The 1,153,433-nt window shown below is 39.8% G+C and overlaps 5 protein-coding genes and 3 pseudogenes across 11 annotated transcripts; 4 read left to right on the forward strand and 4 right to left on the reverse strand.

The window, feature by feature from the left end:
* Positions 1-83,501: 83,501 nt before the first annotated feature.
* On the reverse strand, positions 83,502-84,163 carry LOC117033053 (60S ribosomal protein L14-like; annotated as a pseudogene).
* A 23,917-nt stretch (positions 84,164-108,080) lies between these two features.
* Positions 108,081-110,254, reverse strand: LOC117029928 (polyadenylate-binding protein 1-like). Its single transcript, XM_033119255.1, has one exon. It carries the CDS (start codon positions 110,237-110,239, stop codon positions 108,332-108,334), a length of 1,908 nt encoding a protein of 635 aa, XP_032975146.1. The 5' UTR covers positions 110,240-110,254; the 3' UTR covers positions 108,081-108,331.
* An 87,578-nt stretch (positions 110,255-197,832) lies between these two features.
* On the forward strand, positions 197,833-712,755 carry FGF13 (fibroblast growth factor 13). Of its 7 annotated transcripts, none has more exons than XM_033117997.1 (7): positions 197,833-198,023; positions 219,018-219,230; positions 516,924-517,091; positions 643,956-644,066; positions 649,459-649,562; positions 709,860-710,058; positions 711,349-711,714. In XM_033117997.1, the coding sequence occupies exons 2-7, from the start codon at positions 219,182-219,184 to the stop codon at positions 711,483-711,485; spliced, it is 768 nt and encodes a 255-aa protein (XP_032973888.1). In that variant the 5' UTR covers positions 197,833-198,023; positions 219,018-219,181; the 3' UTR covers positions 711,486-711,714. The 7 variants fall into 7 exon arrangements, with proteins under 7 accessions (XP_032973888.1, XP_032973872.1, XP_032973909.1 ...); XM_033117981.1 differs by lacking the exon at positions 197,833-198,023 and adding an exon at positions 217,758-217,901; XM_033117989.1 differs by lacking the exon at positions 197,833-198,023 and adding an exon at positions 218,021-218,365.
* LOC117029052 (rRNA-processing protein FCF1 homolog) lies at positions 373,567-374,142 on the reverse strand (annotated as a pseudogene).
* Positions 712,756-849,637: 136,882 nt separating the features above from the next.
* On the reverse strand, positions 849,638-850,669 carry LOC117026669 (putative MAGE domain-containing protein MAGEA13P). Its single transcript, XM_033113609.1, has one exon. The coding sequence runs from the start codon at positions 850,667-850,669 to the stop codon at positions 849,638-849,640; it is 1,032 nt and encodes a 343-aa protein (XP_032969500.1).
* A 133,948-nt stretch (positions 850,670-984,617) lies between these two features.
* On the forward strand, positions 984,618-985,115 carry LOC117025728 (protein S100-A10-like). The gene has a single exon (XM_033111845.1). The coding sequence runs from the start codon at positions 984,697-984,699 to the stop codon at positions 984,988-984,990; it is 294 nt and encodes a 97-aa protein (XP_032967736.1). The 5' UTR covers positions 984,618-984,696; the 3' UTR covers positions 984,991-985,115.
* A 1,481-nt stretch (positions 985,116-986,596) lies between these two features.
* On the forward strand, positions 986,597-990,930 carry LOC117028190 (vigilin-like). Its single transcript, XM_033116467.1, has one exon. It carries the CDS (start codon positions 986,771-986,773, stop codon positions 990,566-990,568), a length of 3,798 nt encoding a protein of 1,265 aa, XP_032972358.1. The 5' UTR covers positions 986,597-986,770; the 3' UTR covers positions 990,569-990,930.
* A 52,075-nt stretch (positions 990,931-1,043,005) lies between these two features.
* LOC117027645 (60S ribosomal protein L21-like) lies at positions 1,043,006-1,043,494 on the forward strand (annotated as a pseudogene).
* Positions 1,043,495-1,153,433: the final 109,939 nt, after the last annotated feature.

Below are 1,153,433 nucleotides of genomic sequence, written 5' to 3' on the forward strand. Positions count from 1 at the left end.
TCACTGGACTTAGCAGGCTGTATGCTTTCAGCTGTGTGTTTCCTCTCCTGTTAAGAGTTTGAGATCATTGATAGTGAACATAGTAAATAGTAGATGAATGAAGAAATGACTGAATGGGACAAATGTCCAAGAGCATTCTTGGCTGATCCAAGGGCTACGTGTTAGTAGTATTGTACCAAAGCTCAGTGGAAAGCAGTGAACTGTGTGAATCTACAAGATGGCAGGAGCTGCTATGAAGGAGTTGTTTGGACTGAAATGTGTTTTTTCTGAAGTCTCAACAACTCTTTCTGCCAGGACTAGATAAAGAAATTTATTTTTGGTAAATCACCATTGGAGTCAACCTGAGTGAGTGATGTAGATGCACTTTCAACATATTTTTTGAAATTGTATATATAGTGTTATGTCTCGCTGTCACTTCTGAATTGTCCACTTGTGATAGTCCTATGCAGAGAGAACATCAAGACTGACCTTATTTTTTTTAATAAAAAAAACAATTTTTTTTTTTTTTTTTTTTAGCAGTTTCTCACTTTAAGAATGCAGAATGCCAAACCAGCAAGAGCATTCACTTTATGGGCCAAAATTCAACAGCAGTAATCCTAGAAATCAGAAATATAAGTAGATCAGAACTTGCTAGTTCTCATGTCATTTCAGAAAGTAAGCTGGCTCTTCATAAGAATGGGCCTCCTCAGCAAATACTGATCTTCTTTAATGAACTAATTTTCTTTATCGTCCTTATTATATGATACTCTGAGTTGGGTTTGCATTGACTTTGTTGTAATTCAAACACAAAGTTCCCTTCTTTCACATCAGACTGAGGGCTACCTTTTCTGGTTATTCAGAAATCTGAATAGCTTTTTCAAACAACTCTGTATTTACTCAATTGACTCATGTCCCCTCTCTTCCCTGGCATTGATTCTAGTCTAGATACGTATATTTCTCAGCACAGGTATAGAAAAAAAGAATCATGGTAGATTTTTCTAGTGCTATTCATTCCAGGCTTTATCATGGTGCTTAAAATAAAAAGCTGTATTTATACTTCACTGAATCAGAAGGTTTGCTTGGCTAGAAAAGACCTTATTTGGAAAAAGCCTTTGCAGATGTAATTAAGTTAAGGCTCTCGAGTTGAGATGATTCTGGATTATTCGGTGGGTCCAAAATGAAAAGATGGTAAGCATTCATAAAATAGTAGTAAGATTTAAAAAGAGGCAATGGTTGTGTTACCCCTGCCCTTGAAAATAAAAAAATTTAAGGCAGGGCATGACAGGAGATGAAGCTGAATAATGAGGCATTTTTCTGAGAAAGAGAAAGAATGGTAAAATGATTCTGAGCTCCAGGCCAAATCCTTGACCTAACTCTGGCCTGATTCAGTCCAATGCAGTGTATTAATACACTTCACTGTGAAACTCAGTGAATGTAGGGTATACATGGTTAATGTCTGTTTGTATCATACAACCCAATTCTTCTTTTAAATACACTCGCGTGCATGTTCTCATCTCAGTGTTACCTACAACACTGAAAAATTGGGAACAGCCCAAATGTTAAACAGTATAGAACTGGTTAATTAATACAGCCATCTGATGTCATATCATGCAGCTGGTAAAAATTTTGTTGTAGAAAGAGATTTAATGGCATGGATGATGCTCATAATATAGCAATAATTAGAGAAAAGCATATTATACAATACTAAGTACAGTAGGAGCCTAATAAAATATATACACGTATTCATAGAATTTTGGAATATAATTTCTCAAATCGTTAACAATGGTTATCTCTGGGTAGTGGAATTAAAGATGGGTTTTATTTTTCTTTGTGCTTTTAAAATGGTCTCTATGCTTTGATAATGAACATGTATTAACTTTACAATCAGAAAAAGAAAAGGAGAGGATGCCTCGTCCCCTTGTAAACACTGTTGTGGTGGGTGGAGTGGTCGCCCCCCCAAATATATGTTCACGTCCCAATCTCTGGAATTGCTGAATGTGACCTTATTTGGAAAAAGTCTTTGCAGATGTAATTAAGTTAAGGCTCTCGAGTTGAGATGATTCTGGATTATTCGGTGGGTCCAAAATCCAACCACAAGTGTATTTATAAAAGGCAGAAAAGGAGAAGGCACAGATACAGAGGAGAAAGCCAGGTGAAGATGGGGGCAGAGTTTGGAATGATGTGGTCATAGGCTAAGAAATACTGACAGTCACCAGAAGCCAGAAGAGGCAAGGAGGGATTCACCGCTAGAGCCTCCTGAGGGATCTTAGCCCTGCTGACTGACACCTTGATTTTGAACTTCTGACCTCTAGGACTGTGAGAAAATAAATTTCTTTTTTTTCTTTTTTTTAAGTGGGAACGTTTTTTTTTTTTTTTCTTTTCTTTCTTTTTTTTTTTATTTTTAAAGATTTTATTGGGGAAGGGGAACAGGACTTTATTGGGGAATAGTGTGTACTTCCAGGACTTTTTTCCAATTCAAGTTGTTGTCCTTTCAATCTTAGTTGCAGGGGGCGCAGCCCACCATCCCTTGCGGGAGTCGAGGAGTTGAACTTGCAACCTTGTGGTTGAGAGCCCACTGGCCCATGTGGGAATCGAACCGGTGGCCTTCGGAGTTAGGAGTACGGAGCTCTAACCGCCTGAGCCACCAGGCCGGCCCCGAGAAAATAAATTTCTGTTCATTTAAGTTTGTAGTCGTTTGTTACAGCAGCCACAGGAAACTAATATATGCTACAACACGCCATGCAGCCCATTGGTTATTCCTTCTACATGGATATCTGCCTGGGACCTTCTTTCTGGCTCTCCTCAGCCCTGCATCACTGTGTTCACCGTCTTCAGAAAGCCATGCTGAGCCCTGTTGCCAGTTCACTGGCATGCCTCTTCCTTCTTGTCATTCTTTTCTTTGCTTTCATTTGTGAGACCTTCTTTTGATTGTTACGAATAACACCTGTCATTTGGTCCATGCTGAGAACTTGTCCTCTACAGTAGTACCTCGGTTTTCCAACATCTCCATAAATCCGGAAGTAAATGCTTCGGTTTTTGAACACGCCTCGGACATCGAACATGTCACACGTCTTCCGCTGAGTGCAAGATCCTGAGGCCTAGCTGTCGGCTGTTTTCAAACGTTTCAGAGCTCGAACGGTCTTCCAGAACGGATTATGTTCGAAAACCAAGGTACCACTGTACTTCTCTTTGGCAATTGGATATTTGTTACTACACATTCACAAAAAGGCCTCAATGGCTGCCTAGGGCCTCAGCATTTTCAAAGGAGACCCAGTGGCTTTCAACACCCTTTAAAATATGATAAGTTCTCATTGAACCTTATTGATAGGTTCTGCAACTTTATGCGAAATGACGTATAATGAAATCAATTTTATCATAGGCTAATTGATAAAAGCAAGAGTTAAGTTCCTAGGCATCTCGTCAACCTTATAACGAAAGGACGTTATTCGAGGACCTGCTGTATCTGCAATGACTTAAAGAGGTTCCCAAATGACATGAGCACCCAGGCTACTTGAAATATATTATTATACAGTTAGAGGAGAAAGAGAAATTCTTTATAGCTACCTGGGGAGAAATCATTCCCAAAGTCACTTGAAGAGGTTTCCCAAGTAATTGCGGTTTTTGCAATTATTTTTAACCATTTAAACCACAGTTACTTTTGCACCAATCTGATAGATTATTTGTAGATATTTTCTTGTTCCTATTTGCTAAAGAAGCAAATGAAGCTAGCTCATTGGTGACTTGACTCAGTCTACTTTGCCAGCTTCATCTCCCATCTCTTGCTGATGGTCCAGTAATTTTTTGGTGCTGTGTTCCTCCCCCCATGCTGTTGCTCAGACTGTCTGCTTTGCCTGGAATGAGACCCTCCTCCACCATGGTCCTCTTAGCGTGACTCACTCCCTCCCCTCTTGCTCCCCCAATTCTTCAGATTTGGCTCAAGCATCACTTCTGAGAAGTCCTTTCTGACCTCCAGTTCCCAGCCTGGGACAGGTGCCAGGCCTGTCCTCTTGTGTTTCTTTGGTAGCATGGCCTCACCTCTACCTCTGCTCTACTCACAATAAGTGGAAGTGATCTCTTTGTGGAGGTGGGGCATTTTCAAGTTCATGTTACTTGTTGGGAAGGTTTCCACAAGACCAAGGAAAGAGAAAATGAAGCAAATTCTCTCGTGGATAGAATATTGTAGATGGCGGAATAATCTCTGTGAAGAAAAGGCTTTTAATAAACTACTGCCATGAAAATCTTTTCTCTTTTGCCCACTGGATCCATATTCTAATTTCCTTAGGCAAAACTCTCATTTTCTGTTGCACGGAAAAAAAAGGCAGACATTGATGAGAAAAGGTTGAACAGGAGCCTCCCAAATTGAGAAATGCGTGCTTTGAATGATCATTTAAAAAAAGGAAATGATCTGTTTGGCTCTTCCCTACTGTACTGTGAGCTACTTGAGGGGGGCAATCTTGGGATTCTCTGCACTTAACAGCATCGAGTTGGTGCTCCTTAGATATTTGTGGAATTAATGAGTAAAGATTTTCCTCATGGCCCTGTGCTTTTTGTTCAGGAACTGTGAAGAGAGAAGCAGAATCAATATGTTGATACCAGATCTGCCATTTTTCTGGATTAGTGTCCTGAAGCCCTTCAGACAAGACCTTGCTATCACCCATTGCAGAAGCATAAAAGCATGACAGGATTTTCAGCAGGTGAGAACAGGCAAAGCAGATAATGCTTTCTCTTTTCAGTCTAGGGAAAGTACCAACAAGGAACTTTATGCTGGGAGGTGATAAGGACACTGCCACACACAATGGGGGAAATCAGTGCACAGTCCCTCTGGGGTCAATAAACATGGTGGTTTCAGAGGAGAGTTTGCTATTCAACTTTGGTCCTTATATCCCTCCACAACAGGGCCAGGATTTCAGGGCCCAGTAATTGATGGAAGGTGGGGCACCCAGGCATTTGCAAACTGTTCTGCTCATGCTAAAACAAGACAGGAGATGGTGTTCAATTACCTGTGCACAAAAATCAAAAACAGCTCTGTAGCTGTATGATCCCTTCTGGAATGGGAAAGAACTATGCTCTTCCTAGTCATAAGGTCCTGGAGCCAAGCCAAATGGTATCTTACAAGTGTCTCAGAAAACTCTGAGTCTGGAAGAAGAAAATGATTTATACTTACTACCTTCCCTTGCAGTTATTTGTGGAATGAGTTTCTGTGAGCTCTGTATGGAAAAGAACTTTGCTTGTTCAATGTGTAACTGAGAAATCATGGTTTAAAATACTATTTTTTTAAATCAGTGATTGGGAAAGAGGTCAAGGCCAAGACTGTTCAATGTGTAACTGAGAAATCATGGTTTAAAATACTATTTTTTTAAATCAGTGATTGGGAAAGAGGTCAAGGCCAAGACCTTACCTATAAAAAGCACAGTTTTTATACAGATTTTGGCCAATCCCTTCTCCATTGATAAGAGTTTCTAGAGATGTGGTCATCCTCCTCTTCCTGATACAGAGAGGGAGACACCCTTACAAATGGAGATTTCCCTTACGAATGTAGATGTCTCTTACAAAAGGGTAACTTCTACTTGGTTTTCAGAGCTTCTCCCCTATCGGGTGTTTCTTAAAAATAACCAGCTCAAGGTAACCCTTCTGCCAAAGAGGCATATTTTGAGGTGACATATTCTGCTTCCCTTCACATGGAAGGAATACAATATGAAGAGATGGGAAAACACAGCCACCTACAAGCCATGGAGAGAGGCCTGGAACACATCTTCCCCTCACTGCCTGCTAACACCTTCATCTCAGACTTTTTGTCTCCAGAAGTGTCAGACAAATTTTTGTTGTTTAAGCCACCTAGTTTGTGGTAATTTTTTATGGCAGCTGTAGCACACTAATAGAGGAAGAGAGTATATAATGGAGAAAAGAGCAGAGGACTAAAGTTAAAAGCACAGCATCCCTTCTACCGAGGATGAAAGAAAACAGGAAATAATAAAAAGCAAAATGTATTGGCATAGAGGTAGAAGGAGAATAACAGTAGTGTCCTGACATGAAACCTAAGGGAGGAGAGAATTTCGAGAAAGGGAGTGGCAGGTAACAGTGCCAAATGCTACAGGAAAGTTGAGTAGGACAGACTGAGTGGTTTTGTAATTAGAAGGTCCTGGAAGTCTGTGTGGCCTACGGTAAGGGGTAGGGGATGGAGAAGCCAGGTTAGGGAATGTTGATGAGGAAATGGGAGGTGAGGAAGTAGAGACTATGGGGGTCCATTCGTATTTGAACATGTCTGAGGAATGGTATCGGTTGGCTACCTCAGAGTCAACTGGAAAGACTATAAAAAAGGTGGATTTCCAGGTCTCAGCCACAGAATTGTATTCAGATTCAGCAGGTCTGTGTTGGGGCCTAGAAATCTGGTTTCTTACAAAGCACTCTAGGTGTTTCTTATGCACAGGAAGATTTGAGAACCACCTACTAGACTATTTCTTGAATAAAATTGGTAGTAAAGTGGAAGAGAGAGAAAGAAGACTATTGATCTGGATGGGATAGGAAATGTTACACTAAAAACCCCCACATCTCTGTTTTTGACCAATTCTCAGTGAGAAATGCTGATTTTTTCACTCTTACTGTATGATATTATAAGCCGGGGGAGAGAGCCTGTTTAACCCAGGATGAAAAGGCTTCAATCATCTTGCTGCTGTACTTTCTGGAACATGAGGTCTCCTTAGTTGCTGCTCAAAGGAAAAAGTGCTTGGACATTTCACACCTGCTCGTCTAAGCTTCTGTCTCAAAATGACATGTTACTTCCCTTCACAATTCGTTGGCTACAACTAGTCACATTAGTCTAACTGCAAGGGAGTGGAAAATACAGACTTGATACACCCGGGAGGAGAGGAGAACTGGATATTAGGGAGGACACGGGTGAGAAAACGCAAGAATTAACAGGAAAGTCCCAGAAGAGGGATGGGCACAAATCACGTATTGGTGTCAGTGGCAGTGGTTTTGTGCCTTGCAAAAGAGGGATGCATTTCTTCATTAAGGGTCAGATGTGAACAAAAGAGGGAGAATGAAGCCTCTGAGATTTTGTAGGGTGCAAAAATTCTCATCACTGTTAGCAATATTATTCTGAGACTTGACCTGTCCTTCCTTTCTCTTTTTCACATTTCTACTTACAATTCTTTCCTATGAGAGTTCAGATAGTTCCAACACTTCCAAAATTACCCCAAGATGATTAGTCAACAAGACAGAATTAGCAGGGTATTCAAGAGTCAATTGCATTGCTCCCATTTTTCTTCTTCTTCTTTTTTTTTTTTTAAGGAGGGCGCAGTTCACAGTGGCCCATGCGAGGATCGAACTGGCAACCTTGGTGCTACCAGCACTACACTCTAACCAACTGAACTAACGGGCCACCCCACATCACTCCCATCTTAATGGTGAAGTTCAGAATTGAATCAAAGCAGATACATCAGGGTCCCCTGTCGATTGGCAGTTCGCTGTTTTCCTTTTGGGGCTCCATTTTTCTTGTGCATGTTCCCAAATTGTCAGCTCTCCTGGCCATGGTCATAGCATTACAGTTTGAAGAGTGAACTACCCTCCCAGGTTAGGGAAATGGTAATGCTATTGCTTCCCCCGTACTTACAATTCAACGTCATGAGAAACAGGATTCTAGATCTTCAAGGGACTTTGAGGTAGGACCATACTACACTGACGAAAGTAAATGAAAAATGATGTTTTCCTATTGTTAAAAGCCCACATCAGAGGCTGATTACCCAGTCGCTCTGTTCTTCCTTATGGCTAGCCTAGTTCCCTCATCTTACATTTGAGATGTCTATCTCTTGTTTTGCTTTCTATGGAAATGGAGAACAACTGTACAAGCTCTTGTATACATGAAGACTGTTGACTGTAACCAAATGTCAGCCAGATATTTCTCCAGCAAAAATGGGTTTATTTGATAACAACAAGGACTTGCAATCTGGTACCTGCAACCATGACAAGCCAAGTGCAAGGCCACGAAAACAAAGGAGAGGAATTTCTTTTATAGAGGGGAAGAGTTATTTGGGACGGCTGCCTCTGATTGTGCTTCACCATAGATGTAGGGCATGAACGCCGCCCCTCTGGCCTCCCAGTTCACTTTAAAAGAGGTTTCTGTTTATTATTTTTTTAGAAGACCATTATTACATTGTACCACAGTCTTAATTTCATACGCAAAATATCTTTTATCTTTTCCACAAATGTATCAGGTGGCTAATAGGTGCCAGTCACTGGGGTTATAAAAATTAGTAAGTTAATAAATCACTCCTTGCTTTCAAAGAACTTGTAAGGGAGGAAAACTAATTTTCCATCTAACCGTCTAGATTCTTGACTGAGAACCGTTTCCCCCGGTAATAAGACAGATTGACAGGAGAAAAACAGAAGTTTGATAATCTGTATACTCCCTGTATACAGATTATCTGAGGAAAACTGAGTAAGTCCCTGAAATGGCCCAGACTATCACCTTAAATACCATCTCCAGCTAGAGACAAAAGATGTTGGAGGTAGGGAAAGCCAGTTTTGGGAGGTTTTTGGGCAAAGCACGGTAATTAATGGTTTGGTTGATATGCAAATTTAGGCCATTGCCTTCTAGAGATTGAATCAAATCCTCCTCCTCTTCCTGGTCACCAGGAGGGAGACTCCCTTACAAATGGAGATTTCCCTTATAAATGTAAATGTCTCTTACGAAAGGGTAACTTTTGCAGGTTTTCAGAGCTTCTCCCCGGTCTGCTGTTTCTTAAAAATAACCAGCAATTGGGGTGGCCGGTTAGCTCAGTTGGTTAGAGCGTGGAGCTCTTAACAACACGTTGCTGGTTCGATCCCCTCACGGGCATCTGTGATCTGCGCCCTCTACAATTAGATTGAAACAACTACTTGACTTGGAGCTGATGGGTCCTGCATAAACACACTTAAAATAAATAAAAGTTAAAAAAAAATAACCAGCAATCCTTCTGTCTTGCAAATCAGTGTAGCCACTGTGGAAAACAGTATGGTGTTTCCTCAAAATATTAAAAATAGAACTACCATATTATCCAACAATCCCACTTCTCAAGAAGTAGGAAGAAATCCAAAACACTAATTCAAAAATATATGCACCCCTATGTTCAGTGCAACATTATTTACAATAGCCAAGATACAGAAGCAACCTAAGTGCCCATCAACAGATGATTGGATTAGGAAATGGTACAAGTATACAACGGAATAATACTCGCCCATAAGAAAACATGAAATCTTGCCATTTGCAACAAAATACATGGACCTAGAGGGTATTGTGCTAAGTGAATAAGTCAGACAGAGAAAGATAAATACCATGATTTTGTTGCTGGGTTAAGTTCCCACTGCTTGCAGCCTCGTGAGTCAAAATTGAGAGACAAGGTTGGTGGAAAAAAAAGCAGGTTTATTCAAAATGTCGGCATTCTGGGAAGATGCAGACTCCTGTCCAAAGGCCACCCCCCCCACCCAAGAGATTTTACAAGACTAGTAAAAAGAGGCAGAATAAAGGAAAGGGGAAGTGATCCAGCAGTTCCTGGGGGATTTGAAAAAGAAAAGCCCTTCCTAGAGGTTTCAGGAATAAGGCTGGGTGTTATGCAGATACTGAAAAGACTTCTTCCAAAGTCAGTGTGTAAACAGTCATTGAAACTGGTATGCATAGTAGTAAATAGATTCATTAAGCTTTGGCACGAGGGGAGGGAAGCAAAGAAAAGAAAAAAAACTTTTTAAAAGTTCTAAGCTAAATCACATTGTTAAATCGAATTACACTAGAGGGTTAAATCTCAAAATAGAAGATACAGTGTCACCCTTACAATTTCACTTATATGTGGAATCTAAAGAACAAAATAAAGGAGCAAACAATAGAAACTAACTTACAGTGCAGAGAACAAACTGATGGTTGTCAGTGGGGTGGGGTGTTGGGGAGCTGGATGAAAAAAGGTGAAGGGATTAAGAAGTACAAATTGACAGTTACAAAATAGTCACGGGGATGTAAAGTACAGCATATGGAATATACTCAATCATATTGCAATAACTATGTATAGTGCCAGGTGGGTACTAGACTTGTCAGGGGATCACCTCGTAAGTTATATAAATGTGTAACCACTATGCTGTGTACCTGAAACTAATATAATATTGAATGTCAATTGCAATAAAAAAATTAAAAAATTAAGACTATATACAAGAGCAAAAAAAAATATACAAAATAACTAGAAAAAGAGCTAATTTGCCAGAAATGTATATTTTGGGTGACATATCTGCTCCCCTTTGTGGATGAAAACCCTGGGGTTCTGTGGAAAGTAAAATCACAGGGTGAGCTGATCGTATATTCCTAACTGGGCAGGTCGTGTTGGTGGGTAGTCATGCCCCAGGCATATAACTTTTTAGTAAAAGACTTATCTTTGCCTTAAGCAAGCTCTGTCTGTTGTTTCTATGCATCTAAGTTAATACGCCTTTGAAATTCAAAGCCATAACCATCCTCAAGAAAGCACACCACCTTGTTAACTATCCGGTAATCCAATCCCTGCTTTGCTTTTCCCCACCTTCCTGTAATCTTCCATTCCTCCCTCCTTAAATTCAAATGCAAAAAAGAAGCTGCAGAACTGTTATTCTCAGGAATACTTGAGATCTTGCTCCCTGGCTAGTGTGCTCAGTTTGGCTCAAATGAACTCAAAAAAATTCTCTACAGGTTTGGTCATTTCTTACATCGATAGTGTCAAACAAATCATCTTATTGGAGAGAGAGTTGCACGTTATATTGTTTGTTTCTTTCCCTCCGGCTACGCAAGTGGGTGCCAGGAATAATGGAGCAAAGAGAAGAACGAATGAATTCTGTGTGGAGCCACCAGGAAAAGCTTTGGAGAGCAGGTAACAGTGGACCGGTCATGAAGTCTTGAGTAGGAGTTCCTCTTCCAGATCTGTAAATCCTTATCAACTCTTTTACTTCCCTCTTTGGTTGTATAACCACATTCACATGTATGCCCACATTGTCCCATCATGCAATCTTACCATGGCCTTTATAATGAACTCGAATGCCGCCCAATAGAAAGTGGGCATCCTAGACTGCCTCCAGTATCTCTGGGGGGTCTTGGTGAGGGCTGACGACTGTTGTATTTAGGCACCTCTGCATTCTGTTCTCTGTGGCCACTTTGAGTTGAGTCTTATCTCCTGAAATAAACCTGCTTTCTTTTCCTGCATTTCTTCACTTAAATCCTGTACTGGGGGGAAGAGCTTCACTGCTCCCCGTACCCTGGACCTCTGGCTGTGTGCAGATGGCCGACTTTGCCAAAGGTTTGATGACAGGAAAGGGAGGTGGGATTGAGGAGAAAATCGGGGCACAAATTCAGCCTGTGAGCCACTCCCCAAGCCTTGTGCCCTAGCTGGGTCCTGGAGAAAGGGGCACCTTTTTCTAGCTGGGTCCTGGAGAAAGGGGTACCTTTTTCTAATCAATCCCAACTTGATATATGGATTAGTGGTAGCCCTGAAGGGGATTACAGTTAAAAAACCTCAGAGTAAAATTTTAAAAATATTTGTCATTTTCGCCCTGGCAGCATTGCCAAATTTAGCAAATAAAAATATAGGACACCCAGTTGAATTTGAATTTCAGATAAACAACGAAAAAATTTTAAGCATAAATGTCCCAAGAAATATTTGGGACGTACATATACTAAAAGTTATTCCTGTTCACCTGAAATTAAAATAGAAGGTGTCTAGTTAAACGATCTAGAACGCCAGCCCTGGGAGATATTCTCCAGATCTCCGTTATATTTAGGATTCAGCCTTCCTTCGGGCTGCGAGGCCTCTTGCTGCTACCTTCCACCTCTTCTCTGTCCCTCCGCAGCTCTTTTCTTGTAACCACCTCCATTTTTTTCTTTTTCTTTTTCATTTCTTCTGAAGAGCAGTTTAGCCTTTTAGCTGGTCTCAGTCCAGACTATTCATGCTCTGCTCAGGGGCTCATCTTCAAAACCAAACATGGGCTTTGTCTTCAATAAAAAACAGTTCTTTCCAGAGAGGAATCCTTCAGCCAGCTCAAAGTACCAAGTGTTCCTCTTCTTCAGTATAGTCACGTAGCCAGAATCTCAACTGTGTTCAGGGAGGGTCGACCCATTATAATTACAATATTTGGCCCATCTTTTTTATGATGAAGAAACACATAAATGATAACCTTAGTTTGGGAAGATAATGCCACCCACGTACCTTCCGTCTGGCAGTTGAGTCGTAGAGCCTAGGATGTTGGGACTGAGATTATTTTAGAGATTCGGTAGTCCATACTCCTTGTCAATTTTGCAGATAGGGGAACTGAAACAAAGAGCTGTGACTTGTTCCAGGTCGCACAAGTGTATGTTAAGAGCTTGGACTTCCCCTGAATTTGCTATGCCTGTCCTTGTGTCTCAGGAGATGTGAATGATTTGGTAGAATTTGCATTTTTCAATGTAGACACCCTCCCCTTTGGCTGTGATTTTGTCTGGTGGTTCTTCTGTATTGTGCTAAGGTGAACGTGAGCTTCATAGTTTGTTGCTTATTCAGCCTCTGGGAGAATCTTAAGTGGTGTGGTACTGTTCCTTCCCAGGCCCCCATGCCACTGGACCTCAGTGGCAGCTGCCATGGGGATTTGGCTACTCACTGCCCATCCTGGGTCGGCCAAAGAGTTGGATTTACCCATGAAGATTTCTACATAAAAACAACAAATGCCTTCCCGGCATCAGTTTCGTTGCAATGAAGAGCAAGCACTCGGCTCTCTCAGCTGCCCTGTGAGATGTCTTCTCACTGTAAACATATGCCAAGTGTGATTTCATGGCCAAAAAGGTTTCTTGTCAGTGTGCAGTGGTGTGCAGACATCGTTTCTCCCTCAGCTTTTCTCCTTGAAGCCGCTGTGCAAGGGCCAGTTCTGAGAGTGCTTCCTTTTTGCCACTTTTGTTTTTCTTAAGTTTGTTGCCTCAGTAAATGTTAAACACTCCTTCCCGACCTTTCTAAATTAGACCCTGCTGCTAAAGGGAGCCAATCAGTCACATTACAAAAAAGCTTAGACAGTTTTACGACTTCCTTGTTTTAACCTCCCCCTGCTGGTCAAAAATAATCCACATTCTGTTCAGAGGCTGAAAAATTTAAGGGGAGGGAATTTGAGTCTTGCAGTCACAAAATGCCTTCACTTATACAAAAATAATGAGTTTGCCTTTTAAATACGGAAAGATAAACGAATATTTCTGATATCAGCTATTGTAGTCTGGCTGCTGCTGAGAGGGAACCCCAAGTTCTCTTCACAGTGTATTGATACAGAGGGTGCCAACAAAATGTATACACATTTTAAGAAAGGAAAAAAACTGTATTAAAATTGTAATACTCAATCTATACCGATAACAAGAGATGAATACAAGTTATGTGTATACATTTTTTTGGCACCCCTGTATATAACACATTTCACAGAGGTTATGATGTACGGTAATCGATAGAGTGGCACTGCATTGTGTCCATTCTTTGGCATTTATGACATAATGCCTGTGGCTGTTGGAATTATAGTGAGCTTGAGAATGGGATGGAATAGCCTGATTCTGGCCAACTTTTCCTGCTTTCTGTTTGCTGCTATTCATTGGCTATGAGATATGAAAATTAGATGTCTATGCCTGTTAGAAATGTGCCCAAACTAAAAGTTAAGAGTCCCAGAGTGAGTTCCTTGCACAGAGAAGGCATGACTCAGTCACTGGAAAGAACAAACATTAAAGATTCAATGCAATATATTTCTTTAGTGCTTATATTTTATAAAATATATTTTGGCTAGTCAGAGGAATTTTCTGCTTCCTTTTTAATTTAAGGTGACTTGTTCATGGTTGAAGTTGATAGGTATGTAGCCTTCAGATAAGTTAGGTATTGCTATGCTATTTGTAATTCTGGAGATTGAATTAAGGGGGGAAACAATGAAAAATAATAGGTTACTATTATAGAAAACCACATTTTCTATTTTTTAAATATGTGATCCTTTACACAAGCTTAGCTCAGCAGTGTACATCGTAAATTTATGAAAAGTCCTTTGCTGAGAAATGACGTGGGGAATACTTTGAATCATAACATACTTTATAAATGTTAAATATCTGGCTCTTTTGTCCATTTAGGAAATAAGAGTGTAAATAATCCATCTGTCGTATTTGCCATCATTATCATACATTCCACTTATTTTTGTAATGGCTGTGCTAATGCTGAGGGATGTGCAGAGATGATTGAGACACAGTTCCAGCCCTCAAAATGCTGACAGCTTAGTAGGGAAAAGAAGCCATGGACATGTATGGATGGAGGCCTCTAGCCTGGGCTCTGCTTATGAAGGCGTGACACTGAACTTCATGTATATGAGTTTACTCACCTGGAAAATAAGGGCTTTAGATGACATGAAATTTAAAACTATCAGTCTATAATTTTCTGATACAAACCATAAAAATATATGATCCATTAGATCAGTGTCTTTTCTGTGTCATTTCCTGCTGTTTCTTTAGCACCTACTGTGGAAGCTAGCACACAGTAGGTGCTCAGTTGGTTACTGAATAACTGAATGGACAGAATTTGCTAAAGAAATCATTGTAAGGAGAGCTCAATTTTGGATTGGGTGATCAGTGAAGACTCTATGGAGGAGATAGTATGATAGTATTTGAAACAGACAAAAAAAAAAGGGCATTTTCACAGGTGAAAATTTGGAATGGGGTGCAGTTGAAGGCACTTGGTGCCCAAGGGAAGCCGTGTGGTGTTGTGGGAAGAACATGGGATTTGAGTCAGGAGATTTGAGTTCAATTCCAAGCTCTGTTAATTACTAGCATGTGTCCTTGGGTGAGTTGCTAAATTCTCAGCCTCAGTTTCCTCACGTATAAAATGGTACCAATGACATGACAGATTGGTTATGAGCAATAAATGAGATGGATGCAGTCCTCAAAACTGAATTTGAAAGAGTGACAAAAATCAAAGAAGCATGGAGGTAGAAAATGAAGCTTGTGTCGATGGACTGGTGGATATGTGTTGGCATAGGGTACAGCTGCAAAAGCAATTGGATTTATATTGCGTAGAAACATGCCTGGTGTGGTTAAGAGTGTGGAAGAGACTTTAAGTCTGTTCTATGTTAATTTTTCTTAAAGAGGAACAACCAAATAAAACTCAGTCCTTGAGCTCAGATCCAAGGTCTGTGACCCTCCCAACAGTCAAGGTTCACATTTTGGTTTTCTTAGATGAAGGAATCCGTACTATGGCATTTACACCCAAATCAATTAAAATATCTCCTGCTTCTGAAAGGAGTGTTTGTTGATCAAATAAGCAGCATATGTATGCACCAAGAAGAGCCAAGGGAGGATTTCATAGACTTAACAGTATTGAAAACAAATTAACATGCAATCTACAAATAGTGAACTCAACCAAAGATATTAGATATGGGGCCCGGAGAGAGGGAGTGGCAGAGATGACATGTAGATTTTGAGCCTGGAAGAAGGGTGGTGCCATGAAGACATACACGGTTGGCTTGAGGAGTTGTGGCTTCTGTAGAAGATACTGTATTTGTCTTAGACAGTCTGAGGTGCTGCCAACGTTCATCTATCAGCAGCCAGGGGAGGAGTTTGTCAGGGATAATGATTTTGGGGCTCATTTTGTATAAAGGTCATATGGGGGCTAAAAAAAATACTTTCCCTCCCGCCTTCTAAGTTCTAGTTGCGCTAATAATCAAATTAGCAGAGACAGATTAACAGGAGAAAATCAAATTTTTAATACATGTGCCTGGGGAATTCACACAGGCATGAAAATTCCAAAGACAGTGAGGCAACATTGGGTCTGTAAAACATTTTTGGACAAAGCAGGACGAGGTATTAGATTTCAGAAGTGAGAATGGGCTATTCACAGGTAGCTGAGGAAGAGCAGAACATACCTGGCAGGCACATTCTTTTTTTATTTATTTATTTTTTAATTGGGGAATATTGGGGAACAGTGTGTTTTTCCAGGACCCATCAGCTCCAAGTCAAGTCATTGTTTTTCAGTCCAGTTGTGAGGGCACAGCTCACTGGCCCATGTGGGAATCGAACTGGCAACTTGGGTGTTACCCTGTTTCCCCGAAAGTAAGACCTAGCTGGACAATCAACTGTTAAGGCGTCTTTTGGAGCAAAAATTAATATAAGACCCGGTCTTATTTTACTATATATAAGACCGGGTCTTATATAACATAATAATAATATAGTACCCGGTCTTATATATAGTAAAATAAGACCGGGTCTTATATTAATTTTTGCTCCAAAAGACGCATTAGAGCTGATTGTCTGGCTAGGTCTTATTTTCTGGGTAACACAGTCTGAGCACTGCGCTTTAACTGAGTCAACCGGCCACCCCCTAGCAGGCAAATTCTTGCTAGACAACTCAGAAACAGTGGGATATGGGGGATCTCTAGGTAACAGGAGCCACCCGGATGTCTTCTAATTTATCATGCGTACTTAGTTCAAATTAGGCGAAGGCAACATCCTAAGATTTCCTTCCTGATGCAGGTTTTTCTGTCTGAATCTCTTGGGCGGGAAAGGGAGAAAGGTTAAAGGTTCTGAGTCTTGTTTCTCAATATCCTAAAAGGGCAACTTCAGTTCCCTTCAGTCACAATTAAAGCTGAGTGAGTTGTTTACTGCCACCTTTCTGATCCAGTTATTGTGTCCCTTTATGGGCTTCCAGATAATAATAAACATTCTCTGAGTAATTACTATGGAGCAGGCATTGTTCTAAGGGCTTTCCATGAATTGCCATTTAATCTTCACAATAGGCCTGTGTAGTAGGCACTATTATTCCCATTTTACAGTTGAGAAAACTGAGGCAAACACACAGATTTATGTGACTTGCCCACTAGAGCTGTATTCACATCCAGTTCTGCCTGACTCCAGTGCTCATGTTCTTAAACACTGGTTAAGGTTGCCCCGTTACATATGAATTTCAGATAAGCAGCACATTTTTTTTTTTTTTTTAAGTACGTAGAAGTATGTCCCATTCCATATTTGGGTATACATGTGCTAAAAATCATTCATTGTTTATCTGAAATTCCAATTTAATGGGTGAGGGCTCTTACACGTTTCTTTGCTAAATCTAGCAACCTATTTCTGGGGGCATAGTGGCAAGAGTTAATTCCTGGGTGCCAACCCGTCTCTCCTCTCACTCACACAGAGTGAAGTCTCTTGGTCTCTTCCTTATTCCCTGACTCTCTTCTCCCAGATGACATCATGCTTGGGCCCTTGGGCCACACTGGATATTTCTGGAGCCAGGCAAGAGAATTTCACCGCATTCACCTCTGCCATTCCTCCATTTGCTCCTCCACTGTAGGAGCCAGACTGGACTGCAGACCCTTTTACACATCTCAACATACCCCATCACCAGCCTGGGAAAACCGTGTCACCGCTCGGCTCTACTTAACCTCCGTTCCCTTATTCCCAACACTGCATCTTCTTCGCCTTGATTTCCTTTTGATCACAAAAGGAGTGCATCACTAGAGGAGAGTGAGGAATGAAATTAGGAAAGAGTTAGTGAGCAATAGAGACACATCCATGGTGGGTGTGGAAATTGCAGGAAGGGTTTTCCAGGTAGGAAGAACAATACACAGAGAGATACTGAGAATGTCGACTTGAGGTCTTCTTTCCCACTGCTCTTAGGGTTTCTTCTCTTTGTTCTCCAGCTCCCATTTACCCCACTGAAAATTGACTGAGTAGCCTGTGCCTTGGATGAGTTTCTTTCTCATGAATCAATTCAGCCATTTTCAGCTGAAGTTTCTTTACTTATATGCATGCGTTGTTAGGGCTTTAAGAGAAAATTCCAGAAATGACTAACCTTTATTCCCCTCCCCTCCATCCATTTTTATCCAGAATTAGTCACAGGTGTTGAACATGCTTAATCCTTTTGGAAACAGGTAGAGTTAAAATATTCAATTATTTTAGTTCAGATTACTTGAAAAGATAAAATTGCCCAACAGGCATTTAATTATAGGGGTGCTGCTTGGTTCAGGTTAGCTCTTATAATCGGAGACTATATTTGGGAGCCAGGGGCTACAGGGATAATTCTCTAAGCAGGACATCTCTTTTCAGAGACCACTGCCAGCTGGGACCAGATGGCTTATCAGGACGGGTCTCCAGAAATGCCCATGTTCAAATCAACGATTGATTAATGGGGACTCAACAACCTCACAACTTAAGCTGCTTTTATTTATTTTTTATTTTTAAAAAACTTTTATTTATTTGTGTTTTTCCAGGACCCATCAGCTCCAAGTCAAGTAGTTGTTTCAATCTAGTTGTGGAGGGCACAGCTCACAGTGGCCCATGTGGGGATCGAACCTGCAACCCTGTTGTTAAGAGCACCGTGCTCTCACCAACTGAACTCTCCAGGCGCCCAACTTAAGCTGCTTTTAGATAGCCATGGTGCTACGATGAAGGAAGGCTGATACAGGCCTTTAAGGCAGCAAGCAAGGCCAGTGTATCATTGATGGTTATGTTTAGCCTTTCCTTTGCACTTTATCCAAAAAAAGGATTTAAGGTCACTTGCAATGAAATAGACAGTACAAGGTAAAATGTAAGTGAAGACTTGGAGGTGGACATGGAGAATGAACGGGCACGTGCCCTTCCTTGGCTGTGTCCCGTGAGCTTGGGTATGCATCCTGAACCCGGCCCCTGCATGGCTCTGCTGACTGATTTCAGTTGCATGAGCACCAGCTGTCGCTGTTCTGACTTACCCTGTGACTTGGCAATTCTGGCAATCTCTACTCTAATAACATTGACCTGACCTGGATCTTTCCCAGTTTATTGGATGCCTCCAGTGCCAGCTCTCTGGGTCTCTCTCCAGGAAGCTGGAAGCTGTGGCTAATTCATGCAAGTGGGAAGTACAAGGATATCCTTCATTCTCACTCAGCCCAGGAGCCTGAGTGTCTGTTAAATTGGAGACTTATCACCTCTTAGGTTATCCATCTTACACCATTGGAATTCACAGGAGGTGGTACTGGCCACCTGTGAATAACTCTGGGCCTCTCATTGAAAGGATTTTACTTCTGCCTATTAGAACATTTATTTTAGATAAGCCCTTCAATCTAATTTGTTAATAGTATTATTAGTCATGTCAGTAACATTGAATGCAATCATCATTATTTATCACTAATAACTCAGGGCTATACTGAAAGTAGTTATTATTTCCTAGCGAATGTACACGTGAGGGGTATAACTTAGCATAGAGGACTGCAGCATATCATCAGTCGTGCCATTAATAATTTGGTTTATGTTGCAATTGTCAAGAAGTGTTCCAAAGTAATGGTCTGGATTTGTTTAGTGGAGTTTTTGATTGCAGCCTAATACTTCTTTCTCTGGTTATCAGGCATCTCGACTTTTAATCACGTTTTATGTCATGTGACATAGAGAATGAGAGATTTCATTTCGTTGTTTCACAGGCTAGACTTCTAAATGGAATGTAGTAGAAAGGAAAGACTATTCTTTTACACCTATAGCTCTCACTGTGGCATGCACATTATGGGAACTGAAATGATTCAGTGTTTTGCTCTGGGGAGTTTTCTTTGTGTTATTGTCAGAAGTTGAATGGTTCATATACTGCTGAGTCTTAGAAGGTTCTGATACTATGCTTCTATTGGCTCTTCATTTGCCTTTCTGAGAACTGCCTGCCTAACCTGTGTCTTACCTGAATTTTCCTTGTCAAATCAATTCAGTCATTTTCAGCTAAAGTTTAATTGACTTTCTGTATGTGTACACAAGACTTAAGAGCAAATTCCGAAAGTGCCTAACTTTTTTACTCCCATTCATTTATTTTAATTAAACTTTTTATTTTGACAAAACTGTGGATTCATATGCAGTTGCAAGAAATAATGCAGACTGTACCTACTTTCCCCAAATGTGACATCTTGCAAAAACTAGAGTATCACATCACATCCAGGATACTGACATGGTACAGTCAGATAACATACAGAACAGATCCCTACAAAGACCCCCCATGTTACTGTGTTATAACCATGCCTACCTCCCTCCCCCATTCATCTGATCTCTAGTTAGTCCCAGGTATGTGTTACCTCAATTCCTTTTCTAAGTAGGTGGACTTCTTCTCTACCTTCGATACATTCAGGATCAAATGAGTTATTGGTAGAAAACAATGGGTTTCTACTTCTGTTAATTGCATGTAGCAAACTTCAGGTCTGATAAGTAGCGGAAATCACTTGAAAGTCCCTCCAGCTAGCTTTAGGCCATACCTTGGCATTAAGGGAGTGAAGGGACTCTATTGAGGGACTTAGTAGAGCTTCTGCAGTGAGCAGTGTTAGAGAGAGAAGCAGTGGAAATAGTGGGACAAGGTAGGAGACAAGGCAGTTCTTAGGTTGGTGCAAAAGTCATTGTGGTTGAAAAGGTTAAAAATGATTGCAAAAACCGCACTGACTTTTGCACCAACCTAATAGTTACGGGCTGTGGTCCTAAGGCGTGGCTCTCCAACAATGGAAAATGCAGTATCCAGTGTAGTGGAGCGAACTCTGCTTTGACCGAAGCGTATATGGCGATCTTCAAAATTCCAGTTTGTATGTGGGTACGTGGGGAGGAGGGTTATCTGGCAGGAGCCGGTGATGCTCTTAAATCAAGTGGAGAAGGGCTTTTGGTTATTTTGGAGAAGGTCCTCAAGCAATAGGTGGATCTACTAAGAACAGGATCCAAAATCCTGTAAGTGTCCTGAGCAGTGCTGGGGTTGCCATGGCTGGTTTACAAGGCTGATATTCATCCCTAATAAGAAACTGAGGCAGAAGCCCATGCAAACAGACTTTACCAATTCAGAAAGCATTGCAAGGAAGTCGTGACTCTGAGCATTCCAGAATTTACTTCTACTCATTGTACATTTGTCAAGTATTTACTGTGTGCCAGGTTCTGAGTGAGACATTGAGGATATAATGCTCATAGACTGTGAGGAACGGAGAGGTCAGTGAAAATAGTACGTACCAGGCCGACCTAGAATCATATGCGGGCAGGAAGACACAGCCTAGAGCACATCTTTTGGTGTAGCTGGGGCTCCCATAAGACACTCTGTCTGAGTCAGGATTGAGTTTAACAGTTAGTATATTTATATTCCCTGCCTACCTCATTATTAGGGCTTAAAATTAGCTACTCAGCTAGCTGAACATTTATGCAAGCTCTGACAATTAAGTTTGCGAACTAATCCTAGAAAAAGTGCTACATCCCTCATTGCTGAATATCACTACAGTCACCTTCCACGTACTCCCCTTGGGAAGCTATGCACCAACGCCAGCGCCTAGTCCACCCTTCAAAGCAATTTTGGAACTCTTTTTTTGGAATGGTCATCAGAGCTGTTGTCGTATTACCCTTGATGTCCTGCATGTCATCAAAATGGCTTCCTTTCAATAGTTCCTTTCTCTTCTGGTAAAGAAAGAAGTCATCGGGGGCCAGATCAGGTGAGTAGGGAGGGTGTTCCAATACAGTGATTTGCTTACTGGCTAAAAACTCCCTCACAGACAGTGCCATGGGAGCTGGTGCATTGTTATGATGCAAGAGCCATGAATTGTTGGTGAAAAGTTCAGGCTGTCTAACTTTTTCTGCAGCCTTTTCAGCACTTCCAAATAGTAAACTTGGTTCACTGTCCAGTTGGTACAAATTCATCATGAATAATCCCTCTGATATCAAAAAAGGTTAGCAACATCGTTGCAACAAGTTCGCGAACTTAATTGTCAGACATTTGTGGATAGATGATAGATACATAGGTAGGTAGGTAGATAGATATAGATACACACACAGATAGATACAAAGATGGTTGGAAATGAAGGTCAGCAATTCCAGCAGAGCGGGCCGGCAGAAGACTAGGGCTAACACTTTATTATAACAATTCAGCTCTCCTTTATCCTTGGAGAGTAATGCAAGGAACATTTAACACTCAGGATATCAGGAGGCAGACTGGTGCAACTTCATGTCCCTGAATGTTTTGAGAGCTCTGGAAAAACCTATAGCTGACTAAAATACCCTGAGTGATCTTGTTCAGGATCAAAAAGCTTTCATTAACATCTTTAATCTGTGTAATGAAATCTTGAACTATTTTTCTTCTCTTTATTGTTGCTTCAACCAGTAACCAAAAGCTCAAGAGAACTCAATAAATTAGAAGGTGACCTAAAATCAAGAGCGAAGAGTAATCAGTCAAAAAGGGAGATTATTTGGGGAACAGAAATGATTTGAATACCAAAGAAGCACAGCTTGTTGACACAAATTTTTTTTGTAACTACTGTTTCATTTGTCATGTAGGCCATGGAAGAAATCAAGGGCCCAGTCATATCAAAACGAAATTTGATTTTAGTCTTGCCTCCACTGCCTTGATTTTCTGGAACTGCACGTTGGGATTGCCTGTGACTATAATAAACCTTGGTTCTTTGTTCTCTGCTTGCCCTGTCTTTCTCCCCATTTGTGTTCTACATCTTCCTTCCCCCTCCACCCCCCCGCCGAGTTTTACTGAAAAATAAGGATCTCCAGCTTGAAGAAGTGGTCGACACTTATCTTTTCCCCTATGCTCTGTCTTTGCCAAATCAGGTAGTCAGAGATCAAAAGCCTTTTTAGTGAGTACCTGTTGAGACAGGCTGAGTCATTTAACAAACAACCTTCAAATGTCAATGGCTTAACATAATAAATATTTCTTTCTCAGTCACACAATATCCAGTGTTGAAGTTCCTGGGTAGTCATTTGTGGTGGGCAGTTCTCTAAATGGTGACTCAAGAATGCAGCCTCCGTCCATCTTGTGATGCTTCCATGTTCAGTATGAGCCTCCCTGCTTACTTCAGAAGGGAAAGAAAGTGCAAGGATGAAATACTTGACACTTGGTTCAGAAGTGGTACACATTCTACTTCTGCTTTCAATTCATTGGCCAGAACTAGTCACATGGTCCCACAAGATGCAAGAGGGACTGGCAAATGTAGCCCCTGGGTGGGCAGTCACTTGCCAATGACAGCAGTACACTTTGGTATACTGCTGGCTGTTTCTGCTTACCATCCTTGGAAAGCATTATTCCATGAGTATGCCTCAGCTCTCTTCTGCTTCCTAAGTGACCTGCTCTGTTCCCTATTCCAGCTGAACTACCGTGTTTTCCCCAAAATAAGACCTAGCCAGACCATCAGCTCTAATGCATCTTTTGGAGCAAAAAATAATATAAGACCCGGTCTTATTTTACTATAATATAAAATGGGGTCTTAATATAATAATAATAATATAATTGTAATATAATGTAATATAATATAATGTAATATAATACCAGGTCTTATATAACATAACATAATATAATATAATATAATATAATATAATATAATATAATATAATATAATATAATATAATACTGGGTCTATATAATATAATATAATATAATGTAATATAATATAATATAATATAGTATAATACCAGGTCTTATATTAATTTTTGCTCCAAAAGATGCGTTAGAACTGATTGTCCGGCTAGGTCTTATTTTCGGGAAAACAGGGCATGTGTAATCACACAGTCCTCTGCAAGTCAAAGTCACCAGTAAGAAATGTAATCCATTTTTTAAAAAGATTTTTAGTAAAATATAGCTAACATACAGTATTATTTGAGTTTCAGGTGTACACCATAGTTGTTCAACAGTACCAATCTGGCACTCTACAGTTCTTGTTGTATTGTTGATTATATTCCGTATGCTAAAGAATTGATCACCATGATAAATGCAGAAACCACCTGACACTGTACCACACTATCACTATGTTATTGACTATATTTCTATGCTGTATATTATATCCCCAAGACTTACTTGTTTTATACCTGGAACTTTGAACACCTTACTCCCCTTTATCTTATCCCCCTTTTTAAATTTTTCAATTACAGTTGCCATTCAGTATTATATTAATTTCTGGTGTACAGCATAGTGGTCAGACATTTATATAATTTATGAAGTGATCCCCTTGACTAGTACCCACCTGGCACTATACATAGTTATTATATTATTGATGATATTCTCTATGCTTTACCTTACATCCTCATGACTATTTTGTAACTACCAAATTTGTATTTCTAAATCCCTTCATCTTCACCTTTTTCACCCTACTCCCAACCCCCCTCTCATACGTAGTTATTACAATATTATTGACCATATTCCTTATGCTATACCTTACATCCCCATGACTGTTGTGCAGCAACCAATTTGTATATCTTAATCCCTTCCACTTTTTCACCCACCTCTAAGCCCTTACCCATATGGCAACCGTCAAAATGTTCTCTGTACCTATGAGTTTGGTTCTGTTTGTTTATTTTGTTCTTTAGATTCCACATCTAAGTGAAATCATATGGAGTTTGCCTTTCGCTGTCTGACTTAGTCCCCTCAGCACAATACCCTCTTGGTCCATCCACGTTGTCGCATATGGCAAGATTTTACTTTTTTATAGCTGAGTAATATTGCATTGCATATATGTACCACATCTTTGTCCCTTCTTCCATTCAGGGACACCCAGGTTGCCTCCATATCTTTGCCATTGTAAACAATGCTGCAATGAACATATGGATGCACATGTCCCCTCAAAGTAGATTTTTGGGTTTTTTTGGATAAGTACCCAGAAGTGGGATTACTGGGTCATTCTTTGTCTCTTGTTATAGCCATCGTTTTAAAGTCTATTTTGTCCGGTATAAGTATTGGTACCCCAGCTTTTTGTTCGTTTGTTTGTTCCTATTTTCATGAGATACCTTTTTCCATCCTTTTACTTTTTCAGTCTGTGTGTGTCTTTCGATCTGAAGTGAGTCTGTTGTAGGCATTATATGTAAGGATCTTGTTTTCTTATTCATTCAGCCCCCCTATCTTTTTTTTAAAAAAGATTTTATTGGGGAAGGGTAACAGGACTTTATTGGGGAACATATTTCGAGGACTTTTTATTGGGTAACAGTAGTGTGTTTTTCCCAGGACGCATCAGTTCTGTCCAAGTCAAGTTGTTGTCCTTTCAATCTTAGTTGTGGAGGGCACAGTTCAGCTCCAGGTCCAGTCACTGTTGTTAGTTGCAGAGGGCGCAGCCCACCATCCCTTTCGGGAGTCGAACTGGCAACCTTGAGGTTGAGAGCCCTCGCTCGAACCAACTGAGCCATCCAGGAGCTCAGCGGCAGCTCAGCTCAAGGTGCCGTGTTCAATCTTACTTGCGGCGGGCGCAGCTCACCGTCCCTTGCGGGAGTCGAGTAGTTGAACTGGCAACCTTGTGGTTGAGAGCCCGCTGGTCCATGTGGGAATCAAATGGCAGCCTTCGGCGTTAGGAGCACGGAGCTCCAACCACCTGAGCCACCGGGCCGGCCCCTAGGAGCTGAATTTGGATTGGCCCAGTTGAGTTCCCTGAGTGGTATTCTCTGGTACTGGGGTCTGACCCATACAAGAGTGACTGTCCATTGTGGTAGGCAGCCCCTGTCTTCAGTGTTTTGCTCTGGGGACACCTTTCAGCAGAACACATCAGCAAAAAAAGGCTAAACATATATGTATATGGATGGATCCTTCTGAAGGCTAAAAATACTGTATTTGATTGTCCTGCCTCCCTGGATTCTATTAACTTGCAGAGACCAAAGAATAACCTGGGGTTTTTAATCTTCTGTGGTTAATCCAGGTCCTGTTATTTATATAACCATTTATTTCCTGACCAAGGCCTGCTGTTCTCCAAAGATAGGGGAATGGTTAAATAAATGATGCTTCATCTATATGAGTATTAAGAAAACTTTAAATTTTGTTGCTCAGAATTTACAATGACCATGAGAAAATCCTCATAATATTTAGTTTTAAGTATATATTAGTTGTAATTTCAATTTATGTGTGTATATACAGAGGGTGCTCCCCCAAAATGCATACACATTTTAAGAAAGGAAAAACTATTAAAATTGTAATACTCAATACATACTGATAACAAAAGATGAATACAAGTCACGTGTGACTTCTGCAATGACAAGAGGTGCTCAAAGTGGTTACCATCAGCATCCAGACATTTCTGATTATGGTGAGCTATGGCTTGAGGAACATTGACCAAAGTGTCCACTTGTATACATATTTTTGGCACCCTCGGTACATATGCATAGCAAAAAGATTCAAAGAAAATATATCAAAATTATTTTTTTGTCAGTGAACTTAATAGCAAAATTTACTGTTCGTATACATTATTCAATGGTGCATTTACATACAATCTTCCATTTCTATCTTTTTAAGCTCAGGAATCAATTTTTTAAAATTAGTTTCAGGTATACAAAGCAATGTAGTGTTAGACATTTACATACCTCGTAAAGTGATCACCCCAATAAGTCTATTACCCATCTGATACTTTACATAGTTATTACAACATTATTGACTATATTCCCTATGCTGTACTATATATTGCCATGACTATTTTTTAAAAATTGTAGTTTATATTCAGTATTACTTTATATTAGTTTCATGTGTACAGCGTAGAGGTTAGACATTTATATATGATGTTATTCCCCCCAATAAGCCTTCCCATCTAACACTATACATAGTTTTCACAATATTATTGACTATATTCCCCATACTGTACTTTACATCCACGTGACTCTTGTAACTACCGATTTGTGCTTATTAATAACTTCACCTTTCTCACCCAGCCCGCCAAATCCCCTCCCACGTAGTAACCATCAGTTTGTTCTTTGTATGTGTTTCTGTTTTGTATGTTCATTTAGTTAGTTTTTTTATTTTTTGTTTTTATTATTTATTTATTTATTTATTTTTAATTTATTGGGGTGACAATTGTTAGTAAAATTACATAGATTTCAGGTGTACAATTCTGTATTACATCATCTATAAATCCCACTGTGTGTTCACCACCCGGAGTCAGTTCTCCTTCCATCACCATATATTTGATCCCCCTTACACTCATCTCCCACCCCCAACCCCCTTTACCCTCTGGTAACCAGTAAACTATTGTCTGTGTCTATGAGTTTTTGTTTCTCATTTGTTTGTCTTGTTCTTTTGTTGTTTTGGTTTATATACCACATATCAGTGAAATCATATGGTTCTCTGCTTTTTCTGTCTGACTTATTTCGCTTAGCATTATACTCTCAAGATCCATCCATGTTGTCGCAAATGTTCCTATATCATCTTTTCTTACTGCCAAATAGTATTCCATTGTGTATATATACCACAACTTCTTTATCCATTCATCTATCGAAGGACATTTTGGTTGTTTCCATGTCTTGGCCACCGTAAACAAAGCTGCAATGAACATTGGTAGTTTGTTTTTTTAGAGTACAGATATAAATGAGATCATGCAGTACTTTCTCAGTGTGACTTATTTTACTTAGCATAATATCCTCTAGGTCCATCCATGTTGTTGCAAATGGTAAGATTTCATTCCTTTTTATGGCAGAGTAATAAAAAGTAATACAGTATTCCATTGTATATATGTACCACTTCTTTATCTAATCATCCATTGATGGGCATTTCTGTTGTTTCCGTATCTTGGCTATTGTGAATAGCGCGGCAGTAAACATAGGGGTGCATATATGTTTTCGAGTTAGTGTTTTGGATTTATTTGGATAAATACCCAGAAGTGGAATTCCTGGATCATAAGGTAGTTCTATTTTTAATATTTTGAGGAAGTTCTGTACTGTCTTCTATAGTGTCTGCACCAACTTGCAATCACACCAACAGTGTAAAAGGGTTCACTTTTCTCCACATCCTCGGCAACACTTGTTTGTGGATTTATTGGTTATGGCTGTGCGCTGTTCTGACAGGTGTGAAGTGATATCTTACTGTGTTTTTCTTTTTTTTTTTTTTAAAGATTTTATTGGGGAAGGGGAACAGTGTGTACTTCCAGGACTTTTTTTTTTTAAGTCAAGTTGTTGTCCTTTCAATCTTAGTTGTGGAGGGTGCCGTTCAGCTTCAAGTTGTCCTTTCAGGCTTAGGAGGGCGCAGGAGGGCACAGCTCAGCTCCAGGTCCAGTTGCCGTTACTAGTTGCAGGGGGCACAGCCCACCATTCCGTGTGGGAGTCTAACCGGCAACCTTGTGGTTGAGAGGACGCGCTCCAACCAACTGAGCCATCCGGGAGCTCAGCGGCAGCTCAGCTCAAGGTGCCGTGTTCAATCTTAGTTGCAGGGGGCGCTGCCCACCATCCCTTGCGGGACTTGAGGAATTGAACTGGCAACCTTGTGGTTGAGAGCCCACTGGCCCATGTGGGAATCGAACCGGCAGCCTTCGGAGTTAGGAGCTGGAGCTCTAACCGGGCCGCCCTTATTGTGGTTTTAATTTGCATCTCTGATGATTAGTGATGTTGAGCATCTTTTCACGCCTATTGGCCATCTGTATGTCCTCTTTGGAGGAATGTCTGTTCAGGTCCTCTGCCCATAATTAGATTGTTTGTTTTTTTGTTGTTATATATGAGATTTTTATAAATTTTGGATAGTAACCCCTTATCAGATGTATCACTGGTGAATATCTTCTCCCATTCCAGTAGGATGTCATTTTGTTTTCTTGATGGTTTCTTTTGCTCTGCAAAACTTTTTAGTTTGATGTAGTCCTATTTGTTTATTTTTTCTTTTGTTTCCCTTGTTTGTATCAGTAAAAATATTAGTAAGGGTAATGTCTGAGAGTTTACTGCCTACGTTTTCTTCTAGGAGTTTTATGGTTTCAGGTCTTACATGTAAGTCTTTAATTCATTTTGAGTTTATTATTGTATATGGCATAAGATGATGGTCCAGGTTTTTGGCAGTATTTGTCCAGTTTTCTCAGCACCATTTATTGAGTAGACAGTCTTTACCCCACTGTATATTCTTGTCTTCTTACATATCGTAAATGACCTTGTAGGCTTGGGTTTATTTCTGGGCTCTCTTTTCTGTCCCATTGATCTGTGTGTCTGTTTTTATGCCAATACCACGCTGTTTTGATTGCTATGGCCTTGTAATATAGTTTGATATCAGGTAGTGTGATACATACAGCTCTGTTCTTCTTAAGATTGCTACTTGGGGCTTTTTATGTTTCCATATAAATTTTAGGATTATTTCTTCTAGTTCTGTGAAAAATGCCATTGGTATTTTGATAGGGATTGCATTAAATCTATAGATTTCTTTGGGTAGTATGAATATATATTTTTTAAAAGATTTTATTGGGGAAGGGGAACAGGACTTTATTGGGGAACACTGTGTACTTCCGGAACTTTTTTTCCAAGTCAAGTTGTTGTCCTTTCAATCTTAGTTGTGGAGGGTACCATTCAGCTTCAAGTTGTTGTCCTTTCAGTCTTAGTTGTGGAGGGCGCAGCTCAGCTCCAGGTCCAGTTGCCGTTGCTAGTTGCAGGGGGCGCAGCCCACCATCCCTTGCGGGAGTCAAGGAGTTGAACTGGCAACCTTGTGGTTGAGAGCCCACTGGCCCATGTGGGCATCGAACCGGCAGCCTTCGGAGTTAGGAGCATGGAGCTCCAACCGCCTGAGCCATCGGGCCGGCCGCTAGTATGAATATTTTAACTATATTCATTCTTCCTATTCATGAATATGGTATATGCTTCCATTTATTTATATCTTCTTTACTGTTTCTCTTCAATATCTTACAATTTTCTGAGTATAGGTCTTTTACTTCCTTCGTTACATTTATTCCTAGGTATTGTACATTTTTGATGCAATTTTAAATGGGATTATTTTCTTAATTTCTCTTTCTCATAGTTTGTTATTGGTGTATAAAAATGCAAGTGACTTCTGAATAGTAATTTTGTATCCTGCTACTTTACTGAATTCATTTATCAGTTCTAATAGTTTAAAATATATCAAAGTTTTAACTGCGTTTATCCCTAAGCAGGAGGATTACGGGTGACTTTCATCGTGTTTATATTTGTCTATGTATTCCAAGGTTTAAAAATGAGGATGAAGTACTTAGAGATGAATGTTAGTCGCTATACATGTCACTCAAGTGCAGCATCTAACTATCCTTGTGAAAATTACTAGAGACTAGCTGAAGGGGGAACTTTGGATGTCTTCAAGTGATTGAGTCCTTTATCTTTAAATGAAAAGATGTAGCGTGACCTAGTATCCAAAACAATGGTTATATCATTTTTTTCCCATTTCCACATTTTACTGGTGAAACTTACTAGTCCTTGCAGATACACTTTTCCATGTGAATTGCAGTGTTTTTCATTGCAGAAGCTTATTATCGAATTATAATTTGTATAAGCATGTGTCATAATTAAGTCATGAAATGTGAACTGTTGAGTGGATAGTTTTAGCCTTTGATTTCCCTTTTTCGTAGGTGGAGCCAGTATTGCGTAGAGACAGAGACATTACGCAGTGTTGGGATTCCTGGGCTCCAATTTTGGCTGTTATGTACTAGCTGTGTTACTCGGGCCAATTACTCGAAGTCTCTGAAATGTTCTGTCCATACCTACAGAGCATAGATAATACTTTGTCTGGTATGTTTATTTTGATGATCAATAATAAATGTAAGCCTAGCTCATTTGCTTAATTGCTTAAGCAGCTTAATTGCGGCTGGTGCTGCTTTGCTACTACAATTATTACTACTACTGCTGCCATGACCATGACCTTCCCCTCCATCAGTGGGAATGCTAACTGTACTCTAGCTGTGCTGAAGGTGGCCAGTTCAGTTTGACTGCTGTAGCCTAACATCTACTTCCAGTCCCAGTTTCAGCTGCTTTGCAAGAGCACGGCAGGCCTTCTCAACCTACACCCCAAGCCCAAATCTAGCAGCTAAGAAGTTAAGTTCTAGTCAGTAACTAGCTCAGGTCTGCTGTTTTTCTGATTGTTCAGTGCCTGTGGGGTAGTGATTGTTAAATATTTTGAATTTTGCATCTAGTTCTAATGAAATAAAGACTAAGGGTAGTCCTTTATTTCCTATGTTATAGAAGAATAAAAGACTGTAATGGCCAACTGTATTCAAAGTTGAAGCCTTGAAAAGCAGGAGAAGATTTCCTCCAAATGTAAGTGGATGAAATCTTTGTTATTCCTCTTTGCATTTTGTGAGTCCCTCCCTCGAATGGCTCTCTTCAGGAGAGTGTTGGTGAGTACAGTGCTGTGTTCCTTGGGAAGCATCTTTACAGAGAAGGAGGACGTCATTGACAGTAACAGGCGAGTTTTTCCTTTCCAATTTCATTTTCTAAGAGATGCAAAATGCATCTCACTAAAACCAAACAAATACAAACAACACAATCCCTAAAAATAAACAGACAAAAAATAACTTTCACCGCCTTCTTAGCTATCTGTTCTCTGGTTGGGATTTTAGGAGAGAAGCCAGAGACTGATGAACCTGCTGTGTGCTCACTTATGTACATCGTTTGGCCCCATTACGTTGCAAAACAAGATCAATGAATACAATCTAACCTAAGCATTCAGTTCTTGGACTGTCATCTATATTACACATTTTAATTTGAGAGCTTGGTTGCTTGTTGGTTAGTTATAATTGCAGCGAGAAGGGAGAGATATAAATCTTCCTTGAATTAGATGATCTGTGTGAGATACAATGTGGAATATTCTCCAAAAATAATTTTAGCCTAACCCAAGCCCTTAGAATTAAAATTTTCTTAACCATAAATTTGTCTGCTGCTCCCAATGCTAGAAAGACAGTAAAGGATGAGATTTCCTTACATGCAAAGACTTAATGAAGTAGAACTCTCTTAGGGACTGAATATTTGTATCTTCCCAAAATTCATATGCTGAAGCCCTCACCCCAATGTGATGGTGTTAGGAGGTGCGGGCCTTTGGAAGGTGATTAGAGTTAGATAAGGTCATGAGGGTGGAACCCCCATGATAGAATCCAGGTCCTTGTAAGAAGAGGAAGGGACATCAGAGCTTCTTCTCTCTGCCATGTGGGGACACAGTGAGATGGTGGCTGTCCACAAGCTAGGAAGGGAGCCCTCACCAAGAACCAAATCTACAAGCACCTTCATCTTGGACTTCCCAGCTTGCAGAACTGTGAGAAATAAGTGTCTGTTGTTTCAGCCACCCAGTCTGTGGTATTTGATTATTGCAGCCTGATCTGACTAAGACAAACTCCGTAACACCCAATCTCTCTGTAACATAGGTTCAGTTGCATTGCTGGCCAAAGCATGTACCCCAGATACAACAGCTCTATATTGAAACTGATATCAGTACTCTCCTTCAAGACTAGTATTATATCAGGATTTCAGGTGTCCATTTTGGAGGTGTAAGTTTCTTGTAGGAAATAATTTTGTATTTTAACTAGGCTAGTGATGCCAAAAATTGCTGGTCTGTGTCTTGAGATGTTCTTCTCTAAGATCAAGGCATTTGGACAGCGGATAGATTAAGTGGTCAAGGGAAAGCAGGTATTGGGGCTGGAAGAAGAGAGATCGATTTGAGCATCTGTGTTTATGTCTGGGGAGTTGACAGAATAATGTTAGACACTGTGGATGTGGAGTTAGTATGGTATTGCTCTTTAGATCCTCTTGTGCCAGGGGAGGCCCATGACAGTAGTTATTCATTTCTACAATTACTTGAGTGCTTCTGCTATTTTTAAAGGTGAACCACTTCAAGCCTCCTCCTCAGCCTACCTAGCCAGGCAATCTGCAATTAAGGAGATCAAATTGTCTCAACTTTAGCTTCCAACCCTTATGTGGTTTTCCCCTCCCCTTCTTCTGCTTCACCCTTCCTCCCCCAACTGTCGTTCAAGGCGTTGTTTCTCAGTCTAGTTGTGTAGGACACAGCTCCCTGGCCCATGCTGGTGTTATGAGCCTTGCGCTGCCTCCGGCTGAGGCAGTCAGTCGCTCAAGGCAGCTCATGGCAGCTCTCACTCACCTCCGGCTGCTCATGGCAGCCCAGCTCCAGGGAGAGCCATTGTTCACAATCCTTGCTGTAGAGAGCACAGCTCACTGGCCCATGTGGGAATTGAACCGGTGACCTTGGCGTTCGGAGCACGGTGTTCCAACCAACTGAGCCACCGGGCCGGCCCCCTTTTATGTGGTCTTTAAAACAAATTCTGTTATAAATTCTTAATCCACAAGAGTGTATCTTGTTTTATGAATATTCCCTTTCTTTATAGGATTGCGTTCTTCTACCGTGTCATTTTTATTTCTTTAGCCTCATTTTATGGTGTTTCGAAAGGACATGAACATAACATGTGTGGTTCAGTTCGCCATAACTGGAAGTCTCCTAACATACATTCATGTTAGCCCCACCTCAGGACTGATTAGGTCCATTCCCCATCTTCTTAATTACTCCTCCATCAGACTTAATGCCCCATATTAATTCTAGCCCACTTGACTATGTTTCCTGATATTCTAGCTCCTCCGTTTAAAGGAGAAGGTCTGTTCTACACAGACAAGAAACTGCTACGTTTTTTTTTTTTTTTTCTTTCTTGGGCAAGCCTTGGACCAATGGATTTTGGAATCAGAAAGAACTGAATTCAGATCCTGGTACTGTCATTTACTTACCACATGGCATAGGAAAAATGAAGTTCTGTGAGCCTGAGTCTTGTCATCTGTTAAATGGACATAATATCTATATCTTGCAGTTGTATGAAGACTTACATGAGTTGAAAGTTTAGCAACACTTAGCAGGTTACCAAAGCTATAATAGATCCAATAATGGAGAGTTTTTATTATATTCATATAAGCCGGGGGGTAGGGCTGAATAACTGATTATATCCAAAATCGGTTATCTCAGTAGGAAAGCAAACCAGGCAAATCAGCTATTTGGTACTAAATACAAAAAAAAGTATCTGATTTATTAGAAAGGCTGAATTGACCAATACAGTCAGCCTAATTGGGAGAGACACTTTTGTGGAAAATTTCCCTAAATGAAAACAAGTTCATAATTTATTGGGTTTACCAACACACCAGCATCTTTAGATTATTGGCTTACGAAAGTGAAAGCATTCTCTAGTTGAATTGTATTGAGTATTTTGGTGTTTGCAAATCTATTTCAGATTCAATTAACGAATATAGAGAACTTCTGTGGCTTTTTTCTAGGCCCTGAAATGAGAAGGTAGGAGGGGTGGGTGTAAAATAGAAATACATGGTTCCTGCTGTGAAGGAACCTAGAGGAGGGAAGATGAGAGCTATATTTAAGTCACTATAATAAGCGTAATACATTGAATAAATTCCAAGAGCTCATAGGAATCAGGGTTTTTTGTTTGTTTGTTTTTTTCTTGTTGTGGGAGAGAGGTGGCAGGGTGGTGTTCTGGAAGGAGTGGCTTCCTTCTGGGCTTTCAAAGGATGTATTATAGATTCCTTGTTTGTATTCTTTTGTGAGATGGTTCAGTCAGGTTTGACCACAAGAGGAGACAAGGGAGAAGCTCAGGGAAACAGTTTATTACACTCACAGGTACTAGAGACAGGAGGCCTGACAAGCCCTGTGGGGCCACTGAAAGCACCAGGGTCCTCAGGAGGCAGAAGAGAGGAGTGAATGGAAGGTTTAGACCATGGCCTTTATTGGGGTTTCTGTGGGAAAGCAAGCCAGGGTGAAGCATTCTGGATTGGCTAGTTTGAATAATTTCATGGGCTTTGGGCTATAGGGGTGGTACCTAGTTGTCTGCACCTGGCCCTGAGGTAAGGGGGCCAGACCCAGGAGATAGGGCTCTGGATTGGTTGGTTTGCATATCAAAGGCATGTGCCTGGCAGGGACCTTTGTTAGCTCTAAGAATTGGTTAGCCCCAGGAGGGGCCAACGGGAACCAGACAGAAAGGTGTTTTTTTTTAAGGATGTGAAAACATCATAATATATAGAAAATTAAAAATATTTAGACTGCATTTCTTTAGTTGTTCATTTGACTTGTCCATGTTTTGATTGCTGAATGTGTAGTAAGCTCCCAGCACTGTCCGCACAAAGACACAGGAGGCAAATTGGTAGCAGGAGTTCTCACAAGAGGAGCAAATGCTCTTGTTAGATGTGGTTGCAAATATTAAAGCTGATGATATACAGCCCTGTGGCCTCCTTTTGTCAGGGTCTGGAGGGCTGTGTCAGCCGATCTCCAACCGGCCCATGGCAGCTGCTCTCATACATCTTGGCTTGAACAATTGGATTAAGGTGATGTTTTGATATATTGCTAGTCATCTTTTATAGCCCCAAATCTCTGACATTCTTGGCTTTCTAGATGGTTGTATTCCTGCTGGCCGTGGCAGACCTGTGAGTACAGCATTTTGAGAGTCAAAGGAACATAAATACATTTTCTAGCCCCTATCCAGGAATGTTTTGCGACTCTGCTTAGAATAATCAGCTGTACAATGGACGTTTGCCTTCCATTGGCCATCTTACTGATGAAGTACCACAGGAAGGAATACTGATTGATAATTCACTTGCTTATTTTTCATTTATATCCTACAGATTGGAGTAGTATTTCTTATTATCAAATGATGGTAAAATATTAGCATTAAAGAAAATTTTGAATCAGATAGACCCTGATATCTCAGTGGCTTGAAATAGTAGATATTGTTCCTTGGTTACTAGAGCTCAGCTAGCAATGGTAAAGGTGAGGCTGTCCCACACTCAGGGACTCAGACTGACAGACATTCTGCAGACTTCACACATGATTTCTTGGTATTGACATCCAGCTGGTAGATGAGGAAAGAAACCACATGAGCGATGTGTATGGACCAGGCAGGGAGGATGCTCACATAAATTCTACATAGTTCTATTGTCTAGAATTCAGCCACATGACTCTACAAGGATGCAAGAGGAATTGCAATTGTATTAACTGACAGGGCAGTCTCTTCCCAGCATCAATCCACTTTGGTACAACTACACACAGCTACTGTTTTCAATTTGGCATCGTTGCAACCATCATTTTGTATCCTGCCTTTTCACTCTCTATTAAAACCTTTCCTATCTGCGTTGTTTGCATAATTCTTTTTTGTTGCCACATAATATTCTATTGTACCGATGAATCATAATTTATTAGGCCCTCCTTTATTGGACATTTAGATTATTTTTATGTCTTTGAGAATTATGCATTTTCTTTCTATGAACATCCTTCTGTTTCAATAATTTTCCCTCTGGTAAACTATTTTCTTAGAGTAACTTCTCATGAGTTGAATTAGTCAGAGGAGGTGGATGGCTCTTACATATTGCTATGCTACTTTCGAAATGATGTTTCTATTCACAAGGCCACCAACAAAGTGTGCAGATGCTCGTTCTACTTGAACCTTGTCAGGGAATGAGAATTAAAACATTGCTTTTCTAATCTGCAGAGAAGCCTAGAGGAAGCACTGTCTCCTTCCCTAGTTATTACTTGAAAATTATCCTTAATATTTGGGGCGTGTTTTTTGGTCAAAAAGGGATAGTCAATGGGGTGACCGGTTAGCTCAGTTGGTTAGAGCACGGTGCTCTTAACAACAAGGTTGCCGGTTCGATCCCCACATGGGCCACTGTGAGCTGCACCCTCCACAACTAGATTGAAACAACTACTACTTGACTTGGAGCTGATGGTCCTGGAAAAACACACTTTAAAACAAAAGGGAGGGAGGGCGTAGTAAAAAATTCCTCTCCCGAAGTGGTTGAATAAACTGTGGGACATCTACACAACAGAGTACCATGCAGCTGTAAAAAAATAAAAAAATAAAAAATAAATAAAAATGAGGGAGATTTCTAATGAACTGATTCGGAATAATTTCAAGGATATACTCTTAAGTGAAAAAACAAAGTGCAAAAGACTATCTCTACTCTGCTACCATGCATGTAAGGAAGAAAGGGATATAAGAAAATATACACATACCTGCACATTAGTACAAGAGATACCGAAAGGATAAACCAGAAACCGAAGAGACACCTCCGTGGTCTGGGTAAGAATGGGATGGAATGCAGAGGAGAATGGAAATTAGGTAGTTGGGGTGAGCAGGCAGTGACTCTTCTCACAGTTTATCTTTTTGTGTAGCTTTGATTCTTAGAACTGTGGTAACGTTCCACATACCCTGCCAAAAATGAATCGATAATTGAAATCAACCAAGATGTGGGGAGGGAAAACCCAAATGGAATACAAATAGTAACAAATGACCCTAAGTATATTTCAAACGAATAGCATAACCACACTGAAGGGGATGGTGAGAAAAGTACTCACCTAAGTAACTGTGGCCGGTAGCCTCTAATGGCCGCCAGTCATCCCTGCCTCCTGGCTTTCATGCCCTTGTGTAATTCCCTTCTTGAATTGGGCTGGATTTAGTGATTACTTCTAGTGAAGAGAATGTGGCAGAGGTGATGGGATGTCCTGAAACGAGAGTACAAAATGATGGAGCTTCTGTCTTGGGTACCCTTTCTTCCTTGTTCATTCTGACAGAACCTGGCTGACATATTGTGAGCTGCCCTATAGAGAGGTGCATGTAGCAAGGAATTACTGTTTTTGGTTGACAGTCATGGAGGAACTGAGGCCTGCCAGCAGCCCCAGGAGTCAGCCTGGGAACAGTTCCCCCTCCAGTTGAGCCTTGAGATGAATGCAGCCCTGGGTGACTCCTTGACTTGAAGCCATGTGAGAGAGCAGGATCCAAAGGCATCTTCCTAAGCTGTGCCCAGATTCCTTACCCACAGAAATTGTGAGAAAAATGTTTGTGGTTTTCAGTTGCTACATTTGGGGGGAAATTTGTTATGTAGCAGGAGAAAACTAATATAGTAATGTTGGAAAACAGCATTCTGACTGGATATTATTGTGAGGTTAAAGACAAACTGTACATAACTACTCTTTGGTAACTTGGTTATTATTAAAGGGATATTGTTTATCAATTCTGTATTAACTTTATGTGATCAAGGTTGAACAAATAAAATGAATCAATTATAGATCATGAGAGCCAGTTTTCTCAATAGCAGAGAAAGAAGTCACAAAATAGGAAACGGGGGAGGCTAGAATGGTTGAGGACTTGGATTGGACACAGAGGTATCAGTATAAACTCATAGCTTTTGGGATAGATACAGAGGGATAGATACAGAAATAGATATTATTGTTTCTATATAGGGGTTAGTATATACACCTATATTTCTAGCTTTGTCCCCGGGGGACCAAGGACGCTTGACAACCCACTGGCAATAAGCACACTTAGTGCCCAGACCTTGATTTCTAAACAATTTTCCAGTAAAAGGAACCAAGGATTCTCAGAGCAGTGACTGATTTCAGAGTTGGGATATAGAAAATATAAGATGAACCTGGAACATCTTATAGTACTAGAGAGTAAGAAAATGTTCCCACACAAAAAAAGCAAGTCAAATTTTGATAGGATCCAATCTGACGGGGCTCCCAAAGGCCAAATCTAGGAGAAATTGAACAACAAGATAAATAATGATAGTATTACATTATAACCTATAGAATGAAATAAATATCCATTTGTTCATACTGATAGAAATAAGGGATTGAATGAATAAATAAATGAAAGATATCTTAGTCTATTTGGGCTGTTATAACCAAGTACCATAAATAAACTTGGTGGCTAATAAAAAACAAATTTATTTCTCACAATTCTGGATACTGGAAGTCCAAGGTCAGGACTTGCCAGCATGGTCAAATTCTGGTGAAGACCCTCTTCCAAGTTAGACTGCTGACATCTTGTATCGTCTCATGGTGGAAAGAGAACCACAAACTTTCTCTTAATTCTTATAAGGGCTCTAATCATTCATGACCTCATCTAATTGATTACCTCCCAAAAATCCCAACTCCTAGTCAACCATCACATTGAAGGAGACGGTTTCGACATATGAATTTTACAGGGACACAAACACTCAGTCCATGACAGAAGAGAATGGGCAAGACTTCTTTATAGAAGGATTCCAATTAATGGGTGTAGAAGGAATGGGCAAAACACAAATTCATCACTAGGCAAACATCATAATGACAATTATTTGCAATAAGGCTCATTGATAGGTTAAAAAAAATCAGTGCGTGAAAGTTTGAGGAGAAACAAGACATTGGCATAGTCTCAAAATATCTCAAAGATGTTTACCAATTGCAAAGGGAGAAAAATATTAACTTTACAGTGGAGAAAACAATCACATACCACCTAAACCCAATAATCAGGAATAACATCAACAGTAATACAACACATGGCACGGTGTACTTCCTGATATGCCCTGAGAAGGGCACAACATGACTTCTGTGGCATTCATACCAACACTACATAACTTCAATCTAGTCCTGAGGAAGCATCAGACAGTCCCAAACTGAAGACCGTTCTGCAAAATAACTGCTGAGTACTCTTCGGAAGTATCTAGATCATGAAAGACAAATGAAGACTGAGGAATGTTGCAGGTTGGAGAGGACTAAAGATAAATAACAACTGAATGCAAGGTGGGATCCTGGAACAGAAAAAGGAGATTAGTGGAAATACTGGTGAAACTTGAATAAGGCATATAGTTAATAGTATTTCATTAATGTTAATTTCCTGGTTTTGATGCTTGTTCTATGGTATCATAGGATGTTAACATTAGGGGAGGCTGGATAAAAGGGTGAACATGAACTCTGTTATCTTTGTAACCTTTCTGCTGGGAGGGTTCCTTTCTGAAGATCTCTTGTTCCATCCCTGAGAGGAAGATTTGCCTGGTTTTCAAGGCGAGGAACTTGATTCCCAGTCTAATGGATATTTCCATAGGACACGCACCATTACTAGTTCTATCTTCAGTGGGCTAGTAATTAATCAATAGATTAATGAGTCTATAAATAAAAATGACCCTGTATCACTTGACCTAGAACCTCAGAATGATGTTGTTTCTGTATACTTCTAAATGGACATTGTCTCTCTCAGGCTCTGCTTTGGGCTGTGTATAATGGCACGTGAGATGGTCTTGCATGTTGAGTGGTAGAAGGCCGAGACAGTTACCATGTTCTCCAGCAGCGTGCAACAGAGTATTGCAGAGGTCTCGCCACCAGGGTCCTTTTGCTTTCAGTCTCTAAACAGCTCCTAAGCCACTGCTGCCACCAATAAAAGCCTTGGTTGCGCCTTTAACTCACAGGGTAATTTATGTCTTCTGTCGGTGTTCTGTTGGCCAGGGTTTGTTTCACTGCAAGCAAAAGGAAAAAGAATTACATGTTGAAACAGTCCTGGCAGCACATGCTCAGTAACTTAAATCAATTTGCAATTGTCCTAAGTGATGACCCTGTAAAATAGTTCTGACACAGGAGACTTATAGTTAAAGCCTCATTTTCAGATCAAAAATAAATATTTGGCCAATTCTCTTTCTTCCTTCCCTCTGTATCATAGACTGACCCTCTAATTCATTTTAATAGGAGTGACTATTTCTATAAAAATGAAACAGGCTAGGTTTAAAAAATTCAAGCAAGACAAAAGAGTACAAAGAATATTTTTAAAATTAAATCCCAAATTTCAATGCTCAGAAATGAGTGATATTATTATACTTTGTGGTCATTATTATAGGTAGTTCTCTCTATAAAGATAGAAGGATGAGTGAATGCGTAGGTGTGTAGACAGAAACAAATTTAAAATAATTGGATCATATAGAAGCATGTTATTATTTTAATAATAAAAGTATTGGAAGTTATTTTTCCTGAATTTTTTCAAATTAAAGTTTATTGGGGTGGCAATCATTAATAAAGTTAGATTCCCCCCCTGAATTTAACAAAAGAAAAATAAAATAACTAAATGCTAGATAAAACTTTCTTTGCCACCAGAGATGCCAGTTCCTAAAAGATCCCTTTAAAAATAAGAAAACAGATTCTAAAGATCATTAGGAGACTGAAGTAATTCTTTTTTTGTAGGACTGCATATTTCACCTTTTAACAGTATGACTGACCTTAAATTAAAAGACCAGCTGCTTATTTCTCCTACCTCTTCTCTTACTTCCTTCCCCTCCACCTCAGTTTTTGCTCTTTGTATGGGTTTTATGTCATCAGGGCTTGTAATATTCACATGCTGTTCTTCAATCACAATTCTCTCCGTTAAGTTCTACCTTTAATTGGGTTTAATGCTTACTGTCCCATTACCTTATCGTAACTTGTCCTGAGTTCTTTATTAGACTCCCCTCTTGGAGCTGAACTGCATTATCAAATAGTATTTCTTTTAAGAGGAGCTCATAGGCCTACATGTCCTGAGTGTTTAGTTTATTCATGTGTGAGAATATCTGCCTGTTGCTTTTCTACTTGAATAACTTGTCTGGTGGGTAAAGTATTTTGGAGTCACATGTACTTTCCTTTAGGATTTTGCCCTCTCTTCTAGTACTGAAAGTTTCCAGGGAAGAATCTGAGGCCAGCAAGAAATTCCCCCCTTATAGATAACTTGCTTTTTCTGCCTGCATACCCAAATAGTTGTTTTTTTCATACTTCAGTTTTAATAACTTGACCAGAATATGTTAATTTTTTTCTTTACTTTTCAATTACAGTTGACATATAATATGAGGTCCAACAATTAAGTTTGTGAACTTGTTGCAACAATGTTGCTAACCTCTTTTGATATCAGAGGGATTATTCATTATGAATTTGTATCAGCTAGACAAACAGTGAACCAAGTTTACTATTTGGAAGTGCTGAAAAGGCAGCATGAAAAAGGGAGATGAACTGAACTTTCCGCCAACATTTCATGACTCTTGCATCACAATGATGCACCAGCTCACACGGTACTGTCTGTGAGGGAGTTTTTAGCCAGTAAACAAATAACTGTATTGTAGCACCCTCCCTACTCACCTGATCTGGCCCCTAGTGACTTCTTTCTTTACCCTAAGATAAGGAAATATTGAAAGGAAGAGATTTCGATGACATTCCAGACATCAAGGGTAATATGAAGACAGCTCTGGTGGCCATTCCAGAAAAAGAGTTCCAAAATTGCTTTGAAGGGTGGACTGGGTGCTGGCATCGGTGCATAGCTTCCCAAGGGGAGTACTTTGAAGGTGACTGTAGTGATATTCAGCAATGAGGTATGTAGCCCTTTTTCTAGGATGAGTTCGCAAACTTAGTTGTCTGTCCTCATATCATATTAGTTTCAGGTATACAACATGGTGATTAGATATTTATATAACTTATGAAGTGATCACCTGATAAGTCTAGTACCCATCTGGCACCACTAACCAGAATATTTTTTTTTCGGTTTTTTTTTTTTTTTTTTTTTTTTAGATTTTACTGGGGAGGGGAACAGGACTTTATTGGGGAACAGTGTGTACTTCCAGGACTTTTTTCCAAGTCAAGTTGTTGTCCTTTCAATCTTAGTTGTGGACTGTGCCGTTCAGCTTCAAGTTGTTGTCCTTTCAGTCTTAGTTGTGGAGGGCGCAGCTCAGCTCCAGGTCCATTTTCCCTTGCTAGTTGCAGGGGGCGCAGCCCACCATCCCTTGTGGTTGAGAGGACGCGCTTCAACCAACTGAGCAATCCAGGAGCTCAGCGGCAGCTCAGCTCAAGGTGCCGTGTTCAATCTTTGTTGCAGGGGGCAGAGCCCACCATCCCTTGCGGGACTCGAGGGGTTGAACTGGCAACCTTGTGGTTGAAAGCCCACTGGCCCATGTGGGAATCCAACCGGCAGCCTTCGGAGTTAGGAGCATGGAGCTCTAACCGCCTGAGCCACCGGGCCGGCCCCAGAATATGTTTTGATAGTCTTTTTATTGTGTCAATGTTTCTTGGTATATAGTGTACTCTTCTGACTGGAAGATCCAGTTCTTCCTTCTTAAAAATGTTTTTTATTTCAGAGACCAAATTGGTGGGTCATCTATTGTGTTCTGAGGTACAAAATCATGCTCAGAGACTGAGATTGTCTTTGCTGATAGTTTATTTAACACAGGTTCACCAAGGGAATTATAATAATTTCACAAGCCAATAGCATATAGGATAATGTCTCTTAATAAGCCAGTAAAGAAATAACATACTCCAAACCAATGACAGATGAGTTACAGTAATGTTCCAAGCCAGAGGAGATGAAAAGAATCAAGTCCAAATTTAGTTGAGTTGCTACTCTGGAGAGATGACTTAGTCAACCAAGAGCTGATGTCCAGCTGCCAGTGCAAAAGTAAATAGTCCCTTGTTGCTAGGGCATGTTGCTAGGGAATGACAGCACTGGTGTTATCCGGCAAGATGTTCTCCTTCCTGGGGCTGCAGCAGGGATTTCCCCATACCTTGCCCTATGCATTTCTTTCATCTGGCTGTTCCTGAGTTATTGCCTTTTATAATAAACTGATAATCTAATAAGTAAAATGTTTCTCTGAGTTGGGCGAGCCGCTCTAGTAAATTAATCGAACACAAGGAGGGAGGTGTGGGAACCTTTGATTTATAGCCAGTTGGTCAGAAGCACAGGTGACAACCTGGGCTTGTGACTGGTGTCTGAAGGGGGGGAGGGGCAGTGTTGTAGGACTGAGCCCAGAGCTTGTGGAATCTGATGCTATGTCCAACTAGAAAGTGTCAGATTGAGTTGAATTGCAGGACACCCAGCTGGACTGGAGAATTGTTTGGTGATGGTAGGGAAACCAATCCCCTCCATGAATTGAACTGGTATCTGGACACTTATATCCATCTGTGTTATCTCCCGTCTTTCCTTTATTTAAGTGATTTTGTTTTCTTGCTATTTCCATTTTCTTATGCTATGTATTAAGAACATTTCAGTTTTTCATTTCACTTTCATGTCACTTTCTTAGCTCCTTTATATCTCTCCTGATTTCTTTTTTTATAGCTTTAATTTAATTTACTTTTTATATTTTTAAGGAGGTTGCAGCTCACAGTGGCCTATGTGGGGATCAAACTGGCAACCTTGGTGTTATCAGCACCTCGCTCTAATCAACTGAGCTAACCAGCCACCCTCTCTCTTCTGATTTTCTCTTATATTTTAACTCCTGTTTTCTTTTATTTTTCTTCTTTTTTTTTTAACGCTGAAGTTCTTCTAGGAAAAAAACAAAACAGCTGCTTCGGTGTCTTCTGTTTTGCTTTCTTCCAGACTTGCTGACTCTTCCTCCATTCCATTCCTCTTCTTCCTCCCCTACCCCCCGCCTCCTTTTCTGCAGGAGTATAGTTTGCATAATTGCTTTGTAATTTTACATCTCGCTCCTGCTTATTCTGGGCAGCTTTGTTTAAGCCTTCTTGTTGTTTTTAGTAGTACATGACAATCATCTCTGATGCCATTCCTGCTTAATCTGGGTTCATCTTTTAAACCCCAGTCTCAAGTCGAGGTACAGTGTTAGCTCTGGGTAGTATTGGTTTCTGCAGTTTCAGTGCTGGAGGAGATTCTCTTAGGTGAATCGGTGTTATTGATGGAGAGATTGGCCGATGCAGCATGGGTATTTACAGGAAGCCCCATGTTGAGGGCTTTCTCTTCTGAGATCTTGTTAAACATGTCAGGGCCCCGCTACCCCGACAGGGGTGTTTTCACTTGTGTGGGATTTGACTCATTTCCTCATGTCAACACATTGCTTTGGAAAAAGGGATGAATAATCTTGATGGATCTTGTTGCCATCGCTGAAGTCCCATGGGAACCCGTGTACTGCCTCATTTCATTTCTCTACATGTTGAAAGGGATGAATAAATCTCCCGTGATGTATCAGATTCATTTTCACTTTTTTCAGTTCTGCTTCTAACAGGAGTCAGAGTTGGGAGCCCCAGCATGGTATGCTCTACTATGGTTCCCTATTCCTTACCTATCTCATGTCTTCTCCTCCTTCCTTTCCCAGTTCATGTTACCTGCTGTCATTCTAATCTTTTGTGGATGCCCTCTAATCACTTGTCTTCATCTCTTTTGTGGCGAAACCATAATCCTGGCCAACTGCAACTCTGCCTTCTCTGTGCACTCACCTGTACAATGAACGTGACAGAAAAAACATGCAGCCTTGCTGCCGGGTTTCAAATTAGGCCTCAATGCCACCTACAATCCCATCACTTTTCCCTAGTCCATTGTGCGACCATTCTCCTGGATCATTGTTTCATACATTCTCCTCTCCTCAAGCACCCAACACCTCCTCCATCAACTTCTCTCTCAGGTAATATTCTTGTTTCCTAGTCCACTGAGAAAATTGAAGCAGTCGGAAGAAAACGTCTGCAGACCCCTACCCAAACATCTACCCACATACATTCACATTTACTCATATTCTCTTCTGATCTGATTACTAACGATGAACTCCCATTGCTTCTAAAGCTAACCCTTCCAACCCTGCATTAGAGCCCTCTTCCCTACTCAAGATCATCCATTCATCAATTCTACCCTCTCCCTTGTGTATTTTTTTCTTTTCTACTGGATCAATGTTATCAACATAAAGACATGCTATTTGTGTTCTCAGTTTAAAATAGTCTTCTGTTGAATCCATGTCCTATCCCATTTCTCACCTACATAAGAACTCATAGAGTTGTCTACAGTAGTTGTCCCCAGTTCATCTCTTCCCATTTTCTCTTGAGTCCACTGCAGACAGGAGACCGGCTTTCAGCCTCACTCCCCGTAAACTGCCCTTCTCAAGGGCCTTATGATCTCCTTGTTTCAAATTCTCAGTCCTCATTTTACTGGATCTATTAGTCGTATTTGCCACAGTTGATCACCACCTCCTCTTGGAAATACTTTTTTCACTTAGGTTCTAGAACAACACTAGTCTACTTTCTCAGTTTTTCTCCTACTTTACTGGCCACTCTCTCTGTCTCTTGTTTGTTTGTTCTGCATCGTCTTCCGACTTTGTGACATTGGCATGACTCAGGCTTAGTCCTTGGACCTTTTTCTTTATACTTAGTTCCTTGGTAATCTTATCCAGTCTCATGGATTTAAATACCTTATACAAGTTTGGACAATTAAGTTCGAGAACTCATCCTGGAAAAAGTGCTACGTACCTCATTGTTGAATATCAAGTACTATGGTCACCTTCAAAGTACTCCCCTTGGGAAGCTATGCACTGAGGCCAGCGCCTAGTCTACCCTTCAAAGCAATTGTGGAACTCTTTTTCTGGAATGTCCATCAGAGCTGTTGTCGTATGACCCTTGATGTCCTGAATGTCATCAAAATGTCTTCCTTTCCATATTTTCTTCATCTTCAGGTAAAGAAAGAAGTCATTGGGGGCCAGATCAGGTCAGTAGGGAGGGTGTTCCAACACAGTTATTTGTTTGCTGGCCTAACACTCCCTCACAGACAGTGCCGTGTGAGCTGGTGATACAAGAAGTGCGAATTGTTGGTGAAATTTCAGGTTGTTTTCATCTAACTGTTATTTTTTTTGGTATATATGTAATATTTATTTATTTATTTATTATTTATTTATTTAGTCTTCTTAATAGCCCACATCTTGAACTGCCTTTTGGTCATTATGTTCTTTTTTTTTTTTTTAAACTTTTTTTTAAATTAGTTTCAGGTGTACAAAACAATGTAATCGTTAGACATTTATCATTTATACCCCTCACACAGTGATAACCTCCCTCCCCCATCATCTAACTTTTTCACGCAGCCTTTTCAGCACTTTCAAATAGTAAACTCGGTTAACTGTTTGTCCAGTTGGTATAAATACATAATAAATAATCCCTGTGATGTCAAAAAAAAGGTTAGCAGCATTGGTGCAACAAGTTCACGAACTTAATTGTCAGACCGCGTATGTGCTTTCAACTACTCAATGCATATCTCTTGCCTGAAGCTCCCCATGAAACTGCATACTTGTATATCCAAGTTTGTATTTGACAGAACTACTTGGTTATCTCATAATCATCTCAAAAATAGTATGTTGAAAACCAAGCTTCTGATCTTTACCCATCTCCCATACCTGCTCCACTAACAGTCTCCCATATATAATTAAATTCTAACTCCATCCTTCCTTTTTATTAGATTAGGCCCGAAAATTTGGAGTTTACCGTGCCTCTTCTCAGCTTTGTATCTTTTGATACCTCACATCAAGTCCATCCAAAAATTCTGTTTACACTACCCTGATTCCTGCCTCCCTTCCTTCCTAACTTCCTTCCTCCTTTCCTCCCTCCCTCCCTCCCTCTTTTCTTCCCTCCGTCCCTTTTTTCTTTCATTTCTTTCATCTGACACCTTGTCCTTACGCCCATTACAACCATCCTAGGCCAAGCCAACACCGTCTTTTACCGATATTATTGCATTAGGTTCCTCACTGTTCTCTCTTCTTCCACCCTGCCCCCTACATGCAGCCTCTTCTCAGAGTGATCACTAGTCTTCCGTACTCAAAATTCTATGGTGGTACCTCTTTGTAATGACCTATAAGACCCTATACGATCTGTCCCTTGTTGTCTCTCTTACCTCATTGTTTACTTTCCGTCCCCTTGATCATTCCGTTCCTGCCTCCTTAACCTCTTTGCTGTTTCTCAAACATACCAGGCAAACTCTGACCCTTGACCTTTACACTTAGCAGTTGTTCTCTACTGGGGCTTTCCTCATATATGTTAACAATATCTGGTGCTGGTAGGCCCTCAACTGTGTTGAATGGAATTCAATAGGTTTTCTGAATCTAGAGGTTATAAGAGCACCCAATGGATCCAAATCATCTCTATTCTTCACTTTGGCTGCATTCTTCCCCTTGACTCATCTTTCATGTGTTATGCAAGGAAAGGCGGTAATACGACACTAGATCTTTGAGATTCAGGTCATAGCTCCTTTCCTCATATGTGAGAACTGATCCTCTCAGCCTGTTCTGTACAAACACCAAGAGTTTTTTGGTTTGTTGTTTTCAGTCTTTTAAAAATTTTTTAAGTGTGTTTTTCCAGGATCCATCAGCTCCAAGTCAAATAGTTGTTTCAATCTAGTTGTGGAGGGTGCAGCTCACAGTGGACCACGTGGGGATCTTATCGGCAACCTTGTTGTTGAGAACACCGTGCTCTAACCAACTGAGCTGACCAGCTGCCACACCAAGTGTTTTTTTCTCTTGCTCACAGGAGTGTTCTTGGGCATTCGGGAAATATGAGTATCTTCTGTCCACTTAGCAGAACAACAAACGACTGCTCAGAGGGCACATTCAGTTTTCTGTCTGAGTGTTCTGGAACTCATAATCAGCCATTTAGAATATTATTCACTCAACAACAACAAAAACATTGCTTGAGTTTGGAGAAACAGTATTCAGGTTGTATTTGCCTTCATCCTGCTGGGTGAAACCATTGCTTTTGGTCTGGCACACATGCATTTGCACTATGTTTCATTTCACAAATACTTGTAGTGGAATCATGACTTAATTCCTGGGGAGACATATTTTTGTAATTAATAATGTTACTTCTAACTACTTAAACTCATTCTTAGCAATTTCCTCAGTTGACTTGTTCTCATTTAACATGTATGTGCCTAGAGGGTTACTCTATTAGAATCCTCTTTAATTTTCTGATGCCAGATCTAACTTTCAATGACTACTAACATTTCTGACTCTTGGTTGCCTTTTAACACTACATTGGAATGCAGTGGATATTCAGCCTTAAGCCTCAAATAGCTTAAAAAGGAAATGGAGAAATTGTATTCATTAGTAGGGAAGATTTGGAACAGGATTTGGCATGATTCCAGCGTATCTCTACTCTAGAATATCTGCCAGGTATATATTGTGGATATAAGTGGAGAGACAAGTGATAAAGAATGAGGGGGGTAAAATAGTCAGGATTTCTTATCCTGACTATAGAAATGTATTTCCAAGCTTATAGAAATAGATTTTTTAGGACACTGTTCATAGTCATGAGGTCTAAGAAAGTTAACTTTCTCTTAGCTGTTGGTACTCCTTGGGAACTGAAGATTTTGGGGACATTACAACTTATATAAAATATTTATCCTTCAAGTACTTTTACTGGTGCAATCATCACATTTTTTTTTTTCCTTTTGATTTTTGATCTCATTAGACTAACTTTGTAAAAACTGTTCTGCTAGGGCAAATTCATTCATTCTGAAGAAAGAACATGTATTATTAAAGATTTTATTTGGCAACAGGCACTGGGACTTTTTAAAACTGAAGAACTGATTCAGAAAAATCTTTTTCTCCTTTTCTTCCTCCCCGCTCCCATCCCAGGTTAGCTTATGTTCTCTCTTGCTGTGTCTCAGAAGTGTTTTCTTAGTAGGCTGAAAAGGTCCTGGGACCCTATTTTTACATGGTTATGTTGTACTTCATTATAGTTGTAAACACTTTTAAAGGCTTCAAGCTGTTTCACAGATACAAAAATAACCCTTTTGGAGATTTCAAGGACGATGACAAGGTCATGTTAAGTAGGCATCAGGTCATCGAATTGTGGTGGACTTTTCTAAGCAAAGAATGGTGGGCAAACATATCTTAGTTACTGTTATGGGTTAAATTGTGTCCTCAGAAAAGAGATGTTCAATTCCTAAATTCCCCTAGCACCTGTGAATGTGACCTTATTTGGAAATAGGGTCTTTCAGATGTAGTCAAAGTAATTTGAAGTCATACTTGAGTGTGGTAGGGCCTTATCCAATATGGTTTCCTTACAAGTGGTTTCCTTAGAAGAAGAGAAAGGACACTGAAACACATCATGGTAAGATAGCCACAAGAAGACAGCATCAGAGGTTGGAGTTATGTTTCCACAAACCAAGGAATGCCTGGGACTACAAAAAGCTAGAAGAGTCAAGGAAGGGTTCTCTAATAAAAGATTCCGAGGAAGTAGGCCCCTGCCAATATCTTGATTTTGGACTTCTGCCATCCAGAACTGGCGGAGAATTTCTGTTATTTTAAGCCACCCAGTTTGTGGTACTTCATTATGACAGCCCTAGGAAATGGATACAAGGAGTGAGAAACAGTCAGGGTATAACTCTCAAAACAGCATTAAAACTGCCTACATGGAGCTATAATTTGATGAGCAACAAGGTGTCTTGCCTGATAGATCTCTAATTATGGAACTCTGCATATGTTCCAGAAATAGACAGCAACTTTTTTCTGTTTTGATGTTTCCCACCTTGCTTAGACCAGAGGCAAAAAAGTTTTGAGCTATGAAAGGGACCTCAGTGAATTCGATGTTCAACGAGAACACTTAGTTTCCCATAGCAGTTTCATCTGATGACATTGGGTATCTATCTTGCTCTTAGTCCTTCAGTCCTCCAATCAAATTGGTACCATTGCAATGATAACAGCGTCTGTGTCAATGACACAGTTCACTCTTTGAAATCACTGCACTGGAGCAAAGGCAACATAATTAAACTTGGAGATACAGAACTTCCAGGATTTTCTGTCATGAAAAATATAACCATTACTCACGGGCACCGGAAAATCAGACAATTTAGTCAGCCCTAGGTATCTCCGATACCGCAGGGTTGGCAGCTATGGGGGAATGGGAAGATAGGTTGTGCCAATCTTAGGAGGGCTCTTTACAGTATAGGTCGACATCAGGGGCCCCTGTCTAACTCCCTTTCTAAACAAGATTAAACCTGAAGAAATAAAGCCGAGTTCCTAGGTCCCTCTAAGCCTGTCTGTCACATATTCATCTACCCTGTCCCTTTACAGAACGTAGCTGATCTCTTTGGCTTTAATGTTCCCCTTTCTGTTCAGCGTCAGGTCTACTTTACAGGAGAAATTATGTACAAAGTTTTCCTTAACTGCAAAGAAGTGAAAAACCTACTGCTTTGTCTTCAAGGTTGGAAGGTGCAAGGAAGAAAGGATCCTAAACATCACCATCACGATCCTATATCATTCTCAGCATTTATGTAGGATCTACTGTATAAAGGGCAGTAGCTAATGTCTTGGGAATACAAAGAAGCACAAGGCATGATATCCTGGCTCTCAAAAGCTAACATTCTAATTGGATAGGTAGAGCATATAGAAATGAAGTAGCTAATACATTATGGTGTGGTATGTTAAGATTCAAATGAATAAAACTCTCAATAGGTGTTGTCCCAGGAGTTGCTGGGGGACAGAGGCGTGCAATGAATTATGGAGTTAGCAAAGACCTCACGAATGAGGTGGGACTTGAGCTGATCCATGGGAAAGAGATAGAGCTTATTTAAGGGGAGATGATGTGAGAGTACATCTCCTTCCAGTTGGGTGGAATGGACTGAACAAAACCCCTGCAAGGGAATGCATGAAGCATGTTTAGGAGACCACACTAGATCTATTTGATGGGATTGGAAAGTTCCTCAAGGGAAGCACATGGAGAGTAGATTGGAAGATAGTGAAATGTCTGTCTTAGGGCTTTTGACCTTACCTGTAGGAAACTGCTGAGCGCGAGAATGATATGTGCAAAGCAGTATTTTCACAGGTATGACTAAGGGGTACAAAGTGGAAATTGTGCATGTTACTTTGAAGATCTGGACTAAGATACTTGGAACAAAATGGAGGTGATTGATGTAAGTGCTATCATTTGGGCAGATTTTGGAGAGGTGACTTACTGGGTTTGAGACTGGGAAGACGGAACATGGGAAAGGAAGTAATGAAAGATTCCTCAGGTTTTACATTACCTCCAATACCTGCTTAAGAATGTTCTTATTCATTTTTAGCCAATGATTAATAATCTCCGGTAATGTGCTAGATACCCTGTTTTCCTGAAAATAAGACCTAGTCGGACAATCAGCTCTAATACATCTTTTGGAGCAAAAATTAATATAAGACCGGGTCTTATATTATAGTAAAGTAAGACCCGGTCTTATATTAATTTTTGCTTCAAAAGACGCATTAGAGCTGATTGCCCAGCTAGGTCTTACTTTCAGGGAAACATGGTAGCATGCTAGGTACGGAGGACATAACAGATGGATAAGGAATGGTTCTTCACACTGAGGACCACACATAAACTTTTTTTTTTTTTAAAGATTTTATTGGGGAAGGGGAACAGGACTTTATTGGGGAACAGTGTGTACTTCCAGGACTTTTTTCCAAGTCAAGTTGTTGTCCTTTCAATCTTAGTTGTGGAGGGCGCAGCTCAGCTCCAGGTCCAGTTGCCGTCGCTAGTTGCAGGGGGCGCAGCCCACCATCCCTTGCGGGAGTCCAACCGGCAACCTTGTGGTTGAGAGGATGCGCTCAAACCAACTGAGCCATCCGGGAGCTCAGCGGCAGCTCAGCTCAAAGTTCCGTGTTCAATTTTAGTTGCACAGGGCGCTGCCCACCATCCCTTGCGGGACTCAAGGAATTGAACTGGCAACCTTGTGGTTGAGAGCCCACTCGCCCATGTGGGAATCGAACCGGCAGCCTTCGGAGTTAGGAGCACGGAGCTCCACCCGCCTGAGCCACCCAGCCGGCCCCATAAACTTTTTTCAATAATTACAATCTAGCAGGTGCTCTATCTAGTAATCATTGGTTCATAAGGAGGAAATTCAGGGTTTGTAGAGTTTGATACTTCTGCGAGGGTTTGGAGATCTCAGGAAGGATTCTGGGGCTTCTAAGTGGTAAGGGAGAAATCGCTCAACAAGTAAACACATTTGCAGCAGTGCATTGCAACACAGAGCATGTGGAAAAAATATTTTGGCAATTGATACTGTAGAAAGTGCCAATTGGGAGATCTGTTTTTGCAACCAGTTGAAGAAGTGAGAAACCCAAATGACAAGATATCACTTTGTCTCTTGCCAAACAAATGGAGTGAGGAGCTGGCTTCTCTCTAGTAAAGATGGTTGAGACTTGTAGGATGTATTATAAACAAGAAACATAGGCCCTGCCTCCTGGGTGAGTTGCTTGGCCTCACAGCCAAAGTAATATAGCGTATTGCACAGAGGATGTGCTGGGGAAATGTTTGAGTAAAAAATGAGATCCAGAATCTCTTCGAACAGCTCATTCTTTAACGATTTAGCTGTAGGAATGCTGGCCTATGGTACTAAAGTTCAGACTGTGAATTAGAAAATCAATCTATTAATTTACAGTGGAAATATAACTGTCAAACGATGATTCATGTTCATATTAGTGCTTACCGCACCCAGAAGGGAAAACCGCATTTGGAACACGCTTCTCTAATGCACGGGGGCAGTAGGTCAGTTATTTCATTTAAATTTTTATTTTGACAAAATTTTAAACAATACAAAAACATTGCAAGAGCAGTGCAAGGAACTATGTACTGTGTATTCTTTCCCCAGATCAATCAACTGTTTACATTTTGCCCCATTTGTTCACATGCTTTCTCTCTCTATATATCTCTATATCTGTCCATCCATAAGACACATGCACGCACACAAAAAATATAATATTCCTTATTCTGAAGCCTACTTTGTCTCATATTAATATGGACACCCCATCTTTCTTTTGATTAAGTGTTTGCATGTGTAGCTTGTTCCATAATTTTACTTTTAACCTGGCTGTGTCTTTTTATTCAAAGTGGGTTTCTTTCTTTCTTTCTCTCTCTTTTTTTAAGATTTTATGGGGGAAGGGGAAACAGGACTTTATTGGGGAACAGTGTGTACTTCCAGGACTTTTCCAAGTCAACTTGCTGTCCTTTCAATCTTAGTTGTAGAGGGCTCAGCTCACTCAGCTCCAGGTCCAGTTGCCCTTGTTAGTTGCAGGGGGCACAGGCCACCATCCCTTGCGGGAGTCGAACCGGCAACCTTGTCGTTGAGAGGACGCGTTCCAACCAACTGAGCCATCTGGCAACCCTGGAGCTGAGCGACAGCTCATTGACTTCATTCCAGTTGCGGAGGGCACAGCTCGCTGGCCCATGTGGGATTTGAACCTGCATCCCCGTTTCCCAGAGCTCGCGCTCTAACCAACTGAGCCACCCGTCCGCCCCCAAAGTGGGTTTCTTATAGACACCATATAGTTGAGTGTTCCTTTTTTATGCAATCTGTCCACCTCTATTATTTCCTGGGTTTAGGTCATTTGCATTTAATGTGTTTATTGACATGGTTGGTTTAGTGTAATTATTTATGTATTTGGATTTAGGTCTATTGTTTTGAATTTTCATTTTCCACTTGTCTCATATTTTTCTCCTTTATGTATTTATACATTTCTCCATCTATTGCTCCTTTCCTTCTTTTGGGAGGTTAATTGAATATTTCTACTATTCCATTTTAATTTTTCCATTAACTTTTAAAGTCTACCTCTTCTCATTATTTTCCAATGATTGCTCTACAAATTACAACATGCATCCTTTTTTTTTTTTTTTTTTTTAAAGATTTTATTGGGGAAGGGAAACAGGATTTTACTGGGGAACAGTGTGTACTTCCAGGACTTTTCTAAGTCAAGTTGTTGTCCTTTCAATCTTAGTTGTGGAGGGCGCAGTCCAGCTCCAGGTCCAGTTGCCATTGTTAGTTTCAGGGGGCGCAGCCCACCATCCCTTGTGGGAGTTGAACCGGCAACCTTGTCGTTGAGAGGACACGCTCCAACCAACTGAGCCATCTTGCCACTCGGGAGCTGAGCGGCAGCTCATTGACTTCATTCTAGTTGTGGAGGGCGCAGCTCGCTGGCCCATGTGGGAATTGAGCCAGCAACCCTGTTGCCCAGAGCCTGTGCTCTAACCAACTGAGCCACCCATCCGCCCACAGCATGCATCCGTAAATTATGGTGGTCTACATAGAATTGATATTAAATTATTTCACATAAAATATAAGACTCTTAGAATTGCACAGTTCCACTTAGCCTAATGTCCTTTCCTGTGTCTTATATCTGTGTATATTATAACGCCCACAAAATAACTGAAGGTTCAAGAGAAGAAAAATACAGTCTTTGTTTACCCAGGTATTTACTTATTCAGGTACTCTTAATTACGCCCTGTGGATGTGTGTTATCATCTAGTGTCTGTTCCGTTTAGCCTGAAGAACTTCTGTGTGTCTAGTGGTGACATAGATTCTCTCAGCTTTTTAAACAAAATATGAAAATGTCTTTATTTTACCTTCACTGTTTTCAAAAATTTTAATTTTTTATTGAGGTATAATTGACATATAATATTGTGTTAGTTTTAGGTGTTCAGCATAATGATTTGCTATGGGTATATATTGGGAAATCACCCCAATAAGTTTAGTTAACATCCTTTACCACCCCTTGTTAGTTTTTTTTTTTAGTGTGATGAGAACTTTTAAGATCTAGTCTCTTAGCAACTTTCAAATACACAATACAGTGTTATTATTTATAGTCACTGTGCTGTACGTTATATCTCTGTGACTTATTTATCTTATGACTGGAAGTTTGTACCTTTTGAACATCTTCATCCATTCCCTCCCACCTCCCCTACTGATCTGTCAACCAGTAATCTATTCTCTGGATCTATGAGTTTGGTGAGGTTTTTATTTTAGATTCCACATGTAAGTGAGATACATCATTTGTTTTTCTCTGACTTATTTTATCTAGTACCCTTTCACCTTCACTTTTGAAGGATACTTTTCTGGATACAGAATTTTAAGTGAAATGTTTGATTTTTTTTTTTTTTTTCACTTAAACCATGTTATTGCTTTGTCTTCGGGCCTCCATTGCTTCTTTTGAGAATCCGGGTATCATTTGCATTATTGTTGTCCTATATATCGTGTCATTTTCTACTTCTTCCTTTCAAGATTTTCCACCTTTGGTTTTCATCAGTTTGATAAGATGTACACAAGTGTTGTTTGACTAGTTAATTTTTAAATGACAGTTGTGGCAATTAATAAAAATGTTTCCATACAAATTCTAACATTCTGATTTAAAACAAAAATGTTTATTAATCATCAATATTTAATATCAGGCTGGGTTTTTTTTCCCTTCCTCTAACATTTACAGTTTTTATTTCTTTAAACTAGGCAATGAATTTGATATTGATACTACAGTGCAGCTGAGTATAGAATCCTTCCAGGATTCTCGCCATTATTTTACATATGTCTCGTCCATATATAATTTTATAGTGACATGTCTTTGTAAAGTCTTTCTGAAGTATTCAGCTTACTTTTTTAAAATTAAGACTTCATCTTTTGAGCAGTTTTAGATTCACAGCAAAATTGAGAAGTAGGTACAGAGATATCCCATATCCTCCTTCCCCCCACACATGCATGGGTTCCCCCATTATCAGCTTCCTCACCTGAGTGGTACATTTGTTACAATTGATGAACATCCATAGTTTACTTTAGGGGTCACTCTTGGTGGTGTACATTCTATGGGTTTGGACAAATGTATAATGACATGTATCCATCATTATGGTATCATACAGAGTAGTTTCATGGCCCTAAAAATCCTGTGTTGTACCTGCTAATCTCTTTACTATCTCCATAGTTCGGCCTTTTCCAAAATGTCAGATAGTTGGAATCATACAGTAAGTAGCCTTTTCAGATTGGCTTTTTTCATTTAGTAATAGGCATTAAAGGTTCCTGCATGAATTTTTATGGCTTGATATTTCATTTTATTTTAGTGCTGAATAATATTCCATTGTGTGGATGTACCAGAGTTTGTTTTTACTCATTCACCTACTGAAGGACATCATGGTTGCTTCCAAGTTTTGGCAATTATAAATAAAGCTGTTATAAGGAATCCATATGCAGGTTTTTGTGTGGACATAAGTTTTCAGTTCATTTGGGTAAATACCAAGGAGCGTGATTACTGGATTGTATGATAAGAGTATGTTTAGTTTTGTAGGAAACTGCCAAGCTGTCTTCCAAAGTGGATGCACCAGTTTGCATTCCCAATGTCAGTGAATGAGAATTCCTGTTGCTTCATATCCTGGCCAGCATTTGGCTTTGTCAGTGTTTCTGATTTTGGTCATTCTATTAGGTGTGTAGTGATAGCTCATTGTGGTCTTAATTTGCATTTCCCTGAGAACATATGTTGCTGAGCATCTTTTCATACGCTTATTTGCCATCTTGTGTATCCTTGTGTGGTGTCTCTTATGGTCTTTGGTCCATTTTCTAATAGAGTCGTTTGTGTTCTTATTGTTGAGTTTTAAGAGATCCTTGTATTTTATTGTATTTTCCTTTGTAGTTTGGATAGCAGTCCTGTATCACATGTGTCCTTTGCAAATATTTTCTCCCAATCTGTGGCTTGTCTTTTTTTCTTGATGTTGTCTTTCACAGAGCTTTTCAACTTAACTTTTATATAGAGAACAGCTTACCTTTTTTGTGAACTCCTGTTTATTTGGTTTAATTAATATTGTAATTAAATCTAGCAATTATCATAACAAGTATAATTTGAAGAAAGAGATTTGGAAGTAAATGGAACTCATACTTAGCATGCACACAGCCTACTGGTAGAAGCAGAGTGGTTGGATACACTAGCACATAGCTTATTATCCCTGCGGAGTCAGCACGCCATGGTCATTGGACAGTATATTTTACAGATGGAATGAAGTATTTCACTAATTTTCAAGCAACTTAAATGGAGATTTTTTTATTATTTAATTTTTTTTTAATTGGGGAATATTAGGGAACAGTGTGTTTCTCCAGGACCCATCAGCTCCAAGTCAAGTCATTGTCCTTCAATCTACTTGTGGAGGGCGCCGCTCAGCTCCAAGTCCAGTGGCTGTTTTCAATCTAGTTGCGAGGGGCACAGCCCACCACCCCATGTGGGAATTGAACCAGCAACCTTGTTGTTAAGAGCTCTAACAACTGAGCCATCCAGCCATCCTAAATAGAGATTGTTTAAGAGAGATTCTATTTTACTTGGGAAAGTAAGAGCAGTAGGATGCATGATTAAAGCAGTCATGGCAGATGGAGTTGGATAATCCTAACGGGTATATTCAACCAGCTGTTTTGACCAGAAAAATTACTCTTTTACATTGTGGGGATATTTACACCTGCCAAGCCATATAGATACTTAAGTCACAAAGATGCTGGAGACATTCAGTCCCACTGATTAGATTAATGTGATTTGTGGCTGAAATTGTGGACAAGGGAGGAAAATGCCATGTCGAAGAAAAAAGACGAAATCAAATTGTGTCATGTGGAACTTTCTGAATTTGTGGAAATACCCGTAGGACTAACAGTTGGTGGAGAAGTAGTGGGAGGGGAAAGGTATAGGTGAGGGTATCCCCTCACCTGCTTAACCAGGCCAACTATGATTTTGTTCATTTGTTTTTTGGGGCATCTGCTTAGAAATTCATTGAAGAAGAGTTATGGCTTTAAAAAGTTGTAAAATCTTACTGTAGAAGAATAAAAATTGAAAATGGTACCCAGTAACTCACAAGACAAAGGCATGAAGACAATTTCTCATGTCTTTAGATGTTAATTTTTAATATATAGAGAATGGGTTATGATCAAAGTGACCTTAAAGATTTCAAATATGGAGTTATTATTATTATGTCCTAGGTTTTGCTGAGTGATGTAGAGTGGAATTCATGATTTGAATATTATAATAGATGTATGTACTTTATCTAAGAAACTTACCTCATAGGGGTTAAGAGTTGTAAAACGTGGTACTTCACAATCTCAGTCCATAGACCTAAAGAGAAACATGATGAAAAGCAAATGTGTGGTGATGTTTTTTGGAGAATACTGTGGACTTCTTGAACACATAGATGGCTGTTTTGGATGAAACTTTCATAATACCAATAAAAAATAGAAGAAACAAGATAAAGCAGTAATGACACATTTCAACTATATCTATGATGACTAGAGTTCTCCTTCCGTAGTATAGTATCCCAAAGGTTCTTGTCTAACTTTGCATGTAGTTACAACTTTCAAATAGAGGACTTTACGTGCTTTAGGATGAGAACGTCATGGTCGTAAGGCATCGAATTTGTATCTCTAAAATAGGCAAGTATTGGACAAAAGAGAGAGATGAATTTATTTCTACAACATACCTCATGATTTCCATTTCATCATTTTTTGCAGAGGTGGAGTTTTCTCTTTGTGATGGTGTGCCCACTTTGGATTCTCTTTTTCCTCGTGCTTTCCAATCAGCAATATCGGGGCTGCCAAAAAAAATGTATACAAGTGGACACTTTGGTCAACGTGGCTCAAGCAGTAGTTCGCTGTAATCAGAAATGTCTGGACGCTGATGTAACCACTTTGAGCACCTCTTGTCATTGCAGAAGTCAAACGTGACTTGTATTCATCTTTTGTTATCAGTATATATTGAGTATTACAATTTTAATACAGTTTTCCTTTTTTAAAATGTGTATTCATTTTTTTGGCAGCGTCTGTACATGCTCAGGCCATATTCTTTCTTAGAGAAGGGCCCCTTTAATAAAATTCCTTCCCTGGGCTCATGCTCAGCCTCTTCCCCACACACCAGTTACCTTAGAATGGTCTAGCGGGATCAGGATGGGGATACAGGAAGTGCTCTCATTTTCATGGTTGATCTTTCTCTAACTCTTCTGGAAGATTAAAGTGAGAGGGCTGGGATTTGGTGGGTGGTTAGGTGGGTTGTTCAAGGGAAAGGTATCAAGGCAGAGTCTTCATGGCCTTTTCCATATCGAAGAAGAAGGAATTCTTAAAGCCTAGCCCTGCTAATCCAATAAGAGAGCCCACACACAGATGTGGAACAAATGATTGGGCTAAGTATAACAGTGGACATTTACCTTTAATATTCTGTGCTTTAGTATGAGGTGTGACAATTAAATTCGAGAACTCATCCTAGAAACAGTGCTACATACCTCGTTGCTGAGTATCACTACGGTCACCTTCGAAGTACTCCCCTTGGGAAGCTATGCACCAATGCTAGCGCTTAGTCCACCCTTCAAAGCAATTCTGGAACTCTTTTTCTGGAATGGCCATCAGAGCTGTCGTCATTATTACCCTTGATATGCTGAATGTCATCCAAATATCTTCCTTTCAATATTTCCTTTATCTTCGGGTAAAGAAAGAAGTCACTGGGGACCAGATCAGATGAGTAGGGAGGGTGTTCCAATGCAGTCATTTGTTTACTTGCTGAAAACTCCCTCACAGACAGTGCCGTGTGAGCTGGTGCATCGTTGTGATGCGAGAGCCGTCCGTGAATTGTTGGTGAAAAGTTCAGGCCGTCTAACTTTTTCACTCCACCTTTTCAGCACTTCCAAATAATAAACTTGGTTAACTGTCCAGTTGGTACAAATTCATCATGAATAATCCCTTTGATATCAATAAAAGGTTAACAACATCGTTGCAACAAGTTAATGAACTTAATTGTCAGACCTCGTATAGTAACGACAGACAATGAGACTTACTCAGAATCAGAGATCATCAACTTGGATAAATTGTACTAACATTGAAAGAAGTAATGGTAACTGTGAAAGACGTGGTCTACCATAGTGTTTATGAAAGCAAATACGAGGAATCTATGCACAAAAGCCGATCATAGACTATGATTTCAAAAAGTTCAGTAAAAAATCAAGTATGACTCCATGGCCCAAGACTCTAGAAAGGAAGATAACTCTAGAAAGATGAGACACTCTAAAAATAAAACCGATCTTTCAGGAATAATTTCAATAAGTAAGTTAAAGGAAGAGCATTAAAAAAATATAGTTGTGTTCAATAAATATTGTTGGGAAAATGATATTCACATATAAAAGAATCAAGTTGGACCTTTACCTTGCACTGTATATAAAAATTAACTCAAAATGGATTAAAGACCTAAATATAAAACCTGAAAATATTAAACTCTTAGAAGAAAAGATAAGGGAGAAGCTTTATGACATTGGACTTGGGTAATGATTTCTTGGCTATGACAGAAAAAGCACAGAAAACAAAAGCAAATACAGATAAATTGGACTACATAAAATTAAAAAAACCCCCAAAACTCACAAAACTTCCATACCTCAAAGGACACAATCAACAGAGTGAAAGTCAACCTGAGGAATAAGAGAAAATATTTGCAAATCGTATATCTAATAATGTTAATTTCTAGAACATTAGAAACAAAACAAAAACACTTACAACTCTACAATAAACAAGTAACCTGATTTAAAAATTGCAAAGGAGTTAAATAGACATTTCTCTAAAGAAGATATACAAATGGCCTACAAACATATGAACAGATGTTTAATAGTACTAAGCATTAGAAAAAGGCAAATCATAACCGCAGTGAGGTATCACCTACACCCATTCCGGTAGCTATTATTAAAAGAAATACAACCAGAACATTAGAAGTGCTGGTGAGGATGTGGAGAAATTGGAATCCTTGTGCATTGTTGGTAGGAATGTAAAATGCTGCAGCCACTATTGAAAACAGTATGGCAGTTTTCAAAAAATTAACAATAGAATTATCATATGTTCCACCCATTCCACTTCTATGTTTATACTCAAAAGAAGTGAATGCAGGGTCTCAAAGAGATGTTTGTACACCCATGTTGATAGCAGAATTATTCACAATAACTAAAGCATGGATGTAATCCAAATGTCTATTGACAGATAAATGGAGAAACAAAATGTGGTATATGCATGGAATGGAATATTATTCAGCATTTAAAAAAAGGATGGAAATTTTGACACATTCTACAACCTGGATGAGCCTTGAAGGCATGATAAATGAAGTAAGCCAGTCATCAAAAGACAAATACCATATGTTTCCGCTTTTATGAAGTATCTAAAGCAGTCAAAGGGCCTGGGAGTATGGGACAAAGTAGAGTTGTTTAACAAGAATAGAGTTATAAGTTTTGCAACATGAAAAAGTCCTGGAGATTTATTGCACAGCCATGTGAATATACTTAACACTGCTCAACTCAATGTGTGAAAAATGTTAAGATGGTATATTTTATGTTATGTGTGTTTTGCCACAATTAAATATTTAAAAATATTTAACTGTGGCTATGAAACAAACCTCTGAAGAACTTGGATTTAAGAACATCTTCCTTGCATAAAAGACGAAGGTATCGAACCAAGTTGTATACCAAGTGTCAGTGACGAGTTTAGAAAAGACTATCCGGAAGATTAAAGCAGACATCGAGCTATGAGTGTCAAAAGACAACAGACCAAATGAAGTGCTTTTCTCAATGCTGAATAGGCGAATGCAAGAGATGAGCATATGGCAAATGATAAGGCAAGTGGCATATGACAAGAGATGATGCCGGGAAGGCTGATGTACTCAAATTTTATTTTACTCCTCTCCTTTTTTTCAAGAGAAATGGCTTTCCATAAATTCAACTCTGATGCACAATGGCCTCCTTGTTTATTCAGGTCATTAAAGACACGTGGACAGCCACACCATGGGTTGTCATTGTTTTCTGCTTTGTTGTCTTCATTCGTGGCCTGCCGCTAACACCACCATTCCACTGGCACTGCTTGGAAGGCAGTAGGAAGCCTGAACAGCACCATCCCTACGACCAACCCTGGTGACATTTGCTGCTAACCTGTTCACTATTTAGCTGATGGTGGTGCTAAATTGCCTCTGCTACATTGAAATTTAGTGGTTAAAACAGGGGCCTGGAGTCACAAAGACTGATCCCCGTTCTTCACCGCCTACTATTTAGATGAACTTGGACAGTTTCTAACCTTCTTTAAGCTTCAGTTTCCTAAACTCTTAACATATTCTGTTCTTCCCAAGGCTTCTGTGAAAATTGGGGAGAATATTTTAAAACCTCTAAAAATACTGTATTATGCCGTGTATAACGCACACTTTTTTGCCCAAATTTGTGAGGGAAAAATACCATTACACATGGCTAATACTAAGTCCGTATCTATATAAATGTTTATAATTCTTTTATTTATGCTTATGAGTTAAAAGTATAACTAGAAATCAGTAATGATATCCATATGCAAAATAATACCCTGGAATGCGATAATCGGTGTTGTTGAACTTACGACAAAGTTGCAGTGAAGAAGAGTTCTTGGCCTTCGTTGATGTGTAAATATAGTAAATTTGCTACTGGTACATAAAATTTTTTGTACCTTGTATCTGTTCTTGTGTTTTGTAATTATTTGTTCAATAAAATTTCTTGTACCGTAATATGTTAAAAAATAAACGCTAAAATTCCTTTATAATACAAAAAGCAAGTACCTTAATGTAAACAGATAAAAATTTGAATTCAAAATTACAACAAAAAATTTTTTTCCTTGAAAGTTTGGCCCAAAAACGTGGGTGCGCCTTATACACAGAAACACATTATACACTGCAAAATACAGTAGTGTCTGACTCAGGGTAGGATCTCTGGAAACATAGAGTCCTCAGTCCAAAGTATCTCTCGATACTGATTCCTTAAGAAATGATATGTTGTCCACAGAATTGCTGATGGCCTTCATTGCAGGCCCAGTGCCTACTAGGAAATGATGTCTCAGGAATCCTAGCCTGAATAGTCGAAGCTTAAAAGTTGCCTCTAAAGCAGATTTTTGATCATTCATTTTATTGCCACCTAATCTCAAGTGTGCCAGCTTAAACGACAGAGCAAAGACTGCCAAATGCACACCTACCTTTCTTTTGGAAATATATTTTTTGAAGACTCAATTTAATTTAAAAATTATTGATGACTCTCTTTATATTTGTCTGCATTCATTGGCATATCAGAGGGGCTGGCTAGCTGTATGCTCCACAGATGGGCTCCACTGTAAGAAAACCTAATAAAGCAAAATATCTGAACTTAGAACGTCATCAGTGTACTTTGCTTCAGGGGTTTTCAGCGGTGGTGGGGGGGGGGTGGGTTTGTGTAGTGGCTAGCTATAAGATTATCCTGTGGGGTTTTGTTAAACCGCTCACATTCCCACATTCCTCCTCTCCATTTTTACTATCTCTTTAAATATTCTAGCAGTAAGGCATATAGATCCTCAGGGAGAGGCGCGAGAAGTTTAGAAATTGAAAAAGAAAAAAAAAACCCAGGTGATTTTGAAACATGCCTAATATATTTATTTGCTTTACCAAAGTTTTCGTTTACAAAATGACCTGTGAACGATTACACTGGGAAAGTATGTATTATATATATCTCCACTCATTGGGAAAACACAGCTAAATTTGCAATGACCCAACTCACACTCTGGAAACACATGTACTGCCTAATGTAAAGAATGTGTGGATGTGATCGTCAATCCAAGTTCTCCAAAGCATTCTCTCTTCCGATCACCACCATTGCTTTACTTCTGTCAGAGAAGAGTTAGATGCTAGAGGACAAGGAAGGCATGAAGGAAGGAGATTTCTAGAAAAGGCCTTTGGGTGCATACATTGGTTCTCCCATTCTCCACCCATTTTCCATCCATAAAGCATCAAAGGACCAGAGATTTTTCTAAATTTGGTAACTCTGGATGTCTATGGTGGAAATAGAGACAAGGGATGAATGGAGCTCTTTCTTTATAAGGAAGGAAGGGAAAGGAGGGAAGGAAAGGATACAGGGCTACTTTTGAGTTCTCGCCACTATGTCATCTGGTGATATGTCACTGCAACATTCCCTTTGTTTCTCAAAAAGCAGCATTGTAAATACAGCCTGTTTGAATTTAATTTGATGCTCTCTGGCAAACACAAATATGCGCTTTAATCAACATATATTAACGTTCAATACACATCCAGCTAAATTTAACAGAGCAACAGGGAAGGGGTTCATTTCTACAAATGCTACTGAGATAACATGACATTACCTTGGGGAAAATTAACGAAGCTAAACCTCATGCAATATATATCACAACCTATAACATAACAATTAAAGTGTCAAGTATTTAGAAAAAATTAATTACAGGGAAATAAAGGGAGAAAATAGAGTACTTATTCAATTTATGGTGGGACATAATGTTTGATTAAAGGAGAAAAATAAATCACAAAGGAAAAAGTAGGTAGTGTGATTACACAAAACATACAACCTAAACACAGTTAAACCAAGATAACGGGTGACAAAATAGACAATTATATTTAATACTTATGATGGCATTTTCAAAATACATTGGGTTCTAAAAATTTTGCCTTAGGCTCACTGTGGATGGTCCTCAGAGAATATGAAGACTCAAGATGAAACACCATTAGTAAATTAACATAGGGAACAGTGTGCAGTCCTGCCAACAATAAAAGAAGTGCAAATTAAAACACCGATGAAATGTCACTTTGTATTTCTAAAAATAGCAACAGTAAAGGAACATTATTAAAACTAGTGATGAAAATATTAGAGAAATTGAAACATTTATACATTTCTAGTGGCATTGTAAATTACCTCAGTTAATTTGATGAACAATCTGGCATTTTTAAGCAAGAGTCGTAAAAATGTTCATGTCTTTTTACTAAATAATCTTACTCCAGTGTATTTGTTTTAAAGATATAATTCAGAAGGAAAGTATTATGTGTTATTTATGATCATGGAAAACTGGATATATCCCAAATAGCCATTAATAGAGAGATGGTTATAAAATTATGGTATTTTAATGGTATTGCTTGGCAGCCAATGAAAATAATAAATATGAAGATTATTGAGATAGATGGAAAAGTATACACAAAATATTAAATTAAAAAATTAAAATTAAAAAATTGTAAGAGCCCATAATAAGAAGGTCTGAAGGGGCTACAGCTGAGTTATTCATATGACTTATTAAAGTGGACTCACTATGGCCGGCCTGGTGGCTCAGGTGGTTAGAGCTCCATGCTCCTAACTCTGAAGGCTGCCGGTTCGATTCTCACATGGGCCAGTGGGCTCTCAACCACAAGGTTGCCAGTTCAACTCCTCGAATCCCTCAAGGGATGGTGGGCTCCGCCCCCTGCAACTAAGATTGAACATGGCACCTTGAGCTGAGCTGCCACTGAGCTCCCGGATGGCTCAGTTGGTTGGAGTGCATCCTCTCAACCACAAGGTTGCCAGTTTGATTCTTCGAGTCCTGCAAGGGATGGTGGGCAGTGCCCCCTGCAACTAGCAACAGCAACTGGACCTGGAGCTGAGCTGTGCCCTCCACAACCAAGACTGAAAGGACAACAACTTGACTTGGAAAATAAAAGTCCTGGAAATACACACTGTTCCCCAATAAAGTCCTGTTCCTGGCAGTTGAAGAAAATTTGAACATGTTAGGAACAGTAGGGAAGAGGGGAATAGAAGGTCCAAATAAAAGTTGGAGAGGGAAATGAATATAAGAAATCTGAGAAAGTGATTGACCATATTGTTTAATACTACACAAAAACAACAGAAGAGGGGAAGGGGCCAGGCCTTGTGAACTTAGAAAGTTTATCTGAATCATCCCTCTTTCTTAAAGTTGAGTCAAACTAAATTCATATTAAAATGAGAGAAATGTATCAAGATAAAATCTCATAAAAGTTACTATAAGAAAACAGAATAAGAAACAAAAAAATAACCTTCATACCATGAAAACACATCAGAAAGACATACTTTAAAAACATCAAGGGGGCCGGCCCCGTGGCTCAGGTGGTTGGAGCTCTGTGTTCCTAATGCCAAAGGCTGCTGGTTCAATTCCCAACATGGGCCAGTGGGCTCTCAACCACAAGGTTGCCAGTTCAATTCCTCGAGTCCTGCAAGGGATGGTGGGCTGTGCCGCCTGCAGCTAACAATGGCAACTGGACCTGGAGCTGGACTGTGCCCTCTACGACTAAGATTGAAAGGACAACAACTTGACTTGGAAAAAGTCCTGGAAGTACACACTGTTCCCCAATAAAGTCCTGTTCCCCTTCCCCAATAAAATCTTAAAAAAAAAAAATAAATCAAAATTTTTACATTATTTTTAAAAAACTAAAATGTATTAAGAATGTGGCACAAGATATGAAAGAATAATATAAATCAGAATTAGAGAAACTCAGGAACAAGGGTACCAAACTAAAAAAAGAATTAGAAATAACAGGAAAATTTATTTTAGAAATGAATAATAAACCAGAAGAAATACAAGAGTGAATAAAGAAAGTATGTAATACCTTAAGAGAAACAAGAGTAAAAGGAAAATTTTATTTTACCTCTAAAAGTTTTTTCTCATCCTCTTTATTATAATTTTTGTGATGAAAACACTTAACATGAATCTACCCTCTTAGCAAATTAACAAAAACAATAAATGAAGAAATGAAATAACTTGAGTGAAAATGAGAGACATGGAAGGCAAGCAAAGAAGATCCAACATACAGATAATAATGAATCCCTGAAGAAGGAAACCAAGCAAGGAAACAACAAACATGCACACACGCATAAATATATGTAATTAAACTACACATTGAGAAAACACACTCATTGTGTACCTGGGATTATTGACCTGGAATGACAAACGCCAGGAATATGTTCTAGTAAAATTACTGAGCTTTAAAGAAAAATTCTTTAGGCATCTTTTCAAAAGAGAACAAGGCATATAAGGAAAAATCAAATCAGATTATCATCCAACTTGTTAACAACAAAGCTTTATTGAGTAATATTTTTAAGACATTCAAGGAAAGAAAATGTGAGCCAAGAATTTTATATCCAAGAATACTGACTTTGCAGTTTAGAAGGCACAGATAAGTTGTTAATAACACGTAGGAACTGAAAGAATATTGACAAAGTCTGTCCTAAGGAAAATATTGGCAAATGAACTTTAGATAAATCAAAAGATCTCTAGAGATATATCAACATAAGGATGAGTTGTGAGCATTAAATATATAGTTACTCCAAGAATGAAGTCTAAATGAGAGTTAAAAGGGAGAGAATGTGGTATGGCTATTAAATGGAAGAGGCACTGAAGATACAGTACAACCGTAAAACAAATGGGAGAAGAAAGTGGGTAGAACATGCACATGTTTAAACTATTCAATAATGTTGGTTGAGGCAATAATACTATTGTTGTACAGATATTACTGTGTGTGTATGGAAAAAGCGTATGAGTAGTTGTGGAATATTCTGAGTCATGTATTCTCATTTGGGATAATATTGCCCCCAAGATGGCCAAAAAAAAAAAAAAAAAGATTCGTAGGGAGTGAAAAAAATCGAACACATAGCTCACCTACTGCAAAAAACCTTTTCCTGGAGGTGTTTGTTGAAAGTATTTGGGGACCATTGTTTAACCTGAATCTGCCTGAGGCAGTCAAATGGGGCAAACAATTGGCTAATCAAAAAAGCCAAAAAGGAAAAACTGGGGAATGAGATGTCAGTAGCTACTTCTGAAAAGCTCCAGCCTATTCCCTGGAATCGAGGACACTCTCATTTGTAGGGCTGTATGTGTCTGAGTGCACATACTCAGGCTAGACCCGAAAAGACCCTAACCTGTCACCTGCAGACTGGTATTCATTCTTTGCACAAGGAGGAAGTAAAGGATAAAACATAGTTGAAAACGGCCTGGCTGAGTCTTAAGCATTCCCCAAAGCGCCCACAGAGCCTGCACTTACCGACGGGGAGACTGACTGGTTCTAGGCATTTAAGGAAAGCTCTGTCTCTCATTGACTGATCACTGTTGTAACTAAGCAGACTTAAGTGACCGCACATGACAGAGAACGCAGACTGCAGAATTAGTTCCGAAGATCCACTAGACATAGGGCAATAACAACAACAAACTGGTGATGACTGCGAAACTTGGTGAATATCCTAAAAATCACTGAAATGTACACTTAAAAATGGTTAATTTTACGGTATGTGAATTACATAAAAAATCGTTCCAGCCAATAGTTGAAAATAAAATGATAGAATACGATCATTTTGAAATTGAGCACCCGTAGCTGCTAACAAGAAAAATATGAAAACAGGAGACCGATTAAGACCTGAATCAGTGAGAAGATGCAGAGGAACGTGTTGAAATGAACCATGAGTATGCAATCAGCAACATGCAGTCGATGGGAAACTCCGCAAGCAAAACAGCGTGAGTTCTTTGGCACATAAACTGTAGGGAAAATAAATGGATGGAGGGAGAGGAGACTAAAGTAGGCTTAAACGACAAAACAAGGTTTTCAAAAACTGGGCAAGATTATTCTATAATGTTTGGTGATTCTCCCTTGGGTGATGACGTCTCAGAATAAAAAAAAAGAAAAGAAAAAAGGATTGAAATTCAGGATAGAGGTTATATTTAGATGGAGAGAGGGAGCTGTATTTGGCATTGGGCAGTTGGAGGAGCTTCTGGGGTGGCTATTTTTCTAGCCTGCAGAGTGGTTTCAAGGGTATTATTTATATAATTCACTAAGCTCTACATTTGTTTTGTGTGGTTTTCTATGTCTACTTTAAAATAAGAAGGTAGAAAATGACCTACATAAAGCTAAAGGTTGGAAGAGGTTAGAAGTACGAAAATATGGGTTACAGACATATTTCTTCAAGTAAAATTAAAAACTGATAAAGAATAATTAGGAATTGAGTTACTATCCCATTCTAACATTGTAATGAAGGAATTGCAAAGGAGAATCATCACATACTATATCTAGAATGATTTGTTTTGAAAGTGGAACTGTGCGCTACCTATGCTATAAAGGGGACCTGTGTAAGTTGGCCACTCTACCCAAAGAACATCCATCTTATAGCCATGAGTTGTCCAGGATGAATTTTTAAATGAGTCAGCCTCTACAGTCATTTTTCAAAAACTGCAAACAATGAGACTTTTACTTAAGGATGTCAGGTTGATTCAGGATCCTTGATGCAGAATTTCAATCTTGTCAATACTCAAGGGAGTTCTTGACACCAGTTTTTCCAGACCTTTACTCCAAGCCTGCACCCACCCCCAGCCTTAATAAATAACCTCTTCTACTTGGTTGAGACTGAGTCCCTTCTATATCCTCTTATCCCACCTCCACTCATCCCTGCCTCTGTACGTACTATTTATCATTCTAATCTCCAGTCAAAAAAGGAAGAGCAAGCCCTTCCTCTTCTCTGAAAGTAACCATTCCACTTCTGCCTTAGTTTCCCAATGTCCGTTGAACAGTTCAGCCTGGACGTATTACCATGTACATCTTACTTTCATCAAAAAGACCACCAAAATATCCAATATTTTGAGACTGGAAGATTCTTTGCGCCACTGATGCCAAAGACAGAACAGAGATGGCAGAGGGGACTGGTTTTGGAAATGAAGAATTCCATTTGGGATATGATCCATTTGGAAGAATGGCAAACCAGCACAAACTGAAGGTCCATGGACTGTGGTATATATACTATTATCCTTTACTGTTATTATGCTTTATTTTAAAATTAGTTATTTCCCTAGTATGTACAAAGTAATGCCCTGGGTGCTTTGGCAGGAGGTGAACAATGAGATGAGTGAGACAGTGCTTGCTTTCAAGAAACAACAATACTAAACTTAATATAAGTAACTCAAGGCAATGGTGAAAAGTAAGACTGGGTGAGTGGGAACAAACAGAATGCTAAGCATGGCAAAATAAGCACTTGCCAGTTTTCTAATTGGAAAGTTTGGGCAGTATTGGTGTGTTCTATACTCATGAGTCCTTCGTGACAACTGGAAGAAAAAAATCAGCTCCTTTGTGCATTACTCAATCCCTCTCTCTTCAGTATTTTCACATTTCTTTTTCTCCAAAGACACTGGGAAGTAAATAGAAAGATATATAAAACATGGCACCTGACCTCAACGAGTTTACATTCTAGTTGAGGAGATAAGATTCTCCGTGGGACTAGAGACAAATCATGAATTAGGGGTGCTCCAGTAGGAAATATCATTGGGCTACGTTTCATGACTTAAACATGATTCCAGACACAAGATGAAAGGTACCAAGATGATTAAAACATTCTTGCACCTACTATATAGTTAAACCACGTTGCTCTTATTTTCATTCCTGGAATACACTAAGCAGGGAGAAACTGATAAGATTTAGAGAGCCATGATAAAAGATTTTAGTAAAAGCTTGTGTTTTAGCAAGATTAGCCAGAAGTATTTTGTAGTAAAGGCTGGAGAGAGACAGCAAATAAGGTCTGGTAAGGCACTACAGTTGGAGAAGTGAAAGTAAACAAGGGTCTTATCTCCCATAGTGCTTGACGGAGTATGTACTTTGGTGTCAGACGTACATGGCCTAAAGCAACAGCTCTGCTGTTAACAGACAGTGGGATCTTGGACAGGTGACTTGTCCTCTCTGAATCTCAGTCCCTGTATTAGGGTTCTCTAGAGAAACAGGACATATATATGCTGATTTATTATAGAAATTGGCTCAAGTGATTATGGTGACCAAGAAGTCCTACCATCTACTGCTTGGAGGCTGGAGAACCAGGAAAGCCAATGGTATAATTCAATCACAGTCTAAAGGCTTCAAAACCAGAGGCGCTGACGGTGTCAGTTCAGGGCCAAGTCCAAAGGTCTGAGAACCAAGAGTGCAGGAGTCCAAGGGCAGAAGACGGATGTCCCAGCTCACACAGAGAGAGCAAATTCATTCCTCCTCTGCTGTTTTGTTCTATTCAGACCCTCAGCAGACTGGATGATGCCCACTGATATTGGTGAGGGTGATCTTTACTTAGTCGTCTACTGTTTTAAATGCTTATCTCTCCCAGAAACATCCTCATAGACATACGCAGAAATAATGTTTTACTGGCTCTCTGGGCATCCCTTCGTCCAGTCAATTGACACAGAATTAGCCATCAGAGTCCCTTCAGATGTTGCGGAAGAGGGAACAGATGGGAGAGAGACTCTGAAGGTAGAATAGAGAAGACTTGACAATTAATTAGAGGTGGGGGAGCCTGGGGAAGGGAGAAATCAAAGATGCCAAGTCTTTGGGCATGGATGACAGGAAGGATGATGTCATTTGCAGAACCAAGGAATGCCACAAGAGAAACAGGTGAAGCTGGCAAGCAGAAAGCTGGATATTAGAACTAAAACTCAGCGGTTGGGGCTAGGAGTAAGTTTTGGGAGACATACACCGAGTGGAGGTTTTCTCTCAAGATGGCAGGAAGCTGTGGTCTACCTTTTCTCCATAGCTATCTGAGAACATTCAATAATGTAGGCAGAAATGAGAACATCTGTAATCAAGGGTATAGTGGCTACTTTCAGAAACAGCTCAGAGGACAGAACAGAATAGTGATTTATTTCCCCCGGACCTTGGTTACCCTAATTGCACTCATCCCATTGAAGACAAATTGTGCGCTAGATGACACACAACAGGAAGGCAGAGAGACAGAATGTCAGCCGTATCAAATTCCTAAGATTGGCTACTCTGAAAGTCCAGACTCTGTCTGTCTGGTTCATCATTCCATGTTCATCCCCTTGCACAAATTCGGTACATAGCAAGGGCTCAGGAAGTATCTGTGGGATGCATGACTGTAGAGTTAACGTAGACCCCTTAGTTCTGATGATTCTGTCTTGGAAATAGCTGTTTGTTTTCTTCCCACGTCCAATGCCAAAGTTCCAGAAATAATGAAAATTATTTCTCATCTGGTCTCTGTAGGCCTGGGGTTCTGGTCCCGGCTCAGTCACTGACTTGATATAACATATTTTTAGTTTATTTCCTTCCTCCTGAAACAACCATTAAGCATTTCTAAACGAATGAAAATGTGGCCTGAAAGGCACTGTGAATTTGGTAAAATCCATGATTGGCACCGATGCCCTTGAAAGGATGCTACTTCTATTTTAGTGTCTGCATAATACAATCGATAGCGAAGACAGAACACTTTTTGAAATTTCACAACAAAGAGGAATATAAATGGCTCCTAGTTCCTTGTAAATTCATTGTTGAGAGGATGTGGCAAATAAAAGGAAACCTGGAAGTCATTCAGTCACTGCAATGAGGTTCTTTGGACTCTTGACAGTAAGAGAAAACGGATGTTTTTGGTCCTAGTGCCAATGGACTGCAGATGGGGCTTTGGAGTTCTGGCAAGTGGTTTATAGTCAGTCCGGAGGCAGCCGTCCTAGAAGGCTCCCAGGAAGACAGATCTGCGTCGTTCACAGATGTGTCCCCAACACTTAGCACCATGGTAGGAAGTCAGTCGATATTGGTTGAGTGAATGAAACAGAAGTAGACGTGCTCCTCAATATTTTCCACTGAACTGAGAGTAGGATACTTGGCTTCTTGTCCCAGTCTGCCACTTTAACACTTCTGTGACCCTGCGGAAATCCATTCTGCTCTTGGGACATCAGTAACCCCATTAGGAAAATGATTGTCAATGTTTTTTGTGTCCTCAACTTCTGCGGTTAGAGCATTGCTAAGTGTGGTTCTTCACGATGATTCTATGGAAAGACTCCGATTCACTGAACTCAGATGTAACAAAACAAGGCAGAGTAGTAGATTCCCTCAGGCTGACGGTACACAGTGTGGTCCTGGCTTCATGTTTATGCCTCAGAAAGCCTTCTTCTCTGTGACCAGAAGAATGTTGGATGCTTGTGGTGCTCTATTAAATGACTATCCCTTGTCAGGATAAAGACAGGCCCTTCTGCAAATGCTTATTACTACACAAATTCTGCAGCAGCCAGGCAGTCATTTATTCATGAGGCCCTGGCACCAAGACATGCCACCGATGAAGGGTTCTGTCCTTGGCATAAAGCTTGTTCCAAGTGGTAATTAGAATGGAGGCTTAATATTAGCACCATTCAGTATCAGCCTCAGGGGGCTACTAACTCATGTTGGAAATTCTCTTGCTGCTTTTAATCAAGAACTAAGCTACCCAGACATTTTAGTTATGACTTCAGTAGGGAAAGAACAATGCAAACGTTGGCACTTTAATGTGACCTTTAGCTGCACAGAGCATCATGGGATCTCTTCCCCCAATGGCCCAGAGTGGGCATCACAAAACAATTTATTAGAATGGCTTGTGTATCTTGAAGCCTTATCTAATTGGTGTTCAAACTTGTAGCTGCCTCATCTCCTTTTTCCTTATCTCCAAAGTCGCCCAGCAGAGAGGCAGAGCATCCATTAATCATTCCTTCCCTTTCCCTACACACACATTTGCATGCACCAGCTCATATGAGCACACACACCTCTCCCATCCCATGCTACCCCAATCCCTACATACACTCAGGACTTTGGAATAGAATTGTATTCGATCCAGAAAGGACCGGAAACATAGATCAGGAAAGGATCGGAAACATCATGCGCCAACTCTCATTTTATAAATGGGGAAGCTGAGGCTCAGAGAGGTTCACTCAGCAGAGCTAGGACTCAAACCCACTTCTGGCACAGTGAGCACCATGTGTCTCTATTTTGCCATATGAGCCTAAGTTGTGAAAGAAGTGCGAAAGCGCCTCAGTTCAACTGAATACATACATGATTTGCTCTCTGTGTACAAAACATTATGCAAAGTCCCAGAGGTATTTTATAGGGGAGTGGAATATAATCCTGATCCAGTGGGGGTAGATGGAGATGTATGTTGAACACAAGCAGGTTGCTAAGCGTTCACATAGACATAGCAGGTAATTTAGAGATTAAAGTCAGAAGAGATTGATTCAGATTGAGTTATTGGGTTGAGGTGCCTTTTCTGGGTTTCTTGGAGAGGATTTTCATGATGCTTTAAGAAGCTAAAGAATTGAAACCTATGTAATTTTGCTAACAATTTGCACCCCAATAAATTAAAAAAAAAGGTAAAGATTATATTAAAGTGTTAGCATTGGTATTGTTCTTTCTGCACTTCTTTTCAGGAACTTCAAAAGTACTTCTAATTAAAATAAATACTGTGCTTTAGATTCTAAAAACATCAAAAAATAAAAAGAATAAACACATGTAGGTTTGGGGAAGGTCTAAGGAAATGGAAATGTGGATACTATACTGTTGGCAATTATAAAAAAGTTAACAGTATGTATTGGGAGCTTTAAAAATGTGCATATCTTCTAACTCAGTATATTTGACATCTAGAAATATATCTAAAGGAATGAATGTGTGTTTGAGTGTGTTTAATAACATGTATATTTTGTATGTGTGTGTGTAAAGGATGAATCCAAGAAATGTGTGTTATAGTGCTAAGTTAAAAAGTCAAGGGACATCCATGTTGTCACAAATGGCAAGATTTCACCTTTTTTTTGCTGAGTGATATTCCATTGTATATATGTACCATATTTTCTTTATCCAATTGTCTGTTGATGAGCGCTGAGTTGTTTCCATATCTTGGCTATGTAAAAATGCTACAATGAACATAAGGGTGCATATATCTTTTTGAATTAGTGTTTTAGATTTCTTCAGATAAATACACAGAAGTGGGATTCCTGGCTCACAGGATAGTTCTATATTTAATTTTTTGAGGAACCTCCATATTGTATTCCATTGTGGTGGCATTAATTTGCAATCCCACCGACAGTGCAAAAGGGTTCCCTTTTCTCCACATCTTCACCAACATCTGTTTGTTCATTTATGGATGACAGCCGTTCTAACCGGTGTGAGATGATATCTCACTGTGGTTTTAATTTGCCTTTCTCTGATTAGTGACCTTGAGGATCTTTTCATATGTCCATTGGCCATGTGTATGTCCTCTTTGGAGAAATGTCTATTCATGTCCTCTGCCCATTTTGTTAAAAAATAGGATTGTTTTTTGCACCTTATCTGATGTATCATTGGCAAAGATCTTCTCCCATTTAGTAGGTTGTCTTTTGGTTTTGTTGATAGCTTCCTTCGCCGTGGAAAAGCTCTCAACATGGATGGACCCTAGAGGGTGTTATGCTAAGTGAAATAAGTCAGATGGAGAAAGACAAATACCCTATGATTTCACTTATATGTGGAATCTAGAAACAAAATAAATAAGAGAAAGAAACTCATAAATACAGAGAACAAACTGTTAGTTGCCACATGGGAGGGGGGGTTGGGAGATAGTTGTAAAAGGGGAAGGGATTAAGAAGTACAAATTGCCAGGTATAAAAACAGTCACGGGGATGCAAAGTACAGCACAGTGAATATAGTCAGTAATATTCTAATAACTATGTATGGTGTCAGATGGGTACTAACTCAGTGGGGCAATCACTTCATAAGTTATATAAATGTCAAATTACTATGTTGTATACCTAAAACGAATATAATATTGTATGTCAACTGTAACTGAAAAATAAAATGTTTTTAAAGATTGGGACAGTATATTTTGTTACAATATCATTTTATGCATTTTATATACCATTGTGTTTTATACATAACTGAAATGTAGGTCTTGTTTCCAGCAGCTGTCCACCTTGAGGTCAGTGATGCACAAGGTGTTATCAAACAATACAGTGAATGTTTAAAATAAAAAAGAAAGTATTATAGTATAAAACACATTGCCATTAATCCCCCTCGAAATACTCCCCCTCACTTTGAACACACTTATCCCATCGTTGTTGCCATTTTTGAAGCAATCTGGAAATCCTCTTTCGTGAGTGTCTTCAGTTGCACTGTCGTGGCTACCTTGGTGTCCTGAATTGATTCAAAACGTTAACCTTTCATGGTCATTCTGACTTTGGGGAAGAGACAGAAGTCGCACAGTGCCAGATCCGGTGAATAAGGTGGATAAGAACACACAGAAATGTTTTTATTTGACAGAAACTGCCGTACCAGAAGTAATGTGTGACACGGAGCATTGTCATGATGGAGGAGGATTTATGGCACACTTTAAAACACCCCTTCTCTCAACCGTAGCTCACACCTGACTGCCTGCACTGAACAAGTTGAAATTTGTCACACAGTTACTAAGGTTTGACACACCGCTTCCTGTATTGAAGATCCCTGCCTTTCCCTTGGATGGTACTTGGCAGCAACATTCATCATATTGTTTGATCACACCTCGTATATCACATAAAATACTCATACCCAGAAATCCAAGTCTAAAAATAGACAAATGACATGGGTTTTATTGAGGATTTCATGAGAAGATAGAATAGGGATCGAGTTATTTCATATATCAATCTGGAAAACCTTCGAAATCACTTTCCCTTCAAACATTTTTCTCTTGCTAAAGTTTAATGTCCTTCTGCAGCTACTTTTTCCTTTTCCTTTTCTCTCAAACCCCTTCAGTAACTCCCCGTTTCTGTTGCCCACATGTTTTCCTCCTCTATTCTTCTGTGGTTACCTAGTTAAGCATTTTCCAATGGAATTTTCTACAATCATTCAAATGTTCTATAAACTTCTCTGTCCAATATGGCCGTCATTAGCACCCTGTGGCTATTGAGCACTTGAAGTATGACCAACACAATTGAGAAAAAATGTTTTTAATTTTGTTCAACTTTAATTGATTTAAGTTAAATTAACCCCACGTGGCTATTAAGCATTTGAAATGTGGCTAGTGCAACTGAGGAAATATATTTTTAATTTTATTTAATTGTACAGAATTTGAAATAAATTACGCATATGTGTGGCTGGTGGTCACCATATTGGACAACAAAGCTCTAGTCCCTTCTTAAGCAGACAGAACAAGCTAGGTCTCCTCTTGGCCTTCAACTTTGCTTTGTTGAATATAGGAGATGTGAGGGGTGACTCGACTTCCCTTGCTTAGAAAATACTGGAAAGTGTTGCAGGGGGAGATTGTAAATAACTCATAATTTTCTTTATTATTGTAAGTATGCACAGAAAAAAATCCAAAAAGACATAAATGAAAGTAATTATTACGGTTAATTTGTAGTAGTCAGATAATGGATAACTTCTTTTTACTTTACTTTTTTGTTCCCCAAGTGATGTAGAGTGGGCATTTATTACTTTCATGTTTAGGAAAATACATAACAAATATTAAAATACCTCTCATGTATGACTTTAAAAAAAGCAAATTAGGGAAGACATCTCTTCTGAGGGTCCTGGAACAAGCTCCCTGAGCAGTCTGTCACTTGGCAAATGGGGAGCAGCCCAATGGCAGACCCCTTTGGAGCAGGGCCCAGGAATGGCACATGTATATATTCTCCCAGCTGCTTCCTCACATCAAATAGCTAAGCAGAGCTCCAAAGCCAAGCCAGTTCCCGCTGTCATCATTGATGAAGCCTGTACACAGATGGAGAAGTAAATAAAAGGAGAGGTAGTGATTTTTCTATATTTGACCCAGTTACTATTTTTACCAAATAAGGGGAGAAAAACGTGGGATTTCAAGCATGAAGGACTAGATCCTGGTTTTGTGAGCAAATTCTTGCTGCTGTCTCTCTCTCTCTCTCTCTCTCTCTCTCTCTCTCTCTCTCTCTCTCTCTCTCTCTCTCTCTCTTTTTTTTCTTTTAAGGAGGGCGCAGCTTACAGTGGCCCATATAGGGATTGAACCGGCAACCTTGGTGTTATCAGCACCACGCTCTATCCAACTGACCTAACCGGCCACCCCCCTTGCTGCTCTCTTTTAAGCCCTTCTGGAATATACATTTCCTTCTTGGAATCGGCACAATTTGGTAGAATCCTTGTGGACTCAGAATTGTGACCTTACAACCCAGCCCAGAAGAGGGCGCTGTTGGAGACGGGCACAGAGGAACCATACAGAGGGTCTAAAAGAAGCCAACTGACCAGGGTAGGCATGGGGCTAGAATTTTGGGTTTAATGCTTAGAATTGGTGTTGCCCAGCATCTAAATTTGAACCGCAAGGCTGCTGAAGGAAAAGAAAAGGATCCCCTCTGGAAATGGCAAACAGGAGGACCAGTCCTGCTTCTGGCTCTGCCATACCCAAGCCAGCCCAATGGTCATAGTTTTGATAGTATCTGACCTCTCTTATCATCCCTTCTTCCTGGAACACAGTGACAGAAAATCTCTGGGAACCTCATTTACCCTCTCCCTAATACGTGATAACTGTAAGAGTTCATGCTTTGACGCCTTCCAGAGTTTGTCATGTGCATTTTATAGCGGGCTCTTGAAAGCTAAAAGAGCTTAATGGCATTCAGAAGAATGAAGCTAGAAAGAGGTAATGGTATAGTAATTGGGGGTTACTGAGGGGCAGGGGGCAAATGGACTCCTTCCAGGGCTTTCCAGCCGTCACACAAGCAGGTATTTCCCATCCTGCTTGCTTGCTGAGTGAGTTTCCAGGGACTAATGCCCACTCCAGCGCAGCAGAGGGGAGGGGAGCTGCGAATTCTGGGCCTCGCTGTGTAGCAACAGAAGGTAAACCACATCTTGACTCTCAATTTTGTGTTCATTTTCACTGGTTATTTTTAGTTAGTTCATGGCTAGGAATACGTAGAAATCACTCCTTCCTGAAATAGCTTTAGCTCCCCAAAATTGGAACAGTAAGATGCTCTCAAGTTATAAATCATTGCACTGATGGTAAGATATTCTTTCTATTAAACAGCCAGAGATTAAGTGAGCTGAAAACAGACCCTCTGGAGTCTTCAGGTGTTCAGGGCCTCTAGTTAGCTCAGCTTGATCAAGTTGCTTTTGAACAATGCCCATGGAGCAGTTTCTGAAATGTTTCCTTCTGGCAGGTTTCAAGTGGCTTTGAAAGGTGAATGCACAGACTCCTGTTTACTATACACAACCTGGCTACCTACGAGTCCTTGACTCCATCCATTTTACAAAGGGCTGTCTCAACACTAATATTGAAGTGCCTTGAGGATATTATTTGTAGCAAACCACAGTGGGCCAGTCAGATCTCAGTTGGCTAGAACCCAACACTGATGAGGTCAAGCTCATAGATTTAATCCCAAATGGGCCATTTAGCTTTAAACAACAGATGAAAGTTATTTTTGTGTGTGTGTTTCCAGATTGGAGCTCTCCCATTGACTTCCAGGTTGCAATGCAGCGTGCTCATAAATAAGACTGTAGCTTGGTATCTGAGGGTCTTGTAGAGCTTTTTGCAATAGGAAAACAGACGCAACAGTTCAGAACGCTAGGCCACAATGAAAGGGCCATATTTGGAAGATGGTGAGCAAGGGACCAGAGATGAACCCCAGAGCAGTGCAGTTGTTTGGAGGGGCAAACTCAGGACCTCCAGTAGGAGACGGCTCACCAGGCAGATTGAGGGTTGTATCTAGAGAAGAGCGGGTCAAGGAATGGTGAACTTACATGTGGGAACCAGCAAAGTTGAGTAAGGTAAGTCTGGCAAAACTTGTTTTGCCTTTTGAATATTTTTTAATCTCCCCCCAGCTTTATTCACATATAATTTACATATATCATTGTGTAATATGATGATTTGATATACATAAATATATTGTGAAATGATTACTGCAATAGGGTACATTGCTCTCGTAGTTACCATTTTTTCATGGGGGAGGGGGAGCGAACTTTCAAGATCTACTCTCTTAGCAACTTGGACGTGTATAATACAGTATTTTAAACTATAGTCACCATGCTGTACATTGGGTCCCGGTCTATTTATTATGGTGCTTCAAGACTGTTGGTGTCACCTCATTTTTGACACTTCCAGAGCACCATTCTCCTCACAGTGCACAGAGTTTGGGATGATTCAATTCAAGTTCCATGGGATCCTGTAATCACCTCTGTTGTATCACTAACTATATTATGTGTGTGTGTGTGTGTGTGTGTGTGTGTGTTACCATTTTAACCATTTATTTTTTATTTTTCCATATTCAGGTGAACCAGACTGTGTTTTAACTTTTCATTTGTATTTCAGCCTCTCACACTAGATAGCTTCTTCTTCTTTCTTTTTAAAAAGATTATATTGGGGAAGGGGAACAGGACTTTATTTATTGGGGAACAGTGTGTACTTCCAGGACCTTTTCCAAGTCAAGTTGTTGTTCTTTCAATCTTAGTTGTAAAGGGCGCCGTTCAGCTCCAGGTCCACTTGCCATTGTTAGTTGCAGGGGGCGGAGCCCACCATCCCTTGTGGGAGTCAAGGAGTCGAACACACAACCTTGTGGTTGAGAGCCCACTGGTCCACGTGGGAATCGAACTGGCAGCCTTCGGCGTTAGGAGCACGGAGCTCCAACCGCCTGAGCCACCGGGCCGGCTTGACAGCACCTTCTTTATCTTTAGATCTCTGGTAGTCAGCAACTAGAAGTGTGCTTGTTGGCTGACTGCATTAGTGATTGAATAAATAGAAGAATGGAAAACAGGAAAGAAAATGCCAAAGAAGAGATATGTGTGGGTTCTCACAGAATGAGTAAATGTTTGATAGGAAGAACATGCTGTGTTCTGGAGCCAGGGAGATGTGCACTGTGTCTGATGCCCTGAATGCCTGGAGGGAAAGGGAAGTTGGGAGCAGAGGGTGACCAGAGGGTGAAGGGCCTTGTGTCACCTCCAGAGGAATTGGCACCTTTTCTCTGTGAATGCTTTTCAAACTTGACGGTAATACTAGTTGCCTGGATGGCTTGACAAAGCACAGATTACTGGGCCCCATTTCCTGAATTTCTAGAAATGCGAATGCAAATTGCTGGCAAATTTGCATTTCTAGCAGGTTCCCAGGTGATGCTGGTATTCTTTTGGCTCATGACCAAAATCTCAGAGGGGTGATCACAAGTCCGTTCAGTCATTCGTGCATTCATTCACTCAATAGGAATAATATATAACATATATAATAATAAGCACCGTGTATGAACTTGGCATTGTTTTGGTGCTAGAGATGCAGTGGTAAACAAAGACTTGATAATATAGGGCTCAGGTTGAGTTTATGTGTAAATTTAATAAATAAATATCCCTGAGTCACTAAAGGGGCTGACCTTGGCCTTCTAAAATTCTGCTTCCTTCAGGTCAGGCTTAATCCCAGATTTTGAGCCTTCTGGATAGGATCACAAGGCATTCAGGTGTTGAGAGAGACAGCAAGGAGTCTTTATATACCACAGAAACACCACAGACTATTCTGGAACCCTCATGGAGGAAAGCAGTGATTGCACTACTTTTGTATGAATCCTATTTTCCCAAGGTTGTCCAGATGCAAATGTTATTTATTTATCTTAGGTGTGCCTTCCATGTTTCAGGGCCTTGGTAGTGATTTAGAGTAGTGGTTGACATCCCCTGGCTTGACATTAGACTAATTGGAGGAGCCTTTGAAAAAAATCCCGGGGTCCAAGCCCTTTCCTAGAATTTTTTGGGGTGGGGGTGGGGCTCTGTCTAGGTATATTGTAAAAAGTTCCCAAGGTGATTCTAATGTATAGCCAGGGTTGAGATCCTCTGTTGTAGAATAATTTGAATCCTCAAGAGAGCTGAGCATAAATACTTGTGAATAGCATAGATTCCCCAGAGGCTACCGTGCTGCAGGAAATGATCCCCAAGGGTCAGGGTGGCAGAAATTCCAGGTGACTTCCTAGAACCTGCTGAGCCACTTGAATGTGATACATCTTTTGATTCACAGTAAGTTGTGTATAGCCATTACAACTTGAAAATTTTCAGAAACATTGGTTTTTTTCACTAACAAATAATTATCATAATTATATTTGCTCATCTCTGTCCGCCTCTCCCCATTTCATCTCGGGTAGTATAATGTCATGGGTAAGAGTCTGTCCAGGGTTAGAGACACAGATGGTTTTGATTCCTGTATCTGTCACTATCACATGTCCTAAATTTATGACATTCTGTAAGCCTCAGTTTCCTCATCTGCAAAACAGGAATGGTAGTTACCTACCTCACAGGATCGTTGAGGGTGAGGATCAAATCAGAAAATATATGTAAAGTAGAGGACAGTGCCTGCGTCATAGTAGGTGATCAGATAGATTTCGGGAGGATCACATGTCAAATACCCTCAGTGGTCACTTCTGGGCTGTGAGATTGGGAGAGTGGAGGAAATGGAAGACAGACATTTTACTTTCTACCCTTCTGTATTGTTTTAAATTTATAGATGGCGTAATTTAGCTTTGTAATTTGTTTTAATGTTTTATTGCCACATTAAAGTTGGGATTTTCATTTTTTTAAAATTATTTATTTATTTTTAAAAATTTTATTGGGGAATATTGGGGAACAGTATGTTTCTCCAGGGCCCATCAGCTCCAAGTCGTTGTCCTTCAATCTAGTTGTTGAGGGCGCAGCTCAGCTCCAAGTCTAGTCGCCATTTTTCAATCATCAGTTGTAGGGGGCGCAGTCCAGCATCCCATGGAGGGAATTGAACCAGCAACCTTGTTGTTAAGAGCTCTCACTGTAATCAATTGAGCCATCCGGCCGCCCCAGCTTTTTAATTTTTGAACATGCCAAAAAACATTTTTTTTCAAAAGAAGCTGACCCCCATATCATGAGCTGAAAGAGTCTCCACATAGCCTTAGAGGCTCAGAGGTTGCTTAGCCTGTACCCCCAACAAGTGCAGGAAACTCTGCTACCGTCACTCTGTGAAATCTCATTCAGTTTCCACTGCACGTTTTCTAGGGCAGGATTTCATGTCCAGGACATTTCATTTTTCATACAGTTCGAAATGCTACAATGTTGTCTTTCTATATTGAGCCCAAATCTGTCTGCTTGTGATGTCCTCCTGTTAGGCATACCAAGTTTTGCCACATGCCACATGGGAGCCACGCAGAGCAAGCTTAGTAGATTCTACTGTATTTTTTTTTTTTTGTAAGGAAATCTCTGAGAACTGAATTTTTATTTTAATTTTATTGGGGAATATTGGGGGACAGTGTGTTTCTCCAGGGCTCATCAGCTCCAAGTTGTCCTTCAATCTAGTTGTAGAAGACGCAGCTCAAATCCAACTCCAGTCACCATTTTCAATCTTTAGTTGCAGGGGGCACAGCCCACCATCCCATGTGGGAATTGAACCGGCAACTTTGTTGTTGAGAGCTCGTGCTCTAACCAGCTGAGCCATCCGGCCACCCCTCTGGAAGTTCAGCGGCAGCTCGTTGTCTACAATCTAGTTGTACAGGGTGCAGCTCACTGGCCCACGTGGGAATCGAACCAGCAACCCTGTTGTTCAGAGCTCGCACTCTAACGAACTGAGCCATCCAGCCGCCCCTAGATTCTACTGTATTTGATACCTTATACCAAATCTTGATATATTTAAAAAGAGTTCTCCTGTCATTTTGAAATTAGCTCTTTTCAGAAGAAAATCCCCAATGTTTCAGCTGTTCCTGAGAGGACATAGCTTCTCCACCCTCACCGAAGGTGTTCTGTGGAAATAGACATCGAAACAGACTTTAGGATGCAAGATGTTTTGTACGGGTCAATGCTTACGAAAGGATTGGGGAAAAATCAGATTGCGGAGATGAGGAAGTTGAATTGCAGTTCAGGCTCAGCTAACCAGGCACGGAGCTCTGGAGAGAGTCTTACCTGTCAGACTTGCTCAGAGGCAGGCTGAAATGCCAGGCAGTATGTCCACCTCCCTCAGTGCTGCGAGGGAAGCATCTGTTCCAGGACTCTCCTTGGCTTGTAGAAGACTTCTATCTTCTTGTATCTTTTACCTTGTCTTCCTTCTATACCTAAGTCCAAATTTCCCTTTTTTTTTTTTTTTTTTTTTTTACTTTTATAATAGCCTCTTATGTTCTTATGCTTTCTTGCCAGATGCCTTTAGAACAGGTGCTTTCTGGGCTGGAGCTTTCAGACCCTTCTGAGGTTTTGGAGGTGCTGCCTGCTGCTCTCCAGCTTTCTGGGCAGGAACCTTCTGGGCTGGAGGCTTCTTGCCAGTAGCAGTCACTTTTTTTTTTCTGGAACCTTTGCAGCAGCTGCTGCAGCTGCACTGTTAGCAGCAAGTGTTTTTGGGGAGAAGCTTTCAGGAGAGCTGACTTTTGAAGCTTCCTAACTTCAAGCTTGATTATTCAGTTCCTCATTTGCTTTGCCTTCGTGACTTTGTAATGATCCAAATCTGTCATGCTGGCTTTCTTTTCTCTGGCGTCAATCTTCTTGGCCCATCTTGCGGCTGCACATTTTGTATTGAGATCTGCCTTCTGCCAGGTTTGTTGGACATACTTTTGGCGGGTACTGTGTGGGAACTTGAGGACGAAGTCAGTGAGCTGCATGCATTTGAAAGGCATAGCCTATCTCCTTAGTTGAGTGCAAGCTCATCAAAGCCCTATTCTGATCAATAACATTTAGATTAGCGACCAGCTTACCAGCATGAGGCCCAAAGGAGACGTAGGCCACCCAGCCAACCTCCACAAAGCGCTTGGATACCACGTTGGTGGCCTTGGACAAGAAGCCAAATTTCATCTTCTTATAAGGACACCAGTCATACTGGATTAAGGCCCACCTTAATGACCTCATTTTAACTTAATTACTTCTTTGAAGACACTCTCTACCAATGTAGTCTCATTCTGAGGTACTGGGTGTTAGGACTTCACATTAACATTTTTGTTGGGGGACACAAATCCAAACCATAACAGGTATGGTCACATTTGCCTCCCCTCCTTGATTCCCAGACCAATACAGTAGTACCTCGGTTTTCGAACGTCTCCGTTGACGACCATTTTGGTTTACGAACACCATAAACCCGGAAGTAAATGCTTCGGTTTTCAAACACACCTCAGAAGTTGAACATGTCACGCCACTTCCGCTGAGTGCAAGATCCTGAGGCCTAGCTGTCAGCTGTTTTCGATCGTTTCAGAACTCGAACGGTCTTCTGGAACGGATTGCGTTAGAAAACCGAGGTACCACTGTATTATTCTTTCCATTTTTCAAGTGACAATAAGAAGCTCAGATATTTTAAAAACTTGGCTCAAGGTCAAGTTTTTTTATTTTAAATCAGTTAATTCCCATCAATCCTAGAGTATAAACTTGGTTTCCAAACATGGTAACCTCATATAATTCCTGTGATCATAGGAGTGGGGCTAAAGACATGAGTGGAATAATGTCTGGCTCATCAAACCCCTACCTTAGCCCGTGCATAGCAGGGATTGGAGGGATTCCCCACACTACACAGGGCGGTGGGGCTGTGATCTGCCCGAGGACCCAAGTGGGAGCAAACGTTGTGCTCAAACTTCAGCATTAAGAGCTGTTTCCCTGATGGATCTGTTTTAACTTCTAATACGTATGTTTTCTGTTGGGGGTCACACCATCAAATGGAAGTGTCTGATTTAAGACAGAGATGGCGTCTTGAAGGACGGTTCCCTTGTCCTCATCAAATGTTGCCTGTGACCTAGTGCTTTGAGCTGTGCCTTCAGTAGGCCATTCTAATGCTCTGGCAGTTCAGCAGGTTCTGGGTGTTAATAAGACCATTGGATCTCTTGGTCATGGTCCCACTCACATGTTTTGCGCTGTACAGTGGGTATACTGGTCTGCTGCAATGAGGGGTGGGCTCCCAGGCTCATGAATCAAATACTCCGTAAGCCCTCAGAGAGTGGTGCTGGCTGTGGCCCTGTTGACAGGAATGGTGAATGCAGTCATATATTCCTGTGAGAATAAGCCACTGGTCTTCCCAAGTAGGGAGGACTCAGTATGGCCAACTTGTCACCAAGTAGCCAGTAGAACTGTTTGAGGGATAGTGCCATAGTGGGGGCTCAGTGTCGGTGTTGAATGGTTGGGTATTGAGAAACACTAACAGTGAGGTCAGTCTTTTTTTTTTTTAATTTATTGGGGTGACAATTGTTAGTAAAATTACATAGATTTCAGGTGTACAATTCTGTATTACATCGTCTATAAATCCCATTGTGTATTCACCACCCGGAGGTCAGTCTTAAGTGGGAGTTCCTGCTGTTGGGCCCACGTGTAGCCTTCATTTCTGCCATCATAGCCAATCTGTTTATGCACCCATTGTTCCAGTTTGGGGATGCCTGATCATGCACGTTGATTAAGGTCAACTGGCCAAGTCATTTCGTCAACTTGGTTTTTCAGTGCGTCTTCCATGGTAGATGCTCTCTGGTGGTTGTTAACGTGTGATACAAATGGTTGAATCATGTGATACACTTGATCCTCACTTCCACATGCCCATCCACATGACTCTACCATTGAGTTCCTTGCCCTCTATATTCCTGTCTTTTTCTTTCCAGGTCCCTCGCTAGCTGGCCAGACCACTCATAACTTCGTTTTCCACAGAAAGTCGATAACCAGGTACATTTCCAAGCTTTGCCCATTACGAGTATTTTTCCTTGCCACTGTCTTTCAAGGCCCTCGTTGACTCAGGCTGAACTGCAGGTGCTGTCCATTTTTGGCTAGCACCCACATACACCCACACACGGATGCCTTCGTATCCACAAAGAAAAAGCTCAGGCTTTTTCGTCCTATCAGCTGGTGGTATGCGATCCCCCATGTGGCCATAACTGTCAGCTAAGAGAGGGCTCTGGGGACACAGCGGTGAATGCTATGAGGATCTGGGCTACCTCCGTATGCATCTTGCTTGTGCTCTCTGGCCCTATTCATACTAATTCAAGATGGACTACTTCTGTCTTATGATGTATTACTGACAGGACCACCTAATCTTGTGATTTGGTGCATTTGACAGACCCCAGATCACAGGGCAAAATCTGCACTCCCAGAATCGTGGTGTCTAATGGTCAGCCATTCTGTCTCAACCAGGACCCAGTAGCGCACTGTGAGTTGTTTGTTACTTTTTGTAGGTTTGTCTGTTCTTTACTGCTATTGGCATGGTCTTGCTCTAGAACCCCAGCATCTTGTTTTGTGGCTCTTCCCCTGGAGCTTGCCCAAACCTGCACGTGACATTGTTTCTCATCGTTGATACCTCCAACGCCATATGGTTTGTTGGACCACATGGTCCAAGTGGCAGAATTGCTTGCACATTTTAAAGCCTGGACCTGATGCAAAGCCGTTTTGTATTCTAAGCTGTAGTCAGAGCAGGCAGCCTTCCATTTCACCTAGTATATGAGCTAAAGCTATATTCCTAGGTAATGCAATAAGGTGCCCCAGACCCTAATAGTGCCCATCAGATGTTTTGTTTCCATTTTCATGGTAGGCGATGCAAGATATGATAATTTGTCATATAGTTTGAAGGGGATGTCCTAGCACACCTTTGACCATTCGACCCCTAAGTATTTTTATAGATATGGCAGGCCCTCGATCTTCATGGAGTTTATCGCCTACCCCTTGTAGCATTTTAGTGTCATCAAGGCCTCCATTGTGCTTGGTACACCTTCCTCATTCACTTTGATTAACGTGTCATTTATACGGTGGATCAGTGTGACGTTCTACAGTGTGTCCACATGGTGCATTTTTCTTTGTACTATAGTATGTCAAAGGGCAGAAGCGTTAACTAGCCCTTTATCACAACTATAAATATACATTTTTGTCATTTCTATGTGCTAGCTCTTTCTGATCCTCTTGTGCCTGGGACAAAATGTATTTGTCAAGTCAATGACTAGAAACCTTGCTTCGAGGCCATATGAATCTGCTCTAGCAAAGGTCTACGTTTGGCAGATGGGTTAGTTACATCTAGGGGCTGCTATTTGGTCGAGCTTTCTGTAGTCTGCAGCCACCCTTCAGGAACAATTGTTGGGTTTCTGCAGGGCGAGCCTGCTGAATTCAATGGAATGGTGATGGCGACCACCATACCTACATCCTTTACGTTTTAAGAGTTGCAGTAATTTCTGTCATTTGCCTTCCCCTCCTGTGATGCAATACTGTTATTGATGTACTATTTTGGTCATGGAGCAGTTTATCACATGTTTCCGTTAGCCTTTACTCACCGTGATAGCTTTGGCTCCATCGTTCAAGGACCCAATGTGGCTGGCCGTTGCTTCAACTGCCAAATATGTCATTTCTTATTATACATTTAGACAAGGGGTGGGGACATGATTGTCAAATGTGTCCACAGATCCAGAGGATCCACTGTAAGCTTGTCCTTGGCCAGGGCTCTGTGTATCACCCAGCTCTTCTATGCCTTCACTGTAACAGTGAGGATGGTAACACTTCAGGTCTCTGGATGTCAGTGCCAATTTAGACCCGTGGTCCAGGAGTCCTTGAAACTTCTGGGTATTTCTTTCCCCAGTGTACCTTAATCTGGGTAAATGGCTGTGGCTCTCTTTGGGAAAGGACTGAGGGAATCATTACTTTGTATGTATGCCATGATTTTGTAGGAAACTTCCTTTTGTGAACCTAGCCTATCAAATCAATGGGTCCAGGTTAGAAAACTGGCTCAGGTTTAGAAATTGGGCCAAGAATCATGAATTTTTACTGGAGTGACTGCATTTGTGTCTCAGTGATCCAGTCTTAATTTTTTCTACTGGTACAAATTTGGTAGTATCCTTGTTCCTTGCCCGTCTGTTGTGCCCCTAAGGATCTTATATTCTGTTAACCATCTCCATAATACTTTTACTGATCAGACCCCCTTGACTGTCACTGTGACCTTGGCAGCCATCATGGCAGTTGTGACCTAGTGGCTTCTGGCGTTTAAGCTCCACTACTTGGTCTCTGTACTTTTGGCATCTTCTCATACACACTGGTATCAGCAAGCTAAGTTTTGTGACTACCTCTCTGACTATCAGGCCTCGTCTGCAGAGGGGCTCCATCACTGAACTTCTTAGTGGTACTGGTACCCCTCTCATCAGACCATTCTTTAGAGTGTGTCCCCAGGTTTATCCCATGGAACATAATCGTCTTAAGGGTTTCTATCAGCTTTACAAAGTAGATCCATTTCACATTGCCTATTTCGCTGAACCTTTTAATCCTTTTCCCACCGTCTACCTTGGCAATTCCAGCATTTCATCTACTCATTTTGGGCCATCACTTTTCCCATGCTTTTAGGGCATCATACTATTTCTTGGAGTCCTCACCAGGGAATGAAATCCTATATCTTTGGAGACCACTGGAAAATAGGTAGAGTCTTCCAGATCCAATTTGATGATCCACCTCCCCTTTATTAAGTGCCCTCAGAATCTAGTCCTGTATGTTACTCCCTGAACTCCTATGGTGCATGCCGGCTAGTTCTTGTAGCTTCTAGGGGGTATAGTCCCTTTTCTCCCTTATCAGGCACATACCTTCCCAGCTAAGTTATGCTGCAACTTACACCTAGTGGTAGGCCTACTTGGCAGGAGAGGTTGTGGGGAGGGAGATGTGGGGAGTCCCTGGTGCCTTTTGAGTAGAGAGTTCTCATTATCTTCTGTCAGTTGTATGGAGAACTAATTCTTACTAGATGGGCCACTTCTGTAGGCTCACAAGGTTCAGAAGTATCTACTATTTCCTCCATAAAAGCCTGGTACGTCTTGCCCACTGGTGACTGAGGTCCGGAAATGGAGCGGTCTCTAACTGCAGTTTTGGCTGGGGCTACTTCCTCCTTTTCCTGCTCATCTCTGCCTTTCTGTCTACTCTATCACATTGGTCCATACCCTCAAAATGGCATTTTCCGTAGCTTTCTTTTTTTTTTTATTAAATCATCTCACATTATCCAAATATACAAAGCTGCTGTAGAGAAGAGATGGTAAAGTAGCAGTGACTAAAGCAGTGTAGCACGGGAATAATGTGAATGTCGGGCCAGGATGAGATTGTTGGCAGTCCCTGCCTGCTACATACGTGCTCTGTGACCAGCACGTATTCGGTTGTCCATAAATATTGGTGAGAGAGGCTTGAAGTGATTTAAAGTGATTTAAGTTCTCTAAGCCTCTTTCGTTCTCTGGAAAATGAGAGTAATAAACACATACCACAGGCTTGTTCTGAGAATTAAAGCAAAGAAGATGATTATGAAAAGTCGTTCACTGCTACATTACCAGCACCAAGAACAGTATCTGGCCCTGAGGTAGCACTCAAATATTTGAATGAATGCATGCATGAATGAATCAATAAATTTGGTGCACAACAAATGCTAACTTTTATGACTGTTATGCACTAAACGTTTTACATGCATTTACTCATGCTGTCTTTTCAACAACCCTCTGAGGCAGGTATTAGTATCTTCACCATTTTACAGATGAGGAAACAGAGGCTCAGAACAGAGGTTGTAAGGTCATGTTGCCCGTAAGTTGGTGAGCCAGAATTGGAGACCAGATCTCTGTGCTTCAAAATCCAGTACTCATTCCACATGCAAGTTATAATTTTCAATCATTTGTATCATCACACCAAATTTAGGCCAGGTTGTACATTTTCTGACCAAAGAAAGGGATGGTTAACCTTTTCAGAGCAAGGCCCTCTCATTTTTAGAGGCTGAAGCTGCTGAAAATTTGATAGTTCTTTAGACTCTGTTAAGAACAGATGCCTTGCCCTCAAGGATCAATCCACTCTTCCATCTTTTCAAAGAGCAGTCTCCCGAAATAGACTTTTGACTATGACTGGAGCAAGAATCAGTAGAAGGCTGTCATGCAGGGTATCAGGCGGGAGACCCTGCTAGCTGCGCCGTTTGTCGTGCAGGGTGCAAGGCGGGGTCTCTAGTCCCACTCCCCACATAAGAACGCAGGATATGATGAGGCCAAAAAGGAACACCCACGGAGCCATAGATACAGGAGTCATATCACCAAATTCTCGCTGGCAGCTGGGTTGGAGACACAGGAAGCAGGATCCACACGATCTGCAACCCCCCATGCTAACTGCAATCCGCTCTTGCTAGCTCAGCCACCATCTTCTTGCTAGCCCCCATTTTTCTGCTAGCGTAGCCACAGCAGTTATATTAGTGGCCAATGGCTCACTGGTTACAGCTGATGGCCAACCAGCCACAGCTGATGGCCATACAATCACAGTTGATGGCCATTTACTACCTGAGCCAGCACCTTTCCACATGAGGCTGAGAGCCTGGAAACTGCTCTCCTGGCTCTGTCCCCACAAAGGCTAAGGAAGAAGTTTCATTCATTAATTACGGTTTAGTCTTAGCTGTGAGCCAACACTAAAATGAGTGTTATATAACATGCTTTACATACTTTAAAACACACATTTTTCTACTGCTGCAAGTTTTTCTTCCACTTTCTTAGCCTTCTACTGATGCTTTCTGGTAGTTTGGTGAATGCAACGTGTTGGTAGACGTGAGCATGACCTCTCTAAAGGAAATTGCCTCAGATAACTCCAGCACACTCCATTTACCAATCTGAAGTCCACTAAATATCTTTTGATAAAACATTGATTTCGAGGTACCGAAAGAACTAGTTCGAAGCCCTTTGTTTTTCTTCCTCTCCTATGTCCATAGAAACTTGTATCCAGCAAAGTATCTCTCCTTTTGGCCAGGTGAAACTAGGCCATCACTAGCCTTGCCCAGGGTTCTCAAATGCACTCCAGATTAAAGATTGTCATCTTTAATCTTGAGACCATGATCTCATGTGCTTTTGAAAGTGTAAAGCTTGTTCTATAATTCTCATTCTAGCGTTGGCTCATAGCTGAGATTAAACTGTAACTGATGAGTGAAACTTGTATATCTAAAGGCAACAACTAAGTATTAAAATCCTTGAAATGGCAGCAGTATGTTAGTGCACACGCTATCATACTATAAAAAGCTTTCAAAACAAATATTGTCTGCTAATTTTAGCTTTCCCACACTGGAAGAAGACTTGTCAGCTCTATGGCCCTATGGCTCCAAGAAATAATGAGACCAGTTCTGATCTGACTCCTGGTCACTGAAGGTTGGGCAGGGGTGGGGGTATTCTTCACAGGCTTCATCTTCATAAGTGGTAACTTTTTTCAGCCAGCCATTGTCAGACCATTACTTCATTATCTGCAAGCCATACCTGTTTTCATCGTCGTCGTCATCATGATAGCCATCATCATTTTAGAACAGGATCATACTCCTGGTATGAATATTCCCCCCAAACCTGTTTTCTTCACGACCCCTTGCCTAAACCACTTCAGAATTCTTCAGACAGTTAACTGCCATCATTCACTCCAAATTGAGTGATAGTATGTTTTTTTGATCTAATGTGTGCTTCTTTTGTTACCACTCTCACAAAAGAGGAAAATATATATAAGACATTCACCAGCGAATACAGTTGCCCCCATTCAAAAAATACCCGGAATGTGGGCCGGCCCGGTGGCTCAGGCGGTTGGAGTTCCATGCTCCTAACTCCGAAGGCTGCCGGTTCGATTCCCACATGGGCCAGTGAGCTCTCAACCACAGGGTTGCCAGTTTGATTCCTCGAGTTCCACAAGGGATGGTGGGCAGTGCCCCCTGCAACTAAGATTGAACACGGCACCTTGAGCTGAGGTGCCGCTGAGCTCCCGGATGGCTCAGTTGGTTGGAGCGCATCCTCTCAACCACAAGGTTGCCTGTTCGACTCCCGCAAGGGATGGTGGGCTGTGCCCTCTGCCACTGGCAACGGCAACTGGACCTGGGGTTGAGCTGCGCCCTCCACAACTAAGACTGAAAGGACAATAACTTGAAGCTGAACGGCACTCTCCACAACTAAGGTTGAAAGGACAACAACTTGACTTGGAAAAAAGTCCTGGAAGTACACACCGTTTCCCAATAAAGTCCTGTTCCCCTTCCCCAATAAATAATAAAAAAAAAATACCCGGAATGTGATTTATGTATTCAGTATTTTATATAGATAATCTCCCGGCTGGACCATAGTGATAGCCTCCTAACTGATCTCTCTGGTCACTCTAAGTGATCACTCTTGTCTTGCACAATCCATTCTTTCTCCAGTAGCAGCCTGCTTAATCTTCTGTTAATGTAAATGGCATTATGTCACTCTTGCTCAGAAGCTTCTAACCATTTTTGGTTACATTCAGAATGAAACCCACACTTCTTGAAGCCCTGCCTGGTCTGGGTTCTACTGATTTCTTAAGCTTCATCTTCTCTCACTCTCATCCTTTCTCACTCTGTTCCAGCTACACACTGGATGAAATGAGCTTAGGCAAAGGTTAGGATGCACGATGGGACTTTTTTGGTAGTCCTGGAAATTTGGCTGAAGGTTAAAACTGGGGGTAATGGGTATAAATCAATTAATAATAATGGGAGCTTACACTTATTCATCACTTACTAAATGCCAGGCATGTTTCTAAGTGCTTTCGCATGGATTGACTCATTTAAAAACAACCCCATGAAGCAGGTACTATGGTCACTTTCATTTTACAGAAAAGGGAAGCAAAGGACAGAGGCTATACGTAACTTGGTTGAAGTCACACAAGCGGTGAGTGCTGGAGCCCAAAGTTGAATCCAGGTGTTCTGATTCTGGATTCCTTGCCCTTCACAGCCACATTGCAGCTGCTCCTCAGTCTCACAGGATTAGCTAAGGAGCCACCAAACACATGTTTGCAATACTTCCTTTCTTTTTTTTTTTTAAAGATTTTTTTCTTGTATAGGGAAAGGGGAACAGGACTTTATTGGGGAACCGTGTGTACTTCCAGGACTTTTTCCAAGTCAAGTTGTTGTCCTTTCAGTCTTAGGTGTGGAGGGCGCCTCTCAGCTCCAGGTCCAGCTGCCATTGTTAGTTGCAGGGGGCGCAGCCCACCATCCTTTCCTGGAGTCGAGGAGTCGAACCAGCAACCTTGTGGTTGAGAGCCTGCTGGCCCGTGTAGGAATCGAACCTGCAGCCTTCAGTGTTAGGAGCACCGAGCTCCAACCTCCTGAGCCACTGGGCCGCCCCCCCTGCAATACTTTCTAGGAGTTAGCTGAACGGCCCTTTCAGACCCTCACCCCTCCCACGCCACCCAACCTAGATGAGCAGAAGAATGGAGCTTTTTGAGGGGTGGGATAATCTTGAGAGGGAATTTGTATTAGTGCGGAGTTTTCAAGCCAAGTGGGAGCATTTTCCTTCCCTTCTCATGGGGGGCAAAGGACTCCTCAAGTTGAAGCCAAACGAAACTGTACTAATATGTCCTATCGTGCCTATTACACCGAGCTGTTTAATGGCAGGAGCTATGTCATTTTGGGTCTCTGTATCTTCAGTTCCTAGTACAGTGTAGGCACAGGGCAGGGTTTTGGTACATGAGAGAGCAAAGCACAGCTAGCTGCACTGGAGCATTTGTACGCTGAGCACTTCCTTCCACCGGCTGGGGAACATCCAAGAAATGAGATGGATGCGTTGGGCCTTGAGCTGCTGATGATCTAGACAGGGAGATGGAAAGCAGAGAGCAACTGCAGGGGAAAATAGACAAGTATAAAAAGACAGAGAAAAGCAGTTGCCAAATATAAACACTAAAGATAAGTCCTATTGCCATGTACGAAACCAAAGGAAATCAGCAAGGAGGGTGTAATAAAGGTTGCAGTTACTATTATCTTCATGTAGTAGATGTCAAAACAAGATGCAGAAAGATGATACAGACTGTGGATTTATGCCTATAGTGCAATCAGACATGCCAGGAAGATTCAGTCACTTGATTTGCTGCGGTCCGTCTCCCAATTCGTGTGATTGACTGACTGGGGCTCAAAGACATGGGAACATTATTACAGGGAAAATCATGATAATGAAATTTGCTGGAGAATAATGACTACATCTTACAGCTAACATCTGATTCCACTACATCTGTGCCCATCAACTCAGCAGTGCCAGAGTCACTTGAGTAATTGTAGCCAGAGTTAGGGGGGTTGCCAGCTACAGCCCCTGCAGAGGCTACTGGAGCTGGGAAAATGGAGTAAGGAGGAGTGGGAGAGGGATATATTTTTTATTTTTTTAATTAAAGTTTATTGGGGTAACAATGATTAGTAAAGTTACAGAGGTTTTAAGTGTGGAATTCTGTAATACATCATCTATATATCACATTGTGTGATTGTCACCCAGAGTCAGTTCTTCTTCCATCACCATATATTTGGAGGGATATACTTTCTTTCTTTGTTTTTTATTTTTTTATTTCAGGTGCACAAAACAATGTAATAGTTAGACGTTTATCATTTATATCCGTCACATTGTGTGAACCCCCCTCCCCCCATCCACTAACCCTCTGACATCGCACAGAGCCATTACATTTCCACTGTCTCTATTCCTAATGCTGTACTCCATTTCTTGTGACTATATATGTACATAAAATTATAGTTGACATTCATTACTGTTCAGCTTCAGCTTCAGGTGTACAGTGCAGTGATCAGGCATCTACATCATCCCTGAGGTGGTCTCCCTAATGAGACAAGTGTCCATCGGATATGGAGGGATGTACTTTCAATAGAAACCATGGGCAAGGAGATTAAATAGGCCTTTTTACAAATAGGGGGAAGGGTAGTATGGACTACTGCTTATAAGCCTAGGGCATTGGAGCCACACTGTCTTGCTTCAAATTCTGGCTCTGCTCACTAAACCACAATTTACTTGTTAATTCCGGCATTGGCATGTGGCATGCTAATTACGTCCTGTATGGCTGTGTTCTGATCCATAAAATAGAACTAATAATAGTGCCTACCTCATGGGATTGTTATGAGTGTTAAATGAAATAGCATATGTAAATAGCTTGGCACTTAGCTCGTGCTTAAAAAGTATTTGCTTTTTTTTTTTTTTTAAAGATTTTATTGGGGAAGGGGGACAGGACTTTATTGGGGAACAGTGTGTACTTCCAGGCCTTTTTTTTCCAAGTCAAGTTGTTGTCCTTTCATTCTTAGTTGTGGAGGGTGCCGTTCAGCTTTAAGTTGTTCTTTCAGTCTTAGTTGTGGAGGGCGCAGCTCAGCTCCAGGTCCAGTTGCTGTTGCTAGTTGCAGGTGGCGCAGCCCACCATCCCTTGCGGGAGTCGAACCAGCAACCTTGTGGTTGAGAGGAGGCGCTCCAACCAACTGAGCCATCCGGGAGGCAGCTCAGTGCAAGGTGCCGTGTTCAATCTTAGTTGCAGGGGGCGGAGCCCATCATCCCTTGCAGGACTCGGGGAATCGAACTGGCAACCTTGTGGCTGAGAGCCCACTGGCCCATGTGGGAATCGAACTGGCAGCCTTTGGACTTAGGAGCATGGAGCTCCAACCGCCTGAGCCACCGGGCTGGCCAAGTATTTGTTAATTTTATGATTTATATTATTATCTCCTACCAGTATTTTTCACACTGTGGTTTCAACCAATTAATGGAGGAGAAAATCATTTAGGTAGTCATGACCTGAATATTTCATTAATAAAATAGGACTGGCTGAAAAATATGAGTGTGTTGAATGTTATAAATATTGTTACATGAAACTTGTTTCCGGTATTTATGTGTGTGCATGTATAACCTACATGCATATACATACACAAACACATATACACATGCATGGGTACACAGGAAAATACACACATACTTGTATGTGTATGTATGTATATGTACTTACACAAACAGAAACCTATAGAAACACATTCACATGCATACACACATGCACGTAAAGTCAGATAGTGAAACACATATACACAGGCAGACATGCACACACATGCACACGTACATATATAAAGATATGTATCCACACATAGCCAAATACACATATACCAATACAAAAATGCAATGCACTGATACATATAAACATACAACATATACACATATAAACCCATGTACACAGTACATATAGGCACTCAAGGACTACACATCCTAGTCTTCATTACATTTTGATGTGGTCGTGTGACTAGTGCTTACCAATAGCATATGAATAAAGAAATTTGTATCTCTTCCAGGCCAATCGTGCATTTTCTTAACTCCATTTTCCCTTTTCACTGGCCTGATAACTGAGGAGCATAATAATCTGGGAAAGCCATGTGTTGAAGGTAAAGGAGCCACAAGGTAGAAGGAACCTGGGTCTCTGAATTGCAGCTTAGAAGAGAGCTGTCCTCGTAACAGGAACACCCATTTAAGGCTTCAAATGAGTGAGAAGTAAAGTTCTATTATGTCTGAGATGATGTCACATTTGAGTCTACACAAGTACCTTATGTACATTGCATCTTTTTCTATTTGAGATTTAGATCAGAACATTCCTTGGGTTTGGTTGTACTCTTAGTCTGTTTGGGCTGCTATAAGAAGAATATCATACAGTGGGTGCCTTATGAAAAACAAATTTATTTCTCACAGTTCTATATCCAGAGAAGTTCAAGATGGAGGCGCTGGCAAATTTGGTGTCCTGTGAGAACCTCCTTCCTGGCTCATAGATGAGTCTTTTTGTTGTGCCCACACATGGCAGAGGGGAGAGAGAACTTTCTGGGGTCCCTTTTATAAGGGCAGTAAACCTATTTACGAGGGCTCTACCCTCATGACCTAATCACCTCCCAAATGCTTCACCTAATACCATAACATTGCGGTTAGGGTTTCAACATAATGAATTTCTAGGGAACACAAACATTCATTCTAAGGAAGTCATGAATTCCAAATAACGTGAGGCTTTCTAAAACCCTCTTTACTGATTTGGGCTATATTAGTACTTGTGCTCTGCAAGGAGGCTGAATATTTTTAGTAAAGGAGAAAAGCAGCAAAATTACTATTGACCTTCAGATACGTTAGCTGTTGCCAAACCCAAGGATTATTTATTTTGTTTAATAAACAATTGAAAAGCACTGTGCTAGGCGTCGTTATAACTGCTTTAGAAATATCAATTCATTGAATTTTCTCAACAATTCTAAGCTCTATTACTTCCTCCACTTTATATGTGAGGAAAGTGAGCTGCAGAGAAGTTAAATAACTTTCCCAAGGTCACACAGCCAATAAGTGGCAGAGTGGGCGAGGGAAACCCAGGCAGTTCGGCTCCAGAGCTCACGTTTTTATCTGCCTTACCGGATTGCCTCTCATTAATGAACTGTTTTATCTGCTCTACTCTTGGTGGGGAGCAGATCTGGTTCCTTCCCTCAACCTTAAAAGAAGTCGTAGCTTTTCAAAGAGTATCTGGGACCATAGTTTTGCTTTGAGGAAAGGACAGCCGCCAATCCCTGAACCCTTTCTGACTGAGAAAGTAGATGACTGCCACCTGTTGCCTCCAGGTTACCATCCCAAATGTTCCTTGGAGGTTGCATGTGTACACTGGAGGGAGGCAGCCAGCCTCCCAGAGCTACTTTGTGAGAATTAATAGAATCACAGCACACAGTGGTATGATTGCAAATAGAAATACTGCTTTGTTCAAACAAATCTGTTTCTTGCTTCATGCCAAGAACTACAGTGGGTAAACTTGCGTTCAAATTGGCCTTGGTGCACGGAGTTTTGTTTTTTCTGTGACAAATTTTTGGCTTTGGCCATATCTCACTAGTCAATGATCTTAGAGAGTATTCGATAGCGCAGAAGTGGCCCATGCCTCTAAATTGTCAGGGCTCTGACATGTCTTTGGTAGAGGAGTGGAAAGAGTTAAATGTCCCTCTACCAGGAATCATCTCTTGTCTTCACTAAAACTGAGTGAGGTTGGGTCGTTAATTCTCACTTCTCCCCTTTTTATTTACTTAGAAGTTCCAGTGGGAGTTTTATGACTCTTTTCTCTGTCACTTCTTATTCGTAGGTTTAAACGCTTCACTGCATCCATTAACCCCATTATTGAGATGCTCTTTCATCCCTGTCTTTGTCTCTGTCACTTCTTTAAATAGCCCAAGAACATGATGTTTCTACATATTTATATTTCTAGATATAAGATCGTAAGAACTTAGCATATCAGAGCCAGAATGTCCCTTGGAGTTGATCTACCCCAACCTCTTCATTTTATAAATGAGGAGACTGAAGCCTGTGGGAGGGTGGTCCACCCCAGGGGTGTGTTCCTGGAAGTGGAAGTGACTAAAACTGCTACTGAGGCTTGTCCCTACGTCAGGGTTGTGACACTGATGAGCCACAGCTGCCTGGACAAAATATGAGTGTACTTTGGGTTTGGCCTTTCGTGCAGAGCGCTTAAGAGAGTCTAGACTACAGTTCAAGGGATCACATGATTTAGTGAGAAAAGGTGCTAAAAAGTAGAAATGATAATAGATGCCAAATATCAGGTTCTCTATTCTAATCAGATGTTATGCTGGGTGCTTAGATGCTCAATTTTTTAATTATTTTATTATTATTAATTTTCTTAATGAGGGCACAGCTCAAAGTGGCCCATGCAGGGATCGAACCAGTAACCTTAGTGTTATCAGCACCACGCTCTAACCAACTGAGCTAACTGGCCACCCCTACGTGCTCAAGTTTTGAGACAATGAAGAGTTAATTATCACAGCTGTAATATATTATCTCATTTGCGTGTAACTGTAATCTTCCGAGGTTGACTTTACTATCTTAATTTACAGATCAGGAAACTGAGGCACAGATATATTAAATAACTTGCCAAGGGTCTCATAGCAATAGTTGCAGACCCAGGATTCACTCCTAGATCTGTCTGACTTCACAGTCCACATGTTAAACACTGTGGGGACCGCTTGGCCACAAAATGGGATTCTCAGATGCTCCCAGAGGCAGGGCAGGATTGGCACCTTCTGAGAGGTCATTGCCCATTTTCATTGGAATAATCAGTAGGAGTATCTAAGAACCATGTTGCCTTGCTGGCAAGCAGGCCTTAGCAGGAGTTCGGTTTCCACAGCGCATCGTCCCCTCGGAACTCATCATTTCCCCAGGTGACCAGCTGGCAACGTTGCCAGCTGAAATTGCTTTACCAAGAATCTGTGCGATAAACTCCTTCACGCTCATGGGCTGGAAAGGTTATGGATTTGGTTTCTGAGGAAGTGCTGCATTTCAGAAGAAAAAGTTTATTTGCGTTTTCATTTTATTCTGGAAGGAGCAGGCTACCTCATTAATAGTGAAACCTGTAGTATGCTTAGAGTATGGATGGGCAGGGGACTAAACAGGACAGAAGGGCGGAGTTCTCCTCACTGGAATAAAGCCTGACCTGTGTAAAGCCGCGATTCCTATCAATACCATCTAGGAACCACTCTTTACATTTCTTTCACTGTATAGTGAAGAAGAGAAATGAAAAATAAGTTTGTCTCCTGAGTATGTTTTTTTTTTTTTTAATTTGATTGGGGAACAGTGTGTTTCTCCAGGGCCCCTCAGCTCCAAGTTGTCCTTCAATCTAGTTGTGGAGGGCGCAGCTCAGCTCTAACTCCAGTTGCCGTTTTCAATCTTAGTTGCAGGGTACGTAGCCCACCATCCCATGGAGGGAATTGAACCGGCAACCTTATTGTTAAGAGCTCATGCTCTACCCAACTGAGCCATCCGGCCTCCCCTCTGGAAGCTCTGTGGCAGCTTGTTTTCAATCTAGTAGTTTTGGAGGGCGCAGCTCACTGGCCCATGTGGGAATTGAACCCGGCAACCCTGTTTTTCAGAGTTTGTGCTCTAACCAAATCAGCCATCCGGCTGCCCCGAGTATGGTTTTGAATGAAGACGTGTCCTGGCACTTGGAGAACTGGCCAAAATCCAGTGATCACACCTAAAATTTATGTAGCACTTAGTATATGTCATGTGCTGTTTTAAGTACTTTATGTATTCCTTTAAATTCACTTAATCCTAACAACCTTAAGAGGTAGGTGCATTTCAATTATCACCATTTTACAGATTTAAAAACTGAGGCACAGAGAAGTCATGTCACTTAGCTTCACACAGGTAGGTAGTGGTGAAGCCAGCTTTGCAAACCCAGGCAGTTTGGCTCTGAAGTGTGTGTACATGATCATCCCATCATCCTACCTAAGGAAGAGAAAAGGTGGCTACAGTGTGATCCTGAGTGTCTTGAGGACAGGCTGCCTGTGCTATGACTTGAACTTGGCCACAGTCCTTGACAGGCCATTGACAAAGCTTACCTTCATGGTGTATGTATGATAGTTTGCTTTTTTGCCATCTCTGTCCTGTGTGGCTCATGTCAGGGCTACGAAGAGCAGGAATGGTCAATACCTTGGAAACAAAAATTCTAGATTTAGCCCCTTTGTCCTGCAAAATTGAAAATTGAGCCCTCTTCCCTAGTCAACTGATTCCATTCTTGTTCATTCTTTTGTGAAGCAAGGCAGGCTTTTGTTCAAATGAGTGAAGATAAAACCACCACTCACCTTGTTATGTCTTCTCCCTGGAGAAAAGTGAGCAGGCATGTTTATTAATAGTGTAGTCAAACAATCTCTGAATTGGACTGGTTCCAAGATAACGTTCAGCTATAGAAGTATATGATTCTACAGGTGGAAATTGAAATTCTAGGCAGTTTTGCAATTTCTGACAATTCCAAAAGAACTTTTCAAGCCCAACCTCAAGAATTTCATCGTCCCAGGGCTGGCTTGGTGGCTCAGGCGGTTGGAGCTCCATGCTCCTGACTCCGAAAGCTGCCGGTTCAATTCCCACGTGGGTCAGTGGGCTCTCAGCCGCAAGGTTGCCGGTTCGACTCCCGCAAGGGATGGTGGGATGTGCCCCCTGCAACTAGCAGTGGCTGTTGGACCTGGAGCTGAGCTGCACCCTCCACAACTAAGATTGAAAGGACAACAACTTGACTTGAAAAAGGGTCCTGGAAATGCACACTGTTCCCCAGTGAAGTCCCATTCCCCTTCCCCAATAAAATCTTAAAAAAAAAAAAAGACTTTCATAGTCCCGAAGTCCACCTATTATTTCAGTATAAAAAAGAAGCAAGTGGCAAGGAAAATTTTATATTTGGTGCCCTACATTCACAAAAATACAAATGTTTCTTATTTTTTTGTTTTTTCCTTTTTTTTCTCTCTGGCTCCCCCCATCCCCCCAACTCGGGTTCAAGCTGTTGTGTCTCCGTCAAGTTGTATAGGACGCAGCTCACTGGCCCATGTTGGTATTATGAGCCTTGCGCTCTACCCAGCTGAGGCAGTCTGTCAGTCACTCACACCGGCCTCCAGCTGGCTGCTCAGCCCAGCTCCAGGTCGAGCCGTTGTTCACAATCTTAGCTGTAGAGGGCGCAGCTCACTGGCCCATGTGGGAATCAAACCGGAGGCCTTTGCATTAGGAGCACAATGTTCATACCACCTGAGCCACCTGGCTGCCCACAAGTGGTTTTAAATATTACAAGCATGTTAATTTTAGAAGGCCCCAAAGTCTTACTTAGTATGGAAGGCTGGTCAAAATAAAATAAATAAATAAACAAATAAATAAATAGCATTGGTTTCTGCTCAAATTAGGTCTGTCTCTGTTTCCACGGCATCCAATCTGTTAGCCTCCCATATTCTCACCAGGATCTGTGCTTAGCCTTTAGGATGGCAATGTTTCCTTTAAGGTTTATAGGACATCTCATAGCTCAATGGATTCCATTATTCTCAAGGAAAGAGACGGTTTGTGGAAGCCAGTAGGTGATGCTGTATTTGATTCCTGGTGTCAGCGTTTTAGCTTAGCCTTCACATGACTCTCTGGGTAACTGGAATTTGATGGAATTACATATGATAATATTTATGGTAAGAACTTGGTCTCTCATTGCATTATTCTACAGCAACCACTACAGGTAACATTCATAGTCCGACCCTAATATAGGGGTACCCCAGGGAAATCATTCCAACTAACAGAATGTGGAAACAACCAGGGTTTGAACAATGTGTAAATCTTCATTTTGGACTTCAAGAAGTTTAATTGCAAGGCTCAAAAGAAACTTTTTATGTATCAGTGGGCTCGCACTAAATTTATTTCCTCAAGCAAACAAACAGACAGGCAAACAAACAAACAGACCAACAGGCGACCATACAAACAGAACCTTTGTAGGCCTTCCTTAGAATGGGAAGAAAGTATAATTAAAGTGATATGTGCAGTTTCCAAAGAAACTAACAGGAAGGCAAGTGTGGACTTTTTTGTTAAAATATACATGACAGTGTGAATAAAGAATGTATAATAAATTTAGTAGGTGGAATGGCCTTCGTTCTTCTCTGGGCATATTACTTACAAATACTATTCTATTTAGAAAATACATATTCAAGTCCTACATTTTATAATCATTTCTGACTCTCAAAGTTTATTCATAGTGCTTTTTCATCACGTGATGCCTTTGTTAAACCTTATGTTTTCAATTTCTCTTTTAAGTTTTCTGTTGTTTAATCAAATTACAATTGGAGCAACATCTTTGGGCAGATAAATTTTGGTAAGTCCATACCCTTAGCTTCTTTGGTTTTAAGAAGAAAAGGCTGCATTAGAACCTAGATTCGTAATCTAGGCTCCATGGATAGGCTTCATGGGAGTGTCTAAGGGAAGCCTCCCGGGAAACTCCACGCAAAATTTTGCATGTGTATGTGAGTACATGTGTGCAGTGTTCTAAGGAAAGAGTCTGTGGCTTTCATCAGATTCTCAGATGTTCATGTAACCCCAGAAAATTAAGAATTTCTGAGTTAGGTGCTTTCTGTGTTCCTTGGTAATTCTAAAGTTCAGAGATCTGCTAAGCAGATAATTACTGCTCTTCCTTAGCTTTGAAGGGAAGGTGATACGAAATTCAACAAGTAGCCTAGTGGAAGCTGTATCCTATTTGCCATAGTGTAGCATAATTGAAAATCTAACTCAGAAATGAGATAAACTAATGCATGATTTTTAAATGGGAGACAGAGAAAGAATAAGCCTTCCGAGCCACCAATAATTTTAAGTCAGGTTAGTAATACTAAAAGATTTTTTCAAAACCACTTTATTTTCAGTTTTTTTTTTTTTTTTTTTTTTTTTTTTATCATGCTAACTGTCTACTTCTCATTCTTCTCACATATCCACGATATCCCATGGACTTTCCAAGTAAGCTACCCTAATACAGCATAAACATATGAGAGAGACAAGATGAGAATGAAGCTGACTATGATTGCAACTAGGTCAAATCTATTAATATGTGATATTTATGTCTCTGCATGGTTGAAGCTGCAGATCCTTTTGCATAACATTTCCTCTTTGATAGAAAATTTCTCACTCAAAATAGTTCAAAACCATCATTTTAATTTTTATCACCCCTGAAAATTTCATCTTTAAACGGAGCACCATGTTATCATGCTGAAATAGATGTCATTGGATTACATCACTTTGCATGGTGTGAAGCTTTCTCTCTAGAGTTAATTTCACTGCTGCATATTGGAAATGTACCTGTGAACTTGGAGAGGGGTGGTTAGAGGACAGAGCTAATGAGGACAAAGTCATGAATTGAGTCTCTATAAGAGTATTAACTTAGTAATGTTCCCTGGCCATAGACTATACCCCAACTCTGACCAAAAGATCTTGGGGTCAAGAGAATCCAGTGGAGAGAGGATGTGACTCAGTGTAAACCCATCCTCCATGACTGGAGACACACCTCCAAGAACACCCATTTCAGAATCTCCCAGTGTTAGTGCTGGAAAGATCCTCAGGGCTCTTTTTCCTTCTCATCTGATGTGCAACAATTTTATCAAGGTATTTTATCCAGTCTCCTCTTGAACACCTCCAGTGACAGAGAACCCATTGCCTTCCAGTGCCACCCATTCAGTCTTGAAACACTTCTGATCAGTAACTGTCAGCCATTCTGTAAACTGGTCCTACCTAATAAGCCTTCCCTGTGGGATCACCAGAATAAGACTCCAAGCCATTTCTTTACAAGTTGGAAAACAGCAATAGGGTTGAAGGTAGGGGCTTTGTCTCCATTGCCTTTCTTTCTGGCTTATGTCAGCAGAGAGAGCCCTTGCTTAGAGAAGCAAGCATTTAAGCTGAGCTTTCGAGTCCTTCATATCAAGCACTTAGGGTATAGCATTTGGGAAGGGAACTTAAATTCCCTTCCAGTTTTCAAGGCCCGGTTCACATATAACACACAGCTGGGTGATAGAAAACGGAGGACTAGGGAAGTATCTATCAACCCTCAGCTTGCAAAGAACATTGTAATGGGCACTGCCTCCAGGCTGGCATTTGAGATATTCATGGTGGTCCATACCAGTCTGTCAGTGCTTCCCCAGAGGGCCTAGTGGGGACACATTTGAATGACGAGATTGCCTATTGATCCCCCCCAGAAGACATGTACTCATTCATAAATCAATTCACAAAGTATTTATTGAGAGCTTTTATGCCCCAGGTGTTCGGGATACAATGGTGAGCAAAAGAGACAAGGCCAACTGGGGGATGGAGACATTAAACAAATAATCACACAAGAAATATAGAATTCGAAATCATAATTAGTGATAGAAAATTGCAGATTATTTTCAGAGCATATAACCAACAGGTCTGACTTGGTTGAGGGTTGCAAGAAAGGCTTGCTAGACCTCTGAAGTAACAGAATGGATGAATAGGAATTAACAATAAAGGGTGTAGAGATGGGGGAAGCATTCTAGCCAGAGGCAAGAGCATATGCAAAGGCCCTGTAGGAGAGAGGTATGGGAAGAAGAATAGAATAGTCAAGGAACTGAGAGAGGGCCACTGTAGGTGAAATTCAGAGATGAGGAGTGTTGTACAAGATGAAGCTGGAGAGCTCATAGGGGCAAGTGCATGAGGGATCCAGCAGCCCGTGGTAACATACATGCAACTTTCCCTTTTGTACTTCCCCTCACAAAGTCTCTGTTCTTTGCAGCAAATGCCATTATCACCCCACACCTTCAGTTCTTTACTTGTATTATTCTTGTTTCCAGGAACATTCTCCCTTTTCATCATCTATCTCCTACTCCAAGCCCTATTTATCTTCTTATTCCAGGAAGTGGAAGTGAACGGAAAGGGCTCTAATGCATATTAAGTACCTGTTATTAACCAAGCACAGTACTAAGTACTTTATGATTTTTTTACCCCTCATCGTAACACTGAGAAGTAGTGGCCTTTCCACCATCTTACAGAGGATGAAATTGGCACTCAGAATTCTTGAATAATTGGTCTAATGTCACACAGTTAAACTCATAAGCCCAGGTAGAAATTCAGGTTTAACTGACTCCAAAGATTCTGCTCTTTGTCTTACAGCAAGTTCCTTCTCTCTGCCTTTTTGTTGTTCATTAACCAAGCAGAAGTGTCCTGGCTGTACTAATTTTGACATTGAGGTAACCATTTGAAATGTATCAGTTGCTGGTATCAGTGGGATAGTATTCAGTGCGGGTCAGAGTTCTTGGGCATAAGAGTCCAATTCATGGCTCATCCTGCCCTTACCATCCCCAGGAATCAAAGGCAGTCATTGCAGGAGCCGTTTTTACACAGAAAATCTACTTTGCTACCTAACACCTCTTGAAAATGAACATTTAATGCAAATGTTTGTCACGGTTTTCTAGTAAACTTTATGTAACCTCTATGAAGCTAATCTACCTCAAAACCCAGTTTTAGCACAAGGTAACATTGAAAGAAACATTCTAAACATCAAGAAAAATGTGAAAACAGTTGTAATTAGCACGATAGATGTGGTCTCAAGTTGCACCAAAGGGGATTCAAATCTTAATGTGTGTCCGACCTTCATGAAGATTATTCTAAAACCTCTCTCTCTACGGCATTCTCTCAATAGTTTTCGCAGTACGGATGCCCCAAACCTCGCACATATTTCTCTCCCAGTCTCTTCAACATCTTTCTCAAACCTAACCTGTGCTGTTGGCTCTTGTCTTTCTTGCTCTTTTCTCTCATTTTCCGCATTTAGTCATCTCTTTCTTGCCAGTACCGTTCTGCTCTGTTCACTGTAAATGCTTTAAGTGGTTTTAGTGTCAGGATGGCAGAAAAAGGATCTTTATAAATGTGGAGGTTCAGGGGTTGCCTTGAATATCTAAACTTTCAGTTTATTATTCCTTTCACATTCACTTTTGTTGCGTGTTATGTGTTAAGATTCTTTCAACTTAAAGTAATAACGGTGTTCAAAAGTGATAAAATACTTTGCTTTCCATTTCCTAATCTTGGCGGTCTGCTGCTGCTCACAGATAGCCCTCTTTACTCTGCATTTTCCAGCATCCCTTTGTAGATGGATTGGTCATGAGACTGATTCTAGTCTGTGGGATTTGAGTGGAGGTGACCTGTGTCACTTCTGCACCTAGACAGGGCAATATCTCGTGTCCCTTTTCTAAACTCTTTCCCCCGTTTGCTGTCTGAATCATACCAGGTTGACGTAGAAGCCAATAGATAGAAGCACTCTGAGTCTTTGAGTCACTGCTTAGAAGATAGTTAATCCACATTCTTCTGTCCTATGAGTGAGAAATGAACTATAGTTGCATTGTTTGTTTCAGTAGCTCGTGCTAATTGAGATAATATATTATTTATATATTTTAATGAAAAGTCATTGCAAAGTTCATAATTGTTAGGAAGTCCACTTTATCAGTATTTTCACCTATGGTTAGTACTCTTTATGTCTTGTTTAAGAAATTTTTGTCTAACCCAAGGTCATGAAGGTATTTTCTGATGCTTTATTCCAGAAATTTAATTGTTTTGCCTTTTACATTTAAGTCTGTGATCTGTCCCTAGTTATTTTTGTGTACAATTTGAGGGTTTAATTTTCCATACTGATAGGCAATTGACCCAGTAACATATGTGGAAAAGACCATCCTTCTCCCACTGGATTTCAGCGGCCCCTTCATTGGATATCATGTATAGTGACAGTCTCTAAAATGGCTCCCAATGATCCCCACATCTTTATTAGTATTCACACCTTCATGTAATCTCCTCCACTTAAGTGTGGGCTGGGCCTAGTGCCTTACTTCTGTTGAACAGAATATGGCAAAAGTGAGACGAGGTCATTTGTGTGATTAGGTGAAAAAGACCATGGCTTCCATTTATTCTCACTCTTTCTCACTCTTTAGTAGAGAGCTTTCCATTCCCTCATTGTAATCTGGTATGTGCTCTGGTGAAGTTGGAGAGAAGGGGTGGGCGTAGGCCTGCCAGTGGAGTAGTTAGTATTGATATTACTCAGAATAAGATGGTACCGGAAGGGCACCTCTCTGACAATTCGATTATTAGGGGGAGCTTCCACTGGTTACGTGCAGGAAAAGGTATCACACAGGAGACCCCAGGTGCAAGAGACAACCAAAATGAATCCCCTGGTCTCACACTATGTTGGCAAGGATGCCTCTTATATAAAAAAGTAAAGACCCTCTACCACATCTGGGTTATAAGACAGTAAGCCATATTTCGATTTTCTTATCTAGATTTAACCTATCAACACTATTACTACATATAAAATAGATCTCTGTTTTCTCTATTTTTATAAGATTCTGAGTAGGAAAAATCTTGAGGTAAAAAACTTCATTTTCCAGCAGAATCAGTTTTCTGCAAGAGAGATGTAAATCAAATAACTATCCCTTTACCCATATCCCCCCATCCCTTCCCCTTTCTTCTAGACACAAAAGCCATATATTAGAACATGAGCTTTCAGATGCCAGAGAACATTCTTTTCTTTTTTTTTTTCACTGTTTAATTTTTATTAAAGCAAGAATTTTATAATCCAAATTACGTTTCCTTGCTCAGTTATCAATTCTGTTATTTGAAACAGAAGTGACATTCTGAGCTATTCCACGGTAAAGAATTACAAAATTAAAGAAAGGAATGCTTTAAATTTTTGTGCATGAAAATTCTTTTTCTCATGGTCTATAAAATATTAGTTTGTTTTTATATTTTACTATTTTTTGGTGTTTTTTGTTGTTTTTAAATCAATAAGTAATCTAGGACTAGCATTATGTTTGCTAGACCTGGCATTTGCTCAGTACATAAGCTTCAAAGTTTCCTTTCCTTTTTTTATTTATTTTATATTTTGCAATGTTTTTTTTCCATAATATTTCAATTTTTCGATGTTTAGATATTTTTCTTTGGTGAAGCACGAGTTTCTTTTCGTGGTCCCTGATCAATTTTAAACAGTTGGAACACCAGTGGCACTGTTAACTGCTTTCTGGGCAGCCTCTTTAGCTTGGTGGGCTTGTAGCACAGCTACAGCTTCAACTTTAGAACGGAGAGACTCTGGAGACTCAAGCATATGACGAAGTTCTGAATTATCGATCTCCAACAACATGCCAGTGATTTTACCAGCAAGAGTAGGGTGCATGGCTTGAATTAGAGGAAATAGCCGTTCACCCAACATTTGCTTTTGCTCTTGAGGAGGGGCAGATGCCAACATGGAAGCAGTCAAAGGTTCCTGACCTTGTACATGAAGGGCAGGCTGCTGCATGGTAACTTGTGGCTGTGCATTTAGATGTTGCTGAGGATTGCGAACTCCCGCAGCGTATTTATACTGTGGAACGGTGCGGACAGCAGGAGTAGCTGCAGCAGCAGCAGCTGCAGGACGTGGACCCATTGTCTGTGTTGATGTGTTAGCAACACGCTGTGTTGACATGACTCGTGGAACCTGTGAAGAAGCTGGTCTCATAGTACTAAATGGCGGTCTAGGAGCGGCGGGGCCAATAGCACCGGGCATATTTTGGAATGGATGAGGTCTGGCACCCTGAGCAGTCCAGCAAGGACTTGGTCTTAGTTGAGCAATTTGGCTAGGAGGATAGTATGCAGCACGGTTCTGAGTCTGTGGAATAGCTGCCATGAAGTAACCTGAAGGAGGTGCTGGCTGGTAGGGGTTGATTACAGGGTTGGGCACAGCTCTGACACTCGCCATTCTCTGCATATACTGGTTAGTGAGGTGAGCCTGGCGCTCTTCTTTGCGGTGAGCTAAAGCTACATACAATGGCTTGGTGGCCACGATTCTACCATTCATTTCTGTAACTGCTTTAGTGGCTTCTTCTGGGGAGGAGAAACATACAAAACCAAACCCTTTGCTGCGACCACCCTCCATCATAACCTTTGCACTAGTGATTGTACCAAATGGAGAAAACTCTTTCCGGAGACGTTCATCCTCAATACCATCATCAAGATTTTTCACATAAAGGTTAACACCCTGGTATCTGGTGATCCTATCTTGCTTCATCTGTTCAAATTTGCGCTTAAGTTCCGTCTGCCGTTCCACTTTTTCCTGAGCTCGACCAACGTAAATTTGTTTTCCATTGAGCTCCTTTCCATTCATCTCATCCACAGCTTTCTGTGCATCTTCATGCCTTTCGAAGCTTACAAATCCAAAACCTTTGGATTTTTCACTTTCATCAGTCATTACTTTCACACTTAAGGCAGGTCCAAACTTGCCAAAGAGATCCGTAAGGCGCTCATCATCCATGTCTTCTCCAAAATTCTTGATATAAACGTTGGTGAATTCTTTTGCCCTAGCTCCGAGTTCTGCTTCTCGTTCTTTACGAGACTTAAATCGTCCAACAAATACTTTGCGATCATTTAGAAGCATCCCATTCATTTTTTCAATAGCTCTTTCAGCTGCTTCCTGTGTCTCAAAATGTACAAATCCATAACCCTTGGAACCATTTTCATCACAAACCACCTTACATGAAAGGATGTTACCAAAAGCAGAAAACGTATCATACAGTGCTTTATTATCAATGGATTTGTCCAAATTTTTAATGAATATGTTGCCCACTCCACTTTTGCGAAGTGGTGGATCACGCTGAGACCACATGATGCGTACTGGCTTGCCCTTTATAACATCAAAATTCATGGTGTCCAAAGCACGCTCCGCGTCCGCCGGCTGCTGGAAGTTCACATACGCGTAGCCCAAGGAGCGGCGGGTGATCATGTCCCTGCAGACCCGGATGGACAGGATGGGCCCGGCCGGGCTGAACTTCTCATACAGCATCGCCTCGGTCACGTCAGGGTGTAGATCCCCCACGTAGAGCGAGGCCATGGGGTAGCTGGGGGCGCTGGGGTTCATCTCGGCACTGCTGCCCGCAGAGCCACAGGCCGCGACCTTTCCGTGAGGAGGGCTAGTGCTGGGGCCGGGGGCCGGAGCCGGGGGGGAGGGGAACCGGGGCAAGCACAGAGGGACAAAAATCAACCGGAATCGAAAACTACTCAACGGCCGCAGAACGGAGTCGATCCGCTGCCGCTGACTGCCGGCTGCTGGCTAGGGAGCGAGGGTGACGATGTCGGGTCCGGGCTGCGGGAAGGCCTCGGTCTCTTGGTTGCTTCTTGGAGCTGCTGCGGGGCCGCGGGCGGGCAGGTCGGTCTCGGCTGCTTCACCGGGTTATTTTATAAAAGAGGAAGAAAAAAAAATAAAAGTCTCCGGCGGGGGAGACGCGGATTTTTTGTAAATTTTTTGGGGGTTTTTTAAAAGATTTTTTTAGATTTTTTTTGGGTTTTTTAATAATAAATGTGTGTTCCGAGCCCGGAGCACACACTCCGCACTCTCAGCACTAACCGCCGGGGAGAAGGGGCGAGAACATTCTTTTCTTGCTGATAAGTGAGCTAGTCCACTGTTGCTTCAAAATGTTTCTGATTTTGTAAGAGCAAGATTCCAAACACCAGAGACAGAAGCTACAGTAGTGGCAGGAGTACGGCTGACTTTACACCTGGAAAATTTTAAATAAAACCAGTTCTGCTCTTTCTGTGCCACAATTTCCTTGGGCCCCAAGAATTCCTACATCCTCTAGTTCTGCAGAAGGTATTTCAGTCTCCATTTTGCAGCCTATTCAGCTGATGTGTTTGGGGCATTCTTAGTCTCATCTTCTTCACTTGGCACGTGCCACTGCTCAGAAATAGATTGTAGGGGTCCCAGATTCCAGCAGTGTCTGTGCAAAGGGAAGGTCAAATGAAAGAGAAGGGAGAGGCTCAGTTAGTCTATTTGAGCTGGCATGTGTTCCTACTGTGAAGGATTGCCAGGGAAGGGAACACACTAGGGAGTGCCTTCGCCACTTCAGGCAGAAGCAAAATAAAGCAATTTAACTTGCATTTCCTAGGAGCATGGCACAATCCTGAGCCCCTTACATTCTATTATTTAATAGTCACTCTCACCCCGTGAGGAGATGCTATTACTTCCAATAAGAAACTGGGTTAGACACAGAGAGATTAAGAACTGATATGAAATCACATGGGGAAGTAGTTGATCCAGGGTTTGAACCCAAGTGTGTCTGAGTCCAAAATGCATTCCCAGAACTCACATGTGATACTAAGTTCTTTATAGTAATAAGATGTTCAAGGGCCTGAATGATAGTACACTGTACAGTGGGAAAATATGTATCTATTACAAAAATGATTTTAAAATGGAAAGATATCCGATAAATATTTTTGTTTATATTTTTAAAAATGCCCAAGAGTCACGTACTTCATTCTAGCCGCAGCTGTAGGTGCTAGGAAACACAGTACCTTGCCCTCATGGAGCTTGTATTAGGATGGTTTGGAACAGATAATAAACAAAAATGTTGTCCTATCTGACTGCAGTAAGTGCTATGAACAAAATGAAATAGAGCTATGGGATTGAAGGGGTGTTTTACCTTGGCTGGACAGGGAAGGCCTCTCTAAGGAGATGAGATCTAAGTGCTAAAAAGAAGACAGTCGTTCTTCATTTCGGGCAGGGGGGAAGATTAAGTACAAGAGCACAGAGAAGGGAAGAACATGTATGTTTCAGGTACAGGAAGTAGAGTGTTGTGGCCGAAGCATGGTGGATTGACTGGGTAGCAGAAGCAAGGAGAGGGCAGGTAGGGGGTGCAGTGGGAGAGGCTAGCAAGATCCAGATGACTTAGGATGCCTTAGGGCACATTCGGGAGTTAGGGTTTTGTTGTCAGTGTTATGGAAAACCAACGGTATGTTTTATATAGGGAAGGGATATGATGTGGCTGCTACATGTAGATTGAAATGTAGCAGAGCAAGAAGGGGCAGCAAGGAAAACAGGTAGAGGCTATTATAGTTTATTACCAAAAGAGAAGATAGGGAAAAATTCTCACCGACAAACAATTATAGATGTGGACAAGATACCCATCTCTGGACTGTAGAAATCAACCAAGGGCATGGAATGAGTTGAGAATTGTTTATTTAATAAGAAACTCCTGAACATCAGGTCAGAGCAGTAGGAATTCAATGTTTGTTTAGTCTGGGGCTGCTCCAGTCTCCCTTACATCTATGAGTCCGGCAGTTCTGCTGGGGTGGGACAAGCCTGTGAAACCTCCAGTGTTGCTACCAGAGGTGGCTGAATTGATTTGGAGCGCGGCAGGGAAAACCCCATGCCCCTGGGAATTGTAGGAAACAGTGATGATCTTGGTGAAACATGAATGGCGGAAGAACAGCATCACAGGTAGCCTGATGTGATCCTGGTTGGCAAGCAGCAGCCTGACAGCGTAGCCTTAAACTTAACCAGAAAATCCCGGAAGTGACACACCATGGCGGACTTTGATAAGCTCCCACATGTGCCTGACACTAGAGTCAGCTGTGCCCATGTTCCAGACCGCATGAATGCTGAATGACCAGACAGAGTCCCTGCTACACGTTGGCCCTGGTCAAATGGGAAACCTTGCATGTTACAGAGGAGACTTCAGAGAGCCTGGTAGAAAGTAGAAGCTGGGACATACCTGTAAGGTGCCTAAACTTGAAATGCAACCTCCAACTCACACACAGATCCATCTGCAAAAGGTGGAAGGAAGACTTATTCACTCAAGGTTGTTCGAGCACAACCTCTCACCCATCATTGGCTGCCCAGAAAGGTAGGCTGACACAGGGGTCACTCATGAGAAGATAGGTTGAAAAATGAAAAACAAATAATTTTTTTAAATCTGAGCAAAGATATTACTGGCTACATGATTTATCGGAACAGACTTTACCCATCGAGTATAGAAAGTTCATAAGCTCGCTAGCTCACAAACTGACTAAACACAACTGCTGTAACCCTTTGGGGGAATCAGTGTAGAATTTCTGTCAGTTGTCGAAAATATCCAGTCTTCCACAACAACAAAAAAAATGATGAGACATTCAAAGAACCAGGAAAGTGTGACCTATACTCAGGAAAAAAGCAAAGAAGCTGTCTGTGAGTTGCCTAAGATGTTGGATTTAGCACAAAAGACTTCAAAGCCACTATTATAAATATGTTCAAAGAACAAAAGGAAATGATGTTTCAATGATAAAAATATGCTATGACCAAGATAACTCTTCAAACAGAGAAACAAGAGCCATCATACATTGGTGGTCACTATGTGAAAATGGTATACTTTGGAATCGGCCCACCAATCTTAACATATGACTCACCATTTCCACTCTTAGAAATCTACCAAAGACAAATGAAAAAATGTGCCCACACCAACACATGCATTCAAATGTCTATACCAACGTTATTCATAATGTCCCGAAAACTGACAGCAATCCAAACAACCATCGATACATATATAATACATCAACAAAATATGGCATAGATATACGATGTAATCTTACTTGCAATTAAAAGGAATGAACTACTGATACCTGAAACAACATAGCTGAACTTGAAAAACATTGTGATTGGTGGAAGAAGCCAGGCCCCAGACACCTATATCTTTATTAAAAGGCCATTAAAAAGCATACTTATAGCAACCTGAAGCGAATCTGTGGTGGCCCAGGGCTGGGGATGGGAGCATAGATTGTACAAGGTTTTGAGCAAACTTTGGGTGATGGAAATGTTCTAAAACTGGATTGTCATTCTGGTTACAAAACTCTATAACTTAACAAAAAGACGGGGTTTCTTTTTTGCAGTTTTGTAACTTTGTTTGACAGTCAGCCATTAATTTTCATCCACATTAACTGTTAGTAGATTTTTGAAAGTAGTGACAGGTACATCGGTAACCAACGTACAGACCTTATTTGGTGAATCTTCATCCTCATAGGCTCTCTGGACAATCACATCCAAATACAGTATGGGACATTCCTCATTCCAGACAGCTTTATTGAGTGTGATGTTTGCACATCTGGGGTTCCCATCTCCTTTATGACAAATTTCTAGATCTCTCTCTCTCTCTCTCTCTCTCTCTCTCTCTCTCTTTTAAAATTTTTTATTGGAGAATGTTGGGGAACAGTGTTTTTCCAGGGCCCATCACCTCCAAGTCAAATCGTTGTCCTTCAATCTAGATGTGGAGGGAGCAGCTCACTGGCCCATGTGGGAATTGAACCGGCCACCCTGTTGTTCAGAGCTTGCGCTCTAACCAACTGAACCATCTGGCTGCCACCTCCAGATCTCTTTGAGTGACCGATGGGCATGCTTCTTGAAACCCACTCCATGGATTTGCTTTGTGAATGTTGATGGTGTATTCTCTGGTCACTACCTTGTTGATGGCAGAACGGATTTTCTTCTTCTCGCCACCCATCTTTCCAGGAGTTAGCCTACCAGGCCCAACTTGGAAAGCAACAAAAAATCATTTTTTAATGCTTACAATAGATGAATTTGATATTATGTAAATTGTACCTCAATAATAGTGTTGAAAATAAACATTTTTATAAAGGTTGATAGAGGCCCACTGTGGGAAGCATCTCTGTCCCAATGAACCTGAGATTGTCCTCCCCTGCAGAGGGATACCAGGGCCAGCAGCAAGAACTGGCAAAAGGAACCCCGTCAACAGCAAATGGCCAGATCTTGGAGACCTGTTTATTTTCACAGGTAAAAAATCCTTCAGCCTCGACTCAGATACCAGAGCAGTTAGAGGCATCAATAAGGGGATCCCAATGTACCCTTTCTTTCCACAACTGAGAACTTTGCAGCCTGACCTTATGAGACCCCTTCTGCCCCCTTCCGCCAGTACTAGCAGGAAAAACGGAACCCGAGTAGCACCAGATAAATGAAGCAAACTGAAATAATACCACAGGGTCTCTAAAAACTGCCATTGGAACCACAGCCCACAAACTAAGCTGAAAACCTGCATGCTAAACTAAAGCAGGGTGATTGCCTGTTGAAATCAGAGAATTAGATAGTTCTCAAAGTGTCCTGACATAATGAACCAAATGTCCAAGTTAAACTCTAAAACCACCCATCATAACCAGAACCAGAAAATCACAAGTTGAACGAGGAAAAACAATCAATGGATGCCAACACTGAGATGAATCAGATGTTGGAATGATCTGACAAGGATTTCAAAGCAGCTATCATAAAAATGCTTCTGCAATCAATTACAAATTCCCTTGAAACAAGTGAAAAATAGAAAATCTCAGCAAAAAAAAATAAAAGATAGAAGTCATAAAATAGAACCAAGTGGAAATTATAGAATTTAAAAATTACAACTGAAATGAATAGCTTGCTGAATAGGCTTAAGAGTAGCGTGGAGATGACAGCGGAGATAAACTTGAGGACAGAATAATATAAGGCACCTATTTAAAACAATGCAGAGAAAATAGACTGAAAGAAAACAGAGCCCAAGAGATCTATGGGATTATAAAATATTCCAACGTTTGTATAATCACTGGCTTAGAAAGATAGGATATAGTGAGGCAGAGAGAGTATTTGAAGAAATAATAGCTCAATTTGGCAAAAGACACAAACCTACTGATCTGAGAAGTTGAATGAACCGTAAATAGGGAAACCAAGGAAAGATGCTAAGACACATCATAATTAAGATTTTGACAAAGACAAAGAAAATATTAAAAACAGCCTGAGAGAAATGACCTATTACCTATAGGAAGACACCTATTCCAAAGTGTATTTCTTTTCTGGATACATGGAGGCCCAAAGTGACACAACATTTTTCAAGTGTTGATAGAAAAGAACTGCCAACAATAAATTCTATTTCAGATGAAACTATCCTTCAGGAGTAAAGAGAAAATGAAAACATTTTCAGGGAAAAGAAAACTGAAATAAATTTTTACTAGCAGACTTACCATTAAATATTGGCTAAAGGATAATTCTTCACATAGAAAGGTAATGATGAAAGAATGACATTTGAAGCATCAGCAATAAAGAAGGAACGATGGAAAAAGCAGACACATGGGTCCATATATAATAGCCTATCCATTTCCACATGAGTTTTATAAATCATAAGCGATGATTAAAACAAATTATAACACCACACAATACTCAAAACAATGATATTTGAAAGTGGGGAAGGTGTGGAGACCTAAAAGGAATTGGGTTTCCACATTTGAAATGGTAAAAGATTGATACCAGTTAACAATTATAAGTCACATATTTATATTGGAATATGCCAAGCAAGCAATATGAAAACTACATGAAGAGATAGATTGAAAAACAATGTAAATGAATGAAGATGGAACAGTAAAAAATGTCAAGCAACCTGTAGGAAGGCAAGAAAAGAGAAACAGGAATGGGAACCGGGTGGATTGAAAAAGAAAATAAATAATATACTAAAATAACAAAGTCAAGTGCTAATATATCAGTAATTACATGAAATATAAATGATGTAAATACTACAATTGAAAGACAAAGATTAGACGAGTGAATAAAATAAAACATGACCCAATGATATACTCCTTACAAACATTTCAATGCTTTTTCTTGTTTCTTGAGGTAGGAACTTAGGTTATTGATTTGATACCTGTGCTTATTTATTTATTTATTTTTTAAAAAAACTTTTATTCATTTAAGTGTGTTTTTCCAGGAACCGTCAGCTCCAAGTCAAGTAGTTGTTTCAATCTAGTTGTAGATGGCACAGCTCAGAGGCCCATGTAGGGATCGAACCGGCGACCTTGTTAAGAGCACCGAGTTCTAAGCAACTGAGCTAACCAGCTGCTCCCATCTGCGCTTATTTCCAGTGTAAGCATTTAGTGCTTTAAATTTCTTTCTCAGCATTATTTTTCAATAACATAAGTAAATTCAATGACATAAATTAGTTGAAAGTAAAAGGATGGAAAAATATACACATTGCAAATGTTAATTTTAAAAAGCAGGCGTGGCTATGTTAATATCTGATAAAATTGACTGCTTTAAAAAAAAATCACTACAAAGAGTGACATTGTATAAGTATGAAAGGATCAATCACCCACAAAGATGTTGCTGTCCTAAAAGTGTGCGTATCCCAAAGCCAGAGTCTCAAAGTACATGAAGCAAAAACTGATGGGGTTGAAAATAGAAATAGGCAAATCCACAGTTATATTGTAGTTGGAGACTTTAAATCCTTCCCTCTTAGCAACTGATAGAACGACTACGTAGAGAATTAACAAAGACAGAGAATCAATGCTATCAACCAACAGTCTTGAATTGATATATATATTTAGAAGATTCCACCCAACAGCAACAGAAGGCACATTTTTTTTTTCAATCATATGGAAAGGCACAGACCGTAAGAACAGATAAAACGATATTGTCAAACAAGAATAAAGTGGGAGGAAATGCTGTCTGATAATAAGGCTTACTATATAGCTAGAGTAATCAAATGTATTATTGATGGAGGGATAGATTCGTTGGTCAATGGAATAGAGTAAACAATCTACATATAGACCCTCACAAATATGCTCAGTTGTTGTTACCAAATGTACAAGAGTAATTCAATGGAGGGATACTGTTCTTAACAAGTAATGCCAGAGCAATTGGACATCCATTGGCAAACAAACAAACTAATGAAACCAAAACAACCCCTCAACCCCCAAAAAGTTTCACCTAAGCCTCGTACTTTATACAAAAATTAAACAATTGGATCACAGAGTTAAATGTCAAACAAAACTATAAAACTTTTAGAAAAACACATAGGCAACATAATTGGGAACTAGGACTAGGCAAAGAGTTTTTTGACTTGACACCACAAACATCTATAAAAGGAAAATAGAAAAATTTAGCCTCACCAAATTTAAATCTTTTGTTCTGTGAAAGTGCGTGTGATGAGGATAAATATAAACTGTGGACTAGGAGAGAATATTTGCAAGTAACGTATCTGACAAAAGTCTAGTATCAAGAATATATAGAGATCTCAAGACTCAGCAATAAAGAAATAAAACATCTAATTATGAAATGATCAAGAGACATGATGATGAGACATTTCAACAAAGTGGATATACAGATGGCAAATAAAGATGAAAAGATGTTCAACAACATTCGCCATCCAGGAAATGCAAATTAAAACCAAAATGAAATAATACATCTATCAGAATGGCTAAAATAACGAGCAATGACAGCACCAAATGAAGGCGAGAATTCAGAGAAACTGGATTGTCGTGGTACAGACACTTTGGAAGCTAGTGTCACAGAGCATTACAAAACTAAACATGCAATTGTCATATGTCCCAGCAAAGGCACTCGTGGGCATTTATCCCAGAGAAATGGAAATTTATGTTCACACAAAGATCTGTACAAAAATTTTCGTAGCATCTTTGTTCTTACTAGGCAGAAACTGGAAACGGCACAGATATCCTTCAACAAGTGAATGGTTAAACAGACTGTGACACATCCATGCCATGGAATACTGGTGTCATCCATGAAAGGGAATAAATTTGTTGAAACATGCAACAACTTGGCCAAATCCCCAGGAAATTATGCTGAGTGAAAAAAGCCAATTTTGAAAAGATAGAAAAGCAGGATTCCATTTATACAACATTTTTGGAATGACAAAATTTTAGAAATGAAGGACAGATTACTGGCTGCCAGGAGTTAGGGGTAGGATAGAGAATGGCAGGAAGGAGGTGGGTGTGGTTACAAAATAAAAAGGCAACAGGAGGGTGTTTGTGTTGTGGGAACCATTCAGTATTTTGACTTCTGTGAATGGTACGTGAACCTACGCAGGAGAAAAAAGATGTATACAATGAAATACACAGTACACACACACATAAATACACAAATGAGTGCCAATAAAAGTGGGGAAATCTGAATAAGATTGGATTATATTGATATCAATATCCTGGTTGTGATATTATACCATAGTTTTGTAAAATATTGCCATTTGTGTGTAGTGGCCCAAACAAAGAAGCAATCTTTATTTTTTTGCAACTACCTGGGAACCTTCCATTATCTCAGTAAGAATTGCAATTAATTTTGCTACTGCAAAAGTCTAGAGAGCTCAGGAAATCGGATTTGTAGTATAAGGGAGATTTTGTCGGTGCCTTATTCAATGAAAAGAGACAAGGTATAGATAGTTTGTGTAGTACGTTCCCGTTTATGTTTAAAAGGATGCATGTATACATATTTGTGTATCAACATCGAAAATTGCTGGAAGGAGACATAGGAAAATGTTGAAAAACTCCCAGTGGCCTCTGGGAATTCTAGCATCACAGGAGACACTCAGTTTTCAAAATAAGCCCTTTCATGGTACTTGATTTTTCTTTTTTAGCCACATGCCTGTATTACTTGTTTACAATAAAAAATACACAGAAACTAGAATATCTTCGGTAAAATATAACCTTCAATGTTTTTAAACATGAATTGTTATATTCAATGCTAACGCTTCCATCGAGAAATGATTCCCATTGCTCTGTTACCCCTGAACCCTGAGACTCCAGGCCAGAGCAAGTTCCAGTGGAAGCTGTCAGAAGGGAGTGGGGTGAGTGGTGGTATCAGCTTCGTGGTAGTTCAAAGAAAAAAATTCCTGAAGGCAGTGTGATTTGATGTCGAACTGTGCATAAAAAACGAATTCTTTGTGCTAGTGTTTTGTCATTTATACTATCTCACTGATCACATTTTAAATGTGTTCATGAAAGCAGGCATATACAGTTTAAAAGTTTATGTCCTTCTAATGCTCGGTTGTAAATATCAACAATATTGGCAGTAGCTGGTGTCTGGTATTTCCAACAGCTTACCAGTAGGGAAGAGAGGAGTGATGCATGATTATATAACTCAGTTGGGCCTAATTCTGGATGCATCAGAACTCCTGAAAAGGCAGATCCTTTGGGACTCAAGGAGGAACAGCTAGGGGACAGGTCTGCAGTACAATTAATTGTTGTATAAATTATCTGAGACCTTTTGAGCTTAAGATTAGTGTCAGCTGCGTACAGAGGCAAGCCTGCACAATCGAAGGAGTCTGTGTAAACTGCAAAGATGGTGGGTCATCTTTAGATTAGCCGGGGCCAATGTGATTTTGAAAATGTTCTGTTTTTGACAGTGATGAAAGATCTCTGATAAATCACTACTCCATGGCAACGTTTTCATCGTAAAACCTGTTTATCCCCTTATTATTATTTTGGCACCCGGCTTTATATCTTAGGAAGGAGTTAACACACAGCTGTTTAGAACTGCTGAAAGAGCTTCTAAAACAAATAATCTGGGCCTTTGGTTCCTGCTTCCACAGACCTTAAGGGCTGGAAGGCATCATGGCAGCACCCCCCGACCCCCCGGTTTTGTTACGTGGTCATGCTCATGTTTAATCCTCAGTGTCTACCACACTGCCTAGTATCATTTCAGACATATTTCAGAGACCTTTGCAAATATAGATGAAAGCTCCCGGTGTTAGTTCCATTTGGCCATACAATGTTTGGCTTGAGAAGAACATGTCCAATGATGTGGATGCTAACTGAAGCTAGTCTCAGGGTCCCCAAGGGTGAAGGTAGGACTTCCCCGGACCCCAGTATGATATCAGGCTTGCTGAGGAACACCTAATCAGTCTGGGTGACTAATTGGTGAGTGATTTGTGACTCTAGATGTGTTTCGAGTGAGCAAGTCTTGGCACCCAAGTGTTAGATGTTGTTTTCACAACGGACTCTTTTACTCTGTATTCCCTTACTCTCCGGTGTGTTGGCTAACCTATCAGGACAGGTCCATTTGAAGATGTGGAAGCACCTCAGGCTTACCATATTTCCATATGAACTCGGGATTTTCTTTCCAAAAGTTGTTTCCTGCCTCACCTCCTTGCATTTCAACCCTGACTTCTTGTTCTCCCCACCCCTGTCCAGTCAGTAAACAGGTCCTGTTGAACAGTCCCTTCAAATGTCTTCAGCTCTGCCCGTCTCTGTTCCTGCTGCCAACACTTTATGTCAGGGCGTTAGCATTACCCCCTCAGGTGACTGTAAACAGATTTTTCTTTTCCCCACTCTTCGGTCTTCTAAGAGATAATGGTAATGATAGTTAACACATACAGAGTTCTTTGTCTCTACTACTCTATATTAGGTGCTTTCTACGAGCTTTAGATGCCTTACCTTGTTCAATTCGCAACACAACCCCCTAAGATAAGTGCTGTTCTCATAGCCATATTACAGATGAGGAAACCAAGGCAGAAAGTGAGAAAAAGTAGTCCAGATTTACACACCTCCAGTGGGTGCCTCAATTCATCCTGTATTGCGGTGATTCACATGCTTCAGTGAAAATAAACATCATGGGTGATAGAGAATCTGTTCAAATACAGATTCCCAAACTCCATTCTGTGATACTACAATGCAGTAGACCTCGAGTTTTGCAATCTGCATTTCTACCAGCATCAGTGATTCAGATGCATGTGGCCCACGGAGTATCCTTTGAGAGAAACCGGTTTGCAGCTTCAGAGTGAGCTTATTAAAACCCAAATCTCATAATTTCATTACCTGCTTGAAAACCTCTCGATGGCTCCCTGTTGTTTTTAGGATAAAGTTGAAATCCCTTGGTATGGCACAGAAAACCCTTCGTAGAGTAGCTTCTGACAATCTCTCTAGCTTGATCTTCAGCCTCTCTCCCCATACCAGACTTCTTGTAATTTTTAGCTATGCATTAACTTATTCATTAACCCTACCACCATTTACAGAGGTTTTATTCATGCTTAGCACTATACTTAGATTTGGAGATATAGCCAAAAAGATAGGGTAACTGCTCTCAAGAAATTTAGTATAGGGGACCTTCATTTTAAGGAGACAGGTCTACCTGGCAGTGAATGAAAGTATCAACAAGCAGGTAGCTTTTGAGCTGAGACTTAAAGTGTGAATAGAAGTTTACCAGTAGACAGATGGAGGAGTCTTTCAGGTAGAGAGGTGTAGCATGCATAGAAATAGGTATCCTAGATCAATGAAACAGAATAGGGATTCTAGAATTAAACCCCAAATTCTAAAGTCAATTCATTTTTGACAAATGTCCCAAAGTAGTTCAGTTTGGATAAATAGTCTTTTCAGCAAATGGTAGTACAACAACTGGATAACCATATGGAAAAAAAATGTGAATATTAACTCCTACCTCACACCATAAACAAAATGTAATTCAAAGTGAATCATAGGCATAAAAATAATGCATAAACTACAAAGCCTCTAGAAGGAAACTTAAATGAGTATCTTTTCAATCTGGGTGTAGGCAATGTTTTTTTTGCAGACACTACGCAGAAAGAAATACATAGAAAAGGAAACATATTTGTCAACTAGGCTTAAGGAGAATGAAGAACTTCTGTCTATCAAAAGATACCATTAAGAAAATGAATAGATAATCCAAATGCCTTGAGAAAATATTTATAAAACTTATAATAAAAAGGTTCGAAAGACTATGTTCCACCCCCAACTCCATTATTCTCTTTTATAGCTCCCCAGTTTTTCTGTTTTCCCATTTATCTTGACATCTAACTTTCCATTTACTTGTTTACTTGTTCATTGTCTCTCCCACAGAAATGTAATCTCCAAGAGAGCAGGGTCTTCTAGCTCAGTGTACACAGTAGGTGCTCAAGAAATGTTTGTTGAATCAATATGTAGTATTTATCCATTGATCTAGGAGGAGCTGGGACTGGACATTTACTCACTAGGTGAGGGTTGCCATCGTTTGAGGAGCCAAGTTGGCTGTGCATGGGAAACTCTAACTATACCTTCCACAGCTCAGGCTGTATCTGCCTGTTGTTGGCAACTTGAGGTGTCTTTATTCCAACCTCTGCCTCAGAAAATGAAATTTGCTGTTTGTTAGTCATTAGTCACTAGTAAAAGACTGAACCAATTAGGCTTGTATGGTTCCTCGCATGATTCCTATGCTTACCTAGCAACTCAATTGGAATGGTCCTAAATTTCATGGCAAATCCTTTGGATTGGAGTATGGCAAAGCCAAGCACTTTATCATGGATTCAAAGTTGTTTTCACACATCGATGAGGACATCAAAGTCTTTCAAGCTCCAGATGGAAGCACATAAATGAACTTTGCATCATCTTGGTACAGGAAGCATTGACTTTGGTGCTTATTACATATGGGACTTATCAACCTTATCTAATATCCTAAATTGCTTGCCAAGATCGTGAACACTGAGAACAATTTGGGTATTGATTGTTTACATACCAGCCACTGTTAAAATTTTGCTTTCAAATTTTCAAGATCAATTTCCATTTATTTGCACACAAGTAAAAAGGGCAGGGTTTTGAACTCAAATTGACACCTAAATAAATGCACCCAATAAAGGCTTGCATTTGGCCAACATTTGTAGCCACCATCTGGAAGGGGTGAAGTGGGTAATTTGCAAAGCTGTGTTTACTCTGAATAAATTGGAGAAATTCTATTTCAGCCCAATATATTTAATAATAAAACACTGGATTCGACAAACTGTAGATTACCGTTAGAGACGGCTGTTACAGATTAGTCAGCCTCAACCATGGTTTTAATTGACAGAGATAGAAAGGATAATAGCATGTTGTGGGATGTTAAGACAAAGACTGGCTGCCTTTGAGGAGAGGATTTATTTGGCCTGTTGTGTGACTGTTCAACATTCCAGTTACTTGTCACTGGAGAACACCCTAACTCACCTTTCATCACAAACATACATTTCTTGAAGACTTTCTATATGTCAGGCATTAGGCTACCTACTCCATTTTTACATTTACGAAACAGTTTCGTATGCATTTGCTCATGGAGTGCCCACAGCTGCCCATCAAAGTAAGCTTCACTAACCCCCATTTAACAGATGAGGAAACTGAGGCCAGAGGGAAACAAGTGGATGGAAGAGTAGGATTCTACTTCCTCTCTGTCACTCTAGAGGTTTGCTTAGTTTTTTTTCTTCCCCATCACAGATACAGTAACATCAACTGAAAAATGTTGCAGTAAGATGAAGACACTTAGTGACTAAGGTAGCAAGAGGGATGCAAGGGACATGCGGGCTGGCTCTTCTGAGGCCCGGGGCTCAGAGAAATGCATTTCTGGAACCATTATTGATGTACAGACTCTGAGAATTGCCTCAGAGAACCTACTGATTTCTCAGGGAGTCATACAGGATGGTACCTCAGTTCTCTCCACACTCACTCCAACCTGCAGAAATATTTCCAAGCGTTTGACTCCCGGCCTGGGAAGGGAAGCTTTCAGAGATGAAATGATGGTCCCCCCCGGTGTTTCTCTGCATGGGCTTTGCCTTTCTCTGCTTGACATCAGGGCGTCAGGGCTTTTTATGATGTGGGCTGTGTGGATGGTGGAAAGAAGCCCATTGAAGTCAGACTCAATCCTCAGGTGGCTCAGTTGAGTCCCGCAGAGTCAGGATGTAGGATACAAATCCTTTCTGCAGTGCATGCACAGGAACCGGGTGGTATGGGCCTGCAGATTTGATGGGGGGGCGGGGGGCTCTGGCCTTAGGCTCAGCCGATTCCTGACTAAGAGCCGAGGCTGGCTGCCTTTGAGAATCCTCACTAATTCCCCACCGCTGAAGGACTTGGCTGAATGTTGGGCCTCTCTAGCTTCAAGCTGGACATAGTCCTACACCAACATCCAAGCGACTAGCTGGATTTCCAGGTGTGGACCAGAGTTCTGACCCTGGGAAGGCCTCTGGAGCCCTCGAGGCACTGAGACCTGTCCCTAGAGTACCGATAAAGTCCCAGTGGTATAACTGTGGGAATCTGGAGCCCACAGGTGTGATGAGCAGAAGGCTTTGATGCAGAAGGAGGCAGTGCTCCACAGCAAAAAGGGCTCAGACTTGAGAGCTTGACAGGCAAAAGTTAGATAAAGTTCAGTTCTGCCACCATGTATCTGTCTGATCTTGGGAAAGCTACCTAACTACTCTGAGCTTCAGTCCCCTCATCTGTAAAATGAGGATGATAATTATATTTACTTCAAGAGACTATTGTGATGTTAAGGGTATGTAGAGCTGTTAACCTCTTGCTCCGTAAGTGGTGAGCATTCAGAAAATGATGGTCCATTGTATTATTGCGGTGACAGCTTAAACTGTTCTCTGTGGTCCTTCCTAGTTCTATAAATCTGTCAGTCTGGAATTTATTTATTCATTTTATTTTATTTTATTATTTTTTATTTTTTTTAAAATTTATTGGGGTGACAATTGTTAGTAAAATTACATAGATTTCAGGTGTACAATTCTGTATTACATCATCTATAAATCCCGTTGTGTGTTCACCACCCAGAGTCAGTTCTCCTTCCATCACCATATATTTGATCCCCCTTACCCTCATCTCCCACCCTCAGTCTGGAATTTAGATCTTGCTCTCTAGGTCTGGATGGAGTACCACTTTCTGGGTCTATTTCTATCAGAGGACTTATTGTGTTCTGCCCTCATCACCAGTTACCTTGCCTGTGTTCCCCATATTTGAGGACAGGGACGTAGTCTTACAGTGTATCTAGTGCCTAGCATATAGTAAGCACATGATACATATTTGAAATTTAAGTTAATTTATCAATCAATAGATTGCCGTGAACCCTCTTGGGGCTGCCTCACTCCCCAATTCCCAGCGGCGACTTGGTGACACCTGCTCCTTCCTCTCGCCCCTGTAAGGCCTAGTTAGGAATGTGTACGTCAGACAAGAGAATATATTTACTCCAGTTCACTCCGTCAAGAAATAGTCATTCAGCATTTTGGGGAAAAGGTCTCATTGTGTGCCTGGAGTCCTTTGACCCCTACTTGGCTGTATAAGAATGGGCCTTGGGCCTGGAAACTTCCTTAGCAACGGATGGAGTCTCCACAGCCTGTGCTCGGTTTATCACCTTGTGTGGACATCTTCCACTGTTTCAGACTTAATGTGTGCTCCTTTGTTCTGCTTCAGTGTGTGCATCACGTGGGACCTAGCCAACTCCGCTACTCTATTCCTGGTGAGGAAGGAACGAGGTCCGTTGTAGCAGGAGGGTGGTGGGTGCAGACCGTCTCCCCATTGACCAGGGCCCACCAGCCATGAGGGCCTGAAGGCCACTCTTGAAGCTTCATTTTGCTTTTTTTTTTTTTTTTTTTTGTCTCTTATGTATGTGAGGAAAGCGTAGTTCCATCCAGTGCAGGTGGGAGTCATATCTTACCTTTCATGGCGATCTGGAAACCATGGTTGATATCCGGGGACATTATGCTATCCTCCAGCCGGTGAGCCTTTCGGAAGTGGTAACAGGTGTCACGTGCTCGACAGTTGAACAAACACCTAATGTTTTCCAGGCGTCACATAAGTGAGGTTTTGGGGAGGTATGAAAGTAAATAAAACCTGGCCTCTCCACTCCAAGAGGCAGGCTCACGACTTATTACGGGATACAAATACACAAAAATAATAGTTATCATTTGCTAAATACCTACTGAATGAAGGGGCTCCGTCTTGACCAAAGCTTCTTTTCATTCCATTAAGCATAGAGTTACATACGTCTTGTCTTATTTTTGGTTGTTCCAGTGAAATGATTAATAGCACCCTTTTCGCCCTCAAAAGTGTCTTGATTTGAACAATAAATTATATGGCGAGCCTAAGTAAGCCACATGGGCTCTCAAATACAGTGTGACAGATGTATAACCACAGTAATTTTTGGAATCCAGAATAAGGAGCTGTTAGGTCCCCCTGGGGCTGGATGAGGGAAGAGGGTCGTGGAGGGTTTGGAATTTGAGGAAGACTAAATAGGATTTTTGAGTAGAATAGGAGATTATAGATCTGTTTTTCCTTTTCTTTGTTATCAGTGTGTTTGTATTTGGATGTCCAAAGCCAGGATCAAAGAGTTTTGATATAAAACACAGGAATCTACTTGTAAGTACAGAAAAATATCTGAGTAAAAAGTAGGACATAACATTTATTGATCACTTACTATGCACTAGGCACTGAGCTAAATAAGTCATGTACATCATCTCATCGAATCCTTCCAAGCCTATGAGATAAAGCCTACAAACTATCATCCTCTTTCTACAGGACAGGAAGCGAAGACCAGCTAAATGGGTTAAATGACTTGTTCAGAGGCACACAGCTAGGAAGTGGTGGAGTCAAGATTCCGACAGGTCATTCTGACTTCAGAGCCCACATTATTATTTTATTTTAATTTTTAAAAGATTTTTATTAAACTATAGCTAACATACAACATTACATGAGTTTCAGGGGTACACCATAGTTATTCACTATTCACATACCTGAAGAAGTGGTCACCATGATAAGCCCAGCAACCATCTGACACCGTACCACGCTATCACAATATTATAGACTGTTCCCTATACTGTATATTACATCTCCGTGATTTATTTGGTTTGTACCTGGAAATTTGGACTTCTTTTTCCCTTTCACCTTTTCCCCTCTTTAAATTTTTCAGTTGCAGTTGACCACATTATTTATTTTTGAGGTGTAATTGAGCTAACATTGTGTACCTTTAAGGTATACAGCGCATTGATTCGATATATTTACATGTTACATTATGATTAGCACTGTAGCATTAGTTAACACTCTTATCGTATCACACAATTATCATTTATTTATTGTGGTGAGATTTGAGACACAGTCTCTTTGCAGTGTTGAAGTACATAATGCTGGTGCCGGTCATCACAATGCTGTGTGTTAGATCTCCAGAACTTACTCATCTATTTGCAAGTTTGTACCCTTTGACTAATATCTCCCCACTTCCCCCACCTTCCAGCCCCTGGCAACCATTATTCTACTCTGTGTCCAGGAATTTGGCTTGTTTAGATTCTAAATATAAGAGATATCATACAGTACTCCCAAGATTATTGCAGAATTATTCACAATAGCCAAGATATGGAAACAGCCTAAGTGTCCATCAACAGGTGACTGCATAAAGAAGACGTGCGATCTATCTATCATCTGTCTGTCTATCTCTCCAGGAATATTACGCAGCCATGAGAACAAAAGAGATCCTGCCATTTGTGACAACATTGATAGACTTTGAGGGCATCATGCTAAGTGGAATATGTCAGACAGATCACATTCTTAAATCCTTTACTATCCAGCTTCCAGAAGTGTCCAGAAGTGTCCAGAATCTGGAATCAGAATTCCACTGTTGCCCATGCATCTTTCAATTTTAGTTGATCAGGATAACAGTGCTCGGGTCCACCATACATTCAGCTTCCATGATATGCCAGGCACTTTTCAAAATTTAGTTTGAGTCCTCAGAACACCCCTGATAGATAGGTACTTGTCATTTTATGAAGAAGGAATTTGGGCTTCACAGAGTTTAGGTATCAGCTCTTAAGTGTAAACTTCTCTTCCTTCCCGATGGGGAAGGATGGGAAGCATAAAGATGCTTCTGGGTAGCACAAAGGCTGTACACTAATAGGTTTCATGAGACACTACCTGAGCTGGTAAGAAATACAAAACCTCCTGTTCTTTTTAATCAGTGGACCTCTGGGAAATAACAGGAAGTAGGATGTCATCTGTTTGCTTTCACACAGTCACCAGCCGTGTCATCCTGGATAAATTCATTCCTCTCTAGGATTCTGTCTCTTCATCTGCGCAATAGAGGTAACTGCCAGGAACATTAAATGAGACAGTCTATGAGGACTAGCCCAGTATCTGCCTGTTCATTATCTTACCTTCCCCATCATTATGGAGCTTACCCTTTCTGTGGACTATTGTTGTTACTGTTTTGCTTTTGCAGTAGTCAAGGCTGAGCTGTTTTTTACAATTGGAATATGCGATTTTTCTACGTTAGAACTTAGATAAATTGGGGAAATTAAGCTCGAGTAATTTTGTACCTGATTTTTCCCCCCTCTGAAAAATGCAAGTATTCTGTTCTCTGGTTGTTTACATGGAGATAGTAACTTCCCAAAGAACGGACATCACAGAGGATTGCACAATTTCACCTTTTTTCCCTTACTTTATATTTTTAATATAATACATGCACATGGAGTAAAAGGCAAAAGCTATTGAAGGTTAAACACTGAAGAATAAATTGTTCCTTCCCACCATCCTTAGTCCTCAAGTGACCCTTCTTAGAAGGAACTGTTGTAATTGTTTTGTGTGTCTTTCAAGAGATAGTCTGTACATATACAAGCATATCTGCATATTTTTATCTCCCTGCTTATTTTCACAAACACGATAGCATACTCTACACACTGTTTTGAACCTCATTCTTTAAAAATGTGTCTTGGCAATCTTTTCATTTCAGTATGAATAGATTTCCCTCATTATTTTTAATGGCTGCATGGTATTCAAATAAATGGATATCCTATAATTTATGTAACCAGTTCCAAAGTTGTTTAGAGACTTTTGGTATTACGAATAATTTTGAAGGCATTGTCTTCATACACACATCATTGCTCCCATGCACAGACTCCTGGTATAAATAGCTATTGCTGGAATCTCTAGAAAAAAGTGTATGTACATTTAGAATGGTGGTAACTATTGCCAAATTGTCCTTCAAAGAGGGTGTCCCAGTTTAATTACCACCAACAACGAACGAGGGTGTTTCTTCACATCCTAGAAGACAGTACGTTTTTTTCCTTTTCTATCCTTATTGGAAGATAATTTGTTTTAGTTTAATTTTGTATCCCTTTTACTATCAGTGAATTGGTCCTTTTTTCAAACATTTAAAAATCATTTCCATTTCTTTTTCTACGTCAATGTTCCTTGCCCAATTTTCTTAGGAATTATTAAATTTATTTTACTTGTGTGTAAAACCTCTTTATAATAAAAATTCTTTATCATATATATTGATAGTATTTTGTCTTCCACTTATCTTTTGCCTTCATTCATGGCATTCATGATATTTTGATGCATGGAATATTTTAAATTTTAATGTGTCTGTTGTTTATTGGGTTTCAGTGATGTGTCATACTTAAAATATTTTTGGGTATAAAATAAATCTGGTTTTCTTGCTTTGTTATTTTAATGGTATAATTTTTAAAGTAAAGATTTAACATTTTTATACATTTGGTATTTATTTCAGCATAAAAAATAGAGTAGGTAGCCAACTTTATTTTATTCAAATGCCCAGCCAGTTGGCCGCGTAACATTCATTCAATAATTCATTTACCCCTGTTGTTTTTAAATGCCTCCTTAATAATAAACCAGATATAGATAGATAGATACAGAGATACATAGAGACATACAGATGTAGATGTCTAGATTCTCTGTTTTGTTCCACTGATTTGTTCACTTATGGGTATCAAACTGTGTTAATTACATGAATTTTATGATATTTTAATAAGTGTTATGGCTAGCACCCTTCTCACTACTCGTATTCAAAAATTTCCTTGGGTTTTTTACAAGTTATATTTCCATTTGAGCTTTAGAATAAGTGTGGCTAGTTCAAAATAGAATCCGACTTGTATTTTATTTTGTTTTTTGAAATTTATACATATTCTTGATAGAATTGTTTCAGTAAGAATCATTTCTGTTGCTACTTTAAATGGCTTATTTTCTTTGATTATATTTTCTAAGTGGTTCTTACACATAGGAAATTAATGTTATTTTTATTAAATAATTTCCTACACAGTTATAAAAATTGTGATGGGGAAGCATATGTATTGAGCGTATATGATGAGCCCTCTGGTTGCAGTTTTGAAATACAGGCGCATATAGAGGGTGCCAAAAAAATGTATACACATTTTAAAGAAAGGAAAACTGTATTAAAATGGTAATGCTCAATATATACTGATAGCAAAAGATGAATAAAAGTCACGTTTGACTTCTGCAATTACAAGAGGTGCTCAAAGTGGTTGCCATCAGCGTCCAGATACTTCTGATTACGGCAAACTCCTGCTTGAGCAACGCTGACCAAAGTGTCCACTTGTGTACATTTATTTGGCACCCCTGTATAAAGACTTCTAGAGAGTCTATATTTTCAGGGCACAAATCAAAGTGTCAACCTTGATTATCTCTGAATAGTGGATGATGCTTCTAAATGATATTGTTGTCTTCTTTGTATTGTTTCCCATATTCTTTCAGTGTTTCCCATATTTCTTTCAGTGAACATGTATTACTATTATATCAAGAAGAAAAAATATTTTAAAAAGAGTAAAGAGTTCACAGCATAGTTAAGAGATGTAACTTTGGACTGTAATTGTGGTGCTTGTATAGAAAGGAAGGGAACAACATCAGCAATTGCACAATCAGGATAGTCTAACTGCTATAACAAGTTATACCAAAGACTGGCTGGACACAAGAAAAGTGTCTCTCTCTCTCTCTTTAACAATCTAATGCAGGTCCACAGGGGCTGGGACAATAAGGTGAAGCTGTTGTCTATAGTAGGTTTTAGGGGGTCAGTCCAGAAGTGATCTGGTCTTTTCCACTCACATTCAATTGGCCAGCACTCAGTCATATGGCCATATTTAGCTGCAAGGGATACTGGGAAATATGTAGCTTTCTGCCCAGGAAGAAGAGAACATGGATACTGGTGAGCACTTAACACTCTCTAGTGATTCTAGTGAACACTTAGAGTTAGAGTAGTGTTTTTATATCATTTTCCAGATCAGTTATTTGGGTTTGGGATTATTTTTTCCCAAGGAGCTTTCTTGAATTTGTTGACAGTACCCAGATGGTCCCTGAATAATGAAACAAGCAGAGATATTCCCTGCCCCACCAAGGTTGACATGCAAATTTCTTGGTGTCTTGATCCCTCTGTCTAACTTTCTTGTCCATTGAGCCATTTCCAATCTGAAGTTGAACTGTAGGACTCTGATCCCCCACCTTATATCTTCTCGGGCTTCGTACGTCTTTTAATTCGGTATCTGATCTCCATCTATGTTGGATGTTGCTTGCTGTATGTACTGCTTTGGAGAATTGTCTGTATTTCCTTTCATGTCTGAACTCAGTCCACCTCCTGGGACATGACGTGACCCTGTGTTGTCAGGTTGGTATCTCTAAAGGACTGTGTGTCATCTTCCTAGGGCTGATTACTTCCTGGGTAAGAATGCAATGATTTTCCCTGCCCTGGTTTCTGGAGAGTGACTGAAGAACTTGGAGTTCAGTGCATGTGGTCACCTGCTCAGCGTCCTTTGGTAACCCAAGTTTGTGTAAGGAAGCAGCTCTATGTGGTATAGTCTGACGTGGCTTATCTGGAAAGAATCTCTGATGATCAACTAACAACACCATTCTCTCACAAAATATCAAAATACATGTTATGGTGAAAACATTTATTGTGTTCATAAAGGACAAACCCTCCATAACTATCCCAGGAAGCTGGGGTCCAATTTTGTTAGATCTCCGCACTAACATTGAAAGAAAGTATGTGTTTCTTTCCCATAGGGGCTTGGGAGTGTAACTCCTTTTTTCACCCACGACAAGTTTTCAGTGATGTGTTTTAAATGGAGCCTTCATTTTAGCATTTTTTTGTGCTCTGCTCATGTTTCGCTTTCCAACAAACTGCTAGGAAAACACAATGCCTGGGGCCTATGACCAAACGTCGGTATTGAAGTCCAGAGCTATTTTTAAAATAACATTTTCTTTCTGATTATAAAAGTAATGCATAGCAATGACTTAGGCTTTTGAGTCCATACTAAGATCTCAGTACTGGACTCAGATGCATTGGCTAATCTTCACAACCACTTTCTGAAGTAAATATTGTGATTTCCATTTAACATTTAACTGAGATCCAAAGAAATCCAGTAGCTTTTTTAGGTTCACACAATAGGAAGTGGTCCTGCTGGGATTAGAACCTGTGTCTCCGGACTCTTGCGCCTGCTCGCTTTCCTGCCCTCTAATCCTGCCTCCCTACGTGACCATCAAAGCAAATTTGGAGAATGTGAAATATAATGATGAAGAAAACACCCAGGATAAAAAATACTCATACTACCTTAATCTAGAAATGCCTATTTTACTGGGTACATTTTCTTCAAGTCTTTACCCCGGTTGTATAAGTATTTATTTATTTATTTATTTTTTATATATTTTTTTATATTTAAAAACAAAACCAACCTCACCCCCAAAGGATCCCCCCCCAAACTAACAAAAAATGAGATTAAATAAAATTTACAGTTACTATACCCAGCAAACTTCTGATTGATAGGTATTTTTAAAACAATGGACAGGTTTTATGCATGGTTTTGTACTCTGCTTTTAACCTTTAACCTCTTATGAACATATTTTCAAGGCATTAAATATCGTTGAAAGCATTTTCATGGTAACATGCCATTCAACTGTACCATAATTCATTTAACTAGTACATTATTACGGGACAGTTTTCTGACTTCAGTGTTTGCTATTACAAAACCAATTATAAATAATTCTACCATGAATCCATTTGACTCTTTTGTTGACTGATTATTTCCTTGTTATAAATTCCTGGTAGAATTATTGTTTTTAAATATGTATGCATGTTTAAGGCCCTTGACACATATTGTCAAATATAACAGACTTTTGATAGTATCTACATATCAATGAGCAATAGTTGACTTTAGTATACGTCATAATGATTCTACCCAATATTAGGGGCCATTTTTTTATATTGCCATTGAATACTAAATAGACTAGGATTATTTTGACTTGCCACATCTTCCTTATCTAAGATCTATGTTTTGGGAATAAAGGACCGATTGGGCCTCAACCACACCATCTCAGAAAGGGCTTGGTGACTGTAGACTTGAAGTGGGGCTGCATGGCATCCTATGTGGCTACCAGGCGGGAAGATCAGCAAGACAGAGGCTGAAGGAATTCTACTTACCAGATGGAATGTGGGTGATGCAGATTTTGCAGGTACATTCAATTCATGAGATTGGCATTCTTGTGGAAGGAAGAGAGGCAAAAATAGCTCTGAGCACTTCCAGTCGCTTTCAGCTTAGAGACTGATTTGAAAATGCTACTCATTTGAAGCTGTCATAACTTCCCCTATGTAATGCCCTTGCAACAACTCTATAAGGCACACAAATTAAGTATTATTATCCTCACTTTACAGAAGATAACATTAACAGTGGAAATTTATCAAGTACACGCTATAGGACAGGCATTGTACTAACAATTTTCATGTATTATTCACCTCAGTGCTCGAACAACCCTATGAAATTGGTACCACATTTCGTGGACAAGAACAATGTGAAAATGACTTATTTAAAGTCACAAAGTTAGCAATTGGGAGAACTGGGATTCAAACCTACTTTGTCTCCAGAGAAATCTCAGAGTGGTTAAGCGCCTTGTTTCAAGTCCCCCAGAGACTAAGCAGTTGAACTGGGACCCATGTCCTGGTCTCAGTGTTCAGTGATGTTTCCTCTCCCTCAGGGTCCCACTGTAGCCATTTGCATGCAGTTGGCTATGTCAGTCCTCATTGGAAGTGCCCAACACTGTTAAAAATCTCTCAGGCACAGACTGAGTTTGCTTACAAACACATGGACAAATCATTGGCTTTGTTCCCTGACAGCTATGCACACCACTGTGTATATTTGTATCTGTGGGGACCTGAAAATTCCCACAGGCACCTTTTTGCTAATGAGTAGTAGAGGAACTGAGACATAAAATAACTTGTCCAAGGTGAACTAAGCTAGTAATGAAAGCAAGAGATCATAATATCCATCTCCCAGAGCTGTTGCGAGCTCTCTATGCATTTTGGAAAGTGCCTGTCACAAAGTAAGCATTCACTAAATAACAGTAAATATTAATAATAATGTTGATGACAATTATACTGTTACTATAATAAGGCAATCAATTCTTCTGCCTCATTAATCCTTGTGGCCTTAAATGAGGACTATTGGAGTCATTCGTTGTCTTAATGGACCAAAGGCTGCCTGACAGAGTTGCAAATATTTTTCCACTGTGTATGAAGAATGCTTTTGAGGAAGTTGCTGGTAAGATAGGAGAAGTGGACTAACCGTGAGATCCTCAGATTTGTAGCAACACTACAGAAGCTTCTAAGCCGTGGCATTATTTTCAATGTGTCCACCTCACACATATCTTTGATAAGCAGGGGCAATTCTACTTTTACACACTATACTTGAACATGAGTCTGCTTCAGCATGATAGGAAACAACAAGCTGCCCAATCCTGGCTATTTTAAGTGTTAAATAGCTAAATCCTGTGGCAGTCTAGGAAACTTCTCTCTCCAGAATGTACTGACACAGTGGAATGGAACGAAATCGGACTTCATACCTAGTGTATTTCACCACCAGCATGTTTTATTTATCTTTGCTCGACTATATGAACGGACAATTTTCCTTCCAGATGAAGCGACACTCTTGTAACTGAACCATAATTTTTCAAGGATAATTAATGGGCCTGTGTTGTAAACGAAGAGCTCATTTTGGCTGGGAGAAATTAATAGTTTCCTGGTATGGTATTCTCTTTACTGCTAAAATATATCGTGTGGAGATTCTAGCTTGATTTTTTTTCCCTATAAACAGTGAATGCAAATAGTGAAACTCTCTAGCCCTCTGTTATCCAAGCTATATATTCTAGTGATACTAGAACCATACATGGCTCTGCATTGGAGTTCTGGGTATAATTGTACTGGGGATCACATCACTGCCTCATGCCTTAGTCTTCTCACTGAGAAATGGGAAAATAGATGAAGCCATGACTCTGTAAGTGGCATAGTGCAGAAAAGTCGGTTTGTGTCATTAGTCCTCCCCAAACAACTGTGTGCTGTGTACTGACATGGTCAGGCCAGCCATTACCCTTAGGACAGGCAAGAGAGTACAGTTGGTCAAATTTCCTGAGAAGGTAGGAGGGAGATAACGAGAGCTTCGTTTTAGGAAGATCTTCAGGTATTGGTTTGCAAGGATGCATTGAATGGCAGTAACTACAGTGAGAAAAGATGCTGTTTCTATACTCCAAGCCCAGGCCTGAGTCTGAGGCCTACCTCTGTCATGGATGAGCTGCGTGATCTTAAGCGGGCATTCTGTCTCTCTTGACCCTCTGTTGTCTCAGCTGTAGATGACAATGTTAGCACAAGGTACCTACCTCACAAGGGTCCTTTGAAGAGTAACCAAAGCAAAATATGAGAAATGTTCTGCTTAGTGCCTGATCTATAGTAATCATGAAGTAAATATGAGCCCCTGTTCTGTTTCATGAAAAACAGTGATACTGGTTTGGAGGCTGTTAATCTATGAACAAGATGATAAGGGCCACGCCTGAGATAGTGACTCGAGCGGATCAGAAGAGGAAATAATAGTAAGTGTAAGAGAGCGACTCCTTGCATGACTAAGTTGTTGAGAAAAACACAGTCTTTCTTTTGCCAGAATATTCTGTCCTCCTTTTGCCAGAATATTCTCCTGTCAAATGCAAAACAGATTTGAAAATGAAAATTATCGTGTACAGTGTAGTGTTAGTATGGCTTTTGTTAGAGTGCAAGACACTGACTCCTATTTTGTTGTATCTGTATCTCTCGTTCCTTAAGCATTCAGTGTGTTGATGGCATATCTCACAAAGCCTTTCCATTTTGGAACTATTGAAATGAAAGGTTTTGAGATAAAGCAAGGGATTTGAGAATAGATGAAAATGAGCTCTAAAATGGAAGATTGAGTTTCATATTTACAACCTTTTAGTCTATGAATCCAAAAGACTTGCCTTTTCGTCATTTCTTTCCATCATGTTTTCTGAACTGACATTAATGTTATAGGTACTAAATCTGATATTTAATTAAAGGAAGGTTGTCTGTTCATGTAATTGCTGTCCAGGGTAATTAGTCACTTGTCTTAGGTAGCCAGAACTGAATGTTTCCTCCACAAACACATGTCAGCTATTTGATACATAAATCAGGCCCTCCAGCAAATGAGCTTAGGAATTCAATGCGTGGAATGTGCCTTTGATTTCAATATTCTGCCCACAATAAAAAATTCTCGAATGCCAAACTCCAGTCCTTTCTGAAAATGAGTTTATCAGTTGATTATTAAACATTCAGTATATACCACAAAATTAATTTTACAGTGAAGTTAGCTACAGCCTGGATAAATGGACAATTAACCTCTCCTTTGAGAACAGATCCATTATCATAATTGCTAATAACTTGACAATTCACATGCATGCATAAGACAAAAATAACCCCTCCCATTTTCTTTAGCATTTGATACAGAAGCAAAAAGCTCACTCTGTAAGATCTAGTAGGACTAATTAACTTCATTTTTTTTCCTTAACCTTACAATGGTAATGAAGTTCTCATCAAGAGCTCTCCCGTTTGCATTTAAATCTCCAGCATCCTTAAAAAAAAAAAATCTCCAGCATCCTTTATTTGAAATCTAAAGCTCCTGTTTAACTCTGGAATATTTTATTAGGTAGATTTTGAATAGCTAGTTAAAATAAAGAGAGAGCATATAAATTTCATTAGCAGGCTTTAGAATCATAATTACCATAACAGATCAATCATTTATAATGCGTCTATACATTGATATGTAAAATATCTGAATGAAAAATAAGAGAAATGACATATACTTTGAGATTCTATGTACTTTAATATCTTTTCTGCTGCAGGCAATACTATTGATGGATAAAATATAGATAAAATAAATAAAAAGGCACAGCTGGTCTTGGATAGAAGATAAGCATCTCCATGGATCAGATACAAAAAAGAAAAACATAAATGTGAGAAGGGCTGTGTTGCTGGGCTCCTCTTCTAGGAATAGGCAATGATGGCCACAAAGTTAGGTCTTTTGGGGGAAGGCGCTGAACATGCTCCACATATGAAGGGGAATAAGGGTTAACTCAGTGCTTAAAATCAAGAACTGGGAGTGGGGAGTAGAACACTTCACCTTGTCTCGTAAAATAAAGCTGCAAACTGTGACCTGAGACCATATCGCCTGCAAAATATAAGCCTTAGGAAACAGGAGGACACAGATACAGCCTCATTGCCTAGGAATGAGCCAAGTTTTCTATTTGTTCTGTGAAAGGATCTACCAAGTCCCCAACATTTCCACTGGGCAAAAGCTCAAAACTGAATCTGTCCAACTTAGTTCTGGAATAGGTACCTGTGGGGCTGGGTGGAGACAACTATAAAACTGCTAGATGGGAAGGGGAGAAAATAGAAACAGAGGGGAAAGAACGGCCTATTACTTTTAAGAAGGCATTTGTACAGCACTGACATTACCTCCTTAAATTTTGTGCCCCAGCTGCCTAACCCTCCTTACTAGGCCCTGCTAAGAATCTGTGTCCAGGAGTGACCTGATGGCTCAGTTGGTTAGAGCACGAGCTCTGAACAACAGGGTTGCCGGTTCGATTCCCACATGGGCCAGTGAGCTGCGCCCTCCACAACTAGATTGAAGACAACGAGCTGCCAGTGAGCTGCCAGAGGGGCGGCTGGATGGCTCAGCTGGTTAGAGCTTGAGCTCTCAATATCAAGGTTGCTGGTTCAATTCCCGCATGGGATGGTGGGCTGCACCCCCTGCAAGTAAGATGGAAAACAGCAACTGGACTTGGAGCTGAGCTACGCCCTCCACAATTAGATTAAAGGACAATGATTTGGAGCTGATGGGCCCTGGGAAAAAACACTGTTCCCCAATATTCCCCAATAAAAATTTTAAAAAAAATGTTAAAAAAAAAGAATCTGTGTATCCATACAAATATAAATAAATGATCAATAAATGGAAGATTAATGACAGCACTTCTTTACGAAAAATGTTAGCAAATGTAGAAGGAATAATAAAAATCAGTATTTGGCAATAATCGTGAACATATGCTAAAACTAGTGGGTTACAGTTTAATGAGGAATTTTCAAGGGCTCACCACAACACACTAATAACAAAAGGGCAAATAGTAACTTTACAATGGAAAAACCTGGAAGATCCCACCACAACTAAATGATCAAAATCAGTATCACCAATAATGACACACAGATATTGTGTGTATCCTGATAAGATGCACCAAAAAGGAGACATCATTTCTCTGGTGTCTATCTGTAGGCAAATCATGGAACCTGAATATAATCATGAGGAAAAATCAAACACAAATTGATGAACATTCTACAAAACAAATGGCCTGTACTCTGAAAATTTTTAAGATTATGAAAGAGAAAGAGATGCTGAGGGACTGTTCCAGATTATAGGACACTAAAGAAACATGACAACTAAATGCAATACATGATGCTGAATTGGATCTTTTTGCTATCCAGGACATTAGTGAAACAATGGGTGAAATATACATGATCTGTAGATTATGAGGTGTGATCAAACAATCCAGTGAATGTTTAAATAACAAAATTGATTAAAGTAAAAGACACATTTCTCAACCCTATTTGAAATGGTTTTTGTTTCTTAAAACAATGAGGTCTGAGATCAATAATAGGCCAAAATGAAGACTTGATAATAGTGAATATGGGTAAATGGATATTTGTTAACTTCGTCTATTCACATGTCTGTGCTTGGAATACCAGTACCCCGCACCCAAACAGTGTGCTATAGTGGAAAAGCATTATTCTGGTTCATGGTTAAAGTGCAGGCTCTACCACTTCTTAGCTGTGGGACCTCTGCCAGATTTCTTTACTTCTTAAGCACCTCAGTTTCTTCATTTGTAAATTAGGGATAATTGTAGTACTTAAAGCATTGTTCTGAGAATTCAATGATTCACATAAAGTGTTTCTCACACTGATTAGTACATAATGAATATTGAACACAGTCTGGCCTTTGTTATCATTTTCAACAAATCTGCCAAATTTTGATTTTTTTTGCCAATCTGTTTTGTTTTATTGAGCGGTAATAGACATATAACATTATGTTAGTTTCAGGTGTAGAAAGTAAGGATTTGACATTTGTATATATTGCAAAATGATCACCACAATAAGTCTAGTTAGTATCTATAATACATAGTTAAAAACTTTTTTGTTGTTATGAAAAATTTTAACATCTACTTTTAACATCTTTCAAATATGTAATACAGTACTTTTAACTGTACTGACCAAGTTGTACATTACATCCCTGTGACTTTTTTTTTTAAAGAGTTTATTGGGGAAGGGGAATAGGACTTTATTGGGGAACAGTGTGTATTTCCGGGAATTTTCCAAGTCAAGCTGTTGTCCTTTCAATTTTAGTTGAAGGGGGCGCAGCCCGCATCCCCCGCAGGAGTGGAGGAGTTCAACTGGCAACTTTGTAGTTGAGAGCCTGTGCTCCAACCAACTGAGCCATCTGGCACTGGCCCGTGTGGGAATCGAACTGGCAGCCTTCGGTGTTATGAGCTCGGAGCTCCAACTGCCTGAGCCACCGGGACGGCCCCATTACCTTTTTTATAACTGAAAATTTGTACCTTTTGACTCCCTGCACCCATTTCACCCATGCCTACCACCCACCTCTGGTTTCTGGTTTGTTTTTTTTTTCTTTTTTTTTTTTTTTAGATTTTGGAAAGAAATTGGATCATACAGTATTTGTTTTTCTCTGTCCGACTTATTTCACTTACGGTAATGACCTCAAGGTGTATCCATGTTGCTACAAATGGTAGGATTTCATTCTTTGCTATGGCAGAATAGTATTCCTGTGCGTGCGCGTGTGCGCGCCCACTCCGCATTTTTTTTTTTTATAAATTCATGTCTCAGTGGACACTTAGTTTGTTTATATGTGTTGGTATTGTAAATAATACTGCAGTGAACATGGGGTGCATATATCTATTCGAATCAGTATTTTGGATTTGTTCGGATAAATACCCAGAAGTAAAATTGGTGGATCATGTGGTACTTCAATTTTTTTCCATGTGGGAATCGAACCGGCAGCCTTCGGAGTTAGGAGCATGGAGCTCTAACCGCCTGAGCCACCGGGCCGGCCCCCTCAATTTTTTTTAAGTTTTTGAGCAGCCTCCATTCAGTTTTCATGATAACTGTACCAATTTCCATTCCCATCAATAGTACACATGGGTTTTCGTTTCTCCACCTTCTTGGCAGCGCTTGTTATTTCTTGTCCTGTTGGTAATAGTCATCTGAACAGATATGGGATGGTATCCCATTGCAGTTTTGATTAGCATTTCCCTGATCTTTGGTGATGATCAGAATCTTTGCATGTACGTATTGGCAATCTGTATGTCTTCTTTGGTAAAATGTTATATGAGGTCCTCTGCTCCCTTTTTAATCAGATTCTTTTTTTTTGGTTTTTGCTAATGAGATTTATGAGTTCTTTATTCATTTTGAATATTATCCTCTTATAAGATACATGATTTGCAAATATTTTCTCCCATTCAGTAGGTTGCCTTTTCATTTTATTGTTTTCTTTGGTGTGCATAAGCTTTTTGCTTGATGTAGTCCCACTTGTTTATTTTTATTTTTGTTGGCTTTGCTTTTAGTGTGAAATAATCATCACCAAGAATGATGTCAAGGAGCTTACCACCTTTGTTTTCTTCTAGGAGTTTATGGTTTCAAGTCTTCAATCCATTTTGAGTTCATTTTTGTGTATGGTGTAAGCTAGTGGTCTAGTTTCATTCTTTTGTATTGGAATACCCAGTTTTCCCAATAACATTTATTGAAGAGATTATACTTTCCCCATTGTATATTCCTGGCTCCTTTGTTGTAACTTAATTAACCATATATGTGTGGGTTTATTCCTGGGCTCTATGAGTATTCTGCTGTATTCTGATTTCATGTGTCTGCTGTTATGTCAATACCATACTGGTTTGGTTACTATAGCCTTGTAATACAGTTTCAAATCAGGGATCATAGTATGATGTCTCCAGCTTTGTTCCTTCTCAACGTTGCTTTCACTATGTGGGTCTTTGTAGTTCCATATAAATTTTAGGATTTTAGAAATTTTTTGTTCCATTTCTGTGAAAAATGTCTTTGGAAGTTTGGTGGGGATTACATTAAATCTGTAGATTTATTTGGGTTTTATGGACATTTTTACTATATTAATTCTACCATCCATGAGCATGGTATATATGTTTACATTTATTTGTATCTTCATTTCCTTTCATCAATGTCTTTTACTTTTTGGTGTATAGGTCTTTCTTTCACCTCCTTGCTTAATTTCTTTTTCCTATGTATTTCATTCTTTTTTTTTTTTTAAATTTATTTTTAATTTATTGGGGTGACAATTGTTAGTAGAATTACATAGATTTCAGTTGTGCAATTCTGTATCACATCATCCATAAATCACACTGTGTGTTCACCACCCAGAGTCAGCTCCCCTTCCATCACCATACATTTGATCCCCCTCACCCTCATCCCCCACCCCCCAACCCCCTTACGCTCTGGTAACCACCAAATTACGTTCCCCAGATTAATTCATTCTTTTTGATGCCATTTTAAATGGAGTTGTTTTCTTATTTTCTCTTTCTGATAGCTCGTTATTAGTGTGTAGAAGGAACAATTTTTTGTATTCTGTTTTTTGTATCCTGCAACTTTATCAAATTTGTTTATTACTTGTAACAGTTATTTTGGTGGTGTTTTTAGGGTTTTCTATAAATATTATCATGTCATCTACAAATACTGACAGTTTTTGTTAATCTTTTATTTTTTGCTGATGTTTCATTTTGAAATCATTTCACATTTATAGAAATAATTCCAAAGAGCTCCCATTTACCCTTCCCCTAGATTTTACCACAGTCATTCTATTATTTGGGTCAACAAAACTACTTGATGAATAGGAAACCAAACCATCATATAGCTTATGCTATGGTAAAACTGGACTCTTTGTAAGGCAGTATACTGCCACGGTTAAGAACGTAAGCGTGGTAATTCGACATTCCTTGATGGGATCTCAGTTTTTCCACTAATCAACTTACCACTTTGGGTAAGTCACCCAACTCCTCTGAGTCTATGAGAGAAAACTTTAGTACCGTTTAGCAACTCTGGTGAGATATCCATCCCCTGAATCAATAAGCATCCCGAATATTTTTATGCTGGCATTGTTTCAGTAGAATTTGCTGAAATGCTTAGAGAGGCGTGCCCACTCTAAGGGGTACAGAGATCTGGAATATGGTAATTTTCTCTGTGAACCAGAGTCATGTGAATGAGACTCTGCTTCTGATGCCTGAGGCTAAACATCAAATTTCCTAGATTCTTCTTTTGGAATGTGTGTGGGTATGCATGCATACGCATGATGTGGGCACACATGTCCTTTCAATTTTTTTCCACTTCATCAAACTGAGCTTCCTTTGCCATTTTATCTCTTTTTCACAGCTGAGACTTTTAGACATAGATGTTTTTTTCCTACTGGGGAGGAAAAGGCGTGATGATCTTTCCCTTGATGAGGTTCTGACTGCAGTAGCAGAAAGCAGTTCTGGCAGAAGTGATCCGCCACGCAGCCTGACTTAGGGGAGAAGGAAGAATGTTTTGGTGCCATATAACCTTGAATCTCAAAAGTGGGTCTCAGCTCCTTTGCCAGTCTTTGATAATGTTTTCCATATCTGTTTCTTTCTTTTTTTTTTTTAAAAAAAAAAATTTATTGGGGTGACAATTGTTAGTAAAATTACATAGATTTCAGGTGTACAGTTCTGTATTACATCATCTATAAATCCCATTGTGTGTTCACCACCCAGAGCCAGTTCTCCTTCCATCACCATATATTTGATCCCCCTTACCCTCATCTCCCACCCCCCTCCCCCCTTACCATATCTGTTTCTAAATGAGAACAAATAAAGACAAGGTAATTCGTTTTTCAGAAAGTTGAAAGAGTCAACGACCTGTCCTCTATTTTGAGATTATGCCCTTCCAGCTTTTTTGATCATAAAATGTCTTGTCTTTGTTTTTGAGATTTTCGTGGTAGCTTTTGAAAATGTTTTAACTTAGCAATTGCACTTTGTACATCTTACGTGTGTCCCTCAAATGTTCGTGGAAAATGTTATTGGTCTATGAAATCCAACAATCTGGGAACCATTGATTCAGATTGCCTAAGCTCAAAGAATTCTTAAACATTAAGCTCCCTTTACCAATTTTACAGATAAATCAACCGAGGGACTTACACTGGCAAAGCAAGATGGCCGCAGGACCAGGCCTACAATCACTTGATACCTAGGCTATAGCCATCCTCTCTCCTGCTCTGTTGCTTCAAATGGAAAGAGTTACTGATGAAAACCTCCGTGGACCTGACTATGGAACACGTTTTTATTTCCTGTTTCCTTTTAAGTTCCAGAACTAAGAGAGCTGCCAAAATCCCAGTGGGAAATAATGACAGCTAAGTTCCCTACCTCACAATTGTTAACCCAGCTGGAGTGGCGGTGGGCAGTATCATGGTCACTGAAAGGTTTTGTTGACTTGCTCAATGTTGAGTCAGAAGAAGTGCCTACTGAGAGCACTAATTTCTGATTAGCTATTAAACCAGCCAGGTTAGAAAATTGCATGGAGAAAAATAAGCTCTCATAGATTTTTTTCAGATCGTCAACTAGTAATGGCTTGCAGAAGTGGATCAGTGCTGTTACAGAGGGGAAAAGTGTGGGTTTCTGAGCTCTACCTCAAGCAAGAGATGATCAGCTTTAGGCCTCGTGAAGCTGATGGGAGTGGAACCAGTTCCAAATTGGGGCATTTGGGTGGCTCAGACCTAGAATTCTAACTGCAGTGCCAAGAATAGAGGGACCCTAGTAAGAATCATGGGAAGGCACTACTTTGGGAAATCATATCTTTACATTGGGTTAAAGGAGGCCTGGCTTTGATTAGAAAGGCCTCTAGACATCATGTTTTATATTGGTGTATTCATTTCCTATGGTTGCTGTAACAAATCACCACTAACTCAGTTGTTGAAAAGAATGCAAATTTATCATTTTACTGTTCTGTTTGTCAAGAGTCCAAAATAAGTCTCATTGGGCTAAAATCCAAGTGTCAGCAAGGCTGTGTTTCTTCTGGAGTCTGTAGGGGAGAATCCATTTCTTGCATCTTGCATCTTCTGGAGGCTGCCCACATTTTTTTCCCCATGGTGACATCTCTTAGACGTCTGCTCCCACTGTCACATCACCTTATTGCTTTGACTTTGACCCTTCTGCTTCTCTCTTATAAGGACGCTTGTGATTACATTTGTCCTACAAGGATAATCCAGGATAATTTGCCCATCTGAATATCCTCAATTAAAACACACCTCCCATTCCCTTTTTCCATGCAAAGTAACACAAGTTACAGCGATTGAGATGTAGACGTCTCGGGGGCATCATTTAGCCTACCACAACTAGCAAAACTATTCTTTCAAGCGAAATCATGTGAGAACCCTAATATATAAATTGCGTCACAGCAGAGCAGCTATGATTAAAGTCTTACCCTTTCAACCTCTAACCGTGACAGTCACAGAAGTACTGTTCCAAGTGGAATCTTGTGGTTCTTAGACTAGTTTGAAGACAACTGATTTATAAGTACCTGAAGGGAGGACGTCATTTGGAAACACCTCAGCCACCCCAGCCTCAATGTTCATTATATTCTTCAGTGAATCCAGATGCCTCTTATTGCTTGTGAGTGAGCTCTTCGGGACAAGGGACCCTCCCGGCTCATTTCCCCCTGCAATACCAGAATCTGAGGTGCTCAGTGTGTGTTAAATGAATGAGTGGGTTATCAGTTAATGGTGAATGAAAAATCCTTAGGCACCATCCGTTTCCTGTTTCCCTGCTCGCATTTAGTTATTCATGAGTGAGGCCCATGCTAGAGAAAGATCAAAATGGAAGTGTGCTATCACGCTCTCCCTCACTATCTCTGGTCCCCAACCCTTTATAGTCTTATATGCACACTGAATTTCCTGCTTGTCATGAGTCTTAATAGAATGTACTGTTTCAAATCTTGATCATGTACATCTTATTTGCACATCATGGAAGTAAACAGTGGAAGTAAACATCTTTCTCTACCTGTTTCCCAGAACTCCATTCTTGAGGCCAAGACTAGAAATGGAGAAAAGAATGTTAGTGGTTAAGGTACTTTGGTGCCTTAACTGCTGTCTAGGGCAAGCAACTTTACAGATGAGGAAACTAAGACCTAAAGAAGAGAGGGGACTTTTCAATATCATAGAGCACATTTTATAAGATCTAAACTAGAACCCTGGTCGTCTTCTGCTCTTGAATACAGTGTTCCTTCTATTGTTCACAGTGGTAGAAAGCTCAATAGCTCTGTCAAGAGGAACTTTAGCTATAGAGACTATAAAAGGTGAGGTTTCAAGTTGGTACAATTATCCCTTATCTCTGTAAACCTATGTTTGGTAAACTGGTGGCTCCCAAGAGAAATTCTAGCCACACAGCTGCTTAATTTGTCCCATAGGTTTTTGTTTGTTTGTTTGTTTGTTTGTTTTTAATGGAATTGGTATATCCTGAAATACAGTTGGCACACTCCAGCTCAACAACGTCCGCAGCACTCACTATTGTCTTAAATTCAGCCGATTTCATTCACTTATGTTATATATTTGACTCTTGACTCTTTCAGTTTTTCACCCCTGACATAGCAATCAAAATGTACAAGAACTGTCAATGTTTGAGGTTATAAAGTATTTCTAAGTGTCTCTCAGTGGAAGTGGTATAAACATTTGTTTGACAGCCCATGTATCTTGAAGACTGTTGGTTCAGAAAATAATCACCGTAGTTAACTCATATTTCAGTCAAGTCATGAGAAGAGAGAGAAGATAATGCAGACTACATGTCCTCTTCCTCCAAACCAATCATTGCTAACTTCTTACCTAGATCTCTCCCCACCAAACTTTTTTGAATTCTTAGGTCTGACTCTAATTAAGATTAGTCTTAGGTCACGTGTGACTGTGACTTTGGCCCTTTAACATTATATCATATGAAGATGATGATTGTAAAGCTAGTTCTCATGTGAACTCTTCAGCATGAGACACAGGTTAATAGTGAGGGCAGAACAGAGCTCCAGTACCAGTGGTGGAATTGGAATGATAATTAGAAACTTGTTTGGCACATACAATGAGATTTCAGTTCCCAAAAGCCTCCTCTTTGACACACCAGAGAGCAGGATCTAGGTAGCAGGACTGAGACCAACCCTACCCCTGGTGGAGACTGGGCTTCTGGTAGTTTCCTTTGTATGTATTTTATAGGCATTTCATACTTAGAGCTGGGCAGAGCTGGGGCAAGCAGAGGTTGACAATTACAATACTTTGGGGCACATCGTTGGCACCCAGCCAAAGCACGTGAATTGAAAGTTCTTATTGGATATAATGCCAGTCCACGCGGTAGAAATATAATTAGTTCCAGATAGTGGTTCTGGACTTGCACACCTAAAATCATTGAAACAACTTCAGAACTTTAAGCCCGGTGTACCACGTAGAATATTTTTTGAAACTCTCTGGTTTTATTTGGAAAATTATATCTGATATTTGATCAAAGATTAAAGTTCCATCGGCTCTGAAGTAGTTCTGAATCCTAAATACTGTACCTCCAAAGCTTTGACTCTACCACAGGGCATTGATGGGATCCACAAACAAGAAGAGAACAAAATTCAAAAAGGAGAAAGCACTGCCATGTTTTGCCAGTAGGTATAACCGACAGGGTTCCTTCTCTATTTCTGCAACCGTCCTCTCCCTTGGGAACACAACTCCAAGCAACGATATCATAGGAAGAGGCATGAGCAAAATGTAGGGCAGAACATTTACCTGGTTCTGCCAGGGATGGCACACGGCTCCGGGACTGCCCTCAGTGCCTAGTCCATGGAGATCGTACGCTGCCCAAGTGAGGGCAAGAGAAATGCAGCTCATACCTGAAATGTCTCCTGGAAGACTTAGACATAGAAGCTTCATGAAGTCAAAAACTCTGTTTATGCCACTATTATATCCCTGCGACTTAGAACACCAGTATATGCCTGGCATACAGTTGGTGCTTACGATGCTTCCCAAAGGACGGATAAATAGCACGCATTTCATCAAATACACAAAACAGTAAATATGGACTTTCAAGTATCACTTAATTACTGATAAAATTGTGAACTGAAAAGTACTGACTAGGTGTTTTCGTCACCAAAAAGGGGTTTACTTGAGGAAAAGGCAGGGTTACCTCCCGTGCATGTAGATGTGGCAAGCCACGTGACCTTTCTGGCCTGCGTGCCAAGATGGAAGGGCATTTATAGAAGGGAAAATGATGTTAACGGTAGGGAAAGTTAGAACCATAGAGCTTTATTATAAACATAGATTTTTTTCCTGTAGGGTTCTTGGGATTTCTAGAGTGGAAGAACTTCCATAAGCTTTAGCTCTCATAGACCCTCCCAACCGATTATGTTTACTTAAAGTTCTAGTGCATCTTGATCAGAGTCCAGGTTAGACGACATAGTTTAATGAACAAGGGAAATGTGTCCAACGAATCTTCAATATTAGGCAGACTTGTCTACTGAAATATAAGCTGCACAGGAGAAACCGAGAAGAACACCCTTTCCCCCGAGTACAGTTGTTTCCAAGAGAAAGGTGGACTAACTTGAATTTAGCATGTCCAGTAATCTATCGAAATTTATCAATGAAATAAGTGTTCCTCAATCAAGGTGCTTAATAAGTAACTTTATGATGGCATACTTGAATGATACCTGTGGAAGGTGGAAAGTGAACGTGAATCACCACCTGTGGTCATTAGTGTAGCCCAAACACTGATCTCCATGTTGGCACTGGAAAAACCACAATGGGGGTCCTTGTGTAACGAGCACTTGGGGGCCCACATGAAGTTTCGGTAGCACCAGGCTTCCGATCCTCTCACAGGCAAACAAGACTGCCTTGACTGGAGAGGGAGTTAGAGGAAAACATGTTTCACTCTGGGATAAGCTGAGTTCAACCGGGGGTCAGAGCAAAGGGTTACTGATGCGGCTTGAATAAGAGGGATCAGCTAATATTTTGTCCAATACCAAACTGGAACAAGAAAAAAAAAATTCATTAAGCCACAGCAAGTTTGGTTTTGCTTTGTAGAACACCTGTGAATGTCACTATTTATAGCCATGTGTGTCATTGAACTAATCCAAGACAAGAAAAAGAAAAGGCAAGGGGCCTAATGCTATCAGAAGGAAACTCAGAAGGGGGCTACCTTGTTCCTGAAGGCCTCTATGATAGGGAGCCACAGGGTTGAAAGGGCAAATATTTGAATCTTCTTTATGTTCCTAACGTACTGAGTTTAGTATTTGAAAGTGATTAGAAAGGGTTGTCATCATGGTCACCATGCTTTTTTTTTTAAATTAAAATTTCCTTTAATTAAATTATTTTTAATTGGGGACTATTGGGGAACAGTGTGTTTCTCCAGGGCCCATCAGCTCCAAGTCGTTGTCCTTCAATCTAGTTGTGGAGGGTGCAGCTCAGCTCCAAGTCCAGTAGCCGTTTTCAATCTTTAGCTGCAGGGGGCGCAGCCTACTATCCCATGCGGGCATTGAACCAGCAACCTTGTTGTTGAGAGCTCGTGGTCTAACCAACTGAGGCATCCGGCTGCCCTGGTCACCATGCTTTTGATGTAATAAGACTAGCAGGTTTTGCACTGGCACTGTTTTTCTTTTCAGGAAAGTTGTATGCGAAGTTGTCAAATTTATCACCATGTATCCTGGTATGTGACCCATAGCACTGGGTTTAACTGTGGCAAAGCAGTTATTACATTCTTGCCATCCATTAATGATAATCACCCACATTTCATCTAACTCTGTTTCTGCTCACAGACTTTGATTAGACTATCCTTGTTAATTTAGTCTAAACGATATGTGAGAATTAATTCCTTCCTGGGTCTAGGATTTGTATCAACAGCTTAATGACCTCTCTAGTTTTCTTTGTGTCACAATCATAGGTATTCTCAACCCTGCTTGAGCTTTTGAAAGAATTAAAGGGACAGTCTTAGTTCAGCCTTAGTTCTGATATTTATAGGTGGTCATTAATTCAACATTTATTGAGTGTCTGCTCTGTGCCAGGCTCCGTGCTCTTTAAGGCCTTCACATACACTATCTCATTTAACACTTACATAACGCTGCAAGGTTGTTGGTGTTCTCCCAATTTCCCAGATGAGGAACCATCTCATTAACGAGATGAAATCACTTGCCCAATTTCCACAGAGAATAATTGGTCGAGCTGGGATTCACACCCAAGTCTGCTAAGCGGCCAAGCTCCATAGGCTCTTTCTAATAATATGCTCAACTGCTTCCAGCTGCCTTTCTAGCTCATCTCCAGATCAGGGAAGCCAGCCCTCCTTTATAAGATATTTACTTTGTTTCTTATCCCGGTTGAAACAGGAAGAGGAGCTGCCCCATCACATACTTGGATGGGCCCCTGAACGGTCAAGGTTGCTCACTGACTTACTCTTTGAGGAAAAACAGAATGGTCCTCTTTAGGTTCCCTGCTTGTTTCTTTGGAAACCACCAAGTGTAAAGAAATGTAAGATCATTAAAAACTTTTTAGAGCTTCTTTCAATAACTGCTGAAATTAGCGAATGGCCTTGTTGGGCAGAGCTTCTGATCACAAATTGAGTCTCGTACCACAACAAAACCTTTGTAGATGTTTTAGTCTATTCATTGACGAAGTTTGAAAAAGGAGTCTTCAAGCAGTTTCATCCAAGCCTCAAATCAGCAGTGGTACAGACTGCTGTCTCCACAGATACTCATTAAGGTCAAGTCCCATGCGTCTGGGAGTCCTGACCACCATACTTGCTCATTTCCATTTTGGAGGTCAGAAGGCAGGGGAATGGGAGAGTATAGAAGTATTCTGATTCCTCAGTCCACGACTTGAAATACCTCCAAAGATTGTTTTCTTAGTACAATCGTGCACACATATGCACTCAGAAAACACAGAAGGAAAGTGGGGCATCTGGGGAAGATGAGCTTAGAATTTTTTCAGTGGATTCCAGGATTCTTGTGGAGTCAGCTGGCACATTTCCAAGTGGGACGTTCCATCACAGCTGACCCAAGATAAATCATCTAATTGAGGGTGAATCTCATATTACAACATTGGAGAGTTCCTGTAACTCTGGTACAAATTGATGTTTTAATTTTTGTAGACAGAAGTCTTGTATGAATGCTCTCTCATTAAAGGAGCCTTTTGGTGAATCCTTTTATAAACCGAAGAGACTTTTTGTAATTGAAATAAGCTCCCTCTAATCTAAGTGTATTGTTTCTGAGTTTTGTGTGAAGGATTTTCTTAGAGGATACATTAGTAATGCCCCAAATCATAAATATATTGCTTTTTTACAAGCTACTCATTTTTTAACACAGCCCACCTAAAAATTCACATTCCATTATTTCTTTTTATTGTTAATGAGTCTTGAAAAATATTGACTTTGTTATAGAGCCTTTGCAATGTCAATCTTTGGAAAATTTGCAAATCTGCAAAACTAACAAGGACAAAAATCAAGAGGATCTTGAAATAAAAGAGAAGCCAGGTGTCAGGATCTTTGTTTTGGCTTCCATTTTTGTTTCTCCTTTGCAAAAGGAAGTAGGTGGCCCTGTGCATTCCAAACAGCCTTTTCTCTTTTTCCCCCCGTTCTTAACCCGGAATTAGGGCAGTGATGTCATCAAAAAAATACATCATTAAAAACCAAAAATTTTGCCTTAAAAACAAACAAAACTTCAAATCTCTGATGGGTGTTGGGGCCTCTTTGTTTCTTAGTTGTCTCATTTGCATGTTGTGCTCCTGAATTGCCATCTAGAGAGATGAGACATAAAATGAGAGCCTGGAGAAGGCTGCTGAGATTGAGTGTGTAGTCCTCTGAAACAGAAGGAACCAATTTTTAAGTGGAATTGCAAGGGGAGTAAGTTTGAGCCACCATTGGTCACTCCAATTGAATAGATGTCTGTTTCATTGATCACTAGCAACAGCAGAGTAGGGAGACCCTTATAACGAAAGAGGTAGGTCTTTTCCTGAGGAGATATTACAAGTGGGTTGGAGATACCAATGCACTTGGATCCTTTCTTAAAAGAGGGGCCTTCCCAGAAGATAACTAGGAGTAACAAGGACACCAACCAGCAAACTTCAGAGGAACCAAGGAGACCAGGCAGTGAGAAGCAAGATTTGTAGAAGGATATCTTTATCCAAATTCAGAGACTGGCAGGCACCCAGAAAAGGAATGGAGACCAAGTTAATTGCTGTGAGGACACTGTCTGAAATAGTAACTGGTTTTTAATTTTACTTCTGAATTAAGCTTAAGAGTTGTTGGTAGGAAGTGTCCCGCTGACAGAGAAGGTATATTTCCCAAGTTTCATGGTGGGGCCTGGTGCCCAGAACAATGGGAAAAATTTCCACAGTGAATAATACAGGATACTCACACATCATATTTGGTCTTATGTTCCTTACGTATAACTACATGATATTTTTGAGATGCCAAACTAAAACAACTAATATTCACACACATTGAATTGTGATCCTGCATTTGGTTTATTTAATGATGAATTTCTGTGTATTTATATAACTGCCCATTTCTCAATGACATCTGTATCCTGAAGTTTCTTACTTAAGATGGACCTGAACAGTTTTTTCTGCAACGCTAGTAATCCAACCTTGTACTTTAATGTGAATGTATCCACACGGGTGAGGAAGGTGGTAGGGAGGTGCCCGGAAAGGAAGGTACTTACAGTATTAAAGAATAAGATGGGCTCCCTGGAGCCTAAGAGCATTTTGCTTTGGATAATTTGCTCACTCACTTATTCATGTAATTATGTAGTTATAATAGTCTCAGCACCACATTTTATAATATGGGATGGAAAACTACTATTATTGCTGAGCCCTTCAAAAGTAATTGTAGGAATAAATTGTAGCTAACGCATAACTACCATATTAGCCCTTGATAAAAGACAAACAACATGAAGCCAGCACGAGGACCAAATTAGTGATAAGTGGTAGTTAGAAAAATGACACCTGTAGCACCAGTCAGTTGGCGCATACCCGGAGACCTGAAGGACCAGATGCACTGTACTGAGGAAGGTCTTGCTCGGTCTCGGGAGTTCTCCTCAACACATGTATGGGCCTGGGAAAGGGGCCAATGGTCATGGGAGGAACTTGGGGTTAGATTCTGCAACTTAATTATAGGGGCCTGATGACGACCTCTCAGTCTCAGGGGCGAATGGGACGAGCAGCCCTGAGCCTTATTCCTCCCCTGTTACCTCTAGGTCAGCAAATCTAATGGATATTTTTCAGTCCTAATCCTATTTATCCCAGCAGATACTCTTGATCACTCCCTCCTTGGCTATCATTCTGGATGGTTCTTTTCAGTCTCCTCCATTTATCCTTTCCATGGCATTTTACTGTTGCTTATCAGAGGTCTGTCTTCATTCCTCTTCTGTTCTCACTTTCCTCTCCTAGGTGCACTCCTTCACTCCCTGGCTTCAATCATCACCTCTGTGCTGAGCTGACAGTATTCAGTTTTCTATCTCCTTTGCTCTGAGCTCCAGACCTATACATGTGACTGCCCACTGCCATAACTCCAAGGCACCTCAGTTCAACACATCTCCACGTGAGCTCACTGTGGTTTCACCCCAGTCCAGCTCCGCTCTTCGTCCTGTGTTTCCCGTCTGAACAACACCATCCATCCACCCGGCATGGGACTCATCCCTACACCTCCCTCTCCACATCCTATTCATCGTCCAGTCTATTCAGGCATATCGCTGCCATCTCTCTCAAATCAACCCACCTTTCTCATTCATTCTTCCCACTCTACGACTCCAAGCTGTTCCATCATCTTTCACTGGACAATAGCACTCAAAGTGGTCTCTGCACCTCCCTCTTCCCGTCCCCCTCCATCTGCCTTCCCACACCAGTGGGAGATCTTTTGAATACATAAGTCAAATCATGTCACTCTCTCCCTTAAAATTCATCAGCAGCTCCCCAGTGTCCCTAAAAGAAAGTCTGAACTCCTTATCATGGACAAAAGGGCTTGTGTGATCTGGGCTAACTAATCTCATCATCTCATTTTGTACGATTCTTCCATTTGCCGATAACCCCTAGAATCCTTAGCAATCTCTCAACTCTTTAAATTTGTCAAGTGCTTTCCTTTCTTGGGACTTTCCCTAACGTTTCCTCTGTCTTTAATCATTTGTCCCACCCAGCACCCAGCCTCCTACTGACCTTGCCTAGATAGCTGCATCCTTCAGAGCTCAGACCAAACTTTACTTTCCCACGGAAAGCTCCGTGGTCCTCCAAGCTGGGTCCAGTCCCATATCTGCTCTATTAGAAACCTTTTCCTTTTCTTTTGATCACCCACATCTGAAGCATGTAATTATAATAAGAAGTATATAATTACAGTTATGCAGTCCTCTTCACTCGATTGTAAGTACAATATGGCCGGGGACAGTGTCTTTGGATAACCAACGTATTTCTCCTGTGAGCTAAGGACTTGGCTCGCACATATGTTTTACAAAATATGTGCTCAATTCGTAATGGTTAAATAGTAAAGTGAATAGCACTATGCACCTTTTATTGTTATCTCTTTCCCGAGGGCAGAGACTACATCCTTCTGGCGTATCACTGTAGCTCAGTGCCTAGCTCAGTGCCTGGCAAAGGAGTGAGTGTGGTTCAAGGGTAGGCACTGGCCTCACCTCTGGGACACTGAGAACGATAGCTCTAGGAGCCTGCTACTGGGTGCCAAGGCTGTGGGAGGCATATGCAGTATTTTCAGCAGGAGAAGCCATAGCATGTAAGGAAGTCTTGCCCAGAGGGAACTCCTACAGCCAATTTTTTCTGTGGCTCAGCTGTCCCAAATGGGCTTCCAGAGCGAGAACACTGAAATATGCCCTCCATTTTCTGGAGCCCCACAGTAATGGGCCCTATATCAGTGTTGAGCATTACGAGGTCAGACAATTAAATTTGCGAACTCATCCTAGAAAAGGTGCTGCATACCTCATTGCTGAATGTCACTACTGTCACCTTCAAACTACTCCCCTTGGGCAGCTATGCACCGATGCCAGCATCTAGTCCACCCTTCAAAGCAGTTTTGGAACTTTTTCTGGAATGACCATCAGAGCTGTCATTGTATTACCCTTGCTGTCCTGAATGTCATCAAAATGTCTTCCTTTAAGTGTTTCCTGTATCTTTGGGTAAAGAAAGAAGTCATTGGGGGCCACATCAGGTGAGTAGGGAGGGTGTTCCAATACAGTTATTTGTTTACTGGCTAAAAACTCCCTCACAGACAGTGCCATGTGAGCTGGTGCATTGTCGTAATGGAAGAGCCATGAATTGTTGGCAGAAAGTTCAGGTCGTCTAACTTTTTCACGCAGCCTTTTCAGCACTTCAAAATAGTAAACTTGGTTAACTGTTTGTCCAGTTGGTACAAATTTATAATGAATAATCCCTCTGATATCTAAAAAGGTTAGCAACATCATTGCAACAAGTTCGTGAACTTAATTGTCAGACCTCATAGTAATGAGGGCCCAGTTGTAACATGTATTGGTGTGAGCAGTATGCAACCAGGCAAGCTTTCAAAGATGGCTGAAGGACAGCAGGGGTGAGGGACCGCAGAGAAGATGAATGTGACAGGGGAGTAACCTTTCAGAGAATTTAGGAAAGGTAGGCAGAAGCTTCTATGTATTGAATGCATAGCAGATGCCACGCACGGTGCTGAGGGTTTTATATCTGTTCTCTCATTTAATCTTTAGAAAACTCTATGAAGTAGGTGCTTCTTGATAGATGAAGAAACTGAGGCATAAAGAGATTAGTTAATTTTGCCAGGGTCATACAGCTGGGAAGGTAGCAGTCATCTTGAATTCCAGTGTAGAGACTTGCTCTCTGGACATAAAATAAAACAGACTTACACTAATGGGGCTTTCTTTTTTTTTTTTTTTTTTTTAGCCTACCTTAACTATTTTTTTTTTAATTTATTGGGGTGACAATTGTTAGTAAAATTACATAGATTTCAGGTGTACAATTCTGTATCACATCATCTATAAATCCCATTGTGTGTTCACCACCCAGAGTCAGTTCTCCTTCCATCACCATATATTTGATCCCCCTTACCCTCATCTCCCACCCCCCAACCCCCCTTACCCTCTGGTAACCACTAAATTATGTTCCCCAGATTAATTTTCAAAACCCCCTGGCCATCTTGTGGTTACTGACTGTTTTCTAATCCCCTCACCTTCCCCTTTACCCCCACCCCCCCACCCATCTAGCAACCCTCAGTTTTTCCTGTTTGTCTCCAAAACTGTTTCTGATTAGTTCATTCACTTATTCTTTTCTTTAGATTCCGCATATAAGTGAGATCATATGGTACTTATCTTTCTCTGTCTGACTTATTTCACTTAACATAATGTTCTCTAGGTCCATCCATGTTGTTGCAAGTGGTAAGATTTCTTTCTTCTTTATGGCTGTGTAATGCTCCATTGTATAAATGTACCACAGTTTCTTAATCCAGTCGTCTACCAATGGGCATTTTGGTTGTTGCCATGTCTTAGCTATTGTGTACAGTGCTGCAATAAACATAGGAGTGCATAAAGATTTTTGAATTGGAGTTTTGAATTTCTCCGGATAGATACCTAGGAGTGGAATTACTGGATCATAGGGTAGTTCCATTTTCAGATTTTTGAGATACCTCCATACTGTTTTCCATAGTGGCTGCACCAATCTGCAATCCCACCAACAGTGCACAAGCGTTCCCTTTTCTCCACATCCGCGCCAGCACTTGTTGTTTGTTGATTTATTGATGATAGCCATTCTGACCGGGGTGAGGTGGTGTCTCATTGTGGTTTTTATTTGCATTTCTCTGATGGTTAGTGAGGTTGAGCATTTCTTCATATGTCTGTTTGCCATCTGTATGTCCTTTTCAGAAAAATGTCTCTTCAAGTCCTCTGCCCATTTTTTAATTGGGTCGTTTGTCTTTTTGGAGTTGAGTTGAGTGAGTTTTCCATAGATTTGTGATATTAATCCCTTATCAGATATATCATTGGCAAGTATCTTTTCCCATTCAGTAGGATCCCTTTTTGTTTTATTGATGGTTTCCTTTGCTGTGAAAAAACTTTTTAGTTTGATATAATCCCACATGTTTATTTTTTCTCTTACTTCCCTCGCGCGAGGGGCTATATCAGTAAAAATCTTACTCCGGGTAATGTTTGTGAAGTTTCTTCCTATATTTTCTTCTAGGTATTTTATGGTTTCAGATCTTACATTTAAGTCTTTAAGCCATTTTGAATTTATTTTTGTATATGGTGTAAGGAGGTGGTCCAACTTCATTTTTTTGCATGTGTCTGTCCAGGTCTCCCAGCACCATTTATTGAATAGACTGTCTTTACCCCACTGTACATTCTTGCTTCCAGTGTCGTAGATTAAATGGCCATATAGGCATGGATTTATTTCTGGACTCTCTATTCTGTTCCATTGATCTATGTGTATGTTTTTATGCCAGTACCATGCTGTTTTGATTACTGTAGCCTTGTAGTATAATTTGAAGGCAGGTATTGTTATACCTCCCACTTTGTTCTTATTTCTCAAGATTGCCTTGGCTATTCGGGGTCTTTTATGGTCCCATATAAATTTTAGGATTATATGTTCTATTTCTGTGAAAAACGTCGTTGGTAGTTTGATAGGAATTGCGTTGAATATGTATATTGCCTTAGGCAGTATGGACATTTTAGCTATATTAATTCTTCCTATCCATGAACATGATATGTGTTTCCATCTATTTATATCTTCTTTCATTCCTTTCTTCAGTGTCTTATAATTTTCTGAGTACAGATCTTTTACTTCTTTGGTTAAATTTATTCCCAGGTATTTTATAGTCTTTGGAGCGATTGTAAATGGGATTGTTTTTTTAATTTCTCCTTCTGATGTTTTATTATTGGTATATACAAATGCAACTGATTTCTGAATATTAATTTTTAATGGGGCCTTCTTATCCCCCCTGTAAATATTGAGGAGGTTGGACAAAATTGCCATCAAGAGCTTTTCTTAGTGTTTCTATGTGGCAGTGACAGCCTGATTTCCTGGGAGAAGTGGCTGATACCCCTTTCTGAGCCCAGCTGTCGCCTCCCTCGTCTCATTGTACTGTGCTGTCAGCTTGTACCTAGGATACCCCCTCAATGCCTTCCCTGACACCTCTGTTCCACTTGTAGTGTGAGGAGAAGAGCTGACTATTACAGGCTGTCACAGCCCCCTTGTGCTCAGGGCTCTGCTGCATCCCAGTACCAGCTAATTTAAATCCTATTTTCCGGCTGCTGTATGCAGGATCCAACATGGTCGCTGCAGCTGTCCTTGATGACCTCACAGACCTGCAGCTATGGCCAGCAAGGGCTTGCAGGAGTTGTATCAGCAAGTGGAAGGGAGAGCCACAGAATCAGGGCCCAAAGCCATGCACTCGGTGGACAAACCTACCCAGGAAACCATCTAGAAGACTGCTAACCAGGCCTCTGAGTCTTTTCAGGTTTTGGGAAGAAATTAGGCCTGAAATGACCGAAGGCAGCCATGAGCGACTCCCTTCCAGGCCAAGCTCTGGTCAGCGGCTGCCCAATTGGCGTGATGCCTCATTAAATGAGATGTTCCTATTGGAAAAAAAGAAAATCCCCTCTTCCCTGTGCAGGGCACCTTTCCTGCCAACTTCTCTGGTCTCCCAATCAGGGTTGCTGGGGAATGGGGGACGGTCATTGAGGCATGAGGTGCTGGCTGCCTGAAGGTTGGGGTCTCAGCTTCTCATTTCAGAGACTCATGATACGAATGGCTACCCTGCTTTGGGCATGTCCTCTGTGCCAGGCTCTGTGTTAAATGCTGTACTCCTGTCAAAGCAACTGATCCTCGTGGTACAGTAGACATAATCATGGCCATTTCATGTATGAGCAAGCCAAAGCTCGGGGAAATTATGTCGAAGAGCTCATATCTCGAAAGTGGCCATAATGGAATCCCAAGGCTATTCATTTTCCTCCTAAGCTGGTTTCTTGTCACTTACTCTCTATGTGGGTTTTGGCAAGTGACATATCCTGTCTGAGCCTCAGTTTCCTCATTTGTGAAATGAAGATGATAACAGTGCCCTTCTCCTGGGGTTGCTATAAGGCTCCAATCACCATCGTGTGTACACCTAGCACATCGTCAGTGCTCCATAGATTGTGGTCATAATAGTTGTGGTGTTAGTGGCTGTTTTCATTGTTATGACATCATTAGCACTCCAAGCTGCCTCCACTGAGCTCTTCCAAGCATCACTCTTCCCGCACATCCAGGGCTCCAGGGTATAAAAGCAAAGCCTCTTTCTTGCAGGGGAACATGGTGACATTTTGTCTCTCAATAGCCAACTTCCCCCTTTCCATCGTCACTTCTCTGCTAAGGCCAGCGTCTGAGTCATGGCTCCGTCCAGGTGACTAATAATGAGGTGATGTACGCAATAGGAAACTGAGCTGCTCATGCCTAATAAAAAAGTGATATTCCTGAGGTGCACCATCTAGTGAGTGCCTTTAAATAAAACTGAATCAAATGAACAAAGAGCTCTTCACAAGCATTGAAATCGTTGCGTCCTGTACCTGCGGAAGGGGAGCTGTCACACTCATATGCTCAAATCTAATATGCGGGCTCTCAGTCCCTTAGAAATGATGACTTTAATGAATTTTAAAGGTAGAGCTTTAATTAAAACATGTCTCTGTGGACAGAAAGCATGCGATTTTGTGAGCTCTGTAAATATTACCTTTTAAACTAATAAGTTCAGTTATCAGAAATACTCCTGCGTATAAATAGTCGGCTTTTTTCCTTCCTATGCTTTGGAAACAACTAGGTATTGAAGACAGCCTGGCTACATGTTAAAGCCTGGCATTTGGCTTTCAAAATAATAGCAACTTCAATTCGCAGGACATCTTTCTCCTTTGTTTCACAAAGAACTTTGCAGGCCTGATCTCATCCTGTGTTAGCCTTTCCCCTATGAGGTTGGACTGACGAAGACAATATTTATTATGGATGCATTGCCAGACCTTTGTGACTCGCCTTAAGGCGTCCATTGCATCCCCATCCCACCCTCTATGTTACTGAGAAGACTGAGGTCAGCCAAAGGCACACAACAATTTTTTTCCCTTCCCCTTCCCCAGCCACTAACACTTCCTCTTGTTCAAAATAACAGTAATAAATGATATGAGTACTACTTACAATAATGCTTATGTTTATGTGCAATGCACTGGGCTAAGCACTGATGTTTTATTTCATTTAACCCTCAAAACAAGCTTGTGAGGTAGGTACTAATATCCCCAAAGCTTCCTCCGCTTCACTCAGTGAGTAACAGCCAAAGCCTTTGCAGTGGTCTGCACGTCCCTTCTAAAAATCCGTTAGCCCTCTGATCTCATTGCCTCTTGTCTTCCCCTTTGCCTGGTTGGATATCTGAGAAACAGGACAGGCGAGAGCAGCAGGCCCACACTTAGAAATAAACTTGCAAATATTTAAAAAAAAACAGACCTTCCAATCGCCATCTTCCCTATGCCAAGTTTCGTGCCAATCATTTTTACATAACCTATTTATCCTTCCCGGTAGCTCTGTGAGAAAGGTATTATTATACCCATCTCACTCATGAGAAAACCAAGACTTAGAGAGGCAGAGTTCTTTTCCCAAGGCCACAACCCCAGTAAGTGGCAGGTCCGGGTTTTAAAACCAAAGTAACTGCTTCCAGAGCCTGCTTCATTCCCATTAAACCCACTGCATCCCGAAGTTTAGAAATAGGTCTGCAGACATACAGGGATTTCTGCCACTTCTCTCACTGCACATCTCCCGTTGGTCACGTTTGTCTTAACTTGCCCTAGTAGCAGCATGATTTGCAGCCTGAGAGGAAGTGTGCGTGGCTTCTATCACTTGTCATTCACCTCTAATTACGTGACTCAGCCATTGAGTACTTTATTGTCAGAAAGCAGATCCTTTATGCCAATAAAGGGTCTGTCTTCATTCAAGTAACTGCTAATTTGTGTGCTGAATATTCCCTTTGGGTTATTTAGAGGAGGTATTAGTCATGCTGTGGTCAGTTTCAGGGTCCCCACTTGTTTTCCTTTTGTCTTGTCTCCAGATTTATTGCAATGACTCAGTGGTTTGTATTCCTGATTGAAAATCAAAGAAAGGAGGACTTGACCTTGGAGGATGTAGCAGCGACCCCTAACACTCACCAGTATTCCTGTTCTCTTAGGTACATAGCTCAACTACTGTTCCAAAGTTCCCCTTCAGTAAGGTGTCGCCATGTGGCTATTCCATGTAAAATACAAGTGTAAATGATGTGAACTTTGTGCAGACTTAGCCTGTAACATCTCCGGGGGCTCCTCATTTCCTTTCCTGTTTATCAGATTCATGGTGCGAGCTGCAGATTAGAAGAGGCTAGGTCCAGGATGACAATGAGGGGGCCACTTAACGGGTATACTTCCAATGCATTGTGATATGAATGACAACCCTTTTTCTGTTGAGCCACTAAAGTTTGACTCACAGAGGCTAACGTTACTTACCGTAACTAATACAGAGTAAAACAATAATTTCTCCATATCCATAATATAGATGGAAACAAAGGAGGTAAAACAAGCCATGAAAAGTAAAATCACTGATTAGGAGGAATGTGATACATGGTGAGTGACTAACCTCCTTTCTCCATTTTCATATAGCCTTCATTTTATTTCTTCTCCCTCCCACAAAGGAATGAACAGAACACCATTTCCTCTCCATATATTGTTGATTAAAATCAGTAGACACTAGTGAATGAATGACGTCTGTGTATGTGCAAACCCATTAATCAACCCCATTGTCTCTCCGGTTGGTGGAACCTGGTGGGGTAGGGGTATCCTGGAGGCGTCTAATGTGTGGACGTCACCACTGACGAGAGGGGTCTTCCTTCCCCACCACCACGCCCCATGGGTCAATCTAGAGATCAGCCTGTCTTCCCCGCCTTTCAGCAGTGTCCCTGACCCATTAGCGTCCTCATAATAGAATCACCCCACTGGGGGAAGGGAGCTAGGAACCCTTCCAGAAACCCTATTATAGACAGGTCTTTGGGCATGAATGCAAAGAATCTTCTGTATGTTTGACAGGTGACACAGAGGCTTATTGTAACTTCTGTGTTCCTGTGGAGTCATTAATCGTAGATTCTGATGACGTTTCGTATAGATTGTAGAGATGGAGACATGGCGGCCCCAGGGTGGGGTGGACATGACCTGTTCAACACTGCATAGCTGGTCAGTACCAGACAAATTGATTAAGGCTCACTGTTTCAGATCCTGTAAAAGCAAATTTGGGTTTAATCGTTTCATCAAGATGAGAAGTAATATTAATGTAATAACTCTTTTATAAAAACTGTGCTAGGCTTAGAAGCATAGCATCCCCCAAACTCAGGGGAAGTTGTGGAACTATAGCTGAGTGAGTAATCTCTTTGTGTATATATTTCTTTGAAAATATCAGAATGTTGTAGATGAAGTGTTTCTTTCTGAAATACTAAGTTGGAGATTTGCCTGAAATTATGTCATTCTTGCTTTTTTGCTGTGTTATGTAAAAAATGGTTTTTTTTTTTTGTTTTTTTTTTTTTTTTTTTTTTTTTTAATTGGGGAACAGTAGTATGTTTTTCCCAGGGCTCATCAGCTCTATCCAAGTCAAGTTGTTGTCCTTTCAATCTTAGTTGTGGAGGGCCCAGTTCAGCTCCAGGTCCAGTCGCCATTGTTAGTTGTAGGGAGCACAGCCCACCATCCCTCGCGAGAGTCGAAGAACCACCAACCTTGTGGTTGAGAGCACGCGCTCCAACCATTGAGCCATCTGGCCACCTGGGAGCTCAGTGGCAGCTCATTGACTTCATTCTAGTTGCGAAGAGCTCAGCTCGCTGGCCCATGTGGGAATCTAACCGGCAGCCCTGTTGCCCAGAGCTTGCGCTCTAACCAACTGAGCCACCCATCCGCCCAAAAAGTGTTTCTTAATGAGCGACTAATGGCTTCATATGTGTTTATCATTATTTGTTCATTGAATGTTCGCAGGGCTCTTCTTGGGGGTATTGTGCTAGGTGTTGCTTGGAGGAGTATGTGATTGCGTGGGTCAAAGACAATACCTACCTCTGGGGCACAGGCACTTAACCTCTTGGGATCGTCCTATCCCTTGTATTTCAACTCAGGAGCCTTCTAGAAAGCAAAGCAGCATTACCACAAAGTTAAGTTCTGCCTTTCCCTGGTTAGCATGGCTTTATCCAAGATCCATCTTTTCAGCTCCTATAGTCTTTCCTGCTACTTAGATTCTTCTGCTTTATATCGCCTGTTTTGATTTTTATTAAGAATTAAATGTTTTGGAGCAGTCAGTTGGCTCAGTTGGTTGGAATGCAGTGCTCATGACACCAAGGTCGCCGGTTCGATTCCCACATGGGCCAGTTAGCTGTGCCCTCCACAACTAGATTGAAAACAATGACTTGACTTGGAGCTGATGGGTCTTGGAAAAACACACTATTCCCCAATATTCCCAATAGAAATTTTTTAAAAAACAAAGAATTAAATGTTTTAATTATTCAAAAAATATATATTCTTTGCAGAAGATATACAAAATATAGACAAACAAATGGAGAAAACAACATATTAACTCCACCAACCAAAGGAAGCTGTTGTTGATATTTAGGGAACATACTTCCAGTCTTTTTTCCTATGCATATAGAAATGCATATATTTTTAATTTATCCTCATGGCATTATATTTCACACTCTTTTTTAAAATTAAATTTATTGAAGTGGCAGTGGTTAGTAAAATTACATAGGTTTCAAGTGTACAATTCTTTAATGCATCATCTATATATCACATTGTGTTTTCACCACCCAGAGTCAGTTCTCCTTCCATCACCATGTATTTGATCCTTTTACCCTCTTCCATACCCGCATACCCCCTTACCCTCTGGTAACTACTAAACTGTTGCCTGTGTCTATGAGTCTTTGTTTCTTTGTCTTTTTCCTTTGTTACTTTCAGTTTATATCCCACATATGAATGAAATCATATGATTCGACTTTTCTGTCTGACTTATTTCGCTTAGCATATTAATCTGAAGATCTGTCCTTGTTGTCGCAGATGGCACCATTTCATCGTTTCTTATGGCAGAGTAGCATTCCATTTGCACATAATTTAATAGTCTGCCTTTTGATCAATTAAAAAATATTTTTTATAACTGCAAATACATACTTTTGTGTTTTATGACTGCATAACACTTCACTGTAAATGACCATCATGTACTTAATCACGTGTTTTGAATATTAATTTACTTCCAATTTTTCAGTATAATGAATAGTATTTCCGTATTCATCCTTACATATACATGTTTGTATGTGTAGTTGTTATTTCCAAAGAATAAATTCTTGGAAATTGAATTTCTACATCAAGGTGTACATTCTTTTTCTTGGTTCTTAAACCTATCTGTTTGGCACTTGATCCAGTTTCTCCTAATAATATTGCTTTCAGATTGCTCAATTTTTAGCTGCAGAAACCTCAGGCCAAGTATTGCTCCATGAACCAAAGACCTCAGGTCACACAGCCAACTAGCTATGTCAGGGCTGAGGCTAAAACCTGCATTTCCTGATGCAATTGACTTATAAACATTTAGGTTGCCACTATTACTTAAGAAAATCTCCTGCCATCCCACCCCATCTCAGTAACAGTTATCTGTCTTGGCTGGAGCCTGTAAGGAGGAGAACATGATACGAAATGCAGCTCTGGTTTATCGTGGTATTGTAACTCACGTCCAAATGGTAATTACATTACTTGAAATACAAACATGATTTAAGGATTTTTAAAATGTGTAGCTGTCTCATTCTAACTGCCTATTAAGGTGGGGAGAATGCCTTTAGGGTGACTTGGAAAGATATACAGATAAATGTGAAGCTGGGAGGGAAGGGATAAATAGAGGCGGCCTGGTAAACTAGAGTGGAACAGTAGACCATGGTTCTAACTCTGACTCTTCCACTAACTGTCTGCATGACGTTGAGAACTCCTTTTGCCAAGTTGAGACTCCGTGTCCCTTTGTGAGCAAAGAGTAGGTTGGACATTTATGTCTAGGATTTGTGCCAGTTTTGATGATCTAGGATTAAAAATGAACAGGTTGAGGTTTACCCTCTTTTCCAGGCTCTGAGGTTTATAGAGAAGGGGTTTTTTGAGATAGTCTAAGAATGGACCTTGTTTCGAGAGCTTGAAGAGAAGAAATGGGACATCATCTGGTCACTCTTGTCGAATAATTTGAATTAGTTTCCACTGAATTTGATGGCCTTAAAGCCTCCAGAGTAGGACTAACTTAACATACCTTCAAAATCTCAGATGTCACTTTTGTAAGATGCTTTCTTTTGTGCCGTTTAGAAGTTTTTTTTAATGATGGAAATTAAATCATGCTGTCTTATGCACCAATTATAACATACATTCCAATATCTCTGATGTTAAGATTGAAAGAATATGTACCTTCGATCAATGAAATAGAGTATTAATACATTTCACCATGAAAATTTAAAGTGCATTGACTAAGTAGGAAAAGTGATCTTGAGATTATTTAGCCTTCACACCACAGACACCTCTCTGTTGTACAGAGGAAGAGAGCACTGAGAAGTAATGTGAGTAACCCAAGGTCAAATAGACAGTATGGGAGTAGAAGCAAAAAGCAATAAAAAGTGAGAAGCATTTGAAGAACAGAAGAGTAAGTCTACAAGAGGGTCAATTTAATTAAAAATTGTTACAAGAACAAAGTATGAAACTATTTATTGTTAAAAGGGGCAGTCTATCAAGAAGACAAACCATTATAAATATACACATAGCTTAATAATAGACCCCCAAAAAATATAAAGGAAAAATTGAGAAAATTAGATACTTCTACATCACAGATGGAGATTCCAATAGTTCACTTCCAAAAATGAATAGAAACAGAGAGAAGATATTTCCTTTTTTTAAGAAGACACTTCAAGAAATAGTGAATCTGAACAATAACAACTAAACGTAACAGACACTATACCACCAACACAGAGTATGCATTTCTCTGAAGTGCACATAGAACATTGTCTGAGTGATAGGACCATGGATTAGGCAATAAAACAAGTCTCAATAAATTTAAAAATATGGAAATTGTATAAAATACTTATCTTAAAAGAAATGAAACTAGATATCAATAATATAGTAAATCTGACAAATTCACAAATGTGTAGAAATTAAACAGCATACTCATGAGCAACCAATGGATTCAAAAGAAATCACATGGGAAATTAGAAAATATGTTGAAAATATAAATGAAAATGTATCATACCAAAACTTAATAGCTGCAATGAAAGCAGTGCTCAGAGGGAAATTTATGGCTGTGAATGCCTACATTAAAAAAGAAGAAATATTTCAAATAAATAACCTATCTGTATATCTTAAAGAACTAGAGAAATAAGAGCAAACTAGACCCTACAGTTGCAGTAAGATGGAAATAATAAAATTTACAGCATAAATTTATGTGTATATATATAAACTATATATATACTAGATTTATATATATGAAAAGTAGATATGTATATATAAACTAGATTTTAGTATATATATGTGTGTTTGTGTATGTATATATATAAAGAATCAACAAAACAAAGTTGGTTCTTCAAAAAGATCAGCAAGATTAGCAAACTTCTAGCTAAACTGACCATGGAAAGAGAGAAAACTCAAAGTAGTGAATCAGAAATAAAGTTGAGGATATTATTACTGACTTACAGAAATGAAAAGTATTATGAGACCACACTATGAACAATTGCATGCCAACAAATTAGATATCCTACATGAAATGGATACATTTCTCGAAACACTCAAACCTGATTCAAGAAGAAATGGAAAATCTATGTAGACTCAACAAATGGAGATTGAATTGGCAATCAAAAAAATCGTAACATAGTAAAGTCCAGAACGCAGATACTGAAACCTATGTGTTGAACTGAACATTTAAAGAATTAACACCAATCCTTCTCAAACTCTTACAAAAAATATCATAGAAGGGGATACTTTCTAACTCATTCTTTGAACCCAGCTTTAGTGTATCAAAACCAAAAACATCATAGGCAAAGAAAACTACAGATCCATATGCATTATGAATGTAGAAGCAAAAATCCACAACAAAGGGCCTTGAACACAATGGGGAATATATGTGTGTAAAATAACACACTAAGTGTTGACTATGTACCAGGCACAATGCTAAAGCCTTATACTCATGATCCCTTTTTAATCCTTATTAGAATCCTGTGCGGAAGGCACTTGTCGTTTAGACTGGGTGGCTTATAAACAACAGAGATTTGTTTCTCACATTTCTCGTCTCGGAAGTCCAAGTTCAAGGTGCCAGGAGATTCTGTGTGTGGATTTGGACTTCCCAGACTAGAAATATGAGAAATCAATCTCTTGTTTTTCAGCCACTCTGGAACCTCTTTTGTAAGGGTACTGATCCCAATCCAAAAGGTTCCACGCTTTTGCCCTAATCACCTCTGTAAGTCCCCACCTCATACCATCACACTGGGGATTAGATTTCAACATATGAATTTTAGGGGGACACAAGCATTCAGTCTCTCATAGCACTCTTACAGCCAAGGGATTGAGTACAGAGTAAAATCACTCGTCTGTTTATACATCTAGAAAGTGGCTGAGCCAGGAATTGCTACCTAACAGTTGGACCTCAGAGCTCTTTAGCCAGAGCGCTACCCAAACCTTGGATATGAGTGTGTCCACTCACAACTCAGAACTCCCCACTGGCAAAATCCAAGTATCATTCATGGTTTATTCTTTGCCTCCAATATCTAAAATGATGTGCAAATGTCTTTTCAAAATGACAAAATGAAAGGAACGTTTTTGAGTGAATGCTTACTTTGTTATCGGCTTGCAGGAGCTATTACATAAACGCATCTCAGTTAAGGATGAAAACAATCTTTCACACAGGTGTTATAACCTCAACTTCCATGCAGGGAAACTAAGCCTTATTTAGATTAAGCAATTTGTTCAACATCACTAAACTAGCACGGGTAGGTAGAACTAGGAAATGAACTCTGGTCACCAGAGTCCCTAATTTGTACCTTTTCTCTCCTAACTCGCTGCTTTGCAATGATCTTCATAAAGCCTTGGTGCTTGTACTAGTCAATGGATACTTCTTGACTTTGGCCACGTATGCGATGTCGTTCATGCATTCTCTGAGGAATGACAATTAAGCTCGCGAACTTGTTGCAATGATGTTGCTAACCTGTTATTGATATCAGAGGGATTATTCATTATGAATTTGTACCAACTGGACAAACAGTTCACCAAGTTTACTATTTGGAAGTGCTGAAAATGCTGCGTGAAAAAGTTAGACGGCCTGAACTTTTCATCAGCAATTCATGGCTCTTGCATCACGACAATGCGCCAGCTCACATGCACTGTCTGTGAGGGAGTTTTTATTTTTTGTTTCTTTTTAAAGATTTTTATTGGGAAGGGGAACAGGACTTTATTGGGGAACAGTGTGTACTTCCAGGACTTTTTTTTTCCAAGTCAAGTTGTTGTCCTTTCAATCTTAGCTGTGGAGGGTGCAGCTCAGCTCCAAGTACAGTTGCCATTTCTAGCTGCAGGGGGCACAGCCCACCATCCCCTGCGGGAGTTGAACCGGCAACCTTGTGGTTGAGAGTCCACTGACCCATGTGGGAATCGAACCGGCAGGCCTTCGGAGTTAGGAGCACGGAGCTCTAACCAAACTGAGCCACCAGGCCGGCCCCTGTGAGGGAGTTTTTAACCAGTGAACAAATAAACTGGTATTGGAACACCCTCCCTACTCACCTGATCTGGCCCCCAATGACTTCTTTGCCCAAAGATAAAGGAAGTATTGAAAGGAAGACATTTTGATGACAGTCAGGACATCAAGGGTAATACGACTACAGCTCTGATGACCATTCCAGAGAAAGAGTTCCAAAATTGCTTTGAAGGGTGGACTAGGCCCTGGCGTCAGTGCATAGCTTCCCAAAGGGAGTACTTTGAAGGTGTCTGTAGTGATAGTCAATAATGAGATATGTAGCACTTTTTCTTGGATGAGTTCATGAACTTAATTGTCCGACCTCGTATTTATTGTTTATGCCATCTTCTTCAGGGTGGGGTCATTTGAGAGTCATAGTAAACCTTGTCCTAAACCCATTTGTCTCTCAGTCACATGTCCTGGTTGTCAAACTTTGGTTATAATCTGTTTTCAAGGATCCCTCTATCAGTGCATTTTCACAGTGTGTGTTTATCAGTATGCTGGGGGTTGATGGTATGGTAGTGGATGATGGGTTAAATATCTATGCCCGTCAGCCATAATCTGGGGCTTTCAAATCTGAAAGGCCTGCATATTGTCTACATGCTCTTCAGGGGATTTTAAATCGTTATTTAGAAAGTACATCTTGACTACACAGTGAAACCTGAGAAATAAAAGGAACTGAATGCCACAATGGAAAGAGATGTGTTAGACATATAGGTGGGGGATTTACTGAGACTTGAGCAAAATGTCCTCAGGTCCGTTTAATTATTGTCAGGGTGGAATGCATTATGTTAAATGAGGGATTTTTCAGTTCTCATAAAACTAGAGAGAGTACTAAAGGATAACACATCTATATCCCCATATCAGAATTAATAACTTTAACATTTAGCTTTAGGTTTTTCTGATTTTTTTATGTAATAAGTATGTTACAGAAAATTCCAGTTTTTTAAAATGATAGAATAATAAATAGTGATTTTTGAGTTTGGGGGAATATATCCCTGGGAGTACGGAGGCACTCTGTCTCCATTTCCATATCCTCTCTTTGTGTATTCTCTCCTGAAATTGATCTGCCTGAGAAAAGATGTCAGGAGGACTTAATAGACTTGCCCACTGATAGACTATTAAATATAATCTTTGATGAAATATAACTAAGTGATTTGGGCATATAATTTAGAAGTAGTTCAGGGAATTAATGACTTTGCTGACCAAATTCCCAGTATTTTTATATGAACCAAGTTTCTAGCCTTCACATATACAAAAATGTAAAAAAGGGATACTGAAACCAGAATCATTCCGTGAAAAAAGTAGTATTAATTAAAAAATGCTTAAACGAATTGAGAAGTTATCCAATATATTAAGAGATTAATAATAGAATTTTATTTTTGGTTTAGTACTTTTTATCAACTATTAAATATATTTATAATGTCAAAACTATTGTATAATTCTGATAATTATGAGTATAATTCACATCTGAAGGAAACAATAACGTAGGGCCTTGTCATCATCATAGAAAAATTTTTGAAAATTAATTTCAACTTATGTATATATTTTGATGTGACATAATTATAGATATTCAATTACAAAATACGTTAGGAATTTTGGGGAAGAATGGAATGAATTTATGAGATAAAGAAAAAGGGGAACTGTGTATAATTAAAATACGTAATGGTGAGTAGTAAAGAATGATTTAATAGTTTTTATTTTATTCACATGTCGGAAATTGTATTCCTTGTATCTACTCATACATACAACAACAAAAATCAACTTTAAAATGTATAAAGAGGCACATTGTTCTCAAAAAATCTTTTGAGGGAAGAGAATAAAAATACTTGACGACCACTGAAGTAAAGATTTCACTGCCTCGTACTCTCTCACATATCATCTCAAATCAACCAGTAGGAAACCTTTAAACTTATACAGTGGTGCGTGTGAATTACTTCTTCTCAATAAAACTGGAATGAAAGAATGAAGTAAATTGGCATTATACTTAGCCACCGCCTCACATTGTGTACCTGGGCTGTTTAATCAAATTCAGTCTTTTTGCTAACATGTCTATCCCATGACCTTTTTGATTTTCAAAGTTTTCACAAAGATCTTTTAATCACATTGTTGAAATATAACAAAACTCTAGTTGGTTTGGTACGAATTTACTGTTGAAGCTGAAATCCAAGGATTCAAATGACCTTGTTTGCCTGCAAAGGAAGCAAAAATGTTTTCACTTTCAAACTTAGAGGCAATATTTTACAAGGTTATTTGAGGTTGTCCAGAGAAGATCACTGGTTGGAGCTCAGCTAGAAGACTGAATGTTTGTGTCTCCCTCTGACATTCCTATGTTGAAACCTAATCTCCAATGTGATCGTATTTGGAGGTGAGTGGGGCGTGTAGACGGTGATTGAACCATGAGGGTGGAGCCCCATACATGTGATTTGTGCCCCAATAAGGGGCGGAAGAGACCAGAGTTCTCCTCTTCCAACATGTGATGACACATTGAAATGAGAGCCTTTTATGAATTAGGAAGTCACCTATCATCAGACACCAAATCTTCTGGTGCCTTGATCTTGGGCTTTCCCAGAGTCCAAAACTCTGAGAAATAAATGTTTGTTGTTAAAACCACTCAGTGTATGGTATTTTTGTTACAGCAGAACTAATAACTCAGAGAAGCTCCTTAGTCATCCACATGGAAATATGTCCTCATGGATATGGATTTTGATGCTTGCCGTTTTCTCTTTGGACACCACCTTTTCTATCCTTCCAAAGAGGAAAGCCAAGAACCAAAGTGATCTCATCTTTGGCTCGGAGAGAATCACATTGAATATACTGTGCTTTCTGGTGAGGTTGGCCAGAGTATCGGATCATGTATGCTGTACACTCTTATCACCACTAGAAAAATGCAACAAAGTAATTCTCAAATCTTGCAACTACCTGTGCTTTAGGTCACAGTGCCATCTCCACTGGTCCTTCCCTTTCAGGTTTGTATCTGTGCTGACATGCTATGTGATATCCAGGAAAGAATGCACTCTTGCTCTTTGTTCAACTTTTTTCTTAGACTGTCTAAGAGTTTCCAAGTAAAACCAGGGAGCGCAATACTTGTTTTAAAGATGAAGATCTTCACTGGAATCAAGAAAGGAGAATTGAATTGCCATCACAGGTGCACAGAGCCTCTCAAAGAACATGACATAGAGAATTTGGCAGCTAGCTTTGTGACCTGGGGCAAGATATTTGTGATCATCTGTTCTAGTCGCAATAATAACTGCTAAGCATTCTTGATCACTTATGTGCCAGGTACTGTGCTAAGAGTGAAGTATGGAGTAGCTCATTCAATCCTCACAATAACTACAATGTAGGCCTTTTACTAAAAGGATTCCCTACTTTAGAGATGGGGAAAGGGAAGCTTTGAAAGTTCGAGTGATCTGCCTCAGCTCACATAGCTAATAAGTTACTATTATTAAGATTATAACCCTGGAAACCTGATTCTCGGTGTGAACTCTACCACCATGTTAGGCTCTTGTGAATGTAGATGCTAATACTTATCCCATAGGATTACTGGGAGATTACATTAAACCAGATGATGCTATATAATGCCTATAATATCATCTTATAATATGTATGAGATAGCAGTTAGCACAGTTATATGGAATTCAGTACTCAGTAGGTAAATATTGGTTAGAATATTTCACCCGTCAGGTAGTTTCATTACGTTAATTACGGTCTCTTCAGTTCCATCTGTATCCTGCACCCACCACACCCCAAACCACTAGTTTATCATGTTATAATAGACAACATTTATTCAGTCACTACAACATGCCAGACACTATTGTAAGTGCTTTACATGGAGTGAGTTATTAATAATTACTCATCATATCATCTCTCTGAGGAAGGTGCTGGCATTACCACTATTTTACAAAGGATGGAAATGGATGCTGAGGGTGATTAAGTATCTTCCCCAAGATCTCTGGCCAGTAAGCCAGATGTGGAGCCCAGTGAGTCTCACTGTTGAGCCTGGGCTTCTAAAAGCCGTGTGATATGCTTCAGATGTGTCATGATTACCTGAGTTACCAGTGTTTTTTCATTCAATTCCATGATCATAGGCTAGAGTCCTACGTCAGTTTTCCTTTTCAAATGTAGTGACCAACCGGTATGTACTGATTGCCGTAATCCTTTAATAGGGGAGAATAAGTGACTGAGAAAAAATGTCAGGCCAAAGACTGCTGACAATTCAGGATCTGACTTCTGCTCAGGAACATTTTAAGATATTAATAATTTCAAGATGTATATTTGTGACTTTTCTCCCCCAATGCAGATAGTACAAGTAAAACAGAAATTATGTTCCTCAGTAGTATCTGAATTAAATATATGCCTGATGTGAATACTTAAAATATTTTTAAATGCAAATGTGATCATTAAACTATTGTTTGATTAAAACTAATCTTAGAATTAGTGATGTGTCATATTATCACACCAAATGCAAGAGAGGTAAAATAAAGGAAATTTGAGTAGGTAAAACTGTATATGAATGTCAAAATATCACTGTATCTCAAAGTATTTTGCGGAAATAGGAAATGTAATTGAGATTCTAGAATGTTGAAATAAGAAGGTCAAATTGAACCACCTAAATCTCAATATAATTACACAAGAAGGTGGGGCCCAATTTATCTAAGCCTCTTAGATGAAGGTGGGAAGGATGAAGAGAAATTAGAAGATACTACGTATCAGTCTGTCACATTCCTTGTCAACCATACAGGAAAGGTGATAGAAACCAAGTTTAATGTATGAAAGCATTTATTTTTTTGTAATAGCTATGCATATTCATTTATAAAATGAAGAAAGAAAAGAAGAAGAGAAAAGAGATAAATAGATGGAAAGTTTAAAACACTCAGTATGCTATCACTCAGAGGTAATTGTTATTTAAATCTTGACATTATCTATTTTAGCTCATTGTTATGCACACATGCATATAGATTTCAATAAAATCTTACTGCATATATTGGTTTTAAAACTTTTTTAAAACGTAAGATTAAAACACTTTGATAAATAATCTAAAATGTCTTTTTTAGTGACTGAATAGCATTCCTTTATTTGAAAGAACCATTAATAATTCAGCCATTCCTCTATTATTGGCATTTATTCAATTTGTGGTTTATGTCTATTACAAAGAATACTATAATAATGATATGTTTTTATGGTATAGGTCTTGCATGTATTTTGATAGGTTTATATGTAAGTATTTTATGTTTTTGGTTGTATTGTAAGAGAACAAATCCACTTCTATTTTTTCAGTAAGTTTAAATCATTGAGGGGTACAGAAATACAGGGATTTTGTGTGCTATGGCCTTAGCAGGAACCTTGCCCCGGAATTTGGCTCGAACCATGCCATTGTTTCCATGAGCATCAGTTACCTTTCCCCAGATTACTGTGGTTTTGTTCGGTTTGCCACCAGGAGTCGCTGTGCTGTTCTTGGCCTTGTCCACATAAGCAGATTTCTAGCCTAGATAGAATTCATTTCACCTGAAGTATAAGCAGGTGAAATTTTAGGAAGAGCTTTACTTTTTGTTTTGTTTTGTTTTTGTTTGTTCTGTTTTTTTTTTTAAAGATTTTATTGGGGAAGGGGAACAGGACTTTATTGGGGAACACTGTATACTTCTAGGACTTTTTTCCAAGTCAAGTGTCCTTTCAATCTTAGTTGTGGAGGGTGCCGTTTCAGCTTAAAGTTGTCGTTCTTTCAGTCTTGTGTGAGGGCGCAGCTCAGCTCCAGGTCCAGTTGCCCGTTGCTAGTTGCAGGGGCGCAGCCCACCATCCCTTGCAGAGTCGAACCGGCAACCTTGTGGTTGAGAGGATGCTCTCCACCAACTGAGCCATCCGGGAGCTCACGGCAGCTCAGCTCAAAGTTGCCGTGTTCAATCTTAGTTGCAGGGGGGCCACTGCCCACCATCCCTTGCGGGACTCAAGGAGTTGAACCGGCAACCTGTGGTTGAGAGCCCACTGGTCCATGTGGGAATTGAACTGGCAGCCTTCGGAGTTAGGAGCATGGAGCTCTAACTGGGAAGAGCTTTAATTTTAAGAAGAGCTCCGTACTTCCTCTCTGGTTCCGGAGACTTTGCTTATTGCCAGTTAAAATGGCCTTGGAACCCACAGCCTTCCAGACATATTTGTCGTTTTACTAGTCCTGTTCCCAGGAGGCCTCCACAGTCTCCAAGATGGTGGAAAAAGCTGTTTGAAAGTTTTCACTGAAACAGTCATGTGTTCTATGAATGAAGTTAGTTTTATGTCTTTCTTTTAAATCTCTTTTGATTTGAGAGTGAGATTAGTATCCTCTTATTTCTATTATATTTGTAGCTAGGACCTCCAGTACATTGTTGAGTAGAGAGATGAGAGTGGACGTCACTGTCTTATTTCCGATCACACGTGGAAAACATTAACCCTTTCATAATTCAGTGTGATAGAACATTTTTGTTTTAGAGAAGATCTACTGGCTGTAATTTTTCATTGATACTCTATCAATTTTAAGAATTTCTTTTCTCTTGTTTCCTGGGAGTTTTTAACACGAATGAATGTTAAATCTTGTGCAATGTTTTTGCTCCATGGAGTGAGATAATAGAAGAAATGTTTTTATTCATTTATTGTTATAGTGAATTGTATTATTGGCCTTTGAATTTTACATTCTTGGGTTAAACTCTACTTGGAGAAGAGATATCATTCTTTTATACATTGATAGATTAAATATTCCAGTATCTCCTAAAGGATTTTCACACCTATATTCAGGAGGAATATTGTCTGTAGATTTCTTGCAATGTCTTTGGTTTGATATCAGGGTAAAGCTGGCTTCGTAAACAGAGTTGTTCATTGTTCCTTCCTCTTTTGGGTCAATAGTTTTTCTTTGGGGAGGTTTTTAACCTGGGACTGGAGTCATGTTTGTTGTAGTGATTTGACTGCAATTCTGTTTCTTTAATAACCATAATGAGGTCATTCAGTTTGAAGTATTCCTTCTTCCATTATCTTAGTGGTTTGTGTTTTTCACAGGAATATCTCCATTCATCTAAGTTACCAAATTTATCCGAGCAAAAGGTATTCTTCTTATGGTCTTAATGTCTTTTAAAACATCTCCAGAAGCTGTGGTTACAATATTAGTCTCATTTCTGATGTGATAATTTGTATTCTCTTTTTCTGGAACAGACTTGATAGAGGTTTAATCAGTTTTTATTTTTCTGGACAGACTTGATAGAGATTTATCAGGTTATTTTCAAAAGAAACATTTAGTTTGTTGATTTTCTGTATTATTTGCTTTCTGTTTCATTTATGTCTTATCTTTTTTATTTCCTTTATTTTGCTTGTTTGGGATTTAATTTTCTCTACTCTTTGTAGTTTTTTGATGTGATAGCTTAGATTATTGTTTTGAAAATTTTCCGCTTTTTTTAATTTATGCATTTTCATGCTATCAATTTCCCACTCAGCACTGCTTTATCTGCATCCCACATATTTTGACTGATATGTTCTTATTTTTATTTAACTCAAAATTTCTTCTAATTCTCCTTTTGACTTCTCTGTTGTTTCTTAAGTTATTTATAAGTGTATTTCTTAATTTCCAACTATTTGGAGATATTCTAGATATTTTTGTTATTGATTTCTAGATTAGTTCTTTTGTAAGTAGAGAGCATACTGTCTATGATTTAAATTTTTAAAATATTTTTTGTAGGACTTCCACTTTTGATTAGATGGAGTATACATCATTCTACTTCTTCTGCTAAGTACAACTAAAAGCCCTAAAAGTTATAAGAAGATTCCAAAAGATGCAGAAGAATGCAAACTGTCTGTGGACCTTAGGATCTTAGGTACAACATGTTACTGAGTTCCCTGGGTTTTCTTTTTCCTTATATGTCCGAGACTTGGAGCTGAAGAAGTGAGCAACATACAAACAGCAATGGGCACACACACCCACATACACATACAAGGCCCCAATAAAAGCATTCTCTAGGTGTGACTTTCCGTCTTTCTATTTATTCACCATAGTCATTGTGTCATTTTTTATAATAGTGCCTTTAAACTGTTAATTTTTTTTAAAAAGATTTTATTGGGGAAGGGGAACAGGACTTTATTGGGGAAAAGTGTGTACTTCCAGGATTTCCCTCCCCCCCCCAAGTCAAATTGTTGTCCTTTCAATCCTGGTTGTGGAGGGTGCCATTCAGCTTCAAGTTGTCCTTTCAGTCTTAGTTGTGGAGGGCGCAGCTCAGCTCCAGGTCCAGTTGCCCGTTGCTAGTTGCAGGGGGCGCAGCCCACCATCCCTTGCAGGAGTTGAACCAGCAACCTTGTGGTTGAGAGGATGCTCTCCAACCAACTGAGCCATCCGGGAGCTCAGCGGCAGCTCAGCTCAAAGTGCCGTGTTCAATCTTAGTTGCAGGGGGCACTGCCCACCATCCCTTGCGGGACTCAAGGAGTTGAACCGGCAACCTTGTGGTTGAGAGCCCACTGGCCCATGTGGGAGTCGAACCGGCAGCCTTCGGAGTCTGGAGCATGGAGCTATAACTGCCTGAGCCACCGGGCCGGCCCAAAACTGTTAATTTTTAATAGTTGCTTTGTCAGATAATGTTAGCATCTGTGTCATCTCGGCACTGGTGTCTGGTGGTTATTATTTCCAATGCAAATTTATATTTTCCTGTTTCTTTCTATGTTTAGTAATTTTGGATTGTATCTTGAGTATTTTAAATATCTCATCATGAGACTCTTGGTCTTATTTAAATCCAATGAAGAACACTGATATTTTAGCTTTTGTAGGTAGTTAACCATGACTTTTTCAGAGCACAAGTTCCAATCAGCCTTCTGTGGGTTGTGGTTTCAATGTTTGTTCAATTTCTAAAGCTTCTACTTTGCTTTTGGTATCTCTATTACCCAGTGGATAGTCTGGGACCTGGGTGATGGGCTATCATTTCGTTCAGTTCTTAAAGTCTACATTATGTTGTGTAAGGTCAGATCCACACCTGCACATGATTTCATAAACAATTTTATGGGTTTGATATACTGATCTATTTTTTCTCTGTGATCTCATGGATACATTTGCCATCACATCTTGGTCCTTTGGCTCAATAGCTGAGTCTGTATTTACCCCCTGCTGCTGTGTACTTCCCATGACTATGCACATATTTGTCACAATTTGTGGGAGAGCAGAGGGCAACAAAGCAATGTCTATTCTGCTTACCCATTCGGGATCACAACTCCTCTGATTGGAGAGGATGGCTCCCCTCTTTCAGAGTTTTTGGCTCATAACAGCCTCTGTTGCTGCTTTTATCACTGCTACTTACTCTGAAACAAGATTCCTTAAAGGTCAGAGTGTGAGAGGATGGAGAAAAAAATTTTAATGTGGATTTCCCCCACTTTCTCTGAGCTCATGGAGCAATAACTAGAGGGTATTTCCTGAAGCATTCTCTTTCCAAGCTTGTTCCCACTTCCCTGTTTTGGGCTGCATTTATTCTGGGTTTTAACATAGCAGAGGGGTAGAAAATGGTAAACTCACTACAGATTTGGTGATATGCTAAATTATGATCCACTGCTTCAACCTACTGGTTACTATTTGCTTGTTGGTATCCTCAAATTGAAGTATAGTATAAAAATTTTACAAGGGCTTTCGGTGGGAAAGAGCATAGAATGGGCTTTCTCCAAGTTAGAATTGGAACTTATCAATTATCTTTTAAAGTGTGAAAATAGTGTATTTTATGTTTACCATAATTTTTACCACTTCTTAATTTGTTTGCATATACTGAAATTTCCATCTAGTGTTATATTGCTTCTGCCTTTAATATATTATTAATAATAATATTCATTTTCAAGTCCTAAATTGGTTCTCTCTGAGCTCGGTTCCACTGATTATGTCATCCATTGATAATGTTTTTGTTTTTTTTGTTTTTTTTTTTAACTTGCTTTTTTGTGTTTCTTGTAATTTTTTATTGCATCTTGGACATGATGGATTGAAGAACAATAGAAACAGTTAAATGGTATTTAGCCTGGTGGTGAGTACCCTTTTCTTATGTTAGGACATTAGTATTCGTATTGGGAGCTGAGTCAATCTGACTTTAGTTTGGTGAGGTTTGGGTTTTGTTGTTGCTATCTTTACCTCAGGTGTACCACAGGCTTCAAATTTCCAGATATTGGTTGCTGTTACATTGTTCTTAGAATGGGGCTGGGAGTGGCTGATGGCTTTTTCTCAGTGTTTGTATTCTCCCTCTTAGGGAAATTACTAGTTCTTCTACAGCTGCCCTACAGATGCGACTGTTGCTAAAGTGCTGTTGCTTGTTACTCAGTGCTAGGCTCTTGGTAGGGAATCTTTGACTGGTATCCCTTGTATGATCCTGAACCCAAGAAGGATTCCTGCCCCTCCCTGAGGGACAGCTTCTGCCTCTCTTTCTGAAGCAATACATTTCAGAATGGAGCCTGGGAGCAAAAGAATTTGTTATCATTCCCTTGGTGACTTGAAGCTTTTGCTTCATAAAATAGAAAGTTCAAGAAAGCAAGTGGGAGTTTGTATTGGTCCTTCAGCAGCAGCCAGTTACGTCCTGCATGTCTGTCAGCAAGGGGCGTTCTTTCCAGTCTTTTGCCTTCTCTTCAATCTATCTAGTGAACACCCATTGTCAGTCTGTGGAAGTGAGTGTGGGTTCGCCTTCGTCCATGACTCTTAGCTATTCCAAACTAATATGCTAACCCATACTTGGCCTTTAAAATGTTAGGTAATACTCCTTGTGTGGCAGATTCATTTTTCCCTCTGTTCTGCCAAAGGTGAAATAGATCATGTGTCTGATCTCTTCTCAAAGGATTTGGTCACCCTGGAGGTCATGTTACTTGCTTTCTCTGTGACTTCAGATTTCTTTCTGGTTCAAGAATTGTTAGTTAATGTTTTTATAAATTACCCAGGATTTTCTCTTAATTAGAATTGAGGGACATTCTCTTGCACCTTTCTACATCCTAAGTGGAGGTGCAGTCTCCGTGCATGTATCTTTAATTGTTTCTTACTGTAATTCCTAGAAGTGCAATTAAAGCAAAGGATATGCATGAACACATATTTAAAGACTTTGTCAACTATAGCTCAGTTGCTTTTGGGAGAATATCAATTATTGCTATTACCGGGGCGGCCAGATGGCTCCATTGGTTAGAATGCGAGCTCTGAACAACAGGGTTGCCGGTTCGATTCCCGCATGGTCCAGTGAGCTGTGTCCCCCACAACTAGATTGAAGGACAACGACTTAGAGCTGATGGGCCCTAGAGAAACACACTGTTCCCCAATATTACCCAATAAAATTTTTAAAAAAATGATTGCTATTACCTAGCATTATAATTTCCATACCAAAAAAAGCTACCCATTTACTAAGATATATATGAATTTGATGGAAAAACTTTGTTGAAATAAGAAAATGTTTTTTTCTTTTCAAACATGGAATATAATTCAAACTAATGGGAAGGACCACCGGCTAGGATTGTCATTAAAACATTTGATAATGAGATTCTTTGGGGGACTTCAATACACAAGCCCCTGAGAAAGAATGTGTAAAGATCACCTTACATCAATTTCCGCCTTATGGGAAAAAGTGTACCCTTGAAATGGTAACAGAACTGAGATGAGCTAATGCCAAAAAAAACGTTATTGGAAAGAGGGGAAAATAACAGAAATAACTATGTGATCGTGAAGGCAGGAGCAGTCTCAGCTGGTCCTTTATGTTACAAACAGTTTGGTCAGATCCCCAAATCTACTTTCAAGCCATATCCTCTTCTCTAGGTTCTGAAAGTTGAAATTATTTCCAAAAACATAGTTGCTGGGGCTGTGTCCCCAGATCCGTCTGTGCTCAGTCCTCCTGGTGAGCTGGTCTGGATGACCCAGACTCTTTTTGGCCAGACCAGAGAGGCGGACTAAGCAACCTGCTCCTTTTCTTCTTTTCCCTTGGAGCCCCTTTGAGTCTTTCCTTGCCATCTGTGAAAAGAGGCATCCTCTGATCCGGACACAGTCTTGGGCCAGTAGAGAAATACACCTCCACCCCACCACGCCTTGCCAACAGCAAGGGTGGTACGGAATGATTAGAAAAACACTGCCTGACATACCGTTCTTTCTCCTGTTGCTTTGTGATGGTGCGTGAAAGTTGGCCGGTGGACTTGAGGAGGCTACACAATCAGAAAGAAGAATACAGAACAATCTGCAGGGTGCAGGGTAATTAAGACTACAGGGAGGATGGGCACATCAGCAGTGGATAGAGCAACAGCCCCTCAGCCTGGGGAATCCAGGAGGATTCATCATCCTACTGTGCTCCCTCTTGCCCTTCTGTTTCCAAAGCTTACAATCTCTTCACCCCTCATGTTGTCCTTGTGATTCAGCTCAGTTGGAAGAAGTGGCATGTCCCTTCCAAAGGGCTGCATTCTTACACTCTAGTGCAGTGATCTTGGCCTTTCTCTGCTGCACATGACAGTGACCTTCAGAGGCATGGCATGCACTATAGACAACTACACTGTGATTTGAGGCCACATAACCAGGGCTGGGTGACTTTGGGGATCAGCTTTTGCAAGACAATAGAGCGCCACGATGTCTCTGAGCCCTGGACCCCCCTTCTCCATTCTCCCACACCTGGGTCAGAGCAGTGCTGGGAGGAAACGGGACGTGCTCTCGTTGAGCCATGGAGTCAGCTCGACCCCAGGCTGTTTTCCATGGGAGTGCCAGGCCTGGCTCACCCCAGGATCACACCCAGTCCATCCTCTTCTCCTCCAGTTCCCTCAACGCAGTTTTCCAGATACTGTCCAAAGCCTCCAGGGCCAGTAACCCCTGGAGAGCAGGGGTTCCCTAAGGGAAGATGCCTCCCCCAACGCTCCTCCAAGGGCAGAACCCCCCGCCCCATCGCCCTCGTGGTCACCCATGGGGAAGTATGCCTTTGTTTTGTCCTTTTCTGGGGCAGGGAGGGTACAGTGGGGTAGTCTGCGTCTCCCATAACTCCCTGTATCATCTGTATAAATAAATGTGATTTGAATGGGAAAAGAGAGAGAGACAGAGGGGATGGTCTCTGAGTCTATACATAATTCCTGGTAGATTCCCTGCCGTTGCAACTTTTCTCACACTACACCAGTAAGCAAGTAAAAGAGATTTTTTTCAATAGAGAAAACAATGCATCTTCCCTAATTTACTTCTAGAGAAAGTAATTCATTCTGAATTGCTTGTGGCCCCTCACAGTTGTCCTTGGCACACTTGTGTGCCACGTGACCTCAATGGAGAACTGCTTTTTCTAGCTCCTTTCCACCCAAGGTGTGGTAGTCTGTGGTGCCACATGGGCACATCCTGGGAACTTGCAATAAATGCAGAATGTTGGGCTAACCCCCAGACCTGCTGAATCAAAGCCTGACTTTTAGCAAGGACTGGGGGTGATTCATTCTCAGGTTGAAGTTTGAGAACACTCTGGAGGTGTGGTTTGCAAAGTGCAGTAACTGGACAAGCAGCATCAGCCTAACCTGAGAACTTGTGTAGAATGTCAATTCTCAGGCTTCACCTGAAACCTAATGTACCAGAACCTCTTGAGGTGGGGCCCAGGAATGTGTGTCTTAACAAACCCCCCAGTGAGTCTGGTGTAAGCTAAAGGTTAAGAACAGGGCTCTAGGGCGGCCGCATGGCTCATTTGGTTAGCGTGTGAGTTCTGAACAACAGGGTTGCGGTTCAATCCCCACATGGGTCAGTGAACTGTGCCCTCTACAACTAGATTGAAGACAATGAGCTGCCGCTGAGCTTTCAGAGGGGCGGCTGGATGGCTCAGTTGGTTAGAGCCTGAGCTCTTAACAACAACAAGGTTGCTGGTTCAATTCCCACATGGGATGGTGTGTTGTCACACAACAGCCTAGTTAATCCCCCCCCACACCCGTGTCGTTCCTTGAGGAAAGAAAAGACTGTGAGACTGTGCCTCTTTGGGACTTTTCTTATCTCAATGTTTTACACCTCATGTCTCTGTCTGGTCCCCAAAAGATGGTTTGCAGCCAAAGACGAGTAAGATTTCCACGTGGGAAACAACTCAAGCCAGGCGGAACTGAGCGGGGACCCCCAAAAAGAGCTGCCTTAAAAAGATCTGGGAAGGGGCCTTGCTCCCCCTTCCCCCTGCCTGGGAAAAGCCGCTGCTGGTTCTGGTTTTCCCCTCTCACTTAATTGTGAGAAGAGTCTTTAGAGCGATAAGATTAAGCTCTCTCTGCTCAGCTCTGTAAAACAATTTCAACATGTGATATTTGTCCCTCAAAAGAGTCACATATCTCACCTCAAGGACTTTCTGCTTCGGCTGTTTGAAGATCAACATAATTTGTTTGGGTTATTTCTAAAACGTGATAAGTAAGTCTCACAGACCGTGTTAAAAAACAATAACATTCCCTTGTATACTTTTCAATAAATACCACCAGTTGGCTTCATTCTGGGCTCCAGTATTTCAAGACTGGAGGCCCCCTGGCCTTCTGAGATTTAAACTGCATTAAGTCTCTGTTTCTTTCTTAAAACTTAACCCAAGCTGCCCCTTCTCGCACCCTCACCGCCCGTGTTGCGCTGGAGGCGACAATGGTGGGCTGCGCCCCCTGCAACTAACGATTGAAAGCAGTGACCAGACTTGGTCACAAGCTGCGCCCTCCATAACTAGATTGAAGGACAACAACTTGGAGCTCATGGGCCCTGGAGAAACATACTGTTCCCCATTATTCCCCAATAAAATAAAATAAAAAAAAGAACAGTGCTCTAGAGGATGGTTGGAAAGTCATGAGTCATGTGCTCCCATTCCACTATTCGTGGCTCCTGGCAGGTATTACTAATCAATCATGACATTGTCTCTGACTGAACCTGGACTTGGCCTTAGAGTCCTTCTCAAAACAGCATACTAGTCAGTCACTACCCATTGAATGGAGGTGACCCGCTTGTCATCCCAGCGTAAGTGGTACAGAACCCCCTCTACAGTAACCTGTGTGCGTATCTTAACACAGGAGAGAGGTGTTTTTCTGGACAGGGGCTACAGGAGCTCCTGTGTAATTTCTGAAAATGCTGCTAGCTGGGATGAGGATTAGATCCTTTTATTTCTTGGTCTCATAAAGCAATCCCATTACAAATTCATGTTTTCAGTGGCAGTATTCAAAATGCACTCCTGCCATGCTATTTCAGTATACGAAGTCCCTCTTCCAGCCCTTGGCCATCAGTCGTATCCCTTTGTCCCCTTCGCACGTATTGGGCTAAAGAGCTGTGGCTGTGGATTTGCTGATACACAAACTCTTTGTGCCTTGCCCTTCCCTTTTGTAACACTCAGTGACCCTCTAATTTATTTTTTATTAGTTTCAGGTGTACAAAGCAACACACTAGTTAGACATTTATACCCCTCACAAAGTAATAACCCCTCTCCCCCAATCTACTACCCCTTTGACATCGTATGTAGCTATTACAATACTATTGACTATATTATCCACAGTACTTTACATACCGTGAATATATATATATATATATATATATATATATATATATATATATATATATATATATATATAGTTAGAGTTGACATTCAATATTATTCTATTTCAGCTTCAGGTATACAGTGCAATGGTCAGGCATCTACAGAGTATGTGAAGTGATCCCTCTGATAAGTCTAGGACACTCTAGTTAAGTAATCTTCTAATTTTTAAAAATTACTATCTATCTTGCCCATTCCATGAGAACAGAAATCACATTTCTCTTGCTTCACCGTTTGTATTACTGTATTTTGCCGTGTATAGTGCAAATTTTTTTACCCAAATTTGTGACAGGGAAAAATAAGGATGTACGTTATACATGGGTAGTACTAATTCCATATCTATATAAATGTTTTTAATTATTTACGCTTATGAGTTAAAAGTGTGACTCTAGAAATCAATAACGATATCCGTATGCAGGATAAGATCATCGGTTTTGTTGAACTTAGACGAACTTGAAGCGACGAACAGTTCTTGGCCTTCTACGATGCGTAAATATCGTAAATTTGTTACCAGTACATAAAATTTCTTGTAACTTGTATCTGTTCCTGTGTTTTGTAATTATTTGTTACATAAAATTTCTTGTACCATAATATGTTAAAAAATAAATGCTAAAATTCCTTTATAATACAAAAAACAGGTACGTAATGTAAACAAATAGAAATTTGAATTAAAAAATTAAAACAAAAGAAAAAAGTTAAAATGAAAGATTTTTTTCCCCCTGAAAGTTTGGGCCAAAAGCATCGGTGCGCATTATACACGCCAAAATACGGTAATTTCCTAAGGCTGCCATAACAAATTACCACAGATTGCATGGTTTAAAATACTAACAGTGTAGTCTCTCACAGTTCTAGAGGCCAGAAGTCTGAAGTCAGTATCACTGGGGCCACAGTCAAGGTATTGCCAAGGCCACACTCCCTCTAGAGGAGTCGGAGAGAATCTGTTCATTGCCCCTTCCAGCTTCTGGTGGCTTGCAGAATTCTTGGGCTTGTGTCTACATCACTCCAATCTCTGCTTATGTCATCACATGTCTTTCTCCAACTCTGATCCCCATGTGTTCCTGTTTTAAGGACCGTGGAGATCACAATGTGCTTACCTGGGTAATTTAGGATAAACTCCTCCACTCAAGATCCTTAATTCAATCATAGCTTTTGCCATATAAGTTGATATTCAGGGGTCCCTTCTAGGAATTAGGCGTCGGATATGTCCTTGAGGCCATCATTCAGCGCGCTACACTGCTGAATCACCATCAGTGCCTGGCTCATGGTAGTCACTCAATTAAACTGTGATAGGAGTAGATGAAAGAATAAATAAATGAAGATGCAGGAGTAGATCGGATGACGTAGGAAGGGAGTCATTTTAGAGGGGAGAGCTCACCAAGGCAGCCTGGCGTAGTGCTTTAGAACACAGCCCCTGGAGTTAGACTGCCTGGGTTTGTACCACTACTTTGCCATTCACTAGCTTTGTGACCTTTGGCAGGTTACTTAACTTCTCTGTGCCTCTGTTTCTTCATCTGTATAATGAGGATGACAATACCTACTTTGGAGAATTATTGTAAGAATTATATGAGCTATTGTTCATATAATTATTAGAATAGTGCTTAGCATGTTATGTAATATAATTCACTTTATTGGTAAAGGGCCAGTCATGTAGGAGGTGCTGAATATTGTATGTTGATTGAAATCTGGAAAGAAGGCAGGCACCTTGTCTACCTGGCACTTTTGTCTTGGTAAAAACTTTGAGAAGAATCTCAGGATAGCTATACTATCCAGAAAAATGTAATAAGTGCCCTGGAAGGGGAGAATGAGTCGTCCATAAGGATTCTGAGAGGGGATCATGACATACAACTAGTGGCTTTGGGAATGCCGCATGAAAGTGACAGTTTCTGAGTGAAACCCGGTGGATTTCCACAGTGGGCACAGGGGCAGTTCTGATGGAGGATCTGCTTGAAAAAAGGGGTGGAAGTAGGAATGCCTGGTGCATGTCAGGTACAGCTATAACCTCGACCTTGGGTAGCAAGAGAAAGGTAGAGAAGCATCTGATCATTGATTAGGCCCAGGTTGTGACAGCCTTGCATTCCTGGGCTAAGACAAGTTGATAGAGTAGGCAATGGGAAGCCCTGAAAGATTTTTTTTTTTTAAACTTTTATTTATTTTAAATGTATTTTTCCAGGACCCATCAGCTCCAAGTCAAGTAGTTTCAATCTAGTTGTGGAGGGCGCAGCTCACCGTGGCCCATGTGGGGATCGAACCGGCAACCCTGTTGTTCAGAGCACCGCGCTCTAATCAACTGAGCTAACTGGCTGCTCCATGAAAGATTTTTTAACTGAGTAAATTACATAACTTGTAGGTATGATTTAGGAATACTGACTGGGGTTGGAGAGGAGTACGGGAATTAGTCAGGACGCCACTGCGCTCGCTACACTAGGGAAGGGGTGAAGAGCCCTAACCTGGGCAGATGGCAGGAGGGACCGATTGGAACAGAAACCTGTGACACATGTTGCAGGGATTAAGGTAACGATAGTTAGTAGGAACGGATAGGGGAAAGAACACAGATTTCTAGGCTTTCCGACTGACTAACGGTGGGACTTAGGATAGTACCCATGAGTTCTCTGTGGCTCAGCTTCTTCATCTGTGAAATGGGGCTCTTGGCCTCCGAGAGGTGTTCTGAGGCACCCAGTGACATGGACCACGTAGCATAATGCAGACTCTCATTGGCATGTGGAAGATGTAGGATCTATTTCATTGAAAGTGACAGAAACACGATTCAATTAACCTTAAACCAAAAAGGGGAGGAATATATTGGCTCCCATGATCAAGCCAGGGTGAGGACAATAATGGAGTTGGCCTTGGGGACAGCTGTAGAGCAGGAAGAAGAATGCTTTAGGCATTCTTTCTTCCTGTCATCTGTTTTCTTTATGTGTCAGCTTTATTCCTTCCTGTTGGAGGCTGGCGTCCTCCATTGGGTGAGAATCCCGAACACGCAACTTCAAGCTCACATCCTTCCGGGGCATTGATTGGAGAACAAAGGGGGTCCTCATCTGCCGCTGGCACTTGAAGACTCCCAGAATTGGATGTAGATTGGCCAGGCTTATATGTTTTAAGCACTATTTGGACTTCATCTCTGTGGCCACAGCAGGAATGGGAGGTGGTGTGCTTCCTAATGTCACATCGTCACAGTGCAACAGGAACAGTTTCTCAAAAGAGAGGTGGGGACCCCAGGCATAGCACCTGAGGTGACTTCTGGGACTTGGCAACTACCACAATGCCCGTCCCACAGGAGGTGAAGGTGAAGAAGGAGTCGAGGCGGGTTGAAGGTTCAGGCCTGATTGTATCATTCGAAATGAAACATGGGGAAAGCAGGAGATCGAGCTGCTGTGTTAGGGAGTGTGCTCTGTGTGTTTGCATCCCTGCTGCCCTTGAACTCCAGGGTGCAAGTAGACTGCATTAATGGCATCAAGTCAGCCTCCCTTCAGTCCCTGGCCTACCCCAGCTTTGTCAACAATGGGGTCTGCCCGGAAAAGCCCTTTGTCACCTGTGGCTCTGTTGAGATGCCATATTCTACTTTTCCAGTTTCTTGTGTGTGTGTGTGTGTGGGGGGGTGGTGAGTGATTCTGTCCCGACCCTCTTTTCAGCTGTTGTCATGAGACACACACTTGATGCTTAATTAAATACCGAAGCATGACTCCAATAGGCCCAAACTATGTGCTTCATGCCAACTCATCTATTTTCCTTCAGGTTATGTCATTTGTTTTTCTTAAAGTGTCAGGATTAGATGAGAGCTGTGCAAGCCAGTACTAGCCCCTGGGCATTGTTGACCATGGCCTTGAACTTTTCAGATTGGACAACTACAACAGTTGGTTGATGATGGTGAGAGTAGTGGAAATGATGATGATGAAGAGGAGAAGGAGTACTATAAGCGTACAGAAAATTCCGCAATTTCCTGTAAGACCCGTCTTCTTTTAAAAGTGAGTCCTAGTCACACCCATCATCTCCGTAGATCCTTGTGACGATTGTGGGAGGCAGTGAGGCCTAGTGGAAAAAACACAGCTGGCCAATCACAAGGACCTGGGTTTGTATCCCACTTCCATCGTGGGTAAGTCAGGGTACCCATTTTAGCCTCGGATTCCTTTTTGTAAAACATAATAATAATAGTAATAATATCTGTTTCACAAGTGTTCAGGGAAGACTCCATGTGAAAAAACACAAAGTGTCTCATGTAGTAGATGATCTAGAATCTTCATTCCTAATCTTACAGACCAAGGGCCTGAAGGGTCAGGTATTTTAGCTTTATTACCTTGGACGAGTTGCTAAATATCTCTGTGCCGCAGGTGTCTCATCCATAGGAAGGGGAGGGGCTGCAAATTTACTTAACATGTATGCTCCTTGTGAATGTTAGATGTGTTTTCATTTGTTCAGCGGATAGAAGAGTACCTTGCCCCGGGTCAGCACTCCATAAATTAATTCTCAGAATCAGGCAGTGATGAATTTGAATGCACCTTCACTATATACCAACGTTATAACCTGGGGCTAATTACTGATGTACTCTCAGCCTCATCAGTGGTCATGAGGATTAAGTGAGGTCGTATATATACAACACCCAGCACTGTGTCCGGCATCAACTTTTAGCTGAGATATTTCTCCCTTTGCGCAAACGTAGTCACATTGTGAAAAAGCCAAATCTTTTGGCTTGACAAAGCTGGACTTTGGTCAAAGAAATGAGACCTGCTGTGGATTGAATGGTGGACCCTCACGTGAATGTCCACGTTCTAATTCCCAGAACCTGGGAATGTAATCTTATTTGTATAAAGGGGTGCCTGTAGATGTAATTAAAGTAAGGATCTCCATGGGATCCTCCCAGATTATCTGCATGGGCTCTCAATGTGGTGATTAGGGTCCTCCTAAGAGAAAGGAGAGGGAGATTTGACAGAGAGTCACAGAGAAGGGGATGTATAGACAGCAGCAGGGACTGGGGTGATACACATCTGAGCCAATGAATGCCCCAGGTTGCCAGCCACCCCAGGTAGCTAGGAGAGAGGCAGTGAGTGGATTCTTCCTCAGAGCCTCCAGAAGCAACCGTCCCTCCTTCACTTTGATTTCAGACTTCTTGCCTCTAGAACGGTGAGACAATAGTTTTCTGTTTTACGCCACCCAGTTCGTGGTACTTTGTTATAGCAACCCGTATGAAACTAGTATAGACTGTAGATATTAATCTAAGAGATTACTTGGGGTTGTGGAGGTATTTTCCTGCATTCCTGCCCCAGCATCTGCAACCCATGTCATTAGCCTATTAGAATTGGGGATCCGTATGTGGCTGGAGACTTTAAGGAGCCATAGAAGAAGATATGTTGAAATCCTTTCAAGTAATAGATAAGATTCCCCAAAGGAATGAATGGTCTCCTGCTCTAAGCAGGGATCACATCTCTATGGGTACACTGAGGGCTTCAAATAATTTAAGGGGTTGGCCATAAAAAGCCACTTGGGATATGAGGCCAGGCAGACTAAGCTGTGTGATACAGGAGCAAAAAGAAAAAGAAAAAGAAGACTCCACAGGAAACAAGAAAAGGTCAATTTATCATCTTTGCTATGTTGTCATCTCATTGCTTTTGAAAACTAAATTCCACTTAGGGAACGGAAAGGGAACTATGACTTATTGATTGCCCAGTCTCTGCAGGTGCTTTAGACACAATTTTGCATTTGACTGTCACCACTACCCAGAGAGGAAGACAAGTACTATTATTATTCTCAGTTTACCAATTACGTAACTGAGACCCAAGTCTCATGGCTAGTGAGTGACAGAGGTGGATTTGAAACTCACCAGTGACAAGGTAAAATGTGTGTACAAGTATATTTATGCCATTATCTAGAGAGATACAATTTTCATTGGATTTTCCAAGGGTGTTAATGACCCCAGAAGCTGAAGAACTCTTACCGGTGTCTCCTACTATTATTTTCTTGGTCTCCTATGACTTGTTACTGCTTTGGGCAATTCCTTCTTGAGACTTGCCGCTAAAAATAATGAAGCAAACAGACTTGGCAAGGTACACCTCCTCTGTGTCTTCATGACACAGTTCCTTCCACAGTGGTTTTCATGTAAGCTCATACTTTTTTCTCCTCTATCACACTGTGAGGAACTCAAGCATGGTGTGTTTTGTTTTCATCTTTGCATCACTAGCACCAAACATAGGGCTTGGTAAATGTCAGGTGGATGGGTGGGGTCCTGAATATATGGATGGATGGAAGGTTGGGTGGATGGATGGAAGCGTGGGTCAATGGATGGATGAATAGATGTTGGTAGGGCCTTTCCAAGGTCAATACCCAGGTCTCTTTTATTGTGTGAAGCTTGTGAAAGAAAGAATGCGAAATTTGGGTTGCAACACTTGCGCTATTTTTAAAATATCGTGAATAAGTTAAGAATTTAACATGCATTTAATATATCAGCATAACTTTATTTGGATTAAATGAGTTATTTTCTACAAAGGGCTCAGAACGGGGCCTGGTACATACTATGTGCCATGTATTGGCTGCTGTTGTTATTATTTAAACATGATGTCAAAACATTAACTATGATGCCCTCTGTTAATGTGTGACTTAGGTCCAGCGTCTTCCTTCCTTCATAACCCCCACTTCACTTACGGAATCCTGGTTCCATGATTATTAGGGTAATTCTTTTCTTTGAGGAGCAGTCATTTAATCCCTTTGCCTCATCTCTGAAAGCCCTTATTGTATATGTATTTTGAAAGAAGTTGGTTTAGCTAATAAAGTACAGATGTTCTTCAACTTATGATGGGGTTATATCCCACTGAACCCATCATAAGTTGAATGCATTGTTCGTTGAAAATGCATTCAATATACCTAACCTACTGAACATCATAGGTCAGCCTCGCCTACCTGAAATATGCCCAGAATACTTGCGTTAGTCTGTAGTTGGGCAAAATTTTCATGCTGCTGCTGTCCAGCATCAAGAGAGTGTATCGTACCCCATATTGCTAGCCTGGGAAAAGGTCCAAATTCAAAATTCAAAGTAGGGTTTATATTAAATGAGTATCACTCATAAAGTCAAAAAATCAGAAGTTGAGCCATCGTAAGTCGGAGACCATCTGTATATTACACTTTGTTAAAATGAAAGAGGTTTATAAGCAGCTATGTAGCAATAGAAAGAGCACTGGTATTTCAGCTCTAATGTCTACTCCTGACTTTGTCCCTAAGATACTATGTGACCTTGAGCCAACTCCTTTCCCTTATGAGCCTCAGTCTCCTTATCTGTAAAATGGGGGAGAGAATTAGACCAGATGACATATAAGGCTCACTTGAGTTTTGGAAATATTCTGAGTCTCTCAGTCCACTGGTCATGTTGGATGATCAGAATTAGTAGACTAGTAACATCCCAAGATTCCTGGGTAAGGCAGGATATAATTTTCTGCTCCCTCATCAATTAAGAGGGAAAAGGCCATCAGGCAATTCCCAGCTATCCCAAAGGGTGAAGAAGGCTGCAGAGACAGGATAGTTTAGCTCTATTTCCAGGATTTCTGGCTATGGTTGAACTGATGAGTTAATAGGTGCTTTTAAGAAAATACTTTGACTTTCCTTGTCACTTTGGAGTATAGAAGGGTAGAACAGAAGAAGAAATGGTAATTTCAAGGGTCTACCACGAACCAGGTAGGATGCTACGTATTTCCAAATACATTGTTACCTGCATTTTATGGAATAAAAAACTAAAGCTCAAAGGGATGGAATGACTTCAACAGTCTGATATACAACTTTTCATTTTCTTGTTGCTACTCTCTCTCTCACTCCCCTAGTATTCAGAGGAACCAGACAATGGCTTTTTCTGGAGCCTTTTCTGGTATGACTGGGTCTAAGATCTCTGTTTTATAGCTTTCATCATGGTAGCCGTTATAATAGCTAGGTTTGTGAAGGAAGTTGAACCAGAGTGATTTGACAGCAGTAAGGAAACAACAGACAACAAAAAATAAAAAACACTTGCTTAACCCAAAGTACATGTGTTTTCCTGCTCCCCAACATGTGAGCTGGTTGAGGCCCTCCTTTTTTAACTAGCCCAACACAAGAGCATTGTACTTCAATCCTGTGAAGAATTCTGTTGCTATCCCAAGCCCAAGGCAAAAGTCTCTGAAAGCCATCCCAATTGTTTCAAAAAGTCCCTTTTCTCTCCACCAACAACCCTCCCCCATCCTCATCCAATGCGGTTTCCTCTTGTCCTGCCTGGGTTCATTTGCCGGGAGGGTTCTGGTTGGTATTATCATTACCCATCCAAAGTCTGGGATGTTTCCATAGACCAAAACTCAAAAGGTTAGAGTTTGGATTAAGAAAAGTTTTGTTTAATGAGAAGGTGCTAACCCTGAAGATAAGAGACCTAGTGGTGTCTCAAGTTGATCTTAAGAAAGTACAGAGTTCAGGCTTCTTTCAAGTCAAGGGAAGGAGAAATGGGAGGGGAAGAGGTGATTGACATCAGGGCTCCACCAGGGATCCCAGGAAGATTCTGTTAGTTGATGTGTGTCCATGTGGTTCTTGAAAATTGTCGATAAACAATACGTACTTCCCTTATCTCCTCAAGCCCAAAGAAGAATTCCTCTAATGATGAGCATGTCTATATGCAAGCATGTCTATATGCAAGACTAAGCAGAAGCTATGAGCCAGGAGGCCTTGGGAACAATGCAGGCTTGACCAAGATGGAGTGAGAGAGACCTAGCATGTTGCTCTGTTACATTATTTTCCAGTCTTGTCCTGCAGTGCACTGGACTTGTTTCTGCTTATCCAGCATTTATTTCCCTATCTTCTGGTGAAACTTATTTGTAATTGAGGAACCGGTTGGCTCCTATTCTCAGTCCAATTGTTTCAAGAGTAGGCATGTAACCTAGGCTTGGCCTAACTGATGAATTTCAAGTTTTTGGCCACACTGCCACTCCAGTTCCATGAAACTCAATTCTGGAATTTTCATTGGAATTATTGGAAGAGGTGTCTCTTTCTACGAGACTATACCTGTCCTGTACTTATTACCCAGCTTCAGCCATCATCTACTCAGAATCAGTCATGTTTCATCTATACCCCTACCCATTCCCTCCTATCAATTATATATTGTGGAAGCCAGTCACAGACATCATATAATTTCATCTATAAATGCTTCAATATATGTCTCCACATGGTAAGGTAATTTTATTACTGTAATTCTATCACATCTAAAAATGAACAATTCCTTAACTATCAAATGTCCAGTCCATATTAAAATTCCCCCTATTGGTTCACAAATGTGTTCTTAACATTTGGTATGTTTGATTCAGGGTCCAAACAAGGTCCATATATTGAATTTGGTTGTTCCTCAACTGTCTTTCAATCATTAAGTTCTCCCTTCTTTTTCATTTCCTTGAAATGTATTTGTTGAAGAAACGGAAGACCAAAAACTTGTTCCTTGCTTTTTTCCTGGTGTCTAGTGTGGTGCTAGAAAAGTATCAGAACTTAATCAATGTTGATGAATGAATGAATGAATGAATGAATGAATGAATGAATGAGGGAGTGAAGGACTACAGCCTCATCAGCCTGGTGCAGCACTTGGATGGATTTCCACTTCTAAGGGGCCTTTACTTGTTGTCCATTCTTGGAATAGCCTCTCTTCGGTGACCCCTGGGTCTCTTCGTGGGCAAAGTGGAGGTCCTAATACCTGTCTTCTGCTCCAGTTCCTGGGGAGATTGTGACAAAGGCTGAGCTTTTCAAAGTAAAGCCTAAAACAGTTTTGAGCAATTGATGCTATAAATACCAGTGGTGGAATTCTATTATTAAATGTCCTTTGTTCACAGAAGCTTCAGGCAGAGTGGTAAGGTTGAAAAGTAGAACCCCTTTTTTTTGTCCTTTGTGCTTCTGTGAGTGTGGTAATTAGAACAGGCAGGGCTAGGAGCGGGCCCTACGGTGGGGAGCCCAAGGGCTCCCTTCAGACATGCCAGCCCTGCTCTGGCTGGGGCAGGCCCGCAATATCCTATTCCATCCAGGCAAAAATAGAATAGCCTGGAGAACACAGGGACTGAGACAACTGTTCCTGTTTTGAAAAGTGTCGGAAGGATGTAGCTACAGGTGGGGGGTGAATGTCTGCCCCTAAGAGGGAAGCCCAGCCAGGAAGTTGCTGGGCCCCCTGGGGGGATAGCTGAGCATTGGGCTGTACTCATGACAGCACCTACGGGTCTGGTCTGCTCACTGGTGACAATGGAGAACTTCTTGCCTGGAAATTCTGCCTGTGTTTATGAGTCAATTATTTTTCATTTCAAACAAAGAGATCAGAGAAACTTTGATGAGTGGCCAAGAACTGCTACAGAAAAGTTAATAGGCAGTTAGATCAAGTTTCATCTTTCCTTGGTTTGGAGAGAATCCCATTCTGAAGCCAGCAGCCAAAGGATACTACTCTGGGCCACGCAAGCAGCCAGGAAACAAAAGAGGCCTTCCAGGCGGCTTTTTTGACTTGCACTGCAGTTGTGGGGGGTGCTTTACAGGAGGCTGTATGTGGTATCTGTCTTCCTACTCAGTCCCCATTCACCCACACTTTCCACAAGGTGGCACTTGTTGAAGCCAGTACCTTGTGTCTATAATCTCCTGGGCATGCATGCGCGGTATGTGCTATGGGAATTACAAAAATGACAACAGAGCATAGGAGTTTGCAAAATGAGCAAATCACTAAGAATTTAAAAACTAAGTTGAAAAGTAATGAGGACTTAAAAGTACCCATATGTGAAGTGGGAAGTTTTAAAGTTGCAGCCTTTTCTAAGCGTTCTGTATGCCTAAAAGTAGAGTTTATTTTGGAAGTGGAAAAAGTATGCCTTTTTTTCCCCCCTCAACTCAAAAGTGGTTGAACTGATTTAGCTCGAGGTATAAAAAGACAAACACCAAATGTGCCCTGGTACAGGATTTCTGTGTGCAATAGAGTGGAAGCAACCAGAGGGGTAAGACCATGAAAATCTAGTGCCTTGAAATCATATTCCTTCAGCTGATTTTTCAGATAACCATTGGAGTGTTTGGAGGGTAGGTTTGGGGTTCTGAGTCAAGTAGGCAACTAATTCAAAATTAAACCTTCTTTTTAATAAGAGATTGCTGGACATTTGTGGGAATCTGAAATTGTTTTTCTAAACATTCTCATCTAACTTTTTATAAAGCTACCAGCACAACGAGAATGGCCATATGTGTATAACTAATAAACTTACGTGTGTATTGACCAATTAAAGAGGGAAGTGATTCAGAGTTGTTAGCAACACAAACTGTGGAGACAAATAGGCCTAGATTCATACCCCAGCTCTTCCCTTACTGTCTGCTTGAACTTGATACTGAACTTTACTTCATCTGTAGAACTGAGATAATTTTATCCAAGAAGGTTGCGATAAGTATTAATCTAACACAGAATCGTACCTGACATATAATGAAACCCCCAAAATACTGGTTATAGTAGTAGATTTTTTTTTTTTTTAAAGATTTTATTGGGGAAGGGGAACAGGACTTTATTAGGGTACAGTGTGTACTTCCAGGACTTTTTTTCCAAGTCACGTTGTTGTCCTCTCAGTCTTAGTTGTGGAGGGCGCAGCTCAGCTCCAGGTCCAGTCGCCTGTTGCTAGATGCAGGGGGCACAGCCCACCATCCCCTTCAGGAGTCGAACCAGCAACCTTGTGGTTGAGAGGACAGGAGCTGAACTGGCAACCTTGTGGTTGAGAGCCCACTGGCCCACGTGGGAATCGAACCAGCAGCCCTTGGAGTCAGGAGCACGGAGCTCTAACCACCTGAGCCACCGGGCTGGCCCCCAAGTAGTAGAATTTTTGAAATTGGGGGTGGCACAAAGGCTTTTTTTAATGCTCTTTTCTACCAAATCATTTAGATGAGTGTTTTTTGGAAAAGTGAAATTTTATAGTGACCAGCAGCCAGAAATACATTTTATGTGGTGATTGAGTACGCATATATGTATAAGAAACAAAAGTTTCACTCTTTGCTGCATCCACTGCGAGAATGAAGCCCGTTCTGGGTAATCAGATGGTGGACATTCCAGAAAATGCGGACATCACTCTGCAGGGACGCACAGGTACTGCAAAGGGCCCCAGAGCCGCCCAGCAGAGGGACTGCAATCACATCCATGCAGAACTCAGTCTCCTTGGAAAGAAGAAGAGGCTTTGGGGTGACAAATGGCGGGGAGACAGAAAGGAACCGGCTACTGTTCGCACTCTCTGTGATCACGTACAGAACATGATCAAGGGCCTTACACTGGCTTTCGTTACAAGATGAGGTCTGTGTGTGCTCACTTCCCCGTCACCGTTGTTAGCAGGAGAATGGTTCTCCTGTTGAAATCCGAAATTTCTTGGGTGAAAAATACATCCGCAGGGTTCAGATGAGGTCAGGTGTTGCTTGTTCAGTATCTCAAGCCCAGAAAGATGAGTTAATTCTTGAAGGAAACGATATTGTACTTGTACCAAATTTAGCTGCTTTGATTCACCAAGCCACAACAGTTCAAAACAAGGGTATCAGCACATGTTGGGAGGGTGTCTGTGTTCTGAAAGAGGAAGAGTTCAGCAGGCTGATGAATAAGATCTAAGCTGTCCAGCTGCAGAAACAGCAAAGTGCCGAGTGATTCCTCAGACTTATTTGTGGTATTTTAAAGATGCAATAAAAGTCATGTATGGATTTGGAGGGAAAAAACAGAAACAAAAGTTTCACAGAACAATACTCACTTTTACTGGGTTTATTCTATTCTATTCTGTTCTTTTCTGTTCTGTACCGTTCCGTCCAGTCCCGTCCCGTCCCGTCCCGTCCCATGCCATCCCATCCCAATCAACTCAGTTCTTTTGTGCTCTAGTCAATTCCATCCTATTCCATTCTACTGGATTCATTTTATTTCCTTTCATTTTTAAGTGCTGATTACAGCGCACTAAATAGATTTCACGACTGTGTAATGTGTCTTGGCTCACAGTTTGTAAAAACACTTATGTAGATGAATCTGGGGAAGGCCATTACCACTCTCAGAATCCCAGAGAGCTGTCTTCTTCTGAATTTACACCTTTGGTCAAGGTTTGGAGCCAAGATAAATGTTCCCTGAATTTTCTTCCCCATTAAAACTACCTCTTAGAACAATGAATGACTAAGCTGCAAAGTGACTAGACATCAGTCCTCATCATATTTCACCCCTGGCCTGGCTCTTGGATGATGACATTCTTTCTTTTCTAGACGTTTCTAGGAAGTCAGGCCAGGATCTGGGTTTGGCTTGCAGAATCCGGTGCGTGTGTGTGTGTGTGTGTGTGTGTGAGAGAGAGAGAGAGAGAGAGAGAGAGAGAGAGAGAGGAATAGAAAGAACGAGAGCGAGTGAGAGATTGATTGTAGGGATTGGGGAAGAGAGGTAGAGGACTACCAACTTCTCAGTTTTTCCCTCTAATGTCCACAGCCTATCAAATTTGTGCCCAGTTGGAGGGAATGCCCATTCCCTCTGGAGATGTCTGACTCAGTGATTAAGAGCCAAAGCACCAAGAGTCGACAGCTCTTCACTCCACCTCCCTAGTTTGGTTCCTTCGCCTTGTCAGAGACTTGGTCCAGTAAGATGATCTGACCACAGCTGGTCTCCTGCACTTAGAACAAGTTGGAAGCAAGAGAACTTGGGGATGGAATTTGGTTTCACTATAAATAGCTGCAATATAGACCCTGTGACTTACCACTCCTCAGAACAGTCTGATATGAACCGCTCAGGGTTCACTGACCCCTGCAATCATTTTGGACTATTTGCTTTTCCTGCCTGAAGTCCTTGAAACCAGGAGGGGCTTTCGGAGTTGGGGGTGCTTTGGCTTAGATGCAGACTCTTGCAAATCTCAGAAACACATGGTGACGATATGACCAAGCTTCCTCTCCCACTGGGAGCGCGTGACTGCTGGCACTTATAACAACAGGTCCCTTTAAGATTTTGGTCCATGGTGAGATCTTGCTTGTTCATCACTACCAGGCCATTTTTGTCTCCACTTCTAAGGTAGGTGAAACCAAACTCATTGTGGGAAATGCTAGTGGAATTGTGACCTTCTAGGTATCCTGGGCACAGGTTTCCTCAGCCTGCGGCTTGGAGGCATATGTTAGGGCAGGTCATAGCTCAGAAAGAAAAGTGTAAATTTCTGTTCCCAACACATTGATCAAGCCACAGCGATGTTAGGAAATTATTTTCTTTCCTTGTACCCTCCTACCCAAAAGTCAAAGTATTAGCTAGCTAGAAACGCCTCAAATATTAAATTTCACCCTTTCTCAACCTCTCTACCTAGAGGTGCTTTATATGAGGTGCCTCATTTTTCCTGTCCTGCTAGTAAGTCTGAGAATTTGAATTTTGCTGAGGGCACTCCGTATCTGTGTTTGCCTTTTTCTTCTGTACAGCAACAGAGAGTAATACAGAGCTACCTAGAGCAGGGATTCCTGTAGTTTAGGCAGTCCCAGCGAAAGAGGGAATCCAGACCGGTGCACAAGAGACTTGTTAGGTTTCCATTTCCTTCCTGTCAGGACCCGCCTTTGTTTTCTAGTCTGTTTATAGCAATGGGCCTTGGGGAAGGAGTTGGAAATGAAAGGGAGCTAGAAAGTTCTGGGTGCGAGGTTCGGAGTCCTCTGAAAGAAAAAGAAGCTGCCTTGGTTGTTGGAAGGTTTAACACTAACCATTCTTGCTTAAAGTTGATTTCTGAACATTGGGGTGTTAAGCAAAGTACATTGCCTGCATTCCAGCTTGCCAAACTAAGGTCAAACTAAGGTGTTTTCATGTAAATGAAGAGACACTTTAGTATAATAACAGACATGCTTACTTTAAATGAAAATGACAATCTTAAAATATTACATGGGTGGAGGAAACAAATCTTCATTTTCAGAATCATCTGTGTCTGGGATTTTTTGTTTGCTTTTTTTTTTTTTTTAATTGAAGACTAGATTATTGACTGAAATTTGAACGTTATATCCCCTCTTCATTTTTTTTTCCCCTTTCACCCATCTTCAGAGTAGATGACTGTCCAAATAACATAAATTTAACATGTTAACCCGATAAGACCAAACCTCGGAAGTCACGTGGTCTAATCCGAAACTGGAGCATGAGTTGGGATGAGTGATCCTTTAGTCTGTACCTAAATTGTTGTGTCAACTTTCCCTGTGAATTCAAAATGGATACATGGTAGATCCATTGTGAAGCCATGGCTCATTGGGCATCACATGCTACTAGCACTTTCTCCTTTCAAATATCACTTTAAGGTTCATTCATGATGCTGCAAAGCTAGATGAAACTAGAACATTTTCAGTGATTTCCCCCATGTTGCATTTGTGCTACCATTTGGCATGAACACTACCGGGTGCTGGTCTTACCATTCAAATGTGTTGTCACATTTTATTGAAAGTTGTCAGGGGTTTGGCATTCAGATTGGATGTGTGTTTTACTGAAACCCTTTCGAGAAAGTGATTTGCTGGCTGTTGCCTGTAAATTCCACACTTGCCTATTCTTTGAAGCACGCCTGGCAATTCTGATGCATGGCCAGATTTGGGAAGAAATGTGAAAGGCAAGGTCCTCCTGTTTTTGTTTCGTTTGTTTCTGTCAAATCTCTTAATGAATTAAGTTCAAACTTCTTCCCTTGGCATTCCCCAGACCCTCTCTGATCTGGCCTTAATCAACGGTTCCAGTCTTGTTCCTCATTATTCCTTCTCACCACCCCTTCCCCAGTGAAGTTCAATTGGCCATGTTTTCCATTTTGTTTTCATGCCTGGGCACTTTGCTAATGTTATTGCATTTGACCGCTGCGTCCTTCCTCACTTTTCTGCATACTCACATCTCCATTTCTCACGGTGTGTACTTTTGTATGCATAAGGACTTGGTCGGTGTCATTAAAACACCCAATCCTGGGACTCACTCAATTCTGTGGATTCTGATTCAGCAGGTCTGGTGTTTTGCAGCGCCTCAAAGGATCTGATGCTGGCCAGCTTTCAGAAACACTGCATCTAGCTCAAATGTCACCACCTTCTAAATCCATTTCTCGAAGCGTTCGTGCTTCCCCACTCCAACTCCCATAGCAGTTGGTTTTAGCTCTGAAATTTAACACTTCACCGTCTACCTTTTATTTGAATTATTCCTATACATCATCGTTTCCTTCACTCAACATAACATTCGTTGAGTACCTCATATAAAAGGTTTACCTTTCCTTCAGGAACCCAAGCTCCTTGACAGAAGAGTCTCCATTCATTTCTCTTTGTAAACACCTCGGGCATGAGTTTGGAGTGTGTCAGTCAGTGGGCACGACAAAGTATAAACCACCCTGCAATAGATTAGGCTTTCTTTTCCCTAAGAGGTGTGCATGTCAGGAAATTCCTTTCTGTCCCCATCCCCTAAATCTGAGATTTATGCACGAGAGTGCGATCTGAGAAGCCTTCTGTGGTTGGGCAATCTTACAGCGCAGTGATGACTGGGTTCCAGGGAGTCTTGCGGATTAGGTAGGATGGGAAAGCACTTGGCATTTCTAAATACAGTAGTTCTGTCATTAGGGAGGGATTAGCACAGTGCCAACGGGGCAGGAGACTTGTGTGATGGGGATCTTCAGGGTCTCCACTCGGGACAGGCTTCCCTTCCTTGCCTCACCTGGTGCAGCAACTGCAATGACTCTGGAATTGTCTGTTACTGAACTGCTGTGGCTCTTTAGTTATTTTTAATTTACTTATATCCATATAATACATAATTATATAAAATATATAATAACCACTATTTCTAGCCTAGAATGTATCCTTCCATATTCTGTTCTAATTACATAAACCATGCATATGTGCACATATATACATACATCCATCTTTTTTATTATAGATTATTTTACAGAAATTACATGTTACTCACATTTTTCTGTCTTTTATGACAAAATTCTCGCCATTTACTAGCTGTGTGACCTTAGGATTTCAGTTTCCTCACCTACAAAATAAGAATGATAATAATACCTAGCTGATAGGATTGCTGTGAGGATTCAATGAGTTAAAATACATAAAACACTTAAAACAGTGCTACATATGTGTTTGCTGTTTTCATTGTTACTGTGATTCTCACTCAACAAAAGCTACAAGTCAACTGCAGTTGCTCTATTTCTGTGCAACTGCAGCTGCACAGAATTCCGGGGCATAGATGGAGAATGATTTATCTAACCATATGACTTTTAGCTGACATTCACTTTGCTTCCTTTTTTGTTTTTTGTTTTTTGGTCACTACAAAGCAACACTGCAATAAACACCTTTGTATATATACCCTTACATGCACTTTTTTTCCTTACTCTGGGACAGATTCCCGAGAATGGAATAAGTAGGTTAAAAGTGTGAGTGTGTGTGTGTGTGTGTGTGTGTGTGTGTGTGTGTGTGTGTAGTTTCAGTGTCATTAAATATTGCCACATTGTTTTCTAAAAGCATGTAGCAAATGCCCGATTCCACCAGCCATGTATGGATATATACCTCTTTCTGCAATCCTATTTTCTGTTGATCTGACTGCTCTTTTTAAATTTTAACAGTTCTATGGCTGAACGTGTGATCACATTGTTACTTGAACTTGAGTTTCTCTCGCTACTCAGGAGTCTTTGAAAAAATTGTTTGCCTTTTGGATTTGCTTTTCTGTTGTGTGGTGTTTTATATCCTTTGCTTATTCTTTGAATGGGATGTTTTTCCTTGCCAATTTTTAAGAGCTCCTTGTATATTATAGCTATATAAGCCCCTCATTTGTTTTCCGTGTGCAGCTGTGTTTTCAGTTTCTTGTCTTATTGATTTTAATTATTGTAACTTGTGCCAAAATTTTGAAAAATTGTATATAGTCAAATTTCTTTTATACCTTCTGGGTTTTGAGGATTGGTTAAGGGGGTCTCCCCAGGCCTAGTTTGTTCATGTAGTTTCTTAGATTTGTTTTGCAAGACTTTTATTCTTTTTATATTTAAATATGTCTTTATTTAGAAACTATATTGAGTTTTTGGTGTGAAATAGAGGTCTGATTATATATTCTTTGCAATTAATAGTCAGTTGCATCCATATTGTTCATTAAAAATCCATATTTTCCCCACTGAAATGAATTTGGTACGGTAAAGGAAGACCGTATAAAAGAAATAGTGTTTCTGTATTTAAGCGATCAACACCAAGAAATGAAAATGGGAAATTAAATGCTCATATATGAGATTTAATTCTGTATTCTGTTTTTTTTGCTCTGATCTAATTGCCTGTTATTCCTATGCCACAACCATGTTTTGACTTGGTTATAGTGACTTTAGGTTATATTCTGATGTCTGGTTAAGATATTTGTCATTATTCTTATTTTTCATGGTTATCTAAGGCTTTTATTCTTCCATATGAGAATTAAGATGATGTATATAAATAAATCCCCTCTTTTTCCCTTGAAAAATCATGTTGAGAATTTAAATTGGAATTTTAAAAAGCAAAACTGATTTAGGGGAGAATTGAAATTTTATGATAGAAAGTCCTATGTTTTTCATTCGTTTTTCTTTTTTTTTTTTAATTTTGTTTTAGTCCTTCAGTAAGCTGTTGGCAGTTTTCTTCATACGGCCCAATGCTTTGGTAGTTAAATGTAGTCCTGTGTATCATATAGGGTTTTTTTTCCCTATTGTGAATATAATTTTTCCCATTTTCATTTCTTGGTGTTGATCGCTTAAATAGAGAAACACTATTTGTTTTATACGGTCTTCCTTTACTGTACCAAATTCTCTAAATAAGTTTCACCGATTTTACTAGTGTTGTTTGTCTAGCTGTAAAAATATACCATTAGTAGACAAAGAAATGCATGTCTTTTCTGATATTTATGTTAGTTCTTTCTATCTTTTTCTTTTTTCTTTTGGTCTGGTTTCATGAGCTAGAATCTCCAGGCAATGTTGAATGATAATGGGAGTAAGAAACATTCTTGTCTACTTCTAAATTTTATTTGATCAGGTCAGTGTTTTGCCCATTGGGATAATATTTGGCATCGGTTTTTGGTAAACAGTCTGTATTATTTTATGGAATTTCCTTATAATCCTATTTAATTTAGAAATGCATTAGGAATACAGTTGAATATTATTAGTTGACTTTTAGGCTTTTCTTGATATCATTATTCATGTGGCTGTCCTCTTTAATTTATTGATGTAATGAATTCTGTTGATAGATTTGCTGATATCGAACCTCTGTTGCATTTCCAAATGTAATCCTATATGTCAGTTAGTAATTTCTGTGAAACAAATTAGCCAATATCTCAGTGGCTTCAGAAACAACAATCATTTGTTATTGCTTGTTTTCTTCAGGTTAGTTGGGGTCTGGTCGATCTCGTCTCCGCTCTGCTTAGTAGCTCTGCCTGTCACTGTAGGTTTGTTGGTCTATTGAAGCTGATTTTCTTCAGGTGGTAGCTAGAGTGGCTGTGCCCCAGGGAACTCTTGTTGTTCTGCTGGGACAAGTGGGTTTCTCAGGCTTGTCTCAAGGTGACTGGAGAAGGGTGGAAATATATAAGGCCTCTGGTAGGAAGTGGCAACCATCTCCCTCTTTTTATTCAGCCAAATGAGACATTTGGCAGATCCCAAAGTTAGGAGACAGTAAAATGCATGCCATATTTATAAGACGGACTCTAAATCACATAAAAAATTCCGGACACAAGGAGGGGCGAAAAATTGGGGCCAATACTTTAATCCAACACACTGTATGTAGCCATAATTTTACTTTTTTAAAAGATTATATTTAAATGGATTGTATTTGGTAATGATTTACTTAAAACTTCAGCATCTATATTTAAAACAGAAATGTTCACAGATTTCTCTTTTGTTGCCTCCTTTGTCGGTTTAGATGTTGAGTTTGGGTTAGTTCCCTAAAACAGAATTAAGGGTACTCCCATTGACCTGCTTCGCAGATGACTCCAGCAGCTTTTGCCACTAAAGAAATCAATAGCCAGCAATGCCATCGCAACCCCCCGTGTGGATTTCACTGGGTTTTTGGGCTATAGGTATTTGCATTCACGGACACCAGCCACCTGAGTCTCTCCCTCTTCCCTTCCCCCTGCTCTTACCCAAGTCCCGGACCTGGACCCACACCTGTACCAGCAACCGGCCCAGGACTCTTCAGCTGCAGAAGTCAAAGACTCAAATCTAGACCCCCACAGCTGAACCACACGGCTGTGTGCACTCCCAGGGCTAGACTCTCCAGCTGTTTACTTGCACTCCGCCAACCTGGCCCCCATACACACCCTTCAATGCCTTGTGCACACCTGTGGCAAGATCTTAATATTAGTAGCTCCGGAAGTGCATGCTGATGGCAAAGGCCCCATAGCTGTTTGTGAGCCTGGATCTGGCCATGTCTCCTGTTCGTGGCCTGCATCCGTGGGCTCACCTGCATCGAGTCCCTGCCACTGTGCACATGCATGTCCCCAGCCTGCCTGTCAACACTGGCTTACCCTGCTGTGTGCGTTCCCATGGGAAGACCATGCAGCCACAGGCAGGCAGAACATATCATCCATCTACAGCAGAATACACCCTCTTCTCAAATATAGAAGGAAAATTCTCCAGAATAGGTCACATGTTATGTCACATAGTATCTGCAAATTTAAAATGCTTAAAATCATACTGAGTATCTTTTCCCGAACAAAATGGTATGAAACTAGAAATCAGTGACAGGCAGAAAACTGAAAATTTCAGATATGTGGAAAAGGAACAACACATTCTTGAATTACCAGTAGGACCAAGGATGAAATGAAAAAAAAATAATATCTTGAATAAAACAAAAATGGAAAAACAGCATACCAAAACTTATGGGATAGAGTCACAGCAGTGCTAAGAGAGAAGTGTATAGCAATAAATACCTATATTTAGAAAACAGATGTGTTAACTTTACAGCTCAAGGATCCAGAAAAACAAGAATAAACTAAGACTGAAATGTGTAGAAAGAAGGAGATAATAAAGATCAAAGCACAAATAAATGTAATGGATAATAGAAAAAGAGTAGAAAAGATCAATGATACTAAGAGTTGGTTTTATAAAAAGGTAAACACATTGACAAACTTTTAGCTAGCCTTAATAAGGAAAAAGAATGAGGACTCAAAAAAATAAACTTATAAATGAAAGAGGAAATATCAAAACTTACACCACAGAAATACAAAGGATCATCTGAGAATACTATGAGTTATTATATGCCAATAAGTTGGACAACCTAGAAGAAATGGTTAAATTCCTAGAAATGTATACTCTACCATTTCTGAATCATGAAGAAATAGAAAATCTGACTAAACCAGTAAGAAGTAAAGAGAGTAAATCAGTAATTAAAAACCTCCCAACAAAGAAAAGCTCGGGACCACATGGCTTCACAGGTGAATTTTATCATACATTTAAAGAATATTTAATGCCAAATCTTCTCAAACTCTTCCAAAAAATAGAAGAGAAGGGAACACTCCCAAATTTATTTTATGAGGTCAACATTAACCTGATATACCAAAGCCAGATAAAGATACCACAAGAAACAATAAGTACTCCTGATAAATATAGATGTAAAAATTCTCAACAAAACACTGGCAAAGTAAATTCATAGTCCATGAAAAGAATCATATAAAATGATCTAGTGGGATTTATCCCTGGGATACACGGGTAGCTCAACATACACAAATCTATAAATGTGATTTACAGCGTTAATAGAATGAAAGAGAAAAGTCATAACGAACATCTCAATAGATGTAGGAAAAGTATTTGATAAAATTCATTATCCTTTCATGACAAAAACTCAATGAATTGTGTATATAAGGAATATACCCCAGCATAATGAAGGTCACATGACAAACCCACAGGTGAGACACTCAAAGGTGAAAGGTTGAAGGTAGTTCCTCTAAGATCAGGAACAAGACAAGTAAGTATGTCCACTCTCACCACTTCTATTCAACACTACTGGAAGTCCTACGTAGCCAGAACAATTAGGCAAGAAAATGAAATTAACAGCATCCAAATCAGAAGGAAGATGTAAGATTGTCTCCGTTTGTTGAAGACATGATCTTGTATACAGAAAATTCTAAAGACTCCACCAAAAAACTGTTAGAATTAAGAAGCAAATTCAGTAAATGTTCAGGATACAAAATGAACATATAAAAATCAGTTGCATTTCTATACATGAAAAATGAACTATCTGAAAAAGAAATAAAACAATCCCATTTAGAATAGCATCAAAACGAATGAAATGCTCACGAATAAATTTAACCAAAGAAGTGAAAGATCTGTTTACTGGAAAGCATAAGACATTGTTGAAAGAAAGTGAAAAAGTCACCAATAAGTAGAAAGATCATGTTCATGGATCAGAAGACTTAATATTATTAAAATGTCCATATTACCCAAAGCCATGTATAGATTCAATGAGATCCTTATTAAGAGTCCAATGGCATTTTTCACAGATATAGGAAAAACAATCCTAAGTTTGTATGGAACCACAGAAGTCCTTGAATAGGCAAAGTAATCTTGAGAAAGAAGAAAACTGACGCTTCACACTTCCTTATTTGAGACTACATTACAAAGCTAAAGGAATCAAAGCAGCATAGTACTAGCATAAAACCAGAAAAATAGACCAATGGAATGGAATTGAGAGGCCACAAAGGGGTGCACGAACACTCTGTCGACAAAGGATAGTTTCTTCAATAAACGGTGTTGGGAAAACTGGATATCCACATGCAGAAGAATGAAATTGGACCCGTATCTTACACTACTTACAAAAATTAACCCAAAATTGATTAAGGATTTAATTGTAAGTCCTGAAATTGTGAAACTCCTAGAGGAATATATAGCAAAAAAGCTCCTAGACATCGATCTTGGCAATGAGTTTCTGGATATGACATGAAAAGCATAGGTAAGAAAACCAAAGTCAACAAGTAGGACTATATTAGATTAAAAAGATTCAGCATAGCCAAAGAAACAATCAACAAAATGAAATGGCAACCTATGGAATGGATAAGAAATATTTGCAAACCGTGTATCTGATCAGGAGTTAATATTCAAAATAGATAAAGAACTCATACAACTCAATAGCCAAACAAATATACAATCTAATTAAAACATGGGCAAGGGATCTGAGTAGATATTTTTCTAAAGAAGATATACAAATGGCCAACAAGTGTGTTGACAGGTTCTCAAGATTCCCAATTATCAGGGAAATGCAAATCAAAATGACAATGAAATAATCACTTCACACCCACCAGGGTGGATATAATAAAAAAGACAAGAGATAAAAAGTGATGGTCAGGATGTGGAGAAACCATAACCCTCGTGCACTCTTTGGAATGTAAATTGACACAGCCATTTTAAAAACATTATGGAGGGTACTCAAAAAATTAAAATTGGAACTTCCATATGATCCAGCAATCCCACTTCTGGGTATATGTCCAAAAGAAATGAAATCAATATCTTGAAGCAATCTCTGCTCTCATATGTCCATTGTAGCATTATTCACAATAGACAAGGTATGGAAACAACTTAAGTGTCCATTGATGGATGAATGGATAAAGAAGAGAGGGTAGATAAACACACACACACACACACACACACGAACAATATTCAGTCATATACAGAAAGAAATCCTGCCGTTCGCTACAATGTGGATAGACATCGGTGGCATTATGCTAAGTGAAATAATTCAGACACAGAAAGGCAAATACTGTATGATGTCACTAGCATGCAGAATCTAAAAACATCGAACTCATAGAAACAGAGAAGAATGGTGGTTTTCAGGGCCCGAAGTGTGTTGGAAATGGGGAGATGTTGTTCCATGAGTACAACCTTTCAGTTGTAAGATGAATAAGTTCTGGGGATCTAGTGTAGAGCATGGTGACTGTATTTAATACTGCTGTTTTGTATACTTGATATTTGCTATGATTCTAGAGGTTTAATATGCTCACTTTTTGAACAACAATGAAATGGTAATCATGTGAGGTGAAAGATGTTTTAATTGACCTTATTTTGGTAAACATTTTCCAATATATACGTGTATCAAAATCATCACATTGAATACCTTAGAGTTACATGTGGTTATGTGTCAATTATATCCGAATATCGCTTGAGAAAAAGAAGAATTAAAGGGCTTTCTCAGCCCCCCGTTTCCCTTCCCCCACCTTCTCCTGGTCCCCTTCCTTGTCCTTTCCCCTACCCCTCCTCCACTGCTGCCCTTTCTCCTTTCCTTCCTCCTCCTCCTATTTTTTAATGGTCTGGGATAGTTTAAATGACATTGAAAATGTTTTTTCAAAAAAGTTGAATTAAAAATCATGAACCCACCTGTTATGATGAGTTTTTCAGCAGTAGCTATTTATTCACTTTTTCAATCTCTTTTTTGATAATTTTAACACTTCTTGTTGGGTTGATTTTGGTTTCTAAAAAAATCATTCTTTTTCTCTAGGTTTTCAAGTTTCCTGCTGTACATTGTAATGTAATAACATTTCATAATTGTTTAAATCTTTTGTGTTTATTTTTTCACTTCTTGTCTTGTCAACATTTATTCTTTCTTTTTCCTCAATCAGACTTGCTAGAGGGTTATCTCTTTTATTAGTTTTCTCAAAGAACGATTTTTGGCTATTTTCTTAATTCCATTGTTTTTGTTGTTAAAGCCTTTTCCTAGTTCTTTTTTGTGTAATTTGTGGTTCTTCACCAGATATCTATCTTAAGATGAATACTAAGTTTCTTTTATCTTTTCATCTTTGTTTTTTAATACTGAAGACATTTAAGCACTTTTCTGACTACAGTACTCACTGTGCAAGATAGGGTTTTGAATAAAGTGTTGTTTTCTTTTTAATTGCTTTCTACCTTGTTTGTAATTTTGCATTTGACCGAACGGTGTTCTAGTAGTGTATTTCTTAATTGCTAAACCGTTATGTTTTCATCTTTTATTTATTCAAATTGTATAGCTGTTCGCTCAGAAAAGCTCTTTTTTGGTGTATTTTTAGAAAAGGACTGCCTTTCCTCTGTCTCTTCCTTCTTTTGGGTATCAGCAGTGATCATCCTCTCCTTCGTTTCATCTTCTGAACTCTTCCTTTGGTGAATCACATTTTTTAGATCCAGAAATTCTCTTTTTATGCTGCACATGTGCTCCTATTTTGGGTTGCTATAACTGTTTTTGTTCATGTTGTCATGTGTCTCCGCCCCACCAGTTTTTTTCTTTAGGTGTGCATTCCTTCATCAACCTTCCTCTGGATACTGGTTGCCAGACCCACACAGATGGTTATAAACTATTTCGTTGTCAACACATCAGGGTCAGCTCATGGTGGAAGGGATTTCCGAGAGCTCTCCAAGCGTTGGTAGACTCTCAAATGGTGGGAAATGAAGTACCTGAAGGTACCTTCCTCTTCCCAGGTTTCCTCTCCTAGTCCCTCTCTACATTGACCTAATCTTCTGCTTTAGTTTAATCTTTCTTGGCTCCTAGGAGGCGTAAGAGACCGAGAACATGGTTCAATACTATTTTTACAACCTCATAGTCTTTTTGTTCTGGGCCTTTCTGGTGCTGGTTCCAGGCTTTGCTCAGCACTCAAGAGAAAGTTCTAGAACACTTCTTTCTGTGGAGACTTCCACAATGTCCAGGACCTCCCTAACATCCAGCTCTTCTCCATAGGCCTTAATAGCTATTTGGCTGAGGACAGGCAAGTTGCCTGCAGTTGGGAATGAGAAACAACTATGCTTAGGTTATCATCTTTCACGAATCTTCTGTGTCTTATGAAGGGAAAGAAAAGAGGCCTTTCTGTGAGTTGACCTTAGTTCCATGACTTCCCAGGCAGTCTCTTTATAACAATACAGGACTGGTGGTGAGGTTCAGGGCGGGTGGGACCTGTATCAGTCTAGGTATAGTTATCAAAATAGAGTTACTAAAATATTGCCAAAAAAGGGTTTTTCATATACAAACTCGGCTCATCCAAATTGGAAGGAGCTAGAAGAGTCAATGTCCAAAAGGTTCATACCAGAATATCAGAGAAATGTCTCTAATAACTTCAAGTGGAAGCTTTGGAAGACGTGTGGAACTCAGGAATTCTGGAAAGTTACCCGGTCTACCTGTAAAAGGTGACCAGGAAGTGGTAGCTCAGAGAGAGCTCTGTGAAGCCACACTGTCTGATGGTCAGAACCTCCTGAGAATAGTGACTTCTATTTCACTCCCACCTTCCAAGTATTCAGTGAGTTCCTCTAAGTGGCATACTCTAACCTGAAGCCACATAAGGAAGAGGGTAATGTAGTTCCTGGCCTTGGTCGGAAGTGGCAGCAGTAGCTGAGCTGAAAGCAGACAATCTAGCACTGTACCCCAGCAGGCCCTAACAAAGCCTAGAAGTGTAGAATTGTGAGTGTAGCTAAAGAGGCCTCTGGAGAGGACTCTTGGATCCTGGGTTCCAAAGCCATGGCTCTCTTGACTGGCATGCTTTGATGTGGCTCTCAGATATGTCTTCTTGAGTAACTCAAAAGCAAGAACATCACTTACACACTAGTCATGTGTTCTTCCAGAATCATCTGGCCCACGCCAACCAGTGCCAAGACTGGTACGTAAGCCTTCTTGACTGTTAGCATCTGGCGGTGCAAAGTGTGCAGGTTTTTGCAACAGAAGGACCTGGGTTCACATCTTGGTAGTGCTATTCACTAGCTGTGGAGACCTGAGCAGGTAAATGCTTTTTCTCAGCCCTTTTCATTATTTATAAATGAAGGGTGACAATATCTCACTTTTCGGACAGTTACAAGAATGAAATGACAGTTTATACAAAGCACTATATATTAATTGCCTGCCACATTTTTTTGTCATTTGTCTTGCTGCCTTGACAGTGCTTCTAGAGCATGCCTACAGAGGAGAAAAATTATGCTGTTGCTTCTTATCCTTCCATAGCAAGTGGGGAACCTTAAAGGGGCTCCTCTTTTGCTGGTCTAGCAGCATGGAGGCTAATGTCTTATCACTTATTTGAGATGCTCTCCCCAGAAGCAGACAACAGTAAATCCTGACGTTGCAGGCAGGGTGATGTAGAGAATAGGGGAGGCTTTATATCACAGAGTGGAATCAATATGAGGGTGTGGAAGTAATAGGGAACAGTCATGCTCGACCCCAGTAGCGGGTGAGGGGATGAGAACATGAAAAGGGAAACTGCACTGGAAGTTACACTGGCAGAAGTGGAACGAAGAAGAATAAAGAATTCCAGAAGTGGGAAAATGAGTCGGGGTGTTCCTTAGAGGAGACAAGTTAGCCGCATTCTGGCATGTATGGGCACACCAACAGTGCTATGGGTACAGTCACTCCCAACGATTCCAGGTGCTTATGCATTCTGCAACAGGTTAAATCACAGCCACTGGGGTACAAACAATTTCATGTCCAGAAAACTGCAGGATCCAGTGTCTCATCATTAGAAACTCACCTTGGTATTTTTAAACCATTTTCAAGTGATTCTTCTTTCCCTAAAATGGAAGTCATATCAATATCAGCTGGGTATTAGTGCTCTATGGCAGGTGTAAATATAGCCCACACACCCTGGCACTCCAAAGAAGGTTCCATGAAATTTCCCAAGAAGACAGGAAGTGTTAGGTCAATGGCACTAATAACACTTTGATGACTTAAACCACCAGAGGAAGAGGAAGATTCCCAGAATCTCTCAGTTCCCAAAAGTCTGGGCAAGAAGACATGTTGGAAAGAAAAGAGAGAGAGGAGTCCCAGGTGGGACCTCTGAAAGCAGATGGAGTTTGTGGTGGAGGCGTTCATGAGGGGTCCGCTACTGAGAAAGGATGCGGGAGGAGGCGGGATTGGGCCAAGGCAGAAGTTAAACTGGGAAGCTGGCCCGAGAAGGCCTTGGCCAACCAGGGAGCTGTGGAGTGAGGAGTGTCTGTCAGAAAGCCTGCATTGATCCAATTTGGCCAGGCCTCGCTCAGTCCCTGGATGTGGGCTGTTCCAGGGAGGTGACCTCGGGTGAGGTCAGGGTTCTCCAACTGAGACAGTCCGTGAAGGAGGTGACTGCTGGAAGCTGGCACTGACCTCAGTCGCCACAGCTGGGCAGTAAGCCCTTTCTGGACGGGGAATCTGGATAGCGCCCATCCATATCTACCACATGGTGGGGCGGGGTGCTGGGGGAGGTGGTCAGGTGTTGACAGAAAACGAAACGAATGAAAGCCCAATAAGCCCTGAGATGTCTGCTCTTGCTCTAATGCTTGGCTTTATCTTTGGAGAAATTTTAGCGGCACTAATTATACCATAACATTTACAAAATATGCAGTGTCATATAGTGGAAAGAGCAGGGACTTTGAAAGCAGGTCTGCCTGAGTCTCAGTCCTGGGTGTTCCTTTTTAGTGAGATCTTGGGTAAGTTATTTCAGCTCTCAAATTTTTTCATCTGGAAAACGGAGATACTCATAGCCACTTACTCAGAGTGTTACTTTGAGTATACAATGGCATAATCTGGATAAATATTGAATGCAGAGCAAGAAACCCAGTAAATTAAATAAATAGCGTTAGAATGATGAGGCAATTTACTGTGGCTTTGATACGCTGGGCGCTATGGAAGCCGTGGAGTGGGTGTGTGGGGTTTAGTCTTAGAAGACTTTAATCTATTGCTTGTCATCTAGTTTATAATCTCGTTGAGCATTCAAGATAAAGGCAAATGAGAGTGTGCTAGCAACTTACTACTGTAACCAAGAATTTTTCAAAAAATAAAAATTTTCTGCCTGAAGTGTTTTCTGTCAGCATTGTCAATATAACCACTAGACTGGAGGCAAGAGCAGGATGTGAAAATCCTGTGGAAACTGACCTAGGCCATAGTCTTTTGTGTGTTATTTACTGGGACAGACAATGGCAGTGTCCTCTGTTTCTGACGTAGAGAAAATCGGGAGCATGCTGTGAGGAAAAGGACGCGTTCTTTCGATTACCCATGCTTCTTGACACAAAAGCTTTTGAATGTTGTGAAGTGATAGGGATTCTGAGTAGAGTGTGAATGCTGTCCGCTCATGTTCCTTGTTTGGGAGGTAGGGTAGATCCTTGAACAAGCTTTAGCTCATTGTTTCCTCCTTCACGAGATGAAAGTGGCAAAACATTGAAAGTTATTTATTCCTGATACACAGCCCAACATCACGTTACAATGCTCCAAATGTTCAATTTCACCGGAGGCAGAAAATCACATATATGTTTGGTTTAGTTTGGGAAGATCTCAGTGTTAAGCTGTTTTTGAATAAATCATTAACATTTCTCTGCCATAAGTTCCCCCCACTCTTAAGACCCATTCTGATCTAAAGAAGACCAAGAAACAGACATGGCTGGTTCCAAAAGTTATCCTAGTATTCTCATTTCAGTTATCTATTGGTGTGTATAACAAATCACCCCCAAACCAAGTGGCTGAAAAAAATCATTTTGCTTACCATTCTGTGGGTCTAGAATTTGGACAGGGTACAAGAAGGCTGGCTCTTCTCTGCTCCATGAAGTGTAGAACCTCAAATATTGAATGGCTGGGAGCTGTCTGTGATGGCATTTCTGGGGTAATATGTCTGGAGCCTTGGTTCTTGCCGTCAGCTGGGTTCTTCAGTTTTTCTTCACCTGGTTTCCCATATAGCCTGCTTGGGCTTCCACACAACACATGTCTTAGGGTGTCTGCCTACTGATTTTATTTTATTTTATTTTATTATTTATTTATTTATTTTAAGCCTGGCACAGCTCACAGTGGCCCATGTGGGAATTGAACCGGCAACCTTGGTGCTACCAGCACGTCGCTCTAACCAACTGAGCTAACCGGTGTCTGCCTTCTTAAATGCTCACTTCCTTTCCCCAGAAGTGAAGTGGAGCTGCTAAGTCTTTTTAAGGCTAGGCTTGGAATTGACATAGCATCACTTCAGCCACATTCTGTTGTGTGTAAACACACCAGTGACGAGGCCAGCCTGGATCCAAAGGGACATTATCAAGAGGGTGGAGTGGCATATGCATACAGGACGAGGAGAAATTGATGGTCACTATTCCAGTTACTATTACTGCATAGCTTACTACCCTACAATATAGCAGCTAAAAACATCCATTTCATTTTATGGGTCAGGAATTTAAGAAAGGACCACTGACTAGTTCTCCACCGATGGAGTCTCTCACAAGGTTAGAGGGCCGCAGTCTTCTGCTGGTTTGATTGGGCTGGACATCTGAGATGGGTCTCTTGCTTGGCTGACAGTTAACGCTGGCTATTGTCCTTGAGCTCAGTGAGCACCGTCAGCTGGAGAGCCTAGATGTGAACTCTCCCGCATGGCTAGGAAGACCTGGTGCATGGCTGCTGCCTTTCCCCAAACAAATGCCTCCAGAGGGCCAGCAGAAGCTGCATGACCTTCTCTAACCTAGATTAAAACCAATTCAGTATTACTTCCACCATACTCTATAGATTGAAGCAGTTACAAGGCCATCCAGAGTCACCGGGAAAGGACCTAGTGCCAGCCTCTAAATGGCCGTGTTTTGAAACTGTCACAGTCATCATCTTTGGAGATTATCTTACCCAACTCTTATGTCACAGAAATCCACCAACTCACCTGAGATTCCGATAGAAAGTAATCTTAAATTGTGATGTAGATCAACACTGTAGGGTTTGAATCAGAAATGAATCATTGCGGAGCTCTAGTATTTGGATCTCACAGTTGAAATTGCTGAGACACGAGTTTAAAATTAAAGTGCCTTCCAACTCTCCAATCCTGGTCCAGTGAGTCTTTCTTGATCTCAAGTACCCTGGCTGGAAGTGTAAGTTATACCAGGCTGTCTCCTTTTCAACCAGCTTTCTGCTGTGAAGGTTTTTTCCACAATGAAAATCAGTTAGTCCAGTGAGAAGTGATCTTGTCACTAAAACATCTAATTTGGGCTTGCCTGATGACAATGTCTCTACACTCAGCCAGTCCAAACCTGCCAGGAAAAAGCCTGAAGTTTATTTGTCCTCTCTGCTACCACTCATCCCACCCTTAACCTCTAGCACAGACAATGAAACTTCGTGGCTTTTTGCCCAGAAATACTGCTCAGATCTGCTAGAGGATGAGCAAAGATGGAGTCCAGAGGCATTTTGGGGTCTGGCATGAAATAGACACCAGGTAGATGATAGGCCCACGAGGATGAGACTCTCGGGACCTTTTCCACTTTCCTACCAAAGATTCAAGCTTCTGCCCCTTACTTCAGAAAACAACCCAGCTCTCCTTAGAGGCGTGGCCATAGGGCATTTTTTTTGTAGACTATTGCTTTAATTCCAGGACTAAGTTACTAGACTACACAGGATAACTCCTGTGCCCCACATTTTAGTAGATGTTTGGAGTTCTGTCCCATAGAGGGGCGAGAGACAGGATGGATGGGACCATTTTACCCTGGTGACAAAGCAGAGAAAAGTCAAGTGATCTGGTAGTGCAAATTGCTAGACTGAAAAGTGAAGGTGCTTCAACCCTCCTGGGATGGGGCGGAAGGATCTGAGTGGGGAAGCGCAAGTGGCACAGAGATATTACGTTGGTGCAAAAGTAATTGCGGTTTAAAAGGTTAAAATATTGCAAAAACAGCAATTACTTTTGCACCAACCTTGGTTGGGCTTTAATGAGAGGCTTTAAGACTGAGTCCTTTGGTGGTGAGGAAAAGACCACCCTCAGAGGGATGTCAGATCTTCCAACTGGCCGTCCCAAATTACTAATTAGCTTGGGGGCTGGTCAGTGGAGCATGCCTTTTTCTGAGCCAGTACCAACATTCTGTTCATATTAAACATCTCACAGGCCTTTAAAGAGGGGAATACCCCATTGCCTTTCGCAAAAGAGGCTGCCCTCGCAGGGTCTTCAGAAGATTCGTTTAGATGAAATTGCTCATCCTGGCACTTGAATATTCACAATCCTTGGTCTCTGGTGTGAATGCTCTTACAAGGTCATTGATTTGCCCCCATATGGACATACATCACTATGTTGTTCTTGCACGTAGTGTCTATTTTCTTTGTCTTCTGATTATTTCTTCTGCGGGATGGTTTATGGTGAAGAACCACACTTTATTTGACCTGTTGGTGTTCATGCACAGGCAGACTCCTTTAATACTCCCATACTTGAAGATATCTCTTCAACTCACTTCAATCATATTAACTAACCTAGGTTTAGTCATATGCAAACTATTAGTATCCTTCAAGGAACAGGGTGATATCTGGCCTCCAGCTGGAGTGCCATTTGTGATAGCACGTGGGGTGGGGGTGGGGAACTTCTGACCTGTGCAGAGAACTTTCCTGGAAATTTTAATGTGGCTGGAAAGCTGAGACACTCAGGATAGACACAAGTATGGTGCTTAATATCTCCCAAGACAGAGACTGACCCTTTTCCCCAAAGGTCTTGTTGCTTACAGGGGAATGTGAACAAGGCAAATGTTATGTGTACACAAGAGAGGAGTGTGTGTGTGTGTGTGTGTGTGTGTGTGTGTGTGTGTGTGTTTGAATGTGCTGAGTTGGTAGTTTGAGAAGACCCAGGGTTTTAGGATTAGCAGATAGGTCCAGTGAAAATGTGCCTCCCCTCTCCTTTTAAGAGGCTGACAGGAGTGTTGAGAGGCCATGTGGTACATAATGGAAGAGCACTGTCTAAAAAGAGACTCAGCTGGTTTCTATCCTGGCTCTCCTAGTTTTTTTATCCAGGCTCCACCATTTATTGGCTGTGTGACCTCAGGGCACTTCTGTTAACCTCTCTGAGCCTCAATTTCCACATTAAAAAAGTGAAAACAACAGTCTCAAGACTTCCTAGGCCTGTTGTGAAGATGAAATAAGATAATGATGTAAAGTATTTAGCATGCTGCTTGGCACAGGGTAGGCGCTAAATCCTTGATAAGGACTGTTTATCCTCTTTCCCTCTACCTTTCCTCTAAAGCCACCCAAGTCTCCACCTCCTTTGAATTCTGATCATTTGAATAGAAATTCCTTCTTTCTCAGACTACTGATTTTAATTAATAGTCTAACTTTGGGTTATATAATCACATTGTGTCATCAATTTCCAGATTATTAGATATTATTTGCAAGAAAAACAGGCCTGGATTTCCTCCCAGACGCAGGACAGAGGCTGCAAATTGAATTGAGAGGGTTGCCGACCTGTAGACCCACGCTGGTGGCTGGGGCAGACCACTCTCCTGGCCTTGATAGCCACAGCAGCCTCTTGTAATTGCGTTACCGTCTGGGATTCAGTAGGACTAATCCATCTATATAATTTCTTCGCTTGGTTTAATTCCATTAACAAAACCGAATTAAGGAGCGGGTGGGGTTGGGTGGGACGAGAGGAAGCGGATTTTCTGCTTGGTTGTGGATGCCGCGTCTCCATTGCCAGTCTGGAGTCTTTGGTCTGATTAACGGATGGCTCAGAGCCCTGCTAGCGCCCCGCCCCTCGTCCCTCAGTAGAGTGTCCGGCTTTCGGTATCGGCGCGCCCAGAAAGGGCCATAGCGGAAAGGGTTTTCTGGGACGCCCCAGGGCTACCCAGTACACGCTGCCCTTTCCTCGGCTCTTTCTCCTCCGTCCGCCCCCTCTGTTACAGTTTCTGAACAGTTTTCTTCTAGTTCAAATATTCATGGACTTTCCTTGTGTTTTGTGACTCGCGTGCCCCAGGCGACACGTCGATCTCACTCATCTCTCTCTAGCACTCGCCCCCTGTTTCACCTCACTCGGCTTCCCTAGGGTTGGCGGTCCTGGGGGGTGGACACTCTACTCGGGTTTGCCAACCAGAGCAACCGGCCTTAGGAGGAGGGGCCTGCGTGTGGGGGTGGGAGGTGGCAACCGCTGCGGTCGGTTTCACTCTGTGCCCTAGTGACATCCAGATCCCAGCGCGCCCTTCTCACAGAGAGCCAGGCCATCTCAACTTGAGCTGCTGGCCAGAGGAGGCGAGGAGTCGCTGACTCCGCGACTGAGATTCCACCGCTCAGTGTAGACGGTGGACACCAGCGGAGTCCCTAAAGTGTAGGTGGCGAGCAGTGCGGGCCCGGACAGCACTGTGGGGATTACAAGCGATTGTAGCAGCGCGGGTAACGGGAGGAGTGGTGCAGCGGAGCGCTCCAATCTTGGCGGTCGACTGTGTGAGTCCGCTCGGGTGACACCCGCCGGCCCTGCGTGTCCCGTAGGGCCTGGTGGACGCCCACCTGACAAGCTTGCGGGCTCTCTGCTGGGCTTGCCGGGGTTTTGCCAACCGGAGGCTGACGTCGGCGCCCCCCTGCCGAGCTGTCCCTTTACTACAGCGGGCCGGCGGCAGTGTGCCGCCCCGCCCTCGCCAGCCGCCGCCCCCCCGCGTGCCAACACCTTGCCGTGGATATAGAAGGCGCCACCGTGTTGAGTCTCAGCTTCGGGACCCGAGAGTTCTTTGGAACGAGAGCGCGAGCGAGGGAGCGGGCGAGCTCGGAGGGGGTGTGGGTGTAGGGAGAGAGCAGGTAAGGGCTATCGGTTCCCGCTCCTACGTTGCGAGCAACTCGCCCCCCCTTTTGATAAAATAATGGGAAGCTGAAAATTGATTAAACAGAAAGAGGCGAGCCTCCCCTCTCGATTCTCCGCCGGCGAGGAGCTGCGCGGCTCTGCGGTGTAACAGGCTTACACGTTGCTCATCACATGTTCAAACACTTCCCTTTCGGGGAGGCTCGTTATTTTTAAGTGAATATTTTCGTCTTTGTTTTGATTTCTTAAAAACCTTCCTCGGGGTTCTATTTTGATTTGAGTTGGCGGCCCGCAGCGGGTTGTGAGAGGGGGGAAAGCAGCCCGCCAGCGCGCGGGGCAGCCCACCCAGGCAACTCCCGGCGCGGCCAGTGTCGGCCGGGAGAGCGGCCCGCACGGAGCCGGGGGAGGCCGGCGACGGAGCCGGCGAGTCCCTGTCGCCCCTCTCTGCCGACCCGGGGTTGCGAGCGCGGTTCTGCTTGGGCAGGCCCGCGAGCAAGCTGGAGTGGCGGGCGAGGGGCGCGGAGGGAGCGCCGCGCCGCTTTGTCTCCACTTCTTGAGACTGGCAATCGGCTCCTCCCGCGGCCCGCCGCTGGGGATCGCGGCGGCGGCAGCGGCTCCTCCTTCACCCCTTTCTTCCCCACTCTCTCGCAGCCAGCGGCGGCGGCGGCAGCGGTGGGGAAAAGCAGATTCCGCCCCGACCCACACCGAGGGAAGCTTGCGGTCACGTCTTGCCGCCCTAAGCACTCTCCCAAGTCCGGCCCGCTCGGCGAGGACTTCCGTCTCCTGGGCGAACCTTGTCAAGCAAGCTGGGATCTATGAGTGGAAAGGTGACCAAGCCCAAAGAGGAGAAAGATGCTTCTAAGGGTAAGCCCTCCCGCCGAGTCCGCCTGCTTCCCTTCCCTTGTTTTCCCTTGCTCCCCTCGCGTGCGCGCCGCCCTTCAGCGGGTCCCGATCTCCTCCCCGAGCCTAAACTGCCCATGACCTCTGCGACCCCCGGGCGAGAAAGGGGGGTACCGGGGCCTCTTTGGAGGGGGGGGATTCTGGGTTAGCACCACTTTCCGTCCTTCCTCGTGGAATTGTTGCCCCGCGAGTGCCTCCAGTCTCTTCCACTCCCCATCTGGGCGCACCGTGGTGGCGCTGCGGGCAGCTGAAGCTGCTGCAGCCGGGAGCGCTGGGAACAGTGCTGCCTGCTACCCGTCGGCCGCCTGTCTGTGCGAGTGCATGTGTGTGCGTGTGCCTTAGTGTGTATATGTGTGCTACGCGGGTGCAACATGGTTACATACTCAGGAAAATGCCCCACTCTCAGAACCCCAGCTCAATCTACCTTCAAACCTCTCTCCCCGCCCCCAATGCAAACAAAGAGCTTGGCCAAGACGCAAACCCCTCCCCCCACGCTCCTTTCCCCCCTCACAACCCTTACTCCATAACTCTCTACCCTCCACCCTATAAGGCAGGAGCTTGCAACCTTCGACACGCCGCGTGCAAAAGTGAGCAATCCCTGTGCCCCGGCGCCGCCCGCGCTGCGCCTTGGCAGCACAGCGTCGCCAAGCCCCTGGAGAACAAAGGCTGTTGTCCTCTTGCCATTAGTGCCCAGCGGGAGCGGGCCTCCGTGGAAGGGAGAGTGCCCCGCCTCAGCTCTCCCGGGTTCAGCCACCTGGCCCAGGGCCCCCAGCCGCCGGTCCCCTGGAGTGCGCGTCTCAGCCTGGGTTCTCCCACCACCGGAGGGTTGGGGAGCCGCAGCAGAGCAAGGCTCAGGCTTGGGAGAACTCAGAAGGCAGGCGCGTCCCCCTTGGTCCCTGCCGGTCCTAGCCGCTGACTTGCTGAGGACCTTGCGTAGTAGCTTTGGCAGTAAACTGGAGACAGCATCCTTGGAGACCCGGGTGCAGAGAGAGGCACAGAGAGGGGGTGTGGTAGAGCAGTGGCGAAAAGGCAGGTGCCTTAGGTGCAAGTGTCTGGAATGGCCACAGAGCAGACGCTGAAGTGGACTGGACCGGCCTTGAACCGCAGCGACACATGCCGAATCCACGTTGCAGAAGTGGGGCTGCAGTGTGTGTGTGTGGGAGCCCCACCTTTCGTTCACGGGGCCCCGATTCCACCATGAGCCTGGGGCCCCCTTCCCTCCCACTCCTTTCCCTGTTCCTTTTTCTCATCTCCTCCTTCTCGCCTCTCCCCATCTCTCAGAGCTTGCTTTCCCCAGAGATTCTAGGGCAGCGCCAGCCCTCCCCCGCGGAAAGTTGTCAAAGTCTTCAGCTCAGGGCCTTTATCCTTGTTTCTAAATGGAGCCAGTTCTTTTCCAACTAGGCAGAGCTTTGACGAAAGGCTCCGGAAGTTTGTTTGGGGGTGGAGGTTAGATCTGTGGTTACCACTTGTCTGGCTCAAGGCTACAGTCCAACATTTGGGACCCACTCATACATGCTGGCTGTTTGAGGCTTGAATCCTACTGATTAATCTGAACAGTCACTTGGAATGTAGATCTCCTGCTACACATTTCTAGAGCTGTCCTAATTGTAGGGCATCCTAAAAGGGGCATTTATATACTAAGAGAACATGACTTCCTGGTTGTTAAAAGGTTTTGTTTTCCACTGAGGGCCCAGGAAGGTAAATGCAATTAAAGTTTGTAGCACCAAATTGATCTAGGCAAGTGCTTCCCCTTCTGAATCTGGGAGTTTGTTTCAAGTTTGTTTCTGGAACTTCAGTTTTTGATTTCTGTCAGGTGGTAACCACCTAAGCTTTATTTCAGGCTACCTTTGGGAGAACCTTGAAGCCAGATTCATTCACAGAAAATGCGTTGCTGTTTTAGGAATATAATTTGCAATTGTCCAGAACCAATTAAGTCTGGAAACATTAAGGCAAGTTTCTGTAACTCAGTAATGAAAATTTTACTAGGCGTATGTCATAACATTTTCTTATGTTGACTCACTTACCACATTGGAAATCGAATACTTCTCTGTAGGAATTGTGTAATTAGCATTTGGAATTATGGTTGTAATTAGAATAAATTAAAGTAATTTTATAAGGCAACTTTTAAGAAGGAGGTTCACTTTCCTGAGGAGATGGGAATCTTTTGGCTGCTTAAGAGCGGGAGTCCCATTTCTCCCTTTCTGTTTGTTGGTGAATTTAGACCATTTTCAAAAATGTAAATGCCCAATAGTCCTTAGTATTTTTCTTTTCAAGTATGTTAAAAGTCTTATGTGACTAAATTTTAAACACTACTTTTTATGTTACAGATGAAAGATACCAGGCCTGTTGCTATTTTTAACCAGTAAAATTTATTGATCATATTCACGAAGAGGTTTAGTTATTCATACATTTCCTATATATGTCTTTTTTTATACATATATTTAAGCTAAAGGACTCATGAGCACTCTCTTTGTAACATAGCATGGTATAGGATTGAACATTTAATAGATACTTTGAGTATACACACATTTGATTTTGAACTGTGGTATGACAAATGATTGAATCAAGTCAAATAATTTAGTAACAGTTTGAATGAATTTCATAATCTGTTTTCAAGAGCCTATTGCTCATTTAAATTCAGCCTCCCACCCCATCATTTGGGGTTCAAGCCACAGCTGTCATAACTACATAGAAGATTATGATAGAGTACAGCCTTTCTGGAGTTTTTAAAGCACAGGTAGTAGGTAATCAGTAAATTATTTTGTGCTGCTTAATGAAATACGGCTTTCAGGGCATATAAATTTTTTTCTCAAATGACATTTTCTCAAACTCATGGAGGTTCAGGCCAGTGACGGACAATGATCTTTTGGATAACCTTTTCAATTATGTAGCCAGGCAAGATAGACTCTTCTCTTTGGCAGGGGATAGGGTATCTCGATTCTCCTTGAAACTATTGTATCATAATGGCCCCCTGTGCAGCAAATTGTCTTTTGTGTATTTATTCATGCTTTGCATAAACTTTGAGATTAACAGGTGTGTATCTAGTTTGGGGCACTCAGCTCCTGAATAGGAGAACTTATTCTATTTCCGGGAAAAACTAAGCAAAACATTTGTTTGTTGAAGCAGATAATCGCTTAGCTTTGACTCACTCTTCTTTATCTTGTCGCATAAGGTCTTTTCAGCAGTTCTGTTAGAAACGCACTCAGTCAAGGCTGTGTCTGGTTTACTGTAACTGTGCTCCTGTGGCATTTGGAAATCATGTAGCCTGCTACAAATAAAACCAAATCATGTCTGGTTTGAGTAAAATTGCTAGACAACTCTCGATTTCAAAACTGCCATTTGGTTTGTAGCTACCTGTTTGAAACGGGGTGTGTTCTTTTCTACAACCCTTTTTCTTGTGCTTGGCCACAGAGCCATCACACCCCAGGCAAGTTTCAAGGTTATGTGGACCGTGGGTTCTCTCGGTGGGATGGCTGGCACCAGCTTCAGGCTGGGCTTATGCTGGCTGCTGGGCAATACAGGAGAATTCCAGGCATAATCCAAGAAGGCAGCCACTTGCACAGCTGGTGCTGTAACGAGTTGTGCTGCCCATGTGCATTTATGGGCACAGCTCATTTTCTGCTCACTTCCTGGCCTTTTCCAATGGCCACTCGAATACCTAAGAAGGACAGGGTATTGTGGTCGGGCAGCCAACATATCAGGCCTTGAACCCTGAATTCCATTCCAAAAGATCATCTTGGCCTTGGTGGATTACTGTAATAGCGTCCAGCAAGTGTCTTTCTCAGCCTTGGGCCAAGCCAAGCAGGTGTTTAGAGGTATTTTACCCACAAGAAATGACGTTGGTGAACTCTTATGAAAAACTAACAATCATAGTCTCCCTCTTACTCATGTTGGGACTTGTTTTTATTTATTTATTTTTTTACTTCATGAATAACTCATCAGGGACCAGTGCTTTTATGGAATGTTATAAGCCGCATATTTTCTTCTGGGCTGAAGATGGTGATTGCAGCCTGGGTGAGAGGCTGTGGCCAGGGAGCTCTCAAATCAGATATGTTAATCTGTTCTTGGGGATAGGTAGAGAAGATGAGTGCACAGTAACCCCGATCCTCTTCACTATTTCTAGTGGTGTGCAGCTTCTTTATTGACAGAGGCTGAAGGTAGAAGGGGGAGCAAGTTGGGACATGGGTTCGGGGTACTGTATCTTCTCCCTTACTTAGTACTGCTTCCTCTAAGTCTCTTTCCAGGACAATTCAAATTGTTAAAAGGGGTTAGGATGCATCCTCGGGCTGTAGTGGAGATGTGGGTGAGGTTCGGGTGGTATTGGATGTTGGGTTGGGGCCTGGGTGAGAAGCAGAAAGTGAGCTGTGGGATCAGGGAAGGGGTTGAGGTCCAAGCCTAGAGCATGGAAATGTGCAGTGGCCTGGAGAACAGGATCAGAACTGGGGAGAGTATTGGAATCAGGCTTGGGGTGGTAAACTGGAGGGCTGATTTGTGAGGCAGTGAATGGGGAGATGAAACTGTTAGCTTTCCAGGTCTCTTTGCAGCTGTGCTGTTTTATGTTCACATCATCTCATTCTGGGAATTACAATCCACACAGAACAACCGGAATGTGTTGCAGCTCTTCAAGTATATCTAATAAAAAGGATTTCTAGTGTGGGCTTCATTATGGCTTATATTTTTGGATTTGAGAAATTTGAAAGGAATAGAAAATAATGGCCAAGATTAAACAGTTCAAGGAGAAAAACAACAGGAATTAAAGTACGGTGGGTGGAGGGGATCCTACAGGTCTGTTACATTGCTAAGCTCAACATGATTTTGAAATGTGAAGATTAGGTGCATCATATGGCTTCAGTAATTAGCGAAGACAAATGTCGGCATAAATCATTGTCTGCAGTCACTGATTTTCCTTTCCCTATCCAGAAGACTTGTCAGCACCAGGATTTCTTAGCACAGGCTGCGGACTGGATTTCAGGGTCATGGTCCTGGGTGATGTAGTTCATCTTTAGTCCGTCCTCACTAAGTGGAAAGGTAGCTTACCTGTTTGTGATACACCAGTTCTATGAACTCACTTTAATTAGATTCCTGACATTTTAAAATGTGGCATTTTATCACTTTGATGAATGCCATATCTTGATGGAAGCATTTCTTAGGGGCGTGGATTTCTGGGTAAATGCACTAATTTTCCAAAGAAAGTGAAGTAGTATCTAATTTGGAGTCCTTCTGACCACCACTGCAGCCTGCAGGTTTAATTCCTCCTTGAATTGGATGGCCATTTATTTTTCTCCTAAGCAGTGTTTTCCAGGATATTAACACTGAAAATGATGTTTTATATTAGAAAAGAGAGAAGGTCTTGATTCTTGGGGCAAGCTGGAAATGTGGAGAACTGTTATTAAGGATCTGGGTTTGTTAGAAACTTTAAGCCTGGATTCCAATTACTGTACGTGGAGATTACTGTAGAGCAGTGCTCAAGCCCTACCCATGTCTCTGCCCTTTGAAATGGCTTGAGCATTGATTTTCAAATGGAAATGGTAGCAGTGTCACTGGCTGATGACCTTCCCCACAGGTAAAGGACAGAGGGTGGTAGGTGTCCTTGCTGATTCTGTTTAACTCTGGCAGCACTCTTGGCTTCTGCTGGGATGTGGTTTGGATATGGTTTGGGTTGGTTGGGTTGACATTCTAGAGGGTGTTCCAGGGCTGGGCTGAGCTGGTCTCTTGCTTGTCCTGCATGCTGTAGGGATCCTGCAGAGACCTCAGATTTGATTTAGACAATGACTGTTTGTCCCAAAGGAATTCTCAGGTATATGTCTGTTCTTTCTGGACCCTGTCAGTGGGGCCTGGGAAGAAAAAAGAATATCTGCTGGTGAAAGGCAGGCCTGGTTAGAGGCCAAATTAGAAAGGAATTAATTACAAAAATAGTATATACCCGATTTCCCTTTTTAGAATTGAAGATTATACACAGGAACATACCCAAATCTTTAGTGTGCATCTGGCTTTTGACAAGTGTTTAGACCCATGGTATCATTACCAAAATCTAGATACTGAATTTTTTCATCACCCCAGAAAGTTCTCTTATGTCCCTTTCTTTTCATTGCCCCTTCAATGGCAACTACCATTTTGATTTCTGTCATACATTAGTTTTGCCTGTTACTGAATTGAACATAAATGGAATCATGCAGTATGTACTCTTTATTTCTGACACTTAGCCACCTCGCCTGTCAGCATACTTCCTTCCCTGGTTGACACACCTTCTCCTTGTCTTGTCCTCTGGTTTCTTATAAGAACCCCTCACCTGCCCCACACTAGGGCACTCACTCATCAGGGCCTTGAACTTGGCAGGACCAAAAGGAGTATTTGTTAACTGATCTAGTCAGGTAAGGAATTCCTGTTAGCAGGGATATGTTTTGTTCTTTTAATAACAATACCAGTAATTATAATTATTGTTATCATTATAGTAACTTCTAAATTACCAAGCACTTACTATTTACTAGGCATTACATTATTTTTACATATATCTCATTTAATCCCATGATAGCGAGATGAAGTAGGGATTAGTATTTACAGACTTCAGAGATGAGAAGATTGAAGCTTAGAGAGATTACGTAGTTTGTGTGAGGTCACACAGCTGGTAAGTTGCAGATTACTTGTACAGTGCTTGGCATTGCAGTAATCAATAAATGATTATGTAACGCATGCAGTAATCAATATATAATTGTGTAATGCATGTACCAAGCACATATCAAAACTCACTGGTCTCATCCTATGTTCATTTCCAGTTTGTTGTCCTATCAGAAAGCTGTATGATGGAGAAAGGCTCTGTCAGTGACTCACTGTGACTTAATCTGAGATGCCTGGGGGTTAAAATTTACATTTTAAATGAGGATTACCAGAGGCAGACCTTTAACCCAAAGGAATTAATGTTTGATCGGTGACTTTCTGACACCTACACAGGTTGGGGAAGTAATTCTGGTGGGGGTCCAACAAATACTAGTTTCTGAGCACTGAGTACATGCCAGATATTTGACAGGAAATATCTCATGAAATCTTCATAACACTGGAGGACAGATACACATACTATAATTATTCTCATTTGACAGATGAAAAAACTGCGTCTCAGAGATTGAGGCAGCCGTAGATCACCTGGGTAGCAAGATGGTGGAGCGAGGGCTTGAGCCAGGTTTTCCTGACTTCAAATCCACTTCTTACCTAGGCAATACAGTTGGTTTTTTGCTAATCTAGGTTTGCACAAAGACAAAATTACTTCCCATTTGCCCCGAGGACATGATTGGGAAGCATGTACCTGTACATGTATGATTGCTCCAGAGCTGTGGGCTTGGTGTAACGGGACAGAACTCTCAGCATTTCTTGGGTGACTTTTCCACACCAGGCACTGTGTTGGGTCTGGGCGCACAGAGATGAAAGAAACCCAGTCCTACCTTAGTGGTGCCCTTTCCTTCATCTTTGGCCTCGGACGTTGTCTTTCTGCTTTCCATGTACATTGTCTCTCACTTGGCCATGACTGTGACCTTCAAGATTCAAGCTTCTGTCAATTTGAAACTAATAGTACTTTTCCCCAGAACTCTGTCTGGGAGCTTGTTTCACTTGTAAAGATTACACTTCCTCTTAATTCACTGCTAGGTAAAACTCCCAATTGTTTATATCTTACTTACCATTACACGGTAATATGCTTTTAGTTTGTCTCTCATCAGAATCCTGTCTCATTTCCCTTCTCTGCCTTGCTCTCTCAACCCCACCTTGTTCTCCTTCCCTCCCTCCCTCTTTTTATCGCCCCTCCCTTTCTTGTCAACAGATGTCAGTGGTTTTTCATTAACCAAATGATGTTCCTTAGTGTATACTGGGGCTCATCGAAGGGTTCTCATTTCTGGATTTTCTCCCTTGATAGCTAACTTAAGCAAAAGAACCTCCCCCTTCCTTCCACGGAGAAGCTTTTCACTACTTATTATATAACTCATTTTAAATGGGTAAAAAGTACAAGCTTCACATTTTACACAATTTATGCTGTCTTCAGTTAGATAATATATCCAAAAATATATCTTGTTAACAGAGACACACGCTTTGAATGAGCACATTAATTATAGTTCTCAAAGTTAGGAATCATGTAGTGTTTGTGCTGTAGAACCTATTTTTAACAGCCGTAATTAACAGTAATAGGTCTGTTGCATGGTTGTAAGTATGTTTAATAAGAAACGTGAAACCCAGTTCTCAAAAATCCCTCCAAATGATGTAGGTAGCATGTCTACTGTTATTGAACTGGGGGTTAGTAAACAGATTGAGTTCTTAAAATATTTATCTTGCTGTTAAAAGTAGAAGTAAACAGCCTAAAGAAGGCAGGCTGAGTGCAGTTCTTGAATATGCCTGGAGATATTTTCAGAATCTTCTTTCAGCCATGACTTTGAAAGTATTGTGAATTCACCTGCTTGTTTTGCCTTTGATACTCTATGTATGCTTGCCTCTGCCCGTGGGGGGTTCACCTAACACGGAGACTTCCAAGAGCTCTTGGATTTGCGTGTGATGATATTCGGAGATATGGGAACAATGTGAGCCATTTCCCTGGAAACAGGGCCAGACGCTCCTCGCTGCTGTCATTCCAGGGAGCGTTTGTTTTTGACTAGCTGGGAACTGGACGGTAGCACTGGACAGTCTGGTTAACCAGTGTCCCTCTGTCGCTGTAGATCTGGCCAACGGGTTTATTACAAACCTCAGTGTGCTCGTTAGCCTCGTGATGTGCTGGCTGCCTAAAAAAGAAACACGGAAAAGTTGTGTCACCAAAGGTGAAACTTGACGAAGAGCCGCCGGGCGCCTAGCATGACAAAGCTCCTTGCAGGCGTTGGCTGCGGCGGCGGCGGCGGGCAGCGGGCACCCACTTTCCCGGCCGGGTGCCCACAACCGGGTCCGCTCGCGTGGGGCTCCTGCAAAGTGAGCGGCGACCGGAGCCTGCGGAGCGGGAGGTGCTTTCGGCTGCAGGAGGGGAAAGGGTCTGCGCTCAGGTCTAGACAGCGGGCTTTGGCAGGCAGCGCTAAGATGGTGGCTTCCGGAGGACCCGCCCCTGTCCCCGCCCCTGCCCGGCAATCGAAGAGTCCTTGCTTTGCATATACTTGACCCACCGGGCTCACAGGGCTGTCTCCTCAAAGGCCAACTTGGAAGGCAGGTTCCAATCAAAGCCTTCAAGTCAGGGCTTGGCCAACGCCAAAGCTTGGCTTCCTCTGTCTTCTGGTCAATGTTAATTCGGTGTTAGCAGTTCAAAAACATAGCATGCACGTTGAGCAGAATGATCAGGGCCGTTTTGAATATATTTGTGTGCTTTTATATTGTTTATGTTTCGTTGCACTGATTTTTTTTCAGATTACCAAATAATTCTTGTTTACTGGGGACAAGTGGAAAAGTCATAAAAGCATAGAGAAGAAAATAGCACCCCAGGGTCCCACTCCTAGCTTAACTTTTTGAAATTTTCCTTCCAGTCTTTTTTCTCTAAGTTTTATAATACATATACAAGGATAATCATCTTTAGATATGTGTGTGGGATCATGCAGTATATACTATAACCTTTTCTCTTAACAGCATGTTAGAATGTTTTGCTGTGTTATTAAATAATCTTCTGCACCACCATTTTTAGTGTGTACACTGGGTTTGCACCTGGGGGTGACAAAGGAGAGATGGAGATATTGTGCCTGTGGGTATGAAAGGTTTTTCTGTGTGGCCTTGAGAGCCTTCCCACTGAGCTACCCAAACATCATTTGTATTTTATAAATGTACATATACAAATACGTGCATATATAAAGATACAATATGCATGCATAAATCTGTAAGTAGATAAATCACTGCATGTAGATAATAAGTGTATGTCTAAATACACACACAAATATACTTAGAATAAATCCTGGAAGAATAGATGCTAAAAGGAATCTAGGGGTGGTTGGCTTATAGAAGATATACAGTTTTCATTTGTATCCTCTATTTTCTGTACAGTGGACATATATAATGATATTCATGATATAATAAAAAAGTAGCATAAGCAAAATATTGCTCATGGATTTTCTTCAAACTGACTTTTCTACTCCAGCTTCTACCCTTGATCTGGAATGTTCTACCTATTCCTTTAGCATTTTATGATCCTCATGTCCAAGCTTAAAGCACACCTTCCATGAAACCTCTCTCCCTGCTTATGTTTTTATCTCCCCAACTAGACTGTAACTTCCTCATGGGTCCTTTTCACAAAAGAGGCCCTCGATAAATGTGTTACTTAACCGCCCTGCTAAGCATCCTTTCTAGGTTTCTTTAAATGCTCCCGTACCTTTGAACTCCAAACCATACCAAAAGCCTTTAGAAGACAGCAAAATTCCTGGATTTAATGTGCTCATTTAATTCGGAATTGAATTTCTACTTTACAATGGGTCATCTTTCATGTAAAAGTGACTATATGGTGAAAAGCATGGATTTTAGAGACTTGGGTTCACATCTAAGTTTCTTATTTGATGTGTGATTTTTGGGCAAATATCTTTCAAAGCCTCTCCACAATAGAGATAGTTGTGTTTATGTCACAGGCTTATTTTAAAGATAGAATGAGTTAATATATGGAAAACATACTTAGAATTTGGCCAATGGTGATATTGATAATATTTCTAAAATAGTAGTGATTTTCACATTGATTATTCAAGTTAGACTGTTCTCTTTAGGGGGCTTGTTGGCCATAGAAACAAGTCTACACATTCAAACATGTGTCTGAAAGTCATACTCCAATTTAATGGATTTAATCTTGTGATATGGTGGCTGAATTGATAAAATTCATGTATTTATTCATCTATTAATTTACTCAATAAATATTTATTGACCCTCCCTTGTGTCAGCTACTGCTCCAGACACTGAGGATTATAACAGTGAGCGTAATAGATAACCACCCCTGCTTTCATTGAGCTGATATTTTGCAAGTTTACTCAGAGGAATGAGACTTTCAGGGAAGGAATTTGCATTCTGCTCCATGTCCGTCATTATTTCAAGCAGTGAGTGACCTGGTACCCACCATGGCCACTGGGGACCTGCCCAGGCCAAACTACCAAGGACACAGCCTGGATGGAGTTGGACACGGGCTATTGTTTAATTTCGATCCAGGGACCCCTAGAGCTGAGGTTCTGGAAGCAGCTTGGGCATCAGCATCACCTCCCACCACATATGTCTCCCTCCATGAGGACTTGATTCAGTAGATCTAGGTGTGAGGCATACGAACCCATATGTTTAAATAAATCTTCTCAAGCAATTCTAATGCTCAGCGAGTTTAGGGACTTACTGCTCCTGAGCAGTATTTCTCAAATTTGCCTGAAGTTAAGAAGCACCTCTAGGGTTTTTTGTTTTGTTTTGTTTTTGGTTTTTTTTTTAGGTTACTCCATCCTGACTTGCAGAATTAGAAATTTAGGAAAACAGTTGGCTAATCTGAATTGTAAACAAGTGTCTGTGTGATTCTTATCATCAGGCAAGTTGGGGAAACATTGTCCTAGAGAAATCAAAGGACTGCTAGAAATTAAGTGTAAATGCACATTTTTCTGGTGAGTGGAGTCTATAGCTTTTAACAGATTCTCAAAGGGTTCACTAACTCCAAACACTTGAAGAGAGGTGGAGCCCTGAGGTCTATGCTCAGCATTGTTGTCAGTGAACTGTGTGCTTTGCTGTCTCAGTTTTCTCCTGGGTTGAATTAAATAACCTCAAGTGCCCTCTTCCTCCTCCCCCCAGCCCTGCTCATCTTCCACATGTAAATACTCTGTTTGGAAGCCTCCTTCCTCCTTTTTTGCTCTTCTTTTCTCTCTCATTGCCAGTCTTTCCTCCATTTTTCCTCTTGCTGCATTCTCTTTAGGAGAAAATGGGGAAGGAAGAGAAAAGAGAATTTCAAAGCCTGGGCCCTTCCAAGGAGGGTAAGGGTGGGAGGGAGCTTTGGGACTGCCATCTAGAGTGGGCAGTCCCAGCACAGCTATTAGAATGGCAGACGTCAGTGCCTCAAATATTTTGACCCTTCTGGTAGCTTGAACCTCAGTGGATCTTAACGTGGTGGGAAAAGGTGGTGAGGGTGAGACTTCTGTGATATCGTTGTTGGTTCCGAGCAGGTGGGCAAGGGAAGTCCTCTTTTTGGACGCCACTTTCCTGCCTGTATCTGGTAGGAGGTGGGGTTAGGAGTGTGAGGGTTGGGCCAAGCCTCGGTGCACCCCTACTTCTTCCCATCCTCCAGGCACCCAGCAGTGTCTCTGTAATTGGTTCTTGACCAATCAGTGCATTGACCCCTTACAGCTAGTTACTTTGAGTTATAAATGGTTTTTATTTCCCCTGTTTAATTGGGGGTTCAGGCTGTATAGAATGACCTGATTTGTATCACAAGAGCCTTTAGGACTTTGACAGATTTCACCATTTAAAAAACACAGCTTTCTCCCTCCACCCTACTGGACATAAAAGCAGTCTTTGAATTGACAGAACAAAGAGCATGTCTTTAAAGGGCACCATGCACAGAAGGGGAGGAAAGGGAAGTAAGACTGTTCATCCTCTTTTCTGAGGCCATTGTCTCCAGACAAGTGACAAAACCGAATACCTTGAAAAATCTTGTATTGATTTTTAGTGCAGAGGTATCATCTTCCTAGGATCTGAAAAGCCTGCTAGAAGATAATAAACTTGTTCCCCTGCCTTTGAGCCAGATGTTGAGTTGCTTAGTTTCCACACCTGGAGGAAATGAGAGTGGTTGGTCTCCTGAGAGTGAGATTTTGGCCAGGGTGCATCTCTCATGATCGTATTGTATATAGGTGAGGCTCAGCTTATGAAAGCCTGCTATATCCAGATTGGACTCAAATGGTGAATGGGGGGATAGTTACAATATTGAAGGAGTTACTGTTTTATGAAAAGTTTTTCTTTTAATAGCATCGTCTCTGCTGTATCTGAATGTTTCTTTGGGGATCAAGGATTTCTTGGTTAAATGTAAAGAAATAAAAGCCAAGCCAGAGGCCTCTTGTGTCTCCTGCAAATTCTAATTATAAACTATCGCTCAGAGTGCCTGTTTTTGCTTCCCAGTTCTTTAAAAAATTTTGAAGTTTATCTCTTTTTATTGTGGTAAAATATATAACACAGAATTTATCGTTTTAATGATTTTAAATGTATAGTTCTATGGCGTTATGGACATGCATATTGTTCTGCTTCCCAAGTTCTTAATCAGAGGTTATAATGGCTGGAAGGGACCGCAAAAACCATTCGTTCCAACCTTCCCATTGCAGAGAAGAGGGAATCTGGCCCACAGTGAGCTGCCCAAGGTCATGGAGCAACTTAGTGCCATAGGCCTAACCTAATGCATTATCACGTGGCCACACTGATAGACTCAAGCACGGGGCTCCTTTCTTGGTAGCAGAATTAAGCATTGACATAAACGTTTAGGATGCTTCTCTGATATTTTGTTTCTTTTTACAAAGTAATCAATCATTATGATTTACTACCAGAAAACCCTTTAGACACCATCTAGTCCAAATTCCTCATTTAAAATGTTGTCTCTATTTGCTATTTCTAAATGTGAAGCGAACTACAAAAAGATGCTAACATTCTAATTTGTAAAATCCAAGCAAATTCTCCCCCCGCCTTCCTTCCACTGACAGCATGACATTCCATGGTTGAAACCAGGTCCTTTGTGGGTGGCTGTTATTAATATGCTTTCCTTGGGATGTTTACAGTAACTGCTGTGACCTAAATAAGATTGCTTGTATTGTTTTCCCCCACAAAGGCAAGAACATTTTTAAAAAGTGTGTTCATCTCCTCTCATAACATTGTGTTTTTCCCCCATGACTAAAAGAACTGAAGCATTGCACTTTTTCCTATTTAGGTATTAGATGAGGAAACTTTCACTAGAAAGAGTATGAGGTGTGATCAAACAATACGGTGAATGTTTAAATTTAAAAAAATGATTACAGTGAAAAACACATTGCCATTAATCCCTCTCAAAATACTCCCCCTCGCTTCGAACACACTTATCCTTTCGTTCTTGCCACTTTCTGAAAGAGTTCTGGAAGTCCTCTTTCGCGTGTGTCTTTACTTCATCCTCCATCATGGCAACGCTCCGTGTCACACATCGCTTCTGGTACTGCAGTTTCTGTCAATTAAAAACATTACGGTGTGTCCTCATCTACCTTATTCACCGGATCTGGCACCATGTGACTTCTGGCTCTTCCCCAAAGTCAAAATGATTCAGGAAGTCCAGGCAGCCACGACAGCACAACTAAAGACACTCATTAAAGAGGACTTCCAGAACTGCTTCAGAAAATTGCAAGAACGCTGGGATAAGTGTGTTTGAAGCAAGGGGGATTAATGCCATTGTGTATTTTACTGTGATAATTTTTTTTTAAAATTTAAACGTTGTCTGTATTGTTTGATCACACCTTGTATTTCTACACAAGTTAAACATTTGAGAGCATTGTATACCATAACCACATTTTCTTTGCGTAGAAGTTAATGACAATGTACCATACATCATTATAGCATGATCATTTAAAAAATTTTATGTTATTTCTGATTGTGGTAAATTACATAACATCACATTTGCCATCTTAACCATTATTAAATGTTCGGTTCCAGAAGTTTTAAGCATATTCACGTTGATGTGCATTCAATCTTTAGGACTTTTTCATCTTGCAGAAGTGGAAATTCCCCCCATTTAACAACAATTCCCCATTCCTCCCTTCCCCCAGCCCCTGGCAACCACCATTCTTTCTGTGTCTATGAATTTGATACTTCCTAGAAGTCGAATCATACGGTATTTATCTCTTTGTGACTGGGTTATTTCACTTAATGTAATGTCTTCAAGGTTCATCCATGTTATAACATGCGTAAGAATTTCCTTCCATTTAAAGGCTGAATAATATTTTATTGCATGTTGTATTAGTCAGGGTTCTTCAGTGAAACTGAGCATACCTATCTATATCTAGCTAGACAGATATAGATATAAAAGGACATTTATTATAGCAATCAGTTCACACAGTTATTGAGGCCAAGAATTGGCACGATTTGCTGTCTGCAAGCAGGCGAACCAGGAAAGCTGATGATATATTTCAGTCCAAGTATGAACATCCGAGAACCAGGGATGCTGATGGTGTAATTTCCAGACCTAGGCTGAAGGCTAGAGAGGGCGGGGCTGGTGGAAGTCCCGGAGTCTGAAGGCCCAGAACCTGGAGCTCCAGTGTCCAAGGTAGTTGAGGATGGAAATCTCAATCAAGAAGAGAGAAAAATTGCCCTTTTGCCACCTTTCGGTTCTATTGTGGCCTTCAGTGGAGTGGATGATACCTTCCCATATTAGTGAGTGATCTTTTAAGCTCTGTCTACTGACTCAAATGCTAGTCTCTTCCAGAAACACCCTACAGACACACCCAGAAATCATGTTTTATCAGGTTTCAGGGCTTCCCTTAGCTAAGTGAAGGTGACACACCAGACGTACATATCACATTTTAAAAATTCATTTGTTTGTTGATGGACATTTGGTTTGCTTCCACCTTTTGACTATTGTGTGAAATGCTGCTATCAACAGGGGTGTTAATTCTGTTTTGTTTTGTTTTTTAATTTTTGGGCGAAGTTGTCTTAAATACTCGGTTTGTTTTCTCAGTCTTTAGTCCTAGGTCATCAAAATAACATGGTGAGTAAAGGGAAGGAAGAGCCTAACTATCAGCAGTGTTAGGTACTGAGGTGTTAATGCAATGACTTGCAAGTTTGAGAATCATGAGAAGAGTGAATAGGGCTTTTCTTGGACCCCTTAGGTCTATTTATCATTTATATTGTTTTTTTCGTACAATGGTTTCTTTACATTTTTTGTGTGTGTGGAAATAATTTGGTTCCTCCGTGATAGTTTGCATGACTCTTCATCCCTGTGTTTGGAGCGGATTGTGCCTTGCTGTGCCCTTTGCAATTTATTTCCATTTCCTTTTTGGTTTGTATGTCCGTTCCATTGTAGTGTAAACTCCCTAACCTTGTCCTTCATCTCTCGATTCCCAGTACCTAGGACAGAGCCCATAACACAAATGAAATAAATGCTTGTTTGAATAGAAATTTGACTCAATGTGTCATTTGGAAAATTTTCACTTCCTAGTTAGTCTTGGAACAGTTTGACATTTGTATTTGTTTTTCTCTGCTTCTTTTATGTGTGAGACATGGCTTATGTTCAAGAGCACAAATTAGGTTTAAATATGTGGCAATTAAGATTTTTTCTCAATCATTTGTGGGGAGTGGGAGAAACATTTGCTGAATACTTGGCATCAAATCGAGGAAATATTCAGGGCTGGGCTTTAGTTTTGCTTTATGTAGGTCCCTCTGATCATCCTCACTGTGAATGCGTCTTCTCCTCTCCCAGCAACCTCCAAAAATGGTTACAGGTGTTATGTGTGGCTTTGGGCTGTACAGCTAATGCTGTGAGTGATATTTGTGGCAGGGCATAGATTTCCCACTCAATGTATTGGCTCCTGAGCCTTGTTTTTCACACCGCCTGCCTTCTTCTGAACCCTCCCTCACATCTCTATGTGTTTCTATGATAGAAATAGAAATCTCCCAAAGTAGACTCTCCTTTCTAATAAAGGCTCTAGCGATTGTTTAATATATTCTGTTTCCCATTGGTGAGCAGAGAGCATGCAGATACATCCATTTCCAGGTGGTAGACAACACTTTAGAAACACATGCCTGAGAATCTGGACTCCATTCATTCAAAGAGCACCAGCCATATGGCTGGCTCAGTGCCAGGCACTGGGGAAACACTGATGACGGAGAGAGCTGACGGTGGGTGAAGTGGTATCCTGACCTGGGAGGATAGACAGCTAGGGAAGCTCATCGGAAAGGGAACTGACCCAGTTGGGTGGTGATAGTAGTGGGAACATTAACCCGACACCTGAAAGATGAGCAGTAGGTTGTCAGTTGATGAGAAGGAAGCTGAGTGTCCTGGAAAGTGGGAAGAGCACGTGCAAATGCTGAGAGATGAGCTAGAACATGGCTCACTCAGAGAACAGGAGGAAGTTCGTTATCCAGAGACAAGTGAGTCACCTTTGTTACGTGGACAGTCCTTGCAGATGCTGTCTTATGCCACTCACATTTCAGTGGACAGTGTCATCGATTCCAGTTTTTATTGATTTTATTTTTCTAATGATTTTTATTAAACATATAGCTAATGTGCAATATTATATTAGTTTCAGGGGTACGCTATAGTTATTCAACATTTCAACATTTCAACATATGCGTAAAGAAGTGATCACTATAAGTCCAGTGACCATCTGACACCGCACCACACTGACAATATTACTGACTATATTCATCCCCGTGATTTGTTTGCTTTATATCTGGAAATGTGGACATCTTAATCCCCTTCACCTTTCCCCACACTTTTTAATTTTTCAATTATAGTTGACATTCAATACTATTTTCAGGTGTACAGGATAATGGTTAGACATTTACATAATTTAAGAAGTGATTCCCCCTGACTAGTCTAGTACCCACCTGGCACTATGCATAGTTATTGCCATATTATTAACTATATTCCCTACGCTTTACTTTACATTCCCATGACTGGTTTGTAACTACCGATTTGTACTTCTTTACGCCTTCACCTTTTTCAACCTATTCCCCAACCCCCTCCCATGAATCACCCGAACAAATCTAGTCACATCTAACACCATACATATTTATTACAACATTATTGACTATATTCCTTATCCATTCCCGTTTTGAAGCAGGAATATATAAAATACCATTCTTTCATGCATTAACGAGCAGGTTCCTTGATTGGAAGTAATATTTGACAGACAAACTGCTCAGCATTCAAGCAGGCTCAGTGATAATCTAATGTGTATGTTTACATGCTGACTGAACAAAACCATGGGATACTATCTTTGTAAATGAATAAAAGTCATTAGGTAATTTGTAAGTAGAAGCCTGTTTTTTTTCTGTTGTTGGTGTTGTTTGTGTTGTTTATTGTTTGGTGCTAAGGTGAGAGACTTTGGAAGTTCTTCAGGTTGTGCTCCATGATCAGAAATCCATATATGTATTTGCAGTGCGATTTTATTTTTTTATTGTTAACAGGATGAACGATAACCTCTTAGCTGTTCAGAATATGGATTCGTTAGCAGTCAGGCACTAGCAGTCTAGAAAGCAGCTTAATGAACTTTATTCATAGAGAAAGTACTTTCTAGTGATACGTCTAATATTGGTAGGTCATGAATTCTTACTCAATCAAAAATACCGTTGGTATTTAATAGAAAATATCATTCTTGAGAGCTTGGGGGTATAGTTAGGTTGGACACAGTTCATTTCTGACTTCAAGTTACATCACTCATGTTGGCTCTTAGCTTTGACTTTAGCAGTTGCATGAAATTAAATGTGCTTTCATAAATATTGCCCGCATTTTGCCACAGAGAAATTTCAGGATAGTTCCGTTCAGATCACTTATTCTTTCATTGAGCATGTATTAGGTCCCAGCTCTGTGTCAGGCTTGACTCTAGGTGCTGGTGATAACCAAGGTGATCAAGCCATAGATGGTCCCTGCCCTCATGGGGTTCACAGTCTTGTGGGGAAGATAAATATAGAAATAATTGTTTGGGATCAACAAACTGTGAGCATAATGCAGTGTCGGAGAAGCCCAGGAAGCTGTGGAAGTCGAGAGGAGGGCAGCTTCCTCAGGTTTTGAAGGGTCAGAGAAGGCTTCCTGAGGAAACAGACTGGGATCAGAAAAGTCAGACAGGAGCTGCCCTGGCAAAGCCAAGGGGGAAAAAGACTTTCAAGCAGATGGAACTACACATCTGAAGGAAAATATGAGGAGTAGAGGTAAGGAAAGAAGAGAGCGAGGGAGACGGACTGCAAGTATAAGTATAAATGTGAAGAATTGAACAATACTCATGGCTAGAAAAGGCCTGGGGTACACCTCAGAGGTAGGCGGGGGCCTGCGCACTAAGGCATTCAGGGCTTTGTCTATCAGGATGAGAAGTTTGAATTTCATTTTAAATGCATTGGGAAGCCTTTGGAGGGTTACATGGGGGGAGCCCTGTGACCTCATGTACATTTTTAAAAGCTGTATCTGGCTGGGGAAGCAGTGAGAATGCTGATGGACCCAAGCTTAAACTCAGCAGGATAGGAATGAAGATGGCCGATATCTAAAGATTTGAGAGCATGATTCCGGGGTTGGCGGAGATCGGGTTTAATGGCTACAACAACATGAGTGCCAAATATATGGTGATGGAAGGAGAACTGACTCTGGGTGGTGAACACACAATGGGATTTATAGATGATGTAATCCAGAATTGTACACCTGAAATCTATGTAATTTCACTAACAATTGTCACCCCAATAAATTAAAAAACAACAACATGAGTGCTACATTGATATTTCATTTAATTAAGGGAGAGTGACGAATCAAGAATGATGACTCTTATGTTTCTGGAATCCAGTTCCATCTCGAGCACTAAGAAACGGTGTGATTGGGCAGTTTCACTTCTCCATCACTTCTTTCTTTATCTCTTACATTTCCCTAATGTGATTGCAGACCCATTTGTAATGGTGACTGATAATGACGCTGATATTCTTTACTTAAGGTATATAGCAGATCCTCAAAAAATATTAGTCAAATAAATGAACTGACATTAGTCAGTCACCCCTCATTTCTTATACCGGTACATTTCCTGGGTAGGTGCATAGTAGCATATCCATTCTCTCTCTTATTTGGAGCTTTCTGCTGGGAATATTATTTTCAAATAAGGATTAAACCACTTAAAAGTAGAAATCAAGTCACCTTTGAGTGTGCTATAATAGTCCCCATATTGGACTAGGACTTGAAAACTCAAGTTTTATTACCTATTCTCCTGTTGTTTTTATTTAATGCAAGAGAAAGTCACAGAAGAGCTTTGTGTCAGTATTCATGTCTGTATGTTGTAGAATCCTACGTTTTTAGGGATGCTATTATTAACACAATGACAGCATTTAAGCATTTAGTGTTTATAATAGACCATTGTCTTAAGAATTTAAGGGTGGTTATTATTGCCCTTGAGCTAAGGCAGAGAATAGGAGCCCCTGCGGAGCTTTTACAGAGAATCTAAGTGTTCTATCTCTAATACTGACTGCATTGGGCACGTGGGCTGGACATGCACAGTGATTAACTGATGTCTGCGGGATCCCTCTGTTCACTCCAGGGGAGAGACCCCACTCTGCATCGTGAGACATGGTCTTCTCTTGTTTCAGAAACACCAAATGTAAAAGCCCAAACCACAACTGGTAAGAACCCAATCATAGTTAAGAGGCAACGCACAGGTGTGGGTATTGCTGTTGATGAAGGCTAAACTGTAAGGTGAACAACATGAAGTCACACTGCGAATCATTGCATCAGGAGATTAGTGCCTTCTGAATAGTAGAAAGGAAAGTTGGTATTATATACTGGACTGAAAGAAATACTTTATGTACAAGTATACAAAGTCATGAGCTTGTAAGTAGCCAAAGTTTACAGATGGTGATGGGTTTTATGATTTTTCATAATGAAGAAATATAAATCTTTTAAAATGTTCTTATTATTTTTAGAAAGTAGGTATTGCTAGAATCATTGGGCACGTGTCACAATGTACTCAGCATACCCTTTCCCCATAGATAGCCCAAGGTTGGCTCCTGTGCTATTTATGAATTCTGTATCGTTGAGCCTAATTCAGTGAGTTTTGCTCCAGTGCAAAACAAAGATAATACAGGTACTGTCTGTTATGTTACGTCAGAAATGTGTTTGCTAACATGAAGAAATGAAAAATATTGTCCATTTTAATATAAGACTTAAAGTTTGTATAGGAAAATTTTATTTCAACTTTGAAAGCAAGGATTTTTCATACAACATTCATTCAGCAAATAGTCATTGAGTATCCACCATGTGCCAGGCTCTGTTCTAGACATAGGTGATATAGCAGTGAAAAAAACTAAGAGTCCTGTCCTCCTTACAGGTGTGTGTGTGTGTGTGTGTGTGTGTGTGTGTGTGTGTGTGTGTGTGTGTGTGTATTGAGGTGGAGGCATATAAGAAGCAACGTATATTCGTAAAAAGATTTGTTATCTGCTGACAAATCCTACGGAGGAAAATCAGAGAATGTGCGGTGGTGGTGGTTAATGGCTGCAGTTTTGTGTGTGGTGGTCAGGGACGGACTCAACATTCGAGTAAAAACCTGAGAGACAGCCACGCAGATATGTGCGGGAGGAGTATTGCCAGCTTTTGCTCGTTCCCTGGGGAAAAAAACAGTGTCCAAGAATAAAATTATGTATTACCCAGAATTTAGACAGTCAGAGTTGTTTTTTACTGAACAGGAGTGAAGCCCTTCCTTCTTTCTGCATTCCTGTATAAATTCTGCAAGGCACGGTTTCAAATGTAGTGTAGAGTTATTTGAATCTTAAAGTGCCCAAACAGCTTTTTTTATTGTATGCTCTGAAATTTGTGTACATGCATCCACATAAGATTTGCATGCACTAAATTGGTCTGTACCATGTACTCGTTATACACCTGCTTTGGTTTGGAAAACTACTTGCTGATTTGCATGTACTAAATTGGTCTACCATGTATACAACAACTCTGTGTTGAAAACTACTTGCTAATCTGCAAATGCATGCATGCCAAAATGTTCCTTTTTGCAAAGGGAAGCATGAACCATCCTGAGCACCTTCTTGGTATGGAGGTTCAGCTTCAGCTACTTTGGACCATTTGCATTCTGAAACTAGGAGGGCATGTGAGCTAGGTGATTCAGCCTCTCCTGAGGACCTGAAAGGGACAGGTGAGAGTGGTGCTGAATCCCATCATCAAGTACCAAGTGAGTCAGAGTCACGAGGAGGAGAGGTTCTCCATCAGTATTTGTTGTGGATTAATGTTAGGACTAGAAGATGCATATTCTTTCTCTTGCTCTCAACAGTGCTTGAACCCTTGGGACTTGCAGGTCAGATAGGTGGGAAGACCAGCTAGGACTGGAAGAGCAGAGCTGATCCTGTGGTGGGAAGACTGCCATCCCAAAGTGAACAGTTATTGCTCCTGACTCGCTTGGACAAGGTCTGGGCCGGTGATATTTTATTTTTGGTAGTATCTGCCTGAGGATTGTGTGCAAATAGCCGGAGCGTTGTAGTGGATCTGTTTCAGGACAAGGAGCTGTTGTAATTTGCAAGGGGCTGCAGATTGCCCTTCCTCTCTTGTCTTCAGTGAAATGCTCTTTTGTTATCGAAAGATTGAAATGGCGTGGGGGTGGGCAGAGGGAACTGTGTGTACTTGTGGACAGAGGACAGGAACTGGGTGCCCTTGGGTGAGCCCCTTTGTCTCACTGGGTCTCCGTTTCATGAACCTACACAATGAGAATGATATTTTCAAGTACTTACCAAGCTTGTTGGAGAATAAAACCAGATTCGGTATATGAAAGCACTTAGTTCACCATACATGTAACTGTCCTTTTATGAATGAATGGACTTGCTTTGCCCTAGAAGGCTTTTGTTGGTGGAAGATTGTTCAGCCATACAAAGGGCACATGGCCTTTTATCAGGATATTCTCCCAAATTAATATTATTTACATTTGAAATGACATGTTTGGTTCCTAAGATTTCAGCACCCAGACCGTTTCATTTTGATACCTTCTCCGCTGCACCCCAAGGGAACGTGGACAACTGACTGCTGACAAATAAAGACAAAATACTGTGGGAAGGGACAGGCCTGAATCAGCAGGAGGATATGCATTTCTGCCTCCTTGTCATTCAGTGAAGGAAATATTACAAGACGTTTAATACTATGTGTACTAGAACAATTGGAAATTACGGAAGAGGCAACTTATGGCGCTTCCATTTGTTTAATATAAAGACTGATGGTCCGATTAAAGTTCCAAATGGCAAATTAGAAGTTTTCCAGTAAGGACACTGGAAAGTATTTGGAATATGCCTTCTAGTGTTCCCTTTCGGGCTTTACCCTTTGATATTCAAGTGACGGTACCCCTGAGACTGCTCACTAAAGTCGCTTTTGCTGTGTGGACCTTCATATCTCATAATGAAGAGACAATATGTTGTACTGGTGAAGCACGTAGAGTTTGTGCCTTAGTTTCCCCACCTGAAAATAACGGGGAATAATAATAGTGCACCCCTCATTGGGTTCTTATGTAGATTGAGTCTGTTAATGTATCTAACACTTAGAATAGTGGCAGACACGTCGTAAGCACTATATAAGTGTTTGCTAATATTATTATTAGTACTCATGACCAGATTATTGGTCCAGATGGTCTTTGTCTAAAGCAAAAGTCTGAATAAAGTCTCAGTTCTGTTAGAGAGGGAAAGGGGGTGGCAAAGGAATCCTGCTCAGTAAAATAATCAATATCTGCCACAAATGTTCTTTCCACCTCATCCACCTGGCCAAGCCCTTCAAGTCCATTCAAGCATTCTCCCTCGCCACCTTCCCTGCCCTTTCCCCTAAGCCTAGTGGATAATCTCCGGTATAATCTCAGTACTTTGTCTAGTAAATTCCTGGATGCTATCATTTCTCATACCGCATTATTTTATCTGTTTATAAGTCTTTCTTCCTCACTAGGCTGTCAGCCTCTTGAGGGCAGGCACTGGTGTGATTCAGGCACAGTGCCTTGGTATACAGTAGGCGCCCACTTTGTGCTTGTTGAATGGCTGACTGTAGTTGGGTAGGAGATTTCTCTTTCAGGGCTGTACTTTCTTGTGGTCATTGTCTTCCCACAAGAGTAGACGAGAGCCAGCCCTGAGCGGCCTCAGTTCGCTGTGTGCCCAGGGGACTGCAGTCTCTCTGCAGTGGGCAGCTGGGCAGCTGAAGGAGGTTGTCATGGCAACCAAGGTGGGCCTTGGCAATTGCTGGGGCAAAAGGGAAGAGAAGAGGCAACTAGAATGACAGTATATCTCTACTTCCCTGGGATGGGGGGTTGAGGGTCTTGCCTTCTGTACCTCATTCCAGCTAGACTGAGGGGCAGGACTGGTCGCGAGCTATGTGCCCTCCACTGTCCCTTGTGAGGCCTTCCCGAAGTCCCCAGGCCGACCTAGCTGCAGCTCCCCCGGTGTGTTCACTGCAACGTGAACATCTCTGTGAAAGAAGTGGATTTTATTGCAGAAGAAAGAAATAATAACAATATATAAGTCATCGTTTGTTTGCCTGTTTGCTCCTCACTAGACGGTGAGCCACAAATGGGCAGGGACTGTCCTGTTTTGGCTCTGTAGAGTCACCTGGGGTAAATGGTTGTTAGGTGAGTAAGGGAATAAGGGATTTCGTTTATCCTTCTGATACTATTTACGCAATCTGCCCAACTGCTGTTGAAAAACATACCTTATTATTTGTGTATCAGCTGTCTTTTCTGTTTGTTTCAGCTCTCAGCAAACTGTGGCACCATTCTCTTTCATTTGCTGCCTTGCACACTGGAGAGTTCATTGAATGGCTGTTGTATTGAATGATACTTGGTAGAAGCTCGGATGTGGGGAACTTCTATTTCCTGGGTGTATTCGGTGGTAGGAATACAGATCAGCAACCTATAGTGCAGTAGCCACTGGGGGAAAGGGAGGGTCAGTGTGTCAGTGTTTGCAGTATGTAAGTAGTGGGGGCAGTGACCACACACAGTTGCACAGTGACCAGCTAATCAGGTGACTCTGTTGTACACCATCTTCAACTGTATCTTAAGTTGTATGTACAGCCCACTGTAATGCTGACACACATAAAGTGGCCTCATCATGTTTGTGATGCTCTACTTGCGAAGTGAAGGAAGTATATAGTATCTGCTGGAATCAGTTTTTTTCAATCCAGAGAGAAACAAACTAGGGAAAAAAATTAACCCCCAGTATTTCAAGAAACTCAGTTTTTGAAAATTCTGGATACTAGTGTTTTTGCAATGGCCACCCTCGCTTAGAGCCATTTGTCCGTGAGATACATCCCTTAGAGAACATGGTTTCTAGAAGACTGTCATTTAGCTGAGTGCCTAATATGGTGCTAGTCATTGTAAATGATTCCACAGGTTGATAAGGCCTGCTGTTTTTCCTCAAAAGTCTGCGTTGTCATTGATCTCAGAAGGTAACATCTGAAATGACAGTGAGCAACTTGAAAGGATACCAACTCTAAAGCTAAGCTGTTTTGCACTTGGGAGGTGTTGAGGGAGCCTGCTGAGGATGGGGTAAATCTGAGAGGGTCTATGAGAGGAGGGGCCTTGGATGAGAGCAGTAGGGGAGTGGAAAGGGTGGCCCAGGTTGGGGGAAGGGAGGCAGAGGGAGACAAGAATGGAAGTAAAAATGATCATGGAATGATCAGGTGTCAGGTGATGGGCCCGCCTGAAAGGATCATTCATTCATTCATCAGGTGAAATTTATTTGGTTAACTACTTTGAGCTGCGATTTGTGCTGGATACCAGGGAACAGAGAGGTACATAGGACATGGTCCCTGCTATTGGTACTGTGGGGACATACAGAGAGTGCATTCCTTTATTCATCGGTCATTCACGCCTTCATCAGACACTTTAATAAGTATCTTATTTGGGTTTCACTCAGTGCTGGATGGTGGGGATATGGAAATACATAGACCAGTCCAAGACACTTTCATATTCTAGGAGATGCACATACTGAAACAAACAGGCAGCCATCTGCCATTTGCAAAGTGCTTTTTCATATATGAGGCAGGTTTATTCCTCGTAGCTATCCTGTGAGGTTGTCTCCATTATCATCCCCATCTCACAGATTGGAAAACTAAGGCACAGAGCAGTTCAGCAATTTGCCTCTGATCACACTGCTAAGGAGCAGCTGAACTGAAACGAACCCAATTCTTCTGTATGTTTTTACGTCCTGGAATCACAAGGCTGCCTGACTCAGAACTGTATGAGCCAAGTAAAGTGTGAAACCTGATTGTCGGTGGAAAGAAATGCACCTTTTCCTGAAGAAATGAAAGACTGATTTTTCTAAATGGGAAAATTACCGTCAACTCAGGGAAAGTTATGAAAAGCTTGAAGACATATAATTGGACGGTAGCTAAAGGAGTAAAATTAAGGAAGGACCACATCTGGGTGTGTTGCTTCACTAGTCCACTGTGATGATCCTCAGCATGGATTAGCCGTGATCCGTGGTCCATTCCATGCTGTTCTTTCTTGCCTTAAGCTCAGGTGCAGTTGTGGCACCCTTCCAGACTGACTCCTGAAGACTAAGGCGGTGTTATTACTTGGAGAGGACTTTGATTAAAAACGAGAACTTAGCAGATGAGAGCCTTCCATGTCATAACTCTTCCCCTTCACACCACACTCAGATTGCTGCCATCTATTTCCCGAATAACCTGGGCTGGGTGGCCCAGAGGTGTTCTGATTGGCCTCATGGAATAGTGACCATAGAGTTCCCGTATTTACCCGAAAATAAGAGCAAGCTGGACAATCAGCTCTAATGCATCTTTTGGAGCAAAAGTTAATATAAGACCCGGTCTTATTTTACTATAATATAAGACCGGGTCTTATATTAATTTTTGCTCCAAAAAACGCATTAGAGCTGGTTGTCTGGCTAGGTTTTATTTTCAGGGAAACACGGTAAATGTTCTACGAAGTAAAACCATTGTTAAACAGTCACTTGTGGTTTCTTATCACCTGTGTCAATTCTTTGTCTTGCTGGTTTTGACTTTATATATATATATATATACTTTTTTTTTCTTTTTTTTAAAGATTTTATTGGGGAAGGGGAACAAGACTTTTATTGGGGAACTGTGTGTACTTTACAAGTCAAGTTGTTGTCCTTTTAATTTTAGTTTGTGGAGGGTGCCGTTCAGCTTCAAGTTGTTGTCCTTTCAATCTTACTTGTGGAGGGCACAGCTCAGCTCCAGGTCCAGTTGCCGTTGCTAGTTGCAGGGGGCGCAGCCCACCATCCCTTGCGGGAGTCAAACCGGCAACCTTGTGGTTGAGAGGAGGCACTCCAACCAACTGAACCATCTGGGAGGCAGCTCAGCTCAAGGTGCCGTGTTCAATCTTAGTTGCAGGGGGCGCTGCCCACCATCCCTTGCGAGACTCGAGGAGTTGAACTGGCAACCTTGTGGTTCAGAGCCCACTGGCCCCTGTGGGAATCGAACCAGCAGCCTTCGGAGTTAGGAGCATGGAGCTCTAACCGCCTGAGCCAACGGCCGGCCCCATATTTTTCAAAAAGAAAAATAGTTAGATAGTGTGGGTGGTAAATGGATTTCTCCAGCCCCCTCCCTCCTCCCTCTCTCTCCCTCCTCCCTCCCCTCTTCTTTCTTCTTTCCTTTGCTGAGTCCCTAATTTTAAGATAAGGAAACAAATACAACAAAAATGTAGAACACTGATGTGCAGTTTAATTCCTTATTCTTTCCTGCAATCGGAAGATAAAGTAGGGAGATAACTGGAAAGGGTTTGTAGCAAAGAATGAAAGAGAAATTGAGTGTGATTACAGACCTCACACCAAAACTATGATCATAGAGACCTGACACCCAAATGGTGCAGATGGAGACCACTTGAAACACATGGTATAATGTTTTCCTAAGCATAGTTCGCTTTATCTTTCTATAAAGGCCTTAGATACCAAGCTGATATTGAGAAATTTCTCTCTGGTAATCACATTCTAGACCCCTCCATCCCCCTTGAGGTTTTCATGGATAGTTGCAATCTTTGCAGGAATGCAGAAATTCCATACCTGACGTGGTGGTGTGGAGTGTGTGCTTACGGCTCTAAGTTTGTGATGGGATTTTTTTTGGGTGTTATCTTGAAAATACCTGTATATCTACTGGGCAGCATTTTCTCTGGGGCTCTTAGACTTGAATGGATAGGAATATTGATTGATTTGGATGTCACCTCTTGCAGGAAGGTGTGATGTCTCTCCCATCTTGTCTTTCCATTTTCTCTGTCATCACCCTAAACTCAGTGACCTCAGAGAATAGCCCGGCATTCTACAGTTGAAGGAACTTAGGCCTAGAGAGGGTAAAGGACTTGCCCAAGGGTTTGCAAAATACAGCTTCTGGAAATGCTTTCCATTAATCATATTGTTTGCTATTTAAAACAATTTGATGAGGAGGGTGGGGCAGGTTGTTTTGCTCCATTGTACAGATGAGACCTTGAGAGCCAAGGAAGTTAATTTGCTTGTTCAGGGTCCAAGAGACAGTTGATTGCCTGGACAAAGCCCAGATGTTCTTATTTCTAGCATGACCCCATAATGCCTGGGAATCCTTTTTCAGAACAGACATTTCTGTTGTGTTGAGTTTGTCAAAGGACCTCCTACATCATTTTTTGACACTACTATTCATTGGCACTTGCACAGTGCCTCAGATTGGTAATTAACTTTTGAAATTGGTTGGTATTTTGTTTCTCTGACTTTCTTAGTCCACTCGTGTTGCTCTATCACAATGCCACAGACTGGGTAGCTTATAAACAACAGGCATTGATATCTCATAGTTCTGGAGGCTAGTAGTCCAAGATTAGGTTGCCAGTATGGTTGGGTGAGGGCTCTTTTCCAGGTTGCAGACTTCCTGTTATATCCTCACATGGTAGAAGGGGCTAGAGAGTTCTGTGTGCCCACTTTTTTTTTTTTTTTAATTAGTTTCAGGTGTAGAAAACTATGTAATAGTTAGACATTTCACCCCTCACAAAGTGATAATCCCCCTCCTCCAATCTATTGCCCCTCTGACATCGTATATATCTATTAGAATTCCATTGGCTTTATTTCCTATGCTGTACTCCATATCCCGTGACAATATATATATTAAATTTTAGTTGTCATACAATATTATTCAGCTTCAGCTTCAGGTGTACAGCGCAGTGGTCAAGCATCTGCACCGTCCATGATGTGATCTCCCTAATAATGACCTAGGAGATTTTTCCTGCGAATGAATGAGTGCGGGGATCGTGACTCGTGAAACCAAAGAATGGAAGCACGGACCAAGGAGAGGCTAGGAGTTGCAAAAGAGGATAGTTTATTAAAAAGCAAAGAAATGCAGCTCCCGAGCGAGAGGGGGTCCCGAATGGGGTGCCCCTTGACTGAGGCAAAAGCTCTTACTTTTATACCTTCCCTTGCCTGTTTGGGGAAGGAGAGCTGGCGCCTTTTAATGGAATTAGTCTATCAGGCTTTTTCTGTTTGCCCATCCTGTGTGGATTAGCAAAATAACCCATTCCTATCTATCAGATCTATTCCTTTTGTCCGGAGAAAAGGGATTCATGAGATAATTTATTAACCTCAAGGCGCCCTTACATTTTGTCCTGGAGTTGAATGAGTTACTTTAGAACCTGGAGTTTTAAGATATGGCTGTCTTGTTTATTTTGCCAGGGACCTTCCTGCCTGCCTAACAACATGCTAACTAACCTGTCTCAATAAGACGTGTGCCCATCTGACACCCTACAAAATCTTTACAACATGATTGATTCTATTCCCCAAACTGTCTTTCATATCCCAGTGGCAATATTGCAGTTACCAGTTTGTGCTTTCTAATCCCTTCCCCTTCTTCCTCATCCCCACACCCCTCCCATCTAGCAACCATCAGTTTTTCCTCCATATCTCAGAGATTATTTCTGTTTATTTTGCCCATTTATTGGGTTCTTTAGATTTGGGTGGCCAGTTTTTTCAGGCACTAATCCCATTCATGATGGCTAGGCCCTTCTGACTGAATCACCCCCTGAAAGCCCCACCTAAAACCATCACCTTAGGCATTAATTTTTCAACATGAGATTTAGGGGGACACAAACATTCAAACCATGGCACTAACTATATTATAATATCTCTGAAGATTGGGCTCAGGCAGGTTTTATGCAGCTTTTGAATCCCCTTAGCACCTAGCACATAACATACGCTTGATGAATATTTGTTGATTGACTGATAGTGGAAATCAACTGGGGGCTGGCATATGTCTAATATAAATCTGGAGATTTAAGTGCCTTTTGATTCTTGGCTCAGGATAAAAAAATCATGGGTAATAAAATTTGCAAGTCTCCTAGCCTAATCAGACGTTGTGTAAAATTTCCATTTTGATTTGAGAAATTCTGTGTCTGCCAGCCGATTCTGACTGTTGGAACATGAATACAGAGATTCATTTGTGGTTGCAGAGTTCTGGCATAGGGTTTGTGGACTACTATCTAAATTATCCCCAGAGCTTTCTGGTGTTTCGCAATAGTGCACCAGTTGATCTTTTTTCTCCTTTTAAGAGTTTTGTCTTTAGATCTTTGTGCAGAGATTCACTGAGTAATGTTGTACTCCTAAAACCAGGACCTTGAAGAGCAAGGGTGGGTCAAATACCTGGGTTCTGCTAATAGCCAGGAAAACAGAAGCTAGTATAGTCAAGGTAGAAAATGGAGAGAGGGTAAGAAGGAGGAGGAAATGGGAAGTGTAAGCAATGGGAGGAAGAGTGTGGCATAAGCCCGATGTTTACATCAAGGCTCCTGGGGGCCTGGTTGATTTTCATGACCCGATGCCCATTAAGAGTTAACGTGTACCTTCACTAAGACTGGCCTTTTAGTGTACTGCCTGTGTAGCTCAAGAACCATCAACTTAATCACATATTACCGTTACTGGGAAATGATGTTGAACACCTTGACTCTTCATCTTCTTGAAGGAAAGAATTCAATCAAGAGACAGAAATTCGTACAGATTGAACGGCAGAAGTTTAATAGTAAAAGAAAGTACAGTCTCATACGGGGAGCAGGTTGACCCAAGAGAGGGAAGCATCCTCGTCATACACTGTATGAAGGGTTTTATTTCTAGGGGTAGAATTGCCTCCCCCTTCCCTTCTCTTATCTCTATTTCTCTCCCTGAGGTGCCTGGCCATCTGGCGTTTAGCAATCCACTTCTTTGATTTAGGGACATGAGTAAACATATCCCTTTGATTTAGGGCATAGCTACAGACATCCCCTTGATCTTGGGGGATATGGAAACACATCCCTTAGGGGTGTGTGAAAACCTGGAATCGTGTTGAGCTACTAAGGTATTGATGATCCTGGCAAACAGGAAGGGTCCCCCCACTTTTCTGCCTCCTAACATCATTTCTCTCTGATTTAGGGGTATGCATGAGCCTGGAGTTCTGCTGGGCAGCTGCCAGGGGTCTTGACCCAAGTAAGGAGGCTGCAGCCAGGGGCTTTCTGAGCCCGGCTAAATTTCTCCCTCTCCTGCTCATTTCTGTCCTATCTATCTACCCCATTATTACTTTCTGCTCAAATTGGATTTGGTTACTGATATTCAGGAGTAAAAGAATAACCATTTCAAAACCATTTCAAATGTTTATGAAAGTGTATGAGATTTTTATAGACCTGTAGGGAATTTAATACAAATAAAATAGAAATACAGTCATATCTGAAGTTTTATGTTGGAATCCTGTCTTGATGAAGCTAGTTTTAAGCAAGTATATTTATTGAGGACTCACTGGGGGAAAACACAATCTAAGTATCTTTTTAGATTTTTTTTTGGAGAGAGAGGACCAGTCACATTGAAAGTACTTGAATGTTTATAAAGGAAATTAATCGAACAATGCATATTCTTCACTCTTGAAAAGTGTATGAATCAGTTGCATGTCAAAGCAATATCATAATCACAATGTAGAGAAGATAATCTATTGTTTTCTCTATAAAGTCATTAGCATTCTAACTTATTCATTCATTTGGAAATCACACATTGAAAAGAAAACAATTAGCATGTTCTCTGCACATGACAGTGATAAGTCCTTGGGCTTACTCAGGAAGCTGTTGAGGAATGGGCATGCTGATTTGTTATTAAAGCCTTTACATAGTTTAGAAAAAGCATCAAATTTGGATTTGAAATTGAATTTTTTTTTGTTTTTTTACACAAACTGAAAGTCCTGAGCGGTGATAAGGAGCCAAGCAGGTAGGCAAACAGGGCCTAAGGCAGAGCTCATTGAGGCACAGGGTCTATTCATGAAAGGCATACAGTAGAGAGTTGGGTTAGAACCTCAGATTACAAGCTATTCATAGGCATTCCTCCCCCCACACCCCCCACCCGCCCCCCACAAGCTTTTTCAATATTCTTTGGGTACTCTGTTGTACAACCTAAGAGAAATTCAGCACCTAAGAATAGTTTTGTTAAGGAGGCGAAAGGAGCACAATCTAGAATTTGCATTTCACACATTCATAATAAGGATCCTTCTTTTAAAAAAAGCTCTGAAGGCGGCCGCATGGCTCAGGTGGTTGGAGCATTGTGCTCCTAACGCAGGTCGCTGGTTCGATTCCCACATGGGTCAGTGAGTTGTGCCGTTCACAGCTAAGATGGTGAACAATGGCTCGACCTGGAGCTGGGCTGCCGTGAGCGGCTGGTGGCCGGCGGCGAGCTGCTGTGAGCTGAGCTGCCGGCCGGTGGTCAGCGACCGACTGGCTCAGCCGGGTCGAGCGCAAGGCTCATAATACCAGCAGGGCCAGGGAGCTGTGTCCTCCACAACTAGACTGAGAAACAATGTCTTGACTCGGAGTTGGGGGTGGCGGGCAAGGGGAGATGGAAAAACAAAACACAAAACAAAACAAAACAAAAAAAATTTTAAAAAGAAAATCATAAGGAAGAGAAAATACAGTCATTTTTTAAAAAAAAGCTCTGTGAATGGATCCTTATTCTTCAGGCTTTCATTGGGCACCCACGGTCAGCTCTGGGGACACAAAAATGAATGGGGCACACCCTACTTGTCAGGAGCTCACAAATTTTAGGCCCTGTGGGGGAGGAAAAATAATTTTCCTTCTACCCCTCAAAATTTTCTGGCTGATCTAATAATCAAATTGACATGAGACATATTAACAGAATAAAATAACCAATTTTATTACGTATATCCATATGGCAGTTATGTGAGAATGTAGGACCCAAGGCCAAGTGGGGCAGTTGAGGTTTATACATCATCTTGAGGTAAGGAAATGGGGATACAGTAGTACGTCAGTTTTCGAATGTCTCTGTTGACGAACATTTCGGTTTATGAACGCCGTAACCCTAGAAGTAGATGTTTCGGTTTTCGAACACGCCTTGGAAGTCGAACATGTCCCGCGGCTTCTGCTGAGTGCAAGATCCTGAGGCCTGTCAGCTGTTTTCGAACGTTTCAGATATTGAACGGATTACGTTCGAAAACCAAGGTACCACTGTATAGTCACTTGGACTTCAAAAGGAATGCAGGCCATTCATCTTCCTGTAAGCAGGTTTTTCTATCTGAATTCCTCTATGTAGGTAAAGCGGAAGTGAATGACTCTCATTTTGTTTCTTAAAAATAACCAGCTTAAAATAATTAATAGCTCCAAAAGACAAATTTTGAGGTAGCAAGACTCTGTTCCCCTTCAGCCCCACGGGGTAAGACACAAAGACACCATTGAGGGCTTATGGGAATTAAGGGGAGGAGGAAATTCATTTTTGCTGGGGGCTCCTGGAACAGGGCAGTTGGAGGTGGTCCTTGACAGATAGGTAAGATTTGGATATGTAGATCTGGGGGATGGCAGAGAGGGATCAGTTCACAGGGTTAAGAAAACATGCGGCATGTGAGAAGCAGATTTTTGTTGGAGTATAGGGCTTGTGGAGGGAAATGGTGGGCAGTCAGGTTAGTAAGTTGAAGCCAGATTGGTAAGGAAAGCCTTGAATATTAGACCACCATTTTTTTGTTTTACTGTATCATAGGCAGTGCTGAGACACAGGATTAGCGAGGCAGCCTCATGAACAGGTATTTACAGCATTTTGTGGCAGGAAATACAAGAGAAATGAGTAAAAAATGGAAGCACAGAGGTGGGAGGCACTAAGCTGCCAAGTGTGGAAGCTGGGCATGGTCACAAAAGGCTTCCTGTAAGTGGTGAAATTTAGCTGAGTCTTGAAGGGTAGGTATGAGTTCTCCAGTGGAATGAGTTGAGGAATAGCTTTCCAGGCAGAAGGAATAACACCTGCGAAGTCTGAGAGGTCTGTGAGAGCATGTCATACTGGGGAATGGAGATTACTTTGGTATAGAGAGTTTGGATATGTGGGAAGTGCATATCAAGAGATGAGACTCAGAAGAGGGAAGGGACCGGATCACAGCAGACCTGGCAGGCTCGGCCAAGCAGCTTGGACTTAAAGGGCCTTGTGCAGGCAAGAGGCCTGATGGACCAACAATCGCTCTAGCTGTGGTCAGGAGGGTGGGTTAGCACCAATGGGAAAGCTTGGTTTACTTGGAGAAAGGTGGTAGTGCGACCAAAATGTGTAAACAGTTTTGGGAATTAGAGTCCGGGATAGACATGGAGAGTGGACTGAAAGGATGTAGGGGAATGGTTTTTATACTTTTAATTAATACTATCGTTTTAGCCATAGGACTCTTAGTTCCAAGGAAATCTTACAGAAACTCCTCCTTGGGGCATTGAACGGGAAAATGATCTCCTGCTGGGATGGTCTGAACTGAGAAAGCAGGACAATCAGTCTGGTCTCTTTAGGAGGTTCTCAGGAGTCCTGGTGGCTCTCTGGGGAGGTGTCCAGGGTATTCTTTTGTTACCTAGGGTCACCTTAGATCCCAAGGCATTCCGTACAATTGTTTGTTAACAGTTGTTTGTACTCCAAGGTGCAATGCGGTAAAATCAGTGCGTAGGCCAGAGGTCAGCAAGCGGAGCAGGAGGTAGGGCCCCTGCACAAGGGTGGGCACCGGGCCTTGGGGTGAGTGGGGCTGAATTCCAGACAGTGATTTGCCAGCCTGGCGAGGGGCCGCACACTTCCAGGGAGAGGGTACCTTTTTCTAGTTCACACAGACACCTTATGCTCTAGCACAGGATGTTTGGGAAGACAGTATGAAGAGCTGGTGAAAAGCAGGAGAGAACTTTGAGTTGGAGTTGGATTCAAGTCCCTGCCCACCCTTACTAGCTGTGTGACATTGCACAGCTTCCCAATTCTCTTGGAGTATCAACGTCAATGTGAATGAAGCATAAATGATATTAATACAGTTGACCCTTGAACAATGCGGGGTTAGGGGCGCTGACAACCCCGTGCAGTTGAAAATCCGCGTATGACTATTGACTCCCCCAAAAGTTAACTAACAGCCTTCTGTTGATCGAAACCTTACTGATAACATAAACAAGTGTTGAACGCATATTTTGCAAGTTATATGTATTATATACTGTATTCTTAGAATGAAGTAAGCTAGCGAAAAGAAAGTGTTAGTAAGAAAGTCATAAGGAAGAGAAAATACATTTACGGTATTTATTGAAAAAAAATCCACGTGTAAGTGGACCCTCACCATTGAAACCCATATTCAAGTGTCACCGGTATCTCCTTCAGAGGGATTTTATGAAGATGAAAGAAAATAATTTGTGTAAAGTACTTAACAGAGGGCCTGGCACATATAAAGTGTTGGCTATTAATTAACATTTTGGCTATTAATACGTATTAAAATATGTATGTTTGAACACATTTATGTTAATATATTAACATATGCATTTATGTTAATATGTTAGCATATAAACAATAAACACTAAAAGAACAACAACATTAACATATTAAATATTGGCTGTTAATATTTTGGCTATTAATATTCTTATTTGTAATCAGAAGACTGTCTACTCAGTTACAGCAGTGACTTCAGATTTCATATCTTCATAAAATTCTCATTAGTAAGAAAGAACGCCTCACTGTTCAATGGCATGGTCATCATTTATTTTTAGTTATGTCCTATAAGGGCAATTCAAGGAATTCACATTAGCACTGGTTTGTAAAAATGACTAGGAACTATTTCAGATACAAAAATGGTATGAAGAACAATCTGCTGAGCACTAACAGTCCCACCAGCGTAACAAAATATTAGTGATAAAGTTGGAGCCCTTCGCATACCCCACTGATCACATTCCCTCCTTCCTCCCTGGAAGTTAGCAGGATTCTGAATTTGGCATGAATACTTCCATGCCTGGTTTTATATTACTATTATGTTTTAAACTATCCGGGAAGAACATATCATTTGTTTTTCACTATTTTTACTTGACATAGAAGGTCTCTTAACTGTATTTATTCTTCTGCAGCTCACTTCCCTCCCTGTCAACATTTATCTAACAGATATTAATATATACTAGTTGCAGTACATGAGGTAGGGAAGTAGAATTTTGTTATTTATTATGGAGAAGACTTAGCTTTTCATTATAAAATTAAAGGAGTTCATGTTTTTTAAATAGTAAAATATTTGAAATGGACTTTCTGCAAGACACTCCGTTTGTAGACTTTTATCTGATATACCTGCCTGCTGACCAGTCATCAGTATAGGGTTATAATACCTGCACCTTACTGAAATTTGATTGGATGCTTTTATTGAGGAATCTTTCCAAATTTTGTTTATACAGCACCCACCTGGATTTAGAGACTTGGCAGTTTGACTATTAAGTGCGAAACTTTCATGAAAATTAGTTCAGTTCACAAGTGGTCTTCCATGAAACACCATACAGCTGTATCTGTGCTCTCACATTTAGTTATTTGAGCGTGAAATAGTATCCTAGTTTTCATTCTGAACTCCAGAGTTTTATATTTGTGAAGTACGGAGTCTTCTCTTTAAGTGTAATTGTGTGGTTTTTGAAAGAGTAGGTATTTGTAGTTTATATTCTGGTAAAGTTGCATTGTTACAGTTTGCAAATTGTTACTGCACAGTATTTACCCATTAATGTTTGAGACCACACCTAAGCTGTTTTAAAAAAGCAGTTTATGGTGTGTACATTATGACATTGTCCCTCATTTTTGCTAAGTGAAAATTGCCTGAGTATATGGGATGATGAATGATGCCATGTTTAAACTGTCGATGAAACATGTGGCTGATCATTGCAGATATCACTTCTGGGCTCTGAAATTGCCAGCTGCGAGTCTAGATTCATTGGTGATCAGAATGTCTATCATTACGTATCACTCGTGAGAGATTAGGGCCACTTGAGGTTTTGATACCTGGCCATTGTTGGATGTAACTTACCTGAGAGACTGTTATTACCACATCCCTGAGTGAGTTGTCCCCATTCTTCAGTTTTTGCCACCGTTCATAGTTTAGAGGTTGGTAATAGAAAGTTGCCCAGAGTGAGTTGAGATGATTGACATTGACTGAGCTTCTACTTTGGTATCATTAATGCGTGTTGACATATTGTTTTTGTGTGTGTGTGTGTGTGTGTGTGTGTGTGTGTGTGTGTGTGTGTAATTGGTGACTTGACTTTTGCTTATCTTCATCTCTGTAATTAGAACATATTTTATCTTGATATTTAGATTAAACCTGCCATTTTCCCATTAAAACATTTTACTATATGCCAGCTGCTATGCCAAGTGTAGGGTGTAGAGAGATTATTTTATCCTTGAAGAGCTCACAATCCAGTAAGGGAGCAGACAGTATACTTTGGCAGGTTTATCAGTTGAATTATGTGTAGTAGAGGAAGGAGATGCTAATTTATAAAGGAAAGTTGCTCACGGGAGGCTTCTCAAAGGAGGTGATTCTGGGCATGACTCAGTGGATGAATAGAAATTTGCCAAATTAAATGCAGAATATTACTTGGCAAGGAACAGAATCATGAAACAGGATGATGAGTTTGGGAAGCGTGTATGGTGGGTAACACGGAGGCTGGAAATATAGGCATGGGCCAGGTCATAAAGGATCTCATTCGTCTAGATGAGGAGCTTGGGCGCTATATCTCTTAGGTAATGGAGAATTGGTGGAGAGATTTATATGGGGAAGTGCTACTGGTATGTTCAGATGGGGTTTTAGGAAGGCTGTGTGGTGGCAGCTTGGAGGAACTATAGTGAGTTAGTGGTGGAAGGTGGGGCCCCCTTATGATTTGGTTTAATGCAAAGAGCCTTGGGCTAAAGCAGAAACACATGGGTTTGAGTCCTTGCTCTACCACCTACTAGTTATGTGGCGTTGAGAAAACGATAACTTTTCTGAGCTTCAGTTGCCCATCCATGAAATGGGGGTGGTAATTCCTACCTTACAGAGCTATCATGAGGACTAAATAATATGAGGCATGTAGCAGCTACCTCACGCACCTGGCATGTGGAAGATACTCAGGATATGCCACTTACCTTCCTATTTCCTTCTCATAGTTGCACTCCTGCCCTTCAAATGATGCCTGCAATAGTCTATTTTGCTCTGCAATTTTCCCAACACTGTCTGTTTGGTTCTTGTTTTCCTCAGAAAGCTTCATGGTGTTTACTTTAGTTCACTTAGCTTCTGACTCCTCTCTTCAATTTGACATAAACAGCAGCTTAAGTACCCGTTACTATTTCCTCACCATCATTTATTGTGGCCTGTAAATCTCCAAGGTGTTTGCTTGTGGACTGTAATGTACCTTGTCTTGCTTTAGATTTTAAGTAGGTTCCTCATGACAATGCACAGGAATATCTCCAGCCAGGAAAATTATTTGATGGCTCTATTTATCCTGTAAAGTGCTGGATTTAATTAGGAGTTGGTGTCCCATTGGATCCAAACCATAGTCATCCACTTGCCAAAAGATGCAGTGATTTACTTGCTATAAATACTCTTCATGTTTCATTTCATTGCAACATGCCTTTTATTGAGTGTCTGAAACATGCAAGGCCTTGGGCTAAGTGAGGGGTTTAGAGCTGATTCAGACCCGGCCTGTGCTTTCTGTAGGGCAGAGAGGCATGTAACCTGCTGTAGGATGGAAAGTGGAATTGAATGAGTGATAAATGAAGGAGCACACACACTCGCAAACAATTTGCTGTAGAAAGCACAGGAGGGGGACATTCATCCAGAAGGGGTCGGAGAAGCACCTCCTGGAGGAAGGTGGCTTTTGACATGAACCTTGGAAGTTGAGGAAGAGTTTTAAAGGTGGAGATGGCAAGGTCACGTGAGCAAAGACCTGGTGTGTAGCAGGGTAGATGTATTTGGAGATGAGGCTGAATAATCATGACCTTGACTGTGAAGTTTGGCAGCATAGTCCTGACATTGAGGAGTCCTAGATATTATTTACAGATTATTTTCTTGTGGGTGGTTTTCCCCCCCATTACATACCCATTGTGGGAAACCTGAAAATACAGAAACATACAAAGTAGATGCCTGCAATAGTCTATTTTGCTCTGCAATTTTCCCAACAGTGTCTGTTTGGTTCTTGTTTTCCTCAGAAAGCTTCATGGTGTTTACTTTAGTTCACTTAGCTTCTGACTCCTCTCTTCAATTTGACATAAACAGCAGCTTAAGTACCCGTTACTATTTCCCCGTTACCCGTTACTATTGCTGAGTTAAGAACCACCGAGGGGGGGCCCTGGTTTCTGATAAGCTCCCCTGTGCATACTAAAGTTGGAGAACCCCTCACTTAGCCCTGTGGGTTGAGGGCCTTGGTTTCTTGTTGGTTGTTGGCCAGAGGCCACCATCAGTCCCTTGCCATATGTCCTTTCTCAGTGTGGCTGCGTGCTTCTTTAAAACCAGCAAGAGACAAGAGTCTCTTAGTAAGATGGGTTACATTCTAGTGCAGATGTAACCCTGTACGCATGATCACGTAAATACCATCACCTTTGCAATGTCCTGTTGGTTAGAAACAAGTCATAGGTTTCACAAACACTCGAGGAGTGGGGATTGTATGAGGAGTGGGGAGATGGTGAGTTGTTTTCCGACTTTTTAGGTACTTGCCGATGGAGGTGGATTTATCACGGATCTGAAGAAGTTGCAGTGTCAGGACCCTGTAGTTGCATGTCCCTTTATAAGGCCAGATGCCTAATTTTATGTCCACAATTTCATATTTTATTTCTAAAAAGAGTTCTCTTGAACTGTGTAAGCTTCAGGCCTTGCAAAACGTAGCACTGCTCCTGCGGGTGGGAATTGTCAGGTAGGCAGTTAGCTTCCTGGGTATGACGCTCAACAGAAAGCTCAGTCTGGGTCCACTGTACGGGTAACCCATTGCAGTAACAGGAAAACTCCGTTACCACCAAGCAAGCGGGTCCCAGGAGCTCTATGTCAGGTGATTTCTTTGCTCTCCTCAGAGAGGTCTGCATCTCAAAAGCTCCCCCTGACAGACAGCCCCTAGCTGTGGCCTGTATTACCTTGGCCCAGCAGCTGTTACCAGGAGGTAGTCATTAGCAGTGGAAATCCCTAAATCATTATCCCAGGCACTTTCTGAAGAGTGGAGAGGACATGTTCCAGAAGACTGCTTTTGTATCTGGTCCAGCATTCTTCGGGAGCTCATGCTAAGCAAAGAGGAGAAAATAGAACTCGCAGGCAGGCATTTGCATGCTCTTCTCCACCCATCTGTTATCCATTAGGCATTTGCATCTCCAGGGCAAAGGCGCTTCTGAAGACTGCTGGGGCCAGGCTCCTGTGTTTCCACCAGTAAGAGCCCTTGAACATTGCTGCATTTCCTTCTGTATCCGTGATCTTAGAAGTTCCTACCCCAGGGTGGCGAGTCAGGGAGTCCACAGTTAGCTGCAGTTTCCTGAAGATAACCCATGGAGGACAACCTAACACGTCTCATGAGTTGTATATCTACACTTCTCTCCATCTGCGTGCTAGGGGATTTCTTTTCCAAAGGTGGAGGGTTGAGGGGCTTTCTTTCTAGTAGGTTATTGTTGGCCAGCACCGACCTGGCAGGGTCCTCCATAGAGACACAGAGCTGGACTAGGCTTTGAAATATTTCCAGCATCGGGTCCCAACCCGTGAGGATCAGACACTAAGGATGTGGAAGTGACATGAATCATTCAGGTACTATGTATACACGGCTAGTATTAGCCATAGTATACATGATGAACATGGCCGGTATATGTGCTTCTGGAATTTCACATGTGTATTGTAATGCAGGGACTCTGCTCCCGGCAGGTGAACTTAGGATACGGTGAGGGAGAAAAGGTACAACAACGCAGCCGTGGATAGGGCGTTCATACCACTATATACTTAAGGGCGGCCGGTCCAGATACGGGAAGCAAACATCCGCCAGTGCCCAACGAGGGGTCTTCCTGTACCATAGTCTTGATGGAGGCTGGGAAGTAGGATCCGCAAGACCCGCAATATCCTCGCTTGCTATGGTAGCCACGACAGTTATATAGCATAGAGAATAGTGGCTCACGGCTAACTGGTTACAGCTGATGGCCAACTACGTGGTTACATAAGTGCTTCCATGGGCGTGCTACACAATTGAGCCAGCACCTTTCCACATGAGGCTGAGAATCTGGAAACTGCTCTCTCGGACTCAATTCCAACTTATGTGCTTACTTTTGTGAAGTCAGGTTAAGGATAAGGGGTCTCGAATCTGACTGCTTGGTTTGAGACTCTCCATCTAGAACACACGAGCTACGTGATGTGTGATGATGCTGGACAAATGGCTTAACTTCTTTGAGCCTCAGTTTTGCTATCTGTTAAATGGACATAATAATTTTGTCTCAGAAGGTTGTTGCCAGGCTTAAGTTAGTTCTAAAACAGTGCTAAGAAGAGTGCCTGGTACAAAGTAAGTCCTGTGTTTACCTTTACTGTTACGAAATACAAAGTAACAGAAATACTGAATGCATTCTAACTCGTTGGGTGTTTTCTTAGTCCGAAGATACTGAAAGAACAAGTGCTGTCGTTTCTTTTTTTTTTTTTTTTTTAAGATTTTATTGGGGAAGGAACGGGACTTTATTGGGGAACAGTGTGTACTTCCAGGACTTTTTTTTTTTTCTCCAAGTCAAGTTGTTGTCCTTTCAGTCTTAGTTGTGGAGGGTGCCGTTCAGCTTCAAGTTGTTGTCCTTTCAGTCTTAGTTGTGGAGGGCGCAGCTCAACTCCAGGTCCAGTTGCCGTTGCTGGTTACAGGGGGCACAGCCCATCATCCCTTGCAGGAGTCGAGGAATCGAACCGGCAACCTTGTGGTTGAGAGGACGCACTCCAACCAACTGAGTCATCCGGGAGCTCAGTGGCAGCTCAGCTCAAGGTGCCGTGTTCAATCTTAGTTGCAGGGGGCAGAGCCCACCATCCCTTGCGGGTGTCGAGGAATCAAACTGGCAACCTTGTGGTTGAGAGCCCACTGGCCCATGTGGGAATCGAACCAGCAGCCTTCAGAGTTAGGAGCATGGAGCTCCAACTGCCTGAGCCACCGGGCCGGCCCCCTGTCGTTTCTTAAATGATCACAGAGCTATGGATGGAACCCAGGCCTATTGAGTACAGCTACCATATTATTCTTGCTATAGTGGACCCTACTTTTTGTCTTTTTTGTTGTTGTTGTTCTCTAAACTCTGTAATGTTTATTCCACATTGCGTCAGTCTCATGTATCTCCTGGGATCCATCTGACAGAGAATCTGTTGGTTTTCCAAACCTTGATAAATATATATAAAATCTTAAAATCTGTCTCTTAAAGCTTCTGCTTAATAAAAATAAACTGAATTTTTTAATTTTTTGTTTTTGTTCCGGGTCTATTGTCATTTAGTAACTACATTTTGATTTTGGGAACCGCTTTAATTAACAAGCAGTGATCGAATGGACACTCTCTTCACAGGTTATGTGTCCAGAACCCTTGTTCATAATTGTTTGCTTCCGCGGTCATGTTATATATTCATGCAGTGCTTTCCTGAGACAATTGATGCGTTGTCCTGGTTTCCTCTCTTGCTGATTTGGTGTTGGTAGTACATGGCTTTACTGATGCTATTAAAATTGTCAAGTTATTGCCTGCGTTGTGGGCAGCGCAGTATTTTTGGAATAGAAAAACCTCATGGTGATTCGAAGTAGGGATATTTTTGGTCCTCTTGTCCACTCGTGCACACTTGCTTGCTTTCTGTATAGCCGGAGCCCCATTGCACTAGCAGGTGCCCTAGGAAGTGCTCTTACCACCAGAATCCAAGGACATGCCAACCAGGCATAGTTAAGGAATGTTAGAGCTCATGTAAAATGAGAAGACCTTTTCTGTGTTTGGTCTTTTCTCACGCTGGTACTTGCCTTAGTTTCCTAGCATTTCTGTAACAAATTTCCACAAATTGGGTGACTTGAGACAACCGAAATTCAATGTTTTCACAGTTCTGGAGGCTAAAAGGGTAAAATCAACCTGTGGGCAGGGCCTCACTCCAAAGACTCTAGGGCCTCTTCTTGCCTCTTGTGTTGCTGACAATCCTTGGCTTTCCAATCTTTGCTTCCACCTTCCCATGGCTTTTCCATCCTGTGTGTCTCCTCTTTCTCTGTAGCTAAATTGCCTTCTTCTTATAAGGATATCAGTCATGGGATCAGGGCCCACTGAATCCAGTATGACCTCATTTACCTTGATTACATCTGCAAAGACTCTGCTTCCAGATGCGGTCACATTCGCAGTTACTGAAGTGTCCTAGTCAGTTTGGGATGCCACAGAGACTGGGCCGCTTAAACTACAAACATTTATTTCTCATAGTTCTGGAGACCGGAAGTCTGAGATCAGGGTGCCACCATGTTCAGGTTCCTCATAAGGACCCTCTTCTTGGTTTATAGATGGCTATCTTCTCACTGCATCCTCACATGGCAGACAGAGTGTGAGCTCAGGTTTCTTCATTCCCTTATAGGGACATCAGTGCCATCTGGGGACTACACCTTCATGACGTCATCCAAACCTAATTACCTCCCCAATTTCCTACCTCCATGTACCATCACATGAAGACTTCAACGTATGAATGTTCCAGAGACAAAAACATGTAGTCCATATCGTGTGGGTTAGGACTTGAACGTATCTTCTGGGGTATACAGTTTAACCCAACACGATAGCTATTTCACTTTTTCTTTTATTTTCCCTATTATATTTACAAACGGGAAAAGCCCCCTGTGAACAGGTCCCCCTTCCCCCCCCACCAACAACATACTGATACAGGAATCATTTGATCTATGAATCAGTATGAAAAGTCATAGACTGTTAGAGCAGGCGGAGGAAGCTAGAAGATTGGAGGTGAGCAAGAACAGGACAGCTTTGAAGAAGTGGAAGGAAAGCAGTTTGAAGCACAGGATATGGGGAGGTCGGGGGGCATGGTGAATCTCTTTGTAAACTTTCCTGCAGGGGTTTATTTATTTTTGCTGAAGCAGTGGGAATTCATTTCAGGGGTTCTGTGTATGGCATAGGCATTCAGGCTGGGAGCTCCACTCCTGAAGGAGAATGAGCTGAGCGTTATTTTGAATGTAGAAGAATTTAGGTTATCTCCATTTTGGATAGAGCCACCTTTCCAGTGTTGCCTCCTCATTATATCTTCATTCGCTCCAGAATCTGCCTCCATTCCTGGAGCTGGAGCGTTTTCCTTAGAGTATGGTTCATAGGTTTAGTCTGTGGTCAAAGGCTTCTCCTCACACAGGCACACTTCTATAGGCCTTACACACAGGGACATTGGGTGTTTTTTTTTTTTTTTTTTTTTAGCTTAATTGCTGTAGTTATTGCCCCAGGGCCTCGTTCATCTTTTTGCAATAGTTCACTTGGAGCTTAGACTTTCTCTGGATCTGCCTTTCCTTCTTGCTCATGAGTTGAGCTATGGTTTCCTTGTCTCTCATTGAGCTGATCCCATGTGCTCTCCATCTTCAGGGAATTCCTCAAATTTGAGGACACAGAGCACCCTTTTGTTTCCCAACTCTGTTCATGCTTTTGCAATTAGTTCCTTTTAAGGTCATGGAGATTAGTTTATCTCAGTTTTTCTCAAGTTTTTTTTCATTATTGCTCCTGTAAAGGTCCATTTTTTTCCCTAATTATTTCCTTACGAAAGTTTAATAACACATATGTTTATATGTCTTTTTCTGTGTTGTGTGTATATCTGTGCTTTATGCATAGAAAGAATAAGTATAAGCCTTACTCTTTATAGCATCTAGAATTTAGAATTCTACCATTTTAAAGGTAAAAGTTAGCTTGAAAATTAAAAACTAACAGTGAATTTCTTTGTATTTGCTGAGTAACTTTGAATTTACTTAATTAAACATTGCAATGTTCAAATTCCATATACAAATTTCCAATTTATAAGATTTCCGGTCAAGATGACAGACTAGGTAAATGCTGTGCTTGCGTCCTCTCTTGACTATATCAAAATTATAACTAAACTACAGGACAACCATTGTTGAGAATACCCTGAAGTCCAGCTGAATAGAAGCCCTACAACCAAGGACATATACAAGAAGCCACTCCGAGACTGCGAGGAGAGGCAGCGTTGTGGAACGGGCTGCTCCCACACTCGAGTGTGACTATTAAAAATCGGGAGGGATATCTTAGTAGCTGAGGTCAACCCCAGAGGAGCGAGGGATCCCAGCACCACACCAGGCTCCGCAGTCGAGTGTTCCAGTGCCTATTCAAAGTGATGCAAAGCAAGGACCTACAACCAAGATTACTCTACCCAGCAAAGCTATCATTTAGAACGAAAGGACAGATAAAGAGCTTCCCAGACAAGAAAAAGCTAAAGGAGTTCATCACTACCAAACCAGTATTACAAGGAATCTTAGAGGGAGTTCTTTAAGATGGGGAAAAAATAAAAATAAAATGGCAATAACTACACATCTGTTACCAGTTATTTTAAATGTAAATGAGTTAAATGCTCCAATCAAAAGATAGGCTGGTTGAATGGATAAGCAAACAAGACACTTACATTTGCACCTCAGATTGAAAGACACAGAGTGAAGGTAAAGGAATGGAAAATGTTATTTCATGAAAATGGAAATAAACAAAAAAGCTAGAATAGCAATGCTTATACTAGACAAAACAGACTTTAAAGCAAAGGCTATAAGAAGATGTAAAGAAGGATCTGCTAATCCCACTTCTGGGTATTTATCCAAAAAACCCCAAACACTACTTTCAGGGGACATGTGCATCCATATATTCATTGCAACACTGTTTACTTTGGCTGAGATGTGGAGGCAGCCTGGGTGTCCGTCAATGCACGAATGGATGAAGAGTAGGTGGTACATATATGCAATGGAATACTGATCGGCTATGGAAGGGAGTGAGTTCTGGCCACCTGCGGCAGCATGGATGGACCTGGGGGGTATTGTGCTGAATGAAGTATGTCAGACAGAGAAAGAGAAATGCAATGTGATTTCACTTATATGTGGAATCTAAAGAACAAAATAAACAAGCAAACTAAACAGAAACAAACTCATAGATACAGAGAGCATTTTGATGGTGCCAGATGGGAGGGGAGTTGATGGGGGTGGGTCAAAAAGTAGAAGGGATTAAGAAGTAGAAATTGGTTGTTACAATGTAACCATGAGGATATAGGGTATAGCATAAGGGACATAGTTAATAATATTTTGATAACGATTTATGGTGTCACATGGGTACTAGACTTATTGGTGTGATAGATGGGAGGGGTTTCGCGGCAGGGTTAAAATGGCGATGGGATTAAGAAGTACTAATTGGTACTTACAAAGTAGTCATGGGGACGTAAAGTATAGGGAATATAATAATATGGTCAACATGGTCAATAATATGGTAATAAATATGTATAGTGCTAGGTGGATACTAGACTAGTTAGGGGGATCACTTCTTAAATTATGCACATGTGTAACCACTATGCTGTACACCTGAAATTAATATAAAATAATATTGAATGTCAATGCTAATTGATTAATTAAAAAAGGGGGGAAAGGTGAAGGAGAATGAGATCCAAATTTCCAGGTATAAAACAAACAAGTCATGGGGATGTAATGCACAGCATGGGGAACATAGTCAGTAATATTGTGACAGCGTGGTACAGTGTCAGATGGTTGCTGGACTTATCATGGGGATCACTTCCTTAGGCATATAAATGTTGAATAACTATGGTGAATCCCTGACACTAGTATAATACTGTATGTTACCTATCTTTTAATAAGAATCTTAAAAAGAAAAGATGAAAAATTTCTAATTTATAGAAATGTGTCATTACCAATGTCATCAAATTTTTAAAAAGAATCATTCAAAACTTATTTTTCTAGCAAAAGTGCAACTATTAAAAAATTAAATTCATAAAAATATTTTTTTGAACTTAACTTTTAACTGTTAATATGGGAAAATGACATCTAATTTAGCTGCTAGATATGCATTCAGATCTTGCTGACAATTTTTCTTTTCATGTGACATAACTAATCATGGGTTGAAAGACGGTTTTAGAATTAAATAAAATACCAATTTAGGATCAAATATAAACAATATTCACACGGCTGCCAATGAGTGGTAGTAGGCACACACAGCCCATCACTTGCTGTATAAGTTCTAGAATGAGTAATCAATCCAGAGAAATTACTCCAGTTACAACCATGCATTGACAATAGCTTTATAGCATTGATTTTGCATATATTTTGTGTATCTTCCATGAATTCTTTGTCAGTGCTGCTTGTGTGATACTCAATAAAACCCTCAGAAGAAATCAAACAATAAGCAATAAGATTTTGCTAGGTAGGGTGACCTTTGGAGGGCCACAAATCATTGTAATCTGTGAGGGCTTTTTGTGTTGTTTTTGCGTCATCGTCCCCCAAAACAAATTTCTCCCCTCTGGAGGGTATATCACCTACAAGATGATGCATAGTTTATCTGCTTGTGTCCTCTTAGAAGTCAGACTCCCCAACATAGGTTCTTGGAAAGCTGTATATTGACAGGATATAGGGCAGAGAACCAGAAAAAATTCAGGGCATGAACCATTGACCTGGGAGAGCTGCCCATCTGGAGCCTTGAAAGAAGGGGATTGGGCCACTTGTGAGGATTCCTACTACAGCAATGGGGTCAAGGTAGGCTTAAGGGTACCTCCTCTGAGTTTTGTATTTCGTAGGCCCGTTACATCCTCGTAATTATCATAAAATGACTAATTGGTATTTTATGCTATGTAGTGCTTGAGCTCTGTGCAGGCACTGGCCATCTTATTTTGTTGTATCGCTGCAATCTATCACAGTAACCTGGCAAATACTTCCTCAGTAAGTATTTGTTTATGGACTGGAGAGAAAGCACTGCAGATGATCTTAACCTACTTCATGAGCTAGTCGATGGCTGGATCCAACAGGAAAAAAAGAAGATGCACTATTTTTTAAGACTCCCAAACCACCATCCCTAAACAGAGCCTTCTTTTCAGTACCACCTGTCTACTTGAGCCCGAGGGAGGAAGTCACTGTGGAAAGCTGAGTATGACTATTTGCCATGTAGATGCCAAAATAGTTTTAATGTAAAAAGTTTGGGTGGGTATCTTTCTAAAACGTAGTAGTCAGTATTTTGCGTTTTTGAAGCAAATACTGCTAAATATAATTTACTGTTTATTGGAGTCTCAAAATCTTCCTAAAAAGAATCAGTTCTTGAGGTATGAGGAACATTTTATCCTGCATCACATGGGCTGAGACCACTCTTTTGCGTTTTGGGGTTGATATTTCTGAATTGTGTGTGCGTTTCTTTCTTTCCCTTCCTTCCTTCCTTCCTTCCTTCCTTCCTTCCTTCCTTCCTTCCTTCCTTCCTTCCTTCCTTCCTTCCTTCCTTCCTTCCTTCCTTCCTTCCTTCTTTCTTTTTCTTTCTCTTTCTCTCTTTCTCTTTCTCTATCTCTCTCTCTCTCTCTCTCTCTCTCTCCCTCCCTCTCTCTCTCTCTCCCCCCCCCTCCCCCCTCTCTCCCCCTCCCTCCCCCCCCCCCTTCCTCTCTCTCTTTCTTTCTTTGCCTACTGGTAGCATTTGCTCTCTTTTCTCTCATTTAATGGTTCCGGGATATTCAGATAGTGATCAGTAGCCAACTGTGTAAAACTTTGTGTAAAGTCAGATTGAGAAATTCTCAGTGAGGTGTTGAGGAGCTGTCCTATGAATATGTGTGTGTGTGTGTGTGTGTGAGAGAGAGAGAGAGAGAGAGAGAGAGAGAGAGTTTGCAAGCAAGCACTCGTGCACCCAAAGGATCCTATTCCGCCCTTTTGTTGTTACAGTCTGAGCTTTGGATAGGTGAAATGCACAAGTAAGTTTTTTTTGCTGGTTGAGCAAGTGATAGGTATAATATCTTCTCAGAAGAGTTTATGGAAAGTATACATATGAAGATGTTTAGCTTTGTCAGAAATTGGTGCCTAAGATTCCTTTAGTGTGTGTGGGGGGGGTCTCACCCTTGAAACAGGGCTGTAGGTTTCCAATTCATAGAAAAAATAAGCCATGGGAGATGTAGGTTGTTTTGCACATTATGATATGTATGTGCTCAAGTAATCTTATGAAGTAGCACTATCCAACAGTGTTTTTAAGAAGTGCTAATTAATGTTTGCTTGGCAAAATGTAATTACTTACGTGGAGATTTTGACCTAGATACTTAACTGCTATTCTTAGGACATTTTTAAGTTAAACAGACTTTTTTTCCACCAAACACTCTAACGAGATATAATATTAGTAACCATTGTAAGTGCGAGCACTTCAAATTTTCAGCTTTTGTCAAGATTAAGTCCTTGGGTATTGCGCCTGTGCCATTTAACAAAGTATTCTCAATGGTATACATTATGTGGTCCCCCTTTTGATATCAATCCATGTTTCTCATTCAATTTTAAAATCTTTAATCTTACGTATTACAATAGTATGTATCATGCCGATAGGTGTGGGCATGGAACACCTTTCAAATAGTGCAAATTAATGATGTGTTAAGTATCACAATTTCAAGGAGTCGAAGGTGAAATATAATGACAGAACAGAAAAAGAATAAATGATAGAAAAGCAGAGAGAGAAAAAGCATTCTCAAGGGAAATAAAGGGTTTTTTTTTTGTGTATATATATATATATATATATATATATATATATATATATATATATATATATCGCCAAATCACTAAGACTGACAGCAGAAAAGGTCAAGACCATTTTAACATTGCAGGAGACTAAGTCCAGGTTGCCTTTGAGAAATAATGATATTTTGAGTAACTCAGAATTGTAGTTGAGATTTGGTAATGGTGACAAAGGGGCATCATAGCAGGACTCTGAGGCTAGCTACCTCCTTGGCTGACAATCCCTGTGTTCTGGGCAGTGGGATCAAGACCCTATCTGACCTGCCTGCAGGAATGTTGAAATCCTTACCGTGCATCCAAGACTCTGGGGGTCAGAAAGGCTTGTTATGCATTGACAGCAAAACTGACATTTTGTGCAAGCTCATTACAGCTAACAGCTCAAGCGCAGGTACTCAGTTGTGGGTTTTGTTGAACATTCCTGGCTTTTCAGTGTTCAAGATGGACATACCATATTTATTAGTTTCTCTTTTTCAACAAAGACTACATGATGCTTTACCATAATATTTCATGGTTTCTTTTAACTAGTGGCCACTGACATTAGAAAGTGCAATTATGTTGCAGCACTCTGGATAGGAGCTGATTTGTGAAGGCATTTTTAGGGTAATTATATTCATAGTCATCCTTTCCTTTTTATTCATTCGAGAAAGCTGCCCTTTAGGATTTAACGTGTAAGCTGTGTACACCAAACATGATCCCTCACTGGGAAATCGTATCTCTCTCCCTGAGAAATCTTAGGCTCGTAGTTCCCACTTGTAAGGAGGTGATTCCTGGACAGCAGTTGAAGTCCTACTCTGAATGGGCAGGTGTGTGGTCTGCATGGGACTGACTGCCCACGTGGGTGTGGCGTGACGCAACAAGGAAATACAGGGGCAGAGTGGTTGTGGGAGGAAGGCAGGAGCTGAGAATGAAAACAGTTATCATTCACTGCTCTCTGTGATTTCCCTGCTTGTCTCTCACACTTGATAAGTGTGTGTGCTTGTAGAAATCGTTCTGCCAGCCTAGGCACCGCCTGTCAAGGGAGCACTCTGCTACCCTGCATTTGGAGAAGGAAGGGAGTGTACTCACTTTAGGTGGGTACCTACTGTGCCCCAGTCTTTTAGACATGCGTACTTGGGTTGAATCACTTCTAGAATGTGACCTTGTTTGGAAACAGAATCTTTGTAGATGTAATCATGTTAAGCTGAGATCATACAGAATTAGGGTGGGCTGTAAATTCAATGATTGCTGTCCTTATAAGGAGAAAGATTTGAGTCATGCAGAGACCTACAGGGCCACGTGAAGATGGAAGCAGAGATTGGAGTTTTGCAGCCACACACTAAAGAATACCAAGGAGCCACCAGAAGCCAACAGAGCCTTGGGAGGAATCTTGGCCCAGCTAATGCCTTGATTCCAGACTTCTAGCCTTTAGAACTGTGAGAGAAAAAGTTTTCTGTTGTTTGAAGACACCCAGTTTGGGTTATCTTGTTACGGTAGTCCTAGAAACTAAAACATTCTATAAAGAAGGTCTTAGGACAGCCTAGAGAGGTGGATGCTCTTAGATTCAGTTTTATAGATCCAGAAGCTTGAGTCTTATGAGGAAATCCTGCGTCATTGGCAGGACAGATATTTTGTGAGTACCTCCCTGGAATTGGGCCTGGCACTGGGAGGATTACAGATCCCAAAGGGTGGCACTTGCCCCCATGATGTCTCTGAGTATGTATATGGACCACTTCTGTGTGTTGTATGTGTGTGTGGGAGCAGCTGCTGGCAATGCAGATGGTTTTCCCCATAGGTCTTGTAGCACTAGGCTGCTTCTCTAGGGCTGCCGTTATTTGCATAAGGCTGCCTTGGTTCCCCTCCCCCTTTCTTTTTCTGGTGTCTCTTTTTTTCTCACAGAAGGTTAACAGAGGTGAGAGCCGATTTGAGGAAATTCCTTTTGGAGTTGTGCCCCCAGCTGTTCTCACCTGATTCCTGACTGATAAAATTTGAGGCGACAATAGCTTAATTTTCCCTGGAGAAGGTGATGGGATCTGGAAAGGCTCTTTAGGCTGGTGACTTTTGATGTGTATTTTGAGGAATTTCCCCTGAGGGAAAAGGAAGGGTGGCAGAGTGGAGGCATTGTTGGGTAAGGCATTTCAGGCTGAGGAAGCAGCAAGAGGTGGGGGGAAGAGAGGCTCTGAAGTAGGGGTGTCTGGGGTGCCAATGTAAGTCACACAGAGCTGGTGTGGAGGGTGTGTGGCTTTTCTAGTAGAGGAGGAAGAAAGGGAGGTTGAGGCCATGATGAGAAAGAAGTATTTGCTTCCCCTGCCCCCGTTTTCCTAGTTGTAACAGCTTTATTTTGAAGCATAGTTGACATACAGCAAACAGCATATATTTCAAATGTACATTTTGATAAGTTTTGATGTATGTACACTGTGAAACCATGACCACAATCAAGAAAACAAACATATCCATCACAAGGCTTCTTACACTCTTTTGTAATCCGTCTCTCCCACCCCTCTTTGACTCTGATTAAGAAATATATCTTTTTTCTTCTTTTTTTTAATTAAAGTTATTGGGGTGACAATGGTTAGTAAAGTTACATAGATTTCAGGTGTACAATTCTGTAATACATCATCTATATATCACTTTGTGTGTTCACCACCCAGAGTCAGTTCTCCTTCCATCACCATATATTTGATCCCCTTTACCCACATCTACCACCCCACTCCCCCCTTCCCTCTGGTCACCACTAAACTATTGTCTATGATTAAGAAGTATTTCTTAAAGCATGGTCGGAGGATCGCAGGTGTCCCCTTTGAGGGGGTTTGAGAAGTCCTTCCTTTTCTAACTTTGTATGTGTATAGGACTGGACTTCCTTCATGTATATTAGCTTAAACAACCTTCCACAACAAAATGAACGCAGAAGTCGTCATGAATGAAAATCCAGATGTCTTCTAGTAAGCCAGTAAAGAGATCTGTAAGAATGCAAAACATGATGGACTTACCTATAGTTTTGGTTGTTTTGAAAAACATGGTTGTTTTACATAAAATGTGATTATTTTTCCATAAAAATATGGTATTAATGTTGCCATGTAATTATATTAGTTATAATGCTGTGTTCTAGATTTATTATTGCTAATTTTAAATGCATTAATTCCTTTTTAAAAAAAATTTTATTGGAGATTATTGGGGAACAGTGTGTTTTTCCAGGGCCCATCATTTCCAAGTCGTTGTTCTTTAACCTAGTTGTGGAGGGCGCAGCTCAGCTCCAAGTCCAGTCACCGTTTTCAATCTTAGTAACAGGAGGCGCAGCCCACCATCCCATGCGGGAATTGAACCGACAACCTTATTGTTGAGAGCTGACACTCGAACCAAGTGAGCCCACCCATCCGCCTCTTCAGAGGCTAAGGGGCAGCTCGTTGTCTTCAATCTAATTGTGGAGGGCACAGCTCACTGGCCCACTTGGGAATCGAACTAGCAACCCTGTTGTTCAGAGCTCGCGCTCTAACCAACTGAGCCATCGAGCCGCCAAATATATTAATTCTTGAATATTTAATATTTTTCAGATTTAATTTCTAATATGATAAATATTAACGATGTCACCCATGCAAATAAAAGCTCTGGCTTCCTCAAAAATTTTTTTCTTCTTCAAGAAATTGCCCTTTCTTTCCCCCTGCCACCTTTCAATTATTTCTCAGATCCTGTGATCAGAAAATTTCAGGATTGGTGCCATGGATGGCTTTGAATGCTCTGTTGAGATTTGTGGATTTTTTCCCCCCTAAGTAGTGGGGACCTGTTGAAGATCTTTCCAGCATGTGGGGTGACAGGATCTGACTTGGTTTCGGAAAGAGGCCTCTGGCAGGGAAAGGATAACTGAAGACTGCAGGAGTCCTGGGAGGGAGAAGGAGTACCTGCCTGAGGGGCTTTGCTGTGGGGACTGGAGAGAAGTGATCTACCTTGAGGGGCAGTCAGAACAGGAGCTACAGTCCCAGGGTTTAGTTCTCGTAGGGTGGGGAAGTGAACTCCCCTCCAGGAAGGGGAGCAGCTTCTTATGTCCAAGATTTCTGCCTGCACCATGGCAGCTCTTCTGAACTATTGCGCCTATCAACTCAGGCACGTGAAAGCTGTCCCTCAGATTACCAAATAAATACCCAAAATATAAACTTACTTAGAGACTCCTGGCTCTCTTTTTGAAATCCTCATGGCATGTGTGTCAGAGGCAAGAAGTTTCCTGTTGGCCTTTTAATCTCATTGGGTCCTTGTATTGTTTATTCTGCTTATCAAACTTGGGGCGGGGGATGTGGTGTTTACATTGGGAAGCCCGTTCTTTGTCACTGTGTTGTTACAACATTTTTTTTATTTTTAGGTGATTCTCCAAATGCCCAGAGATTCATCTTTTCATTAAAGGAAGTCTATGAGGACCTCTACTTGCCTTTATCTCTTTAGCCCTTAGCTCAGGTTACCTGTGGCTGGAGACAGCCACCACCACCACACTGAAGCCACTAACATTTGATGATAGTGGTTATTCTGTCCTTCCTATGTATTAGTGCATCTAATCCTCATAAATCCTAGGAAGGAGGGATAATTTTTATTTATCTACAAATGAGGAAACCAAGGATCAGAGTGGTAACAGCACTTGCTGAAGGTCACATGGCTTGAAAGTGACCAAGCCAGGATTTGAACCCAGGCAGACTGGTGCCGAAGTCCTGCGTCTTAACCATTATAACCATTGACATCACTATATCTAAAAGCCAAAGTGCACTTCTTCACCCAGTCCGTTAAGAATTACAGAGATGTAATATTTAGCGGCAGGTTTTGCAGAACCGTGTACTTCATTATAGGTTTCTTGGAGAGAGGACTTTGCTATTCTCTGAAAGTTTTACACTTTGTGTATCTTTATTGTCTGTGATGCCATTTATGATGTTTTTATTGGGGGGCATTTTTTTCTTTCACTCTCATTTTTATGTGCAGAACCTATAGCTGGTTATCTGTGCTATTTTCTCATTTGACAACTAAAATATCGACAATAAACATCTCATCATTGCTTGCAGCTTAAAAAAAACCATGGTGAAAGACATTTATCGCAACTCAGTTTTTTGGCAACTATCTCTTCATATTCAGGTGACAGATGCACTTGTAAAGAACTGGTGTTTATAGCTTCGATTTAGCTCTCGCAGAAGGAATGATGTGGTCTTGCTTAGCTTGTGGGCTCCTCAGGCAGTGCCTGCACCTCATGTGCTGGAGCCCTGCAAAATCTGAATTCGGCTTGATAGTCAGGGAACTGTTTTTCTGCTCCTCAGACTAATCAGTGTGTTGTTCCCAGGGTGTACCAAAGCCATGACCTTACATTTAAAGAAGTTAATGTGATTTGACCTGCCTTATGAGACACTTGGTTTTACTGAGTACCTACTATGTGCCTGTAAAAGCACATAGTACTGAATAAGATCATATGGTCTCCATCTTCATGGTTTATTAGTGGAAATAGAATATTGAAGAGCTAAATATAGATAAGTTAATAAAAGGAGTTGAAAAGGCTGTAAAAGAGAAGAACAAAATCGAGAGTCATGTCCTAGTCTGTGGGTTCTGAGAAGGCTTCCCCCAGACTTTTCAGCTGGAATTTGATGGACGCGGACGGTTTAGTATATGAAGAGAAGGGAGGAGAGCATTGCAGGTGGAGGGTTCAGCAGATTGAAAGCCCACCTATCAGGGAAAGAAACAATAGAGAAACAGAAGTCCAGCAGGGTTTGAGCAGAGCTAGTGAGCCGTGGGTGGCATGAGATGATGCTGGATTTGAACCTTTTTGTCCACCGGTGGGAAGTCATTTAAGAAGTTTGAGCCTGGGGTAACATGATCCAATTTGCCTTTACATTTTGAAAAGGTCAGTGCAGTTACTATTCATTCCACAAATAATTACGGAGCCTTTGCTCCGTTCCAGGCATTGTCCTGGCTTCTGGGAATAAGTCTGGGAATAAAACAGACAGAAAAAAAATCCTTGCCCTTGTGGAATTTACCGTCTCGTGTGGGCAGGGGTGAGGAGTGGGTGGGAGATAGTCATGATACCAACACGTACATATAGATGAGCATACATATAGGGGCCAGGCCTGTGCTGTGGGACAAACGGTGCATATTTACATAGAGTAGTAAGCGAATACCGTATGCAGACTGTGGAGTTTCATTCTGCAAAGGCCTCAAGTCAGTGAGAGAGATGGAATCATGAGGGAGAGGAGTGTTCCAGGCAGAGAAGAACAGGTGCAAAGGCCCTAAGGAGGACGAGTTTGTCCTCAGTGCAGAAAGAGCCCCTGGGTTGGGAAATAGGGACAGTGCGGCTAACTCCTGCTTCCTTTCTTCTTTGGCTGGTCTCTACTTTCATACTAGCTTCTCATCCACAGTGAGGTGAGTGCGGTGGTTAAGAACTTGGGTTTTGTAGACAAGCAAAAGTGGGTTTCAATCCCTGCTTACCCCTTACTGGGTGTTTGGGCTTCAGAAAGTTACTTCATCCGTCTAAGTCTCAGTTTGCCCATCTGCAGTGTGGGGCTAATAAGAATATCTACTACCTCACTATTATGAGCAGAAAATGGCATGACGCATGTCATGTGCTTAGCACAGTGTATTCAGTAATTGCTAAATAAATGTTGGCTGTTGCTGTTATTGTTTATAATGATTCCAGTAGGTCCTTTCAACTTTGCATCGATAGAGGACAGTTCCTAGTCAGTCTTGGGAGAGGGGTGCAAGGGAACATTTCCTTTCCAACCCTTACTCTGTGACACAGGCTTTAAGAATGGTGACTGGACCTGCGCATCTCTGTCTTTCCAGGGCCCGCAGGCTAATGCAGTAGCCAAACAGGCACTGAATACCAGGCAATAAGTTTGAACTTGAACTGGATATGTAAAGGTTGCTTCACAGCATTTTGAAAGGTTTTTCCTAAACACCCAACTCACTAGATGAGGCCGCAGTGGGATTTCACTACAGTGTCAGTCTTATAGTTCGCTCCCTCAGTGGGTACTAGGTTGGCACAATCCAGAATGTTTTTTTGAGGAAAATTTGCCTAAGGGAAATGTTCCTGAAGTAGGGCCTGAGGAATCTGGTGATTCTTCCATTTCCAAGTACCCATTCCTGGGCCAGGTCCCAGGTGGAATCCATCAGTGAGCTTCCACCTGCTTATTCTTAATGAGCAGAGCTGTGCATCAGGCATGCACCTGAGTCCTAAATGGCGGTGCTGTCAGTAGCTTAGCAATCACCTTGCTGAGTAGCTGCCTCTGGAGAGTGAATGGAAACCAGAAGAGGACCCGGCAGCCTCCATATCAAATGCCTTAAATGCCTCTTGAGAACTTTTGGAAACTTGTTTGGTGTGTATCTTGCAAGTTCAATAGTATGTGTGTGTGTCTAGCTGTGCCATTTCTGCTGCCATACTCTACTTGTTTGCTGCTTGTATAATCCCCAGTGAGTAGGCAGTTTTGGTCAAGTGCCAACAGCATGAGGTCTGGATCAAATCCTAGCCTTACCGTCTCACTGGCTGAGACGCTGTGCATGTTGAAGCTCTCTGAGCCAGTTTCTCTGTTGGCAATTAGGATAATGACATTTACATTACAGATGCTTGTGATATGTCATGCGTTATATAGGTGAATTGCCTATCTACATTTCTGGCAGTCATTCATTGATTCTTTAAGCATTTACTGAATGCCTACTGTGAGGCAGGCTCAGTACTAGGTGGTATGGACTCTGCAGAAAAGAGTTAACAGAGCAGGCTCGACGGCTATCATTTGAAAGGCCTGCTTACAGAGTTGGACCTTGGCTGGCGTCTGGGAATTTGGATTTCAGGAGGGTTCCTACAATTGCCTAAATGATGTCTCACTGTGCCTAAGCTGTTTGTGCAATGTGGTTTCTCCTGAATTTGGGGAGTCTGGAATTTTGAGAGAGTGTCTGCGAGACCTGCCCCAGAGAAAAACCCTGGGCACTTAGTCTAATGAGCTTCTTTGGTAGACAGCATTTCACTTGTGTTGTCACAACTTGATGCTGTGGGAATTAAGGGTCTTTTGTGTTCTTTCTTTGGCAAGCTTGCTCCTGGTTTCCCCTGGAATTGGCCCCATGTGCTTTTTCCTTTTGCTGATTTTGCTTTGTATCTTTTGTTGTAGTAAATCACAGCTTTGAGTGCAACAATTTGTTGAGGCCTGTGAGTCCTAGTAAATCACTGAACCTAGGGGGTGTTCTTGGAGACCTGGGCACATGCATATAGATATAAATGTAAGGCACATTCTTTGCCCTCAGAAAACTCACCCTTTTGATAGAAAGTTTAACATGTGAGCATTTAATTACAGTACAGTGAGTGAGGTTGGGGCAGAGGCTGGGATATCCCTAGGAGGGGCATTGATTCTAGCCCTGGGGGGCCAGGAGAGCTCTTGGAGTTGAATTTTGAAGGGTGGGAGAGATAACTATACCTTGCTAAGGTCCGGTTGCCTGCTGCTTGCAAAAGTTAAAAAAATTGAGAGACATGGTTATTGGAAAGAAAAGCAGGTTGGTTTATTCAGAACGCCGGCATTCTGGGACATAGCGTTTGGACAGGCAGCCTGACCTTAGCACAGTGTCAGGAGGAAAGGACATTAGACACCTTTGAAGCCTAATATGCTCTTCTGAATCATTTTACATTTGAATCAATCTTTTCTTTAGAAGTGTTTAATGACTTTTTGCTCACTCATACATCAAATGTGGGTTGAGGACTGACTGTCCTAAACGACTCTGCTGTATAGTGGGGCCCCAAGAGGGAACAGGCATGGTCCCTGCTTTCAAGGAGGGTCTGGCAGTTTATGGGCTGAGATGGTTGGGTTTCGAGGAAGTCATGAGGCAAGGTGATGCCTGGGGGTGGGGAGTACTCTGGTAAAGCGTTCCCTGAGAGTCAGTGTCTAGTCAACAGCACAGGTAAGTTTCAAGTGGGACAGGAGAAAGTTATCATGGGAAGAGGAAACAACAGCCTGTGTAAAGTTCCGTGGCAGGAGGGACCATAGTGTCTTCTGAAAACAATCAGTAAGTTTGTTCAGTGTATCTGGAGGGTAGCAGACGAAGGGGAGGTAGGCCAGAGCTGTATTTTGACAGGTGGTAAGGTCAAGCTTGAGAAAACAGGTGAAAAGATTAGGTTGAGCTGTATTGAGGAATTGGGAGAAATATTGGAGTAGAAAATGTAGAACAGTTGTTGGGCAGGGTGAAGACCCAGGTAAGATTGGACGGAATGAATATATACTGTGTTTCCCCGAAAATGAAACCTAGCCAGAGCATCAGCTCTAATGCGTCTTTTGGAGCAAAAATTAATATAAGACCCGGTATTATATTATATTATATTATATTATATTATATTATATTATATTATATTATACCCGGTCTTATAGTAAAATAAGACCTGGTCTTATATTAATTTTTGCTCCAAAAGACGCATTAAAGCTGATGGTCCTGCTATGTCCTACTTTCAGGGAAACACGGTAGTGGCCCTGGTCCATACTGTTCTGCCATTTTTGTCTGGGTTTGGGTGTTTGCCACATGGGAGAAATGGAAGGAAAAGGAGGCACACAAGTTAAGAATTTGGCAAAAGAGTGACTGAAGTCAGGGACTGCCCTATCAGTTAGAAGGCAGGAGTGGCCCAATAGATTTCTTGGACCTGAGTCTTCTGTCTCGTCTACTTTCTTTTTGAGTGCTGAAAAGTGAGGGTAAAGGCTGAGAAAACTGGTGACCAGAAAATAGGCTGTTTGAACTTAAGATACCAGAGTTGAACTATTTCAGGTAAATACAAAGTCTAGGGGTCAACAAAGATATATGGTGGTGATCTTCAAAGACAAGGAGAGCAAGGAACTGAGTCGCCAGAAGTTGGATATGTTATCCACATGTACATTGAAGTCATAAAGGGTGGCGGTGGGACTGTGGAATGGAAGACTGGGAGCCAGATGCCAAAGCCCCCAGTGAATGTGAGAACGTGCTAATGAGGCGCGAGGTGACAGTGAAGAGATGGAGAGCCACTGTCACTGCATGGTTGTGAACCTCAAAGGAGAAGGACATGTTCCTTGTAATATAAAGTTGCTCTTCTTCCTCTGCTGTCTATAAAGCTCAGTTGGACCTGGGGCAGTCTCTTCTTTGGTCCTATGAGATGGACACCCTTTGAAATCCTTTAACTGCCACCAGTGCAGTCTTTTCACTACCTGCCTCCCATGTTCTCTGCATTTGCTGTGTCCCAGCTTCCTGGTGAGAAAACTTTTGTCTTGGTTCTAGAAGAACTGTCCCCAGCTTGAGTTCATTGAGCGTCCTGCTGAGGTATGTTTGTGCTTACCTGAGGAACCTGCTCCCAAAGGCCAGAGAACTCTGCCTTTGGAGACCTGCTTTGTTATTTCCTAACAGTGTGTCCCAAAGTGTATTCCATGAAAATACTAGTGTTTTTCAGCATGATTAGCAGTGCCGGATTCCATAGTCAAATGTTTGAGAACCAATATCCACCCCCCCCTTTTTTTAAAAGAGATTCATAACCTACTAAGAAATATTACAGTAGGGGATCCTTTGTGTAAGCTAGGATTTCCCAGTGTATTTCACTACTGAAGCCTTTTATATCCCCATGAATAGTGGATGGATGCGATTGGAAAGTGCAGGTCAGTTGTCAGAAAAGAAGTATGTGAATTTTTTTCAATGGCCATTTGTCTAGAAGAGGTGCATATTGTAACACTGGTACAATTTTGATTCTACTACAATGAGATTTCACTGTTTTCCCAAGGCTAAATGCCCTGAGTTACTACATTTGCAGAATTAACACAGTAAAATATTTTGTTTAGCCTGTCATTCTTATGTTAAGTGGAAACATTGCGAAATTAACTAACAGTAGTTCATTTTCCTTTGGAAGAATTCCCATAACTAAGATTGGAATTTTAAAAAGAAAATGCACATTTTCAGAGTCTTCTTGCTTTTATTTTGATTAAAAATGACAGCATCAATTTCAAACTAATCACATTATTTACTCTTAATGTAGTGATAAAATTTCTTTCCAAAAGTATGTGGATCATTCAAAAAAATTAATGATATGCCTGGACTTAGATATATATTTTGTAAATATAAAAAGACCAAAGTACTGAAAAAATGTAGTTTATGAACCCATAATGAAATGTGAAACACAGAAAATTAACAACATACTATTTATATAACACCTTGATTCTCAGAGGAGTGCAGAACCTAGAAACCCAGACTTGTTAATAAGCAAAATAAACATAAATATGAACATATCAAAATAACATAGGGTATTGCCAAAGTGGTACTTAGAGGAAGATAGATTATTCTAGGTGTTTATTTTGTTAAGAAAGGAAAAGCAAACAAAATGAATTAAGCTTTCATCTAGATGTTTTCGAATAGGAGCAATGTCAGAAGCAAGAAAGAATGGGCAGGAGGAAGTAATAAACTTAATAGCACAAATAAATAAAATGGTGAAAAAGTTGATGAACCCTACAGATGATTTTTGACAAACATGAACAATGGTTTGCCTCACTAGAAATGCGAAAAAACACATTCCTTAAATTAGAAATGAGACAGGAGCTCTGACAACAAATGTAAAAGATTTAGAAATTTGCAGAGAAATAGTACCCTCCACTGTATGCTAATAAATCAGAGGGAAAGAATGACTCCTCGCAAAATGATAAAATATGAAGACTCATGCAAGATTAAATAGAAAACACACCCAGACCAATTACAGTGGAAGAAACAAGAAGTCATGAAAAGTCTTACCATGAAACCCACACAAGCCATAGGTATTTGGATACGATACATTAATAGAAAGATCCCAAAACTTTGAAAGCCATATTTTTTTGACTGCCTACTATGAACTAGATCATTTACACATGTGGACGTACCTAATTGCAATGTATACAATGATTACGTAAATATGGGCAGTATTGGTAACATTAGTTTACAGTTCACATAATATGCTCTGAAAAGTTAGATGACAAGCCTGAGTCACACAGCAAACAAGTGACAGAGTAGGTTTTGAACTTGTTACTGTGCCAAAGGTCCTGCTGCTTGCCCCACAAAAGGCACAACCCGAGAGATAAGGTTGCTGGAAAGAAAAGCAGGTTTTATTCTAAAATGCCAGCTTTAAGGGAAGACAGTGGACTCCCAGTCAGTAAGACTGCCTTCCTCTCTCAATATTGCCAAAAGGTTTTATACACATGCAAGGAGGGTCAGAACAAAGGAAGGAGAATTTGGCCAGGCAGTTCCAGGGAAAAGCACTTTCTAGAGGCTGGTCTGCCCCAGGGTCAGGTGTGAATCCCATACAGATACAAAAAACCCCTTCCAAGTTACCTGATCAGGTGTGCATACTGGTCTGAAGTAAACTGAATCATTGGAACCGGTATGTATAGGGAATGTACAGTCAGCAGTCATCAAGGTTTTATGGGAGGGGAGGGAAGTGAAGAAAGGGGAAAAAAAAACTTTTAAAAAGTCCAAAGCCAAGCCAGTGTCATATTGAATTACATCAGAATTTTAAATTTCAAAAATAGAAGTATATAGGGTCACTGTTACAAATTCAGATCTGTCTGGAAAGCTTAAAATCTTTCCCTGTATTATACTTTATAAAAGTGTAGAAAATTCATGTCTTCTCTAAATTGTTTTTAAATGTTGAGTTGATGCTTCTTTACTCAATTCCCAATTTACTTTCTGAAGAAATACGATTTTAATCCCCAAATTGGGGAAAAAACACAAAGGAAACTATACGTCAACATTACTCATGGATATTCATTATTTTTTGAACAATTGTAAGCAGACAATAATTGTCCTTAAAAATTTATCTCTGACCAAGGGAGATTTAATCCAAGAGTACAAGATAAGGTAATAAAATGAAAATCACTGTGAGAATTCATCATGTTAATATGAAAACATAGTTAAAATAACACTTACATTTGCAGATGTTGAGAAGACATCTTATAAATGGCACGACTGTTCTTGTGCAATGTATTTGGCAACCCCAAAAAGGGTATGATTTTTACATATTTAAATATAAAATCTAAAACTGTCTTTCATAGAGAAGAGAATTCCCATAAAAATAGGAAAAATTAGATGACAAAGGTAGGACTAAGTTCTGCCATTTTTAAACATTGTAGTAGCAATGCATTCCATAGTCATTGGTAAGGAAAAAGAAATTAGATAAGTACCATCAGTGAAGAAAGCTATACCTTCATTCAACCTAAAATGTGAAGGCCTACCACTTACTATATAGGTGGTGTTCTGATAGGCACTGAAGATATATCCCAGAAAGACTGTGCATCTGTAGAACATACAAGGTCATCATATATACTCGTTCGTATAAATGAGGTTAAGAACATCTTGAAATTCAAGGCAAATGGATCACAAACACGTGCTTCCAGTTGTAAACAACTGAATAATACAATAAACAAGATAATTCATTTGCAGTGTATTTAAAATACATTAAATACTTGGGCATTAATTTAATTTGGGACAAGAGATTTATTAAAATAAAATTAGACAATCCTTAAGGGAGGGATAAAAGGCAGTATATAAATGAAGGGAGATTTACCTTGCTCCAGTTGAAGACAAGACAACGTATGGGGAAGATTCTAGCATTCCCCGAGTTAATATAGAGTTTCGGTGCATGTGAATTAAAGACCTGGTGGGATACTTTATGAGATGTGACGAACTGCTAGCAAAGTTCATCTAGAGAAACAAGCAGGCAGAAATACTAAAGAGTTTTAAAATTAATCATTTGAAGTTATACTTTCTGTCATATATTTGTGGAGTCCTAAGGTAGTCTAACTTTCTGTATCTGCCTAGTTCCTAGCACTGTTGCCTGACTCATCATACAAGGTTCTCTGTAAATATTAGTTGAACGAAGACAGGTAGGCATCGTTATTATAGGGGTTTGAAAATCAGCTAGGGACTGACTAGTGCCTTTTCCCAAGGTGTCAGAGAGCTGATTAGATGGAACATTATGGACCTGGCTTCGTCTTTAAGCAAGCAAGGCAGGAGTGGTGATAGTCAGAAAAGAGGAGAATGTTCCAGGATCTCGTAATCTGCCTGCTGACATTTTTCTAGCAGAAGAAGGGACCTGCCTCTTAGCTTTCAGCCTGGGCCTTTTCTCAGCAAGTGGTGTGCTCAGGCAGTGCCGCCATGACATTTGGGAGCTGTCTTGCATCAGTCACTATCCGCATAAAGAAACGCAAGAAGTTTGAACATGATCAGCAGTCTGGATCTCATTGCTCTCTGCTGCAGCTTTGGGTCTGGCTCCTGTAGATTTCAGATGCAGGAAATCCTCCTTCATTTTTTGCATCCCATCTCTGTTGTGAAATCTTTCTTCAATGCCTGTAACAAAAATGCCTCTTCCTGTTCCCCACTTTTCGAATATTTTGCTTGTTTCATGATGGGCCTAAAGACTCAGGCCATGTTAATGTACAGGCATGCCCCAGAGATATTGTGGGTTTGGTTCCAGATCACCCAGTAAAGCGAGTCATAATCTTTTTTGCAAAATGGAGGGTCTTGCCTCCAATTTGTAAAAAATGCAACATCTGTGAAGCATAATAAAATGAAGCTCAATAAAGGAGGTTTGTCTGCATAGGCATGCGTCCTCCACCAAATTCCTTGAGGGTGGGATTTAGGCCTCCTTCTCTCTTTTCTCCACAGCAGCACTTCCCAAGCTGGGCTGGTTATCAGAATCATTTGAGGAGCCTTTAAATAGAGAGGTATCCCTGTACTTGGTAACTTTGAGTTAGTAGATCTAGGTGTACAATATATGATGAATAGATTACATTATATATTACATAATATTGTTTGTGTGTGTATATATATAAAATAAATATATATAATATAATCTCCCTAGATTATGTTGCTGAAGAACCAAGTTTGGGAAGACTGGTTCCATAGCATCAGACAGAATATCTCCACAGAAGAGGGACACCTCGCCCCCGCCCCCACCATTTCTTAAACGAAGGGATTAAATTAGTTACAATGTTCAGAGTGATTTTATAATGTTGCCATTCCCATGGGGGTAATATAGGTGCTGCAGAGATTCTAGTAAACACTTAAAATGGGATGATCTCCAACCAGCATTTTCATGATTATAACTAATAATTATAGAGCATTTGCTAATTTCCACTAGCACTAGGGGTCACTACTATATCCCCGAGTGACTGAGTGACACAGTGTCTCATACATAGTTGGCACTCACCTATTTAATGAATGAATACAATACTATCTTTAATTCTCACAATGACCCTTAAGATGAGTACTCTTACCATTTTACAAATGGGGAAGGTAACGTGGACTCGGATTTTGGAAGTCATATAGCTAGTGAGCAGTAGAACTGCCATTGTCCTTTATGTCTGCGCCATTCCCAATTCCAAGCCCAGAACAGTTGCGCCACACAGTGAAAGGGCCTTTCTACTGCAGTGGCGAGGCAGGATCGAGGCAACTAAGTGCATGGATACAGGTAGCATGCACCCCAGGCAGGATGGCAAAACGCTGGAGAGAATAATTAGCCAGAAGGCCTTGGAGAAAATTTAGAGTATGTTATCTGGAGAGTCAGTCGGTCCCTGGGAATTGGTGACAGGAAGTTGTGGCAGTCCGTAGTGATTGGTGTCCTCATCAGGACTGAGAGTATGCGTTCCAGGCCCTCCGAGATGGGGAAAGCACGAGGCAGGAGCTCAGACCTCAGGAACACAGTCAGCTTTGGACACAGAAGCAAAAGCCAAGACTCCCGTTTCTGGGTTTGACAGATAAGGCACGATTTCACTCTAGGGAACTCTAGGGAGGCGTAGCTCCAGCAGTGAGAGCTCGAGGTCAGGGCCAGGACAGCACCAGCACCCCAGGTCCTCAGGGTGATCCTGTTGCTGATGCTGAGCTTCTTATGGTCCTGCCCAGGAGTGGGAACTGTGTTCCCTCTGCTGAGATTGACGGGGGTCACAGGCTAGGGTAGGGCAGTGCCTGCCAGGCCAGGCTGAGCAACTTTGGAGGTAGAGAGAGGTACACTCAGACTAGAGCCAAGAAGCACCGTCAAAAACAGGATGAGGACCTAAGGTGACATCAAGCCCCAGACCACAGTGAAAAGGGATTGCAGGACTAGCTACCTTTTTAAAGTCATGGGGCAAGGTTTAGAGCCCTTCTGATGTGGTGGGGTGTGGTGGGGAAATGATTGCACACACATTCCTTACTCCTGAATTGAGGTAGATCTCTGCTGCTGGCTTACTTACTCCTGAAAGGTGCTCATGTATCTCAAAGTTACCAATTCCAGCTCGAGCATATGAGGTCTGACAATTAAGTTTGCAAACTCATCTTAGAAAAAGTGCTACATACCTCATTGCTGAATATCACTACAGTCACCTTCGAAGTACTCCCCTTGGGAAGCTATGCACTGACGCCAGCACCTAGTCCACCCTTCAAAGCAGTTTTGGAACTCTTTTTCTGGAATGGGCATCAGAGCTGTCGTCGTATTACCGTTCTTTTCCTGAATGTCATCCAAATATCTTCCTTTCTGTATTTCCTTTGTCTTCAGGTAAAGAAAGAAGTCATTGGGGGCCAGATCAGGTGAGTAGGGAGGGTGTTCCAATACAGTTATTTGTTTACTGGCTAAAATCTCACTTACATACAGTGCTGTGTGAGCTGGTGCATTGTCGTGATGCAACAGCCATGAATTTTTGGTGAAAAGTTCAGGTCATCTAACTTTTTCATGCAGCCTTTTCAGCACTTCCACATAGTAAACTTGGTGAACTGTTTGTCCAGTTGGTACAAATTGATAATGAATAATCCCTCTGATATCAGAAAAAGGTTAGCAACATCGTTGCAACAAGTTTGCAGAGCTTAATTGTCAGATCTGGTAGCTATGGATGTGCTGGAAAAAATGAGTTCAGATGTGTTGGACATATTGTCCCCCTCAGCTCTCATGACTGACTGCAGTGCTGGCCTCGGTTGCCTATGGTGGCTGGCAGCCTCAGCATGCCATGTATGACTGGCATTCTGTGTAAGTGCCATGAAATGAAAACGATAGGGAAACATCCCTGGAGCCCCATTCCTTGTGTGCATTTTCTTTAACGTTGCTCAGCTGTGTCCACTGCCATCTACGTGGTGGCGGTATTCTTCGTTTTTTTTTCCCTGGCCCCTTGAGTACCCTTAAGACACAGTACCACTGCAATGGGTAAAGGTGCCTCACCGCAGTTCATTCTCGAGAGGAGAAGGCTGTGTTCCAGATCTTCCCAGAGCTGGAAATGGTATGAGAACGTCCCCCAGAAGACTCTGAAATACCTTTCTGGGGGAGGGGGCCGTGTTCCTGTCCCTTGAGAGTCACTACTTCTCTGAGAGAAGAGCACTTTCAGTTCTGTGATTTCCCCCATTCCTCTCATCTAGTCGCATTTTCACATCTAAATTATAGGTAAGGAAGCTGAGGCCTGAGCTGCCCAAGGTTCTCACAGTCAGAAAGTAGGGGGGCCAGCAGAAACTCATGGGTCTTGTGACTGACAAGTCCATTGCTTCTTTCTGGGCCACGGTGCTCCATTACTGATATTAAGATTAGCACCTAAGAAGAAATGGCAAGGTCAAAAATCAGGCCCCTGGACATGCTGGTAGACCTGTATGAGGTAGCACTCAAGAAATGTTAGCTGTGGTGCCATAGATTGGGGATAGGCCGGAGCTGGGTGTGGTGAGCTAGAATGAAGGAAGTAAGAAGAGGCATGAAGACCCAATGGCCTGGGATGTAGCTCCACCAAAAGACCCCTGGGTAAACTGGGCTCAGCACCGAAAATAGCCTTTCACGCTCTAGGCGTGGTGGGTGAACCTTCTCTGCTAGTAGCAAGGTCAAGTTTTGCTGTCCTGCTGATGTCTCTTCAGCCACCCTTGTCTGCTGGAGATCAGCTCCCTCAAGCAGTCATAATTGTTGCTGAAAGGCCGTGACTGTGACCTCAGCCTGTGCCAGGTCGATTGTTGAGTGGTGGATGGTGTGGCTTTGTGTGACATTCAAATATAAGACAGCCACACACATTCATTCCAGCAGGATTTATTTAGTATCATTTCTGGGTCAAGCCTTGTGTACTGGATGTTCAGGATCCATCAATGAATGGCGCACAGTCCCATAGCAGTCACTGGCTTGGGTTTCCAACCAATGATTCCAACCCAGTGTCTTTAGTGCTTCATTGGGGCATGAATTGAGTGCAAAATGGAGTTGGGATGCGTATAAGAGTAAGATTCAAGTTCCCTTGGAGTACTGGCAGGGTATATAAAGGTCTCCGAAAGTTTCCTGTAGGAGAGGACTCTTGAGGTGAATTTTTAAAGATAAATAAGATTTATTCAAGTAGGAGAAAAAGAGTAGGGCATGTGAGGGCAGGCGTCTACAAACTTTTTCTGTAAAGAGCCAGATACTAAATATGTTGGGCTTTGTGGGCCACCCAGTCTCTGTGCCAACTACGGAACTCTGCCTTGTAGTGAGAAAGCTGCCATGGCCGACTGCCTACATATGCCCTGCCATATGTGGTATAGGGACATGTATTTGAGGGACAAGTCTTTGAGATATAGGGACCTTTTTTTGGTGAGAGGAAACAGAGGCTCCTGGGGTGAAGTGGCTTGCTGAAGGCCAACCAGTTGCTCGTGTGTGAAGCACCTCATGTGATAGACGAGGGACCCAGCACAAAGGGATCCAGGCAGTAGTAGATGGGGCCCGAGGTGCCTGTGGGATGTGGAATGTGGATGTGTTGGAGGAGGTGGGCAGGGACTAGAGTGGCGCTGGTCCTTGCACTCAGACCTATTGTCACCGTGTGCTTTCCACCCCCTGAACTGCCCCTTTGCAAGGCCTCGATCCTGCGGCAGCTGTGGACCCATCAGCCACACGTCTTCATTCAAACCGTCTCCCCTAACCCAGAACCCGGCACTTTGCAATTGTCCAGTCCACATTTGCTTAACTGATGTAGCTAGGGTTCAGTTAAGGGCTATGGACCGATTCAAGGACTGTTTGTAATACAACTGGAATCAAGTTCTTTGGCTCTTCCCATTTGTTTCAATTGATGGAACTTTCTGCTTATAAAAAGTAAGACATTCGTCTCGATGGGACCACATCATAAACGTAGGAATGCTTCCAGATTATACTGGAGCTTCACCAAAGGGCAAAAATAGTTTTCATTCTTAACTAATTATTTTTGAAAGGAATGGCAGGTGGAACATCACAAAATCCATAACTTTGCAAGCTGAATAAAGAAGCGAACATCTTTTTGTTGCCAAAAAAATGTGGTGGTGTTAATGACAACAGTGCTTTGTTTTTTTCCGGATTAGATTGAAGACATGAAATAATCAGTCTTAAATATGAATACTCCCGTAGGGAGACTGTTTCTAAGGAGACTTAAAAATACCCCTGAAGTCAGATGTTTAGCAATTTCTATTTCTGTGACTTCCCCAGCAGCCTCCTTTTTGGATTTCAGTTGGTTGAGTCCTTGTTCCGTGTCATGCCCATATAGCCCTCAGAATTTTGAAAAAAAATCAAAAGGATGTTTTCTGTCTTATGGACAGAAGCATAAAACCTCTAGTATGTGATTTTGGTCGTTGGATTCTTGTTGTGGAGCCTGAGGACTTGTCCACTGCCCATGTATCTAGGAAAGGAGTTAGCAGTAGCACCGTCTCCCCAGAGGAAACATGGAAGAGAGATTCATTGGGAAGCCTGGCTGGCTGTGCTCGTTGCCAGCCGACTGTCAGCCTGCCCTCCACCCCAGCCCTGGTACATTCCTTTGGACCATTTGTCTTTTCTGACTTGATCTTGATAGTAAAAGAAGTGTTTCATGAGCACCAACGGTAGCGCTGGCTCCATACAAACATGCTCTTGGTGGAGCCTCACAGAAACATTGTCAGAGTCTTGCTGTCATTCCCATTATCCAGAGGAGGAAACTGAGCCTCCAAGAGGTGGGGAGAACTGGCTAGGGTGACTCAGAGCGGAAGCTGCAGAGCTCTGATTGGACCCCCGAAATTTTGTCTGACTCCAGAGCTAGTGATGCTTTCATGTCAATGGTCAGCCCACTTGTGGAAGGATGTGCCTACGCTTAGTGTAGACCCTGCACTGCAAGGCATGTAGGAGGTGTCATTGAAAAATACAGTGAATGTTCACTTAAAAAAATGTATTACAGTAAAAGACACATTGCCATGAATCCCCTCAAAATACTCCCCCTCCTTTGGAACATACCTGTCCCATCATTCTTGTCACTTTCTGAAGCAGTTCTGGAAGGCTTCTTTTGTGAGTGTCTTTACTTCATCCTGCATCATGATAATGCTCCATGTCACACATCGCTTCTGGTATATGGCAGTTTCTGTCCAATAAAAATATTACGGTGTGTCTACATCCACCTTCTTCACTGCATCTGAAACTGTGTGACTTCTGGCTCTTCCCCAAAGTCAAAATGACCATGAAAGGTAAATTTTTTGAATCAATTCAGAACATCGAGGCAGCCACGACAGCGCAACTAAAGATACTCATGAAAGAGGACTTCCAGAACTGCTTCAGAAAGTGGCAAGAACGATGGGATAAGTGTGTTCATAGCGAGGGGGAGTGTTTTGAGTGGGATTCATCGCAATGTGTCTTTCATTGTAATGAATTTTTTTTTCAATTTAAACACTCACCGTAGTTTCTGATCATACCTCGTATGATCTGGACATGCAGAATCGTGTCAGAGGATCGAGTTTGGGAGACAAGGCCTGTGAGGGCACTGAAGGGAATGAGTGATGTTTATGCCGGAGAAAAAAAAGCTCAAAGGGAGGTAATAGCTATATTCTCATGTAATGGGCTTTGTCTGTGAACTGATTTCCTTGTTCGTTCATACATTGTTTTAATTGCCTCCTGTTTACCGTGTTGGTGAGGTAGAGATTTGTGTCCTAGGGTTATGGGGATGGAACAACATACAATATCTGCCTTTGGACAGATGAGATTGACAGCAGTTTATTAGTTGCAAACCCTTGCAGCCCAGGGTAGTAGGACGCCATATTTTGGGTCCCCACAGGAGTTGTACTTGTGGGCAGAGCTAAGAGCTGTGGAGCACAGGATTTGTTATGTCATGAGAGTGTGGTGCCCGGTTACCTCGGACGAAGGCCTTGGCTTTTTGAGTAATTCCCTGGGCTGGCAGGGAACTGAAACTCACTACTCATGTATAAATAAGAACTGGGCCTGGTCCGCTTGATAAGGAGGATGGTTGGGCCAGTGGACCTTCTGTGCAGGAGCAGAGTGGGGAGGGGAACTTTGAAGGCCATTCAAAGCCCTCCCAATTTGCCACATGTCAAAGCAGCCTAAGATATTGGGACTTGACATTAGTCCTTAGACCGCATGCATTCAACACATTTATATGCAACACCCACTGTGTGCTGCGTGACATTCTTAATGCTGGGGAAGCTGTGGTAGACATAACTTGTACCTGGCCTCATGGAGCTGATGTTCTAATACGGAATAAGGACAATAAACAAGTGTCTAAGATCAGGTGGTGATAAATGCCTTTGAGGTAAAAAGGAAGGGCATAGTGACAAATGCTGTTTTATCTAGGAAAGGCTTCCCCAAGGAGCTGACAGTTAATCTTTGACCTCCGTATAGTGAGCGGGCCATCTGAACAAGTGGGAAGAGCATGTCTGCAGATAGAATTGTAGGTACAGAGGATCTCTGCTCGGGATCTGTTTGTTTTGCTTTTGGACCAGCAAGGGGCCATCATGGGGGCGGCCATGGGTACAGTGGCAGGAGATCAAGTGTGAGAGGTGGGCAAAGGCCAGGTCAGGTAGGGCTGTGCAAGGCATGATAAGCACACCGACAATTAAAAAAAAATAACAACAAAGCAAAAGGAAGCTATAAGAGGATTTTGAGCAGGGAAGTAACATGAATTTATTTAATTTTGAAAAGTTCCATGCCTGCTCATTTTGGAATAAACTTTAGGAAGGCAGGGGTGGGAGCAGGCGTGTTGTCCTATTCTAGATGAAAGCTCATGGTGGCTTGGATTTAGGTAGATGGGGTGGGTGTGTGGTGATTGATTTAGGGCAGTAGTTTTCACATGTCCTAAATTGGGCAATTTATGCCCCCCTCTTCCCACCCCAGGGTATATTTGGCAATGTCTGGAAGACCATTTTGATTGCCACTCTTTGAGGGGTGTCGCTACTGGAATCTAGTGGGTAGAGCGCAAGGATGCTGCTAAACACTCTACCCAAACACTCTACCTAAATACTCACTGCAGCCCCAACAACAAAGACTGATCTGGGCCGAAATATCAGTAGTGTCAAGGGGGAGAAACCCTGCTGTAGAAACATATTTTTGAAGATGGAGCTGACAGCATTTGCTGATGGGTTGGAAAAAGAGTTAAGAATGGTGGTCTGAAGATGAGGGAGCCTGGGGCAACGAAGGTTTAGATGGATGTAATCAAGAATTCAGTTTTGAATATGTTCATTTGGAGAAACTTGTTATTCATCTGAAGATTCTTTAGAGGAGTCTGAGGAGTCGCCGAAGAGGAAGAATGGGAATCAAGAAAGTTCTGGTCATGGAAGCCACCTGCAGATGTGTCACTGAGAGCTGCCTTTTGCATTGGGCTATGTGACGATCATGAGTGATCACGGCAAGCTTGGTGCCAGAGGAGTGGAAGGGCTGAAAACCTGCTTGGAGCAGGTTGTGGAATCCAAATCTGTCTCCCTGTGATTTCTACCCAGCAGCCCAAGCTTTATGTGGCTTTGGAAGGTCACATAGAAGCTTGCACTTCATGTGGCATTGACTCCACACGACGAATGTTGTCCCCTATTATAGAGAAGGGGACTGAGGCCTTATCCATTGTGCCTTTTATTGCCTGTATTCTGATGCTTTGACATCTTGGGGCCCTGCCGACCCTGGAGCGACTGCCCCGCCCAGGGTAGCCACTTCCCAGAGATAATAAATTGCCTTATAGTGCATCCCTCTAATGCAAACCATCGCATCCAGAGCCCACAACCCCAACCACCTCGTCTGTGGGGCTCCCACACTCTGGGCCACCATCTACATGCTCTCATTACCCCAGGAACAAGTACCAGACAACTAGAGGCAGCCTTTATGCTCCAGAACCTGCTGAAATGATTACTACGAGCCAGGCCTAAACTTGCTTACCGTGTTGTCACCTGTTCCTTCCCATGGAAACCGCAAAATCGGCTCTTGCTCATATTTTCCTGTCACTCCCTGTGCTCCTGACCATCCCTGATACTTCCCCATGTAGCATGCCTCCCACTTCTCGTGGACTGTGAATAATATAACAGACTTTCTGTATCATGACAGTCACTTCCTTGTCTGCATGTCTCACCACACACTTCATTAAAACAAGTCCCGGGTACCATTAAAACAGACCTAGAGCAGCAATTGCCATGCTTATGATCACACAGTAGTGATGGAGTCACTTCTGGAATTGAAGTTTCCCAAAACATAGACATATGCTCTTTCGTTTACCTCACATCATCGCTGATTTTACAAATGGTACAGAGATGTTGCTCTCAAGAAAACACTAGAAACGTTTAAAATCCTGTCCAGTCTTTTCATGGAGAATGAAAATTGGTAACTCATTCTGTGACAGGCTCTATGGATGAGGACTAGAAGGAAGTGCAATAAATTACAGTGATGTCACAATCGTAACATTAGAAGCCCTTAGGGGAAATAAAAACAACAATAAATGATTATATGCTTCTCCCCATTCTACTCGCTACTAGAAAACGGTGCAATTACATGCAAAGAGTCATCCTTACTTGTGAGGAGTGTGCCACCTGAAATTATTAGTGAGTAAGGTTATAATTGTACGTTTGTGGTTGAAAAATGAGTAATACACTTGTCATTTTCCCCTGCCCCCTCTGCCTTCATTAGTCATGTGTATTTTCGTAGTGAACCTGGTTGTCAGTTTGGTTCTGACTTCGGTCTTGGGCGCTGAAGGCTGGGGCTGAGGTCTTCAGCTGGGCCACAGCTCCCAGGGCCTGGAGGGCTGGGAAGTCCAGGCTGTGCAACTGCCCTTGGGACATGTACTGACGTCACTGAGGTCAGGGTACAAATACACGTCCTGGAGGGAAACCTCCTGGAGCCTGTAGCAGTGTATCTTGCAAAAGCATAATGCTTTTCCTTTGGCTAGAACCTGCTCGTTTGGGTTGGTGCTATACAGTAAAGACCATAGCTGGGCAGACCCAAGAGAGCTCATTGTTCAGTAGGGGCTACAGTGTGGTAGGTGGGTAAGAGCATGGACTCTGGCACCGGACTGCTTGGATTCCAATCCCAGACCCTCTTCTTATTGGCTGTGTGACCTCAGGTAAGTTACTTAACATTTCTGAACCCCATTTTCTTATCTCTAAAAATAGAGAGGAATACAAAAGGTAGTGCAGTCCAGTGACGAGGAAGACAACATGGGAGCCAGATTGCCTAGATTCCAATCCTTGCTGGACCACTTCGTTGTCCTCGGGCCTTGGCAAGTGTCCGCATCTCTTTGTGCTTCACTTGCCTCGTCTGTAAGTTGGGGATGACAGTGATTCTAGGGATGTTGGCAGGATTAAATGAGCTCACCTATGTCACGCAGTTCAGCCACACAGAAGTACTAGTGAAGTGTCTGCTATTGTTACTATTACTAATTTCTCTCAGTAGCCAATGGCAGGCTGAAGTGCAAGAGTGGCAGACCCCGTGTGCTTCAGAGTTCAGAGATACAAGGGAGGGTGGAGAGCTGGGGGTTTAAGGGAGGCAGTGCAGAGTGATCGTATCTTCGGGACACAGCTTGGCTGTGAGACCTGTCAGAACTGGGTTTGGATCCCTGTTCTTAGACTGGTGAGCTGAGTGACCTTTGGCACCTGACATCCCCTCTCTGTGCCTCAGTTTTTTTGACTGCAAAATGGGGACGATCACAGGGCATCCTTGGGAGGATTAAGGAAAAAACGGAAAGTGCCTGGCCATGGTCAGTACCCAGGGAAGGAAGATGTTTAGTAATTATTCCTCATGCTCATAGTTGCAGTGAATACAAGGAGTAACGCATAGTATTCCTTGGCAGAGTGCAAGGTGCCAGTGTGAAGGGTAGGCATGGACCTGGGTGCTCCGCGGGGGAAGGGTTTAGATCCTGGCAAAGGCTGGGAGGCGAGAAGCTCCCCAGAGAGTTCTGGTGGTGATGAGCAGGCCAGTTTGGATTCCCTTGGCAGTGTCCCTAGCGGGAGATAGGGTTTAAGCTAGGGAGTGAAGGGCATTGGATACCAGATAAGGAATTTGGTTTCGATTTTACTAGATATATAGGCTGTAAATCATTGCGTAGGGGGCCTATCGGGGTTTCAGAAAGTTTTCACTAAATGTCAGAAGCTGTAAAACTAGAGTGGGTCTGAGTCTCCTTTTCTGATTGTGTCCTCCCTGTGGGTTATCCCTGTTTCCCAGTACATGTACTTCTGTAAAGGGACATTCTGCTGCTTGCCTCTGACTATGCCTGCCACCCCCCCCAGGAAGCCTCCTTTGCATATACTGCCAGCCACTGTATATGCTCCTTTCCTCCTGTGGCCTCCCATAGCGTTGTGTAGCCTCCAGAGACTGTCATCCCAGCTTTCACGGTGAAAAATTGTTCATGGCTTCTCCATCCCCGACTAACCTGCGGAGCCCATAGAAGACCTGGATGGACTGTGCCTTGTTTTTCTCTAGACTTCTGGATCCCCTACTCCCAGCCTCAGCTTAGGGCCTTATACCCTAATGATATGAAGATGATATGAAGAGGATGGGATGCTTGAGGAAGCAGGAGAAGGGGATGCTTCATTGAGTCAATGAGTGTGTAGTATTGTGGAAGGGCCGGGAATTCATTGTCTTGGTCCTGAGCAGCAGGGAGGTCCCACCTGAAGCATCTGTTGGATGTAATGTATGTGTCGGGGGTTGGGGTGTGGTGGCTGCTCCTCTCTGTTCATGGCTGTGCTTCTCATTTAAAAAATGATAGTAAGAGTACTTGACTCGGGGTTGGTACCTTTCTGGACAGTACTGGGCTTCTTGGGAAAGGGAAAAGCACTGACTTTAGTTTTCTGATAATACCTATGGTTTGCATCAGTGGTTGTCACATGTTTGAAAGTTGCAGGACCCTTAATTCAAATGAAATTTTAAACTTACGGCTAATACATGGATGGATGGAAAGATAGATATAAGATGATAGGTAAGAATGACCTTGGCGAAGGTACATTCCTTCTGGACCTTGATGTCTTCTGTACCGTAAATGGAAGAGCTTAATTTGAATTTCTCAACTATTGACATTTTAGACTAGATAATTCTTTGCTGACGTTGTTCAGTGGCATCCCTGGCCTTTCCCCACTGGATGCCAGTAGCAGCTCTTCTGCCCCCCAAGTTGTAACAAGCAAAAATGTCTTCAGACATCCCAAGGGGCAAAAACCATCCTTAGATGAGACCCACTAGGCTAAATGGTCTCTGGTGCCCCTCACCCTTCTTTTTTATGGTCTAAATCAGGGGTGTCCAAACTTTTTTCAACGGTTTTCACCAAGGGCCATATGTGGTAAAATACACAAACAGCCGGGCCACTCACTCGAGGTGAAGTACGTGTTGCCTCACCTGGTTTATTTAAGTAAACTAAATATATTTGTGGAATTTGCTGCGGGCCAATTAACAATGGATCATGGGCCGCAGTTGGCCCGCGGCCGCAGTTTGGACACCTGGTCTACATGGTTACTCCTAGGAGGGCCTTAGCACAGTGTTTGGCACATCTTAAATTGTCAGTTAATGGTAGGTGTCGTTATTCTTATGTGCTTCCCTTTATTCGTCTTTTTTCCTTGCCTATTCCTCTTCTATTACTGTGGCTGGTATTTTTTAATGTCCAGTTTGGTAGCATGCGAATATCTCATCTTGGGAAGCCAAATTATCTGCTCTGCTTTCTCATTAGGAGTCCCCAGGGAAGTTTAGCCATCAGTAATCAGGTGGTTGCCATGGTGGATACGGGAACATGGTCTCTCTGTCCTGTTCTCCCTCCTGCTGTATGTTCTTCAATTTTGCCTTTTCTGTCCTCACTAACATTCTCCCCAATGTGCTTTTCTCTCTTCCTGGTCAACTAGACACACTGAAAAATGGAACATTTTTCTGCTCCCCGTTTTCTTTCTTTACTAACTAGAAGCAATAGGATTCAATTAGAAGAACTTCCTATATTACTTTAGGTTGCTTTTACTGAAAGACCATTGAAATCAGCTTTAGGTTTGTAATGAGAAGGGGCATTTCCCATTTTGATATTAATGTTCATATTCTTTTTTAAGATTAAAGATAATGCTCAAAGAGCATTCATGGCAAGAAGTCAACTACTATAATAGACAGATTTACAATAGAATTATTTTAGTCTGTCATATATTAATTACCTAAAGCAAGCTGGTCTTTTGGGATAAAGGAGAAATATTTGTTTCTGTATTTTCTTGATCTAGGTGGAAAAATACCACAAATGAGCAAAATAAATTAAAGATATTCATCTTAACGCCATAATATGAGCAGCCCACTATTTTGGAACTTGTACATTTTTAATGAAAATTAGCAATGATCTATTCCTTGTTAAGTTTCAAAGTAGACCATGATCAGAGTGGCTGTTTTTGTTAACTTCCTATTGACATCGAGTGTTTATATAAGAAGTGCTATGAAATGAACATTTGGGAACACTTCTCCTCAGTCCCCGGCATCAGGGCTGGCACCTAGTAGGTGCTCAATGCACTTTTGTGGAACTTTATTAACAGAAGTGATCCTGGAGATCTGTGCATTTTTGCTCATTGAGTTAACGGGCCATTCGTTATTTTTTAAAATGGGAATGACCTGGTGTACCAGTATATATCATACCTTATTCAAGCTACTTGAATCATTTCTTTAAAAAAAATATTTCTTACGCTTTTAATATGTGCCAGGCTACACTAGGAGATGGTACACCAAACAGAAAGTATCTGTCATTATAGAATTTATATTCTACTTGGCAGACATATTATAGAAGACAGACAAGCAAGAACAAAACCACAAAGAAATAAACAATTTAATAGAAAATGTTAAGAAATGCTATGGGGCCAGCCTGGTGACTCAGGCGGTTAGAGCTCCATGCTCCTAACTCTGAAGGCTGCTGGTTCGATTCCCACATGGGCCAGTGGGCTCTCAACCACAAGGTTGCCAGTTCACTCCCTCAAGTCCCGCAAGGGGTGGTGGGCTCCGCCGCTTGCAACTAAGAGTGAACACAGCACCTTGATCTGAGCTTCCCATGAGCTCCCAAATGGCTCAGTTGGTTGGAGCGCATCCTCTCAACCACAAGGTTGCCAGTTCGATTCCTCGACTCCCGAAAGGGATGGTGGGCAGTGCCCCATGCAACTAAGATTGAACACGGCACCTTGAGCTGAGCTGCCGCTGAGCTCCCAAATGGCTTGGTTGGAGTGCGTCCTCTCAACCACAAGGTTGCCGGTTCGACTCCCGCAAGGGATGGTGGGCTGCGTCCCCTGGAACTAGCAATGGCAACTGGACGTGGAGCTGAGCTGCGCCCTCCACAACTAAGACTGAAAGGACAACAACTTGACTTGGAAAAAAGGCCTGGAAGTACACACTGTTCCCCAATAAAACCCTGTTCCCCTTCCCGCCCCCCCCCCAAAAAAAGAAATGCTATGATGGAAACAAATATTTGAATAGAGAGAACACATATGTATCAGAAAAGTTATTCATCACCAGATAACAGAAACTTTTCAAAACAATAGCTGAAATATGTTTCTCTCATGAAAGAAACCTGGAGGTGATCATTCCAGCATAGATATAGTGGTTCCGGGATGTCATTAGGACGCAGGTACCTTGCAGTTTTCTGCTTCTCCAGATCGTCTGGATTTAGAATGGGGCATCCATCCATAAATTCACGTTTTGGTCCCAGATGCCTGCCTGTTGGTCTCCCAGTCAGGAAGAAGGAAGGAGATAGAGGAGGCAAAAGGGCCTGCCTCCCTTTGAAGAGTACTCTTGGAAGCCCCACCCAAAAGCCTCATTTACATGACAGTTACAAAGGAGGCTTTGAGTGCTGTCTTTGAACTGGACTGTGGCCACACTTTATAAAATGTGGGTCTTGATAATAAGAAAGAACTAGAACAGATTTTAGATAGTCAACTAGCAAAAGTTTATGTACTTTTCTAAAAAGAGCAACATATTAACAACTCCCTCCCTCTCTCTCTCTCTTCCTCTCTCCCTTTTTTCCTTCCTTCCTTCCTTCCTTCCTTCCTTCCTTCCTTCCTTCCTTCCTTCCTTCCTTCCTTCCTTCCTTCCTTCCTTCCTTCCTTCCTTCCTTCCTTCCTGAACTGTCTAGTGAGCACCTATTTTAAGTAAAGGTGTTCTAGGTAGTGGTGATATATATTAAGAACAAAACGAAGATCCCTGTTGTCAAGTAGAGCATGAAGATAAGACAGGACAGAAATAACATAGAAATAAGACGGTTATATAGGTCACACTTGACATAAGATTGAGAAAACATGGACACAATTGTTACAGATGTTTATTGTGTTCGGTTCCTCCACCCATTGCCTCATTGAAACCTCACATCGGTCGAGTGAGGCTGACTTCATTTTCCCCACTGAACCCATGAGGAAAGTTGGGGTAAGGAATTTTAAAGGTCTTGCTCAGGTGTCACCTCCTCCAGGAAAGCTTCCAGTTTAAGTGTCATTCTCACCTGTGAAACAATGAGATCCTCATGGGCAGGGACTGATGTACTGAGTTTGGGAGCCACATCACCTGACCCAGGATGTGGCATTTAGTCAGTAGCCAATAAATGTCCAGCTGTTGAACAGAACTGGCTGGGGCTCGCATTCCTAGCATTTCAGTGTCAGAGCCAAGATTTGAATCCATCCAGGTCTGTTGGACTACAAGCCCCTGTCCTTTTGTAGTGTGTGAACACTTACCCCACACATCTAGATTTTATTTTTTTCCATCCTGCCCTGGATTGTTAATAAAATACCACTGTACATCTAGATTTTAGATTATTCTGTTTTCTAAAGAAGGCCCAGTTATCTTTTTTGCTGAATGGAGTTTGTTTATTTCAAGGTAAAACAATTCAGACAAATCATTCTACACAAAGGGCATTCTTTCAGTTCCTTTGCATTTTCTGTCATTCCCTTTAGGAAACCAGTTTCCAGTTGCCATCTGGGCCCTGAAGCCTTGGGTAGAGACTGCAGCCCTGAGCTCTGTGCTCTTCTGTGAGGAGTTCATGATGAAGTCACTTGATGATTTGCCATGCTTGGCTGCAATGAAATTAATTATTGAAATTAAGTGGGTGTTAAGAGAATCCAAAGTCAGTTTTGCTTTGCCTAGAGACATCAGAGTATCCGAGAATATTAGAGTGGCGGAAGGGCCTTTAGTCATCCTTGGTACAACCCCCCTCATTTACCAGGAAGAGGAAATGGAGATTCAGAGCAGCAGAGGCACTTGGCCAAGGCGAGCAGATATTGGCCCTGCCCTCTGACTCCCACACCAGTGTTCTTTCTACTCTGTCATGCTGTCACTTGTGCAGCCCATAAAAGGAATTCTCACCGAGGATAAGGAATTGTGAATGGACTTGTACTCGAGTCAAGAGGTGATTTGTTATAATTTAACCGTGTATTTCAATAAGCCAAGTGTAGTCAAGCCCAACCTGGTTTGAAATAGCATCATCTGCTAATGAGTGGTTCTACTTTTTACTAGAGGTTTTCTACTTCTGCGTTACCTGCCTCTGTTGGAGAACGCATGAGGAGGCAAGTGTACGTTTTTTGTTTGTTTGTTTTCTGAGAAAATATTAAGATTCTAATAAGGCAGCAGTGTGATGTAACCAGGAGAGCATAGGCTTTGGAGTCAGGTGACACGGCTGCCAATAATCATTTCACAACCTGCCATCTTTGTGAGCCTCTTGAAGAATGTGGCAGGTGTAGGTTCATACACTTAAAGGATATAAGAAGGGCTGGTAGGGAGGGAGGTGACAAGTCTAGAATATGACTGAATTCTACTAGGTAGGTCTCTGGCTGCAATTAGACAGTGATAATGATAATTTGGATCAGGGTTCTTAGACACAGCCCCTGGATACACTTGCCTCTAGTTGGCGTTAGATGTGAACATTTCCTTTGGCTTTCGTAATGTTTTACTAGAATTCCAGAAACCACTTTAATTTTCTTTTTCTGAAATAGAACCTGGTCTAAATAAAAATCTCTATACAGGTACATGCGTACGTCTGTGCATAATCACCTACAGCAGGTCCTCCCTTGAATAGCGTCGTTCCGTGATAATGTTGATGAGAAAAAGAATTAGTTCCCAGGAGGTTCACTGTCTTTTTTAGGCTGGCATGTTCTCCTCATGTCTGCATGGGTTTTCTCTGGCCCTTCGGTGTCCTCCCACATCACACAGATGTGGATGCGAGGTGAAGTAACGTGTCTCCAGTGTTTCAGTCTGAGTGTGGGTGTGTGTGGGTGGTCCTGCGATGGCAGGGCGTCCTGTCCAGCGTGGGTTCCCGCCTGGCACCCTGAGCTGCTAGGAGAGGCTCCAGCCACCGGTGACCCTGAACTGGAATACGCAGGTTGGAAAATCATGATCTGACTTGTTTTTATTCATTTTTCATAAATATATGTATAACTCATATTTATTTCAATATTTGATATTGGAAGTATTTTAGGCCTTTATGCAGAAGTTTGGTGCTGTTTTTGTGACCAGAAATACGCCGTGCGACCTTAACTCTTGCTCATATTAATTAGCCTGAGTCAAATCGGTTTTATTATTGGTTGTTTCCCTTAAAGTCGCAGTTTCTAAGAACCTGTCAGTGACACTAATTGAGGATTTCTGTAGTTGGTTCATGAAACATGAATTGTGCGTACTGTGTGCAAGGCACTCTTTTAGGCCCTAGGTATGCCTTTTATAGAATGATAATGAAAGACAGGTAAAGTGGCGCAGTGAAAAATAAGCAGAATGAATGAAAAGGAGGAGGGTTGTGGTGATGTGACGTTGGCCGCCATTTACCTGATGCCCACTATGGGCCAGCCACTGGCAAATGCTTTTATGCATTTCTCACCAGATGCTCACAGCTGGCATGAAGGATACGTACTATTATCCTGTCCCTATTCCAGTGAAGAAACTGAGGTCCAGGAAGACAGAGGAACTTTCTGAAGATCACACAGCTAGCAAGTATTAGTGCTTGGACTTGAACTGAGTTGGTGCCAGCTCCAGGGCACAAGTTCTTAGCTATCTTTTATGGGGATTAAAAAGGTAGTATAATGATTGCTCATGGGTTAAAGGCTTCTCTTTGGAGTGACAGGAGTATTTTAAAATTACACTGTGGTGATAGTTGCCCAAGTCCGTGAATTAATACAAGAAATCATTGAATTACATATTTTAAATGGGTGAATTTTATGATATGTATATTATATCTCAAAGCTGTTTTAAAAAGGCAGCGTGACTTGGTGGTTTGTGCTAATTGAGAGCTTACTTTATGTTGTGCACTATCCTAAGTGTTTTACAAATATTATTTTATTTTATCTCTTAACAGCCCTGTGACATAGGTGTACCATAACCCCCATTTTACAGATGAGGAAATCAAGGTCAAAGAAACTACGACATTTGCCTGAGATCATGCACCTAATAGGCCTTGGAGCCAGTACTTAGCTTCATGCCTGTTTGATTCTAAAGCTTGTGCTTTGTCTGTTTCCCTACAATAAGGTATAGATTGGTTTTCTTTTTAGTATCAAAGAATCATGGCCCCAGTTTTTTTTTTGGTCTTAGAATTCATCATCTTGTCCACTAATAAATGGTCGTGGAATAAAACTTTGCACTGTTTCTGCTACATCACAATTCAGTTGTATTTTTTGTCCGTGCAGAAGAAGATGGGGGTGGGGGAGGGATTGTTCATCCAGCAATTTAATGATTAAATTTTAGTATGTCAGGTATAAACTGGAGATTGAAAAAGTGCTTCATGGCTAAGGAATTTAGAATGAGGAAAATGTATTAGCTATTTGTTTTACTCATTTTTGGCAGTACTCAGGCATTTTATTTTAAATGTACTGCTCATTTTGGGTCCTCTGTTTTGTTTCTCTTATGTAAACTTTCTCCATTTATGACAGCTTGTGCTTTTTTTTTTTTTTCTTCTAGAAATAGATAGCATTCATAAACTGAAACAGTTTCATTGGGGAAATTTTCTGTGGCACTGCGACAGAACTGTCTTGGCAGAAATACTAGAATCTAATAAAATAGAGTTGATATTGATATACTTTAATCAAAAATTTCTGTTTTGAAGCAATAAAGTCGTTCATTGTTAGGCAGCCTCGGTTCTATCCTTATCCTGCCTGCTGAAAAAAAAAAGCTTCTCTCTTTGGAGTATGACGCCATAACTGTGTATCTCCGAATTTTCTTCCCCTGGTACCTAAAAGAGGGCTCTTTTTTAAACTTTATTTAGGAATAATTGACAGATATAACTGTATGTATTCCAAGTGTGTAATGTAATGATTTGATTTACATACATTGTGGAATGATTACCCTGGTTTTAGATAATTAAGACATGCATCACCTCGCATGGTTAACGTAGGTAACTCCTGTTTTTGTGTGTGCAGTGAGAATGTTTAAGATCTACTCTCAGCAACTTTCAAGTATACAGTGTACCGTATTATTAAGTATAGTCACCGTCTTGTATATTAAATCCTCAGAACTTATTCTTCCTATACCTTGAACTTTGTAGCTTTTCACCTACATCACCACATTTTCCCCTCTTTTCAGCCTTTGACAAGTACCATTCTGTTCTCTGTTTCTATGAAATCAGCTTATTAAAAAGGAGGACTCTTGAGTGTTGTAATGGTATGGAGAGTCCCCCAGCCTTGCCTCCCTGGGATGGTGAAATTACTCCCCGTTGATGTCTGAGAACATGATTGGGGGGTTCATTTTGGCGCATGCGTCCCTAGAGCAAAGTGTTGGCAGACTAGCTGTAATTGTCTGCTCTGGCAACCATCCCCTTGTGGTCACCTGACTGTATCCTGCACGTCCTGCTCTGCACGTTTGCCCAGGCTGTTCCCACTAGCTGGGGCGTGTTTACTCTCCCTCCCCTCCATGTCTGCCTTCTGAGATGTTACTCATTTATATCACGTTGGTGCAAAAGTAATTGCGGTTTTTGCAATTATTTTTGATCGTTTAAAACGCAATTACTTTTGCACCAACCTTATAGCAGTGAACATGCATCTTTAGGCATCAAAAGATACTCGTGCTCTTTGAGGCAGGAGGCTATTTTAATGCTGTTTAATTAGGTACTTATGAAATCGCTGGGATGGGTGGAAATGGGGCCTCTAGTCTGGGTATCCAGGAATGACACCCCCAACACCAGCAGTGAACTGGCCCCGCGAAGGGAGCCAGTGTCATTTTGACATCCAAAGAGGTGAGGAGTCAGGAGGCTACCACCACTGGAGCACTGGCCTTTAGGAGACACAGCTAGGGCTGCCGTCCAGGGGAGCAGGCCACTAGTCCAGCCACTGTAAATTGTCTCTCAACACCCACACAGCCAATGACCGGACACGGGAACACTGCTGTGGAGTACTCCATGACTCCACGACTTTGATTCTCAGGAGTAAGAAACAAAACCGATGAAGATGTAGGAAGATGGCCTTGGCCTGAGCTCCAGTCTTCCAAAGATATAAGTATATAAAAATAAATAAATGAATATGAATGTATATATGAATATATATATATATGCCGCTATTCCAAATATAAATATTTCTATGTATCTCTATATGTATATGTATATCTATATATCTGTCTGACTATGTCCCACGCAGTGTTTGAAGCTCTTTACATGTATTCTCTCAGTTAATACCTGAGGTGCATACAGTTATTGCCCCCATACTTTACATGGCAAAACTGAGGCACAATGACATTAAGTAATTTGCAGAGATTATAAGCTTCTTCACCTACATGGTGCATTTTCTTATCTATACCCCTTTACGGTCCTAGAATCGTATTTTATTTAAATGCTCAATAAATGTCTACTGAATTAATTGAAAATAGTTACGTGTCATTGGAAACTATCTCGCCCTCTTTGGGCTTTAGTGTTCTCCTTTGAGAAGTGAAGGGCTTGGACCGGCTGATCTGTAAATTCCTTCCAGTTTATATACCTGATGGCTCCTTGGGTTGAGTTGCAAGGGCAGCCACAAGAGGAGCTCCCATTCTAGTTTTCTCACTGGGTGCCTGGCTCTATTCTGACTGCTTAATGTGCATTGTTTCCTTTGAGCCTCACAACACTGCCATGAGGAGGTTATGGTTGTTATCTATTCCTACCTCACATGTGAAGACCAGCGTGCTCAGAAAGGAGAAGTGGCTGCTCCAAGGTCACGTGGCTGAGCTCAAATGTCAAATCATGTCTACCTAACTCCAAAGCCTGTCCTCTTAATCTGAGAAAGCCTTAATGTTCGCAAAGAGAATGACACCTCTTTCTCTTCCTCCCATGTATTCTTTTTTTCCTCATCTTTATCATCATCCAAAAGCATAGCAGGTCCCCTGTCCTCTGTCTTATGATTGTTACCCCTTTTCTTGGTGTTGAAGTAAAGAATATATTTCTTGGTATTAAATACATGTGACATGTTTACAGCTGAGAGCCTTTTTCATTGGCTGTGTTGTTTGTTAATAAACACTGCCCCGATCAGGGGCAGATACCACAGGACCTCGTTTTGAGAGCTGTCAAGAGAATAAAAACTAGGAAAGTCCATATTGCCCAATTCCTTCTTGGATTTTTTATGTAATATTCTTTCATAAAGCCACTTTTTTTTTTTAAATTTGTTTTTTTAAAATTGTGGACTATTGGGGAACAGTGTGCTTCTCCAGGGCCCATCTGCTCCAAGTCAAGTCGTTGTCCTTCAGCCTAGTTGCAGAGGGCGCAGCCCAGCTCTAAGTCCAGTTGCCATTTTTAATCTTTAGTTGCAGGTGGTACAGCCCACCATCCCATGGGGGAATTGAACCAGCAACCTTTTTGTTGAGAGCTCGCGCTCTAACCAACTGAGCCATCCAGTCAGCCCTCCTGCCAGCTCAGCAGCAGCTCATTGTCTTCAATCTAGTTGTGGAGGGCGCAGCTCCGTGGGCCAGGTGGGAATCGAACCGGCAACTCTGTTGTTTAGAGTTCGCACTCTAACCAACTGAGCCATCCGGCCACCCCAAACCACTTATTTTTGTAATAAAATGTTTTTACTTTAAAAAAATATGTCTATTGTTTTAGGCTTAAAAATCCATGCTTATATGCGTAGGATGGGATCTGAAAGTATACGCTAAAAGGTATTAAACATGGTTATATATAGGTAGTACAGTTATGACGTTTTTAGTTGATTCTCTTTTCTTCCATGTATATTCTGATGTTTTTATGTCATGGGTTTGTGTGACTTTTTTGAGATCAGAAGAATGATAAAGCAAAATGTTGACCATACTCTGAATGGATGTGATCGTAAAGCTGAATCCACCCCATGCCTTTTTTCTGGGTCCCTCTCTCTAAGTCACTGAGCTACAGCACTCTTTGTGTCTGTCACCTGTCCAGGCAGAGGAGGGTTCATGGGGCATTAGCGTCTAAACAGAACCCTGACTAGAACATTCACCGGTCTGTCCATAGCTTAGAACTTCCAGTGATCAGGACTCTCTAGGTTTGTGATTCTTGAGCTTCAGAATGAATTTTCATACATAGTTTTGTGTGTCTTATTAGATGTGAAAACAACCAAAGTGTATCTTACTCAGATCCATAGCTCACAAGGGACTTTCCAAAGTACATTATTTTCTGACAACGTCAAACAATGTCCCATAGTGGGAAATAAAATTATTAAAAATCGATCACTAACATTTGCTCAGTACTTGAGTTTGCATGGCCCGTTCGCTTCTGTCATCTCATTGGGTCTTCACAGTCTCTTAGATGGTTAGGACAGGGGGTGTCATTTCATTTTCCAGAACAGAAAACTGAGGCCCGGAGTGTCTAGCTAGAAAGAGGCACAGTGAAAACTTACAGAATCCACATTCCTTGACTCTAACCACTTTACCACAGCGTTTTCATTAACTAAATGAGCTAATACTAGGTAGTCGATAACATGTGAATTACTGGTGCGGCTGTCTCTCTTCCTCCTGCTAATCTGTGTGCTTATAGCAGTTTATATTTTGAGAGGCTGAGTATTTGTTCATCAGTGTGGTAGAAACCCCAGAAGACGAGGGGTGATATCAAAGGCCCCAAATGATGCCTGTTGAATCTCCTTCCTTCTCTTTTCTCTCTCCCATTCCTCCCCCCTTCCTCCCCGGTCTTTCTCTCATTCTCCAGTTAATTCTATAAATATTTATTTGAAACTCTCCTTCTGAAGATTCGCTGGAGAATCAGCCTTAGCACTGGCAGATGGCCTGAGAGGCCAGCTTTCATAACCGGATTCTTCTCTTTTCAGAAGTGAAGGATAAATATTTTACGATCAGCATATTTTATCGATGACCTAAGGCTTTGTGATAACTTTCCATCTGCGGGGCCTAGTTTATTTTGTTGCCTTGGCTTTTTAAGAGGTTTCTTTTATGTAATGTATTCATGACAAATTACCAGTTGCTTTTGTGTTAAGGAGCAGGTTGCAATATGCCCCCCCACACCGCCACACACACACACAACCATAATTTTAGATGTTATAAAATAGTACTCCAAGCATTTCTATATGGGGCCAGGTCCTGCTTATAATATTGTCTTGCATATGCCTGTATTTTTATATTTTGTAGTACTTGTCCATTTGCTTGTCCACACCCCCCTCCTTCACACTCTACTCTGTATTCCTTCAGGGTAGGTCTGCATTTTAATCACTTTAATATCCTTAGGGTCTGATACATATTAAAACTAGAATAACAATGAAAAAATAACATGGCCTCTGCATGGAGGATAATTTACAAGCTCCTGAAGCCTTCTGGAAATATCCCGAGGCTTGAGTCTCTCATTTGTTCAGTGGGTGCAGTAGTGATTTTCGAGTGGCTGCTCAGGGATTCTTGTATTCCTCCTCTTAGCTTCTTAGTCTTCTTGGTCTCCTCCTTGTCCTTCAGGGCTGTGCTTGCATCAGCAAATCCTGGCTCTTTTGCACTTGGCAATGAAGCGTTTAAAATCTGTTTATGAAGAATGTCAATGGCTCGTTTTAATTCCATGTAGCAGCTTTCCCGTATTTTCAGTTGTAAATTTGGAGCCCTAACTGGATCTGAGAAGTCACGCTCTCTGCTCACCTAGTCTCTGTCTGAGTCCAATCAAATGAATCATTAAAATATTTAAATGAGCCACCAGAAACAATAATGAGGATAAACCACTCGGAGGCCCAAATCGATTATCCTGTGCTCCCATTCCATCTGTGAAAGCTGGTTCTCCACCTGGCCCTAAGAGTGTGTAAGCGTGAGGGCCGTAAGACCTCAGTCAGGAGGAAGTTACAAAAGTCTGGGCTCTGAAAAGCGGAGGCCCACCTTTCCTTTAGAAGTGTATGGCATTGGCATTGAACTAATTCATGTTGAAGGTACAGAGAGAAGTAGCACTGTATGTTGACCACCACCTCTGTGGCTGACAAGCTGGATGGCCCTGGGTAAGTCACCAGACTTCTCTCTGGGGCTCTGTTGAGTCATGTGACAAGTAAGGCTCCTCAATCTCGAGTGCTTCTGTGGAGTTCCCTGGAGTGACTCAAGGGAAATTGTTTTCCCTTTCTGGACCACAAGGTCCTCCTCTGAACCTGAGACGCTCTATGTTCCCTCCATCCCCGTGACACAGGTTCATAAACTATTAAAATCCACCTTCATGGGCTCCTCTGTGTATGGGATGTGCTTTGTCAGCTGGAAGGCGCTGGCACACACATGGAACGTATTCTTCTTAGGTTGGCTACTGGGTCACAGATCTTGCATTAGAGGCTGAAGTTTGCCTTAGCTCCAGTTTCCAAACACACTGGATTACTGTTCCCATGTAGTGTCACTCAGATTACTTCTGGGATCCTGCTATTGCCAGCAAAAGTCAAGAGTGCTTCCCCTTGACGTGTACCAAGCATGCCGTAGTATTTTACACGGTATAGATGTTTTTGAAGAATTGAATGAAAATCACATGGTTATACAACAACTCATATTTACTTGAGGGAAGTTTACTTTTTGCAAGAAACCTGTGATGTAAAGGAAAACAACCTTTGGTAATAGAAATAATCTTCTAATCTATCTCTTGTATAAGTTTAGATTGTTATACGGTATATCATTTTTTTCTTAGTCATGTCAGCCCGCAATGTATTCTTAAGTATTGCAATGTAAAGTAATGTCCTTTAACATATCCTAAAACGCTGAAAATGTAATTTAAGTATTTAGTAAATGAAAAGCAAGTATTTCGTAACAGTGGTAGTAACTGCACCTGTTTATTGAGTCCTTACTCTGTGCCCCATGCTGTGTTAACTACTTTATTGGCTCTATCTTATTGGAGCCTCACGATTTGGTAGATGTCATGGAGGTGGACTTTAGCAGGTTATGTTGTATACAGTTTGGAGCCTGTGTCATGGGGCTGGGAGGGAATATAGAAGGTGTCAGGTTCAGAGGAGGACCCCGTGGTCCAGAAAGGGAAAGCAAGTTCCCTTGACTCACTCAGCACCTTAGTGGAAGGGCTCGGACCAGAATGCAGGCTTCCCAGCTCCTAGCCCAGGGCCTGTTCCCTGTTCTGCCCTGTCTCTACTAAACACAACACCTCATGATCTATGGCCACCAGGTCCCGGCAGTTGCAGGTTAAGGAAGGAATGAATCATCCACAGGCTTTCGTTTTTATTTATTTATTTATTTATTTTCTTTTATGTCTGAATTGTGTCATTTATTTTGTGTATTTCTACTTTCTTTTTTAAAGGAAATTTGTTGGGGTGACAATGGTAAGTAAAATTACATAGGTTTCAAGTGTACAATTTTGTAATACATCATCTATAAATCCCATTGTGTGTTCACCACCCAGAGTCAGTTCTCCTTCCATCACCACATATTTGACTCCTTTTACCCTCTTCTCCCACCCCCTCCCCCCTTACCCTCTGGTGACCACTAAATTATTGCCTGTGTCTATGTGTTTTTGTTTCTTTGTCTTATTCCTTTGTTGCCTTCAGTTTTATATCCCACATATCAGTGAAATCATATGGTTCTCTGCTTTTTCTGTCTGACTTATTTTGCTTAGCATGATACTCTCAAGATCCATCCATGTTGTCGCAAGTTGCAGTATTACATATTTTCTTACGGCAGAGTAATATTCCATTGTGTATATACACCACATCTTCTTTATCTAATCATCTATCGATGGACACTTCAGTTGTTTCTATGTGTTGGCCACTGTGAAAAATACTGCAGTGAACATCGGGGTAGATACATATTTATGGATAAATGTTTTCAGATTTTTTGGGTAGATTCCCAGAAGAGAGATTGCTGGGTTATATATATGGTAACTCTATTCTTAATTTTTTGAGGAAGCTCCATACTGTTTTCCATAGCAGCTGTACCAATTTACATTCCCACCCACAGTGTATGAGGGTTCCTTTTTCTACATAACAGGTTTTATTTTTTAAAGTGTCCAGCAGCCCTGAGTCCAGTGCCTTTTGTACCTGAGACATGTTTAGTCTGGTGAGAGTTGGTCAAATAGGGAATCTTAATGAAAAACAACGTTGATATTAATAACCCCCTTGGTAAAACATAGTAAAGAAGGAGAGAGTTTGAAAATCGGTAGAAGTTGAAAGAAATAGAAAATCACCTAGGACACAGTATTAGGCTCGATATAATTTAAACAATGTTTGGGTAAACTTTATTTGTAACTGGACCCGTAGTAAATATTTGAGGCTTTGCAGTCCATATGGTCTCTGTTGCAACTGCTTAACTCTGCCACTGTAGTTGGAGAAAAGCCTTAGACTGTCCAGAATTATGTAGTTCTGTGTTCCAGTAAAATTTTATTTACAAAACAGGTGGCAGGCTGGATTTGGTTTATGAGCCGTAGTTTGATGACCTGTGACTTATACAATCCAGGTCCTATGTCAAGAGGTGTGAGTTGCTGTGCTTACACTGCTTTGTCAGGGTGGCAGGAAATACCTAATCCCAAGTTAAGGTGGAGCAGCCCCATGTTGCCCAATGTTGCTGGTTACCCTTGAGTGTGCCAAAGGCTACATTTCTCGGAGGGTATTCCTTACTGATAGACTGGCTGTTAAGTTTAACTGTTCTTTCTGGACGCACAGCGGAAGAGGTATTTTGAGCAGTGAAATCATGTCAGCTAATATGTTTGTCAGTGGTAACGACAAGAAGCCCCAGCTTTGGCCTCGTCAGATACCAGGCCCTACAAACTTCTCCTCTGAACTGAAACCCCTGGCCCCCAGCATCGTTCTCCCTGTTTAGTCAAGTCTTTCTGAATAATGATAATGAGGATCATGGTGGTTAATATTTATGGAGGATTTCCTGTGTGTCAGGCAATTCACCTGACATGAATACGTTTTCATCATTGAATCCTCCCAACAACTGTATGAGGCACACATTATCGTTTCCCCCATGGTTCTTGTGAGACAGTTGAGGCTCAGAGAATTTCAGTGACTCAATGAAGGTCAAACAGCAAATAAGTAGCTGAGGCAGATCTAAAGCTCAGGCTGGGTGATGATGAAGTCTATGCTCTTTACCACCCTACCACACTTCCAGCTCTGTCCCAGCTTCTTGAGGGCACAGTGAGCCTGCCTTTTGAAGTCGTCATAATCTCCATCTTCCTCTGAATCTGGGTCTGAGAATGTTTTCTGATGTCTTCCTCTCCCATGTTTTTCCAATCTGTCCTTGATTCTCCGTCTCAGGCCTGCAGCACTTCACACTCCTGACTAGTCTCATTTTAAAACGGCTCCATTGAAATATAATTCACGTACCATACAAGTTACCTGCAGTCATTTTTAGAACATTTTGTCACCTCCCCAAGAAGTCCCAAACCTCTTAGCTATCATACCCCTTTCTTGCTCTAGCCCAAAGTAAGTACTCATCTACGTTCTTGTCTCTGGATTTCCCTATTCTGGACATTTCATATGAATGGAGTCACAAAGTACGTGAACATTAGTGACTGGCGTCTTTCAAGGTTCACATGTTCAGGGTGCATCCATGTGGTAGCATGTATCAATACTTCATTCTGTTTTATGGACAAATACTATTCCATTATACGGATACATCATATTTGTTTATCCTTTCATCCATCCATAGACATTTGGGTTGTTTTTACCTTATGTATATTACGAACTAATTTGCCTTTTAAATGTATTCTGCATGTCAGTCTCAGATGAGTTGTTGTAAAGTGCAGTTCTCACCGTGTCACCCTTCTGATTGAATGTCATCTCTGATTTCCCCTTGCCTGTAGAACATTGTTTAAACTCTCGAGTTTGGATGTTGTTATGGGAAAGTGCGTAGCTTGGAGTGGATACTTAGAAAGGGGAAGGAGTGATGAGGGAACAGCGCCTTACTGAGCACGGAGCCTTTCCACATTGAAGGAGTCTTCCCGCATTGCTGCAGCTTCCTGCCAGCTCTTCCTTGCTTTCCATCATCCTCGCTCTTCAGTCAGTATTGCCCGTGTGGCCCTCAGTGTGTGCCTCTGCCCATTGGGAGCAAGTTCCTTCTCTGTGTCTCCTTTCATTTGCTGATCTTGGAACCCTTTAAGGTCAAGGATCAAGTATGACTCCTAATGATGGTCACGAGAACAATAGTACCTATCTTGTTCTGTGCCAGGCCCTCTGCTGGGTCCTTTCATTCGTTAACTAACAAGACATGTCATCAGGGTAGGTACTTTGATTCCAATTTCACAGATGAGGAAACAGGCTCTGAGGGTCTAAGTAACGTGCATTTGGTGACTCAATAGGAAAATGATTCAGGTAAGGTCCATCTGAGTCTCAGTTCATACTTCCACAACGCCATGGTCACAAGGGCTTCATTTTCTCTTCCTGCCCCTCTTCTGCTTTCTCCTCCTCCTTTGGCATCACGTATCATCACTCCCACTTTGCAGAGGAAGAAATTAAGACGCAGACAAGTTAGATGTCTTCTCCATAGTCACATTCTCAGCAAATGATGAAGCAGAGACTTTAAAATTAGAACTTCTGTGTGTAAGCACATTTTTATGTTCCCCAACTGTACTATGGCATTAGTGTATGTTGGGGCCTCAGCGAGCTCTTTGATGATGATAATTTTCATGTTATAAAACAGTAGGGAGGAGAAGATTCACATGTATAAATAGCAAGAGGAACTATATGATACTTTATTATGATGAGGATTATAAATGCCATAGAAATTTGAGAAAAGTTATGACAGCTCCATAGATGAAGGAATCCTGATGCCAGACCTTAAAGGGGGGGGGGGGCGAGTTTAGTGAACCAGACAGGAGAGAGGACAAGAGGGGCAAAACGATGGAGATAGTGGACAAGGTTAAAATCTTCCCGTGGGGCCGTTCTCTCAGTCCAATTTTCCACATTGACCCAAATTCTCTAAGAGTCTGTGCACTGGTCTTACTACCATTGGGACAGCTGTTAAGAAAGAAACAAGTAGTTGCATAATATGGACATGAGCATGTAGCTTTGTAATATACTTACATTTCTCAAGGGCACCGTGAAGGATATTACACATTTCGATGATGTCTATCAGAATTACTTGATCTTCTATTTTAAAAAAGTTGTCTTGGTGAATATATCAACACCTTTTTTATTGACTGAAATTTGTTGCAGTGTTCACAAAAGCAACCGTGTATGCATTAAAGTATGAATCATGCACAGATGTAGTTTCAGCAAGCTATGGCTATGACAAGTCAGCCCTTCTCGCTGGGGCATCAGCCCTAAGTAAAGGCCACGGCCTGAGTGGGTTCTCCTCCTTCCTTGTTTTGGTTCTGTGTTGTGAAATATGGAAGTGGAAAGCACAAGCCTAAATGATTAAATCAATCCAAGTTTACAATAGCCCAGTGTGATAATAAAGCATAGTTTTATAGAACACCTAGGCTGCATTCTCCCAGGACATCCACCACCCCACCCCTCAGGGGACCACCAGGACTGAAGACAGCCCATGTTAGATGCCTGGGTCTCCAACACAGGCTTGCAGTTGGAGCTGGGTTGGAAGCCTACCATTGGTTTTGGCTCTGCTTTACATTTCTCTCAAAATCCTTTCTCTGTCCTCAGAACAGTCCAGTTGTAAACTCTACTTGAAATTCTAAAGATTTATCCTTTTCTATACAGTTAACTTGTATTTCCAGAGTACTGTTTTCTCATCTAATGAAATTCCCTATTTCCCCGAGAATAAGACCTAGTCGGATCATCAGCTCTAATGCGTCTTTTGGAGCAAAAATTAATATAAGACCCGGTCTTATTTTAATATAATATAAGACTGGGTATAATATAATATAATACCAGGTGTAATATAATATAATATAATACCAGGTATAATATAATATAATATAATATAATATAATATAATATAATATAATATAATAACGGGTATGATATAATATAATATATATGACATAATATAAGACCAGGCCTTATTATTATTTTTTTAAATTTATTTTTAATTTATTGGGGTGAGAATTGTTAGTAGAATTACATAGATTTCAGTTGTGCAATTCTGTATCACATCATCCATAAATCACACTGTGTGTTCACCACCCAGAGTCAGCTCCCCTTCCATCACCATACATTTGATCCCCCTCACCCTCATCCCCCACCCCCCAACCCTCTTACGCTCTGGTAACCACCAAATTACGTTCCCCAGATTAATTTTCAAACCTCGTGGCCATCCTGTGGTCACCGACTGCCCTCCAATCCCCTCACCCTCCCCCCCACCCCCCACCGCTCCCGCCCATCTAGCAACCCTCAGTTTTTCCTCATTGTCTCCCAAACTGTTTCTGATTAGTTCATTCACTTATTCTTTTCTTTAGAATCCGCAAATAAGTGAGATCATATGGTACTTATCTTTCTCTGTCTGACTTATTTCACTTAACATAATGTTCTCTAGATCCATCCATGTTGTTGCAAATGGTAAGATTTCTTTCTTCTTTATGGCTGCATAATACTCCATTGTATAAATGTACCACACTTTCTTAATCCAGTCATCTACCGATGGGCATTTTGGTTGTTTCCATGTCTTAGCTATTGTGTATAGTGCTGCAATAAACATAGGAGTGCATAAAGATTTTTGAATTGAAGTTTTGGATTTCTCCGGATAGATACCTAGGAGTGGAATTACTGGATCATAAATTAGTTCCATTTTCAGAATTTTGAGATACCTCCATACTGTTTTCCATAGCGGCTGCACCAGTCTGCAATCCCACCAACAGTGCACAAGCGTTCCCTTTTCTCCACATCCGCGCCAGCACTTGTTGTTTGTTGATTTATTGATGATAGCCATTTTGACTGGGGTGAGGTGGTATCTCATTGTGGTTTTTATTTGCATTTCTCTGATGGTTAGTGAGGTTGAGCATTTCTTCATATGTCTGTTTGCCATCTGTATGTCCTTTTCAGAAAAATGTCTCTTCAAGTCCTCTGCCCGTTTTTTAATTGGATCGTTTGTTTTTTTGGTGTTGGGTTGAGTGAGTTTTCCATAGATTTGTGATATTAATCCCTTATCAGATATATCATTGGCAAATATCTTTTCCCATTCAGTAGGATCCCTTCTTGATTTATTGATGGTTTCCTTTGCTGTGAAAAAACTTTTTAGTTTGATATAATCCCACATGTTTATTTTTTCTCTTAGTTCCCTCGAGCGAGGGTGTATATCAGTAAAAATCTTACTCCGGGTAATGTCTGAGAAGTTTCTTCCTATATTTTCTTCTAGGTATTTTATGGTTTCAGATCTTACATTTAAGTCTTTAAGCCATTTTGAATTTATTTTTGTATATGGTGTAAGGAGGTGGTCCAACTTCATTTTTTTGCATGTGTCTGTCCAGGTTTCCCAGCACCATTTATTGAATAGACTGTCATTACTCCATCGTACATTCTTGCTTCCATTGTCGTAGATTAAATGGCCATATAGGCGTGGATTTATTTCTGGACTCTCTATTCTGTTCCATTGATCTATGTGTCTGTTTTTATGCCAGTACCATGCTGTTTTGATTACTGTAGCCTTGTAGTATAATTTGAAGTCAGGTATTGTTATACCTCCCTCTTTGTTCTTATTTCTCAAGATTGCCTTTGCTATTCGGGGTCTTTTATGGTCCCATATAAATTTTAGGATTATACGTTCTATTTCTGTGAAAAACGACGTTGGCAGTTTGATAGGAATTGCATTGAATATGTATATTGCCTTAGGCAGTATGGACATTTTAACTATATTAATTCTTCCTATCCATGAACATGATATGTGTTTCCATCTATTTATATCTTCCTTCATTCCTTTCTTCAGTGTCTTATAATTTTCTGAGTATAGATCTTTTACTGCTTTGGTTAAATTTATTCCCAGGTATTTTATAGTCTTTGGAGCGATTGTAAATGGGATTGTTTTTTTAATTTCTCCTTCTGATGTTTTATTATTGGTATATACAAATGCAACTGATTTCTGAATATTAATTTTGTATCCTGCCACTTTACTAAATTCATCTATCAGCTCTAATAGCTTCTTGGTGGAGTCTTTAGGGTTCTCTATATATAGTATCATATCATCTGCATACAATGATAACTTTACTTCCTCCTTACCAATCTGGATGCCTTTTATTTCTTTTTCTTGTCTGATTGCTGTGGCAAGAACTTCCAGAACTATGTTGAATAGAAGCAGAGATAATGGGCAACCTTGCCTTGTTCCTGATCTTAGGGGGAATGGTTTTAGCTTTTCCCCATTGAGTATGATGTTAGCTGTGGGTTTGTCATATATGGCCTTTATTATGTTGAGATAAGATCCCTCTATTCCCACTTTCTTAAGGGTTTTTATCATAAATGGCTGTTGGATTTTATCAAATGCTTTTTCTGCATCTATTGATATGATCATGTGATTTTTATTTTTCATTTTGTTAATGTGGTGTATCACATTAATAGATTTGCGGATGTTGAACCACCCCTGCATACCAGGGATGAATCCCACTTGATCGTGGTGAATGATCTTTTTAATGTATTGCTGAATTCTGTTTGCTAATATTTTGTTGAGGATTTTTGCATCTATGTTCATTAAAGATATCGGCCTGTAGTTTTCTTTTTTTGTGGTGTCTTTGTCTGATTTTGGGATCAGGGGGATAGTGGCTTCGTAAAAAGTGTTTGGGAGTCTTCCCTCCTTCTGGATTTTTTGGAAGAGCTTGAGGAGAATTGGTGATAATTCTTTTTTGAACGCTTTGTAAAATTCACCTGTAAAGCCATCTGGTCCAGGGCTTTTGTTTGTTGGGAGACTGTTGATTACTGATTCAATTTCCGTGGTGGTAATCAGTCTATTCAGGTTTTCTGTTTCTTCTTGAGTTAGCCTTGGAAGGTTGTACGCCTCTAGAAAATTGTCCATTTCTTCCAAATTGTCAAATTTGTTGGCATATAGTTGCTCATAGTAACTTCTTAAAACTCTTTGTATTTCTCCAGTGTCCGTTGTCACTTCTCCTCTTTCATTTCTGATTTTATTAATTTGGGTCCTCTCTCTCTTTTTTTTAATGAGTCTGGCTAAAGGTTTGTCGATTTTGTTTATCTTCTCTAAGAACCAACTCTTGGATTCATTGATCTTTTGTATTGTTTTTCTGGTTTCTATTTCATTTATTTCTGCTCTGATCTTTATTATCTCCTTCCTTGTGTTCCCTTTGGGCTTATTTTGCTGTTCTTTTTCCAAATCCCTTAAATGTGAAGGTAAACTGTTGATTAGTGATGTTTCTTGTTTCTTTAGGTAGGCCTGCAAAGCTATGAATTTCCCTCTTAGCACTGCTTTCGCGACATCCCATAGATTTTGGGTCGTCGTGTTTTCATTTTCGTTTATCTCGAGATATCTTTTGATTTCTTCCTTGATCTCCTGCTTGACCCATTCATTATTTAGTAATAAGTTATTCAGCCTCCATGAATTGGTGTGTCTTCCAGTTTTTTTCCTGTAGTTCATTTCTAATTTCATAGCATTGTGATCAGAGAAGACAATTGGTATGATTTCAATTTTCTTAAATTTATCAAGACTTGTTTTGTGGCCTAACATATGATCTATCTTGGAAAATGTTCCATGTGCGCTTGAGAAAAAGGTGTATTTTGCAGCATTGGGGTGAAATGTTCTGAAAATATCGATTAAATCCAAGTGGTCCAATGTATCATTTAAGGCTGTTGTTTCCATATTGATTTTCTGTCTGGAAGACCTGTCCCTTGTGGTCAGAGGTGTGTTGAAGTCCCCGACTATAATAGTGTTACTGTTGATCTCTGCCTTTATGTCAGTCAGTACCTGTTTTATATATTTAGGTGCTCCTATGTTGGGTGCATAGATGTTTACTAGGGTTAAGTCCTCTTGTCGGATCGATCCCTTTATTATTATATAGTGCCCATCTTTATCTTTTAGTATGTTCTTCATTTTAAAGTCTATTTTGTCAGATATAAGTATTGCAACTCCAGCTTTTTTCTCATTTCCATTTGCATGAAATATCTTACTCCAACCCTTCACTTTCAGCCTGTGTGTGTCTTTTGTTCTGAGGTGAGTCTCTTGTATACAGCATATACAAGGGTCTTGCTGTCTTATCCAGTCAGCCACCCTATGTCTCTTGATTGCAGCATTTAATCCATTTACATTTAAAGTGATTATTGATAGGTACATAGATATTGCCATTTTTAAATTTGTAGTTAGGTTGTTTTGATCTTTCTTCTATTTACAGAAGTCCTTTTAGTATTTCTTGCAATGCTGGCTTGGTGTTGATAAATTCCTTTAGCTTATTTTTTTCTGGAAAGCTCTTTATCTCTCCATCAACTTTAAATGATAGCCTTGCTGGATAAAGCAATCTAGGTTGTAGGCCTTTGTTTTCCATCACTTTAAGTATCTCCTGCCACTCCCTCCTGGCCTTCAATGTTTCTGTAGAAAAATCATTTGATAGTCTTATGGGAGTTCCCTTGTATGTGACCCTCCGTCTTTCTCTTGCTGCTTTTAGGATTCTCTCTTTGTCTTTAAGCTTTGCCATTTTAACTATAATGTGTCTTGGTGTGGACCTGTTTGGGTTAATCCTGGTTGGAACTCTCTGCACTTCCTGGACTTGTATGTTGGTTTCCTTCATCAGGTTGGGGAAGTTTTCAGACATTATTACTTCAAATATGTTCTCAATCCCTTGCTTGCTCCCTTCACCTTCTGGTATTCCTATGATGCGCATGTTGTTGCGCTTGATGTTATCCCAGAGGTCTCTTAGGCCATCCTCATTGTTTTTTATTCTTTTTTCTTTCTGTTGTTCCGTTTGGGTGATCTCTGCTACCTTGTCTTCTAAGTCGCTGATTCGATCCTCTGCTTCATCTAGCCTGCTGGTAATTCCTTCAAGTGAGTTCTTAATTTCGGTAATTGTGTTCTTTAGTTCCAACTGGTTTTTCGTTATGATTTCTACATCCTTCTTTATGTTTTCTCTAAGCTCGTTTGTTATGATTTCTACATCCTTCTTTATGTCTTCTCTAAGCTCCTTAAACATTCTTATCACCAGTGTTCTGAACTCTGTCTCTGAGAGGTTGGTTACGTCTGCTTCATTTGGTTCCAGTTGTAGAAGCTTCTTCTGTTCTTTTATTTGGGACGTGTATCTTTGTTTCCCCATTCTGGCTGACTGTGTTTATTTTGATATATTAGGTAGATCCCCTAGAGTTCTTAGTTCTTGCTAGGTTATCTTATGTAGTATGTGTCCTTTATATTTGACTCGCACCACGTCGTCCTCCTCTGCGTGTGCTCCAAAGGTGAGTCTTGTGTTGTGTACACTGTCCCGTTCAAGAAGATCTTTAATTGCTTCCCGCTAGTGAGCAGGTGGGGTCAACTCCTGGGCTGACCTGCCGTGAGACTTGGCTCTGCCCCCCGCAGGGCACTCTGCTGCGTGAGGGTTGACCACCCCAATGTGATTTGGCCTCTATGGGCTCCAGAGCCTGCAGAGAACCCCCTCTAGGTGTGTGACCTGCAGGTCAAACCCGGCTGCACTCCGATTTGGTCTGGAGTTGGCCCCCGGATATCAGGCCTTATTTTAATTTTTGCTTCGAAAGATGCATTAGAGCTGATCTGATGGTCCTGCTAGGTCTTATTCTCGGGGATACACGGTTGTTCTGTAGTACAATGTCACAGAGGTGTTTCAGGAGGAATGTCTGCTGCCTGCTGAGTTATTAAACCCATTTTTAAAATCTGCATTTCATTTCATTTACTATATTTTTCAAAGGAATGTGTTGAGGGCCTTAATGTATTTCTTTTTTATTGCAAAAGTATTTTATATTTATCCCGAAGATCTTATATTTCCTCATTCTACATTTTATCCCTCAAGTGTAATAGCTCTTTCAGTTCTCTTGAAAGGCAATGTAATATCCAATGCACTGAATGTTGTTTTTCAAAAGTGTAAACCTGTTTCTCACTTAAAAATATGATGCCATATCGGATTAAAAACGATAAATAATAGAATGTGCTCAAAACAAATGCAGTAGTTGGGATAGCAGTAAAATAAATCGCACTGGTTTTCACGTATTTGCAGACTATTCAATAGCTTTTGGCCTCGAGGATGATTAAAAAGTACATGTATTGATTTCTAAGCAAACCACAATACTAATAATCTCTGGAGGCATAGTGGACTGTTGGCTACTTGTCATGATGAATTTGAAGAGAATATGGCCTTGGGTTCTAATGCCAGCTTCTGAGCAGAGACCAGAGTTGGGTCTCTGAGTCCAGTGCTTTTATGGGTTAGCAGTCAAATTCCCCCAAACTTGATGGACTTATTCAGTTTGAAGGAGCATGAGTAATGTTTGGCGACTGGACGAACTGAGAGCATCTCAGCCTTACAAGATTACTCCTCTCTTGTTCGATCTTCTCTTTGTGTTTAGCAAAGATGTTAAGATAAGCCATAGCAATTACTTTTCTTGGCTTGTGCTGTTGTGGGGAAAATGCAGAGGATGGATGGTAGCGTATCCATTTCTTCCACTTGGGCCAGTGACCGTGGCAGATATAATAAAGTTAGCGATGCCCATTTCCCTTTTGGCATACAAGCGATCACATCCCTACAAGGAGGCTTAGTGTCTGAGCTTCTACTTTTCAAGAAAGTGCAAATTATTAGGACGCTTTTCACCATTGTTGGGTAGTTGGCGAATCCTATGGTTTGTAGGTGTTCATACTTTTCAAAAGGATAGAAAACCTTTCTCTTCCTTGTATTATTGCTCCCCAAAGTAGCCTGAGCTGGGCCCTTTAAGTGCCAGTTTTCTGTGCTGTATTGTGCCTTCCCTCAGTTGGCCAACTTTTGGCCTTTGGTCTTCTGATAAAATTCTTAAGGTTGTTTACTGTCAGTGCTATTCAGAGTCTCTTACTCTTGTTCTTATTTGCCTGTTATCCTCCCTTTTTCCCTTCTTCCCTGGCTCCTTCCCTTCCTCTCTCCCTCCTCTCTTGTCACTTCCTCTCACTCCCTTCTTTCATCTCTCCATTCTTCTCACTTGTCATTGCTAGCATTTCCTGACTGAGGTACCTATTCGGTAGCTTTTCCTCATCCCCACAATCCTTTGTGGATTGTGGTAAAGCTGTGTTTCAAGCTGGTGCCATCTGCTCTGCAAACCTTGCTCATTTCCAGCCCTTGTATGCCACACTGTGATGGGTTCCAGTCCCAAAGAAGTTGTTTTGCCTTCCTGGTGGTTACTGCGTGTGCCCGCGCGCGTGTGTGTGTGCGTGTGCGCGTGCGTGTACTTTCTTCAGTAAGGGGCAGGATGGCTCACATGGCTATTACATTATTCTGGGGCGTATGGATGGCTCCTCCTCACACTCAAGTCTGCCTGGCAATTGCTGCCAGGTATGGTCCTGGGCTTTTTGGACTTCAGGATCTAGGAGTAAGTTGTGATTTTCATTACCAGAGGGCTTCTACCATAGCAGTTTTCACACATTTCTGGTTTGTTTGTTTTGCTTTGTATTCTTTCAACAGTGCTTTTTACAAATCCTTTCTCAAATCTTATTCAAAGTTCAAGATTTTCAACAGGTCAGATTGGAGCTGTTTTGCTTGAAATTTTGGTGAAAAATCCAACCCTTGCCTTCTCCTTCCCCTCTCTCTTGGGCCCACCAAGGGATTCTGTGAGGAGTGCTATGGTTCTTCAGAGCCGAGGTTGATATTCCCCTGGGCGGGTCTCCTCTTATTTCATAGGTGAGATCCAGAGGTGGGGGCAGGGGAGAGGACATGGTCCCGAAAGGCTCAAGGGCAGGAAGTGGAAGTATGATGCAACTAGGAGCCCAGTTAGTTGTCCTGAATGAATCAAAGGGGCAATCCTGGATTCTGGGTGGGTTTGTACCTGTATTGTGACAGCTGTCTGGCCATTCCTGGGGCTAATGATGTAGTAGAATCACTGTTCTTTATGAGAAAGGAAAAAAACACCTCTTTTCTGTTATTCCCTTCAGCAAAACCTCTGGCAGAAGCAGCTACCGACAGCAGTTTCACAGGTTACTATGCCTTTGATGGAGATCAGTTAAGTGAGTAAGATTTGTTCTCGTCTCAGAATGAGGTTGTTATTTCCAACTTTTATTCTGAGATGCTGGGTCAGTGAGACCCAGCCAATACTTATTTAGCAGATGCATTTGGCTATGTCATTTGAAGGCCACGGCTAAGCCGGGCTGTGCTTGCAGGCTGGGAATTACCACAGGAAGCAAGGCAGGGAAGTGAGATGAGACCACCAGGTGTAGCCATGGTGGGGGGTCCACATGGAGCTGCTCCACGGTCAACTGCTAGTTGGGATGTGAGGAAAGGGGCCCTGGGAAAAGATTGCTCACAGAAGGGAGGCTGCATTGCCAGAGAGTTGAGGGCCGGTTCTGTGCTCTATGCAGACTGCTGTGAGACTTGCCTCCCTGTCTGAGCTCTGGGGTTGTAGATTGGGCTTCCTCTATCAGCCTTCAGCTGGCCGTCCTCTCTCCAACACTGTCACGAGAGCACAGCAATGATCTTTTCGCTCCATGCTTTCTGTGTTTGTTTGTTTGTTTTTAATGTTTATGGTGAAACGTACATAGAGAAGAGTGCATGTATCATATGTACAAGATGTGATCAAAAACTATGGTGAACATTTACATTGAAAAAATTTATTACAGTAAAAGACACATTTCCATGAATCCCCCTCAAAATATTCCCCCTTGCTTCAAACACATGTATTCCATCATTCTTGCCACTTTTTGGAGCAGTTCTGGAAGTCCTCTTATAGGAATGTCTTTAGTTGTTGGTGCCTCGATGTCCTGAATCGCTTCAAAACATTTTCCTTTCATGGTCTTTTTGAGTTTGGGGATGAGCCAGAAGTTGGACGGTACCAGATCCAGTGAATAAGGTGGATGAGGACACACCGTAATGTGTTTATTTGACAGAAATTGCCATACCAGAAGCGATGTGTGGCACTGAGCCTTTTCATTGTGATCACAAAATACTGTGAAAGCTGCTGCCGAATGCCATCCAATGGAAAGGCAGGGATCTTCAATATGGGAAGTGGCGCGTCGAACCTTAGTGACAGTGTGTGAAAAGTTTCAACTTGTTCAGTGCAGTCAGTGAGTGTGAGCTACGGTTGAGAGAAGGTGTGTTTTTAAGTATGCTGGAAATCCATCATGACAACGTTCTGTGTCACACACATCGCTTCTGGTATTTGGCAATTTGTTAAATGAAAACATTACAGTGTGTCCTCATCCACTTTATTCACCGGATCTGGCACTGTCCGACTTGTGGCTCTTTGTGGGCACAGAGGCAGGAGTGCAGTTTCCAGGCTCTCGGCCTCACGTGGAAAGGTGCTGGCTCAGGTAGTAAATGGCCATCAACTGTGATTGGATAGCCATCAGCTGTGGCTAGTTGGCCGTCAGCTGTAACCAGTGAGCCATTGGCAACTACTATAACTGCTGTGGCTACACTAGCAGAAAATGGGGGCTAGCAAGGAGATGGTGGGTGAGCTAGCAAGAGCAGATTGCAGTTAGCACGGCGGAGTGCAGTTAGCAAGTGAGGTTGGTTGGCAGAGAGAAGTGGACGGCAGGTTGCAGATAGTGTGGCTCCTGCTTCCTGTGTCTCCAACCCAGCCGCCAGCGAGAATATAGTGGTATGACTCCCCTATCTATGGCTCCGTGGGTGTTCCTTTTTGGCATCACCATATCCTGCATTCTTATGTGGGGAGAGGGAGCTGAGACCCTGCCTGTCACCCCGTGTGACACTCTTCCCCAACGTCAGAATGACCATGAGAGGTAAATGTTTTGAATCAATTCAGGACATCGAGGCAGCCGTGACAGCGCAACTAAAGACACTCATTAAAGAGGACTTTCAGAACTACTTTAGAATGTGGCAAGCATGATGGGATAAGTGTGTTTCAAGCAAGGGGGAGTATTTTGAGGGGCATTAATGGCAATGTGATTTTTACTGTAATAATTTTTTTTTGTTATTTAAACATTCACCGTATTGTTTGATCACATCTTGTATGAAGTTTAAAAATAATTATAATGAAAAAATACAATGAACCCCATGGATCCACTCTATAGTCTTGGAAATAAAAATACTACCTGTATTTTGGAAGCCTAAATCTGACTACATTGCTAAATTTCTCTTAATAAAATCCTAATAATTCGTAACATTCTTTTATTCTATGAAGTCTGCAAATAATGACATCATATCATCTGCAAATAATGACAGTTTTATTTCTTTCTTTTGTAGTCCTTATGCAGTGTTTTCCTTATGGCGTTGGTTAAGACTTGTTAGTGCAATGTTGAATCCACATGGTGAAAGTAGACATTCTTCTTTTGTTCCTGATTTTAAATGGAATACTTAAAATATTTCACTGTTGAGTTATGATGCTTCCAAAATGTTTCGCATGGATAATTTTTGTCAGGATGGAGAAATAATCAAGTGTGGTTAGCCAATGAATTTTATTGTGAATGGATGTTGATTTTTATGAAATACATTGTGTGAGATAATCATAAAACATGATTTTTTTCTTTCTCCTTTAATCCTTCAAAACAATGCAGTGCTTTACACTTGTAGAATTTTAAAAATTAAAATAACCTTAAATTCTTAGAATTAAGCCAACCTGGGCACAATTTATTTTCATTTTTAAACATCGCTAGATTTCACTTGATAATATTTTTATTGTTTTTAACATTTATCTTTACAAGTTAGACTTGTATATATTTTCCCTGTATTATTCTTGTGAGTTTTTGGTGCTAAGGTCAGAGCTGCATAGTAAAACGAGTTGGGAAATAGTCCTTTCTTCTTTTCTCTGGAAGTGTTTATGTAAGATTGGAATGATCTGTTTCTTGAATACTTAACAGAACTAGTCTTTAAAACCCCCCTTTTGGAGAGGTGGCTGGGTAGCCCAGTTAGTTAGAGCATAAAGCTAATAACGATAACACCAAGGTTGCCAGTTCGATACCCGCATGAGCCACTGTGTGCTGAGCCCTTCTTAAACAAACAAAGAAACAAAAACCCTCTTGGGTGTGGTATTTGTTAGTGGAATGTTGGAGACATTTTTATATGGTTATGTAGGACAGTTATTGAGTCAGTTTTAATTTTTTTTTTTTTTTGGTAACTTGGATATTTCATCGAAATTTGCAATCTTATGGGTGAGAACTTGTTCATAACAGTATCTGACTCTTATGTTCTTTGCAGCATCTTTAGTCATGCCTCTTTTAATTCTTAATTGAAATATTAAGAATTAATATTAAATATTAATTTAATAATTAATATTAAAATTAATATTAAATATTAATATTGCTTATTTGTGTCTTGGCTTTTAGTACTACTGCCTTTTATTTCAAAGTGCACATAATCACCAATACTGTGTTATTAAAGCGAGGTACTAGTCGTATAGTTATCTTCCACACTTACAAATCATAGCAGGACTTTCAAGGCCCTTTATGATCTAGTTTCGATTTTTATGATCTTTTCTATCTTTATGATCTAGCCTAACTTTCTATTTAAAAAAGAAAAAAAGTTTACTTACTGTTTTGATTTTTAGGCACACTGGATTATTGTGTTTCTCCCGATGTACTCTTTTCTTTCTCTCTCTTTTCCTCTGATATATTCTTAACTTATCTTATGTGGTACCTTCATTTATGCCCTCCCCACCATTTTGAACACCCTTTCCTACGTCTTCATCCTTTGAAATAGTTGTTTTTCAAGGCTCATCTCACATTCTCCCTGTTCTATGAAGCTTTCCAGTATTCCTTCCTCTCCCTCAAACAAATAGGTATCTCCTTCTCCTGTGTTCCCGTCATGTATTCTCCCCAATTTCTCCATAACAAGTGTCAGGTTCTGTGTTTATATTTCATGAGTTGCTTATATGTGTCCGAAGTCCTGTAGGTTTAGAGTTCTTGAAGGCAAGACCCTGTCATACTCTTGCCGGCATTCTAAACACCTACTAGGGGACGACATAGAATCTGCTCAATTCAATTGAACTGAATTCAGCTGGGTGTAACTGAACAGGCATTCCTTCATCCCTTAGCAAAGTGCAAAACTGAAAATGTGAATTGCAGGTCACGTGGTGCAGTCTGGGGTAATGTGAAGATCTCCTTTGAAGAATTCCTTCCTCATCCACTGGTTAAAGCCTGAAATTCCACCATTTGTGCTTTATTCATCTTAATGCATTTCTCCTCGTTAAAAATGCTGCCTGGTTTGGGGAAGCATAGGAGACCTTATCAGTCATTGACAGCCCTCCCCTCCCAATTTTCTCTGGTCTATAACATGAGAGTGGTTTTGTTTGATCGTTTCCTGAGAGCAGATACATTGATGGACATGGACAAGGAACATCTGTTGGGGGGAACAAAGATGCAGAAAGGGATGGCTAGATATACTCATATGTGTTATCCTTTATTTACTATCTACTATATTCCACGTATTGTGTTAAGTCATATATAATCTTCATATCAAATCAAAGAGCCAAAGTAGTGTTGTTGTGTCCGCTTTCTCAGATGAAAGAAATTGAAGTTTAGGGAAGTTAAGCCACTTAGCCAAGGCTACTCAGCTAGTGAATGGCAGAGCTGAGATTCACAGTGAGGTCTGGCGTACTCTATTCTTCTACTACTGAGCCTATGTCTTCTGTGTGACTTCATGTGAAAACATTTTTATTGAGCCCCTGTTACAGTATGTGAGGGGCCTGTGCCTGGCTTTCCACTATGGCACAATCAAGGTTTTCAGGTATTTAAGGGTAAAAGTGACCTCCTGTTTTCTCACTGAACTTGGAAGCTGCTGGAATGAAGTAAGAATGTGGACAAGTGCTTGGCCTGCTTCCTGTCCCTATAGCATCTGTTTCTACTCTCGGAGTGGGGACTTCTGGGTTTCAGAAGGTTCTGGAACTCCTTTAGAAACAACAATCTTTGCTTTGTCATGTTATGCCTACCTCATTTAAAGGCTGTTCCTGAAGCCTTAATCATATAACATTGTCTTTTGGAAACCACAACTTCATTAATGGGGAGGGAGACGGCTATTTCTAAATAGACTGGGAAATAGCTCAGAGGGCCAAGCACAGACCTCGAAAGTTTGGGGACTGTTGTAGTTTACTGTTTTGAGGCAGTTCTATCACCCCACCAATCCACAGAGCCACGTTAGAGCTGCCATATCAGTAGTCTTACATGTCATGTGGTCCAAACCCAATCACGTGTGTACGTGGGGAACTGGAGGACGGACGGGCAGTGTCTTACCCAGAGACACTCGGTGTGGGAGGCAAGCACACCCTGAGACCTAGGGCATTTGATGGTATTACCCAGATTGGGAAACTTATTTGGCCCGCAGTGTAGACTACGCTTTCTTATCAGTTATGTTTGCAAGGCAACATGGTCTTTGTTTTCAGTTAGGCTTCTAGTGCCTTGAAGACAGACAGCACGTTTTGTAATTGATTTTGGACTCCCTACCATGACTTGCACACAGCCGGCCCCCAGTGGGGGTTTGATATCTTGACTGGGTTTGCATCTCCTTTTCTGACCCTTATTCCAGAGGACTCCTAGAATCTGTGTATGGCATTGCCCTTGGCTCGGGTGTTGCACCCGATACAACTCCACTCACCAGAAGTGGCCCCTCAGTGCACTTAACCTCAGCACTTCCACAACCAGCCCCTCCATTAGCTTTAGTTCTGCATCCATTAGTTCCAGTGTCTTGAAGTCCATTCCATATTCTGTGTCTAATTCATGCAGGTTTTTAAATAAATGGTCTTGCACTGCATACATACAGTTTGTAAGTGTTTTTTACTTAACTTTAGAGCTATGTGGTAATTCTTCTCACAGCAACATAAAGAAAGGTATATAATTATGTCTACCGTGTCCAGAAGATGCAAAATAATGTGGTTATGAATCCTGGTTTTCTGGGTCCTGCCATGTTAAGAAGGGCATCCGCCCTGGAGAATTTAATCTCACTACAAAGAGCCTGTATGCATGACAACCTTGTTTTTCTGCATGTTGCATCAGGCTTGCTGCAGTTTTCTTCATTGAAATTTCTTTATTAGTGTGAGGTGCTGCCTCTGGCATCCGCTTTCAAGTATAGAAACCTTGGTCAAGTCATTTCATGTTTCTCAGCCTCAGTCTCTTCATCCATTGACAAAGAGAAACATTTGGGGAGGATGCAATGAAGTAATGTCTGTCAAAGCTTGGACATGGTTTACGCCGCCCCCTGGGCAGTAGCAGTGATTGTTCATTATTGATGGGTTCAGACAATAGATGATTCAGTTTTGGGGGATGTTGGAGGATCAGAGACACTCTTGGACTCTTGCAACAATCCCCTGAGCCTGGTGTCCTGAGTGCTACCAAGCATGTGCCTAGTGTCTGTGTGGACACCCAGTAGGCCAGAGCCACTGACACCCTTGGTAGTCTGAGGGAATTCATTGTGGTCACACCTTCCTTTAACATGCAAAATTATAGCTGACCGAGGACTGCAGGAAGTTCCAGAGCCCTCTCCATTATCGTTGAGAGCCCTCTTGCTCGTTGGCTGAAGTTGGGCTCATCTTTTTCTTTTAGACACTTCCAGCTGCCACTTGCTTCTCCATTGTCCCCTGGCTCTCCTAGCAATAGCAGATGGTTGAAAATTATACGTGAACATCTCTGAGCACAGCTGCCGAGGAGAAGCTGTGTGGACGTTGTGAGCACATGCAAGGCAGGAAGTTGGAATTTAGCAAGAGACAACTCTGAAGGCAAGAAATCCCATGGACGTGTCAGCTGCGCTGTGACTGTGACAACAATTATACCCAGTCCGCAGGAGTCATACCTTCTACCTGGAATGCTGCAAGTGGCGGACCGGCCCATTAATTTATATGTCTTTTCCTGGGAATGAGTTTGCTTGCGGTTGGTTCTGGTAAACACGACTCCACTGGTGTTTGTAGCATGCCCCCGTCCTCGTCCCTGGAAGACTTTATTATTTGTGCCCCTGTGGATCACTTCAAGCTCTTTTGCTATCTTGTGGTTGTTCCACTCTTAGTCTTGGTGAGAGCTGTGAAATAGATTTTGTTATACAAAGATTTGAAATGTGATCTATGGTTTTGCAAGGCTTTATCGAGTATTATTGTCTTATCCTAAGATCGGTAACTCATCCTGGGGGAGAAAACCAAATCCACCTAGTTAATTTGCAGCAGCTGTTGCCACAGAATGGTGGGAAGAGGGCGCACATTGCTCTGAGCTGATCAAACCGTAGCACGCCACGCCAAGGATTGCTTTCTGTGATGGGCCATTGGGGTTTCTCGCACACTTTAGGAACATGGTGGAGCTTCCTCTGCCCTTTGCCTCCCAGCTACTTGTGCAGAGTTTTGGGTGGTAAATGCTGACTTCTGAATGGACATACCTATATGCCAAGTAGCTTTTTCTCTTAGCTTTGATCCTGGGGGTGTGTGGTAGGTGGCTTTTGTTACTTAAGGTTTGGTATAGCACAAAGCCCCAGCTAGGAACCAAGATCCAGAAGAGCAGTGATCACAGGTAGTGGGACACAGTTGTTGATGTGATCCCAGTAAGGACTATTGTCTGGAAGTGGCTGGCTTCTGCCTGGATATCCCACGTCCAATTCCACCCCTGAATACGGGCAGTCAGTGAAATGTTTTGATGAGGCCATAATGTTAAGGATTTGAGGATGTACGAAGGTGCTCAGTTATGCCAGAGTTTTGCCAAACATAGCTCAGAGTAGAGGGACTGAATATTCAGAAGCCATTTAGTCATGGCCCTTCAGGGAACAAGAAAAAGCCTCTAAGACTTAAGGTATGTGTGACCTGAGACTCCTTAACTGCTTCAGATCCCTTAAGTGCTACTCAGCAATTAAGGACAGTCCTGGTGGAAGAGAAGGAACATTATACCAGGCAGCTACCTCTCTACAGTTCCCAGGTCACGGCACCATTTCAGGGAGGTTGTTGTTACCTTTTGTCTGTGCTGTCGTCACAAACAGCCTTCTAACTATTCGCCAGTTGCCTATGTCTCTCCTCTGTGGCCTCTTCCGCCACAAACATTTAATGTAACGCAGTGCCAGGTACATCCTTCTAAGGCCCAGTTCAAATCACTTTGGCCTTGCGCTCAGACTTGAGCAGCTAAGGAACGGTCTACCCTTCTCAGCTTCCTGTGCCCAGGCTTCTCGAGCAACTAAACAACCCTCTGGTCTCCTCCACCTGTTTCATTGCCAGCCACCCTGGACCCCTCAGTGCTTTCTGAACACACCCTGAAGTTTCCTGCCTCTGCCATAGCTGTTTACTTAAATGTATTTTTCCTTCTCATGATTTTACCTGTCATTTGTCAATATCATCTACTTTACTAAGCTTTCCTTGACTGCCTGCCCCCAGTTGGAAAGGACTTTTCTTCCTCAGAAATCACATAGCCTGATTATTGAATTTACTTCTTGGCTTGAATTCATTTTGTTTGTGATTTGTCTGTCTCCAGTAGTGAACAGAGAACTCCTTGAGGGTCAGGGCCGGTGGTGGATTCATTGTGACTTTGTCACACAGGGTCCTACCAGAGCCTTTGTAAATGTTGGGGTGGCTCCACCTGCCAACCTGAGTTTCTGTGGGAAACAATGATAACACATTACTTCCCTTCTCAGGACTTCAGGTTTCTGGTCTATCAATTGGGGGTTTTTCAAGGTCCTAGCTAGCTCTAGTATTCTTTGACCCAACTTTCCAAGAAGCGTTTGTGTACCTGGTTTTCTGTTAGTGCCTAAATGGTTCCCTTTGCATTATGGGCTTGTGTGACCTTTTGCTATCATTGGATGAGGATGGAGTCCAAGGAATAGCCAATGGGTTTGTTATTTTTTTCACGTCTGGGACGCAAGATCTCCCAATATTTTTAGTGCCTTTCTGATTTGTGACCCTGGAAACCAAGGCAGTATTTTATAGTCATACAGAATCTGTATAACACAGTTTTAATGAAGATTTCACATTGCGTACGATGCCTGCTACATAGTAAGGGTGCAGTGAAGCTTTGCTGTTTTAATTGTCCTTATTAACAGTCATTTTCCAATAAGATGTGAATGCAAGTCCTGGTTTTGTCACTTACTCGTGCTGTCACAAGTAATGTCAGTTCTTGATTTATGGGACCCTCTACTGGGGACTTATCTTGCAGATATGTTGTTCATATTAAGTTACTTCATATTAAACTGCCTGGCATGTTCATGATGCTTGAACGATGTGCATCATAGCTCAAAGATGTAGTTATTGTTATAAAGTTGATGAAAAAGAGTAGCATTGTAATATAAAAACTTAATACGTTCATCCCAAAGCCAACACACAAGGCCTTAATGTGAGGTGTGTGGTAGGTAAACTTCTGGAGGCTGGGATTCAGATTAAGTTCAGACCATGGTCTCCAAATGTATCCAGACTCCCCAGAATATCTTTACAACCTGCCATTCTGCAGGAATGGGCACAGTTCAGCGTAGACTCCAAATGGCTGAATGGAAGTTTCGTGAAAGCGTAAAACGGCAACATGTAACTTAACAAAATGCCCAGAAGATATTTGCTGTCTCTGTCATGCTTCTTTGATTCCAAAGAGTAAATCTCTGGAAACCATGCAGTTCCAACTATGGAGAGACACTTTCGAGAAGCATTTAATAATAGGCTTTCTCAGAAATTAATCTATACAAAGTACCAATAAGGTACAATTTTCTTGGCTGTGAATGGAAAGATTTTTTTTTTTTTGTCTCTTCCCATAAACAATCTAGCTGGGTTATAGCGTCAGGGCAGTGTGAGAGGTGCAGACACAGAAACTGCTGTGTTAATGACAGCGTTCGTGTGACCCAGATGAAATCAAGACCTTCAGCTTTCTTAGGGATAAAGTGATAGGTCCACAGAGGTGTGGAGCATCACTGAGCTAAACCACAGCCCATCACCTGCTTCCCAAAACTGAAATAACTATTAAACAAGGATGAGTTTGCTCAATGTTACTATCAAAACACAACGCCAATATACAGTATGTCAAAAGATTTTGGATGCCTAAAGCATATTCTAGAAAGCAGAATGAGGCCGAGAATTGGATCAAACCATAAATATTTCTTTTACAACAATATCAAAGAAGCCCAGAAAATTAAATTATGAAGAAAAGACTAGTAGTGGATTATTGCAGAAAGAATAATGGACAAGGACACTTGAATTCTAAATTCGATTTTGTAAATGACAGTGTGGTGTTCAAGTCTTCACTTCTCTAGAGTCAATTACCTATTCTGTAAAATGAAGTGACTGAGCTCTTTCTATGACTGTGATAATGACATGATGAAAACTGCATATCAGTTAATAAAACTCTTAAAACAAAGTGCAGAAACTTCTTTCAAAATTTTAGTGTAGTTGTGTGGAGTCTTTACATGGTGGACACACAAAATTAAAGAGGCAATTTTTAAAATCTGTAATGAAGTTACGTGCCCTCGGTGTTCGTTGCTTAATTTTTATTTTATTGAGGGGAAATTTACACACCATACAATTAGCCATGTAAAAATGTGCAAATGAGTGGCATTTAGTACCTCCCCAGTGTTGTGCAACCACGAGCTCTATCTAGTTCTAAAACATGTTCATAACGCCAAAAGGAAACCCCATACGCATTAAGTAGTCACACTACATACCCCTCTTTCCCCAGAATGGCATAATTTTTTTTTACTTCTTTTTTATTTATTATTAGTTTCAGGTGTACAAAACAATGTACTAGTTAGACATTTCACCCCTCACAAAGTGATAACCCTCCTCCTCCAATGTATTACCCCTCTGACATCATATATAGTTGGTACAGTTCCACAGACTCTATTCTTTATGCTCTACTCCACATCCCGTGACCATATATGTATATATATGGTTAAATAATGTGTGTATATATATATATATTAAATTATATATATATATTACATTATTTATAATATAATTATATATGCATATATATTAAATTATGGTTGACATGCATTATTTTTCAGCTCTAGCTTCAGGTGTACACTGCAGTGGTCAGGCATCTACACTGTTCAAGAAGTGGTCTCCCTAATAAGACATGTGCCCATCTGACACCCTACAAAATCTTTACAACATTATTGATTATATTCCCCAAACTGTCTTTCATATCCCCGTGCCAATCTTGTGGTTACTGTTTGTGTTTTCTAATCCCCTCACCTTCTCCCTCAAGAATGGAATAATTTTTAAACTATACCTTCAAAGTGATTTCAAAGGTTGATTGGGATTTGGGCACCTGTAGCAGGGAAAGCAGCAAATATACTTGCCTTTCTCTTTGACAGAGTAAATTTGGAGGGCAGCAGGTAGGTGGCCCCGGGTTGCTAGAAATCAGCATATAGGCCTCTGAAACCATGTTTTGGCTACTTTGTGAGACTTAGAGACTTATGGTTAGGGTCCCTATTTGCCATGGTGTTGAACAAGTACAAGTTCATTGTTTTTCAAAAAAAGCGTGTTTTTTTTTTTTAACCGTAAGTTCAGCTGAGTCCAAAGAAAAAGTAAAAATCACCTAGATTTCTATTATGCAGAAAGAATAAACTTTTAATGTAAAGTCATTGAGAATTTTTCTGTACATTTAAACATAAGTGCTATATATTTGCAAAAGTGAGATCACATAGTACACACTTTTTATTTTTTTATTTCCAAGATATACTGTTTGTTCAAAGTCATACAAGATAGGTTTATGAAGTATAAAAGTGAACTCCTGTTTCCTAACTTTCCTTTTTTTCCATTCAACAGTATATTTTGGCTATTTTCTTTTGTCAGTAAATATACTTTCAGAGCATTAGTTTCACTGTTGTTTAGTAATCTGTTTTATGTATATATCACAATTTCCTTGACTAGGCTCTGTCTTGGATATTTAGGTGGTTTTCATTTGTCAGCTATCATAATGTTGCTTTAGCTTGTGTCTAAATTTGGGCTCGTATCTGTGATTGGTTCCTTTGGCCAAATGTGAATGTTTGCTTTTTATTTATGGTGATGAGGAAGATGGAGTGAAAAGAAGGCAAGCATTTTTTTGCTCACATTGGAGTCAGTAATTTTTCAAAGACACCTTCGGTGGCTCCTGTTATGTTCTGCTGCATGCCCATAGCCATTCTTTCATTTGATACTACCGGTGGCAAGTAGCTAATATTTATTGTACATATATGTGCCAGATAGTGTTCTGTGTGCTTTAGAGAAAGGTGTCTTATTCAGCCTTACTTGTTATTTGCTATTGTTATCTCCATTTTAGAGATGGGGTGAGTCCGGAGGCCCAGAGAGATTATATAAATTGTCCAAAGCGCCCTAAGTAATAGAGCCAAAATGTTGCTTTGGTCTTTTGGATTCTTGCTTCAGTATTCTTTCCAGTACAACACAAGGCCTCTTTGAATTATAAGATATTCCAGGACTATATGTGAACAAGCGATTTAGATTCCACAGCAGTTAACTTGGAAAGATTTAAGAATTCAGAAACAACATGGTGTTCACAGACTGTCCCCTCCGTTCCCAGTCCAGGCTGGCTTCCTCTGGGGATTCCTGCTTCTGGTTCATTTCGCGATGTGGTCCATAAGAACTGTAAGTGCCGTGCCTGATATGCTGGATCCTTTCCCAAAGTAAGAGTAGAGCGGTCATGCCCCAGGGGTTCAGGTGTGATTTATGAGAGTTCCAAAGAGGCCAGGAGGAGAGATTAGGAGAGGTCTCATTTACATTAAGAGTCACTATGAAGTGGGTTCTGGGGTCAAGTGCTCAAATGAATTCATCCTTAAAGCTCCTGAAAAACATATTAGAGGACAAATTGGCTGAACGTTACTAGACTGTTTCATTCTGTGCTGAGGAACAAATGAGAGTTTTTGGTGTTTATTTCTTATGAAAAAGCAGCTATAAAATGAGACCTACACATCAGTAGGCCCAAGGGAGAATGTCTTCCTGGGAAGAAAGCCGCGGGGTATGGCAAGGCAGCTAAGGCTCCATTCAGGGACCTAAGAATTTTGGCCCTGGGAGTCTCTGCCTGTTTTCAAGGCCGTCTGCTAAAGCTCCAAACGGTGTTCTGCCTGGCCTAGGTGCCTGTTGGCTCCACTGACCCAGAGCGTGAAGCCAATCTGGTGACTGCATAGGTTATGGATTTACAGCAGTCAGAGCTGCATGGGTCCTTGGAGACCATCTGACATGCTTACATCCTGCATTGACTGATGAGAAAACCAAGGCCCAGATAAGGGAAGCGAATTGTCCCAGGTGCCCAGACTGTTGACTTCCGGTGTGAGAGTTCATTAGTCCCAGTTGCAATCATTAGGAAATGTAACATTCATTACGGACATGTAGAACTAAATTCTTTCTCTTCCTTCCCTTTTTCTCTCTCCTCCACCACTTCTCCCTTCTTTACTCGTCCTCCCTTCCTTCATTTTCCCTTTCTCTTCTTCCTGCGCTTTCATTTTCATCTTCTCCATTCTCATGTTCTTAATAAGCGCTCTTGTGTGTATCATCCCTGCTATCTGATTAACAAGCCATTTTACACCCACTATTATCTCATTTGATCCTTCATCCATCTTGGGAACAGTGCTCAGGAACTGAGTATCTTACACATAGACAGCAGGTGCAAGCCAGAGGCCCCTCTCCATTCAGGCTGGCTGGTCTCCTGGCATTATTGCAGGTTTTATATACAATCCGTGGACTTCCTCCCTGGGATACTTTCTGAGGGTGCTTGGGGGTTAGACTTTCCCTGGCATAGCCTCAGTTTCGGTGGCAAGGAAGGAAGGAAGTCAAGAAGCTTTCCTGTCATTGGATCTGGATACTAAATAGACCTTTGCTTGGCAAGCATACTTCCCATTTTCCCTCGTTGGCCCTGCTCTGTGGTAGGGCCTAACTCCCAGGCACTCCTTAGCTAAGACCAGGTTGTATGCAGGCCTCGTCACTCACGTGGATGCCTCTCTGAAGAGCATTACATTTTAATAACCTAGCCTCCTGTGATATTAGATTTCTATCCAAACGGTGAGCAGTGGGGTCAGGGAGGGAGTGGCATACAGGTGCGACAGGGAGAGCAACAAAAGCATGCAAAAGGGAATTTCACACAGTGAAATGTTTTTCTTTCCTTCATTCATTTTGTTGTTCATTCCACAGATAGTCCTTGAATACCTAATAAGTGCCTGGCATTACTTGCAGGTTAAGGGTACAACACTGTCCTCAAGGAGTTTATATTCTAAGGTGGGGTAGACAATAAAACAACTTGACCTATATTATAGTATCAGGTAATTGCTATAATGTCATAATACTATGAGGAAAAGTGGGTGTATTTGGTTCCTGGTAGTGGTAGATGGCTGTCCTTAGGAGAAGGGACGTTTCCTCTGCAGTTAACAGAGAGCAGGCGGAGTCTATGGGTACAGATGCTGGTGGTGGCTAGATGTGATTGTGGGAGGATGTGGAATTTCCCTTAATTGCTTCCTTTTTTTTTCACTGAGATCAGAAGCTAGGTCCTCAGTGGAGAGGGATGAGGAAGAAAGGGAGAGGTAAAGGTGTGAGCAGAGAGGAGACAGTATGAAATAGTCTCGAGAGCAGAGAAATGAATGGGCTGGAGGAAGAGAGTAGGATGGCAGACAGCAGCCCTCCCTTGGGGTTTGAGGTCGTCAGTTTAAAGGAGAACAGACAACATGGTTGTGTTTTTCCAGCCATGTAAAGCTGCATTGGAGCAGGCATGGAGTCATGAAATAGTTGTATTAACTCATGTTGCGGTTTTGTCCAAGTACATGATAGAGGGAGAGAGCGGGAATTGCGGGTATACACCTACATCTTCTTGGATTTGTCTCCTTTGGAATCCTTAATGTTTCCTCATTACCTTTGTGTGTCCTCTGTCATTTTGTAACTTGGCAGGTAACACTTCTACACAGGTATGAAATATGTCCTCACCAGCCTCAAATAGATATGGGGGAGTTCCAGAGGAAGCACATGGAGGTAAGCAAGAGAGATTGGCACTGAGTTTGTAGAGTATTTCCTTTTAAGAAGGAAATTTGGGTAGTTTGGGTAAAAGATCTACCCTGTTCCCCCGAAAAATAAGACCTAACCGGAAAATAAGCCCTCGCATGATTTTTCAGGATGACATCCCCTGAACATAAGCCCTAATGCGTCTTTTGAAGCAAACCTTAATATAAGACCCGGTCTTATTTTTGGGGAAACAACGGTAGCTATGATTCTGCTTTTTATGGTCTTTGGAGGTAGCAGTGTTTCTGTTTTGGTCAATGTAAAAGCCTTCTGGTCATTTGTTAATAATAATGTCAGCTACTAACATTTATAGAGTACTTACCATGATTAATGCATTTCAATCATTGTTTTAGATGTATTAAGTCATTTAAGTCTCATAACAGTCATAGGAGTTAAGTAGCATTACCCCTATTTTTAGATGAGGTTAGGTAATTTGTCTAATATGACACAGTTGACAAGCTTCAGAGCTAGGTTTTGAACCCAGAAACTTGTGATTACGTAGTACATCCCTTAACCACTCCTGCGTTGCCCTTCAGTGCCCAAGAATTGGCATGTTCAAGTCTATATGCTCATCCATCTTTCTGTCCATTCAGTGGAAGTGTCCTAATGTCCACTCTGTTGTAATTTTGTTAGTTGCTTGGTGCAGAGAGGGTGTGGCTGGTGTTCAGCCCCAAATCCTTCATTCTTTTTGTGCTCAGTTAGGGATTCTAAAAGAAGCTAAAGGTTAAGTGGCCTTTCTCCTGCAAAGGTGTTCTGGGCTTGTGTTATATATTCTGGTGACTAAGCTTGTGAGACGGTGCCTCTGAGCCCTTTTTTTTTAAGTCTTTTTTTTTTTATATAATTTTTTATTTTATTTTTTTTTTTATTGGGGAACAGTGTGTACTTCTAGGACTTTCTTCCAAGTCAAGTTGTTGTCCTTTAGATCTTAGTTGTGGAGGGTGCCGTTCAGCTTCAAGTTGTTGTCCTTTTAGTCTTAGTTGTGGAGGGCGCAGCTCAGCTCCAGGTGCCTTGCTAGTTGCAGGGGGCGCAGCTCACCATCCCTTGCGGGAGTCGAACCGGCAACCTTGTGATTGAGAGGACGCGCTCCAACCAACTGAGCCATCCGGGAGCTCAGCTGCTGCTCAGCTCAAGGTGCCGTGTTCAATCTTAGTTGCAGGGGGCGCAGCCCACCATCCCTTGCGGGACTCGAGGAGTTGAACCGGCAACCTTGTGGTTGAGAGCCCACTGGCCCATGTGGGAATCGAACCGGCAGCCTTCGGAGTTAGGAGCACGGAGCTCCAACCGCCTGAGCCACCGGGTCGGCCTGAGCCCTTTTTTTTTTTTTTTTTTTTTAAATTTTATTTTTTAAATTTATTGGGGTGACAATTGTTAGTAAAATTACCTAGATTTCAGGTGTGCAATTCTGTATCACATCATCCATAAATCACACTGTGTGTTCACCACCCAGAGTCAGCTCCCCTTCCATCACCATACATTTGATCCCCCTCACCTGAGCCCTTTTATATCCTCTGGTCTGTAGGTATTAGGCTTCCGTCTTGCTGTACTCCATGCTGTCATGCTTCCCCTGCCTCTTTTTCCTGAGCTCTTAACTCTTGTAGGATAGTCGGATACCTGCTTCTGGATCCTCTCGGAGTCCCCAACCCCCCGACTTGGCATGAAAAATTGTCTTCCTATCATATTTAATGCCGGTATGTCAAATAGAATATGCTTTCTGCTCACACACTGCTACCATCTCTTATATCCATCTACATCCAAAGAAGCCTGTATCATCAATATAAAACTCATTGAAGCATTGCATGCTGGGAGCCGGTCCTCCATATCAGAGCTGATCATATGGATAGGTGCATTGTGTAGATTGCATCTGTTCTAAACAGCAAATTAGCTTTGCTTGACTTCAGCTACCGTATTTTTCCTGCTGTGAGCTTGCCACTACCCTTGGATGAAATGTATATTGTAATGTTGTGCAGAAGAAACACACAAGATTGATTACAGTTGGCACAAATCGTGCATACTTCTGCAGTTATTATTGTAGCAGCTTCTGTGAAAGACTGAAAAAATCATTTAGCCAATTTCATTCCTCTATAAAGTTTCATTCAAATTTTAGTGGTTATATTTATGTGTAAATTGGGTCAACTTCTAATGATAGGCCCTTATTGTTCGCGTTTTGATATGCTGTTTGCCTGCACAGATTGATGTGCTGTTATGGGAAAACGTTTGAACTAAAAAAAAAAAGAAATCCTCTGAACTTTGTTCACTAATTTTATCAAAGAAAATAGAAGCAGAACATGTAGACAGAAACCTGCAATTTAAATTTACTTTCCCAATTTAAACGTATTTGATCTGTATTCGTTATGTGACCAGGGCAGAAGTTGCTTCTTGATTCTGCAATAACATTTAGGTTTAGATTTTTTTTCAAAGTCTTTAAAAATTCAGTGGAGAAAAGACTTGGCAATGTTAACTGCTAATAGCATGTACTCTTTGATATTAAGTTAGGATACCTCATAGATTATGTCATTGTCCTTATAGTCCGTGTCATCTACCAGGTTTGGTGACCAGCGTGCCATTTCTGGAAACGTCCGGGCCAGCCTTACTATGTGGTGACGGATTGTTTAGGGCAAACCAATTGGGACAGAAGTGTTAGCACACTTGCAAAGATGATTCGTAGCCATTGAAAGGTCCAATTTTGTTTGCTTGACTCAAAGTGATGGGTTATTTCTCAAAGCTTTATTTAGATTTTGGAGAACTGTGCTAATGGCCTAAGTTGTTTGCTTCCTTTCTGTCTCCCGCTCGTTTTTAACCGTTCCCTAATTTACTGTCTATTAACAAGGCATATAAATCAGAATCAATGTGGAATCAAAAAGAAAAAGGAAAAAGAAATACACACCTTACGGCCTAGAGGTGTTCTAGTAGCTCAGGTAAATGGAAGCTAGTAGAAAGAGGAGGTCACAGGGACTTTGATGGGAATCCTGATACTATCATGTGCTAATCATGTCCCCTTGGGAAAATCATTTTCCTTCTCCAAGTGTCCTCACTTTCCTTCATTTGTCAGTTGTGTGAAATGTTAGCCTGCTTTCATATGTTCGTCAGAGGGGTGCATGAGATAATGGACAGTGGACAGTACTTAGGTCAAAAATATACTTACTATTTGAGTGGTTACTATTATTAGCTCGTACGTGGTGGTCAGGCTTCTGCATTTTAAGCAGTTTACAGGGTATCTGGAGTTCTAACCCCAGTGAGAGTCACTACTCCTAAAAAGCATCTTCTTCCAAACTGTTCTCAGTGACTGGTTCAGATTCCATGCTATGATGCCACTTCAAGAAATTATGTAATGTTTGTCTGTCTGTCTATTGTCTTTCCGCATGTATGTCTATCTCTTCTGTATGTCTCTCTGTATGTCTATCGTGTGCCTGTCTGTCTGTATGTCTCTGTCTATGTCTGTATGTCTCTCTGTGATTCTGTCTGTCTGTATGCGTTGGGGGTTTATGCTGTGCCTGGCACTGTGCAAGGTATCGGGGACACAGAGACCACGCAACAATGGTCCGTATCCCTAAGTATGGAGTTGCGTAATACTGCTTTCTGCTTTGTGATGCAGTGGACAGTATTTCCAAATACAATTTAACAAAGTTCCCTGTGGCGTTTAAAGGTGGGTTTTTTTTCTCATAAACCTAAGCCGCTCTAAACACAATTATTTTATAAGCTGCTGTGTAACAAATGTTCCATTGGTAATCTTTATTTTAATTATCTTATAGTGGCTTTTTAAAAGGAGGTACATTTTGTTAAAGCTCTTTTGGCATTTATTGAGACCTACGGTATGTCAGGCATTTTTACTGCTGTTCTCTTCCCCTTTCCACTCTGATGACAATCTATGAAGTTGTCTTCCTGACAATTTATGAGCAACTGAAGGCTCTGAGAAGTTTAGTGACTTGCTCAAGGTCATATAGGCAGTAAAATGCAAAGTCAGGATTTGAATCTAGACCTGTCTGATACTAAGTCACATTTTCTGTCCACCCTTGCCCCATGCATGCAGGAGTTAACGATGGGAGCTGGTTTCTGAGTAATGTTTAAGGGCCACGTTGGCTGATATTTTTAAAGAAGGCTAAATAGATGAATGTGATAAATGCATGTAAGTGATTAAGAAAGCTTAGCTGTGTTGGGGTTAGGGAATAATTTCCACGTCAGGAATGGGCTGTGTTCTCTCAAGTTCTTTTTCCACTGAGTGGAGTAAGATTTTTTAAAGTTGAATGTGATTATTGGGAAGATGAATTGAATTAATAATTTGTGCTTATCAAGTGTGTGGTCCTCAGTACTCCTGGTTGCCTGTCTGTGGCTCAGCTCAGTAGTCTCCATGGTCTGTACTTGAACTGTATGTGTGAGATTGTTCACAGAGTTTACATTTGAATGGAATCAAATACTAAAAACAACAGCAAAAAAATGCTTTACATTGATCCTGAATTTTTCTATTAAGGTGTATATGAAAGGTTCAGAGACTGCTCCTGTTGTTTAAATAACGTCCATCAAGGGGTCTGTGAGTGGGCAGATATAGCCTACTAGAAAACAGTGCCATCAATGTTGCATCCACACCCTTGGATGAAAGCTGTGCTGTCATTGCCAGCCAGCATCACACCATCCTGTCCTTTTGCAGCAGAGGGAATTGATCCAAGTTCAGGGTGCAGCAATACAGGAAAAACAGCCCTGCTGTTTCCTAATACTGACCTCTTCATATCTGAACGCTTCAGAGAGAACATTCTTTCTCCTCTTCTTTGTCATCAAAGAAACATACCTGTGCCATGGGCTGTTTTGGGAGGTAGGCTGCAATACTTCCTCTGATTCTTCTGGGCAAACAAACCTCAGAGGCACAGTTTGTTAACTGTGCCAAGTGGCCTCACCACCTACATTGAGCTCTCAGATAGAGTTGCCAAAAGATCAAGGAAGAGCACTGAGGGAAAATGGTTCTTTATCTCCTCCCCAATTCCCAGCTGAGAATCAGATTCCAGCCTCAATTAAGTGATTCTTTCCCCCCTTCTCTGTGTTCAGATTTGTTTGTGATCAAAATTCATTAGAAACATTTTCTTTACATGTCTGCTTATCGTTCTTCTTTCACTGGCCAGAGATGTCGGGGATAACACATCAGGGCATTAAAATAAAAAAAGACACCACTCGCTTATGTTGATTACTTGAAAGTCAATTTATTTCTGTACCTGCGGTAGATGTTGTGGCTCCTCCTTCTCTTTCCTTTTACTTTGTAGGTTCTGGCGAACATGAAAAACAGACATTACATCAAGTAAATGGTTAGGTATCCAAACGAGTTCAAATTACGCCTCCATACCAGTGCATTTATTCCAGTGATTGCACTGATTGTATTTGACCATGTGATAATTAGGACACACTCAGATCACAAATTCCCATTTTACACCTTTTGGGTTTTCTCATCCAAAATGTACTAATGGCCTAAAGAGTGCTTTGGTGTTAGGTGACCAGAGAAGCCATTTGTATGATGTTCTTGCTAATGGGGATGTTTAAATGGAGGGAAGGCTATTTCTCCACACTGAGGCTCTAAATGGTCAGAATACAGCACCAGTATAATCATCGGAGGGCACTTTTTCTTACAGGTAATGGTGGCTGATTGGTACAGATTCAAGCTGTATAAGTGAGTGTAATTGGAGAAATACACACACATGCCATTAGCTGTTGGATTGCAATGGGTAATTTAATATACAGGCATATACAGGATTAACTTTAAATTATGCATTTCAAACTAATGGGAAAATAGGTGGGAATAGAAAGAATTAGCCTGTGGCCAAATTGAGAGACTTTTCTTTCTCTTCCATTACTTATGATTTAAGTTCTTTCTTCCATTTAAGTATTTGAGCGTTTCAGCCCACTCTGAGCCAGGTGAAGAGAGTATGGACTCAAACATCTTGCTCTGATGATGGATAAGAGAAGTGTTACCTCCCCATAGGAGGCTTCTGTGTATTTTGAAAGACAGCTATGTGGAGACAGCCATCCTTAATGGTAAGAAAGCATATCCTGATGGTGGCATTTTATCCATAAGCACATAACCGCTTCTGCCTATCACAATTGCTGTCCTTAAAGAAGGACTGGTTGCCAATAAGTGTCCAGGTGGAATTCGGAATAGTTCTCACTGAGCTACCAATGGAACTAGGCAGTGTCTGTTGTGAAGAGGCCACTGGGATGGCAGGTAGGGGACAGGGAACAGAGGAGTGGAGAAAGGCCGACTGGGAAGCTGGAGGCATTTAAGAGAAGTTGAACCTTTGGTACAACTGGATCTACTTCTCCTTTATTCAAAAACTGGTGCCAGTGGTCCTCTTGGAGCTTACCATGTATACAAGTAGAGAGACATTAATTAGATGAATCATGCAGCCACCAGAGAGGTATTGAACTCACTACATTACAAGCATGGTAGGTGCTGTGAAGAAAAAGTACAGGCTATGAGAGACCTGACCTCGTTTGGGGCATCAGTGAACTTCGCTGATGGAACTTCATGAAGCAGTGAAACTTGAGGTGAGATGTAAATAATGTATATGAAGACTGAAGCGTTGTTTAGGCAAAGTGTACAAAGGGAACATTCCTGAAAGAGACAATAGGTGCCTAAGGAGTGAATACAGTACGTATGTTCTAATGCATTACATGAAGGGAAGCATGTCTGGGGCATAGCAACCAAGTGTGACAAAGTAGTAAAGGCTAAGGCTAAAGAGATGGGAGGGGGATAGGGCCCTCCAGGTTTTCCTGTCCTTGGTAAAGTGTTTGAACATTTTCATAAGAATAACAGGAAGCCATTCTCACGTTTTATATAAGATAATGTTTTAATTAGATTTCTCTAGCCATACGAAGATAGACAGTGGATTAAAGCAGGAACCATGCCGAAGGCAAGCAGATTCTTTCGGAAGCTGCTGCAGAAGCATGGTTGCTTAGACTGGGTTGGAAGCAGTAGAAGAGAAAAATGGATGGGCTTTGTTACCTTCAGCAAGTTGCTTCACCTCTCTAAGCCGAATTAGGCTAATTATCTTTTAGGTTTTAGTGTACCATATCTATTGATTTAAGATCAGGCTTCACTTCTCAGATCAGCTGGTAGGTAGAACCTCCCTAAGATGTTGAACTGTTCAACAAAAACATTGTGTCCACACTTGATATATGAGGGAAAGACAGAGCTAGCTTTAAAGTCTTTCAAACTGTATGTATTGCAATTTCTTGAGCATTGTGGTCTAAGTAAGTCAACAGTTTTGTGATAAAAATTGGCTTTGAAATGAATGAAGGAACATTGACATAACACCACTCTTGTTATTCCTGTCATCTTAAAGTATTAAACAAAAGACCCAACAGAAGATTTCTTGCATTCAGCAACTATACTTTGTTAGGAAACTAAATAACAGTAAAGAGAAATTTATTGCCAGTTACCCCTGAAGATGCAGTCCAAGGACTACCTTTTGTTTTTTAGAGTTACAAAGACTTCCAAACAAAATAAAAAGAAATTGCCCATCCAGTTTATAGTGTTTTGTCCCTACCCTTTGAAAAGTGGCAAACATTTATTGTAAGCTCATCATGCTAAGCTCTGTTATTCTCTGCACAATGTCCAATAGGCAACATATACCTCGGTGTGTGTCGTTTTTGATTCTAGGTATTCAAATAACATTCCTTGTGATTTTAAGCAAACACTGAAGCTAGATTGCCTAATGCTTTCCAGTAGTTCACTCACATTTGATTGATACTATGGTGTTGCACGTTCTCTGGGCCATGTCTTGTGCTAGGCATTTTCAGGAAAGGCAATGATGGGGATCTAGCAAGCAAACAGTGTTTAAAATATTGTACATTTGAGAAACAAAATGGTAAAACATAGAGAACACCACACCCAATGATTAGAGAATAAAAATTATTTCCTAACAAATAGGGCATGTGTACAAAAATCGACCTTGTTCTAAGCCTTGAAGGAAATCTCTAATACCTAAAACCCAGTATCATATAGATCAGATTATTTGAGAAAAATGCAATACCATGTGACATCCACAAGTATAAAATAAGGGAGGAAAAAACCTATTGTCATCTGAATATGTACAGAAATCATTCAATAATCTTCAATGAACATGTATGATTAATAAGAAAAACCCACCTTACAAACTAAATATAGATCCTTCACCTGATGAAAGACTATCTATGAAAACCCTATAGCCAATCATATGCTTAATGGCAAAATATTAGGTGTCCATATGTCTCTTTCAATTCTGGAACAAGAATAATACGAAAACATACAATCACCCTTTTTATTCAGCATCATAAATGAAGTTCTAACCAGCTCATTGGGAAAAGAAAAATATAAGGGTTGAAAATATATTATTTTCACACATGGCGTGGTTGTCTACAAAGGTAAAGTAAGAGAACCTGTAGACAAACTAATAGAAATAATGCAGAGTTTAAGCTTTCTGGGAATAGGATCAATATATAAAAATCAATACTGCTCTTCAACAATAAGAATCAAGGAGAAAAAACATTATAACAAATTCTGACAGCCAATTTGACATCCAGTATTGTGCATTGCTGTCTCTTGTCCCTTTCTTTTGGGACTTAAATTGTTTAGCAACATTTGCACCTTTCCCCCCAGTGTGCTTAGGCCATGAGGTTTGTCCTTTTTCCCAGGCCGTCCAAAGAGAAATTAAGCAATTTAAAACAAAGAATAAATGAGGAAACAGGATTGTTGGGAAGAACTTAGAGAAAAGTCCTTTGTAATACTTCCTTTTCCAAGTCCATAGTGACTTTGAGTTAGCTATTCCTATGGAAATTGGAACCCAAAGTGATAACACTGATTATTCTGGTACCTGCTTACTCAAAATTCATTTCGCTGTTATCTCACCTAAATGAAGGAGTCAATACCACAGTAGAAAATGTGTTCCCTCATTTGAGTGTATTCAGGCAACTCTATCAAGTTACTTTCCTTTGAAACCAATCCCAATGACTTTTTTTTTTAAAGAATTTATTGGGGAAGGGGAACAGTGTGTATTTCCTGGACTTTATTGGGGAACAGTATGTTTCTCCTAGGACCCATCAGCTCCAAGTCAAGTTGTTGTCTTTCAGGCTTAGTTGTGGAGGGCGCAGCTCAGCTCCAAGTCCAGTCGCTGTTTTCAGTCTTTAGTTGCATGGGGCACAGCCCACCATCCCATGTGGGAAGTGAACCAGCAACCTTGTTGTTGAGAGCTTGGGTTCGAATCAACTGAGTCATCCAGCCGCCCCCAAACTCAATGACTTTTGAAAGCTGTTTTGGAAAAGTTCAAGGAAAAGAAGTATAAAAAAGGAAAAGGAAGACTAAAAGGAAATACAAATATGTTGTGACTTTCAGCAATGAATAAGAAGTTTTTTAAAGACAAGAGCCCTGGAAATTTCTGGTCAAGATTGCAGAATGTGTAAACACTACTCACCTCCTCTCAGGACCACATCAATTACAACTAAATTAAAGAATAACCATCATTGATAATTGCCTGACATCTAGCTGAACTGAAGCCTTACAAGTTTAGACATACAGAGGAAGCCACCTGGAGACTAGTAGGATGGGAAGAGACTTGGAATGGGCTGGCCCCACACTCGCGTATGACCATTAACAATCAGGAGGGACATCTGGGCTGCAGAGGTCACCCCTTGAGGAGCAAGGGGTCCCAGACCCACACCAGGCTCACTATCCCAGGGCTTCATTGCTGGTGAGTGACAATCCCATATTTTATAGCTGTGAAAACCAGCGGAGACTGTCGCTGAGTGAGACAAGGGTGGCTGTGGACATATGCTCTCCTTTTAAAGGTCCCATGAAAGATCTGACTCGCTGATGGACTCACTCACTGAATTACAGTGCTTGGGTAGTAGCTTGAAAGGGGCCATCGACCTATGGGGAGGAAGTGAATATTCTGCCTTCAAGGTAAAGGCTGGAGGGGTAGCTTTCTCCTGGAGGGTGGAGCTGGTGGAAGCGATTGTTTGTTTGTTGAGGCCCCCACTCCCCATCCCCCAACCCCATCCGCCACTCCTCAAGTAGACTCAGGCATCTGCCATATCTGAGTATCTATCAGCTGGCTAACACAGTTCCTTCACTCTGCCCTGGTGATTCCCTGTCATTGCTCTTGCTGCGAACTTTCCCAAAATATCTCAAAGATTCACAAAACCCAAAAAAGCAGCATCCATCTTTGGCATGTCCCGTACCTCTGGTTGAACAGCCTTAAGCACGGCACTAGTGACAGTCGGCCTCAGTTTGCAGATTGGACTCTTGAGGCACCTCTTAGACCAGTGTCAGCGGTATCAATCTGTGGATTGCTTTGTGGCTCACACAAGGTGGCTCCAGGCAGGGAACCGGCATGCACTGTAGCTGGTCCTCTCCCAGGAGGCACCAGGCCTGGCATGCCTGGAAGTCAACTTCTTAACAAACTGCTGCATCACCCAGCCCTCCAGGGATGACACACCCAGAGTTCAGACTGGGCAGGCATCAGGGCCTTGCTAAATCAAGTGCTGCTTCTCAGCATCAGCCTCTGCACAACCGGTCTTCCACTACAGTCCCGGGCAGTCCTCACAATGAATCAGCCTGTGTCAGTCCTTCCCATTGTCATGCAAACAACAACCAAGGCTCAACTACAACAGGAGAGCACAAACAACCCACACAAAGGGACACACATGCAGCACTAGGCTCAGGTGACCAGGGAGGCTGCGCACCTGGATCCCACAGGACACCTATACATAAGACTACTAAGACCGGGACACATGGCGTAATACATAGAAACAAAAACAGGGAGTTAGCCAAAATGGGGAGGCAAAGAAACAGGTCTCAAATAAACGAATAGAACAAAGTTCCAGAAAATGAACAAAACAAAATGGAGGTAAGCAATCTACCAGATGCATTGTTCCAAACACTGGTTACAAGGATGCTCAAACACCTCAGGGAGAACTTCAATCAAGAGATAGGAAACAAACAAACAAAAAAAAGAGATAGGAAACATAAAAATGGAGAAAGAAAAAATAAAAAAAAAAAAACAACCAGAAGTAAAGGATACAATAACTGAAATGAATGATAGTTTAAGGGTCTTCTGGCACTACATTAAGCATATCAACATTCACGTCATAGGGGCACCAAAAGGAGAAGAGAGAGAGCAAGGGATTGAAAACCTATTTGAAGAAGTAATGACAATAAACTTCCCTAACCTGGTGAAGGAAATACATTTACAAGTCCAGAAAACACAGAGTCCCAAATAAGATGAATCTAAAGAGGCCCACATGAAAGCACATCATAATGAAGATTCTGAAGGTTACAGACAAAGAGAGAATGTTAAAAGCAGCAAGAAAAAAACAGTTATCTATAGGGGAGCTCCCATAAGATTGTCGGTTGATTTCTCAACAGAAACTTTGCAGGGCAGATGGGATTGGCTTGAAATATTCAAAGAGATGAGAAGCAAGGACCTACAATCAAGGTTACTCTACCCAGGAAGGCTCTCATTTAGAATTCAAGGGCAGATCAAAATTCCCAGACAAGGAACTGCTAAAGAAGTTCATCAACATTATTCCAGTATTACAGGGAATCTTAGAGGGACTTCTTAAAGTTGGAAAAAAAAAAGATTAACAATATGAATACTAAGATGGCAATAACTACATATCTATCAACAATTATTTTTTTGAAAATTACTTTAAATGTAAATGGATTAAATGCTCCAATCAAAAAATACAATGGCTGAATATATAAAACAACAAGACTCTTACATATGCTGCCTATAAAAGAATCACTTCAGATAGAAAGACAGAAATAGACTGAAAGAAAAGGGATGGTAAAAAGATGTTTCATGAAAATGGAAACAAAAACAAAATACAAGCTGAGGTATCAATTCTTATACCAGGCAAAATAGACTTTAAAACAAAAGCTATAATGACACAACGAAGGACCCAGTGACCCCACTTCTGGTATTTATCAGAAGAAACCCGAAATGCTAGTTTGAGAGGATGAGTGCATCTATGTTCATTGCAGCATTGTTTACAACGGCCAAGGTGTTGAGTCAGTCTGGGTGATTGTCAATGGATGAATGCATGAATAGTAGGTGATACATATATACAATGGAATATTGCTTGGCCATCTTAGGGAATGGTTTCTTGCCATCTGCGGCAGCAGGGATGGACCTGTAGGGTATTGTGCTGAGTGGAGTATGTCAGACAGAGAAAGACCGATGCATGTGATTTCGCTTATATGTGGAATCTAAAGAACAAAATAAACAAAACAGAAACAAACTCATAGATACAAGGAACATTTTGATGGTTGCCACTTGGGTGGGGAGTTACGGGTAAGTGACAAACGGGAAAGGATTAAGAAGTATATATTTGTTGTTACACAGTTGTTATGAGGATGTAGGGTACAGCATAAGGAATACAGTGAGTAATATTGTAATAACCATGTATGGTGTCAGATGGGTACTAGATTTATTGGGGTGATAGATGGGAGGGGTTTGGGACCCAGAGTGAAAAATGTGAAGGGATTAAGAAGTACAAGTTGGTAGTTACAAAATAGTTCCGGAGATGTAAAATAAAGCATAGGGTATGTAGTCAATAACATTGTAACAACTATGCATAGTGCCTGGTAAGTACTAGACTAGTAAGGGGGATCACTTCTTAAATTATACAAATTTCTAACCACTATGCTTACACCTGAAATTAATATAAAATAATACTGAATGTCAAAATAAATACAGTGAAAAAAAAAGTGGAGCCCTGGTTTCCTGTGAATGCATTCATATAATAGAAGGAAACCATTCCTCTGAAAAGAGATTTTAAGCTTTGAGGAAATCATTGCAAGAGGATTTCAAAACTGTATTGAAGAACCAAATATATGACCTGACGTATTCCTTGAAACCTATGCATTTTGGTGAAGATTTTGTAAAAGAAGATTTTGAGGATTATCTATATGAATATTTAGATGGCTATGGATCCATTTCATTTATTGATCGTTCATTACAGAAGATACATTTTATCTTTAATATGCAGATGAATGTGATATCAAGTTGGTAGAAGATAGTTCTTGCATATGTACTGAATTACTAAAGAGTATGAACCTTTATGTAAAGCAAGAGGAAAATAGTAAGGAAGCTGCTTTGTCTACAAAGAGGAGATCTCAAAGATAAATCAATTAATAGTTAAAATAAGGACAGAATTATTAAAAATTGAGGATAGGTAGAAAGGAATATAAGTGCAGAGCAAGGAAAATAGTATCAAGAAGAAACACTTTATATATTTTAAAAAAACAGATAAAGTGTGTCTGCATGTGTATGTGACTCTGTGTGTGTGTGTGTGTGTGTGTGTGTGTGTGTGTGTGTGTGTACAGGTATCCTCGATACCCCGAACCGTATATGGAGAAAAAAGTCTGACTTTGAACAAGTGTATAAGTTAAATGTAAATAAACGGTCAACACATATTCTAGAACTACCACAGGGGAATGAGTCTCACCTAGGAAAAGTAGAAGCTTTCATAGGACAAAAGATCATTGATGAAGTACAGAAACAGTGTCATAGTAACTAAAATGCAGTTTCTGAACATCATAGGAATTGTCTTATTTTGTTTAATGAAAGCTCAACATTGACCCCAATTTAGTGAGCTCAGAATGTTAGCTACTTTCAAGCCCATGAGGTCTCATTTCGCCAACTAATTATGTAATTTAGGAATATATAGTAAAATTAGAGTTATTTGCATGATAAATTACTAAATTGGAACGTGAAAAAATTCCATTCATGTAGTAGCAAAATCTGTAATCACTCTATGCATATACCTAACAAAATATATGTCTTTTAAGGAAATATTCTGAAATGTTGAAGAACAGAAACAATGACATAAATATAGATAATAAAAATATATACCATTTCAGTGGTTTAGAAGACTCAGTATCATAAAGAAGTAAACTCTGTGCAATTTAATTGTAGTTAAATTCAATTCCAGTCAAACTGCAGAGATTTTATTCATGGAACTTGAGAAACATCATAAAATTTGTATGGATGGGGGCCAGCCGGGTGGCTCAGGTGGTTGGAGCTCCGTGCTCCTAACTCCGAAGGCTGCCTGTTCGATTCCCACATGGGCCAGTGGGCTCTCAACCACAAGGTTGCTGGTTCAACTCCTCCAGTCCCGCAAGGGATGGTGGGCTCCGCCCCCTGCAACTAAGATTGAACACGGCACCTTGAGCTGAGCTGCCGCTGAGCTCCTGGATGGCTCAGTTGGTTGGAGTGCGTCCTCTCAACCACAAGGTTGCCGGTTCCACTCCCGCAAGGGATGGTGGGCTGCGCCCCCTGCAACTAAGATTGAACATGGCACCATGAGCTAAACTGCCTCCCGGATGGCTTAGTTGGTTGGAGCGCGGTCTGTCAACCAGAAGGTTGCCAGTTCGATTCCTTGACTCCAGCAAAGGATGGTGGGCAGCGCCTCCTGCAACTAAGATTGAACATGGCACCTTGAGTTGAGCTGTGGCTGAGCTCCCAGATGGCTCAGTTGATTGGAGCGCGTCCTCTCAACCACAAGGTTGCCGGTTCGACTCCCGCAAGGGATGCTGGGCTGTGCCCCCTGCAACTAGCAAAGGCAACTGGACCTGGAGCTGAGCTGCGCCCTCCACAACTAAGACTGAAAGGACAACAACTTGAAGCTGAACGGCACCCTCCACGACTAAGATTGAAAGGACAACAACTTGACTTGGAAAAAATCCTGGAAGTACACACTGTTCCCCAATAACGTCCTATTCCCCTTCCCCAATAAAATCTCTTTTTAAAAAAATTCGTGTGGATAAAGAAAAGGAAATGATTTTCCAAGATCTGATGGAAAAGAAAAATAATGTGAGAGTAGTTTTATTAAGCCATATTAATAAAAAGTTTGATATTGGTAAAGGGATATACAAATGTACAAATAGAGGAAAATAGAAATTGTAGAAAGAGACTCATGAGGGTAAAAAGTAAAATTTCCTCCACTAATCCATATAGAAATGTAAATTCAAGGTGGATTAAACACCTAAATGTTTAAAGGAACAATTATTTGCTTTTGAAAGTTTTGTAGCTTATCTTAGTTGTCTCAAGGTAGGAAAGGATTTCTTAAAATCATAGAATGGAAACCATAAAGAAAAAGGATTGATAAATTTGACTTCATTGAGAATAAAAAAAAATATTGTAAAATGTACCACAAGCAAAATTTAAAATAATAAGCTGCGGTGTGGTCGAACAAGGCATTTTACCTCCTACAAATAAGGAATGATTAGTATTCAGAAGCTATCAAGTACTCTAAAAATCATTATAAAAAAGACAGTTTATTAGAAGAATGTGCAAAGGATATGACCATGCAATTTGTGGAAGGTAAAACGTGATTCACCTATAAACATATGAAAAAAGGTATTCTCAGTCACTAGTAAGGAAAATGTAAATTAACATCAAAACAAGACAATCCTTCACAACCATCCAATTGGCAAACATTTAAAAGCATGATAATGCTTTTCCATCATGCCAAGGGAATGTGTAATGAACTTGGTGTTCTGCTGGGAATATAAATTTATATACCTGCTGTGGAGAGCACTGTGGCATTTTCTAGCGACATCAACGATATATATACGTATATATATTATGATCCTGAAATCCCTCTTCTAGTTACTTGTCATTCAGAAATCCTTGCACATGGAAGAAGACATAAAGAAGAATGTTTATTGCCTTATAAAAAATACATGTCCAACAATATCGTAATGGAATAATAGTATAAATAGCAACATATTTAAAGATTGGAAGCCTATATGTTTATTTAAATGAATTTACTGTATGCATAAGTATCAATACAGATGAATATGGGATATATTGTTGGGTGTATAAATCAATTTGTGAAAGGATATGTGCAGTAGTGTAAGGGTGAAACTCAGGGAATCAATAACGTAGTTACACTTGTTGAGTTTGTAGTTTGACTCACAGCATACCTCACTATCTGGCCACCTGTAGTTAGACTTAGCTACAAGTAGTTTGCTGTTAGATTCACCCTGCTATTCATCTGTTTTCTCTTTGTTTCTTCCCTCACTCGTTGATTTAAGAACTCAGTTTTCCCTGTCCTAAATTTATACCTGTTAATCCATTTAATCAGCAGATTCCTAACCTGGAAAGAGTAAATTCTTAATCCTCAGGTGCCCGGGACACTGGAATCCAATTTGCAAGTCTCTTGCAGTTTTACTGGTGACACATAAAGCCCCAGGCTGCTGTGGCCCAGTTTGAGTCCAGAGTCCGGAGGTAATATTATCTTAGACCAGACTCCACAAAGCAATGTCAGCCCTGGGACCTACCTGCCTTACTGACTTCCCCTTTCCTTAGTTCTTCTTGTGTTCCTATAAAACCTTCTGACCGGTCTAGGAACCAGAGATGGCCTTTGGACAGGAGTCCGCCATTCTTCCGGAAACCCGGCATTCTGAATAAACCTGCTTTTCTTTCCAGCAACCTCATCTTTCAATTTTCAAAGTTTTCAAGCAGCAAGCAGCCGGTCCTTAGCCAGAGTAACAATAGTACATGTGCAAAAGGACAGAAAAAGAAAGAGTTGGCTCATGTGGCCTTGTTGTAGTGGATCACACATACCATACAAGCTTCCCCTGAGGAGATAGTTGGGAAAGTGTTGTCCTAGCTCCTGGGGCCTCACAAGCCTGAATCAGTGAAGTAGGGAGACCCTCCTGGGCATTTTTACTTAGAGAATATTCTTCCCTTTACCCTTGAAGAAAAGTGTGGTATAACGCCATCTATTATTGTGGCTGTGACTCAGGTACACTGGTGGCTCTCTGCCTGGGAGAATGGTGGGGTCAAATGACTCAGGAATTTAGAATAAAATGCAGAGTTTACAAGCTGAAACAGAGGAACTTAAAGGTTTTTTTTGTTTGTTTGTTTTTTGTCTTTTATTCATCACTGAAAACTTTTCAAAAGAAAAGGGGCCAGTGGTTATTTTTTAATGTGTTAAGTTTTCATTGACTTTTGTTTAAGATTAGAAAGTTGTTTCTCAAAAATTCAGCAGATGTTTCAGGCTTTGGTCATATTAACAGTGAAATTGATGCTCAAAGATTTTTCTCTCTCCCCACGCTCACCTCCCCTCTGTTATTTTTCATTCTCAGTATTTGGGTGATTGAGGCAGTTCTGTATGGTACCTTTTTGGTTCATTAATCCCCTTGAATTCTGTGCAACTGTCAAATAGAGAAGGGGAGGCCACCACTGATTAAATCAGGACCTCCTTTCAAGTGGCCTCCTGGGTTCTTGTCACCATATCTTACGTCGTAGGTTTCATGGGTTCTAGTTTTGGATCTGAAATCCTCTTTGCAAATGTGAAAGAGCATGAGTGAGTTATGTATTCATTTGGAATTTATTCTGTTCATTGGTAGACCCTATAATTATTATATACAGGTGTTTCATGTGCAGCTTTCTGCTAATTATTGAAACCATGCTGATATTACGTATTTATGTACTCTTCCCCTCCCTTTTGGCATGCTTTTCCCATCATTGGTTAGGAATCAGTATGTACGGGCACTGTTTTAATGGCACTGAAGAAATGGTCAAATTAGCAGGCAACATAGGCAATGGGACACAGCCCACTGTAAAAAAAAAAAAAAGACATGTTAGTCATTGATCGGACTAAATCTATGGCTGTGGAGGATTAAATGTGTCTGGAAGCCTCAAAAAGAGTTTTGATCTTAGATGCAATTTCAGAATTCTGAATCAGCTTTGTGAGGTTTTTGGTAAAACCCGTGAGTGCATTGGTTTGTCTGTCTTATGCACTGTGTTAGGGTTTAGGAGCTCTGTGCCAGACACATGGTAGGAACTCGGTATTTGTGAAATGGATGGATGGATAGATGAATTGATGGATGGCATAAGGGAGGAGGAAAAGAAGAGGGTAAGGAGAGCGGGTGGGAGAAATCTGCTCTGAAACGAGCTTCCATGAAAAAGGTTATTACTTTGTGGGGAACATTGTGTTTTATATTTAATGTCTTTGTCCTCTTCCTTTGGATTCCTGGGTTGCCAGTCACAGGATACTTGCTATTTATGGTCTTCAAAATGTTTGAAGCCCATTTCAGTCTCTAAGGTAAGAAAACCTCATCAGAGCTATACTGCTGCTCTTTTTCTGGTTTTCAGTTCAGACATAGCATTCACGATGATGCAAGTATTTGATTGTATGAAGTTAGTATTTCCCGAGAAGGTAAAAACAGCTGAATTATAAATAGCCTCTTGAGATTTTTTAGTAAATTACTTTAGATGAATCACATTCATACGGAAAAGTGCAGAAATCCTTAGTGTACTGCTCATTTAATGTTTGCAAATTGAACAAACCATTATAACCAGCCCACAGATCGATAAAGGTAACATTGCCATCACCCCAGAAGCCCTTTATTTGCCCTCGTCCAGAACTTACTTCCCACCGCAAGGATGACCACTAGAAGTGGATGTTCCATTCTGGACATTGTATATAAATGAATTTATGTGTAGCTTTTGTAACTGGTTTCTTTCACTTAGCATAATGTTTTCCAGGTTTACCCATGTTGTGATATTTGTCACTAGTCATTTATTCTAATGGACAAATAATATCCCATTGTATGGATTTAGTACCAATAGGGATTTGGGTTGTTTCCACTTTTTAGCTTTTGTGAATAGTGTTGCTATGAACATTTATGTCCAAGTTTTTGTGTGGATTTATGTTTTGAATTCTCCTGGGTACATACCTAGTAGTGGAATTCCTGGGCCATATGAGAACTGTAGGTTGTTTTGTTTTTTTTTAATTTCTCTAAATTTTATTTTCAACTGCTGGACTGTTTTCCAAAGTAGCCACACCATTTTCCATTTCTACCAGTAGCTTATATAAGAGTCCTTGTTGCTCCATATCCTCATGAACACTTGGTTATGGTTATTGTTTTTAATTTTAGCCATTCTGGTAAGAAATCTATGGTGTTTTTCTCTACAGATTTTTATGTCTTGTTGTGAGACTCATAAAATAACTCCAAAGCTAACTTATCTGGGCCTTTAAGTGGAACAACTGATATTTTTCTGTGTTTTGTAAAATGTGTGGACTCTTCAAGATGTAACTCAAATGCTACTTCTACTGGAAAGCCTCCTGTAACTCTGCTTTACCTCATCTGCTTCTCCTACCTTCACTGTCAACGTCTCTTTCGTTTCTGTATCTTTCAGGACAGGCCCGACACAAAGTAGGTGCCCACATACACCCTTGCTGAGAACTATAGATTTTCCTAGTAGACTCTGTATCCTACACCCCACTATTTCAAAAAATCTTTGCACCCTTTCTATGGAAGGATTCAGAAGTCATGTGCCAAATCTCATCATTTTATTGAAGAGACAGTTGAAAGGCAGAGAAGGGAATGAATGGGTAGAGGCAGACAACCTGAGCTTAGTACACCGGTCCCCTGACTGCTATTCCAGGATTCTTTCTACCCTCCCAATTTCCTTCCCTCATCTTTGCTTCCCCTCTGCTACTAATTTGAGGAGATTGAAACTAATCTTTGGCAGGGGGAAAAGGAAAAAACCTGTACACTTCAAGGGCTTAAATTGAAGGTGAGAGAAACAGCTGTCCTATCATGGAAAGGTGCGTGCTTCAGGACCGGGTACCATGGTCGTCTAAGCCACAGAAAGGAATAGTGTAGTGACTTTTCAGCAAATACCGTTTTTTGTTTTTTTTTAAATACCGTTTTTAATGATACACATATAATATCTTGTTCTGTTTTATACTCTGATCATGATTAAGAATTTCAAATAGCTCAGGAAGAATTAAGATTTACTCCCACATTATTACTCATAACCACTTATAGCAAAGAAAGCAATCTTTTAAAAAGATGTTTATTGCTTTCATAGCAAATGAGAATCTGAATTAAAATGATTCCCAGCACAGTCTTTCAAGTTGAAAATACATTCAGCCATTTTCAAAGTCCCTTGTAATAACAACAATGCTCTGTAATTTCACGTATTCTGGATTTTTCAAGGGAGATTAGGAGAAATGCTATAAACATGAATTTTCTAATTCTCATTGTACAGTGACTGCCCTGGTCAGTCGTCTCACACCTGCTTCTCGGGTGGAGACACTTGCACTGATTGACTGCCCAGGCTTAAAGGTTTGACCCTTTGATTCAGTATGAATTGACTTCACACGGAAGAACCTTCGTTCGGTAGGAATTATGTGACCCTCAGTTCCTAGGCTGTAAAATATGATGATTATATGTCTATTTGAGGAAAATGATTTATGTAAAGCACCTGGTGCTTAGTATGTCTTCCTTGCATGGCAGCTACTACCGGTATTGATTCTTTGCTGGAGAAGGATGCGGAGTAGGAAGAAAGGGCTTTGCTGATTCCCCAAACCCCCAAATAGCCCAATCTTTCCCATTGACAATACATTGATTTCCTCCAAATCCTATAGTTTGTTGGTGTTGGGGGTTGAGGATGGTGTCGAGAAGATGTGACGTGCAACGAAAGTTTTCCTATTTAAGCATGTCATATTTTATTATTTTTTTGAATTTTAAAGGTTTTTTTTGGTAAAAATATAGCTAACATACAATATTATATTAGTTTCACAGGTAAACCATAGTTATTTAACATTTACATACTTAAAGAATGGATCACCAGAAGTCCAGCAACCATCTGACACCGTAGCATGCTATAAAAATATTAGTGACTCTATTCTCTTCTCTGTACATTATATCACCATGACTTACTTGTTTTATAGCTGGTAATTTCAACCTCCTATTTTCCTTCATCTATTTCCACCGTTTTAAAATTTTTCAAATATAGTTGAGATTCAATATTATTTTATATTAATATCAGGTGTACAGCATAGTGGTTAGACATTTGTATAATTTAAAAGTGATCCTCCTGACTAGTCTAGTACCCACCTGGCACTGTACATAGTTATTACCATATCATTGACTATATTCCCTATGCTTTACTTTACATCCCCTTGACTATTTATTTTTAACTACCAATTGGTACTTCTTAATCCCTTCACATTTCCACCTTTTAATTTTTCAATTTCAGTTTTGATTCAATATTATATTAATTTCAGGCATACTGCATAGTGATTACAGATTTATATAATTTAAGAAGTGATCCCCCTGACTAGGCTAGTACCCACCTGGCACTTATACATGCTGTGTTTCCCTGAAAATACGACCTAGCTGGCCAATCAGCTCTAATGCGTCTTTTGTAGCAAAAATTAATATAAGACCTGCTCTTATTTTAGTATAATATAAAATGGGTCTTATGTAATATAATGTAATTATAATTATAATGTAATGTAATATAATATAATATAATATAATACCGGGTATAATGTTATATAATATAATACCGGGTCTTATATTAGTTTTTGCTGTAAAAAATCCATTAGAGCTGATAGTCCAGCTAGGTCTTATTTTTGTAGAAACATGGTAGTTATTACCATATGATGTAGCGTGTTTTTGTTTATGAAATTTTATCGGGGTGACAATTGTTAGTAAAGTTACATAGGTATCAGCTGTAGAATTCTGTATTACATCATCTATAAATTCCATTGTGTGTTCACCACCCAGAGTCAGTTCTCCTTCCATCACCATATATTTGATCCCCCTTACCCTCATCTACCACCCCCCTCCCCCGTGATGTTTTTATTAATAGCCATTACTCTCAGTGCTAACAGATAGCATCTTAAAACAAGGCTTACAATATTGGAAAGAATGTTTCAATAGAAAAACCACTATATCACATCAACCAATGATATGAACAGATGGATGAGCTAAAACAACTCCAATCAAGTAAATGTTAGAAAGAAAGATTCAGATGTAATGTATACTATTAATAATTTATAGATGTAGGATACCCCATTGTTGGATTAATGGCCTAAAACAAGCAAAAAAAAAATTTTTTTTTTATTTTGCCTCGAAGTCTTTCACAACATGGCTGGAATCAGTCATAGGCTTTACATGGAACTCTTAGAAATTTGTGCTAACTCCTATGTTCTAGAGCAAATATAGTGTAAGAGAAACTGCAAGCAAGATTTCTAGGGGTGTTAAAATGCCATTTGGCTGAGAATTGGGAAACTTGGCTTATAGTTCCTGAACAGTCACTGTTTTATAGTGTGACCCTGAGGAAGCTACTTTCATGTTGTCGTGTTTCCCTGAAAATACGACCTAGCTGGACAGCCAGCTCTTATGCATCTTTTGTAGCAAAAATTAATATAAGACCAGGTCTTATAATATGGTATGATATGATATGATATATAATATTAGGGTCTTATATTAGTTTTTGCTCCAAAAGATGCATTAAAGCTGATTGCCGAGCTCGGTCTTATTTTTGGGGAAACACAGTGTAGGCTGCAGTTTCCTCATCTGAAAACTACCGATCTAGTCAACATACTTAATTATAAACTACATTCTGCAGATTTGTAGGGTTCCACAGAGGTACCTAGGAGATCACTCAAGGACCCACTGTGACACCTTAACTTCCCACCCCAACCCTAGTAGTTCCTTTTTCCACTGGTTTATACATAGGGGTTTTTCTCAGGGTTTCATTTGAATAAAGGGTTCCAAAGCCTGATTACACCTGAAAACCACTAGGCTAAGTTACCATCTGGGTTCTTTGGGTTTTAAGCTTCTGTGATATCTGACAACTGAAATGGATGTCTGTGCCATTTTTCAATCACTGATATGTTAACCAGCCCTTGGGCTGGAATGACAATGGTAACATGTAAGCCCACTGTACTGCCTGGGTACGTCTTAATCCTGGATAATTGGTTTCAATAGAGCATCTGAATCATCACAGAAAGGTTGAATTTCACTTAATTTTGTTTTATTCTTGGAGATTTCTATTTATGTGTTGTATAGTTAGTGGCACTCTAAGTATACTTGCTGGGTCTTCCATAAGTACAATGCTTCATTAACCCGTATATGCTATTCCCAAACTATTCCAGGTCACAGAAAGTTCACTGAATCGGATAGTGAACAGCTTTAATTTGGGGCAGTGCTTCTCACATGTATACACAGTATATCATGAAGACGAGAGAAGAGGTGTGTGTTGAGTGTTGGTCAATTTTTTAATAGACATTTAGTAAAAGCTGTTTTATTTGAGGCATAGTTATTTCAGGCAGTCTGAATTAACTATGGCTGAAAATCTTTTTTCAGAGGTATTACTGTGTTTCCTTGAAAATAATACTTAGCTGGACCTTCACCTCTAATGCATCTTTTGGAGCAAAAATTATATAAGATCAGGTCTTATTTTACTATAATACAGTAGTACCTCAGTTTTCGAATGTCTCCGTTGATGCACATTTTGGTTATGAACGCCATAAACCCGGAAGTAAATGCTTCGGTTTTCGAACACGCCTCTGAAGTCGAACATGTCATGGGGCTTCCGCTGAGTGCAAGATCCTGAGGCCTAGCTGTCGGCTGTTTTCCAATGTTTCAGAACTCAAACAGTCTTCTGGAACAGATTACGTTTGAAAACCAAGGTACTACTGTATGAGACCCGATATAATATAATATAATATATAATGTAATGTAATGTAATATAATATAATATAAACCGGGTCTTATATTAATTTTTGCTCCAAAAGACACATAGAGCTGATTGTCCAGCTAGGTCTTAATTTCAGGGAAACAGGGTACATGTTCCAGTGTCTAAAAAAAACACGTGTATGAAATTAGAAATCTAGGTTTTGCCAGGATATACCCAGCAAATCGTAAACTGGGGGCATATTGCACATTACGGTTTAAAACGTAGTGACCTCCTCCTGAGTGGCAGTGTTGCTGTTAATGTCATTTTACATGGGGAAGAGAACTTTGTGGCATTAGTGATTTTTTTTTTTATGTGCATTTCTCCATATATTTTTAATCTATTTATCTCTTTACCTATTCATTCCTTATTTTAGCTTTGTCCCCTTCCTCCATAGGCTGTAATGACTGTTGTGTTTTACTGCATTCGTTCAATCCAAAACACAGATAGGATGCCAGTTGATCACATAGCACGTTCTGTGATATGTGCTGCTAGGGATATAATGATTATGAGGTACAGTTGTTTGTATGTCATGACATTTTGGAAGGTATTGTATTGAAGGATTATCATTCTAGATGTGTCCCTTGTTTAGGATTCGTGAAAGAAAATCAATTAATGTATCCAAGATGGAAGCTGAGGCAGAAAGACTTGAAGGATATGGGTCCTATATGTCCTTCTTTTATCATACCTGATTGTATCACATTGATTTGTTAGTACCGATTGCCTTGAGAGCAGGTCTTTGACTTATGTGGGATTCCCAGTGTCTAGCACAATGTCTATAACATTGCCTATGCACGTCATATTCAATGAATGAGAGAAAGGGAGAGAATGTTCTAGAATAGTAAGACGTGGTAAAGATATGTTCCTGTGCATTGTTTGAAACTTTCATAGACATCATGGATGAGGAAGATTTTAATGGATTGGGTTTTGAACCATGACAGGTAAACCCTGAGATCCCTCACAAATGTTCATGCCAGTCTGATCCCAAAGGTAGCCCATATCGTTCTCCTGACTGCCCATTATGTAAGTCCACTGATCTGAGAGATCGGAAGGAATGCCATGGGATTCCAATACTTATTACCATCTCTGCCATGTATGGCTAAATTATGAGAAGTTATTCACACAGCAAATGACATCTCTAGAAATAACATCTGCATCCACAGACAACAAATTCAGACCAGCTTCCCTCTGAAGCACAGCTGCCATTGTGACTCGGGCATCTCCTAGTCTGAAAAAGCAAAGAACAGCAGAGCAGAGACACCGTACTGAGGGTGGAGACCGAAAAGGGCAGAGGCAGCACACCAACCAGTTTCAGTACACTCCTGAACAAATAGGTTCCTGTTAACTCATTTGTTTTCGTGGTTTCAGGTGGGCAGTTATGCAGAGAAGAGGGAGAGACAGAGGGGATGTGTGACAAACAGTTTAGGTTTATTCCAGGAATGCAAGGCTGGTTCAACATTGGAAATTTATCAGTGTGATAAGAGTTGAAGCATGAAAGCTGCATCATCCATAGATAATGAAAAAACAAATACTTTATAAAGTTTTAAAAATCAGGAATGAATGCTCAATTTTAAGTAAAAATTGGAACAGAAAGCTACTTCATAAACATGATGAAGCATATTTATTATAAATCAGTATTAAAAGTCATAAACTTGTACTAGCATGTCCCTGATTTCACTTCTATTCTTGCCACATTCAAGAAGAAATTAAATGTTTGTTCGTTGCTCTAATTCAAGCTCAGATAGTCTTGTGAGGGCACATAAAAATATCCAACAATAATGAACGCCACTCATCAAGACATGCACACATCAACATAAACACAGCTGTGAGACACTGATATACCAAGTTTATTAAACCTTACTGAGGTGTTTGTTCCCTGCCGCCGATGAAAGTTCATGGTGGCAAGTTTGCAAACTTAATTGGCACACCTCGTATACTAAAGGAGTTATTGAAGTCATTAGAGAAAGAGTGGCTTCTTCAATATATAGTGTGAGAAGAAAATAAAAACAGGATGTCTTCTCAACACATGCAAAGATAAATTCTAGATCTATTATAGGTGAAATGTGAAAAGAATACCCTTGAAGTATTATTAAGTAGTCTAAGAGATTAGGTATGGTATTCTTTAATCAAGACATGGATTTAGACACTAAAATAAAATTTAAAAATTCATAGATTTTTATGTCATAAAATTGATCAATTGAAATGAAATATTTGTATACATGTGACAGAGAAAAAAGTTGGTATTGCTAATACGTAGACTAATAGAAATTCATAAGAAAATGTAACTACCCAATGGATACATGATCAAAGGATCTGAATGGGCAATTTAAAGAAGAAAGTACAAATTTGTTGAAGCGTTTGTTTGGAAAATTGAAAGCTGAAAGGAACCTGAGTGAACATCCGTAGGGAAAATACACCGATGAATAAGTTCTCAATTCCATGAATGATCAGGTAACAGCCCATTAAAATGTTGTCATCACACCGTCCCAAATAAAACACATCAGTAACATTTACATATGTTAAAAGTGTGTAGCAAAAGCGCTATACTTCACTACTTGTGGGGGTGCCAATGACGAGCATGTACTGGGAAACTAATGTAGCCGTATTTATTAGCATTGAAGTACATTTACCCTGACCCAGCATTCCCGTTTCTAATAACTTGTCTAATAGATAAAAGCATAATTCCATAAAGATACATTTATGAGAAATTTTGTTGAACCATTTATTTGAATATTAAAAGATTGGAAGGAACCTGAATGACTGCTTGTAGGGAAATAGTTGAATAAATGGTGGTAATTCCCTATTTTGGAGGAGCACGTAGCTAGAAAAAAGTTGCTGTAGACATGTCTAGCGGTCTATGAACTTGGAAGACTGTTCACTGTACATAATTAAATAAAACCAGCAAATTTTACAATTGTACGTGTAGTATGATTCCATTTTGTTGAAAAGCAAGCCTAAATATGGGCGTATATATTTTAGTTCGTTTTTTTGGAAAGATAAACACAGTCACTGGGCCTATTATTGGATGAGGTATTGGAATGCTATCACTTTTACTTTTGTTACTTCTTTATTGTCCGAAAGGTTACAATGAATCACCAAGATGAAGGCCAGTATAATTTTCCTGAAAGCTAAAAAGCCCTCGAAATGTAAAAAACGCCCATTCCAGGGCTAGAGAAGACCCAGTTAGCAAAGTAAGTGTAAAGAAGTGCTGAGTCGTGTGCTGTGGATGACTGAAAGATCTTTGAATACATTTTCCCATTGAAGCCTCCAACCAATCTCAGAGGCCCATTATGCTATTATCTCCATTTTACTTCTGAGGAAGTTGCAGCTCTGTGAGACTTACTTGTCCCAGGTCATGCATCCCGTGAGTGGCAGAATCAGCATTTGAATCTAGTTCTGATGGATTGTAAAATCAGTGTTAAATTCTGTATGATCTAGAACCTGGGAAGATGTACGAGATGGTGACATGGATGGATTCTTACATCATTAAAAAAGTATACAGAAAGATTGGTGGCATAGCGATGATGTGCATTATAGTTCAAAGAGGACTTGGAGTAGCTAAGGAATTTATTCTGTTGATTCTACCTTGACCACTAACTCATATGACAATGCCTCTCAGATGCCTTGAGGAGGATACAAGCATGGCTTGAATGAGTGAACTAGGAGAATGCGGAAGGAAATCTTGTGTCTACTTTGTCTCAGTGTCTTGAGGGCTGTGGGGAAGTTGTTTATTTCATTGTTGTATTCTCTGACCAGATGGTCTGCCTTCCTTTGTAGTCACCCTGGAGGATGAGCTGTTTTGGAGGGGGGACCCATATGCCTGTCTCTATTTTTAACTATTTACTGTTCAACCTTGGAATCATTAATTTGGATGAAGTCCCAGGAGGCCTGCTTATCAGGTTTTTCAGTTTTGTTGATGGGGCTGGGGAATGCCAATAAATAATTTGTTGTTTCCAAATTCAACGTTAGTTAAGACATAAAGTTCAAAAGGCAGACAGATGGAGACAGAATGCCAACAATATTATGAATAAAGCTGATCGGAGAATTTGGCTTTGGATCTGTAGTGATAAATGTTTGCATTCCCTAAGTGCCTTCAATTCCATTGTTTATCTACAATCCATTCTTCCACTGAGGACATTTGGGTTCTTTCTTCAGTTTGATTATTGTGAATAGTGCTACTGCAAACTTTTGTGTTCAAGTATTTGTTTGAATACTTGCTTTCAGGTCTTTTGTGTAGCTATCTAGGAGTGGAATCTCTGGTAATATGGTAATTTTATGTTTTTGTTTTTGTTTTTAAATTTATTGGGGTGACAATTGTTAGTGAAATTACATAGATTTCAGGTGTACAATTCTGTATTACATCATCTATAGGTAATTTTATGTTTAACTTGCTAAGAAACCACCAAACTGTTTTCCACACTGTTTTCATGGCCTTCTAATACAGATTATCTCTCCCTGACTGAGAAGTGTAGCTCAGTGGTTGTGCCCCACCTGTCATATAACTTACTCCACCTGGCGCAAGGGTAAGTCACAGGTGGGTAAGAATTCAGGACTATTTTATTACTCTCGCTGTGCTCCCTTCACATGTATATATGCGTAGGTCTGGGAAATGGAGTACCTCTCCCCTTCCCCACAAATGACACACAGCTGGGAGGAAACACTGTCCTCTTTGTATTTAGCACAAATTTTCTGAGGATCTATAATGTGCCTGGGTGTTTGGCAAGCACGGTGGATACAGACACAAGGAACATTTTCTGTTCTACTTCGATTCAGATTCCAAAAGCTGGGCATACTTATTTTAAAAATGAAGTAATGCACTAATCAGAACCCATCATACATTTAAATATCCAATTCTCTGAAATACAAATTTAACAGTATACAGTGATGTCTTTCAATGATAAGTGAACTCAGTCTCACATTATGTCAGTTCATAAAATATTTAAAGGGCCATGTCCAGAAAATTACACATTATTCGGTTGAAATGAGCACTGCACAAAATGGAATACATTACCGTAGATCATCTGTCTTTTAAAATAATATTTAAATTAAGAAACCAAATGGAATTGTTAGCTGTACTTTATTATTAAAATCATATTTTTACACAAATGGATATTAATAGGTAGGCAGTGTGCACTGTACTCATTATTATCGGTCAGTTTTCAATTTACAACTGAGAGAATTTTCCATCATCATGTAATACGTGACTCTGTCCCGAAACGCCAAAGTCCAGGTATTATCTATGAGTTGAGTAGATCTTCAGCTGCTCCACAAAACTATGGTCAAGCACTGCCTGGGATATCACACTAGCACAGCACTGCATTCTCACAAAGGCTTCTGGTCTAAATGACTCATTTCTTATGGATCTGTGTCCACATACCCCAAACCTGTGTTCTGCACGATTTGGTACCTCATTAGTGTGGGCCACAGAGAATACCCATCTGTTGCGCAGAATAACAGCACTGTTCTGTAGGTAGAGCTTAGCTCAGGCTTTTCAAATGGAAATAGACACAGGTAACAATGCCTCCGTTTTTTGCTCTGTGCAACTTTCATTTAAACTCTTAGGCAGCGAAGAGATACCCATTGTTCTAGTAAGTGGCTCAATGCCCAGTATTGTCAAACACCGTGATTACATATTCTGACATGTTAGCAGTTTTACTCATGTGATTGAATGTTCATGATATTTCCTCTCTGTGAGAGGCTACGAAAACACCACAAATAATTCTTGAGTGTTTCTGACGGAAGAATGGGCATCGTTTATTTTCTAGAGAGTAAATGTCTTTGCAGGTTGGTATTCAAAATTTGAATAAAGTCTACTAGTCCATTTTCCATGTTCTCCCACAGTCATTAAGTGTTGTGATGTGTTGTTCAAATGCCGACTTTTACTTTAAATTAAAATCCAAGTTGGTGTGGTTAATATAATTAGAAAATATCCATCCGGGTTACCTGAAAAAAGGTAGGAACCATGATTATAACTAGAGCACATAATTAGAGTTATCCAAGCAAGTGAGTTGTATTCAAGAGCCTGGATTTATATGGAAGTAGAAGAGCAAAGTTAAGATGTGGCCGAGTGCAGTACCGAAAATAGAAAGGCCTTAGTAAATGCCAGTTAATGAATGAATGCCTGTAGTTAATAAAAAAGGAAAGTCATCCAGAATATATTGTATGTTGCCGTGTATAATGGGCACTGTTTCTGCCCAAATCTGTGAGGGAAAAACAAGGATGTGCATTAGGCATGGGTAGTATTAATTCCGAATATATATCTAAATGTTTTTAATTCTTTTATTTATGCTTATGAGTTAAAAGTGTAAGTCTAGAAATCAATAACGATATCTCTATACAAAATAGTGCTCTGGAATGCGATCATTGGTTTTGTTGAACTTTCCACGAACTTGCAAAGATGAAGAGTTCTTGCCCTTTTATGATGCGTAAATGTTATAAATTTGTTACCGGTACATACAATTTTTTTTTTACCTCGTGTCTGTTCTTCTGTTTTATAATTATTTGTTACATAAAATTTCTTGTACCATAGTATGTTTAAAAAATGCTAAAATTCCTTTATAATATGAATAACAAGTACCACAATGTAAACAAATAAACATTTGAGTTAAAACATTAAATGGAAAGATGATTTTCCCTGAAAGTTTGAGCCCGAAACGTGGGTGTGCATTATACACGGCAAAATATGGTAATTTTCGGTGTCAGTCTGGTGTAGTCCATCCTACAGAAGAAACTCAGCCTGAAATTCCTGTTCCAATAACCTCACCATGTATAAGCATCAGTGCTTTTGTTCTCACATTATAATCCTAGCTAATCCTCTCAAGAGTGCTGTCCCATTCATTCAAATGTTACAATAGAAAATAGATCTGCCCATTCTATTCCACATAATAGGAGATTTCAGAACACTTTTGTTGGGTCATCATACACAGTATATTGGTCCTCTCAAGGTTGTCTGAGCTTGAGTTTTCTTAGGTAAGTCTTGATACCCTCCACACCCCAATTTCCTCCCGGCTTTTGGTTCTGAGAGTCTTTTGATGTTACCAGTCTAGTCTACATTTTATTCCCAGCTGCTCAGCATGTATCTTGCTCTCCATCTCTAAGCTCCGTTCTCTCACACAAGTAATGCTTCAGTGCAATGGAATTCCTTATGTTGCGAGTCTCTTACTTGACCCATATGACTGGAGAATGTCTCCAACTTCCTGGGCAGGTTTAGGGACTACCGTGTTTCCCCAAAAATAAGACCGGGTCTTGTATTAATTTTTCCTCCAGAAGACGCATTAGGGCTTATGTTCAGGGGCTGTCATCCTGAAAAATCATGCTAGGGCTCATTTTCCGATTAGGTCTTATTTTTTGTGGAAACACGGTAACTATAGTGATGAGATGGGGCTGTAATGTCGTCAGGCATTGGAGAGATACCAGGACAGGGAACTGAACCTCTCTGTGCCTCACTTTCCTCACTGGTGAAAAGAGAATAATGATGGTATTTCCTATAGAGCGCTATCGCGAGGATTAAATGAGAAAAAGCACTTGACACACCTAGTGGTATCCATGGTTTCAGTAAATGCTCAATGAATATATCAAAAGTTGGTGAACACTAGGTTTCCTCCTAGAAAAGCTCTACCAATCCGCCCTGTGAAACAAACTGCTGTGTGAAATTATACCACTGATCTCATTTCATTGGTTTGAAAATGTAAATATTGCAACTTTTTGAAAATCAATTGCCTACCCCTAGTCTTCTGGTATGTCTCACAGTCTTCCTCTTTCCTCAGATTATAAAGGGTCCCTCAGAAATCTAACCTGCAGCTGCTCTCTTTGCCTGTGCTGTCATCTAAACGGGCCAGGAGACGATTAATTCATTCATAAAATACAGATAGAGTGCCTGCTAGGTGGCAGTTGGTGTTCTAGGGGGAAGGAAAAAACAGCCCTGCCTTCATGATGCTGGTGTGCAAGAGAAGTTGAAATGAATTAGGATAGCAAGGGGTTCTTTTCCAGTCTCCCCGCTTAGCTTTGCCATACCCCTGACATTTTCCTCTTATAAACTAGTTTTGCCTTTTCTAATTGTTGGCTCATTATTTTTGTTGGAGAGGATTGGAGCAAAATAGGAATTGAAAATCTATGCTTTCCGTCTCCTCTGGTTACAATATGCTGCTGTTTCTAAGAACAAGCCTAGCCTTTCCTTTTCACTATGTCAGGGAAATGATGGAATAAGTTATTTCTAGGTAAGCCTCACTTTATTCTGGTCGTCAGTGTTTCTGACACTGTTCTGAGGGCCCTAGCCAATCTTGACTCAATGGAAAGGGCTTTGGAGTCAGGCTGACTGGATCCAAATTTCAGCTTCACTGCTTCCTAGCTGTGTGACCTCTGGCAAGTCACTTCACTTCTCTGAGCCTTAATTAACAATAATGGTTACCACTTTTTAGGATTGTAGTGAGCATTAAAAATGTTTATAAAGCACTTAGTACAGGCGCGGCATAAAGTAAGTGCTCAATAAACATTAGCTTTCATTAGCAAAGCCATAGAGTAAGAGATACCTGGTTTCATATCTCAGTTCTAAGCTTACTAACTGATCAATATTCAGCAAATTACTTACGTTCACTGAGTATTGGCTTTCTTTTCTATAAAATGAATTTTAGTATCTACTTAGCCACATAAGTGTTCTGAGGATTAAATGAGATGAAATATTTAATGACACTGTTTGGAAAATACTCCTTTCACTCTTATGTCTGTTCTTCACTAACAAATGTTTTTCAAGGTCTTGTGCTCAGACCTGGTGGTACAGTGGAAACAAGATAGACCTGTAATCCCTTGCTCTCCTGGAGACATACAAATTAATTAAATGAGCACAGATGGTGAAAATGTTACTAGGGAAACAAGCAGTGTGAATACAGAGAACAGTGGTTGTTTACTTTAAATCGAAGGGTCAGGGAGAGCTGCTTTTAAAAGATGACACCTGAACTGAGATCTAAATGAGGAGGAACTAGCAATGGGAAAAGCATTGCAGCCAGAGGGAATAGCAGGTAGAAAGGTCTTGACATGGGAAGAGCTTGTCCTATTGAAAGAGCCAAAAGAAGCCTGATGTCCTGATTATTTTGAAAGACTATATCTATCCTTTATTTAGAAAATTAAGGTAGAGCTGTTTAAATTATCGGATATTCTAGAGGGGTCAAAGGAGTGAGGACAGGGAAGAATGTTTTCAGACGTTTGTCATAGTAAGCTTTCCAGAAGTAATTTTAGTAGTTTTATGAATTAGCATCCCTGCTGGATACAGGTGGTGCATCCAAAAGGATTAACTAGAGGAAAATTTCATAAGGGGACTATTTACAAAGCTGTAGTCAGGGTTTAGGGTTAATGTTTAAAGAAAACCAACAAGGGAGGGGGAAACATTCCAGGGCAAGCAAGAGCAGAGAGTTGTTACCACCCCCTGTAGTGATACAGCTGGGGTAGGGGGTGCGTGTAGAGCCTGGAGAGAGCAGTAACTGTAGCCTTAGGTAGAGGAACTTAGGTGGTACCAACCTGTAGCCCAGTACCAAGGAATCTGGTTGTGCGGACATGTATCCCACCCTTCATTCACTCTCTTTCCAGCCTCCTATGGGTTAAACTCAAATGGAAGCCAGTGGGGAAGGAAGCTGGGTTGATGTAGTCCTTAGAGATCAGCCTTCTGGAGCACACACCAGGGTGTAGAGGTCTGGGGAGTAGGTCTGGAGAGTGAAGTGGAGGCTGTCCAGCACAGTAGCTAGTGTACAACTGTGGTAGGCTGAATAGTGGCCCCCCAAACGTGTCCACCATCTAACCCTGGAACATCGGAATATGTTATTTTATGTGGTAGACAGGACTTTGAAGATAATCGAAGATAATCTCCCCATCTCAAAGTCCAGGATTTTGAGATGGGGAGATTATCTTGGATTATCTGTGTGGCCCCAGTGTAATCAGAAGGGTCTTTATAAGGGAATGAGGGAGGCAGGAAAGTCAGAGAAGGAATCATGAAAACTGAACCAGAGGTCAGAGTGCTGTTCGGCCATGAGCCCAGGAATGTGGGTGGCCTTGAGAAGCTGCAGAAGTGAAGGAAAGAAGTGGATTCTCCTCTAGAGCTTCCAGAAGGAACATGGCCCTGCTGACACCTGGATTTTAGCCCTGGCAACCTGTTTTGGAATTTTGACCTCCAGAACTAGAAGAAAATATATTTGTATTGTTTACGACAATAAGTTTGTGGTCATTTTTACAGCAGCAATAGAAAACAAATCCAATAACCTATTTCTGTAGTGATTTTCAGTTCTACGAACACCATCTTCTTTAATAATTCTTTGGGAATTCTTTTCTTCACTGTATAGAGACGGAAGTTGAGAGTCAAATTGGAAAAGGCTTGCCTACATCTAGTAAAGGAGCAGCTAGAGATGGAACCTAGCTCTCTCGCCACCAAGTTCAGTCCTTTTCAGTTGACATGCCTTGTACTGTAGAGAGGTGAGCCAAGGAAGATATGCTGCAAGGAGTTATGGGATAAGTATGTGGTGAAGAATAAAGTGCAAAGCTATCTTATAGGAACTAACAGTCTGCCACTTGATTTGAGCCTACCTTCAATTTCAGGGCTTCATCCCTCACGTAAACCTGTGCTTGCTGCAGGTAGTGGTTGCAAGCTGAGCCACTCCAGTCACCTAAGGCTTTGGGGGAATAGGATAATGGGATGATTAGGGTTTCTTCAACCAGAGAACCTCTATGCATATGAGTATCTTTTTTTAAAATATTTGACTTCTAGTTTAGATTCCACTTTAGAAAAATAGGATCCTGAGGTTAAAAAGACATTTGAAAATACTGGTGGATATTCTCCACATTGCCGAAGTGGAAGATACGAAGCAGAAGCTTTGGGGTGATGGCTAATAAAACCCCATGGGACTCTCAGATAAGGGGAGAAGAGCAGAATTTGTGGAGACCCTCCCCCCCCCCCAGAGGCCTGGTCTTCCAGCTTCCAAGCAGAGGGTGGCTGTGAGAACCAGTAGAATGAAATGCCCGTGACAGCATTTGGGCTGTTACTTGATTTTGAAAGTGGAGTGTAAAAATTGGAGACTTAAACACCCATGAGACTTAAACACATTTGTGATGCCAGGTTGTTTCTGTTGTACTGGTCAAGGTCAAAACCAATAGAATTCTCAAATCTTCCCCTATTTCATAGGTCAGGGGTGCTATTATTCCATAGATCACTAGTGAATTTCTCTATGATCCTTAAGTATTTGCTTGACATAAAAATGACTTTCAAGGTTTACTTACTGGTCCCTTGGTAAACAAAGGACATTTTATATCTCTAATACCTGAAATATATCATCTGGAATTACCTGGAGTTGCACATTGAGTTTGTGCTTTGCCTGGCTAGTGAGAAATGTGCTGGAGTTTCAAAAGGCTTCTCCTTTGGTGGCAGTGGGTAAAAAAATATGTTTTTCTCTCTGGTCCTTTAGAAATGCTCTTTGTCAATGAAGTGAGCACATCGGAGAGCTCTGTTAGCTTCCTAAGCTAACCTTCTCTGAAATGGTCTTCCGCACTAGACATTGGGCGTCCAGTGGAGCGTCCTACCCCAACTAGTCATCAGAGAGCTGTCACTGTGTTGGTGGTGGCTATAACGTTGCAAGCATTGTCACCGTATCCAATTCTATACACTTTCAAAGATCTCATGGGACGAATTTCTCTCAGTCCTCATTCCCAAGAAAAACTCTGTTTTTCATGAGCAACTAATGTTTTCTAACTCATGGGCGTTTGGAATTTTGTTATTGAGTGGCTAGACCCACTGAATAACGGAACCATCGTTGCATATAAGCAATATTAAGGCATGGCCCCACTCTCAGGAGTTTAATTTTTCTAGGGTGGGGATAATTCTTCAAAAGCCTTCACTCTCTTTCTCTAGTGATTCTAATGAAGCAGCCAAAGTTGAGTATCGCTGCTACAACTGGTTGGGTGACTCTGCTTTGGTCAATGGAAAGCTCAAAACCAAGTTTAGGACATTTTCCAACAGCTATGTAGTAGGAATACATAGTGTGCAGTTGTGAGGGCATTTCTGATCTGGATTTATGACATATTCTTATTTACCCTTCCTCCTAATTTTATTTTAACATTTTTGAAATCACTTGATCATTATGGATTTATTGTTGCCTTTTCAAATGATCTTCCAAATGAGGCAAAATGTGGATCGGTGCGTGGAAAGATGATGCAAAGACAGACCAGTGCCATACAGTGTTTATAGTGGGTATACCCACTGCCATGGACATTTCCACACATTGGGTACTGCAAATGGCACTTTACCGGCCGTTCTTGCTGAAGAGATAATAGAATACGTTGTCTTCTGTGATGTTATCATAAAAACATTCCTGCCGTTCTTTTACCTATTCATTGAAAAGAGGAATATTCACAGTCCTATTAAAAATTGAAAAAAAGGAAATTAAAAAAATAATTCCTAATTCCACTACCTGACCAACACACATCCCGTGACAAAACACTCATTTTTTGAAAAATGTCATTGTGTCCTCTTAGAGCTTTCCTTGAAGCAAAAGAAGTAGAAGGAGTAGAAATAACAAAGCGAGTGTTTGTAAAAATAAGTCCATTCTTTGCGACACTTGAAATATGCCTTTGCCACCTGTGAGTCTTGGAGACTGAACAACAAGCCATTGGCAATAGTGCCTTCCCACTGCACTCAAGGCACCGCGGCCCATAAGCCCTCTGAAAATGGTCCCTTGTTTAACTGTTCAGTTCTCAATCCATTTACCACTGCCCCTCTTACTTCAGTCTTAATGTACTTCTTTCAGTTTCTAGAACATTCTCTATCTTGCACCTGGGCCTTCACACATGCTCTTCCCTCTGTTGGGATCATATTCTCTTCCTCCTTACCCCATTCACCTAGCTGACTCCCCACTCATTCTTTCCTTGTTTCAGCTTAGGTGTCACTTCCTACTATAAATTCTCCCTCAGTTTCCAGACTCCTTTCCATGTTGTGGATACTTTTCTATTGGGCCACTTCTCTCACTGAATGGTGATGACCCAACTAATGTCTGTCTCCCCTTCTAGACTGTAGGCCTCCACAACTGAATAATCTGTGACTGAAATATCTAGCACTGACGATAGCGGCTAGCACAGAGTAAGAACTCAGTAAATGGAATTCTCTGTTGTGATTGTAATGTGTGTATTTCCATGTTTGAGAGACGCTTGGTAAATATTGAGGTTTCTGAAGTCATTTTGGAAGCAAAACAGCCATAATCACTCAGTGAGTAAAGGCAGAAGATCAAGTGGCTTGTGGACTATGTCACTGGACGTTACTTTTCCCTGTTCTTTAGATATTTGTCAGAGAAAATAAAGACATGTGGCAATGGAGAGAAATTGGCTCATTGCAAACTAATTTTCACTTTTACTTCACAGTTGGTCTATGCAACAAAAGGTCGTATTAGTTGATAGCTTGAATGCTTCTGAGATGATTTCCTATTTCAACAACCCGAAGGAGCTTCTGGGGCTTAGCCTTATGGTGCAGTCATTTGGTCATGAAGTAGAGGGTGCCTGAATTATGACAGTTAGGAGTGGAAGCATGGGGGTGGATGTCCTGAAATGCCATGTTTGTTTACTTGGCTTTTCTTTTCTTTTTCTTTCTTTTTTTGCCATTAAGATTTTTTTGTATTTCCCTGTAAGAAAATAGCTGTGTATATTGGAAAGAGCTTTGAACTTGGTTTCAATGTTTCCTGCTCCTCCTTCTTCCTCTTCCTCTTCCTTTTCCTCTTCTTCCGCTTCTTCCTCCTCTTCCTCTATCTTCTCCTCCTCCTCCTTCAGATTTACAAAAAAGATGCAACAAATCTGAAGATGATATAAAAATACAATTTTCAAAACAACCTCAAAAAGTGAGTGTCTTTAACCATACTCAGCTCATAACAGCAAATGTGTGAGTGGAATCATAATTCACGCTGTAGATGTTTCATAAACTGGCAACAGAGAAAATTGGTTGAAGGAAAGCAGAGGAAGTTTGTCTTTTAAGAATTAGAACCGTGGGGCTCCATAATCATCTGGTATCTTCTCGATGTAGCTGTGGTTAGAAATGTCCCTGATGGGAGCTGTAGGGATCTTCCTGATTGTTAATTTAAAGTCCCTCCCGGTGGACTAGTGCCACAGTGTAACACTTGTGCTGAGTTACCATCCGTCCTAAGCAGTCATCTGCAGCAATTCCTGTGTGTGCATGGTAATCGTTCAAATCTCGGATTCTTGGCAATCCTTAGAGCCACTTGATACTTTTGTCCTAATTTCTCAGTTTCAGCCATCACCCAGTCCGTTGTCCAAGGGATACACGTGGCATACAGACAGCCCATCATTGACTGCACTAACTCTGGTTTGGCTTTCATGGAAAAGTTGATAAAGTTGGGATCAACCAGGCTGTGGTAAGGTGGGCCCAGCTGTGTGTTATCCTGGAAGAATAAGCAGGAAGGGTGTCGGAGGACTTCTCTTTTCTTGAGTGCACTGGGATCTTTTTCTTTCTTTCATTTTATGTTTTAATCTATACTTTTGTTTAAGCCTCGGATATCTGAGACTAAGCATTCACTTCATGGTCGCATACTTTGTTTTTTTATGTGTGTGCCTTTTTTTTTATTACCAGAACTTAGATTCCTGAAATTGCTTTCCCCTATACCGGCCACAATCTTGTTTCTTCCAGAATCACCAACCTGTAGCCAACATTTCATAACTTTCTACTTCCTACTGGTGTTGCTTTGAGCAAGTTGGCTGATCGCTTTGAGCCTTGATTTCCTTATCTCTAAAATGCGAACAGTAATGTAAGCCTCCTTTCCATCTGTTGGAAATTATCTCATGCCTAGGTCGGTGATTGATACAGGATTGTTAAATTCAAATGTCAAAAAAGATATACCCCATCGCGATAAGTGTGAACGTTCTGGCTTTTCCATCTCTCAATTTGTGGATAAGTGTAAACATTTTGATTGTTATTATTAACGTTACTTATTTGCAGAGTACCTTTCTGCAACCAAAAGATATAGAAATAGAGTGTCTCGTAACTTACCTTTCCAAATACAGTTGATTTGTTTAATAAAGCTATAGCTGCCAGAAACTCTAATTTTGCTGTGTTTTGTTGTAACCCAAATACAAAGTGGGAGTTTCTCTCCAGAACTGAGGGGAAAAATAAGGCCCACAAATCTCTCCAAATTAGCCCCTGAGTTTCAGCTGCATTTCTTCAAGAGTATAATATCAGATACTCTGACTGTGGTCTTCTAATTATTTCACCAGGCTGAGAAAAGGCGAGCTGACAAATAAGCACGATTCTTCCTTGGTACCATAAATTTCAAAGAAGAACAGAAAGTCCATTGAAGTCTTCCTCTGTTCTTTTGAAATGTGTGCGATCTGTGTCCTGAGATTGCAACATTAACCTGAAGCGGGAAGGTGGTAGAGAAATGAGTGAAATAACATCCATCTATTTCAGTTTTGGTGCCTGCTGTCATTTAGACCCCAGCAGAGCAGGTAGCAGTGAGCTGCAAAGTGCAAACATGAGCTCCCACATGCTGCTACTGATGTATCAAAATTCCTTCCACTACTCAGTGACTACTCAGTAGCTCAGCTGATGTCTTCCTTCCTACCTATGCCTCGCAGTGTCCCAGCCAACTCCTCCTTTGTCTCTGGCACTGAGGGTTCTTCTCTTTCCTTTACTTATTTACCAGTAGTCTCTAAAAACTTCTCTGTGCAACCGAGTTGGGAATATGCTTTATGCTCGTTTGGTACTTAGATACCATACAGATGCTCCTCAACTTACAGTGGGGTTGCATCCTAATAAGCCATCATACGTTGATTAAATCATAAGTCGAAAATGCATTTAAGACGCTTAATTTCCTGAACACCATTAGTTAACCTAGCCTACATACAACATGCTCAGAACGCAATTGTCAACAAACCACTGGCAAGACAGTACAGTGTAGGGTTTCGGATGTTTACCCTCATGATTGGATGGCTATCTGGGAGCTGTTGCTCGCTGCCACTGTCTAGTATTGAGAGAATATTGTACCCCATATTGCATATCACTAGCCCAGGAAAAGATCAAAATTCAAAATTTGACGTACGATTTCTCCTGAATGCGTATTGCTTTCACACCATTGCAGAGTTGAAAAACTTTAAGGTGAACCATCCTAAGTTGAACATCTGTATAGAGACATAGAGGTATAAGGAAGCCTAAAAGTAAATGGACTCGCAGAGACGTTCCTTACTACTATACTTGGTGGGTTGCAAACTGTCTTTCCAAGACTCTATAGGTATACTTTGGAGGGGTGTCAAGGGCTTTATAGAGAGGAAGTTGGTGACAGATGGTACAAACGAAAGGCTGCATGGAAAAGGCTGTGGACAACGTATCATTGCTTCAACCACAGGAGTCTGTTTTTATCTACATCTCACATTTGGCATCAGCATGAGAGTTCATTGAAAGAAATGATTCTTTGGTCAGTACAATTAGCAGGAAAAGCAATCTGCTCCACCCCTATTACATAGCCATAGAGGGGTAGGGACCTGTTCATTGGGAATTATATTCTTGTGTACGTGCTCTGATTGCATCGATGCGTTTTCTCTGTCTCCAAGCGGAATATGAACTTGTGAAAATCAGGGTCCATATTTGATGACTGTTTATGAATAGGCATCTAGTCCGCTCCCAGTGGGAACAACTGCGTTCTTCATAGATTGTTTGCTTGTAAACTTTTGCATGCGTCTTTTTTTTTTTTTTTGAGAACTTGATGAAAATTGGAGACCTGTTGCCATGAAAAATGAATCTTAAGACTACAATTTACATATTCTTTCAAGGAGTTGGTGCCATTGAAACCCGGACACACACTGAGAGTCCCTACAGTAAAGGCTTGTTTTGATTGACCGCACATGTTGTTGGTTTAAATGTACACCAAGGAAGCATGTTATTCTTCTCTTGATCATTACAAATGCCCAATATTGGAAAGTCTAGTTCATGAGAGCGGTACAGATGTTGGCTGGCCAAACGGGTTGAGTGGCATAGTGTGAAAAAGCGCTGGATGTGGTATCAACCACCACAGACTTGAGATCCGATTGCTGCCAATTTCTATATATGTTTCCTTCGTCAAATCACTTTACTTATCTGAGCGTCAATTTCCTTATCTGGAAAATGGGTATAATGACGTTGCCTACTCGATAATGACCCCTTGGTTTGTTGTGAGGAGTTTATGCACGCAAGTCATTTATCATGGTATAGAGCAGTTGTTCAAAATGAAATGTCAGCTCCCTAAATCTTATTGATAAGAGGGCATCTGCCTTGTTCAGGAAATTGAATTAGATGCTCTCTCAGGTCCCTTGTAATTCTGAGATTCCCTGTTGGTTTATCCTTTCTGCTATGCTTTATTGAATAATCCAGAAACTTATCTTTTTGCTTTGGATTTACCTTCAAATAGGTTTTGTGACTAGAAGCTTGGGCCATAATTGGTTTTTACCTCAAAGGTCAGCTTTAAAAAATGTCTTTAATCATGGTGATGGAAGGAGAACTGACTCTGGGTGGTGAACACATAATGGGATTTATAGATGATGTAATACAGAATTGTACACCTGAAATCTATGTAATTTTACTAACAATTGTCACCCTAATAAATTAAAAAAAAATGTCTTTAAAAATATCCTTAGTTTTTTTGAAGAGATTTTACATCTTTCTTGTAAAGTGGCTCTGCTTGTTCCTTAAGAAGGTGAGGAGACTTTGACCAAAACTTCTGATATGTTGCATTCTCTAGCCAAGTAGTGTAGGGAATCACACATTTATGAGTAGATAGTGTAAGCTTCGAATTTGTGATCTAATTTGGCTTCAGAATTTTAAATACATCAACCATGTGCTTTTCCAACAACTTGATCTTCCAAATGGATCCCTCCTGATGCGCCTGTGGTAGCTAGTCTTCAAAGATCGCATCCCAATGAACGATCCTTGCTTGTATTAGGCCCTCCCTGTTAACCTGGGCTGGCTTGTGACCAGTGCAGTGTGTTGGACGTGACTCTGCGTGACTTCCTAGGCTGGATTATAAGAAGTCTTGCAACATCAGTCTGTGTCTCTTGAAATGTTTATTCTGGGAGAAGCTAGGTACCAGGTGATAAATAAGTCCAGCTATCCTAACTCCACTGTGCTTGACGAAGCTCAAATATCAACAGGCCACGTGGAGAGAGGGATGTCTGAGCATTGCTGCTGAGGTGCACCAGACATGTGAATGAAAAAGCCATCTTGGACGTCCAGCCCAGGTGAACCTTTACAGGACTTCAGCTGCCGCTTGACTGCACCTGCAGGAGAGACCCCAAGTTAAAGTTCTTAGCTTAGTCCAGTTAATCCACAGAACGTTGAGACAATATAGGAACTTTTTCTTTGGATCCACTAGTTTGGTTTGTTGTGAAGGTTTTGTTTTTGTTTGTTTGTTTGTGTGTGTATGTTCTTGTTTTTTTTTTAAACAGCTGTAGATAAGTGAGAAGAATGCCAAAATCACCCATGGGGGTGGGCAGGCACACACATACCGAACAAAGGTGAATTACACGAAGTTACTAGCAGGATATTTGGTAGGATTATTGGGAGACATGTTTTTTCCTAGTAAGAGGGCCATGTTGGTTGCCATTGACTCAAGTCGATGAGCTTTAACCCTCCGTCCCAAAATCACTTGTGATTGGCTTTAGACCATTGGGGCAAAAATATCGCTTATGTCTCTCCTACTCAATTCGTTGGTACCTAATTTCGTATATTCTTTCCTAACGACAAGTTCTATAGAGGATTTTGTGCAGTGTTTTCCCCAAATTACTTGCCCAGCTGACCTCACACAACTGTCAAAACAAGGGTTGGCAATGTAGAGCCTGCAGGCGGAACACCTATTGTTGGGCGTAATGTTTTATTGGAACTTGCACACTTGTTTATGTATGACCCATCAGTGGTTTCACATGACAGTGGCAGAGTTGAATAGTTGTGACAGGAGGCATGGTATACAAAGCCAAAAATATTTACTATCTGATCTTTACAGATAAAGTTTGCAAAACCCGGTTCTAAACCATTGTGCTAACTGGTGATGATATTTAAATTATGTGCTGTATTATACTTACACTGCATCTGTGAACTTAGCTTTATGATGATGTTCTTCTAATTTCAACTTTTCTGAGGACCACTAAGCAGGCAAATTCAGCCTCAGCTGGCATATATTAAGTATCTACTGTGCACTAGATACCTAGTGCTTGAGTATGTGTTTTTGTGTGTACGTGTATTACTGATTGCTGTATGTAATAATCCAGTGAGATGAGTATTTTGTCCTTTATAGATAAGAAAATTTGACATGTCAAAAGAAAACATGATTTTTATTACCGTCATATAGTTGCTGACATGATTGAGCTATGATGTAAACCTAATCCATACACTCCCAAGTACCAGGTTTTATTCTCCTACAGCAGTGTTTTTCAAAATTTAATTTAATTTAGTTTTATGTGTGTATGTATTTATGTATGCATTTAAGTATTTGGCAGCAGAACCTTGTTTTACTCCAAAAATGCTACCCATGAGCCCGATGTATATGAAACAGATTAAAGCAGAACTTCTTTGATCAAACTCTTCTGTGATCACACCCCTCCTAATTGCAGAACGCGCACGCGCGTGCGCGCGCGCACACACACACACACACACACACACACACACACACACTTCAACTGCAGCCTAAACCTAAAGAAGTATAGTGTGGACCTTCTCGGGACCTGTAACAAAAGACAGGATGACATGAAGGTTGGAATATCATCGTTGGGTCTTTGTGTGTCCTAAGGCACAAATATCTATTTGCTCTTTTGCCTCAATGCTTGTGATTCCCAACTCATTTTGATCAAATTGCAAAATTAAAGTCAAAAATTAGTATATTTGTTTTTGTGACTGTTGTCACCACTCCTAAGCCTCAAATTTCCCCATCCCAATCTAAAGTTGCCTGAATACTATTGTTCTTTCTTAAATGTTAGTTTCAATTTTGTATATCTAGATGATGGAGTTTTATATATCAAGGTTAAAAATTATGTTTATAAAGATATTTAGTGATATTTGAAAACATTTGAAGTGTAATGCTGATATATAAAAAGTCTATACACATTGTGATCTCAGCTTTGCTTGATGTGATTTGGGTGGAGATATGTATTTGTATTAACTCACTCACCCCTAGACAAATAAAACTGGAGAGATCTGTGTTTAAATATTGACAGTCATCTCTGGTTGGAGGGGTTCTGTGTGATTTATATTGTCTGCTTTATATGTTTGTGTATTGTCCATTGTTTTGAAAGCATATAGAAATGCTCAATTTCTCAAAAATAAGTATATGTACTGTATTGTGACACTTTCTGATGTTGTTTCAAAAATTTGAGCCGAAATCACTGGCCTGGAAGAAGAGAAGCATGTTGGTTCCTCAGTTCTTTCCCTCTGAGTTTTGCATTGTCCTTTCATTCTTAGTCTGCCTGCATTTTTATGCCTGTTTATTTACAGTGACATTAAACAAAGGGTACAAAAGGCCCTGGGCCTTTTATTTAGCATGTTGAAAGATACAGCTCTATTTATGGCCTATCACTATTGAGTGCAAACTTGACTTGAAAGAAACCTGTCTGTGTTTTGAACAAAAGAATCATAGGTGTTAATTGGCATTGTATTTTTTAAATGTCACCATCAGTGTGTTCCTTTGGATGCAAAGGGAATCCATGCAAACTATGAATGAGATTGTATTTAGGCAGATAAATGCCTTGAGAAATTTAAAGACTCATAAATGAGTCTTCAGCACTCATGAAAGAGAATGTGCAGTGTGTTCTGTTGCTTTGGATGAAAAGTTTCCTGCATCTTATAGTGTATTTGCTGTATAAGTAAGTTTTAAAATATTTATATATTTAAGCCAATGTAAAAACAAACCAACCAACCCTGTATCCTATTATGGAAAAGTGTTATGCATTCATTCCCCTCCTGAATTCAAAGAGATCGCTGTCACATTATGTAAACATCTCTGTATCAATTAGATTGTAAGTGACAGTACGTTTTATGAAGTCTAAGGAAGCTTACATAAAAACAAATATTTTCCCAATACAATCAAATGCCACTTTGAATAAGGGGCACAGTAGAAGAGATGCAATGGATATGTGTAATGTGTGCTAAATTCGTGATTGCCTTGGGCACTACTACCGCCACACTGAGTAATTTCACTTGACAGCCAAAAAAGAGGAGCTAAAGAAATGTGGCAGTTTCACCTCCTGTGTCTATTTACAAACTCCCATGGTGACCTCATTAATCTTGGGGAGGAGAAGCACTGAAAGACTGGCTGCATGATGCCAAAATGACTGCTTGCAAAAATCAAGATCCAGTCCATCTACCACTGGTTTTCTTTATGCTGGTGTTTAGCAGCTTTATAAAGGGGTCTGCCAAGGTTCGCTGGGTGGTAGTTGGGGGAGGAGAATGTTGCCTCAACACTGGTTGGAGCAGCAGCAAATGTTTCCCCGGCGAGCCAGTCAGCCACAGGAGCTCAAGCTCCAGCTCTCCCACCTCTCTGCTGCCATTGGTTCTCACCGTGTTGCTGGCAGGAGTGATGGAGAGAAGAATGGAGGCCACCACTGGGCTTCCCCCCAGAAACAATGGGCTGCCATGTCATCCTTTGAATGTGCCAAGGGATACTAACCTTTGGCCTTAATCTGAGTACACCAGACAATTTGTTAAACTAATAATGCTTTACTTGCCTTGACTCACTGTGTGTTTTTCCAACTGACCAATTGTTTAATGACAAGGAGACTCAATGACTTTAGATTTAGATCCAACAAACATTTATCATGCAACTTGCTTTGTGCCAGGCACTTTTCTGGTCACTCTGGCACCTTTATTTCATTTCATCATCATAATATTTTGAGGGTAATGTTACTATACCCGTTTTTAGTTATTAAGCTATGGCCCTTTCCACCAACCCATCTGTGGCTCTTTTTACTTTAGGGTGAAATATATTCATATTTTCACAAATAAAATATATGTCATATATATACATAGGGTGCCAAGAAAAATGTATCCACATTTAAAGAAAGGAAAACCCCATATTAAAATTATGCTGATGGTTACCACTTTGAGTATCTCTTATAATTGCAGAAGTCAACCATGACTTATGTTCATCTTTTTGTTATTGGTGTATATTGAGTCTTACAATTTTAATACAGTTTATGGTACTTCTTTGCAGTTCTTTGAGTCATGGGTGAGCTCTTGGTGTCGAAAACTTGAGTCAGGGCTTAGTACTTTGTCATTATGCCTTAGCAGGCTGACAATTTGCTTGGATATAGCTTCGTCTCTGACCGGTGATGGCTTGAGGACATCATATATTCCATAATACACTATTTTTTGGTTGCTTTTAATATCTTCTATTCATTTATTTGTGCCCCTGCCTTATTTCAAGGAGAATTTAAGGGAAGTATTCAGGATTGTGATATTCCTGGTATGAAGCATCAATGGAATTGACTGGGAATGTATTGTTAGTTAATGTGGGAAAGTTTTCGAGGGGGTGGATCTTCCCATATTTACCACCCAGTTTTTAGATAGTCTGTGACCTACAAATATCCCCGTAGGGTTATAAATTGAATGCTATATCTTAATTGTTTGCTTTGCAACAGTCTTTAAAAAGGGCTTCCGTTCTGGTCAAGATACTGTTTGTTGTAATATGTGTGGATTGAGTTGATTACTAATTTCCTATTGATTACCCGGCATGGCTCTGTGTATCTGGTGAGCTTCTGTAGGTTCACTGAGGAACAGACGAGCCAGCCCATCGGGGAAAATTTTTTTTTTTTTCAGGTACCTGTGCCAAAAGTGTTTAAAAGCAGGAATAACTTTTAGAAACTTTTCACAAGTTTTATAGCATTACTTGACTGGGTTGGAGGTAGGTAGAAATTTTTTCCTAATTATGAAATTATGAAATTAAGACGTATTCATTGTAAAAAATATAAAACACAAAAAATATAGAAAAGCAAAGAAAAAAGAAAAAGCACTGTCATTCTCACCAACAAGAGATGTTCATTGTTAACATTTTGATGCGTATTATTCTATCAGTTTTTATATCTATATGCTTTTTAGCAAAAATCAGAGCATAGTAACATGTTGTATTTTTTTCTTGATTGTCTTATGAACGTGATCAAATATCATTAATACTCTTCCACAAAATGATGTTCAATGTAGTATTCCATTGATGTGCTGTATTTATTTAACCAATTTCCTCATGCTATTTATTGGTTTTGATTTTTTTTCCCATCATTTTGGGAATATAAATTATGCTGGTATGAACATACTGGAGAAGAAATTAATCTTGTACACATTCATGATTACTTACATAAATTCTTAGAAATTGCTAGATCAAAGTCTGTTCACCCCTCCTTTCTCACTCCTTCTTCCCTCTCCCTTTATTTTCTCTTTCTTTTTCTTCCTGCCTTCCTATTGGCCTTTCTTTCTACCTTTGTCTCTCTCTGTGGGTGTCTCTGTCTCTATCTCTCTCTCTCTCTCTCTCTCTCTCTCTCTCTCTTTTTCTTTCTTTTTTTTTTTTTTACACTTTACACTTAAAATCAAATGTAACCTTGTGATTGTGGTGCAGTGGATTTGTTATCAGATGTGTTCCTGGTAACACCAGGGGTTAACAAATTCCAGCCAATGGGCCAAATCCAGTCTTCCTTTGTTTTATTTTTTTTTTAATTTTTATCAGGGAACAGTGTGTTTTTTCAGAACCTTTCAGCTCCAAGTCAAGTTGTTGTTTTCATTCTAGTTGTGGAGGGCACAGCACCGTGTCCCACATAGGAATCGAACCAGCGACCTTGGTGTTAGGAGCACTGCGCACTGACCAGCTGAGCCAACCGGCCGCCCCTCCCTTTGGTTTTGTATGGCTCATAAGCTAAGAATGTTTTTTCACAGTTTTACATGATGAAAACCATCTAAGGAATGGTATTCTGTGATATGTAAAAATTACATGAAATTTAAATTTCATTGTCCATTAATGAAGTGTGCAGTACAGTGTCCCCTATTTCTTTATGTACTGTCTATGGCTGCTTTCATGCTCCTATGACTTAATTCAGTAGTTGTCTCAGAGACTATACAGCCTGGAATGCCTAAAATATTTACCTCCTGGCCCTTTATAGAAGAAGAGTAATGTTCTCTGATTTAGAGCAGAGGGCTTTAGAATGTTATTATTGCCAATACACCAATCCTTTATTTTGACTTCAGAATAGTTTGCTTTTATGCTCTAATCTCACTATTTTGTCAATCTTTTCCCCATTTCATCATCTCTAAAGGATCATTATAATGACAGTCTCGTGGTTTGTATGACGAGGGACTGATATGAAGTGCTTGGAATATTGCCTGACTTAGAACTGATAAGCGCTGTCACTGGAGAGCATACAGCTACTGGAAAAGTGTTTTGCTGCAAAACTGTACCATTCATTTCAAAGGACAGAAGTGCAAGCTTGCTGTGTTTGGTGAACCTCATATATGTTGCACATGTATCAGCCTAATAAGACCATTGCAGGCGCTCCCTCCTGGGGCTTGGGTGGGAAGTGTTTTCCCTGCTAAGTAGCATCTTTATGTCAGGGACTTGGTAGATACATTTTGGGTGCTCCTGGTGTTTGAATGTAGTTGAATGTGCTTCACTTTTGCTACAAAGTCACCATCCATGGCACATGGATGACAAATGCTCATACCATCAACAATTTACAGAAAATGAGTGCAGTGGAGGGAATGATAACAGCTGGGTTGGAGGAGTATATAATGAAAGAGAAGAAGAACTTGACTGAGTAGAGGGAAGCAGACAGAAGGGAAAATATTGGAAAAGGATGAGTTCTTTTTAAATTTTAACTAGATTTAAGACAGTCACATAAGAAAATGGCTTTGCATTGTGTGACCAAAGAAGAATACAAGAATAAGTATACAGAAAACATGAACTTTAAAGTACATTACTAGAAATGACTTCAGAAGCCAAAGGTGGGTTATTGCCCTGTTTAAGTAACTGAAGTCCTTTCGTTGCTTCTTTTCATAAACATCATTTTTTCCCCCTATTCTTCCATCTTAGAAGAAAACCGTCCCTTCCTTCCTACCAAGAATAACTTAATATCTATTGGTTCTGCTTCTGCTTTCTCTTGTTGGCTCCTGTCTCATCCCTGCCTGGTTAGCTTCCCATCTTTTTCATCACTTATCCGTTCTATGTCCCCGAATCTTCAAACATTCTGAGTGTTGTTTTCTTCAGAAACTTTTTCGTGGATCTTCTTTGGTATTTGGAGGAACACAAGGCAGGGCATCTAATGTGGGTGAAAGAGACCCATCACTTTATCTTTCCTAAGACAATCAGTTCTCAGTCATGCATGTCAGTGGAATTCAAAGTTGATACAGCAGCTATTTTTTAAGTATTTACCTTTTAAGTGCTTACTCTATTTAAAATGTCTTAAATCACTTTATAATATTTTCTTTGACCTATGAGTTGATTCAATTATTGTTTCAATTGCCAAACACACTGTCGAGTATGTATCTTTCCCTCCTTCTTTCCCTCACTCCCTCCCTCTCCTTTGTTACCCTCTGTTATTGGATCTTGGGATTTTGAAAAGAGTTTGTGTTCTTGTTTAAAGCATATCTTTGGAATTTTTGAGAGTTCCCTCATGGCCAATATGTGATCAGATTTCTGTTATGTCCTACATGTGCTTGAAAGGATCGTGTATTCTCTAATCACTGGGTGCAGGGTTCTATATGATTCAATTAGAAGAAGCTTGTTAATTATGTAGTTCAAATCTTCTATGAGGGTATTAATTTTTTGCCTGATTGATTTGTTACTTTCTGAGAGATTTAAAAATTCTTCTGCTGTAATTGTGGACTTAACAATTTTTCCCCCTGTAAATATGCCATTTTTAGGCTATATTGCTATATTAGAGGTACATTTTGTATGTAATCATTTAATAAACCTCTTTATCTCTAATACAATTAATAAAAAATTAGGTCTGAAACCAGAACTTACTTTTAGAAGTATAACAATATGAAGGGATGGAAACCTAATATTCACCTCATGAAATATAGCATCATTTTTAACTTACAAATGTATTATCTGGTCTTTGTAGGAATGTGAATTATTTCTGATTTATATTACCTATTATTTTAAAGAAAATTCTATCACCAAGTCATAATCACTGCCAACATTTCACAATACAGTGTTTCATTCTTCTCTGTACATTTTTTTGTAGTTGAGATCATGCATAAACTGTAATATTATATCTTGATTTGTTTTTACCTTATTGTCCTATGAAAATTTTCTCATGTCATCACAAGCTCTTTTTGGACATTATACTTCCATACATCTGACCACCGAGGCAATTAAAGTGGACTCTGGCATACAATCAAATAGACTTAAAATAGTAAATAGAACAGAAACAAATTGTTTAGTTGACATGCAACATTAGTTTCAGATGTACAACATAATGATTACACATTTATACAACTTAAAAAAGTGATCACCCTCAGAATTTGAGTACCTGTCTGAACTATACAGTTATTACAATATTGTTGACTGTATTCCTTACACTATTCCTCATGACTAGCAGAATCATAGTTACTGTTGTTTCCCCGAAAATAAGACCGGGTCTTATATTAAGTTTTGCTCCAAAAGACGCATTTGGACTTATGTTCAGGGGATGTCATCCTGATAAATAATGCTAGGGCTTATTTTCAGTTAGGTATTTTGTAACTACCAATCTGTGCTTCTGAATCCCTTCCTCTTTTTCATCTATGCCCCCCACTTCTGGCAACCATGAAAATGTTCTCCGAATCTGAATCTGTTTCTATTTTTTTGTTCCTTTATGTTGTTCTTTAGATCCCACATATAAATGAAATTGTATAGTATTTGACTTTCTCTGTCTGACTTATTTCACTTAGCCTAATTCCCCCTAGGTCCTCCCTGTTGTAGTAGATGGCAGGATTTTTTTCTTTTTTAATAGTTGAGCAATATTCCATTGTATATATGTACCACCTCTTCTTGATTCATTCATTTATTGATGGACACAAAAGGTGCTTCCATATCTTGGCTATTGTAAATAATGCTGTAATTAACATAAAGTAATTATTGTTATATATGTAGTTATTGCCATTTCAATATTCATATTTTTCATCTTCTTTCTTCTTAAAGAAGTCTCTTTAACATTTTTCATAATACTGGTTTGTTGGTGATGAACTCCTTTAGCTTTTTTTTTGTCTGGGAAGCTCTTTATCTGTCCCTAGATTCTAAATGATAGCTTTGGGTCAAGTAATCTTGGTTGTAGGTCCTAGTTTTTCATTACTTTGAATATTTATTGCAATCCTGTCTGAACTTCAAAGTTTCTGTGGTGAAAAAAAATCAGCTGACAGTCTTATGGGAGCTCCTTTGTAGGTAAATACTGCCTTTGTCTTGCTGCTTTTTTAAGATTCTCTCCTTGACTTTTAACCTTTGCCATTTTAATTATAATGTGTTTTGGTGTGGGCCTCTTTGGCATCAACTTGTTTGGGTCTCTTTTTCTTCCTGGGCTTATATGCCAATTTCCTTACCCAGGTTAGGATAGTTTTGAGTCATTATTTTTTCAGATTTTGAATTCCTTGCTCTGTCTCTTCTCCTTCTGGTGCCCCTACAATGTGAATATTGATATTCTTGATGTTAACCCAGAATCCCCTTAAAATAGCCTCGTTTTTCGTGTTTTGTTTTTTTTTTGATTGTTTGATCTTTTTGCTGCTATGATTGGGTGTTTTCTGCTTCCTTAACTTCTGTATTGCTGATTTGATCCTCTCCTTTATCTAATCTACTGTTGATTCTCTCTAATGTATTCCTCATTTCAATTATTGTACTCTTCATTTCTGACTGTTTCTTTTTCAATGTTTTCTATCTCTCTTTTTATGTTTTCTATCTCTGCTGGAGTTTTCACTGAGTTCATTGAGTTTCCTTATAACCAGCGTTTTGAACTCTGCATCTGATATGTTGCTTGCCTCCATTTTGTTTAGTTCTTTTTCTGGAGTATTGTTCCGTTCTTTTATTCAGCACGTTTCTTTGTGTCCTCATTTTACTGTGTTTTTGTTTTTGTTTTTGTTTTTGTTTTGTATAATGCCACTGGAAGGGAGGGGCTTGGCTGGGAACACCAGTTGTGTGGGGTGTGGCCCCAGTTATTAACCAGGTCAGGGTGAACGGACTGTGGTAGCTAGGTCAGAGTGAACAAAGTATGGTAGCCAGGTTACTGGAGGCTCAGATATGGCGGCTGCCGGTATCTGCATCCTGGGATGGGGGAGGGCTCAACAAAGGAGCAATGGCTTTTGCCTGCACTTTTGTCTGGGAGAAAGTTGCCCCTCTAACCATCACCCTGATGCCAGAAAATTCAATTCCTCCCTGTATGTACTTGGCACCTTTTGAGCTACTGTCTCATTGCTATAGCTCAGAGCACGTTAGTCCATCATTGAGTGAGTTCTTGGTTGGGCCCTTTATGAGGAACTCTTGGGACTCCAACAGCCCTCTGTATCACTCAGCCACAATCTCCACAGGTTTTCACAGCCAGAAGTTATGGGTACTTCTCGTCACTGGAACCCTTTGCTTGGGGGCCTGGTATGGGGCTGGGACCCTTTTCTCCTCAGGGGATATATCCACAGTGAACAAATCCCTCCTGATTTTTAACTGCTACACTCGGGTGTGGGACTAGACTATTCCACATATCCATCCCTGCTGTCAGTCTCGACATGGCTTCTTCTATATATTCTTAATTATAGGACTTCTGTTCAGCTAGAGTTCAGGCGATTCTCAATGATGATTATTCTGTAGTTTAGTTGTAATTTTGAGGTTATTGTGGGAGTAACTGAGCACAGTGTTTACCTACTATGATATCTTGACCAGAACCCTGCACTATAGAATTACAATGATGGTTACAGCCTTTGGAGAAAACTTTATAGCAGAGGTGGAATTTAAGCTCACTTACCATTGCTCTCTTCCTCAATGCTATCCTAACTCCATTTAACTAAGGAACTGGAGTGGGCAGGAAGCAGGCCACATATTATAGAATGGGCGATGAAAAGTAGATCAGGCATCAATAATGTAAAGGAATTCTATCAGCTTCACTCTGGAGAAGGATGTGTTATTATGTACTAAGCAGTATGGGACCAAATTCTGGAGGACCTAGATTGTCAAGTGAGTTCCTATACTGTCTTGGGAAAGGAGATGTTTGTAGCTATGTTGGTGCCACATTGAAAAGAGAAAGAAGGAGGGAATTTTTATGTCTCCTGTTGTGCTGTTTCAAGTAGAAATCTCTGTTTAGAAGGAAAGGACAGAGCTGAACCACTTTAAGAAAGGAAAGTGAAAGCTATTTTGCTGATTGTACTTTTGAATTCGTAATTCTAAATAAGTAAAAAATCATATTTTTTCCTTCTTGCAAAGATTTGAGAACGTGTTTTAATTACATTGCTATGAAATAGGAATGCACCAAGCCTTAAGGAGGTTGAATGATTTTTATTTTATATTACCACACTACTAGCCAGATCTTAGGGTACCTAGTTTAATGGTTTTTCATTACTCTGTATTGCTTCTCCAGGCTAAACAGAACACGATAGTTTTTAATGATGTAACGATGGTTGTTAGTTCTTTTATTCCATAACTTTTTGGCTATTGAATTGTTAGTTTTTCCTAAATAAAAATTGAGCATTACTATATTTTAGAAGGATAAATAAAAAGCAAACACCCCCAGAGGAGGCCAGCATGATAGTTGTGTTTCAATTGACCTGTTTTTTTTCTAGATTGGATTCTTGCAGGATTTTACAGAGACACATAGGTGCCCATGCTTATGTGTATTTGCACACATACACCCCATGTTTATGTAGGTGTCGATCTCTTCACTGGTTTTGCCTGGAATTTTGGGAACTCAGCTTAGCAATGTGCTCAGCTTTTTCTTCAACTAAGGAAAGTGATCCTCAGTTATGTTTTTGATTATTGTTTGTGTTCCAATTCTGGTTTTTTCATTAGGAATTCCTATTATGTATAAGTTCATTCCGCCCTTCATATCTTTTTTCTTTTCTGTCTTCTTTTTCTTTGTTTCAGTCTTTGATTATTGTCTTTGGCGGCCTTCATAATGTGAATATTTGATTTTGTTTTCTGTAATATTACTTTGGCTTTTATTTAATGTCTCTCTTGACCTACCTTTCCCTCCAATGTTTACCCATTTCAATAAATGGAATCATCATCTGTCCAGTTGCTCAATCTAGGAGCTCTCTGTCTCTGAATAACCGTAGGCATGCCATCACCAAATCTTTTCTATCAAACATCCAAAGTATGTGATAAATCATTCCATTTCACAAAGCAAAATAGTGGCTAAGGCAGGGCTAGAATCCGGGTCTTCTGGAAGGATTAGGATGGAAAGATAAAAATAGCATTGACTTTGCTTCTAAGCACACCCTGCTTTGTTTTCTGGCTCCACCACTTGCCTCCTGTGTGACCATGGGCAAATCGTTTAATTTCTTTGAGCCCCCACTTCCTTCTTTGTAAGAAGGTAAAATGGCTACATTTCCAAGTTCCATGTTTTTGAGAATTGTTACATCATTCCATTTACATGACACGTCTAGAATAAACAAATCTATAGATACAGAAAATATATCAGTGCGTGCCCAGGGATGGGAGGGTGTGTGTATGGGGAAAATGGTGAGTGGGTTGAACTATTGAAGGATTTTGGTTTTTTTGTGTGGTGATGAACATGTTCCAAAATTGATTGTTTTAATGGTTGGACAATTCTATAATTATACTAAAGTCATTGAATTATCCACCTTAAAGATGAGTTATATAGTATGTGAATTATATCTTAAGAAAGCTGTTTTAGAAAGTTAAAAAATAGTAAATAATGGATGGGAATGCCCCTGAGATGATCAGTAATGGATTCTCTTTGGCCTCAAAGACCCAGTCCAATGTTTCTGTCTTATTGAGGTTGGTCGTCTAATGAATTTGATCTAGTTGTCTTCACTTCAGATTTCCCTGGCCTCGTAGTGCTGGTAATTCCCCTGCTGTATTACTTGAGACATTTGGTATAGTTGAGATCATACATTTTAAGGAGTTTGATTTACTACTCACCTCCAGTGAGGAAGATCCTCCAAAGTCAATTTAGTTTAATGCAGCTTTACTAGAGACATTTGATGCAATCTGGAAGATTAAAGAGTTGGGGGCATCCCTTGGGTCTCAGTTTTGTACAGGGATCCAGCCACTGATGTCCATTGCAAAACATCGTCAGGGAGTCTGAGAAGAAATGACACATCTTGGCTCTTGATTCTGTAATGAGTTCAATGTACTTGTCTCTCCTTGAAACCATCCTGAATTAACACAGCCCAAGGTGAAGTTCCCTGATGCAGAATTATTGAAATCATTTACTGCGATTGGATGTAACCTGAGCTGTGAAAATGTGAGTTCCAGTTCAGCATCATCTTGTCCCATTTAAAGGGTGACTTCAAAGATTAAATGAGATAATACAGTTATAGTTCTTAGCACATAGTAGTGTCTGAATTAATGCTACTTCCTTCTTCTCTACCTGTAGACCCATGTTAGTGCCTTTATGTATACAATGAAATGACCGCTTAGTTTGTTTGTACAAATAGTACATATATATGTATGTGTATATATACATAATATATTCTCTCTCTCTATAATACATCTCTATCATATATCTGCTACAGTAAAATGAGTAGTTATTTAACATTAAGTCATTTGACAGAATGCTGAATTATTTACCACAGTAGTCAGTATTTAGTATTTGGTGTGGAGGAAGGAAACGAATAGGTTGGAAAGACATAAAACAAAATGTGACTTTGACTGGAAGGAATAAGTGCATTTGCATCTTTCTTAAAAATACAAAAACTAAAATTAATTAAAGAGCATATTTTTGTGGTATGGGAGAAAGCCACTCTCCCCTGAGTGGCCCATTTCTTTTTGGATGTCCATACAAAAGGCAAACTGGAGACATGCTGGGACCAGGGAGGCTGGACCAACCTAGATAGGACATCGGTAGGGAAGCCATGTGATTGGCCCCGAGGCACCTCACAGACTGTCATCTCAAGTACTGTTGTGGAGCCAAATGCTGAAGTGAATAAAATATGTTCTAGTTATGCTTGGGAGAACTCCCAAGCCCAGCTGCCTTGCTTTCCTTCTCCCTTTGCTGTTTTGCCAAGATAATGCTAGCAGGGAAAGACGAGAGGGGAGTAAAGGGTGGGCCAACTCCATAACTCAATTATGTATGTTACATATTTAGTTTCATTTGGAAAAGCTTAGGTTGTTTATCAGCTCCGCGTTTACTTAGCAACATCAGGATCAGAAGGGAATAGAAAGAAGGCTAGAAGTTCTGGTCTGTCACTGAGCTTCGGAAAATTGCTTTGACTCTGAAAATCAACTTCTTTATTTACATAAATAGAGAAAGCGATAAGAATACCTTTTCTTCCCTTTTCCCATATTGCTTGTTTCAAAATAATAAGCTACTTATCACTTAGATGATATTTTTCAAACCCACTCATAAGTTCAAGTAATTCACATTTAATAAGAAATGAAAATGTTTAGCGTAACTAAAAAAAAAAAAAGTTAATGCCAGTCAAATATATTCTTTGTATTAAAATAGCAGACATTAAAAAAATAAGACTATGTTGTTAAATGTAGAGAAAAGTGGGCACTTTCATATCCTTCTAGTGAGAATTTTAATAATGCTCCCTTTTTAAGGACAACTTGGCAGTATGTAGCAAAACCTGAAAAAACTCTGAAGCCTTTGATCTAACAATTCCACCTTTCAGAATTCATTTTAAATAAAGGATCGATGATGTGCATAAAACCATTTTTTCAAGGAAGTTTGTTGCAGGGTTATTTCTCATAGCAAAATGTTAGGCACAACCTGCCATACAATAATAGGAAGTTAATGAAGAAAATGGAACACATGATAAAGTATAATACGATTGTTAAAAGCATTTTGTGAAAGAATATTTATGGATATAAGGACATTGTCTCAAAGGTAGAGGTCCTTGTTTATGCATCTTGCAGCATATTATAACATTGTTTATCAGAATGATGGGCAAGTGAACCATACAATACGTAACATTAGAGGGTTGGTTACTACTATAATACTTGCTCTGATGAAATATGAAGTTTGATTAAAAAGTGTTACGTTCCCATTGTTTTCTAAATCAGTGTATAAGTACGAGTAGATTGATGCAAATGCTAAGGGAAAAAACACTGTAGGTTCAGTATAATTCATAATATCTATGTATACAGATTGTATGTATAGGAAAAGTATAAGAGAATGCATCATGAAATAAGAAGTCTACTTTTCTAATATAAGAATTATGTGTTTAAAATGTTTTTATTTTCAAAACTTGAAATCACATCTACCAAGGAAAATGGTATTTGAACATTGAAAACAACAATGCTGTAGACTGAATGTTTATGCTCCCCGCACCCCAATTCATATGTTGAAGCCCTAGTCACTGAAATGATGGTATTTGGAGGTGGAGCCTTTGAGAGTTAATTAGCTTTAGATGAGGTCCTGAGGGTTGGCTCCCTTGATGGATTAGTGTCCTGATAAGGAAGAGAACAGAGCTTTCTCTTTCTCTGCCCATTGAGGACATAGTGAGAAGGAAGCCCTCTGCAAGCTAGGCAGAGAACTGTCCCCAGAATCTGTCCACGTTAGCATCTTGATCTTGGCTGCCCAGCCGCTAGGATACGGAATGTCTGTTGTTTAAGACACCCAGTAGTCTATGGTCTTTTCCTATAGCAGCCTGAGCTAAGACAAACAAGAACAAAACTGAAGGGGCTGTATCTTATTTCTGCAATCCGGTAGTCTCTATTGTGATAGAGGAGGAAAATCAGTATATCTCTAATCCCTAGAAATAGTTTCAATCATTTTAAATGCATTGATCCTGAGAAGAAACGTCATGTGAACTGGCATGATAAGAAAAATAATGAAACAGTAGTTATTACTTATTAAGCATCTACTAAGTTCCTGATACTGATAGAGGCACTTTTAGACCTTAAATCATTTAATCCTATGACAACACAGCACGTCATTTAATCCTTATTACACCTTATGACAAAGTGGGATTTATCTTCATTTGACAGATTTGGAAAGTTAGCCTCTGAGAGATTAAGACACTTCAGACCATACAGCTGTGATGTGCATAAGAGTGAGACTTTCGTTTAACTGGTTCCCATGCCTCTGTTCTTTGTTCATCATCATGACAGGAAAGAACTTCTAGAATGGGTGATATTCAGCTGAGATGCTAGTGATGCAGTCACTAGAGTTTGAGCCTGAGTATTCTATTGTTTTAGAGACACGTTTTCATTAAGCATAGATGGGGAAAACTGCTTCATTCCTTAAGCTGTTCATTTTGGATGAAATATATCCGATGGCAATGAGGGACTATTTTCAACTTTTTACTTTGAAATAATTTTAAGCTTACTGAAATGTGGCTAAATTAGTATAGAGTTCCCATTTACCTTTTACTCAGTTTGACCTAATTTTAACTTCTTGTACTACCATAGTATAATTATTGAAAGTAAGAGACAAACATTGATATCATACTATTCACTAAACTATAGATTTTATTCAGATTACAGCAGTTCTTCCACTAAAGTCCTTTTGCTCTATCCTGGTCAAGGATCCCACCCAGTATTTCACATTGTGTTTAGTTTCCATGTCTCCTTAGTCTCTTCTTTTCTAATTTGTGGTTGTTGTCAGTCTTTTCATATCGTCCTTGACCTTGATACTTCCGAGGAGTACTAGTCAGTTTTTTTCTTTTTCCAGAATGTTCCTCAATATGGGTTTGTCTGATATTTCCTAATGATTAAATTCAGATTCCAAAATTTTGGTAGAAATAACACAGAAGCAATATCATGTCCTTTCTATTGCTTTATTTCTCTATGTCTCTCCTTACTGGCGACACTAATTTTGATCACTTGGTTGATGTGGTGTCGGCAGGTTATTGCACTGAAGATACTATTAGGTTGGTGCAAAAGTAATTGCAGTTTTTGCAATTATTTTTAACCTTTTAAACCGAAATTACTTTTGCACCAACCTAATAGCTTTCTCTTTGTATTAATTCATATTTTGTTGGGAAGTACTTGGAGCTTATGTAAATATCTGCTTTTCTAACATATGTTTGTTCACTAATCTTACCATCCATCAATGTTTTTGTATAACAAGCATTATTTTTGTGGTGTTCACCCTGTGGTCACATTCTATTTATATCATTCCTTCAGCATTGATTAATTTGACCTCTACTGTATGAAATATCTGCCCATTTCCTCCATTTGTTTACTTATTCAATTATTTATTTATATCAGTATGTATTCATGAGCATTTATTCTACTATATACATTGTGTTTCATTACTATAATAATTTCATTAGGCTTATATCTCACACTATATAAAGAAAAAAACTCCAAATGGAACAGGTAAATGAATGTAATAAATGAAACCATATAAATGGTAGAAAAAATTTGGGTGAATACCTCTTAAGCTTTGTTGTAGGTAAATGCTTTCTATCACTCAAATTCCAGATGCAAAAATAATTAAGTAAATACAATGTAGATAAATATGACTACATGACACTAACAACAATTCTACTAGAAAACATCATAAATGAAGTCAAAAGACAACTGACAAACTGGAAGAAAATATTTGCACCATATCACAAAAGGCCAATATACTTAATATATAAAGAACTCTTAACTTCCAGGCGAAATGACAAAAAACTACAAAAAAATGGGAGAAAGATGTGAATAGACAATTTACCACCACCAATAAAAAAGATTTAGAGATGGCCCTTAAAACAGAGGAAAAATATTCTGGCTCATTCATAGTTAGAGATATGCAAATTAAAGCAACATCAAGATGTCCTTTCCCACCTAGCAGAATAGTGAAAATTGTATATGTCAGCATATTCTGTTGGCGAGGCTGTGTGGAAACAGGTACTGTTTACATTGTTGATGGGAGTGCAAACTGGTCTGGGATGACAAGGGGCTTTTCAGAATATCTAGTACAGAAGTTGAAAGCAGAAATTTGTTTCTTTTCTAGTGACATTTGGGAGAAGGCTGATTTACAGTGTTCTTGATGGTCATTGGTACTAGAATTTGTATTACATAAGATGATCCAATAGGCATTTTATGGGTACTTGAAATACTTTCCTAAATACTCCCTCATTTTTTATCATTCAGCTTTAAAGAAACACAGTTGTGATAGGGAAACTATCTCCACTGTTGTTGATTTTGCTAGTTCTGTTTCCACTACCCTCCTGACTCTGGGATGCGACTTCTCTCTAAAAACAAAATGGAGGTATTGAGTCATAGAGGGCCGCGCTGCTAGGACCCTTAGAAAGGATCAAGCCTATCTCTGAATGATTTAGAAGTGGAAATGAGACCCACAAAGGGTTATTGACTTGCCTTCGGTCACACAGTGAGCCAAGCCCAGAAAAACAGGGTCCTGACTAGAATGCTGCACAGTCTCTTACAATGTGTGTAATGTACCAGACACACAGTGGGCTTCCCAGGTGTGAGAGCAATAATAACCGAGTTGGTTTCATTCTGCGTGCGGATCTTGTCTTCAAAGACCAAAGTTGAAGGAAAGTGTATACTCTTTTTTTGTTATCTGAATCCTCCCAGGATCCGTAGGTAGCAGCAATCCATTAACAATTACAGCCATAATATCATGGGAAGGCACCAGCAGATGACTATGTGTTGACTGCTACAGTCTGGGCTGACCCTGTTAGCCTTTCCTACTGATGGGTTGGCACTGGGCTTTAATGTTGGTGGGCCTACACTGGGTCTCGAGCCTCCATTTTAAAGGAGGCTGGCAGTTTTTGCAATGCACAAAAATGCCTAGGGAGGGAGCCACTAGAAGCTATATTCCAGCCTATGCTATGCTAACTAAACCATGAGCCCTGGCTGGTAGCTGCCTCCTCTCAAGGAAGGGACATTGTTCTCTCACAGGCTCGCCCTGCATAGACCTTTAGCTTTTCTAATTCACAGAGGAACCATGTACTGTGGTGGAGGCCCAAGTGAAGGTTCAAAACCAAGTCTGTCTGAGTCTAAAGCTGTGTTTTTCAGTCTGTACTCAGAAAGCTGAAATAGAACTGAGAGAATATCTAATCTAAGCCTTACCCTTGAGAGACAGACAAGAATTTCATATCCCAGTAGTTAAGCGACGTGCACATGTTCACACAGTACAGATCCGAGCTTAGCATCCAGGACTTATATTCAGTACAGGGCTGTTTGTACTGTCAAAAAGGTTCACTCTAAAGGTTACATACAGTGCATTTCTGGAGGGACAAAAGCAATCCATTTTTTCTCAAATTAGGTAGTCTCCAGGCCTGGACACATACTGTCTAGACAGATTCTTTGAAGATGCCAAAAACTTACTTGCAGCATTAATTTATTTTTACAAAGTCTTTTACAAGCTCTGCTTAGAAATCTATGCTAAGGTTTCATTTAATACAAGGCTGGTGCATATTGTACCTTATTTATAGATTCCAACCTCGGATTTGGGGGTGTTAATACGACACAGGGGCGTGAACGTAGGTTGGGTTGGATGAGTGTTGGTTCTTTCCCTGGTGTTCCCCATGGTGGTTACATAAATCTAGGCAAGACGATTAACCCCCCTGAGATGTGTGTCATGCTTTCCCCGCACTTAACAGTAAATCATGAATATTTTCCCATGTCATTATTCTTTTACATCATTAATTTTCTGCCCGCATAACAGTAATTGTGTGACTCAACTATCTAGTTTCTTCAGTCTCCTATTACTCTATCTGTGTGAGACCCCCTCATTCTGAATGTTATTTTCAGATGGCGTCTTCCCCTTCCAGATATCTATGATAATACCAGGACGTTTCTTCAGCTTAGACATTTCTAAATATGAAACATCCATAGTAATAGTTACTGTTTATTGAATATTACCATACGCCAGGTCCTTTCTAAGGAAATACTTTGCGTTAGGGAATTTTCAAGGTAGGTGTCACCAGTTGTGCACGCTAATAAGAAATAAACCCAATGAGACTCTTGTAGAAAGTGTGGCTGTGGTCAGCATATCACCTCGGTGTCCTGGACAGGAAAACTCTGCAGTAAAATAAAATCCCAGAACACCAAATCAATTGACTTGTTAAATGGATTTCTTCCATGTTGGTTGCACAGTTTTCATTTTACTACAATTCATGATGAATCTTTCCTGATCGTTAAATACAAGGACCATTTCTCTCTCAGTTCCTCTTGGCATTATTCCTGGTTGGAGATATTAAAAATATATCACCAGCATAAAGAAAGAAACTTATTTCCCACCTCATTATGGTAGGACAGCATAGGTTTGATTCATCTATAAGTGACACCAGACCGCCAAGGATATAAGTTAAAGGGAAGGGTGTCAAAACCTTCGTCCTCATCGGCTTCACAAACTATTACTTAAGTAGTTATTAATTTCTCTTCTCCTCAGCAGTCTCCAGAATATTTAAATAAGCTTCCTGGTGGCCAGAGAATGAAATATAAAAAAATTCACTGCAAGACCAGCTACCATAGGGAAGATGTCAGCAAGCATGCTCAGAATGAGGCGTCAATGTCCAATTCCCTTTTACCTCTTACGTCAACCCCCTGACTCTGTTTCTGCTAATTCCAGCTCCTGCTTTCTGTGATTGTGTTTTTAAATGATGCAGCTCGATGGATTGGCTGTTCCATTCATTGACGTTTTTCGTTTTCTTTAAAATTATGGTGAAACTTAGCATGAGATCTCCCCTTTTAAGAAATTTTGAAGTGTACAATACAGGACTGTTGACGACAGGGAGTATGTTGTACAGCAGATCACTTGAATTTATTCATTGTGCAGAAAATGAAGTTCTCGGTTTCACAATAGAAGACGTTTGGGCTTCCTGTCTGATGTACCTGTCGCAATCCCGTTCGCATATGATAATGTTTGCATACTCCTTCAAACATACCCCTTCTGCGTGCTAATAACAGCAGAACTATTTCAAATGACAGTATTTACCTGGAGCCTTTTAGAAAAATACTAACAGATTTTAGTACATTTCCAATCTGGGCTTCCCTACATATCTATGCAACTGATTTGGAGATCCCAACAGAGGAACCTATGATAATAGTTCATCATTGCATACTAGCGTAGATGCATTCAGTTATTCATTCACTCAGCAAATATTTATGGAGCACCTGCTTTGTGCTTATTCACCTGTAATGGGGATTAGAAATTTCATTTGCTGACTTAATTGGCTAGTTAGCCTTCTACAGAATATATGGCCATTCCAGGCTCGTTAGCACATGGGGAGTTGAATCCAGAGCTCAGATGACATTCATAGCAATAGAGAATATAGAGGGAGACGAGAAAGGGGTTAATGAAGGAGGTTTTGGAACACTTATATTGAAGAAAGGGTTGTATAAGTGAAAAACAGCCTACTGAAAGCACACGTAGTTAGTTATGTGGAAAATGATTCTCCTTATTTTTCCTAATGAGGGAGCAAGTGAAAACCAGAGAGAGAGAGATGTGATCGAGCTTTATAAATCCAACTATTATTTTTATCTGTAACCATAAAATGGACCTGTTTTCATTCTGAGAAATTCTTAACTATCTTCAAAGGTATTTTTTGTTACTAAGGAAATCATATAGGTTATGTTTTTGTCTTTTCATCAGCATTGAAAGTGAACTCACAAATGAATAACATGTTTACATATACTTCGTTTATCCCCAAAACGTAGTACACACATTTATGTAACTAAAATCTGAGTAATAGATGTTAAGAAATCAAATGTTCACCTCAACCAACGTTTCTGAGATACAATCAATATGATTTCATGAATTACTCTTAGTACAGTCAGCTAATTTGCTAATGTATACATTTTTTATACATCATTTGGAGCAGAGCTCTAGTCACTATCCAAGCCAATAAGAAGCCTTTTTTGTCATTGTTGAGATTATTCAACTACGTGAACACCAGCCAAATCTTTGCATTTGCTGCCAGTTGTCGAATTTTGAATTTCCTAATTTTATGAAATGAATGTAAGGCATGCTTGTTGCCTGCAGAGCTGCACAACTGGAGATCATTGCAAGATTGGCACCTTCCATTTTGCTGCTGATGCTGGTTCCACCTGGAGTAGCAGAATATTTAGAAGAATCCAGGGGCTTATTTGTAGATGAGGAGCTAGCTCTCTGGGGCAAGCAAAAGGATGGGTCAGAATTTCCTGTGACCCCAGGGAGCTCGGAGTATTTAACATAATTACATGTCTGTAATGGCTGTGTGCCATGTCAGAGGGACAGTGGATGGGGGGAAGGGGGTTGACACAGTGTGAGGGGTATAAATGATAAACGTCTAAGTATTACTTTGTTTTATACACCTGAAACTAATAAAAACAATAAAAATAGAATAAAATAATTTTACATCCCTATTAAAACAGGACCCGTACTCTCACTCCTACCCACATTGCTGCTGCCTTTGTGGACTTGTCACAATGTTCATTTTATGTATCTCACAGGAATGTTGACCGGTCTTTATGGTCTCTGGTCCCTTATAAATAGTTCCTTAGTATGTAGTGGACCCATCTCCTGGAGTGTGGCTGGGCAATTTAATTCAGTCCCTCCAAAGGGACTAAAACAGTCCCTAGACGTTTAATAAGGTTTCTTTCTTTCAAAGGTTTTTTGTAGTTTTATTCATTTAAATTATTTGTCACATAGACAACATTACAACAGTATTAAATGTTTGATTTGAAGAGATGGCAGGATAATGGGTGATTTTTTTTTTTCTTAAATGGTCATTCTATGTCTGTTAATTTTCCTCATTTCTTTGCTGTGCATCTTTATTTTGAATCACTTTTCGTAACATCATGTGACAAGGAAATCAAAAGTAACATTCCTATTTTTGAAATGGATTGAATGGTAGAATTGGATTACTTTATAGAAATTAATGCTGGCGCCAATTTAATTGATATGCCAGCCTTCTCTTTAAAAATATTTCTGTTATTTGGGGGAAATGTGCCCTTTCTATTTATGATGTGGGTCAGTACATACTCCTGATGATGCCGTGATTAACTGGGTTTGTTAATCCAGTGGAGGACGCGTTCAGCTTCCAGTGAATGGTGTCAGAGGAATTCAGGGAGGAGTCACGTGGGATCGTGGCACATAGTTTTAATTTCTGGCTCTGCCGTTTACTTACGGTTTGATCTTTGACTTAGCTTGGGCCTCAGTTTCCTCATGAGTAAAGTTAGAGAAATTGTGTTATCATAGATGAGTTCTAAATGCTACTTTGCTTTTAATTACCATGCGCCGTCATGGAGCTGAGCTCGACTTCTCTTATAGAGCAAAAAAATAAAAACAAACAAACCCATAGGCAGAAATTCATTGTAGTTAAGTGCCTGGGCTATGGAGCTAGCCTGTTTGGGTTTGAATCTTTATCAGTTACAAGGTATGTAACCTTAGATGAGTTCTTCAACCTCTCTATGCCTCTGTTTTTTCATCTGTCAAATGGGTATAATAATAGTTCCTAGATGTCTGGTCGTTTTAAGGGTAAAATAATTTAATGTGTGTAAAGCCTACGATTCAAGAGTTGATTATAAACAAGGTGCTAAATATTTTGAAGTAGTCAAGCTCTATGGTGTCTATATAGACTACATAATTCATTGGTCCTTTATTCTCTGAAGACACCTTGTAGAAAAAATTGCTATGTTTCATTTTATGACTAGAGGGCTTTTATTCATCAGAAAGATAATCATCTCTCCTTATAAAATTATTCTAATTTTTTTGAGGAAATGGTATTCTAATTTACTACTTAACTATTTTCAAACAAGAATAGTGTGGATAATAATTTTCCTATTTCTTTAAGACTGTGTGGTAAATTGGCAGCCCTCGTCAGTAATCACTTGTATTTGTAGAAAACCATTTTCCTGGGGTTTCGGGAGAGATTTGATTGCTTTTGGCCAGATGCTGGACTGTGTGTTTCTTCCTGTGGGCTTTCAGCTAAGAAGCAAGCACAGTTGGTTGGGTCAATGCAAAGCTTTATGCAGGTTCTGCATGCAGTCCCCACTAGTCCACAGTAACCTTGGTCAAAGCCTCGAGGTACTTGCAAGCTCTTTTTGTCTCTTTGGCTACCAACATTTCACATTTAATTGTACTTAGAAAAAAGGGGACTTCAGTGAAGGGTCACTTTTGTTTCTAATCCATGGAATGGGCCAGAAGGACTGGGGAGGTGTTGTTGGCAGGAAACTCCATCCTGTTCACTGGTTGCATTAGGTGGAAAAGCCATAGGACAGCTGACTTGAATTTGTTTCCATCCCTGCTGCTCAATTTACTGTCCTTTCCCCTTTCAGTGTCTCTGCAAAAGTCTGTGATTCTATGAACCTTATTAGCTTGGCTGGGCAAAAACACGCACGCGCGCACACAGACGTACACACCCACACCCACCCCATTACCCAGTAAACTGGGACATCAGTTGCTATCTGTGAATCTGTAAACATTTAGTTCCTGGCCACATGTTTGCTGTGATATAGACCCAGAGTCACCTCTCTCTTACACGGAGTACTAATGGAGGACCGTGATGTTTTCTTTCCTTCCTCACGTCACAGGGGTGTCATGAGGACAACCATGCTGAAAGGGAGGGTGCCCCCTTGGAGCTTTTTGCGAGGAAGCTGCTATCTACCTAAAAGGCATTACTACGATTAGATGTGATGCCATTAGTATTTCCCCAAAGTGCCCTTATGCTATTAGGGCTCAAGGTAATTTTTGTGGCCGGGAAACATCTCCAGTTGTGCTTTCATTTTCATGAGAACTGATGACAGTGTTGCTTCTTTGCTGTTCAAGAACAGAAAAAGTTCAAAAATTAAATACAACACAGTTAACTGACATGGAAGCTTGGTACCGTATTTCCCCGAAAATGAGACCTAGCCGGACAATCAATTCTAATGAGTCTTTTGGAGCAAAAATTAATATAAGACCCGGTCTTATTTTACGATAATATAAGACCGGGTATGATATGATATGATATGATATAATATAATATAATATAATATAATATAATATAATATAATATAATATAATACCAAGTCTTATATTAATTTTTGCTCCAAAAGAGGCATTAGAGCTGATTGTCCAGCTGGGTCTTATTTTCGGGGAAACATGGAATATTATAGTTTTACCTTGCTTCTGTTTAAAAACCAATTTTTTTTTAAACTAAAATTAAATCTGTTGTGATTCTGGTCTTCATTGCCACCTACCAGTCAAATCTGCTCATTTCATAGATAGAGAAACTGAGGGTCACAGAGGAATGTGCTTTTCCCCAATAGTCTCAGCTAGCTGGAATCGGAGCTGGGACAATGACCTTAGCTTTCTGATTCCCAGGTCATACTTTTCCCACTCCACCTTGTGCCCATTTCTCCTCTGCCATTGAATCATATGTATCAAGGTTGTCATCTACCAGTCTGTGAAGGCATGTGTTTCATAATTGGCTGAAATGATTGTTCCTCAGCCTTTCTTGTACAACTTCCTCTATGGCTTCTTTTCAATTCCTTCGTGTGTTCCATGCCGAAATGTTACGGAAGTGCATTATCCATCCCTCCCCATTCCATAATTTGTTCTTTATTGAAAAATATATTGTTGAGGTGGGTTTTATCTTCTTTAATTTTCCCTGGCATATGTGTGTCCGGACTGTGGATGGGCCAGGCAAGGACTGTGACATTGTATATGTGCAGGGTTAGTGATACTGGTAGAGAAGATGGGCTTGAAAGAAGAAAAAAGGACGTGTCATTATTCCAAGTACAACTACTCCCTTTAGTTCGATCAGATTCATGAATCCTGACAACACTCTACAACTCAGATGATTTCCCCAGACCTGTTCATACCCTATGTCTTGTCATACCTACGTCCTTGACTTTAGGGACCTTCCCCCAACCCTGACTAAATCCTTCGATCTGAAAGAGCCACTTTAATGGAGACCATTCTACCCCATTTGTCAAGTCCTCCACTCCCACCCTCAGACTCCCCAAATGGCCACACCCCAGTAATATGGAACATACACTTCCTGAGTCTTCCTCCAAGCCTTGTCAAATATCTCAGCCCTAATCAGATACCCAGTCTGATCCTTGCTCCTGACTACCTATGGGTGACTGATCCTGGAAGCCAAATCTAAGGCAGGGGTGGGTGCACAGTAATTAAATGAATCAAGAGTTTGTGTGGGAGGGAGAGAGAAATTGGGGTTAGGTAAAGTGTGGCGAGTTCTGGTTATGAGAGGAGCTTCCTGATGTGGCTCCTGAGACTAAAATTAATGCTCTGTACTCTTGGATGGAGATTGGGAACAAGTTGAATAAATTATGTAGGCTGCTTACCATGCTGTGGACAGTGGACCAAGTAAAGTGTTAGACTATATCACTTGATCCTGAAGGGAAGGACTGATTGAAAATTCTCTAGTATCCCGTGTGGGTGAGTGATGGTGTGAAGAATTTGTCTGTAGGACCTTCAAAGGAATATGTCCTACCTGTCCTCATGTCTTCCCCTTCACTCCTAGAATATTGGTGCATACCTGGCATATAGTATTTGATCAATATAGAATCATTTATTTGGGATAATTCTCACATTCCTGATTATTTCTTGCCTCATTTCTCACAAGAAGCCCTTTCCCGGATGTTCATACACACACACAAACACACACATACACACTCACACACACCTGCATTTCAACTGTGTTTCTCTGAGTGGGTCATATCATTTTATTTATTTTTATGATGAAAATAGTCAGCCATATATCAATGACATATATTTTGCAGTTCTAGATACAATTTTAATAACACTTTATGAGTAATTGACAAAGAATCAGTAAAACCACAATGATCCATAATAAGAAAATGGACTCCATTCTTAAGAAATCTCAAAATGACAGTCTTTTAATTTATGTTTTCTATAGCTAAATTAATTAAAAATCTTATTGCACTAATGTGTTTTTCTGTGATGTGAAAAAATAAAAATAGGTAAATTGCGTAGCAAAAGCAAAATGTCAGGGGTCTGTTTTTTTACTTATGTTCTAGACTAGATATATATCCATTACAGCCTCTTACACAGTTTCTATTTATATTACCAAAGTTGACGTCCATAATGACTGGCCCTGAATCACTGTTCAGTATTGAATCATCAGAAATCAAATTATTCGCTCTATACAGTGTACTAACGTTGCTTTAAAAATGGGCCATATTCTTTTACATTCGCTTCCCTTTGCATCTGCTGTTTCTCTGTCTAGAATGTCCTTTCTAACTCGTGTTCAATCTTTCAGTCTCAGCACAAGCATTATTTTGTCCCCAAAGCTTTTCTTGCTAATCCCAGAACTCTTCCCCAGATGTTTCTTCTCTGTGTTCTCATAGCATTCCACCTTTATGGCATCATTGTCATAAGTGAAATAAACAAACATTGAGAGTTCTGTTTCTGATTTCGTCTCATACTGAACTGTGAGGTTGTAGAAGACAGAGGTTGCATCTTATTCACTTCTTTTATCCCTTGTGCTTAACCTAAGGCCTGGCCCATATTAGGCTTTCTGTTTCCTGAAGATACAAATGGAAACCTTCCTACACAGCTAGTCTGCTCCATTTGACCCTTTTGTTCACCTGTTCGATTGTTTTTGCCTATGAACTGAATACATAGATCATGGAATCACGAAAATTAATGGGCATGGAGAAGTAAAGCCTATTCATTCTTAATATCTAGGAAACAAAAGATACCTGTATCTCTCCTAAACATGAATGTCTTCTATGCTTTACCTCCATTAATGGCAAAAAAATTCTTCTGGAAACATTCATAGTGCTGTTGAGCATTACTGTTCTCTAGAGAATATTAGCATTTACCAACCAGCTGTTTCATGGGAAGATCTTTAGCAGTTGTTTTGCATTTTGTAGCTAATTGCAGGAACAAAGTGGCTACCAATGCGAAATTTGTTTTTTAAAAGAAAACATTCTCTCCCTAATCAAGTCCACATGGTAAAGACAACATGAAATTACCACTAATCAGCATCGATGAGCCAAGAGACAGATGAAGTGGTAAAGTCTTTTCGATTGCTAACTAAGAAGTTGAAAGTAAGATGTTACATGTTTCAAGGAAATTTGTGGAATCCAGCGACACAAATGCTGGAGACATAAATGAGATAAGATTTGGCTCAAGGATTAAAAGGAAAAGTTAAGAAGTGCTTTTTAAACATTAGAGAAGCCTAGATAGACAGCTGGAGAGGCTTTTAACATCTATTTCAGTGATCCTCAATTTTTTTTGCTTGTATTGTGCCTAAAAGGTTAAGAGTATTGAAAAACTGCAGTATCGGTCACGTCATGATTTTATATATATATATATATATATATATATATATACACATATATATCTTGAGTTGATGCAAAGGACATAATTTTCAACATAGTATATATTATACACGTTAAGTATATTTTTATCACAGCCTTGGAAATTCTCAGTTCATTCAGTTATTGGAAAATGTCCACCATATAATCCCAATAGTTAAACCAGTCCCCATTGTCACAGCAATCAGCCAACTCAGATTGACTTTCTATTTGAAAGACTCTGATTTTAGTATATTCTTTTGTGAGAAGTACGACACTACTGACTTCTAATGTGAAGATAGGTAGATAAGGCACATAGCCTTGCGATGGTTTGTCACTTGGATGAGATCAAGTCACTGCCTCATCGATACTTCTTGCCCGAACACTCTTTGCTTCGCTCTACAAGGAAACTCCTTCAGTTTTGGAATTCTCCTGTTTTGGAATTCTTCCTTTGTCGTTTGATACGTGGGAAGATTTTAGTCCCTGAGACAATGCTCCACAGTAGAATTCAGGATGGTCAAGAGGTCTGTTTCTTTTTTCAAATCGGAAAAGGCACATTGTGGAAATGGAGCTGGGAAAGGAGAATCTACAAATGCTGGGTCAATATCCCAGCCTCCTCCCCCTTTGGGACGTCAGATATGTATCTGAACATGGAAATCTCTTATCTTGCGTACTCCTCTCATACTGCTGGGACAAGTATGACCTACAAAGAACCCTAGAGTCAACCAAGGTGGCAATGCTTGTTAATCAGTGGCAGAGCCAGTAATGGAATGTAGGTATTTTGATTTCCCAGCTAGTGAGCTTCCTGCCTTGTGATGTGTCATTAATCAGTCCTACATTTAAGTGACTGGAGTCTCTTTAGACAGTCACAGTGGAGTTTTGTCATAGAAGAGAAGAGGTCTGACCTTGACATTTCTTCACAGGGAGGTGTTTGTACAGCGAGGACTCAGGAGGGTAGTTGTTTGTATCTGCTCTGAGGTAACTTGCAGGTTAAGTGGGTAGAGTTACCACTTCACAAGCCTTCATTCAAATGCCCATAATTTAACAAGCCTGCTCTATAAGTAGTTGGAAAAGACACTTTACCATGGGCCCAAAACCTCTTGGTTGTTATCAATTTTTTGAATAGTTTACTATTTACCTCATTTTGTTTGTCTCCTGGATTAAGTTGTATCGTCTCAATGTTCACACAAACTCTGTCTTTTATTTCTGTATCTCAAAGTCTTCTAGAACACTCAGTAATATGGTATGTAAATGTCTTTGAAGTCAAACTGCCTAGATTTAAATATTGGGTCTGCCGTCTACTAGACGTATGACTTTGGACAAAATATCAACTTCTCAATACGTCCATTTCCCGTTCTGTAAAATGGGTTTTAAGGAAGGAATATAGAAGTCAAGTATACCTGGTGTAATTAAAGTAGGTACTCAATAAATGTTAAGCTATTGTTATCATTATTGTTGATTGAAACCATCCAGTAATCTTACCTCAAGAGAATCATGGGAGAAAAATTTTTTTTGATCAAATAAACAAGAGACTCAGGGGAATGAGTCCTTGGAGACTAAACAGGTCCGAAAGTACATTAAATTCCTCCAGAGGCAAGCTCCAAGGGAGCGAGAGCAGAAAAAAAGGGGATGGACAGTGTTACAGAGGGTTCATGAAGTCACATATGAAATAATGGCTTAGGACAATGGTATGCAATGGAAATTTCTATGGTTACAAAAATTTTCTATATCTGCACTGTCTGATATGCTAGCTACTAGTCACATGTGTCTTTTGAACACTTGAAATGTGCTTCCTCAGTGAGAAAGTGCAATTTTCATTGTATTTAATATTAATTAATTCACAGTTAAATTTACATAACCACATGTGGCTAGTGCCTACCATGTTGGCCAGTAGAGATTCAGCAATTACTCTTTGTGTTTGTCAGACCTTAAGTCCCCTGAAATTGCAGTGAAGGTAAACCTGCGGGATAGTGAGTGCCTTAAGGATAGTGAGTGTCTTGTGGTTGGTAACAGAGACTTGGAATTAGGGGTCAGTTCTAACTGGGACTTCCTATGTCCCACTTCCAGCTTTGTCTTGGCTTTTGGCACCACCTTCATCTCTCCCTCTACTTCTGCTCCCCATTCTTACCTTTTCCTCTGCCTTCCCTTGCATGATTCGTCCACATTTCCCTATGGCCAGGCTCCTCAGCCAAATATATTTTGGGACCTGTGCATATGTAGGTAAGTCCTTGCCAATTATTATAAAAAGTCACAGCTAATTAAGGTCAATATGATATACATGATGCAGTCTATTAAGGCCCCTGTGGTGCAAAGAACCCTTTTCCCCACACTATTTTCATATGAAGAGTTTCCCTGCGTCAATTTTGTATTGATTCCATTCATATATTAAGTACCGTGTTTCCCCGAAAATAAGACCTAGCTGGACCATCAGTTCTAACGGCGTCTTTTGGAGCAAAATTTAATATAATACCCATTATTATATTATATTATATTATATTATATTATATTATATTATATTATATTATATTATATTATATTATATTATATATATTAGTCCCGGTCCTATGTTATATTAAAATAAAACCGGGTCTTACATTAATTTTTACTCGAAAAGACGCATTACAGCTGATGGTCCAGTTAGGTCTTATTTTCTGGGAAACACGGTAGTAGGTCATGGGCAAGGTCATTTAAGATTTTGTGGACTGTCGGCAAAGGTTCCCACTATTTACCAGAACTAGATACAGATGATATTTCAATACTTTCTTTATCTTATAAAACATAATTTGAAAGCTTAACTAATTCTTCAAAGGAAAGATAAACACTTAATATAAGTCAAGAAAACAAATTATTTTATATTATTTTGTTTGGAAGATGAAGAGGACGTAGCCAGACCACATGAAGTGAGGATGGTGGATACTGTTATCCAGGGAGTGTTTGGCGCCAGTGGTCACGATGTGAACACAAAGTTAGAGACCTTCTGAAACCACCCTTTCTGCATTTGTAGTACCCAGGTTAAAACGGTTCTCGTTAAGTATTTTGGATTATGTTAACTGTCCATTGAGTCAGAGTTCATATCTGAAATGGCTTCAATATTTACTATTGTAAAGATGCTCTTTTGGAGAGCACTGACAAACCTCTTTGATTTGTGGAACCCGTCCATATTAAAATTGTAACTTTCACAGCTTTCTGTGGAGGAAATAGTGACTCTGACTCCCCCTTCCCCCATTTGACCATGGAGAAGAAGAGTATAATTTCAACAATGTAACCCCAAATGTGTTATTTTGACCTTTTCCTTTATACAAAGTGTCATTCTGTCTCTCTGCTAATTCCCCTCCTTAATCCATTTTCAATGGACTTTTTTCCCCCCTCAGGAAATTCTCACAAGTACTTTTCATTTTCTTTAAAGTAGAGGTAACTGTTGTAAATTGTCACAGATGTTCATCGAGTAAATGTATTCATGAAAACTAGTTATCTTGGAAACTGTTGGGAAAGTGTGTTTTGCTTTGGGATGGCCCCCAGGCGTGAGGAGCTTTTCTGAGTCATGTGTCTGACACAGGTAACACAATGTTGGAATGCCACACTGAAAACAAAACAGTCGCCAGTGAAGTTGCCATGAATGCAAGGCCAGTTTTAGTTTTTTTTGTTTTCTACTGAGAGTGAGTGAGAAGTATCCAATGAACAGTGGCTCCAAAAATTTAATACGGCGTGTCCCTGGCAGCTCTCTCAAATCCCATTATCCTATACAGCACGTCCTCCAGTCACGTTTCGTTCAAGATTGTTTTGTTCAGCATTGTTTTATTATAACATTGATGAGATGCTATAGGAACTTAATTTAACTCTTGTTTATATCAATTGGTCTGTGGTAAAATTGATTTTATTGTATGTGCTTTGGCTTAAAGTTGCAGAACGTATCGATGGCGTTTAGTGAGGCCAAACCGCTACCTTCCCAGTATTTTCTCCATATAGCCGCAAGTTTAGCCCCCTGAAGCATAGCGTACTGATGTTGCTCTCTGCTGTTCTGAAACCTCTATATCCCCTGAATGTCTAATAGATGCAGTGTTTACCTGTCTGAAACTCAAGGTCCTTCCCGATTTTGTTCTTTCCCTCATTCCCAGCATTTCTTCTCACTGCTCTATCCCTTCAGAGCCTCCATTGAACTACTTTTTGTCCTTTGTCATCTGCCATGCTTTTTTGCCATCTCCAGTTGAGCACACCATTTTTCCTCCAGGGTTCATGTTCTCCTCTGGATCTGTGGGGCAAGGAAGTGTCCATTCCTATAATCCCAGTTCGAATTTCTACCTCTGCTCGGAACCTTCCATAGCCACAAAATATCCTGAAGGGCTTTTTCTCTGTCTTCCTCTGGTACTTTGGCACCGTGATATAGTCGAAAAGTTAAGAATCAGAAACCCTGGGTTTGAATCCCAGCTCTGCCATTATTTAGCTAGGTGTGAGATCTCGGATGAGACATTTAACCTCACTTTCTGAGTCTGTGCCTTCGTCTGGAAAGTGGAGATAATAATGCCTTCTCTGCACAGGGGTGCTGTGAGCTCCAAAGGAGATAATGCTCATGAGAGCTCTCAGTAATACAATGAAATGCCATGAACACAGGCAGTATTGTTCCTTTTATTATTGGGCCTCCATTGAAAAATCAGCCAAGGCTGCTTGGAAGTAATCATTGTGAAAGGTGTAGAGGGAAGTAGTTTGTCCGCAAGTCTGTGGGCATAATCATCCAAGTGTCCCAGAAACTGCAGGATTTCAGACTCCAAACTTTACTTTCCAGACTGTCTCAGGCACCGGAAGAGGCATGGAAATCTTTCGTCATTCTGCATATTCTGATTTAGGCTTTGAAGGTCAGCGTGGCTGTAATCACAGCACTTGTTTGCACTAGATAGTGAGTTCCGTGAGAACAGGGATTGCGTCTGATTTAGCTCCGTGTCTTCTAGATTTGGTTCTTCTATGGTGCTTAGCACCATGATGATGTTGGAACATAGAGACTCCTTATCACGGTCTCCTTTAGTGAACTGTGTGCCGCGTGCTAAATGCATCCGATGTAGTAACACATGTACCTGAACTTCTAGCTGTTAGAGTCCAAAACCCACATTGTGCCAGCCTGATAAACTGTTAGACTTCTCACTTTCCCTATTTTTCCTACAGAGTTGAGTTCTCCTAACCTTCATTAAATATTCAAGAGTTGAAGACTTAGAAGTAGAGAGGGAAGTAATGACTCAGTGAAAAAGATGTTGAGAGGTGAGAATGAGGTCTCAGCCTAAGGACTTGGCAGAACTGTAGAAATGGCGCTTCTGCAGGGTGCCAGCCTAAGTATCCTGAATGCTTAGGATCAGGGTCAGGGTCAGGGCATCCTAAGCATCCTGAATTATAAAGCGAACCAAGTGGCACTACCCAGAGCGAGCCATAATCTGTTCCATTCTTGCTGTTTCAACCAATTCATCATGTACCCAGGAACGGATACTGATAGTAAAGAGGTAGGGGCAGCGCGGTTCTGTTAACACCATATTTTTTCAGCTTCTTATGTTTTTCCCAACTTTTCACTCTTCTATCTTGTCCAATTCTATATTCACCCAGCTCCGGGCCTCTTACCCCTAGTATACTTTCCAGCCCTTAAATCACCTATTGATGTGGCTTTGATACTCAGGAAGAAATTGTAGGCTCAGTCTTCAGATTTTCCTCTGGGTCTGTCCAATTCAGATTGCTCCAGCACTGAACTGGACCATTGGCCCATGTGACTGTCTCTGTTGTCCCCCCAGTGAGGCCAAGGCCACTCCTGTACAGAAATTGGCACTCCCTGGGTTTGGTGACCATTTTGGACTCTATATCCTACAAGCAGTCAATGATCTGGTTGAGTTATCCTTTCCCCTTTCACATGCTGTCCTGCTCTCATGGGCGATGGTAGGATCTGAAGTCATATCCCTCTGGTCCACTGTGTTAGCCTGACCTTAGGATGCCCTGACCCTGACCGGAGCTTTGTGAATAAGCTCCAGCATTATAGATAATGTCCATGCTTTAACCCTGGTGGTTTCTTCTGCTTCCTATTCAAGTCTTTCATTCAGTTATTCACAGAGGAGACATTTACTGAACATATACCTTTCAGTTGGTATAATCGTAGATGTTTCATATATTTGTCTTATCTGTACATGGAAAATAGAATCTCTTTGAAGGAAGGAACTTCATGAAGTAAAAATAAACCACCCAGCTGATTCATGTAATCATGTTAATGTGCTCAAGATACTACTGAAACACTTCACATTTATTGAACACTTCCTGTGCAGTAGGCTCTGAGTGAAGTGCTTTCCAGGTAACATTTTATTGACGTCCAAAAATAACCCTATGAAGTAGGTACTGGTGTTTCCATTTTACAGATGAGGAAACTGAGGTCTGGAGAGGATAAGTAACTTGGCAGGAGCCATACAGCTAATGAGTACCAGAGCAAGCAATTAAATCTATCTCTGTTTGATCTCAGGGCCTGTGGTGATACCCTGTCCTCTGTCTTGCCAGGGAACACTGGCATGATGGGCAGCTGTGGTCAGTTCTACCTAAACTTGCTTGTACTATGTTGCATTACTGAGAAACTCTCCATTTTTGAAGTCCAGCAGATAACTTCATTCTGAACCCACTGAATGTTTAACAGCTGAGGCCAGATTTTTTAATTCTATTCTTAATTCGGTTGCCGGTGAGTTTGCTAAAAGATGAAAGAATTAGTGTTGCTGTTTTGCGTTCATTACTTAAGCATCTAAATGTAATATTTATGTAAATTTTCTCAACTGTAGTACCTAGAAGCGTTTTTCTCTTTGCCGGATGTGAAAATAAGAGTTGATTCCTGCAAAAAGTGCGGATAATGGGTTGGAACTTAAAGAAATCTGAAAGCCTGGATGAAAACCCAAGAAGATAACGGTCAGTGTAGAAGTGATCTTCCGTCAACTCCCAAGTGGACTGGGCACAAGCAGGTATCATGGGCCCACTTGATGCTTTGTGGGAACAGAAATTCTCCGGAAGGTATATTTGGTAGAAATGGCAACACTCTTGAACTAGAAGCAGTGTGGCAAACTCTAGGTCAAAGACTGTCAATGAAGGCTATTTGTAGGAGTATCTGAATTGTCAGTTTCTGTGGCCCACCAAACCCCAAACAGAGGGACATGTTTTTCTTCTTGTTCTCCCCCACCTGTCTCATTGAGGGGCCATTACGGCAGAGTAGACATAGCATTGGCTATGGGCAGAAAAAACAGGTGAACCCCAGCTGTGCCCCTTACTAACTGCCTGTGTCTCTGTGAAATGGGGCTTGAGGCCCATCCTACTTCCTTATCTCCATTAAATTCTTTGAAAAAATAGTTAATGAGTTGCAACTATGTGCCAGGCATTGTGCTAGTAAGTATGCATATAATCAGGAACAAAACACTCTCCCTGCCTTCATGAGTCTTGAAATTTAACAGATTTTTTTTTTTAATTGGGGAAGGGGAACAGGAGTTTATTGGGGAACAGTGTGTACTTCCAGGACTTTTTGTTGTCCTTTCAATCTTAGTTGTGGAGGGCACAGCTCAGCTCCAGGTCCAGTTGCCATCGCTAGTTGCAGGGGGCGCAGCCCACCATCCCTTGTGGGAGTTGAACCGGCAACCTTGTGGTTGAGAGGACGTGCTCCAACCAACTGAGCCATCCGGGAGCTCAGCGGCAGCTCAGCTGAAGGTGCCGTGTTCAATCTTAGTTGCAGGGGGCAGAGCCCACCATCCCTTGTGGGACTCGAGGAATTGAACTGGCAACCTTGTGGTTGAGAGCCCACTGGCCCATGTGGGAATCGAACCGGCAGCCTTCAGAGTTAGGAGCACGGAGCTCTAACTGCCTGAGCCACCAGGCTGGCCCCGAAATTTAACAGATTTTGAAGATTAAATGAGACTGATGGATATGTAGTGGCCAAAGCGTAGCTAGTGCTCACAGAGTATGGATTTCCTTCCCTTCTCTCCATTTTGGCATTGTAGCATTAGTTGTCCTTGATGCAGGCATACACACATACGCATGCACGCAGATCTCCGTGACTCTGCGTTATTTTAGATCAAGATTGTTGCCATTCTAATACACAGCCCTTATGGCAGTTGAGTCAGCCACTCAAAAATGGGCTTGACTGATTTGCTTGAGTGACTTGCCTGCCAAGAAGGAGGATTGATGTATGAATATAGCCATTGAATCAAGTAGCTTTCACGGTTTCCATTGGTGTTCGAATTTCAAACTTCATTTCCTGCTGCTGGGTATATATGAGAAGAAGTGGCAAGCTATCAGTTTTCCAGTGAGGTGTAGTGATGTATTAATTAAAAGACATCCCTAATACATTGCGTTTTGGGTTCAGAAGTCCGTGCTCTTACAAGAAAATGACACTGGTAATGAAAAACACACGGCGTTATCTTCTGACAAGTTTCCCCAGTATGACACCCCGCAAACTCATTTTATTTGGCAGGTTTTATCCAAGTTATCTTACTATATTGCGAGTGTATGCCCTAATTGATACCCTCCTCCACACACTGCTCTGCCCCGTGTATTTCAAATCTTTGTGACACCACCGCAGAAGTCAGAAACCTGGAAGTCAGCCCAGGAGTTTCATTCTCTGTCAGCCACCCTCCCCCATATGTGTCCCATCACCAATTTCTCTTGAGTTCTCTCCTTAACTAGCTCTCCTGTCCGTCCCCACTGGCACTACCTTAGTTCATGCTCTCGTTATCTCAGCCATTGGTGCTGGCGGTAACCCCAAGAGACTGCTTTACCTCCAGTCAACCTCCCTCCTCCCCCTTTGCCACCTCCCTCCACCCTTACTTGAGAATACATTTTCTAACACACTTTACCATGTCACTTTCCTTTCCAGAGTCTTTCAGTGGCTCCCTATTACCTATATAGAATAAAGCCCGAACTCCTTTGAATGATATACAAAACTCTGCCCAGTTTCTTCCCTCTCCCTCCAGTTTCCAACTCTCATCATTCCTGTTTATTTCCCGGTCTTCCCAACTAGTGGGGAAACAAATAATAAGCACGTGCATTATTTTTACTACTTTGGTATCTTCTCATATACCCTTTCTTAGGCCTAAAGAAACTTCCTTGCCCTCTGTCTAGATATTGCCTACTCCCCTTTAAACAATCAGTTTTTAAGCGTTTCGTCTAAGCTTTCCTCTTTTCTCTGTACTCTGGCATCCTTTCGGTAAAGCATCTTTTTAGCCATTGTATCTCATTGTTTACATGCCCTCTACTTAATGGGATAATCTTTTTCTGCTTTGTCTCCACATTATCCAGAACTGCACCAGCACTTGATCAGGACTCAGAAAAGGTGTCTCAGTCCATGATAAAATGAAAGGAGACAGCGAAGGAGGGAGGGATCGAAGGAGGGAGGAAAAAATGAAAGGAAGGAGGGAGGAAGGAAGGAAGGAAGGAGAGAAGGAAACAAGGAAGGAAGGGAGGGAAGAAAACAATTTATTTCCATTTCTTCTTGTCTTGTAAAAGTTTTAACTAGTTTTGAATTATAACCTGGTAGGATTGCATCATCAAGAAAATGCCCTTGAATTTTATAACTGATAACATTTTCTAAAAAGTGTGGAAGAAATGAAATTCCACCTTGTGATTTGGTTCATAAATCAATTTCTTAACAACTTTATGTTAAACTAAGAAATTAAGTAAAATCTCCCTCACATACAGTTTAATTTGTCTTTGCTTTCCTATCCTCTTGCTGTGGAATAGTGTAAACTTTCAAGAAGTGGAAAAGCAGAAATCACAAAGAAAAGTGCAATACTAGACACATCAAAAAAATTTTTTGACGTCCTTTCATTTATCAAAACACCAAACATAAAAACAGCTCTTTACTGCCTCATTTTGTTAGTTATGAATATTAAAGAGACTTCTGGTCTTTAAGAGTGTCTGCAGTCCTAATTTCATGGTTGTGTGATCCATTCTTGGTTTAATGCTATGCTCTTGCCATCTTGAAATTTTTAATTTTTTTTTTTTTAAAGATTTTTTTTTTTTTTTTTTATTGGGGAAGGGGAACAGGACTTTATTGGGGGATGTACTTCCAGGCCTTTTTTCCAAGTCAAGTTGTTGTCCTTTCAATCTTAGTCGTGGAGGGCGCAGCTCAGCTCCAGGTCCAGTTACCGTTGCTAGTTGCAGGGGGCACAGCCCACCATCTCTTGCGGGAGTCCAACCGGCAACCTTGTGGTTGAGAGGACGTGCTCCAAACAACTGAGCCATCCAGGAGCTCAGCGGCAGCTCAGCTCAAGGTGCCATGTTCAATTTTAGTTGCAGGGGGCGGAGCCCACCATCCCTTGCGGGAGTCCAACTGGCAACCTTGTGGTTGAGAGCCCACTGGCCCATGTAGGAATCGAACCGGCAGCCTTTGGATTTAGGAGCACGGAGCTCTAACCGCCTGAGCCACCGGGCCGGCCCAAATTTTTAATTTTTGAACCAGGGACACGGTGCTTTTTTATTTCGCATTGAGCCCCACAAATTAGGTACCCAGTTGTGAGTCTTCTCAAATCATTCTAGAACCACCATGCTCCCCATGGTACTTTTTACATCAGGTCCATTTGTATGATTGTTGGTGAAAGAATGCAGGAGACCAGCTGTTCTGTAAAATTGGACTTAAAGGGTCATGCAGAAGGCACCTCCGTGTTCCATACCTTGCACTGTGTACCATTTATCCTAGCTGTAATTTAACAAATGTTTTCTAACTTCATCCTGTGTACCAAGCACTGTACTATGCAGTGGAGGTAAAGTGGTGAGCAGTTGATGCCACCTCGGCTCTAAAGGAGGTGTAGATTCAAGGGAGTAAATTACAGTACAATGTGGTGGTGATTCTAGAAGGCCGCAGGAGAACAGAGCAGAGGCTGCTAATACAGCCTGAAAATGGAGTTACGGAAGCCTTCTGAAGGGAACTCCCATCCAAATGGTGAGCTGGCAAAGAAAACAGGTAGTGGTGAGAAGTATGGCCTGGGAAGGGCATTGAAATCAAGGGAACAGCGTGCTCCCTTGCTGTTCTTTCCTCGGTAGGACAAAGGACTTGACCTGCAGTGGAAATTCATCAGGTTAGGGGTCAGATGTGGGTGGCCTCTATTTGGGAGGATTACAGCCATGCTAAGCCGTGGACAGTTGTGCTTGCCTCCTTGGTTGGGTGGAACTACACATATTGTTTGATGTCTTCGATATTCTCTGCCAGATGAAAATGAAAGTATCCACTGTGTCCCTTATCTGTAAGGTACAGGATCCATCCTCTGGATATTTAGAAAGTTCCAGATTTCAGATAGACTCAGATTCTACTCAAGTTTGTGAGCCCTTGAAAAGCCAGGTATCAGCTTGCAGGCCATAGAAAAAAAGCTGGTGGGCCTGATTCGGTCCCTGGGGTCGTCGTTGGCTGATTTCTGGTCTACACGTGAGCTTTGTGAGACCCCAGATCCTTTGTTTGCACTTGCTGTTTGCTTGCCTAGAAACGTCTCTCTCAACCCCACTTCTGTTGTAGGTCTGTCCTTAACCTCAGTGAAACCCGCTTGTCCTACAGATTCGGGTAGAACTGAATTCACTACTGCTGTATGTCTGTGGGGCATCCTTGCATCTTCTCTAGCATGTCATAATTCATTTGTCGAGGACATTATCTACTTACAAGCAAACTTACTGAAGGTAGAGTCTATAGTTGTATTTTTGAAAAATTGGAACAGTTCAGTCCAAGCGGCTCGCCCACTGCCTGGCTGAGAGTAGCTGCTCCACACGTATTTGTTGGTCATATGTATGCCCGAGTGGATTGTCATTATCCCAGATTTACAGGTGAGGACACTGAGGCTTACCTCCTTGATCCTGACCAGAGTCGAAGTGCTTGAGCTGTAGTAACTGTCCAGTTAACCACACTCCTTTTGAAAACATTTGAGACATTCAAAGGGGATGTTTGGAAATGAGACAAATAAGACAAGTTAAATAGGATGTCGTATAAGCAAAACACCCAGCCATGAAGATTCTATTTGCTTTGCTTTCTCCCTATTCCCATGGGATATGCAGTACAACAAGGGAGGTCAGATAACTGCATAGAAATTTACTGCTAATGATCTAAGGTAGTATGCAGCAAATACCAAGCGGGTTTGTGCAGATGTGCGCTGCTGTGGTGATGTGAGTACACAGAGAAGGTCAGGCTCAGAGGCATGCACTAAGCCCAGCCATGGGACTCACCTGGGCCATGTCACTCCGGGAAGGTATTTTCATGGGGATTGGCTAGCCCATGCAAAGGGAGCAGTTACCTCTAAGCAGATGTGTAGGATCACTAGGGAACTCTTCCCCTCCTAATTTGATCCCCAAGCTGCCACACACCAGTCTGTCACTGCAAGAATGCTAAGCACTGTCCAGCGGTGGGAGTGTTCGGAAGGCCTTGCCAGGAGACTGGCTCTAGCAGATGCCCTGAAATTTAGATTAGGAGTTTCCTGACTCATGGAAAAGGAGTCTGGGGGTTGAGAGTGTTTAATGTTCCTACCAGGGAGTGATCTGAGACATTCTCTTAACCATCAAGATGTGTTTATTGAGTGCCTACTATGTACCCATGATGTATAATGAGTTCAACTTCTGGTAGCTGAACTTTGAAGTCCCATCTGTTTTCTTTGTTTTGAGTTGAAGATAAATCGGATCAAGAGGTGAAAACTGAATCTATTTCTGTGGCTGCTCATTCTTCATCCACCTTTCCGCTAAATAGTACCCAACAGCTGTGCAAAGCCTTTCTAAATGCCATGAACTCACTTGTGCATTTTGATACTGTATTACAGAAGTATTAATTGTTTCTCCTCACTACACATCTTCCTAATTAGCTTGAACAAATGTTCCCAGTCTCCTCTTTGAAGAGACTCTGTGTGTCTTGTAGTGATTTCTCATTCTGATGTGCTAGATTAGAAGGGAGCTGATCTCTCTCTTGCTCTCCTTTTCATTTCTGTTTTTTATACTTGAGTGTAGTTGACATGCAATATTAGTGGTTTCAGATGTAGCACATAGTGATTAGATATTGATGTACGTTACAAAATGATCATCGCAGTAAGTCTAGTACCCGTCTGTCACCATACAAATTCATTACAATATTATTGACTATATTTTCTATGTTGTACATTCCATCCCCATGACTTACAGGCAACCCCCGTATAACACGGCCCTTCTATAACACGGTTCGAGAATTGGGGGAAACCCTCCTACAACACAGCATCCAAGAACACGGTTACACTCTAACCTATAGTTTGAGAATTAGAGAAATCCCCAAACAACTCAGAGCATAATAAGAGCTTTTAAGAGCAAAAGATAGCTCATTTGAAATTAGGGAAATCCCTGAATAACATGGAACGTAATAAAAGCTTTTAAGAGGAAAAGCTATCTCATTGGAAATTTTTCATTAGAGCGTGGATGTCATATCAGATTTGACTGCAGAATTTTAAAATTTATTAGAATTTGAAATCCATTTTGTTTGTGGAATATTAAGTTCAGAGTATATCTTCATATCTTGTCAAAAAACAAACCACCCTCGGTTAATGTTGCTTAGTAGTAATGACGAAGAAAACATTATTTAATACATATTAATCTTTTATACTTTTGGTGAAAATTGCTTTAATAATGATATTTCTCTTAATTATAAAAATATAACAGTATGTTTTCTTAATTTTTGGAATCTAACCCCCTTTTTTGTACTAGTTCTTTGTTTCGTGTCACCTGGATTCGCATAACAGCAGTGTTTAGGAACCTAACAACCATGTTATTCGGGGGTTACCTGTATTTATTTTATAACTAGCACTTTTACTTTTTTAATTATTTATTTACTTATTTATTTTATAAGTACCACTTTTGCTTCACCTATTTAGCTGATCTCCCACCCCGTCCCTTCTGGCAACAATCAATTTGTTCTTTGTGCCTAGAAGTCTGTTTCTGTTTTGTTTTAGATTCCACATATCAGTGAGATCATATGGTATTTGTCTGCCTCAGTCTGATTTATTTCACTTACCCTAATACCCTCTAGGTCTATCCATGTTGCTACAAATGGTAGTATTTCATTCTTTTTTATGGCTGAGTAATATTCCATTGTATAAATGTACCACTTCTTCTTTATCCAGTTGTCTATTGATGGGCACTTAGGTTGCTTCCATATCTTGACTACTGTAAACAATACTGCAATGAACATAGGAGTTCATATATCTTTTCAAATTTGTGATTTTGCTCTCCTTGGATAAATACCCAGAAGTAGTATTGGTGGATTGTATGGTAGTTCTATGTTTAATTTTTTGAGGAACCTCCATGCTGTTTTCCATAGTGGCTGCACCAATCTGCAATCCCACCAACAGTGCACAAGGGTTTTCTTTTCTCCACATCCTTGCTGACACTTGGTATTTGTTGTCTTTTTGACAATAGCCATTCTGACAGGGGTGAGGTTATACTTCATTGGATTTTTGATTTGCATTTCCCTGATGATTAATGATGTTCATTATCTTTTCATATATATCTTTTGGCCATCTGTATGTCCTCTTTGGACAAATGCCTATTCAGGTCCTCTGCCCATTTTTTGATCAGACTGTTTATTGATTGATTGATTGATTGATTGATGTTGAATTGCATGAGTTTTTAAAAATACACTTTTGATAGTAACCCCTTATCAGATATACCATGTGCAAATATCTTCTTCTGTCTTTAGTAGGTTGCCTTTTCATTTTGTTGATGGTTTCTTTTGCTGCGCAAAAGCTGTGTAGTTTGATGTAGTCCCATTTGTTTATTTTTGCTTATGTTGCCTTGCCTTAGGAGAGATATTCAAAAAACATATTGTTAACACCACTGTCAAAGCATTTACTGCCTATACTTTATTCTAAAGTTTTATGGTTTCAGGTCTTACATTTAACTCTTAAATCCATTTTTAATTTATTTTTGTATATGGTGTAAGAAAGTGTTTCAGTTTCATTCTCTGACATATAGCTGTCCATTTGTCTCAGCATCTTTTATTAAAGAGACTGTCTTTTCCCCATTGTATATTCTTTACTCCTTTGTTGTAGATTAATTGACCATATGGCATTGGTGTATTTCTGGGCTCTCTATTCTGTTTCATTGATTCTCATGTCTATTTTATACTTGTACCATAGTGTTTTGATTACTATAGCTTTATATTATAATTTGAATTCAGGAGGAGTGATACCTACATCTTTATTGTTCTTTCTCAAGATTGCTTTGTCCATTTAGTGTCTTTAGTGGTGCCATAGAAATTTAGGATTATTTGTTTTGTTTCTGTGAAAAATGCCATTGGTATTTGATGAGGATCACACTGACTCTGTAGATTGCTTTGGGTAGTATGGACATTTAAACAATATTAATTGTTCTCCATCCATGAACACGGTATATGTTTACATTTATTTGTGATATCTTCAGTTTGTTTCATCAATGTTATTAGAGTATAGGTCTTTCATCTCCTTGGCTAAATTTGTCCCTAGGTATTTTGTTTTTTGATGCAATTATAACTGGTAGTATTTTCTTTCTATTTCTGATAGTTTGTTTTAGTATATGGAAATGGAGCAGATGTCTGAATTTTAATTTTGTATCCTGCAACTTTAGTGAATTAATTGATTTTTATAGTTTCTTTTGGTGGAATTTTCTATGTATTGTATCATGCCATCTGTAAATAGTGTCAGTTTTACATCTTTCTTTCCAGTTTGGATACATTTTATTTATTTTTTCTTTTCTGATTCCTGCTGCTAGGACTTCTAATACTATGTTGCATCAAAGTGTCGAGAGTGAACATCCTTGTCTTGTTCCTGATCTTAGAGTAAAAGCTTTCAGCTTGTTACTGTTGAGTATTTTAGCAGTGGGTTGGTTATATATATTTTTATTATTTATTATGTTGAGGTCTCTTCCCTCTATTACCACTTTTGTTAGAATGTTTTAAAAATAAATGGATGTTGCATTTTTAAAGTGCTTTTTCTGCATCTGTTGGATGATCGTATGATTTTCATCCTGTGTTTTGTGAATGTGGTGTATCACCTTGATTAATTTGTGGTTCTGCAGAACACAGTTGGAAACCCTGTGATCTAGTTCCATTCCTTCATTCGTTGAATGAGAATACTGATTCAAAGAGAGCAGAAATGATTAACACAAATTTATTCATTTAGTCAGTGGCAGAGCAGAGTGGAACTCAAGGCCCTGACCTCTAGGGCAGAGCCCCTGACATTTCTCTTTTCTCTTCTTATTGCAATAGTCCTACTGTGTTTCCCCGAAAATAAGACCTAGTTGGACAATCAGTTCTAATACGTCTTTTGGAGCAAAAACTAATATAAGACCCAGTCTTATTTTACTATAATATAAGACTGGGTCTGATATGATGTGATGTGATGTGATGTGATGTGATGTGATGTGATGTGATGTGATATGCTACCGGGTATAATATAATATAATATAAGGCCAAGTCTTTTATTAATTTTTGCTCCAAAAGACGCGTTAGAGCTGATTGTCCGGCTACGTCTTATTTTCAGGGAAACAGGGTATCACCCCTACCACATTAGCTTCACAAAAAGCACCTGGATACACAAAGTTTAAGCCACAAGAATATATAATCACCATTATTTCAGCAGCATGAAATAGAAAATAAATCTGACTTGTATGTTATACTTCCATTAAAGCCATCTTCATTTTTTCTTATTTCTGTTGGTTCTCTTGTCTGTATCCATTTTATAGTATGTACTTTATTAGAATGTACATCACAGTCAAAAGCATTCCCTTTGTCCTCTACAAAGTGTCATTCTGTTGGCTTTCCACAAACACTGTGCCATAATGTTTAAAGAAGTGGCAGCTGGCCCTGGCCCTGGCATCATGCCTGCTTGGATGCAGGCCACTAGCTAGAGAACCCAGGCTATTATTGGGCTGGTCTCCACCCCAATCTTCCAACCTATTTTGTCACTGTCAAGAAACCTGAGTGAGCCCCAGCTGCAGTGTCTGAAGTTGTTATGGACCTGAATATGGGTAAGCCAAGCTAAGTCTGTCCTGGTCTCCTTTTGCTGTATGTTGGTCCAAGATGAGGACAACTACCTCTGGGTGGTAGAGTGGAGAGAGAGAAATTCAAGAAAGCAAAAGGCAGTTCACAAACACCTTTACTGGGGTTAGGTTCAAGATGGTCTCTACACTTCCGGAGTTGAAGATCAATATTTCTTTCAGTGGAATTTCTGTGTGTATCAGAAGTAAAGATAGCTCGTCTGCCAGGTCAGCGATCCGCTTACACATAACTTCAGCCTATCCAGTGTATTGGAAACTAGTGGAAGATCGCCAGGCCAGAGTTCCAGGATAGTCACACGGTGCAGTGGTTTAGAGCGGCACACACGTTGGTGCAGTCAGATAAGATTTGAATCATGGCTTTTCCACTTACTATCTGTGTGGTCTTGGGCAAGTTAACTCGTTTTTGTCGGGCCTCATTTCTCTCATCTATCAAAATGGAGAAAAGGTCCAAATTAGAAGAATGTTTTGAGGAGTAAAAGAAAGACAGAGCACCAAAGTTGTGATATCTTCATCAGAAACTGAAAGCAGACTTTGTATTCTGAATGCTGTATTCAGCATCAGTCATCTATGTTCCTATTGCGTGGGGAGAATGCCGTCAGTGTGGCAGGGCACTGGTATCAGAGCACTGGTTTAGCCACTATTATGTGAAGCATGATTTGGTGTCCTCTTCTGTTTGGTCTCAGTTTCCCCATCAGGGCCAGCGGTGTTTGACCTTGAGCAGTTATTCTGTATGTTGATCTCAGATTTGAGTATGTAAAAATCATCTTAGGAGTCCTTTTCTTTTTGTTTTTTTTATCCTTCAGATGCGTAAGTGCCCCTCCAAGACAGTCTGATTGAACATATGTAGAGTGTGGTCACAGATCTATAGAATATTTCGAGTCCCTCAGGTCATTCTGCTACATAGTCTGCTGTAGGGGACCACTGCTTTAGGAGAGCGTAAAGATTCTCCCTTCCCTGACTTTGTTTAGTGTGAGATTTTCTTACTTTCACACAACTCTGTCCCCATTAATGAGGCTCACCACTCAAGCATGGTGATTTACACACAGAAAACCATAGAGTTTACAGTTTCTCTAGAGGATATCAAAGATGAGATTTGTTTCCATGAAGAATATTTTTTCCCTGGCTTTAGTGGCTTGATGTCAGATTCCAGGGGATGTGATATTAGAACAGGATGAACTTTTAGGAATCTGCTTCCTGTTGGCTTCTATAGATGATCACTGCGATCTTTTCAAAAATGCTTTTTCTTATTTTACGACTGCAGCTGAAGTAATGAAGTTTAACAATGCATGTAATCGAGTAGTTATCTCAGGGTAGCTCATAATTATAGCTAGAGAGCACCTTCTAAATGTCACTTGCTTCCTATATTTCTGTAATCCTTATAATTCTTCAAATAGTCATTCATATTTTTCCCAATTTTAAAACAGAGAGAAAGCTTTTTAAGGGCAAAGTGACTTACCTATGGCCACACAACTGATAAGTGATCTTCGTTTGCTGAGTAGGAATGAGCATGATCTTGTGAAAATGCAAATTGAGTCACCCTATTTCCTCTCTTAAAATCCTTCAGTTACTTTTTTGTTACCTTTAGCCAAATAACTTTGTGAGGGCATTGTCTTTTATCTATTTTGGTCACTGCTGCATCCCCAGCAATGAGAAGAGTGCCTGAAGTATATAACAAGGCTCCATGTTACAAAGGCTCGATGAATACATAGTTGCGGAATATGTTACATAATGGTAACTGTCGGATTTCAAAGCTCACTTTTCAGTAATTCTTACACACATGTGCATGCATACACACACAGAGAGACATCTTTGACTAAGGTTAAATTGACACACAAAGAAATGTACCCATATTTAGTGTACAGTTTCATGACTTTGACAAATGCTTACACCTTTGTAACATTTCCATCATCCTATTAGCTTCCCTTTTACCCCTTCCCAGTCAGCTTCTGCACCCACTGCTGTTTATATTTTCATCATAGGTTGGTTTTATCTTTTCTAGAATTTCATATAGATGGAATTATTCATTATGACATCCATTGCGTCTAGTTTTTCTTCACTCAGCATGATGATTTCTAATCTGCCCATGTTCTTATGTACAGCAGTCGTTCATTTTTATCATTAAGTACCATTCCAGTGTATGAATATACCCCAGATTGTTCATCATTCTCCTGTTGACGAACGTTGGGGTAGTTTTCAGTTTTGGGCCATTACGGAGAAAGGGGCCATGAACATGTGTGTTCAGGTCTTTTTATAGACAGATGTATTCATTTCCCTTCAGTATTTATCTAAATATGGATTTCCTAGATGATATGGAAAGCACCAAACATATTTCCAAATAGGCTGCCACTAGCTATGTGTCAGAGTTGTGGGTGGTCTGCATCCAACACTTTGATATTTGCAATATTTATAAATTTACCCATTCTAGCAGGTGTGTTGTGGTATCATTATGGTTTCAGTGTGTTATTTCTGTGATGTGTCCCTGGTGAGCATTGTTTCATGTCCCTTTGGCCATTCATCTATCTTCCTTTTTATATGCCTGTGAAAGTCTTTAGCTTTTTGTTTGTTTGTTTTGCTTGTTTATGTTCTTATTATTGTTTGTAGGAGTTATTTATACATCTTATATCTGGATATAAGTTCTGTGTCATATATATGTTTTGTGAATATTTTTTCCAAGACCATGGCCTGCTTATGCTTTTTCTGCTATTTTGATGTACAGGATCTTTTAATTTTGATGAAGTCTAATTTATTGATTTCTTTTTCTTTTATGGTTTATATTTTCTGTGTCTATGAAATATTTGCCAACCCAAAGCCGTAAAGATATTCTTCTGCCATGTGTTTTAAAATCTTCCCTTTAATCACTATAAAATAAACCCTCTTGTTGACCTCATTTATTCTGTGGATGCATTAGTTCATCAGATAATTTTTATCCGAGTGAGCTGATGGGAGGCAGAAGACTGCAGAATTGAACAGGATGGTTTTGATCTTCGACAGGTCTGGATTCATATCCTGGCTTCAATACTTTCCAGCAGTGTTTCCTTGGCCAAGTTACTTGATCTTTTTGTGTGTCAGTTCTTTCATTTGTATAAAAGGGATAATACCACATGCTTGTCTCAAGTATTAAATTACAAGTATTTTATGAACCATGCATTTATGAACCATGTTATGAGCACTTCTTGGCACAGGGCACAATACATAGTAAGCCCTCAAGAAATGATATCTGCTGTAGATACAATAATTTTCCTTCATATTATACCAGTCTCACCAAGAGCTCTTAATGCTAGAGGTACATAAATGGAGAGTTGCCTCTTTTCTCCTTGCCAGACTTCAAACAGAATCATTGAACAGAGATGACCCACAAAGAAGAGACAGGCTATAGTTAGAGACATCGTTTTTTTTTCTTTTCCTTTTTTTTTTAGTTCTTTATGTAAAAATCTGAAATCACATCTTTATAGTCTCAATTAATGCTAATTACAGAATCTCTCAGCATAGACATGACAGATATGATTGTACAACTTCCTGGCATGCAGGACAATTTTGTAGAAAAGTGAAATTGTATGAAAGAACACATGTAATGCTTTTCTAGAACTGCAGCATGATGGCTTAATAGTGGTTTAATGCACATGTGCAGAAGGTTTTGAAGTCAGTGTTGTACAGTGAAAAGAGCAGAGACTTCGAGATGAAAGAAACATGGTACTAGAATTCTTGGACATATTACTTGATTGTTATCAGCCTTATTTCTATCATCTCTAAAATGGAGTTTAAATAAGTACTGGCGAACATTATTTGAGTGTTACATAGACTATGAGTACACAATCTAGCATATAGTAGGCCCTCAAAAATGGTACTCATTGGTTAACCTATTTTTAATGAATTGTATTATTACTTTTATACGTAATAGCAAACGAAATTCAGATACCGAATTTCTAGTGTCGCATCCTGAAAGAGGAAAATAATTTGTTTTGATGTGTTTTTCTTTTGTGTTAGGATATTATAGTTTCAAAATGTATCTGTTTGATATGTGAGGCTGACTGCAGATCAGTCATTGACCCAGTGGGTTCCTGAATCACAGAGGAGTATTTCTGGCTAGGTGACACATCTGAATGAAGGAAACTTGCATTCTATTGATTCTGTGTAATGGAGAAGAATGTGGGGTTTACTCCATACATTTTCTCCTTTCACACCTTCCTTTCACAACATCTTCCTGTTGTGGTAGGGAGAGGAAAGAGAGGATTGTGGTTATAAATTGCTTTCTGCTACTGCTATTCCTATTGCTTTCAGAGTGAATACACAGACCGAAGCCTGAAAGACTATTGGATAAGCATTCTTTCTTCCTTTTGAAGGCATCAGAGTAATTAATGAAACCTTTGGAGTTGTATCTGCTGAAGTTCTCTCCAAGGGATTCATTCTTGGCCTTTCATGCTCTGGTCTCAACCTACCTTTGTTGTCTTACCTCTTTTCTTGCCAGTTTAAACTATTTATTGTTCTCCACAGAATTCCAGTGTTTTACTATTTCTGCATATTTGTTCATGCTGTTTCTCCACCCACTGCCCCCATACACACACTTGTGAAGCCTTTCTTCCCATATCTGTCTGCTAAAAGTGTATCCATCTGAACCGAGTTTAATAGTGTTCCTTCAAAATTCATGTCTACCTGGAACCTCAGAATGTGACCTTATTTGGAAAGAATTTCTTTGCAGATATAATTAGTTTAGATTAGGTCATATTATATGAGGGTGGGCCCTTATTCAATGACTCGTGTCCTTATAAGACGTCACTGAAAACAGTGTTACTGACATGCAGAGGAGAATGCCATGTAAAGACAGAAGCAGAGATTAGAGGATATGTCTACAAGCCAAGGCACACCAAGGATTGTTGGAACTCACAGAACCTGGAAGAGGCAAGGAAGGAGTCTTCCCCAGAGCCTACGGAGGGAGAATGGCCCTGTCAACACTGTCAACACTTTGATTTTGGACTTCTGTCCTCCAGAACTATGGGAGAATAAACTTATGTTGTTTTAAGTGACCCAGTGTTTAGTAATTAACAAATAACAATGGAAGCTCTAGGAAAATAATGCACCATTTTTCAAGGTCAAGCTCAAATATGACATCTTTCCACGTCTCCTGAACTAGATGTAATTTCTCACTTTTCTTGATCTCCGTAGCAGTGCTGTAGTAGAAAGATAACAAAATTTGGTGCCAGAGAAATTTTGGCTCCCATCCTGGCTGGTTACTGACTGGATTTCGTCATCTGTATAGTGGGAATAATAACATCTATCTAATCGGTTGTTGTGTCATTATATATGAGTCTTCCTACCCCTCTGAATTGAGTCAGACTTTCTCCCTCGCATTGCAGTAATTTTGTGCTGAGAGCAATAGTTCTGTTATGACTAGTTCAGATGCTGGAGGGAGCTTGGATAGGTATGCAGTCAACTTCGTATAGTCTAAACCAGAATACAGTACCTACCAGTGGTAGAGACAAGCATTATTCAAGTAGTCTAACTTACCAAATTGAGAGTATCAGGAGTCCAGTTTTCTACACTGAGAGTTCTAACTATAACTTTGTAAATTGAGTTATAAAAGAGAAATGGAGACATCTATCTGCTTGTAGCCCCTGAACTCCAGAGTTGTTGGTCCGGGGTGGATATTGTCTCAGTGGTTAAGTACGGAACAAGAATTTTGGAAATGTTCGAGTCCTCTGCTGATTGCACAGCTTCTGTACGTGACCCTGGAACATCCTTTTATGATAAAGCCCAAAGCTCTCCCCCTGACACTCTGGTGTTTCTTCCTCCTGAACACTTTCCCAAAGTCTGCATCCTTTGGGGGATTTCTCTGTTTTTTTTCTCTCCTAGAGCCTTCACCGCCAGTCCACAATTTGGGGGCTCAGCATGTGCACCCTGTGTCTTTCACTGTCTGGACCCTTACTCCCCACCCTTACTAGTCTTCTTAAAAGGTGAAGATTAGCATCATTCCTTTACTTTTAGTCCATGATCTCCTTTTGCAGATTATCGTCAGAATTATTTGAGAACCTTTTTGTGAAATCACAGTGGCGTGTTTATAGGCATTGACTTGTACTGTGGTTAGCATGGTAGAGTTAAGAAGCACAACACGCCTTCCCCTCTGTCTAGATAAGCCCTTGTATTCATGTGCTGGGGTTGCTATAACAAAATCCCATAGACTGGCTGGCTTGAACAACAGGCATTTATTTCCTTGAAGTTCTGGGGCTTAGAAGTCCAAGATTAAGATGTCAGCAGGGTCGGTTTCATTCTGAGGCCTCTCTCCTTGGCTTGTAGTTGGCCCTCTTCTCCCTGTGTCGTCATGTGGTGTTTCCTCTGTGTGTGCGTTTATTTGTATCTAATTGTCCTCTACTTACAAGGACACCAGTCATATTGGATTCGGGCTTCACCCTAATTACCTCATTTTGCCTGAGTTACCTCTTTAAAGGCCCTCTTTCCAAATACAGTGACATTCTGAGATACTTGGGGTTAGGACTTAAATATATGAGTTTGGAGTGGGGGAAACACAAGTCAGCTCTTAAAGAGTCCTGTGGTTGTATGATTAAGATCAAAAGGCTTTGAGATCACTTCGTGATGAATTTATTGTTTAATCTTAGTGTTCCAAATATAGTATCTTCTAAGGGTTGAGACTTTTGGCTCACAGGTCTTCCTCCTCAGGAGAGGCAAATGAATCAAAGAAGTTAACGTTTGTTGAATACCTATCACGTGCCAAGATCTATAATGGGATTTTATATTTATTCCTCACAGTCTCTCAGCAAAATAGATATTTTTGCCCTCATTTTTACAGTGTGGAAATTAAGATTCAGAGAGGCTCAGGTAATTTGCTCAAAGGCACTAAAACTAATAAGTATTAGAGTTAGGATTTGACTGTAAATCTGTCTGATGGTAAAGTCATGCCCTTTCCACCAGCATCCCTTATCTGGAATTGAAAACCACGTTGTTTTCTTTCATTTCAAGCTGTTGCATTAACATGAAAAAAATACCCATTTTTTTGAAAGAGTTTCTTGATGTTCCCAATCATCATTTATTAGTTTAGACTAGGTCATACTTCCATTTATCTTGTACCCATACTTGACTATGCATTCCTTCTACTACTTCCATAATTGCTGCCTCTGTTTTAAATCTTGTTATGCAAATGGCATCACCGAAGAATTAGTAAATGGTGACATCAAAGTTTTTAATTATAAATTGAAAAAAGAATGGGGGAGTGGTGGTGATGGTGCAGAGAGCCTTTTTAGCCATGCTGGTGTAATGAAGTGATTCAGATTTCTCCAGTGGCCTCTGTAATCGATCTGCAGTTCACTTTGTCACTAAACATTGGCTTGCAGTACCAAAAAACGGTCTGTTTCATGTGCATTGTCCCCATTTAGTTTTATTCCCAAACTTTGAACGTGGTCAGAGATTATACAGGAAAAGTCAGGAGCACCCAGGTCTCTGTTCATTTTCTATGATCATGACATAGTTTTTGATACCAATTCTACCAGTGAATAGCTCAGTTCCTAAGGATGAACTCTTTGCAGAAGAGTGGGTGTTGATAGTTTAAATGAGAGATAAAATACATTTCAAAGGACTGGAGGGCCAGTTGGAAATGCGGATGCCGGTGATAATAGCAGTGCTTCCTACTGTTGAATTCTTTACAGTTTACATGGACCTTCTATACTTCATTTGATTTTCACTAAAAAATATTGAAGTGATCAGTCAGGGATTGCTATATGTACTTTCCAGATGTGGAAATTGAGGTTCAAAGAGGTTAAATGGAAGTAGAGCAAACTCCTGTGTGTTGCTCACTCCTGACTCCCTTACTAAATTACTCTTTATAAGTCCAACACACTGAGTTCATTTACTTTCAACTATTGAGCATTTTGTCTTCCTGGAAGAATTTATAAGTCCAATTGGGGCCATGGATAACTGCTTACTAGTTTGCAATGCCCATTGAATGCCAATAAAGATGTAGGGCTCTTTTCTCCTTGGGCTGTGTGAAGGAGAACAGTTAGTGGCTTCAGGCCGTATCCCAGTCGTCCATCTAAGGCTTTCCTCTCGTTAATAATTCATAACAAATAGCCACCATTTATTGAACATGAGCCTTGTGTCAAGTGCTGTCTTTGAATTATTTCTAATCCTCGCAAGAACTCTGCAAGAGAGATATCATCATACCTATCTTACAAATGGGAAGACTGAGGCTTGTAGCTGTTAAGTAACTTTCCCAAGGTTACGCAGAGAGTATGTGATAGAGTCAGAACTAGAAATTATCCAGTCTAACTCCACCCCATTTCTTTTAATCACTACACCTCTTTAACTCTGGCGGTGTCTGTCCTAACGAAATTGGGATTAAACGAGATTGATTAATTAACGAGATTGATTAAAAATAAATAATAATCATAGAGAAATGCAATGGAATATGTGCATGGAAAGTTAAACTGTCCACTTATCTACATCATCTAGAGTCTAATGGAAAGCTTGCAGTATAAGCCCAGCTGCTGAAGAGGTGACCCATAGACACTGTGAATGCCCAGAGCATGCCTTCTTTGCTTATTTCTGATGCAAAATAATTTCCGATGTCCTACCTCTCTAACCCACTGAATCTTGTTTTCATATACCTATTATTTTAGTTCACCCATAGTCACTTAATTTTAAACGTACTCACCAATGCAAGTCTCAGTTCTGGGATGCTCCCCTGATGAAGGGTTAATCACTTTTCTTGGTAAGTGGTGTTAATAAGCACAAGAGCCTTGCATCGTCCCCGATGTTCATGGAGCTCGCAAGGAGTACTGAACTGCCCAGGCTTTCTTCACAGTCCACTGCTTGAATGATCTGTAGACATGAGACGTCGGATGTAACCTCATTATGCAAGATGGGGGAGTGCAGCATCTGTGCTTGAGGGGCAGTCCTTATACCAAGGGGCAGTCGTCTGAATGACTCCACCTGCTTTTAGGACTGAGGACTTTGCCTGCTAAGAGGCTCCGTGCATGTCCCATCGACTTCTCCTTCTGCAGCAGTAAAGAACACCATTTTGGATGTAGGAAACGAGAGTTATTGCCTTCCATTGCACTACAGATCCGTCATGGGAGTCTGCTTTTCCGACTATGTCAGCTGCTGTTTCCTAGCCTGATCTTTGAGTGTGTACTCTTCTTTGTCATTGTAGCCTGACTCTGTACACTTAGTATCTCAGCCCACCGACCACCGACAGGAACAGAATCCTTAGAGCAATGGTTAGTAACAGCTTTCCTGGGAGGTAAACTGGTAGAAAGAAAACTGTCTATGGTATAAATAGTAGACACTTTCATAGTAGACCAGAAGGAAGGATAGAAGCATGTATGGTTTTCAAAATTAAGATGGTTTTGTTAATTCCATGATGCTGATGGAGTGGTGGTAATTGTTTATTTTAGATTACCTCTTTCCTGAGTGGAAAAATGCTAGTGAGAAAATTGCGACTGCTTTTCAGCCACTAAAAAATTTAATATCTACGCATATTTGAGGAACAGCAACACAGATTCTGCATTTTAATCTTTCGTCCTGCAATTAGCCTACCTGCCTCTAAGATGCAACCTATGATCTGTTGGCTGTTCAGAAGTGCTTTAGAGGATTTTCGGCCTGTATGGGCCCTTGGAAATGATCCAGTCTAGTGGCTCCAGAAGTTTTCATCTCCAAGGGCACCTTTAATTAATTTTCCCCTGTATTTCCTGTTTTGAAATACCTGGCCTACTAAACAAATTACATTGATCACATCACACACTGTTTTTTTGCTCCTAGCCATTGATAACTGCCCATTAGAGCATCTGGTCAGCATGCAATAATCAATGTGACCACAGTAAGCAGATACAGGCGCTCGATGGTTGAGTTAGCCTGGGGTCCGCTAGATCTCAGGGATCTTTACAATCCATCTCCCTGAGGCTTATTGAAATGTTAAAAATAGCTCATGTGCTCCCATTATTGACCTTTGTGTCATCTGTGTGGAGAGCCATTTATCTTCTCCTCCTGTAAGCACTGATGAGGAGACTATGATTTAATAACCAAAGTGATTGGCCCAAGGTCACACGGCACCTTAATGAGAAGGAGGACCAGAACTCATATCTCCTGAGTCTCAATCCTCTTTTTCCACATTCTCAATCTTCATGTACCTTAAGTCAAAGAGATCATTATTGTCTTGTACTCTCTGGTGACAAGGACTTCATATTGCACAAATGGGACAGAGAAAATGCCAAATTACATTTGGGGAACTTTGAGGATGGCAGTGTTGGTTCCAGACATTTTGGATGACAGAAGGTGCCATGGAAGCTGGAAGGAGTGTAGTTTTGTGGAAATGGCACAGTCTTAGGAGTACAAAATAAGTGGGTTCGATCAATGTTTCCACCACTTAGTGGCCATGTGACCCTGACTCTGTCACTTATCCTCACTCTTATTTGTCTGGAGCATGCAGTTAATGCATAAATAATTTGTTTGCTGCATTGGTAGAATGGGGACAGTGATATTTACCTCATGAGATTGTGTGTAGAATGAATCAGATGTTGTAAATGGAATGCCCGTAGTATTCCTAACACATAGATGCCAAAAAGAAAAATCCAGTATGGATTCATTAAATAGCCTATAAAATAATACTCACAAGCAACTCTCAGTTGTGAATTTGTACCCAGCCTTCTTCCCATGAATTATTTCAGGCGTCTTCCTATAGAATACCTCAGGTGCCACTGGTCTCAAACAGGTTCACTGATGCAGCTAAAGAGAGTCCATGTTATTATCCCGTTGTACTTGGTTACTGAGGGCTGAAAAGAGTTGGAGTTATTCTCTGCAGTGAAGTTCATTGTCCTCTTTTGCCTTCGTCCTCTTTACAGTGATAATCTTTCTAAAATGATTAGAATTTGAATAAGAGTACCCTAGGATGGCTCATTCCCATTGGTCCTAGATAGAGTCATAATGAAGATCCACTTAGCTTTTGGTTTGTCCTTTTAGCCAGACATCCCCGTTAGTGTTCAGATTCCCTGCCGTTAACCATGTGGGAGAAATCCATTGGTCACTCTTAGTTAATGTCATTTTTGACAGATATACCTCCTTACCAGTAAGTAAGATAATAAAGCTTTAGCAGTACGTACTTGATGTGATTTTCATTGAAATTCATGTTTGGGAGCCCTGGCAAGCTCCTAATCCCTCCGCTTAGTGACATGTTGAGACACAGCCTTAATTGTAGCGCCACTGTTGCCATGTAGTGTCCTCCATGTAGGGAGCCATTCACATCGACCACAGTGAATTGTGCGCAGACTACAAGACTAGATGGCCCGGTTCTAAGCCACATTTCACATTGGAGCTCACAGGAGGCCTCTGCGGACCCTTGGAAGTGGCCCTGGGCTCTGGGAATGAGCCAGCAACGTTCTCATGTACAATCTTTGGGCCCACTTTGATGCCCCGGAGAGGAGCAGGTTGTCAAGTCTTTGATCAGCAATCTCCTCTCCTACCTCCCCACCTCTGGGCAAAAAAAATCCATAGTGTGATTAGTGTGATTTTTTTGGAAGGTTTAGAGTCAATAAGAGAGAACAGGTGAGGTTTTCCCCCTACCTCAGAATTTTAGGTAGACTTGATATAAATTTCATGAGCAACGTAGAATCGAGAGTGGTCTAATGTTTGCAGAAATTGTTTGTCAGGCCCAAATAAAAATGTTCAATCTTGTAAATGGCCTAGAGCAATCTTGAAGATGAAAAGTTACGTGTTGAATGGCAAAACAAACAAAATACTTGAAACACACGATGTATAATGAGCCAATATAATGAGAATTTACCCAGTTTTGTTTTGCTCTCCATATTGAGAGTTTTTATTTTTCCTTGTGAACTAACGAGTTGAAAAATACCTTTGAGTCTAGTTAAGAATGGATTCTTAATTAACTGTCCAGAGATTTGTTGTGTGAGGTAAAATTCTGTGAAGGTTTCTTTCTACGGACAGCAAGAATTAGCTCTGTGGCAAGCTAACAATAGGGTTCATTTCTTCTTATTGGCTTTTTTTGTGGAAGCCAGTGGAGGAGAGAAGCACCAAAGAGGAAATTATCCCATTGCTCAAATGACCAGGTTTATTGGACCTGGAGCTGTGGATGACACAGCTGACCTTGGGTCAATGCTTGTGTGCCACCACCAAGATGTCCCTTATTTGTCCAAATTCTTATGTAGATGTGTGTGTATCTTTAAAAAAATATATTCCAGTGTTGGCTCTGTGAGGGACATGCTTCCGAATGGAGATGACATGTGCTTATTGACTCAGGTAGGCATTTTGTCCCAGAGGAGTGAATGCGCCAGAGTTGAACATGGGCTCTGGGTTCTGATCTGTGGCGTTGATTACAAAGATGTTCTCTGTTAAGTGGCTTACTCTTTCTCAGCCTCAGTTTGCTTGCCTAAGAAATGGAGGGAATAATAATACCAAGTTCCAAGACTTGTTTCATGGATCCAATGAGATATTCCATGTAAGAACCCTTCTCGGGACTGCCGAATGGCTCAATTGGTTAGAGCACAGTGCTCATAACACCCAGGTCGCCCGTTAGATTCCCACATGGGCCAGTGAGCTTTGCCCTCCACAACTAGATTGAAAAACAACAACAACAATGACTTGACTTGGAGCTGATGGGTCCTGGAAAAACACACTGTTCCCCAATATTGCCCAATAAAAATTGAAGGAAAAAAAAAGAAGAACTCTTCTCACCATGTCAGGTATATAGTAAGTAGTTGCTCAATAAAAGACGATAATGACAGTGGTTTGCAGGGTAAGGATTGCCTAGGCTTGTTGACTATTTCTTTGAACTTGATTCTAATGAGAAGACCTCATCATTTGGGCCAGCGAGTCTTATTCGGGGAATAATTTTGACAGAGGCCTACAGCATGCAGATTTAAGCTCTGTCTGGTGCTTCTTTAGATCAAAGCATTGGTTTCAAGGGACTCCCTGTGAATCACGGCTTCAGTGTACGCACAGGACTGACTAGGATGCCTGGTACATCTGTAGATCAGTAGGAGAGCCACTTGTTCACAGGAGTGAGAGGTCATGGGTACAACCCAACCTGGCCTCAAGTTTGGGAGCAGTGGGGTTGTGTGACTTTTGAGCACTTTCTGTATATCACTGGGGATTTGCAATTTGTGAAACACGAAACATCTGTGGTTTCTTGCTTTTAGCAGATGAATACAGGGGGAGATCACTTGACTTAGGTCCTGTCCTGGGCTAGTTGATCTGCGGCTTGGTTTCCATAAATAAATTTTCACTAGCAGCTTTGGCTATGTCAACAAGAGGTCCAGCTAGGTCCAGAGTCGTCATTTCCTGGCAGTGTCTCAACCAAGCACGAAAATATTGGGACAAATTAGATTTTTATGTTTTTATTTTAGGAAATGACTTTAAATACCAGCTTCTCTTCCCCAGTCCCTTTAAAAACAAAGTAAAATTAAAATCACACTTAAACCCAGACTCTCCAAGGCAGGGAAAGCTCAGCAATTGCCTCTGAAGATCTCATAGACCAGCTTCTCATCAGAGCTTATCTGGCCTTCACCTTGCTCTGAACTCCAGCCCACACTAGGAGCTGGGTAGAAACAACTGCAATGTGTTCTGCATGAGAAACTTACCTAAGCGTCTAGGTTTAGGGCCTAATTTGTAATTAGACAGTTTCTTGGAAGTACATCAAGCTTAGTCTCAAATCAGGACATCTCTTGGGGAGAAATCTGTATTTAGCTGTTTCATTTAAAAATTTATCATGGAATAGCACAGAATTTTGTTGCAACTCCTTCTTGATGCAGGCCAAATTCTCCCTAACTCTTTTTTGTTTACAATGATGTCATTAATAATGGATGGATTGGGGAGGGCTAGAATGTGCCAGAGGCTCAGCAGCAAACAGAGGGCAGCACAGGCAGATAAGTCGCATTTCTTTGGGGCTGCAGAATCCAGTGCATCTCAGGCCAAGAGCTTACTGCCCTGCCTCCCTTTTCTGGATGCTTGTTATTTGCATCCTAGAACTGCTCTGATTTGGCCAGGAGAAATGTCTTTTTAAGTAGTGGGCAGGAAATGAACTACTAAAAAGTTATTTGGCAAGTAGATTAAGTTTCCCCGAAGGTTCGGAGAAGGACTTACTTTTTGCTTTGTTACCAACAGTCTGTACTTCCTCTTCTCCCGTTCTCTCCTGTTCCCGTTCCAGTCATCCCTCCACTGACACTGTTCTTTTCAAGGTCACTTGTGACCTCCTGTATTGCTCAATAAAATGCTCTTCTCTTTCCACATCTCATTTCTTCTGTGAGTTGCATCCGCTACTTGACTGTTCTGTTTTCTTGGTTTACTTGATTTCACATTCTCCTCCTCCCTTTTTGGCTGCTCCTTCTTCTCTCCATTACGGGCTTGTCCCCATCTCACCAATCTCCATATAGCCTGACAATTACGTTCCTGAACTCATTCTAGCAAAAGTGCTACATACCTCTTTCCTGAATAGCACTACGGTCACCTTTGAAGTACTCCCCCTGGGAATCTATGCAACGACGCCAGCACTTAGTCTACCCTTCAAAGCAGTTTTGGAACTCTTTTTCTGGAATGGCCATCACAGCTGTCGTCGTATTCCCCTTGATGTCCTGAATGTCATCAAAATGCCTTCCTTTCAATATTTCCTTTATCTTCAGGTAAAGAAAGAAGTCACTGGGGGCCAGATCAGGTGAGTAGAGAGGGTGTCCCAATACAGTTATTTGTTTGCTAGCTAAAACCTCCCTCAGAGACAGTGCCGTGTGAGCTGGTGCATTGTCGTGATGCAAGAGCCATGAATTGTTGGCGAAAAGTTCAGGTCGTCTCACTTTCTCACGCAGCCTTTTCAGCACTTCCAAATGGTTCACTGTTTGGTCAGTTGGTGCAAATTCATAATGAGTAATCCCCCTGATACAAAAAAGGTTAGCAACATCTTTGCAACAAGTTCGCGAACTTAATTGCCAGACCTTCGCATGCTAGGAATCCTTAGGGCTTGTGTCTGGACTTTCTTTTCTCCATCTGTATCCTGCCCCAGTGATCTCATCTACTCTTAGTGCTTTCTTGTTTTATGCAGTTGACTTCCATATTTCATTCTCCCTGTTAATGCTTTCCACAAATGCATTGAGCAAATGCTCTCTTTAAAACAGAATACGGAAGTGGGGCTAACTGTAAAGAACACTGGTTGTTGAATGGCTTTCTCTTTTTTTCCTTGGCCCTTCAGTTCTCACTTTTACATCATTCGCCTAGTTACTTTCTCAGCAAATATTAACCGCTGATCTGCACTGCGTCAGACACAGTGCTAGGTGCTGTACAGACTGGGGGTTCAAGCATAGGACAGGGGAGTGCACTGGAACAGGGGACTACATGGCTGGCAGAGAAATGTGCTGTGTGTTCATTCACGCAATCATCAGTATGTAAATAAATACAAAAAAATAGTCATTGAGTAGATATTAACTGGGAACCTACCATGTTCCGAGTGCCATGCCACACACTGGGGAGACTGAGGACCCGGGCCCAGCCCTTGCTCTTATGCAGCCTGTAGTTTAGTTAAAGAGTCATAAGGCCATCTGAAGTGTCCCGCAGAGATGAGTATAGATGACGCTCTCAGTTCCAGCCTGTGTATTATTATAATTTGTGGTGGAAATGTTGGTTTTTGCCAGTTTCCTGCCAGCCCGCGCCGTGATAATTCACACAGGAACAGTTCCGGACACTATGGTTCCCAGCACGGCTGTTGTAACCCTAGCCCCAGTGAGCTGAGCTAAGCTCCTAAGACAAGAAAGGCTAATTTTGTCTAAAGTCTGTTTCACTGTGTTTCTGCTATGCTCTCTAAAGAAGGAGATAGAGATGGGCTGGACGGCCTCTCTGTTCAAGCAGAAGGGTGGCCTGGGACTGCTCCTGTCCAACGAGTCATATAACAGGACAGGTCAAGAGAGGTTGCCTGGCTAAGCAGGAAGGTGTTCTATGAAGCAGAGATAAAGAAAGCTAAAGTCACCCTCATTTTCACCTCCACCTTCAATCCATTTCCCTACTGAAGTGAAAACTCTCTTCTATAGCATTACGACCTTTCTTTTACCTGCGGCCTTGTACTGTATACCATCAGTCCTTGAATGCTTCCTTGCAGAGTTGCAGAGCAGTGAAGGAGAGTGGTGAAATATTGGAGCGCCCCATGGAAACCAGCGTACGTGGGTTTTCTCGGAAATGTTCCCATAGGTGTGCTTCCATAGTAAGGAGCACATAGGAGGTGCTCGATTAACATGTGTGGAATGAAAGAAAGAATCTATTATATTATAGTGTGAGCAGGAGTTACCCAGGATCTATATTGGCCAGCCATGTGGCTAGACATTAGGAATGGAGAGATGAATGACACCAGGGCCCTGTCCAGAAGGACCGCAGTTCACAGTCTATGTAAGACAGCGACATATTAACACGTAAATGCCCCTTGGTATTATCATTATTAGAATAACAGCTAATGCTGATTGAGCCCTGACTGTGTCAGGTTAGTGCTTCGTATGAATTATTGCATTTAATCCTTACAGTATGTGTACGTGAGATCTTTTATTAGTCCCCACTCTTCAGATGAAGAAACTGCCATGAGTGAAATGAGGGGGGAAAAAGTGAGAAAGCCAAGATTCAAACCAGGCAGATGGACACTAAAAGTTGGAGTCTTTAGTTCAATTGATGTGGCTTTTGGGTCCAGGGTGCAGCTTGAGGGCCTTTTGGCTCTTATGAATAGGATCACTGAGGGGGAGCGCTTTTTGTGCCCAGGGTTGGAGCTTTGGCAACAAGCTGTAGAATCTAGTAGGGTTATTCGTCCGTGCAATCACACCCTGTGTAGGCTATGGTGCTTTGTCTCCAAAAGATGCTTTAGCCTTAGTGAGATTTTGAGGTGATTCATCTTTGTTCGGGTGCAACTTTGGGACCCTGCAATCCCCCAGTGTGCCCTGTTCCTGTCTATGGCTCTAAGGATGCATGAGGGACCCGGAAGAAGCAGTGATTAAGAAGCAGAGAGGTTGTCGTCAGGAGTATTTCTTGCATCCTTCGTCCAGCAAGGCTGTACGCTTAACTGCTTGCATTTGGAAATAGCAGGGCTTGCAGACGTGGCTCATGGACCTGAATATGAAACACATACCACGTGGGTTCCGTTTTTCTCATTTATATGACCTTCTTAAAAAGACAAAACTATAATGTTGTAGAACAGAGCAATTGTGAGGAGTCACAGGTAGGTGGCGGTTGTGAGTAAAGGGGTACCCTGAGGGGAATGTTTTAGGAGCTATAGATTGTCGTAGTGGTCCCCCAAACCTGTACACGTGTGAAAACTCAGAGCCAGCAATTAAAGTCATGTTTACTGTCTGTGAATTTTAAAAAACAGAATTTAAGAATGGAGCAAGCACACACCCCACATAGGTTTTATGTTTCACCTCTTAGTTCCTGTACAAGAATGGGGGGCTCTCAAAGCCTTTGAGGGTTTGACAGGGTTGGAAAAAGGGTAAGAAGAGGATGATTGGTTGAATGTGGCACCTGATTTTTGTCAAGTCATGAGCAAATAAGTGATCCTCCCATTTACCATGTCTGTCATTGAGCTTTGAGTGCCCAGGTTTGGAAAATGCCGCATGGGCAATGTAGGATGATGTGTGACGATCATAACACTCCACAGCAGCCATGTGAAGCTATGTGATGAGCCCTTTTGCCCAAGTTGCAGCCCATAGTCCTCAAATGTTCCACTTCCCAGCATTCTGTCAGTGTTGGACATGCCTTCACTTCTTGTTTGTACTTGTACGTAGTGCTGAGCAGGTCAACCTTGACTTCCACAGGTCTTAATCCATTGGAGGGATCACCCACAATATCTTCTGCAAATGTGAAAGTCTCTGGAAACTTACATTTTGCTGCCATAGGGCAGAAATGGGGGAGTTGTCCTTTTCCCTTCTACCTCTTCTTGTTACTTCTCTTGAAATATAGGGTTTGTTATAGTCCAGGGCATAGGAGCTGAAGAGAGGGAATGATTTGTCACAGATTATATTCTAGCTAGACTACCTTTTGTAATACCCTGTTTCCGTGAAAATAAGACATAGCCGGACCATCAGCTCTAATGCGTCTTTTCGAACAAAAATTAATATAAAACCCAGTAGTATAGTATAGTATAGTATAGTATAGTATAGTATAGTATAGTATAGTATAGTATATAAGACCCAGTCTTATTTTATTGTAAGTAAAATATTCCTTTTTTACTTATTTACTATAAGTATAGTAAATATAGTAAATATTACTTATTTACTATAGTAAAATAAGACCGGGTCTTATATTAATTTTTGTTCCAAAGTTGCATTAGAGCTGATGGTCCCGGCTAGGTCTGATTTTCGGGAAAACACGGTATGCATAGCATTTTTCCGAACTCCTCCCGTTACTGACTATGGGACCTTTGGCAAGGCACTTGAACTTCTTTGATTCTTTCTTTGTCTGTGACGTGGATAATAGTACCTGCCTTCCTTAGCTCACACAGACTCTTTGGGTCATATGTCAGAGTGCTAGGTACTTTAGTATCATGATAAGTGTGAGTTGAATAGGATTTATGATGGCCTATCTTGGACACCTACCATTTCTTCCCATGGAATCATGTGTTTTGACTTCAACCTACTAAGCCACTAAGTTACATATATATTTTTGCAATGTGTAGCACATTTCATCCAGTTTATTTTCAAACCTGCAAGCAGAGAGCCTTGTTCCTCAAACGAAACACTTTTGAAATAAAATATACGTACCCATGAAGGTATTCTGACATGATAGACCAGATTCCTCTTTGTTACTGTCCCGTGGAATAATGCTGTGAATCTGAACTTGACCATGGCATGGTCAGTACCCTCATAACCTCACAGACAGGTGTGGAAGGCCGATACATGAACTTAGTCCTGTAGGCAATAGGGAGCCAGTACAAGTTGTGAGCAGCACACTGACAACAGTAGTTAAGGAACTTTTATCTGACAGCAGAATGCAGGATCATGTGAAGAAAGTGAGACCTGAAGCTTAGATACCAGTTCCGAAGCCGTTGCTAAGAGGCCGCCCATTTTAGGATTTGGCCTCAACATAATTACAATGTCAGTGAACCAGAGAGACCCTCTTTCCAAGCTATTCACCCAGGGGACTTCCAAGAGTGAGAATTGAAAGTTAATGTTACCCCTTCACATATACTGAACAACAGGGCCTCAGGCCCTGAGAGTATGGGTGGCAAGCAGTTCTCTCTCTCTCCCTCTCCTTCTCCCTCTCCCTGTGCCTCTCTCCTCTCAGCTCCCAGGCCACACTGCAGATCTTGAACGCTAGGGGTTATATATATATTTTTTTAATTAAAGTTTATTGGGGTGACAATGGTTAATAAAGCTATATAGATTATAGGTGTACAATTGTGTAACACTTCATCTATAGTATATATCACATTGTGTGTGCACCACCCAGAGTCAGTTCTCCTTCCATCCCCATATATTTGATCCCCCTTACCCTCATCTACCACCCCCCACCCCCCTTACCCTCTGGTAACCACTAAACTATTGTCTGTGTCTATGAGTTCTTGTTTCTCATTTGTTTTTCTTGTTCTTTTGTTCTTTTTGGTTTATATACCACATATAGTGAAACCCTATGGTTCTCTGCTTTTTCTGTCTGACTTATTTCGCTTAGCATCATGCTCTCAAGATCCATCCATGTTGTCACAAATGTTCCTATATCATCTTTTCTTACTGCCGAATAGTATTCCATTGTGTATATATACCCCAGTTTCTTTATCTAGGGGTCATATTTTTAACCTGCAAATGAGACACTGGGTGTCCATGTTAACAAATATCTTGGGAATCTTCCCAAGTCTTTCTCTGTTCCCCTCTTAGAAATTTAGATTTCCTTTAATATCTGTATGCTCTTGGTTCAAAAAGGTATACAATAGAAGGCATATTTCAAGCTTAGAAAAGACATGTAGACCTCACTGTTTATAGATGAGTGAAAGAGACGTGGGGAGCTAATTTTTACCCAAGGTCTCATTTAGTAAGTGAGTGGCAGAATTTTGCCACCTCGGCCCAGGCGATAAATGTAAGCTGCTTACTGGCTGGAGGAAATAGCTGAGCCTTTGTACACCTGGACCAGTAGAGCTGGGGAACTTGCAGTGGTGGCCAGACTAAATGTATTCCTGCTGATTATTGCAAACACAGTGGTAGTACAATTTAAAAAACAACCAAGAAGCAAGTAAACTCACAACTTAAAAAAGTAAAGCAAAACATGACACCCCTGGAGACCTTTTTTCTACCCCTTCTACTTTTTGCTGGGGTTATTTTTCAGTTCATTTCAGGGAAGGGGATTACTTTTAATGGCTCAGTGAACTGTGATCTGGTACAGAAAGATGGGATCAGTGGGGTGTTTTGCTGCAAAAGGTCCTAAGCTCTTCTGATTTTACATCATGCACCTCTTGACTTCAAGGTGATAGTTAGGTTTGAAAGGACATCGTCAGAAGTGACAAGTACACTATTGGAAACAATCTCCGTAAGGTGATTGGCAATGAGCTCCTTTAGAGAGGAGATGTCATTCGCTAATGGCTGCCTTCGGCTGGGGTGACCTACCCTAAACTCCCTGGAAGAGTAACCTTTAAATGGTGGGGTGGGGGTTGGGTTTGTTTGCTTCTGGCTTTTCATTCTGTGTGTCCTCCTAAGCTCTTGTGAAATGCACATGGAGAACACTAGCTCCAGATTCAGAGCCTATTCCTTAGAAACTGAACTGTGCTCATTCTTTCCTATTTGTATACTTGTTTTTATTTGAGCACTTAAACCTAGTTTTGAATGTTACCCATCATGCGTTATTAGGCTCTTCTTACAAAACTCATGTTTAGGATCCAGCTGAGTAGAATACACACAAGTTTCTAGAAACGGTAAATTCTCCTGTCTGCATATCCTTGGGTAAAATTAGAAGTATGCTGGCTTTTTTGGTATCAATTTGCAGAAGCTGATGACTGTTTACACGTAGCTTTGCTAAGTATGTTGGAGGCCTGGGGGCATGTTGGCCACAGAGTGTTGTCTTTAGGTTTGGAAGAAAATTCAGCCCCCAAAGTAGATGTTGTGACATGTTCTATTTTTAGTGAGTATATTTTCCTCTTTCAGCTTAGAGGTGGTGGTTCATCATTTTGATTCTTGACAAAAGGATTCTGCTGAGAATCTCGATTCCTTGGTGGTTAGAGTTTCAAATAAACATCTCCTAAGATAAGGGGATTCGTAGTGTCCTAAACAGTGTTCCCTAGAAGGTTTCCCGGTAATAACTGGAGCTACACAAGTCCCTGTCAGTCTCCTCCACAGCTGTATGTGGGCCTGCATCCCTCACTGCTTACTGACTGGGGAAAACTCGATAGTTACTATTAAAGAGTCTCCTTTTCTATCAGAAAAGAACCACCTCTGCTATGGCATATGGGCTGTATCCAGCGTTCACATGTTCCTTCTGCTGTCTGCTACAGTATGCACTCAATATTGTTCAGCATTGTGGGAATTTGAGGAGTCAATGGTCCCAAAGATTGGCCTTGAGGGGAAAAACATGACTGGAATCCTGATGATGGTAGAAAATCCTTTCCAACTGATAGTTCATAAGAAATTATACTTCAAAAAGAATTGATTTAGAGGGGGTCCACCTCCCATTTCTACTGTCTTTTCTTTTCATTTTTTTGTTTCCTACAATCAACCAGTTATTTAACAGAGGATATGTGTGTACATCGGTGACCCAGTTTGCTAGGGACACATCTAGTGGTTCAGCCTAGAGCAGCTGAGGGAGGTTTAGGGTATCGCTACAGCCCTTGACATTTCAACTTCAATTTAGGTCATGTTGTGGGTTAAGCTGTGTGTGGTCTCTACGACAGACTTTTGGGAAACAGCTGCAGTACAGAAGCAGCTCAATCTTATTTGTTAGCATCTCTGCTGAGGTTACTGCATAGGGAGGATGATTTAGCAAGTGACAGCGAACAGAATTTGGCATTGTAGGTTCTTTGGTTCATGAAGAAAAATGACAGTTGGCAAATGACTAATTTTGACTTTAAAAAAAAGATTTTAAGACTTTTAGACTTTTCCCCCTAATAAGCAGCATGATGTTTTGTTCAGATATCTTCATTTCTGCTTCCTCTCTGGGTTTGGAAAAGTCTTTTGTGACAGGGAAGTTTGTCCCACCAGTAAGTGGTAGAGCACATTTTCCATTCTACGTGCATTTTACTCTCTGGCTACCTTGTTTCTGTGAATATTAAAATAGACAAAACCCTACAATCTAAATTTGGCTTTGTCTAAATAAATGAACACAGTAGTTGTTTGTTGAATTCCAGCAGTTTTCAGATAGAAACATTATTCTTTTATGGCATAAACACAGCAGAAAAAAAAATCAGACACCCTAGCCCAGGATGTTTCACTGGGAGCTTGACAAATATGTTGGTCTCAACGTAAACAATAAGCTGTTTCCTCTCAGACCTGATGAAGCTCATTAACTCTTTCAGGCCACTTGCTAGACACCCAGTACCATGCTGGCTTGAGGCCATGGCTTTGAAAACTATCACTTTCCTGCCAAACACTGGTGCAGGAATTGAAAAGGGCAAATTTAAAATGCATGCTGCATTGGTTAGGCAAGTATTTATTTTGTGCCTCTTCTGGCCAAAAATAGTGGTAGGGATTGGAAGTATACTGAGAAGTGGAAGACACAGTAGCCCCTTTAAAAAGCCTGCAAGCTGTTGAGAAGATTGAAAACACACACACACACACACACACACACACACACACGCTCGCTCGCTCGCTCGCACGTGCACACACAAATGCAGCTAAGGCAGGGAAATACTACTAGTTCATGGAAGTGCATGCGTATCATTGTGGACTCAAGGAGCCAGGAAACGGGCTCTGGCAAAATGGAGTTTGAATTGGCCTCAGGATAAGTGAGAGAATACTTTAAGCACACGGGAGAAGGAGTCTCGATGTTGCCTGACCAAGGCAAGTATTTTATTGAGGGCCTCTTACTTGCTAAATGTTAAGTAGGGACAAGTAAAGAATAATCTGTGCAGGTATTGTCTGCGCTATCGTGGAGCTTATCCTTTATAAGATGACGATTGTTTTAATTATATTTTATTGTCTGAGTTACTACAAACGTGCAAAGTGTTGTATATAAGTTGAGAATCCATCTGAACTGCTTAAATCAAGGAGGCGAGCAGATTCAAGGAGTCTATGAGTACAGCCTCTTCTGGATCCTGTGGCAGGATCCAAGAATTGGAAGCTCAAGAACCAAAATTACTTATTCTCTCACCTTGGGTCATCCAGACACTCATCTCTGCTTCTAAGATTGCTTCAAGTTTATCTCTTCCCTGCTTTTCCCCGCACCACAACACACACATACTTTTTGGTTTTGTATTCAGCTTTCGCAAACTTTTGGTCACATTAGCCTCAACTTTAAATCTACTTCCTGGTTCAAGGATCCAATAGAGGTTGACCAACAAACACTTCCTGTGTCCCCATGTGCAAGTTGCCTCATTTGGATCAATTGTCCATTGTGATCCAATCCGATATGCCTAGTGGCTCATGTACTAGGACTCTGACAAGAGAGTAAAAGAAGTGACTGTCACTTCCTGTCCAGACAGTCATTGTTGGGAGAGAAGAAAATCCCAAGCAGAGTCTTAGTATCTGTGTCCAACATGGTGTGTTTGATAAACAGTGGGGAGAATGGTGTCACTGCAAAGCAGGCTTGCTGTGGTGGAAATTGACTGGAAAGATAGGTAGAGTGGGTCTGTGTTTTAGAAGATTGATTTAAGTGTAGAAGAGGAAAGTCTTCTTGTCTCATTGGTATTGAGGCACATTCTGACTGCCCAACTCTCAGGGAAATGTTAGAGAAAAATCCTGCCCTGGATGGGGATTTGTGGGACTGGAATAAGAATTTTGTGATATTGTTTCCCATCATATGGGTCTTTGATTTGAGGCCCTCGCATCTCTCTTCAAGAGATGATTCCGTGATTTCTCTCTCCCAATAGGGAGGTTGCTACTAAGTGGGGATCAGTAGACTTGTGAGAGGCAAGGGCACCAGTGGTTCTGTCCTTCTACCTCCAAAGAGCACTGTGTTAACACCTTTCCACGAAAGGACAGTAACCTTCAAAGGCAGAAATGGAAGAGATTCAAAAATTCTTCGACTCTTGCTCTCAAGGTGTACTGCTATATACATATGAGTTCTGACAATTAAGTTTGCGAACTTGTTTCAACGATGTTGCTAACCTTATTTTGATATCAGAGGATTATTCATTATGAATTTGTACCAACTGGACAGTTAACCAAGTTTACTATTTAGAAGTGCTGAAAAGGCTGCGTGAAAAAGTTAGACAAAAACGACCTGAAATTTTTGCCAACAATTCATGGCTCTTGTATCACGACAATGCACCAGCTCACACGGCACTGTCTGTGAGGGAGTTTTGAGCCAGTAAACAATTAACTCTATTGGAACACCCTCCCTACTCACCTGATCTGGCCCCCAGTGACTTCTTTCTTTACCTGAAGATAAAGGAAATATTGAAAGGAAGATATTTTGGTGACATTCATGGCATCAAGGGTAATACAAAGAAAAACGTTTTCAAAATTGCTTTGAAGGGTGGACTAGGTGCTGGCGTCAGTGCATAGCTTCCCAAGGGGAGTACTTCACAGGTGCCCATAGTGATATTCAGCAGTGAGGGATGTAGCACTTTTTCTAGGGTGAGTTCGTGCACTTAATTGTTCCACCTTGTGTGTACAACTCACGCCCCTTTTCTTGGAGAAACCTCCCTCAAATAGGGTCAGTGTCTTGAATAATGCCTATTGCTCATCTCCGAATATTTCAATTACTTATTTCATTTTAAAATTTATAAACTGTATATTTATACATTTATACATAAATGATGTTGCTAAAGGCATTGGAATGTAACTTAAACGAAGAGCACCAGGAAGAGAAATTCGTTAAAGATACAATATGAGCTAGTGCATGCTGCAAAGCAGAAGTAGACTATGAATTGTTTCAGTGTAAAAATTAATACTTGAACCTTGGACCCCAGTCAGATAGGTATAAGGATTACCAGGACTCAGGACTAAACGAGAACTGCAATAATAAAAGTCAGAGTTTTATATTCATTCATTCATTCTTTCATGCAACAAATATTTTTTTTTTTTTTTTTTTAATTTATTGGGGTGACAATTGTTAGTAGAATTACATAGATTTCAGTTATGCAATTCTGAATCACATCATCCATAAATCACACTGTGTGTTCACCACCCAGAGTCAGCTCCCCTTCCATCACCGTACATTTGATCCCCCTCACCCTCATCCCCCACCCCCCAACCCCCTTACGCTCTGGTAACCACCAAATTACGTTCCCCAGATTAATTTTCAAACCCCGTGGCCATCCTGTGGTCACCGACTGCCCTCCAATCCCCTCACCCTCCCCCCCACCCCCCACTCCCCCCGCCCATCTAGCAACCCTCAGGTTTTCCTCTTTGTCTCCAAAACTGCTTGGTGGGCTTAGGCCGAGACTGTCGCTGCTTTTTGTATTGCTTTGTTTTGTCTTGTTTTGCTTTGTCTTTATATCTTTGATATCTTTGCCTCTGTCGAGTGGGGTTATCAGGTGGTTTTTGCACAGAAACAAATATTTTTTGAATTGCTCGTTTCCTAGCCGTGATGCAGCTATGCTGAGAGCATTGGAGCACTTGTTCTTGTAGTTTGTTCCAATGCATTAAGTGAGGAGGCTGGTACAAGGTTTGCACTGTGGGCCTATAGAGTCATCTTGTGTCTCGAAGAGTCTGACTGAACAAGTCTCACTCACTCTTCTTTGGCCACATACGCCTCCTGGTTGCTCTTCAGATATACTACACATGTTCTCACCTTAGTGAGGCCCTTTGCACTGGGGGCTCCTTTAGTGTGGAATGGGCTTTTCTCAGATACGCACTGGACAAAATCCTTCGTCCCATTTGAGTCTTGCTCTTGTCTTAAAAAAGTCAGTGAGGCCCACGCTGACCACTTGATTCAATACCACAACTTATTTAACACATGCTCCCTCCCACCAGCCCAGACACTTCTCCTCCCCCTTATTCTGGTCACATTTTCCCGTTTTCATCAAATTATACTATATTTTTATTATAATGTGAAATTTGCTTATTTGTTATTCTGATTGCTTATTGTCTGTTTTCCCCCGTCTCTTCATGAAAGCAAGGATCTTTGTTTTGCTCACGCTAGATCCCTTCAGTGCAAACCAGTGTCTTGTACACAGTTGGGGAGCATTATATATTTTGATAAGGAACCACTCTTTGTGTAATCAGTAAGTGACATACAAGAACTCATTCTGAAGAGCAAAGGAGAAAATCCTCAATCCCCTGGGCTGTGCGCTATGGACTCTAGATCAAATTCTGAGGAAATACCTTGCTCCATTTGTTGCGGTGGGTGGTAAGACCAGCAGGACAGATAGGACAAGATTTGGGGGAGAATTTCAGTTTAGCGTGTTCTGGGCAGCTTTGTTATGGTAACAGTGATGCAGGCCAGCATCTCAGAGATTTTTAAGTGAAGGATGTCACCTAAACATGGATACCGGATTTCCATGGCAGCTGCTGCTGGTAGTGTTACTTCAATGTAAAATGGGCTTCCCAGTGTGGGATCTCAGCCCTTCCTTGACCACCTCCCCCTCTGATCAGTGGTCTTAGCACGGAGAAGCTCACTGCCACTTATGGTTTGCATGATATGTCCCATAGACCAACTCAGCCCTGCCTTCCTCCCCAGCACGAGAGAGGATTCTAAGATTCTCTTGAAATAGACTCTGGGAAGTGGTACAAAAGCCTCCGTATGGGAAATTGAGGGTATGGGGAATGTGGGGGCTATCTGAGCAAGTTTTGAATTCCTTAGTGAGTCTTGGGGTTGCTACTCATCCCTTTTGGGGTGTGGGTAATGGGGTGCAGGGAGAACTACAGCTGGTTTGTGCTGAGTCATATACTTGCGTTTGTACTTTGCCTTGCCTGGAGAAATCCAAGGTTGCTTTACAATGACTTGGTTAAAATTAGCACTGTCAGAGAGCTCCCTTAAAGAGTCGTGTGAAAAGTCTTCCAAAATAAATCAACATGGGGTTTAGTCATCCCTTTTGCTTCTTTCTTCATCTGGAAATGATTTTCATGGGAAAGGGAGCCAATAAGATCTTTGTGGTCATTGGTTTTGAAAATACAGTTTGTGATACGGAAGGGGAATCAGGTAGAGAGGGTCAGATAGAGGTAGAGGGTCAAATGCTGTCTGTGCCACTAACTTGTGGTGTGGCTTTGCCTGAGTTCTGTAACTTCCCAGAGTTCGTATGTCTCGCAAGTAAAAAGTGGGGCTAACAACGTCTAGTTTCCGCGAGAGGCACTGGCTATGTACTTTGGTGCAATGATGTATATGAAGCATACTTCTTGGCACATAGAGAGAGACACTCAGTAACAGGGAACAGAGATGCTAATGATAACGGCTTCCTCTACATCCTGGAAATAAACATGTCCCTAACCAAGCTCATCACTCCCTTTTGTACTGTTCTCATTGAGAACTGTTGCTCCAGGATTTCCTGCTAGCGCTGAGATGCTTTCATGGCTCATCTCTTCCACACTGTCACCATGTCCAATACTCTTGCTCTGCCCTTCATCACTTCATACTAGCAGTAGTTTACCAATACTTTTTCTTGACTTCCCCTTACCTCAAGAACCTACTAGGTAGGGCAGTTCATCCACTAGGGGGGTCCATAGCCCATGATTACAATACCCCTTCTGGTTTCCCTCCTGTTCTGCTCACTGGGTGCTTTTTTGAGTTATTTGGGAATCGTATGTTATTTGGCAATAGGAGTTATTTGGGAATGTGTGTCCTTCTAGAATAGAGAGTTGGTCTTTCAGTTGTACTTCCCAGCCTTTTGGCACAGGCTGGCACAGAGTAGGTGCTCTGTAAAAGCTGGCTAAAATGAATATATATGTTAAGGTTTGATCAAGGTGCCTGAGGGTGTGTTAGATATCACTGTCACTATCTGAAATCACCCCTGTTTATTTCTTCATTTGCAAATGTATATGACCTTATCATTTGCATTGCTGCCCGTTTTACTCCTGTGTCATGTCAGACACAGGTAGATGCCCAGAAAGCTCATCATTCCCCAAGTCATGCCTACAAGAAAGCAGGGACCGTGTCTTTCTCCTTTTTCATTGCTATGCCCCCAGCACAAAGCCTGGTGCTTCTGGTGACCATCTTTTCCAAATGTGAGAAAATCCTCCCTAAATATGAAGTCAGCACAGAGGAAAGCAAAGGTGAGAGATGGACAAGAAAGGCAGAGTACTGTTGCCTTTTTCAAACCCTCAGATCTTGTCATGCCTGAAGCCATTCTGCCCCCTTGGATACGCCAGTTGTGAGCCAATGCATTCCCATTGTTACTAAAGTTAATTTCAGTGAGGTTTCTGCCTTTTGCAATCAAAAGACGATTGACTAATACACCCTGACTAATACACCTTCTCACCTCTACTTCATAAAGGTTCGGTAAAATCAAAAGGAACTTTTCATCAGCAGAAAGGTTATAAATTCTGCTATTAAAGTTTCCACAGGGTTTTCTTTTTCTGCCTTGATCAATTCAGGAATGCAGAGATAATGAATCCACTAGAGACAGACTGCCTTCGTAATGGGCTAAAGAGCACCTGAGGTGGTGGTGAGGGTTGCTGCGTTAGATGAAGGAAGTGACATTTGAGCTGACATCTGAATGATGAGAAGCAGGAGCACCTGCGCTTATCTAGGGGAAGAACATTTCAGGTAGAGGAGAGAGCAAGTACAAAGGCCTAGAGACTGGAAAGAGCTCTGTGTAGGTTTGAGAACTCTACAGAAAGTCCATCCGGCTAGAATATTTGTGAAGGTGGAGATGGATGGGAGTGGCGAAGTAGCTAAGGGTCACGTGCATCTTTCAGGAGAAGGTGTGGTTTGGGGAATGATGAGCAGTCCCGGCTGTTACCCTTGTCGGGCATGAGACAGGAGTAGAAATTGGCCCCAAGAAAGGTGGCAAGGAAGGTCTGCATTCAATGCGGTAACATCACAGGGTGGCTTGCCTGGCTGACACTGTATCATTTAGCGTAACTGTACATGATGGTGTCTTCAAGGTTGTAGGAACAAAGCGGCTGCTGTACTACCAACCTAGAAAAGTCAGTGAATCATCCTTCTGTTTTGATCGTATGGTTACATATATTCTGTTTCATCCTTTACTAAGTTAGCAGAGCTGGGAATTAGTGAGAGCAAATAGAAAGAAAGGAGAAACAAATTAACCTCTTACATTCACCAGGGCCTTAATTTAGTGATCTTCTTGTCATGAATCTACATGGGTCAATAGTATACCCTATCTCAGCACGAGCACCATATTTTCGGAATTTTGCTTGGTTTTCAAAGGGTAATACCATCAAACATTATCTCATAACATTAATAAATTGACATTATGAAGCTCATGATAACTTTAAACATGCTAATGACGTAATACAATGTGAATGTAATAGAAGTATGTTTTTCTTTTTAAATTCTGGGACATTACGCTTGTAAGATACCTTGAAATCCTCTTTATTCTCTGGCACTGCACACATCCCTCAATCATTGATGTGCACATGTACTAAATAAGGAAAGTGCCATATAAGAAGATTTGGTAATACAATTTAATTCATCTCAATTCTACAAGCATGTATGAAGTGTTTGGTATGGATTTGCAGTTTAGAAAGAAGTGTCTGGCCCCTTTATGGAGACCAGTTAGATGGGGGCAAAAGATGAAACAGGGAGGCTTATTTAGAAGTATTGCTTGTACTCTGGGGAAGAGAAGATATTAGTATGAGCTATGAAAGAGACAGTGATGATGGTAAGTAGACAGTTAAAGATATTTCGGGGGTAATCTACCAGGACTTGGTAACAATTTGGATGTGGGAAAATAGGGAGAGATTGGTCAAATGTGTGTCTGTGGAATCAACAGACACATGGTCTGCTGCCTGGGAAAATGTTGATGCTTTCGATACATTCGCGAATTCTTGAGGAAATGTGCTTTGGAAAGATGCTGTCTAGTGGACATCTGGAAGGCAGGTCTAGAGTTGAGCATCAAGTGATGCCTGAAGACGTATCTTTGGAGATTACCACCCTAATGATGATTGCTGAAGCCATGGAAATGGATGAGCTCATCCATTAAGGAAATGTAGAGAGAGAGGAGAATTGCAGATGGATACTTACAGAGTTCTATGCAGGCCAGTCTGCAGTAACCCATGATGACTTTCTCCATGTGGTGATTCGATCCATTGGGTTCATCTTGGATTTGGATTACAAGCTTTATACTATGGAAGAGGGAAATTTATGAGAACATTCAAATTCTGCCACGAGAAGCATGTTTGATGGCTGGATGATGGACCTCAAACATTGAGAACTGAAATTACTTTCACTGAGGATACACTTTGTGACCCCTAATTTAACATTTATACATTTCAGATTTTCAGAAATGGGGAGTGATTTCTTGAAGAGGATTTTTGGGGGGCATAGCTAATTGTAAAGTCAGCTATTGACATCCTGAACTCCAGAATAACATGAGAAACAAAAGACACAGAGGTCTTGTGTCTTTTTTAAATTCCATGAGAAGGACCTGATGGGCTGATTTCTCTGGTTGTTTCATGTATGTAAATTTTATCTCCCCAGTGAATTTTCTGTTCCTTTGAAGCATGGGTTGTACCTTACAATTTTTGGATCACCCCACAACTCCTAACACAGTGAAGAATTAGTATAACATATAGTTAACATAAATAATCTCTTGTGGAAAAAACTAGATCACAACAAGAAGAATCATGAGACTAGAAAGAAAGATCCTTGAAACACCATCAAGTCTATTCACAGCCTATGTGTAGGGTGGCCATTAAGCTGTCCCATAAATATTGACTTTCTTATTATAAATCACAAGGTATGTTTCTTAGGCTGATACAAAAAAAATTCATATGGAGCAACCATAGCTTCAAGGGCTATTTGTAACTGTACGTCAGAAATACCAAGGGAATCGGCAGTAATAGTGATGGGAAAAGATAATTGTAACACTCACGTGAAGGAACTTGGTAATACCATTTCTTATAATATACATCCCATCAACATTGTCACTAAAAAGGCAGGGCTACTTTGCAGTTAGAATTCATACCGTAAAATGAAATTCTAAATTTGCAAAAACTCGATAAATGTCCATTGTATCACCACCTAAATTCACGGTAAAATGTGGTCTTTACATACCTAGGAGTTCACACTGCACAGTTTCTGCCTGATAGGAATGATGAGTGGGTGTTATGTTCTAACTCAATTCATTTTTTATAACCTTTTAATTCCCTTCAGGAACTTCATGAGACACGGTGTCGTGGTCAGTAGTGTTTGCTTTTGATGAGTAATACTACTTAGTGGTCGGGTAGATTAACATTAGCTAATTCTGAAGTGTTTACTACGTACCTGCCACTACAATAAGTTTTCTATATAATTTCATTTAATCATTGATATAACCCTAAGAATTAGGGTTTATCATTTGTTTGTGTATAGATAAGACAATTGAGGCACAGACGGGTAATGTAATTGGTCTGAGGGCATACAAGAAGTAAGTTGCAGAGCCAGTTTTCGAATCTAAGATCTGTGGTCTTAAGAAATATGCTTAAAGGTTATATTACCCGCATTAAAATCAGTGTCCATTCTTTTGTACATAATTGGGTAGATACGTCTGAGTTCATGGAGACTTGGCATGAACTGTTGAATCCTTTGTCTGTGGATATGAGATAGCGAGTAGGGAAGACCAATAGACCTTCGAGTATTTTCCCCAGCATTTATTTTCACCATGCTCCTTGAGTTCTACCTTGTCTGTGGTTTAATCATTGAAAAATCGTCACACAACTCGGTAGCAGAGTTGGTCTCACATCCGTCACCCTCGTTTACCTTCCCTGTTATAACATTTTATGGAATTATCTAATGGACAATATGATTTGATGTTGCTATAGTAAGGAAAACCACCCAAGATAGAGTTGTTCATGTGAGAAAGCCTCCATAGATTATTCTGACTAACCTTTGGCTGAATTTGTGGGGACACGTGATTAATTCCCCACTGAGGCTGTATAAAAATGAAGAACCTTACCATCATATCATCCTTTTTTACCAGCCATCAATCTCATTCGTACTATTTGCCAGACACGTTATATCCATTATTTTAATTAATCTTGCAAAAAGAAATCTCTTTACAGCAGGGACACCAAATATCTTAAAAGAGGAATGCCTGAAATGAAAAAGGGAGACATTAATATAAAAGTTTGTACTAAAGTAAATAGCCTCGGGAGCTGAACTTGAGGGTAGCCAGTCCAGTGGATTCTATGATGTTTCTTGGAGCACCATTCATTGAGTTCCTTGAAGCTCAGATGTTGATGTTCTTGGTGATTTTGCCATCCCTTCTCTCCCTGCCTAATCTCTGACAAATATCCTGTTCTCCTTCTCTGTAATTATGTATTACACAAATGATACATGAAAGGAATCATACAGTATTTAATCTTTTTGTAGCATTGTTTTTTTCCACTTATTCAGTATAATTTCCTTGAGGTTCATCCAAGTTGTCTCATGCAGCATGTTGTGGTATGGATGCTCAGTTTAACCATTTATCTATTGGAGGACATTTAGATAATTTACAGTTTTTGAAAGGAAGTATTTTTGTGGGATAAATGCCTGAGAGTACAATTGCTGGGTTGTATGCTTTAGTCCATTTTTCATTTTGAAAGGCACGGACAAACTTATTTTCCAAAGTGACTGTACCTTCTCCCCCTTGTTAATTTACATTTTCAAGATTATATTTGCAAAGGAAATATATGTTCCTTTGTTTTTCTTTCTTTTCTTTGAAATTCCTATTCATTTAATTTGCCCATTTTTTCCAGTGAACTTTTTGGTCGTTATCTGACTGATGTGTTGCAGTTCTTTATGTATTGTTAATGATAATCTTGTTTTTTGGTTACACATATTTAAAATGTTTTCCAATCTGTGTCCTGTTAAGTTGTTTATGGTATCCTTTCAAATGTACACATTTAAAATTTTAATGTAGCCATATTTATCATTGCTTTCCTTTATGGTTTGTGGTTTTTGTGGTATTGATAAGAAATCATTTTGCACTTTATTTTCATAGGAAAGCCTCTTAGAGTCTCAAATAGTCTGTTTGCTCTTAATTTATACACAGTAGTAACACTCTTGCTGATCCGATTTTAAAGCACCTCACACATTAGAGCAGTGCATTGGAACTGGTAAGGGACATCCTGGTGGCAGTATACTCTGGTGACAGTAAATAATGATGATTTTCAGCTCATCTCAGTTAATTGTACTGTCTGCCATCCAGTCGTTCACTTCTATTCATCCTTCAGGATTGAAGGTACTGTCTACTGCTCTGGGAAGATTTCCGTGACACTTCTCAAGTCTTGTTCCGAGTTCCTCCTCTGTGTTCCCACCTCACCCTGTGCATCCCTCATTATAGCACTTTTCTCACTGTGTGGAACTGCGCTTTACTCGCCTTCACTCCCCCTGCCCGCATGGTTTTGTCTCCATGAAAGAATAGATTGTGCCTGTCTGACAGTTTCATCTTTCAGTGCAGTGCCTGGTCCCATGGTAAGTGATCAGTGCCTTTTATTGAAGGTAGGGATAGTGGGGGAACGGGGGATTGATTTAAAATAAGCAGACATTAGACCTCACAGTGGTTTAAATTAGAAGCACAATGGCTCTCATGATCCAGGACTTCCTTCCTCGTGGGAGAAGCAGGCTGGCCAGAGCTCTGTGGGCTGAGCTGCTTGGAGAACAGGGTCTGGAGGTCTAGGGGTACAGGTGGGGAGTTTTATGCTCAAGGCAGTGGGGGGCCTTGGTCGTTGAAGAGGTCAGTTCAGCCAAACGCAGTGAAAGTGCAGTTCCCTGAGAGTGCATGTATGAACAGCGAGCCTTAGTGTCAAGAGCCAAGAGCTACATGAAAATAATATCAAAGCACAAGTAGACGGGGAGTCTTACATCATTTTTTGTTCTCCATTTAAGGAGACAGAGAAGTGTGTCAATTGTTTTGGAAAGGATTTGCTCCAAGGTGGTTACACTATCAAGTGGTATGGCTCCCCTCTCGTCAGATTCGGACACAGAGACACAGACATATGTTCTGTCCACGAGAAATTGGTCAGACCTGATAAAATTCTCGGCAGTCCTTATTTCAGATAAAGCGATCACAAACTTTCCTTTCAGACTCATCGTAACTCATGAATATTGTTCCGCTGGCCTCTTTTCCAATAGTTCCTGCTTCTCCTGGGCCTTCACACCCATCAAGAAGCCTCTTTTTAATTAGAGAGCTGAAAGCCTAATTTTCTGTCCTGAGAACCTGTTACCAAAGCAATTTAGAAGGAAAAAGAGGAAAATAAAGATCAAACTTCAAGACAGCATGAGACACGGGCAACAGTTTGCTAATCTTTATTGAAGTGGAAGCACTTGTTCAGAATTGAACTATCATTTCGAATTTGTGGTAAATGATATAGCAAAGGAAAGTTCTTTAGGCAAGACTTGCTGATCACAAAGTAAAGTGAAGGGTGGGGGCGGCCCAAAGTGAAAGGGATATTTTTTTAAGTCCTAGACTGCTTAATTATTCAATATAATGTTGCTCCTTTCTCTCTCTCTCTCTCTCTCTCTCTCTCTCTCTCTCTCCCTCCCCCTCTCCCTCTCCCTCTCCCTCTCTCTCTTTCTCTCTTTCTTTCTGCATAATTAGTAGTGCTCTTTGAGCTACTATATAACTACAGTTGCAGTCAGCTTTGAAAAAAATCTTTTCTATTTTGGACTATCTTGCTCTTCTTCTCTCTTTCCCTCTCTCTCCTTCACCCTTGCTTTCTTTTGTAATTCAGGGCAATCTGGTTGAGTAAAAAGAGCTTTGGTCTAGAAGCTAGGACATATTGGCTCTGGTTGTGATCCTGCCACTGACTCACTCTGTGAACTTGGGCGAATTCCTTCTTTGTAGAATTCATTGCCATCTAGACAAAGAGAGGGTTGGGTGACTTGATCTGTAAACTTCCTTCTGCTTCTGTTCATATTGGTCTCATTGAAATATGATCACTACTCGATTGCATATTGATGGTATGCCTGAACAATACATAATAATGTGATCATTCTCCCAACTAAAGTAGCTTTTTCAATGCAGTCAATTTTCAGAAAGGAGTTAATGCGTTCTGCCTGCTTCATATAAATATTTCTATTAATGATATTTTTGTCACCATCAGACATTGGAATTTTAGATCACTGATACACTGAAAGCTAGCCTTGTTTGACTCACTGCTGCCCCCTTCTGATAATGATCTATCAGAATGTGAACTTTGTTTGCATTGTAACCCAAACACTGCTGAAAGCTTCCCCACATTATGAAGCCTGTTTCTTCTGTGATCTTGTTTACCTCGATCAGAAATTGTAAATGGTTTCATTTCACTTGCCAAGTCTAATCAGTTGGTGAAAGATATCAGGAGTCTGTGATCAGAAGCATTGTGGTAAGTGTTTGGCCACTATGGACTTAGAATTGTCGGAGTGGCCAATGTGTTAGGAACCGGTCATTTATCCGAGCCCTGGCTTGAGAGTGTCAAGTCATCTCCTCCTGTTTTATAATCAATTCAGTGGGGATTATGAACAGTTTTTGCTCTCCGATCCTCCCAAAGCTCTGGAGACACCTTTGTGTGACACCACGCGGACAAATTGAGGGAAATTACCCAAACATCACAGAAATACTTGCTGTTCACACTTTGCAGATTCTCATGACCCAGGACAAATATGTATTTATAGAGGTATTTGCTGTGAAATGGGTAAGAAGGAATGTGATCGTTGAGTGTGCTGGGACGAGGAAGAAATTGGAAAGAGCAAGATAGTTCACCAGGTAAAGTAATTTACCATTTGTTCTATGCATATTATATGCCAGTCATTTTAAAAGGCCCTTTACTTCCTATCTGATCCTCAAGACAATGGAGACAGAGAAGGTGTAAGTAGTTTTCCAAAATCTACATGGCAATAAATGAGTATCTTTACTCCTCTGAAGTGTTTGTACAGACATTGGTGACAGCAGTAAAGAGACGGCCATGAACTCCTCAACTCTGACTCTTGAGGATTTCGGATTCTTTATGTCTAGGTCCCTTCTAACAGTGGAAAGTCACAAGACACAAGCTCCTGTTGAGGCTTTAGTAGATCAATGAATTTTCCTCCTTCATTCTCCATCTGAGTCCTGAGCCAAAAGAAACACAGTGAGGTATATGAAGATATACATCTCACTTTGATTTCTGATAAAGCTATTTATAGATTGTGGCTTAGGTCTGTGGCCAAGGAGACCAGAATACATGTTCCTTCAAGCAAGCATATTCCTAGAGAAAGGAAGTATGTGAGCTGAATGTGCCCAGTTCCTTCTGCCAGACTTATAAAATCGATTGTTTACTCCTTCCCGTGGGAGGGATGAGTGAGCTAGTGGAAGAGGCGAGGAGTTCTACTGAAGGAGTCCCTCCACATGCAATCATGAGGACCTAACAGACTTAGAGTGCATTTTTGAATGGCATGGGTCAGTCACAGGGAAGCCTAGTTATCCAGACCAGAGGCAAGAAGTATAGTCCTTAGTTTGGGAACCTTCTAGAGTGTCCAGTTGGGTGGACTGAGCCAGAAGTCTTAGCATTTAACTCCTAAGGGATGTCTCTGAGTAGTCCTTTTAAGATGACAGCCTTCCTGGAATGTCTGGTCAGATCACCAAGTGCCCCTCCTTATCATAGATAACCAAATCCTCGTGATGTCTCAGAAATGCCCTAGGCCCCTCCCTCAGGGCTGAGACAGGCCTAGGGAGTCTCAGAGTACTGTATTCATGCATCTAAAGTGCAAGCCTGAGCTGTCCTTGGAAAGAGGACAGCTCTTTCGCCTAAGTCCAGGAAGGCTGCTGTTCCCAGCACTGTTCCCAGACTTGCTGGCTTTCCAGCAGAGATGGTAGCAGCAGGGCTTGGGCACAGGCACTCATGGGATTGGGGATGACCATGAGAAGGGGCTTGAGGCAGCTTCTCGCTGACTAGACCCTGAGACAGGATTCGAGTTCAAGTGGTTTATTTGGGAGGTGATTGCAGGAAGCACTGTTACTGGAGTAGGTAAGTGAGATAGGGACGTAAGGAATGTAAAGCCCAATATACAGAGTACATTATTTAGCAGGTTTTGAGTGGGGGCAACTGTGGTTCATTCATCTTGGGGATTGTAGTTGTGCGAAACATGCCTCACAGTTGAAATACCTGGAGTGTTTAGTATATGTGCTGCCAAAGCGAGCACAAATACCTGGAGTGTTTAATCACCAACTCCTATCTGGTAAGGGCTATTCTTGGAAAGTTCTACTTCCTGAAATCACTAGCTCCAGTCTACCCTATGCCTGGCTGTGCTAGCTCCTGCGGCCAGAGAGTGCATCCTGGCAGGTAGACATTGCAAGTACTTGCTGTGGAAAGCTGTCCATGTGTACAGGAACAGGGAGCGCCAAGCGGAATGGGTGTGGTACGGACAGCACGCCATTTGCTGTTAGACCTGAAACAATGTGACTGTGGATTTTCTAAGGTGAGCTAAGCCTTTGCGTGGAGCAGGTTTCCCACCACTTCTTGTCCTCCCCGAGGAGTTCTCACCAGGACTTTTCCAACCTAAGTATGACGTTTTTTGTTTTTTTGGTTTTTTGGTTCAAATGAGAAAGATTGTTTTTCCTCCTTTTGTTTTTTCTGTTCATAAGGCAGGACAGGTCCAAGAGAAGCTCAGGAACAGTAGCAAGGTCTTGGCTGTACAAAAGCTTTGGAAACCATTAGTGGTCTTGGAAGCTGTCAATGTGCTGTCAGGCAGATTGGTTTTCAAGAAAAAGGGCACGATAAATGTACCCTGAGCCATGCATGTCCTGGTCCTGCTGTCTAGGGAACTGAAAAAGGAATCCAGCCTGAGGGGCTAGGCTTCATTTTGGGGAATGGGAGAGGAACAGGCAGAGGTCAGGAAGTTGGTCTAAATTACAATGTGGGGTGGCCACATAATAATGGTGGGAGGCGTTTCAAAGAAATGGAGTGAGGGGGAAAGGTTGGGATGGTTATTTGTGTGAAAGGCAATGGCTGCTCAGGGGGCAGGAGTGGGTCGAACCCTTTGGTCCACTGCCCCTTTGCCTGGGCCTTCATCCTTCCTTGGCCGTTAGCTGCTTGCTATTCAGGTAGCAGTTGGAGCCCTCTCAGGAGGAGCCCGAGAGCAGGATCTCTGAGAGGACTAATGATCGATTTGTAATTAGTGAATGAAGTTTGTCAAAAGCTTATGTAAATTTTCCATGGCTTTTTGTGTTTTCTTTATTTTTAAGGCCCAGAAGGGAAGGAATTATCTCTGTGGTAGCCTTGCCCTCATTAATGAGGTATTAGCACACCAGGTTCAACCAGAGTACAAATAATGCTAACAGGATACCAGTGAGAGCCTTCCCTCAGGCAGGGTCTGCATTGAGTCCTGGGATGGAGGCATGTTGTTTCCCTTAAGTTATTTCTTCCTGGAGTTTTAACTTTGCACCATAACCCCAAACGAGCTATTGAATTCATTAAGGATTGGCAAAACCTGTCAAGTCACATGATTTTTTGAAGGATGATTTTAAAATGCTACCTGTTTGGTGTCGTAGTTGCTTTTTGTTTGTTTGTTTTTCCTTCCTTCCCTGTTTATCATTGTAATTCTGAGTCATTTATCATCATATTTTCTTAAGTCTAACCGTAACCCAACTATCATTGTGGTTTCTAAATAGTTGAGGACTTTTCTGCCCATGTGCAAGAGAAGAAAATCATAACAAGGTCCGTTCCCTAAAAGGGGACAAATGGGCTTTGAGATGGAATGCGACAGCGTTTGCAAGCTATTGCTGTGGAATCATTACGTGGGTTTGAATGAGTTGTCTTTGCTAGGGGCTTGTTTTCTCTCATCCGAGGATAATTTCAGCGAAAAAGCATGTTCTGAGAAAATGTCACGGCCAGATACTGGATGCAACCAGAGGAAGGGTCAGGACGCTCCCTCCCAGATACTTGTACAGGGTTCTTTAATGAGTTTATCTTCCCTGGATTCACCTTAGAACTATCCCCATTGTCCCCTAACTCCCACTACCATTTTGAATGATGACTTCAGGGCAAGGCCAAACAGACTAGGTGTGTGACTTCAAATCTGACACCTTTGCAGTGACATAAACAAATGGGTTTAAACATAGCTGCACAACAGAATCACCTGGAGGCCTATTAAAATGCAAGGTTGCCATGATTTAGATACAGTGGATGTTGGGTGGGGTCTGGGAGTCTGTGTTCTGTAATCTGCTGTTTGGCTTGCCCAATTTTGGTCAATTTGTGTCAATCCTTAGTCTCGGTTGATTAAATAATGGTATGTTGCTAGAAGAGGATTCTAACTCTCATTCAGTTCCATTTTTCTTCCTTTTCCTTTGTAAGGACAGCTGGCTTGTTGATTAATATGCCTTCAGAGCTCATGTCTCTGAAGTCAGTGTTCCGTTCTCAAATCTGCCTCTGATTTGAAAGATGACCTTTAACATCGCTATGGTTTTGTCTTTCCCTGTCTTCTATGTGGACTTAAGCACTCTTGTTTAGCATGCTGATTGCAAAAGGAAGATGCCTGTGAAAAGTTCAAAATGTAAACTACCATGGAAACAATATAGCGCCAGTAAAACATGTACACTCAGCAGATGAGGGGAAGACAGCCCAGGGGATGAAACTACCCATTCATCAACGTTGGATTAATCAATCTCTGCTTGTCATCTTAAATAGAGTGATTTAAAAGGAATTATAGATTTCTGGACTGAATTTGCCTGGGTTATTATTTTTTATGTCAACATGAAACGTTTTTGTGAAATGTGCTATGCTACTTTTGGGAGATAGACAAAGACCAGTCTCCAAGAGAGTAGGAAACTGTTTGCTCAGTGACTCAGGGGGCTAACTCCCTTTCATTCCTCTTCCCAGGAATGGGTTCTGTCAGGATCTTTCTTGGGCACTTATACATCCATTCATGTCATGCAGCTATTCCTTAGTAACTGGTGCAGACAGGGGTCTTTTTCTGGGTGTTTATTATTCTGAATGTTTCAAAGCATACAGATGTCAGGAATATGCAGTCTTGCTCTGGCAGGTTTACAGTAATGGTTGGGACGTTTGGGGTAATAGACATAAACTTTTAGTTGCCTGTGATACAGGAGAAAATATTTGCCATGGAGAGTGCTCAAAGCACCGATGCTCTGTGGTATTGCAATCTTGTGTGGCCGCCTGTGTGCACATGCGCCGATATGGCCTCAAATGAGACTACCCAACAAGCAACCCAAAGGTATGGGGCCTACTCCACCCAGCCTGGATTATTCCCAGCTGAGCATTCAGCCCTATGGACAGCAGTTATGGTGGTTGCAGCCAGTCACAGGACTCTAGGCTATGGCCGGAGCATCTTTGGTTCTTATTTTATGGACAGACGCAGATCACAGGCTATGGCAATCACTCAGCTCCCCAGGGATATGGCTCAGCAGGGGGTTATGCAGTGGCCAGACTTACCAATCGTCTTATGAGCAGCAGTCCTCCTACCCTGGCCATAGCCAGCAGCCAGCTCCCAGCAGCACCTTGGGACGTTATGGTAGCATTTCTCATAGCAGCAACTATGGGCAGCCCCAGAGTGGAGCATGTTCTGGCTATGGTGGCCCATAGCAAGGCAATGGACAGCCGCTAAGTTCTTATAATTCTCAGGGTTAAGGACGGTAGAACCAGTACAACAGTCGCAGCGGAGGGGGTGGTGGAGGTAACTTGGGCCAAGATCAGGTCCCCCATGAGCAATGGTGCCGGTGGCAGCTGTTCTGGCAGTCAGGACCAGAGTGGGGATGCTGGCGGTGGCTATGGGGGAGGCTAGCAGGACCGAGCTATAGCTAGCTAATGTTAAGGATTGCTACTGCTGGTCAAAGGTGACCAACCTGCTCATGACTGGGGGTTTGTGGCAGTAGCTTGGGGCCAGCCTGAGTGCTTGTTCACCTGGAGCTGGACTTGTCAGCCTTGGCAGCTCCTGACAGATGCGTCCCCTCTGGCAAAAGCAGGAGGACCTGTGGCTCATAGCTTGATCTTATCTCAACACACCCTGAATAAGTCTGAATAGTCTAGAATGGCTCCCTCAGGTGAGCCTAACATTCTTCGCCTGCTTTGAGCTGTCTGTCCATGGGGCTTCTGAGCAGCTTGTGCACTCCATAATAGGCTGAGAAGTTGGTGGTGTTAGACCGAAAATACAATAAATTAACTTTCTTTTACCCAGTGTTGCCCCAGATCACTAGATCATCCTACTCTCCCTTCTCCCGTACACCTTGATTCACATATACACCCACCGAATACCTATTAGCATACCTAGAAAATTGTTTCTTCAGACTTTGGCAAATGTCCTCATTCAGCCCCCACAAACACCATGTGACAGAGATTATCTCCATTTCATTGATGCAGATAGTGGCGTTCCAAGAAATTCCAAATCTTGTCCCATGTTACCCAGTGAGCTCGTACCAATTGGCAATCCAGATGCTCTTGTACCACACTCTGTCTCTGCATGTATAAGCCCCGCCCTTGGCACTTGTGATAGAAATGCCATGTTAGCACAAAGTTGGGAAGTAATAACTTTCCATTGGCCATCCATGTCAATTAGAAGCCCACGTTAATGCTGTGAATCTTAGAGCATGGATGCGCTCTACTTTGGGACTGCTTTGAACTGAGTAAGACCAGAAAGCAAAGGCTAGAAGCCTTTTTACTGGCATGTCATTCAGTCTTACACCCAGGAGTTTACCCTGGGAGCTCTTGTCACCTTTACCTCTCCCTTGCCTTAGGGGGAATTCTCAGATGGAAGGAGCTCAGATCCTGCTATAATTACCACCTGCTTTATTTGGGGAGGCTACCAGCATCTTCCACACCCACCTCCAAGCCTCCAGCCTATAGTTTAGGGTGGGAGTTAGTGGTAGGGGCTTTGCTATGTTGATTGGTATGTTCATGCCCCAGGGATCAGAAAGCAGCACAAAAATAACACATCCTTCTTGTTAGAGGACTTTATCATGCCCCAGTTCCAGGGGAAAACCTGATAGAGACAACTAGATGCCCAGTGTCCCCAGCACACCCTGCTGTCCACATTCCCCCCCGCACCCCCCCGTCAGTTCCCTAGAGTGGCATTTAGCATGGCCGGGCAGATGTAGGTCCGATGGTGCTACCTGGCCGTGTGCTTGTCACAGTCTGTTTCCTCATTCACAAAAAGGGGATAATAATAATACTCATTCCTGTTTAATAGTGGGGTTGTAAGGATTAAATGTGATAATGGATGTACTTTGTTATATGTTTCTGATGAACTCTCCAAGGCAAGATTTGAAATGAAGAAATTGCTTCCGCTGCAGGCCGATGTTATGAATAGTTTGTTATTAATCCCACACTTCAGAAGCAGCGGCACTTGAAGGCCCAAGATCAGGACAACTGTGACTCCCAAGGAAATACAGAATAATAGCAGCACCTGCCTGCTCTTGGCATGAGTGTCAGAACCCTGCAGGATAGATTAGCTCCCGTGGCTCTTGGCCACTCTGCTCACAGGGACTTGAGGTTTGGGCAACATCCCCAACTCTTTAAATTGCCCAAACCTACTAATATTACCCCCACAATGCATTAGCAACATAGCACGTTAGATCTGAAGTCTTCCTCCTCTGCTCTCTGCCTCTCCTTTTATAGATGAGAAAGCTCAAGACCCAAAAAAAGAGAGTGTACCTGGCTCCAAAGTGACACAAATAATATATGATAAAAAAGATTCTAACCCTGATCTTTTAGATGATGTCAGAGTTCTGATTTGACATGCTTATTAGATAAAACTTGAAAGATATGGAAAATGATAAAGAAGAAAAAAGCCACCTGTAATCCTATTCCACAGATAAGTTCACTGTGATTATTTGGGTGTAGAATTGCCTTCCTTTTTGTCTTCTCTCAATGCATTTTCTCCTACCTGCTTAGAGATGTATTAAAACCCAGAGCTTCTGACCTCACATTCAAGGCTTTCTCTGGCACTTCCGTCTGCCTTTTCTAATCAGCGTCCTCATTTGATATTTGATAAATGATAGGTTTTTAATTCTCAAAACCAAGTAATTCTGCCAGGGAAACCCCAAATATATATGGCTCATTGAGAAAACAGGTGTAATCATGAGATCAGGCACAAATCATATCACCAGGAAGACCCAGAGGTAAAAGCCCAATTGGTGCTAGACTCTCAGGGGAATCTCCAAAAGGATGACAGCCACCCCCACCCCCTGGCCTCCAGCAATGCTCCTTTGCCTGGTCTCTATCTAAAGCTGGGCCTCTAAGCTCATGCTCATCCCAGCTGGAAAGGGAACAGGAAATGAAAAATCCAAGCAGGATGCTTCCTACAGTTTGGTTAATGGCAGGAATGCAATGCCTGGGCCCTGGGGCATTTTGCTTCTGTCCTCTCTCACTTGGCTGAATTACTAGAACTCCAGGTGCATTGTAGATTTTGACTCCCTGTTCTCTTCTCAGTCTGCTGCCTTGTTACCAGTCTGTTAGGGAACAGGGAGGAAGGGCTAGTGGAGATGTGATTGAGGGGCACTGAGACAGGTCAGAAGGTCCTTCCATTCCAGTCTGTTCTGCCTTCCTGGAAGTGATGATGCCTTAGCATCTTGAGTACTGGGAGAGGCTAGAACATCCCCTTCCTCTTACTCCCCTAGTTAAGCTGAGCTCCGAAATTCCCCCATGGCTTTTCCTAACGGAGGAATCCACGTCCTGTGTGCCTGGCTGTCTGGCCACAATTCCTTGGGGAGGCAGAAGCCAAGGCTACTTTCTTAACCTACTTGACTCATAGGAAATAAGTGGGGTGCAGAGCCTTGTAGCCTCTTTGTTACACAGCACCTTGCTGAAATAGCCACCTATTATTTTTAGAAGGGCTGTGGGTGGGGTGGAAGGCAGCAGTTTCCGCTTTCGGGATGGTCAGGCTGAATAATGATCTGCCAGACTTTGACATTCAAGTTTTTTGCAGCTGGGCTGCAAATGAGACTTTTTTGCCTGCCTCAGTGTGATGCTGTCAGAGTCATTGCACATCCCTGTAGAAAGGAGACAGAGAACCAAGGGCCATGGGAGTCTGTGAGCAACTGAATTAAAAAACGTAGAGGTAGCCTGGTCAGTAGGAACATTGAAACCTCAAGTTTTTGCTCATAGATCACCCTCAGTGAGGTCTTCCCTGGTACTGGGTTTAAAGGAGCCGCCACTGTCATTGGCTCTCCTTTTATTCTGCATGATCATTCTTCCCGGCACACATTACTACCTGACAATATGCTTTTTATCAGTTTATTAATCTTTCCGTTGTCTGTGTCACCCACTAGAATATGAGGCCCAAGAAAACGAGAACTTGTTTTTATTGTCCCCAGGGCCTGGAACAGTGCTTAGCACTTGGCAGGCGAGGAGCTCAGGAAATGTATGTTAAATAAATGAGTGCATTGTGTGAATGAATGAACCTAATACTAATAAGACAATGACAACAGCAATTCCAGTTGATAATTATTGAATGCTGCACATTAGTCCACTTAATCCTCCCAGCAGCTCTGTGAGGTACATGCTGTCCTTTTCCCCATTTTGCATTTAAGGCACTGGGGGTTACGTGACTTGCCTTTGTGACCTTGGGATCACAAGGTGAGCCCGGGCCTGGGGACGATCATTTTAGACACTAGAATAAGGATTCATTGGGTAATATTTTGAATTGAGTTATCTGGAATTTCTTTCCATGATTCTTTCTCAAATTCTTTCCGATCTTTCACTAAAATGATCACACGAGCTGAATAAGCTTCATTTGTATCTACATAACCTGGGACACCCATGAACTTGTCATCACAAACCCAAAGCACTTGAGCATACCATTTTTCATTGCTCTGTGGCAGAGAGTGCCACATTCTTTGGCTCTCTTGGAGCTCCATGGTGAAGCCAAACCTGATAGATAATGGTAGTTCCTTTCCTTGAAGATTTGGAATAAAGATGAGTGACCATTCTGACATGGTCTAATGTTGACTTTCTCCTGCTGGAGACATGGCCTAGACAACTCTGTCTCCTGACTTAAAGTGTTTTACGAAGCTAGAGTGTGACAGGGCCACTTAGTCACTGTTTTAGTCATTTTCATTCATGAAATTGCTATTTATAGGGGCCGGCCAGGTCGCTCAGGTGGTTGGAGCTCCATGCTCCTAACGCTGAAGGCTGCCGGTTCGATTCCCACATGGGCCAGTGGGCTCTCAACCACAAGGTTGCCGGTTCAACTCCGCGAGTCCCGCAAGGGATGGTGGACTGTGCCCCCAGCAACTAGCAGCGGCAATTCGACCTGGAGCTGAGCTGCACCCTCCACAACTAAGATTGAAAGGACAACAACTTGACTTGGAAAAAGTCCTGGAAGTACACACTGTTCCCCAATTAAGTCCTATTCCCCTTCCCCAATAAAATCTTAAAAACCATAAAAATAAAAAAAGAAATTGCGATTTGTATGTACTCCCCCTCCCCAAATCAAATGCAACAAAATCATATCAGAACAAAACACTGCACCAAGTAAAGGCAGCTCACTGAGCTCCCCAAGGACATGTATATAGAGGGTGCCAAAATCTGTATACACATTGTTATCCTAAAATGTGTATACATTATTTTGGACACCCCCGATATTTATCTGAACATGTAGAAGTCCCCAAGGCCCCTGCAGAGGCTCAGGAAACTCTGAGGGCTCCAGGGTGCTGCCAGCATGCTGGCCAGGAGAGTGATTGCGTCTCATGTTCACTCGGCAAAGCTTATCCGCACAGCAACACCTGTCACAGTCCATTGTCAGACTAGTCACATCATTATCTTGTGTTTACGAAAATGAAAGTCTCTATCTTGTGTTTGTATTGTAGTTAGCCAGTTAGAGTTCCGTTATTCCTTTTAGAGGAGACGACCACCTACATGAGAGAGAAACTCTGTATTTGCATGGAAGATTCAAGAGGTCACTGCCTCGTTTCCAAGGCAGGCTCCAGCATCATCTACTCCATGGATTCTGTGCTCCGTGAGCTCCGTGTACCAAGAGTCCCAGATTTTAAGGAAATTTTATGCCATTCGACACATTCTGGACCTCAGTTCCTTCTCAGTGTTCAAACCACTGACAGATTTCCTCAACCATTCTTCTTTCTTTACTACTGGTTGGGTCACAGTTGTAGTTAGAGCTATTATGAAATCACTGAGATTTCAAAGTACTCTTCAGTATTTCCGATTGATTTGTTGATAATGACTAAATCCCTAATAGAAAGAGTACAGTCTCCTGATGCTTGGATTCCTTTCACATTAGAGAAAATTCTGTATCTGACCAAGTTTCACTTTTCAGTATATTCCGTCAGTTCAGGTCATACATCGTCAAGGAAGAAAAGTAACCCATGTGACTTCTTCTCTGAGGGTGCACATGCTTCTTCTCCAGCTAGCTCAGGAGTTTTCACCCGGGCTGTTTATTAAAATCACTCAAGGGGGATTCTAAAAATTACTCATATCCAGGCTCTGCTGTAGGCCACGTCAATCAGAATGTCTGGGAGAAAGGCTGAGGGTATTTTAATGTGTACCTGAGATCAAAACCCACCGAATTATGGAAGTGTTACTGTGCAGCCACTGCTGATTGCAAACCAGTGCTGCAGAATGTTCTGAGGCCAGGCCCTATGTTAGAATTCCTCTGCTTTCTCACTGCCTAGAACTTGCCAGGTACTCAACACATGTATGCAGAGGATAATTGATGGTCCAAATCATTCAATTTAGACCAGTCATCATATGCCCTCGCCAGAAATATCAATGCAGTTCTGATCTTATTTCATTTTGAACCCCGTCTTCCCCTCTCCCACTACAAAGACTAAATCAGTGTCTTCCTGGAAATTACAAAATCCTTGAAAACCTACGTGAGCTACGTTTATGTAACTGTACTTCAGGAAACCTGACATAAGCCGGTGTTGTTTTGACCTACTAGTTTTGGGTTTGGGGTCATCTCGTTTGGAAGGAGCAAGGATCCTGATTCGTCCGAAAGCCACTTGTAGCACGCCTTTCCATTTTATGCAAGAAACTACAAAGCGTGTGAAATCAGGCACTTTAAGTACTTGAGACAAATTCTCGGCCTAACCTGCAATGTGGGTGAGATACCTGGGAAGCCTCAGAGAACTTCTCTAAGGTTGTCCAGGGTGCTGGGTTATACTCTGTTAAACCAGGCAGAAGCCTTGCTGCACAGAGGACTTCCCCAGACTGGCCTGGTTGCTTTTCTGCTCATGGAGTATAGTTTTATTGGTCGCTGTTAATTTGGCAATTTAATTTTTTACAGACTTGTCAGTTTTCTTGCCTCTGTTCTACAATAACATTTTCCAGCCGTGTATCTACATTAAAATTTGACGGTTGGCATATTCAGTAATGGGAATTTCAAGAGCGTTTTTTCCCGGTAACTAAGAATTTTTGGTCATTTTTTTTTTCCTGTTGCTAACTATTAAGCTGCTTTTAAAGTGGTAGGGATTGGAAAGTCACTGAGAACTACACTTTTTTTCTGCTTTTTCTCTTCACCATTCCCAGAAACAGTAGCAGATCTCACCTTGTGTGAAATTGATCTTCATTTAAGCTTTCTTCCCTGTATAACAGATAATGAAAAGTTGGCTCTAGTTCTAATCCAGTTCTCTGAATTCGAATATTAATCATCCAGTCTACTCTTTTCTATATAAGACTCAAAACATTTTTATCTGTTGATTCTTTTGATATTCAATTAAATGTGTGTCTTTAAATTGGGAGTGTTTAGTCACATATAGTGATTGGTCCCTCAGACGCACCTATAACTGATACTGTATTTTTATTTAATCATTTAGGTGATGCTACATATGATTTGCTTTTTGCTTTAAATACAAAAGCCATTAACAGATACATCCAGAATTTCTCCATAGATTTCAAAAAGCCATTGCCTGAAAATGTGTATTTAAGGTATGTATATACAGAGGGTGCCAAAAAAATGTATACACATTTTAAGAAAAGAAAAAACTGTATTAAAATTCTAATACTCGATATATACTGATAACAAAAGATGAGTACAAGTCACATTTGACTTCTGCAATGAAAAGAGGTGCTCAAAGTGGTTCCCATCAGCGTCCAGACACTTCTGATTAGGGTGAACTACTGCTTGAGCAACGTTGACGGAAGTATCCACTTGTATACATTCTTTTGGCACCCCCGGTATTTCTACCATGATGTTTCTTATACAGAGTTTTAATCCCTTCTCATTCTCTGTCTCTTTTATCCTTCCTACTAGTTGTCGCATAGACAGAAAGATGGGGAAGAAGTTGAGCTACCTTTCATCAACTTTCTTCCCCTTAAAACAGAAAGTTCATGAATAGAAGATTGAAATGCGTTATGTGCCCTTGCACATATATTTACACAGATGAGGACACTGTCACACACACACACACACACACACATATAATTGTGTTATTTCCAATTCTCTGGCCGGAAGTGAATGACCTCACTTTGGAAGCTGGCCTAGGTCTCTGCTTCACGCTTCTAACTGCACGCAGTTTTCTGGGGATGTGAAAGTTAGTTAGTCACTTACTACTTACCTAAAAAGGCTAAAAATTGGTCTTTTTTTGGGTAAAAATACATTCCATGGGGGATTGTTCTTTGGTGGAACCCAAGGTAGAGATAGCCAAGTCATTCCTGTGTTGACCTATTATGGATACGTAGTTAGGCATGTTCTTTTTAACTCTGGCTGCTTTCTCTGGGTTATGTGTCCCTTGGGCTCCAAACCTCAGTTTCTCTTGAAACTTCACCAGACTTTCCTAGAATGGCAACTTTGGCAACTGGTGCTCCAGAAATGAAGAGAGTTGTGCCGATGTGACTTCCGTTTTACACCAGGGACAAGCTGAAAAGATGGCATTCTCCATCCTGCAAGGCTGCTTGCTCTTTAGGACGCGAGTGTAGTGTACAGTCTGTGCAGTGTGCTCTGCTCCTCGTGGCGAGGGGATTGAAATCGTCTCAACAACCATGACACTGGAAACTGTGTTGAAATATAGTGTTCCATTTCCCTGTTTCTCCTCTTCACACATATCAGCCTCAACCCATAGCCAGCAAGTGGTTAGTTTCTTGAAGTTCTGATAACCCACCTCCCACACGCTTTGTTTTTTTCCTCCCCAAGTCCTTCCAGTATGCAAGGCGTAGAAATAACCGGCTTTGCCCTAACGATCTGGATAAAGGTAGAGAATCTGAGAGAACAAGAGCAAGCATTGAATCTGGGTTCTAAGTCAGTGAAACTGACTTTTGGAATTGTGATGGAGTACGGAAGTGAGGCTGCACACTCCAGCTTCATATGAAGGCAAATGCCAGAAAGATCTTTCCTCGGTGAAAGTAAATGATCCAACAATTTCAGTTTCCTCCTGAGCCGTTGCAGTGGGCCTAAGAGAGAGAATAGGAGGGAAGAGAAGGACGAGAACAATGAATCATTCAACAGCTTTGCTTAGGTTTTCTCTCCCAAACTGCCAATTGAATCCAGAAGGCAGGTGATGCAAGTTCTCTCCTTTCCATCTATAAAATTGCTCTACTGGTTTTTGAAGATGGTAAAAGAAATGATTCCCTTTTTGATTCTTTCCCTGTCATGAATCTCCTCTTCTCCCTGAAACTTGGGGCAATTAATCATCTCTCACTATACTTTGAACCTTGTATTAAAAAAACGGTATGAATGCTTTAAAATTGTAAGAGAATACAGAGAAAGAAGGGAGTCTGGACATACTGAGTGAAGGCAAACCAATCCCCGTGTTTCTCCCTCAAAGAACTGAGGCATATAGTTGATGCTGGGCCCTCGAGGGTCCTCGCACTGAAACATCTGCCTCGGTAGAAGGAAGCGTGAGAAAAGAATCAATTCAATCCACCTTAGGTACAGTGAGCAACTACTTAGTGCCCAGACATGTGTCTGGCCTGTCCTCTACTGGATGTTGAAGAAATATTTATCGACCAACCAGTCTTAGCTATGACCTTGTGCTAATTACCAATGACATAGAGGTAATAACATAGGTAGAACTCGCCATCGAGCAGCTTTCAGATTGTAGGTAGTTAAAGGTATGCAGTGAAATAAACTAGTGCTCTTATGCCCTGCCTTTTGTCATTTGTCTCGAGCTCCAGTAGGAAATCTTAAGTTTTGCTATTATTGTTAGTGTCAGAGGAAGCATTTGTAAACAGAAGAGCAAATGTGCCTCTTGTAGCTGGAGAAAGTTCCCATGGCATCTATTTTGGCAGGTGGGATTTAACTTGAGCAGCAGCTGGTGTTATGGCTAAGCTTTGTGCACGTGGAATAATTTGTCAGCAGTGCTACCAAAAGCCTGAGAGGGTGTTCCCTCATCCAGCAGATGGTGGAGAGAGTCCTGAATGTTTGGCCTTACCCAGAAAAAATGAAAACAACGGCTTTTGGGTTCCCTTTTCACTGAGGGAATAATCCTGATTCAGATCTGAATGTGGACCCGTGTCCTGGTCCTGCAATGCGTTCACATGACAAACTGTTACGGCTGAGCATTGCGGTCCTAGTTGTGCCGTGAGTGCTGAGACCCATTGGCCGGCCCCGTAGTGGTTTGATGGAGTGGTGAGCCTCAGATGTGCCCAGGTTAATCAATGAGTGCTCCCAGCTTCAGGTGGCCTCTTCCAAGTTTTCTGGAAACAGTAAAAATAGTGCTGGTGCAGCAGACAGAGGTGTGGCAGCCGTGGTGCATGTGCCCTGCTTAGCTCTGCTGCTCTGAGGCTTCACTGGCAAGTTTCCATTCTAGATTTTTAACAACTGTTTTCAGGTACCTTGTGGCCTTAGGGCCTTCTCTCGTAATTGTTCATAGTAGTTAGGGATGGATGGGGTGTGAACCACCATTCCAAGCCTGGGATCCATGTTCACTTATCCCAGCAAGGCTGAATTGAGTGCCCCCTGGAACTTTTGATTGGATTATGGATTTAGAAGGTGGCCATTATCTGCCATCATCTACTTTATCTTGTTACTCTTCCATCCAGTCTGCTACTGCTACTGAAGGACTGGTTGAAGGTTAGGTAGGAGCCATTCAGACAGATATGGCAGAGGCAGGCTTCGGCAACCATTCCAGTCAGGGGGAGGAGCTCCTTTCAGATATCGGAACGCCATTGTCGTCCCATTTTACAAATTAAGTCACTGAGTCTTAGAGGCTGAGGCATCCTACTCCAGTTTACGTACCTAGTGAGTAGCAGAGCCCAGATTTAAACCCATACATATGTGTCTAACTGGGAAGCCCGTGCGTTTGCGTGTGCGCATGCGCTGCCCCCTGAAGACAAGGCTGAACATTTGGACATGTCTTGTAATAAGAGGAGAGCCCTTAAAAGGTTACAAGGGATACTTACATGAAAAAGCAGTGCTTTAGGATCACTAATTTGGTGGAGGTGTGGAAGCTGGATTAGAGAGAGGCTAGAAATTAGAGACCGTTTGGAGGATAGTGTAAAATCCTAGGTACAGTGGTTTAGAACTCATCACTGTGTTTTGAGATACTGATATTTAGTTAGTAATATTTATTACAGTTTTGTTTTTTTAATTGGTTTCGCCCACTAATCTGTAAGCTCGAAGAGGATAGAGACTGTGTCTTATTCACTGCTTTATCCTTGGTACTCAGCACAGCCTGAGAGAGTGTTCCCAGCATGTAGTAAATATTCAATAAATATGCAAATGAATGAATGTGAATGAAGGACAAAGAAAGGAGATTTGAAATGGTTTGGTAAGGTAAAGTAGATAAACATTTAAAACATTAGAGTAAGGATGATAATAGCTACCATGAGTACCTGCTGAGAGCTAAGCAAGTGCTTTAACTACCTTTTCTCAGTTCATCTTCACAGCCAGCAAGGAAGGTAGATCCTTTCAACATCTGTAATCTAAACTTGAGGAAATTCCCTTTTAAGAAGGGGTAGTGTTTCACATGCTGACTGTAGTTAACAATACTGTATTGTATACTTACTTGAAAGTTGCTAAGAGAATAGATCTCCAATGTTCTAACCACTCACAGAAACACACAAAGGCAACTCTGTGAGGTGATGGAGGTGTTAACTGACCTTATCGTGGTAATGATTACCATATATACATGTATCAAGTCATTACCTTGTACATCATAAACTTACACAATGTTGTTTGTCAATTACATGTCAATAAAACTGGGAAGAAGGAAAGGGTAGAAGTCACCCAGAATAGGCTGAGCCAGAACCCAGATTTGATTAGTTTTAAAGACTGTATTTATAAGCATTCTGTATAGGGACTAGGAGAACTTGGGGTGAAGACTGAATCTGGGAAGTAAGAAAACGGAGAGTATGCTCTTTGAGGTCCCTTGTGACTTATTGGACTCTGCTGTTGAGGATTTCGGTCTTAGGACTCTTGAGGTAGTAGTAGGCTGGCCTGGTACAGATCAGATGCTCGGCAAACTACTGATCTTAGAGAAATGGGGCTTAGATGAGATGTCAGGCTGGGGTAGAAAGTTAGCAGCCATCAGCATGGGGGCAACTGGTGATCCCCAGAGAGTATTCTCTTGACAAAGAATGTAGAGTGTGTAGCCCCCAGGCCCAAAACCTCCACCTGGGTTGATAACTGTACTCAGGAGACTAGAGGAGGAAGGGGAGCTGACAAGGGACACGTCTTACTCAAGGTCAGGCAGGTAGAGTGGTGTAGACAGAAAACCCAGAGCAGTTGGAAGAGAGCCTGGAGGGTAGATGCTCATCGCTTCTTCTGGGTTGGCGTCTGGGTACCGCATAAGCCCAATAGATAGATCTCCTGGGCTGGCACAGAGACCTCAGATTCTTCTTCCTAAACAGTTCTGGGCAAGAATATGAATGCCAAAGATTTGTTCTAAAGGAGATTGTTTTGGTAGAGCCACTAACACACTTTCAAAATAGGTTGTCACGTGAGGGGGCCCCAAGAGAACTAGTGAGATGCATACAGAGCCGAATGGGGTGTTCTGAATTCCTAGTCCCAATGTGTAAGCGTGGACATACTGGCCCATTTATCGGGCAAAACAAAGTATAGCGTTGGGTGCCGAGTGAGGGGGCGTTCAAAAAACAAAGGATTGTTAGTGTTTTATACTTCCGAGAGGTCATGTAGCGAGTAAGTTGACTGGCAAGAGCCCTGGAGAGAGGGACTCATTCATTGTCTTTGCTCACCGTAGGCATCTGTGAACACCATGATGCAATGGATGCCCGGATAACTATCGAGTCACTGTTGCTTGGGGGGTCTTTTCTTTGGAGCTCTCAAGAATGATCTTGCAGTTATCTCCTGGATGCTGCGTCGTTCACTGGGCCATCTCTCAGAGGACAGAAATGCCTGTCTCCACAGGGGTCGCTGAAGCAGTCCCGGCAGCAGTGATGCCCGCCCCCACCAGACTGCCTGGCAGTATGGCCCTGTGTCCTCACTCTCAGCTCCACCACATTTTCTGCTTTGCATTTTGAGGGATCTCCAGGATCCTCATGATGTTATTAAATAGAAGATTCCCTTTGAAGCGTCACTTCTTCTGCCTGTCTCCTCTCACCCACTTAGGACAAAAAAAATGAAATGAATCCCACAAGCTGACAGTCATGCTAGCTGGACCATTTGATTCCACAGACTGAGGCAGAAATAGATTCTATCAACATTCTAACAGCTTACCAACTACGAATGCAGCTGTTTTGTGGCGAGCTCTCCTCACTGTGGCTTCACCGCTAGGAAGGAGGAGAAGGAAGGCCCAGGGTTCATTAAAACTCACAGTCCTCAAAAATATTAGTGTATTTTCACACAAATTGCCCTCTGGCTGCCAAAAGCTGTCCAGTATTTCCCCACTGTCTCACTCTGCCTATCTCTGCCTTTGTGTCATGGGCATTCCAAGGGAGCGTAGAGCATGTACATTTTAGTTTCCAATGTCAGCAGCAACCTATAATCTGAGTTAGCCTAGACATAGTATGGCTGTTTTCGGAAAGAATCTAGCACGTCCTTTATTATCTGAGAGGCACATGAGCAATCATTATTCAATGGATATCATTATTTAGCTTTCTCACAATTTATTGTTCTTCCATTGTGCTTGAAAAGGATACTGATCTATAGAGACCAACAGGGAGACACTTCTATGTTCTTTGTTCTCTTTGAGTCATTTCTGCTCGACTTTTACCTTTTAGTATGTGTGTCACGTGTCTTCATCTCCTCTGGTGAGAATAAGTAGATCTGGGAGTTTTAATAAGAATTTCTCTGTCTCTGTCTCTCTCTGTCTCTGTCTCTCTGTCTCTCTTTCTCTCCCCCCTCCATCCCCCGGGAGTCTCAGGGGCAGTATTGCCCTCCTTCAGGGCATTTGGAAAGTTGTAGGAGTGTTTTTGGATTGTCGCACTGACTGAAGGAAACTGTTGGCACTTTGTGGGTTGGCACCAGTGTTGTGTACTGCTCTGCATTGAGTGGGATACCCTGCCCAAGCAGAAATTATCCAGGCCCCATGCATAGTGCTGTCCCTACAGGGAAATGCTGAAGAGGAAACTGGTCAGTGGGGGGCCCAGGAGAGTTCCTGAGGGACTTCCAGTAGTATCAAAGATCTATGATGAGCAGCTAAAGTCGAGTTTCCCAAAGAGTGGTCTCTAAATCACCTATATCTAAATGCCTGGAATGCTTGGTAAAGCATATGTTCTGTGTCCCGCCCTAGAAATGCTAAATCAGAAACTCTGGGAGAGGGACCAAGGAATCTGCATTTTTATCAAGCACTACAAATGATTTTTTTTATGTGCACTAAAGCTTTGAGAACCATTGGATTAAAGGATCTGTCTTTTGAATGAAGAGTAGACTGAGGGTAAAACTAATTAATATCTTTTTATATATACATATAAAGACAGAGAAACCCATCAGTCCCCATTGACGAAAGCACAATCGGAATTAGGTTTGGGCAGCAGAAACTGGTTATTTAGGATGGATTTAGGAAGATCGTAGGAAATGTTCTTTCCTCTCCTTTGAAAATATTTACAATCTCTGTTTTAAAAATGACCTTAGTCTCAAAGGGCTTAAAGAAATCTACAAAGATCATAAATCTATGAGCAAATATTCAGCTTCCTTTTCTAGTAATCTAGAAAATTCAAATTAATAAAACATCTATTTTATATCTATCATATTGGTAAAAGAGAGCTTCATTAATTTGTTTGTATTTTAATGATGATGTCCCTTGTTGAAGAATATTAAGTTGAGACACTGTCAGAAAGATATTTTTAAAAAATCTTTCTGAATGTCGTGTTGGGTAGATGTATTTATAAAGCCTTAAAATTCATATATCCTTTGACGTTGTAATTGTACATCTAGAACAGAAAGTAAGAAATTTTATTCCCATTTGTCTGCAAATCTTATGTAGATGTCCATTGCTGCTTTATTTATTATAACAAAAATGGAAACAACCTTAATGTTCAATTAGGGCATTGTTTGGTATCATATTATGAGGACATTTAAAATTTAAGTGTATGATGAATTTCAATAACATGGGTAATACCTGTTATATAATGTTATGTGAAAAGATTGAGTCATAAAAGTTTGGCTCTAATTGTATGGAAGAAAAATGTAACAATATGTAGAAAAAAAGAATGGGAAGGAAAAAATGTGCCAAGATACCAACAGAGGATTGTTTCTCTAGGTGGGCTTGTGTGTAGTTATTAGCTTCTTTATGCTCTTCCTAATTTCCAAATATTTCACAATGGGTCTGTGCAACATTAATAAGCAGAAATAAGTTAATTTAAATGTATCTATTGCACAGACTAGAGTCGGGCAAGGATGTAAAGTCCTTTCCAGTTACATTTCAGTCGTTTGAGGTTGGATGGGGGTCATAGATTTCACTTAACATAATATCTGCTCTGTGCCTATTAAGTCATATCAACATAGCATTATCTGAAAAGGAAATTTGTTAGTGCTTGCTTTCTCCTCTTGGGTGCAATCTATTACTGGTCTCATATTGGTCTAATGCATGGCATTCCCTATGGAAAGCTGATTGTAATGGAGTAACTCCTTGGGTGGTTTTGACAAGTTGGGTTTTATTTATTTTAATTTACATGTCATGAATGTCAGATAAATTGGATTGACCAGAAAATTTCAGTAAGGCATCAGGAACCTTTCCAAAAGAATGTTACTCTTTTGTTTAATTTTTTCTGAATATGCCATTTGCATTTTGTTCCCTTGTTTATTTATTATTTGGAGCCCTTATAAAATTGGCTGAATTAAATCTAGTGCTATTTATGAATACAGTACAGATGCAATAATAGACTTCTGGGGTCATTTTGGCAGGAAGAACTTGGTTTTCCAATGAATAAGATGCAACTATGTTTATTAAATTCAAAATCACCAGTACTATACTAATCCAATTCAGAGACTGAGCTCCATAACGTGGACCGACATTACAGATTACATTGATTGCACATGCATGCAGTATGACTTTATAGATTCCCAGGAAAATTGGAACGAGTTGTTGCAAATAATAGGAATTGGTACACTACAGTGTTAGCAAAGAAAATAGGCTGTGGGTAGTGTGTCCCAGCATGCACTTTGCTCATTTCCTTTCATTAAAGGAGTTAGATTCAAATTGTTTGTAAAACTGATACTGCATACTTGGTAATAATGACATGATCTTCATAATCAGATACCCTCTTTGCTATGAACATTGGCGTAAGTCAGGTGCAGTAGCTCAAGCACTGTTTTTCTTCTTGTTCTCTCTCTCTCTCTCTCTCTCTCTCTCTCTCTCTCTCAATGAAATACTGAGTCTGGGGAGTAGTCAGAAGCCCCTAGAAGAAGATTTCTCCAAATCTTATGTGTGACAATATTAAGGTGCTTTGATGCCACAGGACATAGAATTTAGAGGCTACGGGGAGCACAAGGGAGCCAACCTCAGACATCCATCCATCCCCTGGTTTTGATGGAGACACTGCAATAGCCACTGGAGCCCTTGCCTGGGGAGGTGAACCAACTGGATCACTGTCACAGAATCCGTGTCTCACCAGCCTTCCTCGTGGATTAAACTGATAGTTTTTTATTTTGTAGTAATTTGACAGCCATTGCCACCACTTAGACTTTTGCTGTTATAATACAAGCTCAGCCATAGGTGTGATTTCTAGCTATATGACAATCACTTTGATTTTCACAGAGCTTTTTCCTTTTTCTTATGACCTCCTATTACATTCACACAAATTTAAATTTTATCCTCAGAATAATTGTGTAATGTAAGCAGGGAAGGTAGTTCAGATCTTCAGTCTTCTCTCCCAACCACCATGGGACCCAGTGTGTTTTGGAATACAGAAGAACTATTTTGCAATGAGAATAGTAATAACAAACATTAGGAAATAAAGCTATTTCTGATAACCTGACCCCCTGGACATCTCTTGTGGGCTCCTGCTCATTTCCACACTCAGGTCTGTATGTTAGCTCAGATTGTTTCATGGTCTGCAGCGCCCTCCTTCTCTACTTCAGCTCTACCTCCTCTAGGTCGCTTTCTCTGACACCTGCTCTTGATACTAATCTTTGTTCTACTGAACTCCTGTAGCATTTGTCATCAGTATCACTGATTCCATACTTAATTATTATGTGTTTCATGTCATACATATATATGTTTCACTGATATGCATTGGTTGCTTTTGTTCAGGCACTGTACTTATTTTATATCGATCAGATTACCTAATCCCTGCCATTTGGTAGTATAATTTTGCCAATTTTATAACGTTCAGAGAGGTGAAATAACTTGCCCAAGGCCATGTAGTTCATTAGTATTTAATGTGGAATTTAAGCCCAGTTCTCATATGAATTCAGAACCTATATTTTTAATTAGTATATTATTTGTATTAATCTAGGCCCTTAAAAGAGCTCACACTCTTATTGGGAAGATAAGAGTTTGACATCATGTATGTCCTTGTTACTGATTTACTATTTGTTTTCCCCCAACCACCTAAATGTGTATCTTGAAGCCCTAAGCCTCAATTTGATGCTATTAGGAGACGGGACCTTTGGCAGTTGATTCAGTTTAAGTTCATGTTGATAGATCCCCCATGATGGGACTAGTGCCCTTATAAGAAGTGGAATGCAAAATGTAACATTCAAAAGAGCTGTAGCTATAATAATCCTATAATAGATACACAATATAAAACAGGTAAATTGTGACACCAAAACCATAAAGTGTGGTAGGGGAGTGAAAATGTACAGCTTTTGTATGTAAATGAAGTTAAGTTTTTAGTTTACGATAGACTGTTTTTATGTAAATCTCACGGTAACTACAAAACAACACAAAAAGAAAGGAATCAAAGCGTACCACTAAGAGGTATCCTTCAATTCATGAAGGAAGACAGCAAGGAAAGAAGAAAAGAACAAAGGATCTATAGGACCAAAAAACAACACAGTGGCAAATAGCAAGCCATTATTTATCAATAATAACTTTAAATGTAAATGGACTAAATTCTCCATGATACAACAAGTCATAGATTAGCCAAATGGATTTAAAAACAAAAAAGAACAAAACCCATCTCTATGCTGTCTACAAGATACTCACTTCAGATATGTGGCAATACACAGACTGAAAATAAAGGGATGGAAAAAGATACTCCATGCATATGAATACCAAAAGAAACAGGGGTAGCTAAACTTGTATTTTTTTAAAAAATAGACTGTGTCATAAACTGTAACAAGAGACAAAGAAGGTAATTATACAATCATAAAGGGGTCAGTTAATCAAGAGGCTGTAACAGTTGTAAATATTTATGCATCCCACATTGGAGCCCCTAAATATATCACGCAAATATTAACAGATCCAAAGGGAGAAATGCATAGCAATACAGTAATAGTAGGGGATTTCAATGCCCCACTTTCAATACTCAATGGATAATCCAGATTGATTATTATTAAGGAAACATTGGACTTGAACTACACTACTACACTGCTGTAGGCATCACACGTCCTGATTTCAAATTATGTTACAAATTGACACATGGATCAGTGGAACAGAATATTAGCCCAGAAATGAATTCATTTATATATGGTCACTTTATTTTTTACAAAGGGTAACCAAAAATACATAATGGGGAAAGGGTAGTTAGTGTCTTCAATAAATGCTGGTGGCGGAAGTGCATATCCACCTGAAAAAGAATGTATTTGGACCCTTCTTTTACAACATTCTCAAAAATAAACTCAAAATGGATTAAAGCCATAAATGTAAGACCTGAAACCATAAAAGTCTTAGAAGAAAACGTAAGATTAATGTTTCTTGACAGAGGTCTGGGCAATGAATTTCTTGGATCTGATAACAAAAGCACAGGCAACAAAAGCAAAAATAAACAAGTGAGAGTACATCTATTCATAAGTAAATAGTTTCACCAAAGGAAACAATAATGAAAAGGCCAACAAATAACAAGTGTTGACGAGGATGGGGAGGAAAGGGAACCCTTGTGCACTATTGCTAGGATTGCAAATTGGTGCAGCCAATATTGAAAAGAATTTGTAAGTTCCTCAAAATATTAAAAATAGAACTACCTTATGACCCAGTAATTCCACTCCTGGGTATTTATCTGTAGAAATCCAAAGCACTAATTGGGAAAGATACATACCCTCCTATGTTCACTGTAGCACTATTTGTAATAGCTAAGATATGGAAGCAATGTAAGTGGCCATGTAGATGATTGGATAAATAAGAGGGGGACATATATACAACAAAATGTTACTCCGCCAAAAAAAGAATGAAATCTTACCATTTGTGACAACATGGATGGAGGCGGAGGGTATTATGCTTAGTGAAATAAGTCAGACTGAGAAAGACAAATACCATATGATTACACTCATATGTGGAATGTAAAGAACAAAATAAATGACCAAACAAAACAGAAACAGACTCATCGATACAGAGAACGAACTGATGCTTGCCAAAGGGGAGGGGCTATGTGAAAAAGATGAAGGGATTAAAAAGAATTAAAATTTCTGATTATGTAATAAACAATAATGAAGAGGTAACATACACAATGGTAGAAAATACTTGCAGGCCACATATCTAATAAAGGGTTAATATGCAAAAATATAAATAAATTATAATTAGTGGAAATAAAAACAAGTAACCCCATTAAAAACAGGCGAGGAAACTGAATAGATGTTTTTCCGAAGAAGACATAGAATTGAAGTGGCCAATAGGTACATGAAGAGATTCTCAACATTATTTATTTGGGAAATTCATATCAAAACTGCAGTGAGATATCACATCACACCTGTGAGTTTGAGTATTTTCAAAAAGTCTAAAGATGTTACATGTTTCGGGGATGTGGAGAAAAGGAAACCCTTATAATGGAAATGTAAATTGGTACAGCCTTTATGGAAAACAATATGGAGATTCTTCCAAATAGTCATCCTTATGTCAAATGTACAGCTTTTAGAAGTTTGAGAAATAATTTTTGTTTAAGCTGCCCAGTCTATGGTACTTTGTTATAGCAGCCAAAGCTGACTAAGTCACTCTCCTTAGCACATTGGAACAAAATGAGGCACCTCTTTATTTCTCAATATTTGTACAATGTTTGCTTCATAATCGAGAGGCTACTAAACCTCATTAAAGGCCAGCTTGCCATATAGTAGTTTGGCACATGGTAAGTCTACTGAAAACCTTCCTGGGATGATGTATGTCAACACCAGATTGTGATATTAAGCTAACAAAAAAAAAGGCAACTTGGTCCAGTTAGTTAACCTCCCTGTGCCTTAATTTATCCATCTGTAAAATGGGAATAATAATAGTATCTCAGGGCCATTCTGAGGAATAAATGAATTCATGTATGTTCAGTATTTTATAAGAGTACCCGGCAAATAGAAAGCTGTAGAAGTTTCTACTACAGTAATTGTCATTATTTTCCTTGTTAGTATGTGCAACTTGATACAAATTAGACTGGGGTGGTTTTGATCATGACACCAGTGCTGTATTTGTCTTAGGGAAAGAGAAGTGCTAGCACTCTCTCACATGCAACTTGGCGCAGTGCGTGACACATAATAGGTACTCCAAAAATATTTGAAGAATGAATGAGTTGTGAAATGTTCTCACACCCTCACAGTGCTTAAATATCTGTGTAGAAAATGTTCGAAAGGTAAAGGTTGGATAACATCTTTCCCTCATGGTATAAATGAGTGGGTTTCAGTAAACTCTAATATCCAATATCTCCCTCCATTCAAAGTACCCGAAAGCCCAATTTTGGGCTCAGCACTGCGGTAGGGCCCCTCTTACATGAGAGATCATTCTCTCTTCTAGCCTTGATATACAATTATAAGCAAAGATGCCACAGTAATAACTCTGTTCTCTGGCATATGAATGAGAATTATTTTTCTTAATGCTCTCCATGTCTGATTTGTCATTTCCTTTATGCGCTTGTTCAAGAGATCTGGGCTATGGGATATTTTGTGCAAGCCATATGCATTGTCTTTTCTGAGATTCCAGGGAGATTTCGTGGTTTTGGATTTTTTTAAGGATTCTAAGAAGATGCCCTTCTAATCTTGGGCAGACTGCCTGTTGTTACCCTTGGGGGGTTCGTCATGGTGGCTTCAAATCAGAGGGTTTTTATACTGATGGGAGGAAAATCAATCAAACATTCTTGCTGGGAGGCACTTTTGAGCCCATCTGGTCCAAATTCCCATCTAAGGGCAGGGACCATGTTTGTCGTGTTTCCCATTGCATCCCCAGTACATAGCTTTATGCTGGCATCGAGTAGGTACTGTGTTTCCCCGAATATAAGACCTAGCCGGACCATCAGCTCTAATGCGTCTTTTGGAGCAAAAATTAATATAAGACCCGATCTTAATATAAGACCGGGTCTAATATAATATTATAATATAATATAATATAATATAATATAATATAATATAATATAATATACTACCAGGTCTTACGTTAATTTTTGCTCCAAAAGAAGCATTAGAGCTGATGGTCTGGCTAGGTCTTACTTTTGGGGAATCGTGGTATGTGATTGATAGCTGTTGATTAAATGAGTATTTTCTAATGGGAGACTAGGAATTGTTCATGTTGGCCTATTTGGATTTGTACTTTCTCATCTGTACTGTAGCATGTAGCAAAGGCTTTTCCTCTTCATTTGCACCCCTAGTCTGGCCATCTAGCTCTCTTCTGTACCCGCAGATATCCTTCATTTCCTTCATCATAGCACTTGCTGTACTGTAATGTGTGACTTTCTGCCCCCGCTCCCATTCCTTCAGTTCTCTGTCTCGTCCACTGCTGTCTTCCCATTGCCAAGAACAGTCGAGAGCCGACGGTTTGTGCTCAAAAAACATTAATTTGGATGAATGAGTCTCATGCCCATGGTGGTCAGCAAAAACAATTATAGTGCCACACATCACATTTATATCACACAAAGGGCTTCTTGTGGGCAGATATCAGAAGAATGGTGGCATTCATGGGACGGCTTCCAGGGAAATGGCTGGTCATAGAATTTCTTCATTTGGAACATAGGAACGATAATAATAGTGAATTCCCAGGAAGGTTGTAGAGATTCAGTGGGAAAATTCTTTAAAGGGATCTTGCTCATGACCTTTATAGTAACAGATGGAATTTTGCTTTTCCCCTCACCCTCCGTCCTATGAGCAGGTAGAAGGATGGAGAAGAAGGAAAAATGGCAGTGTCTTTTACCTCTCTTCCTGCCTCCCACTTCCTCCCTGTCTACACCACCCTAGCTAAGCCAAAAGCATTGCTAAATGGCAGCCATGCAGCTTAGAGAGTGTGTGAAGCACCACCCCAGATGAGGACATGCTGAGCATGGGTCTCAGAGGATCAGAACAGTAGACCACTGATCCAGGTTCCAGGAGAGCAGGAGAAATGGGAACTTGGGAGGTTCAAAGGCTAGAGGCGGAGGAGATGGGCAGGGACCAAGGACACGAAAGTTCCCTTGTGGTCATAACGGTGTAGATGGCTACCCACAAAGACTGAACTTCAGTGCTAGCTTTGCAGTTTCCCTGTCTGAGAATTTGTTAGTGTGTGTTTTTCCTGTTAAGTCATAGGGCTTGTAATGTAACATTCCTCAGAGCATTGAAATGGAATGACACCACACAATGGTAATCGACTTAAACTAACAAGTGGAGGGTTCTGGAAAAGGGTGAGGCAGACAGTAGGATCATTTCCATGATTTCAACTGCTTCTCATTCCTTCATTTATTTACCCATTTTAGTCATTCATCCTACATATATATATATATGTTTTTCCCCCTTCTTCTGCCCCCCCCAATCCAGTTCAAGCCGTTGTTTCTCAGTCTAGTTGTAGGACACAGGCCCATGCTGGTATTATGAGCCATGCCCCCCCTACCCCAGCTGAGACACTCGGTCGCCAGCTCACGGCAGCTCTCACCGGCTGCCGGCCACTCAAGATTGCCACCGGCCGCTTAAAGCAGGCCAGCTCCAGGGAGAGCCATTGTTCACAATCTTAGCAGTAGATAGCGCAGCTCACTGGCCCATGTGGGAATCGAACTGCGAACCGGTGACCTGGGTGTTAGGAGCACGGCGCTCCAATCACCTGAGCCACCAGTACGGCCCCCAAGAAATATTTTTAATAAGCTATTGCTGATGCTTAACTGTTGGCCATTGAATAAGAAATGGTGTAACAAGGTACAGAGGGACCCTGCCCTAGTATTTACAGTCTAACAGGAAAAATGAAATCACCATACAAATAGGAGTTCATGGAGGACACTAATAGCAGGAGGAGCTATGGAGAGTCAATGAAAAGGCCTTTTGATCTGAGAATTGATGGATGAATAGGCATTAACTAGAACGTAGTAGAAGGAGCAGGGAAATCTTGAGAGACATTCTAGTAGGCAGACGGAACCAACATGAAAAGGCAGTCACAATTGAATGGGACATAGGAGTTGACAAATAAGTTCGTGAACTCATCCTAGAAAAAGTGCTACATACCTCATTGCTGAATAGCACTACGGTCACCTTCAAAGTACTCTCCTTGGGAAGCTATGATCTGACACCAGGACCTACTCCACCCTTCAGAGCAATTTTGGAACTCTTTTTCTGGAATGGCCATCAGAGCTGTTGTCATATTATCCTTGATGTCCTGCATGTCATCAAAATGTCTTCCTTTCAATAGTTCCTTTAATTTTGGGTAAAGAAAGAAGTCATTGGGGGCCAGATCAGGTGAGTAATGAGGGTGTTCCAATACAGTTATTTGTTTACTGGCTAAAAACTCCCTCACAGACAGTGCCCTGTGAGCTGGTGCATTGTCGTGATGCAAGAGCCATGAGTTGTTGGTGAAAAGTTCAGGTCGTCTAACCTTTTTTTTTTAAATATGCAAGCAGGATGTATTAGTGAAACATTCTCAGGGCAGAGAACAGGCCTGGTGGAGGTGGGAGAGAGAGAGAGAGAGAGAGAGAGAGAGAGAGAGAGAGAGAGAGAGAGAGAGGTGGAGAGAGCAAGAGCAACAGTGCTGGAGGGCTAAGAGAGAGCTGGTACAAAGAAAAGCTCATCTAACTTTTTCACTGAGCCTTTTCAGCACTTCCAAATAGTAAAATTGTTCACTGTTTATCCAGTTGGTAGAAATTCATAATGAATAATCCCTCTGATAACAAAAAAGTTTAGCAACATTGTTGTAACAAGTCTGGGAACTTAACTGTCAAACCTTGTATGTTAGGACTCTGGAAGGAGAGGATATTGTGACCTGCTGCCTAGTTTTCAAAGATCCTTTAGAGCAGGGGTGTCCAAACTGCGGCCCGTGGGCCAGCTGCAGCCTGCAATCCATTGTTATTTGGCCCGCAGCAAATTCCAAAAATATATTTAGTTTACTTAAACAAAGCAGGTGAGGCAATACGTACTTCACCTCGAGTGAGTGGCCCGGCTGTTTGTGTGTTTTACCGCATGTGGCCCTTGGTAAAAAACGTTGAAAAAAGTTTGGACACTCCTCCTTTAGAGACATGCAGGGCAACTATGATTATCACTTTCAACACAAAAGGAAATTGAGACTCAGCTATATGTGTACCTTTAATTCATTTGTCTGGTCATTATTGAGTACCACTAGGTTTAAGTCCCTGTGCTGGGGCCAGCTGAACAGGTTTAGGAATGGTCTCTGCCCTAATTAAGAGCTAGCTGAAACTTGAAGTCTTGTGACTCGAAGTTCAGTGTTCTTTGTATGTTCTCACTTTCTGGCTCAACAAGGAAGAGGCCCTGTCAGTCACATCCATGATGAGTTGGCCAGATGAGGCAGCTTAGCTTTTGTTCTAGCAACTGGTGAGAGCTTCTTTAACATTCATTAAGCACTTGGGAACTTGGGAGTGTAATAGGTAAAGTGGGAGCAAAAATAGAATTTGCGCCCAGTTCATCCGTCTGACAACCACAGCTGCCCCCTTTTCAATTATTTCTTCAGGCTCAACCTTTTAGGCGTGTCATGTATCTAATCCTAAGAACCACCCTAGGAGCGCAGTGCATCCTCCTACTCATTTCCCAGTTTTACAAGTACAGTCGCCAAGGCCCACTGAGATTTTGCAGTGTTGCCAAGCTTGCCCCGTTAGTAATTCAGGGCTATGGAATGCAAACCCATGGTGTCCGAGTCCATAGGCCATGCTCTGAATCACCAGATTACGTTCCATCTACCTACCAATCTGGAATGAAATAGATGATACTTGCCCAGAGACAAAGAGGGAGGCTGGGCCAAAGGCCAAAGATTGCTCTTCCTGGCTAGCCTCCCAGTCAGAGTTGTTTAACAGGTGAAAAGGTGCAAGATTGGACATAGAAAAGCAGATTGGCCACGTCTGCTGATTTCAGATGTCAAGTGACTATTGAATCCCTGCTTTCTACCATTGTGCCACATAGCCTTTTGTGGCCATAATTTATGAGGCCTTTCTGTCCTTCTTGTGTGTTTTTTTTCCAAGTGATTTAAGCTATGGAACATATACAAGCTGAACGTTAGAGGTCTGCTGGGAGACCAGGTTTACCTCCAACCTTATGTGTGTATCTTGCTTTACGCAGTCCTTTTACAAAGGATTCATGATCTTAAGAGATGTTCACAACAACCCCAATAAAGTTCTTCCCATTTTATCGTTGGGAAAATGTAAGGCTGTAGAGAACCCAGAGTCATGGAGCTAGTAAGAGTTCGGGAGCCATGGCTGGGCTCCTCTGCTCTTGAACTTGGGTAAAAGCATACCCAGTCTTTGGGAAGCTTATCACAACTTCTGATTCTGTTTTTTTGTCTCTCTCTGATTTGAATCAGTTACTAAAACATTTGAATTTTCAAAACATAAATATGTATATGTATATATATATATGTATATATATATATATATATATACATATATATACATATATATATATATATACTGTGTGTGCCCGAGTACAATGCTACAGTAAGATTTCATTTTCATTCGAATGGGTATTGATTGTGTTCATAAAGACTGTAGTATATATTATAGAAGGAATAGAAAAATAGCATGTGTTATTTTCTAGGTTTCCTAAAATAAGTAGCATATATGGTAGCTTTAGTTGACAAAAAACTGCTCGATTTCTGTTCAGACATAGCTTGTTGGGTTAAGGGCAGGGTCTTTGGTCCCGTTTAGGATATATAACACACCAGCATTTACATGTCATTTGTCTGCTTACGATGTGTCAGTGAATGCTTTCTTGTGGTGTCTTGTCCCTCTTGACTGGCAGGATTGGTAGCTTGAGGCATTTTCACTTTCAAAACAAACATGACTCTCATCACCCATGTGGATACCCATGTGGACTCTCATCACCAATAACTACATGATTGGTGAACGTTTGAAACTATGAAGTGGGAATAAACAAGACCATTAGTGTAAGTGTTTTTGTTTTTTTAAAGGAAACCTAATGCACTGGAAATGGTATAGATGAAACGGGAAAGATGTGAACATCGCAAATACATTCCAGTTGGCTAGAGTTTAGGTGACAGGGCATTAAAATTAAGTAGATACGCATTCACTTATTCAATAAATATTTAATGAGGCAGGCACTGTTCTAGGCAAGTAGAGATACAGCAGTGAAGAAGAAAAATAAACAAAAATCCCTGCCCTGTGGGAGCTGACATTCAAGGGCTAAAGAACAAACAATAAACATAAAACATTTTTTATGTCAGATATTGATAAGTACTGTGTAGAAAAATAAAGCAAGAAAGAGAGGGGCACTAGAGTTGTGTCTGGTGGGGGGTGGTTGGCTAGAAAAGGCTCAGTTTTGAAGGTGATACCTGAATAATGACCTGTAGGAGGTCCGGGAAGATGTCACATAGGCTGTCTTCACAAAGAAAAGCTCCAGGCAGAGGGAACGGCAAGTGCAGACATCTTGAGATGAGAGTACGTTCAAAGTCCAGCCAGGAGACGAGTGTCACTGGAGTGGAGTGAGCAAGGAAGAGAATATTAGGAGATGAGGTTGAGAGGTGGCCAGGAAGCTAGCTGGCTCGTGAGCGGAAGTTTTGTTTATAGCGTGTATGGTTGCTGTGCAGCTACCACGTTTCCCCGAAAATAAGACCGAGCTGAAAATAAGACCTTCAGCTCTAATGCATCTTTTGGAGCAAACATTAATGTGAGACCTGGTATTGTACTATATTATATTATATTATACCCAGTATTATATTATACTATATTATACCTGATCTTATATTGTAATGTAAGTATTTATTATAATTATCTTATATTATTTAATTATTATTTATTATATTATAGTATAGTATATTAAATAATTATTATATTAATTATTTATTATATTATATTAAAATAAGACCGGGTCTTAGATTAATTTTTGCTCCAAAAGACTCATTAGAGCTAATGGTCCAGATAGGTCTTATTTTCGGGGAAACATGGTAGTATAGTGGACACTGTTTGGGGCCTTGCCCACATTCCCTTTACCAGTTGTGTGCACCTGTCCCTTAGCTGCTGTTTGTATGGGTTGTCCCATCGTTGCCCCCTCCTCTGTAGCGGGAGCCCTCTTGCCTACGAGGTTTCGAAGTTTCGGTTCCTCATCCCTGGAGGCAGCGCATAGCCAGTAACTGGTTCAATCCCTTTGCCTCAAGATGGGACCAACCCTGCAGAGGAATCTGAGCCCCACAGCTCCTCATGAGATCAGGTGCAACTGGACTCCAGCTGAGCCCACTGCGCCAATTGCTTAGCTCTTTCCCCGGGCCTGTCTTCTGACTCCCATTGTCCCCCAAAGAATCCCTCTCTCCGGGTCTGCTTCTAGGGAACAGAACCCAAGACAACCAACTTTCAGAAACACCAGTTTAGAAAGCTAATATGCTCTATTTTCTTTTTGAAGGTCAAATTTGGGTTATATTTTATTGAACCAGGCACCCCGGATGGTGAGACAGATCGTTCATGTCAGGCTCTTACCTTTCTTTGCTTTAAGGAGTCCAGAAAGATATTCATGAGCTAGATGACACTAGAGGTTCTACTGTGAAAACTTGTGACTGTCTTTCTAATTCTGGTCATTTGAAACTAGGGTTTTGATGGTATTGTGTTACAGTGATTGATTCGTTTTTTCATTGGTAAGTCATCCCTCAGGAGGATCCCTTTAGATGCCTCATTTTAGCTCCTTGGACTCATAGTCAATACATGTTGACTTCCTTCCTACAGTCTTGCAGTTGTGTGTGAGTGACTATAGTATCCGTGTTGTTTTGTTTATTTGTTTGTTTGTTTGTTTTAGAAATACCAGTGTTTTCCACACCTTTTCTTTAACTACAGCTTCGTTGCATCTACCTTAGGAAGGTACTCTTCCTTAGGAAGGGGAAGTAAGCCGTGGTTGGCAAATCTAGACCCATCTCAAAAACAATGTGATGATCAATTTGCCTTTCCCCCACTTCTCACTAGTGTAGGTAAATGAGTTTGTCATCAGAGACAAGGTTTAGTGATCAAATGTTTTGGGTAACTAGCGTTTGGTTATACGTCTGAACTTTAGCAATTGGTACAATTAAACTCCAGCTAAGGCTTTCTGCCTTGCATGGGCTGAGAATGAGCAGAGCCAAGTTCCTGAAGGGCCTCTGCAAGCCTATGGTTTTTCCACTACCCACTTTTGCCGTAGGATTTTTCCATTGTCATGAGGATGTTTGATCCCCCTTTCACAGAGCCACTTCTAAGGTTTAAGACCAGTGCGACTTAAACATTGTACACTTTGGGATTCTTTGGCATCACTGTAATACAGAACCATTGAGACCCTAGTTCAAATGCCCTTCTCCACTGAGGACCAGAATTAGACAGTCACAGGTTTTAGCAGTGGCACCTCTAGTGCCATCTGGCTCACAAATGTCTTTACTGGCTCCTTAAGACAATGGAATGTAGTGGAGCCTGGCATGAACAATCTGCCTCACCATCCGGGGTGCCTGGTTCAATAAAATATAACCCAATTTTGACCTTCAAACAGAAAATAGAGTATATTAGCTTTCTAACATTGTGTTTCTGAGAGTTGGTTGTCTTGGGTTCGGTTCCCTAGAATTAGGCCCAGAGACAGGGATTCTTTGGGGGAGAACGGGAGTCAGCAGACAGGGCCGGGGAAAGAGCTAAGTAATTGGGGCAGTGTGCTCAGCTGGAGTCCACTTGAACCAGATGTGATGTATTCAAGCCCCTTTGCCCTGCTCGCTCTTCCCCCACCATATTCAACTAGAATAGTCCTGATAGTGTCAGTTGCCCTGTCTCACACCTTAATTCAACTCTGTGAAGTAGGCACAGGAAGTGCAATTGACCCCACTTTGCAGATGAAGCTATAAAGATTCAGATACTTATGTGACTTGCCCAAGATCACAAAGCTAATCAGGGGCAGAGTCAGAGAGAGACCCCAGGTCTCACTGCTGTGCCCTTCCAGAGAAAAGTGTTATGAAAAGGCAATGACTTAATTTTGACATTCTGCTTATTAATGTTCATTTAACTCCCTCCTACTGTGGGGGTCCCAATGCATCTCCATTTATCTGGCGCAAATCTTTGTTTTCTTCGAGTAGTCCCCCTTATCTGTGGTTCCACTTTCCACGATTTCAGTTACCCTCTGTCCACGAATATTAAATGGCAAAATTCCAGACATTTTGAGAGATAGACCACATTGACATAACTTTTATTATAGTATAATTATATTGTTATAATTGTTGTATTTTATTATGAGTTATCGTTGTCAATCCCTTACTCTGTCTAATTTATGAATTAAACTTTATCATAGTTACTTCTTTATCGGAAAAACGTATATATGGGGTTTGGTACTATCTGTAGTTTCAGGCTTCCACTGGGGGACTTGGAAGGTATCCCCTGCAGAAAAGTTGGGACTACTGTAGTTTACCTAGGTAGTGAGTGCTCTGCTCATTAAAACCCCCTAGTGGCTGGCTGTGCTTCACACAGGGTGGTTCTGTAAGCCTTGAGCTTCTGGATTATGTTGCAATGTTCCTGGGCCCCATTTTACATTCATTTCCATCAATTGCACAGCCACTTTGTCCGTGTCCATCATATGGTGCATCTTTGCCACTGCTGTTTATTGTCTTGGCTCCTGGTTGGTTAGTATTGAGAAATGTCATCAATTACTGCCGTGGTCTTTTGTGTAGGGTGATGATGCAGAGCCCTGAGACCTGGCTTGGTGCTGCCCATAGCTTTATTTGCCAAAAGTAAACAAGCAAATAGACAAACCTATCCACCCACCTCAGTATGTTTGGATGAGCTTGCTTCTAGTTCAACTGGACGTTTGGGGTGGGTGGTGAGATGTAGAGGAGGGTGGGTAATCTGTGAACAAATGCTTGGTGCCCCATGGAAGAAGCTGATGGCTGTGACTTTTATTTTTTCTTTTGTAGAGGAAAGTAGAAATGTCTCAATGATTGAGAGCATCAAAGATGGCAGGGACCTCTCTTGCCATTATTATAAAGATGGCCAAATGGAAGCAATGCAATTGTACATATCGACTGAGCTTGTATTCTAGGGAATTTCCTAAGGACCTTGTTGAACATGACCTTAAATGGGCTGTCTTGTTGGCTGGCCATCCCTAAGGTAGGGCAGTGGACAGGACCTGGATAGCTTGAATAATTGGTCCCTTTTCTCAGATGTTATATGGCCTTTGTTTTCAGTAGTGGGACTGACTCCCCTGGAGTCATCCACTCTCTCAATCCATTCTCCTTCTGCCTAAGGGTACACATGGGTGACAGGCTTGGCCAGGGCACAAGGCCCAGGCCTGAGACTGTCAGCTGAAATTTATCCATGCTGTGTATGAGGTGGCCAAGCTGAGTTACCACAGATCCTCTGGTGAAGCTGGGTGTGTGAGAAAAGTCTACCACACCTCTGTGTAGATTCCAGGACACCTTGTAGGTGGGCACTGCACCCCATCCAACTGTGTAGTGCTGTTGAGAGTAAGCCTGGCCTGAGCAAAACACCCTTTCTTAAAGCAGCCACCTGGGCTTGTGTAGCTCCAGTAGGGCTCCTGGCTAAGGAGCACTTCTATGCCTCTTCCCACCCCAAATACTGAGTAATTCACATAACTCTAAATGCCAGCAATCACACTTTGGGGTTACTTGCCCCCACCTGTATTTAGATGCAAGCTCACCCCAGGGGGCACAGCTACTTGTAATTTTCTTGCCAAAACATGGAAAAAATAGGGGGTTGCTGCCTTTTAATTCAGTGAGGAAAAACACTGCCATCTCCTCCTGCAGCTAAGCAAGTGGAGGTGCTGATTAAGTCTTTGTGTTCCCCTCTGGAATAGAGTTCCTCAGCCTGTTTGGGGGTCCCCCTTCAACTCTTTTTGTTGTTGCTGCTGCTGTATTTACATTCAAAAAGGAAAAGAAAAAGCATTGTCTAGAGTAATTTGCTCTGAAGAGGCAATGCTAACAGTCCTTAATTGAATAATCCCTGTTTAATGGTGTTTTACTTCCCAGGGTTGCATGTAAGTTTGCCACTAGAGCCAGTTTCCCTAGTTCAGAAGGTTTTCAGGTTGTACCCGTGGTACATAATGTTTAGCATGGTGCCCCACGGAAAGAAAAGTCTGTATTATCACATTAACGTACCCCCCCACACACACACCCCTTTTGTCTCTGGAGAGCTGTATTAGAACAAGTCAAGATCGATTCATTCATATATTAACCTCATGTAAACATTCACTGGTTTTCTCACCTTCGTTGGCCCCAGACAGTCTGGCATAGACCTGGTACATAGTAGGTGCTGAATAAATGGGTATGCTAATGAGCTTATTGAACCTAAGGGGTCCATCTGTGTTAGATACTGGGTTAGGATGGGAGACCTCTTTGTGTTCCGAATTCTGTCATGTGTTTACCGGTAACCTTAAGCAAATAACTCCTAGAGACTCAGGTTTCCTCACTGTAACAATCAGAATAATACTTACCTTGCCAATTTCACGTAGTTAAGGAGAATCGAAATTTGATTCACAGGCGGTACTATATGGGAAAGCACTTTCTAAACTGAGATGTAAACACATTGAATTGTTTTCTGTTCTACTATGTAATAACACGTGGCGTTGGGTTTGGATCTCTTCTCTACCTGTTAATTACTGAATGATAACATTTAATGTTTTCATTCACTGCATCAAAACATTTTGACAGCATCCAATAGAAATGACACTGATATTGACAAAGTTCACTTAGGATAATTACCTCAGAGCAAGGAGAGCACAGAATTATGTTGAAGTGTTGATTTTAACCTTTTCCAGTGTGTATAGACACATGGATTGACATATAATATATTTTGCCATCAAATAAAAATTCACTCTGTCGTAACACTGAAGGAGTTCGAGGAAAGATTCCAACTCTGCAGACCCAATGTATTACCCAGGGCACTTGGGACCCATGTAGAGTAATGGCGGGGGGGGGACCCTGAAACCCAGTTATTAAGTTCATGAGTGGGCTATCAGTTTCAAATCTGGAAAAAGAGCAAATAACATAGTAGGTTATCAGTTAGGAACAGTGAAAAGGACAGGTGAAGATGGGAAACTCAGGTCCTCTGACCTTTGAATGCATGTACCTCTGGATTTACCTGCTGCTAAAGCATGTGTATGGACTTTTCCAAACCTAGCATTCTGGCAAAACACTTGGAAATATTGATAAAAATGATCACATAGTAAGAGTGCCTAGGCCCGAGAAAGCATTAAATAAACAGTAGCTCCCATCATCATTGATATTTATTATTATGTATCATCATCATCATAATGTGGGTGAGGTTGGAGCGTTTCTAGTCTGTACTCTTGGACACTCACCCAGTTTAGTGTTTGATTTTCAGGCTCTACTCCTATGAACTGTGAGAAGAGTTCTACATCTCTCCCAACTGTCTCATTTCAAAGAGTCGGAAAGTAGAACCCAGACAGGAAGTAACCTGCTCTCTGTCCTGCAGAAAAGGAGAGGCAGAGGCTCCACCAGAACTTGGAGCTCCTCATGCAGGTTCTCACTGGTCCTTGGTTGTCCCCTCCGGCTCTTGCATGACCGTCAGCGATATTGGCATTTTTTTCAGCTGGGTGGGTGATGAGCCTCCCCATCAGACGATTCTGAATCCCGCGTTTCTCATAACCACATAGTCCTCTGATTGCTTTGGGCATTTCCATTTTAGAACAATGTCTGGCTCTTAGAGGTTTTCAATAAAAACTGTGGAATGGATGGGTGGTTTTTGATTTTCCATTCCCCACAGCTGGAGTACCTGAGCACATGTTCGCTGCTTAATCAGCCTTTTGGTGACAATGAGCTGTGACCCCAGGACCCTGGTGGTATGCTCTTGAAGACATTGCTCTTCCTTTGGTTAGCAGTGCTTGCTCTCTCAAGTGCAGGCCACCGTATCTCTGTTGGGAGATGAGCTTCCTACGTTACGGTCATGAATGAAACCACTCTCCATCCCCTCACCCCCAACCCCCATCAATGCCGGACTCCCATACGTTAGCTGCAGATATGGCTAAATACAAATTTGTATTGATAGAGATAAGTCAGGCTTTACTTCCAACCCAGAAGGACTTACTTTTGCTGTCTCTAGGAATTTTGAGTGCGAGAGAAAATAACATAGCTCTAGGCTGATGTTATTTCTTTGGTGCACAGAAGAGTGGAAGTGAGATGCGGGCGGATAGTGCAGTAGAAAAACTTTTTGTTGAAGCCAAATGCCAGCCTTGGACAGCTGATCCTGACCATGACAGCGCTGCAATTTGCTTGGGCAGTGTCTTCACAGAGCCATGTGTCTTGGTTTCTTCTTCATATCACATCTGGTCTGTGCCTGACTTGGAACTCCAGTGGCAAGTGGTGGCTGCCACTGTCCTAGAGAATAAGAATAGAAACATTGTCTGAGGCAGGCGTCTGCATTGTTTCTCCCTGTGTCAGACCATGTGATCTAAGGCAGTGGTTTTCAAACCTGGCAGAAGGAGCGCAGTTTTAAGGAAAGGAGGGTAGGAGGAAAGCCAGCAGGGCTCCTTCTGTAACCTCTCCTAAAACTAGTTTATGTGCAGACATGTTTCCTTTTTTTGTGCTTTACTTTATTGTACTTCACAGATGATGCGTTGTTTACAAACTGAAGGCAAGAACCTTCAAGAAGCAAAACATTATGACTTGCTTTATGTTGGTGGTCTAGAACCAAACCTGCAATATCTCCAAGGACATGACTGTATTCGCTTTATTGCAGTGGTCTGGAACCAAGTTAACAATATCTCTGAGGTATGCCGCTATTAGGATTCCATACAAGAATTTGTTGGATAAAAAGGTTCTGCTAAGGAAGGAAGTTTGTAAATCACATGAGGTCTAGTGTACCAATTTCAGGCCTAGGTATCACCTGTCCCCTGTTCTGACACCAGTCCCATTCATGGGTCCTTCAAAATGATAGGTGAGACTTACCACCAGTTGACTTTGCATGTCATGAGTTTTCTGAAATATAAAAGGAAACCATGCTTCCCTTGATATAACACATCACTTAGTGGAGAGCTAATGGTTTTTCTGGTTGTTTATGAAGAATTTGGATCTCCTCTGAGGATAGGTGAGAGAGGAGAGTTTGTTTTTCAGAAAGTCATTTGATTCCCACATGAAAGTCATTTGATTCCTAAGTTCTCTTAAAAGGATTATTGTATAGAACAACACTGTATACCAGTTAGACTTAATAGGCATATGTAGAAAAATTTACCACTAACAGTAGAATACACATTTTTCTGAAGTGCACCTAGAACATTCTCTAGTTAGTCCATGTGTTAGGTTATAAAACAAGTCTCAATCAGTTTGTAGCTACTGGAATAATCCAAAGTATCTTCTCTGACCACAACAGAATAAAAGTGGAAATCAGTAATACTAGAAGGAAAGGTAGAAAATTCACAAATATGTGGAAATTAAGCAACCCATTCTTAATAACCAATGGTCATATAAGAAATCAGAAGAAAAATTAGAAAATACTTAGAGAATAATGAAAATAGAAACACAACATACCAAAACTTATGGAATGCAGAAAAGGCGGTGCTCAAAGGGAAATTCATAAATGTAAATGCCTGAATTGAAAAAGAACAAGGATCTCAAGCCCGTAACCTAATTTTACACTTCAAGGAAGTAGAGAAATAAAACTGAAGTAAACCCCAATCTAGCAGATGGAAGGAAATAATAAAGATTAGGTTGTAGATTAAAATACAGAGAGTCAATGAAACCAGAAGTTGGTTGTTTACACAGTTCTACAAAATTGACAAAACTTTAGACTGACAAAGAGAGAAATGCAAATAATGAAAATCAAACTGAAAATGGGACCTTACATAAATAAATAAGGAGGATTAAAAGAGTACCTTGCAGAATAAAAAGATCTATGAATAACTGTGTATGCTAACCAGTTGGATAACCTAGATGAAACAGAACAATTCCTAGAAAGCCACAACTTACCAAGACTAAATAATGAAGAAATTTGAAAATCTGAATAGACTTACAACTAGTAAGGTGATTGAATCAGTATTTAAAAACTTCTCAACACAGAAAAGTTGTTGACCAGATGGATCTACTGTGAATTGTACCAAACATTTAAAGACTTTACAACAATCCTTCACAAATTCTTCCATAACATAGAAGAGGAGTGAACATTTCCTAACTCATTCTTGGCACCTGCTATCAGACACAGATGAAGACATTACTATAAAAGAATTAATAGACCTATATCCCTTTTGAATACACATGTGAAATTCCTCAATAAAATATTTCCAATCCGAATTTCACAACATATGAAAAGGATTACACATCATGACCAAGTAGGATTTATCTCAGTAATGCAAAGGTGGCTCAACATTAGAAAATCAATGTATGCAATACATCACTTTAATTGAATTAAGGAAATAAAAACCACACATGCTATTCCTAATTGATAAAGAAAAGGTATTTGACAGAATTCAATACGCTTTTGTGATAAAAACTCATTAAACTAGGAATAGAAGGCTACTTCCTCAACATGATACAGGACTTTTTTGATAAACCCAAAGCTAAAATGATACTACATGGTAGAAAACTAAAAGCTTTCCCCTTAAGATCCGAAACAAAACAAAGATGCTCACTCTCACTACTGTTATGCAATATTGTACTGGAAGTTCTTGCCTGTGCAAACAGGCTAGAAAAAGATAAAAGGCATCCAAATTGTAAAGGAAAACATAAAAGTGTCTCTTCACAGGTGACATGATACTATATATAGGAAATCCCTAAGAATTTATAAGAAAGCTGCTAGAGCTAATGAACTAACTGAGCGAAGTTGCAGGATATAAGATCCAAATGTAAAACCAGTTGTATTTCTATACACCAGCAATGAACAATCTCAAAAGGAAATTATGATAGAAATTCCATTTACGATGATATCTGAAAGAATAAAATACCTAAGAATATATTTAAACAAGGACATGAAAGACGTGTACACTGATAACTGAAATATTTCTGAGAGAAATTAAATTAGACCTAAATAAATGGAAAGGCATCCTGTGTTCATGGATAGAAAAACTTAATAGTTAAGATGTCTATAGTACTCAACGTGATCTACGGGTTAAATGTAAGTTGTTTAACAATCCGATAGCCTTTTTTGCAGAAATGAAAAAGCCTGTCCTTAAATTCATATAGAATTATAAGGTGCCCCTGTACAGACAAAACTGTGGTGAAAATGAAGAACAAAGTTGGAAGACTCAGGCTTCTTTATTTTAAAAGTTATTACAAAGCTACAGTAATCAAAACATTGTGGTATTAGCATAAAGAGAGACATGTAAACTAATGGAATAGAATTGAGTGTCTTGAAATAAACCCACCCATTTATGGCCAGTTGATTTTTTTGACAAGGATGACAAGTTTATTCAATGGAGAAACAGTTGACTCTTTGACATATGGTGCTGTGCCTACTAGATTTGCACATGCAAATGAATCATGGGCCCCTCCCTCTCAGCATATGTAAAAATTAACTCAAATGAATTAACAAACTAAATATAAGGACTAAAACTATAAAACTCTTAGAAGAAATCATAGGTGATAATTCTTCATGTACTTGGATTTAGCAATAGGTTCTTAGATATGACACCAAAAGCATGAGCAATGGAATAAAAATTAAATAAACTGGATTTCATCAAAAATTACTTTTATGCAAAGGAAATCATCAAGAAAGTGAAAAGACAACATACACAATAGGAAAAAATATTTCCGGGGCCGGCCCGGGGGCTCAGGTGGTTGGAGCGCCGTGCTCCTATCTCCGAGGTTGCTGGTGCCATCCCCACACGGGTCAGTGAGCTGCGCCCTCTACAATTAAAATTGTGAACAACAGCTCTCCCTGGAGCTGGGCTGCAGAGCAGCCGGAGTTTGGCTTGAGTTGCTGCCGGCTGCTGTGTGCTGCCGTGGGCTACCGTGTGTTGGCATGACCGATGACTGGCGACCAACTGCCTCAGCCATTGGGAGCGCAAGGCTCATAATACCAGGATGGGCCAGGGAGCTGTGTCCTACACAACTAGACTGAGAAACAACGGCTTGAGCCGGAGTGGAGGGGAAGGCGTAAGAAGAGGGGGGAAGTATTTCCAAATCATATATCTGATTCCTGTTTAATATTTAAGGTACAGATCGTCCCCAACGTCTGATGGTTCAACTTACAATATTTAGATCTCATGATGGTGCAAAGGTGATACATACTCAGTAGAAACCATACTTTGAATTTTGATATTTTCCTGGGCTAGCAATATGCATTAAGATACTCTCTCATGATACTGAACAGCAAGAGTGAGCCACCACTTCCCTTCAGACACGCTGTCATGAGGGTAAATAACTGATACTCTCCCGTGTACTGTGTTGCCACCATTTTTTGTCTTCTTTTGTGTTGATAATGTGTTCTGAGCATATTTAAGGTAGGCTAGGCTTAGCTTTGATGTTTGGTAGGTTAATTGTATTAAATGCATTTCTGACTGCTGAAATTTTGAAGTTACGGTGGGTTTATCAGGACGTAACCCCATTGTAAGTTGAGGAGCATCAGTATATGAAGCATTGTGAAAAGTCACCAGGAAAAAGAATAAAAAATGGACTTGAATAGACATTTCTCCAGAAAATTTATCCAAATGTCCAATAAGCCCACGATAAGATGCTCAACATTGGGAGTCATTAGATTAATGCAAATCAAAGCCACCCATTGAGATGGCTATAGTTTTATTTTAAGAAAAGAAAATAACAAGTGTTTGTGATGATGTGGAGACATTGGAACCCTCGTACAAGGATGTTGGAAATGTAAAACGGTGCAGACCGGTGGGTAACATTTTGGCAGTTCCTCAAACAGATAGATACCTCGGTATGTGCCCAGAAGAATTTAAGACAGGGACGCAGACAGATACTTGTATGGCTGTGTTCAGTGTACCATTTTTCACACAATAGCCAATAGTTGGAAACAACCCAAGTGTCCATCAGCAGATGAAGGGATAAACAAAATGTGGTGTATACACGCACTGGAAGTTGTCATGCATGCTACAACATAGATGAAACTTGAAAACATTATGTTAAGTGAAATAAGCCAGACACCAGAAAACGAATATTGTGTGATTCCACTTAGACAAATTCATGCAGACAGAAAGTAGATTAGAGGTTACCAGGGGATGGTCCGAGAGGAGAATTTGGAGATATTGCTTAATAGTTACAGAGTTTCTGTTTATGGTGATGAATAATTTTTTGGAACTAGATAGTGGTGATGGTTACTTACCACTGTGAATGTAATTAATGCCCCTGAACTGTACACTTTAAAAATGGTTCAAATGGCAAGGTTAATGTTATGTATTTTGTCACAATAAAGAAATATTATGAAGAGGTAAAATCTTTTCCTTTAAAAGTAGTTTCATTATTTAAAATGACTGTTTTCAAATAATCTTGTTCTCTGAAACAGAAAATGAAGATGATCATAAATGAGTCTCTCCTAAGAATAGAAAGCTACTCATAAAAAGGCTTTTATGTTTCATATTTAGAATGACTTTACTTCAAATGGAAGAAATATTACCGACACTTCAGTCTACTCAGATTCTATTTAGAAATTTTCTTTTGTTGTAACCTTTCTGAGGTGACTAATGGTAAGTATTGAGATAATTGTTCGTCTTTATCATGGTAATCTTTGTAGAACACATGGAGAGATTCATCCTAATTACTCTGGTCAGTCATCAGATCCTGTTTCTTCGATCTTAACAATCCAAGCCTCAAAACAGCAGCACATTCGTGCCAAATAAAGACCCTGCTGATAAATGTTTGGAGGGCATGGCATAGCTGGCTCCTGTGTTAAGGATCTCACAAGGCCGTATTCAAGATGTAGGCTGGGCTATCTTCCTTTTTAGAGGTCAAGATCTGCTTCTAAACTCATGATTGTTGGCACAGTTCAGTTGTTTGTGGCTGTAGGACCAACGTCCCCATTTTCTTGCTGGTTGACAGCTGGGGGCCATTCTGCCCAGTGTCACTTTACACATGGCTCCCTCCAAGGCCGTCTCCCTGGGCAGCTCATTTCTTCAAGGCCAGCGGGTGAATCTTTCTCTTTGAGTGCTTTTACCGGATTAGGTCAGGCAGGCCCAAATTTATGTCCCGTTTAATGAACTTAAAATCAACTGACCTGGACCTGAATTGCATCCTAAAATGGCGCGCATGATTTTGGAGGTCTTCACAGTGAATCAGCAGGCCAGAAACAGGAGAGTTAATAGGTTAGTTCCAGTCCAAATCTAAGAACCAGGAGAACTGATGGTATTCTAGTCCAAAGGCAAGTAGCCTTGAGACCCACAGAGAGCCAGTTGTTCAGTTGGAGTTGATCGGCAGAATTAAAGGTGATGACCCAGTTCCCCGGCCGTCGGGCTGAAGGAGTTCTTTCTTACTTATGGGAAAGTCACCATTTTTGTTGTGTTCAAGCCTTCATCTGGTTTGATGAGGTCCACCCACATTAGGGAGAGCCTTCTGCTTTACTCAGTTTACCAGTTTAAATGTTCATCTCGTTCAAAAACACTCTTCCAGAAATACTCTCAATAAAGTTTGACCAAATATCTGGGCACCCTATGGCCCAGTCAGGTTCATCCATTAAATAGCCATTACAGTGTTCTTCAGTTATTACTTGCCCTTTTCCCTGACAAGAGTGGCTAATCCTGTTATCATGGCACCTTGACTCCTCCAGTTCCTGCTTTTCCTGTGAACCTGAGTCTGTTCTGAGGACCTTTCCTCAGGCTGTTTCTTAGAGCTACTGCTCATCTGGTTACAGAGTTTTAGGCTGTGTACCTCCAGGGAACTCTGGGAGAAGAGAAGCAAGTTGCACTGTTCAGCAGCCGAGTGGGAAAGGTGAAGTCAGGAGGGAAGCAGGTGGCGTTCCCTTGCTGGGGATTCCCAGCTTCGCATGCCCACTGTCTCTTCTTCATACTTGCTTATACTACTTCATTCATTACAACCACCCTAAATATAGATATCAAAATGACCACTGTGTTACTTTTCTGTAACCAGAAATCTGCTAAGGGACTCCCAAAGTTCCCTGCAGAACAGAGGAAAGTGTAAAGAACTAGCCTTCAGCAGAAGGTTGGCCACCCAAAGTAGTCTATCGGCCAGGCCATGGTCATTGCCGCTTCCTTAATCTGAGTGTGACCCACCCTGCTCTCAGCCCAACATACTGTCAAGGTATTCATAGCTTAACCTGAGGATTTCCTTGATGTCTGATGTCTCTGAGAATATCTCACGTACATTAAGCTTGTCTTTGAGAAGTTGGCAGTTAAACAAGTGTTATACCAAGACATTGGGCTCGAAAAGAGGAAGGAAATGCTCTCTAGACTACTCTAAAGAGTTACTGATGGTGATTCTTCTGTATTTCATAGGAACTCTAAAGTTACCTCTTGTACCACTCGGCAATTAAACGCCTAATTGGCAGAGCATTTATGTGGAACATTTTACCCTGGCTTTCTTGTGTACAATCTTGAACTCCACTTAGCTCTCCATTAAGGGAGAAAACAGAGGGCCATCTTTAGTATGAGAACTGAGAAATGGTTCCTCTCCCTCAGCTTGTGAAGCGTGCCAGGTTTTAATTTCTTGATAGCGCCAACAGGCACTCCTCAAAGCCTAGGGTTCTCGGTTTCAATTTAATTTATGCGAAAATTGGAGGGCTGTCAGAGGGGACTAACTGGCGGGGCTGCCAGAAATGACAGGGAAGTCAGATTTGGGAATCTTGCGCTGTCTCCCGGTACGGACATTTTGGTCTCATCCAATCTAGGAGGAAGGAATCACAGGTGCATTTCCCCCTCACACTAATGTCTCCGTCCCCGCGTATCACTTGCATTATGCCTCTCCATCCCCTTCCTGCTGCTTTGAAACAGGACTTCCCACTGAGGTTCCTGTGGTAATTTAGAACATCATCAATAGCTAGTGATTTTTATAGCAGCAGGTTTTCAAATAAACATGGTGGTCGGCTTCTTCTATCTGTGAAGGAACAAACCAGCACTCACTCGTGTCTTCCATCCTTCTGTGTTGTCTTCATTCCTCCCTCCCATGTATCCTGGCTTATGAGTGCAGGTCTCCTGGTACTGATCTTGACCTTGAAAAATAATGATACTCACCACGAGCCGATCTGGCTAGCAGAGTTTGACATTCTGTAGAGGTTTTAGGACTTTACCAATACTCCAAAGTCAAGGTCCTGAGTATTTGTAAATAGTGATAGGAATTTGGGGATGGGGGGTGACAACTTTTCCTCTCCCTCTGTTGAATAAGGAACAATTGAAAAGAGAGATGGTACAAACAATAAAATATCTTTATTCTCAATGAAGCTAATAGGAGATGAGGCTTTTATCTGTGAAAAGGAGGACATTCTAATCATGAACACTGTAGTTAGACAGATATATATAGGCATCTGTGGATCATAGCAGACCACTGTCTTACTCTCCTGTCTATTACCTGGCATGGGGCCTCCACCTGCAAAAGTTAAGGGATACAGGAGCAGAGGGGAATGCATGCTTTTTGTGTGAGCAGGCTCCCAAGAAAAAAGGCAAAAGGAAGGGGCTCGGCTAGGGATGCTAGTTTCTCTTTTAAAATCTCACCAGTACCCCACCCAGAAAATAGGGAATGTGGTGCAGAGAGAAGCCAACGGTGTTATGTTAGTGAGCTTCAAAGTGAAGAAAATAGAATAAAGAAGAGGAAAGAACCCACCAACCACCCCTGCAAATGAAACAATGGAAAAACTTTAGAGATTGTCTCGTCAACTCCATTTGAGTACATCTTGGCTGGCACAGATTTTGTGGCAGATATAGTGAGGGGTAGGCTCTTAGTTTGGGCGAGGAGTCGAGGCGCCATGGTTTAAGGTTGTTTTCCCTCCATTCTTCTCTCCCACTAGCACTTGAAGTGTTAGATTTGTGTGGTGGAATCTTTGACATAATGACAGAAGGTAATTACGTTTACAGAAAGGAAATGGCTCAAGAGAAGCGATTTCTCAAGAATGTTGTTTTGCAAACTGCCCATCATCATCTCCATCACTGCCATGAATAATACTCTCATGCGATGTTAATGTTTGCTTGATACCTACTTGATCCTATTCTGTATAGACACATTTAGTATAATGAGACCTCAGGGGAGAGCTAAGTGTAAGGAGAGTTCTCTCCTCCTATGCCGAAAGAGTAGAATTAGCTAACCCATAGTAAAAATTTTCCCTCTAGAAAGTGCATATTCCATGGAATTACCATTATTAAAGGGGATCTATATTAAATAGATGCTGCGTACTGTTAGACATGACTGCTGTTCGTAAGAGTCTGTATTCCTAGAGTATCTACCCAGAGTCTAACCATGTCTTCCCCCTACACCACTAATTCCTAACTAGTATCATCTGTTGCCCGGATCCTCGCAGTAGCCTCCTATCCAGTCTCTGCTTTTATCCTTGTGCCCTGAAGTCCGTTCATAGCAGCAATAGTGACCTTCTGGTCACATAAGCCAGCTCACATCACTCTTCTGCCTGAAACCATTCGATGGCTCCCTGCCACTCAGAATGAAAGCCAGAGTTACTACAGTGGCCTCCATGAGCTGGCTTCCTGTCACCTCCTACCCCCCTACCCCTCAGTCTCTTAATTCCGACCACATTGGCCTCCTTCATTTTCAAAAAACATTCAGCAAGTTATACTTCTACCTCAGGATCTTTGCATTTTTGATCCTCTACTGGGAACACTCTTCTAGATACCTCTACCACTCACTCTATTCTGCTCTTCATTCAGGCCTCTGCCCCAAAGTCACCTTTTCACTAAGGCTTTCTGTGTTATTTTGATTAGGTAAGTTATTTACTGCAGTAACAGGAAGCTAACTGACATGTCAGGAGCTTAACTTACAAAAGTTTTTTTCTCACTTTATGGGTCTAGCAGCAATTCAGAGCAGCTGTCTTCCAGTCAGTGACTCAGAAACCCTTGGGAGGTCTCATCTTACTGATTTGTTTACTATGTGTTTACTTCTACCCCATATGTTTAAACACCACGAGGGCAAGGGTTTTGTCTACATTTTTCCCATTTGCTATATACTGTATGCACTGAATAGTCCCTTCCATAGAGTAGGTTCCCAGTAAGTATTTGTTCAAAGAATATTGAAAAGTTAGTGTTATGAGAGGGAATGGAAAATAAAAAGACAAAAAGAAACATCTCTGTGCGTGTGTTTTCTTCTTAGGTGCAAGTCAGTGAAAATATGTTAATGCCACACATAATATTTGATTATTGTTATTAAAATAACTGTAGAAGGCTTAAGGACTTTAGACCAGGGGTGTCCAAACTTTTTTCAACGGTTTTCACCAAGGGCCATATGCGGTAAAATATACAAACTGCCGGGCCACTCACTCGAGGTGAAGTACGTATTGCCTCACCTGGTTTATTTAAATAAACTAAATATATTTTTGGAATTTGCTGTGGGCCAAATAACAATGGATTGCGGGCTGCAGTTGGCCCATGGGCCGCAGTTTGGACACACCTGGTGTAGAGCCTCGTTATGTTTTCAGCTTTAAGGTTTGGATATTGTGCTAGTTTTCTATTGCTGCCATAACAAATTGCCACAAACTCAGTGGTTTAAGCAACACAAATTATTATCTTACAGTTCTAAGTAGATACACTTCTTACAGTAGGTCAGAAGTGTGTCTACACATCTCACCACGACAAAACTAAGGTCTTCGCATGGCTGCATTTCTTTCTGAGGGCTCTAGAAGAGAATCCATTCCCTTGCTCATTTTGGTGGTAAGCAGAATTCAGTTCCCTGTAGGATGGAGATTCCTGTTGCCTTGCTAGCTGTCAACAGAGGACTGTTCCCAGCTTCTAGAGGCTGGTCTATTTCTTGGCTCATGGCCTCCTTCCTCCATCTTCAAAGCCAGCCACAGCAGGTTGAGTCTTCTCCCATTTTTAATCCATCCTGCCTCTTCTTCCTTTTGATCTTTCAGACCCACTCTTCTGCCTCCTTCTTTTGATTTTAAGAACACATGATTACATTGGACTTACCTGGATAATACATTCCAGTCTCCTATATCTAAAGGTTAACTGGAGGCTGGGGGAGGGGGGGGCGGGAAGCGCAGTTAGCTCAGTTGGTTAGAGCGCGGAGCTCTTAACAACGAGGTTGCCGGTTCGATCCCCTCATGGGCCAGTGTGAGCTGCGCCCTCCACAACTAGACTGAAACAACTACTTGACTTGGAGCTGATGCGTCCTGGAAAAACACACTTAAAATTAAAAAAAAAAAAAAAGTCAACTGATTAGCAACCTTAATTCCATCTGCGACTTTAAGGTAACATATTTACAGGTTCTAGGGGTTAGTTTGTGGGCATCTTTGAGGGGCCCTTATTCTCCCTACCATAGATTAGCAAACTAATGTGAAATATGGTATAGTGAGCTGGAGGCATGAAGACCTGGATTTGAACCTCAGCTCTGCATCCTTGGGGCTGGGGTACCCTGGAGGTAGTCCTTCACTTCCTTGACTTTCAGATTTCTGTGTATTGAATGGGGACAATAATGCTACGTGCCTCATGGCGTTTTTGTGAACACTGGAAATGATGTGAAAGTTAGTCATACACACCATGCACTCTATTTTACACTTTTTAAAAATATGCTAAATATTCTAAATGTCAGCACCAAACTCAACTTAGAGCCCACCTCAGAAGACTGTATCTTTAATAAGGATAAATGAGGGCAGGTGCTCTTTTGCTAAAACCCCATTTAACCAGCTCGGTTTCTAGGGCGATATTTAATCTAAGTGTGTATGATTGATTTATACCTAAAGCATTGAATGCTATTTTAGAGACCTTTGCGGACTCGAGGCTTTTAAAATAATTGTAATGCCTTTTATTTTTCTCACAAAGAAATGCTACTAAGTGTAAACAAACTCAAATACCATTTGGGTTGAAATTCTTCTCAAATTTAGAGTGGGTTCTAACCTGGTACCGCATACTTTTCCATCTGTACCCCCGCAGGGAGAGACCCCCCCCCCCACACACACACAAGAAGCACCAGCTCTTTTTTACTGAATGGGGAGTTAGAAACTGTGGCAGGCACGAGTGAAAAGAAAAGCACTCATTGAAACGGAATGTTTCCTGTTTAGAATTATTTTTTGGATTTCAACTATTGTAATGGGGAATTTTCTTCTAATGCTTTCTGTTATCTTAAAAGGTGCCTCTTTTAACCATCTGGTGGGGGGGCAAAGTTTTGTATAGCATATGGGTGAGAACTTCGTTTCCTGGTGTTGCGGACCATTTGAGCTTGCAAACTGATGAATATGATGGTGCCGCCAATGTGAACTATCGGCCTTTTTATGAGTTTGAGTGCAGCTTGTCGCTAGCCATGAAGAGAAGGATTTAACCAGTGCTGATTTTAAGGTGCAGGAGATGAGCCAGGACTCACATCTTGGTCAGTTATAAGAGTCTTCTGCTACCTCTTTTCTATCTTCTTTTCTCTTTTTACTGCCTCTGGAATCACTGGCACAGCCCTATTATGTGGAATGCCAGGTAGCACAAAGCCACAGTGACATACACATACGTTGATGTATTTGACAAATGCCTTCTTGTAGATCAGCCCACACATTGATATTTGCTTCATGGTTCTTGCCAAAGGGTCAGTCAAAATGGGCTGCTAATGTAGTTGATAGAACTTTCATTCGTGTCACTGTGGGTGGAAGGTGGCACCAATAGACGATAGAATCCCCTATGATCACAGAACACTGCTAGCAGGAAGGGGGAAACAAAAGAACTCTGCTTGGTTGGAAGTAAAGGCAGTGTTTCCTGACTAATAAAGTAAAATAAGTTTGCTACATAGATACCCTTTTTTTTGGTGGGGGGATGGGGAATGTGGAGAGGTACAAGTGAGTTTGATGGAATCGATCACTCTTAAAATCATGTAATTTTAGACAACGTTACAGTATAATTTTCCAGTCACTGTCATTAGGCGCCAAGAATTTCTGGCTGTCAACAGAGCCTGTGAGGTTGGGTGTGATGAGCTCTGAAGACATCCCAAGGACATGACGCAACCCCATATTTGGATCAGAGATCAGCTTTTGAAACATGAAATAAAAATATGAAAGAACGAGTGACAATGAGTCGTGCAGGGCTCTTCTAGCATGCCATGTGAAGAAATATGTTTTCGATGAGCATCTTTTCCAGAAAGACCTGGCTGTAATGCTTCGGAGTGCACTGTATGTAATATATTGGTGACGATACCGCAGTCACCTAAGATTTAATGCTCTAAAAATGGAAAAGATGGAAAGGAGCAAATAGGCTTTCTATAGCAATTTAGCCCAAGAATGGTCTTAAGATCAAAGGCCTACATTTCAGGTAAGAAAATTTCTGAGTACCTATGACATCATTTTGTGAGCCTAGCTACAGCTCCCGCACTAACATTTATTTTTCATGCGTCGAGGAAGAGGCAAAATTTGGTGCAAAGGGAATGACTGGACTCAATCTGTAAAGGCTACCTACTTGTTCCAGCCCTAGAACATGGTGGCCAGAAGTGCTTGGCTTTAAAAACATTATGAATGAGACTAAATAAAAAGTTTCAATGAAGCAAATCACAATGAAATATTTGCAAGAAATTTCAGATGGCATTCTGGAAGAAATACCATTTGTCAGTCAAATGATTACTCTGTGAGCAGTGCAGCCATCTTTTTTTTTTTTCTCCCATGTGTCGTTCACCTTACTTTGATAAGGCCAGAGACGGTTTCCCAGCCTCCCCTTCTTTCTTGTCATTCCCCACTTGCGCCAGGTGTTTGGTTGGCTGGGCCCCATCTATTATTCATAGCAGGTCCTGAGGATACTCACCGAGGGTCCTGCAATGTCATTGGTGCTGCCCAATATCGTCACTCAGTGGGGAAAGCTGTTGCCCTGGGCCGAGGAAGGACCCCACTGATGTGTAGCAATTGCGCATTACCTCTTACCAGTCAGAAGCTTTCTGTGACCTGGATGATTGGCATGATCACTAGTGCATTTTTCTCTCATTTTGGTCTGGATTGTGTGTGCCAGACTATCATGAATGGAATAGCTGAGTCTTGGCAGGATGCTGAGTATCTCCGAGGGTCACAAAGGGACTTCAGGATTTGTAGTACCTGTTTGCAAAGAGGTTTGTACACCACATGGGTATTACCCATCATCAAGTCCAGTGATTCTCAACTAAGAAGCTTTAGCCTTTATCTGATGTGGTGGAGATCCTTGGCAATATCTGGAGACATTTTTGGTTGTCACAAGCTGGAGAGGGATGCTACCAGCATCTAGTGGGTAGAGGCCAGGGATGCTATTAAACATTCTGCAGTGCATGGAACAGCCTCTTAAAACAAGTAAGTATCCAGCCCCAATGTTAAAATTGCTAGTGTTCAGAAACCCTGGGTAGTCCAAATCACTTATTTTTGAAATAAGAAAACTGAGTCCTAGAATCGTGACGTGGCATTCCAAAGGTCACCCAGGAAGTCAGCCCGGACGCAGTGTGGGGATTCTGGTTTTCTAGCCACCACAGTGCATTTCTCAACAGTTTCATTTCTATCAGACAACGTTTCCTCCATGGCAAGTGCCGGGCAGTGTGATGAGCTCTTCCCACTTATTTCACCTTCTTTTTAGCACACACCTTCAAGGTAGGCATGGCTCTCCCCCTTAGAAGGGACTCATTTTATGCATGTAAAACTACCTTGTGGTAGGCATTGTAGGCAATAAGGAAAACAGATGATACCAAAAGAAACATGGTTCTTTTCTTCCGGGAGTTTACATTAAAGTTGTATAAGAAAGACATATATATAAAAGTACTTATCAATCTAACTTTTTAGTAGAAGCCTGTGATAGAACCAAAAAGATGTCCCAAGACAAATTTCCTAAACTGTTATATGGAAATTAAGAGTTAGAGTGAGCTAGTCACCTTAGCTTTGAGAGAAGGCTGCCTGAACAGGAGGGCATCTTTCATTTGGTTGATGAGACTTCTTTGAGTGCATTTCATTCAATCATGAAAAGAGCAAAACAGCGTGAACAAACAGAATTTGGAGGGAGACTTGATAGTGCTTTGGGAGGTGAATGTAGATGGGGGAGATTTGCAAATGAGAAGGTAACTGAAATTCCTAGAAGTATTTGAAATATGTTTTCTATCTTGCACAAATTAAATGATCATTAGTATTGATCATTTCCGTTCAGTGAATTGTTTACTTAGGTTACTCATTTACATTAAACCTGCCGTCTTGTTAGTGTCAACTGTGGCAGTAAAGCTTGAATATCATATACAAATAAATAGATGGATAGTTAGGTGGTAGGCAAAATGGAAGTCTTGAGCTAAGTCCTCTTGTGGTTGAATGTACTTTTCTGCATGACCGGTGCGCGGTGACATGGAAGACTAATCACCCTAATTACTCTGTTTTGTTCTCACTTTGTCATTACGTGAAGTCATTTGATCATCTGTATATTTTGCCATATTTTCTGTTTCATAGATGTTTTTAACTATTTGCGTTTTGGAGTCACTAATACCGGAGGTGCCAAAAAAAATGTGTATAAGTGGACACTTTGGTCAGTGTTGCTCAAGCAGTAGTTCGCCATAATCAGAAGTGTCTGGATGCTGATGGTAACCAATTTGAGCACCTCTTGCAATTGCAGAAGTCAAACATGACGTATCCATCATTTGTTATTGGTGTATATCAAATATTAAATTTTAATACAGTTTTCCTTCCTTAAAATGTGTATACTTTTCTTGGCATCCTCTGTATATGTCTATTTGATGACAGGATCTGACTTCCATTGCACTGGTGATCTCATAGTTGCTTTGATTTAAAATCGTGTATCAATAAGTATGTTGAGTCATCTTTGTGATGAGTTAATTTAAAAGCTAAAAAACAGCATCATCAGATAATTGAGGGCTTGTCAATCTTTCCAGTCTGAAATCAGCAAACCTTGTTCATTACATTGTCCTGGTACTGAGCTGGTGCCTATGTGACATTGTCTCAATTGTTTCCCAGAAACTTGCTTTTCTGTCTTTAAATAAAGGAAGAAAAATTCTTTGAAGACAGGGGTAATCTTCGAAGCTAAAAAATACTGAAGAACCCGATCCCTGTTTAATATTTCAATGTTTGTACAAAGCAGTCTTCCTTTGGACTTGCTGGAAACACGCTGGAATCCTGGCTTCTAGGCTGGGCTTTTCCAAAATTGTGTGACTTGTCATGTCATTTCCTCTCCCTGAGCTTTATCTTCCTTATGCTTTAAGACAGAGGGGTTGCATTATATTATCTCTAAAGAAATTTTGTTTGGAACATTGTAGTGTTTGTGATACTAGTAAATATTTGAGTAGCTATTTTATGTAGCCAATGTTGTATTTATTGATAAGAGTTAGACAGTAAAAGATGAACTGAATTTTCTAAACATAGGAGTGATAATTGATTCTTAGCTTCTTTCATTAAAAAATACATTTAAAAGGTCCATTGCATTGGAAGTACTTTTTAGTTTATCAGTGAGTTTTGCTACATTTGGTTCTTTCTTTATGTCTAGTTTGAAATGGGAATACTGCTATTCTGTGAACCTGAGTAGCTTGGGCCAGGTCGACAGGCTGAGACTTAAAGTTTCTTCCTTTACCATGACTGCCTCCTACTCCAGACTTTGTCCTTGATCTTGGTGACTGTTGAGAAGCCTGGAGGAGGAGCATGTTGTTTCATGCCATTCTAGCACTGCTGCTGGAAAACCAATTCTACATGCTGCCTTTTATACCAGCAACTTAACTCTTTCATAAACTGTGCTCTTAACTATCATCCTGCCACTAAAGGTAACTTATTTTTCTCACCTCCGTTTCTGAGGATGCCACCCGTCAGTATCTGCGTGTCTGTGGATGTGTGGATTTGTATGTGTGTGCTTGTATCATCCAGCTCTCTATTAGTCTTGTGGCACTTTGGAATCCTGAGTAGGTGGGCTGTGCAATCAAGGCCAAGGTCACTGCCTATGTGGGCACAATTTCCCTGCAAAGGCCTGCTTCTTGGCAGCTGCTGTTATGGGGTCAGCAGCCTTTTTAAAGTATGGGGCCACATGGTCCAGAGATCAACCATTAGCCACTCTCATCACTTAATCTGCCTTAAAGAGTCAAGTTGAACCTCTGAAACTAGAGGAAGCTTTGTGTAAATCCGTTGTCTACCTAATCACTGGCGTCCTGGGTCCACCTCCAAGTTTGCATAAATTCATTGGGAAGGGCAGCAGGGGTCATTGAATAAATGTGGACAAATGATTGAAATGATCAGAGGGAGGAGTGGTTTCCAGAGGACACAGGTTGTGTGCAAGAAGGGAATGCACTAGAAGGGGGGAAATGGCAGAAAAGATTGGATTAAGTCAGGGAAAGAAGAGCCTCATTCTTTTTTCCTGCTTTGATGAGCTGACTTCTTTGCAAGCCTACTTTCCCTTTTCTAGAGCTAGTGCCCCTAGGAAGCATTGTATCCTCATCCATTTTTTAGGGAAGTAGAATTAAGGTGCCTACCTGCCTTCCCACTGGAGTGCTGTGGGAAAGCCCCTGTCACTCCTGGTGCTGTTGCGTATACTGCCACTGTCTTACTTGAGGGATTCCTGGGAATAAAGGATTTGATGTAATAGTTCAAATTTTTCACCCCAAATATTCTCAAGTTCAGAAATTTTATAGACCTGAGTGAGATGTTCCCTGTACAATGTCACTTCTGGTTAAAAAGTCCACAATGTTTCTGGCTCTTGTATCAACATGACACCAAGCTACTGACAGATTGACTGGTCTTTTTTATGTGTGTGTTTTGCCTGAATTGACTGATGTTTGGGGCATTGAGTATAGACAGCTTGAGACCCAAAGCTGAGCCATTAACTCCCAGATGCTCACAATTTCCAAGGAAATGTTCTGTGCCTGTGGTTATTACTCAGATGGCTTCTTAAATGCTCTCATCTTGGCACCTTTTGGACCTGCTAAATTCAATTTGAAGAAAGAACGAGAGAGAGAGAGAGAGAGAGAGAGAGAGGGAGAGTTAGAGTTTTGTGGAAAGCAATTATCCTGCATTTTTGTGACCTTCATGCTTTCCCCATCATGATGAATTTTGGGGTTGGTTCTTGTACCAGTCAGCATGTCGTGTTCACTAGAATTGTGTTGTATGTTACAGATAACCAGTTGTATCTAATTAAACAATAATGATGGCAGTGCAAGGCCTTTTCTGGAAATTAATGACCAGCTGGGAAAAGCTGATGGCTGGAGAGTCAGCCAAAGGCTTTTAGCTTCAGTCTGCCATTATTCTCCAGAAATGCCAATTTGTGACGTCATTGTTGGTTTTGAAAAATGAAAATGGAAGACAGTTTACTGATGTTTACCACTTCCTTCTGACTAACAACTTCCCTATTTATTACCCAAAAGTTATTTTTTTATTTTTGAATCTGTAATTGTGCTTTAATCTAAAAATATTGTTCTTCTATAGAGTGCATGAAAATGGAATTTCTCGGCTTTTATATAATCTGGATGTTTCTTTTTCCTTTTTTTTTTTTTTTAAAGTTCCAAATTTGGGAAGTTTTCTTTAAATATTTTGGATGGTAAAACCATAATTTGTCTTCAGCTGTGATGCTGGACTTTGATAAGTGTTTATATTATGATAACTATCTGCTCATGGCAGGAAATGGTTGCAAATGTTTTTGAATAGCAGCTGTTGCTCTCAAAGATATGCATTCAATGAGATTCTAAGAAGTTATAGTCACATTTCTAATAGATGGAGGGAACTCTCTGCCAGGAAAAGCTGTGGTGGTGTCTGTATAATATTTTTGATTACTGCTGCTGAACGCTAGCGGAAAATAGACAACTGACTAAAATATTCATTACCTTCTTGCATAATTTAATCACTTATAAAGAAAGACAATTCCATATACAGGCTGTCTATCTACAACTTGTTCTAAACTTATGATACTAATTTAAAAGTTATGTTGGTTTTACACCATTTTTACCCCAATGGGAAAAGTTCTTAAAACCCATTAAGATTCCAGCCAGTGATCTGGGGATGTTTTGCCAAATACAGAAGCTTCAGATCCCATCTAATTTCAGCCATAAGCTGCTTATATTTTCCAAACACCACAGCATTATTCTCCCCATAAGAAGTGTGCTGGTGCTGTTAGTCCTCCTGAATCCATGTTAAGTGTATGCAACTGGGGGAGTACAATGAGTCAGCATGTGACTAATCACAGCTTGGAAGGTTCTGACTCACTCCTGGAAAAATGGAATGGCTTCATTGGGAAGTGTGTGAAAGAGAGAAAAATCCATCCTGAGGTCAGTTCCCTGTTTCTGCAAATGCAGATCAAATTTCCAGCCCCTTTGGTGGATGGTTATCAGGCTGAGGAATGTTGCAGTGGACCCTAGGAAAGCAGATACCTGTTCTTACAGGAAGAAAACACTAGAAATTCAGTCTTGCTTCGGAAATCCAGACAGGGCCTAACAATAAAACGTGGGCTGAGAGGGGCTTGGTGTATCTCTTTGGCCAAAATTAGTGAATCAGGCCTTGCTCTTCCAGAATTCAACAAGGTAGGTCTTAGGTCCAGTGTTGCTCATTAGCCTCTCACCTGGAATGTCTTCATTAGGGGTTTTCAATATCTGAGGAATATTGGCAAAAGTCCCAGCTCTCTTTGGAAATCGAAGAGTAAAGACTGCTTGCCCTTACTTCTTCCGTCAGACTCAGTATAGAAAACCAAATTGAGCTCAGCTTCCGAGGCATTATCCAAAAGCTTGGTGTTTCAATAATTGTCAAATTTTATACCGTCACATGCGAATACTGCAAGGAAGTCAGGTTCTCGCAAGGAGCAGACCAAGGAAAGAAACATAAACTAAGACACTAATAATCGGTGGACATTTTAGCCAATATCACCTGTTATATTTATATTGTATTTCCAATTGAAACGTGATCTCTGTATGGTGTTTCTTTACATACTATATGGTTATTGATATTAAAATATTTGATCATACTCCAGGTATAGTTTGGCACTGTTAAATTTTCATTGTCCTAACAATAGAGCTGGAGTAAGTTATTTGCAGCCCTTTAGTATTTTCAATTAAGCCTCTAAAAATAAAGTTGCCAAGCTTTTAAATGCTTTTCTTTGAATCTTTTTGGGGTAATGTTGTTTCGGTAGTCTTCCGTGGGAGTGGATTTGATTTAAGTCTTTCGCTGCTTCCATGAAGCTCTAACTTGAGTTCATTTTGTTATGTGGTGACCACAGTTCTGGATGACGCCCCCCCTGGCACACAGGAATACATTATGTTACGGCAAGATTCCATCCAATCTGCGGAATTAAAGAAAAAAGAGTCCCCCTTTCGTGCTAAGTGTCACGAAATCTTCTGCTGCCCGCTGAAGCAAGTACATCACAAAGAAAACACAGAGCCTGAAGGTTTGTGCACGACAGACACGTGTTTTGCTTGTTTTCTCTCATTCTTCTCTCTTTGTCTTTCTTTTTGACTGTGCATTGCCCTCTGGTGTGCTGTGTCTCGTTCGGCTCCTGACGTACTTAGGGAGGCCCCCTGGCTCGCTGGTGAATGTGTTATGCAGTCTCAGGTGGGACACTTGCATAATACAGTCATCTCTGGCACAGCTCCCAGCATCCTCCTGCTTTTCACAGCTGCAACATTTTCAGCTGGTGCCATTACACTGCCCCGTTTTGGCTGCTAAAGTTGCTTGCTCCTGTAGCCAACATCTGGCCCAGTGTGTTCCCATCACCTGGCATTCCTGAAGCAGCAGTCGGCTGAGGAATGGCACTTCAAAAATGCAGTAGTGAGAAGGTTGATATAAATTCTCTACCTCTCCTCTATCCATAAAGCTTCTGCATTGCGCTCGATCGCTGAAACCGACCCCAGACTTCTTGTGTAATGCATGCACTTTGCCATAGTGAAATGCATGCCTCAAGGAAACTATGAGTAGTTTGTTTTTCTTTTCAGCTCAAGCACAGGTTTGGAAAACTACTTGCTGCTTCTTAAACTGAGGTCAATTAAGGTGTTCGTCACCATCCATGCTACAAATCTATCTCTAAAGTTCCTCGTCTATCCAGAAAGGGTATTCATTCATGTTTTTCCCACCGTTTTTGCTTATATCAAACAGGAACCTTTTTCACATCAGAAAATCCATAAACTTTTTGCCAGCTGTGTATATTTCCACTTCCAAAGTGACATCTGACACATGTAATGGGGGTGCTAATTAAACGCTTATTGTAAAACAGCCCATCACCCGTATCAAATACTATGGAAGCAGTTTACCGGTGAATACCAGTTCACCTGTCCTTTGGCAGTTGATGTACATGTTTGCGTAAATGGTTCTGATACGATTTCTAAAAGCAAACCTGTTCCTACCTATTTCAAGTTGCCTTTTTGTAACATTATGCGTTATCATCCTATCAACTGTCTTTCTGACCTGGAAAAGACTGCCGTGTTGTGCTGTTTAAAGTTTTTGTGTAAGGAAATCCCTACAAATTGACTCTAGTCTATAGTTTTGCAAGCAAGTTTTTATATCTCAAAGTCTCCCCTTCTTCTTCCTTCCAGGTAGAATTTTACCTGTCCATTGGCAGGCAATGAGAAGTGTACGTGTTTTTAATGTTTAATTCTATTTCAGCAATAGAATAGAATATTTCTTTCTTTCTTTTTTTATCCATACTTTGGTATCCAAGCTATCCTCTTTGGGTCTGAGTTGTGATGTCAGTACTTACGCTTCAAGGATATAAATGGTGACCATTTACAGTGAGTAAAATAAATATTTTGGTGGTTTAGTAGAGAAGATAATAACTTTATGCCTTAATGAAACAACAAAATTTAACCAGTGACAATTACTTTAATATCTGTCACGTATTCCGATATGTTTTGTTTTTTTTCTCTTAAATTATGTTTGTGTGTGTGTACGCGCGCGCGAAGTAGAAACTAGCATCTGTATTAAAGATATACATACTTTTTATTATATAACAGATGCTGTACTGTTTTTCTACGTGAACATCAGCCTAAGAAACAAAATTCGGTTCGAGTAAGAAAAATAAGCCATTATATTCAATCAAGCAATCAGTTAGAAACTTCAAATTGTTTTAACAATACTCAGATGAAAACAAAAAAGAGTTGAATGACTAAATTTAAGACCCCATTCCTTTTCTTATTACTTATAATTTTGACAGGATCTATTAATTTTCACAATATCTGGAGTGTATAGTGACTACTGTTATGAATGTTTTCAGATATGAACAATTCTTTAGAGAGTGTGTGGCACTTAAACTCTCTTCTACAAGATTTGAATAGTTTCTAATGTGTCATGTAATCCACAAGTTGAGTGGATGCCATTGTGCCTAATGTGGCTATTATCTTTCACTTGTAATACTTTGATAATGGGCATCACCTTCTTTCAGATTGAAGATTTCTCTTAGTCTTGCTCTCCTGCCAGTTCCTCTGGAATAGTGAAGCTGATACCGGCGGTACCAAAAAATGTATGCAAGGGGACACTTTGGTCACCATTGCTTAGCAGTAGTTCGCCGTAATCAGAAGTGTCTGGACGCTGATGGTAACCACTTTGAGCACCTCTTGTCATTGCAGAAGCCAAATGTGACTTGTGTTCATCTTTTGTTATTGGTGTATATGAAGTATTACAATTTTAATACAGTTTTCCTTTCTTCAAATGTGTAAACATTTTTTTGGCACCATCTGTATTTTCCTCCTTATTGCTATGAATTATTTGTAAATAGTATTAAATTCATTAGAGATTTTTCGGGATGACATTTTAATACTATTTACCATTTTACTGTACTCCCTTCAAACAAAGGCCCAGAGGCTAATGGTGAACTCAGACCTTAAAATGAAAGCACTTGATCTCTGAATAAATTAACAGGATTCACAAGACCTTAGATAGGGGCGAAAGAAAACATGCAGTGGAAGAGACCTCGGATAAATAAAGAGACACTGCTAAGAAATTAACATGCTTACTTCATGTAGGATACCGAAGCTCGTCATTGCCAGGAGATGAAGTAACTGTGGGTTTGAAAGGGTTCCGTGGTCATTTTGGCGAACTGGAAGATTTTTGCAAGACTGGTTTTTAAATGCTGTAAGGTACAGTGTTCAGTTTTCTCTTAGTTGCTGTTACGTTTTATTGTAATTAGTACAAATGGATAGAATCTTAGTTCTAAATTATTTATGTATCTTGAAAACTTCATTTTCCTGTGAAGTATTTTGAAGAGAGAATTCCCCTCATGGTCTCTACTAAAGCATGAGACCTTAATTGACCTTGGCTGTGGCTGCCCAGCACTTCCACGGAGGGTGAGGGCAATGGACAGGATGGTGAAGCCATGCATTGTTGGATGTGTGCATGCTGAACTGCCAGTGTGACCTGTTCTAATGAGGTTGTGGTTATACAGTCCTCTCGTGAAAAATAAAACATATATTTAAATTTTGGGGCAAAATAAAAGTTTGAGTTCGCTAAGTCTTATAAATGATTCAGTTAGGTCAGAGAGGTTTATGTGTATTATGATGAAGCTGCAATTAATTTTGTACTTCCTTACTGAATAGATAAATCTACCAACTGTTTTTGCATTGTCATAGACAGAATCTTGATGTTTCTTTTGGTCTGTGATGTTTTTGTAATGGCCAGGTCCTTTCCATAGTTTGTGACTGCCTGAGATTTGGTAGAGATAGCAGATTTATAATTTGTCACAGTCATCTGTCTTTTGAAAGACATCTTTGTATGGTGTTCAGGCCCCTCAGAATCCATGTAAAGCAATACATGAAAGGAGTGAAATATCTCACTGGCTAGTCAGGATACATTAAGGCCAAATTGTATTTTGCCAAAATCCCATTTCTATTTCTGAGCAGCCAATTCCAAAATAATGTCTTTAATCTGTTCCAAATTCTTGTGATTTTCAGTGATGTGATTATTTTCATAAAAACCACTTATGATATAATTTTATGTGAGTATTTGAATTTGGCTGAAGAAGCACATACAAATATGTGACAGTATAATTTGGGCCAGTACCAGCCACCCTCTTTGTTATAAGAAAGCCACATGGAGAGTGGAGGTCATTACCAAAATCATTCTCTTACTGTTACAGGAGCCTTTTGGCAAGAGAAAATATCGTCTTCATAGCTTTATTCTTTTGTTCAGTTTTTTCTTTTATTGACCTATGTGCCAAAATGAAATCACTGATTTAGAATAACTTCTCAAAGCCAATTTTTTTTTTTTTTAAAAGAGGACACAGCTCAAAGTGGCCCATGCGGGGATCAAACCGGCAACATTGGTGTTAGTAGCAAGGCGCTCTAACCAACTGATCTAACCAGCCGCCCTCAAAGCCAATTTATTATCGAGATAGTTGCTACTTGTTAAAACCGAGTCATTTGGTTTTAACTAATATCTGAAGATCATGCAGAAGAATCATACCAAGATATACATGCTTGTGATAGTCTTTGTTAAAAATCCACAGAGAAAAGTTAAACATTTATTCCTAACGTTTTGCTCTTAGGATTGAAAATCCTGATTGCAAAAAAATTTAAAGGAGGTAACACAAAATAGGAAGGTATTATGCAGCCTACCGTCTTTTTTTTTTTTTTAATGTTTCTCTTTTTTTTTAATTTTATTGGGGTACAGTGTGTTTCTCCAGGGCCCATCACCTCCAAGTCGTTGTCCTTCAGTCTAGTTATGGAGGGCGCAGCTCAGCTCCAAGTCCAGTCGCCATTTTCAATCTTTAGTTGCAGGGGCACAGCCCACCATCCCATCTGGGAATTGAACCAACAACCTTGTTGTTCCAGAGCTCGCGGTTTAGCCAACTGAGCCATCCAGCCACCCAGCTTACCGTATTTTAAATCAAGCATTTGGCCTCTTTCGTATAGTTCTGTTTCCATGTGATTTAACACACACACACAACACACAACACACACACACACACACACGCACACACACACTCCAACTTCCTTAGGACATCCATAACCTTTTTATTCAGCAAGGCATCCAACCATAGTGACTTTTGTTGGAGACGTGAATCTGAGATCCATCCTGGTGATAGATAAAGTATGGCAGCTACCACCATGTGAAAGAAAGCAGAGTTCTGTGCCATATGGTAAGGGGGCATGTTTGTAACTAGTACAATGACTGTTACTCTGATAATGCATTGGTTTCTTTGTCCCAGAAAGAGAATATGTCACTATGAATATCAGTCTTGCCTAAATGATAAGAGACTACCAAGGTAGAATATTGAGGAACATGCTGAGGAAAGTGTTTTTATTTTTATCCTTACCTTTTCTTCAACTCTTGTCCCCTGTTGTGTGTCCTCCTCAGTTTGATACTAATTTGCCTTTTGAGAAAATTGGATCTAATAGTATATTTGAATGACCAATCAGTTCAATAAATCTAAGATCCCTCAGATACTTGACACCGGAAAGTCTTGACTTTCAGAAAAGATATCACTGAGTTCCACGTCTGTCCCCTTGCAGATGAGAATTGAGGGCATATTCCTATTTTATTAGGAAATATTAGGGTCATGTGAAAGAGATAAAAGACTTTATTCGTAACCTTTTAATTGCAAAATAACTGTGACTTAGGGTCATGTTGCCTTTGATGATCACTTGAAGGATGACAAAGTGACACCAGAGCGTTTTCTTTGAAGCAAGTGGCAGCTTCATTGCAGTCGTAACATTAAGATAAAAAATGTGCCCATATGAAAATCAAATTAAAGCCAGAACTCTGAAAGCCTTGGTGATTAACAATGAGTAAACACTATCCTCTCCCCACAAAGTGTTCAAATGTGGGGTTTTTTTGTGACATGGCGAGTATCGGTTTGGTGTAAAAGTAATTGCGATTTTTGCAATTATTTTTAACCATTTCAACCGCAATTACGTTTGCACCAACTTAATACTTATTAGAGGACAGCTTGTGATGTCCTAATAACATTAGGACTCTAGTAATGGCACTGAAGCACATTGTGTCCTCTGTCCTATTTCCCCACCTCTTGGCAGCCAACGCAAAATTAAATCATATATTGGGGATAGATTCTCCTCTGGTTAACTAATAATTTGATCAAGGAAGTATACTTACCAGCCAATATTCAATTTCAGGCCAGGATGGACATTTATTATTCTCTTATTAGATATATGCATCTCAGCTCATTCTCCAGGCTGGCTCTTAACAGTAGAAACTAACAACCATCCATTCTTCGATGACTCACTTTTAAAACCACAAGCCTCCCTTCTCCCTTGATCCGAGGTGTTCCCGTTGAGGTGGTGGGGATGTTTTCCTGAGACGTGGTCACTCCTTCACAATTCTCATGACTCAGGTTTCCCTTGGTTCATATTGGACGCAGATAGTTCTCTGTGAAGTCAGCACCAATGACCCATTTCAAGTATTCATGTTTGAAATAACCCTCCTTGGGGAAAGTGCTCTGCAAGATCTACTGGATGGATGAAGTGTTCTGGTGGTCATTTTGATAAAAAAAAAAAAAAAAAGTCAAAATCTAAGTGCTGACATTTGAAAAAAAATCTGGAAATTCTCCATCCATATGGGTGCTGCCCCTTCAAAGCTGTGGCATCAGTGGTTGTGTTGCCAACATTGTTCCTGAGGGTCTGGTATCTCAGCAACTCCTCTTGGTTTTCTTCTCTCCACAGCCAGTGGATGAAATCCCTTAAAAAAATCTTCCTTTCTGACCTTGCACGATTTGACCCAGGTAGATACATGCCACGTCCAAAAAGGTATAGCCTGAGTGATTTTTGGCTATTCCCAAATTACTGCGTGGAGCTCTCCCTTGGCTATGGAGATTGGCCAGAATGTGCTGGTGCCTCCGTCCCGATTTCACTCTGTTCTTTCTTTTAAGGAACAACTCGTTGCCTGTAGGAAGAGAATGCAGGAATTTACCTTTCACGTGTTCTTAAATAGTTATGAAACCAGTATTTTCCAAATCATGTTTCATGTAACACTGATGCACATGTCTTTGTGTAAAGACAGTTTCTGTGATTAGATACGTGCTTCCCAAATTCTGTACCACTCTCAGAGAGTCACAATGCATAAGAGTAAATCAAAAGTTTTGAGGAGTCTTGCAAATTAGGCATCTGTCTTACTTTGGGCACTTCGTTGGCAAACGTCTTCCAGCTACTGGACCTTTTTTATTCATAACACCTATTCACATGTCACAAGTATGAGGTATGACAATTAAGTTCGTGAACTTGTTGCAACGATGTTGCTAACCTTTTTTGATATCAGAAGGATTATTCATTATGAATTTGTACCAACTGGACAAACTGAAGAACCAAGTTTACGATTTGGAAGTGCTGAAAAGGCAGCATGAAAAAGTCACACGACCTGAACTTTTCGCCAACAAGTCATGGCTCTGACATCGCGACAATGCACCAGCTCTCACAGCACTGTCTGTGAGGGAGTTTTTAGCCAGTAAACAAATAACTGTATTGGAACACCCTCCCTACTCACCTGATCTGGCCCCCAATGACTTCTTTCTTTACCCGAAGATAAAGGAAATATTGAAAGGAAGATATTTTGATGACATTCAGGACATCAAGGGTAATATGACGACAGCTCTGATGGCCATTCCAGAAAAAGCGTTCCAAAATTGCTTTGAAGGGTGGACTAGATGCTGGCGTCGGTGCATAGCTTCCCAAGGGGAGTACTTCAAAGGTGACCATAGTGATATTCAGCAATGAGGTATGCAGCACTTTTTCTAGGATGAATTTGCGAACTTCATTGTTAGAGCTCGTATGCTTTAGGAAATGCTTAGCTTGCCCCACTGAGCAGTTTATTCTCATCAGAGCTGGACTATAAAAGATAACATACTTTTGAAAATGAATGCTGATCTCTTTCTTTCTGACCCTCACCTATTGTTTTTAGGAGTGTGCTATTCCAACGGTGGTCCATGGATGAGTGCTGAGTCTGAAATTGTTTGTTCCTGGTCCAAGATGAGATAAAGAGCATGTGCCAGAATGTAAATCAATACACTGCATCTAGCTTCATCAAGAAAGTATTGCTGTCTTACTGAGAAAAATAATATCACCTGAAGTTAATATAAAATGTACTTTGAGACATAGTTCACGGATCAGCACTAAGTCTCTGGACCACACGTGGAGTGGCAGTACCTCTCAGTACTTAGATGATTCTCAGCCTTAGCTAAACATTGACATCACCTGAAGACCTTTTAAATAATATTGATGCCTGAACCCAATACTAGACCAAAACCAACCAACTCACCAATAACTTGTCCAAACAAAAGCCCTGCATAATTTCTCATGGTAGAGGCTCAACATTGCTCATTTGTGAGCTTCCCAGGTAATTCTAATGTGCTAACAGGGTGGGAATCTTTGCCTTAGAACAATATCACCTTGTCATATGATCTGTTTTGTGATGCCAGCTGTCACTTCAGAATTCTTATCATGCTGATTGCATGGGCCTATTCAGGAGGTGCCTTGTGATTGAGGGACATTGCTGTACAGGCAGCATTAATATGACCTTTAGAACTTGTGGCTACGTAAGGTATCCATGTTTCCCAATTTGCACGCGTGTGTGCACGCACACACACATATACACACACACAGCTTTTTTGAAATTCCCTGGCCTCTTTGCTGCTGTGTGCTTTTATAAACATAATCAGGTTTCTCCATAGGAGTGTGGTAATCTGCCACCTTGTGACCAACATCCTGTCTTGCAAGCAATTGTTGCAAAGTTGGTCGGCTCTCAAACTATGATCCAGCTTACAAATGTGGGTGGAAGAGTTTCTAGAGACCATGTGTGACTGTACTTAAAGAAAAAGATGGAGAACGGAAGAGCATATTCATGTGCCAGAAAAATAGTAGTACTTTTGTACTTGATTGCTACTGCTCTAGGGTGAGATTGCAAAAGTTGACTCAAGCTGCTCATGACCTGGGTGTGTGTCTGTGAGTAACACAGAGGTTTTCATCATCGAGGCATTGCCCTCTTATAAAGACATCACCAGTTACTGCAGCAAGAAGTTGTTACAGCAGCATGTATGTGAATACTGACTCTGACATGATGTAGAGGCTTTCATTGCTGTCCATGTTTGTAAATCCTTCCTAGCCTTGTATATTACACTGATTCAGGTTTTCATTTGTTAGCGTCTACAGCATTTGCGAGTGTGCTTAAGCACATGCAGGTTGAATAATGCCCTCTGGAAAGTGTGCAACAAGTGATGTAATGTCCTGCATTTTATCAACATTCACCCTTGTCTTGCTTCATAGCCAATATCCACACTCAGTCCAACACATCACAATCACATGTCCACGTCCACCCATGTGCTAGCATATTTCTATTTATGAGCCCCAGCTATTTTAAGATATATATTCTCAGAACCTCTCCAGGTCAACCTTCAAGCATGTCCAGCTTTGGAAGCAGCAAGTGATCTTGCCTGGAAGATCAGATCTTCATGGAGGAAGGGAAAGCAAACACAGTTGCATTGGGCTACTTCTACATACGGTGAAAGCACTGTGCAAAGTCCGTTAGACGGATGATCATGAAAACCCTGTAAGGTAGGGTCTGCTTCCAACATTTCACACATGAGCAAACTAAGTTATAGAAAGGTTAAGTCACTTTCTTGATAAATATCAGGACTTGATTTGAACCTGGTTTTTCTGGTCTCCAAATTTCACGCCCTTTCCTCTCCATGGTTTCGCCATACGCTCGGCTTTACCCCTCTTGTCCTATACGTGGGTTTGTTGTGAAAGATCAATTTTAGTTCAGAAAAGACATCTTATATGTACCGGAATAAAATAGTGTTCATACTCTGTTCTCAGATTTGCTGTGACAAGGAGCTGTCATAAGCAGAAGGGATTCAGGAGGCACTTGCTAATTCTGTGGGTCTATTGTTAGGTGGAGTGCCACACATTAAGAAGAAGTAAGTGAAATGACCCTTATCCTCAGGAGAAACAGGTCACTTGCCTAATGTCCTTTCTTTAAGCCTGAGGATGATTCTCACCTGTGATGGCAGAAATGAGAAATGATCTTTTCTAATTATTAAAAAAACTGATTCTATTGGTTCATTTTTTTCTGAGTTCAATAAAATTGCCACCATTCATAGGAATGTTAAGGCTCTCAGCACTTTTTCAGTTATATAGGACTAGATATAACCTCCAGATCTGGATATAAGCAATGTATTCTCTTGTTGGAACCCTACTTTCTAGCCTGAGGTAAATAATGAAAACAATAATTGAAATATCCCAGGTTATTCAATTAATTCCATTTTTAAAATCCTTTATATTGAATCATTGACTCTTCTGGGCTAAATTATATCTTTTCCTTCTCAACTAAAGAAACCACCAACTTCCCTCAGCTATAAATATTAAAAATAATTTTAAAATATAAAAAAAAGAAAAGAAAACAATAATTGGCAATTAGGCAGAATTTCCTTTGTGCCAAGTACTTTACCTAATATTATCTTATTTCTCACAACAATCCTCGGAAGTAAGTTGGTTGTGTTTTTCTTTTCCTCTCTATTTTATAGATGAGGAAACCCAGAGTCAGAGAAGTGAAATAACTTGTCCAATGTCACGTGACTGCAAAATTAGAAATGCAATACTCAAATGCAGCGTGTCTCACTGAAAATTCCATGGTCTCTCAATTACAAGGGGCTGTATCTAATAACAATGCCGGCCCTAGAAAGAACTCCCCTTTTGTTCTTCCGTCACTCCAGTGTCATTGAGACACATCGCAGGGTATACTAAGTAAACAGAGGTGGGGAGACCTTGTACCGGCTGTCAGAAAAGCAGTAGATGAAAAGGTCGGCTTGTTCTTCAGAGAAAAGAGGAACAGCCAGATTTAACTTTAATATGTTTAGAGGGCAAATTCTCGTCAAATTTGATTTCTTCAAAATGCTTTACAGCCTGCAGTGTCAAAATTGGGATTTATTCACTGTGCCGGTATACATTTATTCAGCTTCCGGCCCGTTCGTAATCACCTCAGGCCAACTGACCTTCTGCCTCAAAACCTGGTCTCACAAAATATCTGCTGACCTAAGTCCCCGAATGACAAAACCTTCATTGCGTAGTGAGAAGTGACTTAAGGCACATGAAGAGAATGTCCTGCCAAATTGGGTTGGGTCACTGTCAAGATATTGTTCTAGGTGACTTCCACAAGCAGTGAGATTGCATGAATTGGTCCATTTCCCTCCAGAAGCGTGAAGAGGGAGGTCTCAGGAATTTCTGTGATGCATTCTGGGCAGTGCATTATGTACCTTACGCTTTGGTTAGAAGCTTAGCTATCAGTTTTTTGGCATCTTTTATGTACCTGGCAGTTCATTGCTCATCTTTCCAATCCATGAGGTAGGTGTCATCTATCTTGGAGGACACGATGGGGAAAGTGAAGTGCAGAGATGTGAAATAATTTGTTCAAAGTTATGCAGCTAATGTCTTAATTGGAATTCAATGTCAAGTCTATAAAGCTCCTGGGATTGACCTCTTCCATGCTGCGGTGCCTTATCTCTTACTCTACCCTAACCCCTACTCCCCTCTTCAGGTCAAGGGTGGAAAAAAGAGCTCAGCACCATCTCATCCATTGCTGGTGAGAGATTGTTACCTCTCGGCAGAGTGCACTTACCCTGTGCGTCCACTGGGAGACTTTTCTTGTGTTTTCCCACATCTTGGTTTGATTGTTTTTATAAGCAGTAGAGAAGAGATTAAACAAAGCAGCAGACCTGAGATTTACCACATGTTCTTCTCTTTTTCTCCCTATATAAACATCTTCTAAGACCAGGTCATTTTTCTTGCAGTACCTCCTTAAATGGAGTGATGTTTGAAACCTACAGTTGTCCTTATGGCACCACTAGACTGTAAAGTAGCCTTAACCGGTTCCATCATGAGCTGCCTCCCCAAGAAAAGGGAAGGGTGATGCAGAGTCTTGGGAGTCCCATATTTCTGAGGTGGGGTTCCCAGGAATAGAAAAGGCCTATTTTTAGGTCATCCAGTTTGGGGCCCTCCCAGTCAGAGCTCAGATGCTCCATTCTTGGTCTTGTTTTTTCTGCCCACATTGCAGTGCAGTGATCTTGTGCACTAAGGGTGAACCCCCTTTGGGGGTAGTCGATCTGAAATGCAGGAATACAATAGGGATGAACTTGTCCATATTGGGTTTATTTGCTCTTTCTGTTCTCCCTCGGCATGAGCATAGTTGACTTAACCCTGGGTAATGTGGACCACATTGGTACAGGGTGTGTCTCGGTACAATGCTACCAGAGACCTGCCATTGCCCCTTTGGTGCCACTATTGACTTTGTCCCTTCCACAAACAAAACACTGGGACACGTGAACTGTGGTCACTAATTCCCGAAGAACATGTGAACACACACACATGTAAACACACACACAAATGCATGCACACCACTAGTTAAAATAGGTTATTGAAGAGAAACAGAGAAGTAATGGAGCTCACGTGTTCCCTCTACTGGAGCCCTTTCTAGGATACACCCAGCCTAGCAACACACAGCCTAGTCATAGCCCTCTCTAGGATAAAGTGGACGCAAGCAGGCCTTTCCTACTTTGAGGACATTTGTCTAGCAGGCTGCCTTAGCCAGTGAACAAAATCTTTTCATGCAACAAGGAAGGAACAAAGGACCTTTAAAAAATTTGAGTTTATAGCTGCTGCCAGCCAGTAACTTTTCTCTGTTGTTCCTTCTTCAGCCATTTTTCCTCTGTAATCAGTTGCTTTTGCTCTGCAAAGGTAGCATTTTGGGTGCATGTTAGAAGATTCATGAAAAGATACAATAAATTTCTAATTGGCATGCATGATTAGCTGTTCACTTAGTGGCTAATTGGTTAAATATACCCAGAATATTCACTGTTCGAGGGGGAAAAAAAATCCCCAAAGCAAATCAGAATAGTTCAGGAGCCTCTCATTCTAGTGTAGCTTTCTGTTTAGTAGTTACAAGAGATCTATCTCCCTTCCCAATTAGGACTCCATTTAAATACACATCCTTTATTTCATCCCTACTGAATAGAGCTTTATTAACTAGATACCACCGTCATAACACATGTCTGTCAACAATTAATAATCAATATTTATCATTACAAATGACTTCTACAAATCACAAAGTTTGATAATCTGATTACAACTGGCCATTTTCCTTTATTGTAGGCAGGAAGTGACTGACAGTGCTTTCAGTCACGATTAGCAGAAGTAATGTAATTGTTTGTAGATATTCATTGTCTTGTACAAGCTAGGCATTATGATGGTTAATAGGCACAGCATTGGTAAGAAGCACTGTCTCTGCCCTGAAGAGGAAAGACTGGCAGGAAAGGCAGACTTTGAACAAGTCTGTCAGCTCTTGTTATATTTTCAGTCACCCTAAAACATAGTGACTTAAAACAGGAACAAATGTATTTGTTCTAATAGTCTATAGGTTGGCTGGTTCTGCTATAGGCAATCTATGATTAGCAGACATTTGGTCCACGTATAACATCTGTGGAGATATTTGGTCCATGCCACTTGGTCCTGTCCAAAACGTCCATGAAGACATTGTTTCTTGCCCAAAGGTCCTTGATATTTGGTCCTGTCCCAAAACATGCACGGAAGCATTTGGTCCATGCTGAAAGGTCCTCAACGTGTGAAAAGACAAATAGCAGAGCTGTGAACAAATTATCATCCAGGTTCTCGGTGTTCGCACCCAGATACAGTTGCCAACTTCATGAAGATAATGACAGAATCAAATCCGTATTACCAAAACTGTTCACAGAACAAATAGAAAAACCAATAATCGGGTCGATATATACTCGAGAGCAATTGCTCATTAACTTCTGAGTAACTCTGCTGAACTCTGTGACGAGAAAAAAAGAATCAACGTGATCTCCAATATTCCTCATGAGTTACAAGAATAATAACATTCACACAATTTGATGGAAGTTTAATGTTTGTATTTTGTTGCGAATCATGGACCAAATGCCTCCGTGGGGATTTTGGACAGGATTAAATATCCTGCAAGGGTAGTTTATATGTTCTACTGATGTAGGCTGGACATTGGTGATCTTGTCTGAGCTCACTCATATATTTGTGGTCAGTTGGGAGCCGGGGTGGTCCGGACTGTTCTAGGATGGGCTTGTCCAGGACAACTCAGCTCTCCTTCACAGTTTGCCACCTAAAGTACCATGAATACATTTTTATATTTCATTCATTTATTCATTTCACACTTACTGAGCTACTTTTCTGTGCATCAGACACTACATGGCCCTGCATTCAAATTGCTAAGGAATGATTTCTAGGCTTGTGCAGACATTTAACACTTATGAACCTGCGGATAGTATTAAAACCATGAGACCCGAGGAGATCAACTAAGGAGGCAGGGTAGGTAGAGAAGTGAGCCCTGAGGCGCACCAATATTTTAAGGAGACGTAGAAGAGAAAGGAGTCCTCAGAAGGAAAAGAAGGAAAACGAAGGGAATGAGGTCCGCTGGAAGCCAAAGAGGACTGACCTTTAGAAGTAGGAATAGAGCAGTAGAGCAGAATGCAGGTACTAATTTGATGCAAGCCTGTCATATATTCCTTTTAACATCTAGACTTTGTAGCCCAATTTTTTTCAATACAGTCATGCATCGCATAACGACATTTCTATCAATAATGGAACACATATATGACCGTGGTCCCATAACATTATAATGGAGTTGAAAAATTTATATCACTTAGTGGCGTCATGACATCACAGTACAATGCATTACTCACATGTTTGTGGTGATGTTGATGTAAAGCCTACTGCTCTGCCAGTTGTATAAAAGCCTAATACATAGTATTATGTACAGTACCTAATACCGGATAATGATAATAAAGAACTATGTTACTCGTTTCTATATTTACTGTACTATTTATCATTGTTGAATGTACTCTTTCTACTTATAAAAAAGTTTGCTGTAAAACAGTCTGCCCTGTCACTTTGGTAGCAGACTCATGGGTCTCATGTTTACCACGTCTCTCAAGTCCATCGTTTCTCTTATGCTTCATTTGATCTTATGTTGTTTTATACAATAACATGCTGTCGAAGTGTGTACCTGAGAGCATGAGGCTATACCATACAGCCTATGTGTGTAGTAGACTAGACCATCTTGGTCTGTGTATGTACACTCTGTGACGTTCGCACAATGACGCAATCGCCTAATAATACATTTCACAGAATGTATCCCTATCATCAAGTGGCACATGACTGTATAGAACAGACGTTTCTCCACTTCTCACCGCCCTGAAAATGACTGGCATAAATCATTGAAATGGGTTTGGTTCAAATGATCCTTGATAGGTGAAGTGATGAAAAATCTCATACTGCCTAACTGCTATTTCTTTAGTACCGTGTTTCCCCAAAAATAAGACCCAGCTGGACAGTCAGGTCTAATACGTCTTTTGGAGCAAAAATTAATATAAGACCCGGTATATTATATTATATTATATTATATTATATTATATTATATTATATTATACCTTGTCTTATAGTAAAATAAGACCCCGGTATTATATTATACATTATATTATATATTATACCCGGTCTTCTATAATAGTAAAATAAGACTAGGTCTTATATTAATTTTTGCTCCAAAAGATGCATTAAAGCTGATTGTCTGGCTAGGTCTTATTTTTGGAAAAACAGGGTAGTAGGTCTTTGTAAAGATGTCATTGATTTTTCTTTCCATAATGCATCTAATGTTTAAGTCTTTGCCAAGACTAAAGTATTCTTTTGTTATTTGTCCTCTTTAATGTAGTTAAGCTTGTTCAGTATTTTTTTAGTAGCCTAAAAATATTGGTCCACTGGGAATTCAAATTAAAAGTAAATTGCCTCTTGAGTTCAGGATTTTTGAGCTGACATATTTTGGAATTATATTAATATGCTGCAATCAAGGATGATATGACGTGATTTTCCAATAAAGCAAGTTTGCTGCCAACTTTAGAAACGTTTACACTCTTGCTCAACTATGGAAATTGATTCCTTGTCTAGCAGTGAAGGTTTCTTGCTGAATGAATCGAAGAGCTAGTGTTTAAAAAGAACAAATACACATTTTTGTGGTGAAATAACTGTTGACAATATGATATAAGAGTCTATATAATCGAACTGTATTTTCATCTAGGACTTACAAATTTGGATCCCCTGGAAATGTTAACTTCCCACGCAAAAATGGGTGAAAGTTTTCTGTACAGTGTGTTTCCTTGTCCAAGGTCAAATAACTCTTCATTATGGCCTCAAGAGAGGAAAGAGGTTTTGTGTTTTCAAGATAAGAAAATAAAAAAATTAATTAACCTTTCATAATGTAAATTGGTCCAGAGGGTTTTGGGGAAAATTATATTTGAAGGAAACCTTGTACATGGATCTCCCCTTAATTAAGACTAGATTGGGCTGCTAACTATTTCTAAGACCAGAGCCTACAGCTGTTAGATCCTTTTTATTCAGTGCTCTTTTTACCGAGACAGGAAAATGACATTGTAGAAAATACTGCATTCGTGTACTTACCACTAATAGCATTCAATTTGTCCTTAGCCTATCCAATGCTAATTGTTTTCCTCATTGTTTCTCAATTAAATCTGTGCTGAGACAGTACCCTATACCTTAAAATGTAGGTTTGGATCTCAATAGTGGAACATAGTAGCCAACTAAGGAGACTATATATTTTTATAGCTTGTCAAACCATTTGATACACTGTCATTCTTATCTGGTTACTGGTCCTGAGAAAAATCTTTGCAGAGGAGGGAGAAATATCTCTAGAGGTAGGGGGAAGAAGTTATATTTAACACACAATCTAAACTTCATCTTCTCTCCTGTTTAGTACTATTCCTGATGACGGTAGAGAGTGGACACTGAGAAAATCAGAAATGGACCTGTTCCAAGTGGTAGTATGTACCATCTCTTTGCATTAGTGCCTAATTTTTTTCTATATAGAATATTTAAACAAATCAAGCAACACATTCTAATACTTGTTAACAAATAACATTGGGTTTAAAAGTAATGCCAAATTAACATGGGAAACACAAGTGAGAACTAAAACCCCCTGAGCATATTTGAGTTTGGAAAATTAAGGTCACAAACGCATCCTAGAAAAAGTGCTACATACCTCATTGCTGAATATCACTATGGTCACCTTTGAAGTACTCCCCTTGGGAAGCTATGCACCGATGACACCACCTAATCCACCCTTCAAAGCAATTTTGGAACGCTTTTTCTGGAATGGCCATCAGAGCTGTCGTCGTATCACCCTGGATGGTCTGAATGTCATCAAAATGTCTTCCTTTCAACATTTCCTTTATCTTCAGGTAAAGAAAGAAGTCATTAGGGGTCAGATCAGGCGAGTAGGGAGGGTGTTCCAATATAGTTATTTGTTTACTGGCTAAAAACTCCCTCACAGACAGTGCCCTGTGAGCTGGTACATCGTTGTGATGCAAGAGCCATGAATTGTTGGCGAAAAGTTCTGGTTGTCTAACTTTTTCATGTACTTCCAAATAGTGGACTTGGTGAACTGTTTGTCCAGATGGTGCATATTCATAATGAATAATCCCTCTGATACCAATAAAAGGTTAACAACATCCTTTGCAACAAGTCCAGGATCTTAATTGTCAGACCTCGTATGTTAATGCTTCTTTCCTGCTGTAAAAATTATTTGGCATACTATTGTTTCCTTCAATTAGTCAGCTCCCAGGCCCTGTGCTGAACTAGAACAGGGTTTGTGAATCTGGGCACTATTTACCTTTGGGTCCAGATAATTTTTTGTCATCAGGGCCCATCCTGTCTATTGTGTGATGTTGAACAGCATCCCTGGACTCTGACTACTAGATGTTCATAGCAACACTCCTGCTCACCCCCAAGTTGTGATGACAAAAAAATCTCTTCAGACTTTACCAAACATACAATGAGGAGAGAAATCACTCCGTTAAGAACCACTTGGCTATATCGTATCTCTATAAATAAGAAATATATGGTTTGGAAATTACTCTTTTTTGAAGAGCCATTCAAAATATTTGTTTCATCACAACCAGTGTCATCGTTCCGCGGATACTAATAGTTTTAACTTAATTCAAATTCTGCCACATCTCTTCCAGTCCTTTCCTCACCCCTCCAAAAGCTTTTTAAGTTAACCAAACTATTTAGAAGACTTTCCAGTAGAACTTTGTGCAGTGATTTGTTATAAGAAAGCTGAGGCCTCTGGTTAAATTTGTCATTCCACAGTCCTTTAATGAGTAGCTACTTAGTATTTCCTTGTGTCTGTTATAGATCTGGAGCAATATGACAGTTCCTTCGTTACGGGGGTTAGAGTCCAACTTTCACCTATGAAAAGTAATGTAAGTCAGTGCCAAGGGCCCAGGCCGAATTGTAACCTCCTGCAGGAAAGTGTTTTCATTGCATTCCTTTTGGAAACCTTCTGCTCAGTCTACTTTATTCCTTCAGCACAGCCGTTGATGAACAGAGGTGAACATATTCCTGAGTATTTGCTTTTGCATGTTTTCCTATCTTGTTCAAAATTCAAAAGCTGAGAGCATTGAATCTAACCACTCACTCAACTAACATTGAATCTTCTTGGCTAGTTGGTTTCCTCAGAGTCCTTAAAACAACTCTGAAAATGTAGCATCACTTTTCCCTGTCTTCTTGGCTCCTTCACACCAACAAGTACTTGAGATCAGGACAAAAAGAATTTTGTGATACCTTGCTTAATATCTTAGGTGATATACAGAAATTAAACAGATTAAAGTTCAGCGAAATTAATAAGGATCATCAAAGAGCAGAATGAAATTTACCTCTCAGCTAATTTAATATATTTTGATTTATCTCTTACGAAAGCAATTGTTGTTTATCTAGTTCTTGTTTTTTAGTTTTGCCCCTATGAGTTATGGAACTTTGGACAAGGTTCATTGCTTCCTTGGGTCTTTACATCTGTATCTGTAAAATGGGGAGAAAAGTGGATTGAATGCATACTGAATTCTCTTCTTCTTTTATATATCTCAGAATGATTCCAAATAAGATTCGATTTGTTGCTAGGCTTCCTAACAACTTTATGGACAGTCCTAATGGGAATTGAACTAATAGATATTGTTGATGTCTGACTTCATAAGTTTCAAGTTTTTGCTGACTTCAGCTAGACAGTTCAACAAAAGCTAGAGGGCTTCATGCTCATATGGTGATGACCATGGGCTTTTGCTTTTTCAGACTCTGCCTGAAACAGGGGATCTTCATTCTGGTCTAGCTTTGATAAGAGTAAAGCCTAGGCCTTGGCTGGTGCCGAGATGGTGAGAAGAAACATCACATTATCTGAATACTTGACTATCTTCATTTAAAAAATATTTAATATCGTCAAATTAGCCAAGGCCAAATGCCACGTCAAGTTTCTCTGATCTCTATATGAATCCTGTAATGTAGCTATTTCATCCCAGTTTCATACCTGAGATTACTGAGGCTCAGAGAGTTTAGGTTAGACAGAACGGGAGAATCCAGTACGTGTTTCAAAAAATACAATTTGATTTGAATTTTGATTTAAACCAATCTTTTGATATATTGACTCTTCTAGCTGGCATATCTATCACCTAGGTTGGTGACTTGAACTGTTGTTTCAAATGTGACTAAATGTATAATTTTTATTTATAAAATAATGTATTCTAGAGTAATAGGTATACTAGACACATAAGACACTGCTTTGGGAAATGTCTTGTTACCTATAAAGGTAGGAGCTGCATAAATGTGCATTCAAATCTTTTGTCCAGAAGTACAAGACCTGATTTATTGAGTCAATTCATTTCTGGGCCCTTTTTAAAAAACTTGGGGTCTTTCACTCTTACTGTAGACAACACAGCTCATCCGTGTAAGTTCAAAGTTGGTTGAGTTCAAAACTCTTAAAAGCCTTGTTCAAATGGAACCTCACCTTTTCCCAACACTTCTACCCTGAGACCTTCTTGGAATCAGTCCTCCTTCTCGATTCCTCAGCATTTTGCGGAAGCCCTCCATGTTAGGTTTTTGCATCGCTTGGCTAAGATAAAAGGTTTCTATGTTCCTGTAGAGGACGGTACCCATGTCTTCATTCTGGCACATAGTAGGTACCCAGTACAAAGTTCTCCACTGAAGACTACAATGCTCCTACCTTACAAATGAAGCAGGGTGGGATATCAAGTAAATAGAACCCTCCATTACAGTGTCTTAATGCACAAAAAAATACTTCTCAGAATTGGAAAATACCGTGTGTTACGTACACATGGCTGTGAAAGGCATGTTTGTTTTACTAGTAAAAGGTTTTCTTTGCGCGAAACGGTCTGTCTCTTGAGTGCTGTTTTATTTTCATGGAAATTTTAAACTGCAGAGTGAAGAGATTTAGTACTTCATCAAGGCAATTAGCCGTCACCTAGAATTTACTTGCAAGTTTCTTCGGGTTAAAAACATTTCGGTGGCTGATTGTATTTTTCTATAGTTTAAGTTGTGACATGTGAGAATTCATTCATATATATTATATTATCCTAGTGCCTTGTGCTGGGTGCACTTAAGTACAGCATTAAGCTGTGTCCGTGATATCCCGCAGGTCCTCAGAATTTGTCTTCACAAATGTGTTTACGAGAGACAGCTGTAGTGGATTGGCAAGAACACAGAATAGAACTTTGTGGAGCAAACCTGGGTTTCAACCCCACCTCTGACACATGCTGGGTGATTGGGGCAACTGATGGCAAAACAGAGCCACTAAGAGGAGTGCAGTGACAGGGCTGTCTTGAGGATTAATTAATTGATCATAGTGCCTGAAGCATAGCAAGTGATCAATAAAGCTGAACTATTTTTATGATTCTGATTGGTAATGATGACGAAAATTGAGCTCTGAGTAAGTCTTTTAACTCATTGGACCATCCTTAAGCCAGTCCAGCCATTGTCCTGTGCGGGTTTCAGCCCCGTCACATACTCCATAATTGGACCCATCTAGCACTGTGATGCTGGACAGATTCCTGATTTTCACAGTAAGCACTGTCCCTGGAGCTTCATACATGCTTGTTATTCTTATTGTTATAATTGTCTTTAGGGCAGCATTTCCAAATATGTTACCCAAATGAAATGCTCCCCAGGGGAAAGAGTAAAAATTGAGGAGAGTTTTCACTCAGGAGACAATAAAAACTGAGAAACAGCCGCTTGTTGTCTTCCTGCCCTGGAGGTTTGCATTGCACATTAGAATATTAAAGACTCTGAAGTGTCCCATCACATTCTTATTTTACACATATGAAATTGTCTTTGCAATTACAAAGTACTTACCCCAATGAAAGCTCTTCTGTTCTTGCTGTCTTCATTTTAATATCAAGAACCCTTACCATTCATCCAAGCTATCTCCTTCCAGAGAGTTCTTTAATAGACTGGGGCTCTCAAATTGCAGTCCCTGACATCAGGAACCCAGACCTTGGAATAGGTCAGCCTGCTCATTAGAATTTTCCAGGTGGTTGGTATTCCATGCCATTTTCTAGCTTGTCTACTAGTGTTTCCAGTATCACAACATGGTTCAGTAGCCTGCAGACTTTTCTTTGGGTATCAGCTGAATTTTAAAGCCTAACAATGGAACAGGGAGTGTAATCTCCTATGTGCCATATATACACCCCCATGCTACGATTCTCTGTGTTACAATCTTTATGGCTCAACTTTCAGTTTACCGTGCATTAATATTCCAGTGCACCAGCTTACTGTCGTCATGTTACTGGGTTGTGATAATATTCCTCGGCTCTTGTCTTCTCAAGGGAAAGAATTCAGTCGAAAGACAGCATAGTAAGAAGTTTATTCGTAAAGGAAGATACATTCCAAGATGAGGGAACACACCCGTCCCAAGAGGGGGAAAGGCCTCGCCTTTCATTGTGTGAAAGCTTTGATTTCTAAGGATAGATTTGCCTCCCCTCTCCCTTTTCTTGGTCTCTCTTCCTTGCCCGCTGAGGTGCCTAGTCCTCCCTTTTGCTTCTCAAGGTAGTTTCTGTCAATTTTCTTTTTAGGATTTGTTTGAGAAGCTCAGTAAAATGGTCCTAATAATTAGCAGGCTGTGTACTCTGATAAGCAGAATGTCTTCCTTCCTTCTTGGGCTTCTAACAACACATCCCTTTGATTTCAGTGTATGTGTAAGCCTAGAATTCTGCTGCGCTAGTAAGGTGTTGGTGGTGCTTACAGGCGGGCTTGATACTCTGATAAGCGGGATGTCTTCCTCCCTTCTCTGGCTGTTAAGATCTCATCCCTTTGATTTAGGGGTATGTGTAAGCCTCTAATCCTGCTGGGCTAGTAAGGCATTGGTGCCCTAAGTGTGGGCTGTTGCAAGGGATCTTGACCCAAGTAGGAGCTGCAGCAAGGGGCTCTCTAACCGGAGCTAGGTCTCAATTTCTCCTCCTCTTTCTATCTACCTACTCTATCAGTAATGCCCATCTTGGAATAAAAGTTGCTCCTGTTATATAGCTATTGTGCTATAAAGTCTCTAGGGTCATAAGTATAAATCCCACTTTAAGTATTACTATTTGAGCATTTTAATTTATAAAAGAGGTAAATAAGAGTAATTATTCATTTTGCTAATGGATTCACTGCTTTGTAAGGCCTTTTCAAAGTAGAATATTTAAATAAGCATTGATTTATATGCATCGTTCCAAGATCATACCATTTTATTAGGTGAAGTAAGGGCTAGCAGCCTTGGCCTATGTGGTTTGATTCCTTCTCTTAGCAGCATTCTTTGGATCAGATTTGTTTGTTTGTTTGTACAGTCTGCAGATCATGAAGAGGCTTTCAGGACTAGCATATTTGTGAAATATTACCACTCAGGTATTTTGTTTTACTACTTGAAAAATGTGTACTTTAGACCTATGTTTTTATATTTTTGTACGCTGTGGAAAGGCCTTATTCTTTTGTTTTGTTTTGGATAGATTTTGTTTGCACACTATAAATGACTTGTAGGAAAATAAGGCATTTAAGGGGTGTGCCAATTTTTAGACCACCGGGGTGTCGTTAGCATATTGTAGACATATATTGTCTAATGGTATTCATTTAACCATAAAAAGATAAGAGGTTTTCAGAAATTGCAAAGTCATTCGTGAGAGCATCTAATGCATGGGATGAATCATCCTGAAACTCTAAAAGTCATAATGATAAGGTCCTATGGGAAATGACAGACCAAATATTTAAGAAAGGACAGATGTAATGATCTTCTAGAATGGATCTTTGTAAATCACAAAACTTAAGTGATGGGGACCGAGAGGATGGGTTGATTTTTTTTTTTTTTTTTTTTTTTTTTAAATCAGGGAAAGCTTTTCGTTAGATGCTATTTACATAAATGCCCTCAGCCACACTTTGAGAACCACCATTGTGGGAGGTGGGGGAGAGGGTAACATTTTCTAAAGCTCTCACAGGTTAGCCTAGTGGAGCTAACCTATTTCTTCATTCCACATGGAGTTACGAAGCCGCTGTGTAAGAAGCCACGTAATTACCCATCCTGTTGTGAGTGTTCGGGAACCAAGTATAGTACAGAACTTTGGACACTACTGTCGGGAAACCTACAGTTCAATTTTTGTCAGGCTTCCTCTGGAATATGTCATCTTCATCTTATCTTCATCTAAGAGTGAGCCTATTCAGGGGGTGGCCGGTTAGCTCAATTGGTTAGAGCGTGGTGCTGGTAGCACCAAGGTTGCCAGATCGATGCCTGCGTGGGCCACTGTGAGCTGCGCACTCTTTAAAAAAAAAAAAGGGAACCTACTCAGTAATAACATCGTCTACATTCTTAGTGTATGCTGTATGCCAATCACTGTGGTTTACATACAAGGTTTCATTTAATTCCTGTTCTGCAGATGAGAAAACTGGAGCCTAGAAAGGTAACATGCTGATGTCACACAGCTTGTAAGTAGGAGAGCGACTCGAACTTGGGCAGTCAGAGTCCAGAAGTCAAGTTCTTAACCACAGCAATCCATTTTGAAAGGGTTTTCATGCTTATCATGAGTGCCTGAAAAGCGAAAGGACAAGTTACTTTTCCCTTTGAAGCAAAGGCAAAGGAAGTGTTTCCGGGTTGTGATGATGTTCCTCGGCTCTCGTCTTCTTGAGGGAAAGAATTCAGTTGATAGACAGTGTTTTGTGCAGGAACAGGGTAGTAAGAAGTGTTTAGTCAAAGCAGATGTGGAGCAGACCAATACCGAGAGAGAAAGGCCTCTCCTTACACTGTGTAAAGGCTTGTATTTCTATGGGTAGAATTGCCTCTCCCTCTCCCTTTATCTCTCTTCCTTGCCCTCTGAGGTGCCTAGGCCTCCCTTTTGATTCTCAAGGTAGTTTCAGTTATTTTTCTTCTTAGGATTTGTTTGAGAATCTCACTAAAGTGATCCTAATAAGCAAGCTGTGTACTCTGATAAGCAGGGTGTCTTCCTTCCTTCTCTGGCTGTTAATAACATATCCCTTGGATTTAGGGGAATGTGTGAGCCTGGAATCCTGCTGGGCCAGTAAGGCATTGTTGCCCTACGGGAGGGCAGCTGCGTGGAGTCTTGAACCAAGTAGGACCTGCAGCAAGAGGGTTTCTAACCAAGGCTAGGTCTCTAATTCTCACGCTCATTTCTATCTATCTACCTACCCTGTCAGAAGCACTGAATAATTTTTATTTAACTGTAGATTATGAAGCACCTCCATGTGCCAAGCACCATGCTAAAGCTTTACATGCATTATCTTTGTAATCCTCACAACAGTATTGTGAGTTTGATCTCATTATTTGCCCCAATTTCGAGGTGGGTAAATGGATACTTGGAGCATGTATTAGAATTCACTTGCCCGGTGTCAACTAGTTAGTAAATTGTGGAGCTGGAATTTGAACCCAGATCTGCCTGACTACAAAGGTGAAGGTCTTTAAGTTCTATATATAATTGCCCCAATGAGCAACTCATAAGCCCTTCAATACAGACATTTTGACCAGTACATTTATCACTCCCAACCGAGATGCTGAGGAGATGGCCTAGAGAAGGGAAGATGAGTGAAATGGCAGTCCAGCCCAGGCTTCTCTTGGTCTTTCTCAGTGGGTCTAAGGTCATCTTCTTTAAAGGAATGCTGCGCTCAACTGTTCAGGCAGATGGTCCTGTCTGCATAAGAAATGGATTGGCAGCTACCTGTATGGTGGAGGAAATGCCCAAAGGAGAAAATGTGAGCAGGTATACCTCATTCTTAAGCACAAATCGAGTAGGGCTTGTAATTCCCTTGCTGCAAGATGTAATAATCTGCTCACCAAAGCAGAAAGACAGCATTCCTTTTCCTTAGAGGTTGTAAAGCTACAGGATAAGTGAAGGAAGGGATGTGAGCTAGAGGCTCTTTCACATAGAAAATCCTAACTACTCCTGATTCCCTCCCTTCAAAGGCCAAATGTTATTAAATTATGGGCTCTTTGAACACACTTAAGATTATTGGCAGAATTCCATGCAACTTGGCCTGTATTTATGTCCAAGATCTTTGACACAGCCCCACTCTTAAGATGTACTTTGTATCTCAAGAATAAGACACTATTATTATGTATCTTCAGTTATCCCTTAATGTGACTTTCATAAAGTCAGTTTTTACAAAAAGTATCCTAGTTCATTTTGTTCTCACTTTTTAGATTATTTATACTCTGGAACATAATAAAAAAGAAGAATTTTACGTATCACTCATATATACTGGAAAGTGAGTAGTTAAAGTACATCCAGGATAGACAACCTTGCCACTAAGTCATCAGATCAGTAGGGTCAGCCATGTTTCCCATTGTCTCCCTCTTTCGTCTCCCTCAGCAGATGTCCCCAACTTCTGCTACTCGGCTCAAGCCTCTTCCCTAGCTGAAGCCGAGTGAGTTAGGGTTCTCCAGAAAAACTGAACCAATAGTATATATCTACATCTATCTCTATGTCTATAGAGAGAGATTTTTTGTAGGGAATGGCTCACCTGTTTATCGAGGCCAAGAATCCCCACAGTCTGCCACCTGGGAGCTGGAGAACCAGGGGAGCTGATGGTGGAATTCTGTCCAAGTCAGAAGACCTAAGTTCCTGGGGAACCTAGAACCAGCAGCACCAACATACGAGGGCAGGAAAAGATGGATGTCCCAGCCCCACAGAGAGAAAATTAACGCTTTCTCTGCCTTTTCGCTCTATTTAGGCCCTCAGTGGATTGGGTGCTACCTACCGACATCGGTGAGTGTGATCTTACTTGGTCTATTAATTCCAATACTGATCTCTTCTGGAAACACCCTCAGAGACACACTCAGAAATTATGTGTTACCAGCTATCAGGGTACCCTTTAGCCCCGTCAAGTTGCCATTACAATTAACCATCACACTGTCTCAGCAGGTGAAGTCCCAGGTGAACTTCCTCAGCTTCCTTCTTCTACACCTTCAGTCCTACCAGCATTTGCAGGTACTCTCTGTTCCATTCCTCATCTCCCAGGAAATATATCTTTCCTGCTCAAAATGAAGCCTCCTTTCTCCGTGTGCTCTGGGTCACCTTCTGCCTGACCCTTTGATGACCTTGACCTCAATCAGTCCTTTACTCTCCCTCACATTTCTAGCTTTTCCCTACCCACTGGCTGTTGTCATTTGGAATATAATGATGCTCAGGAAAAGGAACTGTGGAGACTGGACGCCTTTTGGTGCTAGTTGGCAGGCGTAAAGAATACAGGAACATGAGCTACAGGTTCACTCCCATGCTTCAAGTATCTCCAGTATAAAAATAATCCATTGGTGAAATGTTCTGATCTCTTAAATGGGTGTAATGTTATGGACACGATATGGTTCTTTTGAGGATCAAATGAAACAATGCATATCACTGAGCGTGTGTATCACCAAACATAGAAACTAGAACCTAGTAAGCCCTCAAAAATGATGCCAATTTTGGTCATGGTTTTATTTATAATACTTGTAGTAGTAGTGAGAATAATTATATGGGGGAATTGAACTGAAATATCTTCACATTGTCCTTTACTTCTCCAAGTACAAGTTTGGGTCCCGTAATCCTGTGTCCAATCCTTTGTCACAGTATTTAATACATTGTAACTATAAGTAAACTGTCCCCCAGTTTCATTTCCACTCAAAGCCACCCTGTTCCAGGCATACTAAACCCCTCACCATTCCCCAATCATGCTGTGGACTTTCATGCCCTCTGACTCTGTTCATGCTGTTCCCTTTCCTTTCCCTGCCTTTTCCCCTTTTCCACAAGAACTAGAATGATTCACCTTGATCAGTGATGTTTTCCTCATCTCCACATTACCTGGGTAGAGTTGGTGACCCCATAGCCTTTATATGAGGTCTGACAATTAAGTTCACAAACTTATCCTAGAAAAAGTGCTACATACCTCATTGCTGAATATCATCACTATGGTCACTTTTGAAGTGCTCCCCTTGGGAAGCTATGCACCAATGCCAGTGCCTAGTCCACCCTTCAAAGCAATTTTGGAACTCTTTTTCTGGAATGGCCATCAGAGCTGTCGTCGTGTTACCCTTGATGTCCTGAATGTCATCAAAATGTCTTCCTTTCAATAGTTCCTTTTATTTTGGATAAAGAAAGAAGTCATTGGGGGCCATATCAGGTGAGTAGGAAGGATGATCCAGTACAATTATTTGTTTACTGGCTCAAAACTCCCTCACAGACAGTGCCATGTGAGCTGGTACATTGTCATGATGCAAGAGCCATGAATTGCTGGTGAAAAGTTCAGGTCATGTAACTATTCCATGCAGCCTTTTTCAGCACTTCCAAGTAGTAAAGTTGGTTAACTGTCTAGCTGATACAAATTCATAATGAATAAACCCTCAGATATCAAAAAAAGGTTATCAACATTGTTTGCGATCTTAATTATAACCCCTCATATGTATTATCCCTCATTTATCTTCAGTGTTGACTTGCCTTTCCATCTGCTACACTTGAAACTCTTGGAGGACTAGGTTGAGTTAAGCTTGGTATCTCTCGTCCCTCGGGACTTTAAAAGCCTAACGAGTATTAATGTGGACAACTGCTATGTCCTCATGACATTGCCCACTACTTTAGGAACTGCTTGGAACACTTTAACCAAATTTTATGTCACATTTTTCGAGATTGTTCTTTTTTAGAATTTTAAAGCTTTTTAGTGGCAATCTGAAAATTGAATTAATACAATATTTGGTTTCCTCCTTTCTGTTCCAATTAATGTTAGGCAATCGAATCTTTTCGCTTCTTGATTATAAGCAGGAGGTAGCCTCTTAAAAATAATTGACTCCAATAAGCAGAATCTCTTCTCAGCCACTCTTCTCTCACTCCTCTGTGAGGCTGTGAATGATTTTTGTGATTTCTCATCAATTTGAAAGACAACTATGCCATCTTCCCTGTTTAATGTGTATGAGGCCACTTAGCAAACTTGCAGCCAATAATTATCATCAACTTACTCTTTCATTCAAGATGCAAAGCATGACTTCAGGATTCAGCAAAGAGTTGCAGACAAAAAGAGAATCTGATTGGCCCAGCCTCAGTCCCATTTATAGGGTCAGGGGTATGATGCTCATAGGCAGGGAATTGATTGAGGAAGGGCGAGGCATGCAGGGCTCCCATAGCCGAGGGACTAGATTGTTGCTTACTTTGAGGTTGGCAACCCTGTGATAGCTAATAGTTTGTTTACATCTTAGTTGTTGGCTACAGATATCCTAAAGACCTTAATTTCTACTTAGTTCTTCCCCTGTTGGCAACCTCACGTTTAGAAATGACCTCAAAGGTCAATTTATCCAAATATCTTCTTTTATTACTGCTTGAATCATTTCAGGACTGTTCATACCTCTGTTTTGAGCGTAGTGGTTAAAAATCTGCAGCTTAGTCACTCAGCAGATATTTGACCTTGGGCGTGGTATTTAACCTCTCTGGGTGTTAATTTCCATATATGTAATGTGATGGTAATATTAGTACCTATCTATTGGAATCATTGTGAATATTCAGTGGAGTGTACAGAGGGAAAGTTGACTTTTATTGTCATGAATTGGTTTTACTTTTTCCTCAGACCCCCCACCCAGTGCTGTTGGGACCCTGCTGAAGAAGCACAGTTTGCCTTCAGACATGTGAAAACATTCATTAATGTCCTCAATAGTCTTAAAGAAGAAGCTTCATCTATGACCATTACCTCAAGTTGGTCTCTCCTTCCTTCAAGCATTTGAATGCCAGGATTCAATCAGAAGCAACTAGGGTGAAAGATACCTTATTATCAGTTATCTGAAAATTCTCACGTATAAATAAAATAACTCAGTGAGTGAGCAATCTGACAAAGGCCTGGCTTCAAAACAGTCATTTGAACATTTTAAGAAAATCCCTTTAATTTCAGGCCCTACTTTGATTTCGTGTTGTAGAAAAAAATATCTCAGAGAAAACATATTTTCCATTAGAAGGCTAAAATATCAATTTGTAAAAGGGTCTTTGGATTGGCGTACCAAATCTCTGAATTTTTAATCCTCTTTTTCCATGGTCTCACCTTCTTAACTTCAATACTCCCTTTTAAAACAAGGTTTCTCTGCATTACTGACATTTTGGGCCAGATAACTTTGTTGTGGGGGATTGTCGTTTGCATTGCAGGATGTTTAGCAATATCCCTGGTCTTTTACCCTTGACATTACAAGTAGCACATCAGCCTTCGCCTCAAATTATGACAACCAAGAATGTCTCTAGAATGACAAATGTGCCCAGGGAGGAGGGGGTGGTGGCGAAAATACTCCCAGTTGAGAATCACTGATCTAAAACGTTTTGTCCATTTTGTAGCCTCAGTGCCAAAACATGGGAAGAATTCTCCATTTTAGGAAGGAAAATAGAAAATGATGGCCAAGGCAGATTTTTCTCCAAAGAATGATGTAGGTCAATCCAACTCAATTTCTAGATTTTTTGGGGGGGTAGGGGAGAAGGGGAACAGGACTTTATTAGGGAACAGTGTGTACTTCCGGGACTTTTTTCCAAGTCAAGTTGTTGTCCTTTCAGCCTTAGTTGTGGAGGGCACAGCTCAGCTCCAGGTCCAGTTGTCGTTTTTAGTCGCAGGGGGCGCAGCCCACCATCCATTGCGGGACTCGAGGAGTTGAACCGGCAACCTTGTCGTTGAGAGGACGCGCTCCAACCAACTGAGCCATCTGGGAGCTCATCGGCAGCTCAGCTCAAGGTGCCGTGTTCAATCTTAGTTGCAGGAGGTGGAGCCCACCATCCCTTGTGGGACTCCAGGAGTTGAACTGCGGCTGAGAGCCCATTGGCACATGTGGGAATCGAACCGTCAGCCTTCGGAGTTAGGAGCCTGGAGCTCCAACCGCCTGAGCCACGGGGCTGGCCTGAACCCAGATATTTTTTGATAACTTGTTTCCATCAGGGTATTGGCTGCCCCTGAGGTGTCTTGTAAATTTCCCATCTTTCTGTCTATAACTCTGGTCCAGGAAAGTTGTTGACAAACCTTCTCATTATTATGAGTAACAAAGTGAAGGTATGGAATTGTTTTGACTCCTTTAATATGAAGAATATGGTGGTTATACCTGTCCTCGTTTCTGCATGAAGAGGTAAAGGAGGCTTTCTCTTTGCTTTAGAGTAGTTCTAACCAAGCACCGAAATCCGGGACAGACCATCTGTCGTCTTCTTAACTTGTTCTGACCTTGCTGTTCAGTGTGTATTCATGATCATGTCATCTTCATCATCAATAATAGCCAACAGATATTGTGCGCTTGTGTGCCTCTCATCTGTGATGACCTGTACTAGGTACTGGGTACAGGGATGCCGAGTTTATGAGCCTCAGTCCTCCTCCCCAGACTGAAGGAACTGGACTGGGCGCTTACACTATGGGAAGGTCATTTATTATATTTTTCTTTTTGAAAGCCTTCAAATCCCCTTTCTTTTATACTCTTCCTCATATCATTCCATCGGATCACCGTCAATCCCCCCACTGTTCCGTGTAATCACCAAATCATAGAAATTCCACCTCTAAAGCAGTAGCAACATTGTCCAGTAGCAACATTAATGTAAGTCACATATATAATTTTATGTTTTCTAGCCACCACATTAAAAACATAAAAATAAACAGGTAAACTTAATTTTAATAATATATTTAACCCAGTATGTCCAAAGTATTATTATTTCAACATTTAATCAATATAAAAAATTTTAGTGAAATAGTGTACTTTTTAAATACTAAGATCTTAAAAGCTGTGTATTTTATACTTACAGCACATCTCAATGTATATACCAAATGTTCATTAGAAATATTTAGTATGGATTTTGATTTCATCAAACTTACTATTGTAAAAGTAGATGTATATTACCCAGGTTGTTCCAGACATTCTTGAAAATTTTGCAGGAACTACATTGAATACAAATTTTTACATTTAAATTTAATTCATCAAAATTTTAAGTACATTATATGTTCAGTTCCTTAGCTGCTTTACCCCATTTCAACTACTAGTGGCTACCCTAGTGGACCATGCGGGTGTAAATTATCTCTAGAATGCATCTCCTCGCCTCACTAATAAAGCCTCAGAGGAAAGCTTTCTCATTGGTTTGTTACCACATCATCCTAGTCAACCTCTTTGTCTTTATTCTTCTCCCCACTCGCCGGTGCCCATCATCCCCACTGATTCCTGAAGGATTTTGGTAAAACCCATATCAATTCGCATCATTTCACTGCTGAAGGATTCTTTGCCCACTGTTGACTGCAAGGTAAAACCCTATATCCTTGATAAGACCTGCTAGGCCCTCCCTGACCTGGTCCCCAGACTCTTCCTCTGCCTGTTCTCCTCTGCTTGAAACACACTGGGCTCTTTCCCATTCTCAAAGCGCATCATGTACGAACAACTCTCCACAAATCCAATTGCACTCAGTCCTCTCAAATCCTACCCTTTAGTCAGGGCCCAGATGAAATGCCATTTCCTATAAGAAGCCTTCCATTGTTGCCAGGCAACATTAATGTCCCCATTTGTATCCAAGTAATACACTTTTCCCATTTTATTATCTTCAGATGTGAGTTGATCTGGCTTTTAAACTAGTCTGGAAACTCAGAGCAGGGGTCAACACAATACAGACCGCACGTCAAGTTGTGTGTTTTACTAAATAAGGTCTTACTGGAACACAGCCACTCTCATTCATCTATATATTGTGTATTGCTCTGTTTAGGCTCCAGTGGCAGTGACGAATACTTGCAACAGAGACTGAATGACCTACAAGGGCTAAAATATTTGTTATCTGGCTTTTTACAGGAAAACCTTGCCTTCCTCTGCCCTAGTGGATGGGGTCTGTCTTATCCACCTTCAGTGCCTAGCACAGCACCAGACACATGGCACGTTCTCAGTGAAGGTTTGAGGGATTGAACAATAGATGAATTGAATGAAATTGGATTGATGAATTGAACAAAAGTTGATGTTTTCATCTGTCATTAACAAGATTTTTGAGGAAAGAAAATCCTTTTTCCTACCTCTTTCGAATTCTTTACAGTATCTCTCTTTTTGCCATATTATAACTGTTTGCTTGAATAAAACAATTTTCCCGTCTTTATTCTTTTTTTAGTACTGCACAATACCTACCATTTTAATTTTAATTTCTACTTGTGTCCCAAGGACAGAAATTAATTAAATCCTGAGAAGTTGCGTGCCTCACACACACAGAAGTGGCAGGAGCTGTGAATTCAAGTCCTAGCTTGATCTTTGACCTAGTTCATAACTTTGAATAAGACACTTGACCTAACTTGTCAGTGTTATTTTCTGATTCTTTAGTGCAAATTACAATATCCCCCCTTCAAGTTATTGCTTGAAGTGTGTGTGAATACAATATGCAGTTTTGTAACGAGTATTATTATGGTAACATAGATTTTCCTAAAATAAAAGCAGTTATTTTTCCTCTAGAGAATGGAGGAAAAAGCAGTATATCCACCAATTTTAAATATTGCTTAGAATTAGCCTCCATTATGAAAAGTTTTCTGCTTGGGAGGAGAAATTGTTGGCCATCAGTCATCCCCTCATAATTGGGTTCTCACACCAAAAGACCACTTGGCTATCACTTCTAATGTTGCCTTTTAAAACTAGAATTCTGAAAGGAAACGTTGAAGATGGCTTCCACGCATGAGCCATACCTTTATGAATGAAGAACTTGAAGAATGAGAGGGTAGAGATGTTGTAGAGAGGTCTGGAGGCTTTATGACACAAGGCAAAAGACGGAGAGGCTGTCGTCGGGAAGTTCCATTCTAGAAAGACTTTCTATTTGATAGTGGCTAGAGGCTCTTCTTCTCGTTTAGGTTTCTAGCTTGCTTTTTGTCCTCAGAATTCTTGGGTTAATGACAGATTCTACTTATTCAACACTACTATGTACCATTTATATCTCTTGTATATTTAATTCATCTCTTGGTCTTCACAATAACCTTGTGTGGTGAGTAGTATTTTCAATTTATAGGCAAGGATACTGAACCTCAAAAAGACTACATGCCCTGCACCCAGGTCACATAACAAGTAAGTAGCAGATATGGGATTTGAACCCAAGTCTCAGGAGCCCACGGTCTTTACCACTATTGGAGCTGTAGTAGTATTTTCTGAAAGAAATTAGGCTTTGTGTTTTTTTGTGTGTGGTGGTGGGGATGTACCCATACTGTGCTTTGAAATATTCTCCGTTTTTCATTTGAAGGATTGAATCCTAGAACGAATAAGGGCCAGAGGTCACCCCATTTAACCCTAAGATATTGAACAATTTGCTGTCATTACCTCAGCTAAGTCAGTGGCAAATACAAAACTGTAGTTTCCTGACTCCTAATCCAGTGCTCCTCATACTACACCCCAATTCACATTTCTCGTGGATGTAAACAAGCGTACTCCCATTTCAAGACTTATTTTGAGAAAAATGTTTTTGCCGAAAGAAGAGGAATGAAAAGGAAATAGTACTCCAGAGGTATACCAAGGATGATTTGTTTTTACCAAATCTGCAGGGAATCCAGCCAGGAATGCCAGTACACACCAAACTGCCTGTTTCAGAGTTTTGCTGCTGACAGTCTGAGCTCCTGTAAGCAACTCTCGAGATCTCCCTGAGTCTTCAGTTCTTCTCCACAAAATGAGGATCCTGGGCTAGGTGACACTGAAGGTCCTTTCCGGCCCATAGTTGATGATTTTAGGAGTGTGATTAGGAGGTGCCAGGACCAGTTAAAAGAGGCAGATTTTGACTCAGTATAAGAAATTCTTTCAAATGGGCATGGCCTTCTTAAAATGAATTTGGATACCTTTTAAAAATGGGGAATGCCCGTATTCATGCAGAAATGGACAGCGACTTGGTGGGAATATGGGAGAAATTACTCAGATTTTAATGATTGGGTTACCAGTACGATTCAGATGGTTTCTGTACTTCTACTGTGTGAGAAATGAGATATGTTGAAATTTCCAGGCATAACCACACAATCTGACCATGCAGTTAAGTACATGTGGTTACTCACTCAACAACTGGTTATTGCGTACCTTTGAGGATTCCAGGTACTGTGCTAGAATGGGGGATAGTAAGACTTAGGATATGGCCTCTGTCGTGCATGTCGTAGACCAGGGGTCAGCAAATTAGAAATCGAAATCCCACCCAGCATTTCTTTTCTAAATAAAATGTTATTGGTATACAGCTATACCCATTCACTTTCATGTAACCTGTGGCTCCTTTTGTTCAAATGCATCAGAATTGAGTAGTTGCAACAGAGACCATACAGCCCTCAAAATGTAAAATATTTACTGTTTGATTTTTTTATAGCAATTTTAAGTACTAATTTTTATTTATTGCTAACTGCAAAGGACACCAATTCAATACTCTGCAGTAAACCAATTCCATGAATCCAATATGAAACTAGCATATGGGGTAGATCTAAAGCAGAGCACCCTGTGCCTTCGAAACTGATTCATATCATAGAACACAACTCAGTTCAGATAATGCTTCAGAAATCTGAAGAGCTCTCTCATCTAATATTAGCAAAAGTTTGCCGACCCTCGTTGTAGGCAAGCATGTACATCTTTAACTTCACTCCAGGGGCCTAAGTACAAGACTGGAGGAGGTACAATGGCAGCACATATAATTACTTCCTGTAGATGGATCAGAAATTTTTCAGGGAAATTAAACCATATAATCATGCCATCTTTATGTGGGAAGAGACCTTAGCAGTTACAACTGTCCCAACTTCCCATCCATTCCTCAGCATATTGTCTCTACAGCCTCCCTGATACCCTGACATTTCTTTAAAAAGGAAAGCATACGTATTCCCTATGGAGAAGTGGCAAAGATCCATTTGGAACTTATTCTTAAATTTTGGAAAATCTAGCCTGCCAATTGATGCAGAAAAAGTGTGAGAGATCCATAGGTAGCCTTTGCATTTTAAAAGGGATTAAGAACCACCGATCTTCATGTTACTGTTTGAATTTCAAATGAAAAGTTCTGGCTCTATCTGGGCCATGCTGATGACACTGATCAGTAGAAAAGTTAGGGAGTAAAGGCCTGGGTCCTGTCCTCCTTCCCATATGGAAGGATAAATGCCCATTGTCTGCAGCCATGCTTTTACCCCCCTGGAGTATGCCTAAGTCTTGCTATGCAGGACTCAAAGGTACTCAATAACTCAATATAGGGGATATGGAAGAATAAGCAGAATCACCTCCATCACTATTGCCCTAATATCCTACAGGACTTCCTGGGGTATTCTCCACACAGTAGCTTCTCTCAAGATAAATGGTGTTGACTAATTGACTGACTTCTACAATTTATTGTCAGTGTGGAGAGGATTGCAACACTGTGATTAATGATTTGTTGAATATTCTGTTCACTTACATGTTCAAAGCCTTGATTGTCTAATTATTTTTAAAATGCAGTGTGAGATGGACACTATGACAATGCAGTTCCTGAAAAATTCTTGTGATAAACTCATGAAAATCTCCTTAGAGGAAAAAACATCATTTTTTTCTTTTACTTTTAATTTTGACATGATTTCAGACTTACATAAAAATCATGAAACAGAACACTGTAGTACATACTGTTTCCTATATTTTTGTAATTCCAGTGCTGCAATCAATAACCTTATGCGTGTGTATTTTCATATTGTTTGGAGATACATGTTCAAGGTAAATCCTGATAAGTAGGATTCCTGAGTCCAAAGGTAAGTACAGAGGGTGCCAAAAAAAAATGTAGACACATTTTAAGAAAGGAAAACTGTATTAGAATTGTAATAATATATACCGATAACAAGAGTTTGATTTCTGCAATGACAAGAGGTGCTCAAAGTGGTTACCATCAGCGTCCAGACACTTCTGATTATGGCGAACTACTGCTTGAGGAATGTTGACCAAAGTGTCCACTTGTATATACTTTTTTGCCACCCCTGGTATAATTTGGTTAATATTGCCAAATTCCCTTCAGAAGGGTTGTACCAGTTTGCATTCCCACCAATGATATAATGAGAGTGGCTGCTTCTCCACAGCTTCACCTACACAGTGTTACACTTTAAAATTTTTGCTAATGTGGCAGGTGAGAAATGGATTCTTAATGTAGTTTTAACTTGCATATTATTTGTTATGAGTAGGGGTGATGGGTTTTTTTTTTGTAAGCTTTAAGCCCATTTTAATATCTTTTGTGAGTTCTCTATTCATAGTTTTGGCCATTTTTCCATCTGGGTTTTATTTTTCCTTCACATTTTAAGAATTATTTATATATTAGAGGTAGCCATTTATCTGTCATGCATGTTTTGGACATTTCTCCTTGTTTGTCAGTTGTCTTTTTATTTTGTTTGTTATTTATTGACATACATTAGTTTTCTACATTATTATTGTGTAATGAGATTTAACAACATTTGTTGCACTGTGTCTGGATTTGGAGTTCTGGTTGGAAGACCTCTTACTACACCCAGCTTAAAAAGGAACTCACCCATATTTCCTTCTAGTGCTTATGTGGTTTCCTTGATCCACTCGGGACTTATTCTTATGTATGGTGTGAGCTTCAGGTTTACTTTGTCTTTTTCCAAGTGGTTAATCTTTGTCCCGGTACCATCTATCAAAACTGTCTCTTTTTGCTTTAGTTATTCAAGATACAATTTTTATTATATACTATAGTTCCATATTTACTTCAGTCTATTTTTGAACTTTCTATGATTTTCAGTGGTCTCTATTGATGTGCTAGTACCACACCTATTCAATGATGGAGGTTTTATAGTATGTTTCCAACTGGGCTAGTACCTGTTGATAGTTTTTCATTTTTGTGTTTCCATGGCTATCGTTTATGTTTCCACATGAGTTTAAATAACTTGTCTAAGTCTATTAAAAATTTTGTTGATTTTTTTTGGGGGGTTATATAAATGTATAAGTTAACTTTGTAAATTAAATTTATAAATGAGGTAACCTCTTTATACTATTGATTCGTCCTATCAAAGAACAAGGAATGTCTTTCCATTTCTTCAAGTCTACTTTTGTGTCTTTTATGAGTGGAAAAAATTTAAATTAAGAAAATGAAGTTTTTCGTTGGCCTATTGAAGTTATTCAGAACCTGAGAAATATATTTAATGCTCACATCATTTACATATATGACAAGTATACAAGAAAAGCAAAAGAATTGTTCCAAACTTGTTCCAGTTGTATTCTAAGATGGAAATGTCGTGCACCATTTACTCATTCGTTCATTCACTCATTCTCATCACTGTCTTCACTGAAGGCGGAGAGCAAGTTATCAAAACCAAAAAGAATAGTTGGAAGGGATGACAGTCATGACTGATGATAATCATGATCAAAAATATCTAAACAGTCTAGAATTATCAGCACCAACTCAACAAGTGGAGAAAATTCTACACTGAGGTTCAAAAGGAGAATTGCATAGGTAAAAGTCAGGAGAGAACTGCCCCATTTGCAGTGCTTTTGAAATTTGGAGGAGGTTTCTAGATTGGCCTGCACACCTAACAGGAGCCAAACTTTCTATTTAGCAGCTGTTAAACTAATACATTCATCCAAGCTTCATTGAAACAACCGTGGTTACCAGATCAAGGCAAGGCAGTGCACTGCTTTTGTTGGAATAACCTCTAGAGAGCAGTCTCTTCATTTGTGAAGAAGAATCATAAATTAGGGAAACCATGGACAAATGAGGGAGAATCTGGAGGAGAGCACCCAGAGATGTCCAGGGGTCAAGAAACCATCTGTTGTGAAGAATTATTGAAAGAACTGGAGATATTGGAGAAAAGGAAGAGAAAGGCTGTCTTTGGGTAAATTCCTAGGTCTCAGGATCTCAGCAATGCTGCAAGAAGCAATAGGAAAGTGACAAGGGGGTAGCTCTTGGTTTCCGTTTGATTTCCTAGGAAAGTTTCAGTCGACCAAAGCGTTTGTGAGGGACAGGGAAGAAGTGGAGAAAGGGAGTATGAAGCGAGTGGATGAGAATGAGAGAATGGACTACAATGGGGCAACAACACAAGCAGAGAGCTCAATTAGGAGGACGTTGGCACAGTGTAGGCAGCAAACTGGTGGTTTGTTCTAGACTCAAGTGATAGTTGGGATAATGAAAGTGGTTGGATTTGGAATATATTTTATAAGTAGAATTAATGAGATTTGTTGATGGTTTGGATGGAGGAGATGACAGAGAGCCAAGAATGAAGAACAGACTTTAGGTTTTGGGGTTAAACAACTGGGAGGATGGTAGTACCATTTACTGAGATAGTGAATATTCGGGAAAAATTGGGATGGGTTAATAGTGAGATTGGAAATCTAGAGTCCTTTTATGATCATGCCAATTCTGAAATGTCTACGAAACTCTGAAGGAGAGACATTCGGTGTGCAGCTGGCTTTCTGAATGTGGAAATAAAGAGACACGTCAATACTGAAGCTATTGATTGTTCACAGCTCTGGCGTATCTGTTGATTTTTAGTGGTTTCACTTAGAGCTAAGTGGTCCATTACTATGTATTACGTAGTGTCTATCTTAAAGGTGCCTCCAGTCTGATCTGAGAGGTGGAAAACCATTTTTGAACGATTCAGGAAGCAGAAGTAAGCAATTAAGAAGAGATGTAGTGGAAATGATAAGTGCAAAATAAAGGCCTGAGAAGGCAAAATTATTGAAGACTGCAGTAAAGAAAGCTTCCTACAAGAGGTACCATATGTTTTTGGCCTTGAAGGCTATGCCTAGGGAGAAAGAAAGGGTTTGAGCATTCAAAGCTCTGATGAAATATAGTGTGGCCTTAGTTGTTTGTGAGAGTGTCCTTCAGCATGGCTTGACTTGATGACTTTCACATTGGCTTTGGGTTGGAAATGCCCTGATTTTGTTACAGTGTTTACTCATGGTTAATGGATATGGATAGTGGAGGGCTACCGAGCTCATAACTTTCAAGGAATCTCAAATATTTGGGCCCTGTGTGGCCTATCGGTGGCACCAGAAATAATCGCCTTGTCCTGGAAGTACACCCTCTGCTTGGACCAAGAGGAAGAGTGGTTTCCTCAGAGTGGTACCAGCTTAGTTTCTCAGGTAGAGAAGCAGTGGAAGGAAATACCGATGTGCAGGCAGGAGGCGCTTGGGGAGAATAGACCTTCGTACACTTGGAAGCGTTGACAATGCACTCTGAATATAGACGACAGCAGGTTCTGTGTTTCTGCTAAGTCAGCTGCCACCCACAGGAGTACAGGCTGTGCTATTCTAGGAAGCCACCAAATCTGATTGTAGCTCCTGCTCATTTTACCTTGTGATACATTCTTTCAAGTCCATGTTGTTCAGTGCCAAATTCATGTCTTCACATCCCCACCCTGAGATAGAACCCAGCGTGCCTTCTCTAGCCTTGCTAAAGGGATGTCCCAGGGTAGTCATTTTCAAACTACTTTTGGGACCCTAGGGGTTCTGAGCTGTGGATTGCTAGGAGAGAGATGATGCAGTAAGGGGACAGAAGTATTTAGGGTGGGACTTAAGTCCACCTCCCCATGCAGACCAGCACTGTGTGGGTTTGTGTTTTGAGTTCTATGGATGGTTTCATTTACATAAAGTTTGAAATTGATTGTTCTGAAAAGTGTAAATAATACATTCAAATTCTTAATTTGACTAGATTCTTTTGTTAAACTGGGATTTTTTTTTAGAACTTTTTTCTTAATGTTGGTCAACATAACATGTTTATTTTAATGATTGGGTCGGTCATATAGCAAGGACAGTGTGAGTTTAAGGGGATTATAAGCCTTCAAAAATAACATCAAAAGTGACTAGAGTAAGATTGGCACGGAACGGTATACATACAGCATTTTATTAAATAATGAATAGAGTATTTTAGAAAACTTTTGTTATTTAAGGATCTCTTTTTCCTTCATCTGTCCATTCATTAACAGCCATTTATTGAGTACCCACTATGTTCCAAGCACCATGCTTCATCCTGGAGCCACAAAGATGGGCAGAGCTTATAGACTTTTTATTAAGGTCACCCCAGATTTTTAATAGTGCCCCAGCATTCCGCATTCCCCCCCAAGATTAAAAGTGGTTAGGTCCTAACATTGACAGTATTCAACTGGCCCTATACATTTTTGAATCATGCAATTTTCATTTGTTTTTCATTCCAGCTACTTATTAGAGAGTTAATTAGAGTGTAGGGCCTAACTGATTCCTCCAGTCCTGCCCCCCACTTTAGATTGCTGGAGCAAAGGTTTAATCAACTGTTACATTTAAAAAACACAGTCCATCCAGTCAATTTAATAAGAGCATCAGCCGTTTTTATATTTAGATTCTTTCCTCAATGTATATGTGTGCTTATGTTTATTACATATTTTATGCCATTATTTCAGTTCACTTTATTTCAGTTGTAATATATCAAGTATCTAAAATACAGCAAAAGATTTTGAAAGTTTGGAAGGACAAGTTTGGAAACAAAGAGGTTTCCTCAGACACCAATATCTGGAAATAACTTGGCATCTGATATTACCTTGCATGTTTATTTTCGCAAAGTCACCAACTGATGGTTTCTGTTATCCATATCCAAGAGTATTTATTTAAAGTTGAATATATAGGAGGGTATACATACACTGATTTGTATTTATATAATATATAAACCCAGGTCAATTTGACATCTGACATTAATTTTACTCCTACTTGAACCATCTGCCTTTCCATTTGATTGGTATCAACAAATAATTGTTATGAATCTTTCTTTTTAATCTCAAATGAGTCCTGAAGGCATTAGGTAGTATGAAATAATATTGTTAAACTTTGCTCTACTATTGAATCGATATTTCAGTATTTCTTCAAAAGTAATGTGGAATCTTTTAGATCCCACAGTCTGAAATGAGGTTATAAGACAATCGAGAATCTGTTTTCAGGGATAACATTATTTGAATGTAGTTCAGTGGGAAAGACAATCTCAAAAATTGAATATTTATCTATTTTATAGCTTACCCTAATATAGCACAAAGCAAAAGTGAATTGAACTGTTTCTTCTGATATACTCACACAACATAGATGTGAATTGCAAAGAAACCTTTTAGAAATATGTGTGTATACAAAAAGAACCAAAATCAAATTGACAACGCAGAAAAGAACATGAAGTGTGTAGAGATATATTGTGCCAATGATTCCCTTTTATGAACCAAGATCTTGATAATGTATGTGGTTTCAAGTGTGTATGTGTGTAAATGTGTGTGTGTGTGTGTATATATATATTATATATATATATATACACATATATATTATATATATATAATATATATATATATATATATATATATATATATATATTATATATATACATCCCACGGACACAAAAAGAATATTGGACTAATTAGTAACCAAGAATCATGGTAAAATGCATCATCGGGCAGGTATTATTGGCTCCAAATAATGAGTTTGTCTACCCTGGGTGCATTTAGGTGCATATTGAAAATAAGAGTCTGATTTTCTGTGTGATGCTTTCGGGTTCACAGTGCATTGCAGGTGCAGGTGACATACGACAGGTAATAATGGCGGTAGAGGGAGCTGTTACAATGAGATTGGAAGCATTGTGTGCAGAAATGTAATGGCCCATTTGAGGAACCTGGCTGTCCACAGCAGTAAAGTAAATGGTACCAATTAGCTGAGGAAACAGGTTTAAAAGGATAAGTGAGAACAAGAGTGCTTGCCGTTTAGCTTCCACACTTTTTCCTTGTTAGGGAGCTAAGGATATTTTAAGTGAATGAAGTGGTAATTTTAAATTCTGTGGGAGCAAAGCGTGTCAGGTTTTATAAAGCACATTAAGTCTAAATGTGGTAATATATGCCTCTCTTCGGCGGGTCACCTGGAGAACTCATTCTTTTCTGGAACTCACGCAGAAGTGATGGCACTGTTTTTGAGATTGTGGATTTTGTTTTATTCATGTGCTTCTCAATCCCAAATCAGACTCAGAGCTGCCACCCCTTCTGGCATCAAATCAAAAGACCACCTCTGCTGCACAGCAAGCGAATGTAGCTGCCAAGTTGTGCTTTTATAAAGGCTAGGCTGTTACTGGTGTTCTGAAACTGGCACTGTGAGGATGAGAGGAAGGCTTCTCCAGGACTCTAGACCAAAACATTGTCAGCCAGTCAAGAAGGGCGTGCGAATAGGTGACTGTAGTGGCCCGGAGATTTTCAACAGTGGCATCTTTAGATAACTGAGACACTATCTTATTAGCTTCATAAACTCTTAGCCTAAAACTCACATTCTGGGGCTCAAGTACCATGCATAAACTTCACCTCCAAAATAGGGTCTACAGGTGCTACTCTTGGGTGTCACTCAGTAGGCTGTGAGGTGGAAATCCTGAAGGTTCAGTCTGAACTGCCAAGACCCCCACCTAGGAGAAGACTGTGCAAGGGACTAGCCTTCGTAGAGATGTACAAAATGGGCCCCAGTGAGTATGAGGCAGCTCTCATACCCCAGGAGTCGGGATGCCCATTCCGACTCAATTTCCAGGCCCCTGTCTCCTACCTTCCCTGCTAGCTATTTGAAGGGATTGTAGCGATTTCTACTCAAATTCTTTACCTAGAGCTTGGATCGCTTCTGAATCACCCTCCACCTTGACCCAAGAGTAGCAATTATGCACCTAAGACGGGTGATCCCTTGACATCTAAATAGAGGAAAATTCAAATCTTAGCAATTTAAATTGGGAAGCTAGAAATGATGGCAGCAATGCTAATTGGGAAGCAGATACACTGCAGCAAGAGATGGTGGGCCTGAACCAGAGTGATTGCCATTGGAGTTGAATAAATGTAGGAGTGACTGGGTAAAATCATCCAGGGAACTTGGTGTTGTCCTGGATGTGTGGGTCAGAGAGAGGGAAGATAAAAACTGATGAGCCTGGGGTTTCAGGCCTTGTCTACCTGACAAATGGAGGTACCGTACCTTCACAATAAGAAATCAGAAGGAAGAGTTGCTTTAAGTTCTTGAGTTCTGTTTCAAATATTATGGATCTGAGGTGCCGATGGAACGTTGTTTTGCAGAATTGTTGCTTTGGAGGGAGGCCGAAATGTGAGAATTGTGAGTAGTACACAGGAATAGATGAGACCACTAAGGGAGTTAGTTCATGGAGAAAGAGAGGACCAAGAGTCAAGGACGGATCCCTTGTGAATAGCTGTTGTTAGCACAGATGAAGAAAACGGCAAAGAGAAAGTAGTAAATAAAAGGGGACAGGGAGCAGTTGTCAGAAAACTAGGATGAGAGCCAGGAAGCACAGTGTCATGGAAACCAAGGTAAGAGTGGGATTGGCCAATAATATTATATCGTTCAAAAGATCCATGGGGTGCTGAGACAGAGCCATTGGATTTTGTGGTTGGAACTCCATTCTCTCCCTTTATTGTAACACAAGTGAATTCACAAGACCATCACAACCATCCAGTCCTTAATAATGGTACACCAACCCCAGTGATCAATGACTGAAAGACTTTGAAGAAATAAAGCAATACTATTTTACTTCATTCATTCATTCATTCAACAAACCTTTATTGAACTTTACTATGTGCCAGGCATTATGCAAGATATTATCTCTGTGTTGCTGCAGTGCCCTCTTCTGCCTTATAGCTAGGTCTTGATGTAAGTATTAATAGCTCCTCATTTCATCCTCAAAAACATCTTGATTTTGTCCAGTCTCATCTCGCCTCGTCCCGTCCTATAATTCTTTTTGCTTGTGTAAGGCTATTTCTGAACTCGACTGGAATAGGATCCGTATGTGTGCCATGTTGTCTATGAAAGGAATCATTTCTGAAATCGTTGTCTTTACAATATGGTTGTGTGGTTCCAAACATATGTCTTACAATATAGAGGCTCCTGAGGCTCACCTGCCCTATACCTGCTATTCATGTGCTACCTGCCAAGCATCCATGACCGCCATTCAAGGTGGATTGATCTTGATTCAGAGTCAGTCTGTCTGTCCCTTGCTCACAGGAATAACTCACGGTAGAACCTAGCCTAGATTCATTGTGTTTATTTTAGGACTGGAGGCATCTTTGCCCAATCGTAGAGCATGAAAACTTAAGCGAAGAAGGCAGAACTGACTTGGCTAATCCAAAATTTCTCCAGTGTAGAAGTGAGGATCTGGGTATTTTTAGCTGGTCAATAAAGAGTTAAGTGTGTTAGCTAGAGGCACTTGAAAACCCAGGCTGTACTTTTTCTCCGGTTTATAAATAACTTAAACCTACGCATGTAGGAGCTAATTAATTTGGCTCCATTCCACCTACAGTTTAGCTTCTTGAGGGAATAACTTGACCCTTCTTATACCCAATGTTTGTAGTTGTAAAGAGAACTCTCCACAGTGTGAATAAAACCTTGCTTGGATTGTGTGAGTCTTACTACTTGTGTAGTTTAACTACTCGTGTACTTCTGTGGAGAAACTCTTAAGATGTCAGGCACAGCACGAAATGTCAAAATACGTCTTCAGCTAAGGACAAACACATAAATTATATTATTCCTGGCTGGACTTATTTATAATTCTGTTTTGGTTTTTTTGGTTGTTTTTTTGTTTGTTTGTTTTCTCTTTTGAATGACTGACATTCTAAAGCAGGAGTTAACCTGTGACTTGGTAACAGTAATGTACACTGAATTTTGCTCACTTCATCCTGACCTCTCCTTTCCCTGGAAAATATTTAAAATCAGAATTATTGCCTTTGAGGCAGCAGGTCAGTTACCTCACCTCTGGGGTTCTCCATGATTACATAAGATGTTACAGGAATTTTCTCAGTTGTCAGAATCCTATAATGCAAGACCACTGAACAGTAGGAATAGAAATGATCACTTGTCATGCTGACAGATCTCACTTGTAACACCTCTGAAAGGACCTGAGAGATTAGACTGCAGGTAAAGCTTGTGAACAGAGGGTAACAGATGAAAATGAATTGAGTCATTTGATGTCACAATGTAAATGAAGTGTGACTTCATAGAAAGTACTCATTGCAAACACCTTGTCCCTTGCATCATTCAATCTTCCCAGCCACTCAAGTGGAGTCCGTCACTGAATATCATGACGGAATCTAGCCCTTTAGCTGCGATGGCAACTTGTAGTGTTTTGTTGACTTCATTTTTTAAAAAAATTTAATCCCTGTGAATCATTCATTTCTTAAATATGACTAAATGTCACCTTACGTTACAAAAAAATAATGGCTGGGAATAGTCACATCACTCATCCAAGCAATTTTGCGGTTAGATCTGAGAAACAATTAGCAGATAAAATGAGAAGCCATCACCTCTTCTTCGAGCTATGAAATCTGTCGGATTTCACCACTTCCCCGCTTTGAGAATTGGGTCCAGGATGGAGAGGAGTCTGTTGCTCTGAGCTGTCTTCCACTTAGGTTACAGCATTGGGCCCACCCCTTGCCCATGAACCAGCTCAAGGGAAGGATGGCAGTGATAGAGCTGCAGTCTGAAGTCTTGTGGCTGGACAGAACGACAGCTGCCATTTCGTGAGCTTTTATTTTGTGTCAGTGATATTACATGTAAACTTGTAATATTTAATTTAATACTGACATCTCAGTGAGACAGTTCCTGTTAGTGTCTCAATTTCGCAGACAAGGAAACTGAGACACTTTGTGCTCATGTCAGTTCAGTGACCGTGTGACCTCAGACAGGGCCAGAATTCAAACCCAGAGTTTTTAGACAAAAGTGCACGCTCATTTCTCCACACCATGCAGCTTCAGAAGGTAGAGTAAGTTGTCCTAATTGAAACCTAGCCAAAGTCCTCGTGTTTATAGGCTAATACATCTGGTATGGTATTGGTTCCTAGTTAGAATCCTTATGTTCACGCCTGTCGAGATTTTCCTGTCACCCCTATTGGCCCAGGTGTTTCTAATTACAGGCCCTTTGCTGGGCCCTGACTGCCACCCACTTACTCCCTGTGCCTTGCAGTCCAAGCAGCGTAGCCTGCATTCTGAACATCTTGGATTTCCTATTAGTTTGGGATTTGTCGTGATCAAACTACTGGGCCCTAGAAGTTGATAGAGCTCTCCTTTTGCGTGTCTGCAGATGGAGGCACCTCATTTAAACCATACTCAGGGAGTATCTTAGTTTCCTATGGTAACCCTAATAAATTACTGCAATCTTGGTGGCTCAAACCAACAAAAGTTTATTGTCTCACATATCTGGAGGCCAGGAATCCAAAATCACATTGTTGGCTTGGCGTCACTCTCTCTAGAAGCTCTAGGGAAGAATCTGTGTCTTAACTTGTTTTGGTGGCTCCAAGCATTCCTCGCTCTTTCTTGGCCTGTAACTGCATTGTTTCAACCTCTGCCTGTGTCTTCCTATCGCTTCCTCCTCATCTGTGTCTTCTTTTCTGTCTGTCTCAACTATCCTGCTACCTTTCTTTTATAAGGACATTTGTGATTGGATTTAGCGCCCACCCAGGTAATTCAGGATGATCTCATTTCAAGATCCTTAATTACATCTGCAAAGACCCATTTTCCAAATATGGCGACATGCAGTTTCCGGGGATTAGGATATGGACACGTATTGGGGGAATCACCATGTAACCCACTATAGGGGTCTCAACATTCCCCAACGGTGCTCTGAACCACAGGGCATCAAGTTGTCCAGGAGCAAATTGAGTCCCTAGGAATATGAAGATAGGATTGTGGCTGCCCACCACTCCCTCCTTCTTAAATATCGCCCCTCACATAACGTGCCCTCCAGTCCCCAGACTCTCCTGACAACCCATGAGATCCGTCTCAGATCAACCTACGTCCATTTGTTCATCGAAACAGTAATAGAAGAGAGAGATCATGAAGTCAGGGATCTGACAGAACTGGGTTACAAGTTACTCCAATACTTCTTGGTAATAATGACCTCAGACAAGTTTCTTTAACCTCTCTAGGACTCAGTTTACTCACCTGCAAAACAGAAATGAGATGAAGAAATCCATTTTGGTCAGTGACTCCTGTAAGAGAGAAAAATGCCTTGGATTTGGAGCCAGAGACGTGGGCTTGTTGCCTGGCTCTGCCACACACAAACCATGTAATTTGGGGCAAGACACTCTACACCTCAATTTTCTCATCCACAGAATACAGATAATACCTCATACCTTGCGGGGATGTTAGCACTTAATAGTAAAATGTACAGAAAAATAGTTGGTGTCAATGCATGTTTACTAAATTTATTATTGTTGTTAGTTATCATTAACTACATCTTAGAGTGCTGAATCTAGGTCAGACATCATACCAAGCGCTATGGAGCAATGCGCATGCATGTGGGTCCTCCAGTAAGTAGAGAGGTTTTGAGCTTAAAAGGGGAAAGATGGTATTACTGTGATAAACTAGAAACACCAGTCAACTTATGTCCCTGAAAATTAATTCCCTGGGATACAGTTAAGTCATCTTCACTCTTGGCTGAAATTGCATAAATTTGAGGAATTCAAAAAGGAAGGAAAAAGCTGGGGGTGAATTAAGTTTTAACAAGCAAATACCTTATCGTGGATGTTTTGATATCAAAACCACAGATCAAAGCTAATGTCTTTCCTGTCAAAATTCATAGATTTTAAAAATGTCCTGGGGAGAAGTTGAGAAATGTACACAAGTAACAAATGAACCCTTTTTAATTGCTCTTCACTTTTCTCCCTGAGTGTTTGTGGAGTTTTCCTCGGAAATTCCAATTAGGGTCATTAGAGTGACAAAAGCCGCTCGACTGTTCATAAATATCTTGCTTTGTACAGAAATTAAAGTGTTGCTGCAGACATCAAGATATTACAATCAGACCACCGAGGGAGCCTTCCAGGAAAATAATGGAGGAGTCCACTTTAGCCTTGTTACTTCCTCCTTTGATTGCAGTTAAATAAAACTAAGTCTAATAAAGCTAAGTCTTCCAACATCAGTTCAAATGTAATAGCACAGCCGATAATAGAGGAAAAGGACTTCCCTCAGTAAAGCAGCCAATTAACAGTTTGACCAACAAAACCTTGCCATCATACCTGGCGTCTGTTGAGGAAGTACAACTTTTGTTCCCTGATTGGGCAAATCCAGCTTTGAGGATCCATTCTTCTGTTCATATTCAATAGACAGTGACTCAGTACTTTGAAAATGTACTCAGTACTTTGAAAGATTTACGGCAGGTGCTGGCAATACAGAGATAAAGAAGACTCAAAGATTCAACCTTAACTGGTACACTCTACAAGTTATTGTGATACACTGTTGTGCATTTTGGGAAGGGTCTGGACAGACTTCTGGGAGAGTGCAGGGGAGGAAAGCATGCTTCTGCCTTGCAGAGTTGGGGAGTAGGGTGCTTCCTAAATGAGGGACCACTTCAGCTGCATTTGAGATAATGAATGAGAATGAAGCCTGGATATTAGAGGCAGAGATTTTATTAAAGGCAGAGGACAAAGGCATATACCATGTTTCCCCTAAAATAAGACCTAGCCGGACCATCAGCTCTACTGCGTCTTTTGGAGCAAAAATTAATACAAGACCCAGTCTTATATTAATAAGATACTGGGTCTTGTATTAATTTTTGCTCCAAAAGACGTATTATATTAATAAGATACTGGGTCTTGTATTAATTTTTGCTCCAAAAGACGTATTATATTAATAAGATACTGGGTCTTGTATTAATTTTTGCTCCAAAAGACGCAGTAGAGCTGATGGTCCGGCTAGGTCTTATTTTCGGGGAAACACGGTAGTGTGCAAATACAAAAAGCATAAGGTGGGTGAAGGTCAAGAGACAAAGGGTTGGGTGGCCCTTTGGGCCTGGACCTATCTGGAAAATGTTTCTGAGGTAGATTCACCGGGAATAGGTAATGGATAGAATGGAGGGGCTGATGGATGGTGTGGAGGCCTCAGGCTTTGGGCACTGGGCTGGCATTTCGGGTTTGCTAAGCCCACTTTCTCTGTGCAGCCCACTCTACGCCGCCAGAACCAGTGCTTCACGGAGCTTCCACAGCTCCCTCTGGCTGAGTAAGCACTATTTCAAATATCCCTTCGTCATTCCTCATTTAATTTCTTTACAATTTCACACTGTAGATAATGAGGAAAAATCTTTGAAAAGTCAGGCAAGACCCACCACTTTAAAGAAATTAATCTAAAACTGTTGCAAATTGTAAGCTAATAAGTGGACAGATGTTGGCAGTTTGGTTCAGGAGCTTCAAATTTCTCTGTCTCACAAGAAAGATCAAAGCACTGGTTTAACATGAAGGTTTTCCAAGCAGAAAAATGGGAGAAATGCCCAATGTTTGTTTGTTGTTTCCCAAAATTACCCATTACATTTCCTCTTTTGTCTGGTGCTAGTAGAATTGGCGGTGCGTTGCAACTTGAAAACTAGAAGTTGATTATGGAGTCTTAGTGTTAACAGGGACCATTTCAACAACATAAAGCTTCATTGAGGTTATGTGGCTTGCCCAGGGTCACACCGCTAGTTAGTGGCAGATCTAGCTGGCCAAGGTTTTCATTGCCTTCCTTTGGTAGTAAATGATGGTTGCATTTGGCTAGGTGGTGAGAAAGACAGTAGGAGGTTATTTAAAGCGATGGGGACGGGAGGATTCTAACTCTTGGAGGCAAGAAGTTTTCTGGAAAGCGGTCCTCCAGGGACAGCCCAAATTGGCAGGTGGATTGACCCATGCTTGGAAAAGAACTGGCAAGGGATTTTAATTTCCTGCAAATAAAGCAGTCTCCTCCTCAGGGGTAGATACAGAGTGGATATTTATCTGTTAGTGCCATTGCCCTCTCCCCAGTTTTTTTCCCTGGAAAGTGAAGACTTAATATCCCTCTCTGGCTTTTCCCACTAGACTATTTGGAAAAATAGGCAGGAAAAGGTGTTTGGATTGTATTCTAAGTCTGTTGGGTAGTCCCTGGAAGATTTCACGAAAACGAATGATTTGAATGTTTGGAGCTTTTTGTTTTTTTAACTTATATTTATTTTAAGTGTGTTTTCCCAGGACCCATCAGCTCCAAGTCAAGTAGTTGTTTCACTCTAATTGTGGAGGGCGCAACTCACAGTGGCCTGTGTGGGGACTGAACCAGCAACCCTGGTGTTACGAGCATGGCACTGTAACCCACTGAGCTAACTGGCTGCCCCTGGTATTTTTTTTTAAATATGACTCTGATCCTGAGTGGAGAATGAATGGTAGGGAGTTACGGAAGCTAAGAAAAAATATCAGAATCAGTTGCTTTAGGTCAAACAGGTATGATGGATCGGATCAGGATGGTGATAGCAGTGATGGATAGAAAGAAGTAGACACAATCAGGATACATTTTTAGAGGTAGAATAAGATGGATTTGTGGAAGAATTGACCATGAGGTGAGACAAAGAATGGAATCAATCCTAAATCTTGTATGTGCGCAACTGGGAATGGCTGGGGGAGAAGATTTTTGCAGGAAGTATCTTGAGTTTGGATATGACCCTGTTAGTTGTGAGGTACCTATTAGACATTCACGTACAGATGTCAAGTAGGCAGATGGATGTACGAGTGGAAACATAAGCTTGGGAGTCATCCATACATAGATCATATTTAAAGCTATAGGACTGAATGAGGTCACTCAGGGTGAGAAGAAAAAGAGGCTACAAAACAGATGGAGGAGAGGCCAGTGAGATAGAAATAGAACCAGGAGACGCAGCGTCCTGGAAGCCCAGGGAAGAACAGGTTTTAAAACAATGCAGTAGTCAGCTGTGTCAAGTTCTGCTGGGAGTCAAGTCAATTCAGAGCAGAGAAGAGACCACTGACTTTGATTACAAGAAGGTCACTGATAACCTTGGCAAAAGTAGTGTCCCTAGAGTGGTGGAGACAGAAACTGGATTAGAGTGAGCCAAGGAAGTAAAGAATGGTTCAGAGCGGGAATGGTGACTATAGACCACTTATGAGAGATTTTGTTGTGAAGAGGAACAGAGAAATGAGGTGGCAGCTGGGATGGAGATGTGGGGCAAAAGGAATTTTTTTTTTAATCGGCAATATCTAGGGCATGCCTGTTTGCTGTTGAATCCTCAGATGAGATAGAGAGGGAGAAATTTAAGATGCAAGGAAGAGAGGGAATAACCAGAGGAGGGAAACCCCTGAGAAGGCTAGAGGAGATGGCATGGATACAGAGCTCCAGTGGCAGAGTTAGCCACAGGCAGAAGCAGAGACACTTCACTATTTGCTCCTGTTTTGCCAGTTAAGTGAGGCCAGGATATCATCTGTGAATGACAGGTCGGATGTTGGATGTGTTTGTAGGTTTGAAAGGGGAGAAAAAGCTGTGCGATTATTTTGTAGAGTGGGAATGTGAACGGGAAAGCAAGCGTAGTAGGATGTTCAGGCAACATAGAGGGCTCATTTGAAATTTATGACCATGATTTCAAAATGAAACCTGTCAACACAGCTCTCTCTCTCTCTCTCTCTCTCTCTCTCTCTCTCTCTCTCTCTCTCTCTCTCTCTCTCTCTCTGTGTGTGTGTGTGTGTGTGTGTTTTCAGGCAATATTCAGCTGCTAAAAAACAGGGATGAAGTAGGCAGAGAGAGTTGACTGACAGTTGGGACTTTGGGAGGCAGATGTGATAGAGGAAGAGAGAGAGAGTGTCAGTAAAGCTAGTTTGCAAGACGTTGACTAGAATGATGGATTGTTGAACCTCACATCTGGATAATGTGAAGTGAAAGCATCAGGTAGATGATGTCCTGAGAGAAGGTCGTGAGGTTAGTGCCTTACAGGTGTTCATGAAGTTAATTACTAGAATGAGATTACTGTGGTAGGTGAACTGGAATGGAAAAGAAATAGGCAGATAAAGAAGGGGGAGCCCAAAAGTCAGATTAAGGAGTGGCCAGTGAAGTAGGAGGAGGAAAGAGTTTCCAGCAGGAAGGAACAGTCAACATGTTGTGACATATGACAGCGATAGAAAGCAGACCATTGGCTAGAATGACAAGAATATCATCGTAAACCTTGACAAAGCGTCATTTCAATGGAATGATAGGACCCACGGTGGTGGCTTGAGAATTGGTTGGACCTTGAAGAGGTTAGGACAGAAAAGTCAGAGTTGGCTATAAAGGGAAACTGAAAAATGAGGTGGTAACTGAAGAAGACTCTGGAGCCTTAAGTGAAGACTTTTTTAAATAGCTCTTGATTGTTTTCATTGAAGTTTTTCATTGAAATTAATATTGAGGTGATTGTAGATTTACATGCATTTGCAAGAAATAATGCAGAGAGATATTTTTGCACAGCCTGCCTAGCTTCCCCCAGTAGTAACATCCTGCAATAACACAGTACAATATCCCAACCAGGACACTGCCACTGATAGAAAACACCAATCCTACCCAGATTTCCCCTGCACTTACTTGTGTGTATCTGTGTTAAAGTGTTATGACTTGTACCCGTTGTGTATACATCACTGCTGTCAAACGCTACACAGTTCCAACCCAGGGATCCCTCAGGTTCCCCTTTTATAAACACACTCACCTTCCTCCTGCATCCCTCTCACCACCTCCCCTTAATCCCTAACCACTTACAACCACTAATCTGTTCTCCATTTCTATAATCTTTCATTTTATTAATGCTATATCAATGCAATCATATAATATGTAACCTTTTGGAATTGGCTTTTCTCATTCAGCATCATTCCCTGGAGATTTATCCAACTATTATATATATCAGTAGTTTATTCCTTTTTATTGCTCACTTCCATGTTATGGATATACCACAGTTTGCTTAACCATTCACCCATTAAAGGACCTCTGAGCTGTTATCAGGTTTTAGCTCTTACAAATAAAGCTGCCATAGAAACACTTGTGTACAGGTTTTTGTGTGAATATAGGTTTTCATTTCTCTGGGATAAATCCCCAGGAGTGCAATTCCAGCATCATATGGTAGTTAGTTCCATGTTTAATTTTTTTAAGAAACTACCAAACCATTTTCTAGAGTGGCTGTGCCATTTTACATTCCTGCCAGCAATATATGAGTAATCCAGTTTCTTGACTTCTTCACTGGAACTTTGTGTTATTGTTTTGTTTTTTATTTTAGCCATTCTGGTGGGTATACATATCTTATTGTGGTTTTAATTTGCATTTCCCTGATAGCTAATGATTTTGAATGTCTTTATGTGCTTAATCGCCATCTGTATACCCTCTTGGGTAAAATGTCCTTTCATGGTTTGTGGCTATTTTTCATTAGATTATTTGATTTTTTTAATGTTGAGTTTTGGCAGTTCTCTATATATTCTAGATACTCTAGATGGTTTTTGTCAGATATGTGGTTGGCAATTATGTTCCCTCAGACTGTAGCTTGTTATTATTTTCTTCACATTGCTTTGCTCAGAGAAAAGCATTTTCTTTCAGTACTTGAAAAATACTGTGCTAATTCCTCCTGGTCTCCATGGTTTCAGATCGGAAATCTGCTGTCATTCAAATCAGTGTTCCTCTATGGGTAATTTGTTATTTCTCTTTGGCTGCTTTCAAAATTTATTCTTTGTCTTTCTTTGTCAGAAGCTTAATTATGGTATGTCTTGGCGTGCGTTTGGTTTTAGCCTATTTGGAGTTTGCTTAGCTTCTTGAATCTGTACTGTAGGTCTGCATTTTTGACCAAATGTGGTAAGTTTTAGCCCTTATTTCTTTACAGGTTTTTTATTAGTTCCACTTTCTTTCTCCTGTCCTTCTGGGAGTCCCATGATATGAATGTTGGATCTTTAATTTTTGTTCCACAGGTCCCGGCGGTTCTGTTCATATTTTTTCCAGTCTGTTTAATCTTTGCTGTTCGTATTGTGTGAGTTCTATTGTTCCATTCTCAAGGTCACTGATCCTGTCCTCTTTCATCTCCACTCTGCTGTCAATTCCATCCAACAAGTTTTTTATTTATGTTATTTTGTATATTTTATTTCTATAATTTCCATTTGGTTCTTTATTATTATTATTATTATTATTATTTTTTGGTTCTTTTTTTATAATATCTATTTTCCTGGGTTTTCTATATTTTTTTCATGTATTTCAAGAGAATTTGTAATTGCCGTTTAAACATTTTTATGATGGCTGCTTTAAAATCCTTGTCAGAAAATTCTTAGTGATCTCAGTGTTGGTATTAATTGGTTATCTTTTTCTTAATTCAATTGTGGTTTTCCTGGTTCTTTGTATGACAGGTGGCTTTTTATTGTGTTCTGGACATTTTGGCTAATATGTTATGGCACTCTGGGTCATATTTATTTATTTATTATTATTTTTAAAACTTTTATTTATTTTAAGTGTGTTTTTCCAGGACCCATCAGCTCCAAGTCAAGTAGTTGTTTCAATCTAGTTGTGGAGGGTACAGCTCACAGTGGCCCATGTGGGGATCGAACTGGCAACCTTGTTGTTAAGAGCGCCGCACTCTAACCAACTGAGCTAACCGGCCACTGCACTCTGGGTCATATTTAAATATTTTCTTTTAGTGGGCAGTCACTCTGTTTAGGTTTGGCATGCAAGTCCTGGCCTCCTCTGTGGGTTGTGGTTCCATTGATAGTTTAATTTTTCAAGCCTTTGCAGAATTATTTTGGTTGGTTTGGTTTACCCATGCCCCGGGGGCTCCCACTGGTTCCTGCTGGTGCTGCCTCGGGGAGACAGAGTTTTCCCAGGCCTGCAGGGTTGAAGAGGCTTTCTGGGAAAGTTGCCTGTCTTGACTGGGCCCCACTTGCCCCAACATCTCGAGGCAGTACAACGGAGTGTCCAATCCTTTTGTCCCCTTTGTGGAGACAAAAATGCTTATGGTGCAAGGTACTTGTTAGGGTAGGATCACCCGAAATGGTGTTGCCTGGCAACCTGATGTCTCTCAAGGAGGGAGAGTGTGGCAAGTCTGCTCGGACAAAGAAGCTTTCTGGACAAGGCTGCTTGTTGTGGCAGGATTCCCTGTTGCTGGTTCCACCAGGCTCACCTGATGTTTTCAGAGGGATTACCATTGGGTCTGGGGAAGAAAGAGTCATACCTGGGCTGCCTTCTTTTATTCATCTGGAGACCCGGAAATGCTTCCCTTGGGTAATAGCGGTCATAAGATGCCCTGCCACTTCCTGTTCCCTGAGTTCTGGGATCCTAGACCAGTTAGCCTTCCTTTCGTCACCTTTCAGAGTGCTCCTTTGTTTGCCTCTCACATTATTCCCACAATTTATACGTAGCTGTACTTTGTACAGAGGAGCAGGGAGAGTTGCATTTACATCATCTTGTCTAGGCCAGAAGGCTGATTATGTTTTAAATGGCAGTAAGGGGAAGCAAATAAAGAGAGGACAGTCGATGGAGTGAGGTCCCACAAAAGGCTAAGAGAAAAGGACTCAGAACACAGATGACAATGTCAGCTTTAGCAAGAGGTGGGGAGGAGGGAAGGTGCAGATTCACATAAGTTTAAGGTTTGGTAGCAAGAATCTGAGAAATTCTTAACTGATGGGCCAGGTTATTTTTCTATGAAACAGAGAGGCTGCAGAAAAGGCCAGTCCCTGGAGTTTGATGTTCTTGGCTGTGAACCACAGTTGTGCTTCCTACCAGCTGTGAGACCTTTGCAAGTCACTTAATCCTCCTGTGCCTCAGTTTCCCATAAAAGGAAGATAGTAATAACATATCCTCATAGGAATGTTATGATGATTAATTAAAATGCATTAATATTGTAAAGTGCTTATTGGGTGTTACATAAGTGTGTGTACATAAAATATCGCATAGGGTTCTTGTGCTTAGCTGAGCAAAGTGCTTAGCAAACTGTCTGGTGTACAGCCCTCAAGGATTGTTACTATCATTTTCTTACTTATTCTTTTCAGCCTTATTTTATTTCCTTGAAGTAAAATCACTGGTCCGATTTTGCCAAACTCAAACCAATCCTGTGCTTTGGTAGAGAGGGTCCACATAAGGGTGGGCACAGGCCTGTGGAACCAGTCTGAGTAGGAATAATGGGGATGGGGCAACTGAGTTTGAGGAACTCCCAAGATGCAATTGGAGCATCTACTCCCCTGAAAAGCTTTAGTGAGTACCGGGGCCCACTAAGCTCCGCTGACTTTGGCGCACATTCCGCTGGAGTGCTACTTGCCTGCAGTGCTATATGCAGCCTTCTGGCCTTTTCTTCCTTAATCCTGAATGCTTCTCCAGGGTAGGGGAGGGATCGGTAATAAGAGAAGGTACCCATATTTTCACTTCACAATATACCGTACATGTTACAACATACACCCTCTCCCAAACTTACATGTGAAAGTCTCTGAGAAAACCATCAATTTCAGATATCTCATATGAAATTTGTTCATATGAGTAGTCAACTCCATCAATGGTGAAACAAATCATGGTTCTGTGTGTTTTGAGACAGTGGGAAAATCAGGGCCTTTCATCATGATGGAAAAGGAATACAAAGAATTAGGAGTGCCATCTTGTGGAGTGATCTATCATTACCAGTTAGCACCCACAGAAAGTCACCAGTGGGAGCTGTGTATGTTTTCTTTGTATCCTCAATACCCAGTCTGGGAGAAATGCTTGAGAACTATTTGCTGAATAAATGAATGAATGAGAGAAGGAGAGAGGGATGTAGTGGAGACTTGCTTTGAAAAGTTGAGCTAGATGTCACCTTGATAAAACGTCTGATTGCACTGCCCATTGTTGGTTTGGAGATCTTTAAAAATGTTGTTGTAGACACCCTAAGGCATCATTATGTGCCTGCCATAGAGGAAAATGAAGAATAAAATATTTGCATGAAGAAATCAAGGACTGGCATATTTTCCATGTCCTGGGCTTGTCAGTGGTAGGTGAGTAGACTATCTGATGATATTATTCCCTTCCTATAAGTATCAATGTGATACAAATTAATAAAGCATTTAAAGAGCATGAAGAATATGGTTTAGAGGTGGTAGGTGTTGTCCATATTCTACTAGACTGAATTAATGAAATTGACAATCAACTTTTTTGACTTATAACAATGTCAATGTCATATGGTTCGGCTTACTATCTCAATTCAGTTCACTTAAAATATTTTGCACATATGATGGTTGTCGAATGTGCTAGGCCCTGGAGGATACATAGACAAATAAGACATGAGTCTTTGGGGTGATAGATGAGAGGGGGTTGGGGGACAGGGTGAAAATGGCAAAGGGATTAAGTTCAAATTGGTAGATAGAAACTAGTCATGGGATGTAAAGTAAAGCATAGGGAATGTAGTCAATAATATGGTAATAACCATGTGTGGTGCCAGGTGGGTACTAGTCAGAGAGACCACTTTGTGAACTATATAAACATCTTACCACTATGCTATATACCTGAAATTAATATAAAATAATATTGAATGTCAACTGTAATTGAAAATTTTTAGAAGGAGGGAAAAGTGAAGGGGAATATGTGGTTCAAATTTCCAGGTATAAAACAAAGAAGTCATGGGTAATGTAATATACAGCATAGGAAATATAGACAATAATATTGTGATAGCGTGGGATGGTGTCAGATGGTTCCTGGACTTACCATGGTGGTCACTTCTTTGTGTATTTAAATGTTGAATAACCACGGTGTACACCTGAAGCTAATACAATATTATGTTTTAGCTATATTTTAATAAAAATCTTTTTAAAAAGAAAAAAAAGTTGTCCACTCAAGTGATCTGATCCATAGAAATGAAAGAAAGAAAGAAAAAAGACATGGGCCTTGCCTTCAAGTGTCTCAGCATTCAGTGTGGGAAGTGGACACTTACATAGCATGCTTGTACTCTAGTCATTTCTATTACGTGCCAACAGTGTTAAGTAAAGCCAAAATCTGTGGACATGCTAAGAGAGGTCTAGGAAGATAAAACAATTTGGCATGGTAGATAACAGCATAGACTTTGACACCAAAGTATCTGGGTTTCAATCCTAATTTTGCTTCTTACCAGCTGAGTGACTTTCGGCAAAGTACTAAACTTCTCTATACCTGTTTCTTCATCTATCAATTGGGAAAATACAGTGGCTACTTTGTATGATGGAAGTGAGAAATAAATGAGTAAATATGTACAAAACACTTAGACTACCTTGCAGTGCAGAGTAAATGCTGTGTAAGTTTTAGATATCATCATAATCATCTTTCCATTACTGCAGAAGAAGCATTTGAGGTATGTTTGCAGGATGAGTTGAAATCCAGTATTCATTCTTTCACTTTTTTATTTGACAAGAATTAATTGAGGTCCTACTTTTTCCAGTTCCTGTGAGGAATGGGAGGGACAGCATGACCTACTCTTTTTTAATATATCATCATCTCCTTAAAGTCTGGACCCTGAGGCAGGATCTAGAGCCAAAAAAAATGGGAAAATGAAAAGACAGGGGACAGTAGTACTGGCGTCACTGGAATGTGTGGTACATGGGAGCTTGTGTCAAATGTGTGGAAGAGTAACCCCAGGCTTAGATTGTTGGAATCTACTCGTGCACACTTGTGAAGGTAAAACCCATTCTGGGTTGGCTTCAACAAAATCAATTGAATAGCTGGAAAGAAGCTAAACAAAATTAGGGCGAGTTGTGTGTCCCATTGCTGGCATACAGCACCTTAAGTGTGCTCTATAAACGCAAGATGAACGCTGAATGCTCTGTGTTCTCAAGCTGTGAAATCACCCCTCCGTGAAATATATTTTCTATTAAATTGTTTAAACCTAAATTAACTTTTGTACCATAGCAAAAGTATTGACAGCTAAGAAGTTAAGATTATAAAAGTTAACTGCTATGGAATATGGACAGTCAAAATTTGACTTGGGTTGTAATGCCTTAGCCACCTAACAATATATTGTAGCATGGCTTTACACAAAGTGGATAATGTTCATCACTTGATTGTTTAGTATTTCAAAGGTCTTAAGCTAGTGGGCCGTTGCTATTGGTGTTTAATTTTTCATTAAATGTCCAGGTGGGAACAGTGACATGTTTGCATTCCCCCTCCCCCCACCAAAATTTGGGAAGCCCATAAACTTCACCAATTGTTAAGTCTGCCTAGGGGCCCGAGGAGATCAGGATTTCTCTGGAAGGCCCTCACATGACCCCACCAGAAGGAGCGACACTGTGCATAAGGACTGATTCCCGGGTACACTGCATTCTGTGAGGAGCACAGAACGTCCACAGGCCATATGGGTGGATTAATTTCATGGTTCTGTCTTAATTAACTTGCCTTCTGGAATCCCGATCCCTCTTTTAATTTTATGTGGCAACTGTCATTTGCTTGTACTGAGTCTCAACCGATCACCTCTATCAATTTTCAGTAAGGCCATTTTTTGTGGTACTAATTATAGAACAGCCATCAACTTGAACTTAATATGACACAGCAGTTAGCTCAGTCAGTGGTACAGAAATAATCTTTTACACTGCTATGATTTGAACCCACTATATATATGTTCATAACTGGCTCTAACAGCAAGACTCGGTGAATAATACTTTGCCCAGATTCCCATTAGGAACTAATGATATGAGAGGCGCACCAGCTCAATGCAGGATCTGTTTGTAGTTGGAGTACTTTGTGGATTGAAAAACTTTCAAAGCTGCTGACCTGTTAAATAGGTCACAGAGGCAAAAGGAAATGTGGCTTGGCCAAAACCATAGTGGATCAATTTGTGGTGGCATTGGAGTTTCTAATTTATGATCTGGCTATCGGAACAGGCTACCCATCTTTCCATCATTGCAGCTCACTAACAAAACGAGCAGTGTTTGTCCAGTGCCAGTGTTAAGCGTGGTTGAAAACAGCCCAGAGTTGAAAGACTGACACACAAAATAAATAATAATTGAAAATAAACAGCGTCGAAATTCTGTTTGCATAAAGCATTTGCTATTTTTGTGAGTGCCATAATTTGACAGCACAAATACATCCCTTGAGGGAGAAATGTGAGATGTGGAATTCCCCTTTTCTTCCCTTTCTCTGAACAATTTACTCCTGTGTTGTAGTTCCTCCTGTTATGTACAGGAGGAAGGGAAACTCATAGTAGATTGCTCCAGATTCAGAAATAATACCAACAATAGAAATAATGAAAATATTAACAGCTCTAATTTCTGGAACTTTTATTTTGTTTTCGTGCTTAAAATGTGTTATCACATTTAGTTCTTGCTAAAGCCCTGAGAGATAGGGGTTTTTTTCCTCTCCTCATTGTAATATTCTGAAAACATCATTTTAAAAAAAAATAATAAATTTATGTTTTCTCTGAAAGCAGAGAGAGCAAAACCTAGCCAATCAACGACAAAAATGAAGGTGCTCTCTACTTTCTACTAATTACTGCCGCCAAAGTCCTGTACCTTTTTTTGGAACCAGGAAAATCGGACTATCCAATTATAGCTGTTATTACACAAAGACATCATCACATGACCAGAGTTAGCAAACAAAAATAGGGGATACCTAATGAAATTTAACTTTTAGAGAAACAACAAAATTTTTTAATATAAGTATGTCCCAAATAGTAGATGGGATATACTTATACTAAACCAATTCATTGTTATCTGAAACTCAAATTTAAGTGGGCATCCTGTATTTTATCTGGCAGTCCTAAATGCTGTTTATAATTTCCAAATTATATAAATGAAATACATCTAGCAACAAAGCCAATTTTAACTTGTTTCATTACAGTGGGAATCCTGCAGAATGAGCTCCACTTCCTTAGAGACAAATGAGCAGCAGATGTCCGATTTGGTTAATGGGCAGCCATCAGCTGAGTACAACTTATATGCTAGTAATTTAAGCAAGAGAAAGGAAACATGCTAAAAACGAAGGCTTCCATAGAAATGTCACTTTTGTTTACTTATTTTAGACTTACAGTGTTTCAGCTCTGAAAGGGTTAATCTGTGTAATGTTCCTTCCTAAATCCTCAACCTCTGCCCCGAACCTCATTTCATTCATTCCAGGGTTGCAGGCTAAAAGGTCCTAGAGGAAAGGGCTGCTCCCCATTATACACGTATGTACCTTGCACTTGCAAAATCAGGCATTCCCGGGCTGAGCCTGCTAAGAGCATGTGCCTTTTCAAAAATGATTTGCAGAAAAGCACTAGACTGTGGGCTCTAACAGGTATTTAAAACAAGCATACCTGGAGATATTGCGGGCTCCGTTCCAGACCATTGTAATAAAGCGAGTCAAAATGTTTTTGCTGGTGGAGGGTCTTGCCTTCAGTTTGTAAAAATGTGACATCTGTGAAACGCAATCACGCAAAGCACAATAAAACAAGGTATGCTTGTATTTGCAGTCACTACTGCGAGCCAAGCACCATGTTAAGTTCTGGGAATTACAGAGATCGATGGGCCACGGTCCGTTCCTTCACGGAATGCAGAGTCTAGTGGAGGACAGACAAAATGATCATTACAAAATGTGGCTTGATATGGGGTGTGCAGAGGACACGATGAGAGCACAGAGGAGGGGCAGCTATCACAGCCTGGTGGCATGAACTAAAAGATATTCTCAGAGAAATTGGAGCTTGAGCAGAATCCAGATGGAAGAATGGGGTTAGTGAGGCAGGAAGGGGTTGAGGGGAGAAAAGGCATTCCATGCAGAGGGCAAAGTGGCATGAGCAGATCCACGGACGTGTGGAACTGAATGCCTGCTTTGGAAATGTCTAAATTTTCATCTCAGTTGTAGTGAGTTGGGGGCACTAAGGGGTGCCAAATGAAGGGTCTCTACAGAAAGAATGCATTTGGGAAACACTGCATTAAACTGACCTGTGGGGATATTGTATTCCCTGCTATATTCCCCCCAATGCCTAGATTGGTGACAAACAGTGGGCAGTGAATATATGACTTAATAGGCCAATATATGTTACAGATCTCGAGAGGGGTACCGTATGCAGATTTTCCACCTTATTTGACCACATAACTTTTTTACTTCACTGAATAATACATTTTCAAAGACTATTGTTTTTTTGAATACATTTGGGGAAAGTATGTTTTTAAGGAGGCATGGAAGTAAATATCTGCATGAACGAATATGCAGTGAGAGAAATCCAGGATAAGGATTCAGGGGTTACACTTTGGCAAAACGATGCTCAACTTTCTCTGTTGGTTCTTCCTGGAACTGGGTGATTTACTGCAGGTGGGCTCCATGGGAGGCCAGATACAAGATTAGCTGGCCCCAATCTCAGGGGGCTTTGCAAGGCCTTTTCAGGGACAGTAATTTATAGTCACTTTTTCCTTTCATTCATTTACAGGTTCAGCTTACACCCCAGCTAATCAGGAAAATACCCAGCTTGCCTATGGGCCAACTGTTCCCACGCCAATGCCAATAACTGAAACAGTGGTCTCAAGATAATACTAGTTAGCAAGGATGAAGCACGTCTGGCATTTTGTACACTTTAGCTCATTGATTTTCCATGACAGTCATGGGATAATACTGTAATTATACTATAATTATAATTCCTTACTGAGTGTTTACTCTGTGCCAGGCACTGGGCTAAGTATACTTTACAAACATCTCTTTAAATCCTCATAGCAAGCCAATCCATTTATAACAGAACTGAGACACAGAGATTACCTAACTTGTGCAAGGTCACACAGCTAATAAGTGGCAGAACTAGGACTTCAACCTGGATCTTTCCTACACCAAAGTCCACAGGCTTAACTGCCCCACCTTGCTGCTGTTAGGTCTTCGATAAACCCTTTGTAACGTGTAACCAAATAGAAGTTGTATGCAAGTCCTCTGTATGTCCACACAAATGTATCCTCAAGGAAACAATCCTGACCTCAGTGACTACCATGAAATAGGATCCATTTGTGACTACTTGAGAAGTAGTCATGGGTCGAGGATGTACCATTGGTATGTATGTGATAGATCAAGGCATTTTGTACACTTTAGCTCATTGATTTTCCATGACAGTCATGGGATAATACTATAATTATATTATAATTATAATTCTGTATTTTTTGAATACATTTGGGGAAAGTATTTGGGTGTTTTCCTGATTAGCTGGGGTGTAATTTGAACCTGTAAATGAATGAAAGGAAAAAGTGACTATAAATTACTGTCCCTGAAAAGTTCCAACTTCTTGTTGACAGTGTTATTAGATCAGAAAGTCAGCTGAGTCATGTTCAATGCTAATTCATAACTGGGAGCAGATGCCGGGTGTTGACTTCCGCTGTATGACCCAATTAGATACCACCTGGAACACAACCAAACCAAACAAGTCAGGACTATGCCGGGTGGGACCCCAAAATCCTTAGTCTTTCCTACACTTCCCACAGAAGTTCCAGGGTTCCATGAGTGTGCTTCATCTGATCACACATAGACCCAAGTAAAAGAAAGTAGGCAGATCGTGAGCATTAACGGGATGCCATCTTTTAGGCCGGCTGTTGGCACAGAAACTGGCCACTTATGAGATATTTTGTTCTTTACTATGCTACTTACTCTTGCTTTTTGAACATAAAACATTTATTCACATCATGTCATAGTCTCTGTAGATGAGTTAATATGAGTGGCATATTTTTAAATTTGTTGTAAAGTATAACATATATACAGAAGAGTGCACATATAAATAATGATTAATGTTTAGAAACTGATGCACACCCAAATAATGAGCACCCAGATGAAGAATCAGTATATTACCAGCACCCCAAAAAAAGCCACTCTGGTCACTAACCCCTAAGGCTAACCACTATCCTGACTTTGGGCAGCATAGAAGCTAGAGAAATACAACAATGGCCTATCTACAAAATGTCAGACATGATATTTGGACCATTTGATTCTGGAGCTTATACATCAGGTAACACATGCCTAAATCTACAAAGCTTTCCAAATTCCATAGAGAGAAGAATGTTTCTGGTGTTTCGCTTTGTCTTAATTAAATTTATTGGGGTGACAATGGTTAGTAAAGTTACATAGGTTTCAGGTGTACAATTCTGTAATACATCATCTGTATATCACATTGTGTGTTCACCACCCAGAGTCAGTTCTCCTTCCATCACCATATATTTGACCCCCTTTACCCTCATCTCCCACCCCCCCCTCCTCTTACCCTCTGGTATCCACTAAATTGTTGTCTGTGTCAATGAGTTTTTGTTTCTTCATTTGTTTGTCTTGCTCTTTTGTTGTTTTCAGTTTTATATACTACACATCAGTGAAATCATATGGTTCTCGACTTTTTCTGTCTGACTTATTTCGCTTAGGGTAATAATCTCAAGATCTATCCATATTGTTGCAAATGGCAGTATTTCATCTTTTCTTATGGCAGAATAGTATTCCATTGTGTATACTCGTATACAGCACATCTTTATCGATTCATCTAAAGAAGGTCACTTTGGTTGTTTCCATGTCTTGGCCATGGTAAATAAAGCTGCAGTGAACATCAGAGTACATATATCTTTACAGATAAATGTTTTCAGATTTTTGGGGTATATACCCAGGACAGGGATTGCTGGGTCATATGGTAATTCTATTCTTAATTTTTTGAGGAACCTCCACACTGCTTTCCATAGTGGCTCTGCCAACCTGCATTCCCACCAACAGTGTATGAGGGTTCCTTTTTCTCCACAGCCTCTCCAACACTTGTTATTATTTGTCTTGTTGATGATAGCCATTCTAACAGGTGTGAGGTGATATTTCATTGTGGTTTTGATTTGCATTTCCCTAATAGCTACTGAAGTTGAGCGTTTTGTCATGTATCTTGGTCATTTGTATGTCTTCTAGGGAAAATTTTCTGTTCATGTCCTCTGCCCGTTTTTTAATTGGATTGTTTGTCTTTTTGTTGTTGAGTTGTATGAGTTCCTTATACATTTTGGATATTAGCCCCCATCAGTGTCGTTGTTTGCAAATATCTTCTTCCATTCGGTTGATTGATTCTTTGTTTTGTTGATGGCTTTTTTCTTTTTTAAGTCTGTGATGGTGTCTGATGATAAAATGATAGGTACCTAAACAGCCAGGCCTGAAAGAGTGGTGATGGGGGTGGAGAGGGGAGTCTGAGATGATGCCAGGCTTCCATGATGCTATCCCTGGTGGGTCTGATGGCAGTAGAAATCTCAGAGGGCTCAGGGCCAAGTCCTAAACCTCTGTAGCTTTGCAGTCCCTGCAGAGGCCCCTTCTCTGAGCAGGTAATCATTCCCACCGAGGAAGCTGCCAATGGGGAAGCTTAGTTGGCCAACTAGCGTTGGTCTTAAATGCAGCCGGGTTTTACAGGACCAAGATGATCCTTATGTAGCTGTTCTTATATAATCACTTCCAGGCTCTGCACTATATCTCTAGTCTCTAATCCTCCAAACTCCCCTCTGCAATTGTTATCCCTTTTCACAGATGAGAAGACTGATGCTCAGAACGGTTCAATGCTCTGGCCAAGGTCCCACAGCTAGTCCGTGCCTGGGCCATGATGATGCCCATGTCTGTTTTGACATGGGCATCCTGGCCCAGGCACGGACTAGCTGTGGAGCCTCTGCTTCTAGCCATCATACACCAAGCCTGAAACACCTCTAGCTTCCCAGAGAGTTGCTTTATTGGACAATTGTTGACTGTGGCCCTAGAATTTCAAATTGATGTCTTAAATGTCTGCTCTTTTGTGGATGGTTCAGAAGGAATTTGCAGGGCCTCAGTGTGACCATTGATTGCATCAGTTACCACCAATGAGACCAGAGAAAGACTGAAGTATCCCATGGGGTCTCACTTCTCAAAGTGTGGTCCACGGACCAGCAGCATGAAATGTAGGGTCTCAGGCCCCATCCCAGACCTCCTGAGTGATAATTCGCATTTCAATGAGATTCCCCAGGGAATTTGTACACACATTAAAGCGCAAGTAGTTGAATGCCAGAGAATATACTTCGGTGTACTCGGCTCCAAATGGGCTTACATGGAGTTTCTGTCTACCTTGGGTAAAAGACATGGAAAATATGAGTGAGATTATTGATCTCCTCATTTCAAGAAGAAGAAAAAGGAACTGTCTCCTCCTCACTGAGGCAATGGGAGGTTGTGAGAAGATTATACTAGGAATAGGCTCTGTCATTCACTTTGCTCTCTTTGCAGGCACGTGCTGTCATTGGCATTAATTGGATTTATAGGATTCACACACCTGCTGGGGAAAACAGACACCTTGTTTTGCTGCAGTGTACAGAAACATCAGCCAGCTCAGCTGTGCCTCTGTAGATATTATAAATCATGTGTAATGTCACAAAGATATCGAAGCATCCTAAATATGGGCTGCATTATTTGGCTTCTAATAGCATTCTGACTAGCAGCAGCAAAGAGAAATAGGTTTGCAGTGTAATTCTGTCAGCAGGAAGGGTGGAACTGCTACTGTGAAGGGGTTTATCCTGCTCTTCAAGTCATCGTGTCATCAGTGAACTGACCACTGTGCAGATGTTAGACTTCTGGATCCTTTAGGTGTGTAAGATGATAAAGTTGGTGTCCTGTATGGAAGAGCACATCCCAGAGTCAGTCATTCATTCATGTTTCCAGTACGTATTTATTGATCATCTAGTCCATAGCAGGCACAACTTTCGGTTCTAGGGATAAAATGATGAACAGATCCAGCCCTTGATCTCCTGGGCAAGACAGACATTTAATAAGTAATATCCAATTCCCACTTTTGAAAACGTCAGTATTGGTTTAAATGCTAATACACAGAGGTACAGGGTGCAGTGGGTGTCCATGAGGAGGAACTGGTTTGGTCCATGAGGATGTGAGGGTGCGGTTAGGAAGAATTTTCTAGGAGAAATGAGGCCTGAAATATGAATGGCTCTTCACTAAGTGAAGTGGACATGCGTTGAGTGGGAGTGGGTTTTCATTCCCAGTGTGGGAAATAGCACATGCAGAATTCCTTTGGTGTGAAAGAGCATGGAACACTCCAGAATCTGAAACAAGTCCAGTAAGGCTTGAGAATAGAGAGAGGATAAGAGTTCTGTATGAGCCAGATCCTACAGAGCCTTGACAGTTGTGGAAGGGATGATGACGCCATCTCTGGGGCAATGGGGAGACCTCGAAGGGTTTTTAGTAGGTTCAAAGGGATGAGGAGTAGGATTTGTTCCATGCCTCCCAACTGTGATGGGCATTGTGGGGACTCAGACCCCAGCCCATCTGAATGCTGAGCCAGCTCTCTTAACCACAACAACATAGCACTTGTCCATTTTTATGTAGCTACATTTTTTCTGAAATCTCCAGGCCATCTCTAATTCAAATTGTATGGCTTGATTTGTTTTGAAACATGTCTTAGGTGCGTTCTACTATGTGACAAATGGGCATCGGGGCAAGGTGCCTGGCATGGTAGCAGTGAGATGAAGGAGTCTAGCTTTCCTTGTCAAATACGCTGGTGGAGTGATTCATAGAAGACAGAATCACAGAATCTAACCGGGAGAAAAGCAACATGTGTAATTAGTTTCTTCTAAAGGAAGCCATGCTTCATAGATCTGCTACATTTGAAAATGTTGACCAAGTCAATAACGAGAGAGACCATAATGTAATAATAACCCCACTGGCATATTTCTGCATTTAAAAAAGCACTTTGACATAGCTAATTACTTCTCTCACTGGACTTCTGTGAACACTAACTGGGGTGAAATATTATTACGCCATTTTATAGACAAGAAAAGAGGCTCCATGAGGCCACAGGACTTGTTTAATTTATATATTAAGCAAACTGTAGAGCTGATATCCACATTGAGTTCTTAACGAATCTTTTTGCCATTCGGAGGTTTAGTACATATTTATTGTGTTGAATAGATCATGAAGTAATTGACTGGGAAGAAAAGTAACAACCATCTCTCAGAGGACCCCAGATTTCTTTCCTGCCCCTGTGTTACCTTTCAAATTCCCAAAAAGGTACATTTATCGCATCATCTAATTTGATCCCTTTAAGTCTTAACATAAAGGTACAGTTAACAACAGCGTTTTATAAAAGAGACTGTTATAACAGTAAGAAAGTGGTTGGCACACTTTTTCTAGAAAGGGCTCAACACTACATATTTTAGCCTTTGTAGTCTCTGCTGGAACTATTCAGCTTTACCTCTGTAGGTAGAAAGTAACCACAGACAATACAGAAACATATGGGCATGGCTGTGTTCCAGTAAAACTTTGCTTATGAATCCTAACATTTGTATTTCATATAATTTTCATGTTATCTGGAAATATTCTTGTTTTGATTTTTTTCAACCATTTAAAAATGTAATAATCGTTCTTAACTTGTGGCTATCTGAAAACAGAGGCCAGTGTCATGGCTTTGACCATTGGGCCATAGTCTGCCAAGCCTAGCACTAGAGGTTAAGGTGCATGCCTAAGGGTGCACGCCTAGTAACTGTTGCACTATTTGTAAAAAAGTTGGGTGTTGGGCCGGCCCCATGGTTCAAGCAGTTGGAGTTCCGTGCTCCTAACTCCAAAGGCTGCCAGTTTGATTCCCACATGGGCCAGTGCACTCTCAACCACAAGGTTGCGGGTTCGACTTCCACAAGGGATGGTGGGCTCCGCCCCCTGCAACTAGCAATGGCAACTGGACCTGGAGCTGAGCTGCGCCCTCCACAACTAAGATTGAAAGGATAACAACTTGACTTGGAAAAAAGGAAGTATGCACTGTTCCCCAATAAAGTCCTGTTCCCCTTCCCCGATACAAAAAAAATAAATAAAATTTTTAAAAAATTAAAAAAAAATGTTGGGTGTCGACAATCAGCAGGGGTTAGCAGTTTGCCCTATACTCATCTTTATTTTGTGCAGAACAATAGAATTTGACTTCATTTGGGTAGAGTATCAGAGGGTTCATGACACTTGCTTTCATCTGGAAAAGCTGCCAAGAGTCCATTGGGCCAGGTTCAGGTCATAGTTTGTTCCTGTGCCCCTGGACTGTTCTCATGGGGCCCTGGATCTGAGGCTCCCTGGACAAAGAAAGGGACTTCTCATCTGGGTACAAGCTAGAAACACAGCAAATGCTACGAATGCAGCAGGAGTGGGGGAGTTGGGACGTGTGGGGGTGGGGTAGAGCCTGGTTTGCAATGACGGGATCCCTAGTTTTGACAGTGTCTTCTGTGCCTCAGGCACAAGGTGAAAGCAAGGTATCTGGCTGATAACCAGTTGCTTCTTAAGCAACCAGCTGGCAATGAGTACTTACTGTACTCACGCTGCCCTGATTCAGCTGCTTCCCCAGCTCTGTTTTCTCTCTGCCCAATAAGTAAATCCAGTAAAGTGCTGTCCCATTGCTGAAGGTGTATTCTTAGGAGTGGATGGGTGAGCGCAGAATTGCAGCTTACCATGTGGAAAGAGAATGGAAGACCTTGTTTTACTGCTGGTGAATTTAAGGTGGGAGAAGGTGGTGCACGAAGGAAAGAATGCCTACTCTTTTGTATCCGCCAGAAGAGGACCCTCATGTTAAGGTTCATGGTTTAGGATAGAGGATAATACTATGAATGAGGATGCTAATTAACTGCTATCAGAATATTCAATCCCAAAACAAATGTTGACTTTAAGGTCTTAGCATCCAATTATCTTGCTTGCTGCACAAGACACACGGTGTTTTTGCAGATACAACAGCCACGCTTTGTGCACAAGCAAATGCAGTGGATGTGACAAGGAAGGACTGCAAATATTTGTGAAGTGAGCTACGTGTCTATACCCAGCACAGCAAGGATACACATGGTTTCTCAGCTAGAGCTGTAGGTATTAAGGACCTACTCAAATGCGGGAAACCCCTCCATATATGTAGCATATGTGTGTGTGTGTGCGTGTATATTATATGGTGTGTATAATTGGCTGTATATTTATATTATAAGATGGATAGATAGATAGATAATATAAATATAAATAGATGTTACAATGAACACTCTGCTTAGCTCACAGCAAGCTTGGGGAAAAAATAGGTTTATCTATACATCTATTATATGAAATACATATGCAATATATTTTTATATTATATATTACATACACATATTTTCCCCAAGCTTGCTATGAGCTCAGCAGGGGGTTATATTGTCTCGTGTTAAAGTGGGATATGATGAAAAACTCGGCCATTTTGGGAACTCTCCCTTTATAAATCCCGAACATCTTCCAGAATTTTGTAGTTGGCTATTAAAACAATTATATTACCTTGTCAGCAGTCCCTGCAAGGCTTGAAGAGCCAGGGCATACTCCAGAAATGAATGTATAAGACTATGCCTCCTAGGCAGTTCTGTCTAGAGTTTGGGGACCTCCTTCAGATGTTCTTATTTGGACCTGAAATCCAGAGTCCTCATGGGTGACTTGTTTCAGTAGGATTTAGTGAACTCAGGAACCTTGTGATCCAGGTCAATAGTAACTATTACTTACTAATAGTAACTATTATTATTATGCCAGACATTGCACTTGTTGCATTTTATGTATTATCTCACTTAAGCCTCACAATAGCCCTATGAAGTCAGTACCATCATTATCCCTACTTCACAATAAGGAAACTGAGGCACTGTGAGGTTAAGTAACTTCTCCACATTTACATCTCGTAAGTGATGGAGCCAGGATTCATTCCTAGACATTCTGACTGCAGATCCCAAGATCTTAACCCCAACACTATGCTGCCTCCCCAGAGGACAGAATCTGAGCTCTTCAGGTCGTAAACGTAGTGAAGGAATGGAATAAATTTGGAGAAGAGCATAGGTCCTATTTTTCAACAACCAGCCAATTAATTTGTTCTTTGGATAGTCTTGCTCTCAGTCCAAAAATCTACTTCTCATAAGAAATGATGAAATTAAAATTAATTTACTGCCCTTTGTTCATGCTCACATTTAGTAAGTATTTATTGTATGTGTTGGGTCTGTAAGTAGATATTTTATCACAGGTAGCATTTATGAAATTGGATCTTCCACATATGGTTGGTTATCAAGTCAACGACATTGAGGAGTGGTGCACATGCAGGTGCTACCTAAAGCTATGCTAAGGGATGAGACTGCCACGTCCAAGGGTCTACACTATCCAATAAGATAGGCACTAGCCACATGTGGCTTGTTAATTTAAATTTATTATAATTAAATAAATTTAAAATTCAGTTCTTCAGTCATACTAGCTACACTTTAATTGCTGAATGGCCTCATATAACTTGTGGCTACCATATTGGACAGTAAAGGCATAGAACATTCCCATCGTCTCAGAAAGTTCTATTGGACAGCACTGATCTAAAGAGAAAGGAAGGAAGAAGAACCAAGAGAGGTGTTGATAGAACCTTGGGTATCACCTACAATTACGAGTCGGGAAGTAGAAAATAGGGCAGTAAAGGACACAGGAGAAGAAGCTGGAAAGATAATCAGGATAATGCGGGGTCAGGAAAGCCAAGAGTGGGGAATATCAAAGAGCGAAGTGTGGTTCTCAGTGTCAAATGCTAGCTACAGGTCTTCTGAAGTTAACAATTGAAAAACATCCTCTGGATTTGATAAATAGGACATTTTTGTTCCACCGTGGTGGCCATTGGTGATGGGGCTGCTTCATGACAGACACTGCTGGACAGTGGAGGGCCCCAGCCCCAGCTCCTGCTCTCAAGTCCAATGGGGCAGACGTCACACAGAAGTGTACTATCAATTTGCTTTTTGGGAGTCTAACTTGCCACTGGTTTTAACAGTGTGGATGGCAACGTGCCTCCTGAACAGCCTGCGTCTGCCTCAGTAGCCCTTTCAAAGCCTTTGATCTTGAACATTTCCAAAGCAGTTCCAGGAATGAAGGTCTGGGAGAGCACTACTATTCAATTAGAAGGTGATGCCTGAGTTTGGTAATGAGAGTAAAACATTGAGTCTGTGACCTTTGTCAAATTTATAAGTAATTGTTAATAAGAACTGAAGAGCAAGTGAGGGAGGACTCGGCAGCACCATAGAGAATATTAAATCTCAAGGGCCATAAAAAGCATTGGCAAGGGCCCTTTTAGTTAACTTAAATTGACCCCACCCCCCAGGTGCTTTTAGGCACACTTAACATGGTGATTCTGCTGAAATTGGAGCCAGAGACGATAAATCTTCATATTCAGGATTTTGATCCAGTGCCTGCAATAATGTAATATATGTCTAGACACTTGTTCCTAGGAGCTGGAAGAAAGTTTAGCTTTCATTTTAACCTGTCCTTGCCCGTTGTTCCAGGTTTTCTGTTACTTGTAACTTTCTAGGCACCACTTATGGTGGAGTGTTAGCAGGCCTGGGGTAACACAGTTTAGACGTAGGTTCTAATCCAGCTCTGCTGTTAACTGAGTGACTTGTTGATAAAGTCCCTATGGTATGTTAGTTTACTGCAGGAAAACTGGAGGCCTGGACAGTGAGTTGTGGAATCTGGGATGAGGTGGGGTGGTGTGGACAAAGGCAAGCCTTGTAGCTCTCAGTCTTCTAATCTGCAATGAATTGTGTGTTAATGTCTTCCTTTGTTTTACCCACACCCCCAATGCCCTACTCCATTCACATTGGGGGTTCTGGAATCTCATTTCTCTCAGGTGCTCCAATCTTGCAAAGTAAGGGTAGCACCAAGGTAGGCTTGCATCAGTTGCCTGGTCCTTCTTCCCAAGAATCAACAGAGGAACTCAAAGGAAGGGGGATGGTTAATGTAAAGAAATCACTTTTCAAACACTTGCAAGGGGCTTTCTCCTTGCCTTTCCCTTGCGCACACACATGTATGCAGACATGCAAACCACACAGCAGCACCTTTCTGCCTATCCAGCTTAGGACGAACGCAAGGAATTGTTGAAGGAGGGCAAATGTGTTCGGTGAAGTACGATGTAAATTACCTTCATCTAGATTAACTGTGAATTGTTTAGGGACCCTGACATCAGCATGTCCAAGATGAATAATGCTTTTGCTGAGGTTGGCAGAAGTTCAGGAACCAGATTATTTCTTCAATTATAGCATCATCTCCCCACTTGTTCCCACCCACCCTCATATTACCCCAACAAGGCATGCACAGCATCTAGCACAGTTCCTGGCACGTACCAAGGACCCATCAAAGGCTACTATTATTCATGAAGTAACTGTGCTAATCATCGTTAGGAATAGAGAAGAGGATTTCACCTCTTCTCTGTACTGAAGGGTCCTGACCTTCAGTATTAGCAGTAACGACTGCCATTTACTAGGTCTGACAATTAAGTTCAAGAACTCATCCTAGAAAGAGTCCTACATACCTCATTGCTGAATGTCACTACGGTCACCTTCAAAGTACTCCCCTTTGGAAGCTATGCACCGATGCCAGCGCCTAGTCCACCCTTCAAAGCAATTTTGGAACTCTGTTTTTGGAATGGCCATCAGAGCTGTTGTCGTATTACTCTCAATGTCCTGAATGTCATCAAAATGTCTTCCTTTCAATATTTCCTTTCTCTTCGGACAAAGAAAAAAGTCATTGGGGGCCAAATCAGCTGAATAGGGAGGGTGTCCCAATACAGTTACTTGTTTACTGGCTAAAACTTCCCTCACAGACAGTGCCATGTGAGCTGGTACATTGTCTTGATGTAAGAGCCATGAATTGTTGGCGAAAAGTTCAGGTCGTTTTCGTCTAACTTTTTCACACAGCTTTTGCGGCACTTCTAAATAGTAAACTTTGTTAACTCTTTGTCCAGTTGGTATAAATTCATCATGATAATCCCTCTGCTACCCAAAATGTTTAGCAACATCATTTTGACTCTAGATCTGGACTGATGGAACTTTCTTGGTCATGGAGAATTGGCTGACTTCCATTGTGCACTTTGACGCTTTGTTTCAGGGTCATATTGGTACACCCATGTTTCATCACCAGTGATAACGCGGCCCAAAACATCATGTTGCCTTTCCAAAAGGTCTTGGCAAACTTCAACTCTCCTTTGTTTTTGTTCATCGGTGAGCTCCTTCGGGAGCATTTTTGCACACGCCTTTCACATGCCAAGATTTTCATTTAAGAGTTTCCTCACCTCTATCAATGTTTACTTGGCCTGCTATGATTCGCACAGTCAGCCGATGATTCTGACGCACAATTTGATGAATTTTTGCAATCTTTTCATCAGTTCTGCTCGACACTGGCCGCCCTGACCTCTCTTCATCAGTGATGTGTTCTCTCCCCTCAGAAAAACGTTTAATCCATTTGTACACTGCCATTTTCTTCATGGCATTATCCCTATAAACTTGAACTAACATGTCCCTGATTTCACTTCCACTCCTGCCAAGTTTAACAAGAAATCGAATGTTTGTTCATTGCTCTAATTCAAGCTCAGACATTCTCGCGATGGCACACAAAAACACGCAACAACAATAATGAATGCCACTCAGCAAGACACCGCCACACGTCGACACGAACACAGCTGTGAGTCACTGATATACCAAGGTTATGAAACCTTACCGAGCTGTTGGTACCGTGCTGCCAATGTAAACGCGCGATGGCAAGCTCGCAAGCTTAGTTTTCAGACCTTGTGTTGAAGGCCTTTTAACCTCCTTTACTTGGATCATCTCCTCTTACCCTCATGACAACCCTGCTTGTCCCCAATTTATAGATGAGGAACTGTTCAGAGAGGTGACATAATTGCCTAAAGTCACATAGCTTCTAAGTGGCAGAGTCAATCCTGGTGTCTGACTCTGGGGGCTCTCCCCTTTCCACTTTTTCGCACTGCACTCAAGACAGAACAAAGGAGACATTGAGGAGCCCAGAATCAGGCACAGAGTAAGGCAGGCAGGACTGCACTGAGCAGGGTTAAAGATCACCCCATATTCCTTGTATCCCAGGACCTGGGATCAGCTAGCTGCTCCACACATTTTCTTTCTTCTCAACCTGTATTAGAACTTCATTCTTCCTTTGTTTGTCCAAAGAAACAGGTGATGAGGAAAGACACTTGAAGTCTCTGCAGGAACTGTGCTCTGCTTTGCTTACTGTAAATAGCTCGTTCTCAGCCAGTTGCCATCGATGACATTTTGCAGGGAAGGTGACCACTTTGAAATAAGCCTTAGGGAGATGTCAGGACACCAGTATTCTCTTGGTACATGCATTGTTCCGTATCTGTTGCAGAAAGTTGAGAGTGTCGAGATGTTAAAACGGATGTGGTTTCATCAGATTCCCGATGTTATCCCAAGCCTTTGATCTGGGGATCTATATATAGCTCACCAGATATTTGCTTCTTTACTCATGTACCCAAAGCAGCGTTGACTTAGACCAACATGCAGCGGAAACTGAGTGTGGGCTGTGTGCAGTCAACATTTTTACCCTCTCAATCCCATCTGCGATTTGTACTTTACTACCCAATTAAAGAGTTAACATGCAGATTAAGGGACCTGCCTGCTGTTCAAGCAGACCTGGAGTATGAAGACGTTTGTATTAAATTATGTACAGACCATCCCAAGGTTTAGAATGTGGGGGGCGTGAATTTATTCACATGAGTCACTTTCATTACTTTCCCTTAGTACATAACCAAATGATTGTGGATCTATTATTTAATTAGCATAAATGAAATGACTGTTATATAAGAAAGAATGCATATATTGATTTTGGCTGCATCCTTTAACAAGGATAGATGATTTTGCTTCTTAGAGTTTTTGTAATCAAAACTTGCTGCAAAGCAGAGAGAGCTGCAGGACCAGAGTGCTTCAGGGCAAGATGCAGGAGCTGGGCAGTTTCAGGAGGGTGCACAGGATGTGCCAGGAGTCTTGCATTTCCTGTGTGAGAGGAGGAAAGACAGAGTCATCTCAACCATTAGATGGTGGTAATTGAGAAGAGAAGGTCTGAGAGCCAGAACAGAGAGGAGCTGAGATCTGGATGGCTGGCACTAGGACCCAGGAGCTTTCTGTGTTCCCCTGGGCAGTTCTGTGGCCCAGTTGGAGGGATCTTGTGGGCTGTTAGTTTCTCTTGACTGTGCCCAGAAATGTCTGGCCCTTGTTTGAAGATGTTCCTCTGAACCCAGGGCAGGCCCCTTTCCCCTCCCGGGGTGCATTCCCCTACTTTTTATATTGAGCATGTTGGACTAGCTTGCAATTGCAAGGGCCGGATAAACTGATGTGAGATGTAAGTACTGTGATGGTGACATTTAGGAATTGCTTTGGCTGCTCCTGCATTTGCTTCTCCCCTTGCACCTTGACTTGGAGGAGCAGACACGGCTTCCTCATTCCTACCAAGAAATGAGAGCGGAAGCATTATGTGACGACGGCGTTTAGTATTGCACATGCCAGTTCAGCCCTTAGAATCCAACTGACCTGGGTTCAAATCTTGCCCCTACTACCGTATTTCCCCCAAAATAAGATTTAGCTGGACCATCAGCTCTAATGCGTCTTTTGGAGCAAAAATTAATATAAGTCCCAGTCTTATTTTACTATAATATAAGACCGGTTCATGTAACATAATATAGTATAATATAATATAATAAATACAATACAATATAATACCAGGTCATATATTAATTTGTGCTCCAAAAGACGCATTAGAACTGATGGTCCGGCTAGGTCTTATTTTTGGGGAAACACGGTACATATTAGGCATGCAGCTGTGGGCAAGTCAGTTAACCTTGCTTTTTGTCATGTCAGAAATGGTGTAATAGCAGTACCAGCATTACAGGGTTGCTAAAGGAATTGCCTTAGATAATCTACCGTGTTTCCCCGAAAATAAGAGCGGGTCTTATATTAATATTTGCTCCAAAAGACGCATTAGGGCTTATGTTCAGGGGATGTCATCTTGAAAAATCATGTTAGGGCTTATTTTCCGTTTAGGTCTTATTTTGGGGGGAAACACGGTATGTGAATCAGCAGTCGCAGAACCTGGTATAGAATGGCTTCTCAATATACATTTCTCTCTCTCATCCCCTTTCTGTCCTCTCTCGCTTCCTCTCTTATCCATCCCTCACTGTAGCACTCAGTCCAGTGAATCAGAGCATTTTAAGGTCAGGGATTCTGTGGCAGGTGTTTTTTGGTGTCCTCTAGCCTCTGCTCCTTGGTCATGCCTGGCAACTGCTTGCTCACACTACCGGCTCACAAACATTTCTAGGTACCAGTTCACAGAGAGCTGCTAGCTCGGACTGACAGTTTAATGATGACGGAAAACAATCCAAGATAGTTATTCTGTAGGCTTTCTCAGAAATTCACTGAGGTTCCACGCTGGGTTTAAGTTCACCTCTACATGTATATTTAATACCTACTAGATTCAAAGTATTGGAAGCAGCTGGGGAAGATAGCCAGTGACACATGCCATAGATAAAGCATAGATGATGGGGGAGAGGGATATCGTGGGTGGGGGGAACACCAAGGTACCAGTGATCAACATGTATAAAATGCAAGGTGAGCTAAGGGTCAAACCGTGATGCCATATAAGTTCCTAGTGCAGCACGTGATTTGGTGCCAAGCCAAGAAGGGCCACACCAGGTGTACAGACAGGGATGTCTCTCCTCTCTTCTAGCCCCCAACCCACCCACCCCCTGATCCCCTGTGGGCTTCCACAGCTTCTTGTATACAGCTCCATTCTCTGACTGTCATCATACTGTATTACTGTGATTCAGGGAAAGGGACCTGACTGCAGGTTGTGGTGCCCAAAGAAGCCTTCATGGGTGGCAGGGGCTTAGTTCAGCCTGGAATTAGATAAAGGATTGGAATTAGACAGAGGGAAGGAGGACATTCCAGATGGAGTATAGGGAGGGAACACAAGCCTGGAGCCAGAAATATGCATGGTACATTGCTGGAGGTGTAGGGATGGGGTGACAGGAGGGGGATGGGCGGGACTGTGAGTTCACCAGGATGGCTGCAATGGGGAATTTGCAACCCACAATGACGGATGCAATGGTATTACGGTAATTGTTCCCCAGGCAGCCTGGCATTCACAGAGGGTGTGCTCTGCGAAAGGGCTGGGGTGGTGGGCCAGGTGTTGAAATTAGCCAAGAGAACGTGATTCTTTCTATAAGCTTTGCTAGGGCTCCCCACCCCAGTTAGAAATATATGGCCTTGGCCAGGGTCCTTGTTTTATTTGGGCCCATAGCTTATCTTCCCCCTTGCTGCAAGTTGTTAGGGAAGAAGCAAAAAGGCAGTTGTACTGCCTTGAAGGAGTAATCATTAGCTAATGCTGCCATCTCCAGGAACCTGCCTGCTAATATCCAGCACATAGCAGGCCTGCTTCAAACTGGCTGCCAAGGCAGGCAGGCTCCTTCCCAACCCCCACTGCCCGGCTTGGCTTCCCCATCGTGAAAAGTGACCAGGCAGCCGGAGGGAGGAATAAACTGCGCAGGGCTCCTAGAATCTTTGACTGCCAGCTGCTTTCTCTTTCCTTTTGTCTGACGGGGATGTGTAGCAAACGTTGCCATCTGAAGCATAAGAAACCCCTTGTATTAGTGTGCTAGAGTTGCCGTAACACAATACCACAGACTGGGTGACTAAAACAACAGAAATTAATTTTCTCACAGTTCTGGAGGCTAGAAGTCCAAGATCAAGGTGTCAGCAGGTTTGGTTTCTTCGGAGGCCACTTTCTTTGGCTTGCAGATGTGTCCTCACATCTCGCTGTGTCCTCACGTGGACTTTATGTGTGCATATCCCTGGTTCTCTTTGTGTGTGCAGATTTCCTCTTATTATGTGGAAACCTTTCCGTTTGGATCATGGCCCACCCTAATGACTTCCTTTTAACTTAATCATCTCTTCAAAGGCCGTATCTCCAAATACAGTCCTGTTCTGAGGTATCGGGGGTTTGGACTTTAACATATGAATTTGGGTGGACACAATTCTGTCTGTAACACACCTCGTACAGTGAAGACGTAGCCTGATTCCTTGAGACTTTGGATAAGCTCTTTCCCTCTCTGGATGATTCTTCATCATTACGATAGAGTAGATATTTCCTCATCATTAAAATAAATGGGTTAGTGCTAGAAACTTAGAAATATTGTCCAAAAATAAAGGATTCTATAAAGTAGAGATAAGTTTTTCAGAAAAGAAATGCAAATTTTTGACTTGCTAACAAATGGATGTTCAGTCTAGACTGATTTCTTATTCTGAGAGCAAACTAATGTAGCAGTTTCATTATAGAGTTTGAAGTTGATATATGTCTTCATTAATTTGTTTATTAAATAACCATATTTTAGTGTCTTTTATATGCCATGTACTATGTTAAATGCAAGAGAAAGAAGCTGATGTATTAGATCATATTTTCTAATTAGTTTTTATTATAATTTTAGACATGTATTCCACAAGAAATTGTTGGACCCTGAGGCAAAAATCAGAACCAATACTGATTTTAACCATTCTACTACCTTTAAAAATGCGTTTGTAAGTGTTGTCTTAAGGTTTTAATTCCCCATAGATAGTTCTCTAGTTTCTTTCTTTCTTTATTCTTTCATTGATCCATGCATTTCACAAGTATTTTAACCCTATTGCCACGACGGTCACATATATCCGAATGAATATTTCCATCCAGTGACTGCGGATGGAAACTTCCAGAAAGGAAGTTTAGGAAAGCAGATGTACATTTTTCTATATTTTTGTGTTTTTCAAGAATGAATAACAATAGGAAATTTTTATACATCAAAATAATGTTCTTTATATAAAAAGCAGCTCAAACTGTTATTATTAAATACCATAAAATAGTCAAAATATCAACTTTTTGGTTTTTGTGGACTTCTGACACATTTTGAAAAAAACTTGAAATCAGTGAATGCAGCGAAAGAGTTAAATATCCACAGTGTGCCAGGCACGGTGCTAGGTGCTGAGGATACTGTGGTGAAGGAAACCATCAAGGTCACTGCCCTCATGGAGTTTGCAGTCTAGGGTAGATTGAAGGCTATTTTGTATATTTCATGAAATGTGATGAGTATATAGTAGAAGATATATCTGGAGTTGCCATGACCACACCCAGGTTTGGTGATCCATGAGAAGGACTTACAAGACTCAGCATATAGTCGTGTTCATGGCTAAGGTGTATTACAGCAAAAATATACACAGCAAAGTCAGCAAAGGGATCTTGGGTGTGGGGAGGAGTCTGAAGGAAACCAGGTACAAGCTTCCAAGAGTCCTTCCCCAGGGGAGTTACACAGGACTTGCTCATTTTCCCCAGCAACAAGTTTGACAACATATGTGAAATGTTGTCAACCGGGCAAGCTCATTAGAGACTCAGTGCCGGGGGTTTTCACTGAGGGCTGGCCACAGAGGCACCATCTGTGTAGTGTGCCCAAATCCTAGCTGCACCTGAGGAGAACAGGTAGGTGTTCAGCATAAACTGCATGGTTTGTACAAAATCAGTTAAATTCAGTGAGCCACTTTTATCATTTAGTGAAAGTTTCATATCAGTGGAGGGAACTGTTTGCAGCCAAGTTCCCAGACATAACATAATTTCCTGTTAATGGACATGGAGAAAAGCAAAAAGGGAAGAGGTGGTTACTTTCTTTAAGCACATCCTCAAAAATGGTGCCTTTCAACAATATAGGTTACTGAAACCGTGAAGAAAAGATGCTAGTGGAAATGTGACAAAAGCAAGACGAAGAGACACTTAGAGGAGTTAAAGGGTGGTATCTTTTTGTGAACTAACTCCCTCAACTAATCAATTCTGAGACATAGAGTGGTCCTCCCACTCACCGCCCCATCCTTGTCCATGGATCCATTAGAACTAAGGCAGGAATGAAACCAGAAAAAATCGCTGGGGGACTCACTTTCCTCTTCTGCCCTCTAGAGCCCCGATTCTGTTGGTGTATGCATTATTATATTGTGGCTGACAAGAGGACAACAGAGGGTTCAGATAACAGGAGAGAGAAAAGCAGTAACTTTCTCACCTCCCTTTCTTTCCTCAACCCACTGCCCCTACCACTTTCTCCAAGAGTGCTACAGGCCTTCTGATTATAAAAGCCGGTGGACACATACATACAATCCTGAGCTAACTTCACCTCTCAAAAGCATCTTACTTGAACTCTCAGGAGGTCCTTCTTCCTTCCCAAACCTCTCTTTTCCCTTGGTTTCTGTGACACCAGTATTTCCTAGTTTGTGTTCTCCTTTTTGTCTATTCCTCCATAGTCCCCTTTACTGCCTCCTTCCCTCTGTTATAAATGTTAGTGCTTCATCCTCAGACTCCTTCTCATGTTGCTCTGTGCATCCTTCCTAGGACATCTCATCTCATCGACCTCACCTCCCATACCTGCCATTACCGTCTCTTTGCTCTTAACTCCAGAATCTTTACCTCTGCTCCAGGTCTCTCTTCCATATTCCAGACCTACTAATTCTAGAACACGTCCACTGCCATGCCCCACAGGCATATCCAAAACTAACTTCCGTGCACGTGTGTACTCACACAAAACAATTAGTCAGCAAAGAATCCGAAACATCGGCTTGTACCGTATTTCCCCGAAAATAAGACCTAGCTGGACAGTCAGCTCTAATGTGTCTTTTGGAGCAAATATTAATATAAGACCCGGCCTTATTTTACTATAAGACCGGGTATAATATAATATAATATAATATAATATAATATAATATAATATAATATAATATAATATAATATAATATAATAAATACTGGGTCTTAGATTAATTTTTTCTCCAAAAGATGCATTAGAGCTGATTGTCCAGCTAGGTCTTATTTTGGGGGAAACACGGTAATGCCAGCTCTCACTCACTTTTTGAATGATGTTGGACATATTTAGTTTGCTCACTGTAAAAATTGAAAACTGGGAAAATGAATTCTACGGTTCCCCATCTTAAAGAATGACAACACCCCAACAATCCAATTGCCCGAATCAGAAACCCTAGAGGACTCTGATACCTACACATGCCTGTCCCTTACCTTCCATCTTCAGTCCGTAACCAAGTTCTATCAATTCTGCCTCCGCTCTGGCCCTGATGTCTCTTGCCCTTTTCTCTCGTCAGTGTCATTGCCTTAATGTAGGCTATCAATATTGCTCTCTGGCCAGTTGACATCCTCTTCAAAGGTCTCTCTGTCTTTAGTCTCGCAGCCACTAAAATGCCAATCAGATCAGGACTCTCCCTTGCTTAAAATGCTGGTATATTTCCCCATGGCAAACAGGATTGTGTCAAATCCCTTTCTGTGACCCATGAGGCACCACATGATTTGGCCCCTAGCAACTTTCACAGCTTCCTCTCTCATCTCATCCCTGGAAATCTGTGCTCCAAGTGTCCCAGACTGCCTGCGGTTCTCAACTGTATCAGACCTTATGAAGCCTGTATGTCTTTGTACTTGTTCCCTCTGCCTGCGATTCTCTTAGCTCCACACTTTTTCTCACCCCCTCCTAAATCACTTGACTAATGAGTACCGGCCTTCAAACCTCAGCTCCCACCACCTGCTCTGAAAAGGGCATCCCTCGCCACCCCTGGCACTAGGTTTAGTATGGGCCCCCCTCTGTGCTTTCAGAGTGCCTTGTGCCACATCTGTCATTATAATTATCACCTTGTAAGGTAATTATGCCTGTGTCGGTCTCTCTCTAGTGGGAGCTAAGAGCTCACTTAAGACAAAGGCTTTGTATGATTCCTCTGGGTTCTGCCAGTTTCTAGAGCACTTACTCTCTTCATCTGGTTGCCTTCTATTCTTCCTTTAAGTCCCAGCTTAATATCACCTCCTCTGGAATGCCTTCCCTGACTCACTCCCACCTCCCAAACCCTGACTAATGTGTTCGATGCCCTTCCTCTGTAGCACAGAACTTTGCTTTCTAAATGCCTGTTTACTTGTCTGTCTCCTCCACTGAATGCTGAATTCTCTGAAGGAAGAGACTGGATTTTATTCAACACTGTGTTGCGCACCCGAGCCTGTGCTTGTGTTGCCAAGCACAGAGCCAGGTGCAGATGAGGCCATCATTAGACATTTGCTGATTTCACTTTTCATTTGGAGACTGTGATTTTGCCTCATTTCTATGTCATTAAAATTACATTCCTGTTTTTAAACCGCTCTTGGTTGCATCAACTTTTCCAAGCATTATATAGTTTTATAAGTGTGGAATGTTTTTGTCCAAAGTGGGGTCGTTTGGAAAAGAAATAGCGAAGTTACATGTGCTTTCGAAGAAATAGGTACTGTGTTAGTCTGTTAGAGCAGCCGTAACAAAATACCACAGACTGGGTGGCTTAAACAACAGAAATTAATTTTCTCATGGTTCTAGAGGGTAGAAGTTCCAAATCAAGATGCTGTAAGGTTTGGTTTCTGATGAGCCCTCTCTTGCTGGCTTGTAGATGCTACCTTCATTCTGTGTCCTCACGTGGTCTTTTCTCTGTGCACCTGTGGAGAGAGGGAGGGAGGAAGAGGGGAACAGAATGCTCTCTGGTTTCTCTTTCTTTTACAAGGACACCAATCCTATCAGATTAGGGCCTCACCCTGTGATCTCGTTTAACCTTAATTATCTCCCTAACGGCCCTATCTCCCAATTGAGGACTATTGGACCAGGTTAAACACAGGTCTTTAACAGGTACACCTCCCAAGGTTATCAAAATTTTGTTCAATTCAATGAAACTAAATTGTCTTGGAACCAAAGCAGCAGAATGCTTATAACCCCAACCTATGATCAAACTTCCTCAGTTTCCATTACCTCATGTGTCAAAGGAGGGAGCTTATGTTGCTGGAGCGGTTCAGGGATACGTGGAAGCCCCAAGGAATCCTTGGGTTGGAGAAATGATATAGAAATGATATTTGAGTTTCATCCCTTTCCATCCCTTCATTACCTCAGAAGCCTAGAATCCCTGTAGCATGCCCAGAGCCTCCATTCTCTCTAGGTCTTGCAGACTACTCTGTTCAAGCGCTTCGCTTTTATCATTTTCTGGGTACGAGGGATTCAAAACCTCCCTAAGGGAGCCCTAGCCTGGAAACCAGAAATAGCAGGAGCAATGGAGCTGGCCTCCCACCAAGGGCAACTTTCTGACCCCATCCCTCTGTGGCCATCTAACACATGGGTTGAGAATGCAGTGCCAAGCTGGGATTAAGACCCTGAGAGGCCACTAATGGGGGCCTCGCTGAGTGATTCTGTCTGTCACCTGTGCTCAGGTGACATTAACCCGGCATGTCCTCAAAGTGTTTTTCACTGAATACTAGTACCAAGGAGCATTTGTAGTTATTGTGGGAAATAAAGGATTCTGGGGTCAAATTAGTATGTTTACCCTGGTTAATAGGCTTCTTTACTGTAGGCTTAATTAGAACCTCCCACAAGCCAAATGTATAATAGAAATCTCCAAGAGTAGGGCCTGGTGAACAGGCCTTCCCAAACTTAACTGATCACAGGATCTTTTCAGTCAGAGAATCTTGGTGGCATCAGTCTTCTCCAGGACTCTCTTCGAAATGCTAACTCTGGGAGAATCATGTAAAAAGCCATGGCATGAGGTGTGCCGTGACTCGAATTCCTCCAGACCCAACCCTGCTGTCTGCCTCCCTGCCCATCGGAATCCGGTTATGGTAAATCCACTTGGCCTCCCATCTTGGCTAGGCCTTTTCCTGTTCACCTGTCTCTTTCTTGGCTGACTTCGAAATCCCCTAGGATTCTGGTGCCAGCCTCATTTCCAGGCTCCATGCTTTCCAGTGAGAATTGGCAGGTATGCAAACCAGACTCTCTGGACCCTGAGAACCTGGCTTGCTCTCAACTCTATCTGTAGAGCTTAGACTCTGCCCTGGTTAGGAGGGAAACAAACTGCTGAAATCACCAGATACCTTTCAAATAGAGGCTTTCTTTTGCCCAAGGTAGAGTACCCTAAAGAGGTACTGAGAGATGTGTTTACCAGCCATCTTACAAAAGACTAATGTGCCTGAGCACACTGAACAAGGAAGAGGAAGATGAAATTAACTTTTATCACCTGCTTATATGTGCCAGCCACGGAAGTAAGTACTTTACGTACATGACCTCATTGAGTTCTCACAGCCACCCTACGAGATAGGTACGATTATTGCATGCATTTTGCACAGGAGAAAATTGAGGCTCGGAGAGACAAGGAAACAGTGAGTAGCAAAGCCAGGATTCAAGTCTACATCTGTGTGGCTCTGGAACCCATGCTTTTTACCAGTTTGCTCTGTCGTTTCCTTGTGAATCTTCAGACAGGACAGAACCCGTCTACATTGTGTTGACCAAATCAAAGAGTAGCTCAGAGGACTGTTTGAAGTAATGACTGCCTGTCCCCTAACCCAAACCCAATCAACTGTGTGTTAGTCATTAGAACTAGTTTGTTTGTTTGCTTGTTTGTTTATAGACAGTGATCCAGGCTTCGGTGGGGTCTTCAGGGGAAACCTACAACTCCAGTTTCCACACTCACAGTAAAGTACCAAGTTAGATACTAAACTCATTATCTCTCATCTGTATCACTTTAACAGAGCTCCCTGTCACCAGCCTTACCCCCTTTACTTCGTATTCTCCACATGGCAGCCCAAGTTACCTTTCTGAAAGCAGTTTTAATCCTTTCTGGTGTAAAATCCAATTGCCCTTTAGATAGTCTAAACTCCTTAAACTACCTTTCTAAGTAACCCCTGCCTACTTCTTAAGTTTATGCCTCCAAAATCATCTCCTCTATGCCCACTCTCATCTCTTAGCTTGTGGCCACGCCAAATGACTTCCAATTTCTGGTGTGTCTCATCTGGTTTCAGGTTGCTTCACACCTCTAAGTTTTTCTTTCTACGTTTTCTGTTCAACTTCTCATGCTCAGGTCAGCTGTCACCCGCTCTAGAAAGCCTTTCTGGTTCCTGCTTACCTTCTTTGGGCCTTGCCAGGCCTGGGTCAGCCTGGTACTCTTGAAGATGGCCTTCCACAGGTACCTGGCAGCTCTGGACATGCTCCTCCCCAGCAGAGACCTGGGATTACTTATTCCTGTGTCTCAAGTACTCAGAATAGGCCTCGCGCATAATAGGCATGCAGGAAATGTTTGCTGACTAAAAGAATGAAAAGAAAGTTTCTCTAAAATAGGCAATTATTTGACATTAATTTTCAAATCAGCCAAGAGAATCTTCGGAATAAGTGAATCAAGAGGACTGTAATTGGATTATTTTATTATCTCATTGTCATGAGATAAGAGTCTAGACAAATCTGAATATTTAATTTCTCCCTCCGGAAAACTCTTGAGAGGAAACTAAAAATTGTTGAGCGTGAGAGGATTAGCGTGCAACTGAAATATGCTAGTTGTCCACCAGGGGGTGCTATGAACACAAAGACAAACCGTTCTCCCTTAATTTGTTCTTCAGAAACTGCAGAAACCAAATAAAATAGCTTTTCTATTTTCCCTGCATTGCGTAGTTTTGCAAGAAATGAATAACTCTTTCATCATGCTTGAAGATCATCTGTGCCTGAAACAAGTCTTCCTGCTAATAAGATGCATGATTTATAGTACATCTGGAATTTGTTCATCAGAAAGTTTAGGTGTTATTTACTATGATGTCAGAAGCAGAATTGAGCAGAATAGAAGCTTGTGTTATGTTGCTTTTTAACCCGGACATAGAATAGACTATTATAGAGGAAGACCCGTCCAAGTATCGGTGGTGGGATATCTGTCAGCTCTCGTTACTAAGAGTCCACAGACACAGCGGTCCAGCATGTGTGCAGTAGTTCAGTTTTGATTCTTATGAGACCATAAAGGGGGAACACACAAAACACGGTCAATATTTGGGGAGTTGTAGTTTGTATAACCAGTGACTTAGGTGAATCAAATCTTGTTTTCTACATCTTCTCTCCACTTTCTGCCTTCAGCATCTCCCTTGCGGCCTTCGATTCAGAGTGACATTTTTGAACTGTATTCACGTTTCTCTTCCCCTTTAGACTCTGAGCTCTGTGTGAATGTGTGTTTTCCATGTGTATCTCCTGCAGATGGCAGAGGTACATTGTGCAAAGATACGTTGTCAGGACTCAGTTAATGTTCGTGGATTGCTTGCTTATTGATCAGTTTCCACAAAAGTGCTGCCAAAAATGTCAGGGAGGATAATGATGCCATTACAGGGGATACAAACGAATGGGCAAGAAGGCACTGAGGGGAAGAGAAGAGGACTAACTTTTATTGACTGCTCACAGTGTGCCAGGCACTGCCCTAAGCACTTGATATGAATTTCTCTTTTAATTCTTATAATAGTCCAATGAAGAAATGATTATCATCCCAATCCTACCACCTATCTTTTTAATACAACTGTGGCTGTACCATTAAAACACTCACTTTAGAGAAGGGGAGAATCTGATTTCCAGAGTTCTTACATAATAATATTCAAAAATAAATAAATGGAATACTCAATTAGGTGGCATGCTGGGGTTGTCCAAGGCTTCACCTGTGTCTTCGGTACCCAAGTGCCTTGGTGATGCTGACCGGGATTTGAGTTGTGGGTAGAGTAGCCAATGGGATGTTATTGAAGCTGGGTCCTGTATTCACAGGGAGGAGGGGTAGGGATCCCTCAGAGAAAATTCGAGAGGGGTGCGGCCCATGCTTATTGGCAGCAGTGGTCCCCATCTTCTGACTGGGTTGAGGGGCTTCCTGGGCCGCATTTCCTTTCCTCCCTGGAACTTGTGAGTATTGTAGGAAATGAGTGACACGGGCAGTGCTAATGGACTTCAAGCAACTGGATTTCCTAGAGAACGTTTATTGGAGGAGGAGGGACACAGAATCCTGAAGACTGCGTTGGGAGAAACCATAAAGGGTATCCAGTTTAACCTCCAAGCAAGCTTTTGAAAGCCTTGACAGCATTCTAGCCAGTTGCCATCTATGTGACCTTGAGCAAGGAACTTCACCTCTCTTAGCTTGTTTCCTCACCTGAAAAAAAAAAACAAAAACAAAGAGAAAGTAAAGCAAAGAAAACCTTACAGGTTTGTCATGAGGATTCATTGAGAAAACATGTACTTCTAGAACGGATTAGGTGCCCTGGGTTTTGTTGTTGCTGTTGTTGTTGGTAGTAGACTTTATTTTTCAGAGCAGTTTTAGATTCACAACAAAGAAGTTGAGTGGCAGGTACAGATACTTCCCATATAACCCCTGTCCTCCCCCATTATTGACTTCCCCCACCAGTGTGGGGCATTTGTTACAATTAATGAACCTACACTGGCTTATCAACATCACTCAAATTCCATAGTTTACATTAGGGTTCACGCTTAGTGTTGTACATTTAATGGATTTAGACAAATGTATGACATGTATCCACTGTTACAGTATCTTACGGAGTAGTTTCACTGTCCTAAAAATCCTCTGTGCTCTGCCCAGTCATTCCTCTCTCCCCCTAAGCCCTGGCAACCACTTTACTGCCTTGATAGTTTTGCTTTTTCCAGAATGTCATAGAGTTGGAATCATAGTGTGTAGGCTTTTCAGATTAGCTTCTTTCACTGAGTAACATCAGTGAGGGTTCCTCCATGTCTTTGCATGGCACTATAGCTTATTTCTGTTTAGTTCAGAGTAACATTCCATTGTCTGTATGTGCCACGGTTTATCCATTCACTCACCTACTGAAGGATGTCTTGGTTGCTTCCGTGTTTTGACAAATATTAATAAAGCTACTATAAACATCTGTGTGCAGGATTTTGTGTGGACATAAAATTTCAACTCATTGGTGCTTTATAATGAAAAATCTATCTGTCCTTATTCCCATAAATTATTCCCAAAGTTAGGAATCAGTGCAGCCGTGATGCCCAATTTGTGGCAAAATGCTCTTTATTAATTACCCAAGAGGCCATGGTCGCGCAGCAAGTAAACAGTGCACTACAAATCTGTTTACATCCGTTTCAGCAGACATTTTAAAACAATTAAACTGTCAAGGGGGCCTGGAGACAGAGCTTTGCATTTTAATGGGAAATGATTAAATATCAGGCATTATTGCTTTTGATGTGTCTGGGCTCTAAGAGGAGGGCAGAGTATTGATTGGGGCCTCTAGGAAGGGAGGAAGCTTAGTCGGGCTGCTTGACCACAATGCAATGAAAGCTTTGAGATCTGTAACTTCTTGGGCTGGGATTAAAGGCCACTCGCCAGAGAGTTAACTAGATTTGTCAACTTCGGTTTAGTTGGACTGTGCCTGTAGGGGCACAGGATAGATTGTGACTTCAGAGGTGTACTTTTGGTAGATGGGCAGAGAGAGAGTTGGTTGCTGATGGCGTCTATTGGAAAAGGGTGAGTGACACAGCACAGAGCACTGACCCCAGTATTGATTCCATCTGGATTAAAATCTTCATAAAGGAAATGAAGGCTGCCCATGCAGCCCCTGCCTCCACCAACTAATGCAACAGCCTACAGCCTGCGAATATGGATGTGTCACAATTATGGCAGCCACCCAGGCTCAGGCTTCTAGTGCATTGACCATGTAGGATGCACCATTCTCTGTTGCGTTCATTCATTCACAGGTGCTTGTCAGATCAATGTGGTCCTTGCCCCGTAGCCAATTCTCGTCCAATAAATGAGGGATCGTGTAAACGGCTTAATGCAATCCTGTGTAATAGTTCAATGATGGACATTTGTGTTGGGTACAGTGAAGGGACCAAGGCAACCACAATCAACTTGAGAGGCACGAGGAGGCTGGCAGAAAAGTCTTCCTGGAAGATATCCTATTTGAAAGAGGCAGACAAAGAGAGAAGAGCATCCCAAGCTGGGGGAAGATCATGAGCAGACCTGTGGAAGTGTGAAAGAGCCTGGTGCATCAGAGAACTCAGTCATTCTGGTGTGGGGGTTTGGGGCTGGTACCCTGAGCCATTGGGCTGGATCAGCACAAACCTGTACCCCTAAGGTAAGCAGAACACGTGAGCAATGCCATCCTCTGTGCCTTTCTATTGTTTAACATCCTTCCATTTGTCCCACTACCCAAAAGTATACCCATCAGAGAACAAGGCACTTTTTCTCCCCAAAATGAGAACACCTTTGTGAGAACTGTCATTTGGACAAATTCGTGTAAGTTAGTTTAATCAGATTGTTCTCCTCCATAACACCTGGCTAATATCAGCCACACTGAGGACGAGGCGAATAGGGAGACCCGGAATGCAAGAGAAAGAAGAAGCGTGAGGTTCTGACAGGGCTTCCAAGCCTAATAAGGGGGTTAACTCCTGCAGTGGAGTAGCAGCAGTTAGAGAACAGCGGCCCTGAGTAGCAGGAAGGCCCTGACTGGATGAGAATTAGTTTGGGGGCAAGGAGACAAAGGTTAGCAGAAATAAATTTCACGTGCCTTGCAATTTGGCTCCATGTCAGCCCTCACTTTGTTTATTTCTGTGCAGTCTAGACATCAGAGATTGAGTTGCGCTTATCCCAGAGGACCCCTGTCCCCACTGCACTGCCCAGGGCAGCCCCTGCAAAGCCGCAAGAAGCTATGCCGCAGCTGAAAGAAAGACTGAGTCAGTCTCTTGATTAGACCTGATAAGACCACTCATACTGAGATGGCTTAATTTTGTCCTTTGGGAAATGCCTTTTTTAAAGCGCTCTTACATTGGCCAAGAGACACTGCCTCCATATTAGGGTTTGCTATTTTTGTTTGAAGGAAGTTGGCATCTCTCCTGTGTAGGGAATTCACTCAAGCCTAAATTCTTCCATTAGCCATTTTGGTTTGCAAACAGGGAATTGGAGCATATGCAACTGTGTGTCTGGTGGCCTGAGTACTAGCTCAGCTTCCCAGTCACAGGGCAGTGGGAAAGAGCCCTGACCACACTCTGAAGCTGGTCACCTGCCCCTCAAAACGTGACTTGGGGGGGGTTAGTGGTTTTTTTAAGGGGCGCAACTGGCTACATAATTGCAGGGCCCAGGGCAAAATGAAAATGTTGAAACATTTTGTCCTTTGTTCAAAAATTGTTAAGAATTTAAAACGGTGACAGCAAAGCATTGAAACCGAGTTCAGGGTCCTCCTTAGAGCAGGGTCCCATGTGACTGCACAGGACAAACGTCCAGGAAGCCGGCCCTGCTGAGGAACAACTCTGTCCCATTTGGGTTCTGAGGGCTCCTGATGTTCAGGCCCCTGGGTTGTGGGTGGCTGGTGGGGGGTGGAGGAGGATGCTTGATTTCACAGCAGAACTAATTTTTCTCCATCCTCTGCCTCCTGCTGAAATCCCTACCTACTGCTAAACCAATTTCGCTTGAGGCTGAATCCCTTTGGGAGGGGTTAACGTTTGCAGCTGTCTGTTAGCTCCACTCAGTATGTGATGGAAAAGTGGAGGGAGAGAGCACGAGGCAATTTTGATTATGGCAGAGAAGCTTAAGGGAAAAAATTATGTAAGTTTATGGAGTGGTTTTGGGTATACATAATCTTCCTTTCCATATAGCACTGAGTTCGGGTGGTGGGACTCAATAAATATAGCTCCTTGTGGGTGTCAGAAATTCTTCAATATTCATTGATAGTGACAATATTCAGATCTTGAGACAGATTTCCTTTCTCTCTGACTCAAGGGAAGTTTACCCAGAGCCACACAGAAGGAGAATCCAATCTGTTCAATAGGAAAGACTCATTTGCTCCCAGAATAACTAAATTTCCATTTCCATTTGAATTTTTAACCCAAAGAGTGGATCTTTCATAAGGCAAAAATAAAAAGAATGGCAGTTTGACTTCACTTTTCCTTAAAATTTTGATTCCTGTATTAACACTGTTGAGTGCTTCAGGAACGTATGTGTGCATAATGCTAAAATAACCTGTTTCTTGCTTTTTGTTCTAATTAGCTGAAAGTCTCATCATAGGCTGCTGGTAGATTCTCTGAATTTTTAACAGATGACTTCAATAGGAAAATGTATTTTTTGGCAAGAAATTCAAAATTCAGGTAGAATTTCAACATTTGACAAAGTAATTGTTACAGAGGATCGAGCAATTGTCATTCTTATAAATGTCTATTTTGCTTGTAGCATCTTCTGTTCATCAACAATTGAATTTCAGAATAAAAGACATATTTTCTACATCCCAAAAGCCATTGGGGAACCTTTCAGACTATAAAATTCCTGACAGTGGGAAAAGTGTCTTCCAAAAAGGCAGCTAGCTCCAAAGGCACCTCTAATGTGCCGAGAGCTCCTGTTACAGACCATTTTTTGTAATTCTAGAAGGCAAAATAAAATTTTCTGCTCGGAAATAATAAGTTTAAGCAAATAGTATGGGCGAAGCTTATATCTGAGTCCAAGCAATGGTCTGATTATTGCTAGCACAATACCGTTACATGATGAATCATTAATGATCTGTGCGAGTCATAATGGCCTGTCACTAATGCCCATTAATGATCTCTCTATACCGCGAGTATGGGCTTGATGTTTCTGGCTGGTACCTTGGAGAATACTTTAGATATGCCTTAAACTTTCTCCACTCTCCTTTCTCTGTCTGCTCCAAATGTAGACAGCAATTGTCTGGGTAGGACCAGCTTATAAAGAAGCATGGCTTTGTTAAGGAAGTCGTATTCAGGTAAGATTGATTTAAGCGATGTTTTTGGAAGACATAGACTTGCAAGTTTATCTTGGACATTAATTAATGCCTTTGTGGAAATTAACAAAATTGTGCCGAGGATCTTTCTGTTGAGATCTTTTCTTTCTGGATGGGACAGGGGCTCTTGACTTTCCGTACTCCATGATGTTCGGCTATTGAGCATAGACTCTTGGAAAAATGCTTCCTTTGTTTCTTCGTAAGAGGAATTTTAGGTATTAATTGTTATAGGAGAATGAATGTGTATATCTGTCTTTTTAAAGCCCTATTTGTGTTTAGAGAACCACGACACTGACTGATTCAAGAGAGATTTCCTACATCCGGATCTGCATTTACTCTATATGCATACAGCCCAAAACATTAATTTGAATTTCTAAAGGAAGAGAAGAGAATAAATAATTATCATTGGCTTTAAAGGTATTTTGCTCTAAGCTTAGCAAAAGGAAAGAAAGAGAAGGCAACAGAGAGCTAAGGGAAGGTGGACACAATTACACATTAATTCTGAGAATCTTATTAGGTATATCTTCAGGGAAATCACAGAAGATAGGCACTCCATAATGTCTAAGCGAAACTAGGAGAGGATCCTTTCCTCCATGGCGGCGAGGGAGATGCCGCAGATAGCTAATGGAACCAACGCCCAACAGCCTCCGGCTCACAGAGAAAAACAAGATGAGAGAAGGTTGCCGGAGCGGCCACTTTCAAGCCTCTGAAAATAGCAAGACAGGGATTCTTTTGGAGAGTTGAAATCACTTCACTGGCTACTTTTTGATGAGAAATTTTAACACGTAGCTAAATGGAAAATGATGTATTTTCTTGGGAAACTTTTTGCCAGTCTGCATGTTATCTGAACGAAGTAGCCTCATCAGCGAATGCTTTCATTGAAACCCTTTGCACTTTCTTTAACATTGAACTCGAAAGGATCCCAGAGAATGCTAACCCCTGCGAACGTTTTGTTTTGCTAGAACATTTCATCCAAGTAAGTGATTACTCTTTGCAATTCTTGTTTCTTCAAAATCCTTCTCCCTGCCTTGAAATTGCTGACTAGCATGTGTTTATTCATGGAATTAACTGGGATTAATAGGCTTTCCCTTCTGAGTACCTTCTGGGGTCTCCTGGACTACTTGGAGTGGTCCCAGAGCTTCCACAAATGAAGGTTTGGATTGATCTGTCATGTTGCACGACGTTGTTTATTTCGTTATTTTCTACTGATCTCCCATGAAAAGGAGAAAGGAAAAAAAACACTTGAATGGTCAGGGCATCAAGGGCAATATAAGTTATGAAAAACATTACAGAATTTCTGAGGTCGGTTCAGCATTTCATTTTTTGATTATTCTCATAATTCATGTCTCTAATAAAACCCCCAAGGTTTCCACCTGTCAGATGGGAGACAGCTTATAATAATCCTTAAAGATATCATCCTATAGACTCTATGCCCCTTATCTCAGGATATGGTACATATAGCGGAAACATTTAAACTTGTCACTCTGCTTGTAAAGTATTTGAGTGGAACGCATACATTAATTCTTTGCTGAGTAAGGTCTGTGACACAGGTTAATTCTCACCAAATAATTATTGCATTGACTTGTGCATGCATTAATTGGAAATGATCGGATTACGATCTAAGCTGTTTGGTTAGATTCAAGCACCAACCAACTTTATGCTTACTTTATGTTTACAAAAGACTTCTAGATTGATTGATGAAATGTTATAAATGGACATGTCTGTTTTAAATAGATGTATGTTCATGGCAAACTGAGCCCCTTTGCAGAAATGAATGCAAACTATGGGGCAGATTGACAGTGACTGGGGTCTCTCTTTGAAAAGAATGTTAAAAGTACCTGATGCAATATAGGGCAAGCTCTGAGTCCATGGTAGCACAGTGCAAATGAGACCGGAAGAAAGGATTATGCAACGAAAAAAGGGCGAGTCCCAAGAAAGGTCAGATAGTTTCTTTGCCTTTAGACAGGAAAACGCTTCATCCCGGTATACAGATGAGAGTGGCGCAGCCACTGCACTCAGAAGCTTCTAAAGAATTCATTTCAACAGCTCTCAAGGCAGGAACTTTCACCCTACATCTCCCGTATCCAGTTAAGTCTGACGCCTGGTCTTTGGTCCTCAGGGAAGCTAAAGAACAGAGAGTAGCTCTGTTCTGTGTAACCCCTCACAGCCTGAAAGCCCTCGTGATCATGCCTATGTGAGTTAAAGAATCCGAGTTTCTTTAGCCTACCCTTGTAGTCTTGTTTCTAACCAACCCTGTTTTAGCTCACCCATTTACTTCTCTGAGTGTTTTTGTCCTTGCTCTGCTGCCTTCTGCTTGTCATGGCTACTTTTTCAGCTTTTCAGAGTCCCTTCATTTTCTTTTTTCTCTTTCTGGCTGGTTATGCGCCTTCTAGTCGGTGGCCTGCCTAATAGACCACGTATCATCCTGACTTAAGAGTTTCGCAAATTTAGAACACACGAAGACAGATTTCCCTCTCTTTGGGAACTGTAGGAAGTAACATATTTGTTAATAGTTTTCTTATCGGTAAGCACTTAGAAAATGATATATTTATCTATTGTTCTCTTATCAGTAATCACTTAGTCCATTTCCAGGGGATGCAGATGTGTACTTTCAGCTGCTCCATACATAGATCACTCATTCCAGACCTTGAGGCCATTATCACCTGGGCAGTGCCTCACAGTGCCTTCTCGGAATATGCAGTGCTGAGGGCCTGGGCCTGGGGTTTAGTAGATACTCAGTGTTTGTTGAGTGAATGAATATACCACAACAGCTGCATAGTGCACTCAAAACTATTTCAATGTATTTGCTTTGGACAAATGATTAAATAGTCTAAGCTGATCTTACGAAACTGACCAGAAAGGCTCTGTTCAAATTGTGTCTTTAGAATGTATAGTGGAAATGGATATTGGCCTTTTGCCTTTTGCTTTTGAAACTGGAGGCTTTGGAGTTGTGGATGCTATTGGAAGGAAAGAGGTCTTGGGTAGAGCAGCTCATCCCAGCAGCTAAGCTCTTGTGAAGGAAGTAGAATATCCACAGGAGGCAAGTGCCTCTTGGGTAGAAGAGGTTTTGTAAGTTTCCCTTGGGATACCAGGCCCATGGGAGAACGATGAATATGCCATAACTTTTCTTTTAATTCCAGCAGTGTCACTAGGCATGGCCTAAGAGTTTCAGCAATTGATAGAACAACTGCGTCTTTATATTATACAATTGAATTGTTTCCAGAAAATTATATGTAAATCAAGTCCCATTTGAAATCCACATGGGGTGTATAGGAAGGAAAGGGGCCTTTTTGTGAGTGTTTTCATAAAACAAAGACTTATAATGTACGTATTTAAAGGATTACTCTTTAATCTCTCCATTTGAAAGTCTGAATATTTTATACCAAATGAAAACATGATGTCTACATTCTGTTCAGAAGGAATTCTTTGACCAGGGCTTGGTAAAGTATGTTTTAATATAAAATAAAATATAATACAATAGTACCTCATTTGCGAGAATGTTAAAAGTTTATATCTGCTTACTTTGTTTTGCAAGTTTCTGAATAACTTATTAGTGTTTCTTAAAATTTAACAGCTGTTATCTGATATGACATGATACTATTGCCTTCTAAAATAGAATTTTTTAAAAACCTCACTCAAAGGGAGTTGTAAATGCAGCCATGGTCATTTACATATTTAGAGAGGGTATTCACGTGTCTCCTGGATGCAAAACTCTAATTCATTACCCACGCCAATTCAACATGGACCTGCAATGTCCAAATGTCAACTCTTTCCCAATATACTCCATCCTTTACTCTGTTCTTAGGCGACTAGGAGTTATAATTCAGGAGCCTTTCCTTGCATGACAAGATGGGTGTTATTTAGGCATATACTTGGGCTCCAGAGCAATCAGATTTGCAGATGTTTACTAGTTCTCTTCCTTTTATTGGTATGTGCATGAACCTCTGTGTAAAGAACAAATACTTTGGCATTTTTTGCAGTAATATTCATTGTTCCACTTAGGCCTAACAGCAAGATCACATAAGAAGATATTTTTCCAGCTCTAACACTAGCTACTATAATAGACTGTGATAACGTCTCAAAATGCCATATATTCATCATGTTCCTTCCCTATATAAAAACCTTTACTGGCTTCATTCCAAATGCCAACCAGTTGAGGGCAGGGGGTGGTTGACTTCATTCTCTAAGCAAAGCCCACAACAGTCTGGCTCAACATACCTTCCCAATCCTAGCTCCTTCTTTCCCTAAAAGAACTGCTTCAGTCAGTCCAATTGCCTCCATTACACCTAGTGTGTCCAACTCATTAGTGTGTACTCTATACAGTGCCCTGTCAGAGATGTGCTACACACTGAGGAAGGTGCCAAGATGAAAGAGCCATAGGCCCCGCCTTCCAGAAGGCATAGCCTGGTTGCCCAGCTGGCTAGTACCAGACACACTGTGATGAGTGCTATAATGGAAATACAAAAAGCCACAGGGAAGCAGGGCTAGCATAGATGCCTTCTGCTGGCTGGTTTGGGGATGGCCTCATCGAGGAGGCGTAATTTAACCAGGGACTTAAATGTATGTCAGACTTTGGTTCATGTCCTTTTAGATGCCTTTCCTATCCCCTCCCCCAACCAACTAAGGTTTAGTCACCCCCTAGAACTCTCAGTACTTACTAGCTAAACCAATCAAATGACATTCATTCTAAGCTACCTCGTATTTTATTGAACTTTGTGCTTATTTACCTTACTGGTTTATAAATTCCTAGGAAGCCATGCCCATATTCAATACTTATGTGTATCTACCTAATCAATAGCACAAGACTGATAACAACAGTAACTAAAAATGTCATTGATGTGAGAAAAAAAACATCAACTTTTGATTGAGTCCTGAGAAATCCTTGACTTCTTAGTTAGTAAGCCAAGATAGAGAACAGAACTAGTCAAGTGCACGATTCCTAAGCTAGACTCAACTACATACAAGCTGTGAAGATTCTTTCTGCTCCCTTTCATTTACTCAACAAGTATGCACTGAGAACCTACTATGTTGCAGGCAGGTAAAGTACTGAATAAAACATGGAATATATAGTCTCGAAGCAACGCAAGCAGCCTTTTTGTTCCGTTCTGCCTACTTCACATGATAACCCTGTCCTATAGATCTTAACGCTCCACAGACAGGAAAGGTGCACCCAAGGACAAGAAGTCAGATTCCTCCTTTTCTTCCTCTCCAAAATATTTTGTTCTATAAGGATGTAATCCACTTGATCTTTTTCCTTGGTCATCAGTTTCTTGGCTCCTTCTCATTAATACAGAGAGGCTTAAATAATCACCTTAACCGTTAGATTGTGTGACCAACAGCTGCCATTTGTTAAGCATCAACTTTGGGCCAGTCCCCAGCATAAATACTGTACAGGTGGAACTCGAGTTCTTACAACAGTCCTGCAAGGTAGGTGAATATTGTCCTGATTTTATTACTGAGGAAGCTGAGGCTCAGAGAGATTAAATCATGAGACAGAGTTCCCCAGTATTGAACATTAGAACCAGTCTTTAAAACAGGTCCATGTAATGCCAGGCAATCCTAGATATAATAGATGTTGAGCAAATATTGCTTCATTGATTGACTGATTGTTACCTTTCTGATTGCAAGCTCTTTATATATTTAAAATTTCAATGTAAGAGGTTGGTAGCCTTTGGTACCATCCCAGGCAGGAGTTTTTATGTTCCAATAGCAGTTCTATTAATGCTTAATAGAAGCAAAACTTTGTTTACACAATATAACTCACTTTTCTTAAACATTTTTCCATGAATACATATTGATAATGCATCTAAATAACATAGGAAAATTTAGAACCTCACTTAAAATTATAGTTTCTGTCAGATGCTCAGTTTCCAACATCCAACCAAAAATTGTAATGCCAAGTCATCTCGAAGAAGTAAAATAATCTGACTTTATAGACATATGAAAACTGACTCATAACAATAACTCATGAAAATATCCAAGATCACATTTCAAGCATTAGCTTCAGTATTGTCTAACTACACTATTTTTTTATGTTTCATTCATATGAAGAATTCATGACAATTTACTCTTTATTATTGCTCATAGAAATCATCTGAGAGTATCAAAATCATCTAAGAAAATAATATATTCCACATGAATATCAGTATAACTCCTGATTTGATAAATAGATGATAGATAGATAAGATAGATAGATGATAGATAAGATTTATTTCTTATTCAAATAATTTTTAAAGTTTATTATAGAAATATTTCAATAGCAGGTTTCCTATATTTAAAGAGTGATGATGTTCCTTTTTGTCCCAAATTCTTCAAAGGTTCCCAGCTGAAATATAATATTTAAACCTCAAAATCGGGTATAAAAAATCCTTCATGTTCTCCTTTCTAGCTGTTTACTCAGCCTCCCCTCCTAATTCTACTCCTTCCACGTTTCATCTCACGTGCTGTATCTGGAAATAGTGAATACCTTTCTATATAACTAAACATACTAAGATCCACTCCCCACCTCCACACTTTTCAATATTATTCCCTGTGCCTACAATCATTTTTCCCTTCTTGTCCAAATAGAAACCCCTTACTTATCCTTCAAAACTCAATTCAAATTCTGCTTCCACTTTGATCTGCTTGATACCTTCAAAAAGACTGTGGTCCTTCATTCATGCTCCTTTTGTGCATTATGCCTATTTTAACCAATTACTTGGTGTGCAGTGGCTTTACTATTTGTAAGTCTATCTTCCCATTAAAGCCTAACCCTGAATCATGGACACTGACTTCTTATTTTTTCATCTCCGGTGTCTACACTAACTGCACTATTTTTGTATGGGAAAATTATGTACTCTGGGATGAAAATTTTGTAACCCAGCTGTTCCCAAACTTTAGTGGGTGCCATCAGTATCCTCTGTGAAACTGGTTAAAATTGAAAATTCCCATCTGATTTCGTTGGAACCCAAGAATCTACGTTTTTACAGGTACTCAGTATGATTCTGGGAGCAGGAAGACCACACACAACTCACTTAGAGAAATCCTCCTGGACGTATTCTCCACTAATTACTCTCTTCCCAGTCTTCATTGTTGCCTTCCCTCACCAGCCTCCCATGTCCACCCACAAGAAGTTGAGTGTATATTAGTTTTTAAAGTTTTTTGCTATTTAGATATATTTACATACAATGAAGTCCTCAGATCTTAAGTACCCAGTTTGTTCAGTTTTGAAAAATGCATACACTCATATAATCCATGTTTAAGATCATAAAACATTTCCAGCACCCTAGAAATTTCTCTTATGCCCCATCTTAGTCAATACCCATCTGCTGCCAGAAGCAAACACTGAACTTATTTCTATCATCGTAGGTTAGTTTTCCCTATTTTAGAACTTCATATAAATGGAAACGTGGAAACATTATAGTATGTGGCTTTTTTAGGTCTGACTTCCTTCACCCAGAATAATGTTTTTGAAATTAATTCGTGTGTCTGTGTATCAGTAAGTCATTACATATCGTTGCTGATTTTATTACTCCATTGCATGAATATGCCAGTTTATTTACCTATTCTCTCATTGGGGGACATCTGGACTCTTTCCAGGTTTTGGCTATAATGAGTAAAGCTTCTATAAACAAGTTTTACAAAATTTTTGTGCACGTATATTTTAATTTGGGTGGGGTGAGATAAACACCTAGCAGTGAAATTGTTGGGTCATAACGTTGATCTAAGTTTCACTTTTCAGCCATCGCTAAACAATTTCCCATCATCATTCCCACCAATGAGAATTCTGAGGCTTCTATGCAATCACCAACATTTGGGGTTGTCAATTATTTTTATTCTACCTATTCTTATGTGTTTATAGTCGCATTCCATTTTGGTTTTAATTTTCAGATGCCTGATGACTAATGATGTTGAGTGCTTTTTCATGTGTTTAGTGGCTATTTATACATCTTCTTTATTGAAGTATCTGTCCAAGTGTGTTGCCTATTTTTCACTGGGTTTTTATTGTCTTATTATTGAGTTGTTCACAGTAACCTCTCATTATCTTTTTAATGTCTGTAGCATCTCTAGTGATATCCTCATTTTCATTTATTATATTAATACTTTGTATTTTTCTCTTTTTTCATCTGTCTTGCTAGTGGTTTAAAATTTTACTAATCTTTTCAAAGAATCAACTTTTGGCCTTGGTGACTATCTCTGTTTTTTGTGTCATTGATTTCCTTTGTCATTTTTATTATGTCCTTCCTCCTACTTGTTTGGGATTTAGTTAGTTCTTTTTCTATTTTCCTTTTTTTTTTTTAATTGGGGAATACTGGGGGACAGTGTGTTTCTCCAGGGCCCATCAGCTCCAAGTCGTTATCCTTCAATCTAGTTGTGGAGGGAGCAGCTCAGCTCCAAGTCCAGTCGCCGTTTTCTGTCTTTAGTTGCAGGGTGAGCAGCCCACCATCCCGTGTGGGAATTGAACTGGCAACCTTATTGTTGAGAGCTCACGCTCTAACCAACTGAGCCATCCGGCCGCCCACTTTTTCTAGTTTCTTAAAGTGGGAATATAAATCATTCATTTTACAACTATCTTCTTTTTGAGTAAAGGCATTTAAAGTTATAAATTTCCCTAGAAAAGCTGCTTTAGGTTCATTTCAGTTTTTGACATATTGTACTTCAATTATCATTGAATTCAAACTATTTTCTAGCTTCCCTTTTGTATTTTTCTTTTACCAATGAGTTATTTGAATGTGTGATATTTGATTTCCAAATTTTGGAGGATGGTCTATTTATATTCTTGATGTTGATTTCAAACTTGATATTTTTGCAGTCAGATAACATATTCTCTTTGATTTTGAACCTTAGACATGTATTTAAACTTGTGTTACGATTGAGCTTATAGTCTACATGGTGAATATTCCATGTGACCTTGAGAAGAATGTGTTTCCCCCTATTGGTTCGTGTAGTGTTCTATAAATTTATATCAGGTCAAATTGATTGATAGTGTTGTTCAGTTTTGTATTCTGAGTTTTTTGTCTACGTAGTCTATGAATTCCTTAGAGATGAATATTGAAACCTCTGACCATGACTGTGGGTTTATCCATATTTTCTTTCACTGCAATCAATTTTTGCTTCAAGTATCTAGTAGCTTTGTTAGTATGTGCAAACACATATAGGAATTTATATTCTTGATAAATGACCATTTTCTAAATCTGAAATTTCCTTTTGTATCTCTGGTAGTATTCATCACCACAAGGTCTACCTCATCTGATATTAGTACAGCTACACCATTTTTGTTAGGCTTAGTGTTTGCGGTATGTATATTTTCCATCTTTTGACATTCATTTTGTTTGCATCTTTATGTTTAAAGTGTGTTTCTTGTAAACATTATATAATTGAGTCTTTCTTTTTCCTCCAGTCCCCAAATTCTGCCTTTTATTTAAGGTTTTTAGACCATTTATCGGAATTATTGGTATGTTTGGGTTTAAATCTTCCATTTTGGTGCTTGACTTGTATTTGTCCCATCTTCTCTGCATCCCCGTGTTCCTCTTTTCCAGTATTTTTGGGGTGAATCAAGTATTTTTACATATTATGTTCTTTGTATCATTTTTACCAGTTTTACAAGATTACAATATGCACCTTTATTTCTGCAACTTTCAACATATATTCTATTACTTCACAAACAAGGTAAGAAAGTTGTAGCATTATTCTTCCAGTTATGCCACTCACAACTTTTGTGATCATTTTCTCATATATTTTATTCTATATGTGCTATAACCCCCCCTCATTATATTATTATTCTTACTATAAACAGTCAATAGTCTTTGTGATTTCTACACACACACACATGCGCGCACACACACATACACACACAGGCTATATTTTAAAAACAATCACCCTTTATATTTAACAATATATTTACTCCTTCTGATGTTTTTTCATTTCTTCTTGCCAAATTGTATTTCTATGTGGTGTAATTTTACTGCGGTATAAAGAACTTTTTTGGAGCATTTCTTGCAGTGCATATCTGTTGGATAAAAATTCTTTTAAGTTTTCTTTTCCTGAAAATTCCTTTATTTCACCTTCATCTTTGAAGAATAATTTTTGCTGGATATGTAATTCAAATTTGACTGCTGCTATCTTTCTTTCAGCAAATGAAATGGGATTCCATTGTTTTCTGACCTTCATTGTTTCTGATGAGAAGTTACATATTATTTTATCATCATTCCACTGTATGTAGTATTTCTGTTTTCTCTGAATGCTTTCAAGATTGCCTTTTTGTCTTTGGTTTTTAGTACTTTGACTATGATATGCCTAGCTGGTTTTTGTTTGTTTTATTAATCCTGTTTGGCATTCTGTAAACTTTTTGGATATTTAAGATGTTATCTTTCATACATTTTGAAAAATTGTTGGCCATTATCCCCTCACATATTTCTTCTGCTCATTTCTCCCTTTCTTCTCCTCCAGGGCCTCCAGTTACTTACCTCAGTTGGTTTGCTATTGTCCCACAATATCAAACACTCCGTTCCAGTTTTTTACTGTTTTATTTCTTTGTTTCTTTTTAGATACTTTCTATTCCCATGTTTCCAAGTCACAAATTCCATTCTCTGCTATATCCAGTCAACTGATAATCCCTTAAAACAAAGTCATCATTTCCGATATTCCATATTTCTAGTTTTTCTATATTTCTCTATTTATGGCTTCCATCTCAGTGCTAAAATTCTATATTCATTCCTTCATCTAGGCCATCTCTGAGACTGGTTCTAATGACTCTTTAGCTCTTGAGAATGTTTCCCATTTTCTTCTCTTTTGTAAGTCTTCTGTTTTATTTGTTTATGTAATTTCTGTTAATACAAGTCCCTATGTATGAAAGAAGACAAACTGAGGTAAATTATATCAGTGTCCAAAATGGGAATACCTTTTCTTCCATTAGGCCATTAGTATTTGGTTTGGAATTAATCTACTGTTAGATTGATCTGGATCTGAGCTCTGTTGTTGCTTTAGTTATATTCAATTCACCACAGATTTCACCTCATTTAAGAGCATGATCACAACCTTCTCTTTAGCAGGGCTTTCAATCTGTGTACCTGGATAATTTGTCCCTGTTCTCCTTCTTTAACCCCAAATTTCAGCAGTTTCTGTGTACTGGAACCCTGGCAGGAGGGGGGTTCTCTCTTTTGTCTCTTGCCTGTCACAGCAGTAGATGGCCAGTGGGGAGCGGGTTACTCAGTGTACTCTAAGTCCTCAGTGCCTGTGGGGTTTCTCTCAGTTGTTATCCTTGCCCTCCCTGCTCTATGCACCTAGGATTGAGTGGAAGGGGGGTGTCTCTCTCAGCTTTCCTGCCTCTTCTCCAGTGACAGATGACCTCTGTCTCCTGCTCATTGTAAAGCCTCGAGTGTGGAAGAATTCTAATTCATACTTCCTGAATTTTGTTTACCATCATCTCTTAGACTTACGCCTTGAAGTGCCATTATTGCAGAAGTAATAGTACTCAGTATAATGTGAGTGAAATATCCACCAACCACATAATATTCCCCAATTCTCTGCGTGTTTGACTAAGCGACAATTGCACAGAAGGCCTGGTTAAACCCAGTCTCCTACTTGGAGGTAAGAGTGTTTTCATGGTAGATTTTAAATGAAAGATCTTTGAAGAGCCAAGGGGCTGTGACTCCAGGAATGGAGTATTTGGGAATGGGAGAAGGGGAAAACGTTTTCTCTGTCTACTCACATTTAATTGCTAGATGAGAGACTGACTCCCCTCTGAAACTTTGGAGACCCTGGAGTTATGACCCACAGAACCAAGTGAGGAAAACTGCAAAAATTGTATCAGCTTAGAGTGGAGTAGCAGCACATAAGCCATTGCATGCTAGATTATGATTCATAAAAGTCTTTTATTTAATATAAATGTGTTCATATTTTCCTGCATATAAGGATCCTCAGCAGAGTATGAATTCACACATTTTTCTTCAGTTTTTGCTAACTGTGGCTTAGGAAAGGATAATCTAATATTAAAATACTGTTATATTTAAAATATAACTTTTCCCATCTGTCTTCTTTTTCATATTTAGTGTTAAGACCTTGTTGAATTAGGGAGACATTTTTTATACAAAACTGAAATCAGGCGTTATATGAAAGTAATAGCCAGTGGGAAATGCACAGAAACCACAGAACCTGTATTTTTCCCCCCAATCCTTTGTTTTTCACTGTGATGCCTTTTGGAATATCTTTTGTGGGCATACTTACAAGAATCTAAGGACAAAGAAATAATCATTATTAGCTTCGTTTGACATTTTAGTAGGTACCTTTTCTTAGCAGATCGCGAAAAAATGGGTTGGCCTCATTGACATCTTATGTACTTCTAGGGTAAAGCTAGAAAAACTGGTCTCCCTTAGAATTAAAGAGAGTGAATTTGTTCCGCAGTTAAGTCTTCCACGCAGCTCCTGTGTTTCATCACGTAAGGAGTGATGTAATTATGGGCTTTAGTCAGAATGTTATTTTGCTCACTTAAGATTCATTCTCAGGAAGGTTGAACAAATTTGAATTTCATGTGAAAGCTTTCTTTGTGTGCTTCAGTAACTATTTTCCCTTTATATAAGAGAAAATCTTGTTGGAGAGATCTGCAGATCTCCCCAGTGCCTGTGGGGCCTGGCCTAGCACCGGGGGGCCATCCGGGAAGGCTGTTGTTCCGTGCCTCATTAATGGGAGGGCTATGTGTATTTCCCGGAGAGAACCTTGGTGTTACAGTTATTCAACCTTCCCAGAAATTTGACACTGAGTAAAATTTGCCTTCCTCTCCCAGTACAAAGCCTCTGAGTTAAAAAACAAAACAAAACAAAATGTGAATCTTATTCTTGCTAAGTGGACAGAACGCAGGGTGTGGAGACACTCCAGCACTCCCTTGCACTGTGATGTTGGGCAAATTACTCAGTCTTTCTGAGCCTCACTTTCCACATCTGTAACAATTGAGGGAAACATGATGCCCACCTTGCAGGGTTATCTAAGGATTAGAGATAAGCTTTGTAAGAGAGTGGCACTTAGTAGGCACTTTACAAATACAAGCTATTATGGCAGTAAAGCATAGTGTTAAAAGCAGGTACCCTGGCACCAGACTGATTCCATAGCCTGCCAGTGATCTGTACTAGCTGCCATTTGGGCAAGTTGCTTCACTTCCCTATACCTTTGTTTCTCATCCAAAAATTAGGGATCTCGACTGAATATCTGTCCCTTCCATTAGTCTATAGTAGATGGGAGATTTGAGCTGTTTTTGTCCAGCCAGATATGTGTGCAAATAAAGCTGACATTAATAACATATATCAACAAGAAGAATAACAAAAGTAGCAAGTACAGTTTATTGCATGTGTACTATATGCCAAGTACATGTTAAGCTCTTAACAAATATTAACACAATTAGTTCTCACAATTACCCTAGGAGGTAGGCACTGTCGTTATTTTCACCTTAGAGTTGAGGAGACTCAGGAACAGAGAGGCTAACTGGCATGCTAAGGTCACACATCTGATATGCTATGGAATCAAGATTCACACCTAAGTTTTTAGCTGCAGAGTGCATGCTCTTAACTACTCTGCAAAATGGTCCGCTATTTTCTGCATTGAAGTGTTGAGTCTGCGCTAGGGCTTCAGGCTTTCTGTTTCATGACTTTTTCAATTTGATGGCTGTCGTGCAGGGCGGCCTGCAGGGTCTCAGCTCCCACTGCCCACATTAGAACGCAGGATGTGGCTAGGCCAAAAAGGAACACCCACGGAACCATAGGTAGGGGAGTCATACCCCTATAGTCTCACTGGAGGCTGGGGTCACATGACATGCGATCTGCTTCCGCTTTTCTGCCTGCCAACCAACTGACCGACTCCCCTCGACTCACCAACCAGCGCAGCCGCGGCAGTTATATCAGTGGCCAATTGGCTAACCAGCTACAGCTGACGGCCAACTAGCCACAGCCGAAGGCCAACTACTACCCTAGCCAGCACCCCTCCACATGAGGCCGAGAGCCTGGAAACTGCTCTCCGGGGCTTTGTCCCCACAATGGCGCAACTGAATGTGACGGACAAATAATTCTATGGTTTTGTGATAAGCTCCCATGGTGATTGTCTTTCTGATTAGTGGTGAATTAATGAAAGAAGTTTTGTGTACATGGATCTCTTATTTTATAGATGAAGAAATAGAAGCTCAGAGTTTAATACAGCGTTTTCCTAAAGCCCCACGACTAGTTAGGAAGGGAACTGAGACTCAAACTCAGGGTTCTTGTTTTCATCATTCCATCAAGCCTGTAGTTTGAAAAGTGGAAATGACAGCTCACCTTGGATACAACTAAACACTGTTTCTAATTATCATGTGCAAACCCATAACAAGCACTGCCTTATTACAATGCCTAGTCCTTATTTTATAAATGCAAAGTCATGCTTTGTCTATTACCAATAATATCAGTATTTTTGCAAGAAAGAGAAAAGGAGCTTCACGCTTCCTGGACAAGTGAAAGTAAATATCACTGGAAATGCACGCCAAATATCCTTAGTTAGGAAAGAAGCCATTATATTATCAATAGTCTTTGCCCTAAATGGCATTTCCTCTGCTGAAATCACAAACACCATCTGCAGCTGGCTCCTCTAAGAGGTAAAGACTTGAAATTCATGATGTCTGCTCCCGGCCGTCTGAGTGCTGAGAAACCTCACAGTACAGTTTAGGAAGAACAATGAGACATAAAGGAGCTGTTCTTGACCTGTGTCGCCTTCTTGTGTTCAGGTTGTTAGATTCAGGGAGCTCTATCCCCTAGTAAATAACCGTATCATGGGCATCACAAGCTTTACTTGTTGCTTTTCTGTTAGCAGTGACAGAGAATGTCCACGCTTCTCCACACAGACTCAGCAGCTGTATTCTCCCTGCCCTGTTGGTGCAGTATCATTTGTGTACTCAAGATGGTCCCCTTGACTCTTGAGGAAATTACAAAACTGGGTAAAAAAGATAATGAGGGAAAAATTGGTTTTATTTCAGATACATCTTTTCCAACCCCATCAAATCTCATTACTTATTTTCTGATAGTTCAGGTTAAAGAGACACTCGATTCAAACTAGATGGCCTCTGCCATTTTCCCAAATCAAGGTGAGAAGGAAAACAAACCATAAGTTGCAAAACATATGGAACAAAATGGAAACATTGAAACAAGACAAATGAAACTCAAACACTTTTATAATAAGCTTAAAAAAACTGTGGGGGGTTGACTTTAGATTTGCAGAAAAGTTTGCAGAGATGGTACAGAGCGTTTCCATATACCTTCATCCAATTTACCCTAAGATTAGCATCTTAAGTTATTATGGTGCATTTATTGAAACTGAGAAACCAACACTGGTACGTTACTATCAACTAAACCCCAGACCTTACTCGGATGACACCAGCTTTTCCATTAACGCCCTTGTTCTGTCCCAGGGTCTCATCCAGGATACCACATAGTATTTAGTAGTCATTCTTAGTCGCCTCTTGTCTGTGACGGTTTCTTTGTGTCTTACTGTTTTTTAGCTCGGTCTATTTTAACAGTAATTCCACATGGCTCGTGTGTCCTGAAGATAAGACCACTGACTATTCCAGACCGGCACCTAGTTTACAAATTCAGACCTGAATTTGTAAGAACCATATTTATACAATTCTACCTTAAAACCACCTTATGACCACCCCCAGCCCCTAAAACCCTGTAAGTACTCTTCACTAGCTCTCCCCTTTTAAGCCACCCTAAGGCTCTGTCATGGGAGTACTTTCTCTTGCTCAGCATGTTTCACACGCCCAACCTTTTATGACCAACAGGTTTCTCTGGTGGTCCTTGTGTTGGAGCTTTGACAGTGAGGTCCATCATGATCCATTCATTCACTAAATGTGAGAATCCCTTCTATAACATCTGATAAGTGTTTACCAGGTCTGTGTGAACCCCACAACCCTTTTAACGAACATTTCCAGTGACAGGGCACCAGTTACCTCCCAAAATAATTCTTTCTATTTTTGAACAGCCCCTTATTGTTAGAAATGGCTTCATCAGAGTGAGCCCTAATCTGTTTCCTTGCAGGTCCTCTTCATTGGCCCTATTTCTGTTCTCTAAACAATTAAGATATTGCATGGAAAGATAGTGCCATCTATAGTCCCGCTCCAGTGGTGTGGGAGGAGTGAGACATGCTTGGCTGGGCCAGCTTTGTTCAGATAATATCACTTGATAGCTGTCTGAATTTAGGCACGTGATGCAATCTCTCCTCTCCAGGCCCCATAGAATCATTATGAAAATGAAATGACACATATGAAAACACCTAGCACACTGTCAGGCGTAGAGCAAACTCTTAATAAATGAGAGTTGGTCAGGATGATCAACTCCTGAATACCCAGAATGAAATGTACCATTTGTGTTGTATTATATTATATTCTTCGCTCTTCCTCACAGTGGGGAATTCTACTTTCCCTTCTCATTAACTAATTTCCTAAAAGACTTAATTTTATTTTTCTCTTGACTTTTCCCCCCCTCGATGTTTAATGAAGCTGTTACTGAACAGAACTGAAGTGTTGAATAACCTGAGAGGATCCGTTCCTAACATTCATGAATCCCATATATTACCAACATGGAAGATTAGTTATGGTAGAGGGTGGGAGAATTTGGCAGGGATTAGCAAATACCCCTGCTAATCAACAGAATATGCAAATCAGACCCCTGCTTGTGGCATTGATCTAAATCTCTATGGAAACACCAGGGTTACCTGTATACATGTGAAGAAGTGATTTCAAAGCTGCAAAGTATGGCAGAAATCACTGCAATGAGCATCAAGGGAAAAACTGAGAAGTATTCCCCCTTCTTGAAGAAACTCATACAACTTTCTGTAAGTTTAGTAGTATCTTTGCTTTCCCTGAGCACATGCTACTGGAATGTTAATAGGAAATGATATAAACAGCAAAAAAAAAAAAGCAAGAGGGAGTAAGAAAAGATCAGAAACAATCCACAAAATATATAATCCATCTATCTGACCAAATAACTATAGATTAGGATTATTTGCATATTGGTGCGTAGCAGGATTGTGTGGTTTAGTATTACGGTTCTACCACTTGTTAGCTTAGTGACTGGTAGACAAATTTTTTAACCTCACTGTGCCTCATTTTCCTGCATTTATAACATGAGCATAATAATAGTTCCTCATTCAATTGCTATGCGAATTGAATAAGTTAACATATGTAAAGTGTTTAAAACAATGCCTGCTCCAGAGTAAATGCCCAGAAAAAAATTAGCCATTGTTATTATCACGCTCTTATCATTATCATTCCTAATATTTGGTCATGATGCTGGAATATAGACTACCTTTCAGTTTTATACCCTGTGAAGAAAATACAGGGCAAGAAAGGTTAAATTTTCCATTTTGTAATTTTGTTTGTACTGGTAAAGAGACTTGGAAATGTCAGCGCTGGAGAGCTTTTATAGGTATTATCATTTTCAATTTCAGTAAAACAGTTAGGAAAATGGTAACTCTGATTTTGGTTGAGTCACAGGATCCAAGTAAAGCCACATTATTGTTTAAACTCTCATCAAGATCTAGGAACAGGCATATGTCTATAAAATGTGATGTGTTCAAAATTAAATTAGTTTACCTCAGAAACCGAGTCACCTTTGGATCTAATTAATGTTTCAGTATATGTGTTGCCCTGAAAAACAAGCCCAGGCCCCCACACCCTCATGGACCAATTTTCTTTTGTGGTCTCAGCTCATTTCACCTTGCCTCTATCTGTTGGCTGATTAGGTTTCTAGTCCAAGCAGGATAATTGCAGTAATTCAAATTTAGATTTAATTTTCGGTGCTTACATTTGATGGGAGATGATTCTAATAGATATGGGACTACTTGCTTTATGAGGTCAGAATTGTTGCTGCTTTTAAAAAGGCAAACAGACTCCTGCCAATCACCACCCAGTGGTTCAAAGTCTTTTTGAGGCAGTGGCCTGATGGGGCCGAAAGGGAATCAGACTAGGAGTCTGAATCCTTGGATTTGAAACCCTGCTGGCCTCCTCTAGTATCTGACCCCTCTTCCTTCCCTCCAATGTCCCTTTCTTTGTTTTCAAACTTATTTTCCTGTACACTTTTTTGTAAGCAACTGCAGTTTCCTCTTTGGGATGAGGTAGGGCCTAAACTGATTAATAAATACATTTGCTGTGTAATATTAGGCAAACCATGACCTGTTGGTGAGAAAATCTTCTGTTCTGTAAAATGGAATGAATGTGAAACCTACTCTGGCTACCTCACCAGTTCTCATGCAGATCATATAAGATGGGTTGTAAAAGGGCTCTGTGAAATCTTCAAGGGTTATATACTTGTAACGAATTCTTTTAATATCAGAATGTGGCTAAAATATAGACCAGTCTAATGACTAACGTGATTTAACTTTGCTTTCCACAAGGAGCCAGTAGTCCCCTGCTTGTAGTTCAGTGCCTGAACTGCAGTTCTTCTGTTTGTAGTTAAGACGTGGCCAGCCTCTAACATGCATTGTACATGACCCTGCAGTTATCAAAATGAACCTGTCCAGCCTTTCATTGCTCTAGACACCTACTGTGTGCTTTCTAAACAGAGAAAGGGAAAATTAGCTAATTCATTTAGCCATGAAACTATCATTTGCTATGCCCCTATCTGTCTAGACATGGGGATATAGAGACAAAGTACCAGTCCCTGCCTCGGGGAGTTCACTGTGGGCACGACAGACAAGTAGACAGAGATGAATATTGTAAATGCCTTAATAGCTATATGTACAGGGTGCTGCGGAGCAGAGAAGAGGAAACTGTCTTTACATGGGGATTGTCAGTGAAGGTTTCCCAGGGGAGATGATGCCTGAGATACATCTCGAAGAGTTTGCTGAGTGGGAGGGAATAGATTTTTCAAAGGTACAGCAGTTGGAGTAGATAAAAGGCAGGAGGGGCTGTTTGGGGGAAGGGGAATACTTCTGTATGTCTGAATTACAGTGTTTGGGGAGGGAGAATGGCAGGAGGTAAGGGTGACAGTGAAGTCTGGGGCCAGATAATGGAGGGCTTGTAAGTGGGCAGAGACTTGTTTACAGAGCATGACAAGTTCAGATTTGTCTGTTAGAATTGTAGCAGTGAGCAGAGCAGCAATTTGATCATAGGTGATAGAGAAGGCTCTGGTGAAATTCAGGCAAGAAACGAAATAGAAATCGGTGGAAGTCTTAACAGTGGGACTTTAGAAAAGATGTTAAGAAGATAGACCCTTCCTTACTTGGTTACTGTTTGGATATAGTAGGAGAGGGAAGAATCCAGGATAATACCCACGTTTCTGGCTTGTTTGAGATGATGGATGAATCCAGAAAGGAGTAGGATACAAGAAACAACCTTAATAGCCATGTGGAATAAGAGAAGAGGAACCAGTTTGGGGAGATGAGTTCAATTTGGGGATTGTTTTGTTTGAGGTCCTGAGTGGTATTTAGGTAGAAATGCCCATATCTAGAGCTCAGAGGAGCTATGAAAAGTGCACGGGAGGAAAAACTTTTTCTCTACCCTCTTAGGGTACCTGGCTGGGTCTGAAAATTAAACAAAGGCAAATTAACAAGAGAAAAACATACTTTGTTTAATACAAGTTTTATATGCCATGAGAGCCTTCATAAGGAAATGAAGACCAGGAGAAACAATATAGACCTGAGTGTTTTTATGCTGGGTTTGATGAAGTTTGGGCAGTAGCATAGAAAAACGATAAGCCAACGAGTATGAGATAAGAGCAGTAAACTGGGGGAAATTTACCAAGACCTGTGTGTTAGGATTCTTGTCAGTGTCCATTTGTTTGGGGAGGTAGTGATGCTCATGTCCTCTTTTACAAGGAGGGCACTTCTCACATGGGGGCTTTATGACCTTTTTCAGGGAAGAAGGGAGGAGGGAAGGTCAGAATGACTTTCCTGTTTCTGCACTTTTCTCAGACTCCTTCAGCTTAAAATGTTCGATATGCCAAAGTGCCATATTTTGGGGTGGCATGTCCTGAGCCCCATCAAGAGCAGTGGAGATTTTTGGAGTTGTTGCAGTTATAAGATGAAGTTATTTCCTGCACTATTCATGAGACTGGATCCGTATCATATTTCAAGAGTCAGCAAAATGTCATCTCCTTTTAGAGGCCTTCCCTGACCTTCCAATCTCAATTGGCTTCTTCTGTATTACTCTTGAATAGCATTCTGTCCTTTGTTTTATGGCAGTGATCACAATCTATAAGTACATATTTATGTCAATTGTTTACTGTCTGACTCTTCATTGGACTGTAATTTCCATGTGAACAGGATCACACCTGCCTTGTTTACTGACGAGTACCTGCAACTCAGCCTGGCACAAAGTAAATGCTCAAAGAATATTTGTTGAGTGGGTGAATGAAGAGTACATACCAAGAAAGAGGAGATTGAGAGAGAAAATTAGAGGACATCGGGCAGAATCCTAAAGAACTCAAATGGTCAGTAAGGAGAAAAGGGACGAGAAAAGGAGACTGTGAAGGACCAGTCAGATATACGTAGGTAGGAGGAAAACCAGGAGAACACAGTCTCAGAGAGGCATATGGAAGAGTGTCAAGAAGAGAATACTCAGTGGTGTGAAATGCTGTTGAAAGGTTGTATCAAGTAATGACTGAGAAGCAGTCATTAGAAATAATATGAAGGCTATGGATGATCTTAGTAAAAGCAATTTAGTGTTAAGGGGTGGACATAAAGATTGAATAGGGACTTCCCGTCAATATGTTGAACTGAGGTATTGCAGAAGCCCCTATCCTTCCATAGAAAACATAGAAATAGTGGGTAAAATATTACCTTAAGTCTTTGACAATACACAAGAAAATTCAAAAGCAAAAAAGGAAAATCTCCAGGATATGGAAACAAAACAGCCATGCAAAGCCAAAGCAAACTGCAACAGTTGAAGCTAAATGGCCATCAAGGGTCTCAGAGCTGAGTATAGACCCTGGGGCTTACGTTGAAGCCACAGCCCTGACACAGAGCCCTGAATTTCCTGCATAAAGATACGAGCCAGGAAGTCCTGTTCAGTTCATGATAAATCAGGACTCAAAGCCTAGGGGAACAGAATATGGGTAGGGTGTCCATTCTGGGCCTACAAGTGTAAGAAATTGGAACCTCACATTTCAATTTGTACTAAAAACCTGGGAAATTCAAATAAAAAACTGACCTGGATCCAGTGAAACCCATAGAGGGCTAGCATAGAAAGAAGCATAGAAAGAACCCATAACTATAGAGATAGATAGATAACTCTACTGTCCAGGGCTCACATGGACCTAGAGAAAACCACTTTCCTGCTGAAGGGGAAGCCACAGTCAAATTTACAGAGCAAGAAGAGAAATAAACCACTGCAGGGAGAGTCAGTGGTGACAATCAGTAGGGTAATTCATATTCGAGAAAAGTTGTATCATAAGGCAATATGTAAGAGACTTTAATATAAATATCTTCAAAGTGTTTAATAGGATACAGGAAGGATTAGAATCCATAAGGTATGAACAGCATATTGTGAAAAAGATAGCAGACATATTAGAAAAGATGAAACAAATTATAAAAATTATATATGTATATATGTGTGTGTGAATATGTATGTATATATACATATATAATTTAATATGTCATATAATGTATATTAATATTATATAGTGTGTGTGTGTGTGCATCAATGAAATAAAACCAAATTCAACAATAGATTAAACCGAACTAGAGAGGAGATCACTGAAGCACCCAGATTCTACACAGAAAGATAAAAAAATGGAACTAAGAAATAGAACTAAGGAGTCATGAAGGAGAGAATGGGCTCTCACATATAGCTAATAGAAGTTTCAGAAGAAAATTAGCGAGAGATTTAAGGAGAGGCAGTAGATGAAAAGTTGATGGCTAAATTACCAGAATTGAAGAAAAGCAATAAGAGGAATTCAGTGCATAGGAATATTTTCAGTATGTTTTAAATATATTCAAATACCAACCAAATACTAGCTGTCTCTCTCCAAAAAAAGATGTTGCAATCTATGTAGAGAAATTACTAGGAATACACACACAATATATGATATATGATATGATATATTAGTATAATAATATAATATAATATGTAATCAGAGTGAATGGTGAATGTGGAATAAGGAAGTAGAGATTGTTATTAAAGACAACTTTTTTTCAAGAATCTCGTCTATGAAGGGGAAGAAAGAGTGAACAGGAGCTGAATGAGCTTGTCTGACATATTATTTTATCCTATATGAATAGCAGAGTTAGCACAGCAACTCTGTGTACACTCACATGCGAACACATTCAGAGAGCTAGTAGTATAAAATAGCAAGGGACTTTGAAATTGAAGGATTCTTCAATGCTGTTCCGTCCCTTGAAGGTACCCCAGCAGCCTGTTCTGTCATTTCAAATGTCACCAGTAGAGACACTCTTTTGTAGTAGAATATTGCCTCCATAAAATCCCTCTTCGAAGGAGCCAATTGGGTGCGGGGCGTTGTCATGAGGACTCCTAGTGCTCATTCACCCTGAACTGATGAGTGTCTGATCAACTAGCTGTCTTAGTGGAAAGCAATGACCCAGGGATGGGATATAGGAAAGGACAATTTTAATGAAGGAGAAGAATTAGGAAAACCAGGATCCTAAAGTCTTGTCTGGCACAACAGGTTCCTGTGAGGCCTCATAAGGACAGTGAGCATCTGGGCTGAGGTGCTGGCTTTACATCATGGCCTGAGGCCCACCTGGAGTGTGTGTGTACACACACACACACACACTGCCGTTTTAGTTCTTATAGTGAAACAGAGCACTGTTTTTTCCCTTAGTAATTCTGTTAAATGTATTTTCTCAGACCATAGGGTACCAAGATTCTGACAAAGAAAGTAGGCGTTGGAATTTTAGGGGCAGCCAAAGGAATACAGTAAATAGGAGGATTTTTTAAATGTGTTTTCAACATATTCAAATACCAACCAAATCCTAGTTGCCCCTGTTCAATAGGAATATTGAAGTCTACACAGAGAAATTACTAGGATTATCTGGCTTGGACAGTCATTTCCCCATCGTCTTTAATTCATTTGTTAGCTTAAAATTTTATCATCGGAATAAAATTATTTAATAGCTGCCCACATGCAAATTTCTGGTCTCCAAGCTCACCTCAGTTATTGCAGGAGGAGAATGCCTAGCTCACTGTAGCACACATTGCAGTTTAATTTTGATTTTGATTGACCTTTTTACAAAAGGATTACTTCTAGTAATCCTTCTGCTGATGGCAGTTGTAAATCGAAAACCTACTCTGCACTTGAACATCACTGTTGACAATATGTGCTGAACACGATCAGTGGGAAAGGGAAGAGACAATTGGTTGACAAGCAAGAAAAGAACAACTCACAAATGTCCGTCGGAACATCCACATGGCACATTTTATTTCTCTTGATCTCCAGAGTGCTTCATGACCATACCAGGTATTTCACAGAAAAGTATATCCCAGAGAACGGAGTCAGTTTAACCGAGGCTTGAATTCAGGCTTTACTCAATTTCATTCCCAAACTTACTATTAGGTTGGTGCAAAAGTAATTGCAGTTTAGAAGGTTAATAATTGCAAAAACCGCAATTACCTTTGCACCAACCTAATAGCTCTTCTTCATCCTTCAAAGTTCATTTTTAGTGAGATTTTTCTTTTTTCGGAAGCAGATCCCAATTCCTCCACTCCTGCCCACAGAGTTAGCTGTGTCTTCTTTTGGGCGCCGCCCCGCCACACCCCAATACTATGGACATCTGGTACCACTCTTACAGTGCTAATCACATTTGTGTTTTAGTTATCGCTTATCTTTCTCCTCCATTTGAGGCCAGGGACAGTCAATGGAGCAGCCGTAGACCAGTTTTAGGAACATGGGATATGAAGTCAGAATGCATGGCTTTGAATCCTGGCTCCACCACTTCCTACCGGAATGAACTCATTAACCTCTCTTTGCCTCAGCTTTTTCATCTGTAAAACGGAGATAATAAGCTCATAAGGTGTTGTATGTATTAAATGAGTAAATAAGGATAATGTACTTAGACTAGTGCCTGAAATATAGTTAGTGCTCAATAAATAGATTATATTAATAACTCTTAGTACCTTTGCATCCTTCAGGGCATAGCTCAGTAGATACCAAGTAGTTCTCAGTAAATCTTGAATGAATGAATGAATGAATGAATGAATGAACGAACGAACTAATGAACAGTTTGGCCCAGGGCAAATTTATTTAACTACTCTTGCCTCAGATCTCTTCTCTAAAATGAGATTGTTAATTGAGCATCAAGTCCCCTGTTAGGAAATCAGGTTCTAAAATTGCTTGAGGTCTTCGGTGGTTGCAGAAGTTACCACACAATTTCAGTCTGTTGATTATACTTTTAGCTGTTTGTCAGAAGGGAAATGTTAGAGAAAATTAGTTAGAATGGATACTAGAGAAACCCCTGATTGTAAAGGGCTAGTCATAGGCTTCAGACCATGGAAGTGCATACACTGTGTGTAATATTTTTCTCTCTTTTGGCTGAACTTAAGCTTCCTGTAGCTGAAAGCAGATAGCACAAAAAGCTTACTGTGTAAAGCCAGTTTTCCGTGTATGAAGAGAACTGAGAGAATTGGGAATGCTTGAACTTCTTGTCTGTGCTAAGTAGTGATGAAGATAAAGGCCAGGAAGTGCCTTTTGGGTCTCACAGCATTCTAAGGCTCCAGGTTACCTGAGTCAGACTAGGTCCTTGTGTCAAAGTACTCCCTGGGCTTAGAAACCCAGAATGACAGGAGGCAGTGATTTATAATCATTTAATTTTAGTGAGAAACAGCGGTGTTTCCTTTAAATATCACTCGAAGAAGTTATTAAAATTATATGAACTATGCTCATAACTAAACATAGGGCATATCTATTCTTGCTTGTTTCATAAATCACTTTTGTTAAGAAAAAGAAAGGAAAAGCGTAACTGAGTTGAAAATCATGCTATATTCTATCTTTTTCTGTTACTACCCAAGCCAAGAGATAGCCATATCTAGGCACCATTGTTCAGCGACCCAAATTCCAGACCCAGTGCCAAAGAGGAAAAAGTTGTATTTAAAGGGCTGGCCTTGTACACGTAAATTGTGTTGGCTGAGTATCCTTGGTTTAAATACTAGCACTGCCACCAGTGTACAAGCCAGGAAACCATGAATACATCACTTGGGTTTCTAGACTTCACTTTCCTCACCTGTAAAATGGCAATATACCTACCTTAGAGGTTATTATAAAGATTAAAGAAAAATAGTTACAGCACTTAACAGGTTCCTTGTCCAGTTATAACCACAGACTTTATTGAGTGTTTTCATCATTTGAAACACCTGTTTTGGCCAGGAAAAAAAAAATCTAAACTAGAATGGAGAGTTTAAAAGCCATCTAGGTAAAAGGATAAAGAGGATGTGGAGTGTGTGTGTGTGTGCACATGCATGTACAATGGAAAATTACGCAGCAATAAAAAGGAATGAAATCTTGTCATTTGCGACAAACACAGATGGATCTAAAGGGTATTACGGTATGCTACGTGAAATAAGTCAGACAGAGAAAGACATACCTTATGGTTTCACTTATACGTGAAATCTAAAAACGAAACAAAACCAAAACAGACTAGTAGAAACAAAAACCAAAGGGATGATTACCAGAAGGGAGGGCTTGGGGGGGGGGGTGAGTGAAAGGGGAAGGCGAATATAGTCAATAATTGTGTGATAAGTTTGCACGGTGACAGATGAATACTAGACTTAGTGGGATGATCACATTATAAGGTATAAAAATGTCGAATCACTATATTGTACACCAGAAACTAATACAACCAATATAAGATTATATACCAACTATACTTAAATAAAACCATTTTTATAAAAAATCTAGGGCATCTGCACACTTCTCAGGTGGATCATGGACATGTCCTTTGTCCCCTCCTAAGAGTCTGGAGGATACCATTTCCTCATTCAGCAGGTTCTCCTGCCCAAATCCTAGTCAGTGTCTGAAAAGAGATGTGTTAAGATTCTTAATCCTGAGGGAGCAAGCAAGTATTTTCCCATTACCTCTCTGCTCCTTTAAAAAATGGCAACTCTTGATAGGAAATTGATGGAATCAGTGCCACTGGCAAATAGGAAATCAATCCAGAGTTCCTTATGCTGGCAGCGAAGCCCGCCCCCATGTGCTAAGTAATAATGAACATTACATCATTTGCAAACGCTGCATTCCCTTCCTCAAATCCTGAGTTTAGGTCACCTTCCTCCACAAATCCTATTTCTTGAAACAAGTTAGATCCAGAAAAATTACTGATTGTCTGCTTTTGTCTCAAATCCTCCATCATTTCCCCCCCTAACTTTTCATTTAGATTACTTAGTTCACTGGGCAAGAAATGAACCCAGTGTTACAGATATTTTGCCTCTGAGTCTTGTACATTTTTAGTTTGCCATAAATGTTGCATCATAGAAACACCTCATTTATGTTTGTTAGCCAGCAGTCAGTTCATAAAATAGCAACTGTTTTTTCAAGATCTTCAAATATTATTTAATAAAACTGAACCAAACTCAGAGAAGCTGGTGCTTTTATTGGCTGTGGATGCTCTGTCACCAGTGAGGTAACCCATTTGGTTAAGGATCAGTTTATTGTATCTACAGTATTCCCACACATTGGACGAGAGAGACTTTCAAAAGTGGGTGTGACTGCCTTGACCCACATGCTTCAAGTTCACCCAATATGACCTTCCAAAGTCAAAGGCACTAGCTATCTCCATGCCCCATAAGACAAGACCTTAAGCTTTCTCAGTGAAAGTGTGGCTTCCCCTCTCCCTGTGACCACTTCTTGGTTGCTGGTCATGGGTAGTATAAATGTTGCATACTCGTATAGTTTTTATGACAGAATGAGAGCCTTGAGGGGAATCCACTCACATACCTATCAAGGTAGATAAGGTTTCTGTTCTATTCACAAAAGCTTCTATAGGAGAATCGGCAATCATGATATTTAACAATCCTTACTGAAAAGAATGTTTTCTTTGTACAAAACTTAAATCTCAACATATTGGGGCTCATTTCCTTGTGTTCTTTCCTTATGACCAAGAGAGAAACCTCGACCCCAGCAATCCAATATTTCTCTCCAGGTTTTCTTGATTAAACAACCAAGCAGGTAATCAGAGGCCTTGAACTCTTGATGTTGCAGCTGCTATGGCTAATTAAATGGCAAAGAACTGAATTCATAGATATGATTAATACCATCAGGGTGCTTTATGGTTTTAATGTTCATAAATTATGAGTGAACAATGAAATTTTTATGTAGGTTATAGGATTTTTCTTCTTAAAGGATCAGAACTAATCATTGTGCTCCAAATTGATTTTAAATATAAACCAGAGGTGGCTATAGTAAATTCTACAGCTTAAGTTTTTGAGAATGATCTGAGAGAGGGACATAATGAAAATCAAGCCACCATCCTAGTATGATGCAAACCTAGGGTTCTTTGGCTTTTCATCCTGAATGCAAATCAAGAGAGCTACTCAATTTTTTTTAATGGTTCTGGAGACCTTTGTTTCTGAAGCACAATTCCCCCAAATGATCTGACTAGGAGACACTCATTGCCAACTAATAAACATGCCAGGTTCTGTTACAGAATACGGTAGTCACTCTTTCTGTCCCTGGAATTTCAGTGTGACATTGACAAGATTCCATTAAATTGCATTTTTCTTTCTGCTTGAAGTGGCAAGAGTCTTTCTTAATGGTTTTTCTCTAATCTCCTCATTTGTATTTCTATCCAGTTGTTTCTCTGGGCTTTGGACATAATTAAATAGGCCACAAAAGGTGGTACTTGCTGCCCAGTGTATTAAATATCTGTCCCCTCTTCTGTGCTACCCAGTTAATGGTGAAATCTCCCAGTGTTACTTGACTTTACACTTGAACCTACCTCCCTTTCCTCCCTTTGAGCTCATCATCAGTCCTTGACCTACTAACTGGTCATTCAGATATTTTGATGGACGGTCAGTGAAGATGGAGAGCAATCTGTCAAGTGGCTCCATTTATGTTTATCTTTCACAAAGGAAAGGTGTTTGAAATCTCTTATTTTCAGACTTTCAGAAAGGCAGCCAATTCCTTCCTGCTCAAAAAGTATGGAGGCTGCTCCTGATTAGGCTGTCTGAATTCTCTCATTTTTACTCATCACAGCCACATCTGTTTGGGTTTCTGTCTCTCCTGGAGATGCCTCTTGAGAGCTGGTCCCCTCAGCTTCTTTACAGCTCATCTGAGGCTGCCAAAAGAGATTGGCAGAGAGGGATCAGCATTCTGTGCTCTGATAACTCACATAACTCTCTCTGCAAAGAATGCTAAGACCTGGTTCTCAAGCGAACCCCGGAGGAATGGAGCCAAAAAGACTTCTTTGTTTCTCTTTGGAATTCAATTTAGAGTTTAGGTCTGGTGAAGTGGGAGGGGAAATTGCAGAGCAGAATTATGAAGAGGGGAAGATAAAGAGGTCAAAGAGGAACAGGGGCATATACAAAAAGTCATAGCCCCCCCAGAGCCAGAACGACTTTAAGGAACATTTCATCCAGAGCTTTTTCAGCATTTTGTTTTTAATAGTGGAATCTTTTATTTTTATTTTTTCATAAGAAATCATACAACGAACCCCAGTATGTAAAACTGATGAAAGCAGGGGTGCTAAGGTAGAACCATGGGTCAGTGAACTTACATCCCCTCCATGTACTCTTGGTGCTCTGTAGAATACAATTTGAAAGCCATTAATCACGTCTACAAGATTACTTTGAAGAGGAGAAAACTGAAGCCCCAATAGGAAAAATGACATGACTAAGGTCACACAACCAGTTTATCAGAGGGACAGGATTAAAATACATGCATTCTGCCACCCAGGCTAGAACTCTTAGTAAACTGAATTGGAGAAAGGAGCTATGGATGCTTCCTTCTTGAACACGGATCAAGGAGAGCGTGGTGGACAGTGCAGTGGGGGCAAGAGGTCTGGGAGAAGCAAAGGAGAGTGGTCCCATCCAGCACGGAGGAGTTGGGAGCCCTGGGGTTAAGCAAAGGGAATTCAAACACTACAAATATGGAGGAGACCCAAGAAGTTCCATAGCAAGGGTACAGTGTCAACTGGGAAGCACAGAGCAAGACAGGAGACAAAACACTTTGGAAATAAGTATCGATGGAAAGTTCTTTCTTCTTCTTCCCACTAAAATGCCATAGTCCTGGTCTGGGGTGGCAGTAACACACAAAGGAAAGGCAAAACATGCTTCTCTAGAGTGGGCGGCAGTTCCTCCTTTCATACGCCTTCCGACAATGACCGGGATTTTGGCACAGTTCTCTGAGGATTTGAGAGTTATATTCACACTCTGCTCTGAATTTGAAAGTCCCTAAGAAATACACACAAGAGTTAGGAAAGGATCAAAATATCTGCTTAATTAATGGTTACGCTAATTGCACAATATGATTTGGATCCAAAATCAAAATGGCTTCCCTCCACTTTCCCCCTAGATGACCCCCCTTCTCTTGTCACAGGCCTCTGTGAGTTCTCTTAGTGAAGGAGAGAGGAGCATACATGTGGTCTGTAGGCAGACAGAACATAGAGAGTTAAAAGCCCCTATCTCCATTCTCACCAATCATGGGTCATTTCTTGTCCACGGAGACAAAATAATAAAGTGGGGGGAGGATAGAAAAAGGCAGAAGTACATTTTATGGGCTGCTGGGAACATGTGGCATGGAGAGATTCTGGCTCCCCTAGACACCCTTATTATTCAAGATGATAAAATTCAAATGTCTGAGAGAAGTTAGAGCAAGAAAGGAATCTATAAACACCCATAGAATCATCTACTTAAAGCTTTGGCCCACTGGCTCCATGAGTTCCTGGCATAGGGGTTAGTAACAGAGTTGGCGTATTTATATGTTTGTGTTTGCAACTTTATCATGATGTGTCTCCCCTCCCCCCATTGTACATTCCTGAAGTTTTTTTCCATGTCTGTTTACCTCCAATACCCACCTCAGAGTGGCCCGTACCAGTAATTCTCCAGGTATCCTGAAAGTACCTTATGAATGGTGTTTGCACAAACCAACAGTTGAGTGTTCTGGTGGAGAGTGGAGGTAAAAGTGTGGGAAAACCCTCCTCATTTTCTCAGTTCCATTTCCTCATCCTCACTCTTCCCAAGTTCTAGCCCTTGTGTGAATCAGAACTTCGTCCTTCTTTAGCTTTTTCATGCCTGCTTTGGTTCAGGGTCCCAAGAGAGAAACGAGAGGGAAGAAAAGAAAGGCCCCTGGGGGTGGTGCACCTCAGAAGGTAGAAAGATGCAGAGAGTGAACAGGAGCATCTTAACTGTCTCTCCCACATCCCAAATATTTGGCCCTGGTCAGCGCTTCTTCTGACCCCTTTGGTGAGATTGTTTCCCTTCATGTTACTTGGAATTTAAATCACATACATTCTGAGTCAGGAAACATCCTCCTACCCTTGAGAATCAATATAAACCAGACATTCATCAATTATTTTCAATAAACTTATTGAGCATAAACTCTGACAGGAACTATGCCAGGAGATGGGAATATGGTGGTGGCCGAAACCCAGTCCTGAGTTTCAAGGTGTTCAAAGTCCAGTGGGAGCAGACTAGGACATTTCCCCCACAAATTAAAGTCTGCAGAAGTGGATACTTGAATTGACTTGTCCTTCTGCCTTGTTCTCCCTTTTCTTTTGGGAAAGCCAAAAGCACAAAGATGTAGACTAACCCGCAGGGAACCTCAGACCATTTGGCATCTCTCTCCTGTAACTGTCCACCTGTGCAGCCTTCACCCCAGCTGGACTTTGCATGCACAAAATAGTGTTTCTGATGGGGCAAGAGACATTCAAGACTGGGGAGAAGTGGAAGGGGAGGGGAGAGAAGCAGTTCCTTAGTGGAACCCTGGAAATCTACAGAAGCGTCAGGTGATTCCTCTCTGATGGGCTAAGAAGCCTGAGTTCCCTAGTTGGGAGCTCAGGCAAGAAAAGAAGGGCTGGAGTCTGGATGTTTGGTTTTGCATCTACATCTATTCTGAAAAGATCTGGAAAAGGGAGGAGTCCAGTAAAGAGAATGTAGTGGCAGCTCCAAGATAGAGCAGCGGTACCCCCAAAAGGGGGCATCCTTTTTGGCATCAGAAATCAAGTAAAAAAGTAAAACAGTCGTGTCTGTTTGAAGGTAGGAGTGTGGATGGGCCATTCTCTATTGCATTCTTGGTCTCAAAATTCCTTCTTTCTTCTCCTACAGATTAAAATATAGAACAGGGAAGGGACAACTTGTGAACGGAGTGAGGCGAGGGAAAAGCCAGGCTTGATTCCTGAATTGGAGGGAGAGAGGCTGCCTGAGCATGAGGAGCAGGGAAAAAAAGAAAGAAGTTAGGAGACTGGAGATGGGCTAGGGCTTAAATAAGGAGCCCTGCATTTCCCCAATACTGCTTATGGTGCACGACTCCAGCTCTTTGCTTGGATCCCAAACCCCGAACGTAACGATGAGGGGGCGTAGAAGAAATACGTGGTTCGGACCGCACAAATTGAAATGGCCCGAAATGAAAAGTCAGCAAAAACCACTGGGTGGCAGCGCGGTGTGCGGGCGCAGCTCTGCAGTGCCTGATGCTGCGGCTGCGGCTGCTGCCGCGGGGGCTGAACCCGTCAGGGAGCCCCGGCCTCTCTCCGGAATGGCTACAAGTGTCGCCAGAAAACATAACTCAGTGGGGTTATTTGGGGGTGGGGTGTTGTGAGTCGGAGCCTGGGGCAGATGGCTGGGGAACTTCCCAGGGCCCCCAGCGGGGACATAACCTGGCCAGCTGAGAGTCATACACTAATGAAACTCGCCACCCTGCCATCTCCCATCTTCAAGCACCACCCCACCCCACCCATCCTCGCTCCTCCAATGCAACTACCTCATCCCGGTGCCTCCTCCATCACTGTTTGCTCCCGAAGCTCCTTTCGGGGAAAGGAGGGAAGAAGGGTTTGGTGATGGGGCAAGGCCTAAGCCCCTACAGGTGTTAGCCCCAGCGGCCCTCCGGGGACTTGGGGGGGTGGGTGGGTGGGGGTGGCCCGCGGCCCGGAGCCCGCGGGCTGGGCTCTGGGAGGGAGGGGCCGCCGAGGGAGGGGGCCTCGCGGAGACTGTCGCGCTCTACCGGAGGGTGCCTGCGGCGACGGAATTCCTGTGCTGAGACTGTGCCGCGCCCAGAGCAGCAGCAGCAGCAGCAGCAGCAGCAGCAGCAGCAGCAGCAGCAGCAGCAGCAGCAGCAGCAGCAGCAACAGCAACAGCAACAGCCGCTGCGAAGATGCTAGGCCATTACCTGTTTGATCCCCGTCGGAAATCTGGCACGGGCCAACTTTTCCTGATTGTCAGGCCAGGAAGTTGCAAGGACTAGTCGGAGGCTCGGAGGGGCCAGGGTGAGGGCGCGTTCCCCCGCGCGCTACCCCCTCCCCCCTCCTCCCCGCCGCCTGCGCTCCCGGCCTCTCTCCCGCCCGCGCTTTCCCTCCGCCCGCCTCCATCCTCCTGCCCCCTCCGCGAGGCACAGGGCGGGGGGGTGCAGCCAAACTCCGACCCGAGCCGTTTGGACTTGCACAGTGTCCTCGGGGCGCAGGGGCCGAGCGCACGCAGTCGCGCAGCTCTGCCTCCGCCCGCCAGTCTTGCCCTCGATCCCGGCCCGGGGCTGTGGCGTCGGCTCGGACCCAGGTAGCTCGCAGCCCGCGCGGGAGGCCGACCACCGCCGGAGGAGCCGGGACGGCATGCTGAGCCCCCTCCTCGGCTGAAGCCCGAGCGCGGAGAAGCCTCGGCGAGCGCAGGCTAAGGAGCCGAAGGCAGCGAAGGCGCGAGACAGAGCGGGCGAGCGACGGAGAAGCGGGCGGAGGAGGCGAAGCCAAAGAGGGGCAGCAAAAGAAGTGGTGGTGGTGGGCGTCGTGGCTATGGCGGCGGCTATCGCCAGCTCGCTGATCCGTCAGAAGAGACAAGCCCGCGAGCGCGAGAAATCTAACGCCTGCAAGTGTGTCAGCAGCCCCAGCAAAGGCAAGACCAGCTGCGACAAAAACAAGTTAAACGTCTTTTCCCGGGTCAAACTCTTCGGCTCCAAGAAGAGGCGCAGAAGGAGACCAGGTCGGAAGGGGCTCCTGGCTGCTTTTATTTTGTTTGCTTGTTTCATACTTTACGAGTGCAGAGGGGCTGGAGGGCTCGGAGGGGCCGGAGGGCATGTAGGTAAGCGCAGGTGAGTTTGTCGGCGGCCCAGGCCACCGAGCCGGTGTGCGTGCGTGGAAAGCGATTGCTTTCTCACCTCCTTCGTAATGGTACCTGGCTTGCTGCATTGCTACTGCCATGGGACAGGCGCAGAGCCTGGGGGCATACCCTGCCCAGGTGGCGCGCCCTCAGCTTCAGGCGTGCCACATGTGTGCATGAACCCCAGCTCAGGCCAGGCGCGACTCAGACATGGCTATCGTGTGTGTGTGTGTGTGTGTGTGTGTGTGTGTGTGTGTGTGAGAGAGAGAGAGAGAGAGAGAGAGAGAGAGAGAGAGAGAGAGAAAGTGTGTGTGTGTGTGTGTTGAAAATTGCAGGCTTGGAACGGGGCAGACACCACTGCCACCCCAGGAAAACATGGGGAATCCTTCCCATGTCTTTATCCCCGCAAGTCTGACCCTTCGCCTCCAGTGTCCGTGGGATTCTGCTATCTAGGCACTCTGTTTCTTTGATCACTTTTAAGCTTGATTGGGACAGACTTGACTTGTGCAGCTTTAAATATTTGCTGGAGAAGGGAGAGTGGATTCCTAGAACCTTGTGGCAAAGAGCTTAGTGAGGTGGTTAGAATAGTAAAACTGTGGTGACTTGCTACTAAAATGCAGGTTTGAAGAGACAATTTAAACTCAGCCAGAGCGTGAGTCCTTTTGAACCTATTCAGTGATCAGAGAAGCGTGATGTTCTGGTGTCAGGGGATATTCTGACAGCTCTAAGTGTCAGGTTGTGTCAAGGTAAAGCTTCAGGGGAACACGCAGCTTACTTGGCCATTCTTAGCCAAATAACTCCTTTACGCTCTTTTCTTACTTTTAACTATGTAAATACTGCGGACTTTCAGACCTATTCATCAATCTGTTACTTTGAATTTATGTATTCTGCACACTCTGTAATGGAAATGCAGACATACATTTTCTGTTGACTCAAGTTTTTTAAGGCATTGGCTGTAAATTATGTTTTTTTGGAAAAGGCTTAAGCAGTTGCAAAGCATGATTATGTGGCCCGAATAATCACATAAATATTATTTCAGTACAGGTGTCTGTATTGGGTATAAGGAAATTTTCGATAACATGGCTGTTACTTTATTATTCTGTGGTGATTCATATTTGAAAATCATTTAAATTGAGACCACGTATTTTGGATAATCATGTTTCAGATAATAAATTTGAAAATAAGTATGAATAATTTTCTTTCCTTTCTACCAGCAAAAACCCTGCTCTTTTTGCACCCATTTTCCCTAAGGATAATAAATATGATAGAGTATGATAATGGTTGTTTTATTCTCCTCCACTCCTCCTTTTTTTGTATTACCACTCAATTTTCTAAATGTAAGTTCTTTGAAGGAGTTGCAGGTTATTTATGCGTTTCAACCTTCTTAGAATGGAGGGGACTATTTTTCAAATTGCAGTAATTCTGGGGGAAATTTTTGCTAGTATATTTTTGGTCCCTGTTTGGTAAACCATTCTAAATTATATTTGCATTCGTTCTTTTCCTTGCACATGAAAAGTGGCACATTGTTAAAAGGCAGGATGTGCCATGCCAACCCATTCCGACTGCTCAATTAGAGTACCAGTCTGTGAATCAAAGGACAAGCTATCAGAAACTGTAGCTGGGCTCAGAAGCTTTAGAGCTTTACCAATGTTACAAGGTAGAAATCAAATGTTTCTTCAGTTTGGAGATTTAGTTTGAAACGAAGTTTGTTTGTTTCCTTTCAGTCAGAGGACAGTTTGAAAGTGTGTCTTGATCTTTTCCACTAAAAGTTGTAAATGAAATTACAATTTTGAATCCTGAGTCTTTTCAACTTCCTATGCACAACGTAACAATTCAAACCATTGTTCTCTTTACAGAGCCTCAACTTAAGGGTATAGTTACCAAACTATACAGCCGACAAGGTTACCACTTGCAGCTGCAGGCAGATGGAACCATTGATGGCACAAAAGACGAGGACAGCACTTACAGTAAGTGACTGCAAAATAAATAGTGTATCCCAGCATGTTGTTGACATTGTGTTTTCTTTCTTTATTTTTTTAAAATAAACAACCCTTGCTAAATCCTGAAGTGAATGCGAAATATAGTCAACCCTATATAATCCTGTTTATGCAGTTCTACCTAAAGGAAGTTGAACGTGAAAATATCTAAAATTGTGAACTATAGCAAATAATGTTGACACCATCTGAAGAATAATCCAAATGTCATCTCCATGGTAATCTGGATAGAATTATGGCTGTCCTTTGGATTTTATTACTTTTTCCCATAGAAAATTTACTTACCCACATACTGATCCTGAAATAGCACGGTATCTCTACTCGTAAGAACCAGTCTCGTCCCAAGAGAAAGGAGTGTTTTCATGTCATGAGAATTCATCATTACAAGCTTTCACTTCTGCTCCCCCTTCCACATACACTGAAAACTCTGAGACTAATTTGGATTGTAACGTTGAGATACCTCCACAGGTGGGTAAAGAGATTTCTTTTAGTGTTTTATTTTTAACCATGGGTTAAGACCAAATTGGAGACCATAAACAGAGAACCTAAAAAGGAAACACATCAAAAATACAATTTTATTTCTAACTATTGAAACAAGGCAATTCCAAGATGTTATATAACCTTTTACATATGCTTTATTTATTTGGAGTAATAAAAGCATAAATTCACAAAGAGTGAGTGGTAATAATTGGGGTTTTCTTGCAATTTCTGGAAACCTATTAAATGTTCCATGAGGCTAAAACACCTAGTTCTGATAATTCATTCTCTATGTTCCCTAATTTATATTACATTTCCCTTAGACTTTGATAATTTCCCAGAAATATTCCCATTGTCATCTAGCCGAGGAAAGCCAATCTGCATGCTATTGAGTCCTGTGCAGCATTTGTAGAGATGTGTGGTTTTAGACAGCAAAGCTATAAACGAGGGTCCCGATGTTAAATGTTAAAGAGGTTCCCACCTTTTAAGAATGCCTCCTGGGCGGATGGCCAAGCTATGACCTCAAGAGGAAGTCACCTTTAATTACCCTTGAAAGCTCTTTTGGTACTAAGGATGAAAAGCATTCATACCGACTGGTTCTTCATTGTTTTGCAAAATGCTGTGTTACTGTTGCGATATTAAAGTATCCCAGACATTCTTTTATGCATACGCTCCTATTTGGAAAAAAAAATTAGTCAAGTGTAACTGGAGGGTTTTGCTGTAATCGTATAACAGACATTAGTACATGATGATCAGTAATAAAACATTCCCATAAATTGTCTGTCTAAATCAGTATTTGGGGAAGGAATGAGAGGATGTATGTAAGCTGCTGTGTTTTCCAAAGTACCTCAGCAAAATGGATCCATTGGGGGTTATTGAAAGGAAGTTCACGATTAACTGCTAATGAGCCTCACTCACTCAACTTTTCCCCCATTTATTTTTAACATCTTCTCCAGATCGAAATCAGAGAAAAAATTGTTTGGGGTCCAGTGTTCACATGCTTTTCCTGAAAAGGAAAAAAAAATAGACGATTCATTTGCTGTGCCTTATAAACAGTGATAGGCCAACTGCATCAAGATTACACTGTATGTAGTCATTTTAGGATATATATGTATATATATATGTATATGTGTGTATATTCATATACATATACATACACAGACACACGCACACATATGCATATATGTATGTAAATCAAGGCTTCCTTTTTTACTATGTAGCTTTAAATCACGTAGTAGGTTTTACTCTTCAGTTCCTACATACGCATAGCTTCTGCCTTTCGTTGTTTTATAACTCTGACTGATATGCATGGCGTTTCTGTGCACTCATGATGTTGTAAGATCTTTGAAGAGTATATGGCTTGATAACCAGAATCTCTTTAGGCAGAATGAAATAATGAAAGGTAAGTCAGCTGACGGTAAGTATTAACCATAACATGAAGCATACAAATGAGAAGTATCTCAAAAGAAAGAAATAGGAAGTCTGTGGGGCTTGAGTCTACCCCCCCATGCTAAGTGTGGCCAGACGCCAGGGAGCTAAGGAACTAGCTTATCTTCCCAATTGGGGATATTGTAGGGCATAAGTCATAAAGAAACAAGAATGTTTAATGAGTAAGATGATCATTAAAGTGGAAGTCTAGCCATGCAAATTTTTTCCCCTACAGCCAAGCAATTTTCTTAGCATTCATTACTTAACTAATTATTTTAAATGAGTGGAACAAGGGTACAAGTTGTTTTTTTTTTCAACTATCACTTTTTCATTTATATAATACTTCCTTAATATGTATTCGTGGTATTGTGTTTATATTTTTCTTAATTTTTTGTGTTTTCAATCATAGTTTTCTCATTTAGTTCAATTTGATTGGTTTTATATTTTAATTCTGACATGGTAAGCAAGAGCATCATAAAACAGATCAGTTCACCTTTTACCCAGATAATCTATTTCTAAAAACGTATGTTGGATATTATGCATTTAAGATGACTTCAGGTAGATTTATTACAGTGGTAAATGTCAGTCCAATAAAATCTCATCATCATGAGCAAATCAGCCATTGTAAATTATGTATTTCCCCCTGAAAAGGAAAAAGATGATAGACATTTCATGGCAGCAGTTTTACTGTATCTGCCCCATGGAGGGCTATTTTAAGAGAATAGGCAGCGTTCCCCTCAAACCTACCAGAGTGTTTGTTACCAGTTCAACATGTCAAGTTTTTCCAATCTACATTAAGATATACTTTTATTAATTACTCCTTTTGAGAAGTTGACTGTAGCCAACCTGATGAAGTAGGATGGCCTCAATGTCCTTTTCAGCAAACCCTGAGTGCCAATAATATGACTGAGAAAATGGTCCCTTCAAGATAGAGGAGTTTGTTTTTATGTAGACAACAGTGAACAAACAAGAAACAAAGGCCCTTGTTATGTATTAAAAGCATCTTTAAAACTTGTGTGAAAAGAGATTTTAGGTATTTTATGTATATATATCTATACATATATATAGATAGATAGATAGATATAGATATATATATTACTTTTAGGTACACAAATGAAATCATTTGTTTTCTTCTCATATTTAGAATATTTTCATCCTCATCAAAATAATATCTGAAGTCCATGAAGAAGTACTCCACATTTAGGGAAATAAAGGCATACAGGAAAATACTGATTCTGTCCAAGCTCACCTCTAATATAATTTCTTTGCATTTCTATCTGGAAAGACTCTCCCTTTAGACAGACTTTAACCCAACCCAGTTTATGATCTATCTTGAATGTCTAAAGAAAAGGTTGCACTAGTAAAACCAGCCATTCTCTGCGTTCGCTGCTCTCTAATTTTTTGTTTTAGAGCGGTGATTGTTTCTCAATCAGGCTTCATAGAAATTTCTGGTACATAGTGAGTAATTCATGTTCTACTATATGATTATTTAATAATAGATAATCCGAGGCATGGATTACTGATATTCTTTGCTTCTCTTTCTCCTACTGCTTTCAGATATTTGGAATTTAAACATTCTGTTGCTCATTGAAATCCACATCAGAGAGTGGTTGAGGCATACAGTGAAAATCAAACCAGTCAATCTCTCTCCACTTGTTACAAGCTGCACTAAGAGAACTAAGGAGGTTCAGAATATTGTGAAAAATTAAGTTCTCCAAACAATTCTGAATTTCATTTATCATTCTCTGTCATCTATTAGTATGCCTAAACTAGGATTCACACGTATGCTGCTGGTCTATTTGTCTAGTGGTACGCAGTGGTATGGCTTTTAAACCAAACCCATATGAAGGTTTGGGTTTGGTTTCATTTGGTTGACATCTCAGAATTGTTACCCTATGAGCTCTTATATAATGGGATTGTGATATATTACTTTCCAAAAATATAATGTTATCATGTTTTCACCTTACAGATTGCTATCAATCCACAAATGCGTGTTAAGCATCACCTGCTGTGATGCGAGCAAGGCATCATCAGCAGAACTATATATACATGACATGCCCAAAGGTCTCAGGCTTCTTTCCTGTGCATTGCATTGTCAAATATAGCATGAGATCTTGGCTTGCAGTCTGCAATTACTTCCCTTTACCTCACATAACAGAAGGGCACAGCTTCTAATACGAGTATTAAATGAAATGCCATCAGTGGCATGTGGTAGGAACACTTGTATTTTGAACTGTACAGTATGTTCTAGCTTCTCTTTGGTAACACCCTGATTTTAAGAGAAAGATACGTTGCAGGCTCACCACGGAATGTTTCGTGGTTCCTTAATGTTCTTCATCCATATGACCCCACCTACTACAGCAGAATCTATAGGCAGCAAGATAAGAGAGCTCAGAAAAACTCTTCTTACCCACGGGCTGACTCTTTTCCGTTCTTGTTCACAGAAATGATAGCAGACCAAGTTATCATCCTCAATAAACTTACACACCAAGGCAGAAATCAACATTGGTCTAGGACTCTTGAGAGAAAGGTGCACATACTATTTTCTAAAGATGTGTGTGGCAAGCACTACGTTTTAAAAATGTACTGTTTTATTTTTATTCATGGTGTAGGAGGGAGTAGACAGCTGGTAGGGGGAGGACGCCCACTGGTTTTCTCCAGTGAGTGGTGTGTGATTGTGAGAAGAGCCTGGGTGTAAGTTTCACGCAGTCAAACCTTCAAATGGAGAACTGAAGGCCTCTTGGGCACCAGCTGGCTGCCCACTTACAACTATTTTGCAAAAATAATAATTAAATTACATAAATAAACCTATCAGGTTCGTTATTTTTATTCCTATAAGCGCTGCTCCTGGAAACTAAAAGCTAGGACCCCTCTCAACCCTACCTTGGAAAGTGTTGGTTCTTTAAGAAATACTCGAGGAACATAAGAGCACAATGTGCCTTTTTCTTTCAAGGCCTGGATTTATTTTTGGGTTGTTGCATTGGAAATAATACAGATAATTTAGATGAGGGAATTGGACTAGTGTCTTTTCTAAGATTCTAGGAATCTCCCCCCAACTGGTGGATCATAACTGTCTGTGTGAATTTGAGCAATTATCTTGGGAGCAGTTTAAAATCTTAGTTTGCTGAGGATGAAGCTGTTTAGACCAATAGACCGATTCCTGGAACTGGATCTCTCCAGAAGCATTGAGAGTCCCTACCTCTTAACGCTATGCAAACCATGGAATTGTCTTCCATTTTCTCCAGGGTATTTGAGAATATGCCCCAGGTATAGCCCCAGTTACCTGACTGCCACTATGAATATCCTAAAAGGTAGAAGAGGCCCTATGTGTACATTATGTTTATAAATATATGCCTCTTCTCTCCAAGCACACATTGCTTTTTTTGGAGGAGCTACTGGAAACATTGAAAGCTGTGGAATTCAGAATACAACATTGTTTTCACATTCTTTTTGATTTCAGCTCTGTTTAACCTTATCCCTGTGGGTCTTCGAGTGGTGGCTATTCAAGGAGTTCAAACGAAGCTGTACTTGGCAATGAACAGCGAGGGATACCTATACACCTCGGTAAGCCTTTCACTGTGTTCATGTTTTGACTGTTGTAGTTCTCCTCTGATATGCATAAAATATGCTGCATATGTGTTATCATGGCAGATTTCTGTGATGCCAGAAAGTGTTGTTGATGTCAGTATCTCATTGGAAAGGACAAATTGACTTCCAGTGAAAATTATATCTATTACTAATTGATCTTTTGAAGCTAATATTTTTGGTGTGAAGTCGAAGTTCCACTAAACACTTTTGCATACAGTGGCATTCAGGTTATTATATTATGTGGCATTTAATATAATGATCTGTCTTGCTTTGCTGCTGTGGGAAAGCCATTTCTATAATTCAGTTCAACATATATTTATCCATGTTTATTCCTAAAGATATTAATGACACCTCTTTCTCAGATCACCTCTAGGACATAGAGAACAGTTCTAAAAGGTTTCTTTTATCTTCAGTTCAATTAGGTCAAGTTTGCTGCCTCTACTTTAAATTCTGTTTTTCTATCAAGCTCTCCTTACATACAAATTCCTACTTGCCTTTTTCTTGTGAGTTTATAATGAACAGAGTAAAAAATGGAACTTTTCCCAAAAAATTTATTAACAAGGCAGATAACAATTCAACATTGGAAAAAATGGGGCCAAATTAGGCTTTAATTTTTTTATTTAACATTTAAAAATAGAAATGGTACAGTACCAGGGTTAGGATTTCATTCTCATCAGCAGATCTAGTTACAGACTACAGGAGACCACCTTGATATATGAATATTTTTAATCTTTGTTATGAATTTTGTGTATTTTGAGGAAAGGATAGAATGTTAGAAACAGAGAAAACTGCTTGCTGCATTTCCTACTAGATAGACCTTGAAGGAGGCTTATTACCGCAACTGTAGAAATCTATTCCTCAAACTGCAAAAGTGGTTACCTTTAACCACTCTTGCTCTCTCCTATTCCCTGAATTTGTTCAAAGCCAGGTGCGTAGAAAGACTCTTGGTGGACATGGAGGAAAGCATATCATAACCCTGTTTTTCAGAGGTGGGAAAAGAGTAAGACCACAAAGGGTCCGTTCCTTTGGTAAACAGGGTAGTCTGTTTCATATCACAATAAAGGATTAATTATCAGCGTAGTCCTCAAACCCTGGTCACTATCAGCATTCCTCTCAGGCCATTTCAACTGTCTTGCTGTGTAATAAATGTAGGGGTTTTATTCTTTTTACAAATTTTCATTTGTATTTGGACTTACTGCAAACTTCATGAAATCTGTCACTTTATTAATACATTGCTATTATTATAAACAATAGAAAGGGGGATTTGCTTTTCAGAGTTGTGCATCAAGGTAAGATCATTTAATAATGAAGGATTCTAATTAACCTCATTCAGATCAACAGACTACCTCAACAGGACCAGATACAAAGGTAGGTTTTTAATTTTTTTTAAAAAAAAAGACTGTTCTCTGAAACTACTATGCAGGCATGGGAAGGAAATTGAATATACTGGGCATACTTTTGAGAGGGTACATACCAGGTGGCATAAGAAATAATTTCACACTGAGTTATTACCGTTGTGGTGCCATGATGAGAATGGTTGATTTTTTTTTTTAATCTTGCTACAACACAATTTAAGAAAATGGAAATAATATTTAAGTTAGAAAAAGTCATTTAAGTTAGGTAATATGTCAGGTTTCCCCAGTCAAGAAAATGAGGGCATTCAGTATTACCTTTAGAGAACTGATATTAAAAATTCATAGCCTACCATTCAAGTTGACCATTATTCCAGCAAACTGATAAGTGTCAATGTGAGCTCATTTCTAAAGAGGGCTTCCCAGGGAATCAAAATTGTAGATTGATGGAGTTCCTTTCCATGTCGGGCAGGCCATAGTCAGCAAATGCGGGATACTTTGCATGCATTTTCTATTAAGGAAAAGGAACCTTCTGTAAGCACTTCCTATTAAGGAAAAGAAACTGTCTTTTTGTCAAGGAGGAAAGATGTCTGATTGATAATGGAGTTCCTGTAGAGAAAAAGTATCCAAATTAGTGTTCCCAGGAAAGAATCAATCTTCAGGATACATTTTTCAGTATTTCCCATTCCTCCTATTAATCATGATTTGGAGTCCCTTCACCATGTTGATCACCATCCTCTGTAGGCGCTCCATTTTGTTATCTTATGTAAAGTGTGGTGCCCAGACTCTCTTATGATATAGTCTGTCTTAATGACTTCAGTGACTTGTGTTGCTGTGACCAAAAAGCTAAATGAATGTCATGCTTCATTTGGAAGAGAAAGGATCACTCTTCCCTTCCATATAAAACCATGGCACTTCTACTACTGAAATACTGTCTGTGGTTTTGTCAGCTGCCATTAAGCAAAGAGAAAATAGGATTGGACAATGACCTAAGGAGGAAGCAGAATAAGAAAAGGAAGTAGGGGCTACCGATGTGGGCACTAAAAAAATTGTCAGAAAGTTATTGAAAATAATCTTGGTGAGGGATGACGAAGGTCTGCCTTAAAGCATTTGCAATGGCAAAGGCTAAGCAGAGATGGATTCACGAGATATTTTAGAGGTAAATTTGGTGGCTGATTAGATTTGGAGGGAAAGCAGGACCACCATGGATGGTTGAATATGTATGGTTGCCACTCACTGCAATCATACACCTAGAGATGCTTGCTTTTTTTGTTTTGTTTTGTTTTGTTTTTAATTTGCACAGTAGTCAATTAGGGACCCTGAGAGAGAGGGAGAATTCTACGTTTGGCAATTGGGATGATGGTGAAGCTATTACCCGAGATGAAGAATAAAGGGAAAGGGGAAGAATTGAGGAACAAAGATACCCGAGTACAGCTTGCAATATATTTGAAAATACGAACCTATAGACTGAGAAAGAGACGTGAGCTAGAGATAAAAGGTGGGAGTCATCCCATGTAAGTGGTGGTTGATGCCCCAAGAATAGTGGAGAGAATATGTAGCATAAAAGAGAATTTTCAAATGATATTAGGGAATACCACCATGGGGTGGCCAGCAGTAGCAGAACTAATTGTGGCAGATATCATGGTATTGCGAAAGCTAAGTGGAGAGAGAATTTTCAGAATAGTCAGCAATGTCAAATGCTTCGGAGAAAACAAATAAAACAAGAATGAGGAATATACCATAGGAAGGTCTTCAGTGATTTTGACAAAAGCATTCTCAGTGGAGCAGTGGAGACAGAAGCCAGACTAATGGCTTGAGGAGTGAATGAGAAGAAAGCACGTAGAGGCAGTAGGCAGAGAATTTCTAAAGCAAGGGGAGAGAGAGAAGGGTGGGTAAAGGGGGGGGGGTCACAGGATTGAAGAGGCTTTGCGGGTCCTTTGGTTAAGACACTTGAATATATTTGTTAGCTGAAGGAAAAGAGCCAGTAGAGACAGAGGAATTAAAGACATAGGAAATAGGATCTTTTATGGAGTTTGGTAATTGAATATAAGTGAAAAGATTAGATTCCCTTTGAAAAGAAGGGTCACTGCTACAAAAGGAGGCAAAGAAATGAGGACAGATGCAGAGGTAGGTGTAGTAAGTCTGCAGGTGATGGATGAGGAAATTGAAGGATTTCCAGCTGGATGACCTGTATTTTCCCACTGAAACAGAATGAGAGGCCATATGCTGAAAATCAGAGGCATAGGGATGGCATAGGTGAAGGTTTGGAATAGTTGTTTTGGGAAAGGAGAAAGGAAACAGTCTAATGACCAGGGGTGGGTAAACTGTGGCCCATGGGCCAAATCAGGCCTACCATCTGTTTTTGTAAATAAAGTTTTATTGGAACACAGTCACCCCCATTAATGTATGTATTGTTTCTAGATGCTTTTGTGCTGTTATAGCAGGATTTAATAGTTGTAACAGAGCCCTTGTGGCCCACAAGCCTAGATTATTTACCATCTTGCCCTTGACCAAAAAAATGTTTGCTGATCCCTAGTGAGACAATGGTTCTCACCCTTGTTAACTACCTATTAGAATCACCTGGGGACCTTTAAAAAAATTCCATTCTCTGTGCCACACCCAAACCAATTGTGTCAAAATATCTGAGGGTGGGATCTGTGCATGAATATTTCCTAAAGCTACCCAGCTGATGCTAATGTGAAGCCTAGGTTGAAAACTGGTGGCCTAGGACTAAGAAAAATGATTGTCGAATAGCACTGAGAACCCTGCAGTGAAGCCGGAAACCATGCTGATCATATTTTTCTGCCTTTGCAAACAAATTGCCTTTACATTTCTGAAGGACTATTTCTTGAAGTGAAGGAAAGTGCTGATCCTTGGAGGAGCTTTCTTATTTTATTTCCTTTTCTTTTTTCTATCTTCTTTTGCATTTTTGCTTCTACATCCCTTAATTTCTCTTAAATTCAATTTTACACTTTTACCATATCTTCCCCCCTTTTATCCATTAAATCAAGAAGTAATACCTCCATGTTGTTATCGCTACAGAGATAGCAATTTACTCTCTGTGATTAATCTCGGGATTCTTGTACTGCACCCTCCCCCCTCCTTTTTTTCTTGTTGCCATGGGGGACAGACTTGATGTAGGCTCAAGTGGCAGTGAGAAACCATCTGTGACACAGAGAATCATAATTAGCCATTATTTCATAACACATTTACTTTTGTCCATGATAGAACTAAGTCTTTCTGGAACTGTAAGGAAATTATTATTCATTGTGCATAGAGAACTTTGTTCATACCTTTGGGTTTTCTTTACCAATAATAATGAGCTGTACACATGCTTTTGAGAGTTTCTCAAAACTTAATAGTATAAATATTTAATAGTACAGAGCTAGTTGTAATATCTCTTTCAACTGTTTGAAACAAATGAACAATTAACTATAGAAAATCAAGAGTCTTAAATGTGAAGATATTAATGTTCTAGTATCTATTTTAATAGAGGAGTAATAACAGATGTTAGAAACAGGATAATAAAAACTCAAAGCTAAACCAAAGGCATTTTCTTTTGATTTTGGATTGTTCCAGAACTCAGAAGCAGCATTTTTACCTGCCTGATTACTTACCTTTCATCAACACTAGTTTTCAATATCCAGAGTACACAGCGTTGCTTGGGTTGTTGTTGGGGTTCGGGGAGCTAAAATGTGTAGACCAGTAGAAATCTTTGGTCAAGTAAACCTTTTCCATTCATGTAGAGGACGTATAGGAATGATTTTACTGCCGTGTTTTATGGTCCTGGGACTACCACAGTAAACTAGATGCAAGACCAGAAAGCAGGTCTCTCCGATTGTCAGCTTGATGCCATGGGAATAAGGCAGTGTGTATTACTGATCCCAGGGCCCCAGTCAGGCTTGGGGACAGATTTTCCTTCTCCACTGGATTATTTGCACATACCTTAACTTACCAGTTTTCTTTTCCCATCATAATCGTTAATTTTGATGATCCACTCAAAACCTTGTCTGATTTTCCACTATGTAGTTCTTGTTTTTCTTTTGCAACTAGTCAATAATCCACTGGGAGACACTTTGAATAAATATCCTGCTCCTAAGAGCCCACTTTTTAGCATTAGACTTCCAAGAACCCCAAACCTATTTTAAAAAATAAGATAATTAGTCGATAAATTGAGAAATGGCCACGGATTCTTACATATGCCATATAAGTTTACCGATAAATTCAGGTTGAGAAAAATTAGCATGTTTTTCCCAAAGTGAACAAAGATCATGGAAACCAGGACCCAGCAGCAAAGGCTTTTCTGGGTTCAGCATTCTAGTCACTATGCTTAAATACCATTATTTAATGGAAAGTTAGTTTATATTGTTCAGGTGAATTAAAATTGCTCCTGATGTATGTTTTAATTTCGTACTAAGGGTGGAGAGTTCGTTTATGTTAAGATGCTGCAGATGTTCAGTACGTTTAGCTATCAACTGCGAGCTTACTCTTTTGCAGATTTGTTTAGTTCCTCTGATTTCAATTTGTGGCAATTTAAGAGCTAATTTTCAGTGATACGACTTCACAGCTGTAGCCCATATTCTAATATAGAAAGGATGTTAAAGTTTAGAGGAACTCATCGATCAATTCAGAGTGATGAATGTACTCTCAGCAAACATTTGTAGCATGTAAAATGTTGTGTCAAATCTGTGTATCAGCAAGTTCATATAATTTAACTTCTAGGGTTTTTATCATAGACGCTTACACATATAATAGAATTAAATGGAGTGTGCTGGCTTAAATATTACATCTCTTTAGGGAAGTGGCATTGACTCAATTATAAGAGGAAAATATTTAAAATGAACATGAGCACTGTCATATCCAATATAGAAGAAAATGATCATTAGCACATCAAAATTGATTTCTTAGATGGACTTTGCATATAGCCAGTAGCCATCATATTTAATACCCCTTTAGTCTAGACTGAAAATGCCCATCTAAATGTTTACCCTACAGCCACTGAAAACAAAAATGTTTGTTAGAGGTAGGCACCAAAATTGGGAACCTAAGTTTTCAAATTTGAGATTCTAATTACAACTTTAGCTTATTTGTATACTTCAGTTCATTCAAAAATTGCTGAACTTGATTCATTTAATATCAAATTAGAAAAGTATTCACTACAAAAACTTACCCAAACTTTAGTATAGTGGGTTGTAAGGATGGTTATACACTTATGTATTTCTGAGTGGTATTAAAAATGGAAAATGGAGAAAATGAAATTATTTCACAGAAAGAAAAGCAGAGAAAACAAGCACGTTTTATTCCCTAGTGTGTGACTCTGCTAACTCAAGGAGCTAAAATTTATGTTTTAGAGAGGCTTTCGGTTATTGTGTTGGTGCTGTTGAGTTAGAAGTCATTAAAATTATTGTTCTGAAAAGTATACCAAAGTACCTGTGTTCATCTTAGATATTCCTTCAGAATACCAGTGAATCAGCATACTTTTCAAACCCAAAATACATTTCCCAAGTCACAAATTATTTCACATATTTAGTTGTCTTTGCAGTTAATGGAAGTTTCATTCAAATGTGAAAGACAATCTAGCTTGGCATTATTTGAATATGAAATCAGATAAATCTGGTTGGTTTTACCTTCAAAGTCAAGTGCCTTCTCTTTATGGTTTCCGTAAAAAATAATAATCGTAATAACCGTAAATGGCAAATCATTCAGAGTGAAGGTTTAGTTTCAGGGGAGAAGAATGACTAAGGATGGTACTTTCTCCGAAATCAAGGAGACAATAGCAGTTGTAGCTAAATAGCAAAAGATTGGCTCTGTATAACGTTTTTGAGGCCAAGTTGAAAAACAATCCAAATGAGAGGTCACGGAGCACATATTTAAAAGAGTGTCTCATGGCTTTAACTCAGAAGCTAAATTGATATTTGTAGGAAAAAAGCCAGTCTCTTGGAACTAAAGAATAAAATAATTGGCAAGAACAATGAAGAAGAAAGTCAGCAAATAAAGCCAGATGTAAGGAGGTAATGCGCAAACACATGCACGCACACGCATGTGTGGACACACATACCAGCACACATACAAATACATGAAAGACAAACGGAAGAAAACAATCTTATATTCATTGCTCTGTTGCTATTATGGGACGAGTTATTTTGGAATTCCTAGAATAATTCTGTTTTAAATACATACTCTACACTAAACATGTAATGCCTTTGGAGCTTGCTCTAGTGATATATTTGGTAATGCTTAATACTTTATAAAACAGAGCAAACAAGACTTTTTAGCTATATTTCATGTAATTATCCAGTGAATTGCACGTCTTGGTACAGATACTGTTTTTATTCCCTGCCTTCTTGTTTGTATAATTTTAATCCACAATGTGATTTGAAAAAAAAAAAAACAGCCCATCAAGACTTTTTTTTTATTGCCATTCTTTCCATTAAAGTTGTGTTTTAAAATAGTTTACCTAACAAATCCTATACTCATTAAGTAGTACTAACCGATTTGATTTTTTTCCACCTCCCCCCCTTAGTTATAAAGCAATACCCAGCAAAATTTACCTTTTTAACAAATACTTACTAAAATAATAAAGATGTGTGTTATAATAAAGGCAAATGATATTATTTCTGTCAGGCCTTTTGAATATTTAAAATAAGTTAAAGAGCCCACTTATTACCTTTCATGGATCCTCTCAAGTGTTAATATTTTAAGATTATATGGGAAAGTGAATTACTGATACACAAGGAAAAAAATTGAAGGCAACAGCATAGTTTCAATGGTTATGCTGCTTAAAGGAAATTGTGACTTCTGAAGAGGGAAACTTTAAATGAAAGCATTTCTCTGATCATTATAATAGCTGGAACCGAGGTTAATAACTGGCAAGCCCCTGACAAATACATTTAATATGTTTTGCCCAAGCTGAATGTGTGAATAGATAACACATCTGTGCTAATGTTCTGATTAAGTTATTCATCAGCTACTCTGATGCTAACTGCTTTTGACAGTCCTGGAAGTGGAGCTACTGGGAAAGCCTCAACTGATTTCTTGGATAGATTTTGCGTACAGCCAGTAGCCATAATATATAACATCCCCTTCCATAAGGGCCTCATATGTGTATAGGAATTCTGGCCCAGCATATAACAGAAGTAGCCAAAATTAGAGATGATGTCCATTTTTACCCGAGGGGAAAAAACATTATTATAGAGATCTGGAAAGGTCAAATGTAAATAACCAACCCCAAGATGTAGGAACGTAGACGACTATAATGCAGAGGATGAAAAATGTTTACCAGAGGGAGGGGATGAATCATCTCAGAATACTTTCATAATTGACAATGAGACACCAGAAGATGACAAGGATAGCTTTCCGAAATGAGATTCCAACAGGTAAAACTCCATTGTATGTAGCAAATAATATAACAAAAAAGCATATGCATAACAAATCCATTGCTATCATCTGGCCACAAAAGCAACAAGGCTACAACAATGCAAGTGTTTGGTTATTGGTCTGATTAAAGAATTCTCACAAATATTGTATAAAATATTCCCTGGTCCCTTCCCCGATCATCACAGTGATTCACTGTAATACAAGTGTTAATGAAAGAGCCTCTTTGCTGGCTACTTGCACTGAAGAAGATCGACGTAGAGCCTAGGGTAGACTTGAAGCTGAGTGCTTCTATACTGTATCATAACCCTTAAAGGAGAAATTTCCTGAAAACTCCCGCCATTCCTCAAGAAAGCCCAGTCACACACCTAAACTCCCAGAGAAACGGAGGCACGAAAGGGTCCAGGAGCTTTGTCAACCAATTGATGACCAGGTATCTGTGAAACATCCACAAGTTAGTAGGCACCCCACACAGAGGTCACATTGAGCTATACTGACAAAGGTTGGAGTTTACAGTATATATCAGGAGATTTATCCTACGTTCAGAGCCCTAATTGTTAATAGTTGATCTACTACAGGAAGGATTGGCATAAACGGTTTCTCCCTAACTTCCGAGGCCTTGCAATGCAATTTCTAGTCCACAATTCACCGTAAGAAAATTGCACATAGGGAAACAATTTGAATGTCCTTAGGGATGGCGGCGGGTGAGGATGCATCATTATGGAAATAATAACAGTTGTATTAAACAAATATATATTGGATGTTTAGCACCACTGTCTTTAGCAGATCACGTTAAAACCATGTTTACATATCATGGGAAGGTAAAATTGAATACAGAGGAAAAGTGGTTTTCAGTTATAGCAAGAAAGCATGTAAACTGAAGGGCTTTAAAAGTTTTATAAATATATGACTTTTTAAGAAAAAATTTCCCACCTGTGTTATATAGGTGGCTTGCAGTAGATTTTACCAACCAATGCTTTAAGTTATATCCGAGTCTACCTCACATGTTAGGACAATGACACAGGGATATCTTATCTTCCATTGTTCTATCATTTCATGCTGCGGCAGTAGGCCTAGCAAAGAGAAAGACAGTGCTGGCCCACAGACAGAGATCCAACTTCTTAAAACTATAATATGCAGGAACTATTAACACCTGATATTTTGAGGAATACCAAGTGCTCATTTCTCTGGAATGTAATTATCATTTTCTGCCAGTGACTTTCGTGGCTGCTGGGGAAATGTAGCAAGGTTTTGACCCTTACCATCTCCTCTTGCTCTGAGATCCCTGTTACTCATGTACCACTTCTCTCTGATTAGACGGGTGGTTAGATGAGTGGTTAACACTAGAGACGGTAAGTGCATGAAAAGCGCATTTATTAAAGCTGTGTATGACATTTACATTCCTAATGTCCTTACCAGCAAGGGAAGCTACCTAGCCAACTCATCAGGTTTCTTTGTACTCCTCTGTTCCTAAACAGAATGATAAAACATTCTGCTTCCAGTAGGGCTATCAATAAATCAAAGCACTTGTATGTCACAAGGGTATTTGAATCTACCAATTCTGAAATTTCACAAAAGATTAACTGCTAGTGCCTTTGATCTAGGCTTGAGACTTTATTTAAACCAGTAATTAACCTTGAGAATAGAGGTCAGCAGAACCACGATGGCTGGTTTCGCTCAGTGCTTTTCTTTGCTCTGGACCTTGGCCTGATTTCTGTCCACATCGAGGACCTGTAGAGCAGCATTTTATTTTACGTGGTTTGGAAGCTCTTTTAGTATGTCTTCTCTCCAGATTTTGAGGTAGAGGCTTTTTTCCCCACTCCATAATTTCATCCTTTTATTCACTACCCGTCATCCACAGCTGCTATCTTGAACCTCTGAAGGCTTGGTGAGATTAGTGGAGTTTCAGCATCAGGAGAGGTGTTTTGTTTTGTTTGTTTTTCAACATCTGTAACACATTCTGGTGATGTTCATCTATTTGCAAGAACCACTCATGGTTCTTCCTGTTGGAGAGGGAAGGGCTCTGCCTCTCGGGACATGCACCTGGAGGTGTACAAAGAGTGGCAGGTGTGTTGCCACAAGCTGCCTGGACGGTCGTGCTATTTTTGTAATTATGTACCATCAAAGCATTCAAAAGATGCAATCTAACAGGTGAGGAATAATAATAGTAAAGAAATACAAGAATTCCACATGTTTCTGAAACACTTCTCGACTAGATCTCTTTCAGACCCAGTTACCTTTCTTTTTGACAGTTGGGCCACCTCAGTCATGGTGGTTTCCAGGAGCCAAAATGGAAATGAAGTGCACTTTCTTCCCCACGGTTATTAGCACTCTCTGAATTTCTGACTAGCCTCTAAGTGCTAAGCTCTGCCCTCAGGGTTCAACAGTATGGGAGCACCTGACCCAGGCACCTCACAATCCCTGTTCCCACTTTTTAGTAGCAAACATATGCCGTAAAACAGCAGGCATTCAATGCATCAGTAGAGGAGATTATATGATGGCGGGTGTTTTCAAATAAGTTTACCATCATTGTTTTTTCACCCTATTTGTGCCAATATTCATATCAGTACTTATGCAAACAGGTTTTAAATGGTTTGATTACACACCTAAAATGTCTGGTTTTCCTATTGTTTTATTTAGCATTTTCTGTCAGAATATTTGACAAAGTTTTTTATGGTAAATATAGAAGCATTTGTATAATGGTCTTTTCATATGCTCAGTCTTCCATGTGGGAGGGGGAAGTTCTTGCCATTTTTTCAGAATAATTGTGAACTTCCTTGGTTTAAAAAATTGGAACCATAGTGAGATTTGATTGGTGCTTTGGTCGGTTATTGTCCTGGTTAAATTCTGATATAAAAAAAGCATGCTGAAAGAAGATTGATAATTAGTTGGTTTGGATTTTTACTTTGCTTTAACCACCCATGCTTACTTAAGTGTTTTTTATTATTATTATTTCCTGAAGTATTGTTACACATCATTGAATGGTGACTTAGGTCAGTCTTTGAGAGGCTTTACAAACGTACATTCTAGCCTTTTCCTATGTTATAACTAACTAATTCCCGATATAGGTGTCAATTTATTTGAGTTGCTCCTTTAATATGACATAATTTTCTTAGCTGACACTATATAGATTTTATCAAATCCAAAATTCAGGAATCCAAGAATTTCAACCAAGATATCAATGCCGTTTGTATAGCGCTAAAAGCATATTAAGATTTCTCTAAATGAAATGTGTCATAAAACTATGAGATATCAGTCCAGTGACTTACTGAATAAATAGCATCTATTAGTGGTTAAACCCTGCTTCTTATATGGCTCAGCACTCCTCAACCTGAAGGATCTCAAACTTCACATAGTGTTTTTAAGTCAGGGGAAATAGGGCCCGCTGTGAAAAAACCTGGAAAATATCATCAGCAAATTGCTCATTTCTGGCACATTAGTTAATAACTTCACAAATTGTTCAACGTGTTCCCATTTCACTTTTATAAGCACAACAACACTTTCTTTTTCTCAATGTTACCAACTTTTAATTTCTTAATGAATCAATGACTATTTCATAGGTTATAAATTAGCATATGGGTTCACCCAACCAAGTGGCTACACTGAATTTTCAGTTGTTGAAGCATTAGGGAAGCAACTGAAGCTGTCCAGTATCCCCTTTGCATAAACAATGTATTTTCTCTTAGAATTTAAGATTAAACTTTGTTCTTGAACGTTAGCAGTTCTTAGTTCTTAAAAGACGTTAAAAAACAATCGTCTTTTTCAGGGGTTGTTTAAGTACAAGAGTAATAGAGAAAATTTGTCTTTTTTATGAGACTTTATTAAACCTTTCTTTGCTGTTATTGTTGCCACCCAACCTATTACCATTTCATTGTGAACCAGCATTGAGGAAATTTGTCTTTCAGGAAGTCACATGCAGAGCTACTATACCAGAACCCATGATGGGTCAAAGTTCATGGGGCACCTTTGAATAAATGTCCTTTCTCTGTATAGGAGGATCCCATTTGAGAGAATTTAGTTTGTGTCATGCCAAAGAACCTTTGCTATAAAAAGAGCTTTCATTCTCAGTTTGTCCTGTGTCTAGGACTCTTTAAGGGTAAGGATTCTAGCAATAGCCCAATATAATAATAATATCAAAATACATAATATTATCCTGGTGATTTATTCTTTCAGAGCCCTATTGCTACATCACCTTGCATCACAGTATGTGTACTTGACAAGTGGTCAAGAAAAACTACTGTATTTGGATTACTATTTTGTACTGCTGAATTACAAAATTTGTACTGAAGGCAAAGTCAAAATAGGTGTATTTTGTAACAACAAACAAAAAACCAGTAGCTTGAAATTCATCATTTTGTCCATTTACATTTTTTTATTATGGCCTAGAGTCACACTGAAAGGGTTCTTCATTCTAGAAGTTGTAGGTATGTACGTAATCTTTATATGTGAGGCAGTGCTGGCCAAGAAACATTAAGTGGCTTTCTTGCAAGATATATGAACTTATTTTTAGTTGTTTCATGAGTCTCAGTCTTTTGCACAATTCTAGAATCACTACCTCTGATATGATCTTGTGGCAGAGTCATATAGTTTTTCTTGCTGTTACGATATCAACAGTCGTCCCCAAGGCAATTATGTACCTTCAGTGGTCATTTCACTTAATTCAAGGGAAAATTGTTCCTCTAGACAGTTTTATTGTTTCTCCTTGTGGTTGCTCAAAGAAGCTTTCTTACCAACTCAATTTTAATTCCTGCTTTTAATTGCAATTTTCTTTTATAAGAATACCTAGTAGTTTGTTTTCCCTTTAGGTGTGACATTCTGAATTCAAAGGAGATGGGATGTCTTGTTTGTTTTTGCTTTATTGTTTGTTTTGTCTACAGTAATTCCCTTCTCTTGTGAATTGCTCATGGAAGGATTCACTGCCTTCACATTTTTATTTAGCAAAAGTCCCATGATAGAAGCTGGATTACACATCCTGGCAGCCATACTCTATTTGGCTTCATTAAGTCAATTGTAACTATAGAAATTCAAGAAGTATCTGATAATATCAGACTATTTTCTTGTAATGTTATGACCTTATAAAAGCCCGTATAAGCATCACAGTGCCTAACTTTGTGTTCTCAAAGCACAATGTGTGTACTGTTTTTATGTACCTCTTTCATTCCTCAGATGTTTCTTGTGTATAACTCTGGTATCTCCAAACCATACTTTTAAACCATTGGTGGATAAGAACGGTGCCCTCTCCTTCTTTGATATTTCCCACCGTACCAAATTCATTACTAAATACCCGGTAGACACTCTATGAACATTTACTAAATAGATGATACAAGAAAATTTTACCATGTAAGAGGCCAAAGATTGAGAGAAATTAAATGATTTCTCTCCTCTACATAATAAGAGATGACTGAATCAAGAATCATGCGGTTTAGTAAGGAACCGTTTAGAGATCCAAATTTCATGTGTATTACCATGTGTGCATGTACACACGTCTCTCTCCCTCTTCGTCATGGAGGTTTATGTGTATACCAAGTCTTTGTCACCATTGCAAAACAGAGTGAATAGAATACTATTTGATTAACTATGCCTGTTTGTAATACATGAGAAACATTGGTTGAACAAGTAATAATGTCACAATTGCCCCGGTGGGCACAAGTTCTGATCTAGAAATCTAGAAATGTAGCATCTAAGGCCTGTTCAAATGAATTACGAACTTGAGCAGCTCCCTTCCTTTGTCAGGATCTCAATTACCTCAAATATTAAATGAGAGTATTAAATTTGATTCCTTTGCCCCTCTGGAATCTATTTTGCAAGCCATAAATACCTCAATTTTGCATCCATCATTAAATTCTTAATCAAATCCACAGCAATGGGGTTGAGTGGCACTCAGACAAGCGCTCAGTACTGGTTGGCCAGGGAATCATCTTTGAAATAGATGGGTTATACCTGAGGAAAAGAGCAGTTATTTTCTACTCATGATCAAAACAGTGGACATGGGTTTCTAATGCATCTTTCATGAAAACGTTTTACTTTTCTCTGCCTTTGATTATCTGGTTTACTTATATAACAGTAACATTAGGATTCCACTGGGGACATAATTGGGCTTAACCAATAAAGGATGACAGTTTGTGTCTTCTAATTGCCTCCACTTAATGGTTCTGCTCTTCATCCCGCTGAACTATGGAAAACGTCCCATTTCAATGGTCTGTGTCTCATATAATAAATGAATTGTGTGAACAGTGTCAAAATATGGCAATTTGCCGTGTGTAAAGGCTGGGAGACAGCTTTTGAAAATGGTAAGGTACATACCTAGATATTTCTAAAAGGAAGGAATTCTCATTTGTGCTTAGAAATATGCTTTTATGGTGCATTTAGTTATTATATCATCTAAGAAGGGCTTCACTTGCTTCCTCTGTTTTCTTGCCCCACTGGTGATAACCCAGGAAACAAATCAAGTGGACTTCAAGCTCATATCTTATTACCCCATTTTGTGCTGGTTTGTTTAGTTTCCTCCATAGTACAGTCTTTCCAAACATTTGTTATTTCTCTTTTCATGCAATTTGAATTAATGTGGATAATTGTGGTAGTTAGAGGCTTTACTTTCTCAGTTGGTAATTATCCATTCTACAGTTTTATTTCAAACCCAGTAAAACAGTATTAGAAAAGTTGGTATTTTTCAGAAGGGATCTCTGGGCAACTAAATATGCAAGATTTGACAAATATATACTCATAGGTCAAATTAAAACAAATTTACCTCCTGAGTTACCTTAGTTACGGAAAAAAAAGTTTACCTTAGTTATGTACTATGTTAACAGGTTTTATTAGTGTTACTGCAAAATAGCAGCAAATTTCTGATATATTCATGAGAATTTTCTCTCTTCTATGAATTTATTAAGTCATGATTCCCTAGAATTTATATTATTTTTGCTGGCAAGAAAACATGCTTGACATTTCTTCGGAGGAATTGTTAGCAGATAAAACACCCAAGCTTTGGTGGTCTGAAGGGAGAGGAAGGGCAAATGGTGCAGGTTTGACTTAGTTTTGCTTATCTATTCCTTTATATTTCATTTCATAATCAAAAATGCTGGCATTTGGAATTTCTGAAAATAAACCCAAGGAGTTCTGTCCTGTTCCCTCATAAAAGAGCCAGGAAAAGCTGTTTCATAGTTTATAGTCTCCTTCCATCCATCCCCAAGTGGTAGCGAAATTAAAAACTTTTAGAGGGTATAGAATCTGTCATAAAATTCCCAGTTATGCACAAATTGTTTCATTTTAGAGAAACACAGTAAGATGAATGTTCCCAGCTTCCTCCTTTGAAAATATATTTGAAGATGGAGATGTGCATAATTCTGTCAAGAACTATGAGGATTCTGAATACATTGAACTAGTAGGACGGTGCTAAGGAGTTTATGGTACAGCCTTCTACTGTTGACAGTTTTTTCCTGTCTTAGGGAGACAGCCCATCTCAGTGGTTCAACCGTTAGGTGCACTGTAAATATGCTTCAGACATGGCAAGGACTGACATTTTCTATCTCATAGTATATGTATAGAACAGTAGGGGAAGGAATTACAGTGGTAGCCACAAACAGCCTTATTTTCCATGTTCATAGGGTCACAGAATATAAGGGAATAGGGGAACCCACCTCTGAGACCCAATACAGGCGTTGTAAGGATGCATACCCTCCCCTATCACTTGCCAGCTGTGTGGCCTGGGACAAGTTATCTTACATTTCTGACCTTCAGATTCCTCATCTAAAAGATAGGGTATTACATATTCCTGGGGTTCAGTGAGATTACATATGTGAATTGTCTGCCACATGTAGGTGTTCAATAAATGTTTGTATCCCCATCACGGTGCTTGAATGAACATTGGACTAAAGCAGCCTTCTACATAACAAAAATTTTGGAAACGTTTCTTGAGGCCCGTGCAGTTGTAGAGTCTAAAATTTAATTTTAGCTTACAAAGGTGGCTTATGGAAAAGCAGTTCGGTTTTAAAAGTTTTGTTACTAAACATTTTTATAAAGAAAAACATCTCTTGAGGGTGTTTTGTTATCCTGTTTTACTTGGTTGAGTGTACTTCTTTGCACATTATAGGCTGAAAGCTCCTCTAAGTTAAATGAACTGAGGAATAGCAGTGGGGAAAAACCCCACAAAATAGCACTACAGTCATGCAAGTTCATCTATAAATCTAGGATCATTTCAGAGCTAAGACTTTCCATAGCTCACCTACCTTGCATTAAAAACCTACGGTCCGTAGCTCACCATTAAATAAATGTAAGTCTCTACCAGGGGGAAAAAACCGATGGTCCAGTCATGAATTGGGCATCGTGAGGGTCTCACAGTCATAGCTTTCTTCTTTCTAGCTTTGTTGTGGACCAGACATACTAGGTGTGAATGCCATTTGCCATGTCAGAAGGGAACAAAGAGCGCATAGAAGCTACTAAAAGAAAAATTGCCATGACTGAATCTAACAGCTGAAGTATCCATTTCAAGGGATAATTTATTTGGAACGCTGCTTTATTTCCTAAGATATCATCCCATAGTTCATCAGCATCCCTGCTATTCTGTTTTGCAGAGATGTTCGATCAGTGTGTGATTATAACAGGCAGTGCATCACATAGAGAAATATGAAAAGCTCTCTGGGAAAGGATCGACTACACTTAAAGAAAGAACTAGTTTTAACTATTAATCATACTCCCAGCCTTTTAAATTTCTGATTGGCCAGTTGATCGGAAAGAATTTATAGCTTTGCGAATCCCTTACAAGGAAATCTTAACAGTCTCCACCAAGATGATCTACTTGAATTCAGATAATGTACCCTTTTCCCTTTATGGCCTTATAGATTGGGAGCCTAAGGCTTTCTGAATTCAGTGAGACATGATGAAGAAAACATGTATTCATGGAAATAAATGATTAGTAAACATTTAATTGGGTTTTCCAAGTGTATTAATCCCATCCATGTTTTAACATGCCTTTAAATCCAAAATGACCCCCATAACTAGCCTATTCCTAGTTCCAGCTCACCCTGGTTTTTTTTGGGGGGGTTTTTTTTTTGTGTGTTTTTTTCAGGCTACCAGGTTAACAGCCCTCTTTCAGCTTTCTTTTTTGTCTTTTTCTGTTGTATCTAATCTTTGGTCACCACCCAGTACCTCTCTACTAAGCCATTTTACTACAGATTGAAGATATTTCTGTTCATTCAAAAGAAGTATTTCTCCTCTAAAGGAAAACAAACCCTTAATAATAATGATGCCTTAGCAACCAGCAGGTATTTTCTCCATGATTAATTATCTGGAGCCTGAATTACTTCAAAATTCAAAGACCGACAGGGTACAACAACAACAAAACCTCTTGGAGAACTCAAACTCCATCTCTTGGCTCTCATTCCCTATAGAAAAAGCACATACCCCAAAATATTCAAAATGGTTGTTACCACATGGTAGAGTCATATGTGATTCTTATTTTTGTGCCTTTGTCAAAGTTTCTAAAATTAATTTTATTGCATTGCCTTTAGAAACAATAAAAAAGTGAAACAATGGACTCTTTAGACAGTGTTGAACTTACCTCAGCCTTCCACTCCCCTTTGTGTGTCGATTTAATGTGACATTGTCACTAAGGTGCCTATTAGATGATCAGAATTCCCTCACTGTGCAAAAGGGAGTAAAACTAATAATAGTAAAAATAAATAAATATAAAAATCACAAGAATTTTCTTTTCACAGAATTGTTGCATGTGATGTACAATGTAGAGTTAAAAATATAGCAAATGACTGTTATGGTTTCTTAAGATTTTCATAACAAAAATCATAAATAGTTGAGATTTAAGAAAGATTTGGATTTTATGTATCCTTTGTCTTAGAAATGGAGTAAATCCCATTTCTTGGACTAGGTGACCAGTTCAAAAAATATATATGCATATCTAATTAGCATTTCTGTGTGGAGCTATTCACAATACTTGAGCTCTGCTTTTTCATCGTACAAAGTCTAGCTTGCTTCCTTGGGGGGAAAAAAAGGGCATGAGAGAGAGTATCCATAGAATTAACAAACTTGTAGCAGCAGAAGTTAGCAAGTAGCAAATTGATAGGAACAGTAGACTGATTACTTGGGAAAGTGGCAAGAATTAGGGGTGCTATTCAAAAGCATACCATAAGAACTCCCAAATGTTTGTCGTTCACTAGTGTATGATTATTATTCTCTCCAACACCACGATCCATTACCCCTTGACAATCTCCTAGTTCATTGTCACACCCTCCAACATTACTCTTGCTATAAATCTTGATGATTTCAGTATCCATATAGGTGATTCTCAAGTGCTCTGATCTCTCAGTTCCTTGAACTTTCCTTCTCCAATGATCTTGTCCATCTAATCTCAGCCACCCACTCTTAGGGAAAACTTTAGACTGTCATTAAAGTAACCTTGGCCCCCACCATCTCAATTTCAGGCATCCCACTTTTTTTTTTTTTAAATTTATTGGGGTGACAATTGTTATTAAAATTACATAGATTTCAGGTGTGCAATTCTATATCACATCATCTATAAATTACATTGTGTGTTCACCATCCAGAGTCAGTTCTCCTTCCATCACCGTATATTTGATCCCCCTTACCCTCATCTCCCACCCCCAACCCCTTTACCCTCTGGTAACCGCTAAATTACGTTCCCCAGATTAATTTTCAAACCCCGTGGTCAGGAATCCCACTTTTTGACCTTCTACCTTTACAGTTCATTCCTTGTAGTCCCCAGACTCTTAACAATTTCTTGATCCCACTAGGAGAACTGGACGCATATGCTTACTCTAAAACCTTTTCACAATTCCTCAACCCACCTCACCCCACCCCTTCTATTTCCTCATTTATCTCCTTCCCCAGCTTGGGTGACACAACCCATCATGATAATCACTCTTTCATAACACCATAGACTTAATTCAGTTTTCTTTCTCTCTCCCATTTTAATGGACTGGCAATACCCCAACCCTAGTTAAATTCACATCTATGCCAATTCAGCATGTGTACTAATGCTGCTGGAGGAAAACACTGTCCTGCTGACTGGTTCGCTTTAAGTTAATGACCACTGGTGGACCATCATCAGTGCTGCCCGATAAGCCTGCTACACAAATGAGTTGCTGCCTTTACTTTGTATTCTCATCCATCATATGGGGATAATACCAGAAAACTGTGTCATACAATTGAGAGCTTGAAATATGTTGGTACAAACAGTGCCTAGTACATAGTAAGTGCTTAATTTCTCCTCTTCCCCCATCTCCTTTTCCTTATTAGTATTATTGGAATTTCCTTAGTTGAATGACTTTTATACCAACCTAGTCGATTATTTCATACCTCCTTCTCCTGAAATTCTGTATGTCTCCTCCCCCTCTTCAGGCTCGTTTCACAGAGAAAATAGAAAGTCAGAACAAAATTTCCTGTACTTCTACCACCATATCTACTTACTCGCTTAGATCAGTGCCCACATACTCTGCATTTTTTTCACTTGTTATGGATCACTTTTCCTTGCTCCTGTAGAAAGCCAGCCCTTACAGTTTTGGACTGGATTCAACCCCATACCCTTACCCAAGATTATCACTCCAGAAATTCTTCCCCCCTCCCTCCAATGTCATCAAATTTCCCTCTCTATCATGTAATCCTCATCGGCATACAAACATGCTCATATTTTTCCCATTTAAATAAAAAAATCTCCCTTTATTGTACATCCCTCACCAGCTACCAATCCATTTATTAGTTTCCTATTACAACAAAACCCCTCAAAGAATTGTATACTCATCTTCACCTTATCTCCTCCTAGTCTCTCTTAAATCTATTTCAATCAGACTTTTCCCCCCTCATTATTCCACCCAACCACTCTTCTCAAAGTCACCAGTTACCTCCATATTTTCAAATTGAGTGTCCAGTCATCAATCTTCCTCTTATTTGACCTAACAGTGGTGATTGATGCACTTCACCATCCCTTCCTCCTGAAAACACTTTCTTCTGTTGGCTTCCAGGACACCACACTTTCTTGGTTCTCCTCCTCCCTTACTGACCGGTCCTCCTAAGTCTCCCTCGCTTGTTCTTATTTTCCTCACCTTCAGAATTTGGTGGGTCCCAGAGCTCAGTTCTTAGACCTATTCTTTTCTCTATATTCACTCTCTTGATGTACCACACTCATGACTTCAAATACTATCTGTATATGGGGTTACTCCCCAAAATTTCCAGCCTGGACCTCTTACCTAATATCCAGAATCGTATCTCTAATTGCTTCCTTGACATCTCCATTTGGATGCCTAATTAGCACCTTTCAGTTAGCTTGTCCAAATCAAATCTTTATATCCCTTCCCCAAATTTGTTCTCCTCACAGTCTTCCCTATCTCAGTAAATTGCATCCCCATCCTTCCAGTTGCTTAGGTCAACGTCCTTGGAGTTGCCTTGCCTCTTTATCTAACATTACACACCCAATGCATCAGCAAGGCTTGGTTTTCCTTCAAAATATATGCACTTGAGAACCAAACTAGTTCTCATCCTCTTCATTTATACCTCTTGGTCCACCCTGTCGTACCTGGATTATGGCAACAGCCTCCTAATTAGTCTTCCTTTTTTCATGCTGTGCTTCCCACTCTATTCTCTGCATGGTTATCCTTTTCAAATGTAAGTCAGATTACGTAATAACTCCTCTGTTCATATTCTTCCAGTGGCTTCCTCAGACTATATCCCAAAGTCTTTAGTATGGACTATAAGACCTTCTGTGACATGGTCCCTCAGCTATCTGTCTGACTGCACCGTCCTAATACTAGCTTCTCTCTCACCACTCATTATACTCAAGTCACTTTGGCTTTCATGCTGTTCCTTCATCACAGCATGACAAACCCTCCCCTGCTTTTGGGCCTTTGCACTGGCTATTCCTTCTGCCTGGACTCCCTTCCCCAGATATCTCCATTGCTCGCTCTCACTATCTTCAGATCTCTGTTCAAGTACCACCTTATCAAAGAGGCTTCCCTGACTAATTTAAAATAGCACTTTTCCCCTCTCATTCTCCACCTCCCATTGTCCATTATTTATACAGCACATATAAATAGGTGAAGTCATGATAATATGTTGAATGTATATTTGTTGAATATGATGTGTATTTGTATATTGTTCATATCTATATTCTAGAAAATAAATTATAGGCAAGAATTCTGTTCACTGTTTCTGTTGAATGAATGGATATGTACATGTTTGTTTATTGTCTCCCTCTGCTAGAATGTCAGCTCCTTGAGGGCAGGTTCTTTAATGTTCAGTGATCTATCCCCAGTGTGTGGAACAGGGCTTAGCATACAGTGGATGCTCAATCAATGTGTGTTGAAATATTTAATTAATTGATTAATTAGTTCATGCTGGAAACAACTTCCAAGAGTAATATCAATATGATGGATAAATATCCAAGTGCTGTATGAGGAAAACATATTGATAAACATTGACTGTATTTTTAAGATTTATAATTTTATTCTCCTTGATGAGGAAATGCTGATTTATTTTTTTAAAACGGGCAAATATAAATATGAAAACCAGTGGTTTTTCTTGCATGAAGCAGAGATGGCATTCAGCCTAATTTATATTGAGCTCCTATAGTCCAACCATTGATTCCTTTTTCATTTGTTTAAATTTGTTGCTAGGAAACACTATGGCCATTTTAATTATACATTTTCCCCTAAGAGTTACATAATCAACCGTAATGTATCTTCAATACTCTTTATGATGATGTAGATTAATAATGGAGATGACGATGATGGTGGTGCTGGTGGTGATGTGTATGTGCCACAGCTAAAGAACAACTTTGAGACTTGCTGTTCAATTCACACTCACACATACACACAACCCACTCACTAGTAAAAAAGAATTACGAAGTGGCTCAGTCTTATAAAGTATTTTTTAAAGAGATGCAATTACACCTATTCCCTAGATTAACTCAAACTATGCTAATTCCTTTCTCAGTAAGGGTCCTGAGATGACCTGATTTAATGAAATGATGTATAATTAATATCTCAGTTGTTTACATGTGAATTTAAGTTACTTGAGGACTCCAGAAAAGTTTGTTCATGAGTACTTTTTTACTTCTAGTTTTCATTTCATATGAAAATGAAAAGAAGTTTAAACATCACCCCAAACTCACCACCCAGAGCTTTTGGTGTCTGTCACCCCTGTGCCTTTCTATGTATATATACGAGGTGTGACAATTAAGTTCGCGAACTTGTTGCAATCCTATTGCTAACATTTTTTTGATATCAGAGGGATTATTCATTATGAGTTTGTACCAACTGGGCAAACAAGTTAGCCAAGTTTACTGTTTGGAAGTGCTGAAAATGCTGCGTGAAAAAGTTAGATGACCTGAACTTTTCACCAATAATTCATGGCTGTTGCATTATGACAATGCACCAGCTCAGCCAGCACTGTGTGTGAGGAAGTTTTTAGCCAGTAAACAAATCACTGTATTGGAACACCCTCCCTACTCACCTGATCTGGCCCCTGATGACTTCTTTCTTTACCCGAAGATAAAGGAAATATTGAAGGTAGGCATTTTGATGACATTCAGGGCATCAAGGGTAATACGACAACAGCTCTGATGGCCATTCCAGAAAAAGAGTTCCAAAATTGCTTTGAAGGGTGGACTAGGTGCTGGCGTCAGTGCATAGCTTCCCAAGGGGAGCACTTCAAAGGTGACCGTACTGATATTCAGCAATGAGGTATGTAGCACTTCTTCTAGGATGAGTTCGCAAACTGAAATGGCAGACCTCGTACACGTATATGTACTTAATTGTACATAAATGTGATCATTCAACATGTGCTGTCTGTAACTTGCTTTGTTCACTTACAGCTTGTGCACATATTTCAATGTCAATCGGTGTACACCCACATCATTTTTAAAAGGTGAATAATGTTCTATTGTATGTACATACAATAATTTGCTTAGCCAATCTTCTGTTGATGAATGTTTAGATTGTTTCTTTTTTGATTCTTGTTATAAAACCATGCTGTGGCGAGCATCCTTATGCATGTATTTTTTTTCATTTGATTTGCAAGTATTTTTTAAATTTCTTCAATGTCGTTGTTTTGTACTCTGTGTGTAAATGGATTGATAAACTATAAAAGTTTCTCCTCTATTCTGTTTTTAAATTATTGTAAGTTTCAAAGAGTAGAATTTGAGTAAATGAGATTTTACTGTGTACTTTGCCTCCGAATCCTCTCTTAAAGTACACTCAAAGGGAATGAAAGGGCTCATTAACAGAAAGAGCTATTTGAGATAAAGATCAAATCTGTTGAATATTTTCACTTAAAATATACCAATCTTTTCTTCTTGGCATTTTTTGTTACATTTGATGCTGACAATAAAAACTTTGCGGTAAGCTGTAATTTCTTCCTCCATGCATATTCAGGTCTGAAAATGAAAGAAGAATGTGACAGGTTTGCATGTAGCAACTTTCCACCCACACATTTCTTTCCTTACTGATTCTGACACTTCAGCTCTGAAAAAGTTCCCATGAGCAATACGGAGATTCAGACTATTTAGATCTAAAGGAAAAAATACAAGATTTTCTACTGCTTGTATCCAGCACCTGGAAACCTTTTTGAAAAAGTGCTGAAATGTACATCATGTTGGCATTTGTTATGCACACAGGAGAAATCCTAAAGGTATTTTAGGCGGAAACAGGATGGGTAATCTAGAGATAGTAAGGAAAGCATGGGGACCGGGGTGAGGGAGGCAGCCCCAATCCACATTATTAAAGTGACATATTTCCAATATAGTCTTTACATGTAGATTGCATGTCACTTTCATGCAAAGCTATCACATTCCGTTCTCAGCTTTTAGAAGAAGCCAAGTAAGACAAAAAGAGCTTTTGTTCAGCATCAGGTGAAGTTATTGGTAGCTGTCTGAAGTAGACTGGATCGTTATAATATTATCTTGTTCTGTGCCATATAGAGCCAGCCTAAGTCCACAGGAGTACACTTCCTTCCTAGTTATACAAATCTCACTACAAATGCTGTAAGATTTTTTGGCCCTTATCCGAGAATGTTAATATTGTGTGAGCCTTACAGGTCATATAAAAGAAGGTCTCCTTTTCCTTTTTAGGGCTAAGCCCTCTTGTCTTTCCCTTGATCCTATCCTTTCCCAAAGATATGTGGACCTCAATCCATCAATTACCCATTTTCCCATACCTCTGCACTATCTCCGTGCCTACTGGCTTTCCCCATTGGCATACAGATCATTTCAGGAGTACATCCTAAAAAGCCCCTCCTGGAGCTCTGTTTCCCCTTCAAACTCTTGACCTGTCTTTTTCCCTTGATAGCCAAGAGCCAAATTAATATGTCTGCTTTCTTTATTTTCTCATCTACTTCTTAATTCCTCAACCCTTTTCATTCTCTCTTCTGCCCTCATTATCATCCTTAAACTCCTGTTGCTGAGGTCACTAGTGACCACCAAATAAAATCCATTGTTCCCTTCAGTCCTTACCCTTATTTCTCCTTTCTGCGCCATTGGACTTTGTTGATCACCTGCTCCTCATTGAAACTAACTCCTCCTTTTGGTTTTCACAACACTCTTTTCTCTCTGGTCCACACCACCACTATTTTTCCTTTTGATTCCTCCCCTCCCTTCACTTCTTTTAAAATGTTGATGTCTTCTCTACCCCTAGGTTCCTCAGTGGCTCTCTTCTATTCTCCATGTATTCTCAATTATTAAATGTATTCTTGTTGCTTTAAGTACCATCCAGATGCAAACAACGTCCCTCTTGAGAACCAGACCTGTATATCCAACTGGCTACTACCCCACATTTCCATTTGTCTATCACTTAATGGCTCTTTAAACTCAAAATAGCCAACGGTATGTCTCGTCTCCAAAGTAGAACGGAATAGTCTACTTCTCACCATGTGGTAACAAGCCTTTGGATGTCCTAGTTTTATATAGGCTTTAGCATCATTAATGAATGGTATTTAATATATGCCTTCAAGATGCTTGCAATGGTGAAGAGATAGAGCTCTGCCAGACTAAATGGATTTGAAACCCAGATCAGCTGCTTAGACGGTTCGCGATTTGGGGGTAAAAGAGTTAATCCTTATGTTCTTTAGTTTTCCCATCTTTAAAATGGGGAGAATAGTAGGCTAGATCTCCTTAAGAGGATGAAATAAAATGACGCGTTCACAGCAGTTTAGAGAGTTAAGCGCAAAGAGTTAATGTTTGTTCTTATTGTTTGCTGTCACAGTCCATATAGTGACATGCTGACTTCAGGCCAATATGTAGCAGCCTATAATTCTTGGAAGACAGGATCGCATCATGCATTATATTGTCATATTTTGCCTTTTTCTAAGACTGAATAAGGTTTATATAAAGTCCAAAAGTACAGTTGTTCACAGGGGACAAACTGATCGACAAGGCCACAGTAGTCATCACTACAGCGCGATAATTCAAAAGGAAAAGTTAACTCAACGAGCCATCCATTCCCCACATAACATCACAACTGAAGAGAGGAAATCTGAAGTGGAATGTTGAATCAGCTGCTGTTGGGAGACCCTGGTCTGCACTCTATCTGTATGCTTACTAAAGGGAGTGCAGGGCAGGGTTTCCCATACAGAGGGCACAGGCTACCACCGCATGGCAAAGGTTGATCGGAACTTGATTTCAAAGCCATTTCACCTGGAATCTACCCCACCAGTCCAGTGCTTCATGAAAGTTCAACTGGTCAGCCCATAAGAAGCTCAATCCTGATAAGTCTCCATAGTAGGGTTTTTCGTTTTTGTTTTTTAATCGAGGTAACAGGGGTTCAATGTAACTGTCTTAGAGTCTTAGGTTGAACGAGTATTTTAACTTTCTAACTAAGCACCGCTTTCTCCTTCTTTCCCCTCCCCCATCCCTATATTTAAAGGAATACTGATTTTGTGCATGTTGATTTTCCATTTATGAATGTAATGTACGTCTTTCGTAGAAAAATTGGAAAATGTAAAAAACTGTACATAAAAATGTCCCCTAACCAGAGGCAACCAATGTTAACATTGTGTTAACATTCCCAATACTGGTGTTCTCTCTCTCTCTCTCTCTCTCTCTCTCTCTCTCTCTCTCTAATATGTATATATTTAAAATCTCTCTATACATACAATGTTTTGCAATCTTATTATCATGAATATTTCCTCATATATTAAAACATTCTTGCACACCATAATTTTAATGGCTGAATAGTAATAGTCTAAGTTGTTTTCTGTTTCTTTGGTTTTGTTTCTGTGGACACCTAAATGTGTGCAACCTCCAAGTCTAGGTCAGGGCCCTTGGATTCTTCAAAAAGTGGGAGGAAACGAAAGACTTAATAATGATCTTTTACTTACAAAGTATGTATTATTCTGCATCCTGCTCATATATAATAGTAATTAATATATGTCTAATACTTTAAAATATGTAGTGTTTTCACATTCATTTCTTTGATCCTTGCAACCACCTTGTGAGATAGACAGGGCAGGGTTATTATTATGTCTTCATACATGAGGAAACATGTTCAGAGAGATGAAGTGATTTGCTAAAGGACACACAGTTACTACATAAGAGGGAGAATTGGAATTTGAACTCAAGTCTTCTGATTCCAAACCAGTCCTCTTTCCAGTATTATGCAGTGTTCCAACCTCTCCACTTTATTTAAGTGGATCTTACTAACATTTCTTACTCAAATATTCTCTTCTTACATATTTTTGATCATATCTTAAGAGAATTAGTTTTCTCACCAATTTCTTCATCTGCAGAAAACCGAATATGGCTAGATTCTAACAATAAAACACATCAAGTTTTTCCTTTCAGAAATGCAAATGTGTTGTGTGTTATACCTGGAAAAAACTCTCAGATGTGGGTCCTTATTGATATTTATGTAGTACCTTACAGAGCAATTCAGGCTTTTCTCAGATACAGGAAAATCCATTCTTTTTCTCTAACAGTTTAGGGAGGCTGGACTGCAGTTATTCAGAGTTTGAACATCTTCGTTCCAAAATGTGGATAGCCAGGTTAAGAAATTTAGCGTAAATACCAAGGAATTAAACCGTAGGACAAAAATTATCAGAATTTCTTAGAGATAGGATACATGTTAAAATAAAAAGATACTGGCTAGCGAGCGCCAATGAGAATAGCCCACCCTATAGCCAGCCTTTAATTTCTCGTATGGCATCCAGTCTTTTCCGTTAGATACCCAGGCTATAGTGGAGCAGGACTGAGGATGTGTGTGTGTGACTCAGAGAGAGAGAGAGAGACAGAGACAGAGATACAGAGAATGAGAAAAAGACTAAATGTGCCTACACCGGGAATGGGGTCCCTCCCAGTCCTGTATCAACCCTAATTTAGTTGATAGTATTATTGCTTCTTGCTTTTTTATTTTCTTCACAGCAGATTGCTGTTCTTTTTTTTTTAAATTTAAAAATAGCACCTTTTGATGTTCTGTGTTATCCTGGTGTCTATTTAAAAAGTCATCAGGCACACATGTTTACCACCTGTTTTATGTGAGGGTGAAGACTTTGTTTTTCTTTCACGAATGCAGTGCCATTACATCTCAGCTAAATGCCTGCGTTTAGTGAGCACTTACAGAATACTGAAATGGTCCACCGCAAAATAATCTGCATATTCTTCATAAACAGGAATGAAATGCTTTTAATAGCATCCCTTTGCTCAGAATTAATGTTTGGGCATTAACTACAGTGTGCTAGGTGCTTAAGATACATCTCCAGAGGCCCAGCCAGAAGGGCACATTATAGATACACAGATTCTACGGGTTTATGAAATCTTCTAAAATGATTTTCCCTGTGACTTCCTAAAAGCCACAGGTATTGGCTCACCTCATAGCCCCTCAAACCAAGCAGGTAAAATTGCAATAATTAGTATTGCTGTTCAGTGCACAGGTGAAACTTTCTTAAGTACATAGTCAGATCAAGAATAGCTTGAAACCATAAGAGCCTTGGCTTGAACCAAAGCCCAGAGTCAAAATGATATTAAAGGAGAATTGACATAGGTTCCCAGGTGTCACAGGACCAAGGAGAGGCAGACAGCCTAGCTTTGCCCCTTCAAATTCGTTATGAATGAAGGAATTTTAGGCTTTAGTAAGGCCTGGGTCTTGCCTTGGGGTGATCTCTGAAAACTGAGCTAGATAATACTCTCCAGGGCTAGAAGACTGATGGGACTAAAGGAGCAAACCTCAGGGCACTGAGAGCCCTTGTCACACAAGCAGACAGTGGCTGTGTTCCCTCACTTCCAGGGAGCTCTTAGGACTCAGTCTGTCCTTGAGTGTTGAGGTCAATGCACAGCTGATTTAAAAAACGACACAGGAATAAAATGGAGTGCAGTAGTGGTGAGGATGGTAGAAAAGGGTGAGAAGAGAACTTTTTTCTTACTTTTGTCTCTTTGGACTTCTCAGAGCCAAACTCATTACTATTTGTTGCCTGACTTCTTGGAGCCAGTTCATTGTTGGATATTTGTAGAGACAGAGGTTCAGTTTCCTCACCTCTCTCTTTCCCTGTTTCTCGGTCCTTCTGCCACTGCTTTTATTTATTTATTTATTTATTTATTTATTTATTTATTTATTAGTTTCAGGTGTACAAAACAATGTAATAGTTAGACATTTATCATTTATAACCCTCACACAGTGATAACTACCTCCCCCCATCTACTACCCCTCTGACATCCCATACAGCCGTTACATTTCCACTGTCTCTATTCCTAATGCTGCACTCCGCTTCTTGTGTGTGTGTGTGTGTGTGTGTGTGTGTGTGTGTGTGTGTATATATATATATATAATTATAGTTGGCATTCATTATTGTTCAGCTTCAGCTTCAGGTGTACAGCACAGTGATCAGGCATCTACATCATCCCTGAGGTGGTCTCCCTAATGAGACAAGTGTCCATCGGATACCCTACAAAATCTTTACAACATTATTGATTACATTCCCCAAATTGACTTTTGTATCCCCGTGGCCATCTGGTGGTTACCGACTGTGCTTTCTAATCCCCTCACCTTCCCTCTTATCCCCACCCCCCTCCCATCTAGCAACCCTCAGTTTTTCCTCTATGTCTCTGAGACTGTTTCTGATTAGTTCATTCATTTATTCTTTTCTTTAGATTCCACATATAAGTGAGATCATATGGTATTTGTCTTTGTCTGACTTATTTCACTTAACATAATGTTCTCTAGGTCCATCCGTATTGTTGCAAATGGTAAGATTTCTTTCTTCTTTATGGCTGCGTAATACTCCATTGTATAAATGTACCACAGTTTCTTAATCCAGTCGTCTACCGATGGGCATTTCGGTTGTTTCCATGTCTTGGCTATTGTGTATAGTGCTGCAGTAAACATGGGGGGGGGCATATATTTTTTTCGAATTAGAGTTTTGGGTTTCTCCGGATAGATACCTAGGAATAGAATTGCTGGGTCATAAGGGAGTTTCATTTTCAGTTTTCTGAGATACCTCCATACTGTTTTCCATAGTGGCTGCACCAATCTGCAATCCCACCAACAATGCACAAGTGTTGCCTTTTCTCCACAACCGCGCCAGCACTTGTTGTTTGTTGATTTGTTGATGATAGCCATTCTGACCGGGGTGAGGTGGTATCCCACTGTGAGATGCCACTGCTTTTAAAAAGAGGTAAAATAAGTTCTCTTGGCCCTATGTGGGAAACTTTCTTGGCATTTTCAAACTGCCAAGTGTTCTATAACCAGCCATCTGTGGATGGAATCTTTTTCCTTAAATTAATTTTTATTAATTTACTTTCTTTCTCTCTTTCTCTCACACACACAAACATACACAACTTTAGGCTAGTGTTTAAGGATTAATTAATGACTGATCTCTCTTGTAACAACTTCCTTTTTTTCAGCTGAACATTATTGCTTGCTTCTCTGAATGCTTTCTCTTAAAATATCTTAAATGAGGTGATTTCATTGAAACAAAGAAATGATGTGTCTTTCTGGATCCTAAACAGTTATTGAATATAACATTTCAGAACTGACTAATAATTCGGAATAACTGAGCTTCATGAGGGCGCTGCCCCCACCCTTCTGCCCCCCCCCCAAAAAAAAAAAGTAAGGTGGGCTTTCACATTATTGTCCTCAAGAGATTGTGTTAGCCAAAGTTTCCTCCCAATCTGGATAGGGAACTTTGTGCCATAGCAATTTTCAGACTTCACTGCATCAATCAAACAGATTGTTCTTGTAGTGGTTACTTCCGGGGGGATGGTACAGCTGGGAGTTTGTACCATTGAGCCAACACAGGCCCCTGGGACAGCCATGCTCTTTACTTATTCATTTATGGAGCCATTTCAGAAGATGCTCTTGCAGCAGCTGCCTTTTTGTGAAAGCTTGGGGGTGTGCTAAAAGAGACCTAAGTGAAACCAGGGGACGATCAGATGACAATACAAAAGAAACAGGTGAATCGCAGCAGAAGATACGGTGGGACTCTGTAGGGTTTCCCTACCGTGACTTGGAAATAACTCAAGTTTCAACTGTAACGCTTTGAGTGAAATATAAAGCATTGAAAATATAGACAGTAGAGGGTAAAGGGGGTCAAATATATGGTGATGGAGGGAGAACTCTGGGTGGTGAACACACAATGTGATATATAGATGACGTATTACAGAACTGTACACTTGAAACCTATGTAATTTTACTAACCACTGTCACCCCAATAAATTTAATTTTTTTTCTTTTTAATTATTATTATTTATTTATTTAAAATTAAAGTTTATTGGGGTGACATGGGTTGGGGGTGAGGCGCACACACTCTGGTCTATATTGTCTTTCTTTTTAAAAAAAGTTAAATTTATTTGATGAGGGTAAAAGGGATCAAATAAATTTAATTTTTAAGAAAAGAGAGAAAATATAGACCAGAGTGTGTGCCCCTCTCCCCCCACCTCTGTGTGCACGCACACACGCCCATACCAGTTCTATCTTATTTCTGATCTAAATATGGATTTTAGATAGTTGACCAGTTTGCTTTTTAATAAATGAAACGTGTACCTATGTAAATGTCTGTGGCTAAGGTTATCCACGACCATATGTCCATTCATTTACTATATGCTTACATATTGGAGAGAGAGGGAGAGAGAGGTTTGAAGATGACTAATTTGGGACTAGATACAGAATGCAGATGTAACTCAAATATTGCCATTCTCAAGGTTTTAGTGGATGTCTGTACACAAACCAGAAATGACTATCTTGGTTTCTGGTGTGGATTTCGTGTGCACTCTTTCATGAACGGCATCAGTTGCTTTGTAGATTTTGTTCCGTAAGACTCATTAGTCAATTTTCAACTATCTGTGAATAAATAATCAAGGTAATGTTAACTACTTTATGGATTTTGTTGAACAATTTGGCTCAGAATTGATTAGAAACAATTAGGACATGGAAAATTGTGATTTGTGTATGTAGCAAATTTTAAATTCCAGGCCATCTCAGCCTTAACTCACTTCCCAATTCTTCCTATCTAAGGGGGCTCAGAAAATATACAGTCGTTTTAATATTCACCTAAGCAAAATACAATTCGGAAAATCAACTTCTACCCTAAATACCATGTTGCACAACCCAGAGCTCCAAGAGAAACACATTTGAGGTAATCTGTTCACTTGAATAACTTATGCTGATTTTTGCCCCTTTTCATTAGTCCAGAATCTAGCTTTTGGGAGCGGGAGAAGAGCCAATCTTGTTCAGGCTGTAGCTCCTTAGAAAGCACAGGTAGTTTAGAAATCCTGAATAAGGCTTTGAACAAGATGACAAAAAAGGAAATGCGAAAGTTGAGAGCCTTCTGCAGCAAAAGGACGCTCCAACTATCATGTCTGGCAGCCGGCTGGTGACAGCACCCAGCAGCTACTCAGTAGGCATCAGAGCCTGCAAAACACAGCTGATGCGTTTTCTGGACCTCGGGAGAGTGGGAGCTAGCTGAAAGCCATTCCCTCCTTCTTAATGAGTATCCATTAGAACCGCATGTTTTTTTTTGTTGTGGCTTTTTTTTTTTTTATTGCAGAGTAGGTTAGAAACAATTAGCAAATGGAAAACTGAAAAGGCCCTTGCTGTTTTTAGTGTTTAGAAGCAACTTTTCGAAAGAACGAAATCAAATGCTCTTTTCAAAGTCAGATGTGCCATTTTACCTGAATGACATTTTATTTCTCTGTTATGGGTACATGCTCTATTCCATCTACAAATGGAAATTTTCTGGACATGGGTTCAGTATATGTACTGGTGATTGCCTCATCTATTTTCAGATGCTTTTCAGAAAGCATTATTTAGTAAGCTAATTTTCTCATGCTGAACCATTAATGTATATATTAAAAAGATGGTTAAAGCATATTCCAAAGGCACCTTTTAACTCCCACTGCAAGAGTGTGGAACCCTATTGACTGCTACTGAGTCAGTTTAATCATTCACTATCAACTGGAAACATTTTTTATTCTATTGTACTTGTCCTTACCTATTACTGTATTCTTATGTATAAGGGAACTATTTTATAGGGAAAAATAATAAAATTAAAGGAACAATGGATCTGATGTTGTAAATGTTCAGGAAGGGAATCATTCAAAGCCAAGCCTATAGAAATCAGGGGAACGTCATTGGGACCTCATGAATTTCCACTTTACTAATGTGCAGGTTTTTTTGTTTTTCACATAGACTTGGAGGCTGCATTATGTAAATGCAGATTCTCTCATTTCCAATAGTGAAGCTTTGTTTCTTTGCATTTTTATTCTACCTCCTCCCAAAACAAGCAGAACTTGGATAATACGCAAGTTAGAATTTTTATTGAGGATTGTGTTTCATTTTTCCCAAAGACTAAGGTAACAAAGAAGGTTAGAACCACCTGGTGAAATTTGCATCACATTTAAAGAAATCGTGCTTAGGGAGTGAGATTTTGTCATGAACATTTTTACAGCTTGATTCTATTTCTCGTTGTATCCCAATTATCAAATCCGATAAAATGAAACCATTCCTAGAGAGTGAAATATGAAAATGGCAAACTACCTATGAAAATGAACAAAGAAATATTGATCTTCAACTATTCCTATACCTTGATTTCTCACGTAATCTAGCAGTTCTTTCTCTCATTTTTTTCACTAAAGCAATCTAAAGCAGATAAGTTAAATTATTGTCTGATATTACTGGCGAAAACAGAAGACTGTGAGACAAGGGAGACCTTGAAACCTAATCCTGGTGCCTCCCGGACTCCCGAGTATGGAAAGCAGCTAATACGGTTAAGGAATGCAGCAGCAGCAGTAGCATCATCAGAGTTCACAGTGAAATATTTTCATTCATCCCCACTGGAGCTCCAAAGCACCAAGTAGAGTCAGAGTCAGAGCTTAGAAAACGAGAACCTTCCTTAGTTGTAGGTCTCTCTGTAAAGAAAGAGAAACAGAGTTTAGATTTATGTCAGAGGCACAAAGCAAACCATTAGTCTGTGTCCATAGTTGCCACTTGGAGAGGAGCACCAAGCATCTAAGAGGGTGAGATTTCAGGGTTATACTGCTTCTAATGAACGTTTACAAGCTCTTGCTCAGTGTGCAACAAAAGGAGAAGGCCGACCTGGGGATGTGATGATATACAGTATGGGGAATATAATCAATAATGTAAAGGTTATGTACAGTATCAGATGGGTGATGGACTTATCGCGGGATCATTTCATAGACTGTGTAGATGCCTGGCCACTGCACTATACACCTGAAGCTGAATCAGAATAATATTGAATGTCAACTATAATTTTATATATATAGTTACAGGGTATAGTGTACAGCATAGGGAAGATAGTCAATGGTATTGTAACAGCTATATACGATGTAAGAGGGTTAGTAGACTGGGGACGTTATCACTTTGTGAGGGGTGTAAATGTCTAATCATTATGTTGTTTTGAAACCTAAAGCTAATATAAAAAATAAAATTGAATTAATAAATAATAATTTTTTTTTAAAAAAAAAAGGAGAAGGCCAAGTAAGACTGCCATGATAGGGATTGGGGTGAGGTGGGAAAATGATGTGGAGCCAACATATCCATGTGGTTTGGGTCACTTGTTATCCATTTACTAGCCCTAACTCCTCCAGCGCATGAGGAGGAAGAGACTTCTAGAAAGATGACAGAGTATATAGTATCTAAAGGAGCAGAACTCCTCAACTGTGTTTCTGTCGGACTTTTGGACTGTACAAGATGGTATTTGGGGTATAAATTATTCTTCCTACTTATATTTTTCTCAGGTGAATGCTAAAGTGGGTGTGTATTCCCTATGTAACACCCCAAAATATAATACATTTCAAATCATTTTATTTTAAAAGTGAAAAATACCTTATGTAGATAGAACAGCATTCAAATAAAGTATGCCACAGAGTACTTCTAGGAAGGGTTTGCCTTGTTAGACAAGGTGTAAATTGTTTAAACAAAATATATAGGTGAGTTTAAAAAAGATAACGAGCCTGTAGTCACTTATTTGCAGCCCACAAGATTTTCAGGGAAGGCTATAGCATTTCACTTTTAAAGGAGTGCATTTTAACAACGGTTTCCTTTTACAAATTAAAGTGGAAAACCAGTTAAATTTTATTTCCCTTGACCAGTGTTGCATTAATAACATATGTGATACCTTTGTTTAGACATAAATACTCCAACCATGCATCAACTTAGTAAAAGTGCATGGCTTATGAAAACAAGAAGAATGCTTAAGTTTATAATGTCCATTTTACACTCATTTTTAAAAATCACTTTATGAAACATTTTGGCCCATTGATTTAAAAGGTGTGAATGTGATGGTGAAGATCTGTCATTCATTTTTTTTTTAAAGCTGTCACTCATGTCCTTCACATTTCAGAAAGGTTGGAGAGATAAGAAGACCAACTTCCAGGATTGTATAAGCTTGATAGAAAAAGCAAGCTGATATTTCGCCATCAGCTTGTGTTAAGAGCCTATATTTTGACTTTCATCATTGAGGTGTGATGTGGGCCAGTTTCTTTGAACTTGAGGTGTTTGTCAGAATATGCAGGAGATGAGGGTTTACTCACTTTAAAAAATAATTTCCTCTTTAAATACAATTTTAAGGAAAAAATTAAGCTGTACTTATGTGGCCTTACAGAAATACTGTTTATCATCCCATAACTTGTAAATGAGAAAGGTCACTATCATTCTTTCCATTATATAAATTATCAAACCCAAGTTTCAAAGCATTTGCCAGACTTTAATAAAGGGTCTTATTAAATCAGTGACAGAGCCAAAGGTCCCTCCCCAGTAGAACTCCTTGATCTAAAACAACGTAACTAGACTTACATAAGCTACTCCAGACACTTGAATGCTCAGTTGTTTTTCAGGCAAACTGAGAAGTTCTTTCCTGTAATTTCGTAACAATGGTTATTTTTCTATACTGGTAAATGGAATTCAAATTTGTTGTAATTATAACTTTCAAATTATCTACCTAGCCAAAATGAATACAAAAAAATAATTTCAAAAGTACAATTAGAATCATTCGATTAGCTGGTTGCTTTCATTTAGGTATCCATACAAAAAGAAACAAGGTTTTAAGCATTCACTTCTTGCATGTGCTGAGCAGCCTCACTGATAGCTGTGGTAGTGATGGCAATTTCTCCTAGTAATTGCTGGTAGTATTTACTCACACCTTTCTTTAAAGGAAACTTGTATGTTTTGACAGGCTCACATTTTCTGCTCATTCTGAAAATTACTTGGGAAAATTACTTGAGTGCAGAAAATTTATTTTTCCTTCTCTCTTAGGAAAAGCATCCCTCTCTCCTGAACACAAATATTATAGTCCTGGTGAAATCTAACTGCTCAACTTCACTACTTGGCTTTGTCTCAGTGAGGCTTTGAGCAATTACAAATGGGGGCTTATTTCAGTCTCCACTGTCACCATGGATCCTCACGGAAAGAAAACACTGACTCTGGGTGGTGAACACACAATGTGATATATAGATGATGTATTACAGAATGGTACACTTGAAACCTATGTAATTTTACGAACCACTGTCACCTCAATAAATTTTAATTAACAAAAAGAAAAAGAAAACAACCAATTGGGCATAATAAACATTTTACTATTGACTTGGACATTGTCACTTTAAAAATCTGAAGCAAATCAAGGGGGCAAGATCTTCCTGAGAATCTTCTGCTGTCTTATATAGTAGTCAAAGAGGAACAGAATCATCAAAGTCCTATATTAATCAAATATGTCAAGTGGTGATTTGTGGTGTCTTTGGGGGGTTGCTTGCTTCTGCTAGCAGGCAAAATACTGGTAAATAAACTGAATTTCCGTTGTGAATTACTAGAATAAACCTTCGTAAAGTCCAGTCATCAGATTGGTTTCTTTAAACGTGTAGCCACAGCCATAAGGTGAAAAATTGGGACAATAAAAAGTAGGCAATGCCATTCCAGCATCGCATCCAATATCATTGTATAACATGGTGTCAGATTTTTTAAATATTTGAAATAGATCATATACATCCATGTTGCTTGAGGCAAAAGCTCCTAATACTGGCTTTTTAGGGGTAAGGTCAGTGATTGCTGGACGTATATCTGTGTTTGATTCTAATAAGATCATTGAAGAACATGGAGAGATTAATGTTATTTTAATAGTAGACACCTAATCCATGAATTAATGGCTTTAATGGGTTGTGTTTATTCGTGATAAATGACACCCTATGGGATCAAAATTAAAACTGAAGATTCAACTAAATCTTTTCATTTGTTTCCAAGAATCTAGTACAGTACCCTCCCCATAGGCAAGCACTTAGCATATGCTGATTAATTAGCTTTGGTTTTGCTAAGATTGATTTCCTATAATTCCTACAGGACAAGGCTTCATTCAAAGAGAACAATACAAAGCAGTCATTTTACGAATAATTGGGAGTTGAGCTCAGAGTGTACGGGGTGATCTGTGAAATGCCATCATTTCTTAAAGGCTTCAGTAAGGGGTCGTTAAACACAAGGGATTATTCCACTGAACACTGTCAGTCAGGTTGAGAAAGGTAGGCCTTAACAGTGTCTGTAGCTGGTACTTTACTCCCTTCTGTATATTGTATGTGGCATTTCCATGGTTAAGATGCCTCACAATGTTCTCAAATTAGGATTTCCTAGCCAGGTTTCTCTGTTCTCCTGGACATTGTGTCTATTTCCCAAGGTTCAGAGGAGTCTCTGCCTGTCATTTGTTTTATACTTTAGTGCTGTGTACATAGAGGATTGAAAAGGAGGCTGTGTTTGCCACTGCCATTTTTGAAACCATTTTTACCCTCCAGCATTAAGCTAGTGACCTGCTAGTATCTGCCTGAAGATTTGCTACTGTTAGACCCATATGCTTCTAGATTTTATTGGGAAAGGGGAACAGGACTTTATTGGGGAACAGTGTTTTTTCCAAGTCAGTTATTGTCCTTTCAATCTTAATTGTGGAGGGTGCAGCTCAGTTCCAGGTCCAGTTGTCCTTGTTAGTTGCAGGGGGCACAGCCCACCATCCCTTGCGGGACTCAAGGAATTGAACCGGCAACCCTGTGGTTGAGAGCCTGCGCTCCAACCAACTGAGCCATCCGGGAGGCAGCTCAGCTCAAGGTGCCGTGTTCAAGCTTAGTTGCAGGGGGCGGAGCCCACCATCCCTTGCGGGACTCGAGGAGTTGAACTGGCAACCCTGTGGTTGAGAGCCCACTGGCCCATGTGGCCCATGTGGGAATCGAACCGGCAGCCTTCGGAGTTAGGAGCACGGAGCTCCAACCGCCTGAGCCACCGGGCCGGCCCACACAGGATGGTTCTTGTTCTCTGTTCCTATCAGCTCTCACAAGCCACCACTTCCTAGAGAAAACCTTCTTAGAAAACTTCCCAGAGCAACTCTGCAATTTTCCCTCCCAACACCTATGGGATTTACATACACAGAGGGTGCCCAAAAAAAAAAAATGTATACACATTTTAAGAGAGGAAAAAACTGTATTAAAATTGTAATACTCAATATATACTGATAACAAAAGATGAATACAAGTCATGTTTGACTTCTGCAATTACAAGCAGTGCTCAAAGTGGTTACCATCAGTGTAATTTTAATACAGTTTTTTCCTGTCTTAAAATGTGTATACATTTTTTGGCACCCTCTGTATTTTATCCTATTCTGTAGGACAAGTTATATCAAGCCCTGTGCACATTACTGACATCCTGCCAGTGCTCAATAAATGTCAGCCATTTCTATTATCAAATATCCATTATTATGGCTGAAACTCTCTGGTGGCCTTCAGGATAAAATAGCTGGAAAAGCCAGGTCTAGGATTCTCTCACCAAGCAACAGCTTCTTGCCTGACTAGATAGCCCGTAGCGTGCTATAATTACTCCTACCTCCGTGCTCATCGTACCAAGCAGTACTTGCACATGTATCTCTCCTGTTTCTTTAACCAGAATGTAAACTCAGAAGGAGAAGATAGCTGTGCCTCGTCCACTGCTGTATCCTCAGTACTTAGCACAGAATCTGAACTGAGTGTTTCATGCATTATAGTAGGTATTCAGTAAATGTTTGCAGTATGACAGGTACTGATGACTCCCACAGAGTGAGAGTGATTCCCCGAAAAGGTGTGCGTTCTTCAGTTACATCCGCCAAACACAGGGTTAGCGTAATTCATTTATGTGCTATCAATAAATGCAAAGCATTAATATTGACACTTATGCCCCAGGCATAATGACACTATATTAGCCTCAGGTTGGATGCAACAGAATAATCATACTTAGATACTAATTACAAATCCTTTGATGATAGGGTAGTAGATAATTATCCTTTCACCCTCATTAGGCAATGTCATTGCTGATTAGCTAAAATGTGCTTAGGGAAGCAACCCCTAAAAGGCACTGTCCCTCTCAAGTAAGTGTAACCCCCACACATCCACCCTGGTAGCCCCTCCTCAGCATATCTTAACACTCTCTCGCTTTTCATTTTTTCCACCTGCTATTGATAGTCTCACCAAATTATACACCTAATCTCAGCTTCTCTTGTTTTCCTTTACCTAGTTAGTACCATGTTTCCCCGAAAATAAGACCGGGTCTTATAGTAAGTTTTGCTCCAAAAGACGCATTAGGGCTTATGTTCAGGGGATGTCATCCTGAAAAATCATGCTAGGGCTTATTTTCTGGTTAGGTCTTATTTTCGGGGAAACACCGTAAGATCCGGAATAAATGTTTCTTACTCCTTTTTTTATCTTCACTCCTTTTACTTCTTTCACAATAGATTCCTCTGGTATCTATACTGCCATTCATCCATCCATCCATCCATCCATCCATCCATCCATCCAAGCCATAATCCACTGATTGTCTGATACTTGGCAAACACAGCCCCTGCCTTCTCTGAGCTTGTAGTCAAATGGAAGAAACAGACTTTGAACTGCTAATTACAATTAAGTGCCTCCTCAAGGTCCCCTTTTTACTAACATCTGACCACTGCCAGATGGAGGCAACCATGAAGAGAGCCACACTGTAACAGTATTTTTAGATGTGGGTATTAACAGAACAATAGGAAAGGCCTAGGAACTGGGGTGTGGACCAGAAGGAAGTGCACTAGAATGAGACGCGTTTTTCAGACTCACTATCCAAAGTTAAGTTAAGCTCTTGGGATTCATTGCCTGGCAACAGGAGAGGTGGCTTCACTCCTCAAAAGCTGAGAAAGAGCAGAGGAGTGCAAGAGCAGCTTCAGAGAACGCCCCCAGGGATTTCTTAGCCAGATGTTTATAAACCATTGTTTTAATTCTCAAAAGTGGGAAAGTGGGCGATCCTAACCTATGCTCCAAGAACAACTAATGAAGGATGGAAAAGAAAACCTACTTTACCTCCCAAAAAATGAGCTCACAGAAATTCAGTACCTACCACCAGCCCATTTTAAGAGCCAAACTCCTAAATCACCCACCCTGAAGCAGATTTGATGCTGATGGTAAGTGCCGATTGTCAGTCCTGCCCTGGTTTACACACGGGAGTGCTAGGACTTTGTCAGCAGCCATCACTATACCGATCTTTTATTGAGGCATAAAGTAATTGTGCTTTGTGTGAATGTAAATGTCCTACGATACTGCCATTCGTTCCCGAATTTAAAACATATGCGTTAGAAAATTCTATTCCTTCTAATGGGCTAGGCGGCCGTTTACAAACCTTAACCTATTTAATCCTCCCGACAACCCTATGCAGAAAGTACTATTATTTTCCTCATTTTAAAATTGAGGTTATAGTACTTGTCCAAAGTTACCCAGTGAGACAGACCTGGGTTCTAATTATTGCCCTGCCGCTTTGTGACTTGGAAATGTGTTCTCTCAACCGGTATGCAAAGTTGCCTTACAACAGAATGTAAAATAAAGAGTGTACAGTACAACAGTTCTAGGCAACTATTTGCCACTAGTTAGGACTGTCTATCCACTTTTCCTTTTCCCAGTGTGCCAAAATCAACAAGCCAAGACGTTTGATTGAAGTGAGCATATCTTAAAAACCAGTTCCCACGAAAAGAACAACTCGAAGCCTAATATGCTTGTTGCCTTACTCTGTTTTATAAGGGTCCAGTATCTGGTCCATTATTTTCTATCCAAAATAGACTATCTTGCAAGGGAAGGGGTACAGCCCAACCTCTATTACCCCTAGATCTTGAACCTCTGCTACTGGCTAAACCGTCCCAGGCATTTGGTTAGATACAGTTCATTCTGAGTGCACTTACTAGCAAGGCACATTGCAGTGAAGTCCTGATATACTTGCTTGTCTCTCATGGTCATGGTTGTCCAGTGAGGGGAAGAGTGGTACAGTTGGCATTTATTGCAGTTGATGAAGTTAAATAAGTTTATTTATATGAAGTGTAATTTACAATTGAAACCATCCTTTTTGGTTTCTCCTTCTCACGATGCCTCCTTTCAAATGATTCCTTTCGCTAAACAACATCTGAAGTATGTCACTGAAGTGATTTTGTTTTACCCCATTGTGCTTAATTAGCAAGTTGTGGCATTTATTTCTTATTTAACATCCCTCTTTCTAAAAGCTACTTATCTTTCCCTTGATAAATTGAAGATAAAATGTGGTCCAGAGCAAAGAAATGAGATGAACCCATCTACACTGTGTACGCAGTGTGACAATTAAGTTCACGAACTTGTTGCAACCATGTTGCTAACCTTTGTTGATATCAGAGGGATTATTCATTATGAATTTGTACCAACTGGACAAACAGTTAACCAAGTTTACTATTTGGGAGTGTGAAAAGGCTGCATGAAAAAGTTAGATGACTGGAACTTTTTGCCAACAATTCATGGCTCTTGCATCATGACAATGCACCAGTTCACACGTCACTGTCTGTGAGGGAGTTTTTAGCCAGTAAACAAATAACTATATTGGAACACCCTCCCTACTCACCTGATCTGGCCCCCAATGACTTCTTTCTTTACCCTAAGATAAGGAAATATTGAAAGGAAGACATTTTGATGACATGCAGGACATCAAGGGTAACACGACGACAGCTCTGAGGGCCATTCCAGAACAGGAGTTCCAAAATTGCTTTGAAGGGTGGACTAGGCACTAGCATCTCTGCATAGCTTCCCAAGGGGAGTACTTCGAAGGTGACAATAGTGATATTCAGCAATGAGATATGTATCACTTTTTCTAGGATGAGTTCGCAAACTTAATTGTCAGACAGCATGTGTTCACCTGAGATCTCTGTGTTCTACGCAGGGCAATGTAAGCACAAGTCATACCAGGTTTTAAGCCTGTATGAAAGACCCGTTGCAGTTAAGCACTAGGTCCCTGCCTAAACTCTTCTTGATATTTTCGTGTCTTATTTGATGTATTTTCATGAAATCATCAAAAACAATAGCATCTTCTTTGGAAAGATGTATTCTTCACTTATTCTTTTGTTCAATACATTGAACTGACATTTCTGATATATTAAGGAGTAGATTGTACTTTCATATATTATTGAGATTAGCCCTTGAAATTCACTAGCCATCAGGATTTGCTGCTTTCAATGATTAATTACCTGTTGGCACACTTTTCAAAGATATTCTCTTTAGCTATTTCCTTTCATGTCGACCTACCCTTTATTCTGAATAGCCTTTCATGTAGAGCTCAAAAGTGTATTAGTAAAGGTTTATTTTGTTTCTGTGGGTAGAGATGCTGGCTTATAATTATAATGCAGTTCATAACCACAGTGAAAATGAAAGCCCCAATAATTACCTCAATAGGAGCCTAAATATCATTTTATAACAAATCAATTCTTTAATACTTATGGAAAGACCTTGATAATCTGGAATAATTTGTCCCTCCGATCTGTCAGGCTAGCAGGATTCATCCACCTATTCAGCCAATTATTATGGCGTGAAGACAGAGCTTGAAGCACTGTTCCAAATGCTGGCATACGACAATGAGCAAAACACAATCCCTGTCCTCATGGAGCTTATCTTCTAGATGTGGCAGACAGACAGTAGATAAATTAATTTATAATTCGGTTCGGAAAATAAACAAGCAGGGTTAGGGGCATAGGGCGTGCTGAGAGGTAGGGGCAACTTTCTTATAAGGTGGTCAGGGAAAGCTTCTCTGTTCAGGGGACATTTGATGGACAAGAGGGAAGGGTTCCAGTGGATATCTGGAGGGAAAACATTGCAGGCAGAGGCATCAGCAAATTCAAACGCCTTCAGCTGAGAATATGCTTGGCGTGTTCAAGGGATAAGCTAGGAAGCCAGTGTGACATAAAATGAAAAAGAAGGCATGTGATAGCCGAGAGCAGAGAAGCAGTCAGGATCAGATAACATATAATCTTATCATCCAAGCCCAGGACTTTGGTTTTCACTCTGAGATGGGAAGCCGTTGGAGGGTGTTGAGTAGAGGAGTGACATGATTTGCCTTATGTTGTAAATTAATGTTTTACTACAAATATGGCTTTTATGGCACCAGTGGCCAGCAAACACAGTCAATTAGAGAATGCTCTCAAGGAGTCCACGAGCTCCCTCATTCCTCATTGACTTCCCTTTGTTCCACAGAATGAACCTCAAACTTGAAGCAGAGATCATGAGTATTTGCTCTGTGGGTCACAGTGGAGTTGACAAGAATGTATAATTAGCTCAAGCCATCCCATCCACACTGCAAAGAGAAAAGGACCAAGTACATTCATTTAGCTCAGCCATCAGCACTGCAGGAAAAACTCCCACTGAAGTGAGTCAGTAGCATCTTCATAAACGAAAGCAAGCATACTATGCCTTAGATGATGGCTCAGTAGCCTCAAGGAAGTAACGCACCTTCCTAAGCTCCTAATTTACTACCAGGCTGTGACTCGGGCTTAGGGAAAATCGAACCTATTATTGCTTACTCAAAATACAGTGATCAACTGTGGGTAAACATTGAGACTATTTAGACGGACAGAAAGTTAATGTTGCTGAGAAGACAAATATATAACCTGCAGCAGTTCTCACACCAGCTTTGTGTGCTTGTCCTCCAGTGACTGGTGGCTGTTTGCACACCCATCCCTTGGCTTTTTCATTGGAGTTGCACACGTAATTTGATGTGTTTGCACAAAGTTAAACACCATAGTTCTAATGGCTTCACATCTGTTTAATTTGTCTCCTCCTGTTTCTTGCTAATGCTAGAAAATTATAAAGTCCCTAACACCTGGGCATGGCCTATGGAGCTGCCCCCAAAGCTATGAGGTTTGATACTCTGTTCGTGTTTACTCGAAGTGTTCGTACTATCCTTTATTCTGGTCACCTAGCTTACAGTCCCCCTGTTCATTCCTGTTCCCTATGATTTTCAGCCAGTGTCCGGCTTCTGTAAATATTCTTTCAAGAGATCAGAATTGCAGAAAATGTAACTTCGTGACACCAAAACACCAAAGTGTATTTAAAGCATATTGTTTCTGGTGACTGGAGTACTATGTAGTAACCTCTCCATGGAGAAAGGTGATTTAAAAATGGAGCCTTATTGTCTAATATTGGTATATAGTATACGGTATCCTTTATATAGTTCATACTGATTAAATTGACTCATGTTTGCCTAGTCCTAGAATGTACGAATTAGGTTTTTTTAGGTACTATCGCAGTGGCAACTTGGTCGTTCTGGTGTAATTCTGAAGGATCTATTTTTTAGGTTTCAATATAAGCTATGTCCATTCTAAGCTAAACCTTGACCTAGGGTAGTCTCACTTTTTCAGAGATTAGTAAATGCTTAGCTGCTGCTGCTGATGACAATTGAACACTGAACTGTATGAGAGGCTATTACCAAATGCATCCTTTTCAAATAGAATACATGCTCAATCAGGTTATCCTAGTAGGAAGATATTCACCCACAGTAGGTCTGTTATTTTGGTAGGCCACTGTAGTCTATAGAAGTCAGATCTAGTCTGTTGTCTCTCGCTGTAAGAACACACCTTGGGGCACCACATGGGTTCTGGTTGCCACTCAGGAAGTGTTCTCTGGACAACTGTCTGGGGGAGACAAATGCTATTCCCAAAGTGCTGAGTGCCATGAGTGTCAGCATCCGGTTTAGGACAAACAGTGCACGTGATAGGCACTCAAGAAATCTATGCCGACTTGAATGAGAATGATCCCCATAAAATGGGCTATAAAATAATCAGCCTTCTTAAGTCAGCCAGAAATGATACTGCACATTCTGCAAAAACAATAAACATTATATAAAGATGTTGTTCAGAGAAGCTCTGACTCACTAGGCAAATCACGCATCGTGATTCTGTACACAAACCAATTCCTTTCTGGGGCCAGAACATGTACCTGCTTTACCAAGGGAAGAGTACAGACTCGTTAGGCTCATCTGAAGATGTTTTGCTTGATATGAACCAGCACACGTAATTGAATGTTTTCTCGCCTTTCCTGAACAATTTGGCATTTGAGAGTCAACCAGAGAACAAGGCCATGTCTCCTCTCTCCGATGGTGGGCTACAGAGCAAAGAGAAGACAGGTCCTGGCGAGAGCTGGAGAATGACAAATTGTATATTGAGGCCACACAGCTCTCTCCCTGGAGACATAACTTGGGCAGAAAGGGAAAAGGATGTACATCTGGTCCACCCGATCGTCACCTTTCTGTCAACTGACTGTTTATTTAGTTGGAAGTCAGCATTTAACCATTTCTGCGGGAAGCCAAGGGAGGGACTTTAGTTCTGAGCACCATGCTCTCCCTTAAGGACCGTATCCTTCTCTCTCTCGGGGAAATAGTGTTTGCACTCTCCTGATGCTGAGGGATATAGTAGACACCACCAAGTGGCAGCGTCCCCAATGTATTCTTTCTGCGAGGTTAAAAAAAGAGAAGCAAACCAACTGCTGATGCGATTCGTGAATAGATGATGCACTTAGAAGAACCTTTGTATGGAATCAATATGAACCATAAGACTAAATACAAATATATTGTGAACATTTAAAGTTTTAGCCCCCTGACTTATCCTTAAAGTAATAGATACAGCACATTTGCCAGTATAGATTTTTCATCACCAGCCATCTGCTAAAAATTAGTATGAGATAAATAATTTAGTTTCCTTCTGTTCAGACACAATTTCATTACCCTCTTCCTTGATGCTGTGAAAGTCTTCAGAAAGAATCAATTGTCAAGTGCGTTTGCATTCCAGCCGAAGCTGAGCCTGGAGGTTTCTGACATGCTGACGTTTTGATTCTTTTTCCTCTGTGCTGTGAAGAGAAGAGGTGCTGATTATTAGCAAGTGGCCTCAGAGAATTGCAGAGCTGGTGGCGGCTCCTGTACAAACACACTGCCTGCTAAATCAGTGTGCGGAACCATGACACGAGGCAGCTCGGATGTTGAAAAAGTGCAAGTCATTTTTCTGAATTAAAAAATAATAATAATGAAGAGCATAAGGAAGAAATTTAGAAGAGATTAGTTACGTATTCCCTGCGACCCAGTACTGCTCTCTAATCACAGTGAATATGCCAGCCTCGGAAGCGCAGTAATTGGTTCGGAGGAGATATTTTTCCATTCATAAGAAAAATCTCTGCTCCTTTTGGTCCTGGCCTTATTTCTTCCATCTGTCTTGAGTTGAAGAAGCTTGTGCTGGAGTTGTAGGAGAACACGTGCAAGATTTTGGAGGGCCCTGAACACCAGGCCAAGGAGTTTGGATTTTATTCTGTAGGCAGCAGGGTGCCATTAAAAGATTTCGAACAGGAGGAATGTAAAAAATAGGACTTGATTTGGATGCATGTTTAGTATAAAAGTGCAATGATAAGATATATTAAGGGAGTGTTATGGTTCTGTTCACAGCATGAATATAACTGGAGAATTCATCTCTACTAGCTGTCTAGTTCAGCTTTTACAGCATGCAAATTTTCAGGGCCAGCTGCAAGAGCTTGATGGTTAAAGAACAAAGTAAGACTTGATCATGTGAATGTAATTGTAAAGAGAGGGAATTTAGTGATCAAATCACTGGTAAAACAGAATAATAATCATTTTAAAGGATGACTATAGAATTATTTGCTATTTTGTTTGAGTTCTTTGAAACCACTTCTATGCTATATAATTTACCTTAAGTTTTAAGTGTTCCCTGTGGGGATAATTTATGCATTTTGCATTCTCATGCAAATGCTGTAACAGTCTACACTGTTGGAAAATGAAAGCTGAAAATTATTCCAACTAGGTCATGGTTGGGCAAAGCTTATGAAGTATTAATCATTTTTATAAATTCCTATAGTTTGTATTATATTATTGCATTATGTTTTCAACTGTGGTAATACGTAGATAATAAATATTTGGAATTTGAGATTCTATATTTTGATAAGGAACTGTAATTTGCCTACTTCAAAATTTAATGTCATCGAAACCCTTTTAAACAAATTAATATAAAAATGTTGCAGTATTTCAGGAATTACAGAACAAACCAAATGTAATTTAAACAAAGACACTGCAAGCTCATTTATGAATTGTATCTGGATACTTGATCTGAACACTTCTGCAAAACTCTGCAGTTTGTAGAAGTCAATCTTTACTACAGTGATTTCTACTTAACCATGATACAAGGTGATGGGAATAATAAAAGGTGACAGTGCGCTTGGTTCTAACTAGGGAAACGTTGTTTTGTTTACTGCGACATAGCTCCACATCTAAGCATTACATTTCTCTTAGGAAAATATAATTCACTTTATGATAGCGATATTCATATTTTCAAAGTGTCTTGTTTTGATGAACTTGCACAGGACTTTTTTACACTAATTCTGAGTTTCTCGACACCTGGATTTTCTTTTCCTTTCTTTTCTTTTCCCCCCCAGAGATGGATGTGCATTACACATGGGAAAATCTCCAGGAAGAAATAAATAGGTTTACTCCTCTATCTGGCTCCTCTGTAGATACTAACTTTACAAAAGAACATAACCTGCCCTGGGTGGGCTCTCAGATTTTACCCTGAGCTCGGAGCACAGCTGGGAGTTTGGACAGGAAACAGAGATTTTCTCCAGCAGAAGATACACAACTTACATTCCCACCTTCCCCATTAAACCTTTGGGGTGGACTTGGGGGCCATGGGTATGACAGGCATTTCTCAACAGCCACAGAATTATGGAATTGGGAAAAACCAACCATTACATTTACGTCCTCTGTTTTTACTTCCTGTTGTCTTCCTCTGTCTCTCTGCCTCACCACCCCCATCTCTCTGTTTCTGCCTCCCCTTCTTTCTCTCTTGCAAGCACAAGCTCACACATACACACAAGTCTGACAATATTGATTAATATTTCTCCTTACCTGTTATATACATCTGCACCTAAAAGGGCAGAAGCCTACTTTCAGTAAACATGCTCTGGGGTTACCCCGTAAAAACTCCTAGGTAAAGAGGTCAACGGAAAGGATGAAAAAAATGAAATGTGCCAAAATTTAGTCATGAACATTTTGCAGTAGGAAAATGGACTTTTCATGGCCTGATCTAGGAGAATGTTAAATGGACATTTACGTCAGAGAAAGGGAAAGCTGCGTAGTGGAGAAAGCAGTGGGCTGGGAGACAGGCTGCTGGCTTGGCTGGTGCTGTGTGTTAAAGCTCGTCCTTCCCTCTGCAACCCAGGACCACTTAGGGCTGCTTGGTCCTCAGTGTTCTGCAGCCCTGGAAACATCTTAGAGATCAGGTTACCTTAAAATGAAGGCCTCTCACCAGCTACCATATACAGATTCCAGCTTTCTCTAGGAGCTGCTTCCCTGCCTGGATTCATTCTCTAGAAGAAAGTGTGAAAGCCAGATTTTAGTGTAATTAGCATCTCTGGTTCCATTTCTTCAACTGTAAAGAGAGCTCTTTAGAGAGGAAAAAAAAAAGTCTACCAAAATCCATTATAATTGTTTCCTTTGTTATCATTCTCATTATTAAACTGTCCCTTATCTGTCACTTGAATGCCATAACTGTTTAAGCAGTTGCAGAAAACTTTAAAAGTAGGCACTGCTTAAACATAAGGTACTATTAGATTTTTTCATTATTGTTGTTATTAGTAACCTACATTATGAAAGTAGAACTAGCAAAACAGTGGTTTAGAACAAAAGAAGTGAGATAATAATGTTGTACTTTTGGTGGCATAGTAATTAAAATGAGACATGTGAATGTCATTTGGCCCGTTAATACTGGATTATTTCACAGATCTCTTTAGTATCATGTGGGTTCACGAAGACATGTGATAGTAATTCAGATTTTAGATTCTTAGGATATTTTAAGCCCCCAATTTAAAGCTCATGTATTGTTACCCTTGACAAAGAATCACTACTGAAAGCAGTTGTCACAAATACAGTTATCATGTGTCCTGAACCCCTCTCAGAAATGAAAAGGTGCTCTCGACTCCGTCTGTTTTCATTGACAACCACTAGTTTTCATACCAGTTTCAAGTGCGGAGTAGGGTAGGGAGGATGCTGCATTTTCTTATATATCACACAAACTGAAAATGAAGGCAAGGTCAGGGCTCCTGCAGGCAGTGAGCCCTTAAACACAACCTAGCTGCTCTCCATGGCCTCCGCGACCCTCCCTGAGGCACATGATGCCATTCACCTCCTCTAGGTGCAGGGTCAGAGCACAGATGAATTGCCCGCAGTCAGAAATCAGGACAGTGGAAGGAGGCAGGTTTGAACAGAGCTCGTCCGTGTTCAAGGAGGCAGGGCACACGAATAAGGAGGGAGGACTGGACCTTCAGCAAATGTTGGAACTGTATGTTTAGAAGAGAATTGACATCGCAGCTATTGCCTACAGTTACGATTTGGGTGAAAAGGCACACCTGCAATTGAGTTTATAAAGAAATGACTTGTTTAGGGCTTCTTTCCTGTGTTTTCTTCACTTGTGAGGAGGGAGGACTCCTCTTTCAGGCCAGAGGGACATGGATCCACTCAAGTGATTACAGATAGCTACTGTCAAGATTAAATCAGATCACTACAAAGGGCCCCGTGAACAAAGGGGCCTCCCTCCCACAGTGTTTGGCACACAGTAGGCTCTCAGTCAATTGTGGCTTAGAAAGAATTCTTCCATTTGAGTCTTAAATTAATGTATTGACTTCCCCCAGTCAGACTCATGGTAAGTGACTGTCACTAGCATCTTCTCATTAGCTCCTTTCAAGGAGCAAATGAAGGTAGAATGTACTCTCTTCATAGAGGGATTACTCTCCTTGCGACTTCCTATCCTCAGAAGTAATTTACAGGTGCAATGTGATGTGGCAGTCTAATAGCCCTCTGCAACACCTCTTTCATCCTTCCTTTCTAGATGAGGCTTTTGCATCTTATCCTATGAGACTCCGGGTTTTACGGTTTGCAATGGAAAGCGTGTGTTAGTGGCTCCCATTTGAGCAGTCGCTGTTGTCTAGTGTTGGTTTCCTACTTGTGCAAGAGAAAAAATAAGAAGTCTCCTTTGAAAGTCTTTGAAAAGTGGACTCCTGGTTATTGTAAGTTACTCTCTTCTACAGAGACACACCCTATCAAATTTAATACTACCACAATCCAACACAGATCAAAATTCAGATCCTCAAAATTGCCTGAAGTATTAGAACATGCTACGCACCCACCTTGCTCTGATTTTATTTATTTAATTTTAAACTTCTACTTGTTTTAAGTGTGTTTTTCCAGGACCCATCAGCTCCAAGTCAAGTAGTTGTTTCAATGTATGGGGGAGGGCGCAGCTCACAATGGCCCATGTAGGGATCGAACCAGCAACCTTGTTAAGAGCACCACACTCTAACTCACTGAGCTGAACAGCCGCCCCGCTGAGATTTTATTTTTAATAGTGCACCTACCTTGCCAGGATTCTTTCAGTTGATCTGCGAGGAAAGAACTTTTCTCCTTTGCATGACAGTTTGTTGAATGTCTGGGGAAATTTTTCAGAGTTCCTAGGCTTTGAATTTTCAAACAGGAGCTTGCAACGGGTATTTAAAAAGATACAACCTACTGAGCTTATTCTCTTGCTGACTACAGATACTTCCAAAAACATTCTCTTGCAGATGGATTTAGATCCCACTCGGGAAGTTATTACACAGAAGAGTACTGCCACAAGTTAGAAAGCATCATAGTAACAGAATATTTTCCAATGGGCACAGATGGCACTAACTAGCCAAAAGACAGGAAAGTTTATTTCTAGAATTCATTTCTGATATTTACTTCCCCTTTCAGAACACAGGTCAGCCCTGTCATAAGAAGAGCCCAACATCCAGAGTTAATACACGTAACAGACCAAAAACGTTTTAGGGAGTTATTCACTTTGGGGAAGTGTTCTTCACTGGTGGGCAGGGGGAGACTTTACTACAGATTTTTGTTCAACAGTGAAATTTCCTAGTAAGATTTTAAAAAAAAAATAACATGAGGGTCATAACATACAATCCCTCCGCAGCATATCTTATATAAACTGAAGTACATCTTCAGCTACCTAATGGGAGGGCTTAAACAAACTGAATTCTGCAAGGTTTGGGTTAAACTAACACTGTCTTGGCCAATTACACAGCCTTGCAGACATGTGGCCCATCCCTCTCCTTTGTCACAAAGCTCAGCAAGTAACTTCCATTTTGAAATGCATTTGCTCACCAGGTTTGGAGCTGAGTGAAGACTTTGATCATATAATTTTTATATCACAACAAAAATAACCTCTCTTGGGCTCTGTGGGAGGTGCATTATTTTTGTTTTCTTCCGCTTTTTCCTACCTTATTTCAGTGTGTTTTTTAAAACAAGTTGCTTTGTAAAATTTGACAGCCTGAGTAATCCATTGCATGAGACTGCTTTAAAGAAATATATGAAAATCCAGAGCAAGCCAATACAAAGGACTAAAATATGGTCATGTCTACATCCCAATTCTGGCTTAAACCGGCCATTGGTTGACAAACTCCTTAATATTGTTTTCATCTTTGTGAAGAATTGAGGAGAAAAAGCAATACTGTGCTGGCATATTTTATGGGGTCAACAGAAGATTAATTCAAATGTCTATGAATTATCTTGGAATACGAAAATGCTACCAAGAAATTTCATTGTAACTATGTGAGGAAAAATAGTCCCGTGTGCATATTCTCGATTTAATTTGCATTTCTTTACAAATGCTTGCTAATTAACAGGTAGACTTTTAAGGGATTTTGTTGCATGGTATCTCATGAAGCCCATTGTAAAGCACTTCATTTCTTTAATGCTGTGGCTTGAAGCCTTCTTAGCCCACTGCAGGCAGACATGAAAAATGAAAGGAGGCAAAACAGTTTTCTGGGAGCCAAGCTTGTAGGAGAACACTAAACACGATATAAATTCACATGCAATCCTAATGTGGGTCAGAATTTATATTCTTCCATGTTACTAAAACACACATAAAACAGACTCTTTCCTTGTAAATTGATTCTATAGTGAAAAAGAACCTTGAAAAGAAGAGAATTTATTTTTTTGCCCTGGTTTTCTGGGCATGTATTATCAGAAGGAATCCCACATTTCATGTTTCTGGAGCTTTATGATTTTCAGAGCTTCTTTCATTGGATCCTCCTACAACAATCCAGTAAGGTCAGCAGAACTGGTAGGATTTTCCCCCTCATTTTACAGAAAACTATCTAATTAGTTTAATTGAAATGTTTAGTTAGCTATTTGCAGACCCAAAGACCAAGACTATAAGCTTAATGCCTTATACTCTGTTAACAGGAAATCTCTTTATTCTTGCAGCTTAAGCACTGTTTTATCTTTATTATTCCCTCTTTTCTTCCTCCCTCTCCTTACCCCCCTGCCTCTCTCTTTCGTCTCTCCCTCCCTCTCCAGTTTTTTAAATTGGATTTATCTGTAGGCAGCTTTCCTCCTTTTATCACCTACTTTTTCTACCCTTGCAGGCAAGTTCTAACTTGTCAGTCTCTACTGTAAAACAGCCCTCTATTCATATAGTGCCACATTTAACCCCTTTTTGGATCTGTACAAGGGAGCTTCCAAATTCTCTTTAGATATTCCATTTATTTATTTATTTATTTATTTATTTATTTCATCAGATGTGTATCGATCATTGACTAAAGCCAGGCCTTACACTGGGAGCTGCCCTCAAGTATCTGACAGTCCAGAGGATATCTGAGGGAACAAACCATCCTCTGTTTATCATGAATTAATAATTTTGCTCAGCTACAGTATACTGAGTGAAGGTTGATTCCCTCCTCCCCAACCTTTCCCTTCCCATGTTTTGTTCTTGTAATAATAAAGTTCATGTACGTCAAATATATTCTGGGAAAGACCATCAAAATCCTGAATATAATAATTAATCCTGGATTTTGAAATCATTGTTAGAGGGGAAGCCTACATAAAGAATATAGGTAGTTACAGTGTCACCCCCATGGGTATGATTTATATTTTAAGGTTCTGTTCTTTTTATTTTTTAACAGAATTGAAAATCTAATTTTAATCTGCATATCATTTTCATTAGGCTGGGGAATAATTGATGCACACAAGTCAGACCTACTTAAATAACCCGCTAACTTTAAATCTAGAAAATTAATTGTCATCAGAACATGGCTCAGAAGTATTAGGTTGGTGCAAAAGTAATTGCGGTTTAAAAGGTTAATAATTGCAAAAACCGCAATTACTTTTGCACCAACCTAACAGAAGAGTGACCCTTGCTATTGGCAGTAATTGTTAAATTAATTGGATTGTCAGGTTACTGAAAATATGTCTGGAAGTGAGGACGAGAAGAGAAAGAGGTGAGAGGCTTAAAGGGAGGGATAGATTAGTTATGATTATAGAATCTGAGGAAAAACAGAGGAAATCGTGTTTTACTAGGTTCATTTTTAAAAGTTTCTTTAAATGCCCACCCATATTATAAACTGTTTTTGTTTCTTATTCTATGATGCCTGCTTTACAAAATGTTATGTGTGAATAAAACAAAATGTATTGAGAAACATTCATCTATACCAGGACGTGTGCACTTGGCATAGCATATGCATACATGAAAGCTTGGCTTTGTTCAACATCCAGGGGCCCAGTGTTGCCATTTTATGTATGGAAAACCTCAGTAGACTCTGTTGCTCTCTTGAGATCCAAGGCAGTCAGTGCAGCCCACTTAAAAAAATATTTCTTTTGAGAGAAATGTGTTAAAAGGAAACATTTATAATCTACGTGGAAATCCTCAAAGCTAGCCATCCTACTGAGATACAGACTCAAATGAAACACTGCCACCCTATCAGTGGGACCACTGCTGAAAATACAAAAGGAGGGGGAAAAAATGACAAATCCATTATGGAGGCCTATGTTTGCCAAATTCTCTTAATCAGGAAGGCATTTCGTCATGGCGTGTCTTTTGGTATTGTAGATGTGTTTAGGGCACTGAGGTGACAAATGATATATAGGTATTTTTTTTAGCCCTCATCTATTTATGGTTATGGCACTGAGGACATAGCTACGTATCACTTGCCAAGTGACATGGCCGTTACTTGGCTCCCTTCTGGGAAGTCACCATCACAGCCCTTGCTTCTTCTGACCTGGCTCCAGCTCCAGGAGGCCAGAGAAGTACTGTACCGTCTCCATACTTTGCCCTCGGTGCCAAGGGCAACCCAGGGCACTGTTGCTTTTTCTGACCCTAATAGAGAACAGCAATTTACACAGGCCCAAAGCCTTGTTCTGAGACAAAGATTCTTCTGGCACATCATTGGATCTGGGGGTTATTTGCAAATAACCAACATTACTGATTGTGTTTATACCTTCTTCATTTGCCTCTCAAGTCTGTGTGGAGGTCTACGATGCCCTGAAAAGGGCAGCTGACCATTACCATTTGTGGCTGTAAGTATTCTCCAATATGTTCTGTTGATCTGATGTTGAGGGTTTCAAATGCTTTCTTCTCGCCACTGATATTTCAAACTCAAAATAACTCTCTCCCCCTTAATAGGGAGTAAATTGGTAAAAAGAAATGTTAGATTTTGCTCCTGGATCTGCTCATTCTGGAAATGTAGATTCTTGATTCCTTACCCAAAATATGATCATTATAACTAAGTGGTATGGATCCCTTAGATAAAAAGCTTCAATATTCACTGAGAAAAAACTAACCTTGAACTTTAAGGGGAATAGAAATGATGATACAGAGGAGAGACAGATTGATTATTTCATAAACTAAAAAGATGTCATTTCTCTGAAAAAAAATATAGATATACAAGAGGTAAACAACTTAAGAGAAATCAATGCATAAAAGGTTATAAGTTCTAAAGCACCCTTTCTTTTGTACCAAAGCCAACTAATTTCTTAGTGGCTATTCATTCATTCATTTAGTATGATAGCAGATACTTATTTAATACATATTAAATACAGAGCACAGTGATTGCTGCCTCTGATTAGTGCCTACTAAATGTCAAAGCCACTGTGGTATACCTTTTTCAAGAGCACTAATAATCATCTTCAATCGGTCAGAGGAGGTTGATTCCTTGTCATATGTCTACCTGGTATCCTCTGAATAGGGCTTCCCTGGTTAGGGTCCAATCCAGTTTCTATTATTTATATGAATCACTGCTGAGACATAGAGCAATGCAACTGCACCCCTTTTTCTTTGATGACCCTTCCAGTGTTGGGTGAGTTGTTCACATTTTTCCACATTTCATAAAAATCAAGCCTCTTGTGTCTACTCATTCCAACACTGGGTAAAATGGCAGCACAGCATCCCACACAGAACAGAACACTCCTTTGGTTCCTTTGACATTCTTTTTTTTTTTTTTTGGCCTCATTTTCCTCCCTCTCTACTGAGGCTTGAGTCCAAATTTAGTGGTGATGACTAAGAAATTATCAGATGTGACAGAGCATTCAGTTCATTGAGTCCTTCTTTGCCATTTCCCAATAGTTGTAAAAATTGTCAAGATTTTCTTCCTAATGTGGTAGGTGCCAGTATCTGTGTAGTATCTGTTATTCTTAACAGAGACGAAGTCACGCATGCAGGATTTGTCTGTGCCATGACAGCTTCCTTCTACGTACAGCTGATTTCATTATATGGTATTAAGGAAATTCCCTGCAGACGTTTTCCTGGTTGATACTTCTGAACCCTGGAATTTCCAGTACTTAAATCTGAATCTCTGAAATTCAAATCCTGTAAACAATAATGTAGTGGTCTACTCTGTGCCAGGCAATGTGACCAGTCATTTATGAAGGTGGAAGGAGGATTCAGAGCTAAGACAACTCCCTGCCAGTTGGAGCCAGTCAGGCACGTGTGTGAGTCACAGGGCGAAGCTGGAGATAGTTTGTGGGAGCACAAATATGAGTATAATCAGTGCTAATTTGGAGAGATCAAATATGATTCCAGAGGCAGTCATATTTAAGCAAGGTCTTGAGGGATGATGGGAAAGCCAGTAGGTAGAGAGAGAAAAATGACATTCTGAACAAAGGAAACAAATGGCATCTGTAAAAGCATGCATAATTCTTTGGTAGAGGATGAGACTGAAGGCATGGTAGTGACTGAATTGTGGAGAATTTTAAATGACACATCAAGCTGTCCTTTTTACTAGAGGCACAGTGAAACCAACAAAAGTTCCTGAGGAAGGGAACTTTGTGTTAGGAGGGAAATCTTGTAGCAGAAGGGGAGAGGTTATTGGAGCAGGCCAGTGTGGAGTTAATAGGGGCGTGACCTAGAGCAGGGGCGATGGGAATGGAAGGTGAAGATCATGGACTGGAAAGCATGTGGAAGAATGTCAAGGTCCTCTGCGGGTTTAAGTGTGAGCAGTTGCCAGGACGGTGGACTCTAATTATCGAGACAGGGACGCAGAAGCGGAGGTTACAGGACTGTTCGGCTCTGTGCTTCAAATATTCTTCTTCCCCTTTTTCTGATTTGAATTCCTACCCATCCTTCAAGGCTCAGCTAAAATAACACCCTCTCTGTGAAGCCCACCCTTCCATAGTCCCGCAGTCAGAATTAAGTCAGGCTCCCTCTGTTCTCATACAATAAACACCTCCTTTATGCCTCCCTTTCTGTACTTAATGGCAGCACGCCTGGTTATTTGGGTATATGCCTGACACCTGAAAATATATGGTAAACTTTCTGAGGCCACATCCTATTTACCTATGGATTTTTAGTACCACCCAAGTATATAATGGATTCTCAGAAAATGTGTAGAAATGAATGAATGAATGCTGCCATCACACAAGACGTAAATACAGCCCTTTTGCGGGACCTGCCTCAGAGCACACAATGTTCCCATCTCATCGTTTTGTGGTCAGTAATACAGTATGTTCATGTGGCTACCCAATATCACTCACCTTAATCCTATACATTATTCACCATATTTGTTTTCAAATGCTTTATGACTCGTTGCGAAACTAAAATCCACTCTCCCACGATGAGGTTTTTTTCCAAATGGTGATTTAATTCCCAGTGAATTTCAGCAACGTTCCATGCAATTGTCCTCATCACCAGAGGGAATGCTGAGACTTTTAGTTCAAGTTCTTTGTAGGGGTACCTTGGCTTTCCCTATGTTGAGAATCCTACAAAGAGGAGTTTTCACAGCCTATCAATAGAACACTTTGGTTCCAACCACGTGATAGTTGCCTTAGAAGTACATTTCTTCTTGGGTAGGTAGAATATGTGTGACTCTTCTGAGGGTCTATCAAGTATGCCCCCAGGCTGAAATAACCCCAAAAGACAATTCTAGCCTGTACCAATGAGATTACTGAGGGAGACAGATTTTGTGGATTCCCAGAAAAAAAGAAAACAATGTTCAATTGTTTCACTTTCAAAGAAAAGCAGCCTCATTTGAGGAATGTGTCCATCTTTGCTGACGAGACTCTGTGAGAATGCCTCACATCCTGTTGTTAAGGTAGTGCATTGCTTAGAATGGTACCTCACAAGAAAAGGAAGGAAGGTAGGACCACGGAGGCATTGTTTCGAAAAGACTGGTGTCCAGAAAGCTTGCAGTAGTTTCACAAGGTGTTTCATTTTAGAGCTTTATCAAAAGTTATTCCTGATAACATCCCAGCAAACGAGCTAAACTCTAATGGCTTCCCTAGTGCCACTGTCATGTCTCTCAGTGTTTTCTTCATTATTTTTCACTCCAAATGGACCCTCTGCAACTCTATGGATTGCTTAGGGATTAAAATTTGCTGTTCATTTCATTTTGCTTACAAATGGCCTTTTTAAAATTGGTTTTAATAATGTATTTTGTTTAACCTAATATATTCAAAATATCATTTGAACATGTAATCAATAGAAAAAATATTTTACATTCCTTTTTTTGTACGAAGTCATTGTCATCTGGTGTGTATTTTGTACTTGCAGGACATCCCAGTCAGGCTGGCCACATTTCAAGTGCTCAATAGCCACATGTGACTAGTTTCTCCTGTACAGAACAGTGCAGTTTCTAGGGTTTTTTTTTTTTTTTATTAGTTTCAGGTGCACAAGACAAAGTAATACTTAGACGTTTATCATTTATATCCCTCACACTGCGTGAACCCCCCTCCCCCCATCCGCTATCCCTCTGACATCGCACACAGCCATTACATTTCCACTGTCTCTATTCCTAATGCTGTACTCCGCTTCTTGTAAGTATATACATACATATATATACACATATGTATATATGAAATTATAGTTGGCATTATTATTCAGCTTCAGGTGTACAGTGCAGTGATCAGGCATCTACATCTTCCCTGAGGTGGTCTCCCAAATGGGACAAGTGTCCATCGGATACCCTACAAAATCTTTACAACATTATTGATTACGTTCCCCAGATTAATTTTCAAAACCCCGTGGCCATCTTGTGGTTACTGATTGTTTTCTAATCCCCTCACCTTCCCCCTTACCCCCAACCCCCCCGCTCATCTAGCAACCCTCAGTTTTTCCTCTATGTCTCCAAAACTGTTTCTGATTAGTTCATTCACTTATTCTTTTCTAGATTCCACATATAAGTGAGATCATATGGTATTTGTCTTTCTCTGTCTGTTTTATTTCACTTAACATAATGTTCTCTAGGTCCATCCATGTTGTTGCAAATGGTAAGATTTCTCTCTTGTTTATGGCCGCGTAATACTCCATTGTATAAATGTACCACAGCTTCTTAATCCAGTCGTCTACCGATGGGCATTTCGGTTGTTTCCATGTCTTGGCTGTTGTGTATAGTGCTGCAATAAACATAGGAGTGCATAAAGTTTTTTGAATTAGAGTTTTGGATTTCTCCGGATAGATACTTAGGAGTGGAATTGCTGGATCATAAGGTAGTTCCATTTTCAGATTTTTGAGATACCTCCATACTGTTTTCCATAGTGGCTGCACCAAACTGCAATCCCACCAACAGTGCACAAGCGTTCCTTTTTCTCCACATCCGTGCCAGCACTTGTTTGTTGATTTATTGATGATAGACAAATGGCGATTTTTTACTGGCTGTTTATTGTATACACACATACATAAAACTTGAAAGAAGGTTTTCTGTTTCTGTTTTTCTGAAACAGCCAGTTGGGTCAGGAACCCATCCTTTGTATGGGCAATTCCAGAGAAAGCATGGCAGAAAAATCACATTCCAGTGTTCAGAGTACCCTGGGCTGCTCTCCTGTCTGCTTGTAGAATTACTGTAAATTTCTTGCTTCTATATTGATTTGCTTGTAAATGTTACTGTAATGCAAGGATGGGGTGAGGAGGGAAATTTTTTAAGTCAAGGTCCAATGATCTAAAAAAAAAAAATCAGTTTGGTTTACCTAAAAGTAAAAGGGAGTCTTTCTTTGTAGCATCACTTTAGAAATACAGGCAGCCAGCATTGTAACACAGATTTCAGCGTTGGGCAATTGACAATTATACTTTATAGTAACTGGAGAATCTATGAAAATTAAGTACAAGGACTGAATATTTGTTTTCTCATATTTACAAAAGAAACATACCTCCATGTGACAGCTTTATGCTTGTCTTTTCGGTCTCTGGCTCTTGGATTTGTCCAATATATTACACTTATGTGGCTAGTTCTAAGTTTTCCATTACCTTATTACAAAGAGAGCTAATCATTGATCAGTATCACTTGCATTTGGGGCTTTTTCGAAAGCATCACGCAAAATGTTATATATAGCCTTGTTTTCCAATGATAATACTTTATGCTATTAATACTTTATGCTATGACATTAGAATACTAGTCATACAAACTTAACAAAGTGTATCCTTAACTTCTGAAGGGCAGTGCCACATAGTTCTCCATGAAATCCGTAGCTATAAATATTGAGCTTTAGTTTATTTACTTTTCTTGTAGGAACATTTCACACCTGAGTGCAAATTCAAAGAATCCGTGTTTGAAAATTATTACGTGACATATTCATCGATGATGTACCGTCAGCAGCAGTCAGGCCGAGGGTGGTATCTGGGTCTGAATAAAGAAGGAGAGATCATGAAAGGAAACCATGTGAAGAAGAACAAGCCTGCAGCCCACTTTCTGCCCAAACCACTGAAAGGTAAGCTTGATATTATAGGAGCTGTGGATTAAATAAATATGTATTTAAATCAATCCTTTATCACACTTTGGGAAATGGAACATAATTTTTCTACATTAAGGCATTTATACAAAAATTTAGTAACATTTTACAACACTTAAAAACATTCATGCATTGACAACAGCATCTGATCTCCTGATTTTAATTCCCCCCCTAGTATATCTACATATAGTAGCACCTTACTTATATGGAAGTAGCTCAATGGCTAAGGATAGCCAAGGACTCCAAATTATGCCAAAATGGTCCCTGGGCAGAAACACAGATGCTTGATGCTTAAATGTGTGCACACTTTGTACTAATCAGAAAGCTCCTTGGGCCCTCTCTTAAGGGCTCAACAGCATTGCTCCAACAATTTTCATTCATAGTTTTGTTTTCCAGTCGTTAGTGGCAGATTAGTAGCAAATTAGAAAGGGCGAAGGGTAGGGATGGGATGTTGGTAGTGAGACATGGTGGAGAAGGGATAGAAAATATAGGCAAAGAAGAGCGAGACCTACAAGAGGTTACTGGCCCTGGGGTTAGACTAGAGGTTTCGAGTAGGGCAGACTGCCCAGTCAAATCAGCAGAGCACTGCTTCATAGCACATTTTCTGGAACCAGACTACTTGGATTCAAATCCCAGCTTCACCCTTTACTAACCGGATGGTCTTGGGCAGATTATTGACCTGTGTGTGCCTCAAGCTCCTTGTGTGTAAAATATGGATGAGAGTAGGTACGTCAGGGGATTCTTATGTGGATTAAACGAGATAATGAATGCAAAGCACTTAGAATAGTATCTAGCATGTTATAAGTGCTTCGTAAGCATAAGCTAATGCTGTTATTTACAGCATGACAATAATATTTACCATTTATTGCATTAAGAACTGTGCTAATATTTAGACTCTTGGAGAGTTTCATTTTAAAGCATGATAGAAATCAGTGTTTTAAAATGTTTTAAATTTTAATGTTTGGCTTGCACAGCATGCTCTAGATCATATTTAAACCTCTAAGAGCTTTATTAAATGCATTTTTCATTAATCCTCTCATACACATAACCATAAGTGATGGAAATTAGGTATTAGAATTCTTTACACACTACTTCATGAAGACTACGTTTTGCTTAATCTGATCCAGTTCACTCCCTACCGAGGCTTTGAAAGCAATATTTATCATGTGTGGCCTCAAGCATGGAAGCCTAGTAACCAGAAGAAAAGTTGAGAGCCAGTGTGGTGTGCCCACTTGAAAGCCTTTGACACCATCTTTCTGTGCTTTTCAGTGGCCATGTACAAGGAGCCATCGCTGCACGATCTCACGGAGTTCTCCCGATCTGGAAGCGGGACCCCAACCAAGAGCAGAAGTGTCTCCGGCGTGCTGAACGGAGGCAAATCCATGAGCCACAACGAATCAACGTAGCCAGTGAGGGCAAAACAAGGGCTCTGTAACAGAACCTTACCTCCAGGTGCTGTTGAATTCTTCTAGCAGTCCTTCATCCCAAAGTTCAAATTTGTCAGTAACGTTTACCAAACAAACAGGCAGGGTTCACTCTTCTCTCTGCCATCAAACCTTAGATCCATACTTAAAGCCCCATAATTTCGACTGAGCTTGTGCAAAAGAATGCCAAGCATTATCAGTGAACTAAATCCGGGAGAAGGACTGCCCAATTTTCTCATGATCTCACTTATACTTTGGGGATGACAAAACCAAAATAGTTTCACAGCACTAATGCTGATAAAAATTTGCCCTCCAACCAAGGAAATTGAAAAGACCACAATTGCTCTTCAAAATCAAAACAAAATTAACCGCTTAAATGTTTTGTAGGGGCAAACAAAATTATGTGAACTGTGTTGTTTTCTTGGCTTAATGTTTTCTATCTACGCTTGACTCAAATGTATTCTTTACTTTGGTATAGTGCAACTTTACGATCTCTGAAATTCAGTGGTTTTATTGACTCCCTGTCACTTAATCAAAATCAACCAAATTCAGGGTTGAATCTGAATTGGCATCTCAGGCTCAAGGTAACAGTGTTCTTGTGATTTTACCATTGTTTTTGTTGTATTTTTTTTTTAGATTTGTAGTGTTCCGGTCAAGTTCTTGTGCTGTACTTTGTGCGTAGAAATTGAGTTGTATTGTCAACCCCAGTCAGTAAAGATGACTTAAAAAAGAAAAAAAGATTATTCTCAAGTATAGATTTCTCTTAATTCCATTTGTGTTATCATGTTAAACTATTGTTGTGGCTTCTTGTGTAAAGACAGGAACTGTAGAACTGTGATAATGTCTTTTGTGTTGTTAAAATAAGAAATGTCTTATCTGTATATGTATGAGTCCTCTTGTCATTGTATTTGGCACGTGAATATTGTGTACAAGGAAATATCAAGACTGGTTACCCCTAAACAACATATACTTATACTTGCTTCTGGAAAAGTGTTTAAGACTTAGCTAGGTTTCCATTTAGATCTTCATATCTGTTGCATGGAAGAAAGTTGGAATCTTGGCATAGAGTTGCATGATATGTAAGATTTTGTGCATTAATAATTGTTAAAATCTGTGTTCCAAAAGTGGGCATAGCATGTACAGGCAGCTTTCTGCCCTGTGCACAAAAAAGTTTAAAAAAAGTTGTTTAATATTTGTTGTTGTATACCCAAATACGCACCGAATAAACTCTTTATATTCATTCAAAGAAAAATCCTTCAACATGTATTTATTGAGTGTCCATTACTTGCCATGAACCATTGTAGAAACTGGAGTTAAACACTGAATTATGTATATAACGTGTGTTTATTGTACTAGTTATGGCACTTGGACAAAGCATTCTTGTTCCCATTCAGTGATGGAACTGTACAAAGGAGACCTATGTTCTGGTATTCTCTCTGCCATTTACACTGTCACTTCCCCCCTCTGTTGCTCATTTTCTAGGTAGAGGGAAGACACAGGACTAAACATCTAAGGTTCTTTCCACCTCTGAGAGCTGAAGGAAAATAGAAAGATTTGTAATGTCATTGAACTTTCACCAGCTTGCCAAAGCTGCCATTGCCTGTTAGTGCATGCTTCAAGAATAGTCAAGATAGGAAGGTAAGAGTGGAGGAACAGGTAAAACATAGTTGACTGGTTCTTTTAAGGGCATCCATCAAATAAAGTTACCAGGAATCTGATCAACATGCTTTTGCATGGAGGGGGAGGCTGCCTGTTCCTAAGATGTCTGGACCACATTCAAGCAGGAGCTTCCAGCCCAGCCCAGCCCAACCCAGTTCAGTCACCTAGTGCACTCTTAACCCTTTTGCCACAACGATCATATCCGAATGAATACTTCCACCCACTGACTGCAAATGGAAACTTCCAGAAAGGAAATTTAAGAAAGCAGATGTACATTTTTCTACATTTTTGTTTTTCAGGAATGAATAACAATAGGAAATTTTTGTACATGAAAATAATGTCATTTATATACAAAGCAGCTCAAATGGTTATTATTAAATGTATAAAATTGTCAAAATATCAACTTTTTGGTTTTTGTGAATTTTTCACACATTTTGAAAAAAACAAAACAAAACTTGAAATCAATTAAAGCAGCGAAAGAGTTAAGCCCTCATCCTGCCTGAGCTCTAAAGTCTACCTGCATGAAGTAAGGCTGCCTGCCTAGCTTGGACTGAGGAGCATTTGTACCTTGCACCAGGAGTAGACTTGCTCAACCCCCACCCCCTATTAAGTCTTACTAATTTTCCATCAGTAGAGAAAAGAAATACATTGTCTCTCTCTTGCTCCAAGGACCTTAAGGTTTTGGCTTGTTGACTATTTTGGTTGCTGCTTTTGCTTTGTTATTATTCAGGAAGAACAGAGGTCTGCTGGTAATAAACAAATCAGTACGGTACATTGGTGTCTCAGGGAAGCCTGGCATAAATAAGTGGTCAAAATACCTGGGAAGAATGTTTTACTGCCGGCATTCTCTTTGAGCTGCCTCAAGTTGTTTACAACAGAAGGTGGTGTTAAATCAATCAATAATTAAAAGGTCCTCAAACAAACCTCCTTAACAAGGGATGATACTTGCACTCATCTTCATTACACACATACACACACACACTTCAGTAATATTTATTATGGCAGAATATATTAGCCCTGCCCCATGATGAAAGAATAATTTTGGAAAACACTGCAAACACTATTGGCTCTCAGACCTTTTGTACACATCAGAAACACCTAGAGGGCTTGAAAGACCCAGATTGCTGGACCCCACCTCCAGAGTTTCTGGTTGAGCAGATCCAGGGTGGGCTTGAGACTGGATTTCTAACAAGTTCCCAGGTGATACTGAGGCTGCTGGTCCTGGGGAACCACACTTTGAGAACTACTGGGATTCAAAAATGCGTATTAGTCACTGAGTTCTAAAAAGCCCAGTGTTAAGGAAGCCTTAGCTTTGAGAAATGCTGCGATAAACATTGGCCACGAAGCCATAGTTTCACAGAGCACATAGAAACAGTGCAGTAGAGGGATGGTCCCTCCAGCCGTTGGTGGGCACCTGAATCACCTGTGGTAGTTAGTCTGCTTCCATGGTTTTCGGCTAAGCTTGGGAATTTGCCGAATCTGATGCCCACCATAGCTTGAGAACCACTGCCCTAGGTTATAGCACTTGATCTCATGTTGTCACCACTATCTGTGAGTGTATATCTAGTTCTTGCATTTGTACTGAGCCTGGGGATAATGGGGGGTGGGGTGGTGAACAACCACTTTCTTCAAGCTACTTGGAATTATTTAAAAGCAAAACAAATGCCAGTTTTTTCCTCTAAGAGTTGTGTTTGTACCTGGAGAGAAACGTACTCGTTGCCACGGATTCCTTAAAGGATTGAGAGAAGTGATCTGTAGCCCTTCTCACCTCCCTCAGCAGTGCATTGCCCCAGTCCTAAGCCGATCAAGTTCACTGAAGAATGTTTTAAAGACCCCATCTACATAGTCCCAAATTTTCCAAGCATCCATCGTCCAAGTGAACACTTGGGGGAAAATGAATATCTAATGGCTATCTCTCCATCTGTGCCAGCCGATTATAGTCATTCTGCGGATAAGTGGGGACAGAATCAGAACTGATAAATATTTTATGTGTACGTCATCCAAATATGCCTTAGAGGCCTCCTTTAGTCAGTGTGTCCTCCATGGGTTAAATTGAAATGTGCTCTCACTAGCACATCCATATTTCCACCAAGAGTCTTTTCAAGGCAATCTAGGCTTTTCCTATCATGCACCCCCAAATTCTTCCAACCTCTACTCAAAGCCATTTCCACATTATAGGTATTGGTTACAGCAGCACCCACTTGCCAGTATCAAAATTTGTACAGGGATATGGCAGTGGCATAGTGGATGACCATTTCCAATCACAAAAACAAGTGGTATCCCAAGTTATTAACCGTATTTACAATGACAACTTTTCATACTTTTCCTTGCTCAGTATGCAAAGATGTCCCATGGTTTGGCGTGATGCTATCCTGGGATGAAAACACTGTGCCAGCTTACTCTGTCACCTCAGGGTGCCTTTTCCCCATAAGGACTGAGACAGTAATAGTACACCCAAAAGGATATGTCTGGAATTCTGGGCTGCTTTTTAGCTCTAAATGAAAAAAAGAGAGAGAAAAAAATCCTTAGAGAAACAGCATTTGGGTGTTACTCTTTCAAGGACCATCACTCCCCAGACCTTTTTTTTTTTTTAAAGTTTATTGGGGTGACAATAGTTAGTAAAGAAGTTACATAGATTTCAAATTTTCAAGTGTACAATTCTGTAATACATCATCTATATATCACGTTGTGTGTTCACCACCCAGAGTCAGTTCTCCTTTCATCACCATATATTTGATCCCCTTTACCCTCATCTACCACCTCCCACCCCCCTTACCCTCTGGTAACCACTAAACTATTGTCTATGTCTATGAGTTTTTGTTTCTTTGTTTGAGTTGTTCCTTTGTTGCTTTCAGTTTTATATCCCACATATCATTGAAATCATATGCTTCTCGACTTTTTCTGTCTGCCTTATTTTGCTTAGCATAATAACAACCAAAGTGTCCTTCAATAGATGATTGGATAAACAAAATGTGTTATATATACACAATGGAAATACTATTCTGCCATAAGATGAAATAGTGCCGTCTGCGACAACATGGATGGATCTTGAGATTATTACCCCAGACATTTTTGATCTCAAAACATGCTGCTTTTTAGAGGTTAGTTTGAATTCGTTGCACAGAGAATAATAGTCTATGCCAAATCAGGCAGCCTCTTGCTAATATCCCATGAGCACAAGTGTCGTATTCATTTCATCACATTCACTCTAACAACAACAACAAAAAGTACATGGTATCACTTCGAGAATGTTCCAATTTCTATGTGGGCATTCTTGAAGAGGTTTGTAACAGCTGCAATTTTGTCATCTTGCAGGATATCTGTCCAGAACACAGAACATAGAAGGATTTCAGAATCAGAATTCTAAACCAGTTAGCAAAATAATCAATCCAATTTCTCCATTTCTATTAATTTTTGTTTTAAACACTGTCTCTCATACAGTCACTTTACACGTGCACACACACATAGATGTGCCTCCTAAAGACTTCTCCAGGAGGATGAACATGTCTGTTCAGTAGGGAGACTGGGACAAGCCAAATGAAAAAGCCAGGGCTCTCTAGCTTCTGAAGCTGTCCTGCCAGCTGTGACACTTGTGTACACTAAGGAGTATTGCCAGGTTTGTCCCCCATGTTAGCATGTCTGCACATTTTGGACTCTAAATAATTGTGCGCACTCCAAATAATTTGTTTCCAATTCTGTAGAGTTTACAATTAGAGAGAAATGTACATGGGTGGTGATTGAGTAAAAGCTCAACTCCTTTGAGTCAACTGCTCTGCTTGTTGGCTCTGTGGATATTTATTACCTTATAAGCTGCCAATGCTGCACAACATGGAACTGAGGCCTGGATAAAGCATTCACGCAAGGACAAATAGGTTGAGACTGAGTCAATCTTGCAGAAAAAGAGATACTCCGGGGTTTAACAACAGGGACATATTCTTTCCTCCCTGGGATTAACAAAGTGGAACTCCAATGGAAGTAAATACTCAGTATTACATTCTTCACATATGTAAACCTCTCCATCACTAATACCCTTGTTGTACAAACTGGGTAATGAGAACCCAAGTGTTTCTTTCTTTGAAAATTGAAAACCAAAATGAATTAGTTCTAAAAGGATGGCTATACTACAGTTTTTCCCTTTAATGTAAAACAGCTTGAAAAATGTTGGTGTTTCATGGGTCTTAAGGACATTTCAAAATACATCATTACATTCACCAACAGGTTGAATGTCAAATACACACAAAACAAAGCTCTGTGTGTGTGTGTGTGTGTGTGTGTGTGTGTGTGTGTTTCCATAAAGATGTCTTTAAATTTCCTTGGAGCTCCACGAATTAAGTATGATATTATATCATGTGACTAAACTGCTAGAAACCAAATATACAAGCCTACTTTCTAGAGCTCTCAGTCTAGAGTAGTAGACAGACATGCAACTATCAAATTTAGTCAAATTATGATAAATGTTATAATTCAATCAAGGTGCCAGGAGGAAAAAAATGATTAGGGAAGTTTGGAAAGTTTCAAAGAGGAGTTAATTTCTTAGTTGAGTCTTAAAAGATGAGTAAGAATTCAACAGCTAGAAAGGTGCGTAGACATCTCTAAGCCAGAAAACATTATGAACAAAGGCACAGAGTCATGAAAAAGCACTGAGTGTCCAGAAAACATTAATTAGCTGGACAATAAGAGGCAGAGCTCCTGTAACGTAAGAGATGCTTGGGACAGGAATCATCTCCCCACCAATGCTTCATTCCGTTATGTCTCATTGCCTGAAAGAGACTGTAAGCCACCTAAGTCTGGATATTGGAATGTCTCTAAAACCGAGTGGTTCCATATGATTTGTAGAAACCCATTGAGAAAATTAGTCTCTTCAGGAGACGAAAACCAAAGGAAATGGTCTATGAGCAAAGTATGATTCATAGCCTTGCTTATTAGACTGGAGTAGATTGGCCTTACTGAGTCTTCCTTCTCTTCTACTGAACAATCTGTTCTTCGCCTGCTCTAAAAAGAATTTGTCAAGCAGACAAATTCTGGTTGTCCTGGTTGTTGGACCAGTACAATCATATAGAAAAAGAAAAAAAAGCAGCAAGATGATGAAAGGAAAACTTTCTTCAAACAAATTCTTTCCATCCAAAATGTACATTTTAATGATTTTTTTAAATAAAGTTTATTTGGAATGTTCTGGTGTCCAAAATTATTTAAAGTAGCTCTCTCTCTCCCTCCTTCCCTCCATGTTTCTGTCACTCTCCGTCTCTGTCTCCGTCTCTCTCACTCACACACGCACACACACACTATATTTGTGTACTTCTTTGGAAGGGGGAGCTAAAATTTTTATATAATGTAATATACAAACCTCTTAAGTGTATCAAGTAATTTGAAATGCACACACCATGGAACCCAAACTTCTATCAAGATGTAGAATATTTCCATCACTACAAAAAGTCAAAAAGTTCTCTTATGCCCCTTCCCAGTCAATCCACAGGTTTTTTTTTCCATCGTGTATTACTTGTTTCCATTTTAACATTTTAAACTTATTACAAATATTATCATACTCTGTGTGCTTTTTGTGTAAAGCTTCTTTCACACAGGAAAATGTTTTTGAGATCCACCCATGTTTTCACACATTCCATTCTTCTTTATTGCTGAGTAGTATTGCATGATATGAATATGTCACAGTTTGTTTACCCATTTTCTAGTTGACAAGACCTGGGCTGTTCCCAAATTTAAGCCTTGGTGAACAGTTGCTCTAAACAGTCTTATGCAAAGTTTTTGTGTAAATATACTCTCATTTCTCTTAGATATATAACTGGGAGTGGATTTTCTGTGTCCTAGATCAGGTGTATGGTTCATTTTATAACAGACTATTACAACTTTTCCCAAAGTGGGGATACTGTTTTCACACTTCTACCAGCAGTGTATAAAAGTTTCAATTGCTCCAAATCCTTGCCAACGTTTGATGTATCCCGTCTTTTTTATTTTAGCCCTCCTGGTATGTTTGCAATGCTATCACATTTGGTTTTGATCGGCATTTCCCTGATGATTAATGACGTCAAGCACATTTTCATGTGCTTACTAGCCATTCATGTATGTTCCTTTGTGAAGTGTCTGCTCTCCTGATTTGCCCACTTATATTGTATTGTCTTTTGATTATTGATTTTAGAAATTCTTTTTTTTTTTTTTTTTTTTTTTTTTTTTTTTTTTAATTTATTGGGGTGACAATTGTTAGTAGAATTACATAGATTTCAGTTGTGCAATTCTGAATCACATCATCCATAAATCACACTGTGTGTTCACCACCCAGAGTCAGCTCCCCTTCCATCACCGTACATTTGATCCCCCTCACCCTCATCCCCCACCCCCCAACCCCCTTACGCTCTGGTAACCACCAAATTACGTTCCCCAGATTAATTTTCAAACCCCGTGGCCATCCTGTGGTCACCGACTGCCCTCCAATCCCCTCACCCTCCCCCCCACCCCCCACTCCCCCCGCCCATCTAGCAACCCTCAGTTTTTCCTCATTGTCTCCCAAACAGTTTCTGATTAGTTCATTCACTTATTCTTTTCTTTAGAATCCGCAAATAAGTGAGATCATATGGAACTTATCTTTCTCTGTCTGACTTATTTCACTTAACATAATGTTCTCTAGATCCATCCATGTTGTTGCAAATGGTAAGATTTCTTTCTTCCTTATGGCTGCATAATACTCCATTGTATAAATGTACCACAGTTTCTTAATCCAGTCATCTACCGATGGGCATTTTGGTTGTTTCCATGTCTTAGCTATTGTGTATAGTGCTGCAATAAACATAGGAGTGCATAGAGATTTTTGAGTTGAAGTTCTGGATTTCTCCGGATAGATACCTAGGAGTGGAATTACTGGATCATAAGGTAGTTCCATTTTCAGAATTTTGAGATACCTCCATACTGTTTTCCATAGCGGCTGCACCAGTCTGCAATCCCACCAACAGTGCACAAGCGTTCCCTTTTCTCCACATCCGCGCCAGCACTTGTTGTTTGTTGATTTATTGATGATAGCCATTCTGACTGGGGTGAGGTGGTATCTCATTGTGGTTTTTATTTGCATTTCTCTGATGGTTAGTGAGGTTGAGCATTTCTTCATATGTCTGTTTGCCATCTGTATGTCCTTTTCAGAAAAATGTCTCTTCAAGTCCTCTGCCCATTTTTTAATTGGATCGTTTGTTTTTTTGGAGTTGGGTTGAGTAAGTTTTCCATAGATTTGTGATATTAATCCCTTATCAGATATATCACTGGCAAATATCTTTTCCCATTCAGTAGGATCCCTTCTTGTTTTATTGATGGTTTCCTTTGCTGTGAAAAAACTTTTTAGTTTGATATAATCCCACATGTTTATTCTTTCTCTTAGTTCCCTCGCGCGAGGGTGTATATCAGTAAAAATCTTACTCCGGGTAATGTCTGAGAAGTTTCTTCCTATGTTTTCTTCTAGGTATTTTATGGTTTCAGACCTTACATTTAAGTCTTTAAGCCATTTTGAATTTATTTTTGTATATGGTGTAAGGAGGTGGTCCAACTTCATTTTTTTGCATGTGTCTGTCCAGGTTTCCCAGCACCATTTATTGAATAGACTGTCATTACTCCATCGTACATTCTTGCTTCCATTGTCGTAGATTAAATGGCCATATAGGCGTGGATTTATTTCTGGACTCTCTATTCTGTTCCATTGATCTATGTGTCTGTTTTTATGCCAGTACCATGCTGTTTTGATTACTGTAGCCTTGTAGTATAATCTGAAGTCAGGTATTGTTATACCTCCCACTTTGTTCTTATTTCTCAAGATTGCCTTTGCTATTCGGGGTCTTTTATGGTCCCATATAAATTTTAGGATTATATGTTCTATTTCTGTGAAAAACGACGTTGGCAGTTTGATAGGAATTGCATTGAATATGTATATTGCCTTAGGCAGTATGGACATTTTAACTATATTAATTCTTCCTATCCATGAACATGATATGTGTTTCCATCTATTTATATCTTCCTTCATTCCTTTCATCAGTGTCTTATAATTTTCTGAGTATAGATCTTTTACTTCTTTGGTTAAATTTATTCCCAGGTATTTTATAGTCTTTGGAGCGATTGTAAATGGGATTGTTTTTTTAATTTCTCCTTCTGATGTTTTATTATTGGTATATACAAATGCAACTGATTTCTGAATATTAATTTTGTATCCTGCCACTTTACTAAATTCATCTATCAGCTCTAATAGCTTCTTGGTGGAGTCTTTAGGGTTCTCTATATATAGTATCATATCATCTGCATACAATGATAACTTTACTTCCTCCTTACCAATCTGGATGCCTTTTATTTCTTTTTCTTGTCTGATTGCTGTGGCAAGAACTTCCAGAACTATGTTGAATAGAAGCGGAGATAATGGGCATCCTTGCCTTGTTCCTGATCTTAGGGGGAATGGTTTTAGCTTTTCCCCATTGAGTATGATGTTAGCTGTGGGTTTGTCATATATGGCCTTTATTATGTTGAGATAAGATCCCTCTATTCCCACTTTCTTAAGGGTTTTTATCATAAATGGCTGTTGGATTTTATCAAATGCTTTTTCTGCATCTATTGATATGATCATGTGATTTTTATTTTTCATTTTGTTAATGTGGTGTATCACATTAATAGATTTGCGGATGTTGAACCACCCCTGCATACCAGGAATGAATCCCACTTGATCGTGGTGAATGATCTTTTTAATGTATTGCTGAATTCTGTTTGCTAATATTTTGTTGAGGATTTTTGCATCTATGTTCATTAAAGATATCGGCCTGTAGTTTTCTTTTTTTGTGGTGTCTTTGTCTAATTTTGGGATCAGGGTGATAGTGGCTTCGTAAAAAGTGTTTGGGAGTCTTCCCTCCTTCTGGATATTTTGGAAGAGCTTGAGGAGAATTGGTGATAATTCTTTTTTGAACGCTTTGTAAAATTCACCTGTAAAGCCATCTGGTCCAGGGCTTTTGTTTGTTGGGAGACTGTTGATTACTGATTCAATTTCCGTGGTGGTAATCAGTCTATTCAGGTTTTCTGTTTCTTCTTGAGTTAGCCTTGGAAGGTTGTACGCCTCTAGAAAATTGTCCATTTCTTCCAAATTGTCAAATTTGTTGGCATATAGTTGCTCATAGTAACTTCTTAAAACTCTTTGTATTTCTGCAGTGTCCGTTGTCACTTCTCCTCTTTCGTTTCTGATTTTATTAATTTGGGTCCTCTCTCTCTTTTTTTTAATGAGTCTGGCTAATGGTTTGTCGATTTTGTTTATCTTCTCTAAGAACCAACTCTTGGATTCATTGATCTTTTGTATTGTTTTTCTGGTTTCTATTTCATTTAATTCTGCTCTGATCTTTATTATCTCCTTCCTTGTGTTCCCTTTGGGCTTATTTTGCTGTTCTTTTTCCAGATCCCTTAAATGTGAAGATAAACTGTTGATTAGTCATGTTTCTTGTTTCTTTAGGTAGGCCTGCAAAGCTATGAATTTCCCTCTTAGGACTGCTTTCGCGGCATCCCAAAGATTTTGGGTCGTCGTGTTTTCATTTTCATTTATCTCGAAATATCTTTTGATTTCTTCCTTGATCTCCTGCTTGACCCATTCATTATTTAGTAATAAGTTATTCAGCCTCCATGAATTGGTGTGTCTTCCCGTTTTTTTCCTGTAGTTCATTTCTAATTTCATAGCATTGTGATCAGAGAAGACAATTGGTATGATTTCAATTTTCTTAAATTTATCAAGACTTGTTTTGTGGCCTAACATATGATCTATCTTGGAAAATGTTCCATGTGCGCTTGAGAAGAAGGTGTATTTTGCAGCATTGGGGTGAAATGTTCTGAAAATATCGATTAAATCCAAGTGGTCCAATGTATCATTTAAGGCTGTTGTTTCCATATTGATTTTCTGTCTGGAAGACCTGTCCCTTGTGGTCAGAGGTGTGTTGAAGTCCCCGACTATAATAGTGTTACTGTTGATCTCTGCCTTTATGTCAGTCAGTACCTGTTTTATATATTTAGGTGCTCCTATGTTGGGTGCATAGATGTTTACTAGGGTTATGTCCTCTTGTCGGATCGATCCCTTTATTATTATATAGTGCCCATCTTTATCTTTTAGTATGTTCTTCATTTTAAAGTCTATTTTGTCAGAAATAAGTATTGCAACTCCAGCTTTTTTCTCGTTTCCATTTGCATGAAATATCTTACTCCAACCCTTCACTTTCAGCCTGTGTGTGTCTTTTGTTCTGAGGTGAGTCTCTTGTATACAGCATATACAAGGGTCTTGCTGTCTTATCCAGTCAGCCACCCTATGTCTTTTGATTGGAGCATTTAATCCATTTACATTTAAAGTGATTATTGATAGGTACATAGATATTGCCATTTTTAAATTTGTAGTTAGGTTGTTTTGATCTTTCTTCTATTTACAGAAGACCTTTTAGTATTTCTTGCAATGCTGGCTTGGTGGTAATAAATTCCTTTAGCTTATTTTTTTCTGGAAAGCTCTTTATCTCTCCATCAACTTTAAATGATAGCCTTGCTGGATAAAGCAATCTAGGTTGTAGGCCTTTGTTTTCCATCACTTTAAGTATCTCCTGCCACTCCCTCCTGGCCTTCAATGTTTCTGTAGAAAAATCATTTGATAGTCTTATGGGAGTTCCCTTGTATGTAACCCTCCGTCTTTCTCTTGCTGCTTTTAGGATTCTCTCTTTGTCTTTAAGCTTTGCCATTTTAACTATAATGTGTCTTGGTGTGGACCTGTTTGGGTTAATCCTGGTTGGAACTCTCTGCACTTCCTGGACTTGTATGTTGGTTTCCTTCATCAGGTTGGGGAAGTTTTCAGACATTATTACTTCAAATATGTTCTCAATCCCTTGCTTGCTCTCTTCACCTTCTGGTATTCCTATGATGCGCATGTTGTTGCGCTTGATGTTATCCCAGAGGTCTCTTAGGCCATCTTCATTGTTTTTTATTCTTTTTTCTTTTTGTTGTTCCGTTTGGGTGATCTCTGCTACCTTGTCTTCTAAGTCGCTGATTCGATCCTCTGCTTCATCTAGCCTGCTGGTAATTCCTTCAAGTGAGTTCTTAATTTCGGTAATTGTGTTCTTTAGTTCCAACTGGTTTTTCGTTATGATTTCTACATCCTTCTTTATGTTTTCTCTAAGCTCGTTTGTTATGATTTCTACATCCTTCTTTATGTCTTCTCTAAGCTCCTTAAACATTCTTATCACCAGTGTTCTGAACTCTGTCTCTGAGAGGTTGGTTACGTCTGCTTCATTTGGTTCCAGTTGTGGAAGCTTCTTCTGTTCTTTTATTTGGGACGTGTATCTTTGTTTCCCCATTCTGGCTGACTGTGTTTATTTTGATATATTAGGTAGATCCCCTAGAGTTCTTAGTTCTTGCTCGGTTATCTTGTGTAGTATGTGTCCTTTATATTTGACTCGCACCACGTCGTCCTCCTCTGCGTGTGCTCCAAAGGTGAGTCTTGTGTTGTGTACACTGTCCCGTTCGAGAAGATCTTTAATTGCTTCCCGCTAATGAGCAGGTGGGGTCAACTCCTGGGCTGACCTGCCGTGAGACTTGGCTCTGCCCCCCGCAGGGCACTCTGCTGCGTGAGGGTTGACCACCCCAATGTGGTTTGGCCTCTATGGGCTCCAGAGCCTGCCGAGAACCCCCTCTAGGTATGTGACCTGCAGGTCAACCCCGGCTGCACTCCGATTTGGTCTGGAGTTGGCCCCCAGATATGCCGAGTCCCGTGCCACCCAAGCTGGGCCCCGGCAGGGAAGTCCCAGAACAAGGCAAATCACCAAGCACAGCAGCAACGACAACAGCAAAGAAGAAAAAAAAAAAAAAAAAAAAAAAAAACAGCCGATAACCCCCGCTCGACACAGGCAAAGATATCAAAGATACAAGATAAAGCAAAACAAAACCAAGCAAAGCAAAACAAAGCAAAACAAAAAGCAGCGACCGTCTCGGCCTGAGCCCATCAAGCAATGACCAGGTTGTCCTCTGCTGTACCAAAGAGCCCCCTGCTTATTGCGCAGGCAGAGCCGGTCACCTGGGGCTCAGAGAGACTTTGGGACTGCAGACTTAAAAGCGTGGGCCTGAGGGGTCTGGATGATAGTCTCCACAAAGTCAGTGCAGCTTCTGCCCTTGTCCGCACGTATGCACACCGAGAGGAGCACCACCAGTCCTTTGTCCAGAGCTCGTGAGTCCTAGGGCACTCCTTCAGTGTGTGTGTATGGGTGCGGGCGGGAGATTTCTGATCTGCTGACCGTGCCTCACAAGCTGGGCCCCGGCAGGGCAGTTTCAGAACAAAGCAAATCACCAAGCACAACAACAACAACAACAACAAAGAAAAATATCAAATACGTTCACATGCAAAAACCACCTGATAACCCCACTCGACAGAGGCAAAGATATCAAAGATATAAAGACAAAGCAAAACAAGACAAAACAAAGCAATACAAAAAGCAGCGACAGTCTCGGCCTAAGCCCACCAAGCAATGTCCAGGTTGTTCTCTGCTGTACCAAGGAGCCCCCTGCTTATTGCGCAGGCAGAGCCGGTCACCTGGTGCCCAGAGAGACTTTGGGACTGCAGACTTAAAAGCGTGGGCCTGAGGGGTCTGGATGATAGTTTTTACAATATCAGTGCAGTTTCTGCCCTTGCCTGCACAAATGCACACTGAGAGTGGCACCACCAGATATGTGACCAAAACTCTTGAGTCTTAAGGCACCTCTTCAGTGTGTGTGTGTGAGTGCGGGCAGGAGATTTCTGATCTGCTGAAAGCCCAGAGCTGCGCCTGCCTCACTGCTGATCTCCGGGTGTGTCTCGGCCGCTGCACCCACCCCACCCTAGGCAAGCCAGGAAGGGTGGGGGCTGGAGATGGAGGGGTCTTCACTCTCCCAGCCCAGCCGTGTGTCGCCCTCTTCCCGCAGGCCAGAAAAGGTGGTGGCTGGGGGTGGAGGCGTCTCTTCTCTCCTAGCGCAGCCAAAATCACGCACACTGCCCAGACTGCCTGGGTCAGGGCTGCCCGTCAGGCTTCCCAAAGCGTGAGCTTTTGATACCACTTCTCGGTTCAGGGGCCGGTTTAAGTCTCTGGAAGGGCGGGGTAGGATTGGGAGAGCAGGGCGGGGGGGAGGGGCCTAGGTATGGAGACTGCGCCCCCCGACCGCCGCAGGGCGCGCCGCCTTCCCGGCGGGAGAAATCAGCCGCGGGACGCAGGGAAAGAGCCGCCACCCGGTCTCTGCGCTCTCGGCTCCGCCTGGGCTCCTGTGCGCGCCCGGCACTGCGGGGCTGCACCGCGGTTTCCAGTCCCAGTCTCTGGAAGGGCGGGGTAGGATTGGGAGAGCGGGGGGGGGGGAGGGGCCCAGGTATGGAGACTGCGCCCCCCCGTCCGCCGCAGGGCGCGCCGCCTTCCCGGCGGGAGAAATCAGCCGTGGGAGCAGGGAAAGGGCCTACCCCCGGTCTCTGCGCTCTCCGCTCTGCCTGGGATCCCGCGCCTGCCCGGCTCCGTGGTTTTCGGTCCTCGCCCCCGCCAGCTGAGGCTCCGCTGGGGGCTGGGCTCTCCCGCCGCTGCCGGCCGGGCGCTCCCACGCCGTTTCTCCTCCTCCTCTCCTTGCTCCGTCCAGTTACCGTACCTTCAAGAATTTCTTAGCTTCAAGCAATCCACGAATCTCTCCACTATATTGTGTGGTGAGCGAAAATTTCCTCGATGGGTTATAGTTCCCGTTTGCAACAAGATCTGGAGGAGAACTCAGAAAGTGCGCCCTGCTGCCGCCATTCCTATGACGTCACTTAGAAATTCTTTATATAACCTAGATACCAGTCCTTTGTCAAATATATGATTTATGAATATTTCCTCCCAATTTGTGGACTTTCAATTAATTTTGTTTTAATTTTTCAATTACAGTTGACATACAATATTATATTAGTTTCAGGAATGCAACATAGTGATTAGATATTTATATAACATATGAAGTGATCACTTCAATAAATCTAGTACCCATCTGACTCCATACATAGTTATTACAATATTATTGACTATATTCCTTATGTTTTACTTTACATCGCCATGACTATTTTGTAATTACCAATTTGTATTTCTTTTTTTTTATTTTAATTTATTGGGGAGACAATTGTTAGTAAAATTGCATAGAGTTCAGGTGTACAGTTCTGCATTACATCATCTATAAATCCCATTGTGTGTTCACCACCCGGAGTCAGTTCTCCTTCCATCACCATATATTTCATCCCCCTTACCCTCATCTCCCACACCCCACCCCCCTGACCCTCTTGTAACCACTAAACTATTGTCTGTGTCTATGAGTTCTTGTTTCTCCTTTGTTTGTCTTGTTCTTTTGTTGTTTTTGGTTTATATACCACATATCAGTGAAATCATATGGTTCTCTGCTTTTTCTGTCTGACTTATTTCGCTTAGCATTATACTCTCAAGATCCATCCACGTTGTCACAAATGTTCCTATATCATCTTTTCTTACCGCCGAATAATATTACATTGTGTATATATGCCACAACTTCTTTAATCATTCATCTATCGAAGGACATTTTGGTTGTCTCCATGTCTTGGCCACCATAAACAAAGCTGCAATGAACATTGGAGCACATGTGTCTTTATGGATAAATATTTTAAGATTTTTTGGGTAGATACCCAGGAGAGGGATTGCTGGGTCATACGGTAATTCTATTCGTAATTTTTTGAGGAACCTCCACACTGCCTTCCATAACGGCTGCACCAGTCTGCATTCCCACCAACAGTGTATGAGGGTTCCTTTTTCTCCACAACCTCTCCAACACTTGTTACTATTTGTCTTGTTGATGATAGCCATTCTGACTGGGGTGCGGTGATATCTCATTGTGGTTTTCATTGCATTTCTCTGATGATTAGTGATGTTGACCATTTTTTCATATGTCTATTTGCCATTTGTATGTCCTCTTTGGAGAAATGTCTCTTCAGGTCCTCTGCCCATTTTTCAATTGGGTTGTTTGTTTTTTTGTTGTTGAGTTTCATGAGTTCCTTGTATATTTTAGATATTAGCCCCTTATCGGAGGCACTGTTTGCAAAAATCTTATCCCATTCAGTTGGTTGCCTCTTTATTTTGTCGATGGTTTCTTTTGCTGTGTAGAAGCTTTTAAGTTTCATATAGTCCCATTCGTTTATTTTAGCTTTTACTTCGATTGCCTTTGGAGTCAAATTCATAAAATTTTCGTTGAACCCAAGGTCCACAAGTTTAGTACCTATGTTTTCTTCTATGAAGTTTATTGTGTCAGGTCTTATGCTTAAGTCTTTGATCCATTTTGAATTAATTTTGGTACATGGTGACAGATAGCAGTCCAGTTTCATTCTTTTGCACGTGGCTTTCCAATTCTCCCAGCACCATTTATCGAAGAGGCTGTCTTTTCTCCATTGTATGTTTTTAGCTTCTTTGTCAAAAATTATCTGTCCATATTTATGTGGTTTTATTTCTGGGTTCTCAATTCTATTCCATTGGCCTATGTGTCTGTTATTCTGCCAATACCATGCTGTTTTGGTTATTGTAGCCCTGTAGTACAAGCTAAAGTCAGGGAGTGTGATACCTCCAGTATTGTTCTTTTTTCTTAAAATTGCTTTGGCTATTCGGGGTCTTTTGTGGTTCCCAACAAATCTGATGATTTTTTGTTCTACTTCTTTAAAAAATGCCATTGGGATTTTGATGGGGATTGCATGAAATCTGTATATTGCTTTGGGTAATATGGCCATTTTAACTATGTTGATTCTTCCAATCCATGAGCATGGAATGTCTTTCCATTTCTTTGTGTCTTCTTCAATTTCTTTCAAAAATGTCTTATAGTTTTCAGCATATAGGTCCTTCACATCCTTGGTTAAGTTTATTCCTAGGTATTTTATTCTTTTTGCTGCAATTGCAAAAGGAATTGTTTTTTGTATTTCTTTTTCTGAGATTTCATTGTTAGTATATAGGAGTGCAATGGACTTTTGTACGTTGATTTTGTAGCCAGCAACTTTACTGTATTCGTTGATTGTTTCTAATAGCTTTTGGTGGAGTCTTTAGGGTTTTCTATATATAGCATCATGTCATCTGCAAAGAGTGATAATTTAACTTCTTCATTCCCAATGTGGATGCCTTTTGTTTCTTTCTCTTGCCTGATTGCTCTGGTAAGGACTTCCAACACTATGTTGAAAAGCAGAGGTGATAGGGGACAGCCCTGTCGTGTTCCTGAACGTAGAGCAAAGGGCTTCAGTTTTTCACCGTTAATTATGAGATTAGCTGAGGGCTTGTCATATATGGCCTTAATTATGTTAAGGTATTTTCCTTCTATATCTATTTTATTAAGTGTTTTGATCATAAATGGATGTTGTATCTTGTCAAATGCTTTTTCTGCATCAATTGATATAATCATATGATTTTTGTCCTTTATTTTGTTTATGTGATGTATCACATTGATGGATTTGCAGATGTTGAACCATCCTTGTGCTATGGGGATGAACCCCACTTGGTCGTGATGAATGATCTTTTTAATGCATTGTTGTATTCGATTTGCTAGAATTTTGTTTAGGATTTTTGCATCTGTATTCATCAGAGATATTGGTCTGTAGTTTTCTTTTTTTGTGTTGTCCCTACCAGGTTTTGGTATCAGGGTAATGTTGGCCTTATATAATGAGTTCGGGAGTACTGTCTCTTCTTCAGTTTTTTGGAAGAGTTTGAGCAGGATTGGTATTAGATCCTCTTTGAAGGTTTGGTAGAATTCACTAGTGAAGCTATCTGGTCCCGGACTTTTGCTTTTGGGAAGGTTTTGGATGACTGATTCAATTTCCTTACTGGTGATCGGTCTGTTTAGATTTTCCAGTTCTTCATGTTTCAGCCTTGGAAGGCTATATGTTTTTAAGAACTTGTCCATTTCTTCAAGGTTATTGAATTTGATGGCATATAGTCCTTCATAGTATTCTTGGATGATCCTTTGTATTTCTGTGGTGTCCGTGATAACTTCCCCTTTTTCATTTCTGATTTTGTTAATTAGTGTCTTCTCTCTTTTTATCTTAGTGAGTCTAGCCAATGGTTTGTCAATTTTGTTAATCTTTTCAAAGAACCAGCTCTTTGTCACATTAATTTTTTCTATTGTCTTTTTGTTCTCCATTTCATTTAGTTCTGCTCTCATTTTTGTTATTTCCTTTCTTCTGCTGACCTTGGGTTTCACTTGTTCTTCTTTTTCTAGTTCTTTAAAGTGTAACATGAGGTTATTTATTTGGGATTTTTCTTGTTTCTTGAGATAGGCCTATAATGATATAAATTTCCCTCTTAAAACTGCTTTCACTGAATCCCAAAAATTTGGTAGGATGTATTTTCATTGTCATTTGTTTCTACGTATCTTTTGATCTCTCCTCTAATTTCTTCTTTGACCCAGTCGTTCTTTAAAAGTATGTTGTTTAATCTCCATGTATTTGTGTTTTTTCCTGCTTTCTTTTTGCAGTTGATATCCAACTTCAAAGCTTTGTGATCAGAGAATATGCTTGGTATGATTTCAATCTTCTTAAATTTGCTGAGGCTGATTTTATGTCCCAATATAGGGTCTATTCTTGAGAATGTTCCATGGACACTAGAAAAGAATGTATAGTCTGATGTTTTAAGATAAAGTGCTCTATATATGTCAATTATGTCCATTTCATCTAATGTGTCATTTAGGGCGGCTATTTAGTTATTTATTTTCTGTTTGGATGATCTATCCATAGCTCTCAGTGATGTATTTAGGTCCCCTAGTATAATTGTGTTTTGGTCAATTTCTCCCTTTAGTTCTGTTAGTAGTTGCTTGGTATATTTCGGTGCTCCCTGATTGGGGGCATAAATATTGATGACTGTTATGTCTTCTTGTTGTGTAGTCCCCTTTACCATTATGAAATGTCCATCTTTGTCTCTTGTTATCTTTTTCACCCTGAAGCCTGTCTGATGTGCTATCATTATGGCTACACCTCATTTTCTCTGGGTACCATTTGCTTGGAGTGTCAATTTCCACCCTTTCACTTTGAGTCTATGCTTGTCCTTGTAACTGAGATGTGTCTCTTGGAGACAGCATATGGTTGGGTTTAGTTTTTTGATCCAATCTGCTACTCTGTGCCTTTTTATTGGTGAGTTCAGTCCATTTACATTTAAGGTGATTATTGATATGTGAGGATTTCCTGTCATTCTATCTTTAGTTTTCTGGTAAGACTGTGTCTCCATTGTTTCTTTGCCTTTTTGTTGTCGTCTGTTATTTCTGTGTGGTGGTATTCTATGATGTTTCCCTCTGTTTCTTCTTTTATTACAGTATATATTTCAGTTCTGGATTTTTTTTTGAGTGGTTACCCTTAAGTTTATATAAAAGAAAGTTTGATATTTAGAGTATTCCATTTTCTTCAGCACACTTGCTTTCTCCATTCCCATATTCCAGTTCAGGCCTTTACTCTCCCCCTTTTTATGTTTTGGTTGCCACAAATTGTCCCTGTTGATGGTGGTCGAATAGCCTCCTTTAGTATTTCTTGTAGTGCAGGTCGTGTATTAGAAAATTCCGTCAGCTTCTGTATGTCTGGAAAGGTCTTTATTCCTCCTTCATATCGAAAGGATATCTTTGCTGGATACATTATTCTTGGCTCATAATTTCTCTCTTTCAATAGTTTGAATATTTGGTTCTACTCCCTCCTGGCTTGTAGAGTTCCTGCTGAAAAATCTGATGATAATCTAATGGGCTTTCCTTTGTAGGTTACCTTCTTCTTTTCCCTGGCTGCCTTGAGGATTCTTTCTTTGTCGTTGATTTTAGACAGCTTCAATACAATGTGCCTTGGAGAAGGGCTGTTGGGATTGAGGTAATTAGGTGTTCTATTTGCTTCTTGGATTCGAGGATCCAGTTCTGTCCACAAGTTTGGGAAGGTCTCATCAACAGTTTGTTTGAATATATTCTCTGTTCCCTTGTCTCTTTCTTCTCCTTCTGGTATGCCCATTATTCTTATATTGCTCTTTCTGATGGAGTCAGAAAGTTCTTGTAGAGTTCTTACATTTCTTTTAAGTCTCAAGTCTCTTTCTTCTTCCATCTGTGTAATTTCCAGGTTTCTATCTTCGATGTCACTGATTTCCATCTAGTCAACTCTACTACCTAACCTGGTTATTTCATTCTTAATTTCTTCTATTGAGTTCTTAATCTCCAGAAATTCTATTTGGTTCTTTTTTAAAATTTCAATCTCTTTCGTAAAATGCTCATGTTGTTTTTTTGATTGTGTTTCTGAGTTCATTAAACTGCCTTTCTGTGTTTTCTTGCATCTCATTGAGTTTTTTCAGGACTGCAATCTTGAATTCTCTGTCGTTTAAGTCACATATTTCCATATCTTTAAGTTCCTTTTTGGAGACTTTTCACTTTCTTTCTGAGCTGTCTTGTTGCCTTGGTTATTCATGGCAATTACTGATTTATTATTTGTCTTCCTAGACATCTACAGGAGTGGCTTCTGCAACAGGTTGATAGGAAGAGGTCTTTCTTTTGTTTTCCAGTACTTGTTGGTAGAATGTTTTATTTTCTCTCCAACTGTAGCCTTTTTTTTCTCTCACACAGTAGTGCTGTGTTTTCTCTGCACTATTGCAGCTTCTCACACAATGGGGGGATTCCCTGGGAGACTTCTCCTCTGTTAATAGTTCGCTTGGGTCACAGGGTGCAGTGTCCGTGTGTGTATGCGGAGATCTTTTGAAGTTCCAAAGTTCTTCCTGCGCCAGGTTCAGAGCCTGTATGTTTCAGCCGTTCTGTTTACTCCTGCAGGGATCCGCCCAAATAGGTGGGGCCAGGAGCGGGGTGAGTTGTGAGAGGTAGCCCAGAGCAATGGCGGCGACCACCACCACAGCTGGTCATGCTTCCACAGCTCCCTTCCTTTTGCCAGAACTAGTTGGGCTGTGAGTCCATGTCTGCGGATCACAGTTCTCAGAACTGCAAATATTCTTGTCTTTTGATCTGACACTGCTACTGTTCCACTTCTAGCACTGGGCAGGTGGGGGCGGGGTGAGCTCTGGGAGAGTAGGGAGGGGGCGGCTAATCTCAGTGCCTAAGGCTTCCGTTCTCTGCGGCAGTGAGGGCTTAAACCATCGTTTTCAGCCTTCTTCCCTCAGTCTTTGCTCCAAGGTCTCTGCCTTGAGCATTGGGTTCAGCTGTGTTATATGCTGTCCCCTCAGCCCTGTGGGCCATAAATGGAGCCCTAGCAGTCCGAGTTCTTTCCTGTCCTGCAGCTGCAGTAGTTCCAGGATACAGTGAGCTCGGAGCACTGAGCTAGGTCTGCGTTTTGCGCCCATATGGCCCCGTCTCTGCACTTCTCCCTTCCCTCCTTCCTTGCTCGCGCAATTTGCACACCTTTAGGTGAATTCAGTAGTGAGCCTCTTCATCTTGCCTGTCTGCTGTGCAAGGAGACCTTTGTAGAGTTATAGTTGTTCAATTTGTTGTAAATTCCAGGGAAGATTTCCAGAGGCCCACCTCACGCCGCCATTTTGATGACGTCGAAAATTTTTCCATCCTCTCAGTTTTTTCAATGGTGTCTTTTAGAGACCAGTAATTTTAACTTTTATACTCCAATTTATAAATTATTTTACTTTATTTATTTATTTTTTTGCCCCTTCATTATGTTTGCATCTACGATCCAGCTCAAATTATTTTTTGTACATGTTATAAGGTACTAATTGAGGTTTTGTTTGTTTGTTTTTTAATATGTGTATATTCAGGTTTTCCATCCCTACTGGTTGAAAGGACTTTTCTTTCCACATTAGATTGCTTTGGTGTCTTTGTCAGAAATCAAATAACTACGTATGTGTGAGTCTATTTCTAAACTCTGTGTTCTGCCCTATTGCAATGTTTATTGAGTCTTACACCAATACTACACTGTCTAAATTACTGTAACTTTGTAGTAGGTCTCAAAGTCAGGTAATGATTCCCTCAGCTTTGTTCTTTCCTAGATTGCTTTTGAAAATTCTAGGTCTTTTGCTGGTAGCTGGAGGTACCCCTCAAGTCTCACTCTTTATTCTTCTTCCTTTCTATTTTCCCATCCCCTCAAAGTGCTCATCTGATCTCATGTTTTCAATAATCATTGTTGACTAATGACTCTACAAATTGTAATCTCTAGCTATGTCCACTTCATACCCTGATCCCATGTATACATTCCCTTAAAGCTCAGACATTTCTCCACATCAATAAAAATTTGAATGCATTCAACTAGTAATTACGAAATATTCATGGGGATATAAAGTAGAGCATAGGAAATATAGTTAGTAATATTATGTAGTTATATGTATGGTGCCAGGTGGGTAGTAGACTTATTGGGGAGATCACTTAGTAATTTAAATAAATGTCTAACCACTATGCTGTACACCTGAAACTAATATAAAATAATGTTGAATGTGAAAAAAAAATACTGATATCATCCTTCTATTAGCTGTAAGAAAAGACTTAGTCAGGATCCAGAAAACGATACAGCTTTAGAATGAAAACGTGTTTATTTATTGAACTCATTCAGCTTTCCTTCAAGCTGACACAATTAAGAGTAATATCATTCTTACTAGCTTCAAGCTCAGAAAAATAGGGTCTTTGTCTCCCATATTCAGCTAATTATTGAAGGTTGCCAAGGATTCATTTGCTTTTTTTTTTTTTTTTTTTTTTACCATTCTTGCTGCCACATTCTCTGGACTATTCCACCTGGATTAATGCTACAGTCTCCCACTATCTCCCTTACATATCCTGACTAGATAATCTTCCTAAAAATCCTTTAGTCCATATTATTCCCTTGTTTGATAATGCATGATCAAATGAAACATCTGGATTTGGCCTTGGAGGCAGTTTTACATGTGGTCTCCTTCCAACTCTCTCACCTCATCTCCTAGTAGTCTTTATAAATAACTGTGTTATCTGGTAGCTATTTGAGCCTTTCTACAAATTTGTCATTGTAACTACATAAAATTCAGACTTTTGCGATTACTCAAAATGTAAGTATAAAAAATTTTTTATTGGGGAACAGTGTGTCTTTCCAAGACCCATCAGCTCCAAGTCAATTCGTTGCTTTTTTCAATCTAGTTGTGGAGGGAGCAGCTCATCTCCATGTCAAGTAGTTGTTTTCACTCTAGTTGTGGAGGGTGCAGCTCACTGGCCCATGTGGGAATTGAACCAGCGACCTGGGTATTATGAGCACTGTGCTCTAACCAGCTGAGCCAACCAGCCGCCCCTAAAAATTTTCTTTAGCTCAGAAGAGGAAAACATTCCTGTTATTTAATAGCCACATTATATTACCCTTCAATAACCATTTTAGCTTAGACTTAGATTATTTAACCAGTAAATCCTATCTTTTCAAATATTCTTGGATCAGTTGATTGATAAAGCTCCCAGAGCCACCTTGGTTCCCTTCATTGTTCCATCACTTGCTATCCAGCATTGATCAAGTAGTTCATCAGAACTTCATGTCCTCTGTGACCTGACCAATGATGCTGATCAGGGATTTTCTCTTGGTTTTATTCCTAGGTACTTTGGTAAGCCTCATATTTTAGGTGTTCTTTTGTTCTGTTGCTTTGATTTCAGCAAGAAAGTTATTTTTGAAATGTGCATTAGTAAATACTGACACATTAGTAAATACTGATACAAAAGTTTCCTTTTGACTAATCTCCCACTACAGCCCTTCAGTCCAGGCTCCAGATAATTTCAACTTATTGTTTCCTGAAGAAATTTATATCATTGTCCAAAGAAGTTTAGTTTAATTTTAATTTTATTAAAATTTGGAAAATATGCACTTTAGTTCTAGCCATCTCACTCTCTTACTTGATGACCTAGGATAAGTCACTTCTTCTTTCTCTGTTTTTTCTTTTTCTTTTTTTCATGTATAAAATGAGTGGTTTGGAATCTATGATATTATTTAAGGATATCCCAGTTATCATAGTGTAGGATTATATTCAGGATTGCTATTATCTGAATGTTTGTGTCCTCCAAAATTCATATGCTGAAATCCTAGTGCCCAATATGATGGCATTAGGAAGTGGGGTCTTTGGGAGCCTTAGGTCATGAGGGTGATGCCTTCAGGAATAGGATTAGTGTTTTATAAAAAAAGATGCCGCAGAGATCCATCACTTTTTCCTCCATGGGGGACACAAGAAGGCTGTACCCTGGAAGAGGGCCCTCACCTGATGGTGCTGGTTCCCTAATGCCAGACTTCCAGGCTCCAATACTGTGAGAAATAAATTTCTTCTGTTTATAAGCCACCCAGTCTGTGGTACTTTGTTATAGCAACCAGAATGGTCTGAGACAAGGGCCTTTTAGGTATCTGATGGCAGAAGGATATCCTTCCCTCAAAGTATAGTACTTAGGCAATTCCCTGTCTATTCATATATTAATTTGGCCCTGGATCTAAAACTATTCCATGATTGGACCGTATTTGGACCTCAAATGCTGAAAGTAAAACTTCTCATAGAAATGGTAAAGAGGATGAAATATGCTACCTTTGTTATCAACTTGGGGACCAAAAATTAAACATCTTCCAAGAATGATGACCTCATCTGCCACAGTCAATCATTCATTTATCAAACATATTTTGGGGGTTTTACAAAGGTTCAGGTGTTATGTAGGCACTCAGAATATAAGAATAAAATAAATATGGTCCTCGTCCTAGAAAAGGATATAGTCAAATGAGGAAGACAGGTTGTTTACAGATAAATTACCTGATGGATTGGAATGTAATATAATATTTACAAAGTGTTACAGGACCATGTTCTGATAAATTGACAGCATCATAGCAAATAGTAAGGTTTATGCCACCAATTATGGAACTTGAGTCAGTTCAGTCGCTTGGGCTGTAGGGTTTTTGTTTTTTTTTAAGGAAAACTCATCTGTCCCTTTTATCCTGGCATGGCTAGTGTGAGAACACATCAAAGATTTTACATTTTCTCAGAACCGGAATTGTTCCCACAGAATAAAATAGAAGCATAGTGGGAAAATGCCCTAGACCTAACACTACCCTTTAGTGAGGTTGAGAGACTATCATTCTGAAATCCACTATTAAACAATTAAAGAGTAAAATGTTAACACACACACACACACACACACACACTCACACACACAAATAAGCAAACCTGTACTCCCATAACTCTCCCTCTTTATAGCATTATCCTTGTTCTTTATTCTCTGGTACCAGAAGACAGTGTTTCTGAATCTTTCTTCCCACCATGGTATTCACTCAAATCTATCTACCGTGGTTCCTTTCAATTCTTGGTTACTAGCTCTGACCCCTTCCCGGCAAGAGGAAAGATATGAGAATGTAGTTGAGGGCAATGTTACAACTATGGGAATAAGCATGAGTCTACTCTGATTGATTGATTTATGGTTTTATCTTGAAATAATTGTAGATTCATGGAAGTTGCAAAGAGTACAGAGAAGTTTATGTGCTCTTTACCTAGTTCCCCCAATGGTTACAACTTGCATAACTATTGTACAATATCAAAACAAGGAAACTGACATTGGTACAATCCACAGACCTTATTTAGATTCTATCAATTTTACAATTCACTCATGTGTGTGCGGTTCCATGCAATGTTATCACATGTATAGATTCGTGTAATTACCAATGATCATGATATGAAACAGTTTCATCACCACTAAGATCCCCTGTACTGTTCCTTTATAGTCACAACCATTTCCCTTTCATCCTCATCCATAAAAGCTAACTATAAATCTGTTCTCCATCTTTATAATTTTATTTCAAGAATGTAATATACAGTAGTTCCCCTTTATCTGCGGGGGATATGTTTCAAGACATCCAGTGGATGCCTGAAAACTTGCATAGTACCAAACTTATATACACTACGCTTTTTCCTGTAAATTCACACCTATGGTAAAGTTTAATTTGTAAATTAGGCAATTTCTTTTTTTTTCTTTTTCTTCACTCTCCCCCTTTCCTCTTCCCCTCTCCCCTTCCCACTCCGACTCAAGCCGTTGTTCTCAGTCTAGTTGTGGAGGACACACCTCACTAGCCCAGGTTAGTATCACGAGGCTTGCGCTCTACCCAGCTGAGCCAGTCAGCCGCTGGCCACTGGCCGGCCGCTCACAGCAGCTCACGGCATCTCTCGCAGGCTGTCGGCCACTCACAATGGCTGCCAGCTGCTCACGCTGTCCACCAGTCACTCACGGCAGCTCACGGCAGCCCAGCTCCAGGTCGAGCTGTTGTTCTCAGTCTAGCTGTAGAGGGCACAGCTCACTAGCCCATGTGGGAATTGAACAGATGACTTCAGTGTTAGGAGCACAGCGTTCCAACAACCTGAGCCACCCAGCTGCCCCAAATTAGGCAATTTCATAGATAGAAGTTTCATTCTTACTGTAGCTCTTAGCAGCTTCAGCATGTGATTTTTTTCTTTCTTTATTAAGTCAAGAACTACCACCTTTTCGCATAAAAGCAACACTTTACAGCATCACTGCTCTCATACTTTGGGGCCATTATTAAGTAAAATAAGGGTTACTTCAACACAGTACTGCAATCCTGCAACAGTCGATCTGAAAACCCAGATGGCTACTAAGTGACTAATGGGTGGGGAGTATCTACAGGTTGGCTACACTGGATGAAGGGATGAGTCATGTCCCGGGTGGGACAAAGCAGGATGGTGCAATAGTTCATCACACTATCTAGAATGGCACGCAGTTTAAAACTTATGAATTGTTTATTGCTGAAATTTTCCATTTAATATTTTCGGACCACAGTTGACTGAAACTGTAGAAAGCGAAACCGCAGGTAAGGGGGACTGCCATAAAAGCCATCATACAGTCGGTAACACTGAGATTGGCTTTTCTTACTCAACCAAATTACCTTGAAGTTCATCTAAGTTGTTACATGTATCACGAGTGCATTCTTTTTTATTGCTGCTTAGTATTCCTTATATGGATATGCCATAGTTTGTTTAATTATCCACTTGTTGAACAACATTTGTGTTGCTTCTAGATTTTGGCTATTACAAATAAGTTGCTATGAACATTCACATACAAGATTTTATGTGGACGTTTTCATTTCTCTGGGATAAATTCACAAGAATGTCATTGCCGGGTCATATGATAATCACATATTTAGTTTTATAAGAGAGTGACAAACTGCTTTCCACATGGCTGTATTATTTTAGGTTCCACCATCAATGTATACTGATCCAATTTTTCTGCATCTTCACCAGCATTAGGTGTTGTCACTATTTTATTTTATTTTATTTTAGCCATATTAATAGGTTCATGTGAAATATCATTGTGGTTTTAATTGCATTTATGTAGAGGCTAATGATACTAAACATTTTTTCATGTTTTAATTTTTCATTAATATATCCTGTTGTGAACTGTCTGTTCATTAACTTTGTCTATTTTCTATTGGATTTTTAAAATTTTACCATTAAGTTTTAAGAGTTTCTTATATATTCTAGGTATGATTTCTTTGGCAATATATAGTTTGCAAATTTTCTTCCAATGATGATTATTAAAAATATATAATTAAGGGTGACCTATGAAAATATTTTCCTCCATTAAAGCAATAAGAATACTGGCAAAAATTCTAAATCAACATTTTGGGAACTCTGGAAATTAACCAGAATATATGAATAACCCTTACAACTTAATAAAACAACAATAATCCACTTAAAAATGGTCACATGATTTGAATAGACATTTCATTAGAGACTACATAAAAATGGCCAATAAATTCATGAAAAGATGTTTAACATTGTTAGTCATCTGGGTAATGCAAATCACAACCACAATGAAATTGCAATAAACACACGCACTAAAATGGCTAATTTTTTGGAAAGATAATAACACATACTGGTGAGGCTGTGAAGAAATTGGAACCCTCATACTGTGGTGGTAAAAATGTAAAATTGTGCAGAAAATAGTCCAAAACTGAAATATAAAGTTACCACGTGACACAGCAATTCCATTGTTGGGTATATACGGAAGAGGAATGAAAATATATGTTCTCACATAAACTTGTACATTAATGGTCACAACAACATTATTCACAATAACTAAAGTGTAGAAAGAACCCAAACATCCACCAACTGATGAAATGATTAATAAAATGTAATATATCTATACAATGGAATATTATTCAACCATAATAAAAAGGAGTGACACATCTACAACACTCATAAACCTTGAAAACAGTACGCTAAGTAAAAGAAGCCACCCACAAAAGGCCACATATTGTACGATTCTATTCATATGAAATGTCCAGAATAGGCATATTAATGGAGACAGACAGTAGAGTAATAGTTGCCAAGGGCTAGGGAGAAAAGGAGATTGGGTATAGGGTTTCCTTTTGAGATGATGAAATATTCTGGAATTAATGGTGCTTGTCTTGGCATAGGATTAACCCCTGGTCATTCACAGAATGGAAAAAGAATTTACGTGACTATACAATAGTAAGAAAAGATTTATTTAAAGTAAAAAAGAGAGTTCTGTTTGGAACTGGCAGAAATTTTGTAAGGGCAGTCTGAGAGGGAGAGCTGTGGTGACAGAGGGGTAAGAGAGATACTGGAAGAAGTTTGCCAGGGCGGTCTGATGGGGACAGCTGCAGCGACAGAGGGGTAAGAGAGAGACACTGGCAAATGGAATTGTGCCAGGGCATAGTCCAATGGGGGACAGTTGCACCGATGAGAAGGAGTACTGGGGTTTTATATTTTTCCATGCAGGATGTAGGGTGCTTGTCAGCTTGCCAGGGGGCTGCGTTACAATTGTCTTCTCCTGGGCACTGTCCTGTTCCCATCTATGATGGATGTCAGCTTGCAGGGGGTTGCTGTTGTGATTGGAAACTGTTCTGTTCCCATCCATGATGGGTGTTAGTGTGCAGGGGATTGCTGTTGCAATTGGGAACTGTTCTGTTCCTACCTATGATGGAGGTAAGGTGCTTGTCAGCTTGCAGGTGCAGTGCTAGCCAGGGGATTCAGAGCCAAACTGTTAATTTTTAAGCTCATTCCTGCTAATTCACAAGCTCGCTACTGTTAACTCTTTGCCTGTCCCATCCTGCTAGCTCACAAATCCTCTCCTGTTAACTCATTATATGTTTCATCAGTGTTGTTTGTACAGCTTTGTGAATACTATAATAAAAACCACTAAATTGTACACTTTAAAAAATTTTTAAAACTTTAAAAAGTACAAACTTTAAAACGATGGTCTTTCAACTAGGATTAGTAACAAAATATGTCTGACATCTTCAAAACTTACGTATCAGGTCAACACAATTGAGACCCACAGCTCTACGGAACAAAGAGGAAAAGCACCTCCTAAATGCTCTGTTGCCAGGGAAATGGACTTCACCTTTGCAGAGTTCTTTGGGCTAATGTGGGCCCCCTCGGCTATTTCATGTGCTGCTATTTCATCAGATATAGAACTCCATATCCTTAGGTTTCTTTATATATTAAATAGGGATAATTATTGGACCTTTCTTATAGGTTTCTTATGAAGATTAAATTATAGAGCTTAGAATGGGGTCAGGCACATTGTAAATAAGACACGTTCATTATATTATATAACACAGGTATATAATATAGGTAGAAAACAAAATATGGGGCTCATATGAGAGCTTAATGTTTTTATCATTATTATTGCTGCTTCTGTATCATCCCTTTTGGAAACTGACAAGGGCATATGATGTAGCCCATTGGTCTTTGTTAGGAACCCCCTGTTCAAATTAGTACATATGTCATTATGGGGAAAGAATGATCATTTTTCTTTTTATTATGAAATATTTCATAGGTGGCTCTGTTGAAAATTTGAAAAATGTAGAAAGGCATAAACTTTAAAAAATTAAAAAAATCACCTAATTAAAAATATATAGCCACTATGTATGTGTGTATGTAAAGATACATTTCTTGGGAATGTGGAAGCCCATTTTTAATGAGAGTGTGGGAATTTCAAGAAATGTCTTGTCACAAATGAAAGCACATGGTATAGTAGAATATCAGAGCTAGAAGGAATTGTAATTTATTGTCTGGTATTTCATGCCTTGAAAACATGCCCTCTTCTGTTTGTCTCTTCTATTTGTTTATTTCTGAGGTTCACAGGACAGATATTGGATAGTTTTCTATTCTCCTGTACAGTATTGGTTAAGAACTATACTGTAATCCAAACATTTTTTTTTATAGATGAGGAAATGGAGAAATTGAAAATGTTAGATCCCTTGCCCTGATTGCAAACTTTCTAAGTGAGCCTCTAAGTCCCAGACCAGTGCACTTCAAACTGTACCTCACTGATTGGACTGAGGTGCATTAGATTCAATGTCAAGAGTCATGTAGCAGGACATTTGCATTTGGAATGGAGATATTTAATTTTCCTTCTGCATGTTTATGTGTCTTTATAAGTTTAAAGTGAACTTTAGGAACTCTGCATAAGATGGGACTTGACTAAAAGTGTCTACCTCTTCCCAAATATACACCTATGGAATAGACATAGAAATTAAAATGATGGCAGGAGACCTGTTTCGTCTCTGGAAAGCAGGTAAGAGTGCTATTCACATACAGTAAGTTCTCACTTAACGTCATTGATAGGTTCTGATATTTTACCACAGGCTAAATGATATAAACAAGAGTTAAGTTCTTAGAACATCTCATCAAAGTTATAACAAAATGATGTTGAATGAAACAATATTATTCAAGGGCCTGCTATACTAGAAATTTCAAGGAATTTCTTCTTTTTTTGGCATTTAATTTTTATTGTATAGAAAAGTAGTGAACAGTAATATGAAAAGGTATATGGATTGTCAACCCTGTATGTTACAGTGTACTTCTTTTTTTTAATTTATTGGGGTGACAATGGTTAGTAAAATTACATAGATTTCATGTGTACAATTCTGTATTACATCATCTATAAATCCCATTGTGTGTTCACCACCCAGAGTCAGTTCTCCTTCCACGGAATTTCTTCTAAATAACATGATCATCAGCATACTGAAGAAAGGTGTAAATCCCAGTCTCGCTTCTCTTTTGAAAAGGCATTAGAGAATTATGGCCATCATGGAAACAGGCAACCATTACCACCTCCTTTGGAAGGGCAAGGGCTGCAGACAAGGACGAATCTTAGGGCAGATGTGAAACAAACCTCCTCGAGTCACCTTTGCCACTAAAGAGCCATAATAGCAACAAGCAGCTATTCTGGAAGGCTCCAGGATGCACAGAGCTACCAGAAGCAGGCAGCCAGCTGTACAGATGCCTATATTTCTGACAACAGCCCTGGGAAGAAGGCCAGACAGAGCCATTAAAGAACTGAAATGGCGGCTAAGCTAAAAGACATCAGAATATGTAGTTGTCCCATCGCTCAATGGCTTTACCAAACAGAAGGAAGGTATCACAGAGAGATGAAAATCTCTTTCTGGGACTTCCCAAAGCTCCATTCTCTGCTCTATCACTAACTGTTGTTTTGAATGTATATCAGCCCATTTTGTTGAATAGCAAACTGGAAAATAGTAAATATACCGTGTTTCCCCAAAAAATAAGACTGGGTCTTATATGAATTTTTGCTCTAAAAGACGCATTAGGACTTATGTTCAAGGAAGGTCATCCTGAAAAATCATGCTAGTGCTTATTTTCGGGGAAGCACGGTATTAAAGGAAAATCCACTTACATGCATCTGTGTGTATGAAAAAAACTGACTAACAGTGTCTAAAAAGATGTCTACTTATTTCAGTGATGGAAAAACCAAAGGTAGGCAATTCAAGGCTAGTACAGCAGCTACTCAGGGATGTCATAAAAAAAAATCTAAGCCTTTTCTATCTTCTTGCTCTGCTAGCCTTAGTATGTGGCTTTTTTCCTTATGGTTGCAAGGTGGCTAATTTATCTCCAAGCTTCATACCTGAATTTCAGGCAGTAATACACAGTGTCAATGGGACATACCAACTTATGAAAAGTTTCCAGAGAAAAACAAATGGTAATACGATCTCACTTATATATGGAATCTAAAATAAATAAATAAATAAAGGAACAAACAAAAAAGACTCATAGATACAGAAAACAAACTGATGTTTCCCAGATGGGAGGGCGTTGGGGGGCTGGGTGAAAAAGGTGAAGGGATTAAGCAGTACAAATTGGCAGTTACAAAACAGTCGTGGGGATGTAAACTAAAGGACAGGGAATATAGTCAATAATATTGTAATTACTATGTGTAGTGCCAGGTGGGTACCAGACTTACTAGGGAGATTACCTTGTAATTTATATAAATGTCTGAACACTATGCTGTACACCTGAAACTAATATAATATTGAATGTAAACTGTAATTGAAAAAATAAAATAAAAATAAAGTTTCCAGTAAGCCCTATCTTGCAACATTGGCTTGTATTTCATTGACCAGGGACTGTGTCGACTGCAAGGAAGTCTGGGAAGGTATTTTAGATATCCTGCTTTTACAATGAAGGAAGGCAAGCTAAAAGGTATTATCAATGTCTTTGGGATGTCAGATTCACTATGTCTACCACACACTGCAAATATGGAAATAACAATGCTGGATGTTCTCTCTTCTTTCAAGAGAAAGGGCATACTTTTAAAAATGATTTACAAAAGGGAAGAAAGATAAATTTCAGGTAACATGTTTTTGTTTTGTTTTGTTTTTAGTTTCAGGTGCACAAAACAATGTAATAGTTAGACATTTATCATTTCTATCCCTCACACAGTGAGAACCCCTCCCCCATCCACTATCCCTGTGACATCGCACAGAGCCATTACATTTCCACTGTCTCTATTCCTAATGCTGTACTCCGCTTCTTGGAGGTATATATAATATATATACATTTACATATATAAACTTGTAGATGACATTCATTATTGTTCAGCTGCAGCTTCAGGTGTACAGTGCAGTGATCAGGCATCTACATCATCCCTGAGGTGGTTTCCCTAATGAGACAAGTGTCCATCGGATACCCTACAAAATCTTTACAACACTATTGATTACATTCCCCAAATTAACTTTTGTATCCCCGTAGCAATCTTGTGGTTACTGACTGTTTTCTAATCCCCTCACCTTTCCCCTTACCCCCACCCCCCCGCCCATCTAGCAACCCTCAGTTTTTCCTCTGTCTCCAAAACTGTTTCTGATTAGTTCATTCACTTATTCTTTTCTTTAGATTCCACATATAAGTGAGATCATATGGTACTTATCTTTCTCTGTCTGACTTATTTCACTTAACATAATGTTCTCTAGATCCATCCATGTTGTTGCAAATGGTAAGATTTCTCTCTTCTTTATGGCTGCGTAATACTCCATTGTATAAATGTACCACAGTTTCTTAATCCAGTCGTCTACCGATGGGCATTTCAGTTGTTTCCATGTCTTGGCTATTGTGTATAGTGCTGCAATAAACATAGGAGTGCATAAAGATTTTTGAATTGGAGTTTTGAATTTCTCCGGATAGATACCTAGGAGTGGAATTACTGGATCATAGGGTAGTTCCATTTTCAGATTTTTGAGACACCTTCATATTGTTTTCCATAGTGGCTGCACCAATCTGCAATCCCACCAACAGTGCACAAGCGTTCCCTTTTCTCCACATCCGCGCCAGCACTTGTTGTTTGTTGATTTATTGATGATAGCCATTTTGACTGGGGTGAGGTGGTATCCCATTGTGGTTTTTATTTGCACTTCTCTGGTGGTTAGTGAGGTTGAGCATTTTTTCATATGTCTGTTTGGCATCTGTATGTCCTCTTTAGAAAAATGTCTCTTCATGTCCTCTGCCCATTTTTTAATTGGGTTGTTTGTTTTTTTGGAGTTGAGTGAGTTTTTTACAAATTTGGGATATTAACCCCTTATTGGATATATCATTGGCAAATATCTTTTCCCATCTAGTAGGATCCCTTTTTGTTTTATTGATGGTTTCCTTTGCTGTGAAAAAACTTTTTAGTTTGATGTAATCCCACATGTTTATTTTTTCTCTTACTTCCCTTGACCGAGGGGATATATCAGTAAAAATCTTACTCCGGGTAATGTCTGTGAAGTTTCTTCCTATATTTTCTTCTAGGAATTTTATGGTTTCAGATCTTACATTTAAGTCTTTAAGCCATTTTGAATTTATTTTTGTATATGGTGTAAGCTTCATTTTTTTGCATGTGTCTGTCCAGGTTTCCCAGCACCATTTATTGAATAGACTGTCTTCACCCTACCGTAAATTCTTGCTTCCATTGTCGTAGATTAAATGACCATATAGGCATGGATTTATTTCTGGTCTCTCTATTCTGTTCCATTGATCTATGTGTCTGTTTTTATGCCAGTTCAGGTAACATGTTTTAATGGGTACTATTAAAAATGGACAGTATAAAATAAGAGATTAAATATGAGAGTACATTCTCTTTGGCTAAGAGAACGGAAAAATCAAAAGGAGCTGGATGAAATAATGAAAACTTATAAGGAAAATCATAATTTAATGAGAGAACTAGAATCTTTAGAAGAAGCAACAAAGATCAGAATCAACAATAGTGAGGTTCTCCCAGGATGTGTAGGAAGAAGTTAAAAAGATGATTATAGTACGGGAAGGGATGCAAGGGATCAGTACGGGAAGGGATGCAAGGGATCAGGCAAATGCAGACAATTCAGGCTCTTGTACAAGGAAGCAGAGCAAATAGAAAAACCAAAACATGCAAGATCCAATAAGGAAAATATTGCTGAAGAAGGGAAGAAAAATTAATAAAAATATGGGAATATTTCAGGGCAAAACTTTCTGTTTTTATGATCAAGAAAGCAAGGATGCAGGAAAATAAAGGGAATTTGAAGGGGAAGAAAAGTCATATTCGCCTCAGATTTCTGAGGCTCATAGAAGATAATGGAGCGTGGTTGCGATAAAACTTTCCAAAGTGTTTTTTGCTTCAACAAGTTCCAAGAAATTCTCCATCAGAAAAATGTTTGTGGTTTCTGTTTAATCAAAAAAGTTTATAAAATGCTGCAGGTTTGTCCCATTTTTTGGTGGTTTGGTAAAGCACATTCAATATATTTAAAAATTATGAGAATTTATGTGGTAAAGGCACCACACAATTTGATTTTTAAATAAAAAATCAAGCTCCCCAAATGTATTTACCTAGAACCCCTTTTTTTTCATGTAATAATGATTGGTATTCTATATTCACAGACTGGTTTTGGGAAATGTCGGACATAGTATTGAGGGAAATGTTTTAAGCCAAATATTATCGATGCAGGTAAGTTATTATAGATGTATTTTCTGAGCCTTTGCATAACTTAAAAAATGATCAAAATATCCTTATATCCATTCTGATATATGTATTTATTTAATGACATTCTTCAACCAAAGTAATATCCATCAAAATGAATAACTCTAAAATGGAAGGTGTGACTTCAGACACCAGTTAAATACAGATTTAAATAACTCGAATTCATGTAGCTGATTGTTTCTTTTGTCTGTTTTGTTTGTTGATTTATTTTGTTCCTTAGATTCCACATATAAGTGAGATTGTATGGTATTTGTCTTTCTCACTCTGACTTATTTCACTTAGCATAATACCCTCTAAGTCCATCTATATTGTCACAAATGATAAGATTTCATTTTTATGGCTGAGTAATACCCCATTGTATAAATGTACCACCTCTTCTTTATCCAATCAACTACTGATGGGCCCTTGGGTTGCTTCCACATCTTGGCTATTGTAAATAACGCTGCAGTGAACACAGGAGTGAATATATCTTTTCAAATTAGAGTTTTGGATTTCTTTGGATAAATACACAGAAGTGAAATTGCTGGGTCATAAGGTAGTTCTATTTTTAATTTTTCGAGGAACCTCTATACTGTTTTCCATAGTGGCTGCACCAATTTGCAACTCCACCAACAATGTACAAGGGTTTCCTTTTCTCTGCATTGTCACCAGCGCTTGTTGTTTGTTGACTTATTGATGATAGCCATTCTGACAGGTGTACAGTGATATCTCACTGTGGTTTTACTCTGATGATTAGTGATGGTGAGCATCTTTTCATATGTCTACTGGCCATCTGTATGTCCTCTTTGGAGAAATGTTTATTCATGTCCTCTGCCCATTTTTAATTGGATTGTTTGTTTTTTTGGTGTTGAGTTGTGAGTTCTTTATAATACATTTTAGATATTAACCCCGTATTAGATATATCATTGGCAAATATCTCCTCCCATTCAGTAGGTTGTCTTTTCGCGTGTTTTTTTAATTGTTTCTTTTGTTGTACAAAATCTTTTTAGTTTGATGTAGTCCTATTTGTTTATTTTTTTCTTTTATTTCATTTGCCTGAGGAGACATATCAGAAAAAATATTACTAAGAGCAATATCAGAGAGCTTACTGCCTTTGTTTTTTCCTAGATTCATGGTTTTGGGTCTTATATTTAAGTCTTTAATTCATTTTGAGCTTATTCTTATATATGGTGTAAGAAGGTGGTTCATTTTCTTTTATTTTTTTGTTTTTGTTGTTTGTTTTTTTTTTTTTGCATGTATCTGTCCAGTTTTCCCAACACCACTTATTGAGTAGACTGTCTTTACCCCACTGTATATTCTTGCCTCCTTACATATAGTAAATGACCATATAGGCCTGGGTTTATTTTTTGGCTCTCTATTCTGTTCCATTGATTTATGTGTCTGTTTTTATGCCAGTACCATGCTGTTTTGATTACTATGGGCTTGTAGTATAGTTTGATATCAGGTAGTGTGATACCTTCAATTTTGTTTTTCTTTCTCGGGATTGCTGTGGCTATTCATGGTCTTTTGTGGTTCTATATAAAATTTAAGATTATTTGTTCTAGTTCTGTGAAAGATGCCATTGGTATTTTGATAGGGATTGTATTGAATCTATAGATTAGTTTGAGTAGTATGATTTTAATGATGTTAATTCGTCCTATCCATGAGAACAGTATATGCTTTGATTTATTTATATTTTCTTTAATTTTTTTCTTCAGTGTCTTGTAGTTTTCCAAGCACAAGTCTTTTACCGCCTTGGTTTAATTTATTCTTAGGTATTTTTTAAATGCAATTGTAAATGGGATTTAAAAAAAATTTTATTGGGGAACAGTGTGTTTCTCCAGGGCCCATCAGCTCCAAGTCGTTGTCCTTCAATCGGGTTGTAGAGGGCGCAACTCAGCTCCAAGTCCAGTCACTGTTTTCAGTCTTTAGATGCAGGCCACCATCCCATGCGGGAATTGAACAGGCAACCCTGTTGTTAAGAGCTCGCGCTCTAAACAACTGAGCCATCTGGCCATCCCTCTAGAAGCCCAGCAGCAGCTCGTTGTCTTGAATCTAGTTGTGGAGGGCACAGCTCACTGGCCCACGTGGGAATCGAACTGGCAACCCAGTTGTTCAGAGCTTGCACTCTAACCAACTGAACCATCCGGCCGCATGGGATTATTTTCTTAATTTCTCTTTTTTGTAGTTCATTCTTGATGTACAAAAAAGCAACTGAGGGCCGGCCCAGTGGCTCAGGCGGTTAGAGCTCCATGCTCCTAACACCGAAGGCTGCCGGTTTGAATCCCACATGGGCCAGTGGGCTTTTAACCACAAGGTTGCCAGTTAAATTCCTCGAGTCCCCCAAGGGATGGTGGGCAGCGCCCCCTGCAACTATGATTGAACACAGCACCTTGAGCTGAGCTGCCGCTTACCTCCCAGATGGCTCAGTTGTTTGGAGTGTGTCCTCTCAACCACAAGGTTGCTGGTTCGACTCCCGCAAGGGATGGTGGGCTGCACCCCCTGCAACTAGAAACGGCAACTGGACCTGGAGCTGAGCTGTGCCCTCCACAACTAAGACTGAAAGGACAACTTGACTTGGGAAAAAAGGCCTGGAAGTACACACTGTTCCCCAATAAAGTCCTGTTCCCCTTCCCCAATAAAATCTTTAAAAAAAAAAAAAGCAACTGATTTCTGAATATTATTTTGTATCCTGCTACTTTACTGAATTCATTTATCAGTTCTAATAGTTTTTTGGTACGATCTTTAGGGTTCTCTTGATAGTTTTCTGAAGATTTTTATTAAAGATATAGCTAACATACAATATTACATTAGTTTCAGGGGTGCACCATAGTTATTCAACATTTATATACCTAAAGAAGTTATCACCATGATAAGTCCAGCAACCATCTGATACCATACAATGCTATCACAATATTATTGACTATATTCCCTATGCTATACATTACATCCTTATGACTTTGTTTTATACCTGGAAATTTGAAACTTTTATTCCCCTTCACCTTTTCTCCCCTTTTTAAAATTTTCAATTATTGTTGACATTCACTATTATGTTATATTAATTTCAGGTGTGCAGCATAGTGGTTAGACATTTATATAATCTAAGATATGATCCTCCTGACTAGTCTAGTACCCAGCTGGCACTATGCATAGTTATTGCCATATCATTGACTATATTCCTTATGCTTTACTTTACATCCCCCATGACTATTTTGTAACTACCAATTTGTACTACTTAATTTCTTCACCTTTTTCACCCTGTCCCCTGATTGCCCTCTTATCTGTCATCCCGATAAATCCAGTACCCATCTGACACCATGCATAGTTATTACAATATTATTGACTATATTCCTTATGCTATACCCTACATCCCCATAACTACTTTGTAACAACAGATTGGTACTTCTTAATCCCTTCCCCTTTTTTTACCCACACCCCAATCCCCATCCAATCTGGCAACAATCAAAATGTTTTCTGTATCTATGAGTTTGTTTCTCTTCTGTTTGTTTATTTTGTTCTTTAGATTTCATATATAAGTGAAATCTCATTGCATCTGTCTTTGTCTGACACTCCACTCAGCACAGTACCCTCCAGGTCAATCCATGCTGCCACAGAGGGCAGGAAACCATCCCCTTCCATGGCCAAACAATGCTCCATTGAATAAATGTACCACCTCCTCCTATCCCTTCTTCCATTGACAGACACCAAGGCTGCCTCCACATCTTGGCCATTGTAAACAATGCTGCAATGAACATATGTATGCACATGTCCCCTCAAAGTAATGTTTTGCGCTTCTTTGGATAAATATCCAGAAGTGGGATTACTGGATCCCTCTTTGTCTCTTGTTATAGTCTTTGTTTTAAAGTCTATTTTGAGTGGTGTAAGTATTGCTACTCCAGATTTTTTGTTTCCGTTTTCATGGAATACCTTTTTCCCTTACCTTTCCGTCTGCGTGTGTCTTTTGATCTGAAGGGATTCTCTTGTAAGAAGCATATGTAAAGGTTTTGTTTTCTTATCTATTTAGCCCTCCTATGTCTTTTGATTGAAGCATACAATCCATTTACATTTAAAGTAATTGATACAATATGTAGTTATTGCCATTTTATTTTTCATAATTTTGATCTTTTTATTTCCATCTTTAAAAAGTTCCTCTAACATTCCTGTAATACTGGTTTGGTGGTGATGAACTTCTTTTAACATTTTCTTGCCTGGGAAGTTTGTTATCTGTCCTTTGATTTTAAATGATAGCCTTGCTGGATAGAGTACCCTTGATTGTAGGTCCTTGCTTTTCATCACATTGAATATTTTGTGCCAATCCCTTCTGGCCTGCAAAGTTGCTGTTAAGAAAATAACTGACAATGTTATGGGAGCTCCCTTATAAGTTACTAGTTGCCTTTCTCTTGCTGCTTTTAGGATTCTCTCTTTGTCTTTAACCTTTGCCATTCTAATTATAACATGTCTTGATGTCAGTCTGTTTGGGTTCATCTTGGTTGGGATCTCTGAGCTTCCTGAACTTGTATGTCTATTTCCTTCACCAGGTTAGGAAAAAAAAATTTTTCAGTCATTATCTCTTCAAATAGGTTCTCAATTCCTTGCTTTCTCTCTTCTCCATCTGGTATTCCTATGATACAAATGTTGTTACACTTGGTATTATCCCAGAGGTCTCTTCAACTATCCTAATTTTTTTGAGTTCTTTTTTCTTTTTGTTGTTCTGATTGGGTGTTTTTTGCTACTTCATCTTCCAAATTGATGATTCAATCCCCTGCTTCATCTAGTCTGCTGGTGATTTTTTCTAGTGCATTCTTCATTTCAGTTATTGTATTCTTCAGTTTTGACTGTTTTTTTTTTATGGTTTCTCTGTCCTTTTTTATGCTTCCTATCTCTTTGTTGAAGTTCTCACTAAGTTCCTTGAGCATCCTTATACCAGTATTTTGAACTCTATCTCTGGTAGGTTGCTTGCCTCCATTTTTTAAATTCTTTTTCTGGAACTTTCTTCTGTTTCTTCATTTTGGACATATGAAATGTGACAATGAAGTTCTAAAACTCATCTTAGAAAAAATGCTACATACCTCAGTGCTGAATCTCACTAAGGTCAGCTTCGAAGTACTCGCCTTGGGAAGCTATGCACTGATGCCAGTCTCTAGTCCACATTTCAAAGCAATTTTGGAACTCTTTTTCTAGAATGGCCATCAGAGCTGTTTGTTGTATTACCCTTGATGTCCTGAATTCATCAAAATATCTCCCTTTCAATATTTTCTTTAACTTCAGGTAGAGAAAGAAGTCATTGGGGGCCAGATCAGGTGAGTAGGGAGGGTGTTCCAATACAGTTATTTGTTGACTGGCTAAAAACTCCCTCACAGACAGTGCTGTGTGAGCTGGTACACTGTTGTGATGCAAGAGCCATGAATTGGTGGCGAAAAGTTCAGGTTGTCTAAATTTTCACGCAGCCTTTTCAGCACTTCCAAATACTAAACTTGGTTCACTGTTTGTCCAGTTGGTACAAATTCATAATGAATAATCCCTCTGGTATCAAAAAAAGGCTAGCAACATCGTTGTAACAAGTTCACAAACTTAATTGTCAAATCTTGTATTTCTTTGTTTCCTCATTTCGGCTGCCTCTCTGTGTTTGTCTCTATTAGGTAGAGGTGCTATGTCTCCCACTCTTGGCTGGGTAGCCTTATGTAGTAGGCGCCCTGTGGGGCCCTGGCACATTCTCCAAAGTCACGTGCTCTGGGTGTTCCAGGAGTGTCCTTGGTGTTTGTTGTGTGTACCCTCCTGTTATAGTTGAGACATGATTGCTATTGGCATGTCAGTGTGTGGGATTGGCCCTCAGGCTGACTGGCTGTGGGGTTTGGCCAGGTCCACAGCTTAGGGTCTGCTGTGTGGGGCACTTACCCTACTGAGAAAGGTTTGCCCCAGTGGGCCCTGGTGCCTGTTGAGACCACCCTTTGTGTGTACCATTTGTAAGGCTAATTGGGCAGTGCTCTGCTGTGGTCTGAAGTCAATCTCCAAATATGTCTGTTCTGGGGCCTCTTTGGAGGGGCTCCAGTGCAGGTCCAGGTCACCCACTGCCTGTGACTGGCCGGGAACTACCTGGTAGGAGCTACAAAGTGATCCACATTTGTTTACTGCCTGTGCTAACCATGGAGGCATGTGGGAAAAGCCATCTTGCAAACTGAGGACATCTGCCACTAGTACTGGGCCTGGGGTATCTCTGCAAAAATCCAGGACACCCGAAGGCCTGCTGCCACCTGCTGGCTCCCTTCAGGCTCAGCCACTGATAAAGCCTTGTGCAGTACACGAGCTGGGTAAGGCAGGGTCTCAGGGAGTCACTAGAGTGGGAAGAGTTGTGGTCACCAGGTTAATGTAGATTCTGGTTTGGTGCCAGTGCTGAGCCTGGAGCAACTCATCAAAAGTCTCAGAGCGCACCAAGGCCAGTGGCTACCTGCCTGGAGCATGTGGACTCAAAGAGTTTTCCAAGAAAGTGTGTAATGCAGGCGGGGATGGCTACTTGGGGAGCAAGTACCTCTTGCGTTGGGGTGCAGCCCCAGTTAGTCAGCAAAGTGGAGTGAGCAGAGCTCACCAAGCCAATCAGATTCATGTTTGGCCTGTAGGGGCGGGCTCAACACATGAAAGATGACAGCTGTCTGCCAGGTGCACAGGAGAAGAACCTCACACAGGAAAAATGGTGACTGTCCTCCAGCCTTCTACTTGAAGCCACACATCTCAGTCTACCCCCCACATCACCCCAAATGCCTCTGATGCCCCCTGAGTCATTGTTCCCTCCACAGAACCCAGGGTGAGTGCCTGCGAGTAAGTGGGTCTGTGTGCAGGCCCCTTTAGAGAACATCTGTGTTTCCTGCAGCCTTCCATCCACCTGGATGATCAGAATCCCCACTGTTTTTCACAGCCAGATGTTGTGGGGGCTCCTCTTCCTGACACCAGTACTCCAGGCTAGAGAGCTTGGCCTCGGGCTGGGGTCCCTTGCTCTTCTGCTGGGAACCTCCATGGCCTAGATATCCCTCCTGATTCTCAACCACCACACAGAGGTTTGGGGCCAGCCCGTTTTGGGTCTCTGGCTCTGTTAACAGTCTTGATGTGGCTTCTTTTTTATATCCTTAGTTATAAAACTTTTGTTCAGCTAGACTTCAGATTATTCTCCAAGTTGATTGTACTATAATTCAACTGTAATTTTAATGTGTTCATGGAAGGAAGCAGGCAGTGTTTATCTACTCCACCATCGTGGATCTCTCCTTTTGATTGTTTAATGAGACATCTCTTGCTGTATCAGGGTGTTTGCAAAAACTCCAAAGGCTGAGATAAGTAAGTGTCATGAAACTTCTTTATTCTAAAATGACGAGCTAAGCCATCTATTCAGACTTGAAAAGGGTGAGTCCCCAAACCAGATCTACCACTACGTGTCCATCATCCATCTCTAAATAATATAAGCAAAGGCTAAGAATTTTTTGAGTGGTTAAAGACTGTGAAAAACTTAGAGTTTTAGTGTGATGTGTATAGTCCCTCCCAACCACTCATTAGAGTAGAGAGGAAACTATTTCTCTCCACCTGAAGCCCAGCGAGGGCCACTTTAAGAGAACTGTTTGGAGAATTTGACATGTGTATCCTGGGGATTATGGAAAACAAAGACTGTTATTTAACTACCTGCTGAAAAATCTAAAGATGAAAGGCTATGACTGGTTAGCTGCTCTGTTTCAAGTGTGGGGCAATGTGGCTGCACTTTAAAGTTCAGTGGGGCAAAAGATAAATGAGTTTCCTGTTGGCTAGATGCAGTTTCTGGAAGGAAACTGGGTGGAGTAGGTATGAGAAAGATTCTGCCAGAGAATACCATCTGGAGGGGCACTAATATGGGTGAACCACTGAAACCAGGGGCTACAGGGGAAGTCATAAGTGACCAGCTCAAGGAGACATCACCCAGGTGAAAAGAAGTACACTTGAGATATGTTGAATAGTGAGTTTCTCAGAACTCACCAAAATTATCCCTTGAGTGAAAATGGCACTTGAAATATGCCACATCTAGAGCAATACCATGCCATATGTGTACTGGTGAAGAAATCTTTTCTACCTTCTTTACCTCTCTTCTCTCACCTTTGTGACTGATCATGGAAGGGGCACATGACAATAGTAAGTTGGGACAGAAGAAAGAAAAACATTATAGAAAGTCCCAACTTTCCATTCTCCACAGGAAACTTCCCTGGTTGTGGTACCCTGAAATTGGGGGAGTGGAGACATTTAAGTTGAATGAGGTTTGGGACATTGATATTACACTGAACTGGACTCTTCAGTACCTGAAAATCACTGGAGGACTTTCTCTGGCCTGGGAATGACCAGAAGAGGTATAGAACATGTCCAATATTTTCTCTAAGGAGACAGGAGGAGTAAACTGAGAGCAAATTTAATAGGAAGTGGTGTTAAATGGTCAAAGAGCTTCTTCCTCCAGTCCCTACTGAGCCCAGGTCATTCAATAAACAGGTTACATAGAGTTACAAAACAATTTAAAAGTTGTAAATAATTCTCAGAAAAGATTCACAAGAAAAAAATCCAACTCTCTAGTAACCAACTTGATTTTAAATACTAGACTATGGAAAAACACCAGGGAATGAAAGGGAGAGACGGGTTAGATGTGCAAGTGTAATTGTAAATACGTGTTCCTTTTGGAAACACATTTGATGTGCTTCTAATAGTGTTGAGCTATCCTTGGACCACAACATGAAGGAGCACATGGCCCAGGCCTGGCCCCAGTACATGATTTTCTGGCTCAATATAATTAATTAAGCGATGGGCACATGTCCCAAGCAAAGCCAATGACTATATTCCATGGGACTTCTCCAGAAGTTGTATAGGAATAGGTGCTCTCATTCTCTGGGTTCAATAACTATGAGGATGATGTAAGTCTAGAAGTTCTGGGGGCCATCTTAGTCACCAAATGAAAAGAATCAGTCTGAGGTGAAACCAACCAAAAGGAAAGTAGAACTAAGAGAGAGCAACAGAAGATGGATGACATCATGTGTTTCTCTGACTGCAGTCTTGTCTAAAACTAGTATCATTGGACTTTCCAGTTATATAAACAAATACATGCATATCTCTGATATAAAGTTGTTCCAAAAATGCTTTTGAATTTATTTACAACGACCATGACATTAAAATCTGACAAAGATAACAGGAACACAAAATCATTGACTCATTTTATGAAAATAGATGCCAAAGACTTGAATGAAACCCTAAAACCTGAAGTCTACAAAATATAATGTCATGAATGTCATAGTAAATGAATGCCATAACAAAGTGTGCTTTACTTCAGAAATTCAAAGAAGTCAAATACTAGGAAATTTATTACCAGATTTCTTGAATTAATAATTTATAGGAAAAATCATATATAATTACCTCCATGAATACTAAAATATGTTGTCTTTCTAAAAAGTAAAATTTATTGAAGAATTATTCATCTGCAATGAAACACAACTTTAAGTGTATAATTTGTTGAGTTTTAACAAATGTATACATTCATATAACTATCACCACAATCAAGATATATTCTATTATCCCCAAAAGTGTCTTTGTGCCATCAAAGTCCCATCATGGTCCCATCACTGTCAATTCCTTCCCATTGTCAATAGACCCAGCACAAACTCCAGGCAACTGCTGCTCTGTTCTCTGTCACTATAGATTATGTTGTCTTTTCTATAGTTCCATATAAATGGAATAATACAGTATGTACTCTTTGTGTCTGGCTTCTTTTGTTCAGCCTAATATTTTTTATGTTTATTTATGATGTATCTTGTATCAGTACGTCATTCCTTTTCATTGCTTTTTATTCCATGTTAATATGTTAATGAATATTTGGATTGTTTATGTCATTTTTTGGTTATTACCAACAAAGTTGCTATGGACATTCTTGTATAAGTCTATGTGCAGATGTATGGTTTTCTCTTGGATAAAAATGTAGGTGTGGGATTGCTGAGTCATGGTTAGCGTATGGTTAACTTACTAAGAAATTTCTAAATTGTATTCCGAAGTGGTTATACTATTTTATACTCTGACCATCAATGTGTGACTGCTGCAGTTGTCATTTACCATCTTTTTGTAAATCTGAGCCATTCTAATGGAATGTGGTAGTATCTCTTTATGGTTTTAATTGGCATTTTCTTTCCTTTTTAAAATTTTTATTAAATTTGTTGAGGTGACATTGGTTTAGTAAAATTATGCAGGTTACGAGTGTACAATTCTAAAATACATTATCTATCTATTGTATTGTGTGTTTACCATACAGAGTCAGTTCTCCTTCCATCACCATATATTTGACTTTCTTATACCAACCCCCTCTTACACTCTGGCAATTGACATTTTCTTGATGACTAATGCTGCTGAGCATCTTTTCATCTGTTTAATGACCATCCATATATCTTCTTTTGTGAAGTATCTGATCAAATCTTTTGCCTATTTTTATTTGGTTATCTTATTGTAGAGTTGTAAGAGTTCTTTATATATTATGTATACAAGAGTTTTAACAGTATGTTTTACAACTATTTCTCCAAATGTGAGGCTTGCCTCTTCAGTTTCTTAACCATGTGTTTTGAAGAACAATACTTTTTAATTTTAATAAAGACAAAGTTTCCAAATTTTTTTATGATTCATGCACTTTTGTGTCCCACTTAAGAAATTTTTGCCTAGCCCACAAGGTCGCAGTGATTTTCTCCCATATCTTCTTCTGAAAATTTTATAATTTTAGATCTCAGATTTAGGTCTATAATGCTGTTTAAGTTAATTTTTATACAGTATAAGAATAGCATCATATTGTTTGTGCATCCAGTTGTTTCAGTACAATCTGTTTAAAAGGCTATCCTTTCTCCTCTGAATTGTCTTTCCACCTTTGTCAAACATCAATTGACCATATATGCATAGGTCTATTTTTAGATTCTCTAGTTTGTTTCATTGATCTATATGTCTATATCTTTATGCCAATACCACACTGTTTTGATTAGTGTAACTTTCTATTAAGTTATAAAATTAGATGAAGTAAGTTCTCTAACTTTGTTCTTATTGAAAATTGCTTTAGCTGTTCTAGATTTTTTGAATTTCCGCATACATTTGATTTATGAGGAATGATCAAAAACTACGGTGAATGTTTATATAAAAAATTATTACAATAAAAGACACATTGCCATTAATTCCCCTCAAAATACTCCCCCTCACTTCGAAGACACTTATCCCATCATTCTTGACACTTTCTGAAGCAGTTCTGGAAATCCTCTTTTGTGAGTGTGTTTAGTTGCACTGTCGTGGCTGACTCAATGTCCTGAATCATTTTGACTTTAGAGAAGAGCGAGAAGTCTCACAGTGCCAGATATGATGAATAAGGTGGATGAGGACACATTGTAATGTTTTTATTTGACAGAAATTGCAATACCAGAAGTGATTTGTGACTTGGAGCATTGTCATAATAGAGGATGAAGAAAAGATACCTATGAAAGAGGACTTCCAGAACTGCTTCAGATCAGAAAGTGGCAAGAATGACGGGATAAGTGTGTTCAAAGCGAGGGAGAGTATTCTGAGGGGGATTAATGACAGTGTGTCTTTTACTGTAATAAATTTTTTTATTTTAAATATTCACACCTCATATTTTTTTATTAGTTTCAGGTGTACAAAACAACATAGCAATTAGACATTTATACACCTCACAAAGTGATAACCTCTAGTCTACTACCCATCTGACACTGTACATAGGTACCGTGTTTCCCTGAAAATAAGACCTAGCTGGACAATCAGCTCTAATGTGTCTTTTGGAGCAAAAATTAATATAAGACCCGGTCTTATTTTACTATAATATGAGACCAGGTAATATAATATAATATAATATAATATAATATAATATAATATAATATAATATAATATAATATAATATAATACTGGGTCTTATATTAATTTTTGCTCCAAAAGATGCATTAGAGCTGATTGTCCGGCTAGGTTTTATTTTGGGGGAAACACGGTATTACAATACCATTGACTATATTCCCTATACGGTACTTTACATATACAGTTTAAAATAATCTTGTCAATATTTACCTTGAAAAGCCCCAAATTGGCTTCTAAAAACAATTATGGCATTTGTTCCTAATAAAAATTCTTACTAAATTACATGTAGGTCATTTTTTAATATTTCCATAGCATGATTGTATCTATTTGTCTGTCTCTCTATCTCTCTATCATCGAATATATTTCTATTTATGTGCCAATAGCCAGTATCATATTCAATGTATAAACGTAAGAGGTATTTCAAAGCCAATAATGACAACTGCTAACATCACTAATAATTAACACTACTTTGGCAAAATGGCATACTGTTTAAGAACACCAGTTTTGACTTCTGACTTCCTGGGTTCAAATCCTGATCCAAGGTTTACAAGGTGTGAAATCTTAACCAAGTAATGTAATTTATCTGACCCTCAGATTTGCATCTGAAAAACGGGGATAATTTTTACTTAGACCGAAGATTAATATGAGAACTAAATTATATAATGCATGTAAAGTGCTTAATGCATGCCAAATAATACTAAGTACTTAATGGATTTTAACTGTTAATATATTATCACTATTGGCATTTCTAGACAATACAAAATAAATAAGTGATAAGAATCTTAGAAAATATGAGCTAATCCTTCCTTCTTGAGATTCTCTCTTTTGTTGCCTCCTGTGACACCAGTTGCTCTTGATTGTCTTTCTACCCATGGGTCACTCCTTTTAGTCTCCATTGCTGGATCTTTCTCATTTTCATGACCTATACACATTGGAGTATCCCAGGGCTCAGACTTTAAGGTCTTGCCTTCATACACAAAATTGTACAATGATCTCATCCAACCCAATGGCTTTAAATTACATCTACAAATAGATGAATCCCAAACTTACATGTCTAACTCAGACTTGTCCCTGAACTCATTATTTGTATTTTTGAACTGCCTGCATGACATTTCCACTTGGATGTTTACTTGTAAAGTCAAACTTAATGTGTACAAGGCAGAACCCTTGATTCCTTTCCCACCCCCAAACCTGATCCTTCCCCAGACACCCCATCTGCTTAATGGCTAGGCCATTAACCCAATCATTCAGGCCCCAAACAGAGAAATTTTACTTCACTCTACTCTTGATGCTGTTTTTCTCATAATTTGCATCCAGCTTGTGAGTAACTATTATCAGTTCTACCTTAAAAATATACCCCAATCTGAACATTTCCTAGCATCTCTGCCACAACTACCCTAGTCATAGCCAACATTATCACCTCTTGTCTAGACCATAACCTTTTCTCTACTAGTTTCCAGGATTCCATCCTTCCCCATCAGTCTATTCTTTACCTAGTAGCCACAGTAAATATTATAAAATTTAAGTCAGATCCTGTCACCTTTTTCATTAAAATTATTTAATACTCAGAGTAGAAGTCAAAATTCTATAAGGTTATACACATATTGCCACCCTCACTACTTCTCTGACCTCATCTCCTAATTCTCTCCTTCTTGTTCATGCCACACAAGGTACACTGGCCTCCTTACTGTTCCTTGAAAATATCAGACTCATTTCTGATTTAGGGTGGCACTTTTCATGTGCTGTTCTTTCTATGTGGAACATTGTTTACCCAGATCAAGATCTGTGCATGCCTTATTCCCAACTTCTTCCTAGTCTCTTCTCAAATATCATTTTTATCAGAGCATCCTTCCTGAGCCACCCTACTTAAAATTGCAACCTATCTCTGCCACTATCACTCAATATCCTCTTCTCAGCTTGATTTTTTTTCCTCATAACACTTATCACCACCTGATATATTGTAGAAGGTTTTGTTTGATCATTATCTTTTTTTCTGCTGTGAAGGTATAGTTATTTTCTTTCTTGTTCTTTAGCTGGGGACATATCCTCAGTGTGAAGAATAATATCTGGCACAAAGTAGGTACTGAATAAATATGTGTTGAATGAAGGAATGAGTGAATCATTATTTTCAAGTGACATTATAATAAACAAGGAAATAAAAGAGGATAAACTAATAAAAAGTTAAGAAAAATAAAAGTGGACCTATTATAGAAGTGACAGAGGAAAAATGAGGGAGAACTTGAAATAAGTGACAGTTAATGAAAAAAGGGAGAGGAATGAGGCAGAAAAAAATACAACTGTGATAGTGATAAAATATTAGAAAGGAAAGGAACTGCATTGGGTGAAGCATCAGTGAGAGTATGTAATGACTGAACTTTTGCAAGATAAGAATGTGAGTTTTGGGCGGCCGGGTGGCTCAATGGTTAGAGCGTGGTGCTCTTAACAACAAGGTTGCCAGTTCAATCCCCACATGGGCCACTTTGAGCTGCGCCCTCCACAACTAGGTTGAAAACAACTACTTGACTTGGAGCTGATGGGTCCTGGAGTAACACACTTAAAAATAAATTAAAAAAAAAAGAATATGAGCTTTATTTTGGTTGTCAGGATGGGGTAGCTACAGACTTCAAGGGGCTCAAGCTCTCACCTTGGGTTGAAGTTAAGGCTCTTCACAAGCAGGAAGTAAAGACTAAAGTAGAGCTATAAACTAACTGCTTGAGTGTGGATAGCATGCATCAACGTGAAAGCAGAGACCCTTGGCTAACACTGGGAGACTTTTAGTTCCAAGCATTGAGGAAATCTTTGTCCAAACATCAGTTGACCAATAATCTAATGGAGCTGAGACTTCATGAAGTGGCTGCACACAACAAAGAATTGACTCATAATAAACACAGACTTTAGAGAAATAGTTCAGGAAAGTGACGAAACAAGCAAACAACAAACAGCAAAAATAACACATCCCAAGGAGGAGGAGGAATCTGATTTCAGCATTGACACATTATATGATATAAAATGCCCACTTTTCAACAAAAAATTATGAGACATGGAAAGAAACAAAAAGGTATGACCCACAAACAAGAAGAAAAATAGTCAGTTGAAACTGTCCCTGAAGCAGCACAGATATTGCACTTTAGTAGACTTTAAATCAACTATTTTAAATTTTCTCAAGATCTGAAGGAAAGTGGGGACAAAGAACCAAAGAAAACCAGGAGACCCATGTATCACCAAAAAGAGAATATCAATAAAGAGATATAAATTAGGCATTTACAGCTATAAATTTCCCTCTAAGCATTGCTCTAGGTTCATCTCATAAGTTTTGGTATATTGCACTAAAATGCTGAGTAGGGGTTGAGTTTGGGATATATTTGAAATTTGAGTACACTGAATTTGCTGAAACACTGAATCTGGTATGAAGAGAAAGAGATAAGCCACGAAGACACTTAGGATCTTTACCTAAGCAATCTGGTTTATGATGGTGATGTTCAATGAGATGGGGGAACACTGGGGAAACCAATTTTGTGGGTAGAATTCAAGGGTCTTATTTGGGTCATTTTAAAATTTAAGTGCTTATTAGATGTGAGTCTGGATGATGTAATCTAGATTAGAAGGCCTCAGAGTAAATTCTTGTAGACGGCAACATTTAGAAATTGGATGAAATTGGAGGGAAAAACCAACAAAGAAGGTTGATAAGGAAAAGCCAGAGGAGTCAGCAGAACCAAAGGATTATGGAATCCTAAAAGCCAAACGAAGAAAGTGTTTCAAGAAGGAGACTATGATTAGCTGTGCCCAATGTTGTTGATAAATCCTTAATATAAGGACTGAGAAAGAATCATTAGATTTGGCAAGGTGAAAGTTGTTTCAATGGACCAGAGAGGGTAAAAACCTTATACGTGTGGGAGATGAGAAAATGAAGATAGCGGGTGTAGACTACTGTTTTGAGGAGTTTAACTAGAAAGAAAAGCAGAGGACTATGGCAGTATGTAGGGGAGTAGAGCAGTCAGTGTTTAAACTACTTCCCCATGATTCCCTGACTCCCGGTATTCACACCCCTGTGTAATCTTCTCCCCTTTAGTTCCGGCTGGACTTAATGACTCACTCCTAAGAATAGAATGCAGCAGAAGTGATAGGGTGTCATTTCTGGAAGATTGATTTACATAAAGACTGTAGCTTTCTTGCCTTCTCTCTTTCTCTTGGTCTGTTTCTCGGAACACTGGCACTGGTTGAAGCAAGCTGCCATTCCACATCTCTATGGAGAGGACCAAATGGTGAGGCAAACAACTAAGGACCTCAGTCTAATAGCCTACAAGAAACCAAGGCCTGCCAATAACTTGATGAGTGAACATGGAAGTGAATTCTTCAACGTTGGGAGAGCTGGGACTGCAGCCCCAGCTGACAGCTTGATCACAACCTCATGAGAGAACCTGAGCTAGAGCCACCAACTAAGTTGCTCTCAACTTCCTGATACACTTGAACTGTGAAAGAATCCCTATTGTTTTCAGCTGCTATGTTTGGGGGAACTTGTTACACAACAATAGATAACTAGTGAGTGGGTGGAGGAGTGGGAAGGCTGGTTGTAAAGTCTAGGAAGGGTTTCTTTTTTAATGGGCAGATTTTATAGCATGTTTGTTTTTCCTGTTTGCCCCCAAATCATTCTCATCAGCATACAATGATGTGGTGAAGAGGGGTGCTGATTGTAATCATTGCGTAGGGATCCTGTACAAGGTGGAAGGGTTGCTGTTAGGAAAAAAAGAATGAGGCAGTGTGTTTGTGTACAATCAAGTTAGGTTAGTAGATATGGCAGTGGGAGGATGTGTAAATTCTCTTCTGATTGTTTCTATTTTCTCAGTAAAAGAAGGGAGGTCACCCCCTAAGAATCAGGAGAGACAATGAAACTAAATTAGTGATATGTAGTTTTTTATAAAAATTAACCTACGGTATAAAGATAGCTCATACAATTTGAGAACAATAAAACTGTATCCAATACAAAGTAACAAGGAATTCTCTCAGCTGTCCTCAAAATGCTCCTTTAAGCTTTTAGATCTCCCATCCTTATCCTTAAATTACATAAAGATCTAATAAATATAAACTTCAGCACAGCCAAATAGAATGGCTATAGAAATTCCTGGGAAGTTTTCTTTTTTTTGCATCTATCTGAGGACCATATACATAAACACATAGTACAGAGAATATGCATCTGAGGGTGGCATAGAGGAACTTGGGTATTTCAAGTGCACTCTATAGAGGCAAAAACTGAATCTCAAATTGGAATTCCATGAGCTATGAAGCTGGGGCCACTCATGTGCAGTCAAGGTAATTTGAACTAAGTAAACTGGCCTCAATCAGAATTGAAGGACAGGAATTGTCTGGGTGCTCAGCTAAGGATTATCAAGGGTTACAAAATAATGAAAGAATTAGAAATCCACAAATACAAAAGGAAAACCATCTAAGAAGCTACACATATAATGAGGCTTGGAATTGACATTCTAATAGCCCCATCATTGATAAATGAATAAATAAAATATGTCTTAATTCAAATCCACTGAGCATTTCTCAGAGCATGATTAAAAGAAATTGAGCAGTAATTCAGAGAACTTGTACTGCAAATAGAAAGCTTCAAAGTGTAATCAGTTATGATGTCCAAGGTCTACCTACCACCCCTGAAAAGTTTACTATTAAATTCACTTTCACTTTGCCAGTGTTGATGGGACTCATTTCAGATACGAGTCCACATATTTGGAAGAAAGTGTGAAATAGATGGAGAATAATCACAGATAACTGCAGTTGGAATGACTTGTATACTTGTATGAATAAAAAATTTATTCTCTTTCCTAAGCTAAATCATAGATCAAGCCCAATGACCGATGGATCTTCTAACTCTATCTCACATTTATTTTTACCTTTTCTATGCAGTGAACCTAGAAATTTTTGTGCTTATATATAGCATGAAGTATCTGGAGTCCATATCTAGATAATGGACATGATCTCCATAAAGATTAATTTGGTCCCACAAACTGGAAGTAAAAGGGGTACCGTGATAGAAAGAAATGGTATGGTCTCAGACCACCATGGCCAAATAGATCTCTTCCTCCTCTAAAGCCCCCCAATACTTTATTTCATCTCTCTTTTGGCATTTATTATGTTCTGCCTGTTCTGTAGTTATTTGTGGGTATGAATTATAAATTTAGAGCTCCTTGAAGGTATACATTATCTCAGATTCATCATCAAATATGGCAGTCATTATAGCTATTCACAAAATATTTCTGATTCTCCTTCCAGAAATGGTAGGAAGTGAGTGACACTTCCTTATCCCTTCGAAGTGAAGTCCAGCCTCATCACTTGTTGGTTAATTAAATGTGGGTGGAAAGAATAGTTGTCACTTCCACGTGAAAGCTTTTGAACTAAGATATGATCCACCACATTCTCTTTTTCTGGCTCAGCAATTAATGGAAGCATGGAGGTGAAACTTCCCTCAACATGGACCTGTGAGTGATGATATGCAGGAAATTTCCCCCAGCCAACATATGATGGATATTTAGCATGAATGGAAAATACAGTTTTATTGTTTTAATCCTCTCATATTTTGAGGCAGCTTCTGCAGCCTAACTGAACTTATTCAGACTAATATATTTCTTCAGCCCCTAGCACTGAACACAGTACCTCATAGATTATGTTCAATCATTAAGGGACTTTCAGATCTGAGGGTTAGTTTCATTCTCTGAGGAGTCTCTCAGCTCAGTAGCATGGATTGCTGTCATTGTGGAAGCCCACATATTTCTCTCCCAGCTTACTATGAGGAACATGATGATATTTGCATGAAGAGGTTGCTAATGATGTTTCACATCCAGCTTACCCTGCCAATAAGCAATAATTAAATCAATATGGTTTTTTGAATACCTGCTCTTCATCAGTATAACCACAAAATTCTAGGACATTAGATTTGGAAGATACTACAGGGAGCTTCTACACTCTTCCCTCATTATATACGTGACCATGCGAATAACCATTATACAGATAACACATGATTAGAGAAGAAAAGGCTGAAGGCTATAATCAGTGGCAGGAAAAGAAGTAAATGTTAATGACTGAGGTAGTTAAGACTTAGTTGGGCGGGTAAGAGAAGAATATAAGAACATAAATAATGAATAAACCGAAACAGACTATTAATGCAATGGAAGCCCATAAAAGGAAGGGCTAGATCTATCTATCTATCTATCTATCTATCTATCTATCTATCTATCTATCTATCTATCATCTATCTATCTATCTATCTATCTATCTATCATCTATCTATTATCTATCCTACATATACACATCATATAAATTTGCTCCATGGCCCTCAGGTGAAAATAACAGAGCATTTCTTTATTTTTTCAAAAATCCAAATTAAACTTAACTGAGCCCTTACCGCCAAATTTAGTGAGAAATTAAATCTCAGGCATTATTGTGAGGTTCCACACAATCATTGTTTCCATAAAATTGTTGAAGCTCACATAATCCAAAAATTTGGGGAAAGCTGCCTGGCTTTTAACCCAATGTAGTCATTACGGAAATAAACCACACGATACATACAAATACAGTCAGTTCTCACAGTGTACACTCCTTCTGGGATAAACTTGTCCACCAGGATACCCCTTGGAAAGCTTAGGGATCAGTCACTTGCATCTACGCAAGTACCACTGTGAAAAAGCCTGACAATTCCTAACTTTGTATGTGAGAATCCTGCATAGTCCCAACAGTCACAGAGTCCATGAACTCTCAATCCAGCATTGGGAAATTCAGCTCTTAAATACTTCCCCTTATCAGTCTAGGCTTATATCTATGTAAATTTAGAGACATCTGAAACCAATAAAAATAAAATGTGGGCCGGCCCGGTGGCTCAGGTGGTTAGAGCTCCATGCTCCTAACTCCGAAGGCTGCCGGTTTGATTCCCACATGGGCCAGTGGGCTCTCAACCACAAGGTTGCCAGTTCGATTCCTCGAGTCCCGAAAGGGATGGTGGGCTCCGCCCCCTGAAACTAAGATTGAACACGGAACCTTGAGCTGAGCTGCCTACCAGATGGCTCAGTTGGTTGGAGCGCGCCCTCTCAACCACAAGGTTGACGGTTTGACTCCCGCAAGGGATGGTGGTGGGCTGTGCCCCATGCAACTAACAAGGACAACTGGACCTGGAGCTGAGCTGCACCCTCCACAAGTAAGATTGAAAGGACAACAACTTGACTTGGAAAAAAGTCTTGGAAGTACACACTGTTCCCCAATAAAGTCCTGTTCCCCTTCCCCAATAAAATCTAGAAGCATATGGGTCTAACACTAGCAAATCTTCAGGCAGATGCTAGCAGGTCACTAGCTTAATGCTGGAGGGTAAAAATGGTTTCAAAAAATGGCAGTGGCAAACACAGCCTCTTTCAAGGTTGCCGGTTCGACTCCTGCAAGGAATGGTGGGCTGCGCCCCCTGCAACTAGCAACGGCAACTGGGCCTGGAGCTGAACTGCGCCCTCCACAACTAAGACTGAAAGGACAACAACTTGAAGCTGAATGGCACCCTCCACAACTAAGATTGAAAGGACAACAACTTGACTTGGAAAAAAATCTTTAAAAAAAACTAAAAAAAATGAAAAAATAAAATGTAAAACCTTGAAACCACCAGTGGAAAAAATGAAAGAAGAAAATTAGATCTATCCATTGGATACATAGTAAGAGAAATATTCACTAATAAATAAAAAATAACACTTTAAAACCGACACAAGTTGAATCAATTTCTAGAAAAATATAAAATGCCAAAACTGGCACAAAAATATAAAAAACTTAAGTTAATCACATTAAAGAAATGAAATGGTCACCAAAAAACTTCCCTTCAAATGAGCATCAGTTCCAAATGGTTTGATAGCTGTGTTATACGAACTTTCAAAGCCTAGGTAACCCCTATCTTACACAAATTTTTGCAGACAATCTCATGTTATAAAGCTCTCATAGCCTGATGCCAAAACCAGTTAAGTATTTTACAAGACACACATTTTTTTTTTTAATTTATTGGGGTGACAATTGTTAGTAAAGTTACATAGATTTCAGGTGTACAATTCTGTATTACCCCATTGTGTGTTCACCACCCAGAGTCAGTTCTCCTTCCATCACCATATATTTGATCACCTTTACCCTCATCTACCACCCCCTTCTCCCCCTTACCCTCTGGTAACCACTAAACTATTAAGTAACCACTAAACTATTAAGACACACATTTTTAATTTAAAAAGCTATTGGTATAAAAATTCTTAACACAATATTAGCTAGCTGAACTTAAATGTACAAGAGAAAATAATCAATCATGACCAAACAAGGTCAATCCCAGCTCTAGCTTAGAAAAGAATAGTTTAGTGCCAGAAAAATCTGTCAATGTAAGTTTCCAGTTTAATAGACCAAAAGGAGGACCTGTTTATGGTAAAAGACTTAGGTATACTCAAAATCTATCTCAGTATAAGTCCACAGTTCAAATATTACAAAAGTAATACCCACTTGGACTGCCTTAATAGATATTTAGTATCTTGAATGGGAGAGATAAATGCCCCTCTATTCCACATTTGTCAGACCACTCTAGAGGACTTCATTCTTCTCTGGGTGCCACCTTTAAGACGACAGCAACAATTTAAACAACCCATCCTTCTTCAATATAAACAATCTGGTTTAATAATCAACTGAGCTACTTTCAGTGTTAATGCCTGCATTGTCTCAGCCATACATCTGCTATGTGCAACCTTCAGCCACCTATTGATTAGTACATGACCACCTTGTACAGATGAGGAATCAATGACCCGGACTAAAGAGTTCAAGATCACCTGGCTAGAAAGTGGTGAGAGCAGTAATTGATAAGGTCAAACCTCACACAATCTGCCTCCTAAATCCATGTTTTTGACAAGTACACTCTATTGCCCCCCCCATATTGAAAGGTAGCGTGCTAAATGTGAGGAGTGAGAGATATGACTAATACATAAGAGAAGAGGAGGAGGTTACAAGCTCAATACCGGCAGCAGTGGGTAAAATATATTTCCCTGGAGTTAAAAGTATCAGAAAATAAAAGCTTCCAAATAGAGCCATCTTGCTTGATACAGGACTTACAATTAAGTGAGTTAGAAGCAGAGAGGGCACACATGTCTTATGAAAGAGTGAAAATGCTTTGTTCTTCAACTTTCATGAACTTGTACTCACCACTAGAAACACTATCTTGACTATGCTAAATGGTAACCGTGTTAACCTCATGCTCTCATTTTTAAAATGTCAACTTTTGATCAGAGAATAATGGACTGTTTTCTACCATTTTATATATATTACCTCGAATCCTCTGACTCCTTCACTTTTCTGTTCACACTTCCAAATATCTCAGCAATAATTTTATAATAACCGGATTTTCATTAACTCTTTTCAAACACTTTAGGAACGGTCATTTAGTTATAAGTCACGGTAAAGTTCATTTAAATAATGTTGTTATATTTACTAGTGCAAATTGCCTAATACCCATTACAATGATGACAATTTGCCTAAACAGTGAACCATTTTAGCTGCATGTAGAAGAAAAGTCATTTAGGTAGGAGTCAAGGTATGTAGGTACTAGTCTCTACTACAAGACTTGCTTCACGAGTAAGCTGGGGAAAATCATTCATCCCCTCTGAGCTTCAGTTTCCTCACATGTAAAATGAGGGTACTAATACCTGTGCTGTGAACTTCACAGTGCTGTTTTGAGTATCGAATGAAACAATGGATTTGAAGTTCTTCTGGAAGCATAAAGGCACTCCACACACAAAATGTTTTGTTACTTTTCATCTAATGCGTTCAGAAATATCAAACCTTCTTTAATCCAAACTGGCCTCTTAACTATTTCTGGTATGCACACATGTATTCAAGACTAAATCAAATGAACTGTATATTGGTTTGATGTCACTGCTGCATTTTTAGGTTGAAAAGTGGGGGAGGATATGGGGGTGGCAGTGCTTGTAGAATTGGGGGCAATAAACGAATTCTGAAAAGCAGAGATTATATGGAAAAGTGAGTCATCATCAGACAACCAGCTCATTCCCAAGGAAGTCTGTTAGTAACTATTCTCTAAAATTCCAAAAAGAAACAGCCAGAGGGGTCCATATCAGAATGACAATAATATATTCACATAATTTTGTAGGAAATTATGATGGTATCAGAAATCGATGGTCTTTTTCTTTAGTTTCATCTCCATTAGAGGCAGAGCCAAACAGATTTCATGGAGCTGAGATTTATCTGCTGCTTAGATGCCTAACAAGACACTGAATGCCAGAAGGATTTTCGTGAAAGAATTACAAAATCGTTTTTTAGTTTCTGCTGGCTACAGTCTAAGCTTAGGAAGGATAGGCCTTAGGGATTTGGAAGGATTGACAGGTCTACAGAGAGTAGCACGGGAGTGGAGGGGGTCTATCTTATAACATATTGGTTTGTTAGTAAAAGCACTACCACTCTTATAACGTGATCACATTAGCAAATATCATTGCTCATGGTCAGCCCATTACCCTTGATTAGCACAAATGAACCTCAATAAAAATTTGCTGGAGTGTAGAGTGACTCATCCCTAACGGTCGTAATTTTATGCCATTACCAAATAGGCTTTAAAAAAAAATCTGAACTAAATTTTTAGCTAAGAGACAGCAGAAGCAGTTGATGCTCTGATTCTCTCTTCACAGAAAGAAAATAGATGGTCTACAAATGAGTACAGGATTTTATTATAGGACAACTGCAATGGTGTCCTCTGCAGGTTACATGTTGTACATTTAATTATTTCATAAAAGCACTGGAAAGAGTGATTTTAAGACTCTGCTGTATGATGCTAGGTTATATATTTAATCTTAATAAGCCTTACTTTTTTCTTCTATCAAATAAGGAATTAGGTTTAGATGATCTCCAAGCCTTCTTCAAGCTGAAAAAAAAAATCTCATATTGGCTGGCTTTCAGGATTTTTCAGGTTTGTTAATTTGGGTGTGAATAATTCAAAGACACACAAAAACTCAACCACAATCCCTGTCTAGAGCTACATCATTATTTTTGAATGATAATTTTCACATTTTTAAATTTGCTCCATTTTAAACATAAAACTGTATAACTCAATGGTGCATGTGCAGAGTGACACGTATAAGATATTGGAATTCAAAGCAAATGTGCAATTCAAAAGAAGTGTCAAGGCAAATTATATTAGGAGAAAATTGCAGTGACCTTTTAAAAGAGCCCACTTCCCAATCTCTAGAAAAGCTGCATGTAAGTAGATGGACTCCCTCTATACTGATACCACTTTAGCAGCATAATTTAAAGAGTGCTTTTATCAACACATAATATGTCTAAAGTGGGATCTACGTACAGTTATTTTTTCTTGCAGTGACTTTAACTTCTACACAGGTGTAATCAAATTTTCAGGGGGGTTTTACCCCAAGCACATTAACAACTGAAAGGTGTCTCAAGTTCCCGCAGACTAAAAGGCTAGAACTGATTCCAGGGTCTTCTATTTGAGCTCCTAATAATGTTCCGTTTTCAGAAAACACTTCTGAGTCCCAATTCAGAAAACCGGAGCCAAAGTGGTCTCTGCCTCTAGAGGTGATTTTTTGGGAAATGACAAAGCTTGTTGCTCCCAGAACCCAGTCCCTGTTGCATTCCTTCCTTTTACATCTGGGGGTGGGTTACATGTCCTCTGTTTCAGAGATCTGGGATAAATACAAAAAACAAAACAGTTTCCCCCAATATGTCAGGAATCCATGCCCAGCTTCCAAAAATGACCATGAAGTAGGAGGAATTACTTATCTCCATTTCGTATTACTATAAAAGAAAAGAATACCTACTCAAGATGCCATCATATATATGGCAATGAAATTGTAGATCCACAGATATAACTTTTCCTCTACGTTCAGTTTTAAAAAGACTTCAGGCAAGAATCTCTATTACAGTCTCATACAGCATCCCCCCTAAAACACTAACGAAGGCAAATAAAAAGATGAAAACTCAGCAGCAGTGAAAAGTAAGACTGAGAGACAACCTACTAGCAGACTCTGGAAGGACTTTATTATAAGACTGATTGAGCTCCAAACAAAATTATCAGTACCCCATTAAGCCTCTCCCTTACAAAACAGAGAAGCCTGGTCTGCCTACAAGAAGACAAGAAAGTACAATATCTATCATTTATTACCTGCCCCTTGGCACAGATATCCCAGCGTCTGTACAGATCCAAAAATTGGGCCAGCAGCCATCCATTGTGAGAGTCCTATGCTTTGAAGCAACCACTATATTGGTTCACAATACCAGATCTTTTAAATAAAAGAAATAATATTTGGGTTTTTTATATTTACAAAAACGATATATGTTCACTGTGGAATTTTAGAAAATTTAGAAAAATACAAAGAAAAAGAATAAAGTTATTCCCAACCCCACTGCTCAGAGATAACTACTACCATGTTTCCCCGAAAATATGACCCAGCCGGACAATCAGCTCTAATGTGTCTTTTGGAGCAAAAATTAATATAAGACCAGGTCTTATGTAATATGATATGATATAATATGACATGATATGATATAATATAATACCAAGTCTTATATTAATTTTTGCTCCAAAAGACACATTAGAGCTGATTGTCCGGCTGGGTCATATTTTCGGGGAAACACGGTATTAACTTAAGAATATATATATATATATGCATATATATATATATATCAATTCATTTTTATCCATGATTTTATTTTTTACAAAAATAAGAGCATGTTATATATATGATTTTGTAACTTGTTTTTAAATTTAAAATGACACAATTTATGCCATAAAATACATTTAGAACATGAATGTTAATAAGTGAATATATATCTCATTATTACATAGTGAATATATATTTCATTATTATATATAATATATTATATCCCATTATTCAATTGTATGCATGTACCATACATATTTTTAACTAGTTTCCTATTGTTGGGCATTAGGGTTTTTTACTGTTTTTCTTTATTGTAAATTTTAATATAAATTCATGTTTATTTTCTTGTGATAAACTTTTTAGAAGTGGAATTGCTGGGTCAAAAGAAAAGCTTGTGAATGTCAACTATAATTAAATACATACACACACAGAGGGTGCCAAAAAAATGTATACACATTTTAAAAAAGGAAAACTGTATTAAAATTGTAATATTCAATATATACCAATAACAAAAGATGAATGCAAGTCAAGTTTGACTTCTGTAATTACAAGAGGTGCTCAAAGTGGTTACCATCAGCATCTAGACACTTCTGATTACAGAGAACTACTGCTTGAGCAACGCTGACCAAAGTGTCTCCACTTGTATACATTATTTTGGCACCTCTGGTATATACACATATATACATACACACACACACACACACACACACACACATATAGTCATGGGATGTAAAGTACAGCATAGGGAATATAGTCAATGGTATTGTAACAGCTATGTATGATGTCAGAGGGGTGGTAGATTGGGCGGGGTTATTACTTTGTGACAGGTGTAAATGTCTAAGTATTACGTTGTTTTGTACACCTGAAACTAATACAAACTATATTAAATAAAAACATAAAAATTTTAAACAACACTCAAATTTATTAAACAAAAATTTTAAAGTATTATAAAATGTTTAACGTTCATCAGCATCAAGGTTTCTGTTGCTCCTAATTTTTGCATATAATTGAACTTTCAAATGTGCTAACACTTGCTGAATTGATCCCCTGTGAATTCTAAGGCATCCCCTTCCCCTTGCAAATTTTTCTATGCTTCTCTGACATTATCGCGTTTCTTCTTGAGAATGGCTAATGAAAACATCACCAATCTGATAAGATATCATTAAGCAGTCATTTGCCAGCATGATGTCATCACAAGCATCTTCTAAATTTTGCAATTGTTTCTTTTTTACTTCTATTTCCTCCTTTATCTTTGTTATTTTACCCTTAGTGTGTGCAAATTTGTTATCTCTTGTTGATTTTTGCAAGTAACATTGATGTCTTCTTTAAGGACCAGGGTACTACTAGTGGCACCCACTTTGTGAAGCTTAAATGTGATAATCCAGGTACAGCGCCAGCATGATGGCTAACAGTCAGTGGGACTTTTGACTTTGCACACTCCAAGGGCAAGGCCTCGACCATGGGGTGCTTGGACTCCCCAAGGGCACTCTCAACAAGGTTAACGTGGTTCAAAGCCCACTGAGAGTCCTGGTGCTGGCACCCTGCCCGAGACCCCCACCTCAGGCCCCTGGAGCCCCACATCGGCCTCAGAGCTCATGCCTCCAGCATCCCACATCCCCAACTCCTGTAGCCAGTCCCCACTTGCTGCCCAAACACCCAGCACACCAAGTACTCCATTCAACCAGGAATGCTTATTTTTAATTCTTTTGAGACACAATACCTAAAACCTTGATTTTTAACCTTGTGAAAACCCCAAGCACAGAATTCTGCTAGAATTTCTGCCAGAACTGTGAGCTAATAATTGACTGTTGATTTAAGTGACTAAATTTGTAGTAATTTGTTATGCAACAATAGAAAAATAATAATGAACAAAGACTTGAGAAATTGGAACAATCTGTAATCAACTATAAAATAGCTATGATTACTGTGCTTAAAGAAAAATAGGAAAGCTTTAAAAGATCAGCAGGAAACAAGAAACCATGAAATTTGTAAGACTTCTGCAGTCATCCACGATAGAGTACTAAGGATCACATTTACTCTCCTGGCTTAAGCAGCTAGAAAACTGCATTAAAATACATGAATCAATTGTTCTCAGGCTGGACAACAGGCAGCACAGGACTACTATCACAAAGGGAAAAGAAATAAATGCGGTGATCCCTCCAATTTCCCCCACGTGTGAGGTGTTTCCAGGCAGCGGTGCAGAGGGAAGGGGCACCAAGCACGGCCTGGTGGTGTTGCTGAATTGAGGAGGCAAAGATTAAAATTCAGGGAGGACAATGCCACTGTAAATCATGGGGCAGAGTACCTGAGAAGAGAGAGTGGCAAGGAGAAAACTCTAGAGATCTGCAGAGGTGTTCCCTTGAGTCTTCGGCTTATTAGTACTGTGCATGCATGAGACGAAAATATCAGACACAGGAAATCGAATCACTGTAAAGTACTAGGCTGAACAATTTCCAAAGATCCCATAGGGCTGAGAATATTTTGTATTCTCACTAGCCAAAGTGGGAAAGCTTTATAGCACAGAGGGCACAGGGCAGATTTGTCACAAGGACAGCACCATAGTAGAGGATACATATTAGATCTTGAGTAAATAATAGCACAAAAAGCTTTCTTGGATTTACACAAGCACATATTTCAAAGAGCTGTACGCCCAATCCCAATATTATTACTTTCATTCTCGGAGTACTCCTGTGTAGTAGGCGAAGGCCTAGCTGGGTCCTTCTGCTTTGACAAATGATGGAAAGCAGGCGGAGGGCGGGGGTGGGGGAGAGAATAGGTTACCATCAGGCAGTGGGAAGTCAAGAGAAAAGCAGTGAATGGACTGTCTAACTCTCTGTTCTGACTCTGACTTCTTATCTTCATAGCCGTATTTTGTCTCCCCATGAGGTTAGGAAGGTATAGTGTTCAGAGCCAGTGGCCCGAGCATCCAGCAATCACATGAGAATCAGGTCCAGCTGCCTCTTGGGGAAACACCCCTAAACACCTGGCTTATATGGAAGAAGATATATGCAGCTACTTGTGAAGAGTACTCTGTGTTAGGCACCATGCTAAACTGCAGTTTACAGGCATACCTTAACTTAATCCTTGTGAAAACCCGTAGATGGAGGAGCTCTTAATATTCCCATTTTACGATGAGGAAGCTGATTCTCAGAGGGGATAAATGAATGTCCAAGATCACATGGCAGCAAGTGGTGAATTGCTAGCTTGGATACAGTCCATCTAATTCTGTTGCTCAGGTTGTCTGGACAGCCTCTTAGCAGCCCTCTATGGAAAAGCCAGTATCTGATGAACAAGTGAAAACTTCAAATGTGGACACTCACAGGGGAGGGTGAATCGTTACTGTTCATAGAAATTAATCTCAGATTTTTACAGCATGTAATGTGACACCTATTTTTAACTTATACTGTGCATGGAAATGTTTATAAGAGTTGTATTTTCTTTTGAGTTCATCACTTGGGACAGAATTTACATAGAATATACTTATACCTTTTAAAATTCTTCTTCAACCACTTATAACTCTATGGTGCTCTATCAAACATATGATCATTAGACTCATTGGTGTTTCATCTGAGAATGAGATTGATAATTATACTTATAATTGAACACATTAACAAATAAGTCCGTTCGTTAATATTTAATAACCATTTAGAACTGCTTAAATTGCATTCCTTAGGCCAGAAAGCAGCTTATATATAACATTCCTGTTTATGTGTCCACAAGAGGACATAGGGTATATTCCACAGGAAGAATCACAGTACTGTCCAGCTAATAATCCCTACTTCAAGTCCTTTTTTGGGAAAGGGGCAGGGCCTAAATAAGTAATAAATGAAATTGACATAACCATAATTTCTCTTTTGTATACTTTGTTTTCCTCCATCACTCCTCAATCTTCACGTAAAAGCTTCTGCCCTGGTAAGTTCATGCCAGCCATGATGCAACCCTCTCCAGTCCCGTTGCTGTCACCTTCTGACCTTTAGGCATTCCCTGTTACAAATGAAGCCTCTGTACCCCACTCATTGTCTCCAGCTTCACCTCAGCTACCACCATCAATCCGGCAATTCAACGTACCTGGGAGGCCCCCAGCCAACTTTCTGGCCTCACAAGGCCTTACATCTTCAGAGCCAATGAGGAAGTCTTTTGTCCCCCACGGCCTCAACCAGGCACTGCCACTAGGGCCACTCCCCACACTGTTACCTGTGCTGCTCTGAAATCACTGATTCAGCACCCCACACTGACCACACCCTCTAATTCCTTTAACTGTCTATGGAATTTCTTCTCTTGGATGTCTCACATACAACTTCAATGTGACAAAAATTGAGAGGAGCCCAAAGCCCTCCCATGTATTTAAATTCTTGAATGGCATGTGCAGGTGTTAACAGCACGAGGCTCCTCTGTGAGAGGTTTTGGCAATGGATGAGGCTGAGAATTCATGTCATCTTTAGAGAGGTGGCTGGGCTGTGGGGTGGTTGTCCACTGCCCTCTGAACGCAGTAGTTGTAGGCCTCGTTGACCACTAGTTCCAGAGCGTTGGCGGTCACATATTTGAGAATGACACAGAGGAAAATCTGAGTGGACAAAGTCAGGTGCTGGGCAGAGCGGTTTCCCTGCAGGAGGCAGTCCACATGGCTCCCGGGGAACTGCAGCTTGGTTTTTGTGGTGTAAGAGAATGTCTGTTTCTTAAGCTTATGAGTTCAGACAGCTTCTTCTTCCGGACATGGTGTTTTACTCTAATTGGCCTGGCTTGATTGTCTTGCTGGCCTGTACCTCTCAAGACACCAGAGAGTGCTCATTCCCACCCACTCTGCCCCCAAATTCCAGCCACTCATTGGTCAGGGAGAAGCCTCTGTGACACCATAGATATTGGGATGTCACTTGTATTCACTAGGCCCTGACCAGGCCTCAGGCTAGAAATGTGTGTGTTTGGAACTTGGTCATCCTAATGACTGGACCAGAACATGACACCAATATACCCCTTAGAATGGCTGATGACACCTAATGTGGATGAGGGTATAGAGCGACTAGAACTCCCATGCATCGTTGGTGGAGTGGAAAAAGGTTACAACCACTTTGGAAAAAATCTGACAGTTTCTTATCAAACTAAGCATGTACTTCTCTATGACCCATTCTTTTCAGGGTATTTATTCAATAAAAATAAAAGTGTATTTAAACACACAATGCACACCAGAATGTTTATATTACTTGTATTCATAATAACCAAAAACTAGGAATAGCTCAGATGTTCATCAACAGAAAAATGGATAAACAAACTATGGTTTATTCATACATGTAGCAATAAACAAAACGAACTACCGACGCACACAATAACATGGACGGATCTCACATGTGCGTATGTATATGAAGTTCTAGGAGAGTCAGAATTCTGGTTGCCTCTAAGGTGGAGGAGGGGCAGGATTGATTGTGAGAGGAACTTTCTGGATATGGGTGTGGATTACATGGGTATATCTATCTTTCAAAATTATGCAGTTGAAATGTGTACATCTTAACACATGCCATTTTTACCTATAAGAGTACAAATGTAATAATCAAGTCGCTTGGGAAGGGGTGTAACGGTGACCCAATAACTCCTATTTTTGCCATTTAAACCTCTGATGTAATTTGATTTGACTGAGGTTTGGCTTGGGATTTTTGAAAATTTTTTTCTTTGCCTTCCTTCCCTCCCACCAAACCTTAAGATTAATTCTGTTTGCTATACATTCCAGTTTCAATGGTTCTGTTTACTTCAAGCTCATGCCTGGCCCGGTAACTTGGGAGGGGGTTTTTGCATCTGTATGGGGTTCACTCTTGACCCTGGGACAGACCAGCCGCTAGGAAGCACCTTATCCTGAAGTTGCCTGGCCAACTTCTCCTTCCTTTGTTCTGCCCCTCCTTGTATGTCTATAAAACCCTCTGGCGATATTGAGAGAGGTAGGCAGTCTTTGTGACAGGGAGTCCACTGTCATTCCTTAATACTGGTATTTTGGAATAAACCTGCTTTTCTTTCAACCAATCTCGCCTCTGGAGTTTTGGCTTTCGTGCTGTGAGCAGCTGGACATTTTGTACGGTAACCAGGGAGAAATATAGATGAAACAAGAATGGCAGAATGTTGATAGCTGTTGAAGTAGGTGATAGGTTCATGGGATTTCATTATAATATTTTGCTTATGTTATTTTATGTTTGAAATATTCTTTAACATAAAGTAAAAAAGGAAAGAAACAAAGGATGAAAGAATGAAAGAAAGAAGGCAGCCATCATTAATCCATCACAGTATCCTTGTCTAAGTATCCTCTTCAGTCCATTAGTAGTTTCTAATAGTCAGTCAGAAAGGCATGTGAGATAACACCTATTTTCCATTGTGGGTCTGTAGCACATACTCCTGAATGTGTGTGTGTGTGTGTGTGTGTGTGTGTGTGTGTGTTTGAGAGAGAGAGAGAGAGAGAGAGAGAGAGAGAGAGAGAGAGAGAGAGAGAGAGAGAGAGAGAGAAATAACTGGAACAACTTACTCCAATATGTTGAAGTGCTGACCTTTAGGTGGTAGGATTATGAGTGGTTTTTTAAACCTCTATATTTTTCTACGTCTTCCAAATGTATAATTATGAATATGCATTCCTTTTTATAATCAGAAAGGTAAACCATACAAAATTTTAAAACATAATTTTCATTGAGTTTCTTCCGGAATAGTTACTATGGTTTCAAAAATTCAACAGGCTTCACCACATTATCACTCTTAGGAAAAGTAATGCTGTTAATCGTATTATTTGTTAGCGAAAAAGCTTTGCCAAGGTATGAGCCTCCAGGGTGCTTTTTTTTGTAAAGATAAAAATGCAATACTGCACAGGAGATCTGCTTATTAGACATTGGGCACGCTATCTGTAGAACCAAAATAACTCTTCAGAAATTCCCTGCCAAATTCACAGCTAAACTGTTATGCAAATGTAACTACATCTAAATGAAAAGTGCTGAGATGATACAGCCAACAGACATTGAAGTATGATTGCTTTTGGTGGTGTAGACAGAAAGTTTGGGATGTTTTAAAGTAAACAAGATGTATCACACTTTATTTTGTTTCCTATTTGGTTGGGGGTTTATAGTATACAAGAAAGAAAAAAATGATAAATGAAAATAAAATAGAGTGAAGGAGAACAGAAAGGAAAGGATTAAGTGTTTGAAGTAAAGACATCCAAACCCTCATAAAACAAAACAAAAAAGTGGACATAAACTTAATTGCAGGTGAAGTCTGTAAGCCTTAGAACTATATATAAAAAAGGGATGATAGCCTGTGCCTCACATATGTTAAAGTCTCTTTATTTAACTTTCTTGTGTTTATGTTTTGCCTCTTCAACTCAATTTTAAAATAGCTAGTTCACAAGAGTAGAGAATCTATCTTTTACTTCTGGCTATTTGTCATTGGGCTATAAGTTCTAAGAGGGCATACTCTGTCTTCCCCATAGTTATACCCTTAGAACCTAGTTCAGTGCCTGAGACAAAAAAGGCACTCAGCATTTGTTGACTAAATGAATGACTATTCCCATTAGCATGTTACCTGGTGCCTTGTCCGTCGTAGAAATTCAGTAGATATATATTGAAGTAGTTATCTATTAATCCATTTATTCATCCCATTAATATTATTGAGTGTCAGCTAAGTGCCATGCACTCTTCTAGGTGCCAGAGAAATGGCATTAAGCAGAGTAACATCCCAGCTCCCGCGATCCTTACCTTCTAATGAAAAAAATATTTAGTCAACTTAATAGAATGCAGTTTTTAGTTTTCATTGATACAAATGACAACTTGCCCCCATTTTCTCTGTTAGAATACTAAGCAACTCCTAGGTGCATTGGGTCAACATTTTTGTGTTGGTAGGTGAATGTGATTAAAAGTGGCTTAAGGTGAGTAGTATAAGCACACATAATTATTGTGATTGGAGGACTTTTCAAGATAACACATGAAAATTGCTACAGAATATATAGTTCTTAAAGACTGCATCCTATGAATCAGGAGAGAGATAGTTTCCAATAGAAACACATTCCTTTTATTGACAAAGATGAATTGTTCCACTCTGACTCTCCTCTTTCTAATTTCCTGGCTAGTCAAGATCAATCAATACTCTTTAGACAGTACCCATTTAAGTTTCTGACAAGTGTTATTTTTTAGAGGCCATTCTTTAAGTTTCTCATTAATGAAAAGCAGTACTGTAGCATCTATCGCCACTTCCACTGTTTCTTGGCCTTGCTCCGTCTGGTCCTCACATTACAAACAGCTGAAATCAGTACATTGTGATATTATGCAAATGTGCTCTGGCAGACTGAGCTAAGAATAGTGCGCACTGGGCTATTTCACTTTATTTGGTGTATAAATGAATTTGGCATTTTTAATTAAACAACTTTATGGACATTTAAAAATATCTCTGCATTAGAAATATCTTTCCTTATGAAGATTTAAACAAACATCAAGCTGTGAAACAACTTTAAAATTGCTGTGTTTAAAACTAGGAATTCAAGGAGGAAAAAAAAGAGGGCATTGGGAAAGCAGATAGTAGTGTTTTTCATCATGTCCTGTTGGATGAGGTAGAGAAGCATGGGCTGGATGCCCAGGGGAGCTTGGTGGATTCAGCCCTGGTTGATTTACTGTAGCCAAAAAGTTGCTGATTATGAGTCACTGCAATCCTGGAAGGAACTTTCTAGTGTCATACTGCAACAGCTGGAAATTTGGACTTGTCCTGTTCAACAATTTTTTAATGACTCAGAGGAGGACATTCATAACATATGTATAAAATCTAGCCATCACAAGAATTTGGTAGGGAATGTATTGTTGCGACATAATCAGGAGGCTTAAAGAGCTCTCCAAGCTAGATTCTTTGTCTGAATCTAAAAGATGAATCTTCACTGATATAAATAAATATAAAGTTTGAGATCTATGTTGAAAACAACCAGTTCTTATTTTAGGGGAACTTTTAGTCAGAGATCAGGGGACACTTCTCCTTTCCAGGCCCTAAATTGATTGATTATTTTCTTAAGACAGCAAGAGAAATATTTTGAACTCAAACACAAGAGTTTTTCAACAAAACATAAAGAAATATTAAAGAACAATTAGTTTTTACCTGTAATGGTTTTCAATCTTTTCTTGGTAATGTTTCTTTCTTTAAAAATAAAAAAAGTCTACTCTGCTATAAGAAAAGATGAAATTTGCGACAACATGGATGGATCTTGAGATTATCATGCTAAGTGAAATAAGTCAGAAAAAGTCAAAAGCCATATGACTTCAATCATATGTGGGATATAAAACTGAAGGCAACAAAGGAACAACATAAGCAAATAAACAAAAATTCATAGACACAGACAACAGTTTAGTGGATACTAGAGGGTAAAGGGGGTCAAATATATGGTGATGGAAGGAGAACTGACTCTGGGTGGTGAACACATAATGCAAAATATAAATGATGTATTACAGAATTGTACACTTGAAACCTATGTAGTTTTGTTGACCATTGTCACCCCAATAATTTTTAATTAAAAAAAATCCCAAAAGTGTAAACCTCACCCCTCTCCACCTTTTCAGGAGAACCAAGCTATTTGAGCATCACTTGTATGTTGTGTCTTAGGGGAGAGTACACCTCACTCCTATAAGTAAGATGACTGATAGTTTTAATGTCTAATTACAAATTTTCCTTTCTCATTTGGGACACGGAGAAGTGGGCTTCTTCTATACTTAAAAAATTACAAAGTAACCAACCTACATATCATCTCAGGACAGAAAGCAAGATATAACATTTTTGCAGACCATCTCATGTTTCGTTCCCTTCCTTCATAAAGCATGCAATGCATAAATTATTACTTAGGAATAGAATGGCCCAGTACTGGTAATAACACTAAGAATACGAATGAGACTTTGTTGAGCCTATTTTTTAAAATAAAGGATTGTCACACAAAAAATGGCAAAAAGCTCCTGGCTTGGAAGGACAGGATTTTTTTAAGGGTCTTCTGGCACAGTACTAAAAGAAGCATACTTGCAAAAAAGAAAAAAAAACAACAACAACTACATGGAGTTTTCATTTACTGAAAATAGAAATGAGTAAAGCATGAAACTCAGCTTCCAAAAAAGCTAGGGTCGCCTTGGTTTTATTGACCAACATGGAATGTCCAAGTTAAAGAGGTAATAGCTCTGCCTCGCTATATACTAGTCAGACCATCCTCGTGTACTGTGTTCTGTTCAGGACACTATATTTTGAGAAAGACTGACAAACAGGAGCATGTCCAAACACTGCTATCCATAGAGAGGATGAATATTCTGGACGATTGGTAATATGAGGAACAAATGGAGGACCTGCGAATGTTGAATCAAGAGAAGAAAAGACTTAAAAAGGACACAGTCATGAGCTTTGGTTGTTGAAGGTCTTAATGGCAAAGGAGGGATAGAATCATTCTCTGGACTCCACAGATCGAAAACTACAGCTGAGGAGTTGAAGCTTCAGGGAGACAAAGTATGGCTTGATTCAGGAGAGACCCATGTAACACAGCCCTCCCAAAATGGAATGGGCTATCATAGAAGACAGTGATGTCCTTATTACTGAAGGTGCTCAAGAACCTTAGGAATGTGTTTGAAGAGGGAATCTGAACATTAGATGGGGTTGGAGAAGATTAGTTCTATGGTCTCTTCCAGCCTTAACATTCTAAACTTGGACAATGACATAGAGGCCTAGTTTTGAACATTAAAATAATTTTCTATTCTTGCCTATCACCCCATATCTAATCATTTAACAAGTCCACTTGGTTCTTTCTTTATACATCTTTCTTGTATTATTATGTTAGTGACCTGAATATTATAATAGTATCTTAGTTGAAAAGATTTGTCAAAATAAAAATCTGCATATTCTTTGTAGAACATTGTTTACAAACATGGTTAAACATTTTCTTCCACCTCTGTACACACATCCGTGCAACTTCCATCAAGACGTGGCTTGTCTTCTGTGGGGACAGAGCCAGGAGTGCAGTTTCCAGGCTCTCGCCCTCATGTGGAAAGGTGCTCACTCGAGTAGTAAATAGCTATCAACTGTGATTGGATGGCCATCAGCTGTGGCTAGTTGGCCATCAGCTGTAACCAGTGAGCCATTGGCCACTAATACAACTGCTGTGGCTATGCTAGAAACAAATGGGGGCTAGCAAGAAGATGGTGGCTGAGCCTGCAAGAGCGGATTGTAGTTAGCAGGGCGGATTGAAGCTAGCAAGTGAGGTTGGTTAGCAGAGAGAAGTGGACGACAGGTTGCGGATAGTGTGGCTCCTGCTTCTTATGTCTCCAACTAGCCACAGCTGATGGACATCCAATCACAGTTGATGGCCGTTTACTACCTGAGCCAGCACCTTTCCACGTGAGACTGAGAGCCTGGAAACTGCGCTCCTGGCTCTGTTCTCACATCTTCTTACTCCTTTAACCTGGGATGCTATGGGTTTTCGTTGACCAATAGAATGTAGCAGAATTAACACTGTGTACCTTCTAAGTCTAGGCCTTAAGATTTTCAGCTTCTGTTCTCACAAACTGGTATCACTACAACCTTGTGAATAAGCCTGGGCTAACCTCCTTGAGGATGAGACACCACGTGGAGAGAGAGATCACGTGGTGATAAAAAGAAGCCCAGCAATCCCAGTTGTAGCAGCTCTTAGAGCTGGAGGCCCTGACGGGCATCCAGAACCAGCCAACCTCTCAGCCAACCCACCAACAGACCAAAATTGCATAAGTGGGTCCAACTGGCATCATAAAGCACAGAGATGAGCCATGGCAACTGAGACCTACCCAAACTGCCAACCCACAAAATCATGAACAAATAAACGGCCAATGTTTTACAGGACAGTTTGTTATTCAACAATACAAATCAATATGTGCTTTTATCTAGCAAATTTTGCTTCTACAAATAACCCTATGCCCTATGCAAGACATATGTGTTCATATATATATATATAATCACTACAGTGTTTCTAATAAGGATCAAAATACAAAATAAAGAGGACTGGTTAAAAAATTATGGCTTATCCTTCTGCCTCCTGTCTCGTGTCTTCTCATTGGAAGAAATTACAGTTTAGACTGCAATTTCATCAACTCTAATAAATTAATTTATGGGAGGAGAAGAAAGGGAAAAAAAGAAAAGAAAAAAATTATAGCATATCCATGTAATGGTGTGGGGACAGAGCCCCAGAGAGCAGTTTCCAGGCTCTCGTCCTCACGTGGAAAGGTGCTGGCTCAGGTGGTAGTTGGTCGTCAGCTGTAGCCGGTTAGCCAATTGGCCACTGATATAACTGCTGCGGCTGCGTTGGGGACTGGAGTCGAGGAGACTCGTCGGTTGGTTGGCAGAAAAGCGGACAGCAGGTCGCACGTCGTATGGATCCAGCCTCCAGTGAGACTATAGTGGTATGACTCCCCCACCTATGGCTCCGTGGGTGTTCCTTTTTGGCCTAGCCACATCCTGCATTCTTATGTGGGGAGCAGGAGCAGAGACCCCGCAGACTGCCCTGCATGACAAACGGAATACTCAGTAACATTTAAAAGGAATCAGCCAGTTCTCTATTTACATATGTAGAAAGCTGTCTAAGGTATACTGTTGAGTGAAAAAGCAATGTTCAGAACAGTGTGAATAGTTAACCACATTTATGCAAATAGACAAGTGTAGACATACATGTATGTGTTGTATACATATAGCAACTACCCTGAAGGATGCACAAGAAGCTATTAGCAGTAGTTAGCTAAGGAGCTGGGCTAAAAGTTGATGGGAGAAAGAGGACTTTATATACTTTATTTCTTTTAATTTTTTTACTTTGAGTGTAAATTACTTAAATAATGCTAATTTAAAAATAAATGGAAATGAAGACAAACACAACTTGTAATTATTGCCCCTGCCTCCAGTCACTACTTGCAACACATTCTGTATAGTACCACCGCGTTAATAGAATTATAACACCCTTTGTTATTACGTCACTCCTCTGCTCACCAAGTCTCAATAACTCTCCACTGCATAGCAATGGTCTTCAAAGTGAAGTATGTTCTATTTTTATATTTTAGGTCAAATAGTAAGTAAGAAAGAAAAACTCTACTGATATTGAATACATGGATATACACTGACACCCTCACTTGGTGTTAATGTGACTGCCTATTACATAAGGGAGGTAAAGTGTCCTAACTAAAGAGCAGGAGTTCCTCCATGCAGAGGAGTTTATGGTGGTGTCCTGGGTCATTATTTTACTTTCTCCTGATTACAACTATTGCAGTTTAAAAGGTTAAAAGGATTGCAAAAACTGCAATTGCTTTTGTACCAACTTAATAATTCCACTTTCTGTAAACCCAGTTAAGTTGACTTGCGAATTTTCAAAAATCTATCTTGAAATAAAGAAACTTTTCTTTTACTGTCTCTCCCTTTTATTGTCTTCTTTTAACTCAATGTAGCTATCTTTTTCACGACCTTATTTTTCCACTTAAAATTCTTTTTCTAAATTTTATTTTTATTTTCAGTTACAGTGGACATTCAATATTATTTTATATCAGTTTTGGGTGTATAGCATAGTGGTTAGACATTCATATAATTTACAAAGTGATCCCCCCGATTAATCTAGTACCCACCTGGCACTATATACAGTTATATAATATTATCGACTATATTCCCTTCGTTGTACTTTACATCCTCTTGACTATTTTGTAACTAACAATTCTGTACTTCTTAATCACATAGCCTCCCAACCCCCTCCCACCTATCAACCACCAGCTTGGTCTCTGTATCTATGACTTGATTTCTGTTCTGTTTGATCATTTATTTTGTTCTTTAGATTCCACATATGAGTGAGATCATATGGTATTTGTCTTTCTCAGTCTGACTTATTTCACTTAGCATAATGCCCTCCAGATCCATCCATGTTGTCACAAATGGTAAGATTTCATTCTTTTTATGGCTGAGTAATATTCTGTTGCATATATGTACCACCTCTTTTTTATCCAATTGTCTATTGACGAGCACTTGGGTTGCTTCCATATCTTGGCTATTGTAAATAATGCTGCAGTAAACATAGGGGTGCATATATCTTTTTGAATTAGTGTTTTAGATTTCTTTGGATAAATACCCAGATGTGGAATTGCTGGGTCATAAGATAGCTCTATTTTTAATTTCTCGAGGAACCCCCAAACCATTTTCCACAGTGGCTGCACCAATTTGAGACCCCACCAACATTGCACAAGGGTTCCCTTTTCTCTGCATTGTCACCAATGTTTGTTGTTTGTTGACTTATTGATGATAGCCATTCTGACAGGTGTGAAGTGATATCTCATTGTGGTTTTAATTTGCATATCTGATGATTAGTGACATTGAGCATCTTTTCATATGTCTACTGGCCATCTGTATGTCCTCTTTGGAGAAATGTGTATTCATGCCCTCTGCCCATTTTTAATTGGATTGTTGTTTTTTCTGGTGTTGAGTTGTATAAATTTTTTTATAAACATTGGATATTAACCTATATTGGATGTATCATTGGTGAATATCTTCTCCCATTTAATAGGTTGTCTTTTCATGGTTACCTTTGCTGTGCAAAATCTTTTTAGTTTGATATAGTCCCATTTGTTTATTTTTTATTTTGTTTCCTTTGCCTAAGAAAATATATCAGAAAAAATATTACTAAGAACAATGTCAGGGAGTTTAGTGCCTATGTTTTCTTCTAGGAGTTTTATGGTTTTGGGTCTTACATTTAAGTCTTTAATTCATTTTGAGCTTTCTTGTATATGGTATAAGAAGGTGGTCCGGTTTCAATTTTTTGCATGTTATCTGTCTAGTTTTCCCAACACCGTTTATTGAATAGACTGTCTTTACCCCACTGTATATTCTTGTCTCCTTTGTCATAGATTAATTGACCAGATAGGTGTGGGATGAAATAAAGAAATCTTTAAAAATTGGCAAGTAACTTTACAATATTCCTTCAAGGAAACTCAGCTTTGAGGCTAATACAAATAACATAAGCACAAATTAATGGAAAACCTGGCACATTTCCCAATCCTGGTACAAGCTCTTAGTCAGCTGTATTACAGTGTAAAAACAGTGACTGTGTAATAGATCTGACAAAGAGTTGTTTAAAAGGAAAAAGAAGAAGAAAGTTAACTCCAGAGTTTCAAGTGTATAAAATCATGTGATATTCATTTCGATACTTGGCCCAAGTTCATGTAACAATGATGAAAGTTTTGAAGCCTCTGCTGAGGATTCTCAGTTATTAACGAACTACAAAATTTCACACCCCACTCAGAATACACTTGTTCATTTGTTCTGATAAAATAACTGAAATAATATATGGAAAATATGAGAATAAAACAAAAATGCATTCTTTGTCAGAAAATACTGTTGTAGAATGCACATTCTACAACAACACAGAGGATTCACAGAGGATTCTCAAAATCCTTATGCTGAATGAAAGAAGCTAGATACAAGGGTACATATTGCATAATTCCAGGTATGTGAAATTTTAGAAAATTCAGACAAAAACACCAGTGGTCGCCTGGGGCCAGAGTCAGAGGTAGGGATGGATTGTAAAGGGGTTCAAAAGAACTTTGGGGGTGATGGAAATGGTCTGTATCTTGGTTATGGTTCCATGGCTTTAAGCATCTATCAAAACTTGTACATTTTAAATGAATTCAGTTTATTATATGTAAATTATATTAAATTAAAGTTAACAAAAAGTAAATATTAGAAAATATACTAAATTAAGTACATGAGAAGGAAAATAAGCACATGTTAGGTGCTGAAGATATACTGGCGAGCTGTAACTGTCTGGTCTTTCATGTTGATTACAGATTTATACAGGGGAGGTGGCTAGAAATAAAATAATCACAGGGAGTTACAGATTCCAAAGAAGGACTAGGAAGCAAAGTGAAGATCCTAGGAGCATCTATACTGAAAGAACTTACCCTACCGTGTTTCCCTGAAAATAAGACCTAGCCGGACAATCAGCTCTAATGCATCTTTTGGAGCAAAAGTTAATATAAGACCCGGTCTTATATTAAAGTAAAATAAGACCGGATCTAATAATTTTTGCTCCAAAAGACGCATTAGAGCTGCTTGTCCGGCTAGGTCTTATTTTCGGTGTAGCTCGTGAAGTCAGGGAAGGAAGGTGAAAATTGGTCCAAACAGATGGGGAATTGTGAACTTCTATAACTTTTATTAGCTATACCTCTCATTTGGCACATGGCACACACTTTTAGCATAGGGCTGTTATGCATAGATATCATCACCCCCTAACTAGACTATAAGCAACTCGAGTCTGGAGCCCATATTACCTATTTCTTTGTATCTTCCTCTTTCAATACCTAGAGAAGAGTGTACATAGTAGGCACTTCATATTTACCAACTGACTAATTTGCCTACCTGCCAAAAAGAATAGAGGCATCCGGTGTTCCCTCCTAAGGAAGCTAGTGGCTATGAGAGGAAACAGGATGACAGGTGATCTGCCATTATTGCCCCATCCCTTGCTGAGGCCCATATGCACCACATCTCTTGCTGCTCCTTGTTGTGTCCTATCCCCCAGCCTGCTTTGAACACACTGTTGGGGGAATTTTTAAGGTATCTCAGGCTCCTTTGCCCAACCATTTTCATTTCACTTTTTTTACTTCATAAATTTGACCTGTGCTTTAAAACTAGGCTTTTGCCTTCTGACTCAATCAAATAATTCATTTACTTTGACAGCCTTGGACACATGGCAAGGGCTCAAGAAATATGTATCAATCAGTTGAAATATCAACCTCAGCCCATGAAAGGGCTCGCTCTATCATTCTAGAGCATGAATTCAACATTTATCTGAAACTGAGCTGAAAATAACTCTCCCAAAGTTGTGCTGTGAGTGCCATCTTTAAACAGCCCCGGATTTAACTGTTACCACATACAGCTTTTAATGGCCAGTCTTTTGGATTGTAACGGCAAGTCTACATGTCCTCTGTCTTAACATGCTGTTTCAGGTCACTGTTTGGTCAGGTTGCTCCATTGTGTGAAAATTGGCCATTAACACGACTAAAAATAGAGAATTGACTCTTCTACAGACACATGACTTTGGAAGTATAAATATCTGAAAATGGTTGATGTCTTAGAACAAAGAGAATATCTCAGACTTGAAAAAAGATTCTCCCAGAAAGTGCTGGGGGAATTTTTTTTTTTTAAAGCTGCAAGTAAGCAGACAGGCCATAAATGGGATTGCCCTCAGCATGACCATTGATTAGTTTAGAGACTATTCATTCAATTAAAAGGCTTTTGGTGGTAGCTCTACTAACTTAGCCACGTTCTTTACAAAAAGAAAATTAAGAAAAAGCAATGGAATACTTTGTGAAACCAATAATTATGTAAATTGTGGTGTAACAATTATTTCTTATGCAAACAAGGGGATGAAAATTTAGAAAAGGATTGATTTAGTCTATAAAACATAATTCTATACTAAACATGAGAGTCTCTCTTCAGTCCAAAGCCATTATACTTTAGAATACTGACAAGATATGCTCAAAGTTAATATAGAGGGAATCCATAGACCTCCAGAACTTCAAATCGAGGAACATTGCACCACCAAAACTACATCGATGAATCATATTATGAGGTGTAGTTTGTGCTGTGGCAGACCGGCTATTATTCATGTCACTGTGCTGTATTAGTCTCTATATTGGAAAGAAGACATGAAATATAAAGGCAGACATTTCTGCATGTAAGAAATCAGAGTGATGGTGTAATGGGAGACACAGTAAGTAAAAAATGGCAAAAGCCAGTCAGGAGAAATAGTTCCTTTTGCTAGGAGGCTCCAGGAACCACAGGAAAACTAGGATTTCCTGGGTTACCTTTATGTTTCAGATAATTATTCTCTTAGCCACTTTGTAAAGTGTCAAAGGATTCATTGCTTTCAAAATGTTACTTATTTGTCCTTATTGTTTCGATAAGGATAATTTTCCTTTTCTTGAAAAGTGCTTTTACTTTTGTTATCTTGTTTAGTTCTCACAACAAACCTAAGAAATTGGCAGGAAAGGCATTAGGAATAGAAGCCCCTAGAAACTACCATGTTTCCCCGAAAATAAGACCTAGCCAGACAATCAGCTCTAATGCGTCTTTTGGAGCAAAAATTAATATAAGACCCAGTCTTATTTTACTATAATATAAAACTGGGTCTTAATATAATATAATGTAATGTAATGTAATGTAATGTAATGTAATGTAATATAATGTAATACAATGTAATATAATGTAATACAATGTAATATAATGTAATACAATGTAATGTAATATAATATAATATATAATATAAGACTGGGTCTTATATTAATTTTTGCTCCAAAAGACGCGTTAGAGCTGATTGTCTGACTAGGTCTTATTTTCGGGTAAACAGGGTAAGAACTTGTCTAGTGTCATCAGCTAGTATGTGGATAAGCAGGGACTCAAACTTACGCTCACTGACTCCAAATCATTTTGCTAAACTGCAGCTCTCCCCCTCCTTTTTAAACATCTTTAATCTAGTTATTAGAATGCATTTGCCCTGATTCCTGGGTTCTGGAAACTTTCAAAAGCATTTCGTATGTGGGCTTGGTTTTGTGGTTACAGAATGGTCAATAATTAGATCAGGCAGAGTGTCTGAACTCTGTTCTTGGACAAGCTGAAGTCTCAGGTGTTGTGCCTGGGCTGTAATCCAAAGGGTGTAGGGATCTGGCCCTTGGTCTACAGAGTGTTGAGTGACAGTATCCAGGGGGAAACCAAAATTAAAGCTAGATAAACACATAATCCAACCAAGGACTGCAAACAAGAGAGTGAGGCAGGTGAGCAGAATCTAGGAATGATAAGGTGGGATAGAGACCTGCAATACAGTGCCAGAACAAAATGGATGATGGAGAATTGAAGGCGGAGCTTAGAGAAATTTACTGAGCTTCTTTTTAGTGCAGCTGCAACCTTGACAATGAGTGGGCCAAGAGTTTTTAAGGCTGTCATGCTGGCTCAGATACATAGGCTGAGGATAGAAATTATTTCAGAATGTAAGCTGCCAAGACACCTATTTTTTTTCTTTTGGAATCCAAAAGGGGAATGAATGCATGCCTGATATTATTTAAGGATATAAACTAAAAAAAAAAACACCACACGATATATTCCAAAATAATAATTTATTGAACCTTTGTATAGAATTAATTGTACATTAGCCATTCAAGTTAAAGAATCATTGTACCCTTCCCATAATATGCTATCATGCAAAATTACCAGAACAATATAACATCTCAGACACAACTGAAAATGGATTGTGACCATTAAGGAGATTAATTGGCCAGGATAATAAAAAGGAGCATTTTAAATATAGAGTAATAAAACCATATACTTTCCAGTGATTTTTGACTTCCAAAGAACATATTTGGTAATTGGAGAAATTCAAAGTGTAACTCAAATATACTGACTGGCATCCTGTAGGACATCCACGTTCAGGAAACCATTTACTTCTGTGGGTTCAGCAGAGTGCAATACATTAAAGAGAGGTTACAAGTGTATTCAATTTGCATGTATGAAAACTCCTCAGTAATTCCTATAAATAGACCATCATGAATTTACAGCAGGGAGTTAGAATTCAGTTCATCTGTAAAGTGCAGCAAGAATTTGGTAGTGTCTTCTCAGTGGAACCAGATCAACTGAACCAAAATCAAACTTTTCCATTGAATCAGGATGTTTGGCCATGTTTTGGGCCCCAAATGACTATTTTCTATTAAGTGCATGCACTTTTTTTTTAAGTGATACACTGTGTTTGGTTGTTATCTTTGAGCATATATGACCTTAGTGCAATGATTTAGGTGACCTGATCTAGGGAATAAAGTAAGAATGCTGAAAAGGTAGGAATACAACTAAAAATGTCTAATAGACATTCTCTATTCTATGAGAACCGTGGCGCTCAAACTAACTATATCATGACCCAGATATACTGTGAAAATTCATTTCCAGAAAAAAGGAATAATAATACAAAATACAATTATAGAGCTAAGCATTAGGTTTAACCATATGAAATAACCAATTGATAATCATTTTTTTAACCAAGAGAAACAGTGATTTCGCATGGTACAACATGATACTACCACAATGTAGTTCAGTGTATTGCATCAATTATGTACTGATTCAATTCACTTCAAACTTACAGGCACATATATTGTACCAGGATTTGTAGGAACATAGCAACTATAAGGAAAACCTCATAAAGACAAGTAGAGAATGAAGGGAACACAAAGCAGGAAAGAAATTTCAAACAGAGGAATAAAAAAAGTCTTCATGGAGGTGCTGAGAGTTGAACTGACCTTGAGTTTTGATAAAGAAACATGAGAAGAAGACTGCAGATAGAGGGGATAAGATCTGCAAAGACAGAAATGCATTGGGATCATGTCTAGAACAGAAGTTGTTAAGTAGGTCTAAGAAGCAAGATTGATAGGAAGATCAGGTCATGTTTCTGAGGATATGGAATAACATGGTAACTAGTTTAGGTTTTATTCTGTAGATCCAGCAAAGTGTTTGAACAGGTGCATGACATGATTGGAGATTAAGAAAGTACGCTGGTGATAGTCTGAAGGATGGAATGGAGGGAAATGAGACTAGAAACAGAGAGATGACTTAGGAGGCATTTGTAGTAATATTAGGAAAGAATGAGGGCTTGAATTACATTAATTTGTCCACAAAACACATGTCAGATGCCATCAATATTATAGTCATATAATCAATAGGAATTGGTGACTACCTGGATGTAGGGGATGGTGAAAGGCGGGAATGGTTCAAGATGTAGTTCAAGATGACAGAGAGTAACTGGCATAGTACCATTAAACAAAATGAGGAAATCAGGAGAGACAGCATGTTGGATAGGAGTTTATAAGGCAATGGTGAGTTTCATTTAAAAACATTGAGTTTGGGACCGACCTGGTGGCTCAGGCAGCTGGAGCTCCGTGCTCCTAACGCCAAAGGCTGCCGGTTCGATTCCCACATGGGCCAGTGGGCTCTCAACCACAAGGCTGCCAGTTCGACTCCCACAAGGGATGGTGGGCTGCGCCTTCTGCAACTAACAACGGCAACTGGACCTGGAGTTGAACTGTGCCCTTCACAACTAAGATTGAAAGGACAACAAATTGACTTGGAAAAAATCCTGGAAGTACACACTGTTCCCCAATAAAGTCCTGTTTCCCTTCCGCAATAAAATCTTAAAAAACAAAAACAAACCACAAAAACATTGGGTTTAAGGAGGCTAAGGAATATTTACCCCAAAATATCCACGCAGACCTTGGTAAGGTTTGATCTGGAGCCTAGATGAAAGATGAATGCTGGAGATGGAAGTATAGGAAGTAAATACAGAAAAGGGGAGATGAATATGCTTGGGGGAAGGAGCCAGAGGAGAGTAATAAAATCAAAGAAGTGGCAGGATATATTTCTTTCTCTAAACTACAAAAAGAAAATGAGGGAATGAGTGAACAGAGAGAAGATTTCAGAAATGGAAGGGAAGGACCTCAAAGGAACTCATGAGAGATGGCTTTGATCTTGGGTCTTTGTATTAGGTTGGTGCAAAAGTAATTGTGGTTTTTGCAATTATTTTTAACCTTTTAAACCACAATTACTTTTGCACCAACCTAATAAAATTTGAGATGAGAGTAAGAGGAGCTAAGGAAGGATTCGGGGCTTGACATGGGTGGGGGATATTCAGAAGAGTCTTTGCATGAAAGGCATGCACAGGGGCATCTCTCCTAACATGTCATACTAAGGAACTGACACGAAATATTCAGATATCTTTATCTGAGAAGCAGTTTCAATTGTTAACAGATACTGCCTGTTTGTTAACTATAAGCACTATAGTTAGTCACTTTAACATAACAATGAAATTAACATAAAATAACCAGGATTTAATTGTAATGTAATTAATTTCATTTATACCTCAAGTGATTTTTTTCAGTGATATTTCTAAATTGTTCTATCTTTTAAAAATTCTTTTTCATGATGCCTGGTTTATTTTTCATTTTTTTACCCACACATCACGTGATTTTTTTCCATTAACATTTTCTTATACTATTTATGATGCAGGTAAAAAAATAAATTCTTTCCTGATTTTAATCATTTAAAAAATTGACCAGACTTCACTTTCATAACAAAAGCTTGCAATATTAATCTCTTCTTGATTACCACATTCCTCAAGAACCCAGCTGTTGATTTAAGTTATCTGGATGGAATGGGGCATTAAAAATGTTAATCTGATTTTGTTGGTAGTAGTTAGATTGCTGTTCTACCCTGAAATGATCTGTCACAGAATTTCTGAAAAGTCCATTGAAATTCCCAGCTTAGTGCATTAATTTTAACTACTTGAGCTTCAGAAACGAGTGGCATGTTTCTTACTTCCCTATCATTGCTGCAGAGGAGGAATTTAAGACTGTGACACTTTACAATAGGGCAATAGTCAACTTAACCTATGTTGCCATCGTTACTTTTGGTCGACTTGAAAAAAATAACAAGAAATCACAATTTGTGCCAACGAGTAATATTATCCTTCACTAACAGAATCAACACTTTCCTGTTGCTTCTTTTTTCTTTCTGAGTGAAATTCTTGCACCTAGTAAGCATCAAATAAATTATTATCAAATGGTACAGGCAGCTAAGAAAACCAATTCAGTGGTTTAAAGTAATACATTTACTCATGGAATAATATATTATAGAGTCTTGAATCTGTTGAGGGATTTAGAGATCATTTAGTCTGAATTTTCTCATTTTAAAAATGGGGAAAATTATGCACAAGGGTAGAAAGGGACTCTTTCAGGTCACACAGACAGTAAGAGATCAGAATACATAAACATGATTCTCATAAAACAAAATGAGATTAGATTTTCTTTTATTTTTCAGAAAAGCTAAGTAAATGAAAAAAAAAACTAAGGTCTTTCTTATCACTAATTTTGTTGACCATCTCTGGAATATATAACAGTGAGATCTAGGAGCTCTAGGTGAAGTTTAGAGACAGTGAATGTAAGTCATATCTGAGTAACTGAAAATATTGGCCTACAGTGAGTCTAATCAACTTGGCTGTCTTACAGATGCAGATAAAGTTGTGCATATGATGTAATATACAAACAAAACCATTTGGGGCAGATACTGTGTTATCCAATATAAATGTGTACATAGGAATAGGAATAACACACTGGTTTTTCTTTCAAGGAGCATTTTGTACCCCCCACCACACTGACTACAGTAAGTTTCCAGCTTATTGACTAATTTGGTGCGCCTCTAACCCTTCTCCCCAAATGATTGCTGTAGTTTGCAATTTGATGGGAGTGTACTGCAGATTTGGATCTTGGTCTGCCTATAGGAAATATGCCACTGATCACATATTCAGATGGTACCTTAGAGCTTCTTCAGTTGGCCTTTGTGTGTTAAGACAAGAGAGAACATTAACAACCCCTAGGATAAGGATACAAGTGATCTTAGTGGCCTTTTCAACCAAATGGTTTCAAGGAAGTGGTTTCAACAGAATGGTTTCAAGGTAGTGATTTCAGAAAGAAAATTAAGAAGGCAAAGCAGTACAACTTTCTGAGTGTCAGAATTCTCATGATAGACTGTGAGGAGAACAGTAATATTCAAAAAACAAATTTTTTAATTAAAGTTTATTGGGGTGACAATTGTTAGTAAAGTTACATAGATTTCAGGTGTACAATTCTGTATTACATCATCTATAAATCCCATTGTGTGTTCACCACCCAGAGTCAGTTCTCCTTCCATCACCATATATTTGATCCCCTTTAAAGAGCGGAACCTTTTATTTTTTCAAACAAAATTTTGTATAAAAAAAGCTCAGTAGTTGTATAAAACAAGTAAAAGCAGAAATGCTCTGTATGAATCAGAAATGTGGGGCTTGGGTTCTCACCAGCTAGGCTTACTCTCTCCTCCTCTCCATTTTATCAATGAAGAAAGAATTCCAGAGAAGTAAAAATGAATTTGACTTAAAATTCATTGCTAAAAATTGATACAACCAAGACTGGAATCTAGATCTCTTTCTGCTCTGCCATATTGGCTCAAGAGTATTGAATTTACTAAGGATCTGTGCTGTTGTAGATTCATTGGAAGGCATAAAATAAATTAAAGATACAATGTCTTCCTTGAAGGACTTAACAATCGTAGCATGAAGATGAAATAAAATTGTGTTTGTTCAGAGAATGTTTTCTGAACATTTGATACTTTGGATGCACTAAGAATTTAAAAGCTAGTAAGACCATAGGCCCTCAAGAAGTTCACAGGACTAATGAAGAGTGTGACAGTCTGAATAATAGTCCCCAAAGATATCCAGGTCCTAATCCCTGGAACCTGCGAATGTTACCTTATATAGTAACAGGAGCTTTGCTGTTGTGATTAAATTAAGGGTTTTGAGATGGGGAGATTATCCTGGATTATCTAGATGGGCCCTAAGTGTAATTACCAGTGCCTTTATAAGTGGGAGGCAGAGGCAGAATCTACTACAGAAGAGAGAAGATGAGGTTGAAACCTCAACAAAAAGAGATTTGAACTTGCCAAGGCTTTGAACATGAAAGAAGGGGTCATGAGCCAATGAATGCAAGAAAGGCTTCAGAAGGCTTCTAGAAGCTGGAAAAGGAAAGAAAATGGATTCTCACCTAGAGCCTCCAGAGGCAGCTTGGTTTCAGCCCAGTGAGACTGATTTTCAACTTCTGGCCTCCAGAATTTACAGTTCAGAGACTGGACCTGCGTTATTTTAAGCCTTCAAATTTGTGGTAATTTGTTATAGCAGCAATAGGAAATTATTACAGGGAGACACTCACATAACTAGATGATAAAGTGAAGTCTGAGTGTTCACTTTGTCAGCACCTACACTAAACTTGGAACGATAAAGAGTAGCATGAAACAGAACTATGAAATGTTTCATAGTAGGGAAAGGATAACAGTTCAATAATTTGCTCTAGAAAAATTGGTTACCCATGTGACAATCAAGTAAATGTGGATTTCTATTTCATACTATATATAAAAATCAGTTCTACGTGGCTTAAAAGTCTAATGTGAAAAACAAAACTTTATTAATCTTCTAGAAGAAAATTCAGAAAAACATCTTTATGACTGAAGTAGAATAATCGTTTGTTAAGAAGACAAAGAAAACATACATTGTAAAAGGAACAACTTGATAAATAGAACCACTGTAATTAAAGAAATTCATACAAAAATACTTTTACATAAAAAGACACACCACACATTGGGAGAAAATATGTGCAATGCACATAACTGAAAAAAGGATTAGTGTCCAGAATATGTAAAGAACTCCTACAAATTGGCAAGGAAAAGGTCACCCCAATAGAAATTATGAAGTTATGATTCTAACTCATGATGTGGTGACTCCATAGAGAGGGGAGTGAAGGAATGAAAATTCTGCTCTTCATTCAATTTCCTTCTGATGCTCCCCATGTGAAACCAAATAGAAATCAAAGGCAAGGTAACCCTTTGCTGTTCTGCATACATTTCAACCTCCTGGACCATATAGCAGGATAGAAAAGAATGAAGTGTGAATCTGGAGTGACTCCAGACCCATAAGATTTTCAAAGTCTTACCATACTACCGTGTTTTCCCAAAAATAAGACCTAGCCGGACAATCAGCTCTAATGCGTCATTTGGAGCAAAAATTAATATAAGACCCGATCTTATTTTACTATTATATAAGACCCGGTCTTATTTTACTATTATATAAGACCCCGTCTTATTTTCAGGGAAACACGGTGTGTGTTGGGGAGTATGTAGACCAAGGGCTAATCCCACACAATTATGATGGGAGTATAAATTCCTACAACAGCTTTGGAGAGTAATTTTGCAATATTTATTAAAGCTTAGCTTGTGCATACTTTATATGACCCAACCATTCCACTTCTATGTATATGCTCTACAGAAGTATAAATACATGTATAGCAAAAGACAATATAAACCAATACTGAATGTCAACTATAATTAAAAACAATAGTCATGAGGATACATAGGATACATGAGGATACACAGCATAAGGAATATAGTCAATAATATTATAATAACTATGTATAGGGTCAGATGGGTAATAGACTTACTGTGTTTATCACTTCATAAATTATATAAATGTCTAACCACTGTGCTGTGCAGCTGAAACTAACATAAAATAATATTAAATATCAACTATAATTTTAAAAAATAGTTGTGGGGATATATAGTACAACATAAGGAATATAGTCAGTCATGATGTAATAACTATGTACAGTGTCAGATGGGTAATAGACTTATTGGGGTTATCACTTTGTGAGGAATATAAATGTCTAATCACTATGTTGTTTTATACACCTGAAACTAGTAAAAAAGTTTATAGCATAATTATCTTAAAAAAATTTTTGAAAAAAATAATCCATCAATTAGAAGGATTGATGACTGCATTATGGTACACTAGAGGCTGAGTATTGTAGTATATTCAAGGATACAACATGGAGGAATCTCACAAACAACATTGAGTAAAAGTACACATCATGGAAGGATACTTTCAGTATAATTCCATATAAGGTTTTTAAAACATACCAAATAATACTATAATGTGTATAGTTCTACATGTAGGTGTAGTTAAATGATATAGAATTACATGGAATAATGGGCATCAATTCAGAATAGTAGCTACCTCTGAGCATCAGGGAAGGTGGTGCCCAGAAGGCTTCAGTATATTGATGATATCATTATTTCTTAATTTGGTGGGAAGTAAATAAGTGATCAAAATATTTTATTCAATTTTATGTCAGATATATCTCAGAATGTTCTTTCAAACATGAAGTGTGGCAGTTGCTAGAAAAGAGGTATGCCCAAGGGCCTCTGGGAGCACAAACGAATGTCCCATAATGTAGACGCGTGGTGGGGGTGGTCAGGGAAAGATTACTAAAGGAGCTAGCATTAATCAAATACTTACACCATCATAAAATCTCTGGGGGTTCAGTGTAGGAAGAAATCCGTGTGTTTACATTAGTGAGGAGCTAGACTTTCAATGGACCTGAAAGAATGCGGAGGAATTACATGGAGAGAGCAGTAGTTGGAATTAAGGTAGCTAAGTCAGAGAGAAAGGGCAGAGGCATATTTCTAAAGAGACCTGGACAATGTTTCCATGAAAGAAACAACTTTTACTCAGTAGGGCTTAAGTTTTATTCATTTAGAAATTAGAATCTCCCCCAAGAAAATTTATGCTCAATCCCCAAAGAACAGCTCAAGGTAAAGGAATTTGGTTATGGTATGGCTAGCATCCCTTCACTGTGTATTACGTTCTATTGCTTACAAAGCTTGTAAATCCTCACAGGCCTGAGAGGTGGGAGGGCAGGCAGCACTACCACCATTTTACAGGGGACAAGTCAAGGCCTTAGAGAGGTACAAAGACTTGACCAAGGTTACCTGACTAATAAGTGATGGCATCAGTTCTAGAACCAGTTCTTCCAATTGCAAGTTCAATATTTACTAGCTGTTGTGCGGGAGACCCTGCTCACTGTGCCATGTGTTATGCGGGGTGGCCTGTGGGGTCTCTGGTCCCGCTCCCCACATAAGAACGCAGGATGTGGCTAGGCCAAAAAGGAACACCCACGGAGCCATAGGTAGGGGAGTCATACCACTATTGTCTCACTGGCGGCACTATAGTCTCGCTAGAGGCTGGAGCCACACGGTCTGCAACCTGCTGTCCACTTCTCTGCCTGCCAACCAACCGACTCACCAACCAACGCAGCCGCGGCAGTTATATCAGTGGCTAACTGGCTAACTGGTTACAGCTGACGGCCAACTAGACACAGCTGACAGCCATCTACTACCCGAGCCAGCACTTTTCCACGTGAGGCCGAGAGCCTGGAAACTGCTCTCTGGGACTCTGTCCCCACACTAGCCTATTACACATTTTCACAGGTAAAGTTAGATCAACATTTAGAACACATTCTGTTACATAGGCACAAATCAACTGAAGAGCTTTTTAGCAAATTTAAATGGAATGAGAGTGCTCACAGACACATTGCTAATAATTTATTTGTGTAAGGCAGTGGGGTGAACACCCCATTTATTGCAGTGTGGTGAACTGCCCATTCCCTTGGGAGGGGTGGGTTGGTAAGTAATTGGGATATTCCAGTATGTAGGACCTTTTTCAAAGTACACAACCTGATTAAAATGTAACCTTCTAATAATAAATTGTTCAGAGGTTACATTTCTTTTATTAGACCAGAAATTCTAGAAATGAAATCAATGAAATAAAGCTGATGAGTGCTGTTAATAGAGTGGCCACGAAAATTGTCCTTTGGCCTCTAAGCTATAGAATTTTTTAAGGCAACTGAAAAAACTGTTAGAAATGTGTCTGATCTATACTTCTTTTTTTCTGCCATAAGCAGATTAGTAAGCCTATCTAAGATCCCACAGAGGGGACAAAGCGTGATTTCAGTGCAATTGTATTATAGATGACCAATTGGGTTAAATAGATTGATTTTATACTCAGAGAATCATTTGGCACCAATGTAGCCAGTTCCTTGAAGGAAAAACATATCAGTTTACCTTTGGAAACCTATTCTGACCTTAACTTTTTGCTTGATATTACGGAAGCAAACAAAGGTTTGATATACATTTTCTGCTTTCAAGAAATTTACAGTTACTTTTGGGAACTATAAAACATTGCAACAGTAAATAATGAGGTGGGGACTACTACCAGCACTGTTTGGAAGACACTAATTACAGTGCCTAGCAGAACATTAATCAATAAAAATAAGGAAAGTGCATCTTGGAATATTTTGTGCCAGTGGTTGGTTTCTTTCTAAAATATTTTAGGAATATGGTGAATCCATGTGTTTCTTGTATGGTTTGAGTCCCACACTGCAAAAGGCAGGAAATTGCAGAATGGCTCCTGGACTGATTATTCAATCGACCAAGTAGCTTGCTTCCAAAGCCATTGATTTGCAAAGAAGATGCAATTTACTTTAAATCACCTAAACATTGAACTGATAGTAGTTTAAACAGATGTGGTTTGTTTAAAATTGTTCAACACAATATTTTGTAACTTGCATTATTCCCCAAGTAACAAAGAGATAATACTTTATACAATCTTTTAGTACATGCCCAAAATATGAAACATTTAACAATGACTTTAAATACAACTCGAAATACTTTATAATTAGGAAAAATCTCATAAGAAAAAATAATACAACTAGTGTTTAGGGCTAGAAAACAAAAGCAGTATGCAGTAATTGGATGAGCTCAAAGAAAAAGAACAAAGGATAAGCACTAACATATTAAATTATTGTTAATTGGAAAAGCCAAGATGTTCCTCCAGGCAGAAATCAGTAATTAGAATGTGGTAAAGCTCATTATCATCATCTGGGTTGGAAATAAAAAGTAGATTGCATCTCCTCCCTTGTCACGCGGGGCGGCCTGCGTGGTCTCAGCTCCCGCTCCCCACACAAGAACACAGGATATGGTGAGGCCAAAAAGGAACACCCACGGAGCCATAGGCAGGGGAGTCATACCAGTATAGTCTCACTGGAGGCTGGATTCACACGACGTGCGACCTGCTGTCTGCTTTTCTGCCAACCAACCGACTCTCTGACTTCCCTCGACTCTCCTTGACTCCCCAGCGCAGCCGCGGCAGTTATATTAGTGGCCAATGGCTCAATAGTTACAGCTGACGGCCAACCAGCCACAGTTGACAGCCATCTACTACCCGAGCCAGCACCTTTCTATGTGAGGCCGAGAGCCTGGAAACTGCTCTCTGGGGCTCTGTTCCCACACTCCACCCCTACAGGGTCTTGCCTCACAGTCTATGCGACAAACGGCGTCCGTGAGGGTCCCTGTGCCATATTAGCCTATCAGCACCTATGGAAGAAAAGAAACAGTAGTCTTAGGAACCAACAATGGCAAATCCCTTCCATCAGGGAGGATACACGCTAGCTTTTTGTCCTGGGAAAAGAGGGTCGCTGCCACTGGCACCTTTCCTGGTTTGTGGTACCAGACCTTTATGGCAGTGCTTGGGGTCCCTTGCATAGTTTCAATATGTAACAGAACAGGGGACCCCATAATAGGACATAGTGAGAGCACATAGGTTCCCTGCAAAATCATCCCAGTATCGGGAGCCTGGAAACTGCTCTCTGGGGCTCTGTCCCCACATCCCTCCTCAAGTTTCTCTCAGTCAACAACATTTAGATAGTTCTACTGGTGAGATAAAGCAATGTGAGGGGCAAAATGTAGCATCTCAACACTTTTCTCCCTTAGAGACAGTACACCTTGTTAGGCCATATTTAGGCCAGGAGCAGAAACCTTCTTATCTTAAAAGTCATCTTGTCTTGCTTTGTACCTTGTACCTGCCAGCTTGTATTTGCCTTAGGCCTTGAGAAGCTGCCTGGACTGTACAAAGAAGCCATCTTATCCAGTCTTGCTTTGTGCTTTGTACCTGCTGGCTTGTGTTTGTCTCCTAGGGACTTATTACCAGTGGGCTCCCATGGTTCAGATGGTGGCCTGGGGGCCAGGATATGAAACAGAGGGCTTGCTCATGCCCCAAAACTCTTTGTTGTGAGAAACAATGCAACGAAAACCCCCTGAAGCATTGAAGGGGGAAGAGCCTCTGTGGGGACAGAGTCCCAGAGAGCAGTTTCCAGGCTCTCGGCCTCACGTGGAAAGGTGCTGGCTCGGGTAGTAGATGGCCATCAGCTGTGACTAGTTGGCCATCAGCTGTAGCCAGTTAGCCAATTAGCCACTGACATAACTGCCATGGCTGTGCTGGTGAGTCCAGTCGAGTGAGTCGGTGGGTTGGCAGGCAGAAAAGCGGACAGCAGGTAGCAGGTCGTGCGACTCCAGCCTCCAATGAGACTATAGAGCCTCCAGTGAGACGATAGTGGTATGACTCCCCTACCTATGGCTCCGTGGGTGTTCCTTTTTGGCCTCACCATATCCTGCGTTCTTATGTGGGGAGTGGTACTAGAGACCCCACAGGCAGCCCCGCACGACAAACGGCGGAGCGAGCAGGGTCTCCCGCATGACAGCCTCGTTTCCCCCTCCTATAAAACTCCATACCCCTTTTTGCTCAGGGAGGTTATGGTCTTTTCTAGCCTGACCTCCCACAGCTCAAACACGCCAAATAAATTCTAATAGACCAATTTTGGTCTCCCGCAACTCATTCGTCAGTCCTCCTATCTTCAATCAACATCTATGAGCTAAGGGCCACCCCCATACAGCAGGAAGTATGAAGCAAGGCAAAGAGCAGTGTGCCTTAGGAATAGGCTTCTACACTTGGAGATCTCACTGATGTATACTGATTTGTGCTAATTGGAACATTGTCTGACTAGACTGGTAGCCTACACCACCCTACCTTAGCTACCGTGTTTCCCTGAAAATAAAACCTAGCCGGAAAATCAGCCCTAATGCGTCTTTTGGAGCAAAAATTAATATAAGACCTGGTATATATTATATTATATTTGATTATATTATATCATATATCATATCATATTATATTATATTATGTTATATTAAAGATCTGGTCTTATATTATAGTAAAATAAAACCAGGTCTTATATTAATTTTTGCTCCAAAAGACGCATTAGAGCTGATTGTCCGACTAGGTTTTATTTTTGGGGAAACACGATAATCTCCCTACCTGCATCTCCTCTCAAGCCTTGATTAGCAAACCTACATGATCGTCCCTAGCCCACCTGTTCACTCATGCCTCTAGGGTTACAAGGTTCTATGGATCCTTCTTTTCTCCAGGGCCCACAGCCCTGGATTCCCTAACCCATCTAAAGCTTCAGTATGAAAATCCATCCCACACACCAAGAAACAGGCCCTAGATTTGTGTTCCTGAAAATGTGGTTCATAGATCACCAGAATCAGAAATGCCCTGGAGTGGGCCTGAAGCTTGCTAAAATGCAGATCTGGGGGCTTAACTCAGATCTACTGAACCAGAAGGGTGGCGTTGGAACCCAGAAGTCATCATTTAAATCAGTACTCCAGGAAATTTTAATGTACATGTATGTGTATTTAAGAACCAGTCCTTGTTGCTTGTTGTTCCTTCCATTGGAAATGTCTTCCCCCAAGTCTATATATAGCTTATTTTCTCTCATCATTCAGGTCTCAGCTCATATGTCACCCCCTCATCAAGGCTTTCCCAGGTCACTCTAGAGAAAAACACCCTAACCCCACTTTGTGTATATGTTGACTTGTGTATTGTCTCTCTTCCTCAGTGAGAATGCAAACTTCATAAAAGCAAGAACCGGATCTTTCCTTCATAGCACTTTCTTCACTGTGCCTGACACTTAATAGGTAGGTTCTCAACAAATACACTGAATTAATCTAACACTGATTTAATGACAACACCTAGATTCCTAGGAACACCATTGTACATTAGGCCAATGAGAACAGAGAAAAACTATTGGCCTTCTCCTACCTACTAATGACCTTCCTTTTTCCTTTGTATAAAGCCAAATGTGGAAATACATAAAATTAAATTAGAACCAGATTTGTATGTGCATTTTGAATATATCACTATGGTTGTGTCATATACCTACAACCTTCCAGCAATTGAATAAGCTGTATAAAACTGAAATCTTTGGAGAAGTAGGTGTTTGGATAAATCATTTTTTTAGATAAATGAAGATTAACCCTTAAGTGCCAGAAAAGTATTAATAGTTTAATGGAATTCTTTCTATATATTTTTAAGTACTTGCAATATTATGGTTTATATCAGATGACCAAAATATATTTCTCGTATACTGGGGGTGAGGGGGGGACAAAAAATGTATACATTTTAAGAGATGTTGTCTATATATTAGTTTTCAAAGTTGAATTGAATTACGGTAACAACATGTAGTATGACATTTGCTCAAAAGATTGCGTTAATCAAATGAATGCTAGCGTCATTCATTGTGTTACAATTTTAATACAGTTTTTTCCTTAAAATGTGTATACATTTTTTTGGCACCCTCTGTATATTTGGTCTTCCTCCCAGTCCTGGTTCACAGCTCCCAAACCCTTGGAATTTCCTAAGTGATAATAGCTTAAAGTTGTATTTTGTTATGTTAATCAGGTAACTTTTGGAAAGCACCTAAGGATGCCCCAGACCTCCAGGCAGGGGCTGGAGATTGGGCTCAATCTCTAATGGTTTCATCAATGATGCCCATGTAATGAAGCCACAAAAACCCATAAGGACTAGATTTGGAGAGTTTCCAAGTTAGTGAACACATAGAGATTTGGGCAGAGTGGAACTCTCAGAGCATGGAAGCTCTGTGCCCTTCCCTCATACCTCACACTATGCATCTTGTCCATCTGGCTGTTTGTGAATTATATCCTTTTATAATAAATGGGTGATCCAGTAAGGAAAATGTTTCTGGAGTTCTGTGAGGCACTCTAGCAAATTAATGAAACCTGAGGAAGGGATCTTGGGAACTTCTAATCTATAGCCAGTCAATCAGAAGTACAGGTAACAGCTGTGGGGCAGTGGAGTGGTCTTGCAGGACTGAGCCTTTAACCTATGGAATCTGATGCTATCTCTGGGTACATAGTGTCAGAACTGCTGGTGTCAGAGAATTGTTTGTTTGTTGGGAGGGGGGAATAGCCCCCCACACACACACACATACATTGGAAATGGATGCTCAGAACACCAAAAGAACTTCTTGGCCTGAATAAATGTAGTAAGGGCAGGAAACACAGCATATGACTTGGGTTCACCTGAGCAAAGATTCCCAGGCATTCAGCATCAAAGGTTCATTAAGGATGAGCTGAAGCCCCATTATCAGCATGTGTAAGATGCAGCAGTCATTTGAGTAAATAAATTTATTCTGGCAGTTTATCAATGGTTTCCTGAGCATTTGGGTTCCAATGGTGGCTCTTTTGAAGAAATGTACCTTGTTTCATTGAAATCCAGTGATTCAAATGATCTTCAATCAATTTCTTTTACCATTCTATTTTGGAGGCTGTGGGGGCAGAGCCCCAAAAAGCAGTTTCCAGGCTCTCGGCCTCACATAGAAAGGTGCTAGCTCAGGTAGTAAATGGCCATCGACTGTGATCAAATGGCCATCAGCTGTGGCTAGTTGGCCGTCAGCTGTAACCAGTGAGCCATTAGCCATGAATATAACTGCTGTGGCTAGGCTAGCAAAAAAAAGGGGGAGCTAGCAAGAAGATGGTGGCTGAGTCTGCAAGCGGCACAGTGAGGGTTGAGAATTGTGTGGCTTTTGTTTCCTGTGTCTCCAACCCAGCCGCCAGTGAGAGTATAGTGGTGTGACTCCCCTACCTATGGCTCCGTGGGTGTTCCTTTTTGGCCTAGCCATATCCTGCGTTCTTATGTGGGGAGTGGGACCAGAGACCCCGCATGACACCCCGCACGACACATGGCGAAGTCGGCAGGATCCCCTGCACTACACATGGCACAGCGAGCAGGGTACGGTGTCGGCCAAAGCTCTCCGAAGGGCGGTGGAGCAGTTTATGCGTATGAACACTCAGTTGCAGGAAGACCAGGAGGAGCAGCTGCCGGAGAGCTGGATCCCCGTGGAGGGGTGGGAAGACGTGGACGGTTCCCCAACCAGCAGAGGCCGGAGAAAGCGAAGGTCCTTGCGGCCCTGTGGGCTGGAAAGTGCTTGCTGAGGCAGCCCGGATACAGGACTTGTAGTCCCAGGAGGAATGGCTTGCTGAGTCCTCCGTGGGAGCTGAGGGTGAAGTCAAGGTCATCCCTCACCCCGAGGACAGCCCTGGCAATGACTATGGACTATGGGGAATTGCCTTCCATCCCTAATTTAATGGACCGCTTCACTGTTTGGGAACATACCACCATGTAGTGGAACTGGGGAATGTTTGCTTTTGTGTCTTGACCGGCCACCATTGAGAATATGTAAGCACCTTGACTGTGAGCCGCTGTTGTTCCAGCACGGTACTCTGAGAGGCCCAGAGAGAGTGGCAGTGCCCTGAGAGCCCTGGCTGAGTCCAGGAAGTCTGGCTGTGTCCAGAGAGAGTGGCAGTGCCCTGAGAAGCCCTGGCTGAGTCCAGGAAGTCTGGCTGTGTCCAGAGAGAGTGGCAGTGCCCTGAGAAGCCCTGGCTGTGTCCAGGAAGTCTGGCTGTGTCCAGAGAGAGTGGCAGTGCCCTGAGAGCCCTGGCTGTGTCCAGGAAGTCTGGCTGTGTCCAGAGAGAGTGGCAGTGCCCTGGGAGCCCTGGCTGAGTCCAGGAGGTCTGGCTGTGTCCAGAGAGAGTGGCAGTGCCCTGAGAGGCCCTCGTGTGCCCGGGTAGACTAGTGGTACCCTAAGAAGTCCAGGAAGTCTGGCTGTGCGCAGAAGTACTGGTGGTGCCCTTAGAAACCCTGGCTGTGCTCGGGGAGACTAGTGGTACCCTAAGAAGTCCAGGAAGTCTGGCTGTGCCCAGAAGTACTGGTGGTGCCCTGAGAAACCCTGGCTGTGCCCGGGGAGACTAGTGGTACCCTAAGAAGTCCAGGAAGTCTGGCTGTGCCCAGAAAGTACTGGTGGTGCCCTGAGAAACCCTGGCTGTGCCCGGGGAGCATAGCTGTGTCCAGGAAATAGCATTCACCTCCAGGCTCCTCACACAGGGCCCCTCGCGGAAGACGCTTGTCGCGTAGATTGTGAGGCGAGACCCTGTAGGGGTGGAGTGTGGGGACAGAGCCCCAAAAAGCAGTTTCCAGGCTCTCGGCCTCACATAGAAAGATGCTGGCTCAGGTAGTAAATGACCATCGACTGTGATCAAATGACCATCAGCTGTGGCTAGTTGGCCGTCAGCTGTAACCAGTGAGCCATTAGCCATGAATATAACTGCCGTGGCTAGGCTAGCAAAAAAAATGGGGAGCTAGCAAGAGATGGTGGCTGAGTCTGCAAGCGGCACAGTGAGGGTTGAGAATTGTGTGGCTTTTGTTTCCTGTGTCTCCAACCCAGCCGCCAGTGAGAGTATAGTGGTGTGACTCCCCTACCTATGGCTCCGTGGGTGTTCCTTTTTGGCCTAGCCATATCCTGCGTTCTTATGTGGGGAGTGGGACCAGAGACCCCGCATGACACCCCGCACGACAGAGGCTAAGACCTGTGAGTGGACCTTGCTCCACCCATGTATTTGCATATGCCATTTACAAAATTGCAGCCTTATCTTATTATCTCTCTTTTACAGATGCACTACAAAGGCCCAGAGAACTTAAATAACTTGCCTAAAGTCCACACAGGTTTTATGTGTATACTGATCTTCCTGAAATTGATCACTTGCCTGCCCAGCTGAGTAGCATAGGCGAGATCTTATTGGATTTTAAGTCTTAGTCCCCTAATTGGATTTGCCTATTGCTAGCTCATTAGATAGAGATGAGAAGAAGATGTGTAGATTAATTTTTATTTGTATTATCTTCCTTATTTTTAGTATTTTACATAGGTCTTTTTTTAAAAAAAAAAAGACAGTATACATTATGGCAAAATTTCATATGGTATGGAATGGTATACAATGAAATGTAAGTCTTTCTCTAACTCCAGTCCCTCCTCTTTTGAGGCAGCTACAATGCAACCACCATTAACTTCTGTGGTGTCCGTTGTCACTTCTCCTCTTATTTCTGATATTATCTTTTTGGGTCCTCTTTGTTTTCTTCTTGATGAGTCTGGTTAAACGTTGTAAATTTTGTTTATCCTTTCAAAAAAACCATCTCTTGGTTTCATTGACCTTTTGTAATGGTTTTTAGTCTCTATTTCGTTTATTTTCGTTTACTTCTGCTCTGATTTTTATTACTTCTGTTTTTGTACTCACTTTGGGTTTTGTTTGCTGTTCTTTTTCTAGTTCCCTTAGGTGTAAAGTTAGACTATTTATTTGATATTTTTTTTGTTTTGTGAGATAGGCCTTCATTGCTATGAATTTCCCTCTTAGGACCACTTTTGCTGTGTCCCATAGATTTTAGGTCATTGTGTTTTTATTTTCGTTTGTCTCAAGGTATCTTTTGATTTCTTCCTTGATCTCATTGTTGACCCATTCATTATTTAGTAGCATGTTACTTGGCCTACATGTGTTTGTGTGTTTTTCAGCTTTTTTCTTGCAATTAACTTTTAGTTTCATACCATTGTGGTCACAGAAGATGCTGGATATAATTTCAATTTTCTTAATTTTATTGAGACTTCTTTTGTGGCCTAACGTGTGGTCTATCTTTGAAAATGTTCCATGTGCACTGGAAAAGAATGTTGCTTTGGGGTGAAATGCTCTAAAAATATCAATTAAATTCATCTGGTCTAGTGTGTCTGTCTGGAAGTTATATCCAGACTGGTGTAAGTGGGGTGTTAAAGTACCCTACTATGATTGTGTTACTGTAGATATCTGCCTTTATGTCGGTCAATATTTGTTTTATATATTTAAGTGCTCCAATTTTGGGTACATAGATGTTTACTAGGGTTATGGCCTCTTGTTAGATTGATCCCGTTATTATTATGTTGTCCTTCGTTGACTCTTATTATAGTCTTTGTTTTAAAGTCTATTTTGTCCAATATAAGTATTACTACCCCAGCTTTTTTCTCGTTTCCATTGAAATACCTTTTTCTATCCCCTTACTTTCTTTTTTTATTAATTAAAATGTATTGGGGTGACAATGGTTAGTAAATTTACATAGGTTTCAAGTATACAATTCTGTAATACATTATCTATATATCACATTGTGTGTTCACCATTCAGAGTCAGTTATCCTTCCGTCACCATATGTTTAACCCCGTTTACCCTCTCATCCCTTTACTTTCAGTCTGTGTGTGTCTTTTGATCTAAGATGGGTCTCATGTTGACAGTGGGTCTTGTTTTCTTATCCATTCAGCTACCCTATGTCTTTTGATTGGAGCATTTAAGCCATTTACATTTAAAGTGATTATTGATAGGTACATAGTTATTGTCATTTTATTATTCATATTTTTGTCTTCTTTTGTTTGTTTGTTTGTTTGTTTTCTCCCTTCTTCTTAAAGACTTCCTTTTAACGTTTCTTGTAATACTGTCTTGGTGGCAATGAATTCCTTTAGCTTTTTTTTTTTTTTTGGTCTGGGAAGCTCTTTATCTCTCCTTCAATTTTAAATGATAGCCTTGCTGGGTAGTGTAGTCTTTGTAGTCTTGGTTGTAGGCCCTTGTTTTTTCATCACTTTTAATATTTCCTGCTCCTCTCTTCTGGCCTGCAAAGTTTCTGTTGCGAAATCAGCTGACAATCTTATGAGAGCTCCCTTGTAAGTAACTCTTCTTTCTCTTGCTGCTTTTAGGATTCTCTCTTTGTCTTTAACCTTTGGCATTTTCATTATGATGTGTCTTGGTGTGCACCTCTTTAGGTTCATCTTGTTTGGTACTCTCTGCACTTCCTAGAGTTGTATGTGTATTTCCTTTGCCAAGTTAAGGAAGTTTTCTGTCATTATTTCTTCAAATAGGTTTTCACTTCCTTGCTTTCTCACTTCTCTTTCTGGTACCCCTATGATGCGAATGTTGGTACGCTTGATGTTATCCCAGAGGCCCCTTAAACTATCCTCATTTTAAAAATTCTTTTTGCTGTTCTGATTGGGTGTTTTCTGCTACCTTCACTTCTGAATTGCTGATTAAGTGGTCTTCTGATTTCCTCTAATTTATTCTTCCTTTCAGTTATTGTAGTCTTTATTTCTGACTGCTTCTTTTTTATGATTTCTAGCTCCATTTTTATATTTCCTATCTCTTTGTTGACATTCTCATTGAGATTGTTGAGCCTTCTTATAACCAGTGTTTTGAACTCTGCATCTGGTAGATTGTCTCCATTATGTTTAGTTCTTTTTCTGGAGCTTTGTTCTGTTCTTTCACTTGGGACATGTTTCTTTGTCCCTCGTTTTGGCTGCCTCTTGAGGGAAACTATTCTTGAGTGTGTGGGATTATCATGCACATTGTAGGACTTTTAATATCACTTGCATCCTCATGCTAAATTCCAAAAATGCTAGCATACATTTCTAAAGTCCTAACTGGGGGTATTTGTACAGCCCTTTGTTAAGAACTATTGTTATTAAATGATTATCCAGATGAAGAAACTGAAATTCGGAGAGGATAGGTAACTTGCATAAGGCTGAACACCATTTTTTTAAAAACAGAACTGTGACTAAACTCGGTTATCATTTCAGTTCTCTTCTAACTGTACCATGCTCTATCTGAGATTGGTTATGAAAATATTCCCACTATAAATAAAATTTAAAATAAACTAGGAGACATTTTTCTTTTTTATGTTCTAAATTACTATCATGTGTTGGAAAAAATCACCCTGAAGAAGTTAAGAGGTGGGGGTTCTGAATATGGTTTTAGTATAAATTTCATGGACCTTCTGCAGCCATGAGAGTTGCATTTCCTGTTATCCTCTCTACTAGACTGATTTAGTCATGTTTATAAAATGCTCCACGCAAAACTTTCACAGGAAAAAGGCGACTATAATCTCAGTAGAATCATTAGTGTTTTATTTTGGTTCTGTATAAATATGTGTACATTTCTATTTTCAAATTCTGAAAAACTCAGTTGTTAGTAATTTTTCTAGAGTTTAAAGAGCATGAATATAATCTTATGCTGCTTACTGTCATAAGCATAACTACTCAAACAGTTCCCAAAAGCAGCTTGAAAACTAGTTCCCACAGTTGTACTGCCCACACACAACTCATCTTGTCCATACATTCCCAGTCTGTACAAGATGTGAACCTGTTTCAGATAAACAATATGGTAAGCAGGGCAGATGAACTGGCTCTAGAATAACCACTGAGGAAATAAGGCTGTGGTTCAGAATGCCTGGGAAAAGAGATAACATGAAATCTTGAACATGAAAAGGCTAAATATGTACCAGACACTGAGATTATGCTTCTTCCTTTGAACAAGAAAAAGTTTAGATGGGACTGAAAACAGAGCCACAAGGCAAATACATGAATAGAAACATTTAGCAGATGGATGGGGCAAAGGGGGTTCTGAGTGGGTGTTGGCAGAAGCTATAGTTCCTGGATTCTACCCACCCAGATTGATGCGGCTTAAGTATGTAAGTCTATTTTGTTTGCACTTATTAGTAATTAATAGGAAGCATTTTCACTAGGCTATTTCATAACTAGGTTGCATTAGATTATTTATTCATATTTTCCCATATAGCAAATATTTATTGAGTACCTACTATAAGTCTGGCATTGTTCTCAAATGCTATAGTAAGAAATACAAATATTATATGATCTCACTTATATGTGGAATCAAAAAAAAAAAAGACCCAAAATCATAGAAGCAGAGAACAGATTAGTGGTTGCCAGAGGCAGGGGGTGGAGGTAAGCAAAATGGGTGAAGGATGCCAAAAGTTATAAACTTCCAGTTACAAAATAAATAAGTCATGGGTGTGTAATGTATAGCACGGTGACTATAGTTAACATTACTATATTGCATATTTGAAAGTTGCTGAGAGAGTAGATCTTAAAAGTTTTTATCGCAAGAAAAAAATCTTTAATGATGTATGGTGACGAATGTTAACTAGTGTTATTGTGGTGATCATTTCCCAATATATACAAATATCAAATAATTATGTACACCTGAAACTAATATAATATGTCAATTATACCTCACTTAAAAAAATGCTGTAGCTACCACGGGGGGGGTTGGGGGTAGAGAGAGAGAGAGATACTTTTCTGAAGTTAACCCCCTCACTACGGGTATATAGACAACAAGGGGGATAGTAAGTGCAGGTGGGAGAGGTTAGGGAAGTCTTCTCTAATAAAACATTGTCTTAGCAGATATATGACAGAAGTGAGAGAGAAAGTAATGAGGATACCTGGGAGAAGACGGGTCCAGACAGAGATAACACAAAGTATAAATCCCTAAGGTTGGGACAAGCCTAGTATATTGTAGGAAAGCAAAGAGAAAATGTGGCTGGAAGGAAATAAGGGAGGGGGAGAGTTGTAAGAGATGAGAAACACTACTATTACCATAGACTCATGTCTCATTAGAAATGTATGATGAGATTGTGTGATTTTTGCATGAGAACAGAGGTAGCTATGAGTAAAATTTTTTCTCAGTGTTTAGATCATCTTATGGGTCCCTTTCTTTTCCAGTACTGAACCTCTTTTCCCTTTATCCCTGTCTTCATCCATATCTGTCTGTTCATCCTTTTTCTTCTTTTCCTAGAGAACTGAATTTAACAGATATAGCTCAATAAATTCAGGAGCTAGAGCAGACCTTTGTGGTAAACAAATGCCAGTTCTGAGTATGATCTTTTTAAATGGCTAAGTCGCATCCTCAACACCATGTTCAGGATTGTTATAAGAGTCAATGGGTGCAAGCATTTTCCCAGAAAACGAATCCAGTTTTCTCAGCTCCTGAATCCTACTTCCTATAGTCTGTATTAATATTTTCCTATCAACTGTGACCTTAGACTGTTCTGCAGAGAGATGTGTGTCTCACAATAATCTGCTTAAAGATGAGCATGTCTTGTACAATTTCAGTAAGTGACTTCTGGCCATGATTCGCTGATTTTACTCCTTCAGTGGCTTGAGAACTGCTGAATTGAGTAACTCCTTAGGGCACCATTAACATTGTAATCTACGTCTGCTGTGTGGAAGGTAAATTATAGTAGTCCAGGTGAAATAGGATGATGGATTAGACTAGGGGGGAAACTGTAGAAAGAGAGAAATACAGACAGATTTGAGAAATATTTAGCTGGTGATATTGACAGGACTTGGGGATAGATACGGATGTTGAGGAAGAAGTAGATGTTATAACTGACTCCCAGGTTTCTGACTTACCAAACTAAATGGAAAGTGGAACTGTTCACTGAGGCATGGAATTTTAGAAGAGGATCTGGCTGGTGGGGGAAGATTAGAAGGAAAATTTGAGTTTAAAATGCCTTTGAAAAATTGAATATCAAGTAGATAAAGGTACTGAAGGGTTTGAAGGTCAGAGGAAAGATTTGCCTTGGGAATATAAGATTTTGAAGTCATGAGTATATAAATAAAAAAATGGATCTTTGGGTATCAAGGGAAGTCCCTTACAAAAGAGTATAGAATGAGAAGAGATGTCCTTATGACTAAATCCCAAAGTGCTCCATTATTTCGAAGTCAGGTTGTGGAGGAAGGGCTAACAAAGAACACTTATAAGGATGGAAGGAAAACCAGGAGATTATGTGGTCACTCTCAGTCCCTTACATTCTGATTTGCATTCTTGAATGAGAGGAAAAGGGATGCCGTTATGACCAGTGCACTGGACTTTCTTGGGGTGTGGGGGGGAGGGTAAGCATAGTCATGCCTTCCATTCCATGTTGAAACTTGCTGCATTGAGTCATGCTATCTTTCCAGTTACAGTAGATAGATAAATATGAAGTCTTTTTTTTTTTTTTTTGTCTCTTTTAGACTACACCCAGGAAATTTCAAGAATAGAGACAAATGTTTTTCCAAGTTAAAGAAGAGTAACTGGAGAATGAGTTGGTGGTGGGAGGGATTATGGGATTTAAAGGGATGGACCAAGTAATATTTTAGTGTTATTGTTTAAATGCATAAAAAACAAACCATTTTAAAGCAATTTATTCTTAAATCCCTTAATTCCTAGAAATGTTCTAGACTACAGAACAAAAATATTCTGCAGTTTAATTTCAATCATAGTTGGCCAATATGTGTCATGGCAGAGAGTTTGCAGGTAATAGCTTGTAGGGAGGACAGTACGACCGAGCCAAATGCAGTAGTGAGGGCAGAGGCAGTGAAGATGCTTTTATAGGCCACACTTAGTGGGATGCAAGGGGCTTATATAATAAAAAATGCTGAGAATGCATTTATTTTGTGCTTTTGGCTGCTAACCAGCTGGGACAGCCAATGGTCTTTGATATATAGCCACTCTGATTTCTGTGGTAGCTGTGAGTAGAGATACTTTGAAATGAAGAAAGCTGCCAGTTCCTATTGCTAACGACAAAATAGTACCAAAGATGGAAGTTTTGTTTTGTATCCAAGAAAGGAAGGTGGAATTTGGGGTAAATAGGGAAGGGAAAGAGATTGGTTTCCTGGTGCATGGCCAAGAAATAGTTCACTCCTGACCTGAGTATCATGTACAGAAATTGTCTAGAATAATGTCTGGCTCCCACTGAATGCTTTATAAATGTTTGTTGGAGTTAATCTTCTCTTCAACTATTTTTCTCACAAGGCATATTTGTAATTAACTCATTCTGATCAGCACCTGTCATACTGATATCAGATTATTAAACAAAATAAGCAACAACTAAAGAAGTGGTTAAACATTAACATTTGCAGTCCAGTATTCTGCATTACATGTGTATTTGTGGTTTATCTTACACTAATAACCTAGTTCCTAACAAGTCTCCTGAATATTGTTCAATACGTAGTAGGCAATTGACTAAGAATGTCTCACAAGTATAGGAATATTGACCTAGTGGTGTTGAACAGCTGTTTATCTTTACTGAGACAAGGACAAGAGAAAATGGATTTCAATTGCGTAAATTAAATACCTCCTGTGACATCAGATAATATTTATTTGTATAGATTATTTGAAATTGATACAATACAGCTAGATTAAACTTCCAAAAGCATAGGTCTGATCTTATAATTCCATACTCAAAAAATGGCTCCCCATTGGCCGAAGAATGAAATTAATCACTTAATCTGGCTTTCTATGATTTGTTCTACCATTCAAGGCTATATTCTGCTCCTTCTCTTCATAGACCCTGAAACTTGACCTAAGCTATTCTTCAGGTTTCCTTGTTTTTCCATCCAGGGGTTTTCCCTCATGCTATGACTTCTAATGTGTATGCCCTTTCTCATATTCAGGTCCGTTCAGATCCTATCCATCCTTTATCTTAGACAGGGTTCAAATGGTACCTTCTTCAATAAGATTACTTTTGATCCCTTTAGAATAGTAACATTCTTCTTTCTCCAGAAGCTTTGATGAATTTTTATGGTACAAACACAGATAAACTTACCATCTCTTTCATGCAATTCTCAAATCCCCAAAGCTATGAAAATAGAAAAATTTTCAAAATTCATTAAATCAGAACTGACCTGACCTTATTTGGTAGTAAAATCTAACCTACACTGATTTGAGACTCTTTGTAGTCTTTACAGTAGTGGCTCCTTATCTGCAAGGGATACTTTCCAAGACCCCCCAGTGAATGCCTGAAACCACAAATAGTACTAAACCCTATATATATATACTATATTTTTCCTATACATACATACATATGATAAAGTTAAATTTATAAATTTAGCACAGTAAGAAATTAGCAACAATAACTAATAAAGAATAGAACAATTATAAAAATACACTGTAATGTAAAAGTTATGTGAATGTGGTCCCTCTTTCTCAAAATATCTTATTGTATTGTACTCACCTCTTACTTAAAGGAAGCACTTCATGGCTTCTCTTTGGCATATCCAAATTGCCAGCATCACTACTCATTCATCTGTTCATTCATTCATTCAAAAAGCATGCACTCAGTGTAAATTATGTGTCACATATTTGTTAAAATGTATTAAGTGCTCAATAGATGGTTAGTGGTATTTGGGTTAATTTTACTATCTCAACATTTCCAAGATGGAAAGCAGGCACAATAATAAAATTGGTACACATATTTGAAAAGTTGTTTTACAGGCATTTTTTTCTATTTAGAGTCTACCTAATAAAAGAAAACCAATACAAAAATTCTTTCATTTAAACCATAAGACACTATTTGTCTTGAATGAAGTAGCTTGCTGAATCTATAGCTATGGCTTTAATATTGTTATATTAATGCAGAAATAAGAGTTAGTGTGCCCTTATATACTTAGTGTTTATGAACATTATACAGCAGTCTGGATGATATTAGGCATTTTCAACGTTTTCCTCTTCATCATCAACAAAGAGGGACGATAATTTTAGTTGTCTAAGTTATAGAACCTAAACATGGAAGATTAAGTTATATTTCCAGTTCCACTTAAATAGTTTACAGGTACATAAGCTCTTTTGAAGAAAGATAGGCATGTTGACCAAATGTAATTTGGTGTTAAAATATATAGCAGCAGAATACTGAAAAATGTATTTCAAATTAAATGATCTCCAAACCTCACTTTATTTAATTGAAGGAGAAATACTCTCCTGTCAAATAAAAGCCTTAGTTATACCACCCATAAAATGAGGAGGTTGGACTACCTGATTACTAAATCAATTCTTGCTCTGACTTTCTGTAAATATGGAAGCGAGTCTAGAATCATGGACTATCTTGAAGTTATAAAACATTGCTGCTAGCTTGTATGCACTCCCACATAGTTTATAGCGATGGCCACTTTTAAAAGACCATTCAATATTTTAATTATCATGACCACAAATTTGAGGCAGTTTTTAGCTAAAAATTATGAGTTCATTTTAGAAATCAACAAAATGACTCTATAGAGAAAATAAAGCTTACTTGCCACAGAATGGTTACAGAGTATAGAGAACGGAAGAATGTAGAGGACACCAACAGAAATAAAGAGAAAGGGATGGTTTTTCGTAAGCCATGTTCTCATCACGGCCCCAAAGATTATGGGAGGAGAACCCTGGCCTAACAAACTACCATGTTTAGTTCTAGGTTGAGAGTATTTTGCAAAATTTTCCATGTTGTAGAATTTGTTTACAGCTACCCTCATAATCCAAATACAATATTTCTTAGATCACACGTCCTTTTGTTATTGGCTTTCAAAGCTCCTGTCAATATGTGGCTTCTGTATTACAGAAAGATGAGTTTCCTGGAATGGAAGCCCTTTGAGTTGCTTCTCCAAGAACGGGTGCAGAAATACACTGATTCTTTCACTTCTGCCCAATGGCAGCATCGCAGTGCAACTACCTCGGGTTAAGTGGAATATTTAATTAGACCAGAAGCCTTGGCTTGCTTAGTACAATTTTTAACCAATCAAGCCAACTGTCCATCGATCACATACAGATCGGTTGTCTGAAAGATGAAATCTCTTCTAGGAAACCTGCTAGGTGTCAGATATTTTGTACATATTTAAGGACCACTTTGTAAATAAGGATGGAGGCAAGACATTTGCCAGATTGAATTCACTGTAACAGTGAACGTACTTGTAATGAGATCAATAAGATACTTATGCGATTTACCATTGACAACAGCTTAGCTCCTTTAGTGAAGAGTGCTTTATTGATTTTGTGGCTATTTTTGAAACTGTATGTTTAATATCAGCATTTAATTTATTTCCACAAAATGCAAAGTTTACATTGAGAAGAAATTTTACCTTGTTTGAGTGTAAGCTTAAAACTAACACAAACCAAGTAACCCTCTGTGTACCAGGAAAATATCTCCAGGATGGAGGGGAAGCTTTGTGACTCAGCCAGTAAATTCTGCTTCTTAAGCTATAGTGTGCATAAGGCTTTCCCACATATCTTCCGTTGCTAGGGAAACCTCTTTCAGTGTCTGAGCTCTAAACAGCTGACTCATTTCAAAGTCTGGCTCTGAAACCTCTCAGCTCACAGTTTAGAGAGACAAACGGAAACAAAGAAAAACACAGCAACAATGAAATCAATATATTACCATTTCATTAAAAAGTTAATAAATGATGTGTCTTGATACATAGGGGAAAGGTAAGGTAATGCAAATCCCCAGTTGCTACAGACTGCAGTAAAGATACAGAAACATTGAGTCCACAGTCTGTAAAAGGAGAGTTCTGTCTTCCCGACTTAGTGACACATAATAGAACTGAAGCATAAAGGGAGATCCTCAGTAACTCCTTCATTTCAAAACAGTTCAAGCAGATACGTATGTAAATACAAGCAAACAGCCCTAACATCAAAGCGGTTAGCATGGGGTGGGAGTGGAGGGAGAGAAAGGGGAGAATAGAAGTAACTTAGGATACCCCAAAGCAGTCTCAGGAAGAGTCCAAACAAAGCTTGAAGGCCTATCTGCCAAGAATGTCCTAAAGGGGCCTTCTTGCTTTCGTCTCTGTTTTTGGCCCTATGAAGTCAGCATATTCAATGAATACACAAAGGCATGTTTATTACATGGGCAGATACTACAAATCTAGGAGCCAGAGTTTAGGTCAGAAGACCTCTAATGTCCCTTCGGAATCTCAGACTGAGGAAGTGAATGTCTCAGCACTCTCATTGTTGTCAAATGGCCGAAAAGATAGGTGGGATTTTGTATAATTTTTTTACATTTACAACCAGTGATTGTCACAGGTACTAATGGAACTTTGAGTCTGAACTCCTGAAAAAGTGATTTACTTTTATATATTGAGAATCAACTTTAGTTTCATCATGAGAAATTTCCTTTGAAGATTCAGTATGGTAGGGATTAGGAAAAAAAATTTTGTTTTTTGGATATGCCTGGATATGCCTTTACATTTCATTGTGGGAAATATATAGATAGATGATAGGTAGATAGATGATAGATAGACAGATAGATATAGATATTGTGATTTGTAAGGAATATATATTTGGTCATTCAGGTGACCAAAATATATTTCTCATAGCGGGGGTGCCAAAAAAATGTATACACGTTTTAAGAGATGTTATCTATGCTCAAGCAGTAGTTCGCCGTAATCAGAAGTGTCTGGACACTGATGGTAACCACTTTGAGCACCTCTTGTAATTGCAGAAGTCAAACGTGACTTGTATCTATCTTTTGTTATCGGTATATATTGAGTATTACAATTAATACAACTTTCCTTTCTTAAAATGTGTATATGTTCTTTTTGTCACCCTCTGTACATTTGGTCTTCTTCCACAATTCCTGGCTCACAGCTCAGGGAACTTTTGGAATTTCCTAAACGTTGAGAATGATAAAGGTATCTTTTGTTATGCTAACGAGATAACTTTTCGGAAGCACCTAAGGGTGGGGCTGGTTGCCAGGAGACCCAACCAAGTGATTAGAGGGTTGGAACTTTTAGTCCTACCTCAGACCTCCAGGGAGGATAGAAGGGCTGGAGATCACTCCATCTGCCAATATCCAATGATTTAATCGATCATGACTATGTTAATGAAGTCTTCATAAAAACCCAAGAGAAGAAAAGGGTAAAGGGGTCAAATATATGGCGATTTGAGTCTGGGTGGTGAACACACAATACAACATACAGGTGATGCAACATATAGAATTGCACACTTGAAACCTATATAATTTTGTTAACCAATGTCACCCCAATAAATTTAATTAAAAAAAACCCAACAGGACTGGGTTTGGAGAGCCTCCAGGTTGGTGAACATGTGGAGATTTAGGGAGAGTGCCTTGCTTGGAGAGGGCTTAGAAGCTTCGCCTTTCCCCACTTACCTTGCCCTATGCATCTCTTCCATCTGACTGTTCTGAGTTATATCCATTTACAGCAGGGGTGTCCAAACTGTGGCTCGCGGGCCAACTGCGGCCCGCAATCCATTTTTAATTGGCCCGCAGCAAATTCCAAAAATATATTTAGTTTACTTAAATAAACCAGGTGAGGCAATACGTACTTCACCTCGAGTGAGTGGCCTGGCTGTTTGTGTGTTTTACCACATATGGCCCTTGTTAAAAAACGTTGAAAAAAGTTTGGACACCCCAGGTTTACAGTAAACTAGGTTTACTGTTTCTCTGAGTTCTGTGAGCTGTTCTAGCAGATTAATCGAACCAAAGAAGGGGATTATGGGAACCTCTGATTTATACCCAGTTGGAAGTACAGGTGACAACATGGGCATGCATCTGGTGTCTGTAGTGTGTGAGTGTATCTTGGGAGTGTGTACTTGTAGGACTGAACCTCTTAACTGTGGAATCGGATGCTATTTCTGGGTGGATAGTGTGAAAATTGAGTTAAATTCTCAGACACCCTTCTGGTGTGGGGGAACCTCCGCTCCCACTCCATGGTGTTATCGGTGGTGTAATTGGGTCTGGGAACAATTCTCTCTCTCTCCATCTTTCTCTCTCTCTCTGTCTCTGTCTGTCTGTCTGTCTCTCCATATATATATGTATGTGTATATATATATATATATGTATATATATATATATATATATATATTGCTCTTTTGTATTTTACATATATTTAGAAAAATTATTTGTGTTGTCTCTTGTTTGTGCCTCTGGAAGTTGTAATATAGCTGAAATGAATAAGTATCAGTTTGTTCTATTTACCAATAAAAATTATTACTGTGATTTTAGTATATGAGGAAATGCAAAGAAATAATATGTATGGTCAAAATGATATCTTGATGAAAAGACGTGGAAAGAATCATTAATCAATGCATATTGAGTTTGTAAAATATCCTAAGTATTGCTCCCAAGCAGGAAAGAGTGTGAATAGCAGTAAGTAAGACTTGTACTTTAATAAAAGTTATAATTCTAGAGAAGTCACTTTGTGTGTGTCCAGAGTTTGGTGCAGGATAATTGGTATGTCCAGTTCATTGTGGTATTTTCCACTCAGTTTATTCAATGCATTGCAGTTAAATGCATGGATTCAGTTGACCATCCTTGAAAGGCTAACTAGGTTGGTAAATCAAGGGAATGCTGCTGAAACACTATGTCTGAAATTTGGCAAAAAATACTGTGGTAGGCTGAGTAATGGCCCAAATATGTTTGAATCCTAAACCTTAGAATCTGTGAAGATGTTAATTTACATAGCAAAAGGTACTTCACAGATGTGATTAAATTAATGCCCTGAGTTGGGGAGATTAATGTTAAATATCCAGGTGAGCCCTATATAACCAATCTTATAAAAAGAAAGCAGAAGAATTAGGGTCAGACAGATAGGGATTGTGATGATAGAAGCAGAGGTTGGAATGATGCTTTGAAGATTGATGAAGTGATTACTAGGCAAGGAATGTTAGCACTCTGAAAGCTGGAAAAAGTAAGGAGATATATTCTCTTCTGCAGTCTCAAGAAATAATGTAGCCCTGAAAATACCTTGATTTTAAACAAGTCAAGCCCACTTCAGACTTCTGACCTTCAGAATTATAAGATAATAAATTCCTGTTACTTTCAGCCTGTTAAGTTTGGAGCAATTTATTATAGCAGCAACACTAACTAACACAGAGACTCTTTAGATTCAGCAAAGAACTTCACTACAGCATTAGAAACAACAGGGAGACACTGTGGACTAGATGATAGGATAGGTCAGTGGCGTCACATCTGACGGAAATGTACACAATATGAATGGAGCAATGTTAACATGGATAGAGCATGCCACTGACATGCTAGCTGGCTTTGTACTTGTCCTTGGCCCTTTCGTCACTCTCTGAAGACAGGAGGCAGATGGCTTGAATGGATCTCAAGGGAATTATGCTGAATGAAAATATGATCTCAAATGGTTACATGTTATATGATTGCTTTTATATCACTTTCATTTTTTTATTGAGGTGAAATTCACATAACATAAAATTAACCATTTAAATGTGTGCATTTCAGTGCCGTTTAGGGCATCCACAATGTTGTGCAACCACCACCTATATCAAGTTCCAAATAATTTTCATCACTTCAAAAGGAAACCCTGTGCCATTTAAACAGTGACTCCCCATTCAACTTTTCTCCCAACCCCTGGCAAAACCAATCTTTCTGTTTCTATAGATTTACCAATTCTGAATATTTCACATAAATGGAATTATGCGACATGTGACCTGTTGTGTGTCTGGCTTCTTTCACTTAGCATAATAGTTTCAAGGCTCATCCACACTGTAGCAGGTATCAGTACTTCATTCCTTTTTATGGCTTAATAATATCCCATTATATGGACATACCACATTGGTTTATTCATTCATCTATTGGACATTTGAGTTGTTTTCACTTTCTAGCTATTGTGAATAATGCTGCTAAGAACATTTGTGTACAAGTTTTTGTTTGGATGTTTTACAATTTGGAGGGTATATACCCAGGAGTGGATTTGCTGGATCATATAGTAATTCTGTGTTTAACTTGAGGAACTGCCGAAGTATTTCCCACAGCAGCTGTACCATTTTACATTCCCACCAACAATTTCTCAACATCCTTGCAAACACTTGTTAGTTTGCATTTTTTTTTTATTATAGACATCCTAGTAGCTGTGAAGGGAAATCTCATTGTGATTTTGATTTATATTTCCCTAATGACTAGTGATGTTGAACATTTTCTCATATATTTGTTTCTCATTAGAATATCTTTTTGGATAAATGGCTATTTAAGTCTTTTACTCATTTTGAATTTGGTTGTTTGGGGTTTTTTGTGGTTGCTGTTGTTGAGTTGTAAGAGTTTTTCTATATCCTGGATACGAGATCTTTATCAAATATGTAGTTTTCAAATAGTTTCTTTTATTCTGTAGGTTGTCTTTTCCCTGTCATAGTAATGCCCTTTGATACACAAAGGTTTTTTTTTTTTTTAAATTGGTAAAGTCCAGTTTACCTATTTTTAAATTTTCTTTCTTGTGCTTTTGATGTGATATCTATGAATCAATTGCCAAATCTAAGGTCGTGAATATTTACAGCTATGTTTTCTTCAGCAATATTTTATAGTTTTCAGTGTATAAGACTTTTACCTCTTTGGTTAAATTTATTCATAAATACTTTATTCTTTTGGATGATAATGTAAATGGTATTTTCTTCATTTAATTTTCAGATTATTCATTGCTGGTGTATAAAATTACAACTGAATTTTGTTTGTTGATCTCATATCCTGCAATTTTGCTGAATTTCTTTTTTTCTCCCCTCCGCCCACCTTCCCAACTCCGATTCAAGCTGTTGTTCTCAGTCTAGTTGTGGAGGATGCAGCTCCCCAGCCCATGCTGGTATTATGAGCCTTGCACTCCCCACGGCTGAGGCAGTCCGTCGCCAGGCCATCAGTTGGCCACTCACAGCAGCTCATGGTAGTTCTTGCCAGCTGCCAACTGCTCACACTGGCCACTGGCTGCTCCTGGCAGCACACCACAGCCCAGCTCCAGTCGGAGCTGTTGTTCACAATCTTAGCTATAGAGAGCGCAGCTCACTGGCCCATGTGGGAATCGAACCAGCAACCTCGGTGTTAGGAGCATAGCGCTCCAACTACCTGAGCCACCCCTGAATTCCTTTTAATAGCTCTAATATTTCATGTGTGTATAGATTCTTTAGGATCTTTCCATAGAAAAGATATTGTCTACAAAATTGGATTGACTTACTTTTGGCTGTACATCTCTGAGGGTTTTTTTTCCTCTCTTGATTTTCTAGTGTGAAAGTTAGGTTCACCTCATTCACAGATTAGTTTAAAAGATAAATTATATTAGGATTGAAACCAGCACAGATCATGATAGTTTGTCCTTCCCCTCCAGCTCCACTATTAACAGTAAAGCATTCTTCCTGATACACTAGTGAAAAACAAACAAACAAATACTATAGAGGAAAGTGGTTTTTCACCCTTACGGTATTCTTTGAAGTAATAAATCATTAAAAAACAATTCCTACTCCCCTAAAGTGAAAGTGCAGTAAAAAGTGGGGTCAAACAAAAGTTAGGAAGTATGATGAAGTCAGAAGAAACAAATATATAATAAGTGATCTGAATAGACATTTTCCCAAAGAAGACATAGAGATGGCCAATAGGTACACTAATCATTAGGGAAATGCAGATCAAATCCACAATATCACCTCACACTTGTTAGAAAGGCTATTGTTAAAAAGACAAGCAATCACAAATGTTGACGAGGATGTAGAGAAAAGGGAACCCTTGTGCACTGTTGGTGGGAATACTAATTGGTGCAGTCACTATGGAAAACAGTAGGGAGGTTCCTCAAACATTAAAAATGGAACTACATTATGATCCAGCAATTCCAGTTCTGGGTATTTAGCCAAAGAAATTGGAAGCACTACTTTGAAAATACATACTCGTATGCACCCCCATTGTTCATTGCAGCATTATTCACAATAGCCAAGACATGAAAACAACCTAAGTGTCCACCGATGGATGAATGAGTAAAGAAAATGTCACACACACAAACACACACACACACACACACACAATGGGATATTACTCAACCATAAGAAAGAATGAAATCTTGCCATTTGCAACAACGTGGATGGACCTGTAAATATTCAGAAGACAGATTTAGGACTTACCACAGCTTCGCAACAATGGAATTTGTGACCTTTTGTCCTCCTAGTCACTGTAGATATTTGAGCACAGACTAAAAACCATATGACAAGGATGTCAAAACAGGAATTCCTACACAGAAAGGGAGGTTGGACTTGACAAACTTTAAAATAGTTTTCAACACTGAATTCTATGGCTCAAATCTTGGAAGGTAAATTGACATATTGCAAAGCAGTATTTTAGTTATTGAATGTCATAACTATTCAGAGAGAGATAAATCCATGTTATACTATTCCATTTAAAGAAGGTTTTTATGGTATAAACTGTGAACCAAGCAGTAAAATTAGAAGTAGTTCCTTTGACAGTGATAAAAAGTAACGAGGCTATACATTTTCATAAATATATGTATGTGTGTGCTATGTATGTACACACATGTATGTATGTATATATGTGTTTGTATGTATATATGATATTCTTAAATGTAGGCTTTGGGAATTAAGGTCTCTATGTAAATGCTAAGCAACTTCTTTGAGTTTCAATTTCCTCAATGATATAATGGGAATGATCATATAGTTAGTTCATAGAATTTCTTTAAAAATTATATGACATAACATGTAAATTGTTTAATTCTATGCTCTCAATAATCTTCTTATATGTTTATCATTGATGTACATATGTAATAGCCTTCATAGGCAACGAAAGACAGTTTTATTTAACATATAAATGTTCTTTCTCTCTAAGTTAAACTGTTCTTCATATGAACCTCACCTTTTCACCCACATTAGTCTATACATTGGCATTTAATTGAACAAGCTCCTTTGCTACATTAAGTTACAACAACGTTACAGAGTAGAAGTTTTAAACTGAATTAAAGACCAGAAATTCCTTTTATGGAATTAATGCCCACATTGGCCCATATAAGTCATCTTGTTCGTCATGTTAGGTCATGCCTTGAGACGAGAATGGTTTACACATTCCACAAAAATACTGATCATTAGCTTTTTCTCCAAGATGGCCTATCCTTAGCTGCAATTTCTCACATTATATTCAGGTATATTAAATATGCGATAATTCCACAAAAATGATAAACAGTAACTCCACCACATGGTATGCAATCAGTACAGTGTCCTGCCATAATTGTGTATTCATTAGATTGAAACTTTTTATGGTATATTGATGAGCCAAGATTAAAACTACCTTGAGTGGCAATTTTCCTTCAAGTATATATTAAATTCTACCAACTGCAAGAATGAGTGCTCTTAATTGGTTCTCTGGCTTCTATAGCTTCAACTCTATCCTGATGATTCCCAAATCTATATTGTCAGTATAGAATGCTCCCCTGACACTCACTGGTCATTTCTATTTAGCTGGTCTCCTAGTACTATCAGTTCAATATGCCCAAAATATAACTTGTCATCTTCCCTAAAAATCTCACTGCATCTCCTATATTTCCCGTGCCATATATCCAGTCAGTAGGCAAGGATCTTTGGAGTCATCCTAGACTCTCTTTCTCTCTCATCACCCCATTTAGTCAACCACCCAAACTTCTGGATTTTACTCCTAAAAGTTTCTTCTACCACCTTATCTCCACCTCTGTCAACTACTGCACTAATTAAAGCTACCACAATCTCTCCCGGGTTAACCTAACATTAATATATTTTAAGGATTTGCCTGTCTCTGGTCTTATTTATTTCCATGTATGCTCCATGTGATGTCAGAATAACCCATCTAAAAGAGAAATCTGATTGTATTACTCTTCTGCTAAAAAATTTTTCAACGTTCACAACTGTTCTCAAAACTAAATACAAGCTGCCTGACTTGGCAACCTAGTTTTTCATGACCTGACATCTGCCTACATTTCCAGCTCCATCTCTCACAACCTCTGACTTGCATTTAACATTCCAACAACACAAAAATGCATTCAGTTCTCCACATAAAGAGCTGCCAGATTTAGAAAATATAAATATAGGACACCTAGTTAAATTTGAATTTCAAATAAACAATGAATTCTTTTTAGTATAAGTATGTTCCATGTAACACGCTGTTTCTTACCTTTGCTTTTAGTTCATCCTATCATATCTCCCTGGAATGCATTTGCCAATTTTAAGATTCAGCTCAATTATTATCTCTTGTAGGGCATCCATCCTCCACACTACCTATCACCAATCATCACATTCTGTAATTGTTGTGTTTTGTGTTTTCTATCAGCAAGCTTCCTTGAGGGCAGGGACCGTCTTTTATGTTTCTCTGTATTTCCATTGTCTAGCACAGTGCCGGATATATTGACACTTAGTAAATATTTGATGAATACTCATACGTGATTGTCCTGGTACAAATGTTTATATTTTCTCCTTATACCCAATAAGAAGAATATTTGACCACTGCACAAAAGAAAATTAGAAGAAAACCCTTCCTAAAATAGAGCACCAAACTCAAAGTTGATAAGTCAGTATATTTCTCTCTAGAGATTGAAAAATTAAAATAAATTTAATGGAAACGTTTTTCTTCTTTATTTTTTAACCTTGTGAAGCCTATTCTATTTCATAAATTTTCAGCAGCTTCTTTGACCTCAAAACAATATGATGTCTTGGCTCATATTATTTGTTTTTTGACTTATGCTTACATCCGTTTTTAAATTCATATATTTTCCATATTTCAAAGACCTGTGGGCATGGAAAACTGATGGAAATCCCAGTTAGCAATCTAAAAATGAACTCACACTAACAGTTTAGTAGTTACAAGTTTATTTGCCCATTGCCTACATTTTATTTTATTCAGGATAAGCTTTTGCTTAGTACTTGAGAAAGAGTGTGTTGGGTAGCTATTAAAAAGTGAGTCAACTGCAAATTTGATATTCAACTCTATGCTCATGCAGAAGACAGGCAAACACATTAATCAATGAGTAAGCAAAGGTTAGTCATATAGAGACTCTAAACTAGGGAATGAAATTTCTGCTACCAGCCTGTCCTGCTTTCAAAACACAATCTTCAATAGTTCATTAAATTATGCATTAATTCTTAAAACAAATAATATTATCTAGTCTTAGTCATAGAAGTTGCAGCAAAATTTGCTTTACGCTATACTAAAGGCATCTTGTCACTAGGTCTGGCTACTGAACAAATACCCAAGAATGGAGGGATCCTGAGTTTCATAGATTGTAAATAAATAAATAAATAATCACAGCTAAGACTTGAGGGTGGATGGATTAGGTTTTTTAGGGCTGCCAAAATGAAGTACTATATACTGGATAGCTCAAAGCAACAGAAATGTATTGTTTCACAGTTATGGAGGCCAGAAGTCTGAAATCAAGGTGTTAGCATTATTGGTTCCTCCTGAGTGATCTGCGAGAGAATCTGTTCCATGCTTATGTTCTAGCTTCTGGTGACGTCTTGCAATATGTGGTGTTCTGCGGGCTATAGGTACATCATTCCAATCTCTGCCTTCATCTTCACATGTTATTCTCCCTGTGTGTCTGTGTCTTCACATTGTTTTCCTTCTTTTTGTAAGGACACCAATCATATTGGGTTAGGGCCCACCCTAGTGTTCTGATTACATCTGGAAAGACTATTTCCACATGAGGTCACATTCACAGGTAGTGGGGTTAACACTTAAACATATCTTTTGGAGGAATGCAAGTAAACCCATAACAGGGAGGTCTCAATCAACCCTGTGAAATTATAGTCAAAATTATACATTTTATGCACATATGAGAGAATTTGAGGTGGCAAAATTCCAGTTTCCCCTATTTTTATTAGATTCTGAAAGGGATCCATACGCCAAAATATTAAGAGCCACAGTCTTAATGAAAGCAACATTAAAGGCAATGACGAAAAGGGTGTTCTTGATAAGTTCTGGAGTGTTCTTTGAAAGCTGCTTTGTGACTTCAGGATGCGTGTTGTATATCCAATTCATGATTTAAGAATCTCTCCTCTGCTATCTGTGAAGAGGCACGTTAGAGAAAGTGAAAGTCTTAGAGATTCTTTTACTGCAGAGTATGGTGCCATATGCTTTGCCCTTTTCCTATTCGTGGCAAGTAATTATTCCATTTCCTTACATATATTAAAAAAATTCCAAATTCCTGTCTACATAATATGGATATTGTGATACTTAACTGTATTGAAAAAAAAAGACAAAAATCTTTAAAATTGCAGAATCTTTGCTGAATAGAATGTAATGTTACTTTATGAGCTCAGCCCAACTTAATCTTGCTTACCTTTTAAGTCCCACACAGTGGGTGACAATTGTTTTACTTCCACAGTATTCATAAGTTCCAAGATATGTGTTGAAATAAATGTTTTGATTTAAAAGAGCATTTAACCTTGTAAAAATTATATTAGTAACCAGACTTCAAGGTATATGATTCAGAATAATTACATGGAGATTACTGAGATTCTGATGTTATACTAGTTATGTTTCATGACAATCACATTTTAGGTTCTAAGTAGCTAAGTAACAATCACTTATAGTTTGAAACACATACATTAAATGCAAATATCTATTCCACTAACAATTTTAGCCCAATTTGAGCAATTTAACTGGTTTGGCCATGATAATGGTTAAATCAGTCATTCATTATAGATAGTTAAATTGTGTGCTAATTAGGTTTGCAGATGTCATTAACTAGTGAATTTGGTAGTACATTTAAATTGGAATTTAAATTCAAAGTAACCTGAATAATTATATAAATGGTCTGTCAGAAATAGGGAGAAATTTAATAGATGTAAGTGCATGAGATGGCATAGTTGGCTAGAATGAGTAGTTGACTCCTACCTACCTACCTACCAACTTCCTGCTTCCAATACATTCCATCCCTTTTGTCACACATAGCTCTGATCATGTCAGTATACTTTTCAAAAATACTCTATGCCTCCTCGTTTCTCAACACATTAGGTACAAACTCCTCACCCGGCATTTAAAGCCCCAACCAACATTTATTTTTGTTTTATATCAGATCCCCAGATATTTGGAAGTTAATATATTTTTACTAAACCCATGCCTCAGAGAAATTATTGAAGGATATTAGAAAATATCTTGAACTGAATGAAAATCTAAATACAACAAATATCAGAATTTATGGGACTCAGCTAAAGCAGTGCTAAGTGGGAAATTTATGTCATTAAATGCTTAGATTAGAAAGGAAGAGAAGACTCAATTCAATAGTATCAGCTTCCACTTTAAGAAAGGAGGAAAAAAAAGTAAATTAAACCCAAGGCAAACAAAAGGATAATAGTAATATAGATAAGAGCAGAAATCAATGAAATTGAAATTAGAAAAACAAATAATATCAATAGTACAAAAATTGTTTCTTTGAAAAGATCAGAAAATCTGAAATATCTGAAAAAATTTAAAAAAAGAACTGTTATAAAGCAATGGCTTTGGACACTGTCGTAGTCAGCTTAGACAGTTTAGGCTCCTATAACAAGATATCTTAAACTGGGTGGCTTATCAATAACAGAATTTTATTTCTCACAATTCTGAAGGCTAAAAGTGTGAGAGCATGGTGCCAGCCTGGTTGGGTTGTGGTGAGAACCCTGTTTCAGATTGCAGACTGCTGACTTCTTGATATCCTTAAATGGCAGAAAGAGAACTAGCTAGCTCTCTATGGCTTTTTATGAGGGCCTCACCTTCATAACCTAATTATCTCCCAAAGGCTTCACCTCCAAACACATACAAATTCTGGGGAGTCACAAATATTCAGTCCATTGCAAACAAAGCTTAAAGTATATGAAATTGTGCACGTAGAAAAAAGGATATATAATACAGGAGTTTGCAGAAAAGGCAAAAATGACAGGACACTTAATAAGCATATAAATGAATAAATGTCTTGTAATGTAGTAGTAATTCATAATTGTTTACTATGTGTGGAGTAGTCATAAAATTATGCAGATCTAACTACAGCAAATGCCTATCAAGGAAACAAGGTGACAATATAGGAAAATAAAGAACAGTTTTAATTTTGCAAGGGGAGAATTCTAGCCACACATAAATATTAAATGGTGTTGGCAAAAAATGGTATTGGCAAAGATACTGGTGTTTATTAGTTCACCTGTATCTTGTTTTGGAGAATGTGAACCTTTATTTTAAAAAGGGAAAAGTATAAGATGATTCCATTACAAAGAAATAAATAATGTGTATATATTTTACAACTGAAAATCTATAGAAAGACCTTTGGATCAAAATCATTTGATAAAACTCAGGGATCGATTAGTTTCAGAAATAGGGCCATGGTCCAAAAACTAAAGAGAAAATACTCACATGAGGAAAGAGGCAGTGTTGTTGTTCTTAAAAAAAAAGAAAGAAAAGAAAAGAAAAAGAGAACGGACAAATAATACAGTGATGAGAAAATCCTTAGGTTCACAAATAATATGGACTCTTATCAGTGACCATTAATAGCTTTGCTAGGGCAATGTGTGAATGAAACCATTAAAATGGTGAAATTTGTTTTGTGCAGAAAATGAGTATGTGAGATACAGCTAACAACAAAGTACATAACATATATAGTAGAGAAGCATTATCAGAATTATGAAAAACAGTTTTTTATATAATATTTAACTTGTGAAAGATAATTGTGTATTAAGACATTGTGGTGATAATGGAATGGTGACCCTATATCTTCTATTTTTGAAATTTGGACCTCTGATGTAATTCAATTTGGCGGTGGTTTGGCTTGGGACATTTTGAAAGTTTTTTTCCCTCTTGTTTTTCTTTCCTCCCCTCCGTCCAAGACTTGATGATTCTGTTTGCTGTACATTTACTATGCATATCAGTCGAAATGTTTCTGTTTACTTTGGACGAGTGTGCACACCTGGCCCTGTAACTTGGGAGAGGCTTTTTGCATCTGTATGGGATCCTCTCCTGACCCTGAGGCACACCAGCCTCTGGGAAGTGCCTTTTTTCAGGAATTGCCTGACCAACCTCTCCTTTTCTTTGTTCTGCCCCTCCTTGCCTGTCTATAAAACCTTTTGGTGGTATTGAACGGGAAGGTAATCTTTGTGACAGGGAGTCCACTGTCTTCCCTTAATGCTGGCATTTTGCAATAAAACCTACTTGTCTTTCCATCTATCTCGCCTCTCGATCGTGCAACGAGCAGCTGGAACTTTTGCACAAAACAATAATAGTCTATGAAAGAAAACGATAAATGTTCTTGTGAAAATGTCGCATTAATCATAGAAAAATAAAAGTGCATTTTTCAGGCACAACTTGGAATTAATGCAGTAATGACTGAAGAACATTCTTTAAATAACATGATTTATTTAGTGTGAGCTTTGACAAGAGATATATAAAACAACATTCACAATAATGAACGTGATCATCATAATTCCTTTTCACAAAATTGGATGTATACTGTTCTTCATCTAAATATTGGATCCAATCTATCAAACAGGATTTAGATATAAATGTAACTTGCCCCTTTAAAATATGTTAATACTTTTTCTGAAGAGAGGGCTTTAAAAAGAAGATAGATTGTTATCTATGCAGCATTGTCTTTGAAAGTGTGAGGGAAGTTGATGACTACATATAGCTTTCTAATTGGATTGCAATTTTTTTCTTCCTTCTAGTCAAACAAGTGGTAGGCAACCCAGAGGCTGGGTAAAATCCAGGAAGAGGTTGATCACTATTGCAAACAAACCATCTAGAGAATAGGTATTTATTTTTGGTAGTCAAAATTATTCATATGTGTTTCAGAACTGTTGGACAATTTTAAAACCATAAATAAGAAAATAATCACTTATATTTCTACTAGTAGAGAAAATCGTTGGTATTTTGCTATTTTCCCAGTTATATGTAAGTATGTCTACATCAACATAAATGTGGTCCACAGTCTTTCAATCCTGATTTTAATTTGAATAAGATTGAAAGTTTGGGGTGACGTCATAGAGATGGCAGCAGTGAGATGGGCTTCTGGAGTTCTCCGCTAGAAGTTACCAAAAATTGAACATCTATAACTCATGAAACTATTCCCTACTCATCACACAGAACAGCTAAGAGACTCACACGAGGATTACCTGGAGGTGAGTAGGCTGGGCGAGTGGGGGAAGAGGGAAGGGAGCGGTGTAGAGACAATGGTCTGCATCCATGGCTGTGGAGACGTGGGGTCCCAGGACGCTGACCAGAGATCAGGCTCCCTCCCTGCACCCCACAGTCTTGCCAACAGATCAGCATAGAGGACTGCGGTGCCCAGTGTTCCAGGCAGTAACCTCAGCTGAGAACTGCGGCTGGGCTCTCCGTCAGACAGAAAGCAGAGAAAACTCCACACCCAGGCCTTCACCCCCACTCTCCCATAGCAATCCTACCCCCACCCTTCCAGAGTCTTAAGCTGGTCCCTGAATGGAGGAGTAGTGTTAGATTACAGAGGAGCTGCAGCCCTCAATAACTGGACAGAGCCGGTTTGCAGCTGTGACCTAGGGAAGGGGCTGGGACAAGTATGACACTGCTTGGCTGGCTAGGGAGACAAAAGGCACCTGCCTACCCAGCCTCCAGCTTTTCTGGGTGGCTCCCGGCAGGGCAATTACAGCTGCTGAGATACACACAGGGGTCAGTAGCGGTGGCAGAGGCAGCTCTGGGCTTTCAGCAGCTCAGAAATCTCATGCCCTCCACACCCTCCAACGGAAGAAGTGCCCTAAGACCCAGGAGACCTGAGCACAGAGAAGAAGCCCACTTCCCGGTGGCTAGCTGTGGTGCTCTCAGTGGTGTTGGTGCAGGCGAGAGCAGAAATTGCACTGACTTTGTAAAAACTATCAACCATACACCATAGCCCCACTCATCTAGAACTTCATTGCCAGGGTCACTCTGGGTGCCAGGTGGCTGGCACTGCCTCCACAGACACAGAGGAGTTTTTGTACAGCAGAGGACAACCTGGAGATAGCTTGGTGGACTTTAGCCAAGACTGGCGCTGCTTTTTTATTTTATCATATATATATATATATATATATATATATATATATATATATATATACACATATTCTTCCCCCCCTTCTCTCTCCTTTTCTTTTTTCTTTTCCTTGCTCTACTTTCCCTCCTTCTTTCCATTTTTCTGTATTGATTTTTTTTGGGGGTATTGCTATTTTTTTTTTTGTTTCTTTTGTTTTTTGTGTTTTTGATATTTTTATTTGCAGTCAGTGTTAGCTGTCAGTTGTTTTTATATGTGAGTGTATTTGGGTTTGTAGTTGTTGTTGTGCTTGTTGATTTATTTTGTTCTGAAATCACCCTGCACCAGGGCCCAGTTCAAGAGGCACAAGAATAAACACACCTAGAAGCCAACTCCAGACCAAGCCAGAGCATTACCGGGTTTGACCTACAAGTGACACACCCAAAGGGAATTCTATACAGGCACGAGAGCCCATAGGGACCAAGCCTCATCTGAGGGTTCAACCCTCACACAGCAGCTCATACACTGTGGGCATATCCATTCTCACAGCTAGTCAGCCTGGGAGTCAATCCCACCTACTAACAAGCCAAATAAATTAAAACCCAACTTCAACAGGAAAATACACACAACTCAAGGCACACCTCTGGAATCCGCACACAGGAGAATAGGGAGACTGTGCAATTCAAATATAAAGGGCACATACTACATAAGTCCACCCAGCAAAGACTGAGAGACCTAGGGGATCTACCTAATACATCGAAGCAAACACAGAGAGTCAGCCAGAATGAGGAAACAAAGAAACATGTCCCAAATAAAGGAACGGAAGAAACCTCCAGAATTGGAACTAAGTGAAATAGAGGTAACCAACTCATCAGAGACAGAGTTTAGAACACTGATGATAAGACTGTTTAAGGAACTTAGTGAGAACATAAAGAAGGATAGAGAAATCATAAAAAACACCCAGTTAGAACAAGAGAATACACTAACTGATATAAAGAACTCACTTGAAGGAATTACCGGCAGGTTAGATGAAGCAGAGGATCGAATCAGCGATTTAGAAGACAAGATAGCAGAGATCACCCAAGCAGAACAGCAAAAAGAATAAAGAATAAAAAATAATGAAAATAGCTTAAGAGACCTGTGGGATAACATCAAACGCAACAATATGCACATCATAGGAATACCAGGAATACAATAGGAGAAGAGAGGGAACAAGGGATCGAGAACATATTTGAAGTAATAGTGACTGAAAACTTCCCTAACCTGGTGAAAGAAATTGACATACAAGCCTGGGAAGTGCAGAGAGTTCCAACCAAGATGAACCAAAACTGGCCCACACCAAGACACATTATAGTTAAAATGGCAAAGATTAAAGAAAAAGAGAGAATCCTAAAAGCAGCAAGAGACAGATAGTGAGTTACCTACAAAGGTGCTTCCATAAGACTATCAACTGACTTTTCTACAGAAACTTTGCAGGCCAAAAGGGAGTGGCAGGAGGTATTCAAAGTGATGAAAAACAAAGGCCTACAACCTAGATTGCTTTATCCAGCAAGGCTATCATTTAAAATTGAAAGAAAGATAAAAAGCTTCCCAGAAAAGAATAAGCTAATGGAATTCATTACCACCAAGCCAGCATTGCAGGAAATATTAAAAGGGCTTATTTAAGCAGAAGAAAGGTGAAAACAATCTAACTAATGAAGACCAGAAATACAAATAACAAAATAGCAATAGCTATGTACCTATCAAAAATCACTTTAAATGTAAATGGATTAAGTGCTCCAATCAAAAGACATAGGGTGGCTGATTGGATAAGAAAACAAGACCCTGGCATATGCTGCATACAAGAGACTCACCTCAGATCAAAAGACACACACAAGCTGAAAGTGAAGGGATGGAGTAAGATATTTCATGCAAATGGTAATGAGAAAAAATCTGCAGTAGCAATACTTATATCTGACAAAATAGACTTTAAAATGAATATAATAAAAGACAAAGAAGGGCGCTACATAATAATAAAGGGATTGATCCAACAAGAGGACATAACCCTAGTAAACATCTATGCACCCAACATAGGAGCACCTAAATATATAAAACAGGTGCAACTGATTTCTAATTATTAATTTTGTATCCTGCTATTTTACTAAATTAATTTATCAGTTCTAATAGTTTTTTGGTGGAGTCTTTTGGGTTCTCTATATATAGTATCATGCCATTTGCATATAATGACAATTTTACTTCCTCCTTACCAATTTGACTGACACAAAGACAGAGATCAACAGTAGCACTGTCATAGTAGGGGACTTCAACACACCTCTGACAGCAAGGAACAGATCCTCCAGACAGAAAATCAATATGGAAACAGCGGCCTTAAATGACACATTGGATCGGTTGGATTTAATCGATATTTTTAGAGCATTTCACCCCAACGCTGCAGAACATAACATTCTTCTCGAGCACACATGGAACATTTTCCAAGATAGACCATGTTAGGCCACAAAACAAGTCTCAATAAATTTAAGAAAATTGAAATCATATCAAATGTCTTCTCTGACCACAGTGCTATGAAATTAGAAATCAATTACAAGAAAAAAACTGGAAAACACACAAATACATGGAAGCTGAATAACATGTTACTAAATAATGAATGGTTCAACAATGAGATCAAGGAAGAAATCAAAAGATACCTCGAGACAAACGAAAATGAAAACACAATGACCCAAAATCTATGGAATGCAGCAAAAGCAGTCCTTATCAGGAAATTCATAGCAATGCAGGCCTACCTAAAGAAACAAGAAAAATCTCAAATCAACAGTTTATTCTTACACCTCAGGGAACTGGAAAAAGAACAGCAAAATAAGTCCAAAGGGAGTACAAAGAAGGAGATAATAAAGATCAGAACAGAAATAAATGAAATAGAGAGCAAAAAAGCAATACAAAAGATCAATAAAACCAATTTCTTTTTTTTTAGGTAAAATACACTTAAGCTATATTTCTTTAATTATTAGAGCAACAATAATAATCTAATTTACAATGGCTTTCCTTCTTTTTTTTTTATTAGTTTCAGGTGTACAAAACAGTGCAATAGTTAGACATTACACCCCTCACAAAGTGATACCCCCCTTCCCCAATCTGTTGTCCCTCTGACATCAAATATATCTATTACAATTCCATTGACTCTATTCCCTATGCTACACTCCCTATCCTGTGACTATATATATTAAATTATAGTTGACATACAGTATTATTCAACTTCAGCTTCTGGTGTACAGTGCAGTAAGACCTGGTTTTCTGAGAAGATAAACAAAATTTACAAACTTTTAGCCAGACTCATCAAAAGAAAGAGAGAGAGGACCCAAATTAATCAAATCAGAAGTGAAAGAGGAGAAGTGACAACAGACACCGCAGAAATACAAAAAATTTTAAGAAAATATTATGAATACACCAAAAAAAATTAGACAATCTGGAAGAAATGGATAATTTTCTAGAAGCATACAACCTTCCAAGGCTAACTCAAGAAGAAACAGAAAATCTGAATAGACTGATTACTACCGGTGAAATTGAATCAGTAATCAATAAGCTCCCAACAAACAAAAGCCCTGGGCCAGATGGCTTTATAGGTGAATTTTACCAAATATTCAAAAAAGAATTGTCACCTATTCTCCTCAAACTATTCCAAAAAATCCAGAAGGAGGGAAGGCTCCCATACTCTTTTTACGAGACCACTATCACCCTGATCCCAAAATCAGTCAAAGACATTACAAAAAAAGAAAACTACAGGCTGATATCCCTAATTGCACATCGATGCAAAAAAATCCTCAACAAAATATTAGCAAACAGAATACATTAAGAAGATCATACGCTACGATCAAGTGGGATTCATTCCTCGTATGCAAGATTGGTTCAATATCTGCAAATTAATGTGATACACCACCTTAACAAAATGAAAAATAAAAATCATATGGTCATATCAATAGATGCAGAAAAAGCATTTGACAAAACCCGGCAGCCATTTATGGTAAAAACTCTTAGTAAAGCGGGAATAGAGGGATCATATCTCAGCATAATAAAGGCCATATATGATAAAGCCACAGCTAACATCATACTCAATGGGGAAAAGCTAAAACCATTCCCCTTAAGATCAGGAACAAGACAATGTTGCCCAGTTTCTTCATTTTTATTCAATATAGTTCTGGAAGTTCTAGCCACAGCAATCAGACAAGAAAAAGAAATAAAAGGCGTCCAAATTGGTAAAGAGGAGGTAAGATTGTCATTATATGCAGATGGCATGATACTATATATAGAGAACCCAAAAGACTCCACCAAAAAACTATTAGAACTGATAAATGAATTTAGTAAAGTATCAGGATACAAAATTAATATTCAGAAATCAGTTGCATTTGTATACACCAATAATAAGCTATCAGAAGGAGAAATTAAGAAAATTTACAATTGCTTCAAAAACTATAAAATACTTAGGAAAAAATTTAACTGAAGAGGTAAAAGACCTGTACTCAGAAAATTATAAGACACTGAAGAGATAAATTAAAGAAGACACAAATAAATGGAAACACATACCATGCTCATGGATAGGAAGAATTAATATAGTTAAAATGTCCATACTGCCTAAAGCAATATACAGATTCAACACAATTCCCGTCAAACTACCAAGGACATTTTTCACAGAAATAGAGCATATAATCCTAAAATACATATGGAGCCATAAAAGACCCCAAGTAGTCACGGCAACCTTGAGAAATAAGAACAAAGTAGGAGGTATTATGATATTTGACATCAAATCGTACTACAAGGCTATAGTAATCAAAACAGCATGGTACTGGCATAAAAACAGACACATAGATCAGTGGAACAGAATAGAGAGCCCAGAAATAAATCCATGCCTATATGGTCATTTAATCTATGACAATGGAAGCAAGAATTTACATTGTGGTAAAGACAGTCTATTCAATAAATGGTGCTGGGAAACGTCGACAGACGCATGCAAAAAAATGAAGCTGGACCACCTCCTTACACTATATACAAGAATAAATTCAAAATGGATTAAAGGCTTAAATGTAAGATCTGAAACCATGAAACTCCTAGAAGAAAATATAGAAACTAAATTCTCAGACATTACCCTTAGTAATATTTTTATTGACATATCCCCTCGATTAAGGGAAGTAAGAGAAAAAATAAACATATGGGATTACATCAAACTAAAAAGATTTTTCACAAAAAAGGAAACCATCAATAAAACAAAAAGTCATCCTACTGAATGGGAGTATATATTTGTCAATGATACATCTTATAAGGGGTTAATATCCAAAATTTATAAAAACCTCATTCAACTCAATACAAAAAAACAAACAACCCAATTAAAAAATGGGCAGAAGACATGAGGAGACATTTTTCTAAAGAGGGTATACAGAGGGCAACAGACATATGAAAAAATGCTCAACCTCACTAATCATTAGAGAAATGCAAATAAAAACCACAATGAGATACCACCTCACTCCAGTCAGAATGGCTATCATCAATAAATCAACAAACAACAAGTGCTGGTGAGGATGTGGAGAAAAGGGATCCCTTGTGCACTGCTGGTGGGATTACAGATTGGTACAGCCACTGTGGAAATCAGTATGGAGGTATCTCAAAAAACTGGAAATGGAATTACCTTATGACCCAGCAGTTCCACTCTTAGGTGTCTATCCAGAGAAATCCAAAACGCTAATCTGAAAAAATATATGCAACCCTATGTTTATTGCATGCTATTCACAATAGCCAAGACATGGAAACAACTGAAATGTCCATCATTAGACGACTGGATTAAGAAATTGTGGTACATTTACACAATGGAGTCTTACTCGGCCATAAAGAAGAATGAAATCTTACCATTTGCAACGATATGGATGGACCTAGAAAACATTATGCTAAATGAAATAAGTCAGACGGAGAAAGACAAATACTGTATGATCTCACTTATATGTGGAATCTAAATAGAATAAATGAACAAACTAATCAGAAACAGTCTCAGAGACATAGAGGAAACACTGAGGGTTGCTAGATGGGAGAGGGGTAGGGATAAGGGAGAAGGTGAGGGGATTAGAGAGTACAATTGGTAACCGCAAGATTACCACGGGGATACGAAAGACAGCTTGGGGAATATAATCAATAATGTGGTAAAGATTTTGTAGGATATCAGATGGGCACATGTCTTATTAGGGAGACCACTTCATGGATGGTTGTAGATGCCTGACCACTGCGCTGTACACCTGAAGCTGAAGCTGAATAATAATGAATGTCAACTATAGTTATATGTGTGTGTGTGTGTGTGTGTGTGTGTGTGTGTGTGTATATATATATACACATATATATATGTGTGTGCATATATATATATATATATATATATGGAGTACAGCATAAAGTATAGAGTCAGTAAAACTGTAACAGCTATATACGATGTCAGAGGGGTCGTAGATTGGGGGGGTTATCACTTTGTGAGGGGTGTAAATGTTTAACTATTACATTGTTTTGTATACTTGAAATTAATAAAAAAAAGAAATTTTGGGATATTTGTCATGTCAAGATAATTTAGATTTTAAATTTGCATTATAGGATTTCTGCTTCTGGCTACAGTAGAAATGGAACTGAACTCTTACTTCATATACCTAAAAATCCAGATGAAATATATGAAACAACAATTTTTAATTTATTGGACATCAGACTGTGAAGGATAGTGATCTCTAAGAAATGGAAAACAAAGGAGATAAATCCTACGATACCCCCGTTTATTGCCTGAAAAGAAAATGCAGGGCACTGTGCACAGAGCAGGAGGCTGGACAGTCTCCTTGAGTTTAGGAGATGGAGCTGGGAGTCCAGGAAGGCCAAGGTGTCTAGAATTCGCAGGACAGAATACTAGAGAGGAGATTACTGCACAGTGAGAGAACTCTGGAACTCACAGGGGGTTGAGAATAGTTCCTGTTCCCATTAGTCAAAGTGGAAATCTTCATATCATGGGTTATTAGAGTACTTGAAGAGTTTTGCCTTCGTAGTGAAATATGGGTGAGAAGTCAGAAGGCCCTCTTTGTTATTTGGTGCTCAGAAGCTACTAGCAGACCTCTTTGCAGAAGAGTTCGAAGCAAGGCTAGGAAGGAAGGAAAAGATAGGGATTGTAGTCAGCAGGAAGGATGGGCCTGTGAAAAATCTTAACAAAATCTCAACGGGGATGGTGGGCTGCAGGGAAGACAGCCAGTCACATTCTGAGAATAGAAACTAGATGAGTGGGTAGGACAGTGTGTGCTTGTTTGTGTCTGGGTCAGGGGAGGAGTCGGAGAACAAGAAACGGGATAGTAAACTATGCTTGGGATGCAGAGGTTGGTCTCACAAGTTGCTGGCAGTGCTAAAAAGCCAGGCAGCAAAACTGGGACTCAGTACATTGGGCAGAACAAAGTCCACACAGGGGCCCAACGAAGGAAGGGTCTCCTAGTACAGAGCTTTCCCAGCAGCGCTCAGAGGGAATCCGAGAGCTCTGTGGTTGGGTGCCAGGGCCACTGCCCCTAAGAGAGAAGAAAGGGTGCTGAGTGGGAAGGACCCTGGGATTACAGTTCTCACTTCAACCAGATTGCTCTGCCTTCCTCATGTTCATGGATTAAATTTCTTTGAAAGCTTCAGTTGGAACATGATGTCGCACATGTAAAATTTTGACAATCGTTGTTCACCAGTTAGATATAGGAGGCATTATGGAATCTCAGCCTCTTGTTACTTGGACCTTGTTCTGTTCGTGATGAGAAACTAGTTATTGCAGAGCTGCCAGCTGCCTACAACAGACACACTAGGTTAAAGGAGATAAGTGTCTGGGTATTGCTGGGTGTAAGCTTAGAGTTGGACAAAGGATGCCAGGAGTAGATTTTTAAAAGGGACCTGAGACACTCACAATGTATAACTGTATATATAATACCATATTTCCCTGAAAATAAACCTGGGTCTTATATTAATTTTTGCTCCAAAAGATGCATTAGGGCTTATTTTCAGAGGATGTCTTATTTTTTTTCATGTACAACAATCTAAATTTATTCATGTAGAACAATCTACATGTATTCATTTATTCAGGTACAAAAATCTACATTTATTCAAACACAGTCATGTCATCTTTTCCTGGAACATCGTCATAACTCTCCAAACCCCGAATTCTGGCTTGAATTTCTTGCGACTCCATTTCCTGTAGAAACATGGGCCCCGATCTCTCATGTCCAGCAATAGAGCTCTCCTTAAATGAGCATTTCTTGTCCATGTAGCCTGCTCGTAGTGCATTGGCAACACAGCTGTCAGTGATTTTATCCCAGGAATTCTTCACCCAAGTCATGACCTCTTGCAGGCTAGGTTTCACAAAGTTTCCACGCTGATTTCTCTCCATTCTGTTTTCAATGTAGTCATTGATTTCGATGTGCAAATAGTCCTTGAATGGCTTGTTTATTGCAATATCAAGAATCTGGAGATAGGCAGTCATTTCTGTGGGAATCATTATTTGATCTATTCTTCTCTCTGCAAGGAAGTTCTTCATGTCTTTAGTGTGGTAAGTGCTGGCTGAATCCCAGACTAGCAGACCTCTTTGGCCTCGTGAAACAAGTGGCAGCATTAAACCGACCCACTTCCTTATAACTGCTTGTGTGCACCAGGCTTTTTTGGTTTCAAGAACATAAATGCCTGAAACAAGTTCAGCCTTATCTTTCTTGCCCTTAGTGATGATTAGAGGTGGGGCTTTCTTTCCATCCAGACGAATTGCCAATACAGGTAACACGTGCACTTTTGTAACCAGTGGAGGGAATGTAGATTGACGAGGCACCCCTCTGATCAATTGTTATTTGAGATCCTTGGCCCATAAACACTAGTTTCATCCACAGCAATCATGTTGGAGACTTGGTATTTAGAAAAGTCGATGCCATCAACAAAGGACTTGAATGCAAGTGCATGTTTAATAACTTCCGTATCTTCCAGCTTGACCAGTGTTTTGATTTTAGAGACAGTTTCTATCGCTGAAGGAAGCATCCAGCCAGTGTTGTGATGCTTTGAATTCTTCTGGGGATATTTCTAACTGTGGTGCCATTGCAAGGGCAAATGCTTGAATATCAGCCCTGCGCACAACCAAAGTCTTTGCTCTTATCAGCAATCCATTCACAGATGATGTCTTCCAGCTCAGGAAATAATGGTTGCCGACCTGATCCACACTTGCGCTTCTTAGCATTTCCCTTGTCCACTTGTTGACTGAGGTTATCGTACTCTGCTCACCATTTTCGGACCATTTGGAGATCAACTTCTTCTCTTTGCACAAAGCCTTAGGATTCTTGCCCTGGGAGTCCTCCACGATTCCTTTCCAGTACTCGACGGAATAGCTCTTTCTTTTTGCACTCGTCTGGGGGTCAAAATATTACTCCCTTTAAATCTTCCATTAAACCAAGTGTTAATTGAAGACTTATGAGACAGGAGTGGCAACCAAAATGATGACAGTTAAGAATGATGGTCCACACACAAGCAACGAAAAATTGCAGGCACCAAAATTCAGAAAACGTTTCTTTATTTCACACAAGTGTATTAAGTATGTCCGTTACAACACATGACATATTGAATTATGAAGATTCATATTAGACACAATCACGTCCGTTCATTATCAAGTGTGCATGTTATTCGTGCGTTGTGTCTGTGCTCCGATCGGTCATTTGGCAATAAGTTTCGAGTTCATCTGTTTATATAGCCATTTACCTCTCGTCCAAAGGCACCGCTTGGGTATTAACAAATACTTAATTATAATTTATATTATCATTTATTTTAAGTATTAATGTCAATAATATTATTTATTTATATATAATTATATGTTAATATTATTATTTTATAATTCAATACATCTGTCGTGTGTTGCAACGGATGTACTAAATGTGTCCGTCTGGCTCACGATCTTAATAGGCCTTATTTTTGGGGTACCGCTTATATTACCAGCATCCTGAAAAATTATGCTAGGGCTTATTTTCCGGTTAGGTCTTATTTTCAGGGAAATACAGTAGCAGCTACAGATACAACAGGCATTACATATATATGAGTATATATATATATATGTATATATATATACACACACATATATACATATATATACGTATATATATACACACACACATATATATATACACACACATATATATACATATCTATAATATAGATTCAGGGTGCCAAAAAATGTATACAAGTAGACACTTTGGTCAGCGTTGCTCAAGCAGTAGTTCGCGGTAATCAGAAGTGTCTGGACACTGATGGTAACCACTTTGAGCACCTCTTGTAATTGCAGAAGTCAAACGTGACTTGTACTCATCTTTTGTTATTGGTGTATATTGAATATTACAATTTTAATAGTTTTGTCCTTTCTTGAAATGTGTATACATTTTTTTGGCACCCTCTGTATATATACCGTGTTTCCCCGAAAATAAGACCTAACCGGAAAATAAGCCCTAGCATGATTTTGCAGGATGACATCCCCTGAACATAAGCCCTAATTCGTCTTTTGGAGCAAACCTTAATATAAGATCCAGTCTTATTTTGGGGGAAACACGTATATATATGTATTGTATGTATGTATATATGTATTATATATATGTATTGTATGTGTATGTATGTATATGTATATATGTATATATATATATGTTTGCAAACAAAACTTTTCTTTGATTGGTAGATTTTTCTGGGTGAGTACTTTAACTTTTTTTCTTGGATTTATCAAGTTTTGTGTTATTTTGGTTTGCAGAAGAGGAGATGCTGCTATATATACAAACCTCAATTTTACCTAAACCTATGGCCTCAAATTGCCTCTATTGACACAGCATAACCTAATCTCCAGCCTGAATTAAGTGCTTTGTCATTTTCTTTGGTTTTTCTTGAGCATATGTTCAATAAATGTTTGTTGGATGAATGAATGAATGAATGAATTAATGAGTAAAGGAATGAACTTAAGTACCAGAGACTCACATTTGCTGGTTCAAAATGTGGAGCCTACCACATGTCTGGACCTTCTGCCTCTATGGAAAAAAGACTCAAATAAATCCAACTTTATATGGGTGAGGGATTAAGTTAATTTTTTGCTTAACGTAATGAGAAAATGGGAGACACCAAACAATAGTGAGATATTTTTTCACACAGTTTTGCCCAAAATTTGAAAATTAATAATATAAAATGGTTCTGAGCATGTAGGGTATTAAAATACATTTGTTTATGAGAAAATGATTTGTTATAGCATTTTCGGAATAAAATTTCAGCCATATTTACAAAAATGTAAAATATTCACACCTTCTTCACCCTAATCCAGTTTCCATATTAAAATGTCTTTCTTATGAGAAAATACACACATTTGCCAAGAATTCATGTTTTCAGATATTAAGTTCTATTAATCACATAAAATGGGAAACACTGTATGTATTTATCAGGAGCAGTGCTTAGTCAATTATGGCATATACATACTTCAGAATTATAAGGAGTAATTACTGTGCTCATTCGGCAGCACATATACTAAAAAAGGAGTAATTACTAAAGTGAGGTAGATCTACATGTGTTGTCACAGAAAGACCCTGAATCCATTTTATTAAGTGGCAAAGGCACATGTCAGATGAGTATGTATTTCATTAACTGTGCATGTAAAAAACCCACAACATACCTTTTATAGCGTATCTATGGAAAAGCCTAGAATCAGCTTTAAAATAATACACATCAGATTGTCAATTGTTGCTACCTCCGAGGAGAGGGCTGATTTGGGAGGTACTTTGCAAAGGGGAGAATTGTGATTGACATGTATTTTCAAAATGTTTACCAATAAGTATGTATGGATACTTTTGTAATTAAAATATTTAAATAAGCCTAACAACAGAAATAAGCACTGGGAATTAATTAATTAAAGCAACTGCTCACTTGTGCAACAGATAAATCCTGAAATTTAGATGGTTTAACACAACCAATTTTTTGTTTTTGCTATTCACATGAATTCTGATTTTTCTTGGCAGGGACTTACTCTGTTCAGAGATCCAGGCTGCTTCCACCTTATAGTTCCACTATCTCAGCACAGGGTCTCCATGTTTGCTGCTGAATGGCAGGGGAACCATGCAAATGGCATACTGGCTCCTGCCTAACTACAAGTGGACCACCCAGGAAGGAGAGAAAGACAAGATGTGGATGAACACTTGTAGTCTCTCCCATAAGCCATCATATAGTAGGTGTTCGATAAAACGCAACTATTATAATTTGTAGCGACAACCCTCTTCAATTTTTGGAGTTGTTTATGAGAAAACCAATTTTTCCTTGATATTCACCAACTTTTTCAAGTGCCTATTATGTGACAGGTGCTTTCAAATACAGGACCACATCTAGTTTTCAAAGGATCCTGTAAATGTCATGAGTTCTGCACTGCCCTTTGCATCAATCTCTATAATCTCAGTAGCATGAGAATTTTTTCCTTCCTTGTGATGCATAGTCAAAATCTTATGAGTCTCTTCTACCCTCCATAAACTGAACATTCCGAAACATCTGTATAGGTGCCATTAAGCATACTTGCAAACCAGGATTTTCCAATGGGGCAGATCTACATACAAGAGGCAATGGAAGGATGGTTAACTATTGTTTTCTTTTTTAATCAGAGTTAACATGTCTGTCAAGGAACCATTGTAAACCTTATAGGAGGACTCCAGGGTTTTAGAAATCCAGCCCCTGTAGGATGTTTGCTTATACATTGATTTCTATGGTGTTTTCTCATCTACCACTTATAAGGAAGGCTCTGGTTTTTGACCATCTAGGTAAGCTCATTCATCTGTCGATGTGATCAGTGGTTCGTTTCAAATATTACATCTTATTAGAATCCTAGTGCAACTATCAGTGTGGTTTCAAAAACCCTTTTTAACTTCAGGGTTATATCCCAAGGACCAGTCGATTATGTGCAAACCAGACTCTACTCACCAGCTCATTAGAAAAACAATTTGAGAATGTGTTGAAGATGCCAGGAGGGATACCTAGATGTCTAAACATCTGCCGAAGTACACTTTTTATTGGGGCTCCACAAAGAGGGATGCGACAGCCAGGAGGCTTCTGCAGGAAGTAGGAATGTTCTATGTCAGGGGTAAGGCAGGTAATTTGGGGATGTTTCATTAGGAGCAGGGCACACAGTCTTCAGAGGAAGAGGGACCAGCTGGTCATCAGGCCAGGCTCCAGAATTGGACAGGAGGGCACATGGAGGAAGACTAGGGGAAGGGTTCCGTAATGCAGGAAAGGGCTGGGACTGAACAAAAATGCCAGCGTCTCAGGGAGCCCTGGGGCTCAGGCAGGAGGACCCTAGGTAGAGACAATCCCCAAATCCCATTTATTTCTCCTTGTCATCTTCCTTCTTTAGGCCGCCTTTAGTACTGTGGCCACAGGAACCTTTTTGTTGCCTGAAAAACATGGAATACTGAGAAGGGAAATGCACTAAGAGACAGAAGGTCTGCCTCTGGCTGGAAGGAGTGGGAACAGCCTGGGCCGAGATGAATTCAGACCAGTGCTCTAGTCCTAGTCCTGACACTTAGACATACAATCTTGGGCAAATTGCCAAGAGCTAGGAACATCAGGCTCTTCATCTGTGAAGTGGGTTTGATAAACCCTGACTTGTAGGACTGCTGGAATGTACGTAATGTAAGTAAACCAACTGGAACAGTGTCTGACATTGATTGGATCTTTAATGAATAGCAGTAATTTCTAACATGATTTTGACCCCAGACTCGCTTCTCTGCGATTGTGTGCGTGTGCGTGTGTGTGTTATCTGACATCTCAGAGAATATGCAGCACTCTAGGACACAAGAATATGAGGGAGCCAAAAATGCAACTCTGTAAATAAAAATCAGTACACTTTCCCTGTTAGTGGATATATTATTTAATTTGGGCATGAGGAAGTCTTCCCCAACTGAATGCAACTTGAAGCTCCTAGAATTTGAGTCAAAGATTAACTCCTTTCCTCCCTCCTAGCCACTCTTCCATACAAACCACTATTTTCATTCCTATCACACCCACCAATAATCTATCCCTTGATTAGAGTTGGCCAAATTACACTCAAGCAAATCTAATTAAAATGTCTTCAGTGGAGTGGGCTCTGGCTCTCTCAGGCCAGGGAAAAAGTGCCAGCCTCTGGGCACCATTTCAAAGAAATACCACCGTATTCTCAGGAAATACTCACAATGTATATGGAGCACTTAATTTGTGCACTGCGTTCAGTGGCATGGGGACAAGAGTACAGGATACTGTCCACACCTGCTCCAGGTGGAGATATCTCTCTGGTTTATTCATGATCCCAAAGGACAGTCTAAGCAGTTTTTCATTCTAGGTTTTACTCTCACCTATAAGACACACCTATAAGAATAAATGAGCCAGTGAGCCAGAGCTCTCATCTATTAAGGTTTAATTTTGCACATATTCTTTAATTAGCCAAACAAATCCAGGCACGTATCTTTTTTTTTAAATTAAAGTTTATGGGGGTGATAATTGTTACTAAAGTTACATATGTCTTCAATTTTACAAAAATAGCAGACTAAATGGGATACAGGAATCCTAGGATAACCATCTTGTACATTCTTTCCTCTATTTCTTGATCCCATCTCCTTTATTGCTGGGCACTTTCACACTTCTAAGGAAATTCCTATTCCAATGCCATATTATCCTGCTCCAGATCACAAAAATAAGACGGAAGCTTCCCCAATTTGTTTTATAGAACAGCAAAATTCTTATCCTTAAACCTACTAAACAGTAATAAATACATGACCAATGTCATTTGTAAACTTAGACTCTGAAGCTAATAAATCTTTTAGGAGGAAGAACATTTGAACCATACCAAAAAGAAAAGAAAAAAGATAAAACCTGCAACTTAGCCCTCCTCTACTTGGAACCTTGATTGCCCTCTTCAATGACAGAGTAGGAGAATCTTCCTCAGACTTCACTCAGGGCAGGAGACGCTGCTGGACGTGACACTGGAACTTTCCCTGGCCGTGGCAGTAGTATCATCCACAGCAGCTCTGGCCTGGGCTCGCTCTCTCTCATCTCTCAGAGCCTCCTCATACCAGTATGGGAAGGAAGTGGGATCAGACCCAGTGATCTTGGTGAAAAACTTCAGGATTTTCATCTTGCTGGTTTCAGCGTGGGCTCTTGGACCCCACAGGAACTCGTAGCGTGGAGGATCACTGTTGGGTACCTGCTGGTACACCAGGTAATTCTCCTGCACTAAATCTTCAGTGATGAGCTTCCTGGGCTCCCCATAGATGAAGTCCTTCTTCCCAGCAAACACTCCCATCACTTTCAGCACCTCCCAGATTTTCTCCTCAGGGGCACGGTTACCCTCCATGAAGATTACGCCCAGGATAAGTATCAAGAGGCCGGTCTTGGGCATACCCTGGTCATCACTCAGCATCCCATCGTAGGTGAGGTCTAGCATTTTGACGAGCACATAGGAATGGCTGGGGGGGTCCACTTCCTTCACTTCAATGCCAAAGACAACCTCCATGCACTCACAGACTTTCTCGAAGATCACAGGGAAGTGTTCCTCGTGCTCCTTGATGACATTCTTCAGCATTTCTGCCATGGTGATGGGCTCTTTTGTTATATACTTGACACTCAGGAACTGCACCAATTCAGCCACCTTCTTGTGGAGCACATCGTCGGTGAGCAAGGACTCAGGATCTGGTGGAGCCTGTGAGGTGCTGGGCCCCTCCTCTTCTTGGCTTCTAGAACTCTCATCAGATTGACTCACTGGACTGGCTGTGATGGCAGTGGGGGAGGAGCAGGCACCCTGGGGAACACTTGGTGTTCCACCAGCAGGCACCACCTCTGGGGTGCTCTGGCTCAAAGGAGAGAGAAAGGAGGAGGTGGCTTCCTCCTCAGGAACCTGTGCACCTACCACGCCGGGAGCCTCTCTTTGGGCCTGAAGGCTTAGTTCAAGCTTGCAGCATTGACTCTTCATACTGTAAGCCATGATGACTTGTGTTGGGGGCAGCAGGCAGGAGCGTGGGCAGGAGGTGGGTGATGGGGGCCAATGGCCTGAGGGAGGGAAAAGACTGTGAGAAACTCAACCTTGTCAGCTCTGACAAAGGCTGTCTTAATAGGCCTTCCCTAGATAGTGTGCTAGAGGTCTCCTGATTGGCCTGTTCCATAAGAACCTGTAGGAGGTCCTGAGAAAGCTCCCCGAAATGTAATCAGTGGTCATAGCCTGTAGATTCCAAGTAAGACAGTAGTAGGGTATGTGAGGTCAGGCAATGTGGTGTTTCTGTTTTGGTGTGGGTGGGGCCCTGGGTAGATATTCAGAGTCCTGACCTTGACTGACTCTGCTTTTCTGACGTGAGGACACATGCCTCAGACCAAGGCCCTCACCCCCCAGGATTATTTGAGCCCCTATAAGACGAGTCAAGGGGGCATTTCAGGCAGCAGACTACAATCACAATCCTGGCACCCCCAGGGCTGATAGGCTTTGTGATATCCCTACTGTTCTGGGGTGGATGGTCCCCTCAATGCTCATTCAGGGTCCTCATCTTTCTCCTGGCAGGGCCTAGACCCCACACCTCTGCTGGCCTCAGACAAAACTCTCAGAACAAGAGCTCACATTCCTGAGACCAACAGGAGGAACCTGAGACCAACAGGAGGAACAGGTGCCCCTGCGAAGGGGCACCTGCTCAGGGCCTCCCTGGGGTGACAGTAAGGGCTGGATGAACTCTGTGGGGATCCCTCTCTGCTGGAATAGGGGGATCATCTCAGTCTTTAGTTTGATGCCTGGCAGGGCCTGGGACTCCTCCCTCTGTTGACTTGAGGTCACCCTCCTTAAATCAAGGCCTCACTACCCTGAGACAGCAAAGGAAGTGAGGGAGTGCCAGATTTAACCACCATGCACTGGGTCCTATCATGGCTGATGGAAGGGGCTGGACTCTATCTATTCTTGAGCAGGAAGTCTACCCCATCCTCCAACCTCAAATTAATTCCTGGCAGAGCCGGAGACTCATCCTTCTGCTGAACAGAGTTCAGGCCCTCGAGACCAACAGGTGGAAGTGAGGGCATGTCACATCTGGACACCATGCACCAGGCCTCCCAGGGCAGAAGCAGGGCAGGGAAGGGGCCTTATCTCTCCAAGGGCTGAGGGGGGTGGCCCTCAATCCTTATTCAGGGTCCTCACTTTAAGGGCAGAGCCTGGGGCTCCTCCTTGGGCTGACCTGATGTGACTCCCTCTGCTGATGTGAAGTTGCCTGGTCAGACCAAGGTCTTTACCACCTTGAGACCAGTGACATAAAAGTGAGAAGAAGGCCACATCCAGCCACCCCTGCCAAATATTTCCCAGGGCTGACAGCAGGGGCTGGATCCAATATGTTCTCGGGTGGTAGGTACAGTTAGTCATTCCGTAGGTACTTACATCAACGCTCAGCAGGGCCTGGGATTTCTCCCTCTGGTGACCTAAGTCTGGCTTTCTCAGACAAAGATTTTCACCACCCTGAGACCGCCTCCCCCCGCATGGCAGCTGAAAATGAGGGGACTCAAACAGACTGACCTGCCTGGGGACTACCAGGGCTGACAATAGGGGCGGGGCAGGTTTCTGAGGGCACCTCTTTGTTTGGAGTGGTTACCTTTAGCCACCCAAAAGGTATTCATATTTACTCCTGACACGGCCTGCGTTCTTTCCCTTCTGCTCTCCTGCAGATGCATCCCTCAGGCCAAGGTTCTGTCTCCCAGAGATGCCAGACAAAGAAGTGAGGGGAGCACAGGGTATTGGCAAGGATGCCTCTGCCTAACAACTCTACTTGGGGTCTCCCAGGGCTGACAACAGGGGCAGTGTGGGTATCTGCACAACTGCCTCTGTGTTCTGGCCTGATGCTTATTCTCAGTTCTCCTGAAGGTATTTATTCCTGATAGGGCCTGAAACTCCTCCTTCATGCTGACTTGAGGATGCTTCCCTCAGGCAAAGGCCCCCATCTCCCAGAGATGCCAAGCAAAGAAGTAAGGAGGGTAGATGGGACATCTGTGCCTGACAGCCCTGCCTGGCGCCTCAGAGCCCTTTAGAGCAAGGCCCACAACTTCCCTAAGACCTCCGATTTGTAAATGAGGGGAGAAAAGGGGAGGTTCAGCCTGACAGCATTTCCCGTGGGTTCCAGGGCTCACAGAGAGATCAGGGTGAGTATCTGTAGAGATTCCTCTGGGTTCTGTGGTGGGGCATACCCACAGTCCTTTCCAAGGAATTCATATTTACTCCTGACAGGGCCTGCACCCTCTCCCTTCTGCATACCTGGGAATGCGGCTCTCAGGCCAAGGTTCCCATCTCCAGGAAACCACCCACAAGGAAGTACAGAACATGTCGGGAGGCACGTCTGTCTAACTGCCTTGCCCTGGGCTTCCAAAGGCTGACAGCAGGGATGTGTCTCGGTGGGCTCTTTTCTGTCTGATGAGAGGTCCCCTCAGCCCTCCATAAGGGTTCTCACTTTAACGGCTGGCAGAGCCTGGGACACCTCCCTCTGACAACCTGACTCCGCGCCTTTCAGAAAAAGCCTCACGTCCCCTCAGGCTCCCAAGATGGAGGTCTGGGTACAAAACCTCTGGGGCTCTGCCTGGGAATTTCCAGGGCAGACAACAGGGGCAGGGCAGGGCCTGCGGCACCTTCTCTCTGCGATGTGAACTCCCTTCAGTCCTTTCTGAGAGTTCTCACCTCAATGCCGGGCAGGTCCTCTGACTCCTCCCTCTGTCTGCTGACTGGACTCCAGCTCGAAGCTTCACGTCCCTCAGACTGCGAAGGCGGAAGTCCAGAAAAATCACTTCTGGGTACACGCCCTCTCAAGGATAACTGCAGGGGCAGAGCCTGACCCAGGGCCCCCTCTATCTGTGGTGGGAGGTTTCCGCACTACTCCCTCTGGAGCTTCAGGTTGAAACCTCGCATGGCCCGAGACTCCTCCCTCTGCTGACCCGAGTTCAGCTTAGAGGAAAAACCTTGCCTCCGTGATGTTCCCAAGGCAAAAGTCAGAATACAACACATGCGGGGTACTCTGCCTCGCATTTCCCAGGGCTCATAGCAGGAGTAGAGTGGGGTGGATCCCCCTCTACTTGGAATGGGAAAACCCTTCAGTCCTCGCCTTGACTTCTACTGCCTGAGCCCCCTCCCTCTGTCAACCTGAGGCCTCACCCCTCACATCAAGACCCTTATCTTACCAAGACCACCAGGATAGAAGTGAGGTGGGGCCTCAACCTGACAGGCCTGCTGGGAGCATACCAGACTGACAGCAAAGGCAAGGTAGGTTTCTGTGTGACTCTATATGTGTTCTGGGGTGGGGGTTACCCTCAGTCCTCCACAAGGTATTCATATTTTCTCCTGACAGGGCCTGTACCCTCTGCCTTCACACGGCCCCTGTCTCCCTGAGATTAGTGTCACAGAAACACAGAGGGTGTGGATAGTGGCACTTGTTCCTGACAGTCCTGCTTGGAGCCTCCCAGGGCTTAAAGCAGGGCTACATTTCTGTGGGGCCCTTCTATCTCAGGTGGGTGGCTAATTCAGCCCTCTATAAAGGCTCTCACTTTGATGTCTGGTAGGGCTTGGGGATTCCTCCCTCTGCTGACCTGAGTCTTACCCCATCAGATCAAAGCCATCACTTCCCCCCAAAAATGTACCCCCTTTCTTGGTGGAAGTCAGCGTCTGCCATATCTGACCATCATGCCTCAGGGTCTCCCAAGGCTAACAGGTGGGATACGATGGGCCTGAGGACCAGCCTCTTCTGTGGTGGGAGTTCTTAGTTCTCCTTCAGGATCATCACCTTGACTCCTGGCACTGACTTGGCCTTCTCCCTCTGTGGACCTGAGTCCATCCACCTAAAACCAAGAGTAGAAGACAGCAGCCAAGCTTGTCATTTTGGCACATGCAGGTAAAGCAATCAATCTGTAAATTATTTGAGGAAGATTGACATATTTCCAATATTCTGAATCTTCAGGAAAGTTGTATAGGTGCCTCCAAAAAGATCTGGAACATTTTTGTGAAGCTTCTTAGGTCATTTCTGGATTTTCATGCTGCTGTGAATGGGATATTTAAAATTTTTTCATAATGCCTTTATTATCCTACACTTTGCACATTTTCCTAGAGACAAATCAATAAAAGGATGTAGTGTCAATGAAAGAAAGGGCAGTGTCTTTTTATAAAATTTAATTTTATTATTTCCAGCTTTATTGAACTATATTTGACAAATAAAAATTGGGTTTAAAGTGTACAATGTGATGTTTAGATATGCATATACATTGTGAAATGATTATGACAAGTTAATTAATATATCTATCACCTCACATAGTTACCATTTTGTATTGTGTGGTGAGAACACATAAGGTCAACTCTCTCAGCAAATTTCAAGTATATCATAGAGTATGATTAACTATAGTCACCATGCTTCATCCCACATAACCGAACCTTTATGCCCTTTGCCCACCATCTCCCCATTTCCTTCACACCCCAGTCCCTGACAACCACCATCCAACTCTGCTTTTATGAACTGAGGAGTTTTTAGATTCCACATATGTAAGATCATACATTATTTGTCCTTTACCATCTGACTCATTTCACGTAGAATAATGGCATCCAGATTCATCAATATCATCACAAGTAGCAGGATGTTTTCTTTTAAAAAACTATTAAGTTATTCCACATACAGACATACACACACACCATATATATATATATATATATAAAATTTTGTTCATCCATCAACAGACACTTAGGTTATTTTTATATCTTGGCTATTGTGAATAATGCTGCAATGAACATGGGAGTGCAGTCATCTCTTTCAGATAGTAATTTCATGTCCTTTGGATATATACCCAGAAGTGGGAATCCTGAATCATATTGTAGTTCTATTTTTAATTTTTTGAGAAAACTCCATACTGTCTTCCATAATGGCTATACCAATTTACATTCCCATTGACAGTGTACAAGGGTACCCTTTTCTTCATATTCTCACCAACACTTATCTCTTGTCATTTTGATAAAGGCCATCTTCACATATGTAAGGTGATATCTCCTTGTGGTTTTGATTTGCATTTCTCTGATTAGCGATGCTGAGCACCTTTTCATATATCTGTTGGCCATTTGTATGTCTTTTGAGTAATGTCTATTCCAGTCCTTAGATCATTTTTTATTGAGGTTTTTTGTTTTTTTGCTATTGAGTTGTTTGAGTTCCTGACAAATTTTGAATATTAACCCCTAATCATATATATGATTTACAAGGAGTTTTTCCATTCCATAGGTTGTCTTTTCAGTCTATTGACTGTTTCTTTTGCTATGCAGAAGCTTTTTAGTTTGATGCAATCCTGCTTGTCTATTTTTGCTTTAGTTGCCTGAGCTTTAGATGTCATATCCAAAAAATCATTGCCAAGACCAATGGCTATGTTTTCTTCTAGTAGTTTTAAAGTTTCAGGTCTTACATTTAAGTCTTTAATCCTTTTGGAGTTGATTTTTGTGTGCTTTGTGAGATAGCAGTCCAACTTCAGTCTCCTGCATGTGGATTTCCAGTTTTCGCAATCATTTATTGAAGAGACTATTCTTTCCCATTGTGTGTTCTTGGCAATCTTGTCCAAAATCAGTTGACTGTAGATGTATGGACTTATTTCTGAGCTCTTTATTCTGTTTCATTGGTCCTTTTGTCTGTTTTTATGCTAGTACCACGCTGTTTGATTACTGTAGCTTTCTAATATATTTTGAAATCATGAAGAGTGATGTCTCCAGCTTTGTTCTTCTTGTTCAAGTTTGCATTGGCTATTTGAGGTCTTTTGTGGTTCCATCTGGACTTTAGGACTGTTTTTTCCCCCTGTTTCTGTAAAGAATGCCATTGAAATTTTGATTGCATTAAATCTGTAGATCATTTTGGGTAGTAAGGACATTTTAACAATATTAATTCTTCCAATCTGTGAACACAGAAGTCTTTCCATTTATCTGTCTGTGCTTTAATTTCTTTTGATGTTTTATAGTTTTCAGTGTACAAGTCTTTCACCTCTTTGGTTACATTTATTCTTAAGTATTTCAGTCTTTTTGTTGCTATTGTGAATGGGATTGTTTTCTTAATTTCCTTTTTAGTCATTCATTGTGTATAGAAATACCACTGATTCTTGTATGTTGATTTTGTATCCTGCAACTTTACTGAATTTGCTTATTATTTCTAACAGGTTTTTTTTTTCAGTTGAGTTTTTAGGGTTTTCTATACATATGATCATGCCATTTCAACTCAAAGAACTCCCTTTAGCATTTCTTGTAAGGTAGGTTTAGTGGTGATGAACTCTCAGCTTGTGGTTGTCTGAAAAAGTCTTTATTGCACCTTCATTTCCGAAGGACAGTTTTGTCAGGTATATATTCGTGTTCATGTATTTCATTATTATCTTTTTAATGTCCATGGAATCAGTAGTGATGATCCTATTACATTTCTGATATTGGTAATTCTGTCTGTTTTCTTTATTCTTGGTTACTCTGACTAGAAGTTTATCAATTTTATTTATCATTCTAAAGAATCAGCTTTAGGTTTTATTGTTTTCTCTCTTGTTTTCCTGTTTTCAATTTCACTGATTTTTTACTCTAATTATTTTTGTCTCTGCTTTCTTTAAAATTTTGGTAAGTTGTACTTTCATTTTTACTTAGGTCTAAAAATATAAATTTAATCTCTCTTTGGGCTCTTTTCTTTGACCCATGAATTATTTAGAAGTGTGTTATATAATTTCTAAATATTTGGGGGATTCTCTATTCTTCTTGTTATTTATTTTCAGTTTAATTCATGTGAACATACTTTGCATGATTTCTATTCTCTTAAATTTGTTAAGGTGGCTCTGAATTTGTTCTATCTTGATAAATGTTTTATGTCATTTCAGAATAATATGTGTCCTGTTGTTGTTGGGTGGAGTATTTTATAAATGTCAAGTATATCAAGTTGATTGATAGTCTTATTCAGATCACCCGTATCTCTACTGATTTCCTGCTTGTTTGATCTATAAATTGCTAACAGTGGTATTGAAGTCTCCAAATATAATGGTGGATTTTTCCATTTTTCCTTTCATCTCTATCATATTTTGCTTTACATATCCAAACACTTTGTTTTTAGTTGCGTATCCATTTAATATTGCTGTATCTTCTTGGAGAATTGACTCCTTTTTGAATTATGTAATGCCTCTCTGTATCCCTGATGACTTCCCTTGTTCTAAAATCTGCTTCTTTGAAATTAATATAGCTTTTTTGTTAGTATAGTATAATTTTTTTCATCCCTTTACTTTTAGCCTATCTGAACCTTTATATTTAAAACGAATTTCTTGTAGACAAAGTATGATTGGATATTGTTTTCTATCACTTAGACTATCTGTGTCTTTTAACTTGTGTATATGGATCATTCACATTTAAAGTGATTGTCGATATAGTTGGATTAATAGTTAGCATATTTTTACTGTTTTCTATTTGCTTCTTTTATTCTACATTTATTTTTTTCTTGTTTTTTTACTTTCTCTGATTTTAATTGAGTATTTAATATGATTCCATTTCATCTCCTCTTAATCAATCTCTTAATATATCAAATATACCTTTTCCAGCTTTATTGAAATATAATTGACATATAATATCGTGTAAGTTTAAGGTACACAGTGTAATAATTTGATATACATATATTGCAAAAATGATTACCATAGTAAAGTTAAATACATCTATCACCTTGTATAATTACAATTTCTTCTTCGTGGTGAGAACTTTTAAAATCTACTCTTAGCAACTTTCAAGTATATAATTCTGTTAACTAGAGTTACCATGCCGTGTATTACATTCCCATGCTGTGTATTCATCTTATAACTAGAAGTGTTTACCCTTTGACCACCTTTACCCATTTTCAACCCGACCCCTCACCCCTGACAACCACCAATCTGTTCTTCCTTTCTTTATGTAGATCCAAGGTAGATCCCATTTATTTTCCCTTCTGCCTGAAGAACTTCTTTTGAACATTTCTTGCAAGGTGCATGCATGGGCAATGAATTCCCTCAACTTTTGTTTGTATGAGAAAGGCTTTATTTTCTCTTCACTTTTGAAGAACAATTTTACTAGACATAGAATTCTAGGTTGGTAGATTTTTCTTCCAATACTTTAAATATTTCACTTCACACTATTTTTCTGCATAGTTTCTGATGAGAGGTTCACTGTAATTCTTATACCTGTGTATTATTTTCCTAGGGCTGCCATAACAAATTACCATAAGCTGGGTGCCTTCAAAGAGAAAGCTATTCTTTCACAATTCTGGAGGCCTGAAGTTTGAAATTAAGGTGTTGGCAGGATTGCACTCTCTTTTAAGGCTCTAGGGGAGAATCCTTTCTTAGTTTTTCCATCTTCTGGTGGCCTCAAGCATTCCTTGACGTGAGGCTGCATAACTCCAGTCTCTTCTTTCATCTTCTCATGACCTTCTCCCCCGTGTCACTCCTTTGTATATCCTGTATCTTTACCTATTCTTATAAGGGCATTTGTTATTGGAGTTAGGGCCTATCCAGACATCCAGGATAATGTCATCTGGAGATTCTTTACTTAATTACGTTTGTAAAGAACTTTTCCCCAAATAAAGTTACATTCACACAGGTACCAGGGGTTTAAGACTTACACATATCTTTTGGGGGACCACAGTTCAATCCAGTAAAGCCTCTTTTTCTATAGATAAGGTGTTCCCCCCATATCATCATTTATTTAGGTCTTTGTTATTTATATCTGCAATGATTTGTAGTTTTCAGTGTACAAATTTTCTACATCTTTTGTCAGATTTATCCCTATGTATTTTGTATTATCTGATGCTATTTTAAAATGCACTGTTTTTAATTTCAGTTTCCAATTGTTCATTGCTAGTATGTAAAAATATTATTGATTTTTAAATTAAATTTATTGGGATGATGTTGGTTAATAAAATTATATAGGTTTCAAGTGTACAAATCTACAGTACATCATCTCTATATTGCACTGTGTGCTCACCACCCAAAGTCTAGTCTCCTTTTGTCGTCATATATTTGACCCCCTTTAGTCTTGTAAAGAAAATGTACCCCCATATTCATAGCAACATTATTCAGCTTTATTATGCAGCCAAGACATGGAAACAACCTAAGTGTCCTTCAGTCGATGAATGATTGGAGAAGATGTGGTACATATATACAATGGAATACTACTCAGTCATAAGAAAGGATGAAACGCTGCTCTTTGTGACAACATGTGTGGATCTTGAGAGTATCATGCTAAGAGAAATAAGTCAGATGGAAAAGGACAAGCACCATATGCCTTCACTCATATATGGGATATAAAACAGAAAGGAACAAATGAACAAATTCATAGACACAGAGAACAGTGAGGGTTAACAAAGGGGAAGTGGGGTGGGGGGAGGATGAAGAGGGCAAAGGGGGTGAAATATATGATTGATTTTTATATATAGCTCTTAGAAACTGCAACCTTACTAAACTCAATTATTAGTTTTTGAAGCTTGCTTTCTTTCCTCCTCCTCCTCCTCCTCCTCCTCCTCCTCCTCCTCCTCCTCCTCCTCCTTCTTCTTTTCAGATGGATAGTATATTCCAGATACACTATTTTGGAGTCTGAATGAAGACAGATTTACATCTTCCTTTCCAATCTAGAGGCCTTTATTTTTCTTTCATGTTGTACTGGATAGAACCTTCAGTACACAGTTGAACAATCCCCTCTCCCGTCTGAGTGAGCTCATCATTTTTAGATTACAGTTGTCTGAATACAAACACTCAGAACAACCTTCAGCATGTAAATATCTGCCTCTTCTCCATCTACACTGAAGAAAACTGAAGTCTGGGTAATACACCTCTGAGATGAACATAACCCCTCAGATTTCAAACAAGACTGGGATATCTAGTAGGGCAAATTTAATTCACTAAAGCCTTTACAGAAGGAAGGTAGTGATTTGGGGCTGGAAATAGAAAACTAAGAAGAGCTACATGGACATTGGGAAAATGGGGGGAGATAGAAAAGTTACCTTGTAGTAGTGAAGAAGTAAATTGTCTTCAAGACATATAAGGGAAATTTATAGGAAGGAAGACTTAAATACCCATTGAGACTTACAGATTAAATGCAGTCACATTACCTTGGAGGGATTTTAGGTAAGACATCCAAAATAGTAGGTCACGTATGGTGAAAGGGGGGATAGAACAGAATGAACCACTGAATTGGGTGGCTGTGGTGAAAGGCTTGGAAGAAACACCCTTTCTCTGCCTTGTGGGTTGCCAGAATTGAACAAGTAGAGATGAGGAAAGGTAGAAGGTTATTTTGAGAAGGTTCTTTAGGGAGTGCTAAAAAAAATGCTCTCTTTCTCCAATTAGAACATTTTGTTTTCCAACGTCCCCTTATCCCACCCCCTCACCAAGGTATCAGAAGTGGTGATTTTTAATGTCCAAGCCACCATAGAGTTACTATTGTTGGATTGCTGGGGAACTTCCTTGGTGACCAAACAAAGCCTAAGGACATGGTCTGGGGAACAGATATATACAAGGTGTGATCAAAGAACATGGTGAATGTTTAAATAAAAACAAATTATTGCAGTAAAAGACACATTGCCATTAATCACCCTCAAAATACTCCCCCTGGCTTTGAACACACTTATCCCATCTTGCCACTTTCTGAAGCAGTTCTGGAAGTCCTCTTTTGTGAGTGTCTTTAGTAGCGCTGTTATGACTGCCTTGATGTCCTGAATCACTTTGACTTTGGGGAAGAACCAGAAATCGCACGGTGCCAGATCCTGTGAATAAGGTGGATGAGGACACACTGTAATGTGTTTATTTGACAGAAGCCATGTGTGATATGGAGCCGTTCCGTTGTGATCAAAACATACGGTGAATGCTGCTGCTGGGTGCTATCCAATGGAAAGGCAGGGATCTTCAATAGGGGAAGCTGCACATCGAACCTTAGTAACTGTGTGACAAGTTTCAACTTGTTCTGTGCAGTTAGTTGGGTGTGAGCAACGGTTGGGAGAAGATGTGTTTTAAAGTGTGCCATAAATCATCCTCCATTATGACAATGCTCCATTGTTTTGTATATATATATGTATGTGTGTATGTATGTATATATATATATATATGTATATATGTGACTATATATATATATATATATATATATATATATATGACAAAAATTATTCAAACATTCAGATAACTGAAGCCTTTGCCATTTGGCTCTGGTGAAATATATAATCAGGTTTTAACGTGTGCCTGAAAAGGTAGAACTAAAATATTAATGAATCATCATTTCAAAGTTTTCATAAGTTTAAAAACTAAACATCATATCCTACTGAATTGGGAAAGTCTTTAGTATTTTTTAGAATAATTTAAGATAAATAGTTTAACATATATATCAAGCTAAGAAACATGCTTAACAGTAGGAACCATGTTAATTAAATGATGCTTTGCAGAAGTAAATCTATTTAACCATAAAAACAATGCACTTAACTTGTAACATTTTAGACAATTGAGACATGCTTAAAATAGACAACAAAAGTCCCATGCATTCCCTTCCCATTTTCATCCCCAGAGGTTACCACTGTGAACAATTTCTGTATATTCTTTCAGAGGATTTTTATGTATATGCTAACATTTCCACGAAAATTTTTCAATTATGGTACCTTGTTGGACTTACTGTTCTGCATGTTGCTCTTTTCACTTAACATTAGATCTTGGACATTTTCCTGAGTTAATGTATATCTTTCTACCTGTTTATTTTCATTGTCTGCATAATATAGATCTTTGGGATTTTTTTTTTTAGTTTCCGATATACAGACAATATGGCATTAAACATTTTTCGATCATAGTGTACTTATGTGACAGTTTTTGTAGGATCAATCTCCATAAATGGAATTGCTCGATCGAAAATACATGCACACTTTATAATTAGTTAGTTACTGTCATATTTTCCTGCAGAATTGTGCCAATTTATACTCTTACAGTGTTCAAAAACATTGTTTCTCTTACATTCTTGCCAACGCATTTTAATCTTTGCCAATATGACTGGAGAATGATAAATTAAGTTTTTAATTTTTCTTTCACAACTATTAGTAAAGATTGTTTTAAATGCTTATTGGAAAGGGATCAAATATATGGTGATGGAAAGGTAACTGACTCTGGGTGGTGAACATACAATGTGATATATAGATGATGTATTACAGAATTGTATACCTGAAATCTATGTAACATTACTAACAATTGTTACCCCAATAAACTTTAATTAAAATGCTTATTGGACAGTTTTATTTCTTCTTCTGAATTCCTTTTCTGTTTCTTGCCTATTTTTTATTATGTTGTTTGTCTTTTTCCTTTATGGACCTGTAGTAGTTCTTAATACAACAACAATGATAGATGACATTTTTAGAGCACCTAACTATGTGCCAGGAATACTTTAAGCACTTTGTATTTATTATTTTATTTATTCTTCACAAGAAACCAAAGGGGAAAATAATACATTATCTCTATTTATCTTTAAACAGAACTGAAGTGCACAATAGTGAAGTAACTTGCCTAAAGTCATATAGTATGTGGCTGCATTGGAGTTTCAACCCTGGGAGTTTGTACCCACAGCTTACTCTTCTAAGTGGAATCACATTGAATTTATAGATTAATTAGGTAAGAATTGATATCTTTATTGAGTCTTCCTATAACCACTGCTCTCCATTTATTTAAATTTTTAAAATACCTTTCAATTAAAATGTTATCATTTCATATATAATGGTCTTGTACATCTTTAAATGGATTTTTTCTAGTTACCTGGTGTTTTTGTTGCTAATATAATTAATATATTAAATTTTTAATTGCAATTTCTAACTCTTTGTTGCTAGTGTATAAAAATGAAGTTGATTTTTGTATGCTGATACCACTTTCAGCAATGTAGCTGAACCTACTCATTAGTTCCAAAAAACTTTTCTGCATGTTCTCTTGGTTTTCTATGTAGATAAACTTGTCTGTGATTAATATCAGTTCTATTTTCTTCCTTTCCAAACCTAACACCTTTTGTTTCCTTTTCTTGTCTTACAGTGCTAGGAACTCGAGTACAGTGTTGAAGCGATAGGATTCTAGTTCATTTCTTAACAGCGAGTCTCACATACGAGGTATGATAATTAAGTTTGCGAACTTTGTTGCAACGATGTTGCTAACCTTTTTTGATATCAGAGGGATTATTCATTATGAATTTGTACCAGCTGGACAAACAATTCACCAAGTTTACTATTTGGAAGTGCTGAAAAGGCTGCATGAAAGAGTTAAATGAAATCGACCTGAACTTTTCGCCAACAATTCATGGCTCTTGAATCACAACAACGTACCAGCTCACACGACACTGTCTGTGAGGGAGTTTTTAGTCAGTAAACATATAACTGTATCGGAACACCCTCCTTACTCACCTGATCTGGCCCCCAATGACTTCTTTCTTTACCTAAAAATAAAGGAAATATTTAAAGGAAGATATTTTGATGACATTCAGGACATCAAATTTAATACGACGACAACTCTGATGGCCATTCCAGAAAAAGAGTTCCAAAATTGTTTTGAAGGGTGGACTGGGCGCTGGTGTCAGTACATAGCTTCCCAAGGGGAGGACTTCGCAGGTGACCGTAGTGATACTCAGCAGTGAGGTATGTAGCAGTTTTTCTAGGATGAGTTCGTGAACTTAATTGTTAGACTTGATAGATTGACAACGAGCATATGCATATTAAAGGTATGGTGAAGCCCTGCACTTAATAGATCTGCTACCATTTATAGAGTATTGCTATGTTTGAAGTACTGTTCTATGTGCTTAATATATGTTAGCTCATTAAATCCCCCTAAAATTTTGTGAGGCAGGGACCAATATTATCTTTATTCTGTAGTTGAGGAATCTAAGGCACAGGGAAAGAACTTTATTCTTTATTCTGTAGTTGAGGAATCTAAGGCACAGGGAGAGAACTTACTTGTTCCATGTCACGTGGCCTATAAAGAATGGAGTCCACATAGTGTACTACAAGGCCAAATTTAATTAATATTTTTCTGATGTATTTACTTTAAATAGCAGACAGAACTGCAATGTCACTTGCCTATAATAAAATGACAGTATAGATTACATTTATTTGGAGGTTGTGAGAAATGCAAACCATCTTAAATCAGACCTATATGGAAATATAAAAAGAGGTATCCACAAGCTAGTTAATGTCTCCATCTTCCTTTGCCTATATAATCACATGCAGACAATGTGGGCGAGGTTCTCCAATAAGATGAGCAATTGAATACCAAATGGCCATCTAAAGTAGAACAATCATCAGAGAATAGTAAGTAGACTGTTTAGCTGTTTGTAATAGTGAATAGTGTGTTTTTCGCGAAAGTTTGTAATCAGGACTTTAACATACAAAATCTGGTTAATTTAAAAAGACTCACACTCTTTTTTTAAGGCAGAGTAATACACCATTGTAAATGTACCACTTTTTCTTTATCCAATCAACTACTGATGGACACTTAGGTTGCTTCCATATCTTGGCTATTGTAAATAGTGCTGCAGTAAACATAGGGATGCATATATCTTTTCAAATTAGTGTTTTGGATTTCTTCGGATAAATACCTAGAAGTGAAATTGCTGGGTCATAAGGTAATTCAACTTTCAATTTTTTGAGAAATATCCAAATGGTTTTCCACAGTGACGGCACCAATTTGCAATCTCACCAACTCCTAAGTGAATTAAGTCAGACAGGGAAAGACAAATACCATATTATTTCACTTACGCATGTATGTGGAATCTTAAAAAAAACCAATGGACAAACAAAACAGAAACAAACTCATGGATACAGAGAACAAAGTGATGGTTGCCAGATGGGATGGGGGTTGTGAAATGCGTGAAAAAGGTAAAGGGATTAATAAGTACAAATTGGTAGTTATAAAATAGTTGTGGAGGTGTGAAGTACAGCATAGGAAATATAGTCAATAATATTGTAATAACTATGTATAGTGCCAGGTGGGTACTAGACTTATCGGGGTGATCACTTTTTAAGTTATTTTAATGTGTCAGGTATACACTATGCTGTATACCTGAAACTAATATAATATTGTATGTCAACTGTAATTGAAACATAAAGAAAATTTTAATTAAAAAAGACTTATTTTTAATAAACTTAAAAAAAAGGCTCACACTGATGTTTCCAAAATTGGTGTGAGATCACTGGCTTTTTGTTTATGTATAATTACACTTGGGTAGTATTTCTAAGGTAGACAGGAGCATTTTCCTATCCAGAGCCAGTCAGAAGTGAAATGCCAATGCCCCTTGGATGGAATAAGTCCAGGTTGGTACCTCTGTAATTGAATGATAGGTTGACAACGAACAATGTGAACTGGCTCATAGGGCCATATGATCCACGTATTTATAACTTATGAGTGACAATGAGTGGGTCAAAGTCATGCAAGTTTTGTTTTGCTTACATTTCCTCTGTAAACACAAAGATTTTTACATAGGTGACATTTGCTATTAATGGTGGCGTGTATGCAGAACTTCCCAAACTAATTCGATGGTAGTGTTATGAGAGATGGCAATGGGTCGTCTGTGAAAAAAAATTCCTTAAGCAAATTAATTTAGCCTCTCAGCCTTATCCCACAACTCAGTCATACTTCTGCCCTGTGTATGATTGTTTTGTATATGGATACTTACAGTTGTCCTATATCAGACCAATTTCAGATACTCCTTTTCTCCTTTTCCATCAAACACACAATAAATCCACCTTAAGAAAAAGGAAGGCGTTCTTTGTATTTTATTAAGATATATTTGCCCTAGCAAAAAAGACAAACATATAAGCTAGCAGTAACAATACCGTGTGATAAGTGATATACTAAAGTAGATAATGATATGAATATATAACAGAAAATGGAAACCTAAGTCTTCTGGGAAATTTGGGAAGGCTTCATAGAAGCAGTGGTCCTTAAGTAGAGAATCAAAAGATGAATAGGAATTTTCTAGGCAGGGAAGGGTCCGTAAGTATAGATTTTTTTTTTTAATTTTATTTTTTAAATTTATTGGGGTGACAATTGTTAGTAAAATTACATAGATTTCAGGTGTGCAATTCTGTATCACATCATCCATAAATTACACTGTGTGTTCACCACCCAGAGTCAGTTCCCCTTCCATCACCATATATTTGATCCCCCTTACCCTCATCTCCCACCCCCCAACCCCCTTACCCTCTGGTAACCACTAAATTACGTTCCCCAGATTAATTTTCAAACCCATGGCCATCCTGTGGTCACCGACTGCCCTCCAATCCCCTCACCCTCCCCCCCACCCCCCACCCCTCCCGCCCATCTAGCAACCCTCAGTTTTTCCTCTTTGTCTCCAAAACTGTTTCTGATTAGTTCATTCACTTATTCTTTTCTTTAGAATCCGCAAATAAGTGAGATCATATGGTACTTATCTTTCTCTGTCTGACTTATTTCACTTAACATAATGTTCTCTAGGTCCATCCATGTTGTTGCAAATGGTAAGATTTCTTTCTTCTTTATGGCTGCATAATACTCCATTGTATAAATATACCACAGTTTCTTAATCCAGTCATCTACCGATGGGCATTTTGGTTGTTTCCATGTCTTAGCTATTGTGTATAGTGCTGCAATAAACATAGATTGTTTTTTAAGTCAAGTCACCTCTTAGTGCTTAGCATTAAATTATCCTTCCACTACTGACTTCTTTCTTGGCCTAGTCCACTGTACTTTTAGGAGCTTTCATTTCTGGGTAAGTAAATTCCCCTATATCCAGAACTTCTATGTATAATATTTTGTTCCCAAGGCATGCAGAAAAGTGAGAAACCATGGAGAACTGTCTCCCAACACTTGTCATCTGAATTGTAGACTCATACATATGCATCTGAATACTGGACATCTGTACCTGGATGTCCTAAAAGAAACCTCAAATTAAACATGTTAAAAATTGAAATCTTTTCCCCCAAATATTTGCATAATCTATTCTGGTAATGTTCACTTCTTACCCAATAACTGAAGACAAACCTAGGAGTCACATACGGAGCCATATAGAATCAAAGAAGAAAGAATACTCTTAACTGTCTGTGGTGGCTTGAGGGTGGGCATTTGAAAAAGCTTCATAGAGGAGATGACAGTGAAAAGAAACCTAGTGGATAAAAGAGAAAGTGAAGGGTGTTGAAGGAAGAGAGAACAGTGTACCCAAAATACATGCATTTACGAAACTATGGCATGTTGAAGACTTGCAGCTATGTGGTATGGTATACGAGTATATTAAGCAAGGTAGGTACAGGCAGAATCAAATTCAGAAGGAGAGCAGGCAGGCAGCTGCACAGACTGTCACTATTATTGGTGCTAAAGCATTAAAGTGTTAAATAGTAAATGCCACTGATTAGTTCATGTTTCTATCTACAATTCATTATATAACTGGCAAAAAATAAATCAAACCTTTTGACTGAAATACTCAGTACCCCGAATAAAAACAAAAATGTTCCTAGTGGTTCTGACTTTTCATTGCTGAATGGTTTTTGCAGTACACACGTGCAAGTGGCAGGTCCCAACTACAGGTGGCACAACTAAACCCAAGACCAGTCAGAGGATGGTCACCTAAATTCAGCAGCACTGAATTATTAGGACTATTTCAAGTAAGAAATTTCATCTAGTAGCTACATTCTAAATGGTTCACTGTGCCTCCGAAGAACTTGTCAGGATTTGGAAATTGTATGGACTAAATTAATGTCATTGATCCTTTACCTTAAAGAGGAATAAAATTGTATTAGGAAATTCATTTCTTCCCATCCTCACTTTTATAAATGGCTGAAGAAGTATTTAAAGAATATTGAGTTGATTGGGTGCCAAATTAGTAGTCATCCTGGGAGTACCACTTTTTATCATTCTGGCTCTGAATATCGGGGAACAATAAGAGATAAGGCTACAGAGATCAGCAGGGGACAAAAAACTAGCAGGCCATATAAGCAACGTAAATATGAAATTTATCGTATGTATCCATTTTATTCATCGGGATTAATGGAAAGGATTTAGCTAAGAGACTGGTGTAATCCATTTACATTTTTAGACAAATGTAGAAGTTAGCTTGAGCAGGGAGAGGAGGGTGTGCAATTAAAGGCAAGAAAACCACTTAGGCATCTGCTGACATACTCTAGATATGAAATGATGAGGTATTGAACTAATCAGTGCTTGCAGGAATGAAGACGATATCGGAGATTCTGATTCTTTTTTTCAGCTTTTTATTTTTCTATATTTATTTGACATTCAATATTATTTTCTATTAATTTCAAGTGTACAGATAGTGGTTAGACATTTATATAAGTTAAGAAGTGATTCCCCTGACTGGTCTAGTACCCATCTGGCACTGTACATAGTTACTACCATATCATTGACTACATTCCCTATGCTTTACTTTACATCCCCATGACTATTTTATAACTATCAATTTGTACTTCTTGCTCCCTTCACCTTTTTCACCCTGTCCCCCAACCCCAATCCCATCTATCACCCTGAAAAATCTAGTACCCATCTGACACCATGCATTGTTATTATAATATTACTGACTATAGTCCTTGTGCTTCAGGAAGGCTTCAGAGAGGAAGTAACCCTTGAGCTGAGTCTTCAAGAACACATATGAGTTGGTTGGATGATCATGGATCATCCTGGTAAAATCATTCCTGGAAGAGGGAGCTGTGTGTGCAAAAGCTCATATGTTTAAAACAACAACCTTATTTGGGTAATGAAACTTCAAGTCGTTCAACCTGAACAGTATGGATGAATGAAGAGATGAGGGAGAGAGAGGCCACAGCAACCAATAAAGGTTAAGGATGAAGGGCTAGAATGGCTAGCAGATAAAGTGCTCTGGGAAATCCTATGCTGATGAGTTTGGCTTTGTCCTAAAGGCAATGAGTTGAAGGTTTTGAAACAGAAAAGTGTCATGGTCTGTATTGCGTTTTAGAAAAGATCCTGCTCATTGAAACAGAGTTCTGCAAACAAAGTTGATCATGCTTTTTGTGTGTGTGTGTGATTCTACGGTACCTATTATTTTTATCACTTACCACACTTGAGTCAGACTGAAAGGTTTTGAATCATGGATCCATCAACCACTTACCATTGGACCTGGGCCAGTCATTTTACCATTGATTCTTTTACCTCTTCCATTAAATGGGAGTCTTAATAGTGCCACTCACATTGGGTCCTGGTGGGGATTAAAAGTGATAATGTATGTAAAATATTTGTAACAGGACCTTAAATATCATAATCACAAAACAAATAACAATACTATTTTTGTGTTTCCAAGACAATCTACCCTACCAGACTTTGGATTTTCCAAAGGTAAGGATTGTGCCTATTTTTGTGTTATCAGACCTAAGCATGATGGACAAGATGATGTGCCACCCAGATCCCCCTTCAGTGAAGCACTTGCTGCCCTAGCTGTTGAGAGTAGTCTGCAGGCAGCCTTCAATTGTCAGTCACTTCAGAGATCACCTCAGCTACACAGAGCTGCCTTGCTCAAGGTCACATTCCTTCCCAAGGTAGCTCAGACGCAATGAGAACTGATTTAGGAGTATACAGGCCTGGTAATATCCACCCATAGGGAGGGCGACTCTGAAGGGCAGCCATAGCTGAAGAGATCCCTGTGGGGTTGGACATAGCTATAATTGGGCTGCATCATAACTTGACTTCTCCCACTGCCCACTGTTGCTTCCTTTCCTCTCCCTTCCACAGATGTTTATCTCAAGGGCATTCCCTAGTAAACATCCTACACATTGAAGTCCATCTCACATCTGGCTTCCTAGAGACTCTAACCCACAATTGTGGCATTAACTAGGTAGTCAAAAAGTTAAACAAACAAATGAATGAATGAGTGAATGTCCATCATATTTCTGCTGGTGAATATGAAAATCATGGGCTCTATGTGTTGTCTAACCTTTCCCTCTTTCCTCGTTATTGGGATGTAGTAAACAATGTGCTCTGAAAGGAGAATATTGTGAATCCAGGAATAAACTATACTTTGGCAGAGTGTGAGCTTTCTGTGCCAAGTATTTCTGTTGGCTTCTCTCTTTGTAATTAAAGCATGTTCATCCTTGAGTATGTCTTAAAAAGAAATGTGTGGATTTAAGCAAACACTAATATAATGTGACAGGAAGCTGTGTTGATAATGTCTTTGTTATGAGATATTTAAAGTGAGAAACTTTAAAAATATTACAAAAAGTAAATCAACTCAGTATACCATATGAAAATGTAGTCTCTTGTTTCTTAGTGTTCTTGTTGGTACTAAGAAAATACCTTTAATTTCTCTACTTGATTGATCATGTAGTCATATACAAGGTGTATATATATATATATATATATATATATATATATATATATATATATATACATACACACACACACACACACACACACACACACACACACATATTCTCTATATAAAAGGTCTGGCTGTCACAAGGAACTCAGTTCTGCTGTCTTGTGGTAAGAGAGGTTCAGGCTGCTGAAAGGTTGAAAAGTTCCCTGTTGTATCTCATCACAATTTTGAAGGCACAGGTCTAATAACACTGGGCATGCCTATAGCTATTCTATTTAGAATTTCCTCCCCTAAGAAAGGTATAGATGAAGTCAGAGTTGTGGATAGGGACAAATACATAGCTACATACCATAAAAATATGCACATGAATGAAATTTCTGGACTGTGTTAATTGAAAGCTGACCAGATAAGAGGCAATGATTTCAATAAAATGTGGATGGACATCTAAATTCTGGTTTCCAAGAGAAGAAATGAAATTACAAAGAAATGGTACGTTTGGGAAATAAAATGCAATTTAAGTGGGAGGAGTCAAATTAACCACTTCATTGACATCGCTGGGCATGCAAGAACCAAATGAACCTTAAAAATGGTCAGGCAGATGGACTTTCTGATTTACCAAATATATATTAAGCTCCTGCTATGTACAGTCATTACTAGATTGCAGAAGCAGGAGCCATGCTGGACCTGGCCCAGAGCTCCTACACTGGCAGGTGCTAGGCTTTAGGCTGGTCTTCTCTCAGCTACTAGCCTAGCATGCTCATGGCATGACAGCAGCATGGCATGCGCCTCTAGGATCTGCACCCTCCAACCATGACCTAAGTATGCCATTGTAGATAAGAGCTTCACCCCTTTCAGGAAAGGAGTCTTGAGTCCTAAATTCCTCCAAGAGGAAGAAAACTTCCTTTGAAATTTCATATACTAAGGAAGACATGTTACGGAAGAGAAATATAGGCTATATTCAAGAGTTGTACGGTGAATGTAGGCTTAATGTAGTACAGTAGGCCCATATACCAATGGGAAAACCAGTCAGTTCCTGGGTATTTGTTTATGAAGTTCAGGAAAAGGACTTGCAGCTACTTTTATCCTTATGAACACTATGGACAAACAAAGAATTGAGACTAGTTTTGAATTTCATAATACTCAAATTCAGCAGATTGAAGTGATCAAATGAGAGAAACAGTTAGGTGCCAATTTGTTGTACTTATAAGAAGCCTTGCCTGATATTCCTACAGTTCTTTTGATATGAATATGAAGCCAGTAACTTAAATACCTATCAAAAGATTCCTTTCAATATGTTGAAAGTAGAAAATAAATCTGATGTCTGGGTCTGAACACAGGGAATGTCAGAAATTTATCAGTAAAGGAAATAAGAACTAAAGAACAAATGCAAAAGCCCAGAAATGGACTCAACTTTGCCTTGGGTTGGATGTGATGGGGGAATATCATACCTCAAATTGGCCTTGGAGTTAATCATTTCTAGTATATCCTTTGAATGTCTTTCTAGTCATTCTCAGAATAAGGGCTGTTCCAATCCAGTTTCATCCAATTTTTAGCTTCAACATTGGTTCTCCCTTATAAATATATAGCCATTAAATAAAAGTAAACATTCATTAAAAAGAAATATAGGTTATCTCACTTCATTTTATAACATTTAAGATGAAAATGATGGCTCTTAAGCAGTCAAATTGCTTCTCCAGAGGTATTATCTGTGCAGTTACATTTGCATTCAGTCATTTAGCAGAAATTTTGACAGCTTTATTGAGATATCATTGACATACAAAATTGTATATATTTAAAGTATATAACTTGATGTTTTGATGTATGTGTACATTGTGAAATTATCACCAAAATCCAGCTGGTTAACATATCTATCACCTCTACGTAGTTACCATTTTGTGTGTATTGAGAAGATTTAATTTAAGATATATCCTCTTAGCAAATTTTAAGTATACAATAAGTATTATTAACTATAGTCACCATGCTGTTCATTATGTCTCCAGAGCTTATTCATCTTGCATAACTGAAAGTTAGTGTGCTTTGACCAGCATTACCCGACTTCCACTTCCCCCAGGCCCTGGCAACCACCATCCTACTCTCTGTTTCTATGAGTTTGATTATTTTAGATTTCGCATATAAATGAAACCATGTAGTATTTCTCTGTGTTTGGCTTGCTTCACTTAGCATAATGTCCTCCAGGTTCATCCATGTTGTTGCAAATGACAAGATTTCCTTCCTTCCTTCCTTCCCTCTCTACTTCCTTCCTTCCTTCCTTCTTTCCTTTCTTCCTTTCTTCCTCTCGTTCTTTCTTTACTTTTAAGATTTCCTTTGTTTTAAAGGATGAATAATATCCCATTGTGTGTGTGTGTGTGTGTATAAATGTGTGTGTGTATCACAATTACTTTATCCATTAATCTGTCAAAGGACATTTAGGTTGTTTCCATATGTTGGCTATTGTGAATAATACTGCAAAGAACATGGGAGTGCAGATATCTCTTTGCAATCCTACTTTCAGTTCTTTTGGATATATACCCAGAAGTGGCAATGCTGGATCATATGGCAGTTGTATTTTTAACTTTTTGAGGAAACTCCATACTGTTTCCCATAATGGCTGTATCAATTTACCTTCCAACTAACAACATAACATAAACAAGGGTTCCCTTTTCTCCACATCCTCACCAACACTTGTTATCTTTTGTCTTTTTGACAATAGCCATCTTAATAGATGTGACATAATATCTCATTGTGGTTTTGATTTGCATTTCCCTGATGATTAGAGATGTTGAGCACATTTTCATGCACCCATTGGTCATTCAAATTTCTTGTTTTGAGAAGTGTCAATGTAGGTCCTTTGCCTATTTTTTAATCAGGTTATTTGTATTTTTGGTATTGAGTTATATGAGTATATATATATATATATATATATATATATATATATATATATATATATATATATTTTTTTTTTTTAAGGAGGGCGCAGCTCACAGTAGCCCATACAGGGATAGAGCCAGCAACCTTGATGTTGTTAGCACCACGCTGTAACCAACTGAGCTAACTGGCCATCCCCATGCTATAGTCTTCATATTAATACTTTATTGGCTATATGGCTTGTACATATTGTTCCCATTTCGTAGGTTGCCTTTTCATTTTGTAGATTGTTTCCTTTGTTATGCAAAAGCTTTTTGGTTTGATGTAATTTCATTTGTCTATTTTTGCTTTTGTTGCCTGTGCTTTTGGTGTCATATCCAAAACATTATTGCCAAGACCAGTGTCAGAGGTTTTTCTCTATGTTTTCTTTTTAGAGTTTTACGATTTCAAGCTTTATGTTTAAGTTTTAATCCATTTTGAGATGATCTTTGTGTATTGTATGATATAGGGTTTCAATTTCATTCTTTTACATTTTTTTGCATCTGGTTTTCTTAACACCACTTGTTGAAGAGACTATCCTTTTCCCACTGTGTTTTTGGCAACTTTTTTGGATATCAATTGAGTATAAATGCGTGGGTTTATTTCTGGGCTCTCTATTCTATTCCATTGGTCTATATGTCTGTTTTTATGAAGTACCATGTTGTTTTGATTACAATCGCTTTGTAATATAATTTTAAGTCACAATTTAATATAATTTTTATTGCATATGTAGTTACATAGCTAATGATACAAAAGTTGAGGACCCAAAGGTGTGTAAAACTGTCCTTAGATTCATGGAGCTCACAGTCATTGGGACATTAAAAAGTAAACAGAATACTGCAACCCAGTATAAGAAGGAGTATGAAAGAAGCTTGAAGTGAGAACAAGAGGCTCTGGCTGCCCATAAAATGTACACCTAATTAAGAATGGAGTAGGGAAAATGTATGAGGGTAGCTAGCTAATGGAGAAGGTAGTGATGACCAAGCCTTGCATGACCATTAAGAGTAAATCAAGCAAAAAGACAGGGGAAAGACATTCCACGCAGAGGGCTCAGTATGTGCAAAGCATTGAGCTAAGACTAAGAGAGTCGGGATGGGAATTCTGGAAGTAACAAAACAAACAAGAACTTCAATAGTATAGAAAAGTTCATTTTTAGTCTTAATATGATATCACCTCGTTAAAAAATTTATTTCAGAAGTCACCTCTATGTAGATGGTATATTTCTTTCACTTTGTAACTCATACATTTCCAAGAAGAATTTGTGATTCCTGAATGTTTACTATCAATTTCATCCATTTGAGAAATAGATTTAAAATGACCTAGCTTTTTACAAACATCTACATATAGGAATTAACATAGCATTGATATGATAGTTTCACTATATGTTTAGTACTGAAATTGGCCCAACCCTGGACTTTTCAAGCTGACTCTCTTACCCACCTACCCTGGGGCTAGCATGCCATAAAAATGGAAACTTGCAGCTCTCTGAATAATAGCACGTGGCAGCACCAATTAGGTAAGTGTAGAGATCTCATAACCCCCATCTCCTTCTAAAACACCTTCTATGTAGCCCACTGCCTTCAAAAATAAAGCTCAATTTCCTATGGAAAGCATTCAAAACGTGGGACAATCTCACCCCAAAATGCTATTTCAGGCTTCTTTCCCTGCATTTTCCATCCTCTTCACACCTTGAATGCACTAGCCATGCCAGAATCCCTTGCCATTGTCTGAATATGATTTGTAGAGTTTTTGCTTTGCTCATGTATCCCTCTGCCTGGAATTCCATTTCTCACTGCACCCCACCACTTTATGGCCCACTTCTTAATATTGAATATATCACTTCTTTTTGAACCTATCAGACTTTATTTCTAGTGGGAGCAGTTATCATTTATTGGACAATGGTGATTAATACTGAGTCCAACAGAACTGTGTTCAAACTGAAGGTCTGCCTTTTTGCTAGCTGTGAAACCATGCACCAGTTAATTAACCATTTTAAGTCTCTGTTCCTTCATCTGTAAAATTGGAATAATGATTACCATAACATACTTAGAGTGCCTGGCACATAGTAAGCATTCAATAAACGTCAGTTCTTTCATTAGTATTTCTCTAGGTGTCTCTCTCTCGTTTTAGACTTGGCTCTTCCAAAACCATATCTGGATGGAAACAGCATTTATCACGGGCCTTGTAACTAATGAGGACCCAATAGACCATTGTTAAAAAGAATTGATTCAAAAGGACCTAGGCCCAGTTCCTTAGTGGATCAACAGATTTGTGAATAGATGAGGACTTGTACTAAGCCAATTGTTTGTTCTTATCCAAAAATATATGTAACTATAACCCAAACTTATGATTCTCTTAGGTGTCACAGCATTCTGTAGACATGATTTTATCTGGGTATCATGTGACTTCTCATGGAGTTTCAGATTATGAAATATGTTTAGTTTTTTTTACTAAGAGAAGATATATAGGAAATTTGAAATTTACATAAATTGGTTCTTGTTTTATATTTTTTCTATATTTAGAGTTCACTGAGTGAAATAATATCTTATTCACAGTTGAATGGAAACCCATAGTCAAACTACAAATTAGAGTAAAATACTAGCTTCTTGATATATTTGTTCAAAATGCAATTTCCTTCTGCTCCCATTATAATTTACTAAATAAATACAGCCTAATTACATGTCAAATATTTTTTCTTTTTGTAATACACTGAGTTTTTTTTTTTTTTTTTTTTTTTTTACCATTTAGTTATTATTTGGAACCTTGCCAACTAGGAATCATACACCAACTGTTGAACATCCCACTCAGAGTCTCCTCAACATAAAAAGCTTAGGGAATGTTGAAACATACATCCGTTAGAGCTGGATGACAATCAGAGGGAGCAATGTACAAATGGCTAACAAATGCTTAGAGCACAGTTTCAAAAGCACAAAGCCATTTGTTTTTCTTATCAAATTAAATATATTAGTTGCAATATTCCAAGGCATTATTTAGACAAACGTCATTCAGGGCATGCTGTGTAGCTCTGCACACCAATACAGCCCTGTATTAAAATGTATGTTTTTACTTAAATTGCAGAAAGCAGAACGAAGGCACAGATATTCAGATATTTTCAGTAGCCTCTGACTCTGACACTGAGGTGGCATTCTTGAAGGTCACTTCAAGAGGATCTAAGTGTGAGACTCTCAAATATGAGTTTGAATAATCATGAGTAATATTGATTTCACAATTTTAATAATCAGTTATTTCTAAAATTTTATTGTAGATTTTGTTATTTGCTTCAAATTCCTTATCCTTCTTTATGTCTATGTTGCAGCAGTGTCTTCTCAAACTCAAATGTCAGAAGGACTGTATGATTTGCCTTAGACAATAGAATAAGATAGAAGTAACAATGAGCCAGTTCCAAACCTAGGCTTCAAGGGGCTTGCATGTTTCCACTTGCTCTTGGGCCTCTGCTATTGCCCAGAAGAACATGGTGAGCTCAAGATAGCACAAAGGAGGATTAGGGAAAAGTGGAGCAGAGTTGTTGCCATAGCAAGATCCAGCCTCATTCAGCCAACTCCTAGGTATGTGAACAAGCGTATCTGAGATTAGCAGAGCTGCCTAGCCTATCCCAGACTAGATCAATCAAATCCAAGATGTGTGAGCGAGCGCATCTGAGATAAGAAGACCTACCCCACTGAACGCAACCTAGATAACCAACTCCTAGATGTATGAGCAAGCAAAATTGAGATTAGCAGACCTGTCCGGCAGAGTCTAGCCTAGATTAGTTGACCCATAGTGTCATGAATTAAAAATAAACAAATATTTTGCATTCACGCCACTGAAATTTTATGGTTGTTTGCCACATAGTGTTATTGTAGCCATAGTTAACTGATAAGTTGTATGCAGACGTATAAAACGTTTTGTAATATTATGTCACAACAATATCGCTATTATCATGTGTGAAGACCAAACAGATTTATGGAATATTACATAATATATCCAATCAGAATGATTTTATTTCCATCTCTCAGCCTGTCTACTTATCATAACTCTAAAACCTAATATTCTCCAATAAAAGTTGATTGTCAAGAATTAAACCATCAAGGGGCGGCCGGGTGGCACAGGTGGTTGGAGCACTGTGCTCCTAACACCGAGGTTGCCGGTTCGACCTGGAGCTGGGCTGCCGTGAGCAGCCGGCAGCTGGTTTGAGCAGCTGTGAGCTGCCCTGAGCAGCCGGCCAGCGGCCGGCGACCGACTGGCTCAGCCGGGTAGAGCACAATGCTCTTAACACCAACATGGGCCAGTGAGCTGCGTCCTCCACAACTAGACCAAGAACAATAATGGCTCGAATCGGAGTTGTGGGGGGAGGGGGGGTGAAAAGAGAATTAAGCCAACAAAAAAAGTCTAAATTTCAGAAAATCTGAATCTAAATTCAGAAAACAATATTTACTCTTTTTAAAATCACACTTTTATATACCTAGTTGTTTATATTTATATGAAAGTCAATCTTAAACATTGGATTTCTGAGGGAGAAGGTGCATGGAATTATTGCCTATGATCCTGTTAACCATATTTCCATACATTTTCATACACTAACATGCAATTAGTATTTCACACGAAAGGGCTGGGAACGACCATCATAGAGTATTTCATGTAAGGCAATGAATAATTTGAAAATAAAATTAAGAAAACAATTTCATTCACAACAACACTAAAAAAACCACAAATGCTTAGGAACAAATTTGAGAAAAGAAGTGCAAGTCATATATACTGACAACTATAAAACATTTTTGAAAGAAATTAAAGAAGACTTGAATAAATGGAGAGACATTCGTGTTCATAGATTGTAAGTCTTAATATTGTTAAGATGGTAAATCGATCTATAGACTCATTACAATAAAATTCTCAGCTAGCTTTTTAATTTTTTGGTAGAAATTGACAAGCTAATCCTAAAATCCATATGGAAATGCAAAGGACCCAGAATAACCAATGTAATATTGAAAAGAACAAATTTGGAGGACTCACACTTCTCAATTTAAAAGTTACTATAAGGTTACATTAGTAAAGACAATGTGGCAGTGGTGTACAAATAGGTATATCAATTGATGGAACAGAACTGAAGTTCTTCAAATTTCCTTACATTTACAGTCAAGTGATGTTCGACAAAGTTGACAAGTCAATTTGATAGAGAAGCAATAGTCTTTTCAACAAATGGTCCTGGGACAATTAGATAGCATATATAAAAAAATGAATTTATACCATTACCTCATACAATACCAAAAAAGTAATTAAAAATCTATCATACCAAAATGTAAGAGGTAAAACTATAAAACTTTTGGAAGAAAATCTTTGTGACCTTCAATTAGGCAAGTTCTTAAATGTGATACCAAATGCATGCTCCATAAAAGACTATATTGAAAACTGGACTTTATATAAATAAAAAGCCTTTGTGCTTTGATAGACGACATTAAGAAAATGAAAAGACAATCACAAACTGGGAGAAAAATATTTGCAAGTCATATATCTGCTAAAGGGCTTGTATCAAGAATAATTAAAAAACTTTTAAAACTCAATAATAAGAAGACGATTCAATTAAGAAATGGGAAAACAATTTGAATAGACATTTCAGCAAAAAGATATATGGGTGGTAAATAAGTACATGAAAAAATGCACAACATCATGACTCAGTATGCAAATGTCAATTAGAACCACACTGATGTACCACTAAAACACAACCGCTAGAGTGGCCATACATTGCTGGTGGGAATATAAAATGTTGCAGCCACGTTTAAAAACAGTTTGACAGTTTCTTAAATAGTTAATAATAAACATACCACACAACATAACAATTCTATTCCTAGATATCTATCCAAGAGATATGGAAACATGTTCCCACAAAGACTTTTGAGGGAATGTTTATAGAATCATTTTTAAGTAACATCTGTAAACTGGAATTAATCCAAATGTCTGTTAATAGGTAATGGATAAGCAAAATGTGGTTCATCTGTACAACACAATACTATTCATCAATAGAAAGAAACACCTGCTGATATATTCTGCAGCATGCATGAACCTCAAAAACTGTAATGCTAAGGGAAAAAAGCCAAATGCAAAAGACTATATATTGATTCTATGTATTTTCAATTTCCAGAAAAGATAAATCTATAGAGACAGAAAACAGTTTACTGGATGCCTGAGGCTGAGTCTGGGAATGGGTATTGACGACACATGGACATGGGGGAACTTTCCAGAGTGATGGAAATATTCTAAAAGTGGATTGTAGGGACAGCTGAACAACTCTATAAATTCACTAAAAATCTATACTTAGAGTAGGTAAATTGGAATCTATACTTAGAGTAGGTAAATTGTATGTTGTATAAATTATACCACAATAAAGCTATAAAAAATGGCACAAGAAAACATGTGCTTATTATTTATGTTGCCACTCCAAATCCCATTAAAACAACAAATAAATAATACATATATAAACCATAACCACAAAGAGAACAGGAGAGAAGACTACAGCATTAGAGATAAATAAACAAAAATTTGAAAGCTATGCAGTGGATAGAAGATTGGTAAATGACTTATCAGAACATAAAGAACTGAAGCCTAAGTAGTAGCTACAGAGCAAAATAACGTCAAGAAGTGAACTCATCTTTCTTTGTGAAACTTAAGCAAGTCTTTAATTGGGAGGCCCCAAGTACCACAGAAAGCATGTATGAACTTGAGGTAATAACGAAAAGCATACAGACTGGTTAAAAATCTAAATAAAATGCTGTTAGATTTACTGGTCTCCAGTACCTACTCATGTAGGCACCTGTCTATCCCAACAGATTAAGAGACATGAGGTTTACTTTCTGGAGAAATTATACATACTAAAGAGGTTCTAGACTGGGGTGATCTTTAATCTTTGGTAAACTTAGAATATTCTCCATTAATCCAATGTCTCGAAAGCTGTGCTGAATTTTTAGGATGTGAATAAAATTCACTCTTCAGTATAAACTGAAAAATAAATGTTTTCTGTGACTAAAGAAATAGTGAAAGTAGATCATCAATGGAGAAATGTAAACCTTTTCTGGAGATAGTCTTTATCAGGTTGAGGAAGTTCTTTTCTATACTAGATTTCTGAGAGTATTTTTTTTTTCATGAATGTATATAAAACTTTGTTAAAGGCTTTTCCTTCATGTATTGAGATGAACCCATGATTTTCTTCTTTTGTAACTTGATATGGTGAATTACCTCTGATTGATATTTGACTGTTGAACTAACCTTGTATTTCTGAACTAAACCCCACTCGGTCATGATTCATTATCCTTTTTATATATTCTATTTTTGTGGTTTGTGTCTATTTTGTGTTTTGTTGAGGACTTTTTATGTTTATGAGGGATATTGTGTAGTTTTCTTTTGTTGTAATGTCTTTGTCTGGTTTCCTTATCAGTGTAATGCTGGTTTCATAAATTAAGTTAGGAAAGGTTTCCTCCTCTTATATATTCCGGAGGAACTTGTGTGAAATTGTTATTCTTTCCTCAAATGTGTGATAAAATCTGCCAGAGAATCCATCTGGACCAGGATTTTTCTTTATTGGAAGTTTTGAAACTACAAATTCAATTTCTTTGAATAACAGCACTGTACAAGGTATCAATGTTTCCTTCAGTGAGCTTGGGAAGCTCATATGTTTTGGGGAATTCATCCATTTCACCTAAGTTGTAAAATTTATTGCCATCGTGTTGTTGCAGTATACCTTATTATCCTCTTAATGTCTGTATTGTCTGTAGTGATTTTCCCTCTTCCATTCCTCATATTTGTAATTGGTGTCTTCTTTTTTTCTTGGTCAGTTTGGCTAGTTTATCAATTTTATTGACTTTTTCAGGGAACTTGCCTTTGGTTTCATTGATTCTCCCTACTGTTTTTGTTTCTCAATTGCACTGCTATCTTTATATTTTTCCTTCACTTTGCTCTTTCATTAATTTGCTCTTCTTTAGCTAGTTTCTTTTGGTGAAATCATATATTATTGATATGTGGTCTTTCTTCTTTTATAGTATAAAAATTAAATGTTATAAACTTTCCTTTTCGTCACTGCTTTAGCTGTGTCCCACAAATTCTGGTATGTTGTGTTTTTGCTATACTTCAACTCAAAATATTTTCTCATTTCCCTTGTGATATCCACTTTGTACTATGGAAAATTTCTAGAATATTTCCTTTTCTGATTTTAGTTTAATTCTGTTTATGGTCAAAAAATGTAGTTTGCATAGTTTTAACTATTTTAAATTTGTTAAGCTTTGTTTTATGGCTCAGAATATGTTCTGTCTCTGTGAATGTCAGTCGTGCACTTTTCTTAACAATGCCTTTTGAAGTTCTAAATTTTAAATTTTTGATGTAGTCCCATAGGGTTGCTTTTTGTTACTAAATTGCAGTAATGGCCTGCAGAGAGATGATGAGAAACTAAGGGTAATTAACAAACAGCTAAAGGCCAAGTGAATCTCCTTGGTAGCTTACAAAGAGATCTGTATCTCTTCCTGTTCTCCAGGAAGAACAGGCACAACTGAGGAGTGAATTCAGAATCTGCTAGTTAAAATACTAGAGCTCCAGAGATGTTCAAATTATCAGCCAGAATTAAGTCTGTTGTTGGGAAGGTCCCTGAAACATGAAATGGGACATCAGAGAGGACGCTTTTCAGGATTTTAGCTCTGTAGATTCCCCCTAAACTTCTAAGAGCTTGCACAGATGGCCCACCATTCTGGAATAAGAATTAGCACTTCTCCCGTAAAGGGAAGGAGCTATAGAGGCTTCTTCAATGCAAGGCAACAGGTACCCCTCAGCCCTCAGAAATGCCTTACCTCCTCTTCCAGTTGCCACGCCAATAGCTGGGATTAAATTCCAGCATAACCTACTTCAGTATGTGATGAATCTTGTAAGGAGGAAAGAGATTACATTCTGAAGGAGCAACAAGAAATTGCTAGCATGTCTTGTAGAAACCATAGTTCTTCCTGGGATTGGATTTTGAGGCTGCTTCTACAAGAAAGCTGGAATGTAAGATTTGACTATCAAGAATTAATGGACTCAGGGCACTTTCTTAGGGCACAGGATTTAAGACCCTGGCAAGGACCCCAGTGGATGGTACAAATTCATTTAGTCTGTCTCTTAGAAACCTGGAGAAAGATATATGTCATGCTATGGGAAGGGAAAATGCCAAAGTTTCCCTGACAGATGGTAGAGAAAGGAACAAAAAGGCTCAGGCAAGTGGGCATACTGTAAGGGATATATTTTGTGGGGCCATAAAACCCACCAGAGAATTATGTTCCACAGGGGAATCCAAAGGACTCACCATTCAAGGTCTTCATGAATGTACTAGAGAGAGGGACACCAGCATCACTGAGATGTTCAGCAGTGGCTCTCTTCTGCAGGCCGGGGATAATGGCAGAAGAGGTTATCACAAAGCTTGATAACAGCCATGGAAGTGATGGGTAATCAAGTAATAGAGGCCAGAAGCCAGAAGTGACACATTCTCCAATAAAGATGATTTTTAACACAGAGTTATTCAGGTGATTCTTAGGCACATCTAGTTTTCGGATCCACAGTCTCTGGTGACTACCCCAGTGCCACCATTAAATCAATATGGCTCCTTTCTTGCTTATTTAGCTCTGCTTATAAACCAACAACAATCATTTTTCTCTATAACAAAAGTTACTGTTCATTGTAGAACTTTAGGAAAAAGATAAAAAGAAAAAGAAGAAAATAAAAATAATTTTTGGTATCACATATAACACTAAAGTGAGCATTCTAGTAGCTAGATCTCTATGTATTTCCATGGTTATTTCTTTCAGGCAAATTCCTGTAAGCAGAATTGCTATGTCCCAGCTGATGAATGTTTTTAAGGTGTTTTGGTACAGGCTGCCAAAATTCCTCCAGATACTCACCAGATTACCCTTTTAATTTCAACTTATCAACATTTCCATTCCCCATTTCATTGCCAACACTAGTTATTGTAATTTTGTAAGGTTCTGCCAGTTTAATAGGTGAAAATTATGTTTCTATTTGCATCACTTTATTATTTGTGAGATTGAACTTTTTCTTGTTTTATCTTGTCTTCGTATTTGCCTTATGTATTTCATTTTGAATCCACATGCTGTGCTTCCCCGAAAATAAGACCTGGCTGGACCATTAGCTCTAATGCGTCTTTTGCAGCAAAAATTAATATAAAACCCGGTCTTATTTTACTACAATATAAGACCTGGTCTTATATAATCTAATCTAATCTCATCTAATATAATACTGGGTCTTATATTAATTTTTGCTCCAAAAGACGCATGAGAACTGATTGTCCAGCAAGGTCTTATTTTCAGGGAAACATGATAGTTGCCAATTGGGGGAAAATGTTACTCTTCATTTTGATTTGTAATAGTGGTTTACATAGTAGGGCTTTTCCTCTCTGATTTGTCATATGTCTTCAATTTTTTTTTAAATAGAATTTGTTCCTTACATAAAGTTTTGTAGGTTTGCTGATTTTTCTTACATCATGTATGACAACTTTCCTTTTCCTGTTAAATTGACATGATATTTTAATCATATATTTATGTCTGATATATTCTTCAATATTTCTCAAGAGTTTCTATTCTCTTTCATTGAGCTGACTCTTTCTGTGTTAATATTAGGCTTATAAAATTATTTTGTAATACAAATGCCCTCCAATTTCTTTCTTTTACTCAATTTTCTTGCTGGATCATATATGTTTATTCTTCATGACAAGTACAAGATTAATGTTAAGTTCCAGAATAAATTTCATTAAAAATTATGTTTAATGCATATAATAATTAGGAAAAAAGGAACATTTGTATAATATCGAGTCTTCATATTCAGTAACATGACATAAGACTTCATTTATTCTTGTACAGTTTTGTATCCTTAAACAAGGTTTTGTGATGTTTTGGTGCATTTCAAATATTTCTTAATAATTTATTTTTAGAGTAATAAAGTTCTTAGGTATTTTATTTCTATCCCCTCTCATCCTCACCTTACAGTTCTCTTCTTCACTAAAAATTTTATTTAGTGGTCTCATGCTAATAGTCACTTCCCTGGTCTACCAAATAATTATGTCATGCATGTTTTGCCAAAATAGAAAATGGATAGATATATAGGAGAATTAAAAAGAAGGGAAAACACTGAGATAAATAGATATCCAAGGATGGTTGTGCTTTAGAGCCATAGAGAGGATCCTTCGTGAAAGTTTAACTCATTGATTCAATAAAGTTGTTTAATTGATTCTCAGGGTTTGGTGTAATAGATTGTCTCCAGGCAGTGGTTATTATAAGCCTGGCATTTCACTTCAATGATGAGGAAAAACTCCCTTCAGCAACTTGAAAAGCCATTTGGACTGAGGATAGAGATAGTACCACTCAGTGTGAAAGTATTAGTGGAAAGTAATCACAGTTTTCATCAGAGGTATCATTCTCATTAGCTTGAGATCCTAATGGAATCATACAGCATTGTATGTGTTTAAGGGTATGCCTGTGTTTTAAGAGTGAAAAGAAAAACAAAAGAATATGGACACTTTGAAGTAATATTAATTACTTAATGTGAAAAAACAATTTTTTTGAGTCATTGGGGACATTTTATTGTAATAAACAATTGGTATTCTAAATTGATAATGAAGATGATGATGGCAGACACAACTAAATACAATAACAACAACAACAATAACAACAACAACAATAAATACAGTGTTCTACTGAGGTACATATGCAAATACATTTCAGGACAAAAGCATCATAATTGTTCATAGCTTTCATTCCCACATAATCTTCTCTACTAACCAGGGGAAATTGTGAGAACTGTGTCTGAAATTCTCTGTGTTTATTATGTCCTTTAATAGGGAATAAGAAAACATGAAGTATAATGCCTTTTCTGAAGACTTAAGTGACTGTCACATAATCCAAAAACTATGTCACAACCACTTTGAGCCTTTTGAGTAAGATAGGCTAAAGCTATTTGACCGATGAGAAAATATTAAGAACTGAGTAGAAAGTAAGCAACAAATCCAAATGCTTGTCGACTCTTGAACCTCCAGGATGCTTACAATTTCCCAACACTATTCCAGTAGCTTAACTGTGGGAACCCAGAAAAGGCATGGGTCAGGTTTTACTTTGTCATCATCCACAGCAGAGAGTAAAGACTCCATTTCCAAGGCCCATTCTTGTTGCGTCCCGCGCGATGAGGGTTGTGGGGAGCGAGGAGGGCGGCGCAGGGTTAAGAAATACAGTAGCCAAGAATAGTGTGCAAGCAGGGCCAAGGGACTCCAGCTTCAAGGACTGAGCCCTGAATTGGGCCTATGCATAGCTTTTATTAGTTAGGTGGGGAAGTAAAGGAAACAAAGCTTGTCAATATCAAGATCTGTGAATCCTATACATCATAATAGGAAACTGATTCAAGCCAATCACCCTTGCCTGCAGGCAGCAGAACTGTAAGTCTCAGGATGTATGTACTTCCCCAAGGGACAAAACCTTTATGCATATGAACAGATGGAGAGCACATCATTGAATCACTTCCCCTGCAGGTTGTTGGAAGGAATGCAGCCACAGAGGCAGAGGCTCTCCTTAGCCGGGGAAAGGTGGGGGGCTGTGCCCACCTCTATGAACCCTGTGGATTCTCCTATTGGTCCCCACTCAGCTGTGCCTGGCTTGAGTTGTTCCCCCCCCCCCGTGGGGAATCTTACTCGTCATTGGCTGACCAGCCATCTTTCTGGGGCCAAACAGGGAGACATAAGGTGCAAGCACAAAGGCGAAGCAAAGTCCCTGAAAGGATCCGTCTCACAGACTCTCCTTTCTTTAGGGGCAGGTACATGGAGACAGATGGGTGGGCTGCTGCGTGGCAACACATTCTTACAGGACAGATAAAACCATATTTGATGTTGCCCCTCCATCAATGTCAGAGGCAAAAACAGGTGAGAATGACATCAGTTCTGAAGGGGAAAGAAACAAGAGCAACCTGTAGATTAACACAGTTTCTTGGAATTCAGAGCAAAGGAGATCCGTGGTCTCTCAATGATTTCTTCAGTAAGTCAGTATTATGTTGAAAAATGTGGTTGACACTGCTAGTTGCTGCTCACTGTCACATTCTCCCTTTTCTTATTTAGTTTGGGGTGGCAATGTTCTCAACTGAAAATGTTCACCTCTTTTATCAGATACATTTTTTATTATATTTTATATAGGGCTATTAAAATTACCTGTTTCATATATAGGTGAGTTGTGATAGTTTGTACTTCACAAAGAATTGATCCATTTCATCTAAGTGTCAAATTTATGTGCATAGATTTTGCAGTATTCCCTTATTATTTTGATGTCTGAAGTACAATAATATTGAATGTCAACTATAATTATACACACACACACACACACACACACACGCACACACACAGGATGTAAAGTACAGCTAGGGAACAGAGTCCATGGAATTGTAACAGTTATATATGATGTCAGAGGGGTAGTAGATTGGGGGGTTATCACTTTGTGAGGGGTGTAAATGTCTAACTATTACATTGCTTTGTACACCTGAAACTAATAATAAAATAAAGTTGACAAGCCTCTAGCAAGAATGACAAAGAAAAACAAAAGACAAAGGACACAATTTACCAATATAAGAAAAGAAGTAGGGAATATCACCACAGATCTTGCAGACATGAAAACAAAATTTTTAAAAGCAGTTTCTTAAACCAAGATACTAAACCCTGTGAAACTTTTATCATACATTCTAGCTCCTAGTTATGCAGTTTAGCACTTTATTATATACTCACCTTTCTTTGGGTGTATTGGTATTTTGAGAATGTTAATCCTGTCCCCCCAGTAAGGTTGTAAAACTACTGAAGGCACATACACAGAGAGACACTACAGGGCACTACATGGCTGAAGTCCCTACAACAATGCATTAATGCATTCAGACTGAAATACTGCCGATATTTGACTTGTTCTTCCATTTGCTATATCTTAAACACATGTTCAGGTTCACATTTCAATAACATCTTGGCTGTTGCATGAAGGCTAAACGTAAGGGAGATGAGAGAGGAGACAGAGAAAATTTAAGATATTGTTGCAACAATGCAGAGAGATGCAACGAGAGCTAGGATTAGGTAGGCCAGTGGTAGTAGGCATGGAGAAGAGGGGACAGATTTGAGGCCTGCTTTGAAGGCAAAATATGCAGGATTTGTTTGGTAGAAAGATGCAATCAAAAATAATTCCTAGAGTTGATTTGAATTCAGGAAAATTAAGTTTGAATTGTAGTCACTTTTTAGTTGTGTGATTTGAGCCACTTGGGAATTTATTTCCATAGTCTTTGGTTTTGTTTTACCATTTGAAAAAATGAGGATAATACCTATCACATAAGGTTGTTGTGTGGATGAAGTTGAATATATAACAATACTTTGTCAATTCTAAAGCACTACATAGACGTTAGACGTTATTTACTTCACGAAAAGTACTATATTTCAAGGGAATACTGTTAGATATTTATAGATCCATCTACAAAATAGGATCAACTAATGATATCTGTATCTGTTTTATTTGGTGTGTGAGGATATCTAAAAGGAGACATTCGTGAAGTATTTTCAGTATCATATAATTTGTTTGCCTTGTTGCCAATAAAGACACTAGGGTATAATAACAAAAAAAGCTAGAATGCAAGCTTTATTCCTTAAGACCTAGCTCAAATTCTAGATCCTCAGTATGTTGGTGGTAAAGTCACATTCTACCCCTTGATTTGACCTTGTTTTCCTCATCTGTAAACTAGGGTATTGGACAAACTTCTTATTTCTACCATCAGGTATTAGCTACCTCTCAACTCCCAATGTTTCTTTTTTATCTCTTTTTTTTTTTCCATTTTTCAGTTATAAGTGACTTCAATATTATTTTATTTTAGTTTCAGGTGTACAGCATAGACATTTGTTGTTAGACATTTATATAATTTATGAAGTGATTCCCCCAATAAGTATAGTACCCATCTGGCACTATACATAGTTATTACAATATTATTGACTATATTCTCTACACTGTACATGCCCATGACTATTTTGTAACTACCAATTTGTACTTTTTAATCCCTTCACCTTTCCAACATTTCTATTAATCCACTTCAACAAGAGCTCCTGAACTAGTTTCAACTCTTGTCAATCTAATGGAAATGATAACCTTCCAGTTAGAGAAACTACTCTTATTTTCCTGTGGCTTCATCACGAAATATTGAGTGGTATAATTTTTTCCTTGCCCTTGTTCCCCGAAGGACAATCAGGGCTTTGTATCTTGGAGGCTGATTTCTCCTAAGTCTATGATTAGATACTGTCATTTTCCTTATGTGGCCTTGCTGTTCTCCTCCATGGTAAAAATTTCCTCTCCTTATTCTCCATTACATTATTGACGGTAAGTCTTCCGATTCCTTAAGGTCCACCTCAAATACTAGCTTCTTGGAAATCTTCCCCTCCCCAGGTTTTGCTGTTTTTTTATTATCAAAGGCTATAATACTCTGTTTAGTGACTAACCCAAACTACCTTTGCAAAGACTGTATTCCTTGTCATGTATGGTCACTGAAATCTCTGTTCTTTAGCTTGTGTTCAGCTAGTGTTTTGACAGCGTTTTCCTTGATCTCCTGGAGCTAAAACAAACAAACAAACAAATAAACAAACAAACAAATGACACCTCTCTGTCTTTGCAGATTAGCTCTGTGCCAGAGCACTTCTTCAACACTTACAAGGTCCAACAATTAAGTTTGTGAACTCATCCGAGAAAAAATGCTACGTACCTCATTGCTGAATATCACTAATGTCACCTTCAAAGTACTTCCCTTGGGAAGCTATGCACCGATGCCAGTGCCTAGTCTACCCTTCAAAGAAATTCTGGAACTCTTTTTCTGGAATGGCCATCAGAGCTGTTGTCGTATTACCCTTGATGTCCTGAATGTCACCAGAATGTCTTCCTTTCAATATTTCCTTTAACTTTGGGTAAAGAAAGGAGTCCTTGGGGGCCAGATCAGGTGAGTAGAGAGGGTGTTCCAACACAATTATTTGTTTCCTGGCTAAAAACTCCCTCACAGACAGTGCCGTGTGAGCTGGTGCATTGTTGTGATGCAAGAGCCATGAATTGTTGGCAAAAAGTTCAGGTCATCTAACTTTTTCATGTATCATTTTCAGCCCTTCCAAATGGTAAACTTGGTTAACTGTTTGTGCAGTTGGTACAAATTCATAATGAATAATCCCTCTGATATAAAAATGGGTTAGCAACATCGTTGCAACAAGTTCACAAACTTGTCGGATCTCGTAGGCGTGCACTAAGCCTATGTACTAGCCCAGGGTGAAAGCTTAGAGTGTCCTTAGGTCTTTTCTTAGCATGTTTTGATGTGGGCACACACATGGTTTCTAAGTTACCACCTATACCTGGCCTTTTTTGAATATCCTAGTTTTACAAAGACATTCTTCCCCAGTGTTTGTCCTAAGCCTTAGGTGGTCTATTGTATGCTTTGACTACAACTTTTTGCCCCCGGTGTCGGAGGGTTGTTAGTCCAGCTTGCAGTGTTTTTGAGCAAAGCCTAACTACCATTTTTCTAGCCTGAGTTCCAAGTTAGGTGAAACAGAGATTAGCTCCTTGTGTCAGTCTTTCAAGAAACTCCAGACAAGTTAGAACAGACATACACAACAGTTTTCAAGTAAGGTCTGCTCTGCTTCCTCCAGAACCAGGGACCATGTTTCCACAATGGTTACACAGGTTGCCACTACTTAGAGACCACGACCATTGCTACCCTTGGACAAGGGCAGGTAAAAATACCACAACACTTGCCTACTATTTTTTTTATTAGTTTCAGGTGTACAAAACAATGTAATAATTAGAAATTTATCATTTATATCCCTCACACAGTGATAACCCCTCTCCCCCAATCTACAATCCCTCTGACATCACAAACAGCCATTACATTGCCACTGTCTCTATTCCTGATGCTGTACACCACTTCTTGTAAATATATATATATATATATATATATATATATATATATATATGTATATATATACACAATTGTAGTTGACATTGATTATTGTTCAGCTTTAGCTTCAGGTGTACAGTGCAGTGATCAGGCATCTACATCATCCCTGAGGTGGTCTCCCAAATGGGACAAGTGTCCATCGGATACCCTACAAAATCTTTACAACATTATTGATTACATTCCCCAAATTGACTTTTGTATCCCCATCTGCCTACTATTTTTAAGTTGCCTTTTTATTTTTTATTTTAATTAAAGTTTATTGGGGTGACAATTGTTAGTAAAGTTACATAGATTTCAGGTGTACAATTCTGTATTACATCATCTATAAATCCCATTGTGTGTTCACCACCCAGAGTCAGTTCCGCTTCCATCACCATATATTTGTTCCCCCCTTACCCTCATCTCCTGCCCCCCTCCCTCCTTACCATCTAGTAACCACTAAACTACTGTCTGTGTCTATGAGTTTTTGTTTCTCATTTGTTTGTCTTGTTCTTTTGTTGTTTTTGGTTCATATATCACATAGTGAAATCATATGCTTCTCTGCTTTTTCTGTCTGATTTATTTCGCTTAGCATTATAATCTCAAGATCCATCCATGTTGTCACAAATGGTCCTATTTCACCTTTTCTTACTGCTGTATAGTGTTCTATTGTGTATATATTTACCACAACTTCTTTATCCATTCATCTATCGAAGGACATTTTGGTTGTTTCCATGTCTTGGCCACCGTAAATAAAGCTGCAATGAACATTGGAGCACACATGTCTTTATGTATAAATGTTTTCAGATTTTTTGGGTAGATACCCAGGAAAAGGATTGCTGGGTCATATGGTAATTCTATTCATAGTTTTTTGAGGAACCTCCACACTGCCTTCCATAGCGGCTGCAGCAGTCTGCATTCCCACCAACAGTGTATGAGGGTTCCTTTTTCTCCACAGCCTCTCCAACACTTGTTACTATTTGTCTGTTGATGATAGCCATTCTAATTGGGGTGAGGTGATATCTCATTGTGGTTTTTATTTGCATTTCTCTGATGATTAGTGATGTTGAGCATTTTTTCATATGTCTATTTGCCATTTGTATGTCCTCTTTGGAGAAATGTCTCTTCAGGTCCTCTGCCCATTTTTCAATTGGGTTGTTTGTCTTTTTGTTGTTGAGTTGCATGAGTTCCTTGTACATTTTGGATATTTGCCCTTTATGGGAGGCACTGTTTGCAAAAATTTTCTCCCATTCAGTTGGTTGCCTCTTTATTTTGTTGATGGTTTCTTTTGCTGTGCAGAAGCTTTTAAGTTTGATGTAGTCCCATTCATTTATTTTAGCATTTACTTCCCTTGCTTTTGGAGTCAAATTCATGAAATGCTCAGAGCAACACCTGACCACCCCTGGGGATGACACACCCACAGGGCACACTGGGCAGGCACCAGAGCCCTGCTAAAGCGAATCTGCTCTGTAGGGCAACCCATTGCACCACAGCTCCTCCACTGTAGTAATGGCCAGTTCTCATAACCAGTTAGCTGGAGGATCAATCACTACCATTGATGTGCAACAGCAACTAAGGCTCAATTGCAATAGGAGGACACATACAACCCACACAAGGGACACACATAGAACACCAGCTTTAGTGACCAAGAAGATTGCACAATGGACCCCACACACAGCTACTACATCAGGCCACTCTACTAAGACCAGGAGACATAGCAGCCCTACCTAGTACATAGAAACAAACACAGGGAGACAACCAGAATTGGGAGACAAAGAAACGTCCCAAATGAAAGATCAGAACAAAGCTCCAGAAAAATAAAAGAACAACTAGATGAAAGCAATCTACCAGATGCAGAGTTCAAAACACTGGTTATAAGGATGCTCAGTGATTTCAAGGAGAACATCAAAAAAGAGATAGGAAACATAAAATTTGAGATAGAAAACAACAAAAAGAACCCTTCAGAAATGAAGAGCAGAATAACTGAAATGATGAATACATCAGAGGGAATCAACAGTAGATTAGATGAAGCAGAGGATCAAATCAGAGATTTAGAAGATAAGGTAGCAGAAAGCACCCAAACAGAATGGAAAAAAGAATCCAAAAAAGGATAGTTTGAGGGGCCTCTGGGACAACATCAAGTGTACCAACATTTGCATCATAGGGATACCAGAAGGAGAAGAGAGAGAGCAAGGAATTGAAAATCTATCTGCAACAATAATAACAGAAAAATTCTCTAACCTGGCAACGGAAATAAATATATAAGCCCAGAAAGTGCAGAGGCTTCCAAACAAGATGAACTAAAAGAAGCCCATATCAAGACACATCATAATTAAAATGCCAAAGGTTGAAGACAAAGAGAGAATCCTAAAAGCAGGAAGAGAAAAGCAGTTAGCTACTTACAAGGGAGCTCCCGTAAAACTATCAGCTGATTTCTCAACAGAAACTTTGCAGGCCAGAAGTAATTGGCACAAAATATTCAAAGTGATGGAAAGCAAGGACCTACAATGAAGATTACTCTACCAAGCAAAGCTATTACTTAGAATCAAAGGACAGATAAAAAAAACTTCCCAGACAAGAAAATGCTAAAGGAGTTCATCAACACCAAACCAGAATTACGAGTAGTCTTAGAGAGACTTCTTTAAGATAAAAAGAACAATATCAATATATGAATAATAAAATGGCAATAACGACATACCTATCAACACTTACTTTAAATGTAAATGGATTACATGCTCCAATCAAAAGATGGGGTGGCTGAATGGAAAAGAAAACAAGACCCCTACATATACTGCCTACAAGAGACTCACTTCAGATAGAAAGATACACATAGACTGAAAGTAAAGGGATGAGAAAAAGATATTTCATGAAAATGGAGACAAATAAACAAGGAAACAAATAAAAAAACAACTGGGTAGCAATATTCATACCAGACAAAACAGACTTTAAAACAAAGGCTATAACAAAAGACAAAGAAGGACCCAGTAATCCCACTTCTGAGTATTTATCCAAAAAAACCCAAAATGTTACTTTGAGGGGATGTGCATGCATATGTTCATTGCAGTATTTTTTTTAAATTAAAGTTTATTGGGGTGACAATTGTTAGTAAAGTTACATAGATTTCAGGTGTACAATTCTGTATCACATCATCTATAAATCCCATTGTGTGTTCACCACCCAGAGTCAGTTCTCCTTCCATCACCATATATTTGATCCCCCTTACCCTCATCTCCCACCCCCCTCTCCCCTTACCCTCTGGTAACCACTAAACTATTGTCTGTGTCTATGAGTTTTTGTTTCTCATTTGTTTGTCTTACTCTTTTGTTGTTTTTGGTTTATATACCACATATCAGTGAAATCATATGGTTCTCTGCTTTTTCAGTCTGACTTATTTCGCTTAGGATTACAATCTCAAGATCCATCCATGTTGTCACAAATGGTCCTATTTCATCTTTTCTTACTGCCGAATAGTATTCCATTGTTTATATATACCACAACTTCTTTATTCATTCATCTATCGAAGGATATTTTGGTAGTTTCTTGGCCACCGTAAACAAAGCTGCAATGAACATTGGAGCACACTTGTCTTTATGGATAAATGTTTTCAGATTTTTTGGGTAGATACCCAGGAGAGGGATTGCTGGGTCATATGGTAATTCTATTCTTAATTTTTTGAGGAACCTCCACACTGCCTTCCATAGCGGCTGCACCAATCTGCATTCCCATCAACAGTGTATGAGGGTTCCTTTTTCTCCACAGCCTCTCCAACACTTGTTCATTTCAGCATTGTCTATAATGCCCAAGATGTGGAGGCAGATTGGGTGTCCATCAATGGATGAATGGATAAAGCGTAGGTGGTACATATATACAATGGAATATTGTTTGGTCATGGAAGGGAATGGGTCTTGCCATCTGCAGCAGCATGGATGGACCTGGGGGGTATTGTGTTGAGTGAAGTATGTCAGACAGAAAGACAGATGCAATATGATTTTGCTTATATGTGGACTCTAAAGAACAAAATAAATAAACAAAACAGAAACAAACTCATAGGTACAGAGAGCATTTTGATGATTGCTCAATGGGAGGGGGTTTGAGGGTGGGTAAAAAAGGGAAAGGGATTAAGAAGTACAAATTGGTTGTTACACAGTAGTCATGGGTATGTAGGGTATAGCATAAGGAATATGGTCAATAATATTGTAATAACTATGTATGTTGTCAGATCGGTAGTAGATTTGTCGGAGTGATAGACAAGAGAGCAGTTGGGGGTCAGGGTGAAAAAGGTGAAGAAATTAAGAAATACAAATTGGTAGTTAGAAAATAGTCATGGGGATATAAAGTAAAGTGTAAGGAATGTAGTCAATAGTATGGTAATAACTATGAATAGTGCCAGGTGGGTACTAGACTAGTCAGGGAGATCACATCTTAAATTATATAAAAGTCTAACCACTATGCAGTACATCTGAAATGAATATACAATAATATCGAATGTCAACTGTAATTGAAAATTTAAAAGGTGGGAAAATGTGAAGGGGAAACAGAGATTCAAATTTCCAGGTATAAAACACACACAATGTGAAATATAGAGGATGAATTATAGAAATGTACACTTGAAACGTAGGGAATTTTGCTAACCATTGTCACTCCTATAAATTTAATAATCAAAAAATGAAGTAAGTCATGGAGATGTAATGTACAGCATAGGGAATATAATCAATAATATTTTGATAGCATAGTACAGTGTCAGATAGTTGCTGGACTTATCACGGATCACTTCCTTAGGTATATAAATGTTGAATAATGATGGTATACCCCTGAAATAATATAACATTTGTATAATCACTATATTTCAATAAAAATCTTTAAAAATTTAAAAACATAATGTCAACTGATTAGCAGTCAAAAAACAAAGAAATATAAGACTTGGATTCTTTTGAAATTACTCTTTATTATATAGACTGTTTTTGGCCAGGATACAAATCCAGGCGTAAAGAGAGATAACAACCTTGTAAGTATCTTACAATAGAGGATAATTTTAGACTCTTAGAGTTCTATAACTCTAACTAGGAAAGGGGCATGGGGAAATGAATTATGTTTCTGGCAGGTTTTTGAGGCAATATTGGATAAATTTAGAAAAGAAATACATTTCATACTTATTGCCCTATCTGTGGGCTTCATGACTTTAGACATGTAATTTGATTTCCTAATGGCTTTGACTTGTCTTAATGAAGTCAGCTAATGCTTTCCTTTAATTTTAATAGAAACTAATTTTATTTCCTTCTTGCCTTTCTAAATTATAATTTCTCCTCTATTACCAAAAGAGCTATAGCTGACACATGTGGACTGCCTGGATCTCTAGAATAAGTTTTTAATAGGTTTCACATTGTATACAGCTACAGAACATAATACTTATTGTAAGAGATTCTGGTGCACATAGAAACTTTGTGGCAATATTTGATTCCAGACAATTCGGGAGCCACACTTATAATTTCAGTCTCCTGGGTAACATTTTCAGCTGTTCCTGGTGATCGTTAGCACAACATGACCAATGAGAAGGTAGTTGAACAAATGAAACAGTTGTGCCCAGTTCATGCTTGCTTTCCTTGGCTCTTCATAAATCACTTCTTTCTATCTTTGTACAGGACTTTCACCTAATAGATGTATTTATGAAGAGTTGCATATGGAGAAAAACCATTCCAAAATGCAGTGTTGAAAGAAATCCTGGTGTGAGCCTTTTCATAAAGCAATAGTTTCTAATTTATCTTCAAGCAAATTCAACATAGGAAATTCCCATTTAACATATAACATTTGTAACATGTTTGCTTTTCCCCAGCATTCTTAAAGTACCTGCAGAGTCTAGGGAAACAAGTTGACTCTGATGAGCATTTGTAACTCTCAGCTATTTTATGAACTAAATTCTTTGTAATATCTGGACTTCAGGCCACTACTCCATGAGGTCTGTCTGAGAAAAAACTTTGTGGCTGATCCTAGACAAGGTGAGTAGGGCAGCCTGCTTCACAACACTGCTGCTTGTGTTCTTCTTTCTTGGTGTTCCTCTTCTATAGCAATAGAAAAGCCTGCCCAGAAAAATTTTAGCTAAACTCTTAATTCCTAGACTTCTCTGATCAGTCAATAAGAGCTCTTCATAAACGGGGATCATTATCAGGCATTTGGGGCCAAGCTGGAGGACTGCTGAGCCTCCCATAGCATACCCTTCCCATGTCCTATGAAGACCATCTGGCTGAAATCTTTAGAGCAAATATGCACAGGGAAGACCAAGGAGCCTTGAGAAGTCATTAAATTGTCCCTCCTGCCTCTTATACTAGGATATTAAATGTTCTGTTTTAATGAATTATATTAATATCCCTTCTATATGACCCAGTTTGTTATAGAAGAACCTTTCAGAACCCACAAGGCAGTAATGGTTTGTCTTCAGCTGTAGTTTTGAGAAAAGAAGTATCATGCTTAGTCACCCTTCATTTTCTGGCCTTTGGAGACCCATATCAGTGTCTGTGACTTAAACCCTTGTACTCCAAGAAGCTAAGAAAAAATGAGGGTGGATTTAGATTTCAGTCAAGATGGTGGAGTAGGTAAATGCTGTGCTTACCTCCTCTCATTATCACGCCAAAATTATAACTAAACTACAGAACAGCGATTATTGAGAATCACCTGAAGTCTAGGTAAACCATGTCCTACTTTTAAGGACAAACAGAAGAAGCTGCCTTGAACCTGGTAGGAAGGAAGGGCAGACATGCTGGATGGGCTGATCCCACACCCATGTGACCACTAAAAATCAGGAGGGGTATCTTGGCTGCAGAGTTATCACCCAGAAGAGCGAGGGGTCCCAGCCCCACATCAGGCTCCCTAGCCCAGGATTCCAGTGCCAGGGAGAGAAGTCCCCAAAACTTCTGGTTGTAAAAACCAGCAGAGATTGTGGCTAAGTGAGACAAGGACAGCTTGAGTCCCAGGCGCTCCTCTTAAAGGGCCAAGGGCCTGTGCACAGACTTAATCTCTGACAGACTCACTCATTCTGAGCTCCAGAGCTGGGGCAGCACCTTGAGAGGCACCAGGGACACATGGGAAGGAACTGAGTTGTCTAGCTTCAGGATGAGGCCTGGAGGGGCAGCTTTCTCCCAGACAGAGGAGCTGGTGGAAGCCATTGTTTCTTTGTTGAGCCCTTTCCTCTCCCATCATGTAGTCACAGGGGACCGCCGTATCTGAGTCTCCATCAACCTGGCTATAACCGTTCATTCACTCCACCCTGGTGATTCTGAGACTCTCCCCCACCCAACCTTTGGACATACCCAAGTGGCTTCCAGTGGCTCTTCCATACAAATGGCCTGCGTTGGCTCATGCTGCTGACTTTCCTAAAATCTCTCAAAGGTTCATATACTCCAAACAAGCAACATCTGGCTTCAGAATGTCCCATACCTCTCCCTGAGCAATCCCAACCACAACACTAGCAACAGGTGGCCTTGGTTCACAGCTTGACCTCTCAAGACACTTCTAAGCCCAGCATCAGTGGTGGCCATCTGTGGATTGCTTTGTAACTCATGACAGGTGGTCCCAGGCAGGACACAGGCTGAAGCTGAACTTGGCCTGCAGTGAGGCTCCTTCCAAGAGGCCCCAGGGGTTGGCAAGCTGGAGCATCACCCAGCCACCTCCAAAGATGACACCCAAAAGAAAGACTAGGCAGACACCAGAGCCCTGCTAAAGCGAATCCTATTCCATAGGGTCAGCCCCAGCACAACAGCTCCTCCACTGTAGTCACAGCCAGTCCTCACAATGAATCAGCCCAAGGGTCAATCCCTCCCAGTGATGTGCAAATAGAAACCAAGGCTCAACTACAATAGGAGGGCACAGACAAACCACACAAGGAACACACATGAAACAGCCAGCTCAGATACACCACTGGGAGAGTGCACCACTGGGCCCCACAGGGCACCTACTACATAAGGCCACTATACTAGGACTGGGAGACATAGACATAGTACCTAGTACATAGAAAAAAACACAAGGAGGCAGCCAAAATGAGGAGACAAAAAAACATGTCCCAAATGAAAGAACAGAACAAAGCTCCAGAAAATGAACTAAAAAAATAGACACAACAAATATACCAGACAGAGTTCAAAGCACAGGTTATGAAATGCTCAGTGATCTCAGGAAGAACTTCAACAAAGAGGTAGGTAACATAAAAATGGAGCTATAAAACATAAAAAAGAACCAGTCAGAAATAAAGAAGACAATAAGTGAAATGAAGGAATCACAGTAGATTAGATGAAGTAGAGGATTGAATCAGTAATTTAGAAGATAAGGTAGTAGAAAACACCTAATCAGAACAGCAAAAAGAAAAAAGAATTAAAAAACAAATGAGGACAGTTCAAGGGGCCTCTAGGACAACAGCAAGGATACTAACATTTGCATAATATGGGTACCAGAAGGAGAAGAGAGAGAGCAAGGAAATGAAAACCTATTTGAGTAAATAGGCTTCCCATTTATTCCCTAACCTGGTGAAAGAAGTGGATATCAAACCCAGGAAGCGCAGAGTCCTAAACAAGATGAACCAAAGATGCCCACACCAAGACACATCAGAATTAAAATGCTAAAAATTAAAGGCAAAGATAGACTCTTAAAAGCAGCAAGATAAAAGCAGTTAGTTACGTACAAGGGATCCTCCATAAGACTGTCAGCTCATTTCTGAACAGAAACTTGGCAGGCCAGAAAGGATTGGCACAAAATATTCAAAGTGATGAAAAGCAAGGACCTACAACCAAGATTACTCTGCCCAGCAAAGCTATCATTTAGAATCCAAGGACAGATAAAGAGCTTCCCAGACAAGAAAAAGCTAAAGAAGTTTATCACCACAAAATCAGTATTACAAGGAATGTTAGAAGAACTTTAAGATGAAAAAAGATAAAAAATATGACTAATAAAATGTCAATAACTATATATCTATCAACAATTACTTTAAGCAGATTAAATGCTCCAATCAAGAGGTAGGGTGGCTGATGGATAAGAAAACAAGACCCTTACATATGCTGTCTACAAGAGACTAAATTCAGATTGGAAGACACATACATACTGAAAGTAAAGGGCTGGAAAAAGATATTTCATGAAAATGGAAATGAGGAAAAAAAAAAAGCTGAGTAGCAGTATTTATACCAGACAAAATAGGCTTTAAAACAGAGGCTATAACAAGAGTCAGAGAAGGACCTAGTAATCCCACTTCTGTGTATTTTTCTGAGGAAACCCAAAATGCTACTTCAAAGGGTCACTTGCATCTATATTTTCATTGCAGCATTATTTGCAATAGACAGGATATGAAGGCAACCTGGGTGTCCCTGAATGGAAGAATGGATAAAGAAGAGGTGGTACGTGTGTACAATGAAATATTATGCAGACATTAAAAAAATGAAATATTGCTATCCGCAACATGGATGGACCTAAAGGGTATTGTGATGAGTGTAGTAAGTCAGACAGTGAAAGACAAATGTTATATGCTTTCACTTATAAGTGAAATCTAAAGAACAAAATAAACAAACAAATGAAACAAACGAACTCATAGATATACAGAACATTTTATGGTTGTCAGATGGGAGGGGTATTGGGGTGGGTGAAAAAGGAGAAAGGAATTAATAAGTACAAATTGGTGGTTTCACAGTAGTCATGGGGATGTTGGGTACAGTGTAAGAAATATAGTCAATAATATGGTAATAACTATGTATGGTATCAGATGGGTACTAGATTTATCGGGATGATAGATGGGATGGGGTTTGGGGGGCAGGGTGAAAAACCTGAAAGGATTAAGAAGTACAAATTTGTAGTTACAAAGTAATCATGTGGATGTAAAGTAAAACATAAGGAACATAGTCAATAATACGGTAATAGCTATGTATAGTGCCAGGTGGATGCTAGACTAGCCTGGGGGATCACTTTTTAAATTATGTCTAACCACTATGCTGTACACCTGAAGTTAATATAAAGTAATATTGAATGTCAACTGCAATTGAAAATTAATAAGGGGGGAAAGATGAAATTGAATAAGAGGTCCAAATCTTCAGGTAAAAAACAAATAAGTCTTGGATATATAATATACAGCATAGGGAGTATAGTCAATAATATTGTGATAACATGGTACAGTATCACATGGTCGCTGGACTTATCATGGTGATCACTTCTTTAGGTATATACGTGTTGAATAACAATTGTGTACATCTGAAACTAATGTAATATTGTATTTTAATAAAAATCTTAAAATAAATAAATAAATAGAAAAAATGAGGCCAAAGTGTAATGGAAGTGAATAACCATTTATTGAGCACCTATTTTATGCCAGACACTGGTGTAAGGGGCTTTATATACAATATTAGTTAATCCTCATTAAACCTTAGTAAATAGGTGCTATTATTAGACCCACTTGACAAATGAGAAAAGTGAGACCATGTTGATTGAAGTCACAAAATACACATTCAGTGGCAGATTTGGGATCTGACCCCAGGTTTATCTGGCTCCAAAATCTGTGCAATATTTATCATAACTTGATACTGCCCACTTTGTAAGGTACCCATCTGTCTGAGTTTCCCAGACATTTTGAACCATTCTTCATGGCTGGACAATGTCCCTGACAGTATTATGTCAAACTGAAAAAGATGTTTGGCTATTACAGCCCATCTCTGTGCCTCTAGGTAGGGCTGCATCTGTATTACGAGATGACGTTCAGGAATCATGAACCTCCAAGATTGTCCTATATTTGCTACTAGGAATGGACTTAATCTTCTATTTTGAAATCAGAATGTTTGCAATTTAATGCTGCTTTTGTCACACAGCGTCTCTGACACCCCTCAGATTGACCAGGTGAATGACTGGTGTTGGCATTGTTCTGTGGTGCTTCTCCTCCACACCCAATAACCACAAGACTGGACCAAAAAAACAGCTGGATACTAACTATAGCCATGTGACCAGAGATACTAACTGCTTCCAGATATCAAGAAACCAGGTAGGTGTGTAGGTCTTACCATGGGGTTTGTAAACTTTAGTGATGCCACTGCTAATTCCTTTGTCCTAGTGTTGCTTCAGCTGCTCCACCTACTGTAGGTATTGTTGGGAGGAACCCACCTAGAATGTCCCTGCTGCTGCTTGAAGTTTCCTAGACTTCTTTTGGCTGCACCGCCTTTCAAGTAGCCAGAGATCCTGGAGTCCCCTGGTTTTGGTGGGGATGAGCAGTCATGAGAACTCCTTTCAACCAGCAATAGGAAAAAACAGAGGTGATGAGGGGAGACTTAATAGGCTGCTCCTGGGACTCCTAAGCCATCTGGTATCTATTAGGTTTTTTAACTTGTATGTACCCCTTCCCCAAGTCTTCCTTGGCTTATTAACTTTGTCAACCCTTGAATAGCAGGCAGCATTGGGCTACCAAATGTAAAATAGGGAAGTTTGCTTCATGTGAACTCCCCAGAGCTCTATGCAGAGGCCTTCCTATGCATGAGCAGTGGATATCAGGCTCATGGGAAATCACAAAAGGAAATTTTATTATTTAAAATCCCTGGGTGGCCGGTTTGCTCAGTGGTTGGAGCACGGTGCTCATAACACCAAGGTCGCGAGTTTGATTCCCACAAGGGCCAGTGAGCTGAGCCCCCCACGACTAGATTGAAAACAACAACTTGACATGGAGCTGATGGGTCCTGGAAAAACACTCTGTTCCCCAATATTCCCCAATAAAATTTTTTTAAAAATCCCTCTAAGAAGTACTATAGCCTAATCGGGCACTGGCCAGATAGAACATTATTATTTTACTGATAGAGATGTGTGACCAAGAAATGTTGGAGACATGCTTTAGCAGTCATCTTGTTAACCCTTTGCTTTTCATGATTAGGCAGAAACTTGAATTTTCATTTCTCCCAAGGCTCTGCCAAGAGCTCTCTTGGAGAAACTTTTATTTTTATTTATTTTTTATTTTTTAAATTTTTTTAAGAATCACCTCACAGATAATTTTATTAATTACAAAGAGAAAAGAATACCTTTTAATGCAGAAATCTGGTAACACCACCTCACCCAAATCATCAAACCTCACAACACCAGTGATGTTACAAACTGACATATGTATCACCTAATGTGATACAAGGGGAGGGAAGCAATATCGCCTATGGGGAATTCTTACCACAAATGTTTAATCTGAGTCTAATAATGAGAACAAATTCAGACAGATCCAATGTATAGTATATGAGGCTACAGACTTGGAATCTTCAAAATAAAATTCCAATGTGATAAAAGACAGAAAAGTCAGGAGCACTGGGTTACATCAAAGAAAAGTGAAGACACACAACTATCTTGTGTAATCCTTGATTAGATCTTGGGTCCCCCCCCCCCAAAAGCTATAAACAACGTTGGAACAACAGGGAAAAATCTGAAAATATTGTTTCCATGTAATGGTAATGTGGTTACATGGGAGAATGCCCTTGTTTTTTTTTAAAAAAGATTTAAAAAAAAATTTATTGGGGTGATAATTGTTAGTAACGTTACATAGATTTCAGGTGTACAATTCTGTATTACATCATCTATAAATCCCATTGTGTGTTCACCACCCAGAGTCAGTTCTCCTTCCATCACCATATATTTGATCCCCCTTACCCTCATCTCCCACCCCCCACCTCCCTTACCCTCTGGTAACTAAAAAAGATTTTTAAAATATAGCAAACATACAATATTATATTAGTTTCAGGAGTACACCATAGTTATTCAACATTTATCTACCTAAAGAAGTGATCCCCATGATAAGTCCAGTAACCATCTGACACTGTACCACGCCATAACAATATTATTGACTATAATCTCCATTCTGTACATTACATCCCCATGATTTATTTGTTTCATACATGGAAATTTGAACCTCTTATTCCCCTTCACCTTTCCCCCTTTTTGAATGTTTCAATTACAGTTGACATTCAGTATTATTTTATATTAATTTCAGGTGTGCAGTATAGTGGTTAGACATTTATATAATTTAAGATGTGATCCCTGACTAATCTAGTACCCACCAGGCACTATACATAGTTGTAACCATACTATTGACTATATTCCCTATGCTTTACTTTACACCCCCATGACTTTTTTGTAACTACCAATTTGAACTCCCTTAATCCCTTAGCCTTTCTCACCCAGCCCCCCAATCCCTCTCCCATCTGGCAATCATCAGTTTATTCTCTATGAGTATGTTTCTGTTTTATTTTGTTGCTGTTGTTTTTTAGAGTCCACATACAAGCGACATTATATGATATTTGTCTTTTTCTGCCTGACTTATTTCACTTAGCATAATTCCTTCTAGGTCCATCCATATTGTCTGAAATGGTAAGATTTTATTCTTTTTTATGGCCAAGTGATATTCCATTGTGTGTATATACACACACACACACACACACACACACACACACATATACCTATATATACATATATATACACACATATATATATATCTCACTTTTTCTTTTTTCTTTTTAAATTAAAGTTTATTAGGGTGATAATTGTTAGTAACGTTACATAGATTTCAGGTGTACAATTTTGTATTACATCATCTATAAATCACATTGTGTGTTCACCACCCAAAGTCAGTTCTCCTTCCATCACCATATAGTTGATCCCCTTTACCCTCATCTCCCGCTCCCCACCCCCTTTACCCTGTGGTAACCGCTCAACTACCGTCTGTGTCTATGAGTTTTTGTTTCTCATTTGTTTGTCTTGTTCTTTTGTTGTTTTTGGTTTATATACCACATATCAGTGAAATTATATGGTTCTCTGCTTTTTCTGTCTGACTAATTTCACTTAGCATTATAATCTCAAGATCCATCCATGTTGTCACAAATGCTCCTATTTCATCCTTTCCTACCGCCGAATAGTATTCCATTGTGTATATATACCACAACTTCTTTATCCATTCATCTATCGAAGGATATTTTGGTAGTATCTTGGCCACCGTAAATAAAGCTGCAATGAACATTGGAGCACACTTGTCTTTAAGTATAAATGTTTTCAGATTTTTGGGTAGATACCCAGGAGAGGGATTGCTGGGTCATATGGTAATTCTATTCGTAATTTTTTGAGGAACCTCCACATTGCCTTCCATAACGGCTGCACCAGTCTGCATTCCCACCAACAGTGTATGAGGGTTCCTTTTTCTCCACAGCCTCTCCAACACTTGTTACTATTTGTCTTGTTGATGATAGCCGTTCTGACTGGGGTGAGGTGATATCTCATTGTGGTTTTTATTAGCATTTCTCTGATGATTAGTGATGTTGAGCATTTTTTCATATGTCTATTTGCCATTTGTATGTCCTCTTTGGAGAAATGCCTCTTCAGGTCCTCTGCCCATTTTTCAATTGGGTTGTTCGTTTTTTCGTTGTTGAGTTGCATGAGTTCCTTGTATATTTTGGATATTTGCCCTTTATGGGAGGCACTGTTTGCAAAAATCTTCTCCCATTCAGTTGGTTGCCTCTTTATTTTGTCGATGGTTTCTTTTGCCGTGCAGAAGCTTTTTGAGTTTGATATAATCCCATTCATTTATTTTAGCTTTTACTTCCCTTGTATTTGGAGTCAAATTCACAAAATGCTCTTTGAACCCAAGGTCCATAAGTTTAGTACCTATGTTTTTTCTATGCAGTTTATTGTTTCAGGTCTTATGCTTAAGTCTTTGATCCATTTTTGAATTAATTTTGGTACATGGTGACAGATAGCAGTCCAGTTTCATTCTTTCGCACGTGGCTTTCCCATTCTGCCAGCACCATTTATTGAAGAGGCTGTCTTTTCATTGTGTGTTTTTTTGCTTCTTTGTCAAAAATTATTGTCCATATGTATGTAGTTTTATTTCTGGTTTCTCAATTCTATTCCATTGGTCTATGTGTCTGTTTCTCTGCCAATACCATGCTGTTTTGATTATTGTTGCCCTGTAGTACAAGCTAAAGTCAGGAAGTGTGGTACCTCCAGCATTATTCTTTTTTCTTAAGATTTATTTTGCTAGTCTTGGTCTTTTGTGATTCCAAAAAATCTGATGATTTTTTGTTCTATTCCTTTAAAAAATGCCATTGGGATTTTGATGGGGATTGCATGAAATCTGTGTATTGCTTTGGGTAATATGGCCATTTTAACTATGTTGATTCTTCCAATCCATGAGCATGGAATGCCTTTCCATTTCTTTGTGTCTTCTTCAATTTCTTTAAAAAATGTCATATAGTTTTCAGCATATAGGTCTTTAACATCCTTGGTTAAGTTTATCCCTAGGCATTTTATTCTTTTTGCTGCAATTGGAATTTTTTTTTAAATTTCTTTTTCCGAAATTTCATTGTTAGTATATAGCAATGCAATGGACTTTTGTACGTTGATTTTGTAGCCAGCAACTTTACTGTGTTTGTTGATTGTTTCTAATAGACTTTTCGTGGAGTCATAAGGGTTTTCTGTGTATACCATCATGTCATCTGCAAAGAGTGACAATTTAACTTCCTCATTCCCAATTTGGATGCCTTTTATTTCTTTCTCTTGCCTGATTACTCTGGCAAGGACTTCCAACACTATGTTGAAAGCAGTGGTAATAGAGGACAGCCCTGTCGTGTTCCTGAATGTAGAGCAAAGGGCTTCAGTTTTTCACTGTTAATTATGAGATTAGCTGAGGGTTTGTCATATGTGGCCTTTATTATGTTAAGGTATTTTCCTTCTATACCTATTTTATTAAGTGTTTTAATCATAAATGGATGTTTTATCTTGTCAAATGCATTTTCTGCATCAATTGATATAATCATATGATTTTTGTCCTTTATTTTGTTTATGTGATGTATCACATTGATGGATTTGTGGATGTTGAACCATCTTTGTACCCCTGGGATAAACCCCACTTGGTCGTGGTGAATAATCTTTTTAATGTATTGCTACATTCAATTTGCTAGAATTTTGTTTAGGATTTTTGCATTTGTATTCATCAGAGATATTGGTCTGTAGTTTTCTTTTTTTGTGTTGTCCTTACCAGGTTTTGGTGTCAGGGTAATGTTAGCCTCATAAAATGAGTTAGGGAGTACAGTCGCTTCTTCAATTTTTTGGAAGAGTTTGAGCAGGATTGGTATTAGATCCTCTTTGAAGGTTTGGTAGAATCTCGTCCCGGACTTTTGCTTTTGGGAAGGTTTTGCATGACTGATTCAATTTCATTACTGGTGATCGGTCTATTTAGATTTTCCAATTCTTCATGGTTCAGCCTAGGAAAGCTATGTTTCTAAGAACTGTCCATTTCTTCTAGGTTATTGAATTTGGTGGCATATAGTCCTTCATAGTATTCTTGGATGATCCTTTGTATTTCTGTGGCATCCGTGATAACTTCCCCTTTTTCATTTCTGATTTTGTTTATTAGTGTCGTTTCTCTTTTTATTAGTGAGTCTAGCCAAGGGTTTGTCAATTTTGTTAATCTTTCCAAAGAACCAGCTCTTTGTCACATTAATTTTTTCTATTGTCTTTTTTTTCTCTATTTCATTTAGTTCTGCTCTGATTTTTATTATTTCCTTTCTTCTGCTGACCTTGGGTTTCATTTGTTCTTCTTTTTCCAGGTCTTTATGTGTAACATGAGGTTATTTATCTGGGATTTTTCGTGTTTCTTGAGATAAACCTGTAATGATATAAATTTCCCTCTTTAAACTGCTTTCGCTGCATCCCAAAATTTTGGTAGGATGTATTTTCATTCTCATTTGTTTCTATGTATCTTTTGATCTCTCCTCTAATTTATTCTTTGACCCAGTCGTTCTTTAAACGTATGTTGTTTAATCTCCATGTATTTGTGGTTTTTCCTGCTTTCTTTTTGTAGTTGATATCCAATTTCAAAGCCTTATATCAGAGAATATGCTTGGTATGATTTCAATCTTCTTAAATTTGCTGAGGTTGATTTTATGTCCCAATATATGGTCTATCCTTGAGAATGTTCCATGTACACTAGAAAAAATGTATAGTCAGATGTTTTAGGATGAAGTGCTCTATAAATGTCAATTATGTCCATTTCATGTAATGTGTCATTTAGGGCTGCTATTTCATTATTTATTTTGTGTTTGGTTGATGTATTCATAGCTGTCAATGATGTATTTAGGTCCCCTTGTATAATTGTGTTTTGATCAATTTCTCCCTTTAGTTCTGTTAGTAGTTGCTTGGTATATTTCAGTGCTCCCTGATTGGGGGCATAAATATTGATGACTGTTATGTTTTCTTGTGGTATAGTTCTCTTTACCATTATGAAATGTCCATCTTTGTCTCTTGTTACCTTTTTCACCCTAATGTCTGTTTCATCTGATATCAGTATGGATATACCTGATTTTCTCCGGATACCATTTGCTTGGAGTGGCAATTTCCACCGTTTCACTTTGAGTCTATGCTTGTCCTTGTAGCTGAGATGTGTCTCTTGGAGACAGCATATGGTTGGGTTTAGTTTTTTGATCCAATCTGCTACTGTGTGCCTTTTTATTGGTGAGTTCAGTCCATTTACATTTAGGGTGATTATTGATATGTGAGGATTTACTGTCATTCTATCTTTAGTTTTCTGGTAAGTCTGTGTCTCCATTGTTTCTTTGCCTTTTTGTTGTTGTCTATTATTTCTGTGTGGTGGTATTCTATGTTTTTCCCTCTGTTTCTTCTTTTATGACAGTATCTATATTTGAGTTCTGTGTTTTTTTTTTAGTGGTTACCATTAAATTTATGTAAAATAAAGTTTGATACTAGAGTATTCCATTTTCTTCAGCATGCTTTGTCCATTCCCACATTCCGGTTCAGGCCTTGATTCTCCCCCTTTTTATGTTTTGTTTGCCACAAATTGTCCCTGTTGATGGTGGTCGAATAGCCTCCTTTAGTATTTCTTGTAGTGCAGGTCGTGTATTAGAAAATTCCCTCAGCTTCTGTATGTTTGGAAAGGTCTTTATTCCTCCTTCATATCTAAAGGATATCTTTGCTGAGTATATTATTCTTGGCTCATAATTTCTCTCTTTCAATCGTTTGAATATTTGATTCCACTCTCTCCTGGCTTGTAGAGTTTCTGCAGAAAAATCCGATGATAATCTAATGGGCTTTCCTTTGTAGGTTACCGTCTTCTTTTCCCTAGCTGCCTTGAGGATTCTTTCTTCGTCGATGATTTTTGATGGCTTCAATACAATGTGCCTTGGAGAAGGCCTGTTGGGGTTGAGGTAATTAGGTGTTCTATTTGCTTCTTGAATTCGAGGATCCAGTTCTTTCTACAAGTATGGGAAGTTCTCGTTGACTATTTTTTTTTTCCTGTTACAAGTTCTGAACTGTCTATATATATATTTTTTTAAATTTATTTTTAATTTATTGGGGTGACAATTGTTAGTAAAATTACATAGATTTCAGGTGTGCAATTCTGTATCACATCATCCATAAATCACACTGTGTGTTCACCATCCAGAGTCAGCTCCCCTTCCATCACCATACATTTGATCCCCCTCACCCTCATCCCCCACCCCCCAACCCCTTTACCTTCTGGTAACCACCAAATTACGTTCCCCAGATTAATTTTCAAGCCCGTGGCCATCCTATGGTCACCGATTGCCCTCCAATCCCCTCACCCACCCCCCCACCCCCACCCCCACCCCTCCCGCCCATCTAGCAATCCTCAGTTTTTCCTCATTGTCTCCCAAACTGTTTCTGATTAGTTCATTCACTTATTCTTTTCTTTAGAATCCGCAAATAAGTGAGATCATATGGTACTTATCTTTCTCTGTCTGACTTATTTCACTTAACATAATGTTCTGTAGATCCATCCATTCATTGCCTATCTTTTGAATATGCTCTCTGTTCCTTTCTCTCTTTCCTCTCCTCTGGTATGCCCATTAGTCTTATATTGCTCTTTCTGATGGAGTCAGAAAGTTCTTATAGAGTTCTTTCATTTCTTTTAAGTCTCAAGTCTCTTTCTTCTTCCATCTGTGTCATTTCCAGGTTTCTATCTTCGATGTCACTGATTCTTTCCTCTATCTGGTCAACTCTACTACTTAAGCTGGTTATTTCATTCTTCATTTCTTCTGTTGAGTTCTTAATTTCCAGAAATTCTATCTGGTTCTTTTGTAAAATTTCAATCTCTTTGGTAAAATGCTCATGTTGTTCTTTGATTGTGTTTCTGAGTTCTTTAGACTGCCTGTCTGTGTTTTCTTTCATCTCGTTGAGTTTTTTCAGAACTGCAATCTTGAATTCTCTGTCATGTAATTCACATAATTCCATATCTTTAAGTTCATTTTCTGGAGACTTTTCACTTTCTTTCTGAGCTGTCTTGTTGCCTTGGTTATTCATGGTAATTACTGATTTATTATTTCTCTTCCTAGACATCTACAGGAGTGGGTTCTGCAACTGGTTGATAGGAAGAGGTCTTTCTTTTGTTTTCCAGTACGTGTTGGTAGAATGTTTTATTTTCTCTCTGACTGCAGCCTTTTTTTCTCTCTCACACTGTAGTGTTATGTTTTCTCTGCACTATTCCATCTTCTCACACAATGGGGGGGTTCCCTGGAAGGCAGGCTTCTCCTCTGCTAACAGTTCACCTGGGTCATAGAGCACTGCGTCCCTGTGGGTATGCGGAGAGCTTTTGAAGTTCCAAAGTTCTTCCTGCAACAGATTCAGAGGCCGTGTGTTTCAGCAGTTCTGTTTACTGCTGCAGGGATCCGCCCAGATAGGTGGGGACAGGGTTGGGGTGAGTTGTGAGCGGTTGCCGAGAGCAATGGCGGCAACCACCATCACAGCCAGTCCTGCTTCCACAGCTCCCTTCCCTTTGCCGGAACTAGTTGGGCTGCGAATCTGTCTATGGAGCAGAGTTCTTAGAACTGCAATTATTCTGTTCTTTTGATCTGACACTGCTACTGTTCCACTTCTAGCACTGAGTAGGTGGGGGTGGGGCGAGCTCTTGTAAGGTAGGGAGGGGGTGGCTAGTCTCAGTGCCTAAGGCCTCTGTTCTCTGCTCGGCACAGTGAGGGCTGAAACCACTGTTTTCAGCCTTCTTCCCTCAGTCTTTGCTCCGAGGTCTCTGCCATGAGCATTGGATTCAGCTGTGTTATATGCTGTCCCCTCAGCCCTGTGGTCCATAAACAGAGCCCTAGCAGTCAGAGTTCTTCCCTCCCTCTCCCGCAGCTGCGATAGTTCCAGGATGCAGCGAGCTTGGAGCACTGAGCTAGGTTTGCATCCTCTGCCTGAGCAGCTTCGTCTCCACACTTCTCCATGCCCTCCTCCCCCGCTCGTGCAATTTGCCCACCTTTAAGTTACTTCTGCAGTGTGCCTCTTAATCTTGCATGTGTGCTGTGCAGGGAGTCTGTTGTGGAGTTATAGTTGCTCAGTTTGTTGTAAATTCCAGGGAAGATTTCAAGAGGATCACCTCACGCCGACATTTTTATGATGTCCACCGCTTTTTCTTTACCCAATCATCTATTTTTTATTTTAATTTTTATTAATTAATTAATTTATATATATATATATATATATATATATATATTTATTTAGTTTCAGGTGTACAAAACAATGTAATAGTTAGAAATTTGTCACTTATAACCTTCACACAGTTATAACACTCCTCCCCCCATCTACTACCCCTCTGACATCGCATACAGCCATTACATTTCCACTGTCTCTATTCCTAATGCTGTGCTCCACTTCCTGTAACTATATATATACATACACAAAAATGTAGTTGACATTCATTGTTGTTCAGCTTCAGCTTCAGGTGTACAGTGCAGTGATTAGGCATCTACATCATCCCTGAGGTGGTCTTCCTAATGAGACAAGTGTCCATCAGATACCCTACAAAATCTTTTCTACTTTATTGATTACGTTCCCCAAATTGACTTTCGTATCCCTGTGGCAATCTTGTGGTTACCGATTGTGCTTTCTAATGCCCTCACCTTCCGCCTTATCCCTACCTCCCGTCTCATCTAGCAACCCTCGGTTTTTCCTTATGTCTCTGAAAATGTTTCTGATTAATTTATTCATTTTTTCTTTTCTTTAGATTCCACATATAAGTGAAATCATATGGTATTTGTCTTTCTCTGTCTGACTTATTTCACTTAGCATAATGCTCTCTAGGTCTGTCCATATTGTTGCAAATGGTAAGATTTCTTTCTTCTTTTTGGCTGTGTAATACTCCATTGTATAAATGTACCACAGTTTCTTAATCCAGTTGTCTACCTATGGGCATTTCGGTTGTTTTGATGTCTTGGCTATTGTGTGTAGTGCTGCAATAAACATAGGGGTGCATATATTTTTTTCGAATTAGGGTTTTGGGTTTCTCCAGATAGATACCTAGGAATAGAATTGCTGGGTCATAAGGGAGTTTCATTTTCAGTTTTTTGAGATACCTCCATATTGTTTTCCATAGTAGCTGCACCAATCTGCAATCCCACCAACAGTGCACAAGTGTTGCCTTTTCTCCATATCTTAGCCAGGAATTTTTGTTTGTTGATTTATTGATGATAGCCATTTTGACTAGGGTGAGGTGGTATCTCATTGTGGTTTTTATTTGCATTTCTCTAATGATTAATGAGGTTGAGCATTTTTTCATATGTCTGTTTGGCATCTGTATGTCCTCTTTAGAAAAATGTCTCTTCATGTCCTCTGCCCATTTTTTAATTGGGTTGTTTGTTTTTTTTGGAGTTGAGTTGAGTGAGTTTTTTATACATTTTCGATATTAACCCCTTATCGATATATCATTGGTAAATATCTTCTCCCATTCAGTAGGATCTCTTTTTGTTTCATTGATGGTTTCCTTTGCTGTGAAAAAACTTTTCAGTTTGATGTAATCCCACATGTTTATTTTTTCTCTTACTTCCCTTGCCCAAGGGGATATATCAGTAAAAATCTTACTCCGGGTAATGTCTGTAAAGTTTCTTCCTATATTTTCTTCTAGGAGTTTTATGGTTTCAGATCTTACATTTAAATATTTAATCCATTTTGAATTTATTCTTGTATATGGTTTAAGGAGGTGGTCCAACTTCATCTTTATTGCATGTGTCTGTCCAGGTTTCCCAGCACCATTTATTGAATAGACTCTCTTTACCCCATTGTAAATTCTTGTTTCTGTTGTCATAGATTAAATGACCATATAGGCATGGATTTATTTCTGGGCTCTCTATTTTGTTCCATTGATCTATGTGTCTGTTTTTTGTTTTGTTTTGTTTTGTTTTTTTAAATGGGATAGCAAAGTTTTTTTTTGTTTTTGTTTTTTAAAGATTTTATTGGGGAAGGGGAACAGGACTTTATTGGGGAACAGTGTGTACTTCCAGGCCTTTTTTCCAAGTCAAGTTGTTGTCCTTTCAGTCTTAGTTGTGGAGGGCGCAGCTCAGCTCTAGGTCCAGTTGCCGTTTCTAGTTCCAGGGGCACAGCCCATCCCCCCATCCCTTGCGGGTCTCGAGGAGGAATTGAACTGGCAACCTTGTGGTTGAGAGCCCACTGGCCCATGTGGGGATCGAACCGGCAGCCTTCATGAAGAGTTAGGAGCATGGAGCTCTAACCGCCTGAGCCACCGGGCTGGCCCTATGTGTCTGTTTTTATGCCAGTACTATGCTGTTTTGATTACTGTAGACTTGTAGTATAATTTGACATCAGGTATTGTTGTACCTGCCACTTTGTTCTTATTTCTCAAGATTGCCGAGGCTATCCAGAGTCTTTTATGATTCCATATAAATTTTAGGATTATATGTTCTATTTCTGTGAAAAATGTCCTTGGTAGTTTGATAGGAATTGAGTCGAATCTGTATATTGCCTTAGGCAGTATAAAATGTCTTCTTTCAATATTTCCTTTGTCTTTGGGTAACGAAAGAAGTCATTTGGGGCCAGATCAGGTGAGTGGGGAGGGTGTTCCAATACCGTAGTTGTTTACTGGCTAAAAACATGTAAGCTGGTGCATTGTCTTGATTTAAGAGCCATGAATTGTTGGCAGAAAGCTCGGATCGTCTAACTTTTTCACACAGCCTTTTCAGCACTTCCAGATAGCATACTTGGTTAACTGTTTGTCCAGTTGGTGCAAATTCATAATGAATAATCCCTCTGATTAAAAAAAAAAAAGGGTTAGCAACATTGTTGCAACAAGTCCAGGAACTTAGTTGTCAAACATCATTCTTGACACTTGTTGACATCTTACCAAAGTGCTTCATAGTGCATTGCAGGTTACTATGCCTTCAGCCTTCAGTGATGTATTTTAAAAAGTAGCTTAAAAATAGGTGGCAAAATTGCTAAAACAAACATGGTTATCTTGACATTGCATATGCTCTTGACTCTCCCTTCTAGAGCACAAATTAAAAAACAACAAAAAGGCAGATAAACATTGATAAGAATAGATGTATCAATGATATCAGAAAATGAAGGACAATTTTTTTGATGCAGAAAATATTTCTTTTGACAATATGCACAATAAGATTCCTATTTATAAAAATATATTAAAATTATATAGTTTCACCAAATTGTAGTAGGAGTAATATCTGAGTACTAAGATTTCAGGTGAATTTCATTTTTCTTTTGTGCTTATGTATTTTCCAAATGCCCTACAATGATAATGAATTATTCTAGTGACTAAAAAAAGCATTTTTAATTGCTTTGAGATTTGTGATAAACATATATCATATACAGGATTGGGAGCCACTCAGCTATTTGCCCATCAGTAAGTAGTTTTGCCATAGAATGACTATTCTCATTTTTTGTCTTACAAATGAGGCGTATTTATATACTAATACTTCAACTTTAAAGTTATATAATTTATTTTTAGTATTCTAGCACATTCATGGTGTGGTATCAGGCTATCTCTCCTGTCACTTGTGTTTAGGTCCTATGTTTCAAAGAAGTTAGGTCAACTACATTGACCTAATAAGTGTACACATATTGGCTGTTTTTAGGAACTGCCTAGTTAGAATGTCCTTACAAGGAACTACTTAATCATTTTATTTTTCATACATCTATTAAGCTGGCACCATGGTCCAAATGGAAATCATTTTGCTATGCTTCAGCATTATCTGGCTTTAATGAGTCTCTGGGGGTCTCTGGATGGATTTTACTGCCAAATATCATTCATCCTAACACTGCAAGTGAAGCATTGAACTCAGGGCATTTTGTTTGCAAATAGATTTCTGCTTGGAGTAGCATCTTATACATTTGGAAGATTCTCAAATGACAAACTCCTAATACTTTAGCACAAGACCACTCAGATGAATTCAATGTGGTGGACCTGGTTCTAAAAAGTTGTGTACAATTATTTTCACATAAATGTGGTAGTGTAAAAATATCCCATACGTACCTTTAATAAGTGAATTGAGTCAATGGATTTAATCCTTAGTAGCTATTTACTGTGTTTATGAACTATACAGCTATTAAGCAGTATTTGTATAATATTTGTGTGAACAATGATGTGGGGGTTGATACTATAATCTTTGCCTTCAAGATGTTTTCAAAGGGATTGGAAGAGACAAGAAACAGCACCCCTTGAATGTCTAATCAATGTGGACAGAGGAAATGGGAGAGTGCATTTTAGGCAGAGTGACAGGAACAAAAGGGAGCCATTATTCACACTGTCACTACATAAAAGAATGAGGGAAATCAGTTAAGGTTTGCAGTGGTCCGTGTCTGAAGTGGTAAGGACCTGGATTAGGGTGAATGGAGACATAAGAGTTCCAGAGCATTATAATGAAGAAGAAACAACTGGCTTAGTGATTAACTGATCATGGGGAGAGAGAGTTGACGGTATCAGAAATGTTTAACTTTTAATCCTGGATAGCCTGAAGGAGAAAGGGCCTCTTTGTCAGAAATAGTGAAATCAAGACGTAAATCTGTTATGGGGCTAAGGTGATGAGATGGATTATGTTGAATTTTGTCCAACTGATAGATAAAAGGTATTTTCTGAAAATGGTGTAAATGGATTTTTATGTGGTATTTTAAAAAGCCTTGCCTTGTATCATATGCATAAAATGGATAAATTGGGACCAGATAATTGTGTTGATACATATTGGGTTAATTTATCTTTGTCTTAATTAATAGATCAAGATTAACCCATCTTTAATGAGTATCTTATATATTGTCATATTAATAATTTATATTAATGAATTGAGTGAGAACACAGTGAACATGCTTATCCAACCATTAGTAGATACAAAGCCAGTAAAGATAATGACTTATATTGGAAAATAGATTTTGTCCATATCTTTAGCCTCTTGATATAAGGTTTTGGATTCTGATTTTAATAAGATGAAGTATACTAGTGACATATTCCACCGTACTGATTTTATTTATAAAACAAGCTCTATAAGTACAGTTTTGGGGTGATTTACCTTAAAAAAGAGAGGGACATGTAAAAGAAAAAAAACTTTGCTGTTTTACTCAGTAAGTTCCATGAACATTATGAGGCTATATTAGTAGATGTTCATTATCTGGAAGAGATCATAGGTCTGCTTCATTTTGTACAAGTCAAGAGGGGGATTTTACCCTGTTCTTAGTTTGCCATTTTGAAGAATCAACACTGGGATGTTCTCAGAGGAAAAGGACCAGGGCAGTGAACAGACTCTAAACCTCAATATCCTCTAATATTTAAAGGAACTAGTGATGTTTAATCTCAAGAAAGCTCAGAGAGGAAATAAGAAAAAATATTGTAAATTGGCTCACTCAGTTCCCCTTCCAATCTTCCTCTACTGTACTTTCCTCTACAAAGAATCTTGCAACTACAAAACTTCATTTCCCAGATTACCTTGCGCCTAAACTTCTGCATGTGATCTAGGCTTCATCAGTCGGATGCACTTGCCTATTAAATTTGAGAGGGAGGTGATGGCTGAGAATAAAGAGGTAGAATCTTCTAGGGAAACTATGGCAGAGGTTCTACTCTTTGTTGTCTAAAATCATAGAGTGCTGAGTGATGGGCAGTGGTGTTAGTGGAATTTCTGTTAGAGAAGTCCCAAGGTGTGGTTGTGCATTCCACTTGACTGTATTGTTACTGGCTGTGCAATATCCAAGGTTGGGTCCCTCACCCTCCCAGACATTCTGTAAGTTATCATCCAACCTATAAATAATTCCTTTCTGCTTAAGCTAGCTAGAGTGGATTCTGTTATCTAAAACTGAAAACTCTGACTGATACAGCTATAGGTCTCAGACCAATGGATAGGTGCTATAAGGATAATGATTTCATCAGAGCTGACCAGTGATGAAATGGGATGCCTCAGAAAGATCATTAACTGTGCTCAGTTATAAGGTGAGCAATCACTTGGTGGGGACAGAAGCATCAGGAGGTACTTTGATGAGAGAAGTTTTAAGTCTCCTTCCAATTACCTGAGATTGTATTAGTATACACAGAAAATATTCAATTACCTGATCAAAATTATTCTCACTTTGATGTGAATGGCAAATAGACTTAACCCTCTACTGATGCATAATAAAAGCGGATTTACTTCATATTAATCCTATTGTGAAATTCAAGAGCAAAGGTCTTTGAGGAAAGAAGACTGCATTACTTTATATGTACTCTGGATAGTCCCCCTGACCATCTCACTCCTATTCTTTATGGTTTCAGATAGATGAGGCTCACACTAAAACAGGTACTTCATAATGTATTAAATTTCTCATTATTTGTCCAAAGGAAAACAAATAAAAGCACTTTGACGTAAAATGTTACAATATATTTGGACTCATCTGACTCAAATTAATATTCTAAGGCCATATTAATATATAGAAGCAAAACTCTCCATAGAAAGTTTCATATTTCTAAATCAGTACTTCTTTATCTCTCCCCAATCTTTATTTGTAAAAAATCTCACCTCTTCCTTACGTTCCTTCACAAATGCCACCTCTTATGAAAAATTTCCTGATCATCCCAATCTCATTTCTTCCACAGAAGCTTTACATTTGCTATTCCCTCTAACTAAAATGCTCTTCCCTTAGACAAAGGTACAGATAACTCTTTTTCTTCATTCAAGTGTCAGCTCAAATGTTACTCTGTAGAAAGAAAGACCTGATCGCCGTCATTGAAATAACGACTCCAGTCACCTTCTCTCCTATTAACCCATTTTATTATTTTTTTATTTCACTTATCACTGTGTGAAGTACTATCAGGACCTGAAACCACCATACTTACTTGCTTTCATGTTTGGTGTCTGTCTCCCCCATGACAAACCAAATTCCATGAGGGTAGGGAGTTTATTTTTCATTTTTTATTTTTATTTTTTGTAGGTTAGACAATTCCATTTATTGTTACAAAATATATACATTTTACTATTTGACACTTTAAAGTGTGATTTTTTTTTTTAGGATCTGTGCCTTTTATTTTTTTTTTTGGGGGGGAGTTTATTTATTTATTTTTTACTGTTCTACCTCCAGAATCTAAAATAGTGATTGACCTGTAGTAGAACTTCATAAATATTTGTTGAAGGAAAGAAGGAAGGAATGGATATATTCTCGCAGTGGGATGTGATGTCTCCCTTCTCTGAATCCCCCTTCACTGTGCTTATACTTCTTGTATAAGGCTATTAATATTCTACCTTGCATGTGACAATAGAGGCTATGTCTTACCTATTTTTGATTTATCCTGCAATCCCTACCACATAATAAGGGCTCAGTATGTACATTTGTCAAATCGGACATGATCAATCATTCCCAATAAATTCTTTATCATGTCTATATACAAATAGAAGATAAAACATTTTAAATATGAGGATACATATGTGACTATCTTTAGTTTAACAGAACTGCAAGCAAAAGAGGATCAAATGTAATCAGGAACACAAACCATATAAGAAGTAAACAAATAGAACCGCGTTTTGTTTTTTTTTTAGTGGACTTTTAAATTTTTATTCAAAGGATTTCCAGGACATTTGTATTAATTAATAATACCATCACTATTATGATATTTCCAGACCCATTTGGCTCTTGCGAGTATGCCAAACATGATTTCTCGTGTATTTTTTTAATGATATAGACTTGCCCCCCCCCAATAAGAACTCATTTTCAGATGACTCCCGCATTCTTAAAAGTGTTTTCAACTCTTTCAGGAGAAAATCTCCTGGATAATATATTAGAGACCTCAGAGGACTATTTCATAGACTATCAACTTTTTTTTTTAAATTTATTGGGGTGACAATTGTTAGTAAAATTACATAGATTTCAGGTGCACAATTCTGTATCACATCATCTATAAATTACATTGTGTGTTCACCACCCAGAGTCAGTTCTCCCTCCATCACCATACATTTGATCCCCCTTACCCTCATCTCCCACCCCCCAACCCCCTTACCCTCTGGTAACCAATAAATTACGTTCCCCAGATTAATTTTCAAAACCCCGTGGCCATCTTGTGGTTACTGATTGTTTTTTAATCCCCTCACCTTCCCCCTTACCCCCACCCACCCCGCCCATCTAGCAACCCTCAGTTTTTCCTCTTTGTCTCCAAAACTGTTTCTGATTAGTTCATTCACTTGTTCTTTTCTTTAGATGAAGCATATAAATGAGATCATATGTTACTTATCTTTCTCTGTCTGACTTATTTCACTTAACATAATGTTCTCTAGGTCCATCCATGTTGTTGCAAATGGTAAGATTTCTTTCTTCTTTATGGCTGCGTAGTACTCCATTGTATAAATGTACCACAGTTTCTTAATCCAGTCATCTACCGATGGGCATTGCGGTTGTTTCCATGTCTTAGCTATTGTGTATAGTGCTGCAATAAACATAGGAGTGCATAAAGATTTTTGAATTGGAGTTTTGGATTTCTCTGGATAGATACCTACGAGTGGAATTACTGGATCATAGGGTAGTTCCATTTTCAGATTTTTGAGATACCTCCATACTGTTTTCCATAGTGGCTGCAGCAACCTGCAATCCCACCAACAGTGCACAAGCGTTCCCTTTTCTCCACATCCGCGCCAGCACTTGTTGTTTGTTGATTTATTGATGATAGCCATTTTGACTGGGGTGAGGTGGTATCTCATTGTGGGTTTTGTTTGCATTTCTCTGATGGTTAGTGAGGTTGAGAATTTCTTCATATGTCTGTTTGCCATCTGTATGTCCTTTTTAGAAAAATGTCTCTTCAAGTCCTCTGCCCATTTTTCAATTGGGTCGTTTGTTTTTTTGGAGTTGAGTTGAGTGAGTTTTCCATAGATTTGTGATATTAATCCCTTATCAGATATATCATTGGCAAATATCTTTTCCCATTCAGTAGGATCCCTTTTTGTTTTATTGATGGTTTCCTTTGCTGTGAAAAAATTGTTTAGTTTGATATAATCCCACATGTTTATTTTTTCTCTTACTTCCCTTGTGCGAGGGGATATATCAGTAAAAATCTTACTCCGGGTAATGTCTGAGAAGTTTCTTCCTATATTTTCTTCTAGGTATTTTATGGTTTCAGATCTTACATTTAAGTCTTTAAGCCATTTTGAATTTATTTTTGTATATGGTGTATGGAGGTGGTCCAGCTTCATTTTTTTGCATGTGTCTGTCCAGGTTTCCCAGCACCATTTATTGAATAGACTGTCTTTACCCCATCGTACATTCTTGCTTCCAGTGTCGTAGATTAAATGGCCATATAGGCATGGATTTATTTCTGGACTCTCTATTCTGTTCCATTGATCTATGTGTCTGTTTTTATGCCAGTACCATGCTGTTTTGATTACTGTAGCCTTGTAGTATAATTTGAAGTCAGGTATTGTTATACCTCCCACTTTGTTCTTATTTCTCAAGATTGCCTTTGCTATTCGGGGTCTTTTATGGTCCCATATAAATTTTAGGATTATATGTTCTATTTCTGTGAAAAACGTCGTTGGTAGTTTGATAGGAATTGCATTGAATATGTATATTGCCTTAGGCAGTATGGACATTTTAACTATATTAATTCTTCCTATCCATGAACATGATATGTGTTTCCATCTATTTATATCTTCTTTCATTCCTTTCTTCAGTGTCTTATAATTTTCTGAGTACAGATCTTTTACTTCTTTGGTTAAATTTATTCCCAGGTATTTTATAGTCTTTGGAGCAATTGTAAATGGGATTGTTTTTTAATTTCTCCTTCTGATGTTTTATTATTGGTATATACAAATGCAACTGATTTCTGAATATTAATTTTGTATCCTGCTACTTTACCGAATTCATCTATCAGCTCTAATAGCTTCTTGGTGGACTCTTTAGGGTTCTCTATATATAGTATCATATCATCTGCATACAATGATAACTTTACTTCCTCCTTACCAATCTGGATGCCTTTTATTTCTTTTTCTTGTCTGATTGCTGTGGCTAGAACTTCCAGCACTATGTTGAATAGAAGCAGAGATAGTGGGCAACCTTGCCTTGTTCCTGATCTTAGGGGGAATGGTTTTAGCTTTTCCCCATTGAGTATGATGTTAGCTGTGGGTTTGTCATATATGGCCTTTATTATGTAGAGATATGATCCCTCTATTCCCACTTTCTTAAGGGTTTTTATCATAAACGGCTGTTGGGTTTTATCAAATGCTTTTTCTGCATCTATTGATATGATCATGTGATTTTTATTTTTCATTTTGTTAATGTGGTGTATCACATTAATTGATTTGCGGATGTTGAACCACCCTTGCATACCAGGGATGAATCCCACTTAATCATGGTGTATGATCTTTTTAATGTATTGCTGAATTCTGTTCCCTAATATTTTGTTGAGGATTTTTGCATCTATGTTCATTAGAGATATTGGCCTGTAGTTTTCTTTTTTTGTGGTGTCTTTGTCTGATTTTGGGATCAGGGGGATAGTGGCTTCGTAAAAAGTGTTTGGGAGTCTTCCCTCCTTCTGGATTTTTTGGAAGAGCTTGAGGAGAATAGGTGATAATTCTTTTTTGAACGTTTTGTAAAATTCACCTGAAAAGTCATCTGGTCCAGGGCTTTTGTTTATTGGGAGATTGTTGATTACTGATTCAATTTCCCTGGTGGTAATCAGTCTATTCAGGTTTTCTGTTTCTGCTTGAGTTATCCTTGGAAGGTGGTACGCCTCTAGAAAATTGTCCATTTCTTCCAGATTGTCAAATTTGTTGGCATATAGTTGCTCATAGTAATTTCTTCAAACTTTTTGTATTTCTGTGGTGTCCGTTGTCACTTCTCCTCTTTCATTTCTGATTTTATTAATTTGGGTCCTCTCTCTCTTTTTTTTAATGAGTCTGGCTAAAGGTTTGTCAATTTTGTTTATCTTCTCTAAGAACCAACTCTTGGATTCATTGATCTTTTGTATTCTTTTTCTGGTTTCTATTTCATTTATTTCTGCTCTGATCTTTATTATCTCCTTCCTTGTTCTCCCTTTGCGCTTATTTTGCTGTTCTTTTTCCAAATCCCTTAAGTGTGAAGATAAACTGTTGGTTAGTGATGTTTCTTGTTTCTTTAGGTAGGCCTGCAAAGCTATGAATTTCCGTCTTAGGACTGCTTTCGCAGCATCCCATAGATTTTGGGTCGTCGTGTTTTCATTTTCGTTTGTCTCGAGATATCTTTTGATTTCTTCCTTGATCTCCTGCTTGACCCATTCATTATTTAGTAATAAGTTATTCAGCCTCCATGAATTGGTGTGTCTTCCAGTTTTTTCCTGTAGTTCATTTCTAATTTCATAGCACTGTGGTCAGAGAAGACATTTGGTGTGATTTCAATTTTCTTAAATTTATCAAGACTTGTTTTGTAGCCTAACATATGGTCTATCTTGGACAATGTTCCATGTGTGCTTGAGAAGAACGTGTATTTTGCAGCATTGTGGTAAAATGCTCTGAAAATATCGATTAAATCCAAGTGGTCCAATGTATCATTTAAGGCTGTTTTTTCCATATTGATTTTCTGTCTGGAAGACCTGTCCCTTGTTGTCAGAGGTGTGTTGAAGTCCCCATACTATGCTAGTGTTACTGTTGATCTCTGTCTTTATGTCAGTCAGTAACTGTTTTATATATTTAGGTGCTCCTATATTGGGTGCATAAATGTTTACTAGGGTTATGTCCTCTTGACGGATCGATCCCTTTATTATTATATAGTGCCCATCTTTATCTTTGAATATGTTCTTCATTTTAAAGTCTATTTTGTCAGATATAAGTATTGCAACTCCAGCTTTTTTCTCGTTTCCATTTGCATGAAATATCTTACTCCAACCCTTCACTTTCAGCCTGTGTGTGTCTTTTGTTCTGAGGTGAGTCTCTTGTATACAGCATATACAAGGGTCTTGCTTTCTTATCCAGTCAGCCACGCTATGTCTCTTGATTGGAGCATTTAATCTGTTTACATTTAAAGTGATTATTGATAGGTACATAGTTATTGCCATTTTTAAATTTTTAGTTAGATTGTTTTGATCTTTCTTCTATTTACAGAAGTCCTTTTAGTATTTCTTGCAATGCTGGCTTGGTGGTAATAAATTCCTTTAGCTTATTTTTTTCTGGAAAGCTCTTTATCTCTCCATCAACTTTAAATGATAGCCTTGCTGGATAAAGCAATCTAGCTTGTAGGCCTTTATTTTCCATCACTTTGAGTATCTCCTGCCACTCCCTCCTGGCCTTCAATGTTTCTGTAGAAAAGTCATTTGATAGTCTTATGGGAGTTCCCTTGTATGTAACCCTCTGTCTTTCTCTTGCTGCTTTTAGGATTCTCTCTTTGTCTTTAACCTTTGTCATTTTAACTAAAATGTGTCTTGGTGTGGACCTGTTTGGGTTTATCCTGGTTGGAACTCTCTGCACTTCCTGGGTTTGTACGTTGGTTTCCTTCTTCAGGTTGGGGAAGTTTTCGTACATTATTACTTCAAATATGTTCTCAATCCCTTGCTTCCTCTCTTCACCTTCTGCTATTCCTATGATGTGCATGTTGTTGCGCTTGATGTTATCCCAGAGGTCTCTTAAGGCATCCTCATTGTTTTTTATTCTTTATTCTTTCTGTTGTTCCGTTTGGGTGATCTCTGCTACCTTGCCTTCTAAGTCGCTGATTTGATCCTCTGCTTCATCTAACCTGCTGGTAATTCCTTCCAGTGAGTTCTTAATTTCCGTAATTGTGTTCTTTAGTTCTAACTGGTTGTTCGTTATGATTTCTACATCCTTCTTTATGTCTTCTCTAAGCTCCTTAAGCATTCTTATCACCAGTGTTCTGAACTCTGTCTCTGAAAGGTTGTTTACCTCTGCTTCATTTGGTTCCAGTTGTGGAGGTTTCTTCTGTTCTTTTATTTGGGATGTGTATGTTTGTTTCCCCATTCTGGCTGACTCTCTGTTTGCTTTGATGTATTGGGTAGATCCCCTAGAGTTCTTAGTTCTTGCTAGGTTATCTTATGTAGTATGTGTCCTTTATATTTGACTTGCACTACTTCGTTCTCCTCTGCGTGTGCTCCAATGGTGACTCTTGTGTTGTGTATATTGTCCTGTTCAAGAAGATCTTTAATTGCTTTTTGCTTGTGAGTAGGTGGGGTTAACTCCTAGGCTGACTCGTTGTGAGACTTGGCTCTGTCCACCGCAGGGCATTCTGCTGCGTGAGGGTTGACAACTTAAATGTGGTTTGGCCTCTATGGGCTCTTGTGCCTGCAGAGAATTCCCTCTGGGTGTGTGACTTGTAGGTCAAACCCAGTAGTACTCTGGTTTGGTCTGGAGTTGGCTTCTGGATGTGTTGAATCTTGTGCCTCTTAAGCTGTGCCCTGGTAGAGCAGTTTCAGAACAAAGCAAATCACCAAGCACAACAACAACAACAACAAAGAAAAAAATAAAATACATTCACATGTAAAATCACCCGATAACCCCCACTCGACACAGGCAAAGATATCAAAGATATAAAGACAAAGCAAAACAAAACAAAACAAAGCAAAACAAAAAGCAGCGCCAATCTTGGCTTAAGCCCACCAAGTTATGTCCAGGTTGTCCTCTGCTGTACCAAAGAGCCCCCTTCTTATTGTGGAGGCAGAGCCGGTCACCTGGTGCCCAGAGTGACTTTGGGACTGTAGATTTAAATGCGTGGGCCTGAGGGGTCTGGATGATAGCTTTTACAAAGTCAGTGCAGTTTCTGCCCTTGCCTGCACATATGCACACTGAGAGTAGCACCACCAGCCCTGTGTCCAGTAGTCCTGAGTCTTAGGGCACTTCTTCAGTGTGTGTGTGTATGGGAGGGGTGCGGGCAAGAGATTTCTGAGCTGCTGAAAGCCCAGAGCTGTGTCTGCAGCTTACTGCTGATCCCTGGGAGTGTCTCTGCAATTGCACTTGCCCCGCCCTAGGCAGGCCAGAAAGGGTGTGGGCTGGGAATGGAGGGGTCTTCTCTCTCCCAGCCCAGCTGCGTGTCACCCTCTTCCCGCAGGCCAGAAAACGTGGTGGCTGGGGGTGGAGGAGTCTCTTCTCTCCTAGCCCAGCCAAAATCACACTCTTCCCAGCCTCTTCCCTGGGTCAGGGCTGACTGTCAGTCTTCCCAGAGCCTGAGCAGTACTATGGCTCCTCTGTAATCTGACACTACTTTTCAGTTCAGGGGCCAGTTTAAGTCTCTGGAAGGGCGGGAGTAAGATTGGAAGAGCGGGGGAGGGGCCCAGGTATGGAGTCTGTGTTCTTTTTCCGCCCTAGGGCCCACTAGCCACCCTCCCGGCGGGAGAAATCAGCCGTGGGACGCAGGGAAAGAGCCCACCTCTTGGTCTCTGCTCTGCGTTCCGCCCTGGGATCCCGTGCGTGCCCGGAACTGCGGGTGCCACCGCGGTTTTCGCTGCCACTGCGGCCGCTGCCGCTGGCCGGGACACCGCTGCTGGCCTGCGCGTTTTCACTCCGCTCCCTTCCTTCCTTTCCCTGCTCGTCCAATTAGCGCACCTTCAAGTAATCCTTCCACGAGTCTCTCAGCTGTTCTGTGTGATGAGCAAAGAGTTCTTTGATGGGTTATAGGTCCGGTTTGTAATAAGATTAGGCGGAGAACTCAGAAAGTGCGCCCAGCTGCTGCCATTCGTATGACGTCATCTTCTAGAACCGCGTTTTTAATAATTTTTGTCAAAGTCTGTGTGACGGTTAATTTAATGTGTCAACTTAGAGGATGTTTTTGGATGAGATTAATATTTAAATCCATGAACTTTGGATAAAGCAGATTGCCCTCCATATTGTGGGTGGGCCTCATCCAATCATTTGGAGATCTGAATACTACAAAAAGACCAGCTTCCCTGAGCAAGAGGGAATTCTCCAGCAGACTGCCTTCAGACTGGAACTGCAGCATCAGCTCTCCTGGATCTTCAGACTGCCGGCCCAAACTACAGATTTAGACTTGCCAGCATCCATAATCAGATGAGCCAGTTCCTTAAAATAAATCTCTCTCTCTCTCTCTCTCTCTCTCTCTCTCTCTCTCTCTCTCTCGCTCTCTGTCTCTCTCTCTCTCTCTGTCTCTCTCTCTCTACACACACACACACAGAGGGTGCCAAAAAATATATACACATTTTAGGAAAGGAAAAAACTGTATTAAAATTGTAATACTCAATATATACTGATAACAAAAAATGAGTACAAGCAATGTCTATACATTTTTTGGCACTCCTGGTATACACACACACACACACACACACACACACACATATCTTATTGGTTCTGTTTCTCAGGAGAACCCTGACTAATACAGAGGGCATTTAATTTATTTGTTTTGCCCATTTCATTGATGGCTGAATTCCATAACTGGGGTTTCAAGTTTTGCCTCAGGATTTCTTGTTTTCCTGTTAAAATGAGAATGTCTCCGGAGGAACAAATACCTGAAGCCTTATTAGACATTTACACTTCTGCAAATGACTTTCAAATCTTTTCCTTAGAACAAGTTTTGACAAGAGAAAGTGAAGAGAAACAAGGTTGAGAGAGAGTGATCCTCCTCCAAGTCTTGTCAAACTGTGTTAAGTGGAGTTTGATGAAATATTGGCTGTAACTTCATTTAATCTACAAAAGAGGTTTTAGAAATATTGTGCCTTACATTCAAAATGCTTAAAACTACAATTTCATTGTTTGGACTTAGTCACAGCTAATACTTACACTAATTGACCAAACTAGTACTGTTACTGCTTCCTAGAATATTCTATGTAGTCTTTACACCCCCAGAGAAAAGCCTGAGGACATCCAGGAAGAAGTCTTAGATGATTAGAGTGACTGAACATTTCTCAGGCTTTCACAGCACATTAGACTAGCTACGATGCACAGGAAACGTATGCTTTGCTTATACAGAGCTCTATTTGAAAGGCTCATGTCAGAATTCTGCTAAATTACTCTGTAGGAAAGAAGCAAAAGAAAAATTACATTCAGTTGACTGAATTCCATAAAGCTTGTCATTTTGAGGGCGATGTGTCAGTTGGGAGGATAAAGGGGAAGCCATGTTTATGAGTATAAACACTGATATTCTGTTTTTTTATCTTAGAAGCCGCTTAAAGTCTATCTGCCCTTATCATATAAATTGGTCTCCTACTATTAAGTAATACTGTATATCTTCTCCCCTAAATCTAGACACCATTTTCTGCTTAAAGCCCATAAGTGTGGCAATGCACTTGTAGGGTACTCCTCAGAGTTCCATATTCCAAAATCTCTCCATCCCTCCCTCTCTTCTTATCTCTCCTTTCCTCCCTTCCCACCCTCCTTCACCCTTCACATTTCCCTCCTCTTCCTCTTACCACAATTAAAACATTCACTTCCTCATTGCTAGAATTAGAACTAGCTTTTTAGGGGCAGAAAATAAGTACATAAATTTAGAGTCAGAACAACCTGAATTTTCATCCAGTTTCTCTCATTAGCTGTGAGTTCGAAACACCCCAAATTCATACACTTCTTTTTTTTATTTTTAATTTATTTTTAATTTATTGGGGTGACAATTGTTAGTATAATTACATAGATTTCAGGTGTGCAATTCTGTATCACATCATCCATAAGTCACACTGTGTGTTCACCACCCAGAGTCAGCTCCCCTTCCATCACCATACATTTGATCCCCCTCACCCTCATCCCCCCCCCAACCCCCTTACGCTCTGGTAACCACCAAATTACGTTCCCCAGATTAATTTTCAAACCCAATGGCCATCCTGTGGTCACCGACTGCCCTCCAATCCCCTCACCCTCCCCCCCACCCCCCACCCCTCCCGCCCATCTAGCAACCCTCAGTTTTTCCTCATTGTCTCCCACACTGTTTCTGATTAGTTCATTCACTTATTCTTTTCTTTAGAATCCGCAAATAAGTGAGATCATATGGTACTTATCTTTCTCTGTCTGACTTATTTCACTTAACATAATGTTCTCTAGATCCATCCATGTTGTTGCAAATGGTAAGATTTCTTTCTTCTTTATGGCTGCATAATACTCCATTGTATAAATGTACCACAGTTTCTTAATCCAGTCATCTACCGATGGGCATTTTGGTTGTTTCCATGTCTTAGCTATTGTGTATAGTGCTGCAATAAACATAGGAGTGCATAAAGATTTTTGAATCAAATTCATACACTTCTTACCATCTGTCCTGCAAACACTCCAGAGTATGCCTTCATCATTTCTCATGTGAGCTACTGCAATATTCTCCTAACTGGTTGTGAGGACAGAGCCAGGAGTGCAGTTTCCAGGCTCTCGGCCTCACGTGGAAAGGTGCTGGCTCAGGTAGTAAATGGCCATCAACTGTGATTGGATGGCCATCAGCTGTGGCTAGTTGGCCGTCAGCTGTAACCAGTGAGCCATTGGCCAGTAATAAAACTGCTGTGGCTACGCTAGCAGAAAATGGGGGTTAGCAAGAAGATGGTGGCTGAGCTAGCAAGAGCAGATTGCAATTATCATGGCAGATTGCACCTAGCAAGTGAGATTGGTTGGTAGAGAGAAGTGGGTGGCAGGTTGCAGATAGTGTGGCTCCTGCCTCCTTTGTCTCCAACCCAGCCGCCAGCGAGACTATAGTGGTATGACTTCCCTATCTATGGCTCCATGGGTGTTCCTTTTTGGGCTCACCATATCCTGCGTTCTTATGTGGGGAGCCGGACTAGCGACCCCGCCTGACACCCTGTGTGACAAACGGCGCAGCGAGCAGGGTACGGTGCCCGACAAAGCTCTCCGAAGGGCGGTGGAGCAGTTTGTTCATATGAACACTCAGTCTCAGGAAGACCAGGAGGAGCAGCTGCTGGAGAGCTGGATCCCCGTGGAGGGGTGGGAAGACGTGGACAGTTCCCCAACCAGCATAGGCTGGAGAAAGCGAAGGTCATTGTGGCCCTGTGGGCTGGGAAGTGCTTGTTGAGGCAGCCCGGATGCAGGACTTGTAGTCCCAGGAGGAAACACTTGCTGAGTCCTCCGTGGGGGATGAGGGTGAGGTTAAGGTCGTCCCTCACCCCCAGAACAGCCCTAGTGAATGACTATGGACTATGGGGAATTGCCTTCCATCCCTAATTTAATGGACCACTTGACTGTTTGGGAACATACCACCATATAGTGGAACTGGCAGATGTTTGCTTTTGTGTCTTGACAGGCTGCCATCGATAATATGTAAGCACTTTGACTGTGAGTCGCTGTTGTTCCAGCACGGTACCGTGAGAGGCCCAGAGAGAGTGGCAGTGCCCTGAGAACCCTGGCTGAGTCCAGGAAGTCTGGCTGTGCCCATAGAGAGTGGCAGTGCCCTGAGAAACCCTGTGTGGGGACAGAGTCCCAGAGAGTAGTTTCCAGGCTCTCGGCCTCGCGTGGAGGGGTGCTGACTCGGGTAGTGGATGGCCGTTGCCTGTGGCTGGTTCACTGTCAGCTGTTACCAGTTAGCCAATTAGCCACTGATATAACTGCCGCGGCTGCGCTGGTGAGTCGAGTGAGTCAGGAATCGAGAGTCGAGTCAGTGGGTTGGCAGACAGAGAAGCGGACAGCAGGTCGCATGTCATGTGGCTCCAGCCTCCAGTGAGATTATAGTGGTATGACTCCCCTATCTATGGCTCCGTGGGTGTTCCTTTCTGGCCTCACCATATCCTGCGTTCTTATGTGGGGAGCGGGACTAGAGACACCACAGGCTGCCTCACACAACACCCTGGCTGTGCCCAGAGAGCCTGGCTGTGTCCAGGATATTGTATTCACCTCCAGGCTCCTCGCACAGGGCCCCTTGTGGAAGACGCTTATTGTGTAGATTGTGAGGTGAGATCATGTAGGGGTGGAGTGTGGGGACAGAGCCAGGAGTGCAGTTTCCAGGCTCTCGGCTTCACGAGGAAAGGTGCTGGCTCAGGTAGTAAATGGCCATCAACTGTGATTGGATGGCCATCAGCTGTGGCTATTTGGCGGTCAGCTGTAACCAGTGAGCCATTGGCCTGTAATATAACTGCCGTGGCTACGCTAGCAGAAAATGGGGGCTAGCAAGAAGATGGTGGCTGAGCTAGCAAGAGTGGATTGCAGTTAGCATGGAAGGCTGTGGATCGCGTGGCTCCTGCCTCCTGTATCTCCAACCCAGCCACCAGCGAGACTATAGTGGTATGACTTCCCTATCTATGGCTCCATGGGTGTTCCTTTTTGGCCTCACCATGTCCTGCGTTCTTATGTGGGGAGTGAGACCAGAGACCCTGCATGACACCCTGCATGACACTGGTCTTTCTGAATTCCACATTTAACTCTATAAATTTTTTTCTCCACAAAGCTGCCAGAAATACCCATTTTAAATTTAAATCAGATCATGACACTCATCTGCTAAAAGCCTTCCATGACTTCCCATTTCACTCAGAGCAAAATCCAAAATCCTTCTACATAATCAAGCTCTTCTGACATCTCTGATCTCATGTTCTGATACCCACCTGCATACATTCTAGCCACACTCACTTCCTCTCTTTTTAAAATCATTCCCACATTAGAGCTATTGCTCGTTTTGCTTCCTGACAAACTCTTTCCTAAAATCTTTTTTCTTTTCTTTTTTTTTATTGGGGAATATTAGGGAACAGTATGTTTCTCCAGGGCCCATCAGGTCCAGTTGTTGTCCTTCAATCTAGCTGTGGAGGGCGCAGCTCAGCTCCAAGTCCAGTCGCCATTTTCAATCTTAGTTGCAGGGTCACAGCCCACCATCCCATGCGGGAATTGAACCGGCAGCCTTGTTGTTGAAAGCTTGCGCTCTAATCAACTGAGCCATCCAGCTACCCCTCCGGCAGCAGCTCAGTGGCAGTTTGTCTTCAATCTAGTTGTGGAGGCCACAGCTCACTCGCCCATATGGGAATCGAACAGGCAACACTGTTGTTAAGAGCTTGCACACTAACCAGCTGAGCCATCTGGCTGCCCCTGTCCTAAAATATTATACATGGCCGCTTTTTATCTCAGCTGCAGTGTCTTCTCAGAATGGCCTTCCTAGATCTTAATCAAAAGCAGCTTCACCCCATCCCTGTCTTTCACACAACCTTCTTTATTTTTCTTATATAACTTATCCCTAAGTGAAACTTCTCTTTCTATTTACTGTGTCTCTCCCTTCTATAATGAAAGCTCCCTGTGAAGAGTGACCAAATCTGTTCATGGCTGTGTCTCCAAGGCCTCGAAGAGTCTAGTATACAGTATGCACTCAGTAAATAATTCCAGAGTCAATGAACGAAGAGATGATATTGGGGAAGTTGTTTAGCACATAAGATCAGACTGCCAGGGTTTGAGTCCTGACTCACTGATTGCCAGTCCTGTGCCCTTGGGTAAGGTACTTAACTTTTCCATGACTTGGCTTTATCATCTTTAAAAGTGGTAAATAAATAAAAGCTACCATGTAAGGCTGATGTAATGATCAAATGAATTAATATACATAAAGTGCTTAATACAGTGTCTGGCACATAATACATGGTACATAAGGGTTTTGTCACTACTAGCACTACTAGTATTGCTGCTGTTGCTGCTACTACTGCTACTACTCTACTTAACCACCTAAGTCGTATGGTTCTTATAAAGAACAAATAAATTATAATTTCCCAACTATAATTTCCAAAGTATAATTATTCTTTACAATATAGAACACTATATATATCTTAGAGATTGTTACTTGGGTTTATTATTGGATTAATATATTGACCTTTAAGTTGTTTACATTTTAAGAGTTTGCGAATCCAAATGGGTAAATTATGTAAGCAGTGAGAGGTGTGTGGCAGAAATAATTCCGGACAGAAGAACGTACCTAAGATTCCTCATATTATACTGCCAGTGATGTCTGTATTATAAAAGGCTGCTTCTTGATATTGGCCCAGTTTATTTCTTTGGAACTATAAATTCAGAATATTGTCAAGATGCAATATATGGAAATATTTTAACTGAGGGAGCTATTGTGTAGTGAAAGACCATTGGACACGGACCTCAGTTTAGGTATGAGTATTGTTTTTAAGTATGATTTATGGTAAAGGCTTGTATTCATGGGTCTGTTATTTACAGACACGGACTAATGTGGTGATAGAGACTGAGCTTTATAATTATTATAACAGAAAGGATTACTGCATTTTGACTCACAAAAATGCATTGTATCTTTTACAGTGGAGAAATTCTGATTGACTACAGATAAATTCTCAATATGGCTCAATATGACTAAATTCACCCAATGTGACTACAGACAGTATTATTTCCTCTAGTGCTCTATCACAAAGAATAATTTTCATGAATATATATTTTAAGTAAAGTAGTAGTGTAGGAAAAACTGCAAATTTTGATTTATAGTTTCGCCATAGTTGGACATTTTTGTTATAATGAAGATAATTTTTGTGTTTGATGGAAATGTAAAACATTATTTTGTGTATTCTTATCCTGTCTTATTACATTTGGGAATCAGTAGCAATAGAATTTGGGGTTGAATGTTCTGTGTGTAATTTTTGTTTGTATAGGTCTACACTTCGTCAGCCACTGTAACGTGACTGAGTCTTAGAGGGAAACTATCGTCTTTCAGGCTTCAGTCATTTCCAGTTTTTCTTAATATTTTGAGTTTCAGTATTTGATTTTAAAAAGCATGGACTGTCACGTGCTAATGTGGGCAATAGCATGTCCATATGCAAGAACTTTCAAGGCAAAGGTTAGACCTACATATAAATAGGTATCAACATTATGAAACCAGAAATATTGGCCTCGGGAGGTTTCTCGTCTCCCTTTTAAATACTCTACTACCAGGATGTAGAAGAAAGATGTTGATTTTGGAGTCAGCTGGCCTATATTTGACCACTATTTGCCACTTACTAGCTGAGTGACCCTGGGCAAGAAACCTCAACACTGAAACTCAATTTTCTTACCGATAGGGTGGGGAAAATAATGCCTACTTTTCAGGAAAAAATAAGAGTTAATAATGCATATAAAATTCTTGGCGCATAGAAGGTCCTTAATAAATGGTAGCTGTTACAATTGCTTTAACATTTGAAAATCAATCATTATAACTCAGGACATTAACAGATTACAGAAGAGAAACTATATGTTCATGTAAATGGATGTAGTAAAATCATTTGAGAAAACTCAACACTCTCATGATAAAAAGTTCTCAGCAAACTAGGAATCCAAGATAAATGATATATAACAAAAACCCTACATCTACTGTGGTAGATTTTCTGCAAAGGATGGACTCCTCACATCCATTTAAACACATGCCACTCTTTCCAAAAAGTGGTGGGGTCTATTTTCTCTCTCCTTGAATGTAGGCTGGCACTGTGGCTTCTGCTGACTGACAGATATGACTGAAGTGTTCCTGTGTGACTTCAGTGCCTAGGCTATAAGAGGCAGGAAAAAGATCAGTAATTACCAAGGGTTAGGGGGGAAGGAGGGATGAATAGGCAGAGTACAGAGGATTTTTAAGGCAGCGAAACTACTGTGTTAATACTAAAATGGTGCATACATGTCACTATAAGTTTGTACAAACTCATAGAATATACAAAACCAGAGTACACCTAATGTAAATTATGGACTTTGGGTGATTATGATGTTTCAGTGTAGGTTTATCAGTTTTAACAAATACACCACTCTGGTGGGTGATATTGATAATGGGGAAGTCTGCATATGTGGAGGCACAGGGCATGTGGGAAATCTCTGCACCTTACCCCTCGATTTTTCTGTGAACTTAATCTGCTCTAAGAAATAAAATCTATTTATAAAAAGAAGGAAGGAAGAAAGGAAAAGCCAGACTGACAGAGGACTTAACAATAGAATATACAAAGAACTCCTCAAATCAAAACTAAAATGACAAACAACCTAATAAAAATGTACAAAATACTTGAACAGAAATTTCACCAACAGAAATCTATGTGTAACCGGTTAGTACATGAAGATCTGCTCAGCATCTTAGGCAGCAAGGGAATGCAGATTAAAACCACAATGAGATATTACTACACACCCACTCAAATGACTAAAATTGAAGCCTCTGACAACAGAAAATGTTGGTCAGGATGTGGAGCAACTGGAACTCTCACATTTTGTAGTTGGAGGAGAAATAATACAACTATTTTAGAGTATAGTCTGGTAGTTTCTTATAAAGTTCAATATATACCTACCTTATGACCCAGAGATTCCATTTTTAGGTTATTTGCCTAAGAGATATGAAAACATGTTCATACTAAGACTTGTACATTGAGGAGCTTTATTCATAAGAGTCTAAAACTGGAAACAACAAAATGTTCATCAAATAGAGAATGGATAAACAAATTGTATTATAGTCATACAACAGAATACTAGACAAAGATTTTTAAAAACGAACAGTGATATATGCAACAATTTGAATGAATCTCACAGTATGTTCAGTTAAAGAAGCCAGAAAAATTTAAAAAGTAAACACTTTATGATTCCACTTATATGAAATATAACAACAAGCAAAATAAATCTATGATAATAAAAATCCAAACATGGTGGCATTAGAGTTGGGTTGGAATTGACTGGAAAGGAGAATAAGGGTACTTTCTGAGGTGATGGAAATATTCTATATTCTGATTAGGTAGTATTAACACAGGTATATGTAACTGTCAAAACTAATTCAGTGATACACTTAAAATACATGCATTCACTGTATGTAAATTTTACAATAACAAAAAAGGACAAAAAATAGAGGAATCATTAATGACAGTATAATCATTATTATTGCTTCCCAGTGCTAACATTATAACCTAAGTGCCCTTTCTCTTCATGATACTTACTATGCCATTCCACACAGGCCTATGGCACAAAAAACAATAAAGTTAATGAACTCCATGTAGGGTTTACCTCCATATTCCATCTTAACTAAATTCCTATTTCATCAGTGCCCCCACTACAATTTTTTTTTTTTGAGGAATATAACTGCATTTAAAAGTAGTGAACAACAGCTTTTCCAGGTCCTGGGTTATGGCATATTTGTATTTGCCTTGAGTGTAACCAGCTAGCTGGGTAAATATCAAATAAGACACTTTACCTCTCTGAGCCTTGGTTTCCTCATTTCTAGAATAAAGAGGTCTAGTGCTATTCTATATTTCTACAAAATAATTAAATATTTCACCAGTGCTTTGGCAGAGGTGTACAAAAGAGCACATACATCTGGAATACCAGATTGTGGGAAGCCACTAAAGGCAGTTTTTGCCAATCCTAACCTGGAGGTGACCTGTAGGGAGAGAGGGAACAAAAACACTGCATTGTCATTGGACACCTCTTCTTGCTTCACTTTGATTGCTAAAGAGATGATATAATTAAAGTTAACTTCTGTAAACTACCTCATTTATTTTAACATTGTCAATACTTGGATATTCAGAAGGAGGTTCAGTTTGGACATTAACTGGACCTACTCACTTTCTGCAATTGTTTGGGGTCACAGTATAGACAGAAATTGAGTTAGTTATGTTATAATTGAGTTCTATGTTGTTACTACCATTTACTTACCATATATACAAATACAGATACTTACAAGGAACAAGGTAAACCAGAAGTGAACAAGAATAATAAGTACATTAAGTGAACAGAAAGACAAGCCCAGCATCACCTCCCATACGATTTCCATTCTTTAATTTAACTTTTCTTTAGATAATGGGAAAGGGAAAAAGAAGGGGGGGGGGCGCATGTTAGGAGTTTGTGGGGGGTGTCCAAGCTTTTGATTGGACACAATCTGATGATGTCTCTTTTTCCTAACTGTTTGCATTCATGTTTACCTCCAATTATGGTTTCTATAGTGTTAGTCATTTTAAAAAGGGCTCCAGTATGTCTTTTAGATTACATTTAATTTCATAGACTATATTAAATATTATGTAATCAATTCTACAATTTAATTCCTAATTAACAGTCTCTTCATAGCTTGTGATTTTCAGGTAATCAATTTGTAATTCACCAAGAATCTACTCAGAGCCCACAGCACTAGGCTGGCTCTTGAAGGTTCATTATCAAGGTTAATGAGGTCTCCATCCTTAAAGAAATTCACAGCTTGAATCAAGAGGTGGTTCATTGTCTACAGATATTTGGAAGGAAATGCCACTGCCTATCCAGCACATAAAACAAGTAAACTTTTACACATGAACTTGGGAAAACTAGTGACAAACATAAGCATTGGCATCTGCAATGCTTTTTTGTTTTTTTTTCCTGGTGCAGGTGGCTATTACTAGGAACTATTGGCACTCAAGATTACAGTGGCATAGAAAAGTGGAAAACTAGGAAAATGGCTTGAATTGTTGATCCTAAAACACATCTGTCTAGAACATTTAGACAGATAAATCAATGAAAAATGGTTTTATTTTTTTTTAAATTTTTTTAAAATTTATTGGGGTGACAATTGTTAGTAAAATTACATAGATTTCAGGTGTACAATTCTGTATTACATCATCTATAAATCCCATTGTGTGTTCACCACCCAGAGTCAGTTCTCCTTCCATCACCATATATTGGATCCCCCTTACCCTCATCTCCCACCCCCCAACCCCCTTACCCTCTGGTAACCACTAAACTATTGTCTGTGTCTATGAGGTTTTTTTCTTATTTGTTTGTCTTGTTCTTTTGTTGTTTTGGTTTATATACCACATATCAGTGAAATCATATGGTTCTCTGCTTTTTCTGTCTGACTTATTTCGCTTAGCATTATACTCTCAAGATCCATCCATGTTGTCGCAAATGTTCCTATATCATCTTTTCTTACTGCCAAATAGTATTCCATTGTGTATATATACCACAACTTCTTTATCCATTCATCTATCGAAGGACATTTTGGTTGTTTCCATGTCTTGGCCACCGTAAACAAAGCTGCAATGAACACTGGAGCACACATGTCTTTATGGATAAATGTTTTCAGATTTTTTGGATAGATTCCCAAGAGAGGGATTGCTGGTTCATATGGTAATTCTATTCGTAATTTTTTGAGGAACCTCCACACTGCCTTCCATAACGGCTGCAAAAAATTGTTTTATTTTAATGATTTTAATAAATGTCTTCAGTTGGTCACAAAGACTAAATTAGTTCAAACAAATTTCAGGGAAATAACCCACATCCTACATAGCTAAAAATAGCCACACAACTTAAATCAACATGAATAAGGAATTCAGAGGAGGAAAAGAAATTTAGTCCAGTTTATGGTGTAAAATGACATTTGTATTTCTAGTTTTCAAAATTTCAGGCAAATCAAAGCAAAAAGCTAGCTCCTAGCTACATCAAGGGAAAGACTGATTGAGGAAAAATGCAATCAAGGCAGACCCATCTGTGGCAATTTAATGATGATTTCAGGCTTATACCAAAAACACATTTAATAAGAAATTAAGAGCTAAAGGAAAGACGATTTCAAAAGGATTTGAACGCTGAAGAAAATATCTGTGTGCGTAGATACAATTAACTGATGATTTGATTTTAATTCTCTTGGAATAGGATGTTATCTGTGGAATTGGGAAGACTTAAGAAGAGAAAACAAACTGCCTAAGGCAGTTTGTTCTTATTTGAGGCAATTAAAAAAAATATTTCTCTAACTCTTATTTGACATCTCAGTTACATTTGGTAAAAACAAATAGACACCCAGCTAAAAAACCAGGGAGTTCTACACATTTTTAACTCAGTTATAACAAATCATTTGCTGAAAGCATTTTTAGCACATTGATCTATGAATGAAAATGCTGGTGTTCTCTCAGTTTGAGAAGTTTGGCCCTATTTAGTGAGGTGGATCTTCCCCTGAGTCAGGTGCACACAGTACCCAGAGGCCTGTGGAGAGGAGTAGTCAAGGATCCCTAGAACTCTGTCATCTGACATGGTCCTACTTATGGAAGTCTGCAAACACAAATATAATACAAAAGGGGGCAGGAGTGGCTGGTAATTTTGGAGAATTATATTTTCCACTGCCAATTGAAGTGAACAAAATATGAACTTTATGAGTCAGAAATGAGATAGAATCTCTCCTTAGTCCATCGAGAAATTAATCAAAATAATTTCCCTGGGTGAAAATCTTACTCCACAAGTAATAGCAACAATAATACTGAGGTCAAGAAGCCTAATATTGAGCTCTGTTAATTTAATATGCGCAACAAGTGATAAATACAATAAAATCAAAATTGATATTCTGACTTGGCTAGGTGCTGTTCCCTGGGGAACCTTTTCAAACTTTATTGATGTTCAGCCACCTTTCATTAATGATTTTACTAACTGTCCCAGGGGCATGGTTATGATTTTTTTAAGTCAGTGACTACATTTCAGAGGAAGTAGATCACATCCTCTATTCTCAGCCAAAATTTTCTGATAATGTATCGTTATCGGTTTTTAAAGAATAAGACTGTATACTGTCTCCCTTTGGGAAATGGTTTTTTGTTTTACTTTATTAAGTGAAAAAGGACCATGTGTTTATATCATGGATTATATCTGTAGTGTCCTAGCTACAGTGCAAATCACAGGGAGTGTTAGAGCTTCAGGTTGAGAATCCACAAAGACAACTCTAGGCTACCTACAATATCACAATGATAAAAAAAAATGCATATGCTATAATTTTAGGTTATTTAAGCCATCCTTCTTGTTTTCTAAAAGGTTGTTTGGAAATTCTAATATGAGAGGATAGCAACTTGCATTCCCATGATCAATTCAGCCTCTTTGTCAAGTATGTGCTGAGTAGTGAGGGTGGAATGGAATACCCACCCAGCCAGGCTGACCAAACAACATCCATCCTGCCAATCAGTAGGGTGAAAATGTTGCAATCAACATTGCTCTCACATTCCCTTAGAAATGGCTGTTAGAGGAATGACAGAGCGGTTGGTTAGTTACTTCTTAGCTGTATAAAATTCTATGCTAAATTCATGCTACCTCTGTAGTATTTGGGTAGCCATAAATAGTTTCTAATTATCAAGGGAAGTTGGATAAAAGCAACCATTTAAATAAAAGGCAGACTGATCAGTAACTAAATCCACCTCTATCCAAATATGAGCTGGCTTGAGCCTTAAATTTCTGCTCTGATGCACAACAGGGGGTTTGACTGCACCAGACTAATCTTTCAACTGAAATTCTTTCAGCTTAGGAATCCCTTAGTGAATAAAACATGGTAACGGTCCATGAGCACAAGGCCACAACTTTTGTAGAGTTCAAATAAAGCCCAGAATGAGTGAGGCCTCCCACTGTCCCCGATTCACCCAATTCTCAATCATTTCATAAAATTTTCAAATTAATGACACTTCTCACTAGAATCAGCATTTTTCAATGATTTAAAGCCCCAAAGTGAAATCAGCCAATTGGAATGGCTGTTCTGTACATCACAGAGCTGTGTTGCCCATCTCCACTTTAGGATCAAAGGTACTTCATAGATTTTGTATGGTAGATTTAGCTTGTTTGGGGAATATTTGATATACCTCTACTGTTTCTTCATCTGTAAAAAAAAGGACACAACCGTATCTCCCTCATACGATTATGGTATTAAATAAATGATTATACATATAGTGCTTAGAGTAGTGCCTGGAACAAACTAAGCATTGAAAAGCCATCATCATCATCATTATCATCATCACTGTTATTAAGATTATTTAATCCCAAATACATGGTGATGGAAGGAGAACTGACTCTGGGTGGTGAACACACAATGTGATATATAGATGATGTATTAGAGAACTGACACTTGAAACCTATGTAATTTTACTAACCGCTGTCACTCCAACAAATTTTCACTTAAAAAAGATTATTTAATCCATTCAAAGTTATTCTTATTACTGATATGTTTGACCAAAATAATGTTACAGAAGAGAAATTGTGCAAGTTATGAGCCCAGACCTTAAGACTTTGTGGTTTACTTTTATGCTCTTGGGAACCCTGTAATCATCTTCAGGTAAGTGAGCCCAAGAAAATCTGCTGGAGGATGAGAGGCTACTTGGAGGATGCCTTAGGTCCTGTTCCCCAGGAGACAGATTCTGAGATGGAGATTTTTCAAGCAGGAAGTTTATTGGGGAGTGCTATCGGCAACAACTATGAGGCAGTAATGAATGTAGGATGGGTCATAGAGGAAAGTTAGGCTGCAACACAGTTGAAACACATCTCAGCCAATTGTCTGGGGAACTCTGAGGCTGAGATGGCCCTTCAAAGTTGTTTCAAGTTGGGACCAAGGGGCCAGGCATTTTAATGTCTGCATCAACCAGTCATTGGATGAGAGCTGCTCCTAAGGAGGGAGTACATTCTTGGGCGAGGCAGCTTCTTTTGGCAATTACTGGGGTAGAGATTCAGCAGTAAGTTGTCAGCAGGCAACATTTCTAGACACTGTGGGAAAAGCATCTTGGTCCTGAAATGGGGGATCTGGACTGCATGCCATAGTATGCACTACAAAGGTGAACCCAGGTGTTCTATTCAATAGCCTGTCTGGCACCATGTGAGTGAGGCCATCCTAATTATCCAGGTGCCACTAGCTTACCACAGACACATCAGTGAGCCCAGCCCAGATAAATGAAACTGGCCCAGTCCAGAAAAATATCCTAGGAGACTCACAGAATCTTGAGAGAGAAGGAATAGTTGCTTATTTAAGCCATTATGTTTTGAGGCAGTTTATTACATAGAAATAGATAACTGATACAGAATATGACATTATGACAGTACTCATCAAAGGCCAAGAGTGTTAAGATTAAGGTGATTCTAGTTATAGGGTAGTAGCAATTTTTCTCAAACAGCCATTGCCAAAGGCATTAAGATCAGCATATGTTTGACATTAAATCAGCAACACAGATGATAATGATGGAAGCTGGGCTGTGAGCATGCAGTACAACTCCTACGCCAAGGAGACACCAATTGCCAAGCACATGAGGTGGGCACACAGGCCTCTTGGGAACAAACCAGTGTACACTTCTGGGAATCAGTGTTCAAACCATTTGTGTCATCTGACAGCATAACTACAGAGAGTTTTCAAGAGCTTTCCCTAAGGTATTCTTTGAGAAACAGAATTTACAAAGGGGAAGCAATGCCACTCTATTTAGATATTGGCATTATACCAATTTGCTTGGAAGCTAGAAATACCATTTTTCTTTAAGGAAAAGAAAGTTGAATCAGTTGAAAAACAGCTTTATAAAATTATTTATTGAACAAACACAGCTAGAAAAAAAAAGAATCACCTACATTCCCAGCATTCTAACAAACTAACTATTTTTTATTTTCTCACATTCCTTTTCATTCCTTGTCCATATTTATTTCATGATTAAACAGTTTAAATATAGGGTAATGACAATTTTGTATTAGATTAGGAACTTTTGAAGAAAATAATCAGAACTTGAAATTTTGTTGTAACCTAGAGCCTGAAATCCTTATAATCAAATGAGATTAGGAGCTCTAGATGGAAGGGCTTCAGGAATTCCTTGCTGTCAAAAAGTGGTTACACTTTAGAGACCCTTTTTGAAAGACTTACAAAAGGATGCAAAAAAGGAAATTGAACTTACAATGAGTGGGATGCAAAAGTTAAAAAAAGGAAAGGGGGGACTATGAACAAAGGTAAACAAAGCTCTGAATGTTAAACCAGGATTTAGCAAACTATGCTCTGTGGGACAAATGCGGCTCTATTTTTGTACACATTATTTTATTTGAACACAGCCACTTCCATTTATTTACCTACTGTCTGTGGCCACTTTCAGGCTATATCAGCAGAATTAAGTATAATAGTTGTGACAGGGAATGTATGGCCTGCAAAGCCAAAAATATTTACTATCTCATTTTTACAGAACAAGTTTGCTAACTTTATATTAATGAATAATATTAATGACTAATTTTGGTACAAACAATCATATTAATAACTAACTTGGGGTGATGTGATAAAAAATAGCTGAGATTATAATACTGGAAAACAATAACATGGAAGACAAGAGGGTTGATCAGACTTATTTCTAAGATCCTTATATTGCTTAGAAAGAGAGATAGGGCCAGGTCTGTATGTTAAAAAATTATGATTCTATACTACAGAGCAACAATAATCAAAACAGCATGGTATTGGCAGAAAAACAGACACACAGACCAATGGAATAGAATTGAGAACCCAGAAATAAAACCACATAAATATGGACAGATAATTTTTGACAAAGAAGCTAAAAACATACAATGGAGGAAAGACAGCCTCTTCAATAAATGGTGTTGGGAAAATTGGAAACTCATGTGCAAAAGAATGACAGTAGACAGCTATCTGTCACCATGTACCAAAATTAACTCAAAATGGATCAAAGACATAAGACCTGAAACAGTAAAGTGCATGGAAAGCATAGGTACTAAAGTTATGGACCTTGGGTTCAAAGAGGAGTCTATGAATTTGCCTTCAAAGGCAAGGGAAGTAAAAGCAAAAATAAATGAATGGGACTATATCAAACTGAAAAGCTTCTGCACAGCAAAAGAAACCATCACAAAACAAAGAGGCAACCAACCGAATGGGAGAAGATATTTGTAAACAGCACCTCCGATAGGGGAATAATATCCAAAATATAGTATAAAGAACTGGTACAACTCAACAACAAACAAACAAACAATCCAATTAACAAGTGGGCAGAAGACCTGAACACATCTCTCCAAAGAAGACATACAAATGGCCAGTAGACATGTGAAAAAATGTTCAACATCACTAGTCATCAGAGAAATGCAAATAAAAAACACAATGAGATATCACCTCACCCCAGTCAGAACGGCTATCATCAACAAGACAAATAGTAACAAGTGTCGGAGTGGCTGTGGAGAAAAAGGAACCCTCATACACTGTTGGTGGGAATGCAGACTGGTGCAGCCGTTATGGAAGGCAGTGTGGAGGTTCCTCAAAAAATTACGAATAGAATTACCATATGACCCAGCAATCCCTCTCCTGGGTATCTACCCAAAAAAATCTGAAAACGTTTATACATAAAGACACGTGTGCTCCAATGTTCATTGCAGCTTTGTTTACGGTGGCCAAGACATGGAAACAACCAAAGTGTTCTTCAGTAAATGACTGGATAAAGAAGATACGGTATATATACCTAATGGAATACTACTCTGCCATAAGAAAAGATGAAATACTGCCATTTGTGACAACATGGGTGGATCTTGAGATTATTATGCTAAGCAAAAGAAGTCAGAGAGAAAAAGTCAAGAACCATATGACTTCACTCATATGTGGGATATAAAACTGAAAGCAACAAACGAACAGGACAAACAAATAAAGAAACAAAAACTCATAGACACAGACAATAGTTCAGTGGTTACCAGAGGTAAGGGGTGAGGGAGGTGGTAGAAGGGGGTAAAGGGGGTCAAATATATGGTGATAGAAGGAGAACTGACTCTGGGTGGTGAACACAAATGCAACATAGAGATGATGTATTGTAGAATTGTACACTTGAAACCTATATAATTTTACTAACGAAAGTCACCCCAATAAATTTAATAAAAATTTTAAAAATTATATGATTTTTAAATATATTATAGTACTGCATTCTTAGATTTCATATTGAAAGCTTAAAATAATTTCAAGTGACCCTTAAGGTTGATGATGTATAATTTGTCTCTCTCCCACACTGCCAGCAACGTTCAGGATTCACTCAGGTGGCAGGTAATCTAGTAGACTGGCAATCACTTCCTCTGCAAGTGGCATGATTGCTCTCTAGTAAACGTCATGTAATTCTAAGTGATATATCACTTATGTGGGGAAAAATAGCCCCCGCATAATGATTCTTAACCATAAAACAGAAGTTTTAGGGGGGAAATTATTTGTAATGTTAATATTTGTGAATTTTCAAACTAGCAAAGAATATGTCTTGTGTAAATGCAAACAAACTGCTTTATGTAACTGTAAAAAATTCTGTACCTAACAAATTTGACAACTCCAAGTGTACAGAAATGTACTAAGGAAGCAATTTTGTGAGTCAGTGTTTAAACATTGTTATATTTATAGAAAATTATTATTGTTATATTTAAATCTTTTAGCATAAACTAAATAAAAACTAGTTGACCAACTCTTAGCTTTTCAACCAGTGATTCTGACATTGTACAAACAATATAATGTCATAACTTGGAATTTAATCCAAGAAAAATATTTGAGGCAACTTAACATAATTTAATCACAATTGCATTGTGAGTCATTTTTGAACTTAACCTTTAAATTATTTTTAAACCACAATACAGCTCAGTAAAATAAATTGTTTAACCTTCACCTAACTGACAGTTCTAAGTCTATAAATGTACATTGTTCATTATTCTGTCCACAGAATTTTCTATTTGTCTTTTTTTCTTTACCTTAAACCAGTGGCATGTCTTCTGATTTTTGGGTTTTTGTTGTTGTTGTTGTTATCTGATGCAAACATTTTTAAAACTTGCAATGCACAGCTCCATTGAATGGTGAGCTCCACCAGGGAAGGATCTATGTCTTATTCATCTGTTTACCCACATAACCTGGCACACAGTGGGCACTTAGTAAATGTTTATTGAATGCATTAGTTGGCAACATCTCATAATCTGTAACTCTTCCAGAACAAGTTGCACTTCACAGTGCTCATTTCTCTCTCTAGTCCTACTCTATTGTAAATATTTGTTTATTTTCTCTGTCTTCTCCAGGTACATTTCAGTTACAGAAACAAAAATTTTATCTATGTATTCCCAGTCACTAGCACTAGTACCAATTTCCAACACAGTAGTAGGTACTCAGAAAAAGTTTTTTGAACTAAATGTATCTTTGGAAGTTACATCCTCTTCAGAAACGGGGGCTTCAGACTGAGAGGAGATAGGAAGATTCATCCTTTATGATGATATTATCTCTCCCCTTTGATTCCTCTCAAGAGACTGTGGGCTACTTGAAGGTAGGGTATGAGGCCTAGCCATCTCTCTACCCCCAGCACCCAGCACCTACATGGCACACAGTGCTCAAATATTAAAATGAATTGAACTCCCATCTCGAATCTTAGGTTGGACTTCATTATAGATTAACTTACCCCAACCATTTGAGTCAAGTAGCTTCCTGGCTTGATTCAATAAATGCAATCAAATTCAAATCTTGAGTGTCTGCAATAAATCTTAGAGTTTAAAGTGCCAGATCAGACTATTCTGCCTTAATCAGTTTAGCTTACTCTGATTTGAACATGGCCCATTAATTTAAATTAAATAAGCAATTCAAACCTTGTGGACAATAAATTAGATGAATGTAAACATCAAGGACTGCAAGCCCCTGGCTATGTTTTTTTTGTTGTTTTGTTTTTTTCTTTTTGTTTGTTTGTGTGTTTTTTTTTTAATTTATTTTTTTAATTTATTAGAGTGACAATTGTTAGTAAAATGACATAGATTTCAGGTGTACAATTCTGTATCACATCATCTATAAATTACATTGTGTGTTCACCACCCAGAGTCAGTTCTTCCATCACCATATATTTGATCCCCCTTACCCTCATCTCCCACCCCCCACCCCCCTTACCCTCTGATAACTACTAAACTATTGTCTGTGTCTATGAGTTTTTTGTTTTTTTTTCTTAGACGTTTATCATTTATATCCCTCACACTGTGGACCCCCCTCCCCCCATCCACTATCTCTCTGACATCGCACCAAGCCATCACATTTCCACTGTCTCCACTCCCAATGCTGTACTCCGCCTCTTGTAAATGTATACATACCTATATATACATACATATATATATATATATATATATATATATATATATATATATAATATTATAGTTGGCATTCATTATTGTTCAGCTTCAGGTGTACAGTGCAGTGATCAGGCATCTACATCTTCCCTGAGATGGTCTCCCAAATGGGACACGTGTCTATCGGATACCCTACAAAATCTTTACAACATTATTGATTACGTTCCCCAGATTAATTTTCAAAACCCTGTGGCCATCTTGTGGTTACTGACTGTTTTCTAATCCCCTCACCTTCCCCTTACCCCCACCCCCCCTGCCCATCTAGCAACCCTCAATTTTTCCTCTTTGTCTCCAAAACTGTTTCTGATTAGTTCATTCACTTATTCTTTTCTTTAGATTCCGCATATAAGTGAGATCATATGGTACTTATCTTTCTCTGTCTGACTTATTTCACTTAACATAATGTTCTCTAGGTCCATCCATGTTGTTGCAAATGGTAAGATTTCTTTCTTCTTTATGGCTGCGTAGTACTCCATTGTATAAATGTACCACAGCTTCTTAATCCAGTCATCTGCCGATGGGCATTTCGGTTGTTGCCATGTCTTGGCTATTGTGTACAGTGCTGCAATAAACATAGGAGTGCATAAAGATTTTTGAATTGAAGTTTTGGATTTCTCCGGATAGATACCTAGGAGTGGAATTACTGGATCATAGGGTAGTTCCATTTTCAGATTTTTGAGATACCTCCATACTGTTTTCCATAGTGGCTGCACCAATCTACAATCCCACCAACAGTGCACAAGCGTTCCCTTTTCTCCACATCCATGCCAGCACTTGTTGTTTGTTGATTTATTGATGATAGCCATTTTGACTGGGGTGAGGTGGTATCTCATTGTGGTTTTTATTTGCATTTCTCTGATGGTTAGTGAGGTTGAGCATTTCTTCATATGTCTGTTTGCCATCTGTATGTCCTTTTTAGAAAAATGTCTCTTCAAGTCCTCTGCCCATTTTTTAATTGGGTCGTTTATTTTTTTGGAGTTGAGTTGAGTGAGTTTTTTTATAGATTTGTGATATTAGTCCCTTATCAGATATATCATTGGCAAATATCTTTTCCCATTCAGTAGGATCCCTTTTTGTTTTATTCATGGTTTCCTTTGCTGTGAAAAAACTTTTTAGTTTGATATAATCCCACATGTTTATTTTTTCTCTTACTTCCCTTGACCGAGGGGATATATCAGTAAAAATCTTACTCTGGGTAATGTCTGTGAAGTTTCTTCCTATATTTTATTCTAGGCATTTTATGGTTTCAGATCTTACATTTAAGTCTTTAAGCCATTTTGAATTTATTTTTGTATATGGTGTATGGAGGTGGTCCAGCTTCATTTTTTTGCATGTGTCTGTCCAGGTTTCCCAGCACCATTTATTGAATAGACTGTCTTTACCCCATCGTACATTCTTGCTTCCAGTGTCGTAGATTAAATGGCCATATAGGCATGGATTCATTTCTGGACTCTCTATTCTGTTCCATTGATCTTTGTGTCTGTTTTTATGCCAGTACCATGCTGTTTTGATTACTGTAGCCTTGTAGTATAATTTGAAGTCAGGTTTTGTTATACCTCCCACTTTGTTCTTATTTCTCAAGATTGCTGAGGCTATACGGGGTCTTTTATGGTCCCATATAAATTTTAGGATTATATGTTCTATTTATGTGAAAAACGTCGTTGGTAGTTTGATAGGAATTGCGTTGAATATGTATATTGCATTAGGCAGTACGGACATTTTAACTATATTAATTCTTCCTATCCATGAACATGATATGTGTTTCCATCTATTTATATCTTCTTTCATTCCTTTCTTCAGTGTCTTATAATTTTCTGAGTACAGATCTTTTACTTCTTTGGTTAAATTTATTCCCAGGTATTTTATAGTCTTTGGAGCAATTGTAAATGGGATTGTTTTTTAATTTCTCCTTCTGATGTTTTATTATTGGTATATACAAATGCAACTGATTTCTGAATATTAATTTTGTATCCTGCTACTTTACCGAATTCATCTATCAGCTCTAATAGTTTCTTGGTGGACTCTTTAGGGTTCTCTCTATATAGTATCATATCATCTGCATATAATGATAATTTTACTTCCTCCTTACCAATTTGGATGCCTTTTATTTCTTGTCTGATTTCTGTGTCTAGAACTTCCAGCACTATGTTGAATAGAAGCGGAGATAGTGGGCAACCTTGCCTTGTTCCTGATCTTAGGGGGAATGGTTTTAGCTTTTCCCCATTGAGTATGATGTTAGCTGTGGGTTTGTCATATATGGCCTTTATTATGTTGAGATATGATCCCTCTATTCCCACTTTCTTAAGGGTTTTTATCATAAACGGCTGTTGGATTTTATCAAATGCTTTTTCTGCATCTATTGATATGATCATGTGATTTTTATTTTTGATTTTGTTAATGTGGTGTATCACATTAATTGATTTGCGGATGTTGAACCATCCTTGCATACCAGGGATGAATCCCACCTGATCATGGTGTATGATCTTTTTAATGTATTGCTGAATTCTGTTCGCTAATATTTTGTTGAGGATTTTTGCATCTATGTTCATTAGAGATATTGGCCTGTAGTTTTCTTTTTTTGTGGTGTCTTTGTCTGATTTTGGGATCAGGGTGATAGTGGCTACGTAAAAAGTGTTTGGGAGTCTTCCTTCCTTCTGGATTTTTTGGAAGAGCTTGAGGAGAATAGGTGATAATTCTTTTTTGAACGTTTTGTAAAATTCACCTGTAAAGCCATCTGGTCCAGGGCTTTTGTTTGTTGGGAGATTGTTGATTACTGATTCAATTTCCCTGGTGTTAATCAGACTATTCAGGTTTTCTGTTTCTGCTGGAGTTAGCCTTGGAAGGTTGTACGCCTCTAGAAAATTGTCCATTTCTTCCAGATTGTCAAATTTGTTGGCATATACTTGCTCATAGGAATTTCTTAAAATTTTTTGTATTTCTGCAGTGTCTGTTGTCACTTCTCCTCTTTCATTTCTGATTTTATTAATTTGGGTACTCTCTCTCTTTTTTTTAATGAGTCTGGCTAAAGGTTTGTCAATTTTGTTTATCTTCTCTAAGAACCAACTCTTGGATTCATTGATCTTTTGTATTCTTTTTCTGGTTTCTATTTCATTTATTTCTGCTCTGATCTTTATTATCTCCTTCCTTGTGCTCCCTTTGCACTTATTTTGCTGTTCTTTTTCCAGATCCCTTAAGTGTGAAGATAAACTGTTGGTTAGTGATGTTTCTTGTTTCTTTAGGTAGGCCTACAAAGCTATGAATTTCCCTCTCAGGACTGCTTTCGCGGCATCCCATAGATTTTGGGTCGTTGTGTTTTCATTTTCGTTTGTCTCGAGATATCTTTTGATTTCTTCCTTGATCTCCTGCTTGACCCATTCATTATTTAGTAATAAGTTATTCAGCCTCCATGAATTGGTGTGTCTTCCAGTTTTTTTCCTGTAGTTCATTTCTAATTTCATAGCACTGTGGTCAGAGAAGACAATTGGTATGATTTCAATTTTCTTAAATTTATCAAGACTTGTTTTGTGGCCTAACATATTGTCTATCTTGGAAAATGTTCCATGTGCGCTTGAGAAAAAGGTGTATTTTGCAGCATTGGGGTGAAATGCTCTGAAAATATCGATTAAATCCAAGTGGTCCAATGTATCATTTAAGGCTGTTTTTTCCATATTGATTTTCTGTCTGGAAGACCTGTCCCTTGTTGTCAGAGGTGTGTTGAAGTCCCCTACTATGATAGTGTTACTGTTGATCTATGTCTTTATGTCAGTCAGTACCTGTTTTATATATTTAGGTGCTCCTATATTGGGTACATTGATGTTTACTAGGGTTATGCCCTCTTGTCAGATCGATCCCTTTATTATTATATAGTGCCCATCTTTATCCTTTAATATGTTCTTCATTTTAAAGTCTATTTTGTCAGATATAAGTATTGCAACTCCAGCTTTTTTCTCATTCCCATTTGCATGAAATATCTTACTCCAACCCTTCACTTTCAGCCTGTGTGTGTCTTTTGATCTGAGGTGAGTCTCTTATATACAGCATATACAAGGGTCTTGCTTTCTTATCCACTCAGCCACCCTATGTCTCTTGATTGGAGCATTTAATCCGTTTACATTTAAAGTGATTATTGATAGGTACATAGTTTTTGCCATTTTTAAATTTTTAGTTAGATTGTTTTGATCTTTCTTCTATTTACAGAAGTCCTTTTAGTATTTCTTGCAATGCTGGCTTGATGGTAATAAATTCCTTTAGCTTATTTTTTTTCTGGAAAGCTCTTTATCTCTCCATCAACTTTAAATGATAGCCTTGCTGGATAAAGCAATCTAGCTTGTAGGCCTTTGCTTTCCATCAATTTGAGTATCTCCTGCCACTCCCTCCTGGCCTTCAATGTTTCTGCAGAAAAATCATTTGATAGTCTTATGGGAGTTCCCTTGTATGTAACCCTCTGTCTTTCTCTTGCTGCTTTTAGGATTCTCTCTTTGTCTTTAACCTTTGACATTTTAACTATAATGTGTCTCGGTGTGGACCTGTTTGGATTTATCCTGGTTGGAACTCTCTGCACTTCCTGGGCTTGTATGTTGGTTTCCTTCATCAGGTTGGGGAAGTTTTCGTACATTATTACTTCAAATATCTTCTCAATTCCTTGCTTCCTCTCTTCACCTTCTGGTATTCCTATGATGTGCATGTTGTTGCGCTTGATGTTATCCCAGAGGTCTCTTAAGGCATCCTCATTGTTTTTTATTCTTTTTTCTTTCTGTTGTTCCGTTTGGGTGATCTACCTTGCCTTCTAAGTCGCTGATTCGATCCTCTGCTTCATCTAACCTGCTGGTAATTCCTTCAAGTGAGTTCTTAATTTCCGTAATTGTGTTCTTTAGTTCTAACTGGTTGTTCGTTATGATTTCTACATCCTTCTTTATGTCTTCTCTAAGCTCCTTAAACATTCTTATCACCAGTGTTCTGAACTCTGTCTCTGAAAGGTTGTTTACCTCTGCTTCATTTGGTTCCAGTTGTGGAGGTTTCTTCTGTTCTTTTATTTGGGACATGTATGTTTGTTTCCCCATTCTGGCTGACTCTCTGTGTTTTATTTGATGTATTAGGTAGACCCCTAGAGTTGTTAGTTCTTGCTAGGTTATCTTATGTTGTATGTGTCCTTTATATTTGACTTGCACTACTTCGTTCTCCTCCTCTGCGTGTGCTCCAAAGGTGACTCTTGTGTTGTGTATATTGTCCTGTTCAAGAAGATCTTTAATTGTTTTTTGCTTGTGAGTAGGTGGGGTTAACTCCTAGGCTGACTCGTTGTGAGACTTGGCTCTGCTCACCGCAGTGCGTTCTGCTGCGTGAGGGTTGACCACTTAAATGTGGTTTGGCCTCTATGGGCTCTTGTGCCTGCAGAGAATTCCCTCTGGGTGTGTGACATGTAGGTCAAACCCAGTGGTACTCTGGTTTGGTCTGGAGTTGGCTTCTGGATATCTTGTATCTTGTGCCTCTTAAGCTGTGCCCTGGTAGTGCAATTTCAGAACAAATCACCAAGCACAACAACAACAACAACAACGAAAAAAATCAAATACATTCACATGTAAAAACACCCGATAACCCCCACTCGACACAGGTAAAGATATCAAAGATATAAAGACAAAACACAACAAAACAAAACAAAGCAAAACAAAAAGCAGCGCCAGTCTTGGCTTAAGCCCACCAAGTAATGTCCCAGTTGTCCTCTGCTGTACCAAAGAGTCCCCTGCTTATTGTGCAGGCAGAGCCAGTCATCTGGTGCCCAGAGTGACTTTGGGACTGTAGATTTAAATGCATGGGCCTGAGGGGTCTGGATGATAGCTTTTACAAAGTCAGTGCAGTTTCTGCCCTTGCCTGCACATATGCACACTGAGAGTAGCACCACCAGCCCTGTGTCCAGTACTCCTGAGTCTTAGGGCACTTCTTCAGTTTGTGTGTGTATGGGAGGGGTGCGTGCAGGAGATTTCTGAGCTGCTGAAAGCCCAGAGCTGCGTCTGCAGCTTACTGCTGATCCCTGGGAGTGTCTCTGCAATTGCACTTGCCCCGCCCTAGGCAGGCCAGAAAGGGTGGGGGCTGGGAATGGAGGGGTCTTCTCTCTCCCAGCCCAGCTGCGTGTCACCCTCTTCCCGCAAGCCAGAAAAGGTGGTGGCTGGGGATGGAGGAATCTCTTCTCTCCTAGCCCAGCCAAAATCACACTCTTCCCAGCCTCTTCCCTGGGTCAGGGCTTCCTGTCAGTCTTCCCAGAGCCTGAGCAGTACTATGGCTCCTCTGTAATCTGACACTACTCCTCAGTTCAGGGGCCAGTTTAAGTCTCTGGAAGGGCGGGGGTAGGATTGGAAGAGTGGAGGAGAGGCCTAGGTATGGAGTCTGTTCTTTGTCTGCCCTAGGGCCCACTAGCCGCCCTCCCGGTGGGAGAGATCAGCTGTGGGATGCAGGGAAAGAGCCCACCTCCTGGTCTTTGTGCTCTCCGTTCCGCCCTGGGCTCCGGTGCGTGCGCGGAACTGCGGGTGCCACTGCGGTTTTCGCCGCCGCTTCCGCTGCCGACTGGGACCCCGCCGCGTGCCCGCACGTTTTCACTCCGCTCCCTTCCTTCCTTTCCCTGCTCGCCCAATTAGTGCACCTTCAAGTAATCCTTCCACGAGTCTCTTAGCTGCTCTGTGTGATGAGCAAAGAGTTCTTTGATGGGTTATAGGTCCCGTTTGTAATAAGATCCGGAGGAGAACTCAGAAAGTGCGCCCCGCTTCCGCCATTCCTATCCTGGCTATGTTTTAAAGTTGTAAATAAGACGTCAGAACCAAATATTCTTTTGATGATGATAATGAAATGTTCCAAATCAAGACTAAAACTTCGACTTTTTAAAATGATTTTTATTAAAATATAGCTAACATACAATATTATATTAGTTTCAGGTGTACACCATAGTTATTCAATATTTATATGCTTAAAGAAGTGATCACCATGATAAGTCCAGCAACCATCTGACACTGCAGTATGCTATCACAATATTATTGACTATATTCCTCATGCTGTATGGTACATCCCCATGACTTATTTGTTTTATACCTGGAAATTTGAACCTCTTATTTCCCTTCACCTTCCCCTCCCTCCACTTTTTAGTTTTTCAATTACAGGTGACACTCAGTATTATTTTACATTAATTTCAGGTGTACAGCATAGTGGTTAGACATTTATATAATTTAAGAAGCGATCCCCGACTAGTCTAGTACCCATATGACACCATACATAGTTATTACAATATCATTGACTATATTCCTTACCCTGTACTCTAAATCCCTATGACTACTTTGTAATAACCAGTTTGTACTTCTTAATCCCTTCCTCTTTTCACCCACCCCCAAACCCCAACCCATCTGGCAACCATCAAGATGTTCTCTGTTGTCTATGGGTTTGTTTCTATTTTGTTTGTTTGCTTATTTTGTTCTTTAGATGCCACATATAAGTAAAATAATATGGTATTTGTCTCTCTGTCTGACATACTCTACTCAGCACAATGTCCTCCAGGTCCATCCATGCCAGTGTAGATGGCAAGAAGAGGACTTATTTTTAAAACCCACATACCCTGGAAACATCCTCGCAACAAATTCTCTCTATTTCTGTGTGTGGAAGTTGTCCTAGTTCAAGTACAATTTTAGAAGTTATCACCAAATTGTTTGCCTCATTGTGCTGTTTTTAAAGAATCAGGTTTTGATGATGTTTTAGGAATCTTTTTGCCATCCCATACTAGATGCTTTGTTTCTGATGATCATTTGTGGATGTTCATTACAAAGTTAACTACATTGCTTTCATGCATCCACTAGAGTTTGTCAGAACCTACCTCTGCTACAGAAAATTACAGAAACTAGTTATTTGGTCAAAAGTGTCAATTTAGTGGACAGCAACAGCAAAATACACGAGTTATTTGAATCAGTTGAGAGTTTGTTTCATGGAGCCAATCAGTAAATCCATGAAAAATAATGAATGCAGTTTTCTAACACCAAACAAGCATGTTTGTTGTTGACATTTTTCCTCGTTCTTTCTCTGTTTTGTAGTATTCTGAGGTAGTACTTCAGAAATACTACTAAGTGTTAAGATAGCTCTGCAGAATCTCACTCTCTAAATGTCCATGCTCATTTCAGTTGTCCTATGGGCGTTTATGTATATAGTCTTTGCTCTGGGAACATGTGGATAATTGTTCCCAGTAGTTCTCTGATTTTTGTAGACTCTTCTGCCTGAGCCACAGGTGCTAACCTGCAGAACAGTAACCCATTCTCAGAGGGCCCTCATTTTAAATGTAGGAGGAAAAATGTAGACATGGAGAAGCCCATTTATGCCAAGAGTCCATGGCAATATTTGAACCGTGTTTCCCTGAAAATAAGACCTAGCCAGACAATCAGCTCTAATGCGTCTTTTGGAGCAAAAGTTAATATAAGACCTGGTATTATATTATATTATATTATATTATATTATATTATATTATACCCGGTCTTATATTATAGTAAAATAATACTGGATCTTATATTAATTTTTGCTCCAAAAGACGCATTAGAGCTGATTGTCTGGCTAGGTCTTATTTTTGGGGAAACACGGTACTTAAACTAACCTCTCTCTTCCCATTAACAAATATTCTTTGCATAAGAATGCATTGTCAGGTCTCTTTTTTTTCTTGCTTTCAACAAAATAAATAGTTTAGAGAAAGGCACTGTGTTCAAATGGCAAAAACAGTTTCGAGGATTCATGATCATCATAATTTAGGAGTAGAGTTAACTTGCTAGTGCACTATCAACTGCTTAAACCTGAAAATTTTAAAAAAACCAGCCCCAGCTGATAAATACAAAGGTCGAACAATTAAGTTCGTGAACTCATCCTAGAAAAAGAGCTACATACCTCATTGCTGAATATCACTGTGGTCACCTTTAAAGTACTCCCCTTGAGAAACTATGCAATGACGCCAGTGCCTAGTCCATCCTTCAAAGCAATTTTGGAACTCTTTTTCTGGAATGGCCATCAGAGCTGTCATTGTACGAATTACCCTTGATGTCCTGAATGTCATCAAAATGTCTTCCTTTCAATATTTGCTTTACCTTTGGGTAAAGAAAAAGGTCATTGGGGGCCCTATCAGGTGAGTAGGGAGGATGTTCCAATACAATCATTTGTTTACAGGCTAAAAACTCCCTCCCAGACAGTGCCGTGTGAACTGGTACATTGTCATGATGCAAGAGTCATGAATTGTTGGCGAAAAGTTCAGGTCATCTAACTTTTTCACACAGCCTTTTCAGTACTTCCAAATAGTAAACTTGGTTAACTGTTCATCCAGTTGGTGTAAATTCATAATGAATAATCCCTCTGATATCAAAAAAGGTTAGCAACATTGTTGCAACAAGTTCTTGAACTTAATTGTCAGACCTCATATATCCCATATTTGTGAATTGTGTCATGAGTCTTACCATTAAACTAGTGCAACTACAATTTAAGCACCTCTATAGCTCTTTTCAGAACTAAGGGTTATATCCTTAACCAGTAAACACACCCAACAGAGATAGTCATATGAATGATTTCATGACTAAGAGCTGGCACTAGTACACAAGGCTTTGGAGGACAGTGAGAGTGAGAATGCCTCGGTGAGCATATGATAGTTATTAGAAAACCAGGGGCTTTAATGGGAAGATTATCAGGAATGGATACAAGGAAAAAGAAGAGAGGTTAAGGGCTTTATCAGTCAGGGTCTAAGCAGGAAAGAGATGGCACACTCATCTTGGATAATTTGAGAAGAAATTAATACAGGACTATTACAATAGTGTGAGTAGGTCTTAGGGAAAGCAAGAAATTGATTGTGAAGCATCCCAGGGATAACAACAGGAGCTTGAAGTGACAAAGGACAAAATGATTATTAGAACCTGTCAAGGATAGTTATATGGACAGGGCCACATGACAGGACCTACGGCTTTTAGCAGAGGGTCATTGCCAACTCACTGTAGGCCAGCAGGGAGGGAGGCAGGGGAATATATACCCCATTCTGACTCACCTTTTCCTTTCCTCTGCCAGTGCCTCCCACTGGCCAAACCCAACAGGAAGCTGATGTTCAGATTTTAACTAGTATGTTTTTTTAATATATCCTTTTTTATGTTCTTTGTTGATGTACAAGTAAGTCTACACAAGTCAACCTCCCAGGGGAGTAAGCAAGGTGTAAGAGAGAGCAGAGAGTTCCACTTTAAGGATTTCTGGGAAAAAGTTACCTCGTGCGTACATGTCTCTCAAGGTGGATATAATTCTAAATAGGTTTATTGTGAAGAAGTGAATTAATTCATTTTAATTAATTAATATAATTGATGATTACCATAGAACAATTTAACTACAATTACAGTTTCATGGCATAATTTCTTCTGTAAATGTGTTGCAGATTTGGGTAAATAAAGTGTGCGGTAGAGAACAAAGAATTTAATATCAGAAGATCTGGATTTTGGTCCTAGCTCTGCAAACTGACATGCTTTGTGACTTTGGGCACTTACTTTACTTCTCTGAGCTGACTTTATACATGGGTAAAATGGGTAATAATACATGTTGTATTTGTCCATACCTCAAATAGTGGTTCACAGATCAGATGAAAATACTTTATAAACTAAAATACCTCTTCTAACACAAGTATCTACTCTTCTAGCATTGCAAAGTGGAGTTTAAAACTATACCGGGGTTGCCAAAAAAAAGTGTGTATGCATGACTTGTATTCACTTTTTGTTATTAGTATATATTGAGTATTACAATTTTAATACAGTTCTTTCCTTCTTAAAACGTATATACATTTTTTTGGTAACTTCTGTATGCTGGGCTTGTAGAGAAATAAGCTGACTTTTCTTTTTTATTTTTCTTTTTTTCTTTTCTTCTTCTTCTTTTTTTTCCAGTGACAGATCTATCTCCTTCCACCCAGATGGGATTCTGCCAGCTTCCCACCAGACCTAATTAAGTTTTAAATGAGATTCATGAAGACATAATAGCTTATTCTGATTGTTCTTTTTATATCATACATTCTCTAAATATTCATTGTGCTCATATGATTAAGCTGTAAATCAATAGAAAAAGCCAGTGGGCTTTTTTGAACTTTTCATTTTGCCCCATATTTTTGGCTGTTCCAGTCATCTTAACTTCATATCAGTTTTTACTCCTTTCGCATTGCCTTTTGTGTGAAGAGCTCCTAATCATATTTCAAGACCCAAAGTAAATATCCCCTCCTCAGGAAAACCCCTCCTTTCTCCCACCTAACTAGATTTGTACCTTCTCTGTTTGGTACATACAATGCTTAGAAAACATCTATTATCACAGGTATCACTCTGCATTGTATTAGAATTATTTGCTTCTATAATATTTCTGTGTTTCCCAGTATACCCTGAGAGTCTTGAGTGTAAGGGCAATGTCCTATCTGTGTTTCTATCTCCGTCAATTAGCAAAGTGCCTGGCACTTCGTGTGAGCTCAGTGAATTGGAATTCAAGTTTTGGGAATAGGTGCAGATATAATACAAAAAGAAATGCAGAAGCCTAGTTTAACAGAAGTGTCATGTCTACTCCTCAAATTAATTCACCAGATTCAAACTACTAATATTTGGGACAAGATACTATTTTCTTTCAGGACAGACCTTCAGCAGAAGATATACACTGACTTAAATGAGAGTCCTTAAAATGATTCCAAGCTGAGAGTGATTATAAATGCATATGTTGAGGAAAAACTTGCCTGAAAAATGAACTTGAAAAGTTTTACCAAATACTTTAAAACTATACTAATTTGACAGCTTTTTTTATTAGCTTTTTTCTGTTAGTACCTGTTTTCCATTTGCTGATTCATTTTTTGTTATCTATGAATACTCACTAGCAGACACATTGCAGCAAGTACCAGAGGTTTAAGAAAAAAAATATTATAGGATGATATAATTAAAATGGAAACAAATTATGTCTACTGAGTTAATTCCAACTCCTACACACACAAAAATAGAGAATTTAATGGTAAACACACATATAATCAGTATTTTGTGAAACCTAGTTTCTTATGTTGACATTTTTATTAGCCAGAATTTGTGAGGTTTAAAGATAAAAGCAGTGACTCAAAGGATGGTTGCTATACCTCTGCCTCAGTGAGGTAGGTGGACTGATGGATGTAGAGGACGTTTCTGAACGTTCTATTTGTGATTATCTGATTTTAGGGGTTGGGCTTAAGAATGGTGAAGCAGATTTTAGACTCTATGTGTTTTCCTCTTTTTGTAACAACAAAAGCCAAATAAAGGTCAAACTGATGATCACATTTTAACTAGTATGTTTTTTTTTTAATTCCTTTCAAAAAATACCTCAATGTTCAGAAGATAACTTTGTATTGGTCAGTATGACCCAGACAGAGGACTGTTTTGAGTTTTAAAATTTTTTTCCTTAGAGAAGGCAATGTAGCTGAGTATATTGCTAAACCTCTCTCTCCTTTGCCTGTGTTTTAGGAAGCAAGAAATTAATGAGCCATAAGCACCTCTCCCCACTTCTAGAGTTCCAGGCTTGGGGGAGAAGGACCAGTGGGAAGCTGGTTCTACTCTGATAAGTAGGAATTGTAAAACAGATTACAAACATCCATGCCTCTTCATGGTGATATATACATCATCTATATATCACATTGTGTGTTCACCACCCAGAGTCAGTTCTCCTTCTGTCATCATATATTTGATCCCCCTTACCCTCATCTCCCACCCCCCTCCCCCCTTACCCTCTGGTAACCACTAAACTATTGTCTCTGTCTATGAGTTCTTGTTTCTTCATTTGTTTGTCTTGTTCTTTTGCACCTGCACTTTTAAGGAACTTGAGGTGAGGGAGAGAGGGGCGAGGAAGGAGAGCTCAGAGTGGAAAAGTACTGGGTACTAAGTTAGAATGGGAAAGTGTCTTTAAGGTTTTCCACTCTTCTCTTAATAAAGAGGCCTTTAACTCAGGAAGAAACAGAAAACCTGAATAGACTGATTACCACCAGGGAAATTGAATCAGTAATCAACAATCTCCCAACAAACAAAAGCGCTGGACCAGATGGCTTTACAGGTGAATTTTACAAAACGTTCAAAAAAGAATTATCACCTATTCTCCTCAAGCTCTTCCAAAAAATCCAGAAGGAGGGAAGGCTCTCAAACACTTTTTATAAAGCCACTATCACCTTGATCCCCAAATCAGACAAACACACCACAAAAAAGAAAACTACAGGCCAATATCTCTAATGAACATAGATGCAAAAATCCTCAACAAAATATTAGCGAACAGAATTCAGCAATATATTAAAATCCCATGATTAAGTGGGATTCATCCGTGGCATGCAAGGGTGGTTCAACATCCGCATATCAATTAATGTGATACACCACATTAACCAAATGAAAAATAAAAATCACATGATCATATCAATAGATGCAGAAAAAGCATTTGATAAAATCCAACAGCCGTTTATGATAAAAACTCTTAAGAAAGTGGGAATAGAGGAATCATGTCTCAACATAATAAAGGCCATATATGACAAACCCACAGCTAACATCATGCTCAATGGGGAAAAGCTAAAACCATTCCCCCTAAGATCAGGAACAAGGCAAGGTTGCCCACTTTCTCCACTTCTATTCAACATAGTGCTGGAAGTTCTAGCCACAGCAATCAGACAAGAAAAAGAAATAAAAGGCATCTAAATCAGTAAGGAGGAAGTAAAATTGTCATTATATGCAGATAACATGATACTATATATAGAGAACCCTAAGGACTCCACCAAGAAACTATTAGAGCTGATAGATGAATTTAGTAAAGTAGCAGGATACAAAATTAATATTCAGAAATCAGTTGCTCTGTATATGCCAATAATAAAATATCAAAAGGAGAAATTAAAAAAAAATCCCATTTACAATTGCTTCAAAGACTATAAAATACTTGGGAATCAATTTAACCAAAGAAGTAAAAGATCTGTACTCAGAAAATTATAAGACACTGAAGAACGAAATGAAAGAAGATACAAATAGATGGAAACACATACCATGTTCATTGATAGGAAGAATCAATATAGTTAAAATGTCCATACTGCCTAAGGCAATATACATATTCAACGCAATTCCTATCAAACTACCAAGGACATTTTTCACAGAAATAGAACATATAATCCTAAAATTTATATGGGACCATAAAAGACCCCGTATAGCCTCAGCAATCTTGAGAAATAAGAACAAAGTGGGAGGTATAACAAAACCTGACTTCAAATTATACTACAAGGCTACAGTAATCAAAACAGCATGGTACTGGCATAAAAACAGACACATAGATCAATGGAACAGAATAGAGAGTCCAGAAATAAATCCATGCCTATATGGCCATTTAATCTACGACACTGGAAGCAAGAATGTACGATGGGGTAAAGACAGTCTATTCAATAAATGGTGCTGGGAAACCTGGACAGACACATGCAAAAAAATGAAGCTGGACCACCTCACACCATATACAAAAATAAATTCAAAATGGCTTAAAGACTTAAATGTAAGATCTGAAACCATAAAATTCCTAGAAGAAAATATAGGAAGAAACTTCACAGACATTACCCAGAGTAAGATTTTTACTGATATATCCCCTCGCGCGAGGGAAGTAAGAGAAAAAATAAACATGTGGAATTACATCAAACTAAAAAGTTTTTTCACAGCAAAGGAAACCATCAATAAAACAAAAAGGAATCCTATTGAATGGGAATAGATATTTGCCAATGATATGTCTGCTAAGGGGTTAATATCACAAATTTATTAAAAAAACTCACTCAACTCAACTCCAAAAAAACAAACAACCTAATTAAAATATATATATATATATATCAAAATGAATGTATCTGTGTACAATTAAATGTTTTACAAAACAAACAAAACAAAAAAAAAAAAAAGGAAAAGGGCAGAGGACCTGAAGAGACATTTTTCTATAAAGGGCATACAGATGGCAAACAGACATATGAAAAAATGCTCAACCTCACTAACCATCAGAGAAATACAAATAAAAACCACAATGAGATACCACCTCATTCCAGTCAAAATGGCTATCATCAATAAATCAACAAACAACAAGTGCTGACGCGGATGTAGAGAAAAGGGAACCCTTGTGTACTCTTGGTGGGATTGCAGATTGGTGCAGCCACTATGAAAAACAGTATGGAGGTATCTCAAAATTCTAAAAATGGAACTACCGTATGATCCAGCAATTCCACTCCTAGGTATCTATCCGGAGATATCCAAACTCTAATTTGAAAAACTTTATGCACTCCTATGTTTATTGCAGCACTATACACAATAGCCAAGACATGGAAACAACCGAAATGCCCATCAGTAGATGACTGGATTAAGAAACTCTGGTACATTTATACAATGGAGTATTACGCAGCCATAAAAAAGAAAGAAATCTTACCATTTGCAATAACATGGATGGACCTAGAGAACATTATGTTAAGTGAAATAAGTCAGACAGAGACAAACAAGTACCATATGATCTCACTTATATGTGGAATCTAAAGAAAAGAATAAGTGAATGAACTAATCAGAAACAGTTTTTGAGACATAGAGGAAAAAGTGAGGGTTGCTAGATGGGAGGGGTGGTGGGGATAAGGGGGAAGGTGAGGGGATTAGAAAGCACAGTCAGTAACCACAAGGTGGCCACGGGGTTTTGAAAATTAATTTGGGGAATGTAATCAATAATGTTGTAAAGATTTTGTAGGGTATCCAATGGACACTTGTCCCATTTGGGAGACCACCTCAGGGATGATATTGATGCCTGATCACTGCACTGTACACCTGAAGCTGAAGCGAAACAATAATGAATGCCAACTATAATTTTATATATATATTTATATATGCATATACTTACAAGAAGCAGAGTACAGCATTAGGAATAGAGACAGTGGAAATGTAAGGGCTCTGTGAGATGTCAGAAGGATAGTGGATGGGGGAGGGGGTTCACACAGTGTGAGGGATATAAATGATAAATGACTAAGTATTACTTTGTCTTGTGCACCTGAAAGTAATAAAAAAAAGTAGAATTTATTGAATTACCACCATGTGCCAGAAACCATGCAGACACTTTCCAATATTTATTGATTCTTTACAGTAATTCTGAAGGAAATGTTTTCTCCATTTTAAAGTACAGGATATTGGGGAACAGAAAAATAATTTAACTTTCCTGTGATCCCATAGTTCTTATGTGACAGAGCTGGTATTAAGCCCAGATCCATTTGAATATCAAGTGTATTATATTTTCCCAAAAAAGGCTTACAGTATGGGACAATATGGATGTCAGAAAGAGACATTACAGTGTGATAAGAGATGGATGATTGTCAAAGACCATCACATAAAAATTTTCCCCCTACAAAATTAGGTTCTTAAATATTATTAAGTTGAAAAAAAATAAAGAAGAGCTAAGTAAATTTAAAGACATCTTGTGTTCATGGATTGGAAGACTTAATATTGTTAAGATGGCAATAATCCCCAAATTTATCCACAAATTCAACATAACCCCTATAAAAGTCCCAGCTCCTTGTTTTTCAGAGATTAACAAGTTGACCTTAAAATTTATATGGAAATTTAAGGCACCCAGAATAGGCAAAATGATTTGGAAAAACTTAATACAAAGTTACAGTAATCAAGATAGTGGGCATTAGCCTAAATGTAGACATATAGATCAATGGAATATAATTAAGAATCTAGAAATAAACTCATAAATCTATGAGCAATTGATTTTTTGAACAAAGCCAAGATCATTTAATGAGAAAAGAACAGTTTTTCAACAAATGGTGCTGGGACAACTGGATACTTACATGCAAGAAAATGTAGTTGGACACCTACCTTATACCATATACAAAAATAAACTGAAAATGGATCAACAACCTAAATGTAACAGCAAAATTTATAGAACTCTTAGAAGAAAACATAGAAATAAATCATATGACCTTGGATCAGGCAATAGTTTCTTAGATATGACACTGAAAACACAGGCAATAAAAGAAAAAAATAGATAAATTGGACTTTGTCAAAAATTTAAAAATTGTGTGTCAAAGGATATCACCAAGAAAGTGAAAAAATAAATAAAAGAATAGAATAAAATATTTGCAAATAATACATGTAGTAAGAGGCTTACTTTCAGAATATATAAAGAACTCATAGCTCAACAATATAATGACAAATAACCTAATTAAAAATTGGCCAAAGATTTCCCAGTCAAGATGGTGTAGGTAAACCCTGTGCTTGCCACCCCTCATGACCACATTAAATTACAAGGAAATGACAGAACAATCATCACTGAGAATCACCTGAAGTCTAGCTGAACCAAAGCCCTACAACTAAGGACATACAAAAGAAGCCACCTTGAGACTGGTAGAGACAGGGAACGGGCTGGTCCCACACTCATGTATGACAATTAAAAGTGAAGAGGGATATCTTGGCTGTGGAGATCCCCTTGGAGGAGTGGGGGTCCCAGTCCCACACCAGGCTCCCCAAGGGGGCTCTGGTGCCTGCCCAGTCTACCCTTTGGGTGTGCTGTCCTTGGAGGTAGCTGGGTGTTGCTCTGGCTTGGTCCAAAGCTGGCCACCAGGCATGCCAGCCCTGGGGCCTCCTGGGAAGGAACCCACTGCAGGCCAAGTTTAGCAGCCTGTGCTCTGTCCAGAGCCAACTGGTATTAGCCTCAAAGAAATCTATAGATGGCCACTGTCTACACTGGGCTTAGAGGTGCCTTGTGAGGCCAATCTTTGAGCCAAGTCTGACTTTCGCTAGTGCTGGGTTTAGGGCTGCTTAGCCAGAGGTACAGGACATGCTGAAGCCAGAAGCTTCTTGTTTGGGCTTTGTGAAGCTTTGAGAAAATTTATGAAAATCCATAGCATGAGCTAAGATACGTTGTTTGTATGGAAAAGCCACTGGAAGTGATTTGGGTATGCCTGAAAGTTGGGAGGGGCAGGTTCTCAGAATCACAGGGCGGAGTGAATGAATGGTGTTAGCCAGGTTGATGGAGACTCAGATATGGTGGCCCCCTGTGATTGCACACTGGGAGTGGGAGGGCTCACTCCCACTCCAACAAAGAAACAATGGCTTCCACCAGCTTCTCCGTCCGGTAGAAAGCTTCCCCTCCAGCCCTTGCTGTGAAGCCACACAATTTCAGTTCCTCCCTGTATGTTCCTGGCACCTTTCGAGCCGCTGTCCCAGCACTGGAGCTCAGAGTGAGTGGATCCATCAGCAAGTAAGTCTGTGTATGTTCCCTTTAAAAGGAGCACCTGGGACTCCAGCTGCCCTGGTCTCAGCCAAAATCTTTTTTGGTTTTCACATCCAGAAGTTATAGAAAGTTTTCTCCATGACACTGGAACACTGGGCCAGGAAGCCTCGTGTGGGCCTAGGAGCCCTCACTCCTCTGGGGGTACCTTCACAGCGGATATATACCTTCTAATTTTTAGTGGTTACACATGGGTGTGGGACCAGTCTGTTCCCTCTCTCTGCCCCTCCTACTAGTCTCTGGTGGCTTTTTTTTTGTATGTCTGTAGTTGTAGGGCTTTGGTTCAGCTAAACTTCAGGTGATTCTCAATGATCAGTGATCACTTCTTTACGTATATAAATGTTGAATAACTGTGATGTGCATATGAAACTAATACAGTATTATATGTTAGCTCTATTTTAATAAAACTTTTAAAAAAAGAAAAGAATTTTTTAATATAAATTGTTCAAAGGGTCTAATAGACATTTCTCCAAAAAAGATATGCAAATGGCCAATGAGCACATGAAAAGATGCTCAATATAATCATTCATTAGAGAAATACAAGTCAAAACCACAAGATACCATTTCACACCCATTAGGATACCTACAATCAAAAAGACATATAATAATAAGTGTTGGTGAGGATGTAGAGAAATTGGAAGCATCATGTATTGTTCATGGGAAAGTAAACTGGTGCAATGGTGCAGTTGCTTTGGAAAAACTGTCTAACAGTTCCTCAAAATATTAAACATATGGGTATCATATGACCTAGGAATTCCACTTCAAGGTACATGAGCTCTGACAATTAAGTTTGCAAACTTGCCAATATGCACTTACATTGGCAGCAATGTACAAACAGCTCGGTAAGGTTTCATAAACTTGGTATATCAGAGTCTCACAGCTGTGTTCGTGTCAACGTGTGGTGGTGTCTTGTTGAGTGGCGTTCATTATTGTTGCATGTTTTGTATGCCGTTGAGAGAATGTCTGAGCTTGAATTAGAGCAACCATCAAATATTCAATTTTTTGTTAAACTTGGCAAGAGTGGAAGTAATATCAGGGACATGTTAGTCCAAGTTTATGGGGATAATGCCATGAAGAAAATGGCAGTGTACAAATGAATTAACCATTTTTCTGAGGGGAGAGAACGCATCACTGATGAAGACAGGTCAGGGCGGCCAATAATGGGCAGAAATGACAAAAACATTGCAAAAATTCATTGAATTGTGTGTCCAAATCATTGGCTGACTGTGAGAAGAATAGCAGACCAAGTAAACATGGATACAGAAACAGGAAAATCTTTTTTTTTTTTAAATTAAAGTTTATTGGTGTGACAATTGTTAGTAAAGTTACATAGATTTCAGGGGTACAATTCTGTATCACATCGTCTATAAATCCCATTGTGTGTTCAGCACCCAGAGTCATTTCTCCTTCCATCACTATATATTTGATTCCCTTTACCCTCATCTACCACCCCCCTTACCCTCTAGTAACCACTAAACTATTGTCTGTCTATGAGTTTTTGTTTCTCATTTGTTTGTCTTGTTCTTTTGTTGTTTTTGGTTCATATACCACATATCAGTGAAATCACATGGTTCTCTGCTTTTTCTGTCTCACTTATTTCACTTAGCATTATAATCTCGAGATCCATCCATGTTGTTGCAAATGGTACTATTTCATCTTTTCTTAAAGCAGAATAGTATTCCATTGTGTATATATACCACAACTTCTTTATCCATTCATCTATCGAAGGACATTTTGGTTGTTTCCATGTCTTGGCCACCGTAAACAAAGCTGCGATGCACATTGGAGCACACGTGTCTTTATGTGTAGATATTTTCAGATTTTTTGGGTAGATACCCAGGAGAGGGATTGCTGGGTCATATTGTAATTCTATTCTTAATTTTTTGAGGAACCTCCACATTGCCTTCCATAACGGCTGCACCAATCTGCATTCCCACCAACAGTGTATGAGGGTTCCTTTTTCTCCACAGCCTCTCCAACACTTGTTACTATTTGTCTTGTTGATGATAGCCATTCTGACTGGGGTGAGGTGATATCTCATTGTGGTTTTTATCTGCATTTCTCTGATGATTAGTGATGCTGAGCATTTTTTTCATATGTCTATTTGCCATTTGTATGTCCTCTTTGGAGAAATGTCTCTTCAGGTCCTCTGCCCATTTTTTCAATTGAGTTGTTTGTTTTTTGTTGTTGAGTTTCATGATTTCTTTGTATATTTTGGATATTAGCCCCTTATCGGAGGCACTGTTTGCAAAAATCTTCTCCCATTCAGTTGGTTGCCTTTTTATTTTGTGGATGGTTTCTTTTGCTGTGCAGAAGCTTTTAAGTTTGATATAGTCCCAATTCATTTATTTTAGCTTTTACTTCCCTTGCCTTTGGAGTCAAATTCACAAAACGCTCTTTGAACCCAAGGTGCATAAGTTTAGTACCTATGTTTTCTTCTATGCATCTTATTCTTTCTGGTCTTATGCTTAAGTCTTTGATCCATTTTGAATTAATTTTGGTACATGGTGACAGATAGCAGTCCAGTTTCATTCTTTTGCACGTGGCTTTCCAATTCTCCCAGCACCACTTATTGAAGAGGCTGTCTTTTCATTGTGTGTTTTTTTGCTTCTTTGTCAAAAATTGTCTATCCATGTTTATGTGGTTTTATTTCTGGGTTCTCAATTCTATTCCATTGGTCTATGTGTCTGTTTTTCTGCCAATACCATGCTGTTTTGATTATTGTTGCCTTGTAGTACAAGCGAAAGTCAGGGAGTGTGATACCTCCAGCATTGTTCTTTTTCTTAAGATTGCTTTGGCTATTCGGGGTCTTTTGTGGTTCCCAACAAATCTGATGATTTTTTGTTTTATTTCTTTAAAAAATGCCATTGGGATTTTGATGGGGATTGCATTAAATCTTTATATTGCTTTGGTAATATGGCCATTTTAACTATGTTGATTCTTCCAATCCATGAGCACGGAATGCCTTTCCATTTCTTTGTGTCTTCTTCAATTTCTTTTAAAAATGTCTTATAGTTTTCAGCATATAGGTCTTTCACATCCTTGGTTAAGTTTGTTCCTAGGCATTTTATTCTTTTTGCTGCAATTGCAAAAGGAATTTTTTTTTATTTCTTTTTCTGAGATTTCATTGTTAGTGTATCGAAATGCAATGGACTTTTGTACGTTGATTTTGTATCCAGCAACTTTACTGTATTCGTCGATTGAAAGAGGAACATCTTAACTGAAAATCTTGGCATGGGAAAGGTGTGTGCAAAAATGGTCCTGAAGCAGCTCACCGATGAACAAAAGCAAAGGAGAGTCGAAGTTTGCCAGGACCTTTTGGAGAGACAAGACGATGTTTTAGGCCATATTATCACTGGTGTTGAAACATGGGTGTACTAATACGACCCTGAAACAAAGCGTCAAAGTGCACAATGGAAGTCAGCCAATTCTCCATGACCAAAAAAGTTCTGTCAGTCCAAATCAAGTGTCAAAATGATGTTGCTAAACTTGTTTGATGTCAGAGGGATTATTCATTATGAATTTGTACCGACCGGACAGTTAACCAAGTTCGCTATTTGGAAGTGCTGAAAAAACTGCATGAAAAGTTAGATGAAAACGACATGAACTTTTCGCCAACAATTCATGGCTCTTGCATCACAACAATGCACCAGCTCACATAGTACTGTCTGTGAGGGAGTTTTTAGCCAACAAACAAATAACTGTATTGGAACACCTTCCTAGTCACCTGAACTGGCCCCAAATGGCTTCTTTCTTTACCTGAAGATAAAGGAAATATTGAAAGGAAGACGTTTTGATGACATTCAGGACATCAAGGGTAATATGACAACGGTTCTGATGGCCATTCCAGAAAAAGAGTTCCAAAACTGCTTTGAAGGGTGGACTAGGTGCTGGCGTTGGTGCATAGCTTCCCAAGAGGAGTACTTTGAAGGTGACCGTAGTGATATTCAGCAATGAGGTATGTAGGACTTTTTCTAGGATGAATTCGCAAACATAATTGTCATTCCAATTGAAATGAAAAATGGTGGCTACACAAAAGCTTGTACACATATGTTCATAAGAGCCTAAAATTGGGAACAACCCAAAAGTCCATCACATGATGAATGATAAATAAAACTTGGTATATCCATACAATTAAATATTATTAGGCAATAAAATCGAATACTGTGCTGATATATGAAGGTTGGACAATAAAGTTCACAAACTCATCCTAGGAAAAGTGCTACCTATCTCATTGCTGAATATCACTACGGCTATCTTTAAAGTACTCCCCTTGGGAAGCTATGCACTGATGCCAGCACCTAGTCCACCCTTCAAAGCAATTTTGGAACTCTTTTTCTGTAATGACCGTCAGAGCTGTCTTAGTATTACATTTGATGTCCTGAATGTCATCCAAATATCTTCCTTTCAATATTTCGTATATCTTCTGGTAAAGAAAGAAGTCATTGGGGGCCAGATCAGGTGAGTAGGGAGGGTGTTCCAACACAGTTATTTGTTTCCTGGCTGAAAACTCCCTCACAGACAGTGCCATGTGACCTGGTGCATTGTCGTGATGCAAGAGCCATGAGTTGTTGGTGAAAAGTTCTGGTCATCTAACTTTTTCACACAGCCTTTTCAGCACTTCCCAATAGTAAACTTGGTTAACTATTTGTCCACTTGGTACAAATTCATAATGAATAATCCCTCTGATATCAAAGAAGGTTAGAAACATCATTGCAACAAGTTTGTGAACGTAATTGTCAGACCATCTATGCTTCAACATAGATGCATTTGAAAACATATGCTAACGAAATTAGCCAGATACAAAAGGCCACATATTGTATGATTCCATTTTTATGAAATGTCCAGAATAGGCAAATTTATAGAGACAAAAAGTAGAATAGTGGTTTCCAGAGGATAGGGGTGGGGAAGGGAGAATGGGGATTGACAACTTAATGAGTACAGGGTTCCTGTTTGGGTTGATGAAAATATTCTAAGATTGGATAATGATGATAATTTCATAACACTGTGAGTATACTAAAATCCACTGAATTCTCTGTATTGTTGAATTTTATGATATTTGCATTATACTTCAATAAAACTGTTAAAATTATTTTCATTAGTCTTGCTTCTATAAGGAGATAGCAATTTTCTATTCAGGTTTTATTTTTCACCATTCAGTTTTTGCATTTTCTCCCCAGTTTTGCCCAAACTCATTTATACATTTAATAGTTCCATATTTGCTTCTGGTTCTTCAGTGCAGCCTAAAATGAAATAGGTCAGTTTCTCCAATTATGCTCGTTCTGAGGGAAGACTTGGGTCACTGATTGACAGGCATTTGTGTGCCTATCTAAACAAGCTTAGTCATTCCCATTTCCCTTACACATAGAAAGCATGGTTTTGAAAGACAGGATAAAGTTTTAGCCACCACACTTCTAATCTAAAATAAGATAGCTAGAATTCTTTAAATGAAATGACACAGATAGATTTTCTACTCACTGAAACCTACTTGAGTATATTACTTATATTGCAATCAAAAAGAACATTTCATCATTTTGGCAAATATGTTGTATAGTAAGTGTGTTGCTTTTCTCCTGAAATGCAATGCTCAGTACTTTCTGTGCTATTTTGGAAAAAGTCCCACATATGTAGTGAAATGTAATTAATTATACTGACTAGCAACCAACACAAGAATCTAAAAATTCTCATATCTAAAACTCAAAAATATCTATACCCTTCATCTCTCTCTGTCTCTTACTTTATGTAATAAGATTAGAATGGATAAAAAAGAGTATTTTACACTTAGGATAACATTTTAAACTTGCATGATCTGGGTATTATTCCTTCCTATTTTACAGATGAAGAAACTGAGGTACAGAAAGACAAAGGGATTTGTTGAAGTTCATATATGACAGGTATGGATTCTGATTCTAGGTATCCTGATTCCAATACCTGTCTTTTTATCCACTGAAATATGATTACAAGTAAGCCTCCCAATTAAGTGAAGTTAATTTCATAATCACACTAAAAAGCTAATCACAGGAAAGCTAACCACACATTTTTATTAATAAGTTACAGATATACCTATATAATGGAAAGACAAAAACATTTATTTTTGTCACTGCATTTGAAAGCATAGTGAAAGAGGAAACCCTTTAATAACTCTGGTAAGAATGCCATGAATTTCAGATAAAAGCCAAATGTTATCACCATGGTAATCTTCAAAGGCTCAGCTGGCTGACTCTCACTATTACAAAGACCAGAGTTCACTTGCCTATACAATGTGTACATGTTGGAGGGTTGCTGATTATCTCTGCTCCCGTTCAAAAGAGGTCTTTGCTGTACTTTTATACAATTATAATTTACTATCAGCTCATGCTTGCCCTTTCTCCCCTCATTTTGTTGTTTCTTTGACTACTGATAAATTATGAATTTGTCATTTGTGTTTGTATTCTTCAAGAGGATTTGTTTCAACTAAGAAAGGGATTACAAAGTGCAAGGGACTAGAGCAGTATGATTATATTTATGAGTACTTTTTAATCAAATCAATGAGGATCAAATGGATATGCTAACACTTTAATTAAAGCAAAAGAAGAAATTAAATGCCTTCAGTGAATATTTCTGCTGTATCCAATAGTCTAAAACCAACATAGATTAAATCATGGTATCCAAGAAGAACATTTCAGAGACATACTACATATTATTATATATCATTTTTATATAGATATTATTATATTTCACTGATAAGATGAAGTAATTTAAAGAAGAAACACCCCAAAGTTAAAACCCAAACCATATGCCCTTCATTTATTTCAACTTGTACGTTGTCAGAAAGCCAGTTGCTAGCTCTCTGCCCTCTAGTGGTCAGGTATTGTAATTCAAGTACCTGTATTATACACAGGAGCACAGCCAGAGTAAACTTTTCCTACATGGAATGCGACTCTGTTGTTGACTATATTGCTTGCTTTCAATGAGAATTCACTAATGACAGCCAATACCATTCTTGATATGGCCAATTTACATATGATTTTATGCAGCGGAGGATTGAGGTTTATTCATTCATTGAACATTTATTATGTGCCTGGTACTTAAGAAAGTACTGAGGATACAATTATGAATAATGCACAGTTTATACCATCATAGAGTCTTTATTCTGGTGAATAATATAACTTCCATTTATTTACCATCTACTTTTATGCCAAAATTTATGTTAGTAATTTTAAATTCATAATTTAATTAAATCCTTACAACACTAAAAAAAAATGTTATTTCCTGCCCATTAAAAAAATAAACCAAATGAATTGAGGTACAGAGAGGTTAAATTAATAAACAGGAGAGATGTGATATGAAACCAAGTGGTTTGGCTCCACACATGGCAAAAATTTACATAGAATCAATCTTAAAACAAAAGACCATACAGAAACATATATCTAAAAAATCTATTTTGATCTTTTCATTAAGCAGTCATCCACAGCATTTCTGCCCTCAAACATATATTCTAGTCTTGTTGTTGGCATTGAAATTTAGCAATCAAAATAGAGCGGCTTTCACTTTCTTCCTTCTTCTGTTACCCCAGGCCCCAAAGACCAAGAAATGATCAGTCATTTTTTCATTGATGCTAAATATTTGCTACTGACCTAAGGGAACTTTCATGTTCAATGTATTGAAAACCTGGATGCTTTAAAATAAAAATTCAGAGAGAAAAGAGACACAAATAGATTATAGCTGAGAATATAGTCCTATTATCTTCCCAAGCATTTGGATATTCTACATTCATTTCCTCTTCATTTTTTTTATTATTACTATTATTATTATTATTATTATTATTATTTTAATTTTATTGGGAAATATTGGGGAACAGTGTGTTTTTCCAGGACCCATCAGTCGTTGTCCTTCAATCTAGTTGTGGAGGGCGCAGCTCAGCTCCAAGTCCAGTCGCCTTTTTCAATCTTAGTTGCAGGGGGCGCAGTCCACCATCCTATGAGGGAATTGAACTGGCAACCTTGTTGTTAAGAGCTCACGCTCTAACCAACTGAGCCATCCGGCTGCCCCCACCGGCAGCTCAGTGGCAGCTCATTGTCTTCAATCTACTTGTGGAGGGCGCAGCCACTGGTCCATGTGGGAATTGAACTGGCAACCCTGTTGTTCAAAGCTCGTCTGCCAACCAAGTGTGCCATCCGGCCGCCCCCTCTTCATTTTTTAAAACCCACTTTTTGCTCTTCGAAAGCTCAATTGTTCCATCTCCTCTAAAACAAAGTTTTTATAGATGAATCTCAATTTTAGTTAAATATAGCACCATGAAAGTTCCATCATTTGCATTTCATCAATTAGCAATTATTTATTTTTTAAAAATTTATTGGGGTGACAATTGTTAGCAAAATTACATAGATTTCAGGTGTACAATTCTGTATTACATCATCTATAAATCCCATTGTGTGTTCACCACCCAGAGTCAGTTCTCCTTCCATCACCATGTATTTGATCCCCCTTACCCTCATCTCCAACCCTCCCACCCCCTTACCTTCTGGTAACCACTAAACTATTGTCTGTGTCTATGAGTTTTTGTTTCTCATTTGTTTGTCTTGTTTTTTTGTTGATTTTGGTTTATATACCACATATCAGTGAAATCATATGGTTCTCTGCTTTTTCTGTCTGACTTGTTTCGCTTAGCATTATACTCTCAAGATCCATCCATGTTGTCACAAATGTTCCTATATCATCTTTTCTTACCGCCGAATGGTATTCCATTGTGTATTTATACCATAACTTCTTTATCCATTCATCAGTCAAAGAACATTTTGGTTGTTTCCATGTCTTGGCCACCGTAAACAAAGCTGCAATGAACATTGGAGCACACGTGTCTTTAAGTATAAATGTTTTCAGATTTTTTTGGGTAGATACCCAGGAGAGGGATTGCTGGGTCATATGGTAATTCTATTCGTAATTTTTTGAGGAACCTCCACACTGCCTTCCATAGCGGCTGCACCAGTCTGCATTCCCACCAACAGTGTATGAGGGTTCCTTTTTTTCCACAGCCTCTCCAACACTTGTTACTATTTGTCTTGTTGATGATAGCCGTTCTGACTGGGGTGAGGTGATATCTCATTGTGGTTTTCATTTGCATTTCTCTGATGTTTAGTGATGTTGAGCATTTTTTCATATGTCTATTTGCCATTTGTATGTCCTCTTTGGAGAAATGCCTCTTCAGGTCCTCTGCCCATTTTTCAATTGAGTTGTTTGTTTTTTTGTTGTTGAGTTTCATGAGTTCCTTGTATATTTTGGATATTAGCCCCTTATCGGAGGCACTGTTTGCAAAAATTTTCTCCCATTCAGTTGGTTGCCTCTTTATTTTGTCGATGGTTTCTTTTGCTGTGCAGAAGCTTTTAAGTTTCATATAGTACTATTCGTTTATTTCAGCTTTTACTTCCATTGCCTTTGGAGTCAAATTCATAAAATATTCTTTGAACCCAAGGTCCATAAGTTTAGTACCTATGTTTTCTTCTATGCAGTTTATTGTGTCAGGTGTTATGCTTAAATCTTTGATCTATTTTGAATTAATTTTGGTACATGGTGACAGATAGCAGTCCAGTTTTATTCTTTTGCATGTGGCTTTCCAATTCTCCCAGCACCATTTATTGAAGAGGCTGTCTTTCCTCCATTGTATGTTTTTAGCTTCTTTGTCAAAAATTATCTGTCCATATTTATGTGGTTTTATTTCTGGGTTCTCAGTTCTATTCCATTGGTCTATGTGTCTGTTTTTCCGCCAATACCATACTCTTTTGATTATTGTAGCCATGTAGTACAAGCTAAAGTCAGGGAGTGTGATACCTCCAGTATTGGTCTTTTTTCTTAATATTGCTTTGGCTATTCGGGGTCTTTTGTGGTTCGAAACAAATCTGATGATTTTTTGTTCTATTTCTTTACAAAATGCCATTGGGATTTTGATGGGGATTGCACTAAATCTATATATTGCTTTGGGTAATATGGCCATTTTAACTATGTTGATTCTTCCAATCCATGAGCACGGAATGTCTTTCCATTTCTTTGTGTCTTCTTCAATTTCTTTCAAAAATGTCTTATAGTTTTCAGCATAGAGGTCCTTCACATCCTTGGTTAAGTTTATTCCTAGGTATTTTATTCTTTTTGCTGCAATTGCAAAAGGTATTGTTTTTGTATTTTTTTTTTTAGATTTCATTGTTAGTGTATCGAAATGCAATGGAGTTTTGTACGTTGATTTTGTAGCCAGCAACTTTACTGTATTCGTTGATTGTTTCTAATAGCTTTTTGATGGAGTCTTTAGGGTTTTCTATATATAGCATCATGTCATCTGCAAGGAGTGATAATTAACTTCTTCATTCCCAATTTGGATGCCTTTTATTTCTTTCTCTTGCCTGATTGCTCTGGCAAGGACTTCCAACACTATGTTGAAAAGCAGAGGTGATAGGGGACAGCCCTGTCGTGTTCCTGAACATAGAGCAAAGGGCTTCAGTTTTTCACCATTAATTATGAGATTAGCTGAGGGCTTGTCATATATGGCCTTTATTATGTTAAGGTATTTTCCTTCTATACCTATATCATTAAGTGTTTTAATCATAGCAGTTATTTTTAATATTGATTACTTATTTGTTATTCATGTCTCCCATTTCACATTAATGAGCTGAAACATTACCATGTGGGCTTTTCATTTACTGGTTAATTTTGAACAGTGTGCAGGAAAGAGGGAAAAAAAGTCAAAACAGGAGTTTTAACAAGCTCTTCTCTCTCTTCACAAACCTGATTAAACTGCTAATGTTGGAATAAAAGGACAGAAAAAGTCTCCAGGAAGCCCAGTTAGCAGTTAAGCAAGATCATTGCTTATTTTTCACAAGAACATTCTGAAACTTCCTATTCCAACACATGAAAGAATCCCTTTGGTTTTCCTCACTTTGATGAGGTATAGGAATTGTATAACTCTATAGCAACCACACTTTAACTTCTTTCCACCAGGCTTACCCCTTATTCCCTGGCCTATTTTCTCCACTTTTATAGGTCAGCACTTAACCCATCAAATAGAACTATTCCAACCCTTAGCCTTCAATAAAGAGGCACTAGGTGTTTCATGTGCTTTCTCTCAATCTCTTCTATTTCACCATACAGTTTGAGAAGCCAACTATAGTATCCTCAATTGTGGATTAAACATAAAAAGTACTGTATATTGAATGAATGGCTTTATTATTTTTCCTGCAAAGGGAAAGGAACAATAAAATTGTATTTTATTTTCCTACTAATATGATTGCATATTTATAAGGTTTGGTCAAACACCTATTTAAAACTTAATTAAATTATATTTATGTCTAAAATGTTATATCTGAAAAAATTTATATTGTGTTACTCAATATAACAAAAATTAAGTGGATTGACTTTGTAGATGTTAAACAAATACCCAGGAAGATTTTTGAATGACACACAGTTTGAGTATGGGCTGATGGAAAAATCAGATGTCAAGTAATAATTAAATTAATTAGTCATTTATAACAGATCAGTGAGACAGGTATCAACATTTCCCTATTTGTCAGTTTCCAGATAGTATACTAAATATTCCAACAACTTAAGCATTATGTTAATAAACTATTTACTTATTTGCCTCCCTTACTAGACAGTAATTTTCTTACAAAACTGCATTTAATCTCTGTATCCATAGTGCACAGTATAGTGTGTGTGTGTGTGTGTGTGACAGCAAAGTTTCAGTAAATATTAATTGTATGAAAAAGTAGAAAGCTCATTAATGGGGCTGAGAGGCATAGGTGCTGAAGGGAAATGAGAGGCATAATGACTAACAAGTAACCAATCTTAAAAACAACTGCTAATTGATGAAGTATAGAACGGCCATACAAATGGTGGACCTTTCATAGTGCTATATTTAGTATAAATAATACTGTTTCATTACCATGGACTCACTAATTCTGGCCTTGCAAATGTAATTTTATAAAGTGATAATAAGTGTATTAAAAGTAGACCACTTAAAGACTTAGAATCATACCCCATGAGTCTGGCCAGAAGAATACAACCACCAGTAGGAAAGGAGTTGACTAAAAATAATATGATTTCCAACCATGATGGAATAAACTGGTATCAGATTAGCCTCCCTGCCATAATCGACCATGAAACAGAATAAAATATATAAAGCAACAGTTTTCAGAATTTGGACAACAGACAAGACTCTGCCTGAAGACAACTTCCCTAACACGGTGAAGCGGACTGGAATCTAAGCAGAGCACAGTGGTCCCACTGAACTGAGGGACCTGAGGAAGACCTGAACTAAGGAAGACCTGAGAGTTCAGGGGAGCTGAAATGTCTGGAATTTACAGGGCAGGGGACTGAAGAGAAAGGAACTGCACAGAGAGAGGGCACCCAGGAGTCTGAGTCATGAATATCCCATGAGTTCTTGACTGACTTGTGAAAGTGCTGGGTGAGAGTGAATGATGTTTACTAGGGAGAAGATTCTATGAGATTGGGAAGAGAGCAGAAATACTAGAGCTCAAATGACACTGGGAAACATTGGAAGTCTGACCAAGCCAGAGTATAAAGTCTTCATTAACACTTCAGTAACATCCTGAGCTGAGACACCAGAATGGCTGTGCCTTAAGATGAAGGACTACACTATGGCTGACTCTAAACATACCCTAATAAATACTAAAAGCAAACCCTGACAAAATTTGCAGAGAATACAAAGTTTGGAAGTTGAATTCCACAAAGTAAGAGGAGCTTGAGAAACTGTGGAATTTCCATAGATCTTATCTCCCAAAGTGTAAACCTAAGCTAACACAAGTTTAAGAGGATAGGCCAACAATTAAAAAGAAATCAACACTCTCCAGATGAAGGCAAAAGAATCTAATGTATTTAAAATGTGTCATCAATAATATTCAGAACATAATTTTTTAATAAAATTAGTAGACACACAAAGAAATAGGAAAACGTGACTCATAGTCAAGGAAAAAAAGTCTATAGAAACTGACCCACTGATGATCCAAACTTTGCATTGAACAGATAAAGACTTTAAAGCAGCTATTATAAAAATATTCAAAGAAGTAAAAGAAGATATGTTTAGAGAATTAAAGGAAAGCATGACCTTAATGAGTGAAGAGATAAGGAGTTGAAGCAGATATAGTGAAAGTGTAAAAATATGGAATTTTTAGATGTGAAAAGTACAATAATTGAAAGGAATAATTCACTAAATGACCTTAATATCAGATTGTAGATTGAAGATGGCAGAATAATGAGCCAGTGATCTTGAAGACAAAACAATAGATGTTACCCAATCTGAAAGATGGAGAAAAAAGATTGACAAAAATGAGAAGAGCCCACTGACTTGTGGAATAATATTGAGAGATACACCATACTTATAATTGGAATCCCAGAAATAGAAGAGTGTATTATAGAGCAGAAAAAAATGGAAAAGTAATGGTTAAAAATTTCCCCAATAAGATTGAAAATATTGATTTATGGATCCAAATAGCTCAAAAAACCCCAAGCAAAGTTTCTAGAAATGAATCAAAATTATTCACATCATAATCAAATTACTGAACCAAAAATAGAGAAAATCTTGAAGGCAGCTACAAAATGGAATGCCATTACATACAAGAAATAATGGTAAGAATGGCTACTGGTTTCCCATCAGAAATAGTGTAGACCAGAAGATTGTGAAACAGCATTGTTAAAGTGTGTAAAGGGAAAAAAATAAAACCTGTCAACCTGTCCATTTCCAACAAAAATATTCTTCAAGAATGAGGGTAAAATAAAATTTTCAGATAAATAAAAACTGATGTAATTTGTCATTGGCTGACTTGTAATACAAGAAACATGAAAGGATTCTCATCAAGCTAAAGGGAAATGATACCAGATGGAAAACAGCATCTAAAAAAAGAAAGAAAAAATGTCAGGAATTACAAATGAGTAAGTGAATATGAAATAATAGTTTTTATTTTCCTTCTCATATGTAACTAAAAGGCAACTGACTGAGTAATAACACCATAAGATGAGGTTTATAATGTGTGTAGAAGTAATAAATATGCCACCAATAGCACATATAGCAAGAGGCAAGTAAATGAGATTAAATCATTGTGAGATTATTATATTTGTGAAGTGAGAAGAGGTAAGTGGTAGGTGTTGAGAAATGTGGAGTTGGAATATGAAGGGTCAGGTGTGAAGGTTCAGCTCTCTCAAACTATTACAATAGCCTCACAACTATATCCATTCATTTTTTTTTAATTAAAGTTTATTGGGGTGACAATTGTTAGTAAAGTTAATAGGTTTCAGGTGTACAATTCTGTAATACATCATCTATATATCACATGATGAGGGTAAAAGAGCCAACTATATGGTGATGGAAGGAGAACTGACTGGGTAGTGATATATCCATTCTTTAACCCCACCTGTCCTTTGGATCTACCTTCCACATTCCTGCCACAAGGACCAGCTTCATAACTATGTGACCATTGCAGTTGCAGAGGGCTTCATGTTCAGAAATGCTCTGTAGTTGCTGTCTTAAATTTTAAAAATTATTTTACCTTTAAAATTGTATTGTGTAAGTTAAATCAGATGGGACAATGAACCATGCACCAGAGATTTGGAATCTTGGCTCACAGGGGGTCTCACCTCCTGCCACCTCCCCAAGACAGGCTCTTGGCCATCTGCCCTCCCACCCTCTGGCACCCTGCTTGGTGTCCCCTCTCTGTCTGGGCTCTGTTGCCCTCTGCTTTGAGCAGGAACCTGGGTGAAGGTGTGGGGAGAGTTGGAGTTGGCCATATTTTTATATGTACCATTAATGGCACATTTTCTTTCATTTTGAAAATGGGTCCCTATAAAATATGAATCTGTCTCAGCCTGCCATACTTATCTTTTAAAAACAAACAAAACAAAACAAACAAACAAACAAACAAATAGATCATGCTTCATGCCTCTCCCCTGGTCAAGCACTTCCTACAGCTCCCCATTATCTATAGGATAAGGTACAAAAATCATTAGACTGAACTTTAACTCACTTTTACAAATGTTATTACACTATTCAAGAAAAAAATAATCTATACAGTATTACCTGAATTGATGTTGTGCTTTCTTTCCCACATGACTTGTCATGCCCATTTTCTTCTGAATTCCAGCTATTAAGATTCTAATAATCTATCAAAGTTACTCAAGTTTAGCCTTTCTCATTATCCCTGGATGAAAGTGAACTCTAGACATTAAGAGAAGTTCTATGAATGAACTATTTAACCAGAAAGGACTTCAAAGATCATCTGGTTTAGTGGTTCTCAAAAGTGGCCACACATTAGAATAGCTTAGGGGGAAATTTCAAAATACAAATGCCTGGGGTCCACCTCTAATAATTAAACAGAATCTTTGGGACAGAGGCATTGGAATTTAAAAAATACCTCCCAGATGATTCTAAGGTGTAACCAGAATTGAGATCCAACTCCTACTTTTACAGGTAAATGATTGACAACCAGAGAGTTAAGGTGACTTGTTCGATGTCAAATAGCTATTTTGGGGAATTATAAGATTAGAATTACAGGATTAGGGCTCTGGGTTTTTCCACTTCATTATATATGAGGTCTGACAATTAAGTTCACAAACATGTTGCAACAATGTTTCTAACTTATTTTGATACCAGAGGGATTATTCATTATGAATTTGTACCAACTGGACGAACAGTTAACCAAGTTTACTATTGGGAAGTGCTGAAAAGGCTGCGTGATAAAGTTAGATGACCTGAACTTTTTGTCCACAATGCATGGCTCTTGCATCACGATAATGCACCAGCTCACATGGCACTGTCTGTGAGGGAGTTTTTAGCCAGGAAACAAATAACTGTGTTGGAACACCCTCCCTACTCTCCTGATCTTGCCCCCAATGACTTCTTTCTTTACCTGAAGATAAAGGAAACATTGAAAGGAAGACATTTGGATGACATTCAGGACATCAAGGGTAATACAACGACAGAAAAAAAGTTTCAAAATTGCTTTTAAGTGTGTACTAGGCACTGGCATCGGTGCATAGCTTCCCAAGGGGAGAACTTTGAAGGTGACTATAGTGATATTAAACAATGAGATATGTAGCACTTTTTCTAGGATTCGCGAACATAATTGTCAGGCCTCGTATTGTCCATTTTATGTATTCACCATTTATTTACGATGTGATATTGTTAATCATGAGCCCCCATATACATACATACATATCTTGTCTCCCAAACTAGATTGTGAGTAATATGAGGAAAAACAGCTATGTATCTGTCTTTGTACTCCCTTCATTGTCTATAATGTAAGTGTTCAGAATATATTTGTGTATTGGATTTTCTTTTTACTCAGTTTGTTTTTGTTGTTGTTTTGCCAAACATTTCTGACATTACACAGCAGCCATCTTGTTTCTCAGAACTCATAGGACTCCGGTGATCTTAAGATTTTATAGTTTAATCAATTAGTAAAAATGGAGGAAGACAATTCTGGTGAATGTTCTACTGGTTGATTTGGGCAACAGATTACCATTATCCAATATTATCATTGGCTTCTTTTTTTTAATATTAGTAATTTCAGGTGTACAAAATAATGTAGTAGTTAGACATTTCACCCTTCACAAAGTGATAACCCCCTCCCTTAATTTATTGCCCCTCTGACATCGTATAGATCTATTACAATTCCATTGATTCTATTCCCTATGCTGTACTCCACATCCTGTGACTATATATATTAAATGATAGTTGACATACAATATTATTCAGCTTCAGCTTCAGGTGTACAGAGCAGTGGTTAGGCATCTACACCGTCCATGAAGTGGTCTCCCTAATAAGACAAGTGTCTATCAGATACCCTACAAAATCTTTACAACATTATTGATTATATTCCCCAAACTGTCTTTCGTACCCCTGTGGCAATATTGTAGTTTCCAATTTGTGCTTTCTAATCCCCTCACCTTCTCCCTTATCCCCATCCTCTCCCATCTAGCAACCATCAGTTTTTCCTCTATATTTCTGATCACTCTGCTCATTTATTCAGTTCTTTAGATTCCACATTGACTTCTTTATAAGCTTTCAATCTGTGTTGTTTTTTAAGATTAAAATGTTACATTCAATTTCATTTCCTGGAGGAATGGAGATAAGTTATTGAGATTTTCATTTCCTTTATCATTTGAATATTATCTGTGCAGACAGAGTGATTTTTTTAGTTGATTCTACAATGAAGAGGATTATTGTGTTTTTTACACATGAAAAAGGGTAAACTAAGAATTGAGCGATATTTTTTTGATATTAATGAATCATGAAAGCATTTTGGCCAGCCAAAGAATTTAACCTCAACTCAGATATATGGGAAGAAATTCCAAATGTCAACTGGCTCATTATAAGCCAGTTATAATATATATTCTTATGCTCAGACATGAATGTCGTTGATGAATTTTTGATTTTTAGATGTTGGCTTTTCCTATATTTCATTAACTATCTATGATTATGAGTTTAACGAAGCTAGTCTTTGGACAATTTGGTGCTCTGTGACTATAACAAAACTCAGCAACCACGAAGTTGAGGATGAGAGGAAACTCATAAACAAGTGATCACCCGATGCCTTTTATCAGAAAGCACTCAGTATTTAGTATAAATATAAGAAATGACAGAATTGTTTTCTTCCAGGATCAATCTTAAAGGACTAGTTCCTATACTACTTAAACACCTAATCATCTCTGTCATCTATGTACACTTTTTTCCTGATGAAATTTTCATTGTGTGTAGTTTTGTTCAACCACCCCCCTCTCCAGCATATACTATATTCTCTCACTCCTGGCTCTAATAACCTAAGCAAAATAGAGCTATGAATGTAAGACTGATATACAAAACATGAGCTAAAATATATTCATGATTCAATCACCGTCAGGAACCCTTCCTGATCTCTCCACTCAGACAAAACTCCCTTGGTACTTCTATCACATGTACTGTGTCTGTACTTCTGTTGTGGCATTTCACAAGTCCAAATGCATGTCTTATCTCAACAACTAAACTATCAGCATGTTCTATGTCTAAATCACTTGAGCATTCCCACTTACTTGTCCCCAATCACCTTAATACATCACCTTTCAAAGAATATATCATATGACTGTATTCTGAAGTTTACCACACATTAGTAGTCAGGGTAATACAAATTAAAGCAACAGTGAGATACTGCTTTTCATCCATTTGATTGTCAAAAGAATACAATAATGATCACATTCTTTCCTGGTAAGAATGCAGGAAAACAACACTGATAAATTGCTGCTCAAATATAAATTACTAGTATTTCTGGAAATAATTTTGTAATACCTGTTAAAATTAAAAACCCATAACACACCTTTTAGCTTGGTGACTCCATTTCAGGAAATCTAACTTACAGAAATAAAACCACCATACTTATAGAAAAATATTTATTATAGAATATTATGTAGTATCAAAAAACCTGTTGTGATATATTATAAAAACGATTAAATTCTTCTTCCATTAAGAGGTGGATTCTATTTCTCTATCCTTTTAATTTGGTTTGGCCATGTGACATATTTGACCAGTAGGAACATTAGCCAGTATGATTCAAACAGAGGTTTCAAAAGTGCCTGTGCATTGGAGCTTGATTGTTTGTTTTCTTTGGAAGCTTAAGATCATCATGTGAGTGAACCTAGCCAGAATACTGAGTGACGAGAGACCTGTCAGTCCTGTCACTACGGCCAATAGCTTGCCAACTGTCAGTGATATGATCGAGGTCATCTTAGACATCAAAGCTGCTGTTCATTTTCCAGTATATCATAGAAACAAGAGTGAGCCCAGCAGAGATGAGCTGACTTGACCCAGATGAGAAACACCTCCTAGCCAACACATAGATCCATAGGAATTAATAAATAATTACTATTTAAGCCACTAAATTTGGGAGTGGTTAGTTACATGGCAAAAGCTACCTGATACACTGTTTTTTAAAGCTAACTGATATAACTGGAAAAAATATGATGGCACATCAATAGGGGAATACATAAATAAATAGTAGTATGTTATGGGAAATTATGCAGCTATTAATAATAATAAGTTAGATACATCTTTTGATCATCCTTTGTTTCTGCCTTTCTAAAAAGATTGTGAGCTCTTGGAGGACAGGAAACTTGTCTTTACCTTTGCTGATTTCCTCCACAGCACAGTGGGAGCTCAAATATTTGTTGATTGATTTGATTGCTTTATGGTTCTTTTTAAAAGTGAAACAAGTAGCCTTTAGTCAGAAGAGTTATTCTACTAGTATAGTCTCCAGAATGTATAATATGGTGGAATTAGCTCAGTATGTCAGCCTAATAAAATTATAAGAGCTTAACTGGCATAAGTCCTGACGTAATGAACAATCATTTGATCCACCAGGGCTGGCTTCGTGAGCATATTATCAGTGCAGCTATACAGGGCCCTGTGCTCAAAAGAACCCCATACATGTACATCAAAACTCTGTGGTCACAATCTGGAAATTTTTAATAATTTTATTCTTGAAATTGTGTTTTGTGAGTGAATTCAGATGGGACAATGGAGTCTCAGCTCACATTTGGTTCCACCATTCCACTTGGCCGAGATGGATTCTCAGCTACAGGATCAGGGTCCAGAGTAATGATGTAACCAGCACTACATACATTGTACTAGGGTGCAGAGGAAAGAAGATATATATTGTTTCAATACAAACAGAAAAGCCATGGCATTGTGCAAAATAACGGTGTTACTACCTTTTCCTTGTGGTGGGAGAAATGAAATTAGCCTAAGATGGCACATTTGACAATGAAGAATATAAAGAAATGTCTTCTGAACCTGATACTAATTCTTGCTATCTTTTTATATTACCCCTGCAAAGAATCAGCTTTTGCTTTTGTTAATATACTCTGATTTTTGTGTTAGTTTATTCATTGTCCTTCTATTAATTTTTTCTCTATTAGTTGATTTCATTTTGTTGTTCTCTTTACTATTTGGATCAAATACTTGATCTATACGAGGTCGGAAAATTACGTTCAGGAACTCTTTTCTAGACAAAGTGCTACATACCTCATTGCTGAATATCGCTACGGTCATCTTCAAAGTACTACCCTGGGAAAGCTATGCACTGACGCCAGTGCCTAGTCCACCCCTCAAAGCAATTTTAGAACCCTTTTCCTGGAATGGCCATCAGAGCGGTCATCGTATTCCGCTTGATGTCCTGAATATCATCAAAATGTCTTCCTTCCAATGTTTCCTTTATTTTTGGGTAAAAAAAGAAGTCATTGGGGGCCAGATTAGGTGAGTAGGGAGGGTGTTCCAATACAGTAATTTGTTTCCTGACTAAAAACTCCCTCACAGACAGTGCTGTGTGAGCTGGGGCATTGTCATGATGCAAGAGCCATGAATTGTTGATGAAAAGTTCATGTCATCCAACTTTTTCGTGCAGCCTTTTCAGCACTTCCAAGTAGTAAACTTGGTTAACTGTCCTGTTGGTACAAATTCATAATGAATAATCCTTCTGATATCAAAAATGGTTACCAACATCATTGCAACAAGTTTGTGAACTTACTTGTCAGACCTTGTATACAAGTAGGTGTCTTATTAATAAGAACAGTTCTCGGCTCAGTGGCCGCGCGTCCCAGCCAGCCCAGCGGTCCTCTAGTGCCTCCCGCCCAGCCTGTCCTGTTTCAGCAGACCTCACCAAAATGCCGTCTCAGATGGAACACGCCATGGAAACCATGATGTTTACGTTTCACAAATTTGCCGGGGATAAAGGCTACTTAACAAAGGAGGACCTGCGAGTGCTCATGGAAAAGGAGTTCCCTGGATTTCTGTTAAATCAAAAAGACCCTCTGGCCGTGGACAAAATAATGAAGGACCTGGACCAGTGCCGAGTCGGCAGAGTGGGCTTCCAGAGCTTCTTCTCGCTAATCGCAGGGCTCACCATCGCGTGCAATGACTATTTCGTAGTACACATGAAGCAGAAGGGGAAGAAGTAGGCAGCATTGAGCAGTCACGCCCACCCTGAGAAGAGTTCTCCCAATGGGTCGCTTAGGGAATCCCCCTGCCCCACAGCTTCCCCTGGATAAGGATTTCATGAGCAGATTGGGACCCTTAGAAAATGTACAGAGAAAATCCCACCCCCATTTGACAAGAGAAAGACAAGCCAGTTAAAGCCAGATAAGCTTTTGATTTTTATATTGCTTGTATCTTGTTGCCCTCAATAAACAGTTTTCTTTTTTAGTTCCTAAAAAAAAATAAATAAATAAGAACAGTTCTCTAAGTTGTCTAGCCTGACACTATACTTAACCAATTTCCTGGAAAAAATGGAGAGAGTTCCACAAGTATACAACTATAGTTGAACTTCAATTTGAAAACAGATTTACAAATATGTAGGAAAAAAACAGTTAAACCCGAAATATGGAGTGACTATTTCACACCAATCATATGCTGTTGTAGTGTATCCTACTGTGAATCTTTGAGCACTGCTTTGTAGTTAGGTCTTGTTATCTCTTTGTTATTTGGGACCATATACCATGTTCTCTGCTCCTAGTCAGAAGGTAAAGCGGTGCTGATGTTTAGCAGGCATGGACAGCGCTGTTGCTTAGAACACAGATAAACCTAAACAAGCAGCTCAGGGAAACTCACAGTCACCTGCTTCTCAACCTGATGCTCAGTCTAAGCTATTAGTTAAGAGCATGGGATATAATATCATGCAGACCTGGTGTGTGATTCTGTTTCTTCCAATTACCAGCTGAGTCATCTGCGGGCACTTTCCTTACTATAAATCACCCTTTTCTTGTTTGTAAAATATTTTTGAGTTTTACATGAAATGAGTCACTTTCTCTAAGAAGCCTTATCTAACACACAATCAACTGTGAGTATCCCTGTTATTTTCCTTTATTACACACAATTATTTTCATTAAGATCACTTATCTCAATTTGTATGTATATATTCATTCATATATTTATAGATTAATTTGCTTAATATTTGCCTATCCTATACTATACTGCTATTGATGAAATATTTTGTTTTATACCTTTTGTTTAAATCACTTTATACCTGCACTGAGCAAAGTATCTGCAACATAATATTGCTGAATAAATAATTGTAGAATGAACAAACAAAATGCTTAGCACAGTGCTATGTGTTTAAAGTAATAAAGTAGCCAACTCAAGAACGAAAAGAAATACAAAAAAGGAATGGTCGTTTTTTTTCTAACTTACTTGACACAAGGTGGCCTTGAACTTCTCCTCAGCCAATTCTTGGTTAATTTAAGCACTCTAAGTCTCAGCAGGATTCATTGTCAGGCTTTCTTTACTTCATTGCTCATTCATTTACTAAGAGCCTCCTTTTGTTCTTATTTCCTTCACCTGACAGTTTTGTATCATTGGGAGAATCACAGCTTCTGGTCTCTGGGGGTAGTCTCCCTTAAGGAGCAGGACTGGCCCTTGCGTAGACCCAATATTAGTCCATTTTTCCTGACTCTTTTGCTACTTTTATATACTGAAGGGATGTCTGTCATAAAGTGCTTCTGAGTGATTCACTTCTGAGTGAATAATTCTTTTTTGAAAAAAAAGTCAGGCTGGAAGCATAGACTCTTCTCCTTTACCAAGATGGCGGCTTGTGCCTGTTTCGCCACAGTTCCTGCTTTATGAGCTTGTTTTCCTTACGCTGCAAAAGCTGGCAGGCTGACAAAGGCGACCTCAGGACGGACTTTCTGGCTATTGACCATTTTGCTGTGGCTCCCCCGGCTGTGTGTGGGTGTCGGATCAACCATGAGCTCCATCGCCGTTCTGACCCAGGAGAGCTTTGCTGAGCACCGGAGTCGGCTGGTTCCGCAACAGATCAAAGTTGCCACTTTAAATTCCGAAGAAGAGAGTGACCCTCCCACCTACAAGGATGCCTTCCCCCTGCTCCCCGAGAAGGCAGCCTGCCTGGAAAGTGCCCAGGAACCTGCCGGCGCCTGGAGTAACAAGATCCGGCCCATCAAGGCGTCCGTCATCACTCAGGTGTTTCACGTACCCCTGGAGGAGAGAAAGTACAAGGACATGAACCAGTTTGGAGAAGGTGAACAAGCAAAAATCTGCCTGGAGATCATGCAGAGGACCGGCGCCCACCTGGAGCTGTCGCTTGCCAAAGACCAGGGCCTCTCCATCATGGTCTCTGGGAAGCTGGACGCCGTCATGAAAGCCCGGAAGGACATTGTGGCGAGGCTGCAGACGCAGGCCTCAGCCACTGTTGCCATCCCCAAGGAGCACCACCGCTTTGTTATTGGCAAAAATGGAGAGAAGCTGCAGGACTTGGAGCTAAAAACGGCGACCAAAATCCAGATCCCGCGCCCAGAGGACGCAAGCAACCACATCAGAATCACGGGCACCAGAGTGGGTATCGAAAAGGCACGCCACGAGGTCCTGCTCATCTCGGCCGAGCAGGACAGGCGTGCTGTGGAGAGGCTGGAGGTGGATAAGGCAGTCCACCCCTTCATCGCCGGGCCCTACAATCAGCTGGTCAGTGAGATCATGCAGGTGACCGGCACGCGCATCAACATCCCCCCGCTCAGCGTCAATCGGACGGAAATCGTGTTCACAGGAGAGAAGGAGCAGCTGGCTCAGACCGTGGCTCGAGTCAAGAAGATTTATGAAGAAAAGAAAAAGAAGACCACAACCATCCCCGTGGAGGTGAAGAAGTCCCAGCACAAGTATGTCATTGGGCCCAAGGGCAACTCCCTGCAGGAGATCCTGGAGAGAACTGGTGTTTCTGTGGAGATCCCGCCCTCAGACAGCGCCTCAGAGACCGTGATACTTCGTGGCGAGCCAGAAAAGTTAGGGCAGGCGCTGACCGAAGTCTACGCCAAGGCCAACAGTTTCACAGTTTCCTCCATCTGCGCTCCCTCCTGGCTTCACCGTTTCATCATTGGCAAGAAAGGGCAGAACCTGGCCAGAATCACTCAGCAGATGCCAAAGGTTCACATCGAGTTCACCGAGGGCGAGGACAAGATCACCCTGGAAGGCCCCACGGAGGACGTAAATGTGGCCCAGGAGCAGATCGAAGCCATGGTGAAAGACCTGAGTCACCGGATGGACTACGTGGAGGTCAGCATCGACCACAAGTTCCACAGGCACCTCATTGGGAAGAGCGGAGCCAACATCAACAGGATCAAAGACCAGTACAAGGTGTCGGTGCGCATCCCTCCCGACAGCGAGAAGAGCAACCTGATCCGCATCAAGGGGGACCCGCAGGGCGTGCAGCAGGCCAAGCGGGAGCTGCTGGAGCTCGCCTCGCGCATGGAGAACGAGCGCACCAGGGACCTCATCATCGAGCAGAAGTTCCACCGCACAATCATCGGGCAGAAGGGCGAGCGCATCCGGGAGATTCACCACAAGTTCCCCGAGGTTAGCATCAACTTCCCAGACCCAGCACAAAAAAGTGATATTGTCCACCTCAGAGGGCCCAAGAATGAGGTGGAAAAATGCACAAAGTACATGCAGAAGATGGTGGCAGATTTGGTGGAAAATAGCTACTCGATCTCTGTTCCAATCTTCAAACAGTTTCACAAGAACATCATTGGTAAAGGAGGCGCAAACATTAAAAAGATCCGGGAAGAAAGCAACACCAAGATTGACCTTCCAGCAGAGAACAGCAATTCAGAGACCATCATCATCACAGGCAAGCGAGCCAACTGTGAGGCTGCCCGGAGTCGCATCCTGTCCATCCAGAAAGACCTGGCCAACATAGCGGAGGTGGAGGTCTCAATCCCAGCAAAGCTGCACAACTCCCTCATTGGCGCCAAGGGCCGCCTGATCCGCTCCATCATGGAGGAGTGCAGGGGTGTCCACATTCACTTCCCTGTGGAAGGTTCCGGAAGCGACACTGTTGTCATCAGGGGTCCTGCCTCGGATGTAGAGAAGGCCAAGAAACAGCTGCTACACCTGGCAGAGGAGAAGCAAACCAAGGGTTTCACCGTTGACATCCACGCCAAGCCAGAGTACCACAAGTTCCTCATTGGCAAAGGGGGTGGCAAAATCCGCAAGGTGCGTGACACCACGGGCGCCCGCATCATATTCCCGACGGCTGAGGACAAGGATCAGGACCTGATCACCATCGTGGGGAAAGAGGACGCCGTCAGGGAGGCTCAGAGGGTGCTGGAGGCCCTCATCCAGAACCTGGACAACGTGGTTGAAGACTGCATGCTGGTGGACCCCAAGCACCACCGTCATTTCGTTATCCGAAGAGGCCAGGTCTTACGGGAGATCGCAGAAGAGTACGGTGGGGTGATGGTGAGCTTCCCGCGGTCCGGCAGGCAGAGCGACAAAGTCACCCTGAAGGGTGCCAAGGATTGTGTGGAGGCGGCCAAGAAGCGCATCCAGGAGATCATTGAGGACCTGGAAGCCCAGGTGACCATCGAGTGCGCCATACCCCAGAAATTCCATCGGTCTGTCATGGGCCCCAAAGGCTCCAGAATCCAGCAGATCACGCGGGACTATAATGTTCAGATTAAATTCCCAGACAGAGAGGAAAACCCAGTTCACAGTGCACAGCCAGCCGTCCAGGAGAACGGCGACGATGCCGGGGAGGGGAGAGAGGGCGACCCTGGCTCTCCAAGGAGGTGTGACATCATCATCATCTCTGGCCGGAAGGAAAAGTGTGAGGCCGCCAAGGAAGCCCTCGAGGCGCTGGTCCCTGTCACCATTGAGGTGGATGTGCCCTTCGACCTTCACCGGTACATCATCGGGCAGAAGGAGAGCGGGATCCGCAGGATGATGGACGAGTTCGAGGTGAATATCCACGTCCCAGCCCCTGAGCTGCAGTCCGACATCATCGCCATCACAGGCCTCGCTGCAAACTTGGACCGGGCCAAGGCCGGGCTGCTGGAGCGCGTGAGGGAGCTGCAGGCAGAGCAGGAGGACCGGGCTTTAAGGAGTTTTAAGCTGAGCGTCACCGTTGACCCCAAATACCACCCCAAAATTATTGGGAGGAAGGGGGCGGTGATTACCCAGATCCGCTTGGAGCATGACGTCAACATCCAGTTCCCTGATAAGGATGATGGGAACCAGCCCCAGGACCAAATCACCATCACAGGGTATGAAAAGAACACCGAAGCTGCCCGGAACGCTATACTGAAAATTGTGGGTGAGCTCGAGCAGATGGTTTCTGAGGATGTCGCGCTAGACCACCGTGTTCATGCCCGGATCATTGGCGCCCGTGGCAAAGCCATTCGCAAGATCATGGATGAATTCAAGGTAGACATTCGCTTCCCGCAGAGCGGGGCCCCAGACCCCAACTGCGTCACCGTGACAGGGCTCCCAGAGAACGTGGAGGAGGCCATCGACCACATCCTGAACCTAGAGGAAGAATACCTGGCCGACGTTGTGGACAGTGAGGTGCTGCAGGTGTACATGAAGCCCCCCGCCCACGAGGAGTCCAGGGCGCCGTCCAAGGGCTTCGTGGTGTGGGACGCTCCCTGGACTGCCAGCAGCAGTGAGAAGGCTCCTGATATGAGCAGCTCTGAGGAATTTCCCAGCTTTGGGGCTCAGGTGGCCCCGAAGACCCTCCCTTGGGGCCCCAAACGATAATGATCAAAAAACAGAAACCTCTCCAGCCTGCTGACCCAAACCCCGCCACACAATGGTTTGTCTCAATCTGACACAGCGGCTGAACCCTCCATAAATTGTTGATGCTCTCCCTCCCTGAGGTCTCGCAGTGAAGCCAGGCCACCCAGCGTCGTGTGTGGCCGGTTCCTGGGCCTGGCCAGCTCTGGGCATGAGCTCAGGACCCGACACCTGCACTCTGGGACAGCCCTCCTGCTGTGAACACTAACATGTCCTCGACGTGGCTCCATCAGCGTCTGGTCCACCCAGCATGTCAGTCAGGCTCTGGCCTCAGAGAGCTCCACGGCTGTGGCTGAGTCTACTTCCTGTGTCATGACCTCAGGAAATAAATTTCTGGACTTTATAAAAGCCAAAAAAAAAAAAAAAAAAAAAAGTCAGGCTGTATTGAAATGTGTTTAACCCAATTAATCCATACCACAAGTTAAACATAAAATATTCAGTTTTTATTTTTTTCTCACCCAATACACCCAATACAAACCTTGCGTAACAAAGACTACCAAGCTCATGTATTCTAAGCAATAATAAATTAATTCAAATTTTTGTACAAGAAAGGAATGTGACCAGTGTCCTAGAGGGCATTGTAATAGCATTAACCAACAGCAGCTTAATTTTACCCAAAGGCCCAGAGACAAAGGTCCCTTTATGTAGGTAGCAGTTTCCCATGGCATGAATAGATGTCTCATTTATATTTACTTTGCCCTAACATCTCAGTGTCAAGTTAATATCAGTATCTTTCCCATGCTTTCTAAGTCCAGCACCTGACTTTAGGTATGAGGAAAACAAATCAATGAAAATGACTCTAAATTTTACTCTACACACTTGATATTTCCCATATGTCATTTTACTGCAACTTGTCATTCATCCTAATCAGACTAGATGTTGAAAATGCCACAGAATTGTGTTGTCTATGTCTAATGATATAGTTTATGAAACTTTCTAAAGGAAAATAGAGTTGATTGATATGACTATTATGCATAGCAAAGTACATGCTTGTTAATATGATTACATTTTATAAACTCATACTTCTAATATTTTAATTTTTATTTTCCTCAAATTTCTCACATATAAAATTTCACATATTCATACCTTCTGAAATGGAAGTAAACAAGTAATTCATCATATAAATCTTAGTTATCTGCTTGTGGACTCACTCTCTCAATGGGCCTGTGAAAGTGGTAAGGCACAATGAATGAAATATGAGCATAAAACCATACCATTATTTTTGCACTTATTTTTCAAATATCTTTGCCAGGACACCTTTGTTTGGTTCATACATTCAAGTATGTTCTTTTTTTAGTGTTTCAACTGTAGAAAGAATCCTCAGTTTCTGAGTAATGAATAGTTGTGTGGTTTGTCAGGTAACGTCACTTTAGAAACTATGATCTCTACGTGACAATATGTAGCTCCTACCTGGATTTCGGGCAGTCATTTATTTTTGGAATTATTTTGAAGTGAAAGGAAACCTTTACAGGATAGAGTGACTGCAAAACCTGATGCATACATAAAGGAAAGCTCAAACAGGAAATGGCCTGAATCCTGGCTGTAACGCTGATCAGAGAGTTAGCACCATTTCACAAATGAACTATTATAACTGGTACCCTTGACTTTAGCCCCCACACCAATATGTCTTACTCAAATATCTGATTTTTCTCTTATGTTGCTATTATGCTCAAAAACTTTCCAAAGTAATGAGCCACCAGGTTTTAGGGCTTTGGCCTTATTATATGTAATACTTCATCTCTAATTGTTATGGTAACACTGCAAGGGAACGATTAGGACAACTATTTTATTTTTTATGCAAATGATGTAGCGTTAATTAACAGTGATTCTGTTAAAATATGTCAGATCATATTCACTCCTCTGCTCCACACCCTCCATTAGCTTCCCTTCTCACTTAAAGACCAAAGTCCTTGCTATAAGGCCTTACATAATCCCACCCGCATCACTTTTCAGACCTTGTCTTCTACCCCTTCGCTCTTTGGTGAGGGCTTCCATGCCACCCATTCTCCACAGCACTTCATAACTCTTTTCCTGATTTATGTTTTATCCTTAGCACCAACACTCTCTAAAATTCAAACTATTTTACGGATTAATCTTATGTATTGTTTGTCTTCCTCCACTAGAATGTAAGCACTATAAGAACAGAGATTTTTGTCTTTTTGTTCAAACATATCCCCAGCACCTAGAATATGGAAGGCATTTACTAAATATTTGCTAAATAAAGTAATGAATGCATTCCTTCACATTTTAAATTATGAAGTATGTTATCTACCCAAAGAGGCTATATAATGATAGGTACAGTTTAAAGAATACCAATAGAAAATTACCAATACCTTAGATGTCCCCAGTGTGCTCCTCTTCTACGGCATTCACCTTCATTTCCCCAGAACATTTGTTTTTCTGAATTCTGTTTAAATCACTTTTTTGTTTTTCATACAGTTTATCACATGTGTATCTCTAAATATATTATAATTTTACCTGTTTTTGACCTTAATATAAATGCACATATATATTCTTCTGCAATTTGCTTTTTCACTTAACATATTTCATTCATCGATGGACATTTAAGCTGTTTCCGTGTCTTGACTATTGTAAATAATGCTTCAATGAATATAAGTGCTCAGATACCTCTTGAAGATAGTGATTTCATATCCTTTGGATAAATACACAGAAGTGGAATTGCTGGATCATAAGGTAGTTCTATTTTTTGAGGAACTTCCATATTGTTTTCCATAGCTGCTGTACCATTTTACGTTCTCACCAACAGTACACCAGCATTCCCTTTTCTCCACATCCTCACCAGCATTTATCTCTTATCTTCAACAATAGCCATTCTAACAGTTATGAGGTGATATCTCATTGTGGTTTTGATTTGTATTTCCCTGATGATTAATGATATTGAACAACTTTTCATGTCTCTGTTGGCCATCTGTGTGTCTTCTTTGGAGAAATGTCTATTCAGATCCTCCGCCCATTTTTAAATCAGATTGTTTGGCTTTTTACTATTGAGCTCTATGAAGAACACACACTTGTAACCCCTGTTTTTTTCTGAGGCTCCGTTTAATGCATAATCATAAAGACAACTAGACGAGGCTGCTAGCGAAAAGAGATTTGAACAAATACCTAGAAGATGTTCTAGAGTGGATGTGAGAGTAATGACTGATGAATGAGACAGAAGAAGCTGTAGTCCACAACTATGGCGGAGGTCAATTTGACTTGCACAATCATTTAGATACTATTTAGTATTAAGGAGTCAGTAAAGAAAGATGTGACCTCAAAAACTAAAGCTTATATAAATCTCTACCACCAACCACCAGGTATTCATCACTCAGGGAAACAAACAAACAAAACTATAAGGGCCTTTCCTAAAGAAGTTAATAATGTGTATTAGAGCAGCTAGCATAGCAATTAGAACGTCCAGAATGATTTTGTCTTCTGTAACTTTGTAAAATTATCTTTATTCCTTAAAGCAAAATATGTGAGTGAACAAGATTCTTGCATATGCAAAGCTTCTGGTCACCTTTTCTATTGCTAAATCTTAAAATATGAAGGGCAAATAATAAGTAGATATTTGAGGACAGTCAGCAACATGAAAAAGTCAGCCCAGGAAAAGCAAAAATAATCAAAGAACTAAAAAGAGCTCTTAAAAAATGATAGAAGAAAAAGTTATGGAGATTTCACACAATTTAGAACAAGCAGGTAAAGAAACAAATATGTGAGAGAAATAAGAGACATGGAGAATTAACCTAAGAGGTCCATTATTTGATTATTTGGAGTTTCAAAAAAGATATTGGAAGATAATGGAGGAGAAAACACTGGATGCTAGAAGACATAATGATGGGATGCCTTCATAATTCTAAGGGAAAATAATTTTCATCCTAGAATTCTATACACACATTACCAATCATGTTTGAGGATAGAATAAAGACCTTTTCAAATATGCAAGTTTCTGAATATTCCCTCACTCTTCCTTAAGAAATCACTTGTGTGATCCAACAAAATGAGATAGTATCCTCAGAAGGAAGAATATAAAGAGTCAAGAGCATAGTGACAGGCCAGTCAATGATGATATATTTATTGTTCAGTGTTCATTCTATTCAGTGACAAGATGTTCAATGTAGAGTAGTAGATGCATAGAAGCACAAATTGCTGAACAGACTGATGCCAATTTGATTCCTGTTCCTTTGTAGTATAACTTTTTTTCTTGCTTTTTCTTTTGGAAATTCTGGGTTCTTCTATGTTTGTGTTCTCATATTTTACTATGATGCATCTGGATGTGTTTTGTTGTTATTGTTATGGTTGTGGCTGTTCATTACATGGCATTTGACAACTCATGTCCTTTAGTTTCTGGACTCTCTCTTTTGGAGGCAGTGTGCCTTCAGGAAGCCTGCATTCTTTGCTTCTCCATGAAGGTTCTCCAAACCTTCTCCATGCTGTAAGGTTTACATGGGCTGATTTGCTTAAGGAGAAGCCTCTGACTTTTCAGTAGTACCTGGGGTTGGGGCATATATTCACATTAGGAATGCAGTATTAACAAGTCTACTTGACTAACAGATGTAAAGCCATGCTCTCCAATACAGAGTTAATCATTTTATCTCCATTTGTCTGACTCCTGTTTTCTCCCTTAGTTGGTTCTGATCTCAGATGTGGTTGAGGGGTATTATTTATTTAATTCAAAAATCTCCCAGAATTCCCATCACATGTAATTGGAAAACCACAGTAATATGTTAATAAAATGTGTAAAGCTCCCTGCCACAGCCTGTCTCTTGCTAATCTTCCCACCTAACTCTATCTTCTAGCCACGTCTTCAAATATGCTATGCTTTATCTCAATGCTGAGTTTTGCACAATCTATTCCCTCTGTCTGGAGTATTCTTGCAACTTACTCCCCATCTATCTGAAAATTTGCCCTTCAGAAAGTCTTTCCTGATCTCTCATAGATTCCTGTATGTTCTCCAACACAGTATTTATCATATTGTATTGCAATTTTATGTCTGCTTTTCTGTTAGACAGTAAGCTTCTTGAGGATGTTGATAATGGCTTATTCATTTCTGAATATACCATATTATCTAAAACATTGATTGGTAGATATTATCATAATATTAATCACAATAAATATTAATCACAATAAATATTTGTTGGAAGGATTAACTTTTTGTATATAGTTCAATATAAGGATTCTAATTTTTCCCTTAATACAAATGGAATCTTGGATGGAAAAGCAAGGTCATTTTCTTCAATTGCCTTATATACATGTGACCATTGGCATAATCCAATCCTTTCCCTCTCTAGCTTTCATTCTTCCCATATACACAGGGAGTGATAAGACAAGCAGATTGATCTAAGGGGCAGCAGATTGACCAATCTAAGGGGACTGATTTAAAAGGCAGCATATAGAGCAAACTGTGATTGGAAGTGGAACTCTAGATCTAATGCCAATGGTCTGATCTCTGGTTCCTGACCACTGTGTACCTGAAATGTAGGGTTGGGGTGAGGAATCTTCTAGATATTAGGAACCATGTGATCTCTGTAGCCTTAACACAGGGCTCGCACGTTGGAAGAAGGAGAGGGTGAAGGAGGAGAAGGGGGAGACAAGGCAGAAGAAGAAAATGAAGAAGGAGGGGAGGAGGAGGAGGAGGAAGAGAAAGAAGAGGTGGAGGAAGAGGAAGAAAGAAAAGGAGGAGGAGAAAAGAAGATGAAGGAGGTGGAGGAGGAGGAAGAGGAGGAGAAGGTTATAGAGTGATCCGTAGGTGCTTCGTTTCAATAAATGAAAGTTATATTTACGATCCTTTCACCTCTTTCCTCCTGTCCCTTATGCTTGGAGTCCAATACCTTTATGCTCCCCTAGTCTCCCACTAGGGAAAATCACCCACGTTGATTCTCCCTCAAAGTACTGTAAGACACAAAACTACCTTCTTCCTTATCTCAACCAAAATCTCCATCCTTACAGAGCAGGGGTTAAGAGGTGGTTTTAACATTTTCAAAGAAGATGCATATTAACCCAATCATCTATAATTGGTAGGATTTCTTGCAGTGAAAAATTTGAGGGGGCGTGTGAAATTTAGGATTTAGGCATCAGCTAAAGGGTGTGACTGTGAATCTGTCTCAAAGTGATTTCTTTATTAAACAGAATCTTTCCCTCCTTCCATTTGTGAACTCACAGCTTGTCAAAAAGTTCCAATTGTTTTTACATTGACAGCAACAGTTGAGATAACTGTGGCAAACTGCATATATGAATCATTTATGACTCAGATGCTGCTAAGTCAGGGATTGCTTATCTTTCTATTTAAGATTATACTTAAGTTTTCTGTTTGAATGTAGATTTTGAAAGGTTTGTTAAGAGATAAACTCCTATAGAAAAGAATATTAATGGTGCATTACACCTGTATATTGTACCTCAGTTTCCAAAACAATTCCCACATGAATCCCCTTTGAATCTTCAGTGAGCCTGAGAAATGGGTTGAAGAGCATTATAACACATCTTTTCCAGAGGAACTGCAAGTTCAGAGTTTGGATGACTTGTAGAAGGTTGGCCACTGTTAATAAAGGCACAAATTTAGGACTGGAATCCAGGTTTCTCAATCCTGGATTGAGCTCTTTCTACTACATCATGCTGTCTCAAAAAGCAAGACTAGCTTAAGCAGATATCTGGTTAACTTTAAACTCTGCATTTAAGAAACATAGTTTAAGTATTGGTTGCTAAGAAGAACATACAATAAAACTATTTTACACCATAGTTGGGTACAGAAATATGTATGAGGTATGATAGGTAATGTGTGAAAGTGTGAAAAGAGACGATAAATCTCTTACTTCTTTGTAGAGGATAGAATAATTATTATCTTTCCTCTGTATTAACTAAGTCTAAGGGAAACTTGGCATTTCTAGTCCCAGAACCATGACCAAGTTGGCACTGCTCATTTAGTGCATGGTAGCTTAACCAAATTGCACAAAAATCCTTCATAGAAAAATGAGTTTTGCATGTTGAACTTGTAAAAACTATGTATATAAGTTACAGTAACATCAGAAGAGTCATAAAAATAATATATTATTACTGTGGGGAAATACAAGTTACTAAGTTTACCTTCATGCTGTTATGAATTCTTTAGGGAACACTAACAGTTGAAGAGTTAATGTTAACTGAGGGAAAATATAAATCGAGCCAAAACTATCTGGATAGAAAATACATATAACTATGAAAGTTGTAGAGAAGAACCAAAGACAAGGTTTTGTTTTTTAGATGGATTTAGGACAAAAACAGATCATTCAATACAGAAACGTGGAAAGAAGACAAGAGAAAAGAGCATTTAACGTAAATATTCTACAGCTGTAAATCCAAGAACGTTTTGATTTGTTGCCCAATGAAAAATGAATGTCTTCTGTCAGATACAAGTTTATTTTTGAGTTGCTGTATATGCCTCATTTTTAAAAAGTAGTGTCCCGTTATAAAAAGTGTTATCGTTACATGGGTTCAGGTAGAGTTTAGAAGCAATCATTTCTTCCAAATACAAGAGTTGGAAGCTGCAGCAGGCGGTGTGGTGGAAAAGAATCCTGAACTATAAATCAGAACACCTGAGTTCTATTTCTTGTTCAGAAGCCTACTAAATTTGACTGGTGCACTAGAAATTTCCATCATTTCACTATGCTTGTTCCCTTGCCTGTAGTATAAAGTGAGTGGCCTACTTCACATATGATGCTGTGCCCCCAGACATAGCTGAATGATCCAGGGATGAAAGCTTGTTGCAAGTTTGGGCAATCAATTTCTCTTTCTGGAAATTTGTTCATATAGACTTGGGGCCCAAGGCTGCCACTTGCCGGAGGCAGGCAATGCTGGGCCATATAAAAGTGGATATGTGAGCAGAAAGAGGAAAGCAGAGATGTAGAAAGAAACATATGTGATGCACGTATGTGTGTGACTAAGAGATAGAGAGAAAGAGTAAGAGCAAGAGACTGAGCGAGCTAGAGATAGAGATAGAAATAAAGCCTGGTTGCTCTGAGAGAGGGGAAAGAGTGTGTGAAAGTATGGACAGGTTGTAAAAGCTTCCACCTGGAAGTGACACTTCTGCTTACATTTCACTAGCCAAAACAATTTATATGACTACACCTAACTTAAATATGTCAGGGCAGTGCAATCTTCCCATGTGCCAAGAACTAGAGAGAGCTTAAACATTTGTGATCAGTGTTAATGACTACCATGTTCAGGTAGCATCATAAGAGTCCAAGGAAAATCAAATGAGGTAATGGATAACCACAAGTCTTTTGTAACTTTAATGTGGCATTTAGATATAAGAGATGATTTTTTAAATCTTTTTTTTAAAAGTTTATTGGGGTGACAATTGTTAGTAAAGTTACATAGATTTCAGGTGTATAATTCTGTATTACATCATCTACAAATCCCATTGTGTGTTCACCACCCAGAGTCAGTTCTCCTTCCATCACCATATATTTGATCCCCCTTACCCTCATCTCCCACCCACTTCCCTCCTTACCCTCTGGTAACCACTAAACTATTGGTAAGAGATGATTTTAACTACATAGTACAAGTCTGCTATAATTTAACTATCATATATCTGGAATTCGTTATACCCATCAAACTTCAAAAATCAATCTGAAGCAGGGAGTGACATATGTGCAATAGGATACACACACACACACACACACACACACACACACGTACACACACACCACCAAGGGTGCCAAAATGTATACAAGTGGACACTTTGGTCAACTTTGTTCAAGCAATAGTTTGCTGTAAATCAGAAGTGTCTGGACGCTGATGGTAACCACTTTGAGCACCTCTTGTAATTGCAGAAGTCAAATGTGACTTGTATTTATCTTTTGTTATCGGTATATATTATTACAATTTTAATACAGTTTTCCTTTCTTAAAATGTGTATACATTTTCCTTTTTAAAAATGTGTATACATACCCCCTGTATATATAGATATAGATATATTAGGTTGGTGTACAAGTAATCGTGGTTTTTGCAATTATTTTTAACCTTTTAAACTGCAATTACTTTTGCACCAATCTAATAGGTATAGATATAGATATATAGATATAGATATATTAATAGATACATAGATATAGTGTGATCACAAAATACGATGAATGTTTAAATGAAAAAAATTATTATAGTAAAAGACACATAGCCATTAATCCCCCTCAAAATACTCCCCCTCACTTCAAACCCATTTACCCCATCATTCTTGCCACTTTCTGAAGCAGCTCTGGAAGTCCTCTTTCCTGACTGCTGTCCTTCGTTTCTGCTTTCCTTATTGGTGTGCAAAGCAGATCTAGGCTAGAATAACTAAAGTTGTTCTCTGGTCCTACAGCTCCATGCTAAGAAATAACTAGAAATTCTTTTAGCTGAATAATGAGAAGTGAAAGTGCTAAGAAGAATTTGACCTTGGTAGTGTAAAATATCTGCTTGTTTTGTAGATATTCCACCCTGAAGGCAGACAAAAGTAACAGCTTCTTTCACACTTTCCCTTTTTATTACTCAGAATCTAAAACTTCCTTTTTCTAATACACCAAGCAATCCATCAAGTGCCCAAGGATCAGGATGCTTGATAAACCTTGTCAAAGGGCAAGAGGAAAAATCAGTGGATCTAAGTGACCATGTCAGAAAGAAATGAGAGAGAGTGGTTTCCAAAGGAAGGAGTTCCTCTCTAATGAAAAAGGATTGGTCAAACGAGGGAAGCTGAAAGAGTAGAATGAAGAATTCATGTCCATTAGGGAATTTGGCATAAGCTGAATGATACAGAGGAGACAGTCTTTATTCTGTTGACTTCAAATGATCTGAAACATAGTTAAGCCAAAAGTAGAGAAACCTTTTATGTTCTTTTGGATTCAGGCAATTGTGTATTATCTGACAGTAAGACCATTTGGTTAAGGTCTGCATCAAGCTCTCTTTACTCTTAAGGGTTAAATTCTCATTTTACATATATTTGACAAATTAATTTTTCCAAATAAGGTTATTAAGTAAGTTAATTTTGATCCAATTATGAGATATTATCATCTTCACTTCATAAAAGGTAATTTTATCACCATAAAAGCAGGAAGGACATAATCCTAGGCTAATGAACAATTGGCCCTCTCTATCTCCCATGTATACAGCACAAAACACAAAGTGTTTTTAAAAATTCATATTAATTTGGGGAAAATGTGATTCTGAAAAGTTGGAAAGCTGGAGACAGAGATACTGTTCAGAGTCATTTGGACACTTAGTCTGAGGACATGGCCTCACTGATGCCAGGAGTTCCCAGTATCTTGTAAACACTGCCTTAAATGGAGCAATACCGAACATTGTTGTAATTCTTCTAGACTGGTTATATAAGCCTCTAGTAAAAAATGAATGTGACATATCAAAAATTAAACTTCTTGGATCTATAGCTTGTGACCTACTCAACATCCATTTTCTACTTCTTTCTTATTTACAGAACTTGGATTTTGTTTGGATTGACAATTTGCCAAGGTATCATAAAACTAAATATGCTCATCTTCCCAGTCTCTTTTGCCGCTAGGACTGGCTATGTGACCCAGTTCTGGAAAATGAGATGTAATCAAAAGTCATGACTTCTCTGTTAGAGTGGAGGTATATTAGAGGCCAGATAATAAGCAAAGTCCTGGCCAAGATTTGGCTTACTGTGGGTCTACTGGGTCGATTAACCCCAGTCCCAATATAATTGGATTGGTATACTTGGTAGTTGCAATAACTCCCACACTGGGACTTTGGCCTGCAGGTTAAGAGCTGCCACATCCCCACCACTTCACCATCCCAGATGAAGATAGTAAATTCAAACCATTATTACCTCCTGGGGTGGCAGAAATTAATACCACCATTAAGGATCTGAAGGATGTAGAGGTTGTAGTTTCCATTATATCGCCAGTATATTGCATCAGTCTGGTCTTTGCAGAAAAGGAGTGGATCCTGGATGGGGATCATAGACTACCATAAACTCAAGCAAGGAGTAGCTTAAATCATAGTCACAGTGCCAGATATGCTTGTTAGGGGAGATTAATATGGTGTCAGGTACATGACATTTGGCCAGAGATTTGGGAAATTCTCTTTTCTATTCCAATCAAAGATAATCAAAAACAGTTCACATTCTTAAGGTTGAAAATCAATATACATTTACAGTTTTGCTCTTGAGTTATGTAAAATTTCTGACCCTTTGATATAAAGTAGTCCGAAGAGATCTAGACAACCTGTGGATACTATAGAATATCACATTATATTTTAAACCAATGACTTCATGCTAATTGCACCATAGAGACAAGAGATGGTTAGCATGCTATAGACTTGGTAAGGCACATGCAGTCTACCCCAAGAGATAGGAGATAAATACTAAAAAAATTAAGGAATCTGCCAGATCATTATAGTTTTTAGGGGTCCAGGTGTCAGGAGTGTGTTGGCAACTTTTCATCAAAGGAAAAGACACATTTTTGTTCTTGCTGTACCTACCACAAAGAAAGAAGAAGCACTGTGCCTGGTAGATCTCTTTAGGTTCTAAAGTCAGCATATTTCACATTTTGCAATACTGCTCTTGCCCATATACCAGGTGAAAAGTAAAGCTATCAGCTTTGAGTGTGGCACAGAGCAGGAAAGACCTCTCTGCAGTAGGTCAAGGTGTAAGCCGCCCTGCTGCTTGAGCCATATGACTCTACAGACTCTATGGTTGTACAGGTATCATTGCAGGGAAAGATGTTATGTGGAGTTGGTGGAAAGCTTAGTAGGAGAATCACAACATGAGCCTTCTGGAGTAAGATCATGCCATATGCATGGAGAATTAAAAGTCTTTTGAAAAACAATTCTTGTACTGGACACTGTCAGTGAATGGGATTCTGTCAGATTCATGAGTCATAAGGTCTGGTGAGCCCAGAAACAACCTATAGTAAGAGGGAAGTGCTATAATCTGAGATCAGGTACAAGTAAGACCAAAGGGTACCGGCAAGCTATTATACATGATAAAGTAGCCCAGATGGTGCATTTGCACCATCACCTCTCCCTCAGCCATGCCTTCAATGGCTATATTGGGTGTCCCATATGATCAACTGATGCTAGAGTTTTGCAAGAGTTTGAGCTTGGTTTAAAGATGCGTCAGCTTAGTAGATAAGTGTAAACCAAAAATGGATGGCAGCTGCATTACAATCTCATTGGGTGGTGGCCAAGAAAGACAATAGTGAAGGAAACTTCTCCCAATGGGTAGAGTTTTAGGAAGTGCACCTGATTGTCTATCTTTTGTGGAAAAATAAGTAGTCAGAGGTTAGACTATACATACACACTTATGAATAGTGACAAATAGCTTGTTTGGCTGGTAGGGGCCTAAAAGTAAAAAATGATTGAAAGGTCTAGGAGAAGGAACCTGGAGTAGAGCAATGTGGATAGACATATTTGAGTGGGCACAATGTGTGAAGGTCTTTGTTTAACATTTTAACATTCACCAGAGAGCATCTACTAAGGGACACTGAATTACCAAATTGATAAAATAACTCAGTCAGTTGATATTAGGTAGCCTTTGACATCAGCCACCCCAAAACTTGCATGATGGACACATATAGGCAGAAACTGAGGCTATACATGGACCCAACTGCATGGACTCCCATTCATCAAAGCTGATCTAGCTTCTTCTGGTGTCAAATGTCCACCTGGCCAGCAATAGAAGCCAACACTGAGCTTCCAACATGGAATCATTCCTTGAGGATATCAATGGGCCATGAGTGTGCCAAATCGGTCCCTTTCCATCTTGGAAGGGCCAGTGGCTTGTTCTCAGAAGTAGATAGGTATCTTAGGCATGAGTTTAGCTTTCTTCTCTGCAGAACCTCAGCCAGCACCCTATCTGAAGGCTTATAAAGGGATCCATCACAATGTAATCCCACATAACATATCATCAGAAAAAGGAGCCCAATTTACAGGAAAAGGAGTATGGGAGTAGGCCCCAAACCATCCGTTCCACTGGTTGTTTCATATATTGTATTACCCAGAAATTGCCAGCCTGATAGAGTATAAGTAGGCCTGCTGAAGGCACAGCTGAAGTGCCACCTTGAAGGCAATACTCTGAAAGTATAGGATTCCCTTTGGTAGGACACAGTGTATGAATAGAATCAAAGACTTATATATGGTTCTGTGACCAATAGAATAAATATATAGACTGGGCAACAATGGATATAAAGGCAGAAATGGCCCCACTTACTATTACTCCCTGTCACCTCATGGGAGTCTTTGTGCTTCTTGTCCCTGGAATTATAGCTTCAACAGAATTAGAGTAGAGGTCCTTGTCACCAGAGGTAGCACACTTTTACCAGGGGACACAGTGGAGGTAACATTGAATTGCAACTACAACATTGAATTACAAGCTACAACTACCAGTAGGGCACTTGACACTCCTTGTATTCTTGGACCGCAAGAGAGAAAAGCAGTCACCATCTTGGCAGGAGTCATTGATCCTAATCAGCAGGAAGAGGTAAGGCTGTTGTTACACAACGGCAACAGGGTGAATATTTATGGAGCGCAACTTGGGCATTTCTTGATAGTCCCATTTGCCCATTGTAACTCTCAATGTACAAGAATAGCAATCCCAGGCTGAGGAAGATACAGAGACCAAGAACTCAGATCACACAAGGATGAAGGTCAAGGTTACAACATCAGGGAAGCTACCAAGACCAACATGTGTGGTAGCTGGAGATGAGAGGAATCTAGATTGGATAGTGGAGCAAAGAAACTGAGTATCAATTGCAACTTTGAGACTAACTGCAGTGGCAGTTGGCTCCACTAACTTACTTTTTCTGAGTTTCTTCTGGGAGAGGGAAACACTAAATGGTTGGGGGAGCTCCTACTTACTCATATGAAGTGGGTCCTAGTGGTAGAAAGGGTGGACTATGGTGTACATAGAGGTGTTTAAATCCCCCTTCAAGGAAGGATTTGCTGCCTAACTGTTGGGAGTACAGTAGGCAGACTGCCTCCAACTGAAAGATACTTCTGGGCCTGCTTCAGCTGAGCCAACTCACCCATGATGATGCATTTCTTTTGTGGCACACATCCAATGACTGAAAAAGGTGAGAGTAAAAGAGCCTGGACATTCCAGTCCAATCAGTGATATCCCTATCAGGCAATATTCATTCCAGAGCTCCCCATAGCGTTGACTGAGGCTTTGCCTGACCTGCAACATAGTTCATCTTTTCCATCTGTACAATCCCACTTCCTCCCTTTTCCTTTCAAAAGTGCTAAGCCTAAAACATTCCTTACAACAGATTCTGTCAGAAGTATGCTTCTGGAGAGCTGTCTTAAAATTGTGCATGCGTGTGTGTGTGTGTGTGTGTGTGTGTGTACATATTTTACCTTTTTCTACTGCCCAGATGAATACTTTCTCACAGACCAATAATGCCAGGTAGGGGACTGGCAATTAGAACCTCTATGATATAGTACTGGTGATAAGAAGGGTTTTCAGTGCTTCCTGCTTCCTATACAACACGTTCTGGAATTGCTGTTGCTGTTTACTGGTTAGGGGTAATATTGAAAACCAGAATTTGGGCAAGACCAAACATTTGGACTCCCTGGTCTCCTGTTTCTTACCTCCATCTTTGATTTGGCTGCATAATTTGTTTGGGTGGCAACGGGATGGTGGCAAGAGACAAAGTGACATGGTGTTCCACTAGTCCTCATTGAATGGCTCATGATACCAGAAAAGAAGTTGATGGGTTCCTTAGGTATGTTGTCTTAGGTTTTCATTGTCAGTCCTTAACGCTATCCATAAGATTTATTTTCTAAATAGCTGTGTTTCAGCATTGCTGAAAACACACACACATATCCAGGGGCTATAATAAGCTACAGCTGAAATATTTTTATTTATTTAACAAGCCAGATGTATGATTTACTTCCCACCCAAAACCTAACTGATTGACTGATTAAACTCAAGCCTACCTTTGTAGATTTGATGTTTACAAATACCAACAGCAGTGCACCCACAAACTGGGTTTGTCTGAATGCAATAGTCAACCCTCTGGGAAAAGATTACCTACACTTCTCTGCAAGCCTCCAATTCTGACCCAGACGAAATATGAGGGGCATTTCCACTGTGTGTGTGTGTGTGTGTGTGTGTGTGTGTGTGTGTGTGTGTGTTGAATTTTGATGTCCTATAAGGCGAAGTTGAGTCTCTTCATCTTGATTTGTTGTGGAGTCTTATGGATGGACACACATTTCCCAAACACTACATTTAAGGGATGATGGAAAAGAGCATTTTTCAGGCCTGCAAGAGCCTATCAGTAAAGTGACATCTCATATATGGCTTCTGGATTGGCTCTCTCTACTTCCTACGTATGTATGACAGTAGAATAGCTCACAGGTGTTTGGTTTCTATGTGGCCAGTCATTTGGACAGTATAGGATAGTGGTTAAAAGGGCAAGCTTTGGAGTCAAAAACGGGTGAATTCCAGTCATAGCTCATCACTTACTGGTATTCAACTGTGAGCAGACTACTTAACTTCTGAGACTCAGTTTCCTCATCTGTACAATGCGTGTTCTAATAGTACCTACCTCATAGGCTCCTGAGGAGATGAATTGGAGCAGTAGCTTGTGGTCTTAACCAAAGGTAGAGCCCATGTACTCATTTATTTTTTTATTTATCCTACTCTAATTGAACTTACCCTATGTGGAGGTACTGGGAAAACAGATAAATAAATGAAATACTACACAAGATCATATCCTTCAGCATGCTCATATTCTAAAGAAAATGAATATGCAAATAGACACTTACAATACCACATGGTGAGTACAATAGGGTTTGTACAGTATGCTTTAGCAGCACATATAAAGGGCATCTCTTCCAGGTTAGTTGTTGAGAGGCGCATTCATGTAGATTATAGGTATGTTGAGTTTTTGAAGATAAATAGGAAGTAGTTGGATAGAGAAAGCATTTTGTTGGGAATTCCAGACAGATGGGAAAATATATGTGAAGTCATAGAAGCACTAAACAGGAAGCAAAATAGGGAGCAAAAAGCCGTTCAACAAGGGAAGGGATGAGATATGAGGCAGAAGAAAAGCGCAAGGGCCAGGTAATCTAGAATCATGTTAGCCAGATTAAGGACTTCATGCTGAGGCACTAGGGAGATATTGAGAACTTTTTAGCAGGAGACTGATCTGATTTGTCATTATCAGTGGTCTTCAAAGTATGGTCCAAGGTATGGCAGCAAAAGCATCACCTGGGAGCTGTTAGAAATGCAAATTCTCAGGCCTGACCTCAGACCTGCTGACTCAGAGTCTCTGGGAGTGGGCCCAGCAATCTGTGTTTTGTGTTTTTTTTTTTAAGATTTTTTTATTGGGGAAGGGGGACAGGACTTTATTGGGGAACAGTGTGTACTTCCAGGACTTTTTTTCCAAGTCAAGTTGTCCTTTCAATCTTAGTTGTGGAGGGTGCCGTTCAGGTTCAAGTTTTTGTCCTTTCAGTCTTAGTTGTGGAGGGCGCAGCTCAGCTCCAGGTTCAGTTGCTGTTGCTAGTTGTAGGGGGTGCAGCCTACCATCCCTTGTGGGACTTGAGGAATTGAACTGGCAACCTTGTGGTTGAGAGCCTACTGGCCCATGTGGGAATCCAACCAACAGCCTTCGGAGTTAAGAGCATGGAGCTCTAACCGCCTGAGCCACCGGGCCAGCCCCAGCAATCTGTGTTTTAACAAACCCCCCAGACAGTTCTGATGCACACTCAATTTTGAGAACCATTCCTGTATGACTCTGGCTGCAATAGAAAAAAAAGGGGGGGGATTTTGAAGGTGGGAGGGGACAAGACTGGATGTGGGGAGAACAGTAAAGAACCTAGTATGATAATTCAGTTCAGAGATGATATGGGTACTGAAAATTCCACTCTTGAAAATCAAATCATCCTTAATAAATCTTGTAGTTTTCTTATCAGTTCCTGTAGCTTTCACTGGCTCCAGCCTTATTTCTGATTTGTTTATCTTTTCTTGTAATTATCCCCTAAAACACCATAACTACTGCTGAAAAGAACACACATTGGACTTAATTCCATAGGCCTAGTGTTTTTGAAAACACTTAGCATGATGTAAGGGCTTTCACAATCTGACCTCAACACCTACTACTCTTTGCAAACTCTTTTCTTATGACGCTTTATGTTTGCATAGGCTACTCTCTGTGCTTGGATGAATGTATTAGGCTGATTGGGCTGCCATACAAAATGTCATAGACTGGGTTGCTTAAACAACAGAAATTTATTTCTCATAGTTCTGGAGGCTGGAAGTTTGAGATCAGGATTGGGTTCTGGTGAGGACTTTCTGTCTTGCAGATGGCCACCTTCTCATGTGGGAGAAAGAGAGTGGTGGTGTGTTTTCCTCTTCTTATAAGGGTACCAGTTCTGTTCAATTGGGACGCCATCCCTATGACATTATTTAATCTTTTTCCTTTTAAAATTTTTATTGGGGAATATTGGGGAACAGTGTGTTTTTCCAGGACCCATCAGCTCCATGTCAAAACGTTGTTTTCAATCTAGTTGTGGGGGGGTGCAGCTCAGCTCCAGGTCAAGTTGTTTTCAATCTAGTTGTGGAGGGTGCAGCTCACTGGCCCATGTGGGAATCAAACCAGTGACCTTGGTGTTATGAACACTGTGCTCTAAACACTGAGCAAACCGGCCACCCATGACCTTATTTAATCTTAATCAGCTCCTTAAAGACCCTATCTCTATTATTGTCACATGGGAGGTTAGGACATCAGCATATGAATTCGAGAGGAACACAATTGAGTCCATGGCAGATGCCATTTCTTCAATTCTCAATTGGCAAACTTCTATTCCCCCTTCAAATTTCAGCCCACAGCTCTTCTGTTTCTATACTGTTCCTTGGTGTCATTCCCATGATGGTAGGAAAGGATTAGACTTCAGCTCTGTGGGAAACATTGTGAATAAAAACAACTGATTCCCTAAGATGTTGATGTATAACCAAGTTTATGCTATAATAAAGTTCTTTATAAAGAACTTTTATTGAGTCTTGAAAACCTGATTCTTAAAAATAGGTTACTTGGTGCCTCTTTTAAATAAAAGAGCAATCCCAATAGAGGTTACATTTTGACAAGGAACTTTAATTCATAGTGAAAACTTAAGGTATACCCAAGAGTGAACTCTAATGTAAATCATGGACTTTGGGTGATAATGACTTGTCAATGTAGGTTCGTTAATTGTAACAAATGTACCACTGTGGTGCAGGATGCCAATAGTGGTGGAGGTTGTGCTTGCATGGAGGCAGGAGTATGTGGGAACTTCCTGTACTTTCCACTCAATTTTGAATCTAAAACATCTCTATAAAATACAGTTTATTAATTAATTAAAAATTCAGGGGGGCGAAAACCGAAAACCGCTGTGCCGGGCACGCACGCACGGGATCCCAGGGCGGAACGGAGAGCGCGGGGACCAGGAAGTGGGCTCTTTCCCTGCGTCCCACGGCTGATTTCTCCCACCGGGAAACCGGCCAGGGCGCCCTACTGTGAACAAGGAGCACAGACTCCATACCTGGGCCCCTCCCCCGCCCCGCTCTTCCAGGCGCTCACGGGATCCCAGGGCGGCGGAGCGGAGAGCGCAGAGACCGGGGTGGGCTCTTTCCCTGCATCCCACGGCTGATTTCTCCCGCTGGGAAGGCGGCGCGCCCTGCGGCGGACGGGGGACACAGACTCCATACCTGGGCCCCTCCCCCTGCCCCGCTCTTCCAATCCTACCCCGCCCTTCCAGAGACTGGGACTGGAAACCGCGGTGGAGCCCCGCTGTGCCAGGCACGCACGGGAGCCCAGGGCTGAGCGGAGAGCGCAGAGACCGGGAGGCGGGCTCTTTCCCTGCGTCCCACAGCTGATTTCTCCCACCGGGAGGGCCCTAGCACAGACAAAGAACATAGCCTCCATACCTGGGCCCCTCCCCCGCCCCGCTCTTCCAATCCTACTCCGCCCTTCCAGAGACTTAAACCGGACCCTAAACCGAGGAGTGGTATCTAAGGCTCACGCTTTGGGAAGCCTGACGGGCAGCCCTGACCCAGGCAGACTGGGAAGTGTGCGTGATTTTGGCTGCGCTAGGAGAGAAGAGACGCCTCCACCCCCAGCCACCACCTTTTTCTGGCCTGCGGGAAGAGGGCGACGCGCGGCTGGGCTGGGAGAGAGAAGACCCCTCCATCCCCAGCCCCCACCCTTCCTGGCTTGCCTAGGGTGGGGTGGGTGCAGCTGCAGAGACACACCCGGAGATCAGCAGTGAGGCAGGCGCAGCTCTGGGCTTTCAGCAGATCAGAAATCTCCCGCCCGCACTCACACACACACACTGAAGAGGTGCCTTAAGACTCAAGAGTACTGGTCACGTATCTGGTGGTGCCACTCTCAGTGTGCATATGTGCAGGCAAGGGCAGAAACTGCACTGACTTTGTGGAAACTATCATCCAGACCCCTCAGGCCCACACATTTAAGTCTGCAGTCCCAAGGTCTCTCTGGGCACCAGGTGACCGGCTCTGCCTGCGCAATAAGCAGGGGGCTCTTTGGTACAGCAGAGGACAACCTGGACATTGCTTGGTGGGCTTGGGCCGAGACTGTCGCTGCTTTTTGTTTTGCTTTGTTTTGTTATGTTTTGCTTTGTCTTGTATCTCTGATATCTTTGCCTGTGTCGAGCGGGGGTTATCGGCTGTTTTTTTTTTTTTTTTTTGTATGTGAATGTACTTGATTTTTTTTTCTTTGCTGTTGTTATTGCTGCTGTGCTTGGTGATTTGCCTTGTTCTGGGACTTCCCTGCCAGGGCCCAGCTTGGGTGGCACGGGACTCGGCATATCCGGGGACCAACTCCAGACCAAATCGGAGTGCAGCCGGGTTTGACCTGCAGGTCACACACCTAGAGGGGGTTCTCTGCAGGCTCTGGAGCCCATAGAGGCCAAATCACATTGGGGTGGTCAACCCTCACGCAGCAGAGCGCCCTTCGGGGGGCAGAGCCAAGTCTCACGGCGGGTCAGCCCAGGAGTTGACCCCACCTGCTCACTAGCGGGAAGCAATTAAAAATCTTCTTGAACGGGACAGTGTACACAACACAAGACTCACCTTTGGAGCACACGCAGAGGAGGACGACGTGGTGCGAGTCAAATATAAAGGACACATACTACATAAGATAACCTAGCAAGAACTAAGAACTCTAGGGGATCTACCTAATATATCAAAATAAACACAGTCAGCCAGAATGGGGAAACAAAGATACACGTCCCAAATAAAAGAACAGAAGAAGCCTCCACAACTGGAACCAAATGAAGCAGACGTAACCAACCTCTCAGAGACAGAGTTCAGAACACTGGTGATAAGAATGTTTAAGGAGCTTAGAGAAGACATAAAGAAGGATGTAGAAATCATAACAAACGAGCTTAGAGAAAACATAAAGAAGGATGTAGAAATCATAACGAAAAACCAGTTAGAACTAAAGAACACAATTACCGAAATTAAGAACTCACTTGAAGGAATTACCAGCAGGCTAGATGAAGCAGAGGATCGAATCAGCGACTTAGAAGACAAGGTAGCAGAGATCACCCAAACGGAACAACAGAAAGAAAAAAGAATAAAAAACAATGAGGATGGCCTAAGAGACCTCTGGGATAACATCAAGCGCAACAACATGCGCATCATAGGAATACCAGAAGGTGAAGAGAGGAAGCAAGGGATTGAGAACATATTTGAAGTAATAATGTCGGAAAACTTCCCCAACCTGATGAAGGAAACCAACATACAAGTCCAGGAAGTGCAGAGAGTTCCAACCAGGATTAACCCAAACAGGTCCACACCAAGACACATTATAGTTAAAATGGCAAAGCTTAAACACAAAGAGAGAATCCTAAAAGCAGCAAGAGAAAGACGGAGGATTACATACAAGGGAACTCCCATAAGACTTTCAAATGATTTTTCTACAGAAACATTGAAGACCAGGAGGGAGTGGCAGGAGATACTCAAAGTGATGGAAAACAAAGGCCTACAACCTAGATTGCTTTATCCAGCAAGGCTATCATTTAAAGTTGATGGAGAGATAAAGAGCTTTCCAGAAAAAAATAAGCTAAAGGAATTTATCACCACCAAGCCAGCATTGCAAGAAATACTAAAAGGACTTCTGTAAATAGAAGAAAGATCAAAACAACCTAACTACAAATTTAAAAATGGCAATATCTATGTACCTATCAATAACACTTTAAATGTAAATGGATTAAATGCTCCAATCAAGAGACATAGGGTGGCTGACTGGATAAGACAGCAAGACCCTTGTATATGCTGTATACAAGAGACTCACCTCAGAACAAAATACACACACAGGCTGAAAGTGAAGGGTTGGAGTAAGATATTTCATGCAAATGGAAACGAGAAAAAAGCTGGAGTTGCAATACTTATATCTGACAAAATAGACTTTAAAATGAAGAACATACTAAAAGATAAAGATGGGCACTATATAATAATAAAGGGATCGATCCGACAAGAGGACATAACCCTAGTAAACATCTATGCACCCAACATAGGAGCACCTAAATATATAAAACAGGTACTGACTGACATAAAGGCAGAGATCAACAGTAACACTATTATAGTCGGGGACTTCAACACACCTCTGACAACAAGGGACAGGTCTTCCAGACAGAAAATCAATATGGAAACAACAGCCTTAAATGATACATTGGACCACTTGGATTTAATCGATATTTTCAGAACATTTCACCCCAATGCTGCAAAATACACGTTTTTCTCAAGCGCACATGGAACATTTTCCAAGATAGACCATATGTTAGGCCACAAAACAAGTCTTGATAAATTTAAGAAAATTGAAATCATACCAATTGTCTTCTCTGATCACAATGCTATGAAATTAGAAATGAACTACAGGAAAAAAACTGGAAGACACACCAATTCATGGAGGCTGAATAACTTATTACTAAATAATGAATGGGTCAAGCAGGAGATCAAGGAAGAAATCAAAAGATATCTCGAGATAAACGAAAATAAAAACACGACGACCCAAAATCTATGAGATGCCGTGAAAGCAGTCCTAAGAGGGAAATTCATAGCTTTGCAGGCCTACCTAAAGAAACAAGAAACATCACTAATCAACAGTTTATCTTCACATTTAAGGGATTTGGAAAAAGAACAGCAAAATAAGCCCAAAGGGAACATAAGAAAGGAGATAATAAAGATCAGAGCAGAAATAAATGAAATAGAAACCAGAAAAACAATACAAAAGATCAATGAATCCAAGAGTTGGTTCTTAGAGAAGATAAACAAAATCGACAAACCTTTAGCCAGACTCATTGAAAAAAAGAGAGAGAGGACCCAAATTAATAAAATCAGAAATGAAAGAGGAGAAGTGACAACGGACACTGCAGAAATACAAAGAGTTTTAAGAAGTTACTATGAGCAACTATATGCCAACAAATTTGACAATTTGGAAGAAATGGACAATTTTCTAGAGGCGTACAACCTTCCAAGGCTAACTCAAGAAGAAACAGAAAACCTGAATAGACTGATTACCACCACGGAAATTGAATCAGTAATCAACAGTCTCCCAACAAACAAAAGCCCTGGACCAGATGGCTTTACAGATGAATTTTACAAAGCGTTCAAAAAAGAATTATCACCAATTCTCCTCAAGCTCTTCCAAAAAATCCAGAAGGAGGGAAGTCTCCCAAACACTTTTTACGAAGCCACTATCACCCTGATCCCAAAATCAGACAAAGACACCACAAAAAAAGAAAACTACAGGCCGATATCTCTAATGAACATAGATGCAAAAATCCTCAACAAAATATTAGCGAACAGAATTCAGCAATACATTAAAAAGATCATTCACCATGATCAAGTGGCATTCATCCCTGGTATGCAGGGGTGGTTCAACATCCGCAAATCTATTAATGTGATACACCACATTAACAAAATGAAAAATAAAAATCACATGATCATATCAATAGATGCAGAAAAAGCATTTGATAAAATCCAACAGCCATTTATGATAAAAACCCTTAAGAAAGTGGGAATAGAGGGATCTTACCTCAACATAATAAAGGCCATATATGACAAACCCACAGCTAACATCATACTCAATGGGGAAAAGCTAAAACCATTCCCCCTAAGATCAGGAACAAGGCAAGGTTGCCCACTATCTCCGCTTCTATTCAACATAGTTCTGGAAGTTCTTGCCACAGCAATCAGACAAGAAAAAGAAATAAAAGGCATCCAGATTGGTAAGGAGGAAGTAAAGTTATCATTGTATGCAGATGATATGATACTATATATAGGGAACACTAAAGACTCCACCAAGAAGCTATTAGAGCTGATAGATGAATTCGGTAAAGTAGCAGGATACAAAATTAATATTCAGAAATCAGTTGCATTTGTATATACCAATAATAAAACATCAGAAGGAGAAATTAAAAAAAAAACAATCCCATTTACAATCGCTCCAAAGACTATAAAATACCTGGGAATAAATTTAACCAAAGAAGTAAAAGATCTATACTCAGAAAATTATAAGACACTGAAGAAAGGAATGAAGGAAGATATAAATAGATGGAAACACATATCATGTTCATGGATAGGAAGAATTAATATAGTTAAAATGTCCATACTGCCTAAGGCAATATACATATTCAATGCAATTCCTATCAAACTGCCAACGTCGTTTTTCACAGAAATAGAACATATAATCCTAAAATTTATATGGGACCATAAAAGACCCCGAATAGCAAAGGCAATCTTGAGAAATAAGAACAAAGTGGGAGGTATAACGATACCTGACTTCAAATTATACTACAAGGCTACAGTAATCAAAACAGCATGGTACTGGCATAAAAACAGACACATAGATCAATGGAACAGAATAGAGAGTCCAGAAATAAATCCACGCCTATATGGCCATTTAATCTACGACAATGGAAGCAAGAATGTACGATGGAGTAATGACAGTCTATTCAATAAATGGTGCTGGGAAACCTGGACAGACACATGCAAAAAAATGAAGTTGGACCACCTCCTTACACCATATACAAAAATAAATTCAAAATGGCTTAAAGACTTAAATGTAAGATCTGAAACCATAAAATACCTAGAAGAAAATATAGGAAGAAACTTCTCAGACATTACCCGGAGTAAGATTTTTACTGATATATACCCTCGCTCGAGGGAACTAAGAGAAAAAATAAACATATGGGATTATATCAAACTAAAAAGTTTTTTCACAGCAAAGGAAACCATCAATAAAACAAGAAGGGATCCTACTGAATGGGAAAAGATATTTGCCAGTGATATATCTGATAAGGGATTAATATCACAAATCTATGGAAAACTTACTCAACTCAACTCCAAAAAAACAAACGATCCAATCAAAAAATGGGCAGAGGACTTGAAGAGACATTTTTCTGAAAAGGACATACAGATGGCAAACAGACATATGAAGAAATGCTCAACCTCACTAACCATCAGAGAAATGCAAATAAAAACCTCACCCCAGTCAAAATGGCTATCATCAATAAATCAACAAACAACAAGTGCTGGCGCGGATGTGGAGAAAAGGGAACGCTTGTGCACTGTTGGTGGGATTGCAGACTGGTGCAGCCGCTATGGAAAACAGTATGGAGGTATCTCAAAAATCTGAAAATGGAACTACCTTATGATCCAGTAATTCCACTCCTAGGTATCTATCCGGAGAAATCCAAAACTTCAATTCAAAAATCTTTATGCACTCCTATGTTTATTGCAGCACTATACACAATAGCTAAGACATGGAAACAACCAAAATGCCCATCGGTAGATGACTGGATTAAGAAACTGTGGTACATTTATACAATGGAGTATTATGCAGCCCTAAAGAAGAAAGAAATCTTACCATTTGCAACAACATGGATGGATCTAGAGAACATTATGTTAAGTGAAATAAGTCAGACAGAGAAAGATAAGTACCATATGATCTCACTTATTTGCGGATTCTAAAGAAAAGAATAAGTGAATAAACTAATCAGAAACAGTTTGGGAGACAATGAGGAAAAACTGAGGGTTGCTAGATGGGCGGGAGGGGTGGGGGGTGGGGGGGAGGGTGAGGGGATTGGAGGGCAATCGGTGACCATAGGATGGCCACGGGCTTGAAAATTAATCTGGGGAACGTAATTTGGTGGTTACCAGAAGGTAAAGGGGTTGGGGGGTGGGGGATGAGGGTGAGGGGGATCAAATGTATGGTGATGGAAGGGGAGCTGACTCTGGGTGGTGAACACACAGTGTGATTTATGGATGATGTGATACAGAATTGCACACCTGAAATCTATGTAATTTTACTAACAATTGTCACCCCAATAAATTAAAAATAAAATTAAAAAAAAATAAAAAAATAAAAAAAAAGAAAAAAAAAGAAAAAAAAAGAATTAAAATACTTAGGAATAAATTTAACCAAGGAAGTAAAAGACTTGTATTCGGAAAATTATAAGACATTGAAGAGAGAAATTAAAGAAGATACAAACAAATGAAAACATATACGAGCTTCATGGATAGGAAGAATTAATGTAGTTAAAATGTCCATACTACCCAAAAAAAAAAAAAAATTCAAGTCAATGAGCTAAAACAAACAATTGAAGGTTTTCTCAGTAAATTGTAACTAAAAAAGAACATGGGTCTAAGAAATGAATCAGCTAATTGACATCTTACCCAACCATTTTCTGGAAAGTGGTACACAGCTTTGACACGGAAGAGACTGATAGTTTAGTATATCAGGCTTTGGATATGTTGATAAAGATAGTATGAAAAAAAGGGTTCTTGGTCAGATAGGTATGGAAGCACTGGGCTTAAACAAATCAAACAGATTTCCTATAGTACTCTTCTCAGAGCTCTCAGTACACTAAAATGCAGACTGAATGCCCAGAAGTGGGAATATTTTAAGAAGCACTTCTCAAACTTATTTCATAACAGAACCTCAGAATACATTTTTGGAAACACAGCTGAGGTTATGGGGAACTACTGGAAAGGGTTTTTATAAGATGTAACATGATCATATAATTGAATTTTAGAAAGATCACTCTGGGAACAATGTAAAGGAAGAGTTGTAGGTGACCGAAAAATAGGACAAGGGGACCATCTAATGGGTTATTGCAAGAGCCCAGATAAGAAAAGCTGAGGGCCTGCTTAGAGCAGAAAAGATGACCTGTTCTAGCATGGAACTGAATCCAACACAGGGTTTTCTTGAAGCCCACCTAGGTTTGGTTACTCAGTATATTTGCTATAATACAGTCCCTAAAGGGATCTTTACATTTCAGAGATAGTGCTCTGTGTATTAAAATGGGTATTTGTCTGTGGCATGCATTGGCATAATTATGCTCTGAACCATCTTCACATAGAAGTGTGTGAGGTGCTTAGGTCCTGTTGTCCACTTCTATATGCTATCCTTATTGTGTTCCTACGGTAACAATGCCTCTGCAGCTGCTGCTATTTCAATGTAATTGATTGAGATACCACATCGCAATTGCAGGGCTCCTGAAAGCTGTCCTACACTTGTTCCATAAAGGTGATGGCTGCTCCTGTAGCACCCATTCTAGCTAGAAAGAATCCTAGGGTAACAGTTTCTTAATAAAATAAAGGCAAGTTACTTGGTTTCCTAAGGGGGAAAAGAACTTTAAGTGGTTTAAAGAACTTTATAAGAGCCTAGCATCCTATCAATTGTCTGATTATTGAAAATAGTCACTCCAGCAAATACTTCTAACTTCAATTCTTTGGTACGAGTTTCTTACTGAACAGGACTGTGCTCAAAAGTTGTATCCTTTTGCACTGACTTTACTGGCCTAATGGATTACATTACAATCAAACTGATTTTTAAAAAGGTATGGAATAGGACTCATGCACAATCAATGACTTTTTTCACTCTTTAATGTCTTTGAAAGTCCCAGGCCAAATTCGGCACTACCACAACCTCATCCCACATGATCCAGAGACAGATACCTGAAAACTCCAACCAATAAGAATAATACTGATAGCAAAAAATAGAGACAGTGTATTACAGTGGAAAATGAGCTGGACAAGGTGTCAAGAGATAGGAATGTTAATCTGCCATAAAAAAGAATGAAATCTTATCATTTGCAACAACATGGATGGACCTAGAGGGTATTATGCCAAGTGAAAAAAGTCAGACCGAGAAAGACAAATGCCATATGATATCACTTATATGTGGAATCTAAAAAAACCAAAATAAACAAACAAAACAGAAATAGACTCATAGATACAGAAAACAAATGGTTACTAGATGGGAGGGGGGTTGTAGGGCTGGGTGCGAGAGGGGAAGGCATTAAAGAGTACAAATTGTTAGTTACAAAATAGTCATAGGGGTGTAAAGTACAGTATGGGGAATATCATCAATAATATTATAAAGACTATAGCGTCAGATGGGTACTAGACTTATCAGGGAAATTACTTCATAAATAATGTAAATGTATAACCACCACACTGTACACCTGAAACTAATATACAATAATATTGAAGGTCAGCTATAAAAATATAGTCATGAGGATATATAGTACAGCATAGGGAATATAGTCAATAATATTGTAATAACTGTACAGTGTCAGATGGGTAATAGACTTATTGGGGTTATCACTTTGTGAGGTATATAAACGTCTAATTACTACATTGTTTTGTATACCTTAAATTAATAACAAAAAAAAAAGAGGTAGAGAGCTCTTCCTTTCTCCTTTACCAACTCATTCCGTGTTTCCCCGAAAATAAGACCGGGTCTTATATTAATTTTTTGCTCCAAAAGACGCATTAGGGCTTATGTTCAGGGGATGTCATCCTGACAAATCACACTAGGGCTTATTTTCCCGTTAGGTCTTATTTTCGGGGAAACATGGTTGTGTCATTTTGGACAATGTACTTTATCCCTCTGAGTATATTTTTCCATCTTTAAAATGGGTATGCAAATACTTACAACACTTGCCTCACTAGAACATTTTGAAATAATTTTGAATGAGTTCTTGTATTTACAGAGCACTTTCACAATCATTACCCTATTCATTCATGTGCTCATTCTTTCGACAAATATCCTGAGAACCTACTATGTGCCTGGCTTTCTGCCAGGTTCTGGGGGTACAGAGGGTCCTACCCTCAGGAAACTGCTGCTCTAGTTGAGAACACAGATAAGTAAAACAATAATTAAAGCACAATGTAATAAATGCTATGAGAGGCACAAGTGTAGGATGCTGTAAAATCCTTGCAATGGCTCTGTGAGACAAGCAGAGAAGCAGTAATCATACCAATTTTACAGATGGGAAAATGAGATTCAAGAAATAATGTGATTTGTCTGAGATCACATAGCTGGTTAATGGTAGCCTGAGAACTTGAAGCTAATTCCCCTGGTTGCTTGGAGTAATCTTTCCAGTGCAGAAGCTTTCTCGAGTGTTTTCCAAAACAAAGTGAATTATGGGTATTGACAATGCATAACCAATATAGAACACAATCTTGATACCTAACAGTTCCAGAGTAAGACTTACAAAAGAACTAGTGGGGGGTGGAAGCATGACTAAAAAATATTTACACACTTGAAATCAATTGCAGAATCGCATGACAAGATATCACATTGGATAGAGACTCGTTGATCTCTTAGCACCGTAGCACTATGAGCCCCAAAATATTTAGGAATGTTCATACATTTGGGGTTCTGGGTTAGATTCCAAATAGAACAAATGAAATAATATGGTTCCTGCACCACTCCGGGATGAGGGGACCCGAGATCAATGGCTAACAGTATTGACCTAATCAAAGGCACATACTTTTGACTTGACTTATTTTACCTACATATGTGTTTTGGGGAATGAGAAGCAAAAGAAAAGTGATAGGAAAAGAGAAAGACGTTGGGAGGAGAACGAACCCTTCCATTATATAGAACCAGTTGCAAGGAGAAGTGGGAGAGTTGCAAGGTTTGAAAGTAGGGGAAGGGGAGAAAAAAGAAAGTAGGAAAGGGGAGGGCTTGGCAAAGTAAGGGAACATGCTTATCTCCAGGTGGAAAGGGTGACTCTAAGATGAGTGGAGACTTTGTTATTTGTTTGTTTTTAAAAATTTTTTAAATTAAACTTATTGGGGGTGACATTGGATGACAAATCACTGATAATTGAGGCTGAGAGGGTTAAAGGAGGTAGGCAGGAAACAGTAGCATTTTAAGATATTCCTAAACAAGACAGGGAGGCCTAGTCATAATCACAGTTTTAAAAAATATACTCTGCAATTCTCCTTTTTCTGCAGCCCATGGCCATTTGCATTTTTGTCATCATCATCATCATTATCAAACTAATATTTTAGACTCTAATCATTTAAAAAGCACTTTCTAATGAATATTTTAATATAATACATCAATTCTGTCAGGTATTTACCATGTTGCAGATAAAAACAATGCCTCTCAGAGAGGTAAAAAAACTTACCAAAGGTCACTCATCAAGTAAGTATAGGATTCCAGCTCTTATTAACTCCCAGTCTAATTAACAATTCTAAGATCACAGCAGATTCTAAATGTATGACATTTTGATTGGCATCTTCCTGAGGAAAATTTAGGGACTTGCTTTCATTTCATTAGCAACACATTTTCAAGTCATCTCTTAGGGTTGGTTGCTTCTGAAAAGATTTCCACAGATGGCTAACCCCATCTATTTGGTTCTCAATTCTTATTATCCCAATCAGAGTGACACTGCCTGACCTTGTCCCCCAATTCTGGATACTCATCCTATAAGGAGGCTTGTAGCATTCTGTCCCTGACTAACTTGCCTACAAATATAAAGGAGCGAAATTATTTTAATGATGAATCTCAAGAATGCCCTCTGTTTCACCTTTTGTTACATGCTGTTTTCATTAATGATGCAGCTAGCCTGATGCTTGGAAAAACACAATTTAAGCTCTGTAATCTCTTTCTTGCCCCACTGACCACACTGAATGATTTTCAGCTCTTCCTTTTATGGCTTCTCCTCAGATTTTTAGAAACAAATATCCTGCACAGTTACCAACTTTCTTCTCAGCTGAACAGATCAAATCACAGTCCTGGAGGAAGGAGATTGATGGCAGGGAACTAGTGTCTTAAAAATGGCCAATTAGGTCCTGATTACAGGAGTTATATCTTGCACTGCATGAGTTCAGCCTATATAATTGTTATAGGTGCTTATGATATGTTTGTATTATTTATTGTCAGCTTATAGAATGTTCAGTGCTATGCTAGCCAGAGTCTGACCTAAAGGCTTGTTCTCAAAGATTCATCTCCATCAGATTGACTAGGTAGAGGACTGGATGCAGAAGAATCTGAAATGCCTGCTAGAACTCTGTGTTTTTTTTAGATGCATGCTACTCAGAAGTCAAGCAACAATCTGAACTAATCGCTGCATTCTAATCAGCGTTCCAGGTGATGATGAATTTCTGTGTGTGGGGATTTTTATTGTCTTGGGATTCTGGCTGATGAGGAGTGAATTCCCCCCCCCCCCGCATTTCTCCTTTTATTGAAAACAAGCTTGTAACACTTGATCAGGAAGCAACATGGCTACCTAGGGACAAACACAATCGACTTCATCCCATTTTACTAGAATAAGCTGTGGGAACACTGTGTATTATCAAGAGAGCCACAGGATGGTCTGAAGAGCGGGCAATAATTATAAGCAGGAGATTGATTTTGGAGGCTTTTGCAGCTGGTAACAATTTGAAATGTATTTGGAGCCATTTTGAGATCTACAAACATGATCAAAGACTAAAAGGAAAGGTTGTAGGACAGGGTTATGGGGGCTATATGAAGAAAGGCTTGCTAATTGTTTTCACATTTGGGATGGAGTAAAGCAGCACCAGGTATTTACTGCACACTGGATAAGAACTAGAAATCACAAGAGGAAGAGCTTGAGGAATGTCAGTGTTTGGAGCCTTTGAGACACATTTATGACATGTGTCATTCTTGAGCTCTGCTGTGTATTGGTTTGTTATGATTTCAAATCCAATTGTTTATGATTTAAGTGAAATTGTTTTGATCTAAGGGTGAATTTGTTTACATTGAGGGAGCTGTGCCAGGATGTTGTCAGGGACATCTGTTGTTGTTGATAATCACTAAGTAGCTCAGCTGTTGACGGGCACCGCTGGGGACATATCGATAAGAACATATGGAAGAGTGGCTATGACGTAATGGACATTTAAATTTTAAATACGAAGAGACAGTGAGGACTTACTGAGATTGTTTGGTCTGGGCAAGGCTAATTGTGGCTGATCTAAATAGCTCTCTGAAGATCTTGAGACACTTGCTCCTGCCATGGCCAGGCTCTTGGTCAGCAGTGGTGTTAAACTGTGGAGTAGACTCAGGAAGAGAATGGACATCTGTTCCTGCTTTGGTGAGACTACTTCTCATAGTAGTCTCAAGCACAAGCTGTGTAATGGTCTCTGGAGTAATGAACTACAGAGCAGCCCACCTTGCCTGCCAACACCAGTCCTATCGCCCACTACCCTATTTCCTCAAAAATAAGACCTAGCCAGATAATCAGCTCTGATGCATCTTTTGGAGCAAAAATTAATATGAGACCTGGTATTATATTATATAAGACTCGGTCTTATATTTTAGTAAAATAAGATCGGGTCTTATATTAATTTTTGCTCCAAAAGATGCATTAGAGCTCATTGGCCGTCTACGTCTTATTTTTGGGGAAACACAGTATCTACGTGTCCTAGTAGTGAGAGACCTAAGTCAGCAGCTGATATCCAGATTTTAGTTGGAAGAACTGATTCTTCCGAGAACCACCTTGTACAAAGGGACACCTCGACTAAATTTAGACTTTATTTCTTTCATCTCCCCTTTCCTGGGAACAATATTGTAATTAATCTATCATTGGTTTGGAGCACGTTATTTCTTTATTGCTTATTAAAAGAAATTATCCTGTATGCTATTGGCTTATGAAATATTATTATAAATTATATTCCTGCAGTGAAACTGTATTAAATAAATTATTGGCAAAGACAATCTCAGTCTCTGAGCATAATTTTGCCATGAACAAAACAAGCTCTACTATTAGTCAAGCACTCTATTAATGGCTTTGTATCCATATTCTCATTATAACCACCTATCAGATTGACACTATTATCCTCACCATTTTATAGATGACAAAACTGAGGCTTAGAGAGGTAAGTAATTTATTCAAGATCATACAGCAAGAAAGAGATTGAAAAGATTCCAACTCAAGTCTGACTGACTTCTTAGCATACTTTGCTACTGTTCTAGAAAGGTTTACACACGGTGCCAAAGATCATTGGTTATCTTCCTTTTCTGGACCTTGAAAAACCAGAGTAGCTTTGGGTTGGCCTAAGTGTAGCTTTTACTAACTCTTTAATACCTGGGCGGAGACCAAAAACATCCTGGCCTTGTTTCATACAACTTTGCCTTCAGGAGCTTTAGACTTTCTATCAAATAACATGGATTGATGGTCCTCACCAAAGACAAAAATGAATGAGAATTGGAGTTCTTCTAAAATTTTGCCACCTACCGCCTTTTTCTCCCAGCATAATTTCTCCCAAAATAATGTAAAAAAAAAAAAATAATGAAAGTAAATGTCAGAAATACTGATACAGGAGATACTACCACAAAGTGTAAAATAGCTCAGCAGAACATTCTGACTGGCTGAAGAGCCTTACTTTAAAATCTATACCAATCTTGGTTCAGTTCCAAGATGGCAGAATAGGTAAATAGATAAATGCTTGCTTCATCTCATGAACACATAAAAAATTACAACTAAATTAACCACAGCTAATATTATACTCAATGGGGAAAAGCTAAAAGCATTCCCCTTAAGATCAGGAACAAGACAAGGATGCCCAATTTTACCACTTTTATTCAACATAGTACTGGAAGTTCTAGCCACAGCAATCAGACAAGAAAAAGAAATAAAAGGCAATCATATTGGAAAGGAAGAAGTGAAATTGTCGTTGTTTGCAGATGACATGATACTAGATATACAAAACCCCAAGATTCCATCAAAAACTATTACAAATGATAAATGAATTTAGTAAAGTAGCAGGATACAAAATTAATATTCAGAAATTAACTGCATTTTTATACACCAATAACAAATTATCAGAGAGAGAAATTAAGAAAACAATCTCATTTACAGTTGCATAGAAAAAATACTTAGAAATAAGTTTTACCAAGGAAGTAAAAAAACCTGTCAGAAAATTATAAGACATTGAAGAAAGAAATTAAAGAAGATACAAATAAATGGAAACATGTACCATGTTCATGGATAGGAAGAATTAATATAGTTAAAATGTCCATACTACCCAAAGCAATATATAGATTCAAGACAATCCCTATCAAAATACAAATGGCATTTTTCACAGAACTAGAAAAAATAATCCTAAAATTTATATGGAACCGTAAAAGACCCCGAATAGCCATGGAAATCCTGGGAAAGAAGAACAAGGATGCAAGTATCACACTACTTGATATCAAATAGTACTACAAAGCTATGTGATCACAACAGCATGGTATTGGTATAAAAATAGACACATAGATCACTGGAGCAGAATTGAGAGCCCAGAAATAAATCCATGCCTACATGGTCATTTAATCTATGAGAAAGGAAGCAAGAATTTACATTGGGGTAAAGACATTCTATTTAATAAATGGTGCTGGGAAAACTGGACAGATACATGCAAAAAAAATGAAACTGGACCACCTTATTATGCCATATACAAGTATAAACTCAAACTGGATTAAAGACTTAAATGTAAGACCTGAAACCATAAAACTCCTAGAAAAAAATATAGGAAGCAAATTCTCAGACATTACCCTTAGTAATATTTTTACTGTATATCTCCTCGGGCAAGGGAAACAAAAGAAAAAATGAACAAATGGGACTATATCAAACTAAAATGTTTTTTCACAGCAAAGGAAACCATCAACAAAACAAAAAGACATCCTACTGAATGGAAGAAGATATTTGCAAATGATACACCTGATAAGGGGTTAATATCCAAAATTTATATTAAAAAAGTCATACATCTCAATACCAAAAAAACAATCCAATTAAAAAATGGGCAAAGGACATGAAGAGACATTTCTCCAAAGGCGACATACAGATGGCCAATAGACATGTGAAAAAATGCTCAACGTCACTAATTATCAGAGAAAGGAAAATAAAAACCACAGTGAGATATCACCTCACTCCTGTCAGAATGGCTATCATCAACAAACAACAAGTGTTGGAGAGAATGTGGGGAAAAGGGAATCCTCATGCACTGTTTGTGGGATTGCAAATTGGTACAGCCACTATGGAAGACAGTATGGAGGATACTCAAAAAATTAAAAATAGAACTATCTTATGACCCAGCAATTCCACTCCTGGATGTTTACCCAAAGAAGTCCAAAACACTAATTCAAAAACATATGCACCCCTATGTTTACCGTAGCGCTATTCACAATAGCCAAGATATAGAAACACCCTAAATGCCCATCAATAAACAATTGGATAAAGAAACTGTGGTGCATTTATACAATGGAGTCATACTCTACCATAAAAAGAATGAAATCTTACCATTTGCAACAACATGGATGGACCTAGAGGATATTATGCTAAGTGAGATAAGTCAGACTGAGAAAGACAAGTACCATATGATCTCACTAATACGTGGAATAAACCATATTAATGAGCAAACAAAACAGAAATGGACTCATAGATACAGAGAACAAATGATGGTTGCTAGATGAGAGGGAGGTTGGGGGATAGGTGAGAAAGGTGAAAGGATTAGGAAGTACAAACTGGTAGTCACAGGATGTAAAATACAGTATGGGAAATACAATAATGTTGTAAAAATTATGTAGGGTGTGAGATGGATACTGGACTTATTGGGGGGAATCACTTCACAGATTTTATAAATGCCTAACCACTGTGCTGTACACCTGAAACTAATATAAAATATTGAACATCAACTATAAATACACACACACACACACACACACACACACACACACACACACACACACACACACACAAAGACAGAGAGAGAGAGTGCCAAAAATCGTACACACATTTTAAGAAAGGAAAAAACTGTATTAAAATTGTAATACTCAATATATACAATATATACTGATAGCACAAGATGAATACAAGTCATGTGTATACATTTTTTGGCACCCCCAGTATATATATAGTCACAGGAGGTAAAGTACAGCATAGGGAATATATTGTAACAGCAATGTATGATGTCAGAGGCATGGTAGACTTGGAGGGGTTATCACTTTGTGATGGGTGTAAATGTCCAATCATTATGTTGTTTTGTGCATCTGAAACTAATGAAAAAAATTGAAAGAAAAAGAAAAAGAAAAAAATGAATAATAAAATGGCAAAAACTACATATCTATCAACAATTATTTTCAATGTAAATGGATTAAATGCTCCAATCAAAAACATAGGGTGGTTGAATGGATAAGTAAGCAAAACCCTTACATATATTGCCTACAAGAGACTCATGTCAGATTGAAAGATATACACAAACTGAAAGTAAAGGGATGGAAGAAGTTATTTCATGAAAGTGGAAATGGCAAACAACAACAACAACAACAACAACAACAAAAACTGGGGTACTAATCCTTATACCAGACAAAATATAATTCAAAACAAAGGCTATAACAAGAGACAAAGAGGGACCCAGTAATCCCACTTCTGGGTATTTATCTGAAGAAACCCAAATGCTACTTTCAGGGGACGTGTACATCCCTATGTTCATTGCAGCACTGTCTATAATGCCCAAGATATGGAGGCAGCCTGGGTGTCCATCAATGGATGAATGGATAAAGAGTAGGTGGTACATATATACAAAGGAATATTGCTTGGCCATGGAAGGGAATGGGTTTTTGCCATCTGCGGTGGCATGGATGGACCTGGGGGGTTTTGTGCTGAGTGAAGAATGTCAGACAGAGAAAGAAAGATGCAATATGATTTCACTTATATGTGGAATCTAAAGAACAAAAGAAACAAACACACAAACAAAATGGAAACACACTCATAGATACAGAGAACATTTTGATGGTTGCAAGATGGGAGGGGGATTGTAGGGGTCGGTGAAAAACGAGAAGGGATTCAGAAGTACAAATTGGTTATTGTGCAGTAGTCATGGAGATGTAGGGTATAAGCATAAGAAATATCGTCAATAATATCATAATAACTATCTATAGTGTCAGACGGGTACTAGATTTATCACAGTGATAGATGGGAGGGGAGTTGGGGGACAGGGTGAAAAAGATGAAGAGATTAAGAAGTACAAATTGGTAGTTACAAAATAGTCATGGAGATATAAAATAAAGCATAGGGAATATAGTCAATAATATGGTAATAACTATGTACAGTGCCAGGTGAGCACCAGACTAGTCAGGGGATCACTACTTAAACTATATAAATGTCTAACCACTATGCTGTACACCTGAAATCAATATAAAATAACATTGAATGTTAACTATAATTCAAAAATTAAAAAGGTGAGGGGAAAGGTGAAGGAGAATAAGAGGTTCAAATTTCCATGTATGAAACAAATAGGTCATGGGGATGTAATGTACAGCATAGGGAATATAGTCAATAATAGAGTGATAGCATAGCATGGTGTCATATGGTTGCTGGACTTATCATGGTGATCACTTCTTTTGGTATATAAATGTTGAACAATATGGTTCAAATATAATGTTGTATGTTAGTTATATTTTTAATTAAAACCTTTAAGAAAATTAAAAAATTAAACTTATACAACTTTTCTGATCCTGGATGCGGTGAGGCTGTCTTGGGTGTCAGTGACCACTTCCAAGTCAGAAGGAGCTCGTGAGAGCCCCATATTCAGGAAATTTATCCCAACTGCTTCCAAACACTATTCACAAATCACATTTCCAACCTGGGAGGTCCTAAGTCTGGAAGTATTCTCTGTATCAGACATCCTATCTTTGCTCACCCATTCAACAACATCCCTTCTTCTTTGGCTGCAGCAATTCTCTTCACAAATTAGTCTACAACTGTGCTAAATGATATCCAAATAAAAATGATGAACTCTTCATAAACAACTCTGGTTCTAATTTTTCTGTGGCTTCATATGGGCTTGTGTGGGACTGAAATGATGGATTCTTCTTTTATTAGTAAGAAAAATCTTCTACTCCCATTTCTCCACTCTTCTAATTCATTCAACAGGCTTTTATCAAGGACATACTATGTGTCTGGCACTGTGTTCAGCACTAAGAACAAAAAGATAAGTCTGACAACATTTCTGTCTTCAAGGACTTACAATCTAATTGGACAAGATGGACACATACCTAGGTAAGTGTAAAAAAAGTTAAAAGGAATGTTAAAATGACCCAAGAACCAAACTAAAATAGTTTTTATGTCTAACACTTGAAAATTTGAGCAACAAAATAAGTTGTAATAGTACTGGATTATAACCCAAAGTATAAAATAAATACACATAAGTCCGTGTAACTATAAATAAACTATTGAATAGATAAATGGGGAGAAGGGACAAATCTTCCTTACAGAATTCCAGTTAAAAATGTGGAAGGAATGAGAGAAATTTAAAGTCACTATTAAAACACTATCGTGTTTAGTGCTACAGGCAAGATATGATGTATGCTAAAAGTAATAGGCGAAACTTTAAGGTTAAATGGGATATTTATATAGCCTCAAAGTATCCCCCTAAATATTTGGTAGTTACTGTGGTGGTTTTAACAAATGTTCACAATTTCTTTTTTTTAAAGATTTTTATTAAAATATAGCTAACATACAACATTATATTAGTTTTAGGTGTAAACAATAGTTATTCAACATTTATATACCTAAAGAAATGACCACCATGATAAGTGCAGCAACCATCTGATACCAGTACTATGCTATAACAATATTATTGACCATATGATAGCAGTACTATGCTATCACAATATTATTGACCATATTTCCTATGCTGTATATTACATTCCCGTGACTTATTGGTTTAATACCTGGAAATCTGAACCTCTTATTCTCCTTCACCCTTTTTCCCCCTTTATACATTTTTCAATTCTAATTGACAATGAGTATTATTTTCTATTAGTTTCAGGTGTACAGCATAGTGGTTAGACATTAATATAATTTACTAAGTGACCCCCCCCCATTAGTCCCACCTGGCACTATACATAGTTGTTGCAGTGTTTTGACTATATTCTTTATGCTGCAGTTTACATCCCCTTTACTATTTCATAACTATCAATTTGTATAAAGGACATGCAACTGTTCCTTGTAGCAAATGGTGAATGCCATTCATACACGAGCATACCACCCTCCTTCCACAAAGGAGTGACATTGCCGGCCACAAGGGCTGTCTGTATCGTAGGAAGCTGAAACCAGAGGACAAGACCTGCCTCTTAAGTGGGAAAAATATATAGGGTATCAACCACCAAATTATCACTCTACTTTGTAAAAGAATTATCAATTTTAATACTTTAAAGGCTGTGTTGTACACTCAACCTATAATGCTCTATTTTTTAAAATTTAATTAAAGTTTACTGGGGTGACAATTGTTAGTAAAGTTACATAGATTTCAGGTGTACAATCCTGTATCACATCATCTATAAGTCCCATTGTGTGTTCACCACCCGGAGTCAGTTCTCCTTCCATCACCATATATTTGATCCCCCTTACCCTCATCTACCACCCCCCTCCTCTCTTACCCTCTGGTAACCACTAAACTATTGTCTGTGTCTATGAGTTTTTGTTTCTCATTTGTTTGTCTTGTTCTTTTGTTGTTTTTGGTTTATATACCACACATCAGTGAAATCATATGGTTCTTTGCTTTTTCTGTCTGACTTATTCTGCTTAGCACTATAATGCTCTATTTTAAGCCTCCTAATTGTTTTCACATTTGCTCCTCAATGGCAAGATAGTATTCTTTTTTTTCCAAATTTTTTTTTTTGAAATCTTATAACAGTTTACTCGAGCCAAACTGATGTCAATTGCTGGGAAGCAAAGTCTCAAGAGATTGAGAAAATGCTCCCTTTTCCTCCAAATTTTTAAAAAAAATATTTATTTTTTCCAGTTACAGTTGACATTCAATATTATTTTATGTTAGTTTCAGGTGTACAGTACAGTGGTTAGACATTTATATAATTTATACAGCGATTTCTCCCGTCCCTGATTAATTTAGTACCCACCTGGCACTATACAGTTGTTACAACATTATTGACAATATTCTCTATGCTGTACTTTATACCCTATGTTCTTAATTAGAGAACACACAGTGCTGTTTATTTCCATACAATTGGCTCTGTCTTACCCAGCTTCCTTCTCAGTTTTCTGTTACCATATCCAACGTGGAATAAAATGACACAAAGCCTTATTTCAAAACGTAAGTGCTAGAATAGTTGATAACTCAATCTCTTGAATAAATGAGAAGAGGGGATAGGAGACCACAGCAGAAGTCAGTGAAATGCCTGGAGGTAAAGCAGCATTATTCTGGCTGCATGAAGACACACATAAACTAAGGCAGACCTGTTCTTTTCCTGGCACCAAGAGAGATGCTCCTGGCAAAAGTCAAGAGCCGTGGTTGTGTCTGAGAAGTCCAGTCTCTGGTGTCCACTATTGCCATGAGGCTCCACAAGTTGACATTTGCCTTTGTCTCCATATTAAATGGAGTCACTGTGTCTGAAAAAATCAAGATGTCCAATGCCCAAAGGAAATAATAAACTAGAGAAAATAGATAGACAGATGCAAAAGTTATGTTCCTGAGGAAGAAGAAATCTAAGGACAATGTTTAAAGGATTTTGGACTTTTCCCATTGGGGAATGATGTCTTATGGGGTGTGCCTTTGGCTCACACTTTTTAGCTTAGCACACAGGGTTCTTTATGAGCTAGCTGGCACTCACAACCTCTCGAGCTTCATTTCTCACCATGTCTTCATATGCACCCTCTACCCCAGTCATCCTGGACCACTTGCAGTACCATGAATACGCTATTCTTACTCTTTCACATTCTAGCTAATTTTGTTTTTTCAGTAAATTTTGTTATTATTACTACTTTATTAATTAAATTTATTGGGGTGACAATGGTTAACAAAACCACATAGGTTTCAAGTGTACAATTCTATAATACATCATCTATATATCACATTGTGTGTTCACCACCCAGAGTCAGTTCTCCTTCCATCACCATATATTGTTCCCCTTTACCCTCTTCTACCCTCTCCCTCCCCCCTTACCTTCTGGTAACTACTGAACTGTTGTCTGTGTCTATGAGTTTTTGTTTCTTTATTTGTTTGTCTTGTTTCTTTGTTGCTTTCGGTTTTTGTTTTGCTGTAATGCCCATCTCTACCGTCGCCCCCCACCCACTATTGCTACCACCTTAATTTGGCTAAACATTGTTTATTTTTCAAAGCCCAGTTCAAATTAAATATCCTTCAGAAAACTTCCATTGACTGTCACTAGGGCAGATACTGCTTCTCTGAATTCCCATGTTCCCCAGGGTATGTCTCTCATAGCACTTATCACGTTATATTGAAATTGCCTGTTTTCCCATCTCTTTCTAAACAGTGATATCCTTGAAAGCACAGACCATATGTTGTCCCTGTCAATAATCCCTGTCAATAAGACCCTAAAGTAAGCTTGTAGCAGAATATGTAGTCAATAAGTTTATTTTGAATGGATGAATAAAGTCCATTGTTTTACTTAGCATCTAGATTCTATATCATTTTGTAACCTGCATTATTCTCTGTTCCTTATTGGATGGATATGATTTGTCTGGAGTAAATTCTCTGATGTTAAAAATCTTAGTTTGTCCTTGTGGCCAGCTTTTCTTCTGTGTACTGGTTTTTTGTTTGTTTGTACCTGTATTATTGAGATGATACTCATATACCATAAAGTTCACCTTTTTTTCCTGCTTTCACTATTTAATTGGCCTCCTTATTTCCTTTTTAATTTAATTTTATTACGTTTCAGGTGTACAAAACTTCATAATCATTAGACATTTACATCTCTCAGAAAGTGATAACCCCAGCAACTCTACTACCCCTCTGACATCGTACATAGCTATTACGATACCATTGACTATATTCCCTATGCTGTACTTTACATCCTGTGACTATACATATATGTGTATTTAATTATAGTTGACATTCAATATTATTTTATGTTAGTTCCAGGTGTGCAGCGCAGTCATTAAGCATTTATACAATCTATGAAGTGATCCACCTGATAAGTCCAGTACCCATCTGACACCCCTACATAGTCTATACAACATTGTTGACTATATTTCCCATACTGTCTTTCACATCCCCATGACTATTTTGTGACTACCAATTTGTACTTCTTAATACCTTCACCTTTCTCACCCATCCCCACAACCCCCCTCCCTTCTAGCAACCATCAGTTTGTTCTCTATATCCATGAGTCTATTTTGTCCTCCTACACTTTTATCCATACAGAAGCCAGTGGATCCTTTTTATTTGTTTATTTTAAAATTTTTCAGTTACAGTTGACATTCAATATTACATTAGTTTCAGGTATACAGTACAGTGGTTAGACATTTATGTAACTTATGAAGTGCAGTGGATCCTTTTTAAATATAAATAAGATTATGTTATTCCTCGGCTTGGAACCCTCCCATGGCTCTCCAATTCATTCTGAGCAAAAGCCGAAGACCTAATAATGACACAGAAGGCCCTACAGGACCTGTTTCCTGGCTATTTCTCTGATCTTATTCCATTCTGCCCCTCACTACTTCTATTCTAGCAACAGTGGTTTCCTTAGTGTTTCACAGGTTCACTAGATATACTTTTATCTTTGGGTCTTTTTATTTGCTTTCCTTCAGCCTGGAATGCTCTTCTGCCAAATATCAAGATAAAAACTTTCAGTCTGTACTCCAATATCCCCTCTTCTAAGAGGCCCTCCCTGATCATCCTAAATAAATCTTGCGTAAGCGTGCCAAATTCGACACCTGCCCCTCTTCCCCACCCTACGTGCATGCAGATTCAGTCATTTGTTTCGGAGAGTTACTTGGCAGAAATAAATGTTATTTTGCAGAAGGTCTCCTGGGATGAGGCAGTGTGGTGTGATGGAAATAGGAAGTCAGCCTTATTGGGTGGAGAGGTGGCCTGGTGCTGCCTAAACCTTACACTCACTTTTAATGGCTTTCTCTTCTTTTTCTAACATTTCACTATGTTTCCCTAACATTGCCCTCTCCCATTGAAATGGCATATCTCCAGGTCTGCCCCTCGCTCTGGGTTCTCTGTGCTGATTACATGCCTTCTAAAGACAGGAACCCTGACCTAGTAGTTATGTGAATACAAGGCAGTAGTCCAGGACATGAGACCTCCAGCCCTCTTCTTTCCTCCTGAGGTCTAGAGTCTTATCATTTCTCTCCACTGCGCTGCAATAATCATGTTTTTACCCATGTATAGCTCTTCTTCAGAGTAGTACATAAGCTATCCAAGAAAGGGGCCTAAAATCTCACTGCAGTGATGATTGGTTTTCCTGGCTCAGAAGCCATTTCAGGACTGTAACAATAGAGGACACAGTCTGTGATCTAGCTCTGTCGTTCAACATCTCAGAAGTCTATGTCTTAGTTCCCATTGAAGCCTCTGGAAGTAAATGTTCTATTCTCAACTCCTAGAGAATATAGTTCTGTTCTTTACCTGACATTTATGTTCCCTGCCAATAACTCATTAGATATGCTAGGAAAAGAAAAGGGGGTGTGGTGGGGTGCTGAGGGGAGTAAGCCAAACGGACAGGATATCCTGGAACATTTCATTTACTTTAGGCTCTATTCTTGTCATGTTTTCTTCCCTACTGTATCCCTAACCTCATTATGGTCCCTGCAACACAGTCTAGCAAACACCATTATAATTGAGGAACTTTTAAATATTGTTTGAAAGCATTAGGAGTTGGCTGACCTACTTGGATATCGTATTCAACAGAGACTATTCAAATTATAGATAACACATCATCACTAGCTTTTTCAATTTTAATTTCTTACACATGTACAGTATCTCTTCTTGCCAGAATGACAGTTCACTATCAGTGAGCAAACATAGGTAGAGAAAGAAAATACCCAGAAGAGAAAATGAAAATAGCTCAGAAGTTCAACATGTATCTCCCTATGCTGAGTCTGATCTTGGAAGAGAGAGGACTTTCAGTTAGAGTTGGAAATCTAGGACAGTGTAGCTTTAAGATATAGAAATTCTAAATCTTGCAGCTAGTTTGTTTCTCCAAACTGGTTAGCTATTTTGTACCTCTTTAGGTTTCCCAGGGGGCTCACTGTACCTAGAATGTCCTCTCTGGAGTGGCTTCCCTTTCCTTGTCTATCTAGCAAATGTCTACTTTTAAGATTCAATTCAAGCCCTACCTCCTCTGGAAAAGCCTCCAGTAATATTCAGAGACTGGTTTTACTTTCATGCACCTGTAACATTTGTAAACTTTTTATTTTGAACTATTTTTACATTTACAGAAGAGTGGCAAAGATAGTAGAGTTTCCATAAACCTTTCACTTAGCTTCCTCTAATGTTAACGTATTACAAAGTTATTGTACATTCATCAAAATTAAGTGATTAACATTGTCACAATACTAGTAACTAAACTATAGCGCTTATTTCAATTTCACCAGTTTTTCCACTGATATTCGTTTTTTAGCTACAGGATAAAATCTGAGATCCCACATTGTATTTAGCTGTCATGTCTTAGTTTCTTCCAATCTAGGACAGTTTCTCACTCTTTTTTTTTTTTTTTTAATAACTTTGACACTTCTGAAGGGTACTGGTCAGATTTTTTTCTCAAATGTCATGTTTTTCCACTATAGAGTTATTACCTTTCCCTCTCTGCACTTTATTTGTTAGAAGTGAGTCACTATGTCCCAGCCCACACTCAAGAAGAGAGAAATGAAGTTTCACTTCTTGGAAGAAGGAGTATAAAATTATTTGTGGAGAAATTACAGTCAAGATGACAGAGTAGGTAAATGTTGTGCTTGCCTCCTCCAGTGACCACATTAAAATCGGAACTAAATTATAGAAAAATCAACCTGGAGAACCATCTGAAGACTGGCTGAACAGAAGTCCTATAACTAAGGATATAAAGGAGAACCCACCCTAAGAGTAGTAGGAGGGGTGAAGACTCAAAATGGGCTGGCCCCACATCTATGTGTGGCAGTTGAGAATCGGGAGGGATATCTCAGCTACAGAGGTCTCCGCTGAAGAGCGATTGTTTTCAGCCCCACACCAGGCTCCTTAAACCAAAGTACCAGTCCCAGGAAAAGGAGCCCCTATGCATCTGGCTGTGAAAATCAGCAGGAATTCTATCCACCCAAGTAAGATGGAAGGCAGCTAGAAACTCAGGTGTCCACTTAAAGGGCCTTCACACAGACTCTCTTGCTCCCAGGCACTCATCCTGTGCTCTGGTGGAGGGACTGCAGGTTGGGAGGTGCCAGAAACTTATGAAAAGAGACTGAGTTGTGTGGCTTTAGGGAAAGGGCTGAAAGGAAAGCTGTCATTGTCTCTGTGATGAGCCCTCCTCCCACGTAACTGGCAGGCAGGTGCCATCTTTCCTGTGTTGAGCCCTCCCTCCATGTGGCCAAATCTGAATTTTCATTGGCTTGGTGGGCTCTGTTCACTCCACCCTGGTGACTCTCTGAGACTCCACCCCATCCAACTTGCACAAGGCCAGAGGCTTTATCATGGCTGGCAGGCAGCCAAAGTAGGCCCACACTGCAGCCTTTCCTGGACAACTCTCAGGGATCTGCAGACCCCAGGTAGGCAGCCGCTGCCCTCAGTGTGCTCTGAGACTTTTGTGGAGTGGACCCAGGCTCAGAACTGGAGTCAAATGTTAATCTGCATTAACCCATTCAACACCACTCACTCCACTCTGGTGACTTCCTGATGCCCCACCTCACCAAATTCCCATACCACCCAAGGTTCTTTCAGCAACTGAGGTTTATGGACAGCTAGCAGGTGGCAGCAGGCCTTGGCCACACTGAAATATTTGCTGAGCTTCCCCAAGCCCAGGATTGGGGATGGCTGGCAATGGTGCCCAGCGTGGCCCCTCCCACACCCCTCCGGGTCCAGCAAAGATGGCAGCCAACCATAGAACGCTTCATAGTTCATATAAGGTAGCCGCAGACCAGTCACAGGCAGTGACTGACCTTGATCTGCAGAGGAGCCCTTCCCAAGAGGACCCAAAACTAGCACACAGTGTGGCCAGCTTCAAACAACAACAGAAGACCAATCAATTAGCCCCACAAGCAGCACATCAAAAGGATGGTCTCTGTAGGCACTACAGAGACCAGGTGGGATGAATCCTTCTCCATGGGGTCAGCCCCCGCATAGCAGCTCATATGCTGTGGTTGTGACCAATCCTCACAGCCAGTAAGCCTGAGGATTAATCCTACCCACTTACCTGCCAACAGCAATCAAGGGTCAACCACAACAGGAAGGCACACACAACCCACACAAGAAATACTCCTGGAGCATCAGGAGACCAAGGAGACTGTGAATTGGGCCCCACATGTCCCCTCCTACGTAAGGCCACCCTTCCAAGACTGGGAGATGTAACAGATCTGCCTAATACAGAGAAACAAACACAGAGAGTCAGCCAAAATGAGGAAACACAAAAACCCATCACAAATGAAAGAACAGGAAAAAACTCTAGAAAAAAAACTAAGTGAAATGGAGGCAAGTAATCCAGCAGATACAGAGGTCAAAATACTGGTTATAAAGGTGCATAAGGAACTTAGTGAGAAATTCAACAACAAGATAATAAGCATAAAAAAGGACTTAGAAACCATAAAATGACCAGTCAGAAATGAAGACTACAACAACTAAAGTGAAGAATACACTAGAAGAAATCAACAGCAGATTAGATGAAGTGGAGGATCGAATCAGCAATTTAGAAGACAAGGTAGCAGAAAACACCCAATCAGAACAACAAAAAGAAAAAAGGAATTTCAAAAATGAAGAGAGTTTAAGGGACCTCTGGGACAATATCAAGCATACTAACATTTGCATATAGGGATACCAGAAATAGAAGAAAGAGAACAAGGTATTGAAAACCTATTTGAGGAAATAATGACTGAAAACTTCTCTAACCTGGTGAAGGAAATAGACATCCAAGCTCAGGAAGTGCAGAGAGTCACAAACAAGACGTACCTGAAGAGGCCAACACCAAGACATATCATGATGAGAATGCTAAAAGTTAATGACAAAAAGAGAATCTTAAAAGCAGCAAGAGAAAGGCAGTTACTTACCTATATGGGAGCTCCCATTAGACTGTCAGCTGATTTCTCAACAGAAACTTTGAAGGCCAGAAGGGACTGGCATGAAATCTTCAAAGTGATGAAAAGTAAGGAATTACAACCAAGATTGCTCTACCCAGCAAGGCTATCATATAAAATGGAAGGAGAGAAAAAAGAGCTCCTAGACAATAAAAAGGTAAAGGAATTCATCACCATGAAACCAGTATGACAAGAAATATTAAAGGGACTTCTTTAAGAAGAAGAAGGGGAGGGAGAACATAAATATGAATAATAAAAATGATAACAACTCTGTACCTATGAATAATCACTTTAAATGTAAATGAATTAAATACTCTAATCAAAATACATAAGAATAGCTGAATGGATAAGAAAACAAGACCCATACATATGCTGTCTACAAGAGACTCACTGCAGACCAAAAGTCACACACAGAGACTGAAAATAAAGGGATGGAAACAGATATTTCATGCAAATGGAAATGAAATAAAGCTGGGGTAGCAATGCTGATATCAGACAAAATAGACTTTATGTTTTCGAAAGTGCTTATTAAAATATGATTATTATTTATAAAAGTCACATTATAAGCTATTTTTAATACTTTTTTGTAGTTTATTTTTTCACTTGCCTAGTTTATGTGTAGAGAAAATTGATATTTATAGGGCTGTTCCATACAATTTGAAACATCTCTTGGAAAGTGAATATTATCAAATTACCCAGGCATGCTTCCATTCATCATGATAGGATTTAAAGTGGCAAAACAAGAGACAGAGATTGTGTTTCTTAAATATTCCAGTGCCATTCCTCCCTCCTGTGACTCATTATGAACATTTCCCCTTTGTTGCTTCTATCACAACAAATATACCTGTGTGTGTGTGTGTGTGTGTGTGTGTGTGTGTACACAGAGGATGCCAAAAAAATGTATACACAATTTAAGAAAGGAAAAAACTGTATTAAAATTATGCTGATGGTAACCACTTTGAGCACCTCTTGTAATTGCAGAAGTCAAACATGACTATATATTATTACAATTTTAATACTTTCTTAAAATGTGTATACATTTTTTTGCACTATATATATACATATTAGTTTCAGGTGTACAAAACAATATAGTGAGTAGACGTTTCTACACTTCACAAAGTGATAACCCCAACAAGTCTACTACCCATCTGACAATGGGCATACCTATTACAATATCATTGAGTATATTCCCTATGCTGTATTTTATATCCCGTGACTACATATTTTTTAAAATTATACTCGACATTCAATATTATTTTATATTAGTTTTGGGTGCACGGTGCAGTGGTTAGGCATTTATATAATTTTGTGGTCTCTCCACTAAATCTAGTACCCATCTGACACTATACATATTTTTTTTTAATATTATTGACTATATTCCCCATACTGTACTTAACATCCTCATAATTATTTTGTAACTACCAACTTGTGCTTTCTAATCCCTTCACCTTTCTCACCCCGCCCTCCAACCCCCATCCCATCTAGCAACCATCAGTTTGTTATCTGTATGAATCTCAAGCAAAATAGACTGTAAAACAAAGGGTATAAGAAGAGATAAAAAAAGTACATTTCATAATGATAAAGGGATCAATCCAATAAGAGAATATAACCCTTATAAACATTAATGCATCCAACATAGGAGCATCTAAATAGATAAAGCAAATATTAACTGACATAAAGGAAAAGAATAACAATTGTGCAGTCATAGTGGGGGACTATAACACCCCATTGACATCGAGGATAGATTTTCCAGACAGAAAATCAACAAGGAAACAGAGGCCATGAGAGACACATTGTATCAGATGGATTTAAATGATTTTTTACAACATTTCACCCCAAAGCAGCAGAATACACATTCTTTTCAAGTGCACATTGAACATTTTTCAAGACTGACCACATGCTATAGGCCACAACACAAGTCTCAATAAATTTAAGAAGATTGAAATCATACCAAGCATTTTCTCTGACCACAACGGTATGAAACTAGAAGTCAATTACAAGAGGAAAACTGAAAAACACACAAATACATGGAAGCTAAATAACATACAATGAATGGGTTAACAATGAGATCAAAGAGGAAATAAAAAGATACCTGGAGACAAATGAAAATGAAAACAAAATGACCCAAAATCTATGGGACACAAGTCTTAAGGGGGAGATTCATAGCAGTACAAGGCAACCTCAAGAAAGAAGAAAATTCTCAGCAATCTAACCACACATCCAAAGGAACTACAAAAAGAACAGCAAACAAAGCCCAAAGTGAGTAGAAGGAAGAAAATAATAAAGATCAGAGTGGAAATAAATGAAATAGAGGCTAAAAAATACAACACAAAACATTAGTTAAACCAAGAGCTGGTTCTCTGAAAAGATAAATAAAACTGATAAACCTTTAACCAGGCTCAAGAAAAAAAGAGGATCCAAACAAATAAAATCAGAAATAAAAGAGAAGTGGCAACTGACACTGCAGAAATTACAGAGGATTATAAGAAAATATGAACAATCATATGCCAAAAAATTCAACATCTCAGAAAAAATGAATAAATTCCTAGAAACATACACTCTTCCAAGATTGAATCAAGAAGAAATAGAAAATCTAAACAGACTGATTACCACTAACTAAATGGACTCACTAATCAAAAAACTCCCAGGAAACAGAAGTCCTGGACCAGATGGCTTCACAGGTGAATTTTACCAAAGATTCAAAGAATGAACACTTATTCTTCTCAAGCTATTCCAAAATATTCAAGAGGGTGCAAGCCTTCCAATTTCATTTTATAAGGCCACCATTACCCTGATTCAAAAACCAGAAAAAGACATTACAAAAAAGAAAATTATAGTCCAATATCCCTAATGAACATAGATGCAAAAATCCTCAACAAAATATTAGCAAACCGAATTCAGCAATACATTGAAAAGATTATACACCACAATCACGCGGGATTTACTCCGGGGATGCAAGGTTGGTTCAATACCCATAAATCAGTTAACGTGGTACACCACGTAAACAAAATGAAGAATAAAAATCACATGGTCATACTAAATAGGTGCAGAAAAACCTTTTTACACAATTCAACATCCATTTATGATAAAAATAACTCTCAGCAAAGTGGGAATAAAGGGAACATATGTCAACATAATAAGGGCCATATATGACAAACCCACAACTAACATCATACTCAATGGTGAAAAGCTAAAAGCATTTTCCTTAAGATCAGGAACAAGACAAGGATGTCCACTTTCACCACTGTTATTCAACATGGTACTGGAATTCCTAGCCACAGCAACCAGACAAGAAAAAAATAATAATCAAAGGCATCCAAATTGGAAAAGAAGTAAAGTTGTCATTATTTGCAGATGACATGATACTATATATAGAGAACCCCAAAGATTCCACAAAAGAACTATTAGAACTGATAAATGAACTCAGTAAAGTAGTACAATACAAAATTAATATTCAGAAATCAATTGCATTTCTATACACCAATAATGAACTATAAGAAAGAGAAATTAATGAATGTCAACTGTAATTTAAAAAGTAGTCATGGGGAACATATAATCCTAAAATTTATATGGGACCATAAAAGACCCCGGATAGCGTCAGCAATCTTGAGAAATAAGAACAAAGTGGGAGGTACAACAATACCTGACATCAAATTATACTACAAGGCTATAGTAATCAAAACAGCATGGTACTGGCATTAAAACAGACACATAGATCAATGGAACAGAATAGAGAGTCCAGAAATAAATCCATGCCTATATGGCCATTTAATCTACGACAATGCAAGCAAGAATGTACGGTGGGGTAAAGACAGTCTATTCAATAAATGGTGCTGGGAGACCTGGACACAGGCAAAAAAATGAAGCTGGACCACCTCCTTACACCATATACAAAAATAATTTCTAAATGGCTTAAAGACTTAAATGTAAGATCTGAAACCATAAAATTCCTAGAAGAAAATATAGGAAGAAACTTGACAGACATTACCCAGAGTAAGATTTTTACTGATATATCCCCTTGTGCGAGGGAAGTAAGAGAAAAAATAAACATGTGGGATTATATCAAACTAAAAAGTTTTTTCACAGAAAAGGAAACCATCAATAAAACAAAAAGGGATCCTTCTGAATGGGAAAAGATATTTGCCAATGATATATCTGATAAGGGTTAATATCACAAATTTATAAAAAACTCAACTCAACTCTAAAAAAACAAACAACCCAATTAAAAAATGGGCAGAAGACATGAAGAGACATTTTTCTAAAAAGGACATACAGATGGCAAACAGACATATGAAGAAATGCTCAACCTTACTAACCATCAGACAAATGCAAGTAAAAACCACAATGAGATACCACCTCATCACAGTCAAAATGGCTATCATCAATAAATCAACAAACAACAAGTGCTAGCACGGATGTGGAGAAAAGGGAATGCTTGTGCACTGTTGGTGGGATTGCAGATTGGTGCAGCCACTATGGAAAACAGTATGGAGGTATCTCAAAAATCTGAAAATGGAGCTACCTTATGATCCAGCAATTCCACTCCTAGGTATCTATCCAGAGAAATCCAAAACTCTAATTCAAAAATCTTTATGCACTCCTATGTTTATTGCAGCACTATACACAATAGCCAAGACATGGAAACAACTGAAATGCCCATCGGTAGACGACTGGATTAAGAAACTGTGGTACATTTATACAATGGAGTATTACGCAGCCATAAAGAAGAAAGAAATCTTACCATTTGCAACAACATGGATGGACCTAGAGAACATTATGTTAAGTGAAATAAGTCAGACAGAGCAAGACAAATACCATATGATGTCACTTATATGTGGAATCTAAAGAAAAGAATAAGTGAATGAACTAATCAGAAACAGTTCTGGAGACATAGAGGAAAAACTGAGGGTTTCTAGATGGGAGAGGAGGTGGGGATAAGGGGGAAGGTGAGGGGACTAGAAAACAGTCAGTAACCACAAGATGGCCACGGGGTTTTGAAAATTAATTTGGGGAATGTAATCAATAATGTTGTAAAGATTTTGTAGGGTATCCAATTGACACTTGTCCCATTTGGGAGACCACCTCAGGGAGGATGTAGATGCCTGATCACTGCACTGTACACCTGAAGCTGAACAATAATGAATGCCAACTATAATTTTATATATACATATATGTATATAGATGTATGTATATACTTACAAGAAGCGGAGTACAGCATTAGGAATAGAGACAGTGGAAATGTAATGGCTCTGTGGGATGTCAGAGGGATAGTGGATGGGGGGAGGGGGGTTCACAGAGTGTGAGGGATATAAATGATAAACGTCTAAGTATTACTTTGTCTTGTGCACCTGAAACTAATAAAAAACAAAAGTAGTCATGGGATATATAGTACAGCATGGGGAATATAGTCAATAACATTCCAATAATTATGTACAGTATCAAATGGGTAATAGACTTATTGGGACTTATCATTTCATGAAGTATATAAATGTTTAATTACTATGTTGTTTTGAACCTGAAACGAATTAAAAAATAAAGTAGATAAATTAAGAAAACAATCCCATTTACAATTGCATCAAAAATATAAAATACCCATGAATAAATTTAACCAAGAGGTGAAAGAGTTGTACTTAGAAAATTATAAAACATTGAAGAAAAAAATTGAAGAAGATACAATTAAATGGAGCATAGACCGTGCTCATGATAGGATGAATTAACATTGTTAAAGAGCCCATAATACCCGAAGCAATCTATAGATTCTATGCAATTCCTATCAAAATACCAATGGCAAGATCCAAGATGGTGTAGATAAATACTGTGCTTGCCTCATCCCGTGAACACATCAAAGTTACAAACAAATTATAGAACAATCAACCTGCAGAACCATCTGAAGTCTAGCTGAACACAAGTTGTATAACTAAGGATATAAAGAAGCCACATCGAGACTGGTAGAAGGGGCAGAGCCGTGAAATGGGCCAGCACCAAACCTCCATATGATAGTTGAAAATTGGGAGGGATATCTCAGCCATGGAAATGAAAAAACAAAAGCAAAAACAATACTGGGGTAGCAATACTTATATCAGACAAAATTGGCTTTAAAATGAAGGCTACAGCTTTTTGGCCAGGACCACCATCTTCCAGTAATTCGTCATAATGACCAATACAAAGGGAAAGAGGAGAGGCACCCACTATATGTTCTCTAGGACTTTTAGAAAACATGGATTTGTTCCTTTGGCCACATACATGTGAATCTACAAGAAAGGTGATATTGTAGACATCACGGGAGTGGGCACTGTTCAAAAAGGGATGCCCCACAAATGTTACCATGGCAAAACGGGAAGGGTCTACAATGTTACTCAGCATGCGGTTGGCATTGTGGTAAACAAACAAGTTAAGGGCAAGATTCTTGCCAAGAGAATTAATGTTCGTATTGAGCATATTAAGCACTCTAAAAGCCGAGATAGCCTCCTGAAACGGGTGGAGGAAAATGATCAGTAAAAGAAGGAAGCCAAAGAGAAAGGTACCTGGGTTCAACTGAAATGCCAGCCTGCCCCACCCAGAGAAGCACACTTTGTGAGAACCAATGGAAAGGAGTCTGAGCTGCTGGAACCCATTCCCTGTGAATTCATGGCATAAGTGCAAAACAATAAAAGACTTCTGTAAAAAATAAAATAAAATAAAACAAAATAAAATAAAATGAAGTCTACAACATGAGAAAGAAGGATGCAGTAAATCCCCTTCTGGATATTTATTTGAAGTAACCCAAAATACTACTTCAAGGGGATGTGTGCATCCATATGCTTATTGCAGCATTGTTTACAAAGGCCAAGATGTGGAGATAGCCTGAGTGTTGGTCAATGGATGAATGGATAAAGAGGAGGTAGTACATGTATGCAGTGGAATATTGCTTGGCCATCAAAGGGAATGGGCTCTTGCCATCTGTGGCAGCATGGATAGACCTGGAGAGTGTTGTGCTGAGTGGAGTATGTCAGACAGAGAAAGACAGATGCATTGTGATTTCACTTATATGTGGAATCTGAAGGACAAAATAAATGAACAAAACTGAAACACACTCATGGATACAGAGAATATTTTGATGGTTGCCAGATGAGAGGGGGCTTGGGGATGGGTGAAAAGGGGGAAGGAATTAAGAAGTACAAGTGTGTTGTTACATAGTAGTCATGGGGATGTAGGGTATAGTATAAGGAATATAGTCAAAATATTGTAATAACTACGAGGTGTGATCAAACAATGTGGTGAATGTTTAAATAAAGAAAAATTTATTACAGTAAAAGACACATTGCCAATAATTCCCCTCAAAATACTCCTCTTCACTTCAAACACACTTATGCCATCATTAGTGCCACTTTCTGAAGCAGTTCTGGAAGTCCTCTTTCATGAGTGTCTTTAGTTGTGCTGTCATGGCTGCCTCCTATATGTCCTGAATCATTTTGACTTTGGGGAAAAGCCAGAAGTCGCAGGGTGCCAGATCTGGTGAATAAGGCGGGTGAAGACACACCGTAACATTTTTACTTGACAGAAATTGACGTATACCAGATGTGATGTGTGATACGGAACTTTGTTGTGATGGAGGATGATTTACAGCACACTTTAAAACACGCCTTCTCTCAACCATAGCTCACACCTGACTGATTGCACAGAACAAGTTGAAACTTGTCACACACTGTCACTGAGGTTCAACGCATTGTTTCCTGTATTGAAGATCCCTGCCTTTCTGTTGGATGGCACTCAGCAGCAGCATTCACCACATTTTGGGATCACAACAGAAAAGCTCCATGTCACCCATCGCTTCTGGTATGGCAATTTCTGCCAAATAAAAACATTACGATATGTCCTCATCCCCCTTATTCACCGGATCTGGCACCGTGTGACTTCTAGCTCTTCCCCAAAGTCAAAATGACCATGAAAGGTAAACATTTTGAATCGATTCAGGACATCAAGGCAGCCACACAGTGCTACTAATGACACTCACAAAAGAGGACTTCCAGAACTGCTTTAGAAAGTGGCAAGAACAATGGGATAAGTGTGTTGGAAGCTGGGGGTGGGGGGAAGTGTTTTGAGGGGGATTAATGGTAATGTGTCTTTCACTGTAATAAATTTTTAAAATTTAAATATTCACCATATTTTTTATTACTCCCTGTACCACCTCACTCCTGTCAGAATTGCTATCATCAATAAATCGACAAACAACAAGTGTTGACAAGGATGTGGAGAAAAGGGAACCCTCCACTTTTAGTGGAATTGCAAATTAGTACAGCCACTTGGAAAACAGCATGGAGTTTTCTCAAAAAATTAAATATAGAATTACCTTATGACCCAGCAATTCCACGCCTGGATATTTATCCAAAGAAATCCAAAACACTAATTCGAAAGCATATATGCACCCCTATGCTTACTCAGCGCTATTCACAATAGCCAAGATACAGAAACAACTGAAATGTCCATCAATAGATGATTGGATAAAGAAACTGTGGTACATTTATACAATGGAGTAATACTCTGTCATAAAGAAAATGAAATCTTACCATTTGCAGCAACATGAATGGAGCTAGAGGATATTATGCTAAGTGAAATAAGTCAGATTGGGAAAGACAAATACCATACGATCTCACTTATATGTGGAATCTAAAGAACAGAATAAATGAGCAAACAAAACAGAAATAGACACATACATACAGAGAACAAACTGATGGTTACTAGATGGGAGGGAGGTTGGGGGATGGGCAAGAAAGGAAAGGATTAGAAGGTACAAATTAGTAGTCACAAAATAGTTACAGGATGTAAAATACAGAATGGGGAATATAATCAATAATGTTGTAAAAGACCATGTAGGGTCAGTTCTCCTTCCACCCTCATCTACCACCCCCTCCTCCCTTCCCCTCTGGTAACCACTAAACTATTATCTGTGTCTACGAGTTTTTGTTTTTTCATTTGTTTATCTTGTTCCTTTGTTGTTTTCAGTTTTATATACCACAGATCAGTGAAATCATATGGCTCTCAAATTTTTCTGTCTCATTTCGCTTAGCATAATAATCTCAAGATCCATCCATGTTGTCGCAAATGGCACTATTTCATCTTTTCTTATGACAGAATAGTATTCCACTGTGTATATATACCACAACTTATTTACCCAATCATCTATCGAAAGACATTGATTGTTTCCATGTCTTGGCCACCGTAAATAAAACTGCAATGAACATCGGAGCACATATATCTTTACAAATATGTGGTGATGGAAGGAGAACTGATTTTGGGTGGTGAACACACAATGTGATATATTGATGATGTATCACAGAATTGTACACCTGAAACCTATGTAACTTTACTAACAAGTGTCACTCCAATAAACTTTAATTTTAAAGAAAGACTATGTAGGGTGTCAGATGGGAACTAGACTTATCAGGTGGATCACTTCATAGATTGTATAAATGCTTAATGACTGCGCTGCACACCTGGAACTAACATAAAATAATATTGAATGTCAACTATAATTAAATACACATATATGTATAGTCACAGGATGTAAAGTACAGCATAGGGAATATAGTCAATGGTATCGTAATAGCTATGTACGATGTCAGAGGGGTAGTAGAGTTGCTGGGGTTATCACTTTCTGAGAGATGTAAATGTCTAATGATTATGAAGTTTTGTACACCTGAAACGTAATAAAATTAAATTAAAAAAGAAATAAGGAGGCCAATTAAATAGTGAAAGCAGGAAAAAAAGGTGAACTTTATGGTATATGAGTATCATCTCAATAATACAGGTACAAACAAACAAAAAACCAGTACACAGAAGAAAAGCTGGCCACAAGGACAAACTAAGATTTTTAACATCAGAGAATTTACTCCAGACAAATCATATCCATCCAATAAGGAACAGAGAATAATGCAGGTTACAAAATGATATAGAATCTAGGTGCTAAGTAAAACAATGGACTTTATTCATCCATTCAAAATAAACTTATTGACTACATATTCTGCTACAAGCTTACTTTAGGGTCTTATTGACAGGGATTATTGACAGGGACAACATATGGTCTGTGCTTTCAAGGATATCACTGTTTAGAAAGAGATGGGAAAACAGGCAATTTCAATATAACGTGATAAGTGCTATGAGAGACATACCCTGGGAACATGGGAATTCAGAGAAGCAGTATCTGCCCTAGTGACAGTCAATGGAAGTTTTCTGAAGGATATTTAATTTGAACTGGGCTTTGAAAAATAAACAATGTTTAGCCAAATTAAGGTGGTAGCAATAGTGGGTGGGGGGCGACGGTAGAGATGGGCATTACAGCAAAACAAAAACCGAAAGCAACAAAGAAACAAGACAAACAAATAAAGAAACAAAAACTCATAGACACAGACAACAGTTTAGTAGTTACCAGATGGTAAGGGGGGAGGGAGAGGGTAGAAGAGGGTAAAGGGGAACAATATATGGTGATGGAAGGAGAACTGACTCTGGGTGGTGAACACACAATGTGATATATAGATGATGTATTATAGAATTGTACACTTGAAACCTATGTGGTTTTGTTAACCATTGTCACCCCAATAAATTTATAATTAAATTACTACTATATATAAATAAAGTAGTAATAATAACAAAATTTACTGAAAAAACAAAATTAGCTAGAATGTGAAAGAGTAAGAATAGCGTATTCATGGTACTGCAAGTGGTCCAGGATGACTGGGGTAGAGGGTGCATATGAAGACATGGTGAGAAATGAAGCTCGAGAGTTTGTGAGTGCCAGCTAGCTCATAAAGAACCCTGTGTGCTAAGCTAAAAAGTGTGAGCCAAAGGCACACCCCATAAGACATCATTCCCCAATGGGAAAAGTCCAAAATCCTTTAAACATTGTCCTTAGATTTCTTCTTCCTCAGGAACATAACTTTTGCATCTGTCTATCTATTTTCTCTAGTTTATTATTTCCTTTGGGCATTGGACATCTTGATTTTTTCAGACACAGTGACTCCATTTAATATGGAGACAAAGGCAAATGTCAACTTGTGGAGCCTCATGGCAATAGTGGACACCAGAGACTGGACTTCTCAGACACAACCACGGCTCTTGACTTTTGCCAGGAGCATCTCTCTTGGTGCCAGGAAAAGAACAGGTCTGCCTTAGTTTATGTGTGTCTTCATGCAGCCAGAATAATGCTGCTTTACCTCCAGGCATTTCACTGACTTCTGCTGTGGTCTCCTATCCCCTCTTCTCATTTATTCAAGAGATTGAGTTATCAACTATTCTAGCACTTACGTTTTGAAATAAGGCTTTGTGTCATTTTATTCCACGTTGGATATGGTAACAGAAAACTGAGAAGGAAGCTGGGTAAGACAGAGCCAATTGTATGGAAATAAACAGCACTGTGTGTTCTCTAATTAAGAACATAGGGTATAAAGTACAGCATAGAGAATATTGTCAATAATGTTGTAACAACTGTATAGTGCCAGGTGGGTACTAAATTAATCAGGGATGGGAGAAATTGCTGCATAAATTATATGAATGCCTAACCACTATGCTGTACACCTGAAACTAATGTAAAATAATACTGAATGTCAATTATAATTTTAAAAATACGTAGTTACGGAGTGTAAATACAAGGTCTGACAATTAAGTTCGCAAACTTGTTGCAATGATGTCGCTAACCTTTTTTGATATCAGAAAGATTACTCATTCTGAATTTGTACCAACTGGACAAACAGTTAACCAAGTTTATTATTTGGAAGTGCTGAAAAGGCTGCGTGAAAAAGTTAGACGACCTGAACGTTTCACCAACAAATCATGGCTCTTGCATCATGACAATGCACCAGCTCACACGGCACTTTCTGTGAGGGAGTTTTTAACCAGTAAACAAATAACTGTATTGGAATATCCTCCCTACTCACCTGATCTGGTCCCTAATGACTTCTTTCTTTACCCAAAGATAAAGGAAATATTGAAAGGAAGACATTTTGATAACATTCAGGACATCAAGGGTAATACGACGACAGCTCTGACGGCCATTCCAGAAAAAGAGTTCCAAAATTGCTTTGAAGGGTGGACTAGGCACTCGCATTGGTGCATAACTTCCCGAGGGGAGTACTTCGAAGGTGACCATAGCGATATTCAGCAGTGAGGTATGTAGTACTTTGTCTAGGATGAGTTCGCGAACTTAATTGTCTGACCTTGTACGGTATAGGGAATATAGTCAGTGGTACTGTAATAGCTATGTACAGTGTCAGATGGGTAGTAGACTTGTTGGGGTTATCACTTTGTGAAGTCTGTAAATATCTAATCACTGTGTTGTTTTGTACACCTGAAACTAATTTTGAATAAAAGCATAGGAGAACAAGTTAGGAGGGTGCTATGGGAGCCTGCTTGGCACCACCTAAGTCAAATAATTTGCCAGGACTCTGGAGACAATGGGAATGGCTTGGAATCTAGTGCAAAAAAATTCCACATTCTTTTGTTTTAATCTAAAAATCTCAAGGAGATTCAAGAGTTTTTGCTGTTATTAGTGTGTGCAGCTCCATTGTGTAATTCTAGATTGCATCTATAGTGAATCCACGGAGGAGGGCTAACAATAATTTGATCACAGAAACATTAGAAGGAATCCACAACAAATGTACTTTCCTAATGTAGAGAAAAAAGCAGATGAATCATGGTAAGGTAAAAACACCTTTCACTGCTTTAGGAACGATAGGGTTATATACCTGCCTATTCCATTGCCACTCTAGCTAGAATCTCATAGTATCTCAAAATCAACATGTGAAAAATGAACCTTTTATCATTTCCCTCAAAACTCCTCCCCCTCTCCTTTTCTTCATCTCAGTAAATTAAATCTCTATTTACCCAGGGCCTCAACCAGTAAACTGGGTGTCATCCTAGGCTTTTTCTCCCTCCCTAACACATCAAATCCATGACCAATTCTTGGGACTTCTGTATCCAAATTATCTCTAGATTATAATCACTTATCCCCATCTCTATCACCACCTCCCTAGTACAGGCCACCATCATCTCTTACTTGAACCACAGTATTTTTCTCCTTTCTGGTCTTTCTGTTGCTAGTTCTCCATGCTCTACCCTCCCTAAGTTTCTACTTTTCAGTCAGAATTACCCTAAAACGAAAATCTGGCCCTTCCATAGCTTTTCATTGCCCTCGGGATAAAGTCCTCAGTTCCTTCTTTGACTTATAAGATCGTTAGGGATTTGGACCCTATTTGCCTCTGTAGTTTCAACTCTTGCAAAACCTCCCTTTTCACATGAGTTGTACTCTCTAGGCACACTCAACCATGTTTAGAAACTGTGTTGGTTAATTTTATGTGTCAGCTGGCTAGGCTACAGTGCACAGATATTTGGTCAAATATTATTCTAGAAGATTCTTTGAAGGTATTTTTTAGATGAGATTAACATTTAAATCACTATACTTCGAGTAATGCAGATTACCTTCCATCATATGGGTGGGCCTCATCCAATCAGTTGAAGGCCTTAATAGAAAAGACTGACATCCTCTGAGCAAGAAAGACTTTGCCCAGAAGAATGCCTTCAGATTTAAACTGCATCACCAACTCTTCCTTGGTTCTTCAGCCTACTGGCTTACCTGCAGATTTGGATTTGCCAGCCTCCACAGCTGTGTGAGCCAATTCCTTAAAATCTCCCCTCCTCTCCCCTCCTCTCCTCTCCTCTCCTCTCCTCTCCTCTCCTCTCCTCTCCTCTCCTCTCCTCTCCTCTCCTCTCCTCTCTTCTCCTCTTCTCTTCTCTCCTGTTCTTTTCACTCTTGCTCTCACTCCCATTCTCAAGAATTCAGCCACCATGCTGTGAGGGCACCTAGGGTACATCGTTGTATTCTGTTTGAGCATTCCAGCTTGGCTGTCAACTTATAGCCAGCATCAACCACTAGGCACATGGGTGAGTGAGCAAGGCTTCAGATTATTCCAGTCACCAGTCTTCCAGTCTTCCAACTGAGGCCCCAACAATGAGAGACACTGAATTAGAACACAGAATCCCTTCAGAAGGGTAAAGCCTCTTACCAAGGCACAGGCTTGGCAATTAGAGCAGACCAGATTTCAGCTTCCATTTGCCCCCTCAAGTAAGGCACCCTTGTGCAATGAACAACCTGAACAACCATATGCAGCCACTGTTACTGTCTTAATTTAAGCCCATGGGATCACACCTAGATTATAACAATAGCTTTTCAGTATATCACCTGATCCTGCCTTCACTTGTGCTCCCCTTCAATTCACCCTGCATGCTTCTGCCAGAATACAAATTTGACCATGGTACTCTCGTGCCTGAAATGATGATGCACCATTTCTTAGAGAATAAATTCCAGATTCCTTAGCCTAATGCAAGGGGTCCTTCATGAGCTGAGCCTGATCCTCTAGCCTTGTCACTGTGCCTCATACTCCAAGCTCTTGTAACATCAAACCATAGTTCTCCATATGCTTCCTGCTGTTTTATGCTTCTTAGCCTTTGCTCCTATCGATTCCTCTGCATAGACTATCTCATAGAACCATACCTCTTCTGTCCTTTAACTAAATCCTATGTATCTTTAAGGTTCAGTTTGGTGTTACCTTCCCAGAAATCTTCTCCTTGACAACCCAGCTTATGCTGAGGAAGGCATGAGGATGGGGTACTCCTCTGCTGTGTTCCCTTAGCCCCTACTGCATTTCCCTACCTTTTCACCACCATTATGGAACTGACCACATGGAATGCCAGTGTTCTACTTATGTTTTCTCTTTCCTACTAAAGGGTCAGTGAAGATGAGGTCTTTCTTATTTAACATTGTATTCCCTTCAAGTATCAGAGTGTTGGTCACATGTTATGGGCTCAAGACCTATTTATTGAATGAAGTGATGAATGAATGAATGAATGAATGGAGAATCATAGAATGCTAGCACCAAAATGGATTTAATAAATAATCTAGTCTAATTTCCTTATTAAACCTAAGGTTTAATAATTTCCTTATGAAACCTTATTAAACCTTGGCCTGTTCCTCTAAAACAGGCCAAGAGAGGGCAAATAACTGATGAAAGTCACATAACTAGTTAAAAATTGAATGAGGTTTAAGATCGAAATTCCATTCTTCCCTGTCTTTCCATTTTCCTACACTGGCCCTAGACTTATTCTCTTAAATATCCAACCAAATAGACAGGTACTTTTTTAAAGAGAATTTTCAATTTATAAATTTCTGTTCAAATGCTTTTCTTCCCTATTTTCTGGCAAATACCATCTGTCAACTGGTATTTTATATGAATAGAATAACAGAAGGTTTGTGCTCTTCGGAAAGTGTTAGAAGTTAATACTTCCCGCTGTGATCCATATTTGGTTGCTTAAAGAGAAAAAGTCTTTTTCAGCATGAATAAGGAAAAATCAACTTGAAGCTTAACTAATTCCTTTACAAACTGGTTGAGTTCAAGGTTTCTTTGATCCTTTTGAAACTTTTTTGGAAGTGTGACATCTTTTTTTTATATATAACTATCTCCCAAAAGATATCAGAGCAAGAGATTGATCACATTATGAGGTTTGAAGCTATTGATGAGTTTATGGCTGATGGAGACTCCATAAAAACGAAACTTCTACATACACATAAAAATGGTGACAATAATAAGGGAAGCAATAGACAAGAAAAAAAATTACCGGTAAATGTAACAAAGAGTTAATATCTTATAATCTCAAATAAATTTCTGAGGAAAACTTTAAGACAGTCACTAGATAAGTGGGCAATGGAGATAAACAATTTATAAAAGGAAGTACAATTAGTAAACACACATATGGGAAAATATTTAAACACTTCAGCAATCAAAGAAATAAAAAAGAGAACATTAATTAGGTGCCTTTTATAGACATTAAATTAATCAAAGCCAAAACATTATTGATCATCTACGATGTTCACAAGATTGTGGTAAAACTGGCACATGAATATATCACTGGTGGCAATATAGGTTGGAATAAATATTTTGTTTTTGGATATGTATAGCCTTTGGCATAGTAATCTTACTTCTGAGAATTCAACCTCAGGAAATAGTCCAAAAGGAGTAAAGTGTAGCCATAAAAATGTCCATTTAAGTATTATCTAGGATAGAAAAATAAGAAATCATCTGAATATTTAATAAAGTAAACTAGCTGGTGAAGCAGTAATGATCTAAACGATGAGACATTATGTAGTCATTATGATTATGATTTGGAAGACAATGTAAATGACAAAATATTTATGACATAAAAAGTGAAAAAAGTCTAAAGAATGGATATAACTATAGGATAATCATGGTTATGAAAAAATACTATCAGTGTGGGGCCTATTTCCTTGTCCTCACGTTCCCATGAGAGAGCTTTTGCTCCACTCCCCAGGAGGAAGTAGTATCAGAGAGACATTCTAAGGCCTTCTCTTTACCTCTCACTTTTTCCTGTTTTAGGGAGGAAAAGTGATTTACGAAGGTCTGACAATTACGTTCACCAAGTCATCCTAGAAAAAGTGCTACATACCTCATTGTTGAATATCACTACGGTCACCTTCGAAGTGGTCCCCTTGGGAAGCTATATACCAACGCCAGTGCCTAATCCACCCTTCAAAGCAATTTTGGAACTCTTTTTCTGGAATGGCCACCAGAGCTGTCATCGTATTACCCTTGATGTCTTGAATGTCATCTAAATGTCTTCTTTTCAAGATTTCCTTTATCTTTTGGTAAATAATTCATTTGGGGCCAGATCTGGTGAGTAGGGAGTGCGTTCCAATTCAGTGATTTGTTTACTGGCTAAAACCTCCCTCACAGACAGTGCTGTATGAGCTGGTGCATTGTCGTGATGCAACAGCCATGAATTGTTGGTGAAAAGTTCAGGTTGTCTAACTTTTTCATACAGCCTTTCCAGCATTTCCAAATAGTAAACTTGGTTAACTGTTTGTCCAGTCGGTACAAATTCATAATGAATAATCCCTCTGGTATAAAAAAAAAGGTTAGCAACATTGTTGGAACTATTTCATGAACTTAATTGTCAGACTTTCGTATATGATTAACAAGATAGGGAAAGTGTCACTGGATACATACATATATATTCTTATTGCTTCCTCTCTTTGGGGCCATTTGTTTTTCTCTCTACTTCTGCTTCCATATATGCAAAAGACAGCTGAATCAGGGCTTAGGACCTAGCTTCTACAGACAAGACTGGAAGTCTCCCTCCTTTTTGTCCCTCTTACTCCTGTTCATCCAGAATGATAAAAGTGAACTGACATCTTGGGATGCTTAACCATGGAGCTGGGACGACTATGGGTGGAGCTGGGCCCCTTGTTGATTCTCTAGCCCTGACTTCCTGTTGAACTTTGTGGTCACTTCAGGAGGAGAGATGCTAATAAATAGAATAGCTATCTTGGAACTGGGCCATTTTTTTCCTTCTTCACGTGGGAGCCGGTTGGAGCTCTGGGTTGGAGGTGTGCATTCCTGCACTGCAGTGGTGGTTTTTGTTTCTTTTCCTTTTTTCCTGAATAAACCGTTTTTCTCGTGGATTTATCTTTAGAGTTATTTTTGCCAGTCGACAAGGATATGTGTCGGTCCATGACCTTCTATGTGACTAACTGGGTAAATGCCTGGTCTACAAAAGCAACTCTCCAAATATGTAATTCCCATGATATCAACTTGAGAGAAAGTAATATGAAACCTCCACTTTGGCAATCAGCCCAAACTACTTCTTCCAATCCTCCTTCAGCAACTATAAACAAATAATTAATTTTCACCTTGTTCCTATGTCTATTTCTAGGGTGCTTTCAGAAAGAAGAACAAAGGCTGAGTAATGAGTTCCCCTCAATCCCCAAACAAGGTGCCTGTGGGCCTAGAAGGGAATCCAGCAAAATTAAACCCATTTGATTTATTAGGGATATAAATATGGTTGTGAATTATTTCCCTTTCTTTTATTTGGTTTTCCATTAATCTTGTTTGAGATATGAATAGCTCCAAACTCCAGGCAGGTAGTAACTACTTCTCCTGGACTTATTTCAGATAATGCAATGTGGCTGGCGTATACCCAGAAACTACTTTTCTAGGGCTTCTGCAAGCTTTGCGGGGCCATGGATAGTCTTATACTTCCCAGAGGTAGCTGTCAAGGGACCATTCATTGGTATAAGAGCGGTAAGCTTACCCAAGCTGGACCAATAAGATCTTGTCCTTAGTATTTTAAAAGCTAATCACATGGTTATTAAAAGGATTAAGTAAAGTAAGTTTTTAAATTGGAATTCTATATAAATAAATAAGAGGTTATAAAAATTTTTTCAAAAGCTAATCTGAGAGAATAAAACTGATATAGAAACTGATTGGCACTGGAGAACAAGAGCATATTTAGGGGGTGGTGAATTTCCTGGTTCCAGTCATTGCTGACAACAAGCTATATACCTCCATCCTTTGTACTTGGTAACCTAAACCAAGAAATTCTCATTTTTGCATAAGCTGGTTTGAGTTGGAATCTACCCAGAGTTCTGACTACTGTAGATGGAACCCGTGCCTGTGAAACTGTATTCCATCCAGGGAAGCTTTTCTGGCAGTAATGAAGCTGTCCTGATCGTCATCCCAGGCCTACTTAGGAAGGTTGTACCAAATTATATCATCTCTGTCAGAGAAAGACTATTCTGCATACAATCCATAAGAAGAAGTCATATTTTAAATAATCCCAACACCAAGTGTTTATTCGGAAGATTAAGTCAAAATTGTTCAAAATCACTCATTGTTGTATTTCATCAACTCTGTTAGAATCACAGCAGGTATAAATGAGTAGCAAATTCATGAATTGTGCATTAGTTTATATCTTTTCCCCAAGGCTAATTGTTTGCCTTATTTTTTCTTCTATTAAAGCTGTCAGTGCACAGTGATATATAGTAAGCCTTGCATTTTGATGAGAAACAAAAAGAAATTTTTAAATTTGGGTATAATTATACAATACCACAAAGTTTGTTTCTTTTTCCTTCCCACTAGCTCTCATCAAGGCAAGAGTTTTTGGAAATTAATACAATTAGCTCTGGGAATAAATATGTCAACAAACAGAGTTTATGCATCTGCTGACTCCTCTCCCCATGAAGACCATTATCCAGAGTCAGTCTTTAGCTATTAAGTGGCACAAACGGGGTGTGTGTGTGTGTGTGTGTGTGTGTACAGGCTGTTTTCAAAGCTGACAACTCCCTTTGCTGAGAGCTCCCTTTCCTGACTTAAATGGCTGTGGGTGATGATTATAGGCTCTGCTACTGTAGACAGAATCCCTTTCTCTCCTTAGCATACTGGGGATGCTTTGCTTTTTTTTTTTTTTTTTATTGGGGAATATTGGGAAACAGTGTGTTTTTCCAGGGCCCATCAGCTCCAAGTCATTGCCCTTCAATTTAGTTGAGGAGGGCACAGTTCAGCTTCCATTCCAGTCACCATTTTCAATCTAGTTGCAGGGGGTGCAGCCCACCATCCCAGGCAGGAATTGAACCGGCAACCTTGTTGTTGAGAGCTCGCACTCTAACCAACTGAGCCATCCGGCTAACCACCAGCAGCTCACTGTCTTCAGTCTAGTTGTGGAGGACACAGCTCACCGGCCCATGTGAGAATCGAAATGGCTACTCTGTTGTTCAGAGCTCGCACTCTAACCAACTGAGCCATCTGGCCGCCCCAGGATTCTTTGCTTTTACCACACCTGCTAGATAAACCCTTGAGATGGCAGTCAATATTTACTTTGCCTTAGGTCAAATGCTGTTTCTGTTTTACTTTAGTATCATTTGGGAATACAGAGAATATTGGAAATGACCAGAACCTCCAGAATGAATTAATACTGTCAGCCACGTATTGGCATAAACTCCTCCTCTGTATCCATTTTTTAAATGAACGGGATTAGGTTCTAAAAGAACTCCTAAGATATGTTGGGGTGACGAAAATTGACAATCACATGTCTGTCCGTGAAGGTCTTTTTGAAAGTTTGATTCCAATACAAGTTTTATTCCCCTTTTCTTTCCATGACTGTCTCATTAAGAAAACAAGAAATCCAGATATGTTTTGTTGTGTAATCTGACGCACCACTTTCCATAACTATGACACTGATCTCAAGCCACTCTCCAGAATTTTTGAATCATGCTGTCTCATTTTCCTCACAGATCTTATGCTTCTATTGAAGAATAAAGAGAAAGTGTAATCCCTCTGGGAAGTATATGAGTCAGGGACTCTAGGCTGATGGGAAAATTACAGACATCCTCTTAGATTCTGGCTACTAGTGAACAAAGGCATCCATAATGCCAATAAGCATGTGACAAAAGGTTTGTGTTCCATTATCAGGGGATCCCTGACTCAGTCAAATCTGTCATGTGCTTAAAATGCAGATGAAGGTGGTCAGTAAATATATTAATAAGCTTTTGTAAACTGTGAATACATAGAAACATGTAAAATGAATTTGCTAGTTATGGATATTAAGAAGTGATTAGCTTTTATCATAGCCTTATTATTTGTATGTAAACTTAACAGTTTGCAAATCACCTTCATTATAATCAAGTAAGATCAACATTGTTATTACATCATTTCTCTGTTCCTATTCATAGCAAAGTTCCTAAAAATAGTTGTCTATATTCATTGTCTCTTATTTACCTTCCGTTGTCTGTCTCCTCAACCAACTCCAACAGGCTTTTACCATACATTGTTCAGCAACCACTCTTATTATATTTCTCGGTAACTTTTGTGTGGCTAGATCTGTTGGTCAATCCTCAGTTCTCATTTTACTTGATCTCTCAGCAAAATTTGATATGATTTATCACTTCCCTCTTACCTTGAAACTCTACCTTTTGAAGCACTGCTCTCTTTTACTTCTCCTAGTTCACTAGCTGTTCCTTCTCAGTTTCTTTTGTTGATTCTATCTAATCTACTTAATCTCTTAATGTAAAAGTGACCCAGGTTCAATCTTTGGACCTCTTCTTCATCTATACTTTCTCCTTTAGGTGGTGATTTTCCTTTTCCATGGCTTCAAAAGCCATCTATACACTGAAAATTTGCAAATCCATCTCTCTATATCTAGGCACTCTCTAAGTTCCAGACATATATATTCAACTGCTGGCTACAGATTTCCACTTAAATAGCTAATAAGAATGTCAAACTTCACATGTGTACAAGAACTTATGATTCTTCCCCCCAACGTCCTCTTAGTCTTTCCCATCTCAGTTGATGTCAGTTTGAACCTTTTGGTTGATCAGGCCTAAAACCTCAGAATCATCTTTGGCACCTCTCTTCCCATCACACACCATATCTAATCTATCAAGAAACTGTGTTGGCTCTGCCTCCAAAATATGTCCCTAATCTGATTGTTTTTTGACCTAGGATGCCCTCTATGATCTTGCCATATCTCCCACTGCTCTCAATTTTCCTTACTCTGTTCTAGTCTGTACCGCCAACTTACAAAGCACACTCACCTTAGAGTCTTTGTGCTCTTTCCTTCTGCCTGGAAAGCTCTTCCACTACATCTGTGAATGGCTGGATTCCTTATTTCATTCCGGTCTCTGCTCAGAAGTCCTGACTTCAAGGGAGACTTTGTGGAACATTCTATCAAAAAGACAGTCCATCCATTCTACCTGTCCCTTTCTATTACTTTATTCTGCTTTTATTTTATTTTTCACAGAACATACTACTTTCTGAAATTATACATTATAGTTTTGTTTGTGTATTTATTGGTTGCCTCTCTTCTTAGATTATAAGTAACATGAAGGCAAGAGCTTTGTCTTATTCACCATGAAGACTGTAATGCTGAGCCTATAATAGGTATCCCAAAACACCTGTGGGATGAATGAATCCAACATCCTGTTTTATAGAAGAGAATACTAAAGCAAGAGAGGTTAAATAATTTGTCCAAAGTCACAGAGACAGAGCTTTGAATTGAAGTTGTATATCCATGGTATTTACTCTCATTGAAATTAGTCAAACTCATGCACAATGTTTGAAAAGAAAACCTCTGAGCTAAGACCATGTCACAAAGCTCTTTCACCATATATACCAGCAACATAATGCATAGCACAAGGCAAATCCCAGCACGCTAGCACGCAATAAATTTCTAAAGCCCACACCAATAGATCAGATTTAATGCTTAATTTTCCAAAGACAAGCCTGCCACTGAACCTAAACTTCAACTGATGATGGTTGGATTTCTCCTTAGACGTGTTCTTTTTTTAAAAAAAAACAGAAGAGCTGATTACAAATAACTCATCTTTTTAGGTTGTTCATTACTTAATAAAGATGTGGAAAGATGAAGCCACCATCTTTGCTTCTGGAAAGATGAAGCCACCATCTTTGCTTCTGCAAATGGAAGTGAGGCTCAGACATCCAGGGCTGCACATTAATTTGACTTTTTAAAAATAGGGACTGACAACTTTAATAATTCAAGGCAAAGATGTCTTTGTCTTTGACATGAGCTTTTTTTAATCTTTGGAGACTAAGATAGAAATCATTTCTTCAGTACAAAGTAAAAGAAGGTTTTCTTTAATTGTGGTCTTTTGTAGATAGCTCTGCCTCACGGTGTATTAGTGCCAAAAAGCTTGTTTTTTCTTTTTCTTTTTTTTTTTTCTGAGAAAAAGAATGCTCTGTAGTCCTAGGTCTGCACTGTAGCACATAGAATATTTTCTATATGTATAAAATTCTAACATTTCTGACTCATTTCTTTGGGTCTCTTAGATCTTAGTCTTCAATGTTGTTCCTTCAAATGCAAATATGCAAGGTCAGAGTCCCCTCCCACCTCAACCAGCACCACCCTTTAAAGGGTCCGTGAAATCCAAAGGGATCTCTTCTATCCATGGTGCTTTGATGGCATGAGTGCTGACAAAGGATCACTTCTATCTGTAAGTGATACCTATATGGGCAAGATCTTCAACTCCTTTTGATGAAATTGGTCAGTTAAAATTTTTTCTGAGTCAGAAAGTTGACATTAGCAGGTTTCCTCATGGGTTGACACCTATTTACAGGACAGAGCCAAACACTATATTGAGTGAAGGAGAAACATGTGAGTTTAGGTGCAGAGAAAGCCCCAGACTCTACTTTTGAAAGGAAGCTACCAACCAGAAGCATAAAGTCAAATTTCACATCTTTGGATAACTCTAGAATTATTTGAACATGCTTGAACAAGATGAGTCATCCTGGGAGCCCACCTTCAGTTCTGTCTCCTATTTTAGAGCAGGACAGTTAATATTTTTGGAGCCAAGAGAGACCTGGGTTTTAATCCCAGGTTACTGGCCATTTGACCTTGTGCAGGATACATAACTTTTGTGTCTCCATTTGCTTACCTGTGAAATGGATGAAATATTAGCCCTTGCCTCATAGGGTTTGTGAGGACTGAATGAACTGATGCTTGTAAAATGTTCAGCATGGTGCCTGACATATAATGCAATTCAGTAAATGGAAGCTATTGTTGTCGGTGGTGTTACCATCTTTAAATGGAATTGTGTTGTATCTTTGGCACTTACCAGCTGTGTGACTTTAGGCAAGTCAATTCTCACCTCTCAGTCTGAGTTTTCTCATTTTTCAAATAAGGATAATAACGGTCTATCTGAAATGGTTGTTGTGATGAATACATAGGATAATAAGTGTAAAGCTCATAGCAAAGTACCTAGCATGTTATAAAGAAACAAATAAATGTTGATATTATTCTCATTGCTTCCTCCTCTTTTTGACTAACACACATCTTTCCGTGAAATGAGAAAAATTTAGTGAGGAGGGAAAACAGAAGTATGGAGGTGGGGGAGAATCTGAGTGAATTACAGGAATGTCTGTATACGGGGATTGATGAAGCATAAGATAGCATGACACAACTACATAATTTATACACAGGAAGGGAATATAAATTCAATTGAAACATTTTTATTTTCATGTAGGAAATGACAACATAATGCATCAAATTTGATTAAGAATGAAATTGAGACTAGAAATTATTCCACAAAGTGATGAAACTGGAAGACTTCTTAGGAGAGATTACAATAATTAAATTAATTCCCTAGCCCTTTTCAGGAATTAAAACCCTTGCCCACTTTGAAGTTATCGGAAGGTAGTATTTGATCTACTCATGTGGCCATTGGCACAACACCATTCTTTATCATCCTGCTACATAATCTTCACACATACTCCTTGAATTTTGTTCATAGATCAGTTTTACCCAAACTAGGTACTCAGTCTAGACATATTGAGGAAGTGTTTGCTGTTTGTGCCACATATGAAAAAAATATTCAGTACTCTCCGTCATAACCACAATTTCTGACTTAAAATTAAACACAGAAGAAATAAAAAGGACAGATCTAAAATATTCAAACGCTCACAATCAGTCAGAACTGCCAATCTCATGACTATTCTGTAGAATATACCTGTATTTTTAGAAATTGAAAGCTGGTAATATTTTGGTATGTGTCAGATATTAATGCTCTAAATGCTCTTTTATAACTTTTAGGACCTATACAACAAATGCTCTAGACAGACTGTGTGCTGATTCTAATCAGTAACCTAAGTATCTAAATAACATAAAAATATTTCGAGGGGCGGCCGGATGGTTCAGTTGGTTAGAGCGCGAGCTCTCAACAACAAGGTTGCCGGTTCAGTTCCCACATGGGATGGTGGGCTGCACCCCCTGCAACTAAGATTGAAAACGGCGGCTGGACTTGGAGCTGAGCTGCGCCCTCCACAACTAGATTGAAGGACAATGACTTGGAGCTAATGAGCCCTGGAAAAACACAGTTCCCTAAATAATAATAAAAAAAAAAATTAAAAAAATTTCGAAATACTCAAATGGCTTAGTTCTTTGGATGGTGGGCCGTTAGAAATCTTGTATAATGTGGTTCATGGTTTAAAATAACATATTTTCCTATGAGTGACAGAAAGTTTGATCTGCCTAACTTTCTATAAGGCGAGATGTAAAGTACTCAATTGCTATTTACACTATTTTTCTAAGAACTCTCATTCCAAATACCCATTCCTGACTGCTCAGATGTATTTGTGGTATTGATTTTTACTAAGAGTAGTTTTATAGGAAACTGGTGACCCAACAGATTCCAGTTTTTAAATGTTTTTTGAATCTGCTGTTATTGTGTTTTGATCTTCTAGACTGGTCAGAAGTAGAAAACCAAAAATAAAACAGAACAAATGCAGGTAGCTTAAATAAAATTTAATTGGACCATAACACAAGTCACAAGTCATGAGTCATAATTTAGCAGATGCTGAAAACAATATTGGGGGTAACCAAAACGGTTTAATTTCAAACAGTTATTTGTTAGTAGTAATGATCAGTTGGTAAGATTCTGTTTATCTGTATTCAACTCTTCAAGTTATTTTTTTTCTAAATTGCTCTTTACATAGAAACAGAGGTTCTTACTTTGGGGAGTCTCGTGATTTATTTTTAAATTGATTTTCATCTATATTTGGAAAGGAGGTGAGTGTTTTACCAGAAAACAAGCGATTACTGAAGGGGAAGCATGTGGATTCCCAGAGCTGCAATAAACTTACTGGTGGTAATAAATTATGGTTCTTAGCTTTGATTTTTTTTGGGGGGGGAATAATTGTTTACAAGAAAACATCACACTTTAGTGAATGCTTTTTAGTGGCTATCACTGATGCAGCCATTTAGAAAGAACAGAAATATTTGTTACATATTTTTATTTACACATTTCATTTTTTTGATCATTCAATGACAATGGTACGGTGAATACATAATGGATGTAATGCTGCCACCTCTTGGTTATGTAAATGAGGTGCTCTGCAGTCATAATTCTCCATATTCAAATGGGAAAATGCAAGTGCTTAAAAGTCAACTAAGCCTTTTCTATTTTGCTTTAGCAAGGACAGTTGTAAATAAATATCTATACATGTGTGAATGCTGTAAGAGCCTTTAAAAAGTGCATTATCTATGCATTAAAATATATCTGTGCTTATGAAACAAAAATGACAGTGACATTTTGTGCTGCAGCATTCCATAAAGCAATGTTCAGACTTGGAATAAGTTTAGAATTGTTTAGAGTATCTGTTATTCAATCAAGATCAAGTTAATCCAATCTATGCTGAAGTATAACCTAAAGAATAGAAATCCAATTATTTCCCTTTTTCTTTCTCTCTCTTTTTAAAAAGCATTTCCTCCTTATTTCAATCAATTTTAATCACTTTAGCAAGGTATTAGATAACCAGATTACAAGGTAGGAAAGCTGGCATTTTCTTATTAAGGAAGGTCTAAAACCTTGACTGAAACTGAATTAAGTGCCCCAGGAACAAAGAGGCTAGATGACTAATTTTTCCCCCCTCACTCAAATAGGGAGGAGCTTATAAAGATAAAATTTTAAGGTAATATTTCTGTGGTTGGGTGGATACTCAGATCAATTACCTATTTCCACAAAAATGGAAAGAACTAACCACAATGTTACATCAGTACTGCCATCTGGATAAATGTTTCACTGTTTTAATAACAGCTCTTGTTTCTGCCGTGTTCTTCTATATTTCACACAGCCCTTCCACATTTATCAGCTCACATGATCAGGTAGTCAGTTACCCTGACAGTGGGAGTACATAATGCAGTCATAAAGGATCCACGGCCTTTTTGTCTGTCAGGCAGTCAATGATGCCCTTATTTGTCAAGCAATAATATGAATATGCTGTTGTCCAGACACAAAAGTGATGCTGACACTGTCAGCAGGACGGGTGTGCACTTGGTGACTGGTGAGGGCAGTAACGATTGTCATACATATCTGCTTGCCATATCTCTTGGCAATCAAACATTAGTCCAGGATTGGGGACAGAGGGATAGAGTGTGTGATTCTAGAATAGGTCTATGGAAAAGTTTTAGGGAGAAAAAACAAACATCAAAAGCAGAAGAGACCTTAGGGACCATCTAATCCAAGTGCCTTTAAAGTGGTAAAACAAGGTTCCTGAGAGGACACGTGAATGGCTCACCTAGCAGATGGGTGGCATTTCAGGACCAGAAGCTGGGTCCTCTAACCACAAGGCCAGTTCCCCCACCCCCAACCCCATTGTGCTGTCTCTGTGCGCTTTAGTCCTGGTTTAGCCTTCAGGTGTCTTCAGTTGTGGAAATTGAGATCTGATTTCTTCAGAGTGGCTTTCCAATTATAAGTGGTAAAGACTTTTAAGCCACACTCCCTTACTTGATGCCTGGATCAGTGAATCCTGTTGGTTTTAGGGAATGATTACAAGCACAGGGGCAGCACCTAGGTTCGGGGTACTTTTCAAAACCAGGACATAATCTCTTATGATTTTAGAAATAGGTGGCTACACCTCAAATGATAATCTCAGGCAATTCATCTAAGAGGAAATTTAAAAGCAGGCCTATAAGCTTTACACAGCAAATAGAAAGAGAGAAGTGGAGAAGTGTTTTGCACAAGGTCTCGCAGGAGGAGGTCTAGTGGTGGCTGGTGTTTTTTCTGCAGCATATTGGTACCTGCATTATTGCTCTAGTGCATCAATTGACAGGGAATTGGGAGGAAGAGTTTTTAAATAGTGAAAAGAAAATTTGAGACTAGCGAGTGCTCCACAGAGGTTCCTTGACCCTAAAGGGATGACCATTGTGTAAGGTGGCAGCTTGAAGCAGGGGTACTCATTTTCTTAAATTGAATTTTCATCAGCTAGCAGGTTGTCCTGCTTCCCACTGTTCTCATTGAGTGGCCGGAGTCCTGAACTGGTGTGGAGAATTCAAGCTATCCAAATAAGTTAGAGATCCAGCTATGCTCTGTTCTTCTGGCCCAATAATTAGTACCTGGACCCCAAACTATGGAATAACATGATATATTTGTTATAAACACTCAATTTACACAGGACACAGAAGCAACAGAGAAGCTCAGGCAAGGGACTACAGATCACTCAGGTTTCATGCTGTAATTTTGCACTGACCTCTGAAGCAGCAATTATTGCAGTAATTGTGATGCAGGAAGGGATTCTTTCTGTTATTTGGCAGTCATACAGAGCTGGAAAGAGAAAAGCTTTGAACTTCAGGTAATGAAGGTCTCACTCAGTCAGTTAATGCGAGGCATTCTCATTTACTTGGCAACCAGCTGGACAGGGGCTATGTACAGCCAGCCAGAGCACGTTGCTTCATTAAGAGAGGCGAGGCATATAGTGCTGTGGAGGAGGTGGTGTTTGGGAGTACGACATGGGCCTGGGCCACTATTCTAAATTTACATGTTGGAAATGTCTGTATTGCATTTAATGGTACTGGGACAAGCAAGAGAAAGAGAGAGACTGCATGTATGTGTGGAAGTATGTGCGAGAGTTTCTTCTGAATGATGTGTGGAAGTGTGATGTTGTGGGCCTGCACATGATGTGTGTCTGTGGATGTCCTTTGTGGTTTGGGTAAAGCATTTTGAAGGGATGGGCGCTATGGGGTGTGTGCCATGTGTTTGCTGAGAGGAGTAGGGAGAGTACATTCCATTCACTAATGGCTCAGCTAGATGAAGAGGATGGTGACTCAGTATTTAATAGTGGGTTGGCTGAGGGGCACTGAGGAGCCTGATATTTGGGGCTTTCTGGGACTTTAGGATCAGACATCATCTAATCAGAAGTTCTAGACCTTTATTAGCTTGCAGACCACCAATAATAATAATAATAGCTAGACTTTATTGAGCATTTACCACGTACCAGGTACTGTGCTAAATTCTTTCCATGTATGAGTTCTTTGTATTCTTACAACAATGCTGTGAGGTGGGCAATATTATTACCTGGTTTCTGTGGATGAGGAAACTGAAGCACAGAGTGTTTAAGTAACTACCCCATGACCACTCAACTAGTAAATGGCAGAGCCGGAATTTGAACCCAGGCAACCTGGCTACACAGCCCATGATTTTTTTTTTTGCTACTATTCTTTACATAGTCTCTTGTCTATCACCCCCTTATCAAAACCCACCTATTCTGAGGATCCCAATCCTCACCTTTTACAGATGAGGAAATTGAAACCAGCAGAGCAGAAGCAGCTTACATTGGGCCCAAATGGTCATTGGTAGAGCCCACTGTTCACAGATAGCCTGCTCTTTCCTTAATGTTGGGCAGCCAGCTTCCTGGGGGGAGGCATCTACTCCATTAGCACCATACACAGTTCTGGTCCTGCTGCCATTAGCAGCCTTTATTTCAGGGGCTTGTGTACAGTCGTTCAGGAACAGAGTCCCTTTGCTAGTTTGAAGGCAAATGGAATAATTCCATTTTGCTTCCCTTTTGTCACTAATGTTGTGAATGGGGGTATATTTTGTTTAAGGCCACACACATATGCACCTTTCAAAATACTCCAATCTATCAGCCTCGGAATATTAGGGGGGAAAGAGAGTTTGACAAATCTAATGAAACACCTCAGAGAACACAAATCCAGGAGGATCATCGCCTTTTTTTTTTTTTTAATAGTCAAAGTACTAAGGTAGGACCTGTGATAGGACCAGGGACTAAGCCATAGGAATATGAAGATTCATTATGAATGTCTCTTGGTGATATGACAAAATGAAGTATAAGAAAATGTAAAATTGCCTTTTAAGTTTAAATTTTAAGCTGTGTAGCCATGTGTATACAACAAGCAAAATACAACAACAAATGGTTGATCAATGTTTTTGACCATCTTAATAGCCAAATTGTATGGACTGCTCAGATACTGGACTCAATTATGCACAAATGAGGCAAGGCTTCCCACCTCTAAAATGAGCTGCCTGGGGATGAAGTAGCCCTAGCAGCGGTTGTGAGATATTTTCTCCCTACATTTTTGGAGCAGCATATGGCCTATCTAGTTGTCTACAAACTTGGAAATATGATGTTTTTCACCAAAAAACAAATTCTAGACTTGGAAGAAATAGATTCGAAGCCCAGCTTGTAAATCAGGAATGCACATTATGCATTTCACTCTTGAAATGTGGCGAATGAGCCCCCAAATGAACTCACTATATAAATGAGTGGATAAACTAACTTTCTAGAAAATTGTCAGCACAGCCATGGAGGATAAGGGGAAGCTTATTTAAGAGTACAACCTTCAAAAATGGCTAGGCTCCTCACCTCAAACCAGCTAACAGAACAGAAGACTGGAAATTCTGGAGAGTGCAGCTTCCTCTGTTTTATTTATTTATTTATTTTTAAACTTTCAATAAAAGTTATAGCAGGGTAACTGCCCATAGTTGGCTGGAAATGGAGGGAGTAGGTGGGTGGAAAATTGACAGTAGCTCCTGATATACAGGAGAAATACTATTTTAAACACTTCTTTCTTTCATTTTTAAAAACAACAATAATAAGAATTTAATATCAGCTGTGAACAAATACCCTGTTTCCCCAAAAATAAGACCTAGCCAGACAATCAGCTCTGATGCATCTTTTGGAGCAAAAATTAATATAAGATCCGGTCTTATATTATAGTAAAATAAGACCCAGTGTTCTGTTCTGTTCTATTCTATTCTATTCTATTCTATTCTATTCTATTCTATTCTATTCTATTCTATTCTACTCTATTCTACTCTGTTGAGACCCAGTCTTATATTATATTAAAATAAGACTGGGTCTTATATTAATTTTTGCTCCAAAAGATGCATTAGAGCTGATTGTCCCGGTAGGTCTTATTTTGGGGGAAACACGGTAGAAAGAAAGGAGAAAGATGAGTACAAGGGATTTGGAAGTTAGACATGTAGGTGCAAATTCTTCCTAAGTATTTCCAGTTTTAGTTTTTGAAGTGTTAGGCTAAAGTGCAGAAAGACAATAGATTTGTAGCTGAGAAATGCTGCTCCTGAGATCTTAATTGTTAATTTTTTTTAATTAAAATTTATTGGGGTGACAATTGTTAGTGAAGTTACATAGGTTTCAGGTGTACAATTCTGTATTACATCATCTATATATCACACTGCATGTTCACCACCCAGAGTCAGTTCTCCTTCCATCACCATATATTTGATCCCCTTTATCCTCATCTACCATCCCCTCCCCCCTTACCTTCTGTTAATTGTTTAAAATAATAAGAACGTGAAATTATCATGGTGGTTAATCACTTTGATAGCTTCCAACACAAGAAATGTCATGCATTCTCTGCAAGGTTTATGTTTCTTTTGATCCATTTCTTTGTGTATTTCCTAACTCCTACCATTTTTTTAAAAAAATAATCACTGCTGTTTATTCTGTTAAATAGGAAATTTTTAAAGCCATTGTACATAAACCATGGAAAGAATAAACAGTTATACTGATCTCAAAAGCTTGAATAACAATAAACGGTATTCAAATACATGATCTCATTTGAGTCTCACGAACACACTTTCAGGTACGTAAGGCAGACAGTTATTTCCATTTCATAGGAAGAAAACTGAGGCTCCAAGACACTAAGTGACTTACTAAATCATCTTGTGGGTAAGTGGTAGAGCTAAATGTAAGCCGTTTTTTGACACTCTACCATTCTATACCTGCAATATGTCTGACTGCAGAGCAATTTGCAAAATATAAGGTAACTGAAAGATGTTTAACACTGGTTATTCGAAAGCAGACCTCCACTGAGTAAGGTGAATTGGCCATGCATCCCCACTTTTCTTCAATCCAATATGGGGGTGGTTATAGGTGATGTGGGAAGAATCATTTATGTGAGCACAGCTCCCTTTGGCTACAGTGGGCTATGGCCCCATCCAGGACCAGCTACATGACTTGTGAGGTCAAGTGCAAAATGAAAATGCAGGGCTTCTGGTTCAAAAATCATTAAGAATTTGAAGAGAGCACCAGCAGAGCATTCACTTAAGTCCAAGGCCCTTGTAAGTGCAGTTCTTTTATGACAACACGTGTTATACGCCCAGGAAGCTGAGTCTGGCCCCACCCAGAGCACTGATTATAAGAGTTTAGAAGACTTCTTCTCAGACACTATTCCATCAAGAAAATGACCAGTGAGTGCCTAACATGGCTAATTCAGAGTGCCTAAGAGAAACTGCTGAGGAAGTTTCTGTTTTCTCAAATATACAGTAAAGTAAGCAACAAGTAAGATGAAAACAACAACAAAAAAATGATTGAAGCTCCAGTGAAAGAAAGAGAAGACAAGACATCTGTGCAAACACAAATGAGAATGAAAAGAGTTGGTCAAAATTTGCAGCCAGACATACACGAGGTACTCAATGAGTATTTGTCAAAGGAATAATGGGATAGAAGCTGTGCTTAGTCACATACCCACCCCCACCCCCTAACCCCAATAGGTATTGTAATACGGAGGTATAAGAAGACATGGATTATGCAAGTATGTGACTCCCAGTAGCTCAGAACCTGGGGTAAGTATCTTTGAAGGAAGAAGCAATTTCTTTCTATAGGTAGACCCTCCAAAGTCTTAGCCAGGGCATTTTGTTAATGTGCCCACATCCCTCCAGGATTCAATGAATTTAGCATCAGCCAAAGGGTTGGTCACACCCTACTGATGGCTCCTATCAAGGATTCTGTATAGTTGCTGCCACTGAAACAAAAAAGTTACATGGGCTCTGGGAGCAAGGCACTAAATAACAGGAACAAAAATAGTTCGTTTCCTATTAAATTTGAAAATAGTATCTTCAGAGTCAGTGAAGAGTTCAGACACAGGATTGAGGCCAAGCTAAATTTGAAATCCCCCTCTGCAACTTATAAACTTCGTGATCTTGGCTAAGTCACCAGTCTTTCCAACATCGCTTTCCTTCCATGCAAAATGAGGAAAATTCCTATCCAATCAGGATTTTGTAACGAATTAATGAGAGCATTAATGTATGTAGATTGCTGAGCATGGTGCCTCGTATTTGGTAGGCATACAATAAATGCAATTGCTATTATTATTGGAAGAATTAAATAAGTATGGCCACTATCAGGGTCAGATCGAAAAGCCCATTTTATCTCCTCATGAGAAGTATAATGATCTTAAAAATATGAACACTTTATGTTCTTCGGGTATCAAATCTCAGGCTTGTAAAATATGGGTGGATCTTCTAACAGCTTACACTACTTTTGGTGTAGTTTAGAGAAAGCATAGGGAGTCATAACAAAATTGTGCCAATGTAAAATTTTATTTTACACTCTATTTTACATTTTTGTGAGTTTTCAATTAAAATACATTTGTTTAATACGTAGGTGTCATGTGGGGTGGCCTGTGGGGCCTCTGGTCCCGGTCCCCACATAAGAATGCAGGATATGGCTAGGCCAAAAAGGAACACCCACAGAGCCATAGGTAGGGGAGTCATACCGCTATAGTCTCACTGTAGGCTGGATTCACATGACGTGCAACTTGCTGTCCGCTTTCTGCCAACTGACAGACTCTCCTCCACTTCCCTCCCTAACACAGCCGTGGCAGTTATATTAGTGGCCAATGGCTAAAGGGCCACAGCTGATGGCCAACCAGCCACAGTTGACGGCTATCTACTACCTGAGCCAGCAACCTTTCCACATGAAGCCGAGAGCCTGGAAACTGCTCTCTGGGGCTCTGCCCCCACACTCCACCCCTACAGGTCTCACCTCACAATCTACGCGACAAGCATCTTCCACAAGGGTCCCTGTGCGAGGAGCCTGGAGGTGAATGCAGTATCCTGGACACAGCCAGGGCTCTCAGGGCACTGCCACTCTCTCTGGGCACAGCCAGACTTCCTGGATTTCTTAGGGTACCACCAGTCTCCTCCTGCCATCCTGGCAGGTGGCACTGTTGCACTGTAACCAAGCGCCAGGGCTGTGGCAACACTTGAGGAGGGTAGTGAGCATGCCCGCGTGTCACCGCTTTCACCAACCGGATCTGGAGACGGAACTCTCCTACCGACGTCTGTAAGCTGAGGCCATGTAGCACGTCCACCCCTAGAATATACTCCGGAACGGGGGAGACATAAACCTTATAGGTAGGAGGGGGAAGCCTTCCTATACCCAGTGGTAAGGAAATGGCTTTCACAGTCACAGTCTTTCCCCTGTAGCCATCAATGCAGATTGCTGGTCCAGGGAACAGTTCTGGGTTCCCATAAACAAGACTGCAGTCTGCGCCAGTGTCAACTAGGGCCAAAACCCTCTGCACATTAGAAGGGGACCAATGTATGGACAGTTCCACCTGGGGCCTCTGGTCCCCGCTTGCCCCCTCTGATCCGGTACCTTGGCCCCACCCCTAATCAAGCTGGAAGGAGTCAGGCTCAAGCGGCCACATGAAGTCCTGGAGGGATATGGGTTGCGCTTTCCCAGACTTCTCCTTTAGGCTTCTCCGGAATTGCTGTTCCAGACGCAACTGTTTCCAAAGTTCCAACAAGAGTGCATTGGGTTGTTGGTCTATTTTCTTCCAATCGACCCCGGCTGCCATGAGATCATGCCACATCTGTGCGCATGTTACTCTCTGAGGCCCGCGACCTTGCCAATTTACTTTTGATTTGGGCTTCTGGGTCTCAACTGCGTGGACCTCCTGTCTTTTTTTTTTTTTTTAATTTATTGGGGTGACAATTGTTAGTAAAAATTACATAGATTTCAGGTGTACAATTCTGTATTACATCATCTATAAATCCCATTGTGTGTTCACCACCCAGAGTCAGTTCTCCTTCCATCACCATATATTTGAAACCCCTTACACTCATCTTCTACCACCCACCCCCCTTACCCTCTGGTAACCACTAAACTACTGTCTGTGTCTATGAGTTTTTGTTTCTCATTTGTTTGTCTTGTTCTTTTGTTGTTTTTGGTTTATATACCACATATCAGTGAAATCATATGGTTCTCTGCTTTTTCTGTCTGACTTATTTTGCTTAGCGTTATACTCTCAAGATCCATCCATGTTGTCACAAATGTTCTTATATCATCTTTCCTTACCGAATGTTCCTATATCATCTTTTCTTACTGCTGAATAGTATTCCATTGTGTATATATGCCACAACTTCTTTATCCATTCATCTATCGAAGGACATTTTCGTTGTTTCCATGTCTTGGCCACCGTAAACAAAGCTGCAATGAACATTGGAACACACGTGTCTTTATGTATAAATGTTTTCAGATTTTTTGGGTAGATACCCAGGAGAGGGATTGCTGGGTGATATGGTAATTCTATTCGTAGTTTTTTGAGGAACCTCCACACTGCCTTCCATAGCGGCTGCACCAGTCTGCATTCCCACCAACAGTGTATGAGGGTTCCTTTTTCTCCACAGCCTCTCCCACACTTGTTACTATTTGTCTTGTTGATGATAGCCATTCTGACTGGGGTGAGGTGATACCTCATTATGGTTTTTATTTGCATTTCTCTGATGATTAGTGATGTTGAGCATTTTTTCATATGTCTATTTGCCATTTGTATGTCCTCTTTGGAGAAATGTCTCCTCAGGTCCTCTGCTCATTTTTCAATTGCGCTGTTTGTTTTTTTGTTGTTGAGTTTCATGAGTTCCTTGTACATTTTTGATATTAGCCCCTTATCAGAGGCACTGTTTGCAAAAATCTTCTCCCATTCAGTTGGTTGTCTCTTTATTTCGTCGATGGTTTCTTTTGCTGTGCAGAAGCTTTTAAGTTTCATATAGTCCCATTCGTTTATTTTAGCTTTTACTTCCATTGCCTTTGGAGTCAAATTCATAAAATGCTCTTTGAACCCAAGGTCCATACGTTTAGTACCTATGTTTTCTTCTATGCAGTTTATTGTGTCAGGTCTTATGCTTAAGTCTTTGATCCATTTTGAATTAATTTTGGTATATGGTGACAGATAGCAGTCCAGTTTCATTCTTTTGCACGTGGCTTTCCAATTCTCCCAGCACCATTTATTGAAGAGGCTGTCTTTATTGTATGTTTTTTGCTTCTTTGTCAAAAATTGTCTATCCATATTTATGTGGTTTTATTTCTGGGTTCTCAATTCTATTTTATTGGTCTATGTGTCTGTTTTTCTGCCAATACCATGCTGTTTTGATTATTGTAGCCCTGTAGTACAAGCTAAAGTCAGGGAGTGTGATACTTCCAATATTGTTCTTTTTTCTTAAGATTGCTTTGGCTACTCGGGGTCTTTTGTTTCAAACAAATCTGATGATTTTTTGTTCTGTTTCTTTAAAAAATGCCATTGGGATTTTGATGGGGATTGCATGAAATCTGTATATTGCTTTGGGTAATATGGCCATTTAAAACTATGTTGATTCTTCCAATCCATGAGCATGGAATGTCTTTCCATTTTTTGTGTCTTCTTCAATTTCTTTCAAAAATGTCTTATACTTTTCAGCATATAGGTCCTTTACATCCTTGGTTAAGTTTATTCCTAGGTATTTTATTCTTTTTTCTGCAATTGCAAAAGGAATTGTTCTTTGTATTTCTTTTTCTGAGATTTCATTGTTAGTATATAGGAATGCAATGGACTTTTGTACGTTGATTTTGTAGTCAGTAACTTTACTGTATTCGTTGATTGATTCTAATAGCTTTTTTAAATCATGATAAGAGTAATTTTATTAGATTAGCTCTTTCTTTTTTTTAAATTTATTGGGGAAATGTGATGGCTCGGTGCGATGTCAGAGAGATTCTAATAGCTTTTTTGTTGAGTCTTTAGGGTTTTCTATATATAGCATCATGTCATCTGCAAAGAGTGATAATTTAACTTCTTCATTCCCAATTTGGATGCCTTTTATTTCTTTCTCTTGCCTGATTGCTCTGGCAAGGATTTCCAACACTATGTTCAAAAGCAGAGGTGATAGGGTACAGCCCTGTCGTGTTCCTGAATGTAGAGCAAAGGGCTTCAGTTTTTCACCATTAATTATGAGATTAGCTGAGGGCTTGTCATATATGGCCTTTATTATGTTAAGGTATTTTCCTTCTATACATATTTTATTAAGTGTTTTAATCACAAATCGATGTTGTATCTTGTCAAATGCTTTTTCTGCATCAATTGATATAATCATATGAGTTTTGTCCTCTATTTTGTTTATGTGATGTATCACATTGATGGATTTGTGGATGTTGAACCATCCTTGTGCCCCAGGGATGAATCCCACTTGGTCGTGATGAATATTCTTTTTAATGTATTTTTGTATTCGATTTGCTAGAATTTTGCTTAGGATTTTTGCATCTGTATTCATCAGAGATATAGGTCTGTAGTTTTCTTTTTTTGTGTTGTCCTTACCAGGTTTCGGTATCAGGGTAATGTTGGCCTCATAAAATGAGTTAGGGAGTAGTGTCCCTTCGTCAATTTTTTGGAAAGGTTTGAGCAGGATTGGTATTAGATTCTCTTTGAAAGTTTGGTAGAATTCACTAGTGAAGCCACCTGGTCCCGGACTTTTGCTTTTGGGAAGGTTTTGGATGACTGATTCATTTTCGTTACTGGTGATCGTTCTGTTTAGATTTTCCAGTTCTTCATGTTTCAGCCTTGGAAGGCTATATGTTTCTAAGAACTTGTCCATTTCTTCTAGGTTATTGAATTTGGTGACATATAGTCCTTCATAGTATTCTTGGATGATCCTTTGTATTTCTGTGGCATCCGTGATAACTTCCCCTTTTTCATTTCTGATTTTGTTAATTAGTGTCTTCTCTCTTCTTGTCTTAGTGAGTCTAGCCAAGGGTTTGTCAATTTTGTTAATCTTTTCAAAGAACCAGCTCTTTGTCATATTAATTTTTTCTATTGTCTTTTTGTTCTCTATTTCATTTAGTTCTGCTCTGATTTTTATTATTTCCTTTCTTCTGCTGACCTTGGGTTTCACTTGTTCTTCTTTTTCTAGTTCTTTAAGGTGTACCATGAGGTTATTTATTTGGGATTTTTCTTGTTTCTTGAGATAGACCTGTAATGATGTAAATTTCCCTCTTAAAACTGCCTTCGCTGCATTTCAAAACTTTTGGTAGGATGTATTTTCATTGTCATTTGTTTCTATGTATCTTTTGATCTCTCCTCTAATTTCTTCTTTGACCCAGTCGTTCTTTAAAAGTATGTTGTTTAATCGCCATGTATTTGTGTTTTTTCCTGCTTTCTTTTTGCAGTTGATATCCAATTTCAAAGCCTTGTGATCAGAGAATATGCTTGGTATGATTTCAATCTTCTTAAATTTGCTGAGGCTGATTATATGTCCCAATATATGGTCTATCCTTGAGAATGTTCCAGGTACACTAGAAAAGAATGTATATAGTCTGATGTTTTAGGATGAAGTGCTCTATATATGTGAATTATGTCCATTTCATCCAATGTGTCATTTAGGGCTGCTATGTTGTTATTTATTTTCTGTTTGGATGATCTATCCATAGCTGTCAATGATGTATTTAAGTCCCCTAGTATAATTGTGTTTTGGTCAGTTTGTCCCTTTAGTTCTCTTAGTAGTTGCTTGGTATATTTCGGTGCTCCCTGATTGGGGGTATAAATATTGATGCCTGTTATGTCTTCTTGTTGTATAGTCCCCTTTACCATTATGAAATGTCCATCTTTATCTCTTGTTATCTTTTTCACCCTGAAGTCTCTTTCATCTGGTATCATTATGGCTACACCTGATTTTCTCTGGGTACCATTTGCTTGGAGTGTCAATTTACACCCTTTCTCTTTGAGTCTATGCTTGTCCTTGTAACTGAGATGTGTCTCTTGGAGACAGCATATGGTTGGGTTTAGTTTTTTGATCCAATCTGCTACTCTGTGCCTTTTTATTGGTGAGTTCAGTCCATTTACATTTAGGGTGATTATTGATATGTGAGGATTTACTGACATTCTATCTTTAGTTTTCTGGTAAGTCTGTGTCTCCATTGTTTCTTTGTCTTTTTGTTGTTGTCTATTATTTCTGTGTGGTGGTATTCTATGACGTTTCCCTCTGTTTCTTCTTTTATTACAGTGTATATTTCAGTTCTGGATTTTTTTTGAGTGGTTACCCTTAAGTTTATGTAAAAGAAAGTTTGATATTCAGAGTTTTCCATTTTCTTCAGCACGCTTACTTTCTGCATTCCCATATTACAGTTCAGGCCTTTACTCTCCCCCTTTTATGTTTTGGTTGCCACAAATTGTCCCTGTTGATGGTGGTCGAATAGCCTCCTTTAGTATTTTTTGTAGTGCAGGTCGTGTATTAGAAAATTCCCTCAGCCTCTGTATGTCTGGAAAGGTCTTTATTCCTCCTTCGTATCTAAAGGATATCTTTGCTGGATATATTATTTTTGGCTCATAATTTCTCTCTTTCAATAGTTTGAATATTTGGTTCCACTCCCTCCTGGCTTGTAGAGTTTCTGCTGAAAAATCTGATGATAATCTAATGGGCTTTCCTTTGTAGGTTACCTTCTTCTTTTCCCTGGCTGCCTTGAGGATTCTTTCTTTGTCATTGAGTTTAGAGAGCTTCAGTACAATGTGCCTTGGAGAAGGCCTGTTGGGATTGAGGTAATTAGGTGTTCTATTTGCTTCTTGGATTCGAAGATCCAGTTCTGTCCACAAGTTTCGGAAGTTCTCATCGGCAATTTGTTTGAATATATTCTCTGTTCCCTTCTCTCTTTCTTCTCCTTCTGGTATGCCCATTATTCTTATATTGCTGTTTCTGATAGAGTCAGAAAGTTTTTGTAGAGTTCTTTCTTTTCTTTTAAATTTCAAGTCTCTTTCTTCTTCCATCTGTGTCATTTCCAGGTTTCTATCTTCGATGTCTCTGATTCTTTCCTCCATCTGGTCAACTCCACTACCTAAGCTGGCTATTTCATTCTTAATTTCTTCTATTGAGTTCTTAATCTCCAGAAATTCTATTTAGTTTTTTGTTTTCAAATTTCAATCTCTTTCATAAAATGGTCATGTTGTTCTTTGATTGTATTTCTGAGTTCATTAAACTGCCTTTCTGTGTTTTCTTGCATCTCGTTGAGTTTTTTCAGAACTGCAATCTTGAATTCTCTGTCATTTGTCACATATTTCCATACCTTTAAGTTTCTTTTCTGGAGACTTTTCACTTTCTTTCTGAGCTGTCTTGTTGCCTTGGTTATTCATGGCAATTACTGATTTATTATTTCTCTTCCTAGACATCTACAGGAGTGGTTTCTGCAACAGGTTGCTAGGAAGAGGTCTTTCTTTTGTTTTCCAGTACTTGTTGGTAGAATGTTTTATTTTCTCTCTGACTGAAGCCTTTTTTCTCTCTCACACCGTTGTGCTATGTTTTCTCTGTGCTATTCTAGCTTCTCACACAATGAGGGGATACCCTGGGAGATGGGCTTTTCTTCTGTTAATTGTTCGCCTGGGTCACAGGGCACAGTGTCCGTGTGAGTATGCAGAGAGGTTTTGAAGTTCCAAAGCTCTTCCTGCACCAGATTCAGAGCCCATATTGTTCAGCAGTTCTGTTTACTCCTGCAGGGATTGCCCAGATAGGTGGGGCCAAGGGTGGGGTGAGTTGTGAGAGGTGGCCCAGAGCAATGGCGGCGACCACCACCACAGCTAGTCCTGCTTCCACAGCTCCCTTCCCTTTGCCGGAACTAGTTGGGCTGCAAATCTGTGTCTGCGGTCCACAGTTCTCAGAACAGCTAATATTCTGTTCTTTTGATCTGACACTGCTGCTCTTCTGCTTCTTGCATCGGGCAGGTGGGGTCGGGGCGAGCTCTGGGAGGATAGGGAGGGTGCAGCTAGTCTCAGAGTCTAAGGATTCCGTTCTCTGCTCGGCAGTGAGGGCTTAAACAACCCTTTTCAGCCTTCTTCCCCCAGTCTTTACTCCGAGGTCTCTGCCGTGAGCGTTGGGTTCAATCTTGTTATATGCTGTCCCCTCAGCCCTGTGGACCATAAACAGAGCCCTAGCAGTCTGAGTTCTTTCCTCTTCCACAGCTGCGGTAGTTCCAGGATGCAGCGAGCTCGGAGCACTGAGCTAGGTCTGCGTCCTGTGCTTGCACGGCTCCATCTCCGCACTTCTCCCTTCCCTCCTCCCCCCCCCCCCCCGCTTGGGTGAGTTGTTCACCTTTCGGTGAATTCAGTAGTGGGCCTCTTAGTCTTGCCTGTCTGCTGTGCAGGGAGTCCTTTGTGGAGTTATTGTTGTCGATTAGTTGTAAATTCCAGGGGAGATTTACAGAGGCTCACCTCACGCCACCATTTTGATGACGTCTTCAGATTCACTTTTATTTATTTATTTTTTATATTGAACCATTTCTCAGAGGGGAAAATCCAGTTCAGATATCTGAAGTGGTCTCTTTGTGGCCTTTCAATTGTCCCGGTATAAGAGCTTAGTTTTTAAAATTCACTTTCATATTGTAGAATTGTGAATTTAGTAGCAAATAGTATTTTAGGTATATTTAGGTTTAAAGAAGGAAATAAGTCCCCTGGAATTTAAGCCACTTTTACTCATGCATAATTAAAAGAAGAAATCAATATTCAGCCTTGTTCTTTTCTTTCCTTTAAAACATGAAACTGGAAGAAGAGGTCAGATACCCCAAATCACCGAAGACTTGCTTATTGATTTTAAGTAAATAACATCCTTTGATGTTTGCTTTTAAAACGTAGTGTATTGTTTTCCATAAATACCCACATCAAAGCAAGGACTCCAGTTTTACCATTTTTTTCCCTGAAATCCACATCGCCAGGCTTTGGTTCCAGGTGCACATCTACATGATCATTCCCCCACCATCACGACTACTAACAACCCACTCCTGGAAGTCAAATGAATACTTCCAAAACACTTTTTTTAAAAAGTTTATCCCACTCCTCTTCCTTTCAAAGACCCTCAGTTGTACCCAAGTGGCTATAGGATACAGTACAGTCCTTACTTAATGTGTCACCCATGGTCTTTTACAGTTGAACTTCTCTTTTTTCACTGTTATCTACTACATCCTCAGAATAAAGTAAACCTCCTTTCTCTATGTCTGATATACGGTACCTTTTGCTTCTCTGCTTCCTAAGTATTCTTCAAGGAGCAGCTTGTTACCAGTATTCTGTGGAAAAGCCCTCCTTTTCTCTTTAGGCCCTTTGGATGTCTGCTTTTACCACCTCCTCCAAATACCTGAACATTCTTGGCCCTGAGCACTTGCTGCCTGATGCATGGACTTGATCGCCATGCTGGCATGGATGCCTCCACTTTTTCGCATCCAGCAGGGCAGGCACACATCAATGTTTATTGACGATGATGATGGTAGAGCAATTATTGTAAAAAAGAAAATTGATGGAGAAATAGCCTTAATCTTTTCTCTTAATGTACCCCAAGTTCTTATTCACAGTTTCTGTTTAAAGCATACAATTGTGTTCTTGCTGCCATGGTGCATGTAAATGTTCTCAAGTTGTTTTCTCACATGTGTGCTGTCTTCCTAACAAGAATTTCAGCTCCCCAAACACAAGACTCATTTTTTTGTTTGCTTTTCTTCATCTTGTATAATATTAGACTTGGCAAGGCCAACCCAGAGGTTCAGTTAAGGCCTTCTGCTTAAGTAATCATATGTAACCAAGAAGTGAGGCATGGAAAGCACCTGAAAGGATGAGGGCATTAGCCAAACTCCTTAGATGCCTCCTTCCAAGTTTGATTGTTTTCATTGATAATGGTACATCCAGCAGCTTGGCACAAAGACATTTCTTAGTGTACTCCCTCCTTATTGGTGTGTGAGTGAGAGTCATGGTGGTGATGGAATTATTTTTTGGAAGATAAAGTGTTATACTTGAGGAAGAATGCAAATGAGGCTGCCATGCATTTAACCAAGGAAGTTTTCCAGAGGGTGTGAGATCAAAGGGGTAATTGGGCACCGGTGTGTTATAGTAAGAAAAGCCCTAGACTAGAAGTCAGGAAACTTGGGCTCTTATCCCTGTTCACACACTGACTGCATCTCCTTAAATTTCCAGATTAATTTTCTCATTTGTAAAATGAGAGGATTGGTCTTACTAAGGTTTATGGGATCTCAGAATTCTTAAGAGACGCCATCAGATATTAAAACCCTCCCTCCAACGTCTACATCAATGGGTCATTGCTTTGCTGCTTATATACCTTCTATGAAGGGGATCTGTCGTGCGGGGCAGCCTGCGGCGTCTCTCATCCCGCTCTCCACATAAGAACACAGGATATGGTGAGGCCAAAAAGGAACACCCACGGAGCCATAGGTAGGGGAGTCATACCACTATAGTCTCACTGGAGGCTGGATTCACATGACGTGCGACCTGCTGTCCGCTTTTCTGCCCAACGACTGACTCTCCTCAACTTGACTCCTCAGTGCAGCCACGGCAGTTATATTAGTGGCCAACGGCTCAATGGTTACAGCTGACGGCCAACTAGCCACAGCTGACGGCCATCTACCACCTGATCCAGCACCTTTCCACGTGAGGCTGAGAGCCTGGAAACTGCTCTCTGGGGCTCTGTCCCCACAGGATCTCATAACCTGTCTAGGAAGCTCATTCACTGTTTATTCAACTTTAACTCTTGGGCAGTCTTATTTTCTCAAACAATGTCTTTTCTAGCTGCAAAACTTGAAATTGAATGAGATGACTGGGGTAATCTTGAAGATGAAATTAGAGGCCACATCAGGCACAGGAGAATACACAATGTGGTAGAGGGGGTAAAAATCAACCACCCTGAAAGAACTGAGTTCACAAAAAGAAAGGGGAAAAGAGGACAGAAATATCAGATTGGATACAGAGAGGGTCAAAAGGGCAAGAAAAATGTAGGGAAGAAGCATGTCATGGAGAAGCCGCTAAGGCCAGGAGGATCTGACAAAAAAGAGCGCTGTGTTTTATTGACACAGGGTGGGCCATGAATGTCTTCAGTGACAGCAGCTGCTACTTCCATATGCCCCATTTTCTTAGTGCATCGCTGAGCACATATATCAACTCTCAAGAAAATCTGAAACCTAGTTCACGACCTCTGGTACTATGTGTAAATTATCAGGTTTGCTTCCTGCTATGATTTTTCTAATTGGGAAAAGTATCTAAATGAGTAAGAATCTTGAAACATTCTAGCAAATTCAGTTTCAGCAAAACTCCAATCACCCAAACTGCACACGTTCAGCTTGCTGAGAATAATAAGCAATGGACACTTGGCTCACAGTAGTTATTTCTGCCTTCAGACTACTCTCTTTTCTTATCGTGGTTTCCATCACCCTGTTGACACTGTCCCTGAGTCACTTGCCATCTGAATGCGCACATCAGCTGCGTGGGAGGCAATCTCTAAAGGTGCTGAAGGAAGACAGCCTGAAATGAAATATTTGCTACAGCAATCTGAACAGGGCTGCCTGAAAGGTGGCTGGGGGTTGGGGTGAGGTATGTGTGTGCCAGGGAGAAGGAGCAGGAGAAGGGGAAAGAGCTAACATTTACTGAAATCTTTGCTGCTGTGTACCAGGAACAGTCTAAATGCATGTATCTTTTCGTTTACTCTCCACAAAACTGCCATAAGCTGAGTGTTATCTCCATCACAGACTGTAGTAAGAAAGGCAAAAGAAATCAGATAATTAAAGCAAGGGGTTCTGTAACTATATGTAGTGCAGGGGATCCTTCCGACTTCACCATGTGTCATGCAGGGTGTCATGCGGGGTCTCTGCTCCCGCTCCCCACATAAGAATGCAGGATATGGCTAGGCCAAAAAGGAACACCCGCAGAGCCATAGGTAGGGGAGTCATATCTCTATACTCTCGCTGGCAGCTGGGTTGGAGACACAGGAAGCAGGAGCCACACAATTCTCAACCCTCACTGTGCCGCTTGCTATCTCAGCCACCATCTTCTTGCTAGCCCCCCCTTTTTTTTGCTAGCCTAGCCACAGCAGTTATATTAGTGCCCAATGGCTCACTGGTTACAGCTGACGGCCAACTAGCCACAGCTGATGGCCATTTGATCACAGTCGACGGCCATTTACTACCTGAGCCAGCACCTTTCTATGTGAGGCCGAGAGCCTGGAAACTGCTTTTTGGGGCTCTGTCCCCACACTATACTAAATAAAGAGGACAAAATGACTTGGGGTTCGACAACTCATCATAACATTGAGTGATCTAGTAGGTAGTTCCATATCTGGGTGTTTCCTAGTGCACCACTCCACTTGGTAAGAGTATATAACATTTTGGCCTGTTGCTTTGACAAAGCCATCCCTGAGGAAGTCCCTCTAGCCCCTACCTAAGCCATCTGGATTGACTTCCAAAGAGCTAGTTTGACTGGATTGGTTCTTTCTGTCACTTGCTTTAGGTGTATGTAGACACAGCCAGGGAATTCAATAAAGTCAAATGAACAATTTCGCCCCCTCCTAGATCTGTGAAGCTTAGAGGCCTTCAGGCTGTTCAGGAACAAGGTGTCTAGACTGCAGTCTAAAATAAGGGCCCCCAAAATTGGCAACTGCTACTGGGAGCTCTGTTCTTCCCCCACCCCCCTGCCAATGAGGCTGACATTGACCCTAACCATGCTTTAGTCAAATTCAAGCTATTAAAGCTGTGGAGTGAGTGAAATAAAGCCCAATGTCTCTGTCTGCCTTGAATCTGGGGCTTGGCCATGGCCAGTGCTTGTGGAATTTGGTCAGAGATTTGGTGGGAGCTATAAGTTACAGCGTCTCTCAGCCCTCCCTTACCAACTCAATTAGAATCAAGGATCTGCTGGTGCAAGACAAAGCCAGGGCTTAAACCAGTTGCCAAGATACCAAAAGCATCAGTCCCATTAAAGAGGGCTCCAGGCAAAGGAAGAGATTAATGTCTAGATGCTGGAGGCCAGTGGTCCTCAACTACTGTGAGAACGGGGACTACTTTTAGTTTTTGTAAACTCTTGGATTACTGATAGAGGAAGAGTAAGGGGGTCATGACTAAGAGGGAAGATCTTAGCTGGAAGTCTCTGAGTGGGGTCAGGGAAGGAAGACATATGGCATGTACACACTACAGTCCTTGAGCCAGTCGAGGAACAGAGAGGACCAGGGGCCTCCTAGGGATCCTGCAGAGGCATGGGACTGCTTCATGCTTACAGAAATATCAGGTAAAGGGTAACATTTGCAAGGTGTCTACAATGTACCAGACACTGTGCCAAGTGCTATGCACATTCTTTTATTTAATTCTCCTGTCAACTCTATGTATGAGCTCTTATTATCTTGATTTAAGGCTCAGATACATGAAGTCATTATCCCAAGGATACACAGCTAGTGAGTGGCAGAGTTCAGAGTACAATCCAAGTCTGTCTCACATTATAGTTCTTTTCACTGTATGAGCTCCATTAAGAAAAGGGAGCTAAAAGTGCTGAAGCACGTATGCCACAGCTCAATTCAGAGTCCCGTTGTTACCACTGAGAGAGCAAGAGGCAATGTGTAGAGTAGGAGCGAGGTGGGATAAGAAAGGATAGCTTCAGAATGCTGAGGGAATCCAGGCTTATAAGCATCCCCTTATTTCCCAATGGCCTCAGAATTTCCAAGAACAACACAGGCAAAAGCCAAGAGAGTTTGCACTCAGTACAGGAAAAACAGGAGCAAGGGTGTGACCTCAGTTGCACACTGTTTCCTTGGCCATTTTCACATAGTCCCTGCTGCAGAAAGAGAGTCCTTCACATCTCAGATGGTGGCCTAATGAGAGTACGTCGTACCACAATGCAGCAAAGGACTTTTGAATCAATAGTGCTTTCTGGCACACACCTCCTTGGTAAGCACTTTTGCAAGGTGGACATAAAAATAAATGTGCAATATAATATTTAAGAGTAACCTTTAGCTATTAAGCTGATTGCCTATCAAGCTGTTACCTTTGCAATAGAAGCTCACTAATTTATGCTCACATAAAATCCCAAAAGGCAGGTACATCATGCAACACACCCTAAACTGGCTGCCAAGGGAAGAGGGAACGGGATATAGGTAGGGAGTGTTTGTGGATTTCTTAACTCAGGAAGCACACCATAAAGAACTTCAGTCTCTGACTTTTCATTGTCCTAATGAGCAGCAGTAAAAAGTCTGTTGCCTTTCCATGTTTCTGCATTTATGTGCTTATCCATTATTCCACATGAAGCAGCCTGCCACAGTCCTTTCAGTCCCTACTAGGAATCAGCTGAACTTAAGGAACCTTATAAATAAGGCCAGCTGAGAGAGCTGGTATCAGAAAATGAAAACTCTTTCTGTGCTTTTACCAATCAATTCTTCATGTGGAATATTATCTGACCCAACAGCCACTCTCATTTTTTAAAATCTTTTCCTGGCAAGGAGAACATTCTTCCCATGCTTAATTATCACCTATCTAGCCTACATCCAGAGATCTTCCAGAATTTCTAATATAGCACATTCAAAAAATGAGGTAACATTTTCCTTTAGTAGGCAGAGATGGCAAATCTTGTATCTATCCTTAGTCCCTTGCCTGGCCTAATGAGCAGGGTTATTTGAAACAACTGTCTTATCCCTGAGCACTTCTGTCCATAGTCTCTGCTCAGATACTTAAATCAAAACAAACATTGAATGTGCAAGAATTAATAAGCATCTGTTTGCCTATTCTAGTCCTCACCAGTCATCCATGGTTTTTCAAGTCTCTCTTTAATTTTTTTTAATTGAAGTAACATTGGTTAATAACATGTAAGTTTCAGGTGTACAACATTATAATTCAATATCTGTATACACTGTAGTGTGCTCACCACCAAAAGTCTAGTTTCCATCCATCACTATGAAATTGACCCCCTTTACCCATTTCACCTTTCCCCATCCCTTTTCCCTCTGGTAACCGCCAAGCTGTTGTCTGTATCTATGAGTTGTTTCTGTTTTGTTTTGTCAGTTGGTTTCTTTTTTGTTTTATATTCCATATATGATGTTCAACATCACTAATTATTAGGGAAATGCAAGTCAAAACCACAATGAGATGTCATTTCATATCTGTCAGAATGGCATTATAAAAAGGATAAGAAATAACAAGTGCTGGCGAGGATGTGGAGAAAAGGGAACCCTCATGTGCTGTTGGTGGGATTGCAAATTGGTGCAGCCACTATGGAAAATAGTATGGAGATTCCTCAAAAGATTAAAAATAGAACAATCATATGATCCAGCAATCCCATTTCTGGGTATTTATCCTAACTACATAAAAGCACAATTTCAAAAGATGTTTGTGCCCCCATGTTCATTGCAGCATTATTCACAATAGGCAAGGTATAGAAACAACCTAAGTGTCCATCGATGGATAAACAGATAAAGAAAATGTGAGATACACACACACACACACACACACACACACACACACAAATACTATTCAGCCATAAAAAGAATGAAATATTACCATTTGTGACAATATGAATAGACCTGAGGGTATTATGCAAAGTGAAATAAGTCAGATGGAAATAGTCAAGTCTCTCTTTGATAGCCCAAATTCCAAATACATACATATATGTATGCATTCACACATGCGTGCATGCATACATACATGCATGCATACATACATACATACATATATACATACTACATAAAAGGTAACCTTTACTTTCAGGCTGGAAAAAGGTGTGGATTCTAAGCGTCAGACCAGGCTAGTTGTGCTCTATAAAATAATGATTAGAGCATGCATTTATTGAACATATACTATGGGCCAGGAAAATTGTCAGAATGTTTTCCTAACATTATTGAATTTGATCCTCACATTTTATTTATCATCATTTCATATATGAAGGAAATTGAGACTCAGAGAGTCTAAGTAATTTGCTCAGGTTCACAAAACTAGGAAGCAAAAGAACTTGGCCTGCAGCCCAGGTTTCCCTGCACATTCTTTAGTCATTGATTTCACTGTCTACAGAAAATATAGCAATCCTGTTCAAGATTGGGAGGGTTACTCAAGGATCTATCAATTCTCATTTTGGTAGCACAGTGGAATAAATGAATGCATGTCCAGGTCTCATGCAGTGATCAACAAACGCTCTCATAGAATAGCTGCCTCACATAGCACTATATGCATTTGGATGTCTTCAAATGCAGATGTCAGTGTAGTTTAATATGGTGCCATTAGAATTCTTTTCTATGCAGATCATGGTGTTGCGTAAATTAGCTGGTCACCTACACTGACATGTCTTAAAGACTGTTGGACAAATTAATGGGCAAAAAAGAGCATATTTTTCATTAAGTTTCTCTGAGAATAATCAAGAACACAGAGAGAAAGAAAGCAATTGCCCAACCAGATTAACAGTTTTAAATAGAGCTTTTTCAGAGCAGGGACAAAATTAATTAGCACAGGAGCTAACCAGATGGTGGGTAAAAGGCATTGCTTGACTCAATGGTCTCTCAGGAGAGGCAAGGAAACAGGCTTTCTAAAATATATAAACTAATTCAGCTGTTCTACTTAGGCTCCCTGGCTGGAGTACAGTATCTAGAGTTGAAATAAATACGATGACTAAGAACAAATGAATATGAAAATCCACCCATCCACACACTGACATAAATTCTTTTTCCCTTAATGTTTAGAATGTTAGAGGTTAAAAAGTTGCTTGAGTACTGTGTATTTAGTTAAACCTCTTTATGGCATCAACAAGAAGAAACTCACAATGGGATTATAGGCTGATGGTATGTTAGACTTTTGAATAGGTTAGTGCTTCGCAAATTTTAATATGCTTACCAATCACTTGGGATCTTGTTAAAATCAAGTTAGTCTGGAGTGGAGCCTGAAATTATGCATTTTAAACATGTTCCCATGTTATACTAAGTAGCCTTCACAGGAGTAAGCTAGCTGGGCTGCTAGTCGAGTGAGGGAACCACCTATGTTGTGGGAGGATACTAGTGTTGAATGCAAAATGTAGACATTTTAAGAAAACATAGTCGATAATGCAGACATCAGTAAAATTAAAATTTTTTGCCCATCTGGGGCCGGCCCGGTGGCTCAGGTGGTTAGAGCTCCATGCTCCTAACTCCGAAGGCTGCCGGTTCGATTCCCACATGGGCCAGTGGGCTCTCAACCACAAGGTTGCCAGTTCAATTCCTCGAGCCCCACAGGAGATGGTGGGCTGCGCCCCCTGCAACTAGCAATGGCAACTGGACCTGGAGCTGAGCCCTCCACAACTAAGACTGAAAGGACAACAACTTGACTTGGAAAAAAGGCCTGGAAGTACACACTGTTCCCCAATAAAGTCCTGTACCCCTTCCCCAATTAAAAAAAAAAATCTTAAAAAAAAAGATACCATTAAGAAAATGGCAAGCGTCTCTCTCTCTCTCTCTCTCTCTCTCCATATATATATAATGTTATATATATAATGTTTTATATATATATATATATATATATATATATATATATATATATATATATATATATATAATGTTATATTATACATTAAGGGTTTATTTTTTAATCATATGTTTTGCCCAAGTTTTTTCTATTTTATTGTTTGAACTTTAATTTTCTTTATTACAAATTTGCTATACAGTTTAATTTTTATGTTGTCAAATCCATCAATTCTTTTCATTTTTTAAAAAACGACCCTTTCTAGTAATAATAGGGGCAAGAGGATCATAAAAACCTTTACATTGATTAGGTCAGACATGACCTAGAAATATTTATATCCAGAGAGTACAGAGAGCTGGTTAGGGCCTGGGAAAGGAACAGGAGAGGACTTGCTGGGGATAACACTCTACTAGGACCCTCTGCAGGTCTAATCAAAACAAGTTTCATTGACCAGTTTATGTATCGATTGCTTCACTGTGGGGGACAGAGCCAGGAGTGCAGTTTCCAGACTCTCGGATACATGTGGAAAGCTGCTGGCTCAGGTAGTAAATGGCCATCAACTGTCATTGGATGGCGATCAGCTGCGGCTAGTTGGCTGTCAACTGTAACCAGTGAGCCATTGGCCACGAATATAACTGCTGTGGCTACGCTAGCAGCAAATGGGGGCTAGCAAGGGTGGAGTGTGGATTGTGGATCCTGTGGCTCCTGCTTCCTGTGTCTCCAACCCAGCCGCCAGTGAGACTATAGTGGTATGATTCCCCTATCTATGGCTCCGTGGGTGTTCCTTTTTGGCCTCACCATGTCCTGCGTTCTTATGTGGGGAGCGGGAGCAGAGACCCCCCATGACACCCTGCATGACAATATGACAGCAGTACTATGCTATCACAATATTATTGACCATATTTCCTGTGCTGTATATTATATTCCCATGACATATTTGTTTAATACCTGGAAATTTGAACCTCTTATTCCCCTTCACCCTTTCCCCCCCTTTTTACATTTTTAAATTCTAATTGACATGAGTATTATTTTCTATTAGTTTCAGGTGTACAGCATAGTGGTTAGACATTAATATAATTTACTAAGTGACCGTCTGTGGGGACAGAGCCAGAAGTGCAGTTTCCAGGCTCTCAGCCTCATGTGGAAAGGTGCTGGCTTAGGTGGTAAATGGCCATCAACTGTGATTGGATGGCCATCAGCTGTGGCTAGTTGGCTGTCAGCTGTAACCAGTGAGCCACTAATGGACACTGTCCTATCCCAAACCTAACCAGGGAGTATGGTGGAAGAGGATGGTAATCCTGGAGGATTGTTTGAAACTGTAGAAAAGGGATTGTAGAAGTTTGGAACCTGATTCAAACCCCTTTAGCAACATCAACAATTGGATTCCAAGTATACACGATGTCAAAGGCCAACTGGCCTGATGGAGATCTCTCTAATTTACTTCTCTGTCTTACTGTGCAGCACTCTGAAGTCAAGGGTCTTGCCAAAGAATTGCCATGGAGTCAGCTCACTTCTTATGGCATGAGGTACCAGATGTGTCCCTGAGACCATTCATGACCTAGACTGACCCCAGAAAGGATCATTACTGTTATTAGGGTAAATGGATTTATCAGTGAGGCTTAATTACCACTGTAGGGACGGAGTCACAGAGAGCAGTTTCCAGGCTCTCGGCCTCACATGGAAAGGTGCTGGCTCAGGTAGTAAATGGCCATCAACTGTGATTGGATGGCCATCAGCTGTGGCTAGTTGGCCGTCAGCTGTAACCAGTAAGCCACTGGTCACTAATATAACTGCTGCTGCTAAGCTAGCAAGTGTGGATTGCGGCTAGGAAGTGTGATTAGCAAGTGGATTGTGGATTGCAGATCATGTTGATCCTACTTCCTGTGTCTCGCCTGGCTGCCAGCAAGACTGGGGTACAGGAAGACTCCTCCTTGGGGTACTGGCGGATGTTTGCTTTTGTGTCTTGACCAGCTGCCATCGAGAATATAGTGGTATGACTCCCGCATCTATGGCTCCGTCGTTGTTCCTTTTTGGCCTCACCATATCCTGCGTTCTTGTGTAGGGAGCAGGAGCTGAGTCCCTGCATTACAACCACTCAGCACAATAATGATTTTGCATATCATTCCATACGTGACTGTTGTGCAGGAGACCCTGCTCGCTCTGCCATTTGTCATGCGGGGTGGCATGCAAGGTGTCTGGTCCCGCTCCCCGCATAAGAATGCAGGATATGGCTAGGCCAAAAAGGAACACCCACGGAGCCATAGATAGGGGATTCATACCACTATCGTCTCACTGGAGGCACTAAAGTCTTACTGGAGGCTGGAGCCACACGACCCACAACCTGCTGTCCGCTTCTCTGCCTGCCAACCAACCGACCGACTAACCAACACAGCCGAGGCAGTTATGTCAGGGGCTAATTGGCTAACTGGTAACAGCTGATGGTCAATTAGCCACAGCTGACGGCCATCTACTACCGAAGCCAGCACCTTTCCATGTGAGGCCGAGAGCCTGGAAACTGCTCTCTGGGACTCTGTCCGCACAGTGACCAATTAATTCTGAAGTAAGTTCCATTGATTTCCAACACACTGTGCATTGCGCTTGGTCTGCAATTAGTTTCTCATGTAACAGGGCCTTTGACCAACTCCACCTAACACATATTCCACCTACCCCAATTCTGATGAACTCTGAGAAACTGCAAAGCCCACTCTCCACTCATTACCTGTACTTACAAATCATCTCTATGGTTTCAATCTCTACCCATTACAAACCCATGGGTCTGGATTTAATTTCAAATTCATGTTTGGTATAGTGCGTATAACACATTAAGAACTTAATATAAATGTGACAAGCAAATGAGTGAGGGGAAAGATTAATAATACCCAGGCTGGACTGTAATGGCACTTTCAAATGGAAAACACAAAAGTAATAAACACTCAAAGAAACATAAATGAGAGCTCTTAGTGTAATGCCCAGCCTGTATATCCTTAATAGGTGTCCAACAAAGTTTTGTTAAACCTGAGTCTGAATACCAGACACTACAGAAATAGGAGCAAAGGAGTCATCTTATTCTGCTTACATATGTATATTCTCTACCTTTTTGCTATTCAAAGTGTGGTTCAGGGACCAGCAGTATGGGTATCACCTGGGAGCTTGTTATGTATACAGAATCTTAGCACATATACTAAATCAGAATCCACATTTCAACATTTAACATTTTCACAGGTGAGTCACATACACATTAAGGTGTAAGAAGCATTGGTGTAGACTTAATTAAGGACAATTAAAAGAAAACATAAATCAAGAATTGCTACACTGGTCCAGCCCAGGAAATTGTCTACACAGGTATTTGACTCTAGCTGATAACATTTAGTGATTTGATGGCCTCTGTACTTAACAGAAAACAGTCTACTAAGAGTACCAGAACCTCTTTCTGGAAAGTAACTATATATTATAGGTCATGCTTTGCTAAGTTTGACTGATTTCTATCTAAATTCTTTGCCTCTCTCTTACCCAGTAGAAGTCAACACTGCCCATTCAAGGACCTTAAGTGAGCTTCCTACAGTTGCTCCCAATTGACGTCGAATTTTTTTTTTTTTTTGACGTCGAATTTTGTTACCTGAAGTGGTTTGGTATCAATGCAAACTTGGAAAAATTTCTGGGTAGTCTTATTTCCAAAATAATATTTTTAATAAAAAATAAGATTTGCCCTTAAAGAGACTCTACTGTTCGGTCATTCATTCATTCAGAAAATATCTAGTAAAGATAACTAACTAGATATACATAAGTCACAGAGATGACAGTCAAAGCCAGGACATTAACAAGTGAGTTGGTCCTTTGCAATCCAGTATAATAAGTGGTATGTTGGGGGAAGTATTAGGTTGGACATATTAGAATGTCAATGTTTGACCATTTTTATAAATCACAATTTCATACGGTTTAACTTAATATGTGGAGGACCCAGGAATGTCAGGGAAGACTTCCCTAAAAAGTGATGGTTAAACTGGGTCCTTAAGGGCAAGTAAAAGCTGGCTATATGGGAAAAAAAAAAAGTGGGAAAAAAACTCCCCATTTCTGCATACAAACCAGTCTATTTAATTATACCTTTCATTTCCTATCTCTAAGCTGATCTCCTGACCATAGATAAAGCCTTCTGTCTCTTCACTTTATTCTTTTAATGAGTAGCTTGTGTGCTTTTAATGCAAAACATCACCGTTTATTGGAGTCCACTTCTTTCCTGTTAATGACAGATATCTAGTCAATTATTTTAATTCATTTCAAACACTAAAGCTTTTTAAATAGACAGTTTTTAAGCTTGTTATTAAGGTAGCCGGATATTCTCAAAACTTGGTATAATTTCAGTATCGACCAGTTTACTCTTTGATGAATATTTTATCTAGAATGTAGTTTCTCTGTTCCATTCAGTGTTTGGAACATTTCTGAAATAAGAGCTTCCTCTGAAATCAGGAGGGACATAGGAATTAGTTGTTGGAAAAGTCTGCACACTGGAAAAGAGAAATACAGATTCTAAGTGCAAGAAACAAGGAAGGAAGGAGATCAGATGTTTAGCGTTGAGGTCAGTTCTACTGCAATCTCAAACTACATAGTGAATGAATCACATTAGAACATCCTTATTAGAGTTAACTACGACATTTTAACCTCTAAGGCAGGGGTGTCCAAACTTTTTTTAACGTTTTTTGCCAAGAGCCACATGCGGTAAAATACACAAACAGCCGGGCCACTCACTCGAGGTGAAGTACGTATTACCTCATCTGGTTTATTTAAGTAAACTAAATATATTTTTGGAATTTGCTGCAGACCAATTAACAATGGATTGCGGACCACAGTTGGCCCGTGGGCCGCAGTTTTGACACCCCTGCTCTAAGGTATTTGCTGGTGAAAACTTTAATTAATATTCAGCAATATCGTATTGTGATAATGAGACTGAGTGAAATCACATAGATTAGTATACACATACACAAATGCACATACCCCCACAGATATATTTTAACAGTTATTTATGACACAATTAGCTGGCTAATTACAAAAAGTTGTTTGGCTAGTTATTGTAGTTGTATGCATGGAACCAGTTTTTACCAGCTTGTGAGAGCTAATTGAACTTTCAGGAATTTTGCAAGTCAAAATGTTAAACACAATCATTATTAAGTGATTATTAGAATCAAATCACTATTAGAATCAAAGAATGGTCCAAGCCCTATAACTTATCACAAAACTAAAAGGATAGCACTATTGCAATAAGTAGTGCTGAATGTGAAAGAAGTTTTAGTTTAATGATATAAGTTTTAGTTTAATGGTGAGAAATAGATTAACAGAGTTCACACATCACATTTAAGAGCAAGAATTTCTGGGAGAAAAGAATTAGAGCATTGGGATGCAACTCCATTTGTCAAATCATGGTTAAATTGTGACCATGGGATAGCTACAGTGTGGGGACAGAGCCAGGAGTGCAGTTTCTAGGCTCTCGGCCTCAGGTGGAAAGGTGCTGGCTCAGGTAGTAAATGGCCATCAACTGCGATTGGATGGCCATCAGCTGTGGCTAGTTGGCCGTCAGCTGTAACCAGTGAGCCATTGGACACTAATATAACTGCCGTGGCTACACTAGCAGCAAATGGGGGCTAGCAAGAAGATGGTGGCTGAGCTAGCAAGTGATGGAGTGAGGGTTGCGGATCGTGTGGTTCCTGTTTCCTGTGTCTCCAACCCAGCCGCCAGCAAGAATATAGTGGTATGACTCCCCTATCTACGGCTCCATGGGTGTTCCTTTTTGGCCTCACCATGTCCTGTGTTCTTATGTGGGGAGCAGGACCAGAGACCCCGCATGACACCCCGCGTGACACACATGCCATGTGGGGGCCACATGTCCTCCTGCCCAAGGGCAGACGACTCTGTTACCTGACCGGGAGAACCCTGCTCACTGGGCCAAGTGTAATGCTGGCGCTCAACTCCCAGCAGGTGAACACAGGAGACGTTGAGGCTGAAAAGAACAACAGAGTCATGGATGGGGGTTCATACCACTATATTCTTGTTGGTGGCTGGTCAAGACACAAGAAGCAAACATCTGCCTATACCCCAACAAGGGGTCTTCCTATACCACAGTCTCGATGGTGGGGCTTATTATGCATAATAGTTTGCTTATGTGTGTATGTGTTCTGGGTTGGAGGAAGGGATTTATTCTGTGTCTGGGTAAATAAATATGTATAGAATTTTGGCTGTGCAGGTATGTGTTTTAAAGAAATCTTCAGATTTAAGAGGGGTTTCTAGCTATATGGAGGATATATCTTATAATGTGTGTATATGTGTGTGTGTTAGACACACACACACACACACACACACACACACACACGGATTACAATACCCATTCAAAATACCACAAGCTACACTTCCAGTGCAGAGGTTCTCATTAGGGGGGAAAAAACTGAAAATTTAATGAAAAGCTTGTGTTCTTACTGTTTCCCAGTAGGAAATAACTGGTACCTTTTGTGAAAAGGAGAGGGAAACTAGATGTCTCACTGTCTACATTCATAAGAATCCTGAATATCTGTGGAGTGCAGTCGGTACATTTAAATACAGCCTACATTTAAAGAAATTTTCAGCACTGAAAATTAAGTGCAAGTTCACAGAAGCTTTAACCAACATGGAATCTGACTACATGCCGTGTGTGTGTATGTGTGTGTGTGTGTGTGAGAGAGAGAGAGAGAGAGAGAGAGAGAGAGAGAGAGAGAGAGAGAGAGAGAGAGAGAGAGAGAGAGAGAGAGAAGAGGAAGGAAGGAGAAGGAGGAGGAGGAGGAGAAAGAGAAGAAAAAGAAGAAGCAGGAGGAACAGGAAGAGGAAGAAGAAGAGCAAGAGAAGAAGTAGTCTGGAAGTATTTGCATGTTCCAGCACTTCTCAAATCTGTGCTATCTTCATGCACTGCTCTCTGCCATGAATGTGTTTCTTTCATTGAATAAATATGTACTCAGTGGCTACAATATGCTTATAAAAGGCAGGACACAGCACCTGTTCTCTTGGTGCTTCCACTACATACTAGTTGAGAAGAGAGACAATAAACAAATGAATAAGCAGAATAATTAAAGAATTTTAGAAAAACTCCAAAGGAAATAAACAAGTAATTGAGGGAGGCTAACTTGGGAAAGAATGGAGAGGGAAGATGCCTATAAGATGGTGATCACTTTGTAAAGTATATAAATGTCTAATCACTATGTTGTATACCTGAAAACTAACGTAATATTGTATGTCAACTATAATTTAATAATAAATAATAAAAAGAAGATGCCATTACAACTGAGATCTAAATGATGAGCATGAGGATGTTCTAGGCAGAGGAAATTGCAAACACAATTCTCTTGAGCTGGAAAAAGGTATTAAAGAACATAAATGAAGTTGATGGAGCTAGCTAGAGTATAGGTGGCTAATGGAAAGAGTAGTAAAAGATGAGATCAAAGTGATGGGTGAAGGGTAAACAAATATGATGGAAAGCTACGTAAGGGTTTAAAAGAGGAGGGTGATGCATTTTGATTTTGATTTTTAGAATATCAATCCAACTGCTGGGTGATGTAAGATGGTTTGGAATAAAGAGACCAGTTAGCAGCCTATGGCAATAATACAGGCAAGACTTTTATATTCTGCCTTTCCACTTAATGTGTACAGAATACCTTTCCATGTCAAACACTGTAAATCTTTACCATTTTGAAAGGAGCACAGCATTCCATTGTATGTCTACAACAAAGTTAGTCAGTAATTACTCTATTGTTGGACATACGGGCTATTTCCAAGATTTTACTATTACGATAGGATGAACACCAGTAAAATCAATAATTGGGAGATGTTATTCCAATTTGTGCTACTAACTTCACCACACAGGATCAGTCTTGGCTATATTCTGTATCATGCCTTAAATCAGTGGTTGGCAAACCATGGCATGTGGGCCCAATCTGGCCCTCTAACTGTTTTTGTAAGTAAAGTTTTATTGGAACACACCTAGGTTCATTCATTTACATATTATTTATGGCTGCATTTGCTCTGAAGAAGCAAAGTTGAATAATTGCAACAGAAACCATATGGTCAGTAAAAGACTAAAATAATTAACATCTGGCCCTTTTACAGAAAAAGTTTCCTGATTCTCGCTTTAAAGTATTTTATTAAAGTACCCACTATGTGTCAGCCTTATGGTGGATGCTAGGTAGACAGAGATTAATAAGACATTTTCTCTGTGTTTTGAGAAGGTTAGAGTATAACAAGAAATCTCAGAAGCAGACATAAATAATTGCCCTTGGGTTGGAAGATCTCCTAGCTCCCTCTTCTATGTACCTGTTTGAAATCCGTGAGGATATAGAGAACTTGAACACGATTAAACAACTTGACCTTGCTCAGACAGCCTTCTACAATGCTACTCATACTCTACCTTATGATGCACTCAACTGGGTACATTTTTAATCACTATACCTCTACTGAAGCTCCGGAAGAGAAGGGATGGTGCCTTCTGTACAGAGCAGATCTTGATCTGTAGTTTCCTTTTTCTGTAACGTCTTTATCTGGTTTTATTATCAGGGCATTTCTACCCTCATAAAATGAGTTGGAAAGTGTTCTCTCCTTCTTTATTTTCTGAAGAAATTTGTGTGATTGGTATTATTTCTTTCTTAAACTTTTGATGTAATTCATCAATGAAGCAAGTGGGCTGTAGTTTCTTTGTTGGAAGATTTTAAATTACAAATTCAATTCCTTTAATAGATATAGTGTATTCAGATATTTCTGTTTCTTCTTTGGTAATTTGTATCTTTTAGGGAGTTTGTCCATTTCATCTAAGTCAAAATTGTTGGTATATATTATTTGTTCCTAATATACTCTTATTTTCATTTTAATATCTGTATAATTTTTAGTGAGTCTCTGCATTTATTCCTGATATTGGGAATTTGTGGTCTCTCTCCTTTTTTATCAGTTCACCTAGAGGTTTATCACTTTATTAATCTTCTTTAGAGAAATAATTCTTGGTCTCATTAATTTTCTTAATTATTTTTCTGTTTTTCTGTTTCATTGCCTTCTCCCACATCTTTATTATGTCCTTCTTTCTACTTACTTGGGGTTTAATGTGCTTTTTCTGTTCTCACTTCTTAAGATGCACGCTCAGATCATTGATTTTTTTAAATTAAATTTATTGGGACTGTGGGAAAAAAGGAACCCTCATGCACTGTTGGTGGGAATGTAAATTGGTACAGCTGCTATGGAAAACAGATCATTGATTTTGAAACTATTGTTTTCTAATGTATTGCATGCATGTTATAAATTTCTTTCTGAGCACTGCTTTGGCTGCATCCCAAAAATAGTGATATGTTATATTTTTATTTTCATTCAGATCAAATATTTCCTAATTTCCCTTGTGATTTCTTTGACCCATGGCTGTTTAGAAGTGTGTTGTTTGTTTCCAAATAGTTTTTTATTGAGTTCTAATTCAATACCACTGTGATCAAAAATTATATTTTGAATTGTTTAATATTTAAAAATTATTTTGATCTGTTTCATGACCAAGACTATGGTGTATTTCTGAATGTTCCATGTACCCTTGAAAGGAACGTGTATACTGTTGCTAATGTATAGTGGTCTATAAATTTTAACAAGGTGTTTGATGGTGTTCAAGTTTTCTATATCCTCACTGATTTCCTGCTACTTGCTTAACCAGTCAACTGAGAGAGCAATGTTGAATTCTCCAACTAAGATTGTGCTCTTGTCTAATGCTCATTTCCGTTCTGTGATGTTTTCTATGCATTTAGATGCATAAACATTTATGACTGTTGTGTCTTCCTCACAATGTCCTTCTATATCACTGGAAATATTCCTTGTTCTGAAGTCTACTTTGTCTGATATTAATACAGCTACTCAAGCTTTCTTATGCTTAGTGTTTCCATGGTATATCTTTTCCCATTCTTTTAGTTTAATCTATGTGGGCATATTGAAAGTGTGTCTCTCATAGAGAACATACAGTTGAGTCTGCCTTTTTTATTAGTTTGACAATGTTTGCTTTTTAATTGGTGTACTCAGATTACTTACATTTGATGTAATTATCTGTATGGTTGGGTTTAAATTTACTATATCAACATTTTTTTCTATTTACCCCACCTGTTTATTCCCCCTTTTCCCGCTCTTTTCCTGCCTTTTTTTGATTAAAAGTTCTGTTTTTTGTTGTTGTTGCTTGTTTTTTGGTTTTGCTTTTAGGATAGATTTTTTTTCTCCCTCCCCTTTTGGCTTATTAGGTTTTACTTCTTGTTTCACTTTTTAATTGTGGCTCTAGGGTTTACAATATGCATCTTTAACTTATCACAATCTACTCTGAATATTAATGTATCACTTCATGTATAATGTAAGAACTTTGCAACACCCCCAACTTTATGCCATTGCTTTCACACATTTTACATCTACACGTTATCCATATCACAAGTCATTGTTATTTTTAATTCTTTAAACACTTATTTATTTTTTTAAATAATGGTAAGTTATACAATTTCCAGCATTTTACATTCCTTTATGTAGATCTGAATTACCATCCAAGTATTATTTTCCTTCAGGCTGAAAAACATTTCTTGTAGTGCAGGTCTTTTGGTGATGAATTTTGTCAGCTTTTATTTGTCTGCAAAAACATTCTAAATTGACAGGTATTTTTTCTCCCCAGCATTGTTTCTGATGAAGAATCAGTGTTTATTTTTATCTTTCTTCCTTTATATACAATATTTATTTTTGACTGATTTTAGTATTTTGGTGCTGGTTTCCAGAAATTTGGTTATGATGTGCCTTGATGTGGTTTACTTCGCGTTTCTTTTTCTGTCTGTGCTATGTTGAATTTCTCATATCTATAGGTTTATACTCTGCATCAAATTTTGAAAATATTTGGTCACTGTTTCTTCAAATATGTTTTCTGTACTTCCCCCCTTTTTGGAAATGTGATTATACAGTTGCTTTATCTCTTGATATTGTCCCAAAGATCATTGAAGTTCTGTTCTTTTCTGTCTTTTTCCCCCCATGCTTCAGTTTGTATAGCTCTTACTGCCACATATTCAAAGTCAATAATATTTTCTCCTACAGTGTTTACAAGTAATATATCCCTAAAACTATCTGGTGCACATTTCATTACAACTATTTTATTTTTCAGCTCTTGAAGTTCCATTTAGTTCTTTTTTAGAGATACAAACTTTTTTCATTATGTATATGCTTCTTGAAAGATTCTTTAACATATTTATAATAGCTGTTTTAAAATATTTGTATGTTAATTTCATCTGTTAATTTTGGGTCTAATTTTTTTTGATTGACTTTTCCCCTGGTTTCACATCATATTTTCCTGATCTTATTATTTTTTTCTCAGTTACAGTTGACATTCAATATTTTATACTAATTTCAGGTGTACAGCATAGTGATTAGACATGTATATAGTTTATGCTGTGATCCCCCCAATTAGTCTAGTACCCACTTGGCACTATACATAGCGGTTGCAATATTATTGACTATATTCCTTATGCTGTACTTTACATCATGACTATTTTGTAACTACCTGTTTGTATTTCTTAATCCCTTCACATTTTTCACCCAGATCCCCAGGCCCCTTCCCCTCTGGCACCCATCAGTTTGTTCTCTGTAACTGTGACTCTGTTTTTGTTTTGTTTGTTCGTTTATTTTGTTCTTTAGATTCCACATATAAGTGAGATCATATGGTATTTGTCTTTTTCAGTCTGACTTATTTCACTTAGCATAATACCTTCTAGATCCATCGTGTTATCGCAAATGGTAAGACTTAATTCTTTTTAATGTAGGCCTATTAATTCTTTTTTATTACTTTCAGGTGCACAAGACAAAGTAACACTTAGACGTTTATCATTTATATCCCTCACACTGTGTGAACGCCCCTCCCCCCATCCACTAACCCTCTGACATCGCACAGAGCCATTACATTTCCACTGTCTCTATTCCTAATGCTGTACTCGCTTCTTGTAAGTATATATATATATATATATATATATATATATATATATAATTATATATATATATATATATAAAATTATAGCTGGCATTCATTATTGTTCAGCTTCAGCTTCAGGTGTACAGTGCAGTGATCAGGCATCTACATCATCCCTGCGGTGGTCTCTGAAATGGGACAAGTGTCCATTGGATACCCTACAAAATCTTTACATCATTATTGATTACATTCCCCAAATTAATTTTCAAAACCCCGTGGCCACCTTGTGGTTACTGTTTTCTAGTCCCCTCACCTTCCCCCTTATCCCCACCCCCCCGCTCATCTAGCAACCCTCAGTTTTTCCTCTATGTCTCCAGAACTGTTTCTGATTAGCTCATTCACTTATTCTTTTCTTTAGATTCCACATATAAGTGAGATCATATGGTATTTATTTATCTCTGTCTGAGTTATTTCACTTAACATAATGTTCTCTAGGTCCATCCATGTTATTGCAAATTGTAAGATTTCTTTCTTCTTTATGGCTGCATAATACTACATTGTATAAATGAACCACAGTTTCTTAATCCAGTCATCTACCGATGGGCATTTCAGTTGTTTCCATGTCTTGGCTATTGTGTATAGTGCTGCAATAAACATAGGAGTGCATAAAGTTTTTTGAATTAGAGTTTTGGATTTCTCCGGATAGATACCTAGGAATGGAATTACTGGATCACAAGGTAGTTCCATTTTCAGATTTCTGAGATATCTGCATACTGTTTTCCATAGTGGCTGCACCAATCTGCATACCCACCAACAGTGCACAAGGGTTCCCTTTTCTCCACATCCGCGCCAGCACTTGTTGCTTGTTGATTTATTGGTGATAGCCATTTTGACTGGGGTGAGGTGGTATCTATCTCATTGTGGTTTTTACTTGCATTTGTCTGATGGTTAGTAAGGTTGAGCATTTCTTCATATGTCTGTTTGCCATCTGTATGTCCTTTTTAGAAAAATGTCTCCAAATCCTCTGCCCATTTTTTAATTGGGTTGTTTGTTTTTTTTTGGAGTTGAGTTGAGTTGAGTGATTTTCTTAATAAATTTGTGATATTAACCCCTTATCAGACATATCATTGGCAAATATCTTTTCCCATTCAATAGGATCCCTTTTTGTTTTATTGATGGTTTCCTTTGCTGTGAAAAAACTTTTTAGTTTGATGTAATCCTACATGTTTATTTTTTCTCTTACTTCCCTCGCACGAGGGGATATATCAGTAAAAATCTTACTCCAGGTAATGTCTGCGAAGTTTCTTCCTATATTTTCTTCTAGGAATTTTATGGTTTCAGATCTTACATTTAAGTCTTTAAGCCATTTAGAATTTATTTTTGTATATGGTGTAAGGAGGTGATCCAGCTTCATTTTTTTTGCATGTATCTGTCCAGGTTTCCCAGCACCATTTATTGAATAGACTGTCCTTACCCCACCGTACATTCTTGCTTCCATTGTCGTAGATTAAATGGCCATATAGGCATGGATTTATTTCTGAACTCTCTATTCTGTTCCATTGATCTACATGTCTGTTTTTATGCCAGTACCATGCTGTTTTGATTACTGTCGCTTTGTAGTATTATTTGATGTCAGGTATTGTTATACTTCCCACTTTGTTCTTATTTCTCAAGATTGCTGACGCTATCCGGGGTCTTTTATGGTCCCATATAAATTTTAGGATTATATGTCCTATTTCTGTGAAAAACGTCATTGGTAGTTTGATAGGAATTGCGTTGAATATGTATATTGCCTTAGGCAGTATGGACATTTTAACTATATTAATTCTTCCTATCCATGAACATGGTAGTGTTTCCATCTATTTGTATCTTCTTTCATTCCTTTCTTCAGTGTCTTATAATTTTCTGAGTACAGATCTTTTACTTCTTTGGTTAAATTTATTCCCAGGTATTTTATAGTCTTTAAAGCAATTGTAAATGGGATTGTTTTTTAAATTTCTCCTTCTGATGTTTTATTATTGGTATATACAACTGCAACTGATTTCTGAATATTAATTTTGTATCCTGCTACTTTACTAAATTCATCTATCAGCTCTAATAGTTTCTTGGTGGAGTCTTTAGGGTTCTCTATATATAGTATCATGTCATCTGCATATAATGACAATTTCACTTCCTCCTTACCAATTTGGATGCCTTTTATTTGTTTTTCTTGTCTTATTGCTGTGGCTAGAACTTCCAGCACTACATTGAATACAAGTGGAGAAAGTGGGCAGCCTTGCCTTGTTCCTGATCTTAGGGGGAATGGTTTTAGCTTTTCCCCATTGAGTATGATGTTAGCTGTGGGTTTATCATATATGGTCTTTATTATGTTGAGATATGGTCCATCTATTCCCATTTTCTTAAGGGTTTTTTATCATAAATTGCTGCTGGATTTTATCAAATGCTTTTTTTGCATCTATTGATATGATCATGTGATTTTCATTTTTCATTTTGTTAATGTGGTGTATCACATTAATTGATTTGCGGATGTTGAACCACCCTTGCATACCAGGGATGAATCCCACTTGATCATGGTGTATGATCTTTTTAATGTATTGCTGAATTCTGTTCGCTAATATTTTGTTGAGGAATTTGCACCTATGTTCATTAGCGATATCGGCCTGTAGTTTTCTTTTTTTGTGGTGTCTTTGTCTGATTTTGGGATCAGGGTGATAGTGGCTTCGTAAAAAGTGTTTGGGAGTCTTCCCTCCTTCTGGATTTTTTGGAAGAGCTTGAGGAGAATAGGTGATAATTCTTTTTTGAACGTTTTGTAAAATTCATCTGTTAAAGCCATCTGGTCCAGGGCTTTTGTTTGTTGGGAGATTGTTGATTACTGATTCAATTTCCCTGGTGGTAATCAGTCTATTCAGGTTTTCTGTTTCTTTTTGAGTTAGCCTTGGAAGGTTGTACGCCTCTAGAAAATTGTCCATTTCTTCCAGATTGTCAAATTTGTTGGCATACAGTTGCTCATAGTAATTTCTTAAAGTTTTTTGTATTTTTGCGGTGTCTGTTGTCACTGCTCCTCTTTCGTTTCTTATTTTATTAATTTGGGTCCTTTCTTTTTTTTAATGAGTCTGGCTAAAGGTTTGTCAATTTTGTTTATCTTCTCTAAGAACCAACTCTTGGATTCATTAATATTTTGTGTTGTTTTCCTGGTTTCTATTTCATTTATTTCCGCTCTGATCTTTATTATCTCTTTCCTTGTACTCCGTTTGGGCTTATTTTGCTGCTCTTTTTCCAGATCCCTTAAGTGTGAAGATAAACTGTTGATTAGTGATTTTTCTTTTTTATTTAGGTAGGCCTGCAATGCTATGAATTTCCCTCTTAGGACTGCTTTCGAGGCATCCCTTAGATTTTGGGTTGTCGTGTTTTCATTTTCATTTGTCTCGAGATATCTTTTCATTTCTTCCTTGATCTCCTGCTTGACCCATTCATTATTTAGTAACATGTTATTCAGCCTCCATGAATTGCTGTGTCTTCCAGTTTTTTTCCTGTAGTTCATTTCTAATTTCATAGCACTGTGGTAAGAGAAGACAACTGGTATGATTTCAATTTTCTTAAATTTACCAAGGCTTGTTTTGTGGCCTAACATTGGTCTACCTTGGAAAATGTTCCATGTGTGCTTGAGAAGAACGTGTATTCTGCAGCGTTGGGGTGAAATGCTCTGCAAATATCGATTAAATCCAAGTGGTCCAATGTGTCATTTAAGGCTGTTGTTTCCATATTGATTTTCTGTCTGGAAGACCTCTCCCTTGTAGTCAGAGGTGTGTTGAAGTCCCCTACTATGATAGTGTTACTGTTGATCTCTGTCTTTATGTCAGTCAGTACCTGTTTTATATATTTGGTTGCTCCTATGTTGGGTGCATAGATGTTTACTAGGGTTATGTCCTCTTGTCGGATCGATCCCTTTATTATTATATAGTGCCTGTCTTTGTCGTTTAACATGTTCTTCATTTTAAAGTCTATTTTGTCAGATATAAGTATTGCAACTCCAGCTTTTTTCTCATTTCCATTTGCATGAAATATCTTACTCCAACCCTTCACTTTCAGCCTCTGTGTGTCTTTTGATCTGAGGTGAGTCTCTTATATACAGCATATACAAGGGTCTTGCTTTCTTATCCAGTCAGCCACCCTATGTCTCTTGATTGGAGCATTTAATCCATTTACATTTAAAGTGATTATTGATAGGTACATAGATATTGCCATTTTTAAATTTGTATTTAGATTGTTTTCATCTTTCTTTTATTTACAGAAGTCCTTTTAGTATTTCTTGCAATGTTGGTTGGTGGTAATAAATTCCTTTAGCTTATTCTTTTCTGGGAAGCTCTTTATCTCTCCATCAACTTTAAATGATAGCCTTGCTGGATAAAGCAATGTAGGTTGTAGGCCTTTGTTTTCCATCACTTTGAGTATCTCCTGCCATTCCCTCCTGGCCTTCAATGTTTCTGTAGAAAAGTCATTTGATAGTCTTATGGGAGTTCCCTTGTATGTAACCCTCTGTCTTTCTCTTGCTGCTTTTAGGATTCTCTCTTTGTCTTTAAGCTTTGCCATTTTAACTATAATGTGTCTTGGTGTGGACCTGTTTGGGTTTATCCTGGTTGTAACTCTCTGCACTTCCTGGGCTTGTATGTTGGTTTCTTTCATCAGGTTAGGGAAGTTTTCGGACATTTTTACTTCAAATATGTTCTCAATTCCTTGCTTCCTCTCTTCACCTTCTGCTATTCCTATGATGCGCATGTTATTGCACTTGATGTTATCCCAGAGGTCTCTTAAACCATCCTCATTGTTTTTTATTCTTTTTTCTTTCTGTTGTGCTGTTTGGATGAGCTCTGCTAACTTGTCTTCTAAGTCGCTGATTCGATCCTCTGCTTCATCTAACCTGCTGGTGATTCCTTCAAGTGAATTCTTTATTTCAGTAATTGTGTTCTTTAGTTCTAACTGGTTGTTCATTATGATTTCTACATCCTTCTTTATGTCGTCTCTAAGCTCCTTAAATATTCTTATCATCAGTGTTCTGAACTCTGTCTCTGATAAGTTGGTTACCTCTGTTTCATTTGGTTCCATTTCTGGAGGTCTCTTCTGTTCTTTTATTTGGGACATGTTTCTTTGTTTCCCCATTCTGGCTGACTCTGTGTTTGGTTCGATGTATTAGGTAGATCCCCTAGAGTTCTTAGTTCTTGCTGGGTTATCTTATGTAGTATGTGTCCTTTATATTTGACTTGCACTACTTCATTCTTCTCTTCTGAGTGTGCTCCAAAAGTGACTCTTGTGTTGTGTATATTGTCCTGTTAAAGAAGATCTTTTCACTTGTGAGTAGGTGGGGTTAACTCCTAGGCTGACTAGTTGTGAGACTTGGCTCTGCCCACCGCAGGGTGTTATGCTGCATGAGGGTTGACCACTTAAATGTGGTTTGGCCTCTATGGACTCTTGTGCCTGTAGAGAATTCCCTCTGGGTGTGTCACTTGTGGGTCAAACCCGGTAGTACTCTGGTTTGGTCTGTAGTTGGCCTCTGGGTATGTTGAATCTTGTGCCTCTTAAGCTGGGCCCTGGTAGGACAATTTCAGAACAAAGCAAATCACCAAGCACAACAACAACAACAACAACAACAGAGAAAAAAATCAAATACATTCACATGCAAAAACACAGGCAACACAGGCAAAGATATCAAAGATATAAAGACAAAATAAAACAAAACAAAAGAAAAAAGCAGTGCCAGTCTTGGCTTAAGCCCCCAAGTAATCTCCAGGTTGTCCTCTGCTGTACTAAAGAGTCCTCTGTGTATTGTGCAGGCAGAGTTGGTCACCTGGTGCCCAGAGTGACGTTGGCACTGCAGATTTAAATGTGTGGGGCTGAGGGGTCTGGATGGTAGTTTCTACAATGTGTGTGCAGTTTCTGCCCTTGCCTGCACATATGCGCAAGAACAGTAGCACCACCAGCCCTGTGTCCAGTTCTCCTGAGTCTTAGGGCACTTCTTCTGTGTGTGTGTGTGTGTGTGTGTGTGTGTGTGTGTGTGTGTGTGGTGGGCAGGAGATTTCTGAGCTGCTGAAAACCCAGAGCTGCGTCTGCCGCCTACTGCCGATCCCTGGGAGTGCCTCCGCAGTTTTAAGAGCGGGCGGGGTGGGGCCCAGGTATGGAGTTTGTGTCCTTTGTCCTACCTAGGACCCAACTGGAGCAATCAGCTGAGGTTATTGCCTCAAATGCTGGATATGCTGCCCCCTTGGCAGGAGACATTAGCTGTGGGATGCAGGGAAAGAGCCCACCTCCTGGCTTTTGTGTTCTCTGTTCCGTCCTGGGATCCCCTTCGTCTCTGCAGCTGCGGATGCCGGCCGCATTTCCACAGCCGCAGATGTGGGCCGTGTTTCCGCTGCTGCAGATGCGGGCCGCGTCTCCACAGCCGAAGGTGGCCTATTAATTTTTGATTAGTTAATGAATATTGTAAAAGTTACCATGTGGAGTGCCGGCAGACCTTCTATTGTCATCCTTTAATGAGAACTTCTTTTGGAAGACAGTTATTTACTTGTGGATCAGTTTGATCATTTTATGGCTTAAAAAAAAAACACTTTATACTAAAACTTATATGGAACCACAAAAGACACCAAATAGCCACAGCAATCTTGAGGAAGAAAAACAAAGTTTGAGGTATCGTGCTATCTGATATCAACTATATTACAAGGCTATACTAATTAAAACAGCATGGTACTGGCATAAAAACAAACACATACATCAATGGAACAGAATAGAGAGCCCAGAAATAAACCCATGTTTAGATGGTCATTCAATCTATGACAAAGTAGGCAAGAATATACAACGGGGGTAAAGACAGTCTATTCAATAAATGGTATTGGGGAAACTACACAGATATGTGCACACACAAAAAAATGAAACTAAAACGCCATCTTGCACCGATACAAGAATAAACTCAATGGATTAAAATCTTAAATGTAAGACCCAAAACCATAAAACTCCTAGAAGAAAACATAAGCAGTAAACTCTCTGACATTTCTCTTAGTAATATTTTTCTGATATACCCTCTCAGGCAAGGGAAAGAAAAGAAAAAGTAAACAAATGGGCCTACATCAAACTAAAAGTTTTTTGCACAGCAAGGAAACCACAAGCAAAATAAAAATACAGACTATTGAATGGGAGAAGATATTCACCAATGATACATCTGTTAAGGGGTTAATATACAAAATTTATAAAGAAGTTATACAACTCAACACCAAAAAAACAAACAATCCAGTTAAAAAATGGACAGAGGACCTGAATAGACATTTCTCCAAAGAGGACATAAGAGGAAATGGCCAATAGACATATAAAAAGATGTTCAACCTCACTGATCATCAGAGAAATGCAAATAAAAACCACAATGAGATATCACCTCACACCTGTCAGAATGGCCATCATCAATAAATCAACAAACAAGTGTTGGCAAGGATGCAGAGAAAAGGGAACCCTTGTGCACTGTTGGTGAGATTTCAAATTGGTGCAGCCACTATGTAAAACAGTCTGAAGTTTTCTCAAAATATTAAAAAATAGAACTACCTTATGACCCAGGAATTCCACTTTTGGGTATTTATCTCAGGAAATCCAAAACACTAACTCAAAAAGATATATGCACCCCTATATCTGCTGCACTGTTGTGTATAATAGCCAAGATATGGAAGGACCTAAGTGTCCATCAATAGACGATTAGATAAAGAAGATGTAGTACATATATGTGATGGAATATTACTCAGTTATAAAAAAGAATAAAATCTTACCATTTGTGACAACATGGATGGACCTAGAGGGTATTATACTAAATGAAACAAGTCATACTGAGAAAGATAAATACCATGTGATCTCACATGTGAAATCTAAAGAATGAAATAAAAAAACAAAACAGAAACAGACTCAAAGATACAAAGAACTGATGGTTGCCAAATGGGAAAGGGTTTGGAGGACTGAGTGAAAAAGGTAAAGGGGTTAAGAAGTACAAATTTGTAGTTAAAAAATAGTCATGGGGATGTAAAGTGAATATAGTCAATGATATGGTAATAATTATGCACAGTGTTGCGTAGATACCAGACTAGTCAGGGGGATCACTTCTTAAATTATATAAATGCCTAACCACTATGCTGTACACCTAAAACTAATATAAAATAATATAGAATGTCAACTGTAATTGAAAATTTTTAATAAGGGGGAGTAAAGGTAAAGGGGAATAAGAGCTTCAAGTTTCCAGCTATAAAATAAATAAGTCATGGGGATGTAATGTACAGCATAGAGAATATAGTCAATAATATTGTGACAGCATAGTACAGTGTCAGGTGGTTACTAGACTTATCATGGTGATCAGTTCTTTAGGTATATAAATATTGAATAGCTATGGTATACACCTGAAACTAATATAATAGTCTACGTTAGCTATATTTTAATTAAAAACAATTTTAAAGAAAAGAACTTTATGAGATCGATCAAAATAGCAGAGTGAGGTGAGCCTCTGTAAAGCTCCCCTGGAATTTACAACTAATCGAACAACAATAACTCCACAAAGGACTCCCTGCACAGCAGACAGGCAAGACGAAGAGGCCCACTACTGAATTCACCGAAAGGTAGGCGAATCGCGTGAGCGGGGCAGGAGGGAAGGGAGAAGTGCGGAGACAGAACTGCGCGGGCACAGGACGCAGACCTAGCTCAGTGCTCCGAGCTCCCTGCATCCCGGAACTACTGCAGCTGCGGGAGAGGGAAGAACTCGGACTGCTAGGGCTCCGCTTATGGCCCACAGGGCTGAGGGGGCAGCATATAACATGGCGGAACCCAATGCTCATGGCAGAAACCTCGGAGCTAAGACTGAGGGAAGAAGGCTGAAAACTGTGGTTTAAGCCCTCACTGCCGAGGAGAGAATGGAAGCCTTAGACACTGAGACTATCTGCCCCCTCCCTACACTCCCAGAGCTCGCCCCGCCCCCACCTGGCCAGTGCTAGAAGCGGAACAGTAGCAGTGTCAGATCAAAAGAACAGAATACTAGCTGTTCTGAGAACTGTGGACCGCAGACACAGATTCGCAGCACAACTAGTTCTGGCAGAGGGGAGGGAGCTGTGGAAGCAGGACCGTCTGTGGTGGTGGTCACTGCCATTGCTCTGGGCCTCCTATCACAACCCACCCGCCTCTGGCCCCACCTATCTGGGCGGATCCCTGCAGGAGTAAACGGAACTGCTGAAACATATGGACTCTGAATCTGGTGCAGGAAGAGCTTTAGAACTTCAAAAGCTCTCCGCATACCCACACGGACACTGCGCCCTGTGACCCAAGTGAACTATTAACAGAGGAGAAGCCCGTCTCCCAGGGAATCCCCCCATTGGGAGAGAAGGTGGAATAATGCAGAGAAAACATAGCACTACAGTGTGAGAGAAATAAACGGCTGCAGTTGGAGAGAAAATAAAACATTCTACCAACAAGTACTGGAAAACAAAAGAAAGACCTCTTCCTATCAACCTGTTGCAGAGGACACTCCTGTAGATGTCTAGGAAGAGAAATAATAAATCAGTAATTGCCATGAATAACCAAGGCAACAAGACAACTCAGAAAGAAAGTGAAAAGTCTCCAGACAATGAACTTAAAGATATGGAAATATGTGACTTAAACGACAGAGAATTCAAGATTGCAGTTCTGAAAAAACTCAACGAGATGCAAGAAAACACAGAAAAGCAGCTTTAATGAATTCAGAAACGCAATCAAAGAACAACATGAGTATTTTATGAAAGAGATTGAAATTTTAAAAAAGAACCAAATAGAATTTCTGGCGAATAAGAACTCAATACAAGAAATTAAGAATGAAATAACCAGTTTAGGTAGCAGAGTTGACCAGATGCAGGAAAGAATCAGTGACATCGAAGACAGAAACCTGGAAATTACACAGATGGAAGAAGAAAGAGACATGAGACTTAAAAGAAATGAAAGAACTCTACAAGAAATTTCTGACTCCATCAGAAAGAGCAATATAAGAGTAATGGGCATATCAGAAGCAGAAGAAAGAGAGAAGGGAACAGAGAATATATTCAAACAAAAAGTTGATGAGAATTTCCCAAACTTGTGGACAGAACTGGATCCTCGAATCCAAGAAGCAAATAGAACACCTAATTACCTCAATCCCAACAGGCCTTCTCCAAGGCACATTGTACTGAAGCTCTCTAAACTCAATGACAAAGAAAGAATCCTCAAGGCAGCCAGGGAAAAGAAGAAGGTAACCTACAAAGGAAAGCCCATTAGATTATCATCAGATTTTTCAGCAGAAACTCTACAAGCCAGGAGGGAGTGGAACCAAATATTCAAACTATTGAAAGAGAGAAATTATGAGCCAAGAATAATGTATCCAGCAAAGATATCCTTTAGATATGAAGGAGGAATAAAGACCTTTCCAGACATACAGAAGCTGAGGGAATTTTCTAATACACGACCTGCACTACAAGAAATACTAAAGGAGGCTGTTCGACCACCATCAACAGGGACAATTTGTGGCAACCAAAACATAAAAAGGGAGAGAGTAAAGGCCTGAACTGGAATATGGGAAAGGAGAAAGTAAGTGTGCTGAAGAAAATGGAATACTCTAAATATCAAACTTTCTTTTATATAAACTTAAGGGTAACCACTCAAAAAAAAAATCCAGAACTGAAATATATACTGTAATAAAAGAAGAAACAGAGGGAAACATCATAGAATACAACCACACAGAAATAACAGACGACAACAAAAAGGCAAAGAAACAATGGAGACACAGTCTTACCAGAAAACTAAAGATAGAATGACAGGAAATCCTCACATATCAATAATCACCTTAAATGTAAATGGACTGAACTCACCAATAAAAAGGCACAGAGTAGCAGATTGGATCAAAAAACTAAACCCAACCATATGCTGTCTCCAAGAGACACATCTCAGTTACAAGGACAAGCATAGACTCAAAGTGAAAGGGTGGAAATTGACACTCCAAGCAAATGGTACCCAGAGAAAATGAGGTGTAGCCATAATGATAGCAGATCAGACAGGCTTCAGGGTGAAAAAGATAACAAGAGACAAAGATGGACATTTCATAATGGTAAGGGGGACTACACAGCAAGAAGACATAACAGTCATCAATATTTATGCCTCCAATCAGGGAGCACCGAAATATACCTATACCAAGCAACTACTAACAGAACTAAAGGGAGAAATTGATCAAAACACAATTATACTAGGGGACCTAAATACATCACTGACAGCTATGGATAGATCATCCAAACAGAAAATAAATAACTAAATAGCAGCCCTAAATGACACATTAGATGAAATGGACATAATTGACATATATAGAGCACTTTATCCTAAAACATCAGACTATACATTCTTTTCTACTGTTCATGGAACATTCTCAAGGATAGACCCTATATTGGGACATAAAATCAGCCTCAGCAAATTTAAGAAGATTGAAATCATACCAAGCATATTCTCTGATCACAAGGCTTTGAAGTTGGATATCAACTACAAAAAGAAAGCAGTAAAAAGCACAAATACACGGCGATTAAACAACATACTTTTAAAGAACGACTGGGTCAAAGAAGAAATTAGAGGAGAGATCAAAAGATACATAGAAACAAATGACAATGAAAATACATCCTACCAAAAGTTTTGAAATGCAGCGAAGGCAGTTTTAAGAGGGAAATTTACATCATTACAGGTCTATCTCAAGAAACAAGAAAAATCCCAAATAAATAACCTCATGGTACACCTTAAAGAACTAGAAAAAGAAGAACAAGTGAAACCCAAGGTCAGCAGAAGAAAGGAAATAATAAAAATCAGAGCAGAACTAAATGAAATAGAGAACAAAAAGACAATAGAAAAAATTAATGTGACAAAGACCTGGTTCTTTGAAAAGATTAACAAAATTGACAAACCCTAGGCTAGACTCACTAAGACAAGAAGAGAGAAGACAGTAATTAAGAAAATCAGAAATGAAAACGGGGAAGTTACTACGGACACCACAGAAATACAAAGGATCATCCAAGAATACTATGAAGGACTATATGCCACCAAATTCAATAACCTAGAAGAAATGGACAAGTTCTTAGAAACATATAGCCTTCCAAGGCTGAAACATGAAGAACTGAAAAATCTAAACAGACCGATCACCAGTAACGAAATTGAATCAGTCATCCAAAACCTTCCCAAAAGCAAAAGTCCTGGACCAGATGGCTTCACTAGTGAATTCTCCGACACCTTCAAAGAGGATCTAATATCAATCCTGCTCAAACTCTTCCAAAAAACTGAAGAAGAGACAGTACTCTGTAACTGATTTTATGAGGCCATCATTACCCTGATACCAATACCTGGTAAGGACAACACAAAAAAAGAAAAGTACAGACCAATATCTCTGATGAATACACATGCAAAAATCCTAAACAAAATTCTAGCAAATCGAATACAACAATGCATTAAAAAGATTATTCATCACGACCTAGTGGGGTTCATCCTGGGGCACAAGGATGGTTCAACATCCACAAATCCATCAATGTGATACATCACATAAACAAAATAAAGGACAAAAATCATATGATTATATCAATTGATGCAGAAAAAGCATTTGACAAGATACAACATCCATTTATGATTAAAACACTTAGTAAAATAGGTATAGAAGGAAAATACCTTATCATAATAAAGGCCATATATGACAAGCCCTCAGCTAATCTCATAATTAATGGTGAAAAACTGAAGCCCTTTGCTCTACCTTCAGGAACACGACAGGGCTGTCCACTATCACCTCTGCTTTTCAACATAGTGTTGGAAGTCCTTGCCAGAGCAATCAGGCAAGAGAAAGAAATAAAAGGCATCCACATTGGGAATGAAGAAGTTAAATTATCACTCTTTGCAGATGACATGATGCTATAGATAGAAAACCCTAAAGACTTCACCAAAAAGCTATAGAAACAATCAACGAATACAGTAAAGTTGCTGGCTACAAAATCAATGTACAAAAGTCCATTGCATTCCTATATACTAACAATGAAATCTCAGAAAAAGAAATACAGAAAACAATTCTTTTTGCAGTTGCAGCAAAAAGAATAAAATACCTAGGAATAAACTTAACCAAGGATGTGACGGACCTATATGCTGAAAAGTATAAGACATTTTTGAAAGAAATTGAAGAAGACACAAAGAAATGGAAAGACATTCCATGCTCATGGATTGGAAGAATCAACATAGTTAAAATGGTCATATTACCCAAAACAATATACAGATTTAATGCAATCCCCATCAAAATCCCAATGGCATTTTTTAAAGAAACAGAACAAAAAATCATCAGATTTGTTTGGAAGCACAAAAGACCCCGAATAGCCAAAGCAATTTTAAGAAAAAAGAACAATACTGGAGGTATCACACTCCCTGACTTTAGCTTGTACTTCAGGGCCACAATAATCAAAACAACATGGTATTGACAGAGAAACAGACACATAGACCAATGGAATAGAACTGAGAACCCAGAAATAAAACCACATAAATATGGACAGATAATTTTTGACAAAGAAGCTAAAAACATACAGTGGAGGAAAGACAGCCTCTTCAATAAATGGTGCTGGGAGAATTGGAAAGCCACATGCAAAAGAATGAAACTGGAACTGCTGTCTGTCAGCATGTACCAAAATTAATTCAAAATGGATCAAAGACTTAAGCATAAGACCTGACACAATAAACTGCATAGAAGAAAACATAGGTACTAAACTTATGGACCTTGGGTTCAAAGAACATGTTATGAATTTGACTCCAAAGGCAATGGAAGTAAAAGCTAAAATAAACGAATGGGACTATATGAAACTTAAAAGCTTCTACACAGCAAAAGAAACCATCGACAAAATAAAGAGGCAACCAACTGAATGGGAAAAGATTTTTGCAAACAGTGCCTCCGATAAGGGGCTAATATCCAAACTATACAAGGAACTCATGAAAGTCAACAACAAAAAAACAAACAACCCAATTGAAAAATGGGTAGAGGACCTGAAGAGACATTTCTCCGAAGAGGACATACAAATGGCAAATAGACATATGAAAAAATGCTCAACATCACTAATCATCAGAGAAATGCAAATAAAAACCATAATGAGATATCACCTCACCCCAGTCAGAATGGCTACCATCAACAAGAAAAAGAGTAACAAGTGTTGGAGAGGCTGTGGAGAAAAAGGAACCCTCATCCACTGTTGGTGGGAATGCAGACTGGTGCAGCCGTTATGGAAGGCAGTGTGGAGGTTCCTCAAAAAATTACGAATAGAATTACCGTATGACCCAGCAATCCCTCTCCTGGGTATCTACCCAAAAAATCTTAAAATATTTATCCATAAAGACACATGTGCTCCAATGTTCATTGCAGCTTTGTTTATGGTGGCCAAGACATGGAGACAACCAAAATGTCCTTCGATAGATGAATGATTAAAGAAGTTGTGGCATATATACACAATGTAATATTATTCGGCGGTAAGAAAAGATGATATAGGAACATTTGTGACAACGTGGATGGATCTTGAGAGTATAATGTTAAGCGAAATAAGTCAGACAGAAAAAGCAGAGAACCATATGATTTCACTGATATGTGGTATATAAACCGAAAACAACAAAAGAACAAGACAAACAAATGAGAAACAAGAACTCATAGACACAGACAATAGTTTAGTGGTTACCAGAGGGTAAGGGGGTTGGGGGGTGGGAGACGAGGGTAAGTGGGATCAAATATATGGTGATGGAAGGAGAACTGACTCCTGGTGGTGAACACACAATGGGATTTATAGATGATGTAATACAGAATTGTACACCTGAAATCTATGTAATTTTACTAACAATTGTCACCCCAATAAATTAAAAAAAGAAAAGAAAAAAAAAGAAAAGAGCTTTGTTAGGTGGGGTATTGAGTGGTTCTAATTCTAGGACTATTTTAGTCCTGCTAATTAGGTGTGATATGTTTGGAGGTGGATTCACTTGCCTAAGAGCATGCAGAGCTAATACTAAAATCCAACTATGTCTTGACAAGGACCTGTGCTCCTACCTAATGTGATCTCCAGAGATAAGGCTACTGAAGGTGTCGGTCAATGCCATGAGCTATGGTTCCTATTGGAGTTCAGAGGCATCATCAGTTTGATCTCGGATGGTCAGAGAAGACCTTGCTGGGAAGGAGGTATGATCAGGCCCTGGATCATGGCTAGATTTCAAACAGGCAGATAAGAAAGTAGAGTGTTTCCTAATCAGGGAAGATTCCAGAAACACAGCTGTAGAAATGGCAATGATCAAGGCAGTACTGTTTCTGTGACAGTGAGTTGTTCAGCTGCACCAGGCTGTGTAGAGTAGAAATAAAATAAAAAGGCAGGAATGAGGGCCAATTGTGTCACTCCTCAGTAATGAAAAGTGGGGCATGTCCATTTTTGGGAACCGTTATGCTACTTTACAATCTACCTAGATCCATATTGTAGCTCCACTGGGCAAACTTGAGCAATGCAGAGCCACCCAGCCTATTTTCTGAACTGGAGTCACATTGAAGGGCTAATGGGAAACACATAATGTACCATTTCTAGTCCAGCTTTTTGTAAAGCAATAAATTGCTTTGAAAATACAGTACTTATGCAAATGTGGTATTACTATCAGTTACCACATTTGCATAGCCATCTGCTACATTTTCAGAGCTAACCTCAGAAATCTTTCCCTCTAAGACAAGATAAGGCCTTGCTATACCCATTAGGTTATGTACCACCAACAGGCTTTCAGGATGGCCAGGAATCTATCTTATGACCATTGAATCAAAAGCCATCTGAACATAATGATTATTAATAGATTTTTAATGTGGTCTTGAGCCTAGACTTTGCACACCAATTCTACCCAGATGTATGCTGAATATACAGTGTCATAGACTGGGAAGTTCCTTTGGCTCTTCCCATACACTCAGAGCCTAGCAAGGTGGAAACAGTGATTCACTCATTCATTCATTCAGTCAGTCAACAAATACCAAATATTTACTGAGCATCTATTATATGCCAGACACAGCTCTATTTACTAGAGATATAGATATGAACAAGACAGACAAAAATCACTGTCTTCATAGATCTTTCTTCCTGGGGGAAATAGAAACAAATTGATCTGAAGTATAATGTCAGGTAGAAAAGAAAAATAGGACAGAGGGACAGAGGGTGACTGGAGTGGTACTCCAGATAGACTAGGTGTGGAAGGCCTTTCTGATGAAATGACATTTAAGCAGGGACCTGAAGGAAGTGAGGGAGTGAACCATGCATGTGTCTGGGGGAGAGTGCTCCAGGCAGAAGGAACACTAAGTGAAAACATATGAAAAAGATTGCCCAGCATGTTAAAAAGAGCAAAGAGGACAGTGTGCCTGAAACATCATGAGCAAAGAGGAAAGTGGTAGATAAAGTCAAAACAACAGACAGCCACCTAGTCATATGGGCTATGGTAAGAAGCTGTCTTTTACTCTGAGTGAGCGAAGAAGACACTGAAGTGTTTGAACAGTGGAACAAAATGCTACACCAGAGGTTCTGATTAAACTTTTTGGAATAGGGTAGTTTTAAAAGTTCCTCAAGTGATTCTAATATGCATTAATGGGCTGGGCATAATTGCTTAGCGGTATGGTTATATCGGCATTTTGAGAACGGATTTTGGGCAGAGAGAGAGAGCAAGGGTGGAAGTAGGAACACCAGTTAGGAAGCTATTGCAATAATCCAGGCAAAAGTTGATGATGGCTTGGATTAGGGTGATTTGAGAATGAGAGGAACATGAGTGAATGTGAGTGTCCCTGCCAACACCTTGGCTGCTGCAAGAAAGATGGTGAAGTATCTAGTGCTCTGTTCCTTCAGCCTTTATCTCTCTATATTCTGACCAACTGTCCCCCTTGACCCCTCTTGCAGGCCCAGGGGATCATTCCCAACCAACAAGGGGGACCTTGGGAGTCTTGGTTAAACATTTCAGAGACCTCAGTATGAAATCTTTCTTTAATGCAATGACAAAATTCTAGAAACAGAGCTTCTTTTTTCCTATCACCTTGCCTCCCAACCCAGCTTAAACTAAAGCTCTGTGATCCAACACTGGTCTACCTAGTATCTAGCTGTTACCCAGTTTCTGCAGCTCCAGGCTCATCCTTACCTGTCCTTCCTCCAATGTCTGATTTAACTAATGGGCACTATTTATTGAGCACTGACTCTGGGCTATGCACTGTTCTAAGCACCTTATCTTAACAAATTCAATCCTCACCACAACCCTAGGAGGTGACTGTTGTAATTGTACCTGTTTAACAGATGCTGTAACTAAGAAAGAGTTAAATAATTTGCTCAAAGCCACACTCTTATGTGTCAGGGCAAGGATTTAAAGCTAGGTCTGTATGACTCCAAAGATTGTACACTTTTAATCACTTAAACATCTCCCATTCTAGAACCCAGCCTTTAGGCAAAACCTGGAACCTGCTGATAAATACCTTGACCTTACTGCCTCCCTGGATCTCTGCCTCATGTCTGCCCTTCCACATGGCACTTTTCCTCAGCTTCAATTGTCCTGAATTCCAAGCCCTGATGTGTTTAGGCTTTATTGCTCTAGGCTTCAAAGAAGTGGCTGTATCTATTTCTGGAATTTTGCTTTTTTGAGTGCGATGAATCTGACTATGTCTCCAAGAAGTTTGCCTTCTTCCAGAACAGTGAAGTCTGAGTTTATATCAGGTGGACATCCTCATTCTTTGTAGTGCCATCTCCTCTTACCCCTCTGGGGAGTTAGGTATGCTCTTACTCGTATGTCTGGGAAAGTGGCAGACCCACCTGGCAGGGACAGTGCCTCTTCCTCTTACTAGCAGTCTAATTTGTACCCCAGAGGATGTGAACTTCTAAAGGCCTTCGTAAAGCCAAAAGTCCATCAGCACCTTCAATCTTTCACATCTCTGAAAAATGGAAGCAATGTTTTCCCCAAGGTTTAGTCTTTGCCTTTACCTCCCACAGTTTTTAAAATATATATTTATATATCACATGTTATGTATCATATATATTCTTGCACAGGACTGTGCACATACATTTTACATACTAACAGTGCATTATATGGTGGCTTATCAATTTGCAGATGGTAAAATGCATTTGAAAAGGTAGCTTCTTGAAGTTTTCCAAGTGATTAGGTGTAAACAATGATCTTGGGTGGCTCCAGAATTGGCTGAATGTGTGAACACAGAGAATGCTGAAGTATGCAAGCTGAGCACCACCAAATGATTTATTATAAACCACTCTAAAGACAAATTAAAAATTGTTAATATAAAATATGAGCCAAGAAAAGTGATTGGAATATAAACTATTAAGAAAACTGGGAGAAGACCTAATTTGTATCTGATATACAGCATTAAAAATCTGATTTATGAATGAATTTTGTAAAGCCTATAGTTTACTATAACTGGCTGTCAATATCTAGAGAAATAATTCATCTTCTTGTATTAAAAAAAATGAGTACTCAGATAGAAGGGTAACAGTGATGTTTGCTCAAAAAGCTGTTTTGTGCTTTTTGTTAACAAGTAATAGTGGGTTTATTTTCTAATATTTTCTGTATTTTCAGTCAAAAATTCATCTATGTGTCATGGGCCTGATAAAAGCCTTCAAGTGTCAAATGGAGTCTGTCAAAGGCCAGTGAGGTGACACTGAAGGGGCCAATACAGGCTTCAGCTGGCTCCTATTACAAATAACAGGATGTGTGGGGGTAGGTTCAAGGAACAGGGCACCTCTGACGTTCCCTTTGTAGTCAAGGAAACTGAATATATTGGTTAAAGTATTTTGGCTCTTCTGCTCTTCTCTGAAAACATTCCCTAAGTGATCACTTGGCAAGCCTAAGCCTGTAGCTAGGCCAAGTGTAATTATTTTGTCTTTGGCTATTTTCTTTCTATATCATACGTCAAGATTCTTTTTCATCATATCTCAATGACACTGGGGATCCTAAAAAAGCATCTACCCTGGCTTGTTAAGCCTCAGGTTTTGCTTTCTTCCTACTTTTCTCCACTTCCTTTTTTTTTACATCCAAATTAGTAGTTGCTTTGGGCTTAGCAAATGCAAATTCACTTCAGTATTGACCTGACCTAAGCAAAGCTGAAAAGAGCTAGCTAGCTTCTAACTAAAACTATATTTATAGGAGCTATAGAAGGATGACAGTGCGTTAGTGGATATGCTGAGAGGTGGATCATCATGGTATTTTAAAAGGTTTGACAATCAGGCAGACCTGGGTTCTCATCGGAACTGTATTATTTTTTTTTCCAGTTCTACTGAGAGGGAAAAAAAGGAGAGGAGAGAAGAGTAAAGGCAGTGAGTACCACTCACCAGAGAAAATTTCATGGAAGAGGTGGTCATGGACCTGAGCCTTGAAGAATGGTCTCAGGTACTTTGTGGAAGATCGAGGGATAGGTGTTATGAATACAGAGTAAGTAGGATGACTCTAGACTATATCATTATATCATTGTTATTTCCCTATAGTGTCTGGCACATACTAGTTGTATAATCAGTAGTTTTGGAATGAATGAAAATAAGTTGTAGGGTTTTGTGAATGGAGGGAAGGGAATTGCAGGATGTGAATGGTTACTTTGGATAGGTACAGTGATGAGAGGAAGGTATTTCCTCCTGGTTTGACTTTGCATTCCCATGCATACAACTCCATCTCCTCTGCCCAGGCACTCAGGGCTTCTGGGCCTCCCCAACCAGGGCATTCCAAGATATAGCCACTTCTCATGGACTTTCATTCACTTTGACACAGCTCAGGACTCTGCTTTCTAGAAATATAGTGGCCTGAATAGTGGTCATCAATGGTTTAAATATCAAAGGTCCTGGGCTTTTCCCTGGCAATATTTTGTAAGGCTCCATCACATGTTCTGAGGGCAAGACTATATCCTTATGTTTAAGCATTTTCTGTTTATGAACAAACAGTGTCAAGGACTTCAAATAACCAGGTTTCTTTTCTCTACTAAATGCCAAATCATGACATTTGTCAGCGTTGTTGGTTGCTTCTCTTGTGAGAATTGTAGGCCTTTGAAAATGGCCTAGAGATCACCTAGCATTCAACCATATATTCTTCATTTTACAAAGAAAGCAGCTGAGGCTCAAAGAAGTAAAAGGCTTTTTGCCCAAAATTATATATCAAGTTATGGCAAGACTGGAGCTAATACCCATGTATTTCCAACCAAATTCTCACCTCCACCATGGGAACATATGCAGGGAATTTCATCCATACTAATATTACTGCAGACTCAAAGGAGTCTGCTTGCCTGAGTGCATCCAAGCCAAAAAAAAAAAAAAAAAAAAAAAACAAGCAGGAATTTGCAGCAAAGAAAGATTTATTTAAGGTGTTGGCACCAAGTCTGGAGACACAGGTGAGCTAGTTCTCTAAAAAACCTGGCTCCTCGATGGCCTCTAAGGCTACATTATATAAGGGAAAAATCATTAATCATGGTTACTATGGGAGCTGGGGCTGGGGGCTCTACTAATTGGTTGGGGCTAAAGCAGGGAGTAGTTGATCATAGCTTCAGGTCCTGGTGTCAGTCATGGCTTTGTTTGGTCTGGTTCCCAGGGGATGTGGTCCGTGGGACTGTTCCACTCATCAATCTGGAGCTGAAATGTAACTGATGCTAAGGTGTTAGCTTTGTTTTATTAAACCTTTACTCATTGTTTGAGGTTTAGTTATTATATCCTAGTCATTGTTGACAGACCTGAAGCTTTATTCTTAAATGAATTTGGTGTTGACCAGAACCTAGTGACCTAAGAGCTTAATGATTAGAAGGAGTGGACATACGTATATGTATAGGAAGGAGGATTTAGGGAAAGAATGCAAGCAAGTTATAGTTCTATCAGGATAAACTAAGCTAGCTTGGATTCAAGCAAAATGCAAGCTAAAGAAATAAAGTTCATGTACGGTTATAATTCCTCCCTTTCTTTTTTTTTTTCTGTGTTCAAAAATAAAGTTTTATTGGAACACAGACCCATCCCTCCCTTTCTTTTGATCATTCCTCAATCCTGAAAGAACAGGGGCAGTGACAGCTCTGGCTGCTTCCTGCAGGAAAGGGGTGATGTATGGGATGAGAGGAATGAAACTTTTGACCTGAAGTTGAAAATTTTCTTGGGTTCCAGATTGAGGATCTTTGGCTTCTATTAATATCATGTTGCTAGTCTTAGCTGCCCTGAGACAGCAATTAAAGAGACAACCTCCAACAAGAATTGCTGTTGCATGTAGTTGCTCCCCAGTGACCAGGAAGTGAACCATTGTGTAAAAGCATCCATGTAAGAAATGTCACTTACCTTGTCTATGACAGTGTTCATATTATCTAACAAATCTATTAGCATTGTTGTCTGGGATATAGTTACAGCATTCCTGTCTTATTAGTGTACATGTTCCCCCCTGGGTGACCGTTAAGATGTCAAGGGCGATACAATTTTGGAGAACTACTTTCCGCATTTGTGCTGTTTCCTGATTTCAGAAAAACATGCTCTGCCTTGAGTCATTGAGTGAAGTTGCAATAAATTTAGCCAGCGCCCAGAAATCCCAATGTATTGGGGAGAAAGAATAGAAACTGGCCATTCCCACCATGCCATGCTCCTTGATTATCTAGATCTGAAAGCCAGAAAATTATGGGGTCAGTCAGGGAGGGTCTTACGAGGTATGACAATTAAGTTTGAAAACTTGCCACCGTGTGCTTACATTGGCAGCACTGTACAAACAGCTCGGTAAGGTTTCATAACCTTGGTATATCAGTGTCTCACTACTGTGTTCGTCTTGATGTGTGGCAGTGTCTTGCTGAGTGGCGTTCATTATTGTTGTTGCATGTTTTTGTGTGCCATCGGGAGAATGTCTGAGCTTGAGTTAGAGCAACAAACAAACATTCAATTTCTTGTTAAACTTCGCAAGACTGGAAGTGAAATCAGGGACATGTTAGTTCAAGTTTATGGGGATAATGCCATGAAGAAAACAGCAGTGTACGAATGGATTAAATGTTTTTCTGTGGGGAGAAAATGCATCACTGATGAAAACAGGTCAGGGCAGCCAGTAACGAGCAGAACTGATGAAAACATTGCAAAAATTCATTGAATTGTGTGTCAAAATCATTGGCTGACTGTGAGAAGCATAGAGTCCAAGTAAACATTGATAGAAAAACAGTTAGGAAAATCTTAAGTGAAAATCTTGGCATGAGAAAGGTGTGTGCAAAAAATGGTCCAGAAGGAGCTCACCAATGAACAAAAGTAAAGGAGAGTTGAAGTTTGCCAAGACCTTTTGGAGAGGTAAGACAATTTTTTGGGCCATGTTATCACTGGTGATGAAATATGGGTGTACCAATACGACCCTGAAAGAAAGCGTCAAAGTGCACAATGGAAATCAGCCAATTCTCCACAACCAATAAAAGTTCCATCAGTCCAAATCAAGAGTCAAAATGATGTTGCTTATCTTTTTTTTAATATCTGAGGGAATATTTATTATGAATTTGTACCAACTGGACAAACAGTGAACCAAGTTTACTATTTGGAAGTGCTGAAAAGGCTGCGTGAAAAAGTTAGACAAAAACGACCTGAACTTTCTGCCAACAATTCATGGCTCTTGCATCATGACAATGCACCAGCTCACATGGCACTGTCTGTGAGAGAGTTTTTAGCCAGTAAACAAATAACTGTATTGAAACACCCTCCGTACTCACCTGATCTGGCCCCCAATGACTTCTTTCTTTACCCAAAGATAAAGGAAATTTTGAAAGACATTTTGATGGCATTCAGGACATCAAGGGTAATACGATGACAGCTCTGATGGCCATTCCAGAAAAAGAGTTCCAAAATTGCTGTGAAGGGTAAACTAGGCACTTCCCAAGGAGAGTGCATAGCTTCCCAAGGGGAGTACTTCGAAGGTGACCATAGTGATGTTCAGCAATGAGGTATGTAGCACTTTTTCTAGGATGAGTTTGTGAATGAAATTTTCTGACCTTGTATAGATTCTTCCAGGTAAGGGTGGAAAATCCTAATGTACAATGACCTATCCACCTGTAAGGGAGATAAGGCCATAGGTTGGACAAACAAATCCACATGCCCTCTTTTGGTGTCAGGTATACTTCGAAAGAGAAGGATGCATTTTCTCTGCCAGTCCATTCAGTGTTCTGGACCTTATGTGTGTAATGACAAGCATTTGGAAAGATCTAAGGCCAGATTGATTGGTCTGTTCTATGCAAAAAGGGGCTATGGTATTGAAAAACTCATGTTCTGCACAAAACCATCCTAATTCATCCCAGATATGGTCACTAAAAGGAACAATAGAGATATTAGTCTGTTTCTGAATTAGGTCAAAAATATGTTTCTTTGTTTCATCATAGTCAAATGAGGGTTCCCCAGGATCGGAGGCTGGGGAAAGAGGTCCCAACTTAGCTGTGGTGACTTGGTTGAGCCAACATCCCAAGTCTGAAAAGCTGAAGGGGTAAATGATGTCTGGCATTCCCTCTGCACTGGACAGGGGAACAGCCCACAGACAAAGCAATCTGGTTGTATACTTCAGCATAGGTAGCAGCCCAGGAGGGGAAGGTGTTGCCTGCAACAAACAGGGCTTGGAAGAAGAGACAATTAAAGATAGAAGGTGAGTATTCATTATGAGCCTTAATTAGGTGGGCCCTTTATCTGGATGAAGCCTTTCTCTTCTGAAAAGTAGTTTGCAATGCGAGATGGGCTCACAAGAGTACCCCGGTGATTGGGGAGTAGTTCTCAATGATGTTGTAGTAGGAAATTCCAGAGCAGGCTTTGAGAATGATGGATCCATGGCTTAACTCCTTCCAATTTGACAGAATGAGTGGTTAGCAAAACCTGATAGGGCCCTCCCCAACTAGGTTCAAGGTGATTGTCAGGATGTTTATTTTTCAAAAATTTAAAGAGCACCCAATCTCCAGGATTAAAAGGGTGTAGGGGAACATCTGTGGGGTATTTCATCTTGTTGGAGGCAAACTTATGAATAGCAGTTAAGGTCAAACCTAAAGATTGTACATACCTTATAGTTTCTAATTCTTTAATCTTTAAGTCATGAACACCTTTAAGATTTTCTTTAAGACATAGAAAGGGCCATCCATATAACATTTCATAAGGACTCAATTGGATCCTGCTTCTAGGGGTTACTCTGATCCTAAGCAGAGCAATAGGCAATAACTCATCCCATTTTAAGTTAGTCTTTTGGCAGATCTTGGCAATTGGTTTCTTTAAAGTATGATTCATTTTCTCCCTTTTCCCAGTAGATAGGGGTCTCCAGGAGGTGTGAAGTTTCCATTATATTCCTAGGAGCTGAGAAACTTCTTGAGTTACTCTGCCGACAAAGGCACTTCCATTATCACTTTGAATGGAAAACGGCAATCGAAACCTAGGGATAATCTTATTTAGTAGGACTTTAACGACTTCTGAGATCTCAGACCTACAGGGAAATGCTTCCACCCAGCCTGTGAAAGTGTCCACAAAACCTAGTAAATATCAGTAATTTCCGGTGGTCTTAGGCAGTACAGTGAAATTGACCTGACAGTCTTCTCCGGGGGCTATTCCCCAGCTTTGGATTTCTTTTGTCTCTGGGGAAGTTCCCGTTTTAGGGTTATTTTGGGCACAAAATTTTGGATTATTCTCTGGACAGTCTTTTGCATATCTGGTACAATAATGTTATGTTGTATCCATTGGAGAGTGGCATCTTGTCTGTAATGTGTACTCTGATGAGTGGAAGTGATTATTTGTTCCATTAAGTGTTTTGGAATTAAAATGATTCCTCTATCATTTCTTATCCATCCATCCAGTTGATGGATAGAATATCCCCATTCCTTAGCTCTTTTTAGGTCCTCTGGGGAATAATTGAGCTAGACCAATTTCAAGTTAATTTCAGGAATGAGTGTAGCCACCAGAGGAGTTGAGACTTTAGTCTTTGCTACAAGTTTTGCTGCCTGATCGGCTTTATTGTTTCGCTGAAAAACCAGATTATTCTTTTTCTGGTTACTGAGGCAGTGAACCTACTTCCTTAGGTCCCATAATTGCCTCTAGTAATAGCCTTAATATTTCAGGGGCATGTATCTCCCTGAGGTTAAGAGTCCCCTTTCTTTCCAAGTGGCTCCATGGACATGTACTACCATAAATGCATATTTTGAATCCACGTAAATGTTGACTCTTTTACCTTTTCCTAAATGTTGGACTTGGGTCAAGCCTATCAGTTTGGCCTTTTGGGCTGAGGTACTTGATGGTAAGGCTTTCACCTCTACAGTCTCATGGAGAGTCACCACAGCATATCCTGCTTTCCTCTTCCCCATGTGCATGAAGCTACTGCCATCAGTGAACATCTTGAGGTTGGAGTCCCTCAATGGCAAGTCAGTCAAATCTGGGTAGCTGGAATAAACTTGTTCAATTATCTGTAAACAGTCATGATTTGGTTCCCTCCCTTTGGAGGGAAGCAGAGTCGCCAGGTTTAGAGAGGAAACAGCTTTTAGTATAACATTAAGATTGTCCAAGAGCATGGCCTGGTATTTTCCTAATTGGCCAGAGGTGAGCCAGTATACCCCTTTCTGTTCTAGAAGGGGGAGTATACAATGTGAAGTGTATGCTATATAGTAGGCTGGTCTAAAGTAAATTTCTCAGCTTCCTAAAGAATATCACATGTAGCCGCTGTGGTTTGCAAGCAAGCTGGCCATCCTCATGCCACTGTATCTAGCCTTTTTGAAAAATAAGCTACTGGCCTTTTTATGTTTCTGAGATCTTTAGTTAAAACTCCCAGTCCTAATCCTTGTCTTTCATGGACAAACAAGTCAAATGGTTTCCTTAGATCAGGGAGCCCAAAAGCAGGGGCAGTCATTAGTTTCTCTTTGATAGTTAAGAAAACCTTTTGGTAGTCTCCATTCCAGTCCAGGGGCTCTAGGTCTTTCCCCTTTAAGGCTTCAAAAAATGATTTTGCAATGAGTCCAAAGTTGGGGATCCATATTCTACAAAAACTAGTCATCCCTAGGAATCCCCTTCATTGACAACGGGTTGTGGATATAACTTCCTGAATGATAGCTTCTTTTCTGTCAGGTAGGAGGTTTATATGTCCCTGCCAGATTTCAAATCCCAGATATCTTACCTTAGGCCAAAATATCTGGGCCTTTTATATCTTCTTGCGGGAGACTTTATATCCCCTTTCTGTCAGAAAGTTTAGAGTCAAAATGGTGTTTTTGTTAGAGGCCTCCTTGTTAAGACTGGTAATAAGGATATCATCAACATACTGGAGTAATGTTCCTTCAATCAATTGAAGTTCCCTTAAATCTTTGGCTAACACTCCGCCAAATAATGTGGGGGAGTTTTTAAATCCTTGAGGAAGCACCGTCCAACAAAACTTCTGCTTGATATTAAAGGTCGGGTCTTCCTATTCAAAGGCAAAGAGTTCCTATGACTCAGGACTTGGGGGTATACAAAAGAAGGCATCTTTTCAGTCCAACATCGTAAACCAGCAAAACTCAGCAGATAAAGTGGTTAGCAAAGTGTTAAGTGTTGGGGACCACTGGGTGTATTTCTTCTTGTTGGGTTTATGGTCCATAAGCCCTGAACAAACCAGTATTTGTTAGTACCTGGTTTTTGTACTGGAAGAATGGGAGTGTTGTATGGAGAGTTTCTCTCTGGCTAGCCTTGAAGAAGCAAGCTCGAAATGAGTTCTGCCAACAACCACATATAAGCTTGTAAGAGGATTCCAAGCCTCAGTGGAGACCACAGCCCAGCCTTGGTGACACTGTGATTGTAGCGTGTGAGACTCTGAGCAAAGGATATAGTTAAGCCATTCCTAGACTCAATCCATAGAACCGTGAGATAATAAATGAGTATTGTTTTTAAACTACTAAGTTTGTGGTCATTTGTTATATATCTTAGGTACTTAGTAAATGACAGTTTCCTTCTACCACATTTTTGGATATCTGATTGCTTGACACTTATTACGTCTGGATTCCATGTCATGGGTTTCTTGCTCTTACCTCCCATGCTTCCCATCAGATCTAATCTCCCATGACTTAAATGTCCCTGGTGTCTATGATCCCAACCTTGCCCGGTCTGAACTCTACCTGGAAGTCATAGCATTCCCCCAGCATCTCTGTCCCTGTAGCCACAGCCACTCAAGGGGCTAGTGCTACTTATCCTTGGAAGACTCTTCTCTACATTTCCTGGTTCTTACTTTGGTTGGCAACCTTTGCTGAGACCTCCGAGTCCCTCTGGCTTTCCTAAGCACTAAGCAGCTACAACTGAATGCCTTGGGACAAGATGTCCTCCTCCACTCAGTGATTTTCAGCTGCCGTTGTTGACAGTTTCATAATGAGCCTGTCATGGAGGAGTGAAAGTTCCTGAGGATGTTGTCCTATTACTGCAGTGCCTACTCCCTGGTGCCTCACAGGATGTAATTAGTTAATCATCCAAATGTTCCTCATGTTTGTCTCTATGCCATGCAGGCATGGGAGCACTCTGCCTGATCTCAGAGCTATAGGCAAAATCTAAGGCACATCTGTGAGTATGCTGGGTCATGGCCTCCCTTGGTGTCTTCAGGGGCTTGAGTGGCCTTGGACCTAAGCTGGCAGTTGGATCTTTTTCATCCAACACAGGAGGCACCACAGCCTATGGAGAGTACCGTCTCCTCACCTGACCTCACAGCTCCCCAAGCAGGCTTATTATTGCAAATGAAGAAACTGAGGCTCTCTGGGATTAATAAACTTGCTCAAGTGATAGAGCCAAGTCAGTCAGACTCCAAACCCCATGTGCTTAACTGTTTAACCATTGTAGTGTATAACCTGCTCTCTTGGGTTATAGAAAACTTTGGCTCAAGAATTTGGAGATTGGGTCTCTGGTCCTGACTATGCCATTCATTTAATGTGTGTACATTTGGCAAGTCCTACTTGTTCCTCTGTGAATCTTAATTTTTTAATCAGTGAAATGGGGGGAAGAGAGGGTACTGTTATATGAAATGACTTTTAAGGGCAATTCCAGCTCTGCCCTTCAAAGGCTTTATACATTAGGGCCTCGAGTTTAACTAACTAATTGGAATACCATGCTTTGTCATTGTAACTGCTCGGGGACCCAAGGCCACTACTAATTTTAATTGATAGAATATATTAATGAGACAATGAAAATTGATAGTTTATGTCAAGTTGTGATGTATCATTTCTTGTTCAATCAATATATATTTGCCTGTTCTGTCCAAAGCAATGGATTACGTGCTGTGGGGAATTCAGAGAAGTAGAAGAAATATCACCTGCTCTTCTGGAACTCAGTATCATTCAAGAATGTGGGAACCAACTGCATATCTGTATTCTAAGACAGAAATATATAAGAATCAGGAGATAAATAATAAAGCAATTAACCGGGGCAGTTGTCAATCTCATGGCTTGAGATACCAGAGATCTGGATTCTAGATTCACCTCTAAGTCATCAACTCACTGTGTCACCATTGCAGGACCCTTTTCCTCACTGGGCCCCATTTTTCCTGAAGAGTGAGAAGGTTGAGTTAGAGGATATTTGACGGAATTTTCAGTGTTGGCATTATGAGATTCTATAAAATGAGAGATTGTTTTACGTGGAGATGAATGAAAAAGTTTATTGATTTCAGTATTGTATGTCCAGTGTCATTCCTGGGAAGAAGGGTGGCTGGAGGAAGTGGGAGTCAAATCAGGCCTTAACAGATGGAAAGAATATTAATAAATAGTAAGAATAAGTGAAGTAATTATATTTCAGTTCAGATAAAGAATATGAGTGGAGGGATGGCAAATAGGCCAGATGGTTGGAATCAAAGGGTCCTTTAGAGAGAAACAATACAAAGTTTTAAAGGAAGGCCGGGACAACATTGTGGAGAATTTTGACTGGCAGGATAAGTAATTGACTTTTACTTGTACTGAAGGTTTTGGAAACCACAGAAGGTGTTTGTAGGTACATAGGTAGGTGGTTTGGTTGGTTGGTTAGTTGGTTGGTTTTTAAATAAGGCAGTGGCATGATAAGAGTGGTATTTAGGTAAGAAGGCACCCATGGTTGTATGGAAGGTAGAATTAAGGAGGATAAGATTAGAGGCACAGCACCAATGATCCATGTGAGAGATTGTGAGAGGCTGTTCAAGGGCAGGGGCAGTGGGGATAAAGATAAAAGAATGGGATATTTTCAAGAATCTCTGTGAAGGAAGACTTAGCATGGTCTGGTGTATGACTGGATATGGAAAATGAGGAAAAGGAATGAGGCAAAAATGATGCCAGAATTCCTATAAGGGGCACCAGGAAAATGAATATTTCACAAAAAGAAAAAAGAAGTCAAGGGAAAAGACAGACTTGGAGGCATGGGGGAATGTACTTTGAGACTGAGTTTGAGGGCTAGCAAGACATCCACATCCAACAAGCAATCCAAAGTGTTCAACTAACTTTATGAGTGAGGTATGAACTGGAGCTGAAGATGTAGTGTTTGTTAATAGAGAGATAGGGATTCAAACTGTGAGGATGGCTGAAATAATTGAGTGTGTGTAGGTACAAAAAAGAAGATTGAAGACAGAAATGGGGGAAACTATCAAACTTAAGAGCAAAAAGAGACTGTTTTGCTCCCGCTCAATCATTCAATTATTCTTCCACATATACCCTATCCTTTTCTCTACTGGCTTTTTATCCTCTGCTGACAAACATCCTCCAATCATCCCCATTTTTGTGGTAATCTTCTTGACCCCTCCTCCCACTTCCTTCCTCTTTTACCTAGATACCTCTCCTCAGTCTCTTTGTGTGTCATTTACTACTTGGTCTCCTGCATTATGGACTTCTGATCTAAGCAACTTCTAGAAACAAAACCACTGAGATCCCCTAATGATCGCATGTCACAAAATTTGATACTATTTTTCTCAGTTCCATCTTCCTCAACCTCTGAATAGTTTGATACTATTGATCCTTTACTCTTACTTTAAGTAACTTCTTCCCTTGTATCTTTATTTTTTCCCTATTTTTCTTAAGACTAATTCAAAGAATGTGTAAATATTGAGTGAGAAAGAAAGTTGGTAATGAGATATAACCATGTGAGGAAATTGCAGATCTAAGAGAGAACATCAAAACTGGTGAGGGGATTAGAAAACAATCAGTAAACCACAAGAGGGCTACGGAGTTTTGAAGATTAATCTGAGGAACGTAATCAATAATGGTGTAAAGATTTTGTAGGGTATCCGATAGACACGTGTCCCATTTGGGAGACCATCTCAGGGAAGATGTAGATGCCTGATCACTGCACTGTACACCTGAAGCTGAACAATAATGAATGCCAACTATAATATTATATATATATATATATATATATATATATATATATATATATGTATATATAGGTATGTATACATTCACAATAAGCAGAGTACAACATTGGGAGTGGAGATAGTGGAAATGGGATGGCTCGGTGCGAAGTCAGAGAGATAGTGGATGGGGGGCGGGGGGTCCACAGTGTGAGGGATATAAATGATAAACGTCTAAGTAAAAAAAAAAAACAACAAAAAAGAAACAAACAAAAAAAACTCATAGATACAGACAATAGTTTAGTGGTTACCAGAGGGTAAGGGGGGTGGGGGGTAGGAGATGAGGGTAAGGGGGATCAAATATATGGTGATGGAAGGAGAAGTGACTCTGGGTGGTGAACACACAATGTAATTTATAGATGATGTGATACAGAATTGTACACCTGAAATCTATGTAATTTTACTAACAATTGTCACCCCAATAAATTAAAAATAAATAAATAAAAATTTTAAAAAAAAAGGAATAAAAAAACTGGGATAGAAAAAAGATCCTTATTTTTAATAGTTGCCTTGGAAAATGTGGCAGTAAACTTTGTGCTTGACTGCACCTAGTAACATATGGACACATCATTCACGAACACAATCAATTCCTTTCTGTGTTTTTCCCTAATAAACCAGAAGCAACTCCTTAACATTTTTTCTTGTCTTTCAACCTGGCAGGCAGAAAGACTTGAAGTCACAGGCAAAAGACAGGAAATCTCTCAAGGGAGAGCAGGTTCCCTCAGAAATGCTTACATTGATCTGTCAGAAGTTTGTGTCCTTTAGTGAGTGTGCCATTCTCTTCCGCAGCTTATTTTTATGTTTTCTGAGAAGACAGCTAAAGAAAAGCATCATCAAGCACCATTTTTCTCATAACCAAAAGAAAAAGCGTTAGTTGTCAGTGGGCTGGGCTGTTATTGGGAAGCGGTAGGAGTAATCTGTTATCAAGCTCATTCAGATTATTGACAGCATCCAGTTCCTTGACGTTGTAAGGCTGAAGTCCCCATTTTCTTGTTAGCTGTCAGCCTGAGATCATTTTCACCTTCTAGCGGCTGTCTGCATCCCTTGGCTCATAGTTCCCTCCATCTTCAAAGACAGCAAAGGCACATCAGGTACTTCTCATGCTGCTTCAACTCCTTCTGAATCCCCTGCTCTGCCACATCATCCTGACCACCTCTTATGCTTTCAAGAGTTCATGTGATTACATTGAGCCCAACAGATAATACAGAATATTCTTTATATCTTAAGTTCAGGTGATTAGTAATACATCTTCTAAGATCCTTTTGTCAAGTAACATAACATAGCCACAGGTGTGACACCAGAGGGCAAAGGTCAGGGGCTCCACAGCATATACTCTGAACTGTTAAACTCTGATATGAAAATCAACCCAGATAAGTAAATTACGGTATATCCATACAGTAGAATATTACTCAGCAATCATGATGAACTACTGATAAGTGCAACGACATGGATGAATCTCAGAAAACGTTAGGTTGAGAAAAAAAAGTACATAAGGGTCAGATACACATTGTATCATCATATTTATATGATGTTCTAGAACAGGACAAAGTAATCTACAGTGCCAGAAAGCAGATCAGTTGTTGACTGCAGCTGGAGGTGGGGGAAATGAAAGCATGAAAAAAATTTGTGATGATGAAATTATGCCATAACTTAAGAGTGGTGGTGGTTACATGTATATAGTATGTACACTTAAATTAAGTGCATATTACCTATGATTTATTTTATGTATTTTATTGTTTCAGGTCTTATATTTATGTCTTTGATCCATTTTAAGTTAATTTTTCTGTATGGTGACAAATAGCAGTATAGATTCATTCTTTTGCACGTGGCTTTCCAATTTTCTCAGCACCATTTATTGAAGTGACTTTCTTTTCTCCATTGTATATGTTTGGCTCCTTTGTCAAAAATTATTTGCCCATATGTATGTAAGTTTATTTCTGGGCTCTCAATTCTGTTCTATTGGTCTGTGTGTCTATTTCCCTGACTAAAGTTGTGGACCTTGGTAATAGAGAGGATTTTATGAATTTGAACTCAAAGGCAAGGGAAGTAAAAGCAAAAATAAATGAATGGGATGATATCAAACTAAAAAGCTTCTGCACTAAGTGAAATAAGTCAGACTGAGAAAGACAAGTACCATATGATCTCACTTATATGTGGAATCTGAAGAACAAAATAATCGCACAAAAAAACCCAGAAACAGTCTCATAAATACAGAAAGTAATGGTTGCCAAATGGGAGGGGGTTTAAAGGGTGGGTGAAAAAGGTAAAGGGATTAAGAAATATAAAATGTTAGTCACAAAATAGTCACAGGGATGTAGAGTACAGCATAGGGAATATAGTTAGTAATGTTGCAACAACTATGTATAGTGCCAGGTGGGTACCAGACTAATTGGAGGGATCACTGCATAAATTATATAAATGTCTAACCACTATGCTATACACCTGAAACTAATACAAAGTAATATTGAATGTTAACTGCAACTGAAAAAAATAATAAAAAGTTTCTGCACAGCAAAAGGAACCATCAACAAAATAAAAAGTCAATCAATTGAATGAGAGAATATATTTGCAAAGACCACCTCTGATAAGGCGTTAATATCCAAAATATATAAGGAACTCATACAACTCAACAACAACAAAAAACCAAACAATCCCGTTAAAATATGGCCAGAAGACCTGAACAGACACTTCTCCCAAGAAGACACACAAATGGCCAACAGATATATGAAAAGATGCTCAACTTCACTGGCTATTAGGGAAATGCAAATAAAAACCACAATGAGATACCACCTCACACCTGTTAGAATGGCTATTATCAACAAGACAAGTAATAACAAGTATTGGAGAGGCTGTGGAGAAAAAGGAGCCCTCATACAATGCTGGTGGTATATAAATTGGTACAACCACTATGGAAAACAGTATGGAGGCCCCTCGAAAATTAAGAATAGAATTACCATAGAACCCAGCAATCCCTCTTCTGGGTATCTACCAGAAAAAGTCTAAAAACATTATCTGTAAAGATTTGTGTACCCCTATGTTCACTGCAGCATTATTCACGGTAGCCAAGACATGGAAACAAGTGAATAATTCTGCAATAGATGATTGGATAAAAAAAAAATGCGGTACATATACACAATGGAATATTACTTGGCCATAAGAAAAGATGAAATACTGTCCTTTGTGACAACATGGATGGATCTTGAGACTATCACGGTAAGCAAAATAAATCAGATGGGAAAAGTCAAGAACCATATGATCTCACTCATATGTGGGATATAAAACTGAAAGCAACAAAAGAACTAACAAGACAAACAAACAAATAAAAATCATCGATGCAGACAACACTATGGTGGTTACCAGAGGGTAAGGGGGGAGGGAAGGTGGTATAAAATGGTAAAGGGGTCAAATATATGGTGATGGAAGGAGATTTTACTTTGGGTGGTGAACACACAATGCAATATACTGATGATGTATTATAGACTTGCACACTTAAAAACTATAATTTTTTTCTTTTTTTAAAATTTTTTAAAAAATTTATTGGGGTGACAATTGTTAGTAAAATTACATAGATTTCAGGTGTACAATTCTGTATTACATCATCTATAAAAACTATATAATTTTATTAACCAATATCACCCCAATAAACTTAATAAAATTAAAACAAAACAAATGCATATTACGGTACGTAAACAATAGTTCAATAAAGTTAATTTTTTTAAAACTCACACCAGGAGGTCCAATAACTGACTAATGAGAATTCCATAATAAGAGAACAGAAAAAATAGAAGAAAATAAATTGTTCCTTAAAATAATAAATGATAATTTCCCAGAGTGGAAGGACATAAGTCTTTAAATGAAAAGAGCCCATCTAGTGCTCAAGAATATAACGGAAAATGACTTGCATTCTCTCTCTCACACTCGAACACGGTGTGATCAAACAATACAGTGAATGTTAAAATAAAAAAAAAATATTAGAAAGCAGTTTTAAGAGGGAAATTTATATCATTACAGGCCTATCTCAAGAAACAAGAAAAATCCCAAATAAATAACCTCATGTTACACCTTAAAGAACTAGAAAAACAAGAACAAGTGAAACCCAAGGTCACCAGAAGAAAGGAAACAACAAAAATCAGAGCAGAACTAAATGAAATAGAGAACAAAAAGACAATAGACCACAAGATGGCCACGGGGTTTTGAAAATTAATCTGGGGAACGTAATCAATAATGGTGTAAAGATTTTGTAGGGTATCCGATGGACACGTGTCCCACTTGGGAGACCACTTCAGGGAAGATGTAGATCCCTGATCCTGCACTGTACACCTGAAGCTGAACAATAATGAATGCCAACTATAATATTATATATATATATATGTGTGTATATATATGTATGTATATATATATATGTATGTATGTATACACTTACAAGAGGCGGAATACAGCATTGGGAGTGGAGACAGTGGAAATGGGATGGCTCGGTGCGATGTCAGAGAGATAGTGGATGGGGGGAGGGGGGTCCACAGTGTGAGGGATATAAATGATAAACGTTTAAGTATTACTTTGTCTTGTGCACCTGAAACTAATAAAAAAAAAAGACAATTGAAAAATTTAATGTGACAAAGAGCTGGTTCTTTGAAAAGATTAACAAAATTGACAAACCGTTGGCTAGACTCACTAAGATAAAAAGAGAGAAGACACTAATTAACAAAATCAGAAATGAAAAAGGGGAAGTTATCACGGACACCACAGAAATACAAAGGATCATCCAAGAATACTATGAAGGACTATATGCCACCAAATTCAATAACCTAAAAGAAGTGGACAAGTTCTTAGAAACATATAGCGTTCCTAGGCTGAACCATGAAGAACTGGAAAATCTAAACAGACCGATCACCAGTAACGAAATTGAATCAGTCATCCAAAACCTTCCCAAAAACAAAAGTCCGGGACCAGATAGCTTCACTAGTGAATTCTACCAATTCTTCAAAGAGGATCTAATACCAATCCTGCTCAAATTCTTCCAAAAAATTGAAGAAGAGACAGTACTCCATAACTCATTTTATGAGGTCATCATTACCCTGATACCAAAACCTGGTAAGGACAACACAAAAAAAGAGAACTACAGACCAATACCTCTGATAAATACAGATGCAAAAATCCTAAACAAAATTCTAGCAAATCGAATACAACAATGCATTAAAAAGATTATTCGTCACGACCAAGTGGGGTTCATCCCCATAGCACAAGGATGGTTCAACATCCGCAAATCCATCAATGTGATACATCACATAAACAAAATAAAGGACAAAACTCATATGATTATATCAATTGATGCAGAAAAAGCATTTGACAAGATACAACATCCATTTATGATTAAAACACTTAGTAAAATAGGTATAGAAGGAAAATACCTTATCATAATAAAGGCCATATATGACAAGCCCTCAGCAGCTAATCTCATAATTAATGGTGAAAAACTGAAGCCCTTTGCTCTACGTTCAGGAACACGACAGGGCTCTCCCCTATCACCTCTGCTTTTCAACATAGTGTTGGAAGTCCTTGCCAGAGCACTCAGGCAAGAGAAAGAAATAAAAGGCATCCAAATTGGGAATGAAGAATTCAAATTATCACTCTTTGCAGATGACATGATGCTATAGATAGAAAACCCTAAAGACTCCACCAGAAAGCTATTAGAATCAATCAACGAATACAGTAAAGTTGCTGGCTACAAAATCAACGTACAAAACTCCATTGCATTCCTATATACTAACAATGAAATCTAAAAAAAAAAAAAATACAAAAACAATACCTTTTGCAATTGCAGCAAAAAGAATAAAATACATAGGAATAAACTTAACCAAGGATGTAAAGGACCTATATGTTGAAAACTATAAGACATTTTTGAAAGAAATTGAAAAAGACACAAAGAAATGGAAAGACATTCTGTGCTCATGGATTGGAAGAATCAACATAGTTAAAATGGCCATATTACCCAAAGCAATATATAGATTTCATGCAATCCCCATCAAAATCCCAATGGCATTTTTTAAAGAAATAGAACAAAAAATCACCAGATTTGTTTGGAACCACAAAAGACCCCAAATAGCCAAAACAATCTTAAGAAAAAAGAACAATACTGGAGTTACCACACTCCCTGACTTTAGCTTGTACTACAGGGCTACAATAATCAAAACAGCATGGTATTGGCAGAAAAACAGACATGTGGACCAATGGAATAGAATTGAGAACCCAGAAATAAAACCACATAGATATGGACAGAAAATTTTTGACAAAGAAGCTAAAAACATACAGTGGAGAAAAGACAGCCTCTTCAATAAATGGTGCTGGGAGAATTGGATAGCCACGTGCAAAAGAATGAAACTGGACTGCTATCTTGCACCATGTACCAAAATTAATTCAAAATGGGTCAAAGATTTAAGCAAGACCTGACACAATAAACTACATAGAAGAAAACATAGGTACTAAACTTATGGACCTTAGGTTCAAAGAGCATTTTATGAATTTTACTCCAAAGGCAATGGAAGTAAAAGCTAAAATAAACGAATGGGACTATATGAAACTTAAAAGCTTCTACACAGCAAAAGAAACCATCGACAAAATAAAGAGGCAACCAAGTGAATGGGAGAAGATTTTTGCAAACAGTTCCTCCAATAAGGGGCTAATATCCAAACTATACAAGGACCTCATGAAACTCAACAACAAAAAAACAAACAACCCAATTGAAAAATGGGCAGAGGACCTGAAGAGACATTTCTCCAAAGAGGACATACAAATCGCAAATAGACATGAAAAAATGCTCAACATCACTAATCATCAGAAATGCAAATGAAAACCACAATGAGATATCACCTCACCCTAGTCAGAATGGCTATCATCAACAAGACAAATAGTAACAAGTGTCGGAGAGGCTGTGGAGAAAGAGGAACCCTCATACACTGTTGGTGGGAATGCAGAGTGGTGCAGCCGCTATGGAAGGCAGTGTGGAGGTTCCTCAAAAAACTACGAATAGAATTACCATATCACCCAGCAATCCCTCTCCTGGGTATCTACCCAAAAAATCTGAAAACATTTATACATAAAGACACGTGTGCTCCAATGTTCATTGCAGCTTTGTTTATGGTGGCCAAGACATGGAAACAACCAAAATGTCCTTCGATAGATGAATGGATAAAGAAGTTGTGACATATATACACAATGGAATACTATTCGGTGGTAAGAAAAGATGATATAGGAACATTTGTGACAACATGGATTGATCTTGAGAATATAATGTTAAGCGAAATAAGTCAGACAGAGAAAGCAGAGAACCATAGAATTTCACTGATATGTGGTATATAAACCAAAAACAACAAAAGAACAAGACAAACAAACGAGAAACAAAAACTCATAGACACAGACAATAGTTTAGTGGTTACCAGAGGGTAAGGGGTGTGGGGGGTGGGAGATGAGGGTAAGGGGGATCAAATATATGGTCATGGAAGGAGAACTGACTCTGAGTGGTGAACACACAATGGGATTTATAGATGATGTAATAAAGAATTATACACCTGAAATCTATGTAATTTTACTAACAATTGTCACCCCAATAAATTAAAAAAAAATATTTCAGTAAAAGACACATTGCCATTAATCCCTCTCAAAATACTTTCCCTCACTTTGAACACATCCCATCATTCTTGCCACTTTTGGAAGCAGTTCTGGAAGTCCTCTTTTGTGAGTGTCTTTAGTTGTGCTGTTGTGGCTGCCTTGATGTCTTGAATCGATTCAAAATGTTTTTCTGCCATGGTCGTTTTGACTTTGGAGAAGAGCCAGAAGTGACATGGTGCCAGATCCAGTGAATGAAGTGGATGAGGACACACCAAAATGCTTTTATTTGACAGAAATTGCCATACCAGAAGTGATGTGCGACATGGAGCATTGTCATGATGGAGGAAGAAGTAAAGACACTCACGAAAGAGGACTTCCAGAATTGCTTCAGAAAGTGGCAAGAATGATGAGATAAGTGTGTTCCAAGAAAGGGGGAGTGTTTTGAGGGGGATTAATGGCAATGTGTCTTTTATTGTAACAATTTTTTTTATTTAAACATTCACCATATCTTTTTATCATACCTCGTGTGCATTACTGAAAAATTTCAGAACAGCAAGAATAAAGAGAAAATCCTAAAAATCTTCCAGAGATTAAAAAAAAAATCGTCATCTATAAAGGAAAAAGTATCAGATTGCCATCTGACTTCCTGTAAACAACGTTGGAAGCTAGAATACAATGAAGAAATATATACAAATTTATAAGAAAAACTAGACTTTTATCTTACTGACACTATTACATAATCAAACCTCATAGGAGAACAGACTTTTTCCGACATGTAAGGCCTCAGAAAGTTCATCTTCCTAACTCCCTTTCTTAAGGCATTTCCTGCAGACATAATTCAGCAAAATAAAAGCCTACACCATAAAAGAAGATGTTGGATCCACCGTAGAAGAGTACTGAAGGACATGGCCTGAAACACGAGCAGTTTAAAGTATGAGTTAGAGTGGTTAGGTAGAGTGTCCTCAAGAGACCAAAAAATAAACAAGAAACAAAACAAAACGAACAGAAACAATGGCCTCCATAGATGAAATCGTGTAACTGAAAAAGTAGAAAGGACTGTTAAAAGGAATGAGGCAGTGCATTCCCTATGGACTCTTAAAATTGATTGGCCATAGTTTCCATTGAGCCTCACATTGAGGAGAAGTTCAATGACAATAGGCTTAAAATCGAGCAGGAAAGGGACCAGAGACAAGGCAAAGTTCTAAAACAAAGTAGGGGAGAAGAGACGGTCAGGGAATCTCAGAAATATGGCCACCGTATTTGTGAACACTACACCAAACAACATAAAATCATTTTCCCTTAAAAATGGACAACCAAAGTTTATCAAGGCCAAATCTCATACAAACTTATTGTAAGAAGAAAGAGAATAAGAGGCATAACATCCCACAGAAGACGAAAGCATGCCAGAAAGATCTGCCCACAAAACAGACAAATACCAAATATTTTATTTTAAACAAGCTACAAGATATTAAGAAAATGATACAGTACATGAAAGAACAACATATATCAGAATTTAAAACACTCAGAAAGAAAGTGACAGTACTCAGGAAAGAATTATAAATAAAAAAGAGTCATTTGAAAAACAAAAGACTAACTAGAAGGAATAAAGGAGTGAAAAATACAACAGTACCTTTTAAAATAGAAGATAAAAATATTTTTAATAACTTGGAAAGAAATGGAGATAAAATAGGTTTGAGGGGAAAAAATCATAAATATTGATTATAGGCAAAGGATATTAAAAGTATATATAATAAAATTTCCTGAAGAAGAAGCCCAAAGGAACAGAAATCTGAAAACTACAATTGGAAAAAACTTCCTTGAATAAAAATCGGTAATCATAAGATTGCCACGGGGATACGAAAGTCAATTTGGGGAATATAATCAATAATGTTGTAAAGATTTTGTAGGGTATCCGATGGACACTTGTCCCATTAGGGAGATCATCTCAGGGATGATGTAGATGCCTGATCACTGCACTGTACACCTGAAGCTGAAGCTGAATAATAACGAATGTCAACTATAATTTTGTATATATATATATATATATATACACACATATATATATGTGACATATATATGTGTGTCTATATATGTGTGTGTGTGTATATATATATATATATATATATATATATATATATATACACACACACAAGAAGTGGAGTACAGCATTAAGAATAGAGACAGTGGAAATGTAATGGCTGTATGCGATGTCAGAGGGGTAGAAGATGGGGAGAGGGGGTTTCACTGTGTGAGGGATATAAATGATAAATGTCTATTACATTGTTTTGTACACCTGAAACTAATAAAAAAAATTTTTGAAACTATCCATTGAAAGTGCACACTGCATATCTTAAAATATTGACCCCAAACCAACAAAAACAAGGCAAATTCTAGTAAAACTAATAGACTTTAACAAAAAAGAAAGATCCTTTGGACATCTAGAAAAAAAAGAGCATTTTATTTATAAAGGAAAGAAAATTAGATTATCATCAGACTTCATGCCAAAAGAAAGTGGAATAATATATGTAAGACATCTAGGAAAGACAAGTAGGAGTTTACAACTCTATATCCAGCAAAATTGATTTTCAAGTATAAAGGGCCACAAATTGTTATCAACATGCAAGAAATCATGAGCCCTTCCTGAGGAATCTGCTAGAGAATAAGTTTTAGACAACCAAAATAACTAGAGAAACATCAACTAGACTGGTTTGTAAACAAAATAATTAATAAATGTTAAACTTTATTTTTAAGTTAAAAAATAAAATAAAAAATCAATCTATAGAAAAATCATAGAAAACTTAAGTATGGTTATATAATAGAACAAAGCATACATCTTGTCAACTTTGACAGCAGAAAAAGTAAAGGAACAAGGTGATAAAAGCTGGAGAATGGTGGTGAGGCAGTATAAATGGAAAGGTGCAACTCCATCTTCTCTAGCTACTAAGTAGGAAGTGAAGAGATTTGTTTGTTGTTAATGGGTCAGTAAATGGAATAGTTTTATCATACTGTTTAAAGTTGCAGAGGTGATCAGGTGACTTCCCACTATGGAAGTCAAAAGGGTTCCTGAGGCTTCTTCTGTCTAACCCTTGTTTCAAATTCAAGAGGCCAGTAGGTGACCTAAAGAGAGACAACTTGGCTCTTAACCCAGTACTTTCAATCTTAAGTAGAGTGATGCAAGGACAAAATATACATGATCGGGGTTCATCCATGCAAGCAGCAGCACTGTAAACGCAAATTGTTTCTGTCCTTGTTCCTTTCTGTTTCTTAGCCTTGTGCTTTGCCTCCCATTGCATCTACAAGCTTTCCAATATCCTGTCAATAAAGCCCTTTGTTGCTGTTGTTTAAATTACTGCAATATTGTGATTTGTAAGAGATATATATTGGGTCATTTAGATGACCAAAATATGTTTCTCATGTATATTTTGGTCTTTGTCCATGGTTCCTGGCTTATAGCTCCCCAAACCTGTGGAATTTCCTGAGTAATAAAAGCAATAGGAGCCTATTTTGTCATAATGTTTGGTCTCTTGTCCTCACTTCCTGAAATTGCTTCAGAGCCATAAAGGTGAAATGGGTGTCTTATCATTCCCAACAAGCCCCTTTGCACCAAGACTGGGTTTATGTTAATAAGGTGACTTTTGGAAAGCACCTAAGGATAGGTAGTGGCAGGTCTCCAGAGGAACCAACATGAATAGAATTTTGGAACTTTCAGTCTCACCCCCTGATTTCCAGGGAGGGGGAAAGGGCTGGAGGTTGAATCAATCACCAGTGGTTAATGATTTAATCAATCATGCCTTTGTAATGAAGCCTCCATAAAAAACCTAAAAGGGTGGTGAACATGTGGAGGTGCTGGGAGAGTAGCATGCCTGAAGAGGATATGGAAACTCCATGTCCCTCCCCCACACCTTGCTGTATGCATCTCTTTCATCCAGCTGTCCTTAAGTTATATCCTTTTTAAAATAAATCAGTGACTTAGTAAGTAACATGTTTCTCTGAATTCTGTAAGCCACTCTAGCAAATTAATCAAACCCAAAGAGGATGTCATTGGCACCTCCAATCTGTAGCCAGTTGGTCAGAAGCACAGGTGATAACTTGGAACAGACCTTTGAAGGGTGGAGGGCAGTCTTGTAGGACTGAACCTTTAACCTGTGGAATCTGACCATATTTGTGGGTAGATAATGTCAAAATTGAGTTGAACTGTAGCTGGTGTTTGAGAATTGCTTGGTGGTGTGGGTAACCCACACCCCCAACACACACACACACACACACACACACACACACACACACACACACACACTTTACAATATATGGTTACCAAATTCCAATAAAATTTACCAACCAATTTTATGTTAAAACCATGCTTTGATTAGGGAAGAAACACAGGTGCAGTGTCTAGCACTCTCTCCCTCCGCGATCCCCACATTGGAATTGGGCATAGAACCTCTTAATTACCTAAATAATTTTTTGGTGTTGGCTGTACTGGTGGGGGTGGGGATGAAGACAATCAAAAAATACAAATCCAGTGGATTCCAGTTTCTCCTTTAGATTACTCAATTAACAGAGAAGATTGAGACAAAGAGGAGGAAGGAGACTTTCCGAAGTCATGATTTGAATTTGCAGTGGACATGTCAGCTTAATAAATGAACCAAAGAAGGTTGAATGGGAAGAGATACCCACACACACTACACCTACATACATACATGCAGAGAATAATGTTTCCTGCCTCACATTCACATGGGCACACATGGACACAGACATACACACCTACACACATTCTGCTGATGGGCCTCCAGCTCTGGGATGAAATCAGAGGTCCAGGTACCTTTCATCTGGCAAGTTTGGAACAAGAGTCTCATAGAAATGAGCTCCAATGTTTTGGGGCTTTCTGCATAGAGGGTGCTGAGTATTAGACCACTCCTATGGTATGAAATTCAACATGCTGGGAGTTCTCTCTGTTTCCTAAGTTATTTCCTTTCAGCCTACTGAGGGGCCTGAACTCCCAACAGACCAAGGCTTTGGAGTGCTGCCAATCCCTGGCCCAGGCCACTCAACCCACCTGCTGGAGCACACTGATGAAAAGAAGATGTTAATTACTGGAGATTTGTTTTCATATGGAACATGAAACTTTATCAGAGGATTTGCATCAGTTCAATTATACAGATTCTCAATGATGACAGAATATGCTCATTTGATTGGGTTGTACAAATACTGCATGGATGCCTTACCTTCTAATTGGCAGCAAAACAAAGACTAGAATGAAGCAGTAAAAACCTGAAGGGAGGTCAGGAGGAATTCTGGAATTTCCTGGTTACATGAAGACAATAAAGAAATAGAAACCAAAGCCAGGCAAAAACAGGAGCATAAGTCCTAAGAAGGGTACTGCTTTCAGGCTGTCCTTAGGACCAGACGAGGGACTGTCATGCGGGAGACCCTGCTCGCTCCGCCATTATGTGGCTCCGCCACATAAGAGTGTAGGATATAGTGAGGCCAAAAAGGAACACCCATGGAGCCATAGATAGGGGAGTTATACCACTATATTCTCGCTGGCAGCTGGGTTGGAGACACAGGGAACAGGAGCCACACTATCTGCAACCTGCCATCCGCTTCTCTGCCAACCAACCTCACGTGCTAACTGCAATCTGCGCTTGCTAGCTTAGCCACCATTTTCTTGCTAGCCCCCATTTTTGCTGCTAGCATAGCCACAGCAGTTACATTAGTGGCCAATGGCTCACTGGTTACACCTGACGGCCAAATAGCCACAGCTGATGGCCATCCAATCACAGCTGACGGCCATTTACTACCTGAGCCAGCACCTTTCACATGAGACCGAGAGCCTGGAAACGGCACTCCTGGTTCTGTCCCCACATTCCACCCCTACAAGGTCTCGCCTCATAATCTACGCGACAAGTGTCTTTCACGAGGGACCCTGTGCCCTCGAGGAGCCTGGAGGTGAATACAGTATCTTGGACACAGCCAGTCTCTCTGGAAACAGCCTGGATTTCTCAGGGCACCACCAGTCCTTCTGGGCACAGCCAGACTTCCTGGGCTTCTTAGGGTACCACCAGTCTCCTCCTGCCCTCCTGGCAGGTGGCACTGTTGCATTGTAACCACGCATCGGGGCTGCAGCACCACTTGAGGAAGGTGGTGAGCATGCCCGCGTGTCACCGCTTTCACCATCCAGATCCGGAAACGAAACTCTCCTACCCACGTCTGTAAGCTGAGGCCATGTAGCACGTCCACCCATAGAATATACTCCAGAACGGGAGAGACATAAACCTTATAGGTAGGAGGGGGAAGCCTTCCTATACCCAGTGGTAAGGAAACAGCTTTTATAGTCACAGTCTTTCCCCCATAGCCATCAATGCAGATTGCTGGTCCAGGGAACAGTTCTGGGTTCCCATAAACAAGACTGCAGTCTGCGCCAGTGTCAACTAGGGCCAAAACCCTCTGCACATTAGAAGGGGACCAATGTATGGACAGTTCCACCTGGGGCCTCTGGTCCCCGCTTGCCCCCTCTGATCCGGTACTTGGCCCCACCCCTAATCAAGCTGGAAGGAGTCGGCCTCAAGTGGCCACATGAAGTCCTGGAGGGACATGGGTCGTGCTTTCCCAGACTTCTCCTTTAGGCTTCTCCGGAATTGCTGTTCCGGACGCAACTGTTTCCAAAGTTCCAACAAGAGTGCATTGGGTTGTTGGTCTATTTTTTCCCAATCGACCCCTGCTGTCACGAGATCACGCCACATCTGTGCGCGTGTTACTCTCTGAGGCCTGCGACCTTGCCAATTTACTTTTGATTTGGGCTTCCAGGTCATAACTGCATGGACCTCCTGTCTTAACTTCGTTGGTTTCAACATTCCCTAGGGTGGCCATGGCAGTTGTAACTTCATGGATCCGTCGCCCCACATAGGGCGTAAGAATGGCAACCAAGGATCCAAAAGCACTCGCAGTTGCAGTATCCAAAACCAGATCTCTCATACTGGCTGTAAGAAGCTCGTCATCCGGCCCCTGCATGTTAAGGTGAAAAATAGCATGTCTCATACCCATTTCATAGATGATTTGAGTAAGTTCCATATATGACTGCCATTGACTCACAGTGTCTGGCAGCTCTCCAGCCTGTCCCCATACTGTGCATACCGCAGCAGTGAGCCCCTCCATTAGAGAGTGGTTGCCCTGGTTTTGGGCCAACATATGGCAGTTCTGTAACCTTTGTCGCAGGGACGGATGCACTGTCACAAAGGCTAGCTTTTCCATCTCGCCTGGGGAGCAGAGAATGTTGTCTGCTCCCTCATCCCATAAACGTAGTAGCCAAGCCGAGACTGGCTCTCCAGGGCGCTGTCTGTACTGCCTCCCCAGCTCCTACACCCCTTACACTCCCACTGAGTGTAATCCCACTGAGTGGGAGTGTAAGGGGTGTAGGTTGTGAACTCAGTCACAGCTGGGTTGCCAGCAGCAATGCCCCCGGGGCCCAAAGGTTGCTCACGTTTTACCCTTTGTATCAAGATTGGCCGGGCTTGGGGGTTGGGAGCTACATTGTCTCCACTCGCTTCCTCTGCCTCTGCCTCAGAGTCTCCACTATGGGGCCCCTCTTCCAAGAGGCGGACCGAGCTTCCAGCGTTTCCAACTGGGACACTGGTCCAGCACCTGGGCCATTTCATGAAGCGCATTTTCTGTGTTGAGACTCAAGGTTGTGAGGAACAACCAGCCCATGTGGTCGGCTGTAGCCTTCTCCTCCTCCAGCAACTGCTCAGCCAGAGCCTGCAGGGCCCTTTCCACGCTGGCTGGAGAGCCGTCCATGTCCTCCCACCCCTCCTTGGGGGTCCAACTCCTGAGAACAGTGGCCACCGGACACCACACACTGTGTGGGAGCCACCTGTCCTCCTGCCCAGAATTAGATGCCATTCCTACCTGGCCGGAATCCTGCTCGCCGTGCCAGGTCTCTGAGTGGGTGGTGACCTCGGTGTATAATGTCCATAATCCTCAGAGCCTACAGCAGAAGCAGATCAACAAAAGGAAGGCAATGCCTTCCATGGCCAAGAGGGTGGTGTGCCATCTGGAGCCTTGAGTCTCCCAGGCAGACCACTCCTCCCGTTCCCGGTGTTGCTCCTCATGGGCCTCCCGAAGCTGAACTTTTACACGCACAAACTGCTTCACCATCCTTTGGTAGGTTTTGGCCGGCATCATACCCTGCTCACTCCACCATTTGTTGTGCGGGGTGACAGGCGGGGTCTCTTCTGGTCCCGCTCCCCGCATAAGAGCGCAGGATATGGCTAGGCCAAAAAGGAACACCCACGGAGCCATAGATACGGGAGTCATACCACTATAGTCTTGTTGGCGGCTGGGTTGGAAACACAGGAAGCAGGAGCCACACTATATGCAACCTGCCTCCCGCTTCTTTGCCAACCAACCAACCCCACCATGCTAACTGCAACCCGCTCTTGCTAGCTCAGCCACCATCTTCTTGCTAGCCCCCATTTTTGCTGCTAGTGTAGCCACAGCAGTTATATTAGTAGCCAATGGCTCAGTGGTTACAGCTGATGGCCAACTAGCCACAGCTGATGGCCATCCAATCACAACTGATGGCCATTTACTACCTGAGCGAGCTCCTTTCATGTGAGGCCAAGAGCCTGGAAACTGCAGTCCTGCTCTGTCCCCACAGGGACATAAAGGAGATGGACAACTATTAATTGGATGCCTATTATGTGTCAGATCCCTTGTATGTGTATACGTGATCTCATTTGAGTCTCACCATAACACTATGGGGAGGGGGATAAGTCTCAAAATGAATAAATTGAGATTCATATAGTTGAAGTGACTTCTTAAGGTCAACAGCAGGTTAGTGGCATGCCCAACTCCAAAGCCAACGTTATTTCTAATATACTATTTCTGAACATAGCAGATGCATAATACAAAGAATATGTATGTATGTGGGGGTATCCCAGTATGGACTTTAAAGCCCAAGGCTAATTTTCATCCCAGTCTCTGCCTGGTCTGCAGAGCAAAGGAAGTGCAGAATAAGGCCATGTTTTTCATACTCATTTTAATCTAAAATGTTTGACAGGCATTAGATTCTGTGGAGGATAAAAAGCCATGGCAGGCCCTTTGAAAAATGTGTCTGTATTATCTACTTAGTTGGAGACTCTCTGAACATCAGAATTATATTTCATTGAATATGGTAGGGGAGAAAAAGCAAGTGCAGACTTTCTCTCTAAATTGTTCCTAGGCCTTTAATATTAGAGGAAGATTGTTTGTTCTTGTATTGGGCTAGGGAAGACGGATGGCCATCACTGCTCCCTCTGGCTGCCTTGTTTCCCGGCTGAGGAGATTGCCTATCTGAATAGAGTGTCTGTCTATCTTATTTTTTCCTCAAAACATTAGGTTTTGTATAATTTAAAATACAGAAATGTCTCCCCAGTCACAGGGTTATGTTCCTGAGAGACGGAGTAAATTCAGAATGGACAAAGAAAGACAGAACATTGTTGCAAAAGAGACCAACTCAAGGAGATTTTGGGGGGGGGGCTACAGGGTTCTTTTCCCACTCTGGTGATTTTGAGGGCAGGTGTAATGCTCTGGTAGACTGTGAGCCCCATGAGGGCTGGGAATGTATAACACATTGATTTACTCACCACTCTATGCCCAGCACTTAGCAGGTGGGCCTGGCACATAGCTGGCAGTTGATATGTATTTGTTCCACAGATGAAAGAATTCCCTGTCATCTTGTGAGATATACTAGATTATTAGCTCTTTGAAGGCAGAGACAGTGTCATATTTGTCTTTGGATTTCCCATGTCTGGCACAGCATTGGTTCTTAATAAATGTTGGGCGACAAAGCCTTTTGCCAGAAAATCCAAGGCCAGCCCACACTTCAGCTAAATCTATCCTTGTCTACCATCTGATTCTCTCTCCCTGATCTTCCAGACTTCACTTTGCTGTTCAGTGTCCTGTGATGCCCCTTTCCTTTAGTAGTTTCATAAGGGGACAAACTTTATCCAGGACATTCAGCCCCTTCATAAAAAATGAGAGTTTTCCAACTTCAGACAAAAATTGAATTTGTTGGAGGTCTGTCTTTGCTATGCAGAGCAGGCTTTAAGATTGGAGAAATGCATACTGGATAAGGAAGCAGCTTTGTGAACACCGAAGAACATCCCCAACTTGATAGCTCTATTTGCATTTGATAGGCTGATTTGTATGTCTGTGTGTGCTGTGCAATGTCCTTCAAAGGGTGTTAGAGATTAGGGCTAGATGTGGCTACAGCCATTAATAACAGTGGTATCACTGGTAACATTTGTAAGCCACTGGTAACATTTCACTCTGTGCCAATGGGGAGTTAAAACAGGGATCTTGAATCAGCCTGGGAAAAGGGAAATGCATGAATTAACTCTGCAGTCTTAGGCACGTTACTTCGTCTCTCTGTGCCTTGATGTTTTGTCTGTTAAATCTGCGTAATAATATTTAAATCTCACAGCTCTTTTTAAAGAATTAAATGAAATAACCACGTGACTATATTACTCAGGGGTCTGCAGAGAAACAGAACCAAAAGATGTGTGTGTGTAGTTTGTGCATGTGTGTGAGTTTAATTACCGGCTTTCTCTAAGGTGCAGGTTTAGTAGCTAGCTTTAGTAAAACAAAGCAGCAGATATCAATAGCAGTTGTGGGACTGGTTTTCCAGAGTTGGTAGAGCAAATCAGTGCAAGACTTCCAGAAAAATCATTTCTTTTTTATCTCCTTATGGGAATAGGATGTCAGAAACTCTAGAACTTTTGCATTAAAACAATACCTCCCTGCTGTCTATAGCACCCACTGCTTAAAAAAGAGGGAAATAAATAAATATATGCTCTTTTCTTTTCCAAACACTTGGATGACAGCAGTTTCTGTCATCCAAGTGTTTGGAAAAGTAAAGAGTATCTATATATATTTTTAAATGACCAATCCACGGATTGGTCATTTAATCGCCATGCCCCTAAGAGGTAGGTTGTAAAATTGTTCCCATTTCACAGATGATATTTTTTAAAACATTTTTTTATAGATGGGGCTCATAGAAATCTGTGACTTGCTCAAAGTCACAAACAACTAGGAAGTGGTAGAATCTGAATATGAACTCAGATCCATCTAACTCCATAGTTCCCCTGCTCTGCGCTCCCACAACACCCCTGTGCCTCTTTCCATCACAGCACTTGTTGCATGCTACTGTAATTTTCCATCTCTATCTCTATCTTACTCTGCTGTAGACCCCTTGAGGGTAAGGACACTGCTCTGTTCACCAATGACTGTCCAGAATTCTTTATATTTGCTTGTTGAATAAATAAATGGATCCGGGCAAACTACAAGCTGAAGTTGAATGTTTCCAACCTGAAAGATTCTGGGATTGTGTTAGGGCTTCTGGACTATAGCTGTTTATGATTCTGATTGATAGTTCATACTTTTAGCCCCCAATTGCATACTAGCTGTAAAAAGCCCCTACTGAATACCTGCTCATTTCTTGCCTGCGTTTCACTGCTCTCTGCCATAACAAGTCCCTATCAAATTCCAAGGATCCTTTTTATTAGAGAAAAGTTTCCTTGAACCAAGCTGAGCGCATTTTCCTTTTATCAGCCTTGTCTCCTTCTATCTTTCCCTCTTGTAATTTTTATGTGTCCTCTAGAACTCATTTAAATAATTAGTCTCCATGCTGGTTGTTAGCTGTTTATGTTTGGTATGCTGGCTTGATCTGGGTTGGCTCTGCAAAATATTTCATATTGATTTTAAAATGTAGAACTGGTGTTGGCCACATTTATCAATTCTGTCAGGTACAAAAATTCTTTCTTCCTGTCAGGACAGATTAATAACTAGCAAGCTTTCCAACAGGTGTAAAATGGGCCCTACCTCACTGACAATGCATTGTCCTTTGGCCTTTGTTTTGACTTATTTTTTTACTCTCAATACATTCATTATTTGTAATTAAATCTTCACCTCTAACCATTGAATGATGGACATATGCATTCTTTGGCATTTTCTCTTAGCAGAAACTGGTGCCCTGGGCTCAGGAACTGTAAACACTACTTTAATGCTGATTTTTCCTTTGGGGAGGAGAGCATGGGGCAGGGGGAACACACTGTTCATTTCTAAGAAATATAATAGGAGACATATGTTGAAAATGTAATATTTAAATTTTATTTATACTACCTCCACATCTTATATTTCACGAATCTGGGCAAAATAAACTCAGAAAGATTGCTCTCTATAGAAGAGGGTTACATCCTACATTGGGACACTAGTGTATGTTTGGCAATTATCTTCTTCCCTTCTTTCATTCTCTTGAGAGGACTTGAAATCCCTGAAATTCCCTGAGGAAACTGTAGCCAACATGTTTTGCATTATTTAGTAGGGTGATTACTGATGGCCTGTCGGCCTGAAGGTCATCTAGGACACCAGGTAATAAATCTTCAAAGCTTCCCTGGAACACAATTCTTGCATCTTTAACATGATGAATAAAAGCACTCTGTTTGACACTTTTTTCCAAGCTCAAAGAACAACCCTTTCCTCCACCAGACTAACCAAAGGTGAAATCTATGTCTTAGCCTTTTGGCTTTAAACACTGATGGAGGCCTTTAACTCTGGGTTGTTGGATGGGAGAGCAAAGCACTCCATGAGCCAACAGAAAGATGACATCAATTCAGTCTGGGTGTGTTATATACAATATGTTAGCTGCAGGCACCATCCACTCTTCTGGGATGGAGGACACAGCTGCTGGAGGTGTGTGAGGAGACAGGCTGCAGAGGCAATGTTTAGACCAAGTAAAGAAGTTCTGTAGTTAGCAGCAATTGGAGCATGGAGCCTAAGCTTCCAACTCTGTCGGGGCAGCTGCTTGAGAAGACAGGTGCTGGGTGGGCAGCTTAACAGGCTCAGGCTGTCTCCTCTCATTTGTCAGAGAAGTAAACACTAGTCTTGAAAAGTCAGCTGCTCCCTCTGAGACCCCTTTTCTCCATCAGCACCAACATCTGTGCCAGCCCTCTCCCCCTGCTCAGCATCTGGCAGGGAGCCCACAAAGGGCCTTGAGCTCAGTGTTGAGGCTTCAGTGAGGACAGGCCTGCCATCACACAAATGCTGTGGCTCTGAATGGGAGGTGGAAATGATCTCTTTATACTCTGTGAGTGCTAGCTGATCGAGTACAGCTCCACCACTTAGAGCACCAGAACCCTGGTTCTCAAACAGATTGCACTTCAGAATCATTGAGGGTGTAATACAGATCCCAATGTCCCCACCTTCATAAATTCTGATTTAGCAGGTCTTGATGGGGTGTGGGAATCTAGGTTCTTAACAAAGTGCTTCCTAGGTAGTCCTTGGACCATTCTTCTGAAAGAACAAGGCCCAGAATGTTAAATTAGAAGAGTTCTTAATGACCATCCTGGCAAAACAACTATTTTACAGATGAGGTAACCGAGGTCCAGAGAGGAAGGTTTGTCTGAGGTCACTCACTAATGTGCTGCTAGAACTACAACTAGGACCGAGATCTCCAATCTCACATCCCTCATGATTTCTCCTGGAGATCGGTTAAACCATGACTCTGTATTCTTCTGGATTTTTCCAGGTGGACACAGCCTAGTATAGCCTGCAGTGGTTTTCAATGGGATATGTTGGCATTTTCAAATGTGGGATCGTCTAATGCATGGCAGGTCCCTGAGTATTAATGCCAGTAGCATCCGTACCCTGAATCATTCTGACAATCCAAAATATCTGCACACGTTCCCAAATGACTCTTGGTGGTGGTAGGGAGACATGCTGCTTCCAGTTGAGAATCACTGGCAAGGGAAGGAGCTACAGTTGATTATTCATCCAAGAAAGGCTGATTTTGAGTTTTAATTTTGCCATTTATTTACTGTGACTTGAGGCATGTCCCTGACCCAACTGCTGAGGCCCTGCACCCCTGTTTTTTCAACTGCACAATTGTGAGGGGAGGGTCAGGAAGATCTCTTTGGATCCTCTCAGATGACTTTCTAAATTTGATAAAAGGAATTGTCTTGTGGCTCATGAGGCACTGGTGGAGTACACAGACAGGGTGGGAACATTCATGTTCTTTCTCCTGTCCTGCTGCAGTCAGCACAGATCGTGGATAATACTGTCACAAAATGGGTCCATTTCTAAAGGGGACCAACACAGGGTCACTTCAGGGGCTTAAGTCCAATGTCAGAACCACTCATTAAACACTTTAAGGTCTCCCACCCCACACAGTTGGCTTCACACTGTCTAACCCTTTGCCTTCGAGAGAACATAAGTTGGTTGTGCTCATTGTGAAAGCTCTGGGTTGACAGTGACAGAGATTCAGTGTCCAGAAGTGATGTGGACTTCACGATTCTAGCAGAGGTGATTAGTTCCTACAATCCCTAGCCAGCTGCAGAGCTTTTAGCTACCTCAGCTTCTTTCTTTATGAAATTGGAAAGGCTGTGCTTGCTGTTTGAGAAACAGCCCCAGTTCCCTGATGCATTATCGGGGCACTCCGTTTTATTCAGGGGGAGGGGAAAGAGCACTCAGGAATAGTGTGTGTGGGGAGGGTGGGGAGGCTCCAGGGCCCTCACGTAACTCTCAGTATGGGAACCTTTGATTACCTTTATCCCAGCCTGCAACCACATTCTGTTAGCAGGGCCCCCAAGCCAGCACTCTTGGGCTAAACTACTGCCAATTAGTGTTCTCTCAAAAGAGCATAGAGCTCTTTACCTCTCAGAATTGCAATTTGGCTCCTTAGGCTAGCTCCTTCGGGAGAAAGGCAACAGATTAATTTTTAGTATAAGAACATGATTAATGAAAATAATAATCTCTTTTAATTATCTCTTCATCTACCAGTTACTGCCTTTTCAAAGAGCTCTGCAGCAAAGCTGTTGACCAGAGTAGTTATTTACTCTCAGTTCATTTCATACCGTGTTTCCCCAAAAATAAGACCTAGCCAGACCATCATCTCTAATGCTTCTTTTGGAGCAAAAATTAATATAAGGCCCAGTATTATATTATACCATATTACATTACATTACATCATATAAGACTGGGTCTTATAGTAAAATAAGACTGGGTCTTATATTAATTTTTGCTCCAAAAGACGCATTAGAGCAGATGGTCTGGCTAGGTCTTATTTTCGGGGAAACATGGTGGTAGTTCAGAGTAGTTACATCACAGTGGTTTGATTCCTGGTTCATTTTCCTAGAACAACAAAGCTGAAAGGGACAGAGCTCATTAAGTTCAACTTCCTTATTTTATAGCTGGGGAAACTGAGATCTATTAAAGGGAAGGGACTTGTTAAGTGTCACACAGCTACTTAATGACAGAGATAAAACTAGAATAGAGGTCTTCTGACTCCCAACCCTTCTATACTTGACTCCCTTCATGAAGGTTACGTTTGTACAAAATTCTCCATTTAAATTCTGTTACTAAAACTTCTAGACCACAACATGCCAACAAAGCTCCCCTGCCCCTTACATAAATACATACCAAGTATTGTGCTATGGCCAAATAGTTTCAACTAACAAAATCCCAAACTTATGTCCCTAAGGAAACCATCAAGAAAAAATTCCAGACGGAAGCACTTTTTTCTCTGGCAATATGCTCCTTTTTCATCTTGCTACCTAAGATAATGTTTGCGGTTGTGACTCCATTCTGCCTGAACTTCATTGTCATAATGGTACTGCTAAAAAGGAGCCTCTAAGAGAGTGACAATCTCAACATTTCAAGGAGTCACAGATGAGGTAGGGCTTTGTAGATGAAAGGCAAACCCTACCCTCACATCTGTGAGTTGAGCTACAGAACTGACATTAGGTGAAATATTCCCCAAGTAGGTTTTCTCTTTTATCCCTTTAGTAACCTCAGGACATTACTCAAACATTGGAATTCCTGAAGACAGAGGGACTACACACTACTTACTGCACACACACCTGGTTTAACTCACAGTGTATCAGACCACAGACCATTCTCAGTTTCTACTCACTCTTCAAAAAGACCCAAATTCTTTTTTCCCCCTAGGATGTGACATACAAACAGACATCCTGGGGCAGAAATGAATCTAGAAACAGAAAGATTGGCACTACAGTCAGTTCCTTTGGCCACCTCTGGAGCATCACAGCAAGTCATGTCTTACCAGGCTCCCAATCCTTATTCAGCAGTCTCTGTACTTAGTTCAAACTCCTGGGTTCCTCCTCTCAGTGAATGGCATCACCATCCACTAGTTGCCCAAATCAGAGGGCTGAAGATCATCCTTGATTCTTCCCTCTGCCTTCACGTCTAATCCATCACCAAACGTGGTCTAGTCTTCCTCCTTAACAGCTCTTTGATTCCTCCACTTCACTCTTACTCTGAGCCACCATCACCCCTTGTCTGGTTTACAATCTCTTGTACCAGGTTATGTACTAAACTAGGAAAACAGCAGTGAATGAAGCAGACTAGGACACTCTTTTCAATGAGGTTAGATGTGTATTCTGATCAGCCATTCATTCATTTGCCTCCTTCAGTGGACCATGAGCTCACTGAGAACATGGACCAAGTCTAATCAACCTCTGTATTTGCAGAATCTAACAAAGTACCCAGTGCATATCACTCAGCCATTAAATGTCAATGGATAAATATTCAATTTTCACAACTGTGTAATAGCTCCAGCATGGCTCTGCTTGTCTATTATGCCCAGAAAACTATGCCCCAGACTTTCCTTCTTCCCATCCCTTACCTATTCCTCCTAGTCAACCTGGCCCTTTGGACACTTCTGTCTTATCCCACCCATTTATTTCACATCCCATCCTTTCTGGAGCTATGGGCTGTGTCCCTTTCTCTGGAGAGCCTGCTCAAGCTGCTTTCT

This window comes from Rhinolophus ferrumequinum, chromosome X (genome assembly GCF_004115265.2).
Source record: "Rhinolophus ferrumequinum isolate MPI-CBG mRhiFer1 chromosome X, mRhiFer1_v1.p, whole genome shotgun sequence".
NCBI classification, from domain to species: domain Eukaryota; kingdom Metazoa; phylum Chordata; class Mammalia; order Chiroptera; family Rhinolophidae; genus Rhinolophus; species Rhinolophus ferrumequinum.

What these genes read in the sequence shown, in the direction of transcription:
- LOC117029928 (XM_033119255.1), bottom strand. Translation starts at nt 110,239, where the DNA reads ATGAACCCCAGCGCCCCCAGCTACCCCATGGCCTCGCTCTACGTGGGG.
- FGF13 (XM_033117997.1), top strand. Translation starts at nt 219,182, where the DNA reads ATGAGTGGAAAGGTGACCAAGCCCAAAGAGGAGAAAGATGCTTCTAAG. An exon ending in AGGGATACCTATACACCTCG is followed by an intron (nt 649,563 to 709,859) that starts GTAAGCCTTTCA and finishes CTTTTCTTGTAG; the next exon opens with GAACATTTCACACCTGAGTG. An exon ending in TCTGCCCAAACCACTGAAAG is followed by an intron (nt 710,059 to 711,348) that starts GTAAGCTTGATA and finishes TGTGCTTTTCAG; the next exon opens with TGGCCATGTACAAGGAGCCA.
- LOC117026669 (XM_033113609.1), bottom strand. Translation starts at nt 850,669, where the DNA reads ATGGCTTACAGTATGAAGAGTCAATGCTGCAAGCTTGAACTAAGCCTT.
- LOC117025728 (XM_033111845.1), top strand. Translation starts at nt 984,697, where the DNA reads ATGCCGTCTCAGATGGAACACGCCATGGAAACCATGATGTTTACGTTT.
- LOC117028190 (XM_033116467.1), top strand. Translation starts at nt 986,771, where the DNA reads ATGAGCTCCATCGCCGTTCTGACCCAGGAGAGCTTTGCTGAGCACCGG.